Source organism: Podarcis liolepis (assembly GCF_965112155.1).
Source record: "Podarcis liolepis genome assembly, chromosome: 12".
Taxonomy (NCBI): domain Eukaryota; kingdom Metazoa; phylum Chordata; class Lepidosauria; order Squamata; family Lacertidae; genus Podarcis; species Podarcis liolepis.
In genome coordinates, this window is record NC_139563.1 from 43,121,511 (window position 1) to 44,274,943 (window position 1,153,433).

At 43.2% G+C, this 1,153,433-nt stretch overlaps 3 protein-coding genes and 6 long non-coding RNA genes across 22 annotated transcripts; 4 read left to right on the forward strand and 5 right to left on the reverse strand.

Annotated features, from left to right (window-relative positions):
- Positions 1 to 21,014: 21,014 nt before the first annotated feature.
- Positions 21,015 to 757,813, forward strand: RBMS3 (RNA binding motif single stranded interacting protein 3; the record flags this gene model as incomplete). Of its 9 annotated transcripts, none has more annotated exons than XM_083468280.1 (17): positions 121,327 to 121,343; positions 123,047 to 123,175; positions 132,854 to 132,922; positions 220,412 to 220,585; positions 410,804 to 410,979; positions 445,102 to 445,160; positions 498,478 to 498,569; positions 605,264 to 605,421; positions 618,636 to 618,715; positions 662,000 to 662,106; positions 672,748 to 672,794; positions 687,996 to 688,092; positions 694,434 to 694,484; positions 719,467 to 719,577; positions 744,295 to 744,375; positions 746,324 to 746,451; positions 749,673 to 757,813. In XM_083468280.1, the coding sequence occupies exons 4-17, from the start codon at positions 220,460 to 220,462 to the stop codon at positions 749,677 to 749,679; spliced, it is 1,320 nt and encodes a 439-aa protein (XP_083324406.1). In that variant the 5' UTR covers positions 121,327 to 121,343; positions 123,047 to 123,175; positions 132,854 to 132,922; positions 220,412 to 220,459. The 9 variants fall into 9 exon arrangements, with proteins under 9 accessions (XP_083324405.1, XP_083324404.1, XP_083324403.1 ...); XM_083468281.1 differs by having other exon boundaries at positions 132,857 to 132,922; XM_083468277.1 differs by lacking the exons at positions 121,327 to 121,343; positions 123,047 to 123,175 and adding an exon at positions 21,027 to 22,079.
- LOC310690029 lies at positions 48,647 to 67,918 on the forward strand. The gene is made up of 3 exons (XR_014517809.1): positions 48,647 to 49,442; positions 58,747 to 58,784; positions 67,693 to 67,918. It is a non-coding gene; the product is annotated as an uncharacterized lncRNA (long non-coding RNA).
- On the reverse strand, positions 433,905 to 885,952 carry LOC310690078. Its single transcript, XR_014517873.1, has 3 exons — positions 885,910 to 885,952; positions 882,204 to 882,431; positions 433,905 to 433,925 (listed from the first exon to the last, which is right to left on the reverse strand). It is a non-coding gene; the product is annotated as an uncharacterized lncRNA (long non-coding RNA).
- Positions 452,654 to 454,407, reverse strand: LOC310690016. Of its 2 annotated transcripts, none has more exons than XR_014517786.1 (3): positions 454,127 to 454,407; positions 453,918 to 453,952; positions 452,654 to 452,929 (listed from the first exon to the last, which is right to left on the reverse strand). It is a non-coding gene; the product is annotated as an uncharacterized lncRNA (long non-coding RNA). The 2 variants fall into 2 exon arrangements; XR_014517787.1 differs by having other exon boundaries at positions 452,654 to 452,859; positions 454,127 to 454,404.
- LOC310690024 lies at positions 744,586 to 751,246 on the reverse strand. The gene is made up of 3 exons (XR_014517799.1): positions 751,117 to 751,246; positions 745,823 to 746,212; positions 744,586 to 744,964 (listed from the first exon to the last, which is right to left on the reverse strand). It is a non-coding gene; the product is annotated as an uncharacterized lncRNA (long non-coding RNA).
- LOC310690071 lies at positions 816,352 to 826,948 on the reverse strand. The gene is made up of 2 exons (XR_014517865.1): positions 826,810 to 826,948; positions 816,352 to 816,475 (listed from the first exon to the last, which is right to left on the reverse strand). It is a non-coding gene; the product is annotated as an uncharacterized lncRNA (long non-coding RNA).
- A 69,158-nt stretch (positions 885,953 to 955,110) lies between the features above and the next one.
- Positions 955,111 to 1,020,258, forward strand: TGFBR2 (transforming growth factor beta receptor 2). The gene is made up of 7 exons (XM_083468246.1): positions 955,111 to 955,723; positions 983,430 to 983,595; positions 987,844 to 988,031; positions 1,004,632 to 1,005,437; positions 1,006,820 to 1,006,961; positions 1,016,426 to 1,016,553; positions 1,017,667 to 1,020,258. The coding sequence occupies exons 1-7, from the start codon at positions 955,648 to 955,650 to the stop codon at positions 1,017,844 to 1,017,846; spliced, it is 1,686 nt and encodes a 561-aa protein (XP_083324372.1). The 5' UTR covers positions 955,111 to 955,647; the 3' UTR covers positions 1,017,847 to 1,020,258.
- Positions 1,020,259 to 1,029,566: 9,308 nt separating this feature from the next.
- GADL1 (glutamate decarboxylase like 1) lies at positions 1,029,567 to 1,126,369 on the reverse strand. 5 transcript variants are annotated; one of them, XM_083468272.1, is made up of 15 exons: positions 1,126,065 to 1,126,369; positions 1,108,847 to 1,109,022; positions 1,108,204 to 1,108,330; positions 1,104,922 to 1,105,012; positions 1,103,216 to 1,103,322; positions 1,101,965 to 1,102,080; positions 1,096,389 to 1,096,468; positions 1,096,220 to 1,096,274; positions 1,085,999 to 1,086,115; positions 1,082,128 to 1,082,192; positions 1,081,780 to 1,081,861; positions 1,069,513 to 1,069,712; positions 1,062,887 to 1,062,938; positions 1,061,385 to 1,061,474; positions 1,029,567 to 1,031,324 (listed from the first exon to the last, which is right to left on the reverse strand). In XM_083468272.1, exons 1-15 carry the CDS (start codon positions 1,126,117 to 1,126,119, stop codon positions 1,031,151 to 1,031,153), a joined length of 1,587 nt encoding a protein of 528 aa, XP_083324398.1. In that variant the 5' UTR covers positions 1,126,120 to 1,126,369; the 3' UTR covers positions 1,029,567 to 1,031,150. The 5 variants fall into 5 exon arrangements, with proteins under 5 accessions (XP_083324398.1, XP_083324399.1, XP_083324397.1 ...); XM_083468273.1 differs by having other exon boundaries at positions 1,126,068 to 1,126,299; XM_083468271.1 differs by lacking the exon at positions 1,126,065 to 1,126,369 and adding an exon at positions 1,112,727 to 1,112,769.
- Positions 1,075,297 to 1,082,290, forward strand: LOC310690065. Its single transcript, XR_014517860.1, has 3 exons — positions 1,075,297 to 1,076,118; positions 1,081,957 to 1,082,021; positions 1,082,278 to 1,082,290. It is a non-coding gene; the product is annotated as an uncharacterized lncRNA (long non-coding RNA).
- Positions 1,126,370 to 1,153,433: the final 27,064 nt, after the last annotated feature.

Sequence of the window (1,153,433 nt, forward strand, 5' to 3'; positions counted from 1 at the left end):
ATAGTAATAACTGTGGCAAATTGTCTGTGGTATTATAAGTAGGAACTATAGGTAAATTCACAGTATCTTTTTTATATGTCGATCTGCAACTCCATGTATCACTTGACTCACCTAAAAAGATTCAGAAATAAGTTAAGCCAAGATGAAGGGAATTGTGATGTAATGACGTATAACAGTACCCACAGGATCAGTTCATTATGTGAGACATCAATTTGTGAAGACTAGACCACACAAAATACGGTCACATGAGCTATCTACACGTCAGACTGGTGTTTTACTGGGGTTGCATTCTGCAATATATTCTTGGCACAATAATCGTGCATTAATGGTGGATTTCCTCTGCTTTAGTTTATTCTGTGATGCTTCCCCAGTGCTACCACATTGTTGCTGTCTGGGGCTGGGGCCACCTTGCAACAATATATAAAATGTTACAGGATTTCAACAGGAATTTATGTGATATACACTAATTTGAAATAAAACGGTGTGACCATCCCCAAACCTTTGCAGGCACAAACAGTATTAAAAGCAGGATCATGTGTGACCATCCTGGTAGCATTATAAGCAGAAATCATCAATGTGTGCAATAAAAAGGATGTCTGAAGGAGCCCACTTTTGGATGAAGAAAAAAACAACAATATTTTAAAGCTCCTACCTCCGCTCCCGCCACCAAAAAACCTCCCTGCCAGAGCCTATAAGTTGTGAATAGGTCTACATCTCACGAAAATAAGCAGTTAGTTTCCTGAGCTGCTTCAGACCTTTTAAAAAGATAAATAGTACAAACGGTCTTTACAGGATTAATGACTTGCCACAGATATTTATAGAAAATATAGCATAGAGGCAAGTTGGTGAGGAAGCAGTTGACCAAGCTGAGTGTATCATACCAAAGGAATTTGGTAGTATCACGATGAGCCTAACAAAAGCAACCAGGAGCCAGGAATCTGCCAGAATGCAAAAGAAGAGCTGGACCACTGTTAACATCAGGATCTGGGAGGCAAAATTTTGCAGGACCTGGACTGAGAAAGCCAGAGCTGGAAGATAGGTAAGCAAGACTGGGGAAGAATTTGAGTCAAATAACAGGCTGATAACAGAATTTGAGTCAAATAACAAGTAACAGAATTTGAGTTAAATAACAGGAGTCTGGGAAGTGTGTGGGGAGGGAATAAAGGACTAAGGAGACATTCAGTGACACATAATGAGCACAAAGACCTTCAGACGATACCTGTTGACCTGCATGTCCACAACCCCATCCCAACTAGGCTTGAGTGAAAGCCAATGTGGTATGATCGTTTTCTTACAGAAGTGAAACAGAGTCCAATGGAAAACCTAAGGGTACCAAGGCAGTAGCATAGTGGGGTATTTAGTCCAGAAAATGATTTTGTTTCACTGAACTATATATTGAATTATGCAGTCATTTAACCACATACCTATTCCTGGAACATTATAATCTGGATAATGTGAGTTGTTTCTATTAGGGGTACATAACATGTGGCATAGATGCTGATTAATTTGTGGACTAAAGGGAATGAGGAACCAATCAAAGGGTGTAGGGCTTTGGATCATTTGGTATTCATCCTCTTCACTCAGGTTTATTAAGATTTCAAACAGTGCTAAATGCTGAACATGTCTCCATATGCAGGATGCCTGGCTAAATTCAGGAGGTCTTCTATCTAAAATGTGATGTTAATTTTTTAGCTGTGTGAAATAGAAGAGGAGCCAGTTTTCTGTCATAGGTTAATTTGGACCCTGCTAGGGCTAAGGAATCATCATCTAATGGATCATGATGGAAACGTACATCTCTATGCCATTTTGTGGAAACTGGAACTCTTTCTAACTCTAAATGACAGTTGTGTGAAACTGTGGCAGGCTGAGGTGATTATAACCTGATGATAAGGAAAAAGGAAAATCATACCTATTAAGAGTGCTATTTTTCTAGAGAAAGAGGGGCTGGAATTCACCATGAACACCTCCCTCATTCTCTTAGAATGGCAAGCAAAAAGCCCTTCCTATTAAGCTGCTATAAAGAATACCCAACACCGTCACAATGGGTGTGGAATTATAAACATTGTTGAATTGTTTGAAAGAAAATGCTGGAATATTTCTAAGTGATTATGCCCTAAATACAGAAAATAAGGATCCCAGTTCCTTTCCCCAGTTACATTATGGATATTCATAGGATGCATCTTATAGGAGCATTGACGTGAAGGGTGGAAAAATATGTTCTAGTCCCTGATCAATTAACGGGTATACAGGGAATAATTTTTCCTCTCTTTTTCCCAGTTGCTGCCTATCCAGCTCTTTTTAACTTGCTCTCCCCCAGCTCTATATGGTTAATTATGAGCTTTATTCTAAAATGCTATGTATCATAGGGAACTTAAAAATTTGGATGTGCTGTGAAATTTAGAAAGTCTGTTTGCTAAACTATATGATCATATCTTCCATTAGAATAGGAATCAGCAAGCCCAAAATTCTCACTCAAATGGCTTTTATTACTTTGTCAATGCAATTATGCTGCTATTATGCAGTTTCTAATCCATATTATTTTCTAAGTACTAAATTGCTGTCTTAGATAATAATATGATTTGAATGAAGCATTGTAAATCAACAAACCCAACTGATTTGTTTCAATTACAGTCTGTGAATCAGTGATCTTTTATCACTGGTTGTCTTCACTTCCTGACCCACTGAGGTTGCTAATGTGCAAATCTGAACCCTGACTAGTTCACTAAATTAACACAATATAAAGCGGGGAAGAACTAATCGAGTGGTGTTCTTCACTCAGGTTTGTTAGGATTGTGTGAAGGTGACCCTCCGGAGGTTGCTGAACTCACATCACCCCTACCATTGGCCGTCCTGTCTGGGACCGATGGCAACGGCAGTCTAGCAACATCTAGAGTGCCACAGGTTCTGAAAGTCTATGCTAAAGAATAGTTGCATATAGTCTCTAGAATGAGAAAACCAGCCAGAAGGCAGAATAGATCTATTTACTTGCATGACCACCATTCACGACTAAATAAGAAAACCCAGCTGTTACTGCAAAGAGTCATGGCTGCAACTGCTGACAGACATGGTTAGGATTGCACTGTTGAGGCCATATGCTACAGATATAACCACTGTTCTTTGACTAGATCAGACTCATGAAAACTATCCAGTCTTGCTTCCTAACTGTGCCTTGATCCTCCCTTAGCTAATTTCTCAAGCTGTTCCTGTTTCAAAACCTACCTTGTTCTTTGACAACCTATGGCTTTGTTCCATCCTTCTAATTTGGCACTTCGTTCCACGGGCACAAAGCTGTGACTTGATGTTTACCCTGTCCTGCTACTTCTATTTCTGATTCCCTTTTCCTTTATTTCTAACACTGACTTCTAAACGTCCTCTGCCTATTCAGAGCATTCTCTTCCCGCAAGCATCAAGGCAGCACGCAGGTGCCTTCCCTGGTCCTAATGCTAAATGGAACATTTCATACCAGATTAGGCTATTTTCCCCAGCCATGAATTGGAGAGAAGTTTGATTCATTTCGCATTTAAAGGTGAACCTGCTTAGCTCACATGTTGCAAAACCATACAAGAACTAGAACACAGTTGTCCTTCAAAATCTGCACTTCTCCTAATTTTGTAGCGCAGTTCTCCAGTCCACTGTGAACAAAAAGGCAGGTACTGGGGTAAAGCACACATAAAAAATGTACACATTAGTGAAAATGATATAAAACAATGCATAATTTGGGGGGAAATTGTTTTGCAAAAATGTGTACCTTAGGCAAATTGCATACAAATGTTTCTATTAAAATGCTGATTAATTTTCACGAGAGCATAAAAAAAAAAATCGCAAACTGAGTGGAACGGTGGAGAATTGAACTTCAGATTGGAAAAACAAGAAACCAAAGCAGACACACATTCGACCCCAATACTGCTTATAGTTACTGGCAGCAGTTTTCAGGGTTTTGGACAAAGGTCTTTCACATCACCTGATCGTTTGAACTAGGGATACGTAGGGCTTGAAACTTAGGATGTTCTACTTGCAAAGGATGTGCTCTAATACTTACTGATTGGTTGGAATGGAGATTGAAAGTGTGTTAGGAGGTAAATTGTTATACAGTGGTACCTCGGGTAACAGACGCTTCAGGTTACGTGTTTTCGGGTTGTGCACTGCGCCAAACCCGGAAGTACCGGAACGAGTTACTTCCGGGTTTCGGTGCTTGTGTAGAAGCACTAAATTGCGCTTTGCGCATGTGCAGAAACACTGAATTGCGACCCACGCATGCGCAGATGCGGCGCTGCGGATTGCGAACACTGCGGGTTGCGAACGTGCCTACTGCACGGATCACGTTCACAATCCGAGGTTCCACTGTATCTATGCAGGTATTCAAAGTGACAGAGTGAGGGCATTTTTTAATAGGGGACCCCTAAGAATGCATTTCAGTCTAACAAGAAACATATTTTAACGTTTTTGATGCAAGACGTGGCAACGTCCTTCCAAAGCATATGTACTTTTTATCCAGTGTTGCTTTTACATTTAAACTACAGATGAGGGAAACGGAAGTCCTGTTTTTTTCTGAAAAAAATGCCCTGTTGTTGTTGTTCTCATTACCAAATATCACATGGTTTAGGGCAGGAGTGGAAGCAAAGCTACAGGGAACCAGGCAGAGGGCCTTCTTGGTAGTGGCGCCCGCCCTATGGAACGCCCTCCCATCAGATGTCAAAGCGATAAATAACTACCTGACATTTAGAAGACATCTTAAGGCAGCCCTGTTCAGGGAAGTTTTTAATCTGTGATATTTTACTGTATTTTTGGTTTCTATGGAAGCCGCCCAGAGTGGCTGGGGAAACCCAGCCAGATGGGCGGGGTACAAATAATTTATTATTATTATTATTATTATTATTATTATTATTATTATTATTATTATTTTCATGTTGGCTCAAGTCCATAGTGACCTGATTGTAAGGTCTTACATCACATACTAACTTTCACTTTTTGTATGTCGCAACAAACTCCATTAATATGGCTTATTAATGGCATGTATATAACAGGGAGCCTCTATGTTGCTGGACTCCAATTCCCAGCAGACCGACACTGTGTATCCAATGGCCAGGGATGATGGGTGATGCAGTCCACCAAAATTGGGAGTGCCACAGGTTGCAAAACATAGACGGAGAAATAAAATGCTTAAGTTTCCCTTCCCTTCCAACGTATGCTGGACAAAGTGCTGTAGTTCATCTCTAATGCTATTGCTGCAAATACTTTCCTACAATTACTTTTTGGCGAAAACTGTGACCCCAGGGGTTAGGGCGCCGAGGGCTCGTTTTATTGCCTACTGTGAAATGTGGGGTTTGCACTGCCAAACGTTGCATGGGGCAATTTGCAGTTGTTTGGCACCGCTTTCGAGTGAATCGGGTTTTTGGCGAAAACCGTGACCTCATGGCTCATTTATTGGCTGGAGGACAGCATTGCAGAATTCAAAGATGTGTAAATTTCAAAAGATGGCTCAGTTTTAGTTCATATATGAAAAAGCAAATGAAGTTTGCCTTTAAATGCAAATTGAATCATATTTCTCTCCCACCCGTAGTAACCCCATACCAATAATAATATTAATTTTTCTAATGTTCTTGTCTAGATCTTGGGAACTACCCTTAATAGCCTATGCATGTAGATAAGGTAAATAAAGGGGAGTTTTTAAATTTTTCTTTAACAGACACAGTAGCCTCTGGAACTACTGCAGGACCAGGAGCCTTGCTTTCCTTTTTGCAATTGGGAAATTTTGGAGCCAAATTCCTGAAAGACCTTTTAAAAAACAAAACAAATTCTTCCAGATGTGTCTGAATCCGTCTCTGAACTCAACACTTCAGACATTTTGCAACATCCCGATGAATACATCCACTTAGTTAAGCTAGAATGTGCCGCATTGGAAAAATAAAAGGAGCTGCCAACTTGATTTCATAGAACTTGTAAGAGTGTGTTCGTGTTCGTGTGTGTGTGTGTGTGTGTGTGTGTGTGTGTGTGTGTGTGTGTGGCGCACGCTGGCCTTGTGTGAGAAATCAATAAGGTGCAGAGCCACTCAAAGCTGCCAGTAATCTCTGATACTTTGCTTTAACAGAACAGATTTTTCCCCCCACCATACCAATCCTCTAGCTAATGCAGGCCCCCGCAATTTACAATAACAGCCATTTCTCCTTCTCTCCTGCTCTCCAGGCAATTCTCTCATATTACGTGAATGAAGTCAAATGCACTAGATCATCGTATTGTTCAATTGTTTTATTAGGCTTCAATTTTCACGTATTGCTTTTTTCCCTTTGAAAAAAAAGAATGTGCCTCCAATACAAGTGAGTGAAAAATGGAGGTATATAGCTCTAAATTTGCTGCTTATAAGCAAATGTGGGAAATAGAGACCTATAATATGCAATTTTCACCACGCTTTTTTCTAATGGGGTCATAGCACACACTGTGTGGGCTACTATCTCAAGTCTTATATTCATTGACAGTTGAAGGCTTATGCTACAATGTTGTCTATGAGCTGGCTCACTTGACATGGTAAGTCAGACATGACTTACCAGGACCGTGTGAACATGCCAACTCCTAGAGAGGTTGTTGCAGTTGCATTGCAATTCTCTGTTCTTAGTTTTCTGCTATATTGGTTTGCGCTAAGCCACAGTTTAGCCTAGCATGCTGTCTGAAATGGAATTCATGGGAACCCCTCCCTTCAGTTAAGTTCCCATATAAGGGCAAACCTACCAAATTCATGTTTTTGGAAACGAAATGCAAACTGGAGCAGACATCTTTTTTAAATTTTCACTTACCTGAATTTTGCAGTGCAGTTCGCCAGTCAAGTAAGGTACACGGAAATGCATATACAAGGGTAAAGTGTGTAAAAATTGCACGTATTTGTGACAGTAATGTGCAAAATGCATTATATTAGAGGAAATCGCTTTGCAAAAATGTGTTTATTGTTAGAAATTTGCACTAAAATGCTGATGAATTTCCATGACGATTTATTATTATTATTATTGCTAATTGTTACAGAAATGTGGAGTATTTCATTTCCGACTGGAAAACAGAGCACCTGAAATGTACAGAAGTACCAGTTCCTAGTCTTCACTAGCCACAAGCTTCAGCCAAGGTTACCTTACCTGCATGTGTCCATCGTCATCGGGTTATGTGTGAGTTGGCTTTTGCGTGTGTAGATTCCTTGCCAGTAAAAGAGTAATGAATGAACAAAACTCTGTCGGTGTGAACAATTTGCATCCTATAAAAGGAAAGGTGAGCTTGAGTATTAACCCTCAAGGCTTTCAGGGAGCTGACAGTGTCATGCCCCATTTAACTGAGCATTTCACTTGACCTGCATTTTTAAATTTCAGTTCCAGTTTATGATCTTTATGTCCATTACTGTGTCTATATACGTTATATCTGTCCTCAAAATGCCTGGTCTTTGGCTAGTTAGCCTGACTGTTTCCATATAACTTCTTAGGGAGTAGGGAGCTGCTTCTCGGGCATTACAATAATCCTTCAAAATTAAAACACTGTTTTCTGAGATAACTCATGGGGCTTTGAAAAGATCAAGGGAGCAATCCTTGTCACTCATTTCACCTAACTGACATTTGGCACTGGCTCTCAAAGCTATTGATGAGTTTTCAGCACTGAACTGTTGCAATTATCTTAAATTAACTTCATTGAGCACAGTTTGCAGAACAACTGCTACCACCACGAAAAGCTCGCCTTTTTTTTTTTGCTTTTTGCAAAATCTGCATGCACATTTTAATCTCCCCACCTGCACAGTAAGGACTACAACATTTTCCATTAAGAAATAAATACAAAGCCCACCAGCATCTTCCTTCCCAGGAAAAAAAAAACCCAGGGCAGAAAGTATTTTTGTTGGGACCACGTAGGGAAAGGGTGGTTGAGTTAAGCCCCTCACTGTATGCTGGCCTGATCACTATCCCTATTGACTGTAATTTAAAAGAGAGAGAAAAAGGCAAGTTAAATTGCACTGATCTGAATACAGGTTGCCCTCAAATATAGGTCGCACTTACATTTCTTGTAAGTCATTTTTTTTGCGGGGGTGGGGTGGGGGTGGGTTAGACGTGCAGCCTATATTTGGGTCAATATGATGTACATTTGACACCCCATCTACCGGTATTTTGTCCCCAGGATCATGGTGCACCTGCTGTGTGTCTCACTCTCTATTTTCTCATTTTATGCCAGTTTTATGTCTTTTAAAAAATCTATGTATCTATCATGTATCTATCTATCATCTATCTATCTATCTATCTATCTATCTATCTATCTATCATCTATCATCTATCATCTATCATCTATCATCTATCATCTATCATCTATCATCTATCATCTATCATCTATCTATGTACTTATCTATCATTGCTCTCTATGGGTTATCATTTAATGATGGGATGTTACAAGACCAGAAGGAGAAATGGTGCCTTTTTTCTTATGTCTTAGGATAAAATCTAGAAGTGCCTAGGGAACACTGAGGATGCAATCTTAAACCAGTTTACTAGGGCAGAAGCCACACTGAACTGAACGGGGCTGATTTCTGACTGAACCTGCAAAGCTCCAGCAGCCTAGTTAAACTAGGTATTCCCTAACTAACTGTATGCATCACCTCTTTACCATGCACATATCCTTTTGCCTAAGGAGAAATAACAATGAGATGTAATGTGGCAAATCTAAAAGGGGAAAGAAAGTGAAAAAACGTTGGAAGAAACTGCCCTGAATGAGCAATACGTTTAATGAAAAATATGTAAAGAGCGTGTTTATGTTCAGATAGGTAATAGAAGGCATATAAGATAAATCTTATAAATATAAGATAGAAGATAAATCACTCATTGTGGTTCAGCTCGGAGAATAATCTAGCCCCAGATTATGATAGCTTTAAATAAATATCTATATTCTAGATTGAAAAGTAGAGGTAGACTTTTAGAAGACACCTGAAGGCAACCCTAAGGGAGTTTTTAATGTCTGATGTTTTATCGTGTTTTTAATATTTGGTTGGGAGCCACACAGAGTGGCTGGGGAAGAGATGATGATGATGATGATGATGATGATGATGATGATGATTTGCATGTGTTACTGATATGTTTGCCTCCTACTCATCCTCCAAGGAGCACTGTTTCACTCTCAAAAAATGGGAACTTTAAGATGAGGCATAGTGACTTTTTCCAGGACAGACCAACAACTCCATGCCTGCACAGGGATACAAACTGGTATTTTTCTCATCTAGTCCTGACACTTTGGCTACTGCATCAGTGGCATAGCGTGGGGGGTGCAGGGGGGGCCGGCCGCACCGGGCGCAACATCTGGGGGTTAGGGGGCGCAAATTACTTGCCTTGCCCCAGGTGCCGACAACCCACGCTACGCCACTGTACTGCATACAGACACCCTTCCCCTCCCCCAAACACAGACTGCTATAAAATGATCACTCTTCAATCCAGGTATTTGCAGAAGAGGGAACAGTCGGAGATGAAAAGTCCAGGATGCTTGTCAAATTCTCAAAGGCATCTGGCTTGCTACTGTAGGAGACAAATATCAGGACTGGACTGGGTGAATGGATGGAACTTTAGCTCTCCTGACAGCGGAGGTTGGGACGCAATGACCCTCCCGATTTTGTTGGACTCCAATGCCCATCAGTCCCAGCCAACACGCCCAGTGGGGAAATATAATGGGAGTTGTAGTCCAATAGTACCTGGAAGGCCACAGGCTCCCCATGCTGCCTAATAGATTTATGTGTGGACTTTCAGTGTGCAAACTGTATCCATTGTTCCTTGTGTTTATATTGACTGCTGTCCCATAGGCTAGATCCCTGTGGGCCTTGCTTTACAGATGACACACTGAGGCTTCTGTGAAGGAGATTGTGCACAACAGCAGACGTTGAACTCATCTGCTCTTGGCCCTTATTGCTTTTCTTCACCACTTTTTCCTGCACAGATAAGAGCTTCTAATGCTGTCTTAGGTAGTGTATGGTTGCTGTATTCATTAAACTGCTCTTGGCAGAGGCATCTGATGTGGGCAATATGTAGAGCAGATGGTAGACTTGCTGAGGGAATGGATTGCGACTAGTGTATAATCTACTACAGGAAAGCGTTTCTGACACTTCCTGCTGAAAATCAAACGGGTGCCATGTTGCCTTTTTGAAGAGAGCTCAGACAGCTGAAGCTCTTTGTACTGGGAGTCGCCATGAGACATCCCGTTATCAGCAAATCATCCCTTAGGCTATCTATCCCTTAGAGCAGGTTCAGATATCATTTGTGAGTACATCATTTGATGCTGGATCACAAAGGGTCCCGGCGTGATGCATGATCACCAGAATCCCTGTCCTTGCTTGCTCTCCACACATCCAGACGATCTGTGATTTGGGAGCAAGGGGTCACGCTTCAGATCCTTTCCCCACACATCCACCGGCTCTTGTATACCAAACTATATTAGGCTACCACTCCATACCATAAGCCCCACTGAAGTGGACACCCTCCCTCCCATCTATTCTAAACATGGGAGGAGTGCAAAGAGCTTCTGTCTGTGAGTGAGCACAGCAGTGGCTGATGTGAGTGCCTTTAAAAAAACCACACACCTGTTGATTGGGTGGTTGGTGGGAGAGTATGCGGGCGCCATTTTGTGTCCTGCATATTCTGCTAGTTTAGATGTGACAGTCTTTTTGTGTTATGCCATACCCCACAGCAGCCATTTTGTGACTGGCTTCATGGCACTTTCTTCAAAATTCAAAACATGCCTACTGGCCCAGAAAAGGTTGCCGATGGCTGTCCTTGTGGATTATGTCCTATGTTTGTTGATGGAAGAGAGGTGTTATTCCTATTCCTCCAGTGTAAGTGACGAAAAAGATTAGAATACCCAAGACAGTATGCCATATTTTTATTTTTATTAAACATAACTCAGAAGTGAAAGGAGGAAAGTTTTTCAAAACTACTCACTGCATATACATCAACTTCATAGTTACTTCAGCATTCTATGAAGTGCTGTTTTTTAAAAAGTTACTTCAGCATAAAAATAGTCATTTAATTAGAATATATTTGGTACAAATTAATGCAGGCATCTGAAAAGGAAGGTGCCAAATGTGATTCAACTATTCCTTCAAAAAAGCCAAAGCCTTCAAAAATGCTCGAAGCGTCTTCAGAACATCAGGGCAGTTGAGTATTTTTCAATTAAGTTGCATGAATACCTCTCCATTTTCCTATCCCTGTTTAACTGATAAATCAACTTGCTTATAATTAAGCAGGATTTCTAAAGGTACACTATCCCAAATCCATTTTAATATTGTAAAGAACTCATACCCTATGTGCATTGTCATTTGGAATAATGAATGCGTTGCTATGGTAAACTCTTGCCTTTTGCCAGACATGAGCTTTTGTTCCAGTATTTAATATATAGGATAAAAAAAACGCTTTATACAGAAATCTAAATGCAAAACAGCTGAATACAAAGAGAAGGGAAAGTTCCTACCTGCACCTTAAGGCCATTAACAACAGTACAACATGCTCTGATGATAATTGAAAGGAACTAAAACTCTGCTAAAGATAACTCTCACAGATGCTCACCACGTGCAGAATGTACTCAAATATATGCTTCCTCTGTCTCAGCAATTTGTTTTTAGTTTCAACATCTCTCTGTATCAGATGTGGATGGTTTCATTGAGATTGGGGAACCCTTTATAAAATTTTCAAATGAATGAACTGATGAATGGCAGCCACCAGATTCACAAACGTGCCTTTGGTAAGACCTAGTAGACTGAAAATCTGTTCCATGAGTAAGGGTAATTTTGTTGTATCTGTAGCAACTTTCCTTTTGTGTATCCTGTATTCTGAAAAATCAACACAACTTGTTATATTTAAAAAAATAAATCTCAGTATCAGATGTGGGTAAACTTTGGCCCTCCAGATGTTACTGAGCTTCAACATCCACCATCCCAGGCTATTGCCATGCTTTTATGCCACCTAAGTGATAGTTTAATATCTGTAAGTACTGAAGTTACCCTAAGGTTTCAGTTCTACAAATGAAGTACCTTCTAAATACTGTAATTCATATTCAGACTCATTAAGATCTTCCTATGTTCTAGCCTGTGGATTGTTTTCGAATGCCGTTTTGAAATACTGGTTTTATTGCAACATGATGCAATATCCAATGGTTGTTTTTATGTAAGCTACCTTTCTGAAGGCTTTGCCCTAAAAGGCAGCATAGAAATCATTGCATTCTGTAAGGGGGCTAAGAGTTGGCTCAAAAGGAGAGGGGGGGGGATATAAACTTGTAAGTTTCATTCCTTCATTGCCCCACAATAATCAGCGCTGATTTAACTGTCTTCCCTTATATATGGTTAGGGCCTTGAGTTATTTTGCTAAACACAATACAAATGCTAAATGCCTTAGATCCCAGCCCTTAAAAAAAACCCAAAAATGAGCAGAGCCTTTACAGATGTACTATTCAAAAAACAAAACAAATTTGAACATGAATTAAATCCGCTGGTGTCGTTCACATCAAAAGAAATCCGAAGTCTTTGCCTCCTGTGAGAATTGCGTAAAGGAGTGTGGTGGTCTTTTCCCCTGTCCCTGGTAGAGTTGGGTTGTTCCGCAGGATATTTCTGTCAGGTTAGCAGTCTGGAAATGTAGACAAAGGCATTCCTCAAAGGCAAATCTCGGAAGGCCTGTATGTAAAAGCTCAAGCATGGCAGTATCCTCTGGGCTGCTGGATGTTTTGCGGGCTCGCTCGAAAGCCCCTCAGAGGAGCCGAGATCGATGGATGGGGAAACGACTCGATGTACATCTGTGTCATCTGCTTTGAAATGTATAGTACAGAGGGAATTATCGATAAGGCCGACTTGTGCTTGAGGAAGCAGCCCTGCACATCCCAGACTGCAAGAGCTGGGAGTGCCAGCTGACAGATATGGCAGTGTTGACGGAGGCCCCAAGGAGTTTGAATCAACACGAGGAAGTCTTTGATTTAAACTGTTTGAGGGTGGTAAAAGGTCAAAGCGATTCAAATGCCCATTGTGGCTTCTACACCCTGCGACTCAATGCAAACTCCGAAGAAGGTTTCGTAGTCTTTATGTTTAGACAGCCCCGTCGAATGCAACCAACAGAAGAATGCCTGCCGGTTGTGCAGTTTGGTTTTATTTTATCCGGTTTTGAATTTACTACACTGTTTTTTCATGGTGTTTAAGGAGAAGCGTCTGGGTTTAATGTAAGGTTACCAGATGTCCCCGTTTCCCGGGGACGGTCCCTGGATTTACAAATCAGTCCCCATACAAAATCAGTTGAAGTTCAAAAGTGTCCCCGGATTCATTGGAAAAAATCTGGTAACCTTAGTTTAACGCCTGCCTCCCTCCCCCCCGCCCCCAGGAGGCCCACAAAGGGCAGAACAGAAATCAAAATAAACGAACAAATATAACCAGAAAGGCAGAGCATTTTGTTTGTAGCCAGATCAAGGGCTGCTTTGTAGATGGTATTTCTCTCTCGCGGATACAAAATGCTTCCCTCTATCAGCCATGTAGAGTCAGCTCTCAGAAGCTGCCCTTGCTGCCAACAATGCACCAGAGACTTGGTTTTACTGTCTATCAAAACTGTCAATCTTGGCAAAGAGGCTCAAGCACCAACTGGGAGGCTGAAAAGTGTCTCTGCGTCATTTGAGACCCCTTCCCAGACTGGCCAGTCTTTTGATGCCTCTCTCTCTCTCTTCTGCCACATACAGTGGTACCTCGGGTTACATACGCTTCAGGTTACAGACTCCGCTAACCCAGAAATAGTACCTCGCGTTAAGAACTTTGCTTCAGGATGAGAACAGAAATCATGCTCCAGTGGCGCAGCAGCAGCGGGAAGCCCAATTAGCTAAAGTGGTGCTTCAGGTTAAGAACAGTTTCAAGTTAAGAACAGACCTCCGGAACGAATTAAGTACTTAATCCGAGGTACCACTGTACCTGGCAAGATGTGAGGAAGGCCTTCCATTCTAAAGACCAAGGAAAGGTTGTGTGTACTTTACAGTGCAATTCCCCCACCCCTCCACCAATAAAATAAAATAAAATAAAATCCCAAGTTTTAAAATTATTCAAACTGAGCAATTTTAAGTAAGGTTTAATCCCCCTCCCATGTTCTCACTGTTATGCACCATAACATTTGGGATTGTTAATTACAGAGAGTTTGTGTAGCACTGAAGTCCGAATGCAACCTTTTATTATTATTATTTTTTTAACAAACATTGTAAGCCTGCGGGTACGGAGTATCTGGTCTTGGTTTTATGTAAATCGCTCTGGGAGTCTTTTTGGCTGAAGAGCGGGGTACAAATGCTATAAATAAATAAAACAAACAAACCCAAAAATCTATTTTAGTAATCTCTCTGGAGCCTGAGATTCAGCAGACATTTACAAAATAGCAGTTAGTTGCATAGATGAAGCCATTACAAAACATTGCCCACATAGATTCAGGCACGTCCTCAAAGCACTGAGAACTAGAAATTTGCTTTTAAAAACCCAGCCAGTTTTTCAAATGTTGAATTCTGCTAGCAGTACCACAATTCTGAATTTTTATTTTGGCATTCCTGTGTAATTCACAGTCCATCACAGCCTCACAGGTAAGGGCCCAATTTGTGTGATGTTCCTTAACCCTTGGAAGGGATTTGGCTTTTGCACAAAGCTAGGGATGGGCAAATTCCCCCAGCTGGAACTCACATGGGGGCGGGTCTACACTTGTGATTTATAACGTCAACAATGTCTTATTAAAATGTGACACCAGAGGGCGCTGCAGAGCAGCGAGCCACCAGCAAAGGGAAAATGTATGTTAAAGGTTATAGAACGTTATATCTAATATTGTCCTAATGACATTTAAAATGGCGCCATTGCCATTCTAAGATAACAAGGTGAGTTCCGGCACCTCTTTTTCTAGAAAAAAAGCAGTGGGCAAATCTCTCAATTCCATTTTCACTGAATTTCTCATTTTCCTACTCTTAAGCTCAGTTCATGTCAGATTGCAAATTCTTTTAAAAAAAAAGTTCTCATGAAAATTCATAAGCATTTTAGTGCAAATTTCTCCTAATAATATACATGTGTTTGTAGATTTGCAGATGTGGATTTTGCATCGTGTGGAAGATCAAACAAAAGCACGGAAATTAACAGGTAAGGAAATGTCAGTAATAAATTGCTATCTGAATGCAGCAGCAGACGTACAAAGATCTCTCTTGAAATGGAATGCCTACATGCTCTTTCACCCACACATGTTGTTCCAATAAAAGGCAGCTGTTGTCTCATTCTCTTGGACCAAGACAGGGAGAAGTCTTCCAAGCTGATTCTCTTAGGTCATGGACTTGCACAGTTCTGTTCAGCTGACGCCGGACTATTGAGCTGAATTGGCTTGTGCTCCCATTTTTCCACTTCTCCGTTCATGTGACAAGCCAGTCGTTGTTGTCCACAACAGTTTTCTCTTTGGAAATGGCACAGCCAAGGGTTCCATCCAATTGCCTCCCATGTTTGAGCTGCAAAGGCAGCCAATGTTTTACAAGCTGATAAAAGACTATGAGTCTCACATTTCGGCTCTACGCCCACTTCCTAAAGGTTGGATTGCAAAGTGTGATGGAATATTTATGTAAAGTATAGGAAAGGAAAAAAAAAAAAGAAAACAGGCTCTAAGCTGTAGTGCTGAAAAATAGCTCCTCCAAATTTATCACCACAAATACTGAGGATAGATCATGGAACACTAAATGTTTTCTGCTTGACATTTCATATTGTGCGTTAAGAACCAGTGTGGTATAACTGGGCTAAGAAATAGGAAACTCTGGCTAACACCCTCAGTGACCCATGTAGTTCACTGGGCGGCAATGGGCAAATTGCTGGGTTCCTGAGAGCTAGAGTCCAACAGCATTAGCAGGGGTTGAAGTTAGCAATGCCTGCTATAAGTCAAGGTCTTTGCTAAAGAAATGTACAGTAAGCATTAGACCAGGGGTCAGCAAACTTTTTCAGCAGGGGGCCGGTCCACTGTCCCTCAGACCTTGTGGGGGGCTGGACTATATTTTGGAAAGAAGAAGAAGAAGAGCGAATTCCTATGCCCCGCAAATAACCCAGAGATGCATTTTAAATAATAAGGGTAAAGGTAAAGGGACCTCTGACTGTTAAGTCCACTCACGAATGACTCTGGGGTTGTGGCACTCATCTCGCTTTACTGGCCGAGGGAGCCAGCATTCGTCCACAGACAGTTTTTCCAGATCATGTGGCCAGCATGACTAAGCTGCTTCTGGTGAACCAGAGCAGCGCACAGAAACGTCGTTTACCTTCCATAAAAGGACACATTCTACTCACGTAAAAACACGCTGATTCCTGGACCGTCCGCGGGCTGGATTGAGAAGGCAACTGGGCTGGATCTGGCTCCCGGCCCTTAGTTTGCCTACCCATTAGACAATGCAGACCAGAAGTCTTTTCCAAGTTAGCATTAGATATCATTATCCTCTGAAACATAAACACGGGGGGCGGGGACCTAGAATCTGACTGTGTGTGGACCACCCAGATTTTTCAGAAGATCATTGTTGACATTTGGGGTTAAATGTTTCAGAATCAACTGAGGACTCGCTTTTGGAATGGGCTTGCCTTGGCGCTCTGCCAATCCCCGACTCCAGTAAGTTCAGGCACATATGGTAAGATCTTTATATTTATTTTAGCCCTTTTCCTGGTTTTCGTTTTAGCCTCAGGGGCTGGAGAATTTGGGTCTGATTTTATTTTCTAACAACAAGACGACACCAATTCTTCATTGTCCCCCCACATTACAGAGAGACTTGGGTGTAATTTATCATTTTATTAACTTTGTAAACAAGTGGCTAGCAACTATGGCAAAAGTTGCTGTGTAAATCAATAAAGCAACAAAGAAGACAACACTTTTAATTAGCTTTAAAATGGTATTAGTTGCACAATCTGTCACCCAGCTAATGTTTGGGAGGCTGCACATATTAGCACAATTTAGGGCCAGGGTGGCAGAACCGGGTGCACCCAACAACGAATATTTATAGTAAGACATTCAACAACTCCTCTGATGCAAGTCTATGGAAGAAACTGTGAACAGACCAAAAGCTGTTAAGCGGCTGGCAAATTCATGTTCTACATAGAATTGCAGAGATGAAAGGGACCCTAAGGAGCATCTAGTCTTGTGGTCTTGTTGTGAACCACCCTGAGACCTCTGGGTATAGGGCAGTGCATAAGTTGAATAAATAATAATAATAATAATAATAATAATAATAGTCCAACCTTCTCCAATGCAGAAATATGCAGCTGTCCCATATGGGGATCAAACCTGCAACTTTGACATTATCATGCTTGCATGAACAAAAAGAGGATCCTCTGGATAGTTGTATCAACAACCTAACAACAACAATTTAAATGGGGATATAGAAAAAAAATGTTGTTCAGGGCATGACAGCAGTGTCAGAAATGATATTTAAAAAGATCACATAAAAAAAGGTTTAAACATTATGTATGTGTTGAATCGGGACGCGGGTGGTGCTGCGGGTTAAACCACAGAGCCTAGGACTTGCCGATCAGAAGGTCGGCGATTCGAATCCCCGCTACGGGGCGAGCTCCCGTTGCTCGGTCCCTGCTCCTGCCAACCTAGCAGTTCGAAAGCACGTCAAAGTAGATAAATAGGTACTGCTCCAGTGGGAAGGTAAATGGCATTTCCGTGCGCTGCTCTGGTTCGCCAGAAGCGGCTTAGTCATGCTGGCCACATGACCCGGAAGCTGTATGCCGGCTCCCTCGGCCAATAAAGCAAGATGAGCGCCGCAACCCTAGAGTCGGTCACAACTGGACCTAATGGTCCGGGGTCCCTTTACCTTTATGTGTTGAATCAGCCTTGTAAATATTAAGAAACCCACAAAAGTTACTAGCCAGAAAAACATTACTGACCTGCTAGAGTCTAACACAGAAGGTATAGCTCTATCACTTCTGCAACAGCCCCCTGTATTTGTATTCTGGGTCCAGAGGAGAGACAGAGTGCTCCACCTCTCCAATGCCAGCCTGCATGTGACTCACTGTAATCGGTGTCTTGTGCTTAAGTACAAAGCTGATGGAACATACACACACTTAGGAAGACCTTCAATATTTAGCTGAAGCAGAAAGAGGAAGCCTTGAAGTACAGGCATTTTAACTACCTGACAATGATTTACAGATGGTATCTAAGTCCGAGTAGACTTGCAAAGAAGTCTAAGACTGAATCAGATAAGTTCTGGAGATGCAGTGAGACTGGGGGTACCTTCTATCATATGTGGTGGACCTGTAAAAGGGTAAAAGAGTATTGGGAAATAATCCATAATGAATTGGAAAAAATGTTTAAAAGTACTTTTCCAAAAAACAAACCAACCCTGAGTCCTTTTTGTTGAGGATAATTCAGATGGAAATTCCCAAGTGTCAAAAAAGGTTATTTATGTATGCCACTACTGCGGCTCGAGTTTTGTTAGCCCAAAAATGGAAATCGAGCGAAGTCCCAACTAAAGAAGAATGGCAACTTAAACTGTTGGAATATGCGCAGCATGCGGACCTAACAGAATAAGAGAACAAGAAGAACCTATGTTTAAAGAAGATTGGAAAATGTTTACTGACTATATGGAGGGAAACTGTGTTTATTTGAAAACGTGGACAGCACTAAGATAAATTCAACAGTGTAAACAAGTAAACAAGTTTTGATGGCTGCAATAATACAATACTGAATGGTATAGTTTCTGTAAAATATGCAGGGATTTATGATATGTAAAATGAACCATGGAAAGAGAAGGGAAGTCACTGATATTTTTAAGGTTGTTTAAATGAATATTCTAAAATGTAAAACAGAAAATTTAATAAAAATTAAAAGGGGAAAAAGTAGAAGTACAAGCATTTTGATGGGCTTTTAGAAGGTGAATGCTTTCTCTTTTAAATGCAGCTTGCCTTTTTGAGGGGGGGGGTTATGATGGATCTTTGGTAGAGGAGGGGGGCACTGCACTGCTAATGTTTCGTCCCTGGCTGTCTTCCTTTCTATTTCAGTTGCAAGATCTGCCAGTGTAGATGCAAGCTAACAAACCATTTTAGCCATTCTGGATCTAGAGGCAAAGTTCCATAGGGCTCCATGTCATGCTACACAAAGAGCATTTTCTCAGAATATCCTTGGGTCAGGGCATCAGCTGATGCAAGCAGGGTTGCGTGCGAGTTTCCATGAATTGGGAAAATATTCTACAGCTACATGGAATGAGACATTTTCTCCTTAGAACCATGCATACTGTGGATTTAAAAAAAAAAAAAGTATGCTAAAATTTGTCGGTGTATGTTTCCAGGTAACATCCAAAGCAGCAATGGCAGCTCTTTAAGGCAATGTTAGCTTATATTTGGAAATTTATATTTAGAAGCGCAGCCTAGTCACCTGATAAAAGAGTCCTGATTTAAGAATGATCAGATCAAAGCTTGGCTTTCATTCAAGAGAACACTTTTACACAATTTATTGGCTTGTTGGGAACATCATACACACGGATACTTTTCAAGTTGCTGAAAAACCCAGAGGCCAGCTCTCCATTGGAGCACCCTGCTCAGTTCCTATCCAAGCATCCTGCGTCAATGTCATCCCTCCTCAACTGAACTGTAAAATCTGTCCGCGGTGATGTGTTGTCCGAGTTAATGTGTTGTCGAATTGCAGAGTTGGAAGGGACTTTGAGCGTCATCAAGTCCAACCCCTGCAATGCAAAAATATGCAGCTGTCCCACATGGGGATTGAACCTGCAACCTTGGCATTATCAGCACCAATGAAGCTATCCACGCTGTGGTATTGATGTTTGTTCCAGGTGCAAATGCCCATCCAAATTAAAAACAATTACTGTTCTCCCTCCCCACTTGTTTCTAATATAGGTAAAAAGGTAAAGGAGCCCTGGATTGTTAAGTCCAGTCAAAGGGGACTATTTGGTGCGGCACTCATTTCATTTTTCAGGCTGAGGGAGCTGGCATTTGTCCACCGACAGCTTTCTGTGTGATGTGGCCAGCATGACTAAACCGCTTCTGGAGCAACAGGACACTGTGACGGAAGCCAGAGTGCACAGAAACACTGTTTACCTTCCTGCCGCAGCGGTGCCTATTTATCTGCTTGCGCCAGTGTGCTTTCGAACTACTGGGCTGGCAGGAGCTGGGACAGCAGTAGAGCTCACTCCATCACGGGGATTCGAACCGCTGACCTTCTGATCAGCAAGCCCAAGAGGCTCAGCGGTTTAGACCACAGTGTCACCTGCATCCCATTTTACCTTTTCGGGTGGCGCTGTGGGTTAAACACAGAGCCTAGGACTTGCCAATCAGAAGGTTGGCCGTTCGAATCCCTGCGACGGGGTGAGCTCCCGTTGCTCAGTCGCACCTCCTGCCAACCTAGCAATTTGAAAGCATGTCAAAGTGCAAGTAGATAAATAGGTACCGCTCCGGCGGGAAGATAAACGGCATTTCCGTGCACTGCTCTGGTTTGCCAGAAGCGGCTTAGTCATGCTGGCCACATGACCCGGAAGCTGTACGCCGGCTCCCTCGGCCAATAAAGCGAGATGAGCGCCGCAACCCCAGAGTCGGCCATGACTAGACCTAATGGTCAGGGGTCCCTTTACGTTTACCATACAAGCTTATTTCACTGGGGTTTTTTTTTGGGGGGGGGGGTACACTTGTAAAACGGAAGGTTTTAAAGTGTAGGTATGAGACCACCTCGGAGCAACTCTCTGGGGACAGAGTCCCAGGAGGAGGAGAGGCCCTCTGCACATGCCCAGAGGCGTCCATCCTGATGACTCCACATTTTCACAGCTGGCATTCCAAAGAAGCCCCTGAGCTTGGGCTCGCCCTTCCTTTCAGAAACAGCAACTATTAATCTGAAGAATCAATCACCAGAGCTCATCAAGCCGCGCGTGCGCGGGGAGGGGGGCATCTCTCTCTCTCTCACCCGCGCGCGCGCTCCCCCCCCCCACGCCCGCCCTTTACTCCAGTTCCTCATGCGCTGCGCTGGCCGTCTGGAGAGGGAGCTCCAGTTGCGCATATAGGTATAGATACACGGAGAAAGGAGCGCGCGCGCGGGCACAGCGCGGAGATTAGCATCAAGGAGACACAGAGGCTTAGAAGAGGTGGGGGGGAGGGAGCGAGCGGGGGGGGCGCGCTGTCTCCTTCATAAACCAGCCTCTTCCCCACTCGGGACTGAAACCAGCGGCTCCCTTTACGCGCGCCTGCCTGGGGTCCTTGTGGCAACAGGGCGGGGCGCGCGCGGGGCGTTTGCGCGCGCGAGAGGCGTTTTAACTTTTCCTCGACATTCTCCTCAGGATACCCCCGAGTTCCCCTTTCCCCAAGCCCCTCGGCGGCTTCTCTCCTTCCCTCACGCCGCCTCGAACTTCTCCATTCAGAGGCTCCCCTACCCGCCTCTCCAAAAAGAGAAAGAGAAGCAGCGTCGGAGGAGGAAGGGATAAATTCAGTAAGAGAACCCCATGCAAAAGGCTTGCCCGGGCCTGGAAGCCCCGGCTGGCGGTAGTAGCACCACCACCAAGTCTCTAATCCTCGCCGAGGGAGGAGGACGGTGGGAGTTGGGTCTGGCAGGGGGCCGCGCGCGCTTCGCGGGCGTTTTCGCTGCTAAGGGGCGGCTGGAGGCCACCGTACCCGCCGCCGGCAAGACAGCGAGGCGCACACGTTGGCTGCAAAAGTCCGGAGGATCTCAAGTCTGTGTTTGTGCATGAGATCGCAGGCGCCGGATCGGTGCAGGAGACGAACCATGTGAGTGTGCCCCTCGGCTTCCTATTCTCCAAGCCAAATAAATGCACGCGCATAACCCGGGAAGGGGAATCAAATCCTAAGAGAGAGAGAGATTGGAGAGGGAGAGAGACGCCGGGGTGGCGGAAAGTCTCTTTCTCCTTGGCTGCTTTTGTTTGCAAATCCGGCGGCTTGGAAGATGGAGATGGATGTTCGGGGAGTTTCTCCGTGCCCGGAGCCCATCCCCCACGCCGCGCAGGGGTCTGGAGGCTGTCAGCAGCAGCGGCAGCAGCAGCAGGATGGGCAGGCAGGGGAAAGCGCCGGTGACAGCGCGCAGCAGCAGCAGCAGCCGGAGAAGAGGCATAGCGACGAGAAGGAAGACAAAAAGGTAGGTTCCCCCACCAACTCTGCGTCCTTCCCCCTTTGCCGAGGCGGAAATCGCCGAGCGCGCACAGGAGGGGTGGGGTGGGGGTGGGGAAAGCCGCCTTTAAGAAACTGGGAGGGTCGAGCGGGTGGGGGAGAGCAATCTGGATATAGGAAGTAAATGATCGTGGACGGGGGAGGAAGGGGAGTAAAAAAAAAAAAAGGAGCCCTACGTCTCTCCGTGCAGAAATGGTGCCTTGGATTTTAAGCCTAAATGTATGCGTTGTATGCATTTTTTAAAAACTTATGTTTTAGAAGTGTTCTTGTCATCCCCCACCCGCTTTGATGCATTGCTTTTCTCTCCTTCCTTCCCCAAATCGAAAACAATGAGTTATTCGGCGCAGACAAGGGCGGTCCTAATGTGGTTTAAGGGCAAGGCAAGATTAAGAAGTCTGAAAGAGCCACTTGTTAAGGGTGGGACCCTTCTCTGTAAAGGATTGTGGTTCTTTTTCAACAGCGTTGTTCTGGGTCCAGTGTCGAGGGCGCGGTGAGGGGTGGGGCGCTTTACGAACTGCAACGACAACGGAGGAAAAACTGCTGGCTCAAAAGTTTGCTTTAACAGCATATCCCTTGCTGAAGTGTCTCCTCTGGCATATAGGGAACACGGGCCTAGAATGTGCTGAATGGATATCAAAGGGAGAGGAGGAAAGCCTGCACGGTTTTGGGTTTTTTTGCTGCTACATCCTTGCTGTGTCATTGTAGATAGGCTGCTTCATCCTGTACCAAGAGCAAGAATCCTTTGGCAAACTGAAAGAAATGGGTCAGCCTTGCCTTCCTTGGTGGTGCTGATAGATCTTCTGCTCTGCGAATTTTTTGAAGCAGGCTTCCAAAGAGAGGGGAGCATGTCCCTGCTAAAGATAATGCTAGTGAAACACATTGATCAGTCCTCCTGTCTGTAGGCATGCCTGCCTTGCCAATAATGTTTCCCAGCATGGGTTTCATAAATGGAAGGACTGGTGTGCTTGCAGCAGAGATGCTCACAATGGCCTAAGCTTGCCTACAACGGTGAATGTGGACTATTGATCGAGTGAAAACATTTGCATGCTGCAAAAGTTGACTAACGTTCCATTGGAGTTCGTGTGCTGCCTATCCGCTGTAGACAATTGCGGCGTTAGTAGTAGGTTGTTTCCTTCTTAAATATGAATGGCTGCGCTATCCTGGGAACTGGTGTGTTTTCATGGTGTAGTTTTCACATTCATGGGAGAGTTCTGATGCTTGTATTAAAAGATGTATAAGGAAAGAGCCACTCAACCAACCAATGGAGAAACAGATAACAGCCACAAAAACTTATACATGGGTCAAAGGAAAGAGAATCCAGTTACTTCAATAAAGTAGTGTTTATGAAGCAAGAGATCCTCTATTGCTTAATAAATTCCAGTTGCACCTGGAATTAGATCTTTTCTGATCTGTGTCAATTGAGTGCCTCCGCCTTGCTGTGCTATATAATTAAACATTATGCGCCAACTATATAGGACATTAATTTTTATTGTCAACGGAAAAGGATACTCATCCTACTGAATTCTCTCTCTCACACACACTAGAGGCTCTACATTTAATTCTCGTGCCTCTATTTGTATTGGTTACTTTCTAACATTGCTGCTGCTGCTATTATTATTACTATTATTAGGATCTCTTTCCTCCCCACGCTCAAAAAACCTGGAATGCCAATCTTGCATTCTTGCTTTTAAGCTTCCTAAGGTGTCCTGTGTTCTAGTAAGTGCTAGTAATTTTTTGACTGTTCAGGCCTACAGAACCATTCCAGCTTGTGCATATTCCTCAAATATTAGCTTGCACGCATTAATTAAATATACAGCGAGAGCTACTACTGAAATGTTTGGCGGCTGTGCCAAAACAACGCCTTCAGCATTTCAAAAGCATGCCATCAGCAGAAATCTGTGATCAGTAGTTACTTCTAGATGTACTGTGCACTCTGCCTAATGTTTTACTAGCAGCCGGTAGCAGGAAGTCAAATAATGTGTGCCTGCAGGTTAAAAGACGACACTGATGATGCTTGGCGAGATTCATAGCTAATTAAAACATACGTAATTGAGCCTTCCACTGAGATGGGTTTTCTGTTGTGTTTGTGAGCAACTTCTTGACACAGTTAACAGTACAGCTTTCCCTCTGGTGTTGCCTTTCAAATAACATGATGACAGCATTCCTCTTGGTGCCCGGTATCAAAGCTGAACTTACCTTATTTATTGCCTAAAGAACTCTGTTTCTGGGACTGGGGGTGGGGAGAAGGGAACTACTAATCAATTATGGGTTTACAGTGCTTTCACCAGTGCTAAACTGTTCCAGGTCTTTTTTAAGGATACCACTGATTGTCAGCAACTAAATCACTTTTGTTTTATTTATTTCAAAATATTAAACGGACCATTTTCCAAATTGATACATCATGCACATGTATGGGCATACACACACACACACACACACACACAGTCTCTCTTCAGTGTATTGAAATGCTGCATACTCTTAGTGTGAAATCTGTGCGATGCTCACTTCAGTCGTGCTCAAAGCTATCTTGTGAAGTGAGTCAGTAAGGCTGCAATATTACAGATACTTTCCTAGAGTAAACCCCTGTGAAAACAGCGGGATTTACTTAGGAGTACATTTGTAGGAATGTGCTGCAATACTGCCTTTGCATAAGACGAGATTAACTTCTGCTTAAGCCGGGCTTTAAATCCAGGTCTAAGGAGCAAGGTAACATTCTTGGACCTACTTTACAGGTTAGCATAAGCATTAGAAGCTTCACTCTTGCCTTGCAGATCATACAGAATAAAGTCTGACAGCGGGAAGAGAAAACGAGAAGGAGGGACTAGAAGGGGACCAGGCCTTGTACCCCAACAGAGATGATGGGCAGGGGAGAGGAGGAACTCTCTCTTATGGGAAACATCAAGTGAGCTGTTTAATGGGTAGGAAGAGAAAGGCGCTGAAGCAGAAACGTACAAACCCAAGTTTTGAGTGGAGAGAAGGTGGGGAGCTGTTTCAGAGGCAGCAGAATGGCCATGGAGGAAGCAGCAAAGAGTAATTCAGGGAGGTGGTTTCTTTGACAGTGCAGAAGACAGTAGCCAGCTTGCTAGGGATTAAACAGAGTTGCCAGAAAGAAAGTAGAGACAGTTAAAGCAGAAAAGGGCTCACCCAAGGAGGCAGTCATAGCAATAGCCCCCTGGCAGCAGCAGCAGCAGCTGGGAGGGTGAGTTGGATGGGGGGGGGGCTGCATGGCACACCAGTGGAGTCAATCTGGCGTTCCCCCTTGTCTGCTACTGGAAGGTCCTCTGGTAGCAAGGCACCAGGGCTCCACTACCAGAGTTGCTAGTTTGACCCTCCCAGAGTCTTACAGGGGGTGTCTAAATAGTTGTCCATTGGTTAGAGCAGGCACCCCCAACCTTTGGCCCTCCAGATGTTTTGGATTACAATTCCCATCATCCCTGACCACTGGTCCTGTTAGCTAGGGATCATGGGAGTTGTAGGCCAAAACATCTGGAGGGCCACAGGTTGGGGGTGCCTGGGTCAGAGGCTTCCAAGACTTCATACCAACATTGTTCTCTGATCTATCCATGCTTGTTCTTCCTATTCCTTCCTGTTACTGTGCAGTTACTGTACTGTGTTGAGATGAAACCCAACCAGAACTAGGCTGGTGTTCAGGTTGTACTGAAATATGTTCACTATGAGTCTGGAGTCCAGCATGGAACTCAGCTGAAGCTTGTGTCAAATAGTGAGCTAAACAAAATTAAGAAAATTGCTAATCCATAATACTTGAGGAAGGGTATTTCCTATTTTGAATAGAGCGTGCCTTCCTTGACCCGTAAGCTCTGGTTACTCTAGATCACCAAGACAATTTGCAGTGGACACGGTCATGTGTCTTCTTTTGGAAGCCTATTAAGACATGGGAAAGTTAGATCTCCAGTAGGAAATCATTACCTCTGTGTTTCAAGTTAATTCCTGTGAGAAGGACATCTTTTGTTTCTCTATTCTTTATTTCCATGCACCGTCTTTCCGTTACCTTTTCAAAATTGCTTTTTTGCTCAGTCTAATGAAGTTGGTTCGTCAGCTTCTCCCAAATGCAGAGAAACGATGTTAACAAAAGAGGGTTCTTGCAGAATCCGTTTCTGAATTATTTTAAATTGAGCTCATGCTGCAGACTAGCAGAGAGAACCTTTGGTTAGACTTCATAATGGCTTTGTCAAGTCTCATGCAATGTTGGGGGATTCTGCAAAGGGACTAATAAATACACTATTTTTTTAAAATTACTTGGTCGCTGAAAAGAATTGCGGAAGCACACTGAGCCTGAACAGCTGTTTGAATTTTTTTCAGCCAAATGATCAATAAGTGGATGAAGCTTGAAAAGCCACTCACACCGATGATGATTCCTGGGGCAAGTGCAGAAAATGCTATTGTAATGGGGTGGGGGGGGGGAATCTCATTAAAATAGGTACTATTTTGAGCAGAGGCGATCACAGAGTGGAGTGAGGTGTGTCAGTGAGTGTTTGTATGCATGTGCAGAGAAGATTGATTATATAAACATTTGCACAGTTAGAAATAATGAACAAGAAAGAGACCACATGGAGAATGCCCTAGAACACACATTTAATGTAACTACAGCTTTGTCTATTAACACGTGAGCTTTTATATTCATGCCCTGGAGCGAAGGGTGTATGGATTGGCTTATACCCGGTCTTGCATTTTTTCATTCTTAACTCTTGTTTTCTCTTGTTTATGCATCAGTCTGTAGATTAACTTTTAAATGACCCAGGAATGTGTATTATTTACCCCCAATGTACATGTTACCCTAAAATGTGCATTTTGTCTTATCCTAGAATATAGACTTTTGTATCCATTTTATCGTAAAATAGGCATTTGAGTGTGCATATTAACTACTGGCAACCCAGCCATATGAGTGGGGTATAAATAATAAAAATAATTATTAAAATTTATTAACAAATGTACATTTTATCTGCTGCTTTTTTTCTGCACGTTTTTAACTTGATAACTCTGTTGCAAAATTTGATGGTGTGAAAACTAAAGGATAGCTGGACTTTGATTAGTGCCAATGAGGTCCTTAAAAATGTCGGCCAAATAATTCATTGAGCATTCTGCACCTGAAGCAAGTCTAATATTTTCAGTATAATTCAGTAGGGGCTGGCAGATGTCCATTGTTTTAAAGGGCACATCTTACCACAATAGAAAACCACGTCTGTCTCCCCTGAATTCAGCTGCATTGAACCAATAGAACAAATGCCAGCTCTTCAACCTCTACTTGAGTGTCTGCATATACTTGCTTCTTAGAAACTTGGAGGTGTTGTGGTATCTTCTGCTGCAGCCCAACCCATTGTTGCCCTTTTCCCAGTCAGTCAGATACCCTACAAAAAAAGCAGGAATAAATCTCTGCTGCAATACACATTTTGCAAAATGTCTACTACATTTTGATGTGTCTGCCATGGATAATGTCCAAGGTGAATAACACAGTCCCCTCCATAACACGAAACTTACATTTGAAATGACATTTGCCATTTTTAATGTGTGGATTTACAAGAAAAAAAATTGCCTAGTTTTCATTCAGAGTGAAATTAACTAGACCAGAAGCTGCTCTTGATCTTCGCTAGTCCATTTCACTTCACATTTTGATTTTATCAGGCTACGGAGAATAACTGTGCCTTCATAGACGCTTTCCCTTGCAAAGGTTTCCATCCCCCCTCCCCAATTTTCTTCTTACTGTTGTCAAGGTGCTGATCAAGGCTAGAGCAATAGGAGCAGGAACAAGTAAGTTGCACTCCCAGGAATTTTGCCACGGGGAAAAAATGTATCTCTGTACAGGCATCCAAGTATTACCTTCTGAAAACCTTGCAGGTTCTGATTTCATATCTCTGCTTAGCCAGCTGTGTGATGCGCTAGTGATGGCTGGTGGGTTGGGGTATATTGCAGTACCAGCCACTGCCACTGAGTGGCAACCAAGAGGAAGGGGTTCCACAACCTCAGTCCCAAGTGTTGCATGGCAGTGGACTAACTTGGGAAGGAATTGGCTTGTAGAAGGATTACCTGTCGCCACTGGTGCCCCCCACTGTCTGACGTGTATTGGGGACATCCTGGGAAGAGGGTCTTCTTATTTGTGGCATCGTGTCTTTGGAAAACTCTCCCCAGAGAAGCTCACTTGGTGCCTTCGCCTTTTCAACAACCTCTTTCTGTTTTCCTTTGAAACTCCCACAACTCGATTGTTTAGGCCAGGGGTCAGCAAACCTTTTCAGCAGGGGGCTGTCCACTGTCCCTCAGACCTTGTGGGGGGGGCAGGACTATATTTTGAAGGGGGGGAAATGAACGAATTCCTATGCCCCACAAATAACCCAGAGATGCATTTTCAATAAAAGGACACATTCTGCTCATGTAAAAACACGCTGATTCCCGGGCCATCTGCGGGCCAGATTTAGAAGGCAATTGAGCCTTAGTTTGCCTACCCATGGTTTAGGCCTCAATTGTACCTTCTGTTTTTACAATGCTTTTGTTGTTGTTGTTGCTTTATGATTTTATTAGAATTTTTTTAAATTCATTATTGTTAGTGTTCTTGCTACCTGTTATTGAAGGGTGGGATCGTGATTTGTGAAATAAATTCAACCATCTGCAGTCCTGTGCACAGTGGGACTTAACTTCTGTGCAAAGTTGCCCAGTTGCATTTGTGGCATGCCTGCCTGTTACTGCGAAACTATACATGGTGATTTTATATATAGCGACTAATGCCACAGGTAGTTTGCTGCTGAATAACAACACACACCAGAGATTTGTGGACAGAGTTTTCATGCCAGAGAGCCTTTGACTAATTACATTCCAGTCCAAACAACATGCTTCGGTTCCTTCTTGAACATTCCCTAATACATATGAGCATATTCCTAATATAATTTCTGATAAAAGTAGTGCAGTTCGTCTTCCAAAGTAAAGAACTAGAATGCAGAAGCTGTCCACCAGCTTGGAACAGATGGACACCAATTAGTGTTTAATGCTTTTGAAAATGTTGCTCTGTAGTTCTGAAGAGATTTCAGGTCTTTTGTGCTTGCATTGAACAACTTAGGATCTATTCCACACCTGAGGTTTAAATCAGCAATGTTTTAAATGGGCTTTTCGTTGGAATTTATATTCATTTTTCCTTCTAAATTTCCTCCTGTATATACAGCATTCATTTGTGACGCTAAATTAATGAAAGTGTCTTAAATGTGCTTCGTAGATTGCAGTCCTGTGCACATTTATCTGAGAATACCACTGAAGTCAGGAGGATTTACTTCTGAGTAGACATTATTATTTTTATTATTATTTATTGAATTTATATACCACCCTATACCTGGGGTGTGTGTCTCAGGGTGGTTCACAGAATAAAATCAAGATATAGAACCACAAAATACATAATAAAAATAACAACCCAATAGTCCAGAGCATAAGATTGTGCTGTTAGTGTATCACGTATGAGAATGTACTTAGGCTGCAATTCTCAGCATATTTACACAGGAGCAAGTATCTTTGTATTCAGTGGGACCTAATTCTGAGTAATGTTTGGGATGGTGTTGCTAGGTTCCAGATTGCTTCTGTGTTGCTGGGATATTTATCATCCCATGGAAATGCAATAGCCAGTAATCAGTGTAAAGGGTAAAGGGACCCCTGACTGTCATGGACGACTCTGGGGTTGTGGCGTTCATCTCGCTTTACTGGCCGAGGGAGCTGGCATTTGTCCGCAGATAGCTTCCGGGTCATGTGGCCAACATGACTAAGCCGCTTCTGACGAAACCAGAGCAGCGCCCGGAAACACCATTTACCTTCCCGTCAGAGTGGTACCTATTTATCTACTTGCACTTTGACGTGCTTTCGAACTGCTAGGTTGGCAGGAGCTGGGGCAGAGCAATGGGAGCTCACCCCGTCGCGGGGATTTGAACCGCCGACCTTCTGATCGGCAAGTCCTGTGGTTTAGACCACAGCGCCACCCGCGTCCCTTCAGTAACTGGTGTAGGTACTCACAAAAGAAAATAAAAAATTATACAGCTCAGATCTCTCTATACTCTGGCTGCAGGAGCACTGCTTCTATGATATTTTTGTGTGTGTCTTTAATACCTGTCTGGCATGCAGCATTCTCTGCTTTGAATTTTTTATAATTGTGGGATTCTCAAACTTCTGCAGAGTGTATCTGGCCAGATAATAAATAAACTGCCCCCCCCAACTTGAAACCAAGACAAAGGCATGATGCCAAGCGGGTCCCTGGCTGGGAGAGAGAAGTATGTTTATTCCTGTGCTTGAACTTCTCCCAAAGAGTGAGTTTCTCAATAGGGTGTCATCATTCAATACAAAGGAAGTGAAGATACATAGTTGATAAGGATATTGAGGGAAATCCGGTCCATTGTCTGCCGCTACTCACTCAAGAGATACACAAAAGCTTCTTAATATGTGTGTGCGTGCAAGGGGGGAGCTCATGCTTCTCTGCATGTAATCCTTGCAATTGTTTTCTCATGCAGAAAACCTCCAAACCTGCCTGTGAAAATATAGCAAAGCTATTTTCCTGCTGAGCATTTGCCTGTTCTGGGTTCATCTGGGGTCTTCTTCTTCTTTGGCGATCACTCACAGGCGAGTAAGATTGTCTTCCATAAACACGGTTTTAACAATGAGTCCGTAAGTGACTGTGGAGGCCAATTCTGGATCCACACATCCTTCCACAGTGGGGACATTGGTTTCCGGGTAGGAGTTGATCATGGTAAGGGTTTGCCAAGTGTGCCTTCCTCTTAGCACGTTTCTCCTTTTCATCCTGAGTTCAAGCGTCTTCAAAACCCATGACACCTTTGGTAAAGGCTGTTCTCCAATTGGAGCGCTCGCAGGCAAATGTTTCCCAATTATTGGTGTTTATACTACATTTTTAAAGATTTGCCTTGAGACAGTCTTGAAACCTCTTTTGTTGACCGCTAGCATTACGCTTTCCATTTTTAAGTTAGGAATAGAGTAGCTGCTTTGGAAGACGACAATCAGGCATCCGCACAACGTGACCAGTCCAACAAAGTTGATGTTGAAGAATCATCGCTTCCACACTGGTGATCTTTGCTTCTTTCAGTACTCTGGTATTAGTTCGCCTGTCTTCCCAAGTGATGTGTAAAATTTTTCAGAGACACCGTTGATGGAATCTTTCGAGGAGTTGGAGATGGCATTTATAAGTGGTCCATGTTTCACAAGCATACAGTAAGGTTGGTAGTACAATAGCTTTGTAAACAAACATTTTGGTTTCCTGGATCATTATTATGGGGAAGGGTCATAGTGTGTTTCCTAGATACTTCCAGGTTCAATCCCTACCCCAGCATCCCCAGTTGGAGAAATCCTGTAGCAAGGGAAGGGGAAGACCTGTGCCTGAAGCCCTGGAAAGCTGCTGCCAGTCAGAATGTGCAGTACTAGGTTACATGGGCAACTAGTCTGACCTGGAATAAGGCAGATTCCCATGTTTCTAATTTTCAGTGGCCAAATGAGTCTATAACTTATATCAAGGCACAGGAGTATAAGGTCCAGAGGGAGTGATGACTAGAGTTATTAGTGAGCATTTGGAGTACTGCCTTGCTTAGGAGCAAAACTTTGTGCCCCACTGTAGCTCATTACTCTCATGTCTACCTCTGCAATCTTTCTTTATCTAGTGCACACACACAAAAAAAGGGTACAATTTTCATCCACATAGAGGTTGATCCTCTATTCAGCGCTGCCAGTAGCAAGACTCTTTGTGTGGCCCAAGATCAGAGTGAGTGGAAATAAAACCCATTAACGCCTTCAGGCTGCGCAGCTGAGCAAGGGCAAGGAAGCTGCAGTCCAGGGTTGTCGCTAACTGTCCACTTGTTACCGACTGCAGCGTGTTGCCTTCCATGGGAATTCAAGAACAAAAGTCTGCTTAGGGAACGGGAGTTGAGAAATCATGGCTAAATGCTGCTACTAATGTGTAAGGAATATACAACGGTAGATCTAACTGCACGAAATAGAATATATGGCCATATTTCCTTCCTTCAGCTAGAGAATCTCAGGGGCAAACGGAAATATTTAACGTGGTGAACCTGATACCACGTGGTAAGGAAAGTGAGTGCTATGCATTAGTAGTATGGGGCCTATACAGTGGGTACCTCAGGTGAAGTACTTAATTCGTTCCGGAGGTCCGTTCTTAACCTGAAACTCCTCTTAACCTGAAGCACCACTTTAGCTAATGGGGCCCCCGCTGCCGCCGCGCCACCGGAACACAATTTCTGTTCTCATCCTGAAGCAAATTTCTTAACCTGAAGCACTATTTCTGGGTTAGCAGAGTCTGTAACCTGAAGCGTATGTAACCTGAAGCATATGTAACCTGAGGTACCACTGTATAAGTAGGATAGGTTCCCTTCCTCTAACAGAAGCATCTTCTTCTGATGAAAGCATTCCTTTCTACGATGGAAGGAGAACACCTATAAGAGGAAGACTTTTCCCATCTGGTCAAGGATGGGGAACCTGTGGTCCTCAGGATATTGTTAGGCTCCAGCTCCCATCAGACCCAGCCAGCAAAACCAGTGCTCAGGGATTATGGGAGTTCAGTGTGAATGCATGAATGATGGGAGTTGTGTTTGATTTACAGCAGGAGAGCACTGGGTTCTTCTTCATCCCTACTTTACAACCAGCCCATAGCCTTGTGCTTTCACAAAATCTCATATTATGTTTAGATTGAGAATGAAAGGTTTGGATTCCTGGGTCGTCTGGCAGTTTTACACCTTTGTCCCTTGTGACGCGAGACACACTCACACACACACAAGCATATATATAATCTCTCTCTCTCTCTATTTATCTTTTATTCGTGCTGCTTTGTGTACAAATGGTGATGAATGGTAAACAGAGCAAAACGGAAATATTAAGTCAATTGTTGTTGTGTGTATATCTGTCTGAAGCCATTAAGCAAACTTGTTAGTTTAACAGCAAACATCTTTCCTTGATTTTATTGTTTTACCTTTTTGATAAACTGCTTTGAGGTCGAATCAAATGGTTTATAAAATTTATGAAATAAATAAAATAGATAAATTGGATATATTTTATGATAAATGATTTTAAATAGATAGATACCTCTGGGTTCAGGAAGGGCTGATGTAGGGGTCAGTGGTCACCTCTGCTTTCATGGAAGAAGGCAGCACATCATGATTGCATGTGTGTGTGTGTGTGTGTGTGTGTGTGTGTGTGTGTGCAGGGTCTGTCACTTTATAGCTTCTGCTGGTAATCTTAATTTAGGCTTGCAGAGTTGGAGTGGGTTGTTTGATGCAAGCTGCCTTGAGCTATTTAAACGGAAGAGACAGGTTATAAATTTAATGAACTAAACAACAATGACAACAAAACCCCTATTGGCAATAACTGCTCAAGGGTCGTCGTTACCACCCACATTTCTGTAACTGGAGTAGTCAAGCTCTGTGATAAGTACTAAACAAGGTCCGCCCTACCAGGTGTGTGTTGAGATGGTCTTTTTCCGTCAAAGTGCTTTTGCGCCGACCATCTCTGGGCTACGTTTCTTTGCACACCTCTTTGTAACATAAGAAGTTGCCTCCAGACAACCTGCTTGCTTGAGCATTCATCCTCATTTGCCTGCACAAAGCTTGTGCAAAGTTAAGACTGCGCCCGCTCTGTATTGAGCATTCGTCCTGATTTGTTTTGCAGGGACGTTATATGACAATGGACATTCATCCTGGTTAGCTTTCCCAGTGTATATACATTTTCCTATTTATCATTTGTCCACCCTTCACTTCTTAGTGTATAACCACAGGAAATCCTTAAAAAAAATAAAATGTTGCGCTAGGGTGATAGAGTGCCTTCATCCACTTTGATTGCACGAGCCTGAATTTCCACTGTGCGTTGGGATCCCTCCCCCAAAATATTGACAATCAGTCTATTTGTTCTCTTAGCTTAGCTTGTCTGTTCTGACGGGTTGCATTCTTCCGGTGTCTCAGGCAGACCTGTTTTCTGCTACCTTTCCTTTTCATTGGCCGTGATGTGGAGTGAACCCAGGACCTTCTGCATGCCAGCCATGTGCTCTGATATGCAGCCACAGCCCCACTGTTAAGTTGTGGGTGAACATATCAGACGACGCAGCGATTCTTCAAACAGCTCTTGTTTATTCACAGGCCAGAACAGAACTGAACTGAAGGGTTCAGCCAGCCTGCTTATATAGAGCTCCAGTACAATGTAATTGTAACAACTTTCTGTAACTATCCAATCACTGAACGTCACTTTCGATCCCTTATTTGCATATGTGGACCTGAACTATCTACAGTATCCCCCTGCTGGCCCAGGGTGAGAACTTCAGTACATAACACCCACCTTTTCGTTAAAGCTGGGAGTGATGGCGAATCCAGATGCTCGATGCAGAATTGAGGTGGTGGGAGCAGTGTTAGGGAACAATTTCCCAAGAGTCATTTTTCGCACTCTTAGCTGCTTGTCTTCCATTTTTAGCATTTTGATCTTACCTAAGTGTACAATAATGAGGTGTATTTCGGCATTCTCTTTCTCTGTATTGCATCAAAGCTTTTTCTAAATTATTTTTTAAATCGCATCTTTGGACATACTTGTTGGATGGAAGCGGAATTGCAGCAAAATGTCTCCAACCAGTTACAGGAGTCGTCATTAGCACACACAGCATATTGGCCTAACAAAAGGAATAAGGTGTTTGAAGTGCCTTGGAGAATAAGGAGCCATGTTCTGAAGTTGAAACTGTCACTAGAAATAGCGCATTTTTGAGTGATATGTCTTAAAAAGCTTTTCCATTAGAATAAGCTCTTTCATGTTCCGAGCACTTTCTCCTTTTGCATAGGAGGGTCACATAAAATGTCAGATGTCGATATTGATGTACTGCACCGAGTTTAACATGTTTAAAATTAATGTGCATTCAACGCTGTGCCCTAATGTCATGTGCGGGAATGTCTGTGGTATATCAAACAGGCTGCGGGAAATGAAAACCCCTCTTTTATCGGCATTTGGTAAGGAATCTGAACAAGAGGCCGGATTCCTTTGACCACAACAATATTACAGTTTAAATACACACATACATAAATTTCAGTCAAATGTTTTCATTCATTCTGGGCTTAAGGAATCCTTTCCTCCAGCACCTCTTTTGGATGAGTGTCTACCTATGTTTTTAGAAATTGTTGCAACATATCCATTTCTGCATTTCAGAGTATGTTTACCTGGGAATAAGCAGGGGGACTTACTTCTGAGCAAACCCATACACAGGATCTTGCTGTTAATGCACACCCATGCTGTCTATAATTTCAGTACGGCTACATAGGTGGCAACCCAGGGTTTGTAAAAAGCAAAAACTCCCAAGCACAGGTGAAGCTCCGCTCTAATTTGCATACAGGGATTTCTCCTAAATTTGAATTTATGGGATGCATTCAGAGCTCATCTTATATTCAATAATCAGTCTGCCATAATATATAGCGGGACTATCTAACTTAGTATTTCAGCCTGAAAACCTTGGCAACAGCATCGTTATTTTTATGCAAATTGAGAAATTCGGGAGATTATAAAGTGAGTAATTTCTATTCCGTAGGCACTGACAGCGCAATGTTTTTCTTTGACACTCCATCTGAACATGCAGCGCTGAATTAGTCAAAAGGCAACGATGGCTTTTCTGGATGAAACTAGACTTTCACAGAGCCGGCTGAAGACGTTTTGCTGCCTGAACACAGGGCAAAATGGTTCTTCCTCCCCTTTCTATGTACAGAAGCAGACTGGACTGTCACTTTCAGCTTTACTTGTTCACCTAGCGTCTTCCACCGCCCCTGAGGCTGCACATGGCAACAGAGAGGGGTGCCTGGGGGCTGCTGCTGCCCCTCAACATCTGCTGTCCAGGGTAGTTGTGTTTGTCTGCCTAATGGTGGAGTTGGCTAGACAATTCTGGCCAAATTGGTTCTATCCGCTGCATATTGTTCACTTTGGCTGTTAAAAAACCAGTGAGAGCCATTGAAAACCAAGCCTTCCCATATCTGCATATTTCCACCCCCTTCATCTGCATAAATTGTGTGTTTTTGTTTTTGACCATGCTGGAGTATGAGAAAACATGGCACCTATAAAATCTACATAGACAATGTTGTAGGGTTTGTGTGACCTTGCAGCCCTCAAAAGAACCCTCTTCACACAGCACTCTCCAGTTGGTTGTCCAAGATCTCAGAAGTCAGGAAGCACCTATTGCTCTTTTCCTTCATGCTTCCATGTTTGCTGAGAAAGCAGTTCAGGAGACCCTCCATATGCTACTTACAGGAAGTCCTCTAAATTTGTTCCCATTTCCTTTTCCAATCCCTACACTCTACTGAGTGGGCTCTTGCTCGCAACTCTGCCTTTCTTTTCGAGTGGGTTTCAGTCTTTGCCGCTGGCTGAGGAAATGTTTCGGGCACTGCTGCCTTTAGCCCCAGATTCCTCCCCCCCCTCTCCTGCCAAACTACCAGAAAAGCACGACGGCCACCAAGGCTGGTCCAAGACATTTTGTTGTCTGAGGCAGAGCTGCAAATGGCTCTCCCGTGCTTTGCAAGTCAAGGTTCATGAGACCCAAGGCTGATCAAACGGCATTGCCGCCTGAGGCATAAAATTATGCAAGCGTTTTACCCTCACCCTCCCTGGCAGGGAAATTAAACAGTTGATTGCCTTTTCATGACTCCTCTCATCAGCCACTCAAGGCAGTTGCCTCACCTTGCTTAATGGTAGAGCCGGTCTGCCACCCACGGTTTCCACAGCTAGTCAGCTGTTCCCTCTAGCGGCTCACCTGTTGGCTCCCCATCTCCTTTGTCCCCTTCCCCACATCCCTGTATCCCATGGTGTTGGTACAGTGGGCTTATCATTTAGTTGCATTGCCCTCCTACCAACCCTGGCCACTTTACAGGAATGCTATCAGGAAGCCTGTGTTTACTCAGACAGGAAATATTTCCTGTGGTTCTGTTTCCTGTTCTTTATTTGATGAGCATTTTCATTTCTTTTATATATCTATGATACAGCACAGTGCGATGTCCCAAAATGAACAAAAAGTGACAGGTGCATAAAATGTGCAGCTGAGCAACTAAAAATGAACAAAGTGCTGCCAGTGTGTGTGTGTGTTATAAAGAGCTTGACACATGGTACATTTTTCTCTATAGCTTGTGTCCCTTTAATACAATGTCTTTACCAAGGAGAATTGTTTTATATATTTAATTGCTTAATGTATACTGTATACTGTTTCATATTTCAACAGAAATCCGTAAGCAGCTTACAAATGCAATGTTTACATTACACTTTTGCTTTGACAAGGGTTTCCAGTTGGAGGAAAACATCTTAGGTGCTGTAGGTGCTCATTCTGCATTCCTTGTAAAAATCTGTGTTTAATTTTTATTTTGCATTCGTATCAAAACTATTTTTAGCTGTTTCTCTGATATATTTGTAAATTTCCTTGAGACACATGTGGAAGCCGAATCATAATTTAGAAGCTAATAACATTATACCTACAAAAAAAGAGAAGCAGTAGAAGAAATGCAATGCAAATTCCACGTTCAAAATCAAAGAATGCTACTGCTAATAGTAATAATATTCTCACATTTTAAGTAGCTCTTATTAAATGCCTCTGAACAATGTTCCTCAGTAGAAAAACTCAGAACCACAAAACAAACACCACCAAAATACATCTAACGCAGCACAAATGCAGTACAGTGGTACCTCAGGTTAAGTACTTAATTCGTTTGTACTTAACCTGAAACTGTTCTTAACCTGAAGCACCACTTTAGCTAATGGGGCCTCCTGCTGCCGCCGCGCCGCTGGAGCACGATTTCTGTTCTCATCCTGAAGCAAAGTTCTTAATCTGAAGCACTATTTCTGGGTTAGCAGAGTCTGTAAACTGAAGCGTATGTAACCTGAGGTACCACTGTATGTCATGAAAATCTCACAAACATTGCAATCCCCTGCCATATAATAATACAGTCACCAAAATACACATACATTTTCGCACTACACTAAGCAGTAAGAGTGGAACTTATACGATACATTATTTGACATTGTCATTATCTGACAATATTTTAAGTTTAACACAAGCCATAACATGACATGACAGCATCGTTGTGCTAGGCAGTGTATGATTGGCTAGCAGGAGTTTGCAACAATATACAGTGCAATGACGTGATGTCTGGGGTAAAGTAGACCAGGGACAGCCAACATAGTGAGCTCCAGATGTAGCTGGACTACAAATCTTATCATCCCTGAGCATTGCACATACAGGCTGGGACTGATAGGTTTTGGAGTCCAAGAACATAACAATGATTGCTGTACATTGGCAGTCATGGAGCCAGTCATTGCAAGGGAGTTAAGAAGCTAATGGGTTGTAGCTGTGCTGTGTCTCTCATGACATCTCATCCCCCCCTAAGGCTTGGAGAATGGTGCATTCAGTGTGAACAATTGTTTTGGAGGCAATAGTAAAGCTGTGTGCAAAAGCAGTGTCAGTTTTGTCACCTGAAAAGGCCTCCGCTCCCTACAAAACTAGCAAGCGTTCCTCTCTAATACGACCTCCTCCCGTAAATCGTGTCCTCCCTTAAAGAGGGCACGTGTTGCGGTGAGACCTGGAAACCGAACCCCTGTGTTGTGGGTGGGTAAGATTGGTCAGCCACAACACCCGATTGGTAGGTCCCTCGATGCTGGGTTCAATCTGGCCAATGGGGCGCAGTCCAAACGGATTGAGGGACCTTTATATACCCATGCACGTGACCCAGAGCTTCCTCTTTCGGCGCGTCCATTCGGAACAGCAACAGCATGTCCACTGTGCAGCCGAGAGAGAGCGATTTACCTTTGACGGATCGTCCTGGTGATATCTTTCCGTTTTCCCTTCTTTCCCAAATCCAATTTATTTCCTTTGCCCTCCTTTGTTAATTTTGCTCCTTCCCCTTCCTTTCCCTTTCCTCAGGGGCTTTTGCCCCACTGGGCCTTCGGCCCCTGAGTGCTTTTGCTTTGAGTCAAGCGTGAATTTCTTTAGGGGGGAGGTTTCTGGGTCTGAACACGCAACAGCCTAACCAGCTCAGCCTTCAGTGGCTGAGATACCAGGCCCATTGAATCACAGGCAGCGCTGCCTGTGATTAGGGGCTGTCACAATAAATTTAGCCCTCATCTGTTAGAGCAAAAACCAGGTTAAAGGTCATTTAATGCTTTTATTTGCTCTAATTGAAAATTATAGTCAATAAGAATAATTTAGAAACCCTGTCTGACTCAGTGACTCTATTTAAAATGGTGGTTGCTTCCGCCAACCAAGGAACGGTAATTGCAATAAGCTTTATGCCATGTGATCATAATAGGGATCAAGACATTAATGAGGTGCACCGTTCTCCATTTGCAGTTGCCAGTAATACCGGGTGGGTGGGTGCATTGAAAAGTCAGTTGCTGCAAGCACAACTGATTACGGCTTTGACTAGCTCCTTCCTTTCATTGTTTTATTGCAGGAGATGAGAGTCCCTGGCTAGTTTACTTTAGCAAAGCATCGCTAATAATTGCATCCCACTTCTCTGTTAAAATAATAGCTAAAGCAACTTGCAATGAAGTAACCCCCCCGAATAAATTATATAGGGTTGCAGACCGAATGAAGTTAATGGACACGACAGAGGGGTTATCCACACTTCCTCTCGTCCCATAGCATTCCCCTGTTTATTACTCTGTCGGAGCAAACGGCAATTTGTGTTTTCTTGAACTTGACGTTTGCTTCAATTTAGCTCTAAAGAGTGGGTTTTCCCTGCGAAAGTAACAGGGCAAGTGGAAAGCTGCACAGCTCCCTGTTTTCTAGGCAGGGGACAAGTGGAAACATGGGTGAGCCCTAACTTAGGTTCATTCATTTCAGTGGGGCTTCTTTGAGTAGCACTTGCATTGGTTACAACCCAAAGTTAAAACACACACACACACACACACACACGATTCAAATTACATATTCATTCAAACAACCTCATAAACAACAATAATTAAAACCAGCAATAAACTCTGTAAAACAGTAGACCATTCTGTAAAAGCCACCTTGACTTGAGCTAGACGTATCAAAAATGCATTTCAGGAAAATGCGTTCTAAACTTCATAAGGGGAAATCATGTTGGAGAAAGACAGGGCTCCACAGCGCCATCTGTTATAACGCATGTTAAGCAGTTTTTCTTTACCGATGTAGCTGAGTTCCTTGTGTGGAGTGGGATGCTCTTACCTTCTGATGGGGACAAGAGGGAACATGGTGAATCCCCTGGTGTTCCATAGCTGAGAAAGCCTTAGCCCAGGCACCCCCAACCTGCGGCCCTCCAGATGTTTTGGCCTACAACTCCCATGATCCCTAGCTAACAGGACCAGTGGTCAGGGATGATGGGAATTGTAGTCCAAAACATCTGGAGGGCTGAAGGTTGGGGATGCCTTCCATAGCCTCTTGTACTCACCTGCTTAACATCCTGTATGAATGGGATAGATAGTGGGGCCTCCAATCTTAAACTATGGGCAGGTTTGTATGGGGGCAGGTGGTTTGGAACCTAAACCATTGAAAGCTTTCAAGGTTAATACTAGCGCTTCAAATTGAACCTGAAAACAAGCAGGCAAGCAGATGAATGCAGGTGATGTATGCTGGAACTCTTTGCTTTAATTAAAGCTATGCAGTTTCACTTGAGAACATAAGAAGAACAGCATCCTGTTTTCCGATGTAGTCAACTAGGGACACAGGCAGCACTGTGGTCTAAACCAGTGTTTTTCAACCACTGTTCCGCGGTACACTAGTGTGCCGCGAGATGTTGCCTGGTGTGCTGTGGGAAAAATTGAAAAATTCAAAAGATTAAAAAAAAAGTCAAATTTTCGCCCACTAGGCGGGCGCCGGACTGTGTCCACCCTATTTTCCATCCATCCTGGGTGGGGATCAGATCGGATGGGATCGGATGAGAGCGGACAGGCGGTCCGCTCTCATCCGATTCCCCATAGAGAGCAGCGGGGCTCTGACATCTCCCTCTCCGCACACAGTGGTGGTGTGCCTCGTGATTTTTTTCATGAAACAAGTGTGCCTTTGCCCAAAAAAGGTTGAAAAACACTGGTCTAAACCACTGAGCCTCTTGAGCTTGCCGATCAGAAGGTCAGCGGTTTGAATCCCCATGACGGCGTGAGCTCCCATTGATCTGTCCCAGCTCCTGCCAACCTAGCAGTTTGAAAGCACTTCAAAGTGCAAGTAGACAAATAGACCATTTTGCGGCGGGAAGGTAAACGGTGCTTCCATGCGCTCTAGTTTCCGTCATGGTGTTCTGTTGCTCCAGAAGAGGTTTAGACATTGGCCACATGGCCCAGAAAGCTGTCTGTGGACAAACGCCGGCTCCCTCGGCCTGAAAGCAAACCCCATCTTGCTGGGCTTAACCGTCCAGGGGTCCTTTACCTTTACCTTTACCAACCAGATGCACCCAGGAAACTCCCACAAGTGGGAAATGAGGGCACTGCTGTTCCCTAGCAATGAGCATTCAGAGGCATGTTGTCTCTGATTCTGGAGATAGCATTAGAGCAGGCCATCAGCAACCTTGTAGCCCTACACATGTTTGGGACTACAACTCCCAGCAGCCCCGGTGAGTTGTAGTCCTAAACAACTTTATGTTCTTGGGGAGTTGCTCCAACCTCGTTTTGGTTGCCCTTTTTCTGAACATTCTCCAGTTCTACGATCCCCTTTCTGAGGTGAGGCAACCGGAACAGTTTTCCTAAATTCCCAATACTTAACTCATGTCATAAGTTAAGAGAGCCAGTGTGGTGTAGTGGTTAAGAGTGGTAGACTCGTAATCTGGGGAACCGGGTTCGCGTCCCCGCTCCTCCATATGCAGCTGCTGGGTGACCTTGGGCCAGTCACACTTCTCTGAAGTCTCTCAGCCTCACTCACCTCACAGAGTGTTTGTTGTGGAGGAGGAAGGGAAAGGAGAATGTTAGCCGCTTTGAGACTCCTTTGGGTAGTGATAAAGCGGGATATCAAATCCAAACTCTTCTTCTTCAAACTCTTCATAATCTTTAGGAATGGTTATATTCCATTTTTAGCCCATCATTCTGGTCTAGGAAATGCCTAAAAAGAACATTTGCCCTCACATAATTTTTAATTTTTTAAAATAAGTCCTTGTCGTGCTTAGTTGCAGATGCAGCAGTATATCATATATCTTACACCCCATGCTGGGTTCTCCCAGTTATTGGATCGAGAGCTATTGTAGATAATTGCCCAGTCCACCCCACCCCCCCCCCGCCTTGCTGTCTGTCCTTGTGGAGGTTTAGATTCTGTCTGAGGATTAAATAGAATCGAAACTCTTGCAATCTTAATGACAGGTATTTCTAAGTGCTGGAGCATATGCACATATGATTCTCTGTTGGAAACATATTAATTAGCAGATGTAGCCATTTTTTAATTAGAAGTTATATTGTTAGAAATATTGCAGATTATTCTTTCCCTGCCAAAACACCACTATGCATCAGTTTCAAGGCCCAAGGCAAAAATACAGAACAGTAATTCAAGAAAGATTTAATAACAAAGTGAGGAAGGGCGAGAAATATTATTGCATCGGATTTTATATTTGGGAAGGAAGGAGGGGGGGAGAGCTATGACTTTGGTGAGAGATTTATAGCACAATCCTGTACATGTCTACTCTTAAGTAAGGAATGGGGATTTTTAATTCAGTTCTTAATTAAAAGCAAACCCACCTTATTTGCACTTTCCAAATCAATAGAACTGAAACAGCCTTTGAAATTCCCACTTCTCCAAATTTTGCAAGCAGCTCTCCAGCCAATAATGTGTATAGAAGTGTCAATAAAATACATATATTACTGAAAAGAACCATACGCAATGCACTGTATAGGAGAACTGGCGTTGCAATAATGTGTATATTAGGCAAAATTGCATATTAACCCATGTGAATTAGGATTTGGAACCAAAATGCTTAACATTTTTCATGGGGATTTAAAAAAAAAACTGATGTGGAAATGCATTTATTTTATTTCGGTCAATGACCGGTAGAGAAGATAAGAAGAAAACACAGCACATAAAACACAGGAAAATACGTTAAGTATACCAGTAAATGTAGAGCTAAAAACAATGTAAAAGATTGCTCTAAGATTAGATGGGTTAGATTAGATTAGAAGATTAGATAGATCAGCATCAGAGTCATGGCTTGGGACCATGGTACCTGAAGGATTGCCTCTCGTTGCATGTCCTTGTGGGTGCCCTGAGATCATCAGTGGAAGCCTTGCCAAAGTGCCTCCGTAAGGTTTGATATTGCATACCTTGTACTTACCAAAAAAAACCAGGGCCTTATCAGCAGTGGCCCCTTGTTTATGGCATATGCTGCCCAGAGAGGCTTGCCTGTTGTCTGCTTCAATGTCTTTTTGGCGCTAGACTTTTTTATCCTCAGCGACTTTTAAAATCTGATACTTTTAATCCTGTATTGTGCTGTGATTTAATACGGCTCTCTTACTTTCCCTAGAGTTTAATATTTTGTATTATTTGCTACTTGGTATGACTTTCTTTTTTCTTTTTTTAATTGATACAGCAAGAAAAGAAGAAAGAGAAAACACAAATACCAAATTTCTTTCAAGTTTTCCCTCTCTGTTTTAGAGTAATTGTCTTAGCGCTGCTGAACAGAGCATACAGTTCCAATATCTTTAGTGGGCCTGAGTAGCATTCCTAACCTGGCACTAATTTCTGTTCACACTAAATCATCAAGTGCCATTCAGTACATTTTCAGTGCATTTGAGTGGTATTAATAGCAATGTAATGGCACAGTGCCAGCCTCCCCTAGCTTAAATTTGGTCTCTGTTGGACTCAGTTCTTCCCCTTTAATAGCAGAGCAGCCTCAGGACTGGTCTAAAATATGTTGGCTTCTGTCTTCATCATTTAAAAGTCCTTGAATCTGCGTTTGATAAATTCTGTTAGCAGTGATGGCAGCTGCATTACCGGATTAGGATTGGTTGCTTTATTTATTTATTAGCAGTCTTTTTTATACTGCCCAACAACTGACATTGACTGATGTTACGTTAAGTATAAAATGGGAAAGCTGTAAAGATTAGAACGAGCAAAAATTTGGACTACTATAGAACAAACACAATGTAAATTAAAACAAAACAAAAAAGATTCTGTGTGAAATAACTCTCTTTCCTGTGTTTGAATGTTTTGGTGTTGATGTCTACGACTTTGCTACAATTTCAACATCTCACTTTGAGATTGCCCAAATTATATGTTTTATATCTTATACCCCCCCTCCTTGTGCAGGGTATGTTGCAGATCTGGTAAGATTAGGCTGTGGGTCAGAAGCAGCCCAGGGGGTCCAGATCACAGACTTCTGAACCACATATAAGAAAAAAGGCGTGTTTCTTGGAGACGACACATACTGACTGGAGAATGTACACATTGCCTAGAGAATGCACAAAATGTACACACACACCCAAAGCCTGTTGGAGATTATGTAGAATTTACAAAACACAGCCAAGACTTGCACATTCCCCAAGACCTGTGGGGGATTATGCATAATGACCATTACAAAATTCCACCTAAATGTGAACATTCTCCAAGGCCTGCTGAAGATAATGCATGTCGCCTGTGAAATGTGCACAGTTCTCTCTTCATTGATGAATTGTGTGCACATTCTCTGTGAGGTCTGGCTCATTGTTACACATATTAACTACTCAGTTTAGCTCATTCCCCTTAACAGATACACGCCTGTCAAGTCAGGTGCTAAGATATATGTGTTCCCTGAGTATTTAGAACACCCTCCTAAACTTCTAAAAGGGGCTCCTGATTTGTTGGGAGTTCAGGGCAGTATTTCTGCAGTTCATTTAGTTCAGCAGGAGAAGGAGGAGGTGGTGAGTGTGTGCTGCCTTTCCACAGTTCAAGCCATGCTCAATGCGGCTTAGAACATGAAAAAAAAAATGCATAACAAAAGTAGTCATAAACAATAACTAAAACATTTTTAAAATGCACAACCAAACTGAACAATTTCCACATAAATTGCAAGAAGATCTAAAATAAAGTTTCAAAATAGCAACAGCAACCCTCTTCCCCAGCCTTTTTGTAGCTGGAGTCAATCCTCCCAGGCGAGGTGAAAAAAACCCTGAAAAGCAGGCAGCAGATCTTCCAAGATTCATAGCCAATGGATGGAACAGACTTATGAATAAGTGCATGTGAAGCTATATCATGCACTGGAAATATACCGATCGTCCCAGTCCTAACGGGGAGTAAGGAGCTGGGATAAAGGCTTCATGGAAAACATGGGCTTTGAGGAAGGATTTGCAGGAAACGAGAGGTACATTTCCCGGGTGACACTTCTAGGCGTAATGAGCAGCAAGGAAGAAAGAGATGACTTTCATAAACCTCATAGGCTTAGTTTGCAACAGGGCCAGCCCTACCATTGGGCAAAGTGAAACAGCTGCTTGCTGGGTTGTAAGGTTGAGGGAACAGCGATAGCCCCTCCAGCCTTTCGCCTGAGCCACCAGGCCATTTACCTCTGCCTGATCTGTCCCTGTCCCTCTTAGCTGAAGTTACCATCAGCTGCAAGTTGAGTTGGCTTCTGCACATGTAATAGGCTTGTCTGGAAGCAAACTGTCTTGGGCCAAATGGTCTTAGTTCTTGATTCGGTTTCAAATTGTTCCGGGCTGCTTTTATGCGCCACACAGCACCAGCATCAGACGTCTGCGTTCAGCTCTATTTATTTGTCTTTGTCTATTGATTGCCTGTCATTGTTTCCTGTATTCCATTTGTTTTTCCTTGAGTTTAAAAGACCAGAACATTGAGTGGTTGATAAATAGATTTGAAAAGTTGCCTTCGTTCCATGGCGGCTCCTCTCCGGAATCTCCCGTTATCCTCTGGTGAAATGTTACCAGGTACTTTGTTACATTAATGGTCCTCAGTGATACGTTACAGGTATTGTTTTGTCTCAAACACAAGCAATGCTCTTAGAGGCAATTGTTCGCCCTTGTCTCAGAAGCACATTCATTGCCACAGAAGTGGATACTTGACTAGAGAGCAGTTCTCATGATCAATAGATCATGTCAGCTTCCCTTCTCAGGAGCAAACCTTCCTGATTTTTAATTGTACACGCACACACGAGTTCCATCGAATGTTTTGTAATGTGAGAAGGGGTGTATATATCAAGCTTCTCATAGAAATTCAGAAGGGGTGTGTGTGTGTGTGTGTGTGTGTGTGTTTGTATCACTTATTCATCCCTGGCTAATCCCTTCCTGATTTTTATCTCCTGGAAAGCGATTTATGTATCCAGCAGAGAAAATCATGCACAAGCTACCTAAATCTGATGTGCAATTGACCATGTGCATCTAGGACTTTGCTAGGAGTAAGAACCTTTCGGGAAGGGGGGGGGGGAAATGTATCGCTGAATCACTGCTTTTGCTGTAAAGGCAGTTGAGTTTGAATGAATAGCAGGCTAACTGGTGCAATTTCCCCCCTGAAGATTATCTAATCTTTCCCGAAGATTATCTTCAAACAGGTGTTTTACTACTTTCGGTCAAAGCCTTTTGTCAGTGTTTGATTGGCAGAATGGCTGTTGAGGTTCAGTGGCAATAAGGTTATACATGCTCGAGGGGGGATGTTCACATAGAGAGGTGGCATCGTTTAAACTGACTATGGTTGCTGGTGGTGTAATAGTTCACAACTCAGTCAAGTGCAAAAATGGCCATTCAACGTTAGGGGCGATTAGTTATATGCTTGTAAGTTCTCTCGGAAGGGTGGCATCATTGAGCCAGTGCCAAGGCCCTCAATATAGCAAGAATCCCAGTGCCAGATTCCCAAAATTCCTGGCTTTGCACTGTAAGAAGTGCTGGGCTGATGCTCACTGGTGCCACATAGTTATATACGTAAAGTTAAAGGTAAAGGGACCCCTGACCATTAGGTCCAGTCGCGAACAACTCTGGGGTTGCGGCGCTCATCTCGCTTTACTGGCCGAGGGAGCTGACGTTTGTCCGCAGACAGTTTTTCCGGGTCATGTGGCCCACATGACTAAGCCGCTTCTGGCTAAACCAGAGGAGCGCACGGAAACAACGTTTACCTTCCCGCCGGAGCGGTACCTATTTATCTACTTGCACTTTGATGTGCTTTTGAACTGCTAGGTTGGCAGGAGCAGGGACCGAGCAACGGGAGCTCACCCCCTCGCGGGGATTTGAACCGCCAACCTTCTGATCGGCAAACCCAAGAGGCTCAGTGGTTTACACTACAGCGCCACCTGCATCCCTTAGTTATATATGTAGTGTGGTTATAACATCTGCCTGTTTGCTGAGAACTTCATTAAAGGTACTGTTCTGTTATTGGAGATGAGGTGAGCGGTTCTGGGAGAAAGTGCCTTCACAGTTGTTCTGTCCCAATTGCGGAACACGCTTCGGGGAAAAATAGCTGAACCATGCACTAGTAATGTGTCTGTTTTACAGTTTTTCTCCATGCCTTTTCTGTTTACTGGCTGCTCCTGCTCAGTTTCTTGCTTGGTTTTACTACTGGCTTTATTATTGCACTGTAGCACGGTGTTTTAGATTATTGTTAAGGTTTGAGTTTTTTATGGCATTATATGCATTAAATACCTTTCTATCTAAATGCAAGCCAACTTGGCAATTAATTGGGGAAATGGACTATAGTTATCTAAGCTGCACTGAAAGTATAAACTGGGCCCAAAACCCATGTAATCAGTGAGATACGAATGTGCATCCCTTATTTTTGTGATTTGACAAAGCCCAGATTTGGTGTGCTGTTAACTTAAGTTGTACTTATAGACGTTCTGAAATTAATGGCCCTAACATATTCATGCTCATTTATTTCAGTGAGACTTCTCTAAGTAAGGCCTGGCAATTTATAGCCTCCTTACATTGACTAGCTTTTAGTAGCCAGAAAGGTGCTGATAATTATATAATTTAAATCAATGATATATAATTTATGACTTCAGGTTATAATTCTAAACCAAAAGCAGAACAAACAAAAGTTAGAGTATGGCTTTGAATTAATATTATTTTTGAAATGTTGAAAAGCAACCAGGGGCCACAATCCAGCCCTAGTCACGTGCAAGTCATTTTTCTCTCTGTCACTCACTCACACATTCCCAGAGAAATTGAACCGAATGATTCTGAGCAACATTTCGTTGCCCTGGATGCAATATGGATCAGCTGCAGGCACGCAAACCTGTTTTTGCATGCAGATCTCACTTGCCGGATCAGGTGAGTGCATAATTCAGTTTGATGGATGAGTTCCCCGCTTGTTGTTGTTTTGCCAACGTTCTGAATACGAATATCTAAACCGTTGCTCTTTGGAGGGAGTGTCTGGGAAAAACGTATGTGTTTGTGTTTGAGGGAGTGCAACAGAGAAAGTGGGAGGGTGTTGAACCTCATTATGAGATGTCAAATGTAGGGGCGGGGGCAGGAATTTGGATTCATTTGCATTTTTATGCAAACCTACTTCATTCACTCTTCCCCAAACAGTACACAAGCCAAATCATGACTAGCCTTCAAAATGTGCACTTCTCCAAATTTTGCAGTGCAGTTGTCCAGCCAAAGATATACAGTGGTACCTCGGGTTACATACGCTTCAGGTTACATACGCTTTAGGTTACAAACTCCGCTAACCCAGAAATATTACCTCTGGTTAAGAACTTTGCTTCAGAATGAGAACAGAAATTGTGCTCTGGCGGCAGCAGGAGGCCCCATTAGCTAAAGTGGTGCTTCAGGTTAAGAACATTTTCAGATTAAGAACGGACCTCTAGAACGAATTAAGTACTTAACCCGAGGTACCACTGTATACCTAACTTTGGGGAAAATGTGCATTTTGAAGTGGATGGATGCATTGATGATAATGCCATTAATAATTAAAATACAGCAACGGGCATTACATTAGGGGAGCTTGCTGGCGGAAATGTGTATATTAGGCTAAAATGACATCCTGTGTATATGAGAAGAGATGTGCAGGAAAATGCTGATGATTTTTACAAGGATTTGGTACAGGGTGGGGGATCGCAAGCTGATTTGGAAATATGGACTGAATTAAAGATTGGGAAACAGAGAAATTAAGGGAATCCAAAAGTGACAGACTTGGCCATTCCAAGTTAAATGAGGAAAAGAAAGACCGTTGCATAGCAAAAGGTTTGCAATGGAGAACCTCACTTCCTGCCCCTTGCATGGTCCCGCCTCTTTATTTCAGCCAGTCAGAATGTAGATATTTGCATAGTGAGGGCTATGCAGTTATTTCTCATTAAGCCAACTAGGTTTCTTGCTCCCGCCAGAAACCCGGTCGAAAGCCCTGTGGGTGGGAGCTGTGGAGCTTTATGAATAAACAACTCATCCGCCTTTCCAGCATCTCATTCAGCACCGAGGGATTATTATGACTAAGGTAGAGCTCTTAAAATGCAACTACCCAGGCTTTAGAAACCCTTATGAGTGTGCAAGGGAGAATAATCCTTATTGAGCTGTGGGGAGGGGGTTTGAAAAGGCACGGGAGACAGAGGATCAAAGAGGTTAGCAGGAAGAGAGCACGTTTCAGCAATAATGAGGTTGCTCTCTGTCAACTCAATATATTAAATGTACCCTACTTTGACAACCCTCTTGGCCTCTGCTGGTTGGCTTATTTAGCCCTAGGTGTCTGCAAGGCTTGCCGCTGTATCCAGCCGGAATGAGGGCCTAAATTCTAATTGGAAGCACGGAGAGCAGGAAGAAGCTTGCGGCCTCATATAAGGCACAAGTGCTCTTAAGTTATTATCCTAACCAATGCATTGATCCATTCCACTGCCTATGCTGTTGGGATTATTATAGTGTGTTTCCTTGCTCAGTGCCAGGAAAAGGAGCCAAAGTTCTCTGATTAAAAGCATACATCTATGCTGACCTGAAATAACTTGCGCTTTTCAGAACTGGGGGAATCCAAGACAAATGTCCGTTTCCCTTAATAATTCCTTACATTGTGGTTTTCACCAGAGAAATCTTATCAAATCTGAATGCCTTCTTGTGCTTTTAATTAAAATGTACTTAAAAAAAAATTATTAAAGATTTTCTTGGGTTACAAAAGTACACACACTGTCTCTGTTTTCAAATCATGAAAGAAAGCTCCTTTCTACAAAGCAGTTCTACTCAGTATTTTTTTTTTTTTCTGGGGGTATTCAAGGGTACACAGTACTGGAACCTTTTATTTTGTTTTCCTAGAAGAAAAGCACTGGTTCTACTTGGCGTGAGTGAACACAGGCTGCCATTTTGGGGGTAAATGTTTGTATATGTATTCCTTTGCTGGCTTTAACTTTTAAAAAACTATGTGGTTTGCATAAAAGGGCATGAGATATTTATGAAAAATAGCAATAAAGTAGACTTTAAAAACAGGAGATGTTATATAATCATCAAAATATAGTTAATAGTTTTTTTAAAAAACAAAACAAAACCCAGACATTGCTGGGTTAACCATTTTAGGATTGGACGCAATGGTTGGACCTCTGCAGAGTTAAGGCATGGGATTGTGCATTAACCCAAGAGCATCATTGCACCCACACAGTCCTGCAAGGCCAGGAAAAGCCACCATAAGGAGGGTAACTGTTGTGGCTGGGGTGGCCTAGCATGTGTTTTTCTTTTCTTTCTGCTCACAAGCCAGAAAGGTAAAGATAAGGCTGACTTCCACCTGCCCAATTTTGCTCTTTTTTTAGCTTTACATCAGGGATGGGGAACCATTTTCACCCTGGGAGCCCCTTCTGAGCAACTTTCTTGCAAGCCATCGGCAGGAGCAGAGCAACAAATACGAATTAACCTTTGTACAGTGGGGTAGTTTCTACACACATTCTTGCACCTCTCTGTATTCTCCATTCCAGACAAACAAGAAGCATTATCATAGTTCAGCGTTGTATTACAGCTGGGCAGAAACATTCAGTGAGGGTGCAGAGCAGCACCAATGAAAGGAGTACAGTGGTACCTCAGGTTACAGACGCTTCAGGTTACAGACACCGCTAATCCTGAAATAGTGCTTCAGGTTAAGAACTTTGCTTCAGGATGAGAACAGAAATCGTGCTCCGACAGCGCGGCGGCAGCAGGAGGCCCCATTAGCTAAAGTGGTGCTTCAGGTGAAGAACAGTTTCAGGTTAAGTACGGACCTCCGGAATGAATTAAGTACTTAACCCGAGGTACCACTGTACAGAGCTACCAGCAGAAGTCCCAGGGTGGTTTAACAGGGAACCTTGGGAATTGTAGTTCTGTGAGGGGAATAGGTGCCTCCTAATAACTCTCAACACCCCTAACACACTACAGCTCCCATTTGGGGGGGCAGGGGGGAGCCATGACCGTTCAAAGTGGTATCATAGTGCTTTAAAGGTAGTTTAAAGGCAGTTCGAAAGCACGCCAGTGCAAGTAGATAAATAGGTACCACTGCGGCAGGAAGGTAAACAGTGTTTCCATGTAGTGCTCTGGTTTCCGCCACGGTGTTCCGTTGTGCCAGAAGCAGTTAAGTCATGCTGGCCACATGACCCGGAAAGCTGTCTGTGGACAAACGCCGGCTCCCTCGGCCTGAAAGCGAAATGAACACTGCAACCCCATAGTTGCCTTTGACTGGACTTAACCGTCCAGGGGTCCTTGACCTTTTTTACCTTTTACCTTTGTCTGCCTCCTATGATCTTCTCCCGGAATGTGCACATCTCCAAGGTAGTGCCAATGCATTGACATCCTTCCAGGCTACATATAGCAAAGGTGAGAGGCACTACAGGTGTGGCCTTCACTCCAAACACATCTTGACATCTTCTGCAATGTACAGTGGTGGTGCATGGCAAATGACCAAAGGGGTTCCTGTAGACTATAGAAGTGAGAGGAGGAGGTATTATCTGATCTCTTCTGCTTCCCGTCAGAGGAGCAAGATCTGCCAAGTCAGCTGCAGCACCTTTGTACAAGTATGAGAATACCTACCTGGTTCCAGGTGGCTATAGATGCTCATTTACAACTCAGCACTTTGTTCCAGTGTTCCCCACTGGGTCTCTCTTCTTTAACAACGACTCCATTCCCCTTTCCTTGTATACCTGCTCCGCCCTCTCTCTTTTAATTGATGCGAACCATTCTTTGGTGACGATATATGGCTGAACGGTGGGATAAAAATATGAGGAGGTATAATGGGATTGTTACATGCATTTTCATAAACCAAAAGTTTAAAATATGAAGAATATACAGTCATACCTCATGTTACATTTGCATCATGTTACGCTTTTTCGGGTTGCATCCCGCGGTGACCCGGAAGTACCAGAAAGGGTTACTTCCGGGTTTCGCCTCTCGTGCATGCACAGAAACGCTAAATTGCACTTCACGCACCTGCACAAATATGGTGCTTCACACACACACACACACACACACACACACACGGAAATAACTAGAAAAATAAAGCAATCCCTGAGGATAACAAGGCTTCTTCTTCTTTTAATGCATGACATGGGCTTATTTATCATGGCTCCTTTAAAATATACACATATAGATAGATATTAAAAAACAAAACAAAACACACAGCTTAGCAATGTTTTACGGCACTGCAGGGCTTTTGAAGTTTCCTGATAACAAAAAGCTATAACTGCAGCAAAACTCAAGATCGAGGTTAAAGTTTTGATTTATTAATTAAATGACTTTGGTTGCCACGCAGAATAAGAACTCTTGAGGTTCATATCTCACCATTTAAAACCTGCACTAGTTGATAATAAAGAAAGCTGAAAGTAAACAAAGTGTGAAGGAGATGCACAAAAGCACAAATGAGTAGTAACAGTAATAATTATTAATTCTCAATGACTTCCAGCCTTTCTGTATAATTCTTTTTAAAAAAACAACCACCACCTGCTATTGGTAATTTGCTCACAAGTGTAAACTACAATGATCTGCTTTGAAATGGAAGCAGGACTTGGCGGCAGATGAAAATTAAGGTCAATATAATGTGTCTCTCTGCATGGCAAATACAAACATTGATGTTCATTGTGTCATAGTCTTAAAAGATGTAGGAACCATAACTTGTGAAGTACTTTATAACATTTATATCTGCCTCAGAGGGCAATTACGTGGAAAGACTTTTGAAGTGATGAAGTTCTAAGCCAGGTTTTGTCTACCTTTAAAGCCCTTCATGGCCTAGGACCCTCGTACCTACGGGACCGCCTCTCCCGGTATGCCCCACGGAGAGCCTCAAGGTCCATAAATAGCAACACCCTAGTGGTCCCGGGCCCTAAGGAAGTTAGATTAGCTTCAACCAGAGCCAGGGCCTTTTCAACACTGGCTCCGGCCTGGTGGAACGCTCTGCCTCATGAGACCAGGGCCCTGCAGGATCTGATTTCTTTCCGCAAGGCCTGTAAGACAGAGTTGTTCCACCTGGCCTTTGGTTTAGAATCAGTTTTGATTCCCTCCCTCTCTTTCTTTTTTCTTTTTCTTTTCTCCTCCTGTGATGAGGCTGCATTTTAATATTTTAATGTTTCAATATTTTAATGTTGTATTTTAATGTTGTTTTTAAGTTGTATTCATTCAACTTGTTTTTATTATTGCTTGTTAGCCGCCCTGAGCCCGGCCTTGGCTGGGGAGGGCGGGGTATAAATAAAAAATATTATTATTATTACAACTCCCATCATCTCTAGCTTGCAGGACCAGTGGCCAGCATGATGGGAATTGTAGTCCAAAAACAGTTGGAGACCCATTTGGGAAGCCATGTTCTAAGACATGGATGGGGAACCTGTGGCCCTCCAGATATTGCAGCATTACAACTCCCATCACCTCTAACCATTGACCATGCTGACCTAGGGCTGATGGGAATTGGAATCTAGTGCCATCTGGAGAGTCACATATGTTCTAAGCCCTCATCAATTGCCTTAAAAAGGTATGTATGCGGCTTGTGCAACATGCTTAACAATCTGTAGATATGGGAGTTATGTCAGATACATCATGTGTTCTTTCATATTCTGCTGGAAGCCACCCAGAGTGGCTGGCGCAACCCAGTCAGATGGGCAGAGTACAAGTAATAATTATTATTTGTTGTTGTTGTTGTTGTTACCAGTGAGTTTCTTAATGTGTGGTTGCAGGGTAGAGTCCCTCCCGATATACTGTATTTTTCCGTGTATAAGACTAGGTTTTCCCCTTAAAAAAATAATGTCAAAAATTAGGGGGCATCTTATACATGAAGCCATCTCCCCCCATTTTCTTAAATCTGAGTCCCCCAAAATAGGGGGCTTCTTATACATAGGGGCATCTTATAGACGGAAAAATACGGTATTTAGGCTAGTTTGGGCCATGCAGAAGCAAGTGTTGAATAGGAGAAGAAAGCGATGGATAATCACAGGCAAAGAAGTACTTTGTGGTGCATATTGTTAAGGCAGAGACTAAAGGCTCCTTTTCAGAAGTGACAGGTTTAACAGATGGGATGGTTCTTGAAATTGTGGGATAGGAAGATGTGGTGATATTGGGAACAGCACGAAACAGATGCCCTAGAAAAGGCCAAGAGAGAGGGTCAGATGCAATTCCTTTAGGAAAGTCGTTCAGAAGAATGCATTAAATTTAATGAGTGCATAATGGAGTGCTACAACAATTCTGTACGTGTTGTTACTAAAAGCTGGGAGATCTGATAGTGTGAAAATCCACAGGAAGGTGCAAGAAGGGACAGAGGCCACTATGAATACCGCATTAGAAGGGAAGGTGGGGGTGAGAATGGGCGTATGATGTGACATTCTGCCAAGAGAAAAATGTGCAGGTAGATTCAAGAAGGTACAGGTTAGCTCTTAAGTATCAGGAAGTTGACATTCTCCCCCTGGATTCATCCCACTCTGCTCTGGTCATGTTAGAACAGCAAGAATACAAGAAGGTCAAGGTTGTGTTGGTATATTGGTCAATCTAGCTCAGTGTCATCTATGTTGACAGGTGAAAGTTCTCCAGAGTTTCTGACAGTGATCTCTCGCAGCCTTACCTGGAGATGCCAGGAATTGAATCTGGCCATTGCCTCTTGGATACAAACCTTATGCTCTACACACCTTCTTTTTCTTTCCCAGCCATGTGTCTACTCAATCCATTCCCCTAGCTGCTCTTTTTCCAGACGGATGGAAACATGGAGATCCATGTATCTTTCACATTTGGGGGAGAAAAGGAACCAGGGGTAGGGGAATTTGAGGCACAAAATGGCTGTTGGGGAAGAAAGAGATAAACCAGGGGTAGCCAACACGGTGCTCTCTACAAGGACTACAAGTCCCATCAGCCCTTAGGATGGACAAGGTTGAGGGATGATGGGATTTGTAATCCACAATATCTGGAAGGGGCCATGTTGGCTGTCCTTGGTTTAAATCAGCCCCTTCTCTGCCCTCTACCTTGCCACTTAACCTGATGCCACCTTTTCATAAGACTTAACAACAACAACAACAACACTACATTGAATTGTAGAACAACAACAAAAAGATGAAAGAAGCTGGATGGGAGTTGGAGGAACCATAATTATAGCCCCACCTGTAGAAAGTCTCCTGAATTGTAGATGCATAGGCATTGGAAAGAAATACACGGCTGGTCATAAATGTCAATTTTCCATCGACCTTGACCATCAGTGCATTTCTTCTTCAGAAGGAAAATTTAGCTGAAGCTGCAATCCTACTTGATTAAAACAAGATAGAGAGAGAGGATGAACAGGGAGGAGTCAATAAATGCAAGTAAAGGGCAGTGTCCAGAAATCGGTATTTTAGATCCGAACCAGGTTACTGTTTCTTAAAATTTGACTTGATGCAAGGTACATGTTCTGATTAATAAAGTACATCAGAGGTCTTTTGGGGAGAAAAAAATATATTAAATGATCCCCGCAGTGCTATAAAAGCTAAATAAGAAAGAACTACACTGCATAGCAGAATTCTGTAAGATAAATCAATAACTCTACATGCTCTAGCAGTGCTTTGTAAGCTAAAGCCGGAGTGCCCTTCCCAGTAATCCACTGAGGATGGCTTCAAACATTATGCATTTCCTACAGGAAGTGTGAAATTCCTACGTAGCATGTTCCATTTCAGTTACAGGTTGGGGGAATTTATTTTTGCAAGGCAGAGAAGGAAGTTTTCAGAACAGGCTATAGCTTTGTCCTTAGGAATACTGCTGACAATAATAATGGGTTTTGAAATTAAATGGCAGAAAAAAGCAGTGTTTTTTTGTGTTTTCTCGTAATTAAAAGGAGCTAAGTCGTCATTGTTCTTTTTAAGCTAAGGGACTTGTGCCTTTCTTGGCATGTGCCGCCACGCAAGCTGATTTCCTTGTTTATAACTACAGCTATTCAGTACATAGAACCAGTGAGCTTGCCAGGCATGTACGTGCTACAGAGGAACAATTACAGAGCTCTGAAATGTGGGGGGGGGGGCCTGGTCTACTCTTAATGGTATTCCTGCTTGATAGGCTTCCTCTTAATTTATTGTCATGGTATCTGCTGAGCAGGGTTGCAACGTTTAGTTGATTAGCTGGTTAGATTAATTAACTGAAAAACATTTGATCCACTAAAAAGGTGCCCCTGGTTAAGTTGGCAGCACATTATTTTAAATAAATAATACTTATTTTAAATACTTGTACTTATTAAAAAATGCAAATCACAGGCACTGTCTTAGAAGAGGCTCCCCTACTTTTAATGGAGCTGTAGATACCAGGTCAGTAGCTTTCTTTGCCTGAGTGTTGTGCTGGATCCTTTGCCCTGCTGTTGGATTCCTGACCGGAAGGAGCCTGCAGTAAATCACACTGCAAGTTGGAGTTAACTCTTCACTAGCAAGAAGACGATCTGCACAGACTTGGAGGAGTGTCAGGCCTAATGAGTACAGAAGCTCATTCCTAGGTCTTGCCCCAATGGCTCGGTTGCTGAGACTGAAAGTCCCTGCCTCCCTACACCATCCCCTCCTCTCCAGGGTTTTCCCCTAAGCAACTGGAGACTGCGCCTACATGAAGCCAACCGCTCCTCCACCCTTTTGATGCCTCTTCTTGCAGGAGCTTGTTGCAGGAGGAAGGCAAGTGACTCTTCACCAGCCTAGGGCTGGACAATAACTGGTTTTCAATATCATGATATATCACCAGCTAAACATCATGATATATCAATATATCATGATATGTGAATTAAGGAAGGAACAACGCAGAGACGATCAAGACAATGGTGATATGGTTTAGCTGGTGATATGGTGAGGTTTAGTTGCTGATAACATTGCAGTGTTTAGCTGGTGAGTTATCACAATGTTTAGTTGGTGAGTTATCATGATGTTGAAAACCAGATATCGCGTAGGCCAGGCATAGGCAAACTCCGGCCCTCCAGATGTTTTGGACTACAATTCCCACCATCCCTAGCTAACAGGACCAGTGGTCAGGGATGATGGGAATTGTAGTCCCAAATTATCTGGAGGGCCGGAGTTTGCCTATGCCTGGCCTAGCCCTTACACACATTGTGATTTGTGATACATTGCCAGCTCAAATATTATGAAACAATTAACACGATGTGAACTTCAAACCGGTGTTAGACAATATATTTATATATTGCCCAGCCCTACACCAGCCTGACTCATCTATGCCTCTTGGCCTCCCTCCTCTCCCTGCTTCAGCTTCTGCCTACAATTCTGGTCTTCTTTCTGCCACATATTCTCCCAGCTCACTAAGCCCTGTTACCTTTTCAGCTCCTGACTCTTCTCCCTCTGACCACTCATTGACCACCACTCTCTGGGCCCTGAGCCTTCTTTCCTTAGTGGTTCCCCAGCTGGTTCCTCCCACCATTCTTCTGCGTCCAACAAGTCCATGACATTTCCTTAGTTTGAGATCCCTGTTGCCTTAACCTGGGTCCCTTTGTAACCATAAGAACTGGAACGCATGGGCAGAGCCTGGAGAAATCTCAGAATCAAGAGATTCCTGTGACCAGTGGGTGCAACTTTATGTCCCTTTCAGTCCTTCCCTCCATCTGGTTAGCAAGAGCAATGCAAATTGGACCAATTTGCACCAGTTATTCAGTATTGTATATAGTTTGAGGTAGTGTGTGTGTGTGTGTGTGTGTGTGTGTGTGTGTAAAAAAAGTCAAGAGTTTCCTGTTCTTACTCTGTTCTTGCTGAGGAGAGGCAATGAAGTTTTTGCCTTGGCTGCTGTGACCTTGACAACAGGGATTGATGGGAATGGGTGTTGCTTTGTAACATGCACCTCTTAAAAGGCTATATTCTGCAACCTTTGTACTTTAGGAGCATTTGAAAGATCTGCAGTTAAGCTTTATAAAACCCCTGTCAGAAAATACTTGACCGAGACATGTTCATTATTTCATTAACCAGTGATTGAGGATGCTCTCTCCCTTCTGTCAACCAGAGTTGCCGCTTTGCACTATAAACCTGAGACAAAATATTATTACAGGCCACATAATGCACATTATCCTTTTTTTTGTTTTACCTTGTACTTTTCCTGTATAACTTGAAGCACCAGCATTTACTGTTGAACCCTGAACGATTTCACTTCTTAAAGCCAAGCTGTAATTTGCTCTCAAGTTCCTTTTCCAAATCTTCGTAATTACACATTTTTAAACAAAATTCCTCTTAACTCAAGAATTACAAGCACAAAAGGATCCCAGGAAACAATCAGATAAGTATTCATTTATTTAACTCAACATATAGAATTATGTTGCCAATAGTTTTTTTTTAAAAAAAAGTTAAACTCTTAATTAGCTAAAGAAGGTTTTAAAACTTTTTTTTCTCTTTTTTCAGAGATTCACACTGAAATCTTCAGGAGTTCATTGACTATGGTAAGAAACGACCACCCTTCAATAAATGTTTCTGTGCTAGAGTTCTCTTTCGCCCCTCCATATACTGTACCTCCCCAACTAATGAGTTGACTGTAAACACATTAAAATCATCTGCTTCAGCTATTGGACATGAATGAGAAATGGGTTAAACCTGGGAAATTTTGCTTGCATTTCCATAAGCCATTTCAGTTTTCAATTGGCACTTCTTCATCAAGCATAATCATGCAGCTTTTGTGTTTGGGGTGTGTGCTTCTAGGAAAGCAATCTGAATCTGAATTAGTAGGTCAATGCATTGCCGTACTGCTAGAAAAAAAAATATTTGGAGAAATATACACACCCCAGCTTTCATCGTGGGGCGTTGTGTTTGCTGAGCTGTCGGAAATCCAGAAAGCTCTTTACAGACTCAAAAGTCCTCATTTGAAGGCTTAGGATTTCTTTGTTTTGTTCTGCAATCTACTTAGTATAGCTGAACATGTATTACAGGGAATCGGGAGAGCAGCACCAGAATCACACCAGTTTCATTTACTCCCCCCATTCAAATCTGCTTGTAGCACAACTGAAAAACCCAAAGCTCTCAAGAATTGATTGTTTAGGCCGGGGCTCAGCAACCTAAGGCCCATGGGCCAGAAGTGGCTCGTGGAGGTCGTTTGACCGTCCTCCGAGCCTCCCCCGAACCGAGTTTCCAGTTTGTGCGCTGTGCTAAACTGGTGCAGCGCGGCGAAGGGACTTGCTTCTGCGGTGCCGAAAATTGCATCTATGCATGCGCAGACACTGAAAATCGCATCTGCTCAGATGCAGACGCCAAAAATTGTGGGCAGGTGCGATCCAGCCCACGGAGGGATCTCCGTGGGACTGATCCGGCCCAGGCAATATAAACCTTGCTGACCCCTGGTTTAGGCCAAATCAGTGTGTGAAAATCAGACCACTCTCCAGTATTTATTAGGATCAGCCCTCCCCCGGCTGCTTAGGATTGCCAGCTCTTGATACAACAACTGCAACAACACCAGCAACTGGCCTCAGGGCTCTTTGTCCCTTAGCTTCCTTTGCCCCCAGGGGCACAAGGCTAGGATGGAGCCAGCAAGTATGGGCCCATTCCATTCCAGCCATACCCTTGGAGATATGTGTGCGGAATCTGCAAAAGGTTTCTTTGCAAGCTGGCTTGAATTCATGGCAGGCTGCAAAGGAAGATCCCAGCGGAAGCTGCAGTCAGCACTGCTTTTCACCACGGATCTGCTGCACCCAAGAGCTCCAGTCAGGAAATCCTGTGTTGGAACCAGTCCCAGTGGGGCTTGTGTTTGGTGCCAGATTTAAAAGATGCCAAATGTGAGCCCTGCTTTTTCTAGTGACAACCTGGAACACAATTTAAGGCTCTTCCTCTTCCTCCTTTTGCAGATGTGTCTTCACCTGCCACATACCTGACATTACATATTATTTCATTACACCTGGGTATGATTTGGGGGAAATGGCCTCATGGACCAAAGATTGGTCTCACTGCTGCCTTTAAAGCTTTATAAAACTGTAATGAGCAAAAATAACAACCGTATTTTATTTTTTAAAATGGCTCTTGAATTTTAGCAATCTTTATCTCCTGCAGAGCTTCCCTTTAAATGTAATGGTTTAGTAGAACTCTTTATTTAAGTCACATCTACACTATACTTTTAAAGCATTCTCGTACTACTTTAACAGTCCTGGAGAATCCTGGGAACTGTAGTTTGTTAACAGTACTGGCAATTGTAGGTCCGTGAGGTCAGTTTTATGGACATGCAAGCGTCATACTCTCTGAAGGACACAACAGAGTGATAAGATCCCTTCAGAATCCAACTTTGCAGAGGAGACTTGATGAGACATTTTCTCCTTTGTTGGAGGAGATCTGAATCTCGTCTCATCATGCAGGGTCTCGTGAGGCTTAATTATTCCTGCGAGGCTTAATTCCTATACCAAGTTTTACATACCTCTATCCTTGCACTCAGGTGTCTCCAGGCCTGTGCAGTTGCTAGACTAACAACCACATGCATCTAGCCTCATCTTGCTTTTCTTGCTGCCTCTGTGGAGTTCCCCTGAAAACTCCATCATTTGCTGCTGCTGCTGTTGCCGTTTGTCCTGACTTCTCCTTCCTCCATCCTGCCCCTCGCCTCCTTTGCATTCAGGGACCGAGCTAACATCTTTAGGCTGCTTTGGCAGCCAAGTTTCATCCTCTTGTGTCCAGCTGTGTCAGATCTAGTGGAGTGTGGGAGTCGAGGCTGTCCCTTCGCTACTTCTCCCCCACTGAGAAATGCTGATGTTAATATTAATATGCAGATGCCACCAAGTTAGCCCCACGTCTGAAAAAATTATCATGCCATTTTCCTGATGAGTTAACAGCCCTTTTCGACAAAGCAGATGAACGTGCTGGAAGAAATTAGGTCAGTGATAGGAAACATGTGGCTCTGTAGATACAATAGGGGTCCATCTTCCATCAGTCCCAGGAAGAACAGTCAAGGGGGGTCAGGTGGTTGTAGTCTGGCTTCACCTGGAAGTCAATAGATTCCCCACCTCTGAATCAGAAAATGCCTGGTCTGTATCTCCGCTGTCTAGACCAGGGGTAGTCAACCTGGGCCCTACCGCCCACTAGTGGGCGTTTCAGGATTCCATGTGGGTGGTAGGGGGTTCTGTGGCATATGTTACTGCAGCACTGGTGGGCGATAAGGAAGTTTTACCATCAAGAAAGATGCATTAGTGGGAGGTAGGTATAAAAAGGTTGACTACCCCTGGTCTAGACCATAAAATGAATCTTTGTCTTCAAGCTATTTATATTGTTGAAAATACAGAATTCAGACCGCAAGCCTATACCCGCTTACTTGATCATAAGGCCTATTGACCACAATGGCACTTCTGTGTAGACATGTCTAAGTCTGCATTGCTAGTTACTAAAATTACTGTTTAAATCATTCAAACACATGCTATTTTTAAAAGCCAGACAAAACCTTTATCAGCAGGTATCTTACATGACTGCATAATAGTCCTACCTAAATATGAAACCTTTAATAAAGCACCTTGGTATATAAAAGTGTACAGGTATGAGCAAATGCCATTGTTTTCTTCCTACTTAACTCCCATGGAATGGATGCTGTATTATTTAGGAAGAAAACTCCCCCATGAATTCTTCCTTCGGGAGATTTCCTGCCTTCCTGTCTCTGCTCAGTAGGATAACTTGGACTTCAATTCATGTTTTCCCTCCAGTTCCTGTGCAACACAATTCTTCTAATTATTGTGATTACTGCATCTGTTCAACAGCTTTTGTGCCCCTTTCTAAAGAGATTTATCACAGAGGCACACCTGCTGCCTTTACATTGAACTTGATGTTCTAGTGTTAATTTCAGCCAGGAATTTAATTGTATTATTCTGTGAAGAACCAACCAACCTGGCTGTAAAGGACAGGCACATCCATGCATGTGTGTGTGTGCACACAGGTTTCGACCAACCAAGAATCGAAACATGGGTGCAACCATTAGTATCTCACCTATCCATCTTTTTGTGAACCTTAGGTATGGGGAACCTTTTGCCTTCCGGATGTTGCTGAACTGCAACTCCCAACATCCCTTGCCATTTGCCATGCTTGCTGAGGCTGATGGGAGTTGCAGTTCAGCAGCCAAAGGTTCCACACACCTACTTGGCCTTATTCAAGACAGAGTCTCTCCCTCCCCATGCCATATATGAGGTCCACAGACTAGGATATTGGTCATCTGGAAAGTTAGATGGGTGGCAGGTGATGTCCACAGAACAGTAGCTTATTTAAAGCAAATGTGGCCTGCACATTTAACATTTAATGCTGGCTTTTTCCCTGACAAAGGCTCTGTGCACAACAGTCAGAAATGCAGCAAGTGCAGACTTACTTAGCATGGGATTTATGCCGGGGAAAGCTTCACATGGGAGTTCCTTTGCAAGTTTCCCTTTGAAAGGAAAATATAGCAATCCTCTCACAATGTCAGTAGAGCATCATCTCCAAAGGGGCTTCCAAAGTTAACGACTCAGCTCCCCACAGTGGCGTTTTCTCATTCATACAATACATTCAGCTGGATTTTTCTTTAAAGCTATGAGCCTGGAACACTAAAACAACTTCCACTAATTAGTTTTGAACTGTGCTTGGGAGTCGCTATCTTTTTCCTACCACTGTACAGAATTTAAGATAGCATAGTAGGTCTCTTTCAGCCATGGCTGTATTTGAGAACTAGCCCTGGTGGCTATGTGTATTCAGAAGCTGTGTGTTCATTGCTAGAGATCTGACCACTGTGTTTTAAATCAGCAGCCTCTGGGGTCCTTCAGTGTGGTAGGTCCTAGGTCTCTCCCCTTCTCTGTTCTTTCCCTTTTGAAAGTTTTGGTTCTCTATGAGCTAAAGCACTGTGAAACTACTGACACTGAGAGCCCCCAGGGAAGTTACAACCAACTTTCCTAGAGCGATAGTTCCTAATTTTGCAGTCATCTGTTTGAAGGGCTGCCTGAGGAAGGCCGTATGTTTGAGGGACTGTCTGGACTATGCCCAGCTTGAAGACGAAGAACCATTATACGGGGACAGCACAAGGGCATTGGGAGTTCCCCATCAACAACATCTGGACAGCAGATGGAGAAAGCCATGCCATTAGGCAAAGTGGGGCAACCACCCCAGGCAGCAAATATTGGACAGCAGCAATGGCAGCTCCCTGGCTCTTCTTTCTATGCATTCCCTGGGCATCTCTGTCTGTTGGAGGACAGCGCTGTACTTGCCATATGTCCTACCCACCCCCAAACTATACAGTGTTGAACTAAAACTAAACTGCCAGTCCTTGCTTGTGGGATGAAGAGGGAGCACCAATTTGTTCTTCGCCTCAGGCAGCAAAATATCTTGGGCCAGCCCCGTGAACAGGAACATGGGTCACCCGGTCACAACCTTTCCCACTACGTATGGTGAGGTGCATTGTACTGCCATTTAGGTTTAAGTAATTCTTTCCAAACTGCAGCTATGCAAATTAATTAGGATATGCACGTTATATGCAAATCAGCACTTAAAAAAAATTCCTCCTATGGGCGCAGTGCTTAAGTCACCACACTACTAAGAAGCTCTTTGGATCCCAGGCCACAGATCCCCACTGCTCCTACTTCCATATTGTGCTTATTTCATCTGAAACGCCCCCCCAAGCACATTTGTAATTAATGACTGGGGCCAAAATAGTTGCTTTAGGCATGCCTAAAGCTTCTGCAAACCTAGTGGGACTTTTGCCATTCCCCACCCACCTTGAATCGCACAGCCCCTGCGTCATTCTACATGCTTCTTTTGGCATTTCGCCAAGTTTCTGGTCAACTTCAGCCGTCTCAGAATGGTGGTTGGAGCAAAGGCATTCATGAAATCTGAGTCCAGAGCCTCTTCGGTTTAATAGAATGAGCCAAATCCTACCCATCATCATCATCTAGCAACCCAGATTTTGCCTTTCTGCAAATTGAACCAAAAGCACAACTCCTTTCCACCTTCTTGTGTTCCCTAGTTGTTATTTGAAAGACTGGTGCACAATTAGAGCAGGATCAGTGTCTGCTATTATTATTATTTAATAGGGTCTCCTTGAAATTTTCTTTAGCTGAACAAGAAACTACTACTGTTTTCATCCATCCTTTCATTCCCCCCTCCAAAAAAGAGGGGGGGGGAGGCACTGAGGTTACTATTGAAGTTGACACAGCCTTTGCATAGATAAGGCATAGGCAAACTCCAGCCCTCCAGATGTTTGGGACTACAATTTCCATCATCCCTGACCACGGTTCCTGTTTGCTAGGGATGATGGGAATTGTAGTCCCAAACTTCTGGATGGCCGGAGTTTGCCTATGCCTGGCATAGATTATATTAGGGGAGCAGAGACAAGGATGGGGTAATCGCAGGAGTGGAGCAAGGCGTGATCAGCTGATGGTGTTGGAATCACCTTAATGAGGTTAAGATTGATCAGGGATTCCTCTTATGCCTCGCACAAGCTTTTCATTCCCCCCCCCCCAATTTTTTTTATTAGTTTTCCACATTTTTAGACAAACAAACAAACAAACACAAATCATAACTGAAATCGATCCAATATTAATATCATAGTTAAATGACTTCCTCAAATTCCCTTGACTGAATTTCATTATGTATCATTGTAACGGCTTTCCAAAATAATATCTCATAAAATTTTCTTAATCCTCTTAACATCTTTATCTCTTTTCATCTTAACTTTAAACATATTGTTTTATAATTTCACATATTCAGATCCTTAGCCTAACTATTATTTTGCAAGTATTTCTATTTAATTTATCTTAGCATTTTTAGATAAATAGTCTTTGAATTTCTTCCATTCTTCCTGATGCTCCTCCTCCTGCTGGTCGCAGATTCTTCCGGTCAGGTCGGCTAGCTCCGAAAAGTCCATCATCTTCATCTGCCATTCCTCCACTGTTGGTATTTCTTGTGTTTTCCAATTCTTGGCTAATAAAATTCGAGCTGCAGTTGTGTCATACAAAAACAATCTAACATCTTTTTTGGGCAATTCCAGACCTATTATTCCAAGAAGAAAGGCCTCTGGTTTCTTAACAAATGTGTATTTCAGCATTTTTTTCAGCTCATTATAAATCTTCTCCCAGAAATCTTTCACCTTGGGACAGGTCCACCACATATGGTAAAAGGTACCCTCCTTTTCTTTACATTTCCAGCATAGATCATCACTATTATGATAAATCTTTGCTAACTTAAGTACCATCTATACATCATTTTCATTATATTTTCCTTTAGCATTGTACATGCAGTAAACTTGACCCCTTTCCTCCACAACCTTTCCCAATCTTCAAACATTATGTTGTGTCCCACATCTCTTGCCCAATCTGTCATCACAGATTTAACTTGTTCATCCTTTGTATGCCACTCCAACAACAAATTGCACAAGCTTTTCAAAGCCTCTTCAGATCTAGCTTCAGAGAAGACACTTCTCCAATGGAGACCAAATCACTGCCAAGTGGAGCAGTCTAGCTCCTCAATCTGCCTGTTAGAAACTATGCTTCTGCTAAATTTGTGGCAGAGGGCATTTGCCATCCTTGCAATGTTTCCAATATTGGACTCCTGTTTGCAATTCACAGCGCCTCATCGCATCCTTTTGACCAACAGCTCTGCCTGGTTCTTTACCATTCATTTGTCACTTGGGTGTTTATTCTTCCCCAAGTGAAATAATACTACTTTTATTATCTAAAAGCATTTCGAAGCCACTTAATATTTTAAAATCTCCAAGCAGTGTACAAAAATAAAACATGGAACAATGAACAATATTATTTTTAAAAATGCAACATAAAAAGCCAGTTAAACAGTATTATAAAAATTAAAAATAGGAATTTGGTAACAGGGTCCAATCTAATGAGCAAATATATATGTATTTAGAAGATGCCTGAAGCAAATGATGGATGATGTTTTACATATGGTAGAAGGAAGGGTATGGTACAGTACAGAGTCAGTAGCAGAAGATGCCTGTTTTCGGGTGTGGTACCATGAATCAAACTTCCCCAGATGATATAAGATGATATACAGGTCTATAAAAGGGCAGGTGGTCTTTCAGATAATTTGTAGTTGATCGACAGTTCCCCCATCACAGGTGTAATCTGTAATATACTCTATGTCTCTAGGGTGCCAGGTGCAAAAGAGGACAGGGCTCCTGCCCCCTAATAGTTGTGCAGTTCTACACAACTATTAAAAGTGTAGCATCCCTGTCGTCTGTTCCCTCTGACCATCTTATGTATTTTCCTTTCGTAGAATTTCATTCCTCACTTACTGTCCCCAATTACCCATGTTTGCAGAATCATTCTGAAATTCTAACCCTGCCCTTTGGTCTTCCTCTGGAGTCAGACAAATGCACTTTGGACATAAACTTGTGGAAACTTCCCATTGAAGTATTTCTCCCCCAATATGAAACTGGCTTTTAAATCAGTTTATGAGTCTTTCTGATTGCAAGTTGCCTTTTGCAGTTCTGTTAAAGCTCCCAAATAATTCGATTTGGTACATATCAGCTTGCTCATTGCTTTGTAGCTGCTGTGGAAGAATGTGTGTTGGTAAGGTAACTGTTTTCTGCTAGCAAACAGTGGCATTCCTCAATTTATCCTTAGATCCCCTTTCTCCCCTCCCAAAAGAAAATTGTGTTATTTCCAACAAAGCCATTGCTTGAGTGGAACAACTTCCACTCGCACTTCCCTTCCCCTCCCCTCCCCTCTCCTCCCTCATATTCTCCCCTGTCCAGATCTGTTTAATAATAATAATAATAATAATAATAATAATAATAATAATAATAATATATTATTATTATTTATACCCCGCCCATCTGGCTGGGCCTCCCCAGCCACTCTGGGCGGCTTCCAAAAAAATATTGAAATACTGTAATACATCAAACATTAAAAGCTTCCCTAAATAGGGCTGCCTTCAGATGTCTTCTAAAACTCTGGTAGTTGTTGTTCTCTTTGACATCTGGTGGGAGGGCATTCCACAGGGAGGGCGCCACTACCGAGAAGGCCCTCTGCCTGGTTCCCTGTAACTTGGCCTCTCGCAGTGAGGGAACAGCCAGAAGGCCCTCAGTGCTGGACCTCAGTGTCCGGGTAGAACGATGGGGGTGGAGACGCTCCTTCAGATATACTGGACCGAGGATCTGAAGGATCCCTAGTCCTGAGAAACAGATTTAGGGTTGCAGGGAGCATGAGGTGGGAGGAGACACTCACACCACGACTTCGTTGGGTACAACCCACTGAAATTGCATACTTCTCCAGATTTCTGGCTTTACATGCTTTTACCCCACCAAGATCCTTTCTTGGGTTCACATTTAGCCAGTTCTTCTGCTGTAAATTCATTCTGATTAGCAGAGAGATGGATATGTTCACTTTACTAACATTTCCATTCTCTTTTCTTCTCTTTCAGGAATATTGTTGAAGGATCCCTAACTGGAAATATCTTCCAGAAGAATTTCAAAACCTGTGACCAGGCGTGCAGGGATATATTGCCAACCTGTTTCAAGTGTTAAAATCAGGAAACCAAAAGTGGACAATATCCTCTGAAACTTTTTATTCTCTTGTAGCGTACAATTTGTTTCATCTACTGCTATGTTAAATTTTTTACAATATTGTCAAATGAAAAATCGCATTACAAAGCTAGTGTTCCTCTTTCATCTGAGACAACTGCATCAAGTTAAATAACCCAACGTAATAATAACATTTTGATCTTTGTTCTAAACCGACTGTATATAGTAGTGTGTGTATATAAATTTATAGAGATCAAGAATAAAATACAGGCCTCTGTTCAGACCTGCTGCATATTTTTAAAGGGTTTGTTTTTAGTTGTAAAGTGCATTTACACTTCTCCAGTAGAGCTAAAAAGACTGGGATCTGAAATGGTTCATAGCAGCCTGAACATTTCAGCTTGCTTCATCAAATGCCGGATACAGATATAGCATTACCTGAGATGTGAGTTGCAAGGTATGGAGATCCAGATAACAAAATCTCCTCCCCTTTTTTAAAGGAAAAGCAAACACACAAGTATGACTCTGAAATATTCTGTCACTCTAATTCCAGTACTTTAGGTCGCAACCCTGCTCTCTGATACCAGGGAATAAGTCCCATTGAATTCATTGAGGTAGACATATATAAGATGGTATGGGACGCCTAACTCCAGCATGCTGCAGGGCTTCGGCTCAGTCCTGATTGGTTCTGCCAGCCTCTGGTGGTGCAGCAGAGGCCTTTTCCACCCCCATCTGCACAACCTTCTGCCCCATCAGGCCTTTGCAGCAGAACTGTTGACATGGTGGAAGTCACCGACTCCCTCCAGGCCCAGGGGTTTGGATTGCGCTCCTAACCTATTACCATACCAATTGTTGTTGTGAGGCCGGCTGTAAATGGCACCTTGAACTCCCTTGAAGGGAAATGACAAGGTAAGTGGCTGTAGGATGGCAACCTCTCAGAGCTGTCTCACCATAGTGAGAGAGAATTTGTGGTGGAGGAACCACCATATCTAAGATTACCTGGGCGGAAGATGGAGAGAGGCTGGATCCTCCCAGATAATTTTGGTGCTGTTGCCTCCTCCCCCTCCAATTTATCTTTCTGTTGGCTTTCGTGGTTTTCTTGCCTTTCTGGGCGCATGCCAAGGAAATGGTGAGGCACTGGATCCTTTAGCATCCAAGCATCATAGCAATACACACTCTTTTTTTTTGTCCTTGTGCCACTGGAGATGGAGATGGCTGCAGAGTTTTCCACAATAAGGAAGCTTCCACAAGTACACCACCCCTCCTCCACAGGTGGAAGGGGAAATCTGCCGGGATGCCCTTCCCAGGGACCATAGGACTGGTGCCTTAATAGGCTTAATTTAAATCCCTTTGAGGCAGTCGTTTGGGGATATACCTGATAATCTCACACTTGAACAGCAAAACACCATTTGACTGACTGTAAGATTAATTAAATGTGCAAGTGTATAGCCTTCCCCTCAAAAAGAAAAGTCTTACACAGCTTCAAAAAAATACGAAAGATAGCCTAATATACATAATGAAAACTGGATCGCAGCAGTATAAACACAAACCTGGATAAAACCCAACCAAAACCCTTGAGAATAGAACCAGAAGTTAATAAAAAATGGTGTTGTGTGCTGCGTTAATTATCCTTAGAGAACAGCCGTTGAAAATAATGGACATGACCAGCATGGGTCTAACATGTTAATTCCAATGGGTCTGTTCTGAGTAAAACTTTCTTGGCAACAACCCATGATATTCTGGGATTAAAATCTTCTGGTTTTGCCTGGTGCCAGAAGGACATCTGTATCAGCGCTAGGAAGCCTAGGCAGGACGTTCCACAAATTGGATGGGCCACCTCCACCACTTGTTCCCCAGTCACCCCTAACCCTGCTGCATCTCAAGATGTAAGCGATGCTAAAAAAAGGGGTCTCACTAAGGACCACTTCTCCATTCCCTCATCTAAAGAGATGACAGCTGCAACTGTTGCATACCCAGCCTTTGCAGAGTTTAGGGAAATCAGTTCATCTCCAGTAATTGCTCATTTTCCACACCCCCGCCCATCTCTCCTTGCTTTCATATGCACAAAATCCTGTCATTTCAAAGTCACACATCTCTCTCTCTCTCTCTCTCTCTCTCTCTCTTGTCATATTGCTGGGGAAATTAGTCACTTGTATAACTGTCTGGCATGTTTCATCAGCTTTCTCATCTTGTGCTGCTCTGTTCCATCTTGTGGGGTGTTTGGGTGCTCTGGCTTTCGTGTGTGCGTGTGTGCTTCAGTTAATTTATTTGTCTACATGCAAATCAAAGTGACCTAGAGACCTATAGTGCAGATACGGCAATGCCAAAAAACCTAGACATAAGGCAGCTTTTGTTCATGCAACCTGGTCCAGCAAAGGAAATGGTCATCATGGGAGATCGCACACCGTAGGCGTATCGTGTCGCATCAGTGATGGTTTTTCAGTAGAGCTACTTCCTATTTTCGGCCTCAAGCACCCGCTTGGAGAGTTGACTTCTATAAAGCGTGGGAAGGGAGATAAACCCTGTTGAATGATTGCCGCCGCCGCTGGATCAGACCAAAGGTCGATTTACTACAACATCCTGTCCTCGCCTTAGCTAGCCAAAGGCCTTTAGGAAGCCCAGGCAGGGTATTCTCAGCAATATTATTGTTCTGCTTGGATTCCCCAGCAACTGGTACTCAGAGGCCTACTGCCTCTGGTTCTGGAATAGTACAGTGGTACCTCGGGTTAAGTACTTAATTCGTTCTGGAGGTCCGTACTTAACCTGAAACTGTTCTTAACCTGAAGCACCACTTTAGCTAATGGGGCCTCCAGCTGCCGCCGCGCCACCGGAACATGATTTCTGTTCTCATCCTGAAGCAAAGTTCTTAACCTGAAGCACTATTTCTGGGTTAGCGGAGTGTGTAACCTGAAGCATATGTAACCCAAGGTACCACTGTATATAGCAATCTGTACTAGTAACTGTTGGTAGCCTTATCTTCCATTAATTTGCCTAACCCATTTTAAAGCATTCTAATTTTGTGACCACTATTGCTGCATCTTGTGGTGGAATATGCCACAGCCTGTTTAGGGCTTTAGAGTTCAGCACCAACACTTTGAATTGTGCTTTGGAAACGTACACAGTGTTATGATAGTTGCAGTGAAGTTAAAAGTTGCATCCGCAACAAACCCAGGGTCTTCTCTGGTTATTCCAGGTGTGATTACAGTCCTGTTTCTCCTCCCCCCCTCCTTTGGCCTCCCCTTAGCCTAGCAACTGATATGATTAATGGGGTGTGCTGGGTTAATGCCTTCTGTTTTGGTACTTAAATTACCCAAGCCATTTTGAGCAAAGCTTTTAGTCAGGATGTGAGATTGGAGGATATTTCGAAGCAAGCGATTGGCTGGAACCCCTCACTTCTATCAATTTTGCCATAAATCAGTTGTGAATTATGCTCCCCCCCCCCACATGATAATTTTTCACGAGATTGGAACTCCGGTGATGAACATTCCTGTTTCGGAGGGAGAAAAAGTGTAATTTCCCCCTAAACCAGACCTTGTTGGAAAGAATATCATGATTTATGAAAGGAGGTAGAGGCAAAAACGCATTATACTTTTACCTGCCCACCTTGTGTACCTGTCAGTCCGCTCTCTCTTTCTCCCTCTTGCAATACTCAAATAAAGCTGTTTCCATGAGGATACTTGGTATTACTTTCGCTGTAAGGGGCTGCTTACGATCAATCATTTTCTGATGCTTGACACCCAAGAAACTAGTAAGGTAACATGAAATATTGTACTTGCTGTGTTGGTCATTTAGCAGTATCATCCGACCTGGTTAGGTAACATGCTGAACATTTGTCTATATGATTATGACATTTTTTTCTTTTTAAAATATTGAGAGAGATCAGTTTTGCATGCGTATAATAATAATAATAATAATAATAATAATAATAATAATAATAGACACCCTGAAAACCCCAAATAATACCTGGCATATTGGAGCAGACTTTGCCAATCTAGTGCCCTCTGGAGGGCTACAGGTTGATGAAGGCTATAGTAGAGGTTCATCAGCAGTGAGGTCTATATTAATTGTAGGAACATACGAAGCTGTCATACTACTTGCCAATTAAGATTAGTATTGCCTACTATAGCAGGCAGCAGACATCCAGGGTCTTAGGCTTTTCCTATCACTTCCTAAAGACGGGTTGGAAACTTTAGCTGGCGCAGAGATTTGGCGGCCAGGTTGCTCACCACCGGGGCAAGATGATTTGAGCATATTACACCGATCCTGGCCCAATTAGCTTCCAGGCCCAATTCAAAGTGCCGGCTTTGACACTATAAAGCTTGAAAGGGCTCTCGGGACTGCAATACCTCAAGGACCGCCTCTCCCCATCAAACCGGCCTGGACTCTGCAATCACCTTCTGAGGCCCTTCTTCATGTGCCGCCTCCGTGAGAGGTCCAGAGAGTGGCAACAATAGAAAGGACCACATAACACCGGTCTTAAAAGACCTACATTGGCTCCCAGTACGTTTCCGAGCACAATTCAAAGTATTGGTGCTGACCTTTAAAGCCCTAAACGCCCCGTCCCAGTATACCTGAAGGAGCGTCTCCACCCCCATCGTTCTGCCCATACACTGAGGTCCAGCGCCGAGGGCCTTCTGGTGGTTCCCTCACTGCGAGAAGCAAAGCTACAGGGAACCAGGCAGAGGGCCTTCTCGGTAGTGGCGCCTGCCCTGTGAAACGCCCTCCCATCAGATGCCAAAGCGATCAACAACTACCTGACATTCAGAAGACATCTTAAGGCAGCCCTGTTCAGGGAAGTTTTTAATGTGTGATTTTAGTGTATTTTTGGTTTCTGTGGAAGCCGCCCAGAGTGGCTAGGGAAACCCAGCCAGATGGGCGGGGTGCAAATAATAAATTATTATTATTATTATTATTATTATTATTATTATTATTATTAGGCCTTTTCTGCAGTTGGCTCCCCCGTCTGTGGAATGCTCCCCCCAGGAAAGTTTGCGTGGCACCTTCATTTTATATATTTAGGCGCCAGGTGAAAACATTCCTCTTCATTAGGACTAATATCCTACGGCCTTTTAAATGTGTTTGTAGGAGGCGGGTTAGTGTTCTGTTTTGTTTTTAAATATTTATTTTGTGCTTTTACCCTGTATTATGTTGTGAAAGGGGTGTGGGTGGCACTGTGGTCTAAACCACTGAGCCTCTTGGGCTTGCCGATTAGAAGGTCGGTGGTTTGAATCTCTGCGACGGGGTGAGCTCCCATTGCTCTGTCCCAGCTCCTGCCAACCTAGCAGTTTGAAAGCATGCCAGTGCGAGTAGATAAATAGGTACTGCTGCGGCGGGAAGGTAAATGGTGTTTCCATGCGCTCTGGTTTCTGTCACGATGTCCCGTTGCGCCAGAAGCAGTTTAGTCATGCTGGACACATTGACCTGGAAACCTGTCTGTGGACAAATGCTGGCTCCCTCAGCCTGAAAGTAAGATGAGCGCCGCAACCCCATAGTTGCCTTTGACTGGACTTAACCGTGCAGGGGTCCTTTACCTTTTTACCTTTTTTATGTTGTGAACCGCCCTTAGATCTTTGGATAAAGGGTGGTATATTAAATTAATTTAATAACAATAATGAACAACTGGTGATGCCCAGAATTGAACATGTGACCTTCAGTTGTATTCAGTTTGTAGGCAAATATTGTTTCTTATTTTGGAAACAAAATCCTCCCTGTTACCCTTCCAGACCCACTTTCAGATTAAAAGCTTGCCAATATGTTCAAAGGGGATGCCCTTCCCTCTGTCATACGTGAAGGTCACAACCACCAGTTGCTTCAGATACTTTGCAAATACTTCATTTTTTTGCCCAAGTTTCCCCTGAATTGGACCCTGATTTATGTTTATGAATCCCCCCTGAATCTCTGTTTTATTTGCTTTTGTATGATTTTCTGTTTTTATATTGTTTTAGCCTGGGCTTTTCCCCAGGCAGAACTCACCAGAACTCAGTTCCCGCCTCTCAGGTGGGCACCATTGCCATTATAAGGGAACAAGGGAGGTGTTCATGGTGAGTTCATCCCTCACCTGTTTTTCTAGAAAATTAGCACTGGTTTTAGCAACTTTTGGGTGATTTCTTGTTTCATTTTAACAGATCTTGAGGTTTAAAAAATATTAAGCAGCTTAAGAATGCGTTGAAATAAAGAAAGGTAGTCATTGGTGGGCATCACGAAATTTACTGCATGAAATAATTGTATTTCAGCAGGCACTTTTCACTTGTAACACCTCATCTGACAGCATAATATTACAGAAAGTAAGAAGCTTCATTGTACTGAATAAGATCATGAATAATAGGAGGATAGGATGCTGCCTCATACAGTAATACCTCCGAAATTGAACGGAATCTGTTCCGGAAGTCCGTTTGACTTCAAAAACGTTCAGGAACCAAGGCATGGCGTCCAATTGGCTGCAGGAAGATCCTGCAGCCAATCAGAAGCCACAGAACCCAAGTCGGATGCTCGGGTTCCAAAGAAGGTTTACAAACCAGAACACTCACCTCCTGGTTTACGGTGTTTGGGAGCCAAAACGTTCGACTCGCAAGGAGTTCGACTTCTGAGGTACGACTGTACTGAGTCAGACCATTGGTCCATCTAGTTCAATATTGCTTAACACAGGTGACAGCAGCTCTCCAGTCATGCAAGGTCTGTTCCAGCCCTTCCTTGAGATACCAGGAAGTGGAACTGGGACATTCTTCAAGCAGAGCTCTGCTGTTGAATTATGCCGTAAGTCACAAAACGCTGCACACACTGTCTGCACCCAGCATTCAAAAGCGTCTCCTAGGCCTAGTTTTGTGTGCAATTTTAATGCATGATATTTAGGAGACTCAGCAAATGCATTTTAAATAATTACCAAATTACAGCAAAAATCATTACCACGAATTCAACTGTACTTTTAAACTAAGATTTTTTTTTTAACTTAAAAAAACCAAAAACATTCTCAATGACGTTTCCATTTCCTTAATCTCCTAAAGCAATTTCCCTCCATTATAGCAAAAGAGTAGTATGCAATTTTCAGTAATTATTACCTGGGGTGACACCTTTCAACACTGAAGGAAATAAACAGGTGGAGTTAATTAGCTCCAAAATAATTTACATCTTCATTATATTCCTTGTAAAAGGCTATGAAAACTTTTAGTAGCAGGAGAGGGAACATTTCAATGCCATCTTTGGTCTCAAAACTGTTTTGTAATATTTAATGGAACTTTCAGGGTTTAGGAATGATTCCAACTTGATGGTCTCCTTTGCAAGTCATAAACATCTATTTATCGTACGATCCTGTGCACGTCTACTCAGAAGCAAGCCCCAGATTTTTCAGTGCAGTTTAAGTTCCCCAAAACATAAACAAAAATAGGAATTTTCTGTGTGTTGGGTGGGGGGAGTATTCAGACAGCATATTTTAGGGAGAAAAATGTGTCAAAAAGCATTGAAATTTTACTATGTTTTTATATGCTATGTAAGCCGCCCAGAGTGGCTGTGGAAACCTAGCCAGATGGGTGGGGTAAAAATAATAAAATTATTGTCGTTGTTGAAATGCATTGAAAAATGCACATTTAATGGGGAAAGTGTATACAAAATGTTTGCTTGTTAATTGCATTTACATAACTGAGGTAGCTTAGGCCGTAAAGCAGTGACTGGTCCAAGGTCCCTCAGTGAGCTTTGCGGCTGAGTGGGGATTCGAACCCTGCTCCTTCCAGGTCATAGCCTGACTCTCTAACCATTACACTACATTGGCTCTCATGAGAGGGAACCTTGCCGCCTTAGGGTTTTCAGATGCAGAGGAAGCTTCTAAATGACTGCTTGCACTTCAAAACCCTCTTCAGACCTTTGTGGTAATCTGAAGAGCAGTCAGTCTGCCCAGGAATGAAGAACTTGTGTGCACAGCCCACCTCTGTTTTTACACATCTCATTTTCAGGCACACACTGGAACGCGTATTGTTGAAACATATTTGCACCGGCAGCCCCGTGTTAGGCATGGTGTATATTTCTGCAAGGAGCATAAAAGAAGCAGGGGGACTGCATAAATTTTCTGGCGTGTTGCTTTCTTTTCCTTTTACAAACATAGCAGCGTTGCTACCAGTTTTTCTGCATTCCAGCTTCCCCCCACCCCCAATTAAGAAGGAGTGGTAATTTCTGAGTGCAATTCAAAGTGTCGGTGCTGACCTGTAAGCCCTAAACGGCCTCAGCCCAGTATACCTGAAGAAGCATCTCCACCCCCATCGTTCAGCCCGGACACTGAGGTCCAGCTCCGAAGGCCTTCTGGCGGTTCCCTCCCTGCGAGAAGTGAAGCTACAGGGAACCAGGCAGAGGGCCTTCTCGGTAGTGGCACCCATCAGATGTCAAAGAAATAAATATCTGACTTTTAGAAGACATCTGAAGGTAGACCTGCTTAAGGAAGTTTTTAATGTTTGATGTTTTATCATGTTTTTAATATTCTGTTGGGAGCCACCCAGAGTGGCTGGGGAAACCCAGCCAGATGGGTGGGTTATAAATAAATTATTATTATTATAGTGGTACCTCGGGTTACATACGCTTCAGGTTACATACGCTTCAGGTTACAGACTCCGCTAACCCAGAAATAGTGCTTCAGATTAAGAACTTTGTTTCAGGATAAGAACAGAAATCGGGCTCCGGCGGCGCGGCGGCAGCAGGAGGCCCCATTAGCTAAAGTGGTGCTTCAGGTTAAGAACAGTTTCAAGTTAAGAACGGACCTCTTGAATGAATTAAGTACTTAACCTGAGGTACTACTGTATTATTATTATTATTATTATTATTAACCATGTCACACCATTTGGTCTGTCTAGCTCAGTATTTTGGACACTGATTGGCAGCGACTCCGTGGGGTATCAGACAGGAGTTTTTTTCCACCTGGTGGTGCCTGAGATTGAACCTGAGACCTTTTGTGTACAAAGTTTATAATTTGCTACTGAACTGCACTCCTTCCTCCTCTCCCTCCCTTTGTTCCGCGAGAGAGGGTCTGCATTTTTAATGGCTACATGAATAGCAGAAATTAAATAGATGCAGCGTTCCCCATCATGGCATCATCATGCCGGGGAAAGCTTGCCTACTGTGATGGAAACAAAGATGGCCAGGTGTGTCGTTAAGAAAGCAGAACCAATGAGTGTAAGAAAGATGTATTAACCAGCTGTTCCTTATTTTCTAGTACATTATATTTCTTCATTCCAAATATGCGCAACCCGCTTCACCCAGTTTGCAAAACATTGTCTTTATGGAGATCCACAGGGTAAATTCTATACCCACTCACCCAAGTAATCTCCCTTGAACCTAATAGGGTCTACTTATGAGTGGACATGCATAGGGGTTGTGCTGCAAGGCTGCTGTGCTAAACACAGTTATCTGGAGGATAATGCGGGTGGTGCTGTGGTCTAAACCACTGAGCCTCCTGGGCTTGCCGATCAGAAGGTCGGCGGTTCGAATCCGCAAGACGGAGTGAGCTCCTGTTGCTCTGTCCCAGCTTCTGCCAACATAGCAGTTTGAAAGCACACCAGTGCGGGTAGATAAAGAGGTACCACTGCGGTGGGAAGGTAAACGATGTTTCCGTGCACTCTGGTTTCCATCATGGTTTTCTGTTGTGCCAGAAGTGGTTTAGTCCTGCTGGCCACATGACCTAGAACTAAGCTGTCTGTTGACAAATGCCAGCTCCCTCGGTCTGAAAGCGAGATGAGTGCTTTGACTGGACTTAACTTTACCTTTTACCTTTTTTTTTATCTGGTGGAAAATCTAGCTGAACTCGATTTCTATATGAGGAGACATATCTATAGGACGGCACTGTTAGAATAAAAGCAGTGCCACTCCTTTGGGGCCACAAGCACATGCAGCTGTACATTTGTGTGCATCAAATAATCCAGCAGAACCACAAATCATTAGTATAAGGGGGGAAACACTTGCATTACTGAGGAATACCAGCCTGCTAAATGTGGTACAAAATAGAACACGCTTAAAATGTTAAATAAAAAAACAACCTCAAACATCTCAAAGCAGAGGGAAATTTTTAAAACAAGAGCAGCAGTAAAACACAATAAAATAAGTAATAGAGCAGATAAAGTCAAAATGATCTTGACATGGCAGCTAAAGGGAGAACAAGCAAAGCACCAAGTGGACCTCTCTAGGGTTGATGTTCCATAATGTGGTGCCACTGTTGAAAAGGTGCTCTCCCTGCCATTGCCCACCATAGGTAGGGTTTCTGAAGGAGGTTATAATGCCCAAGGCCAGAAAAAGAAGCCAGCCTGAAACCCTGAAGTGTCATTGCCATGCAATGTAGATAGCACCGAGCCAGAGCTGTCCCAATGGTTTGGCTTCGTATAAAAACAGTATGCAGAGTGCCGACCCTCCAAGTGTCCCTATTTTCCAGGGACACCCCAGATTTAGAGAAACCGTCCTAGTTTCTGATTGGATCCTGGAATGTCCCAGTTTTCATGGGATAAATGCTGGAGGGTATGGACTTATCTGACCCCCCAAGCCATCTGAAGGCAATCCTGTATAGGGAAGTGGTGGTGTTGCTGTTTTAATTTATATACCGCCCTATACCTGGAGGTCTCAGGGTGGTTTTTTTTTTAATCTTTAATGGATTATAATTTTATATATACATGTTGGAAGCTGCCCAGAGTGGCTGCGTCAACCCAGTAAGATGTGTGGGGTATAAATAGTAAACTTATCATTATGCAATGGGACAGCCCTATTTTAATAATAATAATAATAATAATAATAATAATAATAATAATAATAATAATAATTCATTATTTGTACCCCGCCCATCTGGCTGGGTTTCCCCAGCCACTCTGGGCGGCTTCCATAGAAACCAAAAAACACTAAAATATCATACATTAAAAACTTCCCGGAGAGGTTTTTGGAGGGTATGAGAGTGGGGGGGGGGGAGTTCAATATCCAAAGTGTTTTGGATCTGCCAGGTCCTTCATTGGGGAGCTTCAAATGCAGAAGTTCAGTCTTTTGTCTACTCCCTGGTAGAAGGTATAAAAAAGTGGAGATGCACAGCGGTTTACAGTGGTACCTCGGGTTACAGATGCTTCAGGTTACAGACTCCGCTAACCCAGAAATAGTGCCTCGGGTTAAGAACTTTGCTTCAGGATGAGAAGAGAAATCGCGCGGTGGCAGCAGGAGGCCCCATTAGCTAAAGTGGTACTTCAGGTGAAGAAGAAGAAGAAGAAGAAGAAGAAGAAGAAGAAGAAGAAGAAGAAGAAGAAATAATTTTATTTATATCCCGCCCTCCCCAGCCGAAGCCGGGCTCAGAGCGGCTAACAACAGTAAAATGATAAAACATTATAAAATCATTTCATTATAAAATTAATTCCAGTCAGATTAATGGCAACCATTGGGCTAGAGTTCTGTGAGTATTACCAAAGGAGGCGGTCAGACTGTGCCTTGGCCAAAGGCCTGGTGGAACAGCTCTGTCTTGCAGGCCCTGCGAAAAGATGTCAAGTCCCGCAGGGCCCTAGTCTCTTGTGGCAGAGCGTTCCACCAGATTAGAGCCACAGCCGAAAAAGCCCTGGCTTGGTTGAGGCCAGCCTAACCTCTCTGTGGCCTGGGACCTTCAAGATGTTTTTGTTTGAAGACCTTAAGGTCCTCCATGGGACATACCAGGAGAGGCGGTCCTGTAGATACGAGGGTCCTAGGTCGTATAGGGCTTTAAAGGTTAAAACCAGCACCTTAAACCTGATCCTGTACCCCACCGGGAGCCAGTGCAGCTGGTATAGCACCGGGTGAATGTGATCTCACAGTGAGGACCCCATAAGGAGTCTCGCCGCGGCATTCTGTACCCGCTGGAGTTTCTGGGTCAGTCTCAAGGGCTGCCCCACGTACAGCGAGTTACAATAATCCAGTCTGGAGGTGACTGTCGCGTGGATCACAGTGGCTAGGTCAGGGCGAGAGAGGTAAGGAGCCAACTGCTTAGCTTGGCGGAGATGAAAAAATGCCGCCTTTGTTATAGCTGCAATCTGCGCCTCCATGGAAAGGGAGGTGTCGAAGATCACATCCAAACTCTTAATGGATGGTGCTTAACAGTTTCAGGTTAAGAATGGACCTCCAGAACGAATTAAGTTCTTAACCCGAGGTACCACTGTACTTTTGAAACTCCCTGATGATGCACCTGGGAGACTCAGAATGCTTTGGGCATTAAACTTTTCCTCCTACCTCTTTGCTCCCTGCTCACACCTCCCCCCGTTGCACATTTGCCTGGAGTTTCTCCCTTTTGCTTCATTGACTTCATATAAGGCCAATTCCTGTGGGAGCAGGCATTTGTCCTCCTTCAGGGAAGTCCTCCTCACCCAAATTAAGAGATCAACATTCTGACAGGACTCATCCTCCTTCAGTTTACTCCTGAATAAATTAATTTAACAGTTGTCATAAAACGCATTTCGTTTATATTTCCCTAGTTAACTTTGAAGCTGTCTTCTTCCATCTCTTGCACAATAGCCACTTTTCAGTTGTATCTGCTGAGGTCAAGTGGCACGTGCTCCTTTTGTTTCAGCTATGTGTGTGCCCACCATCCAAAAAAAATGCACATACTGATTGGTTGGCTCTGTTGCAATGAATGGGGTGGCTTGCTTTGTTGGGGAAAGATGAGTGCATTTCAGTGTTGCTGTGCCTGTTTTTTAAAAAAAGGCCATAGAGCTGAGCCGTTCTAAGCATCAGAATGACAGAATGCGTCCTGTCTCTAAGGAGATAGCACACCTGCCATCTAGAATTGAAGTAATACCAATATCTCTTGTATCCTTCAGATGCTTTTTATAAAAGCACAGTGTCATTTTAGCAGGAAAAGCTGTAGGTGTAGGCCTTGAGCTCCATGCTATATCTTCCTTAATTAATTTCTTACATCTAGCTGGTAAGATGTGTCCTGCATCTTAATTTTAATGCTTTCCTCCCTTTTGGATTCAGTTTTGTGTTATTGATACTAGAATAAAATGTCAAGTGATTATGAGTGTAAATAAAATAATAATAGAGAGGGTGCTAATTTCAGGTCACGGTACAAGCAAAGTATGCAAACAACCACTCTCAGCCTACAAGTAAAGTAGCTGCTACCAGCATATTGTTATTTTTTTCTGGTAAAGAAAGAAACGGACAGATTTCCCTCACTTCTCATGCTGCTTTTACTTGTCACATAGAGGGTGACCAGATGCAAAAGAAGACTGGGGGGCTGGGACTCCTTCATCTTTAATAGCATGAAAAACTATACCTGAAATTCTCTCTTCTAAGTGCTCCTGCCAACCTAGCAGTTCGAAAGCACGTCAAAGTGCAAGTACGTAGATAAATAGGTACCACTCCAGCGGGAAGGTAAATGGTGTTTCCGTGCGCTGCTCTGGTTCTCCAGAAGCGGCTTAGTCCTGCTGGCCACATGACCGGGAAGCTGTACGCCGGCTCCCTCGGCCAATAAAGCGAGATGAGTGCCGCAACCCCAGAGTTGGCCATGGCTGGACCTAATGGTCAGGGGTCCCTTTACCTTTACCTTTACAACTATTAAGGGTGCAGAAGTTCCCTGCCTGTGAGCCACAAAGCAATGCCAATATTTCCTTCTAGAAAAGTCTAGCAAGTACACCTGATACTGAAAGACCTGCTTATATTGATGGATCTTGCTTGACAAAACGGGCTGCTGACTACATCCACCACACTTCATGTTGTAAAAAATAAATAATGACGTCCCTCACGTTGTTCCTTGGCTGTGGGGAATGTAGCCTTCAATGTGGGTCTCACTTTTTGCAAAGCTTGCAGTGACATCATGAGAATGTGCAATGGCAGTAAATTATTCCCATTTATGAAAGCATTCTTTTGGGCAGAGGGCTATTATGACACCTTCAAAGATTGGGTGGGGAGACTTCAAGGTTAAGTGCCTATTTCCCATAATTCCCTTTTGTGGCTTTGTAAGGTTTCTAGCCCTCGGTTTTGCATAATTGTACAGCAACTGGCATGCAATTTAGCTTGCACCTTATTTTTTATTATTATTTTTTGTCTGCTGCCAAATGCCTTTGGCTGAATTTTGTAAAGCTGCTGAACGTGCACATCTTCCTGTTGCTTTGCTGTGTTCTAAAGAGAGATGTTGGTCGGCAGAAATATCAGTGAACTGGGCTTCTTTAAAGTTCACAATGACCTGGAAAGTATGAGCAGCTGTCTGCTGTTTATTACTCATACCAGATTGTATCTGGCTTGAAACATCAGTTTGGTTGAACAACAACATAACCTCTGTCTTGTTTTCTAGGGATTACTTTTCAGCTAATATGATTTTCGGTCAACATCGTGTAGATAAGATAATATCTTAGGGTGTGTACAAATGTCCATAATTTGAGCAGGGCACCCAGGGTATCACTTAAGGACTCAAATTTAAGAAAATGAGGGGAGATGGCACAGAGTTGTTGAGCTTTTCTTGAGGGGGGTTGCCAAAAATCACCCACACGCATCGCAAAATCCGCTTCTAGTCTGTCCCATCGTCGGAAGAAGCTGCCAATCACCTGCCCAACTGAAGGAGCATCAGCCAATCAACATTACCCATAACTCAGCAACCAGTAACATGCACAATAGTCACTGACAGCCATGGCAGCAACCAATCAAACGTCCACCCTATGCACTACCCATGTATATATATATATATTTATAAATATTTATTAAAGTTTTCACAATATTACATAATGAAAAAGAAAAAAGAAAAAATAGGAAATAAAAAACAGTTAAAAATAATTCCATCTTTACATCACTTATCTTTCATTTACTTGTTTCCCGGACCTCCTCATACCTCCCTTTTTTGTATTCCAGTTCAATTTATTAGTTCAGCAATTCCTTTCCCTCCTTATTATCCTGATGTTTAATATATCTTAATATATTATAACATTAAATTTTTACCTATTAAAAATCCAATTTTTCCATATTCTTTTAAACCATTACAGCTAGAAACCACTCAACTTCAATCCAACATCATTCTAACATTCCTTAATTTTGGAATATTTCTGTAAATAGTCTTTAAATTTCCTCCAATCTTCTTCCACCGACTCTTCTCCCTGGTCTCGGGTTCTGCCATTCATTTCCGCCAATTCCATGTAGTCCATCACTTTCATCTGCCATTCTTCCAGAGTGGGTAAATCTTGTGTCTTCCAATACTTTGCAATAAGTATTCTTGCTGCTGTTGTAGCATACATAAAGAAAGTTCTGTCCTTCTTTAACACCGATTGGCCGACTATGCCCAGGAGAAAGGCCTCTGGTTTCTTCAAAAAGGTATATTTAAATACCTTTTTCAATTCATTATATATCATCTCCCAGAAAGCCTTAATCCTTGGGCACGTCCACCAAAGGTGAAAGAATGTACCTTCAGTTTCTTTACATTTACAACATTTGTTATCGGGCAAATGGTCGATTTTTGCAAGCTTGACTGGGGTTATGTACCACCTGTATATCATTTTCATAATATTCTCTCTTAGGGCATTACATGCCGTAAATTTCATACCTGTGGTCCACAACTGTTCCCAGTCAGCAAACATAATGTTATGTCCAACATCTTGTGCCCATTTAATCATAGCAGATTTCACCGTTTCATCCTGAGTATTCCATTTCAACAGCAAGTTATACATCTTTGACAAAGTCTTAGTTTTAGGTTCTAACAGTTCTGTTTCTAATTTTGATTTTTCCACCTGGAAGCGCACTACCCATGTATAAGACGACCCCCACTTCCCCACTATTTAGCATGATTATTAAATAAAAAAACATAGTCTTATACACGGAAAAGTACGGTATTTGGTGGCAGTGGGTTGAAGGGGAATCGACTGGTTCTCCACATATAAAGGAAAGGTAAACTCTCAAAGGGGAATGCATGTCTATACCTCTGACACTTGTGTGGCTGGAATGTCACCAAGCGTGCAAAGACATTGAGTGACAACATTGCTCCGCCCACTGTTGCCTCTACCCTGACCCACTACTTGTATGCATCCCCGAGAAGGTTCCCCACAAAGGCATGGGCTGCAAAAGGCTCCCCTCCTGCAGGGCTACTCGATGGAAAGAGACGTTATCCCAATATGACAGATTTGCCTTGCATTGCAAACTGCTGGGCGTGAATCCCTTTCTAAATAAATAAATAAATAAATTCTGTGAAATTTTGACGGCACACTGAATGGTGCTGCTAGATTATAGTGCTTTAACCGGTCTAGTTCAATTGATGCAAATTATGTTGTTAGTTAGCATCATTTATGTCAATTACGCAGACAAGTAATGTGTTTGCAAATCCAGCCTGGAAAGTCTTTCCACTGGCAAGATGTTTGTGCCAACTCTGGCTGCGAGGTACAAAACATTCTACCCAGAAATTCTCTCGCTGGCGTTGTGATTTCTTTAGAGGTTTTCTCGGAGTGGACAATTTGATTATTAATTATGAATTATGTTATCCATTAACTCTCTGAGCAGATTTAGGAATCTTCGTGGAAACAGAGAAATGCTGTTATGTTTTAAAAGGCAGTTGGTACAATGGGGCAGTAATCTTTATTATTGTACTTTAAATACTGAAAAATATTTATTTTAACATTTTCGTAATTTTATGCTGACAGTTCTTCCACTGAACACAAAGCCACTTGTTCAGACATGACTGTCTCTCAGTTTGAGGATTGTAAAAGCGGTCTTTCCCGATTTGCATTGTTTTATTCCTTTATTCACTGTTTGTACTTATAGTCTGCCCACGGTGAGTTACAAAAATATTGCAGTGAAAACAAGCACAAATTGTAATAAATTTATAAAGTAAAACTATAACCAATAACAGAATTAATTTGTGATTCTGAAAATCTGCAGGAATGATTGCTTGCAACGGAACTTATACTCCAGAAATAAATAGGAATTAAAAACAACAGACTTAATTTCAATCTCTTTATTTGCATAAAAGATGAATTAGAGGTAGGAGTGTTTATGCTACCAGGAAAATTCAGGGTTTTAGACTCCTTTCTCTCATCCTGATCTACATGATAAGCAGAATGAAATAAATTCCCTGTACAAAGAAATCTAACCAGTCGTGGAGCAGACTATGGTAGAATCCTTTCTCCTGAAATGTTCATTTGCCATGAGCAGGGCTTTAAAAAAAGACATACAGTGGTGCCTCGCAAGACGAAAAGAATCCGTTCTGTGATTCTCTTCGTCTAGCGGTTTTTTCGTCTTGCGAAGCAAGCCCATTGATGGTTTAGCGGATTAGCGCTATTAGCGGCTTTTAGCGGCTTATCGGCTTATTGCATCAGCTGATAAGCGGCTTAGCGGCTTAGAAAAAGGGGGGGAAGGAAAAAAAACCCACAGGAACTCACAAGACATTTTCGTCTTGCGAAGCAAGCCCATAGGAGATTTGTTTTGCGAAGCACCTCCAAAATGGAAAACTATTTCGTCTAGTGAGTTTTCCGTCTTGCGAGGCATTCGTCTTGCGGGGCACCACTGTATGTGGAAATCATTCAAACACAGACTGAAATAGTCCAGCAAGAAACATGCCATGTGTTTCTGCTGATTGTGTGGCTCTCCTTTCTTTCAGCCCAGGTGAAGCAATAGTGCAAACAGCATGTTCGTTTTCCGTTAAATGATCTGAAACAGTATCTATTGAACCACTGAATCACAGTGTGCATATAAATATATACAACTAATATCATGTGCATATAAATTCCTAGCTCATTGGGGGACAGGACTTACAAAAATGCATCATAGTACAGAGAACTGTTGTGTAAAAATGTGTAAATTAAGAGAAGTTCACAATGAAGTCCTAATTAATTTTCATGATGACTTTAAAAACAACAACAAGAAAATTGTAAACAGGGAAATGTGGGAGACTGGACTTCAAATGGGGGGGGGAACCCCCACGAAACTTAGAGAAACAGAAATTGACATATTCACCTATCCCTATACATAGGGAAGAATTCCTGTCTTAGGACAACTATGCAGAGATAACTTCTGAATTGTGTGTAAATTCTGGATCAAGTCTCTGAGTTCAATGGAATCGCAGCAGCATACATCAGTGGTATCTGGCAAACTACCCAGCTGTATCTTTCCATCACATTATTTCCTTATCTCATCTATAGATAGGTGTGGAGATGTAGTTGCTTTCTAAAACTATTCTGCAAAGCTTATGTGTTTCCACTGAGTGATGGCGATTCCACGCCCATTACCCTTAGGAGAACAAATTATAGTGTCTCATAAGGGAAGCCAGAGATGTTGGGTAGCCAAACTGGGGAGCATCTCTGAGAAACCAGAGGGCCTCCCCCATCCCCACTCTGATGGACAAACATTTTTCAGCACTTCCCTGTGTTTTCTGCATCCAGATAGCTTACTATTTTTGAGCTTATTATTACATTAGATTCCAATATACCGTATTTTTCCGTATATAAGACTAGGATTTTTTTCAACCAAAAATTAGGTTTAAAATTGGGGCTTGTCTTATACATGGGTAGTGCTGAGGGGTGTTTTCTGAATTTGGAGTCCCCAAAAATATTCATGGGGGCATCTTATACACAGAAAAATACGGTACTTCCAAGGAATACAGAGAAGGGATGGGTAGCAATACCTTTATAGTTTTCTTACACATTTGGTTAATAATAAGCCTGGTTAAAGAGCAATAGGCTCACATTCAGTTTAAAATAATTGCTGATGGACTGTAATCCACTTAATTGGCATCCTGATCAATGCTACGCTTGCTAAATAGACAGTGAATCATTTTGTGTAATGCATCTCAATTGCGATGTAGATCATACAGTGTGTTAAAGCAGTTTGAATGTTGAAGTGCCTTATGTTGCCTGTCATAAGGTTTGAATAAGAACTAATAGGCGAGAACTAGAGGGCTCAATACCTTTTATCCCTGCAGCCTTCTTGTTAGTTTTTTTGTTCGGAAATTGTTGTTGGCATTTGCCTGACTCGAGAGACAATGGAGCGCACGTCCCAGAGGGAAGTCAAACTGCTGCATTAGCAGCACTGAATTCACCTTCCTGGGGTGCAAGTCTGGGCTGTGTGTATGCCGGTCCTGGGATGCCCAGATGATAAGACCCCCCTCTCGGCCTCACGGATGTGATCCAAAGGAAAGCAGAGCAATACGATGGGCACCAGCCTGGCTGCAGGAGTTGCCGGAAGGTGGAGGAGGAGGAGGAGAAGAAGAAGAAGAGGAGTTTGGACTTGATATCCCACCTTTCACTCCCCTTAAGGAGTCTCAAAGTGGCTAACAAATTGCAGTTGACTGAAGCTACTCCACTCAGTGCACCTCAGAGAGGCTCTGCCCAAAAGCCAGTCGTCCAACTGCTTCCTAGGTGTCAAGGACTGGCAGGATGAAGAACAGTGGTGGAAATCATCCACCCAAGAGAAGAAGAGAAGTTTGGATTTGATATCCCGCTTTATCACTACCCTAAGGAGCCTCAAGGGGATGCGGGTGGCGCTGTGGGTTAAACCACAGAGCCTAGGACTTGCCGATCAGAAGGTCGGCGGTTCGAATCCCCGTGACGGGGTGAGCTCCCGTTGCTCAGTCCCTGCTTCTGTCAACCTAGCAGTTCGAAAGCACGTCAAAGTGCAAGTAGATAAATAGGTACCGCTCGGGTGGGAAGGTAAACGGCGTTTCCGTGCGCTGCTCTGGTTCGCCAGAAGCGGCTTAGTCATGCTGGCCACATGACCCAGAAGCTGTACGCCGGCTCCCTCGGCCAATAAAGCGAGATGAGCACCGCAACCCCAGAGTTGGTCACGACTGGACCTAATGGTCAGGGGTCCCTTTACCTTTAAGGAGCCTCAAAGCGGCTAACAATCTCCTTTCCCTTCCTCCCCCACAACAAACACTCTGTGAGGTGAGTGAGGCTGAGAGACTTCAGAGAAGTATGACTAGCCCAAGATCACCCAGTAGCTGCATGTGGAGGAGCGGGGAAGCGAACCTGGTTCACCAGATTACGAGTCCACCGCTCTTAACCACTACACCACGCTGGCATACATGGCATACAAGGTGCCATCCAACCATCTTAGGGACTCTACTTTGGATTTGTGTAGGGTTTGCTCCTTAGCCAAAGATTTCCCGCAAGGCAGCAGCGGTTTAGGATCAGAGTATTCCTTCTAGTGGGCTACCTTCCCAGGTTGACGAGCCCCATCTGCCCCTCACTTCCCTCTTCAGCAAAGGCAGATGCTGCTGCCCTGACCATTATTGGAGGCTCTCACCTGGTTTATCAGGCGAATCGCAGCTGTTCCTGGGGTGTGGCTGCTGTCGCATACTGGCAGCTTCTAGGAGTCACAAGTGAGAGCTGAGTGCAAGGTGGGGACCAAAGGTTGATAAACTACCCCGGGAGGAGCATGATGTGTCCCACACCAGAGATTCTGCCCCTCCCCTAACACCCCATATTAGGAACTGATGATTGCACATACGTATGTGTATGGAGTGTTCAAGTAGAGCTCGTTGGGCTTGGACCATGGAAGTGTTGGGTTCAAATCCTAGCTCTGTGTGTTTGTGAAATGTACTTTTTAAAAACACCACTAGCCAAAGGCTGCACCATAGCGCCTGGTTCATGAGGTAAAATGTTATTAGGATCAACTGTAGTCCCTTCTGGTCATTATGCCACTAGAAGACAACTGCAGGTGAGTATAACAGCAATGTCTCTTGAGATCAAGAGGGATTTTCTACTTCTAGGACAACCGATCTTCCTTTTTGGAAGTTTTGTTTCTGTGCTGCCTGCCTTCCTTGGCAACCCTCAAGGTGGGGTTCACTGGATTCCCAGGTAACTTCCTATCCAGGCACTGACTAGATCCAGACCAACTTAACTTCTGCAAGATTGCTGCATCAGATACTTCCAGGACTTGCAGTTGCCAGGAGGTAGTCACTTTGAGAAAGGTTTCTTCACATGTTCAAGAGTTTTGAGACACCACCACGCTCACACATTTACAGTGTTGTAGAACCAGCTTCCCCATGGAAAACAAATTCCATCATACTTATTTCTCACCTTTGATTGATTTTTGAAGGCCAATTGAGCCAGCCAGCACTTGCCTCTTTTTGTATTCTATGATAATTTGTTTCTCTCGCCTCCTAACGCGAGTCGGGTCATTCCCTTCTTCCATAACAGCAGAAACAACTGCTGGCAATATAATAGTGAGCAAATAAAAAGAGCTGGCACACAAAGTGGGATTTCCTAGAGACGGGGGAATTTGGTTCCCATGTGTAATTGCTACAATTTCCCCCTTCTCGTCGATGCAACAACGCAGTGACATTCGCGAAATTGGAAATAGCGATGAATGGGCAAACTCTGTGTCTTTCCATTACTTAGCATGCCTGTGAAATGGGACTCTTTTATTATATGTATCAAACTCCCCAGATGGCTGCGTAGACATCTACATTCAATTGTATCACGGCTTTGCAATAGATGCGCGGTCCTATTATTGTCTTTAAATATGTAATTGTCAACCCCCCTTCCCCCAGGATGAGCTTCATAGCCATGTAATGATGTGCAGTTGCTGAATCTGTTTTTCTAGAATTTTATTTTACAAGTAACCTTCCTTCGTCTGACAACCCACTGCCGACGTTGTGGAGATAATGAAGTCCCTCCTTCCTCCCCATCTCAAATATTGCTAGTGACAGTGATAAGAATCATTTTGTAACTTTAAAAATAACCACGATTCCCTCGACATATCTGAACAGAAGTGAGGAATCAGTTGGAAGTGTAAAAGAACATGAGTTATGAGAGCTTAGGAGCAGGAGGATATGTACGGGAAGGGAGGAATTAGGAGAGATGGATGGGTTTCCTCATTCTCATTTCCTTAGGAGCTGTCTCCTCCAAATTGAAATCCGCACTTTAACTTTGAGAATCCGTTGAACACAACTGAAGGTTCTGTGCGGATGCTGTTGAAGAGGAAATGGCATGAAACACTCTTAAACATCTGGCAGGGACACACACACCTCCAGACTTAACGTTCTTCCTATTAAAGTTTTGGGTACTGCTGTACTGATATTTCCCCCATGTTCTCTCAAGTTGGAGAACTTGGATGGCATTTTCATGGGGGCTTGCAGGGTGTGTGTGCGCGTGTGAAGGTGTTGTCTCTTGCACTTACATTAAAAAGCACAATGAGATGGCTTAGTTGTGCATTTTCTAGCTTTTGCGCTTTTCCTTCCTAGCAGTTTCTCGTTGACTTTCCAGCTCAAATAATAATAATAATGATTATTATTATTATTATTATTATTATTATTATTATTATTAATTTATACCCCATCCATCTGGCTGGGTTTCCCCAGCCACTCTGGGCGGCTTCCAACAAAATATTAAAATACAATAGTCTGTTAAACATTAAAAGCTTCCCTAAACAGGGCTGCCTTCAGATGTCTTCTAAAAGTTTGGTAGTTGTTTTTCTCTTTGACCTGGTGGGAGGCCATTCCACAGGGCGGGTGCCACCAACGAGAAGACCCTCTGCCTGGTTCCCTGTAACTTGGCTTCTCGCAGTGAGGGAACCGTCAGAAGGCCCTCGGCACTGGACCTCAGTGTCCGGGCAGAACGATGGGGGTGGAGACGCTTCTTCAGGTATATTGGACCGAGATCAAGCTTCTTGAAATGCTGTTTTGGAAGGTGTTATCTCAGGAGACAACTTCAAAAGGGCTTTCCAAGAAGTTGGGCCAGCCGGCCAGGAGGCAGCCTGCTGAAGAGCTCTGGAGGATGGATTTGTTGTTCTTTTAAAAAGGAGAACTGTGGAAGTTGACTTTTAGCAAGATCCTCAGCTGCTCTCCTTACCCTTCATGGGAGGATTCCTCTTGCAATGATGCAAGCAAGTGTGGGGAACCTTTTAGCTCAAGGACCACATTGACTCATGGGCAAGACTTCAGCAAGTCTTCGTGTCACTGGTGGGTGGGGCAACAGAAGTGACACGTACCTTTATACGGTAGGTTATTTTCCAACTGTGCAAAAGCCATTGTCTGCACAAGCACACCTCTCTCCATCTATGCAAACCAGAGTCGTGTGTGTGTGTCTGGTGGAGTGTGTATAATGGGTTTTAGTGTGGGGTAGGATATGTGGGGGCAGTTGGAGTGTGAGATAGGGAGTGGAGAGATTCTCCACATGAGGGAAAATCTAGGGGGGTTTGGGTATATGGATATGGTGGGGGGGAGGGTATTTATTGTGATGTTGGGGCTCTTCATCTGTGGGTTCAGTATGGGGCAGGATATGTGAGGTTTCAGTGTTGAGCTGTGTGTGTTTCATATGATATGGCTGCAGAAAAACTAGAGGCAGGGAGGATCAAAGTGTTAATTGTCAGCATGTTTAATCTTACCATACCTGTAGCATTTCGTATTGAATTGGCTTGACCTGTGGCACATTCATAGACCTCATCGGATTGATGATATCTATCAGTAGGGAGCAGTGGTAAGAGCGCTTGACTAGGACCTGGAAGATTAGTGTTCAAATCTCTAATCTCAGTCACAAAGCCCACTTGGTGACTTTGGGCTAGTCACTGTCTCTCAGCGCACCGTGTTGTGGGGATCAATGGATGCTGTGGATACACAACTTCATTGATTGCCATCAGGCACTGTGGTCATCTGCAAGTGATTCCCACATGGTGGGGTTGATGTTGCCAGCCTTTGTGCCTCGTTTGCAGACATCTTTGTAACACAGAGTTGGTTTGCCAACGGGCCTGGTGCCTGAAGCCAGTTCCTCGTAGCACACATCCTTGTGGATCCTGTTAGCCGAGACCACATAACACCGGTCCTGAAAGACCTACATTGGCTCCCAGTACGTTTCCGAGCACAATTCAAAGTGTTGGTGCTGACCTTTAAAGCTCTAAATGGCCTCAGCCCAGTATACCTGAAGGAGCGTCTCTACCCCTATCGTTCAGCCCGGACACAGAGATCCAGTTCTGAGGGCCTTCTGGCGGTTCCCTTCCTGTGAGAATTGAGGTTACAGGGAACCAGCCAGAGGGCCTTCTCAGTAGTGGCACCCACCCTGTGGAACGCCCTCCTATCAGATGTCGAGGAAATAAACAACTATCTGACTTCATCTGAAGGCAGCCCTGCTTAGGGAAGTTTTTAATGTATGATCTTTTATCACTTATTATTATTATTATTCTGCTGGGAGCCACTCAGAGTGGCTAGGGAAACCCAGCCAGATGGGCGGGGTATAAATAATAAATTGTTATTGTTATTATTAGCCTTTTAAAGTAGGTGGTGTAGATCGAGTTGCTTCATATTAATATGAAATAATAATAACAACCCAATACGTGAACAGGACCTCTGCCCACATTGAGTACTGGTGTGCTCCGTGCATGGGTGGAATATATTACGATCTTTGTAATTCATTATTCAACAAAGAATACTAATAATTCAGAAAATTTAGCTAAAAGACACAGAGAATAACACCACAGTGGTTGAAACGAGAATAAACAGGCACATGGGGGGGTGCTGTTGTTGCTGCTGTTTGTGTCTGATTGCTTTGGGCAAAGAACGAGGATTCTAAGCAAATACAAATAACTGGGAATTTGCTAACAAATAGGTAATTTAGGTCTCACTTGAAATTGGTTTCCTTTCATAATGTACATTGCTCAACATTTTAATTGATTTTGCTATGAATGTGTCCAGATGAGTTAATACATTGCACACACTTTGTGTGTACACTACATAAATTTTGAAGTTCCACAATGCAGAGATTAGAAAAAGCAGACAATGAGCCAGTGACTGAGAAATTCATAAACTTAATAAAATTAATGTCCCCCCTATCCTTATTAATTTATAATCATAACACAACAGATAAATCAGCAAGAGCTCTGCAACAATAAGGGATGAAAAACCCAGTTCCCTTTCTCCTTCCTCTGGTTCAGTTCAACTATCATGCCAAGTCACAATGAGTGAACTTTAACTGGGTCTTGGTGCAGCATCCAAATTGGCAATCCATGGTTTCCCCCTCCCCAACGGGAGGCAGTATGCCTCTGAATCACAGTGGCAATCACAAATTAACACTCCGGTCTTGCTTCCCTTTGGATGGCTACTGTGAGAGCAAGATGTGTTGAATTCTGGACTAGGTGGGTCTATAGCCTGATCCTGGTCTTCTTAGGTTCTTATGCAAAGTCATGGCAGTTAAAAGTCTTTGCCTCTTTCTTTTTGCTTGTTTATCAGAAATTTTAAAATAAACGAAGTAGATGTTTTTGAATAGGCAGAGGGCCTTCTCGGTAGTGGCACCTGCTCTGCAGAACGCCCTCCCACCAGATGTCAAGGAAATAAACAACTATTTGACCTTTAGAAGGCAGCTGAAGGCAGCCCTGTTTAGGGAAGCTTTCAATGTTTGACATTTTATTGTGTTTTTAATATTCTGTTGGGAGCCGCCCAGAGTGGCTGGGGAAACCCAGCCAGATGAGCGAGGTATAAGTAATAAATATATCATTATTATTATTATACATTTGACGACCATTTCGCATGGGGCTTCCATTCCCATCTTCTGCATGCAGCGGCAGAGTACATATAAGCGCACCCTTTCCATTGCATTTTGGTTGACATTTTCAGTCACTTCCAGGTTCAGCACTGTGCATACATGCGCGGTCATGCGTCTTTTGGACGTGCATTAGTTGGTCGTTTCCTGTAGCTATTTGGGTTTGGGGTTTTTATGTTCACACTTTGACTTTATGATTTGGGTGTAGATCTATGGATTGCTGTATATTCATTTTATTTTATTTGTTTGTTTTATTGTTACTGTTTAGATTTTTTCTGTTCATTGACTGAAAAGAGTGTGTGTGTGGTTTTTTTAAAATAAATTCCCTGGGAGGAAATTCTAGGCAGCAAGTAGAGGAAAGGAAAATTATTGTAATAAGAAAGTAAGAGTCCTTGGGGCAGCAGAGGGTGGCAGAATTGACTTGGTGTAATGATTGTTATTTGCATCCGATTGTACCTCTTGAGAAGGGATCTGTCAATTTCAGTTCTCCCAGTTTCTCACGTTTCCAAAATTAATTTCCGTTCTGTAGTGTGGAGCTTAATAAACCAAGACTTGCAGAGCTCTTAAAAGATCTTCATTGGCAACTATTGCTTACACAATACTGAAGCTACTGTACATTGTGAAGTATGTTATTGTGTGTTGGCTGCGTGGGCGGGGAGAGACACATCACAAGCAACAGATGCTGTGCTTCTAAACTATCTGAACTCTCAGATGTTCTTTCGTCTTTTGATCTGCATTGTGCCACATCTGCTGTCAGCTTGCTCACGAGGCAGGGAAATTACCATTGATTCAAGCGAGCTTTATTTTACTTCTGTCCCAGTACTTATTGCCTTTGCCTATTGCACTTTCACGAATTCTAATCTAAATCCCCTACAAAACTAATAGCCCTAGGAAAGGAGAATGTAATGGCAGACTTTGTACCGCATTACAAAGCCATCTGCTGCCGGGCCAGGAATAGGAAGTCATGAATAATAATTTCAGGTGATTCAGGACACAACCATGAAACTTGGCCACTTGCTTGGCTGGTATCAATAATCTTGACAGATATCACAGCCAGCCATCTTCCTTTATAGCTTGGAAGTATTGGTGTCACCCGCCGATGAATTGATGTTTTTGAATTATGGTGCTGGAGGAGACTCTTGAGAGTCCCATGGACTGCAAGAAGATCAAACGTATCCATTCTTAAGGAAATCAGCCCTGAGTGCTCACTGGAAGGACAGATCCTGAAGCTGAGACTCCAATACTTTGGCCACCTCGTGAGAAGAGAAGACTCCCTGGAAAAGACCCTGATGTTGGGAAAGATGGAGGGTACAAGGAGAAGGGGACGACAGAGGACAAGATGGTTGGACAGTGTTCTCGAAGCTACCAGCATGAGTTTGATCAAACTGCGGGAGGCAGTGGAAGACAGGCATGCCTGGCGTGCTCTGGTCCATGGGGTCACGAAGAGTCGGACACGATTAAACTACTAAACAACAACAACATTGGCGTCACCATCACTATATTGGTAACGTTAGTTGTCACACTCCTATCACATTTCCACGCTGCTCAGAATATCCGACATTGTTGTCATCCTTCACACTACTTTATCCCCAGAAACTGTGAGGTCAGTTAGGCTGAGAGATGGTGACTGGCCAAGGTCAGACAGTGAGCTTTATAGTGAACAGAGATGTCAAGTCACCACCTTCTGGTCTCAAGCAAAACACATCTTATCTGATACATTGCAATGGTTCACCGTATTGTAAATTGAGTGCAATTAAACACAGCAGAGGAGAAACTTGGTTGGGTGAGATCCCAAACAAGTTAGTCCCTTTCTAGTGCCACTGAAATTAGTGAGGCTTGGATAAGTTGTGACTAACTTGGCTCATAGTTTTCACTGGGATTAAATCGTGACTTAATTTTAGTTTAGATCCACATTTTTCCCTTGAACACAAATGCAAAGAATGGGAACCGTGAACAATCCTTTTTGATAGGCATTCTAAAATAATAATAATAATAATAATAATAATAATAATAATAATAATAATAATAATTATTATTATTATTATTATTATTATTATTATTATTATTTATTTGTACCCTGCCCATCTGGCTGGGTTCCCCCAGCCACTCTGGGCAGCTTCCAAAAAAGACCAAAAATACACTAAAATGTCACACATTAAAAACTTCCCTGAACAGGGCTGCCTTCAGATGTCTTCTGAATGTCAGGTAGTTGTTTATCTCTTTGACGTCTGATGCGAGGGCGTTCCACAGGGCGGGTGCCACTACCAAGAAGCCCCTCTGCCAGATTCCCTGTAGCTTTGCTTCTCACAATCAGGGAACTTCCAGAAGGTCCTCGGCGCTGGACCTCAGCGTCCGGGAAGAACGATGGGGGTGGAGGCGCTCCTTCAGGTATCCTGGTATTCTAGCCACCCAAGGAATGCTAGATGGTTGCAGCTATCAGAGTGTGTGTGGTCATCCTCATCATTGTATTTGTATTCTACCATGCCACCTTTCCATAGTTAAAACCATGCTCCAGGCACCTTGCAACATGAAAAGGTTTCCGTAATTGCAAAAGAAGTTGTAAATAAACAAAGCACACCAACAAAAGTACACAACAAAACTGAACAATTTCTACATAAATAATAAGATATAAAATGTAAGATACAGAATAACTGCCCCCCCAAAAAATCCTAAACGATACCCCAGCCTTTGATTCTGTTCAGCAGCTTCAGGATTTGTAGCTGGAATCAGTCAGGGCCCTGCTCTCCTGAGCCAGATGGGGAAAGCACTGCAAGACACGTTCAGGACTCACAGCCAAGATAGTCTCTGGCCTCTTCAGCTGCCTTGTAGCTGGAGTCAGTCAGGGCCCCGCCCTCCCAGGCCAGGTGGTGGAAGGCCAGCAAGGCAGAGAGCAGGTCTGTAACTGGCAGGGAGGAGGGATCAAGGCTCCAGAATGCAGAGCAAGGAAGATGAATTGAAATTGGACCATAGGGTCATATTTTAGAATTACATGAAGGTAATGGCAGCACAACCTAGGAAAAAACTGTTTTGCCGACAAAGGTAAGCCATGTTGCTTTATACCACCACGTACAATTGTAACTGCAGCTGTAAATACAGCCGGCATAGTGTGGTGACCATGAGACGCATCTCACTTAAATGGGGGAATCTCCGCCTACTTCATTATCAATGTTTTCAGGGGCAGAAATGAGGCACGGGTGTGTTACAGATAGAGGTGCAATTGCATGAATGGCTTAGGTGATTAACAGGAACCCAGTCCATAGTAACCTTTTGGTTATTGTAATCTGCCTGCCCTATCCGAGCCCTTTGCTGATTACCACAATGTAATTTCATTTGCTTTTATTAATTACAGCTTTCTTCTTTCACTGTCAGATTAATCTGGAAATATTTCCATTGTGCGAGCTCTTTAACCTCCCTCCCTCATATCCATAGCAGATAATCAGTGCAATTTGATTAAAATGAGATTCTGGCTTTTTGATTCATGCTTCCTTTCAAAGACACTGGAGGAGGGAGAAAAATCCAGTCCTGTTCTGAACTGCCTAAAATACTAATTAGGGTATCATGCCAAAGAGAGCCTTTTGGTATGACTAGCATTAGCATATTTGCTCCCCTCTTGTATTTGTTCTCAACATTCATGTTAAGCAATGTATTGTGTGCATTTGCCCGATGTGCTGTTTCTCAAAGCAAAATTTGAGGAAGAGATTGAGAGAGAGGAGGGAGAGAGCGCTCAATCTAATTAGTGGAAACTCTTGTTGCTAAGAAATCCCATACGTTGTAATACAAAGGCGTTTGCCTTAGCGGGATGTGAAGGATCCAAACTAAACAATTCCAGTGAATAAACAGCCAGCATTTTTATATAGTTTGAGGCTTTCAAAAGCAATTGGCCAAGTAGCTCATGACAATGAGATCATATAGTGATGGATTAAGAGCTGGTTAGAGGAATTTGAGTGTAGTGACAGACAAGCACTACGTGGCTTTTAGTTCTGCCCAATTTTTTTTAATAAAAAAAATCATGCTTAAAAACAGAAGAACAAATTTGCAGATGGCAATTATTTTAGTTCAACATGGCTACTCTCTGGGAAGCTGCAGCAGGAAAATAGCAGGAGGAAACGAGCAGTTAAAAAGCAAGGTGAAAATTGGGAGTTGACAAAATGCAAAGTAATAAAACAGTGTATTCAAACTCAGCTAGGATCAAAATTAGAGGACACTGCTTAGAAATAGCAGCACTGGGTGTCCAACGGGTATACATTGGCTCAGGGTTAAAAAAACCTCAGGGTCCCTCTCCCCCAAAAAAGGTTTTCTTTGGTAGAGAGAGAGAGAGAGAGAGAGAGAGATTAAGATTTATTTTCTACACAAGAAAGGCTATGGCACAAGAAACCTGGAAATTTTGGTGAGGTACTGTAGCTAAGTGGTAGACAACATTCTTCTTTGCAGAAGGTCCCAGATTCCACCTCTAACATCTCAGGTAGCAAGTGATATAAATAACCTCTGCAGGAGACCCTACTGAGTGGCTTCCAGCCGGAATCGATAATTCTGGGCTAGCTGAATAAATAGTCCAACCTGGTCTAAAGTGACTTTTTCCAATTTCTTTATGGTACTGAAGGACCATAAGAAGCTGCTTCATCCTGAGTCAGATCTTTAGTCCATCTAGCTCAGTGTTTCCCAACTTTGGGTCTCCAGCTGTTTTTGGACTACAACTCTCATAATCCCTAGCTAGCAAGACCAGCGGTCAGGGATGATGGGAACTGTAGCCTGAAAATAGCTGGAGACCCAAAGGTGGGAGACACTCATCTAGCTGAATATTGTCAACACTGGCTGAAGATGTTCTCCAGGATGTCAGATATTTTTTTCTCGCAGACCTACCTGGACATGCAGGGGACTGAACCGTGGGCCTTCTGCACGCAGAGGAGGTGCTCTGCCACTGGGCTACAATTTATGAAACAATACCTGCCCAGACCACTGTTCCCACTTTTGACACCAGCAGAATCCTTGTCGAACCTGCCTGCAGCAGTGTGATATGAGCAGAGCCAAGAAGCCAGATGTGAGCCTCCTGTAAATTAAGCATTTCTGTTTCCCGCTTGAGACCACTGGGTGGGAGGTCAAAAGCGGTGGCTTTTCATATGCCAGATCCAGCAGCAATGTAACTCACACCTCTGCTTTGGACGAGTTACAAGTGGAGAAGATGAGCTCAAGCTGCGACGCTTTGGCCAGGATCCAGATTTCAGACATGGCCTACTGGATCTGGACAGTCTAAAAAGATGAAGTTAATCAGACCTCTTGCCTGTTTCTTTTAAACAGGTAACCTGCAAATCAAAGGCATGATACATAACCCTGTGGTTTTCAACATGAATGTGTGCAAAATGAGGGATAGCCTACATTGACATCTAACAAGACGTGTACATAAGACGAAGGCGATGCAATGAGAGGCTGGATGGCCAAACACAGTGAAACTGCACATGGCCAGATCACAGACAACTCTTGACTCACAAGGCTGCTGACATTTGGATGAGATACAAATGACGTAAGCTCTGTGGAATAAGACTTTGGTTTGACAGGAACAGGGAAATTGATGATAGTACTTGGAAAAAGCTATAAGAGCATAGTAAATATAAGATGGTCCTCTGTGTTGAGATGTTCCCCTCTTAACTACCACCCAGCTGCATCTCTTAATATAGTACCTAGCTTCTAGAGTGAACTAGATTTATATCTAACACTTGTCAGCCATCTTTATCTCTTAAGCCAGTATTTTATCTGTGCTTTTATTCCACCTGACAACATTGCTAGCGTGCCTTCTGAAGTTCTGATTTGCACACCAGACGGAAGGATATATGGCGTTGTGCTAACTAAACGATACATATGTAACACGACAAGGTTCATCATCGTTGTTAATAATCGCACTGTGATATCAAACTGTGTAACGCCCTTCTTTGAGGGAGCTTAGGTGGCAACGTGCATAGATGTGGGCTATCTCACATGATCCTCATGGCAACCCTGTTAGCTAAGAAACGGTGAATGGTCCAAGGTCACCCAATGAGTGAACTTGTTGTGGTTGTTATCATCTTCTGAGGCCCTTCTTTGGGTGCCTCCACCAAATCAGGTGAGGCAGATGGCCATTACGGAGAGAGCCTTTTCAGTAGTGGCACCCCAATTGAAGGATACCTAGCAGAACCAGGGTACCTAGCACCCATCCTCCCATTCAATAGGACATTTATCTTTGCATTCTTCAGAGGAGACCCTGACATCTTGAAACCTTGGGCAAACAGGCCTTTTCAACTGTAAACACCCTTCTAAAAGAGATTCTGGAATCTCCTTTCGGTTGGATATTTTAAATGTCTGTTAAAAAAACCCTTCTTTTTTTTTCTTTTACTCAGGAATTTTCTAATTTCTGGAAAGGTTATCTTGTTCAGCTGCTGACTGTGTTGTTTTCAAGAGATACATTTTGTAATGTCTTCGTTGTTTTCTGACTTGTTTTGGTAACAATTTGTGATACTTGTAAACCACTAAGAGGTTTTTTATGGAGAAAAATGCTAAGCAGTACAGTATATAAATTGTCTAAACAAAGAAATGGTAAAATCTTATTCTCCAAGGAGTTCTTCAGCAAAAAACTCACACCTGCTGATGCTTTTTAGATGCTTGCACTGCTGTTGTCCTCTGCTATTGGCTTTCTCTGATTTTATTCTGTGGTGGTTCAAATTAGTTTCAAAATTTATGTTATGTTTCATTGTTATGCATTTTATGGTGCTTTTTTTACCACACTGGTGCAATACACACACACTTAAAGTCTTAACTTGTAATAATTGATCAGGAAAGAGATCTTAGAGTTCTGGTGGATAGCTCCATTAAAATGTTGATCCAGTGTGCTGAAGCTGTGAAAAAGGTGAACTCCGTATAAGGGATCACCAGGAAAAGGGCTGAAAATAAAACTCCAAATATTGTAATGCCGTTATGCGAATCTATCGGGTTTTCACATCTGGAATACTGCATGTGTTTCTGGTCATCTCACCTCGAAAACAATGTCACAGACTGATTGATGGAAAAGGTTCAGACAAGAACAGCCAAAATGGGCATGGGGCTGGAAAAGCTCCCCTATGAAACAAACAAAAAAAAAAAGGTTACAAATTTTGCAACTTTTTAGTTTAGGGGGAAAACAGTGAGTAAGCAGGTGCATGAGAGCGGTGTATACAATTATGCATGGTATGAAGAAAGTGGATAGGAGAGGGTTTTCCCCTCTCCCACGTAATACTAGAAGTCACCCAATGGGGCTGAAAATTGAAAGATTCAGGACACTCAAAAGGATAGCTAATAATAATAATAATAATAATAATAATAATAATACAATTTTTGTATCCCTCCCTCCCCAGCCAAAGCTGGGCTCAGAGCGGCTAACAACATGTAAAAATAGCACAGTGTACATAAAATCAAACAGTCAATTAATTAAAATACATTCTAAAATCAATTCAGAATCAAATTAATGGCAACCAATGGGTAGAATTCTATGAAGATTACATTATTATTATTATTATTATTATTATTATTACAGAAGGAGAGAGGGGGTCAGATTGTGCCTTGGCCAAAGTCCTGGCGGAACATGGCTAGACAATGGCATTCACTACCCGAAGATGTAGTAATGGACATCGACTTGGGTGGCTTTAAAAGTGATTTAGACAAACTTATGGAAGGAAAGACTGTTAGCCATGATGACTGTGTAATACCTCCCATATTGGATGCGGTAAGCCTCTAAATGTCATTTGTTGGGGAACATGAAGGAGAGAGTGCAATTGTGCTCATGTCCAGCTTTTGGACTTCACTTAACATATCTGGTTGGTCACTGTGAGAATTGGGTGCTGGACTAGATGGGCTCTTGGTCTGGTCCAGAAGGACTTGTGCTATGCCCTTAAGTTCTTTGATGCCACTAAAGGCTGAGATAGGGGAGATCCATAGCCGCCTCAGTGCCCTAACGCTCTCTCCTATTCAGGGATGCAACTATGTTGTCCCTCGAGTGGCCATAGTGAATGTCCCTTCCAGAAGGAGGGCATCATGAGCCAGCAAAACCTTGAAAAAGGATGAAGAAGCACAGGAACTTCTACCTTGCTTGGGTGAGCTCAGCAGGACACTGAAAAAGTGATGTGATGTGTTTCAGGTCTACCACCCCTTTGAACTGTGGCAAAAGATATGCATACAATTAACACATCTGTTTCTTGTTGTTTTAGTAGTTGGTATTTAAACTGCAGCTGTGAGGTAGTGGTAGGCATTCAGGTAGAGTGGTCAACCCTTTCTCTCAATGGCATGAGCTCAACAACAAAAAATCCCCCCCAGTGATAATCAATAGTATTATTGACTGTTTGTTGTTGTTGTTGTTGGAACAGTGTCATGGGGAAAGGATATAATGTTGGTTAAAGGAAAAAATAAAATAAGATATAGGTGTAAAAGGGAAGAATTTCTGGATGCCATATCCATGTTTGGGGCACGTACTCTTTGGTGAGAGAACCCCAGCAGAGATTTAAAATCACAAAATATGCAGCAAAATAAAGCACATAAATATAGGCTGTTAAACTTTTAAAATATGCCCTTGTGAGTTCCAGAACTTTCCTCTTTCCCCAGCATAGAAGATCAAACATTTGTTAAGTTAAAATTTGGTTTACTTACAAACTCTTCAAAGGTCTGGTTCATGTGCTTTTCCTTACAGCATTCAGCTAAAGTTGTACAGACAGCAAAATCTTACAGTGGTAGATGTTCCTAAATTATTGGTATAGGAAGTGTGGCTTGTGAGAGCCATGTGCTCCAGTTTTGCCTCTTCATGTGCTGAGCTTCTCAGGTACTGAATACAACAATATGCTTGATTACCCTTTTCTCCCAAGGTAAGCCAAAGTGACCTCACTAAGCCTGGCAGGACAGCTTACTCTGTGGTATTAACCCCTTTATATATTCATTAGACTTCAGCATGTTGGCTGGTTATCCCTCATATAATACCCTGATGGTCCTGACCATGCCCCACTCAAGTTTAAAATCAACAAACATATTAAATATAATATTGCATTTAACAGGTTATTGTGTTGTGATGTAATAAAAACCAAGTGTGCCTGTTGTGTGTGTGTGAAGGGAGACTGTAGCCAGTATGTATTCAGGAGCAGTGGAAATCAGGGTGTAAAAATAATATGCTTGAAAGCAATAGAACTTGATACAGAGCAGTCAAACGACTGAGCTGCAGTAACCTTGAAAGAGCAGGAGAAAACTGCAAATGCAACAATGCCCAGGGAATTACCGGCATTGAGAATTCAGGAAGACTCTGGGCTTTGCACTTAGGTCTTAAGGTATGGCTGAATGTTTAACCTTGTCTCTGGGGCCACTCTGGGCCTGCAGCCAAGGCTGGACTGGACGATACTCTCTGGATGGGATCTCCTGCCAGAATTTCCCAACACACTTTACAGATTTTCTGACGTGACAAAAAAGCATTGCACTGTGCTGCGTTTTCACTCTAGCTGGAAACTTGAACTTCAGCATGGGAACCTGGCTGCTGTGCACTGAATCTGATCATTATTCCATCTACTGAGTATTGTCTGAACTGAGGGTGGGAAACCTTTTCCCTCCTCAAGGGCGTAATGTGTTTGGGTCTGCATGCCAACGGCGTCCGTGGCCAGAGTCATAATCTGATGTGGCCCCTCTCTCATTTGTGTGCATAAACATGATCTCACTGCAGTTTGCATTGGGGCTGAAGCCCCATTCACTCCAGTGAGAAGTGTCCTCCCTCCATGCAAATAGCAGGGACTGAGAGACCAATCCAGACGGGAGCCCTGCAATGTGTGTGGTTTTATATTATGGTTGGCACCCATCTGTCTTGAGAGACAATGGAGTGGGGGGGGGTGAAGTCAAACTGCTGTGTTAGCAGCACTGAAGTGACCTTCCTTGGGCACAAGCCTGGGCAGTGTCTTGGGCAGCTCAGACAACAAGACTCCCCTTGGCCTCACTGGTTTGGTCCAAAGGAAAGCAGAGCAATACGTTTGGCACGAGCTTGGCTACAGGAGTTGCCGGAAGGAGGTGTACAAGGCACCATCCAACTATCCTAGGGACTCCACTCCAGATTTGTATAGGGTTTACTGTTTTGCCTTTTCTTCTCCTGAAGATGTACTGCAAGGCACCAGAGTGTCAGGAGCGCATGCAGGAGCCAGGCCCTGTGACCAGTAGGGCTTCGCAGGACTGGGGCCTTCCCAAGTTTGTTCTGGAGAGGCAAGGCACGGCCGTGCAGGTGAGGCCGCTTGGTAACTCACAGCACCTGGTGGCAAGAGCCGGGAAGGGATAGAAGGTCAGCATTTCCCTTCAGCAACTCGTTTCCCACCTTGCTTCGTTTGGCTTCTTGCTTCCTGATCCTCAGACCTCGGCTTCTTGACTCCTTGCTTTTCGACCCTTGGACCCTTGACTTTGTGACTCCCTGCTTCCTGACCCTCGGACCCCTGGCTTCTGGACTCTAGTTCCTGTTCCCACCCTGCCATCTTGCCCCCAGTCCTGAGGTCCTCAGCAGGGACTTCGACCGCCCACAGACCGGACCATGACACAGAGGTTTTCCTTCTCCTAGATGGGCTACCTTCCCATGTTGATGAGCCCCATCTGCCCCTCACTCCCGTCTGCAGCTTTTCTGCTCAGTCCTCCAGAGCCTGCCTTTGGTTGTTGTGTATCTATCTATCTAGCTAGCTAGCTATAGATTTCTGTGGAGACAAACACACACACACACATACACATGCATGCCCCTGCTATAGTCTCCTTACCTGCAATTTGCATTTAAAAAGAAGGATCCTTGGGAAGTCTAAACTGGATTGGGACTGCATTGGGGGCCAAAAGGTCAGACCTTCCTGTGCATGTTTATGCAGACCGAATGAAACGCTTCATCCCTTTTGATGGCACTGAGAGGGTAACAAAAGAAGGGTTAATGGAAAGTGCCAGTGTGGTGTGGTGGTTAAGAGCAGTGGACTCATAATCTGGTGAACCGGGTTCACTTCCACGCTCCTCCACATGCAGCTGCTGGGTGACCTTGGGCTAGTCACACTTCTTTGAAGTCTCTCAGCCTCACTCACCTCACAGGGTGTTTGTTGTGGGGGAGGAAGGTAAAGGAGATTGTTAGCCGCTTTGAGACTCCTTAAAGGTAAAGGTAAAGGGACCCCTGACCATTAGGTTCAGTCGTGGCTGACTCTGGGGTTGCGGCGCTCATCTCGCTTTGCTGGCCGAGGGAGCCGGCATACAGCTTCCGGGTCATATGGTCAGCATGACTAAGCTGCTTCTGGCGAACCAGAGCAGTGCACGGAAACGCCATTTACCTTCCTGCCGGAATGGTACCCATTTACCGTATCTACTTGCACTTTGACGTGCTTTCGAACTGCTAGGTTGACAGGAACAGGGACCGAGCAACAGGAGCTCACCCCGTCGCGGGGATTCGAACTGCCAACCTTCTGATCGGCAAGCCCTAGGCTCTGTGGTTTAACGCACAGTGCCTCCCGCGCTGAGACTCCTTAGGGTAGTGATAAAGCGGGATATCAAATCCAAACTCTTCTTCTTCTTCTTAAGACTTTCTGCTTTCAGATTCTTCTTTCAGGTTTAGTGCTCCCAAGGTGCCCTTGGCACAATGCCGACATTGGTCTACCCCACCTCCCAATACACAGGGTCAGGGCAAGATCCAGCTATGCTTTCAGTGGCCACCACATGTTTACTCTGACCACTGTTGAAAAGACGCCAGGGCTCCATCAGGGAGGGCAGTGCAGGTGGGTTGGACCGGTGTGGACTCATTCCAAAAACCTAGGGACCTTGGCCAGTGTCCAACCTGGCTGACTGCTAGCTCTGGGCCTGAATGTTCCTGTCGGAGGGAAAAGAACAGGAGGCTGGAAAAGCTCCTTTGCTTGAGGTACAGTTCCTATGTTACCTGAACAGTGGGGTGGGGGTGGGGCACTGGGATGCTGCCGCTTCCGTCATGAAGGAAGCCATCATATGGATGGGCCAGCAGTTGTCAGGGTACCTTCCTGAGCCAGCACGTCTTCTGGTTACGGTCTGCAGGCGAACTTGGCAGAATCCCTTTAAAATACAGGCTTTCGTTGGCAAGGGGGGAAAATATTAGGAGGCAAATTAGAGTTCAAGCACTTTAGGTCAGTTTGATTGGGAGTTATGCGGCACCCAAACAAAAGTGCTTATAAAGATGAATCGAGAACTTTAAATGCTATCTTTAAATCAGAGTATTCTGGGCAATCAAAGGTTTCCTTATCACTCCCCAAAATGACCTGCTTAGAGAAAATTGAAGTGCTCTGATGGTTCGGATAGCTCTACAATTCATACCCCCAGAGTAGTGATCACCTTTACATTTAAGCACTTAATTTAAGAGCTTCAGTAATTTTAAATTGCTGTGTGCCACTCAGAGTGACAGACGGTGACTTGAGTGCTTCAGTAGTTTCAAAACACTTCAGCGCACACTTGAAATGTATTTTTCTACAGAGATTTATGGAAAACTGGTTCAGATTTTGTGATTAACACTGAAAAGTGAGAAATTGAACCATAACACACTTGTCAAAATACAAGGGAGCTCATCTAGGGGGCTGCCTCAGTTCCTTCAGATCGGAGAGCAATTTTCATGTTATGACTAGGGTTGCCAAGTATTTCCCCAGCAAGGCTCCTGTGCCTTCAACAGTTCCAGCACAAGCAGAACCCCAGCATGTGACGCTTTTCTCCCAAAGGGGTTTGCATGCCAGAAAAAACTGTCCGCTGTTATAGCAATTATTATAAGGTTTGGCTTTTAAAAGGCGAGTTCTTCTTCCTTTTGAAACAAGATACAGTGGTACCTCGCAAGACGAATGCCTCGCAAGACGGAAAACTCGCAAGACGAAAGGGTTTTTGGTTTTTTGAGCTGCTTCGCAAGACGATTTTCCCTATGGGCTTGCTTCGCAAGACGAAAACGTCTTGCAAGTTTGTTTCCTTTTTCTTAAAACCATTAATACAGTTGCGACTTGACTTCGAGGAGCAACTTATAGCACGCGGTGTGGTAGCCTTTTCTGAGGTTTTTGAAGACTTTGGTGATTTTTGAAGCTTTTCCAAAACATTTCCGAAACCGTGCTTCGCAAGACGAAAAAAATCGCAAGACGAAAAAAATCGCGGAACGAATTAATTTCGTCTTGCGAGGCACCACTGTAGCATGTTACAGAAATTCCTATTTGAATGTTTGGGGTGTTCTCGTCATTTTCTTTAAATTTTTATCTAGTACCTCCTTGACCTTGGAAACGAGAAAGTGGGGTGATATGGAGTTTCTCCTCCTCCCCTCTCAGCCTCCCACGAGTCTCCAAATCTGCTTCAGAAGATTGTAGGGCCCTCTGGAGTAGACTGGAGGGAGAGGGAAAACTGGAAATCCCATTGCTCAAACAAATTATCATTCTGCAAGCAGGTGGGAATCATTGTGGAAATTACTTGCTCTGTTTTATTTTTGTGCAAGTGAAAATTGGAATAGGGATGGTCTGATGTTGTTCAGGTTCCAGGAGGATGCACCCAAAACAAAACTGTTTGCACCTCATTTGCCTTATGCAGACAGTGCTCCCAATTACAATGAGATTGACTGTATTCATCATTTTCTAAATTAGTGTATAAGTTCGCATATTCAAATCTGCGTCCTTGTTTTTATGGCTTTTGGGCCAATGCAGTAGTAGCCACCCTATAGTCTACTGTAGCAAAGGCTGTTGCTGATGCAACAGATATCAAAGAGATAAACAACTACCTGACATCTAGAAGACATCTGAAGGGAAGTTTTTAATGTGTGACATTTTAATGTATTTTTAATCTTTGTTGGAAGCCACCCAGAGTGGCTGGGGAGGCCCAGCCAGATGGGCGGGGTACAAATAATAAATTATTATTATTGTGCTCATGGCCCTTTTTTGTTTTAGAGAGGGGGCATCCTATGACAGCAGCAAGACAAGGGACGGCCACTTAAGACTGTCATACACCTGGATTTTCCCAACATTACCAGGATTTCAAAGTCAGAACTGACGTCCAGGGGAGATTTCGGAAATATGGTGCTTTGTCCTGGATCTTAGGCAAGTCAGTTGAAAAATTGTGAGGGGTTTTTTTTTGGGGGGGGGGTTACACCTTTTATGTTAAAAAAAAAGAGTTCAACAACATTGGGGTTTTTCTAAAGAAAGGTAAGCAGTTTTTGTGGTGTCCTGGGTTTTACTTTTTGAAATATATGGCAATCCTTCTCCTTCATTCTCTCACACGAGCACAGAGGGAGAGAGTGCTAATGGTGGTAAAATTCACCACTGCAATGCTTGGCAGGATGCACCCTGAAGTAGAAATTCCCTCTCGTAGTATTCTGTCAGTGCTAGTAGTCCACAACTTGGGGCCAATCTGGTACTTATATTTTTATTACATTCATATACCACATTTATCTTCCATGGATCTGAAGGGGGTGTATAGGGTTCTTCTCTTCCCCATTTTATCCTCACAACGACCCTGTTAAAGCTAAGAGATGGCGACTGTCCCAAGGTTGAGTGTGGATTTGAACCCTGGACTCCCAGGTCATAGTCCAGCACTCTAACCATTATGCCACACTGGCTTAACCTTCCATGGTGCACAGATTTCTGTACAGGTAGAAGAGACTTTGCTAGTAAAGAGGTTACTTGTATGGAGCCTTCCTCAGCCTGGTGCCCTCCGGGTTTCTGGGACTACCATTCCCATCACTCCGTTTTTTAAAAAAAAATAATTTTTTTTAAAAAAATACTTTTTATTGTCATTTTCCAAAAAACAAAACAAAACAATCTTTACATTCATTCTTAATGTCAACTTATTTACATTGCGCTAAATTGCGCCTCGACTTCCTTCCATCCCAGTTGCGGTTTTCATAATATACATCTCCTCTTACAGTTTCTTCTGCTTTTCTACACACGTCACAAGAATTATCCTAGTCCTGCCGTAGTTCTTAAACTTCTACAGTTCAATTCTATATATGTCACAAATTTACTCCATTCTTCTGTGAACTTTGACCCTTTTTGGTGTCGAATTTTATTTGTCATTTTTGCTAATTCAGTATATTCAAAAACTTTTTGAAAAAAAATAAATATTTTATTGGTTCTTACAAAAACAAATTCAAAATGATAAAGAGAAAAAACTTTTCCTATATCCATATATGAGATTCTCTGAATCTCGCAACTTCCCTCCGTCCCCTGCATGAGTCCTTAAAACACTTTTTCTAAAACTACATATCATCACATTCTCCACAGTTTTCATCTCTCTGAATTACCCATATTTTTTATTTCTTTACAAGTTATTTTTAAAGTCCAGCCAATGTTTTTATTTGTTTACAATGGTCTCCTAAGTAAATTATAAATTTCCCCCATTCTTTTAAAAAGTCATTATCTTCTTGATTCCTGAGTCTCCCAGTCAGTTTTAACAAATGTTATTTAAAACATTTTTTTCCAATTCATTGTATATCAATTTCCAAAAAGACTTTGTTATCTTTTGTGACCACCACATATGATAAAAGGTACCCTCCTTTTCTTTACACTTCCAACAAATATTCAACTTGTTTTATACATTTTGGATAACTTAGTAGGAGTCAGATACTACCCGTACATCATTTTCATATAAATTTCTTTCAGCGTACAACATGCTGTGAATTTCAAATCTGTTCTCCATAGCCTGTCCCAATCTGCCATTTGTATGTTATGTCCTAAGTCCTTTGCCCAGTTTTCCATTCCCATCATTCCTGACCATTAGGCCATGTTGGCTGGGGTTGATAGGAGTTGCGGTCCAAAACATCTGGAAGGCATCAGGTTGGAGGAAAGCTATTTTGCAGAGATCAGATTTTGCTCAGCAAGATGATGAGCCCTTCAAGCCTTCTGTGTTAATGCAAAAGATAACCTAGTAGTTATCTGCAGATCTGATTTCACGGTGACTGTAAAAAGCTACTGTGTTGTGGGAAAACTGGAAAGCGCTCATCCAACTTCTGTCGTCAGACACTGGCAAAGGGTGATGTTTTAAGGACATGCTTAGTTTTTTCAAGCATGACAAGACACATGGCCCAAATCTTTCTGCTTGCTTACTTCTTGAGATAAAAACAAATTGAATGTTTTGTGTTCAGAACTAAGTTGAATCCTGTACTCTGCTGTGGTTCAGTTACTTCTACAGTATCCCAGGGAATTGATGGGGAGCAGAGGTTATTTCCTACATGTTCATCCTTTTTTTAAAGGTAGGATTCATTTCCAAGGAGTTGCGTTGATACCTCCTTTTTAGTTGAACTGACCTGCTCCAAACTTTACTGTCGCTGTGTGTTTTCATCATGCTTTTCTGGGCTGAGACTCCAGTTTTTCAAGGAATGTTAGCAACATTTTGTTATCAAACTTGTTGAAAATTGCAAAGAAGTCAACGTAATAAAAGCACAAAGATTTAACTCCTTAGCTGGTGGTCAATCTAATTTATTATCCCACCAATGATTTTAAAAAAGGAGGGAGGGATTTGAAAGCTAGATGCTTACAGGCCTGGAGTAGACACTTCGAGAATAATCTAAATTCTTCTTCCTAAATGCTGGCAGCTAATATAACTCTATCCACAGATTTATTTCGCTTGTAATATATTAGCCTTTTCTAATACAATGTTGACAAGGAGATTCCCATCACTACCACTGTGGTGCAGTGGCAGAGCGCTGGACTAGGATTGAGGAGACCTGGGTTCGAATCCCGATGCAGCCATGAAGCTGATGGGATCACCTTGAGGTAGTCATAAACACTCAGCCTAACCAACCTCACATGGTTGTTGCAAGGACAGTAGAGGGGGAAGACCACTCGTGATACAGTAGATAGAGTGTCAAACTTAAACTGAGCAGACTAGACGCACACCCATTCATGAAACCTGATGGTTGACCACAGGATGGGAAATGGTGCTTGGCCCAACTCACTTATTCTTGATATTAAAAAAGGTGCTCCTAGACATTATGTTGTTGCTCCCATAACCTGGGTTTATGGTGCCATTTAGCTCCCAGCTTTCGTATCTCAATTTCTATCACTGAAAATGAGGGGGAAGGCACATACTGTACATGCTCTCTTGAGATGCTCTCTCTTCCTCATTGGAGGAAGGGTGATAGAAAAATGTAATAAATAGACAAGTGAGACCACAGTAGCATTGTTTTATTGTTACATGGTGCACTGGGAAAACTTTTTGGGAGAAGGACGGGGTGAACACATTCTTTGTCGGTGACAAAGAGTCAAATTAGTTTACAGTGGTGCCTCGCAAGACAAAATTAATCCGTTCCACGAGTCTCTTCGTTTAGCGGTTTTTTCGTCTTGTGAAGCAACCCTATTAGCGGATTAGCGCTATTAGCGGTTTAGCGGCTATTAAAGGCTTAGCGGCTAAAAGGCTATTAGCGGCTTAGCGGCTTAGAAAAAGGGGGGGAAAGCGAAAAAAATCGCAACTTGCAAGATGTTTTCGTCTTGCGAAGCACATCGAAAAACGGAAAACCCTTTCGTCTAGCGGGTTTTTCGTCTTGCGAGGCATTCGTCTTGTGGGGCACCACTGTACTTTGCAAGGACTACTAAATGGAAAGTATTTGTTCAGTTTTTAATGTAGTACTTTTTTTCTACTCATTTAAACTAGTGTCCCTTTCATCTATTTTTGCTTGGTTAATGTCAACAGCGAGCTACAGGTAGGTAGGTAGTTTTGATAAAATGGCACATCTACCTGCTTGTATTATTTCAATGATGTGACTTCGCTTTCGCACACCGCACACAATCACGAAATGACCGGGATTACCACACTCCCCCTAAATATCCCCGTTAGAAGGGGGGGAGGGAAAGGAGAAATTAAAAGCATATGCACACTGCAGAACACCATCAAGCTTAATTTGCAGTTCCCCCCCATAATCTGTCATTTTGGAAGATCCATAACGCAATCATGTTAATGTCGTGGGAGCAGTTTCACAATTTAAGAGCGTGCGAGACCCTAAGAGTAACAATGTGGACACCCCTCTGTTTCTCTGCAGGGCTAAATTACCATACTCAGGGATGCTGATTGGAAAAAAGCTAAGATGTCAGTGTTCATCTTTGTTTTAGACTGCAAACTGAATACCTGAAGGAGATAAAAGGGCTATATTTTAATTGTTAGGAAATCAAACCAACTGCAGCAAATTTTTGGGAGCTTGTTCCCGAGAAACATAAATAAAGCATTGTCTTGATAGGTATATGAGAGCAATAATGGGCTTCACTGGCAAATTACCAATATTTTGGAAGCTCATCATATATTTGCATGACTTCTCTTTAAAGATTGTTGTCTTATACTGTATTTGAAACTGGATCATATAGTGAAGAAAATGACTAACCTATTCATAACTATGCTTTGCAATCTCCAACACCTTCCTTTACAAACAAAATCTTTACTACCCAAGAGTATTGGCTAACTGAGCACAATCTGATCTATATTGTTCACAGAGTTTTTTAACCTTGATTTAGTTTCTGTATGACTGCTTAATATATACTGTTCGCTGCCCCTAAAACAAAAATTCAGAATAGGTGACTTGTTTAAAAGCCCAAGGTTAATGCCAGTGGAGGTTTATAAATTCATGAAGGCAGGGAAAGACTTCAACAAAATCACTATGTCTTTAATTCTAAGCAAAACAAAAAAATTCCTTCCAGTAGCACCTTAAAGACCAACTAAGTTAGTTCTTGGTATGAGCTTTCGTGTGCAAGCACACTTCTTCAGATACACGCTTAATTCTAAGCGTATGCTTGTAGCAGCTCCGCTCAGCACAGCATAAATACACTCCATTGCCATTCCATAAGACATGGATGGGGAACCTCTTGCCAGTGGCATAGCGTGGATTGCCAGTGCCCGGGGCTGCCAGGTGGGAGGGAGGGAAACAGACAGAGAGTATGCATGCTCATTCAACTGTGTAATGGTGTCCGAGTCATCCAAGAGATTGTAGACACAGAGATAAGAAAAGAAGAGTCGTTCCATTGTCTGGAGAGGTCACTTCCTGGTTCACATGAAGAAGCCGTTTTCAACAGAGCCCAGTGACGGAAGTGTGCAGCTGTATTGAAGCAGCACGGGGTGCTGAATTTTTTTGGCCCCAATAATAATTTTTTTGGCCCTAATAATTTTGTTCCTGGGGCAACCACCCCTGTGCCCCCTCCATTGCCATGCCTCTAGATGATGCCAAACTACAACTCCCATCATGCTGGTTGAGGCTGATGGACGTTGAAGTCCAACCACATCCAGAGGACCACAGGCTCCCCCATCTTGCCATAAGATGTGGCTGCAGAACATCTACTTAAATTCTCTTGCTGGTTCAAGCATGACTGATAACAAGCAAACTCCCCTATGATGAAGTTAGGCTAAGTCTGAGCATTTCAACACAATCTCAAGAGGTGAAGTTGCTGGTAATAGCAACTGCTTAGCATCAATCTCCTACCAAGTTTACTTTGGTAAGTGCTGTCTGGAGGGCAAGGGGTGCAGGTGGCGCTGTGGTCTAAACCACTGAGCCTAGGACTTGCTGATCAGAAGGTCGGCAGTTCGAATCCCCGCGGTGGGGTGAGCTCCCGTTGCTCGGTCCCTGCTCCTTTCAACCTAGCAGTTTGAAAGCACGTCAAAGTGCAAGTAGATAAATAGGGAAGTAAACGGCGTTTCCGTGCGCTGCTTTGGTTTGCCAGAAGCGGCTTAGTCATGCTGGCCACATGACCCGGAAGCTGTATGCCGGCTCCCTCGGCCAGTAAAGTGAGATGAGCGCCGCAACCCCAGAGTCGGTCACGACTGGACCTAATGGTCAGGGGTCCCCTTACCTTTCTGGAGGGCAGGGCCAGCATCCTTGGGCATTTGCTGGGATCCCAGCAGATAGTTTGCTGGCACAGACCGCTTTCATTTTCTGCTACTGCCCCTGAGATAGCACTGCTCTGGGGCATCGTGTAACTCTAAAATGGTAGATAGCTCCCAGCCGCCACAACCAAGTAAGTTTAATGGGGCTCTCTTGACGTACAAGGGGACCCGTCACGCCTAGAGGCCTGTGATGAAACAACTAAGTAGGTTTACAAAATTCCACAATATAATGTATACTGGATTAGTTCAATCTAAGAATAGATTGGGATGAATATTTTATGTTGTTTATGTCTGAGTTTTCTTTTTAATGTACTAATATAACTTTACTGTTAAAAATAGATTTTTAGAGGCAATATGATAACAAGTACAGGTTCAGCCAACTTGCTGCCCTCCATAATCAGGCCCAGCCGGCATAGACAATGGTTGGGGATGATGGGAGTTCTAGTCCAGCCACCTCTGGTGTCGTGGATAGTGTTGGCTTGGGAGACCTGGGTTCAAATCCCTGCTCTACAGTGCTGCCAAATGGGTGACTCATTGTCATGTATTACATTTATATCTCGCTGTTCTTGCAGGCATCATCCATGGTTCTCCATTCCCTTTTATCCTCGCAACAGTCTTTTAAGAGTACGTAGGGATGGGTGGATCAGTTTATTTCCAACGTCTGCCCATTCGTTATGTGTGCCACCCCATTTCTGCATGAATCTCTCTCTCTCTCTCTCTCTCTCTCTCTCTCTCAATCAATCAATCAATCATAATAATAGTTTTATTATTTATACCCCATCCATCTGTCTGGGTTTCCCCAGCCACTCTGGGCAGCTCCCAACAGAACACTAAAAACAGAATAAAACTTCAAACATTAAAAACTTCCCCAAACAGGGCTGCCTTCTGTTTGTATTTAAATATGTATTTTAAACACAAACCTAAAATGCATTCTAATCGTAAAATATTATTTCACTGCATATTTTATCTCAGTGTACACATTTCTAACTATATCTAATCTTAAAATATACCTTTTTTAAAAAAAAGAAAAGCAATTTTGTTCTATTTTCTCTTTTTTTGAGATGCGCATTTCATTACAAAATTTGGAGAAGTAAAAAAACCAAAGGATAGTTAACATTCCAATCCGCACAGTGTTTGGGGATGGGCATAGATGAGGTACAAGCGATCCTTGTTTTGCCCAAAGGTTATGTTCCAGATCCCTGCACACATTGGTGGAGAGCGCGTGTGAGCCTGTTCTTTCCTGCCCCTTTTTGTGGCGTCTTTATGACGTTTCGGGGCTACTTCTGGGTTTGATGCCATGCACGTGTGTGCAATTGTGTGTCATTCAGACATGCCTAAATAGGTTGTTGCCTGTAATTCTATATTAGAATCCATATAAACTAATTTCCTAAATCCTCCCTAGAGCTTTGTTGGGCTGAGAGAGAGTGGCATGCCCAAGTTCATCCACACAGGTAAAAAGTAAAACACCCTTGAACGGTTAAGTCCAGTCAAAGGCGACTATGGGGATGCTGTGCTCATTTCGCTTTCAGGCTGAGGGAGCCAGCATTTGTCTACAGACTGCTTTCCGGGTCATGTGGCCAGCATGACTAAACCGCTTCTGGCACAACGGAACACCGTGATGGAAACCAGAGCGTGTGGAAATGCTGTTTACCTTCTCGCCGCAGTGGTACCTACTTATCTACTTGCACTGGCGTGCTTTCAAACTGCTAGGCTGGCAGGAGTTGGGACAGAGCGACGGGAGCTCACCCCGTCGTGGGGATTTGAACTGCCTGCCTTCTGATCGGCAAGCCCAAGAGGCTCAGTGGTTTAGACCACAGCGCCACCCACATCCCATTTACCTCAATGGCTGCACAGGGATTTTATCCTGCACCATCCAGGTATTTGTCCAGTCCTCTAACCACTGCTTCACCAAACTTGATATTGAGCCAGTCCCTATATCTGAGATTAACCTACCTCATAGGGTTTGGTTGTAAGAGTTTTTGCCTCAAGGAACATGGGAGGGTGGTTTAGAAATATTTCAAGTAAAACAATGTATATAAGCTGGCCTGTGCACTTGAGCTCGAAAGGCAAACCAGATGGTGTGTGTATGTGCTACACAGAGGTAAATGGCTCAACTGAGCCAAAAAACCCAACATTTTCTATTTTCCTGTCATTGGTTTTCTTTCATATTCGGTATCCCTAGCCTATTTCCATTTGAGTGGCATTTTATCAGAGATAATCTAAAAGCATGGTTGTGAATGACATGCCTTCCTTTTGATTAATTGTTTCATTCATATATTATTATTATTTTGTACCGTTTGAGGCAGCCTAGATAGGGAGATAGCCCTGGGATGCTCACTATTGTGAATCTTAATCGGTAGGGAATTGACAAAAGTGACAGAGCTGAAAGAGATCTGTACTTATCAGCTGAGACTCCCACTCCAAAAAAATAATAATTTCTAAGCAGTGTCTGCAAACGCTTGTGCCTTATCACAGAGAAGACACTGTAGTTAATTTTGGACCACAGAACCAATTAAGGCAGAAAATAAAACATTTAAAATTTGTTTATTTCTCATTTGAACTTTTTTTTTAAAAAAATATAGAAGTCCTAATTTAACAGATATAGGATTTCCCTCAAAGTAAATTTATCTTTGATCCATTTCCACCCCACTATTCCTAAACATCACAATTTTGATAAGTGAGGGGAAATCCCAGTATTGTGTTTGGCTATTTAATCTCGGATTAGCTTCTCAGAGCTTTGTTTGTCTTTTTCTATCTAGGATAAACTTTACCTTGTAGTAGTTTTGTCTCATACCTGGTTCCAGGGAATAGCAGGAAATAGGAAAGAGTGACCAAAACAAAGGACACTGAAATGCTGTGGGCAAAATGTGGAAGGTAGGAGAGACACTATAGGGCATGCCCAAAATGGCTGGAGGCTTCTCACTCTTTTTACAGCTTCTAACATATCATACTCATATAACAACATGTGGAAAAAAGATGGGGGAAAGACATCATTAAGCATCACTAAAATATAATGTGCCAGTAACTGACATTAGGAAATTCGAGACTGGGGATAGGTTTGGTTCATGTAAGAACACTTTATTTTTATACAACTTGTATGAAAAGACTGGGCCTCCTTCTTCCTCCCATGTAAAACATGGGTGCTCGCTGACTGCAAGGGTGCTGATAGGGGGCTGCAGGAGATACATACCTGTCTTGCCCTCTGGACCATGGGTAGGCAAAAGACCCGGGGGCCAGATCTGGCCCAATTGCCTTCTAAATCCGGCCCACGGTCGGTCTGGGAATCAGCGTGTTTTTACATGAGTAGAATGTGTGTTTTTATTTAAAATGCATCTCTGGTTTATTTGTGGGGCATAGGAATTCGTTCATTTCCCCCCGCTTCAAAATATAGTCCGGTCCCCCACAAGGTATGAGGGACAGTGGACCGGCCCCCTGCTGAAAAAGTTTGCTGACCCCTGCAGTCTGGACATTTGGCAGCAGGGGGAAAACAATTTTGAATGCGTCTATTCTTTTCTGTTTTTTCTTTTTCTTTTTTGAAAAAACCATTTCCTTCCCATTTGGAACAATAGGCAATGGACTATACCACTTCCAGTGTGGTGTAGTGGTTAAGAGCGGTGGACTCGTAATCTAGGGAACCGGGTTCACTTCCCTGCTCCTCCACATGCAGCTGCTGGGTGACCTTGGGCCAGTCACACTTCTGTGAAGTCTCTCAGCCTCACTCACCTCACAGAGTGTTTGTTGTGGGGGAGGAAGGGAAAGGAGAATGTTAGCTGCTTTGAGACTCCTTTGGGTAGTGATAAAGCGGGATATCAAATCCAAACTCTTCTTCTTCTTCCTGGGGTGGGCATAGTTTTCTTCCAGGTTAGGGTGCATGCCAGGGGATTTTGGATCCATGCTCTGCTCCTGCACACCCTTAATCTGTCCATGGACACCCTTCTTTTGTGCCCCTTGAACCAGCATTTTGCATCTGGTCCCAACCAAAGTTCTAGCAAGCAAAGGAATGAACAAGCAGAATCAGGAAGCTTGTATCCGAGATATAAATGTGCAATCCATCAGTTTCTTATAGGCACTAATCCTCCACAGTACCCCGCCCTGCCCTGCAAAAAGTGCTCCAATTATATTGGTGTAGGAAACACAAGCTGATTTGCATGCCTCTTACCTGGTGGTGTATACGGATCTGTTCTCATTTTAATGAATGGATTCGTGTCTGTACACTGTTCATGCAACACACTACAGCGGTGAATGTTATACTGGATTGGAAGAACTGTAGACCTGAGTATAGCAGGGGTTGGGGGACCCGTGTTTCACTGCCCCCAGCATTGCTGGACTGCAACTCCCTTCATCTCTGACCATTGGCTATACTGGCTGGGACGGATGAGAGATGGAGTCTATCAAAATCTGGAGGGCTATGCACCTTTTACAATCCTGGAGTACACGGGGGGGGGGGGAGACACGGGGGGTGGACTTACAGAAGACAACAACCCACAATTGACTAAAAAATGCTTTAGTTTTCTTTTTCAGATGAAGGCATGGTGTATATTCGCAAATGAAAATTGCAGTGCTTATTCCACCCTGATGACTAAAAAAAGGTCCAGACCATTCATTCAAACAACATGTCCTTACTGTCCATTCTATTCTGTTTTAATTAAAATTTCTTTTCTATCATATGAAGTTGAAATGAGAAGTTATAGTCAGCTTGTTAAGATATTTTTGTCATTGAAATATGTGAATTATATACTAGACGTTGCAGCATCAGATTTACTTCATAGAGAAGCCTGTATTTAGCTTGACTTCTACCCCTGGTTCTGTTGCGATAAATAGATGTTGGCAGTGCATGATAGATGTAAAGTGAATAATAATTTAATTGTCATTTTAAGGTTTTTTTTTAGAAACAGCTGTAAAATCCCAGAATGACAATTTTGCTTCAAATAAATGAGGCTGATCATAGTTGTTACAAATTCAAATGTGATAAGAGCCAATTACTGAAAATTCACGTGATTGTTCAGAGCACTTAGATATATGACAGTTTAAGTAAACACTAGAGACTGAAACAACTCCATTAATTGCAGCTCTGCATTTCAGCACATGGTTAGCTGTCCCACTAATATTCACGTAGAGTACCGGTATTTAGAAGGGAAGTAACTTAACCAGGCATCCTTTAATACAGGTATGAGGAATCTGTGTTGCTTCAGCTATGGGGACTCCAACTCTCATTGACCCCAGCCAGCATGGAATTATGGGAATTGTAATCAAAGAACAACTGGGGGTCAACACAGTTCCTACTCCTGACTTTAATGCATCACCTATGCTTAATAATGCTTAACGTTTGATTTCTACACACACACACACACACACACACACAATTTCTACACACACACACATTTATATCCTGCTTTCTCCCAGTGCAGGACCCATGGCAGCTCACAACATAAACTGAAAAAAATACATTTAAAAAACACTGATTGCTTTTTAATAAACATTTTTAAAAAGCAACTAAATAAGTCATTGTACTGAATAAGAGGCAATGAATCAGTCACTATCTCTGTTGTCTTTTTGGCAGCTACTCTTTCAACAAGCCTTTTAAAGTTGAGGTTTGAATTCTAATTGTTTTCAATATGTTTTTATTTATTTATTTTGGCTTGTTGTTTACACCCTGGACCCCTATGGGAGGACGGGCTGGATAACAAGCAAGCAAGCAAGCAAACAAACAAACAAACAAAATGGTGTTCAAAGCCCTTCACATTCATTATTGTCCTGCCATCCTTACAACAATCCTGCTGTGAAAGTCAGTATTATTATTGCCCTTATTGCAGATGAGGACTGAGGTTCAGAGACAGTGGCTTGTCTAAGTCCACCTAGGGAGCCAATGGCAGGGACAAGATTTGAACAAAGAAATTTGTGCTTTTTAGCCAGTAGAGAATTCCACCCCCCCCCAAAAAAAGGCTAATGGCAGGGACAAGATTTGAACAAAGAAATTTGTGCTTTTTAGCCAGTAGAGAATTCCACCTCCCCCCCAAAAAAAACACAACAACACAGAAAGGGGAGCAGAAATTGTTGTTGTTTGCCTATTTGTCCATGTCTAGAACAGAAATCAATAAATGCCTTACCTCCCAATTTGCATGGGTTTCCTTTGCGTTGAAATTAATGGTGTGCCATGATGTAACAATCATGTAATGAAGTATGTGTTTAACTACATTTTGCCAGTAGATTGAGCGAAAAAGAATTGGATAAATGTGGAAGAGAAAAAATGTTGAATCACTGCCCTTTCAATCATTAAAAACACAGCATATTAATAATGAACATAGAAAATCACTATGCCTGGGCCTCTCTAATGGTATGGAAAAGAAGAGCAATCTAGGCTTTCCCCAATGTCTTCACTACTACCGTATTTTTCGCACCATAGGACGCACTTTTTCCCTCCTAAAAAGCAAGGGAAAATGTGTGTGCGTCCTATGGAGCGAATGCAGGGGGGAGGCAGGCGGGAAAAGCCCTCAAGAGCCGCACACAAGCTTCGTGCGCTCTTGCGGGCTTTTCTCTAGGAGGGAGAAGGGACTGACTGGCTGCAGCAGTCCCTTCTCCCTCCTGGGGGAAAAGCCCCCAAGAGCGGCACACTCTTTAAAGGCTGCGCGGCTCCTGCGAGCTTTTCTACGAGGTGGGGGAATCCCCCCACCTCCCAGAAAAGCCAGGAGAAGCCGTGCAGCCCCTTTAAAGAGCCCGCAGCTTCTGCGGGAGTTAGGGGAAGCTGCAGCAGATTCCCTCCTCCCGGGCTCCCTTTGAAGCAGCAATGTGGGAGGGGAGCAGCTTACACTCGTGTAAGCAGCTCCTCTCCCACTTTCCTCCTTCAAAGCAACTACGGAGGAGGGAAGGAAGGGGACCCATGGATCCTCTTCGCTGCTCGAGGCTGCAGCAGATTCCCTCCTCCCGGGCTCCCTTTGAAGCGGCAATGTGGGAAGGGAGCAGCTTGCACTCGTGTAAGCAGCTCCTCTCCCACTTTCCTGCTTCAAAGCAACCACGGAGGAGGGAAAGAGGGGACCCATGGATCCTCCGCTGCTGGAGGCTTCAGCGGATTCCCTCCTCCGTGATTGCTTTAAAGCGGCAATGTGGGAGGGGAGCAGCTTGCACTCGTGTAAGCAGCTCCTCTCCCACTTTCCTGCTTCAAAGCAACTACGGAGGAGAGAAGGAAGGGGACCATGGATCCTCCACTGCTCACGGCTGCAGCGGATTCCTCCTCCTTGATTGCTGGGAGTTTCTCTGGGCAGGAATTCCCTCAGCTTAAGTGGGGTGGGGGAAGTGTGGCAGGTAGGGGGGTACTGAGAGACACATGTCTCTCAGATGAAAATTGGGAGTGGGCATTGTGTGAAGTGGCTGTGGATCTCCTGCCGCAGAACTGTAGGACCGTATAGAGTTGGGAGGGCCACCCAAGGGTCATCTAGCCCAGCCCCCTCACAATGTAGGAATCACAGCTAAAGAACGCCAGGCAGATGGTCCCCCAACCACTGCTTAAAAGCCTCCAGTGGTGGAGACCCCAAGGACCTTCCGAGGTCATAGAATTGCAGGGTTGGAAGGGAACCCCAGGAGTCATCTAGTCCAGCCCCGGTGGACAGCGGGCGCAATCCATCCCGTTGTGCAAGACTAAAGATGCTGCGCAAGGCTAAAGAAGAAGCCAAGGCAGTGAGCGGGATGGATCGCGCTTGCTGCCTTGTCTTCTTTAGCTGCACTGGAGAGGTTTAGCTCCTGGCTGGAGAGGTTGCGCGGCTATGGATCCCGCACGCTGTCTTGGCTTCTTTGCTCTTTGGGGCTGGGGGGGGGGAACCCGGGCTTCCCCCGCAGCCCCGAGAAGCTCTGGGAGAAGTGGACAGGCTGCATGCAGCCTGTCCGTTGCTCTTTGGGGCTGGGGGGGGGATAATATTTTTTTCCTTGATTTCCCCCTCTAAAAACTAGGTGCGTCCTGTGGTCCGGTGCGTCCAATAGAGCGAAAAATACGGTAATTCCCTTACAAGCATACCCCATGACTGCCATGGCAGCTCAATGGGCTAAGAGGGGTTACTTGTGGGCTCAAATATTTTTTTACGTGGCAGGGAATCCAGTCCCCACTGAACAATTGAGTATAAATGTAGGTGTGATGGACACCTGAGCTAGAGCAGAGTCGAGTGATGCATCGTCTCAGAATGCTGGAGCTGCTCACTCTCGGATTGGCTGCTATTCTGCCAGAGTGCTGGAGCTGCTCTCTGATTGGCTATCGAGACCTCTAGCTGGAGGCGGGGTGGAGCCTGAACTTTGGGAGGGAAAATAAAAGGAGCAATTTCTGAGAGAGAGTTCAGATAGTTGAAGGGGGTGAGTTGGTTCTGGTCTGTGCGCAATATGCACTCTGAGGAAAATACCTGCAGCTAGAGAAAGGAGTCCCTGAGCTTATATTGGAAGACAGTGTTCAGTGTCATGGGAGAGTATTCTGACAGGAGTTAACTGGGAGGCTGAGTTTGAGCAGAAGAAGTAGAAGCTGTGAGGTTACAGTCTACTTAGGTCTCATTTCAGTCAGGAGCTGAGAGATCTTTCAGAAAAAGAAGAATTTCAAACCAGTTAAGAGGGGTGTGGGGACCCCCTGGTCTGTTACACTGCTAGAAGTACCTCAGGAGTGTGATTATTAAAAGGTTGGGTAACTGATGGAAAATAACCACCTTGGTTAGGAACCAAAGTATTAAGCTGTGCATTGAGCTTGTTTAAGAACAAAGGCATCAAGCTGTATAAAACCTATACAGTACAACAACTAAGTTAAGGAACTGAAGCAAAAAGTCCAAATGAGCTAAGCGTTTACCATCTAGTCTAGAAACCTGTAACATCTAACTGAAGTGTAGGCAACTGAAGCTTGTTTAGAAGCCTGTAACATCTACTATATTCAGTATAAATAACTGTTTCCTGAAATAATTTTTTATCTCCTGACACAGTCTTTGTTTTTATCAACTTCGTGCTGTAAAACAAACCTTTCTTATTTGTTCAACTTCTACCTGAGTCTCACAAGTATCTAAGTTTACCCTCACACAAAAACAAAAAGGTAATCCGTGGTGGTTATTAAAGAGGATATATAGAAAAACCGCATGCAAAATAAAATACAGGGCAGAATGGAAATTGATGCTGTCTTACATCCTTATTAGCCAGCATCCTAAGCCTTTTCTGCCGTACACCAGCTTCCCCACTTCTTGTGTATAAATATAGATTACTACACACACATTACTGAATGCATGTATTTCCCACTTCAGCGGAATTAACTGTTGTACAGTACAGTGGAATATGGACTATTTAGTAAAGTTTCCCCCAAATGTTTGCTCTAAAGGACATTTAGACCCTCTTGGCACCTTTTTTCCCAACTTTTGGCTGAAGAGGGCAGCCTTTCATCATATTTTTGGAACTACCGTAATCTGAAATGGTTACTGTGCATTGTGAATATTTTTTGCACTTCACACTTTGTGCAGACTGGTGCATTTTGCTGTTATTGTTGGAAAAACAGCAACAGATTACTCATCACAAAAATACTGTTTGATAGGAATTTTGTCCCTGAATCTAAAAAGCAATGGTCATATGAAACAAACACATTATTGTCTGCATATACACAGGGCAGGAACATGCTCTCGATTGCTACCGATCTTCCTCACTTTAATTCTTTTTTTTAAACCCTAAAATGCTCTGCAGTGTCCTTTTGGAAAGATTAGTCCAGTGCAGTGTCGCTACTGTCTATAGAGTTTTATGCTATGGGCCGCCTAGGGATTCTTCCTTGAAACTTTTCAAAGCACAAATCTGCGTCTTACGATACTTCTAGGACAAGACAAATGGCTACTCCACATTTGCAATTAGCATGATAGATTTAAGGGGCTCTTAGAAGAATTTACTGCTGAGATGCATTTCTGTCGTATTGCAGGGAGGGGTGCTTGAAGAAGTAAGAATGATAGATTTTCACTGTTATTGCTGCTGCAGTCCCTACATTGCATCACTTCTCCTGCAGTGACAGACAAATTTGAATGCCTGTCTAACCTTTCCCCATGTCATGATTTAGATTCTTTGACGGGCTTTGGAGAGAATAAGAATGAGCTATAGAAGGAGTGAACGTTTCAGCAAAGGAATCCAGGACTTAGTCCACCAAGGAGCTTCCATTCCTTTGAATGGCGTCTGATTGAGAGGAAAGGTCAGCAGATTGTGCCCCAAAAATATTTGGCAGTGAAACAAAGCTTCCATTTCCAATGTATTTAATGTCTCAGTTTATACCCTGCTATTCCACAGGTTCCTTGGGTTGTTTATATAGTGTGAAAATTGCAAGAAAAGAGCAGAATGTGAGAAGTCTGTTGAATATTAAGTTGCAGCTACTAAGTGCACCTTGCCTTTTTGCATCAGGGTGGGGGTGGAGGTGGGTGGTCTGGTCTGTAAATTAGAAAATTACCAGTTGCTGGAAACCACAGGGACAAGGGTGCTGTTGTGTTCAAATCTTGCTTGCAGCTTTCTCATGGGCATCTGGTCAGCAACTGTGAGAACAGGATGTTGGACTAGATGGGCCATTGACCTGATGTTAAAATCATTTTGCAGGTTGTTGTTCAGATTAATTGAATGCCACGAAACAGAGTGAATTGTATTGTGTATAATTTTTAGGCTGCCCAATGAAACTGGATAGTGTAGCTGCCTTGAAAAAATATCAGTTGGAATCCTAGAATCATAAAATTATAGATTTGGAATCCTAGAATCGTAAAATTGTATATTTGGAGGGTCATCTAGTCAAAACCCCCGCAATGCAGAAATCTCAACTAAAGCATCCATGACAGATGGCCATCCAACCTCTGATTAAAAATATGTACTGAAGAAGAGTCCACAACCTCCTGAGTGAGTCCACTCCACCGTCGAACAGCTCATACTGTCAGAAAGTTCTTCCTGATGTTTAGTTGGAATCTTGTAAGTTGAATCCGTTGGTTCTGGTCTTACCCTCCAGAGTAGGACTATCACTGTTTTGCCATCTTATTTTATATGAGGTTCTATTTATTTTTGTAGCTTGTAAGGCAGATGGGAAAAGTTGTGGCCATATAAGCAAGTGTATTGGCCATGTGGCTCTGAGGAACAATCAGCAAAAATATGTGGCATTGAAATTGATGGGAGTTAGTCACTTGCAATCCTATCCATGTCTACTCTGAAGTAAGTCCTGCTGAATTACTTCTGAGGAAACATGCATATTATTTCTTAACTGTGAACTTACCCCACGGGTGCTTCTTTGTTTACCTGTTTAACGAGAACCCATTAGAATTGTTGTAATGTGATCATTGCAGAGGCTCATGTAGCCAGTTGTGACAGTGTGGCAGTGTAGAAGATTGTCTACTCAACCCTAAAATATCATTGACGTTTAGCAACTCAGACGTGATTCATTGGAATACTGGAAGTTGCCTTATACCAAATCAGCCCTTATATCAAATCATTTGCCAATCTAGTAGAAATGGATGAATTCGTCGATTTCCCCCCCAACCTAATGTGCAGTTCACCCCACATCCACACCGCATATACACTCCCCCCAAAAAAAATATTAATGGAAATGTGTATGCATTTTAAAGCACAGTTCCACCAATTCTTTCACACAATTTTACCCAGTTTTTTGGAAGTACCGTTAACTACCTCTAGTTATGAATAGAATAGAATAGATATTTATTACGGCCATAGGCCCATACAGATAAAAAACAAGACATAAATAACAGCTTGTGCACGTGGGAAAAAACAGCCGCTAAAACATCACTATAACAATAAAATACTGTAAGATGGAATGACATACTGCGCCTTAATTAGCTTGTAGTGCACCTTGGCAGCGCTTTTGGGTAAGGACAGCGACTAGAAACCTAGCCACTCTCAGGGTCGTATGGATATCCTTATCCTGCAGGATTTGGGCAAGGTGGAATTTTGGTGGGGTACCCTCTAGCTTCTGTATGATTGATCCCAACAAATTTGCCCGTGGCACATTAAACAAGGGGCAAGTAAACATAATGTGCTGAAGCGACTCCGGCGTCTCCTTATCACATACACACATGGCGGAGGCTTGGCCCTTTGAGAATCTATGTCTCAGGACATTGGAGGGAAAAACGTTAAACCTCGCTTTGGTGAAGGCCAGCCTATGGGCAACAGTCGAGAGGGAGGAGAGGTATGATGGAACGCAGTAAGTTAAAGTGATACCAATGTTCTGGGGCGAACAAACACCTCCCCCCAGCGAATAATTTCGCTGTAAATCGATGTCATCCAGTCTTTGGCGGATCAGTCTTTGAGCAGTGATTTGATCTAGTTTTAGGGAATCTAAGGGAGAGATTCCATAGCTCAAGAGTTTGGCATGAATTCTACTAGTCCAAAGGCTGGAGAATTCATCTCGCCATAAGCATTGGACAAGATAATGGTCTGGTAATCTATGCCACAATGATAACCAATAATTGAAGACTTGCTTCCACAGGCAAGTTTCTAAGGATGCGATCTTCAATTCTAGTCGCATGGCTGCATTGCTTACGCACAGGGGGAGCATTAGGAGCCGACGTAGGAATTGGTTTTGCAGAGTCTCAAGAGGAGCAAGATCTGTCATCACGGCCCAGAGCGGGGCAGCATAAGCTAGCACGGGAACCACTTTTGCCTTGAACACCTTTAGGGCCGAGGGAACATGCAAAGCTCCATCCGAAAAGAAAAATCGGAGGAGCGCATATGACAGAGTTTTGGCCTTGTTAAGTAGGTGTTGAATTTGTGCTTTCCACCCCAAATTGTATTGAAAAATAACTCCTAAGTATTGAAATTTTAGGACTTGCTCTATTTTTGCTCCACCAAGCTTCCATTCGTATAATCTCCGACTTCTGGCGAAAATCAGAATCTTAGATTTAGCATGGTTGATGGTTAATTGGTTGAGTTGACAATACGTGGCCAATCTAGTAGAAATGGATGAATTCGTCGATTTCCCCCCCAACCTAATGTGCAGTTCACCCCACATCCACACCGCATATACACCCCCCCAAAAAAAAATATTAATGGAAATGTGTATGCATTTTAAAGCACAGTTCCACCAATTCTTTCACACAATTTTACCCAGTTTTTTGGAAGTACCGTTAACTACCTCTAGTTATGTAGTTCTGGGACTTCATATTCACTAATATATGTGTTTTTGTGAACATTTTTGGGTAGGAAAATTGCATCACAAAATTTGGAGAAGCTTGAATGTCAAAGGATACCTCAGTTTCAGTTTGTGTATTGGTTTGGGAAGTGCAAATGAGAGAGGACTAATATCTCCTCCATCATCAACGTCTAGTTTAGTATTGTCTTTGTTGACTGAGCGGGACTCTCCAGACTTCTAGCCAGGGACTGAACCTGAGGCATTGTGATTGGATAAACAGATGCTCTACCACCTGGGCTTTCCCTGCCGATAGCAATATCTTTGTTTTATTTTATGAAATGAAAGACCCACAAATATGACCATAACCTCCTGTCTCATTTTCTATTTTGCTTTGAATAAAAATGGTGTACTAAATAATCTTGCTTTCAAATGAAATGTAATACCTTAAAAAGGAAAGGAAAGAACAGAAGTCTGAAAATGCTAATCAATAAATCTTGACAGGAATTCAACCAGTCTGAAGATTTTTTTTTCCTTTTTCCTCCCCCCCCCCTTTATCCCATCAGTATAAATGATTAGAACATCTCAATGGTTATTTGCTGGTAAAAAAAATTCAACAGATATATAACATATCTGTAGATCTTCATTGCCAATGAGATGCTATACTCCCATAAATCCATTCATTATACTCAGACCATCAAAGCTCATCCCCGCAGCTCCATAGAGACTCTGAACTGATGAATTTTGATGGAATAAGTATAATGAATGGATTTTTTTAAAAATGACTGGCATATCTGTATCTGTTCTGGCCTTTTCTTGTTGCACTGATTCCTGTAAAACGAAAGTTATCTTTGATATTACTGCCCACAATAGTACCTTTTCCTTTTAACCCCTCCTCAGTACTTTATATACAACAGATAAGTCTGAAATAGATGTGTACCAATGTATACATGCTAAGCTTCTTCATACATTGGTCAAATCACAGTAGTAGTTTTGGCAGCTGCGGCTGCTGAACATGCCATGATGGTGCAATGTGAACAGTGGTTTAAATTACACAGTGCTTGGCCTCATGTCTTGAGGAGCACATCCACCATGTTCTGAGATAAGGATGCTGGGTGCACTGGGTTAAAATAGCAACCCCAGAGAGGTTGAGTGTATGACTTGTTGCGTCATTCACTCTCCCATTGGTTTAGGAATGTAGAGATGGGTATAATAGTCTCTAGGGCATTGCTTTCATTAGGTCTTGTTGCATGTCCTGATGCTGTCCTGTTTGTTGTCAGGATCTGACTCTGAATCTGTGAGAGTCAAGGGAAGAGACTGTGAGTTGTTGTTTTTACACAGCAGAGTTAGCTAGCACACTGATAGTGCTAGTCGTTCTCTCTGTATATATGTATCTTTACTTTGAAGACCGGAATAAAGGTATATAGTGAAAGGTAATGGTAATGGACCCCTGGACGGTTAAGTCCAGTCAAAGGTGACTACGGGGTTGTGGTGCTCATCTCTGCTTTCAGGCCAAGGGAGCCGGCGTTTGTCCACAGACAGCTTTCTGGGTCGTGTGGCCAGCAGGACTGAACCACTTCTGGTGTAATAGGACACTGTGAGGGAAACAAGAGCGTGCGGAAATGCCGTTTACCTTCCCGCCACAGCGGTTTATCTACTTGCACTGGTATGCTTTCAAACTGCTAGGCTGGCAGGAGCTGGGACAGAGCAATGGGAGCTCACCTTGTCATGTGGATTCGAACCATCGACCTTCTGATCAGCAAAGCCAAGAGGCTCTGTGGTTTAGACCACAGCGCCACCCATGTTCCCTTGGTCTATAATAGATAGCAGCGATTAGCTTTGTCTTGAGTCTGGAGACAATAAACACCTTTTTACTTTGAACTGTGCGGGAGGGGAGTTTTTCCGTTAACCAGGGACTCTGGAAGAAGCCGTTTGCTGGGAGCAGGAATTCCCTGAGGACTCCACTGGGGTTCTGCATACTCTGATGATACATCACACTGGTTGAGGTGTGGTGAACCACCAACTGACTTCTACAAGTCACCCTCAGGTGGCAAGGGGTGTGGCTAAGCAGCATACCCTTTCAATACGTAGGAGAAGCAACTCAACCACACCCTATTTTGCTTCTTGTTAGCGTGAGTTTCTTGAGGTTTAATTTTTCAGTGTTCTACTCCTTCCCTGGAGTCTCTTGGAATTAAATCCATTCAATTATGATATTGTTCTTGTTTGTTTGTTTGTTTGTTTCAAATATTATTTGGGAACCAAAAGGAAGAACGCCACACAGCCCTTAAACAAAACCACAGATTAAGAAAAAAGGAAACTCACTGATCACAGTTCTTAGTATAGAGCAGATTAAAAGAAATTCACTAACTGTTGAGAAAGTTTGGGTGTTATCTCCTTACCAGGAAGTGAGCCCCACTGAAGTCAATGGGACTTATTTCTCAGTAGACATTGTGTCAGATTGCACCATAAGTTAGGTAACCAAATCATAGTCAGAAAGAAATATGAACTTATTGTTGTTTGCATTTACCTGGAATCTACAGTTCTTCAAAATATTCAACAAGATTGTGCTTTGATGCTACAAATGTACTCTAAATAGGAAAAAAAAATCAAAATATGAAGTGTTACTCGAAGAATTTTCCCCAAAATGTGTTCTGTTGGGAGTAGGTTACTTGAATTCTCTATCCTTTATTCCTGCTTTTCTGGAAGTCACATTTTTTTCCACACACCGCAGTATTTTCTTAAAACAATCTCTGAAGGAATCTACTTTTTTCCCAACCATCCAGCTCACTGTTTAAACATTCTTTTGTATTCTGATGGTTTCATTAGTAAGGAGCTGTCTGGAGCTTTTTAAATTTTTATCTTTTTAATTAAAGTAATTTGGATTAAAGGGAGGCAGTTGCCATATTAATAATTCCGTAATACAGTAGTATTTTACACTAATAGTGGCTTCAAGGCCTTTAGTGCTTATAAAAGACAGTATATAATGGAGCCTTGGTATAAAATGGAATGAAGCGTATGAGTGCCTTTTTAAATTTCAGGAAAAATAGCAACAAGAAAACAGGTTATTACAAGTGGATTAATGTGTCTGCTTCCTGAACTACATTGCTGCTTTTTGCAGTGTCAACTGGAAAGCTCTATTCCCCTCACAGAACGACAATTCCCAGAGTTCCCTGGGAAGAAGGATTGATTGTTAAACCACTCTGGAAATTGTAGCTCTGTTGAGGGAACAGGAGTTCCCTAACAACTTTCAGCATCGGCAAGCCATGACTGTTTGAAGTGGTATCATATCATAGTGGTTTAAATGGATGGTGCAAATATGGCCCCAATAAAAGGGCCTCAGAGCAAGGATTTTTCTCTCCCTACTCCTTCATATGTGTTTCAGTCAATGTGTAATGAGATTTAAGAAGCATCTCTGTATCTGGGCTACACTTTGGTTTTATTCCTGAATGGCTGTGGGGCAGACAGTTTATCTGGAAATAAGGTAACCTAGTAACCAAGTTCTATACCTGCTTCCTGGTTATGGATGGGTGGAGAAACTCAATTCAGTTCACATTTAAAGGCAAACCTACCTTACTCACATGTTTCATAACAGTATGTGAACCAAAACACAGCAGTCCTTTGAAATTCTCCAGATTTTGCAGTGCAGTTCGTTAGCTAAGTGATGTTTCTACAAATGCACATATTAGGGTAAAGTTTGCATAAACATGCAAACATTGGCATTAAATTAGGTGAATAGCTTTACAAAAATGTATGCGGTATTTGTATAAATACTGGTGAATTTTCATGAGGAGTTTTAAAATTAATTAAAAAATTGCAAACTCGTGGAAATGTGGAGAACCAAATTTAAGATTGGGGAAAAGGAGAAACGGAGGACTGAAATTGACCGATTTATCCATCTACCATTTCATGTTGGTAGAATTTTCTTTTCCTTTAATAACATTGCTCCCACTTACTGGGTCTTACGGTCCCTCCTCCAGCATACCAGGCACCTCTCGGTGCACATTGAAAGCAGGCCATAGTGTCATCTTCCAAATATCCATGGCTTAATCTTACTCTTGGTGGATTAAAACTGTCACTTGTGTTTTGATCATCTATAAAAAGGTACCGAGCATGTAGATTCAGTGAAGTGGTCTATTCCTGCCCTACCAGTTTCCCCCCACACCAACAGACCTATCTTCAGAATGCACTTCAAGCAAGGGAATAATGCAAAACCAAACTAGTGTCTCTGATAAATGGAAGACAATATTTTGGTTATAGGAGGATAGCACTTGACTATGCAAGAGTGCTGCTTCCATATTGTTGAGGCCCACTGGTTACCCCTCTCTTCACAAGCACTTTGACAATATTGCCTTGATCCACTGTGTGCTGTGATCCAATAACTGTAGATTTATTTATTTATTTTTTTAAAAATCATATTTATTAAAGTTTCCAAAACACAAAAAATAAAAATACAAAGAAAAAAGAAAGATAAAATACACTTAAAACCTTACTTTCATTACCAACTTTCTGGGACTCCCCCATCCCCCTCCCAATTGTATTCCCTTTCATTAATTTGGTTCTACAAGCTCTTACTCCCAATTTAAAGCTTAATTTGTTTAACCCACTATTCAATTTAAATTATACAGTCTTTCCACCATCCCTCATCATTAACAGAAAGAAAAAAGTTTTTTTCCCCCAAGGTCCACCCCAGTTTCCTTCCACGAATTCCCTTTTTTAATAAACATGTCCAATCAAAATAAAGTGGTATACCAGAAGTTATAGAAAAATATAGAAGATAAAAGATATAAAAAGATTCAAAAAATAGTTACACAGCCTTTGGATTCCAAATCCCCCCCCCCTTCCCCGGTTTGGATTCCCCATATCCATCAGTCTGTCTATTGTCAGCCTGGAGATCTCAAATCCATGGCCAGATTTTTCCCCAGTTCCACCTTTCCGGTTTATTTATTTATTTTAATGATATTTAACTTCAAACATCCAGTCTAAAAGAGGCCCCCAAAGGGCCTTTAGTTTCCTTGGTCTTTATAGCTCCCCCCATTGTTCTTTCCAAGTCGTAATCAGTCCTTTGTTCTTTTTGCTCTCTTTCTCAAGTTTCTTGTCCTGTTCCGCTGCTAAAACGTTCTAATTCAGAAATTTGGTACCTCTACAGAGGTTATTGTTGTTCAGGAACAAAAACTTACGTCCAGTCCCTTCCTTTCTTCAATAGAAAATTCTATTGTCTCCTTTAATATAAACACCTCTGTAGACGAAATACTGTTTCAGTTTTGCAGCTTTCCCAGGAGATAACAAGTCCTGTGTGATTCCAAGAGTATTTTTCCACTTACGACCGTTCTTGTAGTGTCCCGAAACCCCTCTAGGGGTCAAAATTGTTGTTCCTTATTTTCAACAGTTTATATCCAAATTGTAGCAAATTGTAACAAAATTAACCAGCAAGGTCCTCATGGCAAAGTCCTCTTTATATTCTCCAACTTTGACAGCTACTTTGACAGCTGTCAAAGTCTCCATCTCTCTTCACCAGGCTCTCTCACGAATCGCCCCGGTTCCCTGGGGGGGTTACATTTTCCTTCTCACCCTCCACTCTTCTCCTCCAGCACAGTTCTTATAATTTCCCATCGTGGAATTAATATTTTTTATCAAAAATATGCTTCTCGACCTTGGTTACCCAATCCTTGTTTTAGAATGTTTACAATAGGGTGGGGACTGACTTCCTTTTTGGATCTCCCCCGCTCGTGCCGAATCCGAAAAAAAAATTCTTTTTTTCTCCTTTTAAACCCGGTTTCCAAATTACTCACGGGTTGTTGTTTGCAGTCCGAATTTTCAATAGAAGAAGTCAGCGCTCTCTGTCGAATGGCATGCGGCTTCGCTCGGCAGGGAAAGCAGAGGACTCACAGCACCACGCCACTCCCCGGCACCCGATCCGTAGCCTTTAAAAAGGCTCCTTCACGAGTCGGGAGGGTGCTAACGGTGCCAGCCGAGTCACCCATGTCCACGGGCTCCGTGCCTGTGGTTTTTAAGGGTCCCCGCGTCGCCGGCGCGGTAGGACCCAGCCCCTGCCGAGCAGACTCCCTCCGGAGCTCGGAGGGAGTCCGCCATTCGGCGATGGCGCCAACCCGGAAGTCCTAGATTTATATTGGCCCAGAACAGTGGTGAAACTAAAGAAATCTATGAAAGCTTTTTTAAAAATTACTTTACGAAGTTGTTATTGTACTTCACCAGATTTTAACCTATTACAGCATTTGTAAGAATGGATTCCAAACATAATTGAATTTTTCCATGGCAAGTCTGCGTTTATATGCAAGTTATCCATGTGTTGCATGTTTGTATAAGTCTTCAATCTAATCGTAGAAGGGAGCCGCGTTTTTATTTTTCCAGTTCATCAGTATCAGTCTTTTTGCTGTGGTAAGGGCACGGAGATCTATGGAAATCTATGAAAGCTTAATTATATCAAGCATCAGCATGGACTTTGAGATCCAGCTCCGAGGGCCTTCTGTTGGTTCCCTCACTGTGAGAAGTGAAGTGACAGAGGGGCTTCTCAGGAGAGGTGGAATGCGCTGCCATCAAATATCCAAGAGTTAAACAATTATATGACTTTTCATAGACATGCTGTATTGGGAAGTTTTTAATGTCTGATGTACCTTTATGTCTTTTTATATTCTGTTGGAAGCCATCCAGAGTTGCTGGGGCAACCTAGTCAGATGGGCAGGGTATAAGAAAGTATTGTTGTTGTAGTAATAAAAATCACGTTTTTCCTTTTTTTTCAAGAAGTCCACAGCCAACAAGACTTCAGGTGCTCCCTCGTATAGCAGATGGTCAAGTTCACAGCTACATCAGGTAATATTCCTTTATACTGCTTTTTAATCATCTTTTATGTCAAAGAAAAAAATCTGTTTAATGTTATTCATGGTTGAGGCCTTTTGTGTATGCTCTTTATCTGGCCATCACGATCAATAAAATTCAAGTGGTGTTTGTGGGCCACAAAACATGAGGTACTTTGAATGGCTGGCTGAGGCTGCAAGCTGTTCGTGCGCCATCACACAAATTCCTCCATGCCATCACAAACACCCGTACTAATTTGGACTGTGAAAAGACTAGTTTGGACTAGTTTCCACTGCTGCCTCCCCGTGTGCTTCCTGAAAACCGGATCACCATGCTGGAAAAAGGCTAATTGCCTCAACTCAGCTGAAGTTAGTCATGGCTATGTAACACTGAATCAATGGAAAATGTTCATTGCAGGTTATTTGCATTCTATTCATTTCAAGCTCTGGTGTTAACCTGGAACAAAGTCAATGTGATTACTGTCTGCTATGGAAAACCAAAGCACTGTATAAAGCCATTCCACATTGCACTGTCTCTGCACAGTCAGTGTATACGTTTTATTACAAAATGTTGGAGGGACTTTTTAAGACACCTTATAATTAGCAACCTCGTGCATTCAATACAGAATCTACTGGAATCTATAGAACACAATTTTATAAAAGGACTCTACTGTGTTTTCCAGTTGGAATTAGTTTTATATGCTGAAATTGTCAGTGGATTCCTACTGATCTGCTTAAGGCAAAGATGTAATTGAATATTGTTCTTTCATTGTACACTTGCAGCACGCTCTCGCCTGTTGATAGCAAATGCACTCAAAAATTAAAAGATGCACCTTTAACATGCCCAATTGAATCCACTTTAGAGTGCATTGTTAATTCTTGGTTGCTTTTCCTGGGAGAAAAAGATAAGCGTATATTCAAGATTATTGTTTTGGAGCTTTAAAATCCTGTTAGCAGTTGAACAGGGTTGAAAGATTAACTAGCAGGAATGTTGTTTGAAAGTAAATCTGAAGTCATTCTGCATCTATTGGAAAAGCTTTGTCCTATTATATTAAAACATGCCTGTGGTACTGCTTCTCCACCTCCAATATTATACCACATGCATTATAATCTTTCTCCCCCGTTTTGTCCTTTGTTTTATAATCTCCTTTCCCTTTTTATCTCTTTATTGTAAAACTTTATCATTAGTGTTTTGGTTCTAATAAGCCTATAGACTTGCCTGGTGGATATTAAAATGCCAGTACCACCAGTGGAGAGAAAAAAGAAAGTGTTACAGCTATGTAAAGAAATCCCAAGGCACAATTTTCTTTTTATGCTGGGGCTCAGCAAAACATTTATATTAGATCATAGATTGTATTCCATGTGGTCCTCTAAGGGTCTTTGTTGTTTACTTACACATTTAGAAAATAGTTTTCCAAGAACAAACAAGATTATGGCGCCAATTCATATTGTCTGCATTTTCTTTGCCTCACGCTGGGAACTCAATGAAGCCTCTTCCATATACATCTTAAAAAGAATCCATAGAAAATTGAATTGAACTACACAAGTGTGACCTTTGGTGCATCTAAGGAATGTTAAAAGTTAAATTGACTTCCTCTGGCTTTATACTAACCTTTCTTTCATGTTTTCTAAATTCATGTTGGAGTAAAAGTGGGGATTGAGGTTGACTTAGGCCTCTATTGGCCAAGAGAAACTGGCTATTTATTTTCTGTGGTTCACATGAATTGCAGTACAGTTGTCAACACATACATAATTAGTCCCACTGAGTAAACAAACAAAAAAATCTCAAGCCAACAGAGGCTAGACTGGGGGTGATTCCCCCTCCTCAATGATTTGTTTGTGTGGATCATAATATAGCTGGAAGAGTCCAGAGTTAATTTGACCCAAGTGCTAGATCAGATGCATACCTACCCCAAACCCCATGTAAGGTGTGTTCTGTGCAGAGCTGATGGGTGTTGATGATGAGCCTGACAGAAGTCCTTAGCTTCATCACCTATTTTCCTATGTGAATGGATTTTTCAGCAACACTGACATATGAACAATCAAATAATATATTTCTGAAGGATTCAGACTTCAGTCTTATGCAAGCTTACTCAAGAGTAAGCCCATTAAAGCACAGCTGAAACTTTTAACTAAATATACAAAGGGTTTATTTTTATCTTGCTAGTAGTAGTAGTAGTAGTAATAATAATAATAATAATAATAATAATAATAATAATAATAATAATAATAATAATAATTTCATTTGTTCACCATCTTATTTTTTTTAAATTTCTCATGGCAGTTTACAAATAAATTGTAACCATTCAAATAAAAATGTTTCATAAAACATTGAACGCTCAGTATGTAACATAGGTAATGCTGGTCACTTTCATTTGAAGGTGATATCAGACAAATGGGTCAGTATGATTCACAAAGTGAGGATTTCTCCATCTCATGCTGAAAATGTGTACTGCCTCTGTTCCAGGCATTCAGAGGATTTGTTGAACAGAGCAACTCTACAGTTCAGGCCCGACCTAAAGTCTCTATTAGCATGCTATCAATCCACTTTCACCTGTGCTATTATCCTTTCAACTGCTACCTTGGGTTTGCTATCAGATTCCTGTGAGTAAGACTATCGGTGTGGATTGCCCCAGGCAATACCCGGCTAGCATCTTAAGAGTTGATAAAAGAGTGTTGATAGCTTGTGATGTTCCAATGATGTGTCTCTGTGGGAGCTAAGAAGGCTAGATGGTCAGAAGAGATGATTCAGCCAGATTCTCCCTCTAGCTGGGGTGGGGTGAGCAAGGTGTCTGCATAGCAAGAGACAAAACAGAGAGAGACAGCAGTTTGAAGAAGGCTGAGAAAGAGAAAGGCATGGAGAGCTGAGTTTGGTCTCTGTGAGAATCTTATTTATTTATTCTTGTGTATTTAATACATTTCTAAGCTGCCTTTTAAGAATAAAATTATCCCCGGGGTGGTTTCACAGGGTGCTGCCTCCAAGAGTAGCTGGTGTAGCTCCCTTATTGGAATGTTAAAGTTTGTCCTCAACCTACACGCAATTAAATAAATTAGAGCTGAGCTGAATTGCTCAGAATAAATTTTCTGATATATCTTTGAATTTCTTTCTTTCTTTCTTTCTTTCTTTCTTTCTTTCTTTCTTTCTTTCTTTCTTTCTTTCTGAACTGTTTTCCTGAACTGTTTAAGAATTTCAATCCTCCCTTGAAAACATTTGGTTCAATTTAACAACCCATGTGTTTTGTGCAGAAATGAGGATCCATTCACAAGTAGGGGGTATCAGCAGGCACTCCTAGGTTTGCAGACGTACATATCAATATTTAGGGAGGGGGGATATTGGGGGGGAACCCTCTCAAATCAGCCTAGTGAGGACTAAGTCGCCTAGGGACAATTGATTGCTGACTGTTGAAGGCACACGTGTGTTGGGAGGAGAATGGGAAATGGGGGGCAGAGGGGGGAATGGCATGGGGTATCCTATAAATGAGCAGGTTTCTAGCCAGACAGCCATGAGCAAGAGCACTCCACCTGCAATGTTTCATTGCAGGCTATACTTCTAGAGCGTAATGTCCACATGGTTCATGGTGGGCATATGTAGCTATTGTAGAAACGGATTGCTTCCCAAACAAGCAAGCACAATAGTGGAACCATTGAACGGAATCAGCTTCTGTATATGGTATATTTTGAGCCCATTGGAATTATAGAATTGGAAGGGACCACAAGGGTCATCTAGTCCAAGCCCCTGCAATGCAGGAATCTTTTGTCCAATGTGGGGCTCGAATCCATGACCCTGAGGTTAGGAGTCTCATGCTGTACCAACTGAGCTTTGTCCCAGATTGAATGGTTCTGTGGCACCATGTGTTCCTGAAGTTAAACCTGTATGCAGTTGATGAGCCCTTGGATTGCAGAGCTGTGTGTGTGTGTGTGTGTGTGTGTGTGTGTGTGTGTGTGTTTATAGGTGGTTAGGAGCATGATTACTCACCAATTGTGTTTTTCTTCCTTCCGGGCAATTTACTCGCTAGTCATGTACATTGTCATTAATGATCCCACATTTACTTTCCTGACGTTCCGCAGTAGTATGAAAACTGTTGATCAATACTACAAATATGTTATTAGTGTTCATTGATTAAAAACACACACACACACATAAACCCAGAATATAACTTTCTCTGACTTTACAGCACAATTCTATACAACGTGTTTACTCAGAAGTAAGTCCCAGTACATCCTGTAGTGCTTAATCCTATGTAGGGTTGCTTAGATTTGTGGCCTCCTGTTCCCAAATGTTGAATGCAGTGGATGAATAAATCATGTGACAAGTGAAGTGGGATGAGGTAACTAAGCAGATTTATCTTCAGAAAGAGGCAGCAAACAATTTTAATGCAGCTATTGGGAAATGTGAGGCTTTCATTTGAGCTCCACTTCCTAGGTGCTGCTGGTGAAAAGAAGCAGAGGACTGTGGTGAGACTGAGGCTCCTGCGAGTAATGAAGATGGTATGATAAAGGACTCAGCTAGTCCGCCATCATGTGGCTAGATCCCTGTGGTGAATCCCTAAGCCACACCTGAGTGCAATAGTGCTTCCCCATCTTGTGATTCCCAGCAGCTAGCTTTGAGAGGCATATACCACCTCCAACACTTCAGATAATTTGCAGAAGTGCATTTGTGCAACTAACTTTTCTGCAGGACTGGGCTCAGGGGAAGCCAGTTTACAGCAGATGTGTCTTTATAGCAGAAACTGGCTGTGCTGGCTGTGAACCAGTGTGATGCCACTAACCAACACTCCTTCCTTCCTTCCTTCCTTCCTTCCTTCCTTCCTTCCTTCCTTCCTTCCTTCCTTCCTTCTTTTTTATTTAAAGGAGGGGATAAATATACTTTTAACTCAGGTATGGGAAACTTGCAGCCTTCTATGTGTTGTTTCATACCCTTGAACATTTCTCCAATGAAAATAGGGGCCTCCTATTCCATTCTGCTACTACTACTAATAATTATATTATCTATACCTCACCCATCTGACTAGGTTGCCCCAGCCACTCTGAGCGGCTTCCAACAATATTAAGAGATTTAAAAACCCTATAAAAAGGTAAAGGGACCCCTGACCGTTAGGTCCAGTTGCAGACAACTCTGGGGTTGTGGCGCTCATCTCGCTTTACTGGCCGAGGGAGCCGGCGTACAGCTTCTGGGTCATGTGGCCAGCATGACTAAGCTGCTTCTGGTGAACCAGAGCAGCATACGGAAACGCCGTTTACCTTCCTGCCAGAGCAGTACCTATTTATCTAGTTGCACCTCATGTTTTCAAACTGCTAGGTTGGCAGGAGCTTTGACTGAGCAACGGGAGCTTACCCCGTTGCGCGGATTCAAACCACCGACCTTCTGATCGGCAAGTCCTAGGCTCTGGTTTAACCCACAGCGCCACCCGCATCTCAAAAAGCAAAACAAAACAAAAATCCTATACAGGACTGCTTTCAGGTGTCTTCTAAAGGTTGTATAGTGACTTATCTGCCTGGCTCTGTAGTCGCTTGACTCCAGCTCACATCTGCCCAAGCCGTCATAGCCCAATGGCCAGGGATGATGGGAGGTAGTTGCAGCAGCATATGGAGGGTTGAAGCTTACCTACCACTGGTTTAGAGGATAGTCTTAGTTATCTGCTGAACGGATTAAGCACATTGCACCTGAGGAAGAGGCAAAAGATTTGACTTGGGCCTAGTACATAATTTGCACAGCACTGTTGAGTCCTCCTCTCTTTATTATTGCATTGCTCATCGAACTTTGCCCCTTTTACTGATAGATCTACCACTCGAGGAGCTGAATGGTAATATATACCATGATCCAGTTTCACATAACCGTTTATGAGAACAGGTGACCACGCAAATCCCTGGAGAAGAGATCACAGCTACTGCTTCTCCCCTGGCCCTTCTGCTGCCATACTGCATCATGGTTTCGATTAGCATGTCCTCCTAACCTGGGCTTGTGGTTTGTCTGGAAAAGTACAAACCATAAGCTGTAACTAAGATTTGTTCTTGATTTGCAGCTTGGTTTTTCCAGAGGAGACAAACCATGACAAACCAGGTTCAGATGACACACTAAGCCAAACCATGGTAGTGCAGCAGCAGGAGAATGAAGGAAGAACACTGTGGCCATCGTCTCCTAGCCTGGAAATTACATGATTTGCGCATTCATGCTAAGCCATAGTTCGGGAAGGAGACGCCTACCCTACTTGAAGCATTTTGCAATGCATTTAAATACGCCAAGGGCATTTCAATACATCTCTGCATTTGAGTAAACATGAGGAAGACATTACCAGAAACAGCTTGCAACCTGAAGTCCTACAGGGACAAATCCAAAAACTAGACAGATTAGCGGTTGATACAGTCTCAGTGGAAATTAATGTGGCTCTGTTTACTGTAACAGGAAAAAAACCATAGAAGGGTAAAACAGGGGGGACACCCTTCATTCTGTTATTAGACGTGAGAAGGACACTCATTCATCCATTCAACCTTGTGTTTTACTTCACCGAAACACAGTTGTAATGGGGAAAGATTTGTTGCTATGCATACTCCATCCTAGTTGACAGAGAGAAATTCCAAGTTGAATTGCACAAATACGACACATTTGATTCATTTGTATCCTCCTTTCAGGAACAATTACTTTCTTCCATTCTTTCCTGCCTACTGCAGCTGTGATGCATTATCTAAACCGAATTACATCTGCTCATTTAAGTCTGTAAAGAAAATGAATGAAAATAGATTGCATGCTATAGACAAAGGGCAGATATTCTGAATGTTAGAGCTGCTCGGCTCATTCATACTGCCAATGGCTGCTTAATAGAACAAAATGCAGTAGTACATAAAGATGCTTTTTTTTACCAGTCATGACATATTTCATATCTGATCAAATAGTGACTTCAAAGATGCCTTATAATTTGTTGCATTGATCTTTCCAAGCAATCAGATTACATGCGAGTGAGGGAAACAAGTGGGGCTGGTGTCTATTGGGCACTCCATTTACAATTTAATGTGAACAGTAAAACTAGAAGCCACTTGCCAGCTCTTCTTATACCGATGAAAGCACATTTCCACCAAAATAGCTGGAGACTTGTGATTCCACTAACTAACCTTGCTTCTTACTTCCCTCCCCCCCCAAAAAAAGAGGGGGATGGATGGATATACATTTAACTCAGGCGCAAGAAGCCTGTGGCCTTCCAGATGTTATGAGACTCCAACTTGCAGTCAAAGGCAACTATGGGCTCATCTCGCTTTTCAGGCCGAGGGAGCCGGTGTTTGTCCACAGACAGCTTTCTGGGTCATGTGGTCAGCATGACTAAACCGCTACTGGCACACAGAGGATTGTGACGAGTGCCAGAGCTCACAGAAATGCCATTTACTTTCCCGCCGCAGTGGTACCTATTTATCTACTTGCACAGGCGTGCTTTCAAACTGCTAGGTTGCCTGAAGCTGGGACAAAGCAACAGGATCTCACCCCGAAGTGCGGATTCGAACTGCTGACCTTCCGATCGGCAAGCCCAAGAGGCTCAGTGGCTTAGAGCACAGCACTACTCACATTGCCAGTTGTCAAGGGTGGTGGGAGTCCAACAACAGCTGGAGGACCAAAAGTTCTCCACCACGACTTAAGTGACCTCACATACTGTAGGAGGACTAGTAGAGACCTCTGCTTAACACCCCAGGAACTCACTGCTAGTGAAAGTTCATAAGACCAGGCTAGATGCATCAGTGGTCTGACTCAATATATAACAATGTCATATATTTACTTGGGGTTGTCTTCAACCCACCTTTACTCAAAGTAGACATGAGTGGACTTAAGGTAGTCATAGTCATTTTTTTCAATGGGTCTAATCTGAGTAAATGCTAGTTGAAGGCAACCCTTGGTTCAAATGATTCCAGTTGTTCTCATTCTTCTTCTTCCATATTTTTGTTAAATACAGTGGTACCTCGGTTTTTGAACGTAATCCGTTCCGGAAGACTGTTCAACTTCTGAGACGTTCGAAAACTGAGGTACCACTGTATAACAATGATGTGCATACAAATATAAACTAAACCAAACAAAACATATGCACAAATGAGGTGTAAACTGAGGTAAACTAAGAATTCTTCCCTCAATTATGAGGAAGACTTTTTCTTTTAGCAGGTTCCAGACATTTAGCAGGAGATAGACTTTTAGGAATACAGTGGTACCTCTGGTTACGTACTTAATTCATTCTGGAGGTCTGTTCTTAACCTGAAACCGTTCTTAACCTGAGGTACCACTTTAGCTAATGGGGCCTCTCACTGCCGCCATGCGATTTCTGTTCTCATCCTGAGGTAAAGTTCTTAACCCAAGGTACTACTTCCGGGTTAGCGGAGTCTGTAACCTGAAGTGTTTGTAACCTGAGGTGCTTGTAACCCAAGGTACCACTGTAGTGTTGTTCTGTTATGCTCCGTTAGATAACGCGACTTGCATTAAATGCTCACAGGCTTCTGGTGAGCAAACTGGCCATTGAGAGCTTGACAGTGCTTTTAAAAAAACCCCCGCGCACAGCCACTTCATAATGTTTGTGACAGAAACCGATAATGGGGAGGGAGAATGAAAGTGAAGGTTGATATTTTGCCTTTAATTCTCCCTAGTTTGCTTAGGTATTGGAAGTATTGGAGCACATACGGCAGAGGAAAGGTCACTTAGTTATGTGAAAGCAATGAAAGAGTCTGCCGCCCTGGCATAATGGGACGTGTTAAGGAAAGTGTGTCATTCTTAATGTCAGATCTCCTGGCTATTATCATTTGTGTTGGAGCCTGAGCTTAGTTTACTCTGAAGTTTACTAGATTCTTGTCAGCCTCGGCTTTCAGAGTCAGCATGTGCTCTTGGCTCAGTCTTTACCCCCTTTCTCTTGTTTGCTTGTTTTTGAAATACAGTGGTACCTCGGGTTAAGTACTTAATTCGTTCTGGAGGTCCGTTCTTAACCTGAAACTGTTCTTAACCTGAAGCACCACTTCAGCTAACGGGGCCTCCTGCTGCCTCCACACCACCGCTGCGCGATTTCTGTTCTCATCCTGAAGTAAAGTTCTTAACCCGAGGAACTATTTCTGGGTTAGCGGAATCTGTAACCTGAAGTGTCTGTAACCCGAGGTATCACGGTACACATACAGCCCTTCAGTGCAGTGCAGTTTATGGATGATGATGATAATAATAATAATAATAATAATAACAACAACAACAACAACAACAACAATTTTCTTATTTGTACCCCATCCATCTGGCTGGGTTGCCCCATTCACTCTGGGCGGCTTCCAACACATATAAAAACGCAGTATAACAGCAGTCGAAATAAATAAATAAAATTAAAAATTGTCCAGTAGCACCTTAGAGACCAACTAAGTTTGCTCTGGGTATGTACATGAAAGCTTTTGTTATTTGTTTCGACTGTGTCAGACCAACACAGCTACCTACCTGAATCTAGTATAACAGCAAACATTAAAAACTTCCAGAAAAGCAACCAAAGAAGGGGACAAAGGAGAAAATAGATTTCATAAATTTTGCATGTGCTCATATGTATGTGTAGATGCAAACTTAGAAAGAATTACTGTAATTTAAGTTGGAATACAGTAGTGGGGAAGATTGTCACCAGGTGTCCTAGACACCTGTCCAGGTGTTCACTGTTGACAGGCAGCATCAAAGCCCCACCCCACCCCCCTGCTCGCCACCCATTCAAATGCTTTCCTTAAAAAGCCAAAGCTCATGTGGGACTTGACTCTGAAAGGATATCATCCAAATACCTAGAACCATAGAGTTGGAAGGGACCCTGGAGACCATCTTGTCCAACCCCCTGCAATGCTGGAATATGCAGCTGCCCCATACAGGGATCGAACCTGCAACCTTGACATTATCAGCGCCATGCTCTAACCAACTGAGCTATCCGTGCTTATATATCTGATATAAGTTTGGCTGAATCTGCTACCCTGTGCTAGTGGTAGTCAATATGGGGGCGTGAGGATAATGGCTATTAATGGGATGCTTTTTAGTGCCTTTTGACAGAGCTAGCATGCTGCCTTAACACCGTAATGAACTGTGGTGAGTTGTTTATTTTACATACCACACACAGCATGTGTATACGCTGACATTTTGACTTATTGCTATGAACTGAGCCCTTGTACATGATTTGATAGTTTAGGCTCTAATTGAGCTGGTGGCATGATGCTGCTGACAAAATGAGTTTTTAATGTTTTTCAAATCTGTTTAGTCATAATTATGCACCTCGGTGGCTTGCTTACTAATAGATATGTATGAGATTTTTTTTCCTCTCCCCCCCCCCCGCTCCTAAACCCAAGAATTTCATGAGAGGATCTGTATTTGGGCAAAGCTAATGCACTTTTCATCGGTGAAAGTCGATGAAATCAACTTGTGACATAAAATATGCATTATTAATACAGGAAGGCAATGGATTTTTATTGCCTCTTTAGTCACCTTAATCCATGTGTGAATATAAGTTGATAGTTTGCTGCAGTAATTCACATACCCTGATGCTGAAATTTGCTTTTTAGTTCCCTTCGTCCCCCTCCCCTTACTTATAAATCAAGCGGAGTTTGGCAGGAAGGCGAAAAACAGTCCAGAGTTGCAAACAATTAGATTACCGTTACTGTCATTATTGCGATACTTTATAAGCAAAATAAGTAAATAGCTGCGCTGCAGATCACATGCTCAATTCATAATCTTGTCAAATGCACAACCATGAGAGCTTGACTGCACAAACTGGTACTCAGAGAGGGTGGCGTGGTGGTTAAGGGGGCAAACCTTCATTTCTAATTTTGTTAGGATTATTTCATGCCATGTACCTTAAACTAAGCCTTATCCTTTGAATATGTAGCTGCTGTTCCTCCCGAGGTTACTGAAAGCCATTCATGGAAAACAGAAATTGCCACGCTAGGTTTTTCCATAAGTAAATAAGGTTTCCTGTAACATTTTTTCCGCCCCCTCTTCCCCTGCCCCAGCTTGCTGTTTCCTGTGGAGAATGTTTAAGCCTTTTGTGAAAATGTCTTTTGTGAGCTATTCGCAAACAGCTGAAGTTTTGCAAGCCCCTGATGGATCTTGTTAGGGATTAGAGGCATAACCCACAAGCAAGGATGTGAAGAAAACAGCAATACGTCTGTCAGCAAAACAGTTGATGAAATCTGCGCTCGGTGTGTTTTGGCTGGAATGAAAGGAAGTGTGTTCCCCCCGCTACCCCATCTTTCCTTCTCCTCCTCCCCAGACCCGACTGTAGCCTCTGGTAAAAGGTCTAGTCGTGTTGGTTGTCAGTGGGTTCTTTAGGACTGGGTTCCTCCCTAATAGAATAAATGGCAGAGACATCAGTGTGTTTGGTAATAACATGTAGAGAAGCTGGCAGGTCAGATGCGGGACGAAGCGGCATTTCCGATGCCTTCTTTGAATTAAGGTTGTTTTCCTAGTACATAGCCTTGTAGGAAATAGACCTCCTGAATGGAATAATATTTCATGGCGTGGAAACGGAGGGCTGCTTAGAACTGAAGCAAAATGAAACGGGCTTATTTTGTTCTCTTCCGCAGCCAGAATTGCCGGTGGCTGCAAAGGGGATGAGAAAGCACGGCATGAGCTGGGTAATCAAAATAGATGATAGCTAGGACACAGAATGCACAGAATGCGCTCATTTGCATGGGGCTGCCATTGAAGATGGTTTAGAAGCTGCAACTAGCGCAGAATGCAAGTGTCGGGATGGTGAGTGGGCCAGCCCAATGGGACCATGCGGCACTCATCCTGAAAATGCTGTACTGGCTGCTCAATTCAAGGTGTTAGCAATAGCGAACCAAGTCCTAAATGGCTTGGGAACTGTGTATCTAAAACATGGGTAGGCAAACTAAGGCCAGGGGCCCGGACGCGGCCCAATAGCCTTCTAAATCCGGCCCGCAGACGGTCCGGGAATCAGCGTGTTTTTACATGAGTAGAATGTGTCCTTTTATTTAAAATGCATCTATGGGTTATTTGTGGGGCCTGCCTGCTGTTTTTACATGAGTAGAATGTGCTTTTATTTAAAATGCATCTCTGGGTTATTTGTAGGGCATAGAAATTTGTTCACCCCCCCAAAAAATATATAGTCTGCCCCCCACAAGGTCTGAGGGACGGTGGACCGGCCCCCTGCTGAAAAAGTTTGCTGACCCCTGACCTAAAAGATCACCTCCTTCAGTAGCAAGCATTTCAGACCTTAATATTAGCAGCAGGGGCCTATTGTTGGTGCCACCACTGTGTACTGCTGCTGATCCATGACGGGGCCTTCTTGGTAGTGGTTACATGCTTGTAGAACGTCCTCCCTGATGAGATGCTTCTGTCTTCCCCCATGATTAGCAGAATTTTAAAACGTTCCTATTCACCAAGACATTTGGCAGCTGAAAGCTATTTTTCCTGGCAACCTTGGGATTAGTTTTGAGGACACCTGATTGTTTTTAAATGCTTTAGAAATGCTGTATTGTTGATTGTTTTGCTGTTCCTCCTTTGGGAGGAAAGGCAGGTAAAAAATTTAGCTACTTACTGCTGTTTTCTACTACTGATCACAATAATTTCAAACATTGTGAAGTCAAATAGCAGTAAACTGAACAAACCACATAGAATCAGAAAGCTGGAAGGGAACAAAGCCATGGCTACTTAAAGTGATACAATAGTGCTTCAAATGTGTGGTGCAGATGGAGCCCAAGTGACAGGTGGGGAACCTGTGGCCCTCCAGATGTTGTTGGACTCCAACTCCCATCAGGCTCAGCCCGCGTGGTAAGGCCTGGTGGGAGTTGTAGTCCAACAACACTTGGTGGGCAATCGGTTTCCTACGCCAGATCTAGATGACAGTGTGCTAGATACCCTACAGAAAAAGATGCCTGCTATCTAAATCGCTCCACAGAAAGCAAGGAGACAGCCAGAGAAGAAAGAAAGAGAAAGAGGAAGAAGAAGAAGAATTCCAGGGTCTCTGAGTAATTAGACCTGAAAGCACATACAATGGTACATCGGGTTAAGAACTTAATCCGTTCTGGAGGTCCGTTCTTAATCTGAAACTGTTCTTAACCTGAGGTACCACTTTAGCTAATGGGGCCTCCCGCTGCCGCCGCCCTGCTACCACACGATTTCTGTTCTCATCCTGAAGCAAAGTTCTTAACCCGAGGTACTATTTCTGGGTTAGCGGAGTCCGTAACCTGAAGCATCTGTAACCTGAAGCGCCTGTAACCCAAGGTACCACTGTACACATCTAGATCCCCAAAATGGCACAGAGATTAAGTATGAGTAAAATCTACTCATGCAGAGAGATATAACTTATGATATCTTCACAAATCCTGCAATTTGACCCAAGGTGTCAGAATACAGAGATGTTTCTTCTTAACAAAAGTGCAGAACAGGAGACAACATAATAACCCAACATTTAGCTTGACACTTAATAGAGCAACAAGAGACGTAGAAATATTAGAGAAGGAAGACCAAGATCAGAAGAATAAAAGTACAGCTGAAGGTCATCGTCACAAAACTGATAACAATTGATAACATTTTTTAAAAAAAATTGCTCCAAGAAGAAGAGAATAAAAAGGAGAATCCAAGAAAGCCGCTTGAGGAACTCCAGTTAAAAAAATAAATGTGAGGAGGGATGGAGAACCACTGTTAATAGATACAGAAAAAAAGATATAAGAATGAAACAAAAAATGTACCCAGAGAACGTAATGATGAGAGTATAGCTGGATCAATGGTTTCAAAAGCTGGAGTTAAATCAAATTTTAAAAAAGCAAAGAGCGTGTGATTTAGCAAGTAAGAGATCATGGAAGATGTGAGTAAAAGCAGATTCAGTGGAGTGACAAGTACAAAAGCCAGATTGGAAAGGACCTAACTAAGTTGTCAGACAGAGAAATTGAATAAGAACAAGATCGTCAGCAAATTTTAAAACTGGGGGTTTCATTAGGTGCCTACAGCACCTGTTTGTTTCCTTAGGCACATGATAAACGGGGAATTGTGTGGGAAATGATGTGTGTAATAGGGATGATTTTATATGGTTATACGAGAGACCTCTGCACTTCCACCAGTGCTTAATTTCCAAAATAAGAAGTTCTAAGAGGGACTCGTGCTGACTTGATAGTTGGGGTGAGTCAAACACCCAGTGGAACTGCTGAGTCTTATACTGACTCCTGGCTTTGCCAGGTAAAAGCACTGAATATTAACCTGGAAACCAAGGCTGGTAACAGTGTAAAGTTGGGGTATTAGTACAGTCGTACCTCGGAAGTCAAACGCCTTGCGACTTTAACGTTTTGGCTCCCAAACGCTGCAAACCTGGGAAGTGAGTGTTCCGGTTTGTGAACGTTCTTTGGAACCCAAACGTCCGACGCGGGTTCCGCAGTTCCGATTGGCTGCAGGAGCTTCCTGCTGCCAATCGTAAGCTGCGCCTAGGTTTCTGGACGTTTTTGGAAGTCGAGCGGACTTCCGGAACGGATTCCATTTGACTTCCGAGGTACAACTGTAAATGTAAAGCCACGGAGGTTGTTCTGTTTCCCCTGGAAATATTCCTGTTGATTGAGTTGCCACATAGATTGATGAAGGCAGAAGTCTTTCCACTTGCTTGGCCAATTGATGGAGTCAATCTAAGGTCTGTCTATCTGTGTTGCTGAAAAGAAAAGCTTCTTTGGGACTAATGCTATCTATCCTGGCAGCTACACCCTTGTAGTTTTACAGACATTATTTTAAAAAAATGCCAAAGGGCATTAGTTTTCTCACTTGTATTTTTCTTTCAAAGGCTACCTTGAACATCCAAACACTCAGAGTATATAAGTATTTAAACCTCTCAAGCACACTTAGTCTGCCTTTTAAACAAATTTATGGCCCACTTTCTCTCTTAGCTGAATGCACAGTAAGCATCCTGTAACATGCTTTTTAGCCCTCAATAAATTGGACATTGTTTTATTAATTTTCAATATTTTATTGTTATCCTCATTTTCACCATTTATTGTCATCCAATAGCTTAGCATGACTTTCTCTGCCAGCACTTCATAGCCTTAGCATACCATTGTGTACATAAATTTTGTATGACTGGCTGCAGCACATCCTAAGCGCTGTGCTAATCAGTAGATTACAGGCATAATTCTGTTGCTGTTTGGATCTAAAATGGATTATTGGTGCAAGGAAAATGGCGTTATCCTTCCCACGCCACATCCAAGAAGGCAGCATTAGGAACCACAAAAAAAATGTTTTCATTCTGCTTAAAAAAATTTGAAGTCACTGAGACTTCTTCTGACAGGAAATGAATCTGAAATAAGTTGTGATTTCTGGCTTTAAAATATGAGGACAAATTGGCCTGTTTTGACAGTCTTAATGTACATTACAAAATGTTGTCAATAATGTCTAGACAGGTGACTTCATTTATAGGTGTCTATTTACTTAAGTAGTACTTCTGAATATTTTTTAAAGAATGTAAAAAACATGAAACAAATTACCTGTGTTGTCCTAGTTCTCCAGCACCTGACACGTTATGAAACCTTAAAAATACCATTTGCCTTTTCCTTCATAAGGGCTAACAAAGGGCTATGAAACTGATGTTGCCAGATACACTGTTGTGTTGTTTTTTGTTTTGCATGAAGCGGAGACGTGTGTGTGTGTGTGTAAAGTCGCCCCTTTCATTAAGAACTTCTGTCATTTAAATGTATTTGCATCCATTCGAACCCTCCTGTGGTGCAACGGGTCAGTGCATCTGGTTGTTAACCAGAATGCCGGTGGTTCAAGGATTCTTGTGCACTGCAGGGGGTCAGATTAGATGACCCTTGTGACCCAATTCTAGAATTCTATGATTTAGGGTCTTTGCAGATAATAGCTCAGCCAGAGTCTCAAAATGGGGCTGCTTGATTTTATGTCTTGTGTGGTTTGCTGATTGTGGCAGGATGGAGTTATTGATGTATGAATGTAAACAAAATGCCTATAGGAGCAGCAGATACGATGCCCTCCAGATGTTGTTGGACCAGAGGGCTACAGGTTAGCGACCCCTGCTTTAGAACACTAACCTTACTGAGTGTCCAGCTTTTTTATTTTGACACATTATTGTGTTGACCTTGTTTATCCGTCTGTGTTAGAACTGTTCTCCTGATATTTATTTTCTGTTTAGCTGCAGGTTGTATTCATTCAGGGAGAAAAAGTCCCAGAATGCAATTAAGTAAATAAAATGGGCATCTAATCTGTTGCCCATATATGCATATTTTTTTTAAAAGGTAATAGGACTATGGACACATTTTGTTAAACTCACAATCCCAGTCAAGTACGACTGCAGGATTGTAGTAGTGGTGAAATCAATAGCTTCCTCTTTCATATCTAGTTACATTTACTAGGGAAAGGCCCAGTAAATTTAGTTACATCTTGGGTGTTTTCTCCAAAGGTTATCTCTGTTAATCACCAGCCTTCGTCAGGTAATCAGCGTTATAGGATGAAAACTCTGAGAAGGGGAGATCAGTTAAACCAAGAGGGAGGCAAATGTTTGTAGTAAATATTTTATTGTGAGCACTGTCGCAGCATTAATGAACAGTCATTTTTACAACTTTGTTAGTTTTCTCTTTATCTTCTCCAGTTGAGTCTATAAACTCAACGTGCCTTATGTAAATGCAGAGCTAAACGTGCTGGCAGCGAAGTCACTGCGGAGGGGTGATTTGCCCGTGTAATTTACTGAAAGTGTGTAAACAAGGATGAATGGAATGGATTGACGGCACTTCTGGGGAACAAGGAGAGAGCAATGTCAAAAATATACACCAGATGAAGCTGTGAAAACTTAATATAGCATCATGCAACAAGGTCTATTTCAGAGCATTGGGTGAAGCCAATTACTGTAGTCTAGCCAGAAGTGTACAATAAATTCAGCTGCCTGTCAGCTGAACTTCCTTGCCTGGGACAGCGAAGAGACACAGAATCTTCAAGCTGTTAGGAAATAAGATTTCTTTAATTTTTTTTATAACATTATTAGGCCAGAGATTAATGTTGCACTTTGTTGCGTTGCTTTATTGCTGTCTGGGCATCTCACGCTGTGTCATTTTGTGCCAGGTGTTGAGCGGCTATTGCACATGGGGGGGTGCTAAGTGCTCCCATTGAAAAGCAGCTGCACTGCACTGCTGCCCTTACTTACCATTGCATCCAAGCGGTCCGTCCAAAGACCTGATAGAGAGCGTAGCTGTGGGAGAGAGTAGCTGGGAGAGAGTAGCTGTGCATCCCAAATTATTTCAAGTGGGCCCATTTCAAGCCAGCCACAGTTAACAGTCATCCCAGTTTGTCAGTTCGGACAAGATGAGATGCTGAAGCTAAGCACAGATGAAAGCAAAATTTTCCCAAACTGCCCCTAGTGGCTGTGCCAGAGGACAAGACAGAAGGAGGAAGCATCTGAGCCCAAGACTCACCTCGTTCATTCAAGTCATACTAAACTAAACTTTTGTCCGATTTCTACATGCAATCATTGGGTTGCTGCAGTTGACTAAAATTGCAGTTGATTGAAGCTACTCCACTCAGTGCACCACAGAGAGGCTCTGCTCAAAAGCCAGCCGTCCAACTGCTTCCTAGGTGTCAAGGACCAGCAGGATGGAAATCATCCACCCAAGAGAAGAAGAAGAGGAGTTTGGATTTGATATCCTGCTTTATCACTACCCTAAGGAGCCTCAAAGCGGCTAACATTCTCCTTTCCCTTCCTCCCCCACAACAAACACTCTGTGAGGTGAGTGAGGCTGAGAGACTTCAGAGAAGTGTGACTAGCCCAAGGTCACCCAGCAGCTGCATGTGGAGGAGCAAGGAGAGATCAAACTTTATTCGCATTAGCCAATGGCCATAGCAACAGTAAAACATTACAGTATAGGCAGAAAAGGAAATTTGATATAAGAGCACAATTTAAAGTCCTGAATCAGCCGTCAGTTAGCGGCCCTTATTCTGCCACAATGTCCTTTCTTCTGTCAGATGAGCAGACAACAGCAAAGGTTGCTAGGTTCATAGCAGGGGCAATCAGAATAAGGGAGGAGTGGGGACACGAACCCTGTTCTCCAGATTATGAGTCCACTGCTCTTAACCACTACACCACACTGGCTCTTCAGGGAAGGCACAGAAGAAGACAACTTAGATCCTGGATCTTGGTGGTGGGATACTGGGCACACCTCAGAGGAGAGGTCGAGCTGGGAGGTCCTAGAAGCAGGAAGCTTGAGGGATCATGGCGAGGGAGAAGAAGGCAGGTGACCCAGCACAGGGCAGTGTGGTGAGATTTCCAGTTTGGATGCCGGTTCTGACAGAGGAGAGCCAGACCCTGCATCTCTCCCATAGCTCCACCATGGCAGGTTCTCTGCTGTTGGCTCTCCAACCCCACTTCTAGAACGTGAAGGATGATACATGTTGCCAGGCTCCATGCCAGATAGGCACAGAGAGAGGCTCCTGGGGCTTTACAGGGGAGGAGCCCTGATGGAGAAGGCTAGAGAGCGAAGGAGGGGCTGTATGCCAGTTCAAGAAACTAACTGCATGTTAGCCTCATGTCTCCCTCTCTGATCTGTGAATGACCTGATCTTCTTGTCAGCCCTGTGACACTAGGCCTTCAGTGCTAGTTGTAGGATGTGCCTTTGGATCTGAAAGACCAGAATCCTTGGCCTAGGGCACTGAAGCGACAAAAAACACACGGAGACGCCTTTGTTTGCAATACATCACCTGCAGGTTGATCTTAAAATAATATATTTTAAAACATAATATAGGGTGAGTGGCTTTGATGTCCCTGCGTATTCCCCCCCCCCAACGAACGCAGCAGTGGAGTGCATAACTTTAACAGGCACAGAGCTATTCTTGGCCGCTGTTTCCTATGGAGATTAAGCAGCACATCTACTTAGTCAGCAAAGCTGCCATGTTGCTGTAAAAAGGAAATCTTGATCCTTGTATCTGCTTGGTTGGAGGAATAATGTTCTTCGGCAGTCTGACTGAGAGATCCTGTTATTACTGTTACTCTAAAGCAGCAGAGCATGCTTGACACTTATACCAGTGTTTAATTTTGAAAAAGAAAGACTCCAGAGTTCAAGCTTGCCTGCTTGAAAAGTTACATCTTCTGGTCTCTTAGCCCTGAACTTAAGGTGTGCAGCAGCAGCACTAGGTCTACTGAGGGATGAGGGAACAGCACTCCTCAAAGACTCAGAACCACTAGGGCTGAGCTCTGTCGCTGAAAACGGGCCCCAAGGTTGAGCTTCAAGCTTCTAGGGTTAAATCTAGACTTTTTATTAATCATCGCACGATTCATTTTATCGAGGGCTTCTGTTTCTCTCACTCCCGTATTCAGCTGAAACCATGGAAGAAATCATCTCACATTTGGTAAATGTTATGGGGGAAATGCCAGAACGTGAGTGGAACCTGCAAATAAAATGTTGCAGCTCGGAGTGGTTTTGTTGATGATGCCAGCCAGCCATTCCCTTTCCCAGAACACTCCACTCAACTCCCAACAGTCAGCCAGCATTCCAGGCCCATTGAGCATGCTAAGTCATCACTGGGCTGTTTAGGGATTCAACTCCTGTTAGGGTTTTGTTATTAACTATTTTCCTCTCGCACACATACTGTCACGGTCCGGTCTATTGGCGATCAAAATCCCGGCTGAGGACATCGGGACCGAGGGCAAGATGGCAGGGTGAGAGCAGGAACAAGAGTCCAGAAGCCAGGAAGTCAAGAGTCTGAGGGTCAGAGAGCCAGGAGTCAAGAAGCCAGGGGTCCGAAGGTCAGGAAGCAAGGAGTCACGAAATCAAGGGTCTGAGGATCAGGAAGCAAGGAGTCATGAAATCAAGGGTGTGGGGATCAAGAAGCAAGGAGTCACGAAGTCAAGGGTGTGGGGATCAAGAAGCAGGAAACCAAACGCAGGAAGTGTGTTGCTGTGGCAAAGAGCCGAAGGGAAAAGCTGACCTTATATCCCTTCCCGGCTCTTGCCACCAGGTGCTTTGGGTTATCAGTCGGCCTCACCTGTGCCGCCTTGCCTTGCCTCTTGAGAACAAACTTAGGAAAGCCCCAGCCCTGCGAAGCCCTACCGGTCACAGGGCCTGGCTCCTGCACGCACTCCTGACACATACGTTGGGGTTCTACCATACCCACTGACATCTCTCTCTATCTTGTACATGGGTGGTGCTATTTTGGTGCCATTTTGGAATCACAATTAGAGAATAAGTTTGCGGTTTGTATAGAATACATGAGCCCTTGGGGCGTGCTTGGCCCAGCACTCTGGACAACTGGTTTTATGATGTGAAAAAAGAGAAGAGAAAGGGGAAAGACTTTGGGTCACTGCTATTTACTAGCTTGTTAACCTAACATAAGAAGAACTCTGCTGAAAGGTCTAGCTAGGACATCTTGTTTCCCATAGTGGTCTATTGGATGCTTGGAGGTAAGGTAAAAGGAAAAAGGACCCCTGGACGGTTACGTTCAGTAGTATTTGACTATGGGGTGCAGCACTCATCTCTGCTTTCAGACCGAGGGAGCCAGCATTTGTCTGCAGACAGATTTTCCAGGTCATGTGGCCAGCATGACTGAACCACTTCTGGCACACGCAACACCGTGATGAGTGCCAGAGCGCACGGAAATTCTGTTTCCCACTATAGCAGTACCTATTTATCTACTCACACTGGTATGCTTTCGAACTGGACATGGCAACAGTTGTTGTTTCCAGCTTTTGTAACCTGGAGGCTCATTGTAGAAGATACTAGCCCACACACCTTCAACCACCCATACTTCTCCAAGCCTTGATGTTTTTGAACTCAACTTTTTACAGCCGAAATGATGCTATCACTTCTGCTTACCAAAAATTCCAAAATAAGTCTGTCTAGAAACAACTGCATCCCTGTGATTTGATGAACAGAATGTTGGATCAAACTAAAACTCTATTCTTCTGAGGCATAACATGTGACATCACCTACCCAACAAGATCCCAAAGGACTAGCAAAGTCTTTTCTAAATCAAGTATTTAGAAACGCAATGGGGGAATTAACACTGTCAGAAATATAAAGGTTCTTGGAGTTCAGATGTATCACAGCTGTTAATTCTACCACCACCTTTGACCTGGAAGAAGAAAAATGAAAGGGTCATTGATAAATGATATAATTGCACCTGAATTATGCATTAAGGCTTACAAGAGTGCAGTATCGGCCACCTCTCACTACATTGGTGTTTTTGCTTTTGTTTTGATGACACATGCATAAAGATGCAAATGAGAGAATGGAAATCATTCTAATTAAGTACTTGAATTGAGGAGTATATTACAAAAGCTACTGGAACAGAAGAGAGTATGAATGAAATAAATAATAAAACAACCCCATTTATTCCTTTCCCCCTCCTTTCCTTTAATATTTGATGTGCATCTTATGAACTCTTTAATTTATATGAAATATCAAATTTATCATAAACAAAAAGAAACTTAACAGTTATAACAGTAGGATCTCCTCTGGAGATTCTAGGACATTTTCATAAGGGGAAAAGAAATGACAAGGTTGTCTTCTGTTTTACAGCAGTCTTCTTGGGAAAATATTCTTATAAGATCTGCCACGCGAAGTGTCGTGTTATGCGGCTGAGCCAATCTCTAAAATTCTGACACGGTTGTTGCAATGTTAGCCATAGTAGGATTATCTCATGGGATAATTGTTGCAAATAGTCATAACACAACGTTGCCAGATAAATATAACATTCTCAGTCCAAGTTCATAGCAATATAATTCCAGAATACTTACTTACGATGAGCTTGTGCAAATAATATGGAAGAAGACCTACTGTTTTATCAGTATTTTGTCAGTATTTCGAGGTGAGACATAGCGCTGTGAAATAACTGACAATCATTCTAGATTAGGGATGGCCAGCTGCCAACCTGTGGCTCAGTTCAGGTCCCAGAGGCAATTTTATCTTTCAATAAAGGTGTGATCAAATGTTTGCCCACAGTTTCATAAAGGAAAGGGAAGCGTTTTCAAGTTCTAACACACAGAGTTTTTCCACAGTTTAATATTACACCTCCTTCTGATTTCGTATGTTTCAGGGATATATAATATTCAGGTTTTCATGCATGTTTGCTCATCAACTGTGAAGGGATATCTATATTACAGTGGAACCTTGGTTCCCGAATGCCTCTGTTGTTGTACATTTTGGTTCTCAAACACTGAAAACCTGGAAGTAAATGCTTCCGTTTCCAAACATTTTTCAGAACCCGAACATACAATGCGGCTTCTGCTGAGTACAAGAAGTTCTTGCAACCAATGGGAAACTGCACCTCGGTTTTCGAACGTTTCGGAAGCCAAATGGGCTTCCAGAACGGATTTCATTCGAGTACCAAGGTACCACTGTACTAGATGTACCTGAACTAAGAAGACGCATATGTCACCTGCTCACAGTCTTCATCACCAGAATGAGGTGCATTGTATTTCTGTCTAAATTGTAGCAATCATTTTAAATTGGCACCTATGTTTATAAATTAGCAGCTACAAATTTTATGTACATATGGGTCCTCTGAAGACTTTTCCCTTACTTTGGCCTTTGTTGGTTCTTAATGCCTATTGAGAGTTACAATTTATTTGGATTACTGATTGCATTATGATTTCAGTTTCATTGCCTTTTATGTTGTTGTATGCCACCTGGAAATGCTTGTTTACGTATTTAAATAAATAAGATCTTATGTGGTTCTAATTAGAAGTAATCTCCAGTAATAAGTCCAGTGGAGCTTATTCCAAGGTTGAGTTTGCATAGGATTAAAGGTAAAGGTAAAGGGACCCCTGACCATTAGGTCTAGTCGTGACTGACTCTGGGGTTGTGGCGCTCATCTCGCTTTATTGGCCGAGGGAGCCAGCGTACAGCTTCCAGGTCATGTGGCCAGCATGACTAAGCCGCTTCTGGCGAACCAGAGCAGTGCACGGAAACACCGTTTACCTTCCCGCCAGAGCGGTACCTATTTATCTACTTGCACTTTGACGTGCTTTCAAACTGCTAGGTTGACAGGAGCAGGGACCGAGCAACGGGAGCTCACCCTGTCGCGGGGATTCGAACCGCCGACCTTCTGATCAGCAAGTCCTAAGCTCTGTGGTTTAACCCACAGCACCACCCGCGTCCCTTTGCATAGGATTGCAACGTAAGAAATCCTGAGAAGTTCTATTCAGAAAACAGTAACGGTTTAATAGGGAACCATTGTGATTTAGTAAGTTATTTGCAGCTACTACATTTACTGGGTCTAACCAATAGCAAAATTAAGGGGACTGTGCTCAGATTGCCCCACCTCCTCCATCTCCTCTGATCAAAAGCAGGCAGTTCAGTCCCTGGCAAAGCAAGCTGGATTTCTAGTTTATACCTAATCTGATTAAGCAACTTCCTACTTCAGTTTCACCAGGAGGAAGCATGATTGATATACTTTGCACACACAAAAAATGCTACCATTACTGCATTGTTTCTTTATTTCTTTCTCTCCCCCCACTTTCTCTTCTTGAAGCATTCCTGACTCCATTCATTCCCAGTTCTTGTTGTGTGTGTGGTTTTTTTGTTTTGCAGATGTTTGTTAAGCTTGGGCAATACCGCAGTGAATCAAATGAGTGGGAAATGCTATAATGCCCAATTATACAACTCGCTGAATGTCTGTAAGATGAACAATGGAAAGTACTAGGCCTTCTCTACCCATTTAACTTCATTTAAACTGTTCTTGGCATCCATGTTGCATTAATGCGATAACTTTTGTGTAGCAATTAACAGACTGTGGCAATTTGGAAATGTTCAGGCAGCTCATCGGGAAAAAGGGCTGTGGAGTGATAGTTCAGAGTCTGTGTTAATGTACTGGCTGCTTGGGATTTAAAGACACATACTCTACTTTCTTTAAGAATTAAGAGAAACAAAATAAAATAAAATAGCAAGAATATAAGGAAGAGCAGAGAAGGGAGGGGATAGCTTCATCTGCCTTGTGCCGTTTAGACCATAGTTTTTAGTTTGCAAATAACGTTGGCAAGAATATAATTCCCCCCTCCTGAACTCTGGTAATTAGGAGTTAATTCAATTTATAGCCAAGTGGCTAATTGGCCAGTTTATGATGCCTGGGAACTGGCTGTTTCTTTCATTTGCCTATTAGATTTCTGGTGTGTGTGTGTATTTAAAAAAAGATACATTTCTGGAAAGAGCAGGGCAAGACGTGGACAAAGAGCTGGCCTCTTGACATGGGAAGTCTCTCCAATCCTATTCCATCCACAACCCTTTCTGTCATCCCTTGGCACAGTTTGCCTTCCTCGTTACCTTGTGTTTGATGGGAACGTCTGTGAAAGATGGATCTGTTGCATTAAAGTCTGGGATGGGAACTGGAAGAAAGTGCTGCTCAGTCAGTGAGGAGGCAAAATAATTCTGTGGCAGACTCCGGAGAGAGAGTTTAAAGTAAGTCTGCATGTTTGCTTCAGCATTTAGTCATGGCCAGGTGGTGGTGGTGTTTTGAGCCAGGTGTGGTCATGTTTTATTGCAGCCACACTCCACCAGAAAGCCTTCACCTTGATCATGTCAATGCCTCTCCCCTTAAAACAGGCACCCCCAAACTCAGCCCTCCAGATGTTTTGGGACCACAACTCCCATCATCCCTAGTTAACAGGACCAGTGGTCAGGAATGATGGGGATTGTAGTCCCAAAACAGCTGGAGGGCCGAGTTTGGGGATGCCTGCCTTAAAAAATATATATATATTGCCAGATTATCTCCATTAAAAGAGGGAAGTCTGTGTCCCTCCAGATGTTATCCAACATCTCTGCCTCAATTCTGCATCCTTTCTGAAAATGAGCAGGTGTCTTCTAAATTCATCTACGCTTTGAAAACACACACACAACATTTTAAAATAATAATAATTTGAATTCGTTTTCTAACAGTTTCTTACCAGGATTACATTTGCCTTGGTCACTGCTACAATACCCTGAGTTGATGAAATCGGGTTCCTCTCTGTTCATTAATATTTGTGGTTGTGGTTATATATTTATCCCAATCCACACCAATTGAATTCAACCCTCCTCTGTCGTCTTGTTACACGGTCACTGTATGTGGACAGAACCACTTGAGTCTAGATTGTGAATATAATCAACAAAATAAACTCCCAGTGCACATCTGTGTCGTTTCCTCTGTTGATTGTAGAAATTGCCCATCTGTTTCTGTCCTCCCTATGCTGTCTTCCAAGCCATAGATCAGCTGGTATTTGGTTGTTTGATATGAAGGTAATAATAATTTAGGTTTGTTTGTCAATGATTCTGCAAGTTTATGTACCATATTTTTTGCCCTATAGGACGCACAGGCCCATAGGACGCACCTACTTTTTTTGGGGCGGAATAAAGAAAAAAAAATATTCCCCCACCCCCAGCCACGGCTTCAGCGCGCCCCGCGCTCCGGGCAGCAGGATGCTATCCGCAGCCTCGGGAGCCCTGCGGGAACTCCCGCGGGCTCCCTAGGCTTGCTGATGTCTTCCTGAAGTCTGGAGAGCGAGAGGGATCGGTGCGCACCGACCCCTCTCGCTCTCCAAGCTTCAGTGAAAGCCTGCATTCGCCCCATAGGACGCACACAGATGTCCCCTTCATTTTTGGAGGGGAAAAAGTGCGTCCTATAGGGCGAAAAATACGGTATATATTTTTCAAAAGAACTCAATTCTTTCACTATGTATTTTTCAAAATAAGGGTTTTTAAAAAGCATTTCATTGTAAAATTATCATTATCATCATTATCACTATTATTATTCTGGTTCTAAAGTACTTTCTGTCTTGGCCCTGTTCTTCTAGTATGTTATGTATTATGTCAAGAATAGCTGCACATCAGAACCCTTTTATATTCTATTAGATTCAAACCATAGCAATGGCTTGTTCTCTCCAGTGATTACAGCTAAATCTGCAGTTGTTGAGAAATACTGCATAATGTTATGCTTTCTTTTTCCTTCTTTGCTTTTGTTTTTTCCTACTTAGACAAATCATACCGTATTGCATCTGTCATGTTTTGCGGTAGTTGAACTTGATGTGTCATCCATCCTCCTAGCCATTCCTTTTTTCCTCTTGGCTTTCTTTTCCCTTTCCATTTTTAAAACTTTTCCAATATTTTTTATAAAAAATAATAGAATCGTAGAGTTGGAAAGGACCCAAGGGTTATCTAGTCCAACCCCCCTGCAACTCAGGAATCTCAGTCCCCCATCCAATTCGAAACCATACCAGACCCTCCTTAGCTTTGCAAATGTGCCAGCGGTTTTATTGCTGCACTTCTCGTAAAGGTTTGCTAATCCAGCAGCCCTGAAGTTTGTGCCTGATCATTTCTGCATATGGAACTGTTGCTCTACAGGGGCAGTGCTGCAGGAGAAAATCACAAAGTGTCATTTGTGTGGAAGCATACTGAGACATGGTACCTGTGGGTGGCTGCACAACAACAGCGCCTGTACTTTGTTTCACCCAGGAGTGTTGGCGTGCAGCCTTGCTGCTGAATTTGTATGCCACGCTTGGTTGTGACTGCTCAAGAATAATGGCTGTGTACAGTAACTTGCCCGTGTACTGGCATGTGGGTAGATTTGCCTGAGTGGCTTCTCAAATCAAATCTAATGTAAGTGTGAGGAAGTAGCTCTTTTATGCACATATACTGTGTATGAGCTGTTTAATCATTCATGGCTGAAAATTAGCCGCACGCCATTATTCACTAAGTTACATTAACGGCAGCCCATGTTTTATTGTGCTCCCGCAGCAGAACGAAATATTGGAACAAAAGGCATGTTCTGGGATAATGTAGTCTGCTGGATAAATATGTATTTCAAAGGGGGCACACCATTAGCAAACAGTAAAAAACCAAAATCAAAAATCAAATGAACCTATTTGCTGAGTTGAAATCCCTCCCCTCCTTTCCAAATAATGCAATATGGCAGGACTAATGGTCAGATTGTATCTGGTGTGAAAGTATTTGCCTGGGGGGGGGGTTGCTCCATACACAGCCCCACTGCCAAGCACAAACATTTTTATTCTTCTTCAGTTAATGTTCTTCATCATTGAAATGTCAAACTATGCGTCTGGTAACATTTGGGGTCAGGTCCTGAACTTTTGGATTCTTTTTCCCTTTCTGTTTTCTCTCCTTTTATTACCATACTCTGACATTTTTAGACTTTGCGGCAGTGAGGACTAGAAACCTAACAAGGAATACTGGGACTTGCACATGGGATGAAAAGGGGGCTAGGAGCCACATGCAGGCTGGAGACAGTTACTTGTAAGAAGAAAGGTCTTTATAAGTTACGAGACTGAAATAGATCTTGTTATAACTTGCATTTCACTTGCGGCTCATCAGGATCATGAAATATTGTGCATTTTTTCTTTATGGTCCTTGCGTCCTTTTCCTGGGCGTTGGGAAACCATGGAAAGGATGTTGACATTTTGGAGCAGTGACTAATCACATTTTCCTTGAGGTGAATCCTTTAATGGATTTTAGTTGCTTTCAGAGACTAACGGTAATACTGATATCTAGATAAATATATGTTAGGGTCTGGTAGGAATTTTTACCCAGATTATATCACTAGACAGTGCTTTCGTCGCTTCTGTTTCTTTTCTTTTTGCCTCCCACTTTAGAGAATGTGGTTTGGCTTCGTTTCATGAGTCATCTAGAGGTGTGAAGCAGCTTTCTGCAGTACATGTTCTCTCTGTTTATGATGTATTGTAGTCTGGGTTACAAAGGCTGATGACTGAGGGTCTGACAGCCTTACCTTATGTGCCTGAGGGAAGAGTAGAAGTTTTCTTGCAGATGACTAACCGGGGGTGGGGTGGTGGACGGTGGCAGCAGCAAACAGGGTCTCCAGAAATGCATTTTCGGCTCAGAACACTTGGAGGACCACCAAAGCACCTCTGGGTCTAAGATCATTGTCATGCAGATACGGAAAGGTCCACAATGTTTGAAATTCACTTACTACATGGATGGCACGGAATGGATAGAGGATGTTGTTCTTGTTTAGTCGTTTAGTCATGTCCGACTCTTCGTGACCCTATGGACCAGAGCACGCCAGGCACTCCTGTCTTCCACTGCCTCCTGCAGTTTGGTCAGACTCATGCTGGTAGCTTCGAGAACACTGTCCAACCATCTTGTCCTCTGTCGTCCCCTTCTGCTTGTGCCCTCCATCTTTCCCAACATCAGGGTCTTTTCCAGGGAGTCGTCTCTTCTCATGAGGTGGCCAAAGTACTGGAGCCTCAGCTTCACGATCTGTCCTTCCCGTGAACACTCAGGGCTGATTTCCTTCAGAATGGATAGGTTTGATCTTCTTGCAGTCCATGGGACTCTCAAGAGTCTCCTCCAGCACCATAATTCAAAAGCATCAATTCTTCGGCGATCAGCCTTCTTTATGGTCCAGCTCTCACTTCCATACATCACTACTGGGACAAAACTCCGTGGACAAAGACAACAGGCATAGACGATACCCATTGCTATTGACACACTTTCCTGTAAAAGGCATCTCAACTGTCTGCATGATTAGGGCCACTCAGACTGTAAGCAATTTCATACCTTACAGTCTCTTCATTGAGCAACACCACATGCTGTGTAATGTTTGTAGTTGTCCTTACGTTTTAGAGAGAGAAAGGGAGAGGTTGCCTAGTCATTCAACACTTTCATGTTATGTGAGTTAGAATTATAATGTGGTTTTCTGTTCAAACTGCTTACTCCACAACTAATTGAAGGTTGCGGCACATAATACCAGCACTATTCGGAAGCTACTTCCAGTTTCTTCTCATGATGGCTGCCTTAAAATGGCAAGCCATTCATGTGCATCTACTGTAGATTGAACAATTTTCTCCATGTCATCACATCATCTGAGAGAGAAAGAAGCTAGCAGTGGAATGAGGGTGGGAATTAAACTAATCTGTGATGAGCTGATTATTTTGTAGAAAAGTAATTATGGAGAGGTAGTTGTGTTACCCTGTTACGGTAAAAATAATAAGATGTGTTGCAGAACCTTAAGTCTAACAAATTTATTGCGGCATTGACCTCTTCTTGCATGTCGTGGGTTTACAATTTTTCTGCTCCCTTGGCATGTGTGTTTTATATCTGACAATTGAGAACATACTCAAGTGAGAACTAGATGACGAAAGTTTATGTCACACTCATCTTTATGGTGTCTCAGACTAGTAAGGACAGAAGAGTCCTGTTGGATGAGACCAAAAGCCTATCAAATCCTCCAGCATTATTTTTTTTACAGAAGCCAACTAGGTCTTCTGCAGCCCAATTAGGTGGGCTCTCAAATTTCAGCAGTGCCCTGTGCAATGCTAAAATTCAGTTCAATCCCACCCCCCAATCTGATGTGCTCCGTTCTACAGCATTGTTGTGGGACCCCCTCCAGTGTGGCACCCACTGTGGCCATATTGGTCATGCTACCCTAAACCTGCCTCTGGCCTCTGCGAAGCACAAAGGCAGAAGCACTCTCCTTTTTTGTTTTGCCAGTGAGCTAGTCTGTAGTCTGTTACCCACTTACCTAGGAGCAAGCCTCATCAAAATCAGTAGGACTTACTTCTGGGTACATATGTATAGGATTGTGGTTAACGGTTTATTGTCTATAGCAGAAAGTCTCTGTGGCTCTCCAGATTACATCTCACAGATAGTCTCTGTGGCCCTCCAGATATTGCAGTATTACATCTCCCATCACCCTGGACCATTGGCCATATAGACTCAGGCTCATGACAGCTGGAGTCCAGCAACCTCTGGAGGGCCATTGAATCCCCAACTCCTGCTTATAGACTTTCATTGTCAATTTTATTGGCTTGTTTTTAACTGTAGATAACTTTACTTTCTCCTTTATTTATGCTTTCAATTTATATCCTGCCCTTCCTCTTAGAGGAGCCCAGTATTTGTGGAATTATGTCCAGAAAGATGGCAAGCTTCCACCAGACCTTTCAGATTAAAGAGGAATGCTGGACATTGAAAATGGTGAATGCATTTTTTAGCAGATCAGATGTAGCAATCAGAGAAGGCATTTCCTTTCATTCCCTTCCTTCTAAGGAATCGTGTCATTGCCTTTTTCCTCTTAGTGCCTGCTACCCTCTCACTTCCCCTCGGTGACCAAATACATATTAGTTACGGGCAGGTTCTTGAAATTAGATAGACACTGGCAAGCAATTGTTTATTGCTCTCAGGTTTTTCATTCTTTGCGATACCCTACTGGGAGCTTGAAAACACATTTTTATTTCCTTATGATTTTGCCCTTTTCTACTTGAGAAAACATTGATTCTCATTCCCCTCTAGAATGGAACACAAGTCAACATAAATGCCCTTTCTTTCCTGGCCTGCCCCATCCACATTGCTAATGTCAGCCTAGGGTTGGTTAACCTAGATGCTCTTTCTAGCAGTGTTAAAGCTGAGATCCTGCTCTATAAGTGGTGGTCGCAGCACAGACAACTGCACTTGCAGCAGATAGATTCAGGGCCACTGCTGGCACAAAGAGGTGTCCACATCACAGTAAGTAGAGTGGGAACTAAGGAAAAGAAGAATCCTGAAGAAGAACACAGGGAAATGTATTATATTGAGTCAGACCATTGGTCAATCCAGCTCAATATAGTCTACACTGACTGCCAGGGGATCACTAGGATTTCAGACAAGGATCTCTCCCAGCCCTACCTAGAGATGCAGGGGATTGAATCATCTGCATGCAAAGAAGATATAATACCACTGAAATTGGATCCTTCCTCTTCTGTTTACCCCCTGCCAGGAGATCAATGTTAAGGTTTCTGAGTCAACACCTTCACATTACTGATTGTTTCTTGAAGAGAGAGAAGGTGGTACCTGACCCCCCCCCACCAGCCCACACATTCCATTCCAAAGAAGAAGAAGAAGAAGAAGAAGAAGAAGAAGAAGAAGAAGAAGAAGAAGTAGTAGTTATCATTTATACCCCACCCATCTGGCTGGGTTTTCCCAGCCACTCTGGACGGCTCCCAACAGAACATTAAAACACGATAAAACATCACACATTAAAAACTTCCCTGAACAGGGCTGCCTTCAGATGTCTTCTAAAAGTCAGATAGTTGTTTATTTCCTTGAAATCTGATGGGAGGGCGTTCCACAGGGCGGGTGCCACTACTGAGAAGGCCCTCTGCCTGGTTTCCTGTAACCTCACTTCTTGCAGTGAGGGAACCACCAGAAGGCCCTCGGAGCTGGACCTCAGTGTCCGGGCTGAACGATGGGGGTGGAGACGCTCCTTCAGGTATAATGATACAGACTTTGTGTGGCTTCTTCAGGAAGCCTATGGGAGGCTGTAGAAACTCTCCTACACATCTGGAGCAATACACAGCTGTTGCTTTGTTTCAGGACTTGTTGCACGTTTTTGTGGCATCCTTGAGCGCACAGCGTCTGGCCTCTCGTTGTGACTCCCTTCCTCTCCCCTTCTCATTGTGGCTTCCTCCTTCTCTCCATCGTAACTCCTTTCCCCATCCTCACTGCACACCATGGTTTCTTTCCACCCTGCCACTGCCTGTGTTGGATATTTGTCAGAAGGAGCAGAGCAGAAGAGGGATGCTGCCCAGTGGACCTATCCTATCATGAAATGGGAGCATGCCTCCACAATGTTGCCTTGGCAGTGAGTTCCCATCATCCTGTGAGAGAAATGCCTGGAGGAGGCAGTGGAGAGTGGCTCTTGCACTCTGTTTCTCCTGGTTCCAACCAGCACTTCTCCCAGTGGGAGATGGGTCCAGCTTATTGAGTTGATGGTGGGTCCTCTGACAGGCTCTGGGTGCCTAGCCCTTTCCCCTTCCCTTCAGCTGAACAGGAGCGGCAAGCCTGTTTCTCCTGCCAGCTTGCTCTTGCTAAACTGAGTTGATTGAGCCCAGTACATCCCCACTGGATGTAATGAAGTAACACTGATATACGCTATCTGACGATCTGGTCTTGGTGGTTTCATTCTGAATTCTGAATGACTAACCCAGTGCCAGTGATTCAGAGGGTAATACACGATATGTGAAATTGCAGTAATTTTTTGTCACAGTAGGTCAGAGCCTGCCCCTTAACTCACCAAGTGCTCCAGTTATCTTAACGTTTCCTGCTATGTTCTGTCTTTATTGTGTTTTTGTAAATGCAACTTTCTAATGTGCTGAGAACAATCTGTTTCTGGTTCATTTGCTGTTAAGTGAAATGAAGATTTCTGCAAGTTGGACATGGATACCGCCCCCCCCCCTTTTAACAAAAAAGTTTGTGTTTACCAAGGTGATGAAAAGCATCCCACAAAGATTGTGCCCTGCTGTTAGGCATGTTGGTATGAGATGAGTGTAGGTTTTTTCATCTCTCATCTCTGCCTTCCTTTTAAACAATGAATAATGGACTTTGTATTTTAAAATGGCATTTCAGTGACTGTGCTAGATTGAGCTATATTTCTTTGGCGCGAATATATTCGCGTGGTGATAAACTACTTATGGAGTTTGCCTTGGGGGTCTGTTTAATATAATGTACTTTGATGCAGAAGAGCTGGTGAAATTTGTCAGCTCCTTTCCAGTGCGGTTATACCCAACCTTCTTGTAATATTTTCATTTATTCATACAAAGCTTTAAATATTCTCCAAATAAATGAAACATATATGATCCCCGAGAGGCTCATCAGTTTAAATCTGCAGAAGTTGGTGGTTAGAGAACAATATTAGTCCTCTCTCTGGGGGGCCTTTCTGGTGTTACCTGCATAGCAGGGGAGCCATTATCGTAAGTGTCCTTTTCTACTCCTAAAAACAAGGACGATGGGAGGAGTATGGTAGTGCTCCTTCCCCAGGGCTGCCTCAAGAAATTTTGCTGCCTGACACGAAGAACAAGATGGTGCCCCTTCCCTTCCCCGCCATTTGTTGTACCAATGGAAACTGGATTAGTAGCTGAATATTACTTCGGTAAAGGTAAAGGGACCCCTGACCGTTAGGTCCAGTCGTGGCCGACTCTGGGGTTGTGGCAGCGCTCCTCTCACTTTATTGGCCGAGGGAGCCGGCGTACAGCTTCCGGGTCATGTGGCCGGCATGACTAAGCCGCTTCTGGCGAACCAGAAATGCCGTTTACCTTCCCGCTGGAGTGGTACCTATTTATCTACTTGCACTTTGACGTGCTTTCGAACTGCTAGGTTGGCAGGAGCAGGGACCGAGCAACGGGAGCTCACCCCGTTGCGGGGATTCGAACCCCCAACCTTCTGATCGGCAAGTCCTAGGCTCTGTGGTTTAACCCACAGTGCCACCCGTGTCCCTATTACTTCAGTACTGGTGACCAATTAGCAGTATCAAGCAGGGCTGGCCCAAGACATTTTGACACCTGAAGTAGTCCCCAAAATAGCACACACCCCAGCCAGGGAAGATAGAGTAAGAGGAGAACTATATTAGTGACAAGGTGGGGGGGGGGGAGAGACAGACATTGGAATCTGCTGATTTGGTGGATTCTGCTGCCTGAAGCAGTTGCCTCACTTTGCCTCATGAGTGGGCCGGCCCTGAATAAAGATCTGCATTGGGATCTGCTGCCCCAGTGTATCCTGCTGCCTGAACTCCAGTGTTGATGAGCTCTTTGTGTTTTAACAGGAATTGCCAAAAGAAGAAAAGCAAGCATTCTGTGCCTCCTGTTTTTTGTGTTTCTGGGAAATGCCATGTCTTTGTTTTATTTTCTTATTCTCCGCTGCATTTCGGTTTAATTTTGATACATGACTGTGTAGCACTTAGCTAAATGGAAGCAGTAGCAGTGACTACAGGTCTTATTTCTAAATATCAGAAAGGGCTTTCAGAGAGTTACTGACCCTTGAACATCAAATGAAGGTGTTCTTTTTAATTGAATTGATTTTGACTGGAGTTTTTAAACTTTTTTTTATTTATTTTAAATTTTATTTGGAAGTTTAGAAGGATGCCAGCTACAGAGGAGGTAACATCCAATTTGAATGATCTGGTTATTTCTTACAGGTATTATTTACATAATATAATAAGATAAGCTAATTAAATGTCAGACCATTTGTAAGACAAAACTCAAATGAATCGAATAGGTCAAAAGAAGCAGCAATTAGTTATGCATGTATAATTCAGTTACATTCATATTTAGAAAAAGGAGATGTCACGTCAGGTCAACATTTTATTCTAATTACTTTTTCATACTAATTTGTCATACAAAATTGCTGAGAGCAAACCAAATATTTCTTATTAGAAGTTTATATTAACTTTAAGAAGTTTGGATTTGTGGTTATTGCAGCTACAGGAAACTTGTATTTAGGAATATTGGATATGTCGCTATGATGTGGGACATTGTAGAATAAGGTTCCATCTGTCTGCAAGTCTGTGTCTCTGCTGCCCTGAACTGTTAGGCCTGTGGAGAAGTGAAATTGAGTAGACAAGATATGAAGGATCTGAAACCAGTTACTTGAGAGAGAACCTTTCAAATGCCAGAGTGTCATGATGGACCACATACCATTTGAACAGATGTTACCAGCTTCAGTTCCCAGGTTGGGTGGGAAAAGATACCTGTTTGATACCCTGAGACCATTGCCTGCATAGCCAGTGTGATGACTTCCCGATGTTGTTGGCTTTCAACTTCCACTAGCCCCAACCAACACGACCAATGGGGGCTGGACTAACAGGAGTTGTAGTTCAACAACACCTGGAAGACACTATCCCTGGTGTAGTCTGGGCTAGATGAACCAATGCTTTTGTGTGTGTACGTCAATGGAAGCTGTCATGGACTGGTTGGACGCAGAAGAATGGTGGGAGGAACCAGCTGGGGAACCACCATGGAAAGAAGGCTCACAGCCTGAGGAGTGGTGGTGGGACAACAACGAGTGGTCAGAGGGGGAAGACGAAGAAGACTGGGCAGAGGAGGTGTCGGAAGCTGAGAGGTAGTAGGGCTTAGTGAGCTGGGAGAGTCTGTGGCAGAGAGAAATCCAGAATCGGAGGCAAAAGCTGAATCAGGAGAGGCCGAGGCAGAGATGGGTAAGGCTTGTGAAGATGGGTCAGGGTTGTCTTCGCCTCCTGCTGCAACAAGCTACCCCCCCCTTGTATCCCAGAACAAGAAGAGGCATAACAAATGGTGGATGGGAGGTTGGCTGCATGCAGGTATGGTCTCAGATTGCTTGGAAAAAGCACTGGGGAGGAAGGGAATTACCATATTTTTCGCTCTATAAGACACACTTTTTCCCCTCCAAAAATTAAGGGGAAATGTGTGGGCATCTTATGGAGCGAATGCAGGCTCCATGGCTTCAGCGAAAGCAATGCGAAGCCTCCAGAGCGCAGCGGGAGCGCTCCCGCTACACTCCGGAGGCTTCAGGCAGCTATCCCTGAAGCCAGGAGAGCAAGAGGGGTTGGTGTGCACCGATCCCTCTTGCTCTCCTGGCTTCGCTTCGCTGGAGAGGAACTGCGCAGATTGCCCTCTCTGCGCAGTGCCCCTTCAGCGAAGCAGGAGAAGAAATGGAAGGGGCTCCGCTTCTCCTGCCGCTTAGCTGAAGGGGCACTGCGCAGAGAGGGAAATAATTTTTTTTTCTTATTCTCTCCCTCTAAAACTTGGTGCGTCTTATGGTCGGGTGCGTCTTATAGAGCGAAAAATACGGTAGATGGTTGTGAGGAGGCAGGGACTTTCAGTCTCAGCAACTGAGTAAGACTTCATGGAGTAAGACCACAGGAAATGAGCTTCTCTGCTTAATTGTATTCACCACACCCCCCTCACTGCAAGTGTCATTCAGTGCATGTTGCACAGAGAGAGAGAAACCAGTTTGCCAGCCTAAATTTTAAAAAGATAATAAATACTATCAGTGTGTTGTGTACATTTTCACATTTTCCTACTCTTGGCACCATACATATACCATGTTGCTTCTGCTCTGTTCTGGATGTACGGCAAGAATACGTTTAGTAAGCTGCTTTGAGAGGCTCCTTGGGTCTAAAGTGGCATACAAGTTCTCTCCAGATAAATAAATACTAGTGAATAAAAGTTACTTTCTCTTCCACAGTGGTCTAGATTTCTTTGGAAATCTTTTGCTTGGATATGTCCAGATGTACCCAAAGTTTGGGTATACCTGTAACATATTTTATGTGTGTTTGAGAGAGAAAGAGAGCGCGCAATTTATCAATGGTGGAAGAAGTTGACCTTGTTTTCTGACTCTTCCTTGTGGGTGAGGTATAAAGCAAGGTTAAATAACTAGGGGCATAAGCAAAATCTAATGAATCCCTCTCCAGTAATTAAATTGACTTTTACAATAGATCAGTTTAATTAAATAAACCATTGTGCTGCGTGGGCATGCTTCCCTGGGTCTCCTCCTTCACTCTGCCACCACTTCCTGAACCTTTTCAACATACAGCAATTATGCAAGGATAAAGGAAGACTCTTGCCCTATCCAAAGGATTCCCAACTAAATGATGAAGAAAGGCAGGTGCTTCCCCTCCCCATTGTATGTACCAAAAGAGTGAGTGAGTAAGAGAGAGAGAGTGAGCAAGTGTTCATTTAAGATTGCTGGCCAAGACACTCACCTGCTTTCTATCTCAGGACCCATATCCACCTGATCCAGCCCTTTTACAGCAGATCAGGCAACCTAGTCTACTTGCTAATTCAATCGCGTTTCTAGAACTAGACGGTACCTCCAGTGATCTTTTGGGAGCGGGTGGCGCTGTGGTCTAAACCTCTGAGCCTCTTGGGCTTGCCGATCAGACGTTTGGCGGTTTGAATCCCTGCGATGGAGTGAGCTCCCATTGCTCTGTCCCAGTTCCTGCCAGCCTAGCAGTTCAAAAGCATACCAGTGCAAGTAGAAAAATAGGTACCGCTGCGGCAGGAAGGTAAACGGCATTTCTGTGCGCTCTGGCACTCATCACGATGTCCCGTCGCGCCAGAACTGGTTTAGTCATGCTGGCCACATAACCTGGAAAGTTGTCTGCAGACAAACACCAGCTCCCTCGGCTTGAAGCGAGATGAGCGTCGCACCCAATAGTCGCCTTTGACTGGACTTAACTGTCCAGGGGTCCTTTACCTTGCCTTTCCCAATGGTCTTTATATTCCCAGTCTTCTCCAAAAACCAGTTCACTTTAATGTAGAAATAGAAGGCAACATGGGGATCAAATTATTAATCTACTTAATAGTGTTACACTCCCCTCCCACCCCATCTTTGCCGAGCGATGCGAGAGTCCAGGGATATCAGCGGTGCAAGAGTCCAAGGACATCAGGACCTGTGTTCTGTTTTGGGACAATGAGGCACAGCAGAGGCTGTGGTGTCTTTATACTATTTGGTTTACTTACATATGTATACGGCCTGAACCTAGATGAAGGGATTGCAGAGCGTTCACGCCTCCTCTGTAAGTGCCACACTGAATTCAAAGAACAGCAAAAGGCCATGCTCTGTGTCTCTCTTGTTCCAGCTTGATACAGCCAGCCCACATCATATTCTGGCATCCTGCTTCTCTGCTTGCCAAACTGCTTGCAGAACGGACATTCCCCCCCCCCCCTGTTCACTTGCATCACCCACCCTGAAATCCTAACCTCTATGTCTCGAGAAACACACAACAGTGGTGAAAGGCTGTGCCCCTTTATACTCACATTGTCTCTTAATGCAAATAATAACTGAATAGGGCTAAAACGACAGAGTAATCCTAAAGTGGATATTTGTTGAGAGTTTTCTATGACTTTCTGGATTTATTTTGTTTCACACAGTAGCACCAATGGCTGCTGAAGGAAGTAGGGGTGATATGGCCACCTATTTTAAAACCAGAAAGATGGGGAGTAAATGAAGATTTGTAGAAGTATCCGCTGTTGCTTCTAATCAACCAAGAACGTTTGCTATTTTTTTAGTAAAAGCTGACCTTGGCTGTCTTATCATCCTGGTACCCAGAATCCTGTTTCAGGTTCCTCCATTTCCACTGTGCAACAGTATTATTGTATATGATGGCTTGAAAGCAGACGTACAATTATTATTAAGGATCAGCCATAGTTTTGAGGAGGGGAGAATATTAAACTCTGTAATTCAAGAAGGAAGAAGCAATACTATTGAGATAGCAAGGGATCATAATGGAAATGCAATATTTGGCAGGTGGGTTCTCCTACTCTGGTGCTGGACCGCCACCTGTCAGGGATGTTGTAGTTGCAAGATCATAGGGTCGGAATAGATGACCCCCCCCCCATTGTTCCTTACAACTCTTAACATTCACTGACGATAAGTTGCCTCCATGCCAGTAATCCTTTGTGGGGTAACTGCTGCTATGGAGGAAGGGGAGTAGCAAAATTTATGGCATGAATCTGCCTCTAGGTTCATGAAACTGATGTGGATTTCCATGTGCATTAGGTCTTTGCCTTTACCTAAGTTCGCTACCATTTTTGCCAATGGTAGGAACTCCTGTGTTGCCTTAAAGAAATTTCTTTTGAAAGCTATTCATGACCTTTCGTATGAAAGATGCTGTATTCTGAAGTAAGTGGCAGCTCTGTTCAAAGTTGGCTGAGTGTGCGTTCATTAGCATGCATGAAAATTCTGCAAATTAAGTTAAATAAAACTGGTAATTGCACTATTTGACTGCGTGATTCTGAAGCTGTGTGCTTTCATCAGTGGCCGTCAGGGAAACAGAGTGCAAATTTACTCGGCAGATTTGAGATGCAAAGTTCGGCTTGTTCTCCACAGTTAAGCATGCATTTGGAGCACAAAGTCATTCTTGTGTTTCCGCAATTGCTAATGGAGATCCTGGCGTGAATTAATGTGTGTGTGTGTGTATGAGAGAGTGTGTGTGTGGCTCAATGCACCTTTTAGGTACCCTGATGAACAGTAAAATATAGACCTTATTACCAGAATAACCGGCAAGCTGTACAAATTGGAGCTGTTAACAAAATTTAGCAGGAAAAGAAATTGCACAGCTGCAAGAGGTCTGGTAGACATCTTATACCTAGAGTATTGCAGCCAGATGTCTGTCCAGCCTTTTCTCTCTCTTCAAAAACTGAAAGGCAGGGGACACCTTTATTCAATTGCTGAATCTAGGACATTTCTCTCAGAGTTTCCTAATGTTTAACTCTCTCCATTCTAGTGGTTTTAAAAACCCTTTGCCCCCCGAAGAATGAATTCCCTGTATTAGCCACCACGAGTTGCAATCTTATGCTCACTTCCCGCAGCATGGCCACTTACAAGTCACCACAAAAGAGGAAACAAGGACGGTGCAATTCACATAAAATGCATGCATGCTAATTTAAATGTATAGATGCAAATTTAGAAATCACTTCTATAATTTAAATAGAAACACAGTACAGTGGTACCTCGGGTTAAGTACTTAATTCATTCCGGAGGTCCGTTCTTAACCTGAAACTGTTCTTAACCTGAAGCACCACTTTAGCTAATGGGGTCTCCTGCTGCCACCGCGCTGCCAGAGCCCGATTTCTGTTCTCATCCTGAAGCAAAGTTCTTAACCTGAAGCACTATTTCTGGGTTAGCAGAGTCTGTAACCTGAAGCGTATGTAACCTGAAGCGTATATAACCCGAGGTACTACTGTACGTCTCACGGATGCTGGAAGTTGAAGTGCAAAACATTTGAAGGTCACACAGGTTCGCCAACCTCAGGCTATTTAGTTCAGAAACTATTCATAGACTCATAGAATTGTAGAGGTGACAAGAACTATTAGGGTCATCCAGCCTAACACTTTGCAATGGCGGAATCTCAGCTAGATCATACATGACAGATGACCATCCAACCTCTACTTAAAAACCTCTAGTGAAGGAGAGTCCACCACCTTCCGAGGGAGCCTGTTCGTTCCACTGTTGGACAGCTCCTACTGTTGCGTTCACACAATGAAGGCCACATTAGATTTGGCTCTAAAATCATAAGTGTTGGCCTTCTCTGCATCTCCTCTGTCTTCTGGGCCTAAACCGCTGAGCCTCTTGGGCTTGCTGATCAGAAGGTCGGTGGTTTGAATCCCCGCAACGGGCTGAGTTCCCGTTGCTCTGTCCCAGCTCCTGCCAAACTAGCAGTTTGAAAGCATGCCAGTGCAAGGAGATAAATAGGTACCACTGTGGTGGGAAGGTAAACAGTGTTTTCGTACGCTCCAGCACTTGTCACAGTGTTCTGCTGTGCCAGAAGCGGTTTAGTCATGCTGGCCACATAACCTGGAAAGCTGTCTGCAGACAAACGCTAGCTCCCTCGGCTTGAAGCAAGATGAGCATCACACCCAATAGTCGACTTTTGACTGGACTTAACCGTCAAGGGGTCCTTTACCTTTACTTCTTCTTCTTCTTCTTTACCAACACATGCAATATGCTTGGGATAGCGCTGATTCTTTTTTGCCTCTGTACCTGTTCTCCACATTCAATATTTTATAATAATCTCTGACATTTTAAAATAAGCTTACGTGCACAGGGCAGTTACAAGATTCCACGCAACACTTGGGTCAAAGTACGGCTTACTCACTTCAGGAGAACTTAAGAGGGTGATCTCAATTCCCCCTTGTTCTCTCCTTAGTGCCAACCAAGCTTTTGCTGTGCACACCCACTTCTCATCTAACATTCCTCTACATCTATACTGCCTCCACTTAATAGCAGCACCATGCGATAGGCAGATCCCTGATGAACTGAGGCAGTTTGATGGGGAAGGAAGGGGAGAGTTTTTCGCTACAGAGGGAAAGCGGTGATACTGCCTGCATAGTTAGAGGAATGCCTTTTCTCCCCCCCACTTTTTTTTTTACATTACATTTGTATCATAAGTCTTGTAAGCATACAAACAGGACTTAGTGTCATGCAGGTCATTATTCCTCATTGGGTTTTGTGTCAGTTTAGTTCTACATTGTAGGATTTGGAATGAGAACTGCTTACTTAAGCATATGCAATGCGTTTTATGGGAAGGAAGAGAGTGGATTAGTTTTTGTGACCAGAATGAAAGATTCCACATAAAACGTTTGGAATGGATGCAGCTTTCGCCTCAGTTTAATGCTCGTAGAGCCAGTACCGGAGAACTAAGCTGTGTAATAATTACTTGCGGGAAGCATGGACTTGCAGAGGGCATCCAGCAGACAACAGCTCCGTGGAAAACACATACTTTACACAGACAAGGTGTTGGGTTCAACCCCTGACATCTCAATTTGGAAGGATTCAAGGAACAAGAGTCATATTTGATTTGATATTGTATTTCCACTCTGCTTTTCATTCAAATAAATCTCAAAGCGACTTACAACCAATGTTTGAGACCATGGAGATGACCCTACCAGTCAGTGTAAAAACAAAACAAAACAGAGGGCTAGATGAGTGATTAGTCTGACTTCGTGCAAGGCAGCTTCTTACGTACTGAAAGGCCACTTGGTTGCTTAAATAGAGATTTCAGACCTCAGTTGAGTATTTTTTCTTGGGGAGGCATTAGCAAGCAGGCATTAATGTGAAGCATATGACGCATGCAGTAGGAGGATGATCTATTGTGCACACGTCCTGCAAAGGAGGCCATGCGGACCATGTCTTCCCAGGCTTGTTCATGCAGAAACATGTACATAAAGGAAGTATCACAACTTGTGGTCCATAGGGCAATCTCATGTTAATTCCTACAAGATTAGGCACTGCATAACAAGTGAAGCAACTCATTCTGGGGTCTCTTGGATTTTTGCACTCAGGTGGGTTCAGCTCCAGATTTGAGCAAGTATGGGCAAAGTCCACTCCAGTGGGTCCCCCTTCTACATAGCTGGGCCTCTCCAGGCAGTGCCATACAGCTGGGTCTGAGAGTCATCAGAGCATTGTGGAAAATTAAATATACTTTACCAGGTGTCAGGGACGTGGCTGAATCAAAGATGGTTGACCCCTGTAGTGTAGATGAAGGAATGCCAATACAAATGGAGACAGAGTCTGACTCTGGAGACGAGGAATTGAAGCCACAGCCAGAGCAGGATTGGGCTAGTTCGAGGCCCCTTCACCAAGAGTTCTCAGACTCAGAAAGCTGACAGGCAGAGGGAGGGGAGGAGATAGATGATATTGAGGGGGTTGCTATGCAACCAGAAGGCAGTCATTGTTTAGAGGAATCTTCTTTTGATAGTGGGAGGGGGATTCACCCATCTTCTCCTTGAACCAGAAGAGCTGAAAGGGTTAAAATGCAATGGAAGTGTAAGAGAGGAAGGACTGGACTTTGGCACCCTTTGTGCTGTGACAGGGGCGGAGACTCAGAGTGACCAACTCGTAGATAATGGCGGCAGGTCCAGAGCTGCTCTCTGGATGTAAATTGTAAATAAACGTACATAAAACTGCCAGAGACTCATAAATTAATATCAGAGCTTGCTTGCCTGCCTGAGATCACTACACCAGGTGTTGTTAGTAGGCCCTGTTAGGGTCTTGGTATTAAATTCCAGTAGCAGACAGAATGGTGATGTGGCAGCACTCACTTGAAGGTTGCATCACTGCTGTTTACTGGGAGGCAGAGATGAAGGGGGAAGGCAGCAGTGATGTGTTGCAGGGTAAAGACATCAGCAGGAGCGCAAATTTGACTGTGCTGGTGCATTTTCACCATACTGAACTCCCCACCACTTTGCCCCTCCCTCACTATCTCCTGGTAATCAACAGGACCAACTGGAAATCCACCAGCTCCTTCAGGAACCTGTGCTGGGTTTGGATGTGGAAGATCTGGGTTCAGGACTCTGCTTACCTGTTTAGCTGGTGTATAATTTCAAAAGGATTATGAGGATGATAAATAAGATTAAAAAAAACCTTGAAAGTTCTTGATGCTGAAGAAGAGGTGGTAATGATACCAACCAAGAAGATGGTCATCACATTTATACTAAGACATAGGAACCTGAGACCGCAGCATACGTACTTAAAGTAGAGGCAAGCCCAGTGGGTTATACTTAAGGGTAAAACATGCATACAACTTTTGCTGTGAATATTTGTATTAGGAGAAAAGGAAGAGGAAATTAATTTGCAACTGTTTTCTGCTTAATATGTTTCCCTAAGAAACAAGGAAAACCTATCTCACCTTGAGGGACTTGAATGATCTTTTAGAAATTTCCCTCACCCTAAACGCGTCAACCCCAGTTATTGATGTGCATAAGGAATTCTCTAAGTCCATGCTCACTCTTTTGCTTTTCTCTGAAGCCTGGTAATAGGTCAGGCTTTCTCTGAATTTACTGCTGCTAAAGAACTTCATTCCACCTGCTGATTTTTCTCTTCCTTCTGAAATGACAGGCAATCTGGGTGCTTCCTGTTTGGGGCTACTTAGCGCTGGATCTGTGCTTAAGAGGCAAATCCACATGGATCAGCAGGACAGAATCTCAGGCACTACTCCCAGTGGAAATACAGTTTTCAAGTGAGCTCAGGCAGCTTTCGAGGCAATTCCACTGCTGTGGAAACAGTAAAGTGTCCATTATTTCGCAGACCCCATCTGTTAACAGCACATTAAAATAGAAAAGGCATAAAGGAGGAGATTCTACTTTTCGCTAGAGGATAAGCTATTGAGTTGGCTTTGTGGCATGCTTCACAAATCTATAGCAGTGGTGAGGAGGGCGAAGGGAAGCATATATATAACAGCTCTAGGATTGTCAACTTTTTTTCTGGCAGATTTCTGTAACGTGAACAGCTGCTCCTCAAGCAGCAACTGCTACTAAAAGTAACAGGTAATATTCTTCACAGTACAGAGAAAAGGCAGAGGGGTATGGAAGTTCATCGGCCAGATTTATGTCCAGCAGCCAGTAAGAACATAGATGCTCTGCCAAGGGGAAAAAAAAATCTGGCAACCCTAGAACATAAGATGCAGGACAGGGCCTTGTTAGTGGCTGCTCCAAGACTTTGTAACTCCCATCCTAGAGAAATTAGATATGGTCCCTCCTTGTTATCCTTCTGCCACCTGGTGAATGCTTTCTTTTTTCCAACAGGCTTTTGGGAGCTAACTGTTTTAAGGAAAGGGGAGGTGCTGTTACGTTTTTATTGTAATGGTCTTTATGTTTTAATAAAACATTTAATAGAATATATACAGAGGGAATATATATTCTATAATGTTTAATTGTTTTTTAATGATAATGTTTCCCCCCTGTGTTTTTAGTTGTTTCTGTTTTAGCTGTAACCCACCTTGAGTCCCTACCAGAAAATAAGGCAGGACACACACACACACACACACACACACACACACACGCACACACACTCAGCTTCATTGTGGTAAATCAGGTTCCTAAAAGAGGTAAAGCTGCTTGCATTCTTTATGGTGAGATTTATCTCCCTCAAAATTATTGGTGCTTATAATGTTTTGGATCAGTCACTTTCAGGACAATGTTAGGTGTTACGCCCATTCTCCATGACTTGAGAATAGATTTCTTTCTCTCTCTCTCTCTCTCTCAACTAAAAAGAGTGTTCATGTGAATATTGTGGTTATCTAATAAACGTTCAGGCCTTTTCTTTTACTGGATTTGCACTCCAGCCCTATGCAGGGATCAGTTCATTGAAATAAATGGTCTTATGCCTAGCCATACAATAAGACTGGGCTGTTGATTGTGTAGCTAAGAATGTATGGGACTCCCTTGGGGAAATTTGTACAGCTCTTGAAACTTTTTCTTTTTCATTTTCCTCAGATGTTTCGCCTAGGGAGAACCCCTCCCCAGATTTCTTTTTCAATCCCACTTCAAGTGAAATCAACCTGAGACATTTTGCAATTCTTTTGTCTCCCCTAGGAATTCCCCAAGTTGCATTGCATGGCTTTGGAAAAATTGTGACGGCAACTACATGTGTACCTATTATGTTAGGATCAAGGCTTGAAATGACAAGTTGTGACAGCTATGTCTACCTGGGGGAGACATAGCTATTTGTGGGCTGTGTCTCCTCAACTGGATCAGGCAGATTTCTCTAAGCCAGGACTTAGGTAAAAGGTAAAGGACTCCTGACAATTAAGTCCAGTCGCAGACGACTCTGGGGTTCTGGCGCTGATCTCGCTTTACAGGCCAAGGGAGCTGGAGTTTGTCCGCAGACAGTTTTTCCGGGTCATGTGGCCAGCATGACTAAGCCACTTCTGGTGCAACAGAACACCGGAACCAGAGCAGCACACGGAAACGTCGTTTACCTTCCCGCAGGAGCGGTACCTATTTATCTACTTGCACTTTTTTGGGCGTTCTTTCAAACTGCTAGGTTAGCAGGAGCTGGGACAGAGCAACGGGAGCTCACCCCATCACAGGGATTCGAACCACTGACCTTCTGATTGGCAAGCCCAAGAGGCTCAGTGGTTTAGACCACAGCACCACCCACGTCCAATTTGGTTACCCTGAGGGTAAATCTATATCATGAACAAGCAGGGAAGAAAGATTGGCATTGGGATCTTCTACCCTGGTGAATCCTGTCACCTAAGGCAGCCACCTTACTTTGCTTCATGGATGGTACGGCCCTGAATATAGATCTACATTGGGATCTGCTTCCCTGGTAAATCCTGCTGCCTGAGGTTGACCTGGTTGTATGGTTGACCTGGTGCATTGCTGCAGTTGCTGTTCAGGCTGCAGATCTCTGTTTTGAGGGACAGCCTCAACAATACAGAGGTGATACTGCTTCAGTGGTGGCTTGGAGAACTCCATGAAGTGCTCAGGCTGGAGACTCTATAAGTCTGGATTTTACATGTTGCTTCAGCAGGAACCATTCTCAAACTGAGGCTTCATTACCTAAACTTCATTACCTTACTTCATTACCACCTAAACATTAGGAAGAACTTCCTGACAGTAAGAGCTGTTCGACAGTGGAATTTGCTGCCAAGGAGTGTGGTGGAGTCTCCTTATTTGGAGGTCTTTAAGCAGAGGCTTGACAACCATATGTCAGGAGTGCTCTGATGGTGTTTCCTGCTTGGCAGGGGGTTGGACTCGATGGCCCTTGTGGTCTCTTCCAACTCTATGATTCTATGATTAGGAGCTGCAACTCAGTCTGCTGCTGGCTTGAAAGTGTGTAAACGTGGTGTGGGAGGCTGTAGGAGGAAGGGCAGATTGGGGGGGGGGAAACCATCTCTTTCTTCTGTGAGCACTATTGCTGGATCTCATCACCTCCCATGAACTTAACTAATCTCTCCATTCAGAGATAGAACACTCCACATACAACCTGTTTTAATTTCTGACAATCTAAATGGCAGATTTCAGTAAGATTAAAAATACAGTGGTACCTTGGGTTACATATGCTTCAGGTTACTTACGCTTCAGGTTTCAGACTCCACTAACCCAGAAATAGTGCTTCAGGTTAAGAACTTTGCTTCAGGATGAGAACAGAAATCGGGCTCCGGCGGCGCGGCAGCAGCAGGAGGCCACATTAGCTAAAGTGGTGCTTCAGGTTAAGAACAGTTTCAGGTTAAGTACGGACCTCCGGAACGAATTAAGTACTTAACCCGAGGTACCACTGTACAAACAACAAAGCAGTGACAAATCTAAAACAGTACCAACAAGAAAATAGCAGCATGATGCAGAAGAGAAAACCCCAGTCAGTTTGACAGGCTTTAGCAATCTGGTGCTCTCCAGATGTTTTGGACTATATCTCCCTTCATCCCCAACCAGCACAACCAGTTGTCAGGGATGATGGTTATCGTAGTCCTACAACATCTGGTGAAACCTGCTTTAAAAACAAAACTGTCTACAGTGGCCATCAGTTGTATTGTCATGCTGGCCTGTATCTGAGCTAAAATTGCTTCAGTCCAAAACTGACACATAATACTCCTGACTGATATATTGCTTCAGGAAATATCCATGTGATGTGAGGCAAAGAGGCTCTGCCCCAGGCAGTCTGCCCTGTTTTTGCTTTTCTTTCACCTGCTGTGGCTTTTATGTGAATCCTGTTTTGTGGCATCAACTGCAATTGCTGAGCAGTCAATAGCTCCCCAGTTGATCAGTATTCTTTTCCCTATCTGGGAGCCTGAGATAATGCAAAAGGTTAACAAGGCATTCAGTCTGCAGAGATTTTGCTTCAGTGTGTGTGGGATTATGACACTATCTGCTCTTTTACTAAAACTTAAGTGCAATTGAAACATACACAACAGAGGCTGTGGATGGGGAGAAATGCTGTTCGGTTTACCTGTTAATGTGAACCTAAGTCATTTGCATTTCCCAACCAATAGGCAAGTCGATTCACAGTCCTCTGAATTTTGTGCTGCAGTTTTCCCACCAAAAAAATGTACCGAAAATGCATATATTTGGGGAAAGTGTGCATAAAAAATGCATATATTCATGAAAACAAGATGGGAATGAATTATGTTAGGGAAATTGTCACCTGCAAAATTGTAAATACTAAACAGAAAAAAAGATGTTGAAAGTAGCAGTCTTATGATTCAGAACATGGTTTCCCAAACTTGGGTCTCCAGCTGTTTTTTTTGGACTACAACTCCCATCATTCCTAGCTACCAGTGGTCACAGATGATGGGAATTGTAGTCCAAAACCAGGTAGAGACCCAAGCTTGAGAAACCCTGGTTTAGAAATCACAAACTGAGATCACCCAGATTGAACACTGTCTCCGCTTACCAGAGAAATTGAAACTGATGGATTTGATCATTCATAGCAGGGAGGTCTATATTCAAATGGAGGCATCCAAAATATTTGGGTAAATGGAGGACCCCATCATAAATGAACAGACAAAAGACGGGACCCATATTATGCTTGCCTCCCCCCTCCCCCTGCCCACAGCAAAGCTATTAGTAGTTTCGTTGGCAAACTGCATTTTGCTTAGGAAAATGGCATGGTGGGAGGAATTCTAAAACGCATAGCCAGTTGTCTTTCCCACCCCACCCCAAAGCTGCTTTTGAACTTTAGAAAAGACATCAGAAATTTGATTAGATGACTGAGACATGGAGCAAATGATATTTTGCCTGGCGACCATTCTTCATGTTCTGTCAAACGACAGTCTCGACTTTGAAATTGTTACTGTTTTGTTTTCTAAACAATTGTAAAATGGTCATGGATTTATAAAACACAAACCAGACTAAAATTACAGGAAAACAGAGCTAGAATACAAATAGGTCTGTGTGGGGGGAAAGAGGAATTCCAGAGCAGAAATCCCTTGAGACCTCTTGTAGGGTCTCTTTAAGTTGCTTAAAGATCCATTTTAGGGAATTCATTCATTCAGTGGCTTAATTGGGGGTATTGCCAGTAGGGATGTATTGATGATGCATGATGGAAACACTGGGTGGGAGGCATCACTAATACTGAAAAGAATTGGGAAATTATGCAGAATTAATCAGATGACTTCATGAAATGGAGTAACAGAAATCTGATGAAATTCAGTCGTGCAAAAGCATATGATCATAATGCTGGGACGTAATGAAAAATCTTTGGTTGTACATGAGGATTTTCCAGCAGAAAATAGCAGAGGAGGGGAGATGATCTGGGGATGCTGGTCAGTGTAATGATAATATTCCTTTAATACTGAGAGCTTCAAATTTTAATAGGCAAGTCAGTTGCCATTTGGGCTTAGTTCGGGTTACAAAGAACAGGGAGACATGTAGAGACCACCCAGAAGTTTGAAAGGTTTCACCTTTAAATAAAATCTGTGGTTTGGATCCTGAATAGGTTAGCCATGCTTTAGCGCCGTTGTGATCAATGGCACTTAAGTTAGTGATTAACTTTCTCTGGGTTCATTGTTTATGAAGTAGTAGTCTTCACAAAGTAATGATAACCTAATAGTCAAGGTCTCTGAAAGCCATCAATGATGTGTAGCTTCAGAAAGGAACTTGTACTTTGAGTAATGGTAGGCTTAAACCCAGAGTAGAGAACCTTTTCCTCCAGATGTTGTTAAACTACAACTCTCATCAGCCCTAGCAGACATGCCAGAGGCCGGGGATGATGGGACTTGTAGTTCGGCAACACCTGGAGGTGTTCTCCACTCCTCCTCAAATGATTAAGGCTGCAATCCTGTGCACACCTATTTGTGAGTGAGCACCCATTCAGTGAACACCATGTTGTAGAATGGTGGGGTCTAAATTTAACAAATAAACACATATTGGATCTTTTTTTTAATCAAACCCATAGAACTTCTGAGTAAACAGAAGGGTTGTAGGGTTGTGCCTGCAGTTTATAAAAACATGACTTTCCCAGTACTGTGTGTTATAAACTAAACCTGTTGCTGGCCACAAAATGCAACACAAGGTTACCATGTTTACAGTCCAACCAAATTTATTCCTTTGTTTACATGGTTGGCTGTTTCTGGGCCTGGCTCGCCTTTTTTGTCTTAATTAATACAGATGTGCTCCTGAAGATCCCCATCTGGTTTTGTCCATTAAATGTGCAAGCACAGATGTTTAAATCAAATATTGATAAATACAGCTTGGAATACAAAGGCTTCTCTTGTAAGCAAAACTTGTGTAGGTGCATTGTTTGTGATGCGTCACTCAAGTTTTCTGCTTTCCCATCTGCTTGCATCAGGTCCTAGAGAAGGAGAGGATGTGGGTTGCCTAAATTGACTATGGAATTAGGCTTGGAACTTGTGTTCACTTTCCAGTCTCAAAACTATACTGATATCAATATGTTTCCTATGGCATCTCCCAGTCTCTTTCCCAATTGCAGCTGTTCAGCATAGGTACACTTTTTTTAATCTGTTTTATAGTTTGATTCCCACCAAGGGCTTGTTTAAATTATGGCCAGAAAATTTATTTGAGACACATCTTTGTGGTATTGAGCCCAGAAATTATTATTTTTTTGAAGCCCATATCTGAGTTTCTCATTAGTTAATGCTTTTTACTTAGGGTTCTTATTTCATTTATTTGTTTATTTATTAGATTTACATGCTAACCTTCACCCAAAGAACATGGGGTGGTTTACAACAACTTTGCAATTTGGCTGAAGATGAGTGCCTTTAGGCACATCACAACCATCTCCCATGTGTACAGATTTAGGAGACAAAACATCTGAATCAGAGGTCATAGCTTTATTCAAACTAGAGTCAAAAGAACATAAGGAGAGCCTGCTGCCATTGGCCCACCTAGTGCAGCATATTGTTCTCACCGTGGCCAACCAGATACCTGAGGGAAGCTCACAAGCAGGAACTGAATGCAATAACACCCTTTCCTCCTGCCATTTCTAGCAACCCGGTATTCGGAAGCCTACTGTCTCCAGCAGAGGAGGTAGAAATGTGTGTCAGAGTTTGCAGCCACAGATAGCCTTATCCTCCATTTATTCGTCTAATTCTCTTTTAAAACCATCTCAGTTGGTGGCCATCAATGCCTCCTGTGGGAGCAGTTTCCATAATCTAACTGCACGCTCTATGAAGAAGTACAGTGGCACCTTGGGTTACATACGCTTCAGGTTACATATGCTTCAGGTTACAGACTCCGTTAACCCAGAAATAGTACCTCGGGTTAAGAACTTTGCTTCAGGATGAGAACAGAAATCGCGCGGCAGCAGTGGGAGGCCCCATTAGCTAAAGTGGTAACTCAGGTTAAGAAAAGTTTCAGGTTAAGAACGGACCTCCCAAACAAATTAAGTTCTTAACCCGAGGTACCACTGTACTTGTCTAGACAACTATAGATATTTGCAGTCTCGTCTTGTTCCTGAAGCAACCTGAGACCTAGAGGACCCAGGTTCCAGTTTAACTGGGACATAATTTTGTCCTTTTCCAATGCCCAGGCTGTGTGTGCTGTTCGTTATGTAGCCAAAATGGTGCCAGCTTTGCAGAACGTGTGTGTGTGTGTGTGTGTGTGTGTGTGTGTGTTTTGTTATCTGGAGGCTTGCACAATTGCTAAAGCAAAACCAAAACAAAACCCACAACCCAATCAGAAAGAAGTCTACTCTGTAGCCATGGGATGCTGGCGTTATTGCTAAGAGAGAAAAGTGGAAAATAGAATGGCGGGAAATAGAATAGCATAGCTGCAATTTTGAGCAACTGCTCCACACACTAGATCATATATATAAATTATGTTTTCTCTTTGAATGTGATTGATATATTTTAAATCCCAATAATCTATGGACCTGGCTCCGCTGTGCAAAACGCAGTGAATTGGTACCTGTCTTCAGAGCTCACAATCTGCGTGTTCATAGACAGAATTGAACATGCAGTCACATTTTGTGCAGAATAAATTATATCCAACAACAGCTTTCAAGTAGATGTGGCTGCAAATAGTTTATTTTGAGGGGGGCCCGGAAACACACCATGAACATGTTACTACTGTAATCCTGTATTTGCAGTCATGTATACCTTCCTGAAACCTTTATCTCACAGGCTCAGAAAGAAGGGATTGTTTGTTTTATCTGGAGCTGTTTTGTTTGCTCTGTAATAAGTCGAAGAAGCTGAAGAACTGCTAGGGGCCAGAAGATGAAATTTGATGGGCTTAGCTTTGATTTGGGAGGGTTTCCCATGAAAATCAGTTAGGAGTTATGATCCACTGGAAAATGCACAAATGGGAAACAAAGTTTTCTCTCCTAAGGCTTGCCAGATAACTGGCTAGCCATAGTTTGTGTACAAGGGAGGGTTGTGGGTTTGAGCTTACTCATTTATCTCTTCTTTATTCATAATAAAAACAAATGGTTTATAGTGCAACCCTATGCATATCAAGTATATAGAACTGCAGTGTAGGGTTGCCATACATCTTGAATTTCCCAGACATAGCTGGTATTCGGCCCTTGTTAGCAATACCCGGGCAGAAATCGCTTAAATGTCTGGGAAAATCCAGACACATAGCAGCCCGTGGAAGTGTAGATTTTGGCGAATGTAATTAAAAATAGCTCAGAAACTCAACAACTTTGCCCAAAAAAGCTCCAGGTTTTCAGCTTTTGAAATATGGCAACCCTAGTACATTGGTACCTCTGGTTGCAGATGGGATCTCTTCCGGAGGTCCGGCCAGATCCCAAGGTTTCCGCAACCTGAGGACTGCTTCTGCGCATGTGCGTGTGGTGAAACCCGGTAAAATACTTCTGGGTTTGCTTCGCACGCATCCCAAAGTTTACATAACCTCAAATTCAATTGAGCTGTCATTTCTACATGCACAAGGGGCTAACTCGAAGGCACACACCTCATTTTAATTGTGGCTTGTGTTTTCCAATCAGATGGAAGAAGGTTTGAGGGGAAATGTATCAAACAGCTGTAGAATTTCTTAAGAAGCTACAGGCTAGAGATGGATTGTGGCTAATGTCACTTCAAACACCAGTGGTGGGAGTGCACTGGAACTGGAGTAAATGATAAGAATATGTGACCAAAGATCCAACTTCCACTTTATCTCCCACCCTGTTTGCAAACAAATCAATATTGCTGGCCACCACCCATGGTCCTCTGCACTGCATATTGTGAACAAGATTCTTCAGGAATACAAGTAAATAGGAATATGCAGCACTAGACACTGTGCCTGACAAATGGTGGAGTCCCTAGATTTTGCTTCTGGTATATGAAGCACTAAAGAGTTGAAGACCTGCTTTTCTGAAATATCACATTTCCCCATATGATCCTGCTGGAGTTCTTACGTCATCCGATGAGGCTCTCTTGTGGGAGCCATATGCTCCAGAAGTTAATTTAACACAGCTTTTAGTGTGTTGGTATCCACACATTGGAATGCACTGTCTTGTTGGTACAATACCAACAATTTGTTCTTTAAGGTGATGCCTCCTTAAGAAGCTCTGGAGCCAAGTGAGGATTCCTAGGTAAGATCCTCCCTCTATTGTGTGGGCAGGTAATCCCTCCCCTACCTGGCCTGGTCTCCTTGGCAACGCTTCCCCCAGGTGGGATTGGACAACTGACTGAGGTAGGCGGAGACCTCCAGGTATCCCACCTGAGGGAAGGCAAAGCCAAGCCTATGCTGTTGGGGCTGCACGCGTCCACACAAAGGGCGCCCCCCATTTTAAGTGGGGAGTGGTCATTATTCCTTAAGATATATTGGGGTAGCACTGTCAGAGATTGTTCAATATTAGTTTTACAGACGGATATACTGTGTTGTTATTGTTTTAACTTTGCATCTTGCTTTTATTATATTTTTATGATGCAATTTTTGAATAGTGAGTGCTTTATAAATTCTTTAAATAAATAATCAATAATTTAAGGCAACAATCCTAAATATATTTAGCAAGGACTTCAGGTAGGAGTTATTGTCCGTAATGGGCTTTCATCTGAGTAAACATGCGTAGGATTCATCTCTTAAAATCCTTTCTTACCTCACCAGAAAAAAGTACGGTAGTTTAAATGGCATGTAAGCATTCCATTGTGAACTTAAAAACTTCTCTAAGAAAATGTGTTTGCTTTCCTACAGATCAATATGTACAGTATACATGGCAGATGCTATTATCTCAGTGTTTTACAGAAAAGTGACTGATTAAGGGTTCAATCCTATATTTGCCATCTGAGAAGGCATTGGATTTGGCAGAAACCTTGCTATGCTGGCAGAATAACAGGTCCCCCAATGCCATGATAGAAAAACCCAGATAGTCAGTGGAATACACTTGCAATGGAGTGAAAATACACCGCTGAAACATACGAAACAGGACAGAGTCCCCCAGTGTCGTGATATTATAGGATTGCTCTGCCAAATACTTTAATCTAGACAAATTCCTTTGTTTAGTGTACATTCATACCAGTAAAGCGCGAAATAGATTGAAGATCAAATGTTTTATGCTGTAAATTGTGCTTTCTCTAAATTAACGCTAGAAATAATACCAATACCTTGAATTCTCTCTTTTTTTCAAAAACAAAATTGCAAGAAAATAAAATGGCAACAGAATATGTGAAATATATGCATGTGCTTTATAAAAAGTAACACTATTAAATATCAGGCTTTAAAATGCTTGCAGTATGTGCTCTGTGGGATTATGGTGCCTTCATATAAATGCTGTGAGCATCAAGAGACTTAATTCCAGCTTTAAATTAAGCAGTTTGGGAAAGCATGTTCTGGCAAATCCTATGAATTGCTCTTAGGACACTTTCCTGGTGAATAAAAGGAGAAAGATATATATGTTGGATTTCACAAGTCTTGAAAAGTGTGTGTGTGTGTGTGTGTGTGTGTGTGTGTATATATATATATACACACACACACACACACACACACACACACCAGAGTCTTTTTGTATGGATTGGTGAAGCTTAACAGTAGATAGTCACTAATTTTGTTTGTGTGCATGTGCATGTGCATGCACACATACACACAAATTAGTAGGAAAATTGCTTTATTGTTATAAGTTTTTCTGTCTTCTTTGTTTCTTTTAGGGGAGCCCTCCATGGTAGTGTTATTGCTGTGAACAAATCCCAATAGTTTATGCTGTTTAATTTATTTATTTATTGTTGTTGTTGTTGTTGTTGTTGTTGTTAATCTTATGAAAACAATTGTGGCCCTGTAAAATATGGCCTTCCTTTCACTTAGATTAGGCATTCACAGTGCAACCCTCTATGTGTCTACTCAAAAGTAGGGATGCAGATGGTGCTCTGGTCTAAATCACTGAGCCTCTTGGGCTTGCCAGTCAGAAGGTCGCCCGTTCGAATCCCCATGATGGGGTGAGCTCTCTTTGCTCTGTCCCAGCTCCTGCCATCCTAGCAGTTCGAAAGCACACCAGTGCAAGCAGATAAATACGTACCACTGTGGTGGGAAGGTAAATGGCATTTCTGTGTGCTCTGTTCTCCAGTGTCACGGTGTTTCGTTGCGCCAGTAGCCGTTTATTCATGCTGGCCACATGATCCGAAAAGCTGTCTGTGGACAAACGCTGGCTCCCTCGGCCTGAAAGAGAGATGAGCACCGCAGCCGCATAGTCGCCTTTGACTGGGCTTAACCACCCAGAGGTCCTTTACCGTTATATATATATTTAACCTACACATTGATAGCAGGGCTTGTTTCCCACCAAATGCATATAGGATGCCATCCTAAGATAAAACTATTATTAGATCATTCCACTGGAATATTAAAACTCTACTGTTCCTATGTAAGAAGCTAACAATTCCTGCATGTTCAGAGCATGCTTGCCACAGGCAGCCTTGCCAAATGTGCACAATCTGACCCCATGAACTGAATGCTCAGGATTCCAGCTTGCACTCATTTAGCACTGCAGACATTTTCTGAATGACCATTCGGTGCTGGGGAGGGGTTGGCACAGGGCATGCTGGCTGGGGCTGATGGGAATTGTAGCCCCAAACAGCTGAGGGCACCTGGTTGGCAAAGGCTGGGCTAGAGTCTATATAATTTCATGAGAACATGGCAATAATTAAATCACAATACACTCATTCTGCATAGAATACCCCATGATTTGCTAGGGTTGGGGGTTTTCTTTGGGGGGGGGGGTTGTAGTGAAAAAAAGAATAAAACTTTCCACACTGCATATTAGAAAATGGCTCCGGAAACTATGTTATTTTGGTTTCTACTAGAATGCAATTTGGCTGGAGCACATTTGTATTAATCAGTCTGCTCTAGGAAATAAACACCTACATTTATTGTGTCATTTTAACTTCACTCCTAACAGCATTTGCACAGGAAAATAGATATTATGCAACCTGATACTCGTTAACTGGGTGTTCACGAGCTGTGATGGATTACTTTTAATGGTTGGTATTTACCTACTTCATTAAACGTTCCTTGATAGACTGCTATATAGGGACATGGAGAGAAAAGAGCTTTTAATATTTTTCATTCAGATTAGCGCAATGCAGTTTGCGCGCGTGTGTTTTAAAATAAAGCTATCTAAACTTCGACGTTTTCCTAAAGCCCTGGACTCCTTACCCTTACATGCTTTTGTCACTATCTGACTGGCCAGGTGCCATTTTCATGCCAGTATCCATGGCAACATCTTTAAGGATAAAATAACAGAAATGTGAGGAAGCCGCTTGCCCACAGAAAAATAAAAAAGCTGCCACAGTCTTGGTGCCAGAGCCCTGACTAGACAGAATCCCAGAGCACTTTGCATTCCAGAAGAGTTAGGCAGGTTTACTACAGCTGGTTTCACTTAAAGGGGCAGCGTCGCCCTCCGCTCCAGCAGAGCAGGGGAATGTTTTGTAACTGATTTTCTCATATTTCGAAGGTTATCTATTAATATCTCCATACGAATTACCCTCCCCCCCCAACTACCTTATTGGCTTCTTTGCATAATATCATTCTGTTGGTTAAATAGGTTTCTTATAGGCTCCTCAGTTTTAACATGAAACACTACTTCCAATAAGCTAGGGAATTTTCCAGGGGAGCTGTTTACTGGCAGATAATATCTTACCAAAACATTTTCTGTGCTGGCTGGCCTGGCTGGGTGTTTGACAGCGTTACCCTGTGTGTGTTTTACTCAGTCTCATGACTGCTATGCTGCATTGAGCTTTCTCCCAGGTAAAGGTGCTCACAGGATTACAGTCTCAGTTGGAACTTGAGACCCAAGAAAAGGAAAATATTTGCACCATTCCTAGCAATGCATGGTGAATTATAAACTGTAATGCTTACTTTAAGTTTGTAAATCACTTTGCATCTTGCTCATCAAAAGTACTGTAAAGTTTTGATGTGCACAGCATACGTGTTTCTCTACATGTAAGTCATACTATGTGCATTGGGGTGAATTTTCAGATAAGTGAGTATGCAATTGAATTTGCAGTATAAGAGCGTACCCCTCCCCCAACATTTCTCCAATGAAAATAAGGACATCCTATTTAGTAGTAGTAGCAGTAGTTGTAGTAGTAATAATAATAATAATAATAATAATAATAATAATAATTTTTCTTTAACTCTGCCCATCTAGGTTGCCCCAGCCACTTGGGGTGACTTCCAACATATATAAAAACACAATAAAACATTTAACTTTCCCTATACAGGGCTGCCTTCAGATGTCTTCTAAAGGTTGTTTAGTTTAGTTTAGTTTAGTTTAGTTACTTATCTCCTTGACTCAGGGGTCCATACACTCCACCACTTCTCCAGTGAAAATAGGGATGCCCTAAGGAGAAGTGAGACGTTCCAGAATCAGATCAGAAACTGAGACGGCTTCTGTAAATCCGGGACTGTCCCTGGAAAACAAGTACACTTGAAGGGTCTAGAAGAGTACTGAGCTCTGAATCTATGTTACCAGGTAAAAATTAGCCACACCAAAAAGCAAGATGTTTCCCACATCGTGGTCCTGACACGACAAGGAACAGATAGCTGTACAGCTATAGGAATGAAAGGGCTTTGCGGGTTGCAATGGGTGATGATTCTGTCGATTTTGGTTTGGCTAAGTTCACATTAAAATGCAAGCTGAACAAAATCCTCCCCCTTTCCAAGCTGTGGAATGAGCAGTGTGATCTAAAATAGGTTCAGTATGGGAGGCAATTGAAAAACAAAACAAAACAGACAATGCATATTACTTAAGTAGATGGTAAGATTTGAAGCGAAGTCAAGAAAAGATGATATAGTATGAGTTCTTAATACCATCACACTTAAGGGCTTTGCCAAGTAGCCCACTAAGCCAAAACTGGTGAAGTAAATGGAACACTGACTTGGCATTGTAGCTTATTCCCATGTAGTGACTTTGTCTGTCTGTGTGTTCAGGGGAAAGAGACATACTGCAGTGGTTCTCAGACTTTTTTCTCTGGGGCACACTTTCAGAATAAAAAAATTCTTGCACCACACCAACGTTGTTGTTTTTTAAATAAGAAATACACTGGAAAACAAAAAAGAAACAACTTCTACAAGTGCTAAATTTTTAACAAAGAACACAACTTTATCTTCTTCTTTGGCGATCACTTGTAGCCGAGTAAGATTGCCTTCCGTAAACACGGTTTTAACATTGAGTCCATAAGTGACTGTGGAGGCTAATTCTGGATCCACATGTCCTTCCACAATGGGGACATACTGTAGGTTTTTGGGCAGGAGTTGATCACGGTGTAGATTTGCCAAGTGTGCCTTCCTCTTAGCACGTTTCTCCCTTTCGTCCTGAGTTCAAGCATCTTCAAAGCCCACAACACGTTTGGTAAAGGCTGTTCTCCAACTGGAGCGCTCGCAGACCAGTGTTTCCCAGTTGTCAGTGTTTATACTACATTTCTTTAGATTTGCCTTGAGAGAGTCTTTAAACCTCTTTTGTTCACACATTCCACACATTTGCTTTACACATTCCATTTTTAAGTTTGGAATAGAGTTGTTGCTTAGAACAACTTTATAATATGACATTGGGACTTCTAGAAAGTATAAAACAATGCATCTACATAAGAAGATGAACCATTCCCAAAATATAATATTGGTTGTCCTTGAATCTTCCTGCCACACCAGTGTGGTGTTTCAGGCCCTTTGAGAAACACTGGGCTGCGGTAACAACCTGTTGCTTTTTTTACATGGATGGATGTATTTAAAGGGAGAGATGGTTTTAGATACCTTTTTTGAAAGGTGACCCAAACAAATCTTCAGGGGTTGGTTCCAGGTTTGGGGGGCTCTGGGCAAAATGTCTTCTGGTGGGCTCTCCTTCCTTGGAAGCAGTGACAGGCACCTGGATTCAGCAGCCATCATTTTAAATTTCCCATAATGACACGAGTGTGGTGGCACTCTGAAGCATTGTGGGAAATCAAAATGGCAGCATCTGGATCCAGACACTTACTCCAAGTAGTGCAGAGGGCAGGCTTGAGTGGCTGCTGGGGTAGTGGACCCCTGACAGTTTGGCTTTCTCTCCTCCACAGCTTACCCTTTCTCATGTCCTCTGTTATGCACTGAAGTTCTCACCCTGGGCCAGCAGGGGGATACTGTAGATAGTTATGCAAATAAGGGATTGAAAGTGACTTTCAGTGATTGGATAGTTTTAGAAAATTGTTACAGTTACGTTGTACTGGAGCTCTATATAAGCAGGCTGACTGAACCCTTCAGTTCAGTTCAGTTCTGTTCTGGCCTCTGAATAAACAAGAGCTGTTTGAAGAATCGCTGTGTCGTCTGATATGTTCACCCACAACTTAACATCCTCATCAAACTTTGAGCTTTGTTCTAGACTTGCTATTTATTTGCTTGCTTGAAACGTTTCTACCCTTCCTTTCCTCAAAAAGACATCCAGGCTAGCCAGTTGTATCAGCACCCAGCAGTATCTGTGCCAAGCGTCTGGATGGCTTCACAGCTGCACTGGCCTCAGTTGCCACTTCTCCTTATTTCCAAGGCTGGATTCTCCCTGAAAAGTGGGCTTTCCCCTGTGGCATTTTGGGGAACACAGAATGTCACAAAGAGACAATTTTTTGGTTTTTTTAACTCTGCGAACAAGCGTTTTCCTGACACTGGCAAACATCATTAAGGTCACAATCCTGTGTGCACTTGCTGAGGCTGCTTTGATCACAGGGCAGCTGGGTTTGTGCCTTGGTTTGTTCTTCGTGACACATGCTGTGTTTTTAAAACTTCCTTAAAGCCAATTTAAAACGATTTAATGTACTTTGAGATTCCTCTGAAAGTTTTGTTCTGCTTTGCTTTTAATTTCTAAAGGGGCCTCTATTTACAACCATCTTGAATAGAGTGAGAAAATTGCTATGGCACCAAATTTATGGCAGATCAGTGTTGCCTTTGCCATAATAATTGGACTCATTTTCACCAACATGTGTAAAAACCATTCTAATTGCTCCCCTGTAAATGCACTTGTCCCAATAAATAACTTTATTCTTTGATAAGAATAAAGACCCCTGCTAGGATAAATGCTAGTAATTGTGTATTAATCTTGGTGCTATTTTTTTTGGACACCCCCCCCCCGTAAAAGAATCCCTCTCCCTCTTTCTAGATAATTGTCTCATGTCTGCCTGTATCAAAGAACAAGGATCATTTCTTAAGTCACAGATGCTTGTAGCATAAAGAACTGTTTGGTCATTCTAAGCCGGCAGCGTGTCTTGTATAAACCGCTACATCCGACATTGGACAAAAGCACGTAAAAGCATGTAGAAATAGGTTATCATAATTGCACTCTTCACAGAGTGCCCTTCAGAGCAGCTATTAGTGAAATGAGGAGAAGAGGCAGTGAAGTGCTCCTTCACATTCTCCTTCATGGGGGAAGAATTCTTTCGGAAAATACGGGAAAGCCGTACCCTTGAATATGCCCCCCTAAACGGGGGTACTCCCTCTCATGTGAATTTATGGGACCTTTCCAATAACAACTTCCCTCTCTTTAGAATTCACTGCTGCTGAATAATCAGGTGTCTGTCAAAGCCAAATATGTTTTTGGTGGCTGTGTGTGCACTGACGTCCCCTTTCTCCCAAATCTAATTCATTGGTGATTTTGGCACGAGTAGCTTCATTCCTGTATTGTGCGCACACATGGTTATGTAAAGACTGAATAACACTCCCAAGTTCCTCCTTTTTGTTGCATTTCAGGCTGGAAAAATGCAATGGTTATTGTACCCTCCCCTGCAGAATGGGTAGGGGCAGTTGACATTCTTTGTTAAATGGAATTCCTAGGGCTACCTAGAACCTGTTAAAGGGAAATCCTAGGGCTACCTAGAACCCCACCCCCAAATTCACTCATAATTATTACCAGTTAAGACAACTTTTTAAAAAAAAATTGGCCCTGCTCCGATTGCTTCCAACTTTTGTACATAAATACAAATCCTGCTCTACTGCAGTCACAGACTTGTGCAAAAGTGCAGTTTCTGAGGAATTTCTGCACCTGAGGAATTACCATGTAGGATCTGAAGCTCTAATATGAATAACAATCCAGGTTACTCATAGGGTAACCAGAATGGGTCCTGGAGATTCGCACTATGTGTACTTTCAAAATAAATGGATGATATTAGAGATGAATCAGAACCCACTCAACCATTATTTCCTGTTTTTTTTATTATCTCTTCCCTAGCTAGTACTATCCAGCCTTCTGTGTAATCCATGTAGAACAATATACCCTTTCTTAATTGCGAGAGAGAGGGGGAGAGCGTGTGCGCGCTAATGTTAAGAGGTGGAAGTAACGGAGCAATTTTTGTTTTTCAGACGGGAACCATTCCTATTTAATTAGTTGACCAGATTTGTAAGTTCTTTAAAGAGTTTTCTTTCTGTAGGGGTTAGAGACAGACAAGAAGGGAGGCCTAGTCCTTCTGTGTACTTAAGACAAAGGAATGCCTCTGTTATAGGGAATGATGCAACGGATAAGTTCTTATAAACCCAAACCAGTGTTAGAAACTGAGATATGAAAGCTAGGAGCTAAATGGCACCTTAAATCTAGGTTACAGACACAACAACGTAATGTCTAGGAGCACCTTTTTTATAACAAGAATACAAAGCTGAAAATGAAGGAACTGCAGCTAAAATATTATGTCCATTTTTCACATGGTCTAGTCCAGGGATAGTCAACCTTTTTATACCTACCACCCACTAATGCATCTTTCTTGATGGTAAAATTTCATTACCACCCACCAGTGCTCGATGGAAGGAGGGTTCAGCTTGTGCCGTAGAACCCCCTACTGCCCACCTAGAATCCTGAAACACCCACTAGTGGGCTTTAGGGACCAGGTTGACAACCCCTGGTTTGGTCCTTCTCCTGCCCACCCCTCTAATATTCTTCTCCAGTCATCAGAGAGTAGCTGGAAGTGGGGAGGCAGAAAAAGGTCCTCCTTTCCTTCCACTCTGCAGTTTAAATCTGAAATCTTGGGCTCAGTACTGCACCCAGAACTCAGAAACTGCTCGTGCTAATGAAATTCCTAGTCGCAAAATGTGCCCAGAACAGTGGGAGTTTCGAACATTGGCTCAAAGAAGCTACAGGGAAGACAGGGGTTACTAGAGCTGGAACTTGCAGGATTTGGTAGAGCAAGTGCAGTTGTTGTTTTTATTGTTATTTTGGACCATCAATGCAACACCTATAGGTAGTTTCTGCAATCCCAAAATGAAGATTATAATTTGGAAAGAGCCTAGTCAGGCTCGGTCCACAACATTTTGCTGCTTGAGGCAAAGGACAAGATGGCGGCCACCCCCAATTCCATATACAGAAACTGACTGCTGTAGCAGATGAATTTTACATCAGTGCTGGTGACAGTTTAGCATCCTACACCAAGCCTGAGACAGCAGGCCAGATTAGGGGGCCTAGGAGAAGCCATGTGACAGCAGAGTGGAATGGCTAGAAGCTCAGGAGGGACAGCTATGGGATCCTGCTGCCCCTGAGCACTTGCCACCTAAGGCAGTTGCCTCACTCTGCCCAATGGTAGAGCCAGCCCTGACCATCCTATTGCAGTTGCTTTTCCTACATAACTTCTTCACAGAATGTCATTTTCACATGATAACTGGAGTGCATTGGTAAAGGAAGCCGGGATTTGGCTGCACACACCAAACACATTGGCCACTGAAACATTAAACACTATCATAAAATACGACCTAATGCACAATAATTCAAATGCATTGTTATAATATAGAAGGGTGCTGCTAGCTTAGTACTGTCAAGCTGGCCAAACCTTAGCTGTCAAATCAATATAGTCAAGGTTCATTCCAATTGGGTTTAAGCATTCTCTGCCTATGCCATACCAGAAAATGTTAATCTGCAGTAGGACTGAAATGTAGGTCAATACCCACCCATCATTGTTCAGCCTTCTTCCCCGAAAGTGATAACTGATTGTGTGGCATGAGTGAGGTCACAGTATAGGACTTATGCAGTACACTAAGGATCTTTTTGATTCCTAGGAGGATGAAATATGGATGGGTGATTTGGGGCCACATAGATGAGAGCAGAATAGCTTTGCCCTTTTTGCCAAGCATAGATGCTATGGTAGCAGCAGTGGTACAAGACTTAGTCACAATCGCTGTCATATATGCATAAGTCTGGGTGGTTGTATTTTGAGAGAGTAGATAGCAGCAGTTCTTTTATGCAAATCTGCCTATTTGCATGTTGTCATAATCAAAAGTCCAAAGTGCTGTATTCTTAAAACATGTCTTTGCATTTTGGGGGGATATTAGCATAAATTATCACAGTGTGTTGTTACAATCTTTGCATGCTACGGAGTCCATTAGTTGTGACTAATTATCATTTAAGACTATTTTTCTGTCATTAAGGGGAGGGAGGGAAGCCCTTCTTCCATCTGGCCTCATTGTTGTGATTTGTCTTGTGCTAAGGTAAGGCACGGCGAGTGGGGAAATATTTCACTTCATATACGCATGCAGGAGTAAAATTAAATGTAAAATATGTTATTGTAGCATAAAAACCCATCCAGTGGCAAGAAGGGGAGAAGTTATCACTGGTCAAGGCTAGCACTATCATTTTCTGTAGACAACAAGGATACCATATGTAAGATTTAAAGAAATACACTTCAAAAGGCTATTTTAGATCAGGGATAAGGAATTTGTCCCCCTGGCCTCCTAGAAGTTGTTGCCTTGTGAGAGCCAGTGTGCTGTAGTGGTAAAGAGTGGTGGACTCGTAATCTGGTGAACCGGGTTCACTTCCCCACTCCTCCACATGCAACTGCTAGGTGACCTTGGGCTAGTCACACTTCTCTGAAGTTTCTCAGCCTCACTCATCTCTCAGAGTGTTTGTTGCGGGGGAGGAAGGGAAAGGAGATTGTGAGTCGCTTTGAGACTCCGTAGGGTAGTGATAAAGTGGGATATCAAATCCAACTCTTCTTCTTCTTGTACCTGGAGTGCTATAATCCATATGTTTGCAGTTTGTTGGTTCATAAAAGTAGGTTTCAATACAATTATTTTTAAAAACCAAACCAAACCAAACCAAACCAAAATAATAGAAACTTGACATCATGCCATATTCTGTTGCTTGTTCCCTCCATTAATTAATGACTTAGCAGTTTCTGGTTTGACAATGATGTACTCAGAAGCCCCTTCACACATTAGACTCTTAGTGCTGCCCTGATGTTTTGGGGCTCCCCAACACTTCCCTTGAGCAACCACACATTTTGAGCATGCGTGTCTACAGCAGAGAAGCCCATGTACATAGAGCACCAATAATGCTTGTGCATAGGATGTGGCCCTGCTGCAGACACCCCTACTCAACATGCAGTTGGTGGCGCTGTGGTCTAAACCACTGAGCCTCTTCAGCTTGCTGATCAGAAGGTCAGCGGTTCAAATCCCTGAGACGGGGTGAGCTCCCGTTGCTCTATCCCAGCTCCTGCCAACGTAGCATTTCAAAAGCACGCCAGTGCAAGTAGATAAATAGGTACTGCTGTGGCGGGAAGGTAAATGGCGTTTCCGTGTGCTCTGGTTTCCGTCACGGTGTGCCGTTGCACCAGAAGCACCAGAAGTCACGCTGGCCACATGACCCGGGAAGCTGTCTGTGGACAAACGCCGGCTCCCTCGGCCTGAAAGCAAGATGAGTGCTGCACCCCATAGTCACCTTTGACTGGATTTAACCGTCCAGGGATCCTTTACCTATTTTTACCTGCAACATTCAACTACTGGAGGCAAAGCATGGCCATGAGGCATCAGGGGCAGGACCTGAGGCATGGCCCCATGACCTCATCAACACACAGAACCTGCCCTCTTCACACATATACGGTGGTACCTCGGGTTAAGAACTTAATTCGTTCTGGAGGTCCGTTCTTAACCTGAAACTGTTCTTAACCTGAAGCACCACTTTACCTAATGGGGCCTCCTGCTGCCACCACACCGCCACCACGCGATTTCTGTTCTCATCCTGAATCAAAGTTCTTAACCCGAGGTACTATTTCTGGGTTAGTGGAGTCTGTAACCTGAAGCGTCAGTAACCCGAGGTACCACTGTAATTCACAAAGGGATGGGGCAAAAATAGAAACCAAACTCTTCCAAGATTTTTGGCCATTCAATATACCGCTTTTGCTGAGAGGGGATCTGCATTCAAAACCACACTTTTTTCTGACAATGTAGAGCCATTCATTCGCAATATTTCAGAATAATTAATACTAGGTTTATGCAAAGTCTAGTTGGAATAGTCTTGACTCCCGTTTTCACCCTTGGCAGGGATGCTTTATGAGTGGTAGCCAGGGTAAAAAAAGATTTTATCAGGAAATGGTTTGGTGCAATTTCAGTTTGACTTTCGCTTTGCGACTGTTAGCATCACACCAGGCCTGTGCTTTTCTCAACACATCCTACATTTATGTTATCTGAATAATGATGTTCTTGACGACAGTCTTCAGTTGCTTCCTTGCATACAGATTTTTGTACACTTTGGAAATAACAGCCAGAGTAACCGGGTCCTGGGAAGTTTCCTTGGAGTTCACATTTGACTTTAATACTAAGGTCTTGGTGGTCAGCCCCACATGAAGGCTATCTTATCAATATACTGTAAATAAACACCAAGCGACCAAGAGACTCAAGCATGATCAACACAAACTGTTTATGCTATATAGAACTAGGTATTGATTATATCATCCTTTTAAACCTGCAGACATCTGACGCCTTAATCGGCTGCACCCAGGTTGTATATCCTTTTAATATATATTTTTAGTGCCATCTAAATTTGTAGTGCAGACACATTTAAAAGAAGAAAGAATCCCAAACAAAACAAGGAGATGCTTCAGCTGAAATGCTAGGAAGGCTTTGCAATTTGTTTTAGGGTCAAGGGTCAGTTACTCCTTTGATGTTTTCCCTTTCCTTTCCTTCATGCACGGGCCATTAAATTCCCTGAAAGGATGCTTTATATTGTGCAGATAAATGAAACAGCAGTGTTAACAAAGTCTCATCATTTAGTGCTGGAAACAGGTACAGAAACCATAATGTGGAAATAAATACAACAACCAGGCTATATGTTGAATGGGGCCATTTTTAGATGGAAACAACTGCTTAAGTGTATCTTGATATATATTTTGCATTGGGTTTTTGTTTTTGTTTAACAAAACCATAAACAACACTGAACTCAACTACAGGAACAGTATTGCAGCAGTAGCAATATCTGTGGCTGATAGAAGGTTGCTGCTTGTCAGCGGATAATTTCTAGAATCGGTAGAGCAGGTTGAAAAGTTTTAGAATTCCCATATCCATTGCAACTGCCTGAATGTCAAGGCTGTAAAGGCTGTGGGGAGAGGACTCTTGTCTCAAATCTGAGCCAGAGGAAAGTTTTGTTCAGTTCTCATGCAGATTCCAAATAAATGCATGGCTGTGCCAAACCATCCGAAACCCCAGAAACAGAAGTTTAATCAGACTTATATGTGTGGCCCAGAAGGCTGATCGCCGAAGAATTGATGCTTTTGAATTATGGTGCTGGAGGAGACTCTTGAGAGTCCCATGGACTGCAAGAAGATCAAACCTCTCCATTCTGAAGGAAATCAGCCCTGAGTGCTCACTGGAAGGACAGATTGAAGCTGAGGCTCCAATACTTTGGCCACCTCATGAGAAGAGAAGACTCCCTGGAAAAGACCCTGATGTTGGGAAAGATGGAGGGCACAAGGAGAAGGGGACGACGGAGGACGAGGTGGTTGGACAGTGTTCTCGAAGCTACCAGCATGAGTTTGACCAAACTGTGGGAGGCAGTGGAAGACAGAAGTGCCTGGCGTGCTCTGGTCCATGGGGTCATGAAGAGTCGGACACGACTAAACGACTAAACAACAACAACAAATATGTGTGGCCCATCAACTCCCATCAGCCCCAACTAGCCAAGGATGATGGAAGTTGTAGCTCAGCAACTTCTGGAGAGCCACAGGATAACTACCCTTTTGTTAGAGCTATGTGTGCATGTGCAAACACACAGAGAGAACTATATATATTCTCAAACCTTTATTGGCATATATACAAGATTGCGGTAGGTACAATAAAATCACTCATCAAAACCTGCATCTAACACTTAATGTCATATAACATGGCACACAGAGCTAGTTTCCTCAGTTCATTAGGGGAAAGCTACGATATAGCTAATCCAATTTTCTTTACTAATGTTGACCTGCCCAATGGTGCCACTGCTACTTATATATTGTCCACTACACTGACATTAAAAAAAATATTAATTGAATTTTCAGTTTTACATCACAAAGTAAACATTTTAAATACTGTTAAATATCCAGTGACTTCCCTCCTTCTCCTTCCCTGGTTCATTTTGCTTATCTATCATTCCTGCATATTTTGCTATAACCATTTTAATCAGTTCTCCACTTTTACATCACTCAGACATTAATTACACTGTTGATTTTATCTTAATACTGCCAGCGTTTTCAGCTGTGTACAATTATTCTCCATATACAGTGGTACCTCGGGTTAAGTACTTAATTTGTTTCGGAGGTCCGTACTTAACCTGAAACTCTTCTTAACCTGAAGCACCGCTTTAGTTAATGGGGCCTCCTGCTGCTGCCGTGCCACCGGAGCCCGATTTCTGTTCTCATCCTGAAGCAAAGTTCTTAACCTGAAGCACTATTTCTGGGTTAGCGGAATCTGTAACCTGAAGCGTATGTAACCCAAGGTACCACTGTACTCCATAAATATTTCCCACTCTTTTTCAAAATTGTGTGCTTCTTACTCTCTTATTCTCTGTGTTAAACCTGCAAGTTCTGCATATTCTATCATCTCAGGTTGCCAGTCCTCTTTGCCTGGGACCTCCCTTACTTTCCATTTTTGGGCTAACAAAACTCGATCCACTGTTGTTGCATACATAAATATATATTTTTTCTGACACCTAGGAACATCTGTCTGAATTATTCCCAACAAAAAGGACTCTGGTCTTTTTGGAAAAGTTGTTTAAACATTTTTTTCAGCTCATTATAGATAATTTTCCAATATTCTTTTACCTTTTTACATGTCCCACTATGTTGACAATTTGATCATCTGACTAGCACTAGCAGTTACTAGGAAGGACAATGTATCTACACTTGGATAGATGTTTGCTTAGTATTACCACTTTAGGCAGTACACACTGGTGCATTGATGAGCAGATAAAACTTATTTAGTTTATTTATTTATTTTAAAAACTTGCATCCTGCCATCTCCTTCCTTTGTTACTTTCAGGCACTGGTGGCAAAGCACTATTAATGCATTTTCTGTTCCCTTATTGAAAACATTTAATCTTGATGTATGTTATCCTTAAAACATATCGTATAGTGAAAGCCATGGTGTTCCCAGTAGTGATGTATAGAAGTGAAAGCTGGACCATAAAGAAGGCTGATTGCTGAAGAATTGATGCTTTTGAATTATGGTGCTGGAGGAAACTCTTGAGAGTCCCATGGACTGCAAGAAGATCAAACGCATCCATTCTTAAGGAAATTAGCCCTGAGTGCTCATTGGAATGACAGATCGTGAAGCTGAGGCTCCAAAACTTTGGCCACCTCATGAGAAGAGAAGACTCCCTGGAAAAGACCATGATGTTGGGAAGGATTGAGGGCACAAGGAGAAGGGGACGGCAGAGGACGAGATGGTTGGACAGTGTTCTCGAAGCTACAAACATGAGTCTGACCAAACTGCGGGAGGCAGTGAAAGACAGGAGTGCCTGGAGTGCTCTGGTCCATGGGGTCACGAAGAGTCGGACACAACTAAACGACTAAACAACCACAACATCCTTAAAACATTTATTTACAATGTGGAAATACGCTGAGAAGGAGAGTTAGAAAGCGTTGAAACAAGAGAAACTTAATAAGTGTTCTTTTCTTTTTCTTTGTCTACTGAATTTTCTTAGTGAATTGTTTGCCTTAATGGAAGAGTCGCCTCCTCAAGGTATTTCTTTAAGAGCAATTAATAGTAAATTGTGAATTTATCAGCAACTCTTAAGTATGCAGAATTAAAGAGCTGACAGAGTAAACCAAACTATTTATTGTTAATCCTACATTTTCAATATATGAAAAAATATAGTTATATGGACATTATAGAGCAAGATCTTCCCTCAGATAACAAAAATAAAACGAGTAATTATACTTCAGTTTTGGTTCAAAATTGCTATTGTCTTATATTCATGGAACCTGTCTGGTAGAAATGCAATTATTGCTAAGCAAATACTCACAATCAGAGCAATAGTTCGGTGTCCACATAATCTGATAGAGCACGATCACATTTCTAACGTTTTTAAGGATGAACAGAGTTGCAAAGTTTGGCCACGGTCTGAGTGTTGATGAATCATTAGGCAATTTCCCAAAGTGCCTACTTGTGCCTTTCAATTGTTGCCATCTTCTCTTTGAATAGATATTAGCTGACACCCTGACTGCCTTTATTGTAAATCCAGTTGCAAAGAACAACCAGTGAGCAACATGCCACTTTGATACTTATCCTTGTGGAAAGCAGTAGCTTTAGATTTTTGTAAAATGTAGACGTTCCAGACATATTGACTTACAGCTGCCTAGCCATGAAAGCTCAAGCTGGGCAAGGTTAACACTACCAATTGTGTTTTCCTCTCTGGAGTTTCAGCTGGATGACTCTCCATCTTCTCTCTGTTCATGCCTTGTGAAGCTGGTGTGCCAATTCAGCTTGATCTTTTTTCAAGCTAAGCTCTTCTTCGAAATGTACAAAGTGTACAGGAAGCACAGTCTTTGGATAGGGCGGTTGTGTTGATGTGCTGACACATCGCCTCAACATTTGACGACCTAATTGATGAGTGTCAGGCTTTGCTAACGAGCATTAAGGAGACATGGTGTGCATTATGCAATTTGATAACTTAAAACGATATGCGGACAAGAGCCATACATGTTGCAAAATCACATATGCTGTGTTTGTTTGAGGTGGGGAGGAAATACTGTCAATTTAATGCTTTGCACAAAATGTTTTAAGACATGTAAAATAGAAGTCATTGCCTTGTGCTGGGAGCCAGCGTGGTGTATTTGTTAATAGCAGTAGTCTCATAATCTGGTGAACTGGGTTCGCTTCCCTGCTCCTCCACATGCAGCTGCTGGGTGACCTTGGGCTAGTCACACTTCTCTGAAGTCTCTCAGCCTCACTCACCTCACAGAGTGTTTGTTGTGGGGGAGGAAGGGAAAGGAGATTGTTGGCCGCTTTGAGACTCCTTCGGGTAGTGATAAAGCGGGATATCAAATCCAAACTCCTCCTCCTCCTCCTCTTCTTCTTCTTCTTCTTCTTTACTGTCTGTGTACAATAGCTTCTCCTTGGTTGGCTCTACCTCTCTTTTAAATCAGAACCAGTGAAGGCGGTGAAGGTCCTGCGTGAGTGTCTGGAGGCGGTTGGAAGATGGATGGCGGCTAACAGATTGAGGTTGAATCCTGACAAGACAGAAGTACTGTTTTTGGGGGACAGGAGGCGGGCAGGTGTGGAGGATTCCCTGGTCCTGAATGGGGTAACTGTGCCCCTGAAGGACCAGGTGCGCAGCCTGGGAGTCATTTTGGACAGCTGTCCATGGAGGCACAGGTTAAATCTGTATCCAGGGCAGCTGTTTACCAGCTCCTTCTGGTACGTAGGCTGAGACCCTATCTGCCTGCGGACTGTCTCACCAGAGTGGTGCATGCTCTGGTTATCTCCCGCTTGGACTACTGCAATGCACTCTACGTGGGGCTACCTTTGAAGGTGACTCGGAAACTACAACTAATCCAGAATGCGGCAGCTAGACTGGTGACTGGGGGCGGCCGCCGAGACCATATAACACCGGTCTTGAAAGACCTACATTGGCTCCCAGTACGTTTCCGAGCACAATTCAAAGTGTTGGTGCTGACCTTTAAAGCCCTAAACGGCCTCGGTCCAGTATACCTGAAGGAGCGTCTCCACCCCCATCATTCTGCCCGGACACTGAGGTCCAGCGCCGAGGGCCTTCTGGCGGTTCCCTCATTGCGAGAAGCAAAGCTACAGGGAACCAGGCAGAGGGCCTTCTCGGTAGTGGCGCCCGCCCTGTGGAACGCCCTTCCAGCAGATGTCAAAACGATAAACAACTACCTGACATTCAGAAGACATCTTAAGGCAGCCCTGTTCAGGGAAGTTTTTAACGTGTGATATTTTACTGTATTTTTGGTTTTTATGGAAGCCGCCCAGAGTGGCTGGGGACACCCAGCCAGATGGGCGGGGTATAAATAATAAATTATTATTATTGACAATGGCACCCCCTTTGCCTTTGGCCTTTGGCGATGTTCCTCTGATACAACCAAATATTGTGGTTAAGCTCAGGGCTGGATTTAGGTTTGATGAGGCCCTAAGCTTCTGGAGGTACTGGGGCCCTTTATATGTCCAGCTGTCCTTTGTCAACAACAAATTGTCGCTGTTTCTTTGTGTTGAATATATGCTATATGGTAATTTATGGACCTAATAGGCATCTAAAGCCATTTGCACATGTTCCCTTACTATTAATAGACAAAAGGAGTGTAAACTAACAGCAGAACCACCACCACCAGTTAGAACAGGGGTCAGGAAACTTTTTTAGCAGAGGGCCAGTCCACTGTCCCTCAGACCTTGTGGGGGGGCAGACTAAAAAAACTTGGGCGGGATGAACGAATTCCTATGCTCCACAAATAACCCAGAGATGCATTTTAAATAAAAGGACACATTCTACTCATGTAAAAACACACTGATTCGCAGACCGTCCTTGGCCCGGATCTGGCCCCCAGGCCTTAGTTTGCCTACCCATGAGTTAGATGATCGGAATATAAATAACGTTTATCTTATAACAGGCAATATTTCCTCTAGTCCACGTCTATGTACTCTATATATTGGCATTTACTTAGCTTCATGTAGCTTGTCATCAAGTTATTACTAGAAAGGTTTCCCATTAATATGCAAGCTAATCATGGGAGTGAAAATGAATTATTTAAATATCAAATAGAAGCCATCACACCTTAATAGCAAATAAGTGCTACTTAAACAGAAAAGGTGCTCCATTCGGTTCAATATCTTACGTTTATCCTGGTCTAATTCAAATTGAGTTCTTTAAGATGTATATGTCTAACAATCCTCTAATGAACGCTAGACACAAGATAGAAGTTCATTACCAATTTATATTTCTCTGACTATCTTGTTTATCACATCTGTTGATTTGTCTTTTTACAAGATTATCTATCTTTGTATTGAGTTTGTATGCATTAGTTTGCTTATGTGTGTGGAACGATTTGTTGTACTGGTATGTCTGACCTTTTTTGAAATATCAATAGCCTTAGTGTCATTCCCACTATTTTAGGGAAATTATACAGAACTGAGGTATTCATTCTTTTTCCACTTTTCTACTTGTTTCCTCAAGATTTGGGGGTGTTAGCTGCTTTCCCCACCCTACCCCACAAACACTTAATGGGTGTTTGTGCAAGCAAACATATAGACACACCTTTGTGCCTAAGAAGAAGACCTATAGGGCGGTTGTTTTATTGGATAAAATGGCATTTATAATATTGGCAGCAAATTTTCAAGTTACACAGAACTCTTCATCCATTTGAATGTCCAGGAGGGGATATCAGCATTCACTCAGCAATTTATGCAAATACCATTGGGCTTGTTAGCTTTGCATCACTTATCACCTCTTTATGGCAGGCAAAAGGGCTTTTAACCAATAGAATGAAAGATTTTCTACAATAGGAAATGAGATCTGATCCTCTTGCTAGCCAAATTAAAAAATAATGGTGAGTAGCAGCAATGCTTGACAAGGAAGGGTGCATGAGATTTAAGCCCTTGGCTAATTATAGGTAATTGACTTATACTTCACTCTGATAGTTTCCAAATTGCAAAACCAATCAACCACACTTAATTGTCCCCGTCCATGGCCAGGCAACAGCCAAAAGCATGTTGATACTCATGCTAATCAAATAAGGCAGCAGGAACTGAGCAATAGGAGTGTTGAGAAAGATGCATGAGGACACCTCTGATTCACATACAGTCCTAAATAAAATGCAGCAAAACCTGTGATTACCGTCCCTTCAGCTTTTGTAATTTCAGCAGCACTTTGCCTAACAGGTCTATTTTGCAGTGACGTGGATGCACAGCAGACTTCAGTATTGTAGTTTGTTTTGCTTGGGATGGACTGATTTGCCAAGATGGGGATTTTCTGAGGAGGTTCAGGCACGGAGTTGGGGAGTTGTGACCCTCCAGATGTTGTTAGACTCCAACTGCCTTCATCCCTGACCAATGATCATGCAGCCAGGGCTCATGGGAGCTGGAGTCCAGCAACATCTGGATGACTATGAAGTCCCCATCCCTGTAATATCATGTTATTCCGGGGGGGGGGGGGAGAAACTAGAAGCTAGAGAAAGAGAGCAGGGAGGCAACATATCAAAAAGATACTGAATTGTCCCAGAATATATTTTTTTCCATTCCCAATTCTGCCTCTGCCTTTTTTTTTTAAATTGCCTTCTCTAGAGGCAAACTCAGACCTTATAAATAGCTCTCATGATTGCCACGCAAGTACCTGTTGATTCCACCAGGACTGATGGTGTATGATTTGAGTTCTTGTCACTGATTTCCTTAGTCTGTGTTTGTTTCAGAAGGCAATACAACACAGAATAAGCGGAGCTAGATACATCTGCTCTTCCTACTGCTGATTTCCACAAAGTCAAGTGTGAGGCAGTCGATGGGGCTGGGAAGGTTATTGTTGTTTAGTTGCTGTCATTACCATAAATTTCAACAACGCTTTTACTGAAATTCTGTGCATGTTGTTCTTGGAAATAAATTTTTGTGTTCTGTACCAAGCACGGACTTCTGAATAACTGAGGGTAGTCCTATATGGTGTGCAATGCAGCTGTCTAATCTATGGATGGATAATTTTCATTTTCTGCACATTTTTTAAGCAAACCGACCTTGTTTGCACCTCCTGGAATAATGCACAGATTGGAAAGTAATTATCTTTCAGACCGTGCAGTTCATAGCTCAACAGAGCAAAATGCATTAAAATGTGGTATATTTAAGGACAAAATACATGCAGAAATACATACATTGAGATAACATATGTATTGAATAACATTTTCATACAGATTAAAGCACAGAGGGGATGTGATTCTATGATTCTGTGAAGGAACGCATGTGAAATTGACATGGAATGGAATCTAACCTTGGGTTATGAAGGCATAATTAATGTAATTCAGTAGTTCTGCTGTATTGAGAAAAATAATTTGTAATGCCAAGATTTAGCACACTATTTCTGTGCATGAAACTGGATAAACCGGAATGAGAATCTAATGCTGCTTCATCCAATTTTTTTATTGTCTTTTAATGAATACCTTGCATAATTTTTCTCCTCTCCAGGATACCGAAGATTTAAAACGTCCACAGTCAGTATAGCCAATTGTTTTGAATACTTTTAATGTTGAAAACAAATTCAAGAAGAGCTTAGCACTGTTTTATCTCTTCCATCTCTCTAATCCCTTTATAAACAAGCAAGATTAGTAAAGATGTGGAAGAATTTGTATAATTTGTATAAACAGCAATTTTGTAGCCTGGGAAGAAGAGGTGCTCTGCTCATCACTGATATTTCATAAGAGAGGAATATTGTAATAATAGCTTGATCAGTCCTTCCAGCAGACATTGCCCTCTAATGCCAAAAGACTGGCAATACAGTGGTCAAGAAAATTAACAGCTATTGCATCAGACCATACAATTGTAATAGTGTTGTACAATATTCTGAATTAAATTGAAACTGTGTTCAAATCTTATACCATAATACATGAACTGTTTCTCTCTACCTTTCCAAAGAGCTGATTTGTATTATACCTCTTGTCTTTCTAGTGCACCCTAAAAATATATCCCATGCTAGTCTCCATAAGGCCTCTGAGATCCATTAACTCAGGGGTAGCTAAGCTTTTTCAGCCTGAATGCCAAATTCATAGTTGACCACCCCTCAGACAGCCACATGCCTGGTGTGGTCAAAGTGAAGATGGGCAGCACATGTTGCCCCCCCCCCGGGACACACACACACCCTCACCACACACATAGCATTTAACACTCATATAGATCAGACACACTTAACACACAGAATGGCAGATACACATACACACACTCAGCAGGAGAGGCTGGCAGGCAGGTACATACATTCAGGCAAGCAGGTAGACAAACACACAGTTCAAGGAACTTGCCTGAAGGCAGCTGCAGCAGCTGTTGCTTAAACAATAACAACAACCACATGGATGACAAAGAACAGGAGCTTTCTTTGCCCTCTTCTGGCTTGCACGGTTCCCTCAGCCTGATGCAGCTGACTTGTGTCAGCAGGGGCTCCACTCAGTGTTGTTTACCTTTTCAAAGCCTCACCTGGAAAGCACAAGAGGAGCGGGGAATGGGAATCTCTGTATGTATAAGTGAAAGAGAAAAGTCAGACACCTAAACTTTAGCATAACACATTCCCCTGCTTATCAGATCGATCTGATAAACGGGAGGGCGGTGATCATGTCCCCACTGTTAGGTTCGTCTGATCGAGAAGACAAAATTTTGCACACAACAGTGTGATGCTGGAGTTCAACATCACTCCCCTCCACGCCAGTGTGGTGTAGTGGTTAAGAGCAGTGGACTCGTAATCTGGTGAACCGGGTTTGATTCCCTGCTCCTCCACATACAGCTGCTGGGTGACCTTGGGCTAGTCACGCTTCTCTGAAGTCTCTCAGCCTCACTCACCTCACAGAGTGTTTGTTGTGGGGGAGGAAGGAAAAGGAGAATGTTAGCTGCTTTGAGACTCCTTTGGGTAGTGATAAAGTGGGATATCAAATCCAAACTCTTCTTGTTTGTTTGCCAGACTGATTTCATTAGCAGGAGCAACAGGGGCAGAATTCATCCCCCTCATTGTATTGATCTTGATGGAGAGGTTTAAATCTCTCCATTCACCCAATGTGCCACCCGCCACAAGCAAAATAAATAAGTGTCTTTAAGGATAATAATGATAAACCCCAATACAGCTGCCACATTGTTGGGGAGTGGGGTAGCAGAAATTGCATGGGGACGAGGTATGGCCCATGTGCTATGGCTTAACCACTACAGCTGTACTTCAGCAGACCTACTAAAGTGGTTCCTCGGGTTACGAACCTAATTCGTTCCAGAGGCCCATTCTTAATCCGAAACCCTTCTTAACCTGAGGCACGCTTTCGCTTATGGGGCCTCCCGCTGCTGCCACGCTGCCAGCGTGCGATTTTCGTTCTCATCCTGTGGCAAAGTTCTCAACCCGAGGTACTACTTCCGGGTTAGCGGAGTTTGTAACCCGAAGTGTTTGTAACCCGAGGTACCACTGTACAGTCAACTGTGCATAAAGATAGACAAGATTGGTACCCATTTGAAAACTGTTGTGTGCATCATTCCCCTAAACAGGTATTGCAACAGTGTGGAACTTTTGACTCTCCAGATGTTGCTGGAGACCAGGCATAGGCAAACCTCGGCCCTCCAGATGTTTGGGACTACAATTCCCATCACCCCTAGCTAACAGGACCAGTGGTCAGGGATGATGGGAATTGTGGTCCCAAATATCTGGAGGGCTGGAGTTTGCCTATGGCTGCTGGAGACTATAACTTGCATCCTACTACACCTAATGATCAGGGAGGATGGGCATCGTTGTTAGAGGAGCAAAGGTTCTTCACCACTGACCTGAGAGGCGTATCATTTGAGATACAAAAGATAAGACACATCTATCGTGATCCAGGATGACTTGCTCGCTATACAAAGCCTAGTGCTGTCCTGCCTCAGCAGTGGTGTAGTGGAAGAGGATTCCAAGGGATCATCTGTTGAAATGCCAGGGTAAGCGGAGGACTCTCTTTGCTCTGGCCACTGGCTGAAGTCATAATGAGGCTTTCAGTTTCCTTTGTAACAGATTAGCATAGAGCGCAAAGGGTTCCCAACATATATATTTTTAGCCAAAGGGAACAATTGTAAGTATATGGAGCTGTCATGGGCACCACAAAATGCCCATTTCACAGAAGGAAAGCTGAGGGTACCATGCTGCCCATGGCGCTACATTAAAGACCCCAGGCATAGAAGAAGTCAGAGAATGTGAAATATAATCAAGCAGAGGTTTAATGCTTCTTTTTTCTTTTCTTTTGATGGCGTTTTCCCTTCATGCTAGCAGTTTAAATGGAAACACTTTATTGCAAGATGATTTGCATTTTTAATTAAAAACTAAAGGCTGCATTTCAGCTGCCTGAAGATTCCCGCTTAAAGCTCAATGTATTTTACAAGTTGGATCTTTGCAGTCAGAAAGAAGCACAACTGAGTTCAATGGAGCTTACACCCAGCTAAATATTCATGCTGATCCTAATACATTTGGAGTATTATAATGTATATATAGTGTTGTTCTTTGGTATGTGTCACACACAAACACCCCATGGCTTTTAATTCTCCTTGGGGTGTTTCTATGGAGGCAGTCATTATGAGTTCCTGCACTTCAGAATTTACTACTGCCTCAGAAGTTATTACAAGCAGCCGATAGACAGCAGGAGTCACCTATTAAATAGGCAAGAGAACAATGTTGACCCAAGATATTTTGCTGCCTGCTTATGTATGCAACAGGGAAGACAGTGGGCTAGTTCAGACACAGGCTTTCTCCCTCCTCTCCCTCCTCCCTTGACACAAACTGATCCCTTGGTTATAGGTTCTTGGCAAACCATAGTTTCTCATTTTGTCTGTACTGGGCAGGCTATTATTTGTGTAATGGGACTGGAAGCAGGAGGAGGGAGGACACTGCTACAAGGCTTCTTCACATGCCCCCAAACCATTCTTTGGCTTTCCATCTGAACCAACCCAGTATGCAGGAAAGTCTGTGAGCATTTTGCTAGAACCTAGTTATTGTACATTTCATGCATGCATTTGATACATTTTAATATAATTATTTAACTGCTCTATTCTGAACTTAAAAATGGGAAGCGTAATGCTGGTGGGTCAGCAAAAGAAATTTAAAGACTCTCTCAAGGCAAATCTAAAAAAATGTAGTATAAACACCGACAACTGGGAAACAATGGCCTGTGAGAGCTCCAGTTGGAGAACAGCCTTTACCAAAAGTGTCACGGGCTTTGAAGATGCTCAAACTCAGGACGAAAGGGAGAAATGTGCTAAGAGGAAGGCATGCTTGGCAAACCCTCACCATGATCAACTCCCACCTGGAAACCTATTTCCCCACTGTGGAACGACATATGGCTTCAGAATTGGCCTCCACAGTCACTTATGGACTCACTGTTAAAACTATGTTTATGGAAGACAATCTTACTCAGCTACGAGTGATCGCCATAGAAGAGAAGAATAATATAATTATTATATACAGCCATGGCAGAAGTTATTCTACCTGGTTATTCAATCTGTTTATTCAGTCTGACACCTCAGCAGCAGTCCTTGTTTGTGTAGATCTGCAGCAACAGGAGTGCAAAGACCATGCGCTGGTGTGGGACCGCTGATATGAATGATAATTGTTTACATGAGGGATGACTCCAGTGTCTATAGCATGAGAGCCACACATATATACCAGTATCTTCAGTTGCAGCCCAGTTCACTCTGATAAACTGTTCTATGGAATTCAACATCTCAAACTGTCATGTGACATCAACACAGGGGACCTTGTAAAGATTTTTTCCAAAGATATGTTGGGAAGGCAAGAGTTTCATATGTCGCTGTACCACTCAAAGAAACTGTAAAAGGCATAAGAAGAGGAAATGTAACGAGAGACAGTCCTGTGACTTTAAGCATAGGAAGGTTTCAAAGATTCCCCCACCCCTTGTTGACCCAAATCTAGTTGAATTTGTGGGTGTTTGTGGTTAAAATGTTGTTAGCAAAAATATTATGAGAGGGCAAAGTAATTCTCAAGGATTTAAAGTAATAAAATACAGGAGTATTTTGAAAATTATGATACTGTGCTCCACTGTGGCTTTTCCAATCTTTGGGGAAAGCTACAAATATAAATGGCAGCTATGTTTCCCCCCCCCCCCTACCTTATGCCAGATTTTTTTTATTTGTGTGTTGACAGTGGCTGCCAGCAGAAGCACAAAGAAAGTGCAAAGTAATTTTTGAGTGTCCGTCTAAATCCAAGGTTCCTTATTTAAAACCAGAAATACGCTAAAAACAACAAAGAGTTGAGAAAGATGTGAGAAATGACATTGCACATTCACATAAACGAAGAGGACTGGTCAAAGCTGAGGGGCTTTAGATCAATCTCAGCACAATCTAGGGAATTGCCTTTAAAGCTTTTGCATGACTGGTATCTAATGCCCAGAAGAGTGGCATTTATGAAGTACAGTTCCTTTATGCTGGTGGGGCGTGCCAGCGGTTTGGCACCTACCACCACATGTGGCGCAGCTGCATGAAGACCCATAAGTTCTGGGGGTCAAAGCAAAATGTCTCAGAATCTTCAACACTTGACCTTACTAAGCTTGTTTGATGGGCCTGATAAGGGCCTGAAAGACCAGGATTTTATTTCCTATCTTTTATTAGCAGCCTGATCCATCATAGCCAAAATCTGGAAGAACTTTACATTTCCTAATTTGGATTACTGGTAGCGAAAAGGCGTGGAGGGTGGAATTATTTGAAAAGTTCACCTGTAAGATGAGAGTACTTAAAGGTCAAAGGGAGTGAGATCCATTTCTGGGGACATAGTAATCCTTTATTGAACATCTGAATATGCAAAGTGGTCATAGACTGGATCCAAGACAATGTTTGGCTCTTTCAGGGCTGAATCCCTTTTCTTTACTTCATTCTGTCTGTTCCTGCCATAACCAAGTATCATGAATACACTTTGGATATGCTGATGATATTACGCTCTCTCTGAAAGGGTTGGAGAGTGGACCAGTGGATGCTGGGGGAGAAATGGGACTGATGTTTTTGAGATCTGACTACAGTATGGTTTTAATCTCTGTGTTGATGTGTTTGCTCTGAAACACACTAAAAAAATTATATTAAAAAAAACACTCCAATTTTTTTCTCCGGCACCTTAAACACTAACGCATGCATTAAGGCACAAGCTTATGGGGATCACAGTCTGTTTCACCAAATGCATAAACTGTTGTTCTGAGTTACAGGATAACACTTAGGACGACACTTGATGCATTAGGATAATGCTTCATGCACCTGTTAAAGTGAACTGTGGTCCACAAAAGCTTATAAGAGCCAGTGTGGTGTAGTGGTTAAGAGTGGTAGACTCGTAATCTGGTGAACCGGGTTCGCATCTCCGCTCCTCCACATGCAACTGCTGGGTGACCTTGGGCTAGTCACACTTCTCTGAAGTCTCTCAGTCCCACTCACCTCACAGAGTGTTTGTTGTGGGGGAGGAAGGGAAAGGAGAATGTTAGCCGCTTTGAGACTCCTTCGGGTACTGATAAAGCGGGATATCAAATCCAAACTCCTCCTCCTCCTCCTCCTCCTCCTCCTCCTCCTCTTCTTCTTCTTCTTCTTCTTCTTCTTCTTCTTCTTCTTCTAATAAATTCGCAAATCATTGAAGTGCCACAGGATCCTTTACTGTTTCTGATGCAACAGACCAACATGGCTATTCCTCTGGAAATCATTACTAAAAATGTGATGGCCTAGTGCAGAAATACATTTAGGGCAGTCTGGCTTGAGAGAGAGAAAGAAAGAAACTTGTTATTATTCATTGTTTCATCAGAGCTCCCTCGATTTTTACTTGTCAAACCTAGTCTTTTACTTTTTTTTAATAATTACTAGTCACGTGAGTGTCAAGTATTTCTGGTTAAAAGTGTGTGTGTGTGTGTGTGTGTCTGTGTGTCTGTGTATGATTGTGTGTAGGCTTCAGATGGCACTGTGGGTCGATTGGGAAGGTCACGAAGAAGCCTGGATTTTAATAGTACTATAATAAACATACATTATAGATGGCTGTTGGTATATTTGACAGGGCTCCCTATCATTAGCCAATCCACCCCAGGCAGCAGGTTTTGGGTACCATGAAATGGCAATAAATTGTGAATGATTTAGTTTGTTATTTTATTTTTACCATCATGGAAAGGCATCTTGATTATCTGCCTCAGGCCCCAAAATGTCATGGTTTATTTGTCTGATTCTAGGTACTTAAAAAATTGGCATGCCTCTGTGATTCTAGGTACTTCAAAAACACAAGGAAACAAAAAAGTAAAAGGGAGTATGGAACTTTATTGTGCAGAGTTATGAAGGAATCATATGCATAATTCCCTTGATAAAGGCACCATTGAAATGTGTTGGGAACACCAATCTTAGCAGATGTCCTTTCTTTTTAATGTGTACTTCAAACAAGCCTAACAATCCCATTTCTTTCCCCCTTTTCTTTCTTTCTTTCTTTCTTTCTTTCTTTCTTTCTTTCTTTCTTTCTTTCTTTCTTTCATCTTTGTAAGCTTCATAAATCTGCATTAAAGATGGACAGATTTTTTTTCTGACACAGAGGACAACATCCAAAGTCATGTTTTTCAGCCTTGGGCTTTCGGAAGCCCTCCGGGGCTTCTCTAGAGCTGGGAATGTTACTATACCTGTTCTATTTTGCTGTGGAATTATGGGACTTGTTGGCATCTGTCTGTCTCACGAGACAATAGAGGAGTGCACCTTTGAGGGTGAAGTCAAATGCTGGAAGGGGAAATGGGGGGCAGATGGAGCTCTGGGAAGATAGCCTATCTAGGAGAAGGTCACTTTGGTGGGACTCGTACAGCCCGTGATTCCTGTACAGCATTGGTGGTTAATCTGTGGCCATCCAGATGTCATTGGACTCCAACTTCCATCAGCCCTAGCCACCACAGTCAGTGATCAGGCATGATGGAAGATGCAGTCCAGCAATATCTTGAGGGCCACAAGGTAGCCATTCCTGCTCTACAGCAAAAGGGCCCAGGGAAATTCTGTTTCCTCCACCTCACCACATGAGATCCAGTGTGGTGTAGTGGTTAAGAGCGGTAGACTCATAATCTGGTGAACTGGGTTCGCGTCCCCGCTCCTCCACATGCAGCTGCTGGGTGACCTTGGGCTAGTCACGCTTCTCTGAAGTCTCTCAGTCCCACTCACCTCACAGAGTGTTTGTTGTGGGGGAGGAAGGGAAAGGAGAATGTTAGCCGCTTTGAGACTCCTTCCCAAACTCCTCCTCCTCCTCCTCCTCTTCTTCTTCATCATCTTCTTCATCTTCTCCTTCTCCTCCTCCTCCTCCTCCTCCTCCTCCTCCTTCCTAGGAGTTATCTTTGTGGGGAAAAGTAAAGATAGAGGAGAGGGATGCAAGATGGTTTTGCATTTATCCATTGTTATAGTTCCTACTGCCTATTTTTTAAAAAATTGTAAACAGACCTGGAATCTTTTTGATGGAGGGTGCTATAGAAATCTAACCCCGAAAAAACCTAATAAATATGAACCTGCATTGTATTTTTGCTCTCACCCAGTTTGTGATGACAGTCTTAGGATGCAATTTTTAACCTACTTATCTGTAAATTAGCTGTCCTGAATTCAGTGAGACTTCGGTAGACATGCATAGGATCATGCTGTTTGGGTATCTCCTGTGGAAGTTAGCCATACAGCATATTGCGCTAGTTACCTGCCTGTGTGTGCACTGTAACCTCTCAAGATAAAAGAAGCTTCAAGTGAATACTACGGAAACGGCACTCAAGTGAGCATTCAAGGAAATATTTTTAGCTAGCTTATCTCAACCATTAAGACTGTCTGTTATATTGGATTCCCTAATTGCTTGTGTCACAGTTGTTTCGCCAAAGGCTTGGTAGTGCTGTCTGTAATTGAAAACTTTATTTCCAAATTCCCTTCACAGGATATACCTGGCAAAAGCTCAAAATATTTCGCTCTGCAATCTTTCTGCTTATCAGCGCTGAATAACAGGGATAACCCCGCTGTCCTTTTCAAATGTGTCACCCTGTGGTTCGACCCTTTTCTCCCCATGTGAGGGTTGGGGGAACCTTGGGGTTCAAACAGCATTAGCAGCGAAGGGACGTTTTGAACCCCTGATAATTTTAAGATGCAGTTTGGGGGAAAGAGGGGGTGGGTAGGAATAGATGCATATTTAGCTTGTAGATTTGCATCATGGACCACAACTTTGGGGCAGATTCACACCAGACATTTAAAGTGGTATGATACTGCATTAAACAGTAATTGCTTCTTCCAAAGAATCCTAGGAGCTGTCGTTTGTTAAGAGTTATTATTATTGCTATTAATAATAATAATAATAATAATTTTTATTTGTACCCTGCCCTCCCCAGCCGAAGCCAGGCTCAGAGCGGCTAACATCATACAAATAACACAGTATACATAAAAACAGGCATCAATTAATTGAAATACATCTTAAAATTAATTCAGTCAAATTAAAATTTGGACAAATGGCAGTTATCTGGTTAAGATTGAGAGCAGTTAATACTTGCCAGGACCAACTGTTTTCACTGATCATATAAGGACCTGTGACCAGGCTGGTAGGCCTCCTTCATGCTTGCTCTTATACAAAAGAATAAAGGTCAGACTGCCCCCTGGCCAAAGGCCTGGCGGAACAGCTTTGTCTTGCAGGCCCTGGGGAAAGGTGTCAAATCCCACAGGGCCCTAGTCTCTTGTGGGAGAGCGTTCTACCAGGCTGGGGCCACAGCTGAAAAGGCCCTGGCTCTGGTCAAGGCCAGTCTAATTTTCCTGGGGCCCGGGATCTTCAGAGTGTTGTTGTTTGCAGACCGTAAGGTCCTCCGTGGGGCATACCAGAGGAGGTGGTCCCGTAGGTATGAGGGTCGTAGGCCGTAGGTTAAAACCAGCACCTTAAACCTGATTATCCATTATCATTCTTATCTATTAAGGGCAAGCTCGTGTGTGACATGATCAACTAACTGGCTTCATAGATCTAATTATTATTATTATTATTTTGCTCAACTGTTAATAGTTAGCAGATGTTTACTCATCAGTGAGCTCAACATGCAATTCGGAGTAAAGGATTTTCTCCCCCCCCCCCAACTTCTTGTACAAGGAAACATACATTATCATTGGGGGGGTTGGTCATATTTTATCATTCCAGTCGTTTGTGGATTAGGCCTGCAATCTCTACTGGGGCATGTTTCAAATTGGGGCATCTTGCATCTCAGCCAGAGGCACCTACAACAATGTCATCCATTCCTGCAGTGGGTTTTTGTCACATCCAGGACTCCTCTGGGGAGTCAAAAGAGAATATGCTGGTGGTTGAAGAGAAATGTGCCTAATAAGAATCTCCGGGCACAATTCTTGTGGTTTCTTCTTCTTCCTTTTTACAGAACTACAGACGAAGTAGCCAAAGGCAGAATGCTTTTAATAATAATAATCCAGGGATTGGAGAGACTCAAATTTATGTCATTTCCCCCAGACCGCTCATACTTCTGAGAAGTTCATTTTAAAGGCTTAGCAGCTAAGACAGCATGGACTCAACTTTGGAAGTCATTTGCACACTTCTTCTGAAGTCTGATGGAATAGTGGAACTTGGAAGAGAGTTTTGACCTATCTCATTAATATGTCAACTGTAAAAAGGGAGTGAAGCTACTTGAAAATTTTCTGGGAGAAAAAAATAATTATGGACTGTAGTCAATTAAGGGTTTCAGTACCTTCTGCAAGGAAATACTAAGGGGGGAAAGAAAGAGAAATGATTAATTTATTCCATGTGTCCTTTCCAAATCTTTTAATGATCAGTGGTGCTTCTATGTCATTTTGAACTACCTGACTGCAGATATAGTGCATATGGGATTCAAAATATATAACCTCCTGCCCAAATTATGCATATTATTTAAGTGCAAACGTGCAAGGAAATGATGGGCAGGTGTTGACCTAAAGGCTGCATGAAATGCCTGGACCAGTCAGTTTTCTGACAGTTTAAGTGTCTGTCAGCTTTGAAGCTGAATGCTGTGCTCTAAATATATGGGGAGGTGGGCTTTTTAAGTATCGAAGGAACAGTCCTTCAATGAATTAAGAGTGCAGTATGCCATGATTGAATAAAAACAACCACTGGTTGCTGGGTCTTCAATGGCACAGAGAACCAACAGGATTTTCTCCATGATAAACAAGTCACATAGTCCATTTGCTGTGAGCAAGGACCTGCCATTAGATGAGTAATGAATGTTGCTATTCAAATCAGACCTTAGGAAACTAGATCAGCTCATAGCTTGGTTGAATATAATCAATGGACTTTAGCTGTCAAAGCTATCCACCTCCTATTTTGGACTCATCACAACCCTCCGTGTATAGCACGTTTCCTCAGAAGCATCACCTAATTGTGATGAATGGGGATTAATCCCATGTAGTCTAAACCACTGAGCCTAGGGCTTGCCGATCAGAAGGTCGGCGGTTCGAATCCCCACGATGGGGTGAACTCCCGTTGTTTGGTCCCAGCTCCTGCCAAGCTAGCAGTTCAAAAGCACGTCAAAGTGCAAGTAGATAAATAGGTACTGCTCCAGCAGGAAGGTAAACAGCGTTTCTATGCGCTGCTCTGGTTCGCCAGAAGTGGCTTAGTCATGCTGGCCACATGACCCGGAAGCTGCCTGTGGACAAACGCCGGCTCCCTCGGCCAGTAAAGCGAAATGAGTGCCGCAACCCCAGAGTTGTTCACGACTGGACTTAACGGTCAGGGGTCCCTTTACCTTTACTTTTAAGTATGACTAGGATCACAGCCTTAGTTGCACTGGTTGTCCATGCTTGTGCCCTGTTTAAAAGCTTCACAATATTACTTGATGATTACTGTTTGCAAGTTGAGAAACATAGCATCTGATAAGGCAGGTGATGTTACATGAACTGGGTAAACTCTTGCAAGGAGCTGGTATGTAAGAGTAAAACTTTATATGTGTAGCTACGGTCTCCTAGGACATTACACACACACACACACACACAAACCAAGAAACCCCTCAACCCTCCAGGAACTGGGAACCTCACAACCTACATCTGGGTGAATTACCTAAGATTACACACACCTTTGACTGCCTTCTTCATACACCGAAGGGAATAGGATCATGCCACATTGTACTCTGCAATCAGCAGGCTGTATGAAGCTTTGGAATTGGCCAGGTTTAATATAAACATGAAGAGTCTGCACTTCTGGCCTTGCCTGGTCAACAGCTGCTTTCTGGCCTTGCCTGGTCAACAGTTCCTACTTCCAGCAACTGATTTCAGGGACCTTGGGTTAGAAAAAATCCACTCCAGGTTTAGGATTTGGGTATGGGCTTTTTCCAACTTTCTCTGGTACAACTGCTATAGCCATGCCTGGCTAAGAACAGGCTGGCCACAGTAGGACTACTGTTCACTGGGAACCTTGAGACTGGAATACTGTAATGTGCAATGGGCTCTATGTGGGACTGCCCTTTGGCCTGGTCTTGATACTCCAGTTATTATAGAATGCAGTGGCTAGACACCTGATGGGGAAAGACACCTAAGAGCATGTGACACTTCTGCTAAAACGTTAGAACTGGCTGCCCATATGCTACCATGCCAGGTTCAAGGTTATTGTGTAGATATACAAACCCCAAGGACCACTAGAGCCCTTATGTCCTAGCTTGATCACCAAGATCATCCCTGGAGTGTTTTATCTTCAACTAGAAGTTGGTCTTTTCGTGTCAGCAGGCAACATCACTGATAATTTTCAGACATCGTCTTCATATGCTGAAAGGCTCTTGAGTTGTTTAAACTTTTTCAGCATGGGGTAGTCATATTTATTTTGTCTCATGTTTATGGTAGTTTACATTTTATTGTACTTCCATATTTTGTTGTGCACTGCCTTGATATTTTACGTTAGGGGGCGATCTATAAAATTTTCCTCTAAAATAAATAAATAAACTAGAATGGCTATCTGGTCTCTTCTGATCCCAGCCCCACCCAGAACCCAGTGCTCCGTTCGTTGGGAAAGAGGATTTTTTTTCCTGATGAATTTATGAGATAGGCAAAAGAAAAGAGAATTTATATTGCATTCCTTTGGGGAATTAAAGTGAAACCTTTCCTTTGATATGCCAAGATTCATAGCCCTATAAAAGGCTTATTTGAAGAGTGGAGGGAAGATCTTCTTCAAGCATGAGGGCAGTGTTTCTCTCCAAAAACCTCTTCAGAATGAACAAAGTAACCCCTTGTCATATACTGTGACTAATGAGAGTTTAGGGTAGCTTTTAATGTTCATTTGTATGCTTTGCGTTTGGAGAGTTGTAAGTTAAATCTGCAGAAATCGCACCACAGGAATCCCTTGACATGAACCAAAAGGGAGCAGCCCTCTGCTTCAGATACCATAAAGTGTTGCTGAGGATAGCGTGGGGAATATCTGCTCTTTGGTGGGATCTCTCCTCATCAGCTGGAAATAAGCATGCATCAGAAGGCATGACAGAAGTTGATGTGCATTGTGTTTGCAAGCTGAGCCACCCTTGCATTTTACAATTTATAAAGCACAATTAGAGCCAACAGAAGGTGTGGTTTCATTCAGGGTGGCTTGAATGTCAGAAAGAACAAGGTGCAAGTGCAAGGAATTTAGAAGGACCCTGTTTCCAACTTTACAGTTAAAGGCCTGAGGGGTCCCAGCTAGATTTAAGGCAAATAACCCTAAGAAGGGGGAGGAGGAGCCTTTAAATTATTATCAACAATTAGCACCTGCACAGCAGACTGAGCAGGCACCCAAATCACCTGGCCAAAGTCTTATCCACTATGGTGAGATGCATTGTATTTCCACTTCTTCTTTTTTTAACCTTTTACCTATTTCCACCTAAAGTATAGTATTGATTCTTAAATTTTCATCCCGATAAATAAATCAGCACATGCCAGTATTATGCAAATTGGTTTCCTTACTTTTTCTTCGTTGTTTGGTGATGCATAAGTGGCCCCCTTAGAGGGATTGTATAGATTTGCTCTGTAAAGTATCTCCGTATTTTCAGAAGCTGATTTGATAAGAGTTTGCAAAATGATTGTGAACGTCAGCACTTGCGGCATTTTGCCCGTCTGCTGCATGTCGCCATCTCTGTGCCCCCTCTGGGGTTGGGTCACAGGTAAACTTCACTTGCAAGCGATTACAAATCCACTTCTCTCTTGTCTTCTGGAGAGTCACTGTTCCCCAGTACAGCATTCTTGGACTCTTAGCTTCATTGACTTTCCAGTATTCTTTCATTTTCTGCAGGGGGGGAGGGGGGAATGTCTATATGCTTTCCAAACGCAACATTGTGTGTGTTTATGTGGAGTCCAATTATTTGCATTTTACATTTGCTTTTTTCTTTCTCTCTCGATAGCCTAATTCCACAGTGAGAACATACCAAAACAGTAAATACCGAGTGACCATGAGTCCTGGCTTTAGTTCCCAGTGGAGCAGCAGCCAACCTCTTTGGAACACATATACTTTCCCAAGGACAAGCTTGCACTACCAATCCCACGCTAGCTACACCTACTGTGCTGGACACACTGCGGTGAGTAACTATAGCAACCTGCATCCTGTTGGTCGGTGAAACATAGTAGGACTTGCCATCACATGCTGACAAATGATTGGGCTTCACCAGTGTTTCCTCTATGCCAGTGTAATTGGACGTGGTTTGTCCTTATGTGGGTCAACTATTGTCATTCTACGACCATATACTGCCTTCCCCACCATGGGCCTTGTTGCATCTGTGTTCTGTGAAGATGAGGCACTGGCTATGATTTAGTAGTTGTATTAGTTGTAATGAAGGTGTATTAACTGTTTTCTATTCTAGTCCTTAACTTTCGAGACTTAGCATAGCTAAATGGCTATTCGTTGAGCCCAAAAGTCTGTAGAGTGTTCGTTAATTATAATGGTTCTTCAGTAGAACCTATTATCTTCTGTCATCATCTTTGGTCAATTTGCTCAGCACACTCGCTAGAGAACATAATTGCCACCTCTGTGCTAAGCTGCTGAACATATTTGTACCTAAACAAGTAGTAAACAGTTGGGAAAGAGCTGAGAACATAATGCTCACCTCATCTTCCTAGTTTGATATCAGTGAAAGGACAATTATGGCTGTCATTATGAAAACAGTTTGGGGACCACTTTCCCAAACTTTAGTGCAGTGCTAAAGAAAAGGCTACGTGTTTTGGCTTCAGGAGGAATCTTAAGAGTGAGAGCAGATGTTATGCAAGCCACAAGAATGCTGTCAGAAACATTGTGATGTACCGGTATATCCTCCACCCCTCCTCCTAATTTTTGGGCATGCTCACCAGATTTTTGTTGTGGCTTACCCCATTCCACATCATTGGCCAACACTGGCCAAGAACATCTCCATGGAAGTGTTTTCTGCATCACATTCATGGCAGATACAACATATTGCCCTTAGTGCTGATTCACATTTGCATGTATATCATTTGACCTGGGCTAGAATTGTAGAGATGGAAGGGGGGTAGGGGGTCATCTTGTTAAACCCCCTGCAATGCAGGAATCTTGCCTACAGCTGTCCCTGGGTGAGCTTGAACTTGATATGTGATGACTCACAGGTGAGTTCGTAAGTTGTGTTCCTTGGGTAGTGTCCAGTGTGACGTGGGAGCAGAAGACTCAATCGATATTTTTATTACCCTCATTCCCCCTACAGTCAGGAGTAAATCCCCACCCCAAAATAAGCCTTAGGAAGAGCACCTATGGGCTGTGTCACCTGTGGTTGCAGTAGGAAAATCACTCCGAAATGGGGAGAGGAATTTTTCACTAGATTCCTTTCCTCATTTGAGGTATTCTCCCATCCCAGAGCAGCCCCAGGTGACACAGTTCACAATGGTCCCCCTGAAGTGGGGCGGGATGTTGATTACATAATCTTGCCTTCTACCCACACTGTGTTTGAAAAGTATTGTGCTTGACGTGACGTCAGCTTTATGGAAGCTCCATCTGTGGTGTGTGGTTGTGAGGGCTGCTTTGTACATGTCAGTTGCCAACTTGATGAACTTGTGTATGAGAACTCTTTCCGAGAAGGTCAGTGAGATAGGTCCATGGGTTTTTCTTTTGCAACTCTGCCCATGAGCGTGGCTTGTTCTCATTGCAAATCAAAATGCACCAATAATTGTATGGTGCCCTGTAACTCACGGTGTAACTGGCTCTCTTAGCACCAGTTGCATTTCACCAATAATGCCAATGCATGCTCTCTCTCGTATATTACGCTGAAGTGTCTTTGAACAATTTGAGATTGTGTGAACTGCTTCCAGTCTACAACACTCCTTGGTGAAGTTTGGACTCAACGACAGCTATCCTAAAGTTGGGGGGATGATTAAGATGACCCACCCTCAGATATTTATGGATCCTGATGGAATCCTGAATACTCTGGGGACTTTCTAGGAGACAGAGCAGGTGATCCAGCCTAGGCTTTTGTCTTAACTGTGGAACAGTGAGATACAAGGGTGGTTTTCCATGCCCCTGAAGTTCGATTGGCCTTCACTACTGGCTGAACCTTTGGTGTGTTAGCCTTTGCCCTGTGGAACTCCCTGCCAGCATGGCTTCAGCAAGAACCATTTCTCCCTTCTTTCATAAATAGTCTTTAAAATTTTGTTGTCATTGTTTACGCACTCCTTTACAACACAGTTTTTTTCTTTTGACCAACCAGTGTCTACTCAGTTTTAGTGGTGTTTTAATTACAGTTTATGGATATTTGTAGACTGAGTGCAGCTAACTTTTGCACTGGAAGAGGTTGCTTCTGCATTCCTTTTAATTTTAGTTATTGCTGCTGAAGAGCGCCTCCAGAATTCTCCCACATCTCTTAAAAAATGCTAGAGAAGAGAACAGTGGAAGTGCTCTTGACAAATAGTGTAAATGACCGGAGTTAAAACGGCCTGCAAGAAGATGGGCATTGCTTAAGTTTAAGCAATAGCCCATTTCCCCAGGGATGCACAGTTAGGTCCTAAATCAATGGGAATGTCTGCACTCTCCCTTGGCTGCCTAACAAGAAATGGCTGCAGTTCTGCACCCTGTGGCTAAGGACAGCAGAGTGTAGTGTAACTCTCACTATCCTGCCAATTGGCTCTGTGCACAGGGGTTTTTTTTAGGCTTTTGCTTCCATGGACATGACACATCACAGATTCAAAGACTATTTTGGATATTCCTTACTTTGGATGATAGAGGTCCCCCCCCCTCTCTTACACACACACAGAGAGAGAGAGAGAGAGAGAGAGGGGAGGGGAGGGAGGGAGATGTGTTTGAGAAATTTCCTGGAGTCATGAATGAAAAAGTACGGCTTCAAGATTTGCAAAGCACCGTATTTTTTCGCTCTATAAGACGCACTTTCCCCCTCCTAAAAAGTAAGGGGAAATGTGTGTGCGTCTTATGGAGCGAATGCAGGCGGGAGGCTCTCCTAAGCGCTCCCTTTAAAGAGCCGCATGGAGCATGTGTGCGGCTCTTGGGGGCTTTTCCCCGGCCAGGAAAGGCTGCAAACGGCTAAACAAGAAGCCAGGACAGCCAGCGGGATCGCTGTGCAGTGATCCCGCTTGCTGTCCTGGCTTCTGGGATTCAGAATATATTTTTTTTCCTTGTTTTCCTCTTCCAAAAACTAGGTGTGTCTTATTGTCTGGTGCGTCTTGTAGAGCGAAAAATACGGTAAATCAATATAGACCAGGGGTCGGCAACGTTTTGGGGGCATGGGCCGGTTTGCGATCCTGCAGTCGCCACGGTGGGCCGGAGTGCACGTGTGTGCTTGTGTGCGCATGCATGCATGCATAAACGCCATGTCCAGCGCTCCTTCCGGCGTGGAGGAGGCCTGTGCAGCTTCCCATTGGCTGGAGGAGATTTCTGCAGCCAATGGGAAGCCACCCAGCGTCGCGGAAGGTGGTCCCCGCTCTGCTCCGCGCACGGGAGCCAACCGAGTGGCCGACAGGGTCCATGGGCCAGTTAAATGACCCTCATGGGCTGCTTCTGGCCCATGGGCCTTAGGTTGCCTATGCCTAATATAGAGAGTTGCAGGAGAACACCTGGGGCAACATCAGGGCAACCTTCCACTTTCCAATGCTAACTGCTGACATTTTTATTTTTTAAAAAAATGTTTATCTGCGAAAACCATCTCAGAGTAGCAAAGTCACAAACACCAGCTTATTAGGACGCTTTGCGGAAAGAATAAATAGAGAGCCTACACATCCATTGTGTTGGGTTCCTTCAGGGGAAAATATGTCAGGATCAAACAAATGCATCTCTCAATTAGCTTACCCTACCTAAACCTTCCACACTTCTTTGCATCTGAAGCAAACCATCCCAGTGGCTTCTTAGATTGCTTTTGCTTCCTCTTTAGGCCAGCTTTTTCATAGCAGCAATCTCATGCAGTTAATTCAAATCAAATCAGCTTATCAGCTTGGTTCATTGTAAGTCTTTCATAACCGCTCGTGTGTGACAGCCCATTAAAACTTGGCCAGAGTCTTTAAAACATCACTGGGGGGAGGAAAAACCTGCAAATATATTTTACATTCAAGCTTTTGAGCTGCCTGGGCATATTTGTTTTGTACTATTAACCTTTGAAATTGAGCTTCTTTCCAGGGGTTGTAGGGACAAGGCAGTGGGTAATATATCGGTTTAGCCGAGGTAATTTACCCAATTTTACTTTATATGGGATTAGCTTTATTACGGAGTGGGGAGGCAGGGGGGAACACCATCAGAAAAATCTGTTACCTACATGGGCAGGGTTACATAGTTTGTCCAGCAATTCTTCTAATGGGTACTTCACAATTCATGTGAATGTTTATATCTTTGTATTCAATTTAGGAAAAAAAGGTACACTTGGATAGCCAACACACTGTCCTCTGGATGTTGTGGACTACAACCCCCATCGTCCCTAACCATTTGTGATGCTGGCTGTGGATGATGGGACTTATAGTCCAAAGCAACTGGAAGGCCACAGAATAATAAAAAAAACCCTTCCAGTAGCACCTTAGAGACCAACTGAGTTTGTTATTGGTATGAGCTTTCGTGTGCATGCACACTTCTTCAGAGACCAACACGAAAGCTCATACCAATAACAAACTCAGTTGGTCTCTAAGGTGCTACCGGAAGGAATTTTTTTTTTTTTTGTTTCGACTATGGCAGACCAACACAGCTACTTACCTGTAACTGGAAGGCCACAGGTTAGGCATCCTTGGTGTGCAGAAATCATGAGATGGACTGTAAGTCCCATAATTCTGCAGCAAGATGTAAGAGCCACAGCATCATTTCCAGCCATAGAGAGGCCCAGCATGTCTGAAACGTGACTTGAGTGCTATTTCAACCAGGAACCTGCTGGAGAAGTTGTATACTCATCAGGGTCAGCCCTACTATTAGGCAAAGTGATGCATCTGCCTCAGGTGGCAAATACAGTGGGGTGGGGTGGGGTGTGAAGGAAGAGCTATGAGGACAGTGCTCTAGTCTAGGTCAGCCTTTACTAGGAAAATAGGAGAAGTTGATCTCTCAGCGACTTCTGACACCTTCTGGAATGACTCAGTGGGTTGGAAGTTGGAGTTTACTATATTACAGTGATTATTTTCCTACCTGAAGAGTTGCTGCCAGAAAGTAGCACTGGGGACTGTTACTTAGTCCCATGTCTTTGGGGCTATGGGGTCCCACAGCAGTATAGTCTGCCTCCAGTGTTATTCCATATCTATATGAAATGGTTTGGAGAGGTCAGCTAGGGATTTTCAGCTATTCCATCTGAACCAGGAGAGGTTACGAAGGTATTGGACCAGTGCCGGGAAACAGTGAAAGACTGGCTAGGTACCAATAAACTGAAGTTGAATTGCAATCAGATGGAGGTTCTGTGAATGGGTGGTTGGTCATATTCAGGAATTAGGTAGTACAACTTGGTCTAATAGGGGTTGCACTCTGAAGGAACATATTCATAGTACATCTGGGTCCCAGTCTGTCACTGGAGTCACAAGTAGCCTCTGTGGCTAGGAGTGTTCATCCCCAGCTCCAGCCATTTCTGGACCAGGATAGCTTAGCTACAGTAGTCCATGTTCTAGTGACATCCCACCTGGACTACTGTAATGTGTTCTATGGGGGTTGTCCTTGCAGACGGTCAGGAAACTGCCATTAGTGTAGTGGAGAACACGGCTTGTCAGGTTGGTGTGTGGAGCAGTTCAATGGGGGACCACTGCTAGTGATCTGCCAGGCCCAATCCAAGGTGTTAGTACTAGTGTATAAAGCTCTGATAGTGTTTAAAGGGTAAAGGGACCCCTGACCTTTAGGTCCAGTCGTGGCTGACTCTGGGGTTGCGGCGCTCATCTTGCTTTATTGGCCGAGGGAGCCGGCGTACAGCTTCCGGGTCATGTGGCCAGCATGACTAAGCCGATTCTGGCGAACCAGAGCAGCGCACGGAAATGCCGTTTACCTTCCCGCCAGAGCGGTACCTATTTATCTACTTGCACTTTGATGTGCTTTCGAACTGCTAGGTTGGCAGGAGCTGGGACTGAGCAACAGGAGCTCACCCCATTGCGGGGATTCGAACAGCCAACATTCTGATCGGCAAGTCCTAGGCTCTGTGGTTTAACCCACAGTGCCACCCGCGTCCCTTGTGATAGTGTTTAGACAGGCTCTAAAAAATAGGGGGGGGGATAATGAGAGGGTGCAATGGACAGTTTTCTCCATTTTTAGTCTTATGACCGGCTATGATAATGATATATTGATCTGAAATAGCTTTATGCTCCTATTATGCCAGTGATCATGTTGCTTTCATTTTATACGGTTTCCAATTGTTTTGAATCTTACGCAGTGCCATGGGAAGCTACTGTATTCTGAATGGCTGTGAATAATTTTGAAAGTAAATAAATAAAAAGAACAACACAGTCTGCTTTTCCAAGCATAAGTATGTATTGCTCAGCAAACATAATAATCTAAGGAGGAGAGGAATATACTTTTTCTTTCTGATTTTGATAGCTGCCTTAGAAAAGCAGTCAAACGAGAATTGCATCTGTAGATATTGTACCCGCAGAGTGCTTCAGCACAAGACTGCTATGAATAATCTGCCCATACAACAAACCTATACAGCACTATATAACACAGAGACTTTAAAAATATTTTCTGAACGCCAAAGATCACGCCTCAAAACCTCCTAAAGAAACTATTAGTTGGGGTGGGGGGATTCAGTGTCGGCCCAGTTTTTATTTGGAAAATATTTCTTATTTGAAGATGGAAAAATAACCCTAATTTAAAAACTTTCAGGGCAGGGGCAGGGAAGAACTTCCTCACCCAGCCTTTATACCCTGTGAGTTACACATAAAATAAACAAGATGTGTTGTCCCTTAAATTTTACGTTAGGGAATAAATTTAAATAGCTTGGATTGAGTAACTTTCTCTTCTTTTCTAAAAAGATTATATATATGAAATCCATAAACATATTGTAATTTTGACTGGTAAAGTGGTAAGGAAGTTGGCGTATCTTTGCCTCCCCCACCCCCCACTAATCCATTTCATGAATGGGAAAAGCACTTGCCTTGTGTACTTACCTTGTTTTCATTCCAGTCATGTGTTCAAACTGTTTCAGGCGCAGTGACATTCAGTGCACCATCAGCAGCGACCCATGCTTGCAGGCTGACTCACTTTGGTTACAGGCCCATTGTGCTCTGGGTTTATGACCACTTAAAGCAAGGAAGCATCGGCGATGCAAATAAGTTGTGGCACATAAGGCAGTTGCCATCGATGGCATTGTCAGAGAGCATCCTTAAACCCTGAAGGTGGAGTAGGATTCCTAGCTTAGCTTATACAGTGCCATGTGTACAGAAAAAGGACTCTGTTGTCCAAAACATCAACAAGTCTTGTACAGTGGCGCCCCGCAAGACGAATGCCTCGCAAGACGGAAAACTCGCTAGACGAAAGAGTTTTCCGTTTTGGAGGTGCTTCGCAAAACGAATTTCCTATGGGCTTGCTTCGCAAGACGAAAATGTCTTGCGAGTTCCTGCGGGTTTTCTTTCCTTCCCCCCTTTTTCTAAGCCGCTTATCAGCTGATCTGATAAGCCGCTAAAAGCCGCTAATAGCGCTAATCCGCTAATCCGTCAATGGGCTTGCTTCGCAAGACGAAAAAACCGCTAGACGAAGAGAATCACAGAACGGATTTTTTTCGTCTTGCGAGGCACCACTGTACAGTAATCCATTTACTCACCTATTTCAAAGAAAACAAATATAATCGTACCTTGTTTTGCGGCCGGGATCCATTCTGGAGCCCCGGCCGCCAGCCGAAAAGGACGCAGGGCAAAGTACCACGTCTGTGCACGTGTGCAGAGCAGTTTGCACTTCTGTGCATGTGCGAGCGGCAAACTCAGAAGTAACCCGTTCTGGTACTTCCGGGTTTGCTGCGGACGTTTGCCGCAATGGACACTAGACAAGGCGGACGTTTGCAGAGGTATTACTGTACTCGAGTTGGTGCAGCGTATCCTGAAGAGATCAGGCCTTCTTCTTTGAACTCAAGAAAGAATTGGAATGGTTTTCTGGAAGGGATGGACTGCTGATCCTTGACCCAGTCTTTAATGTTTGAGGAACACCTTATACTTAATATATTTTACTATCAAATGATTTTTCCAGACCCAAGTGCCTTTTTGGGGGGCATGGGGGAGGGATCAAAGTCAGAAATAGTATAATTTCTCCCTTTTTCATCGGCTGCAGTAACAGGCTCACAGAGTAAGTTGTTTTTCTACCTGACTATGAACATTGCTTTTTCTTTAAATCTCTTCCCATACAGCCACTACTTAGTGTCTTTCGTCTCGCCAAGTGGGACAGGTGTAATTATTCACCTCTGAGCTGTGGGAAGGAGAATATAATTCAATGCAGTGCTCCATCAGCCAGTGCAATTCATTGCTTCACATAGCGTTTACTTTATGTGGGTCAGTTAAAACGTTGAAAGGGTGCATTGTGTGAGCCTCCCCACCGTAAACAGACGTAGCAGATCATCCTTAAAATTTAAGCATACAAGGTGACACGGTATGGTGGATCAGGGCTTTTCATTCAGGCCTAAAATGACTGCAGTTGCTTGAAGTAATCATAGAATTGGAAAGAGCCCTGAGGATCATCTAGTCCAACCCCCTGAAATGCAGAAATATGCAGCAGCCCCATACGTACCAGCATTGAACCTGCAACCTTGGTGTTATCAGTGCCATGTTGTAGCCGCCTGAGGTGAAATGGTGTTGTAGAAGATGGGTCTTTCTCCCCTAAATAATTTGGCTGGACAGGGTCAAGTGCCATTATGCAGTATAGTTGATGACTCTCACAACAATATCAGAACAGGTATTCCATTTCTCCCTTTGCCCCCAAATAAGTATGGACAACTTTTGTTGTTTCTGTTGGCTGGCCTACGATGGACAGGCTCAAAGCTTTACACTCCAAAAGGTTATTGCTTCTCGCATGGCCACAGTTTTGGATTCCAGCAGAAGTCAGCCACGGACTTCCGTCCCTCTGCTCAGCATCACTGCAAAAACCCAATCTCTAAGCTCTGCTTGAAACTCTGCCTTATTGTCGTCGTCGTCGTCTTCTTCTTCTTCTTCCTCCTCCTCCTCCTCCTCCTCCTTCTTCTTCTTCTTCTTCTTCTTCTTCTTCTTCTTCTTCTTCTTCTTCTTCTTCTTCTCCTCCTCCTCCTCCTCCTCCTCCTCCTCCTCCTCCTCCTCCTCCTCCTCCTCCTTCGATCCTTTATTGTTGCGCAACAGGTTTTTTTATTTTCTTTTTTCATTCATTACATACACCTCATATTCATAACCTTTCATCACTTTCCTTTTTCCATATTCATAACCTTTCATCACTTTCCTTTTGTTCTCACCCCATGCAGTCTCCTGAACACAGGAAGCTGAGTCCAGCCATTAAGTGTATGATTTTCAGTTTAACTCTCTAAGCATTGATTAAATTCTAACACTTACTAAATCCAGGAATTTAGGGAAACCTGGCACCCACAAGCGCTGGTACTCCCAACACACACGAACTTACCGTGTCAGAGGCAAGTAATGCCAGAGCCAACAATGGGCCCCCCTTTTCTATCTTTCTCGCCCTTGTTCCTTTCTGTCTCTCTGTCACCCCCTTTCCTACCATCTACCCTCTCTTTGCCATCAGCATGAAATTAGACTGTATGCCATATGAAATTGAGGTTGAAGCCATATGCAGCCCTAAGGCTACAAGTTGCCCACCTCTGAGGCTTAGGAGAATTATTACTTTAGTGGCACACAATGAATGTGAGATTACCCCCCTGAAACCATTAGACAACTAGTTTATACTGAGTCAAACCATTGCTTCAGTATTGTTTACACTGACTGGTAAGAGTTTCAGACTGAGGTCTCTCCCAGTCCTATATGGTGATGCCAGGGATTACAGCAGAGACTGTAGCCACTGAGCGACACCCTTCAAATTCCATTGTAAAAACTCATTCATGAATTGGTTCTTTGCTACACACATGTAGAAGCTATGCTGGTTATTTTCAACTTTTTGTATTACTTCCCCATACGGTTGGCCAATGAGGAACCAGTACTTCTGAACCTGTGCATACAGCAGAATCAGAATGGGACATGATGTAAACAGAACATATATGCAAATGTCTGCTTGCTGTTAGAAATGCATTTTGCTGAAGAAGAGGGGGGGGGGGGACACAATTAGCTACAGCAAAGTGGAAAAGGCTTGAGGTTGGGAAATAGCCAGCTGTGTTCCTGCATCATGGCTTCATATAGTCAGGACATTACTTCCCACCCCCCACCATATGGCAGTGCAGTCGAAAGAATCATGTTACGTTAACAATAGACAGGAAGCATGTTAAAACTTCTGTAAGACATTTCTGCTATCTGAAGCCAAAACTTTGTGATGCACAGACACACACAAACACGCCTCCAAACCTGTTGGAAGTCGTGGCATCAGCATAAAACTCAGGAAACAATTGTTTTCCCAAATCTCAAAGACACTTCTCTTTGCTAGTTTTTGAGCACCATTATAGCAAAATACAAGGTACTCTCTCCAACAACGGCTCCCTTTCAAAAACTTCCATTTAAGAGCGCAAATCTTTTACTTATCAACTTTGATGCAAGTCCCACTGATGTCAATAGGACCCACTCACAGGTTTAAACAGGACACTTTGGACTGGGAAAGTGTGTGGGTGGATTTTCTGATTTCCAAAAAAATTGGGAGTGGGGTGGGGAGCTAATTGGGTTCCATGGGGCTTTCAGGACATGATAACTGTGAAAATCTGTGCAACATCAGAAAATTTGTCACCTTTGGATCCTACTCTCTCTCTATGAGTAGGCATATGTAAAGCATGACCTTTAAAATAAATCCTCTCTCACCCTTTGGAAAACAGTCAATTTTTCATGAATCCAGAAATCATTCTTATAAAAAACTGAAGCCTCTTGGTTCTTTGTTATCGTTTTAAACTGACCGGTCACATGCTAGAATTTACAATGGACTGGAATCAACCAACTTGGTGCACTGGGCTCTCACCAGTATATACCTGGGGTTTTCTTCCCTCTTTGACCCTTTCCCACTTGCATTTCCCCTACAATTGCTTTGGACGGGGAGAAGAGTGGTTGTTCTGTCTGGGAAGTCGAAATGCTTGCACAGATCAGAAGATTGCAACATTAAATCCCTTTTAACGGTTCAAATATTCTACTTTTTAAACACAAGAGAGACTGATTCATATATTTATGTATTTATATTTACACTATTTATAACCCCTGTTTTTCCAACCAGCATGGGCAGCTCTAGGTAGCTAAGAAAAGTATAAAACTAGTTATTCAAATGACAAAAGGTAAATGTAGCCAATGCTGTTTATGTATTCTTGAGTGCTGCTCCAAAACAAAATGCCTTCAACATTTTCCTAAAAACAAGATAAAATCAGACTTGGTTAAGCTTCCTTAGGGAAGGTATTCATAATTGTGGAGCCACAGCTGGAAGCTCCATACACTTGGAACTAATTTGAAAAGTAGATGGGGCTCAGTGCAAATAGAAATTTTGTGTAGGATATAAAAATGGAAACAGGGTTTTTAAAAAATAATTATAATAATAGAATTGTTAAAAAAACAAGGAATTGGCAATGGGCTGGATGTGGATTTCATTGGTTATGCTTTAGTCCCATTGACATCTATTAAGTTGCTCAGGACGAGAATTCAGTCCCATTGATTGTGGCGAAAGCATGGCCAACTCACAGAACGTTTCTATATTTCTACTCTTATTTTTTATTCTTCAGTTTGGTTGTGTATTTTTTAATGTTTTATTTATTGTTTACGGCTGCTTTTGTTATGCTGTAGTTATGTATTGTTTTTATGACACAAGCTGCATTGAGCATGGTTTGAACTGTGGAAAGATGGCGTGCAAATAAAATTATGTACATATAATAATAATTTAATAATAATTTATTATTTATACCCCATCCATCTGGTTGGGTTTCCCCAGCCACTCTGGGTGGCTCCCAACAGAATATTAAAAACACGATAAAACACAAACATTAAAAACTTCCCTAAACAGGGCTGCCTATACAGGGTTGTACATACATATGTACATAAGTAAGTCCCATTGAATTCATTTGGCTTTACTCTCTCGGGGGAGTTTGAATTCTTGGGCAAATTCTGGATACAACCCTATGCAATAAAAATGAGACAGTGAGAAAGAATGGAGGTGGTTAGATTGATGGAACTTTCTGATTCAATGTTTTCTTTAACTTTCTGGTATAATTGGATCTAGCATGCCCTTTTTACATGTGTACATGCAATTAAGCACTTAAGATTATTTTTCAGTATATTGTCATGCTGATTACCAGGTGCATGCCCAGACTTTGCATGTTTGTCCCAAAGAGCCGTTTTATTCCGTTATATGGATTACATTCCATGTGAGTTTTAAACACCTTTAGTTGCTGGAATTTTGGTGGCAGCTGTTTTATGTGCTCGTGTTTCGCTGCGCTTAGCATGTGATTCTGTCCTGTGCATGTCGCTGGATTCTGGTGGTTGGATTTAGATTCTGTATTTGTGTGTTTGTTCTTTGACTATGTTTTGTTGCATCTCAATAAATATGTAGGACAGAGCTTTCTAAACTTTTCATGTTGTTGACACACTTTTTCAGACATGCATCGTTTTGCAACACAGTAATTCAGTTTTACTAGCAAACCAGAAGTAAACTAACCTCTTTCCAGCCCCGGGAGGAGCGTAGGAAGCAATGGCATAAAACACCTACACACGGCAACCGACACACTAATGGGTCACGACACACAATTTGGAAAGCTCTGATGTAGGACAACAATGATATCTAGATGGCAGTCCAACATTTCTTTCTTACATAAGAATTTTGTTACTCAAGGAGCACTGGGGTACAATATTCCCACCCTCATACTTTACATTAAGATTACATTTACATCGCACTTTTCCACGAAGAAGCTCAAGGTGGTGTACATGGCTTTCTCACTCCTTACAACAGTCTGTGAGGTAGGCTAGGCTGAGAGGAAGTGACTGCCCCAAGGCCACGGAGTTATCTTCATGCTGGAATTTGAACCCTGGTCTCCCGGGTTGTAGCCCGACACTCTATAACTGCTACTCCATATACTGGTTCTTGTTAAAAGCTCTGCCATTTCTGTTGCTGCAAATGAATATTGCCATATTGTACAATTCGTTTTCATTATTTGCCAACCGCATCTACCGAGTAGAATGAGAAACGTGCTTAAGAGTGTAAGTTAGAAGCATCTATGAAAAGGAAGTCATAATATGTTTTGAATGCATGGGAAGGGTGGAAGCCAGGATAAAATAATACAGTTTAAGAAAAAGTTTGCTCCGTTGAAGAAAGGAAGGTGCAGCCAACACAAAATCATTTACCACATCCTGGCTCCAGGCTGTATGGCAAGATGGGAGAGGTGTCGGAGAAAAACACGCAAGTCTTGACAAGGAAAGGGGCATGTTGTCTCAGTTTTATTGGTACGAAAACAACTTGCATTAATGCTGCCAGTCTTGCGATGTATTTTTATCTTTTTGTCCCTACATCCGAAGATGGAGCATGATCTAGCCTCCCCTCCAAGGGATGGTTCACAGGACAATTGTTTTTCAGAAACATTATAAGATCGCCTGTTTGAAACCTCTACTGCAAGCCAGTTAAGAGGGAGAGTTAAAGAGGTCAATGTTGTTCCATCACTTAAGTCACAATGCTGTCAAATAGGGAAGAATCGCATGTTGGGCATGGATTCATAGGTTATGTTAAGTATACATGCACAAAGAATTCTGGAGTCAAATTTCATTTCTGATTATCTTAGGTCAGGAATAGATCACTGTCCTTCTCTCTGGAAATGTGATCTACTGTTTACTAGAGATAACCTCATTATTCATGCACAGCAGTTGCCTTTCTATCCTGCTTCTAGACGATGATATCCTGTTCAAATGGCTCCCTGGTCCAAGCCCAGTTTAAATATGTGAGAGCAGGCACCCAGCCATCTGATCACAGCATTCCCCATTATGGTGAGATAGATTGCATTTCTGTTTAATGTTTCTAAATTTCCATATGCAGTCGTACCTCGGAAGTCGAACGCCTTGCGACTCAAACGTTTTGGCTCCCGAACGCAGCAAACCCAAAAGTGAGTGTTCTGGTTTGTGAATGTTCTTTGGAACCTGAGCGTCCAACGTGGCTTTCACAGCTTCCAATTGGGTGCAGGAGCTTCCTGCAGCCAATCGGAAGCCGCGCCTTGGTTTCTGAACATTTTGGAAGTCGGACAGACTTCTGGAACAGATTCCGTTCGACTTCCAAGGTATGACTGTAGACTTACAAATTCTGTGCAAATCTATGTCCTTTTTTTTTTTTTTTGCAACTGATGAAACCTGCTGATTTGAGAAAACATGAACAGCCTTTGTAAAAATCGAGAGTCCTTGCCTCCGCTTTCTTTCAATCCATGCTTAGTGAGTACACACACTGTACACTAGTGGCCAAAGAGAGGAGGAGCATTTCCATTTACTCACCAAGCAACAACTGGGTGGAATTTTTCCTAGACCATGAAGGTGAGCCCCGTGGAACCAGGGCGAAGGAACGATGACTTCACAAACCAATTACTGTACCGTGTTCCGTGCATTGTAGTGTCTATTGAAGACCTAGAACCGTCATAGCCAAACTTCTAAATTGCATAAATCAGAAGTTGTCTTTTTGAACAAAGTGCACGACACGGAGCACCTGAGAGGAAGGAGTTTAGGTGGGTGGAAAGGAAGCAGGGCGTGTTCTGTGTATAATTATAGAACTAGTCCTGAACTTGTCGGTGTGTTGTTTTTTTGGCATTCTTGGCAGTCTTCGGAGGAAGTTCCTATCCTTGTTTACTTCCTCCCATTTCAAAACTGGCCCTACGTCAGTGATAGGAAGAAAAGCAGTTAATGTATGGCAAGATTATGATCAGCTAAGTGAGGGTGGGGACACACTAACACCAGAGACTGCATTCATGGCAAGCAGCCCAATGTGAATCTCATCTGTGGCTAGTTTCATGAAGTGTAAACGTGTCTGCAAAATAGAAATGATGCACAGAGGGATGTGCATTCTTTGCACTCCTTGGGATCTTTAGCTTAGAGTTAGCCATCAATCAAAAGAAGTGGCGCTGTGTGGGGAAGGAGAGCCTGCAGTCCTTGCATACTAACAGCTTAGTCTTATAGATGTCTGCAAAGGGTTGTTGTTGCTGCTGCTGCTGCTGCTGCTGCTGCTGCTGCTGCTGCTTTCAAGAGTGCACAAGCTTGCTGAGCATCATGCTCCCAGTGTCATTGCCTGCCATCCTTGTGGTGGACTGTTTCTTTAGCTGGCTTCCTGTTCAGTGCTTTTTCCCTTCCTCCTTTTTTGTGGTTTCTGCACAAAAGGGTGAAGTCTGTGACAATAATCAGCGATATGAGTTCCAAGACATAGCATAATGTGCTGTGAGATGGATGTTTGGGCTTGGCACTTGGTACCCACAGTTTAGATGTACAGTGGTACCTCTAGATACGAACGGGATCCGTTCCGGAGCCCCGTTCGTATCTAGAAGTAAACGTAAGTAGCGATGGCATGTCTGCGCACACGCATGCCACTTTTTGCCGCTTCTGTGCATGCGCGTGACATCATTTTGAGCGTCTGCGCATGCGCAAGCGGCGAAACCCGGAAGTAACGCGCTCTGTTACTTCTGGGTTGCCGAGGAGCGCAACTCGAACGCGCTCAACTCGAAGCGTATTCAACCCGAGGTATGACTGTAATGCTCATGTTTTGTCTAATATACACAGTAAGCTAAGGGCCAAAATAAACATGACACAGAGATGAGTTCAATGTAACTCTATGGCAGAGAGACAGCTGAAGAAGGTGGGTGCTTAACGTTTAAAGCCCTAAGCAATTTGGGATGAGGTTACCTAAGGAATCATCTCACTTGCTCCATGTATCCCTGTAACTGTGTTCCTTAGATGGGGCGCTGCTAAAGGTATCATAGCCACCAGGGGCATGCTTAGTTTGTACTAGAAACCCGGCTTTTAGGTTCTAGGAATCAGTTACCGATTTAAATTAGACAGGTGTCTAACCTCTTGACATTTGCTGTTGGTACCCGTCTGTCTTAAGAGACAATGGCGTGCACCTTTTGGGGTGAAGTCAAACTGCTGTAGAATCACAGCGCCTGTTGTGGCTGCAGAGACCAGTCACTGCTGCCTCCTGTGTTGTTTTTGCTGTGTTAGCAGCACTAAAATGACCTCCCTGGGATTCAAGCCTGGGCAGTGTGTATGGAGGTCCTGGGCTGCCCAGATGACAAGACCCCCACTTGGCCTTGCTGATGAAACCCAGAGGAAAGAGCAATTCATTTGGCACCAGCTTGGCTGCAGGAGTTTCTGGAAGGAGGTGTACAAGGTGCAATCCAGCCATCTTAGGGTCCAGATTTGTCCAGAGTTTTCCTTCTCCTAGATGGCCAACCTTCCCAGGTTGACAAGCCCCATCTGCCCCTCATTTCCCCTTACAGCACTTGCAGAAACCAACCTAATTGACTACAAATACCTAAATACAGACTGTCATTTACCCTCGTTAGATTCAACGTGCTGCCCTCTGCCTTATTGCAGGGCAGATTTGAGGGTAAACCATACGCAGAACGAGTCTGCCCCTGTGGCTTGATGGAGGTAGAAACTGTCTCTCATGCCTTGTTACACTGCCGTTTCTACGGGGATATACGCTCGGTATTTATTACCCCCGCTATGCAAAAATCTCCAAATCAATCCGAACTTCAATGTCTAAAATCCCTGGTAGAGGACAAGGATCCTGAGATCACGTTAAGGGTAGACAAATTCTGTGCAATTGCCATAAAACTTAGGGAACAAGCTGTGCTATCATAATGATTAAGGTTTTAAATGATAATTTTAGGTTATATGTTAGTGACTAAGTTCTAACTTATATATTTGCTGTTGCTATATCTGTATTGTCCCTGTTATACCTAGTTGCAAATTCAAATGTATCCCTATCGTGTTTTATGACTTCCTTGATATTGTATGTGGGCTGGAACTGGTCTGTGAACAAAATAATAAAATTCATTCACCTTCTTGACGGCTGGACCCACTATTGGTCTCGTCTGCTCAATCTGCCTATATTATTGCAGGGGACTCCCTAACTCACCATGGATTTGAGACCCATCAGCTACCCGCACCTGGTTCAGCTGCCCACTCAAAGCTGTTTCACAGGGGATGCCCGCTTTCACATGCTGACGACCTCTTGGAGCTACTAGGGCTGGGCGATGTTAGGTTTCCAACATTGCGATGTATCACCAGCAAAACATTGCGGTTTGGCGAGAAACCACAATGTTGAAACAAGGTGCACTGTCCCCAGCTGGTGAGGTGCTGAGAGAAACTGTCTCAGCTGAGCTTAGGTGCTTTCAGCTCAGTTTCTGGCAGGCTGAGAACAATGCAGCTGGCCCCAGCCTGCTGCTCAGCTGTGGGGCAGAAAGGCTCCTGCCCACAACTGAGCAAGCCCCGATGTTGCAGTGAGCAGGAGCAGGACTGAGGCTGCTCAGCGCAAAGCCCCCACTTTTCAGCTGAAAGATCCCTGCACCCCTCCTGCTCGCACACTGTGCTGGTCCCGGGGGTAAGGTACCTTGGGCGTAGCAGAGTCCACACGAAGAGGGGCAAGGTCCGAGGCAGAGAGCCGGGCGGGGAACAGGTACGCTGGAACAGGAGGCTGTGCAGGGAACAGGAACACCGGATGGTCGGGAACAGGAGGCCGAGCAGGGAACAGGAGTACCGGATAGTCAGGAACAGGAAGCCGAGCAGGGAACAGGAGTACCGGATAGTCAGGAACAGGAGGCCGAGCAGGGATCAGGAACACAGGAAGGTCCGAAGCCAACAACGACGTTGCTCCCGCAACCTGGGGCCGGGCTGACTGGGCTTTTATCCTCTTCTAAGGCCAGGGGCGGTCCCGGCCCCCAGGAGCCCCGCCTCCTCTGGCCTTAAGGCGAGCACTCCTCCTGGGGGCAACCAGTTCCCTTCGCCTCTCTGCCCTAAGCCTCTGCAGATCAGGAGAGGCCGAAGGGTTACTGGGCCCTGGAGGAGGCTCACCTGTGGCCACTGAGTCGTCAAGCCTCTCTGGGGCCAGAAGGGTTTCACCTGGGGCCAGCTCCTGATGCACTGCCACAGGTGCAGGTTCTTCAGCATCTAGGCCTTGCCCCAGTTCAGCCGGCCCTGGAGGCGGGGACTCTTGTGCAGGCTGGGATTCCTCTGTTTCATCCTCCGAATCGGAATCCCAGGCCATCACACCATCCCCCCTCCCAGGCCCCCCCCTCAACCGAGGGTCCGGACCCGGCTTGCCGGGGTACGTCGCATGGAACTCTCGGAGGCAGGCAGGTGCGTGGACGTTGGCCGCTGGTTCCCAGGAACGGTCCTCCGGTCCGTACCCCTTCCAGTCAATGAGATACTGCAGCTTTCCCCTGCGGTATCGGGAGTCCAGGATGTGTTCCACCTCGTACTCAGGCTCTCCCCGAACCAACACTGGCTGCGGTCGGGGACGGTTCGGGTGGAACTCGTCGGGTGGGGCCACCGGACTCAAAAGGGACCTGTGGAAGACCGGGTGAACCTTCAGGGTTGCAGGTAACCGGAGACGAAATGCCACAGGAGAGACTTGGTCTACGATAGGGAACGGGCCGGTGAAGCGGGCGTCCAACTTCCGCGAAGGTCGAGAGGGGTGGAGGTGGCGAGTGGAGAGCCAAACCAGGTCACCGACGCGAAGTTCCGGCCCCACCTGGCGGTGGCGGTCGGCCTGGGCTTTGTACGCTTCCTTGGCCTGGTGCAGTTGCTCCACCAAAAGCTGTTGCTGGGACTGGAGCTCTTGAAGCCACTCCGTCACCGCCGGGACCGCGGACGCCGGCAGCACCTCTGGAAACAGCCGTGGATGATAACCATAACTGGCCTGGAACGGGGTCTGCTGGGTGGACGCATTCACCGCGTTGTTATAGGCGAACTCTGCCAATGCCAGGTGGTCAACCCAGTCATCCTGCTGGTAGCTGCAGTAACACCGGAGGTACTGCTCCAGCACCGCGTTCGCCCGTTCCGTCTGGCCATCGGTCTGTGGGTGGTAGGCTGACGAGAGGCAGACCTCTGTCCCGAGGGTCTGGTGTAATGCTCGCCAGAACCGGGATGTGAACTGAACGCCCCGGTCGGACACCACACGCTCAGGTAGGCCATGCAAGCGGAAGACATGCTGAAGGTACAGCTGAGCAGTTTCCTTGGCTGTGGGTACAGATGGACAGGGAGCGCAGTGCACCATCTTGGTGAAATGGTCGGAGAAAACCAGAAGGCAGGTACAGCCACGAGACGAGGGTAAGTCCACTATAAAGTCCAATGAAACCGTGTGCCAAGGACGTGGTGGAACTGGCAATGGCTGAAGTAGGCCGGGGGGTCGCCCGGTAGGTCCCTTGGCGCGCCGGCAGACATCACAACCAGCAACGTAGCGAGCCACATCAGCCTTCAGGCGGGGCCACCAAAACTCTCGACTGACCAGATGGGTGGTCCGATACCGTCCAAAGTGCCCCGCTGCTGGGGCATCATGGGCCATCCAGAGAACCTCCAGCCGTAGTGGCCCTGGCGGGATGTACAGACGACCGTGATGCAGCAGAAGGCCCTGATGCAGGACCAGTCCCGGATACTGTGGGCTGGACCCTTCAGCCAGCTCCCGGAGCCGATCCTGGGCGCAAGCGTCGACCCGCTGCTGTTCCCGCACCCGAACCTGCAGTGGCTGCGCCTCCTGGGTGGCCAGGAATGCAGCCGGAGGTAGGATCGTGGTGGGTTCTGCTTGCTGTACCGTGTCTGCGTTGTCTTCAGGTTTCCGGGACAGGGCATCCGCCTTCTGATTCTGAGAGCTAGGGATGTAGCGGATCCGGAACTGGAACCGGGAAAAGAACAACGCCCACCGGATCTGTCTTTGGTTCAGCTTGCGGGTGGTCTGGAGGTACTCCAGGTTCCGGTGGTCGGTTCTCACCTCCACCGGATGTCGTGCCCCCTCAAGATGGTGGCGCCAGACCTCAAAGGCTACCTTGATGGCCAGTAGTTCCCGCTCCCACACAGTATAGTTACGCTCCGCTGGTAGGAGCTGGCGGGAATAGAAGGCACAGGGTAAGAGTGGCGCTTCAGGCCCAATCTGTTGGGACAAGACGGCACCGAGAGCCGTACTGGAGGCGTCGGTCTCCACCACAAAAGGTCGAGAGGGGTCAGGATGTTGTAAGATTGGTGCCCTCTGGAAACAGGCCTTCAACCCCTGAAACGCCTCCTCTGCCTCCTTGTCCCAGGAAAACGGCGTCTTTGGGCGCAGTAGCCGGGTCAACGGGGTGGTGCGATGAGCATAATCAGCGATGAAGGTCCGGTAGTAATTGGCGAACCCCAGGAAACGCTGTAGGTCCTTGCGGTTCCGGGGTGCCGCCCATTCTCGAACCGCTGTCACCTTCCCCGGGTCCATTTGCACCCCATCTGGAGAGAGCCGGTGACCAAGGAAGTCCACAGTCCGCTGATGGAACTCGCACTTGCTGAGCTTTGCGTACAAACGGTGCTCACGCAAGCGCTGCAGCACGGTCCGGACATGTCCCTCATGGTGAGCCGGGTCACGGGAGTAAATCAGTATGTCATCCAAATACACCACCACGTACTTGTCTAACAAGTCCTGAAACACGTGGTTGATGTAGCGTTGGAACACAGCAGGTGCGTTGCACAAACCGAAAGGCATAACCAAATATTCGAACTGCCCGTACCGGGTCCCAAACGCTGTCTTCCACTCATCCCCGGCTCGGATCCGAATCAAGTTGTAGGCCCCTCGGAGGTCCAGCTTGGTGAACACCTGTGCCCCTTGCACCCGCTCCAGCAGCTCCGAGATAAGGGGTAAGGGGTACCGGTCTGGGACGGTAATTTTGTTCAGGGCTCGGTAATCATGGCAAGGGCGGAGTTCCCCACATTTCTTCTTAACGAAAAGCACTGGTGCCGCGGTAGGCGAGGTGGAAGGCCTAATGAACCCACGCTCCAGGTTCTTGCGCAAGAAGTCCTGCAAAGCCTCGCGCTCTGGCTCTGTTAGGGAATATAAGCGACTCACTGGTAAAGGCGCTCCGGATTGGAGGTCTATGCCGCAGTCAAAAGGCCGATGCGGCGGCAGCTGGTCTGCCCCCCGTTCCCCAAACACGTCCTGGTAGTCCTGGTACACGGCTGGGAGCGTGGGTGCTGCCTCCTCTGAGGGCGCGGCCGTAAGCGTTCCGGATTGAGCATGGGAACATGGGTCTGGGAAGTGCACGGTCCGTTTGACCCAGTCAATCTGAACGTTGTGGGCTTCCAGCCAGTCCATCCCGAGCACCAGGGGGAAGCGGGGCATAGAAGCAATGTCCAAAGTTCGCAACTCCTGGTGCTGCTGGAGACACAGGACCAGGGGCTGGGTCTCCTGAGTAACAGCACCTGAACGCAGAAGTCGTCCGTCAATCGCTTCCACCTGGATCGGTACTGGCTTGTTCCGAAGTGGCACCTGATGATGGGTGGCAAAAGCAGCGTCCATATAGGAGCGGGTTGCCCCTGAATCTACCAAAGCATGGGTGAGGATCCAGGGCCCCCCTGGAGGGTATAAACGTACCGAAACCATAAGATGTTGCAAGTCCATTGGTGCGGGCCCATTCTGTACGGTTTGGGACCCCCGGTAGCTAGGGCCATCAGCTACTGGGGTTGGCGGTTTCCCTGCGGCTGGCGTTTCTCAGGGCAGGACCGAGCGAAGTGTCCACTTCCGCCACAGTAAAGACAGAGATTTCCCTCCCGACGCCGCGCCTTCTCTGCGGGGGAAAGGCGTGGCCGCACTGCCCCGAGCTGCATAGGCTCCTCCGTTAAATCAGTTGTGACCGTGGGGCTGTCGGAAAAAGCTGGTGCCGTGAACTGGGAGTGTCGGCGACCCCGGGCCTGACGACGATCCTCCAACCGGTCGTCTATTTGTAGACTCCGTTGAATGAGAGTGTCCAGCGTGGTGGGGCGTTCCATTGTGGCCAACTGGTCCAGTACCTCGTCCGAAAGCCCTTCGAGATACTGGTCCCGCAGTGCCGAGTCATTCCAGGTCAAGTCCTGTGCCAACAGCCGAAACTCCGTGGTATATGTGGCCACCGTGGACTTGCCCTGTTTCAAACGCCGAATCGCCCGGTTGGCTTGACTCTCTTTCTGGGGGTTGCCGAACGCGGCCTCCAAACGATTGCAAAACCCCGTATAGTCTGCCAGCAAGGGGGAGTCTTGCCTGAGTAGCGGCAACGCCCACTTGGCCGCCTGGTCCTTTAACAAACTAATCAAAAAGTGCACCTTGGTGCGGTCGTCAGGAAAGTTCCGGGCTCGCCCCTGAATATACAGCTTGGCCTGGGCCAGGAACATGGGGAAGCTGGCCGGGGCTCCATCAAATTTCTCAGGCAAAGCCACTGGGTACTTGCCCGGAGCCGGGGCGTCGGCCCCAGGAGCCGGTAGGGCTTCCAAGCGTTGCTGAAGTGCCGCAACCGCGTCGCTGAGCTGCTGCACGGTGTGAGTCAAGGCCTGGTTCTCCTGGGCCAAAGCCACCAGTGTAGCCGCCTGTTCAGCCATGGCCTCTGGCTCTTCCCGAACACACCCCTACGAAGGGGGAGTGCGGGTGTGGCGGGAGCAAACTGTGCTGGTCCCGGGGGTAAGGTACCTTGGGCGTAGCAGAGTCCACACGAAGAGGGGCAAGGTCCGAGGCAGAGAGCCGGGCGGGGAACAGGTACGCTGGAACAGGAGGCTGTGCAGGGAACAGGAACACCGGATGGTCGGGAACAGGAGGCCGAGCAGGGAACAGGAGTACCGGATAGTCAGGAACAGGAAGCCGAGCAGGGAACAGGAGTACCGGATAGTCAGGAACAGGAGGCCGAGCAGGGATCAGGAACACAGGAAGGTCCGAAGCCAACAACGACGTTGCTCCCGCAACCTGGGGCCGGGCTGACTGGGCTTTTATCCTCTTCTAAGGCCAGGGGCGGTCCCGGCCCCCAGGAGCCCCGCCTCCTCTGGCCTTAAGGCGAGCACTCCTCCTGGGGGCAACCAGTTCCCTTCGCCTCTCTGCCCTAAGCCTCTGCAGATCAGGAGAGGCCGAAGGGTTACTGGGCCCTGGAGGAGGCTCACCTGTGGCCACTGAGTCGTCAAGCCTCTCTGGGGCCAGAAGGGTTTCACCTGGGGCCAGCTCCTGATGCACTGCCACAGGTGCAGGTTCTTCAGCATCTAGGCCTTGCCCCAGTTCAGCCGGCCCTGGAGGCGGGGACTCTTGTGCAGGCTGGGATTCCTCTGTTTCATCCTCCGAATCGGAATCCCAGGCCATCACACACGCATATTCTGCTGATTGAAACCGCCATCATGGTCTGCCCCTCATATATCGCCCAGGGCTAGAAGCCACAGGTGTAGGGTGGGGACCAAAGGTAGACAAACTACACCAAAAGGAGTATGTTGTATCCCCAACCAGAGGTACTACCAGAGCCGTAGCTAGGTGATCTTGTGCCCCTGGCAGAACTGTCCAGATTGCACCCCCTAGCCACAGACAAATTATCTCTTCCTTCCACCTCTCCTCCAACCCTCCCCTTCCACCCACTCAATTCATCCTCTATTTAAAACCATTTTTTATGAGGTAATAACTGATATTTATGTACATATTTTTGGTCAATTTTGCGCCCCCCCATCACCTGCGCCCCTGGCAGGGGCCCACCTCACCACCCCCTAGCTACGGCCCTGGGTGCTACGCCTCCCCTAACACTCCAGACACCACACTCTTGGCATTTAGATGGTTGTTAAAGATCTTTTTTGTTTAAGGAAGCTTTCCCTGCAGTTTGAGCCAGTCAGCTTATTAATTGTAGAAATGGTTGTATTGCTTTTAGAGTTTCTGCCTTTTGTCTTGCTGTGTAGGACCCCAGTAGCTTCTTGTTGTGAACTGGTTTATAAGTCAGTAAAATAAAAAAAAAATGCTTTCCCGCCTGCTTCAGCTCTCCTTGAGGACGCAAAGGCATGCTTGTCCTGAAACCCAACACCAGGAAATAGGATTTTTCAGAATGCATTGACCTTGCCTTTTCTACCCAAACCTATTCAGTTCTTTTCTAAATTGTTGTGACCATCTAGTCGTGGGCTGTGCTGGTTTTATTCTATGCTCTCTCCTCATTTTTCAATAAACATAGGTTCTTTTGTATTGTTCGTACTTTTCCCAAGCACAGTCGAGTCCAGTCTATGGGAGTTTAAGAAAATAATCTTTTAATGTGAAAGCACTGTATGCCATCAAGGAAGGGTAAATGTAATTTTGATTCTCTCCACCCTTCACAAAATGGCAAATGAAAAACTTAGTGAACAGAGATAAGTCTGTTTCTCAGCTTAGCCGTGTTTGAATAGCTTAATTAGACTTTGGATTTAAGGTGTTTTATGGGAAGAAAATTGTTTTTCAATAGTTCAGTTGCAAAAAGCAGACGGGGGGAAAAAAGTCCAGGGCACTTTCCCATGTTCTTTAACTTGATTAAATGTAGCAAGGGGGCCCTTTTTCACAGAATAAATTACCTTTGTCCTGCTCGGATGTTGATATAAACTTTAAACGCTAAATGCTGTGCTTTGCTGTTTCATTCCAAGGGTTCCTCTCACAGGAAATCTGGTTTTGCGTAAAGGATAGATTTATAGTTTCTCAAGAGAGACGGGTGGGGTGGGGGAATAACATCACCCCAAGGTTTATGTATTCAACAGTAATAATAATAATAATAACAACAACACGATAAGCCTCATCAGAGCACATGCACGTCATCACTTAGAGTCTAAACATTCCAAACATACCTTCATTACCGCTGTGATGACAATTAATATCTGCCCATGAATATCCTGGAGGGGAGATTTAACGGTGCCGTGAATTGATTGTACATTATTATCTTGAACTAGCTTCTGAAAAACAGTAAACCCTTCAATGGGACTTGGTGTTTATCGATTCTCCTGATCAGGATTTGATTGGACTAACAAGTAACATTTAGCTTTTTGTGTGTGTGTAATTCGTGTGTTTGTGTTGAGATTAAAGGTGATGTTACATACATCCTTAGCAGCACAATTATATGCATACCTACTCAAAAAATAAACCCAATTCAGTTCAGCAGGGCTCACTCTCAGGAAACCTGGAATATGATTGGAGTCTTAATCTCCCTCTTTTCTTTTTTTAAAATCGAACATAAAATATATGTGCTTCTTGAGGAAATGTCCTTTAATCATATACACATTTACTTGGAAGTAGGTCCTATTGAGTTTTAAGCCATAACTGAATCCTCTGAAGACTATTGACATATGTCATAAACATTGATAACTTTCTGTTTACTTTCCTGGATGTCCTTGGATTTATATTATGCTCGTGGAAGCACAGCACCAAGAATGGTAATCACCTGTACTTGGATAATTATTTAGGTAAAAGGTAAAGGTAAAGGACCCCTGGACAGTTAAAAGGTAAAAGTAAAGGGACCCCTGACCATTAGGTCCAGTCGCGGATGACTCTGGGGTTGTGGAGCTCATCTCGCTTTATTGGCCGAGGGAGCCGGTGTACAGCTTCCGGGTCATGTGGCCAGCATGACTAAGCCGCTTCTGGCAAACCAGAGCAGTGCACGGAAATGGTTGTTGTTGTTTAGTCGTTTAGTCATGTCCGACTCTTCGTGACCCCATGGACCAGAGCACGCCAGGCACTTCTGTCTTCCACTGCTTCCCGCAGTTTGGTCAAACTCATGCTGGTAGCTTCGAGAACACTGTCCAACCATCTCGTCCTCTGTCATCCCCTTCTCCTTGTGCCCTCCATCTTTCCCAACATCAGGGTCTTTTCCAGGGAGTCTTCTCTTCTCATGAGATGGCCAAACTATTGGAGCCTCAGCTTCACGATCTGTCCCTCCAGTGAGCACTCAGGGCTGATTTCCTTAAGAATGGATAGGTTTGTTCTTCTTGCAGTCCATGGGGCTCTCAAGAGTCTCCTCCAGCACCATAATTCAAAAGGATCAATTCTTTGGCGATCAGCCTTCTTTATGGTCCTTCTTTATGGTCCAGCTCTCACTTCCATACCTCACTACTGGGAAAACCATAGCTTTTACTATACGGACCTTTGTTGGCAAATAGAAATGGTTAAGTCCAGTCAAAGGTGACTATGGGGTGTAGCACTCATCTTGCATCAGGCTGAGGGAGCTGGCATTTGTCCATGCAGACAGCTTTCTGGGTCATGTGGCCAGCATGACTAAACTGCTTCTGGTGCAATGGAACACCGTGATGGAAGCCAGAATGCATGGAAATACCATTTACCTTCCCACTGCAGTGGTACCTATTTATCTAATTGCACTGGCAAAAGATGGGACAGAGCAACGGGAGCTCACTCCGTCGTGCGGATTCGAACCGCCATCCTTCCGATCGGCAATTGCCTAACAAAGGGATGTACCCATCACTTTAGCAGTCCTCTTCCCCAGATCTAGAATTGGAAGCGACCTTGGAGGTCACCTAGTTTAAGAGTATAGTACAGTGGTACCTCTACTTACTAACACCTCTGGTTACATATCCTTCGGGATACGCACGTGGCAAACCTGGAAGTATTTTCCTGGGTTTCACCACACTCACATGCGCAGAACAGGCACCTCCGGTTGCGAAAACCTTGGGATCCCACCGGAGCTCCGGAATGGATCCCATCCACAACCGGAGGTACCACTGTACATTTACAATAGTACCTTTCGTGAACTCAAACATAAAAGCATACACAGATGGGCCGGCAGAGTTTTGGTTCCTTGTTTTCATTTTTCCAATCTTAAATGTCTGCCGTAGTATGTGAACTTTGTGTAGAAAGGTTGTGTAAAAATGGGGCCATGAAAGAGAAAGATAATTACGAAACATATGAGTATGCTTTTCAGACCCTACTACAATGGGGAGGCTATGCAATAATCAGCACCAACGTTTGTTTGTTTGTTTGTTTGTTTGTTTGTTTGTTTGTTTGTTTGTTAAGTCAACATGGTAGAATAAGTAATGAGGTCAATTTCAGATCCAGTTTCTCCTTTGGATAGGGATGGGTTGGTAAATCACTCAAGTCTCTGAATGTTCATTGTATATTTTATAAACACGTTTTAAAGAACTGAAACAGAAATTCATTAGTATGGACTCTGGGATTTTAACACACACACACCACACACCCCGCATTTATCTTCTCTCCTCAAAAAGTGAATTTTCTGCCCACTGCATGGTTTACAGGCGGGGGCTGTTGAATATTGCTTATTCAGGCTATAGACTTGGTGGGCTGAAGCATTAAAAGTTTATTAGCTCTGCCTTAGGTAGTGTTATATTAGATCCCGTGTAATTCCTGCAAGTTTATAGGAAAACATGTTAGGCCTTCATGAATGAATGTGAGATTCTGAACAGTAGAAAGCTGTGTGGGTATTATTGTGATGTTGTGCACCATAGTGTTAAGCTCTCTGGGACCTGGTTATTTTTATTAGCGAGAACATTATTTATCCTACAGCATCTTTGATATTTGACATAAAAACAAAAAAACACTCATGCAGAGGTGGGAGTTGCAATAAGATGCCCTATAACTGTGTTAATAGGAGAATTATGTCACACTGAATACATGAGAAATATAACCAGTGCGCCCAAGAAAATGTGTTTCGTACTATCATTTCACACACTACAGGGTGCCGGTTTCTTGAGTGGATAGCAAGTCTCAGCATTCAGGAAAGGCATTTTCTGCTTTTAAAGCGGGTGAGGGTTGTTTTTTTGAGGCGGGGTGGATAACAAAGCATAAATGGGTTTTTCAGATTTATTTACCACCCTATCAAGACAACTGTTGAATTGGGTTCAGTCAGGATTCCACTAGGATTTTCTGAACCAACTTGCTGCAGACTTCAATCTTGTTGTACATCACAAATTCAGCAAGGATGAATCTCTCTGTCCTACGTGAAGATCCCACAATATGGAAAGAAATAGGCTAACCACTTGGACGCAACCCAGTGGAACAGAACTCAGGATTTATCCTTCAGTGAACCTGCCTGTCTTCCTTTTGGCAGGGGTCAGGGCAGACAAATATTGGCAGCAGTACAGCTTTAGCTGTATATTGCAGGAGTTAGATAAGCTCAATGGCAACATTTGAGCTCCTGGGGCGGAATATTTTTTTAGTGGGGAGAGTTGAGCAAGACGTACCTTGTTATTGGAGGACAACCAACCTAGTTGTTATTATCTTGGAGTCTAATAATAATAATAATAATAATAATAATAATAATAATAATAATAATTTATTTATACCCCGCCCATCTGGCTGGGTTTCCCCAGCCACTCTGGGCAGCTTCCAACAAAACACTAAAATACAATAACTATTAAACATTAAAAGCTTCCCTAAACAGGGCTGCTTTCAGATGTCTTCTAAAAGTTTGGTAGTTATTTTTCTCTTTGACATCTGGTGGGAGGGCGTTCCACAGGGCGGGTGCCACTACTGAGAAGGCCCTTTGCCTGGTTCCCTGTAACTTGGCTTCTTGTAGCGAGGGAACCGCTAGAAGGCCCTGCGCTGGACCTCAGTGTCTAGGCAGAATGATGAAGGTGGAGACACTCCTTCAGGTATACTGATACTCCATAATCCTGGAGTGTTGGGATAATAGAAAACAGTAGAAATATTTAGAAAACTTTCAGTTTATGTTTTGAAATTAATTTTAATCAAATATCACACTCTGGGCTCCAGAATGGGTTTTGATGAGGTTACTCTCAAACTCGTATATAGTTGGTTGTTGTTTTTTTCTGGAAAGCAAGTGAAAGTAACTCCTTTCTGACTTCAGTGTGCTACATACATGCGCGCACACATATGGCAGAAGCTCACCAATTTGTTCTCAGGCAACCAGAATTAGGCAGCTAGACCACTGATGGAGGCAGACGGTCAACTCTGCTAAAACATGTGCACAGGCTTTGCATAGGCCAGGTTAAAAGTTTTAATTTGACCCAGGCCTCTTCAGGTGTTGGGCAAGTAAAAATAGGTGTTGGGCAAGTTTGCAGGTACCACCTAGCAGCTGGTTGGAGGTGCCTACAAAGCCTTGCTGACGTGATTTGATTTCAGACTGCATGGGCAAAGGAAGCAGAGTTTGCAAGAGGTGATAATCAGATGACTGGCAGTGCTTTCAAAGCCTTGTGCCTTTGCCCGTACAGTTTACTAGGTTGATGGGCTGGAGGTTTCTCGCTGCTGATCTAGGGCCTTTCTCAGTAGTATACAGTGGTACCTCGGGTTACATATGCTTCAGGTTACATACGCTTCAGGTTACAGACACCGCTAACCCAGAAATAGTACCTCGGGTTAAGAACTTTGCATCAGGATGAGAACAGAAATGGAGGTTTGTTTGTTTGTTTGTTTGTTTGTTTGTTTGTTTGTTTGTTTGCTTGCTTGCTTGCTTGCTTGTTTGCTCCATAGACACAGCCATACCGTGAAATTCTTTAAAATAGACCCAGGTGGGGGTAGCTGTTTCATCTGCACCATAGTACCTCTGTCTTTAATGCATCATTTGCAAGACTCCAGTTCAGGAAAAACAAGTTCATCAGGGACTCTGAAAAGTAGATGCTTGTTTGGAAGCTAAGTTCCCTTTTTACTACCAAAGCTTTGCAAGACAGGACCTAAGTATGACTTGTGGTGTGTGTGTGTGTGTGTGTGTGTGTGTGTGTGTGTGTGTGTATATATATATATATATATATATATATATATATGATTTCAAGGGATTTTTTTATTATTTCCCTTGATACCTCTAAAATATACAGGCAATAAATAAAGTTGCAGCGGAGCAATAAGGAGCTTGAGTATTGTATGATCGTAAAGTAAAATTTTAGAGGGAGGGAAAGAAAAAAAAAGAAGCATTACTCATTTAAACAAGCTGTCTGATAATACGACTTTGCTGTACCACTTTCAGAATGCACAAGTAATAGTTAACATATCTGCGAAGGCTGTACTGTTCTTTTTTGCAGTGGCCATTAAAAAGGAGGTGTAATTTTGAGGATTTAAAATTCCTGCATCTCTGGGATTTGATGAGGAGAAATGATTTGGGTGTTTCACTCTCCTTTGATTATAACCATGTTAGGGGAAGAGCGGGGTCATGTTTGCTAGGTGTGTTCCCACTTCATATTCTCACTGCACCATATTCACATAGGAGGAAGGTTTGAAATGGGAACCTGCCACTAATCCTATCCCATAAGGGCCCTGAATTATGTGGGTAACCTATGAAAGGAGAACAAGATTAAGGCCTTCATCCCTAATCGTGGAGGACAGGGATGTGCAGGGGAACATGGTCAGTGGTCCCAGCCCCATTCTCACCAGAGTGCTCCAAATTGCTACTCTTACCATGCTTTGTGCCCACTGAAAATAACAACAGCACATACATATTTCAAGCAATCATTTGAAATACTATATACTATATCACATTCCACCTGTACAGGTTGGTTGGCTGATTATTTAATTTGCAGAATGGTTTGTGTGATGCCATTCCTGTAGGGCCCAGTTTTGTGGTACCCTCTATATTTTAACATGGCTGAAGAAGCTTTTGAGGTCACAGGAGGCTACAGAATCCATAGCTGTTCCCAGAAGTTTACAAAGAAAATTTCTGTTCTCATCCTGAAGCAAAGTTCTTAACCTGAAGCACTATTTCTGGGTTAGCGGAGTCCGTAACCTGAAGCGTATGTAACCTGAGGTACCACTGTACTACTTTACTTGTTGGGTGTGGAAAATTAAAAGATTGCTGAGACATTGAGGGGATGATAGCCTATATCACTGTTATACATGTGGGTGCTCCCTAAAAATGCATAATAAAACATCAAATTGTCACTCCCCACTCCCCCCACAGCCCACTCTAAAGTGTATGTATGAATAAGCCCAACGATGAAAATAGGAATCAAACACACAGGCCTTTTGATTTATAGTGGGATGTAATGCATATCTCTCATGTCAATGGCATTTTGAGGGACATCTTATTTTCAGCGAAGTCTTGGCTGCTCTCCAAATGTTAACTTAAGAAGTATGGGTAGATGCAGCTTTGCAAACTAATTTGGGATTGGAAAGTCATGTTGTTGTTGTTTTAAAAAAAGAAAATATGTGACATTCATCACCATGAAGGACAGTTGAGAGCCAACCCCTCCCCCCCAAAAAAAACCTCAGCAACTCCTTCCCTCTTTCCCTTATAATTCTCCCCAGTGAAAACAGATATCTATCTTTTGTTTTCTTGCATTAAACCTTTCCCCCCCACAACTACTTTCTGGTTGTAGGAGTATATACTTTATAGTCTGGGGGGGGGATGGACCTGTGGCCCTTCAAATGTTGCTGTACTACATTTGAACAGGCAGCCCTGTTCAGGGAAGTTTTTAATGTGTGACATTTTAATGTATTTTTAATCTTTGTTGGAAGCCGTCCAGAGCGACTGGGGAAACCCAGCCAGATGGGCGGGGTACAAATAATAAATTATTATTATCTCTCCAACCACATCTGGAGAGCTACAGTTTCCCTATCCCCAGACCAAACTTGGGTCTGCCACTGTTTTCGGACTACAGTTCCCATCATCCCTGACCACTGGTCTTGCTAGATAAGGATGATGGGGAGTTGTAGTCCCAAAACAGCTGGAGACACACGTTTGGGAAACACTGCCATAGACCAATGAATGTATACAGAGATCACATAGGAAGATCTTTGTAACAAGACAGTCTATTTAGCCCAGTATTGTACAATGTGACTGGCAGCAGCTCTGCAAGATTTCAGGCAAGGGTCTTTCTTGACCGTTTTAACTAGAATAACAGGAATGAGCTGGAGATCTTTGGCATGCAAAAGATGTGCTTTACCACTGAGCTGTGGGCCTTCCCTTATGGTAACTGGTTCTCATCAGTAGCTCACTTCCAGCACAATCAAGGGCAGCTGCTGCAAGATATTTTTTTTTAAGGGTTCTCCCCTTACCATATTGAGGTAGAATGTAACAAAAATATAATTTCACATATTTTTTACCTTGCAAAGTAGTTTCAAGAAAACACTGTTGCACAACCAAAGCTGTGAGTTACCCCTTCTTCCCGTGGTGAAATTTTTCGTAGGGGAACAGAGGCACTAGCTTGTAAGGGCAGAAACTTGCCAGGCTTTGGGAAGGAGGTTCCAGACTTTAATACTTTAATACTCTACAGTGGTGCCTCGCAAGACGAAATTAATTCGTTCCGCGAGTTTTTTCGTCTAGCGAATTTTTCGTCTTGCGAAGCACGAAATCCCATAGGAATGCATTGAAATTCAATTAATGTGTTCCTATGGTCAAAAAAAGTCCAAACAAAGCCAAATTTGGTACAACAAGAGTTTATTAAGTGCTCTTTAAAGTCACACATACTGTAAAGAGCATTTCAAAAATTGAAGGAACAATAAATTAAGTTTCTAAACAAAAACATTTGAAAATCAATAAAGTGTACAGTACATTTTCTAAGACTCTGGGGGACAACTCGAAGAAGGTTCCTCTTCCACTCTTTGCTTCTTGCTGAAGAACCCCCTCCTCAACTGTTCCCCCAGCCACCCACCACACAAAAATTCAAATCCAGAATTTTTTTTAAAAAACAGCAGAGTGGCCCAATGGTCACAGAAAATCATAAAAATGCAGAAAAAAACCACACAAGCTTCCAGATTCTTGCAAACCCCCCCCCCAACACCAAGTCCTTGAATTCCAAACACCCCAACCCAAAATCCACAAACCCCCAAAAAAGTTTTAAAAGTTTAACTTACCAAATGGCTGCAAAAGAAGTTTTGGAAAAGCTTCAAAAATCACCAAAGTCTTCAAAAACCTCAAAAAAGGCTACCACACGGCGTTCTATGAGTTGCTCCTCGAAGTCAAGTCGCAACTGTATTAACGGTGTTAAGAAAAAGGAAACAAACTTGCAAAACATTTTCGTTTTTCGTCTTGCAAAGCAAGCCCATAGGGAAATTCATCTTGCGAAGCAGCTCAAAAAACACAAAACCCTTTCGTCTAGCGAGTTTTTCGTCTTGCGAGGCATTCGTCTTGCGGGGCACCACTGTACTGGGAACATTTATGGGACTAGTCTAGTCCCTCATGTCCACTGACCACACACCACTGCCACCTTCCTTTTTTGTCAGCTTTATTATTCTTCCCCAAACAGTTGTGTGATTCAGTTCAAGATTAGGTAAAGGTAAAGGGACCCCAAACCATTAGGTCCAGTCGTGGACGACTCTGGGGTTGCAGTGCTCATCTTGCTTTACTGGCCGAGGGAGCTAGCGTACAGCTTCAGGGTCATGTGGCCAGCATGACTAAGCCGCTTCTGGCGAACCAGAGCAGCACACGGAAATGCCGTTTACCTTCCCGCCACAGTGGTACCTATTTATCTACTTTCACTTTGACATGCTTTTGAACTGCTAGGTTGGCTTGAGCAGGGACCAAGCAATGGGAGCTCACTCCATCGCATGGATTCAAACCACTGACCTTCTGATCGGCAAGCCTTAGGCTCTGTGGTTTAACCCACAGCGCCACCCGGGTTCAAGATTAGGTCACAGTAATCCAGGGATGGGGAACTTATGCTCTTCAAATGTGGTTGTATTACATTATCCCTGACCATTAGCTGTGCTGGCTGGCTCTGATGAGAGTTGGAGCCCAACAACATAATTGCAGCAAACTTAGCATAAAGGACACATTAAAACATAGGTCTCAACTGCAGTACTTCTAAATGACACAATTGAAGTCAACCGGGGCTATTGTAGAGTTAAGTGATGGCAAGACAACTTTATACAGCAACACAGTTTTGCTTCAGTGCAGGAACAGTGGTATAGTATGACCAGGTCAAGCAAAAAATGTTAGCAATATGTTTTCAGAAACTTTTCAAAATTGAATCTCCAATCTAAACAATTTAGGCTGTCCGGTAGATAGTGGCTCTCGGAATATTAGAGGTGACATAAGGGCAAAAGCTCGCCTGCAAAACCTCTGCTCTCCATTAATCTTCAAAGTATTCATAATAAAATAAGAAAGCAAATCTCATCAGACAACTTCTTCGGACTTTGTTCATTTACTGAAAAATGACTCAGCTGAAAGTCAAAAGCAACAGCACAGTCTAAAGAGAACTAATAAAGTTTATTATGTAAACAGACACATAGCCAAAGAGAAGAGCTGAATTTTGAGTAGCACCAAATGAAAAATTAAAACAATTCAGGGTCAGTAATTTGGGACAGTGTGGTGGCTCTCTTTGGGATTCAAAGCACCAAGTTAGACCTTTATGAAATATATTAGACTCAGCATCAGTGTTGTCTGTGATGTTCCATTTTCTACTGCGCAACTGAAGGAGCATCAAGGGCAGAATCTCTTAGGACAGAAGTTTTCAACCTTTTTGAGTTCACGGCTCCCTTAACCAACTAAATTCTTTCTGAAGCATCCCTGTAGGGCTCAGGAGCCCAGTTATGTCACCCCTTGCTTGCAGAGCCAACAGCCTCTCACCCTTCTTTGAACACCCTCCCTTGTGGAGTGGTCCCTCAGCCTCCTCTCTTCAGGAGTCCTCTGGGAAGCCACTGGTGCTGCCCCTGGTCTCTGAACTGCCCACCCCAAAGAGAGGTGCCTCCTCAGACTGCCCCACTGGAGCCTGAGAAGCACCCCCTGGCCAGTCCCAGAGGCACCATTCACCTGGGGAGCTTGTAGCCAGGGCTGCTGCAACAAACAGCTGTGCAAGCCTTTGGGAGGCACTGACGTGAGAGGGCATCAGAGGAAGGGAGGGAAGGAAAGAGGGACAGAGCCCAGTGTTGCCCGCAGCACCCCTGACCATCATGCAAGGCACCCCAGGGTGCCAGTGTACACTGGTTGAAAACCACTGTCTTAAGAGATTCTCCTGTGTATAGACCAATGAAATGGATGTAAGTCTGTATGGGCTTGCACAGGCTTCCTCAACCTCGGCCCTCCAGATGTTTTGAGACTACAATTCCCATCATCCCTGACCACTGGTCCTGCTAGCTAGGGATCATGGGAGCTGTACGCCAAAAATATCTGGAGTGCCAAGGTTGAGGAAGCCTGGGCTTGCATATAAGTGTTCCAGCCTTCCAGCAGAAGGTAGCAAGCGGCAGAAAGATGTATTTTGGGAACTGTAAGGAAGACCAATTTCATCAGTTGTCACTGGCTGACAGCCTTCCTCAACCTTGTGCCCTCCAGAGATTTTAGATGGGGGTGGGGATTTCAGCCCAAGGACTACATTCCCTAGAGGGCAAAATTCCAGGGGCCACTTGCCAGTGGGGATGGGGGCCAGAGGCAAAAAAAATGGGTATAGAACAAGGGGTGGTGACTCTTACCCACAATAGACTTGTGACAGGAGTGAGCAGGCAGTAAATCACACCATTCAATTTGGAATTAACTCTTTATTAGCAAGAGCGTGATCTTCGCAGTCTTGGCAGAGTGGCAGGCTGGCAGCCCTAATGAGCGCAGCAGCTCATCCCCAGTAGGTTTTGCCTCATGCTGAGACTGGAAGTCCCAGCTTCCTCACAGCTATCTAAGTTCCCTTCTCTCCAGGGTTTTTCCCAAGCAATCGGAAGCTGCGCCTGCATGAAGACAACCTCTCTTCCACTCTTTTCATGCCTCTTCTGGTTCTGGGAGACAAGCAGGGAGGGGAGCTGGTCGCAGCAGGAGGGGGATACACCCATGCCTCTTTATCAGCCTGACTCCTCTCTGCCTCTTGGCCTCTTTCGTCCCACCTTCCTGCTTCCTCTTCTTCCCCTAATGCTTGACTTCTGTCTGCCACAGTCTCTCCCAGCTCAGAATGTATGGTAGCATTTTGAAATCTCCCCCTCCCAAACTTTTGAATAACACTGATCAAGAAGATAAACATATGGAGAATTCCTGCCAAAAGAGTCTTCCTAACACACCTTTTGCAAACCTGATTTTGTCTATTACTTATTCCTTCCTGTCACTGCTAGTACAGTGGTACCTCAGGCTAAGAACTTAATTCGTTCTGGAGGTCCGTTCTTAACCTGAAAGTGTTCTTAACCTGAAGCATGGCTTTAGCTAATGGGGCCTCCCGCTGCCGCCGCGCCGCCAGAGCACGATTTCTGTTCTCATCCTGAAGCAAAGTTCTTAACCTGAAACACTATTTCTGGGTTAGCAGAGTCTGTAACCTGAAGCGTATGTAACCCGAGGTACCACTGCACTCATTTTCATCCAGATGGATTAATTCATCCTTATGTTTGCATGTTGCTTCACTATACACTGCCTCAAAAGTCCACCCGTATCAAGATTTGGCATTTATTTATCTATATTCTAAGTGGTTTACAACTATAAAACAAATTATAAAATTAATATATTATAAAAACAGACAGTAACAATTCTCCTGGGGCATTAAAACCTCCTTAGTTAAACTATACCATGAATCAAGCCAGTCAAAAAGCATGGCAATTAAAAGAGTGAAAAAAGCAATAAGATCAGAACTTCAGTTCAGAGGAATGCTCAATGACATGATGAAGTCACTGAGGACGAGTGAAGTCAACTGAGAGTAAGGACAAGGCTTCCTGGATGAATTGGATGTGGCTGTGCACAACATCACTGAGAGTAATTAACTAAAATTTAGGAATGAAACTCTTTTGATGCTTTCAAATCCATCCCCATTCTTATTGTCAAAAGCATGGGTGCTTTTTAACATTGCCAGAAATATTTGTAGCAACTGCTTTTCTTTTATCCAATCCCCAGTATTTATAGAAACTGAAAGGTGGTGATAGATTTAAAAACAATGTTTTGAAGAAGACATTGAACAATAGCATCAACACCACAACTGTGTGATAAAGCTGGAGTGGCTTCAAGCCTCTTCATTGTATTACTTGCAAAGCAATCATGAATGGATTGTTCTTCCATTCCATGCATATTGTGAATTCACGTCAACTTTTCTCATTATCTTTCTCTTTTTCATTGCTCTGCAGATTCCCCTCCCCCGCAGCTTGAATGGGAATTAGTTTATTGTTTATCCAATGTCATCAGGTCCATATTTGTGTGTGTGTGTGTGTAAAATCCCAAATGGAATAGAAAAGATAGTGAAATTATTATTTCTATATAAATCATATTTAGAAACATCATTTGCATTTGAAGCACATGAAACATGGTGCCATTCCAAATGCCCAGTTAGCTGAAATTACATTCTTAGGTCAATTAAAAAAAAAGAGCATTTCTCATCATGGATTTTGTCACAGATTTTATTGTCTGCTCCTATGGGCTGTTACAGATTGGTCACCCAACACATTTTCTGGTTTGACCATTTTATGTGACTTAAACCTAATGAATGAGATCCAAGGAGCAAAAGTTTCATTCACCGAAGGAGTCTTCTCACTCACATATGACTCCCTACGCTTTTAATGGAAGTTCCTTCCATTTGTGGAACAGAGACTTTGGGTCCACCCTGTTGCCCCATAATCTGTGAATGCTCGCAGTAATTAATGGGTGAAACTCCTAATAAGCCAGCCTTCCCTATTCACACTCTTGTGGCTTGCTCAGACAATTGGAAGAGCTCTGACTGGCATTGCAATGAGTAAGGAAGGCTTTGTGTAAACTGGAGAGTTCTTGTGAATAGGAAGAGAGTCAGGGTTTTAGTCTTACACACTTCTTGTGTCTTACCAGATGCCCCTAGTAATTGTACCGGGCAAAGGTGTGGTATATTAGCATGCTTGTCAAATTCTCCCTTTTGGGGGGTAGATATTTGGGTAATTTTTCATTGGCCTGTGAGAGCCAAAAGTTAACTTTCATGTGGCCGTTTCCCAGGCTGCCTTTTCATGTTCTCAGAGAGATGCTTCTTTTGGGAAAAGGGATGCTTGCAAAGTTACGTAAAGCCAAAAAGGTCCAATTATCTTGTCAGAGAATGTAATACATTATGAAATGTTAGGCAACGAATGAAGTCTGGCAACAGACTTGAGGAGGATCAATAGCAATTTGGCCACATCTTTAAATATTCCATTATTGTGCGTTACACTCTTAGCGTGGAACACTGTTAAAAAAAAAAAAACACCAAAGAAAATGCATAAGTGTAAATTTCAAAGTGAACCGCTTCTGATTCCAGAAGATTCAATTTTGGAGACCCGAAAGCTTGATTTTTTTTTTCCAAAATGTGCTGGAAATTTCAAGTCATGTTCCATACTTTAATATCCATTGCTTGTGTGCCGTGCTGGACATTCTCAATATAAGTTGTGCTGAACAGATGAGAGATGACCAAGTAAGAAAGCAGGTGCAGTATAGACAGTATAGACAGTATATTGCTGCTTTTCTTTTCCAATTGAACATGATGCTTGTGTTTGTTATAATGTCACTGATGGCATAGAAATGTGTGCCCCCTGTGTATGCCAGTTTAACTTCAAGGTGAGCCTCACACACTCCATAAGATAACCTAATGCATTTTGAATAAAAGCAGTGGGAGGGAAATTAAGCAAAACAAATACTGTTATAGGAATATAAAACTATAACAGGTGTATGCCAGGGCTATGATTCAGTGCACCTGATCATGTGGCTGGGTGCAGGGATCTGAAATACCAACAGTACAAAAAGGCATTGTATTGTATGCAAAAAGGGAAAATGTGGCATACAATCCCCCCCCCGAAAAACAAGTACTGTATAGCAATAAAAAGCAATAAAAGGAGTTGAGAGGGGAAGGAATCCTTAGAGCTTTTGATTCAAAAGCGGACTCACTTGATTCCGTCAGGGTGGATTCCTTTATGAGGTGGTCCGAAGGCTTCAGCACTGCCTCTGTCATCATTAAATTAAAAAAAAAAAAGCTACAAAACTCCAGTCTGCAGAAGTCTTCCAACCACCCACAGCCTGAAGCAGCTGATAAACACCAGTGGGAACTTCTTGCCGTTGCACGATTTTGAGAAGAGTTGAGGACCAGGTTTCCCTGGAAGCAATGGGATCATAGCTGTCAACCGCCCCTTATTTGGCGGGAAAGTCCCTTATCCCAGTGCTGTGTCCCGCTGCTGTCCCTTATTGATGATGTCTCTTAAAATTCCCGGGTTTCAAAGGAAGCAGGTCCTCTGCCTCCCTCCCTGCCGGCCAGGGAGGAGGGGGGCTTGGCTGTGTTGCTCACTCAATAAGGAGTCTAAGAATGACTGTGGGGTGGAGCTTGCATGCCTTGTGCCGATCAAATCAGCTGCGTTGCCTGGGGACTCGCCTTTGCTCAGCGCTTCCCAGCAGAGAAGTGATGTGGTTTCCCTTGCTGCATCCCTTTTGCCGGGTTGCTGTGCTGTGGGAACCACCGCTTGAGGCTTCGTTTGGCTGCTGGCTGGGCTTTCTGCCTTTGGCTCGGAGGGCCTCGGAAGTTGAACATACCTGTGCTTGGAAAATCCCTTATTTTGGCTGCTGATCCCTTACTTTTGAGGCTGCTGGTCCCTTATTTTCAAATCTGTAAGTTGACAGCTATGAATGGGATTTGAGTACATTCTGTCGCTCTCAGAGGCCTTGTACGGGGAGAGGGAAGTGCGACTGGGCCCCCCCCCATGTCATCCCCAGTTTCTCCAATTGCATGCACAGAAGATAACTGTTTGATAAATTATTTCATTTTCAAAGAAATAGTGGGCCTAACTCAATGATAAGAGCACATACTTTGCATATGCATAGTCCCACATTTAATCAATGGCATCTCCAATTTAAAAGTTTAGGCAACAGATGAGGAAGGAATTCCGAAATGCAGTCATGTTGGGATTCCTTACGAAATGTTTGTTGAGAAGTGAGAAAAGAGCCTTCACTTTCAGCATGTGGGCTTGCTTTGGCTGCATGAGCTATTTGACCCATCAGCATCTTTCTGCAATGCACCTGCTGCCTGGTTGTGGCACATAGTTACCTGGATACTGAATGGTTCTCTTTAGATCTGATTCCCTTCCAACCTGAAGGGTTTTTCCAACTCAGCTATACACAGCATAGGCCCACCGAAATTAATGGATCCAATTTAGTCATCTCCATTCTGAGCATGGTTAACATTGGAAACAATCCAAAATTAGGATTATAGATGATTGCCTCCTTTTTTTCAGTACTTACAAGTAGAAGTCACTTCAGGCGTTTAAAGGCAGCATGCTATTTCATAGCGGGAGTCTATTTTCAATTTTATTTTCGAAACAGAATATCAGATTTCCATCACAGAGGAAGTCATTAGTCCTGTAGTGGTTACCTTTCTTAGGCAAACTGGCACGGTGACCATGCAATTGCTTATCCTGGAATAATCTTAAAATGGCAGAAATCAAGGTAGCCACAGGTGCTTAGGAAATTCGGCTTGGTGACTGACACTTGAATTCCTGTAGAGATCAGACATTTCTCCACATATATCTGGCTCATAGAAAATATCACTGTCTGCTAAAATTTCTAAAACATTTAAGATTCCCAATCTGAGGTAGGGGGTTGGGTGTTTTTCCTTGCTGAAACATGAACTCTGGTAATATAAGTGTACTTCCCAGCATCCACTTGACAATTGTAGACGAGGAAATATATCCAGTTTGTTTTCTGACAAGGGAAAATAATGGTGCTTACCTTCCTTTTGCATCATACTTTCTCTCACTCATTTGCCAGATCCCTGAATTTTTACCCAATTACTCTCTACTGTGGAATTATCTTAATCACCATGAGTAGATAGAAGGGGCTGCATCTGATCCTCATCAGTTTTGCTGAAGTTGTTTAGAAAATTAAGTATGTTTCGCAGTAGGTTGGCCTAAGGTCTTTTATGACATCACTTTGGCATAGAAGTTGGTACTCCCCATTCTAGAGAGTTACATTTCTGGAGAAAATGCTAGGCACATGCTGTGAGCCTAAATGTTTGATAAACTACTGCATGCTAAAAAGTGCATTTAGCACATCTGTCTGAAAGGCTGCTTCTATTTACTAGTATTTGCACCGCTAATGTTGAACTCTCACTACATCCTTTTTTCCTGGAGTCTTCCCACCCCTTACCCCACATTTTTATTGTTACAAATTATTACTACTACTAATAACAATCTTCTTAAAGCTATTTTTGCTTCTTGCTCTGTCCAAAACTGTCTTCGATTTTTAACATTTCTCTGATAGCCAGTTCAAATGTTTTCATTACTCATGAGTTTTCCAGAGGCGAGAGCCACTTGCTCTTCAGAATCCTTGTTAGCAATGTAACATAATGTTATTTATTTTTAAATTACATCTTTAAAAAAAAAATCTTGCACCCCAGTCAAAATGCATAATGGAAATACAATATGGCACAATGGCCAGGATCCAAACAGCAACCTCGTGCAAACGTCTCCTAATACACGTGCAAACGTCTCCTATTACACAGCTTTTGTGTTCAGTTTTCACTAATATACATATTTTTTACCAGCTGTTTTCCCTAATGTAATGCGTTTTTGTATCATATTTGGACTGCTATATGCACTTTGTACACATTGATTGGTTGGATAATTGTATTGCAAAATTCAGAGAGGTGCGGATTTTGAAGGATAGCTGTGGGTTTTGGTTCCCATAATGATATGAGAAGTGTGAATCGGGCAGTTTCTCATTGGGTAGTTTCTCATTAAAATGCAAGCAGAATCAAATCTCTCCCTCGCCCCTACTCACAACAGCCCCTTAAGTCAATTTTGTAGGCAGAGGCCTTCTCAGGGGATCATACTCATGCATTTCCTTCCCTTTCAAGCTCAAGGCAGTATGGCTGGCAGTTCCAAGCTGGAAGTCCTCGCACAACCCCTCCAGCAGATCTGTGAATATCTGTGTTAAACCTCTTAAATTTAAACCCCTCTTACAGCAGCGCGGCTTGAAGCTGAGAGCAGGCTGGGCATAGGTACATGCCAGTAACGTGTACATTGGCATTGCTATGTCTCAGTTTGCAAAAAGTTTTTCAATAAGTTGCTCAGTGCTGCTGTTCTGTTGGTTTCCTTATTGGTTGGTTTTGAGGTTGTCATTTTATGATTTTAATGATAGCATATTTTGTTTTTAATTGCAACCTGCCCTTGGACCATTTGGTGAAAAAAGAAAGAAAAGCTAAAGGACCCCTGGACGGTTAAGTCTAGTCAAAGGCGACTATGGGGTTGTGGCGCTCATCTCGCTTTCAGACTGAGGGAGCCGGCATTTGTCCCCAGACAGCTTTCCGGGTCATGTGGCCAGCATGACTAAACCGCTTCTGGTGCAATGGAACACCGTGATGGAAACCAGAGGGCACGGAAACGCTGTTTACCTTCCCACCGCAGAGGTATCTATTTATCTACTTGCACTGGTGTGCTTTCGAACTGCTAGGTTGGCAGGAGCTGGGACAGGACTAGGTTGGCAGGAGCTGGGCAGGAGCTCACCCCATTGCAGGGATTTGAACCGCCGACCTTCTGATCAGCAAGCCCAAGAGACTCAGTGTTTTAGACCACAGCACCACCCGTATCTATTTTACCCATTGGTGAATGGCAGGCAAAAAGATAACAACTACTACTACAACAATTACTAACTCTACTTTTTATGCCCAATATGACTTTTTGTCCAGTTTCTTTAAAAGTGGCTCTTTCCCCCCACATGGTAATCCACTTTTGGAACTAAGGAGTTTTTCAAAAAGGGTTTGTAATATGATACAGGGACCTGCTCATTACAGCAAGAAAATCAAAATCATTCTATCTCACTGGGCATCCCTTAATCAGCCTTCCACCAACATGGTTTTTCTCCACATAGCATTGGACTGCAACTTACGACAACTCCAGCTAGCATGGCCACTGGTCAGTGATGATAATGGGAGTTGTAACACAACATCTTGTATGGCAAAAGGCTTGGCAAGGCAACCTTTTTATCTATCTGTCTATCTATCTATCTATCTAATCCTAAGGCCCAATCTGGCCCATGGATGGTCCAGGAATCAGCGTGTTTTTACATGAGTAGAATGTGTCCTTTTATTTAAAATGCATCTCTGGGTTATTTGTGGGGCATAGAAATTCGTTCATTCCCCCGCCCGCCCCCGCCCCAAATATAGTCTGGCCCACCACATGGTCTGAGGGATCATCTATTATCTTTAGCTTACACTCTGCTGTTCTTTCATGATGGAACTCAGGGAGCATATATCAATTTCTCAGGCAGTCTCCCATCCAGCCATTGACCAGGCTCATACTTGCTTATATCTTCAGCAGTCATTGGATCAGATGCCATGGTTTAGTTTAGTACGACATGCAAACCCGGCCGGTGACCAAGTAACAATTGCTCTCCCCTGATAGTCTACATAGCTCAGCGAATAGCCAGATGTTCAAGCAAAAAATTGTTTGATTTGTTAATTGTTCTGTATGATTTGTGCTGCGCTCGTGATGTTCTATCACATTTGTTACTATCTAATGTTTGTAAGCCGCTTTGGGATTCATTTGGACGAAAAGCGGCGCAGAAATGTCATAAAATCAAAATCCAATGGAAATATTCAGAAGCATTGCCGGCGGGAGCGTCGGGAGCTGGGTGGGAGAGAAGCGCAGGAGCGATACTTTACAAAATAGTGAATGAAATATTTATACGTTCTGCTGGAGCTGAGCTTATGTTCTAGAGGGAGAAGCCCTGTTGGGATGGGTCTTCCCCTTTGTTCTGAATCTATTTTTCCAATTGCTCCGACACAGCTGTTGGTTTCACAATCGCTCTGACATTGATGAGATTAGAAAGGAGAGGCCTGCCTGCTCAGCATGTCCAATGACAAACATAAAGTTTGTATGTATTCTAAGCATGTAGCCCAAGAGTGAGCGAGTCCTTTGCACTCCGCTTCAGCATGCACAAATTGGTTCTTTCAAAATTTAGTAGTACAAGGCTGGCACGGCAGGCATGCTCTGAAAAGAGCAAGTTTAATGTCCTGTAGGACACACATTTACGGGTGTTTCAGACGAGGGTTAGCTATCCAAGGGCTCAAGCAGTTTAAATTAGGACGTGTGCACATTGATTCCAGACAAGGTGCAAATCCGGTTTATGACACACAGAGAAAATGAAATTCCGTGGATGAATGTCAGAGTGTTTACCTTTCTTGGCATAAAAAAATGGGATTGGGCATCTTGAAGACTAATCCACACAGCCCAGTTCCACCAATGCACACGGAATTTAAGTTGCTTTGAGTTGAGTAAAGGTAAAGGACCCCTGACCATTAGGTCCAGTCGTGACCGACTCTGGGATTGCGGCGCTCATCTCACTTTACTGGCCGAGGGAGCCGGCATACAGCTTCCAGGTCATGTGGCCAGCATGACTAAGCCGCTTCTGACGAACCAGAGCAGTGCATGGAAATGCCGTTTACCTTCCTGCCGGAGCGGTACCTATTTATCTACTTGCACTTTGACGTGCTTTCAAACTGCTAGGTTGGCAGGAGTAGGGACCGAGCAATGGGAGCTCACCCTGTCACGGGGATTTGAACCGCTGACCCTCTGATCGGCAAGACCTAGGCTCTGTGGTTTAACCCACAGTGCCACCCGCGTCCATTGAGTTACATAGGATTTAATTAAACTCACCTGGTTTCAGTCTAGATAACTTCTTGGTCTGGTGCATGTAATGTATTTCCTTCTGTAGCTCTGTGATTTGTGCTTATATTCTATTGCGATGGCCATTGGCTATAAACAATAAAAATCTATTGATTGATTGATATTGGGATCCAGTCTAGATAAGTGAGGATCAGGTTATAATTTCCAGAAGATAAGAGTGCCTCAGTTCTTTCCATCTTTGATAGGTTCTTAATTTTAGAGGGCTCCATCCAATAGTAAATTACCTTGCAAAAGCCATATTAGGAACATAGGAAATTGCCACATATACAGTTTGTCCATCAGTCTCTGTATTTGAGTTGGAGATACCAGGGATTTCCAGTTGAACTTTGAGGAAATAATCAATTTCCTCATCCCTTCCAATCCATTTTCCTTTCGTGTCATATCTTTATAGGCAGAGACTGACTTTTTAAAAAAATGATTTGTAAGCTGATCTGGGATCCATTTTTAGCTGACAGGCAAGCTAAACATTCATTTAAGCCAGTGGTTTTCAACCAGTGTGCCATGGCACCCTGGGGTGCCTTGAATGATGGTCAGGGGTGCTGCTGGCAACACTGGCCTCTGTCCCTCTTTCCTTCCCTCCCTCCTCTGATGCCTTCTGGCATCTCTGCCTCCCAAAGGTTTGCACAGCTGTTTATTGCAGCAGCCCTGGCTACAAGCTCCGTAGGTGAATGGTGCCTCTGGAAGACACTTTTCTTTGGGGTGAAGGCGGGCAGCTCAGAGACCAGGGGTGGCGGCAGCGGCTGCCCAGAGGACTTGCAAGGAGAGGAGGCTGATGGAACTCCACCAGGAAGGGTGTTTGAAAAAGGGTGAGAGGCTGCCAGCTCTGCAGGCAAAGGGTGACATAACTGGGCTCCTGAGCCCCACAGGGGTGCTGCAGAAAGAATGTAGTTGGTCAAGGGAGCTGTGGACTCAAAAAAGGTTGAAAACCTCTGATCTACATGCAGCTGCTGAGAGAGATCATCAGGGGGTTTGGGCTGAGTGTTCATCAGTATGCGAATGATACCCAGCTCTACCACTCTTTCAAATCGGAACCAGTGAATGTGGTGAAGGTCCTGTGTGAGTGTCTGGAGGCGGTTGGAGGATGGATGGCGGCTAACAGATTGAGGTTGAATCCTGACAAGACAGAAGTACTGTTTTTGGGGGACAGGAGGTGGGCAGGTGTGGAGGATTCCCTGGTCCTGAATGGGGTAACTGTGCCCCTGAAGGACCAGGTGCGCAGCCTGGGAGTCATTCTGGACTCACATCTGACCATGGAGGCGCAGGTCAATTCTGTGCCCAGAGCAGCTGTTTATCAGCTCCATCTGGTACGCAGGCTGAGACCCTACCTGCCCACAGACTGTCTCGCCAGAGTGGTGCATGCTCTAGTTATCTCTCACTTGGACTACTGCAATGTGCTTTGAAGGTGACCCGGAAACTACAACCAATCCAGAATGCAGCAGCTAGACTAGTGACTGGGAGGCCTAGGGCCTTCTGGCGGTTCCCTCGCTGCGAGAAGCCAAGTTACAGGGAACCAGGCAGAGGGCCTTCTCGGTAGTGGCACCCGCCCTGTAGAACGCCCTCCCACCAGATGTCAAAGAGAAAAATAACTACCAAACTTTTAGAAGACATCTGAAGGCAGCCCTGTTTAGAGAAGCTTTTAATGTTTAATAGCTTATTGTATTTTAGTGTTTTATTGGAAGCCGCCCAGAGTGGCTGGGGAAACCCAGCCAGATGGGCGGGGTATAAATGATAAATTATTATTATTATTACTATTATTATTATTATTTAAACAAACAAATCAACCCAGGCCCTTTACATGCAGAGCCTGTGCTCTTCCACTGAGTTGTGAGCAGTACCCAACTGAAATAAATTGGGTCTGCATAAGAGCTTGGCTCCTATAGCTACAGTGGTGAGCAATTGCAGATTGATTTGGGGTGCAAGGAATAAAGGAAGCAGCCTTATCAGTCCATAGGTCCATCTGCCTGGACTTGTAGTGGCTTTCCAGGGTTTCTGGCAGCAGCTTTCCCCAACACTGAACAGTTTAGGGACCTGCAAGCTTATGGTTGTTTATCATTATGCCCAGCTACCCTGTTATACGAAAGAAGCTCCTCGCAGGTGCTAACTCTAACACCAAGGCTGATTCCCTTAATGACAGCAGTGAAGGGAAGAGACCTTAAAAGCTAATTGACTCAAGTGCTATATCATTACCAAGTATATCAATGCAGTACAAATTTCCCGCCACATGGTCATAAGCGGGTCTTTGACAATCCAAAATCACAACCAGGTGACTGCGGTGTCCCTCATGAGGGAAAGTGGTGGCACTTTCCCAGAAAACCCAAATTTAGACTAATCCTAACAACATTAGATATATCCAGCAGCATCAGCTGTGACTAAGGTTGCATGTTTCTGGAGCATGTGCAGAGTTCCAGAGTCTGACCTGGTAGAATCGTTTCCTGTGTTTTGCCCTGAGCCAGTTTCCCCTCAGGAGATCCCAAGCATGTTTTCAGGGGGCAAAATACATTTGGAACTTGGGGAGTTCACAAAGGACTCCTCCACCTCTTTCAAAGGACCAAGGCCAGTTACATATGTTTCCTAATACAGTGGTACCTCGGGTTAAGTACTTAATTCGTTCTGGAGGTCCGATCTTAACCTGAAGCACCACTTTAGCTAATGGGGCCTCCTGCTGCTGCCGCGCCACCGAAGCACAATTTCTGTTCTCATCCTGAAGCAAAGTTCTTAACCTGAACCACTATTTCTGGGTTAGCGGAGTCTGTAACCTGAAGCGTCTGTAACCTGAAGCGTATGTAACCCGAGGTACCACTGTATTTGGTTAGGGCCTAGGAGAATGAAACCAGTGAAAGAATAAAATGTGTCATATAAGTAATAACGTTGAAATACGATTTTTGTCATCTTGATTGCATGGCTTGTTTGCATCTTCCTTATCTGTAAAATGGGAACAGCTCTTTCTACTTCTTCCCAGCTTCGGAGATGCTTAGAGCATTGCATATTTGTGACGGGGGAAAAAAAAATAGATGTTGCTAGCATAAAACGGACACAATTAAAAGAATAATAAAATTATTTTAATTTGGCTGTTTTGTTTCTTGAGCAGAAATCATTATTTCCCCCTCTTCTTTATTGATTGCCCATTAATGCAGCTAAACAAAGGAAGGCCCATTCATCTCAAGCTCACTGACAATTAGCACTGTTCTAAGAGATCCTGCTACATGGCAAATAAATGGAGATTCCTACCTCCGCCCCATGTATTTTCGTTTGATGTTATGCTTGGAGGGCTAGAATGTTAGAGCTCATACACTGTATTTTATGTGATATCCCTTCCAGTTTAATTGAATATTAAAGAGAAAGGGCCGGAAGCCTTATGGGCAGCCGAGTTGGCAGCAGCATGCATCATATCCTATTCTTCTAAGACGGTTAATGAATACCACTCCTTCTTCTTTTCCTTTACCAGAAGAAACCATGAAATATGCTTTGCTACTCTAAGTGTGAACTCTGATAGTTGCTGATTTCCATGCAAAATATTTAAAGCAAACATTAGCATGCTAACAGGTAAGTTAAACTAAAGGAAGAAGGAAGTTCTGGGCCATTTAAAAGGATAATGAAAAAATTTGGGCCAAGATGGTTAATTTTATAGTGGACTTATACACGTTTAAGCAGCTGTGAAATCTGTAGTATATTGTGACATATAATGGAATATTCTATTCCATTGCGGCAATGAGTGCAGGCTACCCTCTGGTTCTTGTTTAGAGGACTTCAAACTTCTTTTGAATGACAAGGAGTATCTGCCATGCAATGCAGCTGTAAATAGAATGAAGAGCACAAAGGCCACCCTTGTGGAATAGAGAAAAAACTGCATTGGAGATGGACTCCTCCCTTATTACCCTTATTATGCTGATGATGCTTCCGGGAGTGATTTCTGCGGAATATATTCTGGAAAATTAATTTCTTCAACTGCCCACAAATAGTTTTGAATATATGCTCCTTTGTGTACATATGTTTAGAGTTAGTTCTTCTCATGACCCCCATCAATTAATCAGTTGCATTTATCGCCTGCCTTTCTTCCAAGCAGTTCAAGGTGGAATACATAGTTTATCCTCACAACAACCTTGTGGGGTAGGCGAGGGTAAGAGAGAGAGTATGGCCCAAGGTCACCCAGTGAACTTCATGGCTGAGTGGCGATTGGGTCCTGGGTCTTCTCCGTATTTTAACCACCGCACCACATGGACCCTTTGTCTTTTTAATTCATTGTGTTTCTACACAGTCTTTCTGCCAAGGCACCGAAGGTGGCTTCCAATGTTCAGTTATCAAAACAAATGAAGGATAGGAAATGTAAGGTTCATGGGGAGCCATGGGGAGAGTCTGACTGGAGCAGCCCTTGCTGTTGCCTCTGCCTATCTCCTTATTTTTCACAGGTTAGACAATATCCTTGGTGGGGATGGAGAGTATGACTGAAATAGACCCCCATTTTGTCTATGCCTCTCTCTCTCCCCTCCTCCTCCTTTTTACTTAAAAATATATACTTGCATCTTACAAGTGATTAAATTAACATTGGGTAATATTCAAGTAAGGGACATGGGTGGCGCTGTGGTCTAAACCACTGAGCCTAGGACTTGCCTGTTGCTCTGTCCCGGCTCCTGCCAACCTAGCAGTTCGAAAGCAAGTCAAAGTGCAAGTAGATAAATAGGTACTGTTCCGGCGGGAAGGTAAACGGCGTTTCCGTGTGCTGCTTTGGTTAGCCAGAAGTGGCTTAGTCATGCTGGCCACATGACCCAGAAAAACTGTCTGCGGACAAACGCCGGCTCCCTTGGCCAGTAAAGCGAGAGTTGTCTGCTACTGGACTTAACTGTCAGGGGTCCTTTACCTTTTAATAAGTAAGTTATGCTCAGAGTAGAACCACTGAGACAACAGACCTAAGTTGCTTAAGTTTTAGTTTGCATACTGGTATTGCTCTTGGCATTGTATCAGTTTTGGTATTAGGGAAAATTAGAAATCAGTTCACACTGAGTTTCTCAGTCCCCCCATTCCTAGTGGAGCTGTCTCTGACGCTGCAGGGAATGAAGAAGCCCCTGATCTCCCAGAGTTCTGGGTGTGCATCTGCACGATCCCTGGAACTATTAAATCGAGGCCCATGTTAACGATCTTGCTGGTCTAGAGATGCAAATCGCATCACAAGTAACTTACCGTTTATTGTTGAGCTATCACTATATCCAGTGCCTAGAGAAAACGTTCTGTGTTGCACTGCTTTCTCTTGGAAAGCATCAGACGTTCATGGCATTATGAGTTTTGCTCATGGTTTTATATTGTAATATGATATAATTATATCCTCTCCACTGTGGCTCCCCTAACTCAGCTTTCTTGCCAGAATTAGTAACTTGTTGGTGCTGTCACGACTGTTATTTCTCCACAGGACTTATTGCTTCTGAGGCAACTTCATGCCCTGGTGTTCGATTAGTATTGCTCCCCTAAGGCAAGAAAGTCGCTGAATTTTCTCCCCGTCTTATTTCTGCCTTTCTCACTGCCCTCCCCTCAAATTTATTTCTAATACTGTTCTTGTTGCTAACTGCTGGTGATGCTAATTCACTGAGAGAATTAACGCACCACGTTTTGCAGTTGAACCGCGTTCAGTGGCTGCTAAGAGAACTCGGCGCACTTCAAACACAATTCTGAGATTATAGCTAAATGTAGCACTTAACATCTTAAATGAACACGCGAAGCACAAAATAACAGTATTGCAATGGCTGTATCTTGCAATAAGCTTTTGTTGTTGTGGCGTTGAGCCAAAATGCCTCCAATCCCACTCTCCCATACATAAGACTGTGAAGTTGGGGATGCCGTTTCCGTGAGGGATGGGGGTGGTCACAAAAGGACAAAATGAATTTACCCAACTCTTGGCAGAAGCAGCAGGCCTAGAGCAAGTTCAGGAAGCATTGCCCTAACTCTCTTCGGCTTAATAGTGATTCTATGTGTTCCACAGTTCCTGCCCTCATTTGATACCTCTGTGGGGTGGGGGGAAATGATCATTCACTGGCAAGGTTTTGGTAAGTTCACTGTTGGATATGTTGTTGTTGTTTAGTCGTGTCCAACTCTTTGTGACCCCATGGACCAGAGCATGCCAGGCACTTCTGTCTTCCACTGCCTCCCACAGTTTGGTCAAACTCATGCTGGTAGCTTCGAGAACACTGTCCAACCATCTTGTCCTCTGTTGTCCCCTTCTCCTTGTGCCCTCCATCTTTCCCATCATCAGGGTCTTTTCCAGGGAGTCTTCTCTTCTCATGAGGTGGCCAAAGTATTGGAGTCTCAGCTTCAGGATCTGTCCTTCCAGTGAGCACTCAGGGCTGATTTCCTTAAGAATGGATAGGTTTGATCTTCTTGCAGTCCATGGGACTCTCAAGAGTCTCCTCCAGCACCATAATTCAAAAGCATCAATTCTTTGGCGATCAGCCTTCTTTATGGTCCAGCTTTCACTTCCATACATCACTACTGGGAAAACCATAGCTTTTACTATACGGACCTTTGTTGGCAAGGTGATGTCTCTACTGTTGGATATACACCACCCATTTATTCGCCTCTCAGAAAACACTTAAGTGATACACACCCTACCTCATGGTCTGCAAGTGGAAGATGGGGATTCGGGGACATGGAAACAGTTTCTAGCTTTTTTTGTTGGGATTACCTCTATTAAATTGAAATTAGTGCAGAAACTGAGAAGCCAGTTCTTCATTTGGTCACTCTCGGAGCACACACTTTGCATTCAAAAGATTTGGGGTCTAGTCCCTTGCATCTACAGCCAAAGCCACCTTCAGTACCAGGACTGGGAATGGTCTTTGTCTGAGATCTTTCTGAAAGGCGCTGCCTGTCAAAGTTGAGAGTTCCAGGCTAGAAGGGCCAGCGGTTGGATTTCGTGTAAAGCAGCTGCATTTGTTTGGTCTACTCCAGTCATAGGCAAACTTGGCCCTCCAGATGTTTTGGGACTACAACTCCCATCATCCCTAGCTTACAGGACCAGTGGTCAGGGATGATGGGAATTGTTAGTCTCAAAACATCTGGAGGGCCGAGTTTGCCTATGCCTGGTCTACTCCATTGGCCACCATCTACTCACCCCAGCAGTGCAGCTGCTGCTTTGAAATCGTGGGTCTTTGTAGCAGAACAAAGCATACAAAAACATAGTAGCTTTTTATCATTTGCTTGTACCGTATTGCGAATGCCCTAGGAGTGCAGAATATGGCCACCCATAGTTATGGGATCAGATTGCAGATGAAATGATGAAAATGGAAATAGGTTGCTCATACCTTTGGGTTCTGAACAGATTCACACACTCACACACATACATACTTCTGTTTGTATTGCTTTACCCATGCTGTAATTTATATGTCACGGGCAGCGCCTTATTTAAAGTTGTGACCTTAACTCTGCAGAAGACTGTGATAACCTGATGTACAAAGTCACTCCTGACAGTGGGTCTCTTTCCCCCCACCCTCTCTCTCTGGCAGCAATCAGCTAGTAGACTGCATTAAGCCTGCCTCAAGCTGTGACTTCTTTATTGCAAATAGAATTTCTTTTTACCAAATGTCAAGAGATCAACATGCATATAAGCATGCAGACTGCATAGCAAAGGTTGCTGCACAGCACAAATTAGGATTCCGGTCAGGCTGACTATTGCAGAGGCTTAGGGACCTGTGGCAGCTTTTTTTGGTGACCCTAGTAGCTAGAGTGACAAGGCATATGGACAAGCCTACACGCTACCTAGAAATGTTGTGTTGTCTGGGGAACAGTGGCAAGCTCAGATGTTTCGTTGCTCTCCATTTAAGGCAAACTTTAATACTGTGGCTCTTTTAAGTCATGAATAGATAGTTCTTGAATACTGCGCATATGTTTTGTATTGGGGAAAATGGCATTTCAGTTGACACATTACCTTTGAAAATAGCTCCCTGTGAACATGAAGGATTCTCATTTACAAATGCTGCCAGTTTAAAAAAACCCCCAATAATAATGTGTTATTATTCTTTCCCCAAAAAAGAAACCAACGTTGCTGTATTGGAGCAAAATATCCTAGTTTTGTACCTGGGTGTTTTGTTTTTGCCACATATGTTTTTGGGAGGGCAAGGGGGTGTTAACAGGGAACTCCAACTAGATACATCGGGTACACACTTGGCAGTACAAACTCTCAGTTTGTGGCACAAAACTATTGTGAAACTTTGGCTGAAGTTTTAAGGGGTTATGACAAAGTTTGGGTTGGGGTGTTAAACAGGACTGCTGTCTGGATATGTCTGGTACACACTTCTAAGCCAGTGTGGTATAGTGATTAGAGTGTTGGACTAGGACCTGAGAGACCAGGGTTCACATCTCCACTTGGCCATGAAGCTCACAGGGTGACCTTGGGCCAGTCCCTTCCTCTCAACCTAACCAACCTCAGAGAGTTGTTGTAGGGATTAATTGAGGGGAGGGAGAACCATGTAAAATGCCTTGAGCTCCTCAGAGAAAAGGTGGGATATAAATGCAACCAAAAAATAATAAAATAAATCTTGGTGTTTGTGGCACAAAACTAGCACTTTGGCTTCATGGTTTGTGCTTAACACTTCTAGGCTTATATAGGGTCAACATCATTAATGGTCTCCAGTTCCATACTGGAAGATTTTACGTAGAAGTTCTCTATAGAAATGTCATGAGCTGGAGCCGAACTAAGATTGGAATCCTATACTCTTACCTGGGTGTAAGCCCCTTCTTGCTGCCCAATGGGAGTTCTGAGTAGGCAAAGTCTATCCCTTGAGGCAAAGAAGAAAGGGCTGGCTGGTTGGTTGGTTGTAAGTCACTTTCGGTTGCCTTAGGCCAGAAAAAGCGAGTAACAAATATAATAACAACAGCAGCAGCAACAACAACAACAGGGGGAAGTGTTGACTTTCATTGAGAGCATTACCCAGAAAATCTTGAGGAAAGAGAAAATAATGTATAAGGCATTTAATTATACATTAAGAGATACTTGATTCGATTCCCTCCTTGCTTTATGAGCTTGGTGACAAGGTTGTCTAGTTCCGTTGGCCGGAAAACTTTTCATCAAGTTTCTGGATTTCTCCAAAGATTGAACAGGATAGAAAATAAGGACCCACAAGTGCATTGTCCATGTTATACAGCAGGGGTGGGCAACTTTTACTAAAAATAAATAGATCATTGAAGGTTGCATGGGACAGTGGACAGTAAGCTGGGAAGCTGCATACATGGGCAGGTCCAATGGTGGGCAAACCCACTCTTATCTCTCCACATGGGGATGGGAGGTGGAGTTAGCAGGGAGACTGAGGTTCACCAGGCCTCAGTTTACCTCTAGCCTTCATTGCAGTGAGTTGCTCAGCAGGAGCTGTCGGTGGTGCTGCAAGTGCTTGCCTTTCTATAGTGACTTTTGGGTAACTCAAAAAGGATAAAATTGTAAAGAGATCCTGATGGACCCCTTATACTTTGCAGAGGGACCCCTTGCTTTGTATAATCATGGACCATGAGGGATTCTAGAAAAGGGACTGCAAGAGGCCCACCCATTTTTTAGTTTGGGGATGGGAATACTGTGGCCCTCCAGATGTTTTTGTATGCCAACTCAACTCAGCCCCAGCCGGCATGGCCAATGGTAAGAGATTATGGAAGTTGTAGTACAAAACATCTAGGGGTAACCATGATGGAGAAGTTTGCGTTAGCACATTTGCAGCCCCAGTACATGAGCAATATTCTTCCTGTCTGCTATGAAATTAATATTTAAGTTTTACAGCACACCTTTTCAGTCAACCTGCAGCAGTTATTTACTGAGTAGCTTGGGGCTTGTAATGAATACCTGTACAGGCCCTGAACATCAGTGACCTCCTTCCTAATGATCCTTAAGCTGAAAATTGAATTGAATTAAAAATCACCCCAAGTTCCACTGCAAAAAGGAAATAAATTCACATTCATTTTACCTGGAAGTCATAGGAACTACTTTCAAGTGTAATGCAGAAATATTTGAATTAATGAATATGAAGTAGTTTGTTCGAAACACTGGAAGACCCTCACTAGATGAAGTCGGAAAGTGGGCAGGTTGATACAAAGGAAGTTTGCCCTCTGGTATTGTAGTCCTAAGCCGCTCAGAGCTTTTAAAACTCCTTTGTTATTCCCAAATCACATTGGAATGACAGGACAGCAAGGATGCAACATCTTCCAGCAATGCAGAGAGGGTCTTCTACCAAGCGGTATACAATCTCTACCCCAAGTTTTGGTTGATGGGGAGGAAAATACCACTGCCTTTGAATCCTACCCCTCTCTGGAATTTTGCCCTCCAAACAGCCTGTTCTGAATTTCAGTATAACTACAGTGGTACCTCGGCTTACATATGCTGCAGGTTACAGACTCCGCTAACCCAGAAATAGTGCTTCAGGTTAAGAACTTTGCTTCAGGATGAGAACAGAAATCTTGCTCCGGCGGCGCGGCAGCAGCAGGAGGCCCCATTGAAGCTAAAGTGGTGCTTCAGGTTAAGAACAGTTTCAGGTTAAGAACGGACCTCCGGAACGAATTAAGTACTTAACCTGAGGTACCACTGTACAATAAAACAAAGTGCTACTTTTAAATATGTTGCACTTCAGAGCACATATGCATCAAAGACTCCCCACTTAATAGGGAGACTTAAGTCGTTAGCAGATTTTACTACTAGGAAACTACTGCACCTGATGCTGTTGATTAGTATAAATCTTGATCCTGTTGCATCTTGCTGCTGGGATTTTAGTCAGATTAATTGGGGAGGAGGTGGAGAGAGAGGATACAGGTTGTTGAATGAACTACAAGATTCCAAAGATTGTATTGGTACATTGGAGTTTGAAAGTATTTGAATTGAATATGTTGAAAAGACGAGAAATAAAATCAGTATTCTTCTTGTAACCCATTTTAAACAAGCTGTCAGACATCACTGCGGACTCTTTAGAAAACAGCTCTTAAATAAAGAAAAATAAAAGCATAAAGATGGTGTCAAAATATAAGCTCAATATCATACTTATCTGAGTATTGTGTCTTTTAACTTTTATATTTCTTTAGTAGATGGCAGATTGCTTTCAGATGCTGAAGATGAGCATTTTTGCATTAGCTTTCCTTTAGACAGCTTTGATGTTATTTTGATGTTGGATAATGCTTCTAGAATATTACACTCCTGCTTTAAAGGAGGGTTGGATTCATAGTGATTTCTTCTTAGCTTGGGTGCGTGAAAACTGCTTATGGGCAGGATTCACCTAACCAGTTGAGCCAAAACAGATCTAGCATGAGTTCTGCAGATAATGCAGAAGTCTTCCACAACTGAGTTCAGAAAGGGCAGAGCTCATCATGGAAAGGGTGGGTGGGGGGATAAGTAAAGATTCACAGTGGTACCTCAGGTTAAGTACTTAATTCATTCTGGAGGTCCGGACTTAACCTGAAACTGTTCTTAACCTGAAGCACCACTTTAGCTAATGGGGCCTCCCGCTGCTGCCGCGCCGCTGGAGCACGATTTCTGTTCTCATCCTGAAGCAAAGTTCTTAACCTGAAGCACTATTTCTGGGTTAGCGGAGTCTGTAACCTGACGCACCTGTAACCTGAAGCGTATGTAACCTGAAGTACCACTGTACTTGGATACACTATGGATACACAGAGTGGCTGGGGCAACCCAGCCAGATGGGCGGGGTAAAAATAATAAAATAATAAAAATTATTATTACTTCCTGTGCTCCCCAGTGTGTCATGAGAAGCTGCCATCTTGAAACATCTATAGTTAATGTGTTTGATCTGAGATTAAGTTAATCTGATCCGAGACTAAGGCTGCCAATTTTTCATTTTTAAAGATACTGGCCTCCTAGGAGGAGCCAGAAATTGAAGGTCAGGTCTTGGAGAAATGTGGATTTTATCCCATCCATTTTGGAAAAAAGTGGTGGGTTGACTGCTGTCTTTTTGCATACTTATGCCCCTTTGTTTTGCTTTTCATCGAATAATAGAATTGTAGAGTTGGAAGGGACCATGAGGATCATCTAGACCAGCGGTTCTCAACCTGTGGGTTCCAATATGTTGTTGGACTACAACTCCCGTCATCCCTGAGCTGTGGCCTTCCTAGCTAGGGATGATAGGAGTTGTAGTTCAACAACATCTGGGGACCCACAGGATGAGAAAGGCTGATCTAGTCCAACCTTCTGCAATGCCCAACATGGGGTTTTTTCTCCAACGTGGGGCTTGAACCCTTGACCTTAATATTAAGACTCCCATGCTCTACTGATTGAGCTACTTGATTTGTACTTTGCAGCTCGGCAGAACAGCATGAATTAAACAGAAGTGATCAATGCCTTTATGTATATTCACTTGCACCCTCTCCATGCCTGCATCCTGTGTGGGGAGGTCCTGGACTCACTTCTCCCATGTTTCTACCTCACTGGCTCTGCTCCTTGAAGTCAACTTGCCCCTTGGCCATGCACCAGTAAAACGTTGGATTAATTGGTGCTGGCAATTGCATGATGAGGTTTCCCTGTGCAGGTGGTATTAAGATTCAGGTTTTACTTTCAGGTGCATTGGAATTCTACTCGCTGCGGGCTTTTGCTTCCTAGGCTGCTCACAAGTGGGTTCATTCTTGAGCTGATCGTAGCCATCCAAAGCGGGGAAAGAAAGTTCTTAAGTTAGCCAGCTGTTGCTTACTGGGACTGAACAGCTTGCCTTTTCTTTGCTGAAGCATTGACACTTAGCGCTTGCTCTGCAGGCAAACTTCTATTTGAGCTTACAATTTGATTCTGTTATTCAGATGCACAGGGCAGAAAATGAAGGGATTTCTATTTAAGCAGTGTGCTCCTGAGTCACAGATGATCTTTTTGATGTCTATATTTTGCAGATGGATTTTTATTTTTTTTACATTTTCTAGCACCAGCAGCCTTTGAGCAGCTCCCGTTATCTGAATTTGCTTTCATAACTGTTTATCTGCATTCCACCCCAAAATTTATTTCCCCCTTCAGTCGCTCACATTTTCTTCAAATCGCATTCACATTTTTATTCCATTTGTCAACTTACCAAGGGCCCCATTCCATGAAGTGACTTCAGTGGAAATTAAGAACGTCTAGCATCTTTGGGAATCAAATCTTTCTTTTTGTTTGTTTTTACTTGTTTGGTCATACTGTATAAAGAATTTCACTCCCACGTACTATAGACAAGACAGTAAACTCCTGGTAGGTAGAAGCAAAAGGTTTTTCATCTTGAAATCTTTTCCCTTTACCCAGTTACTAAGATTAGCTGTGATTGCTGATTACAACCTTGAGTTGATTTTTATATAACTCAGGTATACAGCTATGATATAACAACATGACCAAAAAATTCCATTGCAAGGAGATTGGGACCAGCTGACCCTCATGGTCCCTTCCAACTCTATGATTCTGTACCATAAGGAGAGCCCTGTTGGTTCAGACCATTCTAGTCCAGAATCCTATTTCTCATAGTGGTCAACCAGAGATGCCTATGGGAAGCCTACAAGGAGGACATCACGGCAACGCTGATGTTAGCTGTTTAACTTGTATTCCACCTTTCCTGCAAGGAGCTTAAGGTCACAGACATGGTTTCCCCACTCCTCCCCGTTTTATCAGTGCGACAACCCTGTGAGGCTAAGAGACAGTGACTGGCCCAAGGTCACCCAATGAGCTTTATGGCTGAGTGAGGATTTGAACCCTGATCTCCCAGGAAATACACCCAGCCTGTGACTTTGAATTTCCAACTATTGTATATACTTGAGTATAAGCCGACCCGAATATAAGCCGAGGCACCTAATTTTAGCACAAAAAACTGGGAAAACTTATTGACTTGAGTATAAGCTGGTTCACTACACCACAAACCTGGTGGTGGGTGGCAGCGGTGGAGGAAGAACAAGCAGCCCAAAAGGGTTGCTTCTGGGCTGCTCATTCCTCCACCACCACCGCCGACAGCGGCAAAGGCGGTGGAGGAGGAAGGAGCAGCCCGAAAGGACCCTCACTCGAGTATAAGCCATGTATAAGCTCGAGTATAAGCTCCCAGTCACCAGTCTAGCTGCCACATTCTGGATTAGTTGTAGTTTCTGGATCACCTTCAGAGGTAGTCCCACGTAGAGCGCATTGCAGTAGTCCAAGCGGGAGATAACTAGAGCATGCACCACTCTGGCGAGACAGTCCGCGGGCAGGTAGGGTCTCAGCCCGCATATGAGATGGAGCTGGTAGACAGTTGCCCTGGACACAGAATTGACCTGCGCCTCCTTGGACAGCAGTGAGTCCAGAATGACTCCCAGGCTGCGCACCTGGTCCTTCAGGGGCACAGTTACCCCATTCAGGACCAGGGAATCCCCCACACCAGCCCACCCCCTGTCCCCCAAGAACAGTACTTCTGTCTTGTCAGAATTCAACCTCGATCCATTAGCCGCCATCTATCCTCCAACCGCCTCCAGGGCACTCACAGAGGACCTTCACTGCCTTCACTGGTTCCGATTTAAAAGAGAGGTAGAGCTGGGTATCATCTGCATATTGATGGACACCCAGCCCAAACCCCCTGATGATCTCTCCCAGCGGCTTCATCTAGATGTTAAAAAGCATGGGGGAGAGGATGGAACCCTGAGGCACCCCACAAGTGAGGGCCGAGGGGTCTGAACACTCATCCCCACCACCACCACTTTCTGGACACGGCCCAGGAGGAAGGAGCGGAACCACTGTATAACAGTGTCCCCAGCTCCCAGCTCCTCTAGACAGTCCAGAAGGATGTTATGATTGATTGTATCAAAAGCTGCTGAGAGATCCAGCAGAACTAGGAAACAGCTCTCATCTTTGTCCCTAGCTCGCCGAAGATCATCAACCAGTGCGACCAAGGCAGTTTCAGTCCCATGATGAGGCCTGAATCCCAATTGGAAGGGATCTAAATGGTCCACATCCTCCAGGTGTGCCTGGAGCTGTTCAGCAACCACCCGCTCAATCACCTTGCCCAGAAGTAAGCCAAGCTTTTTCTGCATTTAGGGGGAAGTATTTTGACTCAACATGATGTGTACTGTGGCAGTGTAACCCATCATATCATTTTCTTGCACTGTAGCGTTTACTGTTTGTTGAATAGGGGTAATTTCCAAGGAGCCAAGCTCTGCTGAAAGGAGTGGCACTCTCATTTGGTACAGTTTTATTCCACTGCTAGTGTGGTAAAAGTGTTGGGGTTGTTGAATTGGAAACTCTGGCAGCAGGACCCAGCCTCTCTGTATAACCATAGCAGCTGGCAAGAGGACATAGCTGCTGGTCTGATCTCTGTTGAACTTCAGCAACACTGCTGTGCATGGCTATAGAGTGCTACTGTGGCTGACAGCTCAACAAAGATCAGGTGATACATACAAAAGGTGAATGGGGATTCATCTGGTCCCATAAAACTGCAGACTCTGGCTGGCTCCTCCATCTGATCAGCTCTCAGGCTCCTTGTTTGCTTTGTGGTTCAGCTCCTCATTTGCCACCTGATCATCAGCCATGACAAAAGAAAGTAGAGGTTTAATGTTGAAGAGTCTATATTGTGAAATTAACAAGGAGTCGGGGTGAATGCCAGCAAAAAGAGCATCTGAAATGGATCCCCACGGGCCAGCTCCATACAGCTAAGCTATTACATTGCCCATATTCCATATGTATTCATTTCCCCTTAACCTGACTGAATTTATGTAGGAAACAAGATCCTTTCTAAAGTATTATACAGGTGCTTCCCCTGGGGGTTAAACGTCTCTATGGAGACAATGGCTTGGGGCATTTTGCGCCACATTACTTTTTACTGCCTACATAGCAAAACTGAAAGCAGCAGCAAGTTCCTTCACATGTCATGAAAATATCATGAGAGCAGACTTTAACTGGATTATCACTGTTTTCAGATGCAGGTTATAAAGTAGAAGTCTCTGAAGTCATAGTAACTGAGCACAGAATATGGTTAAAAGCTTGGGAAAGGCTGCTGCATACTGACGCGGTTCGTCATTATCCACCGCTGAAAGATTGTAGGATAATGTTGTAACGAGAGACAAGTGGGTTCTTTGGGTTCAGAACCAAAGAAAACATAAAGTTCTTGAACTTGTGTTCTGGCTACAAATGGAGCATTGCTTTGTGATTTGATTGATTGGGAATTTAGTACAACACATGATAGTCAAACTCCAGCCAAAAAGGGGGTGGGGAATGGCAATCTAATCAAAGCAGCGCATGTAAAAGATACTGTGTGGAAGTGGAGCAGGTGTTTTAGGGCAACAAAAATTCCCAAACAGTTATCCTGGTGTAGAGAACTTGGAGGCAGATATAACAATGACATTCCATACAGCTATGTTCAAGGTCCATACCTGCCCAAAGCTCTTCTTTGTTGCTTTATTGGTATTTATGATGCAAGGTCAACTTCAGGGTTTTCTCTAGTGCAGGATATGCCCTTGCCTAATGTAGTGGGGCTAAAATAAGGCATGCTACCTACATGAAATTGAAAAAGACGCCTGCTTTTTGGGAGAAAAGCGATAACAAACCTAGACAGCATCTTAAAAAGCAGAGACATCACCTTGCCGACAACGGTCTGTATAGTTAAAGCTGTGGTTTTCCCTGTAGTGATGTAGGTAAGTGAGAGCTGGACCATAAAGAAGGCTGATCACCAAAGAATTGATGCTTTTGAATTATGGTGCTGGATGGAGGAAACTCTTGAGAGTCCCATGGACTACAAGAAGATCAAACTGATCCATTCTGAAGGAAATCAGCCCTGAGTGCTCACTGGAAGGACAGATCCTGAAGCTGAGGCTCCAATACTTTGTCCACCTCATGAGAAGAGAAGACTCCCTGGAAAAGACCCTGATGTTGGTAAAGATGAAGGGCACAAGGAGAAGGGGACGACAGAGGACGAGATGGTTGGACAGTGTTCTTGAAGCATGAACATGACTTTGACCAAACTGCAGGAGGCAGTGGAAGTTTTTGTCAGGGTCTTGTGAAAGAACAATGTTAAACAACAATTGATGACCTCCTTCTACCGGTCCACAATAGAAAGTGTCCTCTCATGTTGTATCACAGTGTGGTACGTTGGCTTGACAGCCACGGACAGAAAGTCTTTACAGAGGGTGGTGAACGCAGTACATGATATCATGGGCTGTCCCCTGAGCCCGCTAGATGACATCGCAAGGGATCATTGCCTTAGGAGGGCGAGAAAAATTCTCAGGAACGATTCACATCCCAGCCAGCACCTCTTTAATCTTCTACCCTCGGGTAGGAGATCTAGAAGTATACTGTAATCAGTCGTATCAACACCATGGAAACTTTCGAAAATGTATAAAAATGTGTCAAATAATTGTTGGAGATGCGGAGACTCAGGAACTTTCTACCATGTGTGGTGGATATGTAGGAAAATACAGGTATTCTGGGAGAGTATCCATGCAGAATGCTAAAGATATCTTTCAACAAAAAACAGAGGCCTATCTCCTGGGAATAACAGATTTGGATATTCCGCAAAAAAGGAAGGGTATCTTTTTATATGCGACAGCGGCAGCAAGAGTTCTGATCGCGGCAAAATGGAAGAGTAATGAAATCCCCTCTACAATATTGGATCCAAAAGCTGACAGAATATGCCGAATTAGACGGTTTATCAGAAAAAATAAAGAATAAATCAAAACGGGAATTTGTTTCAAAATGGGAGGTTTTCAAAGAATATTTGAAAAATAAATATAGTATAAATTCTGTAGCAGCATTCGAGGAACTTCAGTAATAGTTGCAAGGTAGATATAAGAAATTAGATATATTAGAGAAGAAGAAGAGTTTGGATTTGATATCCCGCTTTATCACTACCCGAAGGAGGCTCAAAGCGGCTAACATTCTCCTTTCCCTTCCTCCCCCACAACAAACACTCTGAGAGATGAGTGGGGCAGAGAGCCTTCAAGAAGTGTGACTAGCCCAAGGTCACCCAGCAGCTGCATGTGGAGGAGCGGAGACGTGAACCCGGTTCCCCAGATTACAAATCCAGCGCTCTTAACCACTACACCACACTGGCTCTCGAAAAGAAAAAGTTTAATTATGAAAAAATGTGTATTGGCAATAAGTAATATGAAATCGAAATATGGAATAGACGGGAGGTTGGGTCTTTAGTGTTAAGACCAATATATGTTTTATTGTTTGTTAAGAAAATTATGTGTCTATGGTTATACCTGTGTGTAATTTGGTATGTGTGTTTTTCTTTTTTCTTATTGTATCAATAATTTTAAAAAAATAATAAAAAGAGATTGAGTGTTTGTTTGTTTGGGAGGGAGACTCGGTTAGTTTCATTGTACCCAGGTTGTACATTGACAATAAAGGTATTATTATTTTAGTGCCTCTTTCTGCTAGATCTAGAAGTTGTTGAGCTACAACTCCCTCTGTCTGTGACCATTGGCCAGGCTGGCAGGGGCTGATTGGAGTTGGAGTCTAAAAACATGGAAGTTCCCTGCCCCTGTGTTAGATGAAAGATCTATTCTACCCAAACTCAGATGGATTCCCAGCTACCAAGAGCACATCCATTCATGAAGCATCAGGAGATCATCCTGGGACTATTAGCCAACCATCTGCTGTACAAATAACCTTCTCCAAGGCACCATAACACAAATGACTTGAAACCTGCTGCCTTGAATAAGTCCTCTGCTTGCTTTAGTATACTTTGATCCTAAGTCTTAGACTAAATACATTTTGGTTTCTTTTTTATTAGCCTTAAGTTTCCAAAACTTTATGGCACACTTGTGTCACATTTTCCAGCATTTTCTCACAGCTGTAAGTTTTGGAAACACAGAGAGTACTCCTTAACGTTTTGCAGCGACGGACGCTGTTCATTCAATGAGGCTTTAACTAGTTAAACAGTGTCCTAAAGTTACAGATAGGTAGCCGTGTTGGTCTGCCATAGTCAAAATAAAAAAATTCCTTTCAGTAGCACTTTAAAGACCAACTAAGTTAGTTCTTGGTACAGTGGTACCTCGCAAGACGAATGCCTCGCAAGACAAAAAACTCGCTAGACGAAAGGTTTTTCCGTTTTCGATTTGCCTCGCAAGACGAATTTCCCTATGGGCTTGTTTCGCAAGACGAAAACGTCTCGCGACTTTGTTTCCTTTGTCTAAAAACAAAGACATGTTTTGTTTATAAAGTTAATTTATTTTCCCTTCAATTTTTGAACTGCTCTTTACAGTATGTGTGACTTTAAAGAGCAGTTAATAAACTGTTGTTGTACCAAATTTGGCTTTGTTTGGACTTATTTTGACCATAGGAACGCATTAATTGATTTTCAATGCATTCCTATGGGATTTCGTGATTCGCAAGACGAAAAATTCGCTAGACAACAAAACTTGCGGAACGAATTAATTTCGTCTTGCGGGGCACCACTGTATGAGCTTTCGTGTGCATGCACACTTCTTCAGATACCAATGTCCTAAAGATTACTTTTCAGTGTCCTAAAGATTACTTTTCAAAGTAAATAATGGCAAAGCAATCGCCTGACAACAAACTCACCAAACATGACAGGCTGTAATTTTAAGAGGGAGACGAAGTGATACTAAAGCTCTCCGTCGAACCTGAAAATATTAGCTAAACAAGTTGGATCTGTAACAAAATGTTGCTGTGTGGAGTATTCCCCCCCCCCCAATAGTCTGTACTTCTGGAAGCCTTGTGATTTCCCCCAACCCCACAGATACTTAGCTATTGTGTGTAGATGGTGCCATTTTGGTTACATAAGGTATGGTACTTGGGAGAAGCATTCACTATTACTATAGAGGGGATTTAGATATTTGTGAACCAGTGTACAGTATTCCAGTGCAGGGGTCAGCAGACTTTTTCAGCAGGGGGCTGGTCCACTGTCCCTCAGACCTTGGGGGGGGGGCTATATTTTGAAAAAGAAAAGAAAATAATTCCTATGCCCCACAAATAATCCAGAGATACATTTTAAATAAAAGGACACATTCTACTCATGTAAAAACACGCTGATTCCCGGACCGTCCATGGGCCAGATTTAGAAGGCGACGGGGCCGGATCCAGCCCCCAGGCCTTAGTTTGCCTACCCATGTTCTAGTGCCATCATTTTTAGATCCACAGATCACCAGTAGTCATCAGAGCATTCATTAGAAATGCAGGCACCATATTGTTATATTATCAGTTTAATCAATGTTATTTATTGTATATTGATATTTTGGATTATCACCTTATCATATATCATATCATATCATATTTTAGTGTAGTAAATTACACGATACTTCAATAATAGAGAGCCAGTGTGGTGTAGTGGTTAAGAGCGGTAGTCTCGTAATCTGGGAAACCGGATTCGCGTTTCCGCTCCTCCACATGCAGCTGCTGGGTGACCTTGGGCCAGTCACACTTCTCTGAAGTCTCTCAGCCCCACTCACCTCACAGAGTGTTTGTTGTGGGGGAGGAAGGGAAAGGAGAATGTTAGCCGCTTTGAGACTCCTTAAAGGGAGTGAAAGGTGGGATATCAAATCCAAACTCTTCTTCTTCTTAATACTTTCCCTTTTTACATTTGGTTAGCTTAGTACAATAACAGCAGACTGGCAATGTGATGCAGAGTATGATGTTTGCTTGCCCATATCACGTGCAGGCATGTGCCCACAAACCAAAACACAGCTGGCATGTCTAATTTTAGCCCTATCCAGCCTTGACAAGTGTCCCCTAAAAAGAAAAAAAGGAAAAAAAGATTCCCTTCCCCCTCCCTTTAACAATTTGCTTGATAATATAGCAGCTGACAACAGTCCAACTGGGGTATTACACATGCTTTAAATAAAAACAAAAGAAACCACTGCTGCAGTGCTGTTTTATTTTCTTTTTATATACAAATCTCAGTCAGCAAAGCTGAAGATAGATCTATGAATGGAGTGGCAGTGTAAAGGAGTCTGTACACACATAGCCTGTGTACAGACAATAGATATTTCCATGGACTTGAGATGTGGCATTGGTAAAAAATATTGTTGCTCACTGCACACATTATTATTTTGTTGTTGTACATCATTGTTCCTGGTAAAACTTGTTTGCAGGTTTTTGCAGCTCTAATATGTATAATTGGTTTTATTAACTGTTTAGTGTGGCACTTACTGGATAGTGCTTATGATAAGTAATATAGCGTCTCCTTTTTTCTCTCACGCTGTGATGTCTGACTCAGTTTTATAAGTATTTGGGGTTTAATAATAATATGTAATAAACATGATATTGAAGGATAGGTGAATATTTTCAGACATGCTCATTTGGCCCTTTAAAAGGGTTGGGGATGAAAAAGTTTCCTTCCAGAGTGAAATTGAGTAGACCAGAAGCTTCTTGCATCTACACTAGTCAGTTCCAATACCGTACTAGTTTGTGTGGGATTAGTGGAAGTGTTTGTTTGCAACAATCTTTTCCTGTTGACAGCAACTGAAGGGGTTGGGTATAGGTAAAGGTAAAAGATAAAGGACCCCTGGGCAGTTAAGTCCAGTCAAAGGCAACTGTGGGGTTGTAGCACTCATCTTACTTTCAGGCTGAGGGAGCCGGCGTTTGTCCACAGGCAGCTTTCTGGGTCGTGTGGCCAGCATGACTAAACTGCTTCTGGCGCAACAGGACACTGTGACAGAAACCAGAGCGCACAGAAACATCATTTACCTTCCCACCACAGTGGTACCTATTTATCTACTTGCACTGGCGTTCTTTCGAACTGCTAGGTTGGTAGGAGCTGGGACAGAGCTCACCCTGTCACAGAGATTCAAACCATCAAACTTCTGATCGGCAAGCCCAAGAGGCTCAGTGGTTTAGACCACATCACCACCCACATTTGGTACAGCGCATCACTGTGCATGGAAATACAATTCTCATATACACCCCACAGTCAGTGAGACAGTGCACAAACTATCAGGTATGGAGAGCAAGTTTTGCTACAGCTGAGTTCTCCTAAGTGTAGGGCTTTCTTTTATTAAGTGTGTATCCAATCATGTCGTTTTAGCTGTGTAGCTGCAGTTCGTACTCTCTTGTATTGGACACTCACAATAGCAGAGAATGATGGAGCGTTGAGAACTAGCTCTGATAAATAGAGATGTGTGAGGAATAAATTAAGAACCCAACAGCCCCATTCCGTTCATGGCTATTCAGGCATAAGTCCAACTGATTGCAGTGGGATTTACAATCTAGCAATTATGTTTAGGGTTGCTTCATCATATTTCTGCCCAGGTTCCCAAAGTATGTTGCAGGGTTGACCATATATCAGGCTCGATGCAGACTAAGTCAGATGCTTCAATTCCATTCTAAGGATGTAAGATAGTGATGAAATCAGTGTGACTTAAGTTTGTCAACAGGATGTAAAGGGGACTAGCTGGATTCAATCCAGTGTAGTATAATATAGAATTACCTTCTTGGTTTACAGGAGTGTAACCATTTACATGCTTGCTTGGAAATAGCTAGCACTGAACTTGAACCACCTCAAACACAGTGTTGTTCTATACATGCCTACTCATAAGTAAATCTTGCTGAATTCAGAATGGCAGAGCATGTTTTCCTGCCAGATTCTCCCATGAAGACACTGGCTGAATCATACCCAGCAGGTTTGATAGAAAAAACATCCTGCAAAACTGGACATGTTGCGATAAGGAAGGTCAGAAGAGGATGCACTGGAAAATGCAGGGTAACAATTACTTGGTGCAACATCATATATCCTCTCTGCACACAAATCAGAATGGAATCCTCAAGAAACAACTGGAGTTGTCTAACCTTCCTGCAAACTTTGTGCAAAGAAATCTGGATGAAGGCTCAGGAAACAGACCACCTGGATGCAACCCTTTGCATGCAAATTCTTTCTAAGGTTGGGATCCACTTGCAGGGATTGAATTTAGTGGAACTTATTTTCAAGCAAATACGTAGCTGTCAAGTGTCCCTTATTTGAAGGGACAGTCCCTTATTCCAGTGCCATGTCCCGCTGCTGTCCCTTATTGATGGATGTCCCTTAAATGTCCCTTAAATGATGTCCCTTAAATTTCAAAGGAAGCAGCTCCTCTCCCTCCCTCCCTGCCGGCCAGGGAGGAGGGAAGCTCAAATTGTGTTGCTTGGCTGTGTTGCTCACCCAATAAGAAGTCTAAGAACGACTGGGGGGTGGAGCTTCCATGCCTTGTGTGTGGCTAGTTAATGCAAGCTGAGGGTTTTTTTGAATGCTGGACGCCATTTTGTTGCACGTGCTGCTGCAAACTTTGCAGTACAAAGCCAGGCCGGGGAGCCATCTTAAGTTGAGGCTGCATAGGCCTTGTGGTGCATGTGATTCAGATTCTATTCAGTTGAACTTCTGGTTACAAAGTTGGTTGGACAGTGTTCTTGAAGCTACCAGCATGAGTTTGACCAGACTGCCGGAGGACAGGAAGACTGGAGTACCTGGAACAGGTGAGGCTGCAGGTCCCTTATTTTGGCTGCTGGCTCCTTTTCAAGGCTGCTGGTCCCTTATTTTCAAATCTGTAAGTTGACAGCTATGCAAATAGGCATAGGATCAGACTCTTCAATTTCACAAGCCAGCAACATCCTGAGTCAGTGACCCAAACGCTACTCCCAGCAATCCACACCTGAAGTATATGGCTCACTATTTGGCTAAGCCAGGCTGCAATGGATATATTGTAGATCTCGAAAAGTTCACCCAAAGTGGGAGTGACTGGTTTTTAATTTTGAACCTCCTAAAAGAAACACACAGTCTTGCCAAAGCATCTCTCCAGGAGCCGTTTTCAGCCCTGAATGCCTGCTTCCCATTCTTTCGCCTCTTTTGGAGCGACTTTCCTGATGCGTGTTGTGCTTTAGCGTGCGCTTTTTGGGTGGGGGGAATAATACTAATTAAAAATCCCGCAGCCCCTTTTCTTGGAGATGCTGCAACGGTCCTCCTTAGGGGAACCCTCTCTCCAGCTTTCAAAATACAGGCAAAACCCTCAACCCCGTCTTGAGGTGCTTCGCCAGTGCCTTGGGTAGTAGTGGCAGCGGCAAGTATTGTTATTTAAAGAGACAGGCAGGCTTTCCCCCTCCTCCTTTCCCTGGCTTGACTTTGCTTCTGAAGCGGCAGCTACCGTGCTGCTGCTGCTGCTGTTTTCACGGGTAACTTTGAGAAGAGTCTGCAAACAGGGGAGAAGGCTGAGAAATGCGATCGCTGAGCGCCCCCACCTCCTTTCCTCCTCCTCCTCTTCCTCCTCCTTTCCCTCGGTTTTAGCAGCAGCAGCAGCAGCGTTGCTGTAAAAGCGCTCTGCTCTCTGCGATAGCCAGCAGAGGGAAGCGGGGCTTTGCTTGCAGCAGGGGCTGGAGCGAGCCTTCTTGGAGGAAATACTGCAGCCTTCTGGACTGCGTCTGCTTCTCGAGGGAGAGGCTGGCCGTGGAGTTCCACCCACCGGCTGGAGGGAAAGAAGGAGGGGTGGGGGTTTGAATGAAAGGCAAGGCGAGACCTTAAACACCATGCCGCTCCGCAAGGGAGGCAGCAGCAACTAGGCTCTCGCAAGCCAAGGCGCCTTTTTTTTTTCCTTTTCCCCTTTTTCTTTTTCTTCCCCCGTTCTCCCCCCCAACAAACAAAAAAACCCCGCTCCCCGCCCCCTTTTTGGCAAAAAAAGAGGGGGTAAAAAAAGGTGGAAGGAGAAGGATCTGCGAGGACGCTGATCTGCAGAGATCCAGAGTTTTTAACCCGGTCTTCCTGATTTCTCCAACCGGAATCCCCCCTCCCCCCCCGCGCACCTTTTTCCAGACACTTGGCAATTGACATTACTTCAAGCCAAAGCGGGTGGGAGGCAGGAAAACCCTGCTGTGTGGGGAGGAGGGGTGGAAAGAAGAGCGCAACAATATATTTACATCTCTCTAGCTATAAATTCTTCCTTCTGCAATTTTTCCCCTTCTTCATTTTTAATTATTATTTTTTTAAAACACAAAAACCTTTCCCCCCACCTTTTTTTTTCTTTCTTTTTTTGCTTCTTGCTGTGTTTGGAACTAGCGAGCGGTTTAGAAGGCAAGGAAGTCTGGACACAAAAAAAGAAAAGAAAAGAAAAAAGAGCGCCTCTCACCAGTCATCCGTACTGTCAGGAATAGTGGGGTTTTAAGCGGAAGAAAGGCCTGAGGCTCCAGTCTTGTCAACGAGTTTCCCTGCATCGGAGATAAAGATTCCAGCTACATGGGCAAACGCTTGGAACAGCAACCAATGTACCCTCAGTACACTTACTATTACCCTCATTATCTCCAAACCAAGGTACGTGGTGGGTGTACTTGCTAGCAGGACTTCCTGGGGCTCTCCAGCAGCGTCGATATGATACCATTAGGCACTTAGTGGATGATGGATAGTTGATTGGCGTAAATTACAGGCATGCTTCCTTCCTTCCTTCCTTCCTCTCTCCCTCTCTCTGTCTCTCTCTCTTTGAATCATGAAGGAGTAGAACTAATGCCCAACAAATGCAGCCAAAGGAGAGAAAACATTATTATTATTAATAGTAGCAATGACAGTCAATGGAACTAGCAAGGTCAGAATGGATTTAACAGTCTGCTGTGTGTTAAAAGCAAGAAAAGAAGAGGGGGGGAAGGTTTTGTTCAGCCGAGATCTTTTTATTTGCGCTTGTGGGTGGGAGCGAAGGGGTGTACGTGTGTGTGTGTGTGTGTGTGTGTGTGTAGACACACACATTATTTTAATTAAAATGAACCAGCAGTACCCAGGTAGCACCCTCATTACGCGACAGGAACTGTCTGGATAGTGTCAGCCCTGCGCCTGGTGGGTTTAAGGGGACTTTGGAAGGTGATCTGAGCTTGTGTGCGTTTGGAGTGGTAAAAGCATTTTTTTGCTGTTAGGAGAGGCATTGTGGGCACTCCCAACTTTTAATTTGACACACATGTGAAAGCCCGGCCGGGGTTAAGGGAGGGCAGAGAGATGACCTAATAAAATCCTTGGGAGTTTTTGTGCTTGCCGGTCTGAGGTTCTATTAAACATTGATAATGGGATGAGCATGCACTGTGTTGTATTTGAAAGGTTTGCAAATAAGTGCTCGCTACTTATAAATAGAAAGCAGGAACCCTGGTTTAGGTGTCTTTCTCAATTTGTGTTTTACGTGTGTGTGTGTGTGTGTGCGCGCGCGCACACATCAAATAGCAAGTCCGGCCTTTATCTGCTAGTAAAACTGAACTGCACCCCACCACAAAATGAATTAAATAGTGCATTGTAGATATTTTTTCTATTGCTGCTGCATAGTTCTATTCCCGGTAACCTATATTATTAGTGAACTTTCCAAAATACGGCTATGCCTCTCACCCTCCCACACATGCTTGCAAACATGAATCATTTTTATGCCATCTTTTGAAAAATTACTACCTCGAAGTTTGACCTTAGAATTGCTGATTAACATACGTGAACGCTTTTCCGGGAGATTACAAACTTGTAATACGTTTGATGAGTTGAAACACATGGGGTGCAGTGCTTTTTTTGGGGGGGTGACTGAGCGTTCGGTGCTTTTGGTTCTGGGTGTGGCAAGATCATCACGGTTTTCTGTTGCTGTGTTCACTTTTACCACTTCTGGAATCACTTTTCAGTTTGGATTTATCGTTTGACCTCTCAGGATATGAAATGACCAGTCCATGAGCAACAAGCGTGTAGTTAGGTATCTGACACTCACAAGGATGTGTGTGATGAGAACCTTTTTCGTTTCTAACCTGGGTACCACTAATTTGGTATACTGCAGTACTTGGGGAATCTTTGTGCCACATCAAGCCCTTTTTGAACAATTGTTGTCACTTTTTCTCCTTCTTCTCAAGGTCGATTCAAATTGCATTTTACCTCTGTGACGATTTGGTATATATTGCTGCTACTACTGCTGCTGCTGCTTCAGCAGAAGCCTGTAGCTAGCTTGACTGCTATACAGTATTGTCTATAGTTTTAACTGTTTGGAGGAATGGGGATGAGACACATGGCATTCCTCAAAACCTGGCAAGCGAAGGACAGGGAACAATTTATAGGGATTTTGTTGTTGTTTTTGAAAGAACAATAGCTTCAAGTACTTGATGAGGCATTCCATGCCTTTTACTGATGTAGCTTAAATGAAGCCACTCTTGCTGTTCTGGAACTCCTTGTTTCTACTTTGCAAAATACGCTTTGGGGAAAGCCTAACCTTGTGGATGGGTCAAAAATAATAACAGCCATTTATTTGTACAGGGACATTTTTTTTTAAAAGGGCTCTCTTAAAGTATACCTTGAGGATGCCAATATTCTTCCAAAGCATTTGGCATTAAAAAAAATGGTTAGAGGCATTAAAATGTGGATTAACAATAGAGCATATAACACTGTATAAATGAATATTATTTTTTAAAACATGCTTTTTTCTTCTTTATTGCTGTTGAATTAGGTGGGTACATTCATAAATATAGACATTGTTACAAGCTGTTCAGGGTTCTAGTGAAAACATCTGAACACAGAGCGTTAAGTTTTCTTTTACTTCATGTGTGTTAGTAGCTACACACATGTGTTTGTTCATGAACGCACACAAACAAAAGCCAAACAAATGTACATAATGGATATACAATACAATGAATACACATACATGTTTCTGCGATTTTAAAGCAGTGCGGACAGGCAATGTCTGGCTATCTTTTCCTTGAAGCTATTCATCAGATTATGAGACTTTTTAAAAAAATAGAGCAATCATTTCTGTCAGACTAATATTTTGGTAACCAAATAACTGTAAAAGTGATCATTATCACAGAAATAGATAATAATATATTGCCAAATTACTTCATCCATACCAGGAATATCACTATTAATATTGAGGGAACTCAACAAAATGATATAATCAGAATGTGCACCGATATGAACTCCCATTTGAAAATCAATACATAGGTTAGTGGCAGTGCAGTTATTAGAAATTACAGAGAGCTGCAAGATATTAATGTGTAACACATGAAGCACTCATAATGTGGCTTGCCTTTTTCAATACAGTATATCTTCGATGTTTTCCTCCAGGTTTTTTATTTATTTAATCTTTTCACACTTTGAAAGCTGCCATTATAAACATACTTGCAAGTGCATAAGCCCCACTGACCACAGTGGGGCTTACTTCCAAGTAAACATGAATAAGGTTGCACTGCACATTTACAGTGTTAATGGGCACTGGCTCTGTTGTTTTTAAAGTATTCTTATATGGTGCCCAGATGAAATGTTGACTTCAGGATTTGTTACAAAATTAATGTCTGCCTTTTTCTACACACGTAAGCCATTGTTATCAGATGGGTCACCTATCCTACACATTCTGCAGAATACGGAATGCATGCAGTTGGGTTTGAGTTCCTGAAATAAAATGTTTTGTGTTAGAATATAAATGTTAAGTTTGGGCAAACTCAGCCTAATCGGATATAAAGATCATGTGTTTTTTTCAAAAATTTATCTCCTTTCCACACGTTAATGAAAATGCCATGTAATTTCTTCTTTCTGATGGGGAATTGTCCATGCTAATTTAGATTGAAATTATAGCAGCATTGTAGACAAATCTTCATCCCCAGACTAGTTATTTCAGGCATGCTATGAATCTAAGTCCATCCAAACACATTTTGCTGCCATAGTAAAATAGAATATATGGCCTTAAACTGCAAAATCATATTTTAAAAGGGATTCATGCTCGTCACACAAAAACAGGATGATTTACTGTTTGCTTGGAACTCATGCTAAAAATATATATGTTATTGCTGTGGGTTATGTGGTGTTAACATAATTAATAAAATTAAGGGATTGTTTAGCTGTGTAGCACAAATCATGGCTAACAATGAGAAGAAAGAGGTGTCCCTTCTGTTTGGTGGCTTGTGTTCGAAATGAAAGGATTTGACATTTATATATTGGAAACAATTCTAGCAAAGCTCGTTATTGGAGTTGAATCCGTTCTGTTTTCTTCACTTGGGAGTAACTATTTTCAGCAGTGTGGTAAATCAGCAGTGGTGTTTCAGTTCATAGTTATCTGTGAATGGTTATTGGCTTAATAATTTGAAGCCTGGATGAAACACTGCCCATTAGTATAGTCCTGCTCACCTGTACATTCAGATCAGCTGTGTTGGGTTTTCAGTTCTAGCCTATTGTCTGCTTTGGGGAAATTTTGACTCTTGTCTTAAGTCACATGGCGTTTCGTTGCGCTTTCGGATGAAACAACTGCAACTTCAGAAAGAAGCTGTGTGCAATACAGTGAAACAAATGTACAGGTTGTAATCATGTCATGGGAACAAATTTAATGAAAAGATGTTATTTCAATGATGCGTATGTGGATATGAAATGTATGCAGCATTGAGATTTTATTTCTTTGGGACCCTAAGGCTCTGAAAAGCAACCCCAATAGGCACGTGAGCAGCAAATGGGAGATAGAGATTGCTTTGTATATCACTGCTGATAATTTTTGTGTGGCTACTTTTGCTTATCCCTAAATCACCTCCAGTAGCTATGAGTTTATAGGAGGGAGATCACCAGAAATGTGTGTATAATTGTGAGAAAAGTAAAAGGTGTTTTTCCCAAAACAGGTTGCTTTTTTAAAAAGCATTTTTAAGTCACTGTTTTACATAAAATGAACTCCCCCTTGTGCAAACTTGCAAGAGCTCCCCACTTTTAAGAACAATAAGAATCATGCACCATTAAAAAAATATACCACAAAACTAACCACCCTCCTGCTTTCTTTCCCCCCATCTAACTAATCAAGTGCTCGTTTCTCAGTTTACTGCATTTCCCCCTGTTTTGGCCATCTGGCTTTACCAAATGCCTTGAGGAGAGACTTCCAGATACTAAGATGCCTGACAAAGCTCCCCCCCCCCTCTTCTGACTGGTAGTGTTCAGCTAGTGTGTTGGTGCCTGGTGTGAAGTAGGGGTCAGGTGTAAGGAGTATTTCATCAACCGCACACTGATTTCAGGCTGCATTTCAAACCATCTGCAGCTTGGATAGCCGCCAGGGCTCAAAAGTCTTGCTGGAGCTTATAGTGCCAAAGTAGAGGCAAATGTGTGCAAATAGAGAGAAATGCATTTCCAGGAATGAAGTTGGTATTCACTTAAGTCCTTGTTTGGGTTGATAAATGGTAGCATTTCTGTCTCCCTCTCTTCTCCCCACCTCCCACCCCTCTCAATGTCTCGCAAAGCTGCCAGAGCCGGAACCTTTTATTAAAATACATGGATAATAATGGATTGACCTTTGATTGTAGTAAAGTTTTTGGATTAACATCCAGCCTTGGCACAATGCCATCATTTTTGATATGGAATAGGAAAGCATGAAATTTGTTTCCCTTAGAAACTGAGAAATGCAGACTGGTCCAACATAATTTTCGCATACTTACTGGTTTAAAATTATTTCTGTTGATACCAAGGGCACGGCATGTTTGAATCATGTTTTGATGATTCTTTCATGTTCTTGTGCACAAGAAGCTGCATTTACCCCTCGCCTCCAAACCCCAGTCAACTTTATACTCCTATGCCTGCCATAGGGCTGTGCTTTATAAAACCCGCAAATGGTTTTGCCCCCTGAAAAAAAGATGCACGTGTACACATTTGCCAAATCAGGCCTCGAAGTTCAGAGGATAAAGATCTTGCTAAAGCAAATACCCAGTATTAATATTTGTTGATGCATAGCAGCATATTACACATAGCATAGTTAAAAAGTCAACAGCCGTTTTAATTCCAAGAATGTGCCCTGATTTGCATGAAAGTCAGATGAGGGCAGCTGTCTAGAAAGAGCACCTTGGGTTCACTTTGGGTCTCATTGTAACAGGCAATGGACAACCTTAACTTTGTAATGATAGGATGTCTTCTAGTCTAACTTTGCGTGACTCGTACAGTGGTACCTCGGGTTAAGTACTTAATTCGTTCTGGAGGTCCGTACTTAACCTGAAACTGTTCTTAACCTGAAGCATCACTTTACCTAATGGGGCCTCCCGCTGCTGCCGCGCTGCCGGAGCACGATTTCTATTCTCATCCTGAAGCAAAGTTCTTAACCTGAAGCACTATTTCTGGGTTAGCAGAGTCTGTAACCTGAATCGTATGTAACCTGAAGCGTATGTAACCCAAGGTACCACTGTACTTCTGGAAGGGAGTTTCAAGTTCATACACAACCCCGATCTAAGGTATCTGAAGTCCATCATGGGAAAATACAAGTAGTCATTCCAAAGAGGTACACAAAGCTGTGAATGTGCTTTAAGCTCTCTTTTGTGGCTAGTCGATGACGCAGCTACTGGCTGGCTGTTCCATTGCCTCCTGTTGGTGGAACCAAGCATCTTACGCCTCTTTTTCTAGGGTAGGATGCTTCCATCTCAAGCAATAGTTATGGGGTTCTTTTTTCCTCTAGTAACAGAAACTCTAGGAGCTTCCAGCTTATTTGCCCATTTATAGTCTTCTCTGACTTGTAGCAGCTCTCTAAGGCAGCTGATGCTCTCCAGATGTTGGTTAGATTCAGCAAGCATGACTTGTGGTCAAGTACGATAGGTGTCCTATTGCAACATCCACTATGGGCACCACCTTGGCTGTATCCCGGCTCTAGGGTCTTGCCACAAAGTTTTTTCACATTACCTGCTACTTGAGGTGTTAGTGGATAGAAGAAACCAGGATCTTCTCCATCGCAAGTATACAGAAGGTCCCAGGGATGTTCACGTGAGCACACGCAGTAGGATGAAGAGGCAGCAGCAGTGGTAGCAAGTGGTGGAAGGAGAGAAAATGTACTTGGTTTCAGGTGTTGCTCTGATATACTGCAGTCACATACACTTTAAAAAACACATGCGTTCAAGATTGTAGGCCTAGTTCTGTGGAGCTCATTTGTGGCTGAGAATAGACATATCCCCTCCCTGCTGAACTTCAGGCACTTGGTGAAGACTTTTTTTATTTGAGCAGGTATTTAAAGATGGGTTTTCTAATTTTAGTTAATTTTAACCGAACGTATCTTTTGTGACCTCATTGTACACTACTGAGACTGCTGTATTAAGTGGTACATACATTGCAGAAGCAATTAGATAACTAAATACAGTAGACCCTCCGGATACACACTTAATTCATTCTGGGGGTCTGTATGTACCCCGAAAAGTCCACATTTAGAGGTGCCGCTTCTGCGCACATGCGCAGTGTAATAGAGCGCTTCTGCGCATGCGCGAAATGCGCTTCTGGGCATGCGCACACGTTCGCAACCCGAAAGTTACATTACCTGAAGGTAACGTAACGTGGGGGTCCACTGTAACAGAATTCAACACGTGCTCATGGTGTGTTCATAACCTCATACACATCTGTCTTCTTTCCAAGTTATCACAAATTGATACTCCATTTCAAACAACAACAACAACAACTGGTGTCCGCCCTGTCACACCCACCCCACCCCATGATGAAAACACTGCTAATGGTTATAGGGGTAAATAATAGCAAAAGTTTTGCCAGAATTTGCTGAGTTTTTAAAAACCCTTTTTGTTTTCTAAGAGTTCTCATAAGCTGCAGCTGTGTGCGATTAAATGCAGTAATATCAAAAGCATGTGTGAATTAGGGCTATTGTAATATACCAATAAGATGCAGATATGGAAGAGAGACATTTGTCCTATTTTGGAAGAGAGACAGTTATCCTATATTGTCATTATGTCTGTGGTAGGTTTATTTATTTATATATTCTGTCCTTATGTTGAAGTGTGTGTGTGTGTGTGTGTGTGTGTGTGTGTGTGTGTGTGTGTGTGTGTAGGTTCCAGTTTCTACTTATGTGTCCCCCCCTTTCGACCTTGGGAACGAACGAGAGGGTGTCTTTTCATTGTGATACATTTGAGTGGATTGCCGAAGGGATGATCAGAGGGGAGAGTGATCCGTGTGGCCTGTGCAGACAATGGCTCATATATCTCCATGCACAGTAGCAGAGTGTACTTACGCAGTTGCATATGAGACTCGATCTTCCCCTCTGAGTAGATATTGCTGTTGGTTTGCGCAGTGATGGTCATTTGTTGAGGGGAGAGATGCCTGCATCAGCCCCTCCTTGTGGACTCTATAAAGAGGTGGTTCTGTTGTCGGGGCCAGCAGTGCAAGCCCTCTGTTTGAAGGGACATGCACAAGCAGGAGTGCGGTGCTGTGTCCGCACACAGGCGCAGGGCATAATATTCTTACCTTCGCAACACATGCACACCATTCCATGAAGCATTTTCCTGTGCATGCATTCATACTATATCCAGAATGGCAATTTGCACATGGGAGTCTCTTCATGCAGAAGGAAGGGGAATGAATGGGATTAAATTTGCAAAACTTGGAGAGAGACTTAATTCTACTCCAAACGAACTTGGAATGAACGCTCCCATGGCTTTCTGAGATTATCTGAGTCTCAGCCCAAACTGATAGGGCTTCTGAAAATGCATGTAAGCTTACTATTGAGACTAATAATTAAAAATAGGCACCACCTTATTCTTCAGGTCTTATATATATAGGCTTGCCCTGGAATGAAGATCAATCAAAGCCCTATCGCTCTGTGCCAGTTCTTCATGTCCTGGAAGTGAACAGGGGAAACAGTGTGTTTTCTGTGGTGGTGCCACAACTCTGGAACACTTTCCTTGTGAAACTCTATCAAGCTTTTTGTGTATCATTCACCACTGTTATTTCAATGACCTCTTAATGTACAACATATTCTGCCCTTTCTGCTGTAATTCATTTAAAGTGTTGGTTTTCTCATACAGGGCTTGCCTCCCCTTTTTTTGAGGGGGAGGGGGCCGTGGGCACAGCAGCTTGAGTTGGTGCCGTTAATTTGGAAGAGGCAGGATATGCAAAACAATAATTCACTTAGGAAATAAGTGGAAAACTTGAGCAAATAAAATGGCGGCACTCTTAGGGCAGTGGGCACTTTCCTGGTGTGGGGGTCCTGGAAAATGCCCAGCCTTGCCACCCTCTGGAGCTGGTCTTGATATTATATGCTCTGCCTTTTAAAAAGTGGCTGTTTGTTGTACTTTTATAGTGATGCTGTATGCATCATCACATTTAGTAGAGGAGTAGATATAAATAGGCTATTTTAGGTAACATGCTCAGTTTCTGAAGGGGCACAATGTTGAATTAATGCCTAGTTAAATTAATACTGTTGGTTTGCATTTGTCTGGTGGTGACTTTCATTCTTTTAACTCTCGCTGTCTCAGCTCAGTAACTTGTTAGAAATGCAAAAAATGAGCATACAACCCTTTTGACGTACAATAAGAGTCTGAACAAAAACTTTGTTTTAATAAACATTGTTGTTTCAGGTGAGATAGTGCACTCAAGGTTTTCAGAAAAAGAAGAACTCCAGCAAAAACCAAACAAAACAAAAAAACGACTTGAATGACTAAGAAAAATAATGTAGTTAGGGGAAATGTTCTGTTGTTTCTCGGTTAGGTTGTATTGTTGGGCATGTATATGTCTCTTCTCGTTTGATGTTACTTGTTATAGCTGTGTATAGGGTGAAAAGGAAAAAAAAGATCCAAAAATGTTCATTAGATGTCTGAGAAAGTCATTTGGATGTAAAGCATGTTAATGTTGATTCACTTTCAGCCTGTCCTTTTGAAAAGTTACAGGTGTGCTGTGCTGTGAAATTATCTAGTTACAAGCTTCTGTCTCGCTGAGAAGGCATCACTTGCCGGCATTGTTCTTCTGTCCCATTTCCCTCCTCCCTTGTCTGCTGAAGTTTTCATTTAAGGATTTCTTTGATAGGAAAACAGTAAGCTGCCATTTTGAGACAGACCCATTGGTTCATCTAGCTCAATATTATCTTGATGCTATCTAGGGTTTCAGACAAGAGTCTTTATCCCATTGTTATTCCATTAGTCACAACCTTTCCTGAACATTTCTTCTTTGAATAATAAAGAGAAAACTAATCAAAAATCTGTCAATAGCATGCAATAACATTATTGCCATGCTTGCAGAACTTGTGAATCACCAGGCTGAGGGACTTCTCACAGGCCATGTGGCCAGCAGGCACTTTGTAAGACTCCCGTTTTGGGTGCCTGTTTGGACCTATGCAAATAAGGTTCTGGCAGGCTGGTGGGCAGCAGTCAGCATGCAGATGCACATATCTGTGCATATTTTCGATTGTTCCATCGCTCTAGGGAAATATATATTGTGTTAGAAAATACCTTGGACTTCTGTTGGATTCAACATGCCCTCCAGGTGGCTGGGGCCAATGGGAGTTGTAGTTCAAAACATCTGGTTGGTTGGTGCCTTTTAAGTGTTGGGCTACAACCCATCATTCCCTGATCGTTGACTCTGCTTGCTTGGGTTGATGGGAGAGGACAACATCCGAAGGATACCACCCTTGTCTAATCATTCATATGTTTAAGTCAGCTGCATTCTTGACATGGAACAAAGGGCTTCTTGGATGGTAATTTTCCAGTGTGATAATGACAGCACAAAAGTTTTGATGAAGCACTCTATAGCTACAATAGACACAAAATATTGGTATGTGAAAGTTAGGATTGATAAGATAACTTTTTATAGAAATGCAAACATATTTACTTTAAAATAGCATTATGTTCGGTTGATAAAATTGTATTAGCCAGTCTGTTTAAATGCTGCATCTTTTGGGTTGTCAGCCTAGGAGAAGACGTCTGGTGAAAGGTACATAGTTTTATGCCTGTTTCCATATAGAGTTACCCCGTTTTTTGTAGAGTAATAAGTTTCTCCATGACATATCTTTTATCTGTGTTAGTCAGTGGTGAGTGTTTATTTTTATGTTGCTACATAGGGAAATGACCTCATTTCACTGTGATTAAAATTTATATAAGAACGCAGTTGTGAGCTTTTCTTTCCATTGGATATGAATCAAGCACTGCTTTGTTCATAGCTCGTACTTCTCTAAGTTGGCATCTTCGGCAGAATAAATCATTGCGAATTGAAACTGCATGTGTAAATGAATCTATCAGGTTTGTGTGTTATAAAGCATTTTTCAGGGTTATACCGTATTTACATGACACCGATGAAATATTCAATGAGCTAGATGCATGACACATCTAAAATGTGAAAAGAACCTTGCCAAAATTGAAAACCAAGGCTTGCAATCTCCTTCATTGGCACTTGAATTGGAATGATTGTGTAGTGCCTTGCATAATGCCATGCTTTGTGACACCTCTTTGTCTAGCAGTCATTGTGTTCCATTTATGTAAGCAAAATAGGAAGTATTCTCCTAGGGTGAACTATGAAATTCACTACCAGAGATAGCTATCAACTTGGATGGCTACAAAAGAGAATTAGACAAATACATGAAGGATAAGGCTATCAATGACTTCTAGTCATCGCTATATATGACATTTTGTATTGGAGGCGACATACATGTGACCACTAGTCGCTGGGCAACACCAACAAGAATGTGCTGCTGTGCTGAAGTTCTGCTTATGGGCTTTTCTCATTGGAAGCTGGTTGGCCACTGTGAGAACAGAATTTTGGGTAGGCCTTTGGTCTAACCCAGCAGTATAGGTGCAGCAGATTTTAGAACAGCAGGTTGAGCTTGTCTGACCCTTTTCGACTGGAAAAAAAACTCATAATGATTCTTCCCATGGTAGTGGTGATGGTTTCTCAAAGATGTTCATGGCCCAAGACTAATGACAACTCAGTCTAGTTCAGACCATGGCCTGAAAGCTTCTGCCTTTGCAACACTTGAGAACAATAGTCTATCCATATGACTCTGGTGGGCAGGACTTATTTTCATCTCAACTCCAGCACCTCTCAGGTGGGCACCGTTGCCCTTCTAAGAGAACAAGGGAGAAGTTCATGGTGAGCTCTGGCACTGGTGGTGGGAGTACCTGCAGGTAGGGGGATTTTAGGCAGATTAGGTTCTCAAGGAGATCAATACCATAGCTGAGGAAAATGTGATTAATGCACCATATTAATGTGGCTTCCATTGTTTGACTTAAGGTGTGTGTGTAGCATTTAAGGACTTGATTAGGTTCATATTACTTGCTAGCAGGTTTGGGATAACACAACAGTAGAAGAGCAATAGAACTCTTGTTAATGACCTGCGATGCAGTAAACTTTTGGAAAATGCCATTGCAGGGAAGTTTGTGCATCAAATTCATGTAATCAAGGCACAAGCAAAACACACTTACTTTTTATTTGCAGAAAGGAGTATTTTATTTTTCATACTAATAAGACTGGCTGTACAATTTTGAGAAAAATAATAAATAATGATTCATGTTTCTTAGAGGCTATCATCAGTAAATGTTGTTTATGATGCCTTAAGTCCCTCCGCCTGATGTCTCTGATAGCAATGGTGGTCTTCTTCCATTAGAAACATAATCTAGAAGAATATTACGTTAAATAAAAAGAATTTTTAAAAATCAACTTGCGAAATGGTGACCAAGATATAACGCTTTTTTGTGGTACGATTTTGTGTTTTCTGCTTTTGGGTCAGGGCACATTGTAGAATCAAAATAACAGGCAAGTCAAGGCAGAAGACTGCATGTTTCAGGACCTTGTTAATTTAAAAAATGGAGATGAGCCTTCCTTGGGTGATACCGGGGTTGCTAGGACTTCTTACCTTAACCTTCTCCTTACCTTCTTTGGAGTTTGAAGGTTGCCAGTTTTTCTTCTGTGAAATGAGTTCTTTGTGGTGCCCTCAACAGTTCCTTAGATTTCCAAATGTGCTTCTGGACCATAAAATGTCGGGCATCCCGAACTTACTGTGTGAGCATGAAAATCTTGCTGTAAAGGATATGGAGCTGCTATCCCCCTTTTACTGAGGCTGCTTGTCTCTCAAGGATGAGAGCAGGGCTGCCTGCGAAGCCGATTTATTGTTGTTCTGACTTTACTCCCAGGAGGTATGGAGACTGAGGCTGTATTAAATAAAAAAAAAGAACGTTTGCTTAGAAGTGAACTCCACTGAGTTTAGTGGGATCAAATAACTGTGCTTAGGATTGCTGCCTGGGTGAGACTTGCTACTTGTCACTCTGTTGTTACTGTGAGAAGCCCCATTTATATTTATATTTAGTTATTTTAAATATTATATTGTATCCTTACTCCAAGGAGCTCAGGACATCTTACAGAGTCCCCCCCCCCCCCGCTCATGTTTTCCTCTGTCAGGTAGGTTAGACTGACAGAGTGACACACTTCAGTGCTTAAATATGTTCTAATCCCACTCCCACCCCTCAAAATTTAGATGGTCTTGGGGAGCTCGTGGCAGCTATAAATGGAAAAAAGTAGCCTTGAGAATCTTTGCACATTAAGGAGCAAAGGTTATTTTCATGTGTGGTCTTTCTATTGATTTCCTTTATATTTATTTATTTCTCGGCCTCCCAAAAGCTGCTGTCGCTGAATTTGCTTTGCAAGACAAGGAATCATTTCTTTCTGTGGAAACTAAATCTGTGATTCTTATTTGGGCCTTCTCCTGGTTTGCTGGAAAAGCTTGTCAGAAACTCCCAGTGCGGAAGGATGCTGTTAGAAGCAGAAACAATAGTTGAGAATGTAGTTTTAATCTTAATTGATTTATTAAATGTGTATATGGTTCGTCGATTTGAAGATCATAGGGCGGATCACAACATTAAAATACTGTTATGAGTTTAATGAGGGGGTGGCAGACACACACCCCCACCCCCGATAACAGAGTGTCCCTATTTTCCAGGGACAGTTCTGGATTTACAGAAGCTGTCTCAGTTTCTGATTTGATCCCAGAATGTCCTTTGTTGTTTAGTCGTTTAGTCATGTCCGACTCTTCGTGACCCCATGGACCAGAGCATGCCAGGCACTCCTGTCTTCCACTGCCTCCCGCAGTTTGGTCAAACTCATGCTGGTAGCTTCGAGAACACTATCCAACCATCTCGTCCTCTGTCATCCCCTTCTCCTTGTGCCCTCCATCTTTCCCAACATCAGGGTCTTTTCCAGGGCGTCTTCTCTTCTCATGAGGTGGCCAAAGTATTGGAGCCTCCTACTCCAACATCAGGGTCTTTTCCTTGGAGTTATGCGACCCCCCCGAGCCAAAGAGATAAATAACTATGCAAGCTTTAGAAGACACCAAAAGGCAGTCCTGTATAGGGTAGTTTTTAAATGTTCAATGTTTTATTCATTTCTTTATAGTATGTTGGAAGCTTCCCAGAGTGGCTGGGCAACCCAGTCAGATGGGCAGAGTATAAATAATAAAATTGTTGTTATTGAATAGCTTGGCCCTATTTTCATCGGAGAAATGTTTGAGGGTATGCAAGAATCTCTACATCCAGTGAAGGGTCAGAATTTGAGCAAACTCGTAAGTTCATAAATTTAGCAAGGGCTGTGGTAACTAGCTTCCTCATGAGGGCAGCCTGGTGAAGTTTTGCTGGAGGACATGAAAGGATTATAACGTCTTGGTTTGTTTGATAACGTGAGCCAACGGTCAGGCAGAAGACATGCTGGCATGGAGGAGGAACGGGAAAACATGCACCCTTTTAAACCGAGGAGTCATTTTTCTGCAAGGGCTCCTGGGAAGCAGGAAGAGGAGGAAGTGGGTGGAATTCCATGCGGAGCCTGAAGGGCAGCAGCTATGCTGTCTGGTTGGCTGGAGCAGGCTGTTGCAGAGAAGAAGAGTTTGGATCCCGCCTTTCACTCCCCTTCAGGAGTCTCAAAGCGGCTAACATTCTCCTTTCCCTTCCTCCCCCACAACAAACACTCTGTGAGGTGAGTGGGGCTGAGAGACTTCAGAGAAGTGTGACTAGCCCAAGGTCACCCAGCAGCTGCATGTGGAGGAGCGGAGATGCGAACCTGGTTTCCCAGATTACGAGACTACCGCTCTTAACCACTACACCACACTGGCTTAGGATGCCTCTTAATCCAACGCTGTGCTGCTAAGAAAGACCCCTCATAGGAAGTGAGTGCTCTGCCATCGCTCCATCTAGGCTCAGATTGTATATATGTGTAAATAAGCCCATAGATCATAAAGACATCACAGTCTCCACGGTGCATTTCCAAAGGAAACATGAACCCTGGTCAAGTGCCAAGACCCCTGAAATCTTGCTGCCACTCAGCAAAGATCAGGGTGGCCTGTAACAATATATAACAAAACAAAAACAAACCAATAAATCTCTCTTTTTCTTCTCCTACGACGGGCCTTTGGTTTGCCGCCAGTGAATGGAGTGCACAAACTTGCCCCTCCATCTTTTGATTTACGACAGAAGTGTCGAGGCTTTTGCTGTGTTTAGTGATCTCTTGTTTTATCCCTTAACAAACTATGAAATATTTAACACAGTGTAGGAGAAGGAAGAGAGAGGAGAGAGGGCTGACGCTCTTCTAATATGTCCAGGATTTGGAAGCACGATTTCATATTTAATGAAGACTAATGCAGGCATTAAAATACAAATAGGAACGTTAGCGAGTATGTCTTGGGGAATTCCACATGTGAGAATAAATCAGTATGCATTTTTTATAAACATCTTGGAATTATTTATTTATTTATTTATTTTAAGACAAGCTATCTAAACGGGTGGAGGTTGGGGAAAAGTAATCTGTTAAACTAGAATTATTCAAACCATTCGGATCCTTATTAATTCCAGGAAGTTCTTTCCCTATTCAGACTCCTAAAAAAACAGTTGTTCTTCATTTAAACTTCGGTTAGAAACAAGACACTTACAATGGGAAGTGTATGGCAGATTCCCAATCTTTTCTCTTTCTTTCTTTTGGTTGAGACGCCGATCAATTACCTACATTGGTTATTTAGCTATATATATAGTGTTCTTACACGCTTTGCTTGCAAATGAAACCCATCCTTTTAGGATGGCTAAGTGAGCGAAATGCTGAACTGCATAAATGGCTCCTATACAGTCCTGCAGTATACATAGGAAACTGAGTCAGAGTTGTCCCTCAGTTATGTCTACAATGACTGGCCATGGTTTTCCAGGCTTATAGATTGAGGTCCCTCCTAGCCATACCTGGAGATGCCAGGAATTGAAATCCAGACCACCTTCACACAGATGCTCTGCCACTGAGTTACAGCCCCTCCTTGGTTCTGATGACACCTAAATAGCCTTTACTGTTTAGGAGAATGAATACAGTGGTACCTCGGGTTAAGTACTTAATTCGTTCCGGAGGTTCGTTCTTAACCTGAAACTGTTCTTAACCTGAATCTCCACTTTAGCTAATGGGGCCTCCCGCTGCTGCTGCTGCTGCACCGCCGAAACACAATTTCTGTTCTCATCCTGAAGCAAAGTTCTTAACCCGAGGTTGGGACGCAGGTGGTGCTGTGAGTTAAACCACAGAGCCTAGGACTTGCCGATCAGAAGGTCAGCGGTTCAAATCCCTGTGACGGGGTGAGCTCCCGTTGCTCGTTCCCTGCTCCTGCCAACCTAGTAGTTCGAAAGAACCTCAAAGTGCAAGTAGATAAATAGGTACCGCTCCGGCGGGAAGGTAAACAGCGTTTCTGTGTGCTGCTCTGGTTCTCCAGAAGCGGCTTAGTCATGCTGGCCACATGACCAGCTGTACACCAGCTCCCTTGGCCAATAAAGCGAGATGAGCGCCGCAACCCCAGAGTTGGCCGCGACTGGACCTAATGGTCAGGGGTCCCTTTACCTTTTTACTATTTCTGGGTTAGCTAAGTCTGTAACCTGAAACATATGTAACCTGAAGCGTATGTAACCCAAGGTACCACTGTATGTTCCGTAACTGAAATAAAGGAGAAAGAAGTCTCTTTGTAGCCAAGCATCCAGCAAAACAGTCAATGTGATCTAGCAGTCTAGACACACTCATCCTAAGCACACTTCCTGAGAGTAAGCTTCGTTGCAATTACAACATACCCTCCAACTCTTCACTGATGAAAATGCAGGTGATGTATATGAGCTTCACCCCAACCAGTATCATACATTGCTGATGGCTCTGCTAACCCGCTTTATGTTGTAGTTACAGTGGAACCTCGCGTTACATTACCCTCAGGTAACGTAAACTTCGGGTTGCGAATGTGGCCAACCCGGAAGTGTTTCGCTGCTTGCGCATGTGCAGAAGCGGTCTACCGTTGTATGCACAGAAATGCTAAACTGCGCCATACGCATGTGCACAAGCGGTCCTCCGGTTGTGAAAACTTCGGGATACGGCCGGACCTCCGGAACGGATCCCATTCACCACTGGAGGTACCACTGTATTTGCACAGTAGCTACAACCTCCATGATTTGAAAGCCAATAATGTGCTTCGTTAATTATGTGTGTGTGTAATGATATTCTGAAGGGAGCAGAATTGTTCAACCATACATTATCAACAATTCAATTATATTAAAAAAATATCATTACGTTTATGCCCCACTCTTCCTCCAAGAAGCTTGAGGTGCTGTACATGATTCCCACCCTCCTCATCTTATCCTCACAACAAACCTGTGAGACTGTGACTAGCCTAGCCTTTCTCCACCTTGGGTCCTCCAGATGTTGGACTAACACTCCCATCAATCCTAGCCAGCATAGTCAGTGGTCAGGGATGATGGGAATTGTTCAAGAACATCTGGGGACCCAAGATTGAAGTATACCAAGCCAGAACAGCCTATTACATGAATTGCAGCTCTATTGTGCGAATTGCTGGGCTATATGTTCAACTGGCGCATTTGCCTACTTGGGCACTAGAAGTATGATCTGAGCACCGAGCTGTTCAGATATTTAGCTTCTAGAGACCCTGGGAAATGAGATGCCACTGAGCTGCAGGTGTACGTAGGTAAAACTCTCTGCAGGTAAAACAGTCTTCGGGTTGCGAAAGAAAGCACCTATGAAAAAATGAGGACGGCAAGGGAAGCAGTTTTATGCAGCGTGGTAAAGAAAGTGCAGGCAGCTCTATTGCACGATATCATTACAAGGATGCAGTCAGACCCATTCTGCAATTCCCAGCTTAGATACTCTTGGCTCCTGTTCCCGTTTTCCATCTTCCAACTGTGACCATGCAAGTAGGTCCTAGCCAGAAGAACAAAAGCCTCTGACTTTGTAAACTTAGAAACATTTCATGTAGGGATTAATTTTTATTAACAGAAGAGGTTTGCTCTAGGAAAATTGCCAGTGTCTGTGATACCTTGTTACTTTGAGGGATAACACAGGATAGGAAAAATAATTATTTATTGGGAGGTGTTAAATAAGCAACATTAGATACATAAGAAATGATTAGAGCCAGCTGCTCCTGGGTATCACATGCTGTGTATCTTGCTAGGGTGTTTTGGGGTTTTTTTGGTGTGTTTTTTTACCCCCTCAGTTTTCCTTCACCCTTTTCCTTAGTCATATTTGGTTCATATGTTTTATATTGGCTGTGAATAAAATTTGAAGAGTGTGCTTTCTTAAGAGCAGATTCAGTAGGCGTTACATGAAAACAAATTTACTTAATGGAGTATGCATAATTTACATCCTATTAAGCAGATCTAGATTGCCTCTAAGACAATAATGGGAGCGCTCATATTTTTCTATCTTTCTTGGTTAAGACATGGGGAAGAGCTGACCTGCTCAAGCAGCAGACCAGAGATTGGGAAGTACAAGTGAAATACAAATGTCTCACTTGGACACTGTCTCAATTCTCACATAATGTTAAGCCAAACCATGGCTAAGTGAGAATGAATGGGTACGCACAGGAAAATTCACAACAGCTTTTCACCTTCCCCAGTTTTCCTGCTGCCATGTTGCCTAGAACTAAGTCATGGTTTCACTTAGCTTTACAACCTACATTTATGGTTTGCCTTACTCCAGAAAAACCATGAACTATCAGGAGTTGTTAATTGGCTTACCACAAGTGGTGCATTTGGGGGGGGGGCAAACTATGAGCCTGGGTTTGGACTAATCCAAACCATACCCCCTCTCTGAGTCATATGAAGATTCAGGGAGAAGTGAAGCAGCCATGATTTTTCCTGTAAATACCCGCGTGTTCTTACCTGGGGTAGTTTGATAAAAACGATGAATTTCAGGACTTGATAAATCAATTACCACAGTTTTGTCCTGCCATTGAAATGCTGGTATACCTGGTTTTTGGAAATTTATTGACAAAATTCTCTTGAAGGGGGATGGCTTCTCTCTGAATTCCTATTAATGGATTTACAGTGGATTGTGTCCAAACCTCAACTTGCGTGTTGCAAAGAGTCTTATGATCCTTTCCCACATCCTTTTTGAAAAACCCAAAGCAGCCTGAGAAAGATCCGATTTTTTAGAGAAACCAAGGTGTACACTAACAGGCTGATTAATCTTTCTCCCCAGTCCTTTTCTGACTCAAAATCATCCCAGGTTGCTTGGAGTTCAAAAATAATAAAGAAGAAACCTGGAACTCAGTGCTCCTGTACATTCATCCCCCTGCCCTCATGCAATTCCTGTCGTTTGAGAAGAAGGCAGTGTGTAGGATTGCCGCCACAGCTTTTATGTGCTTTGCAACTGTACTTTTAACAGGCATGTGCTCTAGCCGCCTTGAGCTGTCCTGATTCTGTGCCAGCTCTCATGATTATACAGGTGTTTTTACTAACTGTTCAAATTCTTTAAATAGTTATGGAGTGAAAATCCGTTTGTTTTTTAAATGTGAAGGCTAACCGCCTAGGAGGGCATGCATTTTGGTTTTAGCGGAATGGCAGTTTAGAGAATGTTTCTTGAGGATGCTGGAAGCAGACGCTGCATGTGGACTTACCTGCTGTGGCCAAAATGTGTCAAATTGCCTGCTTCCCAGAATTCCTGGCGCAGGGGTGCTTGGCAGCCAGGGTAGGTTGTCCTGCTTCTAGATCGATCTGTTTGGTGTTAGGTAATTTGTTCAGGCTCTCAGTGTGGTTTAAGTGACAGCTGAGGTGTGGTCAATGTGCTGCATATATTTTATGGAAACATTTATTACTGTATTATGTTTATTTATTGTATTTATAGCCCATCTTTTTATCTAAAGAGCTCAGGGTGGTGTATATGGTTCTCCTCCTCTGTGAAGTAGGCAGTGACTGGCCTGAGGTCACCCAGTGGGGATTTGAACCCTCGTCTCTCATGCCTTGGTATCATAGAATTGTAAAGTTGGAAGGGACCCTGAGGATCACCTAGTCCAACCACCTTCAGCGTAGGAATATGCAGGTGCAGTCGTACCTTGGAAGTCAAACGCAATCCGTTCTGGGAGTCCATTCGACTTCCAAAGCATTTGAAAACCAAAGCATGGTTTCTGATTGGCTGCGAGGAAGCGGCGGAAGCCCCGCTTTACGTTTGGCTTCCTAAAGAACGTTCGAAAACTGGAACAGTCACTTCCGGGTTTTGATCGTTCGGAAGCCAGAACATTCGAGAACTAGGCTGTTCGAAAACCAAAGTACGACTGTATTCTATATGGGGATCGAACCTGCAACCTAGCCATTACCGGCACCGTGCTCTAACTGACTGAGCTGTAAATCCTCCTACGCTCTAACCAGTCCACACTGGTTGAAAATATTGGCACCAAAAAGGAAGAACACCACATAACAACACAATGCGATGGCCAATTAAGAGATGGGAAGTTAGAAAGGACACTGTGGTTTACAGGCCGTAGTTATTTCACAGTGGCCTTGGCTATGTCGCTAAGCTTCCAAGCAGAGGCCTATTCACTTCATGGTGCCGCTACAACACTTGTTTGCTTTAATGTGAAGCAAACTGATTTTCACCTGTCAAATGTTGGAGAACATTTCTATCTGAGATTTGTCCTGCTTCTGATTTTTCTTGCTTAGCAAACGCTGCAGGCTTACATCTCAACCATTTAATCAGTCCTTTCCCCTGCTATGACCAATTATTCCCAACTCAAATGGCTGGGTGAGTGACCCACAAGAGCTCAAAGGTAGCAACCCCACTGTAATTAGGGATCTGCTTTTCTGTCGAAAATGTCTTTGAACACAGAGTCCGTTTGAGAGAGTGTGGAGCTTGCAAGAGACTCCTATTGAGACTCCTATAGGTATGCTGTCCTGAGTGGAAGGAAGATCAAAGAGTCATGCAGAATGTGCCTCTGTGATGTGACTGTTCAGAAAAGCAATCTGCATCGAGCGCCTCCATTTCTGAGTCCTCTTGAGCTGATTCTCTTCCATTAGTTTTCTTGTAGTAATAATAATTATAATTATAATTATAATTTATTTATACCCCACCCATCTGGCCAGGCATCCCAACAGAATATTAAAAACACAATAAAAGATCAAACATTAAAAACTTCCCTAAACAGGGCTGCCTTCAGATGTCTTCTAAAAGCCAGGTTGTTGTTTGTTTGCTTGATATCTGGTGGGAGGGCGTTCCACAGGGCGGGTGCCGCTACTGAGAAGGCCCTCTGCCTGGTTCCCTGTAACCTCACTTCTCTTGCAGTGAGGGAACCACCAGAAGGCCCTTGCAGCTGGACCTCAGTGTCCGGGCTGAATGATGGGGCTGGAGACGCTCCTTCAGGTATACTGGGCCGAGGCTTAACACCTCTGCTATAGCCTTTTCTTTATATGCTTTGTCTGAGATCAGGGTGCAGGAGCAAAGGAGGGCAGGACAGGCTCCCATATCTTTTAAATAGCCCTCAGATGTTGCTAAACTATAACTATCCCTCAACCATTGGCCGTGTTGGCGGGTCTGATGGGAGCTGCGGAGTCAAGCAGCATATGAAGAGCCACAGGTTGCCCAGCCTTCCTTAAAGAGCTGTGTCAAACCAGAAATTTGGAGAGGTACTGCTTGTCATGCACAGGGAAGTAAAAGCTGCACATTCTGAAATTCCATCTTCTGTGCAACTATTGAAGATGCAGGAACCCTTAATTATATCAGGGTACTGTAGTGAGAGCTGGACCATAAAGAAGGCTGATCGCCAAAGAATTGATGCTTTTGAATTATGGTGCTGGAGGAGACCCATAGACTGCAAGAAGATCAAACCGATCCATTCTGAAGGAAATCAGCCCTGAGTGCTCACTGGAAGGGCAGATCCTGAAGCTGAGGCTCCAATAGTTTGGCCACCTCATGAGAAGAGAAGACTCCCTGGAAAAGGCCCTGATGTTGGGGAAGATTGAGGGCACAAGGAGAAGGGGACGACAGAGGACGAGATAGTTGGACAGTGTTCTCGAAGCTACTAACATGAGTTTGACCAAACTGTGGGAGGCAGTGGAAGACAGGAGTGCCTGGTGTGCTCTGGTCCATGGGGGTCATGAAGAGTCGGACACAACTAAATGACTAAACAACAACTGTAGTCAGGGACCAGTAGCACCATCCTTCGTATGAACAGTGACCAAGAAGAGCCTGGCTAGACATAGTGTGGCAGCTGCATCTGTTTGATCACCCGTCTGTCCTCATCACAGATAAGCAGAAAGGGTGTCTTGTTTTTAAGTGTGAACCCTGCCTTCTAGCTTCTGGTTATACCATGAGCCAGAGCTTTGTAGAGGAGCCTGGGAATGTCATAAACACAAAGTACATGAGCTACTGGAAACAACCTGGGCAAAGTCTCAAGCTCATGCACTCATCCATCCTTCTCTTTCTACCTTGCAGCCAGGGGACAGACACCACTAGTGGTTAGTTTCACTTTCAGAGAATCCTGGCTTCTTCTTATGCACAAACCAAATACTGCGGCTTAAAACCAACACTTGACTGTTTTCTAAACAGGGGCACCTCCAAAGCTGGCCTGCTTAGCTAACCCAAAATGTTCTTTGTATGTTTGTTTTGAACCACAATTTCTGATTCATGCCTAAGAAGAAGTCAAGATTCTTTGAAAGTGAATGCTAGTGAAGTCCTTCTCATGGCCACATGGGAGAAAGCAAGGAGAAGTGGAAACCTGTCAGCTCCAGCTTTCGCTCAGGCTTATCCTAGCTTGTGAACACAGTGCTAAACCATGCTTTAGCATCTCCATGCAAGCAGGCTCATCATGTCTGTGTTTCCTGTAGAATCAGTGGTCATCAAATTTTGCTGCAAAATTTTCCAACCTTCTCCCAGATCAACATATTAGCAGCGGTTTAAGGCTTGCAATTGTTAACTGAGTCAAAATGAAGATGGATCAAGATATAAAGTTCACTTATATCCCAACATTATGCAAGGCGGATCAATAGAAAAGGGAAGGGAGGAAGACAGGACCACTTGGGCCTATGGCATGCCTGCTTCTAAAAAGTCTGGCTGGTGGTTCAAAGGTAATATCTATTGCTGGGTTTGCTTGTTCATTTTTTAAAAAGTAAATACATATGCTAAGTGGAGGAGACAATTCAAAGATATTCTGTCAGAATGGGGGAAAATTGTTATAAAAGAGGTTATAAGATGTCTATGCAGATATTAGAAGCATCATTTCAATAATGCTGTAGCTGATGTATTATAAAGCACAGATAAAACCAATTTAACTTCTATTTTGAACCTTCACGCATATGGGATAATAGAAGTATTTTTATGCGTCAAGTTGTTCACATTTATTTATAATGTTTAGCTTTCAAGTGCAGCAGAGAAAAGCTGCCTTAAAATTAAGGAAACATTGATGACATATTTATAATAATCTGAAGCTGTATTTATTTTACACATTTGTTGTTGTTGGAGATGTTATTTATAACATCCCGTAACTTCAGATACCTAATGCAACTTGAATTATTATGTATATTCCACTTCATGTTTGGCCTTTACCCCCAGGTCAGGGATTATGAGAGTTATGGCTCCAGCAACATCTGGAAGGCACTGGGTTGGCTACCCACAGTCTTAAGGAGAAGATAAGCTGCCAAGGTTCTTGACTTTCTTTGACAGCTTTGTGGCATCATTCCCTGGAAGGGGAATATTTTCTATAGCTTGAGAATAATCCATCTTTTTCCATGTTCTACTGATAAATTAATTCTGGATGTTTATCTGGTGTAGGTATTTTGTTTAATGTAGACACTCTGATATAATTTGAAAAACCTGCAGTCATCTTCCATTTTTTCTGATGTTCTTGCCAGCCTTTAGGAGGACTGAATTAATTTGTTTATACCTATCTGTTTGTTTGCATGTGCAAGTGGGTGTATCAAATGCCTGGACTTCTAAAGAAATGACTGGGGAGGAACAGATTAATCAAGTTGGAAGTTCCATAGACCGATGACGTCTGTGATTATTCTAGTAGCTTTCAAAAATGCACCAGGGTGGTTGTTTTTTTAGAGTTTTTACTAAGGAGGCCCAGCAGTGGAACTTTGACACCATTTTGCAATTCATGTGTTGCTTTAGCTTCCATACTCCGACCTTGCAGTAAAAATCTCCTTAAGGAAGGGATGGAAATGTATGTTGCAAAATCTTTCTTCCCGGATGTCAGGGAACTGACATCAGAGCGAAAGGAGAAGGAGAGGCTCCCCGATTCTGCAGGAGAAGGTACCAGCACCAGGGGGAGACACAGCTTGGTAGAGGGGGAAGGAAATCGGTGTAACACCAAGGATCCAGGAGGGCAAATGGGGGGAGCGGGGGAAGAGCTCCGGGATTCTTCCCTGGACATCAGTGAGGAGAGCACTGGTCCTCCACTACCCACGCCCTCCCTGCGCAGAAGACTCCCACGCAGTGAGAGGCGGAGACGACTGGGAGTCAAACAGCTTTTATGCTGGAAAAGGTTTAAGAAACGCCCACAGACAGATACTGCTAGCGACTGAGGCAGCCACGCTGAGATGGGCTGTGCAGTCAGGACGGTTTAACCCAGGCAATTAAGCTCCCTAACGGGGACAGTTTACGCACGAGTAACTCAAACCCACTACACCTAACCACTTGCCATGTTGGCCAGAGCTGATGGGAGCTGGAAACCTACAACAAATCTGAAGGGCTACCTTCCCCTTCCTTGGAGTCATATTCTGAGAGAAGAATCCTCTCATGTTTGGAGATTGTTTTCAAAGCGTGGTGTGCAATTCCTAAAATGGTTTTGGTCATAGTCCAGTATGCTGCCTCCTTGCAATTTCTGGTACAATCATTCCTTAACATGATTTTCCAGTGCCTTCTTTTTCCATGGAAAATTTTCCATTTCGTAAGTTTCGTTCGTAACAATGAATGGGTGCCAATGGCAAGTACGATATTAGGCAAGTCTGGCAGTTCCAGTGTTTTTAAGCCTTGTTTACTAAATACAAATAAAATAGACATGCTCAATTACATCAATCTCTCAGGCATCAGTTGTTGTTGTTGTTGTTGTTTTTGCAAACTGAAACATTTCCAGTGCAAATCGGTCTAAAAATGTGGGTGATGTGGGTTTTCCAGAATGTTTTGACGTGGGGGAGAAAATTATGAAAAACCCACATAGGTTGGGAGAGATGCTGAGGAGTGATGGTGGAAGGCTCACCTTTTGTATTTTAGAAGGCAGCTCCCCATTCTGTTGAGATGCAGCTCTGAGAACAAAGCCTGGAGAATGGATGTACCTTTTTCTTATCACACAGTTCTTGTGACCTTCAGAGCACAGCAGAGGACTTCTTTTGAGTTTGTTGTGGGCTTCCTCGCTTACCTGAAAGAATCCTGTGTGTTTCAGTAGCTCTGGTGACTGAGAAAGAGGAAAAGAACCATCACACATAAGCAGGTTTTTCTGGAGCCCAAACAGTAGCACCAGAAGACTTTAAAAAGTGAAAGAGGCAGCCAACCTTTCTTCTTCTGTTGTCATCTTCTTTCCTGCAAAACCTCATATATTTTCTCTGGAAGTAGCTTTGCTTCTTGGCCTCCAATCAGTTCTGCAATTGGCAGGGGAGGATCCCAGTGGGGCAAGAGAGTGGAGGACTGATCAGTGGCCGAGATGGAGGGGGCTAAGTGAGACAAGGGGAGCTGCAGCAATGGCTTCTGCCAAGGAGTTCATCAGCCTAGCCAGGCAAGCAGGGGTGGCCAAGCTCTAGTGACATGTGTTCATTCTTTGGGCGGGGGGAGCTTGTTTCAGATCTTCTCATTATCTCCTGGGAACCTGTATGAGACCAGGTTTCCTTGCTGCATACTTGAAGGTGAAATGCAGCCATTATACCCAGAGATGCTGTGTGTTTTTCCTGTAGCAAGCAACGAGCCTCATGTCTTTCTCCCCGCATAAACAACAAATCCATATTTTGCACACAGTGGCATTCTGAAAGTTCATATGGCTTGCTTTTGATTTGCCTTTGTGTACTATTGACAGCTCTGACAGCTCCAGTGATCCGATGCCACAGGGGTGTTTTCTGTGTTTGGCTCCAGGATTTCCTCGAGCCCTGGAGGGAAAGCAAATCACAAAGCATTGTGTAGTGACTGTTCCTGGAAACTTTAAGAAGCTTGACCCATCAGCAGGGAACCCTGCTTAGGTGCCACGTTGCACCTGTATAGTTGTGTCAGTCCCCAGAGAAAGAAGTTGGCAGCACATTCCGTGGTCTCAGAGAAGAGTTTTTCTCAGCCTACCTGCAAATGCCACCTGGGACCTTTCGCATGCATAACATGACTTCTACCACTAAATTAATGCCCCCCCCAATCCATTCACATTACTATTTTGTGCGTACACATCTGGATGATATTTAATGAGGTGACTTTCTTGAACTGAGTAGAGAATAGAGAACCCTCTGAATGTATATCTGGAGGCGTTAATCAGACTTAAATTACTTGTGAGTCTTTTTCAACAGCAGGCAAAACCCACAGAGATGCCTTGCCTCTCTGCTCTCTTCCATTGGCCGCCAGGTTCAGAACCTGAATGCAGCTGCAGGATGTTGATAATATTCGCCATCCGCTTTGATCCCATACAGCCCTTTCAGCACAGGCATGTAGACAGAAGAAGTAAATAGGAAAGCTGGACCGGGCTGGGAATGTCATCATGCTTTTATCATGCATGCTTCATATGTGATGATAATGCTTCAGTTCCGGAGTTACTGCTGAAGCATTTTCACTGCTTTGAGGGTTCTTTTTACCTTAAAAGCAGTATATAAATTTTGTGAAATAAGTCAATTAACCAGTTTGCCATCAGTCATTCTGGAGTCTGTTGGCCATGTGTTGGGATGGCAAGATGCCTAGGAGCAACTCAGAATCTCATCCTCCTGGTCATGTATTAAGTGCCAAGCAGGTAATGCATTTGTGATAGATTATGACTATCTTTGGACAGCTTAGTTAACATATCCATTGCTATTGTTTGGCTCAAATTCTTGTGCACATTTTTCTTACAAATGCTTGGAGGGGGAAAAATCAAATGCAAACAGGAGATACCAAAGTCCTCCTCCTTTCTTTCTAGTTGTATCTTTCATGCCTTCTTTCTTCCTGTGTCAGGAGGAAAGTCAGGAGGGCTCTCTGTTGCCTGGGTATTGTGCCTTCAGAGTTTTTAATTTAAAAAACCATGGCATAAAAAGAATCAAGGGTTTAGGTGCCACACACAATTAAAAGTCCAGCATTTTCTTGCTCTGAATGTTTCCATAACATAGAGCAGAAGAATGAAACCAGCCTAATAGTGTTGTCTACCCAAATGTATTTCCAAAGAGCAGAAGTAGTGGTATCTGGGGTGGGGGACACCCCATATCCTAGCACAGGCATAGTCAAACTCGGCCCTCTAGATGTTTCGGGACTACAACTCCCATCATCCCTAGCTAATAGGACCAGTGGTCAGGGATGATGGGAATTGTAGTCTCAAAACATCTGGCGGGCCGAGTTTGCCTATGCCTGTCCTAGCAGGTTCTGATATAGGAGCAGGTATGGGCGAGACTAATGCAAATGCTTTCCTTTCCCATTTGCGTGTTCTAAGCAGTGCCAGCCCTGCCATTATACCGAGTGAGGTGACCTCCTCAGGTGGTAGAGTTATACACGTGGCATGCCACACAGCCTGCCCTGTGCCCCTAGGCTAGCATGCTGTGCTCAGGTGCTGTGGAGGATGTTATCCTACCACTAGCACTGCACTAATACTCAAACACCAGTCTGTTTGACAGTCTGCCTCAGGCAGCAAAATGATTTGGGTTGGCCCTGGTTCCAGGTCTGAGCCCTGGTGCTGAAACTGACTTCCAGGATCAGGGCCTTGCTCAAATTAAGTCCTGGTGTCACTTCTCAAAATAAATGATTTAGGAACCTTTTACAGTGGTGCATCGGGTTACAGATGCTTCAGGTTACAGACTCTGCTAACCCAGAAATAGTTAAGAACTTTGCTTCAGGATGAGAACAGAAATCACGTGGCGGCAGCAGGAGGCCCCATTGGCTAAAGTGGTACCTCAGGTTAAGAACAGTTTCAGGTTAAGAACAGACCTCCAGAATGAATTAAGTCCTTAACCCGAGGTACCACTGTATAGCAGAAGATGCTCATGCTTACATGGGAACAAAAGATAGCTAAGACCTACTGGTGATGTCCTCTTTTCCACTGGTCCTTTCCTAACTGCTATTCAGAAACATAATTCTTGCTTCGAGGAGCGTCTTCTCCCCTGCCAAAGGAGAGCATAATAACTTCAAGCACCTTCAAACAAACAATGAAGCAGCTACTGAGACAGCTGAAAAGCAGCACACCTCTTAAATACGGAAGAGTGGTTTTTTAAAAATATATATAAAAAGAATGTAGGCAAAAGGTGCACCTGAGAGATTTTATTTTATTTTTTAATGGAGGAGTCATATTGTCAGGCTGTATTAAGGAGAAGTGGTTCACAGATCCACTGTACTGTGAGCGAGGCTAAGACTGTTCTTCTTCCTTGCAAATCTGCCGCTGCTCGTGTGAGACCCTGCAGCTTCAGCCATCTGGCATTGACTTCCTGGAACATTCTCAGGTCAGAACTTCACCTTTTTTTTCCAAGTCTGTCCCTGACAAATTACCAGTGTCAAGAAATAGCAGTAGTAAATACCCTCTCTCTCTCTCTCTCTCTCTCTCTCTCTCTCTCTCTCAGATTGATGAGGAGCTAGGGGCTTATTAGATCCCACCTGACTTATCCTATCTTTGTACATTTAGCAGTTTACATGCACACACATTTCTCTCTCTTTCTCTCATCTGCTCTAATGCGTAGATGATATTTGCCACAAACACCAACGTGAACCGCACAGAACACCAGTTTACGCAGCATACTGCCAGAACGTGCTAAACTTAGTTGGTTAATCTGGGCATGCTTGTTTTGGGTCCTTTGCATGCTGCAGAACAGAAAAGTGGGAGCTGGATGTCAGGGTGATGTATGGTGTCGACGACGTGTTGGTTCAGATTTCTGCTCAGTCATAAATCTCACTGGGTGATCTCTTTCATTCCAGCCTACCACACAGGGTTGTTGGGAGATAAAATTGAGATAACCCCTCTGAGCAGCAAATGGCTAAATGGAAGTAAATCCATAGGCACATGGTATGAAATTATTCCCTAGGCATTTGTAGATCTAGAAATATACCTACAATTATATGTTGCAAACCACTGTGTGATCCTCAGATAAAAGGTGGAATAGAAATTTTAATCATCGTTGTTATAATCATCATCATCATCATGAGATTTGGAGTGAGCCTTCACGAATATGCAGAGGACACCCAGATCCATCTATTTGTTCCACCTACATCCATCCTGAGAGGCAATTACAGGTGGTGATGGGCTGGATGTGGAAAAGATAGAGGTGTCATGTGTTTTGAGTTCTTGTGTCTGCGAGGTGAGGAGATGGCCTATTCTGGATGGAGTTTCATTCCACTGGAAGGAGCAGATCCATAGCTTGAAGATACTTTTTAAAAATAAAAATAAAAATAAACATTATTCATTTTTATCCTTTTTATCACAAATAAATCATAATTATGTATACATAGGATTCTCTGAATTCCCAGACTTCATGGTTTACATTGTTACCCTTTTCCAACTGCATCTTATAATGTTCTCCATATTTCCTTAATACTCAGTTCTCACCATGGTTCTCGCTACATTGCAAGTGAATCCTGCCAATGCTTTTAATTGTTTACAAATGTTCTTTTAAGTAACTTATACATTTTCCCCATTCTTTATTAAATTTATTATCTTCTTGAGCTCTGATCTTCCTGGTCATTTTTGCCATTTCTGCATAGTCCATCATCTCTATCAGCCATTCTTCTTTTGTAGGTAGTTTATCTTCCTTCCATTTTTGGGCAAGTAGCATCCGCACAGCTGTCGTAATGTACATAAACAGTCTCTTCTGCTCCTTTGGTATTTCTGGACCTAAAATTCCTAGTGAAAAAGCTTCTGCTTTTTCCACAAGAGTTTTCAAACATTTTTTTCAACTCATTGTAAATCATTTCCCAATATATTTTTGTCATGTTGCACGTCCACCACATGTGGCAGAAGGTGTCTTCTTTCTCTTCACACTTCCAACATGTTTGTAGCAGTTCTATACATTTTTGCACTTGAAGGTACTTCTAGATCTAACAATAAATAAAGTTGTGCACATAATTGTTCATAAATGTACACATAATTACAGTATCACGTCGTTTGCTGTTTTCCCCACAGATTTGCCCATTGCTTTGGCCATCTTTAGCCCTATTATTGTAAAGTGAAGACACATGTGGTGGCAGTGAGGATGATCATGCTAGCTCCACGACTGCCAATGCTCATCCTCACCATCACTGTCAACCAAGGGATGGAGCCTGTATCAATACAGGAGGCCCTTTACACAGTCACCCTTCATGAGTTGAGGCAGAGCCAGTGTGCGCAGCCCTGCTGCCCTTCTCAAGTGTTTTCATAGCACTTAGTGGTAACACCCAAAGAGGGCTTTAACACAGAAATTATGTAGTGTGCAATCCTGTGCATATTTACTTGGGAGTAAGCCCAGAGAATTTAGGCATTAAAATGAGCAGCAAGGCAGGCAATAATATAAGCAAAAATTAGGATGGGGGAAAAGTCGGAGGCACATTCCCAAAGGTTTCCTTAGTTTTGTTTCAGAAGTCACGTAGGTGATGTATTCCTTTTCTCTATCCACAAATGAGACTTTTGAGGTTTTGCATTTTTATTTCTCTATTGGGAAAGAAACCTTCTTGAACATGTTCCTTGCAGTGCAAGATAAAACACCCACTAGGTAGACTATCTGTCTTCTTGCTGTAGTCAAACAATACTACTTTATCAGCACAGCACAATGCCATTTCAGAGCATAAAGATGTCCCTTTCAGGCATATATGACATGTGTCTCTTTTAAACCTTCATCTGCTACATTGTCAGGAAGACCCGGATCCATGTTCCAGCGTTCTTTTCAGAAGGCAGTTATTTAGGCAGGAATATATCATTGTTCCATGGGTGCGAAAGAGAGAAAGAAAAAGCTTCAATCTCTCTCTCACTATAGGGTGCTGTCAAAATCTGGTATTTCTGTCTTGCTGTGAGTAACAAGTTTGGGATATTCTATGAATCTTTGTTTTGTGGTGTCAGGTTTGGTAGAATGTGATGGGTTCAGCATCTGATAATTTCAAGGTCCTAGAACAACAATGGGAGCAGGTTTGTTCAGCACGTAGAACCATGTAAGAAATGACTAATGAGCTGGATTGCTGCACTTAACCCGAATATTTGTGAAGCATGTAATCAACATAATGTACAAATATTCGCCTTAGACGTGAGAGATGTCAAAATATGGCCTTTGGAATTTATCTTGCAGCATTCTTCAGCAGATGTTCCAATTAATATATAGTTCACCAAAACCATCAACTTCAAATGGAAGGAGATTTCCCAACGCAGAATGGCTGTTTATGGCATTCAAATCCATAATCCTTGAGGCCACATTTATCAGAGGAAATAACTTATTCTGTATACAGTGGTACCTCAGGTTACATACGCTTCAGGTTACATACGCTTCAGGTTTCAGACTCCGCTAACCCAGAAATAGTGCTTCGGGTTAAGAACTTTGTTTCAGGATGAGAACAGAAATCGGGCTCCGGCGGCGCAGCAGCAGCAGGAGGCCCCATTACCTAAAGTGGTGCTTCAGGTTAAGAATAGTTTCATGTTAAAGACAGGCCTCCAGAACGAATTAAGTACTTAGAGGTACCACTGTAGATCTAATTGGCCACTAATATATTCAAATGAGACCCTCCCTGTTGTTCCACAGACTGCATAGGCCTATCTTGCAACAGCTAGAGGCCTTTTTTTTGTTGTGGTACCCACAACACATGAATCAACCTCCCCTCTGAGATAAGGCACACACTCACTATTTTGGGTTTTTGGTGCTTGCTAAAATCCCATTTATTCTCCAAGGTCATTGCTGAGCATCAGTCCCAGCATGTGGAGTTTATCCTGCCTTTGCTGTGTTAATTATGGCTATTGTTGTATCTGCATTGATGGATTGTGGGTAAAAGTATTGGTGGTGTTCTAAGAAAAAAATGTGGGTAGTCCTGTCTTTTGGACAAGGTAATTGGACATTTCCCACTTTTCAGTTCTATAAACATTTTGTTCAAAAGCTGAGAATCTGAAGGAGACCAAGAGGTACCTGTAGCCAACACAAAATTTCCCAGGGAAATGCTTGGGTTTCATTGGTTGTGCCTTGTTCACTCTTGGCCTAGACTTTACCAAATTAAACTTTAAAGGAGATCTGAAGCAATGTCTGCAAAACATTAGGGACTGAGCAACTGTTCTAAGCTTTATTGGCGAGAGACATCTGGTTTCTATGCCCTGATCCATACTGCATGATCTGCCATGCATGGACAAAGACTTTTCAGTCATACAATTTTGGACTATGGCAGAAGGAGATAGGTATTTTAAGTTCTAGGATTACCTCCTCACCCACACCCAATTTTATTTTAAGTTTACTACAGACTCAAACAGATCAAGCCTTTGCCTCAAAAAGGGCCTCTTCATATCATGAATAGCGAATATTACATTAGCAATTTGGATCCTAGGAGGACAATTTGAGACTAGAAAAATGGTGAAATGGAACCCGGATATGCCTCTTTTGATCCCTAAACCCAATTAAGTCTGCTGTATTTTTCTCTCTCTCTCATCTGCTTCTCCCTAGTGCAGGTCCAATACTAGATTGATATTATTTCCTGGAATAGAAGTCATTTCATTCCAGGAAGAGAATAATAATGATCCTGTGAAAAATGAATCTGGCTTCTGAAGGAAAGCAGAGAGACAATTAAGTTTCATATTGGCTCTTCCTTTAATGCCCTGCAACTTTCCCCAGTATCAGTTACAGTACTTCCTCTCTCGCTTGCAGATGGACTTCATTAGTGCTGTTGTTCTGACATGGTATTAGAATGCGTTTGAGTTGACACAGCCAATGTCTGTTACAACATCACCACTTACTCTGCGATGGGGGAGAAAGTCCATATGCTGAATTAAATAGTGCATTTTTTATTTTTTTTACCTTTCAAGAGCTTAATATTTGTGGAAATTTTTTAGGAATAACATTTTGTGTTATGTTTGTTATTCTGGGATGGAGCCAAAGCCTGTGAAATAGATTGGTTCACTCTATTGGAAGTTGGAACTAGCTTCTCTGAGAAGTGGGTGGAGTTGACGTTCCATGTTTTCCCCCCTTGACATTTATCATCATAACGTTGTTTATATCTCAGAAGGTTATGGTGATGCAGACTTATATCCGGAAGCATAAAGAAAACAGTGCACTTGGGGGTGGGGGAATCAATTGTGGGGGTAAGCGCTGGAGAGAAGAAAAATGGCATAATATGAATGTCTTAGGTGGCTAACTTAGGCATGCTTAGTGGACATTTGAGGATGTCTTGTGAAGCTTCTATATGCCCTTATGAATTTAAAGCATTAGGCAACAAATGCTCCCCTGCTTTGACTTCAGTGCTGAAATCCTAAGCATGGTTGCTGGAGGGACTACCAAGTAAAATATGTGTAGGATTAAGGGCTAAGATGCCTTGCTTGTGTAGTTAGAAAGTTTGTTATGGGTGGTGGTATTTTAATGGAGCTAATAGAGCTCTAGGGCTAGCCCAAGACATTTTTTGCCTAACGGAGTACAGGATCAGGTTTAAGGTGCTGGTTTTAACCTTTAAAGCCCCATACGGCCTAGGACCCTCGTACCTATGGGACCGCCTCTCCAGCTATGTACCACAGAGGACCTTACGGTCTGCAAATAACAACACCCTGAAGATTTCGGGCCCCAGGGCAGTAGCGGAGCTTCATGCTCTGGCACCAGGGGTGGGGGTGGGGAGCAGACAGGGGCAGGGTTGACGCGCGTCCTGGGAGCGTGGCGTGCTGCCCACAGGGGCATGGCACGCATCCTGGGGGCGTGGTGTGCTGCCCGCAGGGGCATAGCGCATGTCCCAGGGGCATGGCGCTCAGTGTGGGTGGGGGGGGGCAGCCACAATGGCATCCCACTGGAATCACGCTGCCAGGGGCAGTGCGCTCCCTCCACACTCCTCTTCCTCTGCCATTGCCCCAGGGAGATTAGACTGGCCTTGACCAGAGCCAAGGCCTTTTCAGCTGTCACCCCAGCCTAGTGGAACGCTCTCTCACAAGAGACCAGGGCCCTGCGAGATTTGACATCCTTCTGCAGGGCCTGCAAGACGGAGATGTTCCACCAGGCCTTTGGCCAGGGTTCAGTCTGACTCATTTTCTCTTTGTATAAGAACAAGCACGAAGGAGGTTTCCCAGCCCACTCACAGGTCCTTATAATATCCGTGGAAACAGTTGGTCCTGGCGAGTATTAACTGCTTTCAGTTTTAACCTGAGGGTTGTCATTTGTCCAGTTTTAATTTTAATTTATTTGAATTAATTTTGGGATGCATTTTAATCGATTGATTGCTTGTTTTTATGCACATTGTATTATTTATATGATGTTAGCCGCTCTGAACTCGGTTCTGGCCAGGGAGGGCTGGGTACAACTAAATTGTTGTTGTTATTATTATTATTGCAGAACAATAATTATTATTATTTGAATTCATTACCCACCCTTGGCCCATAGGTGCCAGGTTACAACAATTAAAAATACAACACTAAAAAAAGTTTGGAACAACTTTCACACACAAAATAGAGTGGGCTCTAAAAATATACACCTTTGCCTCAAAAAGGGCCTCTTCATGTCATGAATAAGTGAATGTTACATCAGCAATTTGGATCCTAGGAGGACAATTTGAGACTAGAAAAATGTTGAATTTTTTCTCGTCTCAAAGACCAGAGTGTCAAAGACCAGGGGGAGGTGTCTCTTCAGCATTCACCAAAAGTTTTGCAATGAAGTTGCCAGACACATGTCTCTGGAGAGTAAGTTCCGCAACTTGGGGGCTGCCATAGAGAATGGCTTCTTCTGGGCTGCCAAGCGCCCCCCCCCAGCTTTTGATGATAGCGGAACTGCCAAAATCTTAACAACCAAGAACATCTATTGGGAAAGAGCCGGTCTTTCAGATACTTGGGGCCTGAGTAATTTAGGGCTTTAAATAAATGGAGAACCAATGCAGCTTTTTAAAAAACTGGAGTTATGTAAGATCTAAATAACAAACAAACAAACAAACCCTAGCCAGTAATCTGACCACATCGTTCTGGATCAATTGAAGTTTCTGAGTCGTCCTTAAGGGCAGCTTCACGTGGAACACATTGCAATAATCCAATAAATGTCAACCTCCCAGGTCAAGGTGCAGAACACCCAAGGCTAGCCATCTTAAATAAACATCTCTACCTCCCTGGCAGTAAAAAATAATAGTACAATAATAATAGTAAAATTTAAAAGTAACTTCAATTTTCTGCCATTTTATGGCAGCCAAAATCCACTGCCTCAGGTGATCACTTCATTCTGGTGTTTCTTTTATTTGTCGGATGCAAAGAATGTGTACCATACAGTATAGAACATATAACATCAATATTCTGAAGTCATTATACACACACACACAAAGTAATCTGTACTGAAAATAGAGCTGGGCTGAATTTTCAGGTGTTTTGATTTTTCCTGCCAAAACGTGCATCTGTAGTTAGGGAGACCCTTATGTCCAATTGTGCACAAATGGAAAAGTATTTCTCTGCTTTTTATCCAAGTCCTAGATGTTAATCAGAGACCAGGCAGAGCTATGTAAAGGTCCCTAAAAGCAGATGCTAAAGGTCTGTGGAATTGTGTGAGGTTCCTTGAGCTAGTTCAGGGGCTCATCTCAGAGAAGCCATGGAGTCTTCAAAGCAAAGGAGCTCTGTTATTCCTGGTTTTCTGACTAAGCTTGGGAGGGTCCCCAAATCAACTGAGCTAAAGCTTTATGCAGAGTTATCAGAGTGGGACTGTTACCAGGCCATAGTGCTAAAGTAAAATAAAGTCTATTATGTGATATATACAGTATATAGCTAGCTATAATGATGATTAAAATCAACACGTCTTCTCAAAAAAAAAAATAAAGTCTAGGTTTCCTGCTGCAAAATGTCCTGAAGTGATTTACAGCCAGAATGAATGAATGAATGAATGAATGAATGAATCAATGAATGAATGAATAAATAAATAAATAAATAACCATGCTGAAACCATAGTCAGAATGCAAACATCTTATCACACCTGCCCAAATGTCCAGGAAAACAAATATGTCTTCACCTGGCATGAAAACAGTGGCAAAGTTCATGTCAGTCAGCCCTTCATGGGAAGTGCATTTCATAGACTCCTACAGAAAAAGGTTGTTCCTTTGAGATTATCCTACAGACATCTTACAGATCTGAAATGCGGAGTAAAGCCTCAGATGATAATCTGATTCATCTGGGGGAAAGGTGGTTCTTTAAGTATTGGTCCCATGCCATACAAAGCATTAAAAGCGTTATTGCTTTGCCCAGTATAGCAGAGCAGGCAGTATTTTTTGTTGAGTATCGTATTCCTTTAAGGGAAATCTGTCCGAAATATGGTTGTGGGCAGGGCAGAGTCAGAAACAAGGATGAATATGCTACCCACATGAAATCATGTTGCCCACCTGGGCTGTATGGGAACAAGGATGGAAATAGTCAAATTAATGTAGTGCTTATCAAATCAACACAACCCAGGTATGGCTGCCAGAGCTGTACAGGATTAGAGAGAACCTGGGAGATAATTATAGAAAATACAGAGCAACAGCACCTACTACATGAATTAAGATGTCAAAAAGGATATCAACCCTAGTGCCATAATTCTAGTCTTATTTCAAGCAGGTGAACCAGAAGAATTCAAAATCATTGTTTTAGTAGGAAGTCATTTGTGCATTCCTGTAAAATACAGTAGTAAGGAGATTTTTGTCTGGCAGTAAAAAAACACAAAACAAAGCAGCAATGCCAGCCATAACAATGAACGGTACTAAATAAATTTAATCAACCCACTTACTCCCCCCCCCAAAAAAACACACCCACCCAGAAATTGTTGTTGGAGACATCTGGAATTAGAATCACTTTTGATATCAAGACATGAACAGAAAATGTAATAATAATAATCATCATCATCTGTATCCCGCCTATCTGACTGGGTTGCCCCAGCCACTCTGGGTGCTTTCCAAATGAACATGAATAAATAGAGGTGACAGATGTGGAGCAGAACTTGGTTATGCCTGTCTCACTGCAAGTTATATCGCACTGTTGGTGCTTATAAATGTTACACTGAAAACCTATGTCCAGCAGTTTGGTTGGTAAAGACCATCACATAGAATTCCTGCCCAACTAGGTACTCTACCAGTTGACTGTGTGGGAGAATATCTCTCTCCCATCCACAGGAGCCAAAATATTTGAGGGGGCTGGGCTCCCACAAAACCGATGAGCATTGCCATTCAAATGGTATGCGTGTGTAGTGCATCACTTGATTGATCATGTGGGGCAGGCCTTACCTGCCCCTCCCCAATATTTTATTCAGGTTGGCACCCCTGCTCCCACCTCTTTCACCACCTCCACCATCAATGCAGCTTTCGCCTTTGTTAGCTACCTCCTTCTCTTTCTCCCTCTCCAATAAAACAATCAAAATGATAGTTTATGTGTTGGGTATTCCATTACAGTCATTTTGTTGTGTATGTATGCAATCAAAGGGAAGGGAAGTTAGCTTAGAGATAGTCTAGAACACCATGCTTCATGGGTCAGAACATCCAAGGGAATGGATGGAGAGAGACGTCGTCCTGGGCTGGCACAGGGATATTGTTTTGTTCTGCACTGGACTACTAGACCAAGATGGTCTTTAAATGTATGGTTTGGACAGACTTGAAACTATTCTAGGAATTACCCTTCATTATGCCTGCTGCTTTGTTGAAACCGATTGTGTATTATTCCTTCCCTAAAATCAAGATATATTTCATGTTTGCACTGGGTGACAAGATTTAGTCGCTAAAGATGGTATCACATCTCACACTCGTAGAAAGTTGTTCTGTTCTGATCATCACTATACTCGGTTAAGTATAATGTGTGTTGATATCTTTCTTGCCTCCCCTGTGGCTGTGTTTTGTTTACTCACTAATGTACTATGTCTCTCAAGAGATGAATAGACCGGGAAGCAGCAGAGGTTCTTGTGAGGTTTGGCATGTATGAGAGTTGCTCTCTTCCACTGTCCCTGCCGCTTGACCTGTTTTTGGCTCGTGTCCTGGCTTCTTCAGCATAATCCTTTTTCTGCCTCACCTTGGGCTTGACAAATGTGTCCATTCTAAAGTGCAGTGATTTTGTTTGCTTTCCTCATTATTTAAGCATTTCCCCCCAAATCAGGTAGCAGCTTCGTAACTAAAACCATAAGATAAGATGATCCTCATTGAATAATATGTTCAGAATGGTTATGGATTTGAAATCACAGAAGTCTTTCTTTTTTTGGTTGTTAAGAATTTCCATAGTTAGTAAGAATAAACTTGGGGATACAACTATTACGTCTATGGGGAATTAAGTTGTCATGATTCGTCTCTTAAACTATTCAGCCAGAGAACAGCTTTCTCTTTTCCAACCCCCAACCCATTCCTTAGAAAACATTTGCCTGGCTTTAAAGATTTCATTAAAATTCTCAGCACACCACTTTCAGACCTTCGTTCTATCCACAGGTTCCTGCAGTGTGTCAAACCTTAACATACAGTAGAGTCATTTGATGCTGGACCTTTGCAAACACCTCATAAGTGCTAAACTTGAATCAATATAACACACACCCCACTTTATTCTTGGGGTGAGCCAACACTCTGCAAAAAGAAATATCAAATGAATTCTATTCACACTTTAGTTACGGCCTTTTTCGTTCCTCCACATTTGCTTTGTTAAAACAAATCACATTCTGAAAGTTAACACCAACATTCTTGAGAAACATTGGGCGAACTCTTAATACTAATCTCTGAGTCGAGTAAAATTTGGATCGTAACGGAAAACATGTTTGGTTTTTAGCTATTCATGAAGGATCTTTACTTAAATTATTAAAACTGCTATGAAGCAGGTTTTCTGATCTGTGTGCTTAAAGATTTGCATCTTATTACATTCTTCTTCTCTTAACACTGCATACTTATTACTTTAATTGCTGACAAAATCTTCCCCACCCCACCCCCTTCAGCTTGTCCAATGTCATAAAGAGGAAGGGTGAGACAGTGATATGTAAAGGATGTGAAGAAAACAAAAACATCTCATTGATCCAGTGTCAACTGCAAGGTTTGGGAGAGACATTTGGTGGACCTTCCCTGGGTAGTAAAAAGGTAAAGGTAAAGGACCCCTGGACGGTTAAGTCCAGACAAAGGCGACTAGGGGGTTGCAGCGCTCATTTTGCTTTCAGGCCAAGGGAGCCGACATTCGTCCACAGACAGCTTTCCAGATCATGTGGCCAGCATGACTAAACCGCTTCTGGCACAAAGGGACACCGTGATGGAAACTAGAGCGCACAGAAATGCCATTTACCTTCTCGCCGTGTTGTTGTTGTTTTAGTTGTTTAGTTGTGTCCGACTCTTCGTGACCCCATGGACTAGAGCACGCCAGGCACTTCTGTCTTCCACTGCCTCCCGCAGTTTGGTCAAACTCATGCTGGTAGCTTTGAGAACACTATCCAGCCATCTCGTCCTCTGTCGTCCCCTTCTCCTTGTGCCCTCCATCTTTCCCAACATCAGGGTCTTTTCCAGGGAGTCTTCTCTTCTCATGAGGTGGCCAAAGTATTGGAGTCTCAGCTTCAGGATCTGTCCTTCCAGTGAGCACTCAGGGCTGATTTCCTTAAGAATGGATAGGTTTGATCTTCTTGCAGTCCATGGGACTCTCAAGAGTCTCCTCCAGCACCATAATTCAAAAGCATCAATTCTTCAGCGATCAGCCTTCTTTACGGTCCAGCTTTCACTTCCATACATCACTACTGGGAAAACCATAGCTTTTACTATACGGAACTTTGTTGGCAAGGTGATGTCGCCATAGTGGTACCTATTTATCTACTTGCACTGGTGTGCTTTGAACTGCTAGGTTGGCAGGAGCCGGGACAGAGCAACGGGAGCTCACCCCATCACAAGGATTCGAACTGCCAACCTTCTGCATTGGCGGATCAGCAAGTCCAAGAGGTTCAGTGGTTTAGACCACAGCCCCATCACTTGATCTTTATCTCTGTTGCTGCTGCCCTTTTGCTTAACTCTGCCTCTTTGGGCTGAATCCGCACAATGGGCCAGAGCAGGAATGGGATCCTCTGATCAAGAAAGGAAGCCATCTGTTGCCTCCTTGGCTTCTCTTTCTCCTCACATCTCTCTTTCTGGCCCTGCTTTGCACCCAAATATTTTTGCTGGGATGAAATGTTTCCCTGAACTTTCAGAAGGAAAGGATAGTGAGGGATTTTGGTCTTGCACTTTGCTTCTGACATTGCTAATTTGCTTAGTGAGAGCTGTTAGCAGGCACCGGCATCTAGGCAGAAGAACAGCAAAGTCAGGAGGCTCCCACAGATGTGATGTTGGCATTGGCGGATACCTGGTAATGCCGACTCCTGGTTCTTGACCTGCATAAAACCATTATATATTCTCCACTATTCGTAAAACCTTTTGGGCTTGTGTTATTTAGTCCCTCTCCTTCTTGGCAGGAGAGTTTGGAAATCTCTTTAAATGTCTGCCTGAAAAACAATTATAGCAAATTAAGAAAACAATGTTTATGTTCCATTTGCTCATGAAATTAATGGTGAACTGACTGGAAAAAAGGCAAGTAATTGTAGGGTAATTTTTGCAGTTTCATTCAGAAATGTGAAAATAAGGGGAAACAGTCAGATATGAAGTACCAGTAAAAGATTAGTAGGTGGAACAAAACCATTATAACACAAAAAAATTGCAATTATAACAAAACAACAGCTGCGTGAGCAGTCTTCAAGCCCTTAGTAGGCTATGGTCACATGAAGAGTTGCTTCAGTAAAACGTATCCTTTATATACCTTAACTCGTGCTCTGTTTTCGTTGAGATCTGCCTCTGCAATGATTAGCCATGATTCTAGAGAAATGTGCATGGCTTCCCTTCCTCTACCCATCAGAGTGTCTCCTAAATTTGGAGGAGTGCTACACTGTCATATCAGCATTTACATAGCATGTGACTAGAACCTTTTCCCGCATCATTTGGAGCTTATATTTGGTGCTTTTGTTTTTGCTATTTATTGGGGGGGATGTTTATTCTGCAGGCATCAGCTGCTGGAGGCGTGGGAGTTTGTCCTGTGGCCTTCTGCAAAGTTTGGAACGCATATCAAAGCAAGGAGAGCACTAAGTGACTCAAAAACAGATGAGAATTTTTAACCACATACACAGATACAAGTCAAATCTTGGGGCCTCTGTACACTTACTCATATTTCCCATCTGATTTTCAATGTGGCTAGGAGTGACCCCACCATTAGGAAGAAAGTAACATAGCTGTCTTGGATAGCTGGTTTTGGTGTCGTGAAGAGGCAGCAAAGTTATTTTTCTGCCATCAGGTGCCAAAATGTCCTGGGTTGACCCTTCTTTGACCATCACAAATGTGACTCTCTAGAAGGCAGAATAATAGACCACAACAGTATACAGTGGTTCCTCTGGTTAAGAACTTAATTCGTTCTGGAGGTCCGTTCTTAACCTGAAACTGTTCTTAACCTGAGGTACCACTTTAGCTAATGGGGCGCCGCAGTGCGATTTCTGTTCTCATCCTGAAGCAAAGTTCTTAACCCGAGGTACTATTTCTGGGTTAGTGGAGGCTGTAACCTGAAGCGTATGTAACCTGAAGCATCTGTAACCTGAGGCACCACTGTATGCTGAAAAGCCTGAGCTGGTCTTTATCTTTGAGTTTCGGTGGCTTGCTTGCTTGGTCAGGGAACATTTTAATTCAGGCCACGGTGGTACAGAATGAGTTACTTTGTTAACTGGATTTAGTATTTTTATTCTCTGCGACCTTTCGTATATCGAAAGTGTATTTCTATTTGTTGAGCAGCAAAGGGAACCTTCCCTCCTCAGTTCCTCTGAGGGAGTCAGCGGGCATGTGAAGGATTTGCTTTCAGAACGGCAAATGTAAGCCTAGATCAAAAACCAGATGCAGTTAATCCTCAGAGTTATTTTGCAACAAATTACTCTGGTCTTAATTTTAGAGTCTGGTTTGTCTTCTGTTTAAAAACCATTGTTAAGGTTTCCCTGGTATAAAATGAACAAAACTGTACTGATCCATTCAGGCCTAGCCAGATGTGAAAAGCAGTACGATAACTAAAAAAACAACCATCTAAAATGTACTACCACATTGGGTAAAAAAAACCCCACAAATATTGCTGAGGATATATATATATATACACTGTATGTCTCCTCTAACTACAAGCAAATTGCAGCTTTCATTAAAATCTTATTACTTGATTTACAAACTCTTCAATTCAGCCCTTTAAAAAATGATTTAAATATATTTTGTTCTGCCTAGCTCCAAGACATTAGAGCTTGGGTGTGTAACTTAATAAGCTGGCCATATTTGTCTTTCCTGAATTGTTCTTCCTATGAAAAGCTGTCAAATAGATTGGCTGTATAATTCTTCTTCACATGAAATAATATGATAAAGATCTTGGTATCAAATTGAATGCTTTACTGGAACTAGCATTTGGAATCTTTCATGCATGGGCTGGAATCGTTTTACAATAAAAGTATTGTTTGGTGACAAACATACTCATTTCCTAACATCCATCAATTATGCTTTAATGGTATATATTATACTGCTAGCCATTGGTTTCCATCTCAGCTGTAATCCACTGGAAAATAGAGTGTGTTTTCCAGTTATTCTTGACATTGTTAAAATGGGTAAATGTTCAAATTATGCTCGCAGTACTGCATCTGTTTTTCTTCCTGTCCCTTGTGCAAAAACGGAATTTGTTCTATTTTGTGTGGTATAGAGACTGGGGTGGGGGAGAGTGTGTACAGAGGGCTCTATGCTATAAATTGGATTCTGCATTAACGACGTACGCTATTATGTTGTGAGAACATATTTTCCCATTTGTTGTGATTATATTGTTCCTAATGAAATTGTTTAGGCCTCAGTTCACCATCAAAAGAAGCCGTTTTCTGCCATGTGAGACTCAAGTTGAGGTCACAGATTTTGCCTCTGCTGTCGTTTGAATCAGTCAATAGGAAATGTGTCTGGGCAAGGGGATAATTTGCAGCTAATTTCAGGATTATGCAGTAAAGTAACCATGCGTAAATTGGGTGGCCACTTAGACATCACTAAAAAAAAAAGGGAATGTGTCCCCCAAAAGGACACCGACTTGTATATGCTACTTCTATATGTATAGATGCAAATTTAGAAATCGTTTCAATGACTTAAATAGAAATACAATGCATCTCACTATAGTGTGGAAGATTGTGATCTGCATGCGTGCCGAGTCTACTGTTTAGATTACTAACCAGGCAGAGGGCCTTCTTGCTAGTGGCACCCACCCTCAAATGTCAAGGAAATAAACAACAATCTGACTTTTAGAAGACATCTGAAGGCAGCCCTGTTTAGGGAAGTTTTTAATGTTTGATGTTTTATCGTGTTTTTAATATTCTGTTGGGAGCTGCCCAGAGTGGCTGGGGAAACCCAGCTAGATTGGTGGGCTATAAATAATAAAATTATTCTTATTCTTATTGTTGTTATTGTTATTACTGCTACTACTACTGTTGATTGGCAACTTCTCTTCCTTCTTATCGGTGGAGGCTGGGCTACTGGGGCAGAACCCTCCTGCTGAATGCCCTGTTCAGAATCTCAAAGCCTGTCCCCTCCACCTACCCAATTTTTATTGAATTTACAGGGGCATTTCTGTGACTCCCCTGTTCTCTGGCCAGTCGATTATCTGCACTACTCAATGAATCCCAATCCACTGCTATGTCACTGAAGTCCCTCCCCATGTTCATTTAAAGGGACACAAGTATCTCTGTGGTCTAAACCACTGAGTCTCTTGGGCTTCCTGATCAGAAGGTCAGCGGTTTGAATTCCCGTAATGAGGTGAGTTCCCGTTGCTCTGCCCCAGCTCCTGCCAACCTAGCAGTTTGAAAGTACATTAGTGCAAGTAGATAAATAGCTACTGCTTCGGCAGGAAGGTAAACAGCATTTCCATGCGCTCTGGCTTCCGTCACAGTGTTCTGTTGTGCCAGAGCGGTTGAGTCATGCTGGCCACATGACCCGGAAAGCTATCTGTGGACAAACGCCGGTTCCCTTGGCCTGAAAGCGAGGTGAGCGCCACAACCCCATAGTCGCCTTTGACTGGATTTAACCGTCCAGGGGTGTTTTACCTTTACCTTATGTTCATCTAAGCAGGAAAAGCTTGTGAGTGATTGAGCTGCCGGAGACTCAGCCCTGATAAGAAAGTTCTTGTTCTGTTGTTCATGAGGCTTGCTCACCACAGCTGCTATAGCAGATACGGGAAGAGTCTGGGTTGCTTGAAAAATCAGAAGAATACATTGGTTCTGAGCATGGTCAGAGATATTTCCCTGAAGGCCAGGGAAAGCAACAGAGAGTGCTTCTTACTTTAGTTTTGTATTTGTTTTGTGGCCTTGCCGGAATGAGAGAGAAGAGCAAGCAAAAAGCCTTTTTCTGTAATAGATATCTATTTTTTACTAAATAGTTTTGCTGTTTTTCAAAAAAATGTGGAATTAGGAGGCAAAATAGTACATAGCTATATCTCTGTGTTGCAACAAACTCTGTGTTAACCACTGACTAATTATAAGTTATATAATTAAAAGAGAAGAGAAGACTCCCTGGAAAAGACCCTGATGTTGGGAAAGATTGAGGGCACAAGGCGAAGGGGACGACAGAGGACGAGATGGTTGGACAGTGTTCACAAACCTACAAACATGAGTCTGACCAAACTGTGGGAGGCAGTGGAAGACAGGAGTGCCTGGCGTGCTCTGGTCCATGGGGTCACAAAGAGTTGGACACGACTAAACAACAACAAATTATAAGTTGCAGTAGCTGTTGGATGGTGTAGGGCAGTCAAGATAGATCTGGGCCTTGTGAATTCCATAGTATTTCCAGAGAAAAAGTATGTGAATCTGCTTCCAACAAGAAACATATGTCATGTGGTATGGATTAATTTCTTTATAAAAAGGTATTGAGTCATTCCCCCGCCTTCGAAAAATTGTAGTTGGGCCCCCTTTCATGGAAACATAGATATGCAGAAAATAATTGATTTTTAAGAGAGAAAGGAGACAGTGGATTCCATTGCATGTCATTGGGTGTGTCGTAAGCAGAGTGCTCTCTCTTTCTTTCTCACTGTTTCATTTGATTTCCCATTTTGCACTGGAGAGAGGGAAGGAGGTGCAACATTTCTGCATAGGAAAGTCAAGCCATGTGGAAGATGGCTGAACCCCCGTAAGAATGGAAGGTTGTGCCAAGAAGAAACTGGAAGAATTTCTTCAAAACGTTGACAACAGAGACTTTGTGTGAATGAATGAGATTTTGAAGGGGCTAGCAAGCTATTTAGCAGCAGCTACAGTTGTGAACTTGAGCTGGTGCCAAAAACACTATCACAGAAGAATCATTGGGAAAAGAAGCATTTTTTTCTTCTGTTATGAATGACCAGTTTGCTCCAAAAGGTTGTCAGAAAAGAGAGTACAGTCATACCTCGGGTTACAGTCGCTTCAGGTTGCATTTTTTCGGGTTACGCACCCACTGAAACCCGGAAGTACTGGAATGGGTTACTTCTGGGTTTCGGCGGTTGTGCATGCACAGAAGTTCTAAATCACACTTTGCGCATGTGCAGAAGCGCCAAATCGCAACCTGCACGTGCACAGACGTGCCGCTGTGGGTTGCGAATGTGCATCCTGCACAGATCACGTTCGCAACCCGAGCATCCACTGTACTAGGTTTTCTTCTAAACTGATTTCCCAACGTCTCCAGCAGAAATGGTTGGAAATCAATCAGAATAATATAGGGAGTGCTTGTTGTTGTTGTGTTACTAGATTCTGGGCTGCTTCATCTGCCAGTGTTTTGAAATGCTCCCCTTAAGAAAGTATCCATGACTTTTAGCCCAAAATTGGTTACCACTAGTAGTAATCAGTGCTAATGAGCAGTGTAGTGCAGAACTGCAGAAAGGAAAAGCAGCACCTCAAATAGAGATGATTGCTTTGAATCTTGTCTCATGTGAGGAGGTGTCTCCTGTAAAGAGATCACAAGGAGGGACAGGGAGCATGGGAGATGAAAACAGCAAATGTACCCAGTGCCACTGGAAACAAAGAAACCAGCACTCGAGAAATTGTGTGTCCAGCACCAAGTGGACAGGCCAACTTTCTGAACCAGAGGCTGTGTGGAACCTCAGTAGGAGCCCACAAACAACCACCATTTGAAAAGCAAACCATCACTTGGTCCGTCACACTCAGGCTGAGAGATGCTCGCTACATAGCAAAAGGATCCATAAATCTATAAATCTGTTGGGAAGACTTTGTCAAAGCGGGAGACATCCCAGCAGACATTGTCATTGCTCCTAGGCGTGCTAGCTGGGGAAGTTCTGAAGAGAGCGATGAGGTGCAAAAGCATCCCCAGAGTGCCAGGAGAAAACCAAGTTATAAAAGAGCAGCTGATGAGTGAAATGAAGGACAATATTCAGAGGAGGACTTCACCCTCCGGCAAAGGAAATGGGCTACATCTCCACAGTGCTCTACCAGCATGGTAGCCTGCCTTTTCAAGATATTCATGCGCACAGTGCATAAGAACCAGAGCAACACAGGGAGGTGTTTCTAGTTGTGCCACTCCTTATAAGAAGCTGCTGCAAGAGTGGGACTGTGAGCAACATCATGGATGGAGTGTTTCAAGAACCAAGGTGAAACTGTCACGCTCCCTTGTTATTTTTGCTGCTGGATGTTATTAATGTAATTAATGCAATGTACTATTTATAGTACTGAAATGTTGTTTTGCATGTTGTTGTATTTGCTATTGTGTTGCTGTTTTATTATGCTATTGTTTGGAACTACATTTCTGTTTCCTTCATTGTAAACCGCTTTGAGCATGATTTCTTTTTTGGGTAGAAAAGTGGCATACAAATAAAATGATGGGTGGATGGATGGAATGATGTTCTGCGAATTTAAATATTACCAACCACCACTGCTTCTTAGGATTCTTTTAAAATGGACTTGGACCAGATGGGTCTTAGAATCATAGAGTTGGAAGAGACCACAAGGGCCATCGAGTCCAACCCCCTGCCAAGCAGGAAACACCAAACAGGGTCTTCAAACAGAGGACTCCTTCAATGATTATTCAGCGTTGGTACAACCTAGCAGGAGTGCTCTGAGATCCAGCGCCTGTGAGTGGGACACAACTGTGGATCTAGTTTTGCTACTGCTTGATATTATGTAGGAGAGGAAGAGCCAGGGCTTTATGTAGGAGATCCAGCGCTGAGGGCCTTCTGGCGGTTCCCTCACTGCGAGAAGTGAGGTTACTGGGAACCAGGCAGAGGGCCTTCTCGGTAGTGGCGCCCACCCTGTGGAACACCCTCTCTTCAGATGTGACGGAAATAAGCAGCTATCCTGTCCTTAAAAGACATGTGAAGGCAGCCCTGTTTAGGGAAGTTTTTAATATTTAATGCTGTACTGTTTTTAACATTTGATTGGGAGCCACCCAGAGTGGCTGGGGAAACTCAGCCAGATGGGCAGGGTATAAATAATATATTATTATTATTATTATTATTATTATTATTATTATTATTATTATTATTATTATATCCGAGGTCCCAGTTATGGATTCGCATGATCACACTGGAGATTTATAATCTGCTTTACTAGAGGAATTTCTACAAAATGGCTTACATTTTATATACACATCCACAAATACACACATTCTCAACACTTGTGAGCATGCATCTGTCTCGAGAAACAAAGGATTGTGTCTCTGGGGTTGAAGTCAAATTGGAGAATCATGGTGGCTGCCGCAGAGACCTGCTGCCTCCCATGTTGTTTTTGCTGCCTAAGCAGCACCGAAGTGCCCTCTCCAGTACGCAGGACTGAGCAGTGTGTACAGAGGTGCTGGGCTGCCCAGAGGACAAGATCGCCCTCTCAGCCTTGCTGATGTGGTCCAAATAAAAGCTGAGCAATACTTTTGGCACCAGCTTGGCTGCAGAAGTTTCCGGAAGAAGGCGTACAAGACTCCATCCAGCCCTCTTAGGGACTCCACTTTGGATTTGTACGGGGTTCACTTCTTTGCTTTTACTTCTCCCTTTTCTTTCACCATGAAACTCAGTGGGATTGCTGGCCAGACCCGGCCTTACTTTCTTGCAGCAAGATTTCTATATCATGTGCCTTCAGTCCATATCCTGAGATCGACATGTAAAAGGAGAGTGAAGCGTATTTCTGATAACCAGAAGCATGCAAGTGTTGGGACAGTGATGAAAAATAAGTGTATGGACACTAATGGATGCTTAAAAAACCCCTTGACAGGCTCTGAATAGATATTATGCAGAATGAAGTGAGAAAACTCTGGATCATATTTAGACTGCATGGTAAAGGTAAAGGGACCCCTGACCATTAGGTCCAGTCGTGGCCGACTCTGGGGTTGCGGCGCTCATCTCGCTTTATTGGCCAAGGGAGCTGGCGTACAGCTTCCGGGTCATGTGGCCAGAATGGCTAAGCCGCTTCTGGCAAACCAGAGCAGCACCTTCCTGCCAGAGCGGTACCTATTTATCTACTTGCACTTTGACGTGCTTTCGAACTGCTAGGTTGGCAAGAGCAGGGACCGAACAACGGGAGCTCACCCCGTTGCGGGGATTCGAACCGCCGACCTTCTGATCGGCAAGTCCTAGGCTCTGTGGTTTAACCCACAGCGCCACCCGCGTCCCTAGAGACTGCATGGTACATCTATCAAATAGATCACAGGTCCGATATGAAACTCTCCTGGTTGTTTTTGCTACTCCCAGGATGTGTAATGTTGCTGTATTTATATAGTATTGACATGTTTGTTGAATGCTGTTACACTTACTATATTTTTTCTGTTTTATTATTGCTAAGGTTATTAAAACTATTATTCAAATACTTGATTTTGTGTTCATGTCCTTGTAAGCTACTTTGAGTATTTTTTTTGTATAAAGGAATTGATGATAAGCATATATTTTAATGTTGCTTGAAGGAAAGTAGAATGTAAGAAAGAAAATAAACCTATTCCTTGCATGCGCAGAATGTCCTTTAGCGGATAGAAATAATATTTGTTTCATCTGCTAAGGTAAATTGTATTGAAAATTGTGTTTTCCTTTGTTTTAATCTTCTTCTGGTTTGAGATGCTCCCTAACTGGTGGCAGGAACTGAGTCAATTTAAACAAGAAATAATCTAGTGACATCTTAATAACTACCAAATGCATTATAGTATAAGCTTTTGTAGACTAGAGCCTACTTCATCAAATGCAATCAGATTGTGGTAGTTTGTCTCTCTTCATTACTGTGTTGTTTCAGTTTAGGCAAAGACCTTTGTGTGGGGAAATACTTTAATGAAATTGTTTCCATTTCCTCCACTGGTCCAGTTGGGATTATTGTTATTTGAATGTATGGACTTGTCTTGGATATAGAATTCCTCCAGGGTGAATGGCGAGAACATTTCTCTGTGTGGCACATAGTGACTGTACTATCTGCCAGCAACTAAAATTGCAGTTGGAAAGGAGTTCTGTGGTGCACTGAGTTTTGTTGAAAATGCCAAGTTTTCTGTTTTCCTTGAGTAAATGAATATGAAACAGAGAGACTAGAGTTGAAAATTACTGAAATGCAATGTACGCAATCCTCAACTTTTGTAAATATAGCTTTTAGTATTAAAAATGCTTCATTTATTAAAACCATATTGTATTGAACAAACTGTTAAAGATGCATAGATTTAATTGCCTTTTTTTCAGTCTCGCTTTTGTGTTCTGCAATAAATAAATAAATAAATTATTATTATTATTACTATTTTATTTTCACCTTCCCCGCCACCCTCCGCTCTCAAAGCACCATATCATAGAACAGAGTAGCATGCAACAATTCATTTCATTTAGCCACGTGACCAAGTTGGAGCTGGCGAACAGAACAGAACCATTCTCATTAATCATCTCAGGGACTATTTTAATGTCATATTTGATGTTCTAAGTGGATTTTAAGGTGTTCCCCCCCTTCCCCTCCTTGCAAGCCCACTTTGGAAGGCCTAGGAACCTTCTGCACTGTATGTGGAGAATCTTAAAAAAAAAAGTCCTGATGGGAAGTGTTGTGCATATATTTTTAAAAAACCAGGAATTCATTTGGGTAAATTTATGGTTTTTAGTAGGTGAAAGTGAGTGGTGAAAAGTTCAATTCCAGCTGAAGCTTTTTACTTCACATGCAGCCTGTTGTTAGTAATAAGAGAGCTGTTATAGGCCTCCGTGGTTCACAGTTAGACCTGTCAGGTTATATACTAGACAATTAAAGCCTGTTTTTTTGTCTTGTTTTGTTTTTCCGTGAAAGCTGCTCATTACTGATGGCCATCATGGCTAATCATTTTATTTGGGTCATAGGCTATTGTGGGGTGGGGAAGGCTACTTCATTTAAACCTTTCAAGCTGGTAGCAACCACCCCTTCTGGCTTGCACTGGAAGATTCAGCAGGTTAAGTTGAGATGGGCCAATTATCAGACATTTTGTTGGTTCTCGTTACCTCATGGGTAGGGGCTAACAGGATAGCATAGATCAAGGTAATTATAAGGCACTGGTCAGGGGGTCCTGGCTGAAATAGTATTGTTCAGGGTCGATATAGTTTATGTGTGTTCTAGTGGTCAGCAGAGAAATGGAAAAAGTCTGCTTAGAGGCTAAAGAAGATCTGATTCACTGTAGGCAGAAGGTTATTAAAAACACTTGGTTCAAATGGAACTTTGTACGCGCCCTATACTACCTATGCTGGCCACATGACCCGGAAGCTGTACACCGGCTCCCTCGGCCAATAAAGCGAGATGAGCGCCGCAACCCCAGAGTCGGCCACGACTAGACCTAATGGTCAGGGCTCCCTTTACCTTTTATACTACCTATATGTAGGGAGTTTGGCATTCTTCTGAGCAATGGGTGCAACCATTGTTGAGATAAAACCAAGGAAACAGGTACTGTTCAAGGCAGTTCTGATTCTGGTAAGAAAACGGTGAGCAAACCACAAACATGAAGAAGTCTGGATAAACGTAATTAATCCCCCAGAAACTGGTGCCATACCTACTTAAGAAAATGCCTCTAATTTGGCCATTTATTACCCAACAGAGCCATGTAGTTCCTCCAGAAGGCATATTCTTTCCTAATTAAAGCAAGCACTCTAGTTTGCCTTTCCTGGGAAATTCAAGCTCAGTCTCTGCTGTGGACACAAGGGTCCCTCTTAAACCATGATCTGATGGGCAAATATGTTTTTGTGGCTCTGCCACAGCTCTGTGGTGGGAATCTTATGCATTTATTTATAAATGCATGCCACCAATTCATACGATACTACATTGCAGTGCACAACAATATATGCAAGCTATATCTACATAGCTGCTATTTTCATTTAAACACATGCACAGTAATATTGTTCCAGGCTTGCTGCTCATTTTGCAGCTTCATTTTTCTTGCTCTGACTGCAGGTTCTAATCTCATTATGTCATTCCTTTCCCTTTTCTTTTGAGATTTCACAGAGACATCCTGGGTCTTCATTTTTATGCTTTTAGAAACTCAGCTTTAGATTTCATCAAGCTCTGCATGTGTGTGCACTACTTCACTGCCTTATCTTTACGTTACCAATTTTAAAATACAGTGGTACCTTGGTTTTCGAACAGCTTAGTTCACGAACAACTTGGAACCCGAACGCTGCAGAACCGGAAGTAGGTGTTCTGGTTTCCGAACTTTTTTCGGAAGCCGGATGTGGTCCGTTTTGAGTCCCCCTGTGTTTCCTGTTGCGCTGCTAATTTGTGTCTCACCCCCGCCCCCATCATAATTCAAGCCTTCCGTTTCCGATTGCAGTGTTCTGAGGTGATATTTGGAGCTTATATTTGGTGCTTTACTTTTTTCTTATTTATTTGGGGGGATGTTTTTGAGGCTTTTTCAGTTAATTTGTTTTTGTGACTGTGTGGATCCTGGTTCAGCTACTGATTGATTGATTGATTGATTGATTGATTGAGTGACTGTGGAAATGGATAAAAGCCCCCCATCCAAACAATGACTATCATCCATGCAGGTAAGAAGAAAAAATAATAAAACACACTGTTTTATTATTTTATAGTACAGTACATTGATTATTGCTTTCATTTTATGGATCAATGGTCTTATTAGATAGTAAAATTAATGTTAAATTGCTGTTTTAGAGGTTGTTTTTAAAAGTCTGGAACGGATTAAACCATTTTACATTACTTTCTATGGGAAAGCTCGCCTTGGTTTTGGAACGCTTTAGTTTTGGAACAGACTTCCGGAACGGATTAAGTTTGAGAACCAAGGTACCACTGTATACAATAGCCAGTTTTGGCCAAATATAATTGAAGTGGGGAAAGTTTCAGCCGTGTTCATTCTAAAAGCTCAGTATAGACTGGGTTTTTACTATAGTAAACATGGTACCAACCTCTGAGGAAAGCCAACAAGAATGAAAATTTCTTTTTCTTAATCCCTACAAATAATCCACTCAGTTATCTCTGTTTCCCATATTTACTCATCTATATTACTACTGTAATGCTTGCTTTGGTTCATCGTGTCCCTCAAACATTTCCCCCATATCTTCCTAGTATATATTACATGATATATATTGCAGAACTTAGGTTTTTTTTGTATAGCACTGACTGCTGAATTTCTGAGGATGAGAAAGTGTGTTACTTTGTGCAAAACAGAGGTGCTAGCAGGGAGGAGAGATCTGTGCACCTTGGCTGCCTTTAATTTATGGGATATAAAGTTAAGTAGCAACCTTAGGTCATACCACATAGGAGGTTGTGTGAATAGATGGTGGATATTTTTGGCTTTGGTTTTTAGAAACCACATTATTTAAACCAGAGTTCTAATATTTATTTTATTTCCAGTGTGTGTGACAGTGCATGAAGAATTATGAGCGTTACTTCAACAGAACCACAATTTCTCTTGCAATCTTATTCCTGTTTACCTGGGAATAAGTCCCACTAAACTGAATGGGAATTGCTTCTGAAAGAAAAGAAAAAGTTTAGGGTTGTGCTGTAACGCCTCCACTTAGACCTGTGGTGTCTTTTTTTGGAGTAGTTTGTTAGAGTAGCTTTTTGGAAAGTTTGCCAGTTTTAGGATTTGATGGGAAACGGTAAAGGAATTCCAGTGTATCGAAGCATCAAGAGGATGCATATCTCTGTGTCTTAAATCTGGAAGGAACTGTCCTGACGTTGGGGATACAGTATGGTTTGGTAGATAATGTAGGAAATGGACCTGGGAAACTCTGTGTGTTCTGTATCAGGCTCCTGTTTCAGTGATTGCTGGCACCAAGGTACCTCCAGCTAATGGTATTGTGGAACGTAGTTCTGTGCCTAGCCCTATAGTGGCTTACACCGCTGGTTCTCCTGAGCTAGCTAGCACTGGCAGACTGGCAGACTCTCAGACGTCACTCTCTGTGACACTAAAATTTGACATTATGCTGCCTCTTGTGTTCCATTCTACATCATTGTTTCAGCATCTCTTGCAGTACAGCGCTCAGTGCAGCTAGCTCCTCTTGTAGAAGTCCACTCTTTGAGGTTTGTCCTAGCATTAAATTGTTAGGAAGGGTGGTGTGTTTATTAACTTGGTACAACTTAATGTCATAGGCTGCAATCCTATGCATACTTACTCCCAAGTTCCATTGAACACATAGCATTGGGCTGTTAGTGTATTTGGATATACAGTGGTACCTCAGGTTAAGTACTTAATTTGTTCTGGAGGTCCGTTCTTAACCTGAAACTGTTCTTAACCTGAAGCACCACTTTAGCTAATGGGGCCTCCTGCTGCCGCCGCACTGCTGAAGCACGATTTCTGTTCTCATCCTGAAGCAAAGTTCTTAACCCGAGGTAATATTTCTGGGTTAGCGGAGTCTGTAACCTGAAGCGTATGTAACCTGAAGCATATGTAACCCGAGGTACCACTGTAGTTGAAGTTCTTTAGTTAACACTTCTTGTGAAGTTTATGCTTTGTCTGTTACGTTCTATCTATCCCAGAAAATAATATACTCACTTCGTCTTAAGAGAAAAAAAAATCTCACGTCTCCCTTACCAACAGATTTGTGATTGTGCCGCGCAGTAATATAGGGACCTGGAGACATGGCCTGGTTTGAAAAGGTGCTGAGCACCCAAAAGCTACTAATGAGGACAACAGGGACTACTTTGTGCTCAGCAGTTTTCAGAATCAGCCCCCATGTTTGGGGGGTGAGTAACAGCGAGATTTCCTGTGTGTTGGATAAGGGTCCTTCCCTTCAGCTTAGCTTTGCAGTGTTCCCTACAGTATTAAAACATTCACAGCTTAGCTCCAAAAAATCAAAAAGAAATAGCAGTACAGAGTCCTAGTATTCAATTGTCTGCTGTAGTCTCTGATTTAAAAAACTCTTGGGCTTTACTCTTCTCCACAACTACTAGTTACTTTTTTTTTAAGTGTGCCTGAAACCTCACACCTTTTCCTCCCTACTGCTCAAAGGAAAATAATAGAAACAATAGTATATTATAATGGGGCAATTTAACAACTGAAACCTAATGGGAGCCATTCCATCAGGCTCCTGAGAAAGAGGGAGATAGAAGTATTAGGGTTGTCCCATTCTCTCTGCCAAGAGATGACCATCCTGCAACTGTCACCTGGGGACATAAGGCGCTCTCAATTGTTACTATCCTAGCTGGTTGTTTATATAAACTGTAACTTGAATTAGCTACTGGCAGAGTTTTGTTTTCCCCCTCCTCCTTCTCCATTCCCCCATTCCATGTGTGATGTCTTTTAGATTGTAAGTCTGAGGACATGAGCTCTCTTTCCACTTGGGAAAAAAATTAACATTTACTGTTCGGTTTTGGTGTGATTGTTGTGGGAATCCCACATTTGTGGGACAGCCACTATCTACCCCCTATTCTTGCATGTACCAAGATAATACGGAGAATGATAATTTTTCAGCTAATTTTAGAAACTAATACAGTGGTACCTCTGGTTACGAACTTAATTCGTTCCGGAGGTCCGTTCTCAACTTGAAACCGTTCTTAACCTGAGGTGCGCTTTTGCTAATGGTGCCCCCACTGCGCGTGCGCCTCTGGCGTGCAACTTCCGCTTGCATCCCAGGGCAAAGGTCGCAACCAGGAGAAACTACTTCCGGGTTAGCGGAGCTCATGACCCAAAGCGTTGAGCAGGTCTTGCCCTGTAAGTTGTGTGGGTGGGAGATCACTCATCTTCCTTCTTGAAGGAAGAGTAATGGCATCAAATAAAAAATGAACCACTGCAAGTCTTGTGTTTGTCTCTCCCATAACATTTCACAATGTTATCTTCACAATCTATTCCAAATATATAGTGCATTTAACTCCTCCCTTTTTTTCTTTCTTTTTTGCCTATTCAAAATACTGATTTGTTGACTATATTCTGTTCTTCCAATAATTCAGCATGGACTTAACTTCCCAGGTCTTCCCTTTGCAGATTGAGTGGTTAGCTCCAGCAGAAGTCAGCTATTTGCTGGAATTGTATCATTTATCTAGGCTCCATTATTATTTGAAAAGTGCTTGAAAGGTAATAGGTGGCAATTTGCATCCTTTTGTTCTGTGATTTCTACCTTTGCAAGCTGCCTTTTGTAGGGTTCTTTGTTAGGGTGAAAGAAACATCACAGGTGAAGGGAGAGTGGAGCAAAATCATGATCCGATTATTGTCTGCTTTTGTTGCTTTGAAACTCTACCAATTTGGAACTGCTTTGCTAAGGCAAACAGAGAAACAGGAAGCCACATTTTTCATACCATGAAGAAAGGAGACTAAATTGCTTCTGGGGGCATGCATCCTGACTGCTCATTCTTCTGTCATTCAGGATTCTCTCTCTCTCTCTCTCTCTCTCTCACACACACACACACACACACACACACACACACACCACACAAACACCCAATACACAGACCCTCTTTCAGTTATTTACTAGGACTCTACTACAGTCTCCACCCCCCCCCCGTGTGTGTGTAAAAAGAGGGAAGGAGCTACAAATACAGATATAGATAGATATAGATATCCTATAACACCTAAATTCTAATGCCGTATTTTTCCGTCTATGAGACGTATAAGATGCCCCCTATTTTGGGGGACTCAGATTTAAGAAAACGGGAGGAGGTGGCCCAGAGTAGGACACCCCCTAATTTTTGACATTCTTTTTTAGGTTAAAAACCTAGTCTTATACACGGAAAAATACGGTAATTCTTTCTGCCGTGTGCCTTATTTTTTATTGAAATGTGACAACTATATGTTTTTTTGTTTTAAATCGAAAGCCAGGCATGTATGCTACTTACCTTTATTCAGAGAAGTCAACAACCCCACTCTTTTTAAAGATAACTTTATTAGCATGTTTATAACCAGTGCTTTTTTTTCTGGGGGGTTGCAGGGGTACGCATACCCCTAAACATTTTGTGAATCTTTGTATTTTTGTCCATTTACTATATTTATTTTCCCCAATTTGAACTATAAAATGGTGGTTTTCTTGAGTCAAAATGAGAGTACCCCTAAACATTCTTTTTTGTTTAAGAAAAAAAGGACTGGATATAACTGTTGCCCAATTCAGTATGTATTTCAGTAAGTGTTGCTTTTATAAGAAGAGGTTGTGCATAAAAACATATGCCTACAGAATCTTGCTAAAGAAACAGATTTGATATGAAGCCCTAATGCAGCTGTTGACAGCATAATTAAAGTGATTAATTTGGGGCTGGAGAAATTCTGTTGACATTAAAAGAAAAAAAAAGAAAAAGCTAGGACAATACATTAGATCAGAACAGGGGAAAAAAGGAAAGAAAATTTGTGTAGAATGTGGGAAAGAGAATGTGTCCAGAATTGAACTGGAATCCAGATGTTTTTACAGACCTAACATACTTTTAAAATAAAAGTTTCAATTAGGCAGGCACCCGTGCTATATTGTTTTAGAAGCCTGCTGAAACATCATCATCATCATCATTATTTCAGCATGGCTATCAAGACATATACTTTAATTACTTATATTTGTAATTTCTTTTTTTAAGGTTATATGTGTTCTAAATAATTATTTTATGCACTTCAAAATTAGTCTTGATGCATTTTAGCTTTGTGTCATCTGCTTCTTAGAAACCTGTTGGATTCAACAGTTTGTAAATCTTTCTAAATAAAATAAAAACAAAAGTGGAATCCAAGAAAATTAGCTTTTATTGAAATGCATTTGCTCTCCTAGGTAACGTTGCATATGCAAAGGTGATAGTTCCTAGTGTTGATGAAAATACTTAGGTTGCTTCCAAACAACCACCAAAGAAGCATTTTATACCAGTACTATATTAGTGTGAGCACTTTTCAGAGCAAGTTTCACAGTATGAAACTGTTTCACTGTTTTTATTTTGTCTTATGGATTTCATAACCTGCCTTAAAAAAGGCCTTCGCATTCTAACAATATAAAAAATTATATACATATAGTAAAAAGTGCACAGCTAGAGAACTAATTCAAAACATACTAAAAATCACGAAAGAGAGAGGGGGTTACTAGAGGATTACTTAGAGAGTTCTGGATTTGGGTTCTTGGGGGGATGCTTATGGGCCTCGTATTGTGGCTGGTAGCCTGGCGACTGTTGTGGTTAGAAGTACCCTTTGCCCAGCTTGTGCCAGTTGTGGTGGCATGTGTCCTACTTTACGGTTCTCTATCTGAAGTCATCTTACAGTTGAAGGGCTGTTGAGTCAAAACCCAGTTTGAGAAACTGAGAAGAGCAGGGACATTGAAGTTGCCCATCACCAGTTAGCAGACACATGGGTCGCTGTGCTGAGACGTTGTCAGCTAGCCAGCTGCATGCGTTGCTGCACTTAGCAGAAAAACACTCCCGGCAGCCAGCCATAAATCCCTTTCTTTATTTTCTTCTGACAAGATTACATGCAGAATAAACAAAGCGACCTGTCTCTCATGACGCGTTGCTCTAACTACTTTCTCTTTTCCCTCTGCCTCGAGACCAACAGAGCCAACGGCTCAGCCCCTTCCGTTTGCCCCTGTTACGTGGATCCCCCTTTCTCTGAAGCACCCCTTCCTCCCCAGACTCACTATCCTCTTCCCTGTCTTCTGAGGAGGACTCAGTACTGATCAGTGGGGATCGTTCCCTGTATCCTCTAATTTTTTCCCTCCCTCGCTGCCTGCAGTTCCCTGACAGACGTGCTGCATTTTCCACTTTCTACTTCCCAGAAAGAACTCTGAGGACTCTTTCCAGTAGCACCTTAAAGACCAACTAAGTTAGTTCTTGGTATGAGCTTTCGTGTGCATGCACACTTCTTCAGATACTGAAGAAGTGTGCATGCACACGAAAGCTCATACCAAGAACTAACTTAGTTGGTCTTTAAGGTGCTACTGGAAGGAATTTTTTTATTTTGACTATGGCAGACCAACACGGCTACCTATCTGTATCTGAGGACTCTGTAAATGAAATAAAAGAGAGCACAATTCTCCCTCCCGTCTCTCCAATAGCTATGAGATTAATTCCTGCTGGCTTGTGTGGTTTTTTTTTACTTCCCTCTCGAAAATCAGAAGTGCGCTCAAATCAGAACTGCACAGTTGTGCCATAGTGTAAGAACTCTGTTGCGTTTCATAACCGCTAATGCTATGGAACTGCCCTGCATGCCATCAACTTAGTGGGCTTTCAGTATAATAAATGCCGCCTAGTTGTAATGTACTATATTAAGTTGTTCAAGTAGGGCTTCATTTCAGTATGTTACTATTGTGAGGTGTTTTATTTCTGTAGTGTTTCATTTTCAGTTCGCAAGAGACAGCTTAAAAACGACAACACTCAGACAAGTCAGATGGTCAAGAAAACACTGCCATTCACTTTCCCTCATAAATAGTAGTACACCTTTTCATGGTTCCAGGCTGCTGTTTTCTTGTAAGCCGGGCTTTTCCACCATCACCCATTCTTTTTCCCAACAGTCTCTCAAATGTCTGTGAAATACACTCTGTCCTCATTGGGTTCTTCTTCTTCTTCTTCTTCTTCTTCTTCTTCTTCTTCTTCTTCTTCTTCTTCTTCTTCTTCTTCTTCAGTTGCTCGTTTTCGTAGGGATTTCCTCCTTCCTTTCTTAAAAGTGTACTTCTGCAAACTTGCTGATATCACCCTCTTGCTTCTCAGACTCCCTGCTTTTGGCTACAATCGTAATGGCACTCGCTACCCGAGTTTGCTATTAGAAGACATGGCGAGAGAATCATGTAGCCAGACATTTGTTTGTAAGTTTGCCCATGTGTAGACACAGCTTGTGAGGTTTTGTGATTCTGCTACGACCTGTTGCACTGGCCAGACCTTGGCATGGTCTGAAGGGACGTGATTTAGCAACCTTCCTGAAGTTCCAGCAGGTTTGGGTCAGTGCCTGGAAGGTAAAGGCTGGGGGGAAAGGTAAAGGACCCCAGACGGTTAAGTCCAGTCAAAGGCGGCTATGGGGTTGTGGCACTCATCTAGCTTTCAGGCCAAGGGAGACAGCATTTGTCCACAGACAGCTTTCCGGGTCATGTGGCCAGCATGACTAAACTGCTTCTGGCGCAACGGAACACCGTGACAGAAACCAGAGTGCATGGAAATGCTGTTTACCTTCCTGCCGCAGAGGTGCCTATTTAGCTACTTGCACTGGTGTGCTTTCGAACTGCTAGGTTGGCAGGAGTTGGGACAGAGCAACGGGAGATTGCTCCATCGCGGGGATTCAAACTGCCAACCTTCTGATTGGCAAGCCTAAGATGCTCAGTGGTTTAAAGCACCTAGGAACCCAATGGATGCCATCATGAGTTCCTTGGAAAGAAAGGCTGGAGAGAAATGTCCTAAGTACAGTGGTACCTTGGGTTACATACGCTTCAGGTTACATACGATTCAGGTTACAGACTCTGCTAAACCAGAAATAGTACCTCAGGTTAAGAACTTTGCTTCAGGATGAGAACAGAAATCGTGCTCTGGCGGCGCGGCATCAGCAGGAGGGCCCATTAGCTAAAGTGGTGCTTCAGTTTAAGAACAGTTTCAGGTTAAGTACAGACCTCCGGAACGAATTAAGTACTTAACCCGAGGTACCACTGTGGATATTTCTGTACCCCGTATCAGAAGCAAGCAGTTGCTAACTTGTGTGCGCCCTTCCCCAACCTCATTCTCCTTGAATAGAAACTAATGTCAACGCAGGTTTGAAATCTTCGCAGAATTCCCTCCCCACTTTGCTAGGTCAGGAAATGTTCCAGGAATGTAACGGGGATGCCCTTTGACATGTACTGGGTCACCCATGTGCACAGAATTCTGTGTATGCTGGAGACCCTTCAGGCAGAGTAAAACAAATTAGCTGGTTTAGGTCAATGGTGCTTGAAAGTGCTTAACTCCTAGCGGTTCATACATTCGCCTTCCCCCTTAGAATGAAGGATTGATTTCCAGCCATTTTATTTGCAAGCGGTACTGTTAAAGACTAGAGTCTGCATTTCTGTTCCCAGCCATTTTTTTTTGTTTTGTTTCCTTGTTGTTGTTTTTCAGAGAGTGCAGGCATCTTCCGCCAAAGGATCTGTTAACTTTTTTTCTTTTTCTTTTTTTGTGTGACTGAACTTTGTGTATAAATAAGTGGTAACTAATTTCTCTTGGGAAGAAGGAAGTTTGATGAATCACAGGAAATAGTAAATTATATGGATTCTACAAAATTCCCAGGGTTTGCCACAACTATCCTCCCTGCTACTACCATATAGGGGCTTCAGATGGTCACTGGTTCGGCTGGAATGTGAGATCAATTTACTGCTTGGGGCAGAGAGTGGGTAATCTCACAGTTTTTACTACCCGAGGCAGAGGAATATGTTTCATTTCTGGAGAAGGAAACGGATGCATTTTTTAAAAAAAATTAAAAAACCAAAGTTTAGTGTTACTTGAAATAGAAGTGTCATTTTCTTCATCAGAGGCAACAAATATAGATGCTGCTCCACTCCTATGCTGTATTTTTTAAATAATTATTATTCTAAATCTGATTTAGAGGGTTAACTGTATACATCAGTGATGGCCGAACTTGGCCCTCCAGCTGTTTTGGGATTACAACTCCCATCATCCCTAGCTAACAAGACCAGTGGTCAGGGATGATGGGAATTGTAGTCCCAAAATAGCTGGAGGGCCAAGTTTGGCCATCACTGGTATACAAAAACTGACAATAACATGCACAGGTTTGGGCACATGTGCTATATTTTTTATGCTGTGAACTGTCCTGAGCTCTTCAGGTGAAGGGTGGTATACAAATTCAATAATTAATAATAAAATAATAATAATAATAATAATAATAATAATAATAATAATAGCAATATTAACAGTGAACCTAGAAGCCCACTCTAGCAAAAAGTCTACTTCTGTCTTTTCCCTTCTGTTCTCTGGATTTCTCTGTCACTTAAACTAATTGAGGCTGAATATATTTCCCAAAACAAGATATCCATGCTACAGCATTTCAGGCAAAATTGTTTGCAAGGCTCATAATCTTTCTCTCCTCTCTCTCTCTCTCTCTCTCTCTCTCTCTCTCTCTCTCTCTCTCTCTCTTCCTCCCTTCCCTTTTCTCTTTCCTTCTCTCTTCCCCACCCCCAATGATGCTTGTAAAAATTCACCATTCTTCATGGTCCATCCAACTAGACAAAGCATTTGTTACGATTAGGAAAACGTAACTTTAATTTATGCAGCTCATCAAAACATTCTATAGTGGGTCATGACATAGTTTTAGCAAGGGGACTTCTACAGTTTTCTTTTGGCCTCCCACGACTGAACTGTGATTTATTTAAGGAATAAAAAACAAGCAGTTTTTTTTCTTTTTCTTTTTTAAGAATAAAGAATCTCAAATTTTCCTTTCTGTCTTAATTATTACATTCATGGTAGTTGCCCATAGGGAGTTACTTGTTGATTTACTTTGAGACCATAGTGGTCTCGTGGGACCTCATGGAAACATTAAAACACTTGGATCTGAAGAGCAGCAGACTGAAGCTTGGTGTCAAAGCATATCTTATGCATGTAGAAGATTGAGGTTCAGTGGCTGATGCCTTCATCTAGGGTCAGGTGATGCAAAAGTCCTTGTGCTCTTGCATCCAAGCCTGGTAACACATGGAGAACTTATTATTGAAACTCACATACATTCACTTGAGGCTGCAATGCTACACACACTTACCGGTGAGTAAGCCCCATTGAATGGGGAACTTGTGGCCCTCCAGATGTAAACTCCCTTCACCCCTGACCACTGTCCAACATCTGGAGGGCCAAAAATTGCACTGTAACATTATGGTAAGGCGGATGTAACAGTGCCCTAAAACCTTATATCTATTTGTTCTATGGTGCTATTTTTAAACTCTCCTTTGATAAGCACAGACTTATATTTTGGGCTGTCTGGTGAAGTCACACTTTGCTGAAATGATTAACTGAGAAAATAGGCTGGAATGAAAACAGTTTGTTTTCTCTGATTCCCCCCCCTTTTTTTGGAGGGGGGGTGTCATTGGCATACAGAATTGCCTGCCCCAAAGAATTTACAAGCTAAGGAGCTGATTTTGCAAATGGTTAGCTCTGTGTGCAGTATGCATAAGCATGAGTAATTCCGCCGAAATTGTACTACCATTGGCAACTGACCAACAGCGGGCCTGGCAACGTTGCGGTTTTATTGCAAGCCTTTTTTTCTAGGTGCTTTATAGAGCTGTAACAGATATCTGTTGTGTACTCAAGTGATGCAGAGTTGTTAGGTATGAATTTGAATAGCACAAGTCCCTTTGCTTTTGTGTGCAGTGCTAGTGTGTGCTTGTGCACACACACACGTACACAGGTCACTGGAGGAAACGCTCCCAGGTAATAACAGGGTCAGAGTCCCCAACAACGGAAATTGTTATGTGTTTTTAAAGGATTGTGCTGATTTTTTTGATTATATGTATTTTTCTTCTCTTTGCCTTGTTGAAAGCTGCCCTGTGACTTATGTCAAGTGTGGTGTAGGGTATAAAACATCTAAACAAAAATAAATAATGATGGAGGTGTCCACTTGCTTCTGAGAAAGCCCAGCCAAACAAAGTGGGCTGCTTTGCAAAGTTTCAGGCTTCAATTTAATAATAATAATAATAATAATAATAATAATAATAATAATAATAATAATTATACCCCGCCCATCTGGCTAGGTTTCCCCAGCCACTCTGGGCAGATTCCAGCAGAATTTTAAAATACAGTGATTCATCAAATATTAAAAGCTTCCCTAAACAGGGCTGCCTTCAGATGTCTTCTCAAAGTCAGATAGTTGTTTATTTCCTTGACATCCGATGGGAGGGCAATCCACAGGGCGGGCGCCACTACCAAGAAGGCCCTCTGCCTGGTTCCCTGTAACTTCGCTTCTTGCAGTGAGGGAACCGCCAGAAAGCCTTCAGAGCTGGACCTCAGTGTCTGGGCTGAATGATGGGGGTGGAGACACAAAGCAGGTCTTCTCTAAAGGAGTTTGAAGCTAACTGGGCTGCCCCTGAACCTTCAAATTGAAGATTCACATGGGTGCAAACATCCCAGATTAAAAAGAGTTGTAAATTCCAATGGCTGGTTTTACTCAATATAGATCCATACTACTATTATTATTTATTAAATTCCCACACCACCCTTTCTCTGAAAATAATAGTTTACAATATAATAAGAGAAAAATACATATCATAGTAACAAATAAAAAGAATACCCCCCCCCAGTTTAAAAGACCATAGATCATTTAATTAGCCAAAGGCCTGGGACAGTGTTTCTCAAACGGGTCCCCAGCTGTTCTTGACCCCTGTTCCTGTTAGCTAGGGATGATGGGAGATGTAGTCTAGCAGCAGCTGGCGACCCAAGCTTGAGAAACACTGGCCTGGGAGAAGATGAATGTCTTTATCTTTACATAAAGATATGTTACAAAGGTGCCAGGCAAGCCTCCCCAGGGAGAGCATTCCACTAGTGGGGAGCTACCACAGAAAAGGCCCATTCTGGTGTTGCCACCCTCTGGACCTCTTGTGGAGGACGCACAAGAAGAAGGGCCTCATATGGTCTGGGTCGGTTCATATGGGAAGAGGCAATCCTTGAATACAGTGGTACCTCGGGTTACATACGCTTCAGGTTACAGACTCCGCTAACCCAGAAATAGTACCTCGGGTTAAGAACTTTGCTTCAGGATGAGAACAGAAATCATGTGGCGGCAGCGGGAGGACCCATTAGCTGAAGTGGTCCCTCAGGTTAAGAACAGTTTCAGGTTAAGAACGGACCTACGGAACAAATTAAGTACTTAACCCGAGGTACCACTGTAATACTAATTGATTTTAGTGGGTTTACTCAGAGTAAAACTTAGCTGAATATTACCATATATTTGCCTCCCAAATATAAAGAAAAACTATAGGTTAGGTGAATGCCCTCCCTTTCACACACTCACACACACACACACACACACTTCACTTTCAATGTGTTGGCCATTGAAAGTAATTAAATCCTTTGTGGTATGTGTGTATGAAAGCTCCACATGTTATGGGGGGAAACAAGAAGGTTAGGGTGTGAGCATGCCTCCCCTGGGAAATTCGTTTTGCGAAGCACTTCCAAAACGGAAAACTCTTTCGTCTAGCGAGTTTTCCGACTTGCGAGGCATTCGTCTTGCAGGGCACCACTGTACTTTGTCATAAGAATCACCAAGCTCACTCCATCTACTCCAATGCTCTTTCCAGCCAGATCCTTCTGGAAGCTCACAAAGAAGTCCCATGGGTAATGGACATTATCCTCCTCCTCCTTCTCTGTATTTATTTAGAGCAGTGACCTTCAGCACTTACCTGAAAAATCCATGTGGCGACCAATGCTAGCATGATTTGGATCTGCCTCCACTTGGATCTAAAGGCGCTCCTTTGGATAAGTTTTTTTGTTGGAGGACATACAAAGTAAAACCAAACATTCATTCATTGTTTTCAGAATCATATAATTTTAGGCTTGGAAGGAGCCTTGGAGATCAGTGCTGTCCAACCCTCTGTTCAGGGCAGGAATCTTGCAATGCCAGCATCCTTGACAGATGCCTATCCAGACTCTGGTTGAGTACTACCAGGGAAGGAGAGCTTTGTAATGAAAATTTACAAATTTGTGGAATATAAGACTTTGCAAGTACAGTATGGATTAACCAGTGAAACACATTGGCAATATATCCAATTGAAACATATGTTGGAAAGGCAGTTTGGCCCTGACGCTATAGCAACATCCGAAACACCCATGCTGCTACAAGATTTAATCTCTGCAACAAAAACAAAAAACTCTACACTTGCACTATAGAAAACCCTACTCAACAGGAAGAAATATGATTTAGACTATGATAGACAAAAATGTAGAGTTAGGGGTACAGATAACAAATGATATATGGGAGTCAAGTAGAAAATCAACAGAAATAGCCTCTATGGATCTAAGACTAAGACTTATTCAACAGAAAATAATATTCAGAGGCAACTGGACTCCAGCAAAACTATACCAGAAGAAAATAACAAGTGCAGACAACTGCTGGAGATGTGGGAGTAAAAATGCGAACTTAGTACATATGATGATTAACTGCCCGATGATAAGATCATTTTGGTGCGAGGTGAGGATATTTATAGCAAGAGTAATAAAAAGAAATTGTTATTTAGGGGAATTGAATTGAATTCTAAATTATATTCCGGAAATGTGGGAGATTTCAAGGGGTAAAAAAAATAATGGATATACCGTGCTATATTAGAAGCAAAAAAACTTGTTTTGATGAATTGGAAGAGCTGCAAAAAGATTCCATTGAGCACATGGATTGATAATATGGACAGATACATATGAACGAATTGCATATCGATGCAAAATAAGAATGGAGAAATATGAAGAAATCTGGAACGAATATTTAAGCGATAAGGCAGATAATGGTGGGGAGGAGAGAGAGGTGGGAAAATATTGTTTAAAAAGGTGTAGTCATAGGTATATCAGTGTATTCAAATCTGAATTGTCAAATTGTGTTATTATTGTTATTATGGTTTTGTTCTATGTGTCTTTTGCAGTTGTTGTTTGTATTTTTTTTTAAAGGAAAGCTCACCTTTCCCAAGGCAGTCTGCTTCATAGTCCGCAGCTCTTACAGATAGGAAGTTGCTTCTAATGTTTAGTTGGAACCCTGCAGTTTCTACCCATCCATTATGGTTTAACAGCAGCAATGAAGTCATCTTCGTCTTCAACATGACAATCTTTCAGATATTTAAAAACAGTTGTCATGTCACCCCTTAATCTTCTCTTCTCCAGGATATACCTAGCTTCTCCATGCTGGTCATCATCCGGACGTGCTGTAGTTTAGTAACAGCCAACATTTGTCAATGCCCTTCTTAAAAAGTGGTGCTATCCTGTTTGAGAGAGCCTGAAGCTTATTAAAGGGAAAGCTAGGGTCATGTTATGGGTAGCTGGCAGTAGGTGGAATCACAGATCTTACAAGTTTAGAAAACCATATCAGCACTTTGGAGAGTTCCCAGAGTTCTTCTTTCACTACACATGGGAAGATGTTTCCAGAGCAAGGACTTAGTCACCTGCAACCTTATAAAGACAGATAATGCCTGTTCTGCTCCAACCACTGCTCTCTGCATTGAGAAGGTTGTATGCCTTAAAGAGGCCTTGCCTGGGTTTGTATTACAAGCTGCAGGCAAGCCGATAAGCAGGCAGTGCAGCTGAGACTCATCTTCTGAGTCTGAAGGTAGAGTTAAGGCGATGTCTGGAATGGGTTAAAGGAATGTATTGAAAGATTCCCCTACGTGCCAGAGTTGTCCACCATGCCTTGTGAGAGTGTCCAGTTTATCGGTCATGACAGGCACCCAGAACTGGACGCAATTCAAATATGCCCTGGCCACCACAGAATAGTATGGAACTGTTTCTTCTCATGAACGGTTCACATGATAGCTCTAACTTCAGTGCCCCTGAATCCAGATTTGCTGCTTGCAGAGACTACACTAATCTCATGTGCACATTTTACTGAATTTCTGCAAACTGGGACTCTTGAGTTAGAAACTATGAGGAAAAGGTCACTAAATGGTGTGTGTGTGTGTGTGTGTGTGTGTGTGTGATTAGCCAATCTAATCCTTACAAAAAAAACCACAAAAACCGTTTTAGTGCATAGCTCATATGGCTTTGCTGCAGTTTTGCTTTGCTTTATTTATTCCAGAAGCGTGAAGGACCCAAACTTGCCTTGATAATATGAAAATAGGAATTCCAGATGGGAGTTGTGAAGCTGAAGGGAGTTAGACCAAAGCCTGCTGAACTGTCCTAGCATACTAAAGACCTTGGGTCTAGCCTCCCTGTTTGATACAGCTTGTCAGTTTACTTGTCACATAAAAAGGAGAACAGCTTGCAGCTCCCAACAGCAATACTTCGGATGCAGAGAAAAGTTTGGTCCAGACTCTCACCCTGATGTGCTTGTAAGGAAGGAAGACTTCTGAAGGCTTATGCAGTTTGTACATGGAGTAGTAGGGGTTTTCAGTGGATGAATCCCAAAGTGAAGTGGGCTACTTCAGAGGTATTCCGAGCTCCTCTAAGACAAAGCAGGACCTGTCTGAGGTAGCCCAAACCACAGTGGAGACATTCAAAGTGCTTAATGGTGCCTCAAAGATTCCAAACATAAACAAAGTAAAAACTGCTGCAAATAAGTGTCTGTGAAAAGCAAAACTGTATTTAAGCTTCGTATATAAGGAAAAGGGACGCGGGTGGCGCTGTGGGTTAAACCACAAAGCCTAGGACTTGCCGATCAGAAGGTCGGCGGTTCGAATCCCTGTGACGGGGTGAGCTCCCGTTGCTTGGTCCCTGCTCCTGCCAACCTAGCAGTTCGAAAGCATGTCAAAGTGCAAGTAGATAAATAGGTACTGCTCTGGCGGGAAGGTAAACAGTGTCTCCGTGTGCTGCTCTGGTTCACCAGAAGCAGCTTAGTCATGCTGGCCACATGACCTGGAAGCTGTACGTTGGCTCCCTCGGCCAGTAAAGCGAGATGAGTCGGCCACGACTGGACCTAATGTCAGGGATCCCTTTACCTTTATATAAGGAAAAGACTAGGGTGGGGAGAGGAGGTGGGGAGGGCTCCTTTGTAGCTTGTAATTGGAGGTAATGATTCTATTCAGATTCTGCAATCCCTATTCCCCCCTTTTAAGTTGTCATGAAATTTCTTGAGGCAATATGGCAAAGCTTAAACCATTCACCAGATCAGAGAATGAGTGCTCATAACAGTTAAGTCTTGTGGGAAGAGTCTGGGAGAAAGTTACAAATGATTAAAAAAAGAAAATACAAGAAAGGGGCATTTCTTTGTTTTGGAATTTATTTCTCTTTCCATTCAAAGTCACTATGTAGCTCTATATTCATCCTTTCTCCACCGACCACATAATATAATCTTCCTGTATACATATTGAAGTCATCAGAATATATAAATGCTCATTTGTGGGTTTTTCCCTAAATAAAAATCAAGCATGGTTGACTTGTTGCATTGGTGAATTCTTTTGTAGAAACTTGACAGGCGTTCTTCATCTTTTCTTGAAAGAGAATCAGAATGAAACTGGGTGGGGTGGGGTGGTGAGTTTGCCCTAAAGGTGAGAAATATGGAAACTCTTAATTTAAGGCTGGGCAGTTTTTGCTTCAGATGTCAGGTGATGCATCTGTTATACAAACGATTTTTTGTAATATTTTGTGTGAGCCTGCTATGTCTTCAATCTCAACCCAATGGGGAAACCACAGGAAAAATTGGTTTTCCATCAGGGGAAAACTAACATGCTACTTTTATAACATTTCTAATTGGAAATGGAAGCAAATTTATGCATAAAAGGAAAATGTAAACAGGGTCAAAAGGCATATATGTTTTAGCAGTTATTCAGAAGATGTACAAAGGGAGATTCTGATATTTATTCTTCAGAAATATGTTCACTGTAATGAGTCCTCTGGTGTTGATAACATAAAGATTTTATAAAACTCCAATGAAAATTTATTTTCATTGTTTATCTTGGTGTGATAGATGGGGAAAAGTATGATTACCAATAGACAATTTCTTGGTGCAAAATACCCGAATAAAAATGGTTCGCCAACAGACTATTTTCACAGACGAGTACCGTCTGGCTATCTTACTCTTTTTGGAATAGTAACAGCATCCTTTCATTCCCAAAAGACACCAAGAAGTGTCTTACCATTGAGAATCAGACAGGAGTGTGAGGGCTGCGACTTTCACACAATCTGATAAGTATTCATAAGTCTCTGGCAGTTTCCGCTTAGCTAGCATTTATGAATAACAGTCTCTTTTATTGGTAAACTGACAAAACGTCTTTGACACCCTAAGCACGCAGACATTTCTGATGAGAAAAGAATAGCGAGTGTCCGGTGGTTTTTTTTTTAAACACTCTTTTTACTTTCGGGCAAGCCTTGCAAAGCTAATAATGTGCAGTGAAGGGGAAAAAGAACACTCTTGAAAGATATCTAAAAGATACATATTATCTAGTCTCTAGACATGGTGTGAAAACTGTTTGCGCCCAGCTTGTCTATTTACCGAGATAAAAATCAAATCAAGGTTACTCATAATTAGAGATGGGCCAAGGATGTGATGCTGAGATCTGAATACGGATTAGAGACAGGCTGCTGTTTAGATTTGAGGCGTAATGATTTTGTCTGGACTTGAGAATGCTCTTCCAAATAGCATTTGACTCTAATGTCAAAATGGTCATGGACAAGACAACTTCTTTTTTAGAGCTGGGCCATAACTCTTCCAGAGGGGTGGGATGCTGATATATTTTTTGAACTGTTGGATAGTTCCACCCCCCTCTTCACCAATCGTATATGATAAAATAAAATAAAATAAAATAAAATAAAATAAAATAAAATAAAATAAAATAAAATAAAATAAAATATATTTATACCCTGTCCATCTGGCTGGGTTTCCCTAGCCACCCTGGACAGCTTCCAACCAAAGATTAAAAGTACATTGAAACATCAGTCATTAAAAACTTCCCTAAACAGGGCTGCCTTCAGATGTCTTCCATATGTCAGATAATTGTTTATTTCTTTGACATCTGATGGGAGCATCATAGGGCGGGTGCCACTACCAAGAAGGCCCTCCACACTCTTGCTGCCTGTGAATGGTACACAACTGTGGATCTAGTTTTGCTACTGCTAGAAGGAAGGAAGAGCCAGGGCTTTGCTTACTAGGGGGTTAAGGATATTTCTCAGGCGCCTTGTCCCTCTGACCACCTACAGCAGCAGCAGCAGCAAGAGCAAGTGCAATGCCATATCCACTGCCGTGTACTGGCTGCTTGTGACAATTTGGAGTATGTTTCAGCCCTCTGCACACTAAAAGCAAGTCATATAAAAACTGGTGACACTTCTCAGCAGGACCAAAACCTCATGGGCAAATGCAGCAAAAAGAGGAGAGGGAGATAAGTGTGCCCTCCCAGTATGTTTCCGAGCACAGTTCAAAGTGTTGGTGCTGACCTTTAAAGCCCTAAATGGCCTCGGTCCAGGATACCCGAAGGAGCGTCTCCCCCCCCATCATTCAGCCTGGACACTGAGGTCCAGCACTGAGGGCCTTCTGGCGGTTCCCTCACTGCAAGAAGCAAGGTTGCAGGGAACCAGGTAGAGGGCCTTCTCGGTAGTGGCGCCCATCCTATGGAATGCCCTCCCATCAGATGTCGAGGAGAACTATCTGACTTTGAGAAGACATCTTGAAGGCAGCCCTGTTTTGGGAAGTTTTTAATGTTTGAAGTTTTATTGCTTTATTATTATTATTATTAATAATAATAATAATAATTCTGTTGGGAGCCGCCCAGAGTGGTTGGGGAAACCCTGCCAGATGGGTGGGATATAAATAATAAATTATTGTTATTATATTATTATATAATTATGGGAGATTTATACCATTTTATTCCCTGGGCTTTGGGGACCTGTGTCTTTGGTCCTATGAGGAGAGGAGACGGGGGTCAGTTCTTGCCAATAGATGCTGGGTATGGCAGAGAACCCAATTCTGTAGGCATCTCTGTCATCTCGAATGGCCTGTAGCTTCCTCCTCCAACCCGCAACTCTAGTGGTACCTGATCCATAGGTACCTAGCCTTACAGTACCTGACAATGGTGTTATTGCCTGTCTCCAGATGCTCTGCTTCTTCTCTTCAGGGTGAGCTGGTTTGGAAGTAGGTTTGTGGGGACACTTAAACGGAGACCGGAAAGGTCCACCTTAGTTGGCCCTACTTGGAGCTGGATGGTGGGGCATTCAGCAGACTGTTGTGTTTCCTTTCTCCCAGGGGAAGCTGGTCTTCTTAACTGGACTAGTGCTCATAGTTGTGGAAGGAAAAGCTACCTCAGCTGGAATCACCAGAAGCTGGCTAGTAGGCAATACCTTCTGTCACACCTCACTAGGTCATGCTTAGTCTTCACAACACTAGGTCTTGAAAACATAAGCAACAGTTGCATTCTTAAATCCAGGTAGCAAGGTTGGCATCCTACTAATCAAGCAATTCTAGATTAGGGTTGCCATATTTCAAAAACTGAAAATGGAAGTTTTTGAGCTTCTTCTTTTTTTTTAAGTCAATTTGCCAAAAAAACCCAACACTTCTGACATAGGTTGCCATACACCTCGGTTTCTGATCTACAGAAATTCCGCCTGGACGCCATTTTCAACGAACAAATCACAGATATTTCTGGGAAATTCCAGACATATGGTCGCCCTGTCCAGATTATTGTTGGATGCTTTGGCTCCAGTATTATGTAGAATTTAGTGTGTATCGTCGGTAGGTCCTGTTGAGAAGTACGCTAGCCTATTTTAGGAAGCATACAAAGGGAGGGTGAATTATATTTAAAAGCACTGAAGGTGGTATCAATACGGTTTTGCTTCTTATGGTGTGCATAAGTTTCTTTTGCTTCACTATCATCTCAAACAGGTTACCCCCCTCCCACCCTAATAATAATAATAATAATAATAATAATAATAATAATAATAATAATAATGCAGAACTTGTTTCTTCTGTCTTCAACGCAGAGCATGCTCCCATTTGGTTCTGCAGTTCCAAGGCAGCCAAGTGTGTTTTCTAGCAGGGAGTGAGGAAGCAAGCTCCCTGTAGCATCTTTTTTGGGGGGTGGGGGGCAAAGAATAGGAGCGGGCTGGTGCTCCTCTTGCTGTGATGCACAGCCTCCCAGTGGTTGGTTACAAAGGCCTTCTCATCTGTTCTGCCAGTTCCAGGACAACTTTATTCCTTGGGATAGTCACTGGAAACAAAATCAACCTCATGGGAATAAAGTGAGCATGCCTTTGATGTTAAGATTGGTTTCTTTTCAGGCTTATGGATAATGGAACAGAGAAGGGTTAACAGCCCAGTAGACTAGATGGTATCTATCTAAATGCCTTTTTACATAATTTATATGTTGCTTGCTATAAAAAGATGATTTGGAAATGATTCAGTATGCCCATCAGGAATAGTCCCAATCTCTGCAGTCTTATTAAATGCATACAGCCACGTCTCCCCGAGAGACACTCATGCTGCGAAACTCATTAGAATAATAAATTAAGTTTCTATGTATACAGACATTTTTTAAGATTCAGGTGAAAATGCCTCCTATGTTCTGTTCTACTTTTCAGTAGTTATCTGCTGCAATAAAAGGGGACGGAGACAAAAAGCTTTCCAGCATTCACAGTTGGCTAACACCTCGAGGGGTAAAACTACAGTTCCCATGATCCTTTGGGGAAAGTCATGGGCTTTAAATGGGCTTCCAATGCATTGTATGGATGTGGAGGGTGTTGCAGCAATCTTGGGGTTATTAGACACAGTTCTGGGATCTGCTAAAAGATGAAGGATGGTTAGAAAATAATAATAATTAAGAAACAAATTGTATGTGAGTGGGGCTGACGCAGACAGTACCAACCACTGGTGCAACCCCTTGGAATCTTCATGCTCACAAAGAGATGTGAAGCAAGCACTTTGGGCAGCAGACTCCAATTGATTTTCCTAGCCAATGACTTCCAGTTGCAAGGCAAATCCTCTCCTCCTCACAGAGGGGAGGTGTTGTGATCGGGAGCCGTTCCCATGCGTTGCAGGGGGCGTTCCGGCCCCTGCTCAACGTCACTGCTGATGTGCCACGCCCCCGGTCCGTCTTCCTATCGGTGAGAAGCTCGGGGGCGGGGTTTAGCCGCTCAAATGCGGCCGCGGCAGGTCCTGCCCTCATTGCGTTGCCGGGTGGCGGTTAGGCATTGGAACTTATTGTTGGTGTATGGAAAGGCAGGGTGTGGCCATCGCCTACCCCTTCACTTTGGGTATTCCGTTAAAGGAATCTGGCGGTCATGGATCCTGTCCGGTGCCCTGCTGGGGCTGGTGGCCATGGCACGACCCCCGGTGACATCAGGGGAGAGCTTACAGTTGTATTTGCATCAATAGTCTCCCCCTACTGATGGTTAACCCCCGCTAGACTCACCTCTCCCAGAGTGGGTGGAGTCAACTTTGCTGTTATTCCAATGCCTAAGCCAATACCCCTCACATGCTGTACTCAATAAAGTTGAGGCCTTTTCTAGCCCATTAACCTAAAATACTGTGTCCATGTGTCTTTCTTATTTCTGTGTCCATGTGTCTTTCTTATTTCTGTGTCCATGTGTCTTTCTTATTCTTATTTCCAAGCGAAGGGGGCAACTTTCTCTTGCAGTGAAACAGTTATAGGCAGCCACTGGTGGTGGGAATCTGGCTGGGCAAGGATTTTGCGTAAGGGCAGCACTGCTGTGATTGAGGCCACAGTTGGAGGAGAGAAAGAATTGAATGTGAAATAGCTCAGCTGGTAGAGCACAAGACTCTTAATCTCAGGGTTGTGGGTTCGAGACCCACTTTGGGTAAAAGGATTCCCACATCACAGGGCTAGATGATCCTTGTGGGTCCCTTCCAACTCTCCCATTCTATGAACGGAAAAGTCCCAAACACCATTCGATGAAGCTTTCGCCTGATAATTGCTTTCTGATCAGGGTACCCTTTCCCCAGTTTAGTTTCATAGCTGTAATGCAGGAGAAAACAAAGCTCTGGCTTTGCAGTCTGATAGTCCTTTCCAGGTGGTGGGATAATTATAGCTTGAGGAAGGTTATACAAATGGGCATAGGTGTTCAGCAAAGGGATGGCTCAGCAAGTTTCTAGTGTGCTGTGACACTCATTAGATTAATTCAGTTTAGTTGGTGTATTGTCTTCAGTATAATTCTGTCTTCTCACTGGAGTGTTCAGACTTTCACAGTGTATAGGTGGAGCTATGGGATTGCTTCCTTCACCTCTCTGTTCTTGTTCTGGAAGCCCTGATCCTACAATGTTCATGGGGCAGCTGACATATATCCAGGGTGGGTCAGTGTTAGAAACTCAGATATATAAGCTCCTTAACCCAGGGTTCCTTAACCCAGGGTTACAGTCACCAAAACAGAATGCCTAGTTGCCATTTTTGGTCCAGGTGGCTTTTCCAGTACAACTTTTTGGTTCCTGAAACCCACCTTGATTGTGCAGATAAAATATAACAGATAGAATTCTACAGGATGTGTTGCTTGTGTGTGAAAACAGTCGATATCCAAGGATCCCCAGGAATCTCCAGATGGTGGAGATGTGAGGTGCCATCTTGGCATCCAGACGTCTTCACCTGGTTGCAAGTGGCCGACAGACAGGTGCAAAATGCACCTGGGAAATTTCAAACACTGGGGATGGATGGGTGTGCTGGGGAATATATCTTGCAGGGCTGGCAAAAACCAGTGGTTCTGCTAAGATCTGTGAGATTGGGCCGGTAATTTTTTTTTTGGGGGGGAGGGGGGGGTTCTTACTCTTGGTTTCATAGTCATTGCCCAACAAGGAATGCTAGCAGGTGTGGCTACCAGCTTAGGAAAGGCTTGGAGTAAGGTGAGAGTGGGCTGCTTTATGCCATTGCCTAGCCATTAGCAATCAACACAGGAATAATAATAATAATAATAATAATAATAATAATAATAATAATAATAATAATAATTTCATTTATATCCCGCCCTCCCCAGCCAAAGTCGGGCTCAGAGCAGCTAACAACAGTAAAAATAACGCAGTTTACATAAAATCACAATCAATTAATTGAAATACATTCTAAAATCAATTCATTCTAAAATCAATTCGAAATCAAATTAATGACAACCATTGGGCTAGAGTTCTATGTGGATTACTGAAGGAGGGGGTCAGACTGTGCCTTGGCCAAAGGCCTGGTGGAACAGCTCTGTCTTGCAGGCCCTGCGGAAAGATTTCAAGTCCCACAGGGCCCTAGTCTCTTGTGACAGAGTGTTCCACCAGAATGGGGCCACGGCTGAGAAAGCCTAACCTCCCTGTGGCCCGGGATCTCCGAGATGTTTTTATTTGAAGACCGTGAGGTCCTCCATGGGAAAAGAATGCTAAAGTGGTGCCCACCCTGTGGAACGCCCTCCCATCAGATATCAAGGAAATAAACAACTATCTGACTTTTAGAAGACATCTGAAGGCAGCCGTGTTTAGGGAAGTTTTTAATGTTTGATGTTTTATGGTATTTTTAATATTCTGTTGGGAGCCGCCCAGTGTGGCTGAGGAAACCCAGCCAGATGGGCGGGGTATAAATAATAAATATGTTGTTGTTGTTAAATAAACTGCTAGATCTGAGTGACACTGTTTAAGCCACTGTGCATTTAAAAGTTTGCAAACAAATCAGCAATGTGATCCTGTGCATGTTTCCTTGGAATCAAGTCCCACCTTTAATCAGTGAACTTGTGTCTAGAAACCTTTGCAAAGAATTGGCAGTCTGAGGCAAGAGTTTGGGCCTTTACGATTTCCCCCGCAGTGCCAACTGTGGGAAAACCAACTCCACCCACATTTATTATTGCCTTTAATATATATGGTAGACCACAATGTGGGTGAGGCATGTGGGTGAGTTAATTGGGGTTTTCACATAACTCCCTCTCTCTCCAGATCCCAAACCCAATGGCTGTGGTGTTAGGATGTGAGAGCCACGTAGCGAAGCCGCAGGATGAGTGTGGGCCCAATTTGGCATGCCATGCTTTGAAGACTGTCCCGCAATTAATAAGAAAAGCCACAGGCTGTCCCACACTGGTCTTTGCTTCAGCGCTGTGGGCAACAGTATTTCAGAGAGAAGGTGACAGACGTCAAGGGTTATTACCATTGCTGGGGTGATCGTGATGCCTCTTGGCTGCTGCCCGGTCTTCCAACTTCCTTTTGTTTTTGAAATTCTCCCAGGTTTAAAAGAAACCACCTGTGTGTGAGTGTGTGTCTCCTGAAAGTGGGAGAAAACAGGAAGCAGGTTGATGAGATTGCTTTATAATAAAACCACTTGCCACTGTTTAATGCTGCCTTTGTATGTCTGGAATTGTTCCTTACCCAAAGCGAGTCAAATTGCAGTATAAGAGAGAGAGAGAGAGAGCTTTGCTTCCTTCCCTTATTTCAGCAAAAGAGGCCAAGCTGGTTTTTTGACAGGTGGTAGGGAAAGTTTGATTAATTGACTTATCGGGGGTGGGCGGGGGGAGAACTGTAGCAGTCAGCAGTCTGCAGGCTTCCTCTTCCCTGATACAGTTTTTTCTTATAACAGAGCAGTCAAATGACGTCCACATTCACGCACGCCCCCCCCCCACCTCTGGTGTCTAATGAGTTTATGCTGAGGCTGTAGATCTACTTGCAACACATTAATCGTTTTATAATTGAAAAATAAGCCCCTACCTAGAAGTCAGGGCTACTGGTGTGCAGGTGAAGTTCAGAGACTGGAATATCGCTTTCATAAATCCTGCCACCCTGTTCTGAATTCATGCCTCTCTTTGTTCTTGTTTTCTCTAAATAGCCACACCTTATGGTTTTGAGGATGTCATTTTGGGGCTGGACTTCGATGTTTTGCTAAAGCATGCACGAATACCGAAAGCTTAAAAGTTGCGACTGATTTTTTTTAAAAAAATATTGTGATATGATAAAGGAAAGTTGGCTCTTTCTCTAGTGTGACTTATGTCTGGGAGGCCTGAAGTACAGCTTGCTAAAAGCATAATTAAAAGCACCCTACAAATGGGTGTGTAAATCAGCCAGACAGAAGCCTAACTCATCCGAAATGGCTGCGTTTGGGCGCCCGGACGGCCATAACTTATACTATTACAGCAAAATTGTTTTGGTTTTCTAAACATAATAAATGACACAGCAAATAGCATTTGGCCAGTGGCGTACAAGAAGCAATCCATAGTATATGGATTTGTTCAATGGCATTTAAAGGACCTTGATTAAAATTCAGCCCAGGCTGGAGTGATGAGAAGACTGTTTACTGAAGGCTGTTTGAAGTCATAAGTTGCTCTGCAGACAGAGACCACAGGGATACATAGATTGAAACATTTCTTACCTTGCACGTCTGGAAACTAGCTGTCAGGAGCATCTGACATTTTAAAAGAGGGGCATAAAAAATCTAGAGCAGTATGACTGCTGCGGCGGCTGCAGCTTATGAGTTTTCATTTCCATTGTTATGCAAGTTAATGGCTCCGCATCAAAGATCAGGGCAATAATAACCATCTTGTTTGCCGGCTCTGTGTTCCTTCTGGAATTATTGCAGATGTTGCACTATGCATTCTCCCCCCCCCTTCCCCCCCTTTTTGGTAAGTGGTGTGCATCAGAAAGCATATAATGTAAAGCAGACAGCTTTGTCAGTTTCCCCTGTGCACACTAGGACAAAATAGCCTTTCTTAGCGGCGGAGGATGAAATAATTAGACCACGGCTCACCATAGAGAGGCCAGGCACCATTTTTTTCTTTTTCAAGCACAAGTCGCACTTGCGTCTCCGGCCAAAGATTTCAGTTTATGGTTGGAGCAGGAGGGATCAAACTTTGCCAGCTGCTTTTGTCGTCCCCCCCATCCACCCCTCCCCTCCCCGGCGCTTCTCTTCCATCCTACAAGCCGAGACATGTGTGACCAATTGGAAAAGAACATTTTGAATATGGTATTGTAAAATACTTTGAAGAAAATATTTCATGTTTAGTCTAGATTTCAGAGCAGTTCATTCTTTAATCAGATAAAGACTCGGCTATTGTGTGAGAATGGAGACTTAGCTTTTCTTTTCTCTCTCCTCTCCACGCCCCCCCCCCCCCAGTCTCAAAATAGGAAATGTGGCAGCGTACTGTGCTTTAGATGTCACGGAGAGTAACATGTTGATCAGGTGATCTTTTTGTTTTGCATCGGCTGGGTTTCTCAGCTTGCGTGGCGTGTGAATTTCAAACGAAAAAGTACTGTTCCGCAAAGGGCTGGAGTGGCCAGGACGGAACATAGGGCTCTAAGGGAAGACAGGCAGACATAAAAGCGGTTCGAAATTGCATTCTGAGGCATTCATTGTCCGGCCAGAGAATGTCTGTTGTTTTAGAGTGCTTCTGCCACACTTAGAATGTCCATCTCTTCTGGCCCTAGGCTTATTGACTGACCAGTCACTGCTGTTGGCACATAGCAAGCCTGCTCTCTTGTTAGAAGAGTATGTTCTCCAGACATAAAGTGACCTGATTCACATGTTCTCCCCCCCCCCATCTTAAACTTGACATCTGAGGGGAGGGCATTCCACAGGGTGGGTGCCACTACCAAGAAGGCTCTCTGCCTGGTTCACTTCTCACTTTTTGCAACATTTTATCTGCAGAATTCAAAAGAGAGAAATGCTTTTTGCATAGATATTACAAAGGTGATACACGCTTTTAACCACTGAATGGATACGTGGACAGAAAGAAATATAAAAATCAGATAACACTGAGCTAAATACCTAGCGGGATGGAAGTAGAGTTACCTGTTAGAAGAAGTGGTGAGAGTGGAGGAAAATAATGTGTTTGGGAATGGTATCTGAAGCTCAGTCCCCGTCCCCCCAGTCATTTTTAAGGAAATAGCAGTGAAAGCATCAGAAGTCCTCATTAAGGGCGGAGAACTGAGATCGGGCAACAAACAGCAGACTGGGAGGTTGTCCATACAGGAATTATATTGGGAGACCAAAAGAAGGAACAGGGGAGTCGAGGCTAAGGAGAGAGCCTAGGGAAACATCAAGAGATAGCAGGAAAGGGAAAGGTGCAACAGAGTGGAAAAGGTGAGGGAAAAGGAAACAAGGCCATAGCAAAGTGAGAGGAACTGCAATAAGCTAAACAATTCAAGATGGTGGAAGAGAAAGAGAGAGGGATGCTTGGACCCAAGAAAGCTCAGTACCAACGGAGTCTAGAGTGTGCAGAGAAAGCAGTGGAAGTGCACAATCCATCATGTTGGGTGAAGCTTCAAGTTGAGGACCAAAAGAGGTCTAGGAAACAGCAAGACATCAGGCCGAGTTTAGAGCAGTTGCGGCTACGCTGCTGGGCTAAATCCAATTTCTTGGTAACTGTTTTACATCCCTCTGTAATGGCTTAAGCAGTGTTGGGCTGATGTCCACTGAGACTGGTAGCGCAGAAGGCATGGAACTCAACAATAGGTTGAACAGGAGCCAATGACAGAGCCGGCTAATTCTAGCTTTGCCCCCGTTCTCTCTGCTGAATTCTCTGATGGCAGCACTGAGACAAAAGACATTGAGGCTAATCTGGGCTCTGGTTGAGGCTTAACTGAGGTTGTTGAGGCAGTGTTCTATTTGCCCTTATGACCAGCCTTCCTTGGGTTTAACAGGCAGAATCTCCTATTACTGCTGCCAAAAACACAGGAAGAAGGATAGATCTGCACAGCATTGTATATGCTCATCAGTTCCATGTGGTAGCAAGCCACTTATTGTGCACAGCAGTTGGAAGCTGCCCAGAGTAGCTGGGGCAACCCAGTGAGATAGGCAGGGTAAAATTATTATTTTTATTATTGCAACCTGAACACACAATAAATGACCACCTCCCTCCATATGAACCTATTTGGACCCTGAAATCAACCTCTAAGGCCCCTTTTCATGTGTCTCCTCCACGAGAGGTTCAGAGGGTGGGCCTTATCTGTAGTGGCTCCCCATTTGCAGAATGCTCTCCACAGGGAGGTTTGGCTTCATTTTACAGCTTTAGGTGTCAGGCGAAAACATTCCTCTTCAACCAGGCCAGGCATAGGCAAACTTGGCCCTACAGATGTTTTGAGACTACAGTTCCCATCATCCCTGGCCGCTGGTCCTGTTATCTAGGGATGATGGGAATTGTAGTCCTAAAACAGCTGGAGAGCCGAGTTTGCCTATGCCTGAACCAGGCCTTGGGTTGATTAACATCCAATGCCCTTTTTAAATGTCTTGTGGAATGAGGGATTATTGGTTTGTTTTTGTTTTTACTTTTATTATGTATTTTGCATTTTTTATGTTGTGAACTGCACTGAGATCTATGGATGAAGGACAGTACCACTACTACTACTACTACTGCTACTACTACTACTACTAATAATAAAATAATGATGTCCCTTTGTGTTCTATGGGGCTTGCTTCCACGTGTGTGTTTATAGGATTGCTGCCTTAAAGGTTATATTAATATTGGAGTAACCATGTAGACATGATTCTGTTGGAACCCAGAATAAATACAGTATTTGACATTTGTGCTCTTGGCATAGATGCCAAGTGAATTTGAATCTGAATTTGTGCAAAAGGAAGTCAATAGCTACCAATGCTGGGTATAATTCTATCAACCATTTGGTCACTAAAGCAGTACCAGAGCAACGTCTTCCCAGGACAGCAGACTGAATCACTGTTTGCTTTGACAGAGGTCAGTCATGCAAGTAGCACAGATCCAAAACAGTTCAGAATGATGGTGGTGGCTGTTTTTTCAGCTGCAAGGAAGCTTTCAAAATGCTCAGATTTCAGCCTCGCTCATCAAACAGCCCTTCTTGTAACTAGATCAGGGTAGCAGGAAATAAACCTAATGTGTGTGATGGGTTTGGGGCAGGGATGTGCCTGAGCACAAAAGCGCTGAGGTACTGCTGTTTAGTATTTATTTGACAGGAATGTGCAGCTGAGATGGTTTATCTTCTGCACATTGAGATAGATGTACAGGTGGTCTTAACATTGTCAGGCACGTCTTGGCTGAAAGCACTTTCAGAGGTCTCATTATCTAAAGAACTTGGTTGCCAATTCCTTTGCATGTAAGCTATGCTGAAAACTGGAGTGGGAGCTGCAAATCTAAACCAAAATCTCACTTACTTGGATATTTTCCTGCGAGATTTTAAAAGCAAAAACAAACTTCACCTTGCATTTTCAAATCTCCTTGTGGCTTCAGTAGGCTCTTGGTTGACAGGATGTGCAATGAGAAGAGTCAGATAACTATTTTGATTGAGCAGCAATGCAAACATTTTAAAACTGAGATGCTTCTACCAGTGAAAGGAATACCTTGCTGGTAAATAAATGAATTATATAATCCTGCATAGGAGAAATCATGAAGCTGTTTGTAGAAATAATTTCCTTTGACTCCATATTATATACAAATCCTCTAGGAATTCAGTTTATGGTTTAGTTTATGATAAAGGAATATAACCTGGCTTTGTTGCTTGTATGAAGAAATGTACATTACCTGTTGAAAACCACTCTGTTTGTGCCAGTCTTACGAGATTCTGTATTTTTAAAAGCCTGCTGTTTTAAATTGGCAGCTGACTGACTAATCACGCTGCTTAATCTTTTAAGCAGGAGCTAATGTAAGTGGAAATCCGTAGAATATTGGTCAGAGGAATCTGTGGAGCAGCACCAAAGATAATCACCAATACTTTAAATGCATTTTGGTCATTCACATGAAATGGATCACATGTTTTTTACAGGTTTGTTTAGACAGCATTTCTCTTCGTTGGCATGCTATAGCCCAAGGAATATATAGCACACACTGGATACCCTTGTGCTCACTGCAGAAAGTCACCTCTGCAACATGCATTTCCCAGTCGTCATCATCTAGGTGGATCGGCAAGGACTGAGATCCCCACAGGTCTGAGTTACATGGTCCAGAAATGCTGAAACAGGCCTTTGCGGTATTTGCGGAGAGTGCGCTAGATAAAATTAACTTGGATGACTACATTTCAGTTCACTTCTCTTCTCCTTGATCTGATCCCTGGTTATTTTCGGTCCCGAAAGGATGGCTGCCGTTCCCTTTCCCTTCCCAAACGGCATACTCTGGCTTGGTGATCCTGTCACAAGCAACATGCTTAATGCCTGCTAACTTTGTCTTATCAGAATGATATTTGTGTTGGCACTTTTCATGACCTACTATGCAAGAGGAGTCATTTGCAGAACTGCTGATACAGGACAGTGCAAGGGGAACTCTTGTCATTTGAAAGGCAGTTACTGGCTAGAAAAATGATCTTCTAATCTTAAGTATTATACGCAAGGTCCTCCAGTATAGAGCAGAGCCTTTCCAAGTAACAGTAGTTTATGCTGTTTATGCTGACATTACTTGCAGCATTTGCTGTGGTGTCAGCTGTTTCATCCGTAATATGTTAACTTTAAAAAACCGACTGCCTTCAAATTTTTGAAATAATACAAATAAGCTTCCTCCAAGGTGTTCATTATTTGTTGGAAAAATCTGATTTGTAATATATTTTTTGCTCACCCTGAATATCATAAAATCTTTTAAAGAAATTTATTTTCCACCTTTAAACACTAATTGCTATAAGCACAAGCACACAAACTTACATAATATATGGCTTTGTGTGTTTTATTTTTATATGCAGCAGTATTTCCCCCCATAGTATAATATCTAAAGAATGCTTTACACATTTTTATGACCTGGTTTGCCCCGCTATGTAATGCCAATAACCCACCCTTCTAACGTCTCAGGTTGAGTTTATCTTCTTTTTAGGATTCATTTCTTTAAATCAGACCTTCAGTTATTTTATGGAATCACGGATTTAGAAGAGACCGTGATGATAGTAGCTGTGTTCTTTATCAACCCCAATTATGCTTTTAGTTAATAAGTGCTTAAAATGTTTCTTATGCATAGTTCAGACGATGTGGCTTAGCTAACATGTAACACTAATAAACCATGTTTGGCACTATGTGGATGAACCTCAACGAGCCCAAGTAAACCACTGGGCTTACCTACTCCCCCGTGAACTCGGGAGGAGAACTTGAATTTACTGTTAAAGAACCTTAGTTTATTTTTGCTGGTTTAAAACAAACTCTGGCTAATTTAATAAGCAAGCTTATTAAGATACTGTCCAGAATTTGTTTTAAATCTGGATTCCAGGTTTCAACAGTTAGCTGAGATTCTTTTAAAAGGGAAACTCAGCTGACGTTCTTGTCCTAGAGCCCTGTAAGAGGAGAAGGGAATGGGAAGCTTGGGAGTCCAATACTTAATTTGGGCTCACTGATGCTTGTTTGTGTAATACTAAGGCATGGTTTAGCATTATGTGGAAATGTGGCTTATACATCTAATGCAACAACAACAACATCCCTCCACTGGGGGGGGGAGGGATTATATGTGTGATTGACATCTGTGTTTAGGTTTTGCATTATTTTCTACATTGAAGTGTCTTTCATACAGGGACTTACTCGTGCATCCCTTAAGAAGTCAACACAAGCATATTGGTATGCTGTGTTACACAAAGTGCATTGCTGATATAAATCTGTCGGTATCTTTTAACGGTGCACTGCATGCTGTGATTTCAGTGTGAGTGACTTTCAGGCCAAGGTACTCGGCAACAGCAGCGTAGTAGGCTAACTAATGTGCACAAATCCCAGCAGAAAACATTGAGAGAAGAGTATCCCTAAAAGGAAGAACAGATCAAAACAAAGCAAAATCTTATCAAATAGATTTGCTGGGGGAGAAGCTTGACGTTCCATTGGTATTTGGTTGTTACCCTGTGTGAGCAGGTTCAAAATGGAGCTTAGAAGAAGAGAAGTAAGTTGTGCGGACTGCCAAATGGGTGGCTAAGCCACAAAGGAACTGAGGCATTGTTAAACTTTGTGGGTTACATGAGGCAGACAATGGCATCAAATTAGCAATGGTATAGATCATAGGTAGGCAAACTAAGGCCCGGGGGCCAGATCCAGCCCAATCGCCTTCTCAATCGGCCTGCGGACGGTCCGGGAATCAGCGTGTTTTTACATGAGTAGACTGTGTGCTTTTATTTGAAATGCATCTCTGGGTTATTTGTGGGCCATAGGAATTTGTTCATAGTTTTTTCCCCTTCAAAATATAGTCTGGCCCCCCACAAGGTCTGAGGGCCAGTGGATCGGCCCCCTGCTGAAAAAGTTTGCTGACCCCTGGTATAGATAGAAATACTTCCATTTCCAGATAACTGGAAAGGGAAGGTGTATCACCTTCTGAAAGACTTAACGAACTCTATAAATACTCTTTCAATTCTCTCCATAACCCTCAATACTTCTGCGCTTAATGAATGATTTTTGTTCTTCCCACAAAATTCCTGGATATCTCTCCCCATGACTTGAATGGAAGCCTTGAGGTAGCTGAGAATTACTCTCTGTGCGACCTTATTCCCACGACTTCTGTGAGGAAAACTCCTCTTGCTCTGTGAGCGGATTTTAAAAACCAGCGCAGGTGACAAGTTAAAGGCACTGATGCTCAACCCCTCCGGATTCAGACGCAAGAGGGTGGGATGGGAAGCATAAAGGAGAAAGACAGCTCAGTGATCAGAAACATGGTGGGCTGATGGGCTATTACGAGCAAATGATATTTGATAGGAAAAGAATTTCCCTAAAGCAAAGTATTTTCATATCAGAAAAATTCACCAGAGGGGGAAAAGGGAGTTAGTTCAGAAACAGTCATACCTGGCACTGTTGCAGGAAGAGACCTTTGATGTATTTCCCTTCCAGCTGGATTTATTCACCATGCAGCTAATGCTCTTCTTTATTATAGTAAAGTTACACCCCGCTGCATGCCGTGATAATAAGACTACAGTGACTGGCTGTGTTAATATAGGTAGTGAGATTCTATCTCTGAACCTGTGGTCGAAATGAAAATGTGTGATAAGATGCTCACATTCCAGTCACTTAGAGTTGTGAAACAGTGCGTCTCGCTGAGCCCAGGGCTTCTCTGAGTGAAGCTTAGAGTCCCAGGTGTTGTCAGGAGTCTTCAGGGCTGTTAGCGGGAAAGGGGAAAGAATCTCTTTCTTGTTAGCTCAAATTACCTTGTTTGGGGCAAATGAAGTTTCTTCGTTAAGCTGTTCTGCCTTGTTATCGTAGGTCTGTCCATCAGACGGGCTTCCATCGCGCTGCTCTCAAAGTGAGACACAGAGCTATGTGACTGTCCCTTCAGTAAATCACAAAACATTTTGCAAAGCCACACCGACTAAGCCTTTCCCATGTGAGCAGGCTGACAATGGCTTGCTTGAATTAAGAAAGGAACTTACGGAAAGCAATGTACCGTACTTTTCCAGGTATAAGACTAGGGTGTTTTTTTTTACTGTAAAATAATGTTCAACATCTAGGCTTGTCTTACACACGGATAGTGCAGCTGGGGGATTTTCTTTAATTGGAGTCCCCTAAAGTAGGGGGCGTCTTATACACGGGGGCGTCTTATACAAAGAAAAATATGGTAATCTATAAGCAGCAAGGTTAGGGGTGCCCCCAGCCCAGATTTCAGACTACAGGTGAGGTGCTGGTTTGAAAGACTCCACACATGGAACTGCAAATAAGAATGAAACCGCAAGGTACAGCTGGTTAATATTTCCATGCATGGACTTTTTCATTCAATTGTAGCACTGTAATTCATTCTGACAGCAGGTGGACAATTGCCCTAGAATTCTGCCACTTTATATTGTTGCATGTACAGATGAGGCCCTTCATAGTAGAGTGGTACCTCGGGTTACAAACGCTTCGGGTTACAAACACTTCAGGTTACAAACTCCGCTAACCTGGAAGGTAGTACCTTGGGTTGAGAACTTTGCCCCAGGATGAGAACGGAAATCACACTGTGGTGGCGCAGCGGCAGCGGGAGGCCCCATTAGCGAAAGCACGCCTCAGGTGAAGAACAGTTTCGGGTTAAGAACAGACCTCTGGAACGAATTAAGTTTGTAACCCGAGGTACCACTGTGTCTTATTTGCAGCTATTTTAAATAAATATTTTATGCCATGTTGTTTAAACTGCATGTGTTTGTGTGTGTGTAAAATAAATCTTGCTAAATAAACAGAATATAGTGAGGAGAAAGATTAAAGCAAAACATGATCTGGCAGTAGAGTAGAAATGGCTCTTGGGTTGGGGTTGGGTATGTTGACTCTTCCAGCTTCTAACTCAACTTCTGATTCACCTCTGTTATATGCAGTCAGATCAGATGATGAAGTAGATCCAGTGCTTGTTATCTCAGGAAAACCTATTGAGAACCACTTTCTTTCTTTATGGAGTACAGAGGTACCTCAGGTTACATACGCTTCAGGTTACAGACTCCACTAATCCAGAAATAGTACCTCGGGTTAAGAACTTTGCTTCAGGATGAGAATAGAAATCGCGCGGCAGCAGTGGGAGGCCCCATTATCTAAAGTGGTACCTCAGGTTAAGAACAGTTTCAGGTTAAGAACAGACCTCCAGAACGAATTAAGTTCTTAACCTGAGGTACCACTGTATATTTATTGGTCTTGCTATCTGTGGTGACAAGTTGAGGTCCTGACAGGAGTCTAAATTCTCAAGCAAGGGCTTATAAATGGGTTGGAAATGTATGTGCCATTTCTTTTGGAGGTCCCAATTTATTTCTACAATTTTCAAAAAAAAATATGGAGGATGTAAATAGTCACTCCTTAGTCACCTGTGGTAGGCAGGTGTTGCTTCCAGGCAACCAGAAGGGAGGCTTGGTTGATCAGCTTGATTCTCTTTTAATCAGAGAAGTAAATTATATTTGCAGAGAGAGATAATTATTGAAATTAAAACACTGGGATAGGAAGTGAATAAGAAAAGTTCCATCAAATTTATTTCAATAGATTTTCAAACCAGTGTTAATATATTAAGCTTAATCAACTACTTAGATATTCAGACCCTTTTGCTTAAGTAGTCAAAGGGAAAGCTATTTCTAATTAATGCATATATTCTAATAAAATCAATGAAACAGAAACCCTTTTCTTTTATACTTGGGTCAATTGGGCATATATTATTTGAATCTGATTTCAGCCCATGCTGGATCATAATGGGAGGTTTTGATGCATATACAGGAATGATATACCATATTATTTCTGCAAAATTCAGTATTTGTTTGATTATTGCTTCACCAGGTATACTGGGAACAGAGATAACTTGATGACCACAGTTGTCCACATTATATTATAACCCTTTTGGACATAGTTCTTTTTTTTTTTATCTGGGTGTGATAAAATTGATTTAGTTGATTCAAAATACAGTGGCTTTGTTACTTTCTGGTCATATGGATCGTATCCCATCAGTTTGTAAACAATGACAATAGCTTCTAGTCAGTTTCTGAGCACCAGAGTGCTGGTTCTTATATTTAAAACCCATAGAGACTTGCAACCAAGGTGATTTAAGAATCCTCTCTATCTGTAGTAACTTGACTGGGTCATGCTCTGAAGGATGGTAGGGTTGCCATATTTTGAAGAGCAAAAAAGAGGACACATTTGTCAATGCCTATGGCGGGAGGGGGAAAGGGATGTGGGAGAGAAGATGCTGGCTTAGATAGCCCTATGGTTTGATCCTGCAGGATCCTTTTTATGGCCCTATGGGTTCAGCCTAGAAACTCTAACAACTGTGTCATGTTGGTTCTCAGTTTAATTATTGAGATAATCTTCTAAGGTCCTTTATGCACAGTAGGTGAGCCACAGGATGGGAGCTTTCTGATGTTGACGGCAAGAAAGGAACCATAGCTCTATGGTTGGATCCTGCAGGATCTTTTCTATGGCCAAACACTGAATTAGCTCTTGTCCAATTTTAACACTCCCAGAACATCAGTTCCTGAGTGTGCGCCTGCTCCCTTGCTACCGAAGAAAAAGAGGACATTTTGGCAAATTCAAAAAAATCTGCCAGGACAGAAATCTTACCCCTGAAAAAGAGGACATGTCCTGGAAAAAGAGGACGTATAGCGACCCTAAATGGTATCTCTGCAGGAGATGAGGCTGGTGATTGGAAATAGAACCTTTTCCATTGTGGTGCACTGCCTCTCTGGAACATATTCTTCAGGCAAGTTCATATGGACCTAAGCCTGTCTTCTTCTTTTTGGTGCAAGGTGAAAAGCTTTGTATTAGCCCAGGCTTTTTAGATGTGGTTTTAAGACGGGGTAGGCAACCTAAGGCCCGGGGGCCGGATGTGGCCCAATCGCTTCTCAATCCAGCCTGCGGACGGTCTGGGAATCCATGTTTTTACATGAGTAGAATGTGTCCTTTTATTTAAAATGCATCTCTGGTTTATTTGTGGAGCATAGGAATTTGTTCACCCCCCCCCCCAAAAAAAATATAGTCTAACCCACCACAAGGTCTGAAGGACAGTGGACCGGCCCACGGCTGGAAAAGGGTGCTGACCCCTGTTTTAAGACCATGTTACTGCTGATTTTTTTTTTAATGTGTTCTGCTTTAAAGTTTGTTTGAATGAGCTTCTTATTGATTTTTATTTTTCATTGCATGCCACTCAGTAAGCCCTGTGGGCTGAAGAACAGGGCAATAAGTGCCTAAAATAAAATAAATGAAGCCAGTGGATAAGTTCTGAGCTAGAACCATTCAAATTAGCTCATAAATCCAGGTTGTAGATGAGCCACAAATAACTGACATTGGCATGTGTGGTTAGCTGGGTCACTAAAGGTTGTAGATGGGCTAATAATATTTGTGGATTTCTTTGTACTTCAGGCCCGTTCTTCATTTAGGAGAAGCATAATGATGAAGCCATTTTACTGTAGAAGGGGCACCGAGGAGGAAGAAGATATTTAAAAGAAATTAAATAATAGTCTGGCTTTCATATGACAACGCTTAATCTTTTTCAAGTATTACAATTTCTAAGGGGCAAAATAATGTAATGGAAGCAGGAGGATTAGTCTGGCACTACGCTCTGAAAAAAAATGATAGGCAAGAAAAAGGATTTTCCTTGGAGAAGATGCTTTAACAGACCCTTGAACAAGATTAATTTTAGGGATTTTATTTGTTATTAAGACACATTACAGAGACCTATTTGCTATGTATAGCACACTGCACATAATGCAGAAAACAAACATGAAGAACAGAAGAAGGTTGCTCTCATTCATTCTTGTCTGTTTCTCTAGGTATAGCACATAGCAGACTATTAAGCTTAGATTTTTATCATGAGTCAGGACCATGAATTTATACTAAGGAGCTTCCTAGTGCAGGAAGAAACGTGTTACATTCCCCGTAGGATGAAGAGATGGGAGTTTGAGGTTCATAGGCAATAATGGATTTTTTGAGCCGTGTTCTTCTCTCAAAGAGGACAAGCCAGGCAAAAAGTAGTGTTGTTTGATACAGGTGCCATAGGAGAGACAAGAGATGTGAGTGTGTGAGAGGGAGACCACAAAATGACAAATCTGTACCCACTTCAATTCAACTTCCTTCCTCACAACATCCCTCTGCATTTCCTCATGGGCTTAGATCCGGTGGTCCTGTGAACACACAGCTCACGTGATTCTCCCATTGGAGGAAAGAGGAAGGTTATTTCCTCTGATTGCACTAACTTGTGTGGCCTGAAAAACTGCTCTGGGAGTGTTGTTGGGGCTTCAGGGGAAAGTGGGAATTGGCAGAAATTATGGAATGATTGCAATTCCTTATGTGGAAGGCGCAGTCTGGATCAAACCCCTAATATTTAACTGGCTTATTCACGATTTCTGCTGTGGTGGCTGTTTCCTTTGTGTGATTTTATTCTGACATGTGGAAGGTCCCAGGTTCCTCTCCAGACAGAGCTGGAGAAAAAAGACTGTTGTCGGAAACCTTGGAGAAGCCATTGCCAGCCAGTGGAAGAAAGGCTCACCTAGATAGACCAGTGGCCTGACTCAATATAAAGCAACTTATATTACAAATTCAGTTGTTGTTGATCAACTAAACTTATTGAGATTGCTTTTAGCTTCACTGTTTTTGAAAATTCTTTTGTAAAGCTGCCATAAAAAATACTTTTTTTAATGAATGGTGGAGTGTAAAGAATAAGGAAATGTATAATTGGGCATTTCTTAATCTCAAGATTTGCAAACTTGCAATTTGGATAAGGACCAGTCCAGCAAGTGGCTCCTGTCAGCCTTCTCAATGCTTGCTAATAAAGAGCGGTTAGTAGATGCTTTTTGCCTTCCAAGAGTTCAAACGCGCTGCTTGATCTTTCCCAAGGTCCCAAATGCGGTGGGTGTTTTGATCTGAGCGCGTCACAAATAAAACCTTTGAGTCGAAATCCCCTCTGCGCCGCCGCTGCTTCAAAAGAAGACAAACAATAACAAAAAAACTATATATCCGTTCCTTTTTTCTTCCCTCAGAGTTCAGTCTAGTCGGGCCCTATTCTCTGTAGCTTAAGGCTATAGTTACAGCAGTTAACTTTTTTTAAAACAAGGAATTAATGTACATTAAAGAAAGGCTTCTTTGTGCTTAGCACTGTACAATATAGTGTTTTTAAAAGTCGGAAAATATGTTAGCAGAGAAGCCTAGGCTGTAATTTAGATAACAACCCTGACAATGAGCTAGCTTGTTAATTGTAAAGACTTGTGGAGAGCTGCCAGGTCCAGAACTCTCCTTTTTATAGCCTGCTATGAATTCCTCTTGTAGACGGTGAATGACGTGACACTGGGTTCTATGCTATATTTTGGACTCTTTCACTTGGTTTCTTGCCTCTGCACCGTGACAGTCATTTCATAGAATCATAGAATCATAGAGTTGGAAGAGACCACAAGGGCCATCGAGTCCAACCCCCTGCCAAGCAGGAAACACCATCACAGCACTCCTGACATATGGTTGTCAAGCCTCTGCTTAAAGACCTCCAAAGAAGGAGACTCCACCACACTCCTTGGCAGCAAATTCCACTGTCGAACACTGTCGAACATTTGACGGACGCTTTTACAGTGCAAAAAAGAGAGGCACCCAAACCAACATAATGGGTGGTCCTTGGAGCAAAGGCAGGCCAAAAAAGAAAAAGGGGGGAAAAGTGCTGCAGATTGCATGTTGATGCTCCAGACCTCATTGTAAGCACTCCTTAAACCCAAGAATGCAGGACGCAAAGGGGGAACGCTCGCCAAATTACTCATCTCGAAACCATTCTACAAATTGTGGTTGGTGAGCTATGCTTTCCAGCTTTGTACTTCACAGCACTTCTGTCAGTAATGCTGTGTGCTCGAAGTTGCAGGGCTGTTTCCAGTGCACGCACACACCCCCTCCAGTTAAACGCCATAATGAAGAGGAAAGCTGTGTTTTCTTTGATCTAGTTTGCTGGATTTGTTTTCAAGTACGTGTGGGGAGGGGGTGAGAGGAGGAGGAGGGATTGTTCCTTTCCAGCAACTTGTGGAATAAATTTGCTTCGTGTATGAGATGTTAGCGTCCTTGCTAGGAATGGACAAATCAATCTATTTCTGGCCTGTGCTCCTTTTCTTTTTGCATGTGTTCTGTCTCATTTCTCCATTGGATCTGTGATTTTTTAAAAAAAAATCTACCAAAAATGGTCCCTGTCATAAAAATACACCAGATACATCACATAATTTTGGATTGCCTTCTTCTTGACACCCCTCTTAGCGACTCCCTTACATCTTAAAATATCGATTTACGAAGAGTCTGTAATCCAATATTTGTTGAGGGATGATACTCCCGAAACTACCAAGATTGTTTCGGGGTATTCGGCCACGATCTTTAAAGCTAAATCTAAAGTTTCCTCTTTTGTTCAATGGTGGTTGTCTAGCTATCTAGTCTTTTATATAACGTATGTGTTTGGATTATCAATGTATTTGGATGACTTTGTATGATTTTATTGTTTAATCTTATGCCAATAAAGGCCAATAACAACAACAGCATTACAATTAAATGTGCATTTTGGACTTCTTTTGAAATATGCATGTTTTAAAAAAGTATTTTGATCCTTTTGTGGGGGCTGACAACAGCATTTGAATGTTTGTGAAGTGCAAAAGTTAGTAAGTTAGATTAGTCCCGAAGATATGGGTCGGGTCAGCTTCAGAATTCACAAATATCTAATTTTCAAGGCAGCAGTAAGTCTTTGCATTTTAACTGTTGCCAGCTTTGGCTTATTAGTTCCTTTCATTAAGGGCTGAATAGCAAGGTTGAACTGAAAAAGCTTTTATTTCCCTGTGCAGTGCTGGGCATGTGAGTGGGTGAAGATGCTGTGTGATTGTTTTGTTGCATACCCAGCTTATAAAAAAAAAAAAGGCAAGGATGAAATGTGGTTGGCTCAAGACTAGGGCCGTGCCAAATATTCCTTGGGGGCAGGATATTCACTGGGCCATTTTCAAAGCATGCAGAACAGGGCCAGATTTAGGTCTGATGAGGCCCTAAGCGACTGAGCGTAATGGGGCCTTTTATATGTCCAGCTGTCAACAACAAATTGTCACTGTTTTTGGTGTTGAATATATGCTATATGGTAATTAATGGGCCTAATAGGTATCCAAAGCCATTTGCACATAACAAATAGGAGCCTACACAACACAAAACACTGTTGCTGTATGTAGGTTTTATTTTATTTGTTTTTTATATTATATTTTGGAAATGTACACCCAGTTTTTCCCCTTTAATTTTGGGGGGGCCACCCAGAGAGTGGGGCCCTAAGCTGTAGCTTGTTTAGCACTGATGCAGAAGCCAGTTGAGCTTGGAACCAAGCTGCTTGGTGATTTTAAATGGTTTTTAAGATGCAAAGAAAGGGAACCCTCCCCACTTTGTCTGTCTGTCTATCTATCTATCTAATTATCTAATCTATCATCCACTTACCTACCTACTTACTTACTTACTTACCCAAAAGAAAATGTTATTTAACCCTCCGCCCAACAAAATTTTCCACCTCACCTTCTCAGTAACCAAAAAAGTTTGCAAAGGTGGGAAGGTGATTTGGAGGAGCTGGGTAGCAAGTCTTTTAATTGTTTATTTTTTTATACCCAAGTTTAAGCCAATACATCCTTGGGTTTATTGTTGTAATTGGAAGTGCTATCTACTTAATTATGGCATACAAAATAGAATTTACATCATTTTAAAACAAAAATTATATGATTTCAAAGACGTGTTGAAATGTTGCGGCTCTCACATCAATGACCACAGCCCCCAAATGCTTTTCTACCTAGCAATAATCCACATGGAAGCTGTATTATTTGGACCAGCTCTCCATAAAGTCAAGGGATGCTTATTTTCTCCCTTCAGTTGTGTACCCTGTACATGATTACTTGGTCACTATTCGCTGGTGCAGTGCCTTTTTTAAAAAAATATTTAAAAGTGTTTATTGAGTTTGGTTAATTATAACTTTTGAACAATTAATTTTCGAACAGTTAACAAAAGCAGTCACCTCCTGAAGGGAAGAGGAGAACGATGAGATCAAGAAGCCAGTTTGCTAAATCAGCCAAATAAAATAGAAAGAAGAATAAATTTAAGACCTGAGTGAGGGAAAAGGTTAGAATATTGGAAGCAGAGGTGCAGCAACAGTGGAGACCAAGTGATGTGTGAAGTGAAATACTGGATGCTTCATTGATCAAAGAGATACAGAAATTCATGCCATTTGAAACTGAAAGTCTCCAGAGGGCATCCCTCTTATTGTAGATTGTTTGTTTAGCAGAGACAACCTCAGTGTCACTGAGCCCTTGGCCCACTGAAGAAGATACACTAGACCTCTGGTGTTAACATAGATGCTCTTGATTCCTTGTGCAACTACGCAAATCTATAATTCCTAGTTCATAGGGAGTGTCCACAATGCATATGCATAACCTAGAATTTACCCGTTAAAATAATAATTTAAAAGAGGCAAAGTGAGATTGATCCTAGGTTCAATGTCATCCTCAAAACATGCAGTCAAGGTGAGCACCTGATGCTAATGACAGGACCAGCAATTGTCTGTCTCACAAATTCCAAGATGCTGAACTTTGATTAGGTATCAGTGCACACACAACAAATCATTTTGGCGAATGAGTCTTAGGCACAAGCCTAATGTAGCAGATCTAATAGATTTTAGCACATTTTGACACTGAAGATTATTGAGTTGAGTGATAAATAACCACTGATGCGGTGATGAATATTGTCCAAATCAGGTTTAAATTAGTTGGTGGAGTTAGCTGAGCGCCTCTTTCATTCTTAATTAAAGTAGTTTTACTTTTTCCATTATTTGATCTTGATAGAAATTTAATTCTTTCCAACTCTGTGGTAGCTGTAGAGGAAATATTACAATTTTCTTTTCACTTATCAGTTTTATAATAATAGCATTGTTCTATTAGAAAACTGGCTTCTTGATTCATGTACCAATATTTGAAATCATGTCAGCCTGCTCGTCAATGTTGTGTATATAATTCATGCTGCCCTTTTCTTTTAATTTTCTATTCTGATAGGTTAACACAGTTGGGTTGTAAAAGGATCAAGAAACAAGTCAGGTGTAAATATACATCTAGAGCACAGAACACCACTTATCCCTCACTGAAGACCGATGGGAATAATATAGTCTGTGTGGCCTGTCTCCTCAAGAGAAACGCCTAGTCTGTCATAGAAATTCAGCTCCCCTCTCCATAGCTCACTGGGGACTAGTTGGATCCTTAGGGTGTGTTCACATTACTGTTTACTGAGGCTCTAGCTTACTCCCAACACTGTTTTTTTAAAGCAGGATTAACATGACATTAGCCATAATCCATCTGTATCCTGCAGCTTTTTAGAGAAATGCTCCTCTTTGATGTAAAGGGACCCCTTACCGTTAAGTCCAGTCGTGGACAACTCTGGGGTTGTGGCGCTCGTCTCTATAGGCCGAGGGAGCTGGCGTTTGTCTGCAGACAGCTTCCGGGTCATGTGGCCAGCATGACTAAGCCGCTTCTGGCGAACCAGAGCAGAGCACAGAAACGCCGTTTACCTTCCCGCCAGAGTGGTACCTATTTATCTACTTGCACTTTGACGTGCTTTTGAACTGCTAGGTTGGCAGGAGCAGGGACAGAGCAACGGAAGCTCACCCCGTCGTGGGGATTCGAACCACCAACCTTGTGATCGGCAAGTCCTAGGCTCTGTGGTTTAACCCACAGCGCCATCCGCGTCCCCCTCTTTGATGTGCTTTATCTCAAATCAGCTTCCATGCGGTTTGAAAATGGAAGTCCTGGTTATACTGAATAAACATGGTCCATACAGTTCCAAAATTGCCACGCTTTAAGATGCTTGAGGTTCTGTTGAAGTTGTCTTGGTTAAGGCAGTCCCAGTCTCATGGGATACTACAAATGCAACTTCAGTTGGCTCCTGGATTTCTCATCACCTTTGCTCCAAACCTTTGCACTGAACTCTGGTGATGAAATCCACATCTTAGAATACCAAGGAATGCATTGTTCATTGTAAGCAACCCCTGAGTGCTTCTTCCCTCCCCTCTTGCGGTTAGGAGCATTACAACAGATATGCCGAGTTGACTATTTTGAGAGGATGCGTCAGCGATTAGAAATATTATGGAATTCATCTTGATCTATCTTGCACTACTTGTTAGTGCAGCAGGTACAAGCAGCCCAGGTTATATACATGTTAGCTGTCCGGTGCAATCCTATGTGCGTCTACTCAGAAATAAGCCCCATTGCTCTGTGAGATTTATTTTCAGGCACAGTGGTACCTCGGGTTAAGAACTTAATTCGTTCCGGAGGTCCATTCTTAACCTGAAACTGTTCTTAACCTGAGGTACCACTTTAGCTAATCGTGCCGCTGCACGATTTCTGTTCTCATCCAGAAGCAAAGTTCTTAACCCAAGGTACTATTTCTGAGTTAGCAGAGTCTGTAACCTGAAGTGTCTGTAACCCGAGGTACCACTGTAAATGAGTACAGGGTCACAACCTTAAGGAACCAATTCCCTTGAATTGATAATAGGAAAACCTACATTCTCCCCCAAACCAAAGGTGTGAATGTGCTCCCTGAATATTTACCTGCTTAATTGGATGTGATGTTGATTGCATTAATGCATTTAATGCGTATGTTGGTTATCTAAACAGGTTTAGCTTGAAATACGGACTCTGCTTTTGAGATGTGATTTTGTCTGGAACTTGGCCAGGAGAAAACTTCCCCTCTCCACCAGTCTTAAGACTTCTCCATCTTCCCTTACTTTATCTATCAAGAAGATGTTTGTGTGAATTGCATTCACAGAATTTAACATCATGTTTACTTGGGCTTTCATATTGATATGTGTACGAGAGCAATGTTATTTATTCATTTGATGATAATGATGATGATATAATGAAATTTATTGAAAGCAATTGCTGGTGTGGAGTTCCAAGTATGGATTTGAACACCAGGGAGTGTCATATTTCAGCCATTGCGTGCAACTCAGTGAGTGAGTGTTCCATTTGAATACCACTGAAATGAATGTGAGCACACTCTTTGTAAGATTGTGCCCATTTTAAAAAAAGTAAGTTCAGTTAGATCCATGAGATTTGTTCATGTGTGAATAGTTGTTTTAGAGTTTAGATTTCAGTCATCATTTGCATGACAAAACGTGTTTGAAGCTAAGTGAGAAAATAGCTTTTTCAATGTAGATAGAATTGGTTGTATCCAGTTGTAGCCTTCTGCTCATGGATCCAGCGCAGCTTTCACAAACTGAATGGAAGAGGAGATTTTATGAAGGTTCCACTTTTACCTGCAGCCTCCCCATGCCACCTACTGTGCTATTTCAAAGTGTCCCCCAACCTTTTGATTCAGAAGGGTGTAGCAGGGTTGCAGAGAAAAGGGAAGAATCAGTGGAAATTACCTGCCTGCTGATGGCTGCCTCTGCTGGATCAAAAATCCTTCTATCAGTCAAATGACACAATTGATTACAACTCAATGTCTTCACAGTATGCTCTGTTGCCTCACATGCCGTTTTGCTCAGGTTGTTTGCTGTTCAAGAAATATACCTCTTCCACCTATTATAATCAGATGGGACATTTTGCTAGGTAGAAGTTGGCTTGCCATATCTGCAGCCTTCCTAAAGGAGCATTTGCATAGCTCAGTTTCATTTTGATGTCTACTAAAACAAAAAAACACCACCCCATTTGCATGCCATCAAACAACAGTACAGTGGTACCTCGGGTTACATACACTTCAGGTTACATACGCTTCAGGTTACAGACTCCGCTAACCCAGAAATAGTACCTCGGGTTAAGAACTTTGCTTCAGGATGAGAACAGAAATCGTGCTCTGGCGGCACGGCAGCAGCAGGAGGCCTTATTAGCTAAAGTGGTGCTTCAGGTTAAGAACAGTTTCAGGTTAAGAGCGGACCTCCGGAATGAATTAAGTACTTAACCCGAGGTACACCTGTATCATCAGGTGATGATGTAGTTTAATAATGAAATTAGACTAAGTTTTTATGAGGTTTTTTAATTAAAGCCAATGGGTGTGTGTGTGTTTGTGTGTGTGTATGTGTGTGTGAGAGAGGTTTGCAATTATCAGGTGTGTTGCAAGACATTCTGTAGAAGTCAGTAGGTATTGATCTATCCTTGCATGGAGGAAATGAAAAGCAGGAGCCATCTATGAGATTTTAATATTAAAGAGACCGATCATGCAATGTGCTCAACAGTCAGATTTCCCTCTGAAGTGAATAGGAGTTAAGGCTGTTCAACAGATGTTCAAGAAATCTCACAGCTTGGCACTGTTTAGTCACCAGAGCTTTGTTTTAAAATACTGGAAGGTAAAGGTCAGGTACAGTCAGAATATTTTATTCTCTTCAGCATGTGCCTATGAACTCTGCTTAAAAACAAAATGAAACACCACAAATCCTTTACCAAGAGAGCAAATTTAGGAAGCCAAACATTCAAATTCAGAGGTCATATTTATATGCACATGAAGGATATTATACAAGGAGTACTAATTTGGAACTCTTGGCTGCAAAACCTGCATGCTCTTGGTGATGGACTTTTCAATTCACTGTCTGGAAAATGACCCCTACGGCAGGAATTTTGGGGGGCCTGGCTAGCAGAAGCAGAGTTCTGCTTTGTGGGCCTCCTGTTTTTATGGTGTACAGTTATCAACTCTTTGTTCTTCCTACTACCTTTTCCTGGTAAGTAGAGGGAACATAAAAGAATCACATGGTGGCCAGAGAAAACATTTTACCCCCCCCCCCGATCATTTTGATTTTAAAACAAACAAAAAGCAATGCTTCTCTCCCTCATTGTTGCAAAGTTCGCTTCAGAATATAATTGCAAAGATAATGAAGGATCTCTCGCTGATGCTTTTCGTTTATTTGGTAGGTCAGTCAAATTAAGTGCACTTATTTCCAAATAAGTGCCACAGCCACCATTTGCAACTGCTTTCTTCCTTGCCATCCTGGTTAATGTCGCCAACTTTTTGCACCTGAAGTACTTCTCTGGCTCTCTCTCTGGCCCTTCTGGCTCATTGCGTGCTTCCAGTGGGGTTCCTCAGCAGCTAAAGAGGTAGCTGCTCTGTCGTATGCCCATTTGCTTCCTGAGCGTGCCATTTGTCAGGTGTCAGTTTAAAGAGACAAACCTATCTAGCCCATCTCTGGAACTGTGGATGGTTTAGAAAGAAAATGGATTTAAACAATAGGAGTGATAATATTTAGTTCAGGCAGCGATGGAGCTGAACTCGATGCTCTATTCCAAGGAGGGTAGATTTATGACCTCGGAGCAGCAGTCAAGTAAAACATTCTTGTATTTCTTTTTTTCTCCCCACCCCTTTCCCGCTTCCTAACATATAAGGCAAGCGGTGAGGAGTGATATTGTGTACAAGGCTATTACACTTTCTCTTTGGCCTGTTTAATGTCCTTGACACATACCAATTTCATCCAGCGACAGCAAGTATGCAAATTGGCGAAAAGCTCCATTAGGTTGTTCGAGGCTAGGGAGACCCATCTGTCAGTGCCTGTGACATTTCCTAGCCTGGATCCTCATGTGGGAAACTGTCCTTGAGATACCCAGACAGATGAGTTTCCTCTAGTGTCTAATGTTCTCGGAATCTCTAAGGAAGTAGTCATACATTTTTTATCGCCTTGACACTTTCGGTGATATGTGGTTCCCCTCCTTTTGCGCACATGCACAGAGCATTGGTAGAGACAAAAATATATATTAAAAAAAGAGGAATGGGGGAGGTTTGTATCTTTCTGCAGGGATCGCCTTGTTCCTGGACAGTGTTTCTACGAGAAATCTAAATAATGTCTAGGAATGTGGGCAACAGGTTACTTTAACGAATTGCCTACCATCTTGATGCTTGGCTGTTTGACGAAGGATTTAAAGCAGGGAGATGGGGAGCAAAACAGATCTGCAGCCGGCCAGAATGAGACACCAGTTCGGTGAGACACCAGTTCGGTGTACCGTATTTTTCGCCCTATAGGACACACTTTTCCCCCTCCAAAAATGAAGGGGAAATGTGTGTGCGTCCTATGGGGCGAATGCAGGCTTCAGGAAGCTATCCGCAAGCCTTGGGAGCCCATGGGAGTTGCCACCGGGCTCCCAAGGCTTGCAGACAGCAGCCTGCATCCCGAAGCCTGGGACGTGCTGAGCAGCATGCACCGGGCTTTGGGCAGATATCCACAAACTTGGGGAGCATGGTGGGAGTTCCCGCCGGGCTCCCCAGGCTTGCGGATAGCAGCCTGTTCTGGGAGCTGGGGTCGGGGGGAAGCTCGGGCTTCCCCCACCCCAGCCCCGCGCCTGGGGGGGATATTTTTTTTTCTTTATCCCCCCCCCAAACTAGGTGTGCCCTGTGGGCCGAAAAATACGGTATGTCTTTGCAGAAGAGCAGGATGTTAATGTTTGAAAGAAACGAATGAAGATAGCAAGTTGGGAGTTCAAAGTACAAGTGGGGTGAGACATTAAAGTAAAAAAATAAATACCAGAGTGGGATACAACAGGTCCTAAGACCTCTTGGTGTAGATGGGACCTGCCAGTGATCATGGTAAATCATCGACTGTGCCTATTGAAGTTTGGGTAGCTGGAAATAATGATGGGGTGGCTGAAGGTTATGCCATGCGGACAAGTAAACACCACCTTGTGTCTTGTGTTTGTGTTCCTTCCCGGTATCAGGGGCCCATGGAGATTACTGCCCAAGCTCTGGATTGGTGACTTTAGAAGTGGCTGTCCTGGTGAAAGGCAGGGTTCTATCCTTTCCTCTAACAGGGATAGTTAAGGTTCTTATGTTATTCTACTAAGTGTGGTAAGAGCGGTAGACTCGTAATCTGGTGAACTGGGTTCGCGTCCCCGCTCCTCCACATGCAGCTGCTGGGTGACCTTGGGCTAGTCACACTTCTCTGAAGTCTCTCAGCCTCACTCACCTCACAGAGTGTTTGTTGTGGGGGAGGAAGGGAAAGGAGAATGTTAGCCGCTTTGAGACTCCTTAGGGTAGTGATAAAGCGTGATATCAAATCCAAACTCCTCCTCCTCCTCTTCTTCTTCATCATCTTCTCCAACCCCACTGCCAGTAATCGTCTGTTACTTAAGCAGCAGGAACTAGGAATACCGCTGTCTGTGATATATTCCCTGAAATCTCTCTCTCTCTCTCGTTCCAGTGAAGTCTTTTGCTCCTTGAGCAGTGTTGGGTTCAAAAACTGTATCCATGACTCTGGTGGAATCTGTGGCTCCTACCATACGATTGCATAGGAGTATAGGAAGCTGCCTTCTGCTGGGCCAGACCATCAGCTCATCTAGCACAGTACTGTCAACAGTGACTGCCAGTTTCACACCTTGAGTCTGCTGGAGATGATAGGGGTTGAACCACATTCAAAGCAGATGTTCCACCACTGAATTTCAGTACTCCCATAGTCGCAGCAGCAGCAGCAGCAGCAGCAGCAGCTGTGTGTTCTTTATGCAAGACCTTCCTAATGTCTGATAAGAGATTCCTCTATTAACTGAAAGTATCTGGTCTCTTGGGGCCTGTCCCTTGGGTAGCACAAGGTGTGCTGTGGATGAATATGCCCTTGTTGCAATCTTAGACCTTTGGTCCTCCCAGCCACCTGTCTAGCAGCAGAGTGAGCACTCAGCTGCACATCGTTGTTTAGATACATGTAAGGCATCCCAAAGTGTTTCTGTTTTCTTAAATGCCAACCCCCCCACCACAGAAAAATAATGGCTTTATCATATCTCAGAAGACATCGAGTCTATGCAAGCCTTCCCCCCCCCCCAAAAGACCAGGATTGATTTGGCAATCCCAGTGACAGCGTTGGCCAGAGACATTTTGGCACCTGAGGTGCACCCCTAAATGGGACACTCCCACTTCCTGCCAAGGAAGGAGAGGTGAGTGAAGATCAAAATCAGGAAGGGTCAACCTTGCGATCTGCTCCCCCCCGTGGACCCTGCTGTCTGAGGCACGCTAACTTCAGCAAACGTCTTTACAAACCGTGCACCTCCAAAATCATATTGATTAGTTAGTCACTAGGCAAGGTGAGGCCAGATAACTAATCAGTATGATTTGGGAAGTGCATGGTTTGTAAATAATAATAATAATAATAATAATAATGATAATAATAATTTATTTATTATTTATACCCCGCCCATCTGGCTGGGCTTCCCCAGTCACTCTGGGCGGCTTCCAGAAAAATATAAAAATACTGTAATACATCAAACATTAAAAGCTTCCCTAAACAGGGCTGCCTTCAGATGTCTTCTAAAAGTCTGGTAGTTGTTGTTCTCTTTGACATATGATGGGAGGGCGTTTCACAGGGAGGGTGCCACTACTGAGAAGGCACTCTGCCTGGTTCCCTCTAACTTGGCTTTTCGCAGTGAGGGAACCGCCAGAAGGCCCTCGGTGCTGGATCTCAGTGTCCCGGTAGAACGATGGGGGTGGAGACGCTCCTTCAGATATACTGGACCAAGGCCGTAAAGACGTTTGCTGAAGTTAGCGTGCTGATCTGCAAGCGGAAATAAGGATTTAAGGCAGCCTACCTGGAACAGGCCCAGCGCCACTTCACTGGCTTGAAAGTATGCTGCCTTGCTGTGCGCATTGGAATCCCTAGAGGGAAATTATAGCAATAACAGCAATTCTGTACCTTTCCTACAAATCCACAGAGGCACCGAAGGAAAGGAGCCACTCACTTGCTTCTTTTTCTGCCAGGTCGCCAGGGTAAGATGATGCTTTCATTATTTCCACAAAGGAAGGATGGAAACAAAGCTTTATTCAATGAGCTTCGAGAAGGTAGATAAAAATAGTGCAACAGAAGAAACGGTGGTGGGTGATTGGTAGAATTAGTAGGCAAGGGGTAGGAAGCGAAATGTTGGGTTTTTTTCTTCCTGTGTGAAATCAAAGGAGAAAAATGCAACGTTCCTCTTCCCCATATGTTAGATCAGCAAGGACTGCACGTTATCAACAGAATATCATTTGGAGGTGTATCTTATATGTGACAGCTCCTTTTTTAATTTCCTCCTGGTGACATGTAAGAAGCCTGAATACAATACTGTGAGCAGAGCAGCTAGTCAGACGTTCGTGCCAGCAGTGTTCAGATGCACGAGATAATTGTAGCATTGTCCACAGCAGATGCCCTGCTCTTCTGTCTGGCAGTTTCCTTGTCCATTGTGCAGATAGTCTTCTAGCTCATCTATTTCGAAGGTGCTAATATTTCATGTCCATCAGAAACTGGACTTTTTGCATGGATATTTACATAATTTGAAAAGCAATGGAAGTCTTAAATTAACTTTTACATCAGTTTTCGGGATAACGTTAGAATAACCATAAATATTCAATGTCTTTATAAAGGTGTGGTAACCATAAATATTCAGTGTCTTGAAATAGGTACAGTAGTCATAAACACACACACACACACACACACACACACACACACACACACACACACACATAGTGGCATAAGCTTTTGTGAGCCAAAGTCGACTTCATGTGATGAATGTAGACTCTGGTCCATGGCAGCTTATGCCATAATACATTAGTTACATACGTACATTCTCTATTTCGGTCCAAAGACCCACAAAAACATTTTCAAAAGCAAAATAAAATGGAAATATAGGGAAAGGATTCCAAGGTGGTCACTCTGTTTTATGCAGAGCATGTAGGTTTCTATTTCTTATTACTTCCGAGAAGATCTTAGCCACAGCCAGGGTCCTTATGCTGTGGTTGCCTCCATCATTCTGCGAATATTGGGTTTGATTTTTTTTGGTTGAGCCTTGAGAAACAGACACCAAAGTCCAAGGTGGTTGGCACTGGCAGCTGAACACAAGCTTCCCTGCACATTCCCTAAACTTTATGAGCATTTGTGCATGCAAATTGAATATTATCCACAAAGGTCCTCACCAGATTCAGCTGCCATGTATATAAAATTGGGAAGAATTGCAGAGAAAGTCTATAATTTTTTTAACTGCTATAAGATATGTAGAATTATGAGACGAAGAATGCAAAGTTCTGAGACCATGTTGCTTCCTATAAGTATTATTAAAAGAAATGCATCTTCATATAAACATACAGTGGTACCTTGGTTTTAGAACAGCTTAGTTTATGAACAACTTGGAAATAGAACGCTGCAAACCCAGAAGCAGGTGTTCCCGTTTGTGAACTTTGCCTTGGAAGCAGAACATATTCTGCTTCCTGTTGAGTGTGTTCTGTTTGTAAATGGAGTCCCCCGCTGGTAATCAGAGGCTTCCTGCTGGCTCTGTCGGCAACACAGAGGTGATATTTGGAGGTTTTGTTTTTGCTATTTTTTTGCGTTTTTGTTTGTGTGGCTTTTTCGGTTTTTTGACTGTGACTTGTTCTTTGTTTTATGGGACTGACTTGTGACTGTGGCTTGTTACTTCGTTTTTGTGACTGTGTGGAAACCAGTTCAGCTACTGGTTGATTGTGTGACTGCAGAAATGGATAAAAGCCCCCCATCCAAACAATGACTATCATCAGTGCACATAAGAAATTATTATTATTATTATTATTATCTACAATACTGCCTTATTTATTTTACAGTAGAGTACATTGATTATTGATTTCATTTTATGGATCAATGGTCTCGTTAGCTAATAAAATTCATGTTAAATTGCTGTTTTAGGGGTTGTTTTTAAAAGCCTGGAATGGATTAATCCATTTTGCATTACTTTCTGTGGGAAAGCATGCCTTGGTTTTGGAACGCTTTGGTTTTGGAACAGATTTCTGGAATGGATTAAGTTTGGGAACCAAGGTACCGCTGTCTTCTTCCATTGTGTTAATCCTGATGGGGGGGGGGGATCTGTAAAAATATGAGTCAGGTGGGGTGGGAATCTGGAATTATTTCTCCTAGAGTTCTGATTAGTATGATTTCTGATTTGTAAAAAATAATTATGCGAAATGCATGGAGTTCTATCTCCTGTGTGAGCGTACGGATGGACGGCTCAGCCCATGTCTGGACCATGTCCAATGCACCTGTATATATTCATAAATCCATTCTGTCCTGTTTTTGTTTTTTAAAAAAATAAATATTATAACATTTATAAAATATGTAAAATCAATATTTTATCTTAGCTACATGCAGTGAAAACACATGGCTTTCCCCCAAATAGTTATGGGAAATGAAATTTCCTTTTCACAGAGCTACAATTCCCAGCACCCTTAACATACTACAGTTCCCAGGATTATTTGGAGGGAAGTTATGTGCTTTAAATGTATGGTGTTTATGCAACCTCTCAATGTATGCTGTTGTAGATAACTGTATCAGAAAATTTAGAGAAGTGCAAAATCTGAAGGGTAATTCTGCGTATTAGTCTGGGAAGTGAAAATTAGGTCAATTCCTTTAGGAATGAAAACGGAATGACATTTCCCTCCATCCCTAATTTGCACACATGCACACGTATTCACACACACACACCTAGGTAAAGGGACCCCTGACCATTAGGTCCAGTCGTCACCAACTCTGGGGTTGCGGCGCTCCTGTCGCTTTATTGGCCGAGGGAGCCGGCATACAGCTTCCGGGTCATGTGGCCAGCATGACGAAGCCGCTTCTGGCGAACCAGAGCAGCGCACGGAAACGCCGTTTACCTTCCCTCTGGAGCCGTACCTATTTATCTACTTGCACTTTGACGTGCTTTTGAACTGCTAGGTTGGCAGGAGCAGGGACCGAGCAACGGGAGCTCACCCCGTCATGGGGATTTGAACCGCCGACCTTCTGATCGGCAAGTCTGTTTAACCCACAGCGCCTCCTTTGGGGGGACCATTTATTCCAGGAAGCAACCAGATAGTGATGGAAACCCTACATCATGTGATATTTGCATTCAAACCAAGAAAAACATTTCTTGAGCAGACTACTGCTGAACTGTTGCTGGTAAAATGATAGCTATTAATTTCCTCCATGAATCACTGCACTGAGGACAGTTTTGAAACGAATGCTAAGAAGATGACTTTTTTTTTTTTACATTAATGCAAATTACCAGTACTAAATGCTTGCTAATAGACGTTAACAGCAAAGGATGTTGTTGTGTATTTATTTATTTTAATGGGGGGGCGGACTGGTTTTGTTTCAAGAAGACTAAAGAGGTTATATGATGGCTTGTTATGAAGAAGCCTGGAAGGTAAATGTGTCAAAAGCACCACATTAAACAAATATCCAAATGACAATAAAGCCTTTAATTTTCCTCGCTACCGTCTCATTTCCCCCATTTTTAATAAAAATATTTTGCCACTCTTTGAGTTAATTATTGGTTTATGGTAAATGTGTTGCTCTCAAAATACAAGCCAACCATTTAATACTCTCTTTTTCTTACTGCTATTGTGTTACTATAATACCAGAGGAACATTATTGTGGCAATATATGTGATAAGTGCAGCCTAATCCACAGGAATGGTCTACCCCATAATAAAGCTGTTAGGCTTTAAGGTACTGCAAGACATGATTCTGAATATAAGGATCAGTTTTCCCATCTCTCTTTTTTTGGTATTAGATTTTGTGATCTTGTCTTGACTGATGAAAGGTAAGGGACATGGGTGCTAAAATTTGAAGGATAGTCCATGAGGTTGCCTGGTCTAGTGCAGAACTGAGCTTGCTCTCATTCATAAATTGTTGATATTGACAAATTGTTGATACTGGAGCCATCTTAAGCAGATTTCCTTTGGTTATTCATAAAAACAGCCTGCTGAATCAGCCCAGTGGCCGATCTAGTCCAGCACCCAAGGTCCCAGGCAAAGGACCTTCCAGAAATCCTTTGTGTTAAAAACAAATAAAAACCTGCCATTCAAACTGGTTTCTGATGCAGCCAAACAAAGGAAGTTTTAGTCTCTTTAGGGAGAGGTAGAAAACTTATGTCAATTTTTTTTAGACTTTTCCAAACTTCTTTTGCTTTTCCCAGTGCTTCTCAAATATTTCGTATGTTTCCCTAACAAACCTTGAAAATTGCCTTATATTTTGCTTTAGACAAAAGTTACAACCACCTTTAGTCCCAGATTTTATCAACTTTGGCCATTATATGATATTATTTCCCAGACTGGACCAGCTAATGCTGGTGAGATTTGTATGACTATACCTAATGAGCAACTGCATTCATGTTGACACCAGGTCTGTCAGGTGGTCTCTCCTGAGAAATTTGGCTATTCTTTTTGTTTCCCTTGAAATATCTTCATTGTTTCACCTGAGGTAAAAGGCAAAGGGACCCCTGACCATTAGGTCCCGTCGTGGCCGACTTGGGTTACGGCGCTCATCTCGCTTTATTGGTCAGGGAGCCGGCATACAGCTTCCGGGTCATGTGGCCAGCATGACTAAGCCACTTCTGGCGAACCAGAGCAGCACATGGAAATGCCGTTCACCTTCCCGCCGGAGTGGTACCTATATATCTACTTGCACTTTGACGTGCTTTCGAACTGCTAGGTTGGCAGGAGCTGGGACCGAGCAACGGGAACTCACCCTGTCACGGGGATTCGAACTGCCAACCTTCTGATCAGCAAGTCCTAGGCTCAGTGGTTAAACCCACAGCGCCACCTGCGTCCCGTTCCACCTGAGGAGGGACCTCAAAATTAACTTCAGCATGTCTTTCTGTGTCACCTCTAATTCTCCTTGTTCTTCAGCAATGGAAAAAAGTACCAGCACCTCAGCTGCAGGGGGTTGAGTTTACTATACTCTGAACATTAGGAATGGTTCTGAATGATTAGCCTTTCCCGAAAAGAAGAGGTTTTGCTCTGGTCTTCTGTATCTGCTTCAAATGTGGCTGGCTAATGATCAAGGATTGACTTTGGATTATCTCACTTCTGTGCTTATCCAGCACTGCTTTGGACTCCTTTGTCTTGATTTTATTATTTTTAATTTTTATTTTGTCCTTGTTTGATCTACTTTTTTGTATTTCATCCATGTCTTAGCTTCGCAGAAACTTCCAGTTTCTCCACTTAGTTTTATCTCTCTGTTCATCTTTTCCAAAACTGACCAAGTTCTCGACATACTCTGGCTATGACTCCAGGATGAACCCTTAGTATTCAGTTCTGCCAAAATGGCTCCTATTTTCACTGCCAAGACACTTCTGCAATCATTAGTATCTCTTGCCTTAATTACTGTAATCTTGTACTGTCTGTCCTTCCTACTTTTAAAGGTCGTAAATCTTTCTAAACTAAAGCAACATAGGGGTTGTGAAATTTTTCTCTTAGCGTAGCTGAAAATATCTGCCACTTGATGGACAAGCAAAGTTGCTTCCTAACTCCTGTTTCCCATTCAGTTCACCCTCAAAGCTTCTTTTTAAAAAACTTATAAAAGTGATAGAATTTTATACTACTGTTTTCTCCAGACTGTCAGGTATTAGTTATAAACCTCTTATTAAAGAACCCACAAATTATTCCTCTTGACTGGCTAGCCCAGTCAAAACAGTTACTGTGAAGAAAAAATGCAGTTTTGAAATGAAAAATAAATGGTTTTTTTTATAGGAACTGGAGCTCACATAAAACACAGGATGTGTTTTTAAGAAATATCCTCAAGATAGTTATCTTGGTGCTGCCCCTCTGCCTTAGTCTCTCTGCTTAGGAGGCATAAAGAGCTTCAATTACACTCAGAAGTGGGGTTTAAACGATCAAATTTATTGTCAGGTTGCAGGGAGAGGGGCGTGACAGAAACATTCATGGGAATCACTTCAGGAATCAATTCATGTGATCATGAACTGGAAATCAGTTGCAATCGAGGTCTAATTAATTTTAAGTCAAATTCCAATCAGGTTGATTAATTGAATGCACCTTAAAAATCACAAATTACCCCAATCGTTCATCCAGTTAATTGTGAACTCTTTCAAGTTTTCATACAAATGAAATGAACGTACACGCCATAGAAAACAGTGAAAGTTAGGAACAAGTAAGGTAGCATGGAACCAGTGGTGAAATTGAATCACGGCTGGAGTTTAATCTGGACTCTGCCTCCACGAAGAAAAGGCATGTGCTTCACACATTAATAAGTAAAAAGGTAAAGGGACCCCTGACCATTAGGTCCATTCGTGACCGACTCTGGGGTTGTGGCGCTCATCTCCCTTTATTGGCCGAGGGTTGGCAGGAGCAGGAACCGAGCAACGGGAGCGCACCCCGCCGCGGGGATTTGAACCGCCGACCTTCTGATCAGCAAGTCCTAGGCTCTGTGGTTTAACCCACAGCACCACCCGCGTCCCTTTTAATAAGTAGGTGTAGACAAAAGAAGTGGTTCTGGCTGCCAGACAGAGGGATAAGAAAAGGGCAAGAAGTATTTAAAAAGTGAATAGAAGTCTTGCGACAGACAACGCCAAGAGCATCTCTAGTTTCGAGCCAGATGGGAGGAACTTGAAAACTAATGTCGCTTCTGGGAGCACCAAAATCGAAAGCAACAAGTTCCTGCCCCAAGCTAGTGGTCAGTACAAATTCCACCTGGGCCCAGGACACCAGCAATGGAGATGGGCAAAGCATGAATTAAGTCATGTCTACAGTAAGGGAATTTATGCCTGGTAACTGACCTAACAGTTCAATTGGTGGTGGGGATTTCCAAGAAAAGTTTGAGAGATGCCTCCACTTGCTTCCTATGCGTGACAAGATTCAGACCCAGGAATTTGAAAAGGCACATACAGCAGTGGCTTAAAGCTTTTTAGCCTTATAAACATAAAGCTGGTCTGTTGATCAAATGACAGAAATCCACTAATATTTTTCAGTTTTGCTTCTTTCTTTTTTTGAGAATGGCCATCCTGTCAAGTTCCCGGGTTCTTTATTTGCATTTAAAGAGATCCCAATAATAGCATAATAACATTTGGTGTGAACTAAACAGGAAATTTAGTTCACAACATGATTTGGAAAGTGGTCCAGTTTGGCTTGGATGGTTTTGCTGGCTGCTCATTTTGCTTTTTGGTCTGAATCAGAATTTCGCCTCAGGAAAAGCAAAGTTCTGTTTCTTCCCATTCACTGTTAGAGGATATAAAGAAGTCAACAAATCCATTACCTTTTGACTGAATTGGATGAAATTTGCAGACATTGTAGCCTCTCACCCACTGCCTATGAGAGGCCAAAACATTTTGAATTTCAGACAAATAGGTGCAGGGATTTTTGTGCTGGGCACCTTATAAATTTTGCTTTGCTTAATTTTAACAGAACCACTTATAAGCTACTACATTTCCCCCAGAACTAGATTGAATTTGACAGTATGCTAGTCCATTCTGAGGGGATAAATAAAGTTTAAAAAAGACTGGTGGATGCACAGAATTTCTTGCAAGGACAGCACTGAAGAGTTTAGGAGTGGCTAAAAATGATTCACATATCCCCCTCCTATGCCCTGTTTGGTGGGCAATTCATATGAAAATAAGCTGTGCTATAGAAGTGCCCCTGGACAGTGGACAAGTTCCTTCCTTCTGCATTCCTCTGAGAAGCACTGTGATCGGAAGTAAGTGCATCCTGCAAAAAATAAAATAAAATCCCTGATAGGAAACTAGAATTGTCATACAGAAAAACACAACCCCTCCTCTCTCCCTTGCTCCTTGCTCCTGTCTTTATATGAAGAGTTTGGGGAAATGTAATGATTTTAGGAGCACTGATGTGGCTCCAAGTCTTGGGTTGAGGATTCCTCAGAGGATACCCACATTGCCTTAGATGTGGATACCCACATTGCCCCCAGTCACTCTGAATCAGCCTGAACTAGTTCATCATCAAACCTTTATTGGCATCACTTACAAACATTCAGAATGAATAGGCCAGTGCGACCTTGTCGCCTTTTCAACAGTACAGTCATTTTCCAAAGGGAAGAAGAGGCAAGCAATCTATTTCACCTCTGTGGGTCTCCAGCAAGGGCAGGATCCTGTAGCGTACTTCGGCGACAAAAAAATCAAATAGAGGAACTTAGCTACTGTCTTAGTGAGCTCCTGGTCTCTCCCCTGTAATAAGAAGCGTATAACCTCTGTCTCTCGTTTCCATGTTGGAATACATTTTGTTGTTGTTTAGTCATGTCCGACTCTTCATGACCCCATGGACCAGAGCACGCCAGGCACTCCTGTCTTCCACTGCCTCCCGCAGTTTGGTCAGACTCATGTTTGTGGCTTCGAGAACACTGTCCAACCATCTCGTCCTCTGTCGTCCCCTTCTCCTTGTGCCCTCCATCTTTCCCAACATCAGGGTCTTTTCCAGGGAGTCTTCTCTTCTCATGAGGTGGCCAAAGTATTGGAGCCTCAGCTTCAGGATCTGTCCTTCCAGTGAGCACTCAGGGCTGATTTCCTTCAGAATGGATCAGTTTGATCTTCTTGCAGTCCATGGGACTCTCAAGAGTCTCCTCCAGCACCATAATTCAAAAGCATCAATTCTTCGGCGACCAGCCTTCTTTATGGAATACATAGATGGTATAAGAACTGTTGGCAGAGATCATCATACATTTTACATTTAAGGGCCATGTGAGCTAGAGTTTCCACCAGGTGGGCATCACATGGGCAGATCCTATCTCCTTCTGCCATACCCGCAAACTACCCCAAAGGAGGTTAGAAGGATTAAAATTGAACCTAGCCAGCGAAAAAGCCCTTCTTTCTTGTGGGTTAAATAAAAATTGTAAATAATTAAGGTTAAATTCCTGCACCCAAGAGAGTCGGAAATAAAGAGGGGAACATGTTTTTTCCGCAGCTAAGATTAGTTCCTGGCAATCTATGTCCCACAGCCTAGTTTTTAACATGACCTTTGCGATTGGGAAAGCCACAGCACCCAGGAGATCCTCTGAAAGCCCGAGTTGCCGTATCTTTGTGCAAAACAGTTGTAGCCCTGGGGAAGGGAAGGAGTCTAAGACAACTTCGCTAAGTAAAGTATCTTTGTCTGCTGAAAAACAAATGTTTAGTGAGCATGAAAGAAAACTTGTACCTGAACTAGTTCAATCTACGCTCGCTCACGTGTGTTTCTTCTGTAAATAGCAGCTTTGGAGAAGGCTGGGCAGCCTCACACATTTTCTCACCATGCTGAGGTCCCAAAGAAAAAGCACTCGCCTAAATTTCAGAGGAAGTTTCCATTCACAACAATGGCACATTCCCTTGAGATGCAAACAGCAGCTTCAGAGAAGAGGCTTTTGTCAAGACCCTGGCAGGGTTTGTGTGAGAGAGTTAAACTTCCTCACCCACCAAGGTCCTGACGATATTCAGGCTTCCCTAGCACTATTTACATATCATAAATATGCATGTTAATTGCATTCACACAAATAATGTCTCATTGTTTCAAGATGCTTCATAAAAAACAATTAATAAAAAGTATTAGTATTAGTATTAGTATTAGTATTAACCTACTCACCCTTATATGTTGTGTTCCTGTGCCATTGCTGGTTTGCATTTGGATAATATAATCCACTAAGAATCTTAGCCCTAGTACCTTCATTTTTCTTACGTTGCTTACTAGAGTTTGGTGAGGTATAAAATTTGATTAGAGAATTAGCTGCGTAAGCATAAAAGTGTGTTTGCAAATGTTCCCTTTGGCATAATCTTTTGCCCATTTTCACTCAGTGATATATCATTGTGAGTGCAATTATCCATTAGGGATCTTCTGCTTCTGTTTCTGTTTGTTGCTTTGTTGTTTTGTAGGGTCAATTTGAGCGTTGTGCCTAGGGAGGTGGAATGTTTTTGCTTTTAATTTCATTGAACACTGGGGCTTCCTCAGATGTTACCACTTATTGCAAAGGCATAATGACCATCACCGAGTGTGCAATTGAACAAGGAAAAATAGCATGTGAGCCAAATGTTCCTAAATATGAGCTGCAGAAAATCTAATGGTTTCTGAAGAAGACTTAACAACCAGAGACTTGGTGGTATTTGTCAATGGCAAGACTCAGTAGTATTTCTGCCTTACACATGAACTTGCTTTGTACATCATGGTAAGCCATATAGAGGAGGTCCTTTTCTAAAAACAGGTCTTGTTTTGCTCCTTCCTGGTCTTTTTAACGATAGGACAAAAATTGGCTAGAGATCATGTTTAGAGATGAAAGACCATTACAGTGGTACCTTGGGTTACAGATGCTTCAGGTTACAGGCTCCACTAACCCAGAAATAGTACCTTGGGTTAAGAACTTTGCTTCAGGATGAGAACAGAAATCGCGTGGCGGCAGTGGGAGGCCCCATTAGTTAAAGTGGTACCTCAGGTTAAGAACAGTTTCAGGTTAAGAACGGACCTCCAGAACAAATTAGGTTCTTAACCTGAGGTACCACTGTACAGTGATCCCCGGTTTGGATGATACACTAAGCTAACCTTTGGTTTAGCTTCTGTGTCGCCCGTTCAAGAAGACTGCCTGTTCCTTGTGATCAAATGAAGAGGCCCTTCCTTGTGATCCCTCTATGGTGTGAGCATAGCTGGTAGGCAGGGCCTTCTTAGTGGTATCACCAGTATTGTGGAACCGTTTACCCAGTGATGTCGAGATGGTCTCTTCTCTGGCTGCCATCTGTTGACTTGTGAAGACTTTTTCATATTGGCAGGTTTTTCACCTGGGAGGCTAGGGATTTTTACTTGTCCACTTAGTGGATGAAGTTGTCATTTGCTGTGCCTGTCTATTTTATGATTTGCTGTTAATGCTGTTGTATTATCATATGGTGAATCTGGGCTCCTTCAGATGACCTGTATATTGATCCTTCATCCTGATTTGCTTGCACATAACTGATGTGGAGGTTAGACAATGTATTGTCTTTATTGAGCATTTATCCTGATTTATCCAGCTCGACCTCTCTTTTAAATCAGAACCAGTGAAGGCGGTGAAGGTCCTGCGTGAGTGTCTGGAGGCGGTTGGAGGATGGATGGCGGCTAACAGATTGAGGTTGAATCCTGACAAGACAGAAGTACTGTTTTGGGGGGACAGGAGGCGGGCAGGTGTGGAGGATTCCCTGGTCCTGAATGGGGTAACTGTGCCCCTGAAGGACCAGGTGCGCAGCCTGGGAGTCATTTCAACTGTGCCCCTGAGGGACCAGGTGCGCAGCCTGGGAGTCATTTTGGACTCACAGCTGTCCATGGAGGCACAGGTCAAATCTGTGTCCAGGGCAGCTGTTTACAAGCTCCATCTGGTACGTAGGCTGAGACCCTATCTGCCTGTGGACTGTCTCGCCAGAGTGGTGCATGCTCTGGTTATCTCCCGCTTGGACTACTGCAATGCACTCTACGTGGGGCTACCTTTGAAGGTGACTCGGAAACTACAACTAATCCAGAATGCGGCAGCTAGACTGGTGACTGGGGGCGGCCGCCGAGACCATATAACACCGGTCTTGAAAGACCTACATTGGCTGCCAGTACGTTTCCGAGCACAATTCAAAGTGTTGGTGCTGACCTTTAAAGCCCTAAACGGCCTCGGTCCAGTATACCTGAAGGAGCGTCTCCACCCCCATCATTCTGCCCGGACGCTGAGGTCCAGCGCCGAGGGCCTTCTGGCGGTTCCCTCATTGCGAGAAGCAAAGCTACAGGGAACCAGGCAGAGGGCCTTCTCGGTAGTGGCGCCCGCCCTGTGGAACGCCCTTCCAGCAGATGTCAAAGCGATAAACAACTACCTGACATTCAGAAGACATCTTAAGGCAGCCCTGTTCAGGGAAGTTTTTAACGTGTGATATTTTACTGTATTTTTGGTTTTTATGGAAGCTGCCCAGAGTGGCTGGGGAGGCCCAGCCAGATGGGCGGGGTATAAATAATCAATTATTATTATTATTATTATTATTATTATTATTATTTGTTTGTTCATTCATCCCCCCACTTTTCAGCGCATATCCTTGCCACTTTTCTAAGCACAAAAAAATCATTGAGCGGCAGAGTTCTTTAATCCACTTTATTGTGCCAACCTAAATGGAACCGATCTTTCAATCAGAGCTTCCCAAACCATGTGCTGTGACACATTATTGTGTCGGTTGCAGTGTGTAGGTGTGTCATGCAAACACACCCCATGCTCCTCCCAGGGCTGGAAGGGGGTTAGTTAAACCTCTGGTTTACTAGTAAAACTGAATTACTGTGTCACGAAATGATGCATGCCTAAAAAGTGTGTCACCAACATGAAAAGTTTGGAAAGCTCTTCTTTAAATGCTTTAAGCCACCTTCAGTAGTTTTGCAATAGCATTAATAGGGGGAGTATATCTTAAAATAATATACATTATAATAAAAAAGTAAAATAAATGTTGCAGTTCTGGAGGCATCACTGCTCCTATATTTGTTCCTTTGGCCTCTGGGAATAATAATCTCAAATCATTTTGGTAATCTGAGCTGTATTTCACTGTAAGAATGAGCTCCAAATACTTCTTTCCCTGAAGGCAGTAAGGTTTCCTGGGACCAGAGATGAAGGCATAAGAACTCTAGTTGCTACAGGAAGGTAGCCGATCTGGTCAATGAGGCTAATACCTCATTATAGACTTTTTGGGGGGGTTGCTATATTAATGTCATCCTTCAATGCAAGGGAGTAGCAGAAGTTCACATTTCAAATCCTGCTGATGATCGTGCTGCCGGTCACTGAACTCTACTGGACATATTAGAATATGCGGCTGTTTATCCTCAAGCAAATCATCTCATTTAGTGTCAGGCTGCAACCCTTTATGAAACAGTTTTCTCTATCTTTAGCAAAGTTCAATGACACTAATTATTTATACAGTGTAAATAAAAAAAGATATTGTCCAGCTGGGCAATGTGCTTTTACTGCTTATCTGTCAAGACCAGCAGCCCTGGCAAGTAAAAGGCTGAAATGTTTCATTTGAGCAGTGCCTCTTTCTCAGTTGCAAACCAGAGTAGTTCTTATCAATTCATTTGTCAATTGGTGAATTTCCGTGATTCTGCTATGAATTACATTTACCTAGATCTTACATATCCTTCCTGCTAGTGGCAACTCTCTCTGAAAGATAGCTATGGAAACCAAACAGTTGGCCTTTGGCATGCACCGGATTGCGTGAAAAGCACATACTTTCAGATAGAATTTTCCTAGGGGAAAATAACACTTTACAGGAAAAAAATAAGTGGCTTTTTTCTATTCTTCTATTCTCATCTCAAATGGTTGCTTTATAACAATATCTGGATGGAGCAAGATGTTTGTAAAGGCTGAACACTAGTCAACATTGTGTTCCTGTAAACTGCTAAGAGGAAGGTCAACTTGGTTAAAGAGGAGTTACGAACCCTACTCACAGTCCGTACCAGAATATAATCCCTTTCTATCCACTATAAAGACAATACTTCTGTTTTTGAATGCCCAGCAGGGCAACTCTGGGAGAGCTAAATGATCCCACTAAGTGGACTTATAAGGATGTTCTTCACAGAGAGAATTACAGCATGATCTTCTCAGATTCCTTCATACAATAAATACAGATGTGGTTATGCAAGCAATGGATGGTGCATATCGGACTCAACAGTGTTCATTCTTACATTGTGCAATGTTTTTTTAGTTTATTATGATAAGAATCAACATTCACTTCAAAGATATTGTGCGCAGGGCTATCTCACAGATAGACAAAGGTTAATATGTGCAAATGGCCAGTTGACCAAGGTTAGTTGTGGAGGCACTTGGAATATGCAGAGCTCCTCCAAAGCTGCTAAACTGATATCTGTCAAGGAAACAGAAGGTCAGGGTGAGAAAGCAAAAATCTTAAATGAGGACTGAGATTTTCATCTAGAGGTAACAGGTGGGGGGGGGGCAAAGAGAGCTGCCATCTGTTGTAAGGAAAGTATTTTAGTTATAAATCAGTAGAAGGGGGAAATGTTTGGGATCAAAGGTTTCTTACATAAAATGTGGACCGATATAACATCAGTAAAACACTGCAGCTTTAGCCTCCTATCAGATGAAATGTTTTGCTTTATTTCCCCCCAACAAAACTGGCTCTCTTTCAGCATTGACGGATCATTAGCTATTGGATAAGGAAGCTGAAGCATTTAATTACTTCTGCTCATTGGCCAGTTTATTTACTGCAGAGTGCTCAAATGGAATGACTTGCTCTGTCTGTAGCCAGGTGAAATGAATCTAACAGTATGCTTTCCCTCATCTTTAAATAACGGGGAAGAGGGGGCACACATTTCAGTCCCCTGCCCCAAAGCTGGGTGGACTGAAATAATGAGTCACTCAGAACACTTCATTTTTAGTTAACATTTGGAATGGTGAAGCCCAACAATTCTATAATTAATCAGTCTCTCTCTCTCTCTCTCTCTCTCTCTCTCTCTCTCTCTCTCTTTCTCTGTCTCTCTTTTAACCCAATGATTTTTCAATTCTTTTAGAATAGGTATGCTGGACTATAGTTCTCATGTGTACAGTATTCCCACTTACCCCCCGTGAATGATTCAGCGTTTATAATGATACAGAGAACCCCCGTGGTTTGTGGAAACACTGGATTAGCCTGTGTTGCATGTGTCCTTCTTGAATCTCTTTAAAAGTTCTAGTTCTGTGATCACTGCACCTCCTAGAGAGATTATCCCATGTGCTTGCCATGCCACAGCCACTTATGGAAGAGTAATCAGAAGAGTACAGTGGTGCCTCGCAAGACAAAAAGAATTCGTTCTGCGAGTCTTTTCGTCTTGTGATGCTTTTTGTCTTGCGAAGCACGGTCCGTTGCAACTGCGCCTCTTCAAGCGGCTTTTAAAAAAAAGCGCAAGACGTTTTCATCTTGCGAAACAAGCCCATAGGGAAATTCGTCTAGTGAAGCAACGCAAAAACGGAAAACCCTTTCGTCTTGCGGGGCACCACTGTATTCAGGAAGCACTGACAGCATAGCAGTGCATGTTTATGGCACCATGATGAACTTGGCAAGTATCATAAGCTACACCACTGGAGAATTGGGCAAAGCTGTTTTATGAGATAGAGAGATGTGCATTTTAATTATTTATCCTCTCTCTCTCTATATATATATATACATATGCATATGCATACTACTTGTGTTTTTAAAAAAGTGGTTTACATTCTAGGGATGAGACTCAGAGCAACTGGCCTTTGCACAGACCTAAAGGCATAAATCTATGTTCTTATCATTTGTTTAGAAAGCACTAAGGTGGGATTTTAGGGACGCGGGTGCTGCTGTGGGTTAAACCACAGAGCCTAGGGCTTGCTGATCAGAAGGTCGGCAGTTCAAATCCCCGTGACAGGGTGAGCTCCCGTTGCTCGGTCCCTGCTCCTGCCAACCTAGCAGTTTGAAAGCACACCAAAGTGCAAGTAGATAAATAGGTACCGCTCTAGCAGGAAGGTAAACAGCGTTTCCGTGAGCTGCTCTGGTTTGCCAGAAGTGGCTTAGCCATGCTGGCCACATGACCCGGAAGCTGTACGCCAGCTCCCTCGGCCAGTAAAGTGAGATGAGCGCCGCAACCCCAGAGTCATCCACGACTGGACCTATTGATCAGGGATCCCTTTACCTTTACCTTTAAGGTGGGGTTTTAGTAGCTGTGTTGATGCACATTTTCAGCCAGATATATATTCAGGAATGGGGTACCACTATGGTCACAGGAATTGCTTCTGACTGTCTGTGATTAATTACCCAGTTCTTACATTGTAATTACTCTTGTAAGCATGTGTTCATGGATCTAGGGAATGCTCAGAGGGATAAAAGGAGTATTGTGTGAATTAGCCATTAGATGGAAATTGGCCATTTTTATTTCCTCTTTTGCAAGACACTGATATTTTGATAAGCCCCCTTGTTTCCCCAGTGAAAAACTAACTGAATAGACTTAGTTTTGATAGATAATATTTTCTCGATGAAAGGCATGCAATAATTCCAGCTGTGTTCAAAAACAACTAAACCATTTCCTTGTTTTGGATTCTCAGAGAGAATTGCTATTTTAAAAAAATAAAATGATACATTTTTTGAGATAATTACTTTGTTAGCACTTATTTGCAAAGTACAATGCTGAGTTGACAATGTCAGATAAATTAAAAACAATAACTTCCTTACTTGATGTTTCTTTGCAATATCTAAATATGACCTTAAGGTACTGTTAATTAATTTGCAATTATTATCGGGGCTCATCCTTGGAAGAGATCAGTCATTCCATGGTTAATTTTTCATAATTATTGCCATCGTTTTGCTAGGCACAACAGAGTGAAGAGGACTATCATGCCATGACAATTATATTTAAGGTAACATTTGCAGTGCTGTATAAATGATGTGAGATAATAGTCCTACTGCTAAAAAGATAAATACTCATAATACAATACAATGGATAAGGCAATGATTCTCAAACTTTTTCTCTCTGGGCCACACTTTCAGAATAAAATTTGCTTGCGCCACACCATTCTTTTGTAAGAAATTGGAAAGTACAACTAGGATTGTCCTCAATATCACTTGATGTTCTTGCTCTCATATTGAAAATATCAATCCGTATTCTGCAAATAGAAGAAAAAATATTTTGATATAATACTGTACTATACTACACTGAAATGTTTCTTTGAATGTCCTTGAATCTTCCTGCCACAGTTGCCATCCTCTCCTGCCACAACACCACCCTTTGAGAACCACTGACACAAGGTGTTTTCAAACAGTACCTATAGTGTACTGAATCACAGCATTTGTCAGAACCTTCTCAATGACCATCTCTTATCTCAGCCGTGTTTCATTTGTCTGAAGTGATAAGAGGCACTGCTGCTGTTCCTTGGCATCTTCCTCTATCTCCTCCAGTTCGAAGTACTTCCATTCTCAACATACAAATTCTGAAGAACACCACCACCACCTGTGATTCATTTATGACTTTTTAATGACATCCAAAGCAGAGCTAGTCAATGTGGTCAGGTTGTTCCAGACCACTAGCTGTGCTGTCTGGCGCCAATCGTAATTGAAGCCCACCAGCATCTGAAGGGGACCGCATTCACTCCCCCCATGTTGGACCATGTTTCCCTGACAATTGGTTATGCTGATTGAGGCTGGTGGGAATTGTATTTGCCGGGATGCAGAAGGTTGTTCTTAATTTCCAGAACCTCACATCCTTGAGATTATTGCCTATTAACATATCTAATTGTTGCCATGACAGTGATATGGGTTTTAATGATGATATTACTTGATTGAACTTTTGGCAGTAACTTCATTCTTTCTGACAGCTATTCTAGGCAATGAACTTTGATCATTTTCACTTACTATCCTCCATAGTGAGCTCATATAATGTGTTTTTGTTTTTAATTCTCTTTCCCTTGTATATCACAACCTGGACAACAGGTTGAAAGTCAGCACATGCTCAGTATCGGAGGTAGAGGGACAGATTTAGTTTGCCAGTCATAGGAATATAGGAAACTGCCTCATAGACTATATGTTCACCTAGCCCTAGATTGTCTCCTTTGAGTTTGAGAATGCTTCTCCCGGTCCTCAAGCCGCTAGGGATTCTTCCCATCCCATTACCTGCTTACCTAATTCTCTTTGAGATGCTAGGTATTGAACCTGGGACCTTCTACAAGCAAAGCATGTGTTCTACCACTGAGATGGCTTCCTCATTTTACAGGTCTTTGTTTGACACGCCTCTGACACCCCACTTCTTCTCTTACAAGATATATTGCATTACATGTTCTGACTTCAGGCATATCTTGAGTGGCTTGTGTGAAAATACTTATATCCTTCTTTTCTGTTGTATGTAGTAGATAGGAGCACCCAAGGTAGCTTACAATCAGTAGGAAGTTATATCTATATCTATCTATATGCTTTGTCACTATATGTTCAGTGCAGTGGAGTGGCCTAAATCTAACCTTGAGACAATGGCATGGTGCTTCCATAAATGCAGTAGAGGGTAATCCATCAGCGAGATGCACTTAGCTAGCTCTCCATTGCCTGCCTTTTTACAACCAACCAACCCTTGGGCTTGCCATGGCTGTCAACTTCTTCCTCCTTAGTTTTGCCCTTGCAGAACTCAGCAGAGAGGAGGACAGTGACATCACTAGAATTAGTTGACCACTTGTCATTGGCTTCGGTTCTCCTTACCATTGCCTTCCCCACCCCGGCCTTTCGCAATTCCAGTCCCCAAGGGCACTAGCTACCACTGCTTTGATGTCTTACTGAAATCATTTCAGCTTCAAGGGGGTGGTTTCGTGGACTGGCTGGCTGCAGAGGAATGGTGGGAGGCATCAGCTGTGGAACCCCCCAGGGAAGAAGAAGGCTCAGAGCCCAAGGAGTGGTGGCGGGACAGTGATGAGTGGTCAGAGGGAAAAACCTGGGAGGAGGAGGTGTCAGAAGCTGAAGAGGTAACAGGGTTTAGTGAGCAGGGAGAGTCTGTGACAGAGAGAAGTCTAGAAGCAGAAGGGGTAGCAGGCGAGGAGAGGCCAAGAGGCAGAGATGAGTCAGGCTGGTGAAGAAGCCAGGGTATCTGCCCCGCTTGCTGCTACAAGCTCCCTGCCCCCATTTCCCAGGACCAGGAGAGGTATAAAGAGGACAGAACACCAGCGTAGTCTCAGATTGCTTGGGAAGGACCTGAGACAGAGGGAGACTTAGTTGTGTGAAGGCAGGGATCTTCAGTCCCCGCAACTGCCTCAAGACCTACTGAGAAGAGTTGCTATGCTCATTACGCCTGGCACTCCTGAACAGATCTTGGTTCTTCTAATAAATTATTCCATGTCATTTATTGCTGACCTGCTCCTGACAGGTGGAAACTAGTTCATACCATGTCGGCCTGCAATAAAGGCTTGGGTTGAGGAAGTTGCTTCACAGCTGCCATTAAATACACACGATCGCTTAGGGGGACACTGTTGTCTCCTGTAATGCCACTGATCCACTGATGGTTTTTATTTATTTATTTCTTCTTCTTTTTTTGCCAATAATGATCTTTCTTGTTTTCAGCATTCCTATGCACCAGCTCCCCACCCCATGGCTCCTCCCAGCCCCAGTACTAATAGTAGCAACAACAACAGCAGCAACAGCAGCAGCGGCGGCGAGCAGTTGAGTAAAACCAACCTGTACATCCGAGGCCTTCCACCCGGCACCACCGACCAGGACCTTATCAAGCTGTGCCAGCCGTAAGTATAGTGATTTGTTACCCTTCCGGTGGCTAAGGCATGTGCCTGAGTGTCACGTCTACAAGGACAAATTGTCCCAAGCAGCTTCTAACCTCGCAGAGGCAGGTTTATTTATGTGCAAATGAAGTAGTTAGGTGCAAGGTATAGCTGACAGTGGCAGCACCCGGTAAAGGATAACTTGCATCTTTTTAGCTCAAGTGTGATAAAAATCTTCCTGACAACCTGAGCTGGGAAGAAGCATAATTTGACCCGCAGAGTCTTTGGAGAGTGTGAAGGAGAGGCAGCTGCTTGATCCCAGGTGGGGGGCATGCATTAGTGGTTGCTAGGGAAACTTGTTGGGGTTGAAAAAGAGAGGGTATGGTAGGCAGGCAACAGATAGAAGTCCCCGCTCTGCTATTGCGGCAGCAACTTTTTAGGATATGTGGAATGGCCTCTTGAAAATCTTAACGCTGCCAGATTAGTGCATTGGATCAAAATTAAGTTCTTTTGAACAAGAGCTACCATAAATCTTCTTAATTGGAACGAAACGGAGGGACTGAAATATATCGGTGTCTTATTTCTGCATACCTCTCTGTAACTGAACGTTATAGCAGAGAACATTGAATGACAGTATTCATGCAACCAAACAAAGGGGAATTTTTTAAAGAGAAATTATGGGGGAACCCGTGGCAGCTCACAGAGATTTGTGCTTGCTGCTCCCTGCTGCAAACCTCCTCCCCCGCTACCCGCTTTTCCAGAAGAAAGCAAGTCTTAAATCTGCTTCACATGGCACTGCGACATCAGTGTTTGCATGGTGTGTGTTGTGGAGAAGCTTGTGAAGTGCGAAGGGGAGATGACTGCCTCTGAACACATAGTGAGCATATTCCTGGCAGCCAATACTTTCCTAAGCACATCCCACCCCAGCATGATCTCCCCTTCAAATGAATAAAAGAAACATGGCTGCATTCATGCTGCCAAAAATCTCCTATTCCTCCTGGAATGGGGAGTAAAGGTAAAAAAGGTAAGGTAAAGGACCCCTGGACAGGTAAGTCCAGTCAAAGACGACTATGGGGTTGCAGCGCTCATCTCGCTTTCAGGCTGAGGAAGCCGATGTTTGTCCCCAGACAGCTTTCCAGGTGATGTGACCAGCAGGACTAAACCACTTCTGGCGCAATGGGACACCATGATGGAAACCAGAGGGCATAGAAATGCCGTTTACCTTCCCACTACAGTGGTACCTATTTATCTGCTTGCACTGGCTTGCTTTTGAACTGCTAGGTTGGCAGGAGCTGGGACAGAGCAATGGGAGCTCACTCCGTTGTGGGGATTTGAACCGCCAACCTTCTGATCGGCAAGCCCGGGGGCTCAGTGGTTTAGACCACAGCGCCACCCACATCCTCCAAATGGGGAGTAGGGCTTGCCAATCAGAAGGTTGTGGTTCGAATCCCCGCGACGGGGTGAGCTCCCGTTGCTTGGTCCTGCCCACCTAGCAGTTCGAAAGCATGTCAAAATGCAAGTAGATAAATAGGTACCGCTCCGGCGGGAAGATAAACAGTGTTTCCATGTGCTGCTCTGGTTCGCCAGAAGCAGCTTAGTCATGCTGGCCACATGACCCGGAAGATGTCTGCGGACAAACGCCGGCCCCCTCAGCCTATAGAGCGAGATGAGTGCCGTAACCCCAGAGTCGTCTGCAACTGGACCTAATGGCCAGGGGTACCTTTACCTTTAAGCATTGAAGTCTTGTGATGGACTAATGTATGCGCCTCACTTCTGGATATACCGTAATTGCACTGGGTGGTGCGCAACTGCATTTTACTCAAGAGTAGACCTGTTGAAGTTAATGGACCTAACTTAGTCATGCTCATTAATCTCAGTAGGTCTGCTTTAGTTCCCTAGCCCATGTCAACTTTTATATTTTAAACAGAAGGCCATAATCACTCAATTATATCTCCCGGGCGGCCCCTCTTTCGGTCAACAGCGCGCAATTCTGCCTTGGCTCTGCAGCATTTCCTCAAAGTTCACATTTGTGTCAGCCCCTCCTTTACATTGATCTTCTGTTGTTTGGATTTCTGCCTCATTTCGGGCTTGACAGCCATTTCGGTGGTGGGAGAGAGACGCTGGAGGCAGCAGTGGGAGCTTGCTGGTAGTGAACATTTTGATTGGCTAAGCAGAGGAAATGGGCAGAAGCCTCTCTGTCGGTGGAAAAGTCTTAATAATGACTGTGGGGAAAGACACTGATTCCAGCATTGACTTACCAAGTGAAGTGACACTGGGAAAGCAACATGGAAGGGATGCAGCAGCCGTTCTTCTCTGTTGTATTTCCGCTATTCAGAGGTGTCCTGGTATCTAGAGCCATAGGAGGAGCTTCCATAGCTGGAGCAAAGGGCGTGTGATGTATGGAACCATTCAGTAAGGACGCATTCCTGAATTTTTCAAAGATCACTTCCTGATTGTTGGGTCTAAAGCTGTGAGTCTGCAGCTAGCAGGGATCTATAGACATGCTTTGTTGCCTGTGCTTGTTGTTTTGTTCCTATTCATGGTGCATCCTTTTGAGCTTCAGATAAAGTTATTTGAGTTTGTATGCTGCTTTTGGCTTGAAGCCAACACTGAACAGTGTAGCAAGAACATTTAGCAAGAACTTTGCGCAGATGGTTGGGTTGGAGCAGCTTGGCAGGGGAAATGAAACTTACTTATTTTCATTTTCACTTTATTTATTAAATTTGCATCCTGCCCTTCCTCACAAAGGAGCCCAGGGCACCATATATATATATATATATAACAAAATGACAAAATGATGCAATTTAACATGGAATAAAGACATATTTAAAGCATTGTACCGTGTCCAGTTCTGGGCACCACAATTTAAGAACGATATTGACGAGCTGGGATGTTTGGAGAGGAGAACAACCAACATGATAAAGGAGAAGGAAATCAAGCCTTGTGAGGAAGGGTTGAAGGAACTGGGTTTGTTTAGCTTGGCAAAGAGCAGACTGAGAGGAGATATGATAGCAGTCTTCAGATATCTAAAGGGCTGTCACATGGGAAATGGAGCAAGCTTGGATGCTTTAGTTGAGATTCCTATTTTGTAGGGGGTTGGACTTAGATGACCCTCAGAGTCCCTTCCAACTGTGCAATTCTATGCTGGCGAACTGGCCACGCTCCCTTAAATCTGCCTCTGGAAGGAGTATGCACGCATGGCCTGTTGAATAAGGAAGCTTGAAGGGGTTGGCTTTCTCTGCAACAAAGCCCTGCCACGTCGTTCACCTTGCAGTTGTCCTCTCACTTAAATGCCCCACATTTCCTAAATGCTCATCAAACTTTTCTGCAAATCCAGCTGCCTAATCTCCACCACAGGGGCCTTGCTTCATTCTGAATGGAGACGTCAGTTTGTATGTTTTCTTCATATTTATAAATTTGATAGACAGGTTGCCATCTTGTTAAGAACAGAAGAATAAGTAGAGCCTGGCCAATAAAACTTGATGGTTTTATTCCTTACCTGAATTCAAAATAGGTTGCTGCTTGAAACCTGATTGAATGTATAGCGCAGAATGGCCAAAGATTCCAGTTAGCCATTAAAATGTCTAATCTGCTTACATATGTGCTTTATTTTACTGTCACTGTTTATATGCCACCCAGTAAGTCTCTGGGCAGCTTATAATGAAAGTTAAAAGCAGTTGTATTAAAAAATAAAAGCATGAAATATAATACAGTATGAAACCAGTGGCCATAAAACAAAGCTCACAGTAGCACCACAGATTCACAGGTCTTAAAACCCCAGATATATCCACTAAAATATAATTACCTGAAAGTTTTTAGGGGAGAAGGGAGAGGGCTTACAGATTCCTGCTATTCATCTTCTTGTAAAAAAAATAATATGCACAAGAACTTGGGTATCCAAAGTATCTAATACATGTCTGTACTTCAAAAATCAATTTTAAAAAAGAATAAAATGATTGAAAAATCTTTGATTGCTTATTACATTTATATCCTGCCTTTTCTCCAAGTAGCTCTAGACCAGGGGTAGGCAACCTAAGTGCCAGGGTCTGGATGCGGCCCATTCACCTTCTCAATCTGATCTGCAGACCGTCCGGGAATCAGTGTGTTTTTACATGAGTCAAATGTGTCCTTTTATTTAAAATGCATCTCTGGATTATTTGTGGGGCCTGCCTGGTGTTTTTACATGAGTAGAATATGTGTTTTTATTTAAAATGCATCTCTGGATTCTTTGTGGGGCATAGGAATTCGCTCAACCCCCCCCCCCAAAAAAAAATATAGTCCGGTCCCCCACAAAGACTAAGGGACAGTGGACCGGCCCCCTGCTGAAAAAGTTTGCTGACCCCTGCTCTAGATTGATGTACACAATTCTCACTTCCACTAATTTTACCCTGCTTCCTTCCGGGGTACGTTAAGCTGAGAGATAGTAGTAGAAGAAGAAGAGTTTGGATTTGATATCCCGCTTTATCACTACCCAAAGGAGTCTCAAAGCAGCTAACATTCTCCTTTCCCTTCCTCCCCCACAACAAACACTCTGTTAGGTGAGTGGGGCTGAGAGACTTCAGAGAAGTGTGACTAGCCCAAGGTCACCCAGCAGCTGCATGTGGAGGAGCGGAAACGCGAACCCGGTTCACCAGATTACGAGTCCACCGCTCTTAACCACTACACCACACTGGCTCTCTAGTAACCGGCCCAGCATTACCCAGTGAGCTTCATGGCTGAGTGTGGTATTCAAATCTGGGTGTTCCTGTAGTTAATACAATACAGTGCCGGATTTAGGGTTGTGTGGGCAGTTCCCCCCAAAAGTGTGCTGAGTCTAAGGGACGCAAAACAACAACAACCTATATTTATACGGGTACCTACTTAGAAGATCCATAAAAAAGCAATTGTACCAAAATAAATTATAGTGAAAATAAGAAATATTTGAGGGGGGGAGAGCCAAATTTTGTTCTCGCTCAAGGTGCCATATTACCAGAGTCCAGGCCTGCCCCATACTGTAGCCACCTTGCCATTCCACTTCCAAACTTACAGCCATCCAAAGGTTTGGCCAACCTTTGGCTGGGGTTTGGGTGAAATCACTTCTCCCCTTTCACATTTTGGGGGCATCTGATTTTTCAGGGTGGGAAACTCTCCAAAGCTCCTTACAGTTCCATTTGCCCGGAAGCAGCCATTCTTGGTTTTTCTATGAATACGTTGTCTGGAGAGGGGAGTTTTGAGGGGCAATGGTGGCTGCTGGAGCAATGAGGAGTTTCAGTAGGTTTTACTGCTGAATATTGCCTGCCTCCATGCTTCCGAAATATGACCGCCCTGGTTTACCAGTCGGACTGCATTTCAGATTAGCCCCATTTTGTGGCAGACTAAACTATGCAAGCAAGAGTTCATGGACCTAGGAGTTGGGGAGGTGATCTGTGGAGGATCATACAATAAACTTACAGCATATAAACAATATTCTTTGGTCTCTCCCAGATCTGCAGTTCTCTGATATCCCCCCAACACCATGCTTTCATTTGTCTTTTCACTTGTGACAGTCGCAGAGAATTTCAGAAAAGATTACATGGTCTAATCCACAACAGGTGTAAAAACACAACTAGGGGTAGTCTAATTTATACCAGCTGGCATTTTAACATTCAAGAGTCCAAAAAACCCCCACCCCAAAACATCCCACATTTTTTCATTTATTTGCTCGTTACCTTAGCCATATCTCACAAGGGTAATGCCTAATAGCACAGGACTGTTGTGGTTGTCTAGGGTACCTTGCAGTCCATGGGACATATGGCACAGCAAACTTTATGGCCCTTGTAAGTTCTTATAGAATTATGGAATCATAGAATTGTAGAATTGGAAGGGACCCTGGAGTCAACTAGCCCAACTCTGCTCAATGCTGGAATATAAGAATCCCTAAGACAGCCACTTTCTGTGCCATCCATCATAAATGTGTTGTTGTTATTTAGTCGTGTCCGACTCTTCGTGACCCCATATGCCAGAGTACGCCAGGCACTCCTGTCTTCCACTGGCTCCTGCAGTTTGGTCAAACTCATGTTAGTAGCTTCGAGAACACTGTCCAACCATCTCACCCTCTGTCATCCCCTTCTCCTTGTGCCCTCCATCTTTCCCAACATCAGGGTCTTTTCCAGGGAGTCTTCTCTTCTCATGAGATGGCCAAAGTATTGGAGCCTCAGCTTCAGGATCTGTCCTTCCAGGGAGCACTCAGGGCTGATTTCCTTAATAATGGATAGGTTTGATCTTCTTGCAGTCCATGGGACTCTCAAGAGTCTCCTCCAGCACCATAATTCAAATGTGTCCTCAGAACTAAGTCTTTAATGGGATTTGCTCCCAGGAAGTGTGCATAAAACCATAGAATTGTATAGTTGGAAGGGGCTACCGGGGTCTTTTAGTCCAACACTGCTATGCAGAAATCTTTCATTCATCATGATACTCAAACTCATGACCCTGGGATTTAGAAGAAGAAGAAGAAGAAGAAGAAGAAGAAGAAGAAGAAGAAGAACAGGAGGAGGAGGAGGAGGAGTTTGGATTTGATATCCCACTTTATCACTACCCGAAGGAGTCAAAGCGGCTAACAATCTCCTTTCCCTTCCTCCCCCATAACAAACACTCTGTGAGGTGAGTAGGACTGAGAGACTTCAGAGAAGTGTGACTAGCCCAAAGTCACCCAGCAGCTGCATGTGGAGAAGCGGAGACGCGAACCCGGTTCCCCAGATTACGAGTCTGTCGCTCTTAACCCCTACACCACACTAGAGTCTCATTCTCTACCATCTGAGCTATCCACAGCCTTAATGCATATTCACAGGGTAAATAGACCCTTGGAGTTTTGCATGCTTTGTGGCACAATATTCACTCCCTCTAACTTAGACAGTGAGTTTGGGTGGGTAGCTAGTATCCCTCTTTTTGCCATTATGCTCTGAAGGTTATACAGACTTTGAGAGCATCACAACCCCATCATTAAGCCCAGCAAAGATAAAGGGAAATGATATGAGGCTGGAGAACCCTTTCTAAATGAATGTGGGGAAAGTTCTCAACTAAGCTCTTTGTGTTTTTTTGTCAACAATCCTTTTTTCTAAGCCTCTGCTGTTAATAAAGGTCGTTATTTATATGGTTCCAAAGAATGGGATGGCACTTAGTACAGCTTTAATTGGCCTTAATTGGTGTGTAGTTCTGGAGAGTGAAAGAAAGTAGGTTTTCATGTTTGATAAGTGTCATTGTTATCTAAGCCTCCTGACACTTCCGCATCTTGATGGCATGCCTTTTTGTGTGTGATGTGTGCAGCGCACTGAATAGAAAATAGCCAGCTGGAATGCTAGTGACACTCCTGCTGCAGAGTCCATTACGCACAATGCCAGACATTTTTGACAAATGGATCGACACCATCAAACCTTTTATCAATTTAAGGGTAACCTTGTCACAGTAGTCTGTCAAGCAGTGCAGATAGAACTACTGTACAAGAAAACAAGTCGTCATGAACTCAATGGTAACCAAGTAAATAAGGAAAAGGGGGAAAATGTTGCTGGAAGGTTTTTCTTTCCCGCATTACATTTGATCTTGAGAAATGTGTAGGCTCTTTTACAATGGAAGAAAGGCATCTACGTTTCGTGCTTCTGGCGGGAGTAGCCGGTGCGGCACAATTGTTAGAATGTTGGGCTAACACCTGGGAATGCAGGGTTCGAATCATCTCTCACTGGGTGACCTTGGGCCTCTCAGCATCTCCTAGCCTAACCTATCTCACAGGTTTGTTGTAAGGATGAAATGGAGAGGAGGAGAACCATGCACATCACTTTGGAAGATAAAGGTGATCTATCTATCTATATATCTACCTATCTAATAAAATAAAATAAAAATTAATTTGTGGCAGCAAAATCAACATGAGTCCCATGGTACCATAATGACTAAGAAACTAACCATAGCATAAGCTTTCATTGACTACAGTCCACTTCCTCAGATATGTAAATGTAAAGGGACCCCTAACCATTAGGTCCAGCCATGGCCGACTCTGGGGTTGTGGCGCTCATCTCGCTTTATTGGCCGAGGGAGCCGGCGTACAGCTTCCGGGTCATGTGGCCAGCATGACTAAGCCGCTTCTGGCGAACCAGAGCAGCGCACGGAAACGCTGTTTACCTTCCCCCCCCCCCGAGTGGTACCTATTTATCTACTTGCACTTTGACATCCTTTCGAACTGCTAGGTTGGCAGGAACAGGGACAGAGCAACGAGAGCTCACCCAGTCGTGGAGATTCGAACCGCCAACCTTCTGATCCGCAAGTCCTAGCTCTGTGGTTTAACCCACAGCACCACCTGCTTCCCTCCTCAGATATGTACACATATTTAAATACATATTTCACCTACAGTTTCATTTTTGTTGCACATATGCCACAAGAACATTTGTGTTCTTATAAAATGGACCAGTAGCAGTCTGATTAAACAAACTCTGCGATCAACAATCATATTTTCCCCTCTTGTGTGTTTTCTTAGGCATGTGCCCAAAGCATCTTTCTACCTCTTTCAAATCTTTTTTTTAAAATTGACATCTATCTCAAAGTGTTTAATCTATGTGTTTGCAAAGCTTTATAAAGTACTGATTTCATAGATACCTTTTTCTGTAAGTGTATATAGCCCTATATACAGGGTGGTAAACCAGTGTCCTTCCACATGTTGTTGGACTTCATCTACCATCAGCACTAGCCAGCAGGACCAGTGGCAAGGGATCATGGGAGCTGTAGTCCAACAGCCTTTAGAAAGATGCAGGTTTCCCATCTCTGCCATTATATAATCATGGAAATGGTAGCTTGGATCCACAAGAACTTCCTTAGAAAAGAGATACTTGCTCTACAGAAAGAAAGGCCTCCATTTGTGGAATACAGTGGTACCTCGAGTTACATACGCTTTAGGTTACACACTCCGTTAACCCAGAAATAGTGAAAATAACACACGAAAGCTCATACCAAGAACTAACTTAGTTGGTCTTTAAGGTGCTACTGGAAGGAATTTTTTTATTTTGACTATGGCAGACCAACACGGCTACCTATCTGTAACCAGAAATAGTGCTTCAGGTTAAGAACTTTGCTTCAGGATAAGAACAGAAATCGGGTTCCGGTGGCGCGGCAGCAGCAGGAGGCCCCATTAGCTAAAGTGGTGCTTCAGGTTAAGAACAGTTTCAGGTTAAGAACGGACCTCCGGAACGAATTAAGTACTTAACCTGAGGTACCACTGTATATCCAACACGGTGTTAGTGCACACTCGTTGATACATATTACTGTTGTTGTTTTTTAATATAATTGGTTTACTGAGCTAAAGAATGCTTAACTTTCTGTGGTTCTGGCCAGCTTTGGAGCACTGAAGTATAAACTGCATGACAATTCTCCAGATTACTTTTCCTCTTCAAACCTAAACTTGTCCAAAATCAGAAGTGATCTTAACTAACATCTTTGATTCAGGGCCAGCATAAGATTATATTTGTTGAGACAGCATTTTAAACAGTTATTCCATTTTAGCCCTGTTGACTTTGTTGGAAATCAACTCTTAAGTGAGGGATCTGGCAATAGAAATAAATTCAAATTAAATATTATTAATACCATTGGCATTTGGAAAAAAATGTTTTAATAGTTTTGCATACTTTAATGTCATTCCTCTAAACTAGTATTTTCCTCTGACCATAAATTTGAATGAATTTGATTACTTCAATCTTCAAACCATTTATACCTGAACAGTTTCAGTACCTCTGATAGGACTGCTATAGAGTAAATGACTTGATTGCAACCACGGCAACACTGAAGTATTACTGGTCTTATTGTCTCTTTTTTTTGTCACCACCCAGTTTGTTTTCCTTATTTATATTAGATACTGTGTCAAGCAGCCAGATCTAATTTCTGTAAGGTGTGGACCAAAGTCAAAGAGCTTTAATTTACAAACGCAAACAATTGCACATAAAGACAGAGAAATCTGAGTAGTAGTCAGATGAAGTTGTCTGAAGGAGAAAAGAGAACTTGACTCCCTAAGTTTATTAGCATCCATGCTGTCATGATTATCATTGGTGCTGCCTTTACTCAGAAACTCCCACATTCCATTATCAGAGATATGCTTGTGCATTGAGTCATAGCCCCAATCTTTTCCAAGGACAACAAAATTACATTGATAACTTTATCCATCTTCGTTGCTAGAGAATCCTATTCTCTGCAGTCACTTTGCATAGCTCCACCCCCATGGAAGTTGATGGGCACTTCCTGTATTTTTTAAAAACTATGTGCGGGGGCTATTTTTCTGTTTTGTTTTGCTTTTTTAAAAATAAAACTGGTTGTAAACTCGAGAATATTTTGATACGTTTTAATGTTTCAGTAGTCTGCTATTTGTTTGTTTGTTACTTTAAACAGTTTAAAAGGAAAAGTGGGATATAAATGCTTTAAAATAAAACAACATTAAATGCTTATTCCCCAAACTGTTGGCTGCAAAAAAGCTCACAGAAAAAGTCGTTATATAACCCAGGTTGTGACGCCATCAGAGGTATAACAATGTTTCATGCTTAAAATAAAGCATGGTTGGCAAAAAAAATCCTACTCATATTAAAATACTGTTAGAAGTTGTGGGGGAATCTGTAAGAACCATTTCTGTGTTTATTTAGAAGTAACGTGTTGAAATAATAATAATAATAATAATAATAATAATAATAATAATAATAATAATAATAATAATAATAAAGTTGCCAGCCCTGGATCAGCAATCCACAACTGAATTAAACAGCTCTAATATTTTAAACTTGAGCAGAATCATAGAGCTGGTGCCAAAGTATTTTAAAAGTATCCAGAATTCTCTGGCTATGAGCATCTTAGCTTTTGTGGTATTTCACATTTCAAAAACTCTTAACAATAATTCTTCAAACATAAATACTCTCCAGGATTCCTTTGGACCTCTGTTGTTCTGGATTCCTCATAGTTAGCTGCTTATTTTATAACTTGGGTTTCGGTTCCTTTCAAATGAGCAGGAGTGGACTCTGTGATGATCCACTCTGTTACCAAGCCTTTCCCCAGAGCTCTGCTGCAGGTGGAAACAATTGTTGTCTAATGAAGCTAGCTAGCTAGAGAGCAAAGGCTGTGGGACCTTTCTGAAGTCAGGCCAGGGCTTCTTTTCAGCCAGAACTCCGTCCTGGCACCCCTCAGGTAGGTTCTGGCATCTCTCAGGTGGGCACCATCGCGAGGGAGAGAATGAGGGAGGCATTTGTGGTAAGTTCTGGCTCCTCTTTTTCTAGAAAAATAGCACCCCTGGCACTTGAGGCCTGCCTTGTAGAGTACATTTCCTGCTTATTCTGCTGTGTGGAACGAATCTGCTTCCTGTATGGTCCTCACGAGAAACAGTTTTGTTAGGTATGCATGCTTGCCTCATTTTCTACCACCATGCCAGTTCTCAGAGGCAACATTTGGCACAACAGGTTATATTGGCAGAGGAGACAGATGCTGTTGTACCCGTTTGTGGTTGTGTTCCATGGTGTTTTTTATGTTGCTGTACACACCAGAGAGGGACACGGGTGGCGCTGTGGGTTAAACCACAGAGCCTAGGACTTGCCGATCAGAAGGTCAGCGGTTTGAATCCCTGCGACGTGGTGAGCTCCCATTGCTCGGTCCCTGCTCCTGCCAACCTAGCAGTTCAAAAGCACGTCAAAGTGCAAGTAGATAAATAGGTACCACTCCAGCGGGAAGGTAAACAGCGTTTCCTTGCGCTGCTCTGGTTTGCCAGAAGCGGCTTAGTCATGCTGGCCACATGACCCGGAAGCTGTACGCTGGCTCCCTCGGCCAATAAAGTGAGATGAGTGTCGCAATCCCAGAGTCGGTCACGACTGGACCTAATGGTCAGGGGTCCCTTTACCTTACACACCAGAGAAGGTTACCTGATTTGTTTTACTGTACGAAACTCCTATTCAGTGAAGCTTTCGTCTGTACATGCATGTCATCTACTTAATGTGCAATGGCTGTCTCAAATGTACACACCTCAGCTTGACCGCAGCTTGCTTTTACAAATCAGATGGGTGGTGGTTTGAGGGAAAATGCACCAGACAGCGCTGTTTCTCAAGGAACTACAAGATACGTGTGGATTGTGGCTAACATTGTGTGCAGTCTTGCTTCAAACACCAGTGGCGAGAGCTCACGGGAGCCAGAAGTAAATGGCACAGAGTCAAAGCTTGACAGAAATGGATTCATTCTGAAATATTGGATGTTAAGAAAATGCAGAGAGTGGCACGACTGTATGATTGGCACACTGCAAATGTGTGGGTTGGAATGGCACAATGCATGTAGCCTTAAACATCTTAGATATTTTTTGGCCGCGTTTCATGTATTATCTTGCCCCCCCCCCCCCGGTTTTCAGTTGGAAACATTAACTGTTGCTCATTCTTAACTTATCCCAGGGCATTAAACGATCAGGGAGTGGGGGAAGCCAGGCTATTCCCTCACAAGTTTATTACCAAAGTATGGATCACGGTTTGTTATAGTTGGCTGTGTAATTCACAGAAGCCTCTCTATTTCTTTCTGTATGTTAGGAAACAAAACACTTATTAGTATGTTTTTAGGCACCAGGTAAGGGACATGGGTGGCGCTCTGGGTTAAACCACAGAGCCTAGGACTTGCCGATCAGAAGGTCGGCGGTTCGAATCCCCGCGATGGTGTGAGCTCCCGTTGCTCGGTCTCTGCTCCTGCCGACCTAGCAGTTCGAAAACACATCAAAGTGCAAGTAGATAAATAGGTACCGCTCCAGCGGGAAGGTAAATGGTGTTTCCGTGTGCTGCTCTGGTTCGCCAGAAGCAGCTTAGTCACGCTGACCACATGACCCGGAAGCTGTACGGCGGCTCCCTCGGCCAATAAAGCGAGATGAGCGCAGCAACCCCAGAGTCGGTCACAACTAGACCTAATGGTCAGGGGTCCCTTTACCTTTACGTAGGTACCAGGTGGGTTTTTTTTTTAAATCATATTTGACCAGGATTTGGTTTGCTTAGTTTGCTTTCTTGTGGATTGGCTGCTGGTTTTAGATGTTTGTGCAATTCTTAATAACAGGTTTGCCGCAGAGCGTGTTTCTAATTAGGTTGTAAGCCTCCACTAGCTAGGTAGAAAGGAAAGATAAAATGTTCAGTATTAGTGATCAGGAAACATCTGGGCAAATAGGTATTTTTCAACTGCAAGAGGCAGTCAACTCCTAGGTGTCAACTCCTTGGCCCCCACAACAAAAAATTGAGGGGGGTGCCCTCCCCCAAACTGATAGGCATTGCCATTCAAATGGTGTGTGTACACTGTGTCATGTGATCGATTATGTGGGGTGGGGATTACCTGGGACCCCATAGTATTTTATTCCAGTTGGCACCCCGCCAAGAAGAAGTTAGTGCCCCTCTGAACCTCCAAGGGAAGATATTCCACAGGGTAGTTCCCCATGACATTCATTACACTTTGTCTGTTTTTATACCTTGCGCGTTGCTACAGGTAGAGATGTCATAGAAGTAAAAACAATGCTTGGTATTTGTCCCTCAGGGTTGCAATTTGTGACAAAATAATACAGGGCCATTCAAATGAACAGGCATCCTGCTGTTCACCCCCACTACCCCACCTACCTCTGGCAATAATCTACTTAGCTGGAAACAAGCTTCAAAATGAACCTTAACAAGCAACCAGCCAGTCTTCCCAATACCTTTCTGTTTCATCGAATAGTGCAGAGCCCTGGGTCAGTGTGTGCCTGAGGCAGGCATGGCCAAACTTGGCCCTCCAGCTGTTTTGAGACTACATTTCCCATCATCCCTGACCAATGGTCCTGTTAGCTAGGGATGATGGGAGTTGTAGTCCCAAAACAGATGGAAGGCCAAGTTTGGCCATGCCTGGCCTAAGGCATTGCAGGAAGTCCCTTCTGGGAATTGAAACTCTGCGCCGTATAAGGAGAAAGAACAAAATAAGCTCAAACCCGAACACCTGCAAAAGTCCTTGTCTAGAAAGTTAGCCACCTTTTTCTGCACTGGAACATGGCTGTTTTTCTTTCTTCTTCTTTAAACTCTCTTGTTTCGGAAACAGCCCCGACACTGAAGCACATACTGTGTATGGATTGTGCGCACATTTCCTTCTTCTCCTCGCACCTTCCGAAAAAGGGCACATAGGAAAGCAATGCAGAGAGATTAGTTTCAGTTCAGTATTTTTAGAAGAAATCCTTCGTAAAGATTGAAAGACTGCCTGTTGTAATTGAAAATATATTTTATTTGTCTTCTTTGATGGAAATGGGATTGAGTTCCCTGATCTCACTGGTCTCTGCTTTCAAGGTGGTGGCGGCGGCAACAGATCTATAACTCTGGCAGAGACTTGGCCAGAGTTTCATTATGGAGGAATAGTCCATTATGGAGAAATAGTCAGGGAAGCACCATGGGGCAGTGATTGAGCATCTGCTTTTCATGCAGAAAATCCCAAATTCAATCCTTGGCATCTCATGTTAAGGCTGGGGAAGATCCCTCTCTGAAACCTCGCAGAGCCATTGCCAGTCAGTGTAGACCAGCTGAGACCCCAAGTTTGGGAAACGCTGGTGTAGACAATAGTGAGCTAGGTGGGCCAATAGTCTGATTCAGTATAAGCAACCTTCCTATGTTCCTAATAATCTTCCAGCATTTTGTGACCTTTTATCCCAGGGTTTAAGGTTAATCTGCTGCATGGGGATCTATCTTTCTTCTGCTGGTATCTAGGCTCACAGCATTCCTCACAAGACCTTTCCTATGTGCATAGGTGAGCTGAAGATTTAGGGCACGTAATCGGAGAACAGATAAGAGGACTTCTCAAGAATTAGGCACCTCTTCTGGTTTGATGGAAGTGACTGATTGAACTGGATAGGAAGAAATAATTATCCGGCTTTACTGTAGAAGTGTACACAGCTGGTTGATGGCAAAGGCACAGTGAGCCCTGAGCTGCTGGGGGCCAGGGAGATATACAACAAACACAGGGTGCATATCTTGGGATTAAACAGGCCACAACTTTCTTGATTACGGATGTCAGTAGGTTTTGGCGTAGACATTGGGTGTGTATCCAGTATCATCAAGCCCAACTGTTGGTTGATGAACTGTCGGAGTTGATCCTGGCTTAAGGATCTCCCTATGACACCTATGACATACATCAAGGGACACAAAGGGTGGCACTGTTAAACCACAGAGCCTAGGACTTGCCAATCAGAAGGTTGGCGGTTCGATTCCACGCGACGGGGTGAGCTCCTGTTGCTCGGTCCCTGCTCCTGCCAACCTAGCAGTTCGAAAGCACGTTAAAGTTCAAGTAGATAAATAGGTACCGCTCCGGGGGGGGGGGGGAGGTAAACGGTGTTTCCGTGCGCTGCTCTGGTTCGCCAGAAGTGGCTTAGTCATGCTGGCCACATGACCCGGAAGCTGTACGCCGGCTCCCTCAGCCAATAAAGCGAGATGAGCGCCGCAACCCCAGAGTCGGTCACGACTGGACCTAATGGTCAGGGGTCCCTTTACCTTTATGACATACATCAAATGCTGGATTGCCATCAAAGGGAGTACTTTGGCCCATTGGCCCCCATCTGGACAGAAACACCTCCCCCTGAATCCCTTTAATGGGGCACCCTGCTTCTTTTATATGGGGGTGGGGGAAGGCCCCCACCCTCCGCCCTGACTTGTCTGCCAACAAGTTGTGACAATTGCTATGAGCTACACAGGCTCAATTTGAGTGGAGAGAAAATTCCTGCCTGGCCTCAAATAGGGTGGCCAAGTATTTCCATAGCAAGGTCTAAGCATGACCTGCCTTTTCACTCTTGGGCAAGGGCGAGTATGCTGTACAAGGTGGGAGATCAAGCTTTGACTCATAAGCAGGCGCCAGTTTATAAACAGTGCCCATGTAACCAAGACCTGTCTCAAAGGTCTCCCCCTGGAACCTCGGCATTTGCCTAATTTGCCCGATAAACGTTTATTCCTGGAATTTCCTAAGAGGAAAAAAAGGGCTGTTTATCCGGACAAAAGCAGACCCATCGGTTAGGGTTACATCAGTGGTCACTGCTTGTTGCTCTCCTGTTCAGAAATGCATTGGGTTGGTGGGGATTTTATTTTGTTTTAAAGCAATACTGGTTAATTTTTAACAACTCGCCGTTTGCTTATCAGGGGGTTAAGGGACAGCCACATCAAGGAACCAGGAAGGCAAGCACATTTAATGAGTGTCTTCTGACCTCTTGGAGACACTGGTGGTTCCTATTCTTTCATTATCCTCTTCATTTCTGCTCTCCCCCAGCCTGTTTTCTGCATCTGGCCAATCAACCGTAGCAGCACTGCTGGATACGTCCATTAGGCCCTGAGCTGTTTGCTTATTATTAATGTAAATGTTTGAGAATCTGAAAGCACCCATGGCCTGCCCAGGCCAAAGAACAAATAGCAGCTGCATATGTCTCCATCTGGAGTCTCGGTTGCTTGCTCCTATACCCCTTTCCAGGATGAAACATGAAACTTCGTAGATTGTTGTCTCTCTGCCGGTCAGCATAAGCAGAGGATTCAAACTGTTAAGTGAAGTTGGGTGCTTTTGAGTGTTCTGGAGTTCAGCAATCCTCCCCACCTCTTCTCCTCTTGGAAAGTCATGCAATGCAGGCAGATGACACATGGGAAGATTTGAGGGGGGGGGGGGGAAATGGCCTGTCTACTTCTTTGAATGCTAGATTCTTGAGAGAGTCTGAAAATCCATATACCCCATACACATGCGTGTGTGTGTGTGCGCGCGCACACACACACACACACACAAGTTTCTCTACTGTGAGAATGGGTGAGCTAATGTTGACCCACCTTTTCAGTTTACTAAGTATTTAATTTTTTTTAGACTGCCCCTTTAGGAGACACCCTCCACCTTCTGCGATCTATAAATTTAAAAACCGGGTCCAACATGTCTATAAGAGCAGGCTGAGGAATCAGCTCCTGGAAAATAGCAGACATGCTCCTGGCACATCCATTTATCCTCAAAACAAAAACAAAAAAAACTAGGTCTGGAGAAAAAGAAAAGAAGATTTTTTTCCCCATAGCAAACTCACTCGCTGTCACGACTGAGCCTAGCCTCTTCCAACTTCTCCCCATCTCCAAATGTTTGGCATCAGCCGTTTCATCCATCAATTTCCCCTGCTCATTGCTATTCTCTGTGGCTGTCTTGTTTTCAGCACCTGCTGAAAACCTTATATAGGCAAACCTACCCAGACATGTACTTTTAACTTGCAATCTTAACATGTAGTTTCTTTATGTATACAGTCGTACCTTGGAAGTCAAACAGAATCTGTTCTGGAAGTCCATTCAACTTCCAAAATGTTTGGAAACCAAACCACAGCTTCTGATTGGCTGCAGGAAGCTCCTGCAGCCAATCAGAAGCCACAGAAACCCCGTCGGACATTCGGCTTCCAAAAATAGTTCGCAAACCAGGACACTCACTTCGGGTTTGCAGCGTTCGCGAGCCAAAACGTTCGAAGACTAAGCTGTTTGAAAACCAAAGTATGACTGTATTGGTTTTTAAATTACAGTATTTTTTGCTCTATAAGACTCACTTTTTCCCTCCTAAAAAGTAAGGGGAAATGTGTGTGCGTCTTATGGAGCGAATGCAGGCTGCGCAACTATCCCAGAAGCCAGAACAGAAAGAGGGATTGCTGCTTTCACTGCACAGCGATCCCTCTTGCTGTTCTGGCTTCTGAGATTCAGAATATTTTTTTTCTTGTTTTCCTTCTCCAAAAACTAGGTGCGTCTTGTGGTCTGGTGCGTCTTATAGAGCGAAAAATACGGTACTGATTTTTATTTATGATTTGATGAATTCCATGTCCATTTGCTTTTAACAAATCAGTATATCAAGTAACATTTCTAGGGTTGTTGAGGTTTTTCTTTTTTTTGGGGGGGGGACTTGTTGAACTTTTTATAGTTTTACTAGTTTGAGCTATTATTATGGAAAAACAGCACAGCCAATCTGGGCTGCCGTACACCCGGAATTTCCCAGACATTGGATTGATATCCGCCCGGACACTGCTCCCATACAGAAGGGAGAGGGTTGGAAAGCCCCTACCTACAATTCACACTTTACGAATCTCTCGGTACCACTCACGTATAATTCCCCAAGGAGCACTTTACTTCATGCTACCATGTCATATGTTCTCAGTGGACCTGCTTGGCCATTTCTAGAGTGGAGTGGAAGAATGCCCTTTGTGATTGGCTAGCATCCCCCAGATATGATAGCCTACAAGTTCCAGACTAGGGAGCTGTGGGAGGGATTAAGTGTGTGCTCTTTTGATTATTCTGTCAGTTCTTCTTGCCAGGTGGAACATTTCCTCCTCCCCTCTCCTTGTGTACTGTGCTGGGAGTAGACCTCCAGAGTGGATTTGGGGAGATACAGAGAGAGGAGGGAGGAGAGGAAGAAAAGCCCTGTTGCTCTAGCAGGACACTGGTTTTTGCTAGTGTGCTGGGCTAGTTGAATCCAGGCCTATAGCACTTTTCTGGTGTGAAATGCACTTGCAGGAACGAGAGTGCATGAGGTCTGTGCTAGATTTTCAGCTATGCTTCCTAACCAACTTAAAAAAACAAAACAAAACAAAGAACCCTTGTCATCTTGACACATGGACCTAATTCCAATCAATATTTACTAATGTGCAGGCATTAGGAGAAGAATGTGGCATTCGCCTTTGATTTCCATGGTGGTCACAGAGTAGAAAGTGATCTTTATTCCCTGCTCTCTGCAGAAAAGATGTGGAGCAGTTCTTCAGAAATGTTATCTTAATGCCATAACGTGACTAGTAATAATATTTATAATGAAACGTCAGAAAAACCAAACATTCTGAGCATCGGTTTCTGCTAGCACTCAGAGTTTAAGCATATGGCCTCCCTTTTAACAAGGGGAAACAGAATAAGGAGCTGATGCCTTCAGTATAGTGCCATGCTATCAGTACACAAAACAAAAATGCCATTGTTCTCCAGATAGCTAGATTCTTCCCCAGCCATTTTGAACAAGCAGCAACAAGAGCTTTGCCCCGTGCAACACGCATCAATGTTTATTCCAAGTATTTGGTAACTTCCTGGAATTATTTGACTGAGAAGCATTTATGTATGATTTATATTTGGAAATCAGGCAGCTATAATGCTACTTAAGAGATATTTGTTGGCACGGAAGGTTCTTCCCTGCTTTAGCAATGAGCGCTGTGCACATGTTCCATGTTTACTCTCGCTCCAGTGCACTCCCACTTCCCACCTTAGCCACAATCCATATATATCCTACAGTTTCCTGAGAAATACTCCCTGATGATAATGCTTTCCTTCAAACCTTCTTTCTTCTTTGGCGATCACTTGTAGCTAAGTAAGATCGTCTACCATGAACACGGTTTTAACAGTGAGTCCGTAAGTCACTGTGGAGGCCAATTCTGGATCCACACATCTTTCCACAGTGGGGACATAGGTTTCTGGGTGGGAGCTGATCATGGTGAGGGTTTGCCAAGCACATTTCTCCCTTTTGTCCTGCGCTCAAGCATCTTCAAAGCCCAATACACCTTTGGTAAAGGCTGTTCTCCAGTTGGAGCGCTCACAGGCCAGTGTTTCCCAGTTGTCGGTGTTTATACTACCTTTTTGAAAAGATTTGCCTTGAGAGATCTTTAAACCTCTTTTGTTGACTACCAGCATTACGCCTTCCATTTTAAAGTTTGGAATAGAGTAGTTCCTTTGGAAGACGATATTCAGGCATCCGCACAACATGACCAGTCCAACAAAGTTGATGTTGAAGGATCATTGCTTCAACACTGGTGATCTTTGCTTCTTCCAGTTCACTGGCTTTAGTTTGCCTGTCTTCCCAAGTGATGTGTAAATTTTTTTGGCGACACCGTTGATGGAATCTTTCGGGGAGTTGCAGATGGTGTTTATAAGTGGTCCACGTTTCACAAGCGTACAGTAAGGTTGGTAGTACAATAGCTTTGTAAACGAGCATTTTGGTTTCCCTGCGAATGTCCCAGTCCTCAAATACTCTGCACTTCAGTCGGGAGAAAGCTGCACTCGCAGAGCACTTGCACCTTCCATCTAGTTTGAAAACTTAAGGCTGCAGTTAAGCTGAGGTGTGTACATCTGAGACAGTCATTGCACATGTGCAGATCACAGCTTCATTGAATGGTGTTTGTTGGTGTTGTGTTTGTGTATGTCCACAGGCTTTAGCCTAACAGTTAGGAAACAACACTAATGAAAATGGAGAGTTGGGAGGGGGGGGTTATGAAAACACCTTTCAGTTTTGCTTCTTTATACAATCACACAGGCACAGTACTTTCTAACAGAGAATATAGATAGCACTGAGCTAGTAACTAGAGCAATTAATAGAAAGGAAAAACAACAAAAACAACCCGGGGACACAGAGGATAATTCTGTTGCTCACTCATTGTACAGAGGGTCTCTTTAAGATGTGGTTGTAATTCTCACTGATGGAAGAAAAGGGCAGGCTGTAACGATGCGGCTATTAAATATTGCCGACACTGAAACAAATATTTTATTTTATTTAATTGTATGATTTCTCCTTTGCCATCTCCAGTAAGCTGAAAACAATGGCCTTGTACTGTGTAATAAGGGGAAGGCGGCCTAATAAATATTTTATAGCTCTCCTGAAATTGTTTGGTCTGTTGCTGTCATCTTTATTACACTTTACACAAGGCGGGGGGGGGGGAGGCTTCTTAATTATGTGAAGGTCCCTAGCCTTTTTATGCTGCTCTAGCAACACCTTAAAAAAAGAACAAACCACTGGCTGTTAATTCTTCCAGTTATTGCAGCTGTATGCCCATTCTGCTTTTGAACAAAGACCCCCGTTCGACTCCTGGGCTTGCATTCTTCTGCTGAATGTCAGCCATTCAAAATCAGGCTGGCTCAATGCAAGGGGGCCTGGGAGGATGTGAACATACGTTGATGCCTTTTCACAGGACCAAGTACCATATTGGTGGCACCAGTGGGTGGGTGATGTAGTTGCAAACTCCAGGCTGTGGAAATAGGATGCTACCCAGTGCCCTAAATCTGGCAACAGGCTCTCTTAGGACCCCTCGTATTAAACACACACACAACCAAAAACTTATATTTTAGATATTGGCATTATTATTATTAGTCAGGGGCTGGTGTGCTTGCTTGAGAGCAAACAGGTAAGACTCCAACCTGTCTTTTCCAGGCTTTATTATTAGCGCAAACTATTTACAGTGAAGAGCGTCGCAAGTTCATGTCTGGCTCACTCGCTAGCAGAATCCTCCAGCATAACAGTTGCATGACCCCCAACCTTCTCCTCCTTTCCCTGCGCCTAAACCTACTGCGCAGAATGGGCGCTGGCAAAGGGGTACTTCCCTCCCCTCCAGTTTGCTCAGGCTTGGTGTTGAGGCTCTCCCTAGCATCCCTTGCTCCCACCACTTCCTCTCCACTGGAGGTGGGGCTTCCCTCCTCGCCAGAGAAGGAACTGCTCTGCAAGATTTTCGGAGGTTCCCTATAACACAACTGCCCTTCCACCTCTCGCCTCTGAGCTGATGGCAGTTCCCTGACAATTATTATTATTATTAGAATTTATATACCACCCTCTACCCAGGAGTCTCAGGGCGGTTCACAGAATAAAATCAAGATATAAAACAACAAAATACCTAATAAAAATAAAAACAGCAACCCAATACCCCCCCCCCACAAAAAACACATTTTAAAAGGGCATAGGATGTAAATTGGATCAACCAAAGGCCTGGTTAAAAAGGAAAGTTTTTGCCTGGCGCCTAAAGGTGTGTAATGAAGGCCCAGGCGAACTTCCCTAGAGAGAGCATTCTACAGATGGGGAGCCACTGCAGAGAAGGCCCCGTTCTCATGTTGCCACTCTCTGGACCTCTCAAGGAGGAGGCACATGAAGGAGGGCCTCAGAAGGTGATCTCAGGGTCTGGGTAGGTTCATATGGAAAGAGGCGGTCCTTGAGGTATTGCGGTCCTGCGCCGTTAATTAATTGCTGAGCCCCTATGGCATCCAAATCCATTATGTATAGAAAGGTGCTAAGTAACAGGGCATGGGTTGGGCTAGAGTACAGTGAAGGGTGGCATATTTCTGGTGGTCACCATGCTTGTGGGACTTGCTCCAAAACATTGGTTGATTGCATGTCTAAGTGAATGCTTGTGTGATAGGTTCAATATATTGGCCTATCAATAGATTGTTCTGTTGCCTGCCAGCAATGAGGAGTTACACTTGCACCAGACATTGAGTAGCATGTTAGGCATCTGGGCCCATTGGAAACCCATGTACGTAGATCTTCGCCAGTGATGGGGGAGAGAGTCAAGTTGCATTTAGAGGCGAACCTACATATTTTGCAATTTCCGAAGCAGCAAGCAAACCCAAACACAAAAAATGGCACTTTTCCAAATGTTGCAGCACAGTTCTCCAGCCAAATCATGTCTACAAAAAATGCATACACTGGGGTAAAGTATGCACAAATTGCATCATTAATTAGCAAAAATTGCTTTGTAAGAATGTGTATATTAGGCAAAATTGCAAAAAAAAAGTCTATTAGGAGAAATTCACTTTAAAATGCTAATGAATTTTTCTGAGAACTTTTGTTCTTTTAAATTGCAAACTGAAAGAACCGGCATGAAAGCATAGAGTTGGAATGGACCCCCAGTGTCATCTGGTTCCGACCTCCTGCAATGCAGGAAATCTCAACATGCGGTCGGTTCCCCATCCAATATGAAACCATACCAGACCCTATTTAGCTTTGCAAATGTGCTAGCAGTTATATTGCTACAGAAATGTGAACTGAATTTAAGATTGGAAGAATGAGAATCTGAGGGAAATCAAAATGGACAAATTTGGCCATCCCTTCTACTCATTAATCTGGTTCATACATAATACTAACCTAAGGTTTTGCATTATGTGTCCAAAGCTCTGGACTCTTCTTCTGCCTGCTCTCTTCCAACATGACTGTGAGAAAGAGATTAGAAGCTTTTACTTCCATTTTCAAATAACCAGTTACAGTGGAACCTCCGTTCTCAAACATCTCTGTTGACGAACGTTTCGGAACCCGAACACCGAAAACCCGGAAGTGAATGCTTCTGTTTTCAAATGTGCATCAGAAGTCTAATAGCTTCCGTTGCATGTTTCTCAATTTTCTCAATTGAATTTGCCAACAGCCCTTTGCGCCTTGGTTTTTGAACATTTTGGAAGTCGAATGGTCTTCCGGAACGGATTATGTTCGAAAACTGAGGTTCTGCTGTACTTTTTAATGTCCAGAACCAGAGAAACTGTGGTTAGTTTAACTGTGATTTAGGGAGACTAACCAACTTCTGCATTAATTATCCCACATTGTTTCCTTAAACAACAGTTAACCCTAAGCACCATTCTTAGTTTAGAGGAAACAAGTAGCCACAACGTATGGGAAATCTTACGGAAGTGAAATCTTCTGATCTTCCGATCTTGTGACCTTGCACAGAGGGGGAAGATGGGGAAACATGCGAGCCTTGGGCTCACCCAAATGCATTCCCATAGCTCTGAAATATGACTTTGCATGATAGCACATCACCATTGGACTAATGAAAATAAAGGCCACCCCTTTCCTCAGTTAGATCCTTAAGGATTGTGTGTGTGAAAGCCTCACAGTCAGCTAAGGCAGATAAGTGGTGCAGGCTTACTTTAACCCAGCTGGGGGTCTGTGTCTTTTATTTTTCCCTTGCTTGCCCCCTTTTTCCCTGCAGCAATTCTCTGCAGCAAGAATTTTCGCTAACAGGCAGGCTGCGCTTTTTCAAATCTCAGTGGGCCTTCTTCACATTCCCCAGAAATAGGACACATTTCAATCTCTTCCTATCATTAAAGTCTGCAGAGTGTCTACAATTCATGCACGACTCTCTATAAGAGAGAAGCAGCCACCCAACCAACCTGTCAACATGTTCCACTTTGAATGTTGAAGATTTGCCGCTTGCTTTCAATAATGCTGTGGACTTTGTGGAAGAGGGCTTTCGCTTACTTCAGTGGGAGCTTTTATATGCACAGGGCTTGCCGGATCAGGCCGGATGCCAACCGTAAAGTGCTCTTTTGTCTCATGACGTCGCTGTCTCCCAGTTCTGCTAACTGGAGGCGCACGGATGGTGCTTAATACTTCTTGGTAATTGTGTGTGCTGAGAAGTATGTTCTCTCGTAACCCCTCAGATCCTCTTAATGCTGTGGATAATTCAATCACACCCACACAAAAATGACATTATTATAACATTAGGGCCTAGTGCAGATTAACGAAAGACAGGAAATTATAGCGTGCAGGACCGAAATTCTATCCTTGGCTTTGCCATAGTGTGCGGAGGTATGCTGAAGGCCCCTTGAAGAAAGCTGATTCACATACCGTATTTTTTGCACCATAACACTCACTTTTTTCCTCCTAGAAAGTAAGGGGAAATGTCTGTGCGTGTTATGGAGGGAATGCCTACGGGTGGCATGCCTACGGATTTTCCTCCTCTAAAAACTACGTGCTTGTTATGGTCGGGCGCATGTTATAGAGCGAAAAATACGGTATGTCCAGCTGGATATTCATTTGCATGGAGCAATGTAGATTTCAGTTCAGTATTTTGGATCCAGATCAGGAAAAAGAGAAACTATTTGGTGTGGGTGCTTTGCATTCTGGCACGGTTATTTAGGAGTGTGCCGTATTCTTAAGACCCACCATAGGTTGCCCTCAGCAGGAGCTGGTATTTAAGATATCAGAGCGCAACTTTTCATAACCCACCTATTCTCAGCAGCCAGAAGCATCGTAGCCAGACACTGGAGAGACTGGTCAGTAGTAAGCATGGACCAATGGTATCAAATAGTATGGGGAACAGCCTTATTAGAAAAACTCATAGGAGAAGACGCCTTCACCCCGGTATGGTTCCCCTTTATCACATACACAGTCCAACAACACAACAACAAGAATCTGCCGACAGCATACGAGTCAATATGGCTAACCTGATCCAAAAACACACACGTACCCTGCACACACACAAAAAACAAATCTTACTATAGCCAACCAAATACAACCAACGACACTAGGTCACCCGCAACCTCTCTCACCGCCAAGGAAATACAGTGGTGCCCCGCAAGACGAATGCCTCGCAAGACGGAAAACTCGCTAGACGAAATAGTTTTCCGTTTTGGAGGTGCTTCGCAAAACGAATCTCCTATGGGCTTGCTTCGCAAGACGACAATGTCTTGCGAGTTCCTGCTGGTTTCTTCCCCTCCCCCCCTTTTTCTAAGCCGCTAAGCTGCTTATCAGCTAATCCGATCAGCAGATAAGACGCTAAAAGCCCCTAAAAGCCGCTAATAGCGCTAATAGTGCTAATCCGCTAATCCGTCAATGGGCTTGCTTCGCAAGACGGAAAAAAATGCTAGACGAAGAGAATCACAGAACGGATTCTTTTCATCTTGCGAGGCACCACTGTACAAAAAGCGACTAGTAAGAGAACCCACACAAGTGACGCTGACACAAAACCCCACACATAACACTAAGTAGAAGAATAGAAGCGTTGCCACTCCACCCCACTCACCATTTCCCCCTCTTCCCCTCTCTTTTCTTCCTAACCTAACATTGTATGCAATACTAAAGTCTCACAACAAGTGAAACTGATCTGTAGAAAATACAACTTGAGAAAGAGACAATGCACGTATTTTTGTAAACTAAGAAATCTTTAATAAAAATATGTATTTTTTTAAAAAAAACACAGCACTTTTTATTTTTTTGTAATCTTTGTTGTTATACAGTGGTACCTCGGGTTACATACGCTTCAGGTTACATACACTTCAGGTTACAGACTCCGCTAACCCAGAAATAGTACCTCGGATTAAGAACTTTGCTTCAGGATGAGAACAGAAATCGGGCTCTGGCGGCGCGGCGGCAGCAGGAGGCCCCATTAGCTAAAGTGGTGCTTCAGGTTAAGAACAGTTTCAGGTTAAGAACGGACCTCCGGAACAAATTAAGTACTTAACCCGAGGTACCACTGTATTATGTTTTTATATGTATTGGAAACTGCCTAGAGTGGCTGGGACAACCCATCCAGATGGGTGGGGTATAAATAATAAAAAATATTACTATTATTAACTTAGCCTTCAATAGCTCATGGAGTTCAAAAAAGGGCCATAATACAGCAAAGATGCATTTGTTCAGTATGAAATCACCACACTAAATGGATGTGGCAAAATTACCTCACAGGGACTTAACCATTAAAAAAATAAAAGTGTAAATTAGATCTCAGTCAAGGAGAAATGTGGAACCAACAAATACCATCTTTTTTTTATAAAAAGCAATGGTTAGCCTACAGAGTGCAGGATTTTGTTACTATAAAACACAATTACGTTATGGTTGTTTTATTTGTTTCAGCTGAAATAATTGCATCAGAGAAAAATGTGTTTGAGTTTCCTCTTTGAGGTGTTAAATACACCCTTTTGAAATGAATAAAACTTGATATATTCCCCCTTGAAAATAGAGTGAATAGAAATATTTAATGAGCCGAAAGCTTCCTCTGATACAGTTCCTATAAATAATTTCTGAAAGGAATAAACTCATCTGGAAAAGCACTGGTATTAGAATTTCACAAATAATTATTACTATAGAAAGCCCAGACAAGTAGACATCCATAATTTGTAAATAATGAAAAGAAGTTTCTAGGCTCACGTGTGATTCTTGCACACGCTGCGTGAACTCTATAAAATGCTTAACTTGCAGTGATTTGTTTGTTGACAGTCCCTGGTGGTAGAAGACTTTCATCTTTTCTCTCTCTCTCTGAAAAATGGAGTTTTATGTTATTCTGTTTTTCTACCCAGAAGCACTATATGTTTAAAAAAGCGAAGGGGAGACTAATAGATTGAATGGAAAAGCCATATAAAATGCAGAATGAGTCGTCGTCTTAGATTAAACACTGTGCAATCCTACACATGCTTACTCAGAAGTAAGTCCCATTAATGCAGCTTACTCAGAGGTTAAATGGGTATAGGATTGCAGCCTGAGGCTGTTGCTAGATTATTGGTTCATTTTTGGCAAAAACTGGATGTGGTTGAAATACTGCTGTACTTTGAGCACTTGCTATCCTTCCCAGAGATTGGGTGAAGTTTATCATCTGATCTGGATCCTGGTGTCCCAAAATTTGTATACCTGCAGGAATATTTAGTATTTTCAGTCATTTCACTTGGGAAGGGGAAGCAGTAACTGGATGAATGACCTGCTGTTCAGAAATTTTATAATTGTGAACAACATGTCCTCTGTCTCTGAATTTCAGAAAACATCCTCTAGTGATTCTCTCTGCCCCCACTTCCCCCCATGGTAGGGCTTTAAGCCACTGGTTGTTCACATGTAAACACAGATGCGCGCGCACACACACTATTTTTTTTTAAATATTATTTTTTAAATGTGCCTCGTAATGTTGTCTTTTGATGTTTATATTTTGACAGCGTAATCCTATGCATGTCCCCTGACCATTAGGTCCAGTCGTGGCTGACTCTGGGGTTGCGGCGCTCATCTCGCTTTATTGGCCAAGGGAGCCGGCGTACAGCTTCCGGGTCATGTGGCCAGCATGACTAAGCCGCTTCTGGTGAACCAGAGCAGCGCACGGAAACGCTGTTTACCTTCCCGCCAGAGCGGTACCTATTTATCTACTTGCACTTTGATGTGCTTTCGAACTGCTAGGTTGGCATGTCTACTCAGAAGTAAATCTAATAAGAAGTAAATCCAGGGATTGAATTTTGACATGCTTTCAAACTGCTAGGTTAGCAGGAGCAGGGACAGAGCAACGGGAGCTCACCCCGTCACGGGGATTCGAACCGCCAACCTTCTGATCGGCAAGTCCTAGGCTCGGTGATTTAACCCAGAGGAAGGGTGGGCGGGTGATCCGGTGCACGAGGTGAAAAAGAGGAAGCTCAATGCAACGTGCAGCGGTATATATGGGTCCCTCGGTTAAGACCTGAAATGATTCCATTGGCCAGATTTACGCCTGCAACCGAGGGACCACCAATCGGGTTGTTGTGGCTCTCCAATCGCTCCCACCCACAACAGCAGTGAGGTCAGTTTTGGTGATCTCACCGCAACACGTGCTCTCCATGAGGAGGACATGATTTGTTTGAATTGCTTTTACATGGTTTTGTTTTAGTTGTATTTGTATTGTACAGGTGTTATTTATTTATTTATATCATATTGAGAGATGTCCAACTAACCAGTTCCACTAGCTCAGGGACTTTCAGATGTGCAGTGGAATTTCTCTATCTTCTTCCCTTCCCTGTGTGTGTGCCCCGTAAACCTGTTCCAGAGGATTAGGGTAGGGGAACAGATTGAGGGGTTGCACAAGGAGAGGGGAGGGAATTTCCTTTGCACAGCTGCAAGTCCTTGTGTTAGCAGATGTGTTCCGTTGGATATTGCCCTTTTGTTTGTTAAGTTCTATCCTATTTTGTCAAAGACCAGTATCTAAACCTTAAAAATACAATAAAACAAACAACAACATATTTCAGTGGAGATCTGACAGCTGGCAGGCATATTTTGGAAGAAATTCTGGAGTTACTTTGCCCATTATTTCCATTTTGAAACACATTCTCTCTTGAATATTGTCTTAAGCTGCAACGTGGGACCCATTTAGATTGGTTGAAGCTAATTGAAGTGGGTGAGATTTAAGCAGCTGAACTGAGTGCAGGATTATAGCCTTGGTTAATGGCTGTGAGTACTGCATCAAATCTCCAAAGTGACAGGCAGCTGTATCCAGCACTTTTTTTTCTAGAAAAAGAGGTGCAGGAATTCCCACTCTTTTTTTGACAGACAACCCTAAATTGGCGAACTGGGGGTGGGGGGCAAAGGTGTTTAGTTCTGGGCGTTGTTCCACTATACAGTTGCCAGTACGCTGCAAAGAGATGGTGGAACTCTGTTCCAGTGAGTTCCAGATGAAAAGAAGCCCTGGCTATACCAGCAAAGGAGTAGAGTAAGTGAATTTAAGACAGTGTGTTTCACTTTTGTCCCAAGTACCTGAGCCATTTGGAATAATTCTCTAGTTAACTAGTTTGTAGAACTAAGCTTTAGGAACATCCAGTGAAAGGACACAGGAGACCGCAGGTTAAATTACCGATCAAGTTAAATCACCACACAGTCATGAAATCCACTTGGCCTTGGCATAGTAACTGGAAATAATTCTGGGAAGTCAGTGAAATTTAGAAACAGAGTTAAGCATTTGGTTCCCATTGATCTCAATAGGAATTTAGTATGCTGAATCCAGAGAGAATTATGCCTACTAACTCTTGCAAAAGCAATATTTCATGACGTTAAAATAATGGGAAATAGGGATGCACTTTTGCCTCGTCTGACTAGGAAAGGTCAGATTAGCCAATTTCTGTTTCATGTCAGTCTTGCATACAGTCAGTTTAAGGTCTAGACCCTTTAATGACTTTAAAAGATGTGGAAAAACTTAATCTAAATTATACAGTGTGTACAAACTGCCTTCATTGGTACTACTTCTAAAACACTTTTTTGTATGCTTTCCAATACAGTTTCCCTAAAATACAATTTTTTGTGCATACTTATCTGAAACCAAATTGGCTCACAAAATTCAGAGACGTATGGGATCTGATTGACAGCTGCGTTCTGATCCATGGTCCAAGAAAGCAGAATAGGTTTCCTTGCTTTAAAATGCAGACCCTATGATCTTCTCTTCCATCTACTGTCTAAGTCTTTATGATAAGGTGGGAAAGAAAACTTTAGCATAATCTCTGAGCACTTGCTCCAAAGCAGTCTTGAATTTAATGAGAGAAACCTCATATTTTCTAATTACCAATAATTATCTTAAAACAGATCTTCTGTGAATACTCTATGTGTGCATCCCAAATCACGGTTCGAGCACAGAATCATTCACCCATCTATTTAAAGGGGGATGGGGTGGAATTGTGTATGTTGTCGCATTGCTTCCTATTATAACAAGATTATGTTGCAATCTTCTTACTGGTAATTATTGCAGCATATTATTCTCCTTTCACATGTAACCAGTACATATTTCTGTGCTTATTTGCCAAGGCATTTGCCTTTTATTTTTACATCCAAATTGCTTAACTTGTTGGAGGCCTTGGAAATCTAATTACTCCTGTATCAGTAGCATAACCAGATTAAAAAACAACAACCACGTTCCCCCATGACATTTCTGAACAAGACATCAATCAAACTTCGTTGGCTGAGGAATATTGCTTCAGTAAGCCTTGTTCCATATATTAACTTTTAATGTGAAATATCAGGGCAAGGATGGATTGGTTTTTATAATTATTGTAGATAATTATTTAAGATAATGCAACTCCTACGTCTTGGTATTTTAGCAACACTATTTTCTGGACAAGAGAGTCTTGTGAATTGCCAATAGATTATGGAAGCGAAGTGCAGGCAAGATTTACGTGTTTTCAGTTGATGCATGACTGTCCACATGTGTATCACAATGACTCAGAAGTGGCCTGATCAGGGCAGGGGTGTGGGCATAATGAGGATAAGGCATAATGAGCTTATATACACTCAACTTGCATGTGATGACCAGGAACGCAACTCCCATGCAATTGGGGGGGTTACTTGTATAATATAATATAATAAACCATGCAAAATCTTAAACTACCGGTAACAACTTAGAAATGAAGAATTCTTAAAATATCAGCAGCAAATTTATGGTGCTAGCCATTGACCTTGACAACTTCTAAATACCTTGGTTTTCGAACAGGTTAGTTCTTGAACATTTTGGCTCCTGAACGATCAAAACCCGGAAGTGACTGCTCCGGTTTTTGAACGTTCTTTTGGAAGCTGAACATCCGATGGGGCTTCTGCGGCTTCCGATTGTCTACAGGAGCTTCCTGTCATTGTCAGTGAATGAAGGTCAAGAGAGAGAAGCTGACATTCAACTCTACTCCTACTCAGAATAGACCTATTGAGGTTTATGGACTTGACTAGAAGTCTGTGAAATTTCAAAGTGAAAATCTGCACATGTGCACACACAAACCAGTGATACGAGAATACAGAGTTAAATATTTTTTACAGAGTTTTAGAGGTTGTTGTTGTTTTAAAAAAGAACAAACAAACAAACCATGGTTAGTATCAAAAATTAGCAGGCCAGCTCTGTTATGCATTATGCCATTCCATGCTATTTGCATGTAGATTCCCATTGTGTAATGCCCTTTTGGTATCTCTGCGTGACAAGAATTAAAATTGCATTGCTTGCAATGATGAGAAGAGCCATATCCCCAAAGACAAATTACAGCGCCAGACATCTAAGCAAGAAAAATTGGTTATCAGATGTTATTGTTCCATTTATGACCAATTATCAGAACTTGGGGTCTTGGACGCTGCAATTAATTATTAACTTTTATTTAGGAAAAACTTGTTGTATTTTTCGCTCCATAAGACACATTTTTTTCTCTCCTAAAAAGTAAGAGGAAATGTCTGTGTGTCTTATGGAGCGAATGTGCGGTCCCTGGAGCTGAATCGCCCGAGTGCAGGGGCAAAAATCGGATTGTGCGTCACGGAGGAGGGAAGGCTGTAGAGAGGAGGCTGTTGGGGTTCCTGTATCAGGCATATTTTGGTGTGTGTGTGGAAGCGTGTGAGTCGTGTTGCTGCACAGGAGAGCGTGTGGTTAAAGGGGGCATTTGGGCATTTGAGTGTCCTTGTGTGTGGAGCCCCTCGATCGCTGTATGGCATCCCAAGGCTACCGTCTGTTCACCAGCCCTGTTCCCCTTGCCTAATTATTGTAGCGCCTTCCTAAGGATTGCGACTCCTATTTTGTTTTGCGCTCCCTGCCATGTATGGTTTTAACTGGGTGGTTAAAGTCAGCCTCTGCTCCCCTCCTTTTGTTCTTGTCCCTTTCTGGCAGGGAGCGCACAGCTGCAGTGAATTCCTTTCCTGCCTCAGGGTCTTACTGCCCACCCTCTTGTGTTTTCCGTTGCTGTGTTTGCTCGGATCGGGCCAGCGATGGCCCATTCCCCTTGCTCAGCGCACCTGCTTGCTGCGAGGTGATGCGGCTAGGAAGGAATTAGCAGGAGGACACAATCCTTTTCCCTTTCATTGCTCAGCACCGGCCGTAACAGCATCACCTCGCAGCAAGCAGACGTGCTGAGCAAGGAGGCTGGTGGCAGACAAATGCAACAAGGAGCAGGGAAATCCCCTGCCTTCATGGCAAGCAGAGGGGAAAGGACTGTGTCCTTCGTGCTCATTCCTTCCTAGCCACATTGTGTGCAGGCTCCAGCCCACCCGGATCAGCTTCCAGCGGCTAGGAGCACAACTGACGGCTGCTGCCACCGCCTCCTCCTCTCCATGCTCCAGTGCTGCTGCGGTGTCCAGGGAAGCATGCCAGGGACGCATAGGCAGCCGGAAAACATGCAGGTGGGACAAAGAGAGAGAGAGAGAGAGAGAGAGAGAGAGAGAGCACGCTCTGGCTTGGGTGGTGGTGGTGGGGAGAACTTTTGCCTTCCTTTCCTCCCTCCCCTTAAACCCCTCTCCTGCATTGTTAGCCACCTCCTTCTCCACACACCCCACGCATGCCGCTTGCCCCTCCAGTGTTTTTCCTTCCCTCCCCACTTAAAACTCCTCTCCTACAACATTTGATTCAGAATATTTCCCCCCACCCCTTGTTTTCCTCCTCTAAAAACTAGGTGCGTCTTATGGTCAGGTGCGTCTTATGGGGCGAAAAGTACGGCATGTCCGATTAATTTGGATACACCATTGCATTGACATTTAAGTGTTTTATTGCTATGGGCAATAGGTACTGTTAGGAATACTTCCTTGGGCGCCAGGTGTGTAAGGCCTGTTGACCTGGAGCAATGAACAGGATGGGGCATGTGTAGGTTAAACATGACCACAACTTTATTGGTTGCAGAACATCAGGATTTTGCACAGGACAGAGCAAGGATCCTATTAGTGGGCAGCCCAACTGTTGGCCAATGTCTCTCCTAACCTGTGTGCTGGGTAGCGCTGAGGGCAGGGTCAGCCTTGCCCATGAGAAGGACTGAAGCAGGCATCTTGGGTGGTGAAATCCCACAATGCATTGCCTTTGCTGGTACCCTACTACCAGCCAGTTCCAATTCAGAGTGCTGACCTTGACCTTTGAGTTGCTACATGGTTTGGGGCAGGGGTGGCCCATGTGGTCCCCTCCCAGATGTTGCTGGACTCCAACTCCCATCAGCCCCAGACAGTATCTTCCAGAAGAAGAAAAAAATATAAGCCCTTTTTGTGGAATTCCAGCTTTCACTTCTATCAGAATTGTGTCCGGCCACTTCTCTCTTCGTGTTTCAGTGTCTATTTATTCTATTCTATTCTATTCTATTCTATTCTATTCTATTCTATTCTATTCTATTCTATTCTATTTAAAAACCGGGAGGGCATTTAGTATTGGCTGAAGGTTTCTTGATTTAATTTTATGGTACGCAGTTATTTGGTTTTAAGTGCATTTTTAGACATTGATTTTTAGAAATAGCTTTTAATTTTGTTTCAATGGTGATTTTTGATTGTACCTTTCATAGCACAGCTTTTGTGGCAATGGCATGGTGCTAAGTCAAGAAATAAATGCAATCTGGCGACCTGCCAAGTTCTCATATTTCGAGAGGGAGAAAAAAATCCCTCCATTCACACCAGTCATAATTTTACAAACCTCCATAATGTTCTCTTCCCTTAGTCACCATTTCCACCCCAAAAATCTAAAAACCCCTCCATGCGCAATTGCACACGAATCAATGCGGTGTGTTCTGAAAACAGGCATCCCCTTGGGCTGGCTGCTGAAAGTCTCCCATATGTTCCACTCTGGCATTGCCAATTTCAGAGAGTGGTCCATTCTGTGTCTTGGAAAATCACCCATTCATCTCATTTAACCAAGGGAAAAAACACAGGTTTAGCCTGATCTAATCAACACTCAGAAGAAAAAAACACATCTTTGTTTGCCTTGACATCCCCAAATCTGCCACTGTAATTGGTCTCTTTGTTGATTATCAAAGTGCAAGCATAGAAAATTAACCACCTTTGTAAGGGTAGCTTTTGAAGGTCGGGTGGGAAATGCAAATACAGCATGCAGGACATTACCATACAATATTGTTTGTGCTGCACTTTTCAGGAGCACTTAAGTCTCCTTTTCTTTTAAGTGTGCTTGACAACTGGATCAGGTTTGAAACAACAATAAAATGAACATCCCTATTTCTCTCCCCAACTTTTGTTTTTCAGGTATGGAAAAATTGTATCCACAAAAGCAATTCTAGACAAAAACACAAATCAGTGCAAAGGTAAGTGCCAAAAGTCCTCCCTGCAAATTCCACATCAGATTGATTGACTGGTGTTTGCGCTGCAAAAGTTCAGACTCTGGCGGTGCAATCAACATAATGTACAGTGTATTGAAAACATGTTTAATAATGCTGCGGCTTCGAGTTCTACTTCCAGTAACATTGCTCATTAATTTTTTTCATTAACAAACAAAATGAAAATCACAAATCAGAACAACTATCAAATTGCTTCGGCAGCAAAGTAAATTACCTCCTAACCACACAGTGTCATCTGATTTGAACAATATTATCGGTGATGCAAATTGATTTCCTATGTAAAAATTTGAAACTCTTGGGAAAGCTTTCCCAAGCAAATCCTCATTCTGCTTTTCTCTCTTTTGATATCTTGTGCTCCGTTCTTATAAGAAAATGTTAACTGTGGCCCAACTGCATCGCTTCAGAAATAGTGGCGTAGTGGAATGAAAATGAATCTGTGTAGCTCTTGCAGTTTATTTTCATTTAATGGCTAATGCTTTAAAATATGTTTTGTCGTTTAAATGAATTTGAATGCAGAGTGCACCAGTGTGGCATAGTATGGTTGCCTACATAATATTTGTATTCCTACATGTTTTGTTTTTTTCTTGATATGCAAAATATACTTATGGCAGGGAGGGGTGAACTTGGGCCTAGCGGCTGAATTTGGCCTTCCAGGCTTCTCTGTCTCACCCTAAAAATTCACCCCAGGTCATTCCCCTTACTTGCCCTTTTCCACACCATCCCCAAGTGCTTTTGCCCTTGTAGGCGTGTGTCCTTGAACTCCCTCTTGCTTGCCTGCATGGGTCAATTGGTGTGTGGAAAGCTACAGGGAGGTGAAACTTTGCACGACTGGAATGTGGTCCGCTGCTGAGAAACAAGAGCCATGTCTGTTGCTCTGTCTGCTTTTTCATCTGCCCTCCCGCCCTTCCTTGAAAGGTTGGTTATGAGGAGAAGCTGCCCTTGGCCTGAAAACCCCCCAACCACATATCCTACCCCTGTTCTAAAGCGTGATAATGGAATTTGTAATTGATTTATCAACACATTATCTCTTTTGTGGGGAGATGTTTCACCGGAGTTCCGACTCTTGCAGCGCAGTTTACATCTTTATACCATAAAATATTCATTTTGCACGTCCGGTATCCACCATTAATCTTCTGTCTGGGAACCGTTGCTCAGACAGAAATAACAAGTGTGGATTATAGTCTTAACTTGTTAGGGTGCCAGATATCAAGGAGTAGCGGCGGCTTTGATTGACATGTTTTGCACTTCCACCACAATTATTTCAAATCTGTCGCCATCGTGGTTCACGTCCCGTTTGGAATGGGCTTGATTCTTCTCTGGCCTTCCTTGCTACTGCCCATCCCCTTTCTCAAGACCCTACCTTACTAAGTCAACGGGAACAGCCGTGCAGAGAGGCCTTGACTCTCACAAGTGTTATTGACAGCGCCCCATGGAGCAGCATAGATGGGGCACTGATGCTCTCCCTGTGCCCCTTTCTCCTTCTGGCAATTGCCCATCACATGCTGTGTTCAGAAGCTGGGAGAGCAGCAAGGCTCCACCTACATCTCCACAAGGTCTCCTACTGCTTCTTGACATTGCTCACTGAAATAAGGAAGTGGGGACAATATCATTTCCAGAAGTTAAATCAAGCAACATGGGGACTGCGTTTCCGATGCCTCTCTGTTTAATTGTGTGTCGAATCCTTTTGTGTGACAATACAGGCCACACGGAGGTTGTTGAGAAGCCATCTCATCATCCTTTGGCGAGTTCTGAGTTTGGAAAAAAAGCAGGTAGCAGGGAGGGTTTCTGCCATGTTTGGGAACACGATAGGTCTCTGCTTGGAACAGAGCGAAGTTCACACGAGTTGTGGTTCAGATCCAAAGTGAGAATTAATTTGTTGAGGTGGGTCCCTCATAAATCAAGCTGAGGGGACAGAGGCTGAGCCAACAATGGATTTCAGGCCAAAGTACATGGGGTGTCAGGGAAGTCTTGAATCTTTAAATGCAGGCCTGCATTTCAATTACAGTGGTACCTCGGGTTACAAACACCTCGGGTTACAAACAATTCGGGTTACAGACTCCACTAACCCAGAAATAGTACCTCAGGTTAAGAACTTTACCTCAGGATGAGAACAGAAATCGCGCGGCGACAACAAGAGGCCCCATTAGCTAAAGTGGTACCTCAGGTTAAGAACGGTTTCAGGTTAAGAATGGACCTCTGGCACGAATTAAGTTCGTATCCAGAGGTACCACTGTATATCTAAAATGGAAGGTAGCACACAAATGAAAAATGTGTGTCCAGTGGAGTCTTTCTCGCTTCAGCTATGTCATTCTTGCTTGGACTTTTAATATGGGCGCCTGGTTAGGTAAAGAGGACTCTGCAGGATGAGCTACAGCAAACATGGTGTCCCCTATGCTGCGGGTCCAAATTCTCATCAGCCTGCACTGCCAGCGTTCAGGGATGATGGGAGTTGTAGTCCAACAGCATCTGAGAGGGCAGGGGTAAGTATGATGAGTGAACAAAAGTCTGCACTATCCTTTTGGTCATTTAAATTGCATCATCTCCTTGTTAGACTAAATTGAGTTGGACCCACAATTTGGAGGCACGGGTCTGCATGCTAAATCAGTTGTGACATATTCTTGAAACAGAATCACCTGCATCTTCGGCATCTTAAAGGCAGCCTTACTGGCGTTGGACTGAGCAGTGGGTGAAAATGACGTAAAGGTTACTGTGCGTAGTCAAAAGCTTTTGAGAACCTTGGGTTTTTGATAGCCTTGTAATTTCTGATCAGAGTAGCATTTCACATTAGCTTCACTGTCTTATCTTCGCTTTTTGATCTCATTATACTACCTACACACATCCTTTCCCCCCTGGAAATCTTTCCAAATTACTTCAGTTATCATGATGTAATTCTCTAGTGAGGATGTGAGAGGAGTCCTACTTCCATGACTATATTCATATAACACTTTAGAATAGAAGTCCCCCCCCCCCAAAAAAAGACCCCAACATATACATATCTGATAATTTGTTCAATGGAGAGCAAGTAGCTAGAGCACATGTGCGAATATCCAATTGCCAACTCACCTAGGGGGGTTAAATGAGGGTTTTCTCAAGGTTATTACAGTCTGTCTGGAGCTGTTGCAGAACCACACTCCAGGGAGAACTCACTCTACTTTCTTGTAACATTGACAGCGTGAGGATATTTAAAAGTTCCCCTGTTCCCCTGCCAAATTGTACAGATCTTCCTCAGAGGTGCTTCCCATTGGTACAGTGAAGGGAAAAGACTGTGTGTGTGTGCAAAATTACTGGTCTTTTTTCAGAACACCAGAGATATTAATAGAATCGTAGAATTCAACCCTCTGTAATGTAGACTCTTCTTCCTCTGACAAGTAGTAGTAGTAGTAGTAGTAGTAGTAGTAGTAATAATAATAATAATAATAATAATAATAATAATAATAATAATAATAATATATTAATTAAACCCGCCCATCTTCCTGGGTTTCCCCAGCCACTCTGGGCAGCTCCCAACAGAATATTAGAAAAACGATAAAACATCAAACATTAAAAACTTCCCTAAACAGGGCTTTGTAGCTTGTTTGCATGAGATTATTGCAGTGCGGAGTCCCCAAGAATGAGGGGAAATAAGGGGAGGCTGGAAACCTCTTTTCTTTGATGGCGTTCCCATTTCACACACGTAGTTCAAATGGTAGTAACACTTCCTTGCGCCGTGATTTGCATTTCTAAGGAGAAGCTAAAGATTTGCATTTCGGCGGAGGGAATATATTTGTTGAAACTCGGTGTGTTTCACAAGTTGAACCTAAGCAGCCAGCACTGAGTTCAGTAGTTTGTTCCCAGAAAAATTGTGCATAGGATTACAGCCTTGCTCTTTGCTGCATCCCTGCTCCTGTGTGTTGTGGGTCAATGTATAAGTGGGTCAGTGCCTGGATTCTCGTGGTGGGCATGTCTATGAAGGCTGTCGAGATGAGCTCTTGCGCTTCAAAATTTACAATACCACTGATTGCCCTACCTTTGGAAGTGAGGAAGGTGGTGGGATTCAGGGTTTTGATGTGTTGAAACCCCACCTCAGGTCCTGTCTGAAGGTTTCCCGCAGGCCATTGCAAGAACAAGATGCTGGACTCAATTCTCCATTGGCCCGATCTGGCAGGCTCTTTTTATGCACGCATGGAAGCCTCCGCCTGGTGCTGTTCACCTGGCACCAACCTTGCAAAGTTTTAAGCGCCAGGTGAAAGGTGTCCTGCTTCCTGTGCTTTCAGTGGGATTGCGATGTTTGCTTTTGCTGCTATTACGAGATCCGGTTTTTATTATTCCTGTTATTTGTATCTGGCTTCGGGCTGCTTTCTGTTTTGAAGTTCTGTGCTCCACTGGAATAATTTCTGAATAGACACACAGGAAAGATTCGCTCTGCACATCTGTTTCATTTCGGTAACTTTGAAAATGGCTCCCCTTCCACTCCCCAAAAACATTTTTGTGTTTTGTTTTAATGTAGAAGCTACCCTGAGAGTCTTTTCTAAGATTGAAAAGTGCGCTAGGAATAGGCTAAATTAATTAACGGTTAAATAAATAAATGCATTTGATTTATTAAATTTATACCCCACTTTCCCTCTAAGGGACTCAAAGCCATACATGTGATCCCTCCATTTTTATTGTCACAGTAACTCTGTGGTGTCTAGGCAGAGAGATGACTGGCCCTATTGACTTCATGACTGAGTGAGGATTTAAAACTCCCCAGTGGTTCTGTCTCCCAGTTGCTCAGCCTGCAGCCGGCCAGTTGCTAGCTGCCAGCTTCTAGCTAACATAGTTCTCAGCTCTGTCCTTTGCCCTTCTAACTACCAGAAATTCTAGATTCAGGGAGGTAGCCGTGTTGGTCTGACGCAGTCGGCATAAATAAATAATAAATTTAAAAAATCAGTAGCACCTTAGAGACCAACTAAGTTTGTTCTGGGTATAAGCTTTCGTGTGAATGCACACTTCTTCAGATACACTGAAACAGAAGTCACCAGACCCTTATATATAGTGGGAGGGTGGGGTGGGGGTTTTCTCTGAAGGGTAGTAGGAGATGGGTGATTGACTCAATGGGTATGGTAAACCTGCTGACGACTGTTAACGACTGTGATGGATGGATCAAACCTGTCTATTCTGAAGGAAAAATAAAAAAAAATCCTTCCAGTAGCACCTTAAAGACCAACTAAGTTAGTTCTTGGTATGAGCTTTCGTGTGCATGCACACTTCTTCAGATAAAGAAGAATCTGAAGAAGTGTGCATGCACACGAAAGCTCATACCAAGAACTAACTTAGTTGGTCTTTAAGGTGCTACTGGAAGGAATTTTTTTTATTTTGACTATGGCAGACCAACACGGCTACCTATCTGTATTCTGAAGGAAATCAGCCCTGAGTGCTCACTGGAAGGACAGATCCTGAAGCTGAAGCTCCAATACTTTGGCCACCTCATGAGAAGAGAAGACTCCCTGGAAAAGACCCTGATGTTGGGAAAGATGGAGGGCACAAGGAGAAGGGGACGACAGAGGATGAGATGGTTGGACAGTGTTCTCAAGGCTACGAACATGAGTTTGACCAAGCTGCGGGAGGCAGTGGAAGACAGGAGTGTGTGTCGCGCTCTGGTCCATGGGATCACAAAGAGTTGGACACCACTGAACAACAACAGCAGCAACAACAACAACTGCAATTAGTCCTACAGGAAAAAGCAAGGGATAGTATGCAGATGACCAAAAATAGCTTTAGCATATGTCTCATTACCTGCGTACAGGTTTACCATAACCATTGAGTCAATCACCCATTTCCTACTACCCTTCAGAGAAAAACCCCACCCCACCTTCCCACTATGTATAAGGGTCTGGTGACTTCTGTTTCAGTGTATCTGAAGACGTGTGCATGCACACGAAAGCTTATACCCAGAACAAAATTAGTTGGTCTCTAAAGCGCTACTGGACAATTTATTATTATTTTTAAATTTATTTTAACTACCAGAAAGTTGAGGAAGGGCCCCCTTCCCTTTTGTTAACTGGCACAGAGCCACTTCCTTTGTTACCTTAATGGCCCATACTTAGAGGGCCATTACCTCACCAGGAAGTTAGCCTGGTTATTCCAGGAATTAAATCCCATCTGGATCCAGGAATCAGAAGGGGGCTCAAGCATACAGCCTACATGTCCCCCCCCCCCCACACCTCATAACACTATAAACCAGTGTTTCCCAACCGGTGTTCCGCGGCACACTAGTGTGCCGCGAGACGTTGCCTGGTGTGCCGTGGGAGGGAGGCGGGCGAGTCGGGCGACGAGAGGCGGGGCGGCGGCGGCGAGGAGAGGCCGCCCAGCGCAGGGCTCTCGCCGTCTGCCTGCCTGGCTGCCTGCGTGGCGCTGACGTCACGGGGCTGTAACGTGCCCCACATAGGCACACGCGGGGCGGCGAGCGAGCTCCCTCCCACATCCCATCGCCGCTCGCTTCGGCCGGCCTACTGGGCTGTCGCAGGCGGAAGGCCTGCGCATGCGTGAGGTTTTCGCGCCTTCGGGATTCCCTTCACGCCTTCCTCCTCCCGGGTCCTTGAGAGCGCGGGAAGCGGCAGCGCGAGACCGGCGTTGAGCCTGGTAGGTATTGCGCTTGCCAAGGCAGTCATTTGGGAAATGAAAACTTGCAAAGCAAGCGACCAGTTCAATCTGAAGTACGTGTATGCTTAATATCCTGTATCTGAAACCTGTTCTGCCCCCTCCCCCACACTTGGTGCCATTTTCATCTACACATGCAGCAGAGTAAGTTGACCCAGAATAGTACCAATTCAGATGGCAGATGGGAGAATGACAGTGCTGAATGCTTTCCCATGTAGAACAGTCCCTGCAAATAAAAACCTAGCATATTTGGAAGAGGGATGCTAGCCTAACCATTACCTTCTATGCTGTTACTATTTTTTTTTTTTTTTTTACATAAGTAAAAAGTGACCTTTCCCCATCTGGCATGGTGGTGTGCCTTGAGATTTTTTTCATGAAACAAGTGTGCCTTTGCCCAAAAAAGGTTGGGAAACACTGCTATAAACAAGTGCCTTTAGAGAAGGATTTGCCCATCTACCTGGATGTTAATGCTACCACCTTTGCCTCCTAGTTGTAAGGAGGCAGTTGGGTGTTTGGTTTCCCAGCTTGGAAGAGAAGGAGGTGATGGTAACAGCAGCTAGGCAGAAGCAAAGTAGACCCATTAGCATTTGCTTTGCTGTTTAATATTAAACCCAGAGTTCACAGCAGAGTGTGCTGTCTGTATAGTGGCATGATTCTAGCCTCTTGTTAAGCAGACTTGATGGCTTAAACATTTGGTGTAGATGTAAAGTTCATTGTCTGTAAACTGTATAGCAACGAAACCAGATTTACTGGCTGCAATCCTCTGCCTATGTACCTGGAAGTTTGCCCCTTCGAACACAGTGGGACTTACTTTCAAGTAAACATGCACAGGGTTGCATAGATAATTGCCACAGTCTTTATTTCAAAACACACACACACACACAATTGTGAATTGAGCCATCAGACCTCAGGAAATATCTTCACTTGCTGCGAAAGGGTTCACTGGGGACGCCTCTTGATGAAGCCTCTCGTTTGAGACTGTTCTTCCTTGGGTGGCGTGCATACTAATTGACGCATAACAACAGCAAGCGAGCGTTCTCTAATAGGACTGCATAAAACAAAACAAGAGCTGTCACCGTAGAATGGCCCAAAATCATTGAATAAAGCAAGGAACGGAACTGCATATGGGGAAGAATGAAAAACAGATACATGATACAATCAGATGCAAACATTAAAAGATGCTCAGTAAGATGTAAAGTTGGGAAGTAGTTTTTTGTTGTTGCCTCCCCAGTTTATGATTTGCATATTTCTTTTCTTTGCTAATTTGAATGGTCAGGGAAGGCGAACTGAAGAATTTAACCACAACAAACATGTATCTTAAATGCATAGTGGGGCTGCAAGGTTGGCAAGCACACGCGCTGAACCCTGTCCGTGGAGCTTACCCCCCCTCAAAAAAAGAATGAGACGAGAGGTACAGTGGTACCTCGAGTTGCATATGCTTCAGGTTACACACTCCGCTAACCCAGAAATATTACCTCGGGTTAAGAACTTTGCTTCAGAATGAGAACAGAAATCGTGCTCCGGTGGTGCAGCAACAGCAGTGGTGCTTCAGGTTAAGAACAGTTTCAGGTTAAGAACGGACCTCCAGAACGAATTAAGTACTTAACCCAAGGTACCACTGTATGGGTTCAAGTTGGCCACAACTTTATTCAACTTCAGAATGTGGGAAACTTGGCATAGACCTTGACATGTAACCCTCTCAGCCCGACTGGAATTGAGGATGTGCAGGGCAATGAGGTGCAGTAGGAGGGGACTGTAAAGCACGAAATTACACAGCTTGCCCTCCCACTTTACCTTGGCCAGGAGTTTGACCTACATGCCGCTGCTCTAGGGCCAGGGACTCCTGCAATCAACCCTTTAATAGCCGCCATCACCAAAAACAAAAGGCCACCATGCGGCCTTAAGCCGGGGCGCACGCTGCCTTCTCGGGCCCGGCAAAGTGCTCCACGGTGAACGGCGGCAATGGAGGGGCCTTGCGCTCCCTCCCAAGTGCCACCGCTGCTGAAAACAACAAAAATGCTGGTGAACAGCCTGTAGCTGGGGCACACGCCGCCCTCTTGGGCATGGCGAAGCGCCCAGCCAACAAAAGAAACCAAAATTACTTACCTCAACCTGGCTGCTCACAGGAACGCATCCTGAACCTGGAAGAGGAGGAAACAGGGTGAGGTTTGGCGAAAGGGGTCAGCCTCTTTTCCCTTGGCCCTCGACCCACCCCCAGCCGTCCTCCCAGGCCGGGGGGGGGGATGAGGCCACCCTAAAGCAGGTGGGAGGCACCTGAGCAGGTAAGCCCGCTCAGTGTCGCAAACCCCGCCCACCTGTTGGGAAGGAAATTGGGTGGAAATTCTCATATAATCCTCCACATCCCCAAACCTTTCTGATATAGCTAAGCATTCAGAGGGATTGAGTAGTGGAAGTTTCAGTACACTGTTTCCATACTTCATGGCAATGTTCATCTGCCAAAGTATACAAGCCCATTTCTCAGAGCATGAATTACTGCCCTCTGCATCTGGCCTTGTGGGCTCTTTATGCCAGTTTGATTTCCTGGTTTAATCAAGAACTCTGACTAGCCCTGTACATCTGCTTAGGAACTGAAATGGACGTGACATGGGAGAATAATATAGGGTCCTAAGCACCACCATTCTGATAGGCACCTGGTGCTTGCCTTCCTTTTGTAGCCAAAGAGGCGCCACCTACACACAAGACAACCTCGAGGTTTGCAGAAGTACAAAACATCTTTTAGAAATAATGGAAAAACAACCCTAAGAGGAGGAAAACAACCCAAGGCGGACCGAGGGATGTGTGCTCAGGGCCCAGACTGGATGTTGGGTTCATGAATAATATGCCACTCCATACCTTGGTTTTCCTTAATTAATTACATGTGTGGGGAGGGAGGGGGTTCTTACTGGGAAGATGAAAAAGATAATTTCTTTATTCCCTCTCATACACATGTAGCTTTCTTTCTCGAGCTCCAAACCAAAGGCGTGTGTGTATTGAATCTCAGACTGAAGGCCTATCTCATCTAATTGGTTGTGAATTGGTGCCCAGTGCAAATCTTTCAAGACTAGTGTCTCTCTCGTGTGTGTGTGTGTGTGTGTGTGTGTGTGTGTGTGTGTCTAGCCAGAGATAGCCACCATCAGCATCACTGCCAATTCATTACCAAGTTCAATTCAAGGTATTAATATTGACATTTTAAAGCCCTAAATGACCGGGGTCCTCAAATATCTGAAGCAGTTCCTCTTCCCATGTCCACGTGTCCAGATAATTAAGATTTGCAGGGGAGGCCCTGCTGCTGCTGCTGCTGCTGCTGCCGCCACCGCCACCGCCGCCACCACTGCCTGTGGTTTGAGGGGCAGTGGACAGGGCCTTCTTTGTGGTAGCTCCCAGCTTGTGGAAAGACCTCCCTTCTGTAGTGGATTTTTCAACCATCACTTTATTCTGTTTGACAGTTAGTCAAGATATGCCTCTTTACCCAGATTCTCTGCATGGCTATGCACTGCAATTCTGGTTTGGAGTTTTCTTGTTCTGTTGTTGTTGCTGTTGTTGCTGTTGTTTTGATTTGATTTTATGGTTTTAGTGTATATTGTACTTATTTTGATTGTGATATTTGTTACCTGCCCTGGGTGTTAGGTGAGAGGTGCGAGCTGTGAGTACAAATAAATAAAAGAGCAAAACAGAATAAATTAACTTTTTTAAAAAGCTAATATTACTAAAAAGAGCATATAGCCCCCCAAAACACATTTCAGAATAGCACATAAAACAGACTCAGCATGCTCTTCCCCTGTTCACAGTGTGAACAGATGGGCCTTGCATGGATTCCAGAAAGTTTCCCAGAAACAGCAGTTCTTTTAAGAAGCCAGTTATCTCCCATTCCTAATAATTTAGCTGCTGTCAGGTACCATTTCCCTTCACATGCACAAAACTTCAGATTGATATTTATTTACTTGTTTTTACATTCACATTCCACCTTTCCTTCAATAAGTTCCAGGTGGTGCCCATGGTTCTGCTCCTCCTTGTTTTATCCCCCAAACGGCCTGGTCTCTTAGTTTTACTAATCATAAGTAACATACAGTGGTACCTTGGATTACATACGCTTCAGGTTACAGACTCCGCTAGCCCAGAAATAGTACCTCGGGTTAAGAACTTTGCTTCAGGATGAGAACAGAAATTGTGCGGTGGCAGCGAGAGGCCCCATTAGCTAAAGTGGTGCTTCAGGTTAAGAACAGTTTCAGGTTAAGAACGGACCTCTGGAACGAGTTAAGTTCATAACCAGAGGTACCACTGTATTTCTAATTCTGTGGTTCCATGATAACATGGGGTAGGGGTGCAGGAGGTCCCCAGTGTTATGTTTTGTCCAAGTTACCGTTCATGTGAGCTCAAGGCTTCTATCAGAACAAGGCCATGTTGTTGAATGCAATGCAATGATGAATCCCCAAGTTCTGCACAAGTCCATGTGGCCTCAAGGTGTCAGAAGAATGTGGCAAAAGGGACAGTAATACTTCCCGTAAGGTGCTACTGGAAGGATTTGTTGTTGTTGTTGTTGTTGTTGTTGTTGTTGTTGTTGTTAGTAATACCTCATACTTTGAGCCCACTGGGGCCAGACCAGTGGAGGAGATCAGCAGAAACACCAGCCCATTTTTAGATTGGGGAGCCTCTTCTTCCCAGCTCCAGAGCAAACTCTGTGGTCACTCAGACTGAAAAGGGACTAAAAATGCACCAGGGTTTGATGGTCTTTTTGTTGTTGTTTAGTCGTTTAGTCATGTCCGACTCTTCATGACCCCATGGACCAGAGCACGCCAGGCACTCCTGTCTTCCACTGCCTCCCGCAGTTTGGTCAAACTCATGTTGGTAGCTTCGAGAACACTGTCCAACCACCTCGTCCTCTGTCGTCCCCTTCCCCTTGTGCCCTCCATCTTTCCCAACATCAGGGTCTTTTCCAGGGAATCTTCTCTTCTCATGAGGTGGCCAAAGTATTGGAGCCTCAGCTTTACGATCTGTCGTTCCAGTGAGCACTCAGGGCTGATTTCCTTAAGAATGGAGAGGTTTGATCTTCTTGCAGTCCGTGGGACTCTCAAGAGTCTCCTCCAACACCATAATTCAAAAGCATCAATTCTTCGGTGATCAGCCTTCTTTCTGGTCCAGCTCTCACTTCCATACATCACTAGTGGGAAAACCATAGCTTTTACTATATGGACCTTTGTTGGCAAGGTGATGTCTCTGCTTTTTAAGATGCTGTCTAAGATGGTCTTTAGCTGCCACTAATTATGAGCCTCATGCTGAAATATTCCCAGGTAACCTGGGTTTTTTTCATAGACTTTGCGTCATGGAACTTCAGTAACGTCACCATTCTTAAATTAGGGCCTTACCTTTCAAGGTGGGTGATGATTATATGTCAACATATGAAGAACCGCCATAGTGTTTTCCTGTTCTTAATGTTGAGGGACTTGGATGAGTATAGCAATATGGAACAGGTCCATGTGAAATAATAAAAGTGGTGGAGAAAGTGGCTAAGTTGTGCCGAAACCTCTTTCACTAATAAATTTTATTCATTGGGTATAGCAAAAAATTGAAATAAACGTGCTACTTTATTTATGTTTCTCCCAACTGACCTTTTTTCAGTGGGAAAATTTGAACCAAATGGGTTCATACCTATTTAATGACTCTAGGCTCACCACATTGGGCAGGGGATCAGAGCTCCCTTTGGAGTAGAAAGGACCTCGTAGAAAGTAAATGATTTGGAAAACTTTGGATTTTGAAGCTTAAAAAAAAAAAGTTGTACTGTTCAGCCGCCAAAATGTCTAGTGGATATGATGGTAATCCTGTCCACCTAATTATTTTCTTTTGCCTATTACCTTTAAATTTTTTTGTATTGTTACTGGTGACATAAAAAAATAACCTAGGAACTCCCTTAAAAACAGATATATATATTATGCTGAAAGTGTGGAAATAGATGGCTCATCTATAAAAAAGCCTACACAGGTAGGCTTTCTCCCCATTGTACTGCCATCATGTTCAGGATTGGCACCCAAGAATCCATACTAATCCAGACTCTGGAGCACAGGGTGCGTGTGTGTGTGTGTGTGTGTGAGAGAGAGAGAGAGAGAGAGAGAGAAAGAGAGAGAGAGAGAGACTTAAGTTCTTCCAAATTTGGTAAGGAAGCAAGTCTTGGAAGTTAGTAGGAGATTTCATTAACTGGCTGGCGACAATTAGCAATTACTCTATACTGTTTGGTAGCCTAGCTTGACTATAGGACCTATCTCTGTAGAACGGTAGGCATTTAATATGTGCTAGAATTTGTCAGTGGTCTCTGACACTTATCTCCTTCAGTTTTTGTTTCAACTATCACTGCAGATAAATTCCAGTAAGTTTATTTTTCCCTGCTGTGCCTTAAACAATTATAACATTTTAAATGTAATCCTGAGATAATAGTATTGACTTGCTTCCCAGGGCAATAGGTACTTAAAGGCACTTTTCCTGATTTGAAGAGGGCTTGGCAAGGTAAAATATCAGATTTAGCAGAAAACTGTTTGGATTGGCAGGTGACCTTACAGTTCTCTTGAAGGTCTTTTGATAAAACAGATTATGTGCTTACAGCACGAGAAGATGCTTCTAGGTATAAAATAGCACAGTATATCGGATCATGTCCGCAGCACCACCAATTTCAGAACTTTGTGTTCATTTCTGCACTTGTATGGGGCCACCTTGATTTAGGGTTAACCCACTATAGGACAAGAATACCAAAAACATGTGTTGTTTGGCAACTTTGACCAGGAGTTCTCTCAAATTGTCTTCTTTCTTTGGTGATCACTCGTAGCCGAGTAAATTGTCTTCCATAAACATGGTTTCAACAGTGAGTGACTGTGGAGGCAAATTCTGGATCCACACCTCCTTCCACAGTGGGGACATAGGTTTCTGGACAGGAGTTGATCACAGTGAGGGTTTCCGAAGTGTGCCTTCCTCTTAGCACGTTTCTCCCTTGCGTCCTGAGTTTGAGCATCTTCAAAACCCATGACACCTTTGGTAAAGGCTGTTCTCCAATTGGAGCGCTCGCATGCCAGTGTTTCCCAGTTGTCAGTCTTTATACTACACTTTTAAAAAAGATTTGCCTTGAGAGATCACTCACTGGATCATCACGTTGTCGTGGTGAGTGGGATTGCATGTTCCTACGACCCTTGTGAGTGAAGCCATAAGGAGTCTCACACTCCCAGCAGGGTCCAATTGTGTGCACGTTGCTGTCAGAACCAAGTGCCTCCAGTTGTGCAAATTAACTGTGCCCCTTTGGGTATTTACACCAGTGCCAGTGTGAGCTTTGGAGCTGGCAGCTGCGTCCCATCAACTTCATCAGCCTTTGGAACTTGGCCCACTGAACGAATCTTTAAAGGCAAAGTCTGGTCAGCTTGTCTCCAACACTGTTGCAGCTTTATTAGAGGGTTGGATTCTTCAGATACACTCTTTTTTAGGAGGGTTAGAGTTAGAGAGCAAATACAGGAGCGGCAATAAGCAGGTAGATTGTTTTCCTTTGTGCTTGTACTTTTGACATCTTTCGTGGTTGCCTGAAGTTGTCCTACATGCCAATTGGGTCTTGGCACCAAACTGGAGACTTGGCAAATGGGACACTTGAATTTTTTGTTGGGTTAATTAATTCGGTGTCTTCACATTGTGTACATTTATACATGTCACCAAGACCACCCTTACAGTTACAGGAGCATCACTGAAAATTGGCAGATATATATATATATATATATATATATATATATATATATATGCCCCCTTTTAAAATAATGGTCAAATGTTGCTTCACATATGGTGCAAGAATAACTGGCGGCAAATGAGATCCTTGATTTCATTTAAATTGTATTCTGTCATAAGTCGTGTATAGTTTTCTCCCAGGGTTTAAGGTCAAATCTTGGGGAGAGGCAGCTTCATCCTAATTAGTTCCCCAGGCTCTTCACTTTTTTCCCCCTCCCTGAAACATAACTTTTTGGAGCCTATTTCCTGTACTGTGTTCTTCTTCTTAATAAATGCACTTCTGGGTTTAGCAGCCTTTTCAGACCTATAAAAACCTCAAAATGTTCTAGTCTAGTGCATGAGGTAGGTTAGAGAGTGCTCCTGATATGATAGTCACTTCCCCACAATATTATATACATGGTTGGGGAAAACAAATTCAGATGTTAATCAGGTTTAATTGACAGCCCTTTAAAAAAAACAACCAACAACACATTTTCCAGCCGAACTAATCTTTGCTGTGTTAAATTTGTTACTCATAGGAAATTGCAGGTACTTCACACAAGAGCTGACATTTTAACAGTGACTGCTTTAGTTAACTCTTGGTTTTCCCCCCACTCTGTTGCATGCTAAGTTTAGAAGTCCACCTGAATTTGAATATGCCCAAAATATAACAGACCCCCACAATTTGTGACCGGGAAGCAATTCATGCATTGTTGTTGTGTTGGCTGCTTGATAGCTTCTTTTGCCTTTTCAGCCCCAGATCAATAAAGTTTGAAAGCCCTTGCAACTATCCACTATAACAGCTTGTGTTACTCACAATAGACGCTCCAGAATGCTCATCAATGAAATTAAGTCTACACTTTTTGCTATGCCAACAGGCAGAGAAGTAATAATCTTTTTGCTTCCCACTGTTTTCCGACTTTCGGTTATGATTGTGGTGCTATTTTTGTCTTAATGATAAAGGGAAATGTTTTGTTTTTTTTCTCAGTGGGTAATTAACTAAAAACAAAGCATTAATAGACATCCTGGCCACACCAGCATAATCTTAGTTTGTGTTTCAAGATGACATGGTCACTTTTAGATGCCATTCATATATGCCAGAAGGTGTGTAAGAGGATAACAGAAGTGAGGCAGAACAGCTGTGGCTCAGGGTCCCATTTGTGGTTAGGGGACCAGTGGGTGGAAACAAGTCATCCAAATACTGCATTGTAAAGTGAACTAGCAGACTAAAATGAAAGAGAATCTAGAATGTGTTTAATCTGTTCTGAATTTTGAGTGGGGAAACAGCTAGAGAAAGAACATTGCCTCCCAAGGCAAACCTTCATTTTTATCCTTCCCTCCAACAGAAGCTTTGTAGTTATCAGCCTTATCTGAAAACATAATTCTGCTGCAACAGTGAGACCTACCTGAAACAGAAGCTTTGCTAATAGTTTTGCCACTAATGGCAGTTTAAAAAGAAAATGCACCCCAAACCATAACACAGCAGTATCTTGAGTTATTGTTTGGAAGACAGTGTCCATCTGTCTTCATTCACGGGAAGAAGATAGCAAGTAAACAATCAAATAATGAGCAAAGCACCAGTGATGGAATGCTACCATCAGCTGAAATAATTGTGAATTTCACTATTGACCTCAGTAGGGCAAGGTTTTATCTAAGGGTGGTTGAAGAATGGGATATCGTGTTGCTGTTGGATTGTTCTTCCAGTTTCAAGAGCACTGAAAGCACAGTGCCTCTCCAGCAAGCGCAAAATGCAAGTACGGACACTTTAACAAAACAAGCGAGGTTTCTTCTTTACTTAAAAATAAAAATAGGGGAAGAAGAAGGAGCACAGTTATAGGGTTATTGCAGTTTTCTAGGATGGTTGGAACGAGTGCATGCATTTATTTAGGTTCAACATTTGTGTGTGCCACCCTACAGCCTATCAATCTCTTGGCGGCTTGCAATAAATAAGAAAACACTCCAAATACAAAATAACCCATTGCAAGCAATAGTAATCCAACAAAAGCGAAACTCAACTCAACCTCAAAGCTTAAACACATGTATGCATGACCAAGGCAAGATCTCCTCTTCCTACGTAGGAATGCAGCTGCTGTACCAAAGTAAGCTGATAACAGACACTCTTAACCATCCAAAATTTAAGAGATGGTAGGTGGATTCCACTCTGCCCTGAGAAAATACATGATATACCTTGCTTGAATTTTCCCCAGTTTATGCAATGCTACCAAGGTTTGTGCTGCCAGTGAAGGAAGCAAATTAAGGGGTGACCCCCCTCCCACCCCAATTGCTAGAGCTCAGTTTTTCAAATTAAGCTCTGCAAAGGTTTATTTCAAGTTGGATTGGGCCCAGGCTACCTGAAAGATCAGGTCTCCCTTTATGAAGTTGCCTGGGTGCTAAGATCCTCGGGTGAGCTCCTTCTCTTGGTCCCATCTACATCAGAGGCATGATTGGTGGTGAAACCAGAAAACCTTTCTGTGCCTATTCCCATATTGTGGAATTCTTCCGACAGGCTAAGAGCTTCCTATTTAGACAGGCCTTTGAAACTAAGGGGCCTGTGATGCTGACTGCTGGGCTGATGTCAGGGCAAACTGTATTTTAATACTGGTTCCAAGTGTGTTCTGGTTTATTTTAATTTGTCTGTTTTTATTACTCTGTATTTTACAACAGTGTTTTAAAATGTTGCAAGCCACCTTGAGTTCCATCTTGGGAGAAATGGACAAAAGAATGAGTCAGTTAAAAAGAAAAACACTTTGCAAGTGGCCCATTTCAAGGATGTAATTGTTAAGCTATAATTCTGTGCTCCCTTATCTGGTAGTAAGTCGCATTGCACTCAGTAGGACCCATGAATCATTATGCATAGGACTGGGATGTTTGAGACAAAAACTAAAGTAAGTCTTTTACCATTGCATTGCAATGCAATGTTCTCAGCTCATCAGCTGCAAAAGACACAGTTCTGCTGTTCACAATTGTGGCTTTTTATTTTACACTTCTGAATGTGATATGAATTTAGGAAATGATGGAAATATCTGACTTCCTGCCCCCTATAAAAATAAAATCTAGATCATATTTTTAATAGTTCAGAGAGAAGACGTCACAAGATGGAGGGGGACAATGGGAGAGGGTAAGAAAAATATATATATTTAAAGCCATACTACGCTCTTAAGGCCTGTGTGCAGTAAAGGAGGCAATCAGCTGATGATTTCTTAGTTATGGGATTGCTGCATGCAAGCAGGGGAGAAAGTTCTTCTATGGATTTTGAAATATTGGTAAGCGTGCATATAGCGGGGACTGTCATCAGTCATTTTTCTGGTAGTAAACCTCATACCAACATGAGATTTTCTAATTAGGGCTTGAGAACTCAGGCTTTCAGCTGCATATAAGAAAGAAGCGACTGTAAGCACATGTGACCACAGGACTAAGTAAAAACAGGAATGTCGTATCTGTTCCTGCTTAGATAGTATATTTCCCCCTGTCCTCCTAACATTCTGTTCTTCAGTTTGGCGTTCCTGTAATGGAAGAGAAGGGAATGGAATGCAAAGAGGAGAGACATTCCATGTAACATTTGGTTTGAATTTACATACACTAAAATGAGTTGCATGTTTTGATTCTAGAGCTGTTCCGTTCCAACCGCAAAAAACCCACGTTTGCTGCTTTGTAAACCTAGTGTTTCATGCGTTGCTTAAGTGTCTCTGGTTCATTAGTTTGTCATAATGGATAAGAGTTTAAGGAGACAAAATATGGGAGTCAAACAGAAATTTACCTGGCTGCCACATGACTCCACATACCTCCGAGCACAATTCAAAGTGTTGGTGCTGACCTTTAAAGCCCTAAATGGCCTCGGCCCAGTGCAGCTTAGGCTTGGACTCCCTTAAAGGTAAAGGTAAAGGGACCCCTGACCATTAGGTCCAGTCATGGCCAACTCTGGGGTTGCGGTGCTCATCTTGCTTTATTGGCCGAGGGAGCCGGCGTACAGCTGGTAATGTGACCAGCATTACTAAGCCACTTCTGGCGAACCAGAGCAGGGTATAGAAACGCCGTTTACCTTCCTGCCGGAGTGGTACCTATTTATCTACTTGCACTTTGACGTGCTTTTGAACTGCTAGGTTGGCAGGATCAGGAGCAACGGGAGCTCACCCCGTCACAGGGATTCGAACCACCGACCTTCTGATCGGCAAGTCCTAGGATCTGTGGTTTAACCCACAGCGCCACCCGCATCCCTTACATGTGCAGACTGGTTGTAACTCTGAAAAACAAACAAACCACTTTCTTGGCAAAAGAGAGAGATTATAATTTCCCACTCTCTGTTACAACATGCAGTATGTTCGCTCAGAGGTTCCACTGGGTTCAAGGGCAGGGGCGGAGGAAGAGGGGTGCGGTGGGGGTGGTCCGACCCGGGTGTCACCACTGAGGGGCATGACAAAATGCCAGGAAGCACTCACCGCGGGGGCTTGCAGCGCTTGTCACTCCTGGGAGTGACGCATTGGCTTGGTCGCCCACAGGCTCCGCACTGTCCCAAATGGTCCGCCCACCGCCTCCCCCTCAGCTGTAGGGTGGCTGAGTGAGAGGAGGCAGGCAGATTCGGAGGCCCCCGGGGGCATCCTGCCCTGGCTGGCCCTGCCCTCATGGGTGGCTGGTCCCACCCCTGGGCGCAGGGCACACGTACCGCCCCAGGCGCCCAATTGGCTTGCTCCACCGCTGTTCAAGGGGGGTTCTGTTTACCTCCGTAAGTGTGCATAGGATTGTAGCCGGAGCGCACATAAAAAAAGTTAAATCTATTTGAATTAGTTGGACTTCCAAGCAAACATGTTAATGACTGAGCCATAAGAGCATAATTTAGATTTCCAGCATACCTTCAAAGTGTCCCGATATTAAAGGGATTGTCCTCGAATTCCGAAAGCCATCCTAGCTTCTGATTTGATTCTGACATGTCCCTATTTCCCCCGCCAGTCCTGGTAGTCATGCCGATTATCTGGATAACCTAACTAACCAAATATCAGCTGCTCTTTTCTAGAACTAGATTGAATAGCTTTCCTTTGGTCATACTGGGTGTCTGTTTGGGGGGGACGACAACACAGCTTGTTTCTGTTCTTAATTAGTTTATATAAATACCATCCATGTATGTTAGAAATTGCATGTTTTCCCCATTTTAATTTGCTTTTACTGGATCTGTATAATAAAAGTTCTGGTTTTCTATAATGGCTTCAGCTAGAGAAATTAAGATTTTAGAATATATTAGCAGTCTGAAAACAGAACTAGAGTTGGTGGCACAGCTTTGGATTGTTTAAAATTTCCACAGCTATATATTTTGGGAGTAATAGACAGATACTCAAATACTGACGAGCTGCTTCTGTGCACCTTCAGTGTTTAGAAATGGAACTCGAGGCCTGGTTTTATTCTTGCCGAGTATTTGATTAGGTCTGACTAGTACTTTCCTTGTCCAGTAGTGGTACCATTCAATTTATTTATTTTTGCCGTGCATATGATGTTTGTTGAAGCTTGGAGTACTGAATCAAGCTCCATATGAGTGTTGGTAATGGTTTTATTAACACGGTTTGATGCTGCTCCCAGCCAGTGCTCTAAATCACCAGTCTGCAGCAGAGTTTCTCATAGAGCAAATGAAGATGGGTAGCAGGACGTCCAGAAGCGTGGCTGCACTTCAGAGGACGGTGCAGCATTATTCACTCTCTCTGAAATTCAATAGAACACAGCCATCAGGCTTACCAGGCTTGTCCTCTGCAGATCCTTTCCTGTGCTAGCTATCGCCATCAAGATGTTTTGCTGCTCGCTAAGGGGAAGGAGAATTGTGGCTGCCTGGAGATTTGGCCTTTCTAATAGTGCGAGTTGTATCTTTAAATGATAAACAACTGACCCAGTGTTTAACGTGCCCACTTCCCCTCTTCCCCACAAAAAAAAACCTGGAAATGCATTACTGAAAGAGAACAAAAAGCATGAAAAATGCATGTGCTAATTTCTGTATAAATAATGACTCTATATTAACCAGAAATACATCACTAAGAGTCACATAAAAATTGCACATGCTACTTTATTTACACGGTGGCGACGCAGGTGGCGCTGTGGGTAAAACCTCAGTGCCTAGGACTTGCTGATCGTAAGATCGGCGGTTCGAATTCCCGCGACGGGGTGAGCTCCCGTCGTTCGGTCCCAGCTCCTGCCCACCTAGCAGTTCAAAAGCACCCTTAAGTGCAAGTAGATAAATAGGTAGCGCTTTATAGCGGGACGGTAAACGGCGTTTCCGTGTGCGGCGCTGGTGCTGGCTCGCCAGCTGCAGCTTCGTCACGCTAGCCACGTGACCCGGAAGTGTCTTCGGACGGCGCCGGCTCCCGGCCTCTTAAGCAAGATGAGCACGCAACCCTAGAGTCGGACACGACTGGCCCGTACGGGCAGGGGTACCTTTACCTTTACCTTTTACTCTATTTATGTATATACAATGTCTGTATTTTAAATATAAATACATCTCACCATGGTGGAGACTGTTTACAGTCTAGATGCTAACTGTGGTCAAGGCTCCTGCTCTCCTTTATAGTTTTTTTGTTTTGTTTTTAATCTTTAAACAAAACTTGGACAGGACAGATCTTCAAATAGAGGAAATCTCCATCATATATTGTCCTATGCAAAGCTGGACGCATGCTCATACTACTGTATTTGTGTGTCCATCAGGGTGGGGAACCGGTTGCCCTCCAGTTTGGACTCCAACTCCCATCATCCGCAAACCGTATCACCAGTGTTCAGGAATGATGGGAACTGGAGTCCAGCAGCATCTTAAGGACCACAAGATCCCCATTTCCCCCATGGATAAACACTTGTAGTCGGCCATTTTGCAGACATAACTATTGTGTACGTGTAATTGTACGCACACAATATATGCGACAGGACAGGAGATACCTTACAGCAAATGGGGATTGCGTTTTGCTTTTCAGGTTGCAAAAAACTTTATTGCTTGTTTAATTATGATTCTCTGTGTGCCTGATTTTAATATCTGTTGCCCAACAATAGAGCAAATGGGATTCCGGTAATAATCCATCATAATAAAAGTAGCTATGACTGCTCTCCATCCCTATAATTTGTTTTCTACAGTTCGGGGCGGGGGGGGGGTGGAACCTTAGCAAAAAAGAAAAATGCTATCCATTTTTATTTTTTTAGAATCCCACAAAGACTTTCTTTCTAAAGCCCAGGCTGCTGAAATTAAGTTTTGAGATATCACTGACCAAGAGGATATGTTTCTTGAATGAGCTGAGAACTAAAGGAAATTATTTCAGGGTTTAAAATCCTTTTATTTCCTCTGTGAACGATATCTACGCAGCTGAAACTAACCACTCCAGCTGGATCTCAGCCAAACTTTATGGGAACTGAGATTAGGAAGCCTGTATGGTCAAAACAGCCATTGAACAAATTGCTTCCAGTTTAAAGTTTCACATTTCCTGATAAATGCTATGACTCTCGACCTGTCTTTCCCCCCCCTCACACACACACACACACGGGTATCTGACCTGCAAGTCATTATAGATGGTGTTTTTTATCCTCTCCTGATCTCTGCAGGAATCTCACAACTACTGTAATGTTTAGCCGTGATGCAAGATAAAGTAGTGGAGGGCATTAAAAATATTAACGGGAGGCGGTTTTGCTCTTAAAACAAACTGAACTTTGTCATTTTTTAATTGCTTGTTCTACCACACATGAAGCAATTTTGTTTTCCTACTGGAGAAACTTCATATTTCGAAGAATTAACACCCCCACCCCCCACCCCGTTTATCTGCTTCATGTGGCATTTTAAAACTGCTGAGACGTTAGGAAGCAAAAAAATACATTGATAGTAAAAAAAAAAAAAAAGTTAATTCAATTTGGAGGTTGTAAAGAGCTTATGGTATGGCCGTCAGAGGCCAATGGCACTTCCCGGTGGTGGGATATGGCCTGGGATGGAAATGGTCCTCTGTGGTGCACAGAGAAGGGTGTGTGTGACATGGTACACAGATATGGAGTGGCAGAGGGCACACAGTGGGCAGAAAGATGGGTCGGAAGAGAGACAGGGAGAGAGAGTGCTATGCAGTCTTGCAAAGCTGCAAACCACCCACCATCAGCTCTGGCCCTGCCCAGTAGTGGAATGAATACCCCAACAGCTGCACTGGCTCCCGGTGGAGTACAGGGTCAGATTTAAGGTGCTGGTTTTGAACTTTAAAGCCCTTCATGGCTTAGGACCCTCATACCTATGGGTATGCCCCACGGAGGACCTTAAGGTCCATAAATAGCAACACCCTAGAGGTCCCAGGCCCTAAGGAAGTTAGATTAGCCTCAACCAGAGCCAGGGCCTTCTCAATACTGGCTCCGGCCTGGTGGAATGCTCTGTCTCATGAGACCAGGGCCCTGCAGGATTTGATTTCTTTCCGCAGGGCCTGTAAGACAGAGTTGTTCTGCCTGGCCTTTGGCTTAGAATCAGTTTGATTCCCCCCCCCCCTTCTTTTTCCTTTCTCCTCCTGTGAAGAGGCTGCATCCTAATGTTTTAATGTTGTATTTTAATCTTGTTTTTTAAATTGTATTTTAATCAACTTGTTTTTATTATTGGTTGTTAGCCGCCCTGAGCCCAGTCTTGGCTGGGGAGGGCAGGGTATAAATAAAATTTATTATTATTATTAACAGCTTGCCTCCAGAAGAATGCAGTCCTTGCCAGAGAAAAGGTGCCTCATCTCTGACGTGGCTTGTGTGAAATCATCCACAGAACCTAGAAGCATTACGAAGAAGACTTGTTCAGAAAGCATTTCTTTGATGTGTTAGGGTCATTCCACGCCAAATGGTTAGCCCATTCAACAACAAAAGTATCATACACGTATTAGTTTTGGTTTGCGCGCTATGACTTATTGAACCTACCGGGAATAAAATGACAAAAAATCATTTTGAATGGTCGGTGACCCTTTTCTGTGGCACTTAATACCATTTTTATACCTTGCTTTGAAAGAGAGCACAATGAGCTTTATTTTGATACCAAAATAAGCCAAAATCGGTTGAAAAATAAGTGAAATAGGAGGTTTTTTCTAAACTGATGCAGAAATTGCATTAGCCTAAATCACATGAAAATTGAAATTTTCAAAAAATTCTCCTGCGCCCAATTTTGGACCAAAAAATCTTAAAATATTAATTTGAGGTTATCTCATAATTGAAGAAAATCATAGTCAGTATTAGAATCAGGTGATTTGGTGTGGAATGACCCATTATCATTCCATGTGCAGGAATCCTGCTTTTGGTGCAGGATCTGCTTTCAAGCAATCCATCTCAGATAAACACACTGACTATTCTGCCCCTGTTTCTTCCAAGAACACATCCTCCCAGCTCCTTGTTTTCCTGGTCAGCTGTAGTGAACCCTTATGTCTTCTGCCCTACCTGAGTGCCTGCCACCTATTAGAAGTAAATATTCTGACCTTTCTTTGTGGTGTGAACAAATAATAGTCATTTGACTGTAACCCAAGTGGTAGAATAATGTTTTCCTTCTATAGACCAGTGTTTCCCAAACTTGGGTCTCCAGCTGTTTTTGGACTACAACTCCCATCACCCCATCTAGCAGGACCAGTGGTCAGGAATGATGGGAATTGTAGTCCAAAAACTGCTGGAGACCCAGGTTTGGGAAACATTGCTCTAGCACGGCCGAACTTGGTCCTCCAGCTGTTTTTGGGACTACAACTCCCATAATCCCTGACCACTGGTCCTGGTAGCTAGGGGTGCTGGGAGTTGTAGTCCCAAAACAGCTGGAGGGCCAAGTTTGACCATGCCTGCTCTAGGCTTACACGGAGGGAGGCCTTCGGGAAGCCATTTTTATTCCTCAGCGCAATTTGTTCATTTGTTTTGCTCTCTCTTTTTTGTTTTCTTTTTCGTCTCCCTCAAGGATGATAAGTTTTCTGGTAATTATCGAACCACAGAACTCAATCGCACAACCAGTGAGTCCCATGACCAAAATGTGCATGGAATCCTCAGAAGTTGTGAAAGCACAGGGGAGATGAGTTTGTTGTAGTGGGATTGTCGGTTCACTTTGTTGTTCACCATTATCTGTATTCAGCAGGTAACAAGGTGAGGCTGTTTTAGTGAGTTTAAGCAAATGTCAGGCTGGTCGATATAACCGCCTTAGCATTTCTAGCTAGCCTAGTTTCCCTGCCAGTGTTCCGTTGTTCCTTAGAGTATAGCACAGTATGTATTTGTATGTTATTTCTGCAATAACTCCAGGGAGTGGTTTCTTCTTTTCATCTGGGAACTCATATCCCGGTGTAATAAATCTCATTAGCAAGAGCGTCTTCTTTATAGCCGTTCTAAACTTTGCATTTTATAATTTAATCTCAGTGCAGTTCCTTATTGCTACCTTAGGTCCCCAAGCACCGCTCTAATTAATTCTTCTTCTTTCCACCCTTTTCTTTGTCTTTTTATTTTAGGTATAATGAATTTAAATCTTCTCCTTGATATTTGCTTAGCCCAACATGCAAATGCTTTCATGAATGGGATTCTCCCTAATTTTTGTTCCGGTGTATTGTCTTATTTTAATTATTATTTATTTCATAAAATTTACACACCGCTTGATTGTTAAAAAAAAAGCAGTTAAAAAAAAGATAAAACAATAAAACCGAGGGGGGGGGGGAATACAGCCATATTTTTAAATGTACAAAGGTTATAATACTAAAATAGATTAAAATTGCCTCAACTTCCTAAGCCTCTGCATTGGCTTGCCTAAACAAGAATGTTTTTAGCAGCTGCTGAAAAGAGTACATTGAAGGCACTTGCTTGATCTTAATAGGCAGCGAGTTCAAAAGTGTAGGAGCTACCACACTAAATAATCGAGTTCTTACAAGTATGGAACAGGTACTATGTGGCACTTGTAGTAGTGCCAATTCTGCTGACTGAAGTGGTTGAGTGGGCACATGTGGTGTAAGGAGATATTGCAGCTAAACGGGTCCCAAGTTGTTAAATTGGTCCCCAGTGAATTCCTATCTCCCAAACTGCCCCTATTTCCCCCAAACCAAGACAACGAATGGTCCGTGTTACAGTGAAATTATAGAACATTTTAGAAGCCCATTTTGAATGCTGTGGCCAAAGCAGTATAGATCATTCTCGTGTTTCTAATATTGCAATAATCCTGAAAACCTGGAGGACTGATGATGGGAAAGATGTGCTTATTTAATGAAATCTTGCAACATCTGGGACCAATCAGATTTTACATCAACCATGCGCTGTTCCATAGCTTTATATATTCAAACTGTCCTCCTTTTGCTATCTCCCTGCCTCCTGTATGCTCCAAATGCGTTACAAAGCTCAGCAGTGGATCCTACGCCCTCACTAGCATAATTGATCCTTCCTTTTTCATCGTGAATCCCTCTATAATGGAGACTATCATTTGCCCCTCCCCCTTTGTTCAGTCTTTCTGATTTTTCCTTACGCTGGACTGATCACACCAACATAACTAACCTAATCAGCTTTCTAATTAAATATCCATGTAGCATTTCTCTAGAGCTGTCTTGCCTTCCCATTTAGTTTCTTTCTCATTTGCACCGAATATTGCAACTTTCTTTAGCATCTGCTTGTGGAATTGTTTGCTTTCCAAACTCCATAGCTATTCTCTGGGCTCATTCTCACGTACCTTTTTTTGCACAGTGTCATGTCTGAGTGCTTTTTTTTGGGGGGGGTTGCCCCACTGTTTCCCCCAGGAAAACCCGCTTTTTAACACCGAATCGTATTGACAACAATTCAGTTTTTCCAACCACAAGATAACCTACAGCAGACATGTTCAACGCGTCAATCGCGATCGACGAGTTGATCGCTGGATGGATTTCCTTCAATCGCACTATCGCCAGGCAGCCTTTGCTCCTCCCTCGGAGCCAGGGTTCAGCTGCGGGAGAGAGCAAGCTGCGCCTCCGCTCCCGTGGTCTCGTGAGCTCCAGAGCGTGCGCGGGCAGGCTGAATGGGGCTTGCGAGGTGGCTGCAGGAGGGGAAGAGTTGTGCCTCCACTTTCACCATCCTTGGCTGGTTGCTTGTATGGTGTGGAGAGGGTGCAGCGGCCCCCCTGGGGAGCAAAGGAAAGTGGGGGCACGGGGGTGCCGATCTTCCATATTTGGGATGAGGCTGGATAAAAGGAGAGTGCCTTTCCTTCTACCTCCATACAGAGCGACTTGATCAGCTATCACCTCCATTTGGGCAATACATGGAAGAAGGCGATGGAATCAACTGCAAATCCGTGCTAAGGAAAGAAAGGGGGGTTTTCCTGACCACCAACACCTTATCCCCCACCCCTAATGACAATGGGATAGTGTGGTAGATCACGACCAGTTTATAATGCTGGATAGTAGATCTCAGATTACTTGAAGTTGGACATGTCTGACCCTACACCATTCAATGTAATATACTAGAGAGGCATTTTACTTCTCTAGGATGCAACACCCCAGTCTGCAGGTCACATCATGATACTCTATTGTTGTTGTTTAGTCGTTTAGTCATGTCCGACTCTTCGTGACCCCATAGACCAGAGCACGCCAGGCACTCCTGTCTTCCACTGCCTCCCGCAGTTTGGTCAAACTCATGCTGGTAGCTTTGAGAACACTGTCCAACCATCTCGTCCTGTTGTCCCCTTCTCCTTGTCCCCTCCATCTTTCCCAACATCAGGGTCTTTTCCAGGGAGTCTTTTCTTCTCATGAGGTGGCCAAAGTATTGGAGCCTCAGCTTCAGGACCTGTCCTTCCAGTGAGCACTCAGGGCTGATTTCCTTAAGAATGAAGAGGTTTGATCTTCTTGCAGTCCATGGGACTCCCAAGAGTCTCCTCCAACACCATAATTCAAAAATGATACTCTCTAATTCTTACTAATCATCACATGTGCTAGGTTCCACCCAACCTTGGGAGGTCCCAACACACCCATGTCCTTCCCCCCACTTTCAGGAAAACCTGTCTTAATTTTTGGATTTTCTTTGCAAAATTTGACTTAATATATATACCCCATGTAAAGAGTTCATACAGACTGCGGTATTGACATATTTTGTAGAATACGCAATTACTGCCAAAAACTATTTTAGGTTGCAGTAATGTCCTGTATAGCTAAGCAGGAAGTTTGTTTTCCACTTATTTATCATTCAGGAAACTATTTCTAGGACGATAAGTTCAAGGAAATGCTAGATTGGGAAACATTTGAAGTGTATGTACACAAAACAATGCTGAAATAAATATAACAACCTGGTGTAGGCTGTTCTTGATTTTTATGGGGTCTTGTTGACCATGATGAACCCAATCAGATTGATGCTCTCTAAAATGTGTATCTCTTGTTGTGAATCTAATTTGGGGAATGGATTTCACAATACTGTAGTTCATGGTGAAATGAACTATTGAACCTATTGAACTCAGTGGGCCTTACTTCTAAGTAAATATGCATAGGATTAGGCTATTAGTCTGCTGTCTTCTAAATTCACATCAAACTGGCATGCAGATTTTTGCATTTTCACCATTTTTCGCATCTTGGATTAATTTGTTAAATAGTGAAGCGTTCAGCTATCCTGACAGGACACATGGAAAACAGCTGCAGGAAACCATGCAAAACTTTTATTAAGCACTCAACAGTCAGTGTAAGTTCCTTTTTCCCACTACAAATGCACTGACATCTGGGTCAAATCTTTGGAAAACACCAAATTGTTCGCCAGAATAACTCCCAGCATTTGAGAAGGCAGACACTGAGAAGAAGTGCTGTGCTGTGGAGTCTTAGTTTGCATTCTCACTGGTACATCTATCTGTTTTTGGTCCAGTAGGTGAGGCTTGAGATAAAGAAGCCAATTTCAGAATAGCATAGAAATAAACATTTTCAATCAAGGAGGCAAACTGTTCATTAGAGATCAAAAGTATGATTGGCTGCGATTTTTTGATTAGCAAATTTTGTTAGTCTCAGTCTTTATTTTATTATATGTAAGCCTAGGCTTTTATTTGTCCTGACTGTTGTTTTTTGTCATGGACTATAAAAATAGGGTCCTTTGCAAACTTTGAAATTGGGTCTTTCAATGTCTTATATATTGATAGCTATCGTGTTAAACCAATATATACATTGCTTTTGAGCATCTACTAGCAGGACGAGACTAACAGCAGTGCATTTTCTTTTCTTCTTTTTTGTTAAATATTTTTATTGAAAGTTTTCAACATGGCATACAAGAGAACTAATCTAAAGAAAAAGAAGTAGTGCAAGGGAGACTTTACATAAAAGTCATTTTTTGCCCCTGTGTACTAATTTTGTGTTGATTTAGCAACTTTCTTGGAAGTTATCACTCATATATAATGCCAACATACACTTTCCCCTAGCGATCTACTTCATTCCACCATAAGAAAAAAAGACTACAGCTGAGCCACAATCTTGAATTGATTAATACCTGTGAATAAGTTCTGTTTGATTTCCTTCTATCATGCTATAGTAAGTATACTGACAGATCTGTGTTTTAAAATTTTGGTCCAGTTCCACTGTAAACTAAACAAGGAGAGATTTCAATATTGTTGTTGTTATTATTAAATTGGAAACAAAGTTGGGCAGCTCATGAGGAACGGTCATGTTCATTTGTTAAAGTAGCTTTGCATACCTTTGTTTACAGTGGTTGAGATTTGAGGGAAGCAATTGTCCTCTGTTTGTCTGTGGTTTCAATAGCATCCTTAATATTTAGGCTCTGATAAATACGTGAGCATACCTTGACTGCTAGAATTGAATTGGCTGTATCTTGATGCATAGTGGACAGTGTCAAAAGAGCATATTCTTTAATTGAGCCCAAAAAGTCAATAAGAAACACATTTTGAAAACAAGCCTAGAGGCATCCATTATTTTTCATAAGCCCCAATCTTTCTTAATCTTGCTTTCTCACAAAACACTGGCTTTCTTCTCTTCTCTTCTCTTCTCTTCTCTTCTCTTCTCTCTTCTCTCTTCTCTCTTCTCTCTTCTCCCTTTTCCCTTTTCCCTTTTCCCTTTTCCCTTTTCCCTTTTCTTTTCCAGAAAATATCGGAGCTCAGTTACCCAGAGTATGTTCCCCTCCCCTTCTTCTGTTGTTGGCTGTTCCCCAAGAACAAAATCTGAGTAGGCTTTAGATCAAAATAGACCCCAGAAAAAAGCATTCCTAAACTTGGACCTTTTGTCCCAGCTCACTTCCTGTTGACCGTGTGATGGCCTTTTTTCATGGCTCTCTGTCAGGTCATTCACACGGAATAGAGTTCAATGTTCCAGTGGGTAGTAGATTAAAAGCAGTATGTGATGCTCTTTGGGCAAGAATACCGCATCTCCCCACCCCTCTCTTTAACTGAGTATACCAGTAAATTGCTATTCATTAAGCTGAACTATAAAATCTTATCAGTTTCCTTAAGCAACGTTTTCAGTCTAGCTCGTAGGGGGTAAGTTCGGTCTTATTAAGGAACATGTTGTTGCCAGTTGTTCCCAGTCATTCCCAATTTGGCCTCTGTGGCTTTCCCTAACACCATCAAGCCCACCCTCAGCTACAGTGCAGGATTTTCAGAGATAAGTAGGAATTTCTTGTCTGTGCTTGGCCAAGTTTAGCAGGTTTTTCCCACCTACTCTGTACTGTACTGCTATTGGGTTTAGGAAAGTTGGTGGGGTTTTACAGGAGATGGGGGGGGGACTCTAATAAAATTGAAGTCTCAAATGAATACTGTAGTTCCTAGAATATAGTTACTAGGTCATGGGGAGAAAATTTTGCCAAGAAAGGGGAAAAGATACCATCACAGAACAATCTTATATTAAATTAGGGTACAAATGGAAGGAAGTGAGTCTGTCTCACTCAACGCTATTTCAGTACGGGAGACAGGAGTGACCGGATATGTAAGTTAAGAATGCCATAGATTTTTCCGGAGTTTGATCATTACAGGACATACAAAGACTTTGCCATTGATATGAGCTACAGAGGAAATGGAACAGTTTTAACCTCTGTGTGCCCCCACACAAACCAAAATGTTCAGACGTTGAAAAGTTCAACCGAAGCGCATGAACCTAATATTTTCATTGCAGTCATCCGAAAACAAAACAATTATGTTGTACTGTGAATTCTGCAACAGATAAAAAGATAAGCCTTTAGATGGTCTGCATATTTTTGTTCTGAACTGGGTTCATAAATCCCCTGAGATAATACATGAGGAACATTGCTGATGCTTAGAAGAAATAGAATATGGGTTGTATTTATTTGATTGTAAGTTGTCCCCTTGAGTTTTATATAGGCCCAATCCTTTGAATTTTTCACCTGCAAGTCCCACCAAAACCCAGAGGCGACTTGGACATTTCATAAAAGACATCACTAAAAGGGCGGAATGAGATTTCACATAAGTGCGCAATTTCATGGGATTTCACGTAAGTGCACAATGACCCAAAAAGCAACCCCCACACAAATTGAGGGTTACCTGTACAAGTTATGAACTGGTGAAACCTGTGTGTGTGAACGATGTAAAAAGTTGAAGCCAAAAAGTTGGTCATTATTATTGCTGCCTTATATTTAGTTTATTTTAAAACACCTCTGGAGCTCAAATTTTGAAATCTAAACTTGAAATCAAAAATGCTGCCAAGTTTTAAATTTGGTTTTGGTTTCAGTTGCACTTTTGAAAGACTGAAATGTCTATGTTATGCCGCACTTCTTGCCTTCCAGCTGCTGTAGGAATGTTGGGATATGCATTCTCTGAAGGGAAGAAATCTGTCAGTCTCACTTGGATTAAAAGACCACACAAACCCCAACAGACTAATGGCTTTGTGGGTAGGGCGGGGTGGGTTCCAAATACTGGAAGGTAATGAAGTTTTAAGGGCAGAAGGTTACTCATAGAAGGGTGTAGTGTAACTAATAGAATGAGGAAGGGAGAACTGAGAAAGAGGCTGAGGAGAGGGGCAGAGAAGATAGGGTACTTCAACAAGGAAAAGCAAGCGAGTAAATGGGTTCTGGGGAAATCTCATATCAGCCAAGAGATGCTGTATGTTATTGGAAGCCAGGAAAGCTATGTAAGATGGCTGAGTGGCTGAAGGAAATGGTACTTGAAAAGCAGGGGCACAAGGATGATGGGAGGATTAAGAAAAAGAAGACAAGAAGTTGTGCACTGTTGGCAGGAAAAAAAATCCAGAAGATAGGTTTGCCTGTGAGCCAGAGAGCTAGGGGCCTGATCCTGGCTGGGTTGTTTGCTTATCCATTTTAGGAATTGCATCCAAGAGGAATTCTGTCAGATATGGCTTCTAATGTCCCCATGGCAGTAGTGTGACCTGGCATCCCTAAGTGGGTAACGAAGACCAAAGAAGCAGAGACTGGGTTGAATTTCCCACATTGAATTGGAACAGCCCACCAGCTGTTTTGTTACACTAAAATGTCAGCAGTGACGAAACAAATATATCAGTACAGAAGTGTTGAGCACCAGGAAAATAAACCGATGCAAGCTGATTAGAAATTTGAACAAACTCGCCCTTTATAGTTTGAAATTTAGATCAGATTACTCACATTTAAGGCATGTTTGGGATATTTCCAATATATAGTCGTACCTTGGAAGTCGAATGGAATCCGTTCTGGAAGTCTGTTTGACTTCCAAAACGTTCGGAAACCAAGGTGCGGCTTCCGATTGGCTGCAGGAACCCACGGACCCACGTCAGATGTTTGGGTTCCAAAGAACATTTGCAAACCGGAACAATCACTTCCGGGTTTGCGGCATTCAGGAGCCAAAACGTTTGACTCTCAAGGCGTGCGACTTCCGAGGTACGACTGTATAGTCTATCTTGAATAATTGTGAATACATGTTGGCTTGAAGAAAATCTACAGAAAGGATTATATGACTTTTCTAGTAACATTTTTTTTACTGCACTTACCTACAAAAGAAGAGACAGGTGTAGTGACAGATTCTCATGACTCCCCCCCCCCTCTTCCCCATAGGGAAATCGTTGTGTGTGTGTTTTAAAGATCTGTTCCTGATTTGTTCAGTTTTGTGTGAATCCAACATCTTGGGAATATGCTTTCTGTTGTCTTTGTTTCCAGAGACTCATGAAAATCAGTGTCAGATGGAAGAATGCTTCTGTGATCTATTTTAAATTGGAGTTAATACACAGGAGTAAGCTTGGAAAGTGAACATTTGTAGTAAACAGACAATCTTATTGAATTCTCCCCTTCTTTTTTCTCCTTATTCTGAAATCTACATTGAAGTATTTTTCTCATACAGTGCGGTCTTTCTCTGATTGATGTAATGCTCCTAAGTTCTTGTTTAAATCAGCTAGCTCTAAATAGCTATTTGTGTTGCTGTTTGGAAATTCTGTCACAGGAGCAGGCCATTGTGCAATATTTTAATGCTAAAAAGCCTGGTGTACACTCAGAGAAAAGGTTGCAACACTGCTGATTGCATGCTTACCATTGAACTCATAGTGTAATGACCAACATCTTCAGACATGTGCAAATAGGAGTTCAGGTTTGTGCCCAAATCCTTATGTCCCACTGTGTTTTTTGGACTATAGAAGTTTCTGGATTTTGATAGGAGGAAGGGTTCAGAATATCCAGTTTGTATCCCAAACCAAGCAGCCTCTGGCTTGGATCATAATCAAGCTTGAGAATACATCTTCTGCCTAGTGGTTCCTCATTGTACTTTAAAAAGTGACAAGTGGGGTACGGCAGGCTTCTGTCCTAGGCCTGTTGTTGTTCAACATCTTTATAAATGACTTGGATGAAGGAAGCAAGAGGATGCTCATCAAATTTGCAGATGACACCAAGCTGGGAGGTATAACTAATGCTGCAGAAGACAGCATTGAATTCAATATGACCTTAACAGATTGGAGAACTGAGCCCAAACTAACAAAATGAATTTCGTTAGTGACACACTTCAGGTTGTGCACTTAGGCAGGAGTATCGAGTAATTACAAATACTACCGGTAAAGAGAGACATTACTCTGATATCCTAGAACTCATGTGCCCCAAAATTGCAAGTTCACAGTGTTTATAGTTCCCTAAGATCTATGATAAAGTTATGCATCAGGAATAGCCAAGATGGTGCCTTGTTGGGTTCCAGCTTCTTTCAAGCCCAGCCAGCATTATATGTAGAGAGGGACAGAGACAGCGAGAAGGAGAATATTATAAATCCTTAATTGTGTGTTACATTTTGATCACCGACAGCTAATTAGGGGTTGCTGTCACTAGGTTTTCTTCATGGAAAACAACATGATTTCACTTGGTCTTCCCAGAAATTTGACACAGATTTCCTTGGGTGTTCTGGGAGTGAATATGGTGTGTGTATGCATGTGTGTTGCTGGGATGGAGGCTGTATCTTCATTGATTTTATTGTGACCCATATAAACCACAAAAGATAACAGCCTTGTGCACAATGCTACTCCTGGGTTTAATAGATGCAGTCAAGTCAATTGCTTGATCAGCTAGCTTCCCATGCCAAATACGGTTCTGTGTTTAGAAAGCATCACCCTGAGAGCTGATCTGGGACAGCTGTTTGGCTCAGTCAAGCTGTTGTGTAACAAACATGATTTGGTGGAATTTCCCTAATTATACGATGAATTGGTAGTATTTGGTGACTATTTCTGACACTTCTTTGCTCAAGCAAACAAAGAAATGGTATACAGAAAGTACTGCAATCATGTCCTCTAATGAAGTGATGAACTATCTTTCTTATTTCCCCCCTAACATGTGAACTTGCAAACATCTGAACAGTTGACACTGGACAAAACGTGTACATTATATAGAAGAAAGCTTATGTCCAAAAACATGATAATATTCAGGTAAACCCTCCTGCTGCAAAGTAGCTTTGAGAAGGATTTGGCTCAGGAAAATTCTCATTTTGCTAGTTGCTCATTTAATGTGAGGAGAAACATATTGCCAAGCACTGTTGTAGCATCGATAGCTATTTCCCATTAAAGTGATTCACACATTAGTTGTTATAGCCCAATATGAATATTTGACGGAGCACCTTTCATAAATAATTCTTTTAAAAGATAAGTAGATGTGGCCAGATGATTTGTGTGAAAGTAAAAAGGCACACTGCACGGCTGTACCGATTTCTTGAGCCTAATTAATGGCCTACCAATTACCTTAAAAAGCATTTCAACAGGGTGAATAGTAAGGAGGTGAGAGGGAAAATGATGACCATGTTTGTGGAATTAATGAAGCCATTGCTGAAACTGCCACATGTCTTGTTCCAATAGCCGCAGGTCAAAATCAGAAAAGAACTGAGAAGGGTTCAGGGAAGAGCCACAGGGGCAAGTTTGATGTCTGGAGCCTAGATTGAAATGAGACAGAGTTAAGAAACTCAATATGTTTAGTTAGAGAAACTAGACTCTAAAAGTGTCAGTTGGGAGGTGACTTGAGCAGTCTATAAATATATAGGCCCAAGATTTTTGATGCTAGACAGCTCTTTAATATCACAGGCCAAGACATAATGAGACCCAGTGGATATAAGTTGAAGCTAGACAAATTCTCTCGAAGCGCCAACTTTATTGCTCTGTGTCACTGTCATGTTGTGAAGGATACTTTCTCCCAGTCTCTGCAGGCGATTCCTTCCTGTCATTCTCAGAAGGCAAAGGGTGGCAACAGTTGAAATAACATTACATTTCTTTTTCACCTCTTTTGGTGCTCTCTATTTACACATTGTTGGACTAGGAGGCATGTGTACATACCACGCGTGGTTCAAAAGGTTGCTACTGAATTGTGTCATTGTGGTCAATGTGGTCAAGGCCCATGAGTAGCAGCCGCAGTGTTGCATTCTGTAATTAATTATGCCCCATAAGGCTAAAATTTGCCTACCTCCTTAAGAAGAATAATCACCCAAGACAGGTACTAATGTATCCAGTTGTTTTACAGAGCGATGGTCAATTTCATCTTGTGATAAAGGACAACCAGGATCTTTGAAACTGTCCCGGGACTCGTCAGAATTAAATCTCTTATCTGTGTTGTCCTTTAAATTTGAAACTTTTGCTGGAGAAGCAATTGTCATTATGCCACATTCTGTCACAGCATTCATTGCAGTAGCTTAGAGTCCAGAAATGGCTTGTTTGAGCTGAGTTATTCCATCAAAGATTTCGCTAGGAAATGCATGGGTTCAAAAGTAAGGGTTCCCAAAAAATTTCAGAATGTTGGTTTCTGATGGACGATTTGGTGCCGGGACTTATCTGTCCTAGTGCAGTTTTTCACCTGTGTTACTAAATGAGTGTGGGACCCAACAGAGGAGAGATTTCGTTTCAGCTTCCCGAAATTGAAGGGGAAGGGAACATTGAAACGTACTGTCACCTTGTTGATTATGTTTTGCTGACTGTATTCTCGTACTTGCACTTATATTGGTATAAATTTGGAATGGCTTGTTGACTTTGCAAGCTGGTGCAACTGTGATATAGTGTTAGTGGGATCAGCATCTGGCTCCTATCTGGTACTTGCATGTTTTGATTTTGTTTTCAAATTGTCTGGGTGGTGACAAATTAATTACAATTAAATAAGCCTTGATTACTCATCAAGCTTTGAGTGCTGCTCCGCTTGGCTCTCAGCACCAAAGCTGACATGCTCACTGACATTCCTTGTCACCATGCAGACTCAGTGAATAATTATAAATGGAATGGTGCAGTCATTAAGGAGCAGTGATTGGGGACAGGGCTGTAGAAAAAAATGAAGTAAAAGCAAGGCCAGCATTATCAATGTCAAATATTTGGGTAGCCTGTATTAACCAGCATTGGGCATTGCATTTTAAAGGGGGTGCATCATCTTCATTTAACCAATGGGGTGTCTAGTCTAATTCTAGTATCTGACAAAAATGCCTCTAAACCTGAAACACATGTAACATTACCTCATACAATGCAAATCATGGAACATCACATGCAGAAGACATAAGGACCCAACTACTACCCTGATAGAGGTGCTAGCAGAACATTATTAGTGTGATCTTGCACATGTTGGACAAAAGAGACTCTTCTGGACTTCCCAACCTCTCTCTGTCTCTCTCCCCCTTCCTCTCCTCCCCCACCCACCCACACCACCCCTCATGAGTATCTCATTTAAAAATATAGAGATATCGGGTTGATTTCACCCCCAGAGGCGCATTCCATTGCCTCTTGACAGATGGATGCCAACAAATATCAGGAGATCACCTCTTAAAGATTATTTCCTATTTATTTAACAACAATTTCTTCTGGAATATTAACCACCAATTTGCCAAATAAAGGAATCATTGGGGAGTTGCAGTCAAATGATATCTGAGAACTCAAGAATTCTTCATTCCCAATGTAATGAACCACAGTATGATTAGCATGTTTCTCTGTGCCCTTCTGTAAAAGTATATTCACTTACCAAGGACCTCAAGGACATCTTCTCTTCCTGGAACATTTAGCCTCTTTGGGGAAGCCTTGGAGAGCTGTGGCCATTCATGGTACCCAGCTTGATGGAAGGAGTAGCTTTACAGAGTCCTAAGCCTTGGAGAAGGGATATATTGAGATGAAATAACGAAGGAGACCAATGGAGCAGCCAAATTCTACACTGCAGTACCTAGAATTATGTGAAGGAAGTTCTTCGTTCAGGCAAGTTCTAGCAATGTGATGGACAGGGAAATTCAAAATGGCAGCCAGGAAAGTGCAAGTAGGGGAAAATAGCACAGTACATCTGTTAACAACCGGAAAGCAAAACCATTTGCAAAGTGGATGAAAAAACTGCCATCTAGATATGCTGTAAGTCATTTTTATATTGGTAACCCCTGGATGAGCTCCCTGGGGTGAGCTCCCGTCGTTCGGTCCCAGCTCCTGCCCACCTAGCAGTTCGAAAGCACTCTTAAGTGCAAGGAGATAAATAGGTACCGCTTTATAGCGGGAAGGTAAATGGTGTTTCCGTGTGCTGCGCTGGTGCTGGCTCGCCAGAGCAGCTTTGTCACGCTAGCCACGTGACCCGGAAGTGTCTCCGGACAGCACTGGCCCCCGGCCTCTTAAGTGAGATTGGCGCACAACCCTATAGTCGGACACGACTGGCCCGTACGGGCAGGGGTACCTTTACCTTTACCTTTAACCCTGGATTAATGAAATCAGCCACTTTGCTATTGAGATCCTATAGACATTTGTACATGTTTTTGTTAAGAATGTTGGCATAACTGAATGTTCTTGTTATGTCATCCTTCCCTCCTACCCCGCAAAAAAACTTATTGGTTGTACTACATGTTCTCTTTTATTTCGTGTACCAAGGCTTTCTGTTATGATACTTGGTGATATGGAACATCTGATATTATGACTACTCCTAATTTTCTGTCATATCTTGCTACCATAGCTTTGCAAGTGATATAAGAGGCTCTTACACCTGTCAGAAAGGCTTACTTAACTCATATGTTAAGAAAGAGCAAAGCCCGCTTGCTGAAATGAGCTGCAAATTTGAAGTTGCATATTGGGCCTGGTGATTTATTTGTTCACAGCACAGGTCAATTAATTTGTTTCACCGTGATGTAATATTTAACTCTTTTTAAAGAACAAATGGATTCAGCATAGTTGTTTGTCTAAGCAAAAGAAAAAGAGTAATTTGTCCGTCCAGCTTGGAACAGGTACAAAGTGAAACATGAATAAGTTTATCCAGTAAATAATAAAGGATATGTGCTGAGATGTTTCAAAGACACAGTTTTGTCTTAAAAGGAAAAGAGCGAGATTCCTCATCCCACCTCTGCTATTTGGGAAGGGAAGAAACAATCGTCAGCACAAAAAGGACCTGCAACGTTCCTGTCTAAACTCTAGCTTAGGGGAGCCGCAACCTCCCAAGACAGCCTGTTCCACTGACAGCTTCTACCATGAAGAAGTTTTCTGCTAATGTTTAGGTGAAATCTGCTTGCCTGGAATCACCACCCATCACCACCCTGGAATCACCACCCAACACGATAAAACATCAAACATTAAAAACCTCCCTAAACAGGGCTGCCTTCAGGTGCCTTTGAAAAGTCAGATAGTGGTTTATTTCCTTGACATCTGATGGGAGGGCATGCCAGAGGGCGGGCGCCACTACCAAGAAGGCCCTCTGGCTGGTTCCCTGTAACCTCACTTCTCGCAGTGAGGGAACCACCAGAAGGCCCTCGGAGCTGGACCTCAGTATCCGGGCTGAATGATGGGGTTGGAGACGCTCCTTCAGGTATCCTGGGCCGAAGTCATTTAGGGCTTTAAAGCTCAACACCAACAATTTGAATTGTGCTCAGAAATGTACTGGGAGCCAAAGTAGGTCTTTCAGGACCGGTGTTATATGATCTCGGCGGCCACTCCCAGTCACCAGTCTAGCTGCCGCATTCTGGATTAGTTATAGTTTTCAAGTTATCTTCAAAGATAGCTCCATGTAGAGTGCATTGCAGTAGTCCAAGCGGGAGATAACCTGAGCATGCACCACTCTGGTGAGACAGTCAGCGGGCAGGTAGGGTCTCGTACCAGGAATTCATAGAAATTCATGGAAGATATGGTTATTGATGGCTACCAACTACGCTATCTATGTCCTACCTCTAGGATAAGAGGCACCTTGACTGAATACCAGTTGCTGTGGATCTGTGGTCCTCATGGCCTGCTTGTGGGTGTCCCAGAGGCAGCTGTTTGGCCATGGGGGGGGGGGGAACCAAGGTATTGGAGTTTGGTTTTGCTCAGCAGGGCTTTTCATATGTTCTTAATACCTCCTGCTGTAGGCTCAATTTGGGTTTCCAGTAGGAAACACCTGCTTTTATTCCACCCATGTGATTAAGTGCTGAATAGCTCTTCTGAAGCAGAGAATGAGTTTATGCCCGGAGGTGGAGGAAATACATTTCACTGCAGGGTGAAAAGCCTTCCCCCCCCCAATGCCTAACTGAACCCAGGTCTCCTAATCAGATATAAGTTAATGGAGTGGTAAAATAGAGTAGATGGGATCACAAACAGCTTGTGGTCTGATCAGGTTGAATAGCTGAAAGGGGGAAATGTTTAATAATGGGACATCCCTGAGAGGGGAAAGTAACCTTGCATTGTTTTCACCTCTCTCATTTGGGGAGGTTATTTTGTGCATTTATGTGGATAAGTATTCATTATAGGAGTATTCTCCAAAGGGAAGTTTTAGTTCAGAGCCTACTTCAGGCTGATTTGGCTTGGACCATTTGAAGAACACCAACTTCATCTCAAGTTTGAAAAAGAACCTCAACTTTGGAAAATCTTCCATGGTTCCAGTTACAGATAGGTAGCCGTGTTGGTCTGCCATAGTCAAAATAAAAAAATTCCTTCCAGTAGCACCTTAAAGACCAACTAAGTTAGTTCTTGGTATGAGCTTTCATGTGCATGCACACTTCTTCAGATATCTGAAGAAGTGTGCATGCACATGAAAGCTCATACCAAGAACTAACTTAGTTGGTCTTTAAGGTGCTACTGGAAGGAATTTTTTTTATTTTGGAAAATCTGTTAATGCAAACCCCAATGCCTCCCTGATGGGTTGATGGGGAAATCAGCTTGCTTGCTTTTTAGACAGAAATGGATGAAGTTTGCAGGGAATGGATCCTTCAAAATTTTAGACAGGTGCTTTTCATGCCAGGCACTTTTTAAAGCTAAAATTCACTGATAAAAAGGGATTTGCTCTTATCCTTGTGGTTTCGTTGGCATTTTAAAAATGAAAATTGCATTCACTGTAGAGATCACTCAGTTATGATACAGTACTTCAACATTCTTGCAGAAAGCGCTGCCATTTATGAGCCCTTGTAAAAAAGTTCCCTGTGATTAGAAGCTAGAGCTATCAGTTGCAAAAGTGTACCCACCTCCATGGGGGAGAGCTTGAGAGAAGCATCTGTCTTCATGGACACACTGTATTGCAGAATCATTCCTGAAACTCAGGGAACAGGCCAGATTTAGACCAATTCAGAGTGAACCTGCTTCACTTTGAATGACACCTGAAGCTCTCTGAAGTGGACCATTTCAGTTCAGGATTTGTCTAAAGTGATGCAGAACCTCTAGTACACATTTCTCTGTATATTTAAAAACCGTAAAGACTCCTTTGGATAAAATACTTGTGTTTTTATCAGACCTTTTTGTGTGCCCGCTATAGTTCTATAAAAGGTTTTGTTGTTGTTTCACCTGAATGCTCAATTATAATTCATAAACATTTAGGCTAAAGGTTTCCCAGCATTTTCTGACATTGTGTGACTAGCTAGGCTATTGTGATCCATTTCTCATATACGTATTTAAAACATTAAGCAAAGAGAGGTCTCCATGGATATCCCTGTTGAAGGATTCAGGAGCTCATGGATATTGGAGCTTGTGAAACCAGCAGGTTACATCACAGTAAAATTTGGGAAAGGGATGAAGTGCAAGATTCTATTTCCCAACTCCTTGGTGATAAGGTGAAACTGATCACTGGGAGAAAATGGACAACAGGTGCATAAAGAGAATAATATATAGCTAAGTCTTATTGAGAGTTTGCACAAATTTGACTTAGGACTTTAAGATGCTTCAATACTCCAATCTTCAGCCACTAGGTAATTCTAAGTAATGCAATCAAACTGAAGCAGACTGATGTTTTAAATTATGAAAACTTGAAGTAAATTTTGAAAGCATTCCAAGTTATGAATAGTGTGCTTGGCTTTCTGTACCATGAAGTCAGATCCTGAGAAGACCAATGGTTACTGAAAACAGAAAATACAGCAATATTTATTTACACACACACACACACACACACACACGTACGTACTTTGGTTCTCAAACTTAATCCGTTCCAGAAGTCCGTTCCAAAACCAAAGCGCACTTTCCCATAGAAAGTAATGTAAAATGGATTAATCCGTTCCAGACTTTTAAAAGCAACCCCTAAAACAGCAATTTAACGTGAATGTTACTATCTAACGAGACCATTGCTCCATAAAATGAGAGCAATACTTCAGTCACACAGTCAATCAATCAGTAGCGGAACTGTGTTCCACACAGTCACAAAAACAAAAAAAAAGAGCGGCAAAAACAAAACAGACCTCAGCATAACACTCAAAATGGGAGTGTGGAACTCAAATCGCAAGCATAACAGTCAAAATGGAGCACATTCAGCTTCAAAAAAAAGTTTGCAAACTGGAACACTCCCGGGTTTGCAGTGTTTGGGTTCCAAGTTGTTTGAGTACCAAGGTGTTTGAGAACCAAGGTACCACACATGTGTGTGTTCTCAAGATTTCACTTCTTCCTGGGGCAGCTATAGTTCAGTGATAGTGGTTATGTTCTATATATAGGAGTGCCTAAGTTCAGTTCCCAGCATCTTCACTTAAAAGTTTAGCATGTGATATGTGTGGCACAACCAGTGATAGAGATTTGGGAAAGGGCAACACTCATGCAAAGAGGTACCACATTCAATTCTAGGCATCTCCAGTTAAAAAGGTCTCGTGGAGAAGGTCTGGGATAGACCACTTGTTTGAGCTTCCCATATTTCATATGGAGTCCAAAAACAAGTCCTAGGAAATGCCAGGTCCACTTCAAAAAATGATGACATTGGGAGGGAAGGAAGAGAAACTGCAAACGTTCCTCTGCTCCACTGGCTCACCCCAAATAGCATTCTCACATTCTCCTGCCACACGAGGAAATTCATGTGAGGAGGAGCCCAGGAGGGCGATGTAAACGTCGGATTTTGGATGAGATGGAGAAGGAAGCAAGTAAACTGAAGCACAAGACGTTTGTGCGTCCTGTTCTCTCTACCAAATCACGACGTCCAAAGCAACTCCTTGCCATCTGTTAGCATTAAATATATATATTTCTGTTTTATTGCCAGCTTTATCAACTGATGTTTACTGCCAGTTTAACTGCAACGAGATGGTGATGAAATGTATGTTTAGTTTCAGCAGGGTACCTGGAGTGTTCAAACAGATAAGGGGATTGTGTCTTATAAAGTGGGAGTAAAACCACCCCTGTTTGTGGGAGAGTGTATTTTATGGGTTCTGTCTCATACTTATAATATATCTATTTGTCTAAATTGCAGGTCAGTTGTAGAAAAGCACTCAGGTGGCTATACCCGAAACCCATAGCCCCAAGCAGATGTATAGCTTTAATGAAAACCATTTTATTACACAAGGGGCTTCCCCCATCACTCCACCCCCAGAGTAATCGAAGTAATGACAGGCTCATCAATTTGGTTTAGTTGCATGTTTTCCTGAGCCACTTGCCAAAGCATCGTGCTTTCATTGTTCTAAATATTACTTCCAATAAAGCGCAGTAGGTTTGGTGTGCTCACTGAGTTCACTCTTTCTTGTCAGTTCCATCCTGTTTACTTCTGCTTTGAACACTGCTGCTGCAAAAGACATACACGACAAGTTCACTTCGGGTTTGAAATAAATTTTGCCTTCGCCAATTCATAGCCCAGCTTCTTGAATTCAAATTTCCTCTGTTTCTGTGGCAGCTAATATTTGGGATGTTTCGTTTATCCTGTCGTCATATGACCTAGGTCGACCTAATGCTGTTTTTAATCTGCTGAACACTAAAAATTCATGAAGACCAGAATGTTTAAATAATAAAATAATGTCCTAATTAACAGTCTAGTCTTACTGGCCACTGAAAACTGCCTCAGCATCTGGAGTAGCAGAGCTATGCAGCTCCTTTCTGCTTTTATTTAAATGTTCCTAAGGAGGCTTTGGCTGCAGGTAGTGCGTATATATTAACTATGACACCTAAAGGTCCCTGACGAGTTTGGCTGTGAGAATTTTAGAGGGTGATGTTCAGGGGTAGTGTGGTAGAAGTAAACAATATATGGTGAGCAGACAGTGGAGATGTAGCTAAAACAGCGAGAAATCAGGGAGACATCAGAAGCCTCTTGAGGGATAGAGAAGCCCCAGTCTTCCACTGTTGGGAAGAGCATCTGTTGCCTCTGGAAAGCTGCCAGTAATGCTTTCTGCTGTTTTGAGATGGATAATTGCTGAAGAGCAGAGGTTTGTGGGTAGTTGATAGGTGTGTAGTCAGAAACAACGGTAGAGACTCCTCAGGCTCATTTGCACATGTTATGTCAGAGTGCACCTTGAATAGTTGAGCACCATAGGCACCAACTCTGGGGCTGAGGACACCACAACCCACCCCTCTCCGAACTATGTGGGGATGCGACTGAGCCCCATAATCTTGAGGGATCGGGTCATGGTGATGACAGGCCACACTGGACCTCCATGCACTGGCAGAGGGCCTTGTCAGGCCTCCCTGTGGTGGCAGCGCTCCCCATTGGGACTCCCAGTGGTGGTGGAAGGCCCCACCAGGTCATGCACATGCAATGCGTGCCCCACCCCAAAATGTTGGGCAGAACTCAGTGCCTTTGTTGAGGACCTTGGAACTCTGCATTCCTCAGCTATCTCTGAGGCCTGTCAACATGGAGTAGGGTCTTTTCGGTGCTGGCACCCACCGTGTAAAATGCATTTTTGGTTGAGATTTACCAAGCCCTGACACTTTACAGTTTTGGGCATTTGGCTGAAGCCTCCTTGTTAAGGAAGGCCTTCAGCGGAAAATCTTTCCGCTGTTGTTTAAGTAAAAGCACAGAGAATAGCTCTTGCCTCCCAATCTGCATCAAGGTTGCAGTCTTAAACACACATACTTAAGAGTAGGACCACTGAAGACAGTAGGACTTATGTCCAAGCAAATAATCCTGTAGTTACCTGGGAGTTAGTCCCATTGGGACTCAATCCTGAATCTAGAATTGGCATGTAAATCTCAGCCTTTTAATACACTCTGACCTCACCTTTATAAATGAATCTCTAAATCTATAGGGGCTAAAACTTTGGTCTTTCTTAATTTAAACACAAATGAAGGAAATGGCCACTACAATGAAAGGAAAATTTGGGTGTATGTGGCGGGGCTGTGGTTATATTGCCTCTGCTTAAGTACCATAATGAGGGTGAAGTTTCTGTGAAAATTTCCCCAAATGAACAATAGGGAACCGAAACCTTCAAGTTTATATATTGCCTCTGTAACAAACTGGGTGCCTTGGGAATCATTCTAAATAAAATAAATATATCCTTGACCATGATTTTGTATCCTCTGTGGGTTGTGGGAAATGTTTTCTCCTTTTGGTTGTCAGCTGCTCTTAATTATCTATTAGCATAGGAATCTGACCAGTTGCAAGTTAACTACTAACTTAAAATCATGGGTTTTAATAATTCAAAATTTTCATGGTTAACATGTTTATGTAGTCAGAGATGGTACAGGCTATGTGAATGTTATACAATTTTTCACTTCGTAATTTAGTTTTCAAGGGCAAATCAACCTCTCTGCTTGCTAACGCTAATTTTCCAAGGGTTATAAGACTTTAATTTGATTCTTTATCCACTGTGCATAAAACAATCACTGGAATTTGCATAGTAAATTATCAGATAATCACTTTTTATGCCCACTACCTGCTAGTCGGGATGCACATTACTTTTAAGAGATACCCTAGGTAAGTGTTGGGATATTGCTGGAAATATCCTAACAGTAAGCACATGGTGTAAACCAGAAGAAACTTTGCTATAGAACAGATGGTTCAAAGTCTTCATGGAGTGAGTGCACGAATCTTGTACATAGGAAGGAAGACGCATTATCAGGACTGTATAGATATAGATTATTGAATTCATTCTAGATGTACTCGCTTTATTTCTGGTTATCTCCCCACTTTTGAATAAGCCTATTTATGGGCTGTATGCTAGATTCTCACTCTGATCCAGCTAGGTCAGGGGTCGGTAAGGTTTACCTTGCCTGGGCCGATTCACTCCAGCGGAGATCCCTCCATGGGCTGGATTGTGCCCGCGATTTTCAGCATCTGCAAAGTCTAATTGATTTCATAGAATCATGGAACTGTAGCACTGGAAGGGACCCCACAGGTCATCTAGTCCAACCCCTGCAATACAGGAATCTCAGCTAAAGCATCCCTGACAGGTGGTCATATAAACCTCTGCTTAAAAATCTCCGAGGGAGAATGTTCTGCTGTCGAACAGCACTCTTCCTGATGTTTAGTAGGAATCTCATTTCTTATTTTTTAAAAAAGCGTCAGACTATTTTAATAGATAAATAATGTTCACACATTGCTCACATCTGAGTGTTGCTGCTTTCTTTAAATGTAGCCATGTAACAATTATTTGAGTTTGCCCAGTTCTGCCTACCATATTCTTAGGTATCTGAGAATGAAATTGTTGCAATTTCATGATATCTGTTCCTGTGAAACGTGGACAAGCAGAGTTAAATGAAAGGCATAATATTTAGAAAGTCTTTTTGAGGGGGGAGGGGCGGGAAAGCACTTGAAAATCTCCAGGCATCCCATCTGTGTTTAAAGGAACAATAATAACAAAACTTTAAATTAGCATAAGAGATTTAAGGCATTTCAGGAAAACATTGATTAAATCTGCCAATGAAACGAATGTGCTTGGTGAGTGACCTAATTAGTGTATACTTGGTTCTTTTTCACTGCACTGCTTACCACTAATTGCTGTTCTGCTGGTCTTCTCCTGACAAGCCGCAGAAAAAGACAAGGATGAGGGATTTGTTGCGAAAATAGTGACATTCAGTTTTAATTCATTTGAACCTGCTGCCAAGTTAATTATGGAATTGAGAAACTGAGCGCAGGAGGCTCCCAGCAGCCATTTAGGTTATGGGAGACATAGTTGTTTAGTTTCTGACTGTGAGTTCAGAGAGAGCTTATTACGCCACACACTTAAAAGTCCACTTGCTGTGTCTTTAAGTGGGCTTCCCCTACATGCACACATACACAGACTGGTGCCTATAGATTCACAGTTGTTGTTTTTTCCTCTGCATGCCATAAAGCCTAAGTAAAATTAGTCACTTGTTTTCCTTTCTTTCAGGAGGGGGTTCCTAGCGGTTAGTAAACACAAGGGACAGTCTTGACAAAGTTATATACATATTAAATTTCAGCGTTGGAGGCATTCCTCCAAAAGCGAGTGTGGTACTTGCTTCTGAGAAACCGCACCTTTGTCCATGTGGATTTCTTTTCTGACCTGCATTCATCACAGTGCTGTTTCCATTTGGCTTCTGCCAAATTCTACGTCCTTTGTCTCGCCATCTCCTATTTCATGCAAGTTACATATGCTACGTAACTCTTTGTGCAACTTACATTCTTAACATTCATTTCAGTGTAAAGGAAATGTCAAAACCATGTAAAACCAACCCCATTCATTATTTGTGTGCATGCACACGAAAGCTCATACCAAGAACAAACTTAGTTGGTCTAAGGTGCCATTGGACCATTTTTTTAAATATCCCCATTCATTATGTATCATTTGTGGACATAAAAACAACAATAACTTTGGGAAGTTGGGAACTGTGGCAATTTCTCCTTCTTTTTCTGTATATGTTGGAATTCTCTGACATCCCATTAGAAGTTATGCTTCACTTTTTTTTACAATACTAAGGTCTTTTTTTAGCTTAGAAAGTAGTATTTCATCATAGGGGACATCTGCAAAATTATTCATAGTGTGGAGAAAGCAGATACATGTATATTTCAGGCAAGTCCAAAGTCCGTTTTGGGGGCCTAATCTGGCCCACTGGTCATCTTAGTCAGGCCCCTGTGGCAGTTTATTTCCTGGGGTAAAATCCTAAAAAAAAGCTCAACAACTTCAACCCTAAAAAAGGCCAACAACTCATGTTCACTTCATCAAATCTGGCCCTCTTTGAAAAAAGTTTGGACACTAGAAGTTGGGCTCATCCAAGGAAGGTGAATGTTGGGATATTCAGAGCAGGCAAAAAGTATTTCTTAATACTGTGCATTTCTTAATACTGTGTATAGTTAAGCTATTAAATTTGCTACCTATCTCAGGATGCCATAACGGGTACTAACATGGAAGGCTTTAAAAGAGACAAATTCATAGAGATCAAGGCTGTCAGTGACCACTAGCTATGATGTTTATGAACTACGTTGAGCCCGCCTGGCATAACGGTTAGAGTGTTGAACCAGGACCTGGGAGAGCAGGGTTCGAATCCCCACACAGCCATGAAGCTCAGTGGGTGACCTAACCTAACCTGCCTCACAGGGTTGTTTTGAGAATGAAATGAGGAGGAGGAGAACCACGTACAGCACCTTGAGAACCTTGGAAGATACAAGTGGTATATAAACAACAACAACAAGCTCCCATAGTGGGTTGTTACTGGGAATAGTTACTGGGGAGCACAAGTGGGGAGGGTGCAGTTCTGCTCGTCTCCCACTTGTGGGCTTCCCATAGGCATCTCATTGGCCCCTCAAACATCAGGAGGCTGGACCAGATGTGATTTTGGTCTGATTTCAGCAGAATTATTCTAACATTCTTCTAGACCTTACATTCAGACTGTGGGCATTGCTGCTGAAAATGCCTGCTTATAATGGAGGATGCCCTAACAGACTTATTGCCAGGATGAGTATGAATTTGTTCTCCTTTAAAATAAGAATACAGTGGTGCCTCGCAAGACGAAAAGAATCCATTCTGTGATTCTCTTCGTCTAGCGGTTTTTTCGTCTTGCGAAGCAAGCCCATTGACAGATTAGCGCTATTAGCGGCTTTTAGCGGCTTATCTGCTGATCGGATCAGCTGATAAGTGGCTTAGCGGCTTAGAAAAAGGGGGGGGGGAAACCAGCAGGAACTCGCAAGACATTGTCGTCTTGCGAAGCAAACCCATAGGAAATTCGTTTTGTGAAGCACCTCCAAAACAGAAAACTCTTTCGTCTAGCGAGTTTTCGGTCTTGTGAGGCATTCGTCTTGCGGTTCACCACTGTAGTGAAATTCTTTGCCTGCTAACAAGGATTAATAAATGTCAGAAATGCCATTTTGGGTGGTTCTGTCAAACCAAGGGTGAAATTAGCCGGAATGCTTGCTCGCCAGAAGTTGAAACTACAGCTCCATGAAGCAGTTAACACGAGAGATGTATTGGAACCTGAGATCCAGATGTTTGTGTAATCCCTTACTAACAATGGGGCAGAACACTTTTTAGGACTGCTGTGTATAACAAGTTCATTTCTTTGTAACATGCTATGAGAAGCCGAGAAAAAAAAGGAGGACTATGGTTGGGAATATAATACGGTTAATTAAAACATAAAAACATAATGCTAATTATGTTTTTGTGGTTTTTGGTGGCAGCATTTGTAGGGAGGCAGCCGCAGTAACTTTGCGCTGGACTTCTTATGTGTATAATATATGAATATTCTTCCTAAAAAGTGTGTGGGGGGGAATAAGAGTCCAAAAAGCAAAATAATAATATTTTGTTGTGTTATAGAACTCTTGGGAAAATGCCAGATATCTCTTGTATAACAGGTGAAGAGCCACTGTCATGTGTTTCCATTTGTTTGCTACTACTAGGAGTTATGTATTTTTGGTAATTTGTCAAGAATTTCCAATGCAACTCGTACAGTCTTTTTTTACTGTGCTTTCTCTTGTGCAAATTATCCCCCCCCCCCCTTTTGCAGATGTGGAATTGAAGCTGAAGGCTTGCCACACATCATTTCAGTTCAGTCATCTGTGGGTTAGGCAGGGCTTTTTCCAAGCGGAACTCACTGGTACCTCTTTAGCGTTAGGGCTCAATAACTTTGTCTGGATGCTCCCCCAACAAATTCCAGCACCACTTTTTCTAGGAAAAAAGAAGCCCTGAGTTTAGGTGACTGGGAATAAATGCCCCTCTCCTCCTCCACTCAGGAGGGGATAACAGTGAACCCCTCAGCCTGATCCCTGGTTGTTCAAGTTATCTTATCAAGCACACCGTAGGGGCTGAGTGTGGGTGTAACATAGAATTGTGGCTTCTTTAAGTAGTACAGTCAAACCTTGGTTCCCGAATGGCTCTGTTTTGGAACGTTTTGGCTCCCGAACGCCGAAAACCCGGAAATAAATGCTCCGGTTTCTGAACGTTTTTCAGAAGCCGAACGTCTGATGCGGCTTCCGCTTGAGTGTGGGAAACTCTTGCAACCAATCAGAAGCTGATCCTTGGTTGTCGAACATTTCAGAAGCCAAACAGGCTTCTGGAACGGATTACATTCGACAACCAAGGTTTGAGTGTAGAAGCTCTCACCAAAGGGGCAGAAGCCAGGGAGAGTGTGTGAGCTTGAGATGCACTGCAACTTGTTCCTGATCGCATAAAGTGGGCCAATAAATCCTGGGCAAAGGTGGGATTTCTTAAAACTGCGTATCTCAGTTGCAAAGTCAAAGTTCTCCGTCGTTGATATTTTATAAACGGTTGCATTGACTATCAGGACTGCAATCCTGACTCAATGGGAGAGGGATTAGGGTCGCACATAGCTGCTTCTCTGCTGGTGGCAGGGGGGGAACTCTATGGAGGCTCTGGAGCAGTGAAAGTCTCAAGCTTTGACCTGGCAGGTGGGAAACTATTGTGGATAGCAGTCAATGGAAATTTCTGGGCAGGCAGCAGAGGCGGATCCCATTAGAGCAGCCGTGTTCAACTTTGGTCCTCCAGTTGCTGGACTACAACTCCCATCATTCCTAGCCAGCATGGACAGTGGTCAGGGATGATGGGAGTCATAGTTCAGGAACAACCCAAGGTTAAGAAAGGCTGCCTTAGGGACTCCCCGCCAAACACCTTCCACCCTAGCCGACGGGGCTGTAGATGTGATGGTGAATCTGCTTCTTCATGCTGTCTGACCCCCTGCATAGGAATTGTTCTTTCTGATGATCAAGGAAACCCTGCAAGAATGGAGCTGCTGGATTAAATTGCTGTGCAAAGTTGCCTTAAAGTTAATTAAAGGTACTTGTACTTTGCAAGAGTTCAGCTGTGATGATTGCTTTTCAACAGAGTACTGTACCAGAAGACCTGCTGTTCATTCTTAATACTTGTTCAGTAATAAAGGATCCGGAAACCCTTGGTGTGTTAATGTTCCTTTTTTAAAGGAAAAAACCCAACGTGTTTTAACGTGTTTTATTTGTTATGTTGTTGGCATCTGTCTGTCAAGAGAGATTGTGGAAGAGTGCGCCATCAGGGGCAAAGTCAAACTGCTAGAGAGTTATAGCGCCTGCTGTGGCTCTATAGACAATGATTGGGAACAAATAACCAATATTTGTCATATTTATTCATTCACAATATTGTTATAATATTTATTATAAAATATCTAGAGAAGCCATTGTGCCTTTATTGTGTCAGTTGATCAACAAAAAGAATCCTTAGTCAGAGAATGGAAGAGACCCCTTTGTGGTCAGTATGTAAAAACAAGTATTTGCCCCTTCTGAATTTTTGAATGTTGGAACAAGGACAAGTGTTGATTGCTAGAACTTTACCTTGGCTGTCTCCCTGCCCTTTCCATAATACAGTCGTACCTTGGAAGTTGAACGGACTCCGTTCTGGAAGTCCGTTCGACTTCCAAAACGTTCGGAAACCAAAGTGCAGTTTCCAAAGCTCCTGCGGCCAATCAGAATCCATGGAAGCCCTGTCGGACGTTGGGGTTCCAAAGAACGTTCGCAAACCGGAACAATCACTTCCAGGTTTGTGGCGTTCGGGAGCCAAAACGTCCGAGTACCAAGGCGTTTGGGATCCAAGGTACGACTGTATACATTTATAAGACAATCCTGTGCATGTCTACACAGAAGTAGGTACCAGTGTGTTAAATGGGAGATAGTCTGGGATTTCAGCCTTACAGTGCAGGCCTACATATATCTACTCAGAAGGACTAGTTGCAGAGTAATATACCCTGTGGGATCCCATAAGGTTACCCCAGTGGTTCTCAAAGGGTGTGGTGTGTCACACACAGCTCCCAGCCCCAGACGGTCCAGAAGGATGTTATGCTCGATGGTATCAAAGCCGCTGAGAGATCCAACAGAACCAGGAAACAGCGCTCATCTTTGTCCCTAGCCCACCGGAGATCATCGACCAGTGCGACCAAGGCAGTTTCAGTCCCATGATGAGGCCTGAATAAGCTATCTGACCTTCAATATAGGGTTGGGAATGCCATTTTATTATATTGGGATTTCAATATTGATAGACTGTGGGATTTTAATAGGGTGCTTACATACCTCTCCCTATTACCCCCTTCTGATTCATGCACGAGGTTTCTGGGTAAAAAATGCAATACAGTCAGTGTAGCCACATATTTGTGGCTGCCTTCTGTATTAATGCATATTGACCCAGTAAATGGAGATGTCTGCCTGAAAGCTGTTAAGCTATCAGCATTCTAGTGCTAATATTATTATAGCTTTCAGGCAAGTTGGTGTCTGCTATATGGATTGCAGCAAGGATTAAGGGGAGGGAAAGGGTAAAGCTGTGGCTTTTCTCTGAGAGACATGTTACATATATTCCAAAAACATACAATGTGTATTAAAGGTCCAAAATAGGTTTGAATGCAATGCTTCTTGGGTGCATCATTAAACTAAGACAACTTTGAAATTAGTGCCATGTTCACCAAAGAAGAAATGTAGTTTTCCATGGCTGACGAGAGGGGAATGGTGGAACGTCAGAAATTGTTTCCTAGAGGTTCATTGTTAATATTCACAAGCAGATTCATGTAGTAAATATGAGATACGCTGTGGTCTAAACCACTGAGCCTAGCTCCTGTCCACCTAGCACATTCAAAAAGCACGTCAAAAACGTTCGAAAGCACGTCAAAATGCAAAGTAGATAAATAGGTACCACTCCGGTGGGATGGTAAACGGCGTTTCCATGCACTGCTCTGGTTCGCTCTGGCCACATGACCCGGAAACTGTCTGCGGACAAACGCCGGCTCCCTCGGCCTATAGAGCGAGATTAGCGCACAACCCTAGAGTCGTCCATGACTGGACTTAACAGTCAGGGGTACATTTACCTTTACCTCAGTTTTGAGGTGATAGGGAAAGTCATGCAAAGAGGTTGAAGGAACGTTCTTTCACATTTGGTGGGCTTGTAAAAGGGTAAAAGAGTATTGGGAAATAATCCATAATGAACTGAAAAAATGCTTAAAAGTACTTTTCCAAAAGTACTTATCCAAAGGGGATAATTCAGACTGAAATTCCCAGGTGTCAAAAAAGATTATTTATGTATGCTACTCAGGGCTTTTTTTCCCTCTTAAAAAAATGTTTAGGGGTACTCTCATTTTGACTCAAGAAAATCACCATTTTAAAGTTCAAATCTGGAAAAATGAATACAGTAAATGGACAAAAGTACAAAGATTCACAACATGTTTAGGGGTATGCGTACCCCTGGGTCCCCCCAGAAAAAAGCACTGATGCTACTACTGCGGCCCATGTTTTGTTAGGCCAAAAATGGAAAACAAGCGAGGTCCCAAGCAAAGAAGAATGGCAACTTAAGCTGGCAGAATATGCGCAGTTTACAGACTTAAGAGAACAAGAAGAGCATAAGTTTAGAGAAGATTGGAAAACGTTCATTGAATATATTGGGGGGAAACTGTGTACACCTGAAAACGTTGGCAGCATTAAGATAAATCCAACAGTTTAAATAAGTTTTGATGGATGCAACAGTGAAATATTAAATGGTTTAGTTTTTGTAAAATATGCAGGGATTTATAATATGTAAAATGAACCATGGAAAGAGAAGATGATGAGATGGAGGTGAAAAAACTGTTTGTTTATATAGAAGTATTTTTACCCTACCCTTCAGTCAAAAAAGACTCCCAGAGCAGACTGCAGAGATTAGAAATAATCTAATTAGACTATAATCTTACAGTCTAAAAGATGTGGCACAAAAGGAAATGGGAATGGGAGGGGAGGGAAGAGGAAAAATCAAGTGTGGGGACTAGTTCTTAGTTCTGAAATTCAGGGAGTAGTAATTCAGCAGGCCATGGAACTGGATCTAGCTATGGCTGCCATCTTTTGAAGAGCAAAAAGGAGAACACCTTTTCCGAATTATACTTTTAACTATGGATCGCTATGACGACTCTCATTTTACATATCCATGAAAAAGAGGAAGTGTCCTGGAAAAAGAAAACATAGGGCACTGTGGGGTGGCTGCCGACTCCTTTCTGTCTCATGGTCTCAGAAATGTCATTTGGTAGATAGAGGAAGCAGGGCTAACATGGAAGCCATTGTTGATAAGAGAGAAGTTGTTTAAAAAGTTGGATGTTCTTTGAAGGTATTAATGAATACTTCTGTATTTCCCCCCCTAAAGGTTATGGTTTTGTAGATTTTGACAGCCCAGCAGCAGCACAGAAGGCAGTAGCATCTCTTAAAGCAAATGGAGTTCAAGCGCAAATGGCAAAGGTAAGATCAATGAGAGGGCATTCTTAACCTTGTAATGTTGTGTATTACTCTCTGCAGTAATAATTTTGTGGGATTGTTCCATTTCCTTGCTGTTTTCTAAATCAGGATTTCTTGCAATCTTGTTTTATTACTCAACACAAGTTTGTCTTCTGACTCTACTGATTTCTTCTTCATCTTCTTTTGTCTGTTGGCTTGCCAATGTATATGATGCCTGTGATTTGCCCGGGTCTTGAAATGTGGTGCCCTTAAGTTCCATAACACTCTCCTGCCATCCTTCAAGGAACTTCATAAGACAAGGTTAATACACCTTTAGGTTCCGGGTGAAAACTTTCCTCTTTGGCTGATTGACATCCAATGCCCTTTAAAAACATGGAAAGGGGGATTATTAGGTTGTCTTTGTTTTTATGGTGCATTTTCTGGTTTTGTTTATATTGTGATTTTATATTGCGAAGCACCCTGAGATCTACTAGTATAGGGTGGTATGCTAATAATAATAATAACAATAATAATAGTAATAATAATATGCTTGAGATGGGAAGAGCACTGACATCCAGGCCCTAAATATGGCAGTGGAGAGGTGGAATGTGTGTTCCAGGGCTGGCTAGTTGGTGCATGGTTACTGCACAGCCTCAATACTTTGGGGCTCGGTCAAGCCTTGCACCATTCTGCATAAACCTGAGATGGCTTATGGGGAAAAAGTTGCTGGAGGCAGTGCCCTTGGCTGAAGCTGCAAAGCATATGCAGACGTTGAGATCATAAGGGGCTTCCCTTTGGCCATGAGAGGTTGCATGCAGTATCGAACAATTGATGGATCCAGCGAGTGCACCTGCTGGATACCCCAGAAGACAAATACGCATTATAGAGTTGCATGTCTTGGTTCTCCAGCAGAGAATCTTGGCTTGGCGAAATGCAGCAGGGACACACAGATTGCCTGGTTTTTGCACGCATGAGGAACTTTGGCGACCGTGTATTGATTGTAGAGCCCATTGCAGATTAAATTATTTTTTAGCAACCTCCTTTTAATGGGGATCTCAAATGATCTGGCTGTGCCAGGTTCTGGGACACTTCTGTTTCCCCAGGCAATTTATTTTCCTTATTCTCTCAGCCTGCTGTGCGTTTTCTAGCTGCCACCTCATATTCTGCCGAACGGTATGGTTTTATTGCATATGAATAATTCATTATGTATACCTATTGCTTGCCATTCTGAGATTGCTTAGATGAAAGGTGATATGCAAATGCTTTAAATAAAGATAAGCAAATATATAAGATAAATCCCCCATGACCTTCTCGCTAGTGCTTTAAGATCTGCATGGGAGGTCATGCTTGTGGAGCCGGCAGTGGACAAAGTCCATGCAGTGGTAACACGAGGCAGAGGCCTCTCAGTGGTGGCCCCTCTGTCTATGCAACTGTCTCCTGGTTGTCCCCCATATTGCTGACATTTAGGTGTCATGTTAAATGCTTGCATTTCACCAGACTGTGGTTCGTTGCTCAATTTAGCAGAGAGTTTACCATGCACTTCATTGTGGTTTAAAGATTGCTGTTGATGGTTGATAAGATTTTAATTGTTGTTTTTATCTTCTTTGCATTGTATTTCAGTATTATTGGTAGTTGCTCTGGGCACCTTCTGGTGTCCAAGAAGAAGAGATTGATTGATTATGGAGGGAAAAACTAGAATCCACCCTCAGTCTAATGAAATGGTGTGCATTTGTCTGTGCCACATTCTGTGTAACCATGGCTATGGTTACTTGTGTTTTGGTAACCTCCACGTTAGACCATTATAATGAATTCTACCTGGGGCTCTCCTTGAATATGGACCAGAAATTGCAACTAGTGCGAATCACAGCTGACAGGGGCAGCCAGCCACAAGCATATGGCTATTTGGAAGCGTCTGCATTGGTTGCAAATTCTTTTCTGGGACCAATTGAAGGTGCTTACTTTAACATTTAAAGACCTAAGAAGTAGGGGACCCAAATACTGGAAAAACACTTTCCTTCATATCGAACTGCCTATGCTTTAAGATCAGCAGTTGAGGCCCTACACAGGTTGATGTGTGTGGTGTGGAGGTCCTGGGAAGAGACTTCTTAGTGTTGGCTCCTCACATACAGAACCCTTCCCTTCTTAGGTGTGTCTGGCCACATCTTTATATAGTTTGGGGTGGTTTGTAAACACATCTTTTTCAACAGGCATTTGGAAGAGACACCTGACTAGAAAGAAAGGTTTCATTTGCTGCTGCGCTTAATAAACTGCTACCTAGTTAAATTGTTATGAGTCGTTGTGCTTTGCATTTTAATGATCATGTCATTTTATGGATTTTAGTACATTTATATATGGGTATGGGTGTTGTTTGACCTTGGTGTAAATTGACATATGTTAATGGTGGTATATAAGTCATCTAAATAAATTGTTGTGTTATATATTCAATTTCTATCTTGCCTTTCCCCCAAAATGTTTTTAGTTAAACTCTTTGATGTCAGTTGTGCCTATTATGTACAAATGGACCGTGAGATGCAACCATGGAGTTCAGATAATGAAATTGTTCTAAATACCTCAAATTCATGGTTTTTCCATAGGGATGCTTCCAATGCGCTCAACTAGGAGCAAGCACAAAAGATTTCGGAGCTCTGTAGTCTTGTGGTTAGAAACCTCTGTAAATATAAACATGTAAATTCATCCTTAGTAGGAAGTGTTGTGCTGCAATTTGTTTTCTGTCCAAAGAACATCTGAAGAGCTAGAAGTTTCTGTCCAAATTTTGAACAGATTGTAATTTTCAAACAAACAGTATTTATGGAAGCCCATCAGGGATCGATTCCAGACATTTTGTCATTTTCTTCTTTGGAGTTGGTGACATGTTGTTGATGCCCCACTTATTTCACTCTGTCTTGTTCTGTTGTTGTTGTTATTATTATTATTCTCTATTACACACATTCGGATAATGTGTTTATGTGCTTCTTGTTTTGTTCTTTGGTGCTGGCCATTGACCACAATAATAAATATTTGATTTGATTTGTATTCATGGAAGCATGAGGGCCCAATATGAGAGATTTTGGAATATGCAGGCCCTTCTACAAGTTGACATTAGTTCTTTAAGATCTGAACTTTTATCTGCCCTGTTTAGGGAAGTTTTTAATGTTTGAAGTTTTATTCTGTTTTTAATGTTCTGTTGAAAGCCTCCCAGAGTGGCTGGGGAAACCCAGCCAGATGGGCATGGTAGAATGTGTGTGTGTGTGTGTGTGTGTGTGTGTGTGTGTGTGTGTGTAATTTACAGTATAAACCTGCCATTTGACTAGATAACTTGCATAATGAATTGCTTCACACTGATCCCCTGCCCTGTAACCTGAGGCGGAGATTTCAACTCCCCCCCCCCACTTATTTAACAAATTCATAGATTGCTTTGTATCGTATTCATAGACCACTTTGTATTTTTCTGTTGTGAACTACCCAGGGATCTTCAGATAAAGGGTGGTATACATATTTTAACAACAACAATTAATACATTGAAGCCGTGTGCAAGATTTAAACCCTCCAGAATAAAACACAAGTTCAAAAAACAATAAAATAATTTCAGTAAACTCTAAAGGCAATAAAACCTTATTTACAAATTCTTTTAAAAAAACAACAACCAAAACCCATTTCCTGCCCCATAAGTGAGTGGGTCATCCATCAGGTAAATCCTTCTTTTTTTAAAAAAATGTCTTCAGCTATATACCCTGCACAGCATATCACTATATAATGAGGGGGGGTTCCCATATCACATAATGCACTGACATTGCCCACAAATGATGGGCAGTACTTCATAGAAATGGCAACAGCTGGACAAATGTGGCTGGAGTAGACACCCTCTGAAAACTGACACCTGCCAATTGATTTACCTTTCCTGACAACTTTTTCGAAAGAGGGCGATTTTGTTTCCGATGAATCTTTTTTGCCAGAGAAGTTTTGAAACTTTTTTCTGAGGCTGCTTATGGAAATGAGCCATAAGGGTGAATTAGCTGAATGATTATGCCAGCCAAGATCGGAATCTCAATGCGGAAAGCATGAAATATTGATGCAATTTGGAATTCCTGTAGTTCCTTCACCTGAGAATCTCACATTACATACTTCCAATATTAATTAAGTCTCCAAAGGTCACTGTGAAGCAGGCTGCAGCAAGCATTATCTGCATTTCAAAAAAATGGGACAAAAATGGTGAACGAGAAGAGGATTAAAGTTGAGGTTGTACCTGAATAAGGGTGAAGTGGAGATATATCGGAAGAGAGGTGAAGTGCCTTTGGGTTACTGAACCCAGAGTTCCTGACAAAAGCTAAGCGGTTCTCTTCAGTAGTTCTCCACTTGCTCCTCTTTTGCCCTGTGCTTATCTCATCTTTTGTTCTCCACTGTTGAAACCACAACTATGCACATGCAGGCATTTGAGACAAGTGGATTGGGGTATTGAAAGCCAGCTCAAGATTTGTGGCCGTGGCACAAGCGATTGTGCCGCCTGAGGTGGGTGGCTGCTCTGCTGCTGTCCTGCTGCTGTTCCTCTTCCTGCCAATCTTTGCCCCACTCCTGCTCATGCCCCCTTATTTATTTTTCCTTTCCTTTTTTTCTTCTCTTTTTACTGTTGCTTTGGTGGCGTCAGAAATGGCCTGCCTCACTTTGCCACATTATGGGAAAGGCCTTCTTCAGAGTGAGGTCTTCTGGGCAAGGTGGTAAGGAGAGTACCTGGTTTGCTGCTACAGTTTGTTGTGGCAGCTAGAAAAGCTGTTTTAAGCTAATAATGTTTTTAGCGTTTGCAAAACCACAGCAACAGAGCACAGTGTTTGGGAAGAAGTCCAAAGCCACTCAGGGGAATGAGCAGGAGTTTCTGTCACTTGAACCCAGTACCTGTGAGGAGGTCATAACACCCAGGTATCAGTGGTACTCTAGTTTGCTATCAATGCTGCATTCTGTCTTTCAGTGGATAGGAAACATAAGGCTGGATATTATTCTGTATCTTGTTGTAACTAACTGACTAACTAACACTTTTCAATCAGTTTTCATGACTTACTCCTCTAGGTCAAACTTGGTATTTAAGTTTGAGTAGAAATGCTACTAGCTCATTGTCCCACCCCATTCCCACTGACTTTTTACATTTCCACAAATTGCAGTGTTCTCCCAATCCTGCTCATACCTTCTTGTGATTGAGTGACTATGTTATGGGTACATGAGCAAAAATAATAGCATGAGCATTAGAAATAATGGTAATGGTGATAAATGTCCTCAGTGATTCCACAAACAGAAAGCTGTTGGTTTCAATGCATCTTCTTGTATTGAAGCTGAAGATACAGGGTAGATATGGTTTGGAATCTCAATGTGAAAAAGACCTTGGCAGGGCCATATATATATTAGATCATGAAATAGGTTTTCAAGAAGATGTGGATAAAATAAAGGAGAGTGGATTGTTTCTACATCTTGTTTAAAGGAATGTTTTATTAATTTAGCATTGATAGGTTGTTGTTGTTTCTTGCCTAGCCCCAAATCTTCTTCTTCTTTGGCAATCACTCGTAGCCGAGTAAGATTGTCTTCCATAAACATGGTTTTAACAATGAGTCTGTAAGTGACTGTGGAGGCCAATTCTGGACCCACACGTCCTTCCACAGTGGGGACATTGGTTTCTGGGCAAGAGTTGATCATGGTGTGGATTTGCCAAGCATGCCTTCATCTTAGCACGTTTCTCCCTTGTGTCCTGAGTTCAAGTGTCTTCAAAGCCCATGACACCTTTGGCAAAGGCTGTTCTCCAATTGGAGCGCTTGCAGGCCAGTGTTTCCCAATTGTTGTTGCTTATACTACATTTTTTTAAAAAATTGCCTTGAGACAGTCTTTAAACCTCTTTTGTTGACCACCAGCATTACACTTTCCATTTTTAAGTTCAGAATAGAGTAGTTGCTTTGGAAGACGATAATCAGGCATCCGCACAACATGAGCAGTCCAATGAAGTTGATGTTGAAGAAACATTGCTTCAACACTGGTGATCTTTGCTTTTTCCAGTACACTGATATTAGTTTGCCTGTCTTCCCAAGTGATGTGTAAAAAATTTTGGAGACACCTTTGATGGAATCTTTCGAGGAGTTGGAGAGGGCTTTTATAAGTGGTCCATGTTTCACAAGCATACAGTAAGGTTGGTAGTACAATAGCTTTGTAAACAAGCATTTTGGTTTCCCTGCGAATGTCCTGGTCCTAAAACACTCTGCACTTCAATTGAGAGAAAGCCGCACTTGCAGAGCTCAGGCGATGCTGGATTTTGGCATCAATGTCAGCTCTTGTGGAAAGATAACTGCCCAGGTAGGAGAAATTATCAACATTTTCCAACATTACACCATTAAGTTGGATTTGTGGCGCTGCAGAGGGGTTATTTTGTGCTTGTTGGTGCAGCACTTTGGTTTTTTGGATGTTGAGTGATAGGCCAAGCTTTTTGTAAGCTTCTGAGAAGATATTTAGGATGGTTTGGAGGTCATCCTCTGAGCATGCACACACTATGTTGTCATCAGCATACTGAAGCTCTGTGACGGAAGTTACGATAACCTTACTCTTTGGTTTCAGCCTGCTCAGATTGAAGAGCTTTCCATCTGTTCGATATATGATTTCCACTCCGTTAGGGAGTTTCCCTTCGACAAAGTGTAGGATCATGGCAATGAAAATAATGAATAGAGTTGGGTCAATAGCACAACCCTGTTTAACACCTGATCCCACTGTGAATGGTTCACTTTGAGAGCTATTGTTATCTGCGATTGTTGAGGTCATATTATCATGGAGGAGCCGAATGATGTTCCCAAATTTATCTGGTCAGCCAATTTTCTTCATTTAGCACTGATAGGTTGGTGTTGTTTCTTGCCTAGCCCAAATATTGGTTCTTTAAACTAGATGCTTAATATTAAATACTGACATTTTCCTAGGAGAGGTATCCAGTTGTTTCTACTTTGCTTCCAGAAACCTTTCCTCAGCAATGTATTATAGATCATTTTGAGAAGCTCACAGCAGTACGTACATGACAACATGTGTAGATGGAATTCCATCTCTGCCATCATGGTTAGAGTGTCAAACATGGACCTTGGGAGATCAGCATTCAAATCCCTACTCAGCTATGATGCTCCCGGGGTGACCTTGGACCAATCACTGCCTAACCTACGTCACAGAGTCATTATGGGGATTAAATGAGGAGGTGATAGAACCATGTAGACTGATGCCTTGTGGGGGGGGGGGGAGAGACGGGAAAGAAATCTAAGAAATAAATTTATATAATCACGCATGATATAAGAAACCAGGGCCAAATTGCATAGAAAACTTTGAGCTCTGCAGTCACGATCATGGTTTTCAGTTTGCAACACTCCCTCCCACTCTTTTTATGAATAACTTCTTGATAATTACTACGTAATTACTACCATCTAAAGGCTACTTAGCTTTGCACTTGATGTCAATTATTATTATTTAGTTGAAATAAATAAACCCCGGCATCCTAGATCCCATTTTGGGTGATGGGTGTGTGTGTTCAAACACCAGTTCTTTTGACTCTGTCACCCTTGGCCACTTTTTACGATATCGCAGCAGGATAACAAATCTGAATCGTTCGGCGTTGAAACTTCAGAGTTGCTATTTTAATCTTCCTAATTATCTCATTTTTCTCTAAAGCAAAGCATTCATTAAGAGCCGTAGTAAGGCTTCAGTAAAATTGTTTTCATCATTTACACCATAAAGACCAAGTAAGACCTCCATGGAAACTTTGGAGACTTAAGCAGCATGGAAATTGTTCAGAATACTTTTGTAACGAGGCTGACGACATTCCAGAGTGTTTGATGAGGAACTCGACATCTGTTAGAAGTATAGCTTCCTATCCAATTGCTATATAGAATGTTTGCACACAAAAACACAGTATAAAAATCTGTCCACCTCGTGAAAACATTAACTGTCTCAAACAGTACTTATACTTAGGCTTGAGATGTACTGTCTCAATAATAATTCCTAATTAACTTGCAATGGATCTTCAGGGATGACAGCAAAAGGAAGGTACCATCCACTTTACAAAAGGATTCCTCTCTCTCTGCTGCTTGCTTAGGCTGCTATTTTGCTTCAAATCCTCCTGTTCTCCTCCAAAAGAGGCCTCCCAGGAGCTAAGCAGCTGTTTATGATGAAACTTTAGAACGTTAAAAAAAGTAAGGCTAAATAATTAATGTTTCCGGCCGCCATGTAAGGAAACCAAGGTCAGGCGACATGAGAAGGTGGAAAGCCCTTGTGTAACACTTTTGGGATGTTCATTTTAATAATGCAATAATGACAATCATTAAAATATTAATATATGTCTATTAGGATTTTTTTTATAAAAAAAAACAACTCACTTTAAGTTACCGTGCGTAAGTCCACTAACACAACGCAACACAGACAGGAAGCATTTGTGTAATGAATCAATGTACATCACAGCCTTACCCAAACTTTTTGGTATTGGACCAAAAAAACCTAATAAGGTATAGAAGCTCCTTATAATACCACATCAGATAAACATCAGTCAAATTAATTTTTGGCACGAAAGCCTCAGAGGAGCTATTTTCAGTTACCATCACTCAATCAAAAGTACTGTTCATGAAAGAGTTGAAGGCAATATGCAGAACAGCTTGCATTGACGGCTTTGTGTTAGTCTTCAGTGGTTACACACACAAAATTTCATGTAGTTTTTATTTCATTTTTTTAAAATAGTTTTCCCAGAGTTGTTGCAGTTAAAGTCGGTGATGGCTCTGTCATACTTTTCAGAGGAAGAAGACTTTTAAGCAAGCCTGATTTGTTTGAAATTTCCCATTCCTGACCTCCAGTCAACTTCCTTCTGCGTCAGTGCCCAGGCACTTGACAGTTTTTTCACTGGGTATTTATCCTCAGACTGTGTTTAAACCTACTTCACAGGAACACCAAGGTGCTGTGTAAGCCATGCACAATGTGGCAACAAATTTAATAAATAAATAACTGTTTTCCAACCGGCTGTACACCGGCTACAGGACTGATAAGTAGAGCTGCTCAGTTGGATAATCAATGAAAAACACTTTGAATGGCTAAAAGGATAACCTCAGATAAATATATTTGACTGGCTAGAATACAATATACAGTCATGAAAAATTCAACAGAAAATAAGGATGGCGATCTATGAGCTATATCAGGAACAATGATTGAAAACAGGCATAGGCAAACTCGGCCCTCCAGCTGTTTTGGGACTACAACTCCCATCATCCCTAGCTAACAGGACCAGTGGTCAGGGATGATAGGGATTGTAGTCCCAAAACATCTGGAGGGCCGAGTTTGCCTATGCCTGATCAAAAACAAGCCACTAATAGGTTTTATTTTGTAAGTATTTTTTTTTTTTAATCAAGTTGTATCTAGTGATGTACAAGTAGTATTATGTTTGGGCAACAGGGCACCCACTTTCTCTCCCCTTCCTGTAAACCCCCAACATCTGCTCCAGTGGGTCCTCTAACACAGTGTTCCCCAACCTTGGGCCTCCAGCTGTTTTTGGACTACAATTCCCATTATCCTTGACCACTGGTCTTGCTAGCGAGGGATGATGGGAGTTGTAGTCCAAAAACAGCTGGAGGCCCAAGGTTGGGGAACACTGCTCTAACGCTCTGCAACAGATTTTGAGGGTGTGCAAGGGGCTGCAAGAGTGAGACGGGGGGATTTCTGTTGCACAAGTGGACATCTGCTGCACAATCAGAACAGCAGCATTAGATACAACTCTTAAGTTTATAACCCCATCCCCCATGTTGAGGACTCTGCTGACCAGCATGGAGGCAACACCACTGGTGTGTGTTGGGTAGGAGCAATCCACTGCAGGCTGAGCGTTGCCTGTAGTAAGCTTTGTCTTGTAGTAACGTTAAGGCTTACTGGGAAATGATATAAATTACATTGGTACCTCTAGTTGCATGTACCTCTGGATACATATCCTTTGGGTTACGCTCACGGCAAACCCGGAAGTATTTTTCTGGGTTTTGCCTCATGTGCATGCGCAGAAATGCTTTACCGCACCACGCACATTCGCAGAACAGGCACCTCCCATTGCGAAAACCTCGGGATCCGACCGGAGCTCGGGATCCGACCGGAGCTCCGGAACGGATCCTGTCCACAACCGGAGGTACCACTGTATAATGATATGAAAAGGGTGTTTAAAATAACATTCGTAAAATAATTTTAAAAAGCTTTTCTTTTGAGAATTATAGGGCCAGAATTACCTAAAATGTATTAAAACTTATTCATGTGTGGTACTACAGCAGCAAGAACGTTGCTTGCTGCAAGACTGAAAGAAGCAGAAGTCCCAGTAAAGGAAGAATGGATACAAAAACTTATGAAATCTGTGGAAAAGGCAAAACTTACTGGAAGAATAAGAAATCAAGATAGCAATATTTTTTTATTATCAAAGAATGGAAACGGATATTTACAGATAAATTATAAACAGATAAAAACATTGGCAGGATTATTGTAACAACCTGCAGTTTTATAAGAGTATATATTGAAAGAAGATGAATAAATGAGCAAATTAATTTGGATGTGCAGAAGATATTAAAAAATAAATTTAAGGAACTACAAAAAAGAGGGGGTGGAAGTCAAGTTTTGAAATGTCAAAATAAGTGTAAAATTTCTGAAATGCATAAGATTTGTGAAATGTATAAACTTGAAAAGTATGTATGTATGTATGTATGTATGTATGAGCCTTGCCCAGGCAGTCAGGAAGCTGTCGCTGGTACTTCTCCTCTGGCCGATAGAGCACAGAATGCTTCCTAATAAGATGGTATGTTCTTCAGGATTCAAAGTTTAATGGGACCCTGTCTTCAAGCACATCAATCATGCCAGCGGTCACCTTTACCATCTTTACCCTGACAGCCACCAATCATCAGTACTTTAGATGTGGTGGTGAATCCACTGATCATCTGCCCCATTTGGGTTTGCTTTGCAAAAATGTAATGGTCGATTTGTTTCTAAAAGTCGGGATGAAAAACTATCAGATAAATAAGTAAAATTGTTTCCAGTATTTAATAGCATTTATTTAACTCTTGATTTAATACCGCTCTCTGCGTGAGAACTGGGGTAGTCTAGAATCTGGCAGAGAGCAGGTGGAGTGAAGACAGAATCCAGGAGTTGTGGAAAGAGACTGGTGCATTTGGGGAAGAGTCAACAGTGAGAATTCTTCGTTGAGTTGGCTAAGCGGTTTTCCTGTGTTTCAGTGCCTGCCATGATGCAATGCACTGGATGGGCTAGGAAAATAAGAGAATGAATGAGTTCATTTTATAAAACAAGACGATTCATGAATAAGTATGACAGATTTCTTGACTATGAAAAATTTCCCAGGAAACTGAGCCAGAAGAGATAACCAGCAAGTCATGTGATAATGTATTCATATGAAATCTGTTCTATGCTGCTTTGATGGCTCCTGTGAATTCCCTTGGCCCTACTTTGATATGCATTGCAGGAGAATTAGGATCACTTTATGTAGTGTAACACTAGCTGAGATGGCATCAGACTTAATCATAAATTATTATTTTTTACTGTTTCCCAGCTCTAGTTCGGTAAAACATTATATTACAGAAATGAGCAGTACGTCAGCTGGAGAAAACAGGGCACTCACTTTGGAGTGCTTAGACAACGCGGTATTTTGGAAAATGTTGTGCATGGCTTTCAAACCTTTTATATGTGGCAAACAGGAAATACGAATCCGGCAAATGAGTTAAGCATTGCAGAGCGATGCCTATTTTCCTTTCGTGCTGAGGAAACTCTAAACTCCACATGTGTGAGTTGTTCAACCGCAGCTATGAAGTGTAAGAACCCGGTGCTCAGATTGCGGCGTGTGTTCGTTCCAGCCTTGGAAAGCATGCCTTAAATCGCCAAGGACACTGCAGCCCACTCTTTGGTAATAATTTAAGTTCAGCGCATTGCATTTGTGCAGAGCAGAAGCTAGCATTTTTAAAAAATGCTGTGTCATTATATCTAGAGCTGGTCAGTAATTTTTTCCCCATAGGTGTCTGTTAGAAAAGGCATTGCAATACTCCCTTGCTAAGTAGCTTTAGTTGCAGAGGGGAAATCAGTAAATGTCTGATAGGTCAATAAGCAAAAATTATATATCGCCTGTGTGCATGTTTGTCTACATGTCAGGATTCAAGGCAGCTGCAGGTCCAGAACCTGGGACCTTGGCAAGGCAAGAAAGAGATTAAGTTTGTTGAACACTTCTGGCCACGAGAGGAATCAGGAAGACTGTCATAGCCCTGGACTTAGTGTGGCCACTTATGTGTCGCCAAAATGAAAGGACAAAAAGAGGATGCTCATAAAATGTGTATGTGATAATTTATATGTAAGGGCACACTTTGAGATATAATTGCTATAATTTAGATAAAAATACAAACTATATTGCATAGTGGGGAAGACTGTGAGCAAGTGACCTATTCACCTGCTTCTGTCCAGGTTCTATTGATGGGCAGCTTCAGAGTCCCAGTGCTCCCTTTTTATGGTTTGCTGTCTTTAAACTGCACTTGGTCTCAATCCCCCTTCAGAGAAATGACCCCTTCGATGAGAAGACAGCCGTTCAGATAGAAGACCATCCTCTATAAAATAGGACATGTCCGCCATTGCAGCAAATGAAGAGCAGAAAGAAACCCAAAGAGCTGTGTGTTGTCAATTCCTTTCTCCTTCTTTCCACTCAGTACTCATGAATGATGTCTCCCACAGCTCTGAATATCCTGCTCTACTTCCCCAATTACAGAGGCAGTGAACCTCTGGCTTAGCAGAGTGTGGTCTCAGAAGCAGAACACTGCCCCTGTAACTCCCTGATCTCCATGGAGGTGGGAACCAGGACACATAATGCCTGTGTATGAAGCCTTCAGTAAGCCTCTGACTAGCACCAGTGCTTCATAGTACCTGCCCTCTGGTCTAGACCAGGCTTCCTCAATCTCGGCCCTCCAGATGTTTTTGGCCTACAACTCCCATGATCCCTAGTTAGCAGGACCAGTGGTCAGGGATGATGGGAACTATAGTCTCAAAACACCTGGAGGCCTGAGGTTGAGGAAGCCTGGTCTACGCTTTGCTGGTTAGCCTCCAACTTGCACAGTATGGTAGCTCAGGGTTTGAAATCAAACTCTGCTCTCCAACATTGCCTGCCTGCCTACCTTTCAGGTTCTGCAAGCCTTGAAAACCTTCCTTCTCACCACCAGCCAGTGACTTATACCTTAAAGGTAAAGGGACCCCTGACCATTAGGTCCAGTCGTGGCGGACTCTGGGGTTGCGGCGCTCATCTCGCTTTATTGGCCAAGGGAGCCGGCGTACAGCTTCCGGGTCATGTGGCCAGCATGACTAAGCCGCTTCTAGCGAACCAGAGCAGCGCATGGGAACGCCGTTTACCTTCCCGCTGGAGAGGTAGCTATTTACCGTATCTACTTGCACTTTGACGTGCTTTTGAACTACTAGGTTGGCAGGAGCAGGGACCGAGCAACGGGAGCTCACCCCGTCGCGGGAATTCGAACCGCCGACCTTCTGATCAGCAAGTCCTAGGCTCTGTGGTTTAACCCACAGCGCCACCAACGTCCCTTCCTTATACCTTAGGTCACTGCTAAGAACTGGGGTGCAATTTCACCCCCACTAACATCTGGGCAGCAACCATGGTTTCCAGATGAGGTGGGTGCATTTTGGGTTGAAGCCAAGACCCGTTCCTCTTCAGTTTGCCCTGGGCCTGCTCTGCCGATGCAGAAAAGGGGGAAAGCTTGACTCTTGCTCCCTGCCTCTGGCCACACTAGTTCCACTCCATATTCCTATGACTCAGTGTAGGAGCAGTGGTATTTTGACTGACCTCTCAATGCATTTGCAAGCTTTTCATTGGAATGGGCTTTGCAAGCATGACCTAAGGATGTCCCTGTGGCAAGCTGGGCTCTCCACGCCAATGCAAAGTTTTCAGATGCAGCAACTTGCCCGTATGACTGCTCCTTCATTGCAGTGGAGAGCTTCACATTGCTGTGCAAAGGGAAGAGCTTGGCATTGCTGAAACGAGCTGCCGCTCTTTTTAGGAAGTCATGATGTGTAAACGATGCCTTCTGCTTGCATTGAGGCTGTGTGTGTGTGTTGTGTGTGTGTGTGTGTGTGTGTGTGTGTAAGAAATAGGACTGACACCCTAACAGGGGTTAGGGATTGAAAGTTGGGGTGGGAAGTAGGGCGATTAGGAGAGATCAGGTCCACCTCCTCAGCCATCTCCAAATGCCACAGGCTCATAATTGAGTCGTTTCTCAAAAGACAGCTTGACCACTCTATAGTTTCTGGGTCACCACAGCTATTTCCTATTCTAAGCATAGCAAATAGCTGTGGTTATCTCTGAGATGATTATGCTGAGTTTTGGGTGAGTCTGACTTTGAACGTGTGCTGCTGCTGTTCATTTTCACATTTCCTAAAATCCCAGTGCTTTCGCTTTTGTGAGGTGGTGTTCTTCAGCTGGTTTCGCTATTAAACACAGAGCGCTCCAAGTCTTTCCGAAACGTACGGTTAGGTTTTTCTTCTTATCAGCTCAGTTTGTTTATCTGGAACTGCACTCTGCAGGATCCATATTCTACACCATTTGTTACAATTTGTTTCACAATTTGATTGTTTGGCAACAAGAATAATGGCTTTATCCCAAACTCAATTCCATCCTTTTAATAGCCTCCCCCCCCCTTCAAATGGAGACCAGACCAAAGCCATTAACAAGACCTTACTCAAATTTCAACTCTTACATTATAGACGGCTAAGACTTAGTAAAGTAATAAGGCATATGCTTGATTCTGAGTGGCCTTAATTAAACATACATGTATAGCTAAATGTCAGTGTGGGCTTAAATAATGTACTGAATTGGGGGCTTAAAGACCAGCATAATGGTCGTGAAAAGGAGCCTGATGGGAATCTAGGACACCATTGCACTAATACTTGAGATGTTTCCTAATGCGATGAATAATTCTGTTGAATTCATTTTGAATTATACTGTGTAAGTTTCAAATTGGAATCTCACAACAATAGAAGCTTGAAATTATTCCATCTTTTTTACACCTAGATAATCATGACAGCTGCCTCTTGAGGTCAAGAGGGTGCTGTGTTCTAATCAGATAATTGGAGGGAATACAATAGTTGATAAAAAATGATTTGCCGGAAGATTTTGGTTTTGTCTGCAAGAACGTAGGAAGCTGCCATGTACTGAGCCTCTTGGGGTTGTAGCTAGTTCTAGTAGTATTCAGAGATGACCCGGTGAATTGAATGGGCATGAGTAATGTAGGTCTATGGGACTACTCTGAGTAAAACGTAGTTGGATACAACCCTTGGGCCATCTGGTTCAGTATTGTCTACTGGCAATGTCTCTGCAGGGTTTGGGGCAAGAATCTTTCGCAGCCTCATCTGCTGTGGATTGAACCTGCAACCTTCTGCACACAAAACATGAGCTACGACCTTGCCCTTTGCTTGCCTAGTGCAGAGTCTGTCTATACATGCCAATCAGTGACCGCAATGGCACCCGTACATCGCAGATAAAATACATCAGTCAGGCGTAGCTTTTTATCACATCATGCAGTGATATTCAACGGAAGCAACGCACGAATGTTCCTCAGAGAGTCAGAAATTGTAAGGCATTTGGGTAGTGTGGAATACATGTATATATAAATCAGCTCTTGGCTAGTAGGTAAAAGGTAAAGGACCCCTGGACGGTTAAGTCCAGTCAAAGGCAACTGTGGGGTTGCGGCGCTCATCTCGCTTTCAGGCTGAAGGAGCCGGCGTTTGTCCACAGACAGCTTTCCAGGTCATGTGGCCAGCAATGACTAAACCACTTCTGGCACAACGGAACACTGTGATGGAAACCAGAGCGCATGGAAACACTGTTTACCTTCCCGCTGCAGTGGTATTTATTTATCTACTTGCACTTTGATGTGCTTTCGAACTGCTAGGTTGGCAGGAGCTGGGACAGAGCAACGGGAGCTCACCCCATCATGGGGATTCAACCCGCCGACCTTCCAACTGTAAGCCCAAGAGGCTCAGCGGTTTAGACCACATTGCCACCTGCATCTTGGCTAGTATAGAAGCCTCACGAGCAAGCTGAAAGCCTGAACCATACCTGCCAAAGCAATTCTTCTTTGGGAAAGCAATCTAGCTGAGTTGTGGGGTAGATGCTTTGTGTGCAGAAGACCCCAGGTTCAGTTACTGGCAGCACATTATTGGGCCAGATGGACAAACAATCTGAACTGGACTAAGGAAGCTTCTTATGTTCTTCACAGCACAACAGTTGTTGTGGTTTTATATGCCAACAATTTATTTTAATCCCTTACAAGCCATTAACTAAACCATTCATACGGGACGCGGGTGGCGCTGTGGGTTAAACCACAGAGCCTAGGGTTTGCCAATTGGAAGTTCGGCGGTTCAAATCCCTGTGATGGGGTGAGCTCCTGTTGCTTGGTCCCTGATCCTGCCAACCTAGCAGTTCAAAAGCACATCAAAGTGCAAGTAGAGAAATAGGTACCGCTCCGGCGGGAAGGTAAACAGCGTTTCCGTGCGCTTCTATGGTTCGCCAGAAGTGGCTTAGTCATGCTGGCCACATGACCCGGAAGCTGTACGCCGGCTCCCTCAGCCAATAAAGCGAGATGAGCACCACAACCCCAGAGTCGCCCACGACTGAACCTAATGGTCAGGGGTCCCTTTACCTTTACCTTTTAAACCATTTATGGCACAGAAGCCCTTGTAATCAGATATCCGAATGGTTATATGCCTGCCTAGATAACTCAGTTGGTTAGAGCATGGTGCTGATCACAACAAGGTTACAGGTTTGATCCCTTTTGATCCTAAGGGTCCCTTCCAACTCTAGCTACGATTCCTAAACTGAACCTCAAATCATGGCCCACTGAGAACTGAGCATCTTCACTGGCCACAGTTGGGAGAAATAGAAAGTGTGCGTGTTGTGTGTGTTAAATGTAGTACAGTATCTTGAAAGAGGGTTTGGCGGGCTGGAACCCTGGAAAGGAGCCCTCCATACTGTTTTGTGGGTTTCTGTTTCACAAATCTGTGCCCTTCTCTCACACGGTTTCCCTGTGTGCACCAGATAACGGGAGTGCTTTACCCTTCTTAAGGAAGCTGTGGGAGAATGAATGAGGCTGCAATCCTGTACACTCGTTTTTTGGAGTAACACAGTGGGAATTACTTATGGGTACGTAAGCTTGCATTGGACTGCTGTGTAGGCTCCTGAACTGTAAAAGTTGGTAAGAAGAGATCGCTTGGGATGCATATGCAGTTCAGAATGCTGTTCCTGACAGTGGCTAGCAAGATGCTTACATGCAGAACAAGAAGGAACAACCCTGCCCTGTTGTTTGGCGCCGTCATCTGATAAACAGAAATATCCCACTTCTGAACCTGCAGGTTCTGTTTAGCAATTCTCGTTTGTTTCTTCGTCCTCTAATAAAGTGTTACTCGCACCGTCCCCTTCTGCCTTCACTTTGAAGCAGTTCAAGGCAGAGGTTTCTTTGAAGATAGCTTAAATTGCTGCAATCCCATTTATTCATAGGATGTTTTCAGTCCGGTGTGTGATCTGCCAAGTACAGCCAATATGGTCAATTATAGCCTTAACACAGCCTTCTTTATTGGCTGACGTTGGTGGCCTCGACTGTTTTGGTTCATTTCTAAATTAAACTCAAAGCAGGGGAGGAGGGGAGAGGGGAAATCTCTTTCCTTATGCATTAATTTGCAGAGATCTCTAGAAGCTCTCTGCCCCAGTCTCTTTGTGGCAGCTGGATCTAAACGTTTCTTTTTGTGATAACTTCTGCCTTCATGAGACAAATCACATGGCTCTTTTGCATTTCAGGGCAGGCTGTGTGGAGGGGAGGCAGGGATGAGACTCAGCTCAGTATTTTAATTATTTCTGAGCCTTTGTTGTGATAAAAATGAGGGTTGGGTAGAATTGGTTATTTGCTGAGCTTTGGGCTCAGTTAAAGAGCTCTTAAAAAAAGAGAAAAAAGCTTGTGGCTGTGCTATCATTCACAACCCAATGCACTCATCTTTGAGTATGTAATTTACCGATGGAGAATACTGGAGAGGCTGAACTCTTTTTCCATTCCACAATTAGATTAACTGCTGGGGCATCTCTCTGAACTTGTTCTGAGGTTATACTGAACTGTTCTTTGTGATCTGAAGCACTGGTACTTTCTTATCTAAAGCACCACTTGGGAAAGAACCAAGTTATCCTCCAAATTCCTGTGTGCTTTCCCTCCTCAATGCATCATCCGAGATCTGATATTTTCATTAAACTATTGATACCAAAGTTCAGTTTGGGGGGAAAGCCTTTGAAAAAGAAAGAAAGGAAAAAGAGAACCGGCAGCTTCTAACTGAAAAAGCACCACAAAGAATGATAGCGCCAGTATTTTATTATTTAGCTCACTCTTCAGAGCTGTAGACTTTTTCCCTGGTGCTTATAAATGATATTTTATGACTGTTTCTATCTTGTTGTGCTTCGCTGATGCTTTGCTGGGTTTACATAAGGGATGATGCTGTCTGTGACAAGAGCGATATTTGTATGCCTATTAGAGAGATGACACATGTTGCACTTCAAAAATCATTGATACCAAGTTCTTACTGTAAACGAACGCTTATTCTCACTGGGTTTGGGGTTTGTCATTTAAAGGAGAAATTGAAAGGAGAAATTGAAAAGCAAGGCAGCTTTAAAAATCTATGCCCGTTAGAGTACTCTTTTTTTGCTCTTGGCTGTTTTAACCAACCAGAAATAGGCATTGCAGGTGGTAACAACTCCTTCTGTCCCTTCATGTCAAAAAACAGGCTAATTTTTAAAAGGACCATGCACAGCAGTTTAAGAATGCAAAATTTCAGTTCCTCAAATTGGAATTATTTGCTGATTTTGAAAATGTAAGCAGTGATGCCTGACAATAATATGCAATCATCTGCATTTTAAAAGCAGGGAAACCAAACCTGATCGGATGTTTTCTGCAAGGTGTACTCATTTTTGTATTATAACGCTGGGCTGGAGTGGCCTTTTTGTGATGATGCTTTTTTAATTGATCTTAGTGATTGTGCTGGGACTGCAACTGTTGGGGCACAATTTGCTTTAGTGCTGGACCAGCAGTGTCCCCCAAACTTCTGATACCTGAGGCTTGCTTCCCTCTCCATTACGACTTCAGCCCAAGAACTGAAAATAGAGGCATTCAGCATTATTATACCCAGAAATGTATGCATATAAAGTGAGAAAGAGTTACCCATTCTGCATGTTTCATTATGAGTCACTAAGAACATATGATGCACCAGATCAAAGTACTATCTAGTTCAGCATCCTCTTTCCGCCAGTCAAAATAGAATAATAATAATTTATTATTTATACCCTACCCATCTGGCTGGGTTTCTCCAGCCACTCTGGGCAGCTCCCAATATTATTAAGAACACGATAAAACATTACAAACTTCCCTAAAACAGGGCTGCCTTCAGATGTCTTCTGAAAGTCAGATAGTTGTTTACTTCCTTGACATCTGATAGGAGGGCATTCCACAAGGCGGGTGCCATTACCCAGAAGGCCAGTAAACCAATAATGACAGATATGCTCAGTATTAGACACAGATCTGAAAACCATTTGCACCAGTAAGATGCCTATGGGAACCCTAGAAGCAGGATGAGGGCTGCTTTTGTTCTCCAGCTAGCCCTACCTCCATGAATGGGTCTAATTCTGCTTCAGCGCCATCTAGGTTGGTGGCTGCTGCCTTGTTCTGGATGTTTGTCTTGCTTGAAAGGAGCCCAGAGCAGTGGCCCATGTAAAGACCAGCAGGCATTCACCTCTGTATTGGAGCGAGTATGGGCTCCAATCACATCCAAAGAAGAGCTATTTGCCCCACCAATAGATGCTTATTGCAAAGAGACAAGACCAGGGTGGTGTTTCATTCAGAAGTGTGGGTAGGTACTATCCTTTGCAGCATAGCTTTCACATTTCAGTGTGCCTGCTCTCTTCTTGCTCCACTTTTGAAATGCAGACTTAGGCATGCATCTGTTGTATCCAGGATCAGGCCACTGGCCCATTTACAAGGGTTGTTGATGGCAGCGGGCAGGGCTGTCCAAGTAGAGGTCCTTCTCACATCTACTACAGGAGGACCTTTTAACGGGAGATTCCAGGGTCTGAAACATGCAAAGCAAGCTATGGCTTCTCATCTGCACCAGGAAAAGGCATATCCTTAATTCCCTTTTCTTTGTGGTTTTCCTTCTTTGCAGTATATATATCGTTCATAAACAGTGATTCATGCACAGTGATTTTATTTAAAGGGCAGATTCCTTCTAGTTTTGCACTGTAACTCAGTTAGAGCCATGGCAGGCTGTAGACCATGAAGGAAATCTCAGTTTGTTGCCTGTACGCCCTGTGCTTGTTTTATCTGTGTCCTTTAAAAAAAATATGGGTTCGATATGTGACCGGACCAATGTCCCACAGCTCATTTGGTGGACATAAAGTATTGTAAACTCAGGTGTGGAAGTGGTAGGGGCTGTGAAGTCCAGTCCAAAGCATGTTTATTTGACACGAGTTGCAGTGAGTTTATATTTGTTACGGTAAGTTTATACTCTGCCTTCCCTTATAAAATGCCCAAGGCATGGCTTACTTCAAGTAAGTGTGCATAATACTTTGCTTTCCAATTGTGTTTACTTTTGCACCAAGTGTGGTTTAAAACATGTTTTGGAATAGAGGCAAGAAAGGTGGAATGGTGGACTAGGCACAAGACATTTAATTCATGGCATTTCCCTTGAATGTCTCCTTTTCCTCTCGGCTCTCCCCAAAACTCCTGGATCTCCTCTGATGCTGCTTCCTTGAAGTCCAGCCAGAGACTGTGGTGGGTAGGCCTTATGTGTTCCAGGGGCAGACCAGACCTGGGAAGTCTTCACTCCAGAACCATCTTTCCCATAGGGCTTAGTGGTGCGTCGCGCCAGGGTGCCAGCCTCTCAGGGGCTCGCGGCTTTGCCAGCGGCCTCCCCTTTCCCTATATGGTTGGAGGGGCACAGCTTCCCTCCCAAGCCTCTGCTGGGATTGCTTTCCCGCAGCGGCATGGGGGAGAGTTGCGCCCCCTTCCCGATGGCTGGCAGTGCACAGCTTCACGCCCCCCTCTATCCATGGTAATTTGGGGGCGCTGTGCGGATACTTTCACCCCAGCGCCACATCTGCTAAAGACAGCCCTTCTTCACTCCAATCCACCTTGAGAGCCCTGCCCCTAGGAGTTTTGTGATGGCACGGATTGGCTCCCACCTCCCTAGGCAACCTTGCTACCCCTGTGTGGCAGCAAAGCACCCAGAGTCACACTGGAGGGAAGCAGCATGTTCTCTGCCAGCTGTGCTGACTCGCAAATACTGTTTCCAGTAAGTCGAGAATGAGGCATTATTGTATGTTAAAAATGTGTTAAAGTTTGCAAAAGGCCAAAAAATTGTGGGGGTTTTTTTCTGGAGCTGTGCTAAAGAATCTAGAGTTTCCATATTTTAATTACTTGTTTGTTTGTTCTTTTTTCACATCAATACCACGCCAAAAAATCACCCTGCTGTGAAAACAGCGTATTCAAAATTGAGACTCGTAGAAAACATATTTACTGGCAGAATCATCTGCTACCTCGCCACTGTCCTAATATTCTGTCGATTTTTTTTGGACAGAAAACTTTGAACTCGTACTTCTTTTTTTCCAAAACGCAATAACAACGCAAGATACATGGGATTATTGCAAATGAATTTAACCGACATTGTATGAGAAAGATATTGGTTTTCAGACACAGTGGTTAAAAAGAGAAATAGTACGTAACAGTAACTTGACCAGTGTATGCTACAATTTCTGTGCCAGCTCTTGGCACCAATGGGAGATTTCCCCTGTAAATCAAGTATCAGTTTCAGAAAAGGAATTTTCCTCAGAGCCGCAGCAGGAGAGAAAAGGATTTAATTCCCCTTCGATGCTTGCTCTGATCCTACTAATGATCAGGCTGATGCAATAGGCTTTTCTTTTAAATCTGCCCATTAGGTGCCAAGAGAACGTTGCATTTAGTTTAGCCTGTAGGAGAAAGGGAAAACATATACAAATATAATTTAGTTCACATGACAGGTATATTTTTTAATGTTCCAGGAGGGTCCAATGCAGACATGATGACTCTAGCAAATGATTTAAGAAACTTCTAAGTACTGTGTTGTTGTTTCGTCAATGTCCCCCCCATGCCTTTCACATCTGCACATTGAATTATCAAAGTGCTGGAAGGAACATCTGGTTATTAAGATGAAGGATTATTATAATAACTGTCTGCAGTCACTGATGGCGACCTTATAGCTTGTCTTGCCAGCAGTTTGTTCAGATGGGCTGCATTAGTTTCTCAATGTTAATTCCATCTTTGACCTGGCCAGATGAGAAATTTCCCATCTCATCAGTTGGTTATTTTGGCCTCAACAAATGGGAGGCTGCGCCCAGTCAGCCAAACTCACATGCAGCCCACGCTTTCATGTAGATCAATCTTCATTAATAACTTGAATGCAACTTGAGAAGCAAATAACATAAGAAAATGCAGTTGATCGAATACCTAGCTATAGAAGAAAAAACAATGGATGGTTGAATCTGACTGAGCTAAATGAGACTGTTATGGATGAGATGAAAAGCCTCTTCAGGATGCAACTCAAGACTGGCAGGGAGAACTTGTTTAAACAGGAGTAGATAGTCTGTATAGGAGCAAACAATCATTGTATAATGAAAACAGATACTAAAGCTTGATCAGTTGCTAACAGATAAATGTGAAAATTAATGCAGTTCTAAATATGGAGGCTAGGAACGCAGGTGGTACTGTGGGTTAAACCACAGAGCCTAGGACTTGCTGATCAGAACATTGGCAGTTTGAATCCCTGCGACGGGGTGAGCTCCTGTTGCTCAGTCCCTACTCCTGCCAACCTAGCAGTTCGAAAGCACGTCAGAGTGCAAGTAGATAAATAGGTACCGCTCCAGCGGAAAGGTAATTGGGTTTCCATGAGCTGCTCTGGTTCGCCAGAAGCGGCTTAGTCATGCTTGCCACATGACCTGGAAGCTGTATGCCGGCTCCCTCGGCCAATAAAGCGAGATGAGCACCGCAACCCCAGAGTCAGCCACGACTGGACCTAATGGCCAGGGGTCCCTTTACCTTTTAAATATGGAGGCTAATGGGCAACCTAGCAAATAACACAGTTCTCTGTTTGGGCAGAACTTTTTGTAGGTGTAGAATGTGTAGATCTGTTTATAGGAGGAGGGATCAGAACATGCCATGGACAAGATGCCTGGGCCCATACACTTAACAAATAAGTTTTCATTTGCAAAGTCTTTCTAGGGTTGGTTCCCGGTTTCATATCCTGATCTGGATGGAACCCACAAGCCACAGTTTGTCTGTTCAAACATCATAGGAAACTGTGGCTCAGGAAACCAAAATTACTTTGCTGAAGCCACATGCATGATGGCAGGAAAGATAAGAAGGGAGCATATGGGCACACAGCTCATTCTTTGAGCATAGATTAAACATAATTTATAGGACTGGGTTCATTGTGTTTGAACCAACCAATACCAGAATAAGTTTTTTGGAGGGGTGGGGTCAGGGCTTTTCAACTTCAACACGACTTCTTTGACATTTTCTACTTTGTTGATGTAAATTTTAAACGGCCAGTTCAAATCATTGCTGTTCTGCCATGGTTGGATTCCATGTTGTATCTGTAATTTCAGAGGCTTACATAGGGATCACATGGATACTTTCCCTTCAATTGTCCCCTTTATATCAGAGCACTAGCAGTGCAATGGGGAGTACCATTATGATCAGAGTGACCCCACTGGTGGGGACCTTCAGGTGTTGCCAGTGTAATGTGGGAGCCAATCATCATGCCATCACAGCTGTACTAGAAAGGTAATGTTTGAAGCAGGCTGAAATTTTATTCAGATGTAGCTATTAATAGTGGGTGGCGAATGTCTTTTCTTGGCTGTTTATTTATCTCATCCAGTGGCGTAGCGTGGGAGGTGCAGGGGGGGCGGCCGCACCGGGCGCAACATCTGGGGGTTAGGGTTAGAGGGCGCAAATCCACGGGTTAGGGAGCGCAAATTACTTGCCTTGCCCCGGGTGCTGACAACCCACGCTACGCCACTGATCTCATCACTTGCATTTTGATAGTAGGAAATGTGTACCAAGGTTGTAATAAATGCCAAAGAGTTGCTGGATTTATTTCTGATGAGATGCTTAACACCAAAGGAAAGAAAATGCCACGGGAACAAATATAGTTTGCATGTAAAATTTAACAATGCAGTTCAGACAAAATGTTAAGAGCTGTAAATTAGTAAACCTTTAGGGGATGATCCACCAGAAAGGTATTCTGCGGAGCCCCATTGAAATGTAAAGACAGTGTGCTCTGCACTCCCAGCGGATCGTTGCCCGAAATGTATCTATCACTGTATAAGTAACAGAAATACACTGTCTTTTTCACTGACTGTTCCACCAATTAGTTCCATGACTTTTGATGACTGCTGCCTTGTGAAAATCAAAAGAGAAAGATTCCATCTGTGGACCTTAATGTCTCCATTCCCATTACTCAAACATAATAATTGGACTTTGTTGGTCATAATACATTGAACGTGTCAAATCAACAGGAAATTTAATTTAATTTCCCCACCTTCATTTTAAGGCATATGGTTTGTTCACATGTTGGCATTCTGTATGTTGCAAATGTGGCTAAGAACTAAAAAGAATAAGAATGTGAACAGGTATTATTGATACAGTATTTGAATCACATTAGCTCAGGGTGCAATCCTATCCCTACTTACCTCAGAGTAAGCCCCACTGAATTTGATAAAACATGAGTAGGCATGGTTAGGATTGCACTACAAATTCTTGCAGTCATCATATAGGCCCATACAGCAATCGTAAAACCATACAACAGCTACATAATAGATCAGAAACAGAGGCTGAGATAATTAGATTCTAGTTTGTCCATGGCAAATCCATGAGATCATGCCTGAGCTGAGATTTTTAACAACAACAACCATTTTGTATACCCTGCCCATCTGGCGGGGTTTCCACAGCCACTCTGGGTGGCTCTCAACAGAATATCAAAAACACAATAAAAGATCAAATATTAAAAACTTCCCTAAATAGGGCTGCTTTCAGATGTCTTCTAAAAGTCATATAGTTGTTTATTTCCTTGACATCTGATGGGAGGGCATTCCACAGGGCGGGCGCGACCACCAAGAAGGCCCTCTGCCTCTTTACCTGTAACCTCACTTCTCACAAGGCCCTCGGAGCTGGACCTCAGTGTCCGGGCTGAACGATGGTGGTGGAGACGCTCCTTTGAGGCTCCTGGGCCAAGGCCATTTTACCAAGGAGCATTAAGGAATGCATGTTCTAAGTCACTTTTTCCAGCTGTATTTGAGTATTTACATTGGTTCAGTTAATCATCCTAAGTTTTCCTTACTAATCACAATTTTTTTATTTTATGATTTACGTTGTAAGCCACCATAAACTGTGCAGGGCAGGATACCAATACTTTAAATAAAATAAGAACATATGAAGAGCATTCTGGATCAGGCCAGTTGCCCATCTAGTCTAGTATCCTGCTCTGGATACCATGCCATCTCCCAGCATTCAGAGGCGTCCTGCCTATCCAACAGCAGAGATAAAACGTAGCCATTGTGACTGTGCAATGCTTTCAGGCTAATCTGTGCACTTTAATATGCTGCTCTGCTTCCCAGTTCTGAACCTGCCGAGATCTTCCCGCAAGACCTTAGATTTGAGCTAACTCGAAGCTCAGCTGGTGCAAAGCTTATGCAGATTAAACGCGAAGGAAGAGGGCTCTCGTAAAGAGGTTTGCTTTCAGTTAGCAGCCCGGACTTCGTGCAGTTTAATAAGATTCCACATATGGAACTTTTGCTGGATCAAATAACAGGGCTTTGCTAAGTGCGTTACAACTGGACATTTCTGGTCTTTGTTCTGCTTTCTCTGCCCCGTGTTCCCATTCCCCCATCCCAACATAACAAATGCCAAATATGTCTTTTCCTGGAACAATTCCTGTCTGCTTTCCGACATCAGTAACATAAATTGTCGATCGCATAGCCAAACCAGGTTTTAGTTTTGTGACTGAGATACTTTTCTTTGTCCTTAGCCGTCTTGTTTGGCCCTCAACAAGCTCTGCTAGGCCAAGCATGAAATCACACACTGGGTGAGGTGCCCGTGATCTGTTTTATAAAACACTGACTCAGCACACAAGTATTTTACTATTTATGAACTTTAGCTTCTGTTAATATGATTGAAGCAAGTGGAAATGGAGATTGTCAGGGCAGCTTAACAAAGAGACCCTGTGAAACTCATTACATCCCTGGTAGTAAAAGCACTTTAGAAAGCACATTCTTCAAACCTAAGTTTTTATTCAGTGAAATCACATTGGTGTGTGGACCTTTTATGGGCCTTCTATTTTGGAGGGAGAAGGGGAAAGCAACCTGAACAGTCTGAGGTCTACATCTTAAATAACTAGTAGCTAGATTTGAATAGGCTCTAGATCACACGAGATCAGGGCCGTCTTTACCAGGGGTGCAAGGGGTGTGGGGCACCCAGGCACCAAATTCTGGGGGGTGCCAGGCACCCACCGCTGAAGCTGCGTAAGCTCTTAACTATCTACCTGTTATGAAATAAATAATTTTGATCAAGCTAGAAAAACAAAATGCATATATACCTAGGTATTACCGTTGGCACTTGTCAGACTCAACGACGACGCTTGGCATTCTCAATGGCGCCGTGCACGTGAAATTAACTCTTACATCATAATAAAAGTTAATTTAGGGGCCAAACTAAATTTGGGGTGCTGGGCAGATCCTGGCGAAGCATATGCTAAAGACTGCGCTGCACAAGATGGCATACCATGTAGGTAAGTCTACACTCGAGACAGCTAACTCGCCGGTCCTTCATTCCCCACAGAGCAGTAAAAAGCCAGTCTTGTTGTCTTGATTTATTTCACTCTAAAATGAAGCTATCAGCAACAAGTTAGTAATGTACTTTCATCTGAATAAGGTGTAATAATTATAATAATTTATTATTTATACCCTGCCCATCTGGCTGGGTTTCCCCAGCCACTCTGGGCGGCTCCCAACAGAATATTAAAAACACAATTAAACATCAAACATTAAAAACTTCCCTAAACAGGGTTGCCTGTTTATTTCCTTAACATCTGATGGGAGGGTGTTCACAAGACAGGCGCCACTACTGAAAAGGCCCTCAGCCTGGTTCCCTGTAACTTCACTTCTCACAGGGAGGAAACCGCCAGAAGGCCCTCGGTGCTGGACCTCAGTGTTCAGGCTAAACAATGGGGGTGGAGATGCTCCTTCAGGTATAGTTTATCTGCCCTGTTTCAGTCAAAACCTTCCAATATTGGTCCATTGATTTGAGCCACCAAGTGTCATTTGAAACCCCATGGCATATTGACAACACATAGTTTACCCATTTAAAGGTTAAAGATGCAGTAAAATTAATCTGAAAGATGGAACCCATGGAGGGAGGGAAGGAGGTCTAAGGGTTCGAAAGAACTCTGTATTTTAATGTTTGAAATCGCTATGTTTTATATGTATAAAGGTAAAGGGACCCCTGGCCATTAGGTCCAGTCGTGGCCGACTCTGGGGTTGCGGCACTCATCTCGCTTTATTGGCCAAGGGAGCCGGCGTACAGCTTCCGTGTCATGTGGCCAGCATGACTAAGCTACTTCTGGCGAACCAGAGCAGCGCACGGAAACACCGTTTACCTTCCCGGTGGAGCAGTACCTATTTATCTACTTGCACTTTGACGTGCTTTTGAACTGCTAGGTTGGCAGGAGCAGGAATCAAACAACAGGAGCTCACCCCGTCACTGGGATTCGAACCACCAACCATAGTTTCATTTACTACTGAGCTTCAGTCACCTGGGGTCAACCATTCTATAGACTGCCTCAAGTGGGAGTGATGGGAAGCAGGGCTCATTCCATCAGCTTTGCTGAAAGACCGGCTCCATCTGGCACCTCCTATCCCTGAACTATGCAAGTTGGATATAATAAGAACAGCTGCTTAAGAATCAGTGCCTGAGTTTTGTTCCCTCCCCTTCTCTCCTTGTCCCTTTTTGCTTTTGTGCGTCGTCATCATCATCATCTTACTGTAAGCCTGCAAGCTGGGACTGTCTCGGTTTAAGCTACTCTGGAAAACTTTTTTGGCTGAAGAGTGTGACATAATTGCTATAAATAAATAAACTTGCATTTGGAATTCCCATTTATCTACCTTGTCCAGAGTTATAACGTTTGGGTTAACGTTGAGATATCCAGGTGTGCAGTGCAGTGGCAAGGCAGAAGGCTCTGGGTGTGTATGGACCTCTCTTGTTGGATTAGGGCAAAAGATCCTTGTCCAAGGATGGATTGTGTAATCAGTGTAAATTAATTGAAGGACAGAAGGCCAAGTATAAATTGTTAAATGGATAAAATAAATTAAAGGTGTGTAGGGTACATCTGTATTAAGTTTAAGCAAATACTTAAAACATTGGCGGGGCGGGGGGGGGAGTTGCACGTCACATTACCTAGTTAGATGCAGCATGATGCTAAACGCCTGAGGTTTTTTAAAAAAGAAAACAAAATCAAAGCATACGCATAGCATTTAATGCCAATAGGCTATGCAAGCAGACTGGTATAGGTTTTTTTAGGCCTGCAGTTTTATTTAAGAATGATACGCACATTGGGAGATTGGTGCTGGATTAATCACACAATGTCTTATTTTTTATTTTTATTTTGGTAACCTCTTATTCTAAATATATCTTATTAAAAAGTTTTAAGCATCAGAAGAACTGGCAAATGATCTGCATGCAAATCACGTTGAAAAGTAATTTCAAGTTGTATATTGAAAAATGTCCAAGTGAACAAGTGCCCAAACTGCATTTGCAAAGTAGCATAATTTGCAAAGTATGCCTTATTGTTCTGCATGCTGTTTTCAGGAAACCCCTCAAATACTCACACTTTTGACCCCATTGTGAAGGCCATAAGTAACAATTCAATAACTTTCACACACATGCAAAATCAGTCACTGACATCGTAGAACATAGTAGCCAGCTGCTAAATCAGTCACCTGATAGCGGTTAGTGGCAAATAGTTTACATCATTTATGATATACAGAATATTTTCTATCTGTATTAGGGTAGTTTGCAAACAAACAAATCTATATGTTAATGGGGAGCCCCTAGCTGGACTAATTTCCAAGATTTTCTTCCATTCAGTGCTTTACGCATCTTATTTCTCCTAGACCTGCCATTTCCTTATCAGAACACTTCCTGATCTTGTTTACTGGAAACTTATTCTCTTAGTTGAAGGAAGACACGAGATAAGCAGCTAAAGATATCAGCAAAGTCAAGGCTATACAACTCAAGTAGGAAGACTAAAATGCATCTGGAGCTGCCCACAGTTTGTAGCTATATTTGCAAGTGTAAGGTCGTGATTACTAGATTAAACTGTAGTTAACCATCCAGGACAGTATTGCTTCCCTGTGGTTGTTCTGCAAGCTTATCCAGGTGCCAGGATCTGCTCCACACACAGAGTGGCCAGACACAGTTCTTATGTGTGTATCTCCTTTGTGCAACCATAGCATGCTCCAACAACATTAAAGGGATAACAGGGAAATCCTTGCCCCATATAGCTCCATAAGGCCAAAGGGGATGAATCAAACTTAAGCAAACAGTGAAATATCTCAAGCCCTATAAATTCCAATGGGCTTTTAATGCACATAAATAATTATGGATTGCCCCCATCCTGAAGTCATTCTTTCTAATTGCTAAATGCAATACTGCAATCTTGAATTTAATTCATAAGTAAAAATGCATAGCCTAGCCTTGCGATGTGAATTGTCGTAATCTCTTAAAAAAAGAAACAAGTTCAGATGACTATAACATGTTGACATGTCGGATTTGATACAAAATGTGTTGCAGTTTTCACCCACATTTTCAAATTAGAATCCAGTTTTTCGCCGTCCTCATGAGACTGGGACTGCTGAGACCTTGGATGGAGGTGGTGAAGATTATGACTTTGTGGGTCTTCCATTATTGAACATTCTTTCTGTTGCACAAGAACATACTGAATGGCAATCCTAAAACTTGACTCATTTTTCTTTAAGATATCAGGGCTTAAAATGCGTAGCTGATGATGGTAGATCTCCGTGTTCTGATCTTCTGCCCCCCCCCCCCAAATCCATAGCGATTCAGTCAGCAGTGAAGCTAATCTGCAAACTAAGGAGATTTGTTAAATATTGCTCAAAAGGCACATTTCCAGGTTGTTAGGTGTCTATTAACAATTTGTGCCTGTGATTTCCTCCCATCGCATTTTTGTGTTCGGTTTTCTTCTTTTCCCTCTCTTCCTCTCCCACTCCCCACGAGTCTTTTCCTCTGTGTTTGCTACAAGCATCTCTTTCATACTGAACGCCACATTTTGACTGGATACCAATGACCTCCAGTTGTATTCTAGAAAGGGTAGCATTGTCAGGAGAAGCAGTAACTTCACTGATAATACCTTTGATATAAATGATCCATAGTAGGAGGAGAATACACATTAAAACGCGATTACAGAGGAACTTGCTATGTACTATCAATTCCCAACATAAGAAGATTACGGTTTTCCTTTCGCAAATCAAATTACTTTGAGCCTTTGTGCTACCTCTGTTAAAATATCGTTTGGGAAGATCACATTTTACGTGACGCTGCTTGTTTTATTTGTTTCTGAGACACAGATCGTTGAAAAGAAAATAATATAAAAATGAATTCAGTCATTCTGTCCCATTCCATTCCATTTGTTCAGGTAATGTGGGTGGTGGGAGATTCCCCCCCCCCCGTGTGTGTGTGTGCCTACATGTACAGTCATACCTCTAGTTGCGTTAGGTTCAAGTTGCGTTTTTTCTGGATTCGAACATGGCAAACCTGGAAGTGTTTACTTCCGGGTTCGCTGCTTCGCGCATGCGCAGGAGCGAACTGTCACGTCATGCGCACACACAGAAGCGGTGCTCTACTTACAGACTTTGCAGGGTGCGAACAGCACCCCGGAACGGATCGCGTCCATAAGTAGAGGTACCACTGTACATCCTTATCCATTTACTTTGATGGAGGAAACAGCTCTATGCATAAAGTAGCAAAGGTTTCCGTGGTGACTTCCTGGGTCAGCAAAGAGAAGCACCCCCCACCCCTAAGGCCAATAAAATTAGCATTCACAGCAGCCGAGAAATTTGCTTTTTCACAACTCACATGCGCACAGATGGAGAACCCATGTCTACAACATAGAGAAATATTTCTGCAGCGTTGTTTTTGTCTTGGCACTCTCTCTTTTTTGCTAGCACAAGCCACCCACGTTTCTTCACTATGCATTAACAATAAATTTGCACAAACCAATGGAACATAAAAGTACTGCGCTGTATCCAACACTGGAACTGCTCAGAGCAGACTCCCTGAAATTAATGAGCATGACTAACCTAGATCCGCTGGTTTCATTGGGCCTACTCTGAGTAGAGATAGTATTCGTGGCAACCCTTTATCGCAGGGGCAATGTTTTCCCCTGTGTCTTAAGGCTTTTTCCCAGTGCTCTTCCAAACAATTCTTGGGAAGTCAGCAGATAGCATCACAATGGGTAAATTTACTCTCAGATCTATTGACAGAGCATCAACAGGTTCCTGAGAGAATAAGCCATGTAAGTCACATTGGAGCCAGTGGACGGCATCTGCAGGGGATAATCAGAGAAGAGTGAGCCTTCTTCCTTATCCACACCAATTTTGCCTTTCAAATGACACCTGCATAAGCATGTTTGGAAAGACCCATATGGTTGAAGCAATGCATTGTTCTATCCTAAGTGCCGTTCTTCTCTTACCATCTTCTTTCATATTATAATGCCATATAGCATTCTAGTTTGGTTTCTCTCTCTCTCTCTCTTATTTTAACTGCACAATCCAGTGCATGGTTACACAGAAGTAAGCTGTGCATAATGGGATCTACTCCCAGGCAGTCATGTTTACAATTGCAGTTGTGCTTTTATTTATGTGTACAGTGGTACCTCGGGTTACACACGCTTCAGGTTACATACGCTTCAGATTACAGACTCAGCTAACCCAGAAATAGTACCTCGGGTTAAGAACTTTGCTTCAGGATGAGAACAGAAATTGTGTTCCGGCGGCGCGGCAGCAGTGGGAGGCCCCATTAGCTAAAGTGGTGCTTCAGGTTAAGAAAAGCTTCAGGTTAAGAACGGACCTCCGGAATGAATTAAGTACTTAACCCGAGGTACCACTGTACAGTGGTTTACAAACTCAATCCGTACTGGAAGTCCGTTCTTAAACCAAATCCGTTCTTAAACGAGGCGCGCTTTCCCTAATGAGGCCTCCCGCCACTGGTGCCCTTCCACTGTTCGACTTCCGTTCATAGACTGAGGTAAAGTTCGTAGACTGAGATAAAGTTTGAACACTGCTTCCAATTTTGCAGAGTTCTTATACCAAATAGTTCGTAAACAGGGCTGTTCTGAAACCGAGGTACCACTGTATGTGTAAAAGATAGGAGGTAGTTGAATAAATCGGGGAGCTTTTTCACACACACACACACACACAGCCAAGTAATATTATTGTCAATGGTCCTTAAAATTACCAGCCTGGAAATGTTATGGACTTCTAGAGTAACGGAAAATAGAGATGAAATTGTTTTATTTAGAAGCCGCATTATATAAGTCTGGCTGTACTAAAGTGTTTCTTGGAAATAGAGAAGAGCGTTCAGCAATGTTTGCCTCAAAATCAATACAATGTAGGCGTTTAGTGGATCTGAAAACACCTATAACAACAAAGACATACATTGCAACGGAAAACGTTAGCAAGCCCTTCTGATTTATTTCTGTTATTACTGGGTCCTTTCCCAAAATTCCCAGTGCTCTGGTTCCTTTCTGACACAAGCCATGTGAGGATAGAAAAGTAGAGAATTCTCTGTTGCTTTGCAATTTTGCATATGTATAAATAAAAGCAGCTCCCACCTTACTTTCAGTGTCTTTCGTCTCAGTGTTGCCCTTGTAGAACACTCTATAGAGAGGGGGCAAAACTGGAATTAGTCAGTACTGCCTGTCATTGGCTTTGGCGCCACCTACTGTTCAGCTCCCTGCCTTCCTCCCTACCAACCCCAATGGATAATAGGTACCACTGAATGAAGGAGTACGAAGGGAAAATAGCAAAATAAAAGATTTTCTTTCTAGAGAACCTGCAACAAAACAAAACAAAACAAAACAAAACCCACTAAGCAGATGTCAAGGCAATAAACAACTACAGTGATACCTCAGGTTACATACGCTTCAGGTTACATACGCTTCAGGTTACAGACTCCGCTAACCCAGAAATAGTACCTCGGGTTAAGAACTTTGCTTCAGGATGAGAATAGAAATCGTGCTCCGGTAGCGCGGCAGCAGCAGCAGGAGGCCCCATTAGCTAAAGTGGTGCTTCAGGTTAAGAACAGTTTCAGGTTAAGAACGGACCTCCGGAACGAATTAAGTACTTAACCCGAGGTACCACTGTATTGTTTTTAATATCCAGTTGGAAGCCACCCAGAGTGGCTGGGGAAACCCAGCCAGATGGGTGGGGTATAAATAAATTGTTGTTGTTGTTGTATAAATAAATTGTTGTTGTTGTTGTTGTTGTTGTTGTTGTTGTTGTTGTTGTTTCCTAGGAAATCAGTTGGAAACTGTCAAGTCAGCTCAGAGCTGGAACAGAACTGAGAGGGGAGAAAACCTATCATATATTCTTAACTCAAGAAGACTCTAAAATGGGATGTGGACATAGAGGAAAGGGCATGGATCCATTGCTTTTAAATATAAATTGCTGTAAACTGCATAAATAATTGCATAATTAACTCGATTTTGAATAGGTTTATAAAGGAGGTTTCTAGTGACTTGGAAAGATGGGCACAATTTAAATGTAATATTTGGGGTAAGGGCAATATTGTGGCATGGATAATGTATATATACTGGTATTTATATTTATATCTATATTCGCCTTGTATAGTTTTAAAAGAATAATGGGGTATTTAAGAAATTTGTTTGGGATAATTCTCTACCTTGTTTTTCACTTTAGAAGTTGCAGCTACCAGTATCAGAAGGCTTTTTAAAAAGTTCCAGTTATTAGTTTATATAATAGGGCATTCTTATTAGCACATATAAACGATTGTCAAGTTTCCCTTTATATTAATACCCCAGCTAGGGTACTTTTGGAGGTGGCTTTTTAACACCCCTGTTTGGATAACTAGTGCTGGGGTCTGCAAGAAAGAAAGAAAGAAAGAAAGAAAGAAAGAAAGAAAGAAAGAAAGAATCTATGTCACCTTCAGTCACAAGGCTAACTTGTACCACGGGTTTCAAAGTGAGTTGTAACTAAAATTGGCTTCTATGATAGAGATACATTACCATTAATTTCAGAAAAGATTTTAGGTTTTCTCTGTCCTGGGCAGAGAAACCCTGGGGTTGATTGTTTATCAGAACATTACTTATTAAATCCTTATTCAGACCTCCATTATCTTTATCTTTTATCTTTTTTTGTTTGCTTAAGTCACATCTCCATTTACTATCCAAAGGGGAATATTTTGTAGTCATGTAATTGTTTACTTAAGGGACCTCGTATGACTGAGTTTTAGAGGGGAAACAAAGATTCCTTTGATCCTCCAGGAAAAAGTTTTTTCCCCCTGTAAGTAGCCTCCTCATGGTGAGCTTTTGGAAATCTGGACAGATCATTGTCCCATCTGTTTCTGCAACTTTCTGTGATCGCCATCCAGAAAGTGCTCTTTAATCTGCGAAGAATAGACGTTTCCAAAGTTGGAAATGTGCTTCCCAGGTGCTGAGAAGGTCACAAAGCCACACCACTGACTGAAAGAACATCGACAGGAAACGAACATCCATGGAGACTTTTGGTTAGAAAGGCCAAGTTCCTGTCCTTTAGATTTTTCACAGGGTGCGATGGAGTTCAGAAATAAGAGGTAGGCAGCAATATAAGACCCCATGCTGGTCACACATCCTGTAATCTGTTCAAAGTAGCAAGAGAGAATGTGATAGAGGGGATGACAATTAGAATTAGGGTTCACTGTTAATATTTTGGCCTTTAAAATTCATAGGACAAATACTTACATGTTTCTGCATAAGAATGACGAAATAATCTCTCCATTTGAAGCTATTCTGTACTGAAGAATAATAATCCAACCACCAGTCTTAACTTTTGGCATAGGGAGATATTTTTGATCTATATGACTTAGTTTGGTCTCGGCCAAAATGGTCTTTGAATTTTTCCAGCCTATTTATGGTTGAAATATAATAAGAACGATTTCAGGGGTTTGTGGGGAGAGAGAGAGACAGAAAGAAAATGTGTATGTCTACTAGGATTATTATTATTATTATTATTATTATTATTATTATTATTATTATTAAAAGGCAAGGGTAGGCAGCTGTGTCTCAAAACAATTTTCTGATTCTCCTTCAGAATGTGTCCCTGTTCTAGCAACCATTTGGGGGTAAAATGCTTAAAATTTTCGCCTAGCCTTATTGCTCAAACCCAGCCATTAAAATGATGATTATAACATAATTTTTCTACCAGTATTGTATATAGATAAGAAATACCAGTCACTTATTGTTGGGTTAACAATAAATGACAGGTAAGCTGTCCTGTTGTTACAACATTAGCTTGGGCTTATGGCAAGATATTTTTTTTTAATTAGTTAATATATTTTCATCATAGATTTGGTTCATGCCCTAGACGTAGTGACTAATGCTGTCCTGTCTTCTCTTTACGATACGATACGATAATCTTTATTGTCATTGTCCCATACAGAACAACGAAATTGAAAAAATCTACATCAGACATTCAAAAACCAACAAGCCAGCTATCCCAGCCTGGTTAGCCCTCTAAAAACTCTGATACCCCATAATTAAATACAATATACTCCCATAGAGACTACCTTACACTGCGTTTAAAACCAAAATTGCATTTGGATAGAAACTGTTTCTCAGGCGGCTAGTCCTAGTCTTTATAACCCTGTACCTTCTTCCAGAAGGCAGAAGCTGAAAGAGGTCATTTCCGGGGTGCGCACTATCCTGCATTATCTCTGCAGCTTTCTTATGACACCTGGAAGCATAGATTTGATCCAAGGTGGGAAGAGTGCACCCAATTATTCTCTCCGCAGTCTTTACAACCCTGGACAGCATTGTTCTGTGGTCTCCCTTTGGTCCCCTCACCTTCTCCAACGTTCTGCTGCCAAAAGCATCGCTCTGACCACATGACCCCACTCCTTAAATCCATTGCTTCCTGTCTGCTCCTTGCTCATCTTGACCTTCAGAACCCTCCATGGCTTCTGCCATTAAATCCTGAACCCATGTCTGCTTCTGTCCTCTCCCCACCTAGCTCCACCATCCTCAGCCTTCTAACCAACCATCCCTCAAATGACTCTGCCCTTTCCCCCTTGCTTTCACTTGTGCCTAAAAATACCTTTCAGGTTTCTGTGGTGCCTTTTGCAAAACCTCTTTGGCCTTATTATAACTAAGCAGAAATATACCCAACTGAAATATTAGCTTTTCCTTTCCTTTCCTACCCGCCCTTCCTCTATTTTGTCTTTTTCTTAGATTGAAAGTTCCTCAGGGCAGGGACCTGCCTTCTCATTCTTCGTAAGGTGTGTGTGCTGTGTACATGAATAGCTTTGTCTGTGTCTCAGGTGGCTGAGCTGTGGTCCTCCTGAAATTGATGGCCTTCGGCTCCCATCAGCACCAACCAGCATGAGCAATAATCAGGGATGGTGGGAGTTTCAGATGATGTTGGACTACAAATCCCATCATCCCTGATTATTGGTCATGCTGGCTGGTGTTGATGGAGCTGAAGTCTATCAACATCAGGAAAGACACAGCTTAGCCACTCCTGAGCTAAATAATGAATAGAATAGAATAGAATAGAATAGAATAGAATAGAATAGAATAGAATAGAATAGAATAGAATAGAATAGAAGAGGATAGAATATTTCTTAATGTTTACACCAAAGCTACTGCTGTTGATGCTATGAAGGAGCAAGCCAAAAGGGAAAAAAGGAAGTTATCCTACAAGATTTGAAACCCCCAATGACAACCACCATTCAAATTAATTATTTAAGAATGGTTTAATATTAGATCAGTAAAATTTGTTTTCAGGGATGGTTAATCACGGGGCGAAAACGAATATGATTAAGCAACCAAGATTTATTTAGTCAGATGTTGGCCGTAATGATTGTATTTTCGTTCCTTAAGTTGTTGAGCAAAGTTCCTTGTCTTATCTTTCTCTCTCCCTGTTTTCTGGGAAGAGCAGACTGAACCTAAAGGGAGAGGGAGTTTAAGATCCCTTGATTCAGGATGTTCCACATATTTTCATTCTGGCAAGAAAGACAATTTACCATAGACGTTGGCTGTAAACAGTGTGTGCTGCTATTTTTGTTCCCTCGGACAGGTGTGTGTGTGTGTGTGTGTGTGTAAGGAAAAGCAACAATATTTGGATTATCTTTTATCATATGAAGCCTGGAGCTGTTTGTTGCTAGTGAAACGACTCCAATTTTGATACCAGGTGTTTTATCATCTTCAGAACATTTAGAGCTTCCTCATCATTTTGTTTCCCCCCCTGAGAGCATTGACCTCACCAGCAAGCCTTGTAGTGAACAAAGGTCTTGAGAATAGAGTGTTAATGAACCTATTCATTTATGTTCATTTTGTTGGGAGAGCCCTTTGAGGGTAAACATCCTTGTGCAAAAAGGGATTTGACTGGTTCAGACAAGACCTAGAAGAGATGGAGGGGAAAACACAAGGGAGTCTGATCACTTTCTCTTTAGTTATTTAACTAAATTGCTGGTTATTTTTAGCCAAATAAATACTGCATAAAATATGCATATCAACATTTTCTGTGCTTGCCAGTGAATGGCAGAATTATCTTTAACAGTACTTATATAATGGCATAGTTAAATTATGCTGGGTGTGATTGAGAATTGTTCAGTACTATGCATCGCCCAAAAATAAGTCTGAATTTCTCTTTTTGGACCATATCATTATAGCAGACCCTCCCCCAACTGCAATTCATACAGATGGGAAAAGAAATGAATGAAAATTTAGAAATTAAAAAGAGTGGGGAGATGAAATTATTGTGCTCCACCCACCCATGTAGTTTATCCTGTGTTAATGCAGGACACAAACTTATTTCAGGGATGTTTGATAGCGAGGAGAAAAGTAGTGTCAGTGTTACAGGAGCAGGTTCCTGTGAATAAGAGATATGTTCCTTCAAGAAGTGATCTGTTCTTTCCTCAATATTTTCCCTGTTCGGGGTGGGAAGGAAACCATTCAGAAGAACTTGTTTTGCAGGGATATTTGAAAGTGTTGGTGTCCTCAGAAGTATTCAAAATAATTCGGCAGCCCATGAATTTTTCTCACCCCCATTGGGTTTATTACCCCTCTTTGAAGTTAAAATTAAACACATATTTGTTTTAAACAATAAATACACATTAATGTGGGAATGGGACAGAACTGGCTATTTGGAGGACACATATGAAACAGGCAGCAGATTGAAAAGAGGGTGATCATCTACCCCTGGGGTAGTGGTGGTGGAAATGTATACATGGTGTACTACAAGTGACCCAGTGGGTTCTGGTCTCAGTGATGTCAGCTGGAACCTCTGGTTGTGTTTTTAGAAGTCGGTGCAGAAGAAACTGGACTGGTACGTTGTTTGTTTTATGCTTTCAATTATCCATGTCCTTTGGTTGGTTAGGGAAGGATGTGAAGATATGAACAACAATGCTGTCAGATAATGTGGTGTAAAGCTGTAGCCTAAGGCACTACTTCACGTTTGAAATAGAACTGCTGTTTGTTGGCTCAAAAACCACAGGGTCGGGTTTCAAGGGGTGTGTCGTACTGAAAGCAAATCAAGGTTGTTGTTTTCTTTTTTTCTGGCAGTCTCAAATTAGCCTGGCGTTCTAGCATTGCTATTTGCATTACAGTGGTGCCTCGCAAGACGAAATTAATCCGTTCCGTGAGTCTCTTTGTCTAGTGGTTTTTTCGTCTTGCGAAGCAACCCTATTAGCGGCTTAGCGGATTAGCGGTTTAGCGGCTATTAAAGGCTTAGCGGCTATTAAAGGCTTAGCGGATTAGCGGCTTAGCGGCTTAGAAAAAGGGGGGGAGCGGAAAAAAATCGGAACACTTGCAAGACGTTTTCGTCTTGCAAAGCAAGCCCATAGGGAAAATCGTCTTGCGAAGCAGCTCAAAAACGGAAAACCCTTTCGTCTAGCGGGTTTTCCATCTTGCGAGGCATTCGTCTTGCGGGGCACCACTGTACTCTCTCCTCACATTTATGGAAATTAATTCTCCAATTGGTATTAAGTCTATTTATTGTCATCAGCGCTTGAATGGACTTAATTACTTAACTGCCTGTCCTTTAGTACAATGGTGGCTAACCTATCCCTTCCAAATGTTGTTGGACTACCTCCCATCATCCCTGACCACTAGCCTTGCTGGCTGAGGGTTATAGGACTTTGGGTCCAGGAACTTCTGAAAGGCCACAGCTTAGCCACATCTTCTTTAGCACAATCATTTGAACCGTCAGTTTTGTTTTATCTTAATATGAGTGATGGAACTGTGATGGGTCCCTGCCATATTTAGCCTCTAAATCAGGCATAGGCAAACTCGGCCCTCCAGATGTTTGGGGGCTACAATCCCCATCATCCCTGACCACTGGTCCTGTTAGCTAGGGATCATGGGAGTTGTAGTCCCAAAACATCTGGAGAGCCGAGTTTGCCTATGCCTGCTCTAAACCTTTGGTTGTCAACCAGTGTACTGGGGAGACTTGGGGAATGTTCAGGGTTGCCCCAAGTGGTTGTCCTTTCATTAACTTGCAGCCCATATCTTCCTCCATTATCTCTCCCTCTTTCTCTCTGAGGAGCATTCAGGGGAGCTGGTGGGGGCAGAACAGGGCGGGGCAGGGATGGAATGGGGGAATCCCCACTTAAGTGTGTCCTTTAACGGAACGCCTGTGTAAGGTGCTCCCATAGGGGAGCCGCATAAATAATCTGGTTGGTCAAGGGAGCCGTGGACTCAGAAAGGTTGAAAATGACTGCTCTGAATATCCACCGACAAGGGAGTCCCATGGGTCATCCTCTTCTTCACTCGGCTAACTGATTGCAAGCCAATAAATGGACTCTGGGAGGACCACTGTGGTGAGTCAGAGTTCAATATTTTAGTGGGAATTTGAACCGTTTGAGTGTTGCTTAAGTGAAACCTTAGAGCAGGCTTCCTCAGCCTCGGCCCTCCAGATGTTTTTGGCCTACATCTCCCATGAACCCTAGCTAGCAGGCCAGTGGTCAGGGATGACGGGGATTGTAGTCTCAAAACATCTGGAGGGCCGAGGTTGAGGAAGCCTGCCTTAGAGAGTAACCCTTTTTCCATTTTAAGTTGTGTCTCCATTTGCTGCAGCGGTTGGGAGTAACTTCAAATGTCGCTGTCTCTTTCTCGCAGAGTCAGTATTTTTGCCCAGCGGGGACCACACACTGTTCGTGAATGTACAGCTATTTTGGTTTGGCCACTTCTCGCGGCAGGATGCAATTTTCTGCAAAGGTGTATAAACTACTGTTTTAATTAGTCCCTTTAATTGCACTTGAGTATAAGAGGGAAATGCTGTAAAGAATGCAGAATACAATGCACAGGAAAGGAAAGGTGGTCTGTTAACAAATGGCCAATTTATGTTTATGTAATGAAACCCTGTATGTGCAAAATGCAATTGTTTCTAATTTAAGAAAAACTTCATTGCCTCAGTAACAATAGTGGTGCTCATTGGTACTAATGAGTTTTAGGGAGTCACATAAAATAACAGCATGGGAATGATGACTAACATATTTTGGTTAAAGTTATTTCAAGGTGATTCACACTGTTCCCTGTATCGTTTTTTAGGGTTCCTAAAGATGTCACCCGCAAATCAGCATTATTTTTCCAGCCTTGGGTTATGTATATTCTGCAGGCTGTCCACCAATTTGGATTATTTTGTTTATTAGTCACCTAACTCTAAATTGACTAATCAATGTAATGGCTATGAATTAAGTAAAAATATTTAATTGGCTAGTATAATAACAACAACAACAATATATGTCAGAACCTCAGCAAAAGTTTTTAGATGCTCTTATATGTAAGATGACTGCTTTTTTATCACTTTGGGAAGTTCTTCGATGGCTTCAAAAAGTGAACAAGCTGAAATGTGATCAATATAGTGGAAGTACCATATTTTCAAAAGCTGCACTGGTATTGATTTCAAGAGTGCAGCGCCAGTGTCGTCTGCCTGCGGGTCTTATTTCAAGGTGGAAAAGCCATAGTGGTTTTATCAGCTATGTTCAAATATCTGCTCCCTTTGGATACAAACTGGGAGGAAAAACTTATCACTGAGATTGACATTGTGTTCTAGGTAGTCTGCATACCAGTATGCCCTTCAGTCTCAGGGGGCAATGTTGCTATGTGGCCTAGTTGGCTAAATTTGCCCTAGATTTTGTCCATGCAACTGAAACCTGTTCAGACCATTAGCTAGTCCACCTTTCCTTTCCCCTCTTCTAGACTTTATTTTGAATCAGAAATATGAGACACCCAAACTATGTAACTAGTTTTCTATCCTGTCATTTTGTGACTAAGGAGTCTATTCCAACTTTTTTTATTGTTGCAGCCAATGACACTTTGGTGCTATTTCATGTAAAAGTGTGGTTTCTTTTCTATCTTTCTTTTTTAATTGCCATTCCAATACCTTTATCCCATTTACATTGCCTCCATTCCCACCTTCCCAGACGATATTCATCACTGAACTACATATAGAAGCTTTGTGCTCCGTTGATATGTGTAGCTTTAAAAACAATTGCAAAAAAGACTGAAATTTGCATAGTCAGAAAGTTTTGCTAGCCAGATTTGTGGAACTAGAATCAGGGCTGTCTTAAGCATATGTGGCGCCGGGGTGCAAAGATCTGCCCGGTGCCCCCCTGGTTGCCTAGTCCCAGGCACGCAGGAGGGTGGAGCCAGCCGGGCACCTCAGCATCTCAGTGGCTCGGTTGTCCCCGAACTCGCGGCACAGAGCCGCCCACAGCAGAAGAGCCTTCTGTGGCACTCCAGCCAATGGGCAGGCTCTTCCACGGACTCAACTCTCAGGCCCCAGACTCTTGGCCTGGCGCCCCTGAGAGCCCGGTGCCCGGGTGCCCCACACCCCTAGCGCCTATGGCTAAGACGGCCCTGACTAGAATATAGGTATTGCAGAATTGGACAAAATGACAGGAAAGATTCGAAACCTGTGTGACCAGAGATTTACAGAAGATTGGAAGAAGTATATGAATTATTTGAAGAGCAACTGTAACCAACAAATTAGGCTAGTAGGACTACAGTAAATTTTGTAAGGAGAAATAAACGAAGTGTTACAAAGTAGAAAAAGATAGAGATATTGGTTATGAGTTTGAAATGTAATAGGGAAGATAAGAAATGCATACTGAGAGATTAGATTGGAAAATTTTCAGACAGGATTGATGGAAGTCAAAAATTTGAATAAGATGTAAAAGTATGTTTAATTACTGTTGAAAATGATATGTTAAAAAAACTAATACAAATATTATATTAAAAAAAAATAGAATATACCGTATTTTTCGCCCTATAGGACGCACTGTCCCATAAGGCGCACCTAGTTTTTTTGGGGGGAAATAAAGGGAAAAAATTATTTCCCCCCCAGGCGCGGGGCTGGGGTGGCCCGAGCTTCCCCCGACCCCAGCCCCCAAGCAGGCAGCTCTCTGCAAGCCGTGGGAGCCCAGCGCTGGCTCCCGCTGCTTGCGGAGAGGTCCGCGAAGCCTGGAGAGCGAGAGGGGTCGGTGCCCATAGGACGCACACACATTTCCCCTTCATTTTTGGAGGGGAAAAAGTGCGTCCTATAGGGCGAAAAATACAGTAGGTATTGCGTGGTCGTATTTTGATCTGCAGTTAAACCTTTCTCTGAATAATCCACCACTTGACTAAAGCTAATATAACTAGGTTCTCTTTTCCCCGCCCACTTGTTTATTTCATCTTTACTAGTGATGTTTCTGAATATTTAGTATCTGAATATCTACTACCTTTTTAATTTTTCCATACACCTCAGAGTATAGTTTATAATTTGTACATACATGTGTGCAGTGTAAGATGCAGAAAGTGCCTCACTTGGGGGGGGGGATATGAAATAAAAAATGCTCTGCTAGTCATATATTCTAAATGCAGCTGGAATTTGTTCACTGTTTCCCCCTCAATATATTGTTTCAGTGAGGCATAAAGCGGCATATTTTCCAGGACATAATGTGAGAATTTGAGTACAGTACATGTGATCTAAGGCATATGCCTAAAGTCAGGCATCCGCTGTCTGTTATGCATTTAGATTCTGAGTTCTTTGCTCTAGTCAGGACAGCATATGAAAAGGGAGACCTGACTCCCATATGGATCTGTATTGTGTGCCCTGAAATGACCTTTCAGAGAGCTGAAAGAGAACCTGCATAACCCTGGTTCCTACAAAGAGCTTCTGTGTCAGTGGCACAGGCCTAATTTTAGAAAGGGTAAAGCTATAGCTTGTCTTCTCCTGGGCATTTCCCAGCACCGAAAGCACATGAAGTCCTTTGAATGCCCATTTCCCAAGTTTATGGTTTTTTTTCCCCTTCTTCATTTAGAATAATGCCTTGAACAATTATGTTTCCATCCTGCGTAGTTGTGTGTCTGTGTACACTAAATCAGTAGCATACAGCTACATCTTTAGTTCTTCTTTTTTAAATTAAAGGTGCAGGGGGAGGAGATCCCAGTTCTTACAGAGAAAAATACCCCCCTCGCAAAAGAAAACATGGCTTAGGAAAAAAGTTTCCACTGACACCAATAGGAATCCCCCCCCCAAAAAAACCCCTCATATTCATAAAGTGGCAGGAGTGGATTTTTTCCTCTGTATTGCAGCGGGGGTGGGATGGGGGTTAAGCCTCCCATTCCAGCGCAATGCTGTCCGAATAAGAATCACATAAAAACTGTAGCTGCATATTGTGCATTTAGCACTGTGTGTTTCATTTGGCATTACAAGTGCATTCAGCTCTGACAACAATTGTACAAACTGACATAAAAAGAATGCCAGTAGTATTGCACCAGGGACACGGGTGGCGCTGTGGGTTAAACCACAGAGCCTAGGACTTGCCGATCAGAAGGTTGGCGGTTCGAATCCCCGCGACAGGGTGAGCTCCCGTTGCTTGGTCCCTGCTCCTGCCAACCTAGCAGTTCGAAAGCACGTTAAAGTGCAAGTAGATAAAAAGGTACCGCTCCGGCAGGAAGGTAAACGGCATTTCCGTGTGCTGCTCTGGTTTGCCAGAAGCGGCTTAGTCCTGGCCACATGACCCAGAAGCTGTACACCGGCTCCCTCGGCCAATAAAGCGCGATGAACGCCGCAACCCCAGAGTCGGCCACGACTGGACCTAATGGTCAGGGGTCCCTTTACCTTTACCTTTAGTATTGCACCACTTGCAATTTTCGTTCACAACAGGGACTTGTACACACGTTTGTTAGGAAAGCAAGCCACGTGGACTGCAGTAGGGCATATTCCCAGAAGCTTGTTTTTACTCACAAGGAAGGAAGTTTACTCAGAAGGAAGCTGCCTTTGTTCCATCTAGCTCAGCACTAACCACAGCCAGGCAATGGCTCTCCTGGGTTTAAGGCAGGGGTCTTGGGCAGCCCTGGTTAAAGATGCTGAGAACCAAACCTGGTACCTTCTGCGTGCGAAGCAGAACCTCTACCCCTGAGCCTACAGTCCTCCTCCTCCTCTTCCTCCTCCTCTGTCTCTCTCACTGATTCCAGTTGGACTTAATTATGAGTAACTATGTGGTGGCAGAATGGGTCCATGTGCCTGGCTGTTCACCAGAAGGTTGGTGGTTTGAGCCCACCCAGGGACGACTCTGGGCAGGATTCCTGCCTTTCAAGGAACTGGACTAGATGACGCTCTGGGTCCCTTCTAAAGTTACAATTCTATAATTCTGTGAATCATTGAATTGTCAAGTTGGAAGGGACCCCAGAGATCATCTAGTCCAACATAGGAAGCTCCCTTATACCAGGAAAGAGTACTTGTCTATTTAGCCCAGTTTTCTGTACTCTGAATGGCAGTACTCGCCAGGGACTCTGGCAGCAGGTTTTTATCTCCCTTCAACTGGACATACTAGGGAGTATGAAACTAGGGCTTTCAGCTAGGGTCTCTCCCTGAGCGATACAGTGAAATGGAACAGCAGGAAGACAGCGAGAATGAAGGGCTTAGCAGTGGGGTAGTGATGAGATGGATTGCTTCTTCTCGGTTAGGCAGCTAAGGGGTTGTGGGGTATGGTCTAGGAATGACAAAAGTGGGGTATTGTGTCTTGCATGTTTTTAAGAAGTTTTAATTGTCTTATCTTATGTGTGTGTGCTGCCCAGGGCTCCTTCATGGTGGATTTTAATAATACAATTTATTTTTATACTTAGTTTTAATTATATCATCCTAATGGTTAGCTTTGATTTAGATGGATTTCTTTGAGGTAAGACTGTATCTTCCTTTGTATCTGTATTATAAACTATGGTGAGCTACAGCATAGGTAAATAGGTAAAAGGTAAAGGACCCCTGGACGGGTAAGTCCAGTCAAGGGTGACTATGGGGTTGTGGTGCTCATCTCGCTTTTCAGGCCGAGGGAGCTGCTGTTTGTCCACAGACAGCTTTCCAGGTCATGTGGCCAGCATGACTAAACCACTCCAATGGAACACTGTGACGAAAACCAGAGTGCACGGAAACGCCGTTTACCTTCCCACCTATTTATCTACTTGCACTGGTATGCTTTCGAACTGCTAGGTTGGCAGGAGCTGGGACAGAGCAGTGAGAGCTCACCCTGTCGTGTGGATTCGAACTGCCGACCTTCTGATTGGCAAGCCCAAGAGGCTCAGTGGTTTAGACCACAGCACCACCTGCGTCCCACAGCATAGGGTAAGCTGTATCGAGGTTGTGGGTAGGTAGCATCAGTTGAACTGCTATATGCTGACATTATTATCAGTGTTTATGTGGTTAAAGGCGAGTGCCACATGTCTTCCTTGAAAGTTGCCTGTTCCTAGTTCTAGGCAAATGAATAGACTTTGTCACAATCTCAGTGATGGATAGTCATTTTGTGCATCTTTAAAAGCCCTGTATGGAGCGTTGCATTTTAATCACCCGCATAAGCAAGGTTGGCATCAGGAATCTGCATCAACAGGCTCCTGCAAAGGCTGGTGTTTTAGTCAGGGACCCTTTGCTAATCTTTGCTAAGTAGAATTTTCTCCAACAGCAGCTATAGCCAGAATTTCGGGGGGGGGGGGGAGGAGGAGGCAGGGTGCTGTGCACAAAACTCCCCCCTCTCCCTTCCTTTAAAATTAATTATGTGGTTTTGCCTTGCCTTTAAGTGAGCATGAGGCTAAGTACATAAAACCATGTGATTTCAATTTATCAATTCCCATTAAACGTTCCTGATCAGGTTTGTCAAGCCAGGTATGCTTTAATCAAACATAATGGCATTTTGAATGAACTGGTAAGTGCTGTGGACAATTTTCATATCAGCTCACTGGCTGGGCCAGCCAAAAAGAAAAAGAAAGAAAAAAGACAGTTGCATCCTTTGAACATTAAGGGGAAGAAGCCCTCCCTCCCTCTCTGTCGATCTCTGTTTGTTATTGTGGAACATGACAGTTATCTGAAGAAAAACAGCAGGATTTAATCTGACAGCCCAGTCAGGGAAGAGTGCCACCAATCTAATTATCCAGTAATCTAGTCAGAATGGGAGTAATTCTGGGCCTTACTCAGACTGCTAATCACATTTCCTGTGCATTAGGAGCCACACATGCTGAGCTTTTAGGGATGAGCTTTTAGGCCAGAGCGGTCCCAGGTAAACACAGAAGGAACACACACACACACACACACACACACACCCGCAAAAAGAAAGAGATGATGAAGTGTGTCTGTTAGAACTTGTTTGCTTTCCCCACTCATCCCTTTCATCAGCAATCTCTACCTAAATTCTCCTCCAGTCATTAGCTGTAAAAGGCTTTTCTCGCTCTCCAGTTATTTTAGAGAACCTCACGGCATCTTAACTGATGACTTTTGGCAAGAAAGGAGCAACTGTCCATTGGGACCATAAGCACCATTCCTTCTCTGGTGAATCAGACAAACCTGGGAATATTGGGGAAGGGCCATAGGGCTCCAGGTTCAATTCCTGGCATCTGCAGGTCAGGCTAGGAGAGGTTCCCTGTCTGAAACTCTGGAGCACAATAGATAATACTGAGCTAAATGGACCAAGTGAGTGTGTGTTTATATTATGTGTGCATTTAAAGGGAACTGTACAGTGGTACCTCGGGTTACATACGTTTCAGGTTACATACACTTCAGGTTACAGATTGAGGAAGCGAGCCAAAGAGGAAGTCCTGTGACTCACTCCTCCATTTAAACGGCTCCGGCCACACACACCCCAGGCCAGCCCAGGCTCTGACGTGGCCGGGATCCCCCAGGCAATGGGGAACAAAGTCCCCTGCCCCCCCCCGGTGGGGAGTGGGTGGCCACAGCAACTCCTCCCCACTGGGAAATGGAGCGGATTTCCCAGCACCTCCACCTGGAAGGTCTGTAGGTAGCGGAGCTAGGGAACAGGTGTGACTGGTGAAATGAAGCAGCCCTGGTTAGATGAACTAGTCAGACTAACTCTAAGTAAGGCAGCTTTGTGTGTTCTCTTTTTATTTTATTTTTAAGAGGGAACAAAACGGCACTAATGTGAACAACCCTGCATTGCACACCAGAGTGAAGCTTTGCCTGTGTAAGGCAGCAAAGTAAATGACATGTTGAAAACAAACTCTCTAATGATTACTGCAAGACTGCCATGTTGTCTCCAGGCCAGTTGTCAAGAAATGTGACATATCTGTGTTAAAGTGCCGATGTTGGTGGGAATTGCGGGTGGATGGGGGGGGAGCATTTAGTGTTGTGACAAAATTCAGATTTATTTAATATTTTCTTTTAAAAAGCAAACCGCTCTCAGGGCATGATTCTACTGTGTGCTGGTTGTGTGACAGCGGCATTTATCCTGCCTGTCATTCCCCACCCCCTCCCATTTTCTTGTCAGGCCGTAAGGGAAATTATTTCATAATTCCACCCTCAAATGTATAAGATGCTGGAACGATACTCCGAAATACCCAGTTTATGTTATGTGATGGAAGGAAATGCTGAGATTGTGTGTTTAAGGATATTTGTGCTTGAGCTAGCAAAATCTATGGCAAGTTATTAAAAAAAAACCAACCCACCATCACCAGGAATAGAAACATTTATTAAACCAAAATACTCAGCAGCTATTCTTATAATTTTCATAGTAACCGTGATTCTGCATTTTTAATTCCCGAATCAGATGGAAAACACACCATAAAACTTCAGGGAAGTTTTTAATGTGTGATATTTTAGTGTACTTTTGGTTTCTGTGGAAGCCGCCCAGAGTGGCCGGGGAAACCCAGCCAGATGGGTGGGGTACAAATAATAAATTATTATTATTATTATTATTATTATTATTATTATTATTATTATTACAGTGGTGCCTCGCAAGACGAAAATAATCCGTTCTGTGATTCTCTTCATCTAGCGGTTTTTTTGTCTTGCGAAGCAAGCCCATTGACGGATTAGCGGATTAGCGCTACTAGCGGCTTTTAGCGGCTTATCGGCTTATCGGATCAGCTGATAAGCGGCTTAGCGGCTTAGAAAAAGGGGGGGAGGGGGAAAAAACCAGCAGGAACTCGCAAGACATTGTCGTCTTGCGAAGCAAGCCCATAGGAAATTCGTTTTGCGAAGCACGTCCAAAACGGAAAACTCTTTCGTCTATCGAGTTTTCCGTCTTGCGAGGCATTCGTCTTGCGAGGCACCACTGTATTATTATTATTATTAAAGGTCATGTACCTTTAAAAAGAAGCCTGTTTTAAAATACAGTTCTTCAAAATAATTCTTCTTTTTTAACCTTGCCTTTCTTTTGTGGCAAACTGCAATCTCATCATGCAAATGCATTTTTCCAGGAGCAGCAATGCACAAGTATAAATCCAGCGCATGTGGATGTCTGCATGATTAGAGTTGCATACGCAGAGGATTCCCCGGTGCAGAAGTTCATGCTCGATAAAGCAATGTCAGGGTTATGAAGCCTCTAGTTCTAGCTTAGCTCCTCAGTCCCCAAGACATCAAAATAATAATATATATATATTTTAATCTTGGCTTTCTTACGTGGCAGACTTATCTCAGACTGCCCATCTCAACTTGTCCACTCACCTGCTTGACAGCCTACCTGCTTCCTGGCTCAACAATTTGCTTGGCTAGTAACTGTCTGCTTCCATGCTTCCAGACTTCCAACGTCAGCAGAATCTAAGCAGACGAAACTTTCCCCCTACAGGAAACCACAGTGGCTTAATTCCTGAACTGAACATACTGCCAGGGTGGATTTGATTTAAACCAAATCAATTTAAATCACGATTTAAATCACTAGTCAGTAAGACTTGATTTAAATCATTTTTCTTTTCTTTTTTACAGAAAGAATCATTCTTGCTGGAATAATCTTAATATTTACAACCAGATGAAGGTTTCATTTTTGGAATAATAAATTTTGGAATAATAAATTTTACAGTTATATAAAAAATTACTGATTTGGTTATACTATTAGAAATACATAGACAGATAATTATGAAATTATTGTGAGGTTTATAAGTTAATTGTTTATATTTGGACATCTTTTCTGCTGTACTTTATTGGAAGGAGAAAAATAATCATTTACTTAATAGCAATTTGTTTAACTAAAGCAATAACATTATAGCATATGTATCCATGTTTGTTAACTGATGTGGTTAAACTTAAAACAAAAACTTTGACTGAGTTTTAGCACACATGAAAAACTTAAAACAAATCCTTATTTCCTGAGGAATAGCCTTTGGACTGTAATGTAACTTACATAGAAAACTATCTTTAGAAAGATTTTTCCTCCAAAAGCATTTTATTATAAAAATCCAAATAAAAAATAAATAAATCTGATTAAAATAAAATTTTAAAAAGTTCATTTATTTATTTATTTATTTATTAAAAATAATTGATTTTTATCCACCCTGCATACTGTCCTATATTGAGTCAGCTAATTTTCATCTACTCTGATTGGCAACAGCAACCCCAGGCATCAAGCAGAAAATGACTACTTAAAAACCTGGCAAATCTACCTCTCCCCCCCCCCTTGAAGTTAGCATGTGATTGCAAGAGCCAAGGTAGACTGGGGGCTTCTCTAGGTTTCATTGAGCATTCATCCTGATGCAAGTGCTCACAGATTGCAAAGAGGTTAAACTACATCCAGTCTCTCTTGAATATTCATTCTGATTTATTTGTGGGGCGGCCTTACAAGGAACTGGGGGACGCAGGTGGCGCTGTGGGTAAAAGCCTCAGCGCCTAGGGCTTGCCGATCGAAAGGTCGGCGGTTCGAATCCCTGCGGCGGGGTGCGCTCCCGTCGTTCGGTCCCAGCGCCTGCCAACCTAGCAGTTCAAAAGCACCTCCGGGTGCAAGTAGATAAATAGGGACCGCTTACCAGCGGGAAGGTAAACGGCGTTTCCGTGTGCGGCTCTGGTTCGCCAGAGCAGCGATGTCACGCTGGCCACGTGACCCGGAAGTGTCTTCGGACAGCGCTGGCCCACGGCCTCTTGAGTGAGATGGGCGCACAACCCTAGAGTCTGTCAAGACTGGCCCGTACGGGCAGGGGTACCTTTACCTTTACCTTACAAGGAACATTCATCCTGATGTGCTTCTGTGGCGTTTACACATCTACCAGTTAACCATTTGCTCACCCCGTTTGTTTCCCTTGCCATTTTCCTAAAAGCAAAATGTCAGGTTTCTTTTTTCTAAGTGGATTTGTTGAGCCAAAATGACAGAGCACTTTGATGGCGCAAACCCTAAATTTCTGATAGGCACTTGAACCCCTCACTCTCATGTCTGTTCTTTAGCAGGCAGCAACTGCCAGGCCCATTCATGTTTTCCCAGTGCTTTTAAATTTCAGCAGTGATCTCAATATGTTTGGTTGCTGTGTGACTCGACTGTTAAAATTAATATCTGCTGAATGAGCTGTGCTTTATAGATCTTTAGTTTCTGTCTTGCTCATTCTTTGCCCCAGTGCCTGGTGATGGCAGAGAAATTTTCCCGTTACAAGAGGGCCTTTGTAGAGGAGCTAAGATAAAGGGGCTTTAACTGGTGTATATGAATTATCAGAGTGCCTCTCTGTACAAAGAAACAGCCATGCATTTTGAAGTCTGATGGGGTGTTCATATACAGGGTCTCCCATTTTTCTGTTATCAGATTTAATTTGTGTGTGTGTGTGTGTGTTTATTTTGAGTCTCCTTTTTTTAAAATGGCACTTTAACTGAGATAGATTAAGCTCTGTATTATTACATCTATTTTCTTGGCAAGTATAAATGTTTGAGGTCGGATTCTAAAATATTTGCTTTTCATCAGATAATTTCTACAAGCAAATTTAAAGTGTGTGTGTGTGTGTGTGTGTGTGTGTGTGTGTGTGTGTGTGTTATCTCACACATAAACTACAAATCTTTCCTTGCTAAGTGCCATTTTAAAGCTATATATAGCAGCATTCTGAATACTATTGCTGTGTCTTTTCAATATTCAAATGGTGTGTGTGTGTGTGTGTGTGTGTGTGTGTGTGTGTGTATGTGTGATACTTTGGATCCCGAATGCCTTGTGAGTCGAACATTTTGGCTCCTGAACAGCACAAACCCAGAAGTGAGTGTTCTGGTTTGCGAACGTTCTTTGGAACCTGAATGTCCAACACGGCTTCTATGACTTCCGATTGGCTGCAGGAGCTTCCTGCAGCCAATTGGAAGCTACCCCTTGGTTTCCAAACATTTTGGAAGTCGAACAGACTTCTGGAACAAATTCCATTCAACTTTGAGGTACCACTGTATATATGTGTGCATCAGACCATCTTAGGCCTGGTTTAATTTAGTTATTCAATGAAGATCAGGGTTTGTTTGGTATTGTGGTAAAAAGAAGTTTGCCTGGAAAAGTTTGCCCTAATTTTCAATAGATCAAATCTAGAAAGACAAGACATGAAAGGAATAATTTCCTGGCCATGTAAGTCAGTTAACACACCTCCATCCCTCCTAACCATCTCCCCCCTCCTCTAGTTTTCATGTTGTTTTCTGCAGGTAGAGGTGACTTGGCTTGCAGGACTAGTGTGCTTTGTCCGACTCCCCCAGCGGAGCAAGGGAAAAATAACCCTGACCCATCTCCAGTAGGAACAATGGTTTGGGTGCCTTACATAAATTTCTCTGGCAGGAGCTGCTGCTCGGTTAGCAGTCGAAGGCGGGTACTGCAAAATTACAATCCTGAAGGTAGATTCTGGAGATCGGTTTTCCCAATGCGTGATGTTTTCCCTCTTCTGTCTTCTGGTGTTAGTAGTCTAGGAGAAGCTGGTTGTCCGAAGGGATCCAATCTTAATTTGGCAGCTGTTACTATGGTTCAGTGTTGCAGGTGTTAGACACCCTCCCTGGAAATCCAGAAGAATAAAGTCACAGAGTGAGAATCAAGATGTTTACAAGGCAAACCAGTGAGCATTTAAAAATTGAAATCGGAGATTCGTCATATGCTATGAAAATATTATCCCTGGCTTTCTACTATGATACTCGACCACATCTGTGTGCTTGAAAGCATGTGGTAGATATGTCCCAGAAACCTATGACTACTGAACCTCTTGGGCTTGCTGATCAGAAGGTCGGCTGGTCGAATCCCTGCAATGGGGTGAGCTCCTGTTGCTCTGTCCCAGCTTCTGCCAATGCAAGTAGATAAATAGGTACCGCTGTGACGGGAAGTTAAATGGTATTTCCGTGCACTTTGGTTTCCATCATGGTGTTCTGTTGCGCCAGCAGCGGTTTAGTCATGCTGGCCACATGACCCGGAAAGCTGTCTGTGGACAAACGCCGGCTTCCTCAGCCTGAAAGCGAGATGAGCACCACAACCCCATAGTCATCCTTGACTGGACTTAACCGTTCAGGGATACTTTACCTTTACCTTTATACACATGAGTACTGTTCTCATATTATTGTAACTCTGAATAATTTAGCTTTCTTGTGGGGTGCCGGGTCTGTCTCCCTGCTTTTGCATAAGGAAGCTACCATAGGGAGACCAAAGGGCTCTTTCTGAGAAGACTTGGCTGGTTTTCAGATGAGACAAGCAGAGTGTTTTCCAAAAGTCATTGCTCACTGGAGATTTTGGCAAGTAGTGCTTTAAGCGTAGTGCTGAGCTTTGGATGTGGCAAATCTCCATTCATGTTCTGCTGTGAAACTCTGTGGGTTCCTTTCAATCTAACTTATAAGACAGAGTGTTGTGTGGGGCTAAAACACCACATAGATTTCCTTCGAGGAATGACAAGGGCATAAATATAACAAATAAATAAATAGTGGGTAAATAGTGTTGAAGAAAAAGAAATGACTACAGGGAGAGTAGAGTCTCTAGATAGAGTATGTGCAAATTCAGCTATATAGCCTATTTCCTAAAAACATTCATTTAATGTATTGGGTTGAAATAGCAATATGTTTAGAGATTGAGTGTATCTTGTTAAGTTTCCTTAAACTAAAGACATTGTCCTTTGGTTCAGCTTCCATGCCTGAGGGAGTCTGCGCACTCAAACAAGAAAGCATGCAGGTCCTTTGTCTTGTTAACTGCAGCCTGCTTTTTCTTTAAAAGCTTCATTCTTCAAACTGCAAGAAGCTTGTGTGATCACCTGAAGTGTAGCTTTCCCATGGGCAATCTCTGTGTGTGAATGTGTGTGTGTGCGTGTGCATGCAGATGTGTCATTGGGGAGAGATGGCACCTGTGAGAAAGACGCTTAGGAACATCCTGAATTCATCATCACGTTGAGAAAAAACCTCATTTGAACAAATAAAAACGACACACATTTCCAGGGCACTGTGTGTATGTGTGTTGCTGCAGGAGAAGGACGGTAAGCAGCATTGTGAAAGGGCTGCTTTTTGTTGCTCTTGGATGCATAATGTTGTATATGTAATCTTGTTATATTTATAGTACGGACATGCTTTTCGAATGTTAGTATACAGTGGTATCTCGGGTTAAGTACTTAATTCGTTCCGGAGGTCCGTTCTTAACCTGAAACTGTTCTTAACCTGAAGCACCACTTTAGCTAATGGGGCCTCCTGCTGCCGCCGCATGGCCGGAGCACAATTTCTGTTCTTATCACGAAGCAAAGTTCTTAACCTGAAGCACTATTTCTGGGTTAGCGGAGCCTGTAACCTGAAGCGTATGTAACCTGAGGTACCACTGTATCTGTTATTTGGGTGTTTTGCTATGCCATTATGAAATAGCCTGATAGTGTTCGTTTTGAAATACTTCTATGTGGCAGGCTGCTTTGAGGTCTCTTTTTTGTGTGGAAAATCCAGATACAAATAAAATGAATGAATGAATAAGCGAATAGTAAAATGTATGTAAACATGTATTGACATGGCTTCTCCTCTCTTTGATACTTGACTGATTTGATTATTTAATTTCTGTACCGCTTAACATATTAACAATATATCTAAGCATTGTACAAAAAATATGATATTCATGGTCCAGCAACTTTTGTAATAGCTTATCCCCCAGTTTGGTTTGTTGTTGTTGTTTAGTCGTTTAGTCGTGTCCGACTCTTCATGATTCCATGGACCAGAGCACGGCAGGCACTTCTGTCTTCCACTTCCTCCCACAGTTTGGTCAAACTCATGCTGGTAGCTTCAAGAACACTGTCCAACCATCTCATCCTCTGTCGTCCCCTTCTACTTGTGCCCTCCATCTTTCCCAACATCAGGGTCTTTTCCAGGGAGTCTTCTCTTCTCATGAGGTTGCCAAAGTATTGGAGCCTCAGCTTCACGATCTGTCCTTCCAGTGAGCACTCAGGGCTGATTTCCTTCAGAATGGAGAGGTTTGATCTTCTTGCAGTCCATGGGACTCTCAAGAGTCTCCTCCAGCACCATAATTCAAAAGCATCAATTCTTCGGCGATCAGCCTTCTTTATGGTCCATCTCTCACTTCCGTACATCACTACCATAGCTTTAACTATACGGACCTTTGTTGGCAAGGTGATGTCTCTGCTTTTTAAGATGCTGTCTAGGTTTGTCATTGCTTTTCTCCCAAGAAGCAGGCGTCTTTTAATTTCGCGGCTGCTGTCACCATCTGCAGTGATCATGGAGCCCAAGAAAGTAAAATCTCTGATGTGCCTCACCCACCATAGGCCATTTAAAAGGCATCAAAATTGAAGCCACGAGGAGCATACTTTAAGGCTCCCAGATGTTCCTTGCAGCTGCATCTTTCTTCTTTACCTGCCCCACCCTGGGTATCAGCCGTGCCAGAATTGTCTTCCACTGGCTCTGCATTTATATTCTTGTCTGTGCACCTTCTGGACAAAGTGTGGATTCTAAATGTAACCATATAATTAGGGAGGACTAGAGGCAACCTAGCAAGGTCTCTTTGGGGCACTGAAGATAGCAAAATGAAGAAATGCCCTGTGGAATATGCCAAATGTCTTCTGTGTTTATATGCTGAGCTTTCCCCTGAGCAGTGGAAGAGTCTTGTGGTACTTTAAAAAACAAAACACATTTATTACCGCATGTGTAATTTCAGTATTCCTAAACGTATGAATTCAGTCATAAATACAGCATCTATCAGTATAAAGAGAAGGAGAGAATGTTGAACAAAGTTCTGTTTCCCCAAAATTGGTCACTAATATATCATCACTACTTGCTTGCAGAGTGGTCTGCTCAATAAACATGATCAGTCATGGTTGCATCAGGATAATTTCCCACCTGTGCAAATGACTGTCTAGGATTGCAGCTTGACCTACGACAGAGGGGAGAGGGGTGTATCTTAGCACCAGTTTCAGAACAAATGAGTTTAATATGTACTAGGAATATTTAACTGTCTATGGAAAAGAGGGAGGAGAGAGGGACCCATAAAATTAGAAAATGTGTATTTATGATGTAGTGTACGCAAATACTTCATCTGCTCCCACCGCAACGCCAGGCTTGTTTTTTCCAAACTGAAATAATTTCTTCATGCTTGCAAGGAATGTAAGCTTTTTCTCAGCCCCTATTCAGCTTTCTCAAGGCAGAAGCTGGGGGTCACATGTTAAAACTGAATACTGCATGAAAAGTTAACGAACAACGAAGTCTTTTTTAAAAAAATCTTTTGGCTTTTGCAGGTTCAGCACCTGAAAATATTTTGATTTCAAGCCTTGTCAGCTCTTGCAGTTAATTAAAAAATACACCTCTCTGGGTATAACACTTAAAACCGCTGGTTATTTTTCCAAGCTCTGTCAGCATTCAAATAGTAATTTACAACCCAGCTCTCCAAGCAGATGTCTTTTTCTGCGGATCTTGTTTACGGAGAAGTACCTGTGGAAGAGATCTAATGGGACGCAGTTCTAGTGCAAGTGTTTAATTGCTCTTGCTTCCAAAGTGATGAGCTGGCAGCTTTAAGTTATGGAAGGTGGGGGCAAAGAACCTAGACTTAAAAAGATTGCCCTCTAGTGAGAGGAGATGGACTTTCCCTTCGGGCCGTTTATAATAGAAAGAAATGTGATTTGTAACAGTGATAACATATGTATTCTGGGCTGAGTATGCAGCTTTTCAGAATCTACGGTGATCATGATTTCATTAACGAAATAGTTGTAACTAGTTCAGTAAGGAACTACTGCAGAAAGTATGAAAGGTCATCATTGTCTTACCTGTTGGTGTAATTTAATAGTCACTGCAAGACTTCTGGCTTCTGGTCTGGTTGTTGCATGGGCATCACTATGCTTATGCAGAGTGTAGCAATTTGTTGACCATTTGCTTGCATTCCTCCAATCTAGACTCATGGAATTATTGCTCTTTAAGTGACGCTTGTATTGAATATCAGTCATTGCTTTCAGTTCATACTTTTCTCTTTTCATGTAAGAAGACAAGGGGAGTGTGATGTTGAAGGCTCGGGGAAATCAAAAAACACTAGCAAGACCAGTGGACCTTGATTTGCATTTATTTGATCCCAGGATAATGAAACAGTAGAAGATTCCTAGTGATGGGCGTGGCTCTCACTTTGACACATATGCTTTGCCTATCAGTGTGTGTAGAATCAGCCTATTTGGGGCATGTACACCACTACTGAAGTGTAGCTTTGACATATCATACAACGCTGACTGTCTTTTACCAACGCAATGAGGTGAGCCTTTAACTCTATGCAGCCTTACCCCATTGAACTATTTCCAAGTTAATATGTATGGCAGAGGTGCAGAACCTCAAACCTGGAGGTCAGATGTGACCCTTAGTACTCTCTGTCCAGCCATCAGGACTCTCCCTAGACCATCCTGTTAGGAGCGTCCTACTCTCGTGTAGGACCTTGGTAGAGACACATGCCCAATGGGCATGTTCTCTCCCTCCTGGTCTGACATTCGGGAGCTTCAAAAGCTTTCTTCTCCCCGAACATCACAGTGACTGATGCCTTGGAGACATCAGCACACTTAGGGATCCACAGAGTATTCACAGTTTGTGTAACAGAACCAATAGCACAGCATTTTGGCTAATCTACTTTATTTACATATAATACACTCGGAGCATTCTGACTTGGCTCCTGCCTCTTTCTTATCAGGCAGCAAAAAGTGCAAACAAAGGACAATAGTCCCACTTCATGGAACACAGTAACACAAACATCCTGTCTCCATCACTTCCCGCACTGTGGAATGAAAACATACATCGTCATGTGGTAGACAACAATCCCATGACTGCAGACACTCAACCCCATGAATCTCCAACACACCCTTCATCAGCTTGGTGCTATGAACTACAACTTATGCTTTGAACAACAACTCTCATCAACTGCACAGGCTGATAGTAGTCCAAAGCACCTGGGGGGCATCAGTTTAGGGAAGGATACCCTAGGCTGGACCACCCACTTCCCCAGGCCACTTCCTCTCACTGGCCCATGGCCTCACTGAATGTTTTAGTTTGGGTGGAATTTGTCTTGGAACTGTGATGATGCCTCTTGTTTGGCTAGGACTTGGAATTGTGTGTGTGTAAACCTCTGACTTCTGCATGGCTGGAATGTAGCCCACCGCACAAAAATAAGAGCCTCATCCATTGCTCTGCCCACTTTTGCCCCACTTTTGCCTCTTACTCTATCCTCCCCTGGCATGTGCCCCCCCATAAGGTCACCTATGAAAGAACGCTGCTAAGAAAACATAACCCACCCCGATGTATAGGATTCTGCTTTATGTTATTTGCACTTAGGTTCCTGTTGAAATAAACAGGATATGTCAACCATGACTTTATATCCCATTTATTTCAGCGGGAATGAAATGGAAATAATTTAGGGCCAGACCAGGCACGGAGCTATTGACATTTCCCCCCACTCTGGGGTGAGTTTGATTAATTTTAATATTTAGACATTATCAGGTGTGAGGGCCCACAAACTGGATTGGGACCGTGAAGTGGGCAAATAGCAGGACTATAATGCTTTCCCATATCATGGTCCTGATCCAAACTGAGGAACCACAAACCTGCTGTTTACATAGGAAGGTTTCCTCTAGCTACGAAAAGCCTATTGCTTGGATATGATTAGGAAGAAGTCCAAATGTTCTCTGCATTGTTGAGATATGTTCTAGTGCAAACATTTTCAGTTTTTAGTTATACATAGGGGTGTGGTTTGCGACCCACTGCAGCACGAGATTAGGGCACAATTACTGCCCATGCCACTCTGTCTACAAGAACATATATAACATAGCAGGATATGAGCAGGAAATTGTGTATGAACTTTATGTGGTCCTCTTTTTTATCTAGACTGAGCCTTCTGTAATGGATGGACATTTTAACAGTTGCTAAATTTAGTTATGACTGCATTTGGCTATCTAGTGGTAATATCAGATGTATTCAGGATAACTTAATATTCCACAGACTGCGAAAGAATTACATTTGTTCCTTTGGGTAAAGCAAGGTTGCATGATTATAGTATACATTGGTTCGGGTAACCATAAAAAAAGATAAAATTATACCAAATTTTATTCAGCTCATCTCTCTTGATTGAATAAATTATATGTATTGTTTTCTGTTTAAGCTTACAGTGATTTGGAAGATGAAAGACTCAACTGAAATACAGTATGTCACGCAAGACCCTGTATTGACATCTTTTTCATAAAACCTAATATCAACATATGAAAGGGGAATTATTTCAGAAATGTTCTTATGGTAATTGTGTTTCATACAAACAGATAAATCATGCAGATAGGTCACTGCCTACATTCAAGTTAAGTACAACTAGGAGCTTGTCAGTATAAATCATATGCTATTTTCCCCAAGTGCTAATGGAAATGGGCTCGATAACTGAGAATGCATAAGCAATTCTTGTAAATAAGCATTAGTTGTTTGCGCTTAGAGGTATGGGGACGGGGGAGTGAATAATTTAAACGTCTTCAACAATTTCTTAGATCATTGGCTAGTATTCTTGAGGCTTCAATAACAAATGCATTCTAAATAGTATAGAAATTAGTCTTATTTCTGTCTCTTCCATAATGCCTTCTTATTGTGTTTTATTATGGAACACATTTTCCAATTACAGCTAGTCTGATTCTTTCAACATTGCTGTTTTCTACAGAGCTAGCGTCTCAGTTCAGCCAAATCCATTTCCCATTTTTAATTTTGAGACCAGGATCATGCCATGGAGTCCCGACTTGATTCCTCTTTCTGTCCTTCACTCAGGTGCCTAGATTCCCCTCTCCCTTGCATAGCTAACTCTACACTTTGTTTGCCATGGTGTTCAAATCAGAGGCCACCAGAACTGCCCCAAATCATGGTTTGCAAATCTACTTAGTTCCACACTAAGCTGTGATTGCCAGCAGGCCTGGTTATTTTAAGTCTTAGCCCCAAACTGGCTGTTCCAATGAAGCATAGCTACAACAAACTAGGGAAGGGAGAGGAAGTGCAGGAAAGAAAGAAAGAAAGGAAGAAGGAGGAGAAGGCAGAGAATACAAGCCTATAGCTGAGAAATAGGATGTCTGAATTAAGTTGGTGTCATTCACCAATGAATTCTACCTCCCTCAGATCCTGAATCGGCATTGCAGGTGTTTTTTCTTTCTATTACTCTATGCTTGGAACTGGCTGGATGCGTTTCCTGCTTACATTAGATGCAGTTCCATTCCATTAGATGCAATTCCAATGCTTACATTAGATGCAATTCCAATTTCCACTTAGCTGTGATGCTTCTCTTAATTCTAAGGTGTAGACTTGCCTGAGTCAATGGCCGATATATGTCTCTCCAGGTTCTTGTGCCATTCATATCTTTCAGTGATGCTTCATCTCAGTGCAGGTTTGGAGTCAGTATATAAAAGGAGGCAGAGGGGAACCCAAGCGTGAGCCAAAAGTTTGATCTTCATACTTTTCAGCTCAACGTTTGGCATTGCCAGCCCCACCCCCTCAAAGCGATAGGAGTTTTCCTTTTGCAGCTATGGTGGCCAATTAAATAGTTCTTCATCATGCAGAAAAAGTGATGGGGAAACTACATTTTGTAGGGGCAATGAAGCCAGTCCTGGCGCCACATTGCAACATGCCATTCACAGGGGAATGGGAGAGGCTTCCCTTCCTTTGCATCTAGCAGGTGGTAAAATGGTGGGACTGGTTGGTTGCATTGTACTATGGATGGATATTAGAAGTCTAAATAAATGTCTGAAATGTTCAGAATTTTAAATATTAATTTTATTAAAAGTGACACAATTCATTAAATTTTTTAATACATTTACATCTGTAAATATGTAGCATCTGTTCAGCTCTGTCAAACACTGTTCCTTTAGGGAATGGCTGAGAAGGAATAATATGTTGGCTTGAATCACAATGAACTTTTTACATTGCATCGCAGAAGCTAGATATTTGCACAAAGAGGGCCATTGTATGCACCTGTCTTCTTTCTGGATTTCCTGCTCTCTTCTCATAGACTTCAGGGAACTTCAGCATGCTTTTGGGATGGCTGCCGGATCGAGAGGGAGGAGGTGGTGGTAAAAAGGCCTGTTTGTCTGACTTTACTGAAATAATGTGCAAATAGTGTCATGGACTGAAAAAGATGGCAAAAACAAGACACACATAAAATTATAAATAATGAATGATTTGGATTAGATGATTAATTTTTGCAGGGAGAAAGCACTTGTTAGCTGTTCCATAATTGATCAGATAATCTGGTGCAGTTGGGTCCACAGATGTTCAACATCAAACCTACACCATAAAATAGTAGCTGGTCCATACTAACTGCTATCGAGACATGCTGTTGTTTTCCAAAACTGCAGTCTTATGAGCAACTGCTTAGTATATTTGGGTGTGGCAGCACAACGACTTGAATGAAACAAGCTGGGCTGTATTGGGACTCCTGTTACACTGCTTAGAGGTGTCTGTGATTAAGCAGTATACAAATTGTTGAAAGAATAAGTAAGCAACACCAAGCTGTGCCCCTGCTCCTTTGGAGGAAGTGCAATCTCTTCCATAACAGGTTGAACATCTGGCCAGGAGAACCAGTCACACTGCCTCATTCTTTTCTGGCTTGAGTTTCATTCCATTGGCTCTCATCCAGTCCATTACTGAAGCCAGACACAGATCCAACACGTCCACTGCCACACCTGAAGATGTAAAGGAGAAATAGAGCTGTGTGTCATCTTCATATTGATGACAACACACTCCAAATCTCCAGATGATCCCACTCATTAGTTTCATATAGATCTTAAACAGTGTGGGGGATAAGCAACCACTGGAGCCACACTGAAGGCTTCAGAGACCAAGCATCATTCCTCAAGCACTACTTTCTGAAGGCGAGCATCCAGATAGTGCAGGAACCACCACAAAGCACTGCCATTCAATTCCAGATATAAAATGGGCATGCTGGAATTGGAAACCACTAGGCTATTGTTTTCTACCAATGTCAGTGCTTTGTAAACTTTCCAGAACACCTTGCGCTTGCTTTGCCAGCTGTAAAAGTTACAACACTGAATGGAACTGCAGAAAGGTGATAATACAGAATTACTACTGCTAAACAACAAATTCCCCAGTTAACTTGATCATCGTTTTATGTTCTGCTCACCTACAAGATACATGAGTACTCCTCCATCTGCTCAACTCAGCTCTGCCAAAAATGGCCAGACTAATCAGACAAGCTTGGCAACACGTTCTAGAGGTCAATAGACTTTGACACTGCCAGGCCACAGAGGAGAAAACCTAGCCAAACTCCTCGGTTATTCTCTGCCACTAGCCCCTGTGCAATATTACGACTGCTAATGGTAGCCCAGTAGATTGCAAAGCGATCTTTCCAAAATACTGGTCATTAGGAGTGCTTAGTAAAGGGGTATACAGAGGGAAATCTTGGCACGTTGGGCTTTTCTGAATCCGCACCACCTCTTCCCTTACCTGACAGGGAGCTAAGTCCACTTGCACTGTATAGCCTGGAAAACTATATTTCCCCGTCTTCTTACACCTTCTTGCTATTCTTACAGCATTCCAGGTATCCGGAAAGAGAAAGGGAGAGACCAAGGGAGGGTGGCAAAGGCTAATAGGAGGTGCTAATAGGAGTTAGTGGATTGAAAGACCTTGTTTCCCTCATATGAACCACTAAGTCAGCTTGGTAGAAGGAAAGGGGCAGGGAAGAGTTATGGGGTATGTGGAATCATCTCCTCATTCATTCACTTTTTGCAGTGTCTCACAAGGGCTCAAAAAGATGCAAGGATTCTTTAGAGCACTTAAAAGAAGAGATAGCAAAAAGAGAATATAATTTAGGGGGAAATGAATGATAGGTGATCCAAAAAGGATTCTCCCATCACTAAGAAGGCCATTAAAAGGCGATACATCTTTGAAAGTGTTAAACAAGGCATTAATAATCCTCATTTGATGAATTGATGAACTATGTTTGTGTGCATACAAGGTGCCTACAGACTCAATTAGTTCATTATACGTTTCTAAAGACTACAGATACACTGACTTCAAACTTTAGGAACACAGAAAACCACAGAAAATGGGCCCTCTACATTACAGTAATATGGCTAAAGACAAGCCATTCATCAGCAGCATCAGCATCATTTATTATTTATACTCCGCCCATCTGGCTGGGTTTCCCCAGCCACTCTGGGAGGCTCCCAGTTGAATATTAAAAACACAATACAGCATTAAACATTAAAAACTTCCCTAAACAGCGCTGCCTTCAGATGTGTTCTAAAAGTCAGATAGTTGTTTATTTCCTTGACATCTGAAGGGAGGGTGTTCCACAGGGCGGGCACCACTACCAAGAAGACCCTCTGCCTGGTTCCCTGTAGCTTCACTTCTCGCAGTGAGGAAACCACCAGAAGGCCCTCGGCGCTAGATCTCAGTGTCTTGAAGACTTCTATAGCAGTTGTTGCAGAGCAACATCTTATGCTCTGGGTAGTTAACTCCTAACACTTCCCTAGAGAGTTGATGTGGTCCAGTGCGGGTGGCGCTGTGGTCTAAACCACTGAGCCTCTTTGGCTTGCTGATTGGAAGGTTGGCAGTTCGGATCCGCACAACGGGATGAGCTCCCATTACTCTGTCACGGTTTCTGTCAACCTAGCAGTTCAAAAGCATACCAGTGCAAGTAAATAAATAGATACTGCTGCGGTGGGAAGGTAAAACAGCGTTTCCATGCACTCTGGCACTCATCACGGTGTCCCATTGCTGGCCACATGACCTGGAAAGCTGTCTGTGGTCAAACGCCGGCTCCCTTGGCCTGTAGCAAGTTGAATGCCGCAACCCCATAGTCGCCTTTGACTGGACTTAACCGTGCAGGGGTCCTTTACCTTTACCTGTTACCCAGTAGAATATGGGACTTGAACTCAAGAGACTTGCTTTGTAATCTCTTTTCATCTGGAAACATAGGTAGTTTTCAGATCTGGCCCTATTTCTAGGTTCCATTTCCCCATCTAAAAACTGAGAATGATGTTTGTCTTACAAGTTTGTACAAAGGTAAGGTGTTCGCACAATAAAAGAACTAGCCATGGTGATAGAGTTTAAACTTATCAATAGTTTATGATAGCTTCTCCATGCTGGTACCCTGAAGTTCTTTTGGATTGCAACTCTCAGTGGCCCCAGCCAGCATGGCGAACGGTCAGGAATAATGAGAATTGCATACCAACAAATTTTGGAAGATAGAAAGCTGCATTATTCTGAGTCCAACCATTGGTCCTTCTTGTCTTCACTGATTGGCAGTGGCTTTCAAAGGTTTCAGAAAAGGGGCATTTCCAGTCCTACTGGAAGATGCTAGGGGGGGGAACGAGGACCTTTTCCTTGCGAAGTGCACATTCTACCACTTAGCTACAGACCACCCTCCAGGTTGGGGAAATCTGGATTAAAGAGCAGTGATTTAAAAAGAAAATAACTTTAAATTATTAGAAATAGAGAACAATGGAGAATGCCGAACATTTTTTTTAAAAAAAAACATGTTATGGCAAAGCCTTTTCTCGAAATGGAAAGCTCCTTTGGATCACACAACTGCCTCTATTTATAATACCTTCTCTGTCTTTCCATTTGTCTTATCAGGTTACCTTCTAGTATTTATTATAGCCTGTTTTCATATACAATAGATTGCCAGAATCATGATTAAGGAGCTTATTCAAATGCATTAAAAAATGTTTAAATGAAAAAAGAGAGAGAGAGAGACAGAGAGAAGGACCCAAAGTAGTAATCGCCAAAATTTAATCAAGGATTTAATTTGTACTACAGACCAGCCAAATGGATTTTGCCATTTTCCCTGTGCTGTTTGTACAAGGAAATTAAAAAGTATAAAGAGTCAAAGACTCAGCAGCATAACCCTTGAAGAACATTGCCGCATGCTCACTTATTCTCATTAGCTGTATTATATCAAACTTGCTCCTCAGGGCTTGCAGTTTGCAAAGCCAGACCACAGACGGGTGGAAAAAGAGATGATAGCATTTTTTTTCCAGTGTCATAAATTATTGCCAGCACATATTGGATGATTTCTCCATGCATTGCTGTAAGCACTTCAATGATGGGTTAAGCGTCCCCCCTTTTAATGCCACTTAGTAATAAATGCCCTCATCTTTGCATGTCAGCTTTAGCTAAACTGTAATAACAGAGAGACTAAGGGACTCTCCTGGCTTGAAATGTGGGTGGGTGGGGATTTACCACAGTGAAATAACACACATGGCTCATTGTGTGGTGTCTAAAGTATTACAGTAAGATATGTTCCTATTGGGATGCGGGTGGAGCTGTGGGTTAAACCACAGAGCCTAGGACTTGCCGATCAGAAGGTCGGCAGTTCGAATCCCCGTGACAGGGTGAGCTCCTGTTGCTTGGTCCCTGCTCCTGCCAACCTAGCAGCTCAAAAGCACATCAAAGTGCAAGTAGATAAATAGGTACCGCTCCAGCGGGAAGGTAAACGGCGTTTCCGTGCGCTGCTCTGGTTTCGCCAGAAGCGGCTTAGTCATGCTGGCCACATGACCCGGAAGCTGTACGCCGGCTCCCTCGGCCAGTAAAGCGAGATGAGCGCCACAACCCCAGAGTCAGTCTTGACTGGACCTAATGGTCAGGGGTCCCTTTACCTTTAGGTCCCTAAAAACAAATAAGTGTTTTACCATTGAGTAGAGTTTGTATCCATATTTAAACCTCCAAGGAACATCTACACCCCGCCCATTCATATCTGTATTCTCCTTTTTTTCCAAATTATTTTTATTAATTTCCCAAACATACGATCATTATCATTTCCTCACGTGGCCACATCATTTCTTATTTAGAGTCCAGTTGACACCCTTCACTTGCTGTTAAACCATTCTTCCAGCTGGCCACTTTTTTCACCTTACAAACAGCACCTCCATTACCCAGTCATTTCTGTCTTAACGTATTAGGTGAACAAACACAAAAAAATGGTGAAAAGGTTGGCTTTGGTGAATTTAACTTCATTTAAATGTGCTGGTGGGTTTTTATTTATTTCAGTGCTCCAAAGGGAAGATGCGAGAGTGCTCCATAAAAGAGAATTCATCTCAATTTTCTGTTGAAAGCATTTTGGAAGGGGAAAATTGATTCCCCTTGAATCCTCTGCATCTTTATTTGGTTCTGTTTCCATACAGACTATCCACCACAGCTGTCAGTCCTGTCTCCTGCTGTTTACTTATAAAATATTGAACAGGAAAAGAAATTTCAGATAATGCTTCAATAGGCTCATACAGCACAAACTTCACAGACAGTTAAGTGGAGTTGCCAGGGTTCAATTAGTCATTATGCCAATTATGGCGTCCGTAATGGCTGAGATATGACCATCCTACAACTTGGAATATGGAAACTGTTTACTTATTGTCTCCTTGTAAGTAAGTAAACAGTCAAGGAGACTATAAAAGGGAACTAATAGTGGACGTTTATGATCTTCAGTGGTTTTCTTACATGCAGTTAGAGATTTTAAACTGGATAAAAAGTCTTTTAGTGTAGAACAAGGAAAGACGGACTTTGAAACTCAACTGTGCACAAATGAACATGTTGTTGTGAAAGTGTTTTACAGGGGACAGTCAGTCCTGTATTCGAAGGAGCCTCCTATATGAATGGCAAAGACCCATATGAAGGGAAAACAGATGCCTTAGAGTCTCATTCAGTCTCATGAAAGTAAATGTTGGTTGGTTTGCTATCACACTCTGCCTCTCTTAAATATTGCAGGATGTGTTTGAGATGAAGGAACTGACTTGATGTGTAAGTGAAGCTGAGGATATGTATGTTGGAGCTGAGAAATTTTTTAATGGGTTTTACGTTGATATTGCTACTGGGATTTATGTTATGAAGGGCAGTTCTCCATTTGAAGGACCGTCAAAGAATTGTCTGCTATGCAAATGGCTGACAGTCTAGTCTTGTTTAAAGTTAAATAAGTTGTCCATCAACAGGTAGCAGATTGAGCAGTCTTCTCTATGGAGAGACAGATTGTATTTATATTCAGTATACAGTAATTATTTCCAAATTTGCATGTAAACCTTAATTAGCATTTGCAAATTTTATGCACATCTGCATCCTCATGTCTTTTTTCTGTGGTGATACATTTCCTCTTTTTAAGTGACCACTCAGTATTACCAAAGTTTACAATCACATGATGTGCAATATGAAACTTGTTACTGTTCCTACTACTTCCAATCCAAGGTGAGAATTGTGACCCCAATAATTCAGGTTTGGAATGCAATCTGAACCAAAGAAGAACCCCTACACCCACCTCCTTTTTTCTCCTCTCTTTTACCTGACTACCATGGTAATGGCGGTTCAGTCCCTACTTCTCACTCTCCTGGGTGCCATTTTTCAAAGACCCTGAAAAATTGAAATTTGCCTAGGTCTCTTGATGTTCATCAGGCTTGCTGGGAAAATCAATTTCTGTCTGTATGGCTGCTGCACAAGTGACCAACATATATAGAGGAAGGAACTGTTTTCCAACATCCACAGCTACAACCACTGCAGCCGCCTAAGGGAGAAGGGAAACCTGCCAAGTGAGGGAATTTGAGAAGACATGAGCAGTTGAAGAAAAGATTTAAACTCAATTGCCTTCTGGTGATGTCTTTATTTATTTCACTTGTGTCCAAGAATAACTCATAATTGGACTTATAAACGGAGCTGTTTCTCAGCATTTTAGGAAAACAGCTCAGCCATTACAAGTTACAAGTCAAGTTTGGGGTTTGTGTGCTGCCTGTCGCTGTTTCGCTGTTTGTGTATAGGCTCTAAATATGGGGGGTAGTCCAAAATGTCCCCAGTGTTGGGCCCCCACATTATTTCATCTGAGTCTATAGTAGAGTTTTAAGTACAACAGAAACAATTGCTGTTCTCAAATCCTTTCTAACAGACTGAGGAAATACAAATGCGGCGAGGCTGACTTGCTCCCAGTGGCGTTTCACAATCTGGCATTGGGGAAGCACAATAGAAGTGGAATGCTTGAGGTGATAAGCTCCCAGCGAACATTTCTGGGAATTTGCTTTCTGAATTGGTGAGCAGCCGTGTTGTGCCTGCGTGTTGGCCATTTCTGTTCCTTATCGTGAAATTGGCAGCCGGAAAGTTCGCCTCCTCGGGAGCAGAATTAACATGTCACAATGTAGTTTTTCGGTAGCCGACACTTTGGAGCCACGTTGGAAGATAGAGAATAATGAATAAAATAGGGTGTTTGGGTTTGGGTTTTTTTTCCTCCCCTTAAAGGTGAATAAAACCAGTAACACCTCAGTTATGTTAAGGAATCAATCATAAGCTTGAGCTCATTCGTTCCACTGCACTATATAGTCATATAAGAAGAGGGCTGCTCGTTCCAGGGAAAAAGAAGTATGAATAATGTGATAAAACAAAATGAACTGCAGAATATATTCTAGCCAGCAGCCACAAAATTATTCACACTGACATGCATTACAGGTACAGTATGTTTGCTGTCTAGAAGATTGTCTTCTATTTTCTCTTAATATATGCGCTTGAGTGGATATTTGGTTGTCCTGCTAATCTTCTGCTTACATATGCATGTATACTTAGGCCTAATTTCTATGCTACTGCAGCAATATAGCACTGTCCAAACCCAACCCCCCAATTCAGTATTGCTTTTCCTTGGTTTCCTATGAAAGTATCACGTAGATAATGTTCAGTCTGGTTTCTAAGGTAAAACAGAGTGTGGTAGCCTCTGCTGATGAAAGGAATGCCTTGGTCAACATGGCTTCACATGACCAGAGCTTAATAAATCAGTGAAATATAGGCTAAGAGGGGTTCAAATATCCTGAGAGAGCCTCTCTGGCCTTCATGATGTGTTTTGTTTCTTCATTTTAAATACTTATAGCTCCCCTTTCTCACTTATATTCGAGACACCCAAGCTGTTAACATCATTGAATATCAAAACTCCTGAGCACCAATAGAATCAAAAGTAGATAATGAGCCGCAAACATGCTAAATTAGGAACTGGTCGGGCCACATGGCTGCCAGAGCATAGAAGTTTTCAGCTTTTTCACGCACAGGGAGGTGGTTAAATAGACCTTCCAGGGCAGGGAGTTCTTGGGTGTCAGCGCAGAGAAGGTCCTTTTGCAGCCAGCTGCATCTTAAATGGCGGACTTGGTGCATGGAGTCAAGAGAGCATCCTTGGCTACTGTTGTGAGGACAGCAATTGTATACTGTATATTACGTGAATGACAAGAACTGCTTTGGGTTTCTGCGTACTTGCAAGTACAGCGCCAGTAAGGGTTGGGGTAGGCTCAGCTGTGCCAATAGCTTTTTACAGCTTCTCATGACCTATCATGGGGCATTTTGTGATGGTGTCAGTGGACTGAGAAGTTGTTAGACACCAAACTGAGGAACTTATTGTGAAAGTAGGAAATGGTGCAGCCATCCTAGTCAGCAGAGGCCAATTTTTGAGGGGTTATTAAGTGGCTGCAAAAGGGGAGGAATTCTGTGAAGCTTTTGGTGAGGAGAAGTTTGGCTTACTTTACTAGGAAATACTATGAGGTGCCAAGGGTTCCTGTTCTATAAATTTTGCAAAACGAAGCCTGCTGTTTTATAGGTAAGTAAGACAAACATACACACCCCTCTCCCAAAGTATTCACATAATTTCTTCTGCCACCCTTCTGTGTTCAGGGGTGGTTTCTCTCCACCCTCCCAATTGTTGGGAGGGGAGAAGTGCACTGAAAACACCCGCCCAGCTCTAATTTAAATTTTACAAGTCATTTATTTTCTGTGCATTTGCTTAATATGTATTCTGTGTGAGAATTTTCTCTCTGCATAGCTTTTCATTTAGTCAGATGCTTATTCTTGGCTTGCCCGGTTCCTTATACCATCTCCCATAAAACTGTGTCAGCTGAGGACATGATTCTGAGTAGTGGGAGCAGGGAATCTAAAACTCAGCTACTATGAAGCAACATGGAGCAGGCTCCTGTGTCTACAGAGTGCTAGATTTGATAATGTAACTGCTTTTCAAGCAAATCTGTCATTTGCCCCCCACCCCCCAAATGCTTTGGGGAGGGTTAGTTTGCCAGCCAATACTGCTGATTTAGTAATGCTTATTGCTAACCACGACCAAATGTTTCAGAGTTATTCTTACCAGGTTTGTGTTCCAAACCAAAAATTAAGATTAGAGCACGGCTGAATAGTAGCTGTCTCAGATGTTGTGAAGGTGTTATAAAGTCCCACAGCGATAATGCAGCGTGGTGAGTAGTGTCATGGGTCTGCAGCCGATAGAATATTCTTTGCAATCAAGAATAGAGAAAAACAGGGTGGCCCCAGCTTTTCGTTGTTGTAGCTGCCATCTTGTCAGATGCTTATTCTTTGCTTGGTTAGTTCCTTATACTGTCTCCCATAAAACCAATAAATATCTCCTTATACTATCTCCCATAAAGCCATCCAAGGAATTAAAAAGATGGCTCTAATAGCTAGGATCTCAACAGGAAAACTTTGTTATATGTGTATTGCCTGGCCTTCTAGCTATTAAGAACAGTTTAGAATGGGTGTTGTAACCCTTCCTGTTGAAGTGTCCAAGTGTACTGGCATAGACAGGCAGCTGAGATGTTCCCTGGCACAAATTGGCTCACCCCAAGTTATCCCTGTTCAACGATCTGTTCACCTTCAGAGAGTTAAGTGTGACATAGATTTTCATTTTGGACAACCAACCCTTGTTGGTTTTATCACCCCCTGTTGGTGGCACTGTGGTCTAAACCACTGAGCCTCTTGGGCTTGCCGATCAGAAGGTTGGCAGTTCGAATCCCCAAGATGGGGTGAGCTCTGTCCTAGCTCCTGCCAACTAGCAGTTCGAAAGCATGCCGTGCAAGTTGATAAATAGGTACCACTGCGGCGGGAAGGTAAATGACATTTCCGTGCGCTCCATGCACCAGTAGCTGTTTAGTCATGCTGGCCACATGACCCGGAAAGCTCTCTGTAGACAAATGCCAGCTCCCTCGGGCTAAAAGTGAGATGAGTGCTGCAACCCCATAGTCACCTTTGACTGGATGTAACCTTCCAGGGGTCCTTTACCTTTTCTTACCTATCTATTATCCGTGCTCCAGAGTTTCAGACAGGGAGTCTCTCCCAGCCCAACCGGGAGATGCCAGGAATTGAACCTGGGGCCCTGTTGCCCTTCCCCAATCTTCCCAGTTTTGTCTGGTTCACCAGAGAAGGAATGGTGCTTATGGTCCCAATGCAGTGTAGTGGTTAAGAGCGGTAGACTCGTAATCTGGTGAACCGGGTTCGCGTCTCCGCTCCTCCACATGCAGCTGCTGGGTGACCTTGGGCTAGTCACACTTCTCTGAAGTCTCTCAGCCTCACTCACCTCACAGAGTTTGTTGTGGGGGAGGAAGGGAAAGGAGAATGTTAGCCACTTTGAGACTCCCTAGGGTAGTGATAAAGCGGGATATCAAATCCAAACTCTTCTTCTTCTTATCTTTTTACCTTTTACTATCACAGAAAGCAACCCCAGGTGTCTAGCCTTGTCACTGGCCTGTTTCCCCCATGCACCCTCAGGTAAGATGAACTTCAGGGTACTGGCACTTTGCTGCCCAATGTTGATTCTTCCCCTTCTGTGCTGGTCCTTTTGCCAAAAGTTATAATAATAAGGGATTGGTCACATAGCCAAATCCACCAAGCTTACTTGGGCCAGTCACTCACCCTCAGCCTAACCTGCTTCACAGGGTTGTTGTGGAAGGATAAAATGGGGAGGAGGAGAACTATACAGTGATACCTCGGGTTACATACGCTTCAGGTTACTTACGCGTCAGGTTACAGACTCCGCTAACCCAGAAATAGTGCTTCAGGTTAAGAACTTTGCTTCAAGATGAGAACAGAAATCGTGCTCCGGCTGCGAAGCAGCAACAGGAGGCCCCATTAGCTAAAGTGGTGCTTCAGGTTAAGAACAGTTTCAGGTTAAGTACGGACCTCCGGAACGAATTAAGTACTTAACCTGAGGTACCACTGTACACACCTTGAGCTTCTTGAAGAAATGGTGGGATACAAATGCAATAAATAATTGGGGGTGGGGTGGGGAGAATAATACCTACCTCAGAGAAGAACACTTCAGGACACGTGAAAAACACATTCAAGCTCAGTGGTGATGTATTCACTAAGTGCAAGAGGACATGACTCTGCCCTAAGGAGCTTACAATCTAAAATTTGCCACAGGAGGGGGGGGGAATAGAGGGAAGAGAGGGAAGTAGGGGAAGGCAGGGCTAAAACGGAAAGCAAAATGTGGCAGTTTCAGCTGCGATGGCTTTGGCTGAGTCTCAGCAGTATGGCATGAGAACTAGGGGGCTGAGCGAGTGAGTTAATGGAGAAACGTAAGTCGTGAAGAGGCGTTTAAAAGAAGGAGGGCAGAGGCATTCTGGGAGGTAATTCCAAACATATGGGGCTTCTAGGGAGAAAGGCTGGAGTCTTTCGAGGAAGCAGGAGCACTTCAAACTGTAGTGGAGCTGGAGGAGCAAAGGGAAAGGAGGTGAGGGCTGGAATGTATCTGGAAATAAAGGGGAGGCAAGACCATGGGGTGTTTTCAAGAGAGACGCAAGGGGTTTGTGCTGGATCTGGGAGCAGATGAGAAGCCAAAATAAGGATTTAAGCGGGGGTTGTGTAATCAGAGCAGTAAGAGAGCCATCCATCACTGAAGATCCCTCATTTTTTAAATTTATTTTGCACTACCCCATGTTCTCTCCTGTAAATGAAATCAAATGCTTTGTCTTCCAAGAATGCAGAATATTTGTAATGGTTCAGTGGGCGGGGTGGGAGAATTCCAGCAGTTTCGTCTCCCCCCCCTTCTCCATCACGCATGTGTGTTTGCTGGTGGGAATTAATATAGAATTATGAAGCATTATATGAATTGCTTCAGGCTTCTAAATGCCTTCCTTTTTGCCTACAGCATCTTTTGCCTGTAACATACATTAAAATGAGCACTCTCAGTATGGGACTATCGGAACCTTTCTCCGATCATTGCTACTGCTGTTTGATTCTGCGTGGATATTATTTAGTGCTTAAAATCTATTAAAAAATGCACAAATGAACTTATGAGAAAACATTGCCCTAAGCATATTTTTATGACCCACACATTTTGAATATTTAAAACTATACTACTAATAATAAAGCAACACATTCTCTGGGGTTTAATTTTGCTTGTGTATGTTGATCTGATGGTTTGTGAGTTTTACTACATTCCATTAGGGAAATTTTACCAGGGAAGTAGAGTTAAATGCACAAAATGGTTTATCTTAAATTGGTAAAATGAACCCTTAGTAGAGCTCGTTTACAAGTACTGATTCCCTTGAATACTCCCATTGTGAAGGAGAATTGCACATGTAGTTTATTGCTGATACACTGAAGCAAGAGAGAGAACACAACATGACTATTAGCAATCGCTTACGCAGTATATCCCACTCTTTGAAATTGCTCTGAGCGCTTACTGCTTACTTGAAGAGCATCCTTTGCATTCTTATCATAGGCTATAACTGAAGAGGCACCAGCAATGTCAATTTCAAATTTGGCTCTTATATCTAGGCTAAAAGTTGGGCTTAAGGCCTATCCGTGCCATAATAGCACAGCAGCATCAAAATTTAATAAGACTTGCAAATAGGAAATGTTCACTTACAGAGTAAAGATGTGCATTCATCATGGGAGAATGAAAAGTTGAATTAAATAGGGCACACTGGAGCCTATTTCCATTTGTTTCAAAATTAATGCAAAAGGGGAATGACTAGGCAGTGACTTCCAGTCTTTCCATTAGGTCTCTGTGCCTTAACTTCTTCAGTGGTAGGGATCATCTTCAGCTTTCCCCTCCTCTCTGGTGATGGGAGAAGCTGACTGCTGCAGCCATCATTTTGTTTTTACTACATTGTTCTGGATCAGTGCAACATCTGTAAACATTTTGACTGAAAGGCAATGGTAGCTGCAAAAATAAGCTCCCCCTTGTTGTCAGTTTTCGCAAACACGCTGGCACTTACGGAATGGGACAATGCCCAGAACAGCTACCAGATATGGTTTAGCACTGATGAGCAGGACTGTAATGTGGCACAGAATTGAATTTGTGAAGTCTTGTACTTAATCATACACCTGCCACTTTAAATTGCAAAGCATCCTGCAGATAACCATGCAATGTTTACAGAAAATGTAGACGTCAAGACAAGACAGTTGACCTCAACCACTGCAATAAGGACCTGTAACATCTGCTTGATAACTGTGAAATTCATCAAACCCTTTGATTTCCATTTGAGTTTTGAGTGTACGCTCTTGCAAATGGCGGTATGTTAATAGCTTTAATATTGAGCTAAAAATTGTTGTCATTAGTAGTATCAAAATGGTAATGCATCGACTTACTGAACGGAGAATTTTCAAGCACAGTGCCCCCAAACCACCGTGTGTAAGAAGCCATTAGGAACTCTTAACATTATCAGCATGTTGTTGTTATTGGGACAACAGCTCTTTGTAACCACCAAGCATATAAGCTGGAGAGAAGTGATAATGTTTTAGAAGTCTTTGAGCCATGAAAAAAAAAACCATGAATAGGAAATCTCTTTTGTAGTGCTTCCCTCCCTGCCCCTGCTGGTTATAACAATACGACCAATGTATTTTACGGTAAATTGGGATTCAAATATATCAGCTTCCCATTGTATATCAAGCAAAAGTAGCTCTTTTTAAATATGTAATTTGGATAATATCTTACAACCTTGATTTTTTTAGAAATTGTGTTTTATGGGACTCCTCTGAGATGGTTGGGAAAGTCCGCCTTGGGCCAGGTCAAGTTTCCCCACACTTTTTGTGTGTGGACTTTCAGGACTGGAGTAGGAAAATCAAGTGACTTTTTCAGGTAACATTTTTTCTCTCTATTTACAGTGCTATATAAAGTTGTCCAAAGGCTTTTAAAACTTTCTCTCCATCTTTTTTTATACTTTAAAGCAAGACACAGCTTTATGGTGTGCTTGGCAGATACCACTTGCTTTAGAAGTGGGCTCTCTCAGGGACTTCGTGTGGAAAATGGAGCTGTCCTCGTGGGTTGATAACGGAGGGAGAGATTTCCCCCCCATCCGATGTAACAAGATGAGTTTCCAAGAGTCATACATCTCATAGCCACACAGATCAGGGAGGTGTATTTGCAACCAGAACATGTAAAATGTGTTGTATTCGATTGTGAGAAACACAATGTGTAAAATGTTCCCCCTCCCCATATTGGCAATTCTTTTCAGAAGGCAAACCATGAGTAGATTCTAACATTAGCTGATAAAGAAGGGTTTATTACTGACAAAAGCTAGTAGCATGATTAAATTTTCAGGGAGAAATCTAATGCATTGCAGGAAATACATGAATATATTTCAAGTCACTAATGTTTTTATCTTGTCAAGATTCACTTGAAGAAGAGGAAACTTCATTATTTCTAATATACAGGTTTCTACATGAGATGAGTAAAGCTGCTTTGTTCTGTTCCCAAAAAGCTCCAGCAGAGGACCAGGTTTCTGTGGTACCTTCTGGAATATCATGATTAAATTCAGAATCTGTCGGATCAAATTGGCTGCTAAACTTTGCTGAGCATGAATGGCAAAGCCAAGTGAGGTCAGGGAGAGAGTACAACATACCCAGGCCATTCCAGGCCCTAGCACAATTGTGCAAAGGTATATCATATCAATCACTTAATGTATGCCATCCATTTTTCAAAGTCACACAACCAATATCTGCATGTACAATGAGGCTTTCTGTGATCAGAACATGTACCAAGGCCTTGCACAGAGAGTTATAAAATGTTACATGTCAGTGCAGGTCAGAAGCTATAATAATTGAAAGATATCACAATGCAATATTGTTGGAAACAGGATCAAGGAGATCAAATATATGATACTGGATACAATCAAAAGCAGCATAAAGCTCATCTTAAAACTAATACAAAGTATAGTGAAATAAAAGTGTGGTAGTTTCCAGAAATCAGGAATCAGCATGCATGAGGACACCTCATTTGCTCACTAGGTTAGTCGAATTCCAGTCACACTGACACCAGATTTATTAGAAATTATTTGGTAGGGTCCAGAAAATTCTGGGTTGTGATTGGCAAATACTCTGAGTCATCAGGCATGGACATCTGATACAGGTTTCCAGTATCTGTCAGTGGTTTCCATTGCTGTGTATTATTATTATTATTATTATTATTATTATTATTATTATTATTATTATTATTATACCCTGCCCATCTGGCTGGGTTTCCCCAGCCACTCTGGGCAGTTTACATCATATATAAAAACAGAGTAAAATATGAAGCATTTGAGCTTCTCGATACAGGGCTGCCTTCAGATGTCCTCTAAAAGTTGTGTAGTTCTTTATCTCCTTGACATCTGAAGGGAGGGTGTTCCACAGGGAGGGTGCCGCTATCAAGAAGGCCCTCCACCTGGTTCCCTGTAACTTGGCTTCTTGCAGTGAGGGAACCAGCAGAAGACCCTTGGAGGTGGACCTCAGTGTCTGGGCTGAGTGATGGGGGTGAAGTATACTTCAGCTATACTTCGGCCATCTATGCAAGTATAGATATCTTTTGAGATCTTGCTTGAGGCAAAAGGTGGTGTGCAACAGGGATGTCCGAGCTGTCTGGACACACTGGCTCCCACCAGCGTACCGACACAACGCCAACCTCCCTACCACTTTGCTCTTCTCCCTTCCAATAAGCGACAGTGGTACCACTGCTAGGAGGTCAGGTGGATGCAGCTGCCCCTTCTCATTGACTGCTCTTGCTCAGAGATAAACTGGGCATGTGGACTTTGGGTGCACCACATTATTACTTATTCCTGGCAAGCTGCAGCAATGCTGCCTTTGGGAGGCCAGATGTGTGCAGCTGCTCATTCAAGCCAGCCACTCCTGTCTCTGAGCTGGTTACGTTTGTATGTATTTCTTCTTTGGCGATCACTCATAGCCGAGTAAGATTGTCTTCCACAAACAAGATTTTGGGTTTTTGGAAGGTGCCTGTGTGTGAATTTGTTTTATGTGTGCAGATCAGTGCACGCTGGCCAATGCACAGTCTTCGCAGTAAGGTTCTATTCTGATGGCATGAGTAATCACGACGACGGGTAGATTCTTTTCTGCTGCAGTCTTCATCCGCCTTCACAGCCGTTGTAACATACTGCTTGTTATCTTCCGCCTGTTTTGCCGTTGAGGACTTTTTGGATCATTCTTTGTCTAGCTCCTCCCCTTTGACCTTACCGCCTTGGGTGACCCTACTGGGTGTATGAGACTCCCAACAGCTTCGCTCACAAGGGTCACAAGAACGTGCAAGCCCCCTCACCATGACAAGTTGATGATCCAGCACATATTCACACCCCAGTGATGACTGTTGAGAAGATACTAAGGACTCAGTAGTAGCAAATCAACATGAGCAGAGGCAAAGTTGTTGAAGTTTTGTATCTCTTGTAAGTACTGGTAATCAAACAAAGTCAAACTGTGCAGTAATGCACAAATACTGTGCAGAAATGCAAGAGGAAGACGAGAGCAGGCTGTTCCTGGGAGGGGAGGGCCAACACACAAATGCAATCACATACAAGTTTGTCGGCAGGTTTTCTGCCCCGGGGACGTCATGCGTGAAGAATTGGAGTTGAAGTTTAGTGCACAGTCTGGATGGGAAGTAGAAGAAGAAGAAAGGAGATGTCTGGGTCATATATGCTGAATGGCAGAAAGCTGTTTACCTGAACCAGATATCATTGTAGAATGGGAACCTGTGGGAGGAAGCAGAGAATGAGAGAGAGAGAGAGAGAGAGAGAGAGAGAGAGAGAGAGAGAAGGGAACGTTAAAAGAACATCCAGAAACAATGGAGATTGAGTTTATGGAACTACAGCATGACAAGTTGTGATGGTGATTATGTCAGACAGCTCTCCACATGTCTTCCATACCTCAAAAAGAGCCCCTGCTCCTACTTTCTATGGGAAGGATATTTGTTCATGATTTAGGTGACGCCATTCCAAGCACAATAAGATGCTTTTGGGGTCACAATTTAAATCATTGTAACCAAGGGATGTACTGAAGTTGTTGTTATCAGGTGAAGAAGACCTGAAAAGGCTTTCATAGCCTCGGAAGCTGCAGTGATTTAAAGTTAAATTTACTAGTGATTTCAGTGGATTAAAATAAGACTAATAATTAAGCCGCCCATATACCTTTCTTGAGGGACGCGGGTGGCACTGTGGGTTAAACCACAGAGCCTAGGACTTGCTGATCAGAAGGTCGGTGGTTCGAATCCCTGCGACAGGGTGAGCTCCTGTTGCTTGGTCCCTGCTCCTGCCAACCTAGCAGTTCGAAGGCACGGCAAAGTGCAAGTAGATAAATAGGTACTGCTCCGGCGGGAAGGTAAACGGTGTTTCCGTGTGCTGCTCTGGTTTGCCAGAAGCGGCTTAGTCATGCTGGCCACATGACCTGGAAGCTGTACGCCGGCTCCCTTGGCCAATAAAGCAAGATGAGCACCACAACCCCAGAGTTGGCCACAACTGGACCTTATGGTCAGGGGTCCCTTTACCTATACCTTTCTTGAAGCACAGGCCACTGGGTGCTTCTGTTGCATAGCCTCCATTTATTTCAGCAAGGCTTGTGTGGAAACAACACAAGCAACTCCTTAGTAATGTTAAATAAGGTAGCATAATTGTGATACAGGTACACAATGCGTGGTACATGTACATGTGTACATGTACAGGTACAGGTACATGTGCGTGGTAGAATGAACTGGGATGCATGGCACATAATTGTGTCTGTGAGGTGGGTACTGGGACTTTGTGAAGCCAACATGGCATGGAGGGGTGGGGATAGCAGAGATGTTGGCAGAAGGGACTGGATGTGGTTCACAGGCCACTGGCTTCCCACCCCTGAATATGTGGTAAAGTAGCGCTATTTGTGATGGCAGCAAGAGAGCCCTTTCTTTGGATGGTAGATTTAGGAAAACCACTCCACACAAATTAGGCTTGCTTTAGTTCATTCTCATCCTCCATTGCCCTGCTCTATCCATTTGCTGCAGGCACAGAGCACCACCACACACAAGGCTCAACCTGTTCCTTTTGGTGGAAGAGTAAATTCAGCATGTGTGTCTATTTGTGCATTAAAACGCAGGAACACAGAAGCATAGAGACCCAGTGGCTTCATTTGAAAGTATAGGATTGTACTCTGAACTTTAGAACTAAGCAATGGTGCTTTTTAAATTTTACTTTGTTAACAATTACAGAGGTTGGTTTGTGTACCTGCTGAATATAAGCATTGCTTCTTTAGTTTACATGTAGTATCTTACACAGAAGGAACAATCGCCCTCTCACACATTTCTTTCTTGTTTTGATTTTCTTCCTCAAAGGAAATGTCCTCACTGCAGTATTCTGATATGCTGAAGTACGCACAGATTTCCCCACATGTAAAAAGCTAGATGCATCCAATTGCTTCTTTTATTTAAAATTGTTTTTGATGGCTTTGCATTGGCCTGTTAATAGCACAGCCTTATGTGGCTTGTGAGGTTGCTCCTTTGTTGCTGTTTTTATTATTCCTGTGGAGGTTATCAAAAGAAAGACAATTCCTTTCTTTTTCCTTTCCCCTTTTTGAAGTTGGTTGCTTCTAAGAACGGTATTAAGACCACCAGTGGGTTCTCTGAGGAGATTTCAAACTTAGATATGATCGAACCTTTAGGGTAGCGTGAAACAAAAGAGCAAGAGTTAAAAGGCTTTGTATCCATTCATGTAAATAGTTTCCAGAAACCTGATTTACACAGAGGACCAGTCACCTAGTGTGAAACTCCTGTTGGTTCTATTAGGTGTTTTAGTTGGCAAACATGGTACCTCTCTGGTGGTTGCACAAAGCTGAAATCACATTTCCTTCAGATTCCAGATGTCCTTATGCTTTTTTGTGGAATCCACAGAATACATGCATACCTTCCCAAGTTCCATGTTATGCTGTGGGTTGTATTCAACCTAGGTCCTACTCACAGTAGACCCACTGGAGCCAATGATCCATTAACTTCAATGGGAAACTCTGTGTAGGACTTGCATTCATCTTTCATATAAAGCATATTTCATGTAAAGCTATGGAAGTAACCATTCTGCTAATATCGCATTAGATAAGCTTTCCACCTCCTTACTTTTGTATGGGCATATGTTCCTTTGTATTTGAGCACCTAACCTCAGTTTTGCTAGATTATTTGGGCACAATACTTGAATGTAGTTGTTTTAGATGTTTCCTGCCACGTATGGACTATGATATATGAGTATTTGAGAGCTAAGAGGTGTTGAACTGGTAGATTTGGGACCAAGTATAAAACTTAAAAACCCAGCAGTTTTGGCACCTCTATTTCTCAGTAGTATTCTGAATCACAGAGTGTCAAATTTGTATTTCCTTTTGGAGCTGAAATGTAAATCTCCTTCAGGCACTAGCACATCTTTTATTCTTGTGGAGCTCTGTGGGTTTTGGGGTTGTTGTTTTTTTGGAAAAAAATCTTATTTGAGACCAGGAAGCAATGGTGCTTTGGGAGAGTGGAAAGGCTCTCAATAGCAGCTTTATGTCGAGCTGATTTTCAGATGCAGACACTACAAATCCCTCGATATATAGCCATATATTTGACAGTTCACATTGTTCCAGTATACTTAAGTACATGCCTAAAAGCTAAATGTAACTGACAAGGAAATGCCCATGCTTAATAAAGTTAGAATTTGAGGAAAATAACAATGGTTCTATCTGAATGCTTAATAAATTAATGCCACTTAATGAAGCAGGGCAGTTCACGGAGATGTGGTTTAAAGCAGGCCTGCTAAATATCAAACAAGTCTTTTTCTAGAAAAGTAGACTTTGATATCATATTGTGAAGCTCTTCTCTGGATGTTCCCTGCACAGACTTCCTTCGCGAAGAGACTCACCTACCAAATTACCTTTGTGGCACCAGGCGAAATAATTTTTATTTCCCCAGGCTTAAAAAAAAAAAGTTCTATTTTTTTAAGGAGTGCATTTCTGTGTCTCCTGGAAGGGTGTTCCCATAGCCATATCATGTCTCCCACTCTTGGATGCTGAAGACAGAATTCCCAGTACTTGGAAGAGAGATCCAGTTTCAGATCCCACCACCATGGAAACATTCAAAACACTGGTCCAGCCAAAGTTGGCAGTCTGAACTAGATGCCGTTGGTTTCCTTGCTAGGCACAGCCTTGGTCTGCCCAGTAAGTTCTACCACCTGAAGTGAGGGATAGTATTTACCGGCAGCAACGAAACCCCTCGTAGTGATGGAAATAACTGAAAACGATTTAAAAAACTGGGGGATTTTTTTTTTTAACTTTCTGAAAAAGCACCGTATTCCCAAGATATGCAATTATGGCTGCAGCTCCTCTCATCCCTCAATGAAATAGGCTGCAAGGGTAATTGATTCTCTTTGAAATAAGTTATTCATACATGCTCTAGTCCTCATGCTCTTCTCTCTCCCCCCCCCCCTTGCCCCTAGGAATGTGGCAAGGTACTGCTATGACATCAATCAACAGTGACACGTAATCAAGTTGGGGAGGCTTGCACAGCTGTACTGAAGGGACCCGATGCGTTTCCACTTCCTTGTTTGTTGATGCAATAATTTTGACAGTAGAAGGCAGGTTGAGAAGATGTCACAAAAGACATCCTAGTGGGAAAACTGTGGAGTACGGCCATTTCCAGCTTTACTTCAAAGTGATGTCGGTGTAACGCAAAGATATATTAGCTAACCTTAAACTCCCTAAGCACTCTCTCGGTGGCTGCGCCATTCGCTTTTGACGTGATCCGTCCAAGAGCTTAGGAGGAACACTTGGTTCCGTGTCTACTCCTTTGTGGCTGCCATCTCCTTCTTTTGCTAAGGTTCAGGAACAAATTGTCCATGAAGCTTAGGCTCAGTAATAAAGCACAGCATACTAAAACAATAAACCACCATAATGATTCGACCAGACTATTGCGTGTATGAAAATGCCCCTGTTGTCTTCAGTATATGTTAGTGTGCATGGGCACTATAAGCAATTAGCTCAGCTTGAAGTCTGCCCATGCCCCAAGAACATGTGTATGACTTTTTGAAAAAATCATTTTTATTAATTTTCCAATAAAAACAGTCAATTAACATATCCATCAAATCATAATCATAATCCAATTATAATCCAATTAAAAACAATAAACTAAAATTTTAAAAAAACAACCAAATTACAGTCCTAATTATTATTTTTTCCCAGGGTTCCCATAGTCTGGACTGCTGAAGTATATCTCCAATATCTTCATTCCTGCCTTCTTCTAGAACATGTGTATGACTTGATAAATCAGCAAAAGGCCCTGTGGTGCAAGCCAGCACTATCCCATCTGACTGGGTTGCCCCATTCACTCTGGGTGGCCTCCAACAAATTTCAACACAATCAAACATCAAACATCAAAAACCTGCCTTCAGATGTCTTCTAAAAGTCAGATAGTTTTTTATTTCCTTGACATCTGATGGGAGGGTGTTCCACAGGGCAGGTGCAACTACTGAGAAGGCCCTCTGCCTGGTTCCCTGTAACTTCACTTCTCGCAATAGGGGCCAGAAGGCTCTCGGAACTGGACCTGAGTGTCCAGGCTAGACCAGGGCGTGGAAATGCTCCTTCAGGTATACAAGGCCGTATCTCTGATCCAACCATTATATCACCCCTTGTAAATGAATAGAAGCCAGACAGCAAGCAAGCATATCCTAGCATAATTAAACCAAATATGCTTTTTGCATTTGTTCAGAAGTCATTCCTTTGCTAACACAGAATGTAATAAATAAAGTAAGGTTTTACTAAACATAACACTTTACTAAAATAATATTTGACAGGTTGGAGATGCCTTTGTGGCAGGTATTTAACCCTCTGGCAGGAACTCAGTGGCTATGATGCAATGCAAACTATCCTAGTAAGTTCACACCTAAGACTTTTGTTAGATGATGATAAATTATGTCCAGCCTGGACCCTTCATGGAAAGCCCTTTTCTAGATGCTGGGTAAGGTTCGCTGATAGGTTTGTCCTCTCACTGGCTATACATTGCACACCCATTTTGTTCAGTTGCTGGGATCACTCCAGAAGGGATGGAAATGAATAAAATACATACCAAGAGTTTGCTATGTTAGAAACAGAGGTGTCAGAATGGTCCAAACAATGACAATTGTCCTATATGCCAGAAATGGTTAGTAAATTTGAAATAATTAAAGAATTGTAATTGTGTGGTGGTGGTGTTTATTACTAGCAACAGCAGTAGTAGCAGCCGCAGGAATGCGGCTTGCGGAGGTGAGGACTTTATCTTTTGCGTGTTGCTGCTTGTCAAAGAGAAATAATAACTTACTTAGGAGAGTGCTTCCTTCTCCTGGGTCTCTTCATGGCCTCTAACACTGACCAATAGCAACACTATCCATCAGGGCAGCAAGGGCACACAGAGATGTTTCCTCCCCTGGAGAAATTTGCTGCCCTAAGCCCTAGCCAGATCACCTTTCACAAGAGTTGGAAGGCCTGTTATTTGTACTGGCTTTTGGAGTGCTAGAGCGTTAGATAATGATGATATTTCAACTCTTGTGTATGAGCTTTTAACTGGACGTTTCTGATTTGTTCAAAAGTTATTGAAATCCTGCGGTTTAGGCGGGTTGTGGATTTGCAGCACTGACCCAAGCATGCTTACTCTGAAGGGGGAACTTGCTGGTTTAGCAGGGCTCACTCTCTCTGACTAAGTGTGCATGGAACTGCAGCCTCAAATAAGCAATTAATAGCACACGGCTGTCCGGCGAGAACAGGGTGGGAGAGATGCTTCCTGTTGTCTTGGGAAAAAAGCTGTGTATCTCTTAAAGCGAGAACAATGTGATGTGGCTGCACCCAACAGGTATGGTTCACAAACAGACTCCTTTGCATATATTTGTTTGGTTTGCCTTGAATGTTAAATTACATGTGTCTGAACTATCTGTCCCTGGGGCTGACAGTGTGGTGGCATTGTTCCTAACAGCAGATGTAATGTGGGGTGATTGATCCCTCCATTTAGGAAACAGAATGCCTTTTGAAGTCAAGAACAGATGAAAGGGCTTAATGATTGACAGCAATTTATGCTGCCTTTGTTTTTAATTCTTTGACTCCTGACACTTTAAGACAGGACTTTAGAAAAGAAGGATGCCGTATCCTAGGGATACCGCTCTATTCATAATGGAGAAATCTCGAAGTAGCAGTACAAACTGATACCCAGATCTCAAATATATTAGGTTTTTATTTAAATATGGGGTGCAGAGGTTTGTGGGCATGCTGTTTCTGTTATTAAATCATTATGCACCTACCTCGGGGGTGGAAGGGAGGGGGGAAGCTAGCAATCTAACCAGAATAAACATTCTTCACTCTCCATAGTGTAAGGCTGCTATATTAAAAATTCTTCAAATAGATGACCCTGACAGGTGTTTTATTTGAGCAAAGAAAACAATAAATAGTAATATAATCCCTGTGGAGCTGGCATAGGGCTGTGTGGGAAATGCATAATTTCCCTTACTAAGTGTTAGAAGGTGCACAAATTTAATTTTGTTGTATTTATCCTTAAATTCAAAGCATTCTGCGAGCTAAATACAATTAAGTACCATAACTTGGTACGGGATTTTGTATCCTCCCAACCTTTTCTGGTTTACTTGTGATTTTTCTCACATCCTTGAAATCCTAAGCATGTTTACTTTGTCCACTGTATTCAGAGGGGCTTACTCGCAAATAAGCATGTATATTATTGTGATTAGATGTAAAACTGCATAACCATTGCCATTCTTTTTCTCTTAAGAGTAAGTTCTGTAGTGAATGGGGGGGGGGGGAATCAGGAAACATCAGATGCAAAAGAACGTGTTTGGTGTATAGCATAATAAGATTTTGTAGCCTATAGATCTTTAGAGTATCAGAGCTGTAGAAAACAACTATACTGTTGCACGCATCTGTCTCGTGAGTAGTGAGAGACTCCAGATTCCAGGCCTTACTCAGGATTCAGTTTCCTTGGAATGAGGGTTGATGGAGACTGTAATGTATTTAGCATATATCCTTCCTAGGATGACACAGCGTCCATCCAGGTGAGGGGGTAAAAGGTCCACCTGTCTCCTAGAAGCAGTTCCAGTTGTCAGTGTGGCTCATACTTTTAAGAGGCTGATGAAGGTACTTAGCTGGGCCTGGCTAGAGCCCTTAGCCTCACAAAGAAACTGGTCTGCCCAGTTCAGCAGGTTCTTCTACTACAACAGGGTTTCCCAAACTTGAGTCTCAGGCTGCTTTTGGACTATGACTCTCATCATCCCTGATCACTGGTCCTGGTAGCTAAGGATAATGGGAGTTATAGTCCAACAACAGCCGGAGACCCAAGTTTGAAAAACCCTGTACTAGATTATAAACATCACAGATACAGAATAACAGGCCTGGAAGGGGATGCACAGATATCATCCATCCCAAGCCTCTAATCCTGTAACAATACTTTGCAGTCATTAACTTAAAGAAGTTCATGGAAAGAAAATGTATTGGCTCGTAATCTGGTGAACCGGGTTCGCTTCCCCGCTCCTCCACATGCAGCTGCTGGGTGACCTTGGCTAGTCACACTTCTCTGAAGTCTCTCAGTCTCACTCACCTCACAATGTGTTTGTTGTGGGGGGGGAAGGGAAAGGAGATTGTGAGCCGCTTTGAGACTCCTTAAGGGGAGTGAAAGGTGGGATATCAAGTCCAAACTCCTCCTCCTCCTCCTCCTCCTCTTCTTCCTCACCTGCACTCCCAGAAAGCTTCTCTAGTGATTTGGGTGGTCCTCCTGAACATTGTGGGATAGGACACAGGAGGCTGCTAAGGATGGGGGGAAATCTCCCCAAATCAGGCTCTCCCAGAATGAAAGGATAGGATAAGAAACATTCTTTCCAATGATACCCTTCATCTCACTTATCATAGCATCCTAGGCATTATTATTTTTATCAGCCGTTGGATATTTATTATATATGATTTCAAGTTAGTCCCTTTCTACTATCTGTTGTTGATACGTTTAAAATATTACTTTTCACTTGTGGGTGGCTATACAAGCTGGCAACCAGTTCCTAGACATTCAGTTAAAATTGCTTTGTGCTAGTTTACCTGCTGTTTAAAGGAAGGAGCCCTTTTGTGACTCTGCGTTCTCTAATAGATTTGATTCTGGAGCGATCTATTGCTTCGCCTTTTAATACCCTGAAACAGCAATGTCAATAATGAGCACCTGCCCCATGTTCTTGCATACATCATAAGATGCTTATTTGACTATTTTTAAAACACAATAGTCACTGCATTGGGGATATATATATATATATATATATCTCAAGTGGCTGAGAGTGAAATTGCAGCCGAATCTGCCTATATCACCAATGTCACCATTGTGCTATATTATGCTTCTCTATTAAGGCATCACATAAGCTCTCTGCATTTTATGCAGGTTCCAAGACTGTTCCAGGAGAGAGAGAGATGCTGTTTTCTGCAACAGTGCTGTTTTCCTTGTTCATTGGCTAGGCTGCTTATAGAGTCATAGAATTGTAGAGGTGGAAAAGACCACAAGGGCCATGTAGTCCTACCCACCTCTGACCCTGAGGTTAAGAGTCTCAAGCTCTACCAACTGAGCTATCCCAGGAGTCAACCATCCTTTTATTACATCTTGGTGTAACCAGGAGACTGTGCGCTGTATCAACTAGAGCACTAGAGCAGATCTGTGTCCTCCCCTAATCCTAGCATTCTGAGAATTGTCAGGGTAGGCCTACCAGAGGCCAGTGAGGTTCGAGGCCACTGGCACCGCTGGGACAGGGCCAGCCCAAAAGCATCAACTAAGAGTCTGAAAAGCTAGAGGCAAACCATGCAGACTAAGAGAAGCTGGTGGCAGTGAATGAAAAACGTTAAATTTTGGATTGCCGAAAGCCCCCACCCCCACTCCCCCAAAACACAGTTTTGTTAGCTGACTTGACTGTTTGGCCATGCAATTTCCATGTTAAGGATGCAGTCTTTCAACACAGACACCAAAGTTGTGTCTCTTAGCACTGTTCATTCTACTCCAGCTATCGCAGCTGTACTCTCTGCAATTGCTGCAACACAACACCTGTGCAGGAGATGGGCAATCAGTCATTAGATAATTCTCAGAGAGTGGGCAATCAGTCATTAAGAGCCCTTGACAGATGATGGTCTGGAGGGACATTTCTCATGCCCGGTAATGGGTGGAGAAAACACACAGGAATTTACTATTTTTAATCTGGATTTTTGTCTTGATATTTGATCTCTAACTTCAGCTCTCCATTGAAGTCCTTCTAGCAGAAGGAAGGAGTCATGTTGGAACTGACTGCTAGCTAGCAATAAGCGTAAATTAACACCATGATGACTAAAGGCAAAATATTTATTTTCTCTGAATCATTTGTTTCATGTTGAATGTAATTATGCATTTTTAAAGTCTTTCACCTCAGGCATTAATACATGCATATGTTATTAATCAGCAACACAAACAACCTATCATCTGTGCTGTAGTAAGTGTGAGGGCACTTCAGATGTGCCAGAAATGTTGTTTATAACGAAATGTGGCAGTGTGTACAGAACAGTGTTTAGCAGAAGTAGATTTGGATGCAGATTGAATCCCAACATTTCACAGTGGGCTTCCACATCCCAAACTGCAGAAGAAAGGTGCAAACAGCAGATAGATATTGAGGGGTCAAGGATCCAGGGGTGGTGGATGGTGATGGGGAAAGCAATTATTTGTGAGATTGAATGTAAGTATGTTTGAACATTTTTAAGGATTGTATGAAATGTATGTTTGTATGCTTGTATATGTGTATTAATGATGAACTATTTTAACAATAAAAACTTATATATATATTTTTTAAAAAGGATCCAGGTTTGAGGATGTTAGTCCGCCATCTTCACTTACTCCCCGATGCTGCTCTCATTCATTTTTACCGGATTCCCTATCAACACCGGAGCCCCCCCATTACAATTGCCAACCAATCATTTTCTGGCTGGACCACACAGTTTTCTTGCCCATTGCAACATTGGCACTTTTTTTAGAAATGCAAAATGTGTGTATTAGTCTCTCTTAATCTTGGATTTCTATAAAATAGGTTTGTGGTGGTTTAAAATATAAAGAAAAAAGTATAAAATAAGATGTGATCATAACAGTAATAAAAATTATGCTAGCAAACACAGGTCAAACAGCTGTTTGTAGTAGTTTCCTTCCCATCTCCAGGGACAGTTCTGGAGAATAGCATTGAGCGACTTCTGCTCAGTCCTAGGAGAAGCACCTTGTGGGGTCCCTTGGGTTATTAGGGGATTTGGAACCAAGTGTCTTCAATATGCTGATGACACCTAGCTATATCTCTCAATTATCAGGAGATGAGATGCCACCACAGAAAATTTGTCTTGCGCATGTGCGTGCGTGTCCACACACACACACACACACACACAATTGTGTTCATGAAATACACGCATGCCCACTTTCAGCAGAATTGGAGTAGGGGAGGCAACTTCACCCTTCTTTCTCATGTAGATAGATTTAAATTGTCTAGGAAGTAGGTAGATATGCCTTCTGGATAGGGATAGGGCTTGCCATCTGTGCCTGTTCGTCTTTCCAATCACGTTATTGTTACTCAAAGTTGTGTTTAACATTTCATGAAATTGGTACAATATCTCAGCCTGGCCTGGCAGTTTGCAAAAAACAAAACAAAAACCACCCCAAACACTGTTTTTAATTCTCCTTACAGGGTTGTGATTTCACTTATGTAATGGGTATTGCTATTTACAGTATTGCTACTCTTTTGAGTGCCCAACATCAAGTATTTATTTGTTATATTATTATTATTTTATTATTATTTGAATTTTATATACCACCCTATACCTGGAGATTTCAGGGCAGTTCACAGAACAAAATCAAAATATAAAGCCACAAAATATATAATCAAAAGAAAAACAATAACCCAATAACACCCCCCCCAAAAAAAACGCATTTTAAAAGGGCATCGGATTTGCATGTCCCCAGGGTTACTGCAATTAGTCTGTCCAGGCATTTATATAATAATGGGTGATTGTTCTGTGTCTTGGAAAGACTGTGGAGGCAGGGGATGGGAAGGAGAGCTAGACTTCTTTTATTAAAACAACAAAAACCTTAGAAATAACAAAATGGTTTATTAAAAGTGTTAGTTGTTTGGGGGGGAATGGGAGCAGAATTCCATATACTGTACAAACCCCAGAAGTAATGGAACCTCTTTCTAACAAACTATACTAGACTACAGGTCTGCTCTGCACCTTATTTCCTTGGGACAGGAAACTAAACAAAAAGATTTGAAATCATTCTCAGTGTGTGAATGACGCACAGCATCAGGCAGCAAGACATTCCCCTCTCGTCAGAGGGGGAGATATAACAGATCACAACAGATCCAGTCGTCTCCCTCACCAGCCCTTTGCTTTCTCCTTGCAAAGCTGTGAACAGCCACAGGCAAAGGAGAAGCTAGCAATTGCTGCAAAATGATGAGAAAGGAGCCACATTTTGAAAATTGACCAAGTGGATTTAAAGCAGGGGAAGAAACATGTCAGATGTACTGGAGCTTTCTAAAAATCTTCACTGATTTTGAAATCTTGAGGATTCTTCTCCCTGAAGTATTTGCAGTTAGAACCAGTGGCGTAGCGTGGGTTGTCAGCACCCGGGGCAAGGCAAGTAATTTGCGCCCCCTAACCCGTGGATTTGCGCCCCCTAACCCTAACCCCCAGATGTTGCGCCAAGTACAGCCGCCCCCCCTGCACCCCCCACGCTACGCCACTGCTAAGGGGACAAGGAACACGCGTGGGGTGGGTGGAGAAGGATGTGGCTAATAATGCAGGAGGGGGGTCTAAGGGGAAAAGGAACTCGCATGGGGTGGGTGGAGAAGGAGCTTTTCGGAGAGCTGAGCGGGGAGGGGGGAGGGAAAGAGCACTGTTGCTTTAAAGGAGCCAACCGGACAGCAGCCACTTACAGCAGTGTAAGCAGCTCCTTTCCACTCCCGCTTTGCTCCTTCTCTCCCTCTTTGCTGCTTTACACAGCTAATGGTGAATCCCCTGCAACCCAAGTCCTGCTCAGCGGATCAGCTGAGACGCTGGGAGAATTGTAATTTCCCCCTCTCCCTCATCCCGTGCCCTCCTGTCCCCAGCAGCCTTTTAAAAATCTTTTTTACTGGTTTTCACTGCGCTCGTGGCTCAGAGCCCTCCTGTGCCCTGCCGTCCCTCTGCAGCCTCATTGCTCCGTTTAGAGAGCGCACGGACCTTTGCTAGCTGAGGCTGCAGCAGCTGTTGCTGGCTACGCAGCGCTTTTTCCGGCTCGCTATGGCTCCCGTCTGTCCCTCCTCGCGTGTAAGCGGCTGCTGCCCGCTTTGCTGGCATGGCTCTCCTTCCCTCCCTCCTCCTCAGCTCCACCCCCTCCTCCTGGCTGTAAAGCAAGCATGAGTGCATTCGCTCTGTAACACGCACAGGCATTTTCCCTTCCTTTCTAGGAGCAAAAAAGTGTGTGTTTTGGAGTGAAAATTACGGTAATTCCCAGCAAGCAATTAGCAGGCTCGCTCCACCTCCTCCTCCTCCCGGCTTTGCTGCTGCTGCTGCTGCTGCGCGGCTCTTTTCCTCCACCGACGGCGCGCTGCGCCTTGGAGAGGTTCCCGCTTCCTCGAGGGGGGCCGGCCAAACGCGCCCCCCAAAATGTTGCGCCCGGTGCGGCCGGCACCCCTGGCACCCCCCACGCTACGCCACTGGTTAGAACACACTTCCCTCAGTGGTGCGTAGTTGTGATTGAGAGAAGAAAGTCTTGATCGCTTTTTCATAACTTTTTGAAGGCACTGGTCGCGGACATTTAATTTCCAGAACTTCTTTCATGCTAAGGTAGTTATTTAAACCACAATTTGAGACGGACAGTTTACAAGCATTACAAGATAGGTTTACCCAGTGCTATTTTGCTAGAAAAAGAGATGCTGGTACTCACCTTATAATGTCAATGGCGCCCACCTGAGAGGTGCCGGAACTGAGTTTCTGCAAGTTCTGGTTGTTCTTTTTTTAAAAAGCCCTGGGTTTACAGGCATTTCCCATTGCAGAATTTCTGAGACATTGTGTTGCCTAGGCCACCATTTCCCTACCTGGAAAGTGTAAGTAAAAAGAAAGCTAAAGGCTTTTGACCAGATAATTGGAATATGAAATAGAAAGCTTGTGCAACACTTCTAAATCAAAGGAATGAGAAGAAAACTTGCAGAGGACCTGATTTTGGAATGCACTCTTAAGTTTTCAACCCACGAATGAGATATTACTGTTTCTGTGAGTTCTTTTGAGGCCCTATCGCTCTTTCTGCCTCAGTTTTGTTATTCTGTGAGGCCACGTGTGGTTCAGTTACTAATTATGTTTACATTAATATCCTGACTTTTCTCCGAGGAACACAAGGCGAACTAGATTATTTCTCCTTCCCCATTTTACTCTCACGTAGGAAGAGAGTTGGTTTAACACTGTGAGAACACAAAACTGGACTAAACGGCCCATTGGCCTGAATCAACAGGCTGCTCCAATGTTCTTAGAGAGTGTTTGACCCATGGTCACCCAGCGAGCTTTGCGTTAATCCTGCTGTGACCCTAAACCACTGACTACACTACAGTGTTTCTCTTTAGGGCAGTGTGATGTTAGGGCTGCCGGTGAAATCGGTGTAAAATATAGAGGTTTCCGATACAGTAGCAGCAACCCTGAAATGTATTCTTGGTGTTGGAATAATGCTTAGCATTTAATATGTAGCACTTTTCATAAGCTTCCAAAAGTGCTTCATTTGCATTATATCAGTAATTCTTACAAGAAGCCTAGGCTGGCATTATCCTATATTGCAGATTATAGTTGAGAATGAGAGGCAGTTCCTCCTCTCGATTCACCCCTAGACTTCTGAGCTATTTGGAATTTCGTGGCACATAATTAGTTCTCTTTTCTCAGCTCTGAAGGGCGTTTTGTGTCCATGTTTGTGGTATAGCTGTTGGCTCCCAGCCCGCCCTATGGCCACCTTCCTTTCCCCACATACCTATAGCAGTTCCCTTCTTCATATCTCTTTTTCATCATGCTCCCCACCTCCCCAATTCAGCTGCCCCTCACCTGATGGGTTTGGTAACAGCCATTTTTACTTTTGGGAAGCTCCAGAACTTCTTTCTTTCTTTCTTTCTTTCTTTCTTTCTTTCTTTCTTTCTTTCTTTCTTTCTTTCTTGGTTTTCACATATTACACTACCATATAAATGTACCAAAGCCAACACCATTTCCTCCCCATCCCACCATACATTTACATTTGTATTTCCTCAATCCATCATAGTATTCTTTTCTCCCACTTCCCTCTGCCCCCACTCAGATTTCCTCCACATTATACAATTTACAGTGGTACCTCGGGTTACATACGCTGCTAACCCAGAAATATTACCTCAGGTTAAGAACTTTGCTTCAGGATGAGAACAGAAATCGTGCTCCGGTGGCACGGCAGCAGCAGGAGGCCCCATTAGCTAAAGTGGTGCTTCAGCTTAAGAACATTTTCAAGTTAAGAACGGATCTCCGGAATGAATTAAGTACTTAACCCGAGGTACCACTGTACATACAATAATCTTTGTATTCGACAGTCTTCTCAAATCATCTATACAGTGGTACCTCAGGTTACATACACTTAAGGTTACATAAGCTTCAGGTTACAGACTCCGCTAACCCAGAAATAGTACCTCGGGTTAAGAACTTTGCTTCAGGATGAGAACAGAAATCATGCTCTGGTGGCGCAGCGGCAGCAGGAGGCCCCATTAGCTAAAGTGGTGCTTCAGCTTAAGAACAGTTTCAGGTTAAGAACAGATCTCCGGAACGAATTAAGTACTTAACCTGAGGTACCACTATATATTCTTATTATTTTTCCTTGCTAATTTTTCTTCCATCCAGTACTTCACATTTTAATCTAGCTCCAGAACTTCCTTCTGCAGAATAGACCTGCACAACTGGCCCTTACTTCAACCCACATTAATTAAAACCGGAACATTGAAACCTCGTAACTTGAGAAAGGCACATCAGATATTCCCCAGAATAGATATTCCCCCAGAATAGACCCCTGCAGCACCCGGGGAGTTTTCTACCTTTTCTAAACCCACCCAAAGGGGAAGCTTGAAAGACGTCGGTGGTTTGCGGGGAGATGCCGCGAACAGCTTTCTCGCTGATCAAAGCATGCTTCTGAAACTACGCTAACTCTTGATTTTCCTCTCTCTGAAATCTGGCCAGCTTGCACCCTTCACAAAGTAGATTTCCCACACAGAATTTCATAATGATAGAGGTAATGCCTTGATTTAACTAACGATGAATAGGATTTTCAGTTTTTTATTATGGCCACATGTGGGGAAGGTGGGATAATCACCGCAGCCAGGAGAATAACAGAGAGATTGCTCTCCCCCACCCCACTCCCCACCACCTCACTTGGGGCTCACAGAAAGATGAAGTGCTCTTCACATTAATGATAACAAGCGCTGAGGCAACTGATTCCTTGCCCTTCACAACGAAGGATGACAGCTAAGGAAGCAGCCTCTCTCTTGGGGTGCCGAGTTTCAAATGTTCATGGAGCAGAACAGGTTGTTTTGTAACTTTGAAGGTGATTTACTTATTACTGGCAAAGGCAGAAAATTAAATTACACACTCTAACCAAGAGATCAATGTTAACTAAATTGTCGAGGCTCTCTTTGCGTATGGCGGTGTTGGCAAATTCTGCTCATTCTGCTTGGGCTATTAGCATTTTCTTTTTACATTCTTCCCTTGTTTCCAAAGACAAGAAGTTGCCTGAGAGGTTGGGTACAAGTTCTGCCTCAGTGATTCATTAAAACAGAGCTGAAGGAACGGAAGTCGGTGCTTTTCTGTGGGGTGGGGTGGGGAGGGGGAGGGTGCTTTATTGTTCTAAATACTGCTGTGAATGCCAATGATTCGAAGGCTGCAGAAAGGGGCCTTAATGAGCTTCAGCATTTTAATGTACTGCAGGTTCCCAATTGTACAAATTTAAGAAGCTTAGCAATTCAGTATCTCCTGAATAATAGCATTTATTTTATACTCTGAATACACTCGGGGAAGCCTTGATAATATTGCAACTTCTTCGCAGTGTAATAGCTTTACAGGGCCTAATTGACTTGAACAGTGGAATTGGTCCTTTAAAACACACACTCATTCTCGTTCCCTCCGTCTCTTTTGATTAATGAGCCTGGTAATAAATCATTAATCTTTTTGCCTCATAAATTATATGAATAGTGTTTTGGGGGTGGGAAGGTTTGCTGTGTTCCCCCGCCCCTGTGAGGTTGCCTTGCAGGCATGGGGTGGAATTTGGGCACTAGACAATGGCAAAATTCTCACGGATTGCAAGCTTTCTGAGCTCATGATGGTTTTGTTTCAAAATGTGGAATTTTGAATTCATTGGAAATGACCTGCTTTAATTTTATAAAACATCTAGAGAATACGGCCAAGGAAGAAATTGTTCTCTCTCTCTCTCTCTCTCTCTCTCTCTCTCTCTCTCTCTCTCTCTCTTTCTGTAGTCATTTTTACCATATCAAAGCAACAAGTGTCCTTCATTTTGAAGTGTCTTAACACAATCTCTGAAGGACTGAAGGTCATTTGCCAATCACTTAAATTTCATCACTTTTCTTGGTGCTAAATGACAAGTTGTATAGTACAAAAGGCAAGGAAAGGTGTTCACCACTGAAAAGCTGCAAACTGTTATAGGAAATTAGAAAGCAATGTTCTGGGGTTGTTGGGGGGTTTTTTGGGGGGGGGGGGCGGTGCTTGTTACAAAGGTGTACTTCAATAACCTCTCCCCCGACACCCAGCCACACCTCTCATTAAATAGTTTTATTATATTGGAACTGGGATGGAGGTGGAGGGAAAAGGGGCCAATGTCATATTCCGGAATCGTTTGCTGTGTTGAACATTCCTGAATGTTTCTCTGAAATTTTCTCCTTCAGTTGTTCCAGGCACAAACCTGCTTCTGCTATTCCCTGAAACACAAAAAAGTAAACAATCAAAATCAACTTAAACGTGTGCACCACAGAGTATATTGCATCTATTGATTTTGAGATATCACTCTGTAATTTCTAGGTTAGATTCATTACATGCAGTGCTTTTTTTTTCTTTAAAAAAATGTTAAGGGGTACTCTCATTTTCCTACTCATGTTGAAATACTGCCCCTCAATGAGGCCAAACTTTGATTCACAAAATGTTTAGGGGTATGCGTACCCCTGTGTCCCCCCAGAAAAAAGCACTGATTATATGTGAGGCTGCCTTTGAAGACAGTTCAGAAACTGCAGCTAGTGCAGATTTTAGCAACCAGATTATTGACTGGGACCAGAAGATCTGACCATATCACACCAATTCTGGTGTGGCTGCACCGGCTACCAGGCTTAATTCAAAGTACTGGTTTTGAACTGTAAATCCTTATACAGCTCAAAGTCTGCCTCTCCTTACATGAACCAGCCTCCCTTCTCTATGTGCCTCATTGAAAGGAGGTACAGAGGGTGGCGCTGTGGGTAAAACCTCAGCGCCTAGGACTTGCCGATCGCATGGTCGGCGGTTCAAATCCCCGTGGTGGGGTGCGCTCCCGTTGTTTGGTCCCAGCACCTGCCAACCTAGCGGTTCGAAAGCACCCCCGGGTGCAAGTAGATAAATAGGGACCGCTTACCAGCGGGAAGGTAAACGGTGTTCTGTGTGCTGCGCTGGCTCGCCAGATGCAGCTTGTCACGCTGGCCACGTGACCTGGAAGTGTCTGCGGACAGCGCTGGCTCCCGGCCTATAGAGTGAGATGAGCGCACAACCCTAGAGTCTCTCAAGACTGGCCCGTATGGGCAGGGGTACCTTTACCTTTACCTTATAGAGGGTGGCCTTGTGAGAATAGGCTTTTTCAGTGGTGGCCCCCTGTATGTGGAATGTTTTCCTTGCAGAAACATGTCTGGCACCATCACTGTCACTTTTTGATGCCAGACTATGGCATTTCTATTCTGTCAATTACTTTGATAGTTAAACTAGCCTCTACTGCAGTGCTCATTTTTTGTGTGTTGGGGCCAGCAAACTTTTTCAGCAGGGGGCCGGTCCACTGTCCCTCAGACCTTGTGGGGGAGCCAGACTATATTTCGAAAAAAATATGAATGAATTCCTATGCCCCACAAATAACCCAGAGATGCATTTTAAATAAAAGGACACATTCTACTCATGTAAAAACACGCTGATTCCCAGACCATCCGCGGGCCAGATTTAGAAGGCGATTGGGCCGGATCTGGCCCTTGGGCCTTAGTTTGAACAATTTCTTCTTCTTCTTCTTCTTCTTCTTCTTCTTCTTCTTCTTCTTCTTCTTCTTCTGGACTTGTCCTTCTTATTGGATGGACATTTTAGGAATTTTGTATTGCAGTTTTTTAAACAAAATTGGCTGTTAATTGATTTTATCTGTTTAAATTTTACCTTATTAAGTTCCCTTAAGACTTTTTGTATCACATGACTAATAAGTGTAATTAATAAATAACAACGAAAACAACAACTCCTCCTAGATGTTGTTTTCACCTGACTGTGAACTTACTTCTTTGTCTTGGGACTCATAGGGGCTCTCCTTCGTGTTCCTTTGCTGAGCATGACACACAGGAGGTGATTCTCTGACGATGGAACAGCTTGCCTACAGAAGTATGTTTGGTGCCCTCACTGCCCACTTTCCAGTGGACAGTGAGGGCAGCCTTATCCCAGTACCCATTTAATGAATGCCATGTTTCATAGGAATGTTTTAAACGCCTTCTGTTTACTGTTGTATTGTTTCACTGGATGTTCACTGTTTTAGCCTTATTTGTGAGCCATCTTGTGTGCACAGGTGGCGGAAAAGTAGCTTCTAGATCCCTGCAATTATAAATAAATAAAAAGTCCACCTACTTGAGACAATCTTATTGTCCCGAAAGGCCTCCCCCGGCTCCCCGAGGCCTCAGACGAACCCCTGTTCAGCTGTATTGGTAGTTTAAAAAAAATGCTGTTGCAATCTCACATAATCTGGTTCTTCAATTATCTTTAATTTGTATGTATGTTTATGACAATGTTGTGATTAGGTCATAACCTAAAGCAATGGCCCTCTACTGCATTTTCCAAAACAAACCTGTGACTATCATATTTCATTTTGCTACAGGGATGTTTATATAGATTGTTTCCCCAAAGGTTCATTCTTTAAAAACAAGCGAGATTTACTGGATGCATCTTTAAATGCTAGGACTTTCCCATTTCTGCATAAAAATGACTAACTGCATCTGCAGGCAAGCAATATGAAATGAACTCTGGCTAAATTCATGCAAGCCTCTATCCCAACAGGAATTCCCAGACATGAAGATCTCAGAGTCATTTATGGCTTATAAGAGCTGGAGTAAAACATGACAAAAGGAGGCATTCATCTGTCTTTACAAGTAATCACTTGGGATGTAACTGTGGTTTGTGTTTGCTTCTGGTCAAAAGGTCAAGCAATAATATAGCCCTATAAAGTCTCTCAAAACTTCTGACACTTTCCCAACAGCGCACATTTAGTGTCCTTCCATTCACCTCGGCTCCATGGCCAGAAATTTCCTGGTGAGGGGAACTAGAGAGGTAGAGAATGAAACCGGAGCAGCCAGAACATAAATGCAAAGGGCCTAACAAGTTTAAAGTTATTTAATTGTTTTACTTTGTGAACAGTTAGATTACTGCATGCATGGTTTTTGTCTCCAGAACTGGAATAGCTCGAGGCTCACTTTGGAAAGAAGAATAAAGCACATTTCGTAAGTCAGACTTTGTATTGGGGTGAGGGGTTATTGTGTTTCTGCTAGCCAAACCCCAAGCTTTTGGTGTAATATTTAAACTCAATAAACTATATGCCTGTGATGGGGGAACCTGCAGCCATCCAGATGCTGCTGGACTACAACTCCCATCATCCCTGACCCTTGGCCTTGCTGACTGGGGCTGTTGGGAATTAGAGTCCAACAGTATCTGGTGGGGCCACAGATTCCCCATTGCTGTTAGAAGTGCATAGGCTCAAGCTGTGTAGTCAGTGACTTCTGCCTTCTTCCTTGTGCGGACAGAACTTTTGTGTGTTCAAATGCAGATAGACTCTTTCGGGCTTTACATAGGAGCTACATAGCGGTGTGTGAAATTCTCCTCTGCAGTCTATGAGCTTTCTGATAACAGTACTAGGAAGCAGGGATGGAAGAATCCTGAAGTGGCAGGCTGGCCATTCCAGGACCTCTGTAGTTGCGGCTCTGATTTCACTTAAGTATCTTCTAAACATGACCATGGATAGTCAGATGCATGACTTACGTTGCTTTGTGACCAAGGCACAGAATAGCTGCGGTTTGCTGAAAAAAACTTTTTTTACAACTAAAGGACTATAATCAACGATTCAGCTGCTAAAAGGTAGCCCTCTGTAGGTTTGCACAAATGTCTAAATGACTTTATAGATAAGGACCAGCACCTCAGATTGAGGAAAAAAATAAAATGAAGAAGCAACCCAGTCAGCTTGTAAAAGGATCAGAGTCAACATACTCAAGGTTTGTCCTCACTTCCCTTTTCTCTGCTCTTTTCAGGCAAAGTCATGAAAACCCACTCTTTAAAGCTCACTTGGAACAAACAGCAATCTGCAGCAAATCCAAATGCACGTTTGTTACGATTGAGCACTAAAGTGCAGGTTTTTGTGGGAAAGCTCCAGGTAAAAAATAAAACAAACAATCAGACTCGGAGCTTTTAAGCGTCAACCTGTGCCTGGAAAGAGTGTGCAAAATGTAATTGTGGATTCAAAAGTTTGGTGGTGGCGTTGTGGACTAATTGAAGTTTTTTGGGTGCTGTTCAAGGACAGCCTGATGTAGATCATGTCATGATAGTCCAGTCTGGAGGTTATTAAAGCAAGAATGACTGTGACCAGGTTAGCGTATTGCAGAAAAGGGTGCAGCTGGCATTCCAGCAGCTTATATTTCTGCTGCCTCTGGCCTGGCTCCTCCGCCTGAACATGTCATTGAGTGCCAGTTGAGCTGCTCCACGCTTTCTGGAATCTCCTTCTGGGCTATTGAGCTGCCAACCTGCCTCCCAGGTTGCCCTCCTGGCTACCAGCCCTGACAGTAACTGAATAGTATCCACTCCAAATAGAGGCTTGGAGTCTGTCTGTCTCTCTGATTCAGGACATCCTTGCACACCTCTGAGGATATTGGGGTGTGTAGAGTCATATCTGCTCAATATTCCTTGCTTATTTCAGTTGTAAATGTGCAGCTTCATATATGAATTCCTCTATGTGTGAAGGGAAGGGTATGTGTGGGCCTCCCTACACAAGCCATGCGCCTTGGCATGAACATGCAGCTTTGTGTGGGAGCCAGTGTGTGAATAAGCTAGGAGCCATTTCTCTTTCCATCAGTAGCAGCTGTCAAAATAGGGGTTAACAGACTGGCTTAGAATTAAAAGAGCATAAAAAACGAGACAACCAGACTCTGCACTGGCTTATGATAGTTCTGGTTGAATTAGGTCAATATTTTGTGCTCAATAAAAAAACAAACTAACAAACCGCAGATCTGATATTATGTTCGAAAGACACAGTCCACTGCTGGCTCCCTTGCAACCAAAAATGAGAAGAAAATCCAATCATTATTGGCAGATAATATGTGTGATGGAGGGTTCTGCGACAAATACAGTAAACAAACCAGCCGGTGCACAGCTTTCAGCAATATCTGCTTTTGGAATTGGGAGTACCATTTGTAAACACATTTACTAAGCATCAGTCTCCGTTAGTTCATTTAGGAGAATTTGCCTGTGTGTGTAAACTATGCAAGCTGAACATTAGTTCCAATATATTAAATATTATACTATAGGAACCATGGCACTCTTTGTTGCAAAAAAGTTTGTTTTAGTTTATTTTCTGTTTATAGTTGGTATCCTTGAAATTGCTGGTTCATGGACATACATTAACCACTTATTTAAACAAGTGGTATTTTCCTTTAAAATAACTGTTAAATCAATTATTTGTTTCCTGTCAGCAGCAGGTGGCTTCTTTTTGTTGTTGGGCGGAGGGAAATACTTTTTTGTATCAATATCAGTGCATGCCAAATAACAACAAATCTAAACTATACTTTGTAATATGCAAGTGCAAGAGTTAGAAGAGTGTTTTCTGTATGGAGTTATTGGGAGATTCATTGGGTGGTTACATTTAGCCTAAATATACTCTGATGTACGTTTAGCAAAATGTAATGTCATGTGAATTATGGTGCTGGAGGAGACTCTTGAGAGTCCCATGGACTTCAAGAAGATCAAACCTCTCCATTCTGAAGGAAACCAGCCCTGAGTGCTCACTGGAAGGACAGATCCTGAAGCTGAGGCTCCAATACTTTGGCCACCTCATGAGAAGAGAAGACTCCCTGGAAAAGACCCTGATGTTGGGAAAGATTGAGGGCACAAGGAGAAGGGAACGACAGAGGACGAGATGGTTGGACTGTGTTCTCGAAGCTACAAACATGAGTCTGACCAAACTGCGGGAGGCAGCGGAAGACAGGAGTGCCTGGTGTGCTCTGGTCCATGGGGCCACGAAGAGTCGGACATGACTAAATGACTAAACAACAGCATTAATGAATGGATCTGTTGGAATAAAATATCTGATTTCCTGAACTAAATCACTGAGTTGGATCTGGGCAAAGTTCCTACTGAAATCAAGGAGACCTAAGTTAGCCACGATTACACATTGATTTCAACTAAGTGAAACTATATGTAGATCCAACTAACTTTGGCCACCTCATGAGAAGAGAAGACTCCCTGGAAAAGACCCTGATGTTGGGAAAGATGGAGGGCACAAGGAGAAGGGGACGACAGAGGACGAGATGGTTGGACGGTGTTCTCGAAGCTACAAACATGAGTCTGACCAAACTGCGGGAGGCAGTGGAAGACAGGAGTGCCTGGCGTGCTCTGGACCATGAGGTCATGAAGAGTTGGACACGACTAAACAACAAATGTCATGTGAGAAAGATTCTGCATGTTTGGTTTCACACAGACAATGCAACAAATGAGTTCTAGAGTTGCGACCCCTTGACATAAAATTTCTGATGTTTTGGTAAGGCATGGGTCAGAGCCTGCTGGGTGAAGCCTTGCAGACTATAGAAAACACTCCATTTATCCAAGGCAGGGTTGGGGAACTTGAGGTACTCCAGATGTCTTGGACTCTAACTCCCATCGGTCTCAGGGATGATGGGAGTTGTAGTCCAGCAGTACCTGCAGGGACAGAGGTTGCCCACTCATCCAAAGCATGCAACTGTTGCAGAAGCTTATCAGTAGTTGTATGTCAGCAAGCAATAGCTAAGGCATGTTCTAGGGGACTCCCATGGAGCACAACGTAATCCAGATGGAAACTCTACCACAATAAGAAAATATGAAACACAGGGTGTTCTAAAGCGTATCCCCAATTACTTGAAATGCTCTGGCTGCCTGTCACCACCTTGTACCTTTCTGGTCCTCCTTTGACCTCTTTTCCTTGCCATGCTCTTACTCACTGAAGCCAGCACTACGGCCGCGGCCGCTCCTTCTTGCCTCTGCCTCCAATTCTTAACAACAGCCGAGAGGTGGTATGTGGCAGCTGTTCTAGGTTCCGTAGCCTGTGTGTGGGAAAAAAGAACTTAGAGCACTGAGTCTCTTCCCTTTGCAGCAGTATCCACAAAAGGGAAATTTCCCCAGCTTGTTTGCCTACCAGATTTTAAAGCCATGATAGCCAACCCAAGGTCCTATTTCATGCGACCTTATCGTAACCCTCCAACATTTCTCCAGTGGAAATAGGGACACCCCATTCCATAATGATAATTTTACTATTTATACCCTGCACATCTTACTGGGTTGCCCCAGCCACTCTGGGCAGCTTCCAACGTATATAAAAACATAATAAAACATTAACCTTTTTAAAAAAAACAAAACAAAAAACCTTCCTTATACAGGATTGCCTTCAGACACTTCGGGGCTCGGATAACTCCATACCCTCCAACATTTCTCCAATGAAAATAGGGACATCTTAAGGAAAAGTTGGGACATTCTGGGATCAAATAAGAAACTGGGATGGCTTCTCTAGATTAGGGATGTCCCTGGAAAATAGCGGGGACACTTGGAGGCTCTGCTGCACATTCTAAAGCTGTTCTTAGGATCTCTTCCTATGAATTCTTCTTTCCCACAATAGGGGTGGTTTCTGTGATAATCTCCCATTAGCAGAAGCATGTCATATGATGAGACCTTAAGAGAGCAATGAGCTTCTTAATGTATTTTTAAGGGGTGACTGGTATGTTTTGATTCTGAACGTGTTGCTAATATGCTGGAAATGGACGTTTCCAAGGACTATCTCAAATGAAGTGGATAACACTTTGTTCAACATTTCACATTATCCTCCAACACACAATCTAGCCGGATGTTTGAGTCTCTGCGCCCCCTCCTCTTTTATTTCAAAGTGTCTCGGCTTCAGCCATGTGGAGAATTTCAGCTCGAATCAGTTTTGATTGCTCCCAGAAGAGTTCCTTGGCACAACTCTGGAGGCTTGACTCAGATCTTCCTCACTGGCAGCAGTGACAGAATTTCTGGCCACGTCCCCTACGCAAATGTTCCTAACTGTTTCTCAAGCTCGGCTCTCACAGCAAGGTGCTTGGTGCCAAGTGCTTAAAATGCTCTCACGCTGCAGTTAGTGTAAATATTGTTTTTAACATACCATTAATTTGCTGGACTGCGTTTCCAGCCAGCCAGCCAGCCGTAATCTGGCATGAGATTTGTGCACACCTGTCTTCACATATACACATTCTCATTCATTCTCTCTCTCTCTCTTGCACGCACACACTAGGGCTGCGCACACACTGTTCTGTTATAGCACATTCAAAGCACGTTCTTTTCCTCAAAGAATTACAGGCGCCAAAGTGTACCCCTCACAGTTTTTTCCCCTCAGAGAATTATGGGTGCCGTAGTTTGCCCCTCATAGAGTTACAATGCCCGGCAACCTTTAACAAACTAATAATAATAACAATTTTTTTTTTATACCCCGTCCATCTGGCTGGGTTTCCCCAGCCACTCTGGCTGGCTCCCAACAGAATATTAAAAATACAATAAAACCTCAAACATTAAAAACTTCCTGCCTTCAGTTGTCTTCTAAAAGTCAGATAGTTGTTTACAGTGGTACCTCGGGTTAAGTACTTAATTCGTTCCAGAGGTCCGTTCTTAACCTGAAACTGTTCTTAACCTGAAGCACCACTTTAGCTAATGGGGCCTCCTGCTGGCGCCGCGCTGCCGGAGCACAATTTCTGTTCTCATCCTGAAGCAAAGTTCTTAACCTGAAGCACTATTTCTGGGTTAGCGGAGTCTGTAACCTGAAGCGTATGTAACCTGAGGTACCACTGTATTCCCTTGACATATGATGGGAGGGCGTTCTACTGGACAGGCGCCACTACCGAAAAGGCCCTCTGTCTGGTTCCCTGTAACCTCACTTCTCGCAGGGAGGGAACCACCAGAAGGCCCTCGGAGGAGGACCTCAGTGTCCGGGGCAGAATGATGGGGTTGGAGACACTCCTACAGTGCCCATAATTCTTTGAGGGGAAAATATGCATTCAGTGTGCATTCCAAATGTGCCAACCGCCCCAAAAGAGGTTTGCAACCCCTGAGATATACAGTAGTTATAAATAATACAGTTAAACTTAACTTGTGTACTCGTTTGTCTTCTTGGTTAGCAGAAAGAACAATAATATTCTGCTTCAGGATCCTTCCCGTTTGACTGTTTCTGTAGGTAAAATCAGTCATGTTGTAAAGCACAGAGTTCCCTGGGGGCATGGCTTCTGCATTTGTGGCACAGCTAGCTAAGTTCTGAACTGGGTGACATTTTAGAGCAGCTAGTCATAGGAAACAGGCTTATTAGCACATGGTGCATGCAGAGGTGCTTTTGGGTAATGACATTAAGAGACCCTTTATGCCAATGGGTTGGTTCTCTGAGATCCAGCGCTGTGGGTCTTCTGGCGGTTCCCTCCTTGCGAGAAGCGAAGTTACAGGGAACCAGGCAGAGGGGCTTTTCGGTAGTGGCCCCCGCCCTGTGGAACGCCCTCCCGTCAGATGTCAAGGAAATAAACAACTATCTGAAGACATCTGAAGGCAGCCCTGTTTAGGGAAGGTTTTAATAACTGATGTATTAATGTATTTTTAACCTTCTGTTGGAAGCCACCCAGAGTGGTTGGGGAGACTCAGCCGGATGGGTGGGGTAGAAACAATAAATTATTGTTGTTGTTGTTCTCTTGCATCCTTAGCACACTGGTGGATGGCTGTCCTTAGAATGTTGGCTGTGTTTAGGAACAAGGAAACAAGTCTTGATTTTTCACTCTTTCGGGAGGATTGTTTATTTCGTGATGCTTTTCTCCTCATTTGCTTTTGAGTATGAACAAAGGAGGCGGGCGGGAGACAGAGCTTCCTTGTTTTCTGGGTACATTTGGCTTACTGCTTGGCGGCCATATTGGCACCGAAGTTGCAATTCCACTGCAACCACCAGGTGTCTTGGAGCAGCGTGTAATGCCAGAAAAAAGCTTCCTACTAGCACTGAATCACTACATTTGCCTGGTTCATCCATAAAGTGTTATAAGGAGTTAAGAAGGTTTTGTATTTGACTTAAACACTGTAGTAATCTAGTCATCAGATGGCCACCTATACTTTGTTTTTCTCCTTCAAATGTGCCAAATGTAACAGATGGATTATGTTTATAAACCCAAAATGTATGAGGAGGAAACTTCAGTCGTACTTCAAACGTTGCTGGAAATGTTGGTGGGTGTTTAAGACATGAAGGTTGCAAGTTTCTTGATAATATGATCAAATATTTCTGCCTTGAATCACTTTGAGGTTCTTATGAAGGATCAGTGATAAATAAATGGTCTAAATAAATGGCAAAGAGAACAAGATGCTAGATAGAAAGGATCTAGCCGTCTGTTATTATGTACACCAATAGTTCTGAAATGATGGAGATTGGAGTAATTCCTGTTTGGGTCATAATTCCTCCACCAAAATAGTGGAATACAATACTATTGCCCTATGCTGACCTAGGGAACAAGAGCAATTGAGGGATTCTCCCACATGAAAGGTCACAGTTCCTTAGACAGAGTCTGTTACTTTCCTGTCCAACCCATCTTTCTGATGGTACTTTTCCTCCCCAGCAGAACAGTTCCAGAGGAGAAGCCAGGCAGGCAGACTCACAGAGATGTGTCACATCTGTTATAGAAGATAACTATTAAAGCCAGTTGCTTATGCTGTTCGCCTCCGGTTGAGTCAAGCAACATTTTTTGTCCACGGTGCCCTTCTTATTTTTTTGTGGGCCCAAAGGCTAGTCCATAAAACATATCATCTTAGTTCAAAGGTGGGCAGTTTATAGCTTACAGCCCAAATACTGATCACAAGCTTGCAGTGTTCTTACAACAATGGCACCATAATTCAACATCCTGCTATCGAAAAGAAGGCAAGCCTTAGCTTTTTGCACCACCATCGAGAGATTTCGATTCATCAGAAAATGCATGTTTCCTGAGGACTGTTTCCTATTTGATCTAAACAAGGAGGCTTTATGTGACTTTATAATTGCTTTTGTCTGCTCCTCTCTCCTTTGGATTGGAGGGTTTGTTTTTTTAGTTGTGACAACTGATAAATAATGTTTGCAGGAATATTTGTGAACACATACACTGTATAGAGTTATTGTGGAGTTGCTCTTGTGGAATATATACCTGGTGTATGTATACTTGTGAGAATCATCCTCATTTATGCACTGGAGTTATCTTCTCTCCTCCCCCCCCCCCCAGTTTATCTTGTTTAGCAGGTCCTCTGCTGAACTGCCACATGCTTTTATTTTGCCTTTCTGAAAAGTCTTTAAAAGCAGTTTCAGGAAGTACCCTCTGGTACATGTACGATCTTATTATCTATCTTCTATCTATCTATCTATCTATTTATCATCTTCTATCTATATCAGGGGTCAGCAACCTTTTTCAGCCGTGGGCCGGGCCACTGTCCCTCAGACCATGTGGTGGGCCGGACTATATTTTGAAAAATAAAATAAAAAATGAAGAAATTCCTATGCCCCACAAAAACCCAGAGATGCATTTTAAAGAAAAGCACGCATTCTACTCATGTAAAAACATGCTGATTCCCGGACCATCCACGGGCCAGATTGAGAAGGCGATTGGGCCGCATCTGACCCATGGGCCTTAGGTTGCCTACCCCTGATCTATCTATCTATCATCTATCTATCTATCTATCTATCTATCTATCTATCTATCTATCCAAGCCCGCCCCCCAAAAAAATCCTGGTTACGCCCATGTATCTATCTTCTTATAGTAGTTTAGCTTCCCCTCTTCCCTCTTATGTGCCAAGTACCAAAAGCACCACTTGTGAAACAGGACAGAAGGAGCGGCTGAAAGTGAAGCACATAGCACCATAGTGTTGTAGCTCATGGTTCACAGCCCAGCCCAAAGTTAACCCTTACAACCCTTTGATTTTGCAGTGCTTGGAGCTCTTGTGTCCAATGGTGGCCATGTTTCTTTCTCATTGGGAGAGCTAGAATCCACCAGCAAATAATGTTGATGTGACTTGACTGCTTTGCGCTGCCCCCACCCCTCAAAAAACAGTTGTGCTTATTGCTTTTGTGACTCTCGAGGCGTAGCTATAGCTAAAGACTGTTCTTCTGATAGTGCTGAATCTAATAACTCTGTTTTATTTGTGTTTGGGTTTCTTTTCTTTCTTTAGCAACAAGAGCAAGACCCCACAAATCTTTACATCTCAAACTTGCCCATTTCCATGGATGAACAGGAGCTGGAGAATATGCTGAAACCCTTTGGACATGTCATTTCCACCAGAATATTAAGAGATGCTAATGGCGTCAGTAGAGGAGTCGGCTTCGCCAGGTGAAAACCTTGTTCTTCCTGACTTGTGTGCAGGAGTTCTTTCTCTTCTTATTATGTGCTCTGGACTTTTTGCAAGTGCTGTCTTTGCTCTGAGATCTTGTGGCTATAGAATACAGAGGAGGAGGAGGAGAGCTTTATCAGATTGTGTGGCTTTGCTTGAAAACACCGTTTATTTTATTTAGCAAAATGACAGTAAAATAATCAGGGATAATTAGATAGCAGTTCAATTTCAACACTAATAAGAATAAATGTCATTCTGTCCAAGCTCCTGTATATGATTATGCTTGATATTTCTTAATTTAACGACAGGAAAATCAGAAAGCGGGAGTGTAATCTGAAATAGATGGGGTCTGTAGCCTCCCTGTAAGGCACTTGGAAGATAGTGCTATGACTTACAGCAATATCATGAAGTTGAATGTCTGTGTTGCTACATCTGCAAACAAAGGGAAGTTATCCAGTCCCAGCTAATTTCTTTCCCAGAAACAAAAACTGCTTATAAATATTCTGCAGGAATATACAAGTATACTCTAGAGTTATGCTCCATCAAGGAACATTAGCATATTCTCCACCTTGGCTTATGTCACCAAATAATTTGACAGGCATCTAGAAGACTTGCCTGAAGAGTTTAATAGGAGATGAAGTTGCTAATACTAATGTTCAATTTTCATTTCTTGAGCCAAGATGCTGGAAATTGATAGCACTTTTACCTCTTTTTGCTTCTCTTTTGTGGATTGCAATAATTGATAACCAACAGCAGAAGGTGTTCTTACTATCTGAGAATTGCCAGAGAAACTAGGCACCGTAGGTTGTTTTCAGCTAAGTAATACTCAGAGTAAGGTAAAGGTAAAGGGACCCCTGACCAATACTCAGAGTAGACCTACTGAAATTAATGAGCCTAAGTTAGTCATGTCGATTAACTTCAGTGACTCTACTCTGAATAGGACCAGCACTGAATTTTACCTTTTATGTCTATAGTTAAGTTGAACTGTAGACTGGTGAGAATGAACATTTGATTAAAAAATGGCTCTTCTCTCCGTTTTTGTGCTTTACTATGTACACACTAACATACTGGATCCTGGAACGAAGTTTTAGCATCATGCACAAAAGAACAACCTTATGCTAAAATTCTAAACATGTTTATACTAGGAGTTATCATTTTGTCCCAGCAAATACATTAATAATTTTGCTTTTTTTTTTTTTTTTTGGAGTGTTCAGGGTCAACATCAAAGCTCATAAGAACCTGTCTTTTAAAAAAAGGTGCTTTGTGGGGGCAAGACAAACCCATACGATCGCACGTTGGGTTTTGGAATATCTGGGCTGTGCAATCTGTATTGGCCTGTTTTTGATCTACCGTGAAGGCAGGACTTGGGTCCCCAGATGTTGTTAGACTACAACTTCCATCATCCCTGAGCTCTGGCCTTGCTAGCTAGGGGTGATGGGAGTTGTAGTTCAACAACATCTGTGGACCCACAAGTTGAGAAAGGCTGGGTTAGGTAGATGGACGGGATGCAGTTAATGAATCTATTTGATCCCCCAAGAAAACCCTTGGCAGATGTGCTCATCTATATAATGTGTGATCTATGGCTGTTATACAGCACAGGCAGACTGGCCAAAAGTGTCTTGTAGGAAAAAAAGCACATCTGTTTTCACTAAAGATGCAAGTTTCTCAAAATGTTTGAATATAGTCTAGACACCACTTTTTTTTAAAAAAAAAGAAGTGATGATACTTTCATTTTACGTCATCACTTTTGTTCGCTGTCTTAAGATGCAGAAAAGAAAATCTGTTAATCAGAAGGCAGAAATGAAAAGCAAAAGAACTGTTGTCATTCACAAAAATGATTTGCGTGAAATTTGTTTTTGCTGTTAGCAAAATCTTGCTGCTTTAAAGAACCCCTCGTGGCAAGGGACTTCCGATGAGCAAGTAAAACCGTAGCACCTATTTCATGCATATCTGTGTGATGCAACATATCTTAGTCCATCATGAGCAAGGCAGGTTTCCCTTGTGCTAATAAGGTGTCATAAGTTAATAGGCATTGTGATTTCACCTTTTGTCCTTGATGCAAAAGAATCTTGCTCGAAGAAGATGTTAAAATAACAGGGTCTGCATTCAAATGGCAAAACAGACTGAAGGATGAGGCTCTGTTGCCTCCTCCCAGTGAATTCATTAACTTGCCTTATTATACATTTGCTAAGGGGAGATGCATATCTGGAACATTAACTTGCGCTTGAAAGCTTGAGGTTTTTTTTCCACAGGAATGAATTTAACAGGGACTGGGGAGGGGAGGAGATGACAAGGTGGAATATACACTTTCAGAAGCACCAAGTAGCACAAACTGTGTTTCCATGAAGTATAAATGCAGCCAACGCTGGGGGTTATTCTGGGATGTGTGCCTTGCCTGCTGTGTGGTTGAAATGCTCTTTGTGTACATGGAAAAATTCAAGGGCTGCCCAAGATATTTTGCTGCTTGAGATGACCTCTGTGGCCAGGAGTGTTTTTTACCAGCTGCAACAATTACAGGACCACAATAGCCTGACCTCAGTGGTCCATGCATTGACAGCCTCAAGCCTTGATTACTGTAACATGCTTTTTGTGGGGCTGCCCTTGTATTTGGTCCAGAAGCTTCAACGTGTGCAGCATGCAGTGATTGGACGACACACACAAGCAGATTACTGCTGAGAAAGCTCACAGGTTGGCAGTTTGCTACCTGTCCAGGTTCAAGGTACTTATGTTAATTCACAAAGACCTAAGTAGCTTAGATCCAAAGTGCCTTAGGTAAAGGTAAAGGGACCCTGACCATTATGTCCAGTCGTGCCCGACTCTGGGGTTGCAGCGCTCATCTCGCTTTATTGGCCGAGGGAGCCGGCGTACAGCTTCCGGGTCATGTGGCCAGCATGACTAAGCCGCTTCTGGCGAACCAGAGCAGTGCACGGAAACGCCATTTACCTTCCCTATTTATCTACTTGCACTTTGATGTGCTTTCGAACTGCTAGGTTGGCAGGATCAGGGACTGAGCAACGGGAGCTCACCCCATCACGGGGATTCGAACCGCCAACCGTCTGATCAGCAAGTCCTAGGCTCTGTGGTTTAACCCACAGCGCCACCCTTAAGGACCCTCTGATTCCTTATGTCTCACCTCTGTCACTAAGGTCCTCCGATGGGTCACTTCTGCTGGTTCCCCATGCCCATGAGATTTGGTTGGCTTTTACCAGGCACTGCATCCTTGGTGTGTCAGGCCCTGCCCTGCCAGACTCCCTGCCAGCAGATTTTGGGCAGGAACAACCCCTCCCATCTGTTCCATGTATTTTGAAAACTGTATTGTTTAGAAGGGCTTTTGCAAGATTATTTTTCTCTTTTTGTCCAAAGCATTTTATCGATGCTTTGTTGATGCTTGTAATGTTGCTTTTACGGATGTTCTTTTCCTGATTTCATTCTAATATATTAAATACCACATTGATACATTTTTATGGAAGTGCCGATTGTAAATACATAAAGTTCACAAAGACAAAACATTGCAGAAGCAGGAGATTGAGGGCAGGGGATAGTTCTGCTACCTATTGCTCAGAGCTACTTCACAGCTTATGCAGAATAAAATTATGGCACGTCTGAGAACAAAGCTGCACATTATACTAAATCCATAGTGTGCAGCTAGGTGTGTTTTTTCTTTAATTACAAGCGGTGTTGGAGAGGGAGGGAGAGTAAGACTGCAACAGGGTTTGTAACATGTATGGAGCTGAGAGTCATATTCCTTCTTTTCCCAACCACAATCTGAATGAAAATCACCCTCCATGTGGCTATAAGGCTTTGAACGAAGTTTCTATTGGCACCAGCACACAAATCTAAGAAAGATGTATTGATTTATCCTCATTATTGATTTATGGATCACCTTCTAAACAACTGTCTCAAGCAGTATATGCTGAAGATGATTAAAAACAGTTAAAAACACAGTGCGCCGAGGACTTTGCAAAACCTATTTGTTTGTTCCAATAAATACTTCCTCCTTCCAGCTCACTGACCTCAGAAATACCCACATAATGGTTTTCACTTGCATACAGAATCATTATTGGGTATACGCAGACTTTTTTTTAAAGCTGCTATGTGGAAACACAAAACACGTGTGTTTTGGCTTTAAAGCCACACCATCTTCCTCCCTGCACTGGGAAGCAAGATCTCTAAGCAGTGCAAATCCCATTGAAAGATGAGAGTGCATCTTATGATCTGAAATTGTATTATAGGTGTGTCATCATGTCCTCCACTGGGAAACATATCCCTAAGCAGTAGAATCTCCATTACAGGACATGGATTCGAGTTTTATCACTAGTGTAGAAAGAGCTGTTGTTCTTGATAAATGACAGTTACGGACAACTAACTTTCATTTTCTGAAGCTGTTTCTTAATGATGGAAGTTTGCAGAAGTAGTAGACGCTATAACTTTTATTGGGGGGGGGCTGACGTCTTGTATCTTAAATTGACCTTCCAAAATTCACCCCCAAGTGACATTTTATAGCAGACTCATAAAGCTCTGAAAAGAGAGAGAGAGAGAGAGAGAGAGAGAGAGAGAGAGAGAGAGAGAGAGAGAAAGGGAAAAAATGACGGAAATGCTTACAGCCATACACTCATCTCTTGCAGTGCTAGCGGGTACCAGTATAATACTTAAACTGAAAGGCAACATAAATCAATCAGTGCCTGGCTATGTTTTATGCTACCCATTTCCCTGCTCAGGAAACACTAGTAAATGTGTTGCACATAAACTGCTTTAGAACAATATTGCTATATGGGGCACGTAGCTATGTCAAAGGTAGAAATTCAGTTTTTCCTTACTTTAATTTTTGTAAAGGCCACACCTCTGCCCAGCCACAGGGCATACACATTTGAAAGCTTTAGCCCTATAGCAAGGGTGCTTTAAACAGCTCCTGACATATTTCTAGTCAGAAATATAATAATAATAATAATAATAATAATAATAATAATAATAATAATAATAATAATATATTTATACCCCGCCCATCTGGCTGGGTTTCCCAAGCCACTCTGGGCGGCTTCCAACACAATATTAAAATACAGTAGTCCTTCAGATATTGAAAGGTTCCTTAAAATATGATTGTACAGGTCATCCCTTTGAGAATAGAATGGTTGGGGGGGTGCTTCTTTTACACGCCTTATTGCAGGCAAAGGCAAACTGAGCCCTCCCAGATGTTTTGAGACTACAATTCCCATCATCCCTGACCACTGGTCCTGTTAGCTAGGGATGATGGGAGGTGTAGTTCCACAACATATGGAGGGCCGAGTTTGCTGATTGGTCTCATCATCAGGTTTTGGGTCCCCCCCTCCTTTTTTTAACTAGGTCTCATGCATGCACGTGTAGCTAGATCAGACATTTAACAATCACTGTATATTTTGTGAGGCCAAATGAATGGATCTTCTCCGTTGTTTGCTTTTAAGTATCATGGCATGTTCTGAAGTTTTTTTTAAGGCGGTCTGGCACCTTGGGAGATATCCTGATAAGTTTGTTGGCTTCTCTGCCAACCAGAGGCATTCCATAATCATACGTTAGAAATTTCAGGGGAGCTGTTTGGAGGGAGTTAAATGGTATGCATTACTATGACTTGATGATAAACATCCAGACATACGGTTCACTTGCAGGATTGAATCACTGACTGCAAAATATGACATTTGGATAGATCCCCGTGCTCCCATAGTAACCTTTTTAGTGTGCCACATCCCATAATGCCTTGTGCGCACTTTTAAATGTTTTATAGTTATAAATATGCTTTCGGTTTGATATGTGGGATATTGATATCTCAGGGTTTCCCTTCACCTTTTAGGAATAATATTTCAAATCCCAAGAGCAATAATAAGCTAGAGGTACAGACTTGGGATTTGGATCAGGATTAAAAAACATTTTGTCAATTTATAAGGATGTTACTTATACTGTACTTTTAATGGAAAAGGAAAGGAAATTGGAATAATATATTTTGTATGGCAGTGAAGGAAAATTACACAGTTGTTCCACTAACCTATTATTTTAGGCTTCCAACATTTTGCTAGCAACTCATTTAATCATCTCATTATTTTTGTAATACATATTTTGTCTTTTTCATTTGTGGTTTGAATTAATTGGCATAATGATCATGTACAGTTGACTTAGTTCCATAAGGTCTCTGCATGTAGTATTTATTTTTGTTATCTTTGTTCAGGCTCCCTATTACTTTCATAATTCTTAATGACCATGTTGGGTCAATTATGGTTTCCAGCGGAACCAATATCCACAGGATATTCTGAATATATATATATAATATTATCCCTAACACAAAGATTGTGACTGGCATTTGGCTTAAATTATCAACTTGGAATGTCTAACTTTCAACACTTATGTTTTATAAGCATTATGGGTACACAAATTCACAGCGGAAACTTTCACTAAAGTAATATTTCTTCGGATGTTCCTGGTATTTTTCTCAATTTCTGTGAGCCAGAGAGGCATTGACAGTCACTTTCTTTGAAGCAGCTGCTGCTGATTATATATTTATTTTTATCCTGCCTTTTCCCTTAATGGGACTCGAGGTGGCTTGCAGATAAAATAAGAACTGCTAAAAACATGGGGAAAACAATTAAGCACTGATAGAATTAAAACTATCTGTCTGTCTATATATGATATAGCTTGCTTTTTGAGTCAGACGGGGCTAATTCACATGAAACTTTGGGCATATCTGTGAATCGAAGCGACTGATGATCTGCTCGTGATGAGGAGATCTCAGGAGGTTGCCTTGTTATGACCATGTATCAATATCAAGCACATCTGCGGTCTGCTGCGTTTGGTAGGTCACCACAAGCTCGGGCAAAATAGCATTCAAAGATGTGCCACCCGTAGCACTTTAAAGGAAGACACCACTGATTTGATCTGGAATCTTACGTTTGAAAAGCTTGCACACTATCCTACAAAGCCTGTGATCTATGGCTCTTCCAGGGCCAACATCAAGTTTCAAGAGACCCTGGGCAAAGTACTGTTGTGGGACTCCCTGGAAATGAGGGCCCTCCAGCAGCAGCAGCAGCAGCAGAGGCTGGCCCCACATGCCCATTCCCACTCCCAACCCCAGAGGCAACAGGATTACTGGGTAGTGGTACATAGCAGTGCAGACCTTGAAGAACAGGCCCACATCATTGGACTCCCCAGCACTTTCACCAGTAAAACCAAGCCGCTCCCCGGACAACTGGGAAACACTGGCCTGCGAGCGCTCCAGTTGGAGAACAGCCTTTACCAAAGGTGTCAAGGGCTTTGAAGACACTCGAACGCAGGATGCAAGGGAGAAATGTGCTAAGAGGAAGGCACGCTTGGCAAATCCACACCGTGATCAACTCCCGCCCAGAAACCAATGTCCCCACTGTGGAAGGACGTGTGGATCCAGAATCACTTACGGACTCATTGTTAAAACCGTGTTTATGGAAGACAATCTTACTCAGCTACGAGTGATCGCCAAAGAAGAAGAATATTAGATGGGTGCCTTCTCTCTTGTCTTTCCAATGCCTGTTGAAGACCTTTCTTTCTCTTGTCTTTCCAGTGCTTGTTGAAGACCTCTTTCAGCAAGCTTTTTTAAGCTGAGATGTTTCCCAGTCTGCATTTGGACTTGTTTTTATGACATCTTTATTGTTTTATCACTTGGACGTTTGCCGCCCTTTGTGGGATATAAATTTAATGATAAATAAATAATCCGCACAATGTAACAACTGCCGTGTATACATTATGGGCACACATTATAGCGATGGAATTTAAATGATGCAGGTAAGTCCAGCCACACAGGACTGACAGTTCAAGGTCAGTGCTCCAGCCAAGGCCGCCCCAACCCAACAGTAGTATTTATTTATATTTTATTTATTTATTAGATTTATAAACTGCCCTTCATAATAAGATCTCAGGGTGGTTCACAAAATATAATAGTTGTAGTGGAACCATGACAGCCTAGAATCTGTGCTAATGGCAGCCCTGCATTACTGGATTCTGCCAAGCCATTTAAATTTTCTCACAATGCAATACCCTCTATGCAAGCTCTTGTCAACACTGAGCCAATATAAATATTTTTAAAGCGATAGATGATTGAGAGATAGATAGATAGATAGATAGATGATAGATATGGCTGCAGAAGCACAGTGGTGGTCAGCACATTTGAATACTCAGTATTCTGAGAAGACTTCACCCCTCCCATATCCAAGAATCTGCTAATGTTCTCTGCTGATTCTCCAGAGAGGAGGGGGCAGTTTCTGCTCTCTACTTATTCCGCTTCACCTCACATCAAAGAGAGAGAGAGAGAGACTGAGTGTTAGAGAGAGATCGTGTGTATAAGGTTGCTGCTAAGAGCAGCTGCAGACACTCAGTGCAGTTCAGCATTTTCGCTTAGACCTCATATAGCTCTGTACATAGTTGTGTATTATAGTTGTAGATAGAATAAAAGAAGATATTCTACAAAGCTGCTCTCCAAGTCATTTATGCTCTGCTATACTCTGCTGTACTCTGCTGTACGACGACTGTCTTCTTGTTGGAGTGAGTCTGGTGCTCATAGCTCTGAGTTGTGAGTCCACAGCACTTTGACCTGTTCCTGTGCAGAAGGTGGTCTCTGGAAGTGCTACCCCAGCTTGCCTGGCCCAGTCGGGCTGAAGTGGATGAGTCCAGTCGGTGGCACTGGCTCAAGGGCGATGCTGACATATTCATTATATGTGTTAGACATTTTTGCTCACATTTTGAAAGCCAGTGTGGTGTAGTGGTTAAGAGCGGTAGTAATCTGGGGAACCGGGTTCGCATCTCCGCTCCTCCACATGCAGCTGCTGGGTGACCTTGGGCTAGTCACACTTCTCTGAAGTCTCTCAGCCCCACTCACCTCACAGAGCGTTTGTTGTGGGGGAGGAAGGGAAAGGAGAACGTTAGCCGCTTTGAGACTCCTTAAGGGGAGTGATAAAGCGGGATATCAAATCCAAACTCTTCTTCACTGGATGGGTTTCTTGGTCACTAATGAGATAGCTTACATATGTTAGCTTCTGTAAAATACAGCAAAAATATATTTTAGAAGAGTATATTCTGGGGGAGACAAATGTGTATATGCTTCTGCTGGGAGATATATAAGGTAGAAATATGTTTCGCAGAGTGGATGTCATACTGGTAATTCAGCAAGCCGTGTCCCATATAAAGCAATTGCAAATATATCTCTGGCATTCAAGCGGACCCAGCGGAACGTGTGAATTTTCGTGTTGCGATCTGAAGCCAGGCTTAATGTGTCGTGGACTGCCTGCTACAACATTGTTCTAGGTGGCTCCAAAGGATTCAGGTAACGTGGAAGAAAAATGGGCCCAGTTGTAGCTATTGAGCACTGTGCTTGAAAGGAGTATGTCGCTACAGCTTTGTCTATTGTGCTTCGTTTTCAGATGGGATTTGATAATGCTAGTGTCTGTTTCAAGTGAAGTGTGTGCCAGATTACAGATAGCTAGCCCTAGCATTTGAAAGCTGTTAATTGTGGAACTTGTGAAGAAAATGAACTCGTTCTTTCTGAGGTGGCTATTCAAAATCTGGGCCTCCCCACTTTTTTACTTTTTTGTGTGTGTCATTCTAGAGCACTGTGGGCTTCGCTTTTATTTTCTTCCCACATAAAATGCACAGAGCGTACAGACGCTCTTTCATTTGGCAGCCTCTCCCTTGCCTTCTTTGCTTGGGAATACTTTTGGGTTGTTAAGGATGTGCCCCCATGTATTAAAATGAAATTGTCACTGCTGTGTGGTGCAGCGTAACATGGTTTGACACTCCACGCCCGCAGCTACAGAAAACAGGCTTTTATTGCATTTATTCTTTCAGAGACAAGAGTCTCTATAGATTTGCTGCCGACGTATGCTTAGTTAAATCTGAATGAAGCCAAAGTGAACAATCTTCGGCATCAGTCGTTTTGTTCTTTGTCGAAAGGTCCATAGCCCACGTGGTTGTGGCAGCATTTAAAAAACAAAACAAAAAGCAGGTGTACAAAAGATTGCAATGATTACAAGTCAAGAGGGACAGTTTTAGTGCCTCCTCCTGAAATAAAGTAACATGCATTTTGATACCATTAAATCATCCCCTATTCACATTTTCCAAACTGCCTCTGAAAACCGCTATAGGAGAATGCAAACCCCGTGTTGACACTCTGGAGAGCATCTTCGCACTCCAGAAGAATGCATATTACCATATCGCATATTTTTGAGTTTTTGGGTCAGCCTTTGGGGGCTGTATGTTAATGCACTGTGGAAGGAAGCTGAGGCAAGCTACGTGAAAATATATTGAGTTTATAGCAGTTTTCTTGCTGGAGGCGCAGCAAGCTGGGGGCCAGAAATTCAAGTGGCAGCCAGTATTGGGAAGAGAGAGAAAATGGAAAAGGTTGATACATGTTTGCAATGTTGGAACTTTCTATACTGTCCCTTTAGCATCATTTCTTTGGGGAAATCCTACCAGATCTTCTTTCAGAGTCAGATATGAGTTTTCGATTTTCACAGCTTGGTATGGCTGGTCTGCTGGGGATGGAGCTTTTAAGCAGAAATGGGCTGATAGCAGCTCCCTTTTCTGAGCGGTGTGGATGAAGTATGTTTTAAGGTTAGCCAAGGCGTTTTGAGGGGATTTAAAAACTTTTTGGGGTGTTGGAAGTATGTGACCAGGGTAGGCAACTGGAATTGATTTGAACTGATTTGTTAGTATATACTGTATTTTTCGCTCTATAAGACGCACCAGACCACAAGACGCACCTAGTTTTTGGAGGAGGAAAACAAGGAAAAAATATTCTGAATCTCAGAAGCCAGAACAGCAAGAGGGATCGCTGCGCAGCCTGCATTCGCTCTATCAGACGCACACACATTTACCCTTACTTTTTAGGAGGGAAAAAGTGAGTCTTATAGAGCAAAAAATACGGTATTCTGTTTTTGCATACAAAGTGTAAGTTTGGAAACGGGGACGAGGGCACCGTGAAATTGCATGGATGCACACAGAATGTTATGCAAGTTGCTTCAATACTGAGCCCAAAGCACAGAACCATGCCTGGTTTCAGTACTAAATTTGAAAATACAGTGGTACCTCTGGTTACGAACTTAATTCGTTCCGGAGGACCGTTCTTAACCTGAAACCGTTCATAACCTGAGGTACCACTTTAGCTAATGGTGCCTCCCGCTGCCGCCGCACAATTTCTGTTCTCATCCTGAGGTAAAGTTCTTAAGCCGAGGTACTACTTCTGGGTTAGCGGAGTCTGTAACCTGAAGCATCTGTAACCCGAGGTGTTTGTAACCCGAGGTACCACTGTAATGGTTTTCATCACGATCCCTATTTGCATGCTAACTAAAGGTGGCTGGGAAACAGAGAAGATCAGGAGGGAAGGAGGAAATGAGAAGAAAGTTCAAAATGTGGTGTTAAAGGAAATTAGGTGCTTCCGTCTCGTGGAAGTGGAAGTGTGGTACCCAGGTAGATTCAGCTAGCGGAAAGCTTTTTGTGACCGTTTCTTCTGGAGAATTGGACCTCTGAAGTATAGGGGGAGGGGAATTACTGTCAGATGCAGAACAAGACAATCATTTTGGCTTCAGAAAATGAGAAATGCAAAGTTGGTAAGGGGATAAGATTCCCTCAACCAACTTGCTACTTCAGTCTCTCAGAGCTTTTCTTCGGACAGCAAAAAAATGCAGGAAGGACCGGGGGGGGTGTTGTTTTCCTCAGGAGAAACCGCTCTGATAACAACTGCTGCCATTTTGAAAATTACAATCCTTATGTTTTGTTCCGATGGACTGATTTAAATCTTTTTTTAAAAGTTTAAATTTAAAATATTTTCCCCAATTTACCCCGGCTGATTTAACTTTCCCTTCTGTATTGCTTGTATTGTGGTTGAGGAAGTTTAGTTGGGGTGGGGGGGAATATATTATCCCGACTGAAGGCCTTACCAGGGAGCATTTCATAATGGTGATATTGTCTGGGAAACAGAGGGTCACTTATGAAGGGGGGACGTGCATACCCCACCCCACCCCATTTCTCAAGGATGCCAGGAACACCACAGCCCATTCAAAGTTTATTGTAGCCTGCACCTCAGTGAAACATGTTTTTAAAATGCCAAAAGTAGCCAGTTTTCCTTTGAGGAAAAATTGCAGCGTTTGAGACTTTTTAATAAAATATTGTGCATGTTGTAGGGAAAGTGGATAGGGGAAAGTCTCTCTCTCTCTCTAAGAATAATAATAATAGTAAAATCTGGGGCCATCCAGTGAAAATGAATGCCGGAAGATTCAGGGTAAACAGAAATAATTCTTTGCACTGTATATTTATAGCACGCACAATACACTTTTAAAGCACATGACTTCCTCAGAATAACCCTGAGAATAGTAGCTTCCCCTTCACAGAGTTATAATTCCCAGTCCCCTTAGCAGCCTACAGTTCCCAGGGTTCTTTGCGGGAAGTCATGTGCTTTGGATGCACATAGTTAGTAAAAGTCTAGCAGGAACTGAAAAATGAGCAGCCGGTGGGAAACGAAGAGGAAGAAAACTGGGGGTGGGGAGATAAGATGTTAAAATATTTTCGAAATGGCATTTGAAAATTGAGCGGCTAATAAGAGTGGGAAGAGAAACATCAAGATGGCCGGTTGGGGAGTCATTTTTTCAATCTGAATTAATGAGATGTCAAATTTGTAAAAAAAATAAAAAAAAAATTTGAAAAGCAATAAAAAGGAAACATATTAAAAAGAAATGTGCTTTAAAAGTATTGTGTGGATTTGAAGGGAGTGACGGCCACCAACTCGGATTGCTTTAAATGGGGATTAGGCAGTTTCATGGAGTATCTGTAGCTATTAGCCATTCTGATTATGTACTACCTCCAGTTTTAGAAGTTGCTGGAGAATCCCTGCATGTGGGATTCCCATAGGCATCTGGCTGGCCATGGTGAGATCAAGATGCTGGACAAGATGGTTCATTGGCTTGATCCAGCAGCCTCCTCCTCCTCCTCCTATGTCCACGTGATTTTCAGAACACACACACAAAAAGGTAATGTTGTAAGTGTAACTGACACAGAGACTTGGATGTACAAAACCAATGCATCCAGACAGAAAAGCATCGCCATTCCTGTTAAAGCATCAGTATAATGGAGGCAGGCGGCACGTTTCATTATCAAGTGATATAGCGTGACTTTTTCTTGATACCTGTCATCTGATCGATGCTCCATAATTATTATTATTTTTTCTCTTTCTCAGGATGGAATCTACCGAAAAATGTGAAGTAGTTATTCAGCATTTTAATGGGAAATACCTGAAAACACCCCCTGGTGTGCCAGGTAAGTGTTGTGTGTTCTCTCTGTGTGATAAAATATGGAAGCTCCTTTCCCAGAAATGGTTCTTGAGGAGAGTTCTGACTTGACATTTCACATATTGGTGTCTCCCTCTCCAATTTGCATTGAATTTGTGCTGTTGTATGTCTTCGGTCTAGACACCCCCACCTCCACATTAAATATATTAATAAACAAACCAAATAAACTGGGCAGGGGGGGGAGAAAATGAGAGAGCAGGGGAAATAGATTTAACTCAACCTATGGAATCTCATTACATAGAAAGGTCACTGAACCCATTTCCCACTATCATGAGTTCTTACTTGCCATCAATGTATTTACTGTCCTTTATGCCACAGCGACTGGACCTAACGGTCAGGGGTCCCTTTACCTTTACAGCATTTTAGATTGAGCTTGAATTGCTGTAGTGTTTCCTCTTTGTTGCTCACAATTACAGCTTCCCACATTTTTATTTGTTTTTCTTACTAAAATAGAGAGCAGAATGAGAATGCATGTGGGCACATTTACGTATTATGCGCAAGATCTAGGTTGACTTATGAGTATAAACAGTAGTTACATGTGAATCCTGATGATCGGAATTGGAAAAGTATGTCACCTTCAAGTCACACAAAATGTTGTGTTGCACTTATGGCCACTTGGAGTAGAATATTATTGCTATTATTATTATTATTATTATTATTATTATTATTATTATTATTATTATTATTATTATTTGCATACCACCCTTCACCTGCAGATTTCAGGGCAGTTCACAACATAAAATTACAATATAAAAATCACAAAATGCATAGTAAAAATAAGAACAAAAAACCTCCTCCCAGGAGATCAAGGTTGTGTACATCTTGGCAAGTTGTACACAATAAGCAGCAGGTCTTGCCAATAGCTTGCATATGATGGAGGTGCGGGGGCCCCAATGCACATACAGTATACCGGGCCCAGGAAATCCTGTTAGCATCCCTGGTGATGGCATCCAACCTTTCAGTGCAGAAAAAAATACATCCATTGGAAGAGACACTCACCCACCCCACACCCCGGTTAAATAAAGTAAATGTATGTGAGTAGATTCACAAGTTATCCCAGGGAAACTCAAGATCGGTCACAGAATATTGTGGTACAATTCTACATACAAAGATACCAGCAGATGGACACTCCTTCTCTAGCAATTGCAGTAGTTGCGATATGAACCTGCCTAATATCATAGCTACACCCGATGGAAATGCGAAGGATAGCAATGATTTTGAGCAGATTTCCAGTCAACAGAATCCTTGTCCTCTGTAAACAATCTCCCACGTCACTCAGTAATAAAATGCTCTTAGCATATGTGAGTCAGCTGGCCATAAATGCAGCAGCTTTATGACTTTTAACTGTAGGATTTCCCCAAGTTTTATATACATAATATTGAATTCAGAGTTCTCATCCAAAGGAAGTGTTAGGTGGAACTGCGCCATGCGTAAATTATCTAGAAACTATGGGCTGTTTTTTAAAAAACAAAAAATTTACATAATGTTACCTACAACCCCAAAATCCAGCATTCATGCTATGGCAAAGCTTCCAGCGGCCAATGATGCTGCAAGAACTAAATTTACAGAGATCATGTTTGGGCTCAGGAACTATTTCAGTGTCCTTTAGCTTTTGGAGAACTGGGAGTGAGTGCAGGGAACTCAACTTCCAAGTTTTGGCTTCTGAACAGGAACTCTAGAGTGGAGGCAAGGAAGGAATAAGGACGAGCGAATCTGTCAAATTATGATTTCTCTCTCATTCCCCCCCCCCCATCTCGTCTTTACATCTGCATGGGTTTCTACATGGGTTTTCTTTCTTTCTTTCTTTCTTTCTTTCTTTCTTTCTTTCTTTCTTTCTTTCTTTCTTTCAAAAAGAGCTCATGAAAATTCACCAGTATTTTAGTGCAATTTTCTCTTGATATATGCATTAGTGTATTTTGCCTAAAATGCAAATTTTGTAAGCAATTTTCTGTAATGCACTTTTCTATATTATTGTTATAAATATATATACATTTTTATGCACGTTCTATATGCATTTTTGAGCACACATTACTTGACTGGAGAACTGCATTGCAAAACTCCGAGAGTGGAAATTTTGAAGGATGGCTGGTTTTTTCAGCTTGCATATTATTTCAAGAACTGTCAGTTTGGTAATTTTGCTGTGAATTGTGAACGAAATTTCTGTCCTATTCCTAGCAAGGCCTTGGAATCCCTGAATGGGAGTCAAGCCCTCTTTCTCCTTACATCTGTGGGGACAATGCCCCACATCTTGCAGGTCTAAGCTCCAGTCCTATTGGATTCCTAAATGGTCAGCCTTTTGATGGGCAACAAGGATAAGCATTATTAAGCAAGTCAGTACTTAGACGAAGAATGGGGATAAACAGCAGCTCAGCACTATGATCAGCATTTTGAATAACCATTTTGATTAACATATGAACATATGTTTGATTAACATATGAACATATTTTGATTAACATTTGATTAACATATGAATATACTGTTTGGAAAATAGAACCCTTGAAAAGCTGTAGCCCTTGGCAGAACTACAGCTCCCATAATTCCATTTTCTTTTCTACCATCGCAGCTGCTGTTGCCGCCACTGTTTAATAAGGCGTGTGCGTTGGGACATGGGGGCTAGCAGAAAAATGGTCCCTGGTTTTTCTGGAAGATCCCAGATCACTTCTGAATTAATCCTACGAGTTTAGGAGAGACCACCCATCTAAGATGCTGAACTCCCTGTTTTAGGAGGTTTGGCTGTCCCCCAATTTCCCAGTTGTTTTTTTTTAATCACCATTTCTCCTCTGGCAGTCCTCTCATTTATCTACTTCATATGTTTTCTTCCGCTTAGATCAAGTCTCTTAAGTTTTTCTTGCCTCCTTTTTGTATTTGATCTAGATGCATGGCATTTTTATTGATGTTGTGGCTAGGTTTTCATTTTGTTCCGCAAGTTACCTTGGGCATATCCAGTCTGGAAGTGAAAAGTCAGTATAAAAGTATCTAAATGAGTAATAATATAAAAAGCTGGTGCAGAAAAATAGCCTTGCTGTAGTTTTTTACCCTCTAGTGTCAGTGGAGAAGAGGCATTTGTGAAGAGCTTTCTCACAAAAGGAGAAATTTGAATGAGGATATATACTGTATAAGTGTAAGCAGATAAACTTGGCTTTTTAATGTACCCTCCAGCTAATCTTCCTGATGGCACCTTTCTGTCTGTTTTGCAAAAAGGAACATTACATTTCAAGATTCCTTTATTAAATGCTTATCTCTCTTCCCCATATAGGTGTGTCTGGGTGCTCTGAGATGCTTATGTAGAAAATATTTTAAAGCAGTTACATTAGCCGTCTGTCATTAGAAAAATAAGGATATGAAAACAAGAGAAAACTGCATCTCAATTACATGGTATATTTAAATTACAAATGTGCTTATATGCTGCCTGGTAGAATTTGATTTTAATGATCACAGATTGGATTGATTGCATATGTGTACATGGTAGAAATCAAAGCCCGTTTTTGAATTCTAATTTATCCAGTGGCTTTCTGCTTTCTTCACCCTCAGATATGCTTCTCAGTGGGATATTGTTGTATTCTAAAAATCCCCTGGAAAGTGACTCAGTGAACTCCCCCTAGCCTTGTAAGAGAGAATTGCGGATCTGTAAATATGATTGATTCGGAATTATCACAATTTCATTGATTTGTATAGGGCAAGCATTTGGGTGTAATTACCTAAGCAGGGTGCTGTCAAAATACATCTTTGAGACAGTTGTACTGTATTGGTTATTATACTCCTTAAGAGCTCACAATAAAAAAAAGAAAGAAAGACGGAATAAAAGAAATAATAATATTTAAGATACAGTGAAAAGTTATAAATTGCTCCATTCCCTGTTGGTGGGTTTAGCTTGTCCTTTACTTCCTCCAAGACGAGAGGGAGGGGAAAAGGTTAAGTAGAAGTTTCTTTATATTCATGTAGTTTCCCCTCACAGCTTCTACTCAATTTATAAATCTCTGTAATAAACCTGGATTTATGCCTCTCAGCAAAGATAGAAGCATTATGCTTTATCCACCTCCAGGCAATTACTGATCTTCCTGCATGGCGAGGCAAAGAGAATCAAGTCTCCCAGTGTATTTGGAAAGGCACAATCAGAGTCTGAAAATTATCCTCCCAGTGCCGCAATAATTGGCATGAAAGGGAAAATGGGCTCTAGTTATTGCTGTGACCTCTTTATGAATTTAAGTAGGAAATTCGGAAACTTGAGAGCATGAGACAGAGGGATATGTGTGTGTAAATAATAATAATACAGATATATACCAGTTTTTAGCTGATATACTGACCAGCTGTCTGGCTGCGAGAAAAGATTTACCAATGAGTCAGAGGTTAAATACTGTTGCTTCACACTTTTCACCTGAATTCCTAGCGGACTGTTAGAAGAGTCTGTACAGAATGGAGCAGATTTCATGTTTGGGGAAACATCTTGTTTATTCCAGGTTTCCTCTCCTACTTGCTAACGAGCCTTTTAATGGAAACATGTAACCTTTCCAGTAGTGGATTTGACTCATTCCCCTCACGACGGACAGTTTCTCCCAAAGTTCTTTTTGCTTTTTGGCTTTGATCACTCTCAAAATATGAGAAACTGGAGGGACAATAATAAGCAGCACTAAATATACCTTCCTTTTTTAAAACATCAACAACCTGTATTTAAATTGAATGGGAATTGCTATGTTTATCCATATCATGCCCTCAACGAGGCCCTTTTGGTATTGATACTGAAAATCCATCTCATCCGGTTTTGGACATTTAATTTTGCTTCATGTTCTTTCATAAGCTTGAATATTTCTCTTAGGCCTCTTAATGCCTTCTTCTGCTTTAATTATTGTTCCTAAGAAATAGCTTCAAAATGGGAAATTACACACTTAAGAGCAATATATTTCCTTAGAAAGAGTAACTGAAATAAAACTTAATATCCTGCCAGAAGATTTACTAGGAAGTTCTGTACTAGTAGCATCTTAATTTTTTTATTTTCTTACCCTTAGAAACAAGAATCTTTTTTTTTTTTTTTTGGCACATTTCTCTCTTCCTGCCTCTCACCCTAGCTGTTCAGATTGCTGTTTAATAGTGATACATTAGGAAGAATTACCATGAAGGACATCCTACCAGTACTCTTTCCTGGAGGTAGTTTTCTTCCATATTCTGACATATCTAACAGTTTATCCTCTATCCATACCCATTATGCATCATAATACTTTAAAACCCTCAGCTTACACATGGGTTACGTTCAGCCAGTTCCGAGGGCATTCTGGCGGTTCCATTACTGCGAAAAGTGAAGTTACAGGGAACCTGTAGAGCACCCTCCCATCAGATGTAAACAGCAAAACTTTTTGTAGACCTCTGAAAGCAGCCCTGTTTTGGCAAGCTTTTAAAAATGTTTGAGGTTCTGTTTTGTTCCTTTATATTTTGTTGGAAGCCACCCAGAGTGGCTGGGGTAACCCAGTGTGATGGGTGAGGTATAAGAAATAAATTATTATTATTATTATTATTATTATTATTATTATTATTATTATTGCTTATATCCTACCCTTCCTCCTCAAGGAGCCCAGGGCTATAAACAGACATACAATTTCAAACCAAAAGCAAAGCAGAAACAGATTAAAACATTCTTAAAAATAAAAAAATAAAATAAAAACATACTTCCAATTCAGTGATCTCAAGTTTTGCCAGGAACATTATTCAGTGCTGGCAGCTTCTCAGCACTGGAACTAAGCATTTTCTGCCTAAACTCTTTGCCAGTCAAATCGGCAAATTGGTTCATTCCCATTGTGTTGTAGGTGTGTTTCCCTTGTGCAGCATCGCAGTTGTGTTATTCAGTTGCTCTCCCAATACATGCATGCAGGTCCATTTGTAACTGCAGATTGTATGGAACGGGGAAGTTTGGGCTAGCTGTAATCTCCATATTGGTGCAGAATTCAGTGTACAGGTTGCTCATAATTTTGAGTATATTACACTGATTGTGTCCCGAATGCACTGGCTGCCAATTAGTTTCCACCACCCTGCCCTCCCAGAGGGTGAAACCAAGGCAACAGCAGGAGTAAACAAACCAGGCAGGGCAAAGTTATGGGATTTAAAATTGGCCACAGCTTTTATTGATTACAGATATTGGTGGGCTTTGGCACAAGCATTGGGTATATATCCATTATCAGCCTCCAGATGGAGGGCTGACACTTAAGCAGGGTTGTGCCAGGGGTGGAGGGCCACTTGAGATGTGGGTCTACTAAGGTGGCCCTCCCCAGGCAGCTGAGGGAAGCTGTATGGCCCATCTTCTCCACTCTTGGCTTCTGGACAGATACTTGCACATAGACTCCTCTAATGTGGTAACCCAAGATTGCACCTGGCTGCTTAAGGCTGGGGTGATTGTTTCTGGGTGGTAGTGTCAATATTTAGGAGGCATTTGGCTCCACCCCTGGCTCCTCACAGCATCACATGCGCAATGTCAGGGTGTTGTGGGACATCACGTGCATGGCGTCCCTGTGTCACATGGCATTGCACCCGGGTCCCCTCAATCCTCTTAAGAAGATGACGCCTCTGTTGTTGTGGGTGTTTTGATGGATTGAAGGTTTTTTTAATTGGATTTTATGTTTGTTTGTTTTTTACTTCTTTTTATTGTAAGCTGCCCTGTGGCCTGTGCAAAGAGTGTTATTATTGGTATTAAGAGTGTTGGTTTTGGTATTAAGTAGTATATAACTATGTGAAATATGTAAACCGGGGTGGTGGTGTCACTGCAACTTTTGATGACATGCCCTGACACTGTTGGATGGCACGATGACATCACAGGCATGTATCGATGACATCACAGGCATGTATCGATGACATCACAGGCATGTATCATGGAAGCTATGACAGGGCATGCATGAGGTAAACTGGTTGAATAAAATGCCAGTGTTTTCCCTGCTTAGTGTGTTGGTGAGGATAAAAAGGGTGTCATAAATTGCTGCAAGTACACCCCATTCAGACAGTGTTGTCTGTGAACATTTTGTACTGAAGGTAATTACTTCATTTTTAACATGAAGCTTCTGCTGCCATCATCTCTTTTTATTCCGTGTGTTTTTTTCCTCTTCTCCTCCTCTTGTATTCTCCTCAGGCTTTCAAGTCATTTTAAAACATTTTGGATTTAAAGCACTGAGGAGTTAATAGAGCTTTAGTTATAAAATATTTACAATCAGAAACTGGATGATATTTCCCAGATTGCATGATCTTTTGAAGTTCAAATATGACTTAGATTTTCTTTTCAAAGAGCTCCTAATGGCTCTCCGTGAATGTCCCCTGACACTGTAAATCAGCTACGTCATATTGAGTCATCTTTTTTTATTATTATCAATCTTCCTTCCCCCCCTCCACCTCCTACATTAGTCTTCGTATTAGAGTACTGCTTAAGTTATAACATTTCCCCAGCACTCTCCCTAGATTAGAACAAAACCTTTCCTTGAAGGTTCAAAGGAATGTGAATAATTAAAGTTAAAAAGAAGTATGACACTTTTCAGAAGTTTCCATATTGGAGCCATTTTAATTGGCTTTCCACTGCAAAAAGAAATAGCTCTCTTCTCTGCATCTCTCTGTCTCTCTCTCACTCTTTCAAAAACAAAGTGTTCACTTGGCTAGTTATTTAGAAGTAATGATAATTTTTTCAATAATCAATCGAAGTGAACACAAACTCTTTAGCTTTGAAGAGCCAACAGTCCCATGAGGACATGACTTTGTCAATGAATATGTAGCAATTGAAAGTCAGCAAGGAACTGTTGATTTTTTGGTGGTCACGTGTGGGAAGAAATATTCCTTTTTATTAAAGATAAGACACAGCTTTGCAGTGACATGATCCCCGAGTTTATCTATAGTCTTTTCAGTGCTGTGCCAGACTCAAGCCTGAGAAAATGAGTCAGTTTCACGGTATGGATCTTGCTGGGGGTGCATCTAACCTGCAGGAAGTCAGCTGCAGCTGTGATGGAAAGGTTCAGTTCTTGGACAGAATTATTTACATACTAAGTCTATTGTAAGTTCAGTCCCTTGAGCAGCAATGCAGATAATTTTTTACAGCATAAATTATTATTTTTCAAAAGCATGCCATCCTGTAGAGTTGGAAGACAGTAAGCGCTTGGCCTTTTATTAAGCTATCTGAACAACAGTATCATTTTATACCCAGAAGTTTCTGCCAGATGTTTCAGTGCTCCATCCATTAGGCACCTGTTGTCTTCTCCCATGCTTTAAATTATCTTTTGATTGCTAGTTAATAGATCCCCCTTGGCCACTATTTGTTGCATAATTTTGCTACTGGAGTCTCTGCCTCCTACGGTGCTCTGCAGCTTTTTCCTCGAAATATAGATGAGATCCATCAAGGGTGAGGGCAAGAAAGTGTGAAATGAACCACCATCCCAGTGCTGAAGAGTTTGCAATAGTTGAGGATTCACTAGCGCTGAGTAGAAAAGGGAAGGGCTCTCTCTCACACACATTGAAGCTAGGGTGATCCATAGAAACTGAATGTTGGAAAATTCAGGGGGAAATAACTTCACTCAGTGCATAGTTACACTATGGAATTTGGTACCACAAGATGTGCTGCCCATCAAGATGTGTGAGTTTAAAATGGAAATGTATATTTTTTTGAATGATGCACCTATCAGGGACCGCTTGTCTTTAGAATGATTTTTATTAGTTGTTTGTTTGTTTTACACAAAATTTGACATTATTCAGTGTACTTTCAATATAATACATTTTGACTTCTCATCCTTATGTCTGTGATGTTTCTGTCATGGAATATTTACCTGCTGCCATAACTGCTGTTTCTTTTTTTATTGTATTATAACTTATAACACAATCATTTCTTTATTCTCCTTCTCTGGCCTGCTATTCAATTCCTGTTCGTGATTTCATTTAGCTATAGTTCCCCCTCCCTCAAATAGTCCGAAAAGAACCTCCACTCTTCGACAAAGTTCTCGTCTTTTTGATCTCTTATTTTTATGCTGTCAACTTTGCCATCTCTGCATAGTCCATTAACTATAAAATCCATTCTTCTTTTGTTGGGACTTCTTTCCACTTCTGCGGATACAGGATTCTGGCTATGGTAGTAGCATACATAAACAGCGTAACCATCTCTTTTGGAACCTCTGCCCCTGTAATCCCCAAAAGAAATGCTTCAGGCCTCTTGGGAATGACTATTTTAAACATCTTTTTAATAATAATAATGTAATGAATGCTTGTCTTGATGGTCCTATATCCTATTCCCTCCAGTAGCAGAGCCAGTACACTTCTGAATTTCAGTTGCTGGGAGTCACAAGCAAGAGAGTGCTGTTGCGTTCATGTCCTGCGTGTGGATTTCTCACAAGCATCTGACTGGGCGCTTTGATGCAGTCCAGCAGGGCCCTTCGTACAGTCTTTCAATTTTCATGAGCTCATTATTCTCCCATCAGCACCAGCCATAGCTGTCAACCGCCCCTTATTTGGTGGGAAAGTCCCTTATCCCAGTGCTGTGTCCCGCTGCTGTCCCTTATTGATGATGTCCCTTAAATTTCCCAGGTTTCAAAGGAAGCAGCTCCTCTCCCTCCCTCCCTGCCGGCCAGGGAGGAGGGAGGCTCCAACTGTGTTGCTTGGCTGCGTTGCTCACCCAACAAGGAGTCTAAGAACGACTGGGGGGTGGAGCTTGCATGCCTTGTGCCGATCAAATCGGCCGCATTGCCTGCTCAGCGCTTCCCAGCGGAGGGATGACGGTGGTTTTCCTTGCTGCATCCCCTTTGCTGGGTTGCTGTGCTGTGGGAACCACCGCTTGAGGCTTCGTTTGGCTGTTGGCTGGGCTTTCTGCCTTTGGCTTGGAGGGGCTCAGAAGTTGAACATACCTGTGCTGGGAAATCCCCTTATTTTGGCTGCTGATCCCTTATTTTTGAGGCTGCTGGTCCCTTATTTTCAAATTTGTAAGCTGACAGCTATGGCACCAGCGCTCTACTTTTGGTGGTTTTTGAGGAGTCCAAAGGACACCACAATGTTAGCACATTTTGCGGAGGGTGGAGAGAACGCAATCCTGTTGCCAAGACGGCCTGGGGGAGACCCCTTGCCTTATCTCTCTGTAGTAAAACATTTCCATTGCCAAGATAGACCACTGACTGGAAGGACAGGCATCTTATTCCTTTTTAATCAAGCAGCGGAGAACAGGAACGCATTAACTGCAAGCAGCCATGAGCAACACCCCAAAAGGTATGGTTGGGAGTTTTTCAAAGCACCCGTTTTGCACTCTCCAGCTCAAATTCTGCTTATGCACTGAATGTTTGCAGCTGCGATCTTTCGACTGGGCGCCTGTGGTCCCAATCATAGGATTTCATCATATGGCTGGCTGAAATGCTGAACCAGTCACTCAGCGCCATGGGAAATGCCAATAACCTGCAGAAACACACTTATATGTACACATGCAGCGAAAGGTCTTTGTCAAAGCATGGCCACTCTTTCGCAAATGAAAAGTAGCCTTTGGCATGGAAGGAATAACAACTGAGGAGGGTTGGACTCGATGGCCCTTGTGGTCTCTTCCAACTCTATGATTCTATGATTCTATGATTCTATGATTCTATGAGATCTCTGGCAGGACCAGTTCCGAAAGCAGAGGAGCTGCCATACTGAAAGATCAGCTCTTCGCAGAAGCGGCAAGTTAAAGGCAAGACATGTTAGGGAATGCTGGCGGTTTCCAACTTCCTTTGCCTTCCCGTATAAAATACACATCATGAAAATCAACCAAAGGTTGAAATGATTTCGTGGTTGCTATCTTAGCATAAATTGTGTGGGAACGAGTCATAGGGTGGGCTGCAGCGCTTCAGAATTCCATTACCGAGTGAGCTGGTGACTCCTAGCCAAAGTATAGAAAAATTGGTTTAATTTTCATGTCTTCAGTAAGTGTCTAAGTTCCTTCCTGTCTGTAAGCTAATGGCTACATTAATTATTGACTTCAGTGCACCTTAGGGGGAAAATGTTTAGGATATTGGCCAGCGGTGAAGGCAAGAAATTGTTTTAGCAGTCCTGTGAACCGGTCAGACATTTCCAGTTCCTGTGTTTATATAAGGGAAACCCCGCCCCACCCGCATTGTTCTTCATGTTATCAGATTTTATCAATATTGCAATTATTACCATTTTGTAATTGTGTGGTCTTGGATGGCCTCGGTGTTTTAGCATGCTCGATTTAATGCAGAAAAAATAAGAGGTTTCGATGGAGTGAAAATCCCAATCTGAGGGTTATAATTATTATATTTTCCTCACTAGTGTTGCGTATCCCCCACCCCCCCTGAAAAGGCATCTTCCCCTTGGCTAGCCCCCATTCTGAAAAGTTGTAAGCATTCTGCACAGAATCATTTCCTTAAAAAAATAGTTAATCCATTCAGCTCATTAACCTTTTCTTGTCAAAACTAACAGCTCATATTTCAAAGCTTGTGTATCAGGCTATTTTGTTCTAACTGTCCATTCTTTATTTCCTGCCTTCTTTTGCAATGTTTGCCTGATCGCTTGGAAGAGCAAGAGGGATGCATTTATTTGGAGATACATTTCTCTGTGGTTTCTTCCTGTTACTGAATAGTAGCATTATCTTAGGATTCCTGCTTATAGCATTTGCTTATTCCACCACATTATTATTATTATTTCTTTCTGTGTGGTTGCGCATAGATGTTGCAGAAACCTAAGCACACTTACTAAGTATTAGAGTAGACCAATTGCAGTTAATGCTCCAAAGTTAGTCAGCTCTATTGATTTCACTCAATCTACTCTGAGTATAGCTAACATTGGATACAGCCCTGGACACTTGATTTGCCCTACATTTTCAGAATAAAGTACTAGATTGTGCTACAAGCATGTGCAGCAGTATTTGGAGATGCTGCAACATAGGAAGGTGTGCTGCCATGTTTCCTAGCATTTCTAAATTCTGCCAAGCATGTTCAGTGAAGGCTGGCTAGAGTGTCTAACAAGAACATTCTCAGTTTCCACCACCCCAGTAACTACCAGGGAAGTGAGCAATAGGAAGCACTTCTGTTCTGCATAGCAGTTCACTTGAGACCGTAGTCAAAGGCTTTATTACTTTGCAAAACTTTCCGATGACGTTCAATTAAGAACATCCAGGTTCTTCATTTCTGGAGTGAAATGGGAGTGGGATCAGTGCCCCTATCATGCCCCTCAGAGAACAATCAGAGTGGACCTATCACTATCTGGGAGTGGCCGCCGAGACCATATAACACTAGTCCTGAAAGACCTACATTGGCTCCCAATACGTTTCCGAGCACAATTCAAAGTGTTGGTGCTGACCTTTAAAGCCCTAAATGGCCTCGGTTCTGTATACCTGAAGGAGCGTCTCCACCCCCATCATTCTACCCGGACACTGCGGTCCTCCTCCGAGGGCCTTCTGGCGGTTCCCTCACTGTGAGAAGTGAGGTTAAAGGGACTCAGGTAGAGGGCCTTCTCGGTAGTGGCACCCGCCCTGTGGAATGCCCTCCCATCAGATGTCAATGAAATAAGCAACTATCTGAAGACATCTGAAGGCAGCCTTGTTTAGGGAAGTTTTTGATGTTTTTAATATTCTGTTGGGAGCCGTCCAGAGTGGCTGGGGAAACCCAGCCAGATGGGCAGGGTATAAATAACAAATCATTATCATTGTCATGATTATACCTTTTCCAATTTATCATTATCATTATTATACCTTTTTGCAATTTATAGACCTATCATAAAAATAGCTAAGATGGTTTAAAAAGCAGTACAAAAGAACATTGGGGGAAAAGGGGGTTGAAACTATACAACATTAATACCTACGGTGGAGACTTTTTCTCCAGCTACAAAAGATTGTCAAAATAAAAATGTATTCAATTTATTTCAGGAAACTGAATATAGTAGGCACACGTTGCATCTCCACAGGAATGCTGTTCCATAGAACAGAGACAAGTTGCTGTGGAGCAGGCTTCTGATATTTTGGGGACTTTAAGGAAAAATTTTCCAACAGAATGCAGTGCCCTGGGTGTATAAGGGATAAGGAGGTCTCTCGAGTGATCTGTCCTCAGCTATATAGCACAACAGGCTATTTCAAGGAGCACAATGGTCCTGAAACACCATTGCCATCACATTGCCTCTCAGCCATCTCCCTCTGCTGTCCCTGAGTGTGCTGTTGGGGAAAGCAGTGCCAAAACAACAGTACGCCAGGGAAAGATTGATGTTTCCTAGGATACAAGAAGATACCAGGGTTGAAAAGGCAGTATCCTTAATCAGGTAGCAAATATAAGGATTCCCTCTAAAGGATCATGTCTCTGAGAGTAAGAAGAGAAAAATGTGGGATGGAAAGCAAGAGATGGAGACAATGAAGTTAACAGTGGCTGCAACTCTATTTGATTTGCAATCTATAATCTAATTTTCAACGTGTTCCTCAAGGAGCAGGTGCTCATTTTCCCCTACTATCCAGAGTCTGTTGAGTGAAATCTCTCTCGGTCCCACAAAGCACCCTGGTCTATCAAATAGGACACATTAAGGGAAGCTAATCCATCTGCTTAACCTCTTGTGTACTATTTTGGGTAATCTCCAAATCCGTTGTGCCTCTTTCCCCAAGCGCTGTTGTATAAAGATGCAATATGCTGCTCTCTTCGTGATCTTATCAGCTGCCAAGAAGAAGAAGGAAATAGCTGGATTGTGTTGTGCATCTGTGTAATTTTATTCCCCCTTCAAAGGAACAGCCCCACTTTTGGCTGTGACTGCTGGTACCCCACAGCACATTTCTTTCCAGTGGAGGCTTCTGTGAGTAGAAAGGGGGCAGAGGGGACTTTTCTTAATCCACTCTTATCTCTGCCAGCCCCTATATCCTTTATCTTCTCTAGAGAGTTGGGTCACCCTTTGTAACTGCAGGGAAAGTGGTGGGAAGCTGCAGGAGAAAGGGTGTTGGGGGGGGAGGGGGAGCCCAAACCATAGCTGTCAATGTTTTCCTTTTTTTAAGGGAAATTCTCTTATTCCAAATAGGATTCCTCACAAGAAAAGGGAAAAGTTGACAGCTATGGCCCAAACACAAAACTCCACCTGACAGAACCCTTCACTGGATCAAAGAGTTTTCCATCAGCAGATGTCTATGGCAGTGGTACCAGCTTTTGACCTTGGGCTAGTCACACTTCTTTGAAGTCTCTCAGCCCCACTCACCTCACAGAGTGTTTGTTGTGGGGGAGGAAGGGAAAGGAGAATGTTAGCTGCTTTGAGACTCCTTAAGGGGTATCAAAGGTGGAATATCAAGTCCAAACTCCTCCTCCTCCTCCTCCTCCTCCTCCTCCTCCTCCTCCTCCTCCTCTTCTTCTTCTTCTTCTTCTTCTTCTTCTTCTTCTTCCTCACCTGCGCTCCCAGAAAGCTTCTCTAGTGGTTTGGGGGATCCTCCTGAACAATGGGATGGGACACAGGAGGCTGCTAGGGATGGGGGAAATCTCCCCAAATCAGGCTCTCCCAGAATGAAAGGATAGGATAAGAAACATTCTTTCCAATGATACCCTTCATCTCACTTATCATAGCATCCTAAGCATTATTATTTTTATCAGCTGTTGGATATTTAATATATATGATTTCAAGTTAGTCCCTTTCTACTATCTGTCGCTGATACATTTAAAATATTACCTTTCACTTGTGGTTGGCTATACAAGCTGGCAACCAGTGATAAAGTGGGATATCAAATTCAAATCCAAACTCTTCTTCATATTTGCATTTTTTGAGTGAGTATCAAAAGTACCACCCTCTCTCTCAGATCATTCCCCAGAAAGAGAGAGAGAGAGCATACACAGAGACTTTCCCAAGGGATCTGTATAAAAGTCAGATCCAGTAGAATTAATCTGAACCTTGAAAGGAACTTAGATCTGAAAGAAGACATGGGAAAGAGTGTAGCTCATTTGTCATTATAGTTGAAGTGGGAAACTATGGTTTGACTGAGATCTCCAAACCAGGACTTCAAACCATGGTTTGATATTTGTGTTCAGTCCTGGTTTGGAGGACTTGCTCAAACCAGTTGGATCTACAAACTAATAATAATAATAATAATAATAATAATAATAATAATAATGTATTACTTATACCCCACCCATCTGGCTGGGTTTCCCAAGCCACTCTGGGCAGCTTCCAACAGGAGATTAAAAATACATTAAATCATCAGTCATTAAAAAACTTCCCTAAATAGGATTCAATGACTTGAAGTCCTATTCACTTGACTGTGCTTGCTTTGATTTTTGAGTATTATTTCAGCAGTACTTATGGTAAATAAATGTCCATGGTATGAAGAGTTCAAGAAGATATTTAAGAGTTCCGTTTCCAAAAACCGGAAGCATATTTGCTGGGCTTAATATCCAGTGATATCCCCAAGGATAAAAGGAATATCATCCTTTACACAACTGCGGTGGCTAGGTTATTAGTGGCAAAAAATGGGAAAACAGAAAAAATACCAGAAATATCAGAATGGCGAGTAAAAATCTGTGAATTTGCTGAGATGGCAAAACTAACGGCAACAACCAGAGGCTGTTCTAATAAAAAAAAATTCACAAAGAGTTGGAGTGGTTAAAGGAATATATGAAAAGATTTGGTTTTGGAGCTCAAATTTAATATGCAGTAGTTAAAGTTAAATAGTTAAAGTCCACAAGGATATAAGACGATATCATAACATCTATGGAACAACAAATACAAACCTCTGTCAACACAACGAGAAACAATGTAGAGAAGGATGAAGGAAAGTAACGAGCATAGGGGGAGGGAGGTATAGGGCAGTATTTGGAAAAATTGTCAAGGATATATATGATTTAAGAGGTCAAGAACAAGGAGTCAAAAGAAGCAGACTAACAGTAAAATTAGGAAATCTGAGAAGAATTTGGTACAAATGAAAACATGTGAGTCATGTTCTTGCTTGTATTTTGGTTTATTTTGTTTTTAAAGTCTTCTGTTGTAAAGCTTGTATATAAAATGAATAAAACACAAAAAGTAAAATGAATGAATGGTACATGTACACACACACACACACACACACACACACACACACACACCAAAAATTGAAAACTCCTGATTTTATTTCTGCAAAACGGGAGGCAGTGAATATCCTCTTCTCTCTGTTACCTTGGCAAAAACTAAAAATGGCAATGGCATCACCAAACATTCAAACTACTCTCTGCAACAGTACCGCGATGTTTGCAATGCAACAATGGACGGTTCAAGATCAAGCCCCCGCAACCATTTAAATGCGGCTGAGATATTTATTTATTTTTTAAGTGTTCTTGGAAGAAAGTAATCCATCCCAAGTCAATTTAAGCGTTGCTTGTTCTCTTTAAATATTTAATTACATTAATTTTTCAGAACAACAAAACAAACATTCATCAAGTGAAACTAAGCATGTCACCCTCAGATCTCTACATCTGTTGCTGTCCTGCTGTTTTCCTGCATAATTCAGTTTAATACGTTTAAAGTGTACACTTCATTAAAATTCTTAACATTCACTTCCATGGAGAGTTTACATTCTAGACAAGGGCAGGAAGGCAGGCAAGGAGACTCGTTAACTGCAGAAAGGTGTGGCTTCTTCCCCCCATCGCTGCTTTATGTATGTATGATGATGTGTATCTCGGTGCTTCTGTCTCAGCATGTACTGTCTTATCTATATATCTAAATCCATCTGTCTCTAGAATGAGTCATCCTTTCAGTGCCATCAGACATTTCCTTCCGGATGTATCTTTCTCCCTTGAAGCCTTTGTTCTTTATAGAAAATATATATATATATATTCTATCTTTATTCCTGCTGTCTCTTCTCCAGTCACATACTACACACAAACAAACCCACAGTGTGGCCTACATACCAATCAAACTAAACATTAATCATGCTCTCTAGATATGCTTAAGAATGGACTATGTTGATGGGTTACAGCTGTGTAGCTTTCCCCCCCATTGTTCTAAGATCCAGGATTTTATAGACGTTAGAAGCATGCATGCACAAACAGAAAGGCAATGTTCTTTTCTCGAGTTGGAGCTAAAATAATAGGAAAGTATTTCCAGTTGAGACCGAGATTGAATAGTATGCAGCCGGGGAACTGGGATTGCAAATTAAAGAGCATCTCTACTTGGAAACCTTCCTCACCCCTTGTTTAGCGATTTAGCACTACCCCCAAGAAGAGAATCCCAGGCTGACAGCCCACCTCAGAACCTTCAAGCAACACGTCTTATTTAGATGGTCTGAGGTGCAGATTATGGTGCTTGTGAGGTTAATCAGCGTTGCCACTGCAGATAGCCAGAGGGCGGTATTGTAGGTAAAGGGATCATGTGACAAGGAACCAATAGGTGTTCCACTAGGTCTTATGGTTTGCTCCTTAGGTAGCTCCTAAGCCTCAGCAACTTGTCACTGAAGGAAAGACTAAGCTGCTCTCAGACTGCAATTCACCACTTCCCTTCATGTTGTTGTTGTTTAGTCGTTTAGTCGCGTCCGACTCTTCGTGACCCCATGGACCAGAGCACGCCAGGCACTCCTGTCTTCCACTGCCTACTGCAGTTTGGTCAAACTCATGTTGGTAGCTTCGAGAACACTGTCCAACCATCTCGTCCTCTGTCGTCCCCTCCTCCTTGTGCCCTCCATCTTCCCCAACATCAGGGTCTTTTCCTGGGAGTCTTCTCTTCTCATGAGGTGGCCAAAGTATTGGAGCCTCAGCTTCAGGATCTGTCCTTCCAGTGAGCACTCAGGGCTGATTTCCATAAGAATGGATGCGTTTGATCTTCTTGCAGTCCATGGGACTCTCAAGAGTCTCCTCCAGCACCATAATTCGAAAGCATCAATTCTTCGGCAATCAGCCTTCTTTATGGTCCAGCTCTCACTTCCCTACATCACTACTGGGAAAACCATAGCTTTAACGTAGGGTTGCCATATTTCAAAAAGTGAAAATCTGGACGCAAAAGTTGTTGAGCTTTTCTTTTTCATTTCTTTTTTGGGGGGGTGGGGAGAGTTGTTCCAACTGACTTTGGAAATTCCACCCAGACGCTATTTCCGAAGGACAAATCCCAGATATGTCCAGGAAATTCCAGACGTGTGGCAGCCCTGCTTCATGGCTGCCTCATTGACCTCTTGACCACAGTAGCATTGGGATATGATTTTGTATTAGTGCAGATTCTGAATGGCTTCATATACGCATTAATGTCTAGGGAGGTGAATGCATAGACATCATTTCTTTCTTATATGTAAATGGCATGGAGTAAAGATGCTTAAAACAGGTCCCTTTAGCCCTGTGGAGTTCTCCACTTTACCTCTCAATGCTCTCAGAGATCTGTGGAAAGGCTGCAGAATACTTTAGATGTCCTTCTTTTAGGAGCAACTTACACATGTGTGTGTCTCTTGAGAATGATGTACATTTCCACTGGTGTACATTAAAGCATGTTCAACAGCTAAGTCCCCCTTCTTCCTCTAGTTTTATCAGGGTTTACACAGCGAGCCACTGAATATTGCTTGTTGTTTCCCTTATGGAAAGGAATTGAGGCAGAATATGCTGTAAGGAAGATCGGGAGTAATCATCCAAACCTTCAGATCAATATCCAAGTTTGAAATTAAACCCAAAATAAACACATTAAAATCAAAGCCAACCTATGGTGCAAGCTGCCTGTCGGATCACCAAGCCCTTCCTTCCATTTCATGTTTGCCTCATATGTTTCAGCTGCGTTATCTTGCCTTAAATTGTCTGCAGTCATTGTACACCAGGAATCATCTGCTAGCAGGGAGTTGATACACAAGTTTGCCAAAACCAGTATTCTTGCAGTGACAGTGCAGAGCTTCCTAAGTGAGGCACAAGCAGTTGGCAAGGTATCATGAACTCCTTACTTCTTAACTGCAGAAGAGGAGAACACTCTCGATTGTTGTTGTTGTTGTTGTTGTGTGTTTTTGATCTTATGAAAAAACCAGCCAGGGTAGGTGTGTCCTGCATCCCAGCTGGCGTAGTTTATTTGTAACACCTGAAAGGAGACATGTGAAGGCAGTACAGTAGCACCTCATTGTGAGTCCGTCCTGTTTAGCATCCATTTTGTGGAACGTCCGTGGCAAACACAGAAGTACCAGAATGGGTTACTTCCGGGTTTGCTGCTCGTGCATGTGCAGAAGCACTAAATCAGGCTTCACGCATGCGCAGAAGCGCAAAACCGCACATGTGCAGAGTGGTGCTTTGTCGAGTGTCCCTTTTGTCTAGCATCCAGGGCTCCGGAACAGATCCCAGACTCAAAACTAGGTACCACTGTATATAGCCTGTATCTATAGCCTGTGCGTTTCTTTGCACAAGTTTTCCTGTGGACATGACAAAAGTTTCAGGCCAATTGTGCAACCAGTTCCCTGTGTTTCCTGTCATTCCTGATGACCTGGCTTATGAAAATGTCAAATCGTTTCTTAACTTTCTCTAATGCACAGTAGATAGCGAGCAGCCTGGTGTCCCCCCCCCCCAGCAGGGCATTGTCTGAAAGGGAAGAGGTCTTTGCCAATAATCCACAAGTTTGCCATCAGTTGCCTTTAGTGCTCCTTTGGAAATCATTCTTGATGCAGCAGCTATTGATCACAGAGGTCTGTTATGTTAATCCTATTGCTTTTAGTTGCAAATTCTTCATTAGTACCCTAAGGGCTCTCTTGACCCTCAGAGGATAATGAAAGTTTCTCCTTTATGGAGGTTTAGCAGTGCAAATTGTATACTCTAATTTATTTTTCTCTAATTGAGGATAATCAGCTTGTCCCTGCAGGATATAAAGCTATATATATTTGTGTGTAGTTGTTAATTTCTTTTTGCATTAGAGAAGGGTTGCTGAAAAGCAGACGTGGTTATTTATTGTCAGGGACACATTCTGACCTGAGGCCATCAGCTGCATCAAGAATCCACAGGAGAGCCAAAAGAAGGAAATGAGAATATTTTCATATTGAATAGAAGGAGGCACTAAGCAGGAAAGTGAGAGCAAAAATCGTACACATCTTAAATGTGTCATCCCTGGCAAAGCTTGTAGGGTATAGCGGGATAGTTCTGCCTGTGGAGCACTGGGAAGAATAGCAACACTCCTCCCACTAAGTGCCTGAAACACAACAATAACATTAAATAAATAAATTTGTAGTAGCGTTCTTATCCTGTGGTCTGAGAGCAGCCATGTGCAACATTTGTAAGTGGTCATCCCTTTTCACCTTGTGTCAAAAACATAATCCTAGAAACCCAATCTGTGTGTGATGCGGGATGGAAGGCAAAGGGAGGACCAAGATGCAGGAAGCATTATGCACAGATCCAGGTAGACCTAAGGCAAAGATCCAGGTAGGGATGTGAAAAGCCTGTACTCTTGAGCCAAAGGGGTGGAAGGTTCTCACAGGCACCCAAAGGAAGCCGGTATCCGTGTATATTTTGTAATATCTGCAGAAGCAGTTAGACATTTCATAGAATCATAGAATCATAGAGTTGGAAGAGACCACAAGGGCCATCGAGTCCAACCCCCTGCCAAGCAGGAAACACCATCAGAGCACTCCTGACATATGGTTGTCAAGCCTCTGCTTAAAGACCTCCAAAGTAGGAGACTCCACCACACTCCTTGGCAGCAAATTCCACTGTCAAACAGCTCTTACTGTCAGGAAGTTCTTCCTAATGTTTAGGTGGAATCTCCTTTCTTGTAGTTTGGATCCATTGCTCCGTGTCCGCTTCTCTGGAGCAGCAGAAAACAACCTTTCTCCCTCCTCTATGTGACATCCTTTTATATATTTGAAAAATTTCGCGGGAGATGATTCCACTTCGATGGGTCCAAACCTATTTGTTTACATGGGTCAAAAACCAGAGGGCAAGGTCAGAACAAGGAAAAAGCCAACCAGGCTCTGGTGTTATTGTTTGATCCTTGACAGAGCAGGCCTGGGTGCACTGCTTAATGTCAAATTGAATTGAATTGAATTGAATTTTATTATTACGGTCACAGACCAGTTCCAGCTCACTTACAATATCAGAAAAATCATAAAACACAACAGGAATACATTGGATTGCAATTGGGTATAACAGAGACAATTCAGATATAGTGGCAGTTAAATATATATATTAAATCTTGATCACTAAAATATAACTTAAAATTGTCATTTAAAACCTTAATCGTTTTGTTAGTAAGTTTTATGGCAGTCGCACAGAATTTGGCCACCCTTAGCGTGATTTCTAGATCCTTGTCCTCTACCAGGAGTTTTAGACATTGAAGTTCGGACCCATTTGGAGATTTTTGTATAACAGGAGTGATAAATACCGAACGTATATCCCCGTAGGAACGGCAGCGTAACAAGACATGAGAGACAGTTTCTACCTCCATCAAGCCGCAGGGGCAGACTCATTCCATGTATGGTTTACCCTCAAATCTGCCCTGCAATAAGGCAGATGGCAGCACGTTGAATCTAGCAAGGGTAAATGACTGTCTGTATTTGGGTATTTGTAATTTTGACAAATAATTTGCTGGGGGCTTAATGTCATTAACGTTTGATTTTTTTAATTGTATATGCAGGAACCTGGATATAAACTACATAGCATAGGGCAGTGATGGCGAACTTTTTAGAGACCAAGTGCCCCAACTGCAACCCAAAACACGCTTATTTATCGCAAAGTGCCAACACGGCAATTTAACCTGAATACCGAGGTTTTCGTTTAGGAAAGAACAATCCGTACATTAACCGCTTTTGTCTTAAAAGAAAAACACAATAACAGAGCTTCCAATGATACAAACCACTTTTTATTGAAAGGTCAAAGTTTGCATTTGGCATGCTTTTGAACAATTAATGTGAAGCCTCAACCTCACAGCGGTAGGAGGAGGAAGGCGGCTGCTTGGAGCTCTTGGCAGCCCACCAACACGGCAGTGCGCCTCTGAGCGCATGCAGAGCGCTGCACCCTCCCCACCTGCAGCGGAGGCGCCCCAAAGGGAAAATGCGCACCCTGGGGGTTGTGGCTCCGTTTTGCACGCATCCAAAGCGCTTCTCCTCGAACACAAGTCCCAGGATCCACGCCCAGCCTCTGAAAACCACATGAGTGCCTGCTTGGGGATAGCGTCACGTATCCAAATGCGACCAATGCCCCACCCTTTGCGCCTCCTTGACACGAAGGTGCCTTTTCAGTCTGGGCATCCCAGGCAGAGTGCCTGAGCAAAAGGAGCCCTAAAAGCACTGCAGCAGACAGGCCAGTTTGGGGATTTCAGCTCTTTATTGTCCTGCATCTGAGGGCCCACCATAATCATAATCAAAATACTAATTGCCACAGTAAGTTCTGGAAGCCTCCGCGCATTTGGGTGCGATGAACTTGGGCCAAAGAATAGCTGCGACCCCCGTGTTGGAGAGAGTTGGCGTCCTAACAGGCATTGCATCTTGTTCTGACTGTGCAGTTTCCTGCGGCGGCCCGCCACACACATGGCGTTCCGGCTGCTCAAGTTGAGCTGAGGACTCAATGCGCCGTCCTCACCTTTGGCCAGCTCTGTGCTGGGGCAATGGCGCGCATGCCCACAGAGAGGGCTCTGAGTGCCCCCTCTGGCACGCGTGCCATAGGTTTGCCACCACTGGCATAGGGTCTCGTTATACAATCCATTTGCTTCCTGCTCTTCTTTATTTCTATGAAGGCAGGTCAATATCATTCAGCTTGATTAACTAATCAGATTGAGGTTACTGCTTCTTTCTGCGGAGCTGTTTGTTTTTGTGCTAATGTAAATGTTGACAATTTCCCAGTAGATTACATGGGATAAGCAACCACCAGTAGGATCTTACAATATTTCAAATAGACTTTAAATAATGAAACAGGTAATCTCTCGCCGTTATAATCCTGCAGCATGATAGCATACAAAAGCTGCCCTCGAGTCAAAATGAGAGATTGAAAATTTAAAGCTATCTAGGCAAATGTTTTCTATTAATGATAACAAAATAAATGTGTTGGAAAGAGGCTTGTGTAAACATATATTTGATTGCATAGCAGCCCAGGAATGCAAATATAGTTGTTTCAGAGACCTATTGGTGTCTTCCTTAAACACACTGAAATATATATGCTTTCTTTCTCAATGCACTTGCTCATTGACCTTAAATAAGTGCAATTATTTATATCCAGTTTGTATTCATAGTAGTGCCTGAAATGCAGACTTCGATATTGTCAAGCACATTGTGTCATAGCCTCTGAGCAGACTTTCCTGATGATAGTAATAATGTTATAATAGATACTGGGTTGTTGTTGGTTGTTGTTGTTGTTTTTTTTAAAAAAAGCTGTATGCCAAAACACCAATTTTCACATATGATGTGATATAAGGTTTGAATGATCATTCAAAGAATCTAGAGAAGAGATAAACACTTATTTGCTCCAGATCTTCTTTGAATACACTATATCATACTGCAAGTCATTCCTTTAATTATCTTCATCATCTTTAAACCAGTGTTGGCAAAGTAAGAGAGAAAATGCAAAACTACCCTGTAGAATTTATAGCGTGATAAAAACAACCTTGGCCATGCGTAGGAGCACAATAAAAGTTTGTGTCATTGCAATGCACGAGTGCAGTCAGATTTGGATGATACATGTATGTAATATTTTGATAACTGGAGACATTGAATTATCCCAAACCACTGGACAATACCGGCCTTATTCAGACACCCCGCTTAAACCAGTTTAGAAGCTGGAAATTAGAAAGGGGGCAGCTTGTTTCTTTCTCATCGCTCCCTCCCTCCCTCGGTGCTTACATCCTAGTTTAATGAAACCACAGTTACCTATTACATCTGAAATGAGAATTTGTGGTTCAATATCAGTTTACTAACTAGGATCTTAAACCACAGTTCGACGTTGGATCCTGATTGGTAAATCAACATTAAACCATAGTTTCCCATTTAGGGTGTAAAGGCTAACTGCAGTTTAAACAAACCATAGTTTCCCATTTTTGGGACGTGGGTGGCGCTGTTGGGACGCGGGTGGCGCTGTGGGTAAAACCTCAGTGCCTAGGGCTTGCCAATCGCATGGTCGGCAGTTCGAATCCCCGCGGCGGGGTGAGCTCCCGTCTTTTGGTCCCAGCTCCTGCCCACCTAGCAGTTCGAAAGCACGCTTAAGTGCAAGTAGATAAATAGGTACCGCTTTATAGCGGGAAGGTAAACAGCATTTCTGTGTGCTGTGCTGGTGCTGGCTCGCCAGAGCAGCTTCGTCACGCTGGCCACGTGACCTGGAAGTGTCTCCGGACAGCGCTGGCCCCCGGCCTCTTAAGTGAGATGGGCGCACAACCCACGACTGGCCCGTACGGGCAGGGGTACCTTTACCTTTTTTACTAGTTTCCCATTTGGGGCGCAAAGGCTAAAAAACCAAGCATTCTGTTTCCTACAGTGGGGAACCTGATGCCTCTGGGAAGCCCACAGACAGGACTTAATGTAATAGCTATATACGGATGTCAGGAAACTGACATCGGAGCGAGAGGCGAAGGGGAGGCTCCCAGATGATGCTGGCGAAGGACCCAGCAGCAGGGGGAGAAACAGCTCAGTAGAGGGGGAAGCCAATCAGCGCAACACCAGGGATAAAGGGGGGCAGACGGGGGAATTGGAGAGAGGGCTCCAGGACTCTTCACTGGACATCAGTGAGGAGAGCCCAGGTCCTCCGCTACCCACGCCTTCCCTGCGCAGAACACTCCCGTGCAGTGAGAGGAGGAGGAGACTGGGTGTCAAACAACTTTTATGTTGGAAGAGGTTCAAGAAACGCCCACTGACGGATTCTGCCAGTGACTGAGGCAGCCACCATGAGAAGGGGCTGTGCAGTCAGAAAGGTTTAACAAGGCAAATTAACCGAGAAAGGCACCAGCTTACGCACGAGTAACTCATACCCATTACAACTGCTATTGTCTTCAGGTGCTGGGCCTTCAGGTCGCTTTCTGCCTCTAAAGATAAAAGTTAAAGTATTTTGAGTGAAATTCTGGACTTTAGAAAATCTTAGCATGGATTACCAGTAAAAAGTTTAGGGTCAACTGCTCTGAATAATATTACATTCATTCTGGACATACACATGCAAAAGTTAAATAAGTTGTAAGTATTTTATTACATGCATTTGTAATAGTATCAAAATCCTTGAGTTAGAATTAAAATAAAACTTAAAAGTAAGATACTAAACTTTTTACCCCCTCCAGAATCAGCATTGTGAAAGGCCAGGCTGTGTGTTGAAAATGGCACAGTATAGAGTTTCTAGTTACAACTCAATTTATAGTATAATGGAAGAATTTTGATACTTGCAAGGCGGACATTTAAAACACCTGTACTTGCCAGTGTAGCTGTCATTCAAAGCAAGGGGATCTTTTGCACCTTGTGCTACAGAAATGTAATCCCATGTGGCCTGACAAAGGTAGTTTTGTGTAGATGCTGAGAGACTGCATGCTTTCTGGGTCATTCATGTTAACATTTTGATTATAGCGATGAGTTACAGAGGATAAGCTGGAAAGGCTTACGAGGCTGCGATGTTACAATGGAATGTACTACTTTAGATGGAGAAAAGAGCTTTCATCTCAGAACCTTTGAAGCAAAAATGAATTGCATAAACAGCTGCCTCTTAAAGCAAACATTCAAACATTCATCTGCCGTCCGTCTCCTTCTAATGCCATCTTCATCTGGCTCTCTCATCTCTTTGCTGCCTTTCAAAGTTTCCTTTTGTTTTACTAGAGTCATGAAACATGGGCATTTATCTGGGATCTTGAATACCTGTGTTTTTGAGTGATCTTTTCTTTCCCTGATTTCCATTCTACATTTTAAAATTATCTGTAGTTCATGGACGTTTATCTCAAATCTTGAATACCTATCGTTTTAAGTGATCTTTTGTTTCTCTGATTTCCATTCTACATTTTAAAATTATCTCCACAGCTCACAGAGCCCGCATGTAATGGTTTGTGTATAGGTAATAAAACAAAGAATTTAAAAGGCTGGTGAGAACTGTCCAATCATAATTAATGTGAATACTGCTTTATGATAAAAAAGTTAACTCCTATTTAGTATGCAATACCAATGTTGGGTGATTTAACCATAGTATTACCTACCAGTTATCATCATCATTTATTATATGGTTACAGTCAGCCAAGCTACAGATTGAAAACCCAAACAGTTGTGTGGTGTTATGTCTAAATTTTTGCTGTCTTAGGAAACATAACTGGCAGGTGCCTGTCAAACCAGGATTTCAAACTACAGTTTGAAGCTGGCTTGCAAACCATAGTTTATGCTAACTGTAGTTTGAGCCTATGGTTTGTCTTAAGAGGTTGCTGCATCCTGGAGACAAATTTACATAAACATGTGAAGCTGAGTGCTGAGAAGATAGGCAGCTCTTAGCCACAATTCCCCTGCCATACATCTAGAAGCTCAAAACATTGGGGGCCTTGGTTTGAGTATGAATTGAGTGTGGAAAGAACTATCCAGTTTTACGTTCTGCTCAAATGTGATTTCGAAGTGATGATTGCTTACAACTTTCTGTGTATTTTACTAATGGTGCATCGTTTCTCAGCTTCTGTGCCTGAAAATATTTTAGAAAGCATCTACCCTATCAAATGGGACACAGGTGGCGCTGTGGGTTAAACCACAGAGCCTAGGACTTGCCGATCAGCAGGTCAGCGGTTCGAATCCCCACGACGGGGTGAGCTCCCGTTGCTCAGTCCCTGCTCCTGCCAACCTAGCAGTTCGAAAGCACATCAAAGTACAAGTAGATAAATAGGTACTGCTCTGGCGGGAAGGTAAATAGTGGTTCCGTGCGCTGCTCTGGTTCGCCAGAAGCGGCTTAGTCATGCTGGCCACATGACCCGGAAGCTGTACGCCAGCTCCCTCAGCCAGTAAAGCAAGATGAGTGCCGCAACCCCAGAGTCGGCCACGACTGGACCTAATGGTCAGGGGTCCCTTTACCTTTACCCTATCAAATAAAACTGGATCTGTAACCTTTCTCTCTGCTTAGGGAACTGCAGTTGTGATAGGCTCAGAATTTCTTAGGCTACCCTCATCAAGCTATAGTAGTAATAGTAGTACTTAATAATAATAATAAATTCGTACCCTGCCCATCTGAGTGGGTTGCTACAGTACAAGTTTATTTTTGCACATGGAGGAATATTTCAAATGAGGATACAACTAATATGTTTGCATTGAAGATGGGCCTCCCTTTTTTGTGAACCTACAAAAGTTGATTAGTATAAACGTGAACCAGTTTCAATTGCCACCGGGTAATAGTGGCCACAGGGTCCTGAGTGTTATTTTGCTCACGTCCCACTCCCCTAACCATCTAGTTGGCCCTTGTGAGAACAGGCTGCTGGACTTGAATGGCCTTTGATTTGATTCAATACACCTCTTCTTATATTCTTAATATGTTTTTATGTCATTAATATTTTGGAAGCATTTTTTTCAGTAAAATATTAATAGGAACAAAGTCAACATTTGGGTGTCTTTTGATCCTCTGATTACCCTTCCAGGGGAAAATCTTGTTAAAAATGCCTTTTATTTCACCCCCCCCCTCGAACTTTCCCACATATTTTGCTGAACAAAAAGAACTCTAAGCTCTCCACCGAACTACAATTTTTCATTTCCTCACTTTTGTGTTTGTTTTAATGCTAATGTTGTTGTCATATGCAATTTATTTGCAAGCTCATGTTTGCAGCAAATCAATCAGCAAAGCCATCCTTATTAATAAAGGATCTTCCATAGAACCCCAACATTGATTTCTCCATTGCTGCCTCTTATTAAAAAGTTCCCTGGTGTGAGAAAGATGCTAACTAGAAACTAATATGCATTGTAATATCTCATACATTTTCTTCTTTAGACAAGGGAAGGTTGGGAAATGTTTTGCTCAAAGGATTTACCTGCTGTTATGATAAAATAAAAGCACGTTATCCCAGTTCTTGCTTCTGCTGACAGATCTTTTAAGGCCTTTGTATTTGTCCCTTTTTGTTAGTTAGCTTTTTTTAAAATGTTAAAGCTTATTTACTATACCTTGCTGTGCTGTTCTGTGGTTGCTGGGGTTTTTAAAATGAGCGACAGGTGCTTATCAGCTCCCAGAAATTGACATGTCAAAAGACCTAGTAGATGCAACAAGAATACTAATGAAATTATTTTAATAATAGGTTGAGTTGCGCTCCAGTGAGCAGTATGATGGAAGTAGAATTATAGTGCTCAGTGAAATTCTGTTGGCTTATAGGACTGCAAATTTTGTTGGTGCGCTTACAGCGGAATCCTTTGCACATTTACTCAGAAGTAAGCTTCTCGGTGTTAAGTAGCATTTAAATCCTGGGTAAATGTACATAGGATTGTAGCGCCTGCAACTGGAACGTAAGTACTATTGGAAAACCTTCTGACATAAAACTGAATTTCAGTCAAGGATGAATTCACTGTTTCCTTCTTGGTGTGGTTGTTTGTTTGTTTGTTTTTAAAGAAAGAGCCCGTTAAAGTAGTAAATGTAAGAAAAAGGCACTTCCGAGGATTGCATTGAGTACATAGCCTTTTGACTGGAGTATACTGGGGAAATGGCCATTGCAATTAGCTTCTGAACTGTTGGTATTATTCTGGAGCACCTACATTGACTGTCATATACTGTTCCATGACCAGGCTAAAATGACTGAAATTTACACAACTATACACTGGAGAAAGTAAGTTAAAATCAAAATAAATCTCTACATTATGTGTAATTGTGCATTTCACTATATAAAATAATTTAGACGTATGCAAGATTTGATTGTGAGTTGCTTTCGTATTTAGAACAACAGATTGCGTGAGATTTTAAATGTTTTACAACTAAGCTGTACCCCCAATTATTATCAGGGAAATGCAATTCTTACTGTGTCATTGAACATACCGTTTTTTTCGCTCTATAACACGCACCCGACCATAACACGCACATAGTTTTTAGAGGAGGAAAACAAGAAAAAAAATATTCTAAATGAAACAGTGGATGTATGATTTTTGTGGTTCATGCTGTGGCCACAGACATGTGATCTGACGGTGAGTTTGGGGTAGCCCAATGCAAAAATCCTGAGGATCCATGTGGATCCGTGCTTTGTAACCACGTTTTAAGTGGGGAGGGAAGGAAAAGCACTCAAGGGACAAGGAACACGCGTGGGGTGGGTGGAGAAGGATGCTGTTAATAATGCAGAAGAGGGGTATAAGAGGAGAAGGCTCCTCTCCTCTCCCGCTTTGCTCCTTTAAAGCAAGCAGGCTCTGCTTCTCTCCCTCCTCCCCAGCTCGCTGAAAAACTTTGCTGCTATTTAGCCAGCTGAGTGGGGAGGAGAGAGGGACAGAGACCCTGCTTGCTTTAAAGGAGCCAACAGGACAGGAGCCGCTTACACTCGTGTAAGCGGCTCCTCTCCTCTCCCGCTTTGCTCCTTTAAAGCAAGCAGGGTTTCTGTCCCTCTCTCCTCCCCACTCAGCAGCTCTTCTCCCGCTTTGCTGTTTCAAAGAGAGCCATGGAGGAGGGAAGGAAGGGGAACCATGGATCCTCTGCTCACGACTGCAGCAGATCCCCCCGCCATCCGTAGGCATTCGCTCCATAACACGCACAGACATTTCCCCTTACTTTTTAGGAGGAAAAAAGTGAGTGTTATGGTGCAAAAAATACGGTAACTGAAAGACAATCTCTTAAACCTCTAACTTCTAAAAGTGCAACAGAAAGGGTAGCACATTTTCCATGTAATCATTTCGATTAAGAATAGGTTGCTTCTGTCTTAAGTCTCTAGTCGAACTTTGGACTGATTCAAGCATGGCAGGAACCATGTGGACATGCTGGCTCCTAGAGAGAAGAGAGCTTAACCACAATCCCTCATTCAGATGAAACATTAAGCCAAACCTTAGTTTAGCTGCCACATAAAGGTAAAGGGACCCCTGACCATTAGGTCCAGTCGTGACCAACTCTGGGGTTGTGGCGCTCATCCCGCTTTATTGGCCGAGGGAGCTGGCGTACAGCTTCCGGGTCATGTGGCCAGCATGACTAAGCCGCTTCTGGTGAACCAGAGCAGCACACGGAAACGCCGTTTACCTTCCCGCCGGAGTGGTACCTATTTATCTACTTGCACTTTGAGGTGCTTTCGAACTGCTAGCTTGGCAGGAGCAGGGACCCAGCAACAGGAACTCACCCCGTCGCGGGGATTCGAACCGCTGACCTTCTGATCGGCAAGTCCTAGGCTCTGTGGTTTAACCCACAGCGCCACCTGCGTCCCACATAGCCCTGAACTAAAAGGAGTGAGGAGGAGCAAGCAAATTCACTTAAGTTTTCCCTACCCCTGAGACCGTTGATTTGACTTAGTGTTACATGCAGACACGATCATTGTGTCCGTGGAGCTGCAGGACCTGTACACATGAAACCCCTTTTTAAAATTGCACTGTGGGGGGGGGGGGAAAGATGCTGTATAGATATGGTGACAATGTCTGGAGAGTGTGGACTTAATTTTTTCCCTGCCAGGATTAGTCTAAACTGTGAATGTGGTTTAACCTTTCCCCAAAGGTGTGTGTTAAAGTCAACACACTTTGGTGGCCATTCGCACTCATGGATTTCATTTTTTTGTTTTTTAACTTCTGGGTATATATAATTGGGTGTATTCTGCGATAATTGAATTTCCCCAAAAACGAAAATTTCTGGTTAACGGTGCTGGGGAATTGCAACATTCCAGCAACGGACCTGAGGGGAATACTCTGGCTCTCCTGTAGTAAATGAGAAATAAGTTGTTAACAAGGAAGAACCAGGTGCAGTTATTGTCTGTGTCAGACTCTGCTACCCGACGCTTCCTTTCGGATCATAGTGAGGACTTTCGTGCAGTCAAAAAACCTGGTGTGTTATAGCTCACCCCTACAGCAGTTCACGGTCGGCCTTCGAATGCTATCGTACTGCTGTTATCTTTCTTCAAGGAAAGCTGGGTCCCTGCGGAGACTTTTTAGGTTTCTAGTGGAAGGGGCGAAATAACAGAACCAAAAATGGCAAGAGGACGGAGGAACGAGCACCTTGTTAAACGGCTGAGTTCAGCCTTTCGCATGGTGACAGGATGGTATTCGCGTCACGTAGCTTAGGCTGCATATTTATAAAATATCCAAGGCAGGCGCACCAATTGAGTTAAACCCATTAACAGTGAATCTCACAAGAATCCCTGTAGCTTCTCATCACTCAATATCAGGCATTAAGATTGAATTCAGGCATCACCATACAAGATTACAGTCTCCGTAGAACCAGCACCGGACAGCAGAAATGGGCAGCTCATCATCAGGCATAGAATTCTTCTACTCCAAATAATTGCCTATTTGCTGTGCATTCCTGCTCCATTCCTTACGCTTAGACCCTCCTGCACATCTAGTTAGAACTTGCAGAATTAATATTGGGTTTCCTGTCACCTCACTCATTACTTTTGTCAGGGGAATTCAAGGAGCGAAGTCAAAAACCTGTTTTTAAGAGGCTATCTCTTAAAGTCTTTCCCCCATTCTTTTTGTTTAAATAGAAACCTGTCTGTTAGCATGTCAGGTTATTTCTTTCTGCTATACAGGGAAGGACATCTGAATAAATTGCAATTCCACAGAGCTGGCATTGTTGATAGATCACTATAAGTTCTCTAGCCAGAGACACACCTTTTGTAGAAATGCAAAAGGTTTTAGAAAGGTGTGTGTGTGTGTGTGTGTGTGTGTGTGTGTGTGTGTGTGTGTGTGTGTTGCAAACCACGTTAAATGAAACAATGTTCTCAATGTCTGGTGAAATCTACCTGTCAAGGGTTTGAACTACGGCAACGAAAGCCTCGAGCAGAGAAATGTAGTGTAAATAAACAGTTGCATAATTGTGTTCATTGTAAAACTTTTTTCCTTGTGAATCACTCCAGAGCTGCAAAAGAGGGTCATATGATGAACTAAGAATGTGCTGGAAAAGAGCACTTGCTTGCTCCCCCCCCCCCAATAAATGCTTCTTTTAATTCTCATAATTTAAACTTCAAGCGTTCTAATAACTGAACTAACACAGCTGTTTTGTTGTTCTGATGATTCAGTTCGTCTAGAGAGAGCCATACTTGCTCCTCATAGGCTCATAGGCCTTGGTTTAGGTAAGAAACCATGATAGCTTATCAGAAAATATGCTGATGCACCGCTAGGGTTTTGTGCTGTTTCCTCACTCACTTGCTTTATTGAGGCTGCATTGTTTACTTTCTTTTATTGCACAATTTACTACGTTGAAGATCAAGCTATCAACAGCCTGTTCAGACACCACAAAAAGCGGAGGTACACATCTTGGACCCTACGTACGTAGCTTCAGTTACTTACACAGAAGCGTCTACAAACAGAGATGGAACATCTGAGTGTATGTGGGAGAGCTAGGAAAAAAATGTCTACATCACAGGCTTTCTTTAGTGCTCAGGATTGGCTAATGAATAGACTTGTGAATTGTGGAATACTCTCCCTGGGGAAACTCGTCTGGCGCCTTCATTACATATCTTTAGGTGAAAACATTTATTTTTAACCAGGCCTTTGGCTGATTAAGCATCCTATGGCCTTTGAAGCATGTCTGTGGAAGGGGAGTTATTTATTTGGTTTGGTTTTATCATGCATTTTGTGTTCTCATTTTGTATTTTTATGTTGTGAACCACCCTATGATCTTCGAATGAAGGGCAGTATACAAATTTTAAATAGATAGATGATAGATAGACTATGTGCTCCTTTCATTCCTTCCTCATTTTATATTAGATTTCATAAGCTTTGTCTAACGCCTACCTATACAAATACTGAAACACTGGTGAAAAACGCCCCAAGCAGTCTTAGTTAGCAAGAAAAAAAAATAGAGCAATTGCAAATATGGAGAAGGGGGGCTGTTTATTGACTAAGATGTTTGCCAAGATTTGCCTTGATTTCTATGGGAAATGAAAACAGATGTGTGTTTGGGGGGGGGGGAGTTTTTCATCTTACCCGTGCTAGTTTCTGTAATGCTAGACAGAAAGGAAATAAATGTGACAATGTTATTGTTTATAGAAATGCTTTCTTTAAATGGATCTTTTAAATAGCCCATAATAGGAAAATCAAAAGTAATTTCTTGTGTCAGTTCAAGCATTAGCAGTTCATGTTCTACATGATACCTGATAGGATAATAGTAATGTCTAAAGTGATCAATATCAAAAGCTATTAACCGAGAAAATAGATTTAAGATAAAAAAAACAAGAGTGATGTATTTCTTGTGGCATAAAAGCTTGCATTTTCAAGGTCCACCCCCCCCCCCATTCAGGGGAACATTAAAGACATTGCTGAGAGATGGAATGGCGGACCACAAGTGCTTGTAGGTCACCTCTTACTAGAGACTTATTTTACTTCCATTAGAGGCAAACTAGAAAGCAACACAGGCCATTGGTATATGATCTTCTGCAGTAAATTAAAGTACATGAAATCATTTAAATTCGGCTGGTACATTTGATGAAAGCTGACTTTGTTTCTGTTCCATAATAGCATAATGGTAAAATAACATGGCATCATTTTTCATTCAAATAAGATGGCATGACTTTGCTAAAAGAGGTCAAAGGAACCGTTGTTTTGTTTTTAAGAAGCTGTAATACTGAACCTGGCTAATCAAATGTTCCACTGGAGTCAGTGAAACATCTCTGGAATATATAGTTTCAGGACAATTTTTTCATGAAACCTACTGTCAATAGAGTTTATATTCTGACTTTAAGGCTGGGCGATATATCATCCAAAACTGGTTTGAAGTACATATCATGATATGTTTCAAAAATTTTGACAGGGGAATATATCACGAGTCTTGATGTGTGTGTGTGTGTGTTATGCAAAAACCAGTGTGGGGAAAACCATGAAGCCGGCCAATGCTTGGATCGATTCCTGCAGTCCTTGTTACCTCTGCTGGCTCAGCTATCTGCTGCCTCCTGCACGGGGCAGCAAATCACAAAATGCAGGCGCCGGCAAAAATCACGACGCAGGAATATCTGTGAAGCCAGCCAATGCCTCTACATAGCTCCATCCTTTTTTCAGACATCGTGATGCATCAGTAAACTGTGATGTTTAGCAGGTGATATATCGTGATGTTGAAAAGTAGATATCGCCCAGCGCTAGCTGACATCTTGCTGCTAGTTAGGAACACGGACTTCCCATTGAATTTGGTGAGATTTGGGGATACTCTTCCAGGCACAAGGTTGCAACTCTAGCTCCTCAGGACAACACCGCTGAAACACGGTGACCACTTGGATGTAGATACTCACACCCACTTTCATACCCTGTACAGTGGTACCACGGGTTAAGAACTTAATTCGTTCTGGAGGTCTGTTCTTAACCTGAAACTGTTCTTAACCTGAAGCACCACTTTAGCTAATGGGGCCTGCCGCTGCCGCCTCGCGATTTCTGTTCTCATCCTGAAGCAAAGTTCTTAACCCGATGTACTATTTCTGGGTTAGTGGAGTCTGTAACCTGAAGCGTCTGTAACCCGAGGTACCACTATATTAGGACACAAGAACAACCTCTGGGCATCATTTCTGCCATCATCTCTCCTGACACGATATACCAGCTTCATCCATGTTGCCGCCAAGATACTAGGAAGAGATTCTCAGGGGGGCAGTCTGACGAGCAAGGGCAGGCCTCAAATATCTAGATAGCTGAAGGCTGTGTGAAATTAGGCCAAGGGACTGAGGTTCCTCACCCCAGTTGCAGAGACAGGACAGTCTGTAAACTCTCAGAGGTCCCCTCAAAATCATTTCTGCCGAACTTGCAAAAGTGCTTCATTGCAATTTTGGTTCTGAGGTATCTCATTTTTCTCCAGCAGTACAGCAGCAATTCATACTGGGGGAGGGGGGAACTTATTTCTCTCACAATTGTCCAGTTCTAGCCTTTGATCCACCTCCAACATTTGTCTCTGTTATCTTTTCCTGTGTCTGCTGATTTTTTTTTTGGGGGGGGGCACACTTTTATCGAAGTTGGACATAACTGGCTTATAAAATGCTCTCCTGTGCTGATCTTCTGTTGTATTGTATCCATTGTATCTTTCCAAATGTCATAAGTTATTTTGAGAGATTGATACCCGTATCTAAATGTATCTAAGTTTTAAAGCATTTAAGTATCTAAATGCTTAAAATGAATAAGAAAAAATACGGTAAGGTTTTGTACCTCAGATAGCTTTTAAGTAAAATACCAAATTAGTGACTGGGTCATAAGGATATACGTTAGGTATAAACAGCACACATATTAAGAATGTAATAGAATATTGAACTGCGCAAATTTTTAAGCTATAGTCTTTCATGGGGCTGATGCCACACTCAGTGATACAGCATCTTGAACATAACCACTTGGAGGAAGTAACACTGACCTCAATGTAACATGCTCCTGAAAGAAATATGTGCAGGTTTGCAGTCTTGGAATGATAAAAGATTGTTATGCTTCTTGCTGTTGTTGTTTAGTCGTTTAGTTGTGTCCGACTCTTCATGACCCCATGGACCAGAGAACGCCAGGCACTCCTGTCTTCCACTGCCTCCCGCAGTTTAGTCAAACTCATGTTCGTAGCTTCGAGAACACTGTCCAACCATCTCGTCCTCTGTCGCTCCCTTCTCCTTGTGCCCTCCATCTTTCCCAACATCCGGGTCTTTTCCAGGGAGTCTTCTCTTCTCATGAGATGGCCAAAGTACTGGAGCCTCAGCTTCACGACCTGTCCTTCCAGTGAGCAATCAGGGCTGATTTCCTTCAGAATGGAGAGGTTTGATCTTCTTGCAGTCCATGGGACTCTCAAGAGTCTCCTCCAGCACCAGAATTCAAAAGCATCAATTCTTCGGCAATCAGCCTTCTTGATGGTCCAGCTCTCACTTCTATACAGCACTACTGGGAACACCATAGCTTTAACTATACGGACATTTGTTGGCAAGGTGGTGTCTCTGCTTTTTAAGATGCTGTCTAGATTTGTCATTGCTTTTCTCCCAAGAAGCAGGCGTCATTTAATTTCATGGCTGCTGTCATCATCTGCAATGATATGCTTCTTGAGTCTTTACTAAATCAGAGTTCCTATCAAACCTGGTATCTCCCTAAGTATGCATACAAGTATTTTAATGTAAGGCTTAATTCTGTTCAATAGCCCTCATTTTCATAAATCTGCTGTTAAAGAAACAATCAAACAACACAGTTTAACTTCATTTCCATCGTCTCGGCAAGCTTTTATAAACTGTTCAGATGAACAGAAATTTTCTTTCTTCACAAAACTCTTGTTTTAAATATTCAGAAGAAACAATTTGCATTGTTCACAAAATCACAAAATTGCTTCACAAATTGGTCCAGCTTTACATATTTAGCTTTATCTCTTCCGTTTTGGTAATGTCTTTCCTTTTACACTCACTCTCACGCAGTTTACCTGTTCCTATCTGCAGTAAGGTCTGCAGTTGTACAAAGAAGCACTTTATGATTTACGGGATGATAAGAGAAGCTGTAATGTGTACTCGGATGTAATTGTTTTGGTATTGACCGCATAACAAAACATGTGCTGTTTCTTCTTTTCTTAAAGTTGAACGTGGTGATTACAGTATTCATTCAATGCCATCGTTCTATTGGGATAGTGTTTCCACATCTTTTTTCAACTTTGGCCTTCTTTCTTGTTCCTCCTATTGCAGCATCCATCAACTTGTTTTACAGATTAATGAGGAGAGACATCCTTGCATGCAGTTGTGTGAGACCTCAGCTAAGCTCAGATATAGGCTTTTTCTAACAAAGTTGAGTTCAAATGAGATGTTAGGTCAGGCTTGCATGCCCAGAGAGCATCCACTTCCTCTCTTGCAGTTCTCTTGCATGATGTTTAGCATTCATACACTTCTCATTCAGCTCTAACCTTATGTGTTGCCTACATTGGGGAGTACGAGGCTCCTAGTGTAGTGTGAGTCAGTGTTAGAAACTGAGATGTGAAAGCTAGGAGCGAAATGGCACCTTAAACCTAAGTTATGGGCGCAACACAACCTTGATGGCAGAAAGTGAGGAGGAATTAAAGAACTTTTTAATGAGAGTGAAAGAGGAGAGTGCAAAATATGGTCTGAAGCTCAACATCAAAAAAACTAAGATCTTGGCCACTGGTCCCATCACCCCCTGGGAAATAGAAGGGGAAGAAATGGAGGCAGTGAGAGATTTTACTTTCTTGGGCTCCATGATCACTGCAGATGGTGACAGCAGTCACAAAATTAAAAGACGCCTGCTTCTTGGGAGAAAAGCAATGACAAACCTAGACAGCATCTTAAAAAGCAGAGACATCACCTTGCCAACAAAGGTCCGTATAGTTAAACCTATGGTTTTCCCAGTAGTGATGTATGGAAGTGAGAGCTGGACCGTAAAGAAGGCTGATCGCCGAAGAATGGATGCTTTTGAATTATGGTGCTGGAAGAGACTCTTGAATGTCCCATGGACTGCAAGAAGATCAAACCTATCCATTCAGAAGGAGATCAGCCCTGAGTGCTCACTGGAAGGACAGATCCTGAAGCTGAGGCTCTAGTACTTTGGCTACCTCATGAGAAGAGAAGACTCCCTGGAAAAGACACTGAAGTTGGGAAAGATTGAGGGCACAAGGAGAAGGGGACAACAGAGGACGAGATGGTTGGACAGTGTTCTTGAAGCTACCAACATGAGTTTGACCAAACTGCAGGAAGCAGTGGAAGACAGGAGTTACTGGTCCATGGGGTCACAAAGAGTCGGACACGGCTAAATGACTAAACAACAACATGGGTGCAACAAGGGAATGTCTAAGCGCACTTTTTTAATTACAATAATGCAAAGCTGAAAATGAATGAGCTGCAGCTAAAATCTTTTTTCACATGGTCTAGTTTTCAGCTGAAGACTGGAAAATAAAAAAAACCCAAGCTTCCCCTGCCTTCCTCTCTAATATTCTTAAGAAGGTCTGTTCTCCATTCTTCAGAGAGTGGCTGGAAGTGGGGAGGCAGGTAAAGGTCCTCCTTTCCTTCCACTCTGCAGTTTTAATCTGAATTCTTGGGCGCAGTAAGATGCTCAGAAACTGCTTGCGCTTATGAAATTCCTTGTCGCAAAATGCACCTAGGACAATGGGAGTTTTGAACACTGGTGTGAGCAGGGTGAAATGTCTCCTGGCTGACAGGTTCCAGCTCACAGCCAGGGCCTGGGTTCTTTACCCAGTACAATGGCAGTCTTTTAGATTCAGCAGCTTCCTCCTCTTTGGTATCCTGGCTCCTGTTTGCAGTCAGGGCCATAACACAGACAAGAAAGAGGCAAAGCGAGAGAGACATACCCTCCAACATTTCTGGACATCTTCCAACATATATAAAAACATAATAAAATTTTAAACAACTTTCCTATACAGGGCTGCCCTCAGATGTCTTCTAAAGGTTGTATAGTTACTTAACTCTGTGGCTTGGAGGTCACATAACTCCATACCCTCCAAGATTTCTCCAGTGAAAATAGGGACGCCGTAAGGCAGGCATGGCCAAACTTGGCTCTCCAGCTGCTTTTGAACTACAATTCCCATCATACCTGACCACTGGTCCTGTTAGCTAGGGATGATGGGAGTTGTAGTCCCAAAACATCTGGAGGGCCAAGTTTGGCCATGCCTGCCCTAAGGAAAAGCGGGACATTCCAGTATCGGATCATAAATCGGGACAGCTTCTGTAAATCCAGGACTGTCCATGAATGATAGGAACAATTGGAGGGTTTGAGGATGCATATTTAGTCTTAGAGATCAGGACTCTATGCATTCAGATTTACCTGTGGGGTAAGCTGGCAGTATATAGACAGAGAAAAGGGTGTTAGATATTGGCTGGAGGGACAACCGTGGTTCACAATCCCTCCCACCAAGAGTCTTATAATACCCAACAGTTGCGTGAGAAGATACCTGGATTTGGAATACAGTGGTGCCTCGCAAGACGAAAAGAATCCGTTCTGTGATTCTCTTCGTCTAGCGGTTTTTTCGTCTTGCAAAGCAAGCCCATTGACAGATTAGCGCTATTAGCGGCTTTTAGCGGCTTTTAGCGGCTTATCAGCTGATCGGATCAGCTGATAAGTGGCTTAGCGGCTTAGAAAAAGGGGGGGAGGGGAAAAACCCTGCAGGAACTCGCAAGGCATTGTCGTCTTGTGAAGCAAGCCCATAGGAAATTCGTCTATCGAAGCACCTCCAAAACGGAAAACCCTTTCGTCTAGCGAGTTTTCCGTCTTGCGAGGCATTCGTCTTGCGGGGCACCACTGTAGTTGGAACGCAGGCATTGGGAGCTGCCGAGCACAATATATCTGATTGTATAGTAAAGTCAAGCGCAGGGAAAAACCATGTGAACAAAGCAGGAGCTCTTTCTAAATCACCTTCCTCCTCCAAAATGACAGTCATTGTAGAGGATCAGCCAAGAGGGGTATACTGGGTATTTAGTGTCTCTCGTCCCATGCTGTGGAACGCTCTTCCAGCAGAGATTCAGCAGGCATCTGGACTTTGAGGCATCTCTTGAAGTCTTTTTTTATGCCGACAAGCTTGTGCAGTTGTTTAAAATATTATTGAGGAGCTGTACATTTTAATGATTCTTTTGTACTGCTTCTAATGGGTTTCTATGTGCTTATATTGCTCTGTGCCACCCTGATATTTTATGAGAGGCTGGTACATAAATAATATCTATAAATAAATATAAAATAGAGGACCAGCTCAAATATATTAAACGAGAGAGTTGTATCTTTAAGATTTTCTTTTCCAGACAGAGTTTATTTGCATAAGAGACATCTGGAAGCGGGATAGATATATCTTTTTCTTTATGACGCTGGCCTGGTGCACACAAACCAGTTTACCTTATTGCTGTCAGCAATCGTTTCCATGCTATCGCAAGCCCTTTTTTTGTGGTGATGTGGAAAAACCATTAGACTCATGTGGCAAGCCCCTTCACAGAGGTGTGGGGAATGGGGTGGAGACTTCACTAAGGAGGTAAAATAGGCACCAGCTGTACTTGATGTTGACTCCAGCGCCCATAGTGGCTGGGGCAACCCCGTCAGATGGGTTGGGTACCAACAACAACAACATATTTTAAAACAATGTTTTAATGTGTATAGCATAGGTTTCAACCTTAGAAGGAAAGCATATGGACACAAATGTTATATTAAAATAAGAGAGCCTGGGTCCTGTATAACCAAAGGAGCATCTCCACATCCATCATTCAGCCCAGACACTGAGGTCCAGCTCCAAGGGCCTTCTGGCAGTTCCCTCACTGCAAGAAGTGAGACAGAGGGCCTTCTCGGTAGTGGCGCCTGTCCTGTGGAACACCCTCCCTTCAGATGTCAAGGAAATTAACAACTATCCAACTTTTAGAAAACATCTGAAAGCAGCCCTGTTTAGGGAAGCTTTTAAAATCTGATGAATTGTTGTATTTTAATGTTTTGTTGGAAGCCACCCGGAGTGGCTGGGGAAACCCAGCCAGATGGGTGGGGTATAAATAAATTATTATTATTATTATTATTATTATTATTATTATTATTATTATACTACAAAAGATAAACACTCTCAGGTAAAACCTGTTGGGTATCATTTAAATTATTTCTACGTTATGTTAGTTTCTCCTCTGCGCCTGCTCTCATCCTGTGAACATTGAGCCTCGAAGGTGATGCAAACCTGCCTGTTAGATGCAGATATGCATATAGCATCCCATTTAGTTGTGGGGCTTGACTTGTGGGGCATTTGGGTCTTCTGACATTTCCTTTGTTCTTGGAGCTACTACCTTCCCATCCTTCCTTCTGGCCAACTGGTTTTGAAATCATGACCTGTCTGGAATTCATAGAATCGCAGAGTTGATTAGAAACCAATCTGTCAATAATTATTTTGTCTTAACTACTGCATCAACATAAAGCAGCTGTTGTATTGCTAACCAGTCTTTGAGGAGTCTTTTACCTGTGATTTTTCTGTAACTCGAAACTACCTAGGGGTATGACCAGCAAATTGGCACTGAAAGGTGATTTTAAGTTCTGCAACGACATCAGTGAAATCGGAGCTTTATAGCTACAGTGGTACCTCGGGTTACATACGCTTCAGGTTACAGACTCGGCTAACCCAGAAATAGTGTTTCAGGTTAAGAACTTTGCTTCAGGATAAGAACAGAAATTGTGCTCCGGCAGTGCGGCAGCAGCAGGAGGCCCCATTAGCTAAAGTGGTGCTTCAGGTTAAGAACAGTTTCAGGTTAAGAATGGACCTCCAGAACGAATTAAGTACTTAACCCGAGGTACAACTGTACTTGTTTCTATGTAAGGACTCACCGGAGCCATATATTTCTAAATTCCCACACTCTTGGAGGTCCAAACAGGAAAAGATAAATACTGAAAAATTACCAACTTATTGTGTCAGCTTGCATCATTGACATAATTAATCTGTTGCGTGAAGTGTACAGTGGTACCTCTGGTTACATACGCTTCAGGTTACATATGCTTCAGGTTACAGACTCCGCTACCCAGAAATAGTACCTCAGATTAAGGACTTTGCTTCAGGATGAGAACAGAAATCGTGTGGCGGCGGCGCAGCAGCAGCAGGAGGCCACATTAGCTAAAGTGGTGCTTCAGGTTAAGAACAGTTTCAGGTTAAGAACGGACTTGCGGAACGAATTAAGTACGTAACCAGAGGTACCACTGTATATATCTGAGGATTGTTAGTACAATATGTGTAGTACTTGTCCGCATTCAGTTTATCACAATGACTTTCAGTGACATCCCCAAATAAAAACAGACCACTTGCTCATGCACAAACACACCTTATGGAAAATATTGAAATCCACTGCTTTTTAATGCAATCAGTGGAATATAGAGTGGCATAGCATCACATCCGTCTCCATGGGCTATAACTGGCCAATAACCTTTCAAATAGTACATATATGCACACACAAACATGCACTCCCTCCCCACTCGAAGATTTTGCAGTTACAAAATAACAATGCATTAGCCAACATTTCATTAAGCACTCATTTCAAGCATAGCCACCGATTTTTGCTTACATATTCTCTATTCAGAGTCACCAGAGATCAAATTTACTGAAAGCTTAGCACAACATATATTACAAATTGCTATGACCTTCACCAACAACTTTTAAACAGATTATATTTTTTAAGGAATAAAATACTGAATCAAGCAGTCCTTTTATAAATCCCTTTTTACAGTCGCCAGAAATGAGAGCTGTTTCTCCAATAAATCATCCTGGAAATTAGGATGCGAAGGAACTCTGATTTACATAGATATATTATAAGTGATACGTTGGCAAGTCTCTGTTGTAAGCCGGTTGAAATTTGGCTGCTGTTAACAAGATGCCTATTCATGTTGTGTATTTGGAATATTCTTTCTCAAAGTTATCCAACAAAATTGTAAGTGGGTTTAAGGGGATCATATACTCTGATGAGTTTTATACAGCTAAGGATTCTTGCCTAATATCAAATTACCTTTGGAAATGACCACCAAATATGTACCTAAGTTTTTCTGTAGCCATACCTCATCTAACCTTTTGTAGGATATTTCTTGTTCATTCATCAATATGTTTTTATTTTTTATTTTATTAGTAAACATCTCTGATTTGTTTTTTTTTTAAAGAAGAATAAGAATTGGGAAAGGGTGCTGGCTCAGTCTTTCTCATAAATTTGTTTTCTTTTTCAGTACTATTTCATGCCAGCATGTTAGGAGTTGTTTTTTTGGTCTGAAGCCTTTTGAACATTCGTTGAACAGTCGTACATTAGCTGTGCTGACTGTTTTATGATGAAAGACTGGGATCTCAGCTGGGGAGCATAAAGAAGGTCATCTGCCAGCTGTCTTAAGCTATAAGGATTTAATGGGGGGAACTAAGCTAATTTGATTGTTTGGCAAAAGCCTCCTTTGATCTCCTTGTATTTATTTCACTTACTCAAATATGTAAGCACAGGGTGCTGAGATACACAGAGGAAGAGTGAAAACATATTACTCAGACAAGCTTGTCTACTCTCTTCTTTCCCCACCAAAAAGAAAAAAGGGGGGGAGCGGCAGTGTTTATGCTTTAACTAATGCCAGCCACGAATGTCTTAACTAGAATAGATGGCTAACCCTACAACTCCAGTTGAGCAATTTTATTATCAACCTAGGAAGAGCTAGGAAGGCCTTGGACTGAAGGTCCTTGTAGTCTAGTAACTTTTTTTCTGTCCTGGCCTACAGATCATCCAAGAAGCTCACAGGCATGCAAAAGCCTTTCTCTGTTTTGTCCCCTACCATAGTGCTTCTGAATATGACATTTCCATATAGCCAGTTACCAATAGCCACTGATATTAGTGGCTATTGGTGGCTATCACCCATAGTTGCCTTTGATTGGACTTAACCGTCCAGGGGTCCTTTGCCTTTGCCTTAATACAGACCTGGCTTTTCCTTTCTTCGCAGCCCCAACAGAACCTTTGCTGTGCAAATTTGCTGACGGAGGGCAAAAGAAACGACAGAATCAAAGCAAGTACACGCAGAATGGGAGGCCATGGCCAAGAGAAGGAGAGGTGAGTCACCATTATCTTCAGTAATGCCTTGGGTATTTGGGTTGAGGTGATTGAGAAGCTGACTTGGGGGACCTGAATACAAAATAGGTCAAATGAGTCTAAGAATAAATACCGTATTTTTTGCTCTATCCCTGAAGTGCGAGTTCCCGCTGCACTCCGCAGGCTTTGGGTTCCTTTCACTGAAGCCGGGAGAGCCTCCGGAGCGCGGAGGGAGTGCTCCCTCTGCGCTTGGGAAGCTTTGCATTGCTATCGCTGAAGCCAAGAAGCCTGTATTCGCTGCATAGGACACACACACATTTCGCCTTAATTTTTGGACAGGAAAAAGTGCATCCTATAGAGCGAAGAATACGGTACATATTAAGAAAGGGCATTACAAAACCATGCGTTAAATGCATTTAACCTTAGTGTTCTCACTCAGTAGTATTAAATGAGCAAACATACATATAGTTAGCATAAGGATCACTGATTGGGGCCCTAGGGGCAGTAGATTTGTACAGATGAGTTATCAATACTGTTTTCTATTGCAATGCTCATAAAATGGAAAGGACACCTATATGAGAGAGTTAGTTGGCTCTACGTATAGTTTCACTTAGTTGAAATCAATGTGCAATCATGGCTAACTTAGGTCTCCTTGATTTCAGTAGGAACTTTGCCCGGATCCAACTCAAGTGATTTAGTTCAGGAAATCAGATATTTTATTCCAACAGATCCATTCATTACTAGGCCAGCAGTATACATAATTAATGGGACCATTGTAGGAGTTGCATTCATCAAGTCGTCTGCATAGCTGGCTTTCCGTCATTGGCATCTACAAAGATACTTTCCATACTCCTAGAGGCACACTACAAAGGAGGTTAACAAAAAAGCCATTGTGAGGACATGCCTGTAACACAGGGCATATAATCTGAAAAGGAATTCTACAGCTAGCATATCCACCGTTCTGTACCTGGGCAGGATTGTTCCTAGTTGAGGTGTGCTGTTGCTGATATTTAGGATGCTGTATTTTGGGAAATGCATGAAGGAATGAAAGGCCACATACATTCCCCTAAGGGGAACAAGTTTGACCTATTCATACTTAGGATTTTTGCTCTGTCTCTGTTGTAACAAAATGCAATATTAGGACGTACTAGTTTCCCACAAGGCCATTAGAACAGCCTAATTTTAATTACCTTCTTCTCATTTCTATTCTTCTAAAGATTTAGGTGTGATGAGCTCCATATGTGCTTTGCATCACAGAGTACGTATGGAAGAAAAGAGGAAATAGGCTTGGTCCTATTTTTTTCTTTTTTTAAATCTTAGTAGCACATTGAGCCATTTGTATCACTGGAGTAAATCTCATTCAAATTATTTCACATTCTCATGGAAATGATTAGCGAAAGCATATTTTTAAACAAGGGAGCGTCCTAGCAGTTGTCATTTGGGTTATAAAAGGGTGTGTCTCTAATATAATTTCAAAAACAGATTTATTTATTTTTAAATTTAGATGTTTTCTGTTTGTATGTGTGTGTTTTAAATGGCTAATAACTGGTGGTTTTTAAAGATATTTAGCAGTTTTCAACCACATTTTGCCCTTTACAAAGTAAGAATATGGCTTGATAGTGTTGGCAGCTACGTTATGGACCTTCAGTCTGGAGAAGGACATACTTAAGCACTACCAGTAACTCACAAAGACCAAGAGGGATTATGTTCTGGAAAACATATATGTTGCTTACTTTCACAAGGTAGTTGCCGTGTGCTGTTACAACATAAATCCCCCAAGTATTGCCAGTGTGGCAACAACATTGACTGAAGAAGAATAGTCTCAAAGGAGCCATTATGCTGGTGACCCAAGACCAAGAAGCTTCCCTTTAGAGCCTTCGTGGCACATTGGCTGAAGAATCTGCTGAGCTAGGAAGACCCAAGAAGGCCTTGGTATGACAGACTGCAACAGGAAAGAACTTGAAGACAGACTTATATAGCACTTGGTAGTAATAATAATAATAATAATAATAATAATATATTATTTATACTCCACCCATCTGGGCGGTTTCCAACAAAATATTAAAATACAGTAGTCCATGAAACATTAAAAGCTTCCCTAAACAGGGCTGCCTTCAGATGTCTTCTAAAAGTCTGGTAGTTGTTGTTCTTTTTGGTGGGAGGGCGTTCCACAGGGCGGGTGCCACTACCGAGAAGGCCCTCTGCCTGGTTCCCTGTAGCTTCACTTCTCGCAGGGAGGGAACTGCCAGAAGGCCCTTGGAGCTGGACCTCAGTGTTTGGGCTGAATGATGGGGGTGGAGATGCTCCTTCAGGTATCCTGGGCCAAGGCCGTTTAGGGCTTTAAAGGTCAGCACCAACACTTTGAATTGTGCTCAGAAATGTACTGGGAGCCAATGTAGGTCTTTCAGGACCAGTGTTATGTGGTCTCAGCGGCAGCTCCCAGTCACCAGTCTAACGCTTCTGTAGGGTCCACAACCCTGATAGTCTGTGTTCACACAATACATGCCATTGCTGCCCATCGTATCAACTTTACTGGGTTGCACACTAGGGTTTGGGTCAATAATGCTGACACGCTATTGTGCCTTGGGTAACTTACTGCACTACGTATGCTCATGGATTCTGCAGCTTTTCTTTTTTATATAAATATTTTTTATTAATTTTCAAGAACAATAATCCAATATATGCCTCATTTTATCAATACCAAATTATAATATCAATTCCAAAATCAATCAAATACCCAAACACACAATTTAGGTGCCCCCCCCGCGTGCTAGAATTGAAGGTTTGATCATTTACTTTAATTCTGCTTCCAAACTCGATTCTGCAGCTTTTCTGTACATGAGAGGGACAGTGTTATCTCAGTGTTTACTTTTTTTCTACTCACCGCACTTTCAAACATTACACAAAGTTTCTTGCACATAATCATTATAGCATTTGTGTTTATAAGATGCTTAACATGTGTCATCATGGCTATTCTTTTTCACTTTGTGAAGCTGAGGCATTCCTTGGACCCAGAAGTGTTCTTTTGTGGGCAGAAGGCACTTGCACTCACCCAATGTGTCCCCTGTTTTTTTTGTTTTGTTTTGTTAATTCCATCACCATCATTATTGGAACATATTAGTTACTTGTTACCTAAGAAGGTCTCCAAGTGACTTACATTTTTTCAAAAACAGAAATTCATTCTACCATAAAAAGGGGAGTCATATAAAACACTAACCTTTTTATCATTCAAAGCAGCCCCCCACCAGCCGTCCAATGTCTTGAAAATTTGAAAGCACATTAACAAAACCTAACCAATTTGGTCCATCATTGGCGTGGGAAAAGGTTAGTTTTTGCCTGGCATTAAAAGTCTCAGGTCAACCTCTGTGGGGAGACATTCCACAGGTGGGGAGCCTCAGCTGAAAAGGCCGTCTCCCTTGTTATGACCCTTTGAACTGCGCTCAGAGGAGGGATACAGAGAAGTCCCTCATATGAAGATCTAAGGGTCTGGGTGGGTTCGTAGATTCATAGAATCACAGAAGTGTAGAGTTGGAAAGGACTGAGGATACTCTAGCCCAACCCTCTGCAATGGAGGAATCTCAACCGGGTGGCCATCCAACCTCTGCCTAAAACCTCCAAGAACGGAGGGTCCACAGCGATGACAACTTGAATAAAATATTGTGAGGGCCCAGGTAAGCCCCGCCCTGCATAATCAATCACATGATGCAGTTCACACACACCCTGTCAGGGTACTGCCATCGGAACAGAGTAGGGAAGCAGAGGGGCAGTTGGGTTACAGGGAACCTCCGAAAATCTTGCGAAGCAGTTCCTCTTCCTGTGGTGAGGAAAGCCGTGACACCTCCAGTGGGGAAGAGAAGAAAGGACCAGAGGATGCTGCTGGGAGCCTCAGCACCGCTCCTGGCCAAGCCAGCCAGGAGGGAAGCACGCCCCTTCCATCGCACACCCTGCGCAGAGGTGTAAAACGCAAAGAAGGAAGGAAAAGGCTGGGGGTGACGAAACTCTTATGTTGGGGGAGGTCCCGGAAACAACCACTCCCGGATTCTGCTAGCGATTGAGGCAGACATGAACTTGTGGCTCTGCACTGTAAATAGTTTTGCACCTGTAAAAGACAGGCCTGAGTCCTGACTGATTACTCACGAGCAACTACCACTGCCATCTGACACACCCTATATGAAGGGGAATACCCATCAACTTTGTGGGGGCCTGACCCCCCCTCAAATATTTCATTGTGGGGGCCGAAGCCCCCACAGCCCCTAGGAGTTGGCTCCTACAAGAGTCCACCACCTCCCGGGCGAGTCTTTTCCGCTGTTGAACAGTTCCTACTGTCAGAAAGTTCTTCCTGGTGTTTAGAACTTTACGAGAGAGGTCTTCCTTAATATATGGGCATCCTGGGCCATAAAAAGAAGGTGAAAACCAGCACTTCGAATTGAGCTTGGAAGCATACAACAAGCCAATTTAACTGGTACAGAGTTGGTGTTCTATGATCCAGTCACCTTACACTTGTCAGCAGTCAGGCAGGTGCATTTTGCACGAATTGAGGTTCTGCCTCATTTTCAAACGCAGCTCCATGAATATTCAGAAAATTCTACGTGCTGTATTTCCAGTTTGAATATTGATCTCGGCTGCAGATAAATTTGACTGAAAATAGTGTTATTTTAAAACTTGAGGTTGAAATTATTTATCTGTAGACAACATATGTACAGTGGCTTTTTATAAGAAATGATTAGAAATATATAGTGAATATTCTGGTGCTATATTACACAAAATTCCTTCAAAGATATGGTAAAAAGGTAAAAGACCCCAGGATGGTTAAGTCCAGTCAAAGGTGACTATGGGATTGTGGCGCTCATCTCGCTTTCAGGCCAAGGGAGCTGGCATTTGTCCACAGATAGCTTTCTGGGTCATGTGGCCAACATAACTAAACCGCTTCTGGTACAACGGGACACCATGATGGAAACCAGAGCGCACGGAAACTCCACAGCAGTACCTATTTATCTACTGGCATTGGAGTGCTTTCAAACTGCTAGTTTGGCAGGAGCAGGGACAGAGCAATGGGAGCTCACCCCATCGCACAGATTTGAACTGCTGACCTTCCGATCAGCAAGCCCAAGAGGCGCAGTGGTTTAGACCACAAAGAATCAGACTGTGATTTTAAAAACATACTTGACAAAACTGGATAAGTTAGATTAGGAAGAGCAAAAGATTCATTGCTCTTACATTGGCTTTTTGAAATTATACATCTAAGTAGAAAATGGACTTAAATGAGCCACAGCAATAGCCTATATAATGCATTTGGAGACTGATCTCTTTGCAATAATAGAGTCATGAGCAACCCGGTCATATAACTCTGATGATGAGTTTCCCTGAGATCAGACCAGGATGAAATTAAGTAGTTTACTGCAGATAAGGGATCACAGATGCTTCTTTCATTCTTCCCCCTCTCTTTTCCACGTTTAATACGCTTATCTAGAGCTAGGGCTTCCTTTGTAAATAATCAGGAGGCAAACCTATGTACTGTATGTGCTCAAACATGGAAAGAAAAAATGAATTATTCTTAAAACAAACACACACACACTTTTCTTACAACTGTTCCTTTAACTTTCTCATTTTTGACCTACCATTTATTACTTTTCTACTCAATGCCCTCTAGCAATTTAAAGAGAGAAATATACAGAGGTCATTTGGGAGATTGGGATTTCCCTACTTGGTTGTAAAGTCAATAGCTGCAGGAAAGTCAAAGTTTCTGATCCTGGTGCCAATCCTTTTCTCTCTCCGAGCAGCAGGCATTTAGAAATGATTAGCAGGTCTCTGTTGGGTGTATTTCAGATCTCAGACACAGGCTGTTTTATGCTTCCAAGCAGACAGGTAATACTGGATTGAGCTCCATAGTCCTCTATGGACAGAAATGATTCAGTCTGATAGCTGGCAGAGTTTTTATTCTTGGCTCTATGCACAAGACTATTAAGGGACCTGGGAACTCCAGCAGATTGGCCCCAGTTGAAGGGCCCCACATTCCTCTGACCCAAAATATACCAAATGATCTCTCATACGATGTTGGGACATTAATCACATTCACAATGCTTATCTTATTATAATGGGCATTCCTATGGGGCTGAGCCAACAAGATTCCTGGGTGAAGATAGGTTAGGGTCCTTGTCCTTGAAATCAGGCTAGATTTGATTTTTTTGTTTTCTGGTTGGTATCTCTGGTAACTTCTCTCTTTCATCATGAATATTGGCGCATACTATGGATGCCTGCTCTGTAGTGAGTCAGAAAATAAGCAGTGGTGGTCTATAGGAGGGAGAGAAATAAGGCTAGTGAGAAATAGAACAGAAAATCCTGGCAGAACATTTCCATATGTCTCAACCCTAAGCACTTGAGTCGTGTTGATTTCCTTGGAATTTACTTCCACTTAATTACATTCAGGATCACAGCCATAATGTTTAGCTGTGTCAGTTCAAATAGTTCACTTGCAGGTCCTCAGACCTATGGAGCATAGATTTTGGGGATTTTGCTGGCCCTCGGTTGGAATACCAGGTGATTTGGAGCTAATCTGGGAGATGCATCTATAAAGCAATGTTTCTCCTTGAGACAGTCAGGAGACACTGTAATAAATAGTACAAATCAGAAGATAACAAATGCTGGAAAAGATCTTTAAGGACTCATAACATTCACATCAGATTGGGTGTAGGCTTAATCTTTCCAAGCTTCTTAACTCCTTCAGTATTTAGTTAATTTTTGCTGTTTTTATGCTTCAACCAAAGCAAAATTAGTGAGGAACAGAATAAGATGCGTATGGAAAGAATGGCTCCCCCTCCCAGTGAGCCTACACCTTTCCCCTTTCATTATTGCTAGGGCTAGCATCAAGAGTTGATATCATTATGTGCCTGATGACATCTTGGCAAAAGGTCCATCATGGATCAGAGCCCCTTGACACCCTCTCCAGCTGCCTCTCTTATCTGGTTCCCTGTTCTCTCATGCAATGAGCTAGCAGGTAGCAGTGATAGCTACAAGGAGAACATGGTTCAGTTCAGGACGTGTGCCTATTTTGTGTTCATAAATCCATTTCTTCCTGATTCTGCTTTGATGTACATTTTTATTTTATTTCTTAAAATGAAAATATGTACATAATGCATATAAATACATAAAAATAAATAAAACAAATACACACACACACACACACACACATATTTCTAAATATTTGTATCCTAAAATATGCTCGTTAAATGCATTTTGGAATTTTTTTGAGCTGAGGAGAATTTGGAAGAGTGCAAAATCAGAAGGGTGGTAATATTTCAGTTAGCACATTAGTCCGAGGCGTTAAGATCAGATTACTTCACAACCTAATTCACAAAGATCAAATTCATCAAGCTTCTCTAATGTTAACATAAATGGCTACCATTTCTGAGCACCCGGTATTGGAAATGTCAGCTGTAAGCATTTATAATAGATCGGAACAGTCACTGTATTAAAATCAAATACCCTGGTTCCATTAATGTCATGTTTATTTTTCATGCAGTGTGCATTGAAATGTATTCTGCAGCTACGCGCAGTGTGGTTTTAAATACAAGCCATTTTCAAAAAAGGGTGTCAGCATCAAAGGTAATCCTAGGGATTGCCTAGTAAGAGGCAATAGAGCTTAGCAGGGGATAACTGCTAGGAAAGAATTCTGAATTCCTGGACCATTTTTTATATAAACATGTTTGTGGATTTGGAGCTGACTTGGCTTGGCCTAACTCAGTCCCATACAGGTCTTACTCAAAACTGCACACACAACCTTAATAGAAGCCAGAAATACTATTTTCATAGAATATCAGTGAGAATATATACGTTGAAATGAGTGTCTCTCAGCGTGTTTCATTGGGGAGAACATCTTATTTCTTGAACGTACAGCTGTATGTTCATAACATGCTATGTCTAAATGTTTGATTTATTGTTTAAAATGTTTTTTTTAAAAAAATTGTAAGCCTTTCAATCACACAGTATTTTTTTTTAAAGTTAAAACTGTCATAAATTATCAAAAGAAAGATTAATGCCAAGTTAACTCACCCACTGAGTAAAGCTTATTTTACTACAGGAATGTTTAAACCAAATCTCATTTGGACTGTTGGCTCCATCCTTTTCTTCTTCAAAGAGCTTCTAGCTCAGAATACTTACAATGAGGAAGGTTTATTCTCTTTCTGTTTATTTACAGTATTTTCTTTTTCTTTTTTTGCCAAATCATCCCCCATGTTTCTAACAACTTTTAAACAATTCCTGTGACCCATTTGCTCTCCTCTTCTCTTCCTTATGTGTCTACCACATGCTTATTAGTTTCCAGATCCTTATTGTTTACTTTCTACCTGGCATCTCGCTTTCTGGCTGGGCTTTCGAGTTATAGTCCATCTCATTTATTTGGGTCATTATGTGTGCCAGTCATCCTCCTCTGTATGGCTCACCTTGTCAGGCTGACATTGTACTTAAATTACAAGTTCATACCAGTAGGCAGGCTGTTTGCTTTTATTTTTCCAACTGAAGAAGATGGAGACAAGCATACAAAAGGTGTATAGACCTCTGATGACACACTGTCTATCAGTTTACAGGAGGAATTTGGAGTTGATATCCCGCCTTTCACTCCCTTTAAGGAGTCTCAAAGCGGCTCACAATCTCCTTTTCCCTTCCTCCCCCACAACAAACACTCTGTGAGGTGAGTGGGGCTGAGAGACTTCAGAGAAGTGTGACTGGCCCAAGGTCTCCCAGCAGCTGCATGTGGAGGAGCAGGGAATAGAACCTGGTTCACCAGATTACAAGTCCACCGCTCTGAACCACTACACCACACTGGCTCTGCCAGTCAGCACTGTCAGTCAAAAGGCAAATAACCAATAATGGTATGGATTGCATTGGATGATTGGCCCACAATTGGCATTAAGAGCTGACACTCAGTTCCTCTGATTCCTTTTACATTTTAAACATTATTACACGATCTGAACACCCCGCTCATTGAGTAAGCAGAATAAACAGGGTAAAATGTAGCACAACTGTATTTTGCGATGTCAGGTCCAACAGTGGTTGCTGTTACCAGCGTTGGGTTTTATCTCGTTTTGCTGGTTTAAAAGCAACATCCCAAGTCATTGGGGTAATGTTATCATTACAGTACCACTGAACATAACTGCCCGGGCCTAATAATTATTGTGTCTCAACATAGTTTTTCTGGTTTAGTAACTGATCATTTGTCTGTAAGAAGGAAATAAATGTGAACCAACTTACATTTTACACCATTTAACTGTTGTAGTTTGTATCCTAGTCATGGTCTATAAGGGGCAGGGCTGCAGCTAGGGGGTGATGAGAAAGGCCCCCTCCAGGGGTGCAGGCGAGGGGGGCCCTCAAAATTGGTTAAAAAAATAAATAGTGGATTTTCTGTGAAAGAATTCATTACAAGGTGAAGTGTGTGAGGAATTGAATGGGTGGAGGGGGGGTTGGAGGAGAGGTGGCAAGACGAGTTCATTTGTCCATGGCTAGGGGGCGCAATCTGGATGGTTCTGCCAGCGGCATAAGATCACCTAGCTATGGCTCTGATCCACAACAGGATTAAAGTCTCCAATACAGAAAAGCATGATTGCTATCATGGGCTCTAAACCGAGCATTTTAAATGCTTGACACATTCAACTAAAGAAAAATAAAATAACAGACAGCACAGAAGGTGCAAATCAGTGGAAATAAACAGAACACATTTACCGGGCGATTGTATCCTATTTCTTGGAGAATAAAAATATCTACATGGTGTTGCATCTTTCACCTCCATCTTTGGGGGCAATTCAAGAGGGTGAAGGTGAACCAAGTGGTTTGCAAGGAGAGTGAAGGAGAGAACTTTGCACTTTGCTTACTGAATGAATGAAGTGGCCAAATGGTCATTTTTCTACTTCATTACAAAAAAACACCACAATTCCTGATGTCTCTCCCTGCACCTATGAGCTCCTCATATAACGTAGTACATTCTGGCGCTGCTTCCTAGAAAGACCATTCTGTAGCCACATGGGGATTCTAGGATATAAGCTTTGTACAAAGAACCTCAAACCCCTCTAAGCACAAATGGGGCTTTCATGAACTCCAGAGAAATATTACAACTTGCAACCCTCCTAAGGTTCCTGGAGTCCAACCTCATCATTCCTGATCATTGGCCATACTGCCTGTGGCTGATGGGAACTGGAGTCCAACAACAGTCACACAACGTTGGGGGATGAAATTGTCAGCCATGGAGGGCTTGCCACGATATACCGTTTTATAAAGAGCCATGCACGGGATTTTTTCTGTTTTAACTCAAAGCGGAAAAAGACCACCCAGGCACCACTCACATTTGTGAAGCGCAACCTGCACGCAGACACCACAACATTTCTTCTAAGTTCCTCCGCTCTTGGCAAGAGAGACAGAAAAACAACAACAACAATGACTCTTTTATGGTGAATGAAGACTTTTGTGAAAATAGAAGCAGCGTTTGGCACAGCACGAAACTGACATCAATAGAATGCAAGTTTTTAAAAGCACTAAAAGTCAATTTAAGTCAAAAAAATGGGGGGAAAGGATTATATAGTGGGTTCTCTAATTTCTCCCCTTTTTCGTTGGTTGTTGTGTGTATGTGTGATATAAAAAGAGTAACCTTCTGTTTTCCCCCCTAACTGTGTACAGGCTGGCATGGCCTTGACATATGACCCCACGGCCGCTATTCAGAATGGGTAAGTAGCATATACTTTACTATTTAAAAAATACTGCACAGCACCATGATCTCCCCCTGCCCCCGACTGGTTTCCAGCAGCAAAAAAAAAAACATTTAAAGAACAAGTCACCCACAAAAATGCTGTTGAAAACAAATTTAAGCTAGCTTGTCAAACATAAATGCTAGTTTTCTTTCCCCCCCTTTTTGCATCCTGTTGTTCATATCATCTAGTTGACTGTGAAGCCTTTTCTCATATCCATTTGGCAACTGCAGATTTACGTAGGTTTGTACGTTCTCTGGAGAAGGAGTCATTCTCTTTCCCTGACAGCAGATATGTTTTGGCAGTAGATAGTTCCCTCAGTATGCCTAGTTCCTTCACTCAAGATGCATACATATTCAAATTATCTTCAGGACTAGGGAAGGATCATTTCTCCCCTGAATGCCCCTCATACCAAAGGTCTTTCTTCTTCTTCTTCTTCCTCTTCTTCTTCTTCTTCTTCTTCTTCTTCTTCTTCTTCTTCTTCTTCTTCTTCTTGGTATTTGTCAGGCAGCGTTTATCAGTGCATTTTACACTTCCAAACAACCATTTAAAGGTGTTTCTGGTCATCTTTTAGCAAAAACTAGCAAATGTCCCAAACCCCATCCTCCACCCTCTTGGAGAAAGATCCACTCATTTGAAGAGAAACATTTTTTACACTGGAGTAATGGCTCCCTTGAAAGTTCAAGTACTCCCATTCGTGGGGAGTGACTGAGATAAAATTGTAAGCTTCTCAATAATATACATTTTCCTGTGTGGACAATCTCCATGACAACATCGCAGTTCACATTGGCTTCTCGTTCTGTCAGAGAGAGAGATTCTCCATGTGCACATAAAGTAGGCATCATAATAATAATTTATAACAATGATTTATAATTTATTATTTATACACAATACATGTATGTGGGAGCCATTTTTGGTTGTTTCCATGCATGGGTTGGTGACTTCCAAGCAGGGTTATCAGCAGATCTCATCACCAGAATCCTGCCTCAGAATTTCTCCTTTGAATTTCCAAGACACTGGAGGTTGTACTGGGCTTTTGATTCATGATGGTTCTTTCCTCTCAGCAGTCTCACAGGCTCCCTCTCACACAGCCCTCTCTAGAGAACTTGACGGATGACATCTTTCCCTGCCTTGTCATCCACAGAAAGGGTTGCGCATGGTTACTGTAAAACAGACTTGCTGGCTCCAACTCATCTTTCTCATTTCTAATCTGATATCACGGCAATGAAAGCCTCCAATGTAATAATGCTTGGTAATACTTAAGCTTTATGTTAGCCCAGGGATATTGTTCATGAGCTTTTTGTCAGAACTACCTATGGGCATGCCATGCAAGGAGATAATGTTTATTTCTGAGGATAAATATGAGGCATTGGCGTTGTACAACTTCATAAAGACATAGTGGTAGTGAAATTTTTGGCACTGAAATACAGCCTGTATAGGAGAAGCGATGATGCATTTCCCAACCGTGGCTTCCTTCTGTGATGTAGACGTTGAAATATGTGAGTTGCCTGCTAGTTATCAGCAATGTGTCCTGAAGAACTCTGTTGTAAACCAGGTGTTATCTTGTTAAGGACGTTTGTAAATCTGTCCTTGTAGCCTGTGTATATACACCAAAATGTTAGTATATCAAAGAACAAAATTACGATTGCGGAGTGTAGGTACAGATAAATAAATGATCTCCTGTCAGGTGTGTTACTCCATATAAAAGGTAAAGGGACCCCTGACAATTAAGTCCAGTCACAAACGACTCTGGGGTTGCAGCGCTCATCTCTCTTTAAAGGCCGAGGGAGCCGGTGTTTGTCCACTTCCGGGTCATGTGGCCAGCATGACTAAGCCGCTTCTGGTGAAACCAGAGCAGTGCACGGAAACGGCATTTACCTTCCCGCCACAGCGGTACCTATTTATCTACTTGCACTGCATGCTTTCGAACTGCTAGGTTGGCAGGAGCTGGAACCGAACAACGGGAGCGGGGATTCGAACCACCAACCTTTCGTTCGGCAAGCCCAAGTGGCACAGTGGTTTAACTCACAGCGCCACCCTAGCCACATGCTTTTAAAGTCTGCCATGTCAGATTGTGGAACTTACTGGGTTTTTAAAAATAATTCATTATGCCTTTTTTCCTGTTTTGCCATACAAGGAACCTTACACTCCCACAACACATTTTATGAACTAGAGTATTTTCTTGTCTATTAATTCATTGGGATTATGCGTCTGGATGCCAATTCCAACTGATATTGAGTGTTCCTGATTTCAAAACCTTTTGAGCTTTAAAAGAGACAAGTGAAACCATTATTAGTTAGAAGAGCCTACATGTATGGCAGAGGGGGTGAGCTGCTTTGTTTCATACTAACAATGTCCTGGGCCCGGTCCAATAAGTTCTCATAGCATTTAGACATCCAGCTGGTGCTTGTGAAACAGAGCACTTACTCTTGCTATTGATGTAAAATAATGAAATTCTCAAGTGACAAAAAAAAAAAATATGAAGTGTTTTCTGGGGCAGTAGTAACATCCCATGGGCTTGTTGTTTTGTCGTTTAGTTGTTCTGTGATTGATTGAAAATGGATGCCTTGTTTTTTGAGGTAATTTTGAATTGTACACTTTATTGACATGGGAGCTTTCCCTGGACTGACTAAGGAAAACCCCTTTTGGTATGTTGAGGGTGGGAGCAAGTGGTAACAGAACTGACAGGAGGAATACTAGGAGCAATTTTTTGGGGGGATGGGATATGATGGTAGAGTAATGGGAAGAGAGACGGGGGTCTAAAGGTTTAGCTGGAAAATGGCATTTATTTATGTTTGAAAGCAATATTGTCATAGCTAAAATGTTTGTAGATAGGACTACTGTAATAGCATAACAAATGCTGCTGTAGTAGAACAGTTTGGGATATAGAAAAAGATGTATTTATCACTAGCTGCTTGAATTGTAAATCTCATGTTGCTAAGATGATCATCTTCCTCACCATTATTTATTCAATTTATTAGCCACTTGCCACATAAGGAACATCCAAGCAGCTTACAACATTTTAAGAGCATGAAGCATAACTTTACATCATAAAAGAACAATACACTTCTAGCAATAAGGTAGAATTTACATTTGGAAGTTAGAGAATTCTATTTGTTTTTCCTATCAAATACATTTTTTAAAAAGAAAAGTAGCCAGTTTTGAGTGTCTTGATAAACACTCATGTCTTTGAACTCCTATAATGCTGCTTGCTGACCTGGATAGAGAATTGAGAGGTGTGTGTGTAAAATTAGCCTGCTGTACAAAGAAAAAATTTACAAAGGTTGTCCACTTTTGCCTCTGCCCACCGCTGACATGTGGCCACTGAAAGCTTTGCCTAGAATGGAATGTGGTCCTTAGGCTAGAAAAATGTCACCCACGCCCTTTGTATGATCTTGTGAGATTTGGTGGAGTATGATCTTGTATGATCTTGTGAGATTTGGTGGAGTCAATCAGAAGCAGTGTTAGAAGAGAATATGCAAAGGTCAGAGCAGTTAGCTGCTGTGAGAGATGGAAGAGAGCCTTTTTTGAGGTTTGCTAAGGCTAAGAAAGCAGCAGATGAAGAGGGCAGTAAGTTGTCTTTCTTTTGGACTAGAAAGCTCTGGAGAAACCAGAAAGACAGGACAGGGTTCCAGTGTACCAACTCTTCGGATGTCTTCTTAACTTCTTACAAAGATTGTATAAGCTATAAAACAGGCAACCTAGGAGATAATGGGAATTAACTTTTGATCCCTTTGCTTCTCCATTGGTCTGAAATGGGATTTCTAAACGTTCCTTGGTAGAAATAATTACGAGTGAGTGAGGAAGAATTTTTAAAATGTATGTATTCCTCACCTTTCAATGCCAAAAGAAATCCAAAACCCAACCAAGGTGGCTTAGAGCTATGGAAAATTGAGGGAAGAGGAAAAAAGATGAATTCTCTAAGAGGAAACGAATAAAGGAAAAAACTTCTTTACGTCCAAGTACTATGTTCAAGTACTTGTTTACGTCCAAGTACTATGTCCTTCCTACCAGACCACTGAATTCTCCTTAAGCAACGAAATCTTGTCTCCTCCTCCTGAAAGCTTAGGAAGCTGCATGAGTGTCTGAATACCTATTTTATCTTAAGTCTTATAAGAGAGCATTTGCAAGTTATTACGGTGAAAAGTCCTTGACATGAAAGCTGAGAGAGACATGTGGTGTGTGTGTGTGTGTGTTTTGCTCCTTGCTGTTGCTTGAGTATGTATTTTCCAGGCTTAAATGCTATTTAGATAACTGCTTCTCTTTAACTGAAAAGGAAATGGTTAGCTGCCTATCAAGTCCTGGGCTTAAGCAAGCCATTTTTTCAAAAGTCGCATCAAATGTGATTCACGAAGAGCTTATTCCCAGGTAGGAGTATTGGGAGGTTCAAGTAGGACGTTTCCCTCTTGGTATACTTTCTTACCCTCTTACAGTCTTTCATCTACATTGCATCCATCTAAGTGGCAATGTTTTTAACCTCTTAGGGGGAAATATTGTCCATGTGATGGAAAGGATTAGAACAGAAAAGAGCAAAAACACACAGTTCTGGTTACTTGCAGGCTTACTTACATTTATTTCATTTTCAAACTGAGTGCCCTATAAATCCCAGTACTATAATCATGTACTGATCATTTTCATTTAGCATCTCTAGATTCATTTTGCTTATGTACTTAAAACCAAAATTTGTCAGGGAACCAGTGTCCACTCCTAGTGGCCAACACAGGTGTGCTATTGAAATAGAGAGAACTCGCCAATATTCCTGGTGAGCCAATGAAATATAAATGCATTCAGAACCCACTTTTAAAAAAATAAAAGGCTCTTGCTTGATGACCAAAGAGCACCAGTGGTGTGTAAAATGTTCCTATCTCCTCATTCATTACCTCATAAATAGGACACCTGCAAAATATTACTCAGCTATGTTTGAAAGCTAAAACCACAGACATTTGTTGTCAAGCATTTAGTGTGTAGGCAGTACTGAACAGAAATTTATTGCTGTTTTCTTTAATTCCCCTCCTCCACCACCCCTTCCCAGAGCCTAGTATGCTTGCCACGCATATTTTGAAATCTTTCTTTTTATTTATTACTGAAATGAAATTTCTGTCAGATTACTTTTGACTTCTTTTTCTCCCTGCCACTGTCCCCATCTTAACACAACTAAATGCCCAATTGCTTACTTTTATTAACTGTAAGCTCTAAACTTCAAGCAGCGGCGTAGCGTGAGTTGTCAGCACCCGGGGCAACGCAAGTAATTTGCGCCCCCTAACCCGGGGCAAGGCAAGTAATTTGCGCCCCCCCAACCCCTAACCTGCGAGTTGCTGCGCAAACAACGCTGCTTGCCCGGAGGAGGATGGAGGCAGAAGCAGCCGCCGCCTGTGGCTGGGCCGAGGGGATGGCGGCGGCGGCAGGGTGCAGAGGCTGCCCGTGCCCGGCCAGGCGTCGGTGGCGGCGCTGCTGCAGCGGCTGCTCCTCCTGCGAGCAGTGAGCAGAGCGCAGCCACAGCGACGGCGGGGGGCGCGCGCGCTAGGGCGCAAGGCTGGCGGTGGCGGCGGGGAGCCCGGCGGAGGAAGGAACTTGTCCCTTCCCTCTGGACTCGCGCCCCCCCCAGATGTTGCGCCCGGTGCGGTCGGCACCCCTGGCACCCCCCACGCTACGCCACTGACTTCAAGAGAAAATAAACCAGCCTCTCCCAAGAGGTTTGTTCCTCCAACTCACATCAGCCAAATGGTCAGGAATGATGGGAGGTATAGTCTAAAAAAATCAGGAGGGTATCAGGTTGGGGCATGGAACAGGCTTATATGAATTGATGTTGTCATTCAGGTAGTTCTAATAAGTGATTAATAAACTCCATCTTTGAATAACCCTATTGTCCCACTGAGTGCTCCCATTTGAATCGTTACAGTGCAGTCTTAAACATGACTATGCTCTCAAGTCAGTATGTATATGATTACAACGTTAGGCCTATATATAAGATCCCAGATCCGGAAAAACCAATCCAGCAATGGTGACCGATCAATTCCTCCCCAATATGCAGCAACATATGCATACTGCAGTAAGTAAACATATAATAATAATAATAATAATAATAATAATAATAATAATAATAATAAATTTTATTTATATCCCGCCCTCCCCAGCCGAAGCCGGGCTCAGGGCGGCTAACAACAATCAAATAATCAGACAGTAAAATAGTTACACAATCTAAAAATATTTGGAAAAATATTTGGAAAAATATTTGGAAATCTTACCATTTCCAAATGATAGTTATTCATTTGTTGAAGAGACCTCACAAGCATCAGAACAATATCTGTTGGTAAATATTATCCTGTAACTTCTTAAATTACATTTTAAATTTCTTATCCAATATAGGCTGTTAGCTGAAGAAGTCCAAATACATATTAACAAAATTTGACTTAACGTGTTCTTAGCTTCAGCAGTTATCCTTATTTAAATTTTACTTAACATACATGGACTCAAATGTCACTGGTATTTTATAATCACCTTCCTCTATGTTTTTAACTCGCAATTTTCCGAAAGAGTGTTTTCAACTCCATTCTCAAATTGTACTGGAGATGTTGCAGGGCAGGCTCTTTTCTTGTCCTCTTTAATATTATGGGATGGGGTATCCAATATCATTAATAATGTATACATTTTGTCTACCAGACCAATGACCATATTTTCCCCTTAACTATAAATGCATGATCTAATTTGAAAATATGGGAACCAAAGAAGAATATTTTTGTGTACCTGAGTTTTGGGGAGGACTTTATTTCTCCTCAGTTTGCATGCACATGGCAACACAAATCACTTTGTGAAATGGAAAACAGCATTCCATTAAGTAAATCACCGTATGAAATGACTACATTCCATTAAATATTTTATTTTTGCAAAACCATAGCTTTTTCAAATAGAAACATCTCTATGCGGATTCTGTAGCTTGGATCCTGAGATTTCAGTTCATGAACAGAAGGAGTGACTTTTAACATAATGAGAATTGCTCCTACACAAGGACTCTTTACTTGTGTGGAACTCTCCTTCCTGAAAAGAGGTTCCTTCTGTTTACAGAGGGGAAAAAATAGGTTCCAGGCCACTAATGGAAGGCAATACATGTTTTCAGATTTCTCCTGAAAGTCAATAATGAGGAAGACACATGCACCTCACGAGTGAGGGCATTCCACAAACAGGGAACCACCACTGAAAAGGTCCTGAATGTGTTAGGTGAGATTGTTTGATTTGGCACTAAAATACAGTAATTATTTGAATCCTGCAGAAATTTAATCAGAAAGGGCAAACTTTATGCACCAGGCACTGTCAATTCTGCTAGATCTAGAGTCAGCAACAAATTTAGACCTCCTGAATATTTTTAATGGAAACTGGAAATAGACTTGGTGTTTAACATTTTGTTACAACCGTTATTATTTTTTATGTTATGAAATATAAATGTTATAAAATGGCATGTGTTATAAAATATGGTTTGGTACATGTTTCATGTTATTTGTCCTGCACTGAATACAATATGTCATCTGCATTATTTTCTCAGATTTACAACATATAAATTACTACTACTACTATTAACATACATTTTCCTACCACCACATTTTAGCATTATTTCTTACTGCTATTTCAAACAGCTGAATGCACAGTGCAAACACCTATGAGTGCAATGGGCATACCTGCCCTTTGCCTCAAGAGAGAGAAATTTGATAAGTATTAGCCCATATTTTAATAGAGGCTTCCTTACAGATAGTGGTAACCCCAAACAAAAACAAATAATTCCAATTTATGTATCAGATAATTCCATTCAACCTAGTCATATTCTTTCTGTGTGCCTAGAAAAAGTGTAGCTGATTGATAATATTGATCAAACTATATTAGTAGATTTCTTCTATTAATAAACTAGTTTGATCACTGTGTATTAAGGAGTCAGCAGTGACCACCTCTTCTTGGCAAAAATATAATCCATATTTTAAAATCCTAATCTCTCAGGGAGATTTGGCTTTTAAGATTCTGGTTTCTTATATCACCTCTCCAAATTAGTTAGTAAATGGACTATTTCATTTCCTTTTTCAGACAGTATTTGTGCAGCAATGTCTAGTTATTCTTGAGAAATTCTATAAGCAGCTTATGGTATCTTTGCATTCTGAATTTGTAAGATGCTTTGGGGCTTTTTCTTAAGAAGCAGTGAATAAATGTAATTAATAAATAACCACACAAAGTTTTTAAGGAAGTTTCTAGTTCTTTGATTGTTTCTTTGATTGGGGGAACCCCGCCAGATGGGTGGGGTATTTTATTATTATTAATATTATTAAAGATTAAAATAAATTGAACAAAAATTAAGGTTTTTTTAAAAGGAATATTAATAATTGGAAAAATTAAACACCCTCCCATAATTATGTATTTGGATGCATGTAGACTATAAATCTGGGGCGCGGGTGGTGCTGTGGGTTAAACCACAGAGCCTAGGACTTGCCGATCAGAAGGTTGGCGGTTTGAATCCCCGCGACGGGGTGAGCTCCCGTTACTTGGTCTCGTTGCATGGCCCCTGCTCCTGCCAACCTAGCAGCTCGAAAGCACATCAGAGTGCAAGTAGATAAATAGGTACCGCTCTGGCAGGAAGGTAAACGGCGTTTCCATTCGCTGCTCTGGTTTGCCAGAAGCGGCTTAGTCATGCTGGCCACATGACTCGGAAGCTGTACGGCGGCTCCCTCGGCCAATAAAGCGAGATGAGCGTCGCAACCCCAGAGTCGGCCACGACTGGACCTAATGGCCAGGGGTCCCTTTACCTTTAGACTATAAATCAATTCATACTGAGAGTGGAACAACAAGGACGATATATTATTGCTAACTATTAGACAATTTGTTATCAAGTGATCAAGAGAACTGGAGTGCAGTAGGGATTTATTTGTTGGCATCCGTCAGTCTCGAGAGCCAATGGATTGCGCCTACAGGGCTGAAGTCAAACCGCTGAGTTAGCAGCAGCGAAGTGAGCTTTCTGAGGAGCATCATCATCAACAACATCATCATTTTATTTGTATGCCGCCTTCCCATAGGTAAAACAATGCTCAAGGTGGCTTACAACATGACAAGATTTACATAATTACCAATACAGTCATACCTTGGGTTACAGATGCTTCAGGTTGTGTTTTTTCGGATTGCAGACCGCTGAATCCTGGAAGTACCAAAACGGGTTACTCCCGGGTTTCAGCGGCCGCGCATGCACAGAAGCACTAGATTGCGCTTTGCGCATGCACAGAAGTGCTGAGTCGCAACCCGCGGGTGCGCAAATGCTGCGCTGCAGGTTGTGAACGCTGCAGGTTGCGAACGTGCCTCCCGCACGGATCACGTTCGCAACCTGAGTGTCCACTGTATAACAAAAGTCGTAGGCAATAAATAAAACACATACAAAAGTACACAACCAAATGGAAAACAATTTCCATATAAATCATATAATCTAAAACTAAGAATACAGCATCAATATCAATCACAATTTAAAATGACATAGATAAAAAAGCAGTGTAAAAATAAAAAATGGAGCCTTCTCTGTCCAGCAGCAGCAGCAGCAGTGGTCCTTTATGGAGCCTGTCAGGCCCCACCCCAAGCCAAGTGGAGAGGAGCAGGCAGGGCCCTTCAGGCTCCCAGCAAGTGTGTATGGAAGTCCTGGGCTGCCTAGTTGACAAGACCTGCCTCCTGGCCTCACTGATGTGGTCCCAAGGAAAGGAAAGCTATAACTTACCGTATTGTTTGCTCTATAAGACTCACTTTTCCCCTCCTAAAAAGTAAGGGGAAATGTGTGTGCGTCTTATGGAGCAAATGCAGGCTGCACAGCTATCCCAGAAGCCAGAACAGCAAGAGGGATTGTTCTGGCTTCTGAGATTCAGAATATTTTTTTTCTTGTTTTCCTCCTCCAAAAACTAGGTACATCTTATGGTCTGGTGCATCTTATAGAGCGAAAAAGACAGTAATTCATTAGTAATATTGTAACAAATAGAACTATTTGGGGGCACATAATTTGACCATTCAAAAGAAAGCCCGTCCCCCCTATTGTAATGTTTGCATATATTACAAAGTAGTAGTAGTAGTAGTAGTAGTAGTAGTAGTAGTAGTAGTAGTAATTTATTTATTTATATCCCACCCTCCCCGGCCAAGACCGTGCTCAGGGTGGCTAACACTGAATATAAATACAGTAAAAACATTTTTTTAAAAAACCCAGTTGATTAAAATATAAGTTAGAATACAGTTTAAAATGCAGCTTAAAATGCAGCCTCGTTTTATTGGTGGCCTATAGATCAAAGCCATAAGGGGAGAAAATGTCAAATATTCACCTGGGCCAACTATCCATGCTGGTCCTACATGGGCCAGCAAGAAGAGCCGAGGGAAAATTTATATACAAACATTTATATTGACAAAGGAAGCTATCTGAATCATAATTTTTTGCAAATTTCACTGAAAGATAAATCTACCATCTGTTTTAATAAGTAATACAGGGTTCCAGAATAACCTGTCCTTCATCATTATAGCTACTCTTCCAGGCAAAAGTTTTGTTTTATTTATTTGCAGTATTTATATAGGCCTTTTGTTCTCTGCCAAATACATTTTCTCTAATTTAGTGACTTTCTACCACCTCTTTTAATATGGAGGCAGATAATACCAACGTTTTCCTTCTCATTAGCCTTGCAGTTTTCCATCTTTTTAGAGGCAGATTAGTCCTTTGATGTTCACAGACAAGGTCTTATTTATTGTTATGTATAGCTGCTGTTCAGTTCAAGAAAAGGACAGAGGAAAAAATGGGCCGTAATATAGAAATAGAATTAACTGACAAAGGCTAATTATCCTTAGAAGGAAATTTCTTATTTGAGCTAGAAACAAAAGCAGAGGGAGAAGCTTGTTTTAGCAAGTTGGTCAAATGTGTAAAATCAGTCAGGCGTCCTCTGTTGTGTGTGGAGGTCCCCAAGCCACCCCTCAAAATAAATCACAATTCACACATAATTTTAGTTTAAGGTTTTTGGCATAAAATTTTGGGCCACAACTTTATTAAAATACATAATCTGTGAGTGGTTGCTTAGGCATTGGTTATGACTATCTGTCCCCCCGCCTGGGACAGAACTGACTATCCAAACTCCCTCGGAAGCCAGTGAAGGGATAACAATGTTGGGGATCAGTTGAGCTGAGTGTCAGTCCCTCACCGCTCACCCAATCTGCTCCCCAAGGCTTGCCGGCCCTGGTCCCATTTCAGGGATTGGACGAAATCGTGACAAGCCCCAGGATTCCTTTAACGGAATTCCCTTCCACCACCATTGGAGGGGCAGGCCCAGCCTATCCTGACGCCTCTTCCACCAATTTTTATGACCAATGCCTAACCATAACCTTACAAGTTGTGATGAATTGCTAAGTAGTAGGCAAAAACCAGATGGCACCAGCCAATCAGCCAAATGGCAAAGTTCATACTAGGCCCCTGCCCCAAGGCAGACGACCTCATGACAGGCAAAGCAAGGTCAACCGGAACACAGGGCGGGCGGGCGGGCGGGTGATCTGATGCACACTGCGAAAGAGAAAGCAGAAGCAGAGAGCCCCAATATTTAAAGCCTAAGGTCCCACCCACCCAATTTGCAACATGCAATTTGCCCCAGCAACCCGGTCATCCAATCGTTGCTTCAGGCCATAACCATTTAGCCTGCCTGGCAACAGAGGTTTGGCCTGGCAGACACCCCCCCCCACCGCAACCCGTGCCCTCATTCAGGGAGAACAAGCTTTGTTTAATGTTGTTCAACTATAGATAAGGCCCAACAAAGCTTCTTCCTCTACATCTTGTTTCCAGAGACCCAGCCTCATTCTAAAAATATTAAATTAATAGGGAATGTCTCATTGCTACATTTTTTTTTCATTCAGACACATCATCTGTGCTTATGGGTGTGTACCTATCACAACCTCAATTTTTTTTTTACCTTTTATTTCAAAAAGGTCATCATTTCACATTTTCCTCAAAATAGCCTCCTTTCTGCAGATGCCGATTGCAGAGACATCTCTAGCCATTGTCCTTTAATGCGTTGAACTTGCATTAGCCCTCTAGGCTAATCCAATGGCAGCTGGACATCTGAATGTCAAATCCTTTTAAACCTTTGAAATTGTTCTTCCGGATAGCCTAGATTCCCCTTGAGTTTGGACTTTGAACTCCTCAGGAATTACTCCTGAGCCTCAAAGTGTATTTTCTCAGAAGAGAAACTACCCTTTTTGCTCTTCGCTTGACATAAAAACCTGAAGAAATGCCTCGATTTCCCATCAATAGTTAGTGAATCATTATTGCTCAACAAAAGTGATCATCAACACTTGGAGAGAGATCAAAGCTCAGTAGTGGAGCACATGTTTTGCATGTACGCAGAAGGTTCCAGGTTTGGTCTCTGGAATCTCCAGTTTAAAAAGGATCACATAGTTAAGTAATCTGAAAGATCTCTATCTGGGAATCAGAGCTGTTTCCTCTACCCATCAGTTAACTTGGTTTAGCAATCCGTTACCAACTGATACAGCACATAATTAGGTTGTTTAATTATGCATCTGTTGCCAGAACAAAGACTTGTGAGTTTCATTTGGATTCGTTCAATTATTTTGTCTATTCAACCTTTGAAGATCTGCTAACTGTAATTAAACCATTCTCAGTTCAATAAAAGACTCAAATGATTACAGTAAATCATGACTAGAGTTCTCTATGATTGATAGTTCAGTCCTTGCAATTAAGCAGTAGTGCACTTCATTGAAGAGTTCAGTGGCTACAGAAGTTCACTCGATTAATAATAATAGTTGTAGTCAACAAATGGTTATCATCACTGAAACGTTCCATTGGATAGTCACCTACTAGTTCCAAAGCAATAGGCCAAAATATGAGTTCAGGTGGCGCAAGGTGTAAGTGCATCTGGCTGTTAACCAGAAGGTTAATGGTTCAAGCCCCCCACCCAGGGACGGCTGTGGGCCGGATTCCTGCATTGCAGGGGGTTCGACTAGATGACCCTCAGGGACCCTTCCAACACCACAGTTCTATGATTCATCATACAGCAAGCCCAGATTGTGTCGCATCTCTTCCCCAATACTTTCCATAGAATGTGGTCCTCCTGACTGCTGCATACATGTATCAGGAAGTTTTAAACGTTTTATCATTTTTTAAATTTTCTGCTGGAAGCTGCCCAGAGTGGCTGGGGAAACCTAGCCAGATGGGTGAGGTATTATTATATTATTACATCAGCTTTTCCCTCTGTGCTCTCCCCAAGTGGATGAGTAAACTCTGCTACGCAGTCAAACATGACATGGTCCTAGTTCCTGCTAAGGTTTTACAGGAGGGAAGCAGCAAACTCCCCTTCCTCAAGTACAGTGGTACCTCAGGTTAAGTATTTAATTCGTTGCGGAGGTCTGTTCTTAACCTGAAACTGTTCTTAACCTGAAGCACCACTTTAGCTAATGGGGCCTCCTGCTGCGGCTGCGCCGCCGGAGCCCGATTTCTGTTCTTATCCTGAAGCAAAGTTCTTAACCTGAAGCACTACTTATGGGTTAGCAGAGTGTGTAACCTGAAGCGTATGTAACCTGAAGCGTATGTAACCTGAGGTACCGCTGTACAACTCTCCCAGGCCTTCATTGGGGCGAGGGATTTCCAGTATCACAGGCGAGTGGTTCAAACAGAAGCAGCCATTGATGCCCTGCGGAACTTCCAGCATATTCTTTTCTCAGCCTCTCACATATGCACAGGTCACACCTTGCCATTTATTATTATTATTATTATTATTATTATTATTATTATTATTATTGTTATTGAATCTATATACCTGGAGGTCTCAGGGTGGTTCACAGAATAACATCAAAATAGAAAACCACAAGAGACATGATCAAAATAAAAACAACAACCCAATAACCCCCACCCCACCCCCAAAAGAAACACATTTTGCTTCTACAGTTGGAGTTGACGTCATAAGAAGCAGAGTAGGAAGGCGTAATTTAATTCTGCTCCCATGTCAAGAATGATTTAATAAATAGTTTTAATTATCCATCTCTATCTGATAGGGATTGCAAATCAATCAAACTATGGCACCCTCCATTCTCTTTATATTTCAAACATAGCGTTCCCATCCCATTCCCCCCCCCCTCCAAAGGAGCTGTGTGTTAGTTGGGTTGTGAACTGCAGGCAACAAGTGAATTAGATAAGATGTGAATTAGATAAGAAAGTTTGTAGGTCTTGGTTCTCTTGTATTTGAAAGTTTGTAGTTTTTAGCTGGCATCTGACTTTAAAGTTGCTGGAAACCTGAGTAATAAAATAAACTCTCTCTCTCTCTCTCTCTCTCTCTCTCTCTCTCTCTCTCTCTCTCTTTCTTTGTTATTCTCCCAACATCATGGCCATGATCCAAAGAATCGACGGTTCTTGTCTATAGCCCAGAAAAAATGTAGCAGTCTAACTACTTAAGAGCCTCAAGTCTGCTCAAGTTGGTTGAAGCAACTTGACAAATCCATTACGCCATTTGTTAAGGGTTCTTGTGAAGCTTCATTGAGTTTTAATCACCAGCCAACATTTTATAGGCAGTTCCTCTCCATTGCCCAGTACTGTGCAGATGCTCCACTTAAAGTCTTCTGTTTTAGCAATCCCTGCCTTAAATGTACCTCTACTCAACTCTCTTGGCTGCTTCCAAGATTGTGATAATGTTGCCCTTATTCCTCCATCATTTGTTGCTGCCTCTGCTTGCCTCTCTTCCCACATCTTCCCAATCAATTTAGATTAGGCAAACTTGGCCCTCCAGATTTTTGGGACTACAACTCCCATGATCCCTAGCTAGCAGGAACAGTGGTTAGGGATGATGGGAGTTGTAGTCCCAAAACATATGAGGGCCAAGTTTGCCTATGCCTTAGATGCAGGTGGGTGTTGTGTCAGTGATTCAGGCTGCAGCCAATCCATGCCCCCTCTGGCCCAGGTGTGTGTTGCACCCTGCTGTGGTGGATCTAGTGAGCTGCAGCAGTTAGGGCTGTTCCCAGCTTCTTGACCAACACATGTGAAAAGAAAAAGGCACTGGGTTGCTATTTTTCTTTTCTTTTTTTGTGGGGTGGGGAACAGGACTCCTGTTTATGTTTGGCTGTTAATGGCTATGAAACAGTTCATTGCAGCATGTCAGCCCATCACCTCAAGACTCTCCCTTTTGTTTTGTTTTTTGTTTGCAGATTTTATTCCTCACCGTACAGCATTGCTACAAACCGCATGATTCCACAGACATCTATCACGCCATTCATTGCTGCTTCCCCTGTCTCTACATATCAGGTATGTTGGAACTGCATGTGCCCTCCCGTATCCCTAAGTGAGTCTTTGTGATTTGCATGCCAGCATGGTGAATTGCTGCACACTTTAGTCACGCTGTTATATAAACTGTTTTGGTAGCGTTTAAAATATATGTGCATATTTGTTCTAAAATTCCTAGTGCGTTCAAGATCTAGGTGTACTTTAAGTAATAAACCCTATTATGCATTCGTCATATTTCAACCAGCTTTTCAGATAAATCTCTTTTTTAATTTTATTTTCAGTCAGTCTTACCCAAAACACACATAGGATGTTTTCTTTTGCAATGGGTAGAAGGTTGCCAGAATACATTTTGTCTCCTTTGGGTTTTAACGCTTCACTCTGTGTTTGTTATATCTGCCCAGTGAGATGTACTTCTCTTTAAAAGTACCCATAAACTAAAACCTTGATTTTACAGTAAAACCTTGGGTTGAAGTAGATTTGGGATAAGTATTTTCGGATTGCGCACTGCGGCTACCCGGAAGTAATGGAGCGCATTACTTCCGGGTTTTGCTGCTCGCGCATGCGCAGATGGTCAAAATGACGTCACACGGATGTGCAGAAGCTGCAAATCGCGACCCGCAGACACGGGTTGCGTTCGCTTCTGGATGCGAATGGGGCTCCGGAACGGATCCTGTTCACATCCAGAGGTACCACTGTATTTATTTTATTGCATTTATATTCCACCTTTGTTCCAAGGAGCTGAAAGTGGTGCACAGGATTCTCCTCTTCCTCATTTCAACCCCCCACAAACAAATCTGTGAAGTAGGTTAGGCAGAGAGGTAGAGACTGGTCCAAGGCAGGTGAGCTTCGTGGCCAAGCGGGGATTTGAACCCTGATTTCCCAGGTCCTAGTCAGGCACTCTTAACTACTCCACCACACATGAAGATTGGCATTAAGAAAAAAAGTGGTGAGCTGTAATAAACAATCATAAACTTTTTTTAAAAAATGTTTCCTGTGTTATCAACATAATGTATTCTGGGCTTCCCTACTCCCAAGGGTATCTTCCACCCTGACTACTGTGCTGCCTTAATCTGGCAACGTTTTGTTCAATATTTCCTGCAACAACTTCTGTCACTGCTTAAAACAAACATTCTGCATAGCTCTTACCAGAGAATTGCACTTTTCTTTTTTCATGGCTCCTTAATTCCATGAAAGGGACATGGGTGGCGCCACAGAGCCTAGGGCTTGCCGATCAGAAGGTGGGCGGTTTGAGTCCCTGCGACAGGGTGAGCTCCCGTTGTTCGTTCCCTGCTCCTGCCAACCTAAAAGTTTGAAAGCACGCCAGTGCAAGTAGATAAATAGGTACCACTCCAGCGGGAAGGTCAACAGCATTTCCGTGCACTGCTCTGGTTCGCCAGAAGCGCCTTAGTCATGCTGGCCATATGACCCGGAAGCTGTACTCCGGCTCCCTCGGCCAGTAAAGCGAGATGAGCGCCGCAACCCCAGAGTCGTTCGCGACTGGATCTAATGGTCAGGGGTCCCTTTACCTTTAATTCCATGAAACAGAGGGCCATACTACAAGTGGAAAATTGAAAGGAACCACCCAGGGGGTCCCAGTCTGGATTGGGAGCCTAGTAATGAGGAAACCATTCCCATGGGAGTGAAAAGGACCTCCCCCACCTTCATGATTTTCAAGTCCAGGAAGCCTTCTCAACACCATGTGCCCAGAAGAAAGTCTAGAACTTCACACAGTTCTTTCTTCTGCATGATAGTTCACCCATAACAATAGGTGGCAGTGCAATTTAAGTTTTCTCTTCCGAACTAACACATTTTGGCTATTTTAAAGCGAATGCTATATTTTACATTACCTTCAACATTTTATCAGTCAGTCCTGCAACATTTTCTCACATTTCTTTAGATACTGTCTTAATGGATCTATGTGTCCTGTGTATGATATGAGAAATAAGAGCACATTGTAGAATATGCTTTGTTTACCAGGGGTTTCTTAGACAGTGGATTTATATAACTTCTTGATTACGGAAATGCTTATTAGGTGAGCGTAGAAAGATTTGTTAGCTTTTTGTATCCCTGAGTATGAAAGCACATACTGCCTTAAAAAAAGGATATTTGACAAAAGCCACTTTGAACAAAAGGAAAAGGTAACCCTTTCCTAGATTATATTCTGGTTTTCTGACTTGTATGCCAGTGATTCTCCTTTTCCTACATGCAAAGCCAAATCAAATAGCCCTTATTAATGTGTAGAATAATAACTGGCCATCACCAGGCCATACAAATAACTGTCATACAAATAACTGTCCATCACCAGGTATGTATGAGATAAGAAAAGAGTAGAAACACCACAGAATAAATAAATCAGTTGTTAGCAATAGGAGTTAAATATTGAGGGACTGATGGGAGTTAAAGGAGACAACTGATTTTGTTCAAGTTCAGTTCATGCAGAAATTGTGATGATAGATAGATAGATAGATAGATAGATAGATAGATAGATAGATAAGCTTATTTAATAGATGGGCTTTAATATACTTAGGGTCCCACGTTTATAAGCTAATGAAGGGTCCAATTACAGAGGCTGACAAAGCTCACACAGTTACATGCATTGGAATACAAATTTGCCTGTTTATAATGCTCTAAAAATTATGAGACAAACATTTTTATTTTTATTTCCCACAAAGTTTTTCTACAGTCTGAAATGAAAACCACGAGCAGTCCTTTCAGGTGCCTCAGTTGTTCTGCGGAAACTACAGCGTTTGCACCCAATACCAAATATAGTTTTCACTGAACAGCTGAAGCATTTGGGAGGAAGTATTCAGTCCATTTGGTAGAAAGTAAGATTTTTTTTGGGGGGGGAGCACAGGGTTGACTGGTTTTCTGACCAATCCGTTCTGGTGAGTAGTCTGGTTGTTGTATTGAACAATTGCAATGTTCAAAGGCAGCCTCATGTGCTACGGAACTGCATAAGCCTGCTCTGGGTGTTACTCATATTAGAGATAGTACCATATGTTTCCTCAAGGGAATTCTGTTATTTAGCCGCAGATGATTCTGTTGAGATTGTGTTTTCTAAGTATATCAGAGGGACAGTGCCATGTTGATAGTTAGGAGAGGAAGGATAATATTGAAGAAAATGCAAGGAAGCTAGAGGTAGAGATAGTAGGATTTCTTATAAACAAAAGTGTCAGCAGAAGAGGATGTCAATCACAGGAATAGATGAGGTGACTGAACACAAGGGAATATATAGCGTAAAAGTTCTAATTTGTTTTTAGGGAAGGCGGGCAGGTAAGATACAAATCTTGCAGCTTTGGTGGCTATGAAGTCTGATAATAACAAATAAAGGCAGTGAAGAAATATGGGTTATTCAAAAGAGGTTAGGGAAGTTATTTTGAATTTTCTGCCTAAGGATGTTTCAGGAGTTATGGCAGTACATAAAAGCAAAATAATTTTATGTGAAATAGGTAGATAAGATACGGAGCGCAATGGGCAGAAACAGGGGAACAACTTTTGTTTCTGAAACATCTGAGGAATTAAAACAGATTCTGTGGAATGAGGGGGAAAGTATTTGTCAAACAGAACCGAGAGGGGGGAAATGAGTACACACAATATATAGTTATAATAGGTTAAGATACAGAGTAAAGATAAATGAAAGAGGGTAAGGATTTGCTGAAAAGACTTTGAAAACGGGAATACAAAAGGGGAGGTGTGAGGAGGTCAAGGAAATAAGCAAATGAGCTTAAAGATACTGAAAAATGGATTTATTCTTTTTTAAAATATTTTTTCTTTCTTCTTTTTCCTATTTCTTAGTTATCTGTTTTTTGTATTTTGTATCATGTTCTCCCCCCCCCCCCTTCTTTCCAGGTCGCTTTTTTGTTAACTTGCTTGCTAGCTTGTGTTTGTTAGTTTTTGTTTGTTTTCTCTCTATGTGTAATTTTTTGCATAATCTCAATAAATATTTTATTAAAAAAAAGGAAAATGAGTACACAACCCAGAAGGAATAGGTGTAAACTTAAAAGGTTTTAAAGTTTTTTCAAGAAAGGAAGACAGAAGATTATGTTTAAATGCCTTTTGAGATATACATTTAAATGGATGAAAATCCACAAAGGCAAAAAGAAGGGCGCAGACTGTTTCCTCTGTAGAAGACTTATCAAATGAATTAGCAAAGACAGAACTTGGAAAGGAAATTTCCTGTTCAAAGAAAGCGTGCAGTTCCATTTCTCATCACCAAGTGGCAATGCTTCCTAGCCAAGCTTGAAATTCACTTGGTGGTATTTGCCGATTATTTCGAAATCATCACTTTTACCGCTGCCTCAAAATGGATCATCCCCTTTTGAGAATTCATACCAACTGGTGGCAAGCGCCTGATAACCTGTAGTCCTAAATGCTGATCAGTATTTGAAAAAAGAAGAGCCTTTGTGGAATGCGCGCGCGCGCACACACACACACACACACACTGCAAGTTGTGGTTACTTTACTTTATTTGTAATCAGTTATTCATATTCTATTATCACTTCTACAATGCAAAATTGCTAGGGAAATCTGAAACATTTACTAAAAATGCCACCAAAGGAAATGTAGTTGTCAGAGCAATAGTCAGAGTGAACTTTGATACTTATTGACTCAGACAACTTGAATGGGAAGGCTGCAATGTCACCAGAGTATTTTGCTTGATTTCTAATTGACATGAATGACATACTTTGGGGGTTATGATCATCTCCCTTATGGAACACGATTTGCTCAGGCTCTGTAGAATCATTCTCCTCTGTTATATGTTGTGTTATTGTAAGAGCTCTGTAAATTGATCAACAAACAGTGAGTACAGTGCACTTCTGAGTAGACAACACTGGACTATAGGCCTGATATAAGACAGTTTCCTATATTTCTAGCTGTTCTTTGAAAAATATTTATCCTGTGACCTAAGGGCAGTGACAGTATTCATTGAGAAACTGGAATATTTTCTGAAAGGCTACTGAACTTTTAACTTCCTACCAATAATAATTTAATTAGGTTACTTAGGAATCATGCTTCTCAACTTTTGAACTGTGTTTTTAATTTAAAGAGGATTTGGTCAACATAGGATGTGCACATTTCTTGCTCAAGAACATCCTAATTATTCCAGAGTAAATGCTAGTTATCATTCTCTTGAGTTGATTGATTTTCCTGGAAGCCCATTTATGTAATGTGAAAACTGTCCCTTGATTGTCTAACTCTGTAATATATTGCTTTGATTGAAGCCGATAAATTTTATCACAAACACCAAAAGCCTCTGTCAGTAGTACACTTGTTTGTGTGTATATCTCTTTTGTGTACATTGACTCAGAACAAAGTTGTGAGTCAAGTAGTCCATAAACCAGGGGAATATGCCCTTTTGACATAAACTTGCCCTGGCTCTATTTTAGTTGCAATATTCAGCATTATTTGTTAGTTTTAGTAGCATTGCTTGCCCATTTATCAGCATAGCTGTCAACTTACAGATTTGAAAATAAGGGACAAGCAGCCTCAAAAATAAGGGGTCAGCAGCCAAAATAAGGGATTTTCCAGGCACAGGTATGTTCAACTTCTGAGCCCCTCCAAGCCAAAGGCAGAAAGCCCAGCCAGCAGCCAAACGAAGCCTCAAGCGGTGGTTCCCACAGCACAGCAACCCGGCAAAGGGGATGCAGCAAGGAAAACCACCATCACCTCTCTGCTGGGAAGCACTGAGCAAAGGCGAGTCCCCAGGCAACGTGGCCAATTTGATCGGCACAAGGCATGCAAGCTCCACCCCCGCCCGTTGTTCTTAGACTCCTTATTGGGTGAGCAACGCAGCCAAGCAACACAGTTGGAGCCTCCCTCCTCCCTGGCCAGCAGGGAGGGAGGGAGAGGAGCTGCTTCCTTTGAAACCCGGGAAATTTAAGGGACATCATCAATAAGGGACAGCAGCGGGACACAGTGCTGGGATAAGGGACTTTCCCACCAAATAAGGGACGGTTGACAGCTATTTTGGCAGGCTCTACTTTCGCACAACATTTCTCTCTATGGGCTGCCACCTGCATCAACCTTGCAGCTGTGCTCCTACCTGCAAGGTGGACCGTTGGAGACCAGAAGGATGATCAGAATTGCTGCCATGCAGTTTGCAGGATGCATCTGAGCCCACAACATCAATCTTGTCAAGGCCCTGCTATTAAGATTGAAAACACAAATCTATAGATGATACCTGGGGGGAAATTACATCCATTAACTTGCAGCAATATGGCTGCAGCATTTTCCAAAGTGCTACAGCAAGTTTCAATTTGCTATGTATTTTATTCAAAGCAAGATGATTGCCAAATTTGGGTGTGTGATTTTTTATTTTTATTTTACACCATTGTGCTAATATAGTGCTTTCTGATACACAGGTTCAGAGTACTTCATGGATGCCTCATCCGTCATACGTTATGCAACCAACAGTAAGTGAGCGTATATGCACACTTTTCTTGTTTCTTCTTTTTTCTCTGGGAGCTAGTGGAACTTGAATTTCCTGGTTGTGGCAGGTTTACTGCGGTTACTCAAGTTAGTTGAGAATTTACTGAGAGTAATATCAGCTGCAAAAAAAAAAAAAAAAGCCAAGGATTAGTGGAATAGTTATTAGGCAGATCCGAGTTGGTAGATTCTATGCATCTTTGTTGTGTCTGGTGCTAACATGCATTGTAGTTAAAAATCATATGCACACTCAAGGGCAATATGGTTCAATTTTTAGCTTTGTAGGAACTCTTGAGTATTAAAGTTTCCCAGGCTGAGGTTTAATCTGACTTTTAGAAGACATCTGAAGGTAGCCCTGTTTAGGGAAGTTTTTAATGTTTGCTGTTTTATTGTGTTTTTAATATTCTGTTGGGAGCTGCCCAGAGTGGCTGAGGAAACCCAGCCAGATGAGCGGGGTATAAATAATAAATGACGATGATGATGATGATGATGATGATGATGATGATGGCAGCTTGTGGGAGGAGCCATAGCTCAGTGGTAGAGCACTTGCTATGCATACATTCCTGCGTGGAAACCTTGGCATCTTCAGTTGATATGATTAGGTAGCAGTAGATTGGAAAGACCTCTGCTCTGAGACCCTGGAAAGCTGTATGTCACAGTGGGTTAGAAGGACCAATTATTTAACTAAGTGCAAGGTCACTTTATGTGTTATGGAGTAGCTTGGCCTTCTGCATAACCCTGCTAAATAGTTATGAGAAATTTAGTGTGCTTCAGGTGTAGATGTGCAGCAAATCCTTAATGATAATAAGTTGACATTTTGATAACGGGTTCCTGTACTACTGGTTGCAGAATCTGGGGCTAAACTGGAAGTTTAAGCAGAGTAGGATCCAGAAAATAATTGGGACAATGCTGTTTGAGGTTTTGCGTAACGATTCCTGGGTTGGAGTGTTGACCCTTAAATCTCCCTGTCTGCTTATTCTGCCAGCAAGGGGATCAGGGCAAGTCCCTGAGTGGGTTCCAGGTGTCAGGTGTGCTGAGGACATCCCTTAGGGGAGCTCCCAGCATTCGGTCTGATTTGCACGGAAATATTATGTTAGTTGGTATGCTGCTTGGGAGGGTTCTGTGCTCGTTAATGATGGTAAGGGAATTGCAAAGTAAAGTACACTTTGTGTAGTCTATGAATCATTACATTGGGGAGAGCAAAGGAATTGCACTCCTGTGTATTCTCAGTTGCCAGGATGAGCACATCTGCTGCTACTCCTGTTTCATTCTTTTAAAAAATAAAAAGGGTCTTTATTGTTGAGAGGAAGGAGCCGTACTGAATTGCTGAAATATTCAAACGGATGCAAGCAGTGAATCAGAGATGGCATTTAGAACTACTGTGATTGGTTTGGATGACTCCTGTTTTGATAAGTGCTCTCTAAAGCATTTTTTAAAAAATACAGCTTATCCGATATGGTGAAAATTCCAAACTTTAGTATTGTGACAGCTTCACTGAAAAAGAAATAAGTATGTAACTCCCACTTGTCTTGCAAGATAATGGGGAAGACTTGTTGTGAGATGGCTTGAGATTTAGCTGGATCCAAAGACGCTTCCTCCTTTCTGGATCGAGCCCACTGAGTATTTGCAAATTTGCAGAGCTGTTCTGCAATATATGGCATAAAATGGAATTTTCTTAACACAACCCCGAAGATCACTTTTGTAAGTGAAATTTGCGCCACTATTCCGGGCTTTGTTTCTGGTGTGCTTATAGGACCTGACAGGGCACTTGATAAACAGTGGCTTATGAAAAGGCAATCAGCCACCAGGTTTTGTCTGGTAAATAATTTTGCCTTGCTCCTCTTGATAGTGAGCGCTTGATTGTTTCCTGTTTTGGATTTCAACAGTTTTATCAGAAGCGGCTCAGTTTGAAAGTATTAAGTATGCAGAGTCATATACTTAATCCACTGGACAATTTTGATTTGGAGATATGGGAGACTGATAGAAAGTGAGGCTTTGGTTTATTTTTTGTTTTTGTTTTCTGGGAGCATCAATTCACTTCTCAACATAAGTATGACTGTTATGATAGATGATAGATAGATAGATAGATAGATAGATAGATAGATGCCCATCTGCTAACATAATAGGTTTTGGTAGTGAGTTCTGTGCATGAAATTATGGGAATGACTTTTAGTGGCTTGGAGTAAATATGCGTAGAATAGATATAACATACCTACATGCAATATTACTCTAATCCTGATTTGCAGCACTCTGGCTCATCTGCCACTGCTGCCCTCCAAGTGCTATTTTTAAGACCTCTCTCACACACAGTCTGCAGTCATTTCAACTGTGTTGAAATCTGCAACATAAATTCGAGCCTCTACAATTTACATGCAAGAGCCATTTCTATTCTTAAGCTGGAGGCGAGGATGCCAGCCCCTTTAAACCACATATTTTCCTCACTTACATTGATAATTCCTTGCTTGGTTACAGGTAGAAGTAAAATACATTCTGTAATATTTCTTAACGCTCTAGAATTGTGACCCTTACATACACAGCAGTGAATCAGGTTTTGGAAGCTAGGGCATTTATTTTGAGCCTGAATCGCTTGCATTCCTGCAAAAAATAAAATAAGAATAGTTTAGGATTTTAGTATTAAAAACCAAGCATTTCTTCATCCCTCTCACAGAATAGAGATTACTGTCATGCTGGCAGTCCTTGGATATGATTCTGCACAGTGGCACACAGTACACTCCTAATCATGTTTACTTAAAAGTATGCTGTATTGAATTGAGTAGGACTTACTCCCAGGTAACTGGGGTTAGTCCAGTTACTGACATCTCCAGGTAGGCCTGGAAAAGACCCCTGCTTCCAACCCTGGAGAACTATTGTCTATTAATGCAGACAGTAGAAGAAGAAGAAGAGTTTGGATTTGATATCCCGCCATTCACTCCCTTTAAGGAGTCTCAAAGCGGCTCACATTCTCCTTTTCCCTTCCTCCCCCGCAACAAACACTCTGTGAGGTGAGTGGGGCTGAGAGACTTCAGAGAAGTGTGACTGGCCCAAGGTCACCCAGCAGCTGCATGTGGAGGAGCGGGGAAGCGAACCCGGTTCCCCAGATTACGAGACTACCGCTCTTAACCACTACACCACACTGGCTCTCAGTACACAGCTAAAGGAGCAATAGTCTGATCTGTTCTATGTTGAGCTCCTCCCTTACAGTGAGCATGCCACATTATTCTCCCAATGTAACGTTAGAAAAATAATGAGCATGCCACATTATTCATCTAATTCACCCCTCTCAGTGGTGCCAGCTTCTTCATAGGATTATTTGGGGGGGGAGGGCTGCGTGATGTCGTGAGGAGCCAGGGGGTGGAGCCGAACGCCCTCTGAAAATTGAACGCCCTCTGAAAAATACATTCAGGGGGCTGAAACCACCTCGGCCCCTAGGGGTCCACACCTATGACCCCTCCTGTTCAGAATGTATGGATTCCTTCTCTTTTTGCATTTCGGGATATCATTCAGTGTTTTCTTGAGATTCATCCTTTATGGATTCCTAACTTTGAAACCAACCAGTGTTTCCCCTAAACTAACCAATGACTTCTGAAACCTATTCATAAATTTACCCAGCAGTTACCCAAAAGGTAACCTTGAAGCCTGTGCATCTAGATAGATAGATAGATAGATAGTGTATATTCAGCCATTTCTGTTGACATGTTGTTCTTTTAATTTACTATCGGCTATTTTGCTTTATTGGAAAGCCTCCAGATTGCAACATATAATTTTAATCCTTTGGATGCAATAGCCTTAAATAATTTAAGCGCCTTGTGTGTCATCACAGAACTATCTCATTACTATAGTTACTTTACGTAAATTGTAAGTTAAATTATAAGCCCATTTGCATCTGAATAGAAAAGATGAAGGAAACTAAAGCATAAATTTCATAGACAGATACGTTTGGTATCCAAAATGAAACATAATTGGGTTCACCTACACAAGAAAATAAACATAAAACATGAAAATAAAATTGACAACTAATCTGTCAAAATTCTGTGCATTTTAATTCTTTGAAAATGAGCGTGCTAAAACATATAAAGCTGAAATAACTTAGCCGGTACCAAAACTCAGCAGAACAATCTTCCAGTATTTCTTGAGGGAGAAAATCAAGGGCTGCCGCGTCGATAACCCTGATAATCAAGATAGTAATTGGCAATGTCTGTCTGGGACTAGTATGTCAGATTGAGGTCACATCAGCCTTCCTCATGCTCTAATTTGTGGGTGATCGTCTAACAGTTAGATGAGAATTCACCTACAGTTCAAATTGGAAAATGCCCAGAATGTGCAGTACAGAATTTATCCCTCCCTTTGGGAAGATGAAGAATGCCACCCAAACTGGTAGAACAAGCTGGAACAGACTTTTAGCTGAGGGCTGAAATAGATACACAGACATGTACAACTGGGTTGAATAAAGATCACATTATTGAACATTAAACCAAACCTGCTCTAGGATACTGTAGGTGCAGGAACTGAGTACAGTCGTATCTTGGTTGTCAAACACCTTAGTATTTGTCCGTTTTGGCTCCCGAACGCCGCAAACCCAGAAGTAAGTGTTCTTTGGAACTCAAATGTCTGACGCAGCTTCCGCGGCTTCCAATTGGCTGCAGGAGCTTCCTGCAGCCAATCGGAAGCCACGCCTTGGTTTCTGAACATTCTGGAAGTCGAATGGACTTCTGGAATGGATTCTGTTCGACTTCTGAGGTACCACTGTATAACTAACAAGGAAATACCACACTGTAAGGGTGACCAATACTCTGCTGGGTCAAGGACAAGCCATTATCCCTACCCCCCTTTTTAGTAACTCCCTGAACATGAGTATGCATCACCCCACTGCCCCCAGACCCCAAATCCCTGGCAGATAAGGCAAGTTGGCCTCAGAGGCGCTCATTGGTGGACTGGGCCTGTATTTTCTCAAACATGGATCTGCCCAGTAGTCTTTAGGATTTGATACAGCATTCAAACCTCATCAGTGTTTCACACGAATATTTTGAGGAAGCACTTAGGGTTCTGAAACCTTCACGTAACTTTGGGTTGTACAAAGTAGCAGCAGCAGAGCATGTGCTTTGAATTCCTGGCATCCTTCAGTTAGAAGGATTAATCGGGAGATGCTGTTAGTCAGAACAGGAAATACGGGTCTAGAAGATAGAAAGCACTTCCTGTATTCCTCTGCGCGGTATATATTGCCTTTAAATATTGTGATAGCGTCTTCTTGGAAGTGTTAAAAGGTAAAAAGAGTTTCAGAGTACGATCCACAGCTCTGCTGTGTTTCACTGGTAAGACCTGGTCTTCCTCTAAGTGTTCGATAACCCGGCTGTTGTAAATCATACGGCATAAGACGGTGATGGGTCTTGCAAAGTTTAGTGGCATTGCAAAAGCCACTCCTAGTGAATGGTTGGCCAGGAACAGGGAGGTATCATTTTGCAGTACCTGGCCATGCCCTATGCAGCTGGTTAAAGCAGTATTAGTGTGGGTTGCCTAAAGACTGCTGAAGCTAGGGAACCATCCAAGCAGATTTATGAATTTTCTTCTTTTGGGCTAGGTTCAAATGTAGCTTCAAAGCGAGACTTATGTTCTTAGTTGCACGGTTCCAATGGTGTGCAATTGGTATGCAAGTATGGAGAGTCCAAAAATGGATTGTTTTCTATCTTAAAAAACCACTCTTTGAAATAGCAGCAGTAATACCACAGTCAGACATAGTGAGTTTTATTGTGTAACATCAATTTCATTAAGAATATATGAGAGTATAATGAAGGGGGGAAAGGATTGACTCTATTTTTTGAACATTCAGAATGCGTAATTTCTTTTTGTTTCTTTTAAATGAGGATGTTAATAAGGCAATATCTGTACCTTCACAGACAAATTTAGACCTGTGATGGAGTAATCCCAGCTGACTTTAAGGCATCTCGAGATAGTCTGATTTTCATTACCATTAGATGCTTCATCTGGTCACTTAAAAAAAACAAAAACAAAATAACAACTGACTCCTTCATAGACTTAGAATATTGTTTTTCCCTACTAATAAATTTTAATGTGGCTGCGCCGCTATTAACAGGGTATGGATTCACTAGAGAACAATTCAAATTGATTTTGTTTCTAGCTCAGAAATATATTAAAGTGGCTTCCCGGTATAGAAAAGTCCTTGTGTGGTGAAGTGAACTTGTATCATGTCTTAACGCATCTTGTAATGGGAATCAGTAGCTTTTAGTGAGAAGTGGTGATTGATTGAACCGTCCTGCGGACATCGAATTAGCCAGGTGCTCTTAGCTCCATCATAATGATACAGTCCCTGAGCTTTTCAATACGAAATGGCTCATTTTTGTGTCAAAGGCACCACCACTAGGAGATCAGCATTATCTTCCTCTGGCATCAGCTGCATTCCTTTCCAAAAAACGCTTCCTGCTTGAAGTAACATTACTCCCACGCTGGAAATTTCTTTAAAGGATGTGAATGTTCTCAATTCTTCCCCCTCTCTTGCGCTCTCTCTCTCTCTCTCTTTTGGACTTGGTTGTGGTCACTGAGTTCCTATGAGATCAGAAGAATGGAATGAAAGTGTCCGCAAATGACACTTGAGCTATTTTCACAGCTGGATGCACACCAGCCAGTGTGGGCGATCCCTTACAGATGAATTAGCTCGTTCAAGTATGTGATACAAAACATCTGCTACAGGCAGGACCAAAAAGAGAGAGAGAGAGAGAGCGTGCGCGCCTTTGAAGGCATCAGTTGAATGGGAGCTGCTTCTAACAATACTGAGTGAAATGTTCAGCAGTGAGGCAGCATTTCTATTCTTCTTTGCCGTTTAGTTATGTCCAACTCTTCGTGACCCCATGGACCAGAGCATGCCAGGCACTCCTGTCTTCCACTGCCTCCCGCAGTTTGGTTAAATTCATGTTAGTAGCTTCGAGAACACTGTCCAACCATCTTGTCCTCTGTTGTCCCCTTCTCCTTGTGCCCTCCATCTTTCCCAACATCAGGGTCTTTTCCGGGGAGTCTTCTCTTCTCATGAGGTGGCCAAGGTATTGGAGCCTCAGCTTCAGGATCTGTCCTTCCAGTGAGCACTCAGGGCTGATTTCCTTCAGAATGGAGAGGTCTGATCTTCTTGCAGTCCATGGGACTCTCAAGAGTCTCCTCCAGCACCATAATTCAAAAGCATCAATTCTTCGGCGATCAGCCTTCTTTATGGCCCAGCTCTCACTTCCATACATCACTACTGGGAAAACCATAGCTTTAACTATACGGACCTTTGTCGGCAAGGTGATGTCTGTGCTTTTTAAGATGCTGTCTAGGTTTGTTATCACTTTTTCCTAAGAAGCAGGCGTCTTTTAATTTCGCGACTGCTGTCACCATCTGCAGTGATCATGGAGCCCAAGAAAGTAAAATCTCTCACTGCCTCCATTTCTTCCCCTTCTATTTGCCAGGGGGTGATGGGCCCAGTGGCCATAATCTTCATTTTTTTGATGTTGAGCTTCAGACCATATTTTGCGCTCTCCTCTTTCACCCTCATTAAGAGGTTCTTTAATCCCCCCTCACTTACACAACCAGAAGTTATATATTTGAAATATTTGTTGCTTAATCAAGTGAAAGAACCACAGTTTGCTGCACATAGTCACAATTTGATTCTTGGCAGTTTCCATCAAGAGCAAATTCCAGCTTCTCAGAATAGTCTTGTGAGATTTGGACACCTTTAATACAGCCAAGCCCTAGATGAATAGCTTTGAAAGCCAAACAAGTTGACTTGTACAATAACTGTTATTCTAACTCTTTTTTTGCTAGTGTTGCTTTAATACCATTTTTCCCCCTCCACCACCCCCAACAAAGTGCAGTAGAAATTCATTTCTGTCCATGCGACTCAGTGCCTGAAAATGCCCCGAAAATGTGTTCATTTGCAGCACGAACTGTTCAATACTGAGCCAAATCTAGAGATTTTCCTTCATCTTAAATAACCATATATAAATCATAGGCATTCCCACAGTATTCTGTTTGGGGGCTGTTGCATTTAGAAGCCTATTCTTTTTCTTCTGCTGTTTTCAGGTAATAATAAAAAAATATCAATAGTATGTGTCTCAGGACTATACAAACATGCTAAACACAAAAAGGAGGAGAAACTGCCTAAAGCGGATCAATCAGAGGTAGATGCATGTTAGTTATTACAGATCGATCAATCATGGGCTTTTGACAGTTTATACACAGCACAATATGCTTTACAATATGTAGTCTGTGCAAGCTCAGCTATAGTGAAGGTTAATAACTGAGATATATTTTTAGGGATTTTTTTTGGGGGGGGGGAACCCATAATTTCATAGGAAACTAATGTAAAGCATACAATGTATAGTAGAATGCAGTGATTGCTTTATGTGAATAAAATTAACCTACAGGTGGCTGAAATCTATTTTTATAATATATGTTGTCATGATTCCAGCAGCGGTTTTAGATTAAAATGTGGCCGTACATTTTGCCGCTATAAATACAAAATAGACTAGTTATTCATAATGTATGGCAGCATTCAAAATTTATTCCCCTGTTACCTTACAACACATAGAAATTAACATTTAACATTTTGTATCTTCTAATTCTATTTGATATGCCAGTCATTCGGGTAAAAACAGAGACCCACACCCCCAACCTATCACACACTCTTGCCAAAGGAAGTCATGAATGAAAACATTTTCAGACTTCGCCTAAACAATTAGCAAGGTTGGGAGCTGACTGTGTCTCTTGGAAGAAGGCGTTCCACAACTGTGGGCCGTAATGGGGGCAGGAGAAGTCCTATCTGTCATTCTCGCCAGCCTGATCTCTCTCCCTGAAAGGCAAAAAGGTCTCTGTCGCTGATCTTAAATCTCCGGCAGATTTGTATGGGCAGACGTGGTTCTTCAGGTAACTTGGAATCAAGCCATTAAGGACTTTAAAGGTCACGGCCAACGTTTTGAATGGCGCCAATACAGATGGCACAGAAATAGGTAGAATATACTCTGAGCATCTCTTCCCTTGTCAACACCTGGACCACTGCATTCTGCATTTGCTGAAACTTCGAGGGTTTATTGCAACTGTCAAGGCTGGGTGTAGCCAGGGCATTAATCACTGTAGGGAGATCTACCATATTGAAGCAGACTCACAGCTGATGGATGAACCTAAGTCCTCCTAGCTAACACTACTGCCTGCACCCTAGATTATTATCAGTGTCCCTTCCAACTATACAATTCTACAATTCTAAATATAGCAAATAAATAAATAAATGCCCTCATTTAAATGTCTCAGTGTTGTTTACAATGTTTGATTGTTGATCTATTTGTTTCTGGATATATCACTGTTTTTCACGGATGGTGCTGTATGTTAAACCACAGAGCCTAGGAATTGTCGATCAGAAGGTCGGTGGATTGAATCCCCGCGACGGGGGGGAGTTCCCGTCGCTCGGTCCCTTCTCCTGCCAACCTAGCAGTTTGAAAGCATGTCAAAGTGCTTCCCGGCGGGAAGGTAAACGATGTTTCTGTGCGCTGCTCTGGTTCACCAGAAGTGGCTTAGTCATGCTGGCCATATGACCTGGAAGCTGTACGCCGGCTCCCTCGGCCAGTAAAGCGAGATGAGCGCCGCAACCCCAGAGTCGTTCGCAACTGGACCTAATGGTCAGGCGTCCCTTTACCTTTTCCCTTTAATTCCATGAAACAGAGGGCCAAACGACAAGTGGCATATTGAAAGGAACCACCCAGGGGGCCCCAGTCTGGATTGGGAGCCTAGTAATGAGGAAACCATTCCCATGGGAGTGAAAGGGACCTCCCCCACCTTCATGATTTTCAAGTGCAGGGAGCCCAGAGTCGGTTACGACTGGACCTAATGGTCAGGGGTCCCTTTACCTTTACTTTTTACTATACAACACTGTATTCACTGTTTTCATTCTCTTTTTCCTATACGATCTGCCCTATCCTGTGACTTCAGAGCTGTAAAAAGTGGTTTGGAAGCAAGTCACCTTGCAGCTCATTAGGACTTAGGCAGCCGTGGTCACTGTGTGGCAGTGAGGGTGGGATCAGGAATTCCCACCCATACTGTTTGGAATCGGAAGGTGGTATTGGAGGTGAAGGTGGTGCAGCACCATTCAAGTGTACAATTGCTGAGAAGATAGTCAGTCCTGCTGATGTCAGTAGCTGTGCACGCAGAAACCGTGCCCTAATGTGATGCTGGGTGGCAGCCAGGGTGGATTTGATTTAAATCAAATCGATTTAAATCACAATTTAAATCACTAGTCAGTAAGACTTGATTTAAATCAATTTTTTTACAGAAAGACTCGTTCTTGCTGGTATAATCTTAATATTTACAACCAGAGGAAAGTTTCATTTTTGCAATAATAAATTTTCAGAGTAGTTTTTACAGTTGTATCAAAAATACTGATGTGGTTATACTATTAGAAATACATAGACAGATAATTATGAAATTATTGTGAGGTTTAATAAGTTAACTGTTTATATTTAGACAACTTTTATGCTGTACTTTACTGGAAGGAGAAAAGCAATCATTTCCTTAATGAGAATTTAAACAATTTATTTAACTAAAACAATAGCATTATAACATATGTATCCATGTTTGTTAACTGTTATGGTTAAACAATTTTATTTATTAAACAACTTAGACTTCAGCACACATGAAAAACTTAAAACAAATCCTTATTTCCTGGTGAATAGCCTTTGGACTACAATGTAACTTAAATAGAAAACTATCTTTAGAAAGATTTTTCCTTTATTTTAAAAATCCGATTTAAATTTTTTAAAAATCCAATTTAAATAAAACAAAAACCATTTTTTTAAAAAAAATCATGGATTTTTATCCACCCTGCTGCCAGCCCATCTACTGCCATCTCCTTGCACCAGAAAGTGGGACATCTTCTCCTCCTTCTTGTGATGCGGCCCCCAGTGATTTCAGCTAGTCACCTTACCAGCTGCCATATCCCTTTAGTAGACTGGCTGCCACCACAGGTGTGTATTAAGTTTTTTAGCAGCATTCCTAAATACCATGCGAGGAACTGTAGAATGAAACCACGAATACACCTACAATATGAATGCATGATAATGTGATAGGCGTGCTGAGCTCTTCAAAATAGCGCTGCACTCAAAAACCACTACTCTGAGTGTATTAGCAGACATCTATATTTTCTGACCATCTTTCTTAACAGAAAAATAGCTCATAATCACTTATATATATTGAAAACCTACAGTCCTTTAAGCCGGGGTGTGTGGAGATCTTGAGAGGTGTTGGTTTTCTTTATCAAACTCTTTATTTATAATAAAGGGAATGCAAGGAGGATAATTCTAGTTCTGTTTCAAGTGCCGGGAAGAACAAACCAGTTTTTCTTCAAATTGTAGATAAAACATGACACAGCTAAAATATTCAGTCATTGGTGACACTCTGCTTTCCCACAGAATTGTTTCCAATGAGCATTCATTTGAATATCTGAGGTCAGAGGCTCCATGAAAACCTCAAAGAAGATTGTTGCACCAGACAGCATCACTCTTCATATGTCAGAATCTGCAAAGGAAGAGACATTTCCTGCATTTTTTTGGAACATTGGCAGTCCACAGGCAAACCACTTTTGAAATTGAGGAAGCTTTCGCAATCTGATTGTGATTATGGCATTAGAGTCCTCATGCAAACACTTCTGATGTGCTTTTAGAGGAGATCTTTGGCTCTTAGTCCATATAGTCATGTTAATATGTTACCTGTGAAGTAATATTGTACCTTAATATAGGCATATATTATTATTTGTCTTCTATGAATCATTTAGCATATGCAATCTCCTTTTCGGTTGCAACATTAGTGAATATAGAAGGTGCTATACGGTCTCCTTCAGACCTCTTATTTAGGATTACTGATTGATCGATCGATTCTTTAGGGCAGGGCAGCCCAATTTTTCATATGAAGTGGGCTGCAATAGTACTTGACGTGCGGGCTGCACATTGTTTTGTCACGCGGGAGGAAGGAGTAAGACTGAAATTTGATGTCCTCCTCGCAGCCCTCATGATGCCTTTCCAAAGCTGGATAAGCATGTCACCAGGCTTTGAGAAGGAGGCATGAAGCTCTGGCAGGGTCCCAGGGTCCACCCGACTACTTCCCAAAGCCCAGTGCCTTACTTACCCAGCTTTGGGAAGGTAGCATGAGGGCTGTGGGTGGGGGGTGCGTCACATGTTGCTGACGGCCACAAAAATGGCCTCAAGGGCTACATGCTGTCCTCCAACCGTGTGTTGGACCGCCTTGCTTTAGGTGATCCATGTCATCTTAGTTTTTCAGATGGCTAAATGCGAGGTTTTCTTTAACTGTAAAGTATATAAAGGTAAAGGGACCCCTGACCATTAGGTCCAGTCATGGCCGACTCTGGGGTTGCGGCGCTCATCTCGCTTTACTGGCCAAGGGAGCTGGCGTACAGCTTCCGGGTCATGTGGCCAGAATGGCTAAGCCGCTTCTGGCAAACCAGAGCAGCACATGGAAATGCCGTTTACCTTCCCGCCAGAGTGGTACCTATTTATCTACTTGCACTTTGACGTGCTTTCGAACTGCTAGGTTGGCAGGAGCAGGGACCGAGCAACAGGAGCTCACCCTGTTGTGGGGATTCGAACCGCTGATCAGCAAGTCCTAGGCTCTGTGGTTTAACCCACAGCGCCACCTGCGTCCCTCTGCCTAACTTCAGTTCCTTCCAGTCTGAGCTTCTGAAACTTCTCCCTGTATCCTCAAAATCCACTAACAGTACAACTATTTTGCCCGTACATTATTTAGGTTTCTGACCTATTAACTTTTGTTGTTGGCTGATATAGTGGGTATATTGAAATAACCAATTAACCTATATATAAGGATGCTTGGTGAATTTGAGTTCCAGTACAAATGGACCTGATCCACCCCTTCAAGAATTAAGTTACCTAGTTTGATACTTCCTGAATATTGCAGCATAGTTTTTGGTTAATAATAATAATAATAATAATTTATTATTTATACCCCGCCCATCTGGCTGAGTTTCCCCAGCCACTCTGGGCGGCTCCCAATCAAGTATTAAAAACAATACAGCGTTAAATGTTAAAAACTTCCCTGAACAGGGCTGCCTTCAGATGTCTTTTAAAGATAGGATAGCTACTTATTTCCTTCACATCTGAAGGGAGGGTGTTCCACAGGGTGGGCGCCACTACCGAGAAGGCCCTCTGTCTGGTTCCCTGTAACCTTACTTCTCGCAATGAGGGAACTGCCAGAAGGCCCTCGGCGCTGGATCTCAGTGTCCGGGCTGAACGATTTTGATATGTCAAAAACATATCAAAACGCATTTAGAAATGTCAAAAACATATCAAAATGCATTTAGAAATGTGTATTTTGAGAGAAGGTTTTTGTGCAGATCTTTTTAATAATAATAATAATAATAATAATTTCAAATTCATTTGGAAGCCAGACAGAATTAATAATAATAATATTTTATACCCCGCCCATCTGGCTGGGTTTCCCCAGCCACTCTGAGTGGCTCTCAACAGAATATTAAAAGTACAATAAAACAGGGGCATCCAACTCCCAAGAGACTGCGATCTACTCACAGGGAAAAAGACAGGCAGTGATCTACCCCAGGAGGTGGGTGGGTTTCAGGTCCAAGTTGTTGAGCCTTTTTTTAGGAAGGAAAGTCCCATTTCAGGTAAAAGTTGTTGAGCTTTTGTTAGAGAAGACGCTCAACAAAAGCTTGCTAAGGAAACAAACTGTCTCACAGCGAAAAACTACATCTTCTGTTCAAGCGATCATGCAAAAATGGAGAACGGGGCAAGGGTGCGCGCCAAATGCTCTTATGCCACTGCAAAGGAAAAGGAGACCGCGATCAAACACTAAAAACTTTACTTATAGATGTCTTCTCAAAGTCAGATAGTTGTTTATTTCCTTGACATCTGATGGGAGGGCGTTTCACAGGGAGGGTGCCACTACCGAGAAGCTCCTCTGCCTGGTTCCCTGTAACCTCACTTCTCACAGGGAGGGAACCGCCAGAAGTCCCTCAAAGCTGGACCTCAGTATCTGGGCAGAACGATGGGGGTATACTCATGAGTAAACAGAAAGTGGCATTGACCAGAAATAGATCCACCCAGCTCTCCATATATATTATACCTATGTAATATATATATATATTTGAACAGCACACAGCAATCCAGGAAAGGTGTACTGGTGGAAGGAACAAGTTAAGTAAGCTATATGACACTAGACTACAGTCAGCTTTTGATGTACTGTTAATATGGGCAGTGGAGTTGCTAAGATAATTCCAGCGCACCAGTGATCTACAAGCATTGAGTACAGAAAAAAACCATTATTGTTATTATTAGTGTTATTGTTGTTATTATTACAGTGGTGCCTCGCAAGACGAAAATAATTCATTCCGCGAGTCTTTTCGTCCTGCGATGTTTTTCGTCCTGTGAAGCACGGTCCGTTGCAACTGTGCCTCTTCAAGCGGCTTTTTAAAAAAAGCGCAAGACATTTTCGTTTTGCGAAGCAAGCCCATAGGGAAATTCGTCTAGCGAAGCAACGCAAAACCGAAAAACCCTTTCGTCTAGCGAGTTTTTCGTCTTGCGAGGCATTCGTCTTGCGGGGCACCACTGTATTTACATTTGTATACCATCCTATACCTGCACATCTCAGGGCAGTTCACAAAATAAAATCACAATATAAAAGCAGAAAATACATAATAAAACTAAGAGCAAGAACAACCCAATAATTCCTCCTTCCTCTCCAACACATTTTAAAAGGACATTGGATGTCAATCAGCCAAAGGTCTGGTTAAAGAGAAACTTTTTGCCTGTCACCTAAAGGTGTATAATGAAGGCACCAGCTGAAGCTCCCTGGGGAGAACATTCCATCAACAGAGAGCCAGCGCAGAAAACGTTTGAACCTCTTGGCCAGTTAGGAGCTAAGACCAGGAATGGGACCTCTGGTTGGCAGGAGCTTCAAGTAATCCGTCAAACTTTTGAAAATGTTGGTGCTTTCTTTTTTGATCTAGGTCAAAATAACATTAACATAATCTGTCCTATGAACAGCTGTAGCTGGATAGGAGGGGTATCTGATTGTTTTCCGAGGGGGTCAAATTAAGCAGGGAACGACTTTCATTTGATGTATTCAATTAACTGTGCGAGTGAAAGCAACAATGGCTAACTATTTTGCATATGGATCTATTGCTTTCTTAAATTTACATTCCTTTGAAATCAGGGGATGAAGCTTATACAGTCAGCAACACAGCAGGTGAGCTCTGCAGGGACCACTGCTCAGCAGTTAAGCAGTCTTTTACATAAACAAACACCCTTCATTTTGGGTAGTCCTAATTAATGAGCACAGTCAGCGGGACCATAGTGCAAATAATCCTCCTCTCCTCCTCCCCATCAACGCAAGCCACCTTCTGATCCCAACTTTTCAGGGATTCAAACCAGCAACCAGATCTTCGTTAATCAAGAACAGCAATTGCGCTAGCAGCCTAAGTCATTCTGCATATCTATATTTGCATATACGGGTTCTGCAGCTGGAATGTTCCCATCTCATCTCATAAAATGACCTACTTAACAGGACCGATATCAAAATAAATACTGAGATCATACGATAAGTTTCTCTGCTTGGCAAATAAGATTTCACATGGATGGTGCTGAGCAGAGTACAAAGGCTAGCAACATGGACTCTTATCCACTGACTTTGCCCGTATGAGCTGAGGCATAGATACAAGACACATGAAAGACACCTGGAGAACATGATGGGAGATCCTAGGGTACCTTTTGGGGGATGAAGGTCTCATTACCCAAGTGAAATGTTTTTGGGGCTGCATTCCAGTAGCAGGTGAGGCTAGATCCACAAAAAGCAACACAATCTTAACACAGAGACACAATCACACACACAGATATTTCCCGTGGCAACAGAGACACGTATTTTTTAACTCCACTCAAGCTTTACATTCCATTTTCTCCATTGGCTAAATGAGGAACCTCCCTGGGGTCCAAGAGTTTCCTACCCCCAGTGTATGAGCTGGGAAATTATCTCTTAGTTGTGTGAGTTAGGCAGCACTTTTGTTTGCAGAGTACATCTGTTCTGGTAACTTCGTACTGGATACTATAGTAGTTTTTCTGCGGAAGTTACTGGTGTACTTGGTAGTACTATAAAATCCACTGGTTGGTAAGACATGGTAAGACATGGGTCTATAACGTCCAGAAAAATCAACCATTTTGCAGCTTCACTAAGCAGATGAGGGTGTGATGGATGACGTGCTTTCTAGCTGACAAAGTATCTCTTAGGAAAGCAGGGAAGTTGCAAGAAATGGAGATGAACAGCATTCCAACAGTCTCTAAAGGTCGCACCAGGTCCACAGTGTGGAGCCTTCACATTGTTATAAGAAAAAACTGCTCCTTTTCCCTTATGGGGTATCCAAGAACCCGTATAGGGTCCTTAAGTACAGTGGTGCCCCGCAAGACGAATGCCTCGCAAGACGGAAAACTCGCTAGACGAAAGAGTTTTCCGTTTTGGAGGTGCTTCGCAAAACGAATTTCCTATGGGCTTGCTTCGCAAGATGACAATGTCTTGCGAGTTCCTGCTGGTTTTTTCCCCTCCCCCCCTTTTTCTAAGCCGCTAAGCCGCTTATCAGCTGATCCGATCAGCAGATAAGCCACTAAAAGCCGCTAATAGCGCTAATCCGCTAATCCTTCAATGGGCTTGCTTCGCAAGACGAAAAAACCGCTAGACGAAGAGAATCACAGAACGGATTCTTTTCGTCTTGTGAGGCACCACTGTAAATTCCCTGTTGGTAGGAGAAATAACAGGGGCCAACCAGAGTATATTGAGAAGCAGAGCAGCTAGGAAGCCTGATCTTTATTAAAGTGTTGCAACAGGGTCCCCACTCACCACACGCAGGACAGAGGAGAGAACCCTGAACAATGGTTCACAAGCCCTTATATAGACTTTGAAATTGGCCACCCTGTAGCCCAAGACCACCCCCCTAAAACATCATACATACATCACAGAAGGAGGCGGTCTACAGCAGAAATCCTATCTACCAGGATACCTGATAATGGTCATTGATTTCAGCCTGGCCATTCTTTGGTGATGGTTAATCCTTTAGTTCCTGAATCCAGGTCACAGGCTCACCCTATTCATACACAAATATGCCCTTAAGACAGGATTTATAAGCAAAAGACAATGGAGAGGCTTTCCCATTTCCTTCCTCCTTGCAGAGAAATATTTGAGGTCAATTTGGGAGAGTCAAAATGGCTTCAGGATTGCTCTCCTGTACTATTTCAGACACGTGGTTTATATACCACTTATGTATGTGTTTGCCTTGTGCATTTATGAACATTTAATTTATATTTGAGACCTTAGAATTCTTATAACATTAACTTGAATGAAGAGGGAAGCCAAGGTGCAAAGCCCGTTAGAGGGCTTAGAAACCTCTACGCCATGTACTCCTAAAGAGCCTAATATGAACGCCAGGCAAAGTGGGGAAGGCAAAAAGTCCCACCTTCGAACCTGAAGGACCATAAAGCTGCTACATTGCATGTTCCCCCAGTGAGCCTGATGTTTAATGCACGTTTAAAAACTAGAATTCTAGGTGTAACATGTCTCTGAAGACAAGAAGAGCAAGGTGGGAAAAGGCAAGTGCCAAACACACCACGACGCCATGCCTTGATATGGGGATCCTCAAAGAATTTAACACCAGCCGAGAAACATGGGGAATAATAAAAATAAAAAATTTTTTTATTTATACCCCACCCTTCCCAGTTCAAAAACCGGGCTCAGGGCGGCTAACAACAAATTTAAACACTTAATTATAAAAACAGCATAAAATACAGTATAAAAACATGAATAACAATAAAAAAAACACAATTAGATAATCCCCAGGGCTAGCTGGCTGAATTGGTCCTACTTGGGCCAGCAAGGAGGTCAGAGGAGAATTAGCTGTGGGGTCTCAGAGTGGGTGATCTTCATAAAAGGGGCGGGGGAGGGAAGAGAAGGGAAATAAAAGATCAGCTTGAATTCAAATTAAAGGCCAGGCCCGATGGAAGGAGGTTAAATCCTGAAGGGCCCTAGTCTCATGGGACAGTGCATTCCACCAGGTCGGAGCCATCACTGAAAAGGCCCTGGCCCTGGTGGAGGATAGTCTGACTTTCATAGGGACCTCTAAACTATGGTTATTCATGGACCTCTGCGGGAAGGCACAGGCAAAAGCCAAACCGCGTCCCCACATTTCCAAGTGGCCCAGCACCTCAGTGGTACCATACAGTAATCCTACTGATGCTGCTGGTTCAAAACGGTCCACATGGAGAGGAGCAGATACCATGAAGTGTCAGGGTGGGGCAAAGTCACCTCCAACTAACGGTAGGAAACAACCTTATAGGAGAAGTCCAACTTCTTTACATCAGGATGCACTAAGTGTGATAATTATTAGGCTATATTCCCATACTCTGGCAAACATTTTGGTAGCTGTGAAACTTTATCATGTAATTGAAGACATTTATCTTCTGAAAGAGTGATTAGTCTTGCTGCATTTATCATGTGCATAATTATGGATCAGATTGCACATGCCCAGCAGCAAAGTATGAAGATATTTTCAACAACTTTTTGGAGAAAAATTCTTCGGGGCAGAAATAGGAAAAAATATATGAATTTGCTTGCATGGAATGACTTTTCATTTTAATATGAAAATATTAGCACCGTATTTTCAGCACAGTATATAATGTGTATGGGATATTTGAAGGCAAGAATTATACTCTGGATTTGGGAGGTTTTTGACTCAATATGCTTGTATTCGGTACAAAGGAATTAAATTAAGAGTTAGAACTTTTTTTCCTTTTCTTTTTTCCTTTTCAACAAACAACCTAAACACTCTTAGTTCTGAGAAACATACCGTATTTTTTGCCCTATAGGACGCACCGTCCCATAAGGTGCACCTAGTTTTTTGGGGGGGAAATAAAGGGAAAAAAATATCCCCCCCCAGGCCCGAGCTTCCTCCGACCCCAGCCCCCAAACAGGCAGCTCTCTGCAAGCCGTGGGAGCCCAGCGCTGGCTCCCGCTGCTTGCGGAGAGGTCCGCGAAGCCTGGACGCGCTGAGCTCAGCGCACGCAGGCTTCAGCATGCAGGCAACTCTCCGCAAGTGGCGGGAGCCCAGCGATGGGCTCCCACTGCGTGCGGAGAGGTCCGCGAAGCCTGGACGCGCTGAGCTCAGCATGCGCAGGCTTCAGCGTGCGGGCAACTCTCTGCAAGCAGCGGGAGCCCAGCGCTGGGCTCCCGCTGCTTGCGGAGAGGTGTGCGAAGCCTGGAGAACGAGAGGGGTCGGTGCGCACCGACCCCTCTCACTCTCCAGGCTTCAGCGAAAGCCTGCATTCGCCCCATAGGACGCACACACATTTCCCCTTCATTTTTGGAGGGGGAAAAGTGCGTCCTATAGGGCGAAAAATACGGTAGTTTTCCAGGAATACTGAGGGTTCGTGGATGGTGGCAGGGGATTTGGGCAGTTATACAGGGACTTCCAGTTGATCGAGCTATATCTTTTTCAGGAGCAGTAGGGAGAAGGGAAGAACTCAGTTTGCCATACCCAGTTATGAACTGAATTAGGGTGGCAGGCTTGCTCATCACAAAGAGCTTTTAATAGCTAAGAGTCAATATCCAGTTCCCCTTGCTGCACACAGTTTTAATTTTGTTAACATTAAGAGTGGATTGTTAATGAAACATAAAGTTACACCAACTCAGTTCTTTTATTTTGTAAAGGGCTAAAAATAAAGCAAAAACAATGATTGAGAACAACCTTCAAATATTCCCTGGATTTATATATGCTGCTTAACCTCAACCTCAGGTAACTGCTAGTGGCCCCCCCATGGCTCCGATACTCAGCTTATATCCACCAGGAGCCGTGTGTTGCCCTGTCGGCTCAATTTTATGGAACCTCATTCCAGTTGAGGTCATAGAATTGTAGAGTTGGAAGGGACCCCGGGGGTTATCTAGTCCAACCCCCTGCAATGCAGTAATATTTTTGCCCCCCCATGGGGCTTGAACCCACGACTCTGAGGTTAAGGGTCTCATGCTCTACCAACTGAGCTACCCCAGGTCAAACTGTTCCCCTCCCTGTTGAACTTTTAGCACCTTCTGAATCCTTTATTACTATTATTTTCCAGCAGACATTTTAATAGGATTATGATTTTATAACTTTAACTGATATTTATTTGCATTGTGCTGAGTTTCTTGTACGCTGCTTAGAAACGATTGTTAATTGAGCAGTATATGAATTGCCCAAGTAAATATATTTTTTGTGTGGGTGGTATCCAGAGAACTGTGATCAGAAGGAAGATGGCTGCTAGCACTGTTCTGCAGGTTGTAGCTTCTGGACTTTGGTATCATGACAGTACTTATAAGAGGATGTTGTTAGTGGCACTAAAAGAATGGTGGCAGTATATCGCGATATAAGGGATCGTTATTTCTGATGTACCACCTGATCAGTGGCTTGGATTTGCACTAGTTAACCAGCAAAAGTTGCTCTTGCCTAGAGCCGTCTTTCCCATTGGTCTTAGTGGTTCGTTGCGCCAGGGCGCCAGCCTCTCAGGGACGCCCTAGCGAGTGGGGGAGCTGTGGGGCTTTGCTGGCAGCCTCTCCTTTCCCTGCATGCCCGCGAGCTGTGCCCCGCCAACTATATGGCTGGCGGGCGTGCAGCTTCCCTCCCGAGCCTCTGCATCTGCTAAAGACGGCCCTGCTCCCGGTCATTGTCCTCTTTCTTCCTGGCAAAAGGCAGTGCTCAGCCTTCCCGGGCGCCCCAATGCCGGAGAGATGTCCACCAGCACATTTTCTTGCTTGATCACCGCCACCATGCCAGGGATCGGGGCGGTGGGGGAGGCAGAGGACATTTTCCACCGCCCCTCCCTTGTTTTGGAGTTGCCGGAGGTGGGTGCCAGAAGGATCTTTGTACCACAGCACCGGATATGCTTAAGACGGCCCTTTCTTGCCTGCCCTTGATGAGCTGTGTCCTTAATTTACACAATCGAATCGGGTTTCCACTCTCTTCTCCTGCGCATCTATACACACACACACACTTTCCCCCTCTTGCTTTCCATGGGGACTTCGGAAATTAATTGCTGTAGCCACCTCTGACAGTCAAATATTTCTTATGGCTACAGGCCATAAATTGATCATCTGCATACGATATGATATGGAACTGGTGTTTGTGTGTATTTGCATGTGTATATCTTTGTTTCCTTCTTTTTCTGCAAAAAGAGGGGTCCTTTGTGTCTGTGCAAGGGAAGAGGGTAATAGGAAGAGCACCAGAATTAGCTGGATCTGTCTACCATTAGCTCCACCTGTTGTGACCCCTGGCTCTTCCTGCTGTTAGCCAACCTGCCCTCTAACCCCACCAGTGCCAAAGGGCAGCAGCTGCCGCTGGCAGTGAGGTTATCTGTCAGTGATGCTTTTTGATAGGTGATTATGAGAGGCAGGAGAAGAAACTGTTCTCTCTCTCTCTCTCTCTCTCTGTGTGTGTGTGTGTAAAAAAATTCAACAAACAAATTTATCTTGGCCTTAGGGCACAATGTATGAAGAGTGCCTCCAGATTACTCTCATTTCCCATCTTTCTGAATCATTTTGATAACTAATGCAGGAGAGCTGAGTCTGAGCAACACATATTCCAAGACAATTGCAAGCTCTCAATTCTGAAGATGGTTTGTATTCTCAGGCTACGTTGAACGTCCAAGAAAATTACAGTCTCCTTTAGATAAAGGATATTGCATGGTATTGCCTCAAACCCTGGAAATCATTTGTTTGAAAGAAGAATAAGCAACAGGGTTATCGTTCGTGGTGAAAGGATCTTCATTCAGAAGATCACCGAAAAGTTCATAATAATCAAATCAGAACAGGACGCAGTGTTTAAAAAAAATATTGTTTGTAGAGATGACATTCCAAAGAAAAGAGCATTCTTTCTGTATTTCTGGGTTGCGTTTCAAAAACTGCTGCCAGGGAGATCAATACTATCTAACAACCACACATAGGAATTAATATAATTGTAAATAAGACAAACCATTAATTAAAGTAACAAGAGCTGCAGAAAATAATCTATCAGGGACTAACTTCGAAAAGCAGAATAGAATAATGGCGTGATAATCACCTGTTTTGGAAATGAAATGAGGGTTTGTGAAAATGGACAGCATATGGAGGACCCACTACTCTGAACCCTCATTCTTGTGAGGATCAATCTGTCATCCACACAGGTTTTTTTTCCAGCCAGAACCCACCACAACTCAGTTCTGGCACCTCTCAAGTGGGTGCCCTTGCCATTATCAGAGAACAACATTATTCATGGTCAGTTCTGGCACCTCTTTTTCTAGAAAAATATCACTGTGTCCACATAATACAGTCCCTGAAGCAGCAGTTATTTAGCAGACCTCAGACTTGGAGGGAACGGGGTTCATACAGAGAGCTTTGCATCAAACAGTTAATGTGCTCTTATCTTGGCAGGAAATGGGTAACATTCACCTTAATAAGCCTGGTGACACTTGCAAAATGGTGTGCCGTGAGCCATTCAGACTTCAGAGGCTTAACATATTGCAGACATTGCCCCCCTGCCAGCCAGCCAGCTTTCCCCCCCCAAGCGATCTACCTCAGTGTCTTGTGTCGAGAATAGCATGTCTGCCTGTAAATCACAGGTGCTGCGATAGGTTGTAGTAGTGATGCTGTTCTGAACATCAGTCAGTCCCTTGGTGTTTGACGTTATTGTAATGGAGTTGGCAGAAAGGTGAATGCCTACCACATGCGTGACTTTCATGTCTTCAAAGAGCCTTTAGCCAGCCAGGAATATTATGTTCTCAGTCTCTTGAGGAAAATAAACAAGCCCATGTCACTCACCTCTAGATCTCATCTGTGGGTTTCTTCTTCTTCTGTTGGCAAAGCAGATTTGTGTATTAATTGAGGCTCTTAACTCTAACAAGATGCAGAGCTCTGCGGTATCTTTGAAGAACAGTAGGATGGTCTGCGTGGCCATTCCCCCTCTCTTTTTTGTATAGAACTGATGTCTAACGGATGAGCGCAGGTGGAGGAATTCATTCTAGGAATTCATTCTAGCATAGCAAGTTTTGTAGATGGGTAAGAAATTTTCCCTCTTTCCTGCCATAGGCTTATTATGTGTGCTCTGCCTAACACAACCAGTTATTCCTCTTGTTCATCATCCCATAGCTATCACCTCTCTCTCCCTATCTTTATGCAATGTAACACCTTGTGCACATTCTTTTATAATAATAATAATTTATTATTTATACCCCACCCACCTGGTTGGGTTTCCCCAGCCATTCAGGGCAGCTTCCAACAGGATATTAAAAACACAATAAAACATCAAACATTTAAAACTTCCCTAAACAGGGCTGTTTTCAGATGTTTTCTAAGAGTAAAGGTAAAGGTAAAGGGATCCCTGACCATTAGGTCCAGTCACGGACAACTCTGGGGTTGCGGCACTCATCTCGCTTTATTGGCTGAGGGAGCCGGGTCATGTGGCCAGCATGACTAAGCCACTTCTGGCGAACCAGAGCAGCGCACAGAAACGCCGCTTCCCTTCCTGCCAGAGCGGTACTTTTTATCTACTTGCACTTTGACGTGCTTTCGAACTGTTAGGTTGGCAGGAACAGGGACAGAGCAATGGGAGTTCACCCCGTTGTGGGGATTCGAACCATCAACCTTCTGATCGGCAAGCCCTAGGCTCTGTGGATTAAGGTAGTTCTTTATTTCCTTGACATCTGATGGGAGGGTGTTCCACAGGGCGAGCGCCACTACCAAGAAGGCCCTCTGCCTGGTTCCCTGTAGCTTCATGTCTCGCAGTGAGGGAACTGCCAAAGGCCCTCTGAGCTGGATCTCAGTGTCCAGGCTGAACGATGTGGGTGGAGACGCTCCTTCAGGTATACTGGGCCAAGGCTGTTATAGACTGTGGTCAGATCCTGTGCAGCATACAGGGCGTTGCACTTATCCAGAGTTTGAAAAGCAGGGAAAGCTATCTATTCAAGAATTAATGTGAACAGTCTAACTGCACGTGTACATGTCTTTACATGAGTCCTACACGTGCTCTGTGTATTTTAATAATTTGTAACAATGTGGGATCCTTCAAGAAACCGAAAAATGCCATTCATGAGGATACATTCTTGCACCTGGAAAAATATACTAATTGCCTTGCTAAGTTGTACCACTGAGTTTTTATATGAAAAGAAAGAGGGGCATTTGTGGAGAATAGTATTGAATGAGATTGTTTTACGTAGGCTATTCTAAAGATTAGGTAAGGAGCATTTGGTTTCCTCTGGTGTTTACACACCTATGCTTATTTCTTTGTAAAGAGTAGGAAGCCAAATATGGCATGTATTAGGAGCTGGCATATAATTCAGGAACTGGGATATAATAGGCTTGCAGTGGCGTCAATGTTTTATGTATTTTTGTTGTAAACATCTTTGATGTATTTTATGAAATAGCAGTGTATAAATAAATAAATGTGTTGGAGGGGGTTATTGAGTTGTTTGTTTTTGTTTTGATTATGTATTTTGTGTTTCTTATATTGTGATTTTAGCTTGTGGACCTCCCTGAGACCTGCGGGAATAGGGCGGTATACAAATTCAATTTAACAACAACAACAATCATTCCTGAAGCAACAGTAATGTTGCTCTCTCATTTTGCTTTCTGGCTTTAGTTGTGACGGTAACTCAGGTTGATTAAAAAGAAACCCTTCGATGAAAGATTTTGGCAGAAAAGCCAAGTGCTCCCCATATTGGTTAAAATAATAATAAACTGAATATGTGACAATTTGCTGCTCTTTAGTGGTACTCCAAAATCTGGTGGGTTCCCTCTCTTACCCCTCACCCTGTCTCTAGTCATTTGTGTGAATCAGATGTGTTTTATGTGGTGAATTTTGTTTTGGGTCGTTAAATATGAAATTGAAGTAAACATTGTGATAGAACCTATGTGTGTTTGTAGGGTGCTGTGTTAACGCCAACAATGGACCACGCAATGTCCATGCAACCAGCAAGTATGATGGGCCCCCTGGCACAACAGATGAATCACCTTTCTTTGGGCACAACAGGAACGGTAAGCTTAAATAATATGCTTCAAATTCTCTCTCTCTTTTTTACTACTTTCTACAATCTCAAGGTCGTTTTCCAGTTAATCAATATGTTTATATTTAATACTAGAACATTTCCATAGCTAAAAAACTTGTATCTTTCTATAGCATTTTAAAAAATAAATTTCTAATTGCAGTATGACGTCAAATGAAGAGAACAAAGTAAAATTTCTACTTGATGTAACATTGGAGAGCAATTCATAGGAACGTCCATTTTAATAATAAAATTAAAAAACTAGCTGAACCCAATATGTTTCTTTTTTAGAAAAGAAAACATCTCCCCTCCCTATAATTTTCTTGTCTAAAATCATTTGCAGACACTGCTATTCCTCCCCCAGGCAAAAACAAGCAGAAATCTTTATGATGCTTGGGAATTTTTCAGTATTTGGTTAATAATAATTCTTCTAATGTAGAAGTATCCAGTTGACAAGTAATGCAACCGTGTGGATTCCCTGAGTGAAAATCGTTCCTCCCCGTCCAGTTCTGCTGCTGTGACGCTACCTAGGACTAAGCCATAGTTTAATTTACATTCAAATCCAGGTTCATGATTTGTCTCATCCCAGACAAACCATAGGTTGTGAACAAAGTATGTTTTTGGTTTACCACTCATGGTTTGGGGGAGTCAAACCATAAAATTGGGTTTGGACATAACACTAAACTAAACCTGGATAGTACCATAGCAAAAAAACACCAAGAGAGGAACATTCCAGCTACTATATTTGCTTTGGGAATCCAAATTCTTACTTGTTCACGCTAAGTCATGCTTTGGATTAGAGTTTTTCAGTCAAGAATTAGTAAGTATAATAACCAGAAATGACATTTCCAGTGTAACCAGTTACAGAACTCCCTCTCACATTATCTTAGCTTATGTTACAATTTCATTCTTACTGTGAGGCCTAGGTTGTGTCATGAATTTAGAACACCATGTACCTCCATTCAAAATATGATACAGTCATGAAGTAAAAAGTATGTTATAGACACACACAAACACACACACACCACCCATAAATTGTTTAAGTAGGTCATAAAAAACAATAATCGGTAAGACAACAGCAGAAAACAATAAACATCAGTGCTAAGACAATTTTCTGCCTTTATTTTGCCTCTTTCCAGCCTATAAGATTTGATTCAGAATATTTATGTTTACAGATGAAGATTTCTTTTAACTAAAAACAAAAATGTATTTTTTTCTTTATGTGATATTTGTGTGTGTGTGTGTGTGTGTCAGTCATAAACGTAGTGATTTTCTTGTCTTTTCGAGTCTTTCGTACATGCGTTGTCAGTTCGTTCGTTAACAAGTTCCAGAGTTGTGAGTTCCAGATGAATGAATCTTTATTTGCATCAGCCATAGCAATAAAACAACAATATGATATTCAAAGAATAGAAATAAAAAGTCTATTATATAAAATACCTTTTAGGGTTTTGGTGAGTTCCGGATCACAAGCAAGTCTGCATCTTGCAATACATTGCAACCGTAAGCCATGCAGCAGTCATCCTAAACCATCCTAGTAACGCATGTTATAAGGAGTTCTGAAGGCCACTTCAAAGAGTTCCATATTTATATGTCCATATATAGAAATCCGGACCAAAAGTTTTTTTTACATATTACACGCACATTTCAAAATGCAGTGCTTGTTGCATGCTGTATATTCTTTCTGGGATACGCTGCTGTGTAAATTTTAATGATGGCATTAAATTCTAACCTCAAATTCTTTATTGAAAGGTCTACTATTTAGAAGTATTAAAATCGTTTCAAGATGTGAAAGAAGCATTCCATTTGTTTAGATAGAAGTGGTAGTTTTAATTTCCTTTAAACGCTTCAAGTCAGGAAATACAGGCAACAGAAGTGGGTCTTCAGCATTTCCCCTACTTCTCGTTTCGCCTTCACACATTCAGTTTATTGACTTGAGGGATGCTGCAGTGGCTAGTAAGCTTTTGTACAGATATTACATTGGAGAGCTGAGAATTTATTAAGCGTAGAGCAGGCATAGACAAACTCGGCCCTCCAGAAAATGTTGGGACTACAACTCCCATCATCCCTGACCACTGGTCCTGTTAGCTAGGGATGATGGGAGTTGTAGTCCCAAAACATCTGGAGGGCCGAGTTTGCCTATGCCTGGCATAAAGGTTGCAGGGTGTGTGTTTTTAATTGCCAACTTGTACAATAGTTTTGATTATTGGCTAATATGGTTTCGCCAGTAACTTGAACACAGAAGTGAAGGACAGGAAATTTGTGATGAAAGGAGCCACTCCCCTGTAGTAGTAGTAATAATAATAATCATAATAATTTATTTATACCCCACCCATTTGGCTGGGTTTCCCCAGCCACTCTGTGCGGCTTCCGACGAAAGATTAAAATACATTAAAACATCAGTCGTTAAAAACTTCCCTAAGCAGGGCTGCCTTCAGATGTCTTCTAAACATCAGATAGTTGTTAATTTCTTTGACATCTGCTGGGAGGGCGTTACACAGGGCGGGCGCCACTACCCTGTGGGTTAAATAGCAGCTTCAGGAGAGGGTGTTTGGTCAAACCCCACAAGTACCTATTAGATTCTTCCCTTTGCCGCCCGCTGCTATTCATTCATTCATTCATTCCTTCATTTTCATTCTACAGTGGTGCCCCGCAAGACGAATGCCTCGCAAGACGGAAAACCCGCTAGACGAAAGGGTTTTCCGTTTTGGAGGTGCTTCGCAAAACGAATTTCCTATGGGCTTGCTTCGTAAGATGAAAATGTCTTGCGAGTTCCTGCGGGGTTTTTTCCTCTCCCCCCCCTTTCCCAAGCCGCTAAGCCGCTGATCAGCTGATCCTAAGCTGCTAAGCCGCTTAACAGCTGATCTGCTAAGCCGCTTAACAGCTGATCTGCTAAGCCGCTTATCAGCTGATCCGCTAAGCCGTTTATCAGCTGATCCGTTAAGCCGCTAAACCGCTTATCAGCTGATCCGCTAAGGCCGCTAATAGCGCTAATCCGCTAAGCCGCTAATGGGCTTGCTTTGCAAGACGAAAAAACCGCAAGATGAAGAGACTCGCGGAACGGATTATTTTCGTCTTGCGAGGCACCACTGTAGTTTGGTCCACTAACCCTGTGCAGATAAAAGCTTAATTAACATTTGACAACATGCTCTGTAAGAGTCGCTCTTAACTACAGCAGTGCAGAGTATTTCGCAGGAGTAGATCTCCAGCAGTATTCTACAGAAGTGTAGAGTTGGAAGGGATCCCAGTGGTCACTTAGCCCAGCATCCTTGCAAGGCAGGATCTTTTTGCCCAGTGTGCGGCTCATACCCACACCCCATGATTAAGAGTATCATGCTCTACCAACTATTTGTGCTACTGCTGAAATGATGTTTCTCTCCTCTCTATCTCACATCAACCTAGGCCTAACAGGAACTGAAAGGTAGATTCGCCACCAAATTTTGCCTAAAGAAAAATACTCATGTGAATTTTGCGAATCCCAACATGGGTGAATTTCTGTGAACGTTCAGGGAAGTGAAAATGGAACATTTCTCAGGGGCAGGGGTTGCGCATCTCTACAGCTGTGCAGGGCAAGTCAATGGTTGAGGCACCAGTGTCATGGTTGAGGTGGAACTTAGAGTTGACAGAAGAGAATTTGTTGTATCCTTAGCCAGTTCTAAGGTAGTGCTGTCCAGACCTGTGAGTCGCTTTGCCTGTGCATTCGATGGAGTCTTCACAAAGTGCTCTAAGTGTCACATAGTACAATTACTTTTAACAAATTCTGTCCACTATAAATCACTACTTTTCAATTAACCTACAGTGAAAGATAACTCACATGCTTACGACAGTTACGTAATTGACATCATGAAAATGACTTAACCCAGTGGTACTCAAACATTTTTCTCCAGGCAACACTTTCAAAATAAAAATTCGTTTGAGCCACACCCAATTTTTAATTGGTAAGAAATACACTGAAAAACAAAAAGAAATAACTCCTAGCAATGCTTGATTTTGAAGAGATATCTGCCCATATTCTACAAATAAATACTTTTATTCTATACTAATCTACGCTACGATACACTATACTACACTACAATACACTACACGACACTACACCATACCATACCATACCATACCATACCATACCATACCATACTGAAATGTTTAAATATTTCTTTGATTGTCCTTTCATAACTTCTAACTTAACCCATCAACCTCTAAAAGCCTCCTAAACTCACTTTTGTTGTATATACTTTGCCATTTTGAACATTGCATTTAGAGGGGATGGTGTTGGTCACAGATGTTATACTAAATAAATAAATAGCTGCGTTCTGTAGCCATCTTGAACTTTGTTCTTGCCGTTGTTCACTGACACCTGAAATTTGCATTAGCTGAGCACAGAACCACATACAGTTAAGTCATAAAGCTGTCTTCTACCATTTATAGCAATGAAAGGTTCTATAAATATGTTAGATTGAGACACTCATGTTGCTGCAGTTGCACTCCTCTGTATACCAAAGGAGACCTTTTGAGAATCTGATTTTCACCTTAAACTCGGGGTTCTTCCCTTCCACGCCAATGAGCCTAGAGCCTAGAGCTTAGACTGAGAGCTGCTACCAATAAAAAAGCAGCATGGAATAATTCCAAACATCTTAAAATAACCAAATATCGCAGGGAATTTTATGGGGCCTCCCCTTTTTAACTACGGACTTCAGGAATAATGTTTCGAGATTTCGACCTACAGGGAGAACCTTCTAAGCAAAAATGCATTCTCTGTTAATACATCTGCAAGAAGCTCACTGACCCTTTCCCTGTGATTATTTTCTCAGCAGGCTGTAGTCTTTATCAATAGTTTGGGATTAATTACTTTGAGCCAGTTTCTATATAATTCAGAAAAGCCCTACTCTGTTTTGCAGAGCAGAGTCTTTTCGGGGCACTGCAATCCATATGACTCCAGCCAGATGAGGAAAAGAATGTGACTGTAATTATCTCAACAGGATCACATTTTATGGCAGATACAAAGCACGAACAATAAATTTCCACTGTGCTCACACTTCTAATGTTGTCCTTTAAAAATCTGCAAGAGGGTGCTATAAAGGACCATTGGCTACCTTTCAACAAGCTGTTTTCAACAAACAAGCCAGAAAGTAATGAACTATTCTGCGTCATTAGTATCTGCTGCATTCTGTCCCAGATTAATTTAAAAGCTTGCAATATGCAAACTACTTTTATCAAAAGGCATTCATACATTCACTTCCTTTGACAAACCATTTTGTTAATCAGCATAGCATATGTTTCAGCCAAAACTGCCCTCCTCAGGGTTTCCTTGCTAGCAATTTGGCTGGGAGTGTACTAACAAACACGGGGTAGGCTAATGATACAATACAGACTTGTGTTTATCCAAAATGCAGACTTGCAAAGTGTTTTCACGGCCTAATTAATTCTAAAAGACAAATTTCACCTGTGCCACAAAATCTGAGTGCGAGGTTTGCTGTCAGATGTACAAGCTAATACTCGAGTAGGAAAAGTTCACCTCTAGGAACAAAAGCAAGGGGTTGACTCCCCCATCATGTGCTGCCTACTCTAGAATCAGGTCACGTTGCTGTGTTGAATGATGGAGTGTCAACTCTGGTGCAGAGTGTCTCATCACTGGAACTAATGAAAGGAAGGGGAAGTTTTGTAAATCCACATAATAGTTTCTTTCCAAAGAAATCCCAGATAGCTGGAGGTTTCTTATGGCGCGACGTGGTCCTTTCTTCTTCTTGAGATTGCTGCTGTACAAGGAAAAGTGGTTGTAGGAAGCATATTATAGTTGCTAGGTAACTACCTAGCAGACCTTACCCATCAGTGACTAAAATCACAAAAGACACACAAATAAAGATTGACAGCACATTCTCAGCTCCCACAGTTTTGCTCTGTTTGTTCTAAGTCTTGGGATAAGACCCGGGAGTCATTTTGCAACTACAAATGCCGGACTGGAAGAGGCATGAGAATCATGGAGTTCAGTGGAACTCAAAACGTGGAACTATTGCAGTCCCCTTTTGTGGCCAGCTTTCATGCCTTGCAGGAGGTTGAGTAGGGAAGAAGTGGAATGAGAAGACCTGCCTTCTTGATTAAGCATTGTCTAATATATCTCATTAATTTCTGCATGAAAGAGAAGCTTGTGAAGGATATTGGCATTGTCACAAAGGGGGGACACCAACCCCCAATTTCTGCGCAAGATTCCAGGGGATTCCAGGCGCTCACTCAAGGTAGTTTTTCTCATGGAGAATCAAGACATGGCAGAGACTGTAGCGACTTAAAGATATCTGGTTTATTCACATATACCAGGCACGTCCAACAGGTAGATCATGATCTAGTGGTAGATCACTGGACGTCTGTGGTAGATCACTGGTAGATCACCCCCCCAAAGAAGCTCACAACTTTGGCTCCCCTAAAAAAAGCTCAACATGTTTGCCCTGAACCCCCAGAAAACAAGACATTCCTTCTTTTAAAAAAAGCTCAACAACTTTGACCTGAACCTCCCAAAAGGGAGTAGATCACTGCCAGTTTTTAACTCTGTGAGTAGATCATAATCTCTTGGGAGCTGGCCTCCCCTGACATATACAACCTGAGTGTAGGTAGAAGGAGTTGCAGTTTTTACACCATTGCCATCTTCAGAGTGTCTCTCCCTACTTCTCTCATCAGCCAGCTTGAGTCTAAGGCAGCCAGCCATTCCTCTCCAGATAGCAGCCAAGAGGGTCCTGACTGCATGGCCTTCCCTTCTTTTTCCAAACACATCTCTGCTCCAAGCAGATCCTCCCTCCAAGCAGAGCCTCTTAACCCATGCCTAATTCTTAGAGGCACCTTTTCCCTGTGAGCATAGCCTGTCCCCTCTCCAGCACCTTAGGAACCTTTGTCTGCCCATGCCCAGGGATTCCTCTTTGTTGTGTGTCATCAACACATTTTGTCACCCCAGGGGATGCACTGACGTGGAAAGGAAGCTTAGCCTGCATTTTCCACTGGCCTGAAATCCTCCATTCAATAATCCAAATATTAGCTGAATACTACCATTTATATAGCTGAATATTAGCTGAATGCTACCATTTACCAGGGATGCAGGTGGTGCTGTGGGTTAAACCACAGAGCCTAGGACTTGCCGATCAGAAGGTCGGTGGTTTGAATCCCCGCTACGGGGTGAGCTCCCGTTGCTCGGTCCCAGCTCCTGCCAACCTAGCAGTTCAAAAGCACGTCAAAGTGCAAGTAGATAAATAGGTCCTGCTCTGGCAGGAAGGTAAACAGCGTTTCCATGGGCTGCTCGGTTTGCCAGAAGCGGCTTAGTCATGCTGGCCACATGACCCGGAAGTTGTACGCCGGCTCCCTCGGCCAATAAAGTGAGATGAGCGCCGCAACCCCAGAGTCGGCCACAACTGGACCTAATGGTCAGGGGTCCCTTTACCTTTTTACCATTTATTAATTTCTGCTCATTCACTAATAGACTCGGGCACCCCAATCTGTAACAGTATTATGGTATTATCTCCCAGTTTACACCTGCTCCTTTTAATTGTGGTATTTATATTTTCTGTATAAAAATGAACATCAGCACTTTTGTTAAACTTATGCCTTGCCTAGCTAGACTCGTGTGTATCATTCACCCTAAACAATAAAATGCATTCTTGGGAGTGGGGTGGAAAGAGAGGGAGAGAAGCATTAGTCTATGTTTAATAATAAAAGGATTCCGAAATTGCTCCATCATCAGGCTGTCACTCATAATGTGTCTTAAACCACCATTGATCTGACATCACTTTTGTGGTTTAATAAAAGTTGTGATTGGCAGCTTGAATGGGGGATACAATATAAAACCTCCTTTGAAAAATAAAACCAAATAGCCTGATCACAGTTCCCAGAATCAGTTACTTAGCTTCTTTTACTTCAGCAATAGCATTTCTGAGGCATCAAGAGCAATATTCTGGCATCTCTGCAGAAGCATTTATTTGCTGTATAATATTTCCCCTTTTGTAAAGTTTATTCCTGAAGGAAGCTTTAATGTCAACACGCTGTCACTTCTACTTCCAATGAGTATTGAAGATAACGCGCCCCCCCCCAACACCCTACCATAGTACTGGGAGATATGCAGTCCTGCTGATTATTATCCCCTTTTGAGAAACTGCCACAATAGCCTCCTTTCAATAAGGGAAAAGAGTCCAACAGATTCAAAGCTTCAGACATGTATTTGCAATAGTAATATAACTCTACAAGTCCCAAAACTAACAACAGGTCTCTGAAACAGCTCTTGAGTTGGTCTGGATGTGGTGTGTCTTTATAGTCCAATAAAAAAGGAAAATTGAGCTAATATATAAATTTATGTAGTCATATTTTTTCCCCTCATGTGAGATTTATGATGAGTTAGAATCACTTCATAGCTGCTGAGTGCTGAATTTGGGCAAGGTGGGGCAACTCAGGTGAAAACTCCAGTTCGCCCATGAAGATCTCACCAATTGTTTTAAGCAGAACTTTGAATTGAAAATTATTCAAGGCAGAACATCCTTCTAAGTTAACAGCTGAATTTTGTTGGAAACATGAATCTTCAGAAATTACATCTCTTCTCCCTGTACATTTTTTAAAAAGAGCATTAGAGCTGGTGGTTGGCACAAATAGCGTTTTGGGGGGGGGGGGGTCCATGTCGAACTGTATGAATAGTGGAATACTTTGAAATCCTACCGTTCTATGAAAAAGCCAATTTGCAACACTGCTGTCCTTCATAGGTATTTTTCTACTAAGGACTTTAGCTCAGATTCTTCACAGTCCGTGGACTCAAGCATTTCCAAAGGTTCTTTCACACATTTAAACCTGTGGCAGAGAGTAAAATGGCTTGCGCGACTGCTTTTTGCCAAATGTTTCAACTGGCAGCGGGGGGAAAGAAATGTACATCTCCCCTGTGTGGAGAGGTGCACAAAAATCTTCTTCAGAGACAAGATAGCATGTGGCAAAAAAAAAAAAAAAGGAAGCAAGAGTCACTTGAACATCTGTTTTTTTAATTTTATTTTTGGCCATAAGTTTATTGAATCTTCCCTTGTCAAACAGAAGCTTTGGAAATTGTGAGGCATGATGGTGTTAGGGGTCAGTAGCAGTGGAGCTTTCCGTTTTTCCTCCACCCCAGATTCCTCTTTCTAGGGGCATTTTCATTTGATTTGTTATTTATTTGTTCCCATTAATATTGCACTTATATAAGCTATCACCTCCTGGCAAATAGAAGGGGAAGAAATGGAGGCAGTGAGAGATTTTACTTTCTTGGGCTCCACGATCACTGCAGATGGTGACAGCAGCCGTGAAATTAAAAGACGCCTGCTTCTTGGGAGAAAAGTGATGACAAACCTAGACAGCATCTTAAAAAGCAGAGACACCACCTTGCCAACAAAGGTCCACATAGTTAAAGCTATGGTTTTCCCAGTAGTGATGTATGGAAGTGAGAGCTGGACCATAAAGAAGGCTGATTGCTGAAGAATTGATGCCTTTGAATTATGGTGCTGGAGGAGCTCTTGAGAGTCCCATGGACTGCAAGAAGATCAAACCGATCCATTCTGAAGGAAATCAGCCCTGAGTGCTCACTGGAAGGACAGAGCCTGAAGCTGAGTCTCCAATACTTTGGCCACCTCATGAGAAGAAAAGACTCCCTGGAAAAGACCCTGATGCTGGGAAAGATGGAGGGCACAAGGAGAAGGGGACGACAGAGGATGAGATGGTTGGACAGTGTTCTCGAAGCTACCAGCATGAGTTTGACTAAACTGCGGGAGGCAGTGGAAGACAGTGGAAGCTCTGGTCCATGGGGTCACGAAGAGTCGGACACGACTAAACAACAACAACAACAAAGCTATCTGGTACGCACTGCAGAGCATCTTCAGGAGAAGAAAAGGCTAGGAAGTAAACCCTACACAAATCTGGAATAGAGTCCCTAAGATGGTTGGATGGTGCCTTGTACACCTCCTTCTGGCAACTCCCTCAGCCAAGCTCATGCCAAATGTATGGCTCTGCTTTCCTTTGGACCACATCAGTGAGGGGGGTCTTGTTGTCTGGGCAGCCCAAGACCTCCATACACACTGCCCAGTCCTGCACCCATGAGAGGTCACTTTGGTGCTGATAACGCAGTAAAAGCAATTCAGGAGGCTGCAGTTACACGTTGCTGGTCTCTGGAGCTATAGTAGGAGGCACTGTGATTCCCCACCAGATTGACTTCACCCCTGGAGTCTCACAAGACAGGCGGATGCCAACAAAAGTTCTCTGAGTAGTTTACAGAGCCTCTTTACTGATAGATTGATCTACCGTACATAATTTATTTTCTGCACTTTCAACATAGATTTGCATAGCCGGAGTAGCAATACAAATACAGTGTAGTAAATATTTTTTGAAGTGAATGCAAAGTGCATGGCTGACAAAAACAGCAACAGTCCATTCAAATAAGTAGTAAAATAAAAATAAAAGCAGCTCTAAAAGTCCTAGCTCCACCCCCCACCCCAATATTGATAGCTTTGGGGCTTAGGATGGTGTGTTGCTGCCATGACAAAAGCCCTCAGCTTTGGTAGAGGGAGCTATCGGTGGTGGGTTTTGTGCCAGCAGAAAGCCCCCCAATAAGAGAGGGCACCGGAGGCTTTTAATCTGCAGGATCCAAAGGCCCTAAAAAGGAAATGGAAAACTATCTCTTTTTTTCAACCCCACCTCACAGAAGCCAGCCAGGCCTTACAGGGGACAGTGAACCTGCAAGCAGGAGATAGAACCAAATCCGAAATATTTTAGTAAATGGCACTAATCCACTTTTAAATTATTTAATTCCAATGCTTCATGCCATTTGTCAGTTTGGGGGTGTAATGAGGAGGAAAACGGCTGAAACAGGAGATTTTCTGATGCCATTTGTGTGTAAGGCCCAGCAGCACCAAGGTGCTCATGCTTACAGGAGTACATCCCTTTTAGATAAACTATTTAATTCCCCCATCCCCTTTTTAATATATCAGTCATGTAACCGAGATTTTTCTCTTTGTTTCCTGCAAAATGCTCTCTCTGTTTTCCCGACTTACAATGTCATTGGCAATACCTCCATGGAATAACAAACTAGTTATTCCAGGACACATTTTCTTATCTCTTACTCTGTTACCTTCTGCTGTTGCCCCAAATTTGATAACATCTCAAGCGGCACAGCAAACTTGTTACATATCCCGTATCTAATATTTTCTTTGGATCACCCACGGCCACTGGTGGTTTACAGTGTCACCAAAAGCCCTCCGTGGACTACCTGCTTTGTTAGATCTGTTCCTTATCTGCAGTTGGCTTTCTGCATGCTTTGATAATTCACGGTTTATGACATCAACTAAATCCCATAATGCTTACCAAAGTTCTTTTTAAAATGAAAATATAGCTCCTATTATTCTAAGTGTGTACAGTGTGGCCCCTAGAGATGTTACAGCTGCACATTTTTAACAGCTCTCTCATCAGGTCTAAATCTGGAAGCTCTCTTACCTTCTTTTTTGATCATCTGTTATGTGAGGTAAAATTGCAATGTCCGTCTACCGAACATCCCGCCATTACGAGCCAAGATGTGGCATAAAGTCCTTGAAGATCTAGGCATAAAAGGCTCCTGGAATAAGAGAAGATTGGAAGCGATGAAATACCCGATCACCCTGGTATTCAGATCTTTTGTCTTTCCTATACAGGGGTACCTTGGTTTTCAAACTTAATCCATTCCAGAAGTCTGTTCTAAAAGCCAAAGCATTCCAAAACCAAGGTGCGCTTTCTGATAGAAAGTAATGCAAAATGGATTAATCTGTTCCAGACTTTTAAAAACAACCCCTAATACAGCAATTTAACATGAATTTTACTATCTAACGAGACCATTGATCCATAAAATGAAAGCAATAAACCATGTACTGCAGTCATTCAATCAATCAATCAGCTGAACTGGGTTCCACACAGTCACAAAAACGAAACAAAAAGCTGCCAAAACAAAAATGCAAAATAAATAGCAAAAACTGACAGAGCCTCAGCGTAACACTCAAAACGGAAGCGTGGAACTCAAAACAGAGCACGTTCAGCTTTTGAAAAATGTTCTCAAACCGGAGCACTTACTTCCAGGTTTTCAGTGTTTAGGTTCCAAGTTGTTTGAGTACCAAGGCATTTGAGAAGCAAGGTACCACTGTATCGAGAAATAGAAATCAATTGCAAGTAGCAAGAAAACAAAAGAGTAATGCTGCCCCTTAAGCAAAACACAAAGAAAACACCTCCACACAGCTTGGAGCCCTGCACTATCAGGGTTCCTGATCAAAATGTGCTTTCCCATGTGGCTCCCAGCAGAATATTATTAATAATAAAAAAGCAATAAAACATCAAACATTAAAAACTTCCCTAAACAGGGCTGCCTACAGATGTCTTCTCAAAGTCAGATAGTTGTTTATTTTGTTGACATCTGATGGGTGTTCCACAGGGTGGGCGTCACTACCAAGAAGGCCCTCTGCCTAGTTCCCTGTAGCTTCACTTCTCACAGTGAGGGAACCGCCAGAAGGCCCTCAGAGCTGAGGGGTAGAGACGCTGCTTCAGGTATACTGGGCCGAGGCCATTTAGGGACAGCTGTTGCTGATCAGCGTAGATAATACAAAGCTACATGGACCAATGGTGTTCCTGTGTCGAGAAATATCTTCAGGGAAAGTTGGGAGTGAAGTGATTGAGGTGCACAGATGTTGAGACTGGGGCTGGTATGCGTGGCTCCATGTTGCAACTCATGTTGTAATTCCCTGTTCATAATGTCCAAAGGGGGCTTTGGATATAGATACAGATACAGAATGTGTCCTCGTACCACTCTGTTTAAGGTGCAGCAGTCTATGCATCACCTCGTGATGCCGAAGTTCATAATTTCTCAGGTTGCACTATGAATTTGTCCAGTTTGTAGCACTCAGAGGTATTACGTACAGTTTCCCCTGTGAAATTCTTCATCGGCTCAGGATGAAAAATGAGATTTTGAACATGCCTTGTCAGCGGCGTCTCACCGCAATTACTTTTGTCAACATGTTGGACGTTAAACTTAGCTTAGTGAGAGCTCTGCTGTGCAAAAGCTCTTAATGGCTGATTTTAAGACTCAAGGGAACCATGTGGTTCCTGAACTATTGGTGCAGTGGGTTCCTGTGCCTTGGGAGCAAGTGAATTTTTCTTTTTCAGAACTGTAGCCAAGGTTTGTTCTGGACTACAGAATGTGGTTAAAGAGGAGGAAGTTTAACTACAGTCTTGGGTTCAGATGACATATTAAGCCATGATGTACGTGAGAGAGGGAATGTGTATACAGTCGTAACTTGGATCCCAAATGTCTTGGTACTCAGACGTTTTGGCTCTGGAACGCCGCAACCCCGGAAGTGATTGTTCCAGTTTGCGAACATTCTTTGGAACCCGAACTTCTGATGCGGCTTCCGTGGCTTCCAATTGGCTGCAGGAGCCGTGCTTTGGTTTCTGAATGTTTTGGAAGTCGAATGGACATCCAGAACGGATTCCATTCAACATCCAAGGTACGACTGTATTATTATTATTATTATTATTATTATTATTATTATTATTATTATTATTATTATCAGACTTTATATACCGCCGTATACTCAGAGGTCTCACGGCGGTTCACGGAAAATATCACAATATATAAAATCAAAATAAGAACAATAATCCAATAACAGCCCCCCCCCCCAAGAGTCACATTTTAAAAGGATATAGGATGCCAATCAGGTCAAGACACAATATATATGCCAAGACAATGTCCAAAGGGACAGTGCTGTCAAATGAGGCCCCTGGGTGCCCACCCTAAGGCTAGTTGGAACACACAATGATTGAAAGAACATACTAACTAATGTGACTGTAAAAATCAAACTTGCTCTAAGAGCACAATCATAGCTTTAAAAAAAATTAAAAACCTGAGGCTTCACTTTCTTCTTGCCTTCCATTTTTGGGTGTGGAGCCTCTTTTACTCTCCCTCGCTTTTCTTACTGATATAATGATATATTAAACAAGTGCTTTTTATGAATATCCAATATGCCAGAGTTAAAATAAGTGTAGTAGAAACAGCTTTTTGTGCACAGCATTTAAAATGAGGATAAACATGAGGATAAAAACAAGCTAGCTAGCCCCTTCCCCTGGTTTTTTTGTTTTTAAAATGGTAATAATAGAATTTGTGGCAAACAGTTCCAACAGGTAGCGTATAATTTTACAAAAGGGAATAATTCCTAACGCTTTACAACATAGATTGCCAATCCCCTGTGGCTGGAGTGATTGGGCATCTTTGATGAGAAGTGAGTAAATAATTCATTCCATTATGTTAATCTCCCCCCCCCCCTACATCAAGAACATTGCAGGGGGGAAATGTGCACTTGGTAAGACTCTTCTAAAAATGGATTAAAGTGAGAGCTAGGTATTCTATAATTGGAAACCAAAAGGAAGCATTCTGCTGTCTGTAGCCCCCACCCGGGCAAAAAGGGAAATTCTGTGGTTGGAATAAATCAAATCCCAGGTTTCCATATTTTTGTCTGTGTTGTGTAACTGATCCTACTCTAGCTTGTCATGGGAAGGGGATACGTGTTATTGCAGAGAACTGGAGCTCCACCCCCTCTGAACATTCAAAGCCCTAGGTTTTGTAGTAAAATATCCCCCAGCTGAATTGGATCGACTCTGCAAATCAGCCAGCTAGCGCAAATGTTTGCCTTCGTGAGCTCAGCCTTTGCTTTCTAAGAAATTTCTCTAATATTTGCCTCAGCTGAGCATTTATATGGGCAAACATAAGACTCCCAGCAAGTTCGTCGCAGAGAACGTAACGTAAAAGAGGCGCTAAGAGAGACGAAGTCAATTCACTTTCTCGTTCCAGCAAACGTTCGTTGGATGAGGAGACTGAAGGGTAGCCATTCATGACTCAATTCCAATAGATATGTAGCTTTTCCCAGGAGCTTCTCAGTGGGACTTCCTAGCTCCTATGTTTGTCATGAATGGTCTTCGTCCATTGGATCAGAGGAAATTCCAAGGAGTAGGGAGGTTCAGGTGCCCCTCCAAAATATTTCCTATTAGCTTTCATTCACAATGATAGAATCGTTGATCTTTTCATGATTGGCTTTGCCTCCCATTCACTGTCCCCAGTGATTCTTTCTGGAGTTGCCCCGGGTCAAAGTGATGCTGTGTTTGTGTAGACATTTTCTTAATGTAGGGGAGAAGCTGGCTTTGGAGAACTCCTAGTTTAATTGTTCTCACCTGCCATTTAGCAGCTGGTTCCAGAGTGGGTTACAGCAGTCTAAAATTTAACATAATAGCGAAAACAAAACACAGCCATAGGAATAGGGTGGGCTGTGATAAAATATTTACTTTCATCAAGTTATATTTAACAGAAATTAAGACACATAGAGAACTTAAATAGCCACTAGTGATTTATAATCTAAACATTAATGGTAAATATGAAAGTTGTGTTAACATTGTTATTTGTGGCAGTGATAGGACAGCATCTGTCTCTGTTTTATTTTCTTTCTCAACAGTCTTATTTTCCCAGCCTTCTTTCCCGTGATCTTTTTCAGTTAACAAAAGTTTCAGTCCTGAGGCCAGGATGAGTGATAAGCAGCTGCTGTCTCAGTTTGTACAATTATAATTCCTCTTTGGGTTGGTTGACTCACACCTCCAGAGGCAGAATTCATCACCTTCTGAAATCAGCCAGTAATTGAGAGAACTGCTGAGTCTCTTTTTTCATCTCTGAAAATACTCTCTCCTCATACCTTTAAAACATTAGCGTTATTGATTTTGAAGTTCAACACGGTTTAGGTATATATGATGACATAATAAGCCTAGAACAATGAAAGCTAGTCTTTGTAATGGGAATCCTTGCGGGGGAAGTACTTTTTATTTTGTTTTAATCCTACTTTTCAGAGAGAGAAACCCGTTACATGGGCGGCTGGCAAATGGCAGGCTTGCATTTGCAAATGATTTGCCTGCGTCAAGAGATTGTAACTGCTCTTGTTTGAAAACAGCTTTAATATAGATGGGGAAGATTTTGCCAACAAACACCGGTTGGTATAGGAGAAAGATGCTTGAGCTTTTCTGTCGGTTGCAATGCCATATGGCTAACATGCCGAAGCCTAGGAGTGAATGAGAGGGATGGGAAGCTAAGAAACAATCAGATCCCACAGGAGCCTTGTGGAACGTGTATCCCTCAACAAGCCTGTGCTGTGGTCTTGAGAACAGAACATCATGTACTACTTTCTTGAGCATGTATGGAGCATAGGCACAGAGCGGGAATTCTTGTTGATGAACAGCTTTTGAAAGACTAGGACAAGGGTAGGAACTGGATCTGGCTGGCAGGCCAGAACCTTCTCTCTCCCTCACCCTGTGGGCTATGTTTGTCAGGTGGGCATGCACAGAGCTTTGCAGTTACCACTGATCAGCTGGTGGGTGGTGCAAGCCACATCGTTACCTGCCCTTAGTCATATATGTGAATTATACTTTAGAGAAAGGGTGACTAGAGGGCATAGCTGTCAACTTACAGATTTGATAATAAGGGACCAGCAGCCTCGAAAATAAGGGATCAGCAGTCAAAATAAGGGATTTTCCGGGCACAGGTATGTTCAACTTCTGAGCCCCTCTGAGCCAAAGGCAGAAAGCCCAGCCAGCAGCCAAATGAAGCCTCATCAGTAAGGGACAGCAGCGGGACATGGCGCTGGGATAAGGGACTGTCCCGCCAAATAAGGGACACTTGACAGCTATGCTAGAGGGAGGGCATGATAGAGCTTTGTTGAAGTATGCCTTGTGTGCAGAAAGTAGATAAAGAGTTTGTCTTCTCTCAACAATAAGACGCAAGTCTGGAGCACGTCTCATGTTAACTAAGAAAATTTAGCTGTGTGCTGTTCTGCATGAGTTGTCAGTGTTGCTGGTGTGTAGGCACTGAGCAGCAGATCAAGCCCACCCACCCCCCGCTCCATTTTGCAGTGCATATCCTATGGTGGGCTCAGGCTCTGCCTTGAAATATATTCAGACGGTTCTCATTTCGAAACCATTTTCAGTCTCCAAAAGATCCTGCATCGTGGCAAAGATTATAGTTGGAGGTGGTAAAGATGGAAAAGCTCCGCTGGATCATCCATTCTGTCTGCCTGCATATCTGTCTGCCTGCATTGTCTGAAGTGCTCTCTGTGGTACTATTTCCCCCTCTTGGTTATCCTGGAAGATTAACCGATCAGTGGGCCACAGAATCTTCCTCTATGTCGGCTGAAGTCTCTGTCTTAGAAAGACAGAGACACCACAGAACCATTTCTTGTATTTTACGTGGTGTTTTAAGCTGTTTGGTTGTTCCCCACCCTAAGACTTAGTCAAGCCTTCCTAATTCAAAGCAAATTTCTTCATGAAAGCCCCATCTTCTTTACAGACTTTAAAACAAGAGTCTCACAGATCCAACTTCAATTATATTGAATTATTTAGAATTTCTGGCAGACGTCACTATTACATATGCTCTGGATGAAAGATGTCACTAAGCTTTAAAATATGACAATTGTTACTTTCATTTTTCATTCTGTTAATTACATTTCCCCCAAATAATAACCTTGATCATCATACCAATATAATTTTAGCTGATGCCCACGAGTCACCTTTCAAATGCATTTTCTTTTTCAATCCTCCCAACATTTTTCATAGTATTATTCACAGAATGAGAATATGATTCCCCCCCCCCTTTTGTCAGCCTCTCAGCTGACTGATTGGATATGCTACATATTTCCTTTATGTACGTCCTCATAATGTACACATCACATTTCTTCCCAGTAAGATCTTAATCAGAGCAGGTAATGGCCTTCAGCTTTCTCATTAGCAAAATGGAAAGGCACCTTAACAAATCCACTAGAAATAAGCCCTTTTAATAAAAACTCGCGGAAAAAAGAAATTGCAATATGCCAGCCAACATGGAATCAGTTTACTTTAAATGATTTCCGACTAAATAAGTGATGGGGGAGCATAGGAGAAAGACTGCCACCCATTGTACATAGTGAGCAAACATTTTCAGACTTAAGTCATCACAGTTACCTACAGGTATATAATTTGCTCTTCAGTGGCTGCAACCCAGTGCACACTTACTTGAGAGTAATCTCCTTTGAACATACGGTAATAGCACTTGTTGAGTTAACATGTGCTTAATGGCTTTAGGGAGAATTAGGGACACGGGTGGCACTGTGGGTTAAACCACAGAGCCTAGGATTTGCCCATCAGAAGGTCGGCGGTTCGAATCCCCGCGACGGGGTGAGCTCCCGTTGCTCGGTCCCTGCTCCTGCCAACCTAGCATGTCAAAGTGCAAGTAGATAAATAGGGACCGCTCCGGCGGGAAGGTAAACGGTGTTTCCGTGCACTGCTCTGGTTTGCCAGAAGTGGCTTAGTCATGCTGGCCACATGACTCGGAAGCTGTACGCCGGCTCCCTCGGCCACTAAAAAAAACGAGATGAGCGCAGCAACCCCAGAGTCGGCCACAACTGGACCTAACGGTCAGGGGTCCCTTTACTTTTACCTTTAGCTTATGTGACATGAGGCACATTCAGAACGGGGGGGGGGGGATGTATGAATCTTGAAACCATTTCTTTTTCATCATTACATCTTGCTGTTTTCTGTCTCTTCTTTCCTGCAACCTTTCCTCCCTCTTTGCTTTGCTCCGAATATATTTCTATACTGAATGAAACTTTAACCAGAGCAGCCATTGCTCACTTCCTTTTCCATCAAGCATTTACCAGAAGTTGTGTGTCTCTTTCAGTCTGTCTGAAATTATTTACGATCAGCGCACCAAAATTTCAATGTGGAGACAAGACTTGATTAATTCCTTTCCCATAGAAGTGGATTGCTTTCTTTCCCCCAGCGCTGATTTCATTAAATGCTTCTTTACATTAAAATTCCCAGCATTGATGTTTGCCTTTAGATTGAGGAGGGCAGCAGAAAGGGCCGATGCAGTCAGCTGCATTAAATGGCTGTCTTTATGAGCTGGCTAGGTGGGCAAATTGATGCTGAAACTTTTCCCCAGATAAAAGGTTGGTTTTGTAGGAAAATACTTCAGTGGCATTCTATTCCCTCCCACTCCCGAATACATTGAGGCCCCCTCAAAGTGGGATTGATTGCACTCCAGAGGGCCACATGAACATATCTGTATCATGGCTGTCAACTTTCAGATTTGAAAATAAGGGATCAGCAGCCTCGAAAATAAGGTATCAGCAGCCTCACCTGTCCCGGGGACAGTCTACGGGATATCTACCAATCCGGGATAGCAGCGGGAAACGGCGCTGGAATAAGGGAATTTCCCGCAAAAAAAAGGGGAAGGTTGGCAGCTATGATCTGCATGTGTTAGTGCAATCAGAGTGGCTGGGGAAACCCAGTCAGATGGGCGGTGTATAAATAAAAAAGTATTATTATTATTATTATTATTATTATTATTATTATTATTATTATTATTATTAGATCTGCAAGGCAAGATGAATAAGGAAACAATTAACCATTAAACTACCCCACTCTGGGGCTCTGTGTCTTCAGACACTGATTTTTCTCACACTCGTGCTCTGCGTGAGGGTAAAAGTTACTCTGGGTGTGCAGAAATTGTGTCTACATGTAAATTAGATTCTCTGTGGAGCATTAATTAAAATGCTGAGCATTAATCGCAGTTCTTTGTGGTGGTTACCAATCTTAGATAGCTGCCTCTTTCACAACAAGCACACCAGCTTCTGCTCACCCTTTCATTAAAAAAACAAACATTTTTATTTGATTAGTTACAGTGCCAAATACATATCCACAAAATGAGATTTCTCTGAATCTCGCGACACCCCGCCCTCCAGTCCACTCCTTGGGTCCTATGATCATTTCCAACTGCCTGGTATTTCATAGTCTATGTTTTGTATCTGTCCAGATTGTCCATAATATCTGTTACAAGTGGGATTAAAATCCTGCTAATGTTTTCATCTGCTTACAGTGGTCTCCTAAATAAATTATGAACTTTCCCCATTCTTTCTTCTGCTCGCCCTTTCAAAAGCAATTTGTAACCTAATTCCAGAAAACAAATACTGAGCATGCATATAAAGCTATAACAGATAAAGTGTTCTGGGGCAATGGCTTGATGCAATTTAAAAGTGCTTGAGTGCTAGTGGTGAATCACCTGGATTCTGCAAAGTGGTGCTCAGCACTAAGACAGCATGGTGCATCCCTCCAATAGAGCCCGGTGAGAAAATTCACTGTTCGGAGCTTCCACTGCCAGACCATCAGGAAAGGACTCAATCTCATGGCACTCAACATTTTTCTGACTAAGCACTCAACAGATTGGGCTGGAAGGTTGCTTCCAGCAGGGAGGATGCACTGAGTGTTGTGGAATTTGCTGGTCTTTGTGGCACAGCAGGATTTAATGGGAGGAGCACAGTCCAAACGAGAAATGTTGTCCAATACAACATTTTGTACCCTTTTGCAGGCCTGCCTTAGATAAAATGTGAGGGAGCAAAACAGGAGATGATATAAACCCTCAATAAATTCACAGGTGTGCTTCCCTTCCTGATTTCAAAATTCATTTTAACCTATTTGACCTTATTCATTTTGTTGCATCATCTGTTTTTTCTGTCCCTAATCTAGAGAAAGCTTCATTTTCTAATAAATTCAGTACAGAGGTCTCACTAGATTACTGTGGCTGAAACAAAGCTGTTAGCAATTAGTGGGTATTTCCTATAAGTATAGGATCATATTCTGTATCAGATAAGTATGCATTTATGAACCAGCTTGTGCATTTAAAGTACTGCTCACCAACAAAATGTCTGCTTTATTTGGTAATGTTTTCATAGTGCAGCCGTCACAGGAAGCAGCCATAAATCAATTGTGTCCAAGATTTTTGCAGGTGTGGTGTCATAGGTAGAGTATTGCACTATGGCCTAGGAGACCAGGGTTCAAAGCCCCACTTGCTATAAAGCTTACTGGGTGTTCTTGGGCCAGGCACTGTCTCTTAGTCCAACCTACTTCGCAGGATTGTTGTGATGACAAAATGGGGGGGGCAGAAGGGGGGGATGTACACTATCCTGAGCTCCTTGGAGGAAAACGTGGTATTTAAAATATAATAAATAAATCAATAAATAAGAACATACTTGTGACAGTATAATGGTCAAGAACCATTAGTCAAGTAAGGCTAATTCCCAGTAATCTTCCCAATATATACAGTGATACCTCGGGTTACATACACTTCAGGTTACATACGCTTGAGGTTACAGACTCCACAAACCCAGAAATAATACCTCGGGTTAAGAACTTTGCTTCAGGATGAGAACAGAAATCGTGCTCCGACAGCGTGGCGGCAGCGGGAGGCCCCATTAGCTAAAGTGGTGCTTCAGGTTAAGAACAGTTTCAGGTTAAGAACGGACCTCCGGAACGAATTAAGTACTTAAACCGAGGTACCACTGTGCAGAGTTTCTAGAACCAAGAATGTAGGTCTGCATCTCACATTATATTTCAAGTCATGGCTGGTTTCATTCTCGTCATTCCTGAATCTGCCCATAGGAGTAGGGCGGGGTAATTGTGTGAGAACTATAGTACCTCCCTCAGGGAGAAAGTCTAGGCTGAATATTTTCCTTGGCAAAAAACAGGTGTGTCTTGTAATGTAGCTAGAGTGTCACCCTGTGGGATTCAAGTAGAACATCTTCATGTACTAGTTTGCTTGAGAGCTCCATTACTTGGGGGTAGAAATATATTTGGTGTCAGAATGGATAGGATGACCTCTAAAGTTCTGTGGTGTGAGCTGCCCCCAGAACCGTGGCCACCATATCTGATGCTGGATTCTGCGTTACCCAATTGACTAGGATTATGACGCAGGTGGCGCTGTGGGTTAAACCACAGAGCCTAGGACTTGCCGATCAGAAGGTCGGCGGTTTGAATCCCCATGACGGGGTGAGCTCCTGTTGTTCGGTCCCTGCTCCTGCCAACCTAGCAATTCGAAAGCACGTCAAAGTGCAAGTAGATAAATAGGTACCACTCCAGCGGGAAGGTAAACGGTGTTTCCGTGCGCTGCTCTGGTTCGCCCGAAGCATCTTAGTCATGCTGGCCACGTGACCCGGAAGCTGTACGCCGGCTCCCTCAGCCAATAAAGCGAGATGAGCGCCGCAACCACAGAGTCGGTTACGACTGGACCTAATGGTTAGGGGTCCCTTTACGCAGTGAAGAAGCCCTTTTAAGAATATATGGTGCCTGAGCAACAGGAGACGGGGAGCAGTGGCTGCAAATCCCACAAAACAATGGGCGGCTCCTCCTTGGAAAAGACACCTGTTGTTGCTATGAAAATTGCACCACGTGAAAATCCAGGGCAGAAGCATGGTGTTTCTGAACAATTTGCACCACCTGCCCCCCCCCCCACAGTGTGCACTAAATGAAAGTAGGAATGGGTCTCATCTGGTCCATTGCTGCTTCTCACTTCAGCTCTTCTGATGGCTGACACTAACGCTGGATAACTATGAGATTTCTCCGGGTCTGTCATGAAAAGGGCCACCTCCCAGACCAGCGCAATCCTTCCCTGTCCCTTAGGCTGCACCATGGCAGCAAGAGCCACCCTCCTTGCAGACAGAACTTCCATCAAAATCAGGATATTATTGCCTGCATGGATTTCAGTATCAAAATATTCGTGTTTTCTTTGCTTCCCTCCACTGCGACCCTTTTTCTACCTCACGGTGTTGTGTTGGTGTAGGTGCAAGAATTCAAGGCTCATTTGAAAAGAGATGTTTTAAGGCACGTTTTTTAAAAAAGTGTTTAGCCTTTCCTATTTCAGCAGGTAAATCTGGCAGTGGCGTAGCGTGGGTTGTCAGCACCCGGGGCAAGGCAAGTAATTTGTGCCCCCTAACCCGTGGATTTGCGCCCCCTAACCCTAACCCCCAGATGTTGCGCCCGGTGCGGCCGGCCCCCCCTGCACCCCCCCTGCACCCCCCACGCTACGCCACTGAAATCTGGTCCATATTTTAATCATTTTAAGACCCATCAAGCTACATTTAGGGAACATTTGGATATTCTGTGCGTCTCTGAAGATAACAGGTGTTGGAGGTGTCTTGCTGACGTGGATGAGTATTTTTGTCAGTGAGCGAGAGAGTGGTGAAACAAAGCAATGTGACGACTTAATATTGATAGGACATTGAAGGATTTGAGTAATTTGTTGCCTTCAGCCAAATTCCTCTACAAGCAATACAGGAAGGGAATAATGCTGTAAGAGTGTCAGAAAAACACTCATAATTGAGGATGTTTCTATAGCACTTGAGGGCAAGAGCTTTTCAGGAGGATTTCTAATGTTGATAGCTAAGACGACTTCCTGGAAATTAAAAACAATTCATGCGTAGAAGGAAATCAAGTTAGCGGTCTCAGCTATAGAAGGGGAAGCTCTGAGACATCTGTTCCTTTTCTTTCTTTGGCGTTCCCTGCTATTCTCCCCCCCCCCTTTCTTTCCAGGTCTCTAGACACTTAATTGTTCTCATTTTAAATAGCTGTAAGGTAGACTGGATGAAGGTGGCGATCAATTACATGAATGTCAGTTTGGTGATTTTCCCTGCAAAGTAAACAGGTTTGGGAATGTGTGGTACCAGGTTGGAATCTCCAGGTTACTTACTGAGGAGGAATCACAAGGCTTCACTTGTGCTACTCCTAAGGGGTGTTCGTCTCCTCCATTTTTAATGCGTACAGGCGTCACATGGGAAATAACCTTCAGGGTTCAAAGACCAAATGCATGCTATGCTGTGCTAGCACTTTATCAAACATGAATGCCTAGCTTTCTCTGGGCCAAAATAGGCCTGATGCTAAATGCCTACATCATCTTCTCTCTTTTTTAATGTATAGCAGTCAGCAAGGCTGTGTGTAACTTTTTTTGCTTCTGTGATGCACAGTGCTGTGAATTTATTCTTTTCCTCCACAACCACCACAGCCCTGACAAAAATCACCTGCCACAGGCTGCCATCAGGCCAAGGAAAAACCTTTGGTAGCACCAATGGTAGCGTCCCTTCTGGGCTTAATAGTGGCCACCAGAGGGGAGGGGATGACACTGGGATGTGGGTGGCGCTGTGGTCTAACCCATTGAGCTCCTTGGGCTTGCCGATCAGAAGGTTGGCAGTTCAAATCCTCGCGGTGGGCTGAGCTCCCGTTGCTCTGTCCCAGCTCCTGCCAACCTAGCGGTTCGAACACATGCTAGTAGTGCTAGTAGATAATAGGTACTGCTACAGTGAGAAGGTAACTGGCGTTTCCGTGGATTAGCTAGTTGGACTGAATTCATTTAGAATCGGAATGCTTTAGCAACCCACCAGGGCCAGATTTAGGTTTGATGAAGCCCTAAGCTACTAAAGGTAATGGGGCCCTTTATCTGTCCAGCTGTCCTTTGTCAACAAATTGTTGCTGTTTTTGGTGTTGAATATATGCTATATGGTAATTTGTGGACCTAATAGGTATCTAAAGCCATTTGCACATAACAAAATACGTATTTTATCAAAGTAATTGTTGAACTGAAATACAATTAATACATGTACATCCAGTTCCCTCCCCTTCAAATTTTTTTTGGGCCCCCCAAGAGAGTGGTGCCCTAAGCTATAGCTTGTTTAGCTTATACGTTAATCCATCACTGTAACCCACACTTCATCTGTCACATTGGAACTGCTCAGTAGACTAGAAGCCCCAAGGTTATGTGATGCTGCTTGCTGAAAATAATTGGGTACAGTACAATGAACGTTTCTACAGTAATTTTGCATTTGCCTCGTTCTAGTATATGACGGCTGCTGCTCCTATGCAAGGGACGTACATCCCCCAGTATACTCCTGTGCCTCCAACAGCTGTCCCTCTTGAAGTAAGTCCACTTGGCTTGTGTTTTCACCTTGTTTCACCTCTTTGGGGAAGCATCTCTTTAACTGTTTTTAAGGATGGGGCCATCTGCTTGTATGGTGTAGCTCCCCTTAGAGAAATACACAGGTTTGGTTTTAGTTTTCACCGAAGATGAAATGGAACCTTCTGTTGGGTAGTTCAGTCTTCATGACATGGGGTGTGGGGTGTGGAGGTGGCAACAGGAACAGGTAACCAAAACCAGACGTCAGACCGCAAACACGAAAGAGGTTCAAGAAAAGAAGACTGCAAAAAAACGGGAGGTTTGATGCTCTCCTTAGCATAAGGCTTTTGCCCATAGCTGATTTCTGAAAGCCCTTGAGACCCACCAGAAATCGTGACTGAGCAAAGGAAACCTTCCTCTTGTATATATGCAGAACTGGGGGCTGCTGCATTGACTGGGTGCTTTTTCATCCTTGATGAAGGATTTGCTCCCTCCCTCCTTGGGGCCGAGTCCTGCTGCTGACAGTCTAATGAGTAAGTATTTGCTCGGCACTGTGGACCACCAGCTACCAGGAAGAGCTGACTTCTGCTGCTGTTCATCTTCATAAGGCCTTCTGGACAAACAAACAAACAATAAGGAAAAAAGGGGACCCTTGAAGGGAGAAGAAAGGTGGTGTTCACTCTTAAATCCATGTGTTTCTTTTTGGTTCTTCACAGTTTTATCATAGCCTACTTTTCACCCAGTTTTATATATATATATATATATATGTGATGGGCACAGCATGGACTCAGTGATGGTGTCTTGAACTATGCCTCGTTTACACCGGATTCAGCTGTCACTCCTTGGATAGCTGAAGATGCTTTTCCCCCAAGAAGCCACAATTGGCACGCCTCTGCTATAAATATTTGGGCTCTGCATAAAAGACTTCTACACTGTGTTGCCTGCAAATAGCCGTTCTCCCCAGTGATCACCTCACAACTGTTTTATCCATTCTTTTGAAAGCTTTGCAGTACAGTGGTTTTTCACTCTCTATCATGTTTTGCTGTCAACTTTAATCCTTACATTCCGTTTGAACACTCTTCATAAACCTTTATAAACTAACACCATGGTATATATTTTTGAAAGTATAATGATGATAATTCTGAATTTGGAACTCTGAGCGTTAATTGGCAGAAAAAAATAATCTTAGTCACATAGGATTCAAGAAAGAATGAATTTTTAGAGCGCAATAACAAAGCTATTTTAAATCAGTAATATGCCTTCACCGAATCACAAATTAAACCAGAAATGCTTCTGAGAACTGTTTTTTAAATGTTTTCTTTAAATGTTTTTCAAAATAGCAAAAACCTATTCCCGCAAAAAATACTTTCCATCAAATTCTAAAGTATAATGTGCGCAATTTTATAAGCCACAGCAAATCACTTCATAATGCTGTCGTGTTTCATCTTTCCATTACCTATGCAGAAATTACCTTTTAAAAACGATCCGAAAAGCCCTTGCATTGTTGTCCAAAGCATGATACAGAAAGTGCACTTTGTGTGTGTCGCAAACCCGACATGCCTGTCTGGTGGGTCTGGATTCCGATCTCACGGCAACGAAAAAGGGAACACCCTCATTGGGTCAAATATTAAATCGCTCTGAGTGTGATCCAAATCAGACCAGCCATGCGTATGTGACGAAGTAGAATAGCCTGGAGAGTATGGATTTCAACACTGCATTTGTATGGGAAGAGCTTTCTGCAGGTCTTCAGTGCAAAGCTGCAGTCTTGGCATGCCTCTCTATTCAACGTGTAGCCTTTGTGTCCTACCAGCATGCTGCTTCTGTAATCCCTGACACTCCACAAAATAATGCAATGATGTACCTGGAAAGAAATAATGAAGCTGGTGAGATGGTATACCGCCTCTTTTCTCCTGTATGTCGCTGGTGTTATTACAGGCAGTAAGATCTCTTGTGCTCCTGTTCATCTCCTCAGGGTGTTGTCGCCGATACCTCTCCACAGACAGTAGCACCTTCATCACAGGAAGCCAGTGGTCAGCAACAACAGATGGCTGTGGAAACGTCCAGTGAACATGCACCCACGTATTCCTACCAACAGTCAAAGTAAGTTGACGGCGTTCGTCGAATGTGAATCGGGAACACATCATAATTCAGAGGAAACATTTTGAAGTGGCGCCGGTTAATAGGACAAAAACAATTATGCATTGTGTAGGGACGCGGGTGGCGCTGTGGGTTAAATCACAGAGCCTAGGACTTGCCAGTCAGAAGGTCGGCGGTTCGAATCCCCGCGACGGGGTGAGCTCCCGTTGCTCGGTCCCTGCTCCTGCCCACCTAGCAGTTCGAAAGCATGTCAAAGTGCAAGTAGATAAATAGGTACCGCTCTGGCAGGAAGGTAAACGGCGTTTCCGTGCGCTCTCTGGTTCGCGAGATGAGCGCCACAACCCCAGAGTCGGTCACGACTGGATCTAATGGTCAGGGGTCCCTTTACCTTTACCTATGTGTGTGTGTGAGAGAGAGAGAGAGAGAAGGGGGGGGCTGTCTTTTATTTCCATTTTAAAAACAGGGAATTGAGAAAGATATATTAAGTCTATTGAAACCATACCAACAATGAAATCAGCTCAGTGCCCACCCTTTCATTAAAAACAGTCAGTTCCCCAAAGCCTCTTTGAACAGGAACATTTCCACCTGCTGGCAGAAGGACAGCAAAGAGGGAGCTAATCTAGCTTCTCTATGGAGGGAGTCCCAAAGTCTGAGAGCAGCCACCAGACTCATGACCAGCATTTTGAATTGTGCCCGGAAACAGATGGCTAGGCAATGGAGCTGCTGTAGCAAGGGAGCTGTCTGCTCCTGGTCGACAATCTGGCTGCGGTTCTTTGAGCCAATTGAAGTATCTGAGCACTTTTCAAAGGCAGCCCCGCATAGAGCGTGCCACAGTAATCCAAATAGGATGTAATCCAAATAGGTGTGTGTCACTGTGGCCAAATCAGACACCTCAAGGAACAAGCCCAACTGTTGCACTAGCTTAAATTGTGCAGATACACTCCTGGCCACTGCAGAGACATGGGCATCCATGTTCAGGGCTGAGTCTAGGAGCAAGGCCAAAATGCAAACCTATGTCTTCAGGGGGAGTGTTATCCCATCCAGCACAGGCTGAATCCCTGTTCTGCCTTCCAGCTGACCAAAAGCACATCTATCTTGTCTGGATTAGGTTTCAATTTGTTGTTCCCCCTCATCCAATCCATTACAGATGACAGACACCAGTTTAGAACTGAAGCAGCTTCCTTGGGTTTAGGTGGGAAGGCTAAATAGTGCTGACTGATTTAACCTTACTATTATTTCCTTTCCCCCCTCACTCTACACACAGCTTCCTTGTTCTTCTAGAGCAGCTGAAACTTGCCCCATTTTCTGCACACTCAGAGTTGTGTTCTGTCTTCTGTTTTAGAGCAGAGCCACACCGTACATTTAAAGGACATTCAACACACATTAAAAGCACATGGCTTCCCCCAAAGAATCATGGGAACTGTACTTTGTGAAGGGATCTAGGAATTGTAGGAGAAAACTGCAGTTTCACAGATTTTGGACGGAGGCGCCATATCCTTTGAATGTGCTTTGAGTGTGATGTGCACATCTGCCATTAGTGCATCTTGAATCGTTTTTAATTTATCAGCGCTCTGTTTTGTAATCCCTTTGAAGCTGCTACGCACAACTGTCTGTGATTGCTGTAGCATACAGTACTGTGATAGCATTGTGCACAAGCACTTACCGTGGTAAGCAACACAATTTTACCAGGAGCAGTATTATGCCACACCCTTATTGCTGAAAATCCTTTGCTGTGTCTGATTTGGAGGCACATGCGTGGTGCTGGCAGCAGGCCATACGACACCCCTGGTTTAGCAGCAATGGCAGGAATATTGGAAAATCTGCCAAGTGTGTAAGATCTCACACGGCACTGGGTGAGATCTCGCCCCAAATCAGCACAATGTTGCTTGAAATGGCCTCTGATAGTGGTGGTACTTCTCCACCAGCAGCAGATTTGGCAGGGTGCGTGGCAGTGACAGAGCGGGCAGTCCACGCAAGAGGCAGCAGCAGGTATAGTGGTGGTGGCGGCAGCAACAGCAGGACAAGACGAAATGGGATAGGGCTCCCCTATCTGGCGTAAGACAATAGTTTTAGGTATTCTCTCCACGGTCAGGCACTCTGAGCTAGAAAGAGCTAAGACGATCTTAGAAAGTGCCAGGCAGAGTTCTGTGTTCTCTGTGCAATTATAAAATTCTTCACTGGGTCAAAGGAAGATGCATGCCATTAAATATATTCTAACAGAAAGGATGAGTGAAGAAATTATTGACAGCAGGGGGTGTTACAGAGAGTGGCAGGTGGGAAGTTCAGCTGAGAAGAGACGTGTCAAGAGAGTTAGAGAGAAATAAGTGACTGAGTTGAGGGAGAGTGAAAATAGAGGCAAAATGCTTTGGAAACTATTCGTTATAATTTATTAAGTGTCTCCTTGTTCTATACTCGCTGCCTTGCGGGACATTTTCGGGAGGCTAAGAAGTAAGCTCTGCACAAATCTAGAGTGGAGTCCCTAGGGCAACCTTCCGACAACTCCTGCAGCCAAGCTGGTGCCAAACGTATCGCTCTGCTTTCCTTTGCACCATATCAGTGAGGCCGAGAGGGGGGGTCTTGTTGTCTGAGCAGCCCAGGACCTCCATACACATTGCCCAGGCTTGCACTTCAGAGAGGTCACTTTGGTGCTGCAAAAACAACATAGGAGGCCGCAGTTATGAGTTACCAGTCTCTGCAGCCACAGCAGGCGCTGTGATTCTCCTGGGATTTGAATTCACCCCCCAGAGGCTCACTCCATTGTCTCTCAAGACAGATGGATGCCGACAATGACTTGTTCTTGCTGTTATTTTTCAGATCTCTATACCCCCCCCACTTTTAAATCGATTTATGATATATGGGGTTCTAGGTCAGCAGATCTCACCCACTGTCCTCCTTTTGAATTAGCCAGGTAAATAAATACAAGGTGTGCCTTACTACTGTCTGCAAATCAGTAGCGGGTTATTTTGGGGGGTGTTAAGGGAAAGTTTGATTGGACCAACCAGGTGATCTCCAGGGCCCAGGGCATTTCAAGAATTTTACAGATACACTTATTATAATCCTTTGGTCTCAATGTATTTTTTTAAAGCATTTTGCATTTTCTGCATTCTCCCTATGCTAAGTAAGTTCAGCTTGGTTGTAGCCAAGGGGTGGGGATTTATTTTTTTTAAGTAGGTAGGCAGGATTATTTTGATTTAATGATTCCTTTAATTCAATTGTTTTTGCAGACAATAAACAGGACTGAAAAATGTCGGTCTGAAAAGTTTGCCTTGAATGGAGAAACTTCACCGAACAAGAAGTTGGCATCCAGTTTGCACAGGCATCAACAGAGTTTTCTTTTAATTTTCTACCTTACCCAACGAAAACAAAACAGTGTTTCTATGTGCTGTGCAGATTGTTCAGTCATGTAGTCTGATAGTTTTATTTTTGCTATTTTTTTATTAAAGAAAAAAAAACCCACGGCAAAACACTGGGTTGGTCTTTTATCTGGATGAACATTTGAAATTCAGAATTTACTTGGAAGTGTAGATAGATTTGTTTTTGTTTTCCAAAAACACACAAAAACAGAGAACCGATGATGTCAAGAGGGAGCAAGCTGAGATGAAAACTAATGGTCTTCCTCAAGAATCCAGCTACTCTTTCCCCTTTCTCCGTGAAATCCAGTGTGTCTTTTATTTTGGGTTCATTTTTCTTTCTTTGTTTTTTTTTTAGAAATGTTTAGGTAAGGTTTATCTTGAATCTTAATTGCCTTAATTTTAAGGACGTCAAAGGCTCTCAAGGCAAGCTGTCAACGTCTTGGTAGAAGAAAGGAAAATGGATTCAAACGTCCACGGCATCAACTGGTGAAGTTCAACAGACTGAATTTTTAGGATGAACAAAAAATATATATAAAAGCTGTACAGTTTAGCAGAAAACGATCTTTTTCTTCTTTCGAAGAAAACTTGTTGATAAAGGAACTGTGGAGACTTCGAGAATTGAAAAACATGCAGACTTTTATGAACTTTCTTAGTGTTGACAGAGAAGAATCTAGAAAGCTAAAGTGTTTTACAATAAAATTATTGAACTATGGGGGGGGGAATCAACTTGCATTTTAAGGAATGCAGGTTTTTTTCTTGCAGAATGGAGATTTTTTTTTTAATTTACAAAGTGTGATCGCTGGCAAAAGCATTAGTGCTTTTTATCTGCAGTCTTTTTTATGAGCTTTAAAAAGTTTTTAGTCTGCTTAGCTTGTCACATTGCAAACACCTAGCTTAAAAGCATTGGGTGGGGGGGGGAACTTAAGTAGATAGGAGCTTATGGTCAAAAAAGTGCAAAAAAAAAGCAATAGCTAGAAGAAATTGTTGACAATTTCTGTAGTCTTTCCTAGTTGTGATCAAATGCAGCCTATGGATGGCCTATTTTATACCAAAGATGAAATGACAACCTACCGCAGTCCAGAAGATAGAGTCGTTCCCCCCTCCCCCTTATTTCTTCATTTTTTTAAAAAAAATATCTTTATTTGACCTACATGGCCGGACCAGTTTCTTAACTTTGTGTTTAAACTACCTTCCACTGGTGTTGTACATTCTATATGCTTAGGCTTCTAATGGAAAGTTCTGAGTAGTTGGTACTTTGCAATGCTTAGCGGAATTTCACAGCATGAGAAAGATATCAGTCGCCAGCTGTTCTTACCCAGGTGCATTTAAACTTTGCTGAGCTTTTCCATTGCGTTGTCCGATTTCTTTTGTACTGAACCTACGGTCTTCCTTCTTTTCAGCATCTCACAGGTTCGTTTCCTCCTCCTCTTCCTCCTCCTTGGGTCATCTTCCAGTGCTCAGAACCAGCCATCTCCATTTTGCATTTTGGTGGTCTGTTCAAGTCACTTAGAAGATGATTCTAAAAAGTAGACAATTGGTGTTTTCGTCTTAACTCTCCCCTGCAAGAAGAAAGATTAAAATGGTTAGTTTAGTTCTCTCATGCTAGCATGAAGCTAACAACCACTTTGTACTAACTGGCTTTCTGTTGTCTTAATATGTTTGCTGACAATCATTAATTAGTTTGATTAGGCAAAAGACAATAGCAAGTACGTTGAATTGGCAAAGAAACCCTATTTTTAAATGATAAAAGAGTTTATGGAGTCTATATATTGGAGGGCCTAAGAGAATTATCCTTCCCCCACCCAAAAAAGGGAAGGGTGTCATGCAGTGAGAATTTTAAGACTGGCAGTGAAGAAGGCGCCTCCAAATTTTACCAGTTCCCTTATAAGTGTATGTGGAAAGTTTTAAAAGTATGCATGCCATTCATTTCCAACTTCCTTGTTCTCTAGTAAGTTTCAACAAGCGGCACAATCCACTGGGAATCTCTGCTGTGTAAACACGGTTTAAAAACGAAAGGGAGTTAAGCATAACATAAGCCTGAACATTCCCATAGAGATTGGACAGGTTCCTGGAGATTACTGCTCCAATATTGCCACCACTCTAGATGAATGAGGCACCAAAGTAGAAGATTTCTGTTCTCTATAGCAGGCAAAACGATCTAGCGAAGGAAGCACTTAAACAAAGCCCAAATGATTGAAATGGCCTCCAGTGGCAGCAGCGGTGGGGTGGCTGTTAAATGATGATGGGTTCACTGCAATGACAGTGGTGTCTTCAAAACAGGGTAACCATACTGAAAAGTGACAATAATATATTATATATATATAAATTCTAAAACAGGTTTCCTTTGAATCAACCAGGTTCAATGGCCCCAGTTGTGATGTTAAGGATGCAACCTATGAAACACACAAGCCTCAGCGATAGAATAGGAAGTTTGTGGGAGGAATGTCCACGGAGTCCATGGTTACTTTAAATGACTTTTTAAAGAATCAAGTATTTTTTTAAGAATGCTAAAAAGTGTTTCCTTATTTTTAATGTAAGTATCTCTTGTTTGGTGGGGATGGGATTGGGTTACCCAAACAAATGGCTGCTAAATATGCAACGTTAAATATGAAAAACGTAAAAATTAAAAACAGTAAAACCATCTAGCCAACCATTATAGACAAGGGGGCCTGGCTATGTGAGATTCTAAAAGTACATGTAGTTTTCCAGTTACTACATATGGACTATTCTGACTCAAAGGACCACAGCGCTGGGGTCATGGGAAGAGTTTCCATGTTATGTAAAGATCTCTAGCTTCTTCCTTTCTTTCATGTGCTTTGCCACTGCTGTTTACTTTCTGTGATCATCACTTGATTATTGTCTCTTCTTTTCCTTTGGAAAGGGTGTGCCTGTTGGATGGGACATGGGAAAAATAATCAAGCCAGCCTTATTTTTCTTCCTTTTAATGCTGTATCTTTTTTCCTGTGTGTATAAAATAGAGATTATTCTTCTGTGGCACAATTTTGTTGAATATGAAAGAAGCAAGCGTTATTGTTTTGTTCTTTTTTTAAAAAAAAAAAATTGTTCCTGTACAAATTCTAGTTTGGTGCAAAGAAAAGTCTCATTGCTGTTGACAGTGAGGCTGCAAGGTAGCTACCGTGTGGCTGATGGGATATGCTGAAGTACCTTCCCGATTCTTCTGTTCAGAAATCTGTTGCTTTATTTATACATTCTCATTTTGTTTGACTTGGTTCAGCAAATACGGTTAAATCACGGAAGATTAAGTTGCCAGTGGGGCGGCGGCAGCAGCAAATAGTCCATATCATCACTTCAGGTGTTTTTAAAAAAGCTGTTTCGATTGTTTAATTTCCTTTAGACATCCTACTTCTTTGTTGTTTGGCAAAAGGAAAAGAAAGAACTATCCGTTCCTATAAATCACCTGACATTGATAGATCCACTTTGATAAACTGATCAGCTAACAGCCTGGAAGTAAATCCATAATATGTTCGGGGCTGCACTGGCATAAATGGCCACTGAACACCCCCCTCAAAAAACCCCCCCAAGGGTGAGCCTTGATTCTAAATTTAGTTTTATTAACAATTTGATTTGCTTCACATTTATGAGTCTTCCTGCTTGTTCTGGGGGTGGGTTCAAGATCTTTGTTCAGTTGCTGCAAGATGGTAGGAACCTAATATTTTGACCTTGTGCAGACCCGACTGCGCAAAATAATATAAATGGCAAGTTTGAAAACAAGATTCTTCTTCCTCTAGTGAACATTTCCATGCATAGTCTTTATCCAACTCTCCCTTGGTAACTAAAATAAAATCCAGAATTTCCATGGACAATGAGATGGTGCTTGAATATTTACATTTTGGTCTAGATAGGTCCAAGTTCAAAAATCCTTAGAATTACGTTATCTGCTTTGCACAACCACTGAAGTTTTATTTCCCCAAAAAGCTAGGTTCCAGATTTCAAAGCCGTTTTCAGTACAACATGGTGTGGCTGCTGTTAGAAGAGATCTGAGTCTTGCTGGACATGTAAGCTGTCTGATGCCCCTCAAAGGTTCTTGCAAGTTTGCAACCTCAATATACATAGACTTTGCATTTCAGAATGTCCGCAAGGTCTACCCAGACAGTAATGATTTTTATGTGCTCAGTGCTAAAGTTCTTTGTGAGTATCAGTGACTGTTTCTTGCAGGGATATCTAACCCCTTGATATCCTATAGCGAGAAGAAATTGCGAAACTTTCGCTATTGATTAAATTATTGCACTGAGCATTCCTTTACTGCTACAGAATATTGGCAGTGTTTATGTAAGGACTCTTGATTTCTCAGAATGAGAGTTGAAGTGAAGGGATGGAGCTGAAACCCGCTTATCTATACTTTGCTCCAGTAATTGGGATGCGGGTGGCGCTGTGGTCTAAACCACTGAGCCTCTTGGGCTTGCCGATCAGAAGGTTGGTGGTTTGAATCCCTGTGATGGAGTGAGCTCCCGTTACTCTGTCCCAGCTCCTGCCAACCTAGCAGTTCGAAAGCACACCAGTGCAAGTAGATAAATAGGTACCACTGCGGCGGGAAGGTAAACGGCGTTTCCATGCGCTCTGGTTTCCATCACAGTGCCCCATTACACCAGAAGCGGTTTAGTCCTGCTGGCCACATGACCTGGAAAGCTGTCTGTGGACAAACACCGGCTCCCTTGGCCCAGAAGTGAAATGAGTGCCGCAACCCCATAGTCGCCTTTGACGGGACTTAACCGTCCAGGGGTCCTTTACCTTTACCTTTACCTTTTTACCTTGCTCCAGTAATGTATTTTGAAGGAAAACAAGTTTCTTTGCAGATCCCTTCTTTGAGCACACACCATCACTTGCATTGTCACCTGCACAGACGGGCACTTACACGGACACATGGAAGTCCCCATAACTTCACCTTCTTCCTGATCTAATAATCCTGCACCTTAAAGATACAGATTAGGTCACCAATCAAAAGCAATGCAGAGGGAGCCGCTCAAATGCCAATATCAGCATCAGCTGGGTGGATGATGGGATGCTGGCATGCAAACAACTCGATTAGGGCTATCCAGTTGTGATTCCATCTTCCACATGTTGCCAAGGCAACACGGAATTGCTGAGAAGCAGTTTTTGGATGACTAGCCACACAACTGTGACGACATCTGAACTGGGCCTTAAAAGATAGACTTCGATCTTGATGTTATCTTGCAACAAATTGTTTGAAGGATTCTATGGCTTTTTCAGCAGTTCCAGACCTCCGCTCAGCAAAAGTATTTTGATCTGAGCTGATTTCCTGCCAATTCATTTGAATCCAAGTATTTGATTATGGTGACTAGTTACGGAGCGAAGGGTAAGATTTTAAAATGCTGGAAAAGAGACTTTTAAAAATTACGCAGTTGTCTTATAAGATTCTATTTTTTGAAGGCCCCCTGGTAGCATCCAAGGATTTTGGATTCCTCTGTCAGTGAACCCTGAAAGTGTTCCTGGTTGTGGGTTCATAGCTGCATGGCTTGCCAAGAAGCTTAAAGCGTCTCACTGCAGTAGTTCAAAGCAGAACTTTAGAGATATTTTGAAGTAATTCCATTGTGTTCTGCAATATTGGTGTTCACATCTGAGGAAGAAAAGTGGTGAACAGGCAAACAAGGGATTTTGCAGTGAGCCTAAGCATTAAAAATGCATTTTACGTTATCAAAAATAAGAAGGAAGGATATTATTTATGTATGTGTGGCGACCAAACTCAGCAGATTTGAGAATGCCTGCAGTGTAATAAAAGTTTATTTTTAATATGTCACAGTATTTTGATCTAAATTATGTTGTCTATGGTATTAAAAGAAATGATGTGAAATATGTAGAAAGTTGCCTTGGTTCATGATTTTAAGCCTGAAGGTGGCTTATCAGCCACCATCCCTATCATTTTAATGCTGAGACTGACATGAGTGAAACAGGTTTAAGTATAGTCTCCAGGACTATTACCTGTATAGTAAAAGTCATGTGAAAAGTGTGATTATGGGCTTAACATAATGAATCAATCCACATGGTGATGAGACCAAATATGGAATTTGAAGATAGTTGTGTTTGAGTCATACATGGCCAACATTTCATTTCAAGGCTTTATTTAACATGAAATTGGTTCTGATGTACAAAGGTATAAAGGATTTTCAAGTCCTCAGCGTTAGACCAAGGATATTCTGGCGGTGTGGTGACATTGCAAAGGGGGAAAAAGCACGCTGCATGTTTCAGAGAACCTCTCCTTTTTTTAAAAAAAACAACGCTATCTTGTTCCTCTACAGCGGTGGGTGAGTTACTTCATTTTGAATAAAGCATAAACATAATCATGCATGTAAGCACCCATGTGCATACTTGGCAAGGAAGGTCAGTGACTGATCCGATCTTTCTAGTCCTTGTTGAGCAGTTTCAGGAATCATGAAACATCAGAAGAAAGGTTATTTCTCTTAGGAGGAGAAAAAAACCCTTCTTCTTCTGTCATATCACCTAAAGTGGATTCCAATCTCAAATTCCTCTTCATACCTCAGACTACAGAAAAGAAACAGTATTTTCACTTTTACTGACATGTTCTTTGTTAAAAAAATAAAATAAATGGAAATGTTTGACAAATGCTGTAAAGTGAATGTCGGGTTTGCTTCTGTGGGGATTAAAATTCTTGTGTTTACATAAATGGGTTTATATTTTGACAGCTATTACACTTGAGGTTCTTCCATCCTAATAACTATTTGTTAGGAGCTGTGAATGATCTGCTATTAGTCCCGAATTATTACTACATTCTGATGCTGAAAGATTTTTTTACTGAAAACAAAATCTGGGGGAGGGAAGGGTTTTGTTCTAGATTATAATTGTGTTTTCTAACTTGATTTTGTTTTTGTTTGTTTTTTTACTTTGGAAAGAAGTTTTGTGCATCTAAAATGTTTGGGTCAATAGGTTTTTAAAAGCTGAAAAATTGCATGGGCCAGTTCAGCAGACTTGGTTGAACTAGTTGAAACATGTAGGTTGACTGTTCATGCTGTGCCTTTGCAGTTGGGGAAATAGAAATTTTAGTGCTTCACTGTGAAGTTATAAAGTATATGAGGTGCTGCCCTTAGATGTTTTTACATCTGAAAAGTCAAAATGACCCCTTTGATATCCTAATTGATACCATGGTTGAATATTGAAATGAAGGGAGAGGTATGCCACACTGATTGTATCTCCTTGTGGCAAGCAAATCAAATGTCCCAATCACAAGCAGAAAGCCAATTAATACAAGCTGAAATAAAAAAATATCACCATGTGTTGGGTGGTTGTATCCAACCTTCATTCATCCCTAACCTGACCAACAATCTTTACAAGAAGCACTCAGGTGAATATTTGGACAAAGACACATCATGGGCCTAGTCTATCTACAGCGCAAAAAATAATAATAATGTTTTGTTCATTGGTCTTACAAAAACACAATGCTACTAATTGGAGATTGCAAATTTAAGATTGGCAGAACTAGGCTGGCCTAAATGGTCATTCTAGAACAAGCTCTTCTTCCCCTCATTGATATACACCTCAAGGAAGTAAGTTTCTTGTAATAAAACCGGAAGTGTCAATATTTCATACAGCAAACTTTAAACTGTTCCCCGCCCCCCTCTGTTTCAAATGAAAAGGCTCCCGTCTGGTTAAAATGAAATCGAATCAAGGAACCAGGGCTGTGAAACAAGATTAAATTCCTACCCAGTAAATGGAAAACACCCTTTGCAGGCCTCCCAGTTCCCAAAGCGCAGCCCAAAAGAACTCTGAAAGGAATTAAAATAACGATTCTGACTTGTAAGGGCATCTTTGTGCTAATGTTTCAAAATGTCATGAAAAGTTCTGTATTGCTGAGGGGAGGGTTTCCCCCTCGTTCTCTCTTTTTTATTTCTGTTTGTACCACAATCCTAATAGCTGCCATTTTCCCAATCCTGGGGCTTTCTGTAGATCAGTGGATGTTAGGTTTAAACCTCTCTTTTCTTTGATGAAGCTTTCAATAAAAAAAACAAAACTAAAGAAAAGCACCGAGTCTTGTGTTTTCTTGAGGCTGGCGTGGATCAAACTGAAGGATGGCCCAGTGTCCAGCACAAACGGGTCAGAGTGAGACCTCTGAAATCCTCCTGAGAAATGGAGACTGTCACACCATCTGGACTGAGATAATCTCAGTGTTTGCAAGGAAGAAAGTGTATTCTGTGGATAATTACGCTATTATAACATAGCTCAAAAGGCCCTGAAATACACAGAAATTATTATAATCTGGGGGTAATTTTGAAAGAGGAACTGCAAGCTCCAGCTGAATTGAAGAACAATCTTCTATCTGGTGCAGACTTCCCTAAAAGGCTCTGTTTCTGACTAGAGCACCACAGAGACCTCCAGGGACAGACTTCCCTCTTAGTCAGTGAAGAGGGACGTCCACAGCACCCAGTCACCCTCCTAGCAGGCACAGAACTGCTCTTTTAATTGGCAGACTAATCAATCAAAGTTTTGGTTATGTCAAGTTTGTTTGGAAGTAAATCCCACTAGGTTCAGTGGGACGCGTCCAAGTAAATCAGTAAAGGAAAGCAACCTAAGTCACACTAAAATTTGCCCAGGCTCTACAATTATTCCGTGGACTAAAACTTAAGTTGGCTATGCAGATTCTCCCATCTTTTTGTGCATTCGTGGTTTGCGAAAGCTGTCGTTCACCCCATTTGAAAGTTCAGCATTTATCCTTTTGCTGGAGCTAGGGCAAGTCATAGACACCCTCCCGCTTTATATTTATGCGTTTACTTTTTTGTCCCTCGGTCTACCCCAAGGACACGCTTTTTCATTTATACTTAACCACAGGCAATGGGGGGCTGCAATGGGGGGACGGACGCAAGGCAAACATGAGCAGAGACGTGGATGTCACACTTACCTTTGAAGAGCAGGCTGCATTCCAGAGGTTTCTCAACACACACACACACACCTCCACCCTTCGTCCGAGGAAGCAAGAGGCATTCATTACGTCAGTTCAAGGATGATCTTCAGCCAGTCAAAACGATTCCTGGATGATGAGGGGCTGTGGCCTGGGACTCAGCTACACAGCTGCAAATTAAACATTTAAAATGTGTTGTAAGTGCAATATACAAATGTGACACTAGATGGTGAAAGTGAGCTATGCAAATTTCAATGTATTTTTACAAAACGTTTTAAAATAGAGCATTTTCACATTTTTATTATTATTTTTTATATGTGTATAGATTCCACCCTGGTGTAATCTTGAAGGCTAGACGGAAAGAGGCACTTAGCTTGAGGTTCCTCAACGCAGCTCTATATCACCCCATTATTCCTTTCTTAATGTAAACAGAAGATTTAGAATCGTAGAATTGTAGAGTTGGAAGTTGGACCCCCTGCTATCAGTGGCACGCAGTTAAATTTTTCAAAGGGGAACAGTTAGGGACAGAGGCTCTAGCTTGCGAGGGGCGTGGGGGGGTCAATGTCATGAGTGTGACATTTGACATTGCGCATGTGAGCATTGCGCCTCCCACCCTAAGCCAGGCAGAAGCTTCCCAGGCTTTGCCAAGGAGGTGCCAGGGCTCCGACAGGATGCTGAAGCCCTCCTGCCACCTTCCAAAAGGCAGGTGGGCTTTGGGAAGATGGCAGGATGGATCTTGGACCCATCAGAGCCTCGCACCTTCCTCCCTAAGCCGGGCAGAAGCTTTCCGGGCTTTGAGAAGGAAGCCCCAGGGGAACATTAAGGGGACCAGCCTAGTCCCCTTAATCCAATGACCACACGCCACTACCTATAATGTTTAGGGAAGCTTTTAATGTTTAATAGGTTATTGTATTTTAGTGCTTTGTTGGAAGCCGCCCTGAGTGGATGGGGAAACCCAGCCAGATGGGAGGGGTATAAATAATAAATTATTATTATTATTATTATTATTATTATTATTATTATTATTATTATTATTATTTTATGCAGGAATCTTTTTGCCCAATGTGGGTTCAAGCCCATGACTCTGATATTAAGAGTCTCGCGCTCTAGCGACAATAAAACAGATTGTGTATACCATTACACACAAACCCAAGCGAAACAACATTCCTTTTTTTTCTGAGGGGTACTCAAGATTACGCAGTACCGACACCTTTTCCCCCTAGAAGAAAAGCACTCAGTAACAGTGAAAATCGATTTCCTGCTGTGCTACTTTGACATGAACTCCATAAGAAACAGCCCGATTCTTTTCCAAACGTATCTTCATTATGTACTTCTTGTTTCACTCCTTATGCCAACGCTAGCTTGCTTAAGGGAGTGGTATCTCACTTTTTTACATAGCATTTTCTCTACCAAATAGCTATGAAGAGGGGGAAATAATTAAAACAAAAAACAAAAATGTAGATAACTCTCCAAGTGGAAGGAATATGCTGCTTTGGACGATAAGACAAAAACAAAGTTGGACTTCTGCTTTCCTTCCCAGTAATGAGAATTCCCAACAGCACACAAACTTATTCCTAACTAGCTCTCTTAGCTGTTTGACCTTTCATTTGAAGTGCCCATTCTCCAGATACCCACAAGGAGCGACCACCTCCTCTTTCCTTTCAATATAGTTTCTTTTCCTCAACTTAAAATTGTCTGTTCTTATGCTGTGCTTATGCTGCATACACACCCGTTAAGTGCTTTGATTTATTTTTATATACATTAAGCGTTTATACTGTTTCTGGGGATGCTTGCTCCCCATGATATGTCATCTGAAGCACAACGGAGTCTAATTTGGGTTCAAGATTAACCAAGCCCAAGTCCAAATCCAATCCAGGAAGGGGGAAGGTTTTGCCCAGCACTACAACATATTATTAAGGGGTGTGTCACAGAATCATGACCTTGGATCCTTATCTGAGACACTGGATTTCCTGAATACATCTGGCAAAGAGATTAAAATGCTGAGAGCTTAACCTTTCTCTAACAGAGTCATATGGGGGACCTTTGGCTTCCCAGATGTTGCTAGACTACAGCTCGCTCTATCCCTGCCCATTGGCCATTCTTGCTGGGGCCGATGGGAGGTTCACAAACATCTGGAAAGCCAAAGGCTGCCCACAGCTGATGGAGAACTTGCTGCGACCATCAGCCTTGCGATATCACTTGATTATAAATGGTGCAGCAAGGTCACCGTTCTTCCCCTCTTCCAAGGCTTCCAATACCATTGAACAATATCCGTGATGGGTAGAAATTTGTCAGTCTAGCTCCACCCAATCGCAGCATCTTCGAAACCCTCTGCTAGTATGGGCAAGCCCTGCAAGGTCGAGAGAACAAAGGACTATTCTGTGATTCTTTCCATGACACTAGACCCTTTTGATTGAATTGCTGGAAGTGCCCAATGCAGGTCCAGAAATGCTTTGCTAGATATTTAGGGATTTGAACTGCTAGCTAGCCAAATAATTATTTTTGGATAATATTTAATGAAATGTGTTTGTTAGTGTAGAGTGCCTTTGTGAAATGATGTCTAGGGAGTTATAGCAGATTGCAACACAGCCTTATCTTTTAGCCTTGCTCTGCCAGAAATCACAGAATGAGCTAGCCAGCTTCCCTAAGGTACTTTCTGGATCCCAGGAGTTAAGGGCTACATCCAAAACAATACTATCATTTGGAAGCCTGTACATATTATATAACTACAGCAGTGATCAGTTTCTCAGTCCCATATCTGGTCTCATGAAATGCTTCATCTGCATGTTACATATTGGCACTTTTGCAGTTTTATAATATGTTTGTAAATTTGGAGAAGTGTGAAATTATGTTCCAATTTACACATCTGCCTAGAGGAGATGTGAATTGGGTTGGGTCACCCTGGAATTTACGTAAATCTAATTTCTCGTGCATCCTTTCTTCATGCCCTGCACATGGACTTTTGGGAAGTGTTTTGGTCACTGCTGTGAAGAACAGGATTCTGAAGTAAATGAACCTTTGTTAAAATCCAGCAGGAAGTCTCTTGTTCTCTGGAAGTTTATAGTTGTTGGTTTGTTGTTGTTTTTTAAACTATTTTTTCTTAAAGTGATCCTTTCAACTGAATTTGCTGAATTTAGAATACCACACCAGATGGCTCAGTCTGTAGAGCATGAGATTCTTAATCTGTGGGCTGTGTATTCTAACCCCACATTGGGCAGACGATTCCCACATTGCAGCGGGTGGGACTAGATCACCCTCACGGTCCCTTCCAACCCTACTATTCTGTGGTTATTGTTTGCTTTGTAACAATAGCTCATATAACCCTTAAAGCAATTCCTTATCTGCCATTTTCTGCTCAGAGACATCTGTACTGTCTCCTAGCCCATTTCCCTCCTCTCAAGCGAAGATGAATCATTTGAGCAGCAAGTGGTGCCACAAGTACTTAGAAGAATAATGCCAATCATAGATGCCGTTAACATTATGTCTGATTAGTATTTGAGAGAGCAGCAGTTGAGCTGAGGTACAGCACATTCCAGACAGCTCTGCCAGGTACCCATCTAGTAACTGCTGTCAGTAGATTCTTAAAACTGGTTTTCCATGGCAAGGTGAGCTTTGATAGCTAGGATGAAGTAGACCCTGATTTCTACAGAGAATTCAATACAGTTTTAGATGTGAAATAACATGGATATTACCCTACTCCAATTAGTAAATGGCCTCGGCCCAGTACACCTGAAGGAGCGACTCCACCCCCATCGTTCAGCCCGGACACTTGAGGTCCAGCTCCGAGGGCCTTCTGGCGGTTCCCTCACTGCAAGAAGTGAGGTTACAGGGAACCAGGTAGAGGGCCTTCTCGGCAGAGGCGCCCGCCCTGTGGAATGCCCTCCTATCAGATGTCAAGGAAATAAACAACTATTTGACTTTTAGAAGACATCTGAAGGCAACCCTGTTTAGGGAGGTTTTTAATGTCTGATGCTTTATCATGTTTTTAATATTCTGTTGGGAGCCACCCAGATGGGTGAGGTATAAATAATAATATGTTGTTGTTGTTGCTGCTTGTGGTTGTAATGGGCCCTAAAAATTATTTATGCCTTTATTTATTTAAAATATTGTTAACTGTCCTTCATCAGAAGATGACAAGTAATGAATTTATTTATTTATGTTGTTGTTGTTGTTGTTGTTGTTGTTGTTGTTGTTGTTGTTATTGTTATTATATACCATGCTCCATCAGGGCAGTTCATAACATAATAATACAAGACCAACCCCCCCCAAATACATAATAAAAACACGAACAAAACAAAACAAAAACCCTCCCCACCCCCTCCCACAACACATTTAAAAGGGCATCAAATGTAATCAGTGAAAGGCCTAAAGTTCAAATAACACGGTTCACACAACAGGCCAAAAAATGTAAACAACAACAACAACAGGCAAATAATGTGAATTTGAAGGATGTCCTTAAAATTACCCCCATTCTGAACGGGTACAGTTTCTAGACCATGTCAACTTTGGAGTCAAGCTACATATTTATCTAGCCGATGTCATTACCACAGCTTGGTAAAGTACAGAACTATTTCCCTTGCACCATAACAGTGACAACAACCCACAGACACTCCGGACGGTACATATTTAAAAACGCTTTTGGCCTAGGAAGCTGCATGGTGGCGATAAATCTGCATAAATCACATCTGTATATTTTAATCTGTCCTGTTAAGTGTCGTTGGAACTTTGATTCCATCAACATTGTACATTTAAAGCAGTATCATCCCATTTTAAACAGTCATGGCTCCCCCCCCCCAAAAAAAAATAATCCTGTGAATTGTAGTTTGTTACAGGGCTTGTTCCCTGTGTGGTTTAGCAACCAGTCCCTCTTCCCAGGAAACACTGGCGACTGTATCTCTGTGAGAGGAATAGTACCTCCCCCCGGTAAAAAGGTAAAGGACCCCTAAACGGTTAAGTCATTCGAATTTGACTCTGGGGTTGCGGTGCTCATCTCGCTTTTCAGGCCAAGGGACCCAGCATTTGTCCACAGACAGCTTTCCGGTTCATGTGGCCAGCATGGCTAAACTGCTACTGATGCACAGAGGACCGTGATGAATGCCAGAGCGTATGGAAATGCCATTTACCTTCCCGCCACAGCTGTACCTATTTATCTACTTCCACTGGCGTGCTTTCAAACTGCTAGGTTGGCAGGAGCTGGGACAGAGCAACGGGAGCTCACTCTGTCACGGGGATTTGAACCGCCGACCTTCTGATCGGCAAGCTCAAGAGGCCCAGTGGTTTAGAACATAACGCCACCCATGTTCCCTAGTTGGGACCTAACAAGGACCAGCGCCTGTAAAAAAACTACACTTCCCAGGATTCCTTGGGGTTCTATGGCTGTTTAAAGTGGTATGATACTGAGCTGAATCTTGAATGGCCATGCATTTAGTGCCTATGAGCAGTGGATGGAGGGGGCAGCTGGACTGGGATCCCTTCTACAAAGTGGGGGGGGGGTCCCTCACAATGTAAGCCTGTTAGCCCTGATTCGTATGTGATGCCCTGGTTTGACAAGCTCCTTCAGTAACAGTTTTTAATAGAAACTGGCATTGGCCAAGACAGCTGGCAGTCCTTTGCCTCTGCAGGACAGCGTCTATTCAGTATTTAATTGATGGTTGAGAGTGACAGAATGTGACTCCTTATCATTTATTACTTGTGTTTACCATTCCTCAGCCAGGATGCAAGCTGCGTGGGGTGTCCGTGTTCAGACTGAACTAAATTCCAATGAATTTCAGATGCATTTATGAAGAAGTGTGCCAAGTTGCCTCATTAAATTGCAATTGTGTGTTATGTGTTGTTTATCTGTCACTTTTAAGCACTTTGACCTTCATCTTGTTTCAGTGAATGGCAGCATCCTCAATGCCTATCATGTTTGTGCACAGAGCAGAAATATGCTTTTAATTTCATGAAAAGTGCTATTAAGATTATTTGAATGTATTTGCTGATCAGCTTATTTCTCACTTGAGCATTCTTTCCATGTGAGCACTCCTTCTCTATCCTTTGGATAAGGAATAGAGTTAGGACCAGTTACTAAACTCTGCTTTATTTTCTCTGTTGTTTCTAAGTTAGCACATACGCAGGAAGTGTTGGCTTCCTTCCAGCAGATGGCGCTATTAATCTGTAGACATGCATGTATGCGGTTAAAGCCAGGGCTTTGGGTTCAGTTAGCTCAGCACATACTAAAAGAGTAAGCCACTGGTGTGGCTGATATTCTTGTCCCATTTCTTAAAATCTCCTTTGGGGTGCAACTGGAGCACAGAAGGACAGATCAGCCAGAAATGTCCCTTGTAGACAATGGCTGCATCTTCAGATCTCAAAATGAGATTAGAGGCAACATATTTATCGATTCCAAAGGCAACATCTTTATATTGACCTACGATAATAATGCCATTCACGGTTCAGCTGCAATACCTGTTGCTTGGTATTATCATAGGGAGTTTATCCTGAAACAGAACAGTCCACCATCCATTATAGATGATCAACTCTTTCCTGCTATAGTCATCCTAGCTACCTTGTCTTTGAAGGTTTGTGAAGTCTCTGTTACAGAGGCGGCGAAATAAGAAGTTGAACGTCAAAGAAAATGGAGTTGCAAAGTGCCCAGTTATGTTGAAGGATCCTGGCACACATGTATTAGCTAAGAGCAGTGTAAATGGAGTAGTTCTAATTCCTACAGCGGTGCTGAGAGAGACTAGGACAGCCAGCTAATCAAGATGTTCCCTGGTCTTTCCTTCATGTGTTGTTTAGAACAGGAAAAGCGGTTTAGTCATGCTGCCCACATGACCCAGAAAGCTGTCTGTGGACAAACATCGGCTCCCAAGACCTGAAAGCAAGATGAGCGCCGCAACCCCATAATCGCCTCTGACTGGACTTAACCGTCCAGGGGTCCTTTGCCTTTTACCTTCCCACCCCCCCCCACTTGAACCATTCAGGCTCTATGAATGCCATGCTCTCCTGCATCACAAATTGACCTTCTAGGCCCCCCTGCCTCCAGTTCTCTCTAGATTCTACATCCAACAGTTCAGAGGAAGAGGTCAGACTAAGGATACCAGATTTTGTTTCAATGAATCCGAGGACACTTTTTCAACTTCCGACTAAACAGATGGATTTTGTCAGGGGGCTGATTTGTAAATCCGGAGACTGTCCCCGGGAAATGGGGGGTGTCTGGTAACGTTAGGTCAATCCAGCTTGATTCCCTTTTGCCACCCACAAGCCTTTCCACAAGGGCCTTAATGCCCATTTAATGTTCCTCCATTAACCAACGCACTCTTTAAAAAATAAATAAATAAATAGAACCCCAACCTCCTAATCGCATAGGAATTCCAAAAGGTGATTCCAGGTTGTCTCTCCTCAGCAGTCAACAGTATTACTTATATCCCTGTTCATCTTCCACTTTCTCCATGCCTTGCATAATTTTATAAACTTTGATCCTGTCACCTCTTGCTTGCCTCTTCTCTAAACTAAAAAGTCCCCAGTGTTGCAACCTTTCTTCATAGGAGTCTCTCATTCCCCTTGACAATTCTGGACACGCAGATCAAGATATCCCTAGAATGCCGCAAAGAGAAAGACCTGGGAAGTCTTAGGAAAAGAGAGAAGTGATGGATACTGTATGATGTGCATATAAAAGCTGGTAAAGGTAAAGGTAAAGGGACCCCTGACCATTAGGTCCAGTTGTGGCCGACTCTGGGGTTGCGGCACTCATCTCGCTTTACTGGCCGAGGGAGCCGGCGTACAGCTTCCGGGTCATGTGGCCAGCATGACTAAGCCGCTTCTGGCGAACCAGAGCAGCTCATGGAAACGCCTTTTACCTTCCCGCTGGAGTGGTACCTATTTATCTACTTGCACTTTGACGTGCTTTCAAACTGCTAGGTTGGAAGGAGCAGGGACCGAGCAACGGGAGCTCACCCCGTCGCGGGGATTCGAACCGCCGAACTTTTGATTGGCAAGTCCTAGGCTCTGTGGTTTAACCCACAGCACCACCCGCGTCCGGTATAAAAGCTGTTAAAATTGCATAAATAAAAGTTTAACAAAGAAATATTGGGGGAGCAGGTAAGCCCCTCGCCGTACATAATCAAATCGCAAAACATGGTGCACGCAAAATAAATTGAATGGGAATGCCCATGAACTTTGTGCCCCCCCCTTAAATGTTTTATTGGGACAATCGGCCCAATAGGAGCTGTTTCCTGTTGCTGCCATCACACACAGAGGTGCCATGGGAGAACTTTTCCATGTGGCGGTTTCTTTCAGATATCATTCTGAGGTTACACAAACGCACAATCTCCGTCTACCCAAGCTTGCAATAACAAGGGCGGCGGGGTATCTTTACTATTTACTCCTTCAGGGATCAATGTCATTTCCTTAAAAGCATATAGATACATTTTTAATCATATCATTTTGGGCTTTGCACCCCTGCAAATGAGATGCTTTGCAGCCTTGATTGCTCTCCATTTGTCCTTTTGGGGGGGCCTTAATTTGATGAGCTGTAAGTGCACTTGCAAGCCCACTGTGCGCATTCAATAATCTAATGGTGCTTTGAAGTACGTTTGCCTCATTGCTGCTGCACGGAGGCTGATTATTGCAGACATAGTGCATTAAGAAATCACACTCATATGCCTTTATTGGATCATCCTTATTGCTCATAATTCACTTGTAAAAATATTGTTCGCCCCTTATCTCACTTGTAACTTCGCGGGAAGCCACTCTGTTAAATGGCGCTGCTGTTGTGATGCAATTAAACCAGTAGGCTATGCTTTTACATTTCTAGCTTTCCCATCTAGATTTGGGGTTTTTCTTTTGCTTATGCAGAACAACTTTTAAAACTTTAATGCAACTTCTGATGCCATTCTGCCAGCAAAAGGATATGATCCACCAGTGCCTCCTTTACTTAAAGAAGATTTAGGCTGTTTCTATACTTTTTTTTTTACTCCTCTTTAGTGCACACTCAGTGCGTTTTCAATGCTAGGTTTTCAATCTGTGTTCACATATACAATCCACCATAGGTATGCTGTAGTTGTTTTAATAAGATATTACTGTTTGATGTGTTGCTGCTCAAACCACACATGGGGAGGACAGGGATGGACTTTTCTGTGCCCTGAAGTGGCTTGTTGTTGTTTAGTCATGTCTGACTCTTCGTGACCCCATGGACCAGAGCACGCCAGGCACTCCTGTCTTCCACTGCCTCCCGCAATTTGGTCAAACTCATGTTAGTAGCTTTGAAAACACTGTCCAACCATCCCGTCCTCTGTGTCCCCTTCTCCTTGTGCCCTCCATCTTTCCCAGCATCAGGGTCTTTTCCAGGGAGTCTTCTCTTCTCATGAGGTGGCCAAAGTATTGGAGTCTCAGCTTCAGGATCTGTCCTACCAGTGAGCACTCAGGGCTGATTTCCTTCAGAATGGAGAGGTTTGATCTTCTTGCAGTCCATGGGACTCTCAAGAATCTCCTCCAGCACCATAATTCAAAAGCATCATTTCTTCGGCGATCAGCCTTCTTTATGGTCCAGCTCTCACTTCCATACATCACTACTGGGAAAACCATAGCTTTAACTATAAGGACCTTTGTCATTGCTTTTCTCCCAAGAAGCAGGCGTCTTTTAATTTCGTGGCTGCTGTCACCATCTGCGGTGATCATGGAGCCCAAGAAAGTAAAATCTCTCACTGCCTCCATTTCTTCCCCTTCTATTTGCCAGAAGGTGATGGGACCAGCGGCCATGATCTTCGTTTTTTTGATGTTGAGCTTCAGACCATATTTGCGCTCTCCTCTTTCACCCTCATTAAGTGGTAATGTGAACATGTAACAAGCCACCGTTGTGCCACTTATTCTATGCCAGCCATTGCCAACCCGGTGCTCTCCAAATGTTTTGGACTGCAACTCTAGCCCCAGCCATGGTTGGGCGCCAGAGGTTGGCATAGGCTGCTCTGTGCTGTTGGCATAGGATATACAAATTCCACAAAATGAGCTATTTTGATTGCTGCCAGTGGAGGTGATTCGCATGAAGAAACAGGTATCTAAGTAGCATCCTCTTCTAAATCAGGAACTAAAACAAGAATGCATGTTGTATATATGGTGGCTGTGGATCAGTTACCACATCAGGCATGTGGGACGGACACAAGATGCAAACAATTGGCACTGTGACCCTTCGTCTTAAAAAAAAGTAATTGCTGCTGTCAAGGTTGGTCTTGGGTGGATCTACACACAGGGAAATACATGCTATAAGTAAGAAATTAAACATTGTAACAAAAGAAAGAAAAAACGCTATGTAAAATAACATAGAAAGGTTTTATGCTCTCCAACGCCATCCGGTGTTTCATGTTTGTAACACATTCAAAACACTGGTTTTTTTTTACTAATGTAGCCAAGTTCCTTGTCAGCTTCTTCAGAGTCTAGAATCAGGGGTGAGGAATCTGTGGCCCTACAGATGATGTTGGACTTCAAGTCCCATAAGATTTTTTTAAAAAAATTAAATCATTTTTTTAAAAAATTTAAATTGGATTTTTAAAATAAAATGCTTTTGGAGAATTTTTTTTCTAAAGATAGTTTTCTATTTACGTTAAGAGTCCAAAGGCTATTCAGCAGGAAATAAGGATTCACGTGTGCTAAAACTTAGTCTAAGTTTTATATATATATATATAAATGTTTAAAAACATCAGCTAACAAGCATGGATACATATGCTATAATGTTATTGTTTTAGTTAAATAAATTGTTTAAATTGTTATTAAGGAAAGGATTATTTTTTCTCCTTCCAATAAAGTACAGCAGAAAAGTTGTCCAAATATAAACAGTTAACTTATTAAACCTCACAATAATTTCATAATTATCAGTATTTCTAATAGTAGAACCAAACCACTAATTTTGCTATAACTGTAAAAACTACTCTGAAAATTTATTATTTCAGAAATGAAACCTTCCTCTGGTTGTAAATATTAAGACAATACCAGCAAGAATGAGTCTTTCTGTAAAAAAGAAAAAAGAAAAGGATTTAAATCAAGTATTATTGACTTATGTAAATCAAATCCACCCTGTGGCCACCAACACTTTTGCTGGGATGGAAGTTGGGAGCGGAGGCATTTCTGTCAAAGCTGTAGGCTACACCCATTCAGGCCCCACCACTGGGCTCTTTCGTTTCTAGAACACACAAACACAGATCCCTAAAAAGCATTCATACATTTGTTGCATCCTCTAGTTTGGCTGGGCAGATACAGGAGGATATTCATTCACAACAGCCCACTGCTACACATATAAACCTCTGGATTAAGGAGACGGTTTATAAAGAGCCCTGAACGTTTCCCAGCTTGAAGTCTTTCTTCTTCAAGTGTGCTATTATTTTCTTTTTAATCCTGCAAGTTAAACTGTACGTACAGAAGGAGGAAGCTTCGCCTTCGGGGGGCGAGGAAAAAAGTAAAGCAAGTGCGCTTAGGTGTACATATTGTGGATGGTTTTCGTAGATATGGGGAGCAGCTGTGAGCTCAGACCATGGGTAGCAAACTAAGGCCCGGGGGCTAGATCCGGCCCAATCGCCTTCTAAATCCAGCCCGCAGACGGTCCGGGCATCAGCGTGTTTTTACAGGAGTAGAATGTGTCCTTTTCCTTAAAATGCATTTATGGGTTATTTGTGGGGCATAGGAATTCGTTCTTCTTTTCTCCCCCCCCAAAAAATATAGAGTCTGGCCCCCCACAAGGTCTGAGGGACAGTGGACCGGCCCCCTGCTGAAAACGTTTGCTGACCCCTGGCTCAGATTGTCTTGTAAAAAAAGTGTAGGGGCTATGACAAAGGCTCTTATGTACCTGTCTCCATCCTTTTCTAAAGAACATCCCGCTTCTCTAAGGTCTCTTTACCAGGTGAATTCTCTTAACCTCCTTGTTTTAAGAGGTTAAACAGGAGCCAGGATGCTCCAAACCAGTGCTTTGTGTCTTCGACCTCCCCTCCAGGCTGTGTTCCATAATTTCCCCTGCTGTGCTGGATTGATGCTTCAGATAATGCCTCGTCTCGGTGTGCGAAATAAGCAGCCGCCTGAAGAGGAGCCACGCAGCCTTCTCAAGTGCTGAGGAGCAGCCGATAGGCAACACAAGTGGGGATTGAGAACTGTTAAAACCTTGCAAAGGGATGCCGCCTCAGAGAGGGAGCTAGGGGATGGTGCGAAAACCGGAAGCAAGCAGCGCAGGAAAAGCAAAGGGTGCAAGTCGGAATAAGAACAAGCAGGGAGGATATAACGGGAAGGGGGGAAGGACGGAGGGACAGTGGTACCTCGGGTTACAAACACTTTGGGTTACAGACTCCGCTAACCCGGAAGTAGTACCTCGGGTTAAGAACTTTACCTCAGGATGAGAACAGAAATCACATGGCGGCAGCGGGAGGCCCCATTAGCTAAAGTGGTACCTCAGGTTAAGAACGGTTTCAGGTTAAGAACGGACCTCCGGAACGAATTAAGTTCCTAACCAGAGGCACCACTGTAGTTTATTTGCAGTTATACACTGGGATGTGAAGTATCTGATATTTCCAGTTGTCATACAGCTTACATCTAGCAGTTATAGAAGCAGGTTCTTCTTTGCTCCCCACATGCAAGTTCTAAATTGATTTCAAATAGGTTTGCAGTGTGAATGTGCAAACATGGGCAAGACATCTTATCTCTGATTAAATTCAAATGTGGTACAGAAACTCCCCTTGATGGCTTCCATTGCCCCTTTCTACACCTTTTCCAGCTCTGCAAATATCCTTTTAAAAAATAAAGTAACAATCTACCAATCCCTTACACAGACATTGTAAGTCCAGGACACTTATCTGCAAAACAAGAGGTGTGTTTCTTGCAATGTTTGGAAAATATAAGGTTGTAGCCAACTGAGGTTTACTCAAAGTAGACCCAGTGACATGAACAGACCTACCGTATTTTTCGCCCTATAGGACGCACTTTTTCCCCTCCAAAAATGAAGGGGAAATGTGTGTGCGTCCTATGGGGCGAATGCAGGCTTTGGCTGAAGCCTGGAGAGCGAGAGGGGTCGGTGCGCACCGACTCCTCTCGCTCCCCAGGCTTCGCGGACCTCTCCCGCTGCTTGGGGAGAGTTGCCTGCATGCCAAAGCCTGTGCGCGTTGAGATCAGCTCGTCCAGGCTTCGCGGACCTCTCCGCAAGCAGCGGGAGCCAGCGCTGGGCTCCCACGGCTTGCAGAGAGCTGCCTGTTTGGGGGCTGGGGTCGGGGGAAGCTTGGGCCGCCCCAGCCCCGCGCCTGGGGGGGGAAATATTTTTTCCCCCTTTATTTCCCCCCAAAAAAACTAGGTGCGCCTTATGGGACGGTGCGTCCTATAGGGCGAAAAATACGGTACATTATTCGTCATGTCCATTAATTTCAATGTGTCTGTTCAGAGTAGAATAACGAGCACTGGACACAACACAATTTCTGTGTAGAACTACTAGCATCTTCTTCTGCTAGTTAATTAATCCGGATCACCTATTCATCCTGATCCACAGATCTCCCACATGCAACTTAGATCACTGAAAAATAAAGGGACTTGGTCACCTTTTCAGTCAGTGAACAATCCGGTTCTAAGCTTTCTATTTGGCTCCAATACACAATGTGTTAAAACAATAGTTTGTTTCAGGATGCTTGGCAACCACACAGAAGAAAGAAAAATTAAAGACTTTGATGTCTCTTCCTTTTTCATCAGTCCTGGCTATGTTATCCTGCTTGAAGCTGGAAGGATTTTCTTGCTGCTCGCTGAAAAAGCAACAGCTTAAATAATGTCTCTTCTGCCTTTGAACTGGTAGGAAGTACTTCAAGGACAGACCCTTTAGTATTGTTGTTAAAATGTACTTTGAAAAATATATGCCTTGAAAAAGGGAAAAAGTTTATCCATAAACTCAGAATCCAGGGTGGTTGTTGTTGTTTTTTAAAGCCTCCGTTTGCCACACTGAGAGATACTGTGCTGTGAATGACAAAATAAAACAGATCCCTGTAAATATCTTATGATCTAAATGTGATGTTTGCTTAGGAATGGCTTCCTCCCATGTTTACACTACTTGTACGACTGTGAGCAATGTTTTGGGGGAATTTTTAGACTAATATCCATATACTTCCCCAAAGCCAGCCTTGGCTTCTTAATCAAGCTTTTGAATTTGGACAACATGCACACCATACCTGCCTGCTTATGATAGGAGGGATTATTGTGCAGCAAGACAACGACAAACCATTATATATTATATTTACAAGTATTACAAGTCTATGGTGAAAATCACCCTTTTATCATTCAAACTGAATGCACTTTAGTCCTCGCAAAAAAATAATGAAAGCTGTACGCACAAGCACACACATAGGAAACTTCTACTTATAATGAATAGCATTCCCACTACTCAGCTGCAATTATTTTTTATTTTATTTTATTGAATTCTGCCACAGGAAATGCCCTTTCGATTTGACACCAGTTACCTCTGAAAGGCTCTGTCCACACTTTGGCCTGCTTTCTGAAGCCAGTATTTCTGCACATTTGCAGCCACACAGCACTTTCCTATCCTTCCTTGGAATCTAAAAAAACCCGCGGTGCCTCTTTCTGGCATCATGATTACACAGGAAAGGAAAGATTTAGTGGACATGTGAGGATATTGTCACACGCCACCCCCAATCTCCACAGCAGTGAGAGATTCCAGGGAGTTCCAGGCATGTTTACCAGGGTCTGTGTCTCCTTTTGGATGAAGAAGCACAGCAGAGACTGTGGTGTCTTTATGATATATGGTTTATTTACACATATATACAGCCTGAGCCTAAGATGGGGAGGTTCAGGGCACCAGCGTTCCAAGAGTACCCTACTTCTCCTATAGGCACAGGAACATCCTTGCTCTCTCACATTCCAGCTTCCTCTCAACCTTACTAACCAAACCGCTGTCCTTTTTCTAACACAGATAGAGGACCCATCCCTTTGATCTGTTGTTGTATTAATGGCCCATTACCCCAGGATAACACCTCAAAGGGCATTAGTCTGACAATTATCTGTCAACACTTGTTGATTCCCTAATATTAAGAAGGATCTAATATACAACTTCAGATGCCTCAATGGCTGTCACGTGGAAGACGGAACAAGTTTGTTTTCTCCTGCTCTGGAGGGTAGGACGCAAACCAGTGGCTTCGAGTTACAAGAAGGGAGATTCTGACAAAACACCAGGAAAAAACTTTCTGACAGTAAGAGCTGTTGAGCAGTGGAACAGACTCCCATGAGAGGCGGTGGACTCTCCTTCCTTGGAGGTTTCGAAGCAGAGGTTGGATGGCCATCTGTCATGGATGCTTTAGCTGAGATTCCTTCATCACATAAGGTTTGGGGTAGATGACCCTTACGGTCCCTTCCACCCCTAAAGGTCTATGATTCTATGAACTTGAGAAGTTTGTCCAGCTAAATTAGTTCTTTCACACCATGCTAATTCCAGTGAATTAAAAGCATCCAGTACACAGCTCAAACACACACCATGGGCCTTGCAATAAGTTTAACTCGCGGGATCCGGCATCCAGCTTAACACACAGGGCTTAATTAAATCCTACCACATGCTGGACTTAACTAAAATCTAGCACGTACCGAGTCCAGAGAGTTATGGTCTGGTCCCAGTTTTAACACACATACACCAAAGTCGTAGGAGTCCAACCCCCACAAAAACATAACAATATGTTGTTTTAAGTTGCAACAACACCCTATACAGAAGTAGCTTTGAGGGGTGGACTTACGAGGCAGAGAGAGCAGCTAGAATATATGGCTTAATCCATCAGGGAAGCTTGGGTGGTAAGTGCTTATAATGAAATGCAAAGCATTGAAATTTCTCCTTAAGAATCACTATATGAGCAAAGGCTGTCCTATAGCAGCAAGGTGACTGGCTCATGTAGCCTGAGTTTTGCATAAATCCACAAAATAGACAGATTCACCCTCGGAGACCATTATCAGGAAGGAAGGGAGACATTCCCCCAAGGACACCTCTTAAAATTAACTTCTGTGAGGTAAACAATGTGTAAAATATCACCTCCTTGTACTTGTGAAGGAGCCCCACCTGACTGATCACCTGCCTTCCCAAATGTCTTTCTTGACCCACCCCCACCCAATATGAAAATAAGTTTTAAATCCTCGTTTTGCCTGGAGAAGCTTTGTTTATTCCCTTCCATGAAGGTGTTGAAGTAAGAGTAGCGAAATCGCAGCTAAGAAGCTCAAATCATGTATATGACTAACACCCTTCTTTGGAAATTAAGCCACTACCTAGACTTAAGCATTCAAAAACTTTAATTGCCAGAACTTATACTTATGGATGAATTAAAACATAATATTCACAGTCGCATGCTCCTCCAAGCATGGGTTTATAGTCTCTTCTTCTAACTTTCAAACAACTGTAGTTTCCTCTTTCCAGAGCTCTGTACTTAGCCTTCTGTATCTCAGTTAGGCCATGCCTTGCAGCTCCTATGAGAGATTTCCACTTTTACCTTCTCCTTTACCTTTCAAGCGGGACACAGGTGGCGCTGTGGGTAAAACCTCAGCGCCTAGGGCTTGCCGATCGCATGGTCAGCGGTTCGAATCCCCGCGGCAGGGTGAGCTCCCGTCGTTCGGTCCCAGCTCCTGCCCACTTAGCAGTTCGAAAGCACCCCCAAGTGCAAGTAGATAAATAGGTACCGCTTTCTAGCGGGAAGGTAAACGGCGTTTCCGTGTGCTGTGCTGGCTCGCCAGAGCAGCTTCGTCACGCTGGCCACGTGACCCGGAAGTGTCTACGGACAGCGCTGGCCCCCGGCCTCTTAAGTGAGATGGGCGCACAACCCTAGAGTCGGACACGACTGGCCCGTACGGGCAGGGGTACCTTTACCTTTCAAGCAGAGAAGCAGCGCTCCAACACTCGATTCAACTTAGCAGTGTTCACAGTGGACTCTAAAACAGTCATCTTGCTTCACAAAAAATATAGTCTCTCCTTCACCAGATACCTCACAAGTGGCCAACGTTAAGACAATCACATGAGAACTACTAGAGAACTCTCTAGAGTTCAGTTACAAACCAATCAAATTTAAACACACAGTAATGCATACAAGCACTTACAATTTCAGTGAATTAAATTACCATACTATACTCAACGGAAGGAACCCATAAAAGTAGCAGCAAGAAAGATGTGATGCTTTCATATATATAAGCTGCTGAAACTCATCTAAAGATTTCTATATCAAGTGTTAGGACTAGCTAGAAAATAGAGTTTATTTTACTACAATCGCTTTTTAAAAAGAAAAGAAAAAAAAGATTTGAATTAGAAATCTGGAGTTGACTGAATATTGTGCTTACCAATACTGTATTTTGGGGTTTTTTATTTTATGCTGTTTAATTGTTTGCCTTTTCTGTTTTGAAACCTCATCACTAGAATTCTCTTCCAAACTACCCAAATAGAGGTGAGGCTGGAGCCTGCCTTCTTTTCAGTTACATATAAAAAAGTTTTTGTTGCCCAGACCATTTAAGCATCTGATGAGGTTATAAGCCAGCGTTTTAATCTTACTTTATTGCTGTGCTGTGTGTGTCTCATTTTAATGATGGATTACTTATGGGGGGGCGAGTTATATTGTATTTTGGTAAACCATTCTGAGAGAGTTGCTCTGAAGCGGCTCCCATAGATGTTCTAAAGCAAAGAAATAAAATAATATCTATAAGGTTGTGCGGTTCTCCTTAGTGGCTTAGCTCCCATATCAATTTTGCATGAGAAAAGGACATTATAAATCTCATTAAATATAAAAATAAATGAATGATATAGAAAAGAATGGGAAAGTAATTGTTTAAAGTTGCACAGAATAGCTGGGGTAACTCAGTCAAATGGGTCAGATTATCTCTCTCTATCTCTCTCTCTATCTATGGTATCTATCTATCTATCTATCTATCTATCTATCTATCTATCAGCATGATGAACAAATTGTTTTTATGGTTTTCAGCCCCCAGTTTTTCAGAATGGATATAAGGTAAAGGTAAAGGGACCCCTGACCATTAGGTCCAGTTGTGACCGATTCTGGGGTTGCGGCACCCAGCTTGCTCTATGGGCCAAGGGAGCCGGCGTTTGACCGCAGACAGCTTCTGGGTCATGTGGCCCGCATGACTAAGCCGCTTCTGGCGAACCAGAGCAGCGCACGGAAATGCCGTTTACCTTCCCGCCAGAGCGGTACCTATTTATCTATTTGCACTGGTTTGCTTTCAAACTGCTAGGTTGGTAGGAGCAGGGACTGAGCAACGGGAGCTCACCCCGTCGCAGGGATTCGAACCACCAACCTTCTGATTGGCAAGTCCTAGGCTTTGTGGTTTAACCCATATCTGCATGATGAACAAATTGTTTCTATGGTTTTCAGCCCCCAATTTTTCAGAATGGATATAGATGACTATTACACCACACATGTTTTCCCTTATACCTTTTACTGAAGAATGAATCAGTGCTAGATATGTGGTAAAATTCTTAATACCACAAGAAGCCCTCGCAGATGATCAAAGTATATCAAATTGAATTCCCCACCCACAAAGCTTTCTTTCAACCAACAATGACTATTTTACAATAGCTCAGGTGCGAGTGTATGGTAAAATGTGTTGTAAAGCCCATGGAGACAATCATTTTACCACACATTTTACTACAAAGTGTGGTAAGTGCTCTTAAAGTCATTGCTTGATGAGCATAAAAATCTTCACAAATGCCTGATCATCTTCTTGACAGGTGCCATTCACTTAGAATTTGCATAACGTTGGAAAGACTGACGTTGGCCCTTTAGAGGGATGACACACCTGTCTATGGGATGTGACCTTACTTGGGGGGGGGGGGACTGCTGGTTGTTGCTTAGAGGTCATATCATACAGTCTTTATCGTTGGAAGTGTTTCCAACAAAAATCAGGGTATAAATTACTCAGAGTTGCCAAGAAATGTGGAAAAACATGATGACTTCTGCTCAGAATGATTTTTCCTCTCTCTCCCAGGAGAATGGCGCTCCCTGACAGAATCCACCCATTCCCACTTTGCTTTCGTTAGAGAATCAACAGGTCACTGAAGAGACAAATGAGTCTGAAATCTATTCTGCAATGAAGGCTTGCTGTTTTTTGTTTTGTTTTGCTGACTGTGGGAAAAGTATTTGTTTATTTGTTATTGTGCCCTTCAACAGCACACCCCAGAGTGGGTTACAAAAATTTACATTTCGGGAATTATTTTTTCAAAAAACAACAGTTAAAGCAAATTATAGTCACAGGAATAGGGTGGGTCTTGAAATCACATATCTCAAGTATTAAATGCCAGGGTAAAGAGAGGTATCTTATCATGGATATAACTTCATGATGTGAGTACAGCGGTACCTCGGGTGAAGAACTTAATTCGTTCTGGAGGTCTGTTCTTAACCTGAAACTGTTCTTAACCTGAAGCACCACTTTAGCTAATGGGGTCTCCCGCTGCCGCTGCCGCTGTCGCCGCCGCGCAATTTCTGTTCTCATCCTGAAGCAAAGTTCTTAACCCGAGGTACTATTTCTGGGTTAGCGGAGTCCGTAACCTGAAGCGTCTGTATCTGTAACCTGAAGTGTATGTAACCTGACGTACCACTGTACTTGCTGATAACCTTCTCAGGTGTCTTCACCGCATAAGGATGAACTTTTGGGAACAGAGTTCACTTCTAGTACAGTGGTACCTCAGGTTACATACGCTTCAGGCTACTGCCACGCCACCGGAGCAAGATTTCTGTTCTCATCTTGAAGCAAAGTTCTTAACCCGAGGTACTATTTCTGGGTTAGTGGAGTCTGTAACCTGCAACGTCTGTTACCCGAAGCATCTGTATCCCAAGGTACCACTGTAAATGGTGCTTGCATCCTATCCACAATGTTCACTGGGTTTTTCTCCAGGTAAGATCGTAGCCTTAGCTGAGAAGTAGACAATGATGGAGATTGAACTACTCAACAGTCTCCTTTAATGATCTAAGGTTCCCTAGCTCATTTAGAAGGCCAGTCCTTTTCCGACTTGTTTCCATCTCAACTTCAAACTGTAAGAAAGACTTTGAAGCTTTTGTTTTATTAAAAACCAGCTTTTTGAGGCACAAGAGGAAGAGGCATCAATTGCCAAAATAAACAAATGTACAGAAATAAAGGCTTTTCCCCTTGCCTTGAAATGTAATACAGAGTACTCAGAGCCAACTGTGTTAAAAACAAAACAAAACCCCACAACTTTGATTTTATTTGATGTAATAATATTAGGGTGGGTTTAATGAATGGAAACTAGACTTTGACAGGTGATAATGAGGGGGGTGGGGAGATCTGTTTTGTTAAATCAAAACCAAATCTGGCACAGTTCGATCTGTATTTACTTTTCTTTTGGTGTGTGACTTCTGGGAATGGTTTATGGAGCTAAAGTAATATGTGGCTCACTTTTTCTCGTGCTGCTTTTGACCAAGCAGGAAATGAAATCACATTTAAGGAGTATATATAAAAATAAGCTGAGCCCTATAAACGGCACCCCGAGGCATTACAAAAGCCCAAAAAGGAACCTAAAACAAGGCAAAACTAGAACACACGGCTTACGCTGATAATATATAGATACTATCAATGATATATGTCCTCTCTGCAATTTGAAACAAAAACAAAAAAGAAAGTTCCTGTTTTAGAATCCAAACAGAATTGAAGTAAACCTACCCTGGTCAATTAACTCGGGTGCAATTCACAATTTCTGTTGTGCCTGGATAATTGAGATTGAACTCAGAGTCATCTTGGCAAAACCCGTGTATGTGAAATGAGCATGTGAAGCCCCAGAGGCACTTTTTTTTTAAAAAAAATGTATTTTTATTAAAGATTTTCTTGATTTACAAAAGTATGTGCAATGTCTCTCTCTCTCGTATTCTTCCCCCCCTCCCCATGTAACATTTTTACAAATCAGTTTCATTTGTTGAGACATTAGGAAGAAACGGGGGAAAGACGTGGAGGAGGGGAAAGATGAGTGGGGTGGGGGCAGGTGGCGATGTTTCTGTTTTACTTAAAATATGTAGGTCCAGAGGCACTTCTTGAAGGTGAGTGAAGTGATTCAGACACTCTTGTGGCCACCAATTGCCCCTACAAAAGCCTTCCTCCCAGGGCAGTTAGAACCTGGTAGGCGGAAGGGAGCCTTTAAAACGGTGAGAGCGGGTGCATTAGCAGGTGAGAAAAGCAAGAAGAGGAGAAGAAGTGTTTGGATTTGATATCCCACCTTATCCCTACCTAAAGGAGTCTCAAAGCGGCTAACATTCTCCTTTCCCTTCCTCCCCCACAACAAACACTCTGTGAGGTGAGTCAGACTGAGAGACTTCAGAGAAGTGTGACTGGCCCAAGGTCACCCAGCAGCTGCATGTGGAAGAGCGGAGACGCGAACCCGGTTCCCCAGATTACGAGTCTACCGCTCTTAACCACTACACCACACTGGAAGCAGCTCCCACCCCTGGACAGGATTATGAAGGAAGCATGGGACTGAGAACCTTAGTTAATGGGAGGCCCCATTAGCTCAAGTTAAGAACAGTTTCAGGTTAAGAACGGACCTCCAGAACAAATTAAGTTCTTAACCCGAAGTACCCCGTATGGAAATTCTACTGTGGGGGCCCATGATGCTTGTAGGCTGGGATAAACCAAAAGAAAGATTGGTGTCTCCTTTCTTCTTCTCAAGCTGAGACATTATGCATTTGCTCAGGTCACAAATACCAGCTTTCAGGGAGCTGGCACATTTATTGAACCTCTTGTCTAGAAATAGCCTAGAATTGGTTGCTGGGAGGACTACAATTCCCATCATCCTGACTACTGGCTATGCTGGCCAAGGCTGATGGGAGCTGTGATCCAACAACATCCACAGATACCTTTAGCCTTTGCTTGTCAGCAAAACATAGCTCTCTGGGCATCCTTTTGACATAACAAGCCATCCATACTCCATTAAGCAGCCCTGTTGCCTGAAGTATACATTCTTCCCAGGCTTGCAAGCTGATCATTATCTTCCTGTGTCGGGTTTCCTGCCCTGCTATTATGAACTCTTTATCTCGAATTGGCTCAGCTACACACCAGTGTTGATCAGAGGAAGGCACACCACCCAACTAGAGAAGACAACTAATTGCCGGGGGGGGGGGGAGGACAGGCTAGCGTAGACGCGCCTTTTAAAGCAGTTGCTGCTTTTCACAGCAAAGGGAGAAATATTTAATTCACAGCTGGAAAAAAAAACATATCCTGATCTGTGCAGCCCTATTGTGAGTGAAAGTTGGGAGGCACTTCTGACATTTTTAGAGACTGCTTAAGTCTTTAATATTTCTGGTAAAGGTAAAGGGACCCCTGACCATTAGGTCCAGTCATGACCGACTCTGGGGTTGCGGCGCTCATCTCGCTTTATTGGCCAAGGGAGAAGGCGTACAGCTTCCGGGTCATGTGGCCAGCATGACTAAGCCGCTTCTGGCAAACCAGAGCAGCGCATGGAAATGCCGTTTACCTTCCCGCTGGAGCAGCACCTATTTATCTACTTGCACTTTGATGTGCTTTCGAACTGCTAGGTTGGCAGGAGAAGGGACTGAGCAACAGGAGCTCACCCCGCCGCGGGGATTCGAACCGCCAACCTTCTGATCGGCAAGTCCTAGGCTCTGTGGTTTAATCCACAGCGCCACCCGTGTCCCTTAATATTTCAGGACCGGGGTGCAAAACTTACTTTATTATAGCAAGTAGCAGGGAAATATTTCTCCTTTCTTTCTCTTACCAGGAAATCGTGTCCTCCTCCCAGAGAGCACGTGTTGTGGTGAGATCACCAAGACCGACCTCACTGCTGTTGTGGGTGGGAGCGATTGGGTAGCCACAACAACCCGAGTGGTGGACCCTTGGTTGATGGGGTCAATCTGGCCAATGGGATCGTTTCATGCATTAGCCGAGGGACCCATATATACCGCTGCACGTTGCATTGAGCTTCCTCCTTTTTGCCTTGTGCACTGGAAAAAAAAACCCTCCCTCTATTTAGGGTTCATTATGACCTTGCTATGCCGTCGTGGGTCTTCTGTTTTTGGGACAGGGGCCCGGTAGGCATTTTCCCATTTGGCTGATTGGCTGGCGCCACTTGGGTTTCGCCTGCCGCATAGCAAATTGCCACAACTTTGCAAGGCCTGGCGGTTAGGCATTGGTCCAATGGTGGTGGAGGGGATGTGGTTAGGCTGTGCCTGCCATAGCTGTCAACGTTTCCCTTTTCTTGTGAGGAATCCTATTCGGGGGATGTGGTTAGGCTGTGCCTGCCATAGCTGTCAACGTTTCCCTTTTCTTGTGAGGAATCCTATTCGGAATAAGGGGATTTCCCTTAAAAAAAGGAAAAAGTTGACAGCTATGGTGCCTGCCCCTCCAATGCTAGGGTATTCCGTTAAAGCAGCGGTTCTCAACCTGTGGGTCCCCAGATGTTGTTGGACTACAACTCCCATCATCCATGAGCTCTGGCCTTGCTAGCTAGGGGTGATGGGAGTTGTAGTTCAACAACATCTGGGGACCCACAGGTTGAGAAAGGCTGCATTAAAGGAATCCAGGGGGTCGCCTTGCTTTTGTCCGATCCCCTTCCAGGGATTAGGGCCACGCCAGAGCCCCTGGGAGCATTTGGGGTGAGCTTGAGTTTGAACGTGGTCCAATGCTCCCCCAGGATGTTTTCCCGCAGTCCAGGCGTCAGTGCTGCCCTGCTGAGCTCAGGTGCAGCTAGTCGTGAACCAATGCCTAAGCAAACCACTCATGATCTGTAATCAATAAAGTTGTGGCCAAAATTATGCCAATAACCTTAAACTAAATTCCGTGTCAATTGTGCCTTTATTTATTGGAGGAGGTCTTGGGATCTTAACACGCAACACATTTCACCAGTACAGCAAGCAGCAAGTGGCATTCCCAACTTGGGGCAGCCATTTTCCTGCCAGCAGGAAGGATGAAAGATGCTCTACTATTGCCAAGGGTCCTTCTGCCAAGATATTATGGGGTAACACGGCTCCAGGGGCACTTACAGACCCTCCAAGTGTCACTATTTTCCAGGGACAGTCTCATTTTTACAGAAGCAATGCCAGTTTCTTATTTGATCCCGGAATGTCCCGCTTTTCCTTAGGGCGTCCCGATTTTCACTGGCGAAATCTTGGAGGGTATGGAGTCATGCGACCTCCGAGCCACGGAGATAAATAACTATATAAACTTTAGAAGACACGTGAAGGCAGTCATGTATAGGCAAGTTTTTTATGTTTAATGTTTTATTATGTTTTTATAAATGTTGGAAGCTCAGAGTGGCTGGGGCAACCCAGTCAGATGAGCAGGGTATAAATAATAAAGTTGTTGTTGTTGTTGTTGTTGTTGTTGTTGAATAGGATGTTACTATTTTCATCAGAGAAATGTTGGGGGGTATGGACTTGATGTCAGAGCTTGTCTCAATGGCAACCCAGTCAGATGAGGGGGGGGTACAAAAATAAAATTATTATTTTATAAACAAAAAAGTGGGGAGAGGATTGTAGATTTTTCACCTCCCCCAAAAGATTTTTTTAAAGAATTCACCAGCTCACTGAAGACTGTGAACTTCTTTACCCACCAACACTTTTTGTTCCCTTCACCAAGCCATGCAAACATCCTGGGAAAGTCCACATTGGAATATTTAGCTCAGGGTGACAAATATAATTTGTCCTTATAATAACTGTACATCGATAAAATGTATAGGACAAGAAATAAGGTGTGTTGGAAATGTAAATAAAAGGAGTGAATTTTTTTACCATGTGTGGTGGACTTGTAATGAGGTAAAAGCATATTGGGAAATGATATATAATGAGTTAAAGAAAATGTATAATGAATACCTTTGTTAAAAAACTGGATGCATTTTTATTGGGTATAGTGCGAGAAGAGATACCAAAGGGAGATCAAAAATTGTTTATGTATTCAACAACAGCAGCCAGAATTCTTTTAGCCCAAAAATGGAAGCAACGAGAAATACCAACAAAAGATGAAGTTGATGAACTTCGCGGAACTGGCGAAGCTGACCGGAAAAATCCGAAACCAACGTGGTCAAGCTTTCCAAAAAGACTGGAGTAGATTTATACAATACCTGAAGTACCATCGTAAGCAATTAACACTAGCAGGGTTGTAAGAAGACTTATAATGATATGGTTACTACCCTTTTACATTTATTCAAAAATGGTGATTTTTGAATGAGTGAAATGGAAAATGGAAAATGTACAAATGCTATGATATACATTGAACTTTGAAAACCTTGAGGAGGGAAGTCGATAGGCTCATATGAGCAAAAGAAGTAAAGTGGAAAAAGAGGATGTGTTTGAATAGTACAAAATGGAAATATAATTGAAAAATAAATATAATAACTGTACATCGAAATACTGCTAACGCGCACAATTCTGGAGGTTGAATGAAAAGTTGGTCACCCTTATTCAGCATGGAGGAAACACGATGTGTAAATGGAAAAATGGAAAACGCATAAATAAAAATTAAAAGAAGAAAATAAAAGTTGGCCACCCTATTCCACTAGATTCCTCTGCCAAAGCAAGGGCTTGGAAGGGAGGGAATGAAAGTGTTATGTACAGAAGTTCTCACCCTGGGCCAGCAGGGGGATACTGTAGATAGTTTTCACTCATGTCCACATATGCAAATAAGCAATTGAAAGTGACGTTCAGTGATTGGATTGTCACAGAAAGTTGTTACTGTTGCTTTGTAGTGGAGCTTCTATATAAGCAGGTTGGCTGAACCCTTCAGTTCAGTTATGGCCTGTGAATCACTGTGTCGTCTGATATGTTCACCCACAACTTAACAGAAAGCACCTGCAGAATACAATGAAGATGGCTTAATAGCTATTACCTTGCCTCTTTTGACTGCATCTTGTCAGTATGAGGCATTTAGGGTGCTTAGGGTTGTTTTTTTAATAGCCGTGAGCTGCAGCAACCAGGCCTCCTATCCCATCTTTTGCAACCTTCCTCCAACTTGAGGCAAAGTAGAAGCTTACAATGGATCTTTTAGTAAATAGGCATCTAGAGATGTTTATGTATTTGTAGCTGCGGTCAGCAGCAGCATGTAAATGGAAGTGCAATACATTCCTCCCCCCCCCCCATCCTGGTAAATCTGTCCTCTTCTCCTATTGATCCTTGTTTCCAGTCCCCTTGGCCAGATAAATGGAGTTTGCTTTAGAGATCAGTATTGCAGGGGATTAAACAAGGAGCCGCTTTGAGGTTTCTACCGGGGCCTCTGCTAGGAAAGAATAAGATATTTAACCTAGCAATATCGGATCTTATGAAGCATATTACCCTTCATTTGAGAGGTTTGTGTTAAGGAAGGCACTATTCCTCCCCCGCCGCCCCCCCCCAAGTTGGGAAAGAGTCATAGGATCATAGAATTGTGAAGTTGGAAGGGACCACAAGAATCATCTAGTCTAAACCCCCTTCGAAGCAGGAATATGCAGGGATTGAACCTGCAAAAGCATGGGTGAAGCAGCTCCCCAGGGTGTTCCAGAAACACTACGAACAGGCCATTGGTAAACCAAATCACGCGAAACAATTAAAAAAGGATTGCTTCATTATGCTCAAAAACATGGGCATGAGGAGCGACTTCACACGGAGGGTCTGTCCTGTGGGACTACTCCTACACAACTGCAATCCCTGCTTTAAAATCCTGTATAAGCAGAATCGTTACCCGAGTCTACCTGTCACATGCTGGACAGGAGGAATCATCATAGACAGCATTTCCTGGAGTTTCCCTCATTTCTACTATCTACTCAGTGGTCACATGAAGCAAACTTTAATCACACTTGGGCCAGCTCAAAAGTTCTTAAGGCAAATTTTCTCTGTACAGTGGTTCCTCCAGTTACAGACGCTTCAGATTACAGACTCCCCTAACCCAGAAATAGTACCTTGGGTTAAGAACTTTGCTTCAGGATGAGAACAGAAATCGTGCGGCGGCAGCGGGAGGCCCCATTAGCTAAAGTGGTACCTCAGGTTAAGAACAGTTTCAGGTTAAGAACGGACCTCCAGAACGAATTAAGTTCTTAACCCAAGGTATCACCGTACCACCCTGCGTCCCAAACACATCAGTGCACCTAGAGACTAATCTTCCCTCGGTAGAATTACAGCTCTGGCGTAGGACACTTAACTATTGGCTTCGCCTAAACTCAAATCCACCGGTCTAATATCCCTAGTGTTGCAAGGTTGTCACAAGCACACCTGGACTAAAATTGTCTGTCAAAAACTTCACTCTTGTGGTTTATCACCACAACAGCTGCTCACTTCGGGTTTTAGTAAAGCGAACAGTCGGATTTGTCAGCGCCTAAATGATATCGAGCGTCAGAACAACTTGACCACAATAAGGAAATTTTGCCCATGGTATGACTATTTGCCCCCTTCCCATTTTGACTCTCTGGCACCCTATCTGCATAACCTAGCAATTCTAAAATATACACGCGCTTTTACTCTCGCAAGATTGAATGTATTGCCCTTGGGCTGTAATTGAGGGACGATTCCAACAGATTCCACACGAAAAGCACTTATGTCCCTGTGGAAATGGCAGTCCTGAATCGGTGGCACATGCCCTTCTGGCTTGCACTCTCTATAAAGACTTGAGGAATGAGATTATCACCCCTCTTTTATTGTCCATCCCCAGTCACTCAACCACTGCCACAGTGTCCTTTCTCTTGGCAGATCAAGATGAGAAGGTGATAGCAAAGGTTGCAAGGTTTTTAGCTGGGGCAATTAGAACAAGATCTACTATTTGACTATTGATTCAAAACCCTAAAATGTATTTTATATAATTTATTTTTATTTCTATTCTTTGTGTATCGTATTGTTGTTTTATTGCTATGGCCGATGGCTGACGCAAATAAAGATCCATTCATTCATGTGTTTTCCAGGCTTGGGAGGATTGCTATGCTAAAGTTTGAAACCCTGTACATTAATAAGATGCTCACTTTTAATCTCAGAAATAGAATTGACGTGTTCATGAAAGCTTAAGTACTAATTTAAAAAGCAATCATTTGTTGAAATAAATTTGTTGTTTGTTTGTGTTTCAGCTTCATCTTACTTTAATACACAAACATTATTTTTATGATTGAATGTAGGCAACCCAAAGCAAAAATAATATTTAACACCACACCTAGCAACAAAAAGAGTTAAGGAAACACGTTTGTTTGTTTTTAAAAAGTACAATTTTTAAAATTGCAATGAAATGGCTGTTAGATAAATTCTTCATTAATAAATCCGTAACAGGCCAAATTGTAGAATACTGAATATACTGCAGTGGTTTGGACTATTCTGGATTCGCTATTTAAGTATTTATTTATCTGACAATTATTATACTGTAATAAAAAATGTACTTTTTCACATTGTTATGTTTGAGCCACTAGGTGGAGAAAGCAAGCCTTCTTCCTGTACTAAATGGATAGCATTTTCAAAAGAATGCCATGCTGACCTAGAAGACTTGGCAATACTTTAAGGAAGAAAGCAAATTTCTGTGTAAGTTTAACTGATAGTAATGACAGAATAGAGAACACATAGAGAACACCTTTTTTTTGGTAAGAAACGCTTGAGTCCAGTTGAAATCAAGGGTAGATAAATACAGATAAATCCTTCTGTCAATGGAACACAAATATCGCTGATCCAGTGCGCAAACATTTCAACAAGTGTGTAACAAACTAAGACTAGTGGTGCAACTCTGGCTCACACTGCAGGTTGTTTGCAAGCGGGAGCCAAGCACTGCCCCTGGCACAAACTCCCAAATACATACCAGGATCCCATCCCATACATACATGAATCACAAAACAAATATTTCTTTTTCAATTCTGAAATTACATTTTCTACTTTTCTGAAATTACCATACGGTATACTGCGGCCCACACTATGGCTTCCCTGCCATGCCCAAAACATTCTCTCACCCTTTCACTATTTTTGTTTAACGTCCAGCCTAAACAAGAGACCTAAAAAGTGTGTTATTTTGCAACTTTGGGGTTGGTCCTCATACAGTCCTACCTTGGTTATCAAACGCCTTGGTACTCATACGTTTTTTAGAGTGTACAAATGTTTGCAAAAAGTGGAGAATTGATGGGTGTCCTTGTTCTGTTTGTTTAATCTTCTTCTATTTCTGCTGCCTGGTTTTTATTTAGTTAGAGGTACCCCTGACCGTTAAGTCCAGTTGCGGACGACTTTGGGGTTGTGGCGCTCATCTCACTTTACTGGCCAAGGGAGCCGGTGTTTGTCCACAGACAATTTCCGGGTCATGTGACCAGCATGACTAAGCTGCTTCTGGTGAACCAGAGCAGCGCACAGAAATGCCATTTACCTTCCTGCTGGAGTGGTACCTATTTATCTACTTGCACTTCGTGCTTTCAAACTGCTAGGTGGGCAGGAGCTGGGAACGAACAACGGGAGCTCACCCCGTCGCGGGGATTCAAACCGCAGATCTTCTGGCAAACCCTAGGCTCTGGCAAACCCTAGGCTCAGTGGTTTAGACCACAGCGCCACCCACATTTTTATTTAAGCATGGCAAAATGCTGCGTGCTTGTGTGTGTGTACTAAACAACATGTAAATGAAAACACACCTATCACTCAGAATTTTGTGGTGACCTTCTCCCAACTTAAAAGGGGTCTATTAGAGGGTACGTGAAAAATGAACATATTGGTGAAAATGGCACACAATAATTGCTTGTAAAAATGTGCAAATATATCATGCAAAGCGTGTTCTCCTTCATGTGTGTATTAAGAGAAACGCACAGTAAACTGCTGCCATGTTTTCCCCAAGGATATATCTATCTATATACGTATACATAACACATGAACAGGGAAGCTGAAAACAACCAAAATTGACTGATTTGCCCATCCTTGGTTGTTGCCTGCTAATTCCTGGAAGAAATCTAGTTTCCCTAATCAGCATCTACAGTGATGGACCTTTATTGGTGATAGGTGGTTTAATCCAGCCTCCCCCAGCCTGGTGCCCTCCATATGGCCGGTGCCTGGCAGGCACTAGGCCTGGTGAAGGTTGATTTAATCTATCCCATGCCGGGTGTTCAATGGTGCTCGGAATACGCACACCTTTTACAAACAGAGGAAGAAGTGTCATAACTTCAGGGAGATGCAAATTGCCCCCGAGCAAATTGTCCACCTCAGCGGAATGACTCGTGTAAACGCGTCTTTGCATAATCAACGGCTGTGGAACTGCTCAAAAGAGAAAGCACGGCAGATGTATTTGCACGATGAATCGTGAAGGGAAGTTATATAATACGGTTCCCCTTCGCTGTTCATTATATAAACACATCTGTCATGCTCCCTTTGTATCCCAGCACTGATGTGTGCTTCCCTCCCCCCCCAGTCTGATCACCTGGGAAGATGAAGGCAGATCACACACAAACATTGCATGAAAGGGGATAGCTAGGCTGAGAAGAATTACTATGAATAATCTAGCTGCAGTTTGTACAAAGAGGTGTGAATTAAAGCTCTAGCAGAGCAATCCCATACATGTTTGGACAAAAGACAGCCCCCTGGAGCACAGTGAGACTTGCTCAGAGGTAAGTGTACATAATATTGCACAGCAAGTCCCTGCTTTGTGTTGCGCTCTCTCTCTCTCTCTCTCTCTCTCTCTCTCTCTCTCTCTCTCTCTCTGTGTGTGTGTGTGTATGTGTGTGTATGTGTGTAGAAAATGCAGTATCAGCTCCCCTCTTTCTCTCTCGTTTTTACTTGACCTCCAAGTCCTTGCTCCTGCACACATTTATCACTGTTGGCACAAAGGGAAGCCACATTCAGCTACGGACGTATTCAGAAGACCTTCAGGGACTGGAGAACCTTGGGGGGGGGGGGGGGCTTAACCAGCATAATGATGTGCTACTGTATTGATCACCCCAGCACTTCCCACAGTTTCCCTGCGACTCGACTGCATTGCCAAGGCCCGTTTCAGAGGCTCAGACCAACCCCTTAATTAAGACAGAGTATTTTGATGAATACCTTTGATCAGGCCAAGGTGCTTCACTGCAGGGAGTGCAGGATAAGCATTGAGTTGCCACGTAGACAGTTTCTGAAGTGTTTTTGTATGGCAGCGTCCACAACCATTTCAGAGCTAGAGCTTACATATTAGTTTTAGCAGAGACACTGCCTGCACTCCCCTGAACTGGTCCCAAAGTTTCAGGAACAGCCCGGTTTTCTTCGAACTGATTTGGAGGAGACTCGCTTTGCTTCAGACAACTCCTGAATCTTTTCAAACCAGACTTCTTCAGTTCAGGATTTGACCGAAGAGAATTAAGTTGCGATTTTAGTTTTCGCTTCATTAAGGCAGCCTTCCCCTGCCAAGGTCCTTTGGGGTTTGTTGGACAACAGCTCCCATCCCAGCAGACTCACACTGTAGTACTAACTGAAGATGCTGGACCATTTTCAAGGGAAGCCTTATGTAAAACACATTTCCATAACACAAACATGAGTTTACCTGAGCATGAGTCTCTGAGGCTAGGCTGTCTCCACCTGCGACCAGCAAAACCAGATGACCTTCCTCCAAGGGCCTTCTGGCAGTTCCTTCACAGGGAACCAGGCAGAGGGCCTTCTGGGTAATGGCGACCACCCTGTGGAACGCCCTCCCATCAGATGTCAAGGAAATAAACAACTACAGTCATACCTCGGGTTACAGACGCTTCAGGTTGCGTTTTTTTGGGTTACGGACCCACAGCAACCCGGATGTACCGGAACGGGTTACTTCAGGGTTTCAGGGGTTGCACATGTGCAGAAGCGCTAAATCGCGCTTTGTGCATACGCAGAATCGCAACCCACGTGTGTGCAGATGCGCCACTGCGGGTTGAGAACGCTATGGGTTGAGAATGTGCATCCTGCATGGATCACATTCGCAACCTGAGCGTCCACTGTATCTGACTTTTAGAAGACATCTGAAGGCAGCCCTGTTTAGGGAAGTTTTTAACGTTTGATGTTTCAGTATGTTCTGATATATGCTGTGAGCCACTCTGAAAGGCTGGGGAAACCCAGACAGATGGGCGGGGTATAAATAATAAAGTTGTTGTTGTTGCTGGGTTTCATGCTTATAATGAAAACGAAAGCCTAATCAAACTTATTTTTTTCAGATTTCCTGTCCATGGCACTATTTACGAAGGCCATTCTGAATTTCATGTACAATCTTAGAAATGGGGAAAGAAATTTGTTGCATTATATCTCAAGTTGGTATATATGCCGTGACTCCCCACGGTATTCTCACAGCAGCCCTGTGAAGTAGGGTAACCTTGAGACCATAGGGACTGGCTCACTGAGCCTCACAGCTGAGTAAGGATTTTAATTTGGCCCTTGCCATAGACACTCTGCCCATTATGCCACCTTGGATGGCAAAGCTTTCAAGCAAGGTAATTTACTCTCTCTTTTAGTTTACTCTCTCTTTTAGTGCTTTTAGTCTTGACACTCACAGGTAGAGCAGCCCGCTGATAATTTGCTTCATTGCTGAGAAAATGTTTGGGTGTGCAGCCTAAAATTTGTTGCCAACGCTGATTTTGTACACGCACACCTCTGTGTTAAATGCCAGCTGCATGTGGGCCACAGTTTGATTTGTGAGCCGGCATGATGCGTGGCTGGATCTTGTTGCGAAATTGCTACAGCGCATATTTTACGCCCGAAGAATGAGGAAATAGCAGTGCAAGCTGAGCAGCTGAGAAACGCCCCTCATCTTCAGAAAGTCACTGCCACGCTGATATGAGGCCACTAAAAAGGAAAAGGAAATTTAAAAGTTCAGAATTTGATGGAGGTCTTTATTCTCTGCTTTCTTAATTGTTTGAAACGTGTTCCTTTTCTTTTAGCTGCATTTTGGTGGGGGTTTTTATTTTACTACTTTATTTTTGCTGCCCTGGGCGTCTTTGGAAAGAAAGGATGGGAGAGAAATCAAATAAATAAATACCGCTTTTCCTTTGGAGGCTGTTTCTGCACAAATTTGTATCTGCAGTGGCCAGAATTCCAAACCAAAGCCAGCGCTGCATTAAGCACGAAAACCAAGCCACTTCTCGGACAAATACAGCCAAGTATTCCCTGTATGAACTCATGCTAACCTCGGACAATCAGGCAGTGTTTCAGCCTTGCTGGCAGTAGGCGGTCAGAATTTAGATTATGAAAGATATTCACTGTCTCTCTTCCTTCCCTCCCTCCTCCGTGCACCAGCTAAGTTCCAAGTCCTTTCATGGCCCTCTCTGTTTTCCCCTTCCAACAGGGCATCATTATGGACGCTTGTATACAAATCTACTTCAACAGTGGCACCAGTATGATCCAATTCGACCGCAGAGGGATGATCAGCTAATGGAACCCTACACAATCGGCTTTAATTAAATAACCGAAGCATACTTCTCGTTTAGGCTGGTGCAGTGGCAAAACATCCGCGCTCTTCAAAAGAACCTTGCCTGTGCCAAGCAGATTAAGTTACTTTTGAAAGCATTTCGCCTCCTGTCCTAGCCAACTGAGAAGGCGGGGTGGGGGGTGGAGAGGACATTGGCCACAACTGCTCACCGATTCCATCAGTAATTATGGAAATGCCAGTGAGGAGCCGTGAAAAGCTTTTTGGCCTTGCACCATAAAGCTTTAGCCCGGCTATTTTCATGTGTCTCTCTCTAGTTAGCAGCTAATAGCTGCACCAAGATGCTAATCCAAAGCTAAGGGAAATGAATGCAGAATCTATCAGCTCGTTTTTATTTGTATTCAGCTTTGAACATGTGACAAATTATTTGAAATCAATAATGAGCAAGGGCAGCCACTTGCAGAAATGAAAATAGGTTATATGGTTTCATATATATATAACCATTTTGATTATACTAATACTACAGTGGTACCTTTTTGCTTTTGAATTATGGTGCTGGAGGAGACTCTTGAGAGTCCCATGGACTGCAAGACGATCAAACCTATCCATTCTTAAGGAAATCAGCCCTGAGTGCTCACTGGAAGGACAGATCGTGAAGCTGAGGCTCCAGTATTTTGACCACCTCATGAGAAGAGCAGACTCCCTAGAAAAGACCCTGATGCTGGGAAAGATGGAGGGCACAAGGAGAAGGGGACGACAGAGGACGAGATGGTTGGACAGTGTTCTCAAAGCTACCAGTGTGAGTTTGACCAAACTGCGGGAGGCAGTGGAAGACAGGACTGCCTGGCATGCTCTGGTCCATGGGGTCACGAAGAGTCGGACACGACTAGACGACTAAACAACAACACCTCGGGTTACATACGCTTCAGGTTACAGACTCCGCTAACCCAGAAATAGTACCTTGGATTAAGAACTTTGCTTCAGGATGAGAACAGAAATCGTGCGGCGGCAGCGGGAGGCCCCATTAGCTAAAGTGGTACCTCAGGTTAAGAACAGTTTCAGGTTAAGAACGGACCTCCGGAACGAATTAAGTTCTTAACCCAAGGTACCACTGTATACAAAATCCAGTTTCTAGTGGAAAGCATGAATTGGCGAAGGAGTCATCTCCTGCCTGCTTCCCCACACCTCCAGTTACAACCCAGTCCACTGAGTTGACCACTTTTGCATCTAGTTTGGTCGTTTATATAGATATAAACAAAGATATACTGTGCGTACACATACATATGCACACATATACAATATTTGCCATTCCGTGTAACATCACCAGATGGCAGTGTGGAATTCAAATAATTCTTTACTATTTGAATTAGTTTGTACAATGCATAATCTATCCTCATATTATCAGGCTCAGGCTGGTCAATTCCACACTTCCCCCTGTTAAATATAGGTTGTTCGGTGTACAACAGTGCTGGTTACTGGTGGTCGATAAGCAGGTCTGTTTGTGGGCTTTGATTACAAAGGAACGTCTGACATCAGTTAGGAACAATGGATATAGAAAGCTGCCTGATACAGATTCCATCTAGCCTAGTAATGTCAACACCGGCTGGCAGCAGCTCCCCAGTGTTTCAGGCAAAGGTATCTCCCAATCCCACGCAACAATGCCAGGGACTAGACCTGAGACCTTTTGCATGCAAAGTATGCAGTCTACCTTCTGGGTACCAGTGCCTTCGGAATATGGAATTACGAACCTTCCATGTAGCTTCACTATTACATATCTATTTGGAGATACACTCTAATGAGCAATACTGAGCTTAATCTGAACACAGCAATGGAGAAATTTCTGAAACAACAATGGGATATCATCTCATGATGGAGAACAACAACAACTGGGAAAAGATAGACATAACATTTTACAAGGCGAGGAATAAACACCACGGACAGGATAATTGCCACACACAGGAAGAACAAGGATATAGTTTGAGTGCCTCACTTGTAGATTTATAAATCATTTAATCTGTCAACACAAATAGGACTTATTAATATTGCAGTTGTTGTATAAGGGATTGTTATTTTGACTGGGATGTAATTGAAATTAATAAGATTTTGGAACTCAGAAATGAAGAAAATCGTCAAACCATCAATTCTAGCACGTGGGAGGCCACCTAAATTATATAATTTGGTATTTGAACAATTGGTATTAGTAATTGTATTCTAATGTGGTATTGTTTTAATGAGGCTATTATTGGATTGAAATTGAAAATTATTATTTAAAAAGTACTGAGCTTAATCTGAATTTGTATCGATTGATGGATGAAATTTACTTGTACTGAAATTGATGTTGTAAATCAAATAGAGGAATGGCATCCTAGTTTGAAAATAGAAGAAGAAGAAGAAAATTCACAATTACGTAGGTTACTGGAGCAGTGTGGGATGCATGTTAATGCATGAATTGGGCAAAAGCTCAGCCTCTCCGGTGAGGCAGGGATGGTATGTCGCCCTTCAGATGTTGCTGAACTCCAACTTCCATCATCCCTGAACATCATTCCAACTCCCTAATGGGAGTTTGAGTTGAAAAACATCTCAAGGTCATTCCTCATTTAGACCATGTTCACTCTGCTAAGGCCTTGGTTACGATTATGTGTGCACCTACTCCAAATGTCCTATTAACTGGTATCTGCCCGTCGTCAACCAGTTTCCTCCTAATTTTGTCTTTTAGAGAGATTGTAGGGAGCCCTTTTTAAATGGTGTTAGTACGAATTCCGAAATTTGCCGTTCTTTAGGTTTCAACCCCATTCTAAATTCAAACTGGATACTGAAAAGATGGGTTTTAGCGCTGCATCGCAGTGGTTTGACTTCACCCCAGAGGCGCACTCCATTGTTTCCAGAGACAATTGTATAAAATGTTTAAGTTATTATTGGAATGGAAAACAAAAGTTGAGCTGGCAAAATCATCAATGATTCATTGTGCAAGAGATCTAGGACAAAATATAGAATTTGACCTTTGGGAGAAATTATGGAAGAAGGACTTAACATTTACTGTATGTTAGACACTGAAAAGGAAAATTACATGAAAATGATATATCGATGGTACTTAACTCCAAGTAAATTAGTGAAAATGTACAAATCTAAATCAGGTTATGTGCTGCAAATGTAAAGAAGTAGAAGGGATGTTCTCTCCCTGTTCTATCCTATGTGGTGGTCATGCAGAATAGTTAAAGATTATTGGGGAATGATTTACAATGAGAAGAAAAAGTCGTTTAAAAGAACATCCCCTCCCCCCCCCAAAAAACAACAACAACCAACCAGAGGTTTTCCTTTTAGGAATGGTGCAGATGGAGGTTCCCAGGAGTCAGAAAAAACTTTTTTGTGTATGCAACTACAGCAGATCAGATTTTGTTAGCCCAAAAATGAAGGGTGGGAAAGGTCCCAGAGGAGGAGGAATGGCATTTTAAAATGATTGAATATGTAGCGTTACCAGGTCTAATCAGCAGAATAAGAAAACAAGATGATCGAGTTTATAAACAGGAATGGATTTTTTGTGTGTGTGTGGAATGTCTGGAAAACAGTTGCAAACAAGTGAAAACGCTAGCAGGATTAAGGTAAATTCAACAATGTAATTCGAGTCGAGGTAATATGAAAATGGAGGGGGAAATAAATGGCTGAAATAGAATATGCAGCAATAATGGGAAAATTAAAAGAACCACGGAAGGAGGAGGAGGAAAGTCAATGAATGTATTGTTTTACAGTGGTACCTTGGGTTACAGACACTTCAGGTTACAGACACTTCAGGTTACAGACTCCACTAACACAGAAATAGTACCTCGGGTTAAGAACTTTGCATCAGGATGAGAACAGAAATCGTGCGGCGGCAGCAGGAGGCCCCATTAGCTAAAGTGATGCTTCAGGTTAAGAACAGTTTCAGGTTAAGAATGGACCTCCAGAATGAATTAAGTTCTTAACCCGAGGTACCACTGTATTGGTAGACATTTAATTGTGGGAAATGTACAATGGAAAACTTTAATATATATATATATATATTTAAAAAAGAGACAAATGGATGCCAACAATATGGTGTGAGTTCTTGAGTCCAGGAGGTGGGGAAATGACCTGCACTGGATGAGCTTGGAAGGAACAAGTCTGCAATTTGGGACTGACTCCTGGATCTGACTTTGTCAATGTGGGCTCAGGTGGCTTTTGTGACAATGAGTGCCTATTTTCAGCTACAGCTGCTTCGCCAACTCCTGCCTCTTTTGGACAGGGATGACTTGGCCGTGGCACTCCATGCTCTGGCAATTTCCAGAATGGATGATTGCAACATGCTGTGCGTGGGGCTGCCGCTATCGATGACTCAGAAACTTCAGCTGGTCAAAAAATGCAGCACTCAGATTCCTGGCTGGGGTTCAATTCACAAACCGCTTAACTTCTGTTTTCAAACAAGTGCACTTGTGAAATGCTCATTCCAGACACAATTCAATTTGCTCAACAGAGTGTTAAAAGCCCTTGTTGTTGTTTAGTCATGTCCGACTCTTTGTGACCCCATGGACCAGAGCACGCCAGGCACTCCTGTCTTCCACTGCCTCCCGCAGTTTAGTCAAACTCATGCTGGTAGCTTTGAGAACGCTGTCCAACCATCTCGTCCTCTGTCATCCCCTTCTCCTTGTGCCCTCCATCTTTCCCAACATCAGGGTCTTTTCCACGGAGTCTTCTCTTCTCATGAGATGGCCAAAGTATTGGAGCCTCAGCTTCACGATCTGTCCTTCCAGTGAGGACTCAGGGCTGATTTCCTTCAGAATGGAGAGGTTTGATCTTCTTGCAGTCCATGGGACTCTCAAGAGTCTCCTCCAGCACCATAATTCAAAAGCATCAATTCTTTGGTGATCAGCCTTCTTTATGGTCCAGCTCTCACTTCCATACATCACTAAAAGCCCTAAACAGCCAAAATATCAGAAACACCGCCTCCTTCCTTTAAAGACCCTCTGAAGATTTGCACCTACCTTGGCTCAGATAATAAAGGAAATAAAGAATGAGAATTATCTGAAAGTTAACTTCTGAGCGAGTCTTGATTCTACTGCATATACATGTTGTTGTTGTTTTAAAAAAAAACCCTCCACAGAGTGTGCCATTTTCCTTCCCCCAAAATCTTTCATGTAACTGCCTATTAAGATAAGGAATGCTACTGAAAGTGTCTGAGCTTGCAGCGCTGGGGGGGGGGGCAGCAGCTTCGGAAATATGCAAAAGTGTGTGGGCGGAGGCAGAAACTTTGATCCCTGGTGTGTGAATAAGGCTGTTAGAAGGACACAAGAGTGGCTTTATTTTCATCTGTGAAATACTGACGGGTGTGTGTTTGCCTGATGGAATTTGAATTCCACATCGCAGGCCGCTGTGAATCATGGTACAATGCCTGGATTTCCTGTAATCTTATCATCTCTTGTGGCTCGACACTTCTGAACCACTCAAATGCCTGGAACAGTTTTTTTTTTAATCCCTGAGCGCTGGGGGAAATGACAGTGACCCTCAAAAAGCATTCCTCCAGCAACAAGCTCCTACTTTGGTGGCGCGGTCGGGTACATATTTCTTTGTTTCCTTGTCTGTCTTTCCTGCACTAAAACCATTTTGCATAGGTAGATTTGAAGTTACTAAGTGGGGGGGGGCACAAGCTGCTCCCCAGGGCTGCCCAGGTACATGCCCTTGTTTAGATTCCTTAAATTACAAAGAGGCACTGCTTTCAATGGTGTTTCAAGGCATCTACATGAGGCTGTCCCATGTCCATGTCAACCAGATGCGAATAGAATTTTATTTCAACATGGGTGATGAGATGGCAATCTACGTAGCATTTTTTTTTAATTTTTTTTTTTTTACCAACAACCAAAGCACAAACAGTGAAACCCCCCAGGCAGCTGATACATCGGGTATACATAATCAATAATAACATATTCAATTCAACCATATGTGCAATTCTATATACAGTACGCTAACACTCCTCCCTCCACAAGGTTTATTTAACTTTTAACATTTAAAGTGCCCCAAATTGTTCAAACCTACCCAAATAATTCAATATCTTCTCAAACCAATCCTCCTCTTTCTCACTAACCTTAAACCCTTTCATTTTGTGTATCTTCACAGTTAGATATTCTAAAATTATAATATTATTCAGTTTTTTCCTCCATTGGTTCACCCCTAGCTCTTCTGCATTTTCCCAATTACTTGCTATAACATGTCTGGCTGCAGTTACCATCAATTTTACCCATTTACATTCCTCTTTTGTTTTTAACTTGGTGCTACTCAGACTAATAAGAGCCATTAATTTAGATATTCCCACCTTCCTACCCACAATTCCCGATATTTATATACCAATCTGTTTCCAAAATTCATTAACTAATGGACAATCCAGCAATCTACGTAGCAGAAGTTGATGAAGTTATTTATGTATGTAACAGCAGCAGCTAGGATTCTGTATGCGCAGAAATGGAAGAAATAAGAAGTTCCGACCAAATATACTATGCAGAACTGGCAAAATTAAGAGAACCTATTGATGAGTGTTTTGTGGGGAAATGGGTGCCTTTTTCAGACTGTTTAAAGACATAGTAGGATGAACTCGCGAGCTATGAGCAACAGAAGTAATCAGATTATAATATTGTGGTTATGATTTAATAGCTAGAAGATAGGGGCAGCGGAAAGGAGCAAGCGACAACTCCATGGAAAATGGGGTAAGAAGCTGATAAAAATAAGAGAAAAGGTGAAATTGTCTTTTGATGGTATATGCGGAAACTTAACAAAAACTAATTGGAAATGGCAACTTACTCTAGGGGACATGGGACAGAAATTAACTCAGTTCTCCACACTTTCACATGGATTTGCATTTTTTCTGATTTCACAAAAATCCATCCTCATTTTAGTGCATGTTTCCCCAATACACATATTTAATTGCAATTTTGCCTAAAGTACACATTTTTGCAAGCAGTTCTGCATAATACAATGCATCTTTCTTGGTTGTTTTCGTTAATATGTGCATCAATATGCACCTTAATGTATAGCTTTTTGTACCCATCATTTGGCTGGAAAACTACATCACAAAAATTTGGAGAAATACAAATTTCTAGGGGATAGCTGCGTTTTGGTTTGCCTAGAGAACTAAACCAAAATTCTTGCCTATCCCTGCCATCAATATGTCATTGCCATGCCTTGCCCTGCAATATCTCTGTCTCTCTCTGCCTAATGGAAGGATCAGCTGAGCCCTGGGTGATTTTAACAAATACCAAACATTAAATTACGATTTTCCAACACTTAAGTGAGCATTATCATATTCGGGAACAATTCATAGAATCAGAGTTGGAAGAAACCCCACGAGTCACCTAGTCCAACCCCCTGAGATGCAGGAATCTCATCTAAAGCATTCATGACAGATGGCCATCCATCTTCTGTTTAAAAACCTCCAAGGAAGGAGACCTCACCACTTCTTGTGGGAGTCTGTTCCACTGTCAAACAGCTCTTACTGTCCGAAAGTTCTTCCCGATGTTTATTCAGAATCTCCTATCTTGTAACTTGACTCCATTGGTTCGAGTCCTACCTTCCAGAGCAGGAGAAAAACAAGCTTGCTCCATCTTCCACGTGACAAACCTTTAGATATTTTAAAGAAGGCCATCTATCTCCTCTTCTCCATGTTTCATTTATTTCCATTTTCCATCTTTTAACTATAAACTCAGCTGCATTTAAAGCTTGTCTAGGTTATAGCTATAGCCCGTCTACAAAGAAAGTTAACCAGATAAGCTATAAGCAATGGAATTCATAAGACTTGAGTAGCCACAAATAGATGTTTGAGTTCACCACTGAGGTAGGTCCCAGCAAGGTCTGCTTGGTGACATTTGTTGACATCTTTTTGGCTCCAGGTAAGGACTTACCTATTTTCCTAGGATTTTAATAGACTGGTGGTGTTTTGTTACTAGCCTGCTGCCAGAGCTTCCTGTGGCTGTTGCAGGGTTTGTTTTGTTTTGATTTGATGGTATAATGTATTTACATTTATGTTTTTAATGTGTTGTGAGTTGCTTAGAGACCTTCAAGTAAGAAGTGACTAACAAGTGCAAATGATGATGGGTTGCTTGGAGACCGTCAGATAACAAATGGCTAACAAATCTAGAATAATGATAGATTTTAAGTCGGGCTGAGCCAAATCTTCCCACTGAAAGGTTCTCATTTGATAAGGCAGATGTTTTTATCAAGAACCTCAGCAGTCTGCAAAACAGAAACCCAACACAGACCTGCTGGGAGCCTGAGAGCCCTGCCCTGCCTCTCTCCATCTGGCTTGGGCGGGACAGAGATGGCTCCTTTTTTAAATTGTTTTTATTTTTTTATCTATGTCATTTTAAATTGTTATTGCTATTAATGTTGTATTTTTTAGATTTTATGATTTATGTGGAAATTGTTATCCATTTGGTTGTGTACATTTTGTGTTTTTCCCCCAAATATTTTTTATTAACAGGCCAATCAAATCACATTAATTCCAAATCACATTAATTCCAAATTACACAGCCAAATTTTTAAATTTGTTGGGGGTACCCATACTTCGAGCTCAGAAAGGGATCCAAACATCTCTCTTGCTGCTGCTTTAATGTACACAGTTCTGTCAAAATAGTATTCACAGTTCTGTTCAATCTTCTCTTTGTTATTTTCCTCATCTTCTTGTTGTTCTTATCATATATTCCTTTCTTTGTGATCTCTGGTAGTCTCCACAAGCAGGTTGAAAACAAACGTTGTTATATCCTGTGTGGATTTTACACTCCTCCAAGAGCCATATCAAAATAGACAGACGCCATTTCAGTACCTCCGTACAAAACATTCCCAAAGTCTGTCCGTTAATTTCCACAGGCCTGCCAGTCTCTCAATTTTCTCAGGGGGCCCTGCCAGGTCAAACTCACAGTCCGATATAATAACAAACCATGGTCGTCCTCCCCCTCGATCATCCTGTGGCCAGGCCTGCCGTAACAAATCTCTTTTTAACTGCCTCACAAAGAGCTTTCATTCCTTTCCCGATGTTCCCACAAGCCATGTCTTTGATTAGTAATTTATTTCCACACAGTTCTTAATTATCCTGCTTGTAATCAGTAATTGCAACGATTCCTTCTTGGGGGTGGGGTTATTAGGGGTTGTGCACATTTTGATGTGCTTTATTGTTTATGACTTTTGTTGGTAATTATGTAAATCTTGTCACGTTGGAAGCCGCCTTGAGCATTGTTCTAACTATGGAAAGGCGGCATACAGATAAAAAATGATGATGAAATGATGAAGAGTTTTAGGAGCATTGGGGATGGAAGATTAAGCTGCTCATCCTGGATGCGGTGAAGTCCTCAAGTCAGTTCTAAAGAGACAAGCCCAAGAAAGCTGCTCAGCCACTTTCATATTCCCATCTACCCCTAACTATTTATCCTGCTTTTGAAACTCTTGTCAGGAAACATCTGGAATGAAAGAAGTCGTGTGGGATAGGCAGGAGAGATACTGCGCCAGGACAAAGGCTTTGCAATACACATTCTGCAGAATCTGGGGTGCTGAAAGTCTTTTGAAATTTTGAGAGGCAGCAGCAAAGCTGTGCTGTGCATCAGATGCAGGTATAATTATCGTAAGGGATGCAGGTGGCACTGTGGTCTAAACCACTGAGCATCTTGGGCTTGGCTTGCTGATTGTAAGGTCAGCAATTCGAATCCGCGCAACGGGGTGAGCCTCCATTGCTCTGTCCCAGCTTCTGCCAACCTAGGAGTTCGAAAGCATACCAGTAAAAATAGATAAATAGATACTGTGGTGGCGGGAAGGTAAACGGTGTTTGCGTGCGCTCTGGCATTCATCATGGTGCTCTGTGCACCAGAAGTGGTTCATTCGTGCTGGCCACATGACCCAGAAAGCTGTCTGCGGACAAACGCCAGATCTCTTGGCCTGAAAAGCAAGATGAACGGTTCACCCCAGAGTCGAATTCGACTGGACTTAACCATCCTTGCAATTCCCCTTGCAATTCTAGTAAACCTCTTTAAACTTAGAGAAGACAGGGGGCACTAATGCAGAATTGATATGTGTTCTGATAATGTATAAATAATTTGTTGTAGTTTAGTCGTGTCCGACTCTTTGTGACCCCCATGGACCAGAGCACGCCAGGCACTCCTGTCTTCCACTGCCTCCCGCAATTTGGTCCAACATGCTGATAGCTTCGAGAACACTGTCCAACCATCTCGTCCTCCGTCGTCCCCTTCTCCTTGTGCCCTCCATCTTTCCCAACATCAGGGTCTTTTCCACGGAGTCTTCTCTTCTCATGAGGTGGCCAAAGTATTGGAGCCTCAGCTTCAGGATCTGTCCTTCCAGTGAGGACTCAGGGCTGATTTCCTTAAGAATGGATAGGTTTGATCTTCTTGCAGTCCATGGGACTCTCAAGAGTCTCCTCCAGCACCATAATTCAAAAGCATCAATTACTGCAATAATTACTATGGGCTAAAAGAAGTACTGTGGAAGACAGGAGTGCCTGCCGTGCTTGGCCCATGGGGTCACGAAGAGTTGGGCACGACTAAATGACTAAACAAAAGAAGTACAGCCATCTCAACAGAGTGGGGAAGACTGAGACCAGGTAACATGTGTGCTCCTCAGCCTGCTGTCCAAGTACCAGGGGTGCCAGCTTGAATAAATTATTGGGAGGCAGGCAATCTTCTCTCTGCATAATCAGTCACAAGACACGGTGCACACACAGCATTTGAATGGCAACGCCTATCAACATTGCCCCTCCCCGGCCCCTTCAAATATTTTATGGAGGGCAAAGAGACCTTGGCCCCTAGGAGTTGGCTCCTATGCCAGGTACTGTATCGTTGATGGGGCAGCTGCCAGTCCATTGTTCTCCCTTCTTTGGTTATTTAAATTGGGCTTTGCCCTTCTGAACTTCCTCAAATAGAGGACTGCTCGGTATAAAGTGAGTCACACGGCTATATAAGGAAACTGGAGAGGGCTGGTGGTGTGTTGAGAGGTGGGGTAGAACGAGTTTGGGGAAGAACTCAAGATTTACAATAAAGCAAGAGGAGATGAAGTTTCCGCTTAGGCCCCTTTCCATGTTTTGAACAGCAGCTCTACAATTGTTATGATGCTCTTATTCACCTGTGCCTCTGTGCTGCATGCTAAGCGGCTGAACATAAGAAGACATCTGCTGGACCAGAACCAATGCCCATCTATTGTGGCTTCCTGTTCCCACTGTAGCTAACCAGATGTCTATGAGAAGCCCACAAGCAAGACCTGGGCACAACAGCAGTCTCCCCATGTGCTACTGGGTTTTCAGAGGCAAACTACCATTGGACGTAGTACATAGTTGGACGCCATTAATAGCTTAATTTTCCATGAATTTATGAACAAGCATAGCTTGATTGCCCTTGACAACCAGAACCCACCTCTCCCACATCAGATCTCTAGGGGAAAAAAAAACCACCTTGAGAAGTTCACAGAGCCCAAACCCCTGTTGAGTTCAATGGGACTTATGCCAGGTAAGAGCGTAGAGGACTGCAGTGCTGTCTCAAACTGTTTTATTCTTATCCTACATGTAGGGGTAAGTCATAACTGGCTAAGTCATTGCCTCTGACCATCAGCTCTCAAGGAGACACCCCATAGACTATCAACAGCCATTGCTTCAGGGCAGAGAAATCTGAAAGTTAGCAAGTCTCCAATGACGTCCACCTTTAGTAACCAAATAGAGTCGTACTTTGGAAGTCGAACGGAATCCGTTCTGGAAGTCCGTTCTGGAAGCTCCTGCAGCCAATCAGAAACTGCGGAAGCCCCATTGGACGTTCAGGTTCACGTTCCAAAGAACGTTCACAAACCAAAACACTCACTTCCGGGTTTTCGGGAGCCAAAATGTCCAAGTACCAAGGTGTTTGGGATCCAAGGTATGACTGTATGGGTAAGCGCTGCATCCTCAAGACAACACTTGGAGATGTGGGCTGAACAGGAGAACTTAATAGCTTGCAGAAATAACCAAAGGAGTTTACATTTTTCCAAAAGTAATTTCGCCATAATTATTGCTGCTTATGAAACAACTAGGAAGTTGCCCATCAACCACTGTCCTTTCCTTTTTCTTGTTGTTGTCTTGGTTGGCATATGGTTGCAAATGGAGCACTACTTTTTCACATTCATGAGCTTCGACTGAAGTTCTTCGAGTTGCTCAGTAGCCAGGCTGATTTATGTCTTGGCTTTCTGCATGATATCACACAATTATCTCCAGATGGAAAAATGGCAAAGGAGGAGTGCCAAAGAATATTAGCCCTTAAAAGTACTCAGCCATTACAATCCATTTAATCCTGTGATTATTTTTGTTTTGACTTCACATATTTGGAAGCACAAAACCCGTTTCCTTTCGGGGAAAGCGTGACTTTCTGTCATCCAAGATACTGTTGAGCGGCGCTCCCTCAGACCAAACGTCAAAATAGACTTTGACCAATGGCAGGCCAGCCTGACCCAGGCACTGGGGTCAGCTGACTTAATTAGAGCGCCATTTATCAAATTGACCTCGTATTATAGACGGGATCCGTTCCAGAGGCCTGTCTGTAACATGAAACACCAGCAACTCAACAGGCACGCGGCATAATTTGGCGCTTCTGCGCAGGCGGCGAAACCCGGAAGTAACCCGTTCCAGTACTTCCGGGTTGCCTCGGGACACAAGATGAAAACACACAACCTGAAGCGGATGAAACATGAGGTATGACTGTATTGCTCTACTAGTTCTGACCCAGTAATAAAGTCCCATAAACCTGCTTGATGAATTTGTTGCACAAGTAAAAGCTCATCGTGTGCTGCCCACGGTAATCTGAATCAACTGGCCTTCCTGAACCGATTCCTACTAACGCTAACTCAACTCACATGAACTCTGTACTCTAACAGCATTTTAATAAGTGTCACAGGCACCCTGTTGGCAAGATGTACGACAATATAGGCAAAGTTTACAGGTGTTTTGAGACAGGGAAGATATGTAATGTGCATTATGTGCCCCCAATACGTGGCTGGCCCCAGACTAAGCTGGTTGCACTTAGGCCCCAATGAAATCAATGAGACAAGTTAGTCGTTATGAATTTCACTGGGGAAGATGTGCAGCCAACCTAGTCTGGATCCAGCCCAGAAGTCATCATAATTAAGCAAGCATACAGCTGATCTCGAGTGTCATTTCTTTCTATCCACGGAAGCTGTTTCAAACTTGGATGGTTTAGATATCATTTCTGTAAGATAAAACAACAAAGAACAACTGTCTGCCATGCTGAAAAACACACCCATACACACAATGTTGAGTGTTGTCACGAGTTGCCTTTTCAAAATTTTGCTGCACCACAGCAGCATTACATTAGTGGGACTGTGCGGTATTAAAATAGCATCTCCCAGCCGCTCAGCTTTAATTCAGGTCACTGCTGGACCTTCAAAATGCTGCCTGGCCCTAAGTCAGGTAGGTACTTGCACATATACAGGGGAAGCGGGCAGCACTGAGCCAACAGTCAAGAAATATTCCTACCAAAATGCTTCCCTCATTCTGGGTATACTCATGCTTGTGAGATGATAATCCACCTCCAAGGATTGGCGAAGCAGATAGCTAGCTCCCTGCTGATATCTTCATCGAGTTGTTGTCTTTTCCTTGACAGCCATGTGGACGAATTTATAACGAATTTGTTTCGCTTCCTGGATATTAAAATTCAAACCATCCACAACAACCCATAACCACTGGTCAATGGGCAGAGTACCGTAAATGAACAGAATCCTAAACCATAACATGATGCAAGGTGACAGACGACAACCAAAATATCCAGGTTTGGTTCGCTCTCTTCTCTCAAACAAATGTTCAGTGTATACTAATAGGGACAAGTTACTATCTATCTATCTATCTATTTATTTCAATCAACCTTTGGGCTCAAATGCATTTCATTTGGAGGAAGATGCAATCCCCAAAGTCAAAGAAATGAAAAGGGAGTTTTTTCAGAAGCATTTTCAGCTTTAACCATGAAGGGTCATGTGAGATAGGCCATTAAACCACTCAGCTTTATTTGTGATAAATAATTGTATTTTTGTTTTTATCTTCTTTGTACACTCGCTTTCAGGGGGAAAGGTATTTTAGGGGGGAAAGTCGTGTTTTTATTGTTTTTTATGCAAATTGCTTACAGGTTTTAATTATATGAAGTGGTACTTTTTTATTAATAGTTAATTAAACACCATTTAATTAGGCCCAATAGTCATCTTGTCTTGTGTGCGGTAGCCACCTCAAACCCACTTTCTCAGTGTCTCCTTCATTACATCAGGGGGGAAACGAAATGGGAAACCTGACAAAAGACCCAGATCGCGGCACTCACAGAAATTCCTCCACAATAAATTCCCATTGAAATGCAATCTAGTATGCCATTTCATCGGACTGTGTGATATCAATAGGATCCAGATGAGGTCATTGAAGATGTTTCTCTCCAGAGTAGCTCAATGCTTCCTTGCTTTTAATTAATTTACAGATGCAACTTAAAAGCACCAAGGCACAACAGGGTGTCGGATAAAGAGGACTCCTGGTGTGCTTCCTGAGGGGACAAGGTAATTGGTCTATGGTCCGCTGCCTAGTTATGTGCCAATGGCCTCTTATTAAAATCTCTCGGCCTGGGAAAAGTTAAGCAACCACCAAAAACAGAATGGGAAAATGTGGGATCTGTTGGCTCAATAGAGAAGCAAAGTGATGCCGCCATTCGCGTGTTGAGGTCCCTCCATAAAAGGTAAAGGTAAAGGTACCCCTGCCCGTACGGGCCAGTCTTTCCAGACTCTAGGGTTGTGCGCTCATCTCACTCTATAGGCCGGGAGCCAGAGCTGTCCGCAAACACTTCCGGGTCACGTGGCCAGCGTGACAAGCTGCATCTGGTGAGCCAGCGCAGCACACGGAAACGCCGTTTACCTTCCCGCTAGTAAGCGATCCCTACTTATCTACTTGCACCCGGGGTGCTTTCGAACTGCTAGGTTGGCAGGCGCCGCGGGGATTCGAACCGCCGACCTGACGATCGGCAAGTCCTAGGCACTGAGGTTTTACCCACAGCGCCACCTGCGTCCCTGAGGTCCCTCCATAGCCACCCTCAAATAAAGGCACAATTCACACAGAATATTGTTTAAAGGTTTTTGGCATAATTTTTGGCCACAGCTTTATTGATTACAGCATGTGAGTGGTTGCTTAGGCATTGGTTCGCAACTATCTGTTCCAGCCTAGAGGTAGGAACAGAACTGACATCTGCAAGCCTGCGAAAGTCAGTAAGGGAAAACATTTTGGAGAGAGCCTAGAGTGGGGCGCCAGGCTCTCACCTCTCCCCAAATGCTCCCAGGGGCTCATGCGTGGCCCTAGCCCCTTGACAGGGGTTTGGACAAGAGCATGGTGAGTCCCTGGATTCCCTTAATGGAATATCCTTGCAGCAGCAGCATTGGAGGGGCCGGCACAGCCAACCATACCCCCTCCACCAACTAAAATTAACCAATGTGGGTTAAACCACAGAGCCTAGGACTTGCCGATCAGAAGGTTGGCGGTTCAAATCCCCGCAACGGGGTGAGCTCCCGTTGCTCGGTCCCTGCTCCTGCCAACCTAGAAGTTTGAAAGCACGTCAAAGTGCAAGTAGATAAATAGGTACTGCTCCGGCGGGAAGGTAAATGGCGTTTCCGTGCGCTGCTCTGGTTCGCCAGAAGCGGCTTAGTCATGCTGGCCACATGACCCGGAAGCTGTCTGTGGACAAATGCCAGCTCCCTTGGCCAATAAAGCGAGATGAGCGCTGCAACCCCAGAGTCGGTCACGACTGAACCTAATGGTCAGGGGTCCCTTTACCTTTAACCACAACCTTACAAGTTGTGATGATTTGCTACGCAGTAGGCAAAAACCAAATGGCACCAGCCAACCAGCCAATCAGCCAAATGGCAAAATGCCTACCAGGCTCCTGCCCCGAAAGCAGACGACCTCATGACAGACATAGCAAGGTCAATGCGAACAGCCCTAAAGATAGGGAGGGAGGGTGGGTGATCTAATTCGTGTAGCGAAAAGGCGAAGCTCAATGCTGCGCACAGGGAATAAATAGCTCCTCATCAGTCACTCATAAAATTGCTACACCAAATTCTCCCCAACGACTGAGATGTGCCCAATCAGAAACATGGCCATCTATCCTAGCCCACCCACCAACAGAGGGATTTCTTGGTTGCTCCCACCGCAACACGTGCTCTCCATGAAGGAGAACCCAGCCTAGACTTTGACCAGAAAGGCCCGAGTTCAATGTGTCCCCCCCACTGAGTCACAAAGCATACTTTTCTGAGGATAAAGCAGAGAACACACTGGTTGACTTGACTCCAACATGGTTAAGTTCCCAACTGGGATGCACGTCTTCCAGTTCATGCTCCCATGAGAGTCATGTGACCCACGTGAGATCACAGGGCCCAAAATATGTGCTGCTTTCGGGGCCATGCTCTCATGTCGCATGAAAACCCATATCTTGGTGGCAAAGCATGAGATCACAATCCAGAGAAAAGCACTTTTTCAGGGCTGGGTCTCAGCACAAATTTGTGCGAGATCACAGTGCCCAAAATGGCCGCCGTGCTCTCGCAGGAAAGAAACGTTTCTTTTTCCGGGACACTTGCGGGGTGTGGAATGAAGGGCAAGAGTAAAATCACAGTAAAAAATGGGGTGGATGTCTTCAACAATAGTGGTGATCTAGACTGCCACAGTATAAGTCTGAGGGCGGTAATACTGGAGGACTGAATATTTAAGTACAGTGGTACCTCAGGTTAAGAACTTAATGGAGGTCCGTTCTTAACCTGAAACTGTTCTTAACCTGAGGTATCACTTTTGCTAATGGGGCCTCCTGCTGCCACCGCCCCACCGGAGCAAGATTTCTCTTCTCATCTTGAAGCAAAGTTCTTAACCCGAGCTACTATTTCTAGGTTAAGCGGAGTCTGTAACCTGAAGCGTCTGTAACCCGAGGTACCACTGTACCCTTTTTCTTTCTTGAGTATGAGGGTCTGGAGAACTCTCCTGCTCCCAGGGTGGCACCGGGAAGAGAGGAGCCTTTCCTACTCTGGGGCCCTCCAAAATTTTTGGAGTACAACCAGGCCATTAGCCCCAGACAGCACAGCAGGATTTTTGCAGCAATCTGGCCTAGACAGGCCATAGGACCAGCGAAGAGCAGAGCCATTTGAAGACGCTGCAAGCTGGATTCTCAATTTCAAAGTGGGATGGTTAAATAGGGAGGGGGAATCTTCCCAATAGGGAAACAGAGATTCCGTTTTGTGTTTCTGCTCTGGTTTCTGCTGCTACACCACTTCATGCATGGATAGTAAATGGCAACACCTTGAAACGCAACTTTCATCTCCTTCGCCTGTTTTCTCTGTGTGTTCAGAGACAAGGGAAACAGATGAGCAACGAAGTCAGGGGGCAGATGAGCCACAATATACAGCTGCACATCTGTCAAATCCCCTCAATCATCCATTTGATCACGTTGCTTTCAAGGCTCACAAAGATCAAAACTCTGTTCCCACAGCAAGCCTCTGAGGAGGCAACCATTGAACTCCATCAGAGAGAGGCAGAAGGAAATTGATGAGCTGGTGTCCTCCCGAATAAAAGCTGTTTTGGAGCTGGTGAATCAAGTAGCAAGGGAAATGGACAGGTTTTGTGTAGGAACATTGGGGTTTTATATTATATTAATCATCATCATCATTATATATATATATATATATATGCTTTCGTAGATTTTCACGGGTACAGGAATGCAGGTTTTGGTGTCTTCGGGTGTCTTCCCGTGTAAGAGTTGGGGTGTCTAGGCGACGTTTCGACGAGGTCTCACTTGTCATCTTCAGGCTGGTGCTTTCGGCTTCTTGTTACTGGAACAGAGCCTACCTCTGTTCCAGTAACAAGAAGCCGAAAGCACCAGCCTGAAGATGACAAGTGAGACCTCGTCGAAACGTCGCCTAGACACCCCAACTCTTACACGGGAAGACACCCGAAGACACCAAAACCTGCATATATATATATATATATATATATATATATATATATATATATATACATACAGTGGCACCTTGGTTCTCAAACTTAATCCATTCTGGAAGTCTGTTCCAAACCTAAAGCGTTCCAAAACCAAGGCACGCTTTCCCATAGAAAGTAATGCAAAACGGATTAATCCGTTCCAGACTTTTAAAAACAACCCCTAAAACAGCAATTTAACATGAATTTTACTATCTAATGAGACCACTGATCCATAAAATGAAAGCAATAAACAATGTACTGTACTATGACATAAATAAAAGAGTATTGTAGATGATGAACATTTAAAAAATAAATAAATTCTTGCCTGCACCGATGATAGTCATTGTTTGGATGGGGGGCTTTTATCCATTTCCGCAGCCACACAATCAATCAATCAATCAATCAATCAATCAGTAGCTGAATTGGGATCCAAAACAAATTAACTGAAAAAGCCTCAAAACAAAAAACGCAAAATAAATAGCAAAAACAAAAGGACCAAATATAAGCTCCAAGAGCACCGCAATCGGAAACAGAAGGCTTGAATTACAACGGGGGGGGGGGTGCAAATGAGCAGCGCAACAGGAAACACAGGGGGACTCAAAACGGAGCTCGTTCAAAAACCAGAACACCTACTTCCGATTTTGCAGCTTTTGGGTTCCAAGTTGTTCGTGAACTAAGCTGTTTGAAAACCAAGGTACCACTGTAGATATAAACACATACACACACCCACACCCAAATGACAATGAACAAGCTTTCTTCACAATTTCCCATTATAGCAGGATAGGCTTTCCCGGCATGTAAGTGGTCTGCCTATAGGGGATGCCACAAACTTCCATACACATGTCATAGAATTGTAGAGTTAGAAGGGACCGCAAAGGTCATCTAGTCCAACCCCCTGCAATGCAGGAATTTTTGCCCAATGTGGGGCTTGAACCCACAACCATGAGATTAAGAGTCTCATGCTCTACCAACTGAGCTAAGTCTTGATAGATAGCAAAGCAAGCAAGACAAAGAGCAAACTGGTCTTTCCAGGTAAGAATGACTTCTCTGAGCTACCGGCTCTTCTTTACTTCCCAGCCATTGGGTACCATTTTGGTAATCGAATGAATGGTGATCAACGTCGTACAGTACTAAGATATCCTACGTAGCAGCCAACGCCAACAAGGTGCCTTCTAGATGACTGAGATTACAACTGCCATCAGCTCCAGCCAGTACATGGCAGCTGTAGTCCAGAACAGGTCAGTGAAGGCTGCTATATACTAGAAGTGAACTGTGTTTCCAAAAGTTCATCCTTATGGGGTAAAGGCACATGAGAAAGATATCAGCAGGTACAGTGGTACCTCAGGTTACATACACTTCAGGTTACAGACTCCGCTAACCCAGAAATATTACCTCGGGTTAAGAACTTTGCTTCAGGGTGAGAACAGAAATTGTGCTCTGGCAGTGCGGCAGCAGCAAGAGGCCCAATTAGCTAAAGTGGTACCACAGATTAAGAACAGTTTCAGGTTAAGAATGGACCTCCAGAACAAATTAAGTACTTAACCCGAGGTACCATTGTATACATGGGACGCGGGTGGCGCTGTGGGTTAAACCACAGAGCCTAGGACTTGCCGATCAGAAGGTCAGCAGTTCGAATCCCCGCGACGGGGTGAGCTCCCGTTGCTCGGTCCCTGCTCCTGCCAACCTAGCAGTTCGAAAGCACATCAAAGTGCAAGTAGATAAATAGGTATCACTCCGGCGGGAAGGTAAACGGCGTTTCCATGCGCTGCTCTGGTTCGCCAGAAGCGGCTTAGTCAGGCTGGCCACATGACCCGGAAGCTGTATGCCGGCTCCCTCGGCCAGTAAAGCAAGATGAGCGCCGCAACCCCAGAGTTGGTCACAACTGGATGTAATGGTCAGGGGTCCCTTTACCTTACTACGATATATGGGAGTCCCAACATGGCAGAGAGGTTGAAATGGAGTATCCGCAAAAAGGATGTGACTGGCAGGCTGGGAAGAAGCATCGCACAGTATGACATTTTGTTGCAGGTCCCACTTGTCAGCAGGAATGCCATCTTTCTGAGAGTGGCTTTGATCCATCAGCAGCTGCACGACAGGCAAACATTTTAACAGATGCAGCTTTCCCCGACACTGCATATTCAAAAGATGAATCTGAACGTGTGAAATAACAAAGATTAATGACTGCCAGTAGAATTTTCTTAGTAAATGAATGGATTAATTGCCCACAAAGCCAAGCTTGTCAAGTGATAATCTTACTATGTACCTGTTGGCATTGTAAACGGACCTGCTTGGATAGATAAAGGAATTTTTTCGCCCAACAGCATAGATCTGTTAAAGCTGTTAGTCATGGTACGGGATGTACATATCCATCTTCCTTTCCAGTGTCTGTAATTCTTTGAGAGCCAAGTGGGGATTGGCAAATTTGTCAGTTTTCTACATTTCTCATTTTTCAAATCATAAATTCAGCATATGTACAGCTATTTGGGAATTTTGTAAATAAAATTAAAACCCTCGGAAAAAGCCACCAGCATTTCAGATCGAATTTTTCCTAGCACATTTTAATGCAGTCTCGACGAATATGCACACTCTTACAAGCAATTTTCCCCTTACCGAAATTCATGCTTGCGTGTCATTTTCACCAACATATGCATTTTATGCAAACTGGTACAGTGGTACCTCAGGTTAAGTCCTTAATTCATTCCAGAGGTCCGTACTTAACCTGAAACTGTTCTTAACCTGAAGCACCACTTTAGCTAATGGGGCCTCCTGCTGCCGCCGCACCGCTGGAGCACGATTTCTGTTCTCATCCTGGAGCAAAGTTCTTAACCTGAAGCACTATTTCTGGGTTAGCGGAGTCTGTAACCTGAAGCGTATGTAACCTGAAGCGTATGTAACCTGAGGTACTACTGTACTGGGAAAACCATAGCTTTAACTATACGGACCTTGGAGCACATCATCTTGGCCAGGAACTGCGTTGCAAAATTCAGAGAAGTGCGGCTTCCAAAGGATAGCTGTATTTTGGTTTGCATCTTGTTTCAAACAGTGCTAATTAAGCCAGGGAGAATGAACATGACATGAGGATGCAGCCCTGTGGCTATTGGAACATGCTGCTTGGCCCTGAGCCAACTTCTTTCACTTTTAAGCCCCCCCCCCTCATTTCAGCCTGAATTTTCTGCATGCCTCTGTCTTTGTTTGCCTTATGGTGAAAGCACATGGTACTACTGCATGTAGACTGACAGTGAAGCGATATAGGAGGATATATTTTCAGCTTGGGCAATGAGATGCACATGTCTCATTAACAAGAAGAGGGCCGGTATTGCTTTCCCCCACCCCACTAAATAAATCTACTAGCAGAAAGCCTATCCCTTGATGAGCAACAGATGGGGTTTCCATAATGGCTCATTACCTCCTTGCTTTGTCATGCTGCTAAAATGAAATGAAACGTTATTTATGGTTAGAAATGATGCGCAAGATTCCTACACAACTTTCCCCCATTGTTGTTGTTGTTTTGGATGAGCTTCCATTCCAAAGCTTCTCCTGGGACTAACAAATTTGAGGAGCTGGCAAAAGGCCCGTTGGGAATTGCAGAAGTGCCCCTTCTGTCTAACTATTAAAGAAACGCAATCTCAAGTCTCCAAAGTGAAGCTCCGGTTCTGCAAAAAAACTGTAAATCTGCACATTCAGAACAGAAAAGCTGCCACTTGTTGCCAAATGCCTTTTGTCAGTCGTCCTCTGCGATTGGGAAGGGCTATCACATTTGAATGGCTGCAGAAAGCACTAACCACCAACGATGGATTTGGTTGGGAATGTGTCATTTAGGGCAAGGTTGGGCAACAGCTGTGATCTGCGAGCCACAATGAATGTGGATAATGAGTTTGGGAGCTGTGGCTGATTGGCATATTTGTTGTGGCATGCCGTTAGCATAATGCAAGTACCGCTATCACAGATGAGTTTGATGTCAAGCGAGAGTCAGTCAAGCATTCCAAGATCTGCGTCTCTGCTAAATGAACGGGCTCCGAATAAGCCCACGTTGCAAATACTAAAAGTTAGCAGTCCACAACCATTTAAATGAACTTGCATCTAGAATCATAGTTGGAATGGATCCCATGGGCATCTAGCCCAGCCGCTTGCAATGCAGGAATCTTTGCCCAAGCTGAGTAGGTTTAGCTCGGAAAAGAGAAGACTGAGGAGAGACGTGATAGCCATCTTCAAATATCTCAAGGGCTGTTACATGGAAAGTACTTTTCTGCAAACATTTTTACAAAGCCTTGTGCAAGAGGTTGGATATGTAGATTTTTGTACCAGTCCTACAGCAAAAAAGAAGCTAATATTATTCCAGGCTGCATCAATAGAAGTATAGTGTCTTGATCAAGGGAAGTGATAGTTCTGCTCTATTCTACCTTGGCCAGACTCCACCTGGAATACAATGTTCAGTTCTGGGTACCACCATTTAAGAAGGATATTGACAAGCTGGAACATCAAGATGATCAAGGCTCTGGAAAGCGTGACCAAGATGATCAAGGGTCTGGAAAACCTTATGTGGAATGGTTGAGGGAATTAGGTACGTTGCTGAAGAGGAGACTGAGAGGAGATATGATAGCAATCTTCAAATATCTCAAGGGCTGTCACATGGAAGAGAGAACAAGCTTGTTTTCTCCTGCTCTGGAGGATAGGACTCAGACCAATGGCTTCAAGTTGCAAGAAAGGAGATTCCAACTAAACATGAGGAAAAACTTTCTGATGGTAAGAGCTGTTCAACAGTGGAGCGGTCTCACTCAGGAGGTTGTGGACTCTCCTTCCTTGGAGGTTTTGAAGCAGAGGCTGGATGGCCATCTGTCATGGATGCTTTAGCTGAGATTCCTGCATCACAGGGGGCTGAAGAGACAACCGTTGGGGTTCCTTCCAGCCCTACAATTCTATGATTCTATGCATGTGGGGTTCAAACCTGCACCCCTGAGATTAAGAGCCTCATGTTCATCCCAGGGAGTAAACAGGACCCACAAAGCAGCCCTATTTGTGCCTCTCCAAGACTATTGGGAACGATTTCAGCACTGCGGCCTTTGAAATATAATAAGAGCCAGCTTGATCGGACCAAATGGCCATCCACGTCTGGCATCCTGTTTCCCACAGTGATTAAGCTGATGTCCTGGAAAAGCCCGCAAGCAGGACATAGAGGCAAAGGCCTTGCCCTGAGACTGCTCCCCAGCAGCTGGGACACAAGAGGTATAATAGCACCAAGCCAGCCAAATACTCAGATGATTTAATCGCGCTTGCTCAGGAAGTATCTGACCTAAGCGAGGCAAAGTTTGCTCGCTTCCCTCAGAAATCTAAATAGGGGTGATCCGATCTTTTTCATATTTTTAACCTTGGCTGCGGTTCCTCAGACTCACTGAATCTGGACGGAAGGAACCCATCTGGCCTCTCTGAAGTGCTTCACAGAGAAACACAGCCTTTTCCCTGTCGAGAGTGAGGGTGGGGGCATGGTGTGGGGGTGGAGTGTCCAGAGTGTCCAGAGTCCTAGGCGCAGGATTTTTAGGGGGCGTGAGCCATCCTGCTCTGCCTGCCGCCGGGGGTCTCCATTGTAAAGCAGCCAAATGGATTGGCAGCTGAATCTAACTTCAACACCTGTGGGTGGCAGGTTAGTTGAGAGATCTGCATTGGCTCCCAGTACATTTCAGAGCACAATTCAAAGTGTTGGTGTTGACCTTTAAAGCCCTAAACGGCCTCGGTCCTGTATACCTGAAGGAGCGTCTGAGATCCAGCGCCAAGGGCCTTCTGGCAGTTCCGTCATTGCGAGAAGTGAGGTTACAGGGAACCAGGCAGAGGGCCTTCTCGGTAGTGGCGCTGGCCCTGTGGAACGCCCTCCCTTCAGATGTCAAAGAGATAAACAACTATCTGACTTTTAGAAGACATCTGTAGGCAGCCCTGTTCAGGGAAGTTTTTAATGTGTGACATTTTAGTGTATTTTTGGTCTTTGTGGAAGCCGCCCAGAGTGGCTGGGGAAACCCAGCCAGATGGGCGGGGTACAAATATAAATAAATAAATAAATAAATAAATAAAAATAATGTGAGCCAGGTCAGGCTGTGGAGCACACCTCACTCTGCAACAGAGGGGAATAACTGGAAAGTGGTGCAACTCTGCTATGAATCACTGCCCTCCATCCTTATAGTGACCTCCTGGTTCTTTTCATTTCTTCCCATGTTACTTTATAGTACTGCAATGCAGCAGCCTAAGATTAATATATTCCCTACGTGCACTTGTGCTGAAATAGCCTTCCAGATTTGTGGGAAAATGCCTCTTGCAGATTGTTTAGCATATAATGCATAGGTGATCACAGGATATTCTGCATGTTTCCTCTCTGTGCTGATTAGAAAGGAGCATAATAAATAGATGGAGAATTGGCGATGGGGGATTTTGCTTTTGCTGAATATGTACAAATGGTGTTCCTTCCTGTTGTTCAGTCACATGCTTTCCTGGGTTTCAGATTCTGCCAGAAGAATGAGCTCTGGGCCAAGCAAACGCCTGCAAAACAAAGATTAAATGAAAGATAATCTCTACATGGTGCTCTTTGTTCTGAAGTGGTTTCCTGAAAACGTCCCAAGATGATTGATCCAAGATGACTCATCCAAGATGACAGCTCAGTAAATCTCAGGTATTTCAAGTCAAGGAGGCAGCACAATTGTGTCTCTGATGATCCAGGTGGTTTGGGAATATTTTCACTGAAGCAGCTTCATCATGAAATATTCATTTGCAGGAAAAATTGTACAAGAGGGAAAACAAAGGATTCCACCCCTGCGTAGGTGCTATTGAACACCTGATAAATTATCCAAAATGTATAAGAAGGTTCCTAATAATTGCTGGAAGTGCAAACAAACAAGTGGTCCTTTTTTATGTGGTGGAACTGTAAGAAAGCAAGGGGATTTTGGGAAATGATATATGATGAGATAAAAAAATGCTTAAAGTGATTACACACACACACACACACACACACACACAGTTTTTCTTCTAGGGATTATAGGGTCAGAAGTTCCAAAAAAGATGGTTAAATTGTTTATGTATGGAACTACATAGCAGCCAGGATTCTCTATTCACCAAAAAAGAAAGGAGAAGCAAGGTGATGGATGATGCAGAATCAGCAAAGCTAACAACTAAAATAAGAGAACTTAATAACTACTATTTTATGGAAGAATGAAAGGCTTTTTTAGACTGTTTAAAGAACCGTTACAATACGATGAATTTGTGAGCAGGATTTGAACTGTGAGCAACAGAAATCATTAGAGATAGTTGTATTGTATCAAGAAAAGAAAATTAAAAATCCACAAATTTCGTATAGAATTCCAGTACATAATAATTTTAACACACACAAAAAACCAAAGCCCCCACCTTGCAGCTCAGTTCAGGGTTTTAAACTAATTTTTTGTTACAGCGCATCAGTCACTAAGTTATGCACATGACCCTGGTTCCCAGGGCAACAGGCCTTGCAACCAAAGAGTGGATGTGGAACTCAAGCAGATGGGTCATCTAGTTTTGTGGGGACCCATCTTTGGGGAGACCTCAGCAGTTACTACAACTGCTATAACTAATCCAGAATGTGGAAGCTAGACTGGTGACTGGGAGTGGCTGCTGAGACCACATAACACTGGTCCCAAAAGACCTACATTGGCTCCCAGGATGTTTCCGAGCATAATTCAAAGTGTCGGTGCTGACCTTTAAAGCCCTAAACGGCCTCGGCCCAGTATACCTGAAGGAGCATCTCCACCCCCATCGTTCAGCCCAGACGCTGAGGTCCACCTCTGAGGGCCTTCTCATGGTTCCCTCCCTGTGAGATGTGAGGTTACAGGGAACCAGGCAGAGGGCCTTCTTGGTGGTGGTGCTCACCCTGTGGAACGCCGTCCCATCAGATGTCAAGGAAATAAACAACTATCTGACTTTTAGAAGGCATCTGAAGGCAGCCCTGCTTAGGGAAGTTTTTAATGTTTGAAGTTTTATCGCGTTTTTAATATTCCGTTGGAAGCCGCTCAGAGTGGCTGGGGAAAACCAGCCAAGATGGGCGGGGTATAATTAATTAATTAATTAATTAATTAATTAATTAATTACTACTGCTATGATGATCTGGCTCTGGCTGTTGAGCTCCGTGACAAGAACGGAAAAGCCACTCTATTTCTGGTCTATGTCAGATTTGCAAATGGTGCACTCAAAGGCCTTTCAAATTATATTAAAAGTACTTTCTCTCTCTATCTCTCTCCTTTCTCTCTCACTCACACATAGCTTTTTTTAGCATTAATATATTCTTCTTCTGCCCTATGAAATTATACCGACTCAGAAGGTGCCAGGTTCCTGTCTGTTTAATATTCAAGGCACACTTCAACCCATTAAGAGTGTGTGTGCGTGTGTGCCTGCTTTGGCACACGCCGATGGCTGCATTGAAACTATCCCAAGAAAAGTCCCTGGTCCATCCGTCCCCCCCTCCAGCTTTCTTTCCAAGCGGCTGCTTATTAGCCACATGGTGAGCACAATTATGCTGCAGCTCAGCTTTTAATAAATCATTGGCCACTTGGCGCTGATGAGGCTGCCGGCCTCTGGGTGTTCAAAGCACCGTCTGCAAGAGGGAAATAAACAGGGAGCCATTGCCCTGTTTGCAGCGGTGTATGTTATCTTAAAACCTGGTCAAAGCCTAATGTTGAGATGTTGGCTTATTCTGCAATCCCCACCTTTGGTGTTTCACAGCTGCAGTTCTGGCATCCGACTGTAACTGGACTCGGGGTGATGTAATGCGTGCGGGGAATCTGGGAGCCGAGAATGAGGAATACGGATAGTTAATTTGAAAGCGGTGGCGACGGGTCAAGGCAACGCTGGATGGGCCTGTAAGGTGGAACTCATTTGCAGAGGTGCTCCAGTACAGGCGTCAGAATAATTAGCGTGCCATTTTATGACAGCTCGCAACCACTACCGTAACAAGAGGCATGCCATTTCCTCGCTGCACCGGTCAGATAACGGAGAAAGAAATCTGCGCTAAATATATGAAAGGAGCATTTGCCACCTCTAAGCTGAAGGTGAGAGGAGAAGGTTGAAAAGTACCTTCCGCAGGATTTGAAGGTATACAACCAACAACCTAATCTGGATTTATGCTGCAGGAAGTGCTAAGAATACTGGGCTGGGTAGACTATTTGCAGTGTTTGTCAAACTTGGGTCTCCAGCTGCTGTTGGACTACAACTCCCATCATCCCTGACCACAGGTCTTGCTAGTGAGGGATGATGGGAGTTGTAGTCCAACAACAGCTGCAGACCAACGCTGAGAAGCACTGAAAAGCTAGCTTCCTATGTCCCTAAGCCTGTAAACAATAGGGCTGCCATACATCCAGATTTTCCTGGACATTACCGGGATTTCAAAGGCGGAATTCATGTACACTTTTGGGCAACCCTATCCAATGCTGTTTTTTTACAGTGGTAAAAGGTTTAAGGTGGTTTAAGGTTACCAGACATCCCCGTTTCCCGGGGACAGTCCCCAGATTTATGTATCAGCCCCCATACTGTGGTTTAGACTACAGCGCCACCCATGTCCCTGGGGGTGCACAATCAATAGCCATTTGAAAGGGAGAATTAGGAATGGATGTGCAAGACACAGCACTGAACATGTGTTGACTTTTGATATCGCTCCATTACAAAACAAAGTCTTGAAGATTTGGAAAAGCCGCCTTTCCTCTGGGGGAAATTGAAGGATAAGGGAACAGGTGAGCCTCCAGGAGGGGAACTCATGACATTCCATCTCCCATCAGCCTCAGCCACCATGGCCAGCAGTAGTGAATGATAGGAGCTGTAGTCCAGCAACGTATGGAGGGCCACCAATACTGTGTCTGTTGCATAGTGCACAGAGAAGAAGAGGAGTTTGGATTTGATATCCTGCTTTATCACTACCCGAAGGAGTCTCAAAGCGGCTAACATTCTCCTTTCCCTTCCTTCCCCACAACAAACACTCTGTGAGGTGAGTCAGACTGAGAGACTTCAGAGAAGTGTGACTGGCCCAAGGTCACCCAGCAGCTGCATGTGGAAGAGCGGAGACGCGAACCCGGTTCCCCAGATTACGACTCTACCGCTCTTAACCACTACACCACACTGGTACACTCTGATACATAGAGCTACACTGCATCTGAACTTGAAGTGATTCACTTTTTACAACAGGATTGTAAGCTGAATTAGTATGTACAGTACTCATTTCAATGGCATGCCTGTATTTGTGCTTTGAATCTTAAAAATGCAAAAAGCAGATGTCCCCATAAAAGCCCCCTTTCTTCCTCTCTTTTATCTCTTTCTTCTTAGAGCATTTAGCTACTATACCAGACCGTAGTTCACAAATCAATTCCATTGTGATTATTTGTCTCTTTTATAGAGCCCAGGAACAATCCTTCAAGCAGTTGGCTCTATTTTAAGCCACGGGATCATAGGAAAGCTGCCTAGTGCTTTTTAAATGCACAAGCTTGCATTTAACGTTCACCACAGATTCGCCTCTCCACGAATTCCTAGCACACGTGGCACAAATCCAAATGGTACTTTTTTTGGTATGCTGTATTGTACCAAATACAGGGGACACGGGTGGCGCTGTGGGTTAAACCACAGAGCCTAGGACTTGCCGATCGGAAGGTCGGCGGTTCGAATCCCCGCGACGCGGTGAGCTCCCGTTGCTCGGTCCCTGCTCCTGCCAACCTAGCAGTTTGAAAGCACGTCAAAGTGCAAGTAGATAAATAGCTACCGCTCCGGCGGGAAGGTAAACGGCATTTCCGTGCACTGCTCTGGTTCACCAGAAGCGGCTTAATCATGATGGCCACATGACCCAGAAGCTGTACGCCGGCTCCCTCGGCCAATAGAGAGAGATGAGTGCCGCAACCCCAGAGTCGGCCACGATTGGACCCAACGGTCAGGGGTCCCTTCACCTTCACCTTTTTATTGTACCAAATGCCACTTTCCTCCTCCTTGCTAAATATTCTGGCCAAGCAGGCACCATTTTTTCAGCACAATTATTGCGCATACCTCTTCGTTAGAAAAGCAATGCAAGTTGAGGCAAGTATTTGGGATTATATATACATTAACATTGAATATCAAGTTCTTGGCTCGATCTTAGCAGTGTTTTCCTTACACATTAGTTGAACAATTTATTATTTGCTTCTACAAGTTCAAAGTTGCTCCATAGACCAAGTTTAGAGCACTCCCCCCTTTTTTCAGGGCCATATTCTGAAGTGAGCAAGGGCTGAGAGGCCAACAGAATTGTTGAATTGGAAGGGACCACAATGGTCATTCAGTCCAACCCCTGCAATGAAGGAATCTTTTGCCCAACATGGGGTTCAAACCCACGATCCTGAGATTAAGTGTCTTACGCTCTACCAATTGAGCTATCCCAGCATATATCTTGAGAACACCAAGTAAACAGGCAAAGGGTTCTTCAAATGCCTCCATGCTAGCAATGGGCAAATAATCCATTCAGTCTAGAACTGGGCTAAATTAATGATATCTATCTAAGGGACGTGGGTGGTGCTGTGGGTTAAACCACAGAGCCTAGGACTTGCCGATCAGAAGGTTGGCGGTTCGAATCCCCGCGACAGGGTGAGCTCCCGTTGCTCAGTCCCTGCTCCTGCCAACCTAGCAGTTTGAAATCACGTCAAAGTGCAAGTAGATAAAGAGGTACCGCTGTGGCAGGAAGGTAAATGGCGTTTCTGTGCGCTGCTCTGGTTCGCCAGAAGCGGCTTAGTCATGCTGGCCACATGACCCAGAAGCTGTACGCCGGCTCCCTCGGCCAATAAAGCGAGACGAGTGCTGCAACCCCAGAGTCAGCCACGACTGGACCTAATGGTCAGGGGTGCCTTTACCTTTAACTTTATCTATCTATATCTCAAAATAGCTCCCCCTCCCTGGCCCAATTTGAAAATTCAGAAACCATGTCATACCAGCCTCCTCCTTACAACCTCCTCACACATACCACAAGCCTCCCAAACTCCAAAATAAAAGCCTGCCCAAAACACAAGGACCTGAGCCCCACTTTGAGTCCACATTTACAACTGTTCTGTCAGTTGAGTGATGGGAGGATGAATTACCACTGGGAGGAACGCAGAGAGAAGAAATGGCATGGCGCATCTGCAGCAACGCAACTGGACGCCTTCATCTGCCCCAGCTGCAACAAAACAGGTCTCTCCTGCATTGGTTCCCTACAGCCACAGCAGGTGCTGCAACCTTCCAACACTCCCAAAGGCATCACTCCTCCATTGTCTCCTGAGACAGTCGGGGTTTTGACCCAGAGGTCCTGTACTGCTGCAGCAGAATTCATTCAATAAATAAACAGCAAGGCATCCTTCATAGGTACCCTTTTATCAGTGGTCTTGCCAGGTGCGCGGCCTGGGAGTCATTCTGGACTCACAGCTGTCCATGGAGGCGCAGGTCAATTCTGTGTCCAGGGCAGCTGTTTATCAGCTCCATCTGGTATGCAGGCTGAGACCCTATCTGCCTGCGGACTGTCTTGCCAGAGTGGTGCATGCTCTAATTATCTCCCGCTTGGACTACTGCAATGCGCTGTATGTGGGGCTACCTTTGAAGGTGACCCAGAAACTACAAATAATCCAGAATGCAGCAGCTAGACTGGTGACTGGGAGTGGCCGCCGAGACCATATAACACCGGTCCGGAAAGACTGACACTGGCTCCCAGGACGTTTCCGAGCACAATTCAAAGTGTCGGTGCTGACCTTTAAAGCCCTAAACGGCCTCGGTCCAGTATACCTGAAGGAGCATCTCCACCCCCATCGTTCTGCCCGGACACTGAGGTCCAGTGCCAAGGGCCTTCTGGCAGTTCCCTCGCTGCGAGAAGCAAAGTTACAGGGAACCAGGCAGAGGGCCTTCTCAGTAGTGGCACCTGCCCTGTGGAACACCCTCCCACCAGATTAAAACAGGGATGAGGAGCCTGTGTTCCTCCTTGGATATGTTGGACTACAATTCCCAGCATGCCTTCTCATTTTCCATGCTGGCTGAGGCTGGTGGGAGTTTGAGTCCAGCAACTTCTTAAAATAGGTCCAGGTCCCCTGTCTCTGCACTAAAGGTGCTCAGAAGGCCAACTATCTTGTCTGATTGCCAAAATATTTGCAATATCTATGTACCATCTGGTGACTGCTCACATCATTAACCAAAGGTGCTTTATGAGAAATAGATATATGCCAACAGCAAATGGTTAGTAATTGAATTCAAAGGATTCACTGGCGGCGTTCCAGAGCTGCGCTAGCGGTAGTTAACCCTGCGGAAGCTCAGCAAAACCATCAATTAATCCATTAATGTTTGTTTGTTTCTTATGTGAGTGCCCTGCCCTTCTGCCAAGATATTCAGAGCAGCAACATACATGAGATTTCCACTTTAGGGATTGTGTGTGATAGGAGACAGTGATCATCCAATGAGCTTTGCAAACAAATGGACTGCCCAGGCATAACTTGGAAGATTCTGTTATCCATCTAATTGTTAATCTGCTGTACAGCCCCGCCCCCAAAGCCACTTGCAGATCAATAAAAACAAGACAGTTCCTGCTTTCAGTCTAAAACAGTGATGGCCAAACTTGGCCCGCCAGCTGTTTTGGGACTACAACTCCCATCACCCCTAGCTAACAGGACCAGTGGTCAGGGATGATGGGAACTGTAGTCCCAAAACAGCTGGAGGGCCAAGTTTGGCCGTCACTGATCTAAAAGATGCAGCATAGAAAGTAAATGTTTCAGGAGGGAGGAAATAAATGAATAAGAAATGGAGAACCAAAACTGACAGATCCACCCACCCTTGCCAGTTCTTACTTAATATTGTCACTTAGAATTACAGTGGTGCCCCGCAAGACGAATGCCTCGCAAGACGAAAGGGTTTTGCGGTTCTTGAGCTGCTTTGCAAGACGAATTTCCCTATGGGCTTGCTTCGCAAGACGAAAACGTCTTGCAAGTTTGTTTCCTTTTTCTTAACACCGTTAATACAGTTGCGACTTGACTTCGAGGAGCAACTCATAGAACGCGGTGTGGTAGCCTTTTTTGAGGTTTTTGGTGATTTTTGAAGCTTTTCCAAAACTTTTCCGACACCGTGCTTCGCAAGACGAAAAATTCGCTAGGCGAAAAAACTCGCGGAACGAATTAATTTTGTCTTGCGAGGCACCACTGTATAGAATTGTAGAGTTGGAAGGGACTCTCAAGATCATCTAGTCCAACCCTCTGCAATGCAGGATTATGCAGCTGTCCCATATGGGGATAAAATCTGCAGTCTTGGCGTTATCAGCACTACGCTCTAACCAAGTGAGCGACCTCTAACATTTACAATGTGGTTCTCCAGCCAAGTAATGTGTACCAAAATGCATGTACTAGTGAAGAGTATGCATATGAATGCATATATTTTAGGGAAAAAATAACCAAAAAAAAATGTGTGTGTGTTATGCTAAATTCACAGGGGCGATTCAGAGCTGCATTTGCTTCATTTCTTCTTTTTTTAAAAAAAGGTAGTTTTGTTGCTAAAGCTGTATTACGATATTTGAGGCTACATTTCCTCAAATGTAATCACAGTAAAATTTATTTTAACTCTGCATTGTGGCCACCGGTTTGAAGAGTTTTTTCCTGAACAAGTTGGCTATTATCCTTTTCTGAATGGCCAGTGCCACACACACACACACACACACACACACACACACACACACACACACACTTCCAGTTAATTCAGTACAATGTGACCTCAGCAATTCTCAACATCAGGCTACTAGCATGAAGTTCTGAACTTTTACAATTCCTGGCAGCGACCCCCACAAATACTAGAACAACCAAGGCCCCATTTTACAGGACTGGAATTCCAAGAAGCCGTATAACTTCTAGGAATGTTGCTATATAACATTTTCATACTTTAGGGAAATCATAGCAATGAAATAATGCTCTCCACAAGGCCAAAGTTTTAAAAATGAGACAGTAACACTTTACAGAAGCCTATCGAAGAAAACGATGGACATATTTTATGCCATGGATAGGCAAACTAAGGCCCGGGGGCCGGATCCGTCCCAATCGCCTTATAAATCCGGCCTGCGGACGGTCTGGGAACCAGCCTGTTTTTACATGAGTAGAATGTGTCCTTTTATTTAAAATGCATCTCTGGGTTATTTGTGGGGCCTGCCCGGTGTTTTTACATGAGTAGAATGTGTGCTTTTATTTAAAATGCATCTCTGGGTTATCCATTTCAATCAATACAACTTCATTCAAATCTCCCATCAAAATTATCTTTCCATTCTCAAATTCCCAAAGCTTCTCTTCCAATTTCCTGTAAAATTCGGATTTATTATTTGGGGCATACACTCCTGGGTTATTTGTGGGGCATAGAAATTCGTTCATTTTTGTCAGGGAACTGACATCGGAGCAGAGGGGAGAGGCGAGGCTCCCGGATTCTGCAGGAGAGGGAACGAGTAAGGGAAGAGAGAGAACGTCATCTGGGGAAGGAATCCAGGTGACACCAGGAAGAAGGGAGAGGCAGAGAGCATCTCGGAGGTGAGGCTCCGAGACTCTTCCAGTGAAGTCAGTGAGGAGGGTGGAGGACCACCACTCGGCACGCCCATTCTGCGCAGAAGGCTTCCGCGCAGAGAGGCGAGGCGGAGGTTGTCTGTTAAGGAATTCTTATGCTGGAGGAAATTTAGGAGACGCCCACTCACGGATTCTGCTAGCGACTGGGCAGCTGCGTCAGGGGCTGCTCAGTCAGGGAAAGACACAACCACCCCTTAAGCAGTTTGGAACAGCTGGAGGTTTACACACAAGCAACCCCAATTCCCGTGACAATTTTTTTCTTTTCAAAATATAGTCTGGCCACCCACAACGTCTGAGGGACAGTGGACCAGCCCCCTGCTGAAAAAGTTTGCTAACCCCTGTTTTATGCCATAGGAGAGGGTGGGGGAGAAACCTAAACGGAATGAAGTTCAGTGGTGCCTCGCAAGACGAAATTAATTCGTTCCGCGAGTTTTTCGTCTAGCGAATTTTTCGTCTTGCGAAGCACGGTGTCGGGAAAGTTTTGGAAAAGCTTCAAAAATCACCAAAGTCTTCAAAAACCTCAAAAAAGGCTACCACACCGTGTTCTATGAGTTGCTCCTCGAAGTCAAGTCGCAACTGTATTAACGGTGTTAAGAAAAAGGAAACAAACTTGCAAGACGTTTTCGTCTTGCGAAGCAAGCCCATAGGGAAATTCGTCTTGCGAAGCAGCTCAAAAAACGCAAAACCCTTTCATCTAGCGAGTTTTTCGTCTTGCGAGGCATTCGTCTTGCGGGGCACCACTGTAGCCCAACCCACAGATCTTGTTATGCTTTTGAATCTTTCAGACTGTTTCACTGTGCTGTAGGCCACACGACTGTCTTTCTCTGAAGACCAAGACCAGAAAAATAAATGTTTCAAGCAGAGGCTACTAGGTTCAATTTCCAGAATCTCCAGTTAAATGGACAACTGTACCATCTACCATTGTGAATGGGCCAAGGGTTACTAGCATGGAGCCTACAAATGTTGTTGAACTACAACTCTTGCCATCCACAAGTACTGCGTACCCCTAGGCCTGATAACAAGAGATTGCACCCCCTACAACGCAACACAACACAACACAACACAACACAACACAACACAACACACGCCTTCCTGGGTGCCACGATCCAGGTTTCAAGCAAGTATTCCTGGTTGAGAGAACCCCAGCAGAAATTTTAAATCACAAAACATGCAGCAAAACACAGCATGAAAAATATAAGGCTGTTTGACCTTTAAAATTATGCCTTGCAAGTTCCAAAACTTCCCTTTTCCCCAGAGCTTAGAAAAACTGTGCAAGTTTGGTTAAGTTAGAGATGGTCTACTTACAAACTCCTCAATTCACGTGCTTTATCCATGCAGCATTCAGAAAAAACGTTGCCCAGGCAGTAAAACTAGGCTTAGCTATAGTGGTCCCTCAATCACTGGTCTAGGAACTCATCAGTGGCTTCACCTGATGACTTCATCAGCTGGGCAACAATGGCTTGATTACCTAGTTCCTCCCAAGGTGAGTCAAGCCCTCCAGGATAGCTTACTCTATGGTATTAACCCCTTAATGTCTTAATTAGACTTTAGCATGTTGGTTATGTGAGTATTGTTATCCCACGTTTTTCTCCTCCTCCCTGATGCTCCCCACAACTGAGTGAGTAGTAGATGTTTTATGATTTGTAGAGCTGGAAGGCAGAATGTGAGTGTGATGTGTAGTAAATCAAGTTGTGCCTTGATAAACGGGAGCACAAAGAGGAAAGGGATCCCAACTCTAGAGATGTTTCAAAATGTGCTGCTGTGTTTTTTGTTATTTTATTGCATTTGATTATACCTTTGCATGGCATTGTCGTCTTTCAGCTTCATAAGTAAAGGTAAAGGGATCCCTGACCATTAGGTCCAGTCGTGACCGACTCTGGGGTTGCGGCGCTCATCTCGCTTTATTGGCCGAGGGAGCTGGTGTACAGCTTCCGGGTCCGATCAGAAGGTCGGTGGTTCGAATCCCTGTGACGGGGTGAGCTCCTGTTGCTCGGTCCCTGCTCCTGCCAACCTAGCAGTTTGAAAGCACATCAAAGTGCAAGTAGATAAATAGGTACCGCTCCGGCGGGAAGGTAAACGGTGTTTTCGTGTGTTGCTCTGGTTTGCCAGAAGCGGCTTAGTCATGCTGGCCACACGACCCAGAAGCTGTACGCTGGCTCCCCATAGTTTGTTATATATACTGTATTTGTTGTTTGATCACTTAGTGATGGTCTTTAGTATGAAGTGGTATCTAACTATATATGACAGAGAGAGAGAGAGAGAGGTTGTGTACAGTACTTCCTCCAAGACTGTAAGTAGTATTCCTCTGGTTGCTAGAAACAGCAAGTTTCACCGTGGTCTTGCTTGTGGGTTTCCCATGGGCATCTTCTGAGAACAGGATGTGGACTAGATGAGCCTTACTTGATACAGCTGGGCTTTTCTTATGCTCTTAATCTTGCCCACAAATTTCTAAACAAAATGGTAGTGGGGAGGCAGTGGCAGGTTGAACTGTTTGTGATTCTTTCAAGCAGATCTTATTAATAAAATCCATTACAGTCATACCTCGGGTTGAAGTAGCTTCAGGATGAATATTTTTGGGTTGCGCTCTGCGGCGACCCAGAAGTAACAGAGCACATTGCTTCCAGGTTTTGCCACTCGTGCATGCGCAGACGCTCAAAATGACGGCATGCGCGGAAGCGGCGACATGCGCAGACGTGCAGTCACATCTTACATTTACTTCAGGATGCGAACTGGGCTCTGGAACGGATCCCGTTCGGATCCAGAGGTACACTGTACTGTGCTCTTAGGTCCACCACTTTTTAAAGGTATTTAATAAAGCAGCATTAGATAGGGTTGCCAAAAAGTAAAAACCAGGACACCCCAAAAGTTGTTGAGCTTGCCTAAGATTCAGGACAAAACGCCACATTTCAGAATTTCCCCCCAGAGGTCAATTCCGCCTTTGGAATCCCAGTAATGTCCAGGAAAAATCTGTACATATGGCAACCCTACATTTGAACAGTTGGGCTGTGAGGGACAGACGAAGCAATGAATACCCTGAGGGGACTTGGAAAAGAGCAATTAATTTTGGAGTACATAGGATATGGGGAAAGGAACAATTCATTCTGCGGGAAATAACTAAGAGACAAGGTTGGGGGAGTGGGGAAAAGAGGAATTAATTCGAAGGTGGGGTTAGGGAATGAACAAACATTTATTGAGTACAGGTGAGAGGAAAAGAGCCATGAATTCAGAACAGTGTGTTTGTTTCTATGAAGGAGAGAAAACCTAGCAGCAGTGAATTGTTTTCATATGTGAAGGTTGGGGATGACTTTCATAATACTGCAAATATTGGCTAGGAAGTTGGTAGAGATCCCCCCTCCCCCTTTCCATGTAAGAACATAATTCAGGAAGACTCTCACATCTGAGGAAATTGATTGGTGGTGGGTTCATGACAGACTAAATGTTTTTTTCTGAGGGGTTGGCTAATTGGAGATTAGTGGGTGGTGTTTTTGCATATCCTCAAGGGCAAACTTTTTTAAAAAACAAAAAACCCAGTGAGTTTTCTATTCAGTTCTTTTCTTCTAGAAAATAGGTGTCGGTACAGTGTATCCTTGAGTACTCCCATGAAAAAACACTGATTTTATAACAATTCAAGGAGTGAACCCACTGGGAGCATCTTGTTGACAAAGGTGCCCTTCAAATCTGGAGCTGATAGTAAATATGGTACATTTGATTCAGCCATAACATACAGAGCACACAAATAACTGTTCCCATAACATAATCTATTGCAGCCTCTGTTTTACAGCCCACATCCTAAAGCTTGCTAGGAACCACTGCTTCAGTCCTAACCCTATTTACCTGGGAATAAACCTAATAGAACTCAGTGGTATGGATTGTACTGTAAACTGTAAAAATATTACTAGGAACTGTGCTGAGCTGAATTCAGTAGGATTAATACCAGTAAAATATCTTTAAGATTATAGCTGCAGGCTGCAATCCCAACCCCATTTATGTAGGAGGAAACCCCACTGAATTAAACCGGGCTTACTTCTGAGTAAGCAAGATTAGGATTGGGCTATTGCACTCTTTTGCATTTGTCTAGTTTCTGTCTTGCCCTGTCTTTTAGCTTCCACCCTCAAAAAGTTTCATCACTTGCGATTCGGTTAAGCAAAACTTGGACAGGAACAGCTGGAGGAACACCTGCCGCAAGGCCTTTGATCTATTGAAATGCCACAACAGCTCCTAACGCTTGGGAAGTTTGCCTGGGGCAGGAAGCAGGCATGTAGGAAGCTTGATGCTGTCCAGCCGCTTCACTGTTTCTGTTGGTCCGCACTGTGTTGACATAGCAACTGCAATGGTAGGTAAATTTGTCATCCTGATGGGTCAAATGGAGCAGGGAGACTGGGCTCACTACATGTTCTACCACATTGCAGGGTCTGCAGGTGTCTCTCAATATCTTACCTAAAATAAAGCAGATAAAACCCTCACTCCTCAGGTTTCATTGCTGTATTTTCAACATTGTTGTTGCTATTATTATTATTATTATTATTATTATTATTATTATTATTATTATACCCCACCCATCTGGCTGGGTTTCCCCAGCCACTCTGGGCAGCTTCCAGCAAAACATGATGAAACGTCAAACGTTAAAAACTTCCCAATACAGGGATGCTTTCAGACGTCTCCTAAAAGCTGTGTAGTTCTTTATATCCTTGACATTTGATGGGAGGGTGTTGTAATGTAGCGTGGCCTACCATCAATATAGTTGGCAAGCATCTCATTTTTGCTTAAATTTTATGGCTTAATACATACACTCTCTAACACAGATGCCTACTGCCATTGCAAAGCTATGACTGGAAAATAATAGAATGGTTGTCCCTGGGCCCAGAGTGTTTTTATTGCAAGTGTATGCAGCAACATAGGGACGCGGGTGGCGCTGTGGTCTAAAACACTGAGCCTAGGGCTTGCCGATCAGAAGGTCACTGGTTCGAATCCCCGCAACGAGGTGAGCTCCCATTGCTCTGTCCCAGCTCTTGCCAACCTAGCAGCTCGAAAGCACATCAAAGTGCAAGTAGATAAACAGGTACCGCTCCAGCGGGAAGGTAAACGGTGTTTCTGTGCGCTGTTCTAGTTCGCCAGAAGCGGCTTAGTCATGCTGGCCACATGACCCGGAAGCTGTCTGCGGACAAACACCGGCTCCCTCGGCCTATAGAGTGAGATGAGCGCCGCAACCCCAGAGTCGTCTGTGACTGGACCTAACGGTCAGGGGTACCTTTATCTTTATGTAGCAACATGTCCTTAGTGCTTCAATAGTGCATTTGAAGCAGATTCATACTGAACTGCCCACCCATCATCCTACTTTAACAATTGCTGTTCTCCTGCAGTGCTCCTGTATTGTGGCATTCACATCCCATCCATTCCCTTGTCTATGTTTCTGTCATCCCCAACACCATCAAAAGCACAAATCATAAGGAATGCAGAATAAAAACAACCTGGGTCCCTCTTATTTAGGGCTGCCATACTTCCGGGATTTCCCAGAAGTATCCGGGATTCATCCGTCAAAAATAGGCCGGAATTTCTGAAAAGCGGTAAGAAAATGTCCGGGAAAACTTGGGTGTATGGCAACCCATGTCTGAAGTGTTGGTTTTTTGGTGAGTTTCCTTATATGTGGAGTTTTTGCAAAATCTTTGGCCCCAAAAGAAAAGGGGGGAAAGCTTGACAACTTTTGTGTCTGGATTCTCACTTTTTGAAAGCTGGACCATAAAGAAGGCTGATCGCCGAAGAATCCCATGAACTGCAAGAAGATCAAACCTCTCCATTCTTAAGGAAATCAGCCCTGAGTGCTCACTGGAAGGACAGATCCTGAAGCTGAGGCTCCAGTACTTTGGCCACCTCATGAGAAGAGAGAACTCCCTGGAAAAGACCCTGATGTTGGGAAAGATGGAGGGCACAAGGAGAAGGGGACAGCAGAGGACGAGATGGTTGGACAGTGTTCTTGAAGCTACCAGCATGAATTTGACCAAGCTGCGGGAGGCAGTGGAAGACAGGAGTGCCTTGCATGCTCCAGTCCATGGGGTCACAAAGAGTCGGACACGACTAAACAACTAAACAACAACACAACACTCTTAATGTAAATTGTCTCCAAACCAAAAGCCAGGCATGGCACCAGGTTTTTCTACAATCTTAGCATCACTATTGCTGGATTCCAACACAGCGTTATGAGTCCTGAGCCCCCCTTGTGATCAAGGATGGATTGACAAGCTCAGACTGATGAGGAGGAAGCAGAAGGGAGCTGAATCGTGGGGACTGGGAGTGGAGGACGGATGTTCTCTCTTTTCCACTCCTTTTGCAGAGTGAAAAGCTTCACTGAGAGCTGAGTGGGGCATTGACCACTGCAGGGGATGGCTGAGCTAAAGGGGTGATCAGCAGTCTTACTCTCCCATAAGCGCCATGGATCTGGGCCCATAATCCTGTTGTTGGAATACTGCCGGGGAGACGGGGGCATTTGGCAGGCCCCCAGCTTGCTCCAGCCACCGGCCGACAGCTTAACAATCTCCAGTACAGCATCAATCAGTCAGCGACTCGGGCCTCAGTAGCCTTCTGAAGCTACCAAGCACACTAATTAGCAGAGTGAATAAATCTCCACAACAGAAGTGGCAGACAGAGATGTGTGTAAGCATATTGACAAGCTTTTATTCAGCATAGTTCAGGAACAAAGGGGAAGAAACATGTCTGCTTCCCTTCGTGTCCAGCAAAATAGCAGTAACACAAAAGCTATAGACAAAACGGAAGTTCCCAGCAGACTGTGCTGGAATGTAAACAGGCATGTGACACACAATAGTCCTGCCTGTCCCTTTTAAGGTGGAACGGAACTATATCCTAACAAGCAGAGGCTGAACCGCAGTCGGAAGGGGAGGGCTCATCTTGGTCGCCAAGGGCCAGAAGGTGCCTTCATCGACTCTCCCACCCAGACTGAATGTGGGTTTACAAACTCAACATTCTCACAAGGCAAAAGAGCTTCATCTTAAAAAGCTTGGCATGAAGGGCATGGGAACATATTAGGACATATTTGTCGCTTCTGTTCAGTTCTGAAATTCTTGCCCGCCTCATGAACTCTTGACTCCTCCTGCTATGCCTACTACTGAGCTTATGCCATTACTTGCCTGAATAAAGATCTGTGTCTTACACGCAGGTAAGAGTCGTTGTGTTTTGGGAGGGAGGCAGGACAGACAGCGTACGATGGGCAGGAATACAGCATCTCATACCCGATTCAATAACTTGTCCTCATGCATAACAAATCTATCTGCATTCACGTTCCTAGCAGATTTATCAAAATTGGACGCAGTAATAAAACTTCGAAACTGTAAAGTAGACTCGGGTTAATAAAAAGTTAAAAATGAAGCAGCTTGTAACAATGAGTGACTTGGTATTTCCTGGGAAAAAATTGGATGCAAAGGCAAGATGAAGAACAGATGGAAATTTCCATATATATTATGAATAAACAACAGCATAGTAGGGAGAACATAATCTTTGACACTAACTATTGGGCAGGATGGCAAGGGAGGATGGGAGTTCGAGTTGATTTCCCATCCCTCTCTCAAAGAAACACCAGGCAGTCAGGGAGCTAGACAAACTTTATTATCTGTCTTAGGAAACTCGTGAATCCACCTAGATACCACTCAATCCAGTTGCACCTAGTGAATCAACAATAGAATGATGCTATTGTTAATTATTTGATTTTATATCTCATCCTTCCTTTCACACACACTTCCTACACACTTGTCTTCCTGAACAAGAGTTTGGCAAAAGGTCTGCTCCAAGCTGCCAGTTTTTATAATGAGTTTTGTAAAAGCTTGCCTAAGTGTGTCAGTTTGGCCATATGGCGGCCATCTTTGGTTTCCTAGTGGAGCTCCTGCACCTTTAATGTAAGGGAGATGGATCTCTCTGCTGGTCTTCAGGAAAGGCCTTCTCCCGCTTGCCTTGACCCACCCTCCAGCCCTCAGAGCCTTTGGAGCTTTCAGAAGGAAGTTGCTATCACGGCCATTATGTGAATGTGTCTTGTGATGATCTGAGTGGAAGACTATGAGTCATCAGGGTGGGGAGGGCTGGTGGCTGTGAATTCAGCAGTGCTTAGTTTGCTTTTGGCCGTTAGTTTGTGAATGTTGCTAATATTGTTTTGTGCATTATGAGCGCTCTAACACTTTGTTAATTTTATAACACAACTTTTCTTGTGGCTGTAATGTTTGATCTATTTTTTAAAAGTTGTTTGGTTAAGAATGTTTTATAGAAGGCGGTTTTATGGATGATTTGTGAGTTATTTTCTGCAATTCATGTTGCAAGTGTGATGTTCTACTATGTGGTTATTTGCTGTATGTAAGCCACTTTGTGACTCACATGAGTGAAAAGAGGCACAGAAATAGAGGGTTACCTTGGTAGTTGAACGGCTTGGCTCCCGAACAAATCGGCTTGCAAACGCCTCAAAGTGTTCCGGTTTGCGAACGTTTTTCAGAAGTCGAACGTCCGACATGGCTTCCATGGCTTCTGATTGAGTCCAGGAAGCTCCTGCAGCCAACTGGAAGCCGCGCCTTGGTTTTCCAACCGTTTCGGGAGTCGAACAGATTCCGGGAATGAATTAAATTCAAGAACCAAGGTACCACTGTATAATAAACGAACGAAATGAAATCAGTGCATACATTATGGCTCAGCATAGAGATGCAGAGGTGGCGAAAGCTGCACATGTTGAAATTTCTGCCTGTCGTGCCGGCGTTAAAGGCCCAAGTGCCCTAGCTCTTTTTTTAAAAAATAATAATTCAAAATTACAAAACAGTGTTCAGTAGCAAAACAGCTCTTCAGGAGACTTCCTTCCAGATTGATTGGAAGTGGCAGAGAGAACCCATGTGCGCTTTTCCTATTTATTCTATTTAAATAACCATTAGTTCCTCCCGCCCTCACGCTAGACATTAATTAAGCGCTAATGTCTGGTTCTATTCAAGCTGGAATCCCTCAGGCTTTTTCTTAAAAAAAACAACACTGTTTACTTTTAAGGACACAGATCATGACTGTAACTTTGTGGGAAACACAAGTATACAAAAACTTACCGGACTGCCCAAAGTCCCACCTTCCTGATGCCACTGATAAGGTGTTCCTTCTAATCTTTCACCTGACAAGAAGATTTTCATCCAGGCTGTGGAGCCCCAAGAAGGTTGAGAACTTAGCAGAAGAATTCTTTTTTCCCCCCTGGGTCTCATTAGCATTGCCTACCAAGGGTCCCTTCATAATTAGTGGTGAAGGTGACCACCTGGAATCAATTCACAGAGGCAGCCAAGTGTGGTATTTTCCAATTTCCGAATCCCCAGGCAGGCATCTGCCACCATTATTCCAGCATCCTCTTGAGCCTGCTATCAACACTGTGTTTTGTAATGTCCTGTGTAGTATCTTTTCTCTTGGGCGCCATCATTGCCCTTCTGAAGATGTGCTTTACTAACAAGGTGCAAAGTGGTGGATAATGAATGTGCAAGATTATTAAACGTGGGACTCGGAATATGTGATTAAATACACCCAAAATGCAAATAGCGACCAAATGCACAGCAAGAATGTGTTGATGTGCTTCTTCCCAAGGGCTGGCATGAATAAATGAAGAGCAGTGGGGGACTCATGAAATCTGGTAGACACTTTCCTTTTCTTTCAAGGATGCATGTAAATACTCACTTGCTTCAGGACTGGGTTTGAGTAACAAGACTGAAAGTGATAATAATAATAATAATAATAATAATAATAATAATAATAATAATAATTTATTTATACCCCACCCATCTGGCTGGGTTTCCCAGCCACTCTGGGCGGCTTCCAACAGAATATTGAAAACACGATAAAACATCAAACATTAAACTTTCCTAAACAGGGCTGCCTTCAGATGTCTTCTAAAAGTCAGGTACAGTGGTACCTCGGGTTACATACACTTCAGGTTACATACGCTTCAGGTTACAGATTCCGCTAAACCAGAAATAGTACCTCGGGTCAAGAACTTTGCTTCAGGGTGAGAACATAAATCTTGCTCCGGTGGCGCGGCGGAAGCAGGAGGCCCCATTAGCTAAAGTGGTGCTTCAGGTTAAGAACAGTTTCGGGTTTAGTACGGACCTCCGGAACGAATTAAGTACTTAACCCGAGGTACCATTGTAGTTCTTTATTTCCTGGTTGGGAGGGTGTTCCACAGGGCGGGTGCCACTACTGAGAAGGCCCTCTGCCTGGTTCCCTGTAACCTCACTTCTCACAGTGAGGGAACCGCCAGAAGGCCATCGGAGCTGGACCTCAGTGTCCAGGCTGAACGATGGGGGTGGAGACGCTCCTTCAGGTATACTGGGCTGAAGCCATTTAGGGCTTTAAAGGTGAGCACCAACACTTTGAATTGTGCTTGGAAACATGGGAATATGGGGAAGGCACAGTGCCAATCTCTGCACCCTCTCCTGTAATGTGATTGGGCAAATTGCATGTTTTATTATAATTATTAATTTCTGTATCTCCCACCATCTGAAGATCACAGAGCAGTTAACAATATAAAAACACAAAAATGCATACCATAATAAGAAATGAAAACAATACCCCCCCCCCCAGTTTAAAAGGACATAGATAGTTTAATAAGCCAAAAGCACGGGAGAAGTGGAATGTTTTTTCTGTCTAGCACAAAATATTTTAGACACAAGAAACTATAACTATCCTGTCCAGTTTGGCCCTGAAAGAGAGACCAAGTATGTGAAAGAAAGAGATTTGATGGCAGACTTATTTCTTGTTTATGGTTAATTGTTATGATAATAGAATATTTTATTAGGTAGACCAGCCTTTCTCAAGCTTGGGTCTCCAGATGTTCTTGAACTACAACTCCCATCATCCCTGACCACAGCCCATGGCGTGGAATGATGGGAGCTGTAGTCCAACAACATTTAGGGACACAAGGTTGAGGAAGGCTGAGATACAGATGATGTGCAGTTGTTTGCATGTCGAGGTCCCCAGGGTCACCCCAATAACTCACACATCACACAGAATTTTTGTTTAAGATTTTTGGCATAATTTTGGCCACAACTTTATTAAAATACAAAAATGTGAGCGGTTGCTTAGGCATTGGTTGCGACTATCTGCCCCCACCATGGGGGACAGACTGACATTCCGCACAATGCGAAAGTCAGAATAGGGGAATACACTTGGGGATAGCGTCGGAGCAGGGAACCTGCCCTCAGCCCTCCCCAAATGCAACCAGGAGCTCATTGCTATGGCCCAAGCCCCCTTGACAGAGTGGACAAGCAATAGTTAGCCCCCAGTTCCTTTAACGGAATCCCTTGCAGCAGCAGCGTTAGAGGGGCAGGCACAGCCAATCCATGCCCCTCAACCAACCAAACCATAAACCAATGCCTAACCGTGAACCTTACAAGTTGTGACGATTTGCTACGCAGTAGGCAAAAACCAAGTGGCCCCAGCCAATCAGCCAGATGGACAAAATTCCTACCGGGCCCCTGCCCCAAAGCAGACGACCCTATGACAGGCATAGCAAGGTCAAAATGAACAACCCTATTCTAGGGAGGGAGGGACGGGCAATCCGATGCACTGTCGAAAAGAGGAAGCCCTAGCCTCGTGCAAGACGTTTTAGCATTTCTGGCTGTCAATCAACAAATGGCAACATTAACTTCTTCCCAACAACAAGGGAAGCCCTAATCGCATCAGTGGCTAACGGTCAATTAGCCCGCCCCCAACTTTGGAGTGTCCTGGCGGCCCCCACCGCAACACATGCTCTTCATGAAGGAGAACACGCTTTCACGTAACATGTTCCAGAAAGGGCTTCAGACTGTGTACATACCATACAATTAAAGCACTCTCCCCAAAGAATTATGGGAACTGAAGTTAATACCTCACGGAGCCACAATTCCCGGCACTCTTAACAAACTCCCAGGATTCATCTTGGTGCAAGCTTTATATGTAATTTAAATGTATGGTGTGTAAGCAGCCACATAGTGACGGCTTAGAAAAGGCATGTATGCATGCGGTCGATGGAAACATGACAGCTTTTAGCGTACAGTAATCAAGGCTTCATCACATCATAATATCTAGAGAAAGAGCATATGACAGCCACATGATCCAAAAAACAAATCCACTAGGATTCGTGGAGATAAAATGCATACCAGATGAATTCACAAAGGATCGCATTAATAAAAATAAAAATAAAAAGTTGTACAAATGTTTGCATTGTGATCTCAGCTATCAAATAAAAATCAGCCTAATGTGCTAATTTAATTACTTTGCTGTTCTTGCCGCTTTCCAACCGAGCGGTAATAGTACATGTTTGCGGCATTACATTCTGCACAGGACATTTGGCATGCGAATGAGCTGAGCAGTTTTTAATTGTAAAATTTGTCGCCTCTTATTTTCTGAGACGTCAGTTTTCAGTGCTGGATTTGGGGCCAATAAGCGCCCATAAACCAGTTATTACAGCGGCCGCTTGCCTGTCCCTGAAGTTAGGTCATGCACCACCGAAAGAGAGGTGAAATATACTCGGAGTCAAGTGTGAATTTCATTCTCTTTATTCAGCTCATAGTAGCAATGAATGAAACTTTCCCCAAAAGGTCTAGCTATACATACATTATTTACACAATGGGCCCCACGTGATTGGCTAATTCCGGGCTGCTCCTGTAGGCCAATCAGGTTGCATATTCACCTCTTCCAGAAGCCTGGTTGGCTGCTCCTGCAGGCCAATCAGGTTGCTGGTTCACTTCATCCAGGAGCCTGATTGGCTGCTCCTGAGGGCCAATCATGTTGCTGATTCACTTCCACTTGGAGCTGGATTGAGTGGCTCCTGCGGACCAATCAGACTGCTGCATTCTGGACCCTATTGATCTAGGATTCAGCTCAGTACATAACAACAGGACACAAAAGGGCAAATGTTTGCATTGAAATTTGTATGTGTTTCCAATTGTATGCATAGCTGCAAACGTAGAGAAAACCACTGAGATACCCTAGGCACCCCAACAAGCCTTACATTTCAACGTGCGAGTCCAGTATCGTAGAACTCAGAAATATATCAAAACTTCAAAATGCTAACATATTTAGAAAATACAAAAGGCAAGACTAAGCTTTCCAATTAAGCAAGTTGCCTGCAGAAAAGCCTTGAACAAATTACAATGCTGCTACAGCTTAGCACTGATTTTCATTGAAAGAACAGACATCAGAGAAAAAGTGGGGGCGGGGAAGCAAAGCCTAGCATTTGTTATGCCAAAAGGCACCTCTCACACGCCCCCCCAAGCCTCACTGCTGCTGCAAACTTCAGTGAACTATTAGTATTTTTTAAGTAATTAGCAGAGGCATTAGCAGTGCTCCTCATCCTCCACTCTGAGCACAATCGCACTCTAGACTCCCATTCCTTCCATCACAATCTGCAGTTGTGTAGGGGGCGGGGAGGGCAAGTTCTGATGAACAGCTGACTTGCAGAACCAGGGGGGGTGTGTTTAATTCAATTAGGGTTTCAATCTATGAGGTTGATTTTTTTGTTTTTGTAAGCAGATTTTTTAAACGGAAAAGTAAAGAAACTATTTTCAATGTGCATACAGAAATCTATTAAATAATTGTATAAATATAAATGAGCGCACCTCTGTTTTATCAGAATGCATTTTAATGTAAGATACTTCCATTTCAATAAACACAGTAAATAACGCCCCTGAATGCATTCTCCTACATATTGTGGATGGGGGTGGAGACGCTCCTTCAGGTATACAGGACCAAGGCCATTTAGGGGTTTAAAAGTCAGCACCAACACTTTGAATTGTGCTTGGAAACGTACTGGGAGCCAATGCAGGTCTTTCGGGACGGTGTTATGTGGTCTTGACGGCCACTCCCAGTCACCAGTCTAGCTGCCGCATTCTGGATTAGTTGTAGTTTCCGGGTCACCTTCAAAGGTAGCTCCACGTAGAGCGCACTGCAGCAGTCCAAGCGGGAGATATAACTACAGCATGCACCATTCTGGCGAGGCAGTCTTTATTCAAAACAGTATACAACGCAGCGAACCTTCGAGACAGAGCTGGTTCCCATAAAACAGTTGTCGGGACTGAAGGGCTCCTCCCTCTGTCTCTTCCTCCTCAACAGGATGTTTCCTGTTGTGACGTGGGGTTTGTGATTTCAGCTCTCTTGACATAATATGCTGGAGACAGTTCTCTAGTAACACTTCTTTATTAAAGCAACAAGACTGAAGACTGAGGAGGGGAAAGCTACATTTATAGGGACAGGGGACTAGCTAGAAAGGATACATTTTGGAGGGAACAATATCAGGCAATCACAGTCCTGCCTTTTGGAGGAAACCAATAAGACAGAGGATCCAAATACAGCAGCTTAAATGAACCAATAGTAGCTGTACCCTCTGAAACCAAAAGGCAGTTACTTTACCCTAATGCAAATACAGACAATAATAATACAGATATAAAATCCTTTCTCAATACACAACATTTCCCAAGCAGCCTTAAACTACACCAGGGAGGGGCCACCTGTGCTCTTTGTTCTGCTACATGCAAAGCTCTTTGTGGCCTGGGAGACAAGGGAAGAGGGGGGAGCTTAATACAGTAGGAAAAGCAAGCTCCTAGGATGCTTCTGTAGCCTCTCCTCCTCTTCACCCTCTGCTAAAGCTGAACTGCTTTCTGCACCTGGCTCTTCTTGCTCTCTAGAGCCTGTTGCTTCTTCAGCATCCAACCATCTCTCTCCTTCCCGCCCCTCACACCCTCTGACCTGCCCTCAGTGTCCTACCACCAATCCCCGAGCTTTGAGCCTTCCTCCTCGGCGGGCCAAACTTCCTCCTGTGGGGGGAGCGACTTCCCTAGGGAGTTTGCCAGCTGGTACCTCCAACCATCCTTGTCATCCATACCCTGACAATATGATGTTATCTCCCCTAGAACTCTGCAGAGTTACTGTAGACCTCCTAAGCCAGAGATGGCCAAACTCGGCCCTCCAGTTGTTTTGGGACTACAACTCCCATCATCCCTAGCTAACAGGACCAGTGGTCAGGGATGATGGGAACTGTAGTCCCAAAACAGCTGGAGGTCATCACTGTCCTAAGCCAATGTATGATTCCATGTATTGAAGAGACAGCAGGGCTGCTCCACCGGCCACAGCTTTGATGTCACATGGCTTCCCCAGCCTGACCCCTGTTTCCAAGCATCCGTCATAGATGCCTGCAAAAGGAAGGCCTGTATATGTAAACCTCTAGGGGTTCAGGAACTCTGTACAGTTCTAGTCCCGTGAAAGTTTTTCCTCATTTCATATTTCTTGCTCATACTTCTGCTATGCAAAAGCTCATTTTCTTTTTACTTTAGGATGGGGTGGGGGAGAGAGATACTGAAAGAGAAAGTCAGGGGTTTTTTGGGGGGCTACATCCTCATATTATTTTTTCTTCTGTATTCAGAAATATAAAATCCTGGATATTGCCTTACGTTCCCCTGTGCATGGGAAGTTCAGTGTGCATAGCTCTGCATTTCATTACTGTGACGCTGAAATAATGAGATCTTATTGCCTTTTGGGAAAAGGTAACTAAATTTTTGCTCTAGGCCACTTTTCACCCCCTCATGCCCTCTGAGAAGCACTTCAGATTAAGCACAGTTTTGCATAGTTTAAATGGATTACTATTGGGGGCTGGGAGAGAGAGCGAGCGAGAAAACTCAGAAACTGAGCATTCCGTTTTCTCTCTGCATTCGACTTATTTTTCCCTATTTATCTGGGCCATCTGCTAATGTGCCTTGGGCTAAATTGCCTTTTAGTTAAAAAATGTCTGATGCCAGTGTATCCGTTTCACTACAATCATCAGAATTATAATGAAGGCAGATGGAATCTGTGCCCTCATGTCTGCTGGGCGACAGGGTGCTCATAAACATGTCTGCTACACCACCCTTGCTTTCGTCAGGTGTTCCATGTCACTATCACTTCAGAGCCTGGACCAAACTCTGGCTGGATCTACACTGATCTGGAAAACGCTATAAGAATACGCCGTAAAAAAGCTCTCAGTGCAATTTCGCATAGGCAACAGATTGCTGCTCTACAGCACCCTCTGGTGTCCCATTTTTATAACACGTTTTTATTGTTATAACTCACCAGTATAGAGGAGTCTTCTGTCACTCTCACTCGTAGCATTAGGGAACATAAATGATCACATGTCCTTGAAATGTTTTTGCCACTGTCCCCTTTTCATCCAAAATCGAAAGCTTGCCAAAGTGTATTTGTTCATGAAAAGAAAAAAAAACACCCCTCCCTTCTCACTCAGCGCTGGTTCAAAGTGCACCTGTTTCATAGCCACACACACACAACCCCCCCCCCCAAACACACATTGGGTGGTTTAAGATATGTGTATTATATCAGCTGTATGGAGCTCATAACTCGCTGCCTTTTGCCCATGGGAAGACATGTGTTTTGAAAGATAAAGCATGAAGAGGCCCTCCTGGCTATTGGCCTAGTATCCTAACCAGATAGTGCATTGTGTACTTATTACCCTTGTCTACTGGGAATTCTATTTTTATTAGTGGGAATAGCTGCAACTTAACTCCAAGGGCTAGGGTGGGGAAATCACCTAACAAACTCAGTTCTAAAAGCCTGGGAGTTTTGTTTTGTTTTTTAAAAAAAGCAACACTAATCTTGGCAACTATTACTTTCAAAAGGGTTGCTCTGGTTTGCTATGGGTCATTTGGGAAATGTAAGGAAATGAATCACGGCAAACAGCTGGGTTTTAAAATAATAATTAAAAAAAACTACTGGCAAATGTCCATCATATGCCAGTAAAAGTGCTGCAAAATCAGCAAGTACAACCCATTACTTATTGCGGATTTGCTGATATTTAAAATCTGGCTTTGTTTCTACTTTACTGGGCTCAGAGAGCACGTACTGTATGTTATATATAATTTATATATTTCATTGACGGGAAAAGCAAATGGACCAGTTTGCCAGTAAGCACAAAGCTGTTCAGTCCTATACACACACTTATGGGGAGCAGGCCCCACTGATTTTAGTACAGAACTTACTTCTGAGTACAAACGCATAGAACTGCAGTGTAATAGATCCTAACTGAATTGGGTGCTGGCAGTGACCAGATAGGATTTCATGAAACGTTCCTTTGTTTGTTTTTCCTTTTGTAATTAATACAGGAAACCTGGTAATAAAGATTTGGCAGATCTCGATCTGCTGCAACACCGATTGCACAAACAGACTCCTTCATACAAACATTCAACAGGAGCTTTCATGAATTCAGTGATCCCTGAACAGTTGCAGGAGAGGACATTCGCAAGATGAATTAATGTGGCTTAGTCACTTCCTAAGCAACATTAACTAGCTCTTTGTTCACACAATCAGGATGGTGAAAGAGTTGCTAAATCATAAACACTGTGTACTTCTGACTCCCCTGCTCCCATATGGTGAGATGGGGATTCTTATCCATGTTTCTAGCTTCCAAGGCAGGCATCCCCAAACTGAGCCCTCCAGATATTTTGGGACTACAACTCCCATCATCCCTAGCTAACAGGAGCAGTGGTCAGGGATGATGGAAATTGTAGTCCCAAAAGATCTGGAGGGCTGAGTTCGGGGGTGCCTGTCCCAAGGGCACAATGCCTAGTTGATGAGCCTGGAACAAAAGACATAAATTGATCTGCATGGTAAGAATGCAATGAAGCCCTAACAAGATGTCTTATTCAACATCTTTATCAACGACTAACAAGATGTCTTATTCAACAACTTTATCAACGACTTGGATGATGGACTCAAGGGCATCCTGATCAAATTTGCAGATGACACCAAACTGGGAGGGGTGGCTAACACCCCAGAGGACAGGATCACACTTCAAAACGACCTTGACAGATTAGAGAACTGGGCAAAAACAAACAAGATGAATTTTAACAGGGAGAAATGTAAAGTATTGCACTTGGGCAAAAAAAAATGAGAGGCACAAATACAAGATGGGTGACACCTGGCTTGAGAGCAGTACATGTGAAAAGGATCTAGGAGTCTTGGTTGACCACAAACTTGACATGAGCCAACAGTGTGACGCGGCAGCTAAAAAAGCCAATGCAATTCTGGGCTGCATCAATAGGAGTATAGCATCTAGATCAAGGGAAGTAATAGTGCCACTGTATTCTGCTCTGGTCAGACCTCACCTAGAGTACTGTGTCCAGTTCTGGGCACCACAGTTCAAGAAGGACACTGACAAACTGGAACGTGTCCAGAGGAGGGCAACCAAAATGGTCAAAGGCCTGGAAACGATGCCTTATGAGGAACGGCTAAGGGAGCTGGGCATGTTTAGCCTGGAGAAGAGGAGGTTAAGGGGTGATATGATAGCCATGTTCAAATATATAAAAGGATGTCACATAGAGGAGGGAGAAAGGTTGTTTTCTGCTGCTCCAGAGAAGCGGACACGGAGCAATGGATCCAAACTACAAGAAAGAAGATTCCACCTAAACATTAGGAAGAACTTCCTGACAGTAAGAGCTGTTCGACAGTGGAATTTGCTGCCAAGGAGTGTGGTGGAGTCTCCTACTTTGGAGGTCTTTAAGCAGAGGCTTGACAACCATATGTCAGGAGTGCTCTGATGGTGTTTCCTGCTTGGCAGGGGGTTGGACTCGATGGCGCTTGTGGTCTCTTCCAACTCTATGATTCTATGATTCTAAGAAAGAGGCAGTAATCTTGCAGACTATTTCTATGTACCGTATTTTTCGCTCTATAGAACGCACTGTGTTTGCGTCCTATAGAGCGAATGCAGGCTGCGCAGCTAAGCTGTTCTAGCTTGGGGATGGCTGCGCAAAGCCAAAGACCTGTCCCTTCATGACGAACTACTTCTTAAATATGAAATGGTAAAGCTGGAATGGTCAGTGGTGCTTTTTCTCATCCAAGGCTTCATTACACAGTCAAGGGTCCCTTTAAAAGCCAAGGCAACTTCTTTGATTCTTGGCAATTGGGTAGGCTTACTAACATTTTCAACCTTTGATTACTTTCAGTGCCTGCTTTTTACATGTTCTATTCCCATATATGGCCATATTGCACAAACATGTGTAGTCACACTCCAGCTTCCACTGTCGAATTGGGCTGTTTCCTTTGGTTTCAGTGAAAGTCTTTTTTCCTCCTTTGAATTTTATGGCCTGAGATCCAAGGTTCAGGAACTCGCTAGTTATTTTTCCTTGTTGTTTGACGTAGGTAGAAAAGAATGTTATTCTTCCTAGGAGAGGTGTTTTACATCGGGCATACTGGAGTTCTAATGGCTTACTGAAAATAAACTCACATAGCCTTGCTTGAACACTTTCCCCTCTAACTATACAGTGGCAGAGGTTGCCATTCTGATTGGTACCCTGTTAGACCTTTCAGAAAGATATCCTGGTTCTCACAGCCCCTCCAAGTGCCTGTATTTTCCAAGGACAGCCCCGGACTTAGATAAGCCATTCTAGTTTCTGATTCGATCGCAGAATGTCCTGCTTTTCCTTAGGACACCTCTATTTTCATCAGAGAAATGTTGGAGGGTATGGAGTTTTGCAACCTCTGAGCCAAGGAGATAATTAATTATACAACCTTTAGAAGACATGTGAAGGCAGCCCTGTAGAGGGAAGCTTTTAAATGTTTGATTTTTTATTATGTTTTTATATACAGTGGTACCTTGGTTTTCAAACGTCTCTGTTGATGAACATTTTGGTTTTCAAGCACCGCAAACCCACAGTTTTCAAATGTGCCTCAGAAGTCAAACATGAAATGCGGCTTCCATATTGGGTTTTCCATATTGAGTTTTCCATTTTGAGGCTTCTGTACTGAGTGTTCGGTTTTTGAATGTTTCGGAATTTGAACGGCCTTCTGGAACAGATTACGTTCGAAAACTGAGGTACCACTGTATGTTGGAAGCCATCTAGTGTGGCTGGGGCAATGCAGTCAGATGGGTGGGGTAGAAATAGAAGAAGAAGAGGAAGAAGAAGAAGAAGAAGAAGAAATCCCTATTTACATCGGAGAAATGTTGACGGTATGTTCTCAGGCTGTCAATGACGCTGGTTTTGTCAGAAGAGTTTGGAAGTATCTACTGCAAACACCACTCATTGTGGCCCAGGACTTGCTGGTTTGAAGAAACCAAACAAAGCCCATTCAGCCTTTGTAGAGTGCCCACATTGGTACCACCCAAAATATGCATCACCACAGAAAAAGACAGATTTGCACAACACTTGTGTATGCTGATTGATATGTCGACCGAGGCTGGAGAGACCTCTTTGCTGTGCCAATTCACCCCCCACCCAAGTTGGAAGTAAACACAGCTGTGTGGAAGGTGTAATTGGGCGGCAATTTCCCTTTATCTCAGCTTCACAGGCAATGACAGATTGGAAGTGTGGGAGACACTAAGGAGCGGATTGGATAGTTGGGCAAGGTTTTGAGTGAACTTCAAGAAAGGAATTAATTGGTTGGAGGAGGAAGAGGGGAGCCTGACTTTGAAAGTTCTGTTTACTTGTGCCTGGGGCCCTAAGGATAAGAAGAGTCCTGGACTTCTTTGTTAAGGGGGAAAGGGATTTACCAAATCTCCCCTAAATTAAAGGCAGAGGACCTGAGGCTTCATAGGAACCATATAGAGCTGTTGCTTCTCTCTAACCTCAAAAAAATTAAATCATTTTGGACTTGTTATTTCATCAGGACATATGCATACACGCACATTTAGAAAAAATCCCCGTAGTTTAAGCAGAACACAATTCATCTTGCCATAATGGAGAAGACTGGTCTGTGGTGGGACCTGCATGCATGTAGGCACGTTCCTCTACACTTTATTCCCCCATGCACGCAGGTGGCGCTGTGGTCCAAACCACTGGGCCTCTTGGGCTTGCCAATCAGAATGTTGGCGGTTTGAATCCCCATGACGGAGTGAGCTCCCGTTGCTCTGTCCCAGCTCCTGCCAACCTAGCAGTTTGAAAGCACACCAGTGCAAGTAGATAAGTAGGTACCACTGCGGCAGGCAGATAAACGGTGTTTCCATGAGCTTTGGCTTCTGTCACTGTGTCCCATTGTGTCAGTAGCGGTGTAGCCATGCTGGCCACATGACCCAGAAAGCGAGCTCCGCAACCCCATAGTCGCCTTTGACTGGACTTAACCATCCAGGGGTCCTTTACCTTTACTTTTACCTTTACCTTGATTCCTTCATGGATATCTCAGTTGGTTAGAGCGTGGTGCTGATAATGCCAAGGTTGCAAGTTTGATCCTTGGATGGGACAGCTGCATATTTGGGTTGAACTAAATGATGCTCAAAGTCCCTTAAGACTCTATGATTCTGTGAATCTATGTGTTCTTTGAATTCCTGAGCAGGGCTTAGATTTCCCTCTGATTTTTCCTTCTTTGATACCATCCAATCAAAGACTGGGGGTGGGCTTAATTATCTTTAGCAGCTAAAGTTGCCTATTGCCTTATGTTTGTGCGCCATAGCTGTTCTTGGTAGAGGAAGCAGCGCCCACGGGACGGGACCTGTGATTTTTCACATCAATAAAGTGTTCCACACACACGCCAGCTCTTTGTTTTCACTAGGAGAGGCACACAGTCAGCAGCGTTTTCCGTTCTTTTGTAAGCAGTGCACTTTGTTAAATTGTCTTCTAATCAAATGGGCATTGTTCTCGACTCGTTTTCATTAAAAGAAAAAAATCTGCCAAAGTTTTCCCCAACGGTGCACGGGTCAACTTTAATGTTCCCTTTGTTCTATTCATTGTGACATCAATATGTCACTCCCCACCCTTCGAGTTTGGCATTCATTTGCTACGGTCTTAGCGCTTAGTTAACTTTGTTCATAATATTCTGACTCTAACTGTGATCAATGCAATATGTTCACCTCAGACATTAATTAGTTCTTTTAGTATCTTTCCTGGCTTTTTGTTGTTTTTGCATGTTGTTTTTCTTGTCTTTGAACCGTTTCAGAGAAGCTGTTGCTTTTGCCTGAAAACCCTTCTCTTCCCGCACAGAGCACGGTTGATTACTTTGCTTCTCACAATAGCTTTCAAGGTGTCTTATAACAGTTTTTCTTGAGTTCCCTTTGGTGTCATTCATTTGATAAACATTTTTAATCTCATCCACCAATGTCTCGCGAACCACCAGGGCTTTAAGTAGCTCATTATTAACTTCCTGGAGGTTCCAGAATACCCTTCCCTGGTGCAAAAAGCTAGGCTGTTAACTTCTGATCAGAAATAATAATAATAATAAAAGAACTTGTGGACTAAGACAACTTTTTCACATCATCCATCAAAGCACACTCTGAAGCCCTATGGGAGATAGGCCTGCAATCCCCTGAACCAGCAGCAAGTGTGTGAGTTCCCATCTTTACACAATAAATTGAAGGAAGGATGTGTGGCAAATATGGTGCATGGAGACTAAGAGGCCCAGAAGAACCATGTTGGTATTATTTTCCTCTCCTTTTAAAATATAGACTGGTTAGATTTGCACTCCAACACACAATCAAACAGATTATTCCACACAATCAAACAGATTAGGCCCCTGAAATAGACTTTGGACATGTCTGGTATAGAGCAATTCAAGATAAAATCCGTAGTTTGGGCATTGCTGTTGAGAGCCTGGAAGCATGTGATGAAAATTACATATTCCACACAATCAAACAGTGGCTCTACGACCATGAAAAAACAGCGCTTGTTACTTCATACTCTGAGATCCTGTTCTCCGGAGGCCTTAGGTATCACAACACACGACGGAACCTGTGCCAAATATCTAAAGGACCTACTACTCCCTTCCCATCAAAGAGCCTTTATTCTTGTGAAACTAAATGCCTTCCCCTCTGCAGTGACCACAGGTAGATTCTCACACATTCCATATCAAGCCCGTCTGCGTACCTGATTCAATGGACCACATTCTCTAAGATTGCCCTTTACACAGCAGACCTAGCCAACTGATGCTGAGCAGATTGTTGGACCTCTGGCCTATTACTCCGAAAAGAAGTTAAATGAGGTCTCTCCTGGCAGATCTGGACAAAGATATTACTGTTTTAGTAGCTTTCTTTTTAGCCACATTTTTACCCGAAAGGGTTCCCAATGAACCAGCCTTTCAGGGAATGGACAGGGAGAAGCAGAATACCTAAGTGCACAAGATCACTTGATCCTTGACAGCTTCACCCTTGCCCCTTTTAATTATCCCAGCGACCTGAAATGTTTTATACTGTGATGCCAAGAAAGGTATTTGATTTGAACTTCTGATCAGAAATAATAATACAGTGGTACCTTGGGTTATAGACGCTTCCAGTTTCATACGCTTCAGGTTACAGACTCCGCTAACCCAGAAATAGTACCTTGAGTGAAGAACTTTGCTTCAGGATGAGAACAGAAATCGTGCTCTGGTGGCACAGTGGCAGCAGGAGGCCCCACTAGCTAAAATGGTGCTTCAGGTTAAGAACAGTTTCAGGTTAAGAACAGACCTCTGGAACGAATTAAGTACTTAACCCGAGGTGGTTGTTGTTGTTTAGTCATGTCCGACTCTTTGTGACCCCATGGACCAGAGCATGCCAGGCACTCCTGTCTTCCACTGCCTCCCACAGTTTGGAAAAACTCATGCTGGTAGCTTCAAGAACACTGTCCAACCATCTCGTCCTCTGTCATGCCCTTCTCCTTGTGCCCTCAATCTTTCCCAACATCAGGGTCTTTTCCAGGGAGTCTTCTCTTTTCATGAGGTGGCCAAAGTATTAGAGCCTCAGCTTCAGGATCTGTCCTTCCAGTGAGCACTCAGGGCTGATTTCCTTAAGAATGGATCTGTTTGATCTTCTTGCAGTCCATGGGACTCTCAAGAGTCTCCTCCAGCACCATAATTCAAAAGCATCAATTCTTCGGCGATCAGCCTTCTTTATGGTCAAGCTCTCACTTCCATACGTCACTACTGGGAAAACCCAAGGTACCACTGTAATACTAAAACAGAACTTACTTGTGGACTTAGATAGTTTTTTTCACACCATCCATCAAAGCATGGTCTGAAGCCCTATGGGAGATAGGCTTGCAACCCCCTGAACCAGCATCAAGTTTGTGAGTTCCCATCTTTACACAATAAATTGAAGGAAGGGTGTGTGGCAAATATAGTGCATGGAGACTATGAGGCCCAGAAGAACCATGTTGGTATTATTTTCCTCTCCTTTTAAAATATAGACTGGTTAGATTTGCACTCCAACACACTTGGGGAGCACAGAGCCTCTTAAAATTCTGGGGAGTCTAAACCACAGGCTATTTAGAGCATCACCACAGCAGGGAGAATCAGAGTTCATGGTTAAAGAAAGTGCTACCTCACTTTTGGATTTAGTAAAGAAATACAACACTCCAAAGCCACTTTTCCAGATGTGTGTTCCCTCTTCTGAAGCACTGGTGTACTTATTTTCCTTCTCTTCCTCTAATTATGTAGCGAAAAGTCCAACCCTTATTTAAGCTGTTGTGAATACATTGAGGGAGAGCCAAGATCTCGTCTAAGTTCCTGCTATCTGAAGAAAGAATATTTCAAATGTATGCTAACAAAAGAACAAAGCAGATCAAAAGTATTGGAAGAGAAGGAAGATAGTCAAGAGAGAATTCTGAAAGCATTTAAACTATAACAGGGGGAAAAAATCCCTTTCTTATTCTGTGTCACATCTGAACTTGAAATTTAGTGAATTCTGCTCAGAGAAGTTTGAGAAGGCAGGGGAAGAAATGCCACCTTTTCAAAAAGAAAAAGCTTTGTAGAGCAGAACGAGAACTTTGAAACTATTGTGGTGCTCTGATCACTTTAACCATGGGAAGGTAACAAGAATTCTTTTCACAGATGTTGGCAATACGAAACAGGCGATAAAACTAAATGTGGAAAATAAACCCCACACAGATGAGTGGGACCCAAATACCTCCTCCAAGAACATGATGTTTTCATTTTTTGGTCATACTCCATAGGAGTGAATTGAAAAGAGAGATGGGCCTTCACTTGTAAAGTGCTTTTACAAATGTGTTTTGCAGAATGCGGGCGTTTAATTCAAACGGAAAAGCTGGGAGCAGCATTTTGCTAACCACAGAAAGGAAAACAGGGATGCCAGCAAAGCAGCAAAGTAAAGGAACATATTGCCGACCACATATATGGTTCCTCACACCCCTTCCTACATCTTCATTCAAAACTGTACACTTATCTTTAAATTCATCTTTCTTCCTAGTGATTTCCTTCAGCTCATTGATGTTCCAAATGCTAGTGGGTTTTGGCAGAGCTTTAATGTTTTCCTTGGCACTCATGGCTACTTGGAAAAGCCTTTCCTCTTCTGAGGAGCAGTCTCTGAATCCCACTGCAAGATAATGCCACCAAAATTTTCCAAGACACAGCCCATTGTGTGCCCTTAGCAGTGACCTTATATGCAAAGGGGTATGTGGCATCATCTCCACAGAACTCCTTCTTTAAAAAAAGAAAATATTGAAAGGAAATAGTTAGGAACGCCAGAACCTGTCTCATAGTGAGTCAGAACATTGGCCCATCTAGCAGAGCATTGTCTTCACTGATTGGCAGAAGCTCCTCGGTGTTTCTCAGGGATGCGAAAGTAGAATAGGAGGACCATAGGAATCTGTCTTAAGCCAAGTGATTTAGTTTGGTATTGCCTAAACTACCTAGTGGCGCCGTGGGTTAAACCACAGAGCCTAGGACTTGCCAATCAGAAGGTTGGCGGTTTGAATCCCCGCGATAGGGTCCTGCTCAGTCCCTGCTCCTGCCAACCTAGCAGTTCGAAAGCACATCAAAGTGCAAGTAGATAAATAGGTACTGCTCTGGCGGGAAGGTAAACTGCGTTTCCGTGCGCTGCTCTGGTTCGCCAGAAGTGGCTTAGTCATGCTGGCCACATGACCCGGAAGCTGTACACCGGCTCCCTCGGCCAATAAAGCGAGATGAGCGCCACAACCCCAGAATCGGTCACGACTGGACCTAATGGTCAGGGGTCCCTTTACTTAAACTACCTGGCAGCAATGCACCAGGGTTTTAGACTGGAGATGAGGGGATCTGAACTTGAAATCTGCATGCAAAACAGTTGCTCTGCCAGGAACTCACAGCCTACCCCGAGGTTGTATTTGTATTGTATTTTGAGCATTGCCTGTAAAATTATAATTCCAGTTTCCACCAAACATATTTAGTCTTTCAACAATGTAATGACACATTTACTGTCATGGGGTTCTAATAAACAAGGAATGAAATCCGATACCTACTTACCTGGGAGCAAGGCCCATTGAAGTGAATAGGTATTCTGAGTAAGCATTTTTAGGGTTCCACTGTAAGTTAACTGAGTGATTGGTTTGTTGTTGTTGTTTAGTCGTGTCTGACTGTTTGTGACCCCATGGACCAGAGCACGCCAGGCACTCCTGTCTTCCACTGCCTCCCACAGTTTGGTCAAATGAGAACACCGTCCAGCCATCTCATCCTCTGTCATCCCCTTCTCCTTGTGCCCTCCATCTTTCCCAACATCAGGGTCTTTTCCAGGGAGCCTTCTCTTCTCATGAGGTGGCCAAAGTATTGGAGCCTCAGCCTCAGCTTCAGGATCTGGAGTGAGTGGTTATTTTACTTTTTTATTCTTCAAGGGTTAAAACGAATTTTCAGTTTGTCCCAAGGTAGCCTTTTGCCACTACTGATAAGTTTGATATCAGTTCTTCGACAACAGTTACCCCCGCAAAAAAATAAATTAAAAAAATTTCCAAGAAGATGTACAACGTTCATTTCTATGATTTCAGGACTTGTTTTTAACAATTCCTTTACAGCCTTAGCTATCATGTGACGTGAGCAGACGGCATGAAGCAAATCCATGTGAAAGGAATGATATCTTCAACAATTGTCTGTGGCAACTTAAATATATTTCTACCCATCCACCATTATTTCTATTTCTGACGTTCGGGCTTGAATGTTGTTGCAAATGTTTCCAAAGTGGCAGCCTCCTAACACAAGCAGGTGGTATCTTTCCCAATTGGGAGAACTCCAAGATGTTCAGGAGGACATTTTTTTTTTAGTAAAAAAAATGTGGGGAGGGAGAAAAAATAAACTACATGGGGAACTGAGTGGAAGGAGCAAAACCAACCGAATGAGGTAGTGCCGGATTTACGTATAAGCTAAACAAGTTATAGCTTAGGGCCCCACTCTCTAGGGAGCCCCAAAAAAATTTAAAGGAAAAAAGCACTGGATGTACATTTCCAAAACATAAGATAAAAAACAAATAAAATAAAGCCTACATACAGCAACAGTATTTTGTGCTGTGTGGGCTCCTATGATGTAAGTCATGGGCCCCGCCTGCTTGCCTGGTCCCTAAAATATCACTGGTTTGCTCATTTCTACATACAGTGGTACCTCAGGTTACATATGCTTCAGGTTACATACTCTTCATGTTACAGACTCCGCTAACCCAGAAATAGTGCTTCAGGTTAAGAACTTTGCTTCAGGATGAGAACAGAAATCAGGCTCCGGTGGCGCAGCGGCAGCAGGAGGCCCCATTAGCTAAAGTGGTGCTTCAGGTTAAGAACAGTTTCAGGTTAAGTACGGACCTCCGGAACGAATTAAGTACTTAACCTGAGGTACCACTGTATAGGGTGCCTATATTCTGCATGTGCAAATGGCTTTAGATACCTATTAGGTCCATAAATTACCAGATAGCATATATTCAACACAAAAAAAACAGCAAGAATTGTTGTTGACAAAGGACAGCTGGACATATAAAGGGCCCCATTACCTTCAGTAGTTTAGGGCCTCGTCAAAACTATAAATCCGGCCCTGCAATGAGGACCGAGCTTGCTCAGTTTCCATGAAATGCTTACAGGGAACAGTATGGGAGACACAGCCATGAAGAAATGGAGCTGAATGTCATGGTGAAGCGATTCACGCTGCAACATTTTATTGTAGCTCCCACTTGTTTGAATATTTATGACATCCAGTTCTGGATATTAGAGTGATTTCCCTTAAGATCACTACAGTACAAACCAATTGTTGCATTCATCCACATCCAGTTCTCTGGGAATGCTGCCTCTTAAAACAACGTTCACATTTATGCATATCCTTACTTGTGGAGCTGAGGAAAACAAATGCATCCTTCTAATTACACTTTTTAATATTCTAAGACGTCATTACATAAAATCCATGTTCGTAACTTATTGAAATGGAGGGCAGTATGGAGATTCAGCAAATACATTTTCTGTGTTTGAAAATCTAGAATTAAAAATAATAATACAGGCGTACCTTGGATCCCAAAAGTCTTGGTACTCAGATGTTTTGGCTCCCAAATGCCACAAACCCAGAAGTGACTGTTCCAGTTTGCCAACATTCTTTGGAACCTGAATGTCCGACGGGGCTTCTGGAGCTTCCTATTGGCTGCAGGAGCTTCCTGCATCCAATCAGAAGCCACGCTTTGGTTTCTGAACGTTTTGGAAGTCAAACAGATTCCGTTTACAGTCGACTTCCAAGGTACGACTCTACTGTGAACTCTCTTGCCTCATGAGTTTCAGCTGGCTCCATCTTTGATTGCTTTTCTCCAGTTTTTATTGGGGGGGGGGGGAGGATAGTTCTTGGATATTCCAGTAGGCTTTTAATTTGTTAGGTTGCATTGCTTTCAGAGGGGACCAGTGTGGTGTAGTGGTTAAGAGCGGTGGACTCGTAATCTGGTGAACCGGGTTCATGTCTCTGCTCCTCCACATGCAGCTGCTGGGTGACCTTGGGCCAGTCACACTTCTCTGAAGTCTCTCAGCCCCACTCACCTCACAGAGTGCTTGTTGTGGGGGAGGAAGGGAAAGGAGATTGTGAGCCACTTTGAGACTCCTTAAAGGGAGTGAAAGGCGGGATATCAAATCCAAACTCCTCCTCCTCCTCCTCCTCCTCCTCCTCCTCCTCTTCTTCTTCTTCTTCTTCTTCTTCTTCTTCTTCTTCTTCTTCTCATCATCTGGTGTTCCTGTTCTCGTCACCTTTGCTGATACTGTTCTACTTTTTAAAAAATGTGATAGCTATATTATGGGCTTTATATTGCTGATATTGTTGTTATATTTTGATACTGTGATGTTAATTGAAGAACACCTTTTTAAGTAATGCACATATATTAGAATGGGGGGAAGCGTATACTTGAGGCAGTGGCAGACTTTGAGCTCTCAAATTTCAGTTGCGCCCTGTGTGATGCTAAACCACCCCCCTGTAACCCATTCTACAGCATTGTTGTGGCGCCCCCTCTAATCGCACAAGTCATGCTATCCTGAAACTGCCTCTATAGCCCACAAACAATATGTTGCAGGGTGGAGTGATTCTGTTATTAAATTTATCAATAGATTTTTATACCACCCTTATTTATTAAGAAATGTATCCCTCTCTTCTTCCCCTGGAAACATTCAAAAATTGCTTGTCCGTGTGACCAGGGCTCGATCTACACTGATACGTAAAAACCCTATTAAAGGCTATTTTAAAAAACCTGTTATATTGCAATTTCCCATTGCCAATAGATTGCTGCCTTGCAGCGCCCTCTGTTGTGACGTTTTTATAACACATTTTTAACGTTAAAACCAACCAGTGTAGATTCACCCCAGGAAGTGACCTATACAGATAATGAGATGGTCCTTTCTTGCCATATGTCCTCTTCCAGTCTATTCCCTCCTCACACCAAGTTGTCAGTTTCCTCCCCTTCTGTCACTCGACTTTTCATGCCACTTAGTCAGTGTGGCATAGTGGTTGGAGTGTGAAAATAAGACCTAGGAGACCTGGGTTCAAATTCCCACTCTGCCATGAAACTCATTGGGTGACTTTGGCCAGTCACTGCCTCACAGCCTAACCTACCTCACAGGGTGGTTGCGAGGATTAAATGAGGAGGGAGAGGACTACATGTGCCACATTGGGTACCTTGTAGAGAAAGGGTGGGTTACAAATACAGTGATACCTCGGGTTACATACGCTTCAGGTTACACACTCCGCTAACCTAGAAATAGTGCTTCAGGTTAAGAACTTTGCTTCAGGATAAGAACAGAAATCGGGCTCCGGCAGCGCGGCGGCAGCAGGAGGCCCCATTAGCTAAAGTAGTGCTTCAGGTTAAGAACAGTTTCAGGTTAAGTACGGACCTCCGGAACGAATTAAGTACTTAACCCGAGTTACCACTGTACAACAAACAAACAAACAAACAAACAAACAAACAAACAGACAGACAGACAGACAGACAGACAGACAGACAAACAAACAGGGCTATTGGAGCTTTCCTGGTTCTCTTTTCCTTTATTTGTATTTGTGAGGGGTGGGGGAGGGAGGGAGGCTTAAGGGTTTCTGTTTCTTGTTTCTCTCGTGTATTTTGTGTTTTTATGTTGTATTTGTATTTTTTATGTTGTGAACCACCCTTAGATCTATAGATGAAGGGCGGTATGCAGATTTAACAAATGAATAAAATAAAAGTAAGTTGGGCTTACATTGAGTGTGCCGAAGCTTTTCTCGTCTGCATTGAGGGTTTGGGATTACCTTCACAAGCAGAAGACATGAATTCGTATCAGCATATAGGTGACTTCCTGAGGGAACAGAACAGATAATTTTAGCTCTCTAATTTCCTGTTCGTCCGTGCTTCACTTTATAGCCTTTACCCCCTCTTGGATGCGGGCGATTAATTTAATACGGAATCAAGTTGGCTTCAATAAAAAGACCGTTGTTTTTAAGTTACCGCCACAGACAAAAGAAAATGTCTACGAGGAGCATTTCTTTCTATTTCCAGTGAAGCAACAGTGCTTCAGGAACTGCCGGTATCAACTGGTAGGCTGGCTTGTTGCAGCCTGATGATGTCTGAAGCCATTCTTGGCAGGAACCCTTCTTTATATATATATTAAAAAAAAAACCTGTCTAGCTTAGGTGAAAATGTGGCAGCGACGTCTCTGAAGAGGCACCGAAGGGAGCCAACGAGGAAAATGGCATGTAAAAACTTAAATAGGGGTTGTTCGGGCTCACATTCAATGGCCGCAGGACTGAAGCCGTGCTGGGAAGTGACAAAGAAGAAACCTGAGCTCCCGATATAAATAGAAGATACTGCTGTGGAGTCTGACTTGTTTATTACCTCAGGCCAGAAGAAAGAGCCTTGAAAGAACACACTGCTGTTGTGATGGTATAATTCGATTGAGGTATTGTCCTATAAAAATAACATTTGAGAGTCTGCCTGTCCATCACGCAGGCATGAGATCCAGCTGTCTCTAATTACTACGGACAGCCCCTGTTTTCTGTTACCTTTTCTGGGTAAAATCACTGCCCCTACTGTGTCGCTCTTTTCCCCCCCTTAGCTTTTTGGCGATGCCTTGTTAACATTGTGTTGTCGTTCTGCAAGGTTCAGCTCCCTCTCCAGGGTCTCTAGAAGTTAAATTACTGTGGGAGGGGTGCTTGTGGGAGGGGGGGATATGCATCTTGACTGTAGCGCATCTGCATGGGAATGCGTGCATGTGACCATGCGGTGCGCAGGCTGCAATTTCACACACAGCGGTTGCCAAGGTTTATTCTGAAGTGCGATAGCCTGTCATTAGGCAATGATGTTGTTCTATGCGTATCTTTAAGCAAAAGAATAAGCACAGTCATGGCTGGAGGCTCTTGCAAAGGAAATCAGGAAGCTGGCTTATACCAAGTGAAGCCATTGGCTCAACTCGCTGAGTATTGTCCACACCGATTGGTAGCAGCTCCAGAGATTCAGACAAGGGACATTTAGCAAGTCAATTTGTTCGTTCCAGGTTATTTCTGGGCTTCTGAACCTTTTTTCTTTTTTCATTCATTAGTACAGTGGTACCTCGGGTTAAGTACTTAATTCGTTCTGGAGGTCTGTTCTTAACCTGAAACTGTTCTTAACCTGAAGCACTACTTTAGCTAATGGGGCCTCCTGCTGCTGCTGCCGCGCCACCAGAGCACAATTTCTTTTCTCATCCTGAAGCAAAGTTCTTAACCTGAAGCACTATTTCTGGGTTAGTGGAGTCTGTAACCTGAAGCATATGTAACCCGAGGTACCACTGTACTTTCAACCAGAAGCTGTTTTTAGAATAATTGCGCATTATTATTATTAATAATAATAATAATAATAATTTATTTATACCCCGCCCATCTGGCTGTTTCCCCAGCCACTCTGGGCAGCTCCCAATCAAATGTTAAAAACAGTACAGCATTAAATATTAAAAACTTCCCTAAACAGGGCTGCCTTCATATATATATATATATATGTGTGTGTGTGTGTGTGTGTGTGTGCGCGCGCACACACACACACACACACACACACACACACTCATGACTTCAACGCAGGAAGAATTAAATGCAGAAGAGAGAACTGGGGAAATGGGCCAAAGTACCTCTGCCTTTTGCTGAAACACCGAGAGATTACTTCCCCAGAGCTCAGATTCTCCACGTAGCCACATGCATGCATCCTTTTAATTAAGTTGCAGCTTTCCACGCTATTAGATGATAACGTAATTTGTTGTGGAGATAATTTTGCCTTCTCAGCAAGGCATGAAGAGGAGCTGCTCTGTCCTCCAAATTCTCAAAATGGATTTTGCCTCATTGATTGCTTACTGCTTGAATCCCTTGTCAAGGTTATGGACTTTGTATCTGATGCCGAACGTGGGCTCAGCAAACTGGCCCACCTGGGATTATACAGGCCTAGAGGAGCAGAGGCAGAGATGCACAGATTGACAGCAATCCTAAAAGATATAAAAGAAACTGCTCATCCACATGCAATTCTGACTAAGAATGCATTAGAGAAAAGGGGTGGGGTGGGGGGGAAGCAACTATATGCTGTTTCCAATGTAGGGCTATGTTAAAGTCCTGAGGTAACCAGCCTCATATAACTAACATGTTTAAGTCTAATTAATGCATGAAGGGGTTAAAACCATAGAGTAAACTGTCCGGTCAGGCTTAGCTCACCTTGGGAGGGACTAGGTAATCAAGCCTTCGAAACCCCGCCCCCTGGTCTACCAGAGAAGCTTGACAGATGAGGAAGTCAGAGCTGGTTAGTGATGAAGGAAGAGATGTATGAGGGTGTTGCTTTCCTCTTCCACCCTTAATCAGGCTTACAGGGGCTGAGGGCTTTGTAGACTGCATTCCTGGCTCTTTTTCAACATCTCGTGAAATCTCAGCCTTAATCCCAGTTCTCACAAGACGTCAGGCAATCAGAGCGCAAAGCCTCACAAGTTGTGAAGCTCAACAACTTGCTGCCTCTTCCCAACAGCCGAGACCTTTCAAGTGTCCCTATTTTCCAGATTTACAGAAGCTATCCTGGTTTCTGGTTTGATCGTGGAATGTCCTGCTTTTCCTTGGAACATCCCTATTTTCATCAGGGAAATGTTAGAGGTATGGAGTTATGTGACCACTGAGCCAAGTATATAAGCAACTATACAACTTTTAAAAGACATCAGACGGCAGCCCTGTATATGGAATTTTTTAAATGTTTAATGTTTTATATATGTTGGAAACTGCCTAATAATAATAATAACCCGGAGCCTGTACTCCGGCTCCCTTGGCCAATAAAGCGAGATGAGCGCCACAACCCCAGAGTCGTTCACGACTGGACCTAATGGTCAGGGGTCTCTTTACCCTTTACCTTTAAAGGGACCCCTGACCATTAGGTCCAGTCGTGGCCAACTCTTGGGTTGCGGTGCTCATCTCGCTTTATTGGCCGAGGAAGCCGGCGTACAGCTTCCGGGTCATGTGGCCAGCATGACTAAGCTGCTTCTGGCAAACCAGAGCAGCGCACAGAAACACCAGTTACCTTCCTGCCAGAGTGGTACCTATTTATCTACTTGCACTTTGACCTGCTGTTGAACTGCTAGGTTGGCAGGAGCTGGGACCAAGCAGCGGGAGCTCACCCCGTCGCGGGGATTCGAACCGCCGACCTTCTGATTTGCAAGTCCTAGGCTCTGTGGTTTAACCCACAGCACCACCCGCGTCCCTATTAGATTATTATTATTATTAGATAGGACGTCCCTATTTTCATCCGAGAAATGTTGGGGAGTAGGACAGCTTTTCCTCTCTTACATGGGCATTGTTATGGTGGGCAAATGGGCTTCTTGTCAGGAATCTAACATATGAAGGCATGCCATGAATTGTACAGGGACCACAGCAGCCTTATCCAGCTCTGGAGAGGAGGACTCACACCAAGTGATTCAAGTTACGAGAAAGGAGATTCTGACTAAACATCAGGAAGAACTTTCTGACATTGGACAGTGGAATGGTCTCCCTCAGGAGGTGGTGGACTCTTCTTCCTTGGAGGTTTTTATGTATGATCCAGCTGAGATTCCTGCACTGGAAGGGACCTCAGGGTCCCTTCCAACTCTACAATTCCATGAGTCCATGATTCTACCCTACCCTACCACAGAGGCCTTTGGGCAGTTCCCTCACTGCGAGAAGTGAAGCTACAGGGAACCAGGCAGAGGGCCTTCTCGGTAGAGGCACCTGCCCTGTGGAATCCCCTCACATCAAATGTCAAGGAGATAAAGAACTGAACAACTTTTAGAAGGTATGGGAGGGTATGGAGCTTTGCAGCCCCTGAGCCAAGAAACTATACAACCTTCAGAACAGTGTTTTTCAACCTTTTTTGGGCAAAGGCACACTTGTTTCATGAAAAAATTCACGAGGCACACCACCACTGTGTGCGGAGAGGGAGATGTCAGAGCCCCGCTGCTCTCTATGGGGAATCGGATGACAGCGGACCGCCTGTCCGCTCTCATCCGATCCCATCCGATCTGATCCCCACCCAGGACGGATGGAAAATAGGGTGGACACAGTCCGGCGCCCGCCTAGTGGGCGAAAACTTGACATTTTTTTAAAAAAATCTTTTGAATTTTTCAATTTTTCCCACGGCACACCAGGCAACATCTCGCGGCACACTAGTGTGCCGCGGAACAGTGGTTGAAAAACACTGCTTCAGAAGACGTCTGAAGGCAGCGCTGTATTGGCAAGTTAAAATGTTTGATGTTATATTATGTTTTTATGTGTTGGAAACTACCCAGAGTGGCTGGGGCAACCCAGCCAGATGGGTGGGGTATAATAATACAGTGGTACCTGTAATCTCTTCCGGAAGACCGTCCGACTTCCGAAACGTTCGACAACTGAGGCGCAATAGGCTGTTGGCAAAATCCAATGAAAAAATTGAGAAATGCGCCTTGGAAGCCATTCGACTTCTGAGGCACGTTTGAAAACGGAAACATTTACTTCTGGGTTGTCAGCATTCGAAAACCAAAACGTTTGACTTCTGAAGCGTTCGACAACTGAGGTACCACTGTAACAACCACCACCACCTCATGCTCTCTCTGGGATATTAATGCATTGATTTCAGGTGAGATGGGAGTTCAGCTCTTAGCAGCCGGCTCTTCATTTCTGCACTCTCCTACCCTAGTTCCCTTTTTTTAAAAAAAACACAAAACAGCTAGGCTTGGGGTGAAAGCAGATACAGCTTTTCTGAGCAGTTTTCCAAAGATTTTCTGTTCCTGGCATGAATCCGTAGATATACAAATGCCATTGGTCAGACAGACCGCCACCCCTTGATGTAGGGGGGGAACAGAGGTCAGTCTGCAACATTCTGTAGGGCGAGTGCCATGTGTTTTGTTCCCAAATTCCAGCAAAGAAGACAAGCCTTTGGGGCTGCGTTATTTATTTTTTCCCCATAACATTTCTCCATTGGTTAGCACACAGCGAGGTTTGTGATGATGAACCCCTGAGTCACTCCCGACTGCGGAAGTTGCCAAGTATTTAAAAAGCTTTTTACTGGGTCCACCTCATTGTGAGTCAGAGAGGCTCCAACAACAACGGCGGCTGCTCGCTCCACAGCTGTCAGAGATCCCTCGCTCTTTGTTGCACTTCCCAGAAGTGCAAGGCTTTGATTTGTCTCTGTGAAAATGATCGCTTCCAATTGCATAATCCCTTAAGCTTTCGAGAGTGATTAAGCTGAAACGTTATTGAATTCCTCGGAAAGCTTGCGGATGTCTTGTGCAAGTTTTGTCTCACATCAGCCAGTCGTAAGAGTTTTGTGAAATTGTTTTGACCTTTCTGTGTAAACTTCCAGAAATTTCTTCTGGCAGAAGGCGGATAATGAAGATCCATTCTTGTGGCTTAATTTGAGAAAGGGCTCTGAAGGGTTGTGCAAGAGCTCTGCAACTCTTTTCAGACATTGGGTGGGGTAAGAGTGAAGCTTACTCACTTGCAGTTGGTTGGATGTGTTAGTGTGTGTTTCTGTCCTGTTATAGGAACAATACCCAATTTTGTATTGGACACAATAGAACCTCTTTCCTCCTCTTCCTGCAGCACCTCCCCTCATTCTGCTCCAGAAGGTCCTTCAACTCTTTGGAGCAGATTTCAGGGTGTGGGGGTGAGGCTGATGAAAGAGCAGAAAGGATAAATGTCTGTTGTGTAAGCAGGATGTCCCAATTGGATGTCAGCCTTAGTCTCTAGTCATGTGTAACCAGTAGAGTTGTGCAAAACATGCCTTTCTGTGTCTGTAGAGTTTTCTTCACTTTGCCTCATTAAACTCTTGGATATCACTGAAAGTTCCACAGAACCCCTTGCATTTCAAAACAGCTTCCGCACATGGAGATTTCTTGGTGGTCCTGTTTTTGTTTTCTGTCACAATAAGTAAATAAATAGCAGATTATAGCACTGGGCCAGCAAATGCATTCTGTGCCAAGAGTAACAATTGCTGCATCAAGTCTCTAAAAATTGTTCGGAACATTGACCCATGTGATGTAATAACTGCGCCTTCTGCCATTGAAAGTCTACGCAGCATTGGTCCAGAGTAGATTCCAATGTATAGTTAGCAGAGTAAACGCGTTGCAGGATTCCCCAAAAAACAGATCAGAGGCAATTGTATTTCATCCAGCAGAGTTTTACTGCTACTGAAGGCAAATGAGCATAATGGTCACAAATCCAATACATTGAGAATTGGCGCTGTCCATAAGAAGTCCAGTTGCAGCAGACATAACTTAAACTTACAATAACTTATAATAAGTCTTAAACCTTAACACCAGTGCTTTTTTTCTGGGGGATGCATACCCCTAAATATTTTGTGAATCTAAGTTTGGCCTCATTGAGGGGCAGTATTTCAGTTCGAAAGTACGTCAAAGTGCAAGTAGATAAATAGGTACCGCTCCAGCGGGAAGGTAAACGGCGTTTCCGTGCTTTGCTCTGGTTCGCCAGAAGCGGCTTAGTCATGCTGGCCACATGACCCGGAAGCTGTACGCCGGCTCCCTCGACCAATAAAGCGAGATGAGTGCCACAGCCCCAGAGTCGGCCACGGCTGGACCTAATGGTCAGGGGTCCCTTTACCTTTACTAGGAAAATGAGAGTACCCCTAAACATTTTTTTTAAAGCACTACTTAACACTAAGCACACTATGTACAGAACAAAAGAGAGACAGAAAGAAAGATAGAGAGTGAAACCCAGGCACCTTCTGGTCTCTTATTATGGTCAGCATGACCTTGACATAAAGAGATGACAGAACCAGTTCAAACCAGCTGTACTCAGCTTCTCTGAAGGAGCAACCCAAGCATCATGAATCTTCTGCTTGCTTCTTGCACACAGAGAAGCCTCCAGAACCCTCTTGAATTAAATAGAATAGGAAAGATCTCTACACATCAGGTCAATACTTTCTGTGCTAAGAAATGTAAACTGACACCTTCTTTCCTTGGGCGTCCTCCAACTGGTTCCTCCCATCATTTCTCTGTGTCTAATCGGTTCGTGACACATATGCAGCATAATGGGGGGGGGGCAGGGGCGGGGCGGGGGTCTGCCCCAGGTTCCATCATGGAGGGGGTGTTAAAAAAGAACAATTACTGCCCTACTAGGGCGGTTCATAAAAAACCTTTTTTTGAAAATGCCTGCTCCAAAGGTCTTATCTTACTTCGCTAGGGATTATATAGCTATATTTGAAATTTCATGCGTATCAGTTAATATCTCGACCCTCCTCCACGAAAATAACTGTTTACTTGGACGTTTTCGTATGTCGTGAAGGCTGAAATTTCAATTCAGTGGAGCCAAAACACAACCCATCCTGTAGATTTAAGTATCTGTCCACAGTCGCCTCCTTGTTATCAGAGGCCCATAATCCACATTCCTTTGTAAGAAAATATGAGATAACGTAAACCTATTTGTCAGGGAACTGCCATCGGAAGGACGGGAGGTGGAAGGGCTCACACAGGTTGGGAGAGACTCAGCAGCGGAAGAGGGAACCAGCAGGGGGAGACGAGGTGATCCGAGGGAAAGTGAGCAGGAGGGATGGCTCAGGGACACTTCCAGCGAGGGTAGTGGGGAGGTTTCAGGACCTCCTGTAGGGACACCCACCCCTCGCCGGAAACTGTCACGCAGAGAGTCCAGAAGACGTGTTTCCGTTAAGGAGCTTTTATGTTGGAAGAGATTTCGAAAGCAACCACTTTCGGAATCTGCCAGCGACTGATGGAGCCATGTTTAAGGGGCTCCGTTACAGACAGAGGTTTGCGGACTTGAGCAAACTCTGAGGGACTTGGATTTTACGCACAAGCAGCTCATCATCCCATCACACTATTTTTGCAGGCAAAAAAAATTAAAAGAAATCAATGTTGAGGGGGGTGACAAGAAATTTTCCGCACCAGGTACCACCTGACCTTCCTACGCCTCTGGGGGAGGGCAGAACAAGCCCCACACATTCCTACAGGCCCCTTTGTTTATTTGCCAGCTGACACCTGAAGGAAGGTTTCAGCCATGAAGCAAACAAGGTGACCTTGGACTGGCCGCTGTCTCTCAGCCTTACCTACTTCACTAGATTACTATGATAATAAAAGAAGCAGCATGCCACCCTAAGTGTCCTGGTGTGATTACAAAACAACAACAACAACCAAAACCTGCATTAAATAGCACCACAATAAATTTGTTACCTGTCTTGAAGAGTCCCTGAGATTCTTAGGTTTTCTTTTCTTTTGTTTTTCATTCTGCAGTGCCAACTACTCGTCCAGAAAGCTGCTGTGCTCATATTACAAAGAGGATTGCTCCATCATTTTATGTACTAGAGCAAATGTTTAGGATTGTGATACCAATCGGGTCAATGTGTCCGGATAGAATACGGGGACATCATCTTATATATAGTTCATTTGGACATGACCTTCTATAGTCTATCACATATTCTACATTTTACAACACTGGAGAGACCGGCTGGAAAATGAGCTCCATTCTTAAATGCTATTACGTTTAATTTGCTTAGGTTGAGCAAAAACTGATTTTGCAAACATCCCCGGGTAACTTTGACAAATTGTGTGCTATCTTTGCTGTACTTCGACTGATGACTCAATTTTCCTGCTTCCTCATTGTATTTCACAGCATGACAGGAATGATCATCGTGTTCCCCGGTAAAGGTGACAAGAGCAGAGGAGTTTTAGAAAGGCCCATAATTCTCCACAAATAAAATGTGTTTAATATATCAGTTAATTCCTCCACAGCTGCACATTTTACACCCTGCAAGAACAGTTAGGGTAGGTTATGACGGTCGTATTCTATTTAACAAGTATATCAGTGTCTGCTGCCACTGCTATTTGCCATCTCAATAATATCAGTTTCCTAAAAGAGATTGTGCTTGCAGTCTTGTGTCTGCTTCCTTGGGAGCAAGCCAAATTGAACAACGGGGGTTATTTCTAGCTAACAGCATGGTCCTATATAAGATGAGAAGAGCCACTGCCAGACTCAAATTCAACTTCTCACAGTCATGTTTCATTTTTATCCCAAGGAAAGAAAACAGTTCTGTAGCCAGAATGCATATACTAGGATAAACTATGCATACAAACGTATATATATTACAGAAAATGCACTACATTAGGGATGAGTTTGTAAAAAATGTTTACATTCAGGGAAAGGTGCATATGAGCACATGTACATGAAGAGACGTTTGCACTAAAATGCACATTTTCATGAGGCCTTTAAAAAATAATAATAATCACAAACCAATGTGGGAATGTGCATAAATGAACTTAGACTTGGAAAAATGAGGAACGTGGAGAAACCTAAACTGAGAGATTTGCCCATCCTAATCACCACATAGGGACACGGGTGGCGCTGTGGGTTAAACCACAGAGCCTAGGACTTGCCAATCCGAAGGTCGGCGGTTCGAATCCCCGCGACAGGGTGAGCTCCCGTTGCTCAGTCCCTGCTCCTGCCAAGCTAGCAGTTCGAAAGCATGTCAAAGTGCAAGTAGATAAATAGGTACTGCTCCGGCGGGAAAGTAAACAGCATTTTCGTGCACTGCTCTGGTTCACCAGAAGCAGCTTAGTCATGCTGGCCACATGATCCGGAAGCTGTACGCCGGCTCCCTCAGCCAATAAAGCGAGATGAGCGCCGCAACCCCAGAGTCGGTCACGATTGGACCTAATGGTCAGGGGTCTCTTTACCTTTACCTTTAATCACAACGTGACGCTGGCCACATGACCCAGAAAAACTGTCTGTGGAGCGGACAAACACCAGCTCCCGTGGCCTGTAAAGCGAGATGAGTGCCGCAACCCCAGAGTCGTTCACGACTGGACTTAACTGTCAGGGATCCCTTTACCCTTTACCTTTACCCTTTACCTTTACACCACATACAGTATTGTGCAGGGCTGGATTTAGGTTTGATGAGGCCCTAAGCTACTGAAGGTAATGGGACCCTTTATATGTCCAGCTGTCCTTTGTCAACAACAAATTGTCACTGTTTTTTGTGTTGAATATATGCTATATGGTAATTTACGGACCTAACAGGTATCTAAAGCCATTTGCACATAACAAAATATGTATTTCCCCAAAATATGTATTTTATTTTATATTTTGGAAATGTACATCCAGTTTTTTTCTTTAAATTTTTAAAATTTTAAATCCTTTAAATAGCCCTAAGCTATAGCTTGCTTAGTTTATACGTAAATCTGGCACTGTGTATGTGTGTGAGAGAGAGGGGAGAGGGAGAGAGCGCGTATTCACATTTGTGTGAAAGGGTTTCCCCCTCCACTAACACCATAGCTGTGATCTAATCTTTTAGCTTACAAAATGCGTTGTAAACCTCATAGTGGGAAATCACGTTGGTGAAAGGCGGAACTCCACAGCGCCACCTGGCATATAAAACACTTTTGCTGTACTAATGTAGCTGAGTCCTGATGCTCTGATCAAGGATCCCCAACACCTTGCTCAGTGGCGTAGCAAGGTCAGGTGGTACCCGGTACAAAAAAATTCTTGTCACCCTCCCCACACATTGAAATCTAGTTGGACTCCCAAGAAACTGCGATCTACTCACAGTATAAGAAGACTGGCTGTGCTCTACCCATTGTCAGTGCCAGAAGTTGTTCAGCTTTTTGAAGGGAAGGATTAACCAAAGTTGTTGAGCTTTTTGGGGGGAGGGTTGGGCAAAGTTTGAGTTTTTTGGGGGAGAGGGTTGGGCAAATATGTTGAGCTTTTTGGGGGTTACAGGGTTTGGGTCCCCGTTTAGGGAGCTTCTGCTTCTCTCCTTCCCTACACCCTCTGCTTGTTTGCCCGCCTACCTCCTTCCCGTCCTCTGCCGGCCTGCCTACTTGCCTCCTCCAGCGGGGCTGTCAAAACAAAGGGGGAAGGCCGCCAGCAAAGCGGCGTAGATCCCACCCTTCCCCCGATGGCTCAGGGTAGGCGGGAGTCGCAGGCGGGTGGGCAGTGTACCAAATGTCACTCCCCTCGCAGATGACACCCAGAGCAGTCTTCCCTCACCGCCCGCCCCTTGCTCCGCCCCTGACCTTCCTTAGTTTCACTTGGTGTGGGGAGGTTGTCTGGACATAATGTCCTGGACAGTTATGCGTTGAAAAATCAGGGCCAGCTCAGAAAGCACCACTATAGCTTAATTTCATTTAATTACATGCAGCTACATCATACATTGGGACGCAGGTGGCGCTGTGGGTTAAACCACAGAGCCTAGGGCTTGCCGATCAGAAGGTTGGCGGTTCGAATCCCCGCTACTGGGTAAGCTCCCATTGCTCGGTCCCTGCTCCTGCCAACCTAGCAGTTCGAAAGTATGTCAAAGTGCAAGTAGATAAATAGGTACCGCTCCAGCGGTAAGGTAAATGGCATTTCCGTGTGCTGCTCTGGTTTGCCAGAAGCAGCTTAGTCATGCTGGCCACATGACCCGGAAGCTGTATGCTGGCTCCCTTGGTCAATAAAGCAAGATGAGCGCCGCAACCTCAGAGTCGGCCACGACTGGACCTAGTGGTCAGGGGTCCCTTTACCTTTACCTTTACATCATACAATGGAACGCAGGTGGCGCTGTGGGTTAAACCACAGAGCCTAGGACTTGCCAATCAGAAGGTTGGTGGTCCGAATCCCCGCTACTGGGTAAGCTCCTGTTGCTCAGTCCCTGCTCCTGCCAACCTAGCAGTTCGAAAGCATGAAGTGCAAGTAGATAAATAGGTACTGCTCCAGTGGGAAGGTAAACGGCGTTTCCGTGCGCTGCTCTGGTTTTGCCAGAAGCGGCTTAGTCATGCTGGCCACATGACCCGGAAGCTGTACGCCGGCTCCCTCGGCCAATAAAGTGAGATGAGCGCCGCAACCCTAGAGTCGGCCACGACTGGACCTAATGGTCAGGGGTCCCTTTACCTTTTACATCATACATTGTAGGAAGGATTATTGTGCCTTTAAAAGAAAGAGCTGCTCTCCCCAGGAAGATAGGATTCCGGTATGTTTGAGCTAGATTCTTGCTGCTGGGATCCATACTGATATTTCCTTCAAGTCCATCATTATTCAATTTGAAAGTCTGATGCTCCTGAAGGGAGTCGAATTGTTAGTTTGAAGAGCAAGGAAGAAAAACACCCTTGCTACCACTATCTAATTATTTTCAAGTCAATGGCAGGGTTTGCACTACCCCAGCGGAGAATGGAAATGCAGTGTTAGAGAGACATGCCATAACAAACAAGAACCCCTTAATTTTGGCAGAAAGCTAGACTGCTTGTTAAGGAATGTTTCTTTTCCTATAGTTCGGGGGAGATGCAAAACTTTTTGCAAGGCCCTCAGAATGGTAAGAGAAAAGGGAAAGGTTAGAATGAGGTAAACTTCACAGGGAAAAAAAATGCCCTGGTTTGTAGTCTGACACTGGAGTTTTTTAAGAGAGGGAAACACCCACTGAATTAAAGAAAGATTTTTTTCCACTATATGAAGTTCCTTGTTCTTTTGCGTCCATTTTCCAGAAGGATAAGTTATTTGAAAAGAGAAACGGAATAAGCTGTTGTAACAAAGTCAGAGAGGAAAAATAAACTCAACATAATAAAACAAGGACTTCCAAAAGCAGTAACCTGTAAAACAGGGGTGCTTGAGGAATTTGAACTTTGTGAATCCGAAGAGAGCAGAGCTTGAGGTGGTGATTTTCTATCCACCTAACTTAGGAGGAACCCCCCTTTGAGTCAGAGATTTTTGATTTACGGATTTGCTTTTGAGGAGGCAGCTAGAGCATTGTGTTGTGTGTTTGATCGATGCATCTGCCTGCAACTGTGCCAAATCTGTAGCTTTGTCATTTTTAAAAAACAAAAGTAAATACTGAGAAATATGCAGAAGAAGAAAACCCTGTAATGTGATTTGGGTGGGTCGGTGGGTAGAGGACAGAGAGAGTGGGAAAAATGTAAAACAATATTCTCCCCTCCCACATATTCATTTTCAAACTGAGGGAAAGGACATTAATTTGTGAGCAAAATGTAATTCTTTGAGATAACTATGAAATTGAAATATATTTCCATTTTAATGCAACAAGACAGATTAATCAGTCACTGCAGAGATAAAGATACATTTTCCTTGTTTCATCTCACACATCGATTATTCATCTGTTACCCAAAAGACAATAGCTTTACCCACCAAATATCTTATCTCACTCTTTGGCTATTCAGAAATTCTTTGGGGTGCCTTTTAAATCAGACTAATTGAGGCACAGACCATCCAGCTGTGTCCATGCCAAATGTCTTAATTTGGTGTTATTGATGTGCATGGCATCTCTACCTGCAAAGTACTGAAGTGTTGAGATCACTAGCCTTAGTCTAGAAACATACTGAAATATGTGCTTTTAATATGAACCAAGTGTCATTGCCAAGACATTAAGGGACTTGGCTGCTTCCTGGATTTTCAGACTAACACCTAAAGTTTACATTTTGCTAGGGCTTAGACAAGAATTTGTTCCCAGCGCTAGCAGAGTCTGGCTTGGTCAATTCAAGGTCACAGGTAGCTAAGATGTCAGTGCCTTTGAGCATATACACAGTGGGCAGATTCAGAAGTAGCGCGAGTCCATTTATGAAAATGACGCTAGGAGCCCGAGCTCTCAGGCTTGCAAATTCCACAAGGAAAAGATAGCAAACTTTGCCTTCCATTTTTGATTAGCTACAGCATGCTAGGTCATCTGTACTCCCAAAATTGTGGTTAACTTAACAATGGTTTGTTGAAGCAAGCCAGCTTGAAATTACAGTGGTACCTTGGGTTAAGTACTTAATTCGTTCCGGAGGTCCGTTCTTAACCTGACACTGTTCTTAACCTGAAGCACCACTTTAGCTAATGGGGCCTCCTGCTGCTGCTGCGCCACCGCTGCACGATTTCTGTTCTCATCCTGAAGCAAAGTTCTTAACCTGAAGCACTATTTCTGGGTTAGCAGAGTCTGTAACCTGAAGCGTATGTAACCTGAAGCGTATGTAACCCGAGGTACCACTGCATGGTTTAGAAATTGGCTCATGTCAAGAAATCATAGTTGAGATTAATCACAGTTTAGGGTTTGGATAATGATGAACTGTGGTTAATCTAGAACAACACTCTTTGTGGCAGTGGTGGAAGAGGAAAGAGGAAGGAGTATTCAAGCCTGTGACTTATTTCTGTAATGCTAAGCCATAGTTTAGTGTTATGGGAAAAACTTCCCTGAGTTGTTTCTCTTACTACTGGGAGATCATATACCTACCACGCATCTACAGGTGGAGCTGTGGTCTAAACCTCTGAGCCTCGTGCGCTTGCTGATTGGAAGGTCAGCGGTTTGAATCCATGCGTCGGGGTGAGCTCCCGTTGCTCTGTCCCTGCTCCTGCCAGCCTAGCAGTTCAAAAGCTCACCAGTGCAAGTAGAGAAATAGGTACCACTGCGGCGGAAAGGTAAGCAGCGTTTCCATGCCTCCCACCACCAAGCTGTGGTCCTTCCCAGTACCGGAGGAACCCTCTTCGGCACCTGGGGCAGGGCAGCCTGTACGGACTGCGCATGTGTGGTGACCATAAGGAGTGCGCATGCGCAGCAGCCCATATGGTTGTCATGCAAGAGGCAGCCTGTATGGACACCCGTATGGATGGCGCACGAGAGCGGCAGCCCGTGCGGTTGCCATGCGAGAGGCAGCCCATATGGACGCTGCATGCCCTCGGCTGCTCTACAGCTGCAGGGAGGCAGGGGCCATCTTGTAAAAAAAAAACAACCCTCCAGAGTGGCACCCAAGGCGGATCGCCCCTCTGCCCCCCACTTTGTATGCCCCTGGTCCTTCCCCCAAAGTGTTGGTCTCTGCAGATCATTTCCGAGACCATAGAATAATGACCTTGAGAAATCATCTGTCAGAACTCTGGATGTTGAAGCTGACATTTCAGATCCACATTTTCGGCTTTCAGATTTTGCTCTCTTACAACCGGAATGCTTTGAGGGCATAAATCATTTCACTTATTAAATGTAATTCATATCTTAGAATGGCCCCATCCCTGCAAGCATAATATACCAAGGGTGGGAGGGATGTTCTGCTGAATAGAGTTTGAAATTTCTGCAGACTATTTGCATATATTCACCAGTCTTCATTCCTGTTGTCTAAATTGGAAAGTTGTGCTTTGTGTGTGTGTGTGTGTGTTTCAGTGAGGATCACCGCATATAATTATCATTCTCCTATTATTGCGATGCAGAGTTTTCTCTTTGTCTTATTTGCATAAGTCAGCAGGGATTCCGTTTCCCATTTCCGAAGAATGATGTGTTTTGCTTCCGAGATTGATATCAAAATTCATTCCACATCTCTTAGTTGTGTATTATCCAGAACTGCCAAAACATGAAGGATTAATGTGGGTGTGACCCACAAGCAACTGCAAGTAATTATTTGGTTACTCATAATCATGTACAAACCTTTACATACATTTCCCCACATACTGATGACAACTCTGTAGTTGCTATCTGTTCAGCCTATGACCCCACCACCCTTGTTCAGCAAAACCCGCCTGGCCAGGCAGATCATTTTGAAAGAGCTGAGAACATGGAATTTCCTGTCCGTCTCTTAGTGAGTTCAGCTGCTTTCCAGGATCTACACTGTACTTGGGTTCAGGATCTCTCATGCTGTAGCCTGCAGTACAGTGTTACCTCGGGTTAAGTACTTAATTCGTTCTGGAGGTCCGTTCTTAACCTGAAACTGTTCTTAACCTGAAACACCACTTTAGCTAATTGGGCCTCCTGCTGCTGCCGCGCCGCCGGAGCACGATTTCTGTTCTCATCCTGAAGCAAAGTTCTTAACCCGAGGTACTATTTCTGGGTTAGCGGAATCTGTAACCTGAAGCGTATGTAACCTGAAGCGTATGTAACACGAGGTACCATTGTACTGTCAAAACTAAGAGGGTATAGCCCTGATCAATGTATGGGTGGTTCTCTATTGGAATCAGCATGTGGCGCTGCAAGCAACTGACTCATCGCTCTGGGCTATTCATCTGTGGTTTTGTACACCATGTATCTATTAAAAATTATGTAGGTAAGATAGCTTTACCTTGCTGGGGCCTCTAGAACAGACACAGGAGAGGGATCCTTGACTGAGGGAAAGGCCATTGAAGATTGGACAGAGAGGGATCAGCCTTGGAAGCAGCAGGGGTTATTATGAGCCTCATTAGCCAGCCCAGGACAGGGAAATGGTATACACTCATGCTGTTGTTGTTTAGTTGTTTAGTCCTGTCCGACTCTTCGTGACCCCATGGACCAGAGCAAGCCAGGCACTCCTGTCTTCCACTGCCTCCTGCAGTTTGGTCAAACTCATGTTGGTAGCTTTGAGAGAACACTGTCCAACCATCTCGTCCTCTGTCGTCCCCTTCTCCTTGTGCCCCCATCTTTCCCAACATCAGAGTCTTTCCCAGGGAGTCTTCTCTTCTCATGAGGTGACCAAAGTATTGGAGTGTCAGCTTCAGAATCTGTCCTTCCAGTGAGCACTCAGGGCTGATTTCCCTCAGAATGGATAGGTTTGATCTTCTTGCAGTCCATGGGACTCTCAAGAGTCTCTTCCAGCACCATAATTCAAAAGCATAAATTCTTTGGCGATCAGCCTTCTTGATGGTCCAGCTCTCACTTCCATACATCACTACTGGGAAAACCATAGCTTTAACTATACGGACGTTTGTTGGCAAGGTGATGTCTCTGCTTTTTAAGATGCTGTCTAGGTTTGTCATCGCCTTTCTCCCAAGGAGCAGGCGTCTTTTAATTTCATGTCTGCTGTCACCATCTAACCTAAAACCATAGAACTGCAGGGTTTGAAATGACCTTGTGGATCATTGAGTCCAAACATCCTGTACTCTGCAGGAAATCCAGGGCTAGAGCATGCTCAGCAGACGGGTATCTAGTTTCTGCTGGAGGACCTCCAGTGAGGGAGGTCAACTCCACTGAACAATTGGTTCCATTGTCAAGTTGCTCTGCCCATCAAGATGTTTCTCCTTATGTTCAACCAAAAGCTTCCCTCCTAAGTCCATCAGATGGTCCAATCCTGCCTTCTACTCCATCAGAGCTAATCCTGCAAAGAACAACTCTTTGCCCTCTTCCGTTTAACAGCCTTTCAGGTATTTCAAGAAAATGTGTCCTCTTTCAAACTTCTCTAGGCGAAATCTAGCAACCATTCCTCATTGCCTCGGAAATAGGATGGCACAAGAATTCTAGAATCCTGGAATTGGAAGGGACCCTAAGGAAGACCTTTCATTTTAAAAGCCGCATGTGAGGCGGCAGCTAGCTCAGCACTCTGCTGACAGTATGCATGGTGGAAACTGCCACACATGCCATTTGGAGGTGAACTGGCTGCACTTTAAGCGGTCATTTGAGGGGACACTATGTACATTCACATCAACCCTCATGCGTTTGGTTGCTCTGGTTTCTCCACCAAAAGAGATATCGTGCGGGGAGCTTTCGCACTCACTATCTTGGGCCCTGTGATGACATTCAGAATGGGGCAAGATTTATCAGAGAAGATGTTATGTCTTCAGTGGTCTGGGAGCCTTGGAAGAGCTCGAGCAATGACTCAGGGGAGGGATCTGCTACGTTGTGGCCAGTCTCCATTTCACCCACTGAGCATTGTTTCCATGGTAGCTGAGGAGGCCACTGGTGAACTGGCAGGGCTGGCCAGCCAGATTGGAGGCAGAGGGAGAGGGAGAGTTGGAGAGTTGGACCCAGGTTCTTGGACCCTGGAATAGACTTATGAATTGTGTATCCCATAACCCTCAGCTAACGCTTACACTGTGTGCCGACTTCTTGAAGAAAGCGTTTGGGTTTCCTCAAACAGAAAGGCCAAGCACTGTGCCCAAAGGTGGGAGCCATCAAAATACACAGCCATTGTGAAGGGAAATAATAATAATAATAATAATAATAATAATAATAATAATAATAATTTATTTATACCCCACCCATCTGGCTGGGTTTCCCCAGCCACTCTGGGTGGCTTCCAACAGAATATTAAAAACACGATAAAACATAAAACATTAAAAACTTCCCTAAACAGGGCTGCCTTCAGATGTCTTCTACGTCAGATAGTTGTTTATTTCCATGACATCTGATGGGAGGGCGTTCCACCGGGAGGGTGCCACTACCGAGAAGGCCCTTTGCATGGTTCCCTGTGACCTCACTTCTTGCAGGGAGGGAACCACCAGAAGGCCCTCAGAGCTGGACCTTAGTGTCCGAGTTGGACAATGGGGGTGGAGACGTTCCTTCAGGCATACTGGGCCGAGGCAGAGTGCAGTTGACATGTGGGGCAGTAGTGGTGGTGGAGGTCTAGGCAGCACAACACTGTGATACCTCCACCGATGATTTCAGCGCATGAGCACACACAGCCCTACAGTGAGGCCTGCTGAGGAGTTGCAGCCATGGCAACGGTCTCCCTAGAGGTAGGCCGAGAACCATGGAGCTCTATGGCTCCACATAGACAAAGAAGTAGCTAGGAGTCTCAGAAAAATAAATAAATTGGATAACATTTGCCCTCTTCATGATACCATGGAGGTTCAAGGTTCACAGCAACGTGTAACATATGCAGATGGCAATATGTACCTATTTCCAGCTGGTTGTTTAGGCTGGTTCCAAAAAGCAGTGTATTGAACTGCTCCAAAGTTTAACAAATATGGGCTGTATCTGTTTACACATCATGCATCTTTTTAATTTGGTTCGCTCATTATTGAGAAAGATTTTAATCAGGGGAGTTAGCGAACTGAGTAATCTGTCATTATTGTGCTTCCCATTACCCTCCGAGATCATTCCTATGCAGCGCCAGTATATTTAAACTAAATGAGGATTTAGCATTCAAAAGCACCAGCTTGTAATGATTCATTATTTCTAATATATTCAATTCATACCAGATAATTTCAACGTAAATCCTGTTAACTAGTTTCCCCCAGCGGTCCTAATTTTTGCCATTATTCTCTAAAGAACACACAGAATTCCTGTACAGTATATGTCGCAGGAAATTAAGAACTGTGTTTGGTTTTTTCTTGGTTTTTTTAAAAAAGAATTTGTGTTGCCATTTCCTTCTCTTATTGTAAATTCATTGATTTAGCCAGGCTAATACCAGGAGATGAGATTATAATGAAGCCCCTTATGTAGATGACACTTGCTAATCATCGATAAGGCAGTATGGATCCCGGACAACATTCACACACACACACACACACAGAGAGAGAGAGAGAGAGAGAGAGAGAGAGAGAGAGAGAGAGAGGTGTCTCTTCACCAAACATAACACAATAACATTTTTATTTTATTTTTTCAGAGCGCAATCAAGACAATGGATCATAGAAAAGGTATGGGGGGAAACGTCTGGGTTAACCAGGGATGAGGAACTTGAACATCTGTGATCCTCCAGTAAGTGATGTTCTTAAAGAAAAGCAATTGATTTTTTAATGCAAACAGCATTTCACTTCAGGTAAATCGAGAAAATTAGTTGTTTAGGTATTTTTGCAGGGGGGATTTAAATATCCTCCAAATTTTAAAGGTAAACTTGAGATGTATTTTTATATTGCCCTTCTTCTTCTTCTACATATTATGGAATCATACATAAAATTACATAAACAAAAATATATCTTGTCCATTGTACTGCATTGGAAATACCTCCTTAAGTTTATAATATAGCCAACCATATCCATAGGCGCCGACTCCATGGGGCCTGAGGGGGCTCGAGCCCCCTCAAAAATTCGTTTGGGGGGGCTCAGCCCCCCCAATAATCTCGGGCGGCGGTGGGCGCGTCCGCGGCTTTTATAGGGCGCCCGGCGCGCACCAGCTCGATAACGGGCACCGGCGCGGCGGGGGGCGCCGGGCCAGGGGAGGGGGGTGGCCTGTCTCCTTGGCAACCCCATTGAGCAGCGCTGGCTCCCCCGGGAGGGCCATCCCCCCGCGCCGCCGATCGCCAACACCGCCGACGCTGTGGCTGCCCGAGCCCGAGCCTGAGCCCGAGCGCGAGCCCAACCCGGAGCCCGAGCCCGAGCCCGAGCCCGAGCCCAAGCCCGAGCCCAAGCCCGTCAGTCAGTCAGGAAGGAAGGAAGGAAGGAAGGAGAAATGGGGAGGGAGACGAGGGAGGAAAATTGCGCGCAGGGTGAAGAAAGGAGAAGGGCGAACGAGACGAGCTTCCAACCCAAAAAAGGGCTGGAAGACTGGGAGGATGAAGGATCGGGAAAGAAAGCGACGCCTTCCCCGCCCGCGACGTCGCCCGCTTGCCATTGGCAGCGCAGCGGGCGCCCAGAGGGGCTGGGCACCGGCGCAGGGCTGCTCCGCAGCCACGGAGGACAGCTGCGTGGCTAGCAAGGTGCGCCGCGTAGAGCGCGGCCCTTGTGTGGCCCGGTGGCCAGGCAAGCTCGGGCGGGGACCCCCATGCGAATCTAAGGCGGGAGAAGAGGGCAGAGCAAAGGGGGTCCCTTCCCCAACCTCCGGCTCTGATACTTCCCTGCGCCCCAGAAAAGTGAAAGGATTTTCTCTTCTTTTTTTTTATAAATGTTTTATTAAGTTTTCAAATACAAAGTTAGAAACATACACTGAAGAAAAAAGTAAAAGAACAAGAAAAAGAAAAGAAGAAAAAGAAGAAAAGAAAACCAACCATTCAACACATTTTTTATATAACTAACTGGACTTCCTCGCATCTCCCTTACCCTGCATTCTTTATAATAAAGATATCAGCAAATTATTACCTTGTTTCGTACCTTATTTTGTACTTTTCAAATACTATACCTCTAAATTTAACATACTTTTCATCAGTTACTTATATCTTAAATTAAACATAGTATTACCTTAGATTTTGACCTTTTCTTACTTAAAATATAATTTCCTGTTTCCCAAATCTAATTGCTGAAGCTATAGTTTCCGAATCGTGTAAATTTTTAACATTCATACAACTTATATTGTTTTTGTAAATAGTCCTTAAATTTTTTCCAGTCCTCTTCCGTTGTTTCTTCTCCCAAATCTCGGATTCTGCCCGTCATTTCAGCAAGTTCCATGTAGTCCATCAATTGCGTCTGCCACTCTTCCAGTGTGGGCAAATCTTGTGTCTTCCAATATTTTGCGATAAGTATTCTTGCTGCTGTAGTTGCATACATAAAGAAAGTTCTATCCTTCTTTAACACTTTCTGGCCAACAATGCCCAAGAGGAAGGCCTCTGGTTTCTTGGGAAAGGTACCTTTTTTTAACTCATTATAGATCATTTCCCAGAAGGCCTTCACTTTTGGACAAGTCCACCAGAGGTGAAAGAATGTCCCTTCAGCCTCCTTACATTTCCAACATTTATTATCAGACAGGTGATATATTTTTGCAAGCTTGACTGGGGTCATGTACCACCTATAAATCATTTTCATAATATTTTCCTTCAAGGCATTACATGCCGTGAATTTCATTCCGGTGGTCCATAACCTTTCCCAATCCTCAAACATGATGTTATACCCAATATCCTGAGCCCATTTTATCATGGCTGATTTGACTGTCTCATCCTGAGTGATTTTCTCTTCAACCTGCCCTCCATCCTCTTGCAGAAAACTCTTTGCCTGCCCTGCCCGTATCTCGTTTTTGCTTTTTAATTCCACACACGCACCCTTCGAACTTCGTGGCAATCGGGCGCGCGGGTGCGTTTCCTAAGAGAGTGAGGACCCCCGCCTCCTCCCCACCTGCTCCCTCACCAGCCAGCCAGCCGCGCGCCCTAGCCGGAGAGCCCCGGCCGTCCCCGTCGCGCAATCGGCTGGATCTCCCTTCAGCAGGCCGTGCTCACAACTCGGCCCAGGGACCCCCAGCAGCGGATCTCCGGCTCAGCTGAAGAATCCGGCAACAAGCCCCCTCCTCCCCAATCGCTCCGCCGAAATACGCTCCAGAACCCCCCAGATAGGCCGCCGGCCGCCAAGTCTAGTGGCGCCCTGAGCGAGGGTCTCTCCCCAACACCGCCACCTCGAACTGCGTTCTCCCGGCTACCCAACTCCCATCTCTTGCGGGGGCGCAATTAGTGCCAGCACCGTCCGTTAAGAGTTTGGGTGTAATCTTCGACACCTCCCTTTCCATGGAGGCGCAGATTGCAGCTATAACAAAGGCGGCATTTTTCCATCTCCGCCAAGCTAAGCAGTTGGCTCCTTACCTCTCTCGCCCTGACCTAGCCACTGTGATCCATGCGACGGTCACCTCCAGACTGGATTATTGTAACTCGCTCTACGTGGGGCTGCCCTTGAGACTGACCCAGAAACTCCAGCGGGTGCAGAATGCTGCAGCGAGACTCCTTACGAGGTCTTCGCTGCGAGATCACATTCACCCGGTGCTATACCAGCTGCACTGGCTCCCGGTGGAGTACAGGATCAGGTTTAAGGTGCTGGTTTTAACCTTTAAAGCCCTATACGGCCTAGGACCCTCGTACCTACGGGACCGCCTCTCCTGGTACGCCCCACAGAGAAACCTACGGTCTTCAAATAAAAACATCTTGAAGGTCCCAGGCCACAGAGAAGTTAGGCTGGCCTCAACTAGAGCCAGGGCTTTTTCGGCTGTGGCTCCGATCTGGTGGAACACTCTGTCACAAGAGACCAGGGCCCTGCGGGACTTGACATCCTTCCGCAGGGCCTGCAAGACAGAGCTGTTCCACCAGGCCTTTGGCCAGGGCACAGCCTGACTCCCTCCCTCGGCAATCTTCGCAGAGCTCTGGCCCAATGGTTGCTAGTGGCTGCCCAGGAAGTGGCTTGAATTAATTAATTTTTATAATGAATGATTTTAGAATGTTGTTTATGTTGCACTTTTGTACGGTTTTATTGCTGTTAGCCGCCCTGAGCCCGGCTTCGGCTGGGGAGGGCGGGATATAAATAAAAATTTATTATTATTATTATTATTACCCGAGCGAACCAGCGGCAGGACCCCGGTATGGGCCCCCCCAATATTTTTTATAAGTCGGCGCCCCTGACCATATCTTGTCATTGCAGCATTATGGTGGACAGACCTCCGATATCAGACTGCAGTCTTATTCTCTTTCCAGTGCAGACTGACAAATGAACACATGCAAAGCTGACACAAACCAGCAATAGAGAGATCTGTCCATCCCTAGCCTAAACACCTCCAGTCCAGATGGACCCACTTCCTGTTCGTTCCCTACTGGCAAATTCCCCCCCCCAAAGAAAAGTAGCACTTCTTTTTGAAATGTCATGACAATTAACCTGGAGTTCAAGACTAATGATATAACCAGGGAAGCTGCTAAATTTCAATAGACACAATCTTGACATTCAGAAACTGAATGGGGCATGACCCACCAAGCTGAACCTACCAAACTATCTCCAAGGCATTGGGCAAGCCTGTTTTTGCAGTCCTGATCAGTCAGCAAAGCCAGATGGTTCTCTGGTTGCAGGCAGGCTGCAGTACATAGCTGGTGGCCTGTGCCCAGTTGGTGAGGCACAAGTTGTTTTAGCATTAACCACACTTTTCTAAAATCATAGCAAACAACATGTTTTTTGGGACGCTTGGCATAATAGAGAGAAACAACATTTATTGGAATATAAATGCAATTTAATATTTATTTATGTATTAAATTGCATTTCTACTCCACCTTTCCTCTGTGGAGCTTAATATGGCCTGCATGGGTTCCTCATTTTATCCTTGCGACAATCCTGGCTGGATCTACACTGGCCTGTTTAACGTCATTAGAACAGTATTAGATATATCATTCTAAAACGTCACAGGGCAGCCTTGTAGATTAAAAGCGTTTCTTACCTTGTTTTGTCCGTCTAAACGCTGTTTCCCTGCTGCTGGTTCCTGGTTACTCTGCAGCCCTGGGGTGTCACATTTTAATAATGCATTTGGAATGTAAAAAGTGGGACATAATGTGTCCATCTACATTATGAAAACCATTCCTTAACCCTTCCTTAATGTTATAAACCAAGACTGTAGATCCATCACCCATGAGGTAGGTTTGGCTGAAATACAGTGGTACCTTGGGTTAAGAATTTAATTCGTTCTGGAGGTCCGTTCTTAACCTGAAACTGTGCTTAACCGGAGGTACCACTTTAGCTAATGGGGCCTCCCGCTGCCGCCGCACCGCCGCTGCACGATTTCTGTTCTCATCCTGAAGCAAAGTTCTTAATCCGAGGTACTATTTCTGGGTTAGCAGAGTCTGTAACCTGAAGCATCTGTAACCTGAGGTACCACTGTACTGTGACTTTCCCTGAGTGAGCTTAAAAGGGATTTGAACCCTGATCTCCCAAGTCCCAACACTCTAACCACTACACCACATTGGACTGGTTCTATGGCTCAAGCTAACATGCAAGTCGCAAGTCTCTTTCTCCAGTTTTATTTTAAAAATAACAAATAAAAAAGAGGCTACAACCAGGAACAGGAAAAGGTGGAGAAAAATGCTCGACACTCTCCTTCTGGCCATTTCTCCAGACAAAACCATCCTTCCCTAAGCTACTTCTCCATCTTTGAAGGAAAATGTAAAGGGTCCCCCATAACATCATAGAAAGAATATCTCAGCAGCCCCTTCACTACATGCCAGCAGCCCCCATTCTTCCACTCCTACTTACAGTCTCCAAGGCTGCTGTTAATTAAAAAAAAGCAAATTGGAAGAAAGACATCTGTGACAGTCTGTCACATCTAGTTTGTGTCTCTGAGACACAAATACTCTTTGTCAACACAGAGGGTGCCTTTTCTAAAGAGCAAATCTCCCTCCATGTTTTCCTCCCTCTCTCCCTCTCCCTTACTCCAACATGTTTTGACACTGGAGAAAGGAAATGCATGACATTTCCTTGGGCTTTGTATATTGTCTTGATGCTTTGGTACACAGAATGAACTAAGAGATTTAACAATGAATGCAGCACTCATCCAGTCTATCAACCCCATCTCCGATAAGGGTGCTCATTTTTCTTCCTTTGTGGTGTGGCAGTGTGAACGTATAGCTCTGGTAATTATTTGCTTTCTTTCCTTCCACTTCTTCCCAATCTACTTTGGAATCTACTCTAACGGGAGTCGGCTTTGCCTTCTCTGTTGTCTATGTTGTTAACTTCTTCCTCCTCTTCCTCCTGCGATAAAAGGGTCAACTTCCTGTGTTTTGAGTTTCATACAATGGTGGCAATGATGTGTGTCCCCTCGGGTTTTTGTTGTAAAAGAGTGCAGGAATTTTTCCTGTACATTCCCATGCAAAAGTACTGTGGTTATTTCTGCAAACAATAGCTTTTTTAAAAAAAAAACACACACACAAAGGTTGCAGAGGTTAAGTGGTGTTCACTGTAGGTCACATCAAATTAGTCTAGGATGACTGTAGCGAACGGTGTCATTGTCTCTCTCTTGCTTCATAGTTCTGCCATGAGTTGCCTCTGACATTGAAATGAAGGATATTGTGTTGTTTTTATTATATTGTATTTGAACTCTTGTACCCAGCCCTGGAATCTGTTTGGATGAACAGTGGCTTAGAACCTTTTAAAAAACAAAGGATTGAATTTAGCTGGGGAGGGGGGGATCAGAAAGGTAGATATGAATCTTCTGAATCACTAGCTACAGAACTCTCACTGCTGACAGAATAGTCTTGACTCTTCCACTATTCAAGTGAAATCTTCATGTACTAGGGAGTCTTCCTCTTCAGTGTGCCTTCTCGGGAGACACTCACACAAGCACACACACATTTTGAGACAAACACACATACAGTCACAACAAGATTGCTTTTTGTTGTTGCTTGTTGTTTCTTGTTTTCTTTTTTTGAAATCATTTTTATTTTATTTTACAAATGTAAATTAATTACAACACCAAATACATATCCCTAAAATGAGATGTCTCTGAATCTCGAGACTTCCCCCCCCATCCCCTCCATGGATCCTATTGTCAACATTTCCAACTGCATATTATTTCACAGTCATAGCTTCATAGGTTTGCCATTTCAGCTTTGTCTAACAGCTCATTCCTCTCGGGTAGGAACTCTTTCTTCTTTCCATCTCTGGGCTAGTAGCATCCGTGCTGCTGTTGTCGCATACATAAAGAGCCTTTCCTGTTCCTTTGGAATATCAGTACCAATAATTTCTAATAGAAAGGCTTCTGGTTGTTGTTTTTTTTACAAAAATTCTTTTAAACATTTATTTCAGTTCATTATATATCATTTCCCAGAAAGCCTTTACAGTGGTACCTCGGGTTAAGAACTTAATTTGTTCCGGAGGTCCGTTCTTAACCTGAAACTGTTCTTAACCTGAGGGACCACTTTAGCTAATGGGGCCTCTCGCTGCCGCCACGCGATTTCTGTTCTCATCCTGAAGCAAAGTTCTTAACCCGAGGTACTATTTCTGGGTTAGCGGAGTCTGTAACCTGAAGCGAATGTAACCTGAAGTGTTGGTAACTTGAGGTACCACTGTATTACCTTACATGACCACCACATATGATAAAAGGTACCTTCTTTTCAGAGGTGGAGCTAACTGCTCTGGCACCTGGAGCGGCACACATGCTGTGCACCTGAGGGCGGGGCCTGTCAGCTTCACCTTTGAGCCAATGACTGGGCTCAACCTCTTCTGCCCCGACTGGGCTTGGTGAACTGGGAAGAACTTCCAGAGACCTTCCACTGCGGGAGAGCAGGTCTAAGTGCAACAGATCCACAACATTGAGCTGTGAGCACCAAACTCAGCACCGAAGTCAGCAGAGTATGAACTACACAAAGGAAAGCTCTGAGGCATAACTTCTTTATTCTCTTACAGCTACAGTGGTACCTCAGGTTACATATGCTTCAGGTTACAGACTCCGCTAACCCAGAAATAGTGCTTCAGGTTAAGAATACCACTGTATACTCAAAACAGCTTCTGGTTGAAAGTACTAATGAATGAAAAAAGGAAAACTTTCACAATCCCAGAAATAACTTGGAACAAACAAATTTGCTAAATGTCCCTTGTCAGAATCTCTGGAGCTGCTACGAATCAGTGTGGACAATACTCAGAAAGTTGAGCCAATTAGCTAAAGTGGTGCTTCAGGTTAAGAACAGTTTCAGGTTAAGAACAGACCTCCGGAACGAATTAAGTACAGTGGTACCTCGGGTTAAGTACTTAATTCGTCCCGAAGGTCCATTCTTAACCTGAAGCTGTTCTTAACCTGAAGCACCACTTTAGCTAATGGGGCCTCCTGCTACTGCCGCGCCGCTGGAGCAAGATTTCTGTTCTTATCCTGAAGCAAAGTTCTTAACCTGAAGCAGAGGTTAAGCGGAGGGTTAGCGGAGTCTGTAACCTGAAGCGTATGTAACCTGAAGTGTATGTAACCCGAGGTACCACTGCACTGCAAACTAAAAATAAACTAAAGACTAAAGGAGGCTTCTGGACTGCATGCGTGTTACAGTTTCTTATGCAGCCATCTTATCTCTACACAGATAACACTCAGACTCCTTCAGAGTCAGGAAGGAGCGGAAGAAGCGAAGAGCAGTTTCCGCCCCCTCCTTTCTGAAAACATTGTCAGGAGATTCTTGCAATGGGAGGGGGTGAAAATATCCACAGGGCTATGGGGGCGGGGCGAGAATCCTAGGGGGTTGCCGCCCACGATGAGCACCCCAGGGGGCGAGGCACCCAGGGGGGCAGAGCGAGACACCCATGGGGGGTGGAGTGAGCCACCCATGGAGGACTGCTTCCTGGGCGGGGGGAGGGAGCTGCGCTGCTTTGCCTGCAGCCTCCCTTCCCTCTTCCTTTTGACAGCTCAGGGGAGGCTTCCCACCCCAGGAAGTAGCCCAGGAGAGGGGGGCAATGGCACGCCGCACACCCGTTACTCCCAAGCCTCCCCCGAGCTGTCAAAATGAAGGGGGAAGGGTCACAGCTCAGGGTAGGCTTGGGAGTCAAGGGTGGGCTGCATGCCGAATGTCACCCCCCTCAGTGATGACACCCAGGGCGGACCACCCCACCGCCCCCCTTCCTCCACCCTTGTTTCTTTTTCTTTACATTTCCAGCGGGTATTTGTATTTGTTTTATACACTTTTGCAAATTTACTAAGAGTTACATACATCATTTTTATATAATTTTCTTTCAAATCTGTTTTCCATAAGTTTTCCCAATTTGAAATCTGAATATTATGCCCACAATCCCGGTTGCTTGCTGTTTTTAATCAATGTACATTGGGGGGGGGGGGAGGAGAGAGAGGGATGCCAATGAACTACTGTAGGAAACTGAGCATAAAGTTCAGGGCCTATCGAACACCATTAGTTAGTCTGGAACCTGTTAACTATAGCAAATATTCTCACAATTACTAAATGGAGAGATAATGAGACACGTCAGTTGAAAATGTGGATAATTAAAGTCTCTAACATTGGAGGGATGGTTAAAATGGCCAAATATATTCATTTGAAATGTGGCAAATTTTTTAAAAAGATAGAAATTTCTACAAGCACCAGGCATGTTTCTTTGATAAACAAGTATTAGAATTCATTTAATGTGGTGTTAAATAAGACAAACAACTATTTAGAATGAGTGTATTTAAAGAGTGATGTGTAGAAATCATATGCACTTGATGGCAGTTCAAAGATTAGCACTTTAGATTATACATACATAAATATATATATATTAAATGAGGATTTCAGAAATTGATTTGCTTATAAGGCAGTACATTTTGTGTAATTGCTGGAAGTCCTTCCAAATGTTCCAGCCTGTATTAAAATACATCAAATGGGTAAAAAAAAATATTAACGAAAAGTGCTCATATTCTGCTGTGATACTGCAAAACAATTCCTGGAACAAGAAGCGCCAATTTTCTTCTTCTTTAATTAGAAGACTAGTTTCTCATGAGCATTCATGCTGACTTAAGAATACCTATTGTTTTTAATTTAAGAAGCCGTTTAATCTTGCACAATGAAAAGATATATACAACGTAGCCCCATATTTATAAAGCCTGGGTTTCTGCCTATTTAAATATCACTGTTGATCATAGGGAGATAGGAAACAGCTTTACACTAATCCAGAATCTTGGCCTTATACCAAATCAGACATTTAGCTTAGCACTGTTGACTCTAAATGATGCTGATTCTCAGACAGGAGTCCTTCCCAAGCCAACCTCCTCCTCCTCCTCCTCCTCCTCCTCTTCTTCTTCTTCTTCTTCTTCTTCTTCTTCTTCTTCTTCGTTTTTCTTCTCCTTCTCCTTCTTCAAATGTGTATACATTCATCCCTAGAACTCAGGGCAGTTCACAACATAAAAATGCAAGATGAAAACACAAAATACATAATAAAAACTGTTATGTACTGAAGTTCTCACCCTGGGCCAGCAGGGGGAATACTGTAGATAGTTATGCAAATGAAGGATCGAAAGTGACGTTCAGTGATTGGATAGTTTGTATGCAAATGAAGGATCGAAAGTGACGTTCAGTGATTGGATAGTTTTAGAAAGTTGCTACATTTATGTTGTTCTGGAGCTCTATATAAGCAGGCTGACTGAGCCCTTCAGCTCAGTTCAGTTCTGGCCTCAGAATAAAGAAGAGCTGTTTGAAGAATCGCTGTGTCGTCTGATATGTTCGCCCACAACTTAACAAAAACAATGACAAAATTCCCACACAAACCAGTAACACCCCCCCCCCAATAAACTTCTTCAACTACTAAACACAGACAATGGAAAAATGAAGTATCTTTTCATTTTTCCATTGTCTGTGTTCAGTACTTGAAGAATCTGATTTCTCCTAGATTGACAAACTCTAAGCAAATACAGACGCTCCAAGTGTCCCTATTTTCCAGGGACGTTCCCAGATTTACAGAAGCTGTCCCGGTTTTTTATTTGATCCCGGAATTCCCCACTTTTCCTTAGGACGTCCCTGTTTTCATCGGAGAAATGTTGGAAGGTATGAAGATATGCGACCCCCAAGCCAAGGAGATAAGTAACTATACAACCTTTAGGAGACATCCAAAGGCAGCCCTGTATAGGGAAGGTTTTAAACGTTTAATGTTTTATGATGTATTTATAAATATATTGTAAGCCGCCCAGGGTAGCTGGGGGTATTATTTATCCCATTTTCATTGGAGAAATGTTGGAGGGTGCACAAGCATGCCTTGCAATCCATCTACCTGCTTTGATTGTGCTTGTAAATACACCATGCATATACTATAAAGCATGAGTCCTATTCAGACATTCAGGCATTCATTGTACCCAGGTAGGGGCCACAGTTAAATGCCTCCTAATAATAAGGAACTCTGGATTCAGCTAAACAAGGTTACGTTTTCCAGTACATTTCCGAGCACAATTCAAAGTGTTGGTGCTGACCTTTAAAGCCCTAAACGGCCTTGGCCCAGGATACCTGAAGGAGCGTCTCCACCCCCATCGTTGTACCCGGACATTGAGGTCCAGCGCCAAGGTCCTTCTGGTGGTTCCCTCACTGAAAGAAGCGAAGTTATAGGGAACCAGGCAGAGGGCCTTCTCGGTAGTGGCACCCGCCCTCCCACCAGATGTCAAGGAAATAAACAACTACCAGACTTTTAGAAGACATCAGAAGGCAGCCCTGTTTAGGGAAGCTTTAAATATTGGATGCAATACTGTATTTTAATATTTTGTTGGAAGCTGCCCAGAGTGGCTGGGGAAGCCCAGCCAGATGGGCAGGGTATAAATAATACATTATTATTATTATTATTATTATTACAATCCACTTTCAGAGTTTCCTGCTTGGAGGTGGAGAGGGTAGCTTGTATGTATGCTTATGTATGTTATGCTTGTATGTATACTTTGTACAGTGGTACCTCGGGTTACATACGCTTCAGGTTACATACTCTTCAGGTTACATACGCTTCAGGTTACAGACTCCGCTAACCCAGAAATAGTACCTCAGGTTTAGAACTTTGCTTCAGGATGAGAACAGAAATCGTGCTCCGGCGGCGTGGCGGCAGCAGGAGGCCCCATTAGCTAAAGTGGTGCTTCAGGTTAAGAACAGTTTCAGGTTAAGAACGGACCTCTGGAACGAATTAAGTACTTAACCCGAGCTACCACTGTATGTATACTTTGAGATCGGTGGGACTCAATCAGGAGTGCTTTTGCTAGGCTGGAATCTTAATTATGTGAGTGCAAAACCTTTTTGTAGGTCCTGGGTGCCTTTTTGGGGTGGGTGGGGTTGCTGGGTGTCAGGGGAGCTGCAGGCCATTGGAGTCGCTGTCCGTCCCTCAAAACAGCAGCTAAAGAAGTTTTGGCTATGTTTACCCCAAAAGCTCATCAACTTTGGCTGATCTCCTAAAAATAACTTTGGTCTCTTAAAAAAGAAAAAGCTCTGCCTCAGGTGCCGGAAGTGGTTGCTATGCTGCTGAATTCACAGGAATTGAGTGTCAATCAACCGTACAGTGGTACCTCGGGTTAAGTACTTACCGTAATTCGTCCCGGAGGTCCGTTCTTAACCTGAAACTGTTCTTAACCTGAAGCACCACTTTAGCTAATGGGGCCTCCTGCTGCCACCACGCCGCCGGAGCACGATTTCTGTTCTCATCCTGAAGCAAAGTTCTTAACCTGAAGCACTATTTCTGGGTTAGCGGAGTCTGTAACCTGAAGCGTATGTAACCTGAAGCGTATGTAACCTGAGGTACCACTGTATTTCTTACCAAGACAAACTCTCAGTGCACTGGAGACTCACTCAGAAAGCCTTGTAAAGACTGTAAAAATCAATTTTGTTAAAACAAAAGCTTATAGTATTTCTATTAGTGCTGTTGTTTGAACTTGATTAAACACACTTTGCATTATTAGCTGTTCCTTAATCTATCCTGAAGCTGAAACTCGCCCAAAGGGTTTAGGGAGAACAAACATGCCACCAGCAACTTCTCTCGTAGGATGGGGGAAGTAACAGTAGTAAAATTAGCTCTGTAAACAAGGTTGGATCAGAAAGAAGCCTTATTTACATGATAATAGAAATACCCTCTGATCCCCAGACCCCAGAACTCCTGTGGCATCAGCTGAGGCTGAAATTGAGAAATTAAACACCGTCCACCGTGCATGCTAGCATTATTTGGAAGCCAGTTCACTTGGCTGCCGTTGTAGTTCCACATTATGCGCTTAGGACTGGCTGTAAGTTTCCATTACTTTGCTTCCATTGGCACAATCGCTCCTGAGAGTCCATTTTCGACATATGCTTCTTTCATGCCGTCAAAATCCAGCCCTTTGCTGAAGGTCTCTTTGTGGCTGCGGCGGAGATAATTTGTATTTTTTGGGAGGGCACAGCAGGCTGAGTATACAGTCGGAAACAAGTAATAAAAATAATGCTGGACAGAGCAAATAAATACGAGGGGGAAACATCTCGAAAACACAGCGTTTCATAACGTCTTCGGTGCTGCGTGCATTTGACACTGTCGGTGAAATCTCTTTGAATGGTATCATTCATCCTCGCTTACTGGGGCATGTGGCTGAGCAGGAAACAGTTCAGGTCTCGCTTCAGCCACAAACTCATTAGGTGGCCCATAGGCAAGACACTATCTCTTAGCTGTAGCTGATAGATAGATATTTTTTTAAAAAAGATATTTATTAGAGTTTCCGATTTTTTACAAACAAAAGAAAAAACAAACATAAAAATATTAAAAACACTTAAATTTCACAACTTATTTTCTTGTAACTTATTTCCCCGACCTCCTCATACCTCCCCTTCTTGTATACCCAGTTTAAGTTGTTTGTACAGCAAATCCTTTTCTCAGCATCTTAAATTATTATAACTTTAAATTCTTGCTTACAGAAAGAAAGTCGTTTTATCATAATTACAGCTTGAAACCACTTAATTTCAATCCCGCATCATTCAACATTCCTTAATTTTACAGTATTTTTGTAAATAGTCCTTAAATTTTTTCCAATCTTCTTCTGCCGACTCTTCTCCCTGGTCCCGGATTCTGCCAGTCATTTCTGCCAGTCCCATACAGTCAATCAGCTTCATCTGCCATTTTTCCAAAGTGGGTCGGTCTTGTGTCTTCCAATACTTTGCGATAAGTATTCTTGCTGCTGTTGTAGCGTACATGAAAAAAGTTCTATCCTTCTTTGGCACCAATTGGCCGACTATGCCCAGGAGAAAGGCCTCTGGTTTCTTCAGGAAGGTATATTTAAATACCTTTTTCAGTTCATTATATAGCATCTCCCAGAAAGCCTTAATCCTTGGGCACGTCCACCAAAGGTGAAAGAATGTACCTTCAGTTTCTTTGCATTTCCAACATTTATTATCGGGCAAATGATAGATTTTTGCAAGTTTGACTGGAGTCATGTACCACCTAGTCATGTACCACCTATTAGCTGTAGCTGATATAGTGCAGGGCTGAGGAGCCTGGCATTCTCCGGGATGATTCTTTGATTCTTCCCCCTTTCTCCATCTCCTTTAATTTTAACAGTCATAACAATGAGCATACTCCGTAAAGACATGATCTCCTTTAATCAGTAGATTGATAATATGATAACACTTGCAACCTACGAACGGACTGCTTACAGACAAAGGCTCTGCTTGTTTAAATATTCAAATATTTGGAACGAATTTATACAAATGTGGTAGGCTACATTAGTATTAGGATAATAATATCAGATCTATAAAAGAATGTGTGGGTTAGGGTATTTTTGTATACAGTGGTACCTTGGGTTAAGAACTTAATTCATTCCGGAGGTCTGTTCTTAACCTGATACTGTTCTTAACCTGAAGCACCACTTTAGCTAATGGAGCCTCCTGCTGCCGCTGCGCGGCCGCTGCACGATTTCTGATCTCATCTTGAAGCGAAGTTCTTAACCCAAGGTACTATTTCTGGGTTAGCGGAGTCTGTAACCTGAAGCGTATGTAACCTGAGGTACCACTGTATATTCCTGCCCCCCCTTTACACAGCTGTGTGTTTTGTTCTCCCCCCTTTTTTTGTATCACTTTAGGTAAAGGTAAAGGGACCCTGACCATTAGGTCCAGTCACAGACGACTCTGGGGTTGCGGTGCTCATCTCGCTTTATTGGCCAAGGGAGCTGGCGTACAGCTTCTGGGTCATGTGGCCAGCATGACTAAACCGCTTCTGGTAAACCAGAGCAGCATACAGAAACACCATTTACCTTCCCGCCGGAGTGGTACCTATTTACCTACTTGCACCTCATGCTTTCAAACTGCTAGGTTGGCAGGAGCTGGGACAGAGCAACGGGAGCTCACTCTGTTGCGGGGATTCAAACCACTGACCTTCTGATTGGCAAGCCCTAGGCTCTGTGGTTTAACCCACAGCACCACCTGCGTCCCTTGTATTATTGCTTTATAACTGAAAACTTTTCTCATATATATATAAACAATGAGCGTACTCAGCTCCGTTAAACTCAGAATTGGCTCAGTAATTGTGAGCTCTCTCAGCAAACATGAAAGGGGAAAGTGTCTGTTCTCTAAAAGTACCTTCATGGCTCAAAATTATGGTGCATGCCACCATAGATGGCACCACAAAATCTGCTTTATCCTATTGCACTGTGGAAAATGTAGTTCCCAGTACCCATCACGGCAGAGAGGTGCTCATATCTTCAGCACACACACCCAAGCCGATATCAAAGAGGTGTTCTGTTTCTTTGTTTCTATATAAAAAAATCTTCGTGGGGAACAACCACAGCACAGAAACAGTATTGCCCCAAAATAGTGAAGATACCACATAAAAAGGCTACTTTGTTGGCTGGTCTAATCATGTAGTTCACAGCAACCAGATTTTGAGAATGGGCAAAGCAGGGAAGAATGGGGAACCTGTGGATCTCCAGATGTTCTCGGACTCCAACACCCATCATCCATGACAACTGGTCCTATTGACTGAGGATGCTGGGCGTTGGAGTCAAACAACATCTGGAGGGCCACATGTTCCCAATCCCTGCAGGTGGGGGCTTAACTTTAAATAACTTCTTGTGCATATGACTAATAGGGCTTGGGATCCCCGGATCTCTTTTCATCCTGATCTGGAGATTCACTCTTCACTCTCCTGAGCGTTCCCCTTGAGAGTGAAGCAACATGAGTTGGGGAAAATTGTATTCCAAGCCAAGTAGTTATAAACTTCAGTGACGACGTGAGTGATTGGGACTTCAGGTGCACAATGGCAGAGGGAGGGAGAAGAGAGGCAGTTAACAGAGCTGGAGAAGGACAGGTGGAACAGGCCGCAGTACAATTTCCCAATTGAAAGGAAAGGGGAAATCTCTGTGTTGCAACCTGGTGACTGTGGTGTGTGATAGAAGATCTAACAGTTCTGACCTTAGTTTTAATCTGTATTTGGTATCCAATTTTCCAGAAATGCTGTGAAGATAATATTTTATGACCAATGTTCTCTTTCAGTGCAAATGAATTTTTAAAAAGTTGGCAAGCCTTTCCATGGGGCTGCACCTGCAAGTCATATAGTTAAGCTACAAAACGCACCATTTGCATCTGCACATCAGTGGAGACACAAAATTGCACCTGAATTATCTCCTTTATGGGAAAATGTACAGCACTTGCTCCTATGATTTGGAGCTGAGAAATTTGACGGCAGAATCATTTCAAAATTGATTTCTGTATTTGACCAATACGCAGAACTCCAGGGAATTTTAGGAGGCTTGGCCAACATCCCCTTGAAAGAAATAGGACTCACATCATGTCCTGTTGTTGTTTAGTCGTTTAGTCGTGTCTGACTCTTCATGACCCCATGGACCAGAGCACGCCAGGCACTCCTGTCTTCCACTGCCTCCCGCAGTTTGGTCAAACTCATGCTGGTAGCTTCAAGAACACTGTCCCACCATCTCGTCCTCTGTCGTCCCTTTCTCCTTGTGCCCTCCATCTTTCCCAACATCAGGGTCTTTTCCAGGGAGCCTTCTCTTCTCATGAGGTGGCCAAAGTATTGGAGTCTCAGCTTCATGATCTGTCCTTCCAGTGAGCACTCAGGGCTGATTTCCTTGAGAATGGAGAGGTTTGATCTTCTTGCAGTCCATGGGACTCTCAAGGGTCTCCTCCAGCACCAGAATTCAAAAGCATCATGTCCTAATCATATTTAATTAACCAATGGAGTAAATTCTCATGTGAGCCTGGAAGTACTTGAAGTTTCATGCTGAATCGTCCAGTTGTCTACAAATTGAATAAAAGTAATGCTTCCATTGTGGAGCTGATGTTCTTATAGACGATCTGAGAGTTTCCTTGAAATTTTGCAGGCTTTTAAGCAGTGAATTGAACTCAAAGTAGATATTGTCATATCCCTTCCAATTTTTAAGAAATAAATGCTTTCCACTCTCTTGTGCTTAGTCTAACATGGTTTTTTTAATTAAAAAAACAAACAAATAGCAGGGCATATCAGCCACACAAAAGTAATGTTGACATCATCGCTAAATAGTCCATAGCCACAAATCCATTTGCCCTTGACCTATGCAGAACAATGTTAAGTTTGCTCTGTATCATGTACTGCTTTTGTGCAGTGATTGCAAAACAAAAGAGGAAATGGAACACTTTTTCACTCCAGACAAATAACCAGTGGGTCATTTTGGAGTCTACTGAAGGCACTGACTGTCCACAGACGCTTGGGTGTAAGTGAAGGATGTCTCACGGACTTAAGTGGGGAAACATTTCATTGCCAAATGGTTTCGCCAAATGGGGAGGTGCTCGCAATAGCACTGGCTCCCCCCTTTATTGCCAGTGGAAAATAATGTGTCATTTTGTTGCTGCATGAAGCAGCTGACCCATGATTCATGACTGTCCTGCTGACTCCCATGGCTCTCCACAAATAACCAAGAAAATCCCAATAAGTACAAAAAGTGTTTACTCCCAGTGCAATACAGACTACAAGGGAGGGAGGGAGGAACATGAGCAGTGTCTTACGAGCTTTCTAAATTTACGGTGAAAATTCAAAGTGTTGGCTAACTGAATGCATTCCAAGGTAGCCAAACCTTAAATTGAAAATTTCTGCTGTTCTCAGCTATCCCGTGTTGTTTAATCAGTCTTCCATTCCTTCTTAACATCCTATTAAATTTACAGTTGTTAAAATGCACTAAAGCAGTGTTTTCAGCAATTTTAAGGGTATCTTTAAATGGGCTTCTTTGATCTGAACAAAATTACTTTCCTAAATTGAGGTTATCTGTGCATGTTTTGTAATAATGGCAGTGCAGGTCGCATAATGGCAATGAACCCCTTCTAGACTCGATAAGCCATACAGGTGGGAGCTTTTTTTATGTTGATTAAAATCACATCTCCCAATTTTTATCTACCAATCAAATTTCTCAAGTCTTGTTTGCATTAGAATGGAACCTGAGAGATGCAGCAGGTGGCAGGCAATGTTTTTCACCCTAAGCAGTGAATATACGAGTCGAACAACTCATCATCCTTGGCTTCATGTGATGATATTTATGCCAGCCACCAAAATGCTTGGTAGCATCTAAGTCTGTATTTTTTAGTGAAGTAGCAATGCCAGGTGCTGACATTGCTTCCAAACTCTGGGAACAGGTGTGGAAAATCTCTAGCACAAATGCAGCCTTTTAGGCCTCTATACTAATTTGAAGAATCACAAATGCTGAGACTTTGAGGAGTATTGTTTTTGCCCAAACTTGGCACAGGTGACAATTGTGCAAAATGTCCAAGGGACATTTTCAGCAAAACCTTAGAAGCCCTCAGACCCCCAAATTTGAGCTGAAAGTTCTAAGTAAAAATCAGACTCATACAACACACACCAATGATTTTATATAGGAATGGATCAGATGAAGAGATTGTTGTTGTTGTTGTTTAGTCGTTTAGTCGTGTCCGACTCTATGTGACCCCATGGACCAGAGCACGCCAGGCACTCCTGTCTTCCACTGCCTCCCGCAGTTTGGTCAGACTCATGTTTGTAGCTTCGAGAGCACTGTCCAACCATCTCGTCCTCTGTCGTCCCCTTCTCCTTGTGCCCTCCATCTTTCCCAGCATCAGGGTCTTTTGCAGGGAGTCTTCTCTTCTCATGAGGTGGCCAAAGTACTGGAGCGTCAGCTTCACGATCTGTCCTTCCAGGGCTAATTTCCTTAAGAATGGATAGGTTTGATCTTCTTGCAGTCCATGGGACTCTCAAGAGTCTCCTCAAGAGTCCAAGTGACATTTTCAGCAACACCTTAGAAGCCCTCAGACCCCCAACTTTGAGCTGAAAGTTCTAAGTAAAAATCAGACACATACAACACACACCAACGATTTTATATAGGAATGGATCAGATGAAGAGATAAGCTTCCCCTATTATGTTTGTCTCAGCCATAAGACGGGATGAGTCCCAGGGATTTCCTCCTGGCTCACAGGTCATACTCAGTCATTCTGCTACACCAACTTGTGAGTTAGATTTGATTGAAGCAGACAGAGAAAAGCCTGCAGGTCAAGCATTAAATCTATCCTGGGCAGTAACAGGCCATTTTTAATGAAAGGACCGTACCTGAATAAAAATCATATGGTAAGTTAATTTTATAGGAACATTGTCCTTGGGATGGAGAGATCTACTGTGTTGCGGATCAGAGCAGATCCTGCAAAATCCCCACTTAACACACCAGACCAGTTCCAATGGTCCAAGTATTGATTCTTTTCCTTAAATGAAAGGGGCAGGTTATATTGGGAATTCACAATGCCCCACGTTCACATCAACAATAGATTCAGAATAACCACACAGTTACAAAAAAAAGTTAATGTCATAATCAAGAGACCTTTAAAAAGAACAAAGGGGGGGAGCCTGCACTCGTGCGTTTTGTCCACAATTAAAAAACCAGCTTACAATTCATTAAGGTTTTGCAAAGTAGGACTCATTAATGCATGAGCTTACTTAAACAGGCATCATGCTGCGCAGTGCATAATGCTGGCACATCCCCTGAGATAGTCTCAGACGTAAGAAAAAATCAGCGTCTTTGTTGTGCCTGATATTTGCATACGGTACGTTCTCTATAGCTGTGCTCCCCACCCCCCACCCCACCCGCCGGCTTATTTACATCCAGCTCCTTTAGTCTAAGGTTGGAAATTGTTTTGACAGTAAAAGAAAAAGAAAACTTTCCAGCTCATTTAATGCGTCATTCCTTGCTTCAGCAGAAGAAAGTGTTTGTTTAAGCTTACTACAGGGAAATTCAATTTTTTCCAAAACCCACAATATGGAACCGGGCTTATTTTGAAGTCAAAAATTCACATTGGGGGGTGAAGGTTATTTGCACTCACCTAATTTGCAGGGCCCACAGTTCCAATTTAGGCATCCGTTTCAAAAAAGAGTTTGCTTCTGGTTCAGCAGAGAAGGAGAAAAATCTTGGGCCACACTCTGAAAGTTCATATTATAAATACTCAGGACCAGTCCTGTCACTGGACAGAATGAGATGGCCAACTCAAGCAGCTGATCTTAGCTGTCATGAAAGGGTGGCAAATTGTTAATGTGCTCCCTGCCAGAAAAGGCGAAGGCTGCCCACAGGATTTCCTGCCTCAGGTGCCACAATAATTTGACCAGCCTTGGGCACTGTGTACCATGGAGGGCAGAGGGTACCACTTGCTTCAGGCAGCAAATTGTCTTAGGCCAGCCCTGGAAACTTGTAACCATCTGTGTACAGTGGTAGCTCGGGTTACATACGCTTCAGGTTACAGACGCTTCAGGTTACAGACTCCGCTAACCCAGAAATAGTACCTTGGGTTAAGAACTTTGCTTCAGGATGAGAACAGAAATCGTGCTCCGGTGGTGCAGCAGCAGCAGGAGGCCCCATTAGCTAAAGTGGTGCTTCAGGTTAAGAACAGTTTCAGGTTAAGAATGGACCTATGGAACGAATTAAGTACTTAACCCGAGCTACCACTGTATCGCCCATTCTTCATGCGACAGGAAGACACAATTCCATGCGCCGCACACTTGATAGCTTTCAATCTCCAACATCTCCAAGTGGGCTTTGAGATGTTCCCTCTCTGAAGCCCTGGCACGCCACTCCCAATTAGTGTAGAACAGGGGTCGGCAACCTAAGGCCCATGGGCTGGTAGCGGCCCATGGGGCTCGTCTAACCAGCCCATGGGGAACCCTGCCGCCCACCACCCACTCTTACCAGTGCGGTGTGGGGACCTACTTCTGGGTTGATGGTCACATCCTCACAGGCGCTCCTCTAACCTGGATGTGCACCAGAAATCACGTGCGTGCATGTGTGCGGGACGGAGATGCGCCTGTGTGCATGCACACAAGGTACTTTTAGCACACATCCGGGTCGGAGGAGAGCCAGAAATAGTGTGTGCGCATGCGCACGGGCGCTCCTCTGACCCAGAAGAGAGTGCGTACACACACACTCTGGCCCATCATCTGGTAACCTTGCTGACCCCTGGTGTAGACTATACTAAGCCAGAGGAACAGTTTCCTAAGCCCTTATGATCACCAACTTCATCTCCTGGAGTCCTGGGCCTTTTAGTGAAGATCCCTTCAAATCAGATCCCCAAAAGTGAAATGTAAAAAGGTAAAGGGACCCCTGACCATTAGGTCCAGTCGTGACCGACTCTAGGGTTGTGGCGCTCATCTCACTTTATTGGCCGAGGGAGCTGGCGTACAGCTTCCAGGTCATGTGGCCAGCATGACTAAGCCGCTTCTGGCGAACCAGAGCAGTACACGGAAACACCGTTTACCTTCCCGCTGGAGCAGTGCCTATTTATCTACTTGCACTTTGACGTGCTTTCGAACTGCTAGGTTGGCAGGAGGTGGGACCGAGCAACGGGAGCTCACCCCATCGCAGGGATTCGAACCGCCGACCTTCTGATCGGCAGGTCCTAGGCTCTGTGGTTTAACCCACAGCACCACCCGCGTACTAAAAGTGAAATGTGGTGTTAACCAAATAATAATAATAATAATAATAATAATAATAATAATAATAATAATTGTGTGTATGTTTTTAAGCAAGGAAAGGAAAGCAATTGCACAACTAATGCAGTGTATGAATTGAATTTAGCATTCATTGAGCCCTCGAGGAGAAATTAGGCTAGGAAAACAGCCTAGATGCAAAATAATCTAGAGAAAGTGGTGAGCTAAATAGGTTGTTTTGTTTTTTTAATGTGCTCCACTCTGAACTTGAATTTGAATAGAAATTTGGTGGTGCACTTGAAATTAGCATTCTCCAACATAATTTGTCTGCTGGGGTCTTCCCAACAACTCTCAGGATCCTTAACAAGCTACATTTCCCAGGGTTCTTGGGGGGAGGCCACAACTGTTTAAAGGGGCATGATGCTGTTTTAAATGTATAGTTTAAATGAGGTCTAACTATCAAGGAGTCCTGAACAGGAATTAGGAATGTGCGTGTCCAAATTCTTATGGAAAGAGGGTATTTTCCTAATCTCTTACATGTGTTGCATCATACAATTATCCTCTTTCTGTTTAAATAATATTCATTTCAGGGGGTTTTTTGTGTGGACATGTGGAATTGTAAAAGAAGAATGATATCTTTAAATCATGGGAGTGCATAGCTATGGTTTGTATTAATATAGGAAAGGAGTCTTTTGTCTTCTGAATGGAAGAACGCATTGAGAATAAAACTGTGCTCTAATTTTTAGGAATACGGTACAACAGTATCTGTTTTGTCCTTATTGCTTTCCATGGACTCTCTTTTAGAAGCAATTAATATCAGATTTTACAACTGACCGAACATCTGCTAAATCAAAGACATTCCATACAATTAACACTTTGTTCCAGTGTTGAGTCAAACGGCAGGCTTAATTGAAATTAAAATACAAAGCAATATATATTTGATGGAAAGCAAAGTTCACCAGTGATTTAATTCTAAAACCTGGTTGTTGCTTTTTGTGATGGGATGATGAGCTGCTTGTGCGTAAAAGCGTAGTCCCTCAGAGTCTGCTCGCTGGCATTGGTCACAACTCCTCACATACTCCCGCACGTCTTCCCTGACCTTGGGCCACCAAAATTCCCTGGTCACCAGCCACATGGTTCTGTGTTGCCCAAAATGCCCCGCTGTGGGGCTATCGTGCAGCTGCTTGAGTACCTTCCCCTTCAACCCCCCCTTCAGGTATATATAACGCTCCCTTGTAGTACAACGCCCCGTTTCTCTCCTCAAAACCTCCAGGTTTATCTCCCTCCCTCCTGAGTCCCCTGAGTTTGTCCTGGGCGTATTCATCATTCTCCGTTCCCTCTACCAGTTCTCTTTGCCCCACCAATGCCGCCCCACACACCCAGCGGTCCTCTGGAATGACATGTCTCTCTTCGGGTGCTCCCCCCCTCCAAATATTCAGGTTTGCGTGAGAGAGCGTCCGCCCTAACGTTCTCTGGGCCTGGCACGTAACAAATCTCAAAGTTAAATCTGGAGAACTCCTGGGCCCATCTCAACTGCCGTTGGTTGAGCACTCGTGCCGTTCTCCAATACTCTAGGTTCTTGTGGTCAGTGCACACTTGCACCTTATGTTGTGCGCCAATTAGCAGGTGCCTCCATCTCCGAAAAGCCTCATGAATAGCAAGAAGTTCTCGATCGTACACCGTGTAGTTCCTCTCGGATTTGTTCAGCTTTCGCGAAAAAAAAGCACACGGTCTCCACTCTGACTCCTCCTTCCCTGGCTGCAGAAGAAGCACCGCCCCTATGGCTCTGTCTGATGCGTCTGTTTCGACTCTCATCTTTTTTTGTAAATCCACATGCAGAAGTTGTTCTTCAGAGGCGAAGGCCCTTTTTAGCTCCTCAAAAGCTCGCTCCGCCTCCTCAGTCCAAACAAATTTCTTCTTACTGCTGAGACAGTCCGTTATGGGCGCCGTCAGGTGGGCAAAGTTTCGGATGAACTTACGATAAAAGTTCCCAAACCCTAGGAACCTCTGCACATCCTTCTTTGTTTTGGGTGTTTTCCATTCCAGCACTGCCTGGACCTTGCCGGGATCCATGGCCAATCCCTTGTCTGACAGGCGGTACCCCAGGAACTCCACCTCCTTGGTTTGAAACTGACACTTCTCCAGTTTCACCCACAGCCGGTTGGCTAGCAGCCTGCACAACACTTCTCTGATGTCTCTCACATGCTGCTCCTCATTCTCAGAATACACCAACACGTCATCCAGGAAGGCCACACAATTCTTGTAAAGCAAAGGCCCTAGTACGTGGTTCATCAGCGATTGAAAGCACGCCGAGCCTGCTTGTAATCCAAATGGCATAACGAGATATTCAAATGCCCCCAAAGGGGTGAACATGGTGGTTTTCCATTCATCCCCTTTCCTTATACGTATCAGATTGTACGCCCCCCTTAGGTCCAGCTTGGTAAAAATCTTTCCCTTCCGCACCCTGTTCAAAATGTCCTCTATTCTAGGCATGGGAAAGGCCAATGGTTCTGACACTGCGTTTAAGGCCCGAAAGTCACACACAAGTCTCGGCTTGTCCGTGTTTTTTTTATCCACAAAAAAAAAAACACTGGACTACCTCCCACCGCTCTTGACTCTCTGATGAAACCCCTCTTCAGGTTCTTGTCAATGAACTCTCTTAGCTCCTGCATTTCTCTGTCTGACATGGCATACAACTTGCCTGTGGGGAGCTGCGCCCCAGGCAGTAAATTGATTTGACAATCAAAGGGTCTATGCGGGGGTAGTTGGTCAGCTTCCCTTTCGCTGAACACGTCGCTGAGATCTGCGTATTGTCGTGGTACCTTCACCTTCTCCGTTACTTCTGTCCCTGCTAGGGTAGCTTGGGCTCCTGCTGAACCCTTTCCCTCCTTGCAGTGTTCTAAGCAATGTGCGGAACCAAAGGAAACAACTCTCTGATGCCAGCCCACCAGTGGATCATGTAACGCCAGCCAGCTCATCCCCAAAATAATGGGAGCCCCTCCCAAGGTGGCCACATTAAACGCTATCAGTTCTGTGTGCCTTGCCACCTTCATTATCATTGGGACGGTCTGCAAGCTGACTTCCCCTCCCAACAGCTCCCTGCCATCGATCGTGGTCACCTGCAGGGGGTTGCTTAAAGGGATCGTCTGTATCTGGTGTTCAGCTGCAAACTCTTTGCTCATGAAATTGCAGGAGCTGCCTGAGTCCAACAGCGCCTTAATCTTCAGAGGGTATCCGTTTTGCAACTCTAGTGACACTTCTATCACTAGGGCAGGTTTGGGAGGTTCTGGCGTGGGCACTTTCACTGCTCTTTGGCCTGGCTGCTGTGCCCCGACGGTGGCAGCCAGGCGTTGGCTTTTACTTGCTCCGGTAGCTCCTCCACTCCTCCCTCAACAGCTCCCACCATCCCTTGCCATTCCTTCCTCTGGGGGCAGACTCTGGCAAAGTGACCTGGCTGTTGGCAGAGATAGCATTTCCGGGCGCCTTTTCCCTCCTTCCTACCCCCTTCACTGGGCTTTGAAACTGCGCGCGCGTGCGCTGTTCCGATTTCCATCGGCTCTGCCGGCGGGAAAGCTGGCTCAGGAATGTCTGGAATGCGGAACTCCTTCCAACGTTCCCCCTTACCTTCCCGCCTCTCCAAGGCTCTCGCCTCCTGGCGCGCTCCTATGGTCAGCACAGATTTGGTCAGCTGATCCATAGAAACCGCCCTGGGACTCCGGGAAAGTTCGTCTTTCACAACCGAAGAAAGACCTTCTTCAAATAGCATTTGAATGGGTTCCGCCGATAAGTCCCACCCCAATCTGTGAACCAGCATGGTAAACTCAGTCCAGTACTCACAGACAGATCGGCTCCCCTGCTTGCAAGCCATTAACTGTCTGCGCACCACTCCCTGCTCAATATCGCTGGAAAACATGAGATCCATTGCACGAAAGAACTTCATTGTGTCCTTTAGGACGTCATTATGCGTTGCCATCAGGGGTCGCACCCAGTCCCTCGCCCCCTTTTCAAGGTGCCCAATCACGAAAGCCACTCGCGATTCCTCGTCAGGGAATTCATCAAACTGCACATTGAGGGCATATTGCATCTCTGTTCTAAAGGCATGGTAGTCCTTGGGGTCCCCCCCGAACTTCTGCACCAATCCTGGTACCTTTCTGGTGAACTGGGTGGCTTTCCCCTTCTTGTCTGCATCCTGAGCCCTCCTCTCCTCAAGCCTCGCCGTCTGCAGCGCCAGTTGGATCTCCAACGCCCGGTACCTTTCTTCCAGGCTTGGCCCTGCTCCAACTCCTGCTTCTCCGGTTCCGGCTGGGTCACTCATGATGCTTCCTCCTGCACAAACAGCTTACAGAGACTGTCGGAATGCTGTGATGGGATGATGAGCTGCTTGTGCGTAAAAGCGTAGTCCCTCAGAGTCTGTGCAAGTTCACAAACCTCTGTCTGTGACGGAGCCCCTCAGACATGGCTGCTCTAGTCACTTGCAGCTTCCGACAGTGGTTGTTTTCGGAATCGTTTCCAGCATAAAAGCTCCTTAACGGAAACACGTCTTCTGGACTCACGGCGTGACAGTTTCCGGCGAGGCGTGGGTCTCCCTATGGGAGCTTCAGATACCTCCCCACTGTTCTCGCTGGAAGTGTCTCTGAGCCCTCCCTCCTTCTCGCATTCCCTCAGAGATCCACTCCTCCCCCTGCTGGTTCCTGCTTCAGCTGTTGAGTCTCTCCCAGCCTCCCTGAGCCCCTCCACCACCTGTTCCTCCGATGGCAGTTCCCTGACACTTTTATTGAATATGCCAGTCATTAAAGTCTCTTTGAAAAGTATCAGAATGGATGTCCCAAGATTGCCCATCACAGTTTTGATTACTGTACAGTTGTACCTTGGTTTTTTAACAGAATGTGTTCTGGAAGTCCGTCCAACTTCCAAAACGTTCAGAAACCAAGGCACGGCTTCTGATTGGCTGCAGGAGCGTTCGGCTTCTGAGGCAAAGTTCGCAAACTGGAACACCTACTTCCGGGTTTGTGACATGAACTAAGCTGTTCAAAGACCAAGGTATAACTGTATTATGTAACCAATGCTGTTCTTCAAAATGATACTTTCTAGATTCTTGTGAATCTTAGGATGGGGGATAAAATTGGCTGTTATAGGCATCAACAGCCAGAACTCTTCATTTGGCAAGTGCTGTTCCCCCACCTCAGTCTCTAAAGACACCCTATATGATGATGTAGCATTGCTCCAATGGGAAGTTCTGGGGAAAAATGGTACCCTTTTGCCCCAAAGTCCTCATCAGATGCCAACATATCCAGCATGAAATGTTGTTCCTGAGAACTCTGGGAAGGGGGGAAAGGCAGCAGCTGTACGTTAGATTTATCTGGGAATTGCACCGTCAGTGAGCTGTGGTGAATTTCAATTAAAAAAACAACCACTCCAGCCCAAAGGAGAATGTCTTGCCTGGAAATTTAAGTGTTTCTTTACTTCCTTTCTTGGAATGATATCACTGCCTGTTTTTTGTTTTTGTTTAAATAGTAATTTTAACATATGAATTATAATACATACCACAAAACTTCACCACTTGTACAATCTTTTTATGGACTCCCATCAGCACCTCTGATGATCCCCCGCTTTAACCACTTCTTATGCATTTCTTAAATTCATATTGCCTTTAATTATCTTAACTAATCATCCTCCCCTTTATCCATTTTTGCAATAGTTCCAATAATTCACCTCACAAAACTTCTTGCAAACCCACAAACATAGTTTGATCGTCACTATTACTTTTCAAATAGTCTGTAAATTTACACCAGTCTTCTGTGAATTTCTGGTCCCGCAGATTTCGAATCCTTCCTGTTAGTTTGTCTAATTCTGCATAGTCCATTAATTTCGTCCTCCATGATATCACCGCCTGTTTTAGCCATTGGGAACCAGATGTGGTTGGACTAAAGTTCCCATAAGCATCAGCCCAAGACATTTTGCTGCCAGAGGCAAAAAGGAATTATGGTGCCATCCCATTCCATGGGTAGAATCCTTTTTGACTGGCGGTGAAGTCATACTTGAAGACCGGGGATGGGATAGCATCTTCTGCTGCAGCTGATGGCAACTAGCTTTGCAGAATCAGGGCATCCAGCTTAGAGAGATTCAGGAGAGATGGTAGAGGGATGCCCTCTGCCTCACTCTGCCTAACGATTGGACCAACCTTGGCTCCCACCGCCCCTGACCATTGGTGATGTTGATGGATGTTGAAGAACCACATCTGGAAAGCTACATGTTTCCCACCCCTGACATATCTGTGGTCAAACAGCAGGGAGGATTAATGCTGTGCAGATCCTGCCCTTCCGAAGACATGGAATGCTAGATACAGTCAACATATGTCCATGTTCCTCCCACTGCTCATAATTGAAAAAATTGCTGTCCTAGAAGACCAATCCTTCCCTCAATGGTTGTCCATTTTGAAAAGCTCAGTCTTAATTAGAATACAGCGGTACCTCAAGTTAAGTACTTAATTTGTTCCAGAGGTCCATTCTTAACCCGAAACTGTTCTTAACCTGAAGCACCACTTTAGCTAATGGGGCCTCCCGCTGCCGCCGCGTCGCTGGAGCACGATTTCTGTTCTCATCCTGAAGCAAAGTTCTTAACCCGAGGTACTTTTTCTGGCTTAACGGAGTCTGTAACCTGAAGCGTATGTAACCTGAAGCGTATGTAACCTGAGGTACCACTGTATAGCTATATAATCCCTAGTGTAGTAAGATAAGACCTTTGGAGCAGGCATTTTCAAAAAATAATAATTTATGAACCACCCTAGTAGGGCAGTAATTGTTCCTTTTTGACACTCCCCTCCGTGATGGAACCTGGGGCACCCCCCCCCCGCACACCCCCCCCCCCATTAAGCAAAGTTCTTAACCCAAAGTACTTTTTCTGGGTTAACGGAGTCTGTAACCTGAAGCGTATGTAACCTGAAGCATATGCAACCCGAGGTACCACTGTAGTTATTTTGAAAAACAAATTAACTTGCAGCATGTGGGTTACAGAATCAATTTTCTCCCTTTCCCCCTGCAGCCTCCCTCACTACCTCTCACACTATTCTAGAGGTTCGGCATACCTTCTGTAGCCCATTTTTGGGGGGCTCAAAGTAGAAGCCAAGGCCAAGAACAGCCTATATCATAAGCAGAATCCCACCCATCTTTTCTCCTGGGATCTCCACTTTGGTTTTTATGCCCCCCATTTGTGAGGGCACAAATCTATTGAAGTCTAACGTCAGTGATTTTGATTCATTAAAGGTTTAAGAACTTGAACGTTGATCTTCTATAAACATGCTTCAAATTATACCTGACTTCCTAATGATTGTTTATTACCACTGGGTGGCTAGAAAGTATTTGTGTTGTTTAGCAGGCTATTCCCTATACTGTTTTTTATTTTTATTTTCTACAAACCCTCTTAAAAATAATTCCCCCCACATTTTTCAGATCTAATGGATTTTCATTCCTACCTCTTAAAAATGCTTCCAAGGTCAAATGTTGAAGCAGCATGCAATTTGCTCCAAGTAATGGGCTGAAGTGAGGCAGCTGGGTGGTGATGAGCTCATTGTTCGTACAACCCAGCAGAGTGCAAATGGGATATTCCAGATTTTTCACACTCGCAGTTGCAGTGCAAAACAGCCACAAAACCAGACCTCCCTTTCCTTCACCTGCTCTCTTCTTCCCTTTTGCTGAATGACTCTCGTTTGCCAACCCAGAGAAAATTTGTTCCATTGGCTGCAGTCCCAGGAAGGTTATTTGGTACTTCGTTATACTCAGCGACTGATTACATTGATAGGCTTGCAAGTGGATTTTCCATCTAACGTTCACTGCAAGTCCCGAACTATGCCCAGAGATTCTCATAATGATTCCACCATTCCTGGACCCCACAGTCACAGTTATTGGCTGCGTAGCATTAAAGGCATAGTCAGTTGCACAACCGCTTGTAATTTGGGGTGATGAAACACAATGCTCTTGTAATTAAAAAAGTAAGGTCTTATATATATAATAAATGTTCATAAATGTACCAACCAAGCACGTACATAGATATGTGGACCACATATCTGGAGCAGCACAGGAAGACCGTCCTGAAACCATTTTGACTCCCAAACTGACCAAATGTTTTCTCTGCAAGGAGGGAGGGGGTGAGGGAACCTTCCCATTGTCTCAGGAATTGGGTAATCACCATTTCAAAGGAATGGCCAAACTACCAGGAAAGGCAATCAGATAAGGCATTATCAGGGAACCTGGCAGACAGCAAAAACAACAACATTCAAATTTCTGTTGTAGACCACCTTTTCTGTGATGTAGGTATGATGTTTGTGGGGTGTGGTCTTGGGTTACACCCTTTCTGTGATGTAGGGAACCTTGCTGGCACCCAGAAGCTTGGGGCGCGCTGAGCTCCGCACGCCCCAAGCTTCGGGATTAGCGCAGCACACCGGGGGGGGGGGAATAAAAAATTTAGGCTAGCGGACCGCTGCGCTAATCCCGAAGCTTGGGGCGTGCGGAGCTCAGCGCGCCCCAAGCTTCTGGGTGCCGGCAAGGTCTCCGCTAGCCCTGGGAGAGCTGGGTCTCCCACGGCTAGCGGATAGCTTCCTGAAGCGTGGAGAGCGAGAGGGGTCGGTGCGCACCGACCCCCCTCGCTCTCCAGGCTTCAGCGAAAGCCTGCATTTGCCCCATAGGACGCACACACATTTCCCCTTCATTTTTGGAGGGGAAAAAGTGCGTCTTAAAGGGCGCAAAATACGGTATGTGGCATGGACTCATGAAGAAGTAAAAAACCCTGATACAAGTGCATTAGAGAGGTTGTTGAGCAAATAATTGCTGCTTTGTACATGTTCAACTAACCCTGGGCTGTCTGTTCTGTTATGATTTTTTCTGATTTATATTGATGATTAAGGATCATTTAAGAAATCTCCTACTAGGCATAAGTGTGTCGAAACTGGAAGGGGAGCTCATATTCTGAAGGACGCCTTTATGAGAAAATACCATCTTTCCTTGACAGCTGCTCTGAGCCTTCTGTGATACCGTTCCAAATATTTCAAGTTGTGAATTGGCGGCACCATTTTAATTGCAGAATGGGCCTTTTTTAATCAGCAGCGAGCCTCATCTCTGAGGAATGTCCTTTGGTTAAAATGCTCCATCTTTGTTGGCTTGAAGAATTGCTTTATTACTCTGTGGGCTGAGGAAACTCCTTGTGAAACAAAGCTATAGTTTCATTTCTGTAGCGCTGCACATGCAAAAAATTGCTGATGCACGATAAAGTATGTAGCCTTTTGCCATTTTGCTAACCCCCGAGGAATGCACTGTAAAAGGGAAGGGAAGAAGTACATTTGTTCAATTACTTTTCAAAAGCGCTCTTTTCAATCGCACAAAGCCTCAGTTTTCCAATTTGATGAATGCATTGTTCATGATTTGTATGAGTATCACTGAAGCCTTGACCAGTATTGTTGATGGCAACAATTCTACTATTGTTTCCATGTTTCAAAATGCTTTTCAATTGAGGGAGAATGCAGAATATTAAATATCATTTCCCCCACTCCCAGCCTCAATCCTGAATACTGTATTCTTTTTTCTCAACTCTTCTCTCTCTCTCTCTCTCTCTCTCTCTCTCTCTCTCTCTCTCTCACACACACACACACACACACACACACACACACACTTCAGATAATTGTAAGGCACCAGTATTGGAGCAAGGGAGATTTTTCACTCCCCCTCACCTTCATGGGGTTAATCATAAGCTTAGTGAAAATGAACACAATATCCTGTACACAAATGCTTTATGACTGCATGTAGCACAGCCAGGTCAGCCATTAAGTGTGAGAGAGACAGCTGCCTTCAGCAGTTGCTTGGCACAGATTACAAATCTGCACTTTAAAAAATAATAATGCAGCAGCAGCAGCAGCCCTGATTTATGGGGAGAAAACACCCCAGCCCATTCTTAGGACGCAGTTACGGGGGTGATATGGGGATTTCTCTTAGTATACAAATTTTTGCATGCAGTTTGGGGAAATGCCAATTCTTTTTTCTTTTTTCAAGTTTTTCTATTCAAAATTAAAACAAGACATACTATCCAAAAACATATCATCCTTGTTTTCTCCCCATTTTCCTCCCTCACTCCCCCACAAAACCCAAACTTCCCTCAGTTCCAGTCTTTGGTTTCTCTGAGACTGCTGTTTTCTGCATGTTACACAGTTATATAGATCCTCAAACTATTTAGCTGATTATTATCAATAAAAAATTTGTGAATGTTTATTCAAAACCTGCCAAGGAGTCCACTTCACTTTGTTGCGTCTTCAAATACTTTGTAAAGGGTTCCCATTCATCCTTAAAGTCACAGTTATCCTTGTCCCGTAGCTTATATGTCAGTTTTGCCAGTTCTGCATAGTCCGTCAATTTTTCTTGCCATGATTCTTTAGTTGGGGTTTCTTCAGTCTTCCATCCTTGTGCTATTAGAACTCTCGCGGCCATTGTCGCATACATGAAGATGTTTTTCAGCTTTTTTGGCAGGTCTTTCCCTTCAATCCCCAACAAAAATGCCTCGGTTTTTTTAACGTTTTCTTCAATTCATTGTATATCATTTCCCAATTTTTTAAAATTACATTACAATCCCACCACACATGATAAAATGTCCCTTCCTTTTCCTTTTCCTTTTCCTTTTCCTTACACTTCCAACATATATTTGAACTAGTTTTGTACATTTTCCCTAACTGCACTGGTGTTGTGTACCATCTATACATCATCTTCATGTAATTCTCCTTCAATAAGGAACAATCTGTAAATTTTAAATCAGTTTTCCATAATTTTTCTCAATCATCCATGATAATGTTGTGACCTACATCTTGTGCCCATTTAATCATAACTGATTTTACCTCTTCATCTTTCGTCTCCCATTCTAATAATATGCTGTATGTGGCCTTCAGTAATTTCACTTTCCCTTCGATCATTTCCGGGGAAATGCCAATTCTAAAGGGTAGGCTTTATTTTGTGTTCCCCTTGTTTAAGTGCAAATTATGTAGCTGCACATTAGAATGCAAACTGAACCAAATCTCCCTCCCATCTCCAATGCTGCTACTTCATCTCAGAGAATTGTAGAGATCAAAGGGACCCTGACGATTTGTAAGTCCAACGCCCTGCAATGCAGGAATATGCACCTGCCCCGTATAGGATTCGAACCTGCAACCTTGGCGTCATCAGCACCACGCCCTCCCCAGCTGAGCTATCCAAGCTATCCTCATTCTGGGTTAGCTGCTCTACCTCAAAGAACAACATGGTATCCTAATGATACACAACTGAAGAAAGCATGGAAGCGGGAACGCACCATCGCCTGCAATTATTGCCATCCTATGTATTTGCTTCTTAATGGAATGATAGAATTGTATACAGTACGCCGTGATCTCTTCTTAGTCTATGGCCCCTGCCATTGCTGACATCAGTGAGGCATTTATGGATTGTAGTGTGATGGAAAATAAAGATATCAGACTTCACAGTATATATGAATGTCTCACCAACAGCTTATTACACGGGCAGGCCTCAGATGTTGTTGGAATACAACTCCCATCAGCTCTAGCCAGCACAGCCAAGGGTCAGGGATGATGGGAGTTGTAGTCACAACACATTGGCTACCCTTGGCTTCTGGTTTTGATATTCATTTCAGGGGCAATTCAGGCTTTATGTATCAGATGGTCTTGCTCTGTTATAAGAATTATAAGGTCTAACATAAAAAAATAAATGTACCAGGGACACACATACATAAATATATAAACCACATGTCTGAATCAGTACAGGAAAAATCCTGAAACCATTTTGTCTCTTCCAAATTGACCTCAAATATTACTGGGATGCGGGTGGCACTGTGGGTTAAACCACTGAGCCTAGGACTTGCCGATCAGAAGGTCGGCGGTTCGAATCCCCACGACGGAGTGAGCTCCCGTTGCTCGGTCCCAGCTCCTGCCAACCTAGCAGTTCAAAAGCATGTCAGAGTGCAAGTAGATAAATAGGCGGGAAGGTAAACGGCGTTTCCGTGCACTGTTCTGGTTTGCCAAAAGTGGCTTAGTCATGCTGGCCACATGACCCGGAAGCTGTAAGCCGGCTCCCTCGTCCAATAAAGCGAGATGAGCGCCGCAACCCCAGAGTCAGTCACGACTGGACCTAGTGGTCAGGGGTCCCTTTACCTTTACCTTATTTCTCTGCAAGGTTGAAGGAAATGGGGAGCCTGCCCATTGTGTCTTTGCTCACAAATCCTGTCTCAAGGGCACATTTAAGATATGAATAGGGTGAGGCTGTGACCTGTGATCTGGATTCAGGAACTGAGTAGTTATCATAACAAGAGAGTGAACAAGGATGCCCAGGTAATTCAATCAGGTAACCTGACAAACAGGATAAAAACAACACACTCAGATTTCTGTTGTAGTCCGCCCCTTCTCTGATGTATGTATGATGTATTGGGGAGTGGTCTTGAGCTACACCCCTTCTGTGATGCATGGAGGGGTGGTATTGGGCTCCAGGGTGGGCAGTTCAAAAGTCTATATAAGGGCTTGTGCGCATGGTTCGGGGTCCTCTTCCTGCCTCCTGCGTGCGAGGGGAGCACCCTGTTGGAACAGCTTTAATAAAGATCAGGCTTACTAGCTGCTTTGCTTCTCAATATCCTCTGGTTTGCCTCTGTTATTTTCTCCTACCAATAGAGAACCTAAAAAAGGACTCTGTATGGGCTCTTGGGGACCCCATAAGGGAAAAGGAGCTGTTATTCTTTATAACAGCTCTTTGTCTCAACCCATCATTCCCATGAAATACCCTTACCTATGAAACGAGAGGCTTAGTCTCTGTGAAACACGTATATTTTAGGGAACTGTAGCCAATGGCAGCTCTTGGGACATGGCTTTCATGTATAATATAAATAAAAAAATTCCTTCCAGTAGCACCTAAAGACCAACCAAGTTAGTTCTTGGTATGAGCTTTCGTGTGCATGCACACTTCTTCAGATACACTGAAACAGAAGTTGCCAGATCCTTCTGTATAGTGAGAAGGTGGGGAGGGGTATTACTCAGAAGGGTGGTGGGAATGGGAGATTGGCAGGTAGATGAGATGAGCCTGTTGACGACTCTTAACGACTGTAATAGGTCTTACAGGAAAAGGCAAGGGGTGAGAAGGTGAGAAATGGCTTAGTCATGTATAATGAGATAAGAATCCAATGTCTTTGTTCAAACCAGGTCTCTCCATGGTTTTAAGTTTGGTAATGAGTTGCAATTCAGCAGCTTCTCTTTCCAGTCTATTTCTGAAATTCCTTTGTAGTAAAACAGCTACTTTGAGATCTTGTATAGAATGTCCTGGGAGATTGAAGTGTTCTCCTACTGGTTTCTCTGTTTTGTGATTCTTGTATGTATAATATAGACATTCAGGTCTCATTCAGACATTATGTGTTCATGCTCACCTGCCACCTAACTTGTGGAGCAGCCCTTACCTGCCGGCCCCTGTTTTTTACAGACCATACATTGAAATAACGTTCAGGCAATAAGCACGCACAGCTTGTGGGGAATACTCGTACTCAGCATATGTCATCTGAAAAAGCCACAATTTGGAGGGGGGTGCGAAGCATAATATTTTATAAGAAGCACTTGCTCATTTTTTAAAGGAGAAAAACTGCCTCCGCTCTTGCCTTTGATTTTTCTTTTTGAATGCTCGTGTAAATGATACAGTCCCTTATGACATGGTATATTTTAATATCACCAGCTGGCAAAAGGATAATGAAGAAATGCAAGTTAACTGTAGACAGAAATGCACGGGTTTTAGAGTCTGGCCAGAACCCAAAACTGGAGGGAAACAATATGCAGTGTGAGCAAATGTGGCTGGAAAACAGGGTTTTCTTGACTGAGACTCACAACTAGTATCATTTCCCTTTTGTAATATAAAAAATTAGAAAGTACTTGAAAGTACCAAACAGGCCTAGGATTAAATTAGGATAGAATCAAATAAATGGGATTTAGAACACTAAGAAAAGTGAAAAACTTGGATTATAATTGGAGATATTTTAGTTTAATAATGATATTGGAAAGCTGTTACATTCAATTATAAGGAAACACAGAATGGAGGGACTAGAGGAAGTCAATTAAGATGTTTATAAGGTTGGACTTTTAAAGAAGTAAGTGTCTTCACTGTTCATTTGCTCCTTTTTGTTTATTTTTTGATGTATGTTCTCTTGTTTTTGTTTTTGTATGTCATTCTGTTATGTGATATTTGTTATAATTATGGAAAATCAAAATTTTTTTTTTTAAAGTATCATTTACTTTTGGAAGAGAGCTGTTGTGCCCCCCAAAGAAAAGATGGGATATGGGGTTGGTGTGGGTTGTTCTGGAGTGTGGGCACCTACTTTGCATGCTTGCTTGTGCCAGACGTATATTTATGTAGTCTTATCTGCAGAAGAAGGCCAGGGTGCAGATGGCGCTGTGGTGTAAACCACTGAGCCTAGGGCTTGCCGATCGGAAGGTCGGCGGTTTGAATCCCAGTGACGGGGTGAGCTCCCGTTGCTCGGTTCCAGCTCCTGCTAACCTAGCAGTTTGAAAGCACGTCAAAGTGCAAGTAGATAAATAGGTACCGCTCCGGCGGGAAGGTAAACAGCGTTTTCGTGCGCTGCTCTGGTTTGCCAGAAGCGGCTTAGTCATGCTGGCCACATGACCCAGAAAAACTGTCTGCGGACAAACGTCAGCTCCCTCGGCCAGTAAAGCGAGATGAGCGCCGCAACCCCAGAGTCGTTCGCAACTGGACTTAACTGTCAGGGGTCCTTTACCGTTATCTGCAGAAGATGTGCCTGCAGAGGTGTGAGGAGTGGAGAGTTCAGAAAAGCCAGGCAAGTGAGCTCTGGGAGAATGTCTCTGGATATCACAAGCTGCAAGGCCCTGTTCCTGTCTGCAACTGTGCAGAAGCAGCAGCCCACTGAGGGCTGCGTCTCTGAAAGGAGAGGCCTAAGGACAAGAACAATGCGAAAGTGGGGAACAGGAAGCTTTTGGAAGTATTTTGTGCAGTGCAGATTCAAAGCTGGGTTTTTTTTTAAAACTTAGGAACAATTGCTAAGAGACAAACTAGACATGATGCTAAACCAGGGCTAGATTAACCATTAAGCAAAATAAGCACATGTTTAAGGCATCAAGGGAAGGAGGCACCACAGAAACTTCCCATTGCTGGATTTTTAACACTTGTGGTCCCAAATTGCTCGGCTGAGTGTTCATTTTCTCAGTTGAAATATATTAAAAATCACAACGGAACAACTACGCAACAAGGCCAGCTGGATGCCTTATATCCACTAAGTTTAGAAGTAGATGTGTTACGTAATGTAGTGGTATCCAGAGACCGTCGTTCGTCCAGCCTTGCCGTCAGGATGGCTATGTGCTCTTCCAAGTCGCGGTTTCTCTCCTCCAGCGATTGGCCTCCAGCCGCCCCTTTCGTGGCTCTGACTTCTCTGGTCTTACTCATGATGCCCCTCTGCTTGTTGCGCACGAGCAACTTTCGGTGACAGACAGATTGCTGTAGTGGTTGGGAGTTACTTGTGCGTAATCTGGCCCCGTTTGGGCGTTAGGTTGCCTGGTTAACCCTTCGGACTGCACAGCCCATCTCCGCGTGGCTGCCCTTAGTCACTCGTAGAATCTGTCTGTGGGCGTTTCTTAAACCACTGCCAACATAAGAGCTGTTTGACGCCCAATCGTCTCCGCCTCTCACTGCGCGGGAGTCTCCTGCGCAGGGTGGGCGTGGGTAGCGGGGTGCCTGGGCTCTCCTCACTGACTTCCAGAGAAGAGTCCTGGAGCCCCTCCACCTCCTCGTCCCGTTGCTCTCCTGGATCCCTGGTGTTACACTTATTTCCTTCCCCTTCTCCCAAGCTGAGTCTCCCCCTGGTGCTGGGACCTTTGCCTGCAGAATCAGAGACCCTCTCCTTCTCCCGTGTCTCTGATGTCAGTTCCCTGACACGTAAGATTAGTTTTGAGGCACTGATAGAATTGCAGTTAGAAAAAGCAGGATTCCCCCCCCAAAAAAAATATAAGTAAAGTGGAACTTTACAAAAATAAACATTATTTTTCATCTTAATGTAGGTTTTGTTTCATTTCGAAAAGTAAAATTTCATTTTACGTTTTATTCTTGTTTAAGTTTTGAATTAGATATATATACTGGCCTCTAAAGTTCTTAATCCGGCCTTGTACCAAACACACCATTAATAAGCACACCAGGTCCACCTCCCCTTTTTTGAAAATGACAGAAAGCATGGGGGAGGTGGGGATTTTTATTTAGATTACACCACATGGGGAGGGGAAGAAGAACATTCTCTCCCCGACCACAATCCCAGTGAAAATTGCCCTCCCCCATATAATGATTAGTCCTTTTTTGAAGGTAAATGGGAGGGTTTTATTATTATTATTTAAGGGAGCTAAATTTTCATTAGGATTGTGTCTGTAGGGAGAAGAGGTAATATTCCCCTTTCTGCACTTTGTAATCCCAATTAAAAATGTTCGCCATGCCTCCCCCCACCCTCTGCCAATGACAACCATTAATTAAAAATAAACCTGGCATGCTTCTGAGTGATGTCAGGTTTGGTCTTAAGGTAGAATTATTCATGTAAATATAGAAGCATATGATAGGCAATGGTAAGTTTTTTTTTAAAAAAAACAACCCATGAAATATATAGATGGAAAAATATGAACACACGTATTGCGGGAGTGCAAGTGAGTCCCATTCTCTGTGAAGGGGGCAAAATTTGGGCATCATTCATCAGCAAAATGTCTGGCACTGTGTCAGGTACACCATGTTATTTTTCTCCATCACATGCTATAGGTACTCATTCTAGGACAAAAAAGTAGAACAGATTTTGCCCTGCCAGGTGTGCATCTGTTCTAGAAATGGGAAACCTCTCGAAGTTGATAGACGTCAATCCTCTTTAACCCTGGCCAGCATAACTAATGGGCAGGGTTTGCATGAATTGTAGTCTAGCAACAGAGGGCACCAGATCCGGCAGTCCTGCTCTGATCTCTTATTGGTGCTAGATAATTCACATTTTATTCTATTTCATAATGTGCATCTGATAGGATGGAAAGCGGAGGAAACATGTGCGTGCAGTGCAGGTGTGGTAAAGATCTCCCATCCCAAAGTGTTGCTCATGTTGGACTTGATGTTATGCGCCTTGAATATTTATGGTTCATCGCAGGACGCAAAATGGTGAACATTAAAATGCATCATTGGCCATGACTTCCTGCAGGCGGTGAAAGAGCGAGCTATATCAACAGCCTTGTCGAAAGGGCAGGGGTGGGGTTTCTTTGGTCAAATGCCTCTTATCCAAACAAAACCACGGAGGTCTGTATAAACAGCTGTGCATGGAAGTTGACAGTAGTCAGCATATTTCAGAATTCATGGCAGATTCCCTAGCTGAGGACCCGCAGAAGTGTGGACCTTGGTGACAATCCTGCCACTTTTGTTTAGTTTCTAGTTCTGCTTTTTAATATCTCCAAATGTTTCCTTCAATTGGTTGGGGGGGAAACTGTAGCTAAACAAACATGAAGGGGCAGGTTATAATGTGGGAGTCTGCTTGTGGGAATGTTAAGGATAGTAAAGGTAAAGGGACCCCTGCCCGTTAGGTCCAGTCGTGGCCGACTCTGGGGTTGCAGCGCTCATCTCGCTTTACTGGCCGAGGGAGCCGGCGTACAGCTTCAGGGTCATGTGGCCAGCATGACTAAGCCGCTTCTGGCGAACCAGAGCAGCGCATGGAAATGCCGTTTACCTTCCTGCTGGAGTGGTACCTATTTATCTACTTGCACTTTGACATGTTTTTGAACTGCTAAGTTGGTAGGAGCAGGGACCAAAAACAGGAGCTCATCCCATCACTGGGATTCCAACCGCCGACCTTCTGATCAGCAAGCCCAAGGCTCAGTGGTTTAGACCACAGCGCCACCCGTGTCACCAATAAAAATAGGGGTGTCCTATTCCATTATTATTATTATTATTATTGTCAGAGCTGCTTGAAGATCCTAGCTCACAGAGGATCACGCTAGCCAGCGATCATTAAGTAAAAGTCTTTATTGAATTACAGTTTCCATTCTCACGCTGCTGCGCGCAACTCTACGTCTAGTAGCTAGATCGGCGAAGCTCCGTCTGAGTCTCCGCCCCGTGTGCACCAACTTAATATCCTAGCCTTGCTCCACCTTTTCCGCCTGACTGTCCTCCTCTGGGTCCCTCTACCCCCCGGGGCTTCTTCCTTCCGGGATTCTTCTGACGCTGACCCGGACCCTCCTGCCTCCTTGCGCCGGGCTTTAGGACCTGGTTCCCTTTCGGGGCTGCTTACTGCGCCGCCTTCCTCTGCATTTGAACTTGGCGCGCGCGCCCAACCTTCCACTTTCCTCTTAACCGTTTCTTCGCTCCCCGATGGAGGTGTGGCCACTCCTGACTCATGCCCTCCCTCCTGTGGTGAGCTGCCAGCGCTTCCCCCCTGGCTCCCTTCCTCTTCCCTGCTTCCTGGCGGTGACGCTGGTCCCGATTTCCAGCTGCTCCCCCCTGAGTCCCCTCTGGCTCTATCTTCCTGGGGTGCCCCCCTAGACTCCCCCCTTGCCCTGGCCACTGGTGCTCCTTTCTGTGAATCCTCTGATTCACTGGAAAGACTAGGAGATCTCGGGTCGTCGTCATCACTCATCTTTTCTTCTGCCTCCTCCCCTTCGCTCTCTGTTTCCTCCCTTGCCCGTGCCTCTGCTCCTAAACCCCTGACAATTATTATTATTATTATTATTATTATTATTATTATTACCCTACCCATCTGACTGGGTTGCCCCTTCCACTCTGGGTGGCTGCCAACATACATAAAAATGTAATGAAACATTAAACATTTTAAAACTTTGCTATACAGGGCTGCCTTCAGATGTCTTCTAAAGGCTGTATAGTTACTTACCTCCTTGGCTCAGGGGGCTCACATAACTCCATACCCACCAACATTTCTCCAATGAAAATTGGGACGTCCTAAGGAAAAGATGGACATTCCAGGATCAAATCAAAAACTGGGATGGCTTCTGTAAATCTTGGACCGTCTCTGGAAAATAGGGACACTTGGAGGGTCTGCCATTGTTATAATCCTAAACACACCTGGCTGGTAGTAAGTCGAATGGGACTTGCATCTGAATAAACATGCATAAGTTTGAACTACAGATTCAGCACACCCACCATACAAATTCTTTAGGTGTTTGCCATTAATCCTACCTGTCCTATCTACTCTTTTTAATTCTGCCCAAGGCCTTTTCTTAAACAGGAAACCAGGAACCTACTTTGAAGCAGATCAGACTGTTCGTCCATTTTGCACAGTGTGGTCTACCATGACTGGATTTTTTCCCAGGTCTGCCAAGGATTGAACCTGGCATGTTTTGCCTACAAAGCCCGAATTCTGCACCAGAATCTCATATAGCCCTTCCCACTCCCTGTCCTCCCTTGTTTTTTAAGGGTCCTGAGAAGAAATCCCTGGTGTCCCACACTATTACAGACTTCGTGCAAAACCTTCAAGGCTGCTTTCACACAATATTTTTCCAACACAGAGTTAACTTCTCTGTGTGAGAAGTGGTGGGGGCAGAACTACAGGTATTGTTCAGCATAAAAACTGTGCTAGCATCTGTCTTTCCTGAAGGGAAAAAAAAGTGTTTACCTCACAAGATTTTGTGCTTTTCTTTTCATCTGCCTTACTGGGGGCAAAACTGTCAGATATGTGCTTTTTTCAACACATGGCATCTTATTCTTATATGCTGACTGGGAATAAGGTTTCAAGCAGTTAGGTTCCCCCCCCCCCCCGGGCTAAAAAAAAAAATTAAATTGGCAATTGGCAAAGGAGTATTCATAAAAATAATTGCAAGTTCTGTGTGTGTAGCTAGAGCAGTCTTGAGTAGTTCCTGCAGTAAATTACATTTAAACCTACTGTTTCATCTTAGATGGCCTCAGCAGGGATAACTGAAAATGCAAATTTAAATTGCTGCTAAGCGCTCATAGATTTTCCCTTGCAATCAGGAAGATACTCAAAAGATCCTGGAATAGTTTTCTTTCTCTTTTACTATTTAGAAATTTAAACTTTCTTCCAACTAGTTGAAGTGATTTAAGGCTCTAATGGTTCTTTAAAATCTTCCTCAGAGGAGTCCTTACGAGTTATCAGGTTTTCCTGCTTTTTTTTACTTTGCATTTGCAAAAGAGAGAGGAGGGAGGAAGGGAGGGAGAACACTTGAGCCGACTTGATTTTAAATATGCCCAGTTATGTAGGTTTTAAAAGTGATGGATTTGTTTTCATATTTTACAAAACAACAAATCTGTGAGGGAGGTTGGGCTGTGTAATAGTGATTGGGCCCAAGGTTACCCAGGCTACAAACCTGAACACACCTAAGCTAGGAAGAAGACCCACTCAACCTAGTGGGACTTTCTTCTGAGTAAACATGTATAAGATTGCTCTGCCAGTGAGCTTCCTGGCTGAGAATGGATCTGAACGCAGGTCACCTCAACCTTTTAACGGTTAAGTCACACTCATTCTCTCTCTTTTTGCAATAATTTTTATTAGTTTTCAATTACAAAAATCCAATGTAAGCCTTATTATAACCAGCACTTTTTTCTTAATAAAATGTTTAGGGGTACAGTGGTACCTCAGGTTACATACGCTTCAGGTTACATATGCTTCAGGTTCTGTTCTGTAGGACAAAAAAGTCACAATAGAATTGCAGTGGTACCTCAGGTTACATACGCTTCAGGTTACAGACTCCGCTAACCCAGAAATAGTACCTCAGGTTAAGAACTTTGCTTCAGGATGAGAACAGAAATTGTGCTCCAGCGGTGCGGCGGCAGCGGAAGGCCCCATTAGCTAAAGTGGTGCTTCAGGTTAAGAACAGTTTCAGGTTAAGAACAGACCTCCGGAACGAATTAAGTACTTAACCTGAGGTACCACTGTAGTCTCATTTTGACTCAAGACAATCACTGGGAAAGGAAATGAAGCCACCATCGGAGGTGGTAACAACAAAACTGACCAATCACCATGCTAGATTCCAACTCCTACTTCACACATTAAATGCCCGCTTCAGTCTGAGACTCAGGAAACACTGTGACAGGAAATGAAGCTGCCATTGAGGGTAGCAATGGAACTGACGAGTCACCATTTTAATTATTATTATTATTTAGTTTCTTCTCCCATAAGTTTCACAAAATGTTTAGGGGTACGCATACCCCTACATACCCCCAGAAAAAAATCACTGATTATAACCAAATTGGGTTAGAAGAGTCTGTAACCTGAAGCGTATGTAACCCGAGGTACCACTGTAAATTGCTTTTTCTTTAAGAGCAATTTATAGTTTTTCCTCCATGAATCTGTGTGGTCCTCCATGAAAGTTGGTGGCCGTTACTGCCTCTCGGGGAAGTGAATTCCATAGTTAAATTCTGCTCTCTGTGAAGAAATGCTTTCTTCTAGTGCTATATGAGAGAGGAATAAATACTACTTTCTGTCTACTTTCCCCACACTGTGCAGAATTTCATACATTTCTGACATGTCGCTTCTTGCCTGACGTTCTGAACTAAGAGTAATTTTGAATTCAACAGATTTAATGAGCATTCTCTCCCACTGAAACCCATGGCATGTAAAAGTGCTTACCTTTTGCTCATTACCCCCCAGGGTGGTCAGGATCATTCTCACCTGCGGTGATTATTGCTAGTGGGAGAAAGAGGAGGGAGAGAAAATGAGAGAATTTTGAGGAGACCAATAATGGACTCCCTAAATGACACAAAGCCCACATGGAGGGTGAAATTGGAAGGGACGGCAGAGCAGCTGGATAGAACCTACAATGTATTCACTGATGCCATTTTATTTGCATTGTGGAGTGGTGAAAAATAATGGCTGAATTAAGAACTTAATAACAAAACTCTGCAACCATGCATAAGCCAAAGCTGTAATATACGGGGAAATGGAGAGTTGCCTAAATTTCACAGAAAGTATGAGTTTTGGAGGTAGGCGTGTTATAGTTATACTTTCCCCTATTTTTAAGAAAATCATTACATTAGCAGTGCCAGCCGTCCAATTCCAAAAGGTGCCAGTGAATTTGATTTTAGAATGTTTCCTGACTTTTTCACTTAAATAATAGGTAAACAGGAACAGCTATTGTGTCAGCGTGCAATAAACTCATAAAGTGCAAATTCTTGACTGCGGAGAAAACCGTTAGCAGATAACACGGCGATTTCTTTTTTTCATGGTTCCGGAAACATCTAATCCAATGATCCTTAAAAGATTAAACATGCTGTTGAAGAAACAAAAAGTTGCTCCAGAAACAAGAGCAACTGTTGCCAAAATGCTCATTAAATTGCCGCAGATTACATGTGTGAAGAAATACTAATAAATCTGCATTAATAAATTATTATTATTATTATTATTATTATTATTAGTGAGAATCTACAGGAGGAGGGTGCAATCTCCTATATCTGTTTTTCATTATTTCTTGTTGGATTCTTTCATGGCAGGTGGGTGGGATTGAGCTTAAGGGGGTCCCAATATATTCTTGGGATGGGCAACAATGAATTGAGCTTCAGTGGGGGATGGAATGAATGATGAAATCCTGAGAGCCAGTGTGGTGTAGTGGTTAAGAGTGGTAGTCACGTAATCTGGGTAACCGGGTTCGTGTCTCCGCTCCTCCACATGCAGCTGCTGGGTGACCTTGGGCCAGTCACACTTCTTTGAAGTCTCTCAGCCCCACTCACCTCACAGAGTATTTGTTGTGGGGGAGGAAGGGAAAGGAGAATGTTAGCCGCTTTGAGAAAGGGAGTGAAAGGCGGGATATCAAATCCAAACTCTTCTTCTTCTTCTTTTAGGCCAAGGATTGGGACTAAAGTCCATTCCATCCTGTTTCCATGTGGGGATTTTTCAATAAAAACCCACTCAGAATTTTTTTTTTGATGTGGAAATTAAGAGGGGGGAACCATGAGGTGGTATGAGCTGTGAATGGTTATAGTAAGGCTCCAAAGTCTGCAATTGATATAGCAACCGAAATGTAATGGGTCTGGGTGGTGTGCTGTTTCTCTCAGAGGAGATTTTGCTTACAGTGTGTTATCTCATATCTCCCCACCACTTTCCTTATCCCAGAAAATCCAATCTTTGGGGGGAGCTGGTTTGCGCAACCTGAATTTGCTGGTATGTGGTTGAATCCCGCCCCAAAACAGAGATTCTGGAAGCACTGGCCATTGGGAAAGGTTTAGAGTGTAGAACAGGTTTTCCCAAACTTGGGTCTCCACCTGTTGTTGACTACAACTCCCATCACCCCTAGCTACCAGGACCAGTTGTCAGTGATGATGGGAGTTGTAGTTTAAAAACAGCTGGAGACCCAAGTCTGGAAAACCCTGGTGTAGAAGAACAGTTGAAAGGGGACAAAGCAGACATACACCACTCTTGACCACCCTGAAATGATAAAATAAGTTGGCTCTCACAGCCGAGACACACACACACACACACACACACACACACACACACACACACTGGTACCTCAGGTTAAGAACTTAATTCGTTCTGCAGGTCCATTCTTAACCTGAAACTGTTCTTAACCTGAGGTACCACTTTAGCTAATGGGGCCTCCTCCTGCTGCTGCTGCGCCACCATCACACAATTTCTGTTCTCATCCTGAAGCAAAGTTCTTAACCCGAGGTACTATTTCTGGGTTAGTGGAGTCTGTAACTTAAAGCGTCTGTAACATGAAGCACCTGTAACCCGAGGTACCACTATATATATATAGATAAATGTAAAGTTTGTAAAGCATCCTGAAAAAGAGCAGGAAAAGGCAAGCTTTTTTTTTTTAAGGGGAATAAAACTTGAGAAGTTGCAGGGCAGATTTTGGCACAGCACTCATATGGAGCCTTAAAATGGATTGGGTGCTTAAAATGAATTGGCTGCATCACAGGGGGTTGGACTACACGCAATGGTGTCGCAATGAGGGGGCGGTGCGCCCGGGTGCCATGTTTGGGGGCGGGTGACAAGAAGGCACCCTGCAGGGGCTCGCGGCGGTGCGAGCAGCCATAGCGCTGCCGCAGCCGCATGTGGAGGATCCCGGCGCCAGTGGCAAACCTCTATGTACAACGCATGTGCGGTGCTGTACATAACGCCGTCGCACATGTGCCGTACACAGCGGTTTGCCGCCCCGGGTGTCACGACGCCTTCGTTCGCCCCTGTCTACACGATCCTTGGGATCCCTTCCAAGTCTACAATTCTATGATTTTAATATCTGTCCTGCCCTTTCCATAACCCGATATGTCTTTCTTTCTGCAATGTTACTGCATACATAGTCCAGCGTTAGGCTGCTGACAGCAATGATGATACTTTGAAACAGTCTGAACTTTACTTTTTACACTGGTATGCGTTTCAGCTGGTTGGTCGCGAATCCCCCAAGTACCGGCTGGATTCAGCATCTGTGATTTATGAGTCATTCACAAAACTGGTAAGAGACAAGTAAAGAAAATGGATACATATTCCAATTACCGCAAGCACGTCTAATAACAGATATTTCAGGGCCTGCCTTTCTCTCGTTCCTTTTTCCAATATCCTAAAATACAAAACCCATCATAAGCAAATGGAAGTCAATTTTCAATCTACATCTGAGGCATCGTTTGCCATTAGGTTCTATGAGCGCATGAATATTAATTCCCCACCTTCCAGTTCTTTCATATCTTTTTTTTAAAAGTGCAATTTCATCTTACATCTCTGAATGACAGAGTTCAATTCATTCACATCCAAATAATACGAAGGCCCAGGCTTAAATTACATCTTTTAAAAATGGCAGTATTCATGGTTTTCTATTTTTGCGTTATTCGTCTTCATCTGTCACACTGCTCGTTTTTGTACACAGTAAGGCTGAACAGCTTGTGATGAATTTCTACACACACACACACACACACACACACTTTTTTATTTCCTTGCATAAAATGTTTTACAAAATGTGTCTATTGGTTGGACCACAGCTGTCAACTTTTCCCTTTTTAAAAGGGAAATTTCCTTATTCCGAATAGGATTCCTCACAAGAAAAGGGAAAAGGTGACAGCTATGGGTTGGACATGCCTAGGGCCCAGCATTGGGGTGCTATTGACCTAATCAGGCTGTACACTTTGTAATGCTTCTGCTTAATGCTGGGATCTCCAACATGGCACCCTCAGACACCACCCTTGTCCCTTCCCCTTCCCCATTTGATATTTATTTGTTGCTTGGTAAAGGGATGCAGGTGGTGCTGTGGTCTAAACCAGTGTTCCCCAACCTTGGGTCTCCAGATGTTTTTGGACTACAACTCCCATCATCCCTTGCTAACAAGACCAGTGGTCAGGGATGATGGGAATTGCAGTCCGAAAACAGCTGGAGACCCAAGGTTGGGGAACACTGGTCTAAACCACTGAGCCTCTTGCGCTTGCCAATCAGAAAGTCAGCGGTTACTCTGTCCTAGCTCCTGCCAACCAGGCAGTTCGAAATCACACCAGTGCAAGTAGATAAATAGGTACCACTTTGGTGGGAAGGTAAATGGCATTTCTATGCGCTCTGGTTTCCATCACAATGTCCCGTTGTGCCAAAAGCGGTTTAGTCATGTTGGCCACATGACCCGGAAAGCTGTCTGTGGACAAAGCCAGCTCCCTCGGCCTGAAGCGAGATGAGCGCTGCAACCCCATTGCCATTTGCTTTGCCCATGTTTGTGTTCCTCAAACCTGATGCTCAACTGGAAGGCTCACAGCCCTTCTGGCTGAGCATAAGCTTTGCAAAGGCTGGCAAACCTTTTTTAAAAAGACACAAACACAACTTTGAACCACAGCATACAAACCTAGTGTACACACTCACGTCATTTTATTAATGCACCTTAGTAATGTGACAGTTATGGTTCCCCTGCAGTGTTTGTTGTATCCTGGGTAAATGGATCGCTGACACAATTGACGCTACTCCAATTATTTACACCAAGAAAAATATGTAAGTGTTCCAAGGATGCCTTTAGAGTCTGACATGTAATGTAAATCCATCTTCAGGCACTTTGGGGAAAGAAAGAAAAAACACAACTCATAATGCCACTTAGCATATCAGCAGTACACTGAAAAAGCCCAGCAAGAATTACACATAGCCGTGAATTGAACATTAAACAAAAAGCATCTAGCCTTTTAATGCAGGGATTTAGAAAGGTCCTGTGTCTTGAGCCCCCACACTTACTGTCCTCTTGGTCATGAGGTGATGAGGGTGGCTATTTTTCCTTTCCTCCACTGAAAAGTACAGAAAGCTGGAAGAGGAATGTCAGGGAACTGACATCAGAGCGAGAGGCGAAGGGGAGGCTCCCAGATGATGCTGGCAAAGGACCCAGCAGCAGGGGGAGAAACAGCTCAGTAGAGGGGGAAGCTAATCAGCGCAACACGAGGGAGAAAGGGGGGCAGATGGGGGAAGCGGAGAGAGGGCTCCAGGACTCTTCACTGGACATCAGTGAGGAGAGCCCAGGTCCTCCGCTGCCCACGCCCTCCCTGCGCAGAAGACTCCCGTGCGGTGAGAGGAGGAAGAGACTGGGTGTCAAACAACTTTTATGTTGGAAGAGGTTCAAGAAACGCCCACTGACGGATTCTGCCAGCGATTGAGGCAGCCGCGATGAGCAAGGGCTGTGCAGTCAGAAAGGTTTAACAAGGCAAATTAGCCTAGAGAGGCACCAGTTTACGCACGAGTAACTCATAGCCATTACAAGGAAGTTGGAAGTGTGGCCTTCTTTCCTACTTCCTCTTTCAGCTTTATGTGATTTTCAAGTGAAATATACTCAGAGTCGAGTGTGGATTTCATGCTCTTTATTCAGCTAATAGTGGTGAGGAGGAATGGAAGTTCTCCCAGAATGTCTGCTTTATATACATTATTTACACAATGGGCCCCACATGATTGGCTAATTCCGGGATTCTCCTGTAGGCCAGTCAGGTTGCGGATTCACTTCCACCTGGAGCTGGATTGGGTGGCTCCTGTGGACCAACCAGACTGCTGTATTCTGGGTCCTATTGTTTTAGGACCAATCAGAGTGCTGCGTTCTGAATCCTATTGTTCTAGGACCAATCAGACTGCTGCATTTTGGATCCTATTCAACTCAGTTCAGATTAATTCTACTGGCTGCAACTTTTACACAGATTCCTTAGGGAAAGTGAAGTGCTTTCGTGCAGACGTTCTCTCTTTCTGTATCTAGGGAGGGTGGCACCGATCCACTGAGAGGAGGCAAAGATGTGACCAGAATGGGTGACACCTACAGCATTCATTGAAAAATCCAATGGTGGCCGTGGAATTCAAAGGTTGGCAACTTCTGGCATAGCAGATGATGACGCCATCATGCCCGAAACTCTCCCCTCAATGACAGAACTTAAGTTGGTGCTGCAGCAAGAACTTTGGAAGACACAACAGAGACATCAGTTTCTCCCAGGCCCAGGTCATCCACCCAGGTCTTGATAATACATGCTAGGTTGATGCCCTCCTGCATAATCAAATTGTGGACTATTGAGGTTTTATGGCAGACCAATTTGGCACTGGGCAGCATTGGATTTTATACTTAAAACTGCAATGTGGTATGTCAATTTCACTTGGATGAATGGTGATCTGGAATTCTTCCAAGGGCTGCAGCTAGGAGAAGATCTGAACCCTAAATGTCTTTGTTTCAAGTCCATCTTTCTCTCCTTCTACTTTCCCTTCCTTCTCCAGTACACTTTCCTTACCTAAACACTGAAATAAATGCCCGGGGACCATTTAAAACTTCTTTTCCTACTCAAATGGGTTTTCTGTCCCTTAAATAACTTGATGCCATAAAGGAAAAGAATTCAGCTAGAAGAACCTCAAGGAAAACTGTGAACTTTGGTACCCAGAAGAAGTATGGCTGACTGAAGTTTTAAGCATATTTTCTTCCAGTATTGGTAAAATCAGTGGCGTAGCGTGGGGGGTGCCAGGGGTGCCGGCCGCACCGGGCGCAACATTTTTGGGGGCGCGTTTGGCCGGCCCCCCTCGAGGAAGCGGGAACCTCTCCAAGGCGCAGCGCGCCGTCGGTGGAGGAAAAGAGCCTCGCAGCAGCAGCAGCAGCAAAGCCGGGAGGAGGAGGAGGTGGAGCGAGCCTGCTAATTGCTTGCTGGGAGTTAAGCGGCTCAAAGGCAAAGGAAAAGAGGTGGAGCCGCTGGCCCAGCCGGGAGGAAGCTGGAGAGAGCAGCGCGCCAAGCGCACGGGACGCAAAGGGCCTGCCCACGTGCAGGCTGAGCTCCGCGTGGCGGGGGCGGAGGGAGGCGCTCGCTCTTTCCAAAGAAGGACCCGGCTACTGGATCACGGCCACAAGGGCCCATGTAAAGTGAGTGGCCAAGCAGACGCGTCAATGAGAAGCACTCAAAGCAGGGCCGGGGCACAAGAGCGCTCTCCCTTCCTGCTGTTTCCAGGGGGTGGAAGCGTCGCTGCCTCGAGGGCTTCCGAGATACCCTGGGGTGAAGTCCCGCTTCACCTTCTTGGGAGTCCCTCCAGTGGCGTAGTGTGGGGGGTGCAGGGGGGGCCAGGCGCAACATCTGGGGGTTAGGGTTAGGGGGCGCAAATCCACGGGTTAGGGGGCGCAGATTACTTGCCTTGCCCCGGGTGCTGACAACCCACGCTACGCCACTGGGTAAAATAACCCTTAGTTTCCCACACCCCCATTTATTCTTCTTCTTTCAGAGGTGGTGGGGGGGAGGGAGCATTATGTAGTTATAAGTAACCTTGGTTACTGATTTCTGATAACACTGGCAGTTTTGCAATAGAAGAGACCAGGTTCAGACTGGCAGTCATTTACTTAGAATTCTTGTTCTGAATTCAGACAAATTTAGAGCAGGTTTTTTTTGTTTTTGTTTTGTTTTTTTAACAACTGGAGATTAGAAACAAGTGCTGCTGGCCACTCACAGAAATTGCTTCCCCAGGTGACTGGTTGTGTTTGGTCTGCAAAAATCTCTTCCAGCTGTTTCTCTTCTTTGCTACCATTTGTGGCACAGGCCTTACTGGTACACTTTCTGTTTATTTATTTACGTATTTATTTAACAAAATGTACACACCCCTTCTGGGATGCGGGTGGCGTTGTGGTCTAAACCACAGAGGCTAGGCCTCGTTGATCAGAAGGTCGGCCGTTCGAATCCCCGCGACGGGGTGAGCTCCTGTTGCTGGGTCCCTGCTCCTGCAAACCTAGCAGTTCGAAAGCACGTCAAAGTGCAAGTAGATAAATAGGTACCGCTCCGGCGGGAAGGTAAACGGCGTTTCTGTGCGCTGCTCTGATTCACCAGAAGTGGCTTAGTCATGCTGGCCAAATGACCTGGAAGCTATACGCCGGCTCCCTCAGCCTATAAAGCGAGATGAGCGCCGCAACCCCAGAGTCGGTCACGACTGGACCTTATGGTCAGGGGTACCTTTACCTTTACCTTTACACACCCCTTAGTAGAACAGAAGACTTCTGAGGGTTGTCTAAAACAGGTAGTCTAAAATATTCATTAAAAGTACCAATTTTAAAAAAGTAAACATTAAAACGAAGCTACGTCAAACATTTTAAAATACAAAATAACATTTTAAAACCTTTAAACTTGCTAAAATCGTCTGTCAAAATCACATGCCTGAGTAGGCTTGCTGCAACCAAGAGAGTTTTAGCAGGCTCCAAAACCCAAACAGTATCTGTGGAACAATAAATGGGCAGGGAGTTTCAAAGGATAGGTGCCGCCACTCAAAAGAAACAATTTCTTTCAAGTGTGAAATGACCACTATGTGTCCCATTCAGAAATGCCAGTTCCCCAGATCTAAGTGACTGTGAGTGGGTAAAATATTCCAAAAGTGGATCACTTCTACGCTTATGAGATCCCAAGCCTTAGCAACAGTATGGTTGTTTTGTACAGATCTGCCAAGTGTTTGATGCCCTGCTCTTTCCTCTTCTGACTTCAGAACAGAGAGCATGGAAAGAGGAAGTGAGCTACGATAAAGTGGGCCAACTTTTAAAACCGCAGGAAAAGGTATACAGTACTGGGCATTTGGTGGGCTTGTTTGACTTGGAGCTGCTGTTGGGCCCTGACCCAATTCAACTCCCAGCACAAGTTGTTTTGAAGCTCAAGAAGTTATTACTCTCTTGCAGTCTAGAGGAGGCCCAAAGGGAAGAATATTTTAAGTACTGTACTGTGCATTTCTCAGATCAAATGTCCCATGTCCCATTTAAAATGCAATGTGGATTGAGGCAAGGTGGGCCAGGGCTGTTGTTGTTTTAAAAACATTATTATTATTTTTTACAAAGAAGCGAGTACAGTGCATCCTTCTTAATACCACCTTCATTTTCTCCTGTAGACGAGCATGTGGCTAAATATGGCACAATTTCTATCCTTAGCTCAAACAAGCCCTTTTCAGGTGCTTGTCTTGAGCATCCATGAGCTGAATGAAACATGAGGGCAGACTTTGCCCTCTCCTACACAATTCTGCCACAAGTCTACATGCATATGCTTCTATGATTCTATGATCTGCCTGTCTTAAGGGACAATGGACTGTGCCTCTGGAGGTGAAGTCAAAGCACTGTAGAATCACAGCACTTGCTGTGGCTGCAGAGACTCGGAACACATAACTGCTGCCTCCTGAGTTGGTTTTTTTTGGGGGGGGGGGCTGTGTTAGCAGCACCAAAGTGACCTCTCCAGGGCAGTGTGCATGGAGGTCCTGAAATGCCCAGACCACAAGACACCCCCACCCCCAGATTCACTGAGGTGGTCCAAAGGAAAGCAGAGCAAAACATTTGCCACCACCTGCAGGAGTTGCCAGAAGGAGGCCTACAAGGTGCCATCCAACCATCTTAGGGACTTGACTTTGGGTTTGTGAAGGGTTTACTCCTTAGGCCTTTCCTCTCCTGAAGATATTCCTAGATGGGCTACCTTCCCAGGCTGATGAGCCCCATCTGCCCCTCACTTCCCTCTACAACATGTCTGCTCAGTCCACCAGATGAGCTTAAGGAGAGTTTGTCTGGACAACCTAGAGCAGGGGTCAGCAAACTTTTTCAGCAGGGGGCCAGTTCACTGTCCCTCAGACCTTGTGGGAGGCCGGACTATATTTTTTTGGGGGGGGGTGATACAAGAGCACCATGAGCCCTGGTGGCAGGGGCTGGCGGCGGTGGCGGCGGAGGGATGATGAGCAGCACGTGAAAGGGCTCTGGAGAGGGGCTGCTTAAAATGGCGGCCACTCGAGCGCTGCTGCTGGCACCAACAAAGCCCAGCCCTCTTCCTCCTCTAGGCAGGGCAGGGAGAAGCCAGGAGGAGGGAGGGAAGAGGCGCCGGCGGCGCCGTGTGAGGGAGAGGGAAAGAATGCGCGCTCTGGCGATCCACGCAGCGATTCCCGGACTGTCCACAAGCCAGATCCAGAAGGCAATTGGGCCTGATCTGGCCCGCAGGCCTTAGTTTGCTGACCCATGACCTAGGGAGTTGCTGCCTGGAGTGCTCAACATGGTGCTTGTGGCATTCAGCTGGCCCTCAGACCATCTGCTTGGTTCTGACCAGTGGCTGCTGCCTCTCCAAACTTTTCATTTTCTTTTCGTAGAGTTGAGTTTTGGGCAGTGGCTTTGCAGGGAGTGGGGCACAGGGACAGTTGCCCTGGGGCAAAATGGTTAGGGGCACAAAATATCGACACCCGGTGCTGCCTCAATACAGCTGTGCACTTCCGTCACTGGGCTCCGTTGAAAATGGCTTCTCCAAACAATGGAACAACTCTTCTTATGTTATCTTTGTGGCTGCAATCTCCTGGGTGACATTAGGCAGGTGAATGTGCATACATACTCAGTCTGTTTCCCTCCCTCCCACCTACCTCTCCATGCGGCCCTGGGCACTGGCAACCCATGCTACACCACTGGTTTGGGGGGGCTTTTTGTTGTGTGAGTTGCCTTTGAGGGGGAGATATTACCTGCTTTTTTTTGTCTATGGTATGTATAGGTGTTTTGCTTGTTTGCAGGAGTTGGTGGGTTGTGAACATCACCAGTTTCCCCCATGTGAAATTTTGTAGTTCACATGGCTGGTGGTTTCTTACATTTTCTGATGTGCCCCCGGGCCCATAAAAGGTTGGTGACCTCTGGCATGGACCATAATGAGCCAGATGGAACAATCGCCTGAATCAGTATGGTACAGATTAATATATTCATATAGAGAAAGAGTATTCATATCATCGGACTTGCTGCTGAAGCATATGAATGTAGGTATTTGTTTGGAAATATACAGTGACTGGAGAGGATTATAAGGAAGAGAACAAAACCTGCCTTCAGGGCTGTTGTGCCTCCATAGATGCACTCCTCGTGGAATTTTGATAAATGACCTTTCCGCTGTTACCGAATCAAAAGGACAGATCAGTTTCCAGATTGAGTGAAGCAGAGTGAATCACATGATCTCTGGTGAGCTTTGGAATGTTTAGCAAATGAAGTCATCGAGACAGCATTAAAAAGAGTTATGTCTCTGTTGCCCAGTCGTGTTTATGGAAAAATGAGATTGGGGGATTGGGTTTTTGCTTAAGCACATAGTGTTCTTTGCTACCTAGTCGCACACGGATTGCTTCAATAAAGTAATCGCTGTCCTGGCCGGAAAATGCTCCCGATGAGCCTACAGAAGTGGCATCTGTGGCGGCAAGGCTATCTGTGCCCTGTGATTTCCCAGAGGTTTGGCCGCCCCTTTAAAGTGTGACTCTGTGTGCCCTTTAAAAAAAGACAAGCGATCTCTGCATTTCATCCAAATTAGTAAACCTAGGAGCACATGAGATATATATTGATGGAGATCATTTGTTGTTGATGATGATGGTGGTAAGAAAGTATATTGTGGCATAACTATTAACGCCCATCTAAATATCTATTTAAATTGTCCAGCAGCTGCAGAATTTTCCTTTTCTTCAGCCTATGAAAAGTTCCCACAGACCAAAACTTACCTTTTAATACATTTGTCCTCAGTCATTTCATAATCCTCAATCCCTGTCAAAACAACCACTTAGTCTGAGCAAAATATCTATGGATGGGATACTCAAACCAGTTCCATCCATGTGTGGCTGAACAAAACTCCCATAACCCCTGGCCTTCAGTCATCAAATTTTTATAGGAGCTACAGTATTTCAAAAGGGCAAGCTAGCAATGTGTTCCCTGTCAAAAGACAATTTCCCGAGGAAGCATTAAAAACAAAGAAACAAGCACTCCAGGAATAATTATGAACACTGGCCATCAGTAGAAAGACTTGCATATAGGCAGGAGGTAACTAATTTATCTTCTGTTTAAGTCAGGGGTAGGCAACCTAAGGCCCGGGGGCCGGATGCAGCCCAAATACCTTCCGGCCCATGGGCTGTCCAGAAATCAGCGTGTTTTTACATGAGTAGAATGTGTCCTTTTATTTAAAATGCATCTCTGGGGCATAGGAATTTGTTCATTTCCGCCCCCCCCCCCAAAAAAATAGTCCAACCCACCACATGGTCTGAGGGGCGGTGGACCGGCCCATGGCTGAAAAACATTGCTGACCCCTGGTTTAAGGGATAGGGTCATCAAATTGAAATGGAGATCTCCTTGTAGAGAGATCTCCAGAGTTGGTTACTGAGAGTACATGTGTGATTTTGTGTGTATAAATACACGCGCGCGCACACACACACATGCGCACACACACACACACACGTGTGCTTTGGCATGTTTCAATCAAAGAAAATTAATCACAGTTCAATAGCAGGTCATATCACAGCTTTCTAAGACATGAAATGTAAACATTATGAGTTTCTATGCGGTCAGCCAGCCAGTTATATAAAAGCAAGGCCACTCAATAGCCCCGCAGAGATATTGCAGCCTTCTTATCAGCCCAAAGGAGTACATATCACACAAGATAAAGTACCCACAGATTAGGACACCAAGACCTTTGGACTTCAGGCTTGCTCGTGTTGGCCTTAGTACAATGGGTGTCAAAATGATTTTTCTTTAGTAACAGCAGCTTTACAAACATTGCCAGTCATCTTGGTGATGCCAAAACACCTTGACCATCTCAGTTGCCCTCCTCTGCCAACGTCAGCGGGACTAAAATAAATAAATAAATCCAAAACATGCTTACAGTGGTACCTCTGGTTGCGAACAGGATCCGTTCCGGAGCCCCGTTTGCAACCTGAAAGCAACGCAACCTGCATCTAGGCATGCACGGGTCATGATTCGCCGCTTCTGTGCATGCACGTGACGTCATTTTGCGCACCTGCGCATGCACAAGCAGTGAAACCCAGAAGTAACCCTTTCCAGTACTTCCGGGTCACTGCTGGACGCAACCTGAAAAGACGTAACCCGCAGCATTCACAACATGAGGTATGACTATACTTGACAATTACTCCCTTTTAGGATTACAGTCTTAGACTGCACCACTTACCCAGGATTAAGCCCCATCAAACTCAAAGGTGCTTATTTCTAGGTAGATTTTAAAATGTACCGGTACTTCCACTGATGTTAATAGGGCTATGCCGCAAATATGTAACACAAAGTATATCAGGGATGGGGAACCTGTAGCCCCCAAATGCTAAAGGTAAAGGTAAAGGGACCTCTGACCATTAGGTCCAGTCGTGGCCGACTCTGGAGTTGCGGCGCTCATCTCGCTTTATTGGCCGAGGGAGCCGGCGTACAGCTTCCGGGTCATGGGGCCAGCATGACTAAGCCGCTTCTGGCAAACCAGAGCAGCGCACTGAAACACCATTTACCTTCCCGCTGGAGCGGTACCTATTTATCTACTTGCACTTTGACGTGCTTTCGAACTGCTAGGTTGGCAGGAGCAGGGACTGAGCAATGGGAGCTCACCCTGTCGCGGGGATTCAAACCGCCAACCTTATGATCGGCAAGTCCTAGGCTCTGTGGTTTAACCCACAGCGCCACCCGCGTCCCGTCCCCCCATGCTACTGGACTGCAATTCCCATCATACCTAATCATTGGTCAAGCTGGCTTGGGCTGATGGGAGTTATAGTCCAACAACACCTGGAGAATTTTCAGATGCTTCTGAACTCCCATAATTCCAAGCACTGGGACAATGTTGGCCAGGGTGGATGGGAATCTTTGTTAACCACCTATGATGGGCCTCCTTATTCATTTCAGGAACTCGCCTTCAGTGCTTCTGGGTAACAACTAAACATTCTTTTTGTCATCCCTAGAATATAACAGATTCTAATTTTATTGCTGGTCTTACTGTTGCTGCTGACTTAAATGTGTATAGGATCACACTGCTAATATGTTTTATTTCTGGCTTTTGCTCTCTTTCAAGTTATTTTTTAAACGTTATGTTATTTTATTGCACTTAATGTTTTAAAATGTTGTTTGCTGTCTCATTACTTTGTTCACCCTTCCCATGGAACATCAGATGTCTAACAGATAAACAACTATTTGACTTTTAGAAGACATCTGGAGGCAGCTCTGTTCAGGGAAGCTTTTAATGGTTGATGTTTTATTGTGTTTTTAATATTTTGTTGGGAGCTGCCCCAAGTGACTAGGGTAGCCCAGACAGATGGGTGGCATCATCATCATCATCATCATCATCTTTGGGCAACAGACTATAAATATGTAAAGGTAAAGGGACCCCTGAGCGTTAGGTCCACTCGTGACCGACTCTGGGGTTGTGGCGCTCATCTCGCTTTATTGATCGAGGGAGCCGGCGTACAGCTTCCAGGTCATGTGGCCAGCATGACTAAGCTGCTTCTGGCGAATCAGAGCAGTGCACGGAAACGCCGTTTACCTTCCCGCCGGAGCGGTACCTATTTATCTACTTGCACTTTGACGTGCTTTCGAACTGCTAGGTTGGCAGGAGCAGGGACCGAGCAACAGGAGCTCACCCTGCTGTGGGGATTCGAACCGCCGACCTTCCGATCGGCAAGCCCTAGGCTCAGTGGTTTAACCCACAGCGCCACACATATAAATAAATATCAGTGGAGTTAGGACATTCATTTGGTGCACAGCAGACGAAACCAAATGCTACGGGACTCTTAATTCCAATGACTACCAGTCAACATGGCCAATGGTTAGGGATTATGGGAGTTGAGGTCCAGCAGCAGGTAGAAGGCCACACCAGTGGGACTCAGTAGGACTTACTTCCGAGTAGTCTGTTTATTCATTCATTCAGTTTATATCCCATCCTTCCTCCCGAATGAGTCCAGGGTGACCTTTGTTGGATTTCACTGTAACATCTAATGCATGTCTACTCAGAAGTCCTACTGAATTCAATGAGACTTCTTCTCAGTGAAGCACATATTGGATTGCAGCCTGTTGCATGTGCCTTCTTCATGCAAACTCACTTATCCCGTTTAAAGTATTTCTCTCTCTCTCTTCTGCATATCACCTACCCATTGGGGGACATTGTATGCTTTGTTGGAACAGGCAGCCCTGTTTAGGGAAGCTTTTAATGTTTAATAGATTATTGTATTTTAATATTGTGTTGGAAGCTGCCCAGAGTGGCTGGGGAAACCCAGCCAGATGGGCGGGGTATAAATAATAAAATATTATTATTATATACCACAGGGAACAATACCTACTTTGTTAAGCAAAACAAGTGGCTTCCTTTCATCACATTGTGTTCGTAATGTCCTTCATATGAAAAATGTGGATTCAGCATCACCAGGATCACATTCTAAGCTGGGATCTCTGGCGATCACTCCTAGCCGAGTAAGATTGTTTTCCATAAACACGATTTTAACAATAAGTCCATAAGTGACTGTGGAGGCCAATTCTGGATTCACACGTCCTTCCACAGTGGGGACATTGGTTTCTGGGCGGGAGTTGATCCCGGTGTGGATTTGCCAGGCGTGCCTTCCTCTTAGCACGTTTCTCCCTTGCATCCTGAGTTTGAGTGTCTTCAAAGCCCATGACACCTTTGGTAAAGGCTGTTCTCCAACTGGATCGCTTGCAGGCCAGTATTTCCCAGTTGTCAGTGTTTATACTACATTTTTTTTAGATTTGCCTTAGACAATGTGGTGTCCTTGGATGTTGTGGACTGCTGTTCCCATCAGCCCTAGAGCACAGAGCCAATGGTGAGAGATGATGGGAATTGTTGTCCACAACATCTAGAGGGAACCACTTTGGCTACCCAGGTTCTATTCTGTTCAGGTCAATTCGCAGAAGCAACGAGATTCCTTCTATTGGTTTTGTTCCTATCGCGTCTATGGTTCTATGGAGTGATGATCTTGAATGAAGTGTTGCCCAGATTTGTGCTGAAGACTATTTGAGACCATGAAAATGGTTCAAGAATGCTGCCATGGCTTGACCTGTGCAATTTTACCCCTCAAAAAAGGGCGGAAGAGGTATCAAATGATTCCTTATTATGCATAATGTTACATTCGTGCTGAAGCATGGAACTGTGGCTAGAACGTGGGAGCCTTTAGGTTATCTGGAGATTTATTCTGAAGTCAAGAGGCAACAATCCTATTGATTTTTGTTGGACAGGATGGGATGGAACTAAATGTTTCCAGATGAAATTACATACTTGCAAAAAGCCACATGTTGTTTTTTCACATTCTGTGCACGGAGCTCAATTCATCTTCATGTTATGTACCGTAGCTGGTAAATAATAACCCATTTAAGAACTTTATTAAATTACAAATAATGGTACATATACTCAAAACTGCTGAAGGATGGGAGGAAGGAAACTGAAAAATGGGGGGAGGGTGTGTGGAATGCTTTTTCCACTATTGGCTAACCACATTGGGGGGGGGGGGAGAATGCAAAGTCAGGTGTCAGGATACTAAGGTCAGATTTTCCTTCTTCAAGGAATGAGGTTAATGTGGATTTTCTCCTGTCCACTAGGCTGGCAATCAAGATAGACTTGCCCCCATGCACGGGCTGCTTCTGCAGAATTGGTTCTGCTGGAGGCAGAATAAACCTTCAGAGCCGTAGATAGATTTTACAGGAAGGCATGGACCAATCCAGGCAAGATACAGATTCAAGCCAAGCTCTAAACCAGACATGCAGGTTACAGATGTGGTAAATGGAATAACACAAGTTTAGGTTGGGTGGGTGGGGGAACTTCCCTTTGTTTTTTTTGTTTCCCCCTATCTGTTTTCCAAAACGACGATGATGTAATTTACATGTATGTCGTTGCACAAGGAACTTTGTTCCAAGCATAGAATACAGAGACTGTCATTTGCGAGTCTTTCTAGGTGCGTCCATTAAACTTTTCAGCCTCACTGAAGCAATATCCAATGAGTCAGTTCAAACAAGCAAAACAAAACCATGCTGACTTTTTCTGGTTATTTTTGTCATGGGCACCTTGCCCTTACAAATTCTGCAGCACGTTATTAGATCCCAGTTCACCTTGTCTCCAAATACCACCACATAACCTAACTCAGCAAACATCTGTTTTCCTAAACATCTGTTTAACTTCAAACGTTGAGAATAATCCCAAAGTGTCGCATTTTTCAGTCAGTTCAGAGTGTTCTTTGTGTTCTTGAATCATATCCTTTTAAAAGATGGGCTGAGGGACCAAGATACTGAGAATCTTCCTTGCACAATAATAAAACAACCCGCAGCCCTGTGTTGCTTTGTTAAATTTGTATTTTAAGATACTATGCCCCAATTGTGTTGCGATAGTAGTTGTATTTTTGAAAATATATGTGTGTGTTCATTGCAGATGCTGATTAGGAAAACTAGATTTCTTCCAGGAATAGTTGTTGTTGTTTAGTCGTTTAGTCATGTCTGACTCTTCGTGACCCCATGGACCAGAGCACGCCAGGCACTCCAGTCTTCCACTGCCTCCCGCAGTTTAGTCATGCTGGTAGCTTCGAGAACACTGTCCAACCATCTCGTCCTCTGTCGTCCCCTCCTCCTTGTGCCCTCCATCTTTCCCAACATCAGGGTCTTTTCCAGGGAGTCTTCTCTTCTCATGAGGTGGCCAAAGTATTGGAGCCTCAGCTTCAGGATCTGTCCTTCCAGTGAGCACTCAGGGCTGATTTCCTTAAGAATGGACAGGTTTGATCTTCTTGCAGTCCATGGGACTCTCAAGAGTCTCCTCCAGCACCATAATTCAAAAGCATCAATTCTTCGGCGATCAGCCTTCTTTATGGTCCAGCTCTCACTTCCATACATCACTACTGGGAAAACCATAGCTTTAACTATACCGACCTCCGCCTCCATAGGCAGAGTTTAAAGAACTTTATGCTGATGGCATAAAATGTGCATCTTTGATTTTAGATCGCATGGAAGAGTAATGTTCCCTAACTGTCTTGCAACAGGGATGGGGTGAGAAACTTGTGGCTTTCCAGATGTTATTGGACAGCAGTTCCCACTATCTTAGACTATTAGCTTTGTTGGCTGCGGCTGGTGGGAGTCCAGCAACATCTGCCAGGCCACAGGTTCCCCATCCCAGTCTAGCTCCCAATCTTGTATGGAGCCTCAGGACCGCAATACCTCAAGGACCTTGTCTCCCCATGTGAACCAACCCAGACTCTGTGATCATCATCTGAGGTCCTTATTTGTGTTTCTCCTCCGTGAGAGGTCCAGGGGGTGGGGACACGAGAACAGGTCTTTTCTGTGGTGCCTCCCTGCTTATGGAATGCTCTCCCCAGGGAGGCTCGCCTGGCTCCTTCCTTATCTGTCTTTAGGCACCAGGCAAAAATACCCTCCTTCTCTCAGGCCTTGTCAGGGAATACTCTGAAGATGAAGGCTGGGGAATGCAGCAGCAGGCAGATCAGCTTAGTTCATAAGAGGAGGGGGGATATTAACCACCACCACCCATTCTCAGGGTTTCCAGAAGCAGAGAGACAGGCAGAGACAGAAGCTGCACAGTTGAGAGAGGAGTTACCCAGATTTGAGATAGTAGCTAAGCAACCAGAAGGGAGGGAGCAGCTGGGCAATACATCAATCGAGAGTGGGGGGAAACCCCTCCCTCCCCCCAAACCTGGAGGTCCGAGCGTGTCAAAGAATAAAAGAGATGCAGAGGAAGAGGGTCACCCCGTTGATGTGCTTCCTGCTGCGGAAGTGGGGGGGGGAGTCAGAGTGTGCTGGTCCCGGGGGGGAGGTTACCGTGAGGCATGGTCAGAGTTCGGTCCTGGGTCAATGGACTGGAGACTGTCCACCAAGAGTGAAGCGGGGTCCAAAGCGAGAAGCCAGGTGTGGTCGGGAACTCTGGAAGAACAGGTCTGGGTGCTGGCAGAAACAGGTTTCCAACGGGACTGGGCTGACTGGCCTTTATTTCCTCTGAGGCCAAGGGCGGTCCTGGCCCACAGGTGACCCGCCTCTCCTGGCCTTAAGGCGAGCACTCCTCCTCAGAGAACTTAGTTCCCTCCGCCTCTCTGCCCTGAGCCTCTGCAGCTCAGGAGAGGCTGGAGGGCTATTGGACCCAGGAGCAGCTTCACCTTCCCTTGACAGGGCTGGGAGAGGCGCACCTGCAGGCAATGGGCCCTCAATCACCTCCGGAGCCAGAGTGGATGCATCTGGTGTCTACTCCTGAGCATCAGGCACAGGTGCAGGCCCTTCAGATTCAAGCCCCTGCCCCGGCTCAGCCAGCCCTGGAGGCGGGGACTCCTGTGCAGGCTGGGACTCCTCAGGTTCAGCTTCTGAATCAGACTCCCAGGCTATCACACAGAGTGAGCAACTGCTATCCTTGCAGAGAGATACTGGTCTGTTCTCACGACATGATACTGTAATAAAATGACTATAAATCTACCAGATGCTTGTTGATTCTTATTGGTGAGCTACCAGAAAGGAGAGGGGAACTCCTGTACTTGACAGGACTTTGGCTAATTAAACAATCTATGGCCCTTTATATATTGTGTGGGGGGTGATGTTGTTTTAGTTTGTTAGTTACTATGGTATGTATTTTTGTGTTTTTATATTGTAAACCACCCTGTGATTCTTGGATGAAGGGTGGTATAGATATTTAATAAATACATAAATAGCCCCCCCTTGGGGTTATCCAAGGACCGCTAGGACGACTCAGTACAAAATATAAGACAACTCTCCCGTGGTGAAAGAAGGGAACTTAGAATCTTGACTTGTTCCTGGTCCAACAATTCTCTCCAGAGGACTGTCTATTTCTATGAAGAAGCTGGGCCCAATTCACTTTTATATACTGCGACATCTGGTTGTGACTCTGAGGGCGATTATAGACACAATTTGAATCACATTCTGTGCTTCATCCCTATCCAGGCCCAATTCCTGTTATCCATCATGCCTGGTTTAAAATAATGCCTGTTTTTTGGCACAGAGGAATTGATAGCACTGGAAAGTTGGCAGATATATTTGTTTAAGCAACGTTTCCCAACAGTCTGCTGGCAGGTGTTTTTGGAGGGCTTTGAGCTCAGCTTTTTGGATAGACCGTGTGCCTGCCAATGTACATAGCAACAGAGCAGGAACGTGTTTTCCTTTACCACAGTTGGGACGGTGCAGAGCTTCAGATACTGTGTTGTCAGGAACTTATTTTGGCAGCGACTCAACAACTGCAGGGAGATAAAGCACAATATGATGATCTATGATAGGTTATGCTCCTGACGGTGAACCTACCATGCTCTTGTTTGTTGCTTCTAATAATTAAGCAGATTCTCTTACTTTTTTAAAAAACCACCAGTTTCCATTGTCTCCGTCCAGCTGAGAAATAGTTGCAACAAGCCAATGTCTAAAGCATCCGAAGTGCGTAAAACATAATGCACTTTTTGTGCAATAAATATAATTAACCCCATGCTTATGTGGCAGAGGCTGGTTTTTTCATCTTCTGCAGAATCTGTTGGGTTCCCTCTCTGCTTGGTTCGCCCAAGACTGAGCAAGCGGGGAGATGAAAGGACTAGAGAAACTGCATGGACACCTGGGGGAAATATGGCTTCCATAGATAAAGCACCTGTAAGCAGAAAGAAAGATGAGATATACACCACAGCTGCAAAGGATGAGGCTTCAAAGGGAGCCCGAGTGAAACTCTGAAGGGAGGAAGAGAGGAGAGGAGGAGAAGAAGAAGAAGAAGAAGAAGAAGAAGAAGAAGAAGAGGAGGAGGAGGAGGAGGAGTTTGGATTTGATATCCCGCTTTATCACTACCCGAAGGAGTCTCAAAGCGGCTAACATTCTCCTTTCCCTTCCTCCCCCACAACAAACACTCTGTGAGGTGAGTGGGGCTGAGAGACTTCAGAGAAGTGTGACTGGCCCAAGGTCACCCAGCAGCTGCATGTGGAGGAGCGGGGAATTGAACCCGGTTCACCAGATTATGAGTCCACCACTCTTAACCACTACACCACACTGGCTCTCCAGAGCAGTGAGATGCATGCTACCCCTTAACTGCGTGGAGCCCATTTCAAAGTCTGTGCTGCGGTGGTAAAGTAGGCCCAAGTTATACTTTCTTGGTGGGGGTTTTGAAGCAGAAAATGCGTCTTATGGCATTGGTATGGCGCCCCCTGCAGTGCAGCACCCAGCGCGACCACACTGGTTGTGCTACCTTAAAACTGCCTCTAGTGGCGGTATATGGGATGGCATTTTGATGTGGGTGACACACTGTGTAGATGCTGGGGAAATGTCAGGTTTAGCGCTTCTCCCACACAAGACACGGAACGTTGGCAGTTTAAGTAGCTGAGGTTTATTTCTCAATAACAGGCTTACAGCAGTCCAAGCTGCCACAACTCATCCTTTGCCATCAGAGTCAGTTGACTCGACTGGCTTCTGACCACTCCCAAGGCCAGATATATATCCCCCGCCTCTGCTCTAATCGCTTGCTCCGCCTCCTACTTCTTGGAGACTCAGGTGCAGCCAATTCCTCTTCCTCTGGAGTTTCCTTTCTGCTGGGCGTGTCCCTGACCGAAAATATCGCATGCATGCAGAGTACTGAGTCCACTGTAAAACTGCAGCGTGGAAGTGCCCCTTCTGTTCTCATGAGAGTGTCAGGGACTGGGCAGAGGAGGAATGGTGGAGACCGCCTCCCCAGCCTGAACCTTCCAGAGAAGAAGGAGACAGTTCAGAATTACAATGGGTTTGAGGGAGATCACAGCTCAGAGGAAGATGAGGGGGAAAGCTGGGAAATAATGGGAGAGGAGGAGGAGGCAGAGATGGAGCAGCTGGCTGACACGTTCTCACTAGAAAGCATTCCATACCCACCATCTCCCAGAACCCGGCGAGCCTTAAAAATAGGAGAGCAAAGGGCTCAGAAGCAAAAGGCCCTCAGCGCCAGCCGTAGAAGGGATGACGAATGAGGAAGTGGGAGAGAAGGGGAGGGGAGATTTACTCAGAGCAACGCCATTACTCCAAGAGGCTGCCTTTCTAAGCCTCTCTGTGTGAACATTGAATAAAAAGCAATTGGTAAGAACTTCCTTGTCTTATCTGTTCCTGGCATCCTGCTGTGGGGGTTGGATCCTCTGACGCTTGACAGAGAGCTTATGTTTTACATTACAGTGGTACCTCGGGTTACATACACTTCAGGTTACACACTCCGCTAACCCAGAAATAGTGCTTCAGGTTAAGAACTTTGCTTCAGGATAAGAACAGAAATCGGGTTCCAGCGGTGCAGCGGCAGCAGGAGGCCCCATTAGCTAAAGTGGTGCTTCAGGTTAAGAACAGTTTCAGGTTAAGAACGGACCTCCGGAATGAATTAAGTACTTAACTTGAGTCAATGGAATGATGATAATTATTGTTGTTGTTGTTTATATGCCACCCATCTAACTGGGTTGACCCAGCCACTCTGGATGGCTTCCAGCACATATAAAAACATAATATAACATCAAACATTAAAAACTTCCCTATAGAGGGCTGCCTTCAGATGTTTCCTAAATGTTATATAATTACTCATCTCCTTAACATCTAAGACTTTTTAGAAAGTCAGATAGTTGTTTATTTCCTTAACATCTGATGGGAGGGCATTCCACAGAATGGGTGCCACGACCGAGAAGCCCCCCTCCCCAGCCTGGTTCCCTGTAGCTTCGCTTCTTGCAATGAGGGAACTGCCAGAAGGCCCTCGGAGGTGGACCTCAGTGTCCGGGTTGGACAATGGAGGTGGAGGTGCTCCTTCAGGAATACAGGTCTGAGGCTGTTTAGGGCGTTAAAAGTCAACACCAACACTTTGAATTGTGCATTTGACATGAGCAATCACGAGGCTAGAGATTCCTCGATAGGTATGCCCTCCTCGGTCCCGTGTCCTCAGCACCAGGCATGTTAGAGAATACCGCAGTGTTAAAAAGCAGCAGTAAGTAAAGTGTCGGGAGTTTTTCAACAGTCTTTGTTTTTCAGCGACAATATCTGGGATCGGAGAACGCGCACCTCGACCTTAAACGGATCAGATTGATAGTGACAGTCGGAAACGTCGCAGTTCGAACGTTTGCCCAAATCCAATCAGCTAATCATGCTGTTTAAATTAATCGCTGTGTATGTAATTGGTTCCAAATACCAAGAGCAAAGGAAATAAATGAACAACAAAACAATTAAGGGAGAGCAGCAAGAGGCCCTATTGTTCACAGTGGCATGCAGTCCACTCCAACTTCCGTTCAGCCTCTGGCTCCAGCTGGAACACATTCTGCATGCCTTCCAAAGTCTGTTGCAGAAGAACCAGCTCCCCTTAAATGGGTTGTTGTAAGTCACCACACCATAAGCTCCTTGTTTTGAAGCATTGTTTTCATTAGGGAAACGTCCAATGCCACTTCGTTCAACAGCACCAGGCCCTAGGAGCACTTTGAAGAAACTTAGGAAATACCGTATTTTTTGCTCTATAAGACTCACTTTTTCCCTCCTAAAAAGTAAGGGGAAATGTGTGTGCATCTTATGGAGCAAATGCAGGCTGCAGAGCTATTCCAGAAGCCAGAACAGCAAGAGGGATTACTGCTTTCGCTGTGCAGCGATCCCTCTAGCTGTTCTGGCTTCTGAGATTCAGAATATTTTTTTGTTTTGTTTTCCTCCTCCAAAAACTAGGTGCGTCTTGTGGTCTGGTGCGTCTTATAGAGAGAAAAATACGGTGCATATAGTTGAACGCTTTCTTGATCCCACTCATCTCCGCAAGGCTTCAGCATCTCTGACTTCTGCTGGACTGCTCTCTTTGTACTTCCTGGAGTCCACCGAGGGCTGATTTCATGAAGTATAAAATCAGTAAGTATAAGACAAGGGGAAAGGGACTGCTGCGTTCATTCCACATTTCCTGGAATGAATTTAGCCACCTTCACATCTGGAAGTTAACAAGACACAAGACTTGCATTTCCAACCATATTGAATTTATATCTTAAAGCTCTGCCTTGGACAAAACACCTACGCCAGATGAAAAACACCTGTGTGGCTTGAAAGCATGCAGAGACATTTTAAACTTGTCCAATAATATCCTATCGCATTTAGGTATCAAATTCACCCACTCTGTCTCTCTTCCCTAATTGTAAAAACATCCCCAAAGGGAAGCCATACACTATGCAAATCACACTAGCAGTTCAGCCACTCTTACACAACACTGGTGCTTTGTTCATGCCTCTCTTTCCACAAATTGTATTTCCATCCAGCACAGGAAGCCAAAATAGGGATTCATGCTACAGTACTGTACTGCATTATACTATAAAAGCCAAATACTTGGGGGCAGACTGTGCTCTGCACAAGACCCCAAGAGGAAGCATCTGCAGCAAAAGCATGACAACAGAGACCCTCTGCCTTAGGACAGTACAATAGGGCACAGTTACTGCTCCCCCGCAAGGGACGCAGGTGGCGCTGTGGTCTAAACCACTGACTATGACTTGCCGATCAGAAGGTCGGCAGTTCGAATCCCCGTGACGGGGTGAGCTCCTGTTGCTCGGTCCCTGCTCCTGCCAACCTAGCAGTTCGAAAGCACGTCAAAGTGCAAGTAGATAAATAGGTACCGCTCCGGCGGGAAGGTAAACGGCGTTTCCGTGCGCTGCTCTGGTTCGCCAGAAGCGGCTTAGTCATGCTGGCCACATGACCCAGAAGCTGTATGCCGGCTCCCTCAGCCAATAAAGCAAGATGAGCGCCGCAACCCCAGAGTTGGCCACGACTGGACCTAATGGTCAGAGGTCCCTTTACCTTTACCTTACTGTTCCCCCGCAGCCAAGAAGCCAAGAATATCAGAGCTGGTGCACATCTTTGAGGTTCTGAACCAACAACTGTACAGTGGTACCTCGGGTTAAGTACTTAATTCGTTCCGGAGGTCCGTTCTTAACCTGAAACTGTTCTTAACCTGAAGCACCACTTTAGCTAATGGGGACTCCTGTTGCCGCTGCACCGCTGGAGCCCGATTTCTGTTCTCATCCTGAAGCAAAGTTCTTAACCTGAGGTACTATTTCTGGGTTAGCGGAGTCTGTAACCTGAAGCGTATGTAACCTGAAGCGTATGTAACCTGAGGTACCACTGCAATTCTATTGTGACTTTTTTGTCCTACAGAACAGAAACTGGGAAGAGGGCTGGGAGTTTTCACGCTGTTCCTCTACAGCAGGGGTCAGCAAACTTTTTCAGCAGGGGGCCGGTCCACTCTTCCTCAGACCTTGTGGGGGGCCGGACTATATTTTTTTTTTGGGGGGGGGGAAATGAACGAATTCCTTTGCCCCACAAATAACCCAGAGATGCCTTTTAAATAAAAGCACACATTCTACTCACGTAAAAACACGCTGATTCCCAGACCGTCAGAGGGTCGGATTTAGGAGGTGATTGGGCCGGATCCGGTCCCCGGGCCTTAGTTTGCCTACCCATGCTCTACAGTTTCAGGTCCATTTCCCTGATATCCTTTGCAACCTGGGCTGACATTGCCTTTAATGAACATTTGTTTGGGAGAGGATGGTTCTTTCCATACGGTATGCTACAGATATGACCATTCTCTCCCCAAGAAATGGGAAGCATTCTTCTTTCCCTTCCAGAGTCACGGCTTCTCCACTGTAGTTAATTAAGGTTGCTGAGAGTTGTCAGGAGAGCCTTAACAAGCTATAGTTCCTAGGATTCTTTTGGGAGAAGTCATGACTCGTAAAGCAGAACGAGACTGCTTTAAATGCACAGTGAGAATGTGGTCAACTTTCCTCAACAGGGTTATATTTTATAGAGTTATACTTCGTTCGTTAGCCCTTGAATTGATGCAGCACTGCAAGACAGCAACCAATCCCTTCCAAAAGTCTGCATGCATACATGCAGAGGGCCTTCTTGGTAGTGGCACCCAGATGGGTGGGGTATAAATAAATTATTATTATTATTATTATTATTATTATTATTATTATTATTATTATGATGATGATGATGTGGTGCATGTTCTAGTTATCTCCCGCTTGGACTACTGCAATGTGCTCTACGGGGGGCTACCTTTGAAGGTGACTCAAAAACTACAACTAATCCAGAATGTGGCAGCTAGACTGGTGACTGGGAGTGGCCATCGAGACCATATAACACCGGTCCCGAAAGACCTTCATTGGCTCCCAGGACATTTCTGAGCAAAATTCAAAGTGTTGGTGCTGACCTTTAAAGCCCTAAAGGGCCTTGGCCCAGTATACCTGAAGGAGTGTTTTCACCCCAGTTGTTCAACCTGGACACTGAGGTCCTCCTCCGAAGGCCTTCTGGCAGTTCTCTCCCTGCGAGAAGTGAGGTTACAGGGAACCAGGCAGAAGGCCTTCTCGGTAGTGGCGCCCACCCTGTGGAACTCCCTCCCATCAGATGTCAAGGAAATAAACAACTATCTGACTTTTAGAAGACATCTGAAGGCAGCCCTGTTTAGTGAAGTTTTTAATGTTTGCTATTTTATTGTGTTTTTAATATTCTGTTGGGAGCTGGCCAGAGTGGCTAGGGAAACCCAGCCAGTTGGGTGGGGTATAAATAATAAATCATCGTCATCATCGTCATCATCATCAGCTAAATGTGTCAGCTAGATCTATTTGTTGGAAGGCACCTATAGGAAGGGGTTGAAAAATGCACGAGTATGCAATTGCTCCATTAATGTTAACAATTAATAAGCTGACAATTAATTATTCAATTAATATGTTAATTAACAAAAATTCTCTAATCAATTGACAAACACATAGATGCTCAAGACTGAGTGTTTAGTTACCGTTTTGTAGCTCCTCACCCCCACGAAGATTATTTTAAAGCAGATTGATTTTGCCGTATTTTATCTGAATGTTCTTTAGTGTGAGGTCACAAATGACCAAATCTTGGAAAAGAAGGAAGCAGAGCACATAGTCCAGGATCCAAAGAACCATGGGATAAGTTTCATAAGCCAATGGAAGCTTTAAACTTTTTAATAAAATAACAGCAGCCCCTTCTGCTTGGCAAACCACTGTTGAAAATAAGGGGAGTTAAAAAAAAGTAGTTTGATCTGACATGGGGTTGAATTGTTCCAATGGGAAAAAGTTCCACTTGCCCTTTAATAGTCTGGTTGGTAAGGAAGCAAGTGCAAATTACTTATTTTGAGACACAACAGGTATCTTGCTCTGTAGATGGGCACTCTGAGGTCACATTGATGGTCTTTAATGCAGGGATGAATAACTTGTAGCTGTCAAGATGTTTTTGGACTCTAGCGCCAATCAGCCCCAGGTAACATGGCTGGGATCATCAGGGATGATGGGAGTTGCAGTCAGAAAACACGTCCCATACCTCTGGTTTCATGACTGAATACATCTCATACCCATTGGTGTATCCAACACAAGATTATTCTAGGAGAAAAATTCCTTTTTCGATTCACAGACCATTACGAAATCCCCACCCTGATTTTAGTCTAAATATCCCGTACAGTACCAGGTAGATGTCCCAGAAGCACCCGTGTACATACTGTTGTTGGTAAGTGTTATGGTTCCAAGGGGTTGCTTGAGAGCAAGCAGGCAAATGCCTCCCTGCTCGGCTGTGAAGCCTTGCTTTTGATGCCAAAATAAACTTTATCTGTCCAGAGCGCCACTCTCCCATGGCTGGCTCATTCACTGGCAGAATCCATGAGTGGGCGGTCCTTAAACCTTCCCCAGCAGAGTAGTTTCTTGACGCCCAGTCTGCGCCTCCCCTCTTACTGCGCAAGGTGGGCATGGGTAACGGAAGACCTCTCTCCTCCCCGCTTTGCCCAGGCAAGGTGTCCTGGCACCGCCTCGCCTCCTCCGAGCCCTGAAGCTCCTCTCCACTGGAGGCGTGGTTACTCTCCTCCGCTGAGGAGAAGCTGCTTCCCACGATCTTTGGAGGCTCTCTGTAATCCATCCGTCTTTCCCCCTCTCGCCCCTGAGCCGATGGCAGTTCCCTGACAGTAAGTTAGTGGTACTTGACTGTTCTTTGCAAAAGAATGTTGCTTCTGATTTCTACCTTCTACCTTCTCCTTCTCAAGAGGATGAAGGTTAATTCAGATTCAGGGCTGGCGGGTTGTGTGTGTGTGTGTTTACAATTTCATGTTATACACCAGGCACATCCAACAGGTAGATTGTGAACTACCGGTAGATCACTTGATGTCTGTGGTAGATCACTGGCTCCCCCCAAACAAGCTCAACAACTTTGGTTCCCCTAAAAAAAGTTCAACAGTGTTGGCCTGCACCCCCCAAAAACAGGGCTTTCCTTCTTAAAGGAAGCAACTTTGACCTGAACCCCCCAAAAGAGGGTAGATCACTGCCAGTTTTTAACTCTATGAGGTAGATCACAGTGTCTTGGGAGTTGGCCACCCCTGTATACACAATAGTCTTGCAAAATGACTCGTGGCTGGAGTTCCACCTAAGAGAAAACCCCACTCAATGCGATGGGACTGATTTCTGAATAAACGTGCATAGGGTGCCGGGCTACACACACACAGCACCCCACCCCCACCCCCCTGACTAGGAACAGGCCTTACACACAGTTCCCACACAAGGGAAACAACATGCAGATAAGCCACTAAAAGGACCTTTTCATTCTGAAGTATGTTTTCAGCAGTGCGTGCTAGTTATCAGCAACGAAATCTCTATCTTGCTGCTTCAGAAAAGGATCTTTGTAGATTGCGCATCTTCAACAACGCGAGGCTTGTATTCATTCTCTTTTGTTAAAGGGACAAAGAAAAGTGTTGGGATTATAAGTTGCGGAAGCAAAACGTGAGAAACTAAACCAATGCATAGAGTTATAAATATGCAGAAAGGACAGTTAATTCTTCAAACATTTGGTTACGGTTGATACACACATACAATACTAGGACACCATGTAAGAAAATATGTCTGTAACACCTATAGAGCACCAACAAATAGACAGACAGACAGACAGACAGATATGTTACATGAGTTTCCCAGTACAGTAGTTCCCTGTTCAAGTCCAGAGACTACTTCGTTTTATCAGGACTATAGCATCAGGGGTTCCATGACCATTCTTTGGGTCCCAGTTGCCACAAATTAAAATTCAGTTCCAAACCTGTGGACCAAATATAGAATAAAAGTTACAGAAACTTGTAAAGGAGGTCACAGGTGGAGCAGGACGCACAAGCACCCCTGTTTTTCAAGTCCAGTATGGTTTCCCTCATGGGACGCGGGTGGCGCTGTGGGTTAAACCACAGAGCCTAGGACTTGCCCCAGAGTCGGTCACGACTGGACCTAATGGTCAGGGGTCCCTTTACCTTTACTATGATTTCCCTCAGGCACTCATATCTAACTGCTCAGTTCACTGGTTTAACATTCCAGTTATTGTTATAAACAGTGGTGTAATGAAATGCCAAAGTTGCACACCCCTTTAGCTGGGATAGGGTGGGCGATGCAATATGTCTGTTGGGGAAAAAAAGTGCAATAGTTTTATAAGGTATTAAAAGATGGCCTTGGCACAGAGTTTAAAGTAATTTAACCTTGAATGTTTCCAAAAGCAAACCTTTGGATTTTGTTGAATTGCTTTCCTCCACTACTATGATCTCTCCCGCACGCCATCTTAACTAGCACCCCTGGATCCATGCTTCGACAAACAACCATTGTATTAAAAGTGTATCTTTGTATCCCAAGCCATGAAATGAGATCATTAATCCCAGCTACATGAGTCAGGATAGCATCACCACTCCTCTCTGCTTCATTCACCAGCGTGCAAGGGGCAAGATGAGACAACAGCCCTGAGATGTTGGGAGACGTGTAATTAAAGTACAAAGACAGCTTTACGCCAGCATTAAGGAGATATCCTTTCAAATCCATCACTGTAACAGCTCCCATTAATTGAAAAGGGACTAAAGAGAAACTCTCCCATACATCATGTTAGAACAACATTTTAATGATTACCCATGCCTGGTTTGCTAAAGATACTATTTGCAGGGAGAGCGGCAAGCTACAGAACAGGAATCAATTGTGCTAGGCGGCACACAATGTGCAGTCTTATAGTGCAAGGCTCTACAAGTTGGAGGTGACTTGGTCTTTCACCATGGGGCAGTCACTTAGAGCAAAAGTCGCTATCACCACTGCCAGAGAGCGGACCTCAGTTTTGATCTGGACTGCAGTAGAAGGATAAAGAAAGAAGAAATTTTTGAAAAACCGTTTGCACATGTTTCATCTGTTGTATAGTGATGCTTACGGACGTAACATGGAGTTAAAGTTGTAGCGATTGTTTAGTTTGCTTAAAGAAGGTAGGTTTCCAGGGGGCACTGAGTACTGTGGTACCTCAGGTTACATACGCTTCAGGTTACATACGCTTCAGGTTACAGACTCCACTAACCCAGAAATAGTACCTCGGGTTAAGAACTTTGCTTCAGGATAAGAACAGAAATCGTGCTCCGGCGGCGCGACAGCAGAGGAAGGCCCCAGCTAAAGTGGTGCTTCAGGTTAAGAACAGTTTCAGGTTCCCCGAGGTGGTTATCACCAGTGGAGGCCAAGGCCCGAAAAAAACCCAATATGGAGGCCGGTTGGCTGAAATATGGGGAAATAATAGAAAAAATTGGAGACAACTGGAGGTTACAGAGCTATGAAAAACTAAAGAATAAGGTGCAAGATTGGTTTCATTATGCTCAAATTCAAGAGGTTTTTAAGTTGGATAAAAAAACAGGATTCCAGGTGGAAAAATCGAAATTAGAGACAGAACTGTTAGAACCAAAGACTAAGGTACTTTCGAGAATGTATAACTTGCTGCTTAAATGGAACACTCAGGATGAGACAGTCAAATCAGCCATGAAAAAATGGGCTCAAGATATTGGGTACAACATTATGTTTGAAGACTGGGAAAGGTTATGGACCACTGGTATGAAATTTACGGCATGTAATGCCTTGAAAGAAAATATTATGAAAATGATATACAGGTGGTACATGACCCCAGTCAAGCTTGCTAAGATATATCATCTGTCTGATAATAAATGTTGGAAATGTAAGGAGGCTGAAGGGACATTCTTTCACCTCTGGTGGACCTGTCCAAAAGTGAAGGCCTTCTGGGAAATGATCTATAATGAGTTAAAAAAAGTGTTTAAGTACACCTTCCCTAAGAAACCAGAGGCCTTCCTCTTGGGCATTGTCGGCCAGAAGGTGTTAAAGAAGGATAGAACTTTTTTTATGTACGCAACTACAGCAGCAAGAATTCTTATCACAAAATACTGGAAGACACAAGATTTACCCACACTGGAAGAGTGGCAGACGCAATTGATGGACTATATGGAACTGGCCGAAATGACTGGCAGGATCCGAGATTTGGGAGAAGAAGCAACGGAGGAGGATTGGAAAAAATTTAAAGATTACTTACAAAAACTTTATAAGTTATATGAATGTTAAGATTTCACATGATTTGGAAAATTTAGCTCCAGCAATAAGATCTGATGATATGGGAAATTAAGTTATATTAATGAAAGAATTAATGTTTAAAATAATATTACATATGTTTTTAGAGTAAATTGACAATAAGTATTTTAAACTTAAAATATAATTATTTGAAAGAACAAAAGAATGCACAAAACAAGGTTATAATTTGCTGATATTTTTATTGCAAAGAACGCACGGTGAGGGAGACGTGGGGAAGTCCGGTTGGTTATGAAAAAATGTTTTGAAAAGATGATTCTCTTCTTTTTTCTTTTTTTTTCTTTTCTGTTACTTTTTTGTATATCTGACTTTGTATTCTTACCTGGAAAAAATGTAATAAAAAATATTTCAAAAAAGAAAAGAAAAAAGAACAGTTTCAGGTTAAGAACAGGCCTCCGGAACGAATTAAGTACTTAACCCGAGGTACCACTGCATTTCCCCCCCCTGAAAAGGGGATAATAGGGCAAATAGGTTTGGGAACCTCTGGTCTAGAAAAAGAGCTGAGTGGGGAACTTGGGGGAAATGAACAAATATTGCTGTGGATCAGATGTAGAACTGCGTATTAATGTTTCTGAGACACACTTCTTTGGAAAAAACAAACACACCCAGAGCCTGAATACTGTACTTGACAATCTCTCTGTCCACTTTTGGTTCTGGCCCACCCCATGATTGGCTCTGTCCCCTGACTGACTTTTGCAATGGGTCAATGGTCCTTCATTGGGTAACGGTTCACCACCCCTGCTGTAAAGGCAACCCAAAACTTTTCACACAACCTATGTTGGCTGGAAACGTACAATGCCTTTATTTACTTATCTATCACAAATAGACAGGTAGAACAGGTAATAGAGGAGAGGGGCACATTCTGGGGTTCCTAGCCTCCTGCCTGAAGGAGTATTGGGGGTGGGGGGAATAGTTCACACAGCACGTAATTAATGTATGGAATTTCCATGAGGTGTGATGATGACCATCACACTGCTTGGGTGGTTTTGAAAGAGGATTAGATATACATTCATGAAGGAAAAAGTTTATCTATGGCTATTTGTCAAGATGGCTATGGGTAACCTTTGGATAACAGGAGTGATATGCCTGCTCCGACTACCAGCTGACAGGGAGCAACAGTTGTGCCTACAGTCATACCTCAAGTTACGTTTGCTTCATGTTACATTCTTTCAGGTTACGCCCTGCAGTGGCCCGGAAGTACCGGAAAGGGTTACTTCTGGGTTTCGCTGCTCATGCGTGCGCAGAAGCACAAAACAACGTCACGTGCATGCACAAAAGCGGCAAATCGCAACCTGTGCGTGCGCAGGTGCGCTGCCGGTTGCGCTCTTTTCATGTTGCGAACAGGCCTCCTGAACGGATCCCGTTCGCAACCAGAGGTACCACTGTACATCCTGTTTGTGGGGCTTTCCAGACACTGGCGGAGCTTCATGCTCCAGCACCGGGGAGCGGAGACCAGGCGGGGGCGGGGCTGGTGCGCGTCCTGGGGGTGTGGCGTGCTGCCCACAGGGGTATGGTGCGCGTCCTGGGGGCGTGGCACCCAGCGCGGGCGGGGAGGCAGCCGCAATGGCACCCCACCGGGATCGCGCTGCCGGGGGCGGTGCGCTCCGCCCGCACTCCTCTTCCTCCGCCGCTGTTTCCAGAGGCTACAGCAAGAAACAGGTTACTGGACTGGATGTGCTGAAGAACAAACTTTCTTACGTTCTAATCAGCGCATAAGCTGGGAGGCCGGGGAGGGAGGGGAGAGGGCAAGTTAATTCATTTTCAAAAGCCTTGAAAACCTATTTGAAGATTATCTCCAATGTTTTCCATATGTGGAATGATGATTTCAAAAATAAGTATACCACTGTGGTTGCTACATTTGATATGGGACTAGGCTCTGAGACACGGCAAATTTTGCTATCTATCTACGGAGCCGTGTTTTTCTTGAACAGCTCTCAAAGGACAGAATATACGCAGCAGAGAAGAATGCCTGTGCCTGCAACCCATTTATTTAGATTATTTCACACCTATTCCTGGAATATAGATGTGCACAAAAGTAAAACCGCATTTCCGCTGCCAGTTTTGCAAAACTCAGCACACTTTTTGCTCAAGATCTACAATATCTGGTGATAATAGCAGAAAATAATACTGTGAGATTTATTTTATTTCTTTATTACATTTATATTACCACCTTTATTAGACACGGGTAGCGTTGTGGGTTAAACCACAGAGCCTAGGACTTGCCGATCAGAAGGTCGGCGGTTCGAATCCCCGCGATGGGGTGAGCTCCCGTTGCTCGGTCCTTGCTCCTGCCAACCTAGCAGTTCGACAGCACGTCAAAGTGCAAGTAGATAAATAGGTACCGCTCCGGCGGGAAGGTAAACGGCATTTCCGTGCACTGCTCTGGTTTCACCAGAAGTGGCTTAGTCATGCTGGCCACATGACCCAGAAAAACTGTATGCAGGCAAACGTCGGCTCCCTTGGCCAGTAAAGCAAGATGAGCGTCACAACCCCAGAGTCGTTTGCGACTGGACTTAACTGTCAGAGAACCTTTACCTTTACCTTTAGCATGTGTATAGTATACTTGCTTTACGTCTATATTTGCATCGATATTCACATTGGATGCCTTCTGTAACACATTTTGCAGGCTTCATTGTTTGCTCTGCAACCAGGCATAGTGATTTTTTGGAACTGAGTAATTAAAGACAGGGACGCAGGTGGCGCTGTGGGTTAAACCGCAGAGCCTAGGACTTGCTGATCAGAAGGTCGGCAGTTCGAATCCCTGTGACGGGGTGAGCTCCCGTTGCTCAGTCCCAGCTCCTGCCAACTTAGCAGTTCGAAAGCACATCAAAGTGCAAGTAGATAAAAGGTACTGCTCCGGCGGGAAGGTAAACAGCGTTTCCGTGCGCTGCTCTGGTTCGCCAGAAGCGGCTTAGTCATGGTGGCCACATGACCCAGAAGCTGTACGCCGGCTCCCTCGCTGCAACCCCAGAGTCGGTCACGACTGGACCTAATGGTCAGGGGTCCCTTTACCTTTACCTTTAATTAAAGACAAATAGTGGATAAATAGTAGTTAGGAAAATGAATGAGAATCAAGATGAAATGAAGCTGTAAATCCTGAGATTATACCACTGTAAATGATCAGAAAACCACCCCTTTCAAGTGCATTCTCAGAAGGAGTTAATATTTTTTTCTTTGGTATTTCCCCCCTATTGGTGTAAACAGCTTTCAGATATGTTTTTTGGTTGAATTTTTTTGTTTGGGCCACCTGTCATATCATCATAATTGGGCCCATGCATCAACCAATTTGTGTGAACCAAAATAGGGTAGTCAGTTTTCTAGAAGCTTGGGGAATACACTATGCGATTTTGCCCCACGTAGGTAAGATTGCACACCAATGGATGTCATTCGGATTGGCTGAGTGGGACTGGTGAAGGCAGAATTGACCTGCTGGCTCCATGCATAAGGCCAGGACAAAACCTGAAAATATTTCCCAAACTAGCCCATTGTAGGCTTAGGGGGCTTCTAGAGGGTTACTACTTTTGGGTGGGATTCAGGCATCAGGAAATTCAAATCACGCAATTATAGTTGATTGGGTGGACTTATGCAACAAACCTGCTTCCCCACAGATCAGACTTTTTGAAATTAGGAAAAGTATCAGTCAGATGCAATGGGAAGTGTGGAATAACACTTGTTTTGACACAGCCTCTCCACAAACAAATCAGAATGAAAGCTCAATAATCAAATTGTGTCCTCGCTCAGGGCGCCATATTATCAAGCTCCACCTCTTGGGCTCAAATCTGGCTTGCAGGTTTCCTACAGGTATCTGGCTGGCCACTGTGAGAACAGGATGCTGACCCAGCTGGGCCACGGGCCTGATCCAGCAGACTCTGTGTGTGCCCTGAAGTGCGTGGACCTGTCTATAGTGTTAGGATATTTCCGTTCCACCTTAAAAGGGAGCAGGATGTTTGTGTCACAGCCTGCGTATTTCCTGTTTTCACAGGATGTTTCTGTTGTGTCTTTGCTTTCGTTTTCTCTGTGCTGGAGACACTGACGCAGGCAGTCATGTCTTTCTTTGTTCTGATCAACGCTGAATAAAACTTGTAAATAATGCTCTCCTGAGTGCGACTTTTGCTGTGCATTATCTGCTGATAGAGTGTGCATGAGCTCTGGAATGTGGCAAGATATTTCAGGAAACTCATGTCACTAATTGCTGATACTGCGTGCCTATGGGAGATCGATGGATCGTCTGGCAGACGGCTTGGGGCCATGATGGACTTTGTCTCCCTGGCAGTATCCCAACATATAGCACCCTGCAAAAAACCAACAACACCTTCTTAGCATTTGCATTGCTGACGTGAGAAGTACAAACAATAGAAACATGGGCACAGCCAGTGCTTTTCTTGTGGAAAAAAGGTGCCATTACTCACTGTGAAGTTGTGCCGCACTTTTAACCACAGCTTTTCTTCTAGAAAAAAAAAGGTGTCTCAGTCAGGTTGCCAGTTGCGTCACTGGAACGTGCCACAACATCATCCAAGTGACCTCAGTGTGCATTTCAATTTCAAATATAATTTCTGCTTTTCAGTTAAGCAAGATAGCTCAGTTGGTTAGTGTGGTGCTGATAATGCCAGACCCTCCAAGTGTTCCTGTTTTCCAGGGACAGTCCTGGATTTGCAGAAGCTCTCCTGGTTTCTGATTTCATGCCAGAATGTCCTGCATTCCCTATTATCGGAGAAATGTTGGATGGTAAGGTAGGACGCCCCTATTTTCATTGGAGAAATGTTGGGTGGTATGGAGTTATCTGACCCCCAAGCTGTCTGAAGGCAGCCCTGTATAAGTAATTTTTTTAAAAAATGTTTAATGTTTTGTTATGTTTATTTTTTAAAAAATAATATTTATTAAAGGTTTTAAACAATACATCACCAAACACATAAAACACCATCACCAACATACAAAAAGAAAAATAAACACAAAACAGATAACATAATTAAATTTCAATAAGACCAGATTTCCATAACTTTTCTTTTGGACTTCCTCACATCTCCCTTTCCTGCGTTCCCATTTATAGAGTTATATTCAGCAATTCTTCACCTTCTTTCAAATCTTATTCTGTAATTTTCAAATATTATGTCTCCATTTAAACTTTATTATCAGATATTTAGATATTTAAGTTTGACATAATATTGATCAAAGCTTCAATTTTGTTTTTATAATTCGCTTGTTTTCATGCAACTTTCCACTAAGTTACTAATGCCAGATTGTTTCCTATCCTGCATAATGTTTTGTTATGTTTAAATCTGCCCAGAGTAGCTGGGGCAACCCAGTCAGGTGGTTTGGTAATAACACCACCACCACCATAATGGAATAGGACATCCCTATTTTCATCGAAGAAATGTTGGAGGGTATTCAATGCCAAGGTTGCAGGCTTGATCACCACATGGGATGTCTGCAAATTCTTGCTTTGCAGGGGGTTGGACCAGAATTCCGTGGTTCCCAACTTGGGGCACACGGCCTACGGGGGGGGGGGATTTGATTTTTAAGGGGGGCAATTCGAGAATGAGTTACAGGAGTTCACTTTTTGAATAATTAGAATTATATGTCGGGTGGGGGGAGGGGATGAGGATTTTTAAAATGCTTAGGTTAAGGTTATCAGATTTTTTTCAAAGAATCCGTGGACGCTTTGTTTAAATAAAAGGGAGAAAAAAAGTTATTTTTTAAAAAAGTAACCATGGTTAGGTGGAGCATGGCAAAAAAGAAAAAAAAAGGTTGGGAACTACTGGACTAGATCGTCACAATTCTATGATTCTAAGTATATTTATTTACTTGATTGGGGGGGTTCAGCCCACGCCCACAAATAAAAATAAAAAAGCCACGGCGCGTGCCACAGAGATGAGGAGGGAAGTCCCCTTCCAGGAAACAAGCGGGCGACGGGCGACGATGCCCAGCCGCCTCTCTCTCTGGGCATTATTATTTTTCTTTTTTCCCTCAGCGTGTGTGAGAAAAAGAGCGCCCTGAGGGCGAGGGAGGTTTGGCCTCTGGCTCTTGATTGACAGGCAGCTCCGAAGCGAGCCCGGGAGGGAGGGTGGGCCGGAGAAGGAACTGACTGCGAGAGTTAAGAAAGTCCTGCCCAGCTGTTTGCGAACTTTTTAAGATTTCCTGTTTCCTCTGCAAGGCAGGGCTGGAGCGGGGAAGGCGGGCGGGGGTGAGTCACACACGCCCTCCGAGCAAGCAGCCGAGAGCCGCGGCTGCTGCGGCTGCCTCTGCCGGGGCCTCGCTCGCTCGCTCGCCCGCTTTCCGCCTCGAGGGACCCGCCTTCGCCTCCAGAGGAGCCCCTCGCCTCGCCCCGCGCGCCCCTCGCCGCGCCTCCGCCGCCGAGCAGCCCAGCGCCCCGAGGGAGCTTGACAATGAGCTGGGCGCCCAAGCACGTTTTGCTGTGGACTCTCTTGCACTGCGCGGCTTCCCCGCTGGCTCGGGGTACAGGTAAGCCTCGCCTTTGCTTCGCTGCCTGGTCTCTGGTCTTCCGACGCTGCCCCGCCAAGACCTAGCTTGTGAACAAGGCACCAGAAGCCTATTATTATTATTATTATTATTATTATTATTATTATTATTATTAAAAGGCCAGGTTCATAACACCACAGAATTGCAAAGGAGCACCACAGAATTGCAAAGGGACATGGGTGGCACTGTGGGTTAAACCACACAGCCTAGGACTTAGATCTCCCGTTGCTTGGTCCCTGCTCCTGCCAACCTAGCAGTTCGAAAGCACACCAGTGCAAGTAGATAAATAGGTACCACTCCGGCAGGAAGGTAGACAGTGTTTCCGTGCGCTGCTCTGGTTCGCCAGAAGCGGCTTAGTCGTGCTGGCCACATGACCCGGAAGCTGTACGCCGGCTCCCTCGGCCAATAAAGCAAGATGAGCACTGCAACCCCAGAGTCCGCCACGACTGGACCTAATGGTCAGGGGTCCCTTTATCTTTACCACAGAATTGCAAAGGGTTCCCCCAGGGTCATCTAGCCCAACCCCCAGCAATGCAGGAATCTTTCTCTCGAACCCATGACCCTGAGGTTTGGGAGTCTCGTGCTCTACCAACTGAGCTATGTCGTGTTTCTGGGGTGGGGGTGTTGATCTCCCTCCCCACCTCCTCCCAAAAAAGTTAAAACTTTTGGAATGGTTTTTCTTCTTTCCTCTTGAAAAGAGTGTAGTTTTGGAGGAAAGCATGCGTCTCTTCCCCCCCCCCCAAACTTCTGTTCTTGCTTGAGGTGTGGTGCAGAAGTTTTCATCCTGATCTCTGGATATCTGGCAGGGAGCAGCTGCCTTGTGTCTTGCAGATGCAGCCGTAGCCGCCACACCTGGCCTAGGATGAGCTGCTTGCAGTTGTGAAGTCGGTGGGTTGTTTGCTCCTGGCATTATGGCAGGGCTTTTGGCAATGCGGAGGAAGGTTTGGGGTTCAAATCCCTGGAAATAGGGGAAGTGAGTCATGCGCTGATGTTTTCTGAGTCACAATTCCCCAGAAAGTAAAGGATCCGAATTCCAGAACGCCAGTTCCCTTAATTTTGCAACTATAACCCAAGTGCGCCAAGAGACTAAGAACTCCCTCGTTACAAACTTAAGGGGAAAGCGGCCGTGTGGCCTGTCACTAGCATGCTTTTAAAAAAATCCTGCAGCTTCGTTCCTTCCTTCAAACCTTTTATTGGCTGGGTTAAAGCTGTTCGGAGTGTAAGCATGTGGTCGTACACAGTTTGCAGTAGTTTGGTGGCAACTTCATTTTTAAAACCACTATGCTAAGCATCTGTAGAGGGAAGCAGTGTCTTTCCAAGTCACTTGATCAGTGTTTCGTGTCCAGGTTTTAAGTTGTCTCATGACTCCTTGTGTTCTTCATTTTGCTTTCCGCCTTGTTCAAGTGTGGAGCTCTTCAGTCATTTAACACGCTTCAGTGCAGACTGTTAAATAGCAACAGCAACAACAACCACACCGAGGACTGATGTGCAAAGCCCTTTTACTGCAAAATCCTTTTCACTGGTTATTATGGGTACCAGTGCTGTCAGCTGACGATATAATCAGAGTAGCTAAGTTTCACGAAAGTTAACACACAGCTTAACTTCTCTCATCACATTGCTGATGGGGCACAGCACCCCCTTTTTTAAAAACACTTTTGGTCATCCTGGATGTTCTATTTTTACGTAGTCTGTTTAGTAGGTAGAAACAAGGTTGTACTCAAGGCTTTAGGCACATATTTTGGCCCTCAATTCCCATCAGCCAGAGCCAGCACAGCCAGTGGTTAGGAATGATGGGAGTTGTAGTGCAGCAACATCTGGAGGGCCAGATGTTCCCCAGCTTTGATCTGTAATTTTTGCCAAGAGCAGCTGCCCAGAAATCTCATGCGCCTTTAAAATGTACTGCCACTTCTTTCTTGCTTTTGGTCTCTTATTTCCGGAACTACCTCTATCCTTACGGATCCTTCCTCAAAACCCACTTGAAGCCTAAGGATAAATAATTATATTTGAGCATATTCATTCCCAATTCCCTTGCACTTGCCTTGCACTTGTTCTCCGCTAGAATGTAAAGCTCTGTGGGATGGGGACTTGCCATTTTCACTTATTGTTAATGATGGAAAGTGACATGAACATTGTTGGTACCATACGAAGTACAGTGGTACCTCGGGTTAAGTAATTAATTCGTTCCGGAGGTCTGTTCTTAACCTGAAGCACCACTTTAGCTAATGGGGCCTCCTGCTGCCGCCGCGCCGCCGGAGCACGATTTCTATTCTTATCCTGAAGCAAAGTTCTTAACCTGAAGCACTATTTCTGGGTTAGCGGAGTGTGTAACCTGAAGCGTATTTAACCCGAGGTACCACTGTATAATGTCCACTGGCAAATTTACTAGGGCCTACTTCCCTGTATACTTACTTCCATTTTTTTTTTTAAAAAAGCCATCCCATAGTAACATAACAAACAGGGTGATGCTTTTGTATTGCTTGCAAAATGATGGTTAGTGGGGCAAAAGGAGAGGTAAAAATAGAGTGCTGGAAAGGAAACCTGTATATTAAGGTTATGCATCTTACCATTCAAATAGCTACCTATAGTGATATTAAGCATAAATATGCAGCATGCTTTTTTTTTTTAAGCTGATGATTTAAAGTGTTTTACTTACTCAGCATGCGTAAAATCAGTTTCGCTATGTCACAGTACAGCATTTGTAGCGTTTTATGTAAAGATCCTGCAAACACTTGCATAGCTTAGTACCATGCAAAGTGTTAGCAATATCTGTGCATTTGCTGAAAGGTTATGCAGATTATGATAATAATGGAATGTTCCTGTACTGTAATATAAAACTTGTACGATAGAGAAGAACGTAGGCATCGCCTACCTTGGAATAAGTACTCACGTTAGAAATCCTCCTTGCCTCCTTTCCAATGCAAGTCTTTGCATCTCTGGAAAGTACAGTGGTACCTCGGCTTACGAACTTAATCCATTCTGGAAGTCTGTTCTTAAACCAAAACCGTTCTTAAACCGAGGTGCTCTTTCCCTAATGAGGCCTCCCGCCGCCGGTGCCCTTCCACCATTCAGCTTCCGTTCATAGACTGAGGTAAAGTTTGCTAACCGGAACACTACTTCCGGTTTTGCGGAGTTTGTATACCAAATAGTTTGTAAACAGGGCTGTTCTTAAACCGAGGCACCACTGTAAGGGGATCCTCTAGAGCAGGCACCCCCAAACTCGGCCCTCCAGCTGTTTTGGGACTACAACTCCCATCATCCCTAGCTAACAGGACCAGTGGTCAGGGATGATGGGAACTGTAGTCCCAAAACAGCTGGAGGGCTGAGTTTGGGGATTCCTGCTCTAGAGTAACTTCCCTACAACCTAATGGCCTTGCTGGGTAGGCTGATGGGAACAGTAATCAAAAAATTTGGAGAGTACCAGCTTGGGGAGTCTGCTCTAGAGCAGGAGCCGAGACAGCAGTAGCACTTTCTGCATTTATACACGGCTGTTTGGGTCGTGACCAGTGTTATCTGAGAGCTAGCACAATCATTAAGAGTGGTGACCTTGTATAACAACTTGGCTTTATCTCTGGGTTTTACTTCTGCTGTGTTATATCTTAGGCTGAAATAGGATAAAAGTTTTTGTCCAAGACATCCAAGCTCAGAAACCTCTGTTGGTGTGGCCCTGTAAGCAGGATCCGTTGCCATGTTCACAGTCCCAAAGGGACTCTTGGCCAAATATGCATACTTTCCTTGTGATTTCTTCCTTTCACAATTAAATGGCATTGCCTTTATCATTATAGCTATGTTCACATGTCCCAGTAAACGACATTGTCATGTCGTCTGGACTGGCAAACTGTGGTTCGTGTTAATTTATGACAAGTTTCAAACAGGCCAGCGCCAAACCATGGTTTCTGAAGCTGTGTCCCTTAAACAAACCGTAGCTCCATGTCAGCCACAGTTCCTGGTTTGGGAGGGTATGGGAAGCTGTGATTGGCTAAAAGCAGATGGAAAAGCTCCAAAACTCCCCTTGAACACAGGGCAAGAGGGGAGATAGAGCGTGCAAGCCCAAGGCTTCTTCCTGCTCAAATCTGTGTGCTGCTAATGATCCCTCTTCATACTACCGTGAATTGTTCGATTATAATTACCTTGGTGTATTCGGAATGACAATGCTTTTATTTTTATTACTTAATCTCTAATGAGCATTCTTGGGTATAAGACCACTGACCTAATTACTCAAAGCCAATTATTTCTTTTTTGCAAAGCACATTTTCCTGTACATACGACACAAGGGATATCTGCCAAGTTTATCTCTTTACCAATCACTATGATGAAGGCATGCAGCTGTGGCAAGTGCAGCTTTTTGCAAGTGAAGAAAGTTCTCTGACAAGGAAGCAGTTTGCCAAATATAACTTGCATGATATAGTACTAACATCACACACACAAAAAAAAATTTGGGGGGAAACCGGACATTGATATTGCTCCCTCCCATCCTTCTGAATATATATCCTGCTTCTTAAATTTTGTTTTGTACTGTTGAATTATGCCTGGTTTCAGTAACATACCCTCTGTCTCCCAGGTTGCACTGCGGAGTAGTATGCCCTCCCTGAACCTACTTACTTCTGAGTAGCATGTATAGGATTGCATTTTGCTTTGGCTGACTTGGAGTGAGTGAAAAGAGATTCATTTTTGGGCAGGAGACTTGGCAGCGCTAGCTTTTTCCTGGCTTGTATCCCTGGGTAACCTCTGTTGAAGTAGATAAAAACAAACCACTCCCCGTTAGTGGAAGACTACTGGCAATAATCTTAGTAACATGAAATACCCAAAGTACATCACTTTCTGTACATGTACACCAAATGTATATTAGGTGGTGGAATGGATGCTTCTTGGTGTGCAGAACAGAAGGTTCAGTCCTTAAGGAAAAACACTCCATGTGTAGTTGGGAGGGGCAGAGAAAGACAGAGACTGCTGGCTTAGTTTCTCTAGTTAAGTTTGCTGAAACTTTGGGTGGGAGCACTTTTTTGGGGGAAAGGGGAGGTTAGTGCTATCTTTGGGGGTTAGAACATAGAAAGTTGCCTTATACGAAGTCAGAACAATGGTCAATCGTGCCTAGTACTGTCTACACTGATTGGCAATGGCTCTCCAGAATTTCAGACAGGATATTTCCGGCTCTCCCTGTACATGCCAGGAATTGAACCTGGAGCCTTCTGCATGGAGAGCAAATGTTCTGCCACTGAACTACGGCCCTTCTCCGGGGATCTACCTGTAGCAGCTCTTTGCCTACGCTTCGTTCTCTGCTTGTATGTCTGTAAATATACAGATCTTTCAGAGATGACATAACATGCTGGCACACAAAGGAAACTCGGTTCCATAACTCTGTACCTACCAAGCCTGATGGGGTTGCCAGAATGTTACCTTGGGCTATATCATCATCATCATCTTCAAACCTTTTATTGGCATCACATACAAACATCCAAAACAAATCAATAAAGAATTACCACTTCCCCAATAGCACAAAACATTTGCTAAAAGAAAGACAGAGCAGTCTATCGTCACATCTCTAGGTCTCCTGGGAGATCAGACGTCTATAGTGTATTTTGACGACAAAAAACCCAATAGAGATATTTAGCCACTAACTTGGTGCGCTCCTGATCATTCCCCAGTAATAGAAAATGTATGACCTCCAACTCTGGTTTCCAGTTGAGGATACAGAGTTGATCTAGAAATTGCTGACTGAGATCAGCATATAGTTTACAATTAAGAACCATATGTATAAGGGTTTCCACCAGGTGGTCTTCACATGGGCAAGTTCTTTCTCCTTGCACCCTGCCTGAGAACCTTCCCCAAAGGAGGTTTGATGGATTTGAATTAAACCTGGCCAGCGAAAATGCCCTTCTTTCTTGAGGGTTAAGCAGAAATTCAAGGTAAATGTGGTTAGTTTCATGTGACCTTGGGCTGTAGAGTTCCCTTCCCACCTTAATAAGGAAGACTCGGAACCAAACTACACATTACATTAATGCACAGCTGCATGAACCTTTACATTTTTCACTGAATGTGGTTCCTTCTGGCCTTCCAACAGGCGTGTCAACTCTAGGGGGCAAATGACCTCTCAAGGACTGCCTCCTGACTATGTGCCTCCTCCTGATGATGCACGTGTGACATCACAGGTGTGCGACAAGTGTCACGTGGACGGCGGGTTGCTGGCCACACCACCTTCGGCCCAAGGTGGCCTCTGGCTCCCAGTGAATATCAGCACTGTGGTGGGAGGGGTAGTTCAGCCTTCCTACCCACCATGGTCTCAGTGAAAAACGCTGTCCACCCTGCTGTGTTTTGACTCAAGGAATGGCCAGTGGGGAACGGGTGGCGCTGTGGGTTAAACCACAGAGCCTAGGACTTGCTGATCAGAAGGTTGGCGGTTCGAATCCCCATGACGGGGTGAGCTCCCGTTGCTCGGTCCCAACTCCTGCCAACCTAGCAGTTCGAAAGCACATCAAAGTGCAAGTAGATAAATAGGTACCACTCCGGCGGGAAGGTAAACGGCGTTTCCGTGCACTGCTCTGGTTCGCCAGAAGCGGCTTAGTCATGCTGGCCACATGACCCGGAAGCCATACACCGGCTCCCTTGGCCAATAAAGCAAGATGAGCACTGCAACTCCAGAGTCGGTCACGACTGGACCTATTGGTCAGGGGTCCCTTTACCTTTACCTTTCTCTTGCAGGGGCAGTTTTATTAGGACAATGGCATGATAAGAAAAGTTTAACTCCCACTGCCCTATCCTTCAGTGCATGATCCTGATTCTTACTTGACTCCAAGCGGCTGTTATTTACAGTGTTTGTTAAAAAGTGACCGTGCATCTGTGAATTTAAGTATTTAATATCTGTTGTAGCTTGGCCTTCAGGAAGCGTGCTGAATGCCTGCTCTGCTTAGTGACTTGATCACATCTTGAAACTGTGCAGCAATTGTTAAGAGTTCTGCTATGACTAGTTGGTAAAAGATGAAGGAACCTGATAGATTCTCCCTCCTCTGAAGGCTTATGGCAGACAGCATTTCACAAATAAATGAAACCTTTAAATTTGAAGAAAGAAAATAAAAAGGTGGGTGGGTGGGAATCAGGCATTACACGTTTCTGTAGACTTTAGTATCTTTATTCCTGCTGTTTTTTCTTTTCAGGGGAAAGCTCTGCCTCTCATTTAGAAAGGGGATGTCCAAAAAAAGACATGTTGTCACTTTCTGAAAATCAGATGTCTGTGCCTCAAATTGCTGTAATTGTAAACTGAAACAGCTGAACATTTGGGGAAATCTTAGAAGAACAAAAAAATAATAATCTTCAGTTCCTCAAATTGTCTAGTCATGAAAATATGTGTTAGTTAGGTGGACAGAATAGCCAGAGCTTTCTGGGTTTTTTTGAGTTGCTCTTTTAGTTGCAACTCTAGCGATTTCTTACCTTCTCACATGATGCAGCTCCTAATTAGCATGAGGTAGCTAATTAAACAGGGCTGGAGATGGAATCTTCTTGTTATAGTATTGCAGAAGCCAGTGAAATAGTTCAGCTCTGATTACAGCCTCGGAGCTACTTGTGAACGGAATTGCTACCAGAAGAAGCACATGTCTGTACAGTACTTTTAAATTATCAACAAATTGTAATTGGCAGGCAGAATGGTCTGAAGGCATGTATTTACAACTAGGACCCCAAATATAGCACCTGTGTGCACCAAGATACCCTAAGAACCCGCCCCCCCTTGGCTAAGACCCTCTACCAGCTTTTGAATTTTAATTTTAAAAATGGATATTTTATTTGTGTCATCCCTCACCACTTTGGTTGGCAAGTTTGCATTTTTTATAGGGGGAGAATAGTTGGCATTTTTGTCTGTGTTTTATTTTGTGTGTAGGTATTTCACCTGTTTTGTTGAATTATGAGCACCATCAATATTCCACCCCCCCCCCCCGTGAAATGGGTACTTTGTGTTGCCCACAACAGTTTTTGTGACCCTTTCTTTTTTGCAATATATGGTTTAGACAGACACTCACCATTCTGTTTGTTGTGGTTCAGCAGGTATTCCATAAGCCAACCACCCTGTTAGTGTAAAGGGTTACATGAGGAAGAGGTTTTTTTCCCAAAGAGAGAGAGTGTGCACACAAAGTCTTCAAAAGGCAAGATTGCATATGTGAACTAATTAAGGCAATATGTGACACACACACAAAATGCCAGCTGTTAACTCCCCAACTATTACATTTTATTCTCAAGATTACATTAGTTTCTTGAACATGTATTAAATATGCATTAAAGCGCATATCAAGATGAAGTTCTGTGCATTTTATTATTGCTGCACTTACAATAGTTTTAATATTTTGTGATTTTTTTAAAAAAACAACCCTTCATGTGAATTTGTAAGGCTGTTTTATCTATTCCTAGGTTCCAAGTTGTAGCCAGTGGGTGGGAAAGGAATGTTTTGTATAGATAAATAAAATAAACATGCTACATATATGAATTGCTAATATTTACCTGGCCACATTTAATGAGCTATCTAGTGAGCTATGTGTCAAGTCTATACCAATAAATACCAGCCAGGCCTATTAATCCATAGCAGCCATTTCTACTTCTAATGATAGAGAGAAGTGTGATAATTTTGGGGCGTCTTTGGTAGCCAGCCAAATATTGGATGGGCAAGATCCTGCATATTCCTGACCTCATGCTGCTCCTCTAGAACTCGGTGAGTCCCTTGCTCCTTTTTCCAGCTCCAGGCCTTCCCAGATTTCCCCTCAACCCTGGAGTAGGGGAAGGGAACAGGGGACTATTCCTGTAGTCTTGCTGTTCTTTGGAGCAAGTTGCAATCCAAGCACTTTGGAGCGTGGCGTGTGAAAATAGCAAGCCTTAGCCCTATTCTTGAGCTTTGAGCTGAAAAGGGGATTACGCCTAGAATCATTGAGTTGGAAATAATCGAGAATCATCTAGAAACTAACATGCAGCTGGGTTCAAACCCACAACCTTGGCGTTATCAGCACCACACTCTGAGTTATCAAGATGCTATCCCTGTGGTTTTGAACATAAGAATAGTCTGCTGAATCAGGCCAGTGGAACATCTATTCCAGCATCCTGTGAACCAGATGCATGTGGGAAGCTAGAGAGCAGAACATGAGCATATTCCCCTCCGGTAGTTTCCAGCATCTGGTATTTCAAAGCATTGTTACCACCTCCATCTGTGGAGGTAGAGCCCAGCTGTCATGGCTAGTAGCCATTGATAGACCCCTCCTCCATGATTTGTCTGATCCTTTTTTAAAGCCATCCAAGTTGGCGGTCATTGCCCCCTCTTGAGGAGGCAAGTTCCGTAGTTTTGACTATGCAATGCATGAAGAGGTATTTTATTTTATCTGTCCTCGATCTTTCAACGATCAGCTTCATTGCTGTGCTTCTAAAGTCCTCCTGTGACCACCTCAGGACTAGCGCTGCTCCTGAGAGACGACCCATCCACTTTTTACAGCTCCAAGTTCAGGAGGGCAGCTGTGGCTTGTGCTGCCCATCTTCTACTTTTGAGATACAGTACCTCAAAATCACCTTGCCAACAAAGGTCCGTATAGTTAGAGCTATGGTTTTCCCAGTAGTGATGTATGGAAGTGAGAGCTGGACCATAAAGAAGGCTGATCGCTGAAGAATGGATGCTTTTGAATTATGGTGCTGGAGGAGACTCTTGAGAGTTCCATGGACTGCAAGAAGATCAAACCTCTCCATTCTGAAGGATATGGAGAGTGCTCACTGGAAGGACAGATCCTGAAGCTGAGACTCCAATACTTTGGCCACCTCATGAGAAGAGAAAACTCCCTGGGAAAGACCCTGATGTTGAGAAAGATCAGCACAAGGAGAAGGGGACGACAGAGGACGAGATGGTTGGACAGTGTTCTCGAAGCTACAAACATGAGTTTGACCAAACTGCGGGAGGCAGTGGAAGACAGGAGTGCCTGGCATGCTCTGGTCCATGGGGTCACGAAGAGTCGGACATGACTAAACAACAACAACAACACTACCTCAAAACGCATCTTACATGTTTTTAACCTGTGCAGTTTCCACCATGCACAGTTGAAGACCAGCCGGTTGAATTCTGTAAATTAAATGCGCCCATTTCTGGCTTGGAAAGAGCTATTAAGCTCCCTGTCCTGCTTACCAGGCAAGGGCAGATCAATGTGCCTGCTCTGCAAGGAAAGGATGTTCACACGGGGGTATGTGGGGTGTGAGTCAGTGTTCGATATTGGCCCAGTCCCAGGCACATTTTGTGACTGTTGCGGGCCCAATTGCAACCACATGGAGATCTCTGAATGCCAGGTTAGCAGCTGGGGGAAGCAAAATGTCCCCTAGTGAAGGATCTGAAATATTTTCCTTGAAGCTTTAATTAATTTTATTCTGGATTGTTTTATTTGGTGTTTTAATGTGTTGCAAACTTCTTTGAGATTTGTTCTTTAAAATATAAAGTTGTATAGAAATCATCATCATCATCATCATCATCATCATCATCTCATCATCCCGTGGCGTGGGAAAAACAGTACCTAGACATTGCATTGTGGTGACCGTAGCCCAGGTTTAAGGTGCCATTTGGCAATTAGATAATACAGTGGTACCTTGGTTCTCAAACGCCTTGGTACTCAAACAACTTGGAACCCAAACACTGCAAACCTGGAAGTAAGTATTCCGGTTTGTGAACTTTTTTTGGAAGCTGAACGTGCTCCGTTTTGAGTGTCATGCTTCCATTTTGAGTGTTATGCTGAGGTCTGTCAGATTTTGCTATTTGTTTTGCGTTTTTGTTTTTGCAACTTTTTTGTTTTGTTTTTGTGGCTGTGTGGAACCCAGTTCAGCTACTGATTGATTGATTGTGTGACTGCAGTCCATTGTTTATTGCTTTCATTTTATGGATCAGTGGTCTCGTTAGATAGTAAGATTCATGTTAAATTGCTGTTTTAGGGGTTTTTAAAAGTTTGGAACGGATTAATCCGTTTTGCATTACTTTCTATGGGAAAGTGTGCTTTGGTTTTGGAACAGGATTAAGTTTGAGAACCAAGGTACCACTGTATATCTGAGTTTCTGACACTGGTTTGAGTATACGCAGCTTGTGTATCCATCCCATCCCCAGATCATAACGCCCACATAAGATGTGAATGTACTGTACTTGGAGCATAGCGTGACTGTAGAGATGAGATCCTGTTCCCTCCAACTGCTCCAGTGTTGAAGGAAAGGATGGGGCTCACCCTGTTCGTCCCAGAAAGTGATGCAACACTTCCTTTAGGGCATGTGGAGAGTGGAATTACGGGTCCCGTTAGGCAAACATTGGGAATTAATTCAATCCTTCTCAGTGTCCCTTGCAAACTCTCTTGGATTTCTTTGGTCACCCTTGGAGAAAAATCAGCAGTTCTCTTTCCTAGAGAGAATCTGGAGCTTTCCACCTTGAAACTTCCCCCCAACACTTCGTTTAATTAAATTTAAAATAGAAACAGAAAGGACTTGCAAAATTTAAGGAGAAAAACTGAGCTTCCTGCATTCAGTAATGCCTTGGTTTATGCCAAAAGCAGGCATTCCACAGGAAGGCGGACATTTTTGAAATTTCTCAGATGCAAAACTTTATAGCCCGCAAACATCTGAAATATCCGTTCGGAGGGCTTGTTAGCAGCCGAGCTTAACTGTTTGTTATTCTACTGAGCAGAGTTTAAAATCCGAGCTGCAGTTTCAAACTGAGGCTCGTTTGTAAAAGTTGGCACTGTGTGCTTAGCCATTTTAGAGTTGTATTAGGACTTTTCTATTTAACACCAGTGTAGGAACATAAGAAGAGTGTGCTGGATCAGGCCAGTGGCCCATCTAGGCCAGCATCCTGTTTTTGCAGGATCTGAGCACAAGGGCACACTCCCCTCCTGTGGTTTGTGATATGCAGAAACAGAATGTCTCAGATAGGGAAGGAGTTTGGTATAGAATAGGCATATGAGGCCTCAGGTTCTTGGGCACAAAGCAGTGTTTGAAATTAGCCAGGCGCCAGGAGCATTTTGCACCTGGCTTTTGACCACTTGCGACCAAGTGAAGATGCTTGGGTGCCAGGATATCATTTGTCATAACCGTCTGGGGTCATTGGATCTGGGCTGTTTCCACACACCAGTACCCCATCCTGTAGAATTCTATCAGTTATATTTTATCTGCACAATCAGAATGAATTTCGGGAACCAAATTGCATTTTTTTTCTGTGCAGCCTGAGCAGGAGCAGTCACCATTAAGAAAAAGAGATCAGAATAGGCCAATATGTATGTGGACTGTCCCTGACTGGATCAAGTGACTTTGCTTCTTTAAGTTCTCAAAGCTCTTAACCTAGCTCAAGGTTGTCATCTGAACTAGCCAGGTGTTTAACTGAGAATCAATCACAGTCAAGTCCTCCATTTGAAAAATAGGACTTTAGAGCCATCTTCCCCCAAATGTCAACTAGGCGTTCCATTTTGGCAACTGTAACCTTGGTTTAAGGAGCCATTTGCCAGCTAGGTTATATATCTGAGTTTCTAACACTGCACAGAAGTGCATGGGTTTAAGGTGTGTGTGTGTGTGTGTGTGTGTGTGTGTGTGTGTGCGGGTGGCGCTGTGGGTTAAACCACAGAGCAAAAGACTTGCTGATCAGAAGGTCGGCAGTTCCAATCCCCCCGACAGGGTGAGCTCCCGTTGCTTGGTCCCAGCTCCTGCCAACCTAGCAGTTTGAAAGCACGTCAAAGTGCAAGTAGATAAATAGGTACCACTCCAGCGGGAAGGTAAACAACGTTTCCGTGCGCTGCTCTGGTTTGCCAGAAGCGGCTTAGTCATGCTGGTCACATGACCCGGAAGCTGTACACCGGCTCCCTTGGCCAATAAAGCAAGATGAGCGCCGCAACCCCAGAGTCGGCCACGACTGGACCTAATGGTCAGGGGTCCCTTTACCTTATGTGTGCACCCACAAACACATTCATATAGGGAAGGTGTGTGGTCTAGTTGCAAGGAACTTTACAGTGACTGTAAATTGATCAATACAATCCGTGCCAGGTTCCAGTCTAGACCAGCCTTTGCCAACACGGTGCACCCCACTTGTGCTAGCCTACAACTCCCAACAGCCCCAGTCAGCATGACTGCTGGCTGGCGCTGATGGGAGTTGTAGTCCAAAACATCTGGTGGGCAAAGGCTGGTCCACAGAATTCTGTTGTTCCAGTTCAACCCTCTCCTTCTCATACCTTTACTTGACAGCTGTAGTTATTGATATTGGCCTCCAGGAAGCGTTCCCCGTTCTCTCCCTGGAGCACTTGCCTGCTATGCTGACAGCAGCCAGGAGACAGACATCTGTGGTGTTCCAGTTTTATGCTACTGACAGATGCATGTCGGATAAAGCAAAACTGTTGCTCAACAAGCCACATTAAAAACGAAATAAAACTCACCCATGCAGCACTATAAAGCATGGGGATTATATTAGTGAGAGCTGCAGGAGACAACTGCATTTCTTCTTAACATGTGGAAGGAATGAGAGGAAGATGGCATTAGCCCTATTGTGCTTTTAATTTAACTTGAAAGGCTTGGGGGAAGCTGACAGCGCTTTCTGAAAGTCCAGAATGTCTTCACTAAAAAAAAATAACTCTACAGATGAGCAATAGCTTTCTTAGGCTCAACCAGAATGCCATGAAAGTTTATCAGGCTTTCAGGTTCTCCAGAACGGCTCATTAGTCCAGATGCCGGAAAACTAGAGATGCTACTTTTATTTGTAAGGCAGTAAAATAACTACTGCTTTAGTTACTGAACCAAAATGTGGCTTTGTGTTTCAAATTGAATTGAAGAAATGCCCACACTATGTGGTGGTTATAAAATTATTCAGAGAATTCTTTTGGGGGGGAAAGTCCACCCACAGCAGCCTACACCTCATAAGCAAACAGCAGAATTTTAAAAGAAAAACGCAACAATTTAAATAGCACTGTTTTGTTTTATTATTGTTTAACAGATGTTCATCCTCTTTTAAGGATCTTAGTTCATAAGGAATCCCTTTATGGTGCCAGGGGTGGGGAAATGGAAGCAAAATACATTTAATAGCACAAATAACAGTGACTTGCTGGGTTTTCACAGGCAGTAGGTAGGAGAGAAGTCTAAAACCAGGGACAGAAATGTAACTGAGAACTTATAGAGCAAATGAAAATTCTGTATTCTAGGCTGGAGGACTGCAGCTAATGTATGCCTCTTAATTGTATATCCTAATAATCCCCCCCTCCCAAGGCCAGGCTAGATTTGGAAGAGCATGGGGGATGCAGTTCTTCTGCAATGGATGAATGTTGTTGTTTAGTCGTTTAGTCACGTCCAACTCTTTGTGACCCCATGGACCAGAGCACGCCAGGCACTCCTGTCTCCCACTGCCTCCCGCAGTTTGGTCAGACTCATGTTTGTAGCTTCAAGAACACTGTCCAACCATCTCGTCCTCTGTCGTCCCCTTCTCCTTGTGCCCTCCATCTTTCTCAACATCAGGGTCTTTTACAGGGAGTCTTCTCTTCTCATGAGGTGGCCCAAAGTATTGGAGCCTCCGCTTCAGGATCTGTCCTTCCAGTGAGCACTCAGGGCTGATTTCCTTCAGAATGGATACGTTTGATCTTCTTGCAGTCTATGGGACTCTCAAGAGTCTCCTCCAGCACCATAATTCAAAAGCATCAATTTTTCGGCGATCAGCCTTCTTTATGGTCCAGCTCTCACTTCCATACATCACTTCTGGGAAGACCATAGCTTTAACTATACGGACCTTTGATGGCAAGGTGATGTCTCTGCTTTTTTCTTTTCTTTTTTAAGATGCTGTCTAGGTTTGTCAGTGGATGAATAGATGGCAGTAATATTTCAAAGTATATTACGAGTGTGCACAATGCTTTGTGTGGAAGTAGCCTAGATTTAATTACCAGCCCTGGAAACATCTGCAGGCATGTAGTTACAGAGTAAATAAAGTACCCCCTTCTTTGAGAAGAGCTGCAAAACGGAGTAAACTAATGGGCCCCTCCTTGGCATGATTCTAAACATCTGGCACCCAACTTTTCTAAATACTGCTCAGGCTTTCAGTGGCAACTGTTGTGGTTTCGGTAATGCCATGTGGATATTGTTAGAGCCAGCGAGGCCCATGGCAAGGAATGATAGGAGTTGTAGTCTAGCATCATCTATAAAGCAGCTGGTGGGTAATGGCTGCCCTACAGGATAATGAGAATCAAGTGATGTGATGGCCCAGTGTTAGAAACTCAGATATATCAGCTGGGCGCCAAATGGCTCCTTAAAGCAAGGTTATCGTCACGAAAAATGGAATGTCTAGTTGCCATTTTGGGGTAAGTCTTACTTTTCAAGTGATGGACTGACTGATTGATTCTCAGTTAAGCATCTGGGTAGTTCAGATGACAACCTTGAGCTAGGTTAAGAGCCTTGAGAACTTAAAGAAGAAAAGTTGCTTGATCCAGGGACAGTCTTATTCCGACCTCTTTTTCTTAATGGTGACTGCTTCTCAGGCTGCACAGGAAAAGCATGTTGGTTCCAGAAATTCATTCTGAACGTGCAGATAAAATATAACATAGAATTCTACAGGATGTAGTATTAGTGTGTGAAAGCAGACCAGATCCAGTGATCCCCAGGCATGCACATAGCTGTCAACTTTTCCCTTTTCTTGCGAGGAATCCTATTTGGAATAAGGGAAATTCCGACGAAAGAAGAATGACAGACGAAATTAATGGACTATGCAGAATTGGACAAAATGACAGGAAGGATTTGAAACCTGCGGGACCAGAGATTTACAGAAGATTGGAAGAAGTATATGAATTATTTGAAGAGCAACTGTAATCAACAAATTACACTAATAGGACTACAAGAAGTTTTGTAAGGAGAAATATATGAAGTCTTACAAAGTAGAAAAAGATAGAGATATTGGTTATGAGTTTGAAATGTAATAGGGAAGATAAGAAATGCATGCTGAGAGATTAGATTGGAAAATTGATGGATTGATGGAAGTCAAAAATTCGAATAAGATGTAAAAGTATGTTTAATTACTGTTGAAAATGATATGTTAAAAAAAAACTAATAAAACTAATAAACTAATAAAACTAATAAACTAATAAAAATTATATATGGGCATGCACCTCCAGATGGCAGAGATGTCAGGCATGCTCACTTGGTCGCAAGTGGCCAGCAGTCAGGTGCGAAATGCGCCTGGCTCCTGGCTAATTTCAAACACTGTCCAGATGTCAAAGCATTTGCAGTCTCCTCCTTGTAGAAACAAGCCATTAATACGAAACACTGGATTTATCTTCTGTGAAGTAAGCCTGGACTGCTGTCGATCTTCTGTCTCCAGATTGCTTTAAATACTAAATTTGGGGTTTTTTGCCTTAGAAAAAGAAACTGCAGTGCTAATAATCCACATAGCCACTGTACACAGTGAGCCGCTTCAAATGTATACATATGCTGACGCCCTGCTGTTTGTCAGCCAGCTATCATCACATGTAGAGTTAAGCTTTGTGCTTGACTCCAGAGTAGGAGTTTTTGAACGTTTGTCAGAAGGTATCAAAAAGCTGATTCTGTGCACGGTGCTAGCTGCCCGGGATTGGATAGCTCTAGGCAAGGAGCTGACATGTAGAATGGGATTTGAGATGATCATCCCCACACACCCATTGATTGTCTGAATTTTCTCTTTACTACAGCACAGTTGAATCACAGTGCAATGAATTGGTTTCCACCAGGGAATAATGGTTTCCACCAGGGAATAATGCTCATCTATATTTCCCTGTATATATGTAGTTGATTGACAGGTGCCCATTATTACGGATGAAGTTGAGGCTTGCTCTCTGTGCTTTCCGTCTGTTTGACAATGATGATTCAAGTTCTGGCATATTGCTCAGAGGGCTGGCTTTTAAACAACAGGAAAAGGAAATTTCTGATGGGACCAATGAGGCATAAAATAGGTTTGCTGGTAACCAAACATATGGTAGATAAAATTCTGCTTTCACTGCCCCCCCCCATGATATCGGGCATACTGTAGCATCATATTTAGAAGTCTCTCAGGGACACTAAAAGCTTCGAAATAAGTATTTTTGTGCAACATTCTGCTAAGAGTAATTTAAGTCATTTTAAAAGTTAGTTTATATAAGTTCTGCTCTTCTGTTTTTTGCCTACATAGACTTTCATTTATTTCAGATGGCAACATCTATTAAGGAAGCAAATCCCAAGGGCTTTAAAAATCTGTTCATTTTTGCCTCACATCAGGAAATGTATGACAAATATCGCATTCATGGCTTTTGAAACCCCCAAAATATTCCGATTCATTCTTGTCCCAAAATATAGAGTTGCGATTTTTTAATAATAAGATAATGGCACATATTTTTCCCTCCATGTAAACTAACTTAAACTAATTAAAGTCTTAACTCCAAATATTATTTTTTAACACTCAGAAACAATTCTCTTAAGTGGGATGGGGAGGCATATTTAACTACCAGACCTATACAGAAGAACATTAAAATGTTCTGACTTCAGAGTGGCTTTATTTGTGGTATTTATGAATCACCCTTTGTTGAACAGAGCCCAGGGAGATGTATGTCAAAGGATAAACAATAAAATTACACCAATGAATAAAACTAAAATATTCATAAAGTCACACTAATGGGGGAAAAAACTATCCACCCCATGCTTTTCGGGGGAAACATATCAGACTGAAAAGGTGTGGTTAAGCAAGTGTCTTTAGCTGAGGTTTAAATCCCAACAATGAAGGGAGCAAGCACAAATGGGAACGTTATTCCACCAAACAGGATTGAGCCATTTGGTATTCGAGGACGCAGATATTTGGGTCCTGTGCCACTTAGGTAAAGGTAAAGGGACCCCTGACCATTAGGTCCAGTCGTGGCCGACTCTGGGGTTGCGGCGCTCATCTCGCTTTATTGGCCGAGGGAGCCGGCGTACAGCTTCCGGGTCATGTGGCCAGCATGACTAAGCCGCTTCTGGCAAACCAGAGCAGCGCACGGAAACGCCGTTTACCTTCCCGCCGGAGTGGTACCTATTTATCTACTTGCACTTTGATGTGCTTTCGAACGGCTAGGTTGGCAGGAGCAGGGACCGAGCAACGGGAGCTCACCCCGTCGCGGGGATTCGAACCGCTGACCTTCTGATCGGTGGGTTAAACTACAGAGGTTTAACCCACAGCACCACCCGCGTCCCTTCCTGTGCCACTTAGGGCTTTATAAACTGTTACCAAAACCTTGGGTCCAGTAGCTTACAGGTAGCCGTTGCAGTGCAATAGAGCAGCATTTATTTATTCCATTTATTTATTTATTTCATTTATATACTGCCCTATACCCAGAGGTCTCAGGGCGGTTCACAGAAAAGATCACAATATATAAAATCAAAATAAGAACAATAACCCAATAACACTCCCCCCAAAAAGAGCCGCATTTTAAAAGGGTATAGGATGTCCATCAGGTCAACCAAAGGCCTGGTTTAAAAGGAACGTTTTTGCCTGGTGCCTAAAGGTATATAATGAAGGCGCCAGGTGAACTTCCCTGGGGAGAGCATTCCGCAGATGGGGAGCCACTGCAGAGAAGGCCCCGTTCTTGTGTTGCCACCCTCCGGACCTCTTGAGGAGGATACACACAAAGAAGGGCCTCAGAAGATGATCTCGGGGTCCGGGTAGATTCATATGTAAAGAGGCAGTCCTTGAGGTTTGCTGTCCTGAGCCGTTTATTTGCAAGGTCTCCCACCTGCACAATGGGCCTTTCCCTCCCTCCTCCCTTCCCAGCTCCCATCATTCCACTAGCCAACATATGCAGTAGTCAGGAAGGATGGCAGCTGTAGTCCAGCAAGATCTGAAGTGACAAATACACCCCATTTCTGATTTAACAGGGTTAAGTAATTTGCCTGATTTTTTTTACACAAATAGTTGCAGTAGCTGTTTTTATACATACAACACAAATTTCTCATGAGACTGCAGGGAGAAAAAAGTCCAACCACTTTCTTTCCTTTTTTGTTGCTCAGAACTGTAAATCACATGTGCTATGAACTTGCATGAATGTTTTTAGAAAGAAAAACACCCTAACAGGAAACGAGGCTTAAACCCATATAGCTGACATGATGTTTGCAACAAAAGGCAGGAAATTCAGCGTTAAGGCTGACATCCCACCTTCAGTAGGGCTGGGTTGGTGTGAGTGAAACATTTCTTTTCAGTTTTCTTTTCCATTTAGTTTTGTGTTAAGTGTTACTTAAGGCTAATCTCTATGTGTATTTGAGCGAAATACACACATGAAGTGTTTTGCAGGTACAGTGGTGCCTCACAAGACGAAAAGAATCCATTCTGTGATTCTCTTCGTCTAGCGGTTTTTTCGTCTTGTGAAGCAAGCCCATTGAAGGATTAGTGGATTAGCGCTATTAGCGGCTTTTAGCGGCTTATCTGCTGATCGGATCAGCTGATAAGCGGCTTAGCGGCTTAGAAAAAGGGGGGGGAGGAAAAAAACCCCGCAGGAACTCGCAAGACATTGTCGTCTTGCGAAGCAAGCCCGTAGGAAATTCGTTTTGCGAAGCACCTCCAAAACGGAAAACTCTTTCGTCTAGCGAGTTTTCCGTCTTGCGAGGCATTTGTCTTGCGGGGCACCACTGTATATTTCTACATATGTGGGTTTTGTTGTTCGTTGTGCGTTTTGCATAGGGGTCCTCACTGTGTTTTGTATTGTAACTGGCAATGTGCCTGGCACCAGCCCTGCTCCTTTAAAAATGGTGCGGTGTTCATTATTTATACATTTTGGCCAGACCTCTGATTGCATCACCTTTGGCACATGCATTGTTGTAACATATTTGGCTCTTTGGGATGTTATAGTGAGAGCCAAATCTTTTATGTTACCGTATGTTACTGATTTTAAAATGAAAGCCTTACAGCTCTAGAGACTCTTAGTGTATGAAGTGCTTTTCTGGTTTTCTTTATTTTCAAGGTTACTCTCTCAAATATCAAATCAACCTAAGTCTGATTTCAAAGTGTTTACAATTAAACCTTTTTTTTTTTAAAGCAGTCATATTCAGTAAGCCTCATTGCTACAGCAGGGCTTTTTACCTTTGTCTTTCCTTAAATAAAAGATACCCAGTCATCAGTGGAAGATGCTTCTGGCTCTTTAATCTTACCACAACACACCTTTGGAGCAAAGGCAATTTTGCTTCCTTGTTTTACTTACATGTTTCCATTCCACCTTTTCTAAACTTGCAGGAACAAATCCGTCAAATCAATAAATGAACTCACCGCTATAGATATGATGAGCCTATGATGTGGTGATAAAAATATTTACCTCCTCCCACAATCAAAATCTGCTCCATTATATCTCTGCTCATGCCCACTATAAGATGCCAGTCCAAAAAGGAATCCATAATATTGTTTACCAAGGAGCTGAAGACTCTGAAGCAGTTAGGTTTGCCAGGCAATGCTCCAACAATAAAGGGATAATCACAGATAACCTCCCCCCTACAACCACTGGGGAAAACTTACACTGCCTCTCATTTTCATTTACAACTCTTAGCAGGACTTCTCCAGTTGATCTCGTTGGGTGGGGGGCAGTTTTAGTATGCTGCTGATATCTCAGATAAATCAACCTTGTTAATAAATTCATAAAAGTGACGAGTCTTTAAAAATGGATAGTCCTTGGGACTGCGAGAGGAGAGACAAGTCTCCATCCCTCTTGCGTCGACCTACTGAATTTTAGTGCTGCAGTTTCCCTCCTCTGCAAAACGAGCCTCTTGGGTTTGCTGATCAAAAGGTCGGTGGTTCGAATCCCTGTGGCGGGGTGAGCTCTTGTTGCTCGGTCCCAGCTCCTGCCAACCTAGTGGTTCAAAAGCATGCCAGTGCAAGTGGATAAATAGGTACCACTGTGGCGGGAAGATAAATGGAGTTTCCATGTGCTATGGCTTCTTTCATGGTGTTCCATTGCGCCAGAAGCGGTTTAGCCAAGCTGGCTACATGACCCGGAAAGCTGTCTGTGGACAAACGCCAGCTCCCTTGGCCTGAAAGCAAGATGAGCACTGCAACCCCATAGTTGCCTTTGGCTGGACTTAACTGTCCAGGGGTCCTTTACCTTTACCTCTGCAATCCATTTGTTTCATAAAGAGGGATGGAGCGCTTCTCTCTCCTTAGCCAGCCTGCTCACTCACCTGTGTTCATTGCCACCTGTGGCTACCAGGCTTGTGCTTGAATTTAGAGCTGAGATTACCTAACAAATATTGGACAGATTCATCATCATTCATCATCATTTTTAATTTGTATACCGTCTTTCTATCTTACAATACTCAAGGCGGTTTACAGGTTGAAGAAACAAAAAAATGTACATCTTATAACAATCTAATGCAATACAAAAATGTGATAGTAAAACATAACTTTAAAATAAGCAACCTACATCAAAAAAGTAACATTCAACAATCATTAGAATAGTTAATAATAATAATAATAATAATAATAATAATAATAATATCAGCATATAGATTCAGTTAACGTTTCCTCTTAAAGGGATTTAGGATGAGAAATGTTTGCTTGCAAACATCCCATTGCAAAAGAGAGCGATGTAAACATTCAGAATATGAATGCAGTATCCAAGGAGCTCTGTGTTGCTTGTTTGTGTTCAGAAGTTCACAGACAAAGGAGGCTGGTGGCCGGTTTCCAAAGAGATGATTCACTTTCCCTCTGGGAATTCTGATAAAATGGATGACTCTTTCTGTGGTTGCTTGAAGAGTGTCTCTCTCTCTCTCCCCCCTTCTGCAAAAGACTATGCACCCTCTCCAGTAAAAACAGACAAAATTCTTGCCCTCTTAGCTTGTCCTCAAATTCTTGAAGAATGCTAACTGTCAATTTGTACTATATTTAGCTAATTGGTACTTCATAGTACATTCTAATTACGTGTGCCCATTTTCTGCTGAATCCAGATAGCAGTCCTGTCACTAGATGTTGTTGTTGAATCTGCAAAAGTGTGACAACTTCTGATACAAGTGACAAACCAAAATTGCAAATCGAAAGGCTTTTCTGACAATCCTATTTTCCTCCATGGGGTTGTCATTGCATTGATTTAAGGACACGTGCAAAACCTTTGTATCAGAATTGAAAATCCGCATGAATTATCCAGGAAAAGGAACAAGTAAGCAAGTTCTGGCATGACTCTAGAATCTTGATTGTGGAGTTTCTGGGAAAACATTTTTGCCTATGTATACTCCTGCTGAAATAATTCCAGGAATTCTGCCTTGCATTCAAGACTTCAAAGCAAGAACTAGACATTACCTTGGCAGATGCTTTTGCTTCCAAACCTGTGTTTGTTGGGGTAATAATACGTTTGCAGAGGAGGCATTTGCAATGTTTCTAAGGTGAAGGGGTGCCCACTCTGCGAGGCCAGTTCGCCTGCCAAAGGCCTTGAATCCTGTTGTTATGAGAAAAACCTGCTCCTTTTCCCTTATGGGGTCCCCAGGAGCCAATATAGAGTTCTTTTGTAGGTTCTCTATCGGTAGGAGAAAATAACAGAGACCAGCCAGAGAATATTGAGAAGCAAAGCAGCTAGTAAGCCTGATCTTTATTAAAGCTGTTGCAACAGGGTGCTCCCCCCCCACACAGAGGAGAGGGCGAGGGACCCAGAACAAAGGTGTGCCTGCCCTTATAAAGACTTTGAAATTGCCCACCCTCAGACTCCAGACCACCCCCCAGAAACATCATGTGTACATAGCCCAGGACCACTTCCCCCAGTACATCATACATACATCATAGGGGGCAGTCTAAAACAGAATCCTAAGTGTGTTGTTTACCTCCTGTCTGCCATTTACCTGATTGCATTATCTGGGTTTTGGCCACTCTTTTGTTGTTATAACTACTTAATTCCTGAATCCAGGTCACACTCTCACCCTATTCACACCTTAGTAAAGGTAAAGGGACCCCTGACCCTTAGGTCCAGTCACGGACGACTCTCGGGTTGCGGCGCCCATCTCGCTTTATTGGCCGAGGGAGCCGGCGTACAGTTTCCGGGTCATGTGGCCAGCATGACTAAGCCACTTCTGGCAAACAAGAGCAGCGCACGGAAACGCCGTTTACCTTCCCGCCAGAGTGGTACCTATTTATCTACTTGCACTTTGATGTGCTTTTGAACTGCTAGGTTGGCAGGAGCAGGGACCAAGCAACGGGAGCTCACCCCGTCTCGGGGATTCGAACCACCGACCTTCTGATCAGCAAGCCCTAGGCTCAGTGGTTTAACCCACAGCCCCACTCACGTCCCATTCACACCTTAAATGTGCCCGTAAGGCAGGATTTGTGAGCACAGAGACAATGGGGAGATTTCCCATTTCCTTCGACCTTGCAGAGAAATATTTGAGGTCTTTTTGGGAGAGAGAAAATGGTTTCAGACATGTGGTTTACATATTTGTATGTTTGCTTGGTATATATATATGACCTTAAAATTCTTATAACACTGTTTTGGATCCTGGATGGGGGAAATGGAGAAAGGTGTTGTCAGGAAAGAATCTTTGGGGAGAGGGAAGGGTCGATCACCTCCCTCCCATTCACAAATCCTCTGCATTAACATTACCAGATAAAAACAGACTTGGTAATCCTTAAATTGCCTCATGATCTGTGGCTTTAACCTCCAGGTGACCTTTTTGTACTTGGTCATTCTGAAGAATTTATTCATGCTGAAGTATATGAGGTCATAACGACTTAAGCATAAGAGAAAAACATTTCCCCCCAGTAGTTAGTGATTTATTTATTTTTTTAAAAAATACTCCTTCATTATGCAATCATTTTGCTGGAAAGGGCTGTGAATTTTTAATATTGCACCATAATGGAAAACCTGCCACATCTCATACCCTCCAACATTTCGCTGATTAAAATAGGAACATCCTATTTAACAACAACAACAATATTTATACCCCGCCCTTCTGACTGGGTTGCCCCAGCCCCTCTCAGCAGCTTACAACATACATAAAACATAATAAAACATGAAACATTAACAAACTTCCCTAAGCATGGCTGCCTTCAGATATCTTCTAGGTTGTATAGTTACCGTATTTTTTGCACCATAACACTCACTTTTTTCCTCCTAGAAAGTAAGGTGAAATGTCTGTGCGTGTTATGGAGGGAATGCCTATGGGTGGCGAGGGGGATCTACTGCAGTCGTGAGCAGAGGATCCATGGTTCCCCTTCCTTCCCTCCTCCATGGCTCGCTTTGAAACAGCAAAGTGGGAGAGGAGCGGCTGAGTGGGGAGGAGAGAAGGAAAGAGAGCCTGCTTCTTTAAAGGAGCAAAGCTTGCTACATAGCAGCAAAGCTTTTCAGCTCGCTAAGCCGGGGATGAGCGGGGAGGAGGAAGAAAAGCAGAGCCTGCTTGCTTTAAAGGAGCAAAGTGGGAGAGGAGAGGAGCCTTCTCCCCTTATACTCCTCTTCTTCATTATTAGCAGCATCCTTCTCCACCCACCCCACGCGTGCTCCTTGTCCCTTGAGTGCTTTTCCTTCCCTCCCCACTTAAAACGTGGTTACAAAGCACGGATCCACATGGATCCTCAGGATTTTTGCACTGGGTCACCCCAAATTCACCATCAGATCACATGTCTGTGGCCACAGCATGAACCACAAAAATCATACATCCACTGTTTCGTTTAGGAGTATTTTTTTTCTTGTTTTCCTCCTCTAAAAACTACGTGCGTGTTATGGTCAGGTGCGTGTTATAGAGCAAAAAATACGGTACTTATCTCCTTGGCTCTGTGGTCAGATAGCTCCATGCCCTCTAACGTTTCTCCAGTAAAAATAGGTACATCCTAAGGAAAAGTGGGACATTCTGGGATCAGATCAGAAACTAGGGACTGCTTCTGTAAATCTGGAACTGTCCCTGGAAAATAGGATACTTGGGGGGTCTGATTTGCTCTGAGTCTCCATCAAATCTATACACTTGCATGATGGCTGTTTAATCACTATAGCAGTGCTTGGAACTTTTTGAACTCCTGCTGTATGGCGTGAACACAGACCCGGCTTCTGTATAAACCCGGAAGTGGTTTATACTCGCACTCACTGTCCTCAAAACAAATCCTTCAGAATGCAGCCAATGGTCTACCACATTTTGGAAGGCTGTTCTGTCTTCCATCTTCTTCCCCTCCATGTGAAGTCGATGGGCATGTGGAAACACTGTTGGACAACCATCTTCTTGAGAAGCTTTGTGGATTAATTAGAGTGACACGTAGCTCATGCAATTGTTTTTGTCTGGATAAACCAAAACAAAAGAGCCTGGGCAATAGAAGATTGCAGAAGGTCCTCAAGTCCCATGTTCTCAGCCAATCATATTGTTCAGGAAGCCTCAGTTGTATATGGGTGTTGGAGTTCCCTACCAGGACAGACTTTGCTCGTGTGCTCAAGACATCGATTCCATAAAACATATTTTGTTGCATTGTGCAAAATATGAGCAGGCCAGGGCTGAACTGATACTACCCTTGCTGGTACCTTTCCAGGAAAATCAGAGGCTCACTATGTCTGGTTCCTACTGGAAGACCGGACAATTGTTAGAACATTAGCAGTGGCAAAGTTTTTATCGGTGGTTGCAAGATCAAATGAGCCCTATATTCTAAACAAAATGCTTGTTTAACCTGGAGGTAGGCTGGGTGTATTGTTTTGTAATGATTTGTTGGGTCTCTGGACCATAATAAAGATTGATGATGATGTATATGGGTGTTAGCCTTTGATAACCTTCTGAGAAGAAATAATAATAATTTATTTTTTATACCCCGCCCATCTAGCAGGATTTCCCCAGCTACTCTAATTAGTGATCAATAACATTCAAAAGTGTGTTTGGAGAGGTGGGGGTGGGTTAGACAAGTGCTAATGATTGTAACCTGCCTTCCAAACGGGAAGAGTTGGTAAGCAAGCAGGCCTAAGATGATCAATGCTTGCTTCTACTTCAATACTTTAAGGAATTGCTTGTGATAAAGATCAATTTCTTGATGTAGCCCTTTGCTCTGAAAACAGTGTTAAATTGCTTGTTTCTCTGCTGATCAAATTTGGAACGGCTTCTCCCTCCCTCCCTTTACACCTGCAATGAAGGATTACATTTCACGAATCTGATAAAATTGACTTTTGTCCAGTAAAGGTTATAGATTTATTTATTTTTTTAGATATATGTTCCAAGGCCACCGCCTTGCCAGAGAAAGCTCTGCAGCTTATTTTAGTTTTTGTTTAGTATTTTATTTTATTTTTTTAAAAAGGTTTTGCCTGAGGTATGTTGATTAAAGGTTATGCCATAATAAAATGGTTAGCCTTCAAGGTGCCACAAGACAATATGTGATTTTGACTTTCAGAAGGGTGATTTACTCCCGGTGACTTAAGATGGATATTGTGAAGAGTTACCGTATTTTTTGCTCTATAAGACTCACTTTTTCCTCCTAAAAAGTAAAGGGAAATGTGTGTGCGTCTTATGGAGCGAATGCAGGCTGCGCAGCTATCCCAGAAGCCAGAACAGCAAGAGGGATTGCTGCTTTCACTGCACAGCGATCCCTCTTGCTGTTCTGGCTTCTGAGATTCAGAATATTTTTTTTCTTGTTTTCCTCCTCCAAAAACTAGGTGCGTCTTGTGGTCTGGTGTGTCTTATAGAGCAAAAAATACGGTATTTCATTTCTAAGGATTGTATTCAAATGTATTATACTCAAAAAGACCCATTGAAATTAATGGACCACCGTCAGTGGATCTGCTCTGTGTATGATTAATGTTGGATATTGCCCTAAAAGTCTGACCCAATGTTTGTAGATCTCTGGGTGGCATTAGTTGTGTTATCAAGCACAACTAAATGGCTCAGGACTGCAAACCTCAAGGACCGCCTCTTTCCATATGAACCTATGCTGACCCTGAAATCATCTTTTGAGGCCCTCCTTCATGTGCCTCCTCCTTGAGAGGTCCAGAGGGTAGCAACACGAGAACGTGCCTTCTCTGCAGTGGCTCCCCGTCTGTGGAATGCTCTCCCCAGGGAAGTTCTCCTGATGCCTTCATTAGATACCTTTAGACGCCAGGCAAAAACTATCCTTTTTTAACCAGGCCTTTGGCAGACCTAATCCTATGCCCTTTAAAATGTGTCTCTTTTTGGGGGGTGTTATTGAATTATTGTTTTTATTTTTATTTTATATCTTGCGATTTTTTGTGTGAACTGCCCCGAGACCTCTGGGTATAGGTAAAGGGACCCCTGACCATTAGGTCCAGTCATGATGGGGTTCTGGCGCTCCTCTCGCTTTATTGGCCGAGGGAGCCGGCGTACAGCTTCCGGGTCATGTGGCCAGCATGACTAAGCCACATCTGGCGAACCAGAGCAGTGCACGGAAACGCCGTTTACCTCCCCGCCGGAGCGGTACCTATTTATCTACATGCACTTTGACGTGCTTTCAAACTGCTAGGTTGGCAGGAGCAGGGACCGAGCAACGGGAGCTCACCCCGTCGCGGGGATTCAAACCACCGACCTTCTGATCAGCAAGTCCTAGGCTCTGTTGTTTAACCCACAGCGCCACCCACGCCCCAGGTATAGGGCAGTATATAAAGTCAATAAATGAATGAAAATGAATAGCTATGCTCAGTTATCACCATTTTAGCTTGAAAAAGCAACCCCAATTTACTTCAGGAAAGCTTTGCTTCCGTACCTGGTTTGTATGTAGGAACAAAGTAAATGTTTGGAATAAATGTAAATTTGTCACGTTCAATAAAGCGTGTTTTTTTCTTGTCCGCAGCTGACGATCATTTTTCCAAAATGCTTGATGGCAAATTCAAAATGGCAGCACTTTGCAAGTTTTGTGACGTGATACCAACCAGCTGCACGAATGAGGGCCATTGCATGAGCGGCTGTAACATCACTTCTATATGTGCGGATAAGAATGAAGTTTGTGCTGCTGTCTGGTAAGTTCACTCTGGCTACCCACAAGCATGTGCATTTGGTCTGTAGTTTTCTTAACCTGCAAAAGTATAAATTAAATGTTGTTCAGAACTTGCGAAGTCAGGGCTTTCTTCAATTCCATGTTTCCACCATTCAAATAGGGTTGGATCTGCAATATATGTGTTTGTAATTTGATACTTGGCCGAAAGGTCTAGAGACGGATGGCAACTAATCATTATCTCAGTTCTCAGTAAAGCATTAGATGCATATAGCCTTAACCCGTGATTCTTCATTCCAAAATAAGAATGTGCAACATTAGTAGGGATATACTTGCATTCTAGTACAGTGGTACCTCGGGTTACATACGCTTCAGGTTACATACGCTTCAGGTTACAGACTCCGCTAACCCAGAAATAGTGCTTCGGGTTAAGAACTTTGCTTCAGGATGAGAACAGAAATCGTGCTCCGGCGGCGCGGCAGCAGCGGGAGGCCCTATTAGTTAAAGTGGTGCTTCAGGTTAAGAACAGTTTCAGGTTAAGAACGGACCTCCGGAATGAATTAAGTACTTAACCCGAAGTACCACTGTACTAACGAAAATGCCACGCTTGCCAAGTTTTTGATTTTCTTTGTCTCAAAAGAGATTGGGGTATCTTGTTGGCCACTGTGAAAACATCCTGAAGCAAAGTTCTTAACCCGAGGTACTATTTCTGGGTTAGTGGAGTCTGTAACCTGAAGCGTATGTAACCTGAAGCATATGTAACCCGAGGTACTACTGTAGTAAACTTTACCAGGTCCTGCATAGATAAAAGTGATGACATTGCTGACACTGCGTTTGTGTCTAGTAGGGACGCGGGTGGCACTATGGTCTAAACCACTGAGCCTCTTGGGCTTGCCGATCAGCAGGTCAAAATCCCCATGACGGGGTGAGCTCCTGTTGCTCTGTCCTAGCTCCTGCCAACCTAGCGGTTCAAAAGCACACCAGTGTGAGTAGATAAATAGGTACTGCTGTGGTGGGAAGGTAAATGGCGTTTCCGTGTGCTCTGGTTTCCATCACGGTGTTCCGTGCGCCAGAAGTGGTTTAGTCATGCTGGCCACATGACCCGAAAAGCTGTCTGTAGACAAATGCCGGCTCCCTCGGCCTGAAAGCAAGATGAGCGCCGCAACCCCAAAGTTGCCTTTGACTGGACTTCACCGTCCAGGGGTCCTTTACCTTTTACCTTTGTGTCTGGTCAAAGAAGATGTCTGGTACATGTGCAAAATCTGCACAAACTAAGATACATACTGGCAACGTCTATATTATACTAATATAAAAGATCGGCAGCATGATAATTTTCCAAATGGATACAAGATTAAAAATGAGCACTGTACCAATCACCGTTTCAGCGATGTAGTGTCATTCTTCAAAGGTGCCGGATCCTTCTTTATATTTAAATTCCTTTCTAAAATATATAATTCTGTCCTTGATATCATGCTATAGAATGTCAGCATTGGAAATATTGGAACAAAGTTACACATCCAGCTGTGCAAAATTATATATAAAATACAAGCTGCCTGAAAACCCGCCTTCACAAACCAAAAGAAAGAACAAACTGCAGTATACCAATTTATTTTGATTTATTGGGTATTTGTGGTGAGGTGTGTGTGTGTGCACACAAACACATGTAAGTTCAAATTTTGCTGGATCTGATTTTTACCCTGCCTTACAACTTGTAAGGAGAATGGACAGTTCCAGTGCATGGCTGCTGGTACACAAAAAGAGGGGCTTGGAGAAGCGTTACCTGTCAGTGCTGTGACTTGCAACAAGAGACCAATCACAGTGTTACAGCACCCAACCATTCTGTATTCTAGCCAGGGCCGGATTTAGGTTTGATGAGGCCCTAAGCTCCTGAAGGTAATGGGGCCCTTTATATGTCTAGCTATGGGACGCGGGTGGCACTGTGGGTTAAACCACTGAGCCTAGGACTTTGCCAATCAGAAGGTCGGCAGTTCGAATCCCCGCGAAGGGGTGAGCTCCCGTTGCTCGGTCCCTGCTCCTGCCAACCTAGCAGTTCGAAAGCATGTCAAAGTGCAAGTAGATAAATAGGTACCACTCCAGCGGGAAGGTAAACGGCATTTCCGTGCGCTGCTCTGGTTTGCCAGAAGCGGCTTAGTCATGCTGGCCACATGACCTGGAAGCTGTACGCCAGCTCCCTTGGCCAATAAAGCGAGATGAGCGCCACAACCCCAGAGTCGTCCGTGACTGGACCTAATGGTCAGGGTACCCTTTACCTTTATATGTCCAGCTGTCCTTTTGTCAACAACAAATTTTTGCTGTTTTTTTGTGTGGAATATATGCTATATGGTCATTTATGGACCTCATAGGTATCTAAAGCCATTTGCACATGTTGCCACGCAGTCAGTCCATGCAGAATGTAGGCACCCTGTATATTGAAATGAGCAAACCAGTGATGTTTTAGGGAGCAGGTGGGGCCCATTAGTTACATCATAGGAGCCTACACAACACAAAACACAATTGATGTATGTAGGTTTTATTTTATTTGTTTTTCATCTTATATTTTGGAAATGTACATCCAGTTTTTTCCTCTTTTAATTTTTTTTGGGCCCCCAAAAGAGTGGGGCCCTAAACTGTAGCTTGTTTAGCTTATACATAAATCCAGCACTGCGAGGAAAGACAGATTGGGAAGTTACTTGAAGACCAGGTACCTTCCTGACTTCCCATGAAGAATACAGTTAACCACTTGTTGTCGCCTTTGCCATGCTCTGTAGCTGGCAGAAGCCCCAATGGGGGAAAGCCTAGTCACTGCTGTAGTGTTCGCCTTTGCATAGGAAGTAGGGAGGAAGGGGTGAGGCTTTGGAGATGGTATTGGTTCTTCCAGAGCCTGTTTATCTTATTCAGAAGAAAGGTTTGGTCCTAGGGTATGGCACTGTTGGAGGAGTGCCAGACTTCCTCCTACTGAAAGTTCAAACACACAGATGCAGACACATTAGATGCTATAAATAAACTACGTTAGTTTATTCTTCCCGAAGAATAGGAGAAAGATGAAACAATGATCATCTATATCTTGCAAACACCTATATCCGGGGATGTCAGAGAATTCCAACGGAAATGGGAGAGGAAATTGCCAATGCTCGCTCAATGGTCCCATCTCTGCAAGAGAAATCAGTTAAATGAATATGATCGGTATTTACTACTGCCGTTTTCTGTCTGCAAACAATACATAATTGACAACACACACACTCCAGTTTGTGTTGTGTTTCCTTTGCATTGGCATGACTGGTGTATACTGATAATTAAGGACGTGAATTCCACCACAGTGGACAACAAGATGGGGGAGAATACTGGATTTGCTGGAAGCTGAACTGCAGCAGAACAGAAACAGGGATGTCTTCTTACATCCCTGCATGAATCCTATGATATCACAAAATCACACATTTCCGTTGTACTAGTAGTTGATTTCATGGGTCATAAAACGTTGCCCCCTGTGTCTGGAGCAACTTTGCAACAATTTGTGCAGACCCAGGGACTGCCACCTCTGAAATTTCTGTATTCCTATTGGGCAGTTGGCTTTCACTGTGTTAAAAATCAGCTGCAAGTTACCTTGAACTGTGGTCCTGTTGCTAGTTGGCTAGCTTCATATGTCAGGCTGATGTTGGACCCATCTGAGATGTACACCCTAGGGATTTTTGCATCTCTAGGTTACATCAGCCATGATCCATCATGTTGGACAAAACCACTAGACATGTGCTTGCAAAAGGCTCCCTAGAACACCTGTCTGAGATTGCAAGAGAAAGAGAGAGGGCAAACATCACGTAGACCTCAGTACATGGCATTTATCTTAGTGGGACACATGTTGTACAAGCTTGAATTATGCGATGAACAGGCGGAATGCAGGGCATTTTTGTTTTCCTTGTTTTTGTTCTTCCTTGTGTCTCACCTTTCATCCAAATTGGTTCCCAAGATGACTTACAGGCACAAAACTCCATGCTGACAAATCTTGGAAAGAATTAAGTTCACTCTGGTGAAGGATAGCGCTGTCACTCTGGAAAGATGCTTTTCGAACCATTTGCCCGCAAGCAGCGGCACCAAAACTAACCTAGCATAAGTTACGGAGAAGTTGTAGCTGTGATATTTTCAAAGTTTAGATGAGACTCGACAACTGGCTAGCTTTACCTTGAATGCCAGGCCTCTACCTTCAGGTTCATGTTGCCATTGTTTTGATTATTGCTGCTGCTGCTGCTGCTGTTGTTTAAAAAATCCTATTCTTGTACAGGAGGAAGAATGATGAAAACATAACCTTGGAAACAATATGTCATAATCCCGCACAAAAGCTGCATGGGCACATTTTGAGTGACTACAATTCGGATAAATGTATAATGAAAGAGATGAAGGGAGATGGTGGTTTGCTGTTCATGTGCTCCTGCAAAGAGGAAGAATGCAACAACGAACTTATTTTTTCAGGTAAGCGTTTATGTGTGTGTGTATAAAGGTTTCGTTTTGAATATCCATTGCTCTTTTAATTTGCTTTCCTCCACTTACCCCCTTCCTGTTACGCTGTCGGGTGTGGCGTGGGGGTGTTGTTCTTTTTAGGATATCCTCTCATAATAGAATTTCCTGTTGTGAAACATCCTAACCTTTGTCACAGCAGAAAAGGTCAGTAGGAATCAGACTAGAGGAGCTATTTTGTCACTTCAAGATCTGTAGTGTTAGTGTCACGCATGCATGCTGTGTGATGTGGGCACCACATGCCATGCGACGTGTTGCACTCCGCGTGGCTTGTGTACATGACGTGAGCACATCACGTGCGCCGGCCTCCTCAGTCGTGCTTTGTAGCCGTGTGAGTCCCTGACGTCGCATCCGGTGTGGGACTACCGGGAATGACTTGCATAGAACGGCCTCATAGGCCAGATTAGGAGCCCCGTTGGGCCAAATTTGGCCCGCAGGCTGCAGGTTCCCCACCTACAGAAGATAAGGAACGAGATGTCAATGCCAAGCCGAAATTGCTAATAATTTTATCGTTCTATTATATTTCTAAACCACTTTGAGGGTGTGTTTTCTTAAACAATCCAGCGGTATATAGATTTTGTGAAATGAATAAAGCCAAGGCAGTTTGCCTGCTCAGTAAGGGTGAATCATAACGCTATAAATGGATTAGCAGAGAGTACGAAGTGGAGGTCCAGGGAGGAAATGTGAGGTAAACAAAAACTTATCTCAAGTCAAGATCGATGCAGTTTTTTGGTCATCCACTTTTATTATTAGGTAGGCTGATAAATTCTTGCAGTACCTCTGAACAGCACAAAACCACAACAGAGGATTGCCAGGCTTATGTGGTGTTTTATAACTTTACTCCTTCACATTTTGTAAACCCGTATCTTTACATAGCCGGTAAAGACACTTGATGAGAGTAACTGAGGGAGGCTTTGGCTTTGATCTTGTCTGCAAAAATTTTTTAAACTTGCATTTTTTTATCTTGTCTGCCTTATTTAATGAAGTGCATTATCTCGGTGCTGGCAGGGCAGTCAGGCAGATAATGTGCTAGTAGCCGACTTTAATGATTTCATTCACGTCTCTGTTTTCCCATCTCTGTAGAAGAAAACCACCTGGAAGGTACTTTATAGAAATGTATGGGAATTAAACAGGAATTTTGCAACACCTTTGCGTGGCTTTGTTGGCCGCCTTCATGGTGGCACTGCAGTAGTGGTGGTGAGACACAGAGGACCTCTGATGAGAGTCATAGAATTGTCGAGTTGGAAGGGACCATGAGGGTCATCTAGTCCAACCCCTCACAATTCGGGAATTTTTGCCCACCCTGGGGCTCAAACCCATGACCCTGAGATTAAGAGCCTTGTGCTCTACCATCTGAGCTATGCAGCCTGAAATGCAGTATTAACCCTCAGAGCTAACTAACTAGGTGTAACTGTTGCCACTGCTGTATGTTGGTGCTTTTTAGTAGTTTTTATGATGTTGGGTTGTGGGACGCAGGTGGCGCTGTGGTCTAAACCACTGAGCCTAGGGCTTGCTGATCAGAAGGTCGGTGGTTCGAATCCCCACGACGGGGTGAGCTCCCGTTGCTCGGTCCCTGCTCCTGCCAACCTAGCAGTTTGAAAGCACGTCAAAGTGCAAGTAGATAGTGGCTTAGTCATGCTGACCACATGACCCGGAAGCTGTCTGCGGACAAACGCCGGCTCCCTTGGCCAATAAAGCGAGATGAGCTCCGCAACCCCAGAGTCGGCCACAACTGGACCTAATGGTCAGGGGTCCCTTTTCCTTTACCTTATGATGTTGGGTTGTATTAAATGTAGCACTACACAGATTGTTCTGCTGTGCAAGGGAAATTCCATGCACTGACAGAGTAATCTCTCCCTCTGCTGCCCCTGTGCACTCCCTAAATCTGTTCTAGGTTTTCCCCCAATCCTCCAGAATGGATTTGGAGATGGCACCACCCTTTGTGGTAGCACTAAGCCAGACATAGGCAAACTTGGCCCTCCAGATGTTTTGAGACTACAACTCCCATCATCCCTAGCTAACAGGACTAGTGGTCAGGGATGATGGGAATTGTAGTTTCAAAACACCTGGAGGGCCGAGTTTGCCTATGCCTGCACTAATAATTGTGATAACCCCAAAATGGAGTTGAATGCTTTCCATTGGCTTTAATGATGAATGATGAGTGGTGATTTTATTTTATTTGTAACTTGTGTTATTTTTGCACATTGCCTTAAGCATTTTGAGAGGGGTGGGGGAGAAGCAATTAAATTCTAAATGGATAAGCTCTCAACTGGAGACACACAAGCAGTGCTTTGACGAGCCAAACAGCATCTCTTCACTGATGGTGCCTGTTAAGTTGTGGGTGAACATATCAGACGACACAGCGATTCTTCAAACAGCTCTTGTTTATTCACAGGCCAGAACAGAACTGAACTGAAGGGTTCAGCCAGCCTGCTTAGATAGAGCTCCAGTACAACGTAACTGTAACAACTTTCTGTAACTATCCAATCACTGAACGTCACTTTCGATCCCTTATTTGCATATGTGGACCTGAACTATCTGCAGTCTCCCCCTGCTGTCCAGGGTGAGAACTTCAGTACATAACAGTGCCCCAAATGTAATGTACATTCTTCTTACTTCTTTAGCAGGGGTGGGATCAGTGCCACTCCTATTTTCTCCCAGATGGATTGGGAATTGTACTACCCATGTATCCCTGCAGTAAGCCTCAGTTGTTGTTTTTGCTTTCTCCCTGGGTTGAGCTTGTTGCTGAAATTTGTGGCATGTTCTCTACATCTGTTTATTGTGTATGCTGTGTGTAGAGCATGTCAGATGCTCACACTTCCTTTTCATATGTGCAGCAGAGACTGATAGCTTCTAATGTGTAACAAATTATGAAACACATAGTCCGGCTGTGCTTATTGCTGTGAGTCATCTCTGTTTCACTTGACTAATAGTAATTTTAATCATATGTCAGTGCTATGGGATCTGCATTCCAAAGCCAACCAACACACCCTTGTAGATTTTGGCTGGCTTCTTACAGATTAGTCAGATCGTACTTGTTTTCTGCTTAAACTACACAAACCGGGTACAGTCCACTTGTTGGAGTTATTTCCTGTCTCGGTGCTTGCAAAATTTGCCCCAGAAACATGCCGAAAGCTGTGTTCTCATTTCTAGTAAGGCTGTTGTGTTTTGCAAAACTCCCTTGGAGTAGTGCCTGTTGCTCTGAAAAGGATAACCTACATTGCTTCCTGGAAAGACTTTAGTCAATCAATCATCTAATGCAGCATTTCCCAACCTTGGGCCTCCAGCTGTTTTTGGACTACAACTCCCATCATCCCTAGCTAGCAAGACCAGTGGTCAGGGATGATGGGAATTGTAGTTCGAAAACAGCTGCAGGCCCAAGGTTGGGAAACGCTGATCTAATGCACCTCTACCATTAAAAGACTGATACTCTAGGAAAGTGTCTCAAACGCTCAATCCTGCAACATTTTTCTACACAAACCCACAAGGAGAGAACCAACTAATGTGTTTAGAGCAGGGGTCAGCAACCTTTTTCAGCTGTGGGCTGGTCCACCGTCCCTCAGACCATGTGGTGGACCGGACTATATTTTTTTTGGGGGGGGGGATGAATGAATTCCTATGCCCCACAAATAACCCAGGGATGCATTTTAAATAAAAGGACACATTCTACTCATGTAAAAACACGCTGATTCCCGGACCGTCCGTGGGCCGGATTGAGAAGGTGATTGGGCCGCATCCGGCCCATGGGCCTTAGGTTGCCTGCCCCTGGTTTAGAGTGCAGTCCCTAACTCAACAGATGTTAACTGAGCAGGAAAAGCGGTGGCTTTACATTTAATTGGGACGGAGGGGTTGGTTTGAGGGTGCTTAGGTTTGGTAGTCATCCAGAAATGGCCCAAGATGAATTAGAATTGACCAGCCTTTCCAACACCAGGGCAGTCTTCATCCTGGATATGTAATGTTCAGGGGGAAATAGCAGTATTCTGTAGTTTGGCTGGCAATTCCAGGAGATCTTCCTTACTAGGGCTGGGTGATATATTGTCCATTGCTGGTTTGAAGTCCATATGGTGATATCGGTTTCATAATTTTTGACCTGGCAATATATCACAAATCATGATTTATTGTTGTTAGGCGCCCTGAGCCCAGCTTCGGCTGGGGAGGGCGGGATATAAATAAATTATTATTATTATTATTATTATTATTATTATTATTATTATTAGTGTGTGCGCACTATGCAGAAATCACAATGTGGGGGAAACCGTGAAGCCAGCCAATGCCTCTACATGCCTCCATCCTTATTTCAGACATTGTGATATATTGCAATGTTTAGTTGGGTGATATATCACGTTGTTGAAAACCAGATACCACCCTGCCGTATTCCATATCACCTACTTCTGCGTGAGAGCCAGTGTGCTGTAGTGGTTAAGAGCAGTGGACTCGTAATCTGGGGAACTGGGTTCGCGTCTCCGCTCCTCCACATGCAGCTGCTGGGTGACCTTGGGCCAGTCACACTTCTTCAAAGTCTCTCAGCCCCACTCACCTCACAGAGTGTTTGTTGTGGGGGAGGAAGGGAAAGGAGAATGTTAACCGCTTTGAGACTCCTTCGGGTAGTGATAAGGTGGGATATCAAATCCAAACTACTACTCCTCCTCCTCCTCCTCTTCTTCTTCTTCTTCTTCTTCTTCTTCTTCTTCTTCTTCTTCTTCTTCTTCATGCTCTGGTTCTCTTTCTCCCTTTTCTCTCTCCTCCCAGCAAAAAGGCAAACCTGTTTCTTTCCGCCCCCAAACTAATATACCTTGTTCTGCCCTCCAGCTCTAGCCTCGAGACGTTTTGAGCTTTGGTGCTGCCTTCAACGGCTGGTGTTTGGGATGTTATCGGGAACGTTCCTCTAGGAAGTATTCAAGCGAGCCTCTCCAGATTTAGCGCAGGGTGTTTGTGCCTCCAGAGCAGAGCTTGGCTACTTAAGAGCGTGCTCAGATGAAATCCCAAACTTCCTTTTGCAGCACTTGCACTCCCTCCATAAGACAACAGGCACGTTGTCATCCCCCTTTTATTGTTGTGGATTAGTGTTCCTCTTAAATGGAAACAGCCCCTTTGGGTTGCTTGCCTGGTTAGCCATGGCAGGAAGACAAACGATTTTTACAGTATCAGACATGCGGTTTCCTGTCTGTGTTTAACTCTGAGCAGAACATTGTGGCCAGCTGGTCCTCTGCTCCCCCAGACAACTGGATAATAGCCTGTAATAATTTTGTCTTTTGGACTGTCATCCAGATGTACCCTTCATGTGGCTCTTGTCTTGTGCATGTGTGCTCTTGCTGCTATAGTGGGGTGTGCATTTCCCTGCATAGACTTTCTGCTGTATTTAATTCAGATAAGACTGGGCCATGCATTTTCTCTATAGCTGAGGTAGGGCACCCATCCCAGATGTTGGATTGCAACATCCATCACCCCTGACCATGTTGGCTGGGTCTGACGAGAGCTGGATTTAAACAACTACTGGTTTGTCAATACCAGCAAAGTGAGTTGCCCTCATGTGAATGGTCTTTGAAAGCATTTTGTTTGGTTGGGGATTTTGCCCCAGCTTCTCTCCTCCCCCAACTGTTTGTGTGTACAGTGGTACCTCAGGTTACATACACTTCAGGTTACAGACGCTTCAGGTTACAGACTCTGCTAACCCAGAAATAGTACCTCGGGTTAAGAACTTTGCTTCATGATGAGAACAGAAATCGTGCTCTGGCGGCGCGGCGGCAGCAGCAGCAGGAGGCCCCATTAGCTAAAGTGGTGCTTCAGGTTAAGAACAGTTTCAGGTTGAGAACGGACCTCCGGAACGAATTAAGTACTTAACCCGAGGTACCACTGTATGTGTATATATAAGTGTACAGTGGTACCTTTGTTCTCGAACTTAATCCATTTAGGGAGTCCGTTCGACTCCCAAAACCATTCAGAAACCAAGGCAAGGCTTCCAGTTGGCTGTAGGAGTGTCCTGCAGCCAATCGGAAGCCGCGCTGGACGTTCAGCTTCTGAAAAGCGTGCGCAAACTGAAACACCTGCTTCTGGGTTTGTGGCATTTGGGAGCCGATTTGTTTGACAAATAAGCCATTCAAGAACCAAGGTACCACTGTTTTGTTTTCCTTAAAAGCTTACTATCAGCTTGAAATGCCAAACAGTTAAAGATGTACTGAAACGCTTGCTTATGTCTAAATAAGGAGAAAGGTGTGTATGTTTGTTGCGAAGAGACAAAAAATCATGAGTGCAGAAACAGGTTCTGATTTCTCAAAGACACTAGGCACTCCTTTTTAATTAAATAACTCCTAACAACAGGTGAGTTACAAAGGAACTGCCATCCTTAATCTTGTGGAAGCTGAGATTTCTAACCCCAGTCTCTCTAAAGGCACATTTCTCCATGTTTAAATACGATTGTTAGTAATAGTAGTTATTGAGAGCCCCCAAGAAACTTGACATTTGAAAATATTTGCAATGGGTAGAATTAAATCTAAAGACTGCATGTCTCGTATATTTTTATTTTTAAACTGACACTTTTTGGGTGGGCGGGAAAATGGGAACTCGGCATGTGCTGAAATGGATGTGATTCATTTTGATAAAGGCAACTTTTAACCACACTCTGTGAGTCAGTTTGATGCTCTTTTAAGCTTGCACAATCCCATGTTGTTAAATGTTATACAGAGATGTGGAGTGGTGGTGAGGGACTTTCATGGGGAAACAGATTTGAGACTGAGTGGTATCTGTTGGTTTAGGTTATGGGCTTCCTTTGCCAAACCAAATTGTGTCAGTCTGGCAGACGACCTGCACAAACTGGAACTTTGAGCGCGGTGGTATTACAGTGGAAAACTTTGCCTTCAAAAGCAAAGTATAATGCCAAAGTGCTTTTAGTAGCTCTTTATATAACTCTTTTCAAGGAAACGTCCCGATTTTGGAAGGAAAGGCTAAGAGAGAACATTTCTTTCCAAAATGGGGACGGGGGAGCAGCAAAAAAGTAGAAATTAAGGTGTGAGATTCTATGTGGCATGCCGAAAGAAAGAATTCCCAGCTGGATAGCTCGGTTGGTTAGAGCATGGTGCTGATAATGTGAAGGTTGCATGTTCAATCCCTGTACCGTGGTATCTCTAGTTGTGTTCTCCTCCAGTTATATATCCTTCAGGATACGTATTCAAAAAACCTGGAAGTATTTTCCTGGGTTTTGCTGCGCATACATGCGTAGAAGCCCTAAACCATGCCCCGTGTGCATGTGCAGAAGGGCTAAACTGCACATGTGCAGAAGCATCACGCCTCTGCTGCAAATATATATATTTGCATTTCTGCATAACCAAAGCCTATTAAAAAATCAAGTCTCTTTAAAACCTAACCGGTTCACAATGAATGGGGACTGCTCCCCTGGCTGCATTCACACGGCTTCTTGTGGTTTATCCGTAGCTGGTGTGCACTGCTGAGTCACTAACTTCTGTTTCTCCCCTGTCCTGTTGCAAGCAGTGGTTTACCGTTACATTACAAATGTGGGCAGCATGTCAAAAAGCGTGTTGGGGAATAGTTCCCTAGCCTCCTTAGCTTATTTCTTCATTTTCTGTATATTTCTGGCAGGGTGAGGTGCTGAGCATTCAGACATGTGATTTCCCATCATCTCTCTGAATTGCTTCCCTCTTGAGAAGGGCCTACCTTCTCTTGTGACTTCTCTGAACACGTAGCTTAGTTTGAAGTCTTAACCTGTCAGGAGCGTTGCTTAGAAACTGACTTTACAGGCACCTCAGCTGAGCCGGAAAAATTACTTTTTTAAAACAGTGTGTTGGATTGTCATGCAAATTGCCTACACGCTAAACATAATTTGCCCAAATGTTCGTCATTTGTAGTTGTCGGGCAATTTGGCTAAACAAATCATTGCCGGTGTATTGATTTACTGTGATTCTGCAGAACACAGTTTGTTCTTGGAGCGACGTGATCTCCCCTCTCCCACCCATTTATGGGATTATGTAAGCTTCAGAAACAACTAAGGTGAACTACTAAGGCTTTAGATGCTCGAAAGGAGTATGGGAAGGTACAAAGCAGGGGAAACATTTCACAAGCAAGGGGCAATAGGAAAGGAATTTAAATAATTTCCTGTGTACGAACTTAGCACTGTAGCTTGCTTATGAGGCCACCCTTAGATTTCAGTTTAACCTTGCCGTGTAAGTGTTAATGAGCGGAGAGGATTGGAATATCCAGAGCACATCAATGCATTCATGTGCCTATTCATGCACAAGAATTCTAGACTGAGTAATGCCTCAAATAACAGAGAGGTATATGATGTTTGAGAAAGGTGGTGTCCTGGCAAAACAGACAGTGACAAATGAGGGGGGCACAATAAACTGCCAAATTGCCAATTGAATACCATATTTTTTCCATGTGTAACACACCCCTGTGTATAAGATGACCCCTATTTTTGGGGACTCCAAATTAAGGAAAGGCGGGGGTTGCCCAGAGTTATTGAGCTCTTTTTTTGGGGGGGGGGTTACTGACAATCACTCACCCTCCTGGCCGCCGCTGCCAATCGCACGTCTCAACAAAGCCACCAATCGTCTGCCCAATTACTGCAGCAGCAGCCAATTACCAGCAGGTCTTGCCACAGCCACCAATCACCTGCCCAATCACCGGTTACAATGTCCTGCTCGTGGCTGCCATTGGCTGCCACCAATTGCTCATCCCCCCTCTGCACTATCCTTCTGTAAGACGACCCCCGATTTTCAACATTTTTTTAATAATAAAAAAACACCGTCTTATACGCAGAAAAATATGGTGTTTGTTATATTTTGGAAGGTGGGCTGAGCTATCATCAACTGTATCTTCCTGTGGGCCATTAGGATTGATGGTCACTAAACCATAATGGAGAACAGGACTATGAATGGTTGCTAGTCATTATGGCTGTATCCTACAAGATGCCGCCCACTTCCAAGGGATACAGGATATATCCAACATCGACAGTTTCTGCTGGAAAACAGGCCATGACCCCTTGGAACGTGGGTGGCACTTGCCTTTACACCTCCCAAAGTAAACATTATTCATTTTTGCTCTGAATTGTATCATCAGTTTTAATTCAAATAAAAAAGTGTGCCTTGGCTGTTGGGAACTTGGGAAACTTTGCTCTTGATTATTTTTAAGGATGGATCGTAAGCGCAGTGTAATTTCCTTTAGAGCTGGAATTTACACTATTAATTCACTTAACGTCATTCCAAGAAGTACCACGTTAAACCTCAAGCATTAAAAGGGTTGTAGCCTGTTACTTGTACAACAAGTCTGCTCATTTTGTGTGTTTGTTTTATATAGTTCTGGGTTCTGTTTATAAGCTTTGCACCAATGGCATTAAAACATCCTCAATAGTATGTAGCTGTAGGTCAGACTGACGTTTACCATAATCAGAAGGGACCCTGCTAGCCATGTGGTGGCCCGTAGATCGCCATGTTTGGAAACACCCTGGAAATAGGCCTTTTCAGCTGCAGTGCTATCTCTCTGGAATACTCTCCCAAAATAAATCCAGGAAGCTCTTTCTGAGGCTCCAAATGTCTTCTAAAAACCCAGTTGTTCTCCTAGGCCTATTTGGATGATTAAGGGTGCTCTCCTCCTTAGGCGCCATTTGAATTTATGGAATTGTAGCAAAGCATTTATTGCATTCTGATCTTTATTCGTATTATTTTATTTGTTTGTATTGTATTCTGATTTTTTTAAGTTTCTACAAATGGTAAGGATTGGGGGACTCTACCAAAAATGTTAAAGCGATGTATACATTTTCTTAATAAATTATCAAATGCACGCCCCATAAGAAGGACTTTGGTGGATCAGGTCATCTAATGTACCTCTGTGCTTTGTTTTTCGTTTTTCAAAATACTGAAATGGGAGAGTGGGAAGAGGAATCTCATTTATGAGGATAACTCTCATCCTCCAAAAAGCGAGCTTTGCCAACCTTGGTACTGAATTCTATAAAATGAAATAATCTTGCCCTGGCTGACGCACGTGATAGAATTTGCACTGCTAAGACAAAAGTCTTTAACACTGCAGAGTTGTCACAGAAGAGATTTCAATAATTGCAGGCGGATCTAACTAACACTGGCAAAAAAGTAATTTTGGGAATTTACGCAGAATCAAACCAGAGGTGAATATAATAATGGAGGTTAATGTGTATCATCTGGGGAAATGTAGCCAGTCTAGAGTGATCGATTTGTTCCTGAAAATTATTAGCAAGCAGATAATGCTAAACGTATACAAGTTGAAGGATACTAGTTATACAAGTTAGAGGATACATTTTATATATATTGTCTTGTTTCTTAATAATTTATCAGCACTCAACGAAACAGCCTTGGATACTTTAATAATCTGTTGCAGTTGTAACATCTGCTTGCAACTGGTTTATACTATGCCACAATAGGTCCATCTGTTATAATAGTCCACGAGTGTACAGTTATTATCAGAGTACCAGTATGATCCACTATCCCCAAGATTCCCTGCCTCTAGGGGCAGCCCCTACCCTAAACCCCACAAAAACCCCAGAAGCAAGAGGATCCGTAGTGCAATGCTGACACTGAGGCTACAGTTTCTAAATATACTTGCCTAGTAAGCTTTTCAAACACATTCCAGTTTGCAGCACATTGAGAGTCGGAACAGGCAAGTGTGATGGCTGTCTTTGTACAACACCTGAATTGAAGACTAACAGAGCTATTTTTGTTCCATCGTTTCCCCGCCTTCTCACCTGATGTTCAGTTACATCCATCTAAAGCTGTCGAAAAAGAGAATTTTGTTATTTAAACAAAAGTACATGATTTAAGTGGCTTGGGCTTGAATTCTGGACACCATGTCATTTGCATAGGCATACTTAATGTGATTAAGAATGACTTGCATTACTGTTTCAGCTTTGCATATTGGAGGGTGGGGGAGATGAGAGATTTTTTACTACCACCACTTTTTGGGAGGAATGCTTCCTTTGCTGCTGGACTGTGTTGGAGGGTCAAGGGCAGGGGTCAGCAACCTTTTTCGGCCATGGGCCAGTCCACCATCCCTCAGACCTTGTGGGGGGCCAGACTACATTTTTTTGGGAAAATAATGAATGAATTCCTATGCCCCACAAATAACCCAGAGATGCATTTTAAATAAAAGCAGACATTCTACTCATGTAAAAACACCAGGCAGGCCCCACAAATAACCCAGAGATGCATTTCAAATAGTCATGTAAAAACACGCTGATTCCCAGACCGTCCATGGGCTGGATTGAGAAGGCGATTGGGCCGCATCTGGCCCCTGGGCCTTAAGTTGCCTACCCCCTGGTCAGGGGCAATTGCTATACCAAAGTGGGAAGATCACAGACAGGAGATTACATAAGGAACAATGTTGGAAGTGGTGTGTGATAATGACAAAAACCCATGTCTCCCGGCACCTTGCCATCACGTTTGACCAGGAGGCCCTGTTTCGTAACAATGGCGTTCACCTTTTGGACATGGGCACTGATTTTTGGCTGGCCAATATCATGGAGGGCATTAAGTGTTGGTTGCAGGTGCGAGTGTGTTGGTGGTGAGCCTTTGGCTCGATTGGTGGTTAGGCATTGGGTAAGCGTTATTATGGGAGGTGAGGTTTTTCCTTCGCCTGCCCCTCCATGTTAAGCGTATCCCGTTAAAGGGATCTGGGGGTGTGGTTCCTGCCCGAAGCCTGGGCGTGGGCTAGGGCCATGCCATGACCCCAACAGTGACCCTGGGGGTGCTCAATTGATGTACATCATAGGGATCCCCCTTCTGATGATTGACCCTTAAGAGAGTTCCTGCAGTCAGACAGGAGTCAGGATATAGTCTTGCTTCAACCCATTGCCTAAGCCAAACCGCTCACATCTTTAACCAATAAAGTTGTGGCCTTATTTATCCCATTAACCCAATATACTTGTGTTTGTGTATTTATTTTGGGGGGAGCTAGGGGAGCTTGGGCCATGCAAGAAGGACCTGAGTCCCCATTTGGGATTCCCAGCAACTGTTAACTAGAAACAATGGCTTTGATCCAGATTCCATCATACTTCATTAGACTCTGAGCTTATCCACACTTCTACTTGTCTTGTTCTTTCAAAGCATGGATCCGAACTGTTTTCTGCTTGTCCCGTGCTTTCTAGGCTCTGGTCTGGGCAGTTTTGCCCCCACTGCTTTCCCCCAGAAAACTCGCTCTTTAGTACTAAATCGGAACAAATAGCTATCGGCAGAGAATCTGATTTCTGTTTCTTCCTGTTCAGCACTAAACCATGGGTTTTCTTGGGGGAAAGTGGCGAAGTGAACAGAAGCATGAATGAACCTTAACTCAAGTCCCTTTGATTTCAATGAGTCTACTCTGTGTATGAATAAGGCTGCCACCTGTTAAATTCAGTGAAGAAAGTCCCATATACGTTGATTTAGGATTGCAGCCAAAGTCTGGATCTAACTCCATATCCTTAAGTATGGCTAGGGAGTCTTTTTCAGCCTAAAGGCCAGATCTAGTACTAACCCACCCTCTGTGGGCCATTTTTGACAGATGATTCCGATTTCAGCCTGCCTGTGGTTTTTCGGTAAAAGCCAGCAGCCGAGACTTGTATCCAAGATAAGCCTCTCTGCTTGCTGCCTTTTAAAGAGCAGGCGGGGGCTTATCTCTGAGCGTAGCACTAGGGTTCTTAATGCTAAAAACAAAGATGAGAGATCTCTAATATCGACAATTAGTGCTTAGATGGAAGATACCAGATTTCTGTGCCAGACGTCAGATAACTTGACAGGTGGTGTCAGGGCCGGATTTCGGTTTGATGAGGCCTTATGCCAGGGGTCAGCAAACTTTTTCAGCAGGGGGCCGGTCCACTGTCCCTCAGAACTTGTGGGGGGGCCGGACTATATTCTTTGGGGGCAGAAATGAATGAATTCCTATGCCCCACAAATAGCCCAGAGATGCATTTTAAATAAAAGCACACATTCTACTTATGTAAAAACACCAGGCAGGCCCCACAAATAACCCAGAGATGCACTTTAAATAAAAGGACACATTCTACTCATGTAAAAACACGCTGATTCCCAGACTGTCCGTGGGCCGGATTGAGAAGGTGATTGGTCCGGATCCAGCCCCCGGGCCTTAGTTTGCCTACCAATGCCCTAAGCTACTGAAGGCAATGGGGCTCTTTATATATCCAGCTGTCCTTTGTCAACAACAAATTGTCACTGTTTTTTCTGTTGAATATATGCTATATGGTTATTTATGGACCTAATATGTATCTAAAGCCATTTGCACGTAACAAAATATGTATTTTATCAAAGTAATTGTTGAACTTATCTTATGTTTTGGAAATGTACATCCAGGTTTTTTCCCTTTAATTTTTTGGGGGGCACTAAGCTATAGCTTGTTTAGCTTATACTGGGTGGCATGGCTTGCTCCAAATGGCCTTGCAAGCCAAAGTCATATGCCTGGTTAGACCCAGGGCAGAGAGCTTCCCCTCCTGTGTCCTAAATCAAGGGTTTGAGCCCTGGAAGACCTGCTCCCTGCCTTGCAGGCCTTTTCCCACCTGGCCTGGGAGGGAGGGGTCCTGACTGACTCCAGCTACATGAGCTGAGGCTGCTGAACAGACTCTTGGCTTTTCTTTAGGGATTTTGTTGCTGTTTGTGGTCCTAAATTTTTGTATCTTTGTTTTAGACCTTATTGTGATCCATGTGGAAATGGTTTGATTTGGTTGCATACATTTCAATGTTCCATTTATTTATTTTTTATGACTACTTTTGTTACGTTTGCATCTTTGTGCAATTTTTTTCACGTTGAAAGCCACCTTGAGCATGGTTTTAAACCATGGAAAGGCATCATACAAATAAAATTATGCTTGTACAGTGGTACCTCGGGTTACATACGCTTCAGGTTACATACGCTTCAGGTTACAGACTCCGCTAACCCAGAAATAGTACCTCAGGTTAAGAACTTTACTTCAGGTTGAGAACAGAAATCGTGCTCTGGCAGCGCGGCAGCAGTGGGAGACCCCATTAGCTAAAGTGGTGCTTCAGGTTAAGAACAGTTTCAGGTTAAGTACGGACCTCCGGAACAAATTAAGTATTTAACCTGAGGTACCACTGTATGTATGTAAACCAGTCAAGCAGCAGACTTAAAAGCTGGCTTAGAGCCAATAATTTCCTTTTTAAAAGGCCATCGCCAAGGCAATGCATCATTAACCAAGTAGCCCTAAAGATCTTCAAAGCAGGACAGGTTATTCTGTTGCTCAAGAAAACTGCTTAGTTGTTTCAATCACAAACGTCTGTAGTTTTCCCTCTTTCTCTTTGCTTGCTGCTTTCTGTCCCTTTTCCACCGCTAGTCCTCACTTCCTGTATGATATCTTTCCTCTCTTAAAGTGACAGGCATTCACAGGAGCTATTTAGAGATGAATCTGGACTTTGCTTGTTTTGTGACTCGCTGCTTAAAATGATTCATTAGTGGCAAATTCCGGTGTATTATTCTGTGCAAAGAAGCAGGGTCAGCCATCATGGGGCAATGGGAGTACACAGAGCTGGCAACAAATGCCCCTTCTCTCCCACAATCCCAATGTGATGTCCAGAATTCAGCCTAGAGGACAAAACAGTTCCTGGGCTACATGCAGCAAGCTAAGTGTGTATTGTGGTGTATCTGCTGCTTGGCAAATGCCATGAAAGTGGTTCATAAAAGACCGAGTGGACAGTTCTCCAGCAGATGGCATGCTGAAATCCCGTGAAGCCCAGTTGAGATGAATGAAGCTTTCCATTTGAGACCCCATTTAAAGCGGTTGAATATTTTTGCTAAGCCACTAAATGTGGAGTAGTCATACATTTCGGGTGACATTAAATAGGCCAGGAAAAAACCCCAGTAAGTGTTTGTCCATGCTGAACCCATCATCCCAGGGACTGCAAATCTTTCTTTAATTTCAGACAATTCCAGCAAGAGGAGGGAAGTGTTAAACACCCCCTTTTCTTTTCTTTTCTTTTCTTTTCTTTTCTTTTTTGCTTCAAATAACCATCCTCCAAGCAGTTTTTCTTGTACAAAAATAGGGGGTGTGCCAGGCTATGGGTTTGTTTTTTTAAAAAAATCATGTAACATGTAGTTCAGTCCTAGTTTGAATCTTCATTAATTTTCTTTCACTTAACTTGTGTCATCTTGTAGGAAACTGCTGATTTGTTATTATTATTATTATTATTATTATTATTATTATTATTATTATTATTATTATTTTAAAGGCTTTTACTCTCGTTTGTGTGTGTGTGTGTGTGTGTGTGTGTTTGTTTCAGCATCTCCTCTCTTGACTTGATAACATTTTAGTTTACTTGAAGAAAACGTTGAGTATTTTAATAAAATAAAATAGTCAAATGCCTCTGCGGTATTCCCCTAAACATTTTGGCTCCCCCACCCTCAAAATAGTTGAAATTTCTGCTGCCAACTGAATTGCTAGATAGAAAACGCAAGTGTGTGATGACACAAGCCGCTCATTCCACTGTGGTTGAAAGTTCCATTGTGCCTCTTACTCAGACTAGATTTTCAGCTGTTGAGAGAGTTTTGCACACACACACACACCATAATCTCAAAGTATACATCTTGCTTTGCTAAACTAACTTGGTCATAACAATAGTGATGACACATCCTTTAGTCTAGACTAAACTTCTTAAAGCTTTTTATTGTTATTTTTTAAAAAGGGGCTTACGAAACAAAGTCTTTCTGTGACAGCTTCCTCTTTCTCTAAATACTGTCACATACCGATAGCGACAAGGAATTACAATCTCTGTACAGGTTCTGGCTAGAATCACTTTTCGCCACGCTTGCGGCAGTGAGAAGTTGGTCCAGACCCACATTCAGCATATATGTTAGTGTAAGCACACTAAATTCTCAAGTAAGCAAAAATTGCCCTCCCCTTTGTTTTGCCCGGGATGCGGGTGACGCTGTGGGTTAAACCACAGAGCCTAGGACTTGCTGATCAGAAGGTCGGCGGTTTGAATCCCCGTGATGGGGTGAGCTCCTGTTGTTCGGTCCCTGCTCCTGCCAACCTAGCAGTTCGAAAGCACATCAAGTGCAAGTAGATAAATAGGTACCACTCCGGTGGGAAGGTAAATGGCGTTTCCATGCACTGCTCTGGTTCGCCAGAAGCGGCTTAGTCATGCTGGCCATGTGACCCCGAAGTTGTACGCCAGCTCCCTCGGCCAATAAAGCGAGATGAGTGCTGTAACCCCAGAGTCGGCCACGACTGGACCTAATGGTCAGGGGTCCCTTTACCTTTACCTTGTTTTGCCCAAATCTATTTTTACCCAAATAGAGGAGAAAAAATAACAACAGCATTGCCTGAACTGGTGGTTTGTTTGGTTTTTGCCACTGTATATACAGAGGAGCCCATTTGGTATGTATTCAGTGGGATTTGAGTGGCACCGTTGAATGATGCCTGAGAAACAGAAGTTTGACCCTCTTTGGGGTTTGTAGAATTGCGAAGTTTTTGCAGATTCCCGTTGTAGGTTAAAGTAAACTACAGTAAAATGCCTCTATTGCCGTAGCATCTTTTATCAACGCTTCAGCAATATTATTTATCTCATTCTACCAGATATCACTGAAATACCAGACGAAGACGTGATCAGTGTGATTTCCAAAGTTGCGCTGATAAGCCTCGTCCCGCTGCTGGTGATTGCCAAAGCCGTGATCCTTATCTTTTACTGCTACCGTATCCAGAGAAGGAGGAAGCTGAATAAGGCATGGGAGAAGAACGTGAAGTCCAGGAAGCATAAAGACTGCAGCGATGTTTGCGCCATCATGATGGACGACGACTGCTCTGACATCAGCTCCACTTGCGCCAATAACATCAACCACAATACTGAGCTCCTGCCCATTGAGCTGGACACTCTGGTGGGGAAAGGACGCTTCGCTGAAGTCTACAAGGCTAAACTGAAACAGAACACATCAGAGCAGTTTGAAACCGTGGCGGTCAAGATCTTCTCCTACGAAGAGTACGTCTCCTGGAAGACGGAGAAGGACATCTTCTCCGACATAAACCTGAAGCACGAAAATATCCTGCAGTTCCTCACGGCCGAGGAGCGCAAGACGGATGTAGGCAAACAGTACTGGCTGATCACTGCCTTCCACGCGAGGGGGAATTTGCAGGAGTACCTTATAAAGCACATCATTAGCTGGGAGGACCTCTGGAAACTAGGCGGGTCTTTGGCCCGAGGGATCGCCCATCTTCACAGCGATCACACACCTTGCGGCCGACCCAAGACGCCCATTGTTCACAGAGACCTCAAGAGCTCCAATATCCTGGTGAAGAACGATTTGACCTGCTGCCTCTGTGACTTTGGGCTGTCGCTGCGGCTGGATCCCACCCTCTCTGTGGATGACCTGGCTAACAGTGGGCAGGTGAGCCGTACGACGGGGCAGAGGGGGGGAGCAAGGAAAGAGTCAAAGCTGGGGAGGATTTAAAACAGGGCTTGGCAAAATTGTCCACTACAGTTGTACCTTGGTTTTCAAACAGCTTGGGAGTCTGAACGATTGGAAACTGGAAGTGATTGTTCTGGTTTTTGAATGTTTTTTGGAACCCAAATGTCTGATGCGACTTCTGTAGCTTCCGATTGGCTTCAGGAGCTTCCTGTAGCCAATCAGAAGCTGTGATTTGGTTCCCAAACATTTTGGAAGTCGAACCGGTATGCCCCACGGAGGACCTTGAGGTCTATAAATAGTAACACCCTAGAGGCCCCGGTCCCTAAGGAAGTCAGATTAGCCTCAACCAGAGCCAGGGCCTTTTCAACACTGGCTCCGGCCTGGTGTAACACTCTGCCTCATGAGACCAGGGCCCTGCAGGATCTGATTTCTTTCCGCAGGGCCTGTAAGACAGAGTTATTCTGCCAGGCCTTTGGCTTGGAATCAAATTGATCCCCTCCCCCTCTTCCTTTTTCCTCTTTCCTTCTGTGATGGAACTCCTATTTGGGGACTTCCCTGGCTTTTTTCTGGCCCACGTAGGACCAGTCTGGATAGTTGGCCTTGGTGAAGACTTGACGTTTTCATCCCCCAAAACGTTTTTGATTTGAGTTCCTACTGAAATCAGGCTGCATTTTAATGTTGTATTTTAATTTTGTTTTTAAGTTGTATTTCAATCAATTGTTTTTATACCGGTGTTAGCTGCCCTGAGCCTGGGGAGGGTGGGGTATAAATAAAATTTAATACTAATACTAATAATAATTAATAATAACAAGGTACCACTGTACTGTGATGGCTTGAATGTGTTTGGAGGGGAGGGTTTGGACAATTAATTATTTCAAGGGACACACATCCTTCTCCCCTGCATGGATTCATAGAGTTGGAAGGAACCCCAGGGGCCATCTAGTCCAACCCCTTGCAGCGCATGATCTTTGTCAGCAAAGTCTCAGTTTTCAGGATGCAGGGATAGGTTTTGCCCTGTACCCTAATAGCGTCCACAAAATGTGACTCTTTACTCTAGTTTTCCATTTATGAATGGCTGTCAACTACTCGTGCTTACAAGACGTTGAAATACCATTGGGGGTAGTGGTTAAACCTTGCGATTGCAGATTCTCCAGTCTGCTTTGCACTGCCTCTTCCATGTGCACGGTTACAACCTGGATTTTGTAGTTGCAACGGAATGTTCGAAACTTCTCGCTGCCGTTTTTAAAGAGAAATTTTTTTTTTTGTTAAAAACAAAACAAGCACAGAAAGCTCAACGTGTACAGTCAGACGGGTTACTCCATCAAAAATAATTTTTTTAACCATTTTGTGAATGCTGACAGGTTGGCACAGCAAGGTACATGGCTCCCGAAGTCCTGGAATCCAGAATGAACTTGGATAACGTCGAGTCCTTCAAACAAACTGACGTATATTCCATGGCTTTGGTTCTGTGGGAAATGACATCTCGATGCAACAGCGTCGGAGGTATGTTTCATGTGCTCCTTTGTGGAGTTGTATTTTTATGTGTTTACATGCTACTTAGCTCTAAAGGTTGTAGGAATCCTCCCCACCCCACCCCCAAAATACTATTAATTTACTTAACATGAACCTTTCTCTTTTCTTTCAAGAAGCCTGGAGTAGTAGTGTGTGATTCACACAGGTGATCTGTCATACAGCTTCCTGGGCTAGATCTGTATTCGTATTCGAAACAATTTCTAGAACCACTGAGCACTACTTCTTAAAACCTAAATGTTTTTAGGAAGCACTGAAAAGAGTATCAATAGGCAGAGATTCCAAAGTGTATTTTTTTAAAAAAAGAAAAGAAAAAGATTTCTTAAAACTGCTGAACAAGTAAGCCGCCCAGCCAGATGGGTGGGGTATAAATATAATACAGTTGTACCTCGGGTTAAATATGCTTCAGGTTACATACGCTTCAGGTTACAGACTCCGCTAACCCAGAAATATTACCTTGGGTTAAGAACTTTGCTTCAGGATGCGCGACAGCAGCAGGAGGCCCCATTAGCTAAAGTGGTGCTTCAGGTTAAGAACAGTTTCAGATTAAGAACGGACCTCCGGAATGAATTAAGTACATAACCAGAGGTACCACTGTAATTATCATTATCATTACAGTCATACCTTGGTTTTCGAACAGCCTAGTTCTCGAACGTTTTGGCTCCTGAACGATCAAAACCCAGAAGTGACTGTTCCAGTTTGCGAACGTTCTTTGGAAGCCGAACATCCGACGCGGCTTCCGATTGGCTGCAGGCGCTTCCTGCAGCCAATCAGAACCCACGATTTGGTTTCCGAATGTTTTGGAAGTCAAACGGACTTCCAGAAGAGATTCATTTTGACTTCCAAGGTACGGCTGTATTATTATTATGAAATCAGACTGTTTCACAAGCCAACTGGTTCCAAGCTGCTGAGGGCTGTATATGCTGTTAGTCGCACTCTGAACTCGGCCCAGTTGCAAATCGGCAACCAGTACAGGTCTCTGAGCACAGGTGTTCCATGCTGACAGGGCTGGGAGGAAGGTATGTTTTTAAATTCTTCAGGTGGAGACACACTTTTAGGTTTTCCAAAGGTCATTTCTAAGTTTCTGGTTTGACCTTTGCCACTGCTGCTGCTGCTTTGTGTTTTGTTTCTGTTTCACGAGGAAACAGAAAAGCTGGTAAGATACTTTTCATCATCATCATTATTGCTTTCCTTCCTTAGCGTTTGGGCTTACAGCATTCCACAGAATGCTCCTTTTAAGGCATGGATGTTCTGTTTGTTGAGGAAGACTCTTTCATCCTTGCTGATGCCTGATGACGCTTCCTGTTTCTGTTTGAGGACTCTGGAATAATGCCTAGGGAAAGAAAAGCACTCTCCTAGCAGTGCTCCACTCAGGAAGTTGCAGAGCTGCCTGAAATTAAAATAATCGGGCTTTTGTCAGGAAAGATTGGGGGGGAAAGAAGAAGTGTGTGCTACTTTATCTAAGTCCCTTATAAATTTCCCTCCTAAAAAAAGAGAGAAAAGTTAAAAAACAGAAAAAAGGATTCATTGTAGATGATAAGACATCACATCGCAGCAAACGAGAGTGCAATACCTGTGCCAAACAGGGCAATGCTGGGGAATTAATAATCACGGAATTGCACGTTCCTGACAAAATAACCTTGCCAGCCAGCCAAAATAAGCTATTATGATGATCGATATTATACCTATACGAGAAATAAAACTAGGGCAGCTTTGCTAAATGAGATAAAGCAGCGTGGATTTCCCCGAAAAGGTGCAAAGTGCGGCCGTTCCCTGCAATCTTATGTATTTATTTTTATTACATGTATAGCTCACCCTTCCTCCCAGAGACGCTCAGGGCAGCAAACCCTCAAAAAAGTTAAAATAAAGCAATTAAAAATGTAGTGGAAATGCCTGGGTAGGCAGGAATGTGTTTAAATTTCTTCTGCTCTGCAATGATGAAGGGAGGCAGGCACACTTCACCAGGGAAGGCATTTCACAAACAGGGAGCTACCACTAAGAAGCCGCTATCATTGGTCCATGTCTATTGGTCGACAGCCACCCAGAGACACCACCAACAGAACTTCCCCTGCCAGTCACAAGACCTGAGATGGATGCTATTGGGAGGCATGCTGTTTTTAGGTACTTGGGTCCCAAGCGATATAGGGCTCTCTATTCTAGTAAAGGTAAAGGGACCCCTGACCATTAGGTCCAGTCGCGGATGATTCTGGGGTTGCGCCACTCATCTCGCTTTACTGGCCAAGGGAGCCAGCGTACAGCTTCTGGGTCATGTGGCCGGCATGACTAAGTCGCTTCTGGCGAACCAGAGCAGCACACGGAAACGCTGTTTACCTTCCCTCCAGAGTGTTACCTATTTATCTACTTGCACTTTGACGTGCTTTCGAACTGCTAGGTTGGCAGGAGCAGGGACAGAGCAACGGGAGCTCACCCTGTAGCGGGGATTCGAACCACCGACCTTCTGATTGGCAAGTCCTAGGCTCTGTGGTTTAATCCACAGCGCCACCCGCATCCCTCTCTTCTAGTACCAACACCTTAACTGTAATGGTAGAATAAGTAACAATATAAAATTATAACAACTGTAAGCATACAAACCGTGAAACATTTTGCACCTGCAGTAAGACAGGAAAGTATGCAGGTATAAATAGACCGACCATTCACTTTTTTGATGGGCTATATGTAGGGAACAGTGCATGTGGCAGAATCTCAGGAAATCCATCTCTTCTAGACTATAATGTTTGTAGAAAATGTCTTTCCCTAGAAGGATGGCATAGTTAGTCATTTTTGTTGCAGCAAAAGCAACGAAGTGCCTTGTGGCTCCTTTTGTGGCACATTTATTATGGCATAAACTTTCGTGATTATAGTCCACTTCCTCTGAAGCATGAGTGTTATCCTTGAGTTACAGGAATGCGTACCCATGGCTTGAGGAAACCGGCGAGAGGGAGGGGAACGTTAACAATGAGGTCAGAGGGAAACAAAATGCCGAAAGCTACAGACAGTCATACGTACCTAATTATCTGCAGTAATTCACAAAACAGTTGTTAACACAGGCTTCCTGGCATTGATAAGCCAATGATTACACATAATGTGTTAAAAATCCTTTGCCTTGGTTCAGTCCACAAGAGAGAGCATCAAACCTCTTATATTGTAATTTAAGCATGTTGCAGTTTCCCTTTGAAATTCCTTTGCCCCAGGAAGGCAATGCTAAAGTCACTTACAGAGACTGTGCTTACCCATGACACCAAGCCAGAGTTTCTTCTTGGCTACAGATCATGGCTTAGGAACAGTGTTCGAAACTCCCATTGTTCTAGGCGCATTTTGTGACAGGGAATTTCATTGGCGCCAGCAGTCTCTGAGCTCTGGGCACAGTACTGAGCCTAAGATTTCAGATTAAAACGGCAGAGTGGAAGGAAAGGGGGACCTTTTTCTGCCTCCCCACTTCCAGCTACTCTCTGAAGACTGGAGACAAGACCCTCTTAGAGGGGTGGGCAGGGGAAGGACTTAGACCATGTGAAAAACCAACATAATATTTTAGCTGCAGTTCATTCATTTTCATCTTTGCATTCTTGTTATAAAAAAAGCACCCCTAGACGTTCCGTTGTTGTGCCCATAACCTTGGTTTAAGGTCCCATTTAGCTCCCAGCTTTCATATTTCAGTTTCTAACACTGTTAAGGAAGAGAGACAACTTAACCAAGATCTGTTGCTCAGACAACATGCAAAGCCAGTCTTGGCTTAGTTACAGGTTCGAGTTAAAAAGACTAGGGTGGAGCAAAGTATGTGTTAGCCCTTCTCCAGGAGCCAGGACATTCACATGGCCCTGCCAAGCCATCGTTTGAGAGCCAGTGTGGTGTAGTGGTTAAGAGCGGTAGACTTGTAATCTGCTGGACCGGGTTTGCTTCCCCGCTCCTCCACATGCAGCTGCTGGGTGACCTTGGGCTAGTCACACTTCTCTGAAGTCTCTCAGCCCCACTCACCTCACAGAGTGTTTGCTGTGGGGGAGGAAGGGAAAGGAGATTGTGAGCCACTTTGAGACTCCCTAGGGTAGTGATAAAGCGGGATATCAAATCCAAACTCTTCTTCTTCTTCTGATGTGTGAACCAAGCCAATAGCTTCTTGTGAGGTTGAAGTGTTTCCCCATGGAATTTGGAATATAGTGGTAACTCTAGTTGTGTTCACCTCCGGTTATGTATCCTTCGGGATACATACATGGCAAACCCAAAGTAGTTTTCTGGCTAAAGCGCTAAACCACGCCGCATGCATGCGCAGAAGCGGCAGCTCCGATTGCAAATTCCCCGGGATGGGACCAGAGCTCCAGAACGGATCCCGTTCGCAACCGGAGGTACCACTGTATTGCTATTTCTGATGGCAGATTTGTACCTATTTATGTATTCTTGCATAGAGACAGCCTTCCTTGTCCTGTGTAGAATGCAAAAGGGCATTGCTGGTGGATGATGGCATATATCACACTGAGAAGAGGAACAGGTGACTGAAGCCCAGATGTTGCAGATTAAATTGTTAGGCCCTGAAATAATAAAAAAAGGTATGGTGTTGCCATAGTAGACATGGGAACAGATTTGTCATCTGAATCTGCCACAGAGGGCTGGGCCCTGTGTCCAGACCTCTGTTATGGAGGGCCTGTTGTTGCTAGTGAGTAGTTGTGTTAGGGTTTGGGGTTGTTGTTTATTTTGGCAGGGGGTGTTCTATAAGAAGGAACAAGCCCTACCATTCAAGGCCAGTGAGAGAGGGAAACATCACTGTCCAACGTGGGCTGTAGATCATTGATGGTTGGAGTGGTTTCAGCTGGGAACTATAAATGGCAGCAAGTAGCATTCTATCATTTTCTCCTCTTCTTCTGTTCTTTAGTACATTATTCCTCAGTACTATTCTGCCCCATGGCACTTCGTTGGGTTGATATTGTAGCCTAAGGAGTGTCTGACATAAATTCTTAAGATGGGGTTCTGTCTTAAGTTCTCTGAGTTGTGAGCCTCTGTTTTAAATTCCTAAATTGTAAGTCTCAACGGATACAGTTGTGTTTCAAGGATTGACTCTTTCATGTGACAACCCTTGAGATACTTGAAGATGGTTATCATATCTCCTCTCAGTGTCCTCTTTTCCAGGCTAAACATACCCAGCTCCTTCAACCACTCCTCATAAGGCTTGGTTTCCAGATCCTTTATCATCTTGGTTGCCCTCCTCTGCACACCTTTCATCTTGTAAACATCCTTCTTAAATTGTGGTGCCCAGAATTGGACACAGTATTCCAAGTGTGGCCTCATAATACAAGTGTAATCCCAATAGCATCTTGGATTCCAAATACGTTCACCCAGTTGAGCCATCCATCCTCCACTGGCCTCCATTTTGTCACCGCAGCCATTAAGCTTGCTAACCCAGGACACTTGACACTTTCCCCTGCAATGACTCAGACCCTTGCACCTGGCCTAATCCTATCCCCTTACCCGGCAGATCTGTAAACTGACCCTTGGGAGTGTTCATAAAAGGCGGGGAGGTGGATTTTTGTGGGAGAAGAAAGAAAAAGCAATGTGCTTGGTTAGTGAAGCAGTATCACAGAACAAAGGGGTTCTGTATCCGGGCTGGGAATGAAATTGTGAAATGGCGCAGGTACATTTCTTTTCTTTGCAAAGCCTGGGAGGCGGAGTGAAGATTTTGCCGAATGCAGTTTTTGGAGTATCTTAGCCCTTCATAGCTAGTGTTGACTTTAAACAGAAAACACACATGGCGTTTAATCTGTATGCTGACACTATAAATAGCAGTGTCGCTGAAGGTGAAGAATCAGCCTAAGAAGAAGGCCGCTCTGTTACTTGCTGAGGAGCTGAAGTGTGGGAAACGGGTATAGTTTGCTTGATGTTTTGCCGGCATATAATTTAGAAGTCATATTTAGAAGCTCAGCAACTCTGCTTTGGGGAAAGTTTGAACTGCTCCACTACCCTTTCAGCTTGGCATTTCAGTCAGCACAACAGCTGTGTACCAGATGTTACGCTTTGTGAGAAATACAATTTCCATCCAAGCATTTTGCCCTTGCAGCCGACATGGATACTGTGAGAAAGAAAAGCACGGGGAGAGTTAAGTGATCTGACAGGCCCTCTAAGAGCTGCTTATTTTCGAGTCCTTTGTTGCCAGCATATGACATCAGTCAGAATCAGCAAGGTTACCAGGGAATAATCTGGAAAATACCTTTCAAAATGGCCTCTGTTCCTTGAGCTGCTCTAAGTAATTGTGCACTGCCTGGAAGATTTGCTGGCTTGACTGAAACACTGCTTTTGGTTAAAGCGTAAATGTACAGAAAAAATGGTACACAGCTGATTGCGGGAAAGAGCTCTGGAGTTTTGAGGCTCAATATTTTTGAAAAGCACTAGTTCTGCACTTCATTTTAAAAGCTTCTGGTGTTGGAGCATAAATCTGTGGTCAGTTTGTTACTGCCTGTATGAAGCATTGGGTCAGATTTCTGTGGAGAAGAGGGAGTGAGAGCCAGTGTGGTGTAGTGGTTAAGAGCGGTAGTCACGTAATCTGGGAAACCGGGTTCGTGTCTCCGCTCCTCCACATGCAGCTGCTGGGTGACCTTGGGCCAGTCACACTTCTGTGAAGTCTCTCAGCCCCACTCACCTCACAGTGTGTTTGTTGTGAGGGAGGAAGGGAAAGGAGAATGTTAGCCGCTTTGAGACTCCTGAAGGGGAGTGAAAGGCGGGATATCAAATCCAAACTCTTCTTCTTCTTCTTCTACCTGCCTGTATTGTCTACCATAACTTGAGATATGTGTGCTTTTAATCAGTGTGCGGAAATGACAAAAGAAGAAAAAGCCAATATATGTAAATTTTAGTTTCAACACTTAATTAAAATTATGGAGAAGACTTGAGAGGAAGCATGACCACTGTATTTCCACAATTCCAATTATATTTCTAAAATGCAATGCTTTTAAAATGAACTGTCTTCCACTAAAAGAAAATTAAGCGCATCAACTGCAATTCTGCCCCCGGTTAGATATGCCTTGTTGACTTCTGAATAGGCGTTACACAGAAGTAACAACCATATGCAAGGGGTGGTTGTTGTTGTTTTAACAAAGTTATTAGCTTCCTCCCTTTTGTCAGAAGTAAGCTTGGCACTTTTAAAAATGCCCTTTATTGTGCTTTGAGTCACACTTGCTTCCTTAGGCTGGCTCCAGGAAATATGGTTTGTGTCTGCTTTTTGTCTGCGCTTCAGTTCTGTCCCGCATCCTTTCATGTCAAAAATAGATAGTGGAGAATTATCTCGCCCAGCCTGCCTGATATATATGTAGGCTATCAGTGCTCAGCGGCAAATTGTGTGTTCGGGGATTGTAAGGTGTCCATTGCAATAGAACCCAATCTATACTTTCTCATGCAAAGGTGCAGAAATCACAGGTGACAGTTCTGACATAAGCCACAGTGGGACAGTCACTTTGTCTGAGGGCCCCTAAGTATTTTACTTCAGTTTATTGGTCGACCGGAAAGGATTTAGCTACTTACAGAAAACAAAGTAGACCCAAAATAGGTTTCTAATCTAGCCAGGCTATCAGTGTGGCTATGTTTTGTGGGGTGTTTTCATGTGCTACATTAGTTGTGCTTAATGCTACTAATGTGGTGTTGGTCTGTTTTGTCATATTTGCTGTAGCTGTAGCTAAGGAAGGGCTGTGGCTCAGTTGTGGAGGCAAAGACGTTCCATGCAGGCAGCACTTTATTCCATCTTCTTCATGTCTCCTTACCTGTTCATTTCCACATTTTTGTGTGACGCAAAAGCCACTTCTGGAAATCTAGTGGAATCTACCGGAAGTTTTCGCTCATTTCCATGTTAGCATCTCCATAAAACATCCGTTTGCAACATTGCCAGCTCAGGAAATTGCAGGAGTTTTGTGTTGACAAAATTTGAAGCGTTATATCGGAATACAGTTGTTTCCCACCATTTAACATTTAGCTCAACCTGTAATAAGTTGATTTAAAAACAAAAGCCACAGTTCTGTAACACAAGAAGGTACTTGAAATGGGAGTAAGAAGTGTTAGCCACCAGTAAAACCAGCACAATAATGTTAGTTACTTTGAACGCAGGGCTAGTAGGACTTTGCCAGTACTGTACATATTACTTCAGGGTTGCAGACTTGGTTGTTGTTACAGCTTAGCTACATTTCTTAAACTTGCATTATTCGTAGTATTTTTTTCCCAGCTTCCCCCAGTGCTTACTTGGGGGGGGGGAGCAGTAGAAAAGACCAATCTCTTAGATCCAGTGCAAGAGATTCATTCAGCTTGTGAGTAAATTCTACATACATTACAAAAAAAGGACAACAATTCCTACATTATATGGAAATCAATTGTAATTGCTCCTCTTCAGCTGAATGTTAACATAGTTTTTAAATAACAGTAGATATGATGATAGCACTTTTCCACTTGAAGTACACAACCCCCTGAATAACAAAATTAAAACATGATACCACCCCAGTCCCTCTCTTTGTCCTCAATCTGTTCCACAGCTGTGGAACCCCTGCTTCTTGGCAAAATCTCAAAATAATAATAATAATAATAATACCCACCTTTAGCATTTACCTGAAGTACTGCAAGACCTCCCATTTTGGACTGGGCCTTAGTTATATATGCAAATGGAGATAGTTGGGACTTAATTCTTGTCAGGATCCTGTGAGTTTTGCCTTGTCTCGTTTGGTTTTCCCATTTCTCATCCCCCAGCAAACAGAAACAAGACATGATCCCTGGCTGCTTATCTGTCCTGGATGTGCCTTGCTCAAATATTGATCGACAAAACCTTTGGCTAGTCAAACTCAGTTTTGAACTGGAGGTGAAGCCACCCAGGCCCATCATTGTCCGTATAGATCTCTTTTAGGTAGATATTACTAAAAGGGATGCGGGTGGCGCTGTGGTCTAAACCACAGAGCCTAGGGCTTGCCGATCAGAAGGTTGGCAGTTCGAATCCCCGTGACGGGGTGAGCTCCCGTTGCTCGGTCCCTGCTCCTGCCAACCTAGCAGTTCGAAAGCTCGTCAAAGTGCAAGTAGATAAATAGGTACCGCTGCGGCGGGAAGGTAAACGGTGTTTCCGTGTGCTGCTCTGGTTCACCAGAAGCGGCTTAGTCAGGCTGGCCACATGACCCGAAAGCTGTCTGCAGACAAACGCCAGCTCCCTCGGCCAGCAACGCGAGATGAGCGCCGCAACCCCAGAGTCGTCTGCGACAGGACTTAACGGTCAGGGGTCCCCTTACTAAAAAGCAGCTAGGCAGATCTTCGAAGTGAAGGAAATAGGACTAGAGGAAATAGAGAGCTACAATCCTGTGTTTGTGTGGTGCTGGGCAGATGGCAAAGTATAAGACGTCAGCAGATTCCACTTATGTGAAGGAGCACAAAACTTGGCTCCACCAGAATCTTGGCCTTCAAGCCTAAATGTCTGTTTCCTTTCATTCTCTTGACAGAGGTGAAAGACTACGAGCCGCCATTTGGTTCTAAAGTACGGGAGCATCCTTGTGTGGAAAGCATGAAGGACAACGTATTGAGGGACAGGGGACGGCCAGAGATTCCTAACTCATGGCTCAACCATCAGGTAAGAGAGTGGGTCCTTCTTGCCTGGCATATTGGCTTGTATTTGGTGGCTCCAATCCAACTGACGCGTGACAGGATTACCGGCAACAGCTCTGTATCTCCTGATATCCCCTGAGCTTTACTGTCAACTACATTAGAACGCAGGGCATATTTAGGCAACCTGTGACAACCAGGGGTATCCAGTCAGTTTAGTGACTGGGTATGTCAAAATCACAAACTGTGAATTGATCTTTGGTATTTGCTTATTGTCCCTTAAGACTCTTGGTATTTTTTGCAAAGCTTCAAAACCCACAGGACTTTTCTGTGTGTGCTGTAGTAGCTCTTCCATATCCAGTTGCATTTTTGTGTAGGCACCCTTTATTCATAAAATGAAATTCCAAAATGGATTTTACAGAGCGTTCCTCCTCCTCCTGAATGAAATTTGCTGCACTACTGATTTCAAGTTAATGCTTTTAATATTTAGCTTAGCTTTAATGTCCTTAATATGAAAATTACCAAGAAAATTAATATTTTCAATATTGGCTGTGCTGTTGACATTGGTCAACATCAACCATTCAGTTGATGCAGTTAATGCAGAAGGTTGTGAAGCTTTTTCTTCTTCTTTTTTAAAGAAATCACATGAAAAGAGGATAGTAGATTTCATTCTAACCCGGTTCTAATGTTGCTTATCACATCACCAAGGCGAGAACCATTCTCTTTCTTGGTTTTTGCTACATCTTCCCTTCCGTTGAAATAAAAGGTCAGATAGCGTTGCCGTTCCTATTAATGAATTAATATGTCTGAGCCAGAGGCAAGCAACTATACAAGTGCTCATGTCATTAAGGCCAGCAGTACATCCAGTCTTAACGAGGCTGGGATTAACCCTTTGATTAGAGGATAGGGCCCCAACAGTTGGATTCTCATTCCGCAATAATTGTCTCACATATGGTGTAAATTTAGTGCGCTGTAATTTCTTAAGCATCACTAAGCCTTCTTTCAGCGCAGTAGCACCAATACCATGTGAGGACATTCTGCATAAATGTGCAGAGTTGGTTGCCTTACGTTAGCTGAGAGCTGAGAGCTTTGACGTTCAGGTGTTTTAAAATGTGTTCACTGTTTTCGCTGCGCATTTCAGGGCATCCAGAAGGTTTGCGAGACGCTTGTCGAGTGCTGGGACCACGACCCTGAGGCGCGTCTCACTGCGCAGTGCGTAGCTGAGCGGTTCAATGATTTCGAGTACCAGGACACGCTCTCCGGAAGAAGCAGTTCGGAAGAAAAGATCTCCGAAGAGAGCTCTGTGAACAGTGCCAAGTAACAGCCTGCTGCAAGACAAAACTTCCACGAAACCAAAGAGAGAGAGAAAGAGAGAGGGGCTGCTCTTGTGTTCCATGTGCACAAGAGTGGAACAGGAAGAGGCGATTAGTCTCATATTCACTTCCTGTGTCACTGAGGTTCCTGCCTCTCCCTCCATCCCGCAGCTCCAGAGAGGGCAAAGCGGCGTCCTTCGCCGTGTCATAGGAGGAACGACGCCGTTGCTTCCTGAGAACACGAGACTGTACAAAATGCCAAGAATGTTTGCACTTTATCGATGCCTGTAGATAACTATCAAAGAGCAACTTTATGTATGTAGATAGAGAGAGAGGTATGTATATAAACACACACACACTCAACAAATCTCTGCAAAGAGTCTTCCAGGGAACGTAGGTATAGATAGGAAAATCCTACCAGGAATCGTATGCAGGACGCCTGCTGTTATGCTGGCAGAAAAAAGTGCCTTATTCATCCCACCGGAGCCTTAAAAACGAAAGCTGCATGACTTTTATATTTCTGCAGTTGGGGGGGCGGGGGGGGGGAAGGATTTGGACCATATTAGCGCCTCTTTTAACATGTAACTATGCAATGGTTGTTCAGCTGGTTCTTGTATGTTTATGATGCGTTGATTCAGTGGATCTTACTGGTCTGATTCTTCTCCTCCTCCTCCCCCTCCCTTCTCCTTGAATTTGGAAAGTTGTCCCCACCCACTCAATTTTCATGCCCGCGCAAAAGATCATTAATTCCTCTGCCCGTCCCTTTCTTTGAACTTTGCCGTTCCCGTTAGCAGCCTGCTTTGGGGAGAGGGCAGCTTCCCCGACCCCTCCCCAGCCTCGCTCTCTGAAATCAGGCAGGGCCCAATTATAATCGAAACAGATGTTTTGCATTTGCCGTGCCTTCTGACACAAAGTAGACTGCTCCCCTCCCTCCTTTTCTGGGATCGGTAACATCATGTCTCGTTTCTTGAGCCCTTAAGTTCACATTTGATTTCATGCCCGGCGTAAAAGGAGGAACAGGACGTGGACTCCTTTCCCCGAGTGTCTGGGTGTCTGCGATGCCGTGGAAAAAGATTTGCCCCGCTCTGGAGACATGCAGCGCTTTCGGTCCCCCTTAACTTGCCATTCTGAGCAACCCCTGCCTGCAGTCATCCAGAACTCTGGCAAATAAGAGCACATTCCTAAACTGATCCCCACAGGCATGACTTACATTCTTTTAGTCTTCCAAAATATTTAGCTTTTGGAGCTGGCCTCACCAGGAATTTTTAAATGACGGAATTTTGACCGTCAGTATTTTCATACTAGATCATCGGAGCTGCTCAAATTGTGTGGCTCGTCGTGGTTTCACAGTCGGCTTCAGGCACCTTCTGTGCCTCGGTGTTGTTTTCTAACAGGGATTTGCTCCAGAAACAAAAAGTGTATTTCAAGTGCAATGTTTTTATCATACAGGTCACAGATACATTTCTTTTTTCTCTCTAGGAACTTTGTGTATCCAATAATAGGGAATTTGGGGAGGGGGGGGAGAGAAGTATATTCACATAGGAATTATAAATTTATGGGGGGAAATATTTATTTTTAAAAGCTTTTTGCATCTGCTTTTATATTAATTTTTAAAGAAATATTTAAGCATTAAGTGGGGCAGGAGCTCAATAATTAAAACGGAGTCGAGGTTTAATAGCAACAGACTATGTACTGAACTGTGGAGCTACTGGAAAGACGGGTTTATACTGGGATCATGTTCCTAAGCAGATCTGGAGTCGAGTGACCTCTAGTGGGGTTTCCCACTGGAAAAGTGCTACGCTAGGAAAGGAAAAGGAGGAGCTTTGCCCCACAAACCGGAAAGTTAGGTTTCCATCTGCATTACCGATCTAAACCACTAGTTTCAGAACTGGCATAACTTTCAGGCCTTCCTCCATAACCACAACTCTGGCTTGGAGTAAGTTCCCAGAGTTCCTGAACTGAAAATTGTGGAAGCTTACTTTGAGATGGTTTCAGAAGAAGGTTAGACAAATACGTGAGATAAAAGGCTAAGAACAGCCTACTAGTCCTCCTGGCTGTAGGCTAGTTCCCAGAATCAGAGGCAAGTTTGTCCCAGAACGTCACTTGCTGAGACAAGGCTCAAACTGATTCAGTACTGGTTTAAATTGGCAGCGTAGACTTGCCCCTGGGTCTCCGCTGTGTGCATTGTGCCTGATATTTATCACGCAGCGGCAAACACTTAAGAGAGCACCCAGTAGCTCCTGGCAACTCTTTTAACTTTCTTTTGTACTATTTACATGTAAAGGGATTTTTTTTCTCCCATTCTTCCACGGAACGCTTTCACTGTATGAAAATAGGAATGTGAACATATATAACCTTGTTTATTCGAGCGTCTCAAGCACTTACCGTATTTTTGTATAAATAAAATGTTTTAGATTAAATGAAGTTATGGTTTTGTTTTAAATGGCCCTTATCCGTTAAAAAAAAAAAAAACCTCTTGTAAGTTTCTTTTCAGAGGGGGAGCGGTCATCAGGTGGACTCGGTCATCAGATTTCTCTCCAGCAGTCCAAATGAAGAGATTAGTATCCTTTTTCTGTGTTCTGTTCATTTCATACCCATAACAGCCTCTGTGATTAAGAGGATTGGCTGGTTAAACATCAAAACATATAAAAAAATTGTCCAGTAGCACCTTAGAGACCAACTAAGTTTGTTCTCAGTATAAACTTTTGTGTGCATGCACACTTCTTACGATACACTGAAACAGAAGTCACCAGACCCTTATATATAGTGGGAGGGTGGGGTGGGGTTTTTCTCAGGAGGGTAGTAGGATATGTTTGATTGACTCAATGGTTATGGTAAACCTGTTGATGACTGATAATGACTGCAAATAGTTATTAGGTAATGACTGCAATTAGTATGATAAACAGGTTTACCATACCCATTGATCACTGCAGATGGTGACAGCAGTCACGAAATTAACAGACGCCTGCTTCTTGGGAGAAAAGCAATGACAAACCTAGACAGCATCTTAAAAAGCAGAGACATCACCTTGCCAACAAAGGTCCGTATAGTTAAAGCTATGGTTTTCCCAGTAGTGATGTATGGAAGTGAGAGCTGGACCATAAAGAAGGCTGATCGCCAAAGAATTGATGCTTTTGAATTCTGGTGCTGGAGGAGACTCTTGAGAGTCCCATGGACTGCAAGAAGATCAAACCTCTCCATTCTGAAGGAAATCAGCCCTGAATGCTCACTGGAAGGACAGATCCTGAAGCTGAGGCTCCAATACTTTGGCCACCTCATGTGAAGAGAAGACTCCCTAGAAAAGACCCTGATGTTGGGAAATATGGAGGGCACAAGGAGAAGGGGATGACAGAGGACGAGATGGTTGGACAGTGTTCTCAAAGCTACCAGCATGAGTTTGACTAAACTGCGGGAGGCAGTGGAAGACAGGAGTGCCTGGTGTGCCCTGGTCCATGGGGTCACGAAGAGTCGGACATGACTAAACAACAACAACAAGGTGCTACTGGACAATTTTTTAAATATGTTTCGACTGCATCAGACCAACACAGCTGCCTACCTGGGTTAAACATCGACAAAGAACGCTGAAGTTCTAAATAACTTGCACAGCTTTTTTTAATAATCAAAAAAGTGCACTATGTGGTCTCGGGGCAGTAATTGTGTGTCAGGTTCTGATCCCGCCATCTGCAAAATGGGAATTCTAGGTATACATTATGCATGGGGTCATTATCGGGATGAATAATTTACGCATACAAGCCCCTCAGTCCTTTCATTTGGAAACCGTGGTGTCAGAGAGTCTGCTTCGGAGTCTGGTTTCAAACAATTCGCTGGGTCCCCTGTACAGGGAAGGTCGTGTAAGGTCAATAACTTTTGATGACTACCCTGATGACTATGCTCGCTCCCGGCGTGTTCTCATTTTAGGTATGGTACTTTTTCGGTGCGGGGTGTTTGTGTGCAGAAAAGATTTCAAGGGCAAACTCAGCCAGGAGATGGTTTGTATGAAAGCTGAATGAAAGAAGTTAATAACACTACACACAGAGAGAATTGCATTATATACTGTTTTGTTCTTCTGGATTATATAGATAACACAATTAGGTAAATCTAACCAATGGGGCTGCCTGATTGGTGAAAGTGTGTATTACAGCACCCCATTTTAGGAATATCAGAGAGAGAGAAAATACTAAGGCTTAAACTTGTTTCAACTCTTTTAGATATATTCTTGATTGAAAGATGGAAAAAACACATAATTACAAGTGCACAAAGCACATGAGTACTATTTCTTTTCTTTTTGTGTCTTAAACTGTGTTTCGACTCTGACGGCTTGTCAAAACTACGAGCTAAGAAGTGTTTGAGGAAACATGTTTTTGTGGAAAGCCCACCAGCCACGATTTCGTAGTGCTGTTTCAAAACTGCAACTCCCAGGGTTTTTGGGAGGGAGTCGACTGTGAAAGTGCTTTCAGACTCCTCCTCGGTTGTGGTGAAGTTGTGCTCCCGAGTTCTGTTGTGCCCAAGTTATTTAGGACTTGGATCATAGTACAGTACAGATGTTGAAAGACTTGTGTGTGACGTAAAGGAGGGGTAGACCACACTGCTGTGCTTTCAGGAGCTTCCAAGGAGATGTGAAATCAGTTCCACACTTGGGAAATGAAAGAAAAGCAGTTTTGTTACTCTGCTAGCATCTCTTAAAAAAAAAAAAATCACATCTGTTTTCCTGTTCTCCATAAACCACATTTGCCTCATTACATTCGTGTTGTCGCAGTGCTTGTGTAGCCCTGCTTTAAGTGTTTTGGTGATGCTTGGCATGGCAGCAGAGGTCTTCTCTAGGGCTGCAATAGGGGCATTGGTGAACCCATCCCAAGCCCAAAAGAAATGCTGAAACTTGGAGTGGTGGGAAAATAAAGTTGAGGAAGCCACTGAAAAGACCTCTGCTGCCATTGAATGGCATGAAAGAAAGGAATGAATGGGTACAAGTGGGAGCAGTAAAATGTTGGATCCATTCATGCATCGGTGTGTTGGTTTCAGCATCAGGGGGAAACTGATACGGCTTTATTTGGTTCAATTTTTCATGGATTCCAAAGGAATCCCTGTTCCACACAGAGGGCATTTAAAATAGTCTCTCTCTGCTTGTTTCGTTAAGATCTCGTTGGATGGCTGTAGCTCAGTGGTAAGAGCATCTGTTTGCATGCAGGTTAAATCCCAGGCATGTCCAGGAAGGCCTGAAATCCTTCTGAGTTAAATGGACCAGTGGCCTGGGATAGGATAAAGGGATTTCCTGTGTCCCTATTTGTGCTCTGTTGCTTATGTTTGAATGATTTCATTCTTGCTTGGTTTATGCCTTGTGGCAGAAACAACGAATGAGAGTATTGGTAACTGTCATAACACCGGTCCTGAGAGATTTGTATTGGCTCCCAGTACGTTTCCGAGCACAATTCAAAGTGTTGGTGTTGACCTTTAAAGCCCTAAACGGCCTCGGTTCTGTATACCAGAAGGAGTGTCTCCACCCTCATCATCCAGCCCGGACACTGAGGTCCAGCGCCAAGGGCCTTCTGGCGGTTCCCTCACTGCGAGAAGTGAGGTTACAGGGAACCAGGGCCTTCTCGGTAGTGGCACCCACCCTGTGGAACACCCTCCCTTCAGATGTCAAGGAAATAAGCAGCTATCTTCTCTTTAAAAGATATCTGAAGGCAGCCCTGTTTAGGGAAGTTTTTAGTATTTAATGCTGTATTGTTTTTAACACTCAATTGGAAGCCGCCCTAGTGGCTACGGAAACTCAGCCAGATGGGTGGGATATAAATAATAAATTATTATTATTATTATTATTATTATTATTATTATTTATTAGTATGAAGGCATGAACTTGGCGGTAAACATGCATCTTAAAAAATAAAAAAAGTAAGAGTTGGTGAAAGGCTCTACTGCAACCTGTAGAAATTGATTTAGAAAGGTGTAAAAGCTGATTGGTCATAAGGATCTTCATATATAGAAAGAGGGGGGTGGAGGAGTCTTAATTTAATTTTTAAAAAAAAAAAAAGCCCAGCCACATTAAACCCATTCACACATTTTAACATCACTGCTGGTTTTCCATACGGGGGCAAGAAGGGAGATTTCATTCCAGCCCCCAAATAACCCCCAGAGGGGGACATCTGTGGCAAACTGTGAAGGTTGCCGATGGCCAAAGCATCTCTTGGGAGAGCCCCTTTAAGATATGCAAGACACACCTATTGTAGGCTATACCAAATATATATTCAGATCATGTTCGGATTTGCTTATTCTTTTTGCTGCTCAGTCATCAGACAGTAATCCTCCCTATAAGAAGTGTGTGGATATATATAGGCTAACATGAAGAATGCACAATGATTTTCAAAGGCGCATATCGGGTGTTAGACTCATTACAATGGATTACTGTCAGACTCTTTTGACATCACAAGGTAAACAAGTGTTGTCACAACGAATGAAGGCATGTTAAGACGAGGCTTGGGGAATAAACCTACAAGCTCTTTTGGCCTTGAAAGGAAGGTAGAGCAATATCTCCAACACATTTTCCAATCAGCTCAGTTCCATGCCGTTGTCATCCTATAGATGTATTCCATCCTTTTTTTTTTTTTTTGCCGGTAGCCTTTAATTAGCATGTCAATCACAACTGCAGTTTAAGAATCTTTTTTCCCCTGATAGCATAAAGCAAGGCTCAGTAGCATAAAGTTGTGGGAAATGGCAAACTACTTTTAATGTGATGGAAAACTTTCCTCCTAACTCATTATTACCATTAAGAAGCTACCTCCTAACAGGTCAAACTGTTTGCCCATCTAGTTCTACTCAAGACTGGGAGTGGCTCTCCAGATATCTTGAGCAGAGATCTTTCACATTGCCTGATCCTTTTGACTGGAAATGTACTGCACCTGAGATTTCTGTGTGCAAAACTTATTGGAAGTTCGACAGCAAGAATCATTCAGTTTGTAACTTTAGGGTCAACTCTGTTATCCGTCAGGCAGCTAGCCATGAGGAGGAGGAAGGGAGGCGTTGCTTAGCAACCAGTGAAGGTGGCATGATCTTTCGTGATGAAAAGCCTACTTCTGTTCAATTTCCCGGGGCAATAATACCTTTATTGTCAATGTACAACCTGTGTACAATGAAATTGCAAGGGGCAAGGCTGGTGTATTTGACAAATAGGGCACTGCCCCTGCTAACCTCAGTTTGCCCTCAGCTAGTCCCAGTCTGCCCCTTTTCTGCTTAAAAACCCGCTCCTCAGTCTTGGTGTAGTCATTGCAAAACTCAGCATTGCAAAACGTCATTGCAAAACTTGGTGCAGTCACTGCAAAACTCATTGTAAAAACTCAGCAGGGAGAATGGGGGCAAAACTAGCATTCGTTAGATCTGGCACCACCTAGTGTTTACCTCCCTGCTTTCCACTCCAGCACTTTTATGTCGGGCGGCTTTTGAAGACTCGCTGTTTGCTGGTAGCTGTTCGTGGTTTCTTTTATTGCTTTTTTATGATTTAGGGGTTAGTTTGACAGCTTTCTGATGACTAGTTTCCTATTGGTGTATTGGTTCCTTTTGGAAGCTGGCTCTGATGAGACAGAGTTATGTGTTTTAATAAAATAATAAATAAATAGAGCGAGTTCCGTTTCTTTCCTAAACGTGATTCTCAGTAAACTAATTATTGTGTTAATTATGGGAATGGATTTTATAATCACAGCAGCTCCTGCAGCAATCATAGAGTGGCCTGCAGAGCCGCAAACTTCACTAGTAATTATTTTGCGGGAGCGCATTAAAGGCAACGCTGAACAAATCTGCATACATTAGTAATTCCATCTCCCGCCCCATGTTTCTCGTATGACTTCTATTTCAATGGCTATGTTAACTGACAGCCGGAAGTAATGGAGAAGAAATTGCATGCACTCTTTAAGCTGCATATACTTCCACTTAAATTGACGGTGTTTATTTACCTTTTTGTTGTTTTTGAATTGGCAGCAGAATTAAGCATTCTAAGCTATGTTCATTTCCCATAGGTTCACGCGAACCGCAGCAAGACTTTGGTCTAGATAGGCACAAAATGCAACTCTTAGTTACCGAAGGAGCGCTTGACACCTCTTGCTTAGAATGTCAGGTGAGCAGAGTGAGGTTATTCCACTTAGGGAAGCATCGCCTCTAGAAAACTAGCTTATGCCGATTTGTAGGGCCTGCCCACCCATTAGGCAAGGCAAGGTGACTGCCTCCAGGCGGCAGGAGCCACAGATACAGTATTCCTCCTCTACATTGGCCTCTTTGTGACTGTGCTGCTGGTCTTCTCCCACCCTTGTTTCTGATTGTAGATAGTCACTTACCCCTTCTTGTCTGGCAGTGCCATTTTGTGGTTGGCCTCAGGTGCCAAAATGTCTTGGGTCATCCCTGCTGATCTGTCCCTACACCAGTGTGGTGTAATGGTTAAGAGCGGTAGACTCGTAATCTGGGGAACCGGGTTCGCGTCTCCGCTCCTCCACATGCAGCTGCTGGGTGACCTTGGGCTAGTCACACTTCTCTGAAGTCTCTCAGCCCCACTCACCTCACAGGGTGTTTGTTGTGGGGCAGGAAGGGAAAGGAGAATGTTAGCTGCTTTGAGACTCCTTAGGGTAGTGATAAGGTGGGATATCAAATCCAAACTCCTCTTCTTCTTCCCTTCTACAAGTGCTTTGTTGAATGGAGGCCAGAGGCTATTAACTTTCCATTTGCTGAGTTTTTCCATCTCTTAACTCCCCCTCTGTATCGCTCATTTACAGCGAGAACAAAACGCAGAGGAAACAACTTATAAAATGACTTTCCCGTTGTCCTGTCACCCACTGTTAATTTGGTCTTGCATGAACTTAGCAAATCAATATTGCCCCTGTGACCCTGTGCAAACAGGTTCTGCACTCACCAAAGGTTTAAAGAAATGCCAAAGCATTTGCAAGAAGCAGGAGGAAGAAATGAAGTTGCGTTCATGGGTGAGAAAAACTTTTTGAGAACTGGGGGAAGGGGGCAGATATTAGCACAGCATAGGAAGAAGAGCTTCAGGGAACTGGGTATAGTCTTCCTCTCTCAGCCTGAGTAGTTGCTGCTGAGAAAATCAGGAAAATTGGGTGCCATAGCCCCTTACATAGCTCCTGTATTTACTGCAAAATGGCTCAGTGAGATTAAGCAACGAAAGCTTTGATTGAGACTGGGCAGAGGGGTGGAGAGCATTGATTGTAATAGCCTTCTAATAGACTTCTGAATTATCGTTGCATGATCATCTCTTTACCTGCACTCAGCTACATTAATCAGCCAAATCTCTCTTATGTTAAGTGATAAAAGCAAACTAATTGAGGACGCAACTATGTTTCGGAGGTGTTGGCTATTACAGAAATGGGATTAAAAAGCAGCTACAGTGGTACCTCGGGTTAAGAACTTAATTCGTTCTGGAGGTCCGTTCTTAACCTGAAACTATTCTTAACCTGAAGCACCACTTTAGCTAATGGGGCCTCCTGCTGCCGCCGCACTGCCGGAGCACGATTTCTGTTCTCATCCAGAAGCAAAGTTCTTAACCCGAGGTACTACGTCCTGGTTAGCGGAGTCTGTAACTTGAAGCGTCTGTAACCTGAAGCGTCTGTAACCAGAGGTACCACTGTACTAACATTTCCTTATTATAATGAGCACTGCCACTGTTTATTAAATTCGGAATCCCCTTAACTTTTTCTTCCACACAAGATGCTACGCTGAGACTTTAGAGGTGTGAACATAGGAGCCAACTACTAGGGGCTGAGGGGTCCTTGGCCTCCCCAGTAAAATATTTGGGCATTCCCATTCAAATGGTGTGTGTGCACTGCGCCATGTGGTTGATTATGCAGGGTGGGGCTTACCTGCCCTGCCCCCCACATTTTATTTAAGTTGCCAGCCCTCGGTGTGGATATGCAATGTTAAGAGAGATGATTCATCCACTATGCTCTGCAGCGTTGCTGGGGAACCTTCCAGATGTGGCCTCCCAGATGTTGTTGGACTTGCCCTCCCATCTTCCCTAGCCTGTGGCCACGGTGGCTGAATTTGATGGGAGTTGGAGTCTAGCAAGGCCACAGATTTTAAGTGACTTCCTCCACGGAAATCAGTTGTCGAGACTGGTTTTAATTTTCTTGCTGCTGAGCAAAATTGCTGTATTTTTCCGTTTCATCTTAATATTATTCCTGCTTAATTATTTTCAAGTAACAAAATTAGTGCAGCGGGTAATTTAACATTTGAAGCAAAAGGATCTAATTTTGCATGTCTTGGTTTAATTTATTTATTTTTTTTAAAAAAAATTTCCCCACGTTACACAATGCATTTGCCAACCAGAACAGCTTCAAGTTCATCCAACCTGCAATTAGCATGTTTAATCATGACATAGTGAATTTGTATGCAATTACATTATTTGTACAATTACAATGTTTCAGCATGTAGTAATAACATTTTTGCATAGGATAGTGGCCAACCTGCAGGTGTAAATAAATAGAGTGGATACTTTCCAGGCACTTGATAACCTGCCTGGATTTGCTGACAGAATAAAGGAATAAGATTATTTCAGATCCACAGCGATAAGTAAGAAGGGAAAAGAATTTGGCCAGCTGGAGCAGTTGAAACGACACATTGTGTGCTAATTCAGAAATAAAAATTGAATGTAGCATAAGCTTATTATCCAAGCTGCCAATGAGAGACCAAAGCAGTTTGGTTTCTAATCATTCTAATGTTTTTTAAAACTCCTGCTCATGACAGAATCCTCTGCGGGTGGCGCTGTGGTCTAAACCACTGAGCCTCTTGGGCTTGCTGCTCAGAAGGTTGGCGGTTCGAATCCCCGTGACGGGGTGAGCTCCCAATCCTCGGTCCCAGCTCCTGCCAACCCAGCAGTTCGAAAGCACGCCAGTGCAAGTAGATAAATAGGTACCACTGCAGTGGGAAGGTAAATGGTGTTTCTGTGTGCTCTGGTTTCCGTCAGGGTGTTCCGTTTTGCCAGAAGTGGTTTAGTCATGCTAGCCACATGACCCGGAAAGCTGTCTGTGGACAAACGCCGGCTCCCTCAGCCTGAAAGCGAGATGAGCATAGCAACCCCATTGTCACCTTTGACCGGACGTAACCGTCCAGTGATCCTTTACCTTTTAAGCTACACATCATTTCCTTGCTCATGTTGGTGGGTTAAAGTCTGGCAACAGAAAGGGCAGCAAAAGCAGGCATACCAATTCCTTGGAAGCACGCAAGATCTGAACTGTGGGTATAGAGCATCCATGCTTGTCCGTAAGGACTGTTCCAGACATTTAAATGGAGGTACAATCAAGGGGTGAAGAATGCACTCTCTCCCCTGCAGTGAATGACGGAAAGCCAGCTGACAAAGGGACTGAGCAGAATTTGTTGATATATTTCCATCCCACCTTTCCTGCGAGGAGCTAAAGGTGGAAAACATGGTCTTCCATCTCCCCGTTTTATCATCACAACAACTCATTGAGCTTCCTGTCTGAGTGGGGACTACAAAACAAGACAACAAAATAGCTTCTGAGTAGGTAAGTGAGAACAGCAGGCTCACCACAGCACCCCAGGGCAGTATATATATATTGATTTAATAATTAAATGGTAAGAAGGGGTCCATCAGAAGGAAACTTCCCCCGGGGCTTACTCAGGCCTAAAACTAGTTATGGGAAGCTGAGAAATATGTGAGGTCCCTCATTAACAAGTATCCAAGCTCAATTTTTATTTTTTAAAAAAGAAGAAATAGTCTGGATTGGTTTTTAAGAGTTATCAATGCCTTTTTATTCAAAGATTCAACTAAGAACACACATATTTTGCACATAATGTGCTGCTACAAAAAGCACTTCTAGGCAATTTGTTATGCACTATACGTATCATCACATAGATCTCACAGAAGAAGGTAAAATACAGATCTCTAATAAATTAATCATTACACCATGCCTGCAAATATAGCAAAACTTCTACATACAGCAATGGAAGAACAAGACCATGAATTACAAAGCAATTGGTTAAAACACACTGTAATAAACAAATTAAATAGAATGGATTAAACCTAGTATGGGTCTTTTCAGCTTCACAAAAAGTATTTTACTGTAAAACTATGTCTCTAAATATTATGGACAAATTTCAACTTATTACACACCTATATTATTTTTTTAGTGTAATCCCTCCAGTTATACTCTGCTCAAGTGAAATTTGATAGTTTTTACATCTTTAGAAACACACCAGTGGATGAATCAATACAGTAATCCTTACCTTAAATAGCCACACAGCATAAAAAAATACAACTCTAGGAGATATATACACACACATACACATGTGGAATTTATTTAAGTTCAATAGGCCTCTAAAATGCTTAAGAAATACCTTGCTGATGTTTTAGCAATAGAAATTTAATACAAACTGTCTTAGAAACTGTGTACAATCCCTCTGACCCAAGATAAAAAGAGAAAAGGATGATGGATGTGTAAATTACAATAGGATGGCTTCAGACTAAATCACACTTGATGAACTTAGATCCCATTGAAATCATCACCCACTTTCCCCTCCATTTTAATGGTACCTAAGTAGAATTAGCTTAGTCTTGCCCCAACCCAGTATTTTGTATGTAACATTTTGGATGCTTCCAGGAAAAAATGGTGGATGGTAATTAGTGCACAACACTTAATTTCCTAGTTCATAAGAAGAAAAAACTCTTGCATAAGTAGAGCCCACCAATCCTGAACGTCTAATCTTCACAATGCATATAAAGGTACTTTTTTACTTAATACCCACTGATCTAAACCTGGCCCTACTACAGCGATGGCTTAACTCCATTCACTTTAACTAATTTATAACAATATATGTTAGCAGTTAATGGGGGCCCATTTTTAGCATTCAGTTATCAGCCAATGACATATCAATGTTAGACACAAAATGTCTAGTTTTGAAAAGCACCGGCTCTTTATTACAAGCAAGGCTACAAAGAATTGACCACCACTTCTCCAGGCGTTCCTGGCAGTGGCTTCAGCCAGCTGGGCATTTATCTATGGATTACATGGTCTAATACCATTCATGTTGCAAACATTCTTACAGTACAACCCTAGACATGTCTACTCAAAGGTCAGTCCCCTAGAGTTCAAGGAGGCTTACTCCCAGAAAACTGGGTAGGCGGGGTGGCTAACCTTTGGCCTTCCAGATATTGTCGGACCCCATCTCTCACCAGCCCCGGTCAGCATGGCCGATTGTCATGGATTATGGGAGTTGTAGTCCAGCAACATTTTGGAAGGCCACAGGTTGGGCGACAATGCCGTAAACTCTGCACAACTAAGGAAAGCCTAGCACTGTGAAGCATCAACTACAAGTCTTTGCCTAGTGAGTCAATCTCGTCGAGCAGGAAGTCCATGTCCTCTCGGCTCACCTGGGGGCTGATAATGACCTGGCGGAAGAAGTTGACTTTGCCACGATGCGGCTGGTAGCCCAACATCATGCTGCCTTTCTTCATCAATCTCTCTTTAATGATGGGTGCAACCTGAAGGAAGGAAGGGAGTCATATATTAAGAAGAGAAGAGTTTGGATTTGATATCCCGCTCTATCACTACCCGAAGGAGTCTCAAAGTGGCTAACATTCTCCTTTCCCTTCCTCCCCCACAACAAACACTCTGTGAGGTGAGTGGGGCTGAGAGACTTCAAAGAAGTGTGACTAGCCCAAGGTCACCCAGCAGCTGCATGTGATGTGAAGGAGCGGAGAAGTGAACCCGGTTTCCCAGATTACGAGTCCACCGCTCTTAACCACTACACCACACTGGCTCTCCTGCAAAGTAGTACAAAGCAGTCTGTAAAGGGGCTCAAGTAGGCAAGAAAGGGTCGAAATCCTTTAAAAGAAATGAAATAAGGGGGAGAATTAATAATAATAATAATAATAGTAATAATAGAATTGATATACTGCCCTATACCCAGAGGTCTCAGGGTGGTTCACAGGGAAGAATCCACATGTATGTCTCAAACCTTACATATGCTTGGTTTGATAAGAACCTGCAAGTGTGTACTGGCCTCCTTAAAATCTTAGGCTCTGCTTGTTTGCTCAACCAAATCTCCCCCTTCCACATTGCTTCTACAGATGAATTGAATTGATATTTATTACGGCCATTGGCCCGTCACACGACAGTTTCCCATACCAACATAATGTACTTAAACCTCCAAATTTAAAACCGCCAAAACTTACAAAAACAGACAAGAACCAAAGCAAAACAAAAACAAAAGACCACATCATACATTACAATAAATTTGCAACCTAAACATCGCCCTCTGCTCATAAATTAATAAAAGACATCAATGGTGATATCACCTAATTACATCCTAAATCATAGATCATGGTTTAAAAGGGGTTATCGTTCTACATATGGAATTCTGTCCCACAAACACATCCTGGCTGGCTGGTGAACCCAGAAACCGACCTCCCTCCCACACACAGGGAGATTTGTGCACAACATCACATTGGCAGGATCATGCCTCATATCAGTTAGCAGAATTAAAAACTATGCTTTAGATAAAGGGAGAGGGGGGAAATGCAACAAATCAGCTGAAATTAACATTATATAACAAGCGCAATAAAATATACATGGTGCCCCTTTATGGGCGGTAGCATACATGTTCAAAAGCAAGAGGTGCTCACTGTTTAATACCCAACCCATTACGTTACAAAGCTCAAAATAGTTCACTGTGGATCTGCATTGTCACTGGCAGAAAACGACAATTTTGCAACGAGCAGCTAGAACCTTATTGGCACCAAGGTGGAGAACAAGTCTAGTTCCCACCAAGGAAGGATGGCAGTGTAAAATGCTTGAATATGCTGAAGTGGCTAAGTCTGACGAACAGGGTAAGAGAAAACAAAGATAAGGAATATAAGGAGGAAGGGATAATATTTATTGAATATTTTAAGAACCAGTGTAGACAAATACATAGCTTAGTGGGTCTCGAGTAAATCCACCAGAGTTGAAATAGATGGAGTATTTAATAGATAACAAACTGGATGATTAAAAAGATGTGGATTATGCGGAGTAGTAGAAAAGCAAAGGAATCAAGGAAAGTGTGGAAGGGAAGTCATATGGTATATGTATACATGCTGTATTTGGTATGAAGTTGTAAGTGGGATAGGGGTAGGGGGGTTAAATATGCTCTGTTCCTATTTTTGAAAATGCAAATAAAAATAGAATGACAAAATTTCTGGCGCACTGCTTATTTTGTTATTACCTTTGTTTTTTTCAGTCAAAAGAATACACACAAGTTACTCAATTAGTTAATGTATTGAGAAAGAAATGGATTAAAACATATCACTTGAAAATGAGAACTTCAAGGGTTAGATTCTGCTCCTTGATAGAATCTCTCTTCAAAACAAGCAATGCTGCTTTAGATTTATGTGCGTGTGTGTCAATGAAAAAGAACAACTGGCCTTACAAGAAGTGTAGTTTTGGGAGCGGGGTGTCGTATCCGATGGAATGGGACATTCCATAAGGGAGTCACCAATTTGGGGGGGTCCCATCTCTGCAATACGCTGAGTATAATGCCTGCTGGAGCACTGTACAGCCAAAGGCTGCCTCAGCTGAGGACAGCTGGTCCAATTTGTAATATCTGGTAAAGGTGGAAGATGACGACCAGGTGCCTGCCCTACAAATGTCCAACATGCGCCAGAACGTGAGATGGACGGGGTAATTTAAGGGACTCGTAAAGCCATGGAAATATAGGCCTTAATCCACCTACCTAAGGTTGCTTTGGAAACGTTAACCACCAAGGTAGACAGGTGAAAGGATACAAATAAAGAGTCCATTTTCCTCCATGGCGGCCATTAAAACGGCAAAGATGCACGCACATTAACACACAGCCTCTGATTTTCACCAAATAAACACACAACTCCTTTTGTCACACTGTGGACCGGGAGGAGGATTATAGAAATTCAGACCCAAAAGTCTCTGTTTGCCACTCCGTGGACCAGAAGAATAGGGGGCAAAAGCCTCACTCCAAACCACTCAACTCCAATTGCCACACCGTGGACCAGGAGTGGGGGGAAATAGAAGTTAGACACACACTCCCCATCACAGCTACCGACCAGGAGGATAAGGATGAGGGCAGGCACTCCGTCAGCACCAAAGCGAACCGGGAGGCACTCAGTCAGGGCTCAATTTCAAAGGCAAATGTAATAGGAACGCTCATTCCGTTGCCTGTGTTAAAACAGCGAACCGGGATTAGGTGGCCAAGTCGTTTTTAAATCAGAGCAAGAGAATGCGAATGCCACACCAGCAGTCACACAAGTAGCACACACACCAAAACGAAATAAATAAATACAGTTGTGACCCCAGAAAAATGGTGGCAGCCGTTGAGGGAAATTAAAAGAGCGCGCCAACAGAGGGCTGGCGCTCCTGAAGGCGGGAACGGCTGTTGGCACTGCGGCAAGGGCACCGGTTCTGGAGAATTGATCAATGGAAGTAAACAACTAAGGAATAAAAGAAGGGTGGCAAATAAGCAGAACGACTAAACGTAGAGAGCAAATGAAGGGGTTTGTTTGTATGTGGGGGGAAACACAACGCGCAGACAAAGAACTGTAAAACTAAAACGGGAATAAGGGAAATCTAAAGAAAAAAAGGAGGGTTCAGAAACTAGTAAAAAAACTTAGGTGAGTCAGGAGAGCTGGGAGGAATGGACTGTCTACATCTAGATAGGAGGAAAAACTGAGGGTTTAGCCTATTTCCCACAAGTCTTTGTTCCTGTCTAGTATCTTGCGACATGGTGAACACCCATTCCTCTGGATACGACGCCCCACAAACTAAAACTAGTATATAGCTCAACCTCTCCCTTGTTCTTCACCACATTTACACACACAACCCAATTCACTTTACGAAGGCAACAAGCTGGTGGTAAATTCTTCTGATACACTCAAACCTTTCTCTCTTTGTGGCACAACTTTCAGATATAAATATTTCTGATAAGGAGGAAGGATTTCATGAAAGGAGAGGCAAATTAAGTCCAAAATGACACGTAGCGCCATCTTCCACATGTTCAGGTTTACTCATAGAGGATACTGAGTTTGTTGGGAACACTTCCAAGTGAGTGTGCTTTTAGGATTGCAGCTTCAGCCTGTGATCTCAGGCATGTTGTTGATAACATAGGTGTTCCACGAATAATCATAGCACAGAAATTCACCCAAGAGTAGCCACATCTAGGTCTTCCCAGACTATGCTGGAAATCTTGGCCTGACAAGTACTTATTTAGAAAATAAATACATGCCATATAACCCTAAAAAATACAGCCTCCATTCAACCTGCTCTGGGCTCCTTCCTATGAGCAAATATACTGCGTTCTGATTTTGAAACTCATTTGCTCAACCTCAAAAAGGCAGTGTCAGAATCTGCCGATCGATCGATACGATAAATATGATGATGCCTACCTTTACTTAATAGCATTATTTCTCCTGCAACAAAGATACACTTCACTTGATAAAGCCCAGGTAATTAATTTTAATATAAATGTCAGAAAATTACTCAATATATTTCCCAACCTATCATATTGTACACACATCCCTCGCTATTTTAATATCTAATGTGCAAGTGAATGTTGGCTTGAAATCAATGTTAGATTCAAAAGATGGCATGTTTTCACCTGAACGTGCCTCTGCTCATTTTGATTTGCTTGTGCGGTAAGTCCTGCTTTTTTTATTATAGGCCAACCACCTCTCTGGATATTAATTACACATCACAACATGACACAAGCACGAATCAATGAACACAAAACACAGAATGTGATACACGGCCCGAATATTCATTTCAATTTCAAAAGTAAGGAAAAATACGAGAGAGAGAGAAAGCAGATATTGTTAATAAGACGTGTGTTGCAAAAGAACTAGGGATAAATTTGGAAAATATATGGACAAGTGAAAATGATAATTAGAATTGTTGATACCTAATGGAATTCCTTTCGCCCCCTTAACCAGCCTTGTAGAAAAATTCACTAGACTGGAAAAAGAATTCTCCTACCATTTTTCTGTGCAGCCAGATGTGTCACTGGGCTGTTTGAAGTGGTAAGTTACACCTCTAAAAGGAATAAGAATAGCTATAACATTCTCTCTTCAGATGATGAATGTAACCTAAACCTTGTTTTTGTGTTTTATCCCAGACATGTTCATAATATTGCTGCTTAGTTCATAATCTCAACAATAGCTTGCTTTCTTCGTAAAAGATGTTCCTATACAGAAGAATGGGGATTTGCATAAAGCAATGTTGTTGCACAACATAAATACTACAGTACTTTAAATAAAACCCATGTAAAAATTGAAGTGGCTTAGCTAAGTTTCTTTCCCGTGTCCTTGTTTTGAAATTTATAGGAACTTGGCCTAGTGACCTACTTGACCTAGGCCCAGGAGCAGTAATTTATTCCTTACCTATTTTGGAGCAGAAGCTTAAATTAATTTGAATTTGGGGACATTTCGCTGGCCTACATGCCAATATTCAGTCTAGTGCTTGAGGACAACCCTGTGGCTTTGTGAGATTCTCAGGAGGAACAGTGATAGATAAATGCTCATCTTGTAGGATGTGCTCTGGAACTTTGCAAACCGAAAAGATGGAAATGTTTGGGAGATTGCCAGTATTTATTTATTTTTTTACATAAGAGCCATGAAAAAGTATTACTTGGCCTTTCCTCAGTCTTATGCTTTGTCCCTCCCCAATGTCATTTGTATATCACAAAAATAGCAAAATAAATGTGGATAAATATCTACAACATATGTTTCATTATTAGTGGCCAGTGTATGAGTTCTTGGTTTATGAATAGGTTTAAACAAGTAGGAAGAAGAAAAAAGGAAGAAAAGGGAGAGGGGGAGTGGCAGGGGGGTCGGGTGGTGTCAGGGAACTGCCATCAGAGGCAAGAGGAGAGGGAAGGCTCTCCAATGATGCAGGGGAGGGAACTAGCAAGGAGAGAGAGAGAGCTTCCGCTGGGGAAGGAAATCCAGGGGACACCAGGGAGGAAGGAGAGGCGGAGAGTACTGAGGAGGGAAGGCTCCGAGACTCTTCCAGTGAGATCAGCGGAGAGAGCTCAGGACCTCCGCTTGGCACGCCCACACTGCGCAGAAAGCTTCCGCGCAGAGAATCTAGGAGGAGACTTGGAGTCAAGGAATTTTTATGTTGGAAAAAATTTAGGAAACGCCCACTGACGGATTCTGCCAGTGACTGAGACAGTCGCGTTGTAAGGGCTGTCAAACCAGGGAAAGGTTTAGCTATACAACCAGCTTGGAGCAGTTTGCAGTTTATGCACAAGCAACCCCAATTCCCATTACAGGTGGTTATGCTTCTACTATTCTATTTAGTGTGTGTCAGTGTTACTTGTATGGGTTCTCGTACTAGTCACTTGTTGCATGCACTGGGTTTTCTCTCTCAATATATATATCGCTAATGTGATTCAAAAATTGTTCGCTCTGTAACATGATTTTTAAACATTGTGTTTGAGAGCTTACAAGTTCTGGAGGCTGTCGCTTCAATACCCAAGTCTCTGACCCAGGCTTCCTCCACCTCGGCCCGCCAGATGATTTTGGCCTACAACTCCCATGATCCCTAGCTAGCAGGGCCAGTGGTCGGGGATGCTGGGAATTGTAGTCTCAAAACACCTGGAGGGTCGAGGAAGCCTGCTCTTACCTCACATGGAAGAAAGAGCAAGCTTGTTTTCTCCTGCTCTGGAAGGTAGGACTTGAACCAGTGGCTTCAAGCTCCAAGAAAGGAGATTCTGACTAAACATCAGGTAAAACTTTCTGTTGGACAGTGGAACGATCTCCCTCAGGAGGTGTGGGCTCTCCTTCCTCAGAGGTTTTTAAGCAGAGGTTGGATGGCCGTCTGTCATGGGATTCCTGAGATTCCTGCCTTGCAAGGTGTCAGGTAATCCTTGCTGTCCCTTCCAACTCTACAATTCTATGATCTCATAGCAGACTTTGCAGTTGTGAAACGGACTGTGGAGAGATGCCAATCATAAGGACATTTCCAAGACAAAAACACCGAAACAAATCCTGTAGTAAATGGGTCAGTGAAATTCGCAAATGATTTCTTGCATTTACTGAGCTTTCCTTGACCTCTGAGAGTCTGTAAAAAGAAAAGAAAAGAAGGCATCCTCTTTCGATTTCTGGGCTGCGCCTTTCTCAGGATGTCTTCATGAAAGTGATATTACCATATATTACACAGCACAATTCAAAGTGTTGGCGCTGACCTTTAAAGCCCTAAATGTCCTCGGTCCTGTATACCTGAAGGAGCGTTTCCACCCCCATCGTTCAGCCCAGACACTGAGGTCCAGCTCCGAGGGCCTTCTGGCGGTTCCCTCACTGCGAGAAGTGAGGTTACAGAGAACCAGAGGGCCTTCTTGGTGGTGGCGCCCGCCCTGTAGAATGCCCTCCCATCAGATGTCAAGGAAATAAACAACTATCTGACTTTTAGAAGACATCTGAAGGCTGCCCTGCTTAGGGAAGTTTTAAATATTTAATGCTGTATTGTTTTTAACACTCGACTTGGAGCCATCCAGAGTGGCTGGGGAAACTCAGCCAGATGGGGTATAAATAATAAATTATTATTATTATTATTATTAGTAGTAGTAGTAGTAGATATTTGTGCTTTGCTTGCATTGTGTCTTTCAGTGTGTGAGAATGTAACTGAAATGTGGCGAGTGACACTGCTAAACCATGGCAACCTCATGCCCTCTAGTTGGCAGGGGGCATGATGGGAGTTGTAGTTCAAAACATCCACACATTTTGATTGAGGAAGGTGGGTTTAGTGTTGCATGTCCGTGCAGACATTGGCTTTCTAGACATAATGACCTTTTCCATGATTAGCACTGCCATTCTGTGGAGAATTCTGACCTTGTACAGTATACTCTGTGGATAACGTGGCTGGACTCTGCTCACCCTGTGCCAGCGCAGCCAAGTGGCAGGGATGATGGGACTTGGGAGTCTAGCCACCTCTGGAGGGCCACAGGTTCCCCATCCCCGCTGCACATTCTGCAAATCGATCATATGTGGGAATTGCTGCCACAGGCTTTTCTATGCTGAAATGCAACCCATGATACCACTACCATCATGTGTCAGCAAAATTGAGTTACCCACTCCCTTTCACCAGTCATCATTCTCACATGATTGAAAGGAGGGCAGATTCCGTTAATAACTTCTGAATACTTTTTTTTAAAAAAAGAAAGAGATAAATTTAATTGAAATGAAGGGCAGCATGGTTTTAGAAACCACTGCAGCCCCCAGAACACATTAGAGAATCAGATGCAACATACCAAATAATAGGTCTTAATTTCTGTCCTAGGAACTCATCACAACCCCATAACAGGCCATGGTTTCACGGTGTTAAAACTGCACCTTTCATTTACTGGCGTTAAAAAGAAAAAAATCAGTGAAATGCCACAAATACTTTGCTTGTTTATTGCTTTGTATTGTGAAATTGGTTGCAGATGAATGCAAAGGCTTTTTCTCCCCCTCATCTCCAGCGGTAATTAAAACCAAACCCAGGTCATTTGTCAGCTGTCACCCCGACTGGGATAAACGAAATACCAAATGTTGGCACTCCCAATTGCAGCTTTGGTCCTTTTGCCAAAGCAGTCTGTAAAAACCCAAACATGTTTTTCTTTTGTCTAGAATTTGTTCTGGGCCCACATCCCTAAACCACTAATAAATTATTGCTGCGCATGAGTGCACCAGAGTTTCCCTTGCACTGCATCGTACAACAAAATGGAGAGATAAAGGCATTTGTCAAAATAATTGTAGCCGCTTCCACATTCCTCAGAGCTACTGGATGTTATGAAGAGGAAGAAACAGATGCCTCCGTATTTGCCCCACCCGTTTCATTTATTGGGGGGATGGGGGACGGTTTCTGGCTTAGACATGTTTAGTTATAATTCCAAAGATGGCAGGTTCACCTCATTGACTTCACCACCAGGCACATAAGCCAGATGACCAGTCAAGTGTTATTGGTCTCTGTCAGCTACGATATGGGGAATTGCGGCCCTGAAACATTGTGACCGGAAAGCAGACTTGAGAAATACTGCAATTAGATAAATAAAAACTACGTAGGAAACCCAGGTTGTAAAACGCTAGGGCTGGAATCCAAAGCGATATTGCATAGGAGCAGCCATCCTGCTGTATTCTCCTGTGGTGCCCAAAAGCAGCTGCCAAAAGTCAGGATTAGGACTTGGGAAAGGAAAGGGAATTAGCAAAGCCCCATTAGGTGCACTGATGAGTTTCAATGTGCTCTGTATATATGGAAGGCTTACATATAATTGCTCTTCCAGGCAAATAAAGCTGGGAGACAAGGGTGCTTCGAGCATTCTTTTAGTCATGCTATTAACATCCCAAGGAGGAGGAGGGGGAGAAGAGAGATCTTGCTACCCTGCTGGCATGACCCTCTTGTTTCAGCCTCCATGAGATGACTGCAGGGAGAGGAGGGAGCCTGTGAGTTTTAGAACCATGGTCCTCCAGGCTTACAAAGTGAGCCTGCCAAGTAGAGAAGGCTCCTTGCTGCACACAGATGGCGTCAAACTGATGGAGAGCAACAGGGGCAATTGGGGGCGAGGGTGCTTGTTCCCTTCTCCTCCTACATGCAGAAAAGGTGTGTAGATAATAGCTACTGGCCAACATCTCCTTCAGAGCCTAGGACTTGCCGATCAGAAGGTCGGCGGTTCGAATCCCCGCAACAGGGTGAGCTCTCGTTGTTCGGTCCCTGCTCCTGCCAACCTAGCAGTTCGAAAGCATGTCAAAGTGCAAGTAGATAAATAGGTACCGCTCCAGCGGGAAGGTAAACGGCGTTTCTCGTGCGCTGCTCTGGTTCGCCAGAAGCATCTTAGTTATGCAGGCCACATGACCCGGAAGCTGTACCCCGGCTCCCTTGGCCAATAAAGCGAGATTAGCGCTGCAACCCCGGAGTCGGTCACGACTGGACCTAATGGTCAGGGGTCCCTTTACCATTACCTAACATTTCCTTCAGCGAGAAGGAGAACCTTGAATACAAGCTCTAACTTCTATCTACTTCTTCCACACACTGGTTTTCATGCCACAATCACTCTTTCTATAATACGAGTAGCATTTAGCATTTAACGGGATTTATATACCACTTAGTCACTCATAACGCCTAAGCGCTTTACATAAAAATAAACATTAAAAACACTGATAAAAATCTAATGTCGAAAGCAAGTTAACATTGATCAAAAGCCAAGTAAAACCAGGTTTTTCTTTTTAAATGTACCAAATAAAATAAAATTGCTTGTTAAAACTGTATTACCCTAATGGGGCAAAATTAAACAAGAAAGTATTTAACAATGTAGCAAAGCTGGCTTCCTAATATCAAACCTTGCAATTACAAAGTACGAAGGTCACCAAGAGCACGGAAAATTAAAACTAAAGGTGGTCTATTAATTAGCAGGAGTGATCCTTATCATTGTAGTGAGTCCAGGTTGGTCAGATCAAAAGTACAAGAGCTACGGTGTTAAAATCTATATCAATATCTATCTATAGTTATTTGTTTACATACAACTAGGTCCTTTACTTAATACTCATCTATAAAGCATGTCATTAAAATATTGTTCAGAGAACAGCCCTCAACCTCCTGCAAAGTGATTCCCTCGCCCCCCAAAGTAAATAAGTTGCAGCAAGTCATCTCAAAAGAATATTTTAAAGATATTTTCATAGTTTGTGTGCACTGGGATGAGTTTTGTTTTTTGTTGCTCTCTTCCTCTAGGGGAACAAAAGAAACACAGTACAAATGTATGTTCAGTGGGCAAGGATTCATTATTTGATGATTGGCTATTAAAAGGAGAGAGAGAGAGAGTTGTACAGTACTGTAGAAAAATAAATGTCTCATGAGAGATTTGGAACGGCTCCCTATTATTCACACTGAATATTACCTTTATCTGAGCTAGCATGTGTAGCAACCTCCAGATTTGCATTGCAGTAGGGATTAAAGAGTTATAATGATAGTTGTGCCTCTGTTTTAGGTAGATCTAAAGGGAAGCATTAACATTTAAGCAAGCCCAAACTCTTGTATATGGTTTAGTACAAAATCATTGCAATGACCTTCAGATCAACTCCAAGGAAAGTAAAAGAATCAGCAAAATATACAGTGCTGCGTGGCCATACAACTTCATTAAAAAGAATTAGGGGAAACCTCTATTTCAAAAATCTATTATCCATGTTCTTTATTTCTATGCCTTTCTCGGGGTTGTTTAAAATCGGTCTTTTATATCTCTGATATTTGAGCCAAGCAGATATAATTGAAAGGAACTTGCATGTGGCAGTCATGTATGGACCAAGGCTGTGCTGAAAATTTCTCTTGCATATATATTTTTTCCTTACCATTCTCTATCAATTTATGAGAAAAGAACATCTGAAATATCATGAAAGAGAGGATAACATTTTGCAGAAAGTTCATGGGCAAGGTATATTGCTTATTTCACTTTCAAGGTGGCCAGGGGTGTTTTTGAATGTCCTTCCTTTCATTCTCCAAAGCATCTTTCCAAAGGTCTACATTATGCAGCCTCCCTAGGTGCCCACATTTCTGGAAAACCTCATTACATCCTCACTTGGGCTTTCCTGTAAGCATGGGAAGGTGGGGAGGCTGCCTAATGTTTTCCAAACAGTGGTAAACTGTGAGTGTTATTTTATTTTATTTTTTTAAAAAATATTATCATTTACCATCACCTCCTGGCAAATGGAAAGGGAAGAAATGGAGGCAGTGAGAGATTTTACTTTCTTGGGCTCCATGATCACTGCAGATGGTGACAGCAGTCATGAAATTAAAAGACGCCTGCTTCTTGGGAGAAAAGCAATGACAAACTTAGAAAGCATCTTAAAAAGCAGAGACATCACCTTGCTGACAAAGGTCTGTATAGTTAAAGCTATGGTTTTCCTAGTAGTGATGTATGGAAGCGAGAGCTGGACCATAAAGAAGGCTGATCGCCGAAGAATTGATGCTTCTGAATTATGGTGCTGGAGGAGACTCTTGAGAGTCCCATGGACTGTAAGAAGAACAAACCTATCCATTCTGAAGGAAATCAGCCCTGAGTGCTCACTGGAAGGACAGATCCTGAAGCTGAGGCTCCAATACTTTGGCCACCTCATGAGAAGAGAAGACTCCCTGGGAAAGACCCTGATGTTGGGAAAGGTTGAGGGCACAAGAAGAAGGGGGCGACAGAGGACGAGATGGTTGGATAGAGTTCTTGAAGCTACAAACATGAGTTTGACCAAACTGCGGGAGGCAGTGGAAGACAGGAGTGCCTGGCGTGCTCTGGTCCAGGGGGTCACGAAGAGTTGGACACGACTAAAAGACTAAACAACAAATTATATCTGTATACTGCTAGCACATTTGCAAAGCTGGGTCTGGTACGGTTTCAAATTGGATGGGGGACCACTCGTTGAGATTCCTGCACTGCAGGGGGTTGGACTATGATCACAGCATAAAAATACAAAATGAGAATACAAAATAGGGAATAAAAAGAAGACAATAGGGAATAAAACAATAGGGAATAAAAACAAGAACAAACCAGTAACCCCCACTTCCACAAACACATTTAAAATACCATAGAATGTTAGTCAGTCAAAGGCCCAGTTAAAGAGAAATGTCTTCACCTGGCGCCTAAAGATATGTAATGAAGGCGCCAGGCGAGCCTCCCTGGGGACAGCATTCCACAAATGGGGAGCCACCACAGGAGAGGCCCTGTTTTTGTGTTGCCCCATACATCTCATGGAGGATGCACACAAAGAAAGGCCTTAGATGATGATAACAGGGTCTGAGCCGATTTATATGGGGAGAGGTTAGGGGGTGGCAGTCCATGAGGTATTGTGTTCCTGAGCCATTTAAGGCTTTATAGGTCAGAAACAGCACTTTGGGCTGGGCCTGGAAACCAACTGGCAACCAGCATAGTTGGACCAGGATCAGTGCAACATGCTCAAACTGTCTTGCCCCGGTAAGCAATCTGACACGTTGTAAATCAGGTTTTCTAAACTTAGTTTTTCCACCAAAAAAACTAGGCTACAAGTGCATTTATAATTTTTTTAGGCATTTATAAAATCTTTTGAGTGCTGGTGTATCTCCCCCCCCCCCCGCCGAAATCCTCATCATTTTATTGAGCTCTGTGTAAACTTTTGAAGAGATCTGATCATTGGTTATGAAGGAAAAAAATTAAAATGTACTTAAGCGTATCTTGTGCCATGGGGAGACCCTTGGACAGACAACACAGATTTAACGAAACTTCGAAGTGCTATAAAAGTAAAACCGTGTGAGATAGAGGGGGGAAATTTAAGGGGTTTTTTTTCAACCACAAGGGAAGGGTGTACACCAAATTTCATCAACATCCGAGACGGAGGGTGACATGACCTCATTGAAATGACATGGAATGACCCGCTTTTAAACTGACTGGTTAGCCATCTCTCAGGGTTTATTTAGGTGTGATTTCTACATTGGAGGGGGACGGCGACTAGATGACTCTTTTAACTAGATGATTCCTTTCCAACTCTGCAATTCTACAATTCTATGGTTTGTTGGCAGCTTAAGATCCAAAATCGTTTTTAACACAGGTATTTCTCACGATATGCCTTTTTTAAGTGATCCCAGGAGTATTCACATTTTTTTAAATGAGAGGTTATCTATGCATATTTTCCTGGGATAGTCTCATGTCAGTCTCATAATTCTAGCTGCAATGTGTTTTTAGGATTTGCCCTGGAAAAGCTGTGTAGCTCATCGTAACTTTTCCCACTTTTTCCCAATAAAATCTTCCTGGGAATACCAAACGTTACATTAGAATCAGTTCTAAATTAAGAGAAAATAACCATATCCGATGTCCACAGAATATTTCTGCTATTTCTTTCTTTTTCTTTCTTTCTTTGCTAAAAGGCAAAAGCTGTTCACCCGTTGGAATTCTAATTCTCTTTATAGCTATATTGCCAATAAACAATTTTATTAAATGCAGTTATATGGTTCTCATTAAATATTTTACAACTGCTCCAATAAAAACTTTAAAATTAATGCTTGCCCTAAAACGCAAAAGAGTAGTAACCTTTGTTATGTGAGAACATCCCAATCCAAATATTATAATTAAAAATGAATAGCAATAAGCCTTCACCATTGATTAATTACTGATTAATATTTTAAGCAGAGTTAAGAGTTCACCTTACAGCACATTAATTCAGAAATTTTAAATCTAGAGTCTCTTCACTTTTTCCAGAAAGCCCAAGGGAATTAACAGTGGAAACAGTTTGCAGGGGCTTTAGATATCTGCTAATGTAAAAGGACATCTTTATTATTATTATTATTGCATTTTACAAATGACTTTGAAAACAAATGAGGGGGGAGGACACACAGTGATGACAATATGGATCCTGAATTTTTTGTTTGGAATATGGTTATTAGGGGCGCGGGTGGCGCTGTGGTCTAAACCAGAGAGCCTAGGGCTTGCTGATTAGAAGGTAGGCGGTTCAAATCCCTGTGATGGGCTGAGTTCCCATTGCCTGGTCCCTGCTCCTGCCCACCTAGAAGTTCGAAAGCATGTCAAAGTGCAAGTAGATAAATAGGTACCACTCTGGTGGGAAGGTAAACAGCGTTTCCGTGCACTGCTCTGGTTTGCCAGAAGCAGCTTAGCCATTCTGGCCACATGACCCGGAAGCTCTACGCCGGCTCCCTCGGCCAATAAAGCGAGACCCCAGAGTCGTCCGCAACTGGACCTGATGGTCAGGGTTCCCTTTACCTTTACCTATGGTTATTATTTATGGTCCATAAAATTATTTTTTTAAAAAAAATGTTTTAACTACTGTGGAATGTTTTGCTGGCATATTCACAATCAAAAACAAATCATGCTGTAATAATTTGTTGTGGTGGATGCACCATGAAGAATTTTTGGCCTTTCAGCCTTATTGTAACCACAACCAATGCTTTAAAAAGTGAGCACAGGGTCACAATCTGCCACACTACGTGCTCCCTCTGTATAGATGCTGCTCTTTATTGCAAAATTAATAAAATGCTGTGAGCTTTATTCAGAGCCAATTTTCAAACAGTGTTTTCCAGCTGTGTGTTTAGTGGTTTCCACATGTCACATTTTAATACGCTGCTTAATACAAAAGTCTCAAAACCAGTGGAGAGCCAGCTTAGGGGGTTGAGGAGTCGAGAAACACAGAAAAATTACAACTGAGCTGAAGTGTCTCGCAAACTATTTCCACTATTACAGTGGAAGGTCCCCCAAAACATGGTGATTTAGAGCACAGCTAGCCCAGAATCCCATGCCAGTCTATTTGCTGGAGAGGAGTGCAAGCTATCTACAGCGAATTAAAGAACAAATTAGTAACCATAATAATATCGGGTGCTGGTATCACATGAAATCAAGATTTAGAATTATAGCCATGAGCCTCAGGCTCCCCTTGCATGTAGGCCAATCAGGTTGCGGATTCATTTCCACCTGGAGTTGGATTGGGTGGCTCCTGTGGACCAATCAGACTGCTGCATTCTGGATCCTATTGTTCTAGGACCAATCAGACTGCTGCATTTTGGATCCTATTCAACTCAGTACATAACAATCGGTTTGCAGGCAAATTATTGCACACATAAGTTTGGATGAAACAGCAAACTATGGTTTGCTCCTAAACTAGGATTGGGAACTCTTTAATCACCACATATGAGGTGGTGGAAGGAAGGGAAATGGAGATGAAGACCATGGTTTAGTGTCACATCTGAGTAGGGTCATTTTTAATAATGTTTCTTTATGCTGATTTAGTAATCTCAAAACCTGACTTTTGAAGGAAAGGACTAGGATGCTTCTGTTCTGTAATCAGTAAGAAGACTCCTAATCTTCTCATTGATTTTTCAAACAGGGAGAAAGTAAAGGAGGTGGGCAGCTGAACTTCACAAACACTTTCAGAGTCCTCTATATGGATTCAGGTGCCAGTTTAAGAGAAGGTCAGACATAAGATTTATTGACCTCATATTCTAGAGGCCAATATTTATTCAAAGAGCTATAAATCTCGCTGTTTTGGCTCTCTAACAGATGTTAATCCTCCTATTATTCAATCCGTTCTATTAGTGTTAATTAAATTCAGTACACTTGTGAGTCATGTGTCAATATTCATTACCACAACGCAAGTCGCAATTACCGTAGTCCTGATTATTAAATCTAATAATATTCAATATATCAAAATGTTAAAGTGTTCTTGCTGTTTTTTTTAAATGACATCACTTGCATTTCTGAAACTAACTGTATTTATACTTTGTGGGTTTAGCTTTTCCTTATATCTGAGAAGAATATAGCATTAACATGACAGATGTGGAAAGTTAAGAACGCAGGCATCTATAAGCACACGTTGAGAATTAGAATGGTGTTAAAAATAAAATAATGAGAAATGACTTCGGTCTCTGGACCTGAAACCAAATGATTCCTTTCTTTGAGATACTGTGGTTACAATACGGTCTCCTGCTCCCATGACTCCAGGATACATACCAAACAGTTGTCACAAGCAAGCACAATTTCTTACATCTTATTATACTGTATACACATTCAGTTTTACATTGCTGCATTATTACTTTTATGGAAATACCTGGGAATCAGAAGCGTTATTCTTTTACACCATCAGATGCATTCCAAACTGAATTAGGGTGATGGCATATTAATCTTCTCTACTGCTTAGTAGTCTGGGTGCATTCCCTGACGGCAGCAGATATCGCTAATGTACAAGTAGCAGCTAGCTTCGCCCTAAATTATTTTAGTTTACTTTCACACCTATAATGAACGTTAGGCTCACTCTTTCTTTCCTTTTTTAAGCTAGCTGTTCATAACGTTCTGACAGTTTTGTGTAATTCTGATGCAGAAAGCCATGCCTTAATATAGCAGCTATGCTATCACTAGGGTTTTGACAGGGGTGAAATGGATGACATGGCAGAGAGAGGTAACAGCAAAGAAAGGTGTTTAATTCTGCTTGTTCTTCCATGTTTCAGAAATTCAGAAACCTAAAAGGTATCGGGCTTAATGGCTTACAAAAGCCTTTCCAGGGCCATTATGTTGGACACCTTTCACCATCTATAATAATGAAGTCCAAGAGTCTGCCCAGTACATGGGACTTTGATATGTAGAACAAGTTTGTCAAAGCTTCAGATGAAGAATTGAAATTCCTTGCCTGGCTCTGGAGTTTGGAGTTGCCCTGGCCATTCATTATGGCTTCCATTCCATTGAGAGCATTGTTGGCTGCCCACTCTCCACCTTAGAGCAGATTTATGCCACAAGGTGCCATAGGAAGGCACTGGACATAGTAAAAGATCCATCGCATCCTGGTCACTGTCTCTTTGAGCTCTTGCCGTCAGGACGGAGATACAGGTCAATGAAGACAAGAACGAGCCGTCTTAAGAACAGCTTCTTCTCCAGAGCGATCTCGGCCCTGAATGGGAAGCCCGGACTTTGAAAGTCATCTAATCTCCCTTGCTGTATTATACTGTATTGTTTAATTAGTGTTTTTATGGAGCAGTCAAGTAATTTTGTTGTCCCCGAAGGGGGCAATGACAATAAAGATATCATTATTGTTGTTGTTGTTGTTGTTGTTATTATTATTATTATTATTATTATTATTAAGAATTGAAATTCTTTGCCTGGCTCTGGAGTTTGGAGTTGCCCTGGCCATTCATTATGGCTTCCATTCCAGTGGCCTCTCGTGCCACAATGTGCCACAGTCTTCTTATCACTTTCTTGTGTGTCTTTTAGCAATCCGGTGGCTGTATTTAGCATGCCCGGTTCCATTACGGGTGCCACAGCTGTACATACATACAGGTGCAGAATCGTGTCCTCAGAGGTCCACATTATTTTGAGACGAAAGTACTGTGACCTCCCTTGCTATTGGACAATATAAGTGGTTCAGTGGTAAAGTGAAATTGCCTTGGCTTTCCTGGGCACCTATGATAGGAGAGAACAGTATGAGCCAAGTTCTCTTATAACAAGGGATAGCTGCTCTTCACTCAAAGGCGAACAGTGCTGGAGTGACGTATTCTCCTTCTGAAGACAATATGGGAGTAAAATACTGCCTGGACACTGAGGTCCAGCTCCGAGGGCTTTCTGGCGGTTCCCCTCACTGCGAGATGTGAGGTTACAGGGAACCAGACAAAGAGCCTTCTCGGTAGTGGCACCTGCCCTGTGGAACGCCCTCCCATCAGATGTCAAGGAAATAAACAACTATCTGACTTTTAGAAGACATCTGAAGGCAGCCCTGTTTAGGGAAGCTTTTAATATCTGATGTTTTAATGTATTTTTAATATTTTGCTGGAAGCCGCACAGAGTGGCTGCAGAAACCCAGCCAGATGGGTGGGGTATAAATAATAAATTATTATTATTATTATTAAAATACTGCTGTTTGCAAAGGCGGGTGTGAAAGAGGCGAAATGCTCCTCCGATAGCATAGTGATGCTCTGCTGCACAGAACGCATCAGTCAATGATGTTTTGAGATCTTCATTGTCAAGATTATTGCATAAAATTATTCCATTACTCCTGTTGCAGTTGTGCCCTGCCACTGTATTAATTATTGGTTAAAAGTTGGTTGCATTATCGACAACTATATGAAACACATAAAGAAGACAGCAAGAAAGGATTCAGTTACACAAGATCTAGGTTTCAAACGGAAGTGATCGAAGGGAAAGTGAAATTACTGAAGGCCACATATTATTAGAATGGGAGACGAAAGATGAAGAGGTAAAATCAGTTATGATTAAATGGGCACAAGATGTAGGTCACAACATTATGATGGAAGACTGGGAAAAATTATGGAAAACCAATTTAAAATTTACAGATTGTTCCTTACTGAAGGAGAATTACATGAAGATGATGTACAGATGTTACACGACACCAAGTGCAGTTAGGGAAAATGTACAAAACTAGTTCAAATATATGTTGGAAGTGTAAGGAAAAAGAAGGGACATTTTATCATATGAAGTGGGATTGTGATTAAAAAATTTTGGGAAATGATATACAATGAATTGAAGAAAATGTTCCATTTAACATTTGTTAAAAAAACCTGAAGCATTTTTGTTAGGGATTGTAGGGAAAGACCTGCCAAAAAAGCTGAAAAACATCTTCATGTATGCGACAATGGCCGCGAGAGTTCTGGTAGCACAAGGATGGAAGACTGAAGAAACCCCAGCTAAAGAATCATGGCAAGAAAAATTGATGGACTATGCAGAACTGGCAAAATTGACACATAAGCTACGGGACAAGGATAACTGTGACTTTAAAGATGAATGGGAACCCTTTACAAAGTATCTGGAGACGCAACAAAGCGAACTGGACTCTTTGGCTGGCTTTGAATAAACATTCACAAACTTTTTTTATTGATGATAATCAGCTAAACAGTTTGAGGATCTATACAACTGTGTAACATGCAGAAAACAGCATTCTTAGAGAAATCAAAGACTGGAACTGAGGGAAGTCGAGAGGTGGGGGTGGGTGGGTTTTGTGTGGAGGGTGGGGGGAGGGAGGAAAAAATGGGGGTGGGAATAAGGATGATATATTTCTGGGTAATATGTTTTGTTTTAATTTTGAATTAAAAAAAAGTTTTTTTAAAAAAATGTTGCCCTGCTGAGCTCCACGTTACATGTGCTGTGAAGACATGCTGGGCTGGTGTGTCCAAGTATATAAAAACTTGTTTGTTTTTTTATGACCTACAGTCAATATGAAATAAATAGCTACATTGTAAAGCTGCTCCATTTCATTTTCTCATCTTTTCCAGCAGGAAATATATATATATATATTATTTTCTGTAACAGTTCCAGTGACTGATACTACCACTACTACTTAAACATTTGTTTAGCTCTGGCAGCTTTCAAAGTGTTGGAACCAACACTCTGGAACTGTGAAGAGTTCCTGTGAAATATTACCATATAAAGTTTATGAGTCAGCCAGACAGATTTTTATTGTTTGTGCACAATGGCCAGTACAATGTGACTCACAAAAAAACCCCCACAACAACAACAAACAAGATAATCCAAATGTAGTAAGTTAAAATGCAATGCAAAGTTCCCAGAATCGTTTAGATTCAAAAATTCATCTTGGCAAATCAGCACTGCTTCTGGCCAAAAAGGGTAGCCCATAATTGTCTTACTGCTAATGTATATTATTACCCAATTGGTATCAAGTACAAACCCAAGCCAGCGACCATCTAATTTTGAAGTCACCTGGCGGATGAAATGAGCAGAGGAATCTATTGCTAGGTGAGTTGCATAAAGGACCACTTTTGGTTATCCGTTTTAACACAGATTGAGGAAAGGCCATAGCTCAGTGGTGGACATCTGCTTTGCATGCAGAAGGTGTCCAGTTCAACCCTTGAACCCAGGGAAGGATGCCTGGAGAAAAGCAGGGGTTGGACTAGATGACCCTTGTGGTTCCTTCCAACTCCACAGTTATATGAAAAAGCAGCTCTTCCTACGTTTTCTACAACAGTTCCTTCCCAGCAAGCCTACAACTAAGCAAGGAAAGTTAGCCAAAGACAGGGCAAATCGCTTTTCACATATGTAGTTATAATTCAGGAATTCTGAAAGCTAAGGAGGTATTTACATAATAAATATCTTCATGTATTAGGGACGCGGGTGGAGCTGTGGGTTAAACCACAGAGCCTAGGACTTGTCGATCAGAAGGTTGGCAGTTCGATTCCCCACGACGGGGTGAGCTCCCGTTGCTCGGTCCCTGCTCCTGCCAACCCAGCAGTTCGGAAACACGTCAAAGTGCAAGTAGATAAATAGGTACTGCTCTGGCGGGAAGGTAAATGGTGTTTCCGTGTGCTGCTCTGGTTCGCCAGAAGCGGCTTAGTCATGCTGGCCACATGACCCGGAAGCTGTATGCCTGGCTCCCTCAGCCAATAAAGTGAGATGAGCGCCGCAACCCCAGAGTCGGCCATGACTGGACCTAATGGTCAGGGGTCCCTTTACCTTTATCTTCATGTATCTGAGAATCACGCTACCCCAAGACTCTCCATCTCCCCATAGCCCAGGCTGCTACTGCAACAACTATAAAACTTTTCTGCCCAGGTTTTGCTGCTTCCATATCCTTGGTTCCAGGTTCTGACAAGAGAAAGATAGAGAACCTTGTAAAAGGAAGAAGAAGAAGAGTTTGGATTTGATATCCCGCCTTTCACTCCCTTTAAGGAGTCTCAAAGCGGCTAACATTCTCCTTTCCCTTCCTCCCCCACAACAAACACCCTGTGAGGTGAGTGGGGCTGAGAGACTTCAGAGAAGTGTGATTGGCCCAAGGTCACCCAGCAGCTGCATGTGGAGGAGCGGGACGCGAACCCGGTTCACCAGATTACGAGTCTACCGCTCTTAACCACTACACCACACTGGCGTGTGGAGATAAGCCACCACACTGGAGATAAGCCAACAAAGAGTTGCTCTCTTAACTGCCTTGGGAACCACTCAGAGCTTCCAGGATACAGTTTGGCCTTGCTGCTATAGATTAATTCCTCTGTTACAAGAATAACAATCTAATTTTACCCCGCAGTTATGGGTCACTTTATTATGGTCAGCTGATAACGATAGGGAGAGAAATGGCTTCCTTTATGCTGTAAAATAAACAGCACGATAATTGCTGTAACAATAGCATGTAACGATTTAACAGTTCACCATCCCTCCAAACCTTCCCTTCCTAGCTTAATCGCCAAAAGGATTGTGGAAAAAAAGATTAATCTTTCTGGAAGTGGAAAGAAAAAGTTTAAATGCTTGGCAAAGGAGGTAGTCGATACGTTTTCATTTTCTGCTGGGTGACTGAGGGAAAAGAGGAGGGGGATATCATTTATGTTGCTTTTGATCTCCATCTAGCGAGCGAATTAAGGAACTGCGCACATGGCGGAGATAATTTCACAATGGACTGTCATCTCTACAACAGGATTGGGATAATTTTTCAGCACGTCCAGCGGGCTCCCTTGAAAGACTGGATGTTTTAAATGTGAAAGCCAGTATCTTCAAGTATCAGATGCCCAAGATATTTTGGGTAACAGAAGACAAAATCAAAGGAGCACAATTTAGCAAAAGTAAAAGCAATTATTGATAGAGACATAGACGAGGCAGCAGAAGAATACAACGGACTTCAAACAATACAAGCCAAGGCCATTAAATGAACACAAGCCATTATGTAAATAACATTATAGTTCTTCAGATATACAGGACTTGCACCTCTTTTCCTACTTTTTCAAATACCATTTGGAGACTATTCATGGGTGACAGCTATTAACCCCTTATTCAATCAATTATATATTCTCCCTCTTTCTTCCTTTCAGGAAAATATCACTCCTGTAAATCTTGCTTTGATTCTGTGGCATGCTCCTGGACATTTCAGGGCTTGTTACTCCAAGCACTGTGGTCCAAAAATGAGTAAGCTTTCATTCATAGACGACAAGGTGAATTTATTTTATTTTTTTTAAATCTGAGTATGTCAGCTCTTGTGTTTTATAACATTCTTTTTCATGCAAAAACAAAAAACCCTTCTGCAAAATTTTGCAGTTGAGGGGATGGCTGATCAGGTGTGATGGAGAGATCAATAAGCAAACTATGTGGCTGTATGTTGAAGGAGAAGGCAACTAGCTCTCTAGGGCAGGAATCAGTAAACTTTCAAGCAGGGGGTCGGTCCACTGTCCCTCAGATCTTGTGGGGGGCAGGACTATATGGGGCGGGGAAAATGAACGAATTCCTATGCCCCACAAATAACCCAGAGATGTATTTTAAATAAAAGGACACATTCTACTCATGTAAAAACACGCTGATTCCTGGACCGTCCATGGGCCAGATTTAGAAGGCGGGCCTTAGTTTACCTACCCATGCTCTAGGGCTTTACTTGGCTTTTTTCCCCAAGTCTAAAAAGGCTATGCTGGCTAATGTTATTTCCACAATTTGGAAAATGATGGATTTGTAAAGAAATACCTAGTTAGAAATGGGTAAGCTGCATCCCAGTACATCCTCAAAGTTTGCCTATATTATCCTTTTAATGGAAAAACTTAGGTTCTTCAGGATCTCTCGTTAGGATCTGCCCTTGCTTAAGTACATGAAGTCATCCTACCAGTGCTTTTTTTTCTTTAAAAAAATGTTTAGGGGTACTCTCATTTTGACTCAAGAAAATCACCATTTTATAGTTCAAATCGGGGGAAATAAATACAGTAAATGGACAAAAGTACAAAGATTTACAAAATGGGGTATATGTACCCCTGTGCCCCCCTGAAAAAAGCACTGCATCCTACCCAATAATATTGGACATATATAATTGCTGTGTGGAAATACATCTACAAACCTTAATACATAAATAAAAGAAAACTTCAGTGACTACTACTGTGAAGGTCATCTTCAGATTAAAGTTCTGTTTAACAAGCAGGCAGGGAAATAACAGAGTGACACCCTCTCCTGTTTAATTTTACAAAACTATCCAATTTGCTAATGTTTTCTAAAGCATTGTTACTTTATCATGCAGCCTAACAGTGAATGGGTTGAGGATACCTTCAATCAGCACTTTTTTTCTGAATTAATATTAGGTGCATATTGACTTTTAACTTATGCAGTAGTAAGAAATGTCGACCCACGAAGCCCTCCTTTGTATCTCTGAATGAGTCACTGTTCTGGATATGTCTTCTGCTTTGAAGGAAGGGGGGGAAAGCCCAGGGACAACCTCTCTGCAATGGAGTGCAGAGACACAGTGAGCAGGCTCCCTTAAATCCAAGAAATTCTGTTCCATCACTAAGTCGGGAGTGAGTGAATAATCCAGCCACTCCGATACAAAGACAACAGAATTAGCCCTCTTTGGGAGAGCATGGTAGGAAGAACTCAATGCCAGATTAGAAATGAATGTAAATATGTACTGGGCAGCCTCCTTTGCAATCACAGAAGACTTCAGAGACTAATTTTTTTCCTTTATAGCCCACTAATGTGTTCTCACACATTTGGCGAAATTAGGCCCTAACTGATGTTTTCAGATCCTCTTTTAACAACTTTTGTCATCCTGCTGGCCCCCATCTTGTAAATACTATACTTTCCAACAAATAATACTTGTACTCAATTATAGTCAGATCAAATTTACTAATGTCCTGGGCAATCTTTCCTGCAAAATGAGAAGTTTATGATACACTCACTGAATTTACACCTGCTAACAGCCAATATTTGTAGGCACTTTTCTCAGCTTCAATAAATAGACCTTTCCTATTTTACCAAAGCAATCCTTAAAAAACCTATTCTTACATAGGGATTTGTGTCCCATCACTTGACTCCTAAGAACCCTTACTAGGAAGCAAATCCAACTGAACACAGTCTTTCTCTTTTTCTAAAAAAAAAAGAAGAAGATATGAATTAAAGACTCAGAATACTCCAAAAAATATAACCCAGTACATAAAGTCTCATATAAGAAAGGAGAACAGATATTTGCCTGATGGAAGGCGGAAGACAATACTAACAAGCTGTGAGTTATTCCCTGGTAGTAGCTTAGCTCCCCAGAAAAAAAGATCATCCTATAAATGCATCAGAGGGGAAATATGCTGATGTTTAAAAATATATATTAAAAACTGGAGCAGACTTTTCTTTTAGATTAAGATTTGCATGATTGCACCAAGAAGAGATTAACAACATGCACACTAATTAGAAGTTTAAATACATTTCTGTTGCACTGGTGCCCCCTGATGGCCTAGTCTTTCACTACTGGTCAAGACTGGTTTGATAAATGAAGTGTTTGTGTGTGTGTTTGTTTGTCTTTTTTTTGTTAAAAGATGGGGTGATTTGAATAAAAATAAAAATAATTATTTTTGGCATATTTCCTGTAACAGTTCACCCTCATTTAAAGCTGATGGAATTAAGAAGATAATTATGTGATGAGGAAAGTAGAAGGAAGAAGGCTTTTCTTCTTTCAAAGATATGCTGGGATATATACAGTGGTACCTTGGTTCTCAAACTTAATCCATTCCGGAATTCCGTTCCAAAACCAAAGCGTTCCAAAACCAAGGGGCTTCCCATAGAAAGTAATGCAAAACGGATGAATCCATTCCAGACTTTTAAAAACAACCCCTAAAACAACAATTTAACATGCATTTTGCTATCTAATGAAACTACTGATCCATAAAATGTAAGCAATAAACAATGTACTGCAGTCACACAATCAATCAATCAACCAACCAATCAATCAATCAGTAGCTGAACTGGGTTCCACACAGTCACAAAAACCAAACAGAAAAAGAGCTACAAAAATGCAAAATAAATAGCAGGCAGACCTCAGCGTAACACTCAAAATGGAGCATGTTCGGCTTCCGCAAAAAGTTCACAAACCAGAACACTTACTTCCAGGTTTGCAGTGTTTGGGTTCCAAGTTGTTTGAGTACTGAGACGTTTGAGAACCAAGGTACCAATGTATTGCTTTTTTGCCAGCAACAGCTACTATGTGCCTTGCAATTTCTTTTTTGATTTTTGTAAAACCTGAGCTGCAGCTGCTTTAGGCTCTGGTGAAGTGGAACAATTCTGAAACACACGGACAGGATTACAGTGATTGCTTTCTGCTGGTGCGAAAGCCACTTGCCTCTGGTTTTATTTTCCCTGGCATTTTGGTAAAAGAACAGCAGTGGTTCCATGCTTCATTTATACGGCTAACTGGTAATGAAGGGTTGTTGTAGCCAACGCTAGTCCAACTCACTGCAGACCCATTGAAATGCATGGGTACTACTGTATTAAGAATTAAGGTCAGAATGCAAGATGCTCTGTTTTCATGAAGTAGCAATAATGAACTGGCTTCTAACAATGAACGCTTAATTTTACATGTTAATGGTAATGCTGCTATGACAGACAAAGCAATTAATAGCAGCCTCCCCCTGCAAATGCACAACTTTTCCCTTCCCTTCTTACTTGGTCTTCTCCAGCCTGGTTCCCCCCAGATGTTCTGGACTACAATTTGTGTCTTTGCTGACAATTGGCCATGGTGGCTGGGGTTGATGGGGACTCTGTCTAGGGAGCCATTTTTGACGAGTGACGGCCACCTTTCCTATGCCTGATGTCAAATACATATACCAGGCACAAGAAACTTCAAGCTGCAGCTGCTGCAAAGGAAGAAACAGGAGTGTACATTTGTAGGCAAAATACGGTGCTTTTAAATTTTGTGCCTGTCAACCGGCAGGAAACTGTGAATTTTGCCCACAAAGCACTGGGGGGAGCGGTTCCTGCAAAGGAATAATCAGGAATATACTTTGAGTGAGCTCCTGGGTCTTCCTTACTAGCCACGACTTAATTTCCATAATAATTATATTATATATCCCAGCCCCTTGTTATGTCTGTAGTCAGCATACAAGGGACTCCTTGTGTTGGTGGATGATGGAAGCCAAATTGACCATCCTCACAAAAGTGTCCCAACGTAAAGCGCTTTATTTTCTAGAACATCAGTGAATGTTTTGCTTTCTTTCTGATGGGGCAAAGTAGAGAAGTCTCCTTAGGGACATTATAGGGGAGGAGACAAAAACTGCCCCCTACTCATTGATAATCAAGCTGGTCTCTGTCAGCAGAATCCCAACCTGTTCCTTGGTAAAAGTACGGCAGAACTCTTGAAAACATTTTTTATCATATACAGATAGAGCAATATAGGAATGAACTCTCACAGCATGTGTGGTCTTTCTGAGGCACCTAGATCTGTACAGTGGTACCTCCGGTTACAAACTTAATTCGTTCTGGAGGTCCGTTTGTAACCTGAAACCGTTCTTAACATGAGGCGCGCTTTCGCTAATGGCGCCTCCCGCTGCTGCCGCGCCGCCAGCGCGCGACTTCCACTCGCATCCCGGGGCAAAGTTCGCAACCGGGAGCATCTACTTCCGGGTTAGCGGAGCTCGTAACCCGAAGCAGTCGTAAGGAGGGTGGTATGTAACACAAAGTTCCACTGCACAGTGGTACCTCGGGTTACATATGCTTCAGGTTACATACGCTTCAGGTTACAGACTCCGCTAACCCAGAAATATAACCTCGGGTTAAGAACTTTGCTTCAGGATGAGAACAGAAATCATGCAGCAGCGGTACAGCGGCAGCAGGAGGCCCCATTAGCTAAAGTGGTGCTTCAGGTTAAGAGCAGTTTCAGGTTAAGAACGGACCTCCGGAACGAATTAAGTACTTAACCCGAGGTACCACTGTACTGAAATAACTCAACACACAGTATATTTCACAAAACACTGGTCTTCAGGCCAAAGACAGGAACGGGTCAAACACTCTAATGGCAATTTATATGGGGCTGAGTCACTTCTACAATCCATCTCCATTGTGCAGGATTTGTCTTCGTAAAGTGTATGAAAGCACGTATTTCAAATTGATAGCATTTCACGGATGAAAGAAAGTAATGTTTGAATTTCAGCCCCAGACCCACAAATGCATGACACGGAGCAAAACACCATCTTTATAGCTCTCTATAGGTCACAAACTTCCCTTCCTGTTGGGTTTAATTGCATAATTCTTGTAAGTGAGAAGAAGAGAAAATTCCACCAGGGGGCATGTACAGTACTAGCAAAAGCAGCTCAAGGTTTATCCCACTAGCTACAAAGCTACAGAAGTTTCAATTCAACAGTAGTTTTCATCATAAGGTTAGCAAAAATTACTTTCATATCTATAAACTGCTAGCTGTTTGTAACATTGGGTTTCCATTTGCCAGGTTATATTTTTGCACAGACAGAAATGCTTTCCTTGTTTCTTACACCTGCATAATCACGCTTATTCAATGAGCCCTGTTTAGCAAAGGGATTCACGATTGCAGTCATCTAATTGCTCACAGCTAATTAAAAGTGGCATAAGCTCTTAAGGGCAAATACTGATTACATCTAGGCTTTATCATAGTCACCATATTTATTTCATAAGGTAAACCAACATATATAATAGACGCACTGAGCTCAAGTGTATGAATCAGTGCTTTAAGCACTTAACATCTTTTAAGGGAACCGAACCATCTACTGGGATTAGACATTCATAAAATTATTGGTTCCTTTTGAATCAACCTGAGACAGCCAGTTTAAGTTAAATGTGAAGCTGCAAATTGTACAGATTTGCTCTGTATGATATCAAGAGGGAGACAGGGAATAGGCTCATCCATCTTGGCCTCAGGGTAGCCAAAAAAACAGGCAGTCAAATCCAGTTGGTTCTCCACACTTTGACAAAGAAGCTAGGACTTTAATTGAGAAGTACAGATAAAATCCACAAGCAGCAACAGAGATCACTTCTTTCCATGTGAAAAGAACAATGATAAGCAATGCATTCCATCCTTTTAAGAAAACTTTACAACAGGTAGTAGATTAAGTCTTAAATCCTAATCCCATTTACCTAGGTGCACGTCTCACTGAATTCAATAGGATTTGCTTCTGAGTAGACATGGCTAGGATTGGAGTATTAGTGTATAAAGGTTGCCTTTAATAACACTTCAGAAACAAGAACAGCAGAGCAGCACCTATACACATAAATTAATATGTAAATAATGTATATTGCAAAGCCATTTATGTATCAATTTACACATAATGTGTTCATGGTAAAAAGTAACCTTAATTGTACAGACCTACATTCAAAAGCTTTCCATGCTGCAACAGGGGTTGAACGGACAGCCTGAAGGAAATTCACTTGCTAATCCATTCTCAATGGATTCCTTTTACATCTTTAGTCCTTCAAGCTGTTGTTGTGATATCCACTCCCACCTGTCCTAGCCAGCATGACCAACAGTCAGTGATAATGAGAGATTAATCCAGCCACAGCAGAATCTAATATCCAGTAATACAGGACCAGAATTAACTACACATGTGCTCTGCTGTTGAATTTCAGCTACGTTGTTCTCCTTCCACTTTGGCTTTATATTCCAAGTGCTTATATAGCAAATAGGGACGCGGGTGGTGCTGTGTACAGGAAACAGATTTAATATACATTGTAAGAAAATACATATGATATATGGATTACAAGAGGGACGCGGGTGGCGCTGTGGGTTAAACCATAGAGCCTAGGACTTGCCGATCAGAAGGTCGGCGGTTTGAATCCCTGCGACGGGGTGAGCTCCCGTTGCTCAGTCCCTGCTCCTGCCAACCTAGCAGTTTAAAAGCACGTCAAAGTGCAAGTAGATAAATAGGCACCGCTCCGGCGGAAAGGTAAACGGTGTTTCCACGCGCTGCTCTGGTTCGCCAGAAGCGGCTTAGTCATGCTGGCCACATGACCCGGAAGCAGTACGCCGGCTCCCTCGGCCAATAAAGCGAGATGAGTGCCGCAACCCCAGAGTCGGTCACAACTGGACCTAATGGTCAGGGGTCCCTTTATCTTTTATACAGCAAATATTAAAGATAGCAGGAAGAGGGGTGGCTGAAACAAGGCACAGTAAGCAGTATAAGCTATTCCGTATCCTGCTTATTGCAATTTTTTTTCTTCAATTAACTTGATGTTCAACACCTTTTATCAAAAGAACCAATTGCTAAATGTCCCCCCTCCTTTCCTCAAGCTCAGGCATTTTCCATCATTTATAAAGGCTACCAAAAAAACCCTTTGCTATGAATTCTACCCCATTCTGATTTCTAATTCCATTTACAGGCTGTACCACCTAACCATGCTTACTAATAAGTCAAGTCCTATTGAATTTAATGGTGCTTACTCACAGGTAAGTGGGGCTGGGATTTCAGACTTAAGCTTTCCCCCGCCACCCCCTCGTATTATCCATTGATAATGCAGAGCAAGTTCCAAGGACAATGTTAAATGTCTAAAACAGGTAATGAATGCTCTGTCTAGACAATGGATGCAGGCACAGTTGTTCATCTTCGCTCAGGTCTGCCATCTGTTAGCAGCTTTGATAGCAAGCGGAAGGCTTGTATAATGTCTGCATCTATTATATTAAGGGGGAAACTTAATTAGCCTTGTCTAAACTGAGATCGCGGCAAACTTAGAATCCTGCAGGTACCTATCTAGGTTCAAAATAACACTCTGAAGGTGAACCAGGCTTGTGAGCACGTGGCAAAAGCAGGTTTCACTTTTATTCCAATGCGTATCAAGAACATATATCCTCAACCAGTGTACAGAACTGTGATTGCGAACTTCTTCCCTCCTGATAGGGCTCCTATGCCTTTAAGAGCTAGAGGACAAGCAGAAATCCAACAGATAAAGGTATTATCAACACACAGCATACTGGGAAAAGCACCACCTGCTGAGTGGTTAAGAGCGATAGACTCGTAATCTGGTGAACCGGGTTCACTTCCCCGCTCCTCCACATCACATGCAGCTGCTGGGTGACCTTGGGCTAGTCACACTTCTCTGAAGTCTCTCAGCCCCACTCACCTCACAGAGTGTTTGTTGTGGGGGAGGAAGGGAAAGGAGAATGTTAGCCGCTTTGAGACTCCTTCGGGTAGTGATAAAGTGGGATATCAAATCCAAACTCTTCTTCTTCTTCTTTCAGCTGGAACTCGCCGGAACTCAGTTCCGGCACCTCTCAGGTGGGCGACATTGCCATTATAAGAGAACAAGGGAGGTGTTCGTGGAGAGTTCCGGAACCTCTTTCTGTAGAAAACTAGTGCTGCATGCAACTGCTTAAAGCACAATATCAGAAATCCCATGAACAAAATACGGTACTCACACGATTGAGCTTCTCCCAGAACTCCTGCCCCTTTTCCATGTTTCTCAGACTAGGTGGAATGTACCAGAAGCAAATATTTGCATACTCCGGCTAAAGGAGAGAAACAATTTAAAGTTTTCAAGTTGCGTACGAAGAAAGTTGGCAAATCTACTCATTTTGTACATATACGAGAGACAATATAGGAAGAGGGCAAATTCTACCTCACCCATGATCTTAATAATCAACCTGCCCTGCCAATCTTATTAAATGTCATTAACTGCCAATCTCATTTAATATTTCTTTATAGCAACACAAAGGTTGACCTTTTACTTATTCCAGGTCTTTCATTCACCCGTAATTGCAGCGTGGGATTCCATTCTTTCAAGTAATGTGTGTGTATACATGCATGTACTAAAAAACCCACCCACACAAGAATTAAAGAATGAAATTCCCCTCTCTGGCTGGATCTAGACACATCAAAGAAGCGTTTCAGTTTAAAGCGTAAATTTAAACAGGGAAACCAGGTAGAGAAAAGGGGGACTCCACATCGCCATCTGCAGGCACAACGGTATATTGCACAAACAACGCATATAATTCGTGTGTTTTTTTCACCAGTCTAGCCGAGTCCTCTATCAACATTTTGGCTGGAAATATTTTGTAAAGGAACAATGGCAGCTGCAGCACATTTCCTCCCGCACATAGCCAGTTCTTTCTGAACACTTCCGATTAATAAAAGTTGGCGGCGGGGGGGGGGGGGGAGAGAGACCATAATGGGCGAGGGAGGGCAGTATCTACAGCGCATTGTCATTTTCCCCCAGTGTGAACACTACCTCAATTACAGTTCTAATCTTCCTCCCAAGTGGGTAGAAACTACCAGCTGTGCTAAATTCTTTCATGAAAGGGCACTGGTTCTTTTCATAATATCATTTTCTGCCTTCCTTCAAAGAATGTATTAAATACGGTTTAATCATCAAGGAGAATACAGTTGTCAGCAGGAAGAGATCAGCAAGCATGCCACCTGCTGCTATGAAATGAGATGAAGTTAAGCTTTTCCTCTAGCACGAACTGGGCCCAGGTATGCTATGCATAGACTTGCTCTTGCTGAATAATGAATTTAGTTTTCAGGGAGAAGAAGGGAGAGCCCTATCGCCTGACTATTTTGCTAGCCACAGATAAGCCACTGGGTCATTTAGACTCAGACTTCCTGCCATACTAAGTAAAGCTTGTTCCTTATGGAGCAAGCAATCTGGGCCTATTCATTCAAGAAGAATTCACACTGTCAGTTTGTGTTGTTAAAGTTTTGTTTTGGTTTTTTAGTTCTCGGACAGCAGCTCATTTAGCTGTAGAACTTACATTCTGCTCTCCCAGAAGCAATCAGGATGATGATTTTGAAATATGAATTCAATAAATAACAAAAACAACCATTGTAATAATAATAAATACTGCCTGCATCAACTAGCTTTGCACCACCAGTTTCAAAATGATTGGACATACACATTATTTGTATAGCACTTGGCACAAACCTCCAACAGCAGCTGGAATCCTTCTCTCTTCTTAATTTCATCCACTAGGTATCTGCAATTAAGCATAAAGATATACATGAATACACTAACTTTTGAGTTTTAAGATCCTGTCAACTGCCTACATTACTGAATATGAGATGCATTGTTAAACACGCGGTTGGTATACATTACTAAGCCTGATCCTTAGCTACAAAATTTACCATGCCTTGCTCAATGTATACACGCATATCTAAAGAATATACATTTGCTTTGGGCTGAAAGACACAGAACTAATTCTCCAATTCTCACCATACCAAAGCAAAACTGGTCCAAGATGTAGAGAGAATTTATTTGCCTAAAATGACTACTGTACGCTTGGTGGGGCTTGCAAATGGAATATTGGTGGGCCCTTCTTATTGATCCTTCGCGATGGAACTCAAAATGATGCAATGGTGACTGAACGTTTCTGCAGAATAACTTAATATTAAATCCCAAGGTACCCAAAATCTACAGTCATGAGAAGGTGTATTTTATTTAAGGAGAAAGAAGAGAAAGGGTGCAGGGAGGATTCTATCATATTCTTCTGGCATTCAGTGTTGCAACAAATGACTGCGAAGGCGCTCCAGTGATGGGCAAGCACCTGACAATTTCCCTTTTGGTATTAAGAAGATGTTTATTTGGTTAACATGTAATAAATGAAAACAACCTATTTATTCACAAGACCTATATTCCATTTTCTGCTGCTTTGTGTCTCACCCCACCCCAAAATTGCTCATCCCAAACTGCTAACTATTACCTGCATATACCCCAACTGATCTCAACCTGGGGAGAAGAGCTAAAAATGTGTGTGTGTGTGTGTGTGTGTGTGTGTGTGTGAGAGAGAGAGAGAGAGAGAGAGAGAGAGAGAGAGAGAGAGAATTATTTTATCATAATTTATTGCTTTGGGTAACCCAAGAAGCAAAGTATGTTAAAAATGGATGGCCCCAGTATGTGGTCTGTTCTTCACATCATGGCAGAAACTGTTGTTTTGTTTTGTTTTTGGTTTGTTTTAAATCAAAATACAGCCCCACATTAGCCAAAGAACAAGAGTCACAAACAAAAACCCAAATTCCTATGATGGCTACATTCAGAGCATTTCCAGGGAGATGCATTTCCATCAAAGGTGGGTAAAGAACAATCTCTTCTAACAAGAATTAATCGTATCAGCCCACTGTTCCTGAATGGTTGTGTTCGTATTCTAGCTAAGGCTTAATAGCAGGAATATTGCTTGGTAGCATGCCTAACAGACACTATGTCTAATTGCCTATATAGGGCCTCTGACTCAGCCTCCCCCCCCATCCCGCCCCCGTTTCTTTGAAGTAACTCTTAACATCTAAGTAGATTTACTGCCTATAGGACCAAGAATAGCCTAGCTGGGTATTCCATCCCACTCTGGCCAGTTCTGTATCTCCCTCCTGCACTAGGCGATGTCGCCTTGATTCCTCTCTCCAAACTTACGCTACCCTTCTTTTCACCTTCCCCAATTCCCTTTCTCTTACCACACCACTTAACCACCTTTTGTAGGGCCAGCAGCAACCCACAAAGGGGCCTACGTTTGCCACGGAAAGACGGGTGGCTTACGAAATGTAATTTTCAAACAATCATAATTGGCCAAAATAAATTTGATGAATAATCGGAGGGGAAGCAAGCAGGAGGCACAGTCAATATTAAGCCCATGCAAAACTCTATAACCACTGGGGTTTTTTAATGGGGAGGGGACCGGCACCATTTCTGTTCCATTGTACTTTTGCAGTATGATTTTTTATATATATATTTTAAAAATCATTATAGTATTCCTGTTCTCTGACTAGTGTTAAACTAAGGCTGTGCAGAAACATAGTATGAAAAAGGAGCCACTGCAGTTTCCCCTGGGGGACTTCTTCCTGCCATCACAATGAATGGTAGAAATACTTAACAGTGATTCAGTTGCTGATTCCGTCATTTGTCTTGCCCTTACCCCGTGCTGCAAGCAGGGAGTCTGGTTTGTGTGTGTGTGTGGTGTGTGTGTTTTAAACTACTGCATGCACATTACTTGACTAAATGTGCATTTTGAACTACCATATTTTTCGTTCTATGACGCACTTTTCCCCTCCTAAAAAATAAGGGGAAATGTGTGTGCGTCTTATGGAGCGAATGCAGGCGGGAGGCTCTGCTCAGTGCTCCCTTTAAAGAGCGTGCGGAGCATGTGTGTGGCTCTTGGGGGCTTTTCCCCAAGGAGGGAGAAGGGCTGCCCTTCTCCCACCTTGGGGAAAAGCCCCCAAGAGCCGCACACACGCTCTGTGCGCTCTTTAAAGGGAGCGCGGCTCTTGGGGGAGCCTTCATCCCGCTGCCCTGAAGAGGCTTTGCACGGCTATCCCAGAAGCCAGAACAGCAAGAGGTTATCCCAAAAGCCAGATCCCTCTTGCTGTTCTGTCTTCTGGGATTCAGAATAATTTTTTTCTTGTTTTCCTCCTCCCAAAACTAGGCGCGTCTTATGGTCTGGTGCGTCTTATAGAGCGAAAAATATGGGACTTTCAATTTGTGGAGGACAGAAGAAATGTTCAGTGGAATAATGTACATGTTGTTGCTTTTGTGATGTTCCACAGTGTGCAGCCCTGTGTGGTATGCATGGAGGTCATGGGTTGCCCAGATGACAAGACCCTCCCTCTCAGCCTCGCTGATGCGGTCCAAAGGAAAGCAGAGCAGTATGTTTCTATGTGTAGCGCTTCAAATATTTAAAGAAACAGACAGCCTGCCTTCCCTGCAGGGAGGTGTGTTTATGACATCACACGTCCCAGCCTATTAGCACTGAGCACAGCCGTTTTCCGCAGTAAACATACAGAAACCATTTCCCCCGACCTGATCAAAGGCTACACAGAACCAGGTGAGCGGACTTCCACAATAGCCTTTCCTTTTGCTGTCCTTTGGTGGCCTGGCTTTCACAGCAAACCCTCAAGCACAAGAAGCAAAGGATGAAGTCCGAGGCAAATAAGTAAAATGAAATACAACCTGGTTTAGAATGGTTCTGCACTTTCAGAATTACCCATGCATACGGCAGCAAAGAGATTTTTATCAAGGCTGCCCAGGGAGTCAATGAAAGAAACACTCTAAAGAGTGTTTATGTCAGAGCATGGGGAGTTGACAAAGATGTTTATTGTTAACAAGACTTGCGCATGTGACTTCTTTCTCTGCGACGCATATCCATGCAACCAAGATTGCCATGGTGAACTGTTGCCACTAGCACCAACACTGTCTAAATGAATGCACTGCAACAAAAACGATAATTTCAACTCATGCTTATCATTGCATTAGTATCATTATAACCTTCAATTGCCTGGAATGTTCTTTTTCATTCCTTCTCAAAACACGCTGCACAGAAGGTTGCTATTATTCACATTGTGCAGAGCAAAAAAAGAAGGCAAGGCGAGCACACAACCAAGGAGTGCGCAGCGGCGATGCTATGCCACAAGCAGCGAGGCAAACATGTATTTGGAACATATTGCTCTAAGCTCAAATTAACAAGTAGGTTTCTGCAGCACTGCTACAAAGCTCACAGTCTCCTTAGGGATCGGCTGAGCCCTCTGTCGCACTTATCTCAAATGCTAAGGTCTTGTAAGGAAAATGGCTCAGCACAAGTCTTGGATCTTCCGTCTAATAAGAAGCTATGGAGCCCAATACTGCCCAGAAAGCAGGGGGGAAATGCTAATAAATGGTGAAGGTGCACTGATGGTGCAAGACGTGAACCACACTGCAGCACGAGTTTAAAAAAACAACAAAAACATTTGCAGTTCAGTCTGGCAATGGAAAAAATTCTTGACCTCAAGATATAAGGTCAGTAGGCTAGCTCCAGAATGAAGACAAGTCTATATTCAGGGACCTTGAAATATTATCTCTGCAGCATCAGAGGGAAGCTTACTGTAACATATCCGGAAACATGCAGTACAGTTGGTCATGTAGCTAACCAACCTGGCTTCTTGCCCAGAGAAACTGATGTTTCAGCTGTAAAGTCTCAGTGCCTAACGCTCCAGAGCTAGCTCCTGTGCTGAATATCGCTGCTGGTCATTATCAGATGAAGGCAATTTTCTTCTTTGGAAAACAATGCCACTTTTGCTTAGATACACCACTGGCTAAATGCTAACCATCAAAGGGAAGTATTGATCTCAACAGGATCATTAATCTGTATATTCTTAGCAAAGTGAACTTGGGGAGAGTGACCCTGATGAGCAATTCTTTTGCTGGTAGGGGGAATCAACCAACAGACTCTGAATATACACAGGATAATAGGATGTGCCTCAAATGGTTTGTTCAGCAAGCTTCAAGGACATCTATCCCGCAAAACCACAACGGCTTTGTTTTTCAGAGTATTTGCCTCTACAGAACTTCATTTCTGGCTGAGTTCATGGTAACATTCTACATAGCGGAGTCATTTCTGCAGCTGTAATCCTGGAGGGGGAAAACCAGGGTATTCCCAGATGAAATCAGAAACCACAGGATTGCTTCTGTAATTCTGTGAATGTCCCGGGGAAATACATTTTGGGGCCTTGAGGCAAACCACAAACTGACACTCCCACCCACCCCAGGACCAGATTAGTGCGATGGAGGTGATAGTACAAATCCAGACTTCTAAACTCAACTCTGATACTCACCACCCTGTAACCCCCCAAACAATGAAACACTAAAAAAAATCTAGGCATAGTGTTCTGTGCCCTCTGAAACTTTTAAGAGGTTACATTTTAGGGAATGTTTAGGGAAGCTTTTAATGTTGAATAGACCACTGTATTTTAATACTTTGTTGGAAGCTGCTCAGAGTGGCTGGGGAAACCCAGCCAGATGGGCGGGGTATTATTCTTATTCTTATTCTTATTCTTATTCTTATTCTTATTCTTATTCTTATTCTTATTATTAATTAGAATCATGGTTTATAAGACTAATATTATAATAACTGTACTGTGACAATTCGTTTCAGGATCTCTCATTTTCCCGGCTATACTTTCACATTAGGTAGGCTTGCCATACAGTGGTACCTCGGGTTAAGTACTTAATTCGTTCCGGAGGTCCGTACTTAACCTGAAACTGTTCTTAACCTGAAGCACCACTTTAGCTAATGGGGCCTCCTGCTGCTGCCGCACAGCCGGAGCACGATTTCTGTTCTCATCCTGAAGCAAAATTCTTAACCTGAAGCACTATTTCTGGGTTAGCAGAGCCTGTAACCTGAAGCGTATGTAACCTGAAGCGTATGTAACCTGAGGTACCACTGTATTCCAAAAAGGAAAACACCAAAATTGTTGACCTTTTTTTATGAAAACGCTGAAAAATCCACAACTGACCCCTGCAAGAAGGCAGAGGAGGCGAAGCAGCGCCCACTGCCCGCCCCACCATCACAGTTAACCCTTTCCGTGTGATAATGCAGCTGCCGTAACTGGTTCCCCTCGTTTCCCCAAAGCCCAATACCCAACCTGGACCCCCTGCCTTCCTGCTTTCCTGGGCGGGCACTTCTGGCCATTGCTGCCCTGCTCTCTCTGAGGTTCCCCTTCAAATCCACTCTCCTTTCCCACTGTTGCCTGCAAGGCCCCACCCAGCCTCCTGCAACCATAGAGTCGCCTCAGGCTGAAAGGGGAGAGTGGGGAAGAGCCTATTCCGCTAAGGCTAGGGGCCACCCAACCTCCCTGGATCGCAGACCTCATGGAGAGTGAAACCAATGCTCTCGCTTCCAGTTTCTGGAATAACACACACAGACACACACTCATTTGCACACAAGCCCACGCTGCCTCCCATTTACCTGCAGGAGATGGTGGGAACCGTTGGGCAGGAGTGCTCACACCTTATTGGCTGGGTGGGCAGGCTTGGAGATGCAAACGGTGGGTCCAGGGCCCTGGGAAAGGGGTGCTAGGTGCTGGCACTGAAAGAGGCCGCCGTGCTCAGGACACTGTGCTGCTGCCACATGCTAAAGTGGTTCCCCGACAGACCGGCTGTGCCCGTCCAAGCGAGGGAGGCAGCAGCCAGTGCCAACAGCAGTGGCATCATGGGTGGATGGAGCCTTCACAGTGCACTCCACGAAAAGCCCCCGGAAAAATATTCCCCGTGGATGCCATTTTAGGCGTCCAATTTCCATACATGTCCGGAATTTTCCAGCAAGCCTACATTAGGGCACTTAGTAAAAATACATGTTAAGCTTAATAGATGGATCTTATTGCAACAACTCATCATGCCTTAACTTGACATGATTTTTTACACACGGTGTCAAAACCTTCAGAATTGAAAGGCAGCACCTGGCTAATGCCTGGACACGGGTGGCGCGGTGGGTTATACCACACAGCCTAGGACTTGCCTATCAGAAGGTTGGCCTTTCCAATCCCCACGACAGGGTGAGCTCCCGTTGCTCGGTCCGTGCTCCTGCCAACCTAGCAGTCCGAAAGCACGTCAAAGTGCAAGTAGATAAATAGGTACCACTCTGGCGGGAATGTAAACGGCGTTTCCGTGTGCTGCTCTGGTTCGCCAGAAGCGGCTTAGTCATGCTGGCCACATGACCCGGAAGCTGTACGCCGGCTCCCTCGGCCAATAAAGCGAGATGAGCGCCGCAACCCCAGAGTCAGTCACGACTGGACCTAATGGTCAGGGGGTCCCTTTACCTGGCTAACGCAAGGGCTCTGTTTACTCTCTCCTCCAGGCCAGTTGTGCCCAGGGCCTTCCAGGTCATCCAGAACTTGAACGCATCTGCTCTTCTGCTACACTGGATCGATTTGTCCCCTGTGTCGTAGCTGACGTCATAGAACTTGTCTTGCTGGAACAGGTAGGACGCGTTGGCAGAGTAGCATCGCTTAAGCAAGTCCTGTTAGAAGAGGCAACATGAGATGAAAGAGCATGAGTCTTACCTTTACAGTATTCATGACAGGTAATTAAAAATGCTGGAATGCAATAATGCAGCTGATGTTTCCTTTTTTTGTGCAGCACGAACCCTTTAAGTTCTGGCTTTGCTGTAGGAGCTACAGTTTCAAAGTAGCAGCCATGGTTACCAAGATACCAGCAAAATGATGAGCTCAGCAATTCCAAACTTCTTTGGAAAAAGGAGGAATATTTAAGGGGAATGAATTTGGGTAGCTGGTGGCTAACTTATCTCCGTCTGTATTAGGAACTGAATTTCATTCCATAAATTAGTAGGGCCTTGATTTTATTCACAAAGCAGATTTGCTGTAATTTAAATTTAATGCAAGGCGATGGGTGTAATTACTTGGCATATTCAATCCCTACAAACCTTGTGCTTGAACTGTACTATCCAATTCTGCATCTGTCCTATAGCTGGGAATAACTGCTATAAACGCTTTCCAGAAACTGACTCAACAATAGCCAATGAACTCCATGAATTTGTATTTAAAACACAGACACACAACATCTCCAAGTTACAGGGAACCAGGCAGAGGACCTCCTCGGTAGTGGCACCCACCCTGTGGAACGCCCTCCCACCAAATGTCAAAGAGAAAAACAACTAGAGTAGTACCTTGGGTTAAGTACTTAAACCATTCCAGAGGTCCGTACTTAACCTGAAACTGTTCTTAACCTGAAGCACCACTTTAGCTAATGGGGCCTCCTGCTGTTGCCGCGCCGCCGGAGCACAATTTCTGTTCTCATCCTGAAGCAAAGTTCTTAACCTGAAGCACTATTTCTAGGTTAGTGGAGTCTGTAACCTGAAGCGTATGTAACCCGAGGTACCACTGTACCAGACTTTTAGAAAACATCTGAAGGCAGCCCTTTTTAGAGAAGCTTTTAACGTTTAATAGACTATTGTATTAATAGACTATTGTAATCTCAGGCCAGGATCTTTTTATGTTTGTCCCCCCCCTCCCCCGTAATCCTATCCTCACTTACTTGAGAGCAGGCTCCATTGAACTCAGTAGGCCTTATTTCTGAGTAGACATGTATAGGATTGCACTGTTAAGTAAATTGTTGCTGAATCTTGTTCAAGGCTACATGATGTTTCTTTCACAATCCTCAGTGGTTTATGGGCTTCAGAGACAAATGACAGCCACATGCTCGAAGGTTTTCCACATTAGCACCTGCACCGCTGGGCAGTGAAATGTTTCATTATTACCATGCGCAGCCTCTAAATGTTATCATATAACTCTCTCACTCCGCACCATAAAGATACACTCAAGAAGAGCATCAACTCTGATCTCTCTCTAAAATTCTATAGTGCTTCACATTTAAAACCAGGCAGCAGGGAGACCATTTTATTACATGATGATTCCAGCTTTAAAATGAAATTATTTCACTCAGTGATTCATTGGCTTTTTACTCTCGAAATTAATTCCATAGAAAATGCCATTGCAAAACACCTGAGTGGTGAAGAGCACTGGAATCTTAAACTACAATGAATGTGCCTTGAAAATGAATTTCAGGAACAACACCTGCAAATAGAATGCAGAAGGAATGGGAAACACAGGACTAAAAGTAAGAAATGTAAATGTAAATGTGAGGTCTCTCAATAAACAGTCAATATAAAGCCTGTGGATAGCAGATACCTGCTATGCAATTTTTATTGGTTTCAGAAGGCCTGTGTGGTGGGGAGGGAAAGGAAAGAGGTGGAAAAAATATTAAGTATCCTGAGGCACTTTCAGGCGAATAGCGATTCCAGAGACTCACACACAGGGCTTTGCGGCCTTGTGGTACACGATATGAACCACTTTTGAGGGGAACCTGGGTCACTGACTCCAGGTTGTGCAGCTTGGAGAGGCCATGGATGGGGAACATCTGCCTTTAAGGGTGCGGAAGAGGGGAAAGAGTCGGGTTTAAGACCAGCTAGACACTATGTGGGGTGGGCTAGCCCATGGCCAGCAGGCTTAGGAGCTTAAGAAGCTTTCGGCATTTTCCTACACATGGTCTACCGTATTTTTCGCTCTGTAAGACACACTTTTTCCCTCCTAAAAAGGATAAATGTGTGTGCGACTTATGGAGCGAATGCAGGCTGTGCAGCTATCCCAGAAGCCAGAACAGCAAGAGGGATCGCTGCGCAGTGAAAGCAGCGATCCCTCTTGCTGTTCTGGCTTCTGGGATTCAGAATTTTTTTTCCTCTTGTTTTCTTCCTCCAAAAACTAGGTGCGTCTTATGGTCTGGTGCGTCTTATAGAGCGAAAGATATGGTAATTCTCCTGATGCAGTTCAGAAAGTTTAATAAGTTCTTAAGTACTAAAGTTATAAAAGGGCTGTCACATGGAAGAGGGAGCAAACTTGCTTTCTTCTGCTCTGGAGGGTAGGACCCAAACCAATGGATTCAAGTTACAAGAAAGGAGATCCCGACTAAACATCAGAAAGAACTTTCTGACAGTAAGATCTGTTTGACCAGGCTTCCTCAAACTCAGTCCTCCAGATGTTTTGAGACTACAATTCCCATCGTCCCTGACCACTGGTCCTGCTAGCTAGGGATCATGGGAGGTGTAGGCCAAAAACATCTGGAGGGCCAAGTTTGAGGAAACCTGTGTTTGACAGTAGTACGGACTCCCTTGGGAAGTGGTGGACTCGCCTTCCTTGAAGGTTTCTAAGAAGAAGTTGGGATGACCATCTGTCAGGGATGCTTTAGTTGAGATTGCTGCATCGCAAGAAGTTGGACTAGATGGCCGCCAGGGTCTCTTGCAACTCTACAATTCTACAATTGTGTGAAAGTGGCTCTTGTTTATCCCACAACCTGTGTCTTTGCCTCTTTATTTCTCATCTCCTAATGCAAAACATCTGAGTAGTGATGAGCACTGTAGTAGTAAACCACAACGAATGTGTCTTGAAAATGAATTTCAAGGACAGCAAAATCACCCAATATAGGTATGTAAAGAGCAAGCTGAAGGAATGAGAAACACAGGGCTAAAAATAAGCTGCTCAGATTAAAAGGTGAGGTGTCTCAATTCCTATGCAATTTTTATTGGTTTCAGAAGCTTTCTTAGGATTCTGACAGTCTAACCTTTGGTATTTTCTCGCATGGTTGTACAGAAGATTGTTGGAAGAAGAAAAAGAAAGGCCCTCCCATCCCCAGCCTCAAACTATAACATTTTATTAACCTAGGATTTCTAAGACTACGTCTTGAACTTAACAATTAGGTTTAGGGATCCACAGATAACATTCTAATAACTGTTGTGGGCTGGTACAAAAACCTTTTCAGCAGAGAACTTCAACTGAGATGTCAGCAGAGGAATATTTAATGCTACTATCATTTTTGTGCACAGAAAATGTCCCCCCCCCAAAAAAAAAAATCAAATCGATGAGACCTCTGGGTATAGGGCGGTATATAAATTCAATAAATAATAATAATTACAGGTAGCTTCTGACAGATGTGAACTATGGGCCAGATTCAAATCTCACATCTTAGCCACCAAACTACACCAGCTCTGAATATCTGATCCCTAGCATAGAATCTGCCTTTTTTACAGCAGCCCGACACTGAGTTTACATCTTCACCGAACTATCCTTGAAAAAATAAATAAATAAAAATGTTTATTGATACTTATTGAAAGTTATACAAAAATACATGCCCATTACAAAGTATCTTTTTTATAACACACTAAGATAAAACAGCTACTTCGTCTAAAAGACAACAAAGCCAGAAGGGAGAAAAAGACAAGGAAAGGAGAAACCGAAAGAAAGAGAAAGCGAGATACTGTAAAAGGAAAATAAAGAAAAAAACCAATGTGGAAGGACGTGTGAATCCAGAATTGGCCTCCACAGTCACTTACGGACTCATTGTTAAAACCGTGTTTATGGAAGACAATCTTACTTGGCTACGAGTGATAGCCAAGGAAGAAGATCACTCAGGGAGCTACTGGTCCCCATGTTTCCCAAGTTGCTAAGTTCTGACCACTGAGTCACAAAAGTGGGCACATGAAAAAGTGAGAAATGATAGAGAAGGGCTTGAAAGTGTAAAATGATGAGTAGAAGCAAAGTCTCTGCATCAATCAGGTACGAATTCTGCACCAAGGAGCACCAAATGTTTTGACTACGAAATCCTGCACACATATGGAAGTACGGAAATATTTGGAAATGCATTAGAGGTATACAGGTCAGAATGGAAAGTTGTGGGAGAAGGATGCAGATTGATAACTGGGCAGGAGGCGCTGAGCAAAAAAGTCACTGGAAGCATGTAGTCAGAGGGCGCTGGGGAGAAACAGAAGAGCTAGAAAAGAGAATTAAAGCCAGTAATGGGGGCGATTTCAATTCTGATTCAGCTCTGTCCAATAAGTTGCTTTTGGAAATATAATTGGCCTGCAAGCCAGTGTTCAGGTTAAAGATATCCTGCCCGATTTCCCAGCAGAGCGTGAAGGCTATAGAACCGCACACCGATTCATAATGATATTGCCGAATATCATCTCACAACGGAGCGCACAATCCACTTTAAAATTGAATATAGAAGATGTCCACTGTGAGCAGACAGAAAATAAGTTTAGTATTTGATGGCACTTCTCTGCACCTCTTCTTGCCTGTCTGCTGCAGGAAAGGGTTTACAAGGACTCTGACATTATGCCTAATGAAAGTGTCTGTATTTCTGTAACGGAATGTACAGCCTTTAATCTGCATTACAATATAGCACAGATAGCTCTGTCAAGCTTATAATAAAACAGAGGGGGGAATATGTCAAGGCAAAACCTAAAACATATGCATACCAGACACAAGCTATTCAGCATCATGTACAAAACACAAGTCCTGGGTTGAAAAGGAGCCAATTTTCTCATCTATGGGTACTGACAGGTTGGAACAGGCTTCCTCTCTGTCTATCTATCTTTTTCAATATTCATCTACTAAAACATTTAAACCCCGCATTTCCTCAACAAGGAAGCAGAGTGAATTAAAACAATAACTTAAGCATTTCTAAAACCATTCACAATAATAATAATTACCTAAAGCAGCTATAAAGCACTAAAACAGCACACAATAGTAAAAGTACAAACAGCTTAAAATTTTTTTTCTAGCCAGACAGCTTCTGACAATTAAAGCTACTTAAGGAAGAGAGGGGTGTGTGGGTAGCGCTGTGGTCTAAACCACAGAGCCTAGGACTTGCCTATCAGAAGGTCGGCGGTTCGAATCCCCGCGACGGGGTGAGCTCCCATTGCTCAGTCCCTGCTCCTGCCAACCTAGCAGTTCAAAAGCATGTCAAAGTGCAAGTAGATAAATAGGTACCGCTCCGGCGGGAAGGTAAATGGCGTTTCTGTGCGCTGCTCTGGTTTGCCAGAAGCGGCTTAGTCATGCTGGCCACATGACCTGGAAGCTGTACGCCGGCTCCCTCGCCCAATAAAACGAGATGAGCGCCGCAACCCGAGTCGGCCACGACTGAACCTAATGGTCAGGGGTCCCTTTACCTTTATTTTAAGGAAGAGAGGAGCCATTTATAGTCCTAAAAGGGAAAGTTTTAACAATCCTTTAGGGAGGCCATTGGAGAGAGAAGACTGGATGTCAATCGGTCTTCTTCTAAATTTAGCATCACTAAGGGAAAAGGTTTAAAAGATGCAAAACAACCATACGCAATGTAACAAAAGAGCCTGCCCACCCCCTATTCTAAATCAGCACCCCGATTCTACTGTGGCCGACCAGTTGCCTTTGTTGACCCAAACACAGCACATGATAGCAATATCCCTCTCCGACAGTTCCGCAGAAAGTGGCGTTCAGAGGCATCCTTCTCCTCCTGGAGGCAGCATGTAGCCATTGTGACCAGCAGCCATGGATAACCTTAACTTCCACAGGTTTGTCTTCTTAGCCCTTTTAAAATCCATCTATCCACCTATCACTACATCACATGGAAGCAAATTCCACCAGTTTAACTATGTGCTGGAATGTCAGGGACTGGACTGAAGGGGACGAGATGGAGGAGGAATGGTGGAAGTCGCAGCCCCACTTCTCCTGAAGCTTCCAGAGAAGAGGAAGGCAGCGCTGAATTACAGCAGTGGTTTGAGGAAGGTCACAGCTCAGAGACAGACGGACAGAAGAGTTGGAAGAAAGGAGGGGGAAGACAGAGCCAGGGGAGGCAGAGCAGCCAGCTGACACGTTCTCGCTGGAGAGTATTTCTGAACCCCTTTTTCCCAGAACTCGGCGTTCGTTGAGAGCGCAAGAGCAAAAGACTCAGAGAAAATTAGCCCCTGGCGGCCACCGTAAGGGGAGGTGCTGTTGCTTGGAAGGGAGGGGGAAGGAGCTCAGTTGGAGCGACGCCATTAACGGGAGACGGACTGCCTTCCTTCATCTCTCGCTGTGATGATTGAATAAACTCATTAAGTAAGAACTCTTCTTTGTTTTTCTATCTTTTCTATGCTTCTTGTTGCGACCGGGGGAGGGATAGAATTCCCCAAAGCCTGACATTGAACAAGATAGATAGATCAATGGAAGTCTCTAGGAGAATATTTATATATCTATTGATTTAAAAATAATAATATTTATATACCACTGTACAGTGGTACCTCAGGTTAAGTACTTAATTCGTTCTGGAGGTCTGTTCTTAACCTGAAATTGTTCTTAACCTCAAGCACCACTTTAGCTAATGGGGCCTCTTGCTGCCACTGCGCTGCCGCTGCACGATTTCTATTCTCATCCTGAAGCAAAGTTCTTAACCCGCGGTAATATTTCTGGGTTAGTAGAGTCTGTAACCTGAAGCGTATGCAACCTGAAACATATGTAACCTGAGGTACCACTGTATCGGGGGGGGGGGGAATCACAGCCGTTTACAGCAGTATGAAAACAGAAAAACCGGTCGATAAAATCATAAAAAGTTAACAGCAGAAAGAAATTAAAAACAAACACCAACTGACCATTGTGGAGGTGTACTCTTAATTGCCTAGCAGAACAGGAAAGTTTTCAGCAGACACTTAATATCCATGTGCAGTTTGACATCTCACAAATGGGTGGCTTGCGGAGACTCCACAGGCACCACAATTCTAAGCAATTTGTGTGACAACCTCCCTGATCCTGTGATTTTAACCAGGGTTGTCATAAGATGGAAGAAATCTCTGCTAATTAAGCAAGGATTGTAGACCTTGATGCATATAAGTTTGCGTTACAGTGGTACCTCAGGTTACATACGCTTCAGGCTACATACGCTTCAGGTTACAGACTCCGCTAACCCAGAAATAGTGCTTCAGGTTAAGAACCTTGCTTCAGGATGAGAACAGAAATCGGGCTCCAGCGGCGCAGCAACAGCAGGAGGCCCCATTAGCTAAAGTGGTGCTTAAGGTTACGAACAGTTTCAGGTTAAGTACGGACCTCCGGAACGAATTAAGTACTTAACCTGAGGTACCACTGTATTTGAAAAAATAGTTCTAACGGAAAAACAAGACACATTCTCTGTTTTCAGATGATGTGTCACAGCAGGTAGCATCTTGGAAGAATAACTTCTCTCTTCTCTCTCACCCGGGAAGCAATGCCTCTCTTTATCTACACTTTTTAGAGCTGACAGGTGGGCCTTTTCATCTACAGGGTTTTTTTATAGTAGTATTATAGTAGTATTACGAGATTTGCTGCCGGGTTAACTGAGGACCTTTTTTTTCAGTCAATCAAATTGTTTTCAAACAATTCACCTAACCAATTAACTGACTAAACATTGCAGCCCATCCCAGCAAACTGACAAATAATTATGCATGGAAATTAAGAATGAGCAACACTTTGCCAGCAAGAAGCGACTAATCTTCCTCATGAAGATGGATGGCTGCAGTAGAGTGATTAACAATGCAATCCTAGACATGTCACCTGGAAGTTAAGGCCTCATGTATTCAATGTGTCTGGCTCCCTATTATGTTTGTGGGTTGCAGTATGAGGAAATGAGCTTGGAGCCACCAAGTCCTCTGGCTGAAATCTCACTTCAGCAGTGAGCTCATGGCGGCCTGAGGCAAGTCCTAACCCCTTAGCCTTAACCCAAGAGGAAATAAACGAAGAAATCGAAACATTGACTCAGGAAATGGAGCCTGCAGATTGAATGGCAAAAAGAAGGAAAAGATAGGCGAATATATCATTATGATCAGGCATGTCCATAGTCCATTTCAGGGGCCTAATCCGGCCTGCCGGTTGGTTTAATCCAGCCCCTGTGGCAGTTTACTTCCTGGGGTAAAACCCTAAAAAAAGCTCAACAACATCAATCCTAAAAACAGGTCAATAACTGGTTGGCCCTTTGGTCGCCCCTCACGGCCCTTCACTTCATCAAATCTGGCCCTCTTTGAAAAAAATTTGGACATCACTTGTTGAATGGTTTATTTAAATATTAAGGTTCATTGTATAGCAGATGCTGTTAAATTGTGTTAATTAAGCTGTGTCAGCAATTGGGTATAGTATATAAAGAGCAGTGTGTGCCTCTCCCAGTACCCTGGTGAAAGGGTCGATGGATGGGTCATACACATAGATTTAATGTAAGAGGAGTTTTTGTTTTTGTAATTAAAGCCAAGCAAAAGATACTTTTGCGTTTCTTCGTTGTTTCCTGAACGCGTGGTCTCCCCAGCACACTTTCTGCAGCGCAATTAATCTGCTAAATACGCAACACCACTGACTTAGATAATTATCTCAAAACTGCAGGAATTCAACATGTGTGTACTTTCAACCACTTCCAAGTATGGAAACAGGTATCTTTGCAAAATACTGTATACCTTAAAGTTCCTCCCATCCTTCCTTCGGATGTGTCTCGGTAAGCAACTTTGGATGAAGAATGAAGAATCGGGGGTATACGTATGAACCCAGCCTTACAGTGGCCATGGATGTATCTTCTTGTTTTGATTCCATGGCTATTGCTGCCCACCTGCCATCACTCCCTTCATCTTTTTCCCCCCTCTACGACCTCAACACTGCAGAAAACTAAATTAGCAGTTCTCTGAGAAACTGTGTCTCGGAATACTAATTATGCAACATGGGAACTGGAAAGGTTTCCCGGTTTGCAAACATTATTCTCCAGTGTGGAACGTGGCCTTTCAAAGTCGTGGAGCAGACTTCCTGATGCGATTTCTGCCACCCTTGTCAGTTAAGCTTGAGCCATATTGTGTTTCGATACATAACCATGTTTTCTTTTTCCACATAATGCTTTTTGTTCTTTTGTATCTGTACACCAGTGCATGAGTATCTCACATCTGCCTAGCCACTGGTATATGGGTATACAGACGTAGAATTAGGATGTAAACGAAAACTCAGTGATTCTAACGTGCTACCCAAAGCCTGCCGAAACAGAAGCTCACAACGCTCCTTACGATGCTAATGAACAATTCATGTACATTATGAACTATGTGCATGAAACATCTTCCCCTGCTAAAGTGAATATTCATGCACTATTTCTATATGTACATTCTGCTCTATGCCAGGACAGATCTACTGGATCCAAAATAATTACCAATTAATCATATGAAAAAATAACCTGGTCGCTGAATTTACAGAAATCTGGAACCTTTATATATTTGATGAACCAAGGTGGATAAAAATCAATGATTATTATTTTTTAAATTGGATTTTCTTTATTTAACTCAGATTTTTAAAATAAAATGCTTTTGGAGGAAAAATCTTCCTAAAGATAGTTTTGTATTTAAGTTATGTTATAGTCCAAAAGCTATTCATCAGGAAATGATTTAAGTTTTTCAAGTGCGCTAAAACGCAGTAAGTTTTTTTAAAAAATTGTTTAACCACATCAGTTAACAAATATGGATACATATGCTATACTGTTATTGTTTTAGTTAAATAAATTGTTTAAATTGTTATTAAGGAAATGATTATTTTTCTCCTTCCATTAAAGTACAGCAGAAAAGTTGTACAAATATAAGCAGTTAACTTACTAAACCTCACAATAATTTCATAATTTTCTGTCAATGTATTTCTAATAGTATAAACAAATCAGTAATTTTTGATATAACTGTAAAAACTACTCTGAAAATTTATCATTCCAAAAATGAAACCTATATCTGGTTGTAAATATTAAGATTATACCAGCAAGAATGAGTCTTTCTGTAAAAAAAAGATTTAAATCCAGTCTTACTGACTCGTGATATAAATCATGATTTAAATCGATTTGATTTAAGTCAAATCCACCCTATGATGAACAATGTTGTGATTTGGAGATGCTATCAAACATCAACTTTTGGTATATATTTTTAAATGACATTACATCTATATCATGTTTTTTCAGTAAAGTGAACATTTTATTTTCTAAAGGATCTCAAACATATAAAGGCTGCATGCCAGCCGACTTGGTTATGATTCTCCTAGCTAAACAGGCAGACACTAAAATGCAAGCTTGTGGTGATAGGGTTCGTTTAGGGAAAGGTTTATTTTAACAGGACAGCCTGGGAGACATTGTGATCTTCCCCAGCACTTCCTGTCAACGTAAGAGGACACCCAGCAATTGCTTTGATTGATCTGTGCTTTTACAATGGATTTACTAATCTCTGCATTTCACTGCCTCTGCATTCCAAGCGCTTACTTTCCCATTTCAATCAATTTAAAAACCCTCTCACCTTCCCCCAACTTTTTTTTTGTTAATTCAATGACATTCCAACATGCCCTCCCATATTTTCCTAAGTCCTATTCATTTAAGTCATTTTTTTGCCCACTAATGCATTTAACTTCTAAACACTTCCTAATCCCGTTGATTTGGAAAAGAATGAATATATATATATATATATATATATATATATATATATATATATATATATATATATGCAGGTTTTGGTGTCTTCGGGTGTCTTCCCGTGTAAGAGTTGGGGTGTCTAGGCGACGTTTCGACGAGGTCTCACTCGTCATCTTCAGGCTGGTGCTTTCGGCTTCTTGTTACTGGAACAGAACAAGAACTGGTGCCGAAAGCACCAGCCTGAAGATGACGAGTGAGACCTCGTCGAAACGTCGCCTAGACACCCCAACTCTTACACGGGAAGACACCCGAAGACACCAAAACCTGCATTCCTGTACCCGTGAAAATCTACGAAAGCATATATATATATATATATATATTTCAAAGAGAATGATAAAATGTTAACTGTATCTACTTTGTAGGCTCCAATATACATTTCTTAAATTTGATCCGGATCCAAACCTATTTAAAGTCATGCAATGTATTGCTAAGGGACGCGGGTGGCGCTGTGGGTTAAACCACAGAGCCTAAGACTTGCCGATCAGAAGGTCGGTGGTTCGAATCCCCGCGACGGGGTGAGCTCCCGTTGCTCGGTCCCTGCTCCTGCCAACCTAGCATTTCGAAAGCATGTCAAAGTGCAAGTAGATAAATAGGTACGGCTCCGGAGGGAAGATAAACGGCGTTTCCGTGCGCTGCTCTGGTTCGCCAGATGTGGCTTAGTCATGCTGGCCACATGACCCGGAAGCTGTACACCGGCTCCTTCGGCCAGTAAAGTGAGATGAGCGCCGCAACCCCAGAGTCGGCCATGACTGGACCTAATGGTCAGGAGTCCCTTTACCTTTACCTTAATCTATTACTACTTGAAATGGGCATGCACACAGTCCTAAATTAGCTAATCATAGCTGCTAATTTTAAAATACAGTGGTACCTCGGGTTACATACGCTTCAGGTTACAGACTCTGCTAACCCAGAAATATTACCTCAGGTTAAGAACTTTGCTTCAGGATGAGAACAGAAATCGTGCTCTGGCGGCGCGGCAGCAGCAGGAGGCCCCATTAGCTAAAGTGGTGCTTCAGGTTAAGAACAGTTTCAGGTTAAGTACGGACCTCCGGAATGAATTAAGTACTTAATCCGAGGTACCACTGTACTGGCAAATAAGTAGAAGTTTGGGTGTCATTCTCATGCAGAAATCAGGTATTTCCCGTCACCCCTTATCAGCACCTCATGCACTGTTTGCATTGTCTGCAATGTTATGGTTTTGTATTGGAAAGCCTAAGTTAATCTATCTATTTTCTCAATGCAGCAAAAACACACTTCAGTTGCATTTGGGAAATTAAAAAAAGGAGACTTACGGAACTGTCTTTCACCAGAAGGGCACAACACTGGATCCCTGCCATTAGCATCTTATGAGGATTCCACGCCACCGAATTAGCCCTATGAAAGTGATAAATGGACAGAAGCAGAAAATTACTTTGCAATTGCAGTGTGATTGCATATGATAAAGCAGAATTTTCTTCATTTTTTTCCAGGTTTCCAATCACCATCCTCATAGTGAGCATGACACAATCTATCCAAAACGAAACGAAACGTGAGTGTCTGTGGTTTCAGTGAGAAATGGTGGTCTCCCTGAAGTCAATGGGACTTCAAAAATGCTTGCATTTGACTTTAATTATCCCCTTTCCAAATTAAACGTCATCTACCTGTGGATGCCTTGCAGAAGTTTGCGGTGCTTCCTTGACAGCAAAGCCGAGCCTCCCCACGATGCCTGTGGAGATATTTATTAAAAGTTATAAAGTGTTAATTCAGCACTGTATAATTTAATTATTACACTCATTAGAGGGTTTTAAAAGTTTAGACGGCAGGGATGGTACGGACTGGATTCTCTTGACTGCGCCACTCATTTCAAAGAATCCAAAAGAAGACATATATACTGGCTTGAATAAGGCCCCGCTTACACAAGCACAGTATGTCGCTGTTAAGTACCTTCTCTGAGCTATATACATCAGTCTAAAGTTTGTTTGAAATTTTTAGAAACATTTTACTATTGTTCTGCCAGCAGACTAAGTTACGGAACACTGAATAGCTGAATAAAACCAAAGGTGTTTGTTTACATGAGTAATCATGGAAACTAACCGTAACTAGTGAGAATCTTCAAAACGAATTCTGGAAGATTTAGATTCCCATCTCTTTATCTGTTGCATACATTCAAGCAGAGTGAAATCTAGCAATTATTCTATCTAACTTGATATTACATAGCCTCCAACATTCTTTCAATGAAAATGGGCGGCTGCCAACTTATGTAAAAACATAACGAAACATTAAACATTTAAAAACTTCCCTATGCAGGGAAGTTAGTTAGTTAGTTAGTTAGTTAGTTAGTTAGTTAGTTAGTTATCTCTTTGGCTCAGGGGTTGCATAACTCCATACCTTCCAACATGAAAATAGTGACGTCCTAAGGAAAAGGGACGCGGGTGGCGCTGTGGGTTAAACCACAGAGCCTAGGACTCGCCGATCAGAAGGTTGGCGGTTCGAATACCCGTGATGGGGTGAGCTCCCGTTGCTTGGTCCCTGCTCCTGCTAATCTAGCAGTTCGAAAGCACGTCAAAGTGCAAGTAGATAAATAGGTACCGCTCCGGTGGGAAGGTAAACGGCGTTTCCATGTGCTGCTCTGGTTCACCAGAAGCGGCTTAGTCATGCTGGCCACATGACCTGGAAGATGTACGCCGGCTCCCTCTGCCAGTAAAGCGAGATGAGCGCCGCAACCCCAGAGTCGGCCACGACTGGACCTAATGGTCAGGGGTCCCTTTACCTTACTAAGGAAAAGAGGGACATTCTGGGATCAAATCAGAAACTGGGACGGCTTCTTTACATCCAGGACTGTCCCTGGAAAATAGGGACACTTGGAGGTTCTGGAATTATTGTCAGTTTCAGGAATAATTGCGACCCTGGACTGCTTTAGGAGGAAGGGAAGAATTAAAATTTAATAAATAATTTTAATAAATTATAAAATAACCAGACGACACACATAGCCACTACTGAAGCTGCTATGCCATCACGGAATTTGCTCTGAAGTTGTGGAATACTCATAAGTATTCTAGTTGCACAGGGAGAATTCAGAACATGTGGAAGGTGAAAGGCCGTTTCAGCAGAAAAGGGTGTTTCACGGGATTTAGGAACAAGAGAGCAGACACATATAGGATCACGCTGCATATAGCCTTGGGTCATAAATAACAGCCTATATTTGGTGATCTGAATGTGTTCCCAAGCCACTGCAAATTTAGCACATTTTATATATAGCTTTTTCTCAGGAGGCCTGGACAGAAGAGAGTGATAAATTACAGCAGACATGCCCTTGATAGACTCTGCATCCATCCCTCTGGGATCAGCTCATACCTGGAAGACATTTTTCCACATCCTTAAACACACAAAGAGACTACTTGGGCCAACTCTGTAGAGAAATCTTCCCACCACAATTATGAATGGTGCCTCTTCTTCCCAAGGGAATCAAATAACATCCCTACGACAGCTAGATCAGCCGATGACATGAAACGTAATATTAGGGAAGCAATTTATTTTTAGCTTCTCCAAATGATTTACTCTGAAGAAATAAAGAGCCTTATCAAAGGCATTATTGCCAAGCAATCAACAGCTCACTGATTCCGAAAGAAGGCACTTTTAACAACAAAAAGATTTGCATATTTCCAATAACCCATCTGCAAGAAGATCAGGAAAATAGCAAAAACTCTCAGGTTTTTTGGGGGGGTGGGGGTGGGGGAAGCTTACCAAACTTTCATGTTATGTTAATCCTCCTTAGCTGTGTTTGCAAAAACTGCTTTACTGAAAGCCTACAGTAATACCACTTAGGTAATTTGAAAATTATTTAGTCATTCACCATGAATGGATATTTCTGCAAGTCATACAGTTTTGGAATCTTTAGATGTTAAGCAAACAGAACTGTGCTGGAATTCCCATAGCGAAACCTACTGGAAGAAATCATGATAACAAACTTTTTATATATATAAAAGAATGGAAATGGTTTGTTGGATATTTACAGATAAATTGTAAACAGATAAAAACACTGGCAGGATTATTGTAATAACCTGCAGCTATATAAGGGTGGGTGTGTTTGTGTGTGTGTGTGTGTGTGTGTGTGTGTGTGTGATAAATAAATAAATGAGTAGGTTAATTTGGATTTGCAGAAGATATTAAAAATAAATTTAAGGAACCTCAGAAAGAGGGGAAGGAAGTTAAGTTTTAAAACTGAAATCAGTGAAAAGTATATATCTGAAAAGTACAATTCTTTTTAAAGGAATTCCCACAGAGAAACAATGTATTGCTAAAGGATAATACCACCGGCACAGAAATGGAAATCCTGGAGTCATTCTAGATATTTAGGATAAATAACTCAACATTCACGAAACAATAGGATAATAACCTCCTAACCACCATCGTCCTGAACTCAGAAAACCAATGGCTCAGCCAACCAGACTAATATTTTCTGACCATTTTTTTCAGGAGTTCGAACAGACATGGGGAATTGCTCCCACTGGGAGACTGCAAGCAGTCTTCAGGTTTCAGAGCTTTCCCCTAATCCTCTCATAATGGAAGGGGAACACAGTGCCTGGAAGAAGTCCCCCTCAAACTCCCCTTCTTCCACTAAGGAGCCTATGAAAGAACCACGAGCACCTTGGAGGAATAATAAAACAAAAGGTTATGTTATGTCATACACAACCTTTGAGGAAAAGTCCAAGTCTACAAAAATCAACACCCTGAAGATTCCGGGCCCCATAGAGATTAGACTGGCCTTGACCAGAGACAGGGCCTTTTCGGCCATGGCCCCGGCCTGGTGGAACGCTCTCTCTCACAAGAAACCAGGGCCCTGCGAGATTTGACATCCTTCCGCAGGGCCTGCAAGATGGAGATGGTTCCACCAGGCCTTTGGTCAGGGTTCAGTCTGAGACATTTCTCTTTGTATAAGAAGCACGATGGAGGGTTCCCAGCCCGCTCACAGGTCCTTATAATATCAGTGGAAATAGTTGGTCCTGGTGAGTATTAATCGCTTTCAATTTTAACCTGAGGATTGTCATTTGTCCAGTTTTAAGTTTAATTTATTTGAATTAATTTTGGGATGCATTTTAGTCGATTTATTGCCTGTTTTTATTGTATTATTTATATGATGTTAGCCACTCTGATGCCGGCTCCGGCTGGGGTTATTATTATTATTATTATTATTATTATGATGATGCAGGCAAGCTCTTAATATTACACAATGAAAAACTAATGTAATGTGGTACAGGGCTTAGACAGTGAAAGTTACCAAATACGTCTGGGCAAAACAACCTCTCAAGCTAAGCTACATCAAAATAAAGATATTCTGAACTCTTCAGAGAGAGACAGTCCACAGATTTATGCATTAAACAAAATGTAGTTCGGCTTTTAGAACACCATTAGTTGGGTTTGCAAAATCAGCTGCACTCCCCCCCCCCCCAGCATGTGTGAGAACGGCTCCGCGGTTAAAAGGAAGGCTTAATAAAGTGAAACAATGAACAAATGTTAATAAAACTAACTTACATCAACATGCAGCCAAAGGTCATGTTTCTCGCAGATGTCGGCAATTTCATCCAGAGGATCAAACGCTCCCAGGACTGTGGTGCCAGCTGTAGCGCTGACAAAAAATGGTGCTGAACCCTGTGGAATGATCCAAAACAAAAGATTGTTTGCACTGTTCAAATTCTCCAGTGAGGGTGACACGCTAAATACAATAAGGTCTGGGAATCTAGGACAAGACTAACAATGTCTACATTTTACATTCTCAGCAGCAAACTGGTCTTTTAAAAGTATTCTATCCGAAACGTTGGAAAAACCTGGGTTACTTAAGTGCCAGAGTGTCAAACATCGACTGTCAATGATCAATGCTCTCTCACGGTCTGGTCCCAAAATCTTTACACATATGTCACTGGAAGCAAACTGATTCTCTCTCTTTCTCTAAATTCAGGTTGGAAAGATTTCCGTTATGGCAGGGCTAGCTTAAGACATTTGCGGTACCGGAAGGGGAAAATCCAAACTGCAGCCTAAGCAATGGTTCACCCTCCCAAGCAGTGGAAAATATAACCAAATAAACAACTGACAATTTCCTGCCTTTCAGATGGTACCAAAGAACACCCGCCCCCAGTAAATAACCTGATGGTGCTGGCAGGTTCTGCTTCGTGGCAAGGCAAGGCCAGCCTGGCACAAGACTACTGCGATATTTAAGATATTTCAACCGATCAACTTTAAAGGAGAAGTGGGTTCTTCTGTAAGGGACAGGTTGTGCCTGGCATTTATGCCTTTCTGAATTTAATGTGAATCAAAACCAGCAACTGAGGCATGTGGGGGTGAGTACCCAAACCTTTCCTCCACTGCTATGGTCCTAATAAACCTGCCCCCCCCCACCCCAGATTGCAATTTGCTTCAGGGGGGAAGAGTGATATTCAGCAAGCTCACAGCATGGGAAACAAGGGTCAACTGCTTTTAAATGTAAAAATAATAAACCATCCCCTTCCTGTGTGCCAATGATCCTGATCTGGATCAGAAATCCGAGGGGCTATTTCAGATTTCCCCCCCTAAAGGTCACATTGCATGCAGTAACTAGGGGGTGCATGAGAATCACATTGCAAGTCCCGAAAGAGCCTGGATTCTTTGTGAGCACTCCAAACACAAATGCACTAGCCAGTGAGCACAAAAGGGATTTATCCACTATAAGGGGAGAGTGCCCTCCAGCTCAAGGGAATATCACATTCCCACCAAGGAGGGAGGTTCAGTATGGGTCCCAGTGCTGGTTGATAGGCCAAACCCCAAGAGTGCTCACTAATGGTTCTTCATCATCCTGGGGAAAAACTGAGAACTGGGGTTCAGCAGGGTTCTGTCCTGGACCCGTTGTTGCTCAACGTCTTTATAAAGTCAGGCATAGGCAAACTCGGCCCTCCAGGTGTTTTGGGACTACAACATCATCCCTGACCACTGGTCCTGTTAGCTAGGGATGATGGGAGTTGTAGTCCAAAACATCTGGAGGGCTGAGTTTGCCTATGCCTGATAAAGCACTTGAATACAGTGGTACCTCGGGTTACATACGCTTCAGGTTAAAGACTCCGCTAACCCAGAAATAGTGCTTCAGGTTAAGAACTTTGCTTCAGGATGAGAACAGAAATCGTGCTCTGGCGGTGCAGCAGCAACAGGAGGCCCCATTAGCTAAAGTGGTGCTTCAGATTAAGAACAGTTTCAGGTTAAGTACAGACCTCCGGAACGAATTAAGTACTTAACCCGAGGTACCACTGTAAAGGTATTGGGGGGATGCTAGTAAAATTTGCAGATGATATCAAACTGGGAGGGGGGTAGCTAATGCCACAGATAACAGAATTGGGATTGAAGAGGACCTTGACAGATTGCAGAACTGGGCCCAAACTAACAAAATGAATTTCAATAGAGAGCAATGTCAGGTTCTACACTTAGACAGGAAGAGCCAGCTGCACAAATATAAGGTGAGGGACACCTGGCTTGCCAGTAGTACATATGAAAAGGATCTAGGGGTCTTAGTAAACCACAAGCTTCACACGAGTCAACAGTCTGATGCAGAAGCAAAAAAAAGCCAATGATATTCTAGGCTGTGGGGACAGAAGTGTAGTGTCCTGATCAAGGGAAGTCACAGTAAAGCTCCAGTCTGCCTTGGTCAGACCTGGAGTGATGTGTCCAGTTTGGGGTACTACAATTTAAGAAGAATATCGACAAGCTGAACATGTGCAGAGGAGGGCGACCAAGATGACCAAGCCTTATGAGGAACAGTTGAGGGTGCTGGGTATGTTGAGCCTAGAAAAGAGGAGACAGGGGAGGGGAGAGATATGATAGCAATCTTCAAATATCTAAAGGGCTGTCACACGGAAGATGAACACGTTTGTTTCCTCCTGCTCTGGAGGCTAGGACCTGAACCAATGGATTTGAGTTAGAAGAAAGGAGATTCCGACTCAACTTCAAGAAGAACTTACTGACAGTAAGAGCCATTTGAGGGTGGAACGGTCTTCCTCGGGTGGTGGCAGACTCGCCTTCCTTGGAAATTTTGAAGAAAAGATTGGGTGGCCATCTGTTACATAGTTGAGATTCCTGCATTGCTGGGTGTTGGCACTTAGGTGACCCTTCCAACTATGATTGTATGAAGGATAACTCCTGAGCACAAATGGACCTGGTGCACTGGAGAATGTAGTCTTGGTGCCCTATTTTGCAGAAACATATGGTTTTCCCAGTAGTGATGTATGGAAGTGAGAGCTGGACCATAAAGAAGGCTGATCGCCGAAGAATTGATGCTTTTGAATTATGGTGCTGGAGGAGACTCTTGAGAGTCCCATGGACTGCAAGAAGATCAAACCTATCCATTATGAAGGAAATCAGCCCTGAGTGCTCACTGGAAGGACAGATCCTGAAGCTGAGGCTCCAATACTTTGGCCATCTCATGAGAAGAGAAGACTCCCTGGAAAATACCCTGATGTTGGGAAAGATTGAGGGCACAAGGAGAAGGGGACGACAGAGGACGAGATGGTTGGACAGTGTTCTCAAAGCTACTAGCACGAGATTGACCAAACTGCGGGAGGCAGTGGAAGACAGGAGTGCGTGGTGTGCTCTGGTCCATGGGGTCACGAAGAGTCAGAAACAACTAAACAACAACAAAGCTCCATTGCCCCTGCTGCTGCTGCTCTCCCCTTCCTCTTCTCTTTCTCCTCGTAAATTTAGAAGCTCGATGGGAGCAAGCAAAGGAAGAAGTGGTTTAGCCCTGTTTAGGGAAGCTTTTAATGTTTGATGTATCATAGTATTTTAATATTCTTTTGGAAGCCGCCCAGAGTGGCTGGGGAAACCCAGCCAGATGGGCGGGGTATAAATAATAAATTATTGTTGTTGTTGTTGTTGTATAGGTTCAAGATGTATAGAGACCTTTTCTCAAATAATGAACCAGAGGCACTCACTGTTATAAGCACTTTTTGACTATTAACACATTTAAATAAATGCACAGTATAGCCTCGAATTTCACCGTTGTCAGAAACCACAACGTGAGCAGATAACAGCATAACTAGGTAGGGTGCTACTACTACTACCTTGCCATAGCCATGCCTTTCTATAGCATAGCTATCTTTCTCCCTTCCCTGTTACTTTCTTCTGAACTAAGAGTAGGAAGAGTCCCTGGTATTAAATGCTAATAACAACATTCAGCTGATGATAGTACTAATTAGCTCAGCTAGGAGGCTACTCATGCAAGGAAGAGATTCCTCACCTCTCAGGGGATCTTACCTGCATTACATAATTAGTGCTTATTTTTCCTGCCATCAACAATCTGAATCTGCCGCCAAATGTGGATAGAAGGTCTACCAAAGGACAGGATGTATGTGCGGCAAACTCCCACGCAGTAGCAGGAGACCATGTGCATGAGAAGTGGACAAGACAGGCCCAGAGGGGCAGGACACACCAAAAGCACATATCCCACCAGGCACAAGGTGTGGAACCACCATAGATTGAAGCTACTGGGATGAGTAGACTGCAGGGATTGGATGTGTGGCAACTTCACATGCAAACCCCTCCAGAACTACAGTTATGAATGAGCCCTGACCCAATGACATATTAATCACAATGGGTGGGTTCTTGAGGGAGGGAAAGCCCTGCTCCTAGGTAGGATTTGTAGACAGGTAGCTGCATCCTATCACCTCCTGGCAAATAGAAGGGGAGGAAATGGAGGCAGTGAGAGATTTTACTTTCTTGGGCTCCATGATCACTGCAGATGGTGACAGCAGTCACGAAATTAAAAGACGCCTGATTCTTGGGAGAAAAGCAATGACAAACCTAGACAGCATCTTAAAAAGCAGAGACATCACCTTGCCAACAAAAGTCCATATAGTTAAAGCTATGGTTTTCCCAGTAGTGATGTATGGAAGTGAAAGATGGACCATAAAGAAGGCCGATCACCAAAGAATTGATGCTTTTGAATTATGGTGCTGGAGGAGACTCTTGAGAGTCCCATGGACTGCAAGAAGATCAAACCTCTCCATTCTTAAGGAAATCAGCCCTGAGTGCTCACTGGAAGGACAGATCCTGAAGCTGAGACTCCAATACTTTGCCCACCTCATGAGAAGAGAAGACTCCCTGGAAAAGACCCTGATGCTGGGAAAGATGGAGGGCACAAGGAGAAGGGGATGACAGAGGCCGAGATGGTTGGACAGTGCTCTCGAAGCTACCAACGTGAGTTTGACCAAACTGTGGGAGGCAGTGGAAGACAGGAGTGCCTGGCATGCTCTGGTCCATGGGGTCACGAAGAGTCGGACACGACTAAACGACTAAACAACTAAACAACAACAAGCTGCATCCTATGGTCCAAATGGTCACACAAGAAATACGTAAGAAATACGTAGCAGGGCTATGAAGTAGCCCCTTTTGACCATTGTGTGCCATAACCCAACTCTCTCCAAACGTCAGGAGTAGCAGCAGACAAAACGTTAGGGGCTGCAGTTGGAAAGCAAAAATCAGATAATACTGATGTGCATAAACTCGTTGGGTCTCCATCTCAACATTGGCATTGTTATCATGCAAGACTTCATCAATCTGCTGGAAAAGACTTCCCACCCAAAGTATTAAACTTACAACAGGAAGTAGGGTTTCTGTTATTTGTTTCCAAAGGCATGAGTCTCAATTGCCGTATAGAACTAAAACTAAAATTTCAAAGTACACGCTATGGCCTGGTTTACACAACACAGTAAGCCAAACTATGGTTTACAGGGACCGTGCAAACCATGGTTTAGTGTGTCACCTGAACAGAGTCTTACATTTAAGCTCTCTCCTCACTAATCATGAGCCTTAGTAAGGTTTCTTCAGGTGACAATACTAAGCCAGGCAACCTTTGGCTGCCCAGATGTTGCTGAACTCTACATCTCATCTTCCCTGGCTATTGGCCATGCTTGCTAGAGATATAGTTAAACAACGTCTGGAAAGTCAAAGATTCCCCACACTTGCAGTAAGCCACATTTTGGGCTTACCTCCGTGTTGTGCAGGAGCAAAAAGAAATGGGGAGAAACAAAGAAGCTGCAAACTCTTATCTGGGAGCCTGCATCTTTCTGCAGTCCCAGAAAGTCAGAGTTTCATTTACTGTACTGTGCAAACTAGGCCATTATATGCAGTTGTTTGTGAACAGGAGTGAGTGGAGCCTTATATTGCGTTTATACATATGCTGAAGCTATGGAGCTAACAACCTAACCATTTGCAGTACTTAGGACCTTTCTTTTAAATTCTTCTCACTGCAATAATATCTTAAGAAACACTATCTCCTGAAAAGCCAAACACAAAACCCCCCGCTAAGTAACATTTTCCTCCCAAAGCAACAGCTGTAAGTTTTCATTACGCTGAACTATTGATTAAAGTGACTTTCAGGTTACGAACTTAAAACGCTGAACAAAAAAACCCCCCAAAATAATTTCTCCTGCAGCCAATGGAACAGCCTCATAAATCCCACTAAACTGGATTCTTTTGGCTCTGATGAGACTTTAAATAGGTTTTTAGCTTAACATTGGGGGGGAAAGGAGGAGTACTTCTCAGAAATTGTCTTTTCACTTTGCCATGAGACTCTGGAGCTAGCTGAAATGATTGCCAAACGCATTTTCAGTGGGAAATATTTTTTTAATGCTTCAATGATATTGACATGCATTCGGGCAGAAGGAACGGAAGGGGAGACATCCCGTGCATTAAACGGGCTTCCCCACCCCTCTTCTTTCCTTCTCTCCACACTTCATTCTGGATAATTTAAATGTGAATTTAAAACTATAATCTTCCATGAATGTCAGGCTAAAATAAAATCATACTTGCTGCAGTCCAGTGATTTCTTCTGAGGAAAGGTAGCTTCACCGGCAGCTTTATTCAAACAGACAGAAGGATTCGTAGAGAGAATGACACATTGCCTTTGAAAAGCACCTAGAATTTTCAACTGGTGCAGAGTATAATGGCCCAGTTATTAACAGGGGCTGATTACCACAGCCAGCGCCTAGTGAATGTTTTCACAGATTGAACAATTTGCTTCTGGACCCAATAATAATAATAATAATTTATTATTTATACCCCGCCCATCTGGCTGAGTTTCCCCAGCCACTCTGGGCGGCTCCCAATCAGTGTTAAAAACAGTACAGCGTTACATATTAAAAACTTCCCTGAACAGGGCTGCCTTAAGATGTCTTCTGAATGTCAGGTAATTATTTATCTCTTTGTCATCTGATGGGAGGGCGTTCCACAGGGCGGGCACCACTACCGAGAAGGCCCTCTGGTTCCCTGTAGCCTCACTTCTCGCAATGAGGGAACCGCCAGAAGGCCCTCGGCGGACCCAAACCAAAGTGCTCATGCCATACCCTCCAACATTTCTCTGAGGAAAATAGGGACATTCCGTTCCATAATTGTAATTTTACTATTTATAAACACACCCACCCCATGTCTTCCTGGGTTGCCCCAGCCACTCTGGGCAGCTTCCAACATATATAAAAACATTATAAAACTTTAAACATTAAAAAAAACCCTTCCCTATACAGCGGTACCTTGGTTTAAGAACAGCTTAGTTTATGAACAACTTGGATTAAGAACACTGCAAACCCGGAAGTAGGTGTTTTGGTTTGTGAACTTTGCCTTGGAATAAGAACATGTTTCGCTTCCTGTTGAGTGTGTTCCATTTGTAAATTGAGTCCCCTGCTGCTATGTGAAAACACACCTTGGTTTCAGAACGCTTTAGTTTAAGAACGGACTTCCGTAACAGATTAAGTTCGCAAACCAAGGTACAACTGTACAGGGTTGCCTTCAGACAGCTCGGAAGTTGGATAACTCCATACCCTCCAACATTTCTCCAGTGAAAATAGGGACATCCTAAAGAAAAGCAGGACATTCTCCAAGTCAGGGACGTCCCTGGAAAATAGGGACACTTGGAGGGTCTGTCATGTTCACCACTAAAGCTAAGTGGCTGACCAGGATCTGGATATAAAAAAACCCAACTTCTTTCAGAGGGATCATTCTACCAATTCAGATTCTCTTCAGAAATCCTCCCCTGGATGTCCATGTCTTCAAAAGTTGGAGGTGATTCAAGAAGGCCTTTTCAGTGGTGGCACCCAAATTCACTTGGCACCACCACTGTTGTCCTTTAGGTGCCTGTCAAAGTCTATGCTATTCTCAGATGCTTTTAATAGTGCTGGAGCTATTTATATTTTCTCAGCTCGCTTCACTGGCTCCTGCAAATTGCTTCTTACCTGTTCTATTTATTGTGGCTTATTATAATTTGTGTTTTTTTTTACTGCAAGCTGCCTTGAGGCTCTTTTGGGAAAGGAGGGGGTACACATACCTTAAAGAAAAGAAAAGAAAATGCTGTTCCTCCATTGAAGTGAATGAGAAAGCAGGGAGCTCTGTGTGCGCATTGCAACAAATGAAGAACTCTGGAACCATGTTAGGGAGCAACCCTAACCCATCACAACACGGACAGAATACCCCATCATGAAGATACACACAACAGTTCTTTTCTACCCAATCCCACAACAAAAAATGGTAATGACACTACAGCCTTTGTGGGGTGAGGATGGGGGAGGGTTAGATAGCTATTACAACCATCAAGGCCAATCAATATGAAAACGATAGGATCAAAATAAAAACTACCATATTTTTCGCCCTATAGGACGCACCAGACCACAAGACACACCTAGTTTTTGGAGGAGGAAAACAAGAAAAAAATTATTCTGAATCTCACAGGCCAGAACAGCAAGAGGGATCGCTGCGCAGTGAAAGCAGCAATCCCTCTTGCTGTTCTGGCTTCTGGGATAGCTGCACAGCCTGCATTCGCTCCATAAGACGCAGACACATTTCCCCTTACTTTTCAGGAGGGAAAAAGTGAGTCTTATAGAGCAAAAAATACGTTATTTCAAGCTGCAGTTTGCTTCTTTTACTATTTTAAAGCCTCTATTTCTGCCAGACCAAGATTGTGCGTATCATACTAATTCTGTTTCTACCGTTTTGCAACTTTAAAAAATATTATTTGGCACATAAAAGTACCTGAGGGGGAAAAAAAACCCTCACAAAATTTGCATTTATAGGAAAACCTGTTGAACAAATTATACACCATAAAAAATTTTGTTTTCATGGGGCAAGGTCTCCATAACTGGACCGTGTGTCCATCTTGCATTTTCTCTAATGTATGAAGAGGAAGTTACATACGGGAACCTGCCCTTGAGACTATCATGAGCTGAGGAACCGAAAATATGTTTCCCATTTTTTTGCATCTATGGATCTCCTTCCAAACATTATGAATCTGTTCCGTGAATACCATGTGAAAACACAGGCACCAATCTTTTTCTGCAATCTGTGAAGCACTGCACAGCAAAGCAGAATAGATATGACGCCTCCCACACCAAACACTGTTATCGAATGGAACTCAGCAGAGACACTTGCAAACATGAAATGAGATAAGAGAACATTTCAAATGCTTATAGTCTTCACTTCGATGAAATGAAACCATATTGAGCACAGATAGACGCATCCGCAAGGATAGTTTTTAAAAGAAGAGTGCAAGACGAGAAGCTATAGCCAAGTACTGTTTTCACTTTAAAATCAAAGGAGATTTTATCATCAATAATCCATTTAAACAATGAAGGGAATGCTGTTTGCTTGTCAATAGTTGTTTTGCCCAGAAAATAGCAGCTGATCTTTTATTCATGAACAGATTTATTTTAATTCTATTCCACATTTCTCCTATCTGCCCAAACTGAATGAAATGTCTGATAAAATGCCATAGGCATTAAGCATATACTGTATCCTGAAGATACTACTGGCCTACTAAAGCTGGGGTGTTCCTTAATTTTGAGCACAATTATAGATATAATCTCAGTGAGAAGCATAATGAGAATGGCCCAGGTTTGCAGTGCAAGAGTTATTCTTTGATGCCATTTTGTGAGTTCCAGCGCTATTATTTTTTAAGCGATGAACTAAAATACCTGGGGATCACACTGCTGGTTCACGACTTACCGTGCAATCTGTGGCAAAGCAGACTGGACCTGAAACATTTGCAACACAAGAAGCTACCCTGTTTTAACTTTCATTCACGTTCATTCACCCTTTTTCCAGTCTAACAACGCCACCAAAAATTTAATTTATGATTTTTGTTGTTGTTTTGACCATCACAGCCTTTCAACCACCGCTAAAAAAGAAATATATGCATACTATACAAAATATACACCATTACAATGTAGTATCGCCCTATTTGTACAGATATATGTGTGTTGTATATATAATTGTATATACAGTGATATAAAAATACAAGCTGAGACAAATAAGCTTCCAAAATTCATTTCCGATCAGATCTTTACAGTCCATCATATTATCCTTAATGCACCTTCTCAATTTTTGAGCAGCAGCTGCCGCTGCAAACCTCGCGGCGTTGTGTTGCAAGATTCACATGCATGATCCGACGAAAGAGGCTGAGGAGGAGAGCCAGGACAGGCCACGATTTATCCCCCTGGGAGCGGGCCAGGGCGGCACTCATTGGCCGGCTGGGCCCACCCCACCCCCAGGACGCACCTGCCCGAAACCAGCCAGCATTAGTCAATCACCGGCCGGCAGCCATCCAGCTCAGCCATTCGCCAGATCACTACCGTGGTCCGTGCGCAACACTGCCCCCCATTGGAGCAGATTGCCATACACAAATGCACATCAGGTATGCCTTTCACAGGGCACACAGACTCTCTCTTGCTCTCTCACTCTCTCTCCCCCTCTCACCTCTTTCCTTGCCCGCTGGACTTGTTTCTCCAGTTCCTCAGGTATCATCTTACCTCTATGGGACACAGATTTAAAACTTTTCAGTTATGTAATAGGTTACTCGCTTTCAGCACTACTTCAGTATTTTAAAAGGATCATTAGACGGCTTCGACGGCTTCGGTCACCTTACCTTTCGTCACTTTTGACGAAGTAAACGTTTTGTGTGCCGATCCCCAAGAACGACGCTGCCTTCTTCACGGAATAATGGCACTGAGTAAGGGTAAAAATCAAACAATTAACGGCAGACATATCGCCAAATAATTTTCCTGAGGCACACTCGTTGCCGGTTTTGGGCAAAAATCAAGGCTTCACAAAACCAATGACAGCCACAGAATTGCAAAATAGGCGAGCATTATCCCCCCCTCTCAAAGTAGGGGAGGGGGGAATTCTGAGCTTTTTGAACCTTAAATTTAGTTAAGCACTGGACATAAACCTCTGGTTTCATGGCTCAAAGTAATTGCTCTACTGACTGAGCTATCTAGAAAAATTTAGGAGAGCTTATTTATTTTAGTAGAATGATAATAATAAAATAGGGAGGAATAAGAAACTGGAGCAAATTGTTATGTTATTTAAGGGTTAAATTAATATATTTGCCAACCACCCTGAAAACGCCTTAAATTGTTCCTTCGCATACAGCAGGTGAAACCAGGTGGTTAATTAATTCAGTTTTCTTCAAGAGAGTTCACACAAATGCAGTTAAGGAGGAACATAATTATGAAAAATACTGCACTTTTATGTGTGGGTATGAATATATTAAAGGTATCCAATCCCGTCACACTTTTTCTGATGAGATGGATCGCCCCACCTTTTTGACAGGGCTTATCCCCCCCCCCCATTTTTAACTAAATGCACAGAAGATATCATCAGCTACCACCAGCCAATCTTTTCTAACATGGCACATTCACAAAGGCTTTAGAATCCATTCACTCAGAGTGTTGTGTGAATAATAACATACATAGGTGGATAATTAATCTTCTGGTACATTGAATTACATCAATAATGAAATACGTGTGCAAAGCTACAACGTGGCACTCACTAGAGATTTGGGCTCTTAAGCAGCAAGGTTTCATTCGAATTGCAAGCGATTCTCACAAAACAGCTCCTTATTAGTAAGCTATGAGTCACTTATTAAGCTCAATCAAAGGGAGTGTGACATTGAATTACTAGAAAATGTCAAACCTCTCTGGGCTCAGAAAATAATAGATCAGCAAAATCTCCAAAGTGGGCAGGGGGGTGGGGGACAAAGGCAGCACAATGAATCACAGCTCTTGTTAGTATAGAAGTATGAGAAGATGACAATTAAGGGCCCACGATAATTTGGTCCCGACTTTGTTCTAATTTCAGTTAGCTCAAACAAACAATGGAGCTCTCAAGAGTACAGAAATAACGGAGAACTGTGGTTGGTCCAAAAGTGGGAGTTTTCAAGAGAGAAAGGTCATGCAACCTTTGGGACCTACGGGACCGCCTCTCCCAGTATGCCCCACGGAGAGCCTCAAGGTCCATAAATAGCAACACCCTAGTGCAGTGTTTCCCAACCTTTTTTGGGCAACGGCACACCTGTTTAATGAAAAAAAATCTCACGGCACACCACCATTACAGCCCCGTGACGTCACGAAAGTGAAAGTTTTTAATTTTTTCCCCTCCCCCTTGCCGGGGAACCTCCAAGCTTTGGGGGTGGGGGGGGGAAACCTCCAAGCTTTGGCAGGGGCAGGGAATGAGAGCCGCGAGGCGGGCGCTGCAGACGGAGGCGCTGCCCGCCGAGCTCGCAGCTCGCCCGTCAAAGCCTGCACGATCACCCGCCGCGGGGAGCCGGGGGTGGCGGCGCGGTTGCCGGGCAGCGGCGGGGGTGGTGGTGGCGGTGGCTGCTTGCCGCCCTCCTGGGCGGAGGCGGGCACGGTGGGCACCGGCACGGCCAAGGGCCCCTGCTTGGTGCCGTCGGATGTGGAAGCTCGCTCGCTCGCCGCCCCGCGTGTGCTCGCCGAGCGGCGATAGGATGTAGCGAGCGGCGATGGGGCTAGCCGGAGAAGAGAGGGCGAGCCCCCTCCCCTCCGGCCCTAAAAAGGGCAAGCCACGCCCCCTCCAGCCAGCCAGGAGGCGTGGCCGGATGGGATTCCCCTGCTCTCGCGGGGGGCTGAGATGGGATTCCCCAGTAGCGAGCGGCGATGGGATGTGGGAGCTCGCTCGCTCGCCGCCCCGCGTGTGCTCGCCGCCGCCGCCCCGCCTCTCACCGCCCGACTCACCCGCCTCCACGGAACACAAGGCAAAGTTCCACGGCACACTAGTGTGCCGCAGAACAGCGGTTGGGAAACACTGCCCTAGTGGTCCCGGGCCCTAAGGAAGTTAGATTAGCTTCAACCAGAGCCAGGGCCGTTTCAACACTGGCTCCGGCCTGGTGGAACGCTCTGCCTCATGAGACCAGGGCCCTGCAGGATCTGATTTCTTTCCGCAGGGCCTGTAAGACAGAGTTGTTCCACCTGGCCTTTGGCTTGGAGCCAATTTGATGCCCTCCCCCTTTCTTTTTTTCCTTTCTCCTCCTGTGATGAGGCTGCATTTTAATGTTTCAATATTTTAATTGTTGTATTTTAATCTTGTTTTTAAGTTGTATTCATTCAACTTGTTTTTATTATTGCTTGTTAGCCGCCCTGAGCCCGCGGGGCCTTAGCTGGGGAGGGCGGGGTATAAATAAAAAATATTATTATTATTATGTAGCCACATTACCACAACAACCAACCATGGCTTGTCATTACATCCATACCTGGTTAAAGTCCCCCCAAATTTACTCCCATGATTTACTAAGCAGACCAAAGTAGGCGGTTAATAGAAGTGTTTCAATGAAGTATTCAGTCTGGCATTTTCCTTACGTTTTGATCTGATGAAACTACCTGTACATATGAGGTGGGAAAAGGTTGTTCTCTCATTGAATGGAAATAAGCTGGGTAGCTGACAGCAGCCCCTATCTGTTCCTGGGACAAAATGTCCCTGAGAATGAGGCAATGCCATAGTGTTTGCCGAGGGCATCCTTGATGGCAAAAGGCGGCTGCCCCCATAATATAGCATTGTTCATCCCAGTGACAAAACAAACCCTTGACCACCTCTTACTTGAAAGGTAAAGGATTCAACCTCCTTCCCACCCACAAATTCTTAGAGTGCACCTTCCCTGCAAAAAGACATTGACTATCCCAGACACGCTTCTACACAAGATAAATGGTCCTACAAAAGTGGGGGAAACATTTCGTCCAGTTTTTAAATTGTTTTGCCATGGGGGGAGGAAAATGCAGATTACTGCAAATTGCTGTTAAAATACAATCACTGAAGAACACAACACTCCATTTACATCAGCTTGAAATAATAAATTCCAAACAATGCATTTCAATTTGTTCCTGGACTAGATTATTCCCTCTTGACAAACCATTAAGAACAGGCTTTTTTTTGTCACTTTTAGGGAGATGTGATTTGTCATTATCAGTTGAGTAGCGTGTAATAATCAAGCAAAGAAAGCCCCTTGAAGTAAAAAACAGATGTTTTTGTTGTGCCGTTGTTATTTTTTATTTTAACTGAGAAATGAGCGTGGAACCGTTCTGCTGTAATTTAAAACAGTATCTCTCTACTCCCAACACTGGAGCGGAGGGTGAAAATAAATGAATGTTTCGTCTCTTAACTCACTGTAGGAAAGCTATCTCCAAGGGAGAGGAATACAGCTAGGAACAGAAAGACTGCAAGTAAGCAGACAGGTGCGTGTCCCCCACCCACAATGTAAATAAAGTCTATCAATAGGCTTCTCACTGTGGGCAAAACTTGTAGGGAGCAAGAGTGCAGAGCAAGTGAAGTGGTGCTGAAACAGCATATTGCCTACTACATGAGCTTAGAAAAGAGCAGAAGAGAAACAGTTCTGGAAGGATTTCCAATGAGACTTCTTACAATTATATATATATATTTTTTGCTAACTGGGGTATGTACACACTTCCATTTCCTCTGCATCCAGTGTGATCCCACCAAGTGCCGGATTTACATATAAGCTAAACAAGCTATAGCTTAGGGCCCCACTCTCTTGGGCCCCCCCACAAAAAATTAAAGGGAAATAAACCTGGGTGTACATTTCCAAAATAAAAAATAAAAAACCAAATGAAATAAAACCTACATACAGCAACAGTGTTTGGTGTTGTGTAGGCTCCTACAATGGTACCTCGGGTTACATACGCTTCAGGTTACATTCGCTTCAGGTTACAGACTCCGCTAACCCAGAAATAGTGCTTCAGGTTAAGAACTTTGCTTCAGGATGAGAACAGAAAATGTGCTCCGGCGGCACGGCGGCAGCAGGAGGCCCCATTAGCTAAAGTGGTGCTTCAGGTTAAGAACAGTTTCAGGTTAAGTACAGACCCCCGGAACGAATTAAGTACTTAACCTGTGGTACCACTGTATAGTTAAAGCTATGGTTTTCCCAGTAGTGATTTATGGAAGTGAGAGCTGGACCATAAAGAAGGCTGATCGCCGAAGAATTGATGCTTTTGAATTCTGGTGCTGGAGGAGACTCTTGAGAGTCCCATGGACTGCGAGGAGATCAAACCTCTCTATTCTGAAGGAAATCAGTCCTGAGTGCTCACTGGAAGGACAGATCGTGAAGCTGAGGCTCCAATACTTTGGCCACCTCATGAGAAGAGAAGACTCCCTGGAAAAGACCCTGATGTTGGGAAAGATGGAGATCACAAGGAGAAGGGGACGACAGAGGACGAGATGGTTGGACAGTGTTCTCAAAGCTATCAGCATGAGTCTGACCAAACTGCGGGAGGCAGTGGAAGACAGGAGTGCCTGGCGTGCTCTGGTCCATGGGGTCACGAAGAGTCGGACACGACTAAACGACTAAACAACAACAACAGGCTCCTATGATGTAAGTAATGGGCCCCGCCTGCTATATAAAGGGCCCCATTACCTTCAATAGCTTAGGGCCTCATCAAACCTAAATCCGGCCCTGATCCCACCAACACAATCCATATCAATGCTGCCATTTCTTATGAAATGCTGCGTTTCCACGCATTTCCCCCTCAATTAACTTTCCATCCAAATTGAGAACCGAGCTGTGTTTTAACCGGGTAATGTGTGAACAGCCTCAGAGATTCAGAAGCGGACAGAACCAGTTTAAGCCTGGATCCTAGACCAGCACTGATTCTCTATGCTATTGGTAAGCCTTTTATGCTTGCTATAGCAAATACATTTTCTCGAACAGGGCCGGATTTAGGTTTGATGAGGCCCTAAGCTCCTGAAGGTAATGGGGCCCTTTATATGTCTAGCTGACCTTTGTCAACAACAAATTGTCGCTGTTTTTTGTGTTGAATATATGCTATATGGTCATTTATGGACCTAATAGGTATCTAAAGCCATTTGCACATGTTGCCATGCAACTAGTCCATGCAAAATGTAGGCACCCTATATATAGAAATGAGCAAACCAGTGATGTTTTAGGGAGCAGGCTAGCAGGCGGGGCCCATGACATCATAGGAGCCTACACAACACAAAAATTTGTTGCTGTATGTAGGTTTTATTTTATTTGTTTTTTATCTTATATTTTGGAAATGTACATCCAGGTTTTTTTCCCTTTATTTTTTTTTTGGGGGGGGGGCAAGAGAGTGGGGCCCTAAGCTATAGCTTGCTTGGCTTATACGTAAATCCAGCATAATGTACTGTTTGAAAAAAAGGAGGAAGGTTGCTTACCTCTTCTGACGTAAATACCACCAGTCGAGGCATCCCTGAAAGGCCCCTTTCCTTTATGTCAGGGCAGTATCTGTATCTTGCTAAGTTCATCGCATACATATTAGAAACAGAGCCACCTTTAAAAAAGGAAAAGGAAAAGATTCATACAACACTCATACTCATTAATACTTCGCATTTCCAATTTATAAGCACTGAGGTGCCCAATGTTCAGGCGTGGACATTTGCCATGTCAGCGAAGGGTTACCAGCAAAAATTAGCCACATCAAGGTACAACTTTCTGAATGTTTAACAGGATTTATATACCACATAATGATTAAAAAAAACCTCTAAGCTGCTCACATGAAACCATATGAAATATGCATTTAAATTATCAATAAAATCAGGTGTTAAAACAAGTTGACCTAATTTTTGTAAGGTAAATAAAATCTGAAGTTTTAAAAATATATACACAGTAATACATTTAAAAGATGAAAGCTTTTAACAGTGTGTGAAAAAAAAGTTTAAAAACATTTTGAAATTAAAATAAATATATCTGGGCTTTTGGTTACCATGAGGTTCCAATGGTAACCTTGTCAAAAATGCTTTCAAGGAGATGAGTGAATAATAATAACAACAAACAACAACAACAACAACAACAACAACAACAACAACAATAATAATTTTATTATTATTATTTGTACCCCACACATCTGACTGGGTTGCCCCAGTCAGCTTCCAGCATATACTAAAACTTCCCTATACAGGGCTGCTTTCAAATGTCTTCTAAAGGTTGTATAGTTGCTTATCTCCTTGTCATCTGATGGGAGAGCATTCCACAGGGTGGGCGCCACTACCGAGAAGGCCCTGTAACCTCACTTGCCTGGTTCCCTGTAACCTCACTTCTCGCAGTGAGGATCATATTTGGAAGATCATTTGAACATTGGTAGCACATTTGAACCTCAGAGTACGCAAAAATGGTATGGATCTGGCCTCATATTTCACTGCTGTTCACACAGCAGGAGGAAGCACCTATGTAACATATGAACTATGTAACATAAATTGCTTCTATCCCTCTGTAAAAACCAGGCTGCCCAAGCAGGGGAATGTACTTGCCTAAAGCAAGGCAACTCCTGTATGGACATTGCCTAAGAACCACTCGTGACCTAACGAAGGCTTTACTCCAATACACAGCACTGGCAAAAGCAGTAAAATATAACTTTAAATTAAATTAAATTGCATGCAAGAAGAAAAGGGGGGGGGATACTTTCTTACCTGGATTAAATATACCGTCACCTTCTTCCCACCCAATGAATTCAATCATTTTCTTTAGGACTGCTTCTTCCACTAACAAAAACACTGGGGACACTTCATAGGTATATCTAAATATACATAAACGTGACATAAAAGGCAACTGTGTGAACAATGCTTTGGCAAAATGTGTTGAAGAAAATTGAATGAAAAGGTAGTGAGGTAGAGAACATGAATAGCTGAACAAAGAAGAATACGAGCTAAATGATGGATCCCTTCCTTGAGTGCAGTCAGTATTCCAGGGTACCAGGGATAACAGCAATCAAGACCACGTGAGGTTTTATAGTGGACGCAGGTGGCGCTGTGGATTAAACCACAGAGCCTAGGACTTGCCGATCAGAAGGTCGGCAGTTCGAATCCCCGCGACAGGGTGAGCTCCCATTGCTCGGTCCCTGCTCCTGCCAACCTAGCAGTTTGAACACATGTCAAAGTGCAAGTAGATAAATAGGTACTGCTCTGGCGGGAAGGTAAACGGTGTTTCCTTGTGCTGCTCTGGTTCTGCACCAGAAGCGGTTTGGTCATGCTGGCCACATGACCCAGAAAGTTGTCTGTGAACAAACGCCGGCTCCCTTGGTTAGAAAGTGAGATGAGCGCTGCACCCCAGTCACATTTGGCTGGACTTAATCTTCCAGGGGTCCTTTCCCTTTCCCATCCATAGCCTTAATAATAATAATAATAATAATAATAATAATAATAATAATAATAATAATAATTTATTTATACCCCACCCATCTGGCTGAGTTTCCCCTGCCACTCTGGGCGGGTTCCAATAGAGGGTTAAAAACAATACAGCATTAAATATTAAAAACTTCCCTAAACAGGGCTGCCAGCTAGACTGGTGACTGGGAGTGGCCGCCGGGACCACATAACACCGGTTCTAAGAGATCTGCATTGGCTCCCAGTACGTTTCCGAGCACGATTCAAAGTGTTGGTGCTGACCTTTAAAGCCCTAAACGGCCTCGGTCCTGTATACCTGAAGGAGCATCTCCACCCCCATCGTTCAGCCCGGACACTGAGATCCAGCGCCGAGGGCCTTCTGGCGGTTCCCTCACTGAGAGAGGTGAGGCTACAGGGAACCAGACAAAGGGCCTTCTCGGTAGTGGCGCCCGCCCTGTGGAACGCCCTCCCATCAGATGTCAAAGAGATAAATAATTACCTGACATTCAGAAGACATCTTAAGGCAGCCCTGTTCAGGGAAGTTTTTAATATGTAACGCTGTACTGTTTTTAACACTGATTGGGAGCCGCCCAGAGTCTTGGGGAAACTCAGCCAGATGGGCGGGGTATAAATAATAAATTATTATTATTATATTATTATTGCCATCGGAGGCAGCATAATACCAATTGTTTGGGAACATGAAAAAGACACTGATATTCCTTGTGAGCGTAGGGTTGGATCCTGTGCAAACAGAGTGTTGGACTAGTGTTTGGTCTGATCTAACATGGGTCTTCTAACATTCTTAAGCCAAGAGTTTCCTCTACTTCTTCACTTGAGTGTCTATACTGAACTTACAATATGACAAAATAAGCTTTAACTCATCCGACATCTGAAAAACCCCACCCCACCATCAATGCTATTAATGCACATGGAAATCTGCAGGAAATAAGAATTTGTTGCACTGAAACAGCATGGCAGACCCAGCAGATCAATTAAAAATAAAAAGCACTTACACACTCGGGTTTAATGCTTCAGTAATGAAACGCGCTGCTAAAGAGTAATAATCAATACCAGCGTACAACTGATTAAAAAATCTTGGGTGATCTGTAAATTAAAAAGACATAAATCTGGTTAGCGTAAGTGGTGCAGGAAAACCAATGCGCAAGCCCTCCGCTCCGTTTCAGCTAGAGATGATGCTCAGCCCTTCCTGATAAATATCAGAGGGCAGAGGATGTTCGTATCACTTGCTTGAAAAGGGAGGATTTTTAAGTCCCACAAGTACCTGCAGGAAGAGATACACTGTGTATCCCTTGCAGCCTCTTCTGAACAGATAGAAGCTCTGCGCTGACTGTTAATCCTCCCCCCCCCCCCCGGCTCCAGGCTTTTTCCTTTGCCTGAGAGATAGACCGTCAGGGAGGGACAAAGTTAGCGCACAGGACCACTGCGAAGCTGAATTTGAGCCGGCCCTCTTCAAAGCACACCTGCTTATTGATACACCTGTGTCCCCTTAAAATTGGGTCTGATCTATTTGATGAGGTGGAGCGCCTCTCCAAATGAAAGAATAACCCCAACTCTACTTCTAACTACAGAAGTAGAGAGATCTCTAAATTGAAACTGGGTGGCATAAAGACAAAAAGATAGTTTCTTGTTTTAGTATTTTTTAGGGGGTGGGGGGTTGTCTCCGTTTCGTCGCTAAGAAGGTAAACCTCTACACACCTAATTGCAGGGATCCTGGGGAAAAATTGAGCATTTGAAATTTCTATTATCTGCCCTCACTTTCTATATACAATGAGGACAAGTTTACCCAATAGGAATAGTGGATATATAGAGCACATAGGGCTTAAAAAACCTGCATGGAAAATTATGGCGACTTAGTGAAGACCTTCCTCTTTTAACAAACCTTTGAAGGAGTGGTCTTCCCTAGTCTCCATCTGTACTAGAATTGTTTTTACATGTTTTAATTGTTTCATCACTTGAGAGGAAGGGTGGGATATAAATTTTAATATTATATTGTTGTTGCAGTTTTATCACTGATGTTTATGCTCTTCACAGCAAGTGTATTTTTTTCTTAACATAAGGTAAAGGTACCCCTGCCCATACGGGCCAGTCGTGACCGACTCTAGGGTTGCGCGCTCATCTCGCTCAAGAGGCCGTGAGCCGGTGCCGTCCGAAGACACTTCCGGGTCACGTGACCAGCGTGACAAAGCTGCAGCTGGCAAGCCAGCACCAGCGCCGCACAGGAAACGCCGTTTACCTTCCCGCTATAAAGCGGTACCTATTTATCTACTTGCAGTTTGGCGTGCTTTCGAACTGCTAGGTGGGCAGGAGCTGGGACCAAACGACGGGAGCTCACCCCGCCGCAGGGATTCGAACCGCCAACCTTACGATCAGCAAGTCCTAGGCACTGAGGTTTTACCCACAGCGCCACCCGCGTCCCTGTTTTCTTAACGTAGGCAGTATATAATTTCTTGCAAATAAATATATTATTACACTGCCCATAATTGGGGGGGGGGATTCTCCAAAAGTTTCAGAAAGGTATTTTCTCCCTTTATCTATACTTTTAAACTTATGCTGTCCCCTTTAAGAGACACACAAGAGGCTCTGTTAAAAGACAAATAATTAAAAGCTTATCAGAGTTTGTTATCTTACGTGGGAATAGTTCAAGCTGCATAAGCAATAGGTAAACAGCATCAATAATGAAAAAGAGCATATTAAAGCTATCTAGCATTCTGTGATAAAAAGAGTTAGAATTAGATCCATCATATGGGATGTTAGAACATTAATGCACACTTGGGAATTTTACCTCTGGAGCTTTCGTAAGTATTGATTAGCTACAACCAGTGCTTTTTTCTTCTTCTAGAAAAATAGGTGCTAGCATTCACCATGAAGTTGTTATAGTAAGTGCCACACTTTTTAACAACAACAAAAAGAGGTGCCGGTTCTGCGTACCCTTAAGTGCGCCCTGAAATAAAGAACTGGCTGGAAGTCCTAGAAGACCTGTTCCCTGAATTGCCGGTCTTTTTCCACCTGGCCTGGGAAGGAGGGGCCTGGATTGACTCCAGATACAAAATCAATCAGTACTTGATTCTCTTGCTAATTATGCTGTTTTAAATGTGCATTTTATATCCCTTTAGTAATGTTTTCTTTTGAAATGCTTAAGATAAAATTTTTGTTATCTTTGCTGCACTATATGTGCATTCTGTAGTTGACCTCTTTTGTAATGTATTATCTTTAAGATAATATTTTAGTTTCCATTTAGTTATGTTGCTTTGAAAGTATACTTTATATTTGGCTTTCTTCAGTAATGTTTAATTCTGGATAGTTTTAACGTAGGTTGTAAACGACCTTGAGATTCACGCCCCTCTTAAAAAATATAAAGCGATATAGAAATGAAATTAATAATAATAGCAATAGATTAACATTTACTGTGGGATCTGTCTGCACATTTATTTTCCTCCCACACCCCTACATAATAAAAGCTTTAGAAGAAGCCGTAATATTCATTTGTTCATAAAGTTAGGTTTAAACTTAATTATACCATGATTTTCATTTTACAGGAATGTTGTCCAATATATTCCTTACCAATAAGTCTTGACATCTTGAGAAAAAAATATCCTCAGTCTGTGCTATGATATTATACAATATGAACCAGGGTCATCATGTACTGATTTTTTCTGCCACAACAGCTGACCGCCAATTGCATAATGGCAGGGAAATTCATTTCATGATGTTCCCAATTCATACAGTAAGTGCAGAATGACATTAAGGCAAGACATAGAAAACTCACCCACAGATGTCAGTTTTCAGGAACTGCCCCAGAGCAACAGTAAAATAAACTCTTACAGACTTAGGTTCCTGGCTTCATAAACCACAGTTTATGGAGTCAAGAACGAATACTTGAACCATGCCCTTCTTCCTGTTTTCCATTTCCACACCAACTTCAGCATTAGGATGTTGCTTTGTTTAAACCAGAAAACTCTGGTTTAATGTTGGTTAACCAACCAGAATATTACGCCGCAGGGGTGAGCATCAGGAAGTGATGGACAAGCGCACAGCCCTGATGCTCAATCACAGCTTCATAAACCATGGCTTATGAAGCTGGTGTCGTACATCCAAAATGGGCCTTACGGGTCTTTCTGGTTTGACATAGCAGAAAATGAAGAATCTGTCAAACTGTCACCTTGTTTGTCAGGCAGCAAAAGCAAGAACAGCCTGACATTCCGAAAACCTATTTCAAAGAGCATCATAGTATTTAATGGAATAAAAACAGCAGATAATAGACATAGGATCCGTACTGGTTTTGACACTGAAACGTATAATATCCTGGCAAAACTGCAGGAGTCTCTGATGGGTCTCTCCGGTGTCTTTCAATTCCAAATCAAGCAACGATTTCAGCTTTTCAGGAGGGTGCCACTCACACACCTAATTTGGGGAAAATATCGGGTTAGTGGAAAGAAACTTGCCAAGGACACAGCATTCATATATTATCTCCCACTACAGACCCTCAGTTAAATACACAAATGTAAATAACTGAAAATAAGTCTTTAAAGAAGAACTGTGCCAATTTTTAATCACATACAGTCATACCTTGGAAGTCCAATGGAATCCATTACGGAAGTCCTTTCGATTTCCAAAACTTTCGGAAACCAAAGCACGGCTTCTGATTGGCTGCAGGAAGCTCCTGCAGCCAATCAGAAGCCACGGAAGCCCCATCGGACGTTCGGCTTCCAAAAATAGTTCGCAAACCGGAACAGTCACTTCTAGGTTTGCGGTATTCGAGAGTCAAACCATTCGAGAACTAAGCTGTTCGAAAACCAAGGTACGGCCGTACTAGGAAAAAACTGGCTTCGCGTTTAGGATAATGGCATGTGAGGGATGAGGAAAGTGACAGTTTATTGTGAATTATGTACTGAAAAGTATTACATTTGAGATCACTACCTTTTCTGTTACATCTGCAGCTTTCTTTATCACTTCCTCCATTATGATCTTGCTGGCCTCTTCCACAAATTTCTCTCCTGCTTTTGCATCTGCCACTGGGCCGTTTAAAATAACACCATCCACTAAGATTGCGTTCTTCTTTCTCTGCAGTGCTTCCCGCTGGTTATTCATTTTAGCTGTGAATTAGTAAGATAAAATGGGAAAAAACAGTGACAATTGCATCATGCACTGAATTAAACTATATATAAGACTGTCACAACTATAATTGCAAAATGGCAGGCAAAGCTCTGTGAGAAAGATGACAGGCTTATAAGTATTTGCTGATCCTTTTTTATATACCATATTTTCCAGTGTATTGGATGCCCTCATGTATACGACGCCCATTTTTGAGGACTCCAAATTAAGAAAATGTGGGGAAATTGCCCTGACTTGTTGAAATGGGGTGGGGGGGGAGGATTGCCCAGAGGCTAACAGCCCCACGTGTCTAACAGGCTGCCTATCAGCTGTTCCCTTGCCGGCAATCGCTGAGCTGGGGGGGGGGCAGAGTTGAGCTTTTTTGGGTGGGAGAGTGAAGCTTTTTGAAAATTACTTTTAGCACACTATTGGGGTGTGTGGAGCGTTGTGATCAATAAAATGTGTGTGTTACTCATGTGAACATCCAAGTATGCAAAACATCTGGATTTTTCTCATCCTCTTCGGCAGCAGAGCATGAAAAAGGATGTGTGTGCATGTGTCCTTGTGCATGTGCATGCATATATACAAAAATAGTGCATACATGCAGAGGCAGAGAGAGAGAGTGAAAGAGACTGATTGTGCACTGTAAAATAAAAAATTAAGAAAGAGTACCGTCTGGTGTTTCACAATAAAAATAGAGCAATAACTCACAAAAAGGGGATGGGTGCTTGGTGCTAAACAAACTGTCCCTCCATACAGAAGACCAAATTTCATTCGCTTAGTCAGATGGGTACATGAATTGCAAACTGATGCAAGAGAGGCTCAGCAAACAGGATCAGATCAGTCATTTGATCAGCACACCCTGGCCTCTGCCATCAGCCAGGGGACCAATAGTCACCGGGCAGCTGTACTCCCTGCCTCCCAGTGAGAGCATCATGGCAAGCGGGAGACCAACCTGGTCCCATCCATCAGCCAAAAAGCTGGCTCCTCCCTGCGTGAAAGGACACTAGCTTCCAGGGGACCCTGCGGCTGGCAGAAGCAAGGGGAAATGGCTCTCTGCTGAGAGACCATGGCACCAGTTGACAGACGGGAAATCAAGGAAAATCAGGCTGGCTCAAACTGGGCATTAAGTGCTTTCAGCTCAACACTTTGTTCTGGCTTTAAAGAGCTGGTTTCCCACCGCTACCTGTTACTCCCCTTTCCTTGTGTGTCTTGTCATTTTTTTTAGTTTGTAAGCCTGGTGGCAGAATTCTCTCTCTTTGTCTCTCTCTCTATTAATACGAGCTGCTTTGAGAAACAGCAATTGTCTGCAAAGAGGGGTAAAAATATAGTAAGTAAATAATTGAATGCAGTGGTATTAGAACTATGCATATTTAGAGCATCAACATCTCTTAAAATATCACTATCCTTCATTACTTATTCATGGTAACTGCCAAGAGAAACAGACAGCGCTTCAGAATAGATCTCCTGTTGTACCAATTAAATTTTAAAGACGAACCACAATGATTTTAAGCTGAATGCCCTACAAGGAATATTGGTTTGTTGCCATCGTACCGTGCATTGTGTTCAAAAGCTTATATCATTATTTATGAATGGCAGGGAATTCACTTCTCATGCTGATTTCGTATAGTCGCCACTCTGTGAATTCACACTATTAAAATAATGGTCAGTCTCAAGATGAAACAAATACATTTCTCCACAGTAAATCTATTTTGTGTATTTGTCAAGCTACAAAAAAGAAAGTTTTGTCGACGGCAGTGTAGCTCCCAGCATGCAGCGCTCTGAAGTTTTCTAACGTGGTCAGAAATTTGCAATGCAGAAAAATTAAGATTCCATTTGCACAGAAATAGCAGATGAAATACTTCTTTTTCCAGACTACATTGCTTTACTGGTGAGAAATTACCGTATTTTTTGCACCATAACACTCACTTTTTTCCTCCTAGAAAGTAAGGGGATATATCTGTGCGTGTTATGGAGCGAATGCCTGCGGGTGGCAGGGGGGATCTGCTGCAGTCGTGAGCAGGGGATCCATGGTTCCCTTTCCTTCCCTCCTCTGTGGTTACAAAGCATGGATCCACATGGATCCTCAGGATTTTTGCATTGGGCTACTCCAAACTCACTGTCAGATCACATGTCTGTGGCCACAGCATGAACCACAAAAATCATATATCCACTATTTCGTTTAGAATATTTTTTTTTCTTGTTTTCCTCCTCTAAAAACTACGTGCGTGTTATGGTCTGGTGCGTGTTATAGAGCGAAAAATGCGGTATGTGTCTGAATTGTTGTTGACACCTGTCTGTCTCGAGAGACAATGGAGTGTGCCTCCAGGGGTAAAGTCAAACTACTGTGTTAGCAGCACAGAAGGGACCTCCCTGCGGCATAAGCCTGAGCAGGGTCCTAGCCCAGATGTCAAGACCCAGCCTTGCCTGTGTGGTCCAAAGGTAAGCAGAGAAAGATGTTTGGCATCAGCTGGCTGCAGGAGCTACCGGAAGGAGGCTCACAGGGCGCCATTCAACCATTTTAGGGACCCTTCTCCCAAAGATATTCCTACAAGGCCACAGAGGCTTAGGATCAGAGTTTTTCTTCTCCCAGATAGACCACCTTCCCAGGTTGACATGCCCCATCTAAATGTGTCTGAATGCCAGGGGCGTAGTGTCTGGGGTGGCAGGGAGGGCCAGGGCTCCAGGCACACAATTTTTGTGGGGGCATGAACCAGGTACCTCCACATAGGCGACCCCAGCCTGGCCCAGCCCAGTGCTCCTCTCCAGCTGCCAAGGGCCACATCAGCAAGGTGGGCTCCCTCCTACGTGGGTGGGCAGGCGGCTCAGTGCAGCCCCACTTTGCTCTGGGGGGAGTGGGGCCACTCCAGCAGCATCACGGTCCCAGGAAACCATGGCTAGGTTTACCCTGGCATGCATATTCAGATACAAACGCAACTTAGTCCACATTACCAGTCTAGATTTATAGGGTAGTGGTGGTTGTAAATCAGATTAAAATGGGATAATCTGGGAAGGAATTTTGGTTAAGAGTGTTATGTGGCTGCTGTGCAAAACTAAAACGTGCACGATCAGCAGCGATACCACAACAAACTGCAGTGCGGAAGTGCACACATTTAAAAAACAAGAATGTCTAAAATTACAAGCAACAGTAGAGGTTGTTTCGTCTCTTACATAACACGTGATAAAAGTCCTAAGAATAAATACTAGGTAATCCTCATGCATCCACTGTATAATGGAATTTCAATAAAATTGCAAACTCTCGATGCTAGAGAACTCACAAATTATGATACAAGAGCAGCTAAAAAAATGTTTAAAACAATTGCTTTGTTTAGCTGTTGCAACGGGATTTTAGAGACTTCCAAAACATGCAATGCAATACTAAACGTTTTTACTCAGAAGTAACCAACTAAAATTTCAGAGAGTACAGCCCCCCCCCATGAAAGTATACATGGAACTGCAGCATTTTAGCACAATTCTATGCATGTTTACTCTGAAGGAAGTCCAACTCTGTTCAATGGGGTATACTCCCCAGTAAATGTTAGATCCTATTCAGATGTGTGCAAATCATCTTTTTTTATTTATTTAAAATATTTATATAGCGCATTTCCACTGGAGAGCTTACAAGCCTACACAATTCAGATAACACACATCAAAACAAGTCAATCCTAACAAACAGCAGCAGCTACAAATGTAAGCTCTTGGTTACCTTTCAAATAAATCCATTTTAACTTCATTAACATCATAAGCAGCCACAATATAGAAAGAAGCCATAATACTGTGTTCCAAGAACCTGCATTTATCAATCCCTGTGGCATGTTTCCCCGACCTCAATCTACAAACTTCAGACTTATGTGACATCATTGCTTGCACAAGCAGATTATGCAACAGGTCAATGCTTGAACAAGCACACAGTGCAACATGAAAAAATATGCACAAGTGAAAAAATAAATTTTGGTATCACCGCTTTGGGGAGTCAATTTTTCAAACTGAGCTTCTGGAGCTCTGGAAATTTCTCAGGAGTTCTTCAATAAGAAATTAAATACAGTGGTACCTTGGTTCTCAAACGCCTTGGTACTCAAACAACTTGGAACCCAAACACTGCAAACCCGGAAGTAAGTGTTCCGGTTTGCAAACTTTTTTCAGAAGCCAAACGTGCTCCGTTTTGAGTGTTACACTTCCAATCTGAGTGCCAGACTTCTGTTTTGAGCGTTGTGCTGAGGACTGTCCGTTTTTGCTATTTATTTTGCGTTTCTGTGGCTCTTTTTTGTGCCTGTTTGAAACCCAGGTCAGCTACTGATTGATTGATTGATTGATTGATTGATTGATTGACTGATTGTGTGACTGCAGTACACTGTTTATTGCTTTCATTTTAAGGATCAATGGTCCCGTTAGAAAGTAAAATTCATGTTAAATTGCTGTTTTAGGAATTGTTTTTAAAAGCCTGGAATGGATTAATCCATTTTGCATTACTTTCTATGGGAAAGCGCACCTTGGTTTTGGAATGCTTTGGTTTTGGAACGGACTTCCGGAACGGATTAAGTTTGAGAACCAAGGTACCACTGTAATGGCAGTGTTTCTCCCTCAAGGCTGCCTGCCACCCCTGATCTTGCCCTGCAGTGTTTAGCATTGGAGAGAGGTTTTGCTGCATTCAATGCATTCTGAGTTCACAGTGGGCTGCGATGTGGCCTAAGAATCCTGGCCTGGCTGCTTGCATCTTGCAATTTTTGGGCTACTCAGGCATGCAACCTAAAACATTCCTCAGGACTTTTCTAACGGGCAAGAATTTTGTGGCAGATGCACTGAGATTCTTTGGCAGACAAACCAATATGGGAAGAGTTCCCTGAAAGCAGAAAAGCGGGGGACATAATACAAGGGAAACTGCCAGAGGCGAGCAGAAATCATAAGCAAAACAGGGAATGAGCCACTCTAGTTGTTTTAATATTCTCAGTTATTTAAGATATAATTTGAAAAATTAAAAACTGAACCGTGACTTCTTCTGACATTTTAATGGCCAAATATATTGCAGGAAGTTGCCTTATACCAAGACCCATATCTCTTTCCCAGCAACAGCCAGGGTGCTGTTATCTGGCTGCCACCCACAGGATAATTAATCATTTAGGCATAAAGCTTTTCTTCAGGAGAGGCCTGGAAGCCATTTGCTGCCGATTCCTGTTTTGGATTACTTTTAAATGAACTGCTGTAGTTTTCCATACTTTAGTGCTTGGTGTTCCCACACATAACCACTGACTTTTACCAAGACACAAATCCTACACACACACAAAGGGGGGAGGGGAATTAGCTTGAATTACTTAAAGCAGAAGAGAGAGAAAAATCTGGCACATAAAATACAGCTTGTCTAATAAGCATGAAAAATTGAGTTAATGTGCAACAACGATCCCAATGCATTAATGTGATAGCAATTTCGGAAGCTTAATTGACAAGATAGTTTAATGAAGTATAGGATGTTAATTTGTCATTCGTCGTAAGTTTTCCTTAATACCATCTCGCTAACATTTACTAGAAAAATGTAAAATGGAGGATTTCCCCCCATTATACACATTCTTGGTCCCCCCCCCCCACATACATTTCTTTGTCCACTGTTCAGCTGGTACAGTCATACCTTGGAAGTCGAACAGAATCTGTTACGGAAGTCCTTTCGACTTCCAAAACGTTCGGAAACCAAAGCGCAGCTTCTGATTGGCTGCGGGAAGCTCCCACAGCCAATCAGAAGCTGCAGAAGCTCCGTTCGGCATTCGAGTTCCAAAGAACGTTTGCAAACCGGAACAGCCACTTCCGGGTTTGTGGCGTTTAGGAGCCAAAACGTCCGAGTACCAAGGCGTTTGGGATCCAAGGTATGAGAGATGGACATCATTAGCTATACTTCCTAGGTATAAGAAGTATGCCTAAGTATACCTTAGGTAAGACCCATGTATAGTGAAGCCATGACAAACTCACGCTTGTTGGCAATGAAGCTCTGCTCAGAAAAGACCCACTCAAATTAACGAATGCAAGTTAGTCCATTAGTTTCAATGGGCCTAATTCTTGCATATGGCTAGCACTGGACACAACAACCCTGTTCTGTGGTCTTGACGTGCATTAAAAAAGCAAGAGATTTAGCAAGGTTCAGTTCAGCAGATCACAGTTCTGTAGCCCTGCGGCTAGAACCATGACTCCCTGCACACATTTCTCGTTTCTGGACATGCCACCTAATATCCTTGATTCTGGGTTCTCTAGTTCTCTGTAACAAAGACACATAAACCTATGGTAAAGTTCACGGCTCAAACTGGTTGCAGCACTCAAGGCTTTGTTCATGGTAGCAACTATTTGATGGAGGGAAGCCGTTCACTCTTGCCATGGGTGAACCTCACAGCCAAGTGGGGCCTGTTTTAAGACTTCCTGGAAATTGCAGCTAGTTCAAGATGCTGGTGCGGCCTGCTAACTAGAAACAAACATTGAGTGCTGCTTTTTAAAGCTTTGCCCTATATGCCTTGGGGCCAGTTATGCTGAAGGATAATTTGCCTTCATGTCAGCCTGCCTGTCTGTTAAGATCTTTTTTGAGGTCCACCTCCAGGTGTCCCCCAACATCTGAAGTGAGGTGGCAGATCATACCAGTGGTGGCCCACTTGTAAAATGATCTCCTTTGGCACGTACTTCGCCATATTTCTTTTCCCAGGCCATCAAATGCTTCTACTCATTCTGGTACTGGTGTTGTGCTGCTTCTGTTCATTATGTAAAGTTCTTTTTTGTATGTGTGTTTTAAAGCGTTCTGTTTTATTTACTATGTTGTTGTTTTTACTATGCTCACCTCTCCATCATTACTCGACGGAAGCGATTACGTGGCAAATTTAATGCACCTGTACAGCTGATCTAGTCCGAAGATAAACCCATAGTAAAATCCAGTAAGTTCCTTCAATGACTTATCCGGCACTGCGAGAAGTGAAGCTACAAGGAACCAGGCAGAGGGCCTTCTTGGTGGTGGCACCCGCCCTGTGTAACACCCTCCTATCAGATGTCAAAGAGATAAACAATTACACAACCTTTTGAAGACATCTAAAGGCAACCCAGTTTCAGGAAGTTTTTGATGTCTAGTTGTGACGCTGGAACTCACCCATAGTGGCTAGGGCAACGCAGTCAGATGGGATATAAATAAAATAATAACAACTATTATTGTTGTTGTTGTTGTTGTTAGGGATAAGAACAACATTTGTGGGATGGGTGTTTGTTTTTTAAAGCTCTCTGGAGGGTTATGCCCATTAATTTGCCCTTTTAGGAACAATAAATCTCTTTCCAAATTACACTTCTCTCCAAGAAGACACAGACTATGTCCCTGTTATGTCTGCATCTATATTTAGCTTATATAGAAAAGGTCACTTTTACAGACTGACCCATACTTGGAGCTCACACTTCAGGGCAAGCGTGAGCTTTCTGTGACAAAAGGCCCCTTGTCAGAGTCACTGGGCATTCAAGCATTTGTACTGAAATTAAATATGGGCACTGCTTGAGTAAGCACAGGGCCTGGATATCTTGCAGCACCGAGTTTCCAAAAACAGTAACTTTCTGAACAGAAGCTGTTACCTGATGCAACTTAAGTTAACCCAAAGAAAAAATGCTTTGCCCTGCTGGAAACTCTGCAAAGAGAAAAAGCGATATTACAAGTGTCTTATTCTTTTAATTGGGGGCTGGCACAGGATAGGGCAAGGCTGGCATACCAAAGAGTCAAACGCAACTGGCCCCAAGGATTCCCCCTAGCTGACCTTTTATTTATTTTTTGCACCCACCTCAAAAGCGTTTGCTTGGCCGGAATGCGTCTCTGTGATAAACTGATCTTGCTCGCTGATGGGACAATGGAGAGATGTGCGGGCAAGTATAGAAACCGCTGGCTCTGATGCACAGTGTACTATACAAAGGTAAGAATCATTAAAAATCTTACATTTTTATCTCACTCGTCTGGAGCAGGGTTGATAGTTTTCCTCTACTTATCCTCCCAACAGCCCTGAGAGGTAGGCTAGACTGAAAGAGAGGCTAGCTAGCCATAACCCAATGAGAACCTTCACGATGGAGCAAGGGTCTCCTTGGTACAATACTAGTAATCACAATGCTAGTAGTGTTCAAATTTCCTTTTGCCCTATGCAGCATGTTTCTTAACACCTCCAAAAAAAATGGAGGGTAGTCTTTGCTATCCCATCACCATTGCAGGAAAGCAAGGAGAGCCTTCAACTATAAATGAAGGAAGGTGAGGACAGGTGACCTCACCTAGGCCTGAAGTCACCCCCCACCAAAGCAGGCTCAAAGCTTCTCAAAGCTTTTCAAAATCATTTTCTCAGCAGCTAAGCATCCGACACATTCCGCTCTGCTGTAACAAAGGTAGAGAACAGTCCATTGTTTCTCAGGCCTTTCTCATGCCTTCTGGTCTTGCTAAAGAACCACATTGCAACTTGGGAACCATGCCAGAACAAGAGATTGAAACATATCTGAACACTCTGAAACCCCTTTCCTTTATATATTGTTCCCCGATCAAGGATTCTGAGTTCAATCATTTTGGAAACTGTTGCTAAACCACCTGAATTACATCTAGCCTATCTACTCCAGGACATTGACTCTTATAGAACATTACAGGTTGCAAGATTCCTGAATTCTGTTCTTTCATATAAAAGACTTCATGGAATGCTGTATGACTATTAAAATCTAGTAAACTCTATCCACCATCTTTATATTCAAGGCCACAATATGGTACATCTAGAGACTGTATGTAATGTGAAGGAGATTATGCGTTGAAATATTTTAGTTGATATTTTAGAATGTAAAATGCTATTTTATTTACTGATTGGTTTTACCTGGTGGGCTTATAGCCGAATAAAGTATTATCTATCTATCTATCTATCTATCTATCTATCTATCTATCTATCTATCTATCATCTATCTATCTATCTATCTACCTATCTATCTACCTTTCCTGGGAAGGGCGCCAAGAGTCCAAAATAGTCCCAAGACAGCTTTCTGTTCATGCTCAGAGGAACTCATGGGGCAGGACTCTGGAAGGAGGAGAAAGGAGGAGGGAACTGGAATGGGTATATAAACTCTGTGCACATGATTGTGAACTCGTGCGTGCTTTTTGTGACTTATCACACTTGCTCCTTCTACCAGTTCATGGATGGTAGAAATAAAACCTTTTTCTCCGAAACTATTCCTTGAGTGTCTGTTGACTCCCACTTCCCTTTCCCAGGCGCAATATTTTTCCCACCCAAGGGCAAAGCCTCATAAGGCTACATAAAGACTTGATTTAATTGCTAAGGTATGGAAAGGAGATTCTACTTCCTCAAAACTAGACTGGAAGAATAAAATGTTAGAATATGCAGAGATAGCAAGATTGACAGCAAGGTTTTGAGACCACACAGATCAAATACTTAATAGAGAGTGGAATATTTACTAAAGGATTGGTTTTCACCATCTAAAAGCGTTGAACCCCCCTTTGGTAGCAGGAGAAAAAGGGGGATCTCTTTTTTGGACTGTTTAAACCTGCAGAAGTGAGTTTAAAGTAAAGTAACTTTCCACCGTCCTGACCCTGGAGAGGGGTGTCAGAATTGACGTTTTGAAGCTCATTGACCAGAGACAAATGTTTTTGACAGATAGTTAAAAGAAGAGTAACATTGTGATCCCACTGTTTCCTTTCGCATTTTAAAGGAACAAATACTGACAAAATATCTTTAAAAAAGAAACTTTGTTGCTATTGTTCTTAAAAGAAAGAACAACCAGAAGTTTCCCCCTAGAGGGGGACTGGGAAACTGTAACCAATTCTAGCGAGCTTGCAGCTGCCAGATTACAACCGTGGGAAAGGACTGACAATCCCGGGACCAGGGGAGGGGACGCTGGAAGAAGATTGGATTGTTTTTATTCTTTTTCTTTATCATTAGAAATGCTTTATGAACGTTGGAAAAAATGTTGAAATGAAATTACTTGGCTCTTGTAAAAATGTTTAAAGAATTAGGTAAAAAGGCAATGGTTATGAGAAGCTGGTAAAAATAAGATTTAAGTTTTAAGGTTTTTTATAAGATAAGATGAAAATAGAGTAAGGTAATGTAATGACAGAATATTATGAATTATGGAAAGGATTGCTGTGACAATTATTAATCAAGATACAAGAGATGGGAGGAGGAGGAGGTCATGGAAAGAAGGTAATGAAAGTGGAGAATTTGAAAATGATGGTTTATTTTTTCTTTTTCTTTTTCTGTTTTCTGTTTTTGTCTTTTTTCTTTGTAATTTAAAAAAAAGAGACAGAGTGGAATATTTACAGAGAACGCTTAAAAGAACATTGCAATAATCTAAATTCTTTGGTAGGCCTGGATTGATTTCTGCATGAAATAAGAGAACATTACAAAATTAACACAACCGAATAACCTAGGAGAGATAAAGTTAACTGTGCAGTTGTAATGTAAATTAGGAATCACAACGGGGGGGGAGGTTGGCATTCGTGACATGTGAATTCAATCTTTTATTATTATTATTATTATTATTATTATTATTATTATTATTATTATTATTACCTTTTCTTTTCTTTTGTAACGAGTGTTGACCTTGGATTCCCTTTTGTTGATGGTTGCGTATTGTTTGTTTTGTAATTGTTTTTAAAACCAATACAGCATTTATTTATTTTTTAATGATTTCAACTCAACCCAACCTAAAAATTCAACACTTTCCATTACAACCTATATAGCCTAACTCTTCTGGCAGTGCACACTTTGCCCGTGTTCAACACACAGCAGCCACATCTTCCAGTACATAGTTTGGACTGCAAACCTATCCAAATAAACTTATTCGGGAGTGAGCCCCATCGAATGCAAGTTAAGTTTGCTTCCAAATAACCCTGCACAGAATTACTCTGCCTGTCAACCTTTTATGAAGTTTAAGTGCTTTCTTAGGTCTCACAGAAGCACAGTTTTAAGTTATTTTCTACCTTTTCAGTTTGATGTGCCGAATAAATTAGTCCTCAATGTCATTGTTTCCATAGCTATTTGAGTCATATATGATCATCATGGTTAGATTATTTAAGTAGTCCTACCACGAAAACAGCTGGGAAGAATGCTCGAGTACAGGAAACTGATTTAATATACATTATAAGAAAATAGACTACAAGCAGGGATAGGCAACCTAAGGCCCATGGGCCGCAATCGGCCCACGGGGGTCGTTTAACCGCCCCCCGAGCCGCCCCCGAACCAAGCCGCTTGCTTGGCAAGTCCCCACACGCTGCGCTAAACAGTGCAGGGACTCACTTCCGTGGGGCCGAAAATTGCATATGTGCAGACGCAGACACTGGAAATTGTGTCTGCACAGAAGCCGGAAATCGCAGGCACGTGAGCAGGATCCGGCCCACAGAGGGTTCTCCGCTGGAATGAACCGGCCCAGGCAAGTTAAACCTTGCCTGCCCCTGGATTACAGGGTACACAAGTTTCATTGTTCATTTAGATTGAATCACTGCTTAGATCTAAGGTATGGAATAACTCACTAACTCCTTGTTGGGGGGGGGGAGTAACCGTTCAATTGGTGCCAAGGGATCATTCCAAACTGTGTGTGCCTGCCTGAGGGATGGTCATCAATATGTCTAGTTTTTGTACAGAAAGAAGAAAAGAAAAAAGCCATGTTGGCTATAAATTATTTTAAGCAGCTCAGTCTGTGTGCCTGTCTAAGACAGCACTCTTAAAATCATGATCATTTCCCCATAGTTTTAAACCAAACCTTCTCCACTCGCAAATCTTCAGGATCCAAATAAACGAATTTAAGTTACAGTACCGTACAATCGGGTGGCGCTGTGGGTTAAACCACAGAGCCTAGGACTTGCTGATCAGAAGGTCGACGGTTCAAAACCCCGCGACGGGGTGAGCTCCCGTTGTTCAGTCCCTTCTCCTGTCAACCTAGAGTTCGAAAGCACGTCTAAGTGCAAGTAGATAAATAGGTACTGCTCTGGCGGGAAGGTAAACGGCGTTCCCGTGCGCTGCTCTGGTTCACCAGAAGTGGCTTAGTCATGCTGGCCACATGACCTGGAAGCTGTACGCCGGCTCCCTCGGCCAATAAAGCGAGATGAGCACCGCAACCCCAGAGTCGGCCACGACTGGACCCAATGGTCAGGGGTCTCTTTACCTTTAATGTACAATCTAATGAGGAGCCAAGGTGGAGCTACCTTTGTGTTTGCTTCTAATTCTCTTTTCGCTGCACCAGCTTGAAGTTAGCACAGCGGAGGGAGCCAGATTGGGCTTTTTCACCTAGAAATTGGCAGGTTTTTAAGCCAATGACTCAATAACTGGCCCTGCTCCTCCACAAGACGTTTAACACTCCATTTTGGGAACCTTGTGTTAGTTACTGCAACCACACACATTCTCAGCAGATTTAGAAGAGTTCACTATCAGCAGAGGGACCCACCTCTCGGGACCCTAACTCCTTCCAGGAGCAGTTAGGACTGCATGATTAACTTAAATCCATTGATTTTATTGGTCTGTCCATAGTAAGACTTAATTGGATTCAACTCAGTATTTTCAAGCAGCACACTGTTTTATTGAGCATTCATCTCAGTTTGTTTGAAGGGAGGTTAGATGATGCTGAATCTAAAGAGGGTCACAATTTTTATCTCACCCTTCCCAGTGCATTTCCACATCACACTCCTCATCAGAAAAAGTCTGATATTTTGGGGGAAAGGGTTTTGTTTTTGTTTGTTTTTTTTGGCAAGACTCCCCGGTGACTTGTGCAATCGTAATTTGCCAGAAAGTGATCGAATCCCATAAATTGGGAAAGTGATAGTTTCCTCGCCTATGGCTTTTTATCTGGACGAAATCTAGTCAGTTGAAAGAAGCAGAATCCTTTGACACCAGCATGGACTAAACGGAACTTAATTTTATAAGATTATTACTTTGCATTCATATTTTTCCATCAAAGAAAGCTGACATCAGCAGGAACATTAAATAGATCTATCTGGGCTAATTCATTCTTCACTGGCACACAGAACTGTAATATATTAAAGGGGCATGCTGTGCCAGGCAATAATATGATTTAATTTACTTGTTATATGTTTAACAAACATTAAAAGCAAAGCTAAACTGATATTTTAACTACATTTGTGTTCAAACAAGACTCCTGAGTGTACAGTAAGAGACGCCAAGATAGTAACTTTTCCAGCTGTACGTAAAAGAGATTAAGTTTTCGTGCATGGACAAAAAAATCCAAAACCCCCAAAATGGGTTATTTATTTTGTAAACACAAAAGATGGCACCTTGGCAACAACAGGGAGCACTTGTGCAAGGGATATGCCATGAAAGTGGACATGCAATATTCAAGGGAGGGGCCACAACTCAACAGTACAGTCATAGCTTGATTCTCGAACACTGTGGTACTCTTAGGTTTTGGCTCCCGAATGCTGAAAACCCAGAAGTAAATGTTCCGGTTTTCTAACTTTTTCAGAAGCCAAATGCCTGACGCGGCTTCCACTTGAGTGCAGGAAGCTCCTGCAGCCAATCGGAAGCCGCGCCTTGGTTTTTGAATGTTTCAGAAGTCAACCGGACTTCCAGAATGGATTACGTTCGAGAACCAAGGCCAAGGTTGCCATATGTTCAGAATTTCCTGGACATAGCAAGAATACAGCTATAAAAAATAGTGTCCGGGCGAAAATCGCCAAAATGACCAAGAAAATCTGGACGCTTGGCAACCCATGAAGTGTAAATTATGGCAAAAACTTCATTTTTTAAAAAAAACTCCAACCAATTCAACCTACAACTTTGCCAAAAAAAAAGAAAAGCTCAACATCTTTTGTGTCTGGATCTTCCCTTTCTGAAATATGGCAACCCTAAACAAGGCACATGCTTTGAGTTCAATCCCTGGAAACGCCATAAAGGTAAAGGTAAAGAGACCCCTGACCATTAGGTCCAGTTGTGGCCGACTCTGGGGTTGCGGTGCTCATCTCGCTTTATTGGCCGAGGGAATTGGCGTACAGTTTCCGGGTCATGTGGCCAGCATGACTAAGCCACTTCTGGCGAACCAGAGCAGCGCACGGAAACGCCGTTTACCTTCCCGCCAGAGCGGTACCCATTTATCTACTTGCACTGGCATGCTTTCAGACTGCTAGGTTAGCAGGAGCAGGGACCGAGCAACGGGTGCTCACCCCGTAGCGGGGATTCGAACCGCCAACCTTCTGATCAGCAAGTCCTAGGCTCTGTGGTTTAACCCGCAGCGCCACCCGCGTCCCTGGAAACACCATGCAGGGTAGGAAAGATTGTCATCTGAAACCCTTGACAGCTACTGCCATAGTGGCCTGGTTTGCACAACCACACTGGGCCACACCATGGCTCAGAACAAACTTACAGGCACCTGAAGAAGAGGAACACACCCGCCCCATACATGTAAATCATCATGTCTTCCCACAAAGAGTCATGGGAACTGTTTTTTGCTAAGGGTGCTAGGAATTGCAGTTCTGTGAGGGGTCCCAGAAATCTTTGGGGTACGCCATGACTGTTACAGTGGCGCAAGAATGCTTTAAATGCATGACCAAGATCACAGCTGCTTTTACTCATCCCTGGTCATTCTGCTGCACCATTGAAGGACAGTGGGTTGTCTGAACTGGATTCAAAGTTCAGCGCTCCCAAACAAACCATGCACTTCAAACCACAGGGTAAACCTTGGCCTATGGTTTCCATATGAAATACCCGAGTGTGAATCTTTACGAAAATCGCTGGATGACCTGTGCTTTATCATTATGTCTCTGAGCAAGCTACTGAATTGGGAACACGGATGCGTGGAGAAAGAGAAGAATCACGGAATAAGTTCCTTAAAGGAAGGAGAGGGAAATAAAGCATGTGGCTACATTATGCTGCTAAACTAGCAATAAGGGCTTTCATCAGCAACGTTTTTGAAAGGCTGTTTACCAGAATTAAAGATAGGTAGCCGTGTTGGTCTGCCATAGTCAAAATTAAAAAATTCCTTCTAGTAGCACCTTAAAGACCAACTAAGTTAGTTCTTGGTATGAGCTTTCGTGTGCATGCACACTTCTTCAGATACCTGAAGAAGTGTGCATGCACACGAAAGCTCATACCAAGAACTAACTTAGTTGGTCTTTAAGGTGCTACTAGAAGGAATTTTTTTTATTTTTACCAAAATTAAAGTTAGTAAAGGAAAACGTTCACACTGCTGAAAGAAAGCTCCACACACTCTGGGAAATACCTGGAAAACTCATTTGTATTTCTCAGTTTTTCACTATCTCTAACCTTTTGAAAGCTTAATCTTCCTATGTGTGCAGTATGAGCAATACAATGTTATATTGAATTAGGTGCTCCAAGTCCATGGAAACCGATGGCTTGGGCACACCCAACTCTACGTAAGACTGCAGCCTACACGTGCAAGTGTGTTCACCTCTTATAATACATTTCCTCAAACAGGTTTCATCCTCACACTACAAGTCAACTTTTGGGCCAATCCTACTCACAGCCAGGGAAAGCTGATAAAAACTACATGGAGCTCTCCATTTCTCCAGTGGATCAAAGACCTGATTATACTTGCTACCTGTAAGCAGGTTGCTTATAGAAGGACAAATATGCTTATTGCATGGACAAGTATAATGGAATTTGGAACTAATTTTTGCAAAATACAATAGGTTAAAAATGTGATCAATTGTTATAGCAATATACTATACCCTGTTCTCCCCTCCCCCCCTTTTAAAACTTTTTAAATGTATTTAAATAATAATAAAAAAGAACTGGATAGAACTACCTGGCAGCTAAACTCAAGCAAGCCCCACGAAATTTTAAAGGGGCTTACACTTAAGTCATTTGTGACTAGGATCACTGCTCAACTCTTGAGGATGCCAGTGTGGTTAAATGCAATAACTATTTACATGGCCTTAAAACACTGGCAGTCCATATAGGTTCCGTGTAAAATAACGCCATAAACTTTATGCTGCGGTCTTCTCTTTGCTGCGACTGTATTGTATAAAATAAGAAAAATAAAAATATCCGAAGAAGTGTGCATGCACACGAAAGCTTATATCACAACAAACTTAGTTGGTCTATAAGGTGCTACTGGACAATTTTTTCATTTTACTTATTTTATTTTTATTTCGACTGCGTCAGACCAACACAGATACCTACCTCAATCTAAAAATAAAAATGCAAAAACTTTGGATCTGCCAGGCTTCATTGCCAGTTGCATTCTGATAAAAGCACTGGACTTTTTTTTTTAACCATCTCCTCTGGGGCCTTTCGCTAAGAACTTCATTTTTGTACCCATAGCAATGTGAATACGTTTTATTGCACTACATCATCCCATCATCATTATTGCTGCTGCTCATTATTTAAAAAGGGCACGCCCACTTGCTAAAAACTGGGTGAATTGTGGGCAAAGTTTTGGGTTGCTGGGTTCTTTCCCCCTCCCCGCCCCCGCCTTTGAGGGTGTGCGTTTGTTTATACTAAGTGGGTGGCGGCGTGTTTGGGTTTCCCCTCCCAAGCGCCCTTGCAAAGCCAGAAGTTAATGGTGGCGACTGATAAGCGCAGGAGCACCATTAGTCACTTGCTGCTGGGGAGAGATGCCGGCTTCCTCCTCTCCCCCCCCCCGCATGCCTGACTCCCACACACGCACACTCCCCCCCCCCCGCCGCCTGGAGGAGTTCTTGGGGAAAGTCTGCCCCGTTTCACCTCAACCTCTCCATTTAACTTTGCTCGCGCGCCACCGAGGATGCTGCTGCTGCCCAGGGAGGCGCAGCCGGGAGAGTCAGGTTGGCGGGGAGAAGGAACACCAAAAGCGCCACACACACACAACCACACACACCAAAACCGCCACACAACCACACAAATACTCAATAAAGCACTCAGAACAAAGAAGCGTCCCTGGGCCGGTGCAGTTCTGCCTGCCGCCAAAAGGCACCGTCCGCCTCAGGAGCGCACAAACGCGACCCCAGCGCGCGCGCGAAAGGGCGGCGGGAGCGCACGACTTCGCTCCTGCTGTATCCCTCAAAAAGGAGGGTTTTGAACCTCCACATTACGAGAAATAAAGCCTCGGGGCCAGTTTGCTTCTTTACCCTCCTCCTCCTCCTCCATCATCATCCCGCCTTCGCCGCCGGCGTTGCCGTTCATTGGGCGCCGCCACTCCTTTTGGTCAGGGAAAGAAAGGCGGAGAGGCGCGGCGGTGGTGGCAGCCGGTGTCGCCGGGGCTCCGCGCTGTCGCCTAGCCGCCGAAGCCGCGACGCAAATGGCTGCAGGTGGAATTATAGCCGGGCTCCTCGGCGCGCCGTGCCCGCCCCGGAGCTGCGCTCGGCTCCGCCCTCAGGCGCTCGGCTGGACTCCTGGTGCCGCTGCCGCCGCCGCCGCTGCCGGATTGTAGCGCAAGGCCGGCTATAAATACCTCACACGAAGGCGCGGAGACCCTCCTGCCTGCTGTCTGGCCGGGGGGGAGGGAGCGGGTTGAGCTGAGGGGACGCTGAGGGCAGAATTCAGGGGGCGCCACGAGAGAGAGATATTTCCATTATTTCCTTCGGAAATTTGACCTGTCCCCAGAGGCAGGAACTAGCCCTCTCAATAAATACATTTTTAACCCCTCTTCCGTGTCTCACGTGCAAATACACAAAAAGGAAAAGTTGCATGGAGAGGGTCAGCTGTCCCCCCTCACGTCAAATTTGGGGGGGGACTATTTTCCCCAAAAAACATTTTCTGCAAGAAAACTATGGGTTGGGGGGGGGGGGATTTGGAGACATAATGAAAATGCTTTATGCAGGTGACACTATCCTAAGGAGTGTGTTGCAGGTCTTCTGTATGAAGTCTGCAATGTGCCCAGGGTGGATTCTAACAGGGTTTCGTTAAGAAATGCTTTTCATCTATTTATCTTGGCTATATATTAGGTTAACAGGCCTATAATTTATTGACGCCTCCTAGCTCCCTTTCGAAAAGTATGTGCTAACACCAGCTGCCTCTGGAAAGTAACATCTTGCTGGCTTTTTTTGTTTGAAAATCAGCGGTTTTCCTGGGTGCCTGCTGAAAAACTACTACGTGTTTATTCCCCCTCCTGGGGGGGGGGCTACCTTACATTTTTAGGTTTAAGTGTATATTTGTGTGTGCTTTTTAAATTTATTTCTATATATCTAAGGGCAGTTCACAACACAAAACTGCAATATAAAAACTACAAAACAGAGAGTACAAATAAGAACAAATAACCAATAACCCCCCCCCCCACACACACACATTTAAAAGGGCATCGGATGTCAGTCCGCAAAAGGCCTGGTTGAAGAGGAAGGTTTTTGCCTGGTGCCTAAATGTGTAAAATGAAGGCACTAGTTGAACCTCCCCAGGGAGAGAATTCCACAAATGGGGGGCCACTGCAGAAAAGGCCTGGTCTCATGTCGCCACCCTCTGGATCTCTCGTGGAGGAGGCACACGAAGAAGGGCCTCAGAGGATGATCTTAGAGACCGGCTAGGTTCATGTGGAGCGAGGCAGTCCTTGCAGTCCCAAGCCATTTAAGGCTTTATAGGTCAAAACCAGCACTTTGAATTGGGCCCGGAAACTAATTGGTAGCCAGTGCAGTCAGACCAAGATCGGTCTAATATGCTCAAACCATCTTGCCCGGTGAGGAACCTGGCTGCTGAATTCTGCATTAGGTGAAGTTTCCAAATCATCTTCAGAGGCAACCCTACTGTATAATGCATTGCAGTAATAATCTAACCTAGAGGTTGCCAGAGCATAGACTGCCACTTCTGAAATGAAGCATTTCTTGCCTGCTACAGCTTCATTTTACTATCTGTATTTTAATAGATTTGTTTTATAACCAAAGGCTTTCACTGGTTGTTGTTGTTTTTCCGCAGCATGACCCCTGTGACTAGAAATGAAGGCTGCAAGCACATTATCATTTACTCCAGCTCCAATGCGCTCCCACTCCTGGTGTTGGAAGCACATGATGTTAGCCACAACTCATATCTACCTGTTGGAAACATACACCTGAAACCACCTTCCATTCAATTTGAAGATGTAAGCCACATTCACTTTGCAGTTAAGGTGGGGTGTATACATTTCAGACATCTGCTGCGCATGACCAAATGACAACCGGGGCCAGCCCCCCACATGAGGCAAGGTGAGGAGACCACCTCAGGCAGCAGGATCCACAGGGGCAGCAGATCCTCATGTAGATCTTTATCCCCCCCCCCTTGTTCCTGATGTAAATCTTCACTCATCCCTTCTTTCCTGGCTGGGAGGGAATGCCATTTTGTGGTTTGCCGCAGGTGCCAAAATCTATTGGGCCGGCCTTGATGACAACACATGTGTAGATGGTAATTTCACAAATAAGGAGAGCGAGGGTTGCAGGTGCAGGGAAACCAACAGGTAACATGCTTTGCATGAATACACCGCTGCCCTTCTCTGGTGTGTACAGCAATGTGCAAATGCAAATTGAAACAGGAGGGTGAGGAACAATCTGATTGCTTCTGAAGCTGCAAGTTCTGCCTTGCAGCTCAGTTGGTGGGATGGGGTGAACGTGTATCCTAAAAGATGAATTGCTCCCATTTATATTTTAGAGGCATGGGCCTAAAATGCTGAAATAGTAACTCATTCAAAGTCGCCCAATCCCCCTGTTGCAGAACTGCAAAGATGCCATGTGGGTAAGAATGATTACTATCTTAACACTCAAGGAAATGTGATGGGGAGATGTACCCCACTTGTCCCTTTTGAATGGATAAGGAAGTCGAGACTAAATAAGTGTGACTGATTCGCCAATCAGTATTTTCCCCCTCAAGGCTGGGTGCACACATGCAGATAAATTAGGTGGAAGAATGCTGAGATGGTGAAATGGACTATAACTCTTCAGGCAGAAGACGTAGGATAACCCCTAATGCTTCCCCATGTTTGTTTACTTTAAATCCCTGCAAACAGAAAAAATTAACACCAGAGAGAAAGGTTGCAAGCCAGCCCTTCACTGGCTCCGGCCTGGTGGAATGCATTGTCCCATGAGACTAGGGCCCTTCAGGATTTAACCTCCTTCTGTCAGGCCTGTAAGACAGAGCTATTCCACCTGGCCTTTAATTTGAATTCAGCCTGATCTTTTATTTCCCTTCTCTTCCCTCCCCCTCCCCTTTTATGAAGATTAAGCACTCTGAGACCCCACAGCTAATTCTCCCCTGGCCTCCTCCCTGGCCCAAGTAGGACTAATTCAGCCAGCTAGCCCTGGTGACTATCTAATGCTTATTAGATGGATTTCCCCCAAATTGATTTCTGAACTTTGAATGTTATTGTTATTCATGTTTTTATACTGTATTTTATGCTGCTTCTACAATTAAGTGTTCTAAATTTGTTGTTAGCCGCCCTGAGCCCTGTTTTCTGAACCAGGAAGGGCGGGGTATAAATAAATAAAATATTATTTATTATTATTATTATTACTGTGCTGGCTGTTTGTTGTGATGGAGTTAATGCAGGGCTAGACTGCAACTCCCACCAACCCTGCAAATTGACCCTAGTGGCATGGACTGGTGGGAAATGGAGTCCAATCACATGTGGCGAACTACAGGTTCCTCACCCCTGACACAGTGGTGGGCATTAATGTGATCTTTCATTTGCAGAATATAGTGGTTCAGAACATCCTAGCACAGCATGCTACTCCTTTAATGTTCCGCATCTGTGTAGACTTTTGCCCCTGCAAGCAAAAAATATTGCAAGTCCAGATCTTATAATAACAACGGCTCAATCAAATATAAAGTAAGGTTTAAGTCACTAATCTCATTTATTGGCTCGGAAACTGAGATTGAACTGGAATGACTTGCTCAAGATGCCTGCCCGATACTATTTTCCTTCCATAACAATGGCAGAGCTGCAGTCTCCTACACATGAGCAAGTCCCACTGAATTCCGTATGTCTGAGTACATGAGATTTCATGAGATTTCAATACATGAGATTTCAGTGTTGGGCACTCTGACCAAACAGCAATTGTTCACAGACACTTGCCGCCCCCACCCACTGATCCACCATGAGTTCTTCAAACAAATATTCTGGAGGGGGCAGCTTGCATTCCACCCTTTTGTGAGTGGGCATTGAAGAAACAAGTGCGGCATTCTTTTCGAGGATGTTTGTAGAATTTGCAGCTAAATTAGTAGGTAACAACAGTCTCAAAGCAACTTAAATGAGGGCCCGTGGAAATGAAAGAAGAAGGGGAAAAAAACCCAAGAGTGTGATTGCAGCTGAGTGATTGAAAACACACACAAAGCAAAAGTCCTTCATCACCAGGGAAGAAAGCTTGCCTTTAAATTAATCCCAGATGAGACATTCTACCTCCCTCTGAGCTAGCTGGTAACTGCCTCAGGAAAACGTAGCAGCACCATCCTTCAGCATAACTGATGCTGTTTTCCCTCTTAAACCAGCTTAAAAAACCACATTGCAGATTATAGATATTGCTCTTTTCTTATCAGAGAAAGGGGTTGAGGATTTTACGGCTTTGGGAGGCAAGCACACTGATCTAGGCTAGAAAGTTCTTTGTCAACAGTTTCTTACCTCAAAGTGCTTAGTTCTTCCCTGCTGATTGATTCACCAAATATTTCAGAAAATGCCTTCTTCCTTAATTTTACTGACTCCCCCTCAGTCAACTCATTTCACTAATATGTAACAAAAGAACCCTGAGTTGCTTTTATGTGTATACTAAATGCTTGCTTGCCACATTTTTAACACTCTGGCCCGATTTGGACACAACAATAAAGCATGGTTTGTGTTACATACACAAGTCATGGCAAGCCTTTGAAACATGTTCTTCCCCACCTCCTCTTCTCCCCACCTCCTTTTTGTGTGAGGCCAGGAAATTAGAAGATTCTCTGTTGTTTTGCAAACAAATAGGGGAGAAGCTGTTGACAAACTACAGTTCCATATATATGGATAAAATGAAAAACTGCACTTTGTTACAAACTGCAAATGAAAGCAGGTAATATACAGCGGTACCTCAGAAGTCAAACAGAATCCGTTCCGGAAGTCCATTTGACTTCCAAAATGTTCAGAAACCAAGGTGTGGCTTCCGATTGGCTGCAGGAAGCTCCTGCAGCCAATCGGAAGCTGCGGAAGCCATGTCAGATGTTCAGGTTCCAAAGAACGTTTGAAAACAGGAACAATCACTTCCGGTTTTCGATTGTTTGGGAGCCAAAACATACAAGGACGAGTTCCGAGGTACGATTGTACTCACCTTATGCCTCTGCCAGGTTGCGGTGGGGAGGTGGTCTTCAAACCCCTTATTGGAGTCCCCCATTCGTATATACACCAGCTGCTCTACTCTTCTCCCTCCTTGCAGCTAAGGTGAGAGAGGGCCTACGCTACTTACTTTATTTCACCGCACAATGGGGGGTTCATTTAGTTTATTTTTTTAAATGCTTAAGTAAAGGCATGCGCAGCACTCTAATTGCAGCAACACACAGCAGTCATGCAAACTTCCATTGCAGCAGCACTTCCTGGGACAGTCCCATGGGACTATGCAAAGTTGTGCAGTCCTAAAGGCATCTCAGGAAAAACGCTTCTGAGCTGGGAAGCTTGCATGAACACTCCATGCTGCAAGTGAGCATGGTGCTTTTATGTACCGAAGACCTCCTCAGTCGTGGCATTGTTGGGGTGTTCAATACAGCACTGGCCAGCCCAAAGCCCTCAGCTTCACAAGGCCCCATACCTGCACCTGCTAGTCATGGCACCCCTACATGCAGAACAAGGGGCACGTGAGCCCAATGCTTGCTACAGTTCATCCACACATAACAACATACCAGGCTGAACCAGGTTTATATGTTTTGTGTTTATTTATTTTATTTTATTTTTTTTAAAAAAACTATTATTAGTTCCGCCAGCAATGACACTCTAGGCAATGACACTCTAGGTTATGTTCCCTGTGTCAGAGCCAAGGGGGTCAACTTGAATGAAATATTGGCAGGGGGGCTGGTGAGCGCCACCCCACATAACTGACCACAAGAAGCAGAGCACACACACCATTTAAATGGCAACGCCCACCAACTTTTAGGGCTCCTCGGCTCCCTCAATTAGGTTAGGGGGCACGCGCGAAGGGACCTCAGCCTCTAAGAGTTGGCTCCTATTTCAGAGACAAATGTTCTTAAGCAGCCATCTTTGGCCAAACCAGTGCTGTTTCTCTAGAGAAAGAGATGTTGGAGCTCACCACAAACTTCTCCCTTGTTCTCTTAGGATGGCAATGGCGCCCACTTGAGAGGGGCCAGAGCTGTGCTCCTGCGGGCGCTGGCTGGAAAAAAGCCTTGGGCCAAACCTTTAGTGGACTATTTAACTTCACAAAGGAAATCAGGTTCTCTTCCTCACTCTTCTATTTTTTTAAATAATATTTTTATTAATTTTAACATATAAATTATAAAATGTACCACAAAACTTATCACTTATACAATCTTTTTGGACTTCCATCAGCACCTCTGATGATCCACCGTATTAACCACTTCTTATGCATTTCTTAACTTTATATTGCCTTTACATCTCTTAACAAATCATCCTCCCCCTTATCCATTTTTACAATACTTCTAATAATACTCCTCACAAATCTTCTTGCAACCCTACAAACGTCGTCTGTTCTTCACAATTACTTTTCAAATAGTCCGTAAATTTACTCCAGTCTTCTGTGAATTTCTGGTCTCGCCGGTTTCGAATACTTCCTGTTAGTTTATCTAATTCTGCATAGTCCATTAACTTCATCCTCCATTCTTCAATCGACGGTAACTCTTCTTGCTTCCATTTTCGAGCCAATAATATTCTTCCTCACACTTCTAATCCTTTCTCGTCAACAGAACACAGCCTTCAAATCTACACAAGTTTCTTTCGTCCCTTCCCTATTCGAACAACTCAGTCTCCCCACCCACCTCGCCTATGAAGGATACATTCCATTCTTTCCTTAGGCATTGGGGGAGATATTTACCCATCCTTCGTCTGCCTCCTCCGTTCCCTAGCACTCAGCCTCCTTCACTGATCATATATTGCCTCCTGTCCCTATTCTGTGTTGAGATTTATCTTACTTGTCTCTTCCACTCCCTACTCCCCAAGATCTCTCCCCAGATCATGGCACACAGGCCTAGCACTCCTGCAGTATATCACCCCAATTGCACTTCGATCCTGTGTGAGAGGTTTTCTCCCAGCCAAGCCGACGATGCACTTCCCTCATAATGGTTGCCAACAACATTTCCGTATCCCCTTCAGCAGTAAGAGTGTTCTGAACTCTATAGCCATTATTGCTAGGGGTGGGGGGAGGGCAGTGCAGAACGAGGGGGACAGAGAGAAGGAATAATGGGTAGTAGCAGCTGGGTCCTAAACAAACGATGGCAATGCTAGTGAATACCTGTTGGTAAAATGTTAGGGAATTACAGTGCCAAAGCATTCGGAGATTACTATATTTTGCTAGCAGGGGATGAAGATAACCGGACGTGGGTGTTGATGGTGTTTTGAAGGTAGAAGATACTTTACGAAAACATTCTTTTATAACGGTAGCTTGGCAGTGGAATCAAAGGAATGGAATTTAAAATAAAGAGTGTGTTTAGTGTGAACAGCGCTATTGTATTATTTTAAGAGCAGAGTGAGGTAAATACGGATACGCTTTAGCAAAATGTCTACAGACAAGGGAGAAGGGAAAGTTGCCATACTGGCCTGTGAACAGGAGCAAGGGCTGTTTAGGACAGACGGGTAACAGGATGAATGTCTCTGGCCTGGGTAGTTCTTTCTAAGCAATTAGCCACATTTCCCCCCTCATTTTATTTTCTCACATGCTCGTATTGAGTCCGTAGCATTTACTCCCAGGCAGTTGCTACCTTTCTGGCGTAATTAAAAACAGACAGCCTCCACCATGTGGAAGCATAGCAAGTAAGGAAATAAACAACCAAATCAATCTGGCTACCTGATTCATCTTCTGCTATTCAGGTTGTACATAATTCTTGTGCGCAACGCCTTTTATAATAGTATTATATTCCATCAGCAGGGGTTCTTACTTTTTATCGTTTTAAATTAATATTGCTAAACATTTTTGACTGCTTTACAAAATAAGTTGAGCATGAAAGAACTTGTTATGTACTGAGTTGAATAGGATCCAAAATGCAGCAGTCTGATTGGTCCTAGAACAATAGGATTCAGAATGCAGCAGTCTGATTGGTCCTAGAACAATAGGATTCAGAATGCAGCAGTCTAATTGGTCTACAGGAGCCACCCAATCCAGCTCCAGGTAGAAGTGAATCCGCAACCTGATTGGCCTACAGGAGAATCCCAGAATTAGCCAATCATGTGGGGCCTATTGTGTAAATAATGTATATAAACCAGACATTCTAGGGGAACTTCCATTCCTCCTCACCACTATGAGATGAATAAAGAGCATGAAATCCACTCTCGACTCCGAGTATATTTCAGAACTAATAATCATATTCAAGGCTAGATGAACCTAAGGGCAAATGGGACATTTCCTTCTGGGACGGCCTGTCCTATTTTTGCTGCCTGAGGTGAAATGGGAAGGGGACGCCCTTGCTGAAGACTCACTTACCAGGGTTATGCAGTGATGGCTTCCAGTTGAATCATGCGAAAGTTCTCTAGTTGGTATCTTGTCACTTTTTCACTTTTGGGCTACAAGTATCCTGGCCGCCATTGTAGCATACATGAAATTTTTCTTCTCCTCTTTTGGGAGATCTTGACCTATAATGGCAAGACAAATTGATGGACTACGTCAAAATGGCCAAATTGACTGAGAGACTAAGAGATAAAGACAATAGGGACTTTAAAAAAGAATGGGAACCATTTATGATGTATTTACAGAAATATTGTAAAGAAATGAACTCACTAGCAGAATTTGACACTTACAATTACAAAACAGAAAAGAGAAAGGACTCAACTTAGAGAATACGGTATTAAGGTATAATTAAAAAGCAGGGAAATCACTATACAACAAACCACAAGAGGAAGTTGAGGCAAGTCGTAGGGGGTAATTATGTCTCTGTGTATATTTGAGATGATAAGATTGTGATGAATATAAAAATGTAAAAATCCATTTTTAAAGAAAATTGTGCAAACATTCCGCAAGATCTCCTTGGAACCTACCACTGCTGCAGCACCACAACCCCAGAAGTGGAAGGGATGTCAGGTGGCATGGAGCCCCTACCCTAAGGAATTCCACCACCCAAGGTAGCTGCACACTATTAGCTCCATCCATGCCTTCCACTTCCCAGTGGCACGTGGGAATAATAGCTTCATTCTGCTGCTGCTGCAGTCATTGCCGAGGCTAAATTTTGTACATTCTGAACATTACTTTTATATCTGTAAAATGGAAATAATAATAATTATCTCACCATTTTGTTCTGTGAAAGACTGGAAGGCTGTAAATACCTTACATTTTATTTATTTAGAAAATGTTTAGACTGTTCCTTCATCCAAAAATGGATTTCAGGGCAGTATGCTGAAGAATTTAAAATCTACAAAGTGGTTTTGAAGCAATACAAAAGATTATGCAACCATACGGTAAAAATGAGAGGAATAAAACTACTTAATTAGTTAAAAATACAATAATTTAAAATGCCTGGAGGTGTTGTTGTTGTTTTTTAAAAAAGTTTTAACCTGGTGCCTGAAAAATCATCTCCACCCCCATCATTCAGCCCGGACACTGAGGTCCAGCTCTGAGGATGTTCTGGTGGTTCCCTCACTGGGAGAAGTGAGGTTACAGGGAACCAGACAGAGGGCTTTCTCAGTAGTGGCGCCCACCCTGTGGAATGCCCTCCCATCAGATGTCAAGGAAATAAACAACTATCAGACTTTTAGAAGATATCTGAAGGCAGCCCTGTTTAGGGAAGTTTTTGGTGTTTGATGTTTTATCGTGTTTTTAATATTCTGTTGGGAGCTGCCCAGAGTGGCTGGGGAAACCAGATGGGTGGGGTATTAATAATAATAATAATAATAATAATAATAATAATAATAATAAACATTAGTGTAATGCGTAACTTCCTTGGGAGCGTGTTCCACAGATTAGGTTCCACCCCAGGTAAAGGTAAAGGGACCCCTGACCATTAGGTCCAGTCATGGCCAACTCTGGGGTTGCGGCACTCATCTCACTTTATTGGCCGAGGGAGCCGGCGTACAGCTTCCGGGTCATGTGGCCAGCATGACTAAGCCGCTTCTGGCGAACCAGAGCAGCGCACGGAAACGCCGTTTACCTTCCCACAGGAGTGGTACCGATTTATCTACTTGCACTTTGACGTGCTTTCGAACTGCTAGGTGGGCAGGAGCAGGGACTGAGCAACGGGAGCTCACCCCGTCGCGGGGATTCAAACCGCTGACCTTCTGATCGGCAAGTCCTAGGCTCTGTGGTTTAACCCACAGCACCACCCACGCCACCCCAGAGAAGAGCCTATTTTGTGCATGTACAATGCAATTTCCCAATAGATAAACCATTGAGAAAGGACTCCCTTCATGATACTATACAGGAAGATTGATGTGGAATGGCACAGTCTTTCAGATATGTGGCGCCCAAACCATTTATGGCTTTAAAGCACCTTGAACTGGGCTTGGCAGTGTACAGGCAGTCAACGTTGTTCCTTTGGAACTGACGTAACAGGCTCCATCTAGAGAAGCCAGGTCAGAATCCTTGCAGCCAGATGCTGCACTTTAAAGATACTACAGCAATTGTTAGGAAACTCAAGTGCTTTTCTGAAAAGGCGTTTAGAATAAATCTTCCCTGTGAGCACATATTAAAATAGGGTTAAAGCACGAGAATTAAGGGCCAATTAAGAACATTAAGGAATAAATGGAGTGTTGTTGCGGACTTTTAAAATTACTATTACGAAACCCGAGTCAAGACAATTGCGTAGTTTTGTCTCATTATGCTAAGCTGGCTGGATTTCACTTTGGCTGGAAGAGCTTAAGGAGGAGCTGTAGGAGGTGGCTGGTAGCACAAAGCAGAATTAAAGAGATGCGGCCCCAGCCTTCACAAGTGCTGCTAGACAGAAGCTGATAGTTAATTCTATAATGCAATATTACACCAGTAAATAAGCACCTATTTAAAATATTTATGTGCAGCTTCCTTAACTTGTGCATTAATGGATTGAGTTACTGCTGCTGCTTTAGCTGTGATCCTGCATAATGAGATCAGCTATGCAACAGAGACTTAACAGGGGTTGACTCTGAGAAGTAATACCTTACTGCTGGGAAACAAACGGCGCTGCCCAGCTGAATTATGTTGCTGCTATGTAAAATAACGCTGGCAAAATAATAAACACTCCGGCTGCACTTGGCAATTTATTTCCAAGGCGGCAGCTGCGCTAATCTGTTGCACTAAAAGCAACAAGGAATCCTGTAGTACTTTTAAAAGCAGGTGCTGGCCACCTTGGGGGGGGGGCTGGTGGGATTTGGGGGAAATGCCATGGGTAAAGGTAAAGGGACCCCTGACCATTAGGTCCAGTCGTGGCCGACTCTGGGGTTGCAGCGCTCAGCTCGCTTTATTGGCCGAGGGAGCCGGCGTACAGCTTCTGGGTCATGTGGCCAGCATGACTAAGCCACTTCTGGTGAACTAGAGCAGCGCATGGAAACGCCGTTTACCTTCCCACCGGAGCGGTACCTATTTATCTACTTGCACTTTGATGTGCTTTCGAACTGCTAGGTTGGCAGGAGCAGGGACCAAGCAACGGGAGCTCACCCCGTCGCGGGGATTCGAACTGCCGACCTTCTGACTGGCAAGTCCTAGGCTCTGTGGTTTCACCCACAGTGCCACCTGTGTTCCATAATGCCATGGGTAAGGTAAAGGTAAAGGGACCCCTGACCATTAGGTCCAGTCGTGACCAACTCTGGGGTTGCGGCGCTCATCTCGCTTTATTGGCCAAGGGAGCCGGCGTACAGCTTCCGGGTCATGTGGCCAGCATGACTAAGCTGCTTCTGGCGAACCTGAACAGCGCACAGAAACACCGTTTACCTTCCTGCCGGAGTGGTACCTATTTATCTATTTGCACTGGCGTGCTTTTGAACTGCTAGGTTGGCAGGAGCAGGGACCAAGCAACGGGAGCTCACCCCGTAGCGGGGATTTGAACCGCCGACCTTCTGATCGGCAAGTCCTAGGCTCTGTGGTTTAACCCACAGCGCCACCCGCGTCCCATAATGCCATGCGTACCAGTTGCTAAATGACTGCCATGCAGACGTGGCATGACACAAAATAGCTGGTTTACCTAAAATGTCAGAAAATAAGACATGGGCCCACCCAGCGCTGTTTTTCTAGAAAAAGTGGTGCTTGAACTCATCATGAACACCTCCCTCGTTCTATTATAATGCCAATGGCGCCCACCTGAGTGGTCCAGTGAGTTCCAGCTGGATAAAAAGCCCTGGAAATGGTGTTATTAGAAAAATTAACAAATAAGATGAGGATTGGGTGTAGTGTATAATATTTGTTTTGACAGCCATTATATGTTTTTTTTCTTTTTATGTGTTTTAAATTTTGATAAAGTTTAATTTAAAAAAGAAAAGAAGGAAGGAAGGAATTACAGTGGTACCTCGTGTTAAGAACTTAATTCATTCTGGAGGTCCCTTCTTAACCTGAAACTTTTTCTTAACTTGAGGTACTAGTTTAGCTAATGGGGCCTCCCGTTGCTGCTGCACCGCTAGCATGCAATTTCTCTTCTCATCCTGAAGCAAAGTTCTTAACCCAAGGTACTATTTCTGGGTTAGCGGAGTCCGTAACCTGAAATGTCTGTAAGCCAAGGTACCACTGTATTTGTACATCTCCTCAAAACACATGTGAGGGTGTTTAATGCACTCAGTGAAATGTGGGCATGTTTAAGGAAGCCTGTTCAATGGGGGAGAGTGAAGCTGTACAAAGAGGAGGTGAAGGAGGCGGAGCAAACAATGTCTCATGCATTGTGGATATTTGAGGATCCATTTACTTTCACAGGTACCACAGGAGGTCCCAGCAGAAACACGGTACCCACAGATGTTGCATGAGCAACCCCTGCTCAAAGAGGAGCAAATTTATTATGGCACAAGCTTGCTGTTAGTCTTTAAGGTGCCACAAGACCCTTTATTGTTTTCACAAATGATGTGTAATAAGATTGTTCATCCTTTTTGTGGAGATTATCTGAGCACACAGGGCAAGTGTCATGTGTGGACCGATCCTAGGATTCCTACAGTTAAGGCACCTTGCTAACAATCACTTTTCATTTCTGGCCTTAATACCTTATTTTGTCACGTCTCAGATATTTGCTCACCATAATTTTCTCCATCAAATCATCCTGTACGAAGTTCACAGACGAAAGCAAGTACCGGTAACTGAGAAAGAGGACGAGCCAGAGAAAGCAAAGGATAGGAGAATCTTCTCATGCCAAGAGAAGCTGTGTTGTTATGACAATGAAGGTCAACTAAAGGTGAAGGTAGCTCACGGTGCACCGTAAACGGAATAAATGGCTATCAAGTTCCTTTGGCACCTTTGGTTCCACTTACTTACTTCTGCCGTTGAATGTGAAAGAACGCATCTCTGTCGGAAAAGTACCAGGAAGCTGTCGGAAAAGTACCAGGAAGCTTGTGCCTCAAGAACAGGGGAGATCACATATACCGATCTGAATGCCACGAGTTAACTTGATGAGAACTGTGTTCCCAATTGCCTATTCAAGCATGGGATGTGGGTATCTGGTTGCTCCAGGTACACTTATCATGGTGTGAGCATAAACACTTGGCAAGCTGGTCACGTGTCACAAGTGATGAGAACTTCACCATATCTGATTCCCTGGACTTCTGTTGGTCATAGATGTCTGGTTTAAAAAATTCCATTAGCAGACGAGGAGAACAATGGCAATAACCAACTTACCAGTTTATGGTATGCTGGTACATGGCTGTATTTTCCCAGTTAATGCATGCAACTTAAGCAGATGCGCAGTCAATGCAAAATTCAGTGCATTTCAAAGCAGCAATCTGGGTTTGCAAATTGGGAGTGCTCTGTGGGATGCATTGGACGGGCTCACTTCTGAGGGCACATTTTAAAATTATTCAGATTCGTCTGCCACACCTATATAGGGCCCAATCCTAAATACCCGTTCATAAGCAAGATATCTTATTTTCAATACATTCCGTTTGGAAAAGAAACTGTTTATCTTAGCAGCTTCATTTCACAGACTTGGGACAAGTTAACAGTATATTACAAACAAGCTTGTTATTGTTTATTAGTTGTTTAGTCGTGTCCGATTCTTCGTGACCCCATAGACCAGAGCACGCCAGGCACTTCTGTCTTCCACTGCCTCCCATAGTTTGGTCAAACTCATGCTGGTAGCTTTGAGAACACTGTCCAACCATCTTGTCCTCTGTCGTCCCCTTCTCCTTGTGCCCTCCATCTTTCCCAAGATCAGGGTCTTTTCCAGGGAGTCTTCTCTTCTCATGAGGTGGCCAAAGTATTGGAGCCTCAGCTTCATGGTCTGTCCTTCCAGTGAGGACTCAGGGCTGATTTCCTTAAGAATGGATAGGTTTGATCTTCTTGAAGTCCATGGGACTCTCAAGAGTCTCCCCAGCACCAGAATTCAAAAGCATCAATTCTTTGGCGATCAGCCTTCTTTATGGTCCAGCTCTCACTTCCATACATCACTACTGGGAAAACCATAGCTTTAACTATGCAGACCTTTGTTGGCAAGGTGATGTCTCTGCTTTTTAAGACGTTGTCTAGGTTTGTCATTGCTTTTCTCCCAAGAAGTAGGCATCTTTTCAATTTTGTGGCTGCTGTCACCATCTGATTACTTGTCATTGTCTTGAACAAGGGGCTTCAATAACTCAGAGAAGCTATGAACTATGCCGAGCAGGGCCACCCAAGATGGACAGGTCATAGTGGAGCGTTTTGACCAAACATGATCCACCTGGAGCAGGAACCAGCAAGCCACTCCAGTATCTCTGCCAAGAAAACTCCATGGACAAAGACAACAGGCATATTACAAACATAGTGCTATATAAATTAAGGTGATGGTGTTGATTGGTCTAGATAAGTGCCTTGTCGAGCGCCAGGACTTTGGGCTGTTCAGCAGAACTTCCCTTCTCTCTCTGGTCATTGCATGCCCCCTAAATTTGTTCTGAGGGTTTGCCCAACCCTCCAGAGCATATTGTTTTGTGGGGAGGAGAAATCCCCTTACACAAGCCACCATTCTTGCATTAGCAGAAGCACTTCTTTGGATATGGCATATTATCATCATCATCATCATCATCATCATCAATACATTAGACCAGTCATAACCCTAATTATGGGATCTGGGTGGCGCTGTGGGTTAAACCACAGAGCCTAGGACCTGCCAATCAGAAGGCTGGCGGTTCGAATCCCTGCGACGGGGTGAGCTCTCATTGTTCAGTCCCTGCTCCTGCCAACCTAGCAGTTCGAAAGCACATCTAAGTGCAAGTAGATAAATAGGAACCGCTCCGGCAGGAAGGTAAACAGTGTTTTCGTGTGCTGCTCTGGTTCGCCAGAAGCGGCTTAGTCATGCTGACCACATGACCCGGAAGCTGTACACCAGCTCCCTCGGCCAATAAAGCGAGATGAGCACCGCAACCCCAGAGTCAGCCATGACTGGACCTAATGGTCAGGGGTCCCTTTACCTTTACCCCTAATTATCAAAAGCCAGTCCAAATAAAATGTCTTATCCTGTTTCCAAACTATGTTTGGGTTGTGGCTCACTTCCTTGGTATGAAGGATTCAAAACTGAAGTGCCGCCACATTCAGTAAGTGAGGTGATAGCTGGAGACAGTTAAAAGTCAAAGTATATTTTGCTCATCTGTCGATCACCCCTTTACAACCTAAGAAAACCAGCCTAATTATGACGGCAAATGACAAAGCAGTAATTTAAAAAGTAAGCAAATTTACAGGTACAGCACCTCCAATACTCCACGTAAATGCTCTCATCTCTATCAGCCTAACAAAAGCTCCATTAACCTCAATGGAAGATGGCAATGCCATGTACACATTCCTTTAGAATCATCCGCATTCTCTACGGAGATGAATGGGCACATTTGCATTTGTAAGAGCTGGATATAATCACTTGAGCACACATGAGACTCCAGATGGGGGTATTTGCACTTGGGTACGTTGTAGAAAATAATCATATTTTGAGTCAGTAGGTGCCACTGTGATAAAATAAAAACAAGTAGCAGAAGAAAAGCTGGTTAATTATTCCATTGTGTAAATGCAAAATGCATTATTTAGATAAATGGCAATTCTTTAACCTACAGAAGCTGATCAAAAACAACACATTATTTATTTGGATCTGCAGGAGAAAAATAGACCAAGGATACATTTTTATGCCCTTTTTAGAAATACATAATGGAAGGTTTCATTCATGAGAGTTAGATGTGTTATTTATGCAAATAATAATCAGGCTCTGTTGTGGCAGCTCTGTTCCAAAGAATATTATAGAGACTTCTGCAGTCACAATTCTCCAGGGGGCAAAGTGTTGTAATACATTAGGGGGAAACAGGTGTGCCTAGAATCTTCCATTCACAATCTAATGTATATTTTAGCACTAGGAACGAGAGTCCGAGAAGTTTATTTGCTTTCTGCATCAGGCCGTCAGTTTGTTTTCACATTATTCTTGTAGCTAGACCAGGGATTCTCAAACTGCCTTAGTGAGACTCCGTAAGTAAGTGTCTAATCTTCAATAATGCACAGCTGAGACATGTTTCTCAGGCCGTGTCCTGACCCGAGAGAGGCAAGCAGGGCAAAAGGAACAGAGTTATGTTGCGTCATTAAACCAGACCTTTGTACAAAGACAGCCCATTGGCCATGTAAGCTCTCAATAATTCTCCCAAACTATGAAACCAGGTGGAGAGGTTTACTTAGCCATATATGGTTGATAGACAGTTCTTGACTTGACGGTCACAAGTTGACCAGGTCTGCCTTAAGGTCATGGCAAAAGGAGAGGCGCTTAAGTACAAATGACAGAATTTCCTACAGTGGCTTGTCACAGTGCTACAACAAGGGGTGAACACACAGAAGCAGATACAGTGGTACCTCAGGTTAAGTACTTAATTCGTTCCGGAGGTCTGTACTTAACCTGAAACTGTTCTTAACCTGAAGCACCACTTTAGCTAATGGGGCCTCCTGCTGCCGCCGCGCCGCTGGAGCCCGATTTCTGTTCTTATCCTGAAGCAAAGTTCTTAACCTGAAGCACTATTTCTAGGTTAGCGGAGTGTGTAACCTGAAGCGTCTGTAACCTGAAGCATATGTAACCCGAGGTACCACTGTACAATGAGCAAGCCTCACAGTGAAGAGCACATTCAGGAGAATTTCTATTTTCTTTTTCCAACTTCTACATCTGCCTAAAGAACGCTATTTCACACAGAACTATTGTGCTTTTTCTTTAATAAAAAAACCCCTCTTAATCTAATCTTATGGTGGATTTGATTAAGCCTGCTCTGGATCACTAGATTGGTTTGTATTTCTGCATTGTTGCTGTTTAAATTATGGTGCTCTTAATTGTGTTTTATTGTCTTAAATGTCATGTCATTTTGCATACATACAATCATAGAATTGTAGAGTTGGAAATGACCCCGAGGGGGTCCAGCCCCCTGCAACGCAGGAATCTCAACTAAAGCATCCATGACAGATGGCCATCCAATCTCTGCCTAAAAATCTTCAAGGAAGGAGAGTCCACTACTTTCCGAGCGAGACTATTAATAGTAATAGTGCCACTGTATTCTGCTCTGGTCAGACCTCACCTGGAGTACTGTGTCCAGTTCTGGGCACCACAATTCAAGAAGGACACTGACAAACTGGAACGTGTCCAGAGGAGGGCAACCAAAATGGTCAAAGGCCTGGAAATGATGCCTTATGAGGAACGGCTAAGGGAGCTGGGCATGTTTAGCCTGGAGAAGAGGAGGTTAAGGGGTGATATGATAGCCATGTTCAAATATATAAAAGGATGTCACATAGAGGAGGGAGAAAGGTTGTTTTCTGCTGCTCCAGAGAAGCGGACACGGAGCAATGGATCCAAACTACAAGAAAGAAGATTCCACCTAAACATTAGGAAGAACTTCCTGACAGTAAGAGCTGTTCGACAGTGGAATTTGCTGACCAGGAGTGTGGTGGAGTCTCCTACTTTGGAGGTCTTTAAGCAGAGGCTTGACAACCATATGTCAGGAGTGCTCTGATGGTGTTTCCTGCTTGGCAGGGGGTTGGACTCGATGGCCCTTGTGGTCTATTCCAACTCTATGATTCTATGATTCTATGATTCTATTCCACTATCCAACAGCTCTTACCATCAACTCTTACCATTCTTCCTGATGTTTAGTTGGAATCTCCTTTCTTGTAACTTGAATCCATTGGTTCAGGTCCTAGCCTCAGGAGCAGGAGAAAACAAGCTTGCTCCATCTTCCATGTGATAGCCCTTTAGATATTTGAATATTTGTTATCATATATATACATACATAATTGTATTTGTATGCCGCCTTTCCATCGTTAAAACCATGCTCCACGCAGCTTACAACAAGATTTATTTATTTTTTACACACTCACAATTATAACCAAAGTAGTAATCAACAATAAATAAGCCAGCAAAACCATTTTGTTGATTGTGCTGGAATGACCACTCCCCACACTAAATGGGGGGCACCCTTTGCTTGGTCATGCGCAGCCCCCTGGACCCTATGTGGCACCATTAACACAGGCTTGGCTTCGCCTTCCCCAGGTGGGATACCTGGACGTCTCCACCTACCTCAGCCAGCTGCCCAATCCCGCCTGGGGAGGCGTTGCCAAGGTGATCAGGCCAGGTAGGGGGAGGGACCACCCTGCCCACACAATAGGGGGAGGATCTTACCTGGGAATTGTCAATTGGCTCCAGAGCTTCTCTCACCCTCCCCTCCCTCAGTTAAGTCTTCTTTTACAGGTTAACCATTTCTCCACAGGTATGCAGGCGCTGCTACGTCAAGGTCGCTGTTGAAGGGCCGGAAAGGAATGCTCCCGCATTGGCAGGTTTTGCCTTTCCCGTAGCAAAACGTCACAACTTTGGTGGTATCAGGCCTTGGGCGGAATCCTTTATCTTCCCTAAATTGGGGGCGGGCGTTTAGCGTGACTCACCCCCCCTTCTCTTTGTGGCGGTGATCCCAGGCTTCCCCATTAAAGGGGTTGTTTTGAGGGGAGGCTTTGGCCGTAGGCCAAGAGGTTGTCATTGCTCTCCACTGCGATGGTGGCGTAACGGGGGCGGGCTCTCTCTGCTTGAACATATATTCTCCAGAGCCAGCCCATCCACCCCCCTCTGGATAACTCTGATGTTCCCCAGATCCCCAGTGGGAGGGATAAATGGCCAAAGCGCGAGCCAAGGTATACTCACATCTGAAACCTAATAATGTTGTGGCCAATTTTAACCCCATAGCACGTTGTCTTGAGTTGTTATTCCACACAGGGGACACCCAGGGTTTTGGGGACTCTGCCTGTCCAGGCAAATATCTTTGTAGCTTTGTGTGTGTGTGTGTGTGTGTGTGTGTGTGCGCGCGCGCAGTTTATAAATGCTGAAAATAAATAAATAAATAAAAAATGCATCACATCTTTATTCCAACCTTTTAAACTTTTTAAAAAATACAACCACCACCCAAGTAACGCCACCTTTCTGCAGAAAATTAGACAGCTGCTAATAGCCACTAGCGCGCTAACAATTAAGACTTGAAAGCTGCAGTTCAAAGTACAGCATCTTTCAGATGAATTATGCAGATTCTTTCTGATAAAGTGTAATGGGAATAGTAGGGCCAGGGCAGAAAGTAGTATTCAAAAAAATGTGCTTTTCCACAGATCAAAAACTCGAAGTGACTTCAGTTCTGCAATCTCTTTGTTTCGCTCCAGGGGGGCTTGCGATTCAGAGTTTAAAGAATTCTACCGCTTTGCTGCTCTTTGGGACACTCTGGATTGAATAAGCACAGAGCGAAAGACACAATCATTCATCACCAACTGAACGAGGCTTATTTACAAGGAGGTAAAACTGATAACTATGTCCACAGGTCAGAGAATCAGTGTAGGCAGAATAAACACAATTACTCTGCACTACAAATGAGGAAGGAAAGTGCTGATTACTTAAGAGCAGAGCTTGCCAGGGATGCAATAAACATTCAGAGTAACGCGGTTGCTGGCATCGTTCAGCAAAGCAAACGGAGGGAAGATATTGTACGTGTGTTAAAATAACTTAAAATGCATGAAAAATGTATCAATACGTGTAATGGAACAATCCAGTTCTCAGCCAAGGATTACAGGAATGTGACAGGTCTGCATTTAAGTGCCCTTGTGCTGGAACAATACCCAAAATGCCAAATTAGACTTGATGTTAGAGTAAATGGGTGCCTAAAAACCACTAGGGATGGAGTGATTTGGATCAGGACTATTAGCTGAAAAGGGGAAAGCACGACACCACCTTGCCCAGGTCAAAATGCACAATACTTACCTTAGGACAAGTACATAAGTATACAGTGGTATCTCGGGTTAAGTACTTAATTCGTTCTGGAGGTCTGTTCTTAACCTGAAACTGTTCTTAACCTGAAGCACCACTTTAGCTAATGGGGCCTCCTGCTGCTGCTGCGCCGCTGCTGCACGATTTCTGTTCTCATCCTGAAGCAAAGTTCTTAACCTGAGGTACTATTTCTGGGTTAGCGGAGTCTGTAACCTGAAGCGTTTGTAACCTGAAGCGTATGTAACCCAAGGTACCACTGTATTGTTATAATATGTTAAAGTATACTGAAAGGTCACATTAACTAACACACACACACACACACACACACACACAGACAGGCAGACAGACAGACAGACAGACCAGTCTTCTGGGAGAGAGTTTCTCTTGCAAAGATATCAGAAGCCTGCTCTGCAGTATATTGCAGCAGCGCCTTTTGTGTGGCTGCCCCTTTTCTGTGGAATAGCATTCTCGTCCAGATACAACAGGGAAGAGCACTGGAAACTGGTGAAAAATGAAAAGGCACAGCTCCATTCTACAAAAGACACACACTTTTGCCAACCGTCAGACAAACCACCAAGTCAAAACATTAATATAAGACAGGCAGGTCTCTCCAAAAGTTGAATCAGATAAAACTAGGAAAGGTGAAGGCAGGGAAAGGAAGGAAAGAAAGAAAATACATGGTCAGAATTTTCTCATGGGCTTCTGGGAATGAACACCTCCTAGACTGAATTTCTGATCCTATTGTTTTAACTGTTTTTTATTGGTTTTCGTTGTTATAGATTGCTTTGTTGTATATTTTGATTAAGGATGTATTAAGGACTCAGGGGTTAGTCCATTTTAGTTATGTATTGATTTTATAGTTGTAAAGCGCTTAGAAGCCATTTTGGCATACAAGCGGTGTATTATTTATTATTGTTATTTATTAAATTCCTATACTCTCCTTCATCAGAGGATCACAAGGTGATTTGAAAGATAAAAACACGAAAATACACAAGGTAGTAGCAAACAAAACAATAACCTTCCGCCACCACCACACACAGTTTAAAAGGCTTTGTTTCATTAGCCAAAGACCTGGGAGAAGAGGAAAGTCTTGCCTGGGCACCTAAATATATGTAATGAAGGTGCCAGGGGAGCCTTCTTGGGGAGAGCATTCCATAAGTGGGAAGCCACCACAGAAAAGGCCATTCCTGTGTTCCCATCCTCCAAACCTTTTGCCCACGAGGAAGGGCCTCAGAGGACGATCACAGGGTCTGGTTCAGATTCTGTAGGACAATACATATATATAGCCTGAGCAACCTCTCCGCTTACTGCTTGAACCTAGAGCTAGAACCTGCCCTAAACAAACAGATTTCAAGAATATAAGAGTCCATCAGAACCAAGAACAGACCTTCCAAATAGCTGTTTGGAAATTTCCAGTCTCCTGATTGCAATTAGCCCTCAAGGGTAAGAGCTCATGATAACTGCTATGCTCATTAATGATGTAGGAATTGAAAGTATCTCATTCCCACAGGTCCTTGGTATGAAAACAGAATGCCGTTTACCCCATAGGATCATGGCCCCAAAACATTCCATATGGAAGCTCTAACTGTACAAGGAATAATTCGCCAGCAGACTCTAGTCATGTGCTGAGTTTACCGTTACTATGTCTATAGCTACCTACAATTGCGGGAGCACTGAAACGCTGAGTTCAGAACATTTCGAAACATTAACCATGCAGTAAGTGGTTATCTGTTTTCACCCTCCAGAGAAGAGTATTAAATAGACTCCAACGAAGGGAAAAAGTTTAGTGGCAGAAATGTATCCTCAGATAAGCAGCCTGACACAGAATAGTAATTAAAAAAATAATACTCACAATTTCGTTCCTCCAAGGGATTTTCCAAAGTAATATTCTAATTATTACGGCAGCAAGAAGAGGCTGATGCTAATTAGGTTTATAAGAGAAGCTAGCAAACTGGAGAAAAAACTAATCATTACGATCTTCCTTTCTAGTTTCCGTGTGTGTGATTTATTTAACCTGAACGTTATTGCTGAAGTGGGAAATGTTAAGGGATTTATATCAACCTCCCCAACATGGATTAAACATTTCTGAAAGCCATAGGTAGTCAAAGATTTCACTTCATAAGCTACATAGGACATGATTGGAAGGGAAAGCCGTGCTGGATTTGTATCTTGCTGGGAGCTAGTTTTTGGTTATATAGAACTGGTGTACTGTCTCTCTGACTCAATTCAGACACCAATTAACTTAAATGGGAAGGTATGTAGCCATGTCTATTCAGAACTAAGCCTCGTCAGTTCTGCAGGATTTACTCCCAGATGTGTGTCCATAGGACTGCAAATTGTAGTTTGAGTCAAAATCCCAACCCTCCATTTAGGAGCATAGGAAGTTGACATACTGATTCAGACCAGCGGAGATCTGAGGACACTTTCAGGGCACATTGAATGAATTTTATTATTACGGTCACAGACCACTCACTTACAATATCAGGAAAATCACAAAACACAACAGGAATACATTGAATTGCAATCGGGTATAACAGAGACAATTCAGATATAGTGGCAGTTAAAAATATATATTAAATCTTGATCATTAAAATATAACTTAAAATTGTCATTTAAAACCTTAATCATTTTGGTAGTAGAGCTTGTTCCCTAAGTTTTATGGCAGTTGCACAGAATAGGGCACATTTTGGCTCTCCCTATAACCACCCAGCCCAATTTTTGAACCAAAATGTCTACAGATTTACATACTCTAGGCGATATATTCTAGGAGTCCCATTTCACATGTTGATGGAAGGTAATAGTATTCTGCAAACTGGTATCTATCTATCTATCTATCTATCTATCTATCTATCTATCTATCTATCATCTATCATCATCATCATCTATATATATCTGAATTAAGGGAATTATAGCAAATCTCCTATGTACTATGATTTTCCAAAAGACAGCCCAAATATAAAGGACTTACATGCTTGCAAAGCTTCCAAAAGAAAGCAAGGAACATCTAGAGAGCAACTGCTCGCAAACCTGATTAGATGTTGTCAATAACCTAACCGCTGAGCATGGGACCAGCCCTATCATTAGGCAGTAGATGCTGGGGTGCAGCAGAGGGCTGGTCTTGCTGTACCCTTCTGTTGAAGCACAAAGCTCCATGTCCTACATGGTCTGTCTTCAGGGCCGGTCCACCCATGAGGCAAGGTGAAGTGCCCACCTCAGGCGGCAGGATCCACAGGGGTGGCTGATCTTGATGTAAATCTTTATACCCTCAATACTAGCCTTCTGCCTCTGAGAGTGGTGGAGAAGATTCAATTGCCAGTCCAGTCTGAACCTGAAACGATTGGGGGTTCCATCTTGTCCTTCACCCCAGGCAGCAAAATGTCTTGCCACGCAGAATGGCTGCTGTGTGGCAGTGGGGACAGTTGGGTGACAGCATGGGTTGAAGCCCCGACATGTAAGACCATTAAGAAAATAAGTTATCTGATTGTTTTTAGCCCATTGCTTTCTTATGGATAACAGGCACCAAACCAATTTCCACAGTAGCATTGTAATTAGCAAAAAAGCAACAATGCATGATATCAGAGCAAGATGGATGAGCCAGTTTGGGAAAGGATCATTACTTGAGATTTCCAAAACCAAGCTATTTCGAAAGTGATGAGTTGGAGCTCTTCCAGGGTTTGGGTGGGAAGGAGATAAGCATTTCCACGGTTTTACTAGGGTGCTGGAAGCTGGGAATAAGGATAAAGAAACAATAAACGCCAAGTGGTTTCATTTGTAGGCTTGGAATTAGAAATGAAGAATCAACATCCTGAACATACGAAAGGGAAAAAAGAAAACCACACACATTAATGTTTTAAATTCTGAGAAACACTGCAATAAATGAAACGGGCATCAGGTCAAAGACAGCCACAACATTGCGATGCCTGGGACACAGAACACAAACAGAACTCCTGACTGTGGTGGCAATAATAACAAACGGGCCATTTGCTGCCCTTTAATGATCCTCTAGCACATGCCACCAGATTCACCAGCTTTAAGACAAACACATCCCTCTCACGAACTGTACTCTGGCTCCTCCTACATTTGTTGTTGTTGTTTAGTCGTTTAGTCATGTCCAACTCTTCGTGACCCCATGGACCAGAGCACGCCATGCACTCCTGTCTTCCACTGCCTCCTGCAGTTTGGTCAAATTCATGTTAGTAGCTTCGAGAACACTGTCCAACCATCTCGTCCTCTGTTGTCCCCTTCTCCTTGTGCCCTCAATCCTTCCCAGCATCAGGGTCTTTTCCAGGGAGTCTTCTCTTCTCATGAGGTGGCCAAAGTATTGGAGCCTCAGCTTCACGATCTGTCCTTCCAGAAAGCACTCAGGGCTGATTTCCTTAAGAAGGAATAGGTTTGATCTTCTTGCAGTCCATGGGACTCTCAAGAGTCTCCTCCAACACCAGAATTAAAAAGCATCAATTCTCCTACATACATTACCATGAACAGGATCTGTTCAGAAGTTGCCCAGTTGCTTTGGCTGAAACAGGTGCAAAAACTGGGACAAGCCGTGTCTGTTTTAATAGATGCAATGCCCTTGACAACCTTTTGTTAACACCACCCTTTACCACTCTTGGTTGTGCTACCATCAAGCATGACCTGAATTGTGGTTCATATTGATAAAATGTGTGTGTGTGGGGGGGTGAATCTACACTCATGGTTTTTAAATGTTAAGGAAGGATTAAGGAGGGCATAGGCAAACTTGGCCCTCCAGATGTTTTGGGACTACAACTCCCATCATCCCTGACTACTGGTCCTGTTAGCTAGGGATGATGGGAGTTGTAGTCCTAATAATAATAACAACAACAACAACAACAACAACAACAACAACAACAACAACGTATTATTTATACTCCACCTATCTGGCTGGGCTTCCCCAGCCACTCTGGGCGGCTTCCAACAAAATATTAAAATACAGTAATGCATCAAACATTAAAAGCTTCCCTAAACAGGGCTGCCTTCAGATGTCTTCTAAAAGTCTGGTAGTGGTTCTTCTCTTTGACATCTGGTGGGTGTTCCACAGGGAAGGTGCCACTACCGAGAAGGCCCTTTGCCTGGTTCCCTGTAACTTGGCTTTTCGCAGTGAGGGAACCACCAGAAGGCCCTCGGCGCTGGACCTCAGCATCCGGGTAGAATGATAGGGGTGGAGACACTCCATCAGATATACTGGACCGAGGCCAAAACATCTGGAGGGCAGAGTTTGCCTATGCCTGGATTAAGGTATGGTTTTGATAACGTTGATAGACACATGACGTCCTACTTTTTACGTTTATTACCTTGTCTTTTTAATCACTTAATTTTTAATCATTTTATGCTGCTTTATCGGTGAAACACTGCTCCTATGTCCTTATGTAGCGTTGTCCCCCCTTTTTTTACTGCATTCAAACTCCAACTCCCCTCCAATGGTATTTGAGGGGCAGATAACAAAAGAGAGGGAGGGAGGAAGAGCTAAAATGTGACACCAGAGGGGAGAGAGCAAAGCAACCAGCAGCAGTGGAAGAAACAGCATCTTGGAAAACGGTGTGGCTAGATACAGTGGTACCTCGGGTTACAGACACTTCGGGTTACAGACGCTTCAGGTTACAGACTCCGCTAACCCAGGAAATATTACCTCAGGTTAAGAACTTTACCTCAGGATGAGAACAGAAATCGTGCGGCGGCAGCAGGAGGCCCCATTAGCTAAAGTGGTACCTCAGGTTAAGAACAGTTTCAGGTTAAGAACGGACCTCCGGAACGAATTAAGTTCTTAACCTGAGGTACCACTGTATTACATTTGATTGGGGGGGGGGAACCAAGGTAAAAAATGTTTTAACTAACAGGTATGTCCTGTAACGTTTTAGAACGACGTCTCTAATATCGTTCTAAGAGGGGGATATAATGTGAAACAGGTCCATGTCGTTTGTAATGATACAATGTGTGTAAGGGATTGACATTCCATAAGTCCAATGCATATCTTAAATGAATCAAACGTTTGAAAAATCTGCATGTTCAGGCACAGCCCAGTGTCCAAATGATAACAGCAGTGCGGTATTAATCAAATAATAAAGATTATTGTAGCACCTTTAGGTTGTTTGTTTGTTTGTTTGCTGCAACAGACTTCACACACCCTGGAAGTACTGAGGCCTGTTCTTGCATACATACGCTAATGCGTATTTACATATTACTTAATCCATCATTTTTATCCCCCAGCCCATCAATATACCTGACCTAATTTCAAAATCCCTGCTGTTGCAGATGCCACTGACACACAGGGTGTTTAGCATATTGGGAATATACATCCATCAGAGCAATATAATGCAGCAGAGCAGCGGTGTCTTCTGTCAGCAGCAGCTGGAGTTATTGCTTGCCGGTCACCCCAAGGCATTCATAATTGAAAGGCAGGAGTCATGCATGCCAATATGGGCTATAAAAGACAAATTTTTATGCCAAAAGCAGGTTGGAAATGTCTTTGTCAGTACAGCAAATGGTTTCATTTATAACTTAATGAAGGCAATTTTCTTGGATTTCAATTTTGTAGTTTGCATAAATACATTTGATCTGGTGCAAAGAGGCACATTATGATCAGTTGCAATGGCCCGGTCCCAAATTGTTATTTCCATATGAAAACACACACACACACACACACACACACAACTGAGCAGATCACAATATGATTTTTGCATCCTCAACAAAAACTCAAGGTATAACCTTCATTACCTGGTACTGTAGTTCAAAGCCAGCTTCATATATTTGACATAACTGGAACCAATAACCAGCCATAGCAGTAGTTTGCAATACCGGCTTGCTTATTGTAATATTATTAATTATCTAGCACTTGCTTCTTCTCAAATCAACTCTGTGAGATACTCCTGTTGCAGCTGTCCATCTTTGCAAGATGAAAGTCTTGCAGCCCCTCTTTGGGTGATTTGAATTAAATTCCCTCTGTTGTGCGAAGAGGCCAATACCAGATTGGCAAGGCTTCAGTAGGAAGGTCTTAGTTGACTCTCTGCATCTGATGGTTGTGTTTGTTC

Bases quoted from the DNA above. Each gene is read 5' to 3' on its own strand.
- TGFBR2 (XM_083468246.1), top strand. From the start codon at position 955,648: ATGAGCTGGGCGCCCAAGCACGTTTTGCTGTGGACTCTCTTGCACTGC. The intron at 955,724-983,429 runs GTAAGCCTCGCC...TCTTGTCCGCAG, and splicing joins CCCGCTGGCTCGGGGTACAG to CTGACGATCATTTTTCCAAA. The intron at 1,016,554-1,017,666 runs GTAAGAGAGTGG...TGCGCATTTCAG, and splicing joins ACTCATGGCTCAACCATCAG to GGCATCCAGAAGGTTTGCGA.
- GADL1 (XM_083468272.1), bottom strand. From the start codon at position 1,126,119: ATGAACGGCAACGCCGGCGGCGAAGGCGGGATGATGATGGAGGAGGAG. The intron at 1,102,081-1,103,215 runs GTAAGAAAGTAT...CCTTTTTTAAAG, and splicing joins TGACGGTATATTTAATCCAG to GTGGCTCTGTTTCTAATATG. The intron at 1,082,193-1,085,998 runs GTAAGTTAGTTT...ATATCTCCACAG, and splicing joins ACCTTTGGCTGCATGTTGAT to GCATCGTGGGGAGGCTCGGC.